Source organism: Carcharodon carcharias, chromosome 9 (genome assembly GCF_017639515.1).
Source record: "Carcharodon carcharias isolate sCarCar2 chromosome 9, sCarCar2.pri, whole genome shotgun sequence".
Lineage (NCBI taxonomy): Eukaryota > Metazoa > Chordata > Chondrichthyes > Lamniformes > Lamnidae > Carcharodon > Carcharodon carcharias.
The window spans coordinates 157989046-159142478 of record NC_054475.1 but is presented as its reverse complement, the minus strand read 5'-3'; the positions used below and the strand labels follow the sequence as shown (position 1 = coordinate 159142478).

The following is a 1153433-nucleotide window of genomic DNA, read 5'->3' as shown; positions in this document are numbered from 1 at the left end:
GCATGGTAGCTAAATTTGCAAATTACACAGTAGGTAGGAAAGTATGTTGTGAAGGGGACATAAGGTAGTTGCAGACTGATTTAGATAGGGTGAGTGAATGTGCAATAATCTGTCAGATGGAGGAAAATGTGAAGTTGTTCACTTTGGCAGGGAAAATAAAAAAGCAGAGTATTACTTAAATGGAGAATGGCTGCAGAATTCCGAGGTGCAGAGGGATCTAGTTGTTCTAGTGCTTAAGTCACAAAAAGTCAGTATGGAAGCACAGCAAGTAATTAAGAAGGCTAATGGATGCTAGCCTTTATTGCGAGAGGAATTTATTAAACAAGTAAGGACATAGTGCTTCAGTTATACTGGGCATCGGTGAGACCACATCTTGAATACTGAGCACTTTAGGTTTCCTTATTTGAAGAAAGATGTAAATGCATTGAGGTGGTTCAGAGGAGGTTTACCAGATTGATACCTGGAATGAGCGGGTTGTTTTATGAAGAAAGGTTAGACAGACTGGGCTTGTTTCCACTGGGGTTTAGAAGAATGAGGGCTGAGTTGATGGAAGCACATAAGATCCTGAACGGTATTGACAAGGTGGAAGTGGAAAGGATGTTTCCTCTTGTGGGTGAGTCCAGAACTAGGGGGCACTGTTTTAAAATTGGGGGTCCTTTTAGGGCAGAGATGAGGATAATTTTTTTTCTCTCAGAGGGTTGTGCAACTTTGGAACTCTCTGCCTCAAAAGGTGGTGGAGGCGGGGTCACTGAATATTTTTAAGGCAGAGGTAGATAGATTCTTGTTAGACAAGGGAATCAAAGATTACTGGGGGTAGATAGGAATGTAAAACTTAAAACACAAACAGATCAGCCATAATCTTATTTAATGCTGGAGCAGGCTCGAGGGGCAGAATGGCCTACTTCTGCTCCAATTTCATATGTTGGTATAAAAAGCTGAGATCTTGTCCATGCGTTGATTCTTGAGTATCACAAACACAAATTCCCTGTGTATGGGAAAAATTGCTCTCTAAAAGCATGGTGAAAATGATATTTTCTGAATGTTATTTACTGTTGACGATTGAAATATTGGATTATTGGATAGCTCTTTCAAAGACCCAAAACAAGCATGATGGACTGAAAGGCCCACTTCAAAGCTGTATGGTTCAAAATAACTATAGACATTGTTAGTTTACAAAATATTCCATCCCTGTGTGTGGTCAATAGTTTTCACATGATATGTGTAATAACATTTGTCAGAATGTATTACAAGATAATAATATGATTTTGAAGTGGTGGTGTAGTTTAAAAAGCCATCAGTACCAACATACCTTCTAATAGTTTTTGGAATGCATGGGCTATTTGTTTAAGTGCCCAGGCGGACATATGCGCGGCCACTTAAAGGGGCGGACTTGGTGTGTGGCCTGCGTGGGAGCTTTTGGATTTGCTGCGTAACCATGCAGCTTACAAGGAACGTTGATCATAACACGGAATCTGCTATAATACAACACTAGCAACTTGCATTCACGTAACGCTTTTAACACAGTAAAGTGTATCAAGGTGCTTCACAAGAGCATTATCACTCAACAGTTGGCACCGAGCCGCATGACAAAACATCAGAACAGGTGACCGAAAGGCTAGCTTTTAAGGAGCTTCTGAAGTTCACACTAGATGCTGTACAGGTGGAAAAGTTTTAAATTTGAGGAGACCACAGGCCAAAACCAAACTGCTTGAAGCGATTTTTTGTGACTTTCATTTTGTTGATGACTGTGCCTAACTGCCTGTTCAGGACAAGAAATGCAATATGGAATGAATCAATTCTCATCTGTATGTGATAACAATAGCCCCATCATCAACACCATTGACCAACCGTCACAGAAGCAGTACATGAAGCCAAGCATTACAGTCATTACTCAAAGGCTTGAAGCAGTCGACAAATTTACTTACCTTGACGGCGTCCTGTCCAGAGTAGCTCACTTTGTTGACAAAGTCATTGTTCAGATAGCTATGACCAGCATTGTCTTTGGCAAGCTACAAAAAGCTGCCTGGAAGCAAAGAGGAATTAACCTCTCGACAAAAATGAAAGCATATAGCATGGTTGTCCTTCTCACATTCATGCATGTTTGCGAGAGGTGGACAGTTTACTCCAGGCCCATAAATAAGTTACAAAAACAGCAACAGAAATACCTGGAAAAACTCAGCAGGTCTGGCAGCATCGGCGGAGGAGAGCACAGTTGACGTTTCAAGTCCTCACGACCCTTCAACAGAACACTGTTCTATCTGAAGCTATCTGTACCTTGCTTGTCCTGCTATCCATTCTTAATTAACACATTCTTTTAGATAATATCACCACCTTCAACACCTCTTTGTTCTTTTGTCTGTGACATCTTTTGGTTATCTCCTCCTATCACTGCTTGCTTGTCCCTACAACCATCCCCCCTTCTCCCCCACCCACCCCCCCCACCTTAAAGCAGCTTATATTTCACCACTCTACTATTTTTACTTAGTTCTGTTGAAGGGTCATAAGGACTCAAAACGTCAACTGTGCTCTTCTCCGCCGATGCTGCCAGACCTGCTGAGTTTTTCCAGGTATTTCTGTTTTTGTTTTAAAACATTATTCATTCATGGGTTGTGGACATCACTGGCTAGGCCAGCATTTATTGCCCATCCCTAACTGCCCTTTTTCAGAGGGCATTTTTAAGAGTCAACCACATGGAGGCCAGAAAAAGCACTTCAAGGGCATGCTGAAAGTCTCGCTAGAGACTTTCAACATTGCCCTTGAGACATGGGAGAACCTCGTACAGATTCATTCCATATGACACTGTCTCACCTGCAAAGGTGCCAGCTCATTTGAGCAGAACAGTGTTGCACTAGCCAACTGGAAACAGGAGCTTTGCAAGCCTAGAGCCTTAAGCGCCTCTTCTGCACCAACGCTACATGCGTGATGTGTGTCCAACATGCCACAGGTCTTTTCATGGGCTAATTCATCTTCTTTGAACACATGACACCTGAAACTTAACTCAATTCATTCTAGTTGATGTCATGATCATTTTAAAAAATTCTTTCATGGGAAGTGGAAACGCTGGCAGGGCCAGTATTTGTTGCTCATCCCTAATTGCCCTTGAACTTGCTAAGCCATTTCAGAGGGCAGTTAAGAGTCAATCACATTGCTGTGGGTCTGGAGTTAAATGTAGGTATAGATGGCAGCTTTCCTTCCCTAAAGGGGCATTAGTGGACCAGATGGTTTTTTACAACACTTGATAATAGTATCATGGTCAGCACTGCTGAGACTAGGTTTATATTCCAGATTTATTAATTGAATTCCACCAGCTGCCGTGATGGAATTTGGACCCATGTCCCTAGAACATTAGCCTGGGCCTCTGGATTACTAGTCCAGTGACATTAGCACTTCCTCACCATCTCCCCAACTATGAAAGATGAATGAAGTAATGAAAAGAGCGGGGAGATGGCTAGGTTTAGGAAGGGTAGACCAGAGCTTTGGGATAGATGAAGGCACAGCCATCAATGGTGGTCTTAGTCCTCTTAAGATATACTTCAAACTACTATTGTATGTCTTTATGTAGTCTGCACTATGGACGCATTCTTGTCTCAATATGGAATTAGTTTATGTCTGCTGTGTGCCAGAAGTGGCAATACAACTGTAATGATAGTGGGAAGAATAAAAACCACATTACCTGCAAGGTGTTCAGTGTTGGCTTCCATATTCTACATACTAGAAGGAAATTATTTGAAATATATTGCTACATGATTACCTTGCAGTGAAAACTAAATTGGTTGGCAAATCTTTGTGCTCCCAAGGCCCAGAGTGGGATAATTCTATGAGCTGCTTATTCCAAAGGCTGCCAATGCAAACAGGAAAATAAAACCTCCTCCATGTGCTATGCACTAAGAAGGAGCTGGCAGCCATGGACTTCTGTTGGATTGGTCCTTGCTTAGTACTGTAGTGGTTTGCCATTACCTCTTGTTGTAGGGCTGACCAGGAAACTCTCCTGTTTTTACCACCTGCCATTATATTTATTGGAAGGATTTACAGGCTAGCAATTGACCTGTTTGGCCACATTATGAACATACTTTCCATGGACATCAAGTCCTGAAGTGGGACTTGAACCAGGAACTTCTAGGCCAGAGGAAGAGATGCTACCACTGCACCATAAGATCCTTCAGGGTAGGAAAACTGCTGTAAGTTAAGGTTTCCTCTTATTAATGCCTGTGACCATTGAATATGGTCTGTAGCACAGACTGACTTCTGTGTCACTCCAATGCTGATTGAGGTAATATAATTTTCTATACTTACAAATTTACATCAACCTTTTTTTTTGGTTGGCTACTGTAGAAATGATCAATGTAGTTTGAAAATAGTGCCATTCTGTTCCAAAAGGGTTCATGCACTGTGCATTTTTCAGAAACTTCTTCGTAAACGTGAGCATCTCCACTATTTCTGGTATCAAGGTCATTGTAATTCAATAACAATTAACATTAGTTTTATTGCTTTACTTCTTTAATTAATTTTTCATAACATTGAATTATTCATTTCCATTTGGCCAGCAGGACAGCAAAATATATATATAAATTGTGTGACCTGAATCAAGGAACAATGCTGTAAAATGCATTGCAGTGTGCAACTCAATGTGAAGTCAGCAGTAAACCAGAAGGAACAGATGCTTATGGTGAATGTCACATTTTCAAGAAGTCCTGGGGGTCCTTCATAACTGGTACACTATAACTGTCATGTCTCCCTATAGGGATATTTGTATTATTGAGTTCTGTTTACCTCTTTAAGTATCTATAGAAAGTCTTTTATCTTCCTTCATTCCAATTTATCCCTGTGAACCTCTGCAAAACTTTGCACTGTAACTTATCTGTTTTAATAAACTGCGCTACTTTCGTAAATGCTCCATTGGTATCTGAACTTTAATGCATGTTTGTATGAAGAGAGCAAAGAGGCAGGCAACAGCTTTATTTTTCCAACTATTACTGAATTCTCAGAGCCTCTTTTCTATGGAAAGGTGTGGACAGCCATGATTTCTCTTGAAAACAATGGTAATTCCTTAAGGAGCAGGACTGATCCCCAACCTTATCAGATTATCTGTGTGTATGAGTGTGTAAAACAAGAGGCAATAGATAGCGATAAAAATGTAGAGGGTGCAAGAAAAATTGCATAAAGCTAAAAAATCTATCCAGGACTAAAAAAAAAATGAATTATAGAATGGATTTTCTTTGATGATGTAATTGGAGATTACACATTCAACCTCATGGGTAAAGAATAGGAATCAACGGTTGCATTGGGGGATTTAAATTCTTTGATGTTGTGAAACAAATATAAGTAGATGGCTCAGCAGAGCGAATAAATTACTTGAAGTAACAGTGCAGCTTTAACTCTTCCAGCTTTGGACAGCGTATCTGTGACTGGCATCTGTGAAACCTTATGAAGAGGCAATCTTGCTTGAATAATTTTGTGATGTGACAGTGTCAAATTTGAGCTATGGACCAGCTTAAAAATTCATTTTGGTGACTAGCCAAAGATAGGTATAGAAAAAAAACATGTTGTAGCATAATGCAAATGCTATAAATACCAAGGTTATTTTAAGTATGAGCCGTAATCACAACGCTACTTCATCTTCAAGTAACAGTACTAATTCTCAAAGCTATTGTAGCATGCTGAGTCACCGGGTCAAGCAAGGAAACCAGGAGTGTTCCATAACTTTCTGGCCATTTATAAAATGATGTTGTTGTGTTCTCAATTGGAACAGCTTGAGCAGCTCATTGAATTATGTTTCCCTGTTACGTCTGTGGAGAGTTGAAAGTCAATTTGCAGTACTGTGGAGTGTGCTGTGGTGTTACAACGGTCCAGGCTGAACTGAAATGAATTAGTGATGTTTAAGCTTGCATCAAAATGAAAGTATAAAACAAAAAAGTCCACTCTATCTTTTGGCAAATCATTCATAGCTTGAATTCTACAGTAGATAGGCCCTGTCTCCTTACAATACATATGTGTACCTCCGTCTATTTAATTATCTATTTATTTATCCCTGCAACTTTCAATTATTTTTATAACCAGATATTTCAAATTATTTCATGGTGTTGCCGATATTTTATTAATCAGTTTTGCAGAAGCCTATATATATTTCTACTCAGGGGGCATAAGGGAAGAACTTATTAAGGCATGTAAATTAAATTCTCAAATCCTGTTCTCCTATAGCCATAATTGAAGTTAAATAATCTTTTTAGAGCCAGATAATCCATTCTTTTTAAGCCCTCTGCCATGTCTCTTCATGATCTTCAATCCTCCAATGAGCATAACTTCAGAAACCCCAATTATGTCAGCCTATTATTGTTTCATTAATGTTGCATGTAACTATCTCCCTGGAAATAATTAGTTTAGAAGACTGAGACCAGAATCAGGTGAAGAGAAAACTTTAAGGGTTTTAAAAGTGAACTAGATTGGGAAGCGATTTTTAACTCTCCCCATTGGGCGGGCAAGGAGCAAGGGTGAGCATTTCTGCTAATCTCTGTTTTAACACTGCTGGTTTTGGCACCAGGTTGGGTGTTCATTGAACCTACCTTGTGAGAAATTACAACTGAGTCCTTATGGCACTGCAAGCTAGAAACCGGTTGTGACTTTACCGCAGATCTGTAGGGCCTTTAGCTCAGTGTTACAAATTTCCTTTGTGAGATCAGGTGGGGCCAGGGTACCTTGCCAGACACTACCCGCTTCCTTCCAAGGTATTCCTAAAACTTCCCTCCTCCCACTTACTGGAAAACTGACGTGTCCAGAAATCACCCAATCTCACCCTGTTGGCAACCATCTTCAGCCAGAAGTGCCGAGGGGATGATCCATCTTGGCCTCCTGAGGTCCCCAACATCACGGATGTTACTCTTCAGCCAATTTGATTCACTCTACTTGATATCAAGAAATGGCTGAAGGTATTGGATATTGAAAAGGCTACGTGCACTGATAATATCCTGGCAATAGTACTGAAGAATGCTGCTCCAGAACTAGCTGCACCCTTAGCCAACTATTAAAGTACATTTAACACTCGCATCTACCTGGCAATGTGGAAAATTTCCCAGGTATGTCCTGTTCACAAAAAGCAGGACAAATCCAACCCAGCCAATTACCACCCCATCAGTTTACACTCGATCATCAGCAAAGTGATGGAACTTTTCATTCAAGTGGCACTTATCAGCTATAACCTGTTCACTGGTGCCAAGGCCACTCAACATCTGACCTCATTACAGCCTTGGTCCAAACATGGACAATAGAGTTGAACTCAAGAGGTGAGGTGAGAGTGACTGCCCTTAACATCAAGGCAGCATTTGACCAAGTGTGGTATCAAGGAGCCCTAGCAAAACAGAGTCAATGGGAATAAGAAGGAAAATTTTCCACTGTTGGAGTCATACCTAGCACAAAGAAAGTTGGTAGCAGTTGTTGGAGATCCCAGGACATACAGGAGTTCCTCAGTGTAGTGTCCTAGGCACAACCGTCTTCAACTGATTCATCAATGACCTTTCCTCCATCATAAAGTCAGAACTGGGGATGTTCGTGGGTGAATGCACAATGGTCAGCACCACTCACAACACCTTAGATGCAGAGTAGTCCATGCCCATTTGCAGCAATACCTGGGTAGCATTCAGGCTTGGGCTGATAAGTGGTAAGTCACATTTGTGCTGCACAAGTGCCAGGCAATGACCATCTCCAAAAAGAAAGAATCCTATTATCTCCCCTTGACATTCAATGGCATTACCATCACTGAAAGCCCCACAGTCCAACCCTGGGGATTACCATTGACCAGAAACTGAACTGGACTAGCCGTCTAAACACTGTGGCTACAAGAGCAGGTCAGAGGCTAGGAATTGTGCGATGAGTAACTCACCTCCTGACTCCCCAAAGCCTGACCACCATCTACAAGGCACAAGTCAGGAGTGTGATGGAATACTCCCCACTTGCCTGGATGAGTGCAGCACCAACGACACTCAAGAAACTTGACACCATCCAGGACAAAACAGCCCACTTGATTGGCAGCCCAACCACCACAATAAACATTCACTCCCTCCTCCACTGACACACAGTGGCAGCAGTGTGTACCAATTACAAGATGCACTGCAGCAACTGACCAAGGCTCCTTCGACTATACCTTCCAATCTCGTGACCTCTACCACCAAGAAGGACAAGGGCAACAGACACATGGGAACACCACCACCTGCAAGTTCCCTTCCCAAGCCACACGCCCTCCTGACTTGGAACTATGTCGCCGTTCCTTCGTTGTCACTGGGTTAAAATCCTGAAACTCCCTTCCTAACAGCACTGTGGGTGGAAATACATTGGGTGAACTGCAGTAGCTCAGAAGGTAGCTTACCACCACCTTCTCAAGGGCAATAAATCCTGGCCTAGCCAGTGATGCCCATATCCGGTGAATGAATTAAAAATAAACTGATCTACTTGTTCTTCATGCCTGTTCTTGCCACTACTTCATTCACGTGATTGGGGCTGGTGTTAAAGTATCCTTTATTTTGTTCCAAGCAGAATTTTTTTAAAAAGTGATTTGATTTTAGTGTTCTTCATTTTTGGTTGGGTGTCTGAGAATTCTTTAATTTGATTGGACAGTTTGAGAACATCACTGAAGCAGCCCCATTCTGGAAATTCCCATTAAAGAACATTGCAATGCATTGGACAGCAAGAGAGATAAAGTGCTCACCACAGAGATCATTAGAACTCTTCTCGAGGTCATCGGCGAGCACCCTCACTATGCCACTGGCTGCAAGATCAAGGACAATACTTCCAACTACACTTCCTACAACACCACTTATCTTTGTATCTTCAGAACATTTGGATATGGGACTTTCAATCTTGTCACCTAAGCTGTTAATAAATATAATAAATAGGTGAATAATTAAGGCCCCAACACAGATCCTCACAGGACATCACTTGTCATATGCCACCTATTCCGTTACCTGCCCATAATTCCTATTCCCTGTGCCTTGCTGCTCAGTCAGTTTTCTAATTGGCTCAAGAATTTGCCAAGAGTTTCAACTTCAGCTAACTGTGTCTTTATGAGGGACTTTATCAATTGCCTTCTGGAAGTCCGTATGAATAACATCCATTGGCATGCTCCTGCGCAATATTTTAGTTGCATCTTCAAAATATTCAATCAGTTTCATCAGGCATGCCCTACCCTTTACAAATCCGTGCTGGCTCTCTCTGATCAGCTGAAAATTTTGAAGGTATTCAGTCACCCTATCCTTAATTATAGACGTTAGTAATTTCCTGACAAGAGTTCTTCAGCTAACTGATCTCTAACTCCCTACTTATCCTCCCACATCTTTCTTTAAAAAAATCATCAGATATGCACAATCTCCCAGTCTAAGGAATGGTTGCCAAACTGAGAAAACTTTGGAAGATTGTAGTTTGGGCATCTGCAGTGTTCTCAGCTATTTCCTTTAAAACCATGGGATACCATCTGGTCCTGGGATTCGTCACTCTTTAGTGCCATTATTGTCTTCATTCCTATTGCTTTGCTTATTGCAATTTGCAGTTTTGGTGATTTCCTTGTTCCTGATTTAATTGTACTTTCCTGGGATATCTGGCATGCTGACCTCTTTCTCAACTGTTGCAAAGTAATCATTCAACATGTCTGCCACTTCCTTACTTTCATTGACAATATCAGGTTTATCAGTTTTCCAGCAGCCCACATTACTCGTGACCATCCTCTTTGCCCTAATATAATTGTGAAGGATGTTTTGTGGTGATTGTGATATCTTATGCAAGTTTTTGTCCATACATAGTTACGTGCTCACAGAAAACACGAATTGCAATAGCTACCGTGATATGCTGAAGGTTAAATATTGCTGTAACTGTACGTTATTAAAATAATAAAGAGTAGTCTAGAGTGTTTGAGGCTTTTGGGTTTGTAACATTTATAAAAAGTACTCTATCTGTGGAAAACATTAAATCAAAACTGCTTTCTGGCATGCTCCCAACATTCTGTTAATTTAGCATAATGTATACAAGACAATTTAGCTCGTGATATATTTTCTAAAAATAACACCCCTTGTATTGTGCATTTTTGCATCTCAGAAAGAATGATTTTTTTCATAATTCTCTGGGTGGGATTTTCCATGCCTGCTGGTGACGGTGTGCTTGGCGGTGTAAGTGGACAATATGGCGAGTAGGCCAAAAATCAGTTTTATGCTGTGGTGAAACATGTTTGCAACCATCCTCTCCGTCCATCAATGGTGGACCACATTTCCCGCTGTCGTACATTGACAACTTTATTCTAATAAAACGGCATATCATTATAAGCACAGCTCGCCTGAATCATCCCTCCACACTGGATCCTCTGAGTACATGTCTCACAACTGAACTTGGCGAGCTGCACTTTGCTTGGGACTCCGAGGTTTGTTTGGCTACCTTGCTTCGGGCAGCGCTCGTGGTCATCGGCGCCAGGCTTCGCAGGCAGCACCGCATCACTTTTAGGGGGGCTCACGGGAAGGCCTCTACCTACCAGATCAGCCATAAGGCAGGGGTGACTTTGTATGGCTGCAGAGCTAGGGCTTGCTTGGGGAAGGGGGAGAATCGGCCTCAGGCAAGGGAAGAGGTTGAAATGGGAGGGCTGTACTGGGGAAGGGGTGTTTCCCAGGGTGTGTATGAGGGCTCGGATTTGAATTGTGCAAGTGGCCTCAAGATGGTGAGGGTTGAGGAGGCAGCCTCCAAAGGAGATGAGACCAGATGGAGATGTGAAGGTGTGTGTAAGAGAGCGAGTGGTGATGTCCCTTTGAGCTGGCAGTGAATGAGATGCCAGTGAATGTGTGATGGCCTTGTGAGTGTGTGAGTTTAGAGTGATGAGCTGGTTGCCTTACCCTGGCTGCATGGATGAGATAATTCATCCTCTTTCTGCATTGGATGGCCAACCTGTTCTGTGCAGCATTGGCACTGATCGCCACTGCCATCACCTCCCAAGCCGGAGTAGTGAGTTTGCTAGACCTCCTGTGGCCAGAGCAGGGGAAGGGGACATCACAGGAGGCCTTCATGGCTTCCAAAGGGCACAGATTGGTTCACAGTAACTAATGATTTTCTCATCTCTATTTTCCACATATAAATGCCGGTGATTTTCAGATAAAATAAGGAAATGGTTAGAAGAGTAAGTGTGGATATAATTTGGCACTGTACATGCCTTTGCCCCCATACATACTGCCTTGTATAACCAGTTTAGCACCCCATGCACATAGTCATTCATTGTTGGTTACATACAGGAGTCTCTTGTTAGTTAAGTGAATTGTAATGTATTTTTCTTAAAGGAGTCATCTGAACTAAATCTTTGGTGAGACCACAGGAGTCTAAAAACACTTGTTTTAAAATAAAGATTGAATATTTGAAAAAACAACAGGAGGTTGGTACAGAGAATTTACACACCATCCTTTCACCCCTTGCAACCTTCGTTCAAATCCAGCTGGGACTGATGAGTATCTATTCTGCCAATGGTAAAGGTCCTCAATGACAGGAGGTCATCTCTCTTCAGTCCTCTCATTTAGCATTCACACTACTTCAGTGGCACTCAGAGTCAGAGACTAGATGGCTGGTGTTGCAAATGCCATTTTGGTACAGTATGGGGGTGCTTTGTGAATGATGGAATAATGCACATCATTGGAGAAGGGTTCAAGAATCACTATTTTGCCAAAATCATTCTATACACAAACTAGGCTCCTTCAACAGCACCTTCCAAACCCAAAACCACTACCATCAAGAAAGACAAGGGCAGCAGATAGATGGGAACACCACCACCTGGAAGTTCTCCTCCAAGTCACTCACCATCCTGACTTGGAAATATGTCACCGTTCCTTCACTGTCGCTGGGTCAAAATCCTGGAATTCCCTTCCTAACAGCACTGTGGGTGTACCTACACCATATGGGCTGCAGCGGTTCAAGAAGGCGGCTCACCACCACCTTCTCAAGGGCAATTAGGGATGGGCAATAAATGCTGGACTAAGACAGTGAAGTCCACATCCCATGAATGAATATAAAAAAATGACACAGGGTGCCAAGAGTGAGGCAATATTTCCTGTTAATATCTTTTTCCTACAGCTGTGTGCATCCTTCCTCATGCCTCTATGTGTGGAAGTTCTGTCATATCCTGATGCACTGGCAAGGCATGTTGCCAGTATTGGTTGACGAGGAATCTCTCCTGCTCTTAACACCTGGCATGGGCATGTTGGAAGGATTAGCAGATTGATTACTAGCCTGCTTGGCTATGTCATGAACGCTCCTCCCATAGCCAACAGATCCTGGAGTGGGACTTGAATCTGGAGCTTCTGGCTTAGAGGCAGGAATGCTACCCAGAGCACCGCAGTATGTCCCAGTGTTAACATAAATGTATACCATAAAGAGATAAGTAAAACTTGTTTTGTGGATTGTTTGTAATTAGCAAATATGTTGGGCAGTTGGGAGCAATTTGCTAGTTACATTAAAATTTTGAACAGCAGGGGAGATTTTCCCCGGTTTTCTTTGTCACTTGAATTATTGAGTTATATTAACACCGGCTCAGCAAATATTCTGATTTAAACCAGTACCACAATCCCTTATATTATGTTTCACGAGCACTATTAGCCTTTAAAATAAGTAATTTACTTCCTTTTAGAAAGAGTTTATATTGTTTTGTCATTGCTAGTCTTTGTTTACATTGCCATTTATACAGTTTAGTGCTGGCTAATTACCAATTGCTGCAGTTAACTAAAATACACAAAAATATGATCCAGGTAGGTACAACATGTTCCAATCATGACTAAAGCTTCATGCACCATTGCCCTACATTAATGCTACCATTATGCAATAATTATTGCTTGTAGAGTTATAACATTACATATTTATCATCATTTGGAATTTAGTCTATATATTTTCTCGATTTTGTTACTATGGCCAGAATTTTTAGATTGGCGGGCACCTGACCTGACCGAACGTGAAATAATGCGTGATGACATCAGCTGAGCGTGCTGACGTCTTTGCGCAGTCGCACGATTGTTCAGTCAGCAGGAGCGCGCTGGAGCCGACAGTGCACCTGCCGGCAATTAAAAGGCCTATTAAGGCCATTAAGTTATCAATTGTCAGCAATTTTTAGCTGCCCCTTCAACCTAATGGTTGGCGGGTAGGCGAAAAGGCCAAGCGGCCTTTGTATTTTTTTGGAAACCTCATCCACGGGTGGGATGAGGTTTCCAACAGCAAATACAAATAAAATGAACATTATTTTTTAATTAAAAGTATGTCCCTGCTCTTTTATTATTTAAAAAAAAAATCTCTCCATCTTCCTGAGGCAGCTCCGTGCCTCAGGGAGATTATTCAGCACCCTCTCGCGCGCATGCCCGAAACTCGCACCGGGACTGCTCGCCTTGCTTCCCCCGCCCGCACAGGTAGCGCTCAGCGCTGCCGCTTGCACATTATGCTGGGTGGGCCTTAATTGGCCCACCCGCGTGAAATTGCGGTGCGCTGTCAATGGTGGGCGGTGGCCGGCTTCCCAATTACCCCCGCCCCCGTTGATCCCGCTTGCCAAGGGCAAAATTCTGCCCTCTATATTCAAGGATTAGTTTCAAACTACTTTTTCTCCAGAATTCTGCAGCTATATTTTATCGTTGTGAATAATGATGGTTCTAAAGGATTACAGTTTTGCAATTAAGCTTTAGTTAGATTATTAAAAAGACACATTCATTTTTTTAGTAATGGTAAAGAAAATCATCTTTTGAATAGATTTTATTTATATTCAAATTGTGTTACTTTGTAGGGTTCTACACCTTTCCTACTGACTATACTAAGCTCTGCACGGTTACCAGAACAAACATTATGACTAACATTTAAGTGCAAAAAGAAGAAAACAATTTACGCAGCAGTTTAGTAATTTGAATACTAGAGCTGTGATGCACACCTTAATCAACTCAACGTATTTTGATATTAAAGTTGATGATGAAATGTCAAGAGAACAATATAGAATAACACTGAATTATTTTCAGTCTCTCTGCTGTGGCCTCGTCTCTCCCAATCTCTGTAACTTCTTCCTTTGACATACAGGCCTCTGAGGAATCTCTGTCTTCAGCCTCTTGCGTATCCCTGATGTCCTTCATTCTAGCATTGGTGGTTGTGACTTTGCTGCCCAGATATCAAAGCTCTGGATTCTCTCTCCAAGCCTATCTGTCTGTACAGCTCTCTCTTCCTTTAAGTTGTTCCTTAGAACCTAACTATGTCACATGAGATGGGATACATTTTTATATTAATGAAAAAACCTCATTCCGCTCGTGTATCTCTGTTTTTTTTTAACCCCAAGTCTCTCACTTTACTGTTTTCTTTGTGAGATCTGCACTACAACCAAGAAGCAATCAGTGGAAATGAGTGAGCTGGTGAATCAGGAGGGCTTGTGGAGCTCACAGTGCAGGCTAGAGAGTTAGCTTCTGGGCTTCTTCAAATGGGTTCTGAATGGGATATCGGGGCTGGGGACCAAGAAAGGAGACGCTCCCTTTCACTGGTCAGCAGCTGCAGGGTCAATCTTATCGGGCTGCAGATTGGGCACCTTAAATCTCAGCGACCAAAGGGTGAGGCCCTTAAGTGGACATTAGTTGGCCACTTGGAGGCCTCAATTGGGCAGCCGGCTGGACCGTCCCCTTGCCTGCCAGTCAAATTGATTGTGGAGGCGGGTGCATGCGGACCTGCCGCCGATAACACAGCGCCCGATTTTACAGGTCCGCCCGCCTGTTTTCCCGCCTGTGGGTGGTCTATAAAATCCAGCCCCATGTGCAGGCAGCAAGTTCACTATTCTGAGTAATTAGAATCAGCTCCTGGAACACCGGGATGTTATAGGCAGACTCCAATTTTCTTGGAGGATTTTCTCGGTTTCCTGCCATAAGAAGCAGGAGCCCCAGAGAAGGAAAAGAATGGGAAGAGGAAGAAGGTGCAGAGTTATGGGCAGAAAGTGGGAGAATAGCACTAAGTGAATGGCTCATTCAGAGAGCCGGTGCAGACATGATGGGCCAAATGGCCTCCTTCTGCACTGTAACAATCCTGTGACCCTGTGAGGTGGCATCAATGATTTGTTTTTAACTGCTTATACTGTTTTCTGTTGGCTCTCCCAATCTCGTGCTGGAGAATTCCCACAGACATTCTAGGCACAAATCTTTAGTAATACAGGAGTGAAGCTAAAAAAAAATTACAATTACTGTAGAAAAAAAATAAATTTCATTTATTTTAGCATTTATAGAAGAAGGTATTCCTATAATTGTTAAAGCGGATTTAAAGAAAAAATTTTCCACAAGAAACATAATGGGCTGAAACTTGTGCCCTCCTCTGTGACAGGTTTGGTGGCGGGAAGGCAATTAATCAGGCAGGAAGGTGGCAGGTGAGAACTCCAAATGCCTTCCTGCCTCCATCCTGTTTAAGACCATCGTGGGCAGCTCCGTGCACAGCGTTCCTGCCCCACTGCCAACTGAGGCCCTTAAATGGGCAGTTAAGTGGAGGGGGGTGGGGTGGGGTGGGGGGGAGACCCTCATTCATAGGCATTCTGTACCTGATTGAGGGGCCCAGCACTGGGAAGTGGGGCGTGCCCAATGAGAGCCTTTGCTGCTGACCCCCTACCCTATGGACCCCCCCACTCTGCGATGCTCCATCTGCCATCATTCACCCCCCTGGTCTGGGATCCAGCATTGTGCCTGAGTCTTGAGTAGGTGTGGTACTGGCAGCAGCCACCATCTTCCCAGTGGCGCTATCAGTCAACAGGGCAGCCTGGCCCATGATTGGCTGGCTACTCTTGGCGGGTGGACCCCAGTTGCCGCCAAAAGATTCTCCCCAAATAGAGATCTTCCATTCTGATAATTTGATAGACTTTCAAATGCTGCTACAGAAACTAAGCTGGATATAAATACCTGCAACAATTTTGTGAATTGCTTTATAGATCTATTTATTGTTCAGGAAATTCAAAATAACCGTGACCTATGATGCTGTAAACAAGACTGAGTGAAGTTTATATCAACACTAAACTTCGCACTGAGTGAAGTTTGTATCAGACAGGTGTGTATGACACATAATGCTGAATATACTGAATAATGTGAATAATTTCATAATACTGAAAAATGTGCCTGGGGGATCTTTAATGCTAAAAAAAGGGGTAGGTTTTGGCTGGCAGTGGGGGAGGGGTGGGTAGGTTTAAAGTGTTAAAAATTTGAACCCCGACCCCAACTGGCCTCCAAACCACCCAGTTTTAATGGAGGGGGACGTGGGCAGCCATCCTACTCCAGAAAGGCAGCATGCTTCATTCCTGTTCGCCATTTGAAATTTGAGTGTTGGATAGCCGGGTTCCCTGTGCTCTTCCGGCTTCCCTGCAAACAGTGGGTCAAGCAGGTTAAAATTCGCCCACTGGGAGGGACTTTAACTTGCTCAAAACCAACATTCCCTCTAATTTTGTTTTGGGGTGCACGGGTTATTTATTTAAGTAGGTGACCCTTTTAATTTTTATTTTTGCAAAGCCACGCACACATATAGGAACTAGGAGGGGCTGACCTGTGAGTGGGGAGTCTCAGGTTGCTGCACAGCCAGGCAACTTACAGGCAATATTGTTCAATGCCCATTCGCTCATACAGTATTAGAATTGGGCCCCGGTGCACATTTCATGATTCATAACTAGGTTCAATAGGCAGAAAATGACTAACTTTTGTTATCTCTGCCGTGATCATTTCATAAAATTTAACGTTTGATGAACACTGCGAAATTATGCTTGCAATTTTTCTTCTGTTCCAGCTCTCGATTGTATTATTAAAATAGTCATGATAGTGTTAATGGCAGTGAAACCAATTTGCACTAGTGACCTTGGTGAAATGGCTGCCTAGAGCCCCACAGAATGTCCAGAGTGAATACTGACACCACTACCCAAGTCAATGTGTTGTAGGGTGGGTGGATCAGGTGGTGGTGTGGGGCATGGAGTGGGTGGACTTATGGCAGGGTTTAAAACCAACAACTGATTTTACAACTAACAAGATATATTTACTCAGCTAACAGTCTATTTAGAGAGCCCATTTAAATAAGATCTTCGCAATGGAAACTGCTAATTCACCCACCCACACAAAATCAACCAATTCAATCAATCCCCCAATGTCTGGCAAGTTCTTTTCTAAGATTTCTGAGCAAGATTTTTCGGGAACGTTGAGTGATTTTATGCAGATTTAAATGTTTCTTGCAAATTAATGTTTAAGCGTCAACTTTAAATTGTGTTTTTACTGGTATATACTGGCATTTCATCTGGGCGGGCATAAAAGATCCCAGGAAGAGGGGCAGGAAGTTTGCCCATTGTTCTACGAACATTCCTTCCTCAATTAACACAAAGGGCGGAATTTTTCGGCAGTGGGATTTTATGTTCCCGCCAAAGTTAATGATGTTTAGAATGGCTCGTTGCATTTTATGGCCCAGTCCACGCCACATTGAGGCTGTAAAATTCTCGTCAAATTTTCTTGCCCTGTTTGCCAACAGGACTAAGCTGATAATCCTTCAGAAGTAATTAAATAGCCATAAAGCACTTGCGGTTATCCTGAGAGGAAAAAAAGTGTTGAATAAATGCAAGTTTCTTTCTTGCGATTATTTTTTATCACTGCATTGTTTTTTAAAAAGTATTACATTGATGCACAGTTCCAGTGTACAATCCCTTAGTTCCTGTGGTCACATCTTTGTCAATTTTTTGCCAACTTTTCCACTATGAATTCATTTGTCATTACAGACCTATTACATGCATCTGCATCGGTGTTATTGTTTTAGTCACTATGGGGTTATTCCTTTTAGAGAAGGCACTAATTGATTGAGAAGAACTACCATTGACAAGCACTTACAGTTGCACTTTTGCTAAACTATGCATGTCATTGCCAGAGGACATCTCACAAGGACCATCAATCTCTTGAGCTCAGAAAACCAGGCACCCCTCCATGACAGTTGCCACCAATCATTTGTCAAGCAAGTTGAAATTGGTCAAGACTGTACCTTCAGTCCTGATGCTGGAGCTTCCAGAATGACAATAGCAAATTTATTGAAAGATGCTGCTGCAGCACCGACAGCCTGTAAGACTGACATCTCCACTGGATTGTTACATGCTGTATGGCATACTATACTGAAGAGAGATAGCAGGGCATGCCTGCGTGTTAGATTATTACTGTGCAGTATGGACTATATTTCATTATCTATTATAGAAAAGCCATGTGGCATGGCTGCAGTGCTTGTTATTCCATAAAAAAGGCCGATCAGGATCTGTAAATCAGAGTAACTCATGTTACAGTAACAGTGTTCTATATCCGCGCCTAGGTTTTCCTCCCCAGTACTCAATGATTCCTCATAAACATTACTTTCTCTTTATCTCATGATGTACCTGGCTTGATAAACAGTTAAAGAGATTATTTATGCATGAAATTGTATCTGCATTTTGTCCTTTTACCAGCTGATAAAATGCAACTGGTTAGGACAAGCACATGTTTCATTGCCTGTTACATTAAAAATACAACCTACATCATTTTAGTTGGTGTTCAGCCTGACTACAGCACGAGGAAGTCTTGGCCAAAGCACCAAAAATGTCTGATAAGACTACCTGAAGCAGGTCAGTCCTCTTGTGATTTTAATGTCCAAGTGTTTGGTACATTTTTACATTACATTGCTCTTATTTTAAAATGGATTAAAACCTGTGTTAAGTTAATGAATAAAAAAATTGACGGGAATTCATTCAGGTTCTATACAATAATGTCACACAAAAGAAATAAAGACTTGCATTTGTATAGCCACTATCACAGCCGTTGGATGTCCCAAAGCCCTTTAACAGCCAATGAAGCACTTTTGAAATGTACTCACTGTTGTTATGAAGAGAACTAGGCAAAATAGGCATATTCTTTTTGTAATGTTTGCCAAAAATAATAATTGTTCAGAAGTCTAATTATGATGACAAATTTGAATTGTGGTTTGCTTTGTTCTAACACAGAATTCAAAGTTTTGCAGGGCAACTCTTGTTTAAAAGAAAGCAACTGAATTTGCAAACCCAATTGTCTTACTTCAATTTCTCCAGCCAACGTTCAAGTTCCCATGAACAGCACTGTGATAATGAATAGACAGCTAATCTGTCTGTTTGATGTTGAGGGATAAATAACAGGAAGGACACCAGAGATAAAGAACCCCTGCTCCTCTTCGAAATAGTACCATGGGATCTCTTATGTCCAACTGAGAGAGCAAACAAGAGTTCAGTTTAATGGCTTGTTTGGAAGACCTCCGGCAGTGCACACGCCCTCAGTGCTGCATTGGAGTGTCAACCTAGGCTGTTTTACTCAAGCCCTGGAGTGAAACTGTAACCACATGACTCAGAGGTGAGAGTTCCAGCAACTGAGTCATGGCTGATGCTACAATTTCTAGACATTAGAGACTTAGAAATGTCACTTTGTCTGTTGTTTATCTTTTGAAGAAAAATGACTATTCCTGACCTATCAGTGGGAGCCTGGAACTCTTTATGCAATCCTTTATGGTCTTCCCCATCTTATGTGTGGTGCCGTGCAGTGTGGGAGCCATGTTGTGCTTTAGGATATGCATTAGTGCCTGGATTCTAGCATATCTTGGTTGGTCTTGAGATTTATGACGCTCTGGAGGGAATATTGATGAGGATGCCTGCAGGGCTCTCTTCACATCAAGGTTCTCAACTGACTGGGAGAAGTACCCAAAGAGATGCAGTTGTCAGAGGCTGGTGGTTTCAGAAACAGCAGGTAGTGCTGCATGCTTTCTGATCTCTGCATTCCTGTCATTATAGCATATCTCTAGGTGTCCCATTATAGGAACTCACACTGCTGCGTGAGCAGCCATTAGCTGCCACGGCTCCAGTTGCTCCAGAGGGTCCACCTTTGACACTAGGCAGATGTTCAGAGGCTACGCATCCTCACAGCACATTTACCAATGTAGAATTTGAGAGCCTCTACATCCCAACCATGAGGTCAGTGCTGAAACCTTCGTAGATAGAGTCAAAACAAAATTGCTGAATTTATCCCCTTCTCTCAATGTTCTTTTTATAATGATAGTTTGCTTTGTTTTTATTTTGAGATGAAGATAATTTACGGTCAAGTTTTTGGAGGTTGCTGCTTTGATAAACATTACTAAATATAAAATTATGAACTTCTTATTTCCAGATATTTATAAATAATTACATTTTGCCTTTATTTTGAACATTTGAAATTTCTCCCTCTCTGCTGCCCTCCCAATGTTTGAGGAGCTTTTTTTAAAGTGTATCAATGGTAATTATATCTTTAAATTCAAAATTCCCCTTCATCCCATCACACTGTTCACTCCTTCCCTCTCCCTCCCTCCTCCCCCTCTCCTCTCTCTCCTGCCCTCTCTCTCCTCCCCCTCTCTCTCTTCCCCCTCTCTCTCCTCCCACCTCTCTCTCTCCTCCCATCTCTCTCTCCTATCTCCCTCCTCTCTCTCTCTCTCCTCCCACCTCCCCTCCTCCCCCCAACCTCTCTCTCCTTCCATCTATTCTTCCTCCCCTCTCTCTCTCTGCTCCCCCTCTTTCTCTCCCCTCTTCTCTCCCTGTCCCCTTCCTCCCCCTCCTTCCCCTCTCTCTCTCTCCTCCCCCTCTCTCTCTTCTCCCCCCCTCCCTTCTCCTCCCCTCTCTACTCTCCCACTCTCTCCTACCTCTGCAATGATCTAGTTATCTCCTGCCATCTAACCTCATTTCACCTGTGGACGGAACTCGGTATTGATGTTCACTCCCCATGTGCAAAGTCATGAAATCCTCCAATTTTCTCAGGAGCCATTTTACCTCATTTCAGCCATAGGCAATTTTCAAAACCCAGTTTGGAAGTAGTGATGCAGAACTTCTTTATGGGCTGGCGTCCTACTCTACCAGTGACAGGCCGGTTCCATCCTTCATGCCCTGCTATTCAGCAACAAGCTAAATAAAGTCCAGAGCTTCACCTCCCCACCAGCGGCTTTTTAGGCCGGGGTTCGGGGTGGGGTGGAGTGTGAAGGTTAAAGGAATGAGATTCCCTCTGGGTTCCTACCCGCTTCGGCCACGCAGCAATTTTATGCTGGGGCGGACAAGGCCTTGGACGGGAAGCCTGCCCTTGCCCCAGTTGAGGCTCTTAAGTGGTCAATTATTGGCCAGTTAAAGGGCCACTTCCCGCCCAGCCTCAACTTTTAGGCTGGCGGGGGCTTTACTTAGCGTGGGGGAAGCCTGAAAAAGAATGGGCCTCGATCTTAGGTGGGAAGGGGGTGGAGCGTCTCCATCAGAAGCCTCTTTCTGACTGCAGGTGCCCCACCCCCCTCCCCCCCTTAAAGTCCAATGGCCACTAGATTTCCCATCCCCCCTCGGCATTTTCCCTGACAACACATTTGCTCCCTTTTCTGCCTCCCCCTCAGCTCTTGTTGCCGCAGGGGCTGGAGATTGGTTGAGCAGCTCCCTCAGGCATGATTTGCCTCCGAGCGAGGGGCAGAGGTCCCGCTTGCAGCCACATAAAGCTCATTCGAGTGTGAAATGGCTGCCAAGCCCTCGGAGTCGACAGGGATATGTTCCCCGCCGGCTGCTCAGATGGTGGGAAGGAAGACTCTGCCATCTGAAAAGTTCTGGCCATGGAATCATGCAGCACAGAAGGAGGCCATTCAGCCCACTATGCTGGCTCTTTTGAAAGGGTTATCCAATTAGTCCCACTTCCCTTTACTTTCTCCAGAGCCCTGCAAACCTGTCCTTTTTCAAGTATATATTCAACTCCCTTTTGAATGCTATTATTGAATCTGCCTTCATCAGTCTTTCAACCAATGAATTCCAGACCATAACAACCTGACACATATTTAAAAAATCCTGGCCTCTCCTCTGGTACTGTTGCTGTTTAATACTACCGTGCCCAACGCAATATAAAGTGATGCTTTAAGAACACTTTGAATAGAGTGTACAATAGGCAACTATGAAAGATAAAACTTTTTAGATTTTAAAAACTACGCAAAATCAAGAAACATATTCCTCAGTGTCCCGCAGTAGTATGCTGAGCCGAAACATTAAAGATGGTGTACATAAAGTACCAAGTGGACTTTGACGGAAACTGGATTGTAAAGTAAAAAATTATTCAAATAATTAACAAATGAATGGGTGAAATCATGCATCTTTGAAACTGTCTTCAAACCTGACTTAATCAACTGTACAAAATTGAAACTATTTGCCTAGCACATGTACAGCTAATGAGAGAATAAAAAAAAGAGGTGCTGTACAGCGGATCTTATTTGCGGAAGTACCAAATGTGCTCATCCTGTCATCAAACCGTTCAGTGATTTGAGGACCAGGAGAAGTGGTTTTAGTGTTCTTCATTGCATCTCATCTCTGCCAGCATGCTCAGTCATGACGGGGTGATATTTTATGGGGACAGGCAGGCTGTTGGTCAGCCGATGCCCAGTCAGTCATCTTTCATTTGTAACCCTGAAAACAGAGCATCGGCTGGTCATTCAAACATACAAGGTGTCACAGGTAAGCTTGACCCCCCTCCTCGCTCAATGGGCTGAACTTTCCTCTGGGCTTGGCGAAACCCAAACTGCGGACTTCTGTGGCTTACAGGTGACCCATCTGTGGCTTCATGTGCTATCTTTGTCTTTTCACATCGGGGAGGGGCAGGTTCACAGTGCAGTTTGTGAATCACAAACCAATGCGGGAAGAGTGTGAGCGCAGTGGCAGGCTGGTTACAGGGCCTGCCTCAGTTCTCCAACCCAGTATCCCAGCTCCCCACAGCTCAAACTGATAGCTTTGTCAAGAGAGAGATCAATTGTTGAGTGCACTGCCTCACATTGAAGGTGCCCAGCACCCAAAGACAATGCCATAGAAAGGCCCAAAGCTTGAACCCTGCTCTGTGCTGAATTAGCTGGTCTGAGGTCTGGCGCTAACGGAAACATTAGAATCCATCCATATTTAGTGATAGTCCAGGAGGGACCGCAAGCATCTCTATCTGTTCACTGCAATTAGTGTAATTAAATTATAAATGTTAAACAATAAGCCTCCGTATTTCTGGACTCAAGAGGACAAAACATTTATCTTTTTCTAATGTTTTGACATTTTAAAACAATCTAACCATCTGCTGCCTTACATTAATTGACAGGCATAAAAGCAAAATACAGCAGATGCTGGAAACCTGAAAATTACAAACAGAAAATGCTGGAAAAACTCAGCAGGTTTTGCAGCATCTGTGCAGTAAGAAACAATGTTAATGTTTCATGTCGTACAACTCTTCTTGAGAGAGACAGACACTCTGCTTGGGTATTGAAATGAGCACCTCCTGCTCTTCCCTTCCCAGAGAGCATTCTATTGATTGGACAGCTGTAGCCATTATCAATGCTTGGCTGAACTTCATGTGTTAGTGGATTTCAGCGCAGTAGGTGTTCCATTCATCTGAGAATGAATGATAGATTCAGGAAGTTGTAATAACAGATTGTCTGGTTTGATGACACAAGCTTTACATGCTTACATGTGTTATACAGATATTCTTTCACACTGCAGAATGCATTTTTTTCTCTCAGTATTGTTGATATGGAGACTTTTGTTAAATGGTGAGAGGTTCATTTTCCCCCCAAAGGAATGTAAAATATTTTCCATTGATATTGCTTGGAATCTGAGGACAATACATGGTTCATACTGGGTGAGTGGCTGTGGAAGAAACATGGGGGGCATAGAGCTGGTATGGGTGATCTGAGGGAGCATGATGGGGACAGTCCTCAGTGGGCACCTGACTGATGCCATAATCTGGAGGAGTACAGGATGCGTAAGGATGTGGGCCATCAAATTTCTCCACTCATGGTACAAGCCTCACCCTCTGTCCAGGGCTTTGTGCTGTTAGAGATGTGCAGCTGTAGGTCTTAGAGACCTACAGCAACGGTCCTCACTGGAGAGTAGCCATCAGAAGACCCTGAGGATCTTAGTCGGGGTGAGGGAGGGAGAATTCTTACAAAAACAACAGGCTTAGCTCTTCAATCTTCTGAACGATAACCCTGCCTGGGTTCCCAATGAGCTGATGGTGAGGGAAGTAGAGTGGGAGGCTTCACCTCAGCATATCTGAGTATTTATGCATGGCCTGAGGCTACTTCATTTGAAGGTCCAGTGCTGCCAGTCTGGAAATGCCTAGGAAATCCCAGGGCAGAGGACAGGGGGCACAAACTTGCATCCAATCTTCATTCCAACTTCCACTTCACTCCTCCTGTGGGCAAGTCATTCCCCTCAATTACCAGTTGATTAGGAATTTATTCTACAATTAAATTTATAGTTGGGAATTTGCAGAGATCTTTAAAACAAATGCTCAGGCTAAGAAAGGGTGAATTTACCAGGAAATTTAATCAGTCACGTTTTGAAGGAGATTCTATGAAAGGCTTATATGATTTGAAGGGCAGACGATGGCGGAATAGTAATGCCACTAGACTAGTAATCCAGAGGCTCAGGATAATTCCCAGGGGACATGAGATCAAATCCCGCAAAGGCAGTTGGTAGAATTTAAAATTCAATTAATAAAATCGGGCATTGAAAGCTAGTGTCATTAATGGTTACTGTGAAACTTTCATCAATTGTCATTAAAAACCCATCTGGCTTATTCATGCCCTTGAAGGAAGGAAATCTGCTGTCCTTACCTGGTCTGGCCTACTTGTGACTCCAGACCCACAGCAATGTGGTTGACTCTTAGCTGCCCTCTGAGATGGCCTAGCAATCCATTCAATTCAAGGGCAGTTAGGGAAGGGCAAACAATCTTGCCAGTGATGCCCACATCTCATGAAAGAATAAAGGGATGATTCAAGGATAACTATTTTTAGCGTGTACAGTGATACTTCGGTTTCATGAAAATACAATCCTTCAACCACGAACCAGGAGACATTTTTAAGAGGCTCTTTTCAGCTCTGTCCATGATTCGTATTAACTGAACATATTGTGTGATGTGTTACCATGAATGGAAAAATCGATGTAATTGGTTACTACTTGATTGAATTAAAGTTGCTTCCCATCTTGGTTCAAGTTAGCTTCACGCTTGATTTGGAAATTTACCTGTTTTCCAATTTTAGAGAGTTCAACACTTTGTTTATCATGGCCAGCAAGATTTTTCAGCTTGTGGTGAATCAGGATTCAGTGTGGAATTGTGTATCATTGGGGTTTGTAAAAATAATATGTGATTACTGACACTGGAAGATGGTTTTGCCATTCTAAATCTAGATAAATGCTTCACTTAAACTGATATGGAAATGCTTGCTGACATAGATATGTGACTAAGTTATTTGGCTTATTAGCATGCCACAGATTAATGATCTGCGTTACATTTGCAGGCAATTTCTTTGGCACTGAGTCTGAGTCCATCAATTTTAATGCAGGGAAATAATATATAATTTATTCTGGAAAGTAGAGCTTGTTTCAGAGTCAATTTGTATTCTCCCTAAAGTGATCGATCAGATAGTCATTGCTAGCCAGACAGTTGACAAATGCATTGTTTTTACTGAAGTTTGAATTGCTTATGATTTGATTTTTTTTCATACAATTAATACGGTATTCTTGATAATGATTTTCGCATTTCTCGCCGAATGGTTATTGGGACTGTACTGAAATGCACTTTCTCCTATTAACTGTTTTGTTAATTGAATTCTTTAATGAAGCAAAGCTGTAGTAGGAGTGGAGGAAGAGAGGAGACAGTGCACGTATACTGGCAGTTTGAGTGGCGCATCTCCCCTGCCAAGTACGATACCAATATAAACAGTCACTTGGTAATACAGAACTTGGATATTGCTGAAAAGAGAAACATGTTGCTGAAACTTTTCACCAGGATGAACACAGGATCAAAATTTCAAATGATCACAATAATTCATACCGGAGGAGAAAAGGGTGCTGATTAGAACTTTTCACCATCGTTTTAGCCATGGTAACACCTCAGCCAATCGGAACAAGGGGTGCTGATTGGTTGGTAAGCCGACTCTGATTGGCAGAGGTGTTACTATGGAGAAATCAATCGGGAAAAGTTCTAACCATTGCCCTTTTCTCCTGTGGTATAAATTGTTGTGATCGTTTGAAATTTGGCATTTTTGTATTTGTCCTGATGAGTGCAAGATGAAAAATTTCAGCAACATGTCTCTCTTTTCAGCAACACCAATGTACAATATTCTATCCATGACATGCCATAAACTAAATTACCCACAATGGCCCCTGGTCAAATAAAGGCTCTATTTTAAAATTCTGACCCGTATTTTCAATTTTGTTGATGTTCTCACTGACCTCCTGCCAGCCCTACAACCCTTTTGAGGGTCAAGCTGCCTGGTTTAAATTTCAAACAGTACTTGGCAGTTAACAGTCAGTCGGCATCAGTGCTGCATTCTCCATGGCAACGCCACTTGCTAGCCGATCAGCACTCTCTTCACATGCAGTGTAAATTGTTGGCCCCCCCCTTATACTGGTGGTTCTTGCAAGTGTCCTGACAAGTGAAAGACAAAAAGTTTATTTGTGTCTCTTTTTTTCAGCAATCCTTTTGAGATTGTTGCTCCAATCCTGCTCCAACCCTGGTGTCTTTCACCTCCCCAATTTTCATCGCTCCAACATTAGTGGCTGTGCCTTCGGCAGTCTAGGATGTAAGCTCTGAAATTTCTTCCCTAAAACATTTCACCTGTCCACCTTTCTCCCCTTTAAGATGCTCCTTAAAACCAATTTCCATGACCAAGCTCTTCATTGCCAGGCCAAATATCTCCTCATGTGACTCATATCAAGTTTTGTTTGAAAGCATTCCTGCGAAATGCCTTTGGAAGTTTTACTCCTTCAAAGGTACTATTTGGGCAGAATTTTCCATTTGTCGGGCAGGCGGGCCTGACCTAATCGCAGGCGGACTTGGAGCCGATCGCTGCCGGCAATCAAGGCCGCACCACCATCTTATGTGGGTGGGCCAATTCAGGCCCCCCCAGCGTGACATCCGCCGGGAAGCGCTATGCGCTCCCTGTGCGGGAGGGGAGGGAATCCCTAAAATAGAGAGTGTGCTCTTTCACGCATGCGCACGAAAGAGGTCACATCTCCCTAAGGCTAAGTGCAGCCTCAGGGAGATCGCCTTGACTTTTAAAAATATTAAAAATAGAGAAAATAAAAATCCCTCACATGTGACAATGTCACATGAGTTGGGACATATTCACAATTTACAAAACAACTTCATTATAATTTTTAAAACCATACATGAAACCTCATCCTGCCGGTGGATGAGGTTTCATGTTTTTTCTACTTCCTGCCGGGGCTCCCGGCTGACTTTAAGGTTGGACGGGCAGGTCCTTTAGTTGCTTAACTGATCCTGTCAATGGTCTCAAGTGGCCATTGACAGGTTGGCGGGCCCTCAGCTGATGTTGCTGTACCCCCACCTTCCTGAAAATTTAAATGGTGTGCGGTGACGTCGGGGGTTCCGCCCAATGTCATCCCGAGTCATTTGACATGTCGGCAAAAGGGCCCCACCCCCTGCTCGCCAACGGTAAAATTCTGCCCTATAAATAAAATCATCATTGTCCGATGATGTGGTGAATCATTGACTGGTATCATTTCAAAATTTTGACCGAAGGAAGGATATAGCAGGAAGCCTATAAAGAATTTCTTGATGGTGCCAAAAAGACAGACATACTTCAGTATTCAATCCAAGTTTCAATTGAGAGTTTGAAGAAATGAAAGAGCACACTTGCATCAATGTAGTGCCTCTTATGTACTTCAGGGTGCTTCAGAGCCAAAAAGCCATTTTTGATTTGTAGTCATCTTCCGACTCGGCACTTTACAGCTTTTCGGACTGACTATTGAGTTCAACAATTTTAGATCATGAGCTCTCTCCTCCATCCCCACCCCCTTTCTGATTTTTCCCCCTCCTTTTTGTTTTTTCCAATAATTTATATGGATTTTTCTTTTCCCACCTATTTCCATTATTTTTAAATGTATTTCCGTCCATTGTTTTATCTCTACCTTTTAGCCTTTTTCGATCCCTCATCCCACCCCACCCCCACTAGGGTTATCTGTACCTTGCTTGTCCTGCTGTTTACCCTTAATTAGCACATTCCTTTGATAATATCAGCACCTTCAACACCTCTTTGTCCTTTTGTCTGTGACATCTTTTGGTTATCTCCACCTATCACTGGCCCTCTATCCAGTTATCTTGTCCCAACCCCTCCCTTAAACCAGCTTATATTTCACCCCTTTTCTATTTTCCCTTAGGTCTGTTGAGGAGTCATGTGGACTCGAAATGTTAACTGATGCTGCCAGACCTGCTGAGTTTTTCCAGGTATTTTTGTTTTTGTTTTCGATTTCCAGCATCCGCAGTTTTTTGCTTTTATATTTGATTTGTAGTCACTGGGCGGGATTTCCCATCCACTGCCAGGATCTTCTGGTCCAGTCAAAACTCAATGGACTTTTGGCTGGGCCACTCGATCTCCAGCGGCAGGTCCCGCCACAATGGGGGTTGGAAAATCCTGGCCCCTGTTGTAAATGTAGCAGCCAATTTTTGCACTCAAGCTCCTACAAGTAGGAATAAGACAAAATAACCAGTCACCAGCCTGAACTCTCCAGCACGAGCAATCTTGGCGATGTGTGCCCAATTCTCCAGTGACAAACTTATGCCAAAATTTGCTGAAAAACAGCTAGAATATGCCACAAGCAAGCCTGGTGACGAGTGGGCAGAGGTTAAAATGATGGTTATTTGTCTTTGAATGACAGCGTAATACTGAAACAAGTTCAGAAGGCCATTTATCCTCCCGAATCTCTATTCTTTTTTCCCAGATGTTTCAACTTGGATTTCAAATTGCATATGCAAATTTGAACAAATGGCATACAGTGGATTCTGGAAATCTGGCGTAAAAGCAGAAGGTGTTGGAAATGCTCAGCTGCTCAGGCAGCTTTTATGGAATCAGAAATAGAATTATGTTTCATGTCTACGATATTTCATCAGTACCCTTTTTTTGATTGAAGTCACAGGAGAAACCATCCAATGTAAAAATACACGCAGTCAGGCGGAAGGGGGTGGTAGATGGAGACTGGTCGATCTTTCTTTTGAGAAAAAAACCTAAGACCCCTTAGATAGTCCCACTGGGGGATTGCGGTGCAGAGGGGTTGCACACCCATGGTGAAAAGGAAATGGCTAGGACCAAGAATCTGGAAATGGTCAAAGCATGGTGGGCATTAGAAGAGAGTCACGGTGGGAAGACACTAGGGAGGGGAGGAGAAAAGAAAATCGGGATGGGAACAGATTTATTCTGTTTCATGAGTCAAAAATATGTTGGAGCAATGGATGGAATTTTGCCAACATTGTCCCTGGCCAAACAGCGGGACCACTAGCAGGTCAAAAACCCATTGACCATCAGGCACGGCTTTGCCGAGGTTCTTCACTGAACCACAGCATTAACATCCCACTTCAGGGTTCCCTGACCAATCAGGGAGGGCATGAGGGAGACTTTCTAATCAAATAGACCATGCCATGGGTTACAAAGATTCACCAACACTTAGATGTTTCAGGCTGCAGCAACCACAGGAATGGAGAGGAGACCTGGGAAGGCTGCTCTCTGAGTCTCTCACTTTTACCTGGAGGTCCTTCTGCGAGACCTGAAGGCCTGCGGTGAGATCAACACCCCCCCACCCCAACCCCCACCAAGAACAGGAGGAGGAGACCAGCCTCTCTAAATTAACAGATTTGCTTAGAAGTGGCAGATGAGGTCAGCAGGTAGAGTGTTAGCCCTCTAACCTGAGGCTGTGCACCAAGAAGCTCCAGAACTTCAGGAGGGTGAGAAAGTTGAATGATTTAAGGATTATAGGCTAAGGGTGGGATCCCCCTACCCCATTGAAAATGTCAGGGAGAAAGCCCACGTCCATTTAGCTTATCCACTTTAAATCCTTGGCTGAGAGGCCTTCAGTTGTTATGAGATGAGACCTGAGCGGCTCTCCAGGAGGAATTCAAGCCTCATAAAGCTGCCAACCAAATGAAAGCCGGCAGCTCTGCAGTCCCAGCAGTGCTGCCAGAAGGGGTGGTCAATGCCGGTACTACTGCTGGGCCAAGGCCAAGGAAGAGGCGTTCTGGGATGGATTCTGGCCTTCAGGGATTTCAGGCATGGTGAGGGTGTGTGGTGGGGCTTGTGGGAGGGCGGGTGCTGGCATGTGGAATAGAAAAAGGGGAAAGTGGAAACGTGGGGATGGAAAACTGTAGGGGGCCTCCAATTGGCATTGGGGACCCAAAAAGGAACCCCCCCCCACCGCCGGCTACTCCACTTGCCAGCAACTGGCAGGGTCAAACCGACTGAGATGTATGCCGGGCATGGGTCTCTTCTACCACCCATATTTCTAAATGGCAGTTGGTGGGATGAGACCCTTAACTGGGCATCAATTGCCCATTTAGGGGCCTCAATTAGGCCATCATCAGAAAGCTCACTCAATGCCTCCCCTGCTGTGGGTGGGCTGGTGATGAGCATGGCGCCAATGGCCTACACCCTACTTTAGGGCCCATCTGTCTGCTCTCCTGCCCATGGGTGGCAGGTAGAATCCAGCCCAGCATTTTCAGATGCCAAGACCACACATCTGCCTTTCCTACCATCCTCAGTAGACGTGGTCTATGTGATGGGGTCTCTGAGGTTAGATGTCATGGAGGGATGACCTCCAGATGGAATGAATCATAGAATATTTACAGCAGAGAGGGAGGCCATTTCACCCATTCTGTCCCTGCCAACACACTGCAAGAGCAAGACAGCTAATCTCACTCCATGGCCCTTTCCCCATAGCCCTGCATTTTTTTCTCTCCAGAGCTTTATTCAATTCCCTTTTGAAAGCCCCTATTGAACTGCCTCCTTCACACACTCTTGAAGAGCATTCGAGATCCACTCACTGTGTTTAAAAAAAAAGTTTTTCCTCATGTGGCCTTTGCTTTTTTCGCTTGTCACCTTAAATCGGTGTCCTTTGATTCTCAATCTTTCTGCCAATGGGAACAGTTTCTCTCTATACTCTATTTAGACCACTCATAATTTTGAATACTTTTGTCAAATCTCCTCTCAGCCTCCCCTTTAAGGAGAACAGCCCCAGCTTCTCCAATCTATCCATGTAACTGAAGCCCCTCACCCCGGAATCATTCTCATAAATTTTTCCTGAGATGTGTGACGGTCTGCGAAACAATCTCTTTTCAGATCTGATGGAAGGTCATAAACCTGAAATGTTAAATCTGTTTTTCTCTCTCTGTAGCCTGGAGAGATAGAGCTGCTTCCTTATCTAGTTTTCCACTACTGATTGAGGTGTCTGGGAACTTGTAACATGTAGTCAAATGCTAAACTCCTGTTGTAATTTTGAGATGGAGGACAATTATTAATGTTGTGCAGGGTTTCAATGGCATGAATTTTTGGCTTGGCGAGCAGGGGTGGGGCCCACTCGCCGGTGCATAAAATGACGCGCAGTGACGTCGGGCAGGCATCTCGACTCACCGCGTGTCATTTAGCTTTTCAGTCCGGCGGATGCGCAGCCGAGTTGGCTGCACACCCGCAGAACTGTCTAAGGCCTATTAAGGACATTTAAAAATCAATTAAAGTAATAAACTGAGCTGCCCGTCCAAGCTTAAGGTTGGCGGGCGGCAAGCGAAGAGCCCAGGCGGCCTTTGCATTTTTCATGGAACCTCATCCATGGGCATTATACATATAAACATATACATAGGACTACAAATTACTACTACAATCTAAAAATCCCTAATTAACCTGACTCCCAGTTACACCCTTTTTAAGACAATGGTCCAAAAATATATATTAGATTTTAAGCAGATCCAGCAAATTAATATTATAAATTAAATACATTTTTTCATTAATTTTCATTGCCATGTCCCAGCTCATGTGACACTGTCAGATGAGGGGACATGTCCTAAAATTTTTTCTTTTCTTTATTTAAATTTTTGAAACTTAAACTAATGTCCCCGAGGCACCTCTGTGCCTTAGGGAAATTTCTGCGCTCTTTCGCACACATGCTGGGCATTAATTGGCCCGCCTATGTAAAACAGTGGCGTGGACACAATCGGGGACACTGATCAGGTTCGTGCCAGCTCCTGCCCACCCCCACACAATGCCCCCTGACCGGGATATTGTTCTCCCCAATGTATTTTAAACAAAAAATCAAGCTTCAATACACAAGCCATAATCACAGTTAATGTCCTGTCCCAATCCCTCCTTTATGACACAGCAAATAATGTGTGCCAAGCAGATCAAATCCACAAGGGAAACTTGCTCATGTTATCACAATGGTTTTGCAATTTGTATTTATTACACGGTGTGTACTGAATTCACAAGTAACAAGTCCACCAAGACTTTCAGACAATTTTTAAAAACTATATTAAAATATTTATTAACAAAAGAGATTTCAAACAGATACATAGGTCTACAAATTACTACTATAATAACTCCAAAAATCCCTAATTAAACTGACTCCCAGTTACACCCCTTTTAAAGCAACGGTCCAAAAATATATTTTCGATTTTAAGTAGATCCAGCACATTAACATAATATCCTGAACAGTGGAATTCCAAATGACTTTTCTCCAGCCCCAGTTTCGGTAGACAGCACGCTTATGCACAAATACTGGAGGCTCCATTAAGGCTATTTTACTTGCTTCTGTTAGATCTCAAGATGCCTTCCCCTGACACACAGCCTCATTCTCCTTTATAAATATTTCTCTTTTCTTAATGTGTAAATTCTATTGTTTCATAAGACTTTGAAAATGTATCTCCCTCATAACATAAAAATTTTCATGTTGTCACTATATATTGCCAGTAACCCTTGGGAAAAAATAAACATATTCCTTAACTTGCTTGTCTGGCTATTTGTAAACAGACTGAGATCCCTTTGAAATCCAAATTCCCCTTCATCTATCTAAAAATGCAAATTCTCTTTACATCTTACATACTAAAACCCAACCATGTTTACCTAGTTAGCATTTTAAAAACACTTCTACACTTTACTTCTTTTGATAATTTCAACTTGCAGTCTGCTTGGCTACAAAATATAACTAAATCACACATACAGACAGAAATCCCCCACCCTCCTTCCCCCATAAGCCTACTTTACAGTAAACCAGAAAAAACATTATGAAATTTATTATACTTTCATGAAACCAATGCATTTGAATGTGTGATTTTAGATTTGGGGGGTTGTGGGGGAAGGTAGCAATCAAAATAGGAGTGCTAAAGTAAAAGCAAAAAACTGCGGATGCTGGAAATCCAAAACAAAAACAGAAATATCTGGAAAAACTTAGCAGGTCTGACAGCATCGGCAGAGGAGAACAAAGTTGACGTTTTGAGTCCTCATGACCCTCCAACAGAACTAAGTAGAAATAGGAAAGGGGTGAAATATAAGCTGGTTTACAGGGGCGGGGATGGGGGGAAGAAGGGGGGGGGGGTGTTGTTGGGACAAGCAAGCAGTGATAGGACCAGATAACAAGGCAAGAGAGAGATTTGAAAATCCTGACGGAGAGTAGGACAAAACTTCTTCAAGGTAGGCATTTCTTGAAGAGAAGTGGCAGTCAATTAAACACAGAGATAAAAACAAAAAACTGCGGATGTTGGAAATCCAAAACAAAAACAGAAACAGAAATACCTGGAAAAACTCAGCAGGTCTGGCAGCATCGGCGGAGAAGAACAAAGTTGACGTTTCGAGTCCTCGTGACCCTTCAACAGAACTAATTAGAAATAGGAAACTGACTTAATTAAGATGCAGGAAAGAGAAACTGGTATTTCTGCTCATGGATTCTTGTAGTCTGCTGTTTGGCAGCAGTGAACTGTTTTGATCAAGATATTGAAGTGTTGAATTGTGCACTAATGGTTCTTGCAGTCTCTTCCTCGAAAGTGTCAAAAGTTTATCTGCAGTTCACTTGGATTGTTTTACATGATATCGGCCTCACTGTTGCCTGAATAGTACATTTGTTTAAGTGAGCAATGAGAAAGATATTCTGTAAGTTTAATTATTATGTAGCACTAATTATCTGATAACAAGTTCCAGTGACATGAGGGACAATTAGAACCTTCGATTGGATCATAAAAGTACCTCTGTAATTAAATCTTTTGTAACATTGTTTAATGAGATAATGATTTTAGTGGCAAGTATCACGGCTTGAATTGTTTTTTTATGGCTTCAGTATTCTTGGGGAGAAAAACATTCTCTTCCAGCACAGGATGATCTACCTTCTCTCAGCAAATTGCTGCACTGATTCTAAAACTTTGTTTACCCTACTTTTTTCTAACTGGCCCAAATAGAAAGGGGGCTTGCAAGGCACATTTTACGGTGGAAATCTCAGCAGTCTAGGTATTGGGAAAGGGACAAAAATTTCATGGCCCTCTTGCATTCAAGTCCACGAATGGTCTCAGGTTATAAACATGGAAGTAACTGTAAGTCGCTGCACTTTGCAAAACAAGCTTGTATCCTCTCGAGTGTTAAAGATTAAAGGGCGATCCGGTCAAGGTGTTGAAGATTACTAAAAGAATTTAGAGGCTAGATAGAGAGAAATGATTTGTTCTGCTGGGTGGAATCCAGAACTAGGGTCAGGGTTTTCCAGGGGGGGGAGGGGTGGGCTCGGCGGGGGTGAGCGGGAGCGCCCGCGAATCGGGCCATGACCGCCATTTCATGCTGGCTGACCAATTAATAGCCAGCCAAGGTGAATTGCGCGCTGCAGTGCTCAGCGCTGCCTGTGTGGAAGTGGGGGTGTGGGGGGTGGGGGGGGAAGGATGGTGAGCACAGACGTTCGCTCATGTACGGGGGGGGTGCGCGCATTATAACCCCCCTGAGGCACAGAGCTGCCTCAGGGAGCTAAAGCGTTTTGCACGTTAAAAAAATAAAGGATTTAAAAATATGAATAACATATCCCCTCTTGAGACTCTGTCACACGAGCAGGGCCATGTTACAAATTGGTTTGAAAATTTTTAATTTTTTTTTAAAAAGTCACCGATCGAAGCCTCATCCCAAGGATGAGGTTTCGCCAAAAAAATCCAAAGGCCGCTTGGCTTTTTCGCCTGCCGGCCAACCGTAGCAGCAAAAAAAGTTTCATTTTAATTAATATTTTACTGGCCTTAATAGGCCTGTTAATTGTCGGCAGGTGCGCTGCTGACTCCCTCGTGCGCCCACCAACCTAAATCTTGCGCGGGCGCGCAGTGACATCGGGACGCTCGCCCGACATCATCTCGTGTCATTTTACGCTCATTCAGGTCGGGCGCGCGCCTACCCGACGAGCGCAATATTCTGCCCCAGGAGCCATAACCTTCAAATTAGATCTCGAGTACTCAGGACTGATGTCAGCAAATGCTTCTTCACACAAAGGGGTAGTGGGAATCTGGAATCTTCCATAAAAAAGCTGTTAAGGTGTTAACTGAAAATTTCAAAACTGGGATTGATGGAATTTATTGGACAGGAGTATTAAAATACATGATACTGAGGTGGTAAATGGCGTTAAGGTACAAATCATTCATGATCTAATTGAATGCAGAATTGAATTGAAGGGATGAATGGCCTACTTGTGTTCCCATGTTCTTAACTATTGGTAATATAACTTGATCAGTGGATAACTCTGCTATTGGAGCTGTGGATTACTGGATCATCGTCCTGTGGACCTGGATTAAAGTAACCTTAAAATATTTGAAGAGACCTAGGTTACTTAATGTCCAGGGTGGACCTGGCTCAAAAATACAGAAGGTTACGCAAGTATTGTACAAGGCTGGGACAATCCTACATTGTGCACATATGTCACAGCATTGCTTTGTATCAAGAGATCTGGACAGAGCCACGTCAAATCCAGCATCTTTGGGAACTGGAATCTCTAGTGGAGGCCCAGTGAAAGCTGAGGCTCAGGGTTAGGTATTTCCATTGAGATTCTCTCACTTGCTCAACGTAGCCAGCAGAAGAGCTGCTGAGTTACACAGCAGATGAGCAGCGCTACCTCGCCTCACACCCACCAGTCTCTGCTGCCACGAGATATATCAGATTTGAAAAGGTTATCATCAGAGGTGCTGCTAGCACGATTGCATTCATTGCAAAACAACAAAAATTAAAACATCACCTTTGACGTAGTAAACTGGGGAGATGGTGGCATCGTGGTAATGTCACTGGACTAGTAATCCAAAGGCCCAGGTTAATGCTCTGGGGACATGATTCAAATTCCACCATGGCAGCTGGTGGAATTTAAATTCAATTTATAAATTCAATTGATTTTTAAAAATCTGGAATTGAAAACTAGTCTCAGTAATGGGAACTATGAAATTATTACCAATGGTCATAAAAACCCATCTGGTTCACTATTGTTCTTTAGAGAAGGAAATCTGCCTCTTGTCTGACCTACATGTGACTCCAGATCCACAGTAATGGGCTTAACTCTTAACCATTCTCAAGGATGGGCAACAAATGTTGGCCTTGCCAGTGATACACCCATGAAAGAATTTCTAAAAGTCCCAATGTGCTTAATTGGAACATTATCAGACAAATCTCTAAATTTCTGCTCCTTTTTTGGGTTAAAATGCATTACTCTTAGCAGTATAATAGGTAACAACTTTATTGAAATACTGCATAGAATCAGAGAACCACAGAATGGTTACAACACAGAATGAAGTAATTCAGCCCATCACCTCTGTGCTGCCACTCTCCTGCCTTTTTCCCTTACCCCTGATTTTTTTCTTTTCAGATAATGATCTGATTACCTTTTGAATTCCTGAAATGAACCTGTATCCACCACACTCTCAGGTAGTACATCCTAGATTCTAACCACACGCTGTATGGAAAAAGCTTTTCCTTATGTTGCCATTGCTTCTATTGCCAATTATCTTCAATTTGTGCCCTTTGGGTCTTGATCCTTCCATCAATGGGAACAGATTCATCCTATCTACTCTGTCTGGACTTGTCATGATTTTGAATCAAATCTCCTCTCAGCCTTCTCTTCAAGGAAACTCCTCCAATTTATCCACATCTCACCTCCCACCTCCGGAACCATCCTCATGAATCTTTTCTGTATTTGCCTTTACATCCTTTCTGAAGTGTGGTGCCCAGAACTGGACACAATACTCCAGTTGGGGCCAAACCAGTGTTTAATACAGGTTTAACATAACTTGCTTGCTTTTGAACTCTATGCCCCTATTAGGAATGCTGCATATTTTATTAAATGCACTCTCAACCTGTCCTGCCACATTCAACGATTATATACATATACACCAAATCCCTCTGCAACCCCTTTAGAAAAGTACCCTTTACTTTATGTTCACTGGCTGCATTCCTCCTAGGAAAACAAATCACTTCACAATTCTCTGCATTAAATTTCATCCTCTACTTGTCCACCCATCCCACTGACCTGTTTATGTCCTTTTGAGGTTTTACACTATTCTCTTCATGGTTCACAAGACTTCCAAGTTTTGTATCATCCCCACATTTTGAAACTGTGTCCTGTACACCAAGATCTAAGTCATTATATATTAGGAAGAGCAGAGGTCCTAACACTGATTCCTGGGGAACTCCATGATAAACCTTTCTCCAGCCTGAAAAATAGTCATTAACCACTACTCTCTGTTTCCTGTCACACAGCCAATTTTATATCTGAGTCAGTACTGTCCCTTTTATTCCATGAGCTATAGCTTTGCTTGCAAGACTGTTGTACGCCATTTTATCAAATGCCTTTTGGAAGTCCATGCAAAAAACATCAACAGCATTGCCCTCATCAACCTGCTCTGTTAGTTCATCAACTCAAGCAAATTATTTAAACATGATTTGGCCTTAACAGATCATGCTGGCTTTCTTTAATTAACCCACACTTGCCCAAATGACTATTCATTTTCTTCAGAATAGTTATTTCAAAAGCTTCTCTACTACTGAGGTTAAACTGACTGGCCTTTAGTTGCTGAGCTTATCTTTGCACTCTTTTTTGAACAGGTGTCTAACTTTTGAAGTCCACTGGCAGAACTCTGATCTAAGGAAGACTGGAAAATTATGGCCAGTGCCTCTACAATTTCCATTCTTACTTCATTCAGTATCCTTGGATGCATCTCATCCAGCCCTGGTCTCTAATCAACTCTAAAGATAGACAATCTATCCATTACCACCTCCTTATCAATTCTAAACTGCAATTGCCTGAAATACCTCCTCTTTCACCATGGGCATAATCTTTTTCCTTGGCAAAGACAGATGCAAAGTATTAATTTACTACCTCAGCCAGGCCCACCTGCCACCACACATAAATGTCCTTTTGGGTCGCTAATTGGCCCCACTCCTCCTCTTACCATCTTTTCCTATTTATATGCCAAGAGAAGACCTTTGGATTCCATTTTATGTTGGCTGCCAGTCTCTTCTTATACTCTCTCATTGTTTATTTGATTTTTTTTCAATTCCTCTCAGGATCTTCTATGTTTAAACTGTTTCTCAAGTGTATTATTTACCTGACATCTGTCATAAGCATACTTTTTCTGTTTCATCTTATTTTCTATCTCTTTCATCATCCAGAGAGCTCTGGATTTGCTTGCCCTACCTTCCCCCTTCTTGGGAAAATACCTTGACTGTACTTGAACTAACTCTTCTTTAAAGGCAGCAATTTGGTCATTGCTTTGTCTGCCAACCTTTGATTCCAATTTATCTGTGTCAGATCCATTTTACCTCTTTGAACTTGGCTTTTCCCCTGTTAATTATTCTTACTCTGGATTGATCTTTGTCCTTTTCCACAGCAAATCTTATGACACAATGATCACTGCCCCTTAAATGTTCCCCAACTGACACTTGATCCACTTGGTCCACCTTATTCCTAAGAACCATTTCTAGCAGTGCCTCTTTCCTCATTGGATTGGGAACATAATGCTGTAGCAAATTCTTCTGAATACTCTCTAGGACCTAAACAAGCCTCTTTTCGGCACTGCCCAGGAACAATGCTGAAATACCTACACAAATGTCATTGAACATCCTTGCACTTGGTTTGAATCATTGGGTCAGGACAGATGGGGCCTCTGGATGTTAAAACACCATTTCAGTTAATTGTACTGATGGACTGGCTCAAGGGATGGTTCTTGTGAGCTCACGCTTCACTGTTGTGTAAGAATGACTGGTCTGTGCCATATTCAAAATAAACTCTGATTTATAATTTATGTCTTTACAGCACCTAAACAGACTGACCATATTTGATTGAAAACTGTGTGTAATTTCTAATTGTGTATTCGTAAGGCACTATTAATCCTTACTGACTCTTCACAGCCCAAGACCCTTGGATCAACAAAGCACATGCAAAGATCCTCATCCAACAAGAGGGAGAAGTTGTCTGCCAACTCAAAGCAGGCAGAAGCTTAGATTTGCACACAGTTGGAATGTCATGCCATGGAGTTATTAAACACCACCGAGTCCCTGCAAGGGTGTGCATGTTGTGCAGGAAGGACAAGTTGTGTTATGCAGCACTGAAGCAGTAGCACTAGTTGATGCAGGGTCATGATGTAGAATGGAGACACAGCATATTGAATGTTCTCCCTGTTTTCCAGCAATCTAAGCTAATTTGGGCCTTCTTTCAAATCAGAGCTGGCACAGCAGCAACATAGTCACTTCCCTTCTGTCATGAGGCATTAAAAGGTAGTTTGGCACCAACAACCAATATTTGCTCTGCCATCTTATCTAAGTGATGATATGAAGCAGCGATTGCTCACTCAATGCAATCTCTTGAACATGCGGCATCTGCACTGCTCACCTTGGCTGTACAGATTGCGGGATCATTGACAACATCTCTCATTCATTCTTCCATAATGTTTACATTTACCACTCAACTCCTGACGTCAATATACCCTTGGTCCAAACATGGACAAAAGATCTGAACTCAAGGGGTGAATTGAAAGTGACTGCCCTTGAAATTAAGGCTACATTTGACTGAGTATGTGGTCAAGAAGCTCCAGAAAAACTGAAGTCAATGGGAATCCAGGGGAAAACTTTCCACTGGCTGAAGTCATACCTAGCACAAAGGAAGGTGGTTGTGGTTGTTGATGGTCAATAATCTCAATCCCAGGGCATCGCCGCAGGAGTTCCTCAGTGTAATGTCCTAAAACCAATTATCTTCAGCTTCATCAATGACCGTCCTTCCATCATAAAGTCAGAATTGGGGATGTTCACAGATGATTGCATAATGTTCAGCACCATTTATGACTCCTTGGACACTGAAGAAGGTTGTGTCCATACGCAGCAAGGCCTGGACAATATTCAGACTTGGGCTGATAAGTGGCAAGTAACATTTATGTCACACAAGTGCCAGGCAATGACCACCCCCAACAAGAGAAAATCTAACCATTTCCCCTACATTCAATGGCATTTCTATCACTGAATCCACACTATCATCCTCTTGGGGGTTACCATTGAGCAGAAATTGAACTGGATCAGCCATATAAATATGGTGGCTATAAAAGCAGGTCAGAGGCTAGGAATTCTGTGGCAGATAACTCAACTCCTGACTCCCCAAAGCCTGTCCACCATCTACAAGGCACAAGCCAGGAGTGTGATGGAATACTGTCCATTTGCCTGGATGAGTGCAGCTCCAACAACATTCAAAATGCTCGATATAACCCAGGACAAAGCAGCCCGTTTGATTGGCCACCATCCACCACTTTCAACATTTATTCCCTCCACGACTGAAACACAGTAGCAGCAGTGTGTGCCATCCACAAAAGATGCACTGCAAAAACACATCAAGGCTCCTTAGACAGCACCTTCCTAACCAGCAGCCTCTACTGCCTACAAGGATAAGGGCATCAGATACATGGGAACAGCAAACCTCCAAGTTTCACTCCAAGTCACTCATGATCCTGACTTGGAACAATATCACCATTCCTTTACTGTTTCTGGTCAAAATCCTGGAACTCCCTCACTAACAGCATTGTTGGTATTCCTACACCATGTGGACAGCAGCGGTTCAAGAAGGCAGCTCACCACCAGCTTCTGAAGAGCAATTAGGGATGAGCAGTAAATGCTGGCCTAGGCAGCAATGCCCACATCCCATGAATGGATATAAAAAAGAAACAGAGACCAGATGATGTTTCAGCAATGTGGTTGACTCTTAACTGCCCTCTAAAATGGCCTAGCAAGCCACTCAGTTCTCAAGGGCAATTAGGGATGGACTTAGCCAGCAATAACCCTATTCCATGAATGAATAAAAAAAAAGTTTAATATCTTATCTGAAAGATCACACTTGCAGCTCTGCAGCATTCTCTCAGTACTGACTGGAGTGTCAGCCTGGGTAATGCGCTTATGTCTCTGGAGAAGGACATGAACATGTGACCTTCTGATTCCAAGCTGAGAGTACTGACCCACTGTCCAATGGCTGACATTATAAGTTTACATCCATATCTCCATAATGGGTGGCTCCGGGGGTTACTTGTAGAATAGTTAATGGCGTGACCTTGGGTTCCGGTTTCTGAGATTTTGTAGGTGCCCGTTCTGTCCTGCTCGCAAGTCTCATAAAGAGATGGTTTTCACGAGTGGTGTGCATGGACTAGCGCAGGAACATTCAGTTGATGCAAGCAGCAGCACTGCACGGTCCCACTTTGGAAAACCATGACCCCATAGATCCCTTCAACAAGAAGCATTGAATCTAATGCCAGTAAGGTATGATTCACTGCGATCGCAACTAACGGACATTTCTGGATCTCACAAGTCCCAAGACGGCACTTGGGACAACAAACACAGAGAAGGTTTCAAATCACAGAGTGCAAATGCAGGAATAAAAAGGCACAAAAGAGGGCAAAATAAGCAAATGCAATACAATTAATTTGCGATAGTTATGGCTTGTAGTATGTCATTGGCCGATTATGCACAGAAGGATTAGTTATCAAATGGCAAACAGGCCTTGGCAAGCAAAAATAATGTTATTCTATCTTTTTGTCAACATTTTTGGGAGCAATACAAAGGACAGAGCAATAGTTTACTAGTGCTTTTTCTTGCCACGACACTACATTAGATTTGTTTATTTTTTACAAAAATGATCAGATAGTCAAATTTTGAATATAAATAATTTGTGACCTAAGTGAGCTCTCTCATGGTATTCATTATGTGGTTCTCGGATTGTATATTGCAATGTGTACATTGCTGGCTTTAGTTGGGGAAACTGCACCGTCTTTTTATGATTACTGGTTACTAGTTAGCTACTTACTACGGAATAATGGTCAGTTACTTATAATAGTGGCTCTTCATTAATAATGAAGTTTAACAATTCAAGGGCAATCTTACAGAATAGAAGGAGACTATTCAACCCACTGTGCCTTTGCCAGCTCTTTGAAAGGGCATTTAGACACACTTCCCTGCTCTTTCCCTTCAACCCTCCTGCATTTCTTTTTCCTTTTAAGTATATACACAATTCACTTTTGGAGGTGAATTGAATCTGTTTCTGCCATACTTTCAGGCAATGCATTCCAGATCATAAAACCTTGACCTGTGAATCTGTGTGCACTTGTTACTGACCTCCAGCCCATCTCCTCATCTAGCCCTTCAAAACTCTTCAAAATCGTGAACGCTTCCAATTCGATCTTCCTTTAACCTTCTGATAGAAATGATAAAAATTTACAGTTCACAAGGTGGCCATTTAGCCCATTGTGCCCTTGCCAGTCTAATCCCACTTTCCAGCTCTTGGTCCGTAGCCCTGTTACAGTGCCTCAAGTGCATATCCAAGTATTGTTTAAATGTGGTGCGGGTTTCTGCCTCTATCACCCTTTCACACAGTGAGTTCCACGACCTTCTAGGTGGAAACATTGTACCTGAATTCCCTTCTAATCTTTCTACCAATGACTTTAAATCTATGCCCCTTGGTTATTGGCCTCCATTGGAATGGAAATAGGTTTTTTCTATCTAGTCTATCTGGGCCTCTCAGAGGTTTATACACCTCAGTTAATCCTCCCAGCCTCCTCTGGTCCATAGAAAACAACCCTAGCCTATTCCTTCTTTCCTCATAATTAAAATTCTCCAGTCCTGGCATATTCTCATAAATCTCCTCTGTACCCTCCATGGTGCAATCACATCCTCACTGAAATACAGTGACCGGAACTGTAAGGGGTGCTCTAGCTGTTGCTTGACTAGCGTTTTATACAGTCCTAGCAGAATCTTCCTGCACTTACATTCTATGCCTCGACAATTAAAGATTAATATCCCATATGCCTTCTGGACCAGTTTAGCTACCTGTTCTGCTACCTTCAGTAATTGGTGGATTTGCGGTCCTCTATACTTTTTTCTTATTTGTTCATGGTATGTGGGCATCGCTGGCAAGGCCAGTATTTATTGCTCATCATAATTGCCCTTGAGAAGATGGTGGTGAGCTGCCTTCTAAAACATTGCAGTCCATGTGGCGTAGGTACTCTCACAGTGCTATTAGGGAGGGGGTTCCAGGAATTTGATGCAGAGACGATGAAGGAACAGGGATATATTCTCAACAAAGGATGGTGTGTGAGTTGCAGGTTGTTGTGTTCCCATGCCCTTGTTCTTTTACAAGGTCACAGATTTTGGAAGGTACTGTCGAAGGAACCTTGCTGCAATGCATCTCTTAGATGATGCATACTGCTGCTACTGTGCCTCAATGGTGAAGGGTACGAATGTTTAAGGTACTAGACTGGGTGCCAATCAAGCAGGCTGCCTTGTCCTGGATGGTGTTGAGCTTATGAATGTTGTTGGAGCTGCACCCATCCAGGCAAGTCGAAAATGTACCTTCACACTTCTGGCTTGTGCCTTGTACACGGTGGACAGGCTTTGGGGAGTAAGGAGGTAAGTTACTGTAGTAACCTGATATTTAATACACCTTTAAGACAAGTGTTGTAAGATCACACGATCTTAATACCCAACAGCATAGTAGCACGGCTACCTCTATGTGGGTGAGTCTTGAGTTAGTCACTGTTTTATGTTATGAGCACACAGGTATAGTTGTAGAGTTTAGTTTGTAAATGAACAGCTTGTGCTTATTCTAACAACGATCTCCTGATGCTTTCTGTCTCTGTACTGGCTCGGTCACCCCGAACAAAGCATGCAACCCAGATCCTTTAGCGCGAGCAAACCAAAGGCACTGGATCCAAAAGTTACTCATTGCAGAATTCCCAGTCTCTGACGTTCTTTTGTAGCCACAGCATTTATATGGCTAGTCCAGTTCAGTTTCTGGTCAATGATAATCCCCAGGATGTTGGTGGTCAGGGATTCAGTGATGGTAATGCTGTTGAATGTCAAGGGGAAGTAATTGCACTCTCTCTTGTTGGAGATGGTCATTGCCTGATACTTGTGTGGTGATAATGTCCCTTGCCACTCATCAGCCCAGGCCTGAAAGTTGTCTAGGACTTGCTGCATTTAGACACGTACAGTTTCCGTAACTGTTGGAGTTGTGAATGGAAATGAACACTATGCAATTATCATTGAACATTTCCACTTCTGATCTTATTTGGAGATCCCATATACTTGTTTAACCCAGAGGCTGAAATAACTGTGATAGTGACCTAACATGTGTAATGAAGCAAAACCACTTGATTAGAATCTGCAGCAGAAGGTGAAAATGTTCCACCTCGAGTGGAAATCAGTAAGAATTAATTAGCATGTTTTTGTGTTCTGAAGCACTTTTGGGAGAGGCAACCTCCGTAAAATTGAAAAGAAATTGGCTATAATTACGATGGTGCATGTGATAGAATTCAACCCATTGACTTCTGATGAGATGTAATAACTGTTAGAATAATTACACAGCAACCACGGCTTCCTGTTTATGAACTTGCCAGCTCACTATTTCACCCTCCATTCATTGTGAAGGGCAGGAAACTAGCGCTGAAATGGAAGTACAAAACTCTGACCAGGAACTTCTAACCTTCAACCCGATTCACTCCGTTTATCTTGTTATTTTAAGAAACATTACTAGAATAATCCATTGACATTACACTGCAGCTTTACGTTGTAATTTTTCATGTACTAGGACAATTCATTTTTATGACTCTGATAAGGCTAGATATAAAACATTTAATGTTGCACAGTAATAGTGCAGACATGACCTGCAGATGTAATTCATGTAGAAATATTCCTTAAAGAAACTGGAATGTCAACATGAATTCCACTGTGTAGTTTATAACTGCTTTAATACTATTATAATATGAATTACTATCTAACCTATCGTGAAACCTATTGTACGGTGGCAAAATGGTAATGTCGCTGGGCTAGTAATCCAGAGACCCAGGCTAATGCTCTGGGGACATCTGTTCAAATCCTACCACGGCAACTGGTGGAATTTAAATTCAATTATTAAATCTGAACTACAAAGCTAGCCCTAGTAATGGGCACCATGAGACTATAATTGATTGTTGTAAAAACCCATCTAGTTCACTAATGTCCTTTAGGGAAGGAAATCTGCCATACTTATGTGGTCTAGCCTACATGTGACTCCAGACCCACAACAACCTGGTTGACTCTTAACTGCCCTTTGAAATGACCTGGAAAGGTCAGTTCAAAGGCAATTAGGGATGGACAGCAAATGTTACCCTTGCCAGCGATGCTCTCATCTCGTAAAAGAATAAACAAAAAATTTAATCACCTGAATGAAAGTGCTGCAAAATGGTCCCCAACAGCCAAAGCAAGCTGAGCAAACCACCTCAATGTATTCTTACCCTATGTCTGTACATCAAACAGCTTCGCCCAATAACTCACTTAACTCAAGTCGTTTCCACAGTCCCATCAGTGCAGGAACCAGGAAGGTCTTGAATTTATGTAACGATTTTCACAGTCTCAGGACATCCCAACACTTTACAGCCAATGAAGTGCTGATGAAATCTTGTCAGTGACTTGATGTAAGAAAATAAGGCAGCCAAGCTGTCCATAGAAATGCTCCACAAGCAGCAAAGAAATACTTGGACCCCCTAGGCTCTTTGATCCTTCACTGTATCTAGTTTTTCACCATTGAGAAATTACCCTGTTCATCCTTTATCAGTCCAAAGTGGGTGTTCTCACATTTTCCTACATTGAAACCTATTTGTCACAGTTTTGCTCATTCACTTTATCGATCAATATCTCTTCAACTGTCATAATACTGAATGCTATGCAAGGAACCATTTGACTCCAATACCTGAAGCAATAATAGCGCATTTTCAGTTTATTCACATTTTAGGTTAAAAAACTCATTTCCATTTTCCGCAGCCACAACAGAGAAATTTGCAAAAAAAAAAAAATTCCTCAACTAATCTGAAAGTGAGCAATTGGCAGAGTCATTGATGAAGTTAATCAAAACACAGTTTTTAATATTTTAGTCAGCAGAGAAATTGTGGTAATCCCCACAATAGTCTTCCTGGTTTCTCCAAAGTAAGTTGGTATGCTAATGGTGTGTGCAAATATCACAGATGGCTGGGACAACTCAATCCAAACGCAACAAAAATGCTTGGCCTGCCAGTCATCAGTGACATGTTTCAATTTAAATTTTCCCAGTTGCCTCCACTGTTTGGCTTAATTTTCAGAGAGGAAGAGATGAAATGATTCAGACCTGATTCATAGCCTCAGGATGCTTTCTCCAATAAAATTTCATGCCCCTTTGTAATGATCTTCAGGGAAAATATATTTGTTAATATAGTAACAGCATAGTTCTCTCTCATCAGTTCCTTTTACCCACTTGCCAAACTCAATGTTGTTTGTAAACAGTAACTTAAATTCAGAAGAGGGGAGTTTGATTTGGAAAGACAACAGTTTTGACTCTTTATTGTAATGTTTTAAAAGAGGCAATTGTGACTGCATCTTTAATGTCATAGCTTTGCTTATTACTCTTCTGCCCATTTTAAAGAGACAATTTGTTAGCACTGTAAATGTCGATAGCACAGAAGGAGATCATTTGGCCAACTGCATCTTTGTTGGTTGCTTGCTCAACCAATCGAAAATTGATCCCGCTGCCCTGCTCTCCCCCCATAGCCTTTTTGTGAGATCCCTTTCTACATAATTATAATTGTGTTAGAACGCAAACAACAACAATAACCTGTGTTTATATAGCACTTTAAACTTATTAAAATTCTCATTGGGGCATCTCAAGTGTGTGATCAAACAAAGTTTGTTACTGAGCCGCATGCAGTCATTAGGACCGGTGCCCAAAGGTTTGGTCAAAGGTGTAAGTTTGTAGGAGCATCTTAGAAGAGGACATAGAGATGAGCAGATTTAGGAAGGGAATCCCAAAGTGTTGTGCCAAACGACTGAGCTCCAAACCCTTTGCAAACTGGAGTACATAATCCAGACTGACACTGCAGCGCATGACTAAGCGAATGCTGTACTGTGATGCTGTCTTTTGGATTAGACATTCAGTCAAAGCCCCGTTTGTCTGGTCAGGTGCATCAGAAAGATCCCATGGTCTTAATTAAAGAAGATCACAGCGTTCACTCAGCGCCCTGCCTCAAGCAGTGTCACCTAAAACAGTGTATCTGATTATCTATTCACTTGTTTGTGACACGTTGGCATCACAAATTGGCCACAGCACATTGCACTTCAAAAAGTAATCAATCAGCTCGAAGATGCTTTAGGATATGTAGAAAGCATATTAATATCTTGTATAATTGCAAGTTCTTTTTTATAAATGAAAATTCCTATTGTTAAAAAATCAAATTGTGGTATATGTCATCAAAGTTTATTATTTTCCAATGTACTTTTATTTTACAATAAATGAAAATAAGGTTTGCAGAAATAATTCTCAGGAACACATCAATGACGAAAAGTTAAATAAATTGAATAAATTGCAACTACCTTGAGCCAGAAGTGTCGAATGGATGATCCACCTCAGTCTCCTCCTAGAATCCTTGCATCACAGATGACACAACAGCCAATTTGATTCACTCCATATGATATCAAGAAATGGCTAAAGGCGCTGGATAAAGCAAAGGCTGTGGGCCTTGACCACATCCTGGATGTAGTACTGAAGAATTGCGTGCCAAAGTTTGTCACACCCAAGCTGTTCCAGGACAGCTACAACACTGGCGTCTTCCTGACAATGTGAAAAATTGCCCAGGCGTGTCCAGCTCACAGAAAAAGCAGGATAATCCAATCTGGGCATCAGTCCCATCAGTCTACCCTCAATTATCAGCTAAGTAATGGAAGATGTCGTCAACACTACTTTCAAGCAGCACTTTCTCGGCAATAACCTGCTCACTGATATGCAGCTTGGGCTCTGCCAGGACTACTTGCCTCCAAACTTCATCACAGCCTCAGTCCAAACATGGACAAAGAACTGAATTCAAGAGAGTGACTGCCTCGACATCAAGGCAGCAATCGGTCAAATATGATGCCAAGGAGTCTGAGCATAACTGAAGTGAATGGGATTCGGACAAAATTCTCCACTGGTTGGAGGCATACCTAGCTCAAAGGAAGATGGGCTTTTTATTCTTTCATGGGATGTGGGCATCACTGGCAAGGCCAGCATTTGTTGCCCATCCCTAATTGCCCTTGAACTGAGTGGCTTGCTGGGCCATTTCAGAGGGGCAGTTAAAAGTCAACCACATCGCTGTAGATCTGGAGTCACATGTCAGCCCAGACCAGGTAGGGATGGCAATTTATCTTCCTTAAAGGACATTAGTGAACCAGGTGAGTTTTCACAACAATTGATGATAGCTTCATGGTCACCATTACTGAGACTGGCCTTCAATTCAAGGTTTTATAAATTGAATTTAAATTCCACTGGGTTACTGTGGTAAAATTATAAACCTCTGTCTCCAGAGCATTAGCCCAGGACACTGGACTATTAGTTCAATGACATCACCACTATGATACTGTCTCCCTCTAGCAGTTGGAGGCCAATCATCTCAGCCCCACAACATCACTGCAGGCGTTCCTCAAGGGGAGTGTCCTAGGCCCAAACATCTTCAGCTGCTTTATCAATGACCTTCCCTCCAACATTAAGTCAGAAGTGGAAATGTTCACTGATGATTGTGCAGTGTTCAGTACAATTCACAATTCCTCAGCCAATGAACCAGTCTGTTGCAGCAAGACCTGGACAACGTTCAGGCTTGGGCTGATAAGTGGTAAGTAACATTCACACTGCACAAGTGCAAGGCAATCCTCCACCATCAACATCTTAAGCTTCGTTATTGATCAAAAATGTAACTGGATCCACAGTATAAATACTATGGCTATAAGAGCGGGTCAATGGCTGGGAATTCTGTGGCAAGTAAATGACCACTTGACTCCCCAAAGCCATTCAACAAGGTGCAAGTCAGAAGTTTGATGGAATACTCTTCACTTGCCTGAATGAGTGCAGCTCCAACAGCCCTCAAGACGTTCTATAGAACAATGCAGCCTGCTTGATTGCGCCCCATCCATCACCATAAACATGCACTTCCTCCACCACCGACGTATAGTGATAACAATGTGAGCCATTTTACAAGATGCTTTGCAGTAACTCACCAAGGCTCACTCAACACTACCTCCCAAACTGGTAACCTCTGACACCTAAAAGAACAGGGGCAGCAGATGCATGGGAACACCACCACCTGCAAATTCCCCTCCAAGCTACTCACCACCCTGACTTGGAACTATATCGCCGTTCCTTCAATGTCGCTGGGTCAAAATCCTGGAATTCTCTCCCTAACAACACTGTGGGTATATCTACACCACTGCAGCTGTTCAAAACATTGATCTCCACCACCCTTCTTGAGGAGAATTAGGGATTGTCAATACATGCTGGCCTGTTACTAGTAATGTCCACATCCCATGAGTTAAATAAAAAATGTGTTCACCTGCCTTACCTGAAGGATTTGAATACGACTAGAAACATTTGTGCTTAGTTTGTTGTCAGCTTTGCACATCCTTTTGCCACTTGCTAGTACAGAACCTGAGTATTGCTGGAAAAAGAGACACGCTGTTGAAGCTTTTCATCTCACACTCATCAGCATAGACGCAAGGATGCCAAAGTGATACTGTATGAGGAAAGTGTGCGGATTGGTTGGCAAATCGACTCTGATGGAGGCGTTGCCGTGGAGAATACAGCATGAACAGTAGCCAGGTAGGAGACCCGCCACAATTTAATGCTGGGGGCAGAGTTAATTGCTTCAAGGTGAGACATTCACCCTTTCTTGGGTCAGATTGCTATTGCGAGAGCTGGAGGCCAATCGGATTGGCTGGCAGATCTGTAACCCCAGCAATGCCAGCTGGGAGCAGTGGCCATCGCTGGGGCTACTGGCATGCCAAGGAACCTAGGTAAGTCCAGGGCCAGCGTTCCCTGTGAGGGGGGTGGGTAGGGAGCCAGGCCCAAAAGGCCTGTGGCAGGGTTAAAGGGGGTGATAACATTAGGGGAAAATGTCTCCGATGCGCCCAGGATGCCCACAAAGGAGGGCCCCCACCCGCCTCCTTGCCTGGCACCAGCCCATGCACCTAAAACTGCTGGGTGACTCCCATGGTGTAGGCCTCCCCCACTGCAGGCAAAATGCTGATGGGGGCTGGGTGGAGTCTTTAAATCACCATTGATTTCCCCTTAACGGGCCTCAATAAGCTAACGCCTCTCCCACCTCCTATAAAATTTCAGATAGGTCTGGGCAGGCGGGAAGGCTATCTCCTGGGTTTTATGTGTTTCCTATTTTCAAAACCACCAGCGGAAGAGCATAGAACCTAACCCCTGGTTTGCCAACATTTTCATTTATTTACATATATATATATATATTTGCATTTGTGTATGTATATATGCATAACTGTGAATGAGTGCACCTTACATTTATCAAGTGACTATGGATAATTTATTAGAGTCTTAAACAGGTGTGTAGAGTTATTCACTATTAACTGTGTAGACTAGAACAAACTGACTATATCTTCAGGTTCAATGCCATTTCCTGCCAATAGGAGAAGGTAGACGCATCCCATTCGACCAAAGTCTTTCAAATATTTGTCTGAATAAATTCTACCAAGCATCAGAGACCAGTGGGCAGAGGAAAAGCATCTCCATTTGTTGTGGCAGCTCCTGTTCCACTGGGGAAAGGAAAATATGTCCTTACCACCTCACAGCAAATTCTCCAGCATAATAAATTATTTCTTCGAAAGAAGAGGCTTTATGTTTCAGTACCAGTATTAGTGATTGAAGCAAGAAACATGTCAACATTTAATGATAAGCTAGATAAGTGGTTGAAGAAACAATAAGGGATTTAGGAACAGGATGGGCACATGGGATTAGTCCTAGTGCTCATGTGGAAGATTAAGAATAACATGGACTATTTGGGCTGAACAGGCTGTTTCTACATTCTAATTTTTGCGTTGTTCTATGGGCCAGGTTTTTGCGCAATCAGGCTGACCCAGGGGTTCTTTAAATTCTGGGTATGACCTGGTGCCAATTGCCTGCCACCAGTTCCAATAGATCCAATTTTTGACACCATGGAAAGGATTGGGGTGGGAATCACACAGGCAGAAAATACAAACTCAACAGGGCTGTTTAAAATTAGTGGTTTGTTTAAACAGACCCCATTTTAATTGTTTCAATGATCTTATCCCGCAGTATGGGAGTCATGAATTGATGGAGTTGTCGTAAACACTTTTGAAGGGTAGATAAAGTCTATTTAAGTGTCATGATCTGCAGTTATTTAAATCCCCAGCTCATTAAACTTGGGGAATAAACAGTCTTAAACTGTCTGTTGGAGTTTTAAAAATCTGCTGGACTGCTTTGATTGACAGGCCATCTGGTGTGGGTTAGAAAAAAGCCATTACCACCTGTTCCATGGTTGCAATAGAGTTCTTTGTAACTTGTGGGAGGTGGCAACAGCTTAGGTGATTATGAATGCTTGGCTGAGTTTTCTCACCTTCAAAACAACCCTTTGATTCTGCGACCCACATAAATAATTTAATCTCTGATGGAGTTAATAGTCCCCTCCCAAATCTTGCTGGTTCCACCAAGAAACCCTCTTGGTTATAAAGTTGCTCCTCTGATCTGGGAATGACATGAATAATCCAAAGCGAGAAGGAAAAAACAGTTCGGACCAGTACTCTTATTTCCCAGTTTTTACTGTCTTTTTCATTCTGGGAATCCTTTGTTGAAGTAACTATAGACCTGCTGTGCCTGCCAAAAAGCTCAGGTATAGGTCATCCATTGTTTAAGATTTTTCACTTCTAACTTTGACCTTATAAGTAAAAGCAGGTTACCTTTTAACTAAAATTAGCCCAGCGGCAGAATTTTGCCCTTGTAGGGCAGGCGCGGGGGCAGTTGTGAAACCGACCGCTGCCCACGATCATGCCCTGACAGCAATTTCATGCTGGCTGTCCAATTAACAGCCAGCCAGCATGAAATGCACATGGCCGCACTGCCGGGCTGAGGGTAGGAGGAGCGTGAGCGCTGAAGCTCGCACAGTAAAAGCTCCCTGAGACACAGAGCTGCCTCGGAGAGCTGAAGACTTTTAACCATAAAAATAAAGACATTTAAAATCATGAAAGCATGTCCCCTCATGCGACTGTCACATGAGCAGGGACATCTTAAATAGGAGTCTAAAATGTTATTAATTTTTAAATCATTGGTTACAAGCTCAACCTGCCCGTGGATGAGGTTTCGCCAAAAATGTAAAGGCCGCTTGGTCTTTTTGCCCGCCTGCTAACCGAACTGTTGGACGGGCAGCGAAAAATTCTACTCAATTAATTGATTAAGGGCCTTAATAGGCCGCTTAATTGTCAGTGGGCGCGCTGCCAACTCCTGTGTGTGCCTGACGGCCAAATTATTGCGGGGGTGCACGATGACATCAGGACGATCACCTGACATCATTTGCATGTCATTTTACGATCGAGTGTGTCGGGCACGCCCGCCGCCAAGCGAAAGGTTCTGCCCTCGGTCTGCTCATCAATTTCTCAACCAAGCATCTCCATGTACCTCCATTTACATTCAATTCCCAAACTAAAGGTTATTTCGAAAACATGCGAACTGCAAAGTCAATCATTTTTGCAACAGCTTCTCAAGCAACTGGGCTGAAGCCCCAGAGCACTGAGGTGGGCCTTCTAACCAACCCGCTTCAGCACTCGCCCGTCTCCGCGGTCAACTCCGATCCGCTTTAGGGGTTGGCTGGCCTGAGTCAATACCGCCCTGGCCCCCACCCTGCCCCCACCACCGCCATCTCCCCACCCCCGGAATCAAAACTGGGTATAATGAGGCCTTTGAAACTCAAGCAGGGGTGCCGAGTCAGGCAATTTCCCAACGCGAGCAATTCAGCATGGTAGCGAAAATCCAGGCTTACGAGTCACATTAGGCCAGGGGTTGAATGTTTCTCACCATGAAGAACAAGAGTGAGACTGTAGGGTTTTTAGAAGGTTGGCTGACATTTTTGTATCCTGATTTTGTTATATTCATGTCCACAATTTGCTGTGTGAAATATGAACATTTGAGTTGCCAGTTCAGGATTACAGCCATTACACTGCTGTTGTTTATGTGTTATAATTTAATTAAAAAAAAAAATCACTTAGAAACTTCTGCATGAATTGGAAATTTGAGCCTATCTAGATGAGAGTCATAGGCCAGGATTTTATGGCCTCTCCCAGCTGGTGGGATGTTACGGTCCTGCCGAACTGAATGGAGATTTAAGTGGCTCGCTGCATCTGCCAAGTGGAGGCATGGAGCAGCAGGGCTGTGAAATCCTGGCCATAGGATGCATAACAATATCCTCCCAGGTTTTACGCTTTTCCAACTCCCTAATTGATATATTTCAGTCTGATTCACAAACTACCCACTCCCAAAAAGCCCTTTACATCTTGGTTCCTTTCCACCTAGCTGCCCATCTCATGCACCAGCCTCTACATTCTCTCCCAGCTTCACGCCCAAAGCGTGCCTTGCCTGCACTTATTCCACCACATCCGTGCACAATTTTTGTTGCATTTCTTGGTATTCAGCTTGAAAACTATGGATACTGCTTTGCTTTTCACATTTGATAACCAATATCTATATATTGAGCTTTCACTGGTGAGGTGGAACATGGGACAGACTCAAAGGCTCCTTCTGTTCTGTCAAGCATGTCTTGGTCATTGACTCAGAAGAGCAGGCCATACTTTTCATTGTAAATTTTCCATTGTTAGCGCTGAGCTTCACTCATGGAAGCCCAAGAATATTATCAGTGTGTGCTGAATTGTAGGTGGTGTTGAGTTATGCCACCATGTTCAGTCAGCAGTGAAACTGCTCCACAGCTTATTCCACAGTGTAGTCAAAGACTTTAAAAAAAAAGTGCCTCAGCTCATCAGTCAGTGTTGGATTTGACATAATTTCTGAAGATCAAAGGGCGTTGCACCAATTTCCCAGCTGTTGGCAACTGTCTCGTGATACCTGGGGAAGAGTGGTTTCTGTGTCTTGTGACAGAGATTAATAGTTTCTGAGATCAGTTCTTACTGTTGGATGTGGAAGTGATGCAAAAACATCAATTTAGTTTGTTGACAGTTATTGTTGAAACAAAGCGGGTTGTACTGCAGTCTTGGTGTACCTGGAGGATTATTTAGATCTACGCTCAGAACTGGGATTAACAAATAGAAACAAGCGTAACGACACTGCCGAAAACAGCAACGTTGCAGATTTTGCGATGATTGCTTCATCCTTCCAGATTAACAGCTGAATGAAATGCAGGTAAGAGCACGCCGGCTGGTGATATAAAACCAAATCCCATTGAACGGGACTGAAAACTTAATGTTCTGCCTGCTGTTGCTTTAACACTGATGGTAACCATTTATTTTAAATGGGTTAGTGCTGATGTTAAAGTAATGCCAATGGCAAAATCCATGCTTGAGTGTTTTATTGACAAGGGAGCAATTTGGGCAGAGGCTCTCCAGGGAGATGACTGCTGAAATTTATCAAGTGCTGCCAGCAACTTTGATGGTTCCCTTCATGCCTAGTAGTCTGTCTTAACTGTGATGATCACAACTACTGTCAACGTACTTGTTCCTGGATGATTTCAGTCATCTGTAGGAATGCCTAGTGCATCAGAACCAGGTCCAACTGAATTCAGAATCTGGAAACAAAGTCTGTCTTTTAGATGAGGCATGAAACCGAGACCCTACCTACCCTCTCAGGTGGTGTAAACGATCCTGTGACGCTCTTTCAAAGAAAATCAGGGGAGTTCTCCCTGGTGTCCTGGACATTATTTATCCCTGAATGAATATCTTTAGAATATTAGCACATTGTTACTTGTGGAAGCTTGTTGTGTGCAGATTGTGTACTATGTTTCCTAAATCACAATAGTCACTACACTTCAAAAGTACTTCATTGGCTCCAAAGCACTTTGGTAATCTTATGACCTTATATGGACCCTCAAAACTTATCTCCCATTCAATACAATCATGGCTGATCTTCTGCTTGAAATCTATTTCCTGCCCAAGCCCCATACTTTTTGATTCCCTAAGAGGCCAAAAAATCTGTCTATCCAAGCCTTGAATATACTCAATCAGAGAGCATTCACAATTCTCTGGGTGAAGAATTCCTAAGATTCACAGCACTCCGATTGAAGAAATTTCTCCTCATTTCAGTCCTAAATGATCAGCCCTTATCAAGAGACCATGCCTGGTGTTCTAGATTCCCCTACCAGGGGAAGCAACGTCTCAGTATTTACCCTGTCACCTCCCTTCAGAAACTTGTATTCTTCAGTGAGGTCACCTCTCATTCTTCTAAACTCCAGAGAATATAGACCCAATTTACTCAACCTCTCATCATAGGACAAGCCCCTCATCCCAGGGACCATCTAGTGAATACTTGCTGTCCCACCTCCAGTGCAAGCATATCATTCCTTAAATATGGAGTCCAAAACTGCACACTCCAGGGGTGGTCTCACAAAAGCCCTGTACAACTGCTTCTAGACTTCATTATTCTTGGATTATACTCCAATCCCCTTGTAATAAAGGCCAAAATGCCTTTTGCCTTCCTAATTGTTTGTTGTATCTGCGTGTTCCTTATACAAGTACACTAAAGTCTCTCTGGACATTAATGTTTACAAGTTTAATGCTTTCCAAAAATAATTACATTTCTGTGCTTACCACCAAAGTGAATAATCTCACACTTCCCTACATTATCCTGCCATTTTTTTCCCAACTCACTCAACCTGTCTATAACTCCCTGCAGCCCATTGGTGTTCGCCTGAAGATTGTATTCCCACCAGTGGTCATGAAAAGTGCTATATAAAGGAGAGATTAGCATCTTATCTATGCACAATGGGACAACTGCTGAAGTGACAGCAGCTTTCCTTCTTCAAGTTGTTAGGCATCATTGACTGCAAATACACAAGGAACCATGAGCATGCATGACCAATCTGAAGGCCAACATCATAGCAAAGGTTTCCATTCAGTTTATGGATAGAATGAAGGATCTTGCATATCAATTCCTTGGATCAAGACCTGATATTTTCATCAGCTGCTGTCTCTGGCTGAAGCATTTGAGAGTGTTTATTAACTACAAAAAATCTTTTTTGGGGAATTCATCCTAAATTGGCCTAAAATGTGTTTGCACAGCTAGCTGGGAACTGGAGCCTTCATTACGGGTACATCTAAGTGTACAATGTCTTTTGACGTTAGTCAAACTTTTCATTTCCTTAATAAGTGATTCAGTTACAAGAGGGGCTTATATTTATGAACAAAGTAAAGCTTGCTGATTCTGTCATGCTGCATAGTCTCAACATGGGAGTGAATGAACCACAGAGTTGTTACAGTACAGAAGGAAGCCATTCAGCCCATCATGTCTGCCCCTGCTCTGCAATTCACTTAGTGCCATTCTCCATCCTTCTCCCATAACCCTGCACATTCTCCTTTTATATATAACTATCTAATTCCCTTTTGAATGTCCCGATTGAACCTGCCTCCATAACACTTCTAGGCAGTGCATTCCAGGTCTTAACCACTCGCTCTGTGAGTAAGTTTTTCCTCATGTCACTTTTGCTTCTTTTACCTCCTGTGCCCTCTTGTTTTCAATCCTTTCACGAGTGTGAACAGTTTCTCCCTATCTATTCTGTCCAGACAACTCATGATGTTGAATACCTCTATCTAATCTCCTCTCCGCCTTCTTTTCTCCAAGGAAAACACTAACAACTTCTCCAGTCTAACTTCATAACTGAAGTTCCTCATTCCTGGAAACATTCTCGTGAATGTTTTCTACACTCTCTCCAATGCCTTCACATCCTTCCTAAAGTGCAGCGCCCAGAACCTAACCCAATATTCCAGCTGAGGTCGAACTAGCATCATATATAAGTTCAACATAACCTCCTTGCTCTTGTACTCAATGCCCCTATTAATAAATCCGAGCATACTGAAGGCTTTATTAACTGCACTCTCAACCTGTCCTCCCGCCTTCAATGGCTTATGCACACATACACCCAGTTCCCTCTGCTCCTGCAGCCTCTTTAGAATTGTGGCCTTTATATCATTTTGCGTCTCTGTGTTCTTCCTACCAAGATGAATCACTTTACATTCCTCCGCATTGAACTTCATCTGCCACATGTCCTCCCATTCTACCAACCTATCTATGGCCTTTGGAACTTTAACACTATCCTCCTCATTGTACACAAAAGTTTCACGTTCACAATACTTCCACGTTTCACATCATGTGCAAGTTTTGAAATTTTGAAATTATGCCCTGTATGCCAAGGTTTAGATCATTAATATATATCAGGAAAAGCAAAGGTCTCAACACTGACCCCTAGGAACTCCACTACAAACCTTCCTCCAGCCCAACAAACATCCACTAACCACTGCTCCCTGTTTCCTGCCACTCAGCCAATTCTGTACACAAGTTGCTACTATCCCTTTTATTCCATGACCTGTAACTTTGCTCATAGTTCTGTCATGTGGAAATTTTCTAGAAACAATGGCCTGAATTTTTTGGATGGTGGGGTCTTGCTTCCCACTATCTGAAGAGTCAGCGGGGAACACATGCCCGCAGCCAATTCACGCTCAAGCATCTTTTGTAAGTCCATGTGCACCACATGAGCAGCATTACCCTCATCAACCCTCCCAGTAACCTCTTCAAAAAGCTCCAGAAAGTTAGTTAAACATACTTTTCCCTTCAGAAATCCATGCTGGCTTCCTTTAGTTAACCTGCATTTGACCATGTGACTATTAATTCTGTCCCAAACTATTGGCCAGAAATTTATGCTCCCCCACTGGCGAATTTTTATGCTGGGGTGGGGGGAATCATGAAATTGAAGGGATGGGATTCCCTCCGGGTTTCTGCCACCCTGATCAAACAGCGATTTTACACTGGGGCAGGAAGGGCCTGGGATGAGAATTCAGCCCTTGCCTCAATTTTTAGGCTGGTGGGAGGATTGAACTTCCGTGGGGAAAGCCTGAAAATCAACAAAATCTTAGGCGGGAAGGGCATGGGGGCGCCTCCATCAGAAGACATGTCTGATGACATTTTTTATTTTCTTCGTTACTTTTTTTAAACAGCGCTTCATCCCCCTGAGGCAGCCTCACGCCTCAGGGAGATTGAAGTGTTCTTCCCCGCGCATGCACCAAGTTCGAGCTAGGCCCGCTCGCCCTCCTCCCCCTGTCTGCACAGGCAGCCGCTCACTTTCCACGCAGGGCGGGCCTTAATTGGCAGGCCAACCTGAAATCCCATTGCCTTGCCGATCGGGGGCGGCGGTCAGGTTTCTGAAGATCCTCCGCTGAGCACCCCTGCCAAAGGCAAAATTCTGCCCTTGGCCTCCACTGTCCGGAATTAGTCTCAGGCATCCTCCTGCATTTCCTCATCGGTTCACTGCAGCTCTTGTCGCTGCAAGGTTTGAAGAGCTGCTGGCCAGTCAGATTGACCGGCAGCTCTCTAAGGTGGTGTTTCCTCCCAAGGGAGTAGCAGAAGTCCCGCTAGCGGCCACTTGATAGTCATTTAAGCGTGGAATGGCTGCGGGGCATGCATTCCCCACTGACTCTTCAGATAGCCAGAAGCAAGACCCTGCCATCCGAAAAGTTCAGGCCATTGCCTCTGGACTATTTCCACCACCAAAGCTAAACTGGCTGGCCTGTCTAGAGTAACTACATGAAGAGCACAATGGCCCGTGGGTGACAAAGGATGTTTGAAATAGTGGAAGATAAGGCATCAATTCATGAAAGATTTGACCCGTTGATTGGTGATCAAAATAAAATCAGGTGGTTTCCAGTGCTGTTACAGCTCAAAAATAATCATTAATGCATCGTCCTTTTCTTTTATTATTCATTTATGGGATGTGGGCTTCACCGGCCAGGTCAGCATTCATTTCCCATCCCTAATTGCCCTTGAGAAGATGGTGGTGAGTTGCCTTCTTGAACCGCTGCAGTCCATGTGGTGTAGGTACACCCACAGTGCTGTCAGGGACAGAGTTCCAGGATTTTGACCCAGCGACAGTGAAGGAGCGGCACTATATTTTCAAGTCAGGATGGTGAGTGGCTTGGAGGGGAACTTCCAAGTGGTGGTGTTACCATGTGCCTGCTGCTTTTATTCTTCTAGATGGTAGCAGCCGTGGGTTTGGAAGATGCTGCCTAAGAAGCCTTGGTGAGTTCATGCAGTGCATCTTGTAGATGGTACACACTACTGTCACTGTGTGTTAGTGGTGGAGGGAGTGAATGTTTGTGGATGTGGAGTCAATCAAGTGGTTGCTTTGACCTGGATGGTGTCAACTTTCTTGAGTGATGTTGGAGCTGCACTCATCCAGGCAAGTGGAGAGTATCCTCCACTCCTGACTTGTGCCTTGTAGCTGGCGGACAGGCATTGGTAAGTCAGAAGGTCAGTTACTCATCGCAGGACTCCTAGCCCCTGACCTGTCCTTGTAGCCACAGTATTTATATGGCTGGTCCAGATCAGTTTCCAGTCTATGGTAACCCACAGGATGTTGATAGTGGAGGATTCAGCAATGGTAATGCCATTGAATGTCAGGGGGTGATGGGTAGGTTCTCTCTTGTTGGAGTTAGTCATTGCCTGGCACTTGCTGCATTTGGACACTGGCTCTTTCAGTATCTGAGGAGTTGTGAATGGTGCTGAACATTGTGCAATCATCAGCGAACATCCCTACTTCGGACCTCATGATGGAAGGAAGGTCATTGATGAAGTAACTGAAAGTGGTTGGGACCAGGAGACTGCAGGAACTCCTACAGTGATGTGCTGGAACTGAGATAATTGACCACCAACAACTACAACCATCTTTCTTTGTGCTAGGTATTACTCCGACCAGCGAAAAGTTTTCCACCAATTCTCATTGACTCCAGTTTTGCTAGGGCTCCTTGATGCCACACTCGGTCAAATGCGGCCTTGATGTTTAGGGCAGACACTCTCACCTCTCCTCTGGAGTTCAGCATTTTTGTCCATGTTTGAACCAAGGCTGTAATGAGGCCAGGAGCTGAATGGCCCTGGCAGAACTGAAATTGGGTGTCAGTGAGCAGATTACTGCTAAGCAAGTGTTGTTTGATAGCACTGTTGATGACCCCATCCATTACTTTACCGATGATCGAGAGTAGACTAATAGAACGGTAATTGGCTGAGTTGAATTTGTCCTGCTTCTTGTGTACAGGACATACCTGGGCAATTTTCCACAAAGTCGGGTAGATGCCAGTGTTATAGCAGTACTGCAACAGCATGTTTAGGGGCGGGGCAAGTTCTGGAGCACAAGTCTTCAGTGCTATTGCCGGAATATTGTCAGAGTCCATAGCCTTTGCAGTATCCAGTGCCTTCAGCCGTTTCTTGATATCACATGGAGTGAATTGAATTGGCTGAAGACTAGTGCTGAGTGGTAATGGTAGAGTGGGCCATAACATTACGGATTGTGGTTGAATACAATTCTGCTGCTACTGATGGTCACAGCGCCTCGTGGATGTCCAGTCCTGAGTTGCTCGATCTGTTCGAAATCTATACCATTTAGCGTGCTGGTAGTGCCACACAACACAATGGAGGTGTCCTCAATGTGAAGACGGAACTCTGTCTCCACAAGGACTTTGCAATAGTTGTTCCTACCGATACCTTCTTTAACAGATGCATCTGTGGCAGGCAGGTTGGTGAGAATGAGGTCAAGTATGTTTTTCCCTCTTCTTGGTTCCGTCACCATCTACCGTGGACTCAGTCTATCAGCTATGTGCTTTAGGACTCAGCCAGCTCAGTCAGCAGTGGTGCTACCGATGGACATTGGAGTCCCCCACCTGGAGTATATTCTGTACCCTTGCTACCCTCAGTGCTTCCTCCATGTGTTGTTCAACATGGAGGAGCACTGATTCATCAGCTGAGGGAGGGCGGTACGTGGAACATGAGCTTTCCTTGTCCATGTTTGGCCTGATGCCATGAGACTTCCTGAGGCTGGAGTCAATATTGATGACTCCTAGGGCAACTCCCTCCCTCCCAACTGTATGCCTCTGTGCCACCACCTCTGCCAGTGAGACAGGACATATCCAGTGATGGTGATGTTGGTGCCTGGGACATTATCTGTAAGACATGATTCCGTGAGTATGACTCTGTCCGGCTGTTGCTTAACTGGCCTGTGAGGCAGCTCTCCCAATTCTGGGACAAGCCCCCAAATGTTAGTCAGGTTGACTTTGCAGGGTCAACAGGGATGTGTTTGCCATCACCCTTTCCCATGCCTAGGTTGATACTTGGTGGTCCATGCAGTTTCATTCCTTTTCATTGACTTTTTAGCGGTTTGATTCAACAGAGTGGCATGCTATGCCATTTCAGAGGGCATTTAAGGGTCAACCACATTCCTGCAGATGGGTTTTTATGACAATCAATTCATTCGACTTTTGATTCCAGGTTTTTAATGAATTCCAATTCCACACCTGCTGCTGTGGGATTTAAACCCGGTACCCAGAGCATTACCCTGGGTCTCTGGATTACCAGTCCAATGAAAATACCACCACACCACCATCTCCCTAATCATTTTCTGTAGTTACCTCTGTAAACTATCATTCAACTCCCTAGCCAGATGAAGATGGCAGCATAGTAGTAATGTCACTGGACCAGCAATCCAAAGGCTCAGGTCTTTGATCAAATGATTGTAGATAAGTCAAGGTGAGAGTTTGAAAAGAAAATAATGGAAAATGAAAGGAATTATTGAATAAAGTGAAAATACTGAAAAAAATTTAAAAGTCAAAATGAAAGCAAAGGGAACAATGACAAGGAGCTCATAGAAAAAATAGCTTTTTTTCTTCCTTGGCTTGTTCTGATAGTGCATTGACATTTTAACGTGCAGTGTTCTGCAGTGGAAGGTCATGCTTAAATGATAAGTTTCCATTCTTACCAGTGCTGTCAAGGAGAGTTACTGAAGCAATATTTCAGCTTACTGTCTTGATTTGGATATTTACAGTTCAGGAAGGTATCGTGTACAGGAGCAGAACTAACTGCTCATTGGAAGGCAAATCATTAAATCAAAAATTTACTTGAATTATACAAGTTTACTGACTCACCAATTAAGAATGTTGTCCATGGCAATATTGGCAATTCACGGGATGTGGGCTTTGCTGGCTGGGCCAACATTTATTGCCCACCCCTAGTTACCCTTGAGAAGCTTATGGTGAACTACCTTCTTGAACCGCTGCAGTCCATATGGTGTAGGTGCACCCACAAAATATGGTATTTACCCACATTAAATGAACATAATATTGTAATGCTAATGCTACTTTAAGAGCAGGGGCATTCTACTCAGTGTTCTGGCCAATATTTATCCCTTAACAAACATTAGTAAAACTGTAATAAAAGTGCTGGAAATACTTAGCATGTCTGGCAGCATCTGTGGAGAAAGAAATAGAGTTAATGTTTTGAGTTGAATATTACTCTTTTTTAGATCTGTTCTTATTTCAGGTTTTCAGCATCTGCAGTATTTTAATTTCATTATATCAATAAGGCTGTGTCTGGCCATTATCACATTTCTATATCTGGGAGCTTGCTGTGTGAAAATTGATTGTTACATTTCACATATTACAGCAGTGACTGCACTTCAACTGTATTTCATTGGCTGTGAAGCACTTTGGGGTGGCCTGAAGTCATGAAAGGCAGTATATCAATTCAAGTTTGTTTTCCTTTTTGTTTCTTAAGTGTCAGTTAATAATCAAAATGGGAGCAAGGAATAAGTTTCAATGGTATTCAATTGTGCAGAAACAAATTTGTCTATTTTGTGAAAATAATATATTAAAGCTAAAGGCTTAACATCACCAAGAACAGAAGTGCTATGACGCCAGCTGATGCTATTACTGGACAAGTCAGATCCCAGAATGGAATATAGCTTAGTAGACCATGACTCTTTTAATTTTTTTTAAACCATGGAGGGTACTTACTAAATCAGATTCACAAGAGTCTGCAGTTGACAATTTGACAAAAAGATTAAAAAATTATTAAACAAGAAACATTAACTATTTTACACGAGACAACAAAAAGTTTGGAAAGATTTCAACATAGGCACCAAGGAAAAAAAAGATTCAAACTCATGCTATTACTTTTATCCCAGCAATATCCTTACAAGCCTAACACTTCAGTGAAGAGGTACCACTATTTCCACACCAGGGTTAGAGCTGGCTCAGTTGCAATGGGGTTTCTTTTCCAAGAAACTTCTGAACCATTCCTAGAAGTTCTTCCACAATTGGTATCTCCCTTGAAAAATCCAGAAAACTCATTCTAAATTCACTATTGCTTTAACTTTAGGGCAATACATATGAGTTCCTTAAGGTTATTTCCTCAGCAATCTGGCATCATTTCCAGCTAGAGAGAGTTTTCGACCTATTTTTGTCTTCATGTGTGGTATACTCATACCAACTGAACTAAAATCCGCCTTCCTTTCTTTCCTTATGTCTCTGTGGGTCTCTCTCTGATGCTAGGCAGCAGCACAGTTTTTCCCTACTTTTTATGTTTGTTTTAACTTCCCTAAACTACTAACCCCTTGATAACCCATCATTTCACTTCAAGAGTCGTAAAACCTCATTAAAAATGCATATGCACAAAAAGGGCCTGGGGACTTCCCAGCTCCATCTGAAAAAAAGCTCTAAAATGAAACCAAACCCAGGTTTCATCTTTCTTAACACACAAATATAAAAAGGAATCAATAAAAAGCTATATTTTTTTCCTAACACCCACAAATGCAAACATAATTTAATTAAAACTAAATCTAGTTCCTAACACAAGGGCAATCCTAGCATGCATCATGAAATGAACAAAAATTGTCATACATCATGGTCATTAAAAATAGATTAACAACATCAAATAGATGGAAAATGAAATACGATAGAAATCCAAAAGAACAGAAATGTCTTGAGGATTTGTTTTAAATCACACTTATTGGGCCAAAGCAGATGATCACCAGGAAGTTGCATTTACTTCATGTCGGAGGAACTACAGACATTGATTCTGCACACTCATGTTGATGTGAAATTATCATTTTAAACTAGTTTTCTTGCATAATAACCATACCCATGATGCTAACATTAATCATGTTATAAGTTTATAAAACCAGGCATCCGTATAAAGAAAGTCCTATGTCCTTACTCCTCAGTTAGTTTTGAACTGTATAAATAATGCTCTCTTTGCCACATTATCAACAGCCCTGCACGAGCAAACAAGGCTAAAAGGTGAAATGTGTCAATTTTACTGTACTTTGTGCTAATGTATCCAATTTTGCTGTAGTAGTGGACAGAATGAGTGTTATACTGAAGTGAGTTCAGTCACACTTGTAACATGTCAAAGTATTTATATTACAAATATAAATATAAATTTGGTAGTACAAAACTTGAGTATTGCTGAAAAAGAGACGTTGAAGCTTTTTGTCTTTCGCTCATCAGGACACTTTGCAACAATACCAATATGAGGGGAAAACAACAATTTAGGCTGTCTGAGAAAAGAGTGCTGATTGGTTGGCAAGTGGACCCTGCATACAGAGTTCACCCTGTTTCTACAGAGCTTATACTGTTTTCATACAGTATAATTTGTTGTTTTCCCCTTTACTTGGTATTCTTGCAAAGTGTCCTGATGAGTGCAAGGCAAAAAGCTTTGACATGTCTCTTTGTTTAGAAATTTATGTTACCCTTACTGCTATTGGTAAAGGTGATCATAGTGACACTGAAGATGTATATTTATTTTAAAATATGAGTGGATACTTCACTTAGTTCTATTATTTTGTGTTTCCTCCAAGTATTGTGTTTTACTTGCACGTTCCAGTTGCGATCTTTCATCCTCGCCCCATGCCTACTTTCCAGTATCTATTAATCTGGCCCACCTGAGGCTCCAAAGTGGTTCTGTTACAACCTTCACCTCATGGGTAAAACTCAAATTTATTAATGCATAATTTTTCCATTTATATTGGAATAACATTGAGGCTGAATTTGAGTGGCATTTTCCAGAAAATATTAAAAACGCACCTCAATTATTTTGATTTTAGTTTGCTGGTGAAGATTAAGGCCTCTTTGAGAATGACTTATAGAGGTAGTATAGAAAAGAAGAAAGAGCAGCATTTATATAACACCTTTCATGACCTTGGGATATCCCACACCGCTTTACTATTAATGAAGTACTTTTGAAGTATAGTCGCTCTTGTACTGTAGGAACTTGCAATGTAATTGATGTTAAATTGGATTTCTTCCTCTATAAATGGATAGATTCATGTTTTTAGTTGACTGTCATGAATATTTATTGCAGTGTTAAATCTTTCTTGAAACTTATGAACTGTTCCTTCCAGTTCAACATCTAGATTTTCCTATGCTGCATGGCAGGAAGCCAGTAAAATTACCAGCAAAGATTCCCCATTCTTGTTTTAATTAACAAATATATCATAGGAACCTGACTCTGAATTAATTTATTGTCTTCCTCCATAAGAAAATTTGTTGAAAAACTTCAGTCATTAGGATCGCTGAAATAATAAAATTAATGAAAAAGAGATGAATGAGAACAAACAAGAAAAGAAGTAGGCCATTGGTTTTATTTTATTCATAGGGAACAATGGAACATGGGTGTAAATTAAGTCAAAAAAATTAAACGGTAAGGAAGTAGTAAGCAGAGAAAGAGATGAAGTTCACTTGCACCAATCACCTCTTTCCCAACTGACATGTTTGCTCAAACTAACTCAGTTTCCCAGGTGACCATCAAAATATTCCTATATGACACACTATTAGGCTGGATATGACAGCCCCCCATGCGCGTGTTTTCGGTGGGGGGGACATGTAAAGAATTATGGGTGGCTAGCCCACTGCCTTCCCGCCCACCAGGTTCCAAAAAGGCGGGACCTGGGTGTCCTGGTGCATGAATCACAAAATGTTTAGTATGTAGGTGCAACAAGGGGTTAGGAAGGCCAATGGAATATTATAGTTTACTGCGCGGGGATTGGAATCCAAATGTAGGGAATTTTTGCTACAGTTGTACAGGGCATTGTTGAGATCATATCTGGAGTATTCTGTACAGTTTTTGTCTCCTTGTTCATACAAAGGAAATAATTGCATTAGAAAAAGTGCAGAGAAGGTTCATACAACTGAGTTCGGGATGAAAGGGTTCTTACGAGGAAAGGCTGGACAGTTGGGCCTGCATCCATTGGAGTTCAGAAAAATGAGAGGTTGTCTTATTGAAACTGATAAAATCCTGAGGGGTTGCCCTAGGAAAGGTGATGGTGAGCTGCCTCCTTGAACCACTGCAGTCCATGTGGTGTAGGTACACCCACAGTGCTGTTATGGAGGGAGTTCCAGGATTTTGACCCAGCGAACAGTGATATTTTTCAAAGTCAGGATGGTGAGTGACTTGGAGAGCAACTTGTAGCTGGTGGTGTTCCCATCTTTCTGTTGCCCTTGTCCTTCCAGATGGTAGTGGTTGTGGGTTTGAAAGATGTTGTCGAAGGAGCCTTGGTGAATTCTTGCAGTGCATCTTGTAGATGTTACACACTGCTGCTACTGTGCGTCGGTGGTGGAGGGAGTGCATGTTTGTGGGTGTGGTGCCAATCAAGTGGGACTGCTTTGTCCTGGATTGTGTCAAGCTTCTTGAGTGTTGTGAGAGCTGCACTCATCTAGGCAGACTTGACAGGGTGTACACTGAAAGGTTGTTCCCCCTTGCGGGAGAGACTAGAACCAGGAGGCACAGTTTAGAAAAAAGGGGTCCTCCATTTAAGAAACGAGGAGAATTTTTTTTCTCTCAGATGGTCATTATTCTGTGGAATTCTCTTCCCCAGAGAATGGTGGAGGCTGGGTCATTGAGGCTGAGTTAGATAGATTCCTGACTGACAAGGGAGTCAAAGGGTATAGTGGGTAGACAGGAAAGTGGAAGCCATAATCAGATCCGCTATGATCTTATCAAGTGGCCCAGCAGACCTGAAAGGCCAAATGGGTTATTCCTGCTCCTAATTTGTAGGTTTGCATGTTCAGGCGCTGCTGCGACTGATAGAGCTGAACAATCACATTCGCTCTCAAGGCAGAGGCTTCCGTCCACTGAGGGTGAATGTCCCAAGGTGAGCATGTTTAGCCCACCAGCAGCACATTATCACTGCGGGGTGGGCTTTTTTTTAAGTCAGCTGTCTGGCATCTGACTTTTGCAATGTTGGGGGAAGCGGTGAGCAACACACCCTCCCATGAAATTCAGCCCACTGCGTCTGTCACTCCTTCAGATTTCCCCGTCTATTCTTATGTCTTTATGTATTTGACAAAAAAGCATAGATATATGAAAAAACAGATTTGGAAGGAAAAAGTTACTTGCAACTTTTTTTTATAATGTTTATGCTTACAGGAAAATCTAAATTATACTAACTTATTGATTTCTTTCACTGCTTCCTACTGTCTTTGCATTCACTTAATTCTCGATAGATTTTTTTATTTTTCTCCACTTGCTTTTTTGTTGTTACTTCTGTTTCCTGAGTTCCTGTGCCATGCTCTAAGATTTTGCAGTGGCCGGTGCGCTGAAATATTTTAACACTTAACTCTCGATCAACACCCTTCCTTCTGGTGGTTAAGGACACGCTTCGAGTTAGCATGGGGTGCTTCTTGTACTGCATGGAGCAGGCTTTGTTGATATCCAGCGTAGATGATCGATCTATGCCATTCACAGAGTGTGGGGGAAATGAAACTGGTCTATGTCAGCAGGTTGAAATGGGCTTCAAGCAAATTAGCAGCTGGTTTTTCACAGTACCAGTTTGTATTTTCCATTGACTTGGAAAATACTGCCAAGCTTTTAAATTTCAAATGGAGTAAAAACGACAGTAAAACTAGTCTCCAAAAAGAGTTTGAACTATCATTTTGTGAGCGCCAGTAGAATGAAGATTGGGCACAGTGCACAATTGGCTGCCAATTCACTGAAAGTCCATTTTGCACAGCTCTATAGGCTAGTTGCACTTCATAGTTCTTGGCTTCTAGTTCTTTCTTTTGGGCGCTCCAAAGAAATGTTGAAAACCAGGCTCCTTTATACACCATTTTTTCTCTACATCAAAGGTACATTTCGCAAATCCGACCTCATAGCATATCTGTTCCTGAAATTTAAAAACTGTCTATTTACATTAATAGTCATATATGTTTACTCCAGAGATACTTCTTTCAAACAAGTCTTCCGGACTCAACTGTTCTCAAATCTTTTGAACAGTAGGCTTTATTAACTGCCATCTTTCTATGCTACAGTTAATGGATCCCTCTCTGTATGTGTATTGGACTTGCCACTAAAGTCATACTTTAATCACCCATGGTTGATGTCTTTCCAGTCACTTACTTCCTTGCACAAGCATTTCTCGTGGATAATACTCAGTCATCAAAAGCAGAAGACAAGCCATTCTTTGTTCCTGTGACATGCCAAAGCCATCCTGTTTATCTTGGTAAGCCTTTTGCTCTTAGATGCAAGGAATTTGGATTATTAATCTTTAACTTGTAAGGTGTCCAACTTGCAACTCTCCAGGAGGTCTAACAAAAGAAATGAATCATTTCCTTTACAAATCTCAGTCCGTGATGAACATTAGCTTGGTTGCCTAGAGGAGTGGAAAGCCTTTAATAATAAAGGTTAGCAGCAAATTAATTGCCATAGGTCGTGAGGCAGAATTTTATGTGGTGCCATGGTCCCCACATTCTTCACCAGCTAACATGTCAGAGGGGAGTCCACACACAATCCTGATGGCTGTCTCGCAGCAATTTAATACTTGGAGCAGTGCTAATTGCTTTAAGGTGAGACCTCCACCCCTTTATCAGGAGGGAGTCCCACCTTAGACAGCTGCCAGCTAATCGAATGGTTGGCAGCTCTGGAATCCCAGCAGCACTACTGGGAATGGGGACCATGGCTGGACCTATAGGCAGTTCCACCATGCCGAGGAGCACAGGTAAATCTGGGGTCAGAAGTCTAGACGAGCGAAGATGGGGAACTGGGTTTAAGAGGCTGGGGGTGGGGAGGTGGTGTGGGGTTGGGGGGTGCAGGGTGCGCGGGGAGAGTTAAAGTGGGGGGCAATGGATGACCTTGGGAGGGACAGTGCCTCTGATGGGCCCAGGAGGGCCCCAAAGGTCCTGTCCATGCCCAACACCAGACTACACAACTCAAACTGCCAGGCTCCGTGCATGGCGTGGGCCTCCCCCAGTCACGGGTAAAATTCAGCAGTTGAATGAGGCCCTTAAGTAGCCACTTAAAAGCCTTAATAAGCTCAAGGGCAGGCGGGCTGGCCACCCATCCCCTGGTCGGGCGTGGGTGGGTGGGTAGGTGGCAGGAAGGCAACACACTGGATTTTATATGCCCACCCCATGATACCAAGCCAGGTGGAAAGGTAAGCTGTGGGGAGGACACAGAGAGGCTGCGAAGAGACATAGACAGGTTAGGTGAGTGGGCAACAAGATGGCAGATGGAGTCTAATATAGGGAAGTGTGAAGTTAATTACTTTGGTTGTAAGAATTAAAAAAAATATATTTTAAAGAAGGTGAGAAACTTGTAAGTGTTGATGTTCAAAGAGACTTGGGTGTGCTCCTACAAGGAACGTAGAAAGTTAGCATACAGGTGCAGCAAGCAATTAGGATGGCAAATGTCATGTTGGCCTTTATTGTAAGGGGATTTGAGTACAAGAATAAAGAGGTCTTGCTGCAGTTGTACAGGGTTTTGGTGAGACCACATCTGGAATAATGGGTGCAGTTTTGGTCTCCACATTTAAAAAAGGATATACTTGCATTGGAAGTGGTACAGTGAAGGTCCACTAAGTTGGCCCCTGGAATTAGGGGGTTGTCCTATGATGAGAGGCTGAGTAAATTGGGTCTATATTCTCGGGAGTTAGAGGAATGAGAGATGATCTCATTGAAACCTATAGAATTCTGAAGGGGCTTGATAAGGTGGATGCTGAGAGATTGTTTCTGCTGGTCGGGGAACCAAAAACACGGGGGCACAGTCTCAGGATAAGGGGCTGATCATTTCAGACTGAGATGAGGAGAAATTCCTTTGCTCAAAGGGTGGTGAATCTTTGGAATTCCCTATCCCGGAGCATTGTGGATGCTCCATCTTTGAGTACATTGAAGCTGGGATAGACAGATTTTTGAGACGGAATCATCCCAGATTTGCACTAAGTGCAGTAGCATGCATGAAAATGGCAGATTTTCTCGCCGTATCATCCATTTCCCATCTCATTAATTATGCAGCTGCAGGTAAAACACCATCTCGCTGGTGGGCGGCCTCTGAATTGCCCGCCATGCCGTTACCTCTCTGTTTCCTCAATCCAGGTGCCATATCTAAACTGCAGCCATGCACACATTTCTCAATGCTTGCAGCCCAGGACTGCTCCAGTGAAGACATGGCCCTGAAAGCCAAGGAGTGTTCAGTGACTCGTCACTGAAATGCCTTTTGGAGGCCTGCCGTGATGTCCTCCACCCTCGCTCTGGCCGCAGGATGTCCAGCAATCTCACCGCCCTGGCTTGGGAGGTGGTGGCAGTGGTGGTCAGTGCCAACACGGCAGAGATGAGGTTGGCCATCCACTGCTGAAAGAGGATGAATGATCTCATCCATGCTGCCAGGTTAACTGGCACCACTCTAAACTTATGCACTCACAACCTATCACACATTCACTGGCATCTCACGCACTGAAAGTGGAGTAAAGGATTATCAGATCAGCCATGATCTCATTGAATGGTGGAGCAGACCCGATGGGCCGAAAGGCCTACTTATGCTTCTATGGTTTATGGTCTTATGCCAGCTCGAGGGACATCACCACCCATTCTCTTGCACATACCCTCACATCTCCATCCGGACTCATCTCCTCTGGAGTCAGCCTCCTCAGCCTTCACATCTTGAGGCCCCTTGCACAGATCAACATGTGCCCCCCTATACACTGGGGTTACCCTCCTTCCCAATTACAGCCCTCAACCTGCAGCCTCTTCCCTTGCCTGAGGTCACTTCTACCCCTTCCCTAAGCAAGCCCTAGCCCTGCAGCCGTTGAATAGTCACCCCCGCCTTCCGGCTGGTCTGGTAGCTAGAGACCTGGCTGAGAGCCCTCCTAAAAGTGATGCGGTGCTTCCTGTGAAGCTGGCGCTGATGACTGCCCGAAGCAAGATAGGTAAACAAACCTCAAAGTCCCAAGAGAAGTGCAGCTCGTCAGATGCACATTGTTTATGTCTGGTTGAGAAAAACGTTGGCATGGTGCCCGGATAACCCAGCGTGGGGGGGATGATTCCAGCAAGCAGGGCTTCTAAAGAGGTGCTAAAGTGTTGAAATTAGGTTCCCGATGTGCAGTGGTGGAATTACGGCCCACCATTGATGGGTGGAGCGGACGATCGCAAACTGATTTCACGATGGCGTCAAACCAATTTTTGAACTTCTCGCCATATGGTCCACTCATGCCCACCATGCTGCCCACCGCCAAGGGACTGGATGATTCTGCCCTTGGCCTCATAGAGAATTAAGGGACATGGGGAGTGGGAGAACAAAGTTGAAGCCCAATATTAGCTATGATCATATTGAATGGCGAAGCAGGCTCAATGATCCATGTGGTCCACTCCTGCTCCTGTTTCTCATGTTCTTATGTTCACCCTGCCTTCAAACTTACTGATGGGGGAACACAGTATCAAGCCCATAGTCTCTGTCAGATATGGATAACACCATTTAGATGAAGGCATTACTTGTGACAGTTTTTACTGCTGCACAACAGCCGTGGGTTAGAATTGTATAACTAAGTCAGTAAACATATGCATCATTTAGGTTTTGCCTGCTCACTAACAGTCATTTTGGTACTGTAGTGCATTATTGCATTCTAGGTGGGGGACTTCAGTGTCCATCGCCAAGAGTGGTTTGGTTGGTCCAGTACTGACCGAGCTGGCTGATTCCTAAAGGACATAGCTGCTAGACTGGGTCTGCGGCAAGTATTGAGGGAACCAACAGGAGGGAAAAACATACTTGACCTCATCCTCACCAATCTACCTGTAAGAGAAACATCTGTCCATGACAATACTGGTAGGAGTGACCACCACACAGTCCTCGTGGAGACCATGATGGGAGGAGTGTGTGGTCAATTCTAGCCCCACTTCTCCACAGGTCGTAGCAATAGTTTAAATTTGTAAGTCACCCACAAAACTGGCCAATCACTTACCTTTGATATTATTGTTCCCATCATAAAAAAATCTAACCAGGCTTCTTTCAGTAAACACAAAAAAATGATATATTATAAAACAAAGTACCTTTTTAAAACAAGTTAATAAACTGGTTAACATACAGGTTGTAGATTAGAAGTGCAACGATTATCCCCTTTAAAAAAAAACTGAACCCCCATACACACACACAAACCTAAAACGGGACAAAACAAACACAGTCCCTTGCAGAGGCTGAAGGCTAGGGAAGTTTCTTTTAAAAGGATAACATTCAAAGAAATCTCAACGCATCTGACCTAACAATTCTGGTCACAATAGGTCTGGAAGTTCTTTCAGATGGATTTTTTGGTGAAACTGTCCTTGGTGACTCTTACTTATCAGAACTTTGCAGACTTTCAAAAACACGGATGAGTTATCCTGATGAGACATTTCTGTGGGAAGTTTAACACAAAGGTGGGGCAGAGAGAGGGAAAGAGGGAGTCTTTATCTTGCAGCTTGCATCTAAGGCAAACACACACACACACACACACACACACACACACAGTATTTTAATCTAAGCTGTGCAAAGAATACGTCTTTTAGACCAGCTATTTTTAAACAATCAGCAAGAGCCTTTAGCCTGGCCACAGCAGTACTTTGTTAACTTAGATACACAAAGTATTTCTTCCCTTTCCAGGTGTTCCCACTGGAACCTCTGTTGACCTGTGGTTTCTTGAAGAATAGCCTATTCACAACTCTGAATTAATTCTGTAAACTTTTAAAAAATAAAACAGGACAGAGACTGTCCAAAATTCAATGTTCTTTAAATTTTCCAAGAACAGGTTCCCTCCATCTTGTTGTGTGACACCACCACCCTGCTAAATGAGATAGATTTCAAACAGATCTAGTAACTCAAGGCTGGGCATCCAGAAGGCATTGAACAGCAGCAGAATTGTACTCAACCACAATCTGTAACCTCATGGCCCGGCATATCTCACACTCTACCATTACCACCAAGTCAGGGGATCAACCCTGGTTCAATGTAGAGTGCAGGAGGGCATGCCAGGAGAAGCATCCAGGATACCTAAAATGAGGTGTCAACCTGATGAAGCTACAACACAGGATTACTTACATGCAAAGCAATGACAGCAGCAAGCAGTAGACAGAGCTAAGCAATTTCACATCCAACGGATTAGAACTAAGCTCTGCAGTCCAGCCATATCCAGTCGTGAATGGTGGTGGACAATTAAACAACTCACTGGAGGAGGATGCTCCACAAATATCCTCATCCTTAATGATGGGGGAGCCCAACACATCAGTGTAAAAGATAAGGCTGAAGCATTTGCAACAATCTTCAGCCAGAAGTGCTGAGTGGATGGTCCATTTCAACATCCTCTAGAGGTCCCCAGCCAATTTGATTCACTCCACATGATATCAAGAAACAGCTGAAAGCACTGGATACTGCTTTGGCCCCTGACAATATTCCAACACTAGCACTGAAGACTTGTGCTCCAGAACTTGCCTTGCCCCTAGCCAAGCTGTTCCAGTACAGCTACAACACTGGCATCTACCCAGCTATGTGGAAAATTGCCTGGTTATGTACTATACACGAAAAGCATGGCAAATCCAACCCAGCCAATTACCACCCTATCAGTCTACTCTGGATCAGAAGTGAAGTAATAGAAGGGCTCATCAACAATGCTATCAAGTGCCCCTTGCTTAATAATAACCTGCTCATTGACACTCAGTTTGCCAAGAACACTCAGCTCCTGAGATCATTGGAGCCTTGGTTCAAACATGTACAAAAGAGCTGAACTCCTGAGGTGAGGTGAGAGGACTGCTCTTGACATCAAGGCAGCATTTGACTGCGTGTAGCATCAATGAGCCTCAGCAAACTGAAGTTAATAAGAATCAGGGGGAAACTCTCCATTGGTTGGAGTCATACCTAAGACAAAGGAAGATAGTTGTGGTTGTTGGAGGGCAATCATCTCAGTTCCAGGGCATCATTGCAGGACTTCCTCAGGGTAGTGTCCTTGGCCCAAACATCTTTAGCTGTTTCATCAATGACCTTCCTTCCATCATAAGGTCAGAAGTGGGGAAATTCGCTGATGATTGCATAACGTTCAGCATCATTCATGACTCCTCAGATACTGAAGCAGTCCATGTCCAAATGCAACAAGACTTGGACAATATCCAGGCTAGGGCTGATAAGTGGCAAGTAACATTCACACCACACAAATGTCAGGCAATGACCATCTCCAACAAGAGAGAATCTAACCATCGCCCCCTTAATGTTCAATGGCATTACCATCACTGAATCCCCCACTATCAACATCCAGGAGGTTACCTTTGACCAGAAGCTGAAATGGACTAGCCATATAAATACTGTGGCTCTAAGAGCAGGTCAGAGGTTAGGAATCCTGTGACAAGTAACTCACTTCCTGACTCCCCAAAGCGTGTCCACCATCTACAAGGCACAAGTCAGAGTGTGATGGAGTACTCTCCATTTGTCTAGATGAGTGCAGTTCCAACAACACTCAAGAAGCTTGACACCATCCAGGACAAAGCAGCCCGCTTGATTGGTACCCCATCCACAAACATTCGTTCCCTCCACCATCGACACCCAGTGACAGCAGTGTGTACCGTCTATAAGATGCACTGCAGGAACTCATCAAGGTTCCTTAGATAATGCCTTCCAAATCCACGGCCACTACCATCTAGAAGAACAAGGGCTGCAGATAGATGGGAACACCACTACCTGGAAGCTGCCCTCCAAGCCACCTACCGCCCTTATTTGGAAATAGATCACTGTTTATTCACTTTTGTTTAGCCAAAATCCTGGAACTACCTCCCTAACAGCGCTGTGGGTATGCCAACACCGTAGGGACTGCAGCGGTTCAAGAAGGCAGCTCACCACCACCTTTTTGAGGACAATTATTGATTGGCAATAAATGCTGGCATAACCAGCAATGCCCAGATCCCATGAATGAATTTTTTTAAAATGAAGTTGTAATATACCACGAAGAATGCCATTGGCTACAAATGTTTCCTTTTACAGTCAAAGGCAACACATGTAAATGTTCATATAAGAGTACACATTGAGCTCAACACAGACTTAGCACAGTAGAACTTAAATAACCACTATTCTTCGTTGCACCACAATTTTGGCTTGCCTGTAAACATACACTCGTGGTAGTAATACTCGAACTAAAGCATACGCCCTAAAGTCATAGAGGTTATCTGTTGGTTACTCTCTGCAACTTCAAACATTGAAATCTTTCAGTCCTATCTCAGTTAAATTATTTCAATCTCTCATTTATGGCAATGAGTGCAAAATGGACACTTTTAAAAAATTAATTCATGGGATGTAGGTGTTGCTGGCTGGCCAGCATTTCTTGCCCATTCCTAATTGCCCTTGAGAAGGCGGTGGTGAGTTGCCGTCTTGAACCACTGCAGCCCATGTGATGTAGGTGCACCCACAGTGCTATTAGAAAGAGAGTTCCAGGATTTTGACCCAGTGACAGTGAAGAAACGATGATATATTTCCAAGTCAGGATGGTGAGTGGCTTGGAGGGGAACTTCCGGGTGATGGTGGTCCCATCTATCTGCTGCCCTTGTCCTTCTAAATGGTAGTGGTCGTGGGTTTGGAAGCTGCTGTCAAAGGAGCCTTGGTGAATTCCTGTAGTACATCTTGAAGATGGCACACACTGCTGCTACTGTGCATTGGTGGTGGAGGGAGTGAATGTTTGTGGATGGGGTGCGAATCAAGCAGGCTGCTTTGCCCTGGACACCATCATCCTGGACACCATTACTTCCAACGGAAAATTCAGGAGAAACTTCTTTACCTACAAAATGTGCTGCTTGCTGCTTCAAGGAGCAGGTGAGCTGAATAACAGAGATAAATTAAAGGGAAACCTAGATAAGTACACAAAAGAATTTGCGGTTTATGTTGATGGGGTGAGATGAAGTACAGGTGGGAGGAACCTGGCGTGGATCCTATGCAGAGCACAGAGCTGTTGTCTGGAAATTCCGTGAAACTCAGGTTTTCTAGATTGGCTTCATAAATCAAGTGGATTTCCACACACGTCAACCACAGCAGGTTTGGGGTTCAGCCATTTCTGTATTCCTTCAATGCTGTAATCCTGCAGGATGATCCTGGCCTGATCCCAGAATGCAGCAATGAAACACCACCAGCGAGAAGCCTATCCTGCACAATTTCACTTTGATTCCGCACTTTGATTTTATTCCACAATTTCAGCTCCCATTCACTTGGATGGTTACCCAAAGTACAATATGAAATGAGAAAATGTCATATTGAAGCTGAGAATGACAATGTAAAGACATGTTGGTCGTTAAGTGTTTTGGGACACCTTGAGGTCATTGAAAGGCGCGATACAAATGCGAGGTTTTTTCTTTGCTTTCTTTGCATTTTTACCTGGATAAGTTGGCGATGTGCAACAGCTGTATGGGAAAGGAAAGACACAGCTATTGTGAAACTGCCTGAAAAATTATTGAAAATAGGAACAGACTCTTGACAACTTGCTGTGCATTTCAATAATAGAAAAGAATGAATTATTCTCTCAGCTCTTACGAGCTATCACTGATGTTAGCAGTACAATGTTGAACCAAGGTGAAAAAAAATTGCTCCAGGGGCCAGAGCACTTCACAAACTTTAACCAAAGAATAATTAAACATTTGGAGAAAGTTTATCCTCCTGCCTGTGTTCTCAATACAATAATGTATGAATGGGATTTTGCGGTTAGCAACAAAGCAATGACATTGGCCCTGACTACCAAGAAAACCATCCACAAAAATCTAGCGATCTCTGTGGTGTGGATTTCCCCTTTACCAATGTTAATTTGAGTCTATTGCCAGATCAAGAAGATCTCCAGGTGTCCAGCAACAATGATGTCACCAAGCAGGGTAAGCAACTATTGAAGAATTCCCACAGACAGAAAAGCAGCAAGTTTAAAATCACTGATTATCATTCACTTTTTAACATCAATTGACATACAGATGGGACTCAGCAGTAGCAGCTGAAATATCATAAACAAGCTTACTTTAAAAAAATTATAAACTTTTTAAAGTGAAGAAATTTGACATTCCACAAATTAAAAAACAGGTAGTATTTCAGGGCCAAGGAGATGTTTCAACTATAATTACAAAGTTAGTAAATAAGTTGAAAACCAAGTTAAACCTCATTCAAAAATGTACAACATTTTCAAAGGTTTTTACGGTGGGATTAAGGGCTGGGGTTTACGTTTTTTGGCAGGGCCAGGGAGGCAGACTGGAAAGTGAATGGTCTGCTCACTCCCACCCCTGCCATCTCAAATCATCCGATCAAGCGTCCGATGGCCAATTAATGGCTGTTCAGTGGGAAGGTGGCCAATTAGAGGTGCAAAGATGAGGGCTCCGTGCCCAATCAGGAGTCTAGGCCAGACATCATGTGGCAAAGGGGTTAGGCAATGAACAGCGAGCCGGTCATGGTTACAAATTTAACTGCGCCCCCCCGCCCCCGGCTCTCTGAAGCTGCCTTTATTTTATACTTAAAGCTCAAAAAAGTCAAGAAATGAACTCAAAAATCACAGAGGCTGCTACTTGCACCAGCAGTATTTGCCGCTCCATGCAGGCCTTTCATTCTGCACTGGTGCCACCTTGTTATAGCTGCCAAATCTTTTTCCATCCAATGCCCAAATAACGCAGCAGGCAATGAAAAATCCCATGCAATTGGCTTTTCGACAGGTGATTTAAAAATAGTGGGCGGAGTTCCGATTTATTGCACAGTATCTAGGAGCGGCGTAATGATGTGGCGTTGCCAAGCCGAAATCATCGCGAGTATTTTACATATGTGTGGGCGGTGCCCTATTTGCAGCCATAAAATCCTGCCTTTAGGGTCAAAGTTCACATCAGTTCAGTGATCTCTAATTGCTTGCAGTCAGTCGTAGGGGTGGGGTGGGGTGGGGGAAACCTCAGCAGCAGGGCCTTTTGAAGAAACTTGGAATCACTGACAGCGGACTCTGGGTTTCGGTGTTTAACTATGATTGTGCAGACTGCCGTTTCCGAGCCGTTGAGAATTGACTAACCTGTTGTGCAGCTCAGCACCTGGCAGAGTCCATAAGGAATGGAGGCTTGAATCAGAACCATGAGATTGGGACAGTTTGACTGAACCTGAAAGTGTCAACCATGGCTCATTAGGGTAGCAGTCCCTCCCCTGAGTCAGAAGGTTGTGGATTCTAATGCAATGTTCTGGGAATGTTGCACTGTTGAAGGTGCGATCTTGCAGGTGAGAGATTAAAGTGCGGCTCTGTTTGCCCTTTTGGATGGATGTAACCCAGAAGGTAAAAACTGGGAAATAAGAGTCCTGGTCCAAACCGTTTTTTTCCTTCTGGGGAATGAATCCACCGCACCATTTTAAAGAAGAACAGGAGAATTCTCTTCAGTGTCCAGCCCAATATTTATCCCTCTACCAGCCGCAAAAAAAGCCAATTATCCACTTGTTATTACATTGCAGATTGTGGAAGCTGTGTGCAAATTGGCTGCTGCACCTCCGACATTACAACAATAACTACTCCTCAGAGCCTGAAGCCTAGGGGTTCAAGTTCCACTCCAGGACTTGAGAACAAGAAATAAAAGCCAACGCTCCAGCGGAGTATGGAGGGAGAGATGAACTATCAGATGATGTGTTAAACCGGGGTCCCAATTGCTATCTTAGGTGAATGCAAAAAGAACCCCTGGCCAGAATCCTAGGGTCGGTGTGCAGGGGTGGGCCCCAGTCGCTGATGCGTAAAATGACGCATGGCCACATTGGGGGTGCGTCCTGACATCACCGCGCGTCATTCTGATCCTCATTTCGGCAGGCGCACAGCAGAGTCGGCTGCGCGCCCGCCGAACTGTCAAAGGCCCATTAAAGCCATTTAACAACTAATTAAGGCGATTAACTGAGCTGTCCATCCAGTCTTGAGGTTGGCGGGCAGGCGAAGATCCCACGGGCGGGATGAGGCTTCATGAAGGCTTTTAAACTTCAGTAAAGATTTTTAATAAAATTCATAGACATGTCCCAACTCATGTGACACTGTCACGTGAGGGGACATGTCTTAAAAAAATTTTTTCATTCTTTATTTAAATTTTTAAAAATCAAACTAATCTCCCCGACTCAGCCTACTACCCCCGCCCGCATGGGGAGCTCTCAGTTATTCCTGGTGTCCTGGTCAATATCGTTTCTCAATCAATGTCACCGAAACAGATTATCTGGTCATTATCACAGTGAGAGTTTACCATGCTCAAATGGCTGCCATTCTTCCTACGTGGTAACCACTTCAAAAATACTTCATTGGCTGTAAAGCACTTTGGGACTTCTTAAGTTCATGAAAGGTACTGTAGAAATACACGTCTGTCCCTCTTTCATAAATAATCATTGCTTGAATGAGGTTAAAACTGGTGACCATCACCTATTGAACAGGGCAGTTAGCAGAGAAACTAAGAGGAAATTACCGAGAGGTTTGCTCAGATTTTGATCAAGCAGCCATTGTAAGTATTTTTCTCCTGGTTTGCAGAGTCAATGATGTGAAGTCACTAATTTACAAACCTTACCTGTGGAGTAAGGAAAGAGGTTAAGAGAAACTTCTTTACCAAGTTACTTGTTGAAACAAGGACTGCTTTGCAACAGCGGTAGTTGAGACAGATGCCATTACATTCTTATGGGGAACTTCAATAAATACTTGATGCAAAGAAACTACAGGACTGAGGCCCGGTCACAGTGGGACCCACCGTGGGAGATTCGGCGGCCCAACCAAAATTCCATTGACTTTCGGCGGGACCAGACGATCCCAGTGGAGGACAGGACCAGAAAATCCCACCCCAAGTAAAGAACAGGATTTTCTGGATCGCTTTAGCGAAGAGCTACCACATAGAAGCTGGCGTTTGGTCCACTCTTATGTTTTTAAATCAGAAATTTAATGAAGCGGTTGAAATTAAGCTTGAAAACCCAGCAGCAAAGCGCAAGTATTTTACAAATACCAGGATGGAATTCTACTTTTGAGCCACTCCCCAGTTAATTTTATGTTCCACATGCTACACTTTGTTCTGCAGTCACACTTTGTGCTATGTAGTGCTTCCTTTGAGTTCAACAGCAAGAGTATAAAAGAACCTCAATGCATCTGAGTAAGACCTTTTAATCTAAAGTATGCAACAAGAGCAATGCAGTGGACATGCTGTGTTTTTAGTAGGTTACAGGTGATAACCTACCACATCTATAATATTTTTTCAAACATGATGTTCATGGCTGTTACAATCCTATCTGTGGTCCCAGGCTGGAGCATTACAAGGTCAGCAGCAATCGATGCAGAGTATCAGATAAATGGTTAATAGACGGCCCACCTCATTACCCCTCTGAAACTAACTGCAACTTAAGGAATTCCATGGAAATTCTGAGGTTTTGGCCTGTCGTTCACTGCTCTGCCACTGAATGCACTGTGAACTCCCTCACTCCAGAGGCAGTGATCATTAAAATGAATTGCTGTGGTGGGAGCTTCACTTTTGGCCACTCGTGCATCCTTTAGAAGTCCTGTAAAAAGTTACACCTTGTTCGATCAGGTGTAACTGGTTTTTCAACAATAATCTGAGTAATAACTACTGCAAATAATATATTTGTGGAGTGTTAATTGCTGGAACTTTTGAGCTAAATTTAAAAAAAGAACAAGCTATTTCATGACATTTCAGCTTCTAACATCACTCCATGTCAATGCCTCAATCTATATTTTGGCATATGTAATTTTTTTTAAAAAGTGATTTAATTTCAGTGCTTTTCATTTCCTGCTTGGCTGTCTGTGAGAATTCTTTAAAATGATTGGCTCCTTGGGCAATTTGATTATATCATTGTAACTTCATGCTGGAGATCCAGTGGGATTCCCTGAATTAGAGGGAGATGGTAGTGTAGTGGCAATGTCACTGAGCTAGTAAGAAGCCCAGGCTAATGCTTGGCAGACATGGGGTCAAACCCCACCTAGGAACTGAATTCAATTAATAAATCTAGAATTAAAAGCTAGATTCAGTAATGAAGAACATGAAACCATTGCCGATTGTTGTAAAAATGCATCTAGTTCACTAATGTCCTTTGGGGAAGGAAATCTGCTGTTCTTACCTGATCTGGCCTATATGTGACTCCAGACCCACAGCTAATTAACCTCTGAAATGGCCTAGGAAGCCACTCAGTCATATTAAACTCCAATGAAGTTGAAAAGGAATGAAACCGGATGGACCATTCAGCATCAACCGAGACACCAGAAACAACAACTGCAAACCCAGCCTTGGCAGCCCTGCAAAGCCCTCCTTATGAACACCTAGAGGCTTGTGCCAAGGTTGGGAGAGCTGTCCCACAAACTCATCAAGCAACAGCCAGACGTTGTCTGGAGGTGTTTCTATGAGTATCACTGTGTCCCAGACAGCAGCATAACTATTCCACAAGCAGGACAGGCCCACCCGAGTATGCACATTGGCATACAGTCGGGAGGGAGTTGCCCTGGGAGCCTTCAACATTGACTCTGGAGCAATGAAGGCTCACGGCATCAGGTCAAACATGGTAATCTCCTGATTACCACATACTGCACCCCCCGCCCCCCACCCCCACCCCCCAAACGCCCACCGTCATTTGATGAATCAGTACTCCTCCATGTTGAATAACAATTGGAAAAAGCACTGATGGACATGAGGGTACAGAATGTATTCTGGGTTGGAGACCTTAATGTCCATCACCAAGAGTGTCTCAGTAGTACTGCTACTGACTGGACTGGCCGAGTCCAAAAGGACATAGCTGCTAGACTAGGTCTGTGGCTGGTGATGAGGGAACCAAAAAGAGAAAAACGTATACTTGATCTTGTCCTCAGCAATCTACCTTTCGCAGCTGCATCTGTCCTTGACAGAAGTAGTAGGAGTGACTACTGCACGGTCCTTGTGAAGACAAAGTCCAGTAGTCACATTAAGGATACCCTCCATTGGGTTCTGTGGCACCACTACTGTGCTAAACTGGATAGATTTCAAACAGATCTAACAACTCAAAACAGGGCATCCATGAGGCGCTGTGGGCTATCAGCAGCAACAGAATCGTACTCAACCATAATCTGTAACCTCATGGCCCGGCATATCCCTCACCATTACCATCACACCAGGTATCAATGCTGGTTCAATGAAGGGTGCAGGAGGGTATGCCAGGAGCAGCACCAGACATACCTAAAAATGAGGTGTCAAGCTGGTGAAGCTACAATACAGGACTACTTGCGTGTCAAACAGGAGAAGCAGCGTGTGGCACAGCTAAGCAATCCCACAACCAATGGATCAGATCTAAGCTCTGCAGTCCTGCCATATCTAGTCAGAAATAGTAGTGGGCAATTAAACAACTAACAGGAGGACGAGGGTCAAAAATATCTGTATTCTCAATGATGGAGAAGACCAAAACATAGTGCAAAAGATAAGGCTGAAGCATTTGCAGCCATCTTCAGTCAGCAGTGTCAAGTGGATGATCTGTCTTAGCCACCTCCTGAAGTTCCCAGCATCACAGATGCCAGTTTTCAGCCAATTCAATTCACTCCATGTGATATCAAGAAATGGCTGAAGGCACTGGATACTGCAAAGGCTATGGGTCCTGACAACATTCAAGCAAAGTACTCCAGAATTAGCCATGCCCCTAGCCAAGCTGTTCCAGTCCAGCTAAAACACAGGCATCCAGCAGAAAATTGCCCAGGTATGTCCTGGCAATAAAAAGCAGGACAAATCCAACCCAGTCAATTACCATCCCATTGGTGTACTCTCCATCACCAGTAAAGTGATGGAAGGGGTCATCAACAGTGCTATCAAGTGGCACTTGCCTGCTCACTGATACTCAATTTGCTCTCCGCCAAGGCCACTCCTCTCCTGACTTCATTACAGCTTCACCAAGGCTCCTTTGACAGCATCTTCCAAACCTGCAACCTCTACCATCTACCATTGGAAGGAGAACGACAGCAGATGCATGGGGCACTACCACCTGGAAGTTCCCCTCCAAGCAATGCACACTATCCTGACTTGGAAATATATCGCCGTTCCTTCACTGTTGCTGAGTCAAAATCCTGGATATGCCCTCCCTAACAGCACTGTGGGTGTACCTACACCACATGGACTGCAGCGGTTCACAAAGGCAGCTCACCACCACCTTCTCAAGGACAATAACGGATGGGCAATAAGTGCTGGCTTAGCCAGCGATGCCCACATTCCATGAGTGAGTAAATAATAAAAACAAAATCCCCAATTAAAACCCATTTCAATCAGTTGCACAGTGAGGGGAGAAAGATTCTCTCTACAGAGACTGCTAGATCTCTCAGAAGGCTTCTTTTGAGGTTGGTGGAAGCACCCGTACTCTGCCACTGGCCACAGAATTCAGGTGTGCGTATTTGTTTGGACATCATATTTGTGAAAATTCAGCAGCTTTTGTGGAGTCCTTACTTTTAAGCCTTCCATGTCTAGTGTGCACTCATTGTTTGCAGCGGGTTAAATATCGTGTGCATTATAAGTCACACTCCATCCCATTTTCAATCTGCTGAATCACCATTCTTTCTACACCAACAGTAAAACTTCGACTTTTTTCTGAAGCAAATTGTTTTATGTTTTACATCGTCTAAGATTAGCTTTTCAGAATAACCTACCAGTGGATATTGAAGGTACCTGGGCTCAATGGTGGGCTAAACCTGACAGCTATTGATTGTTTTAAGCCACTGGAGCCATGTTGATAAACCAGAATGTCAGCTTTATTTGAAAGCTCAGAATCATTGAACGGAACAGCGATTCCTTCCAATCAGCTGACTATTATCAGGTAAAATGCATTGGACCACAACTTGCAACATCCAACACACATCTAATCCAATGGGACATGAACATTCTCAGTCATTTTCAATAGAAACAATCAGGTTTTAAGATGAGTGGTTGTCCTTGTTTTCTTTTGTTCATGAGATCAGTTCTGCAATGGAAGTTCTGCTTTCAAGCGTCCTTTCTCAGCTGACTCTGAATTATAAGTGAAATGCATATAATGATGCAAAACTATTAAATTATAGGAGGACCAGTGTACTTGTTCATGTGGAATGTCTTGTTGAAGTGACTGAGCTGGTTCGTAAGCAGATGACTGCATTTCAATCCTCTCCAAAGTCCCACAGGAATGGGGAACTGAGGAAGATGTAATCGTTTTTAACAAGTGCACTCGAGCAGGTGATGGCTTTGGGACTGACTCATGTTATCTGACCAAAGTTCTATCATTTCCACTGCAGGAATTGCCTTTCTAAAATAAGACATTTTAAATTGGAGTTTTATTCTGGCAGCAGCTGAGGAAAGCTTATACTATGTTCGTAAAGTTGAAATGTGTTTCACTGTGCAATTCCGCAGCCACGGCTTTACTTTGATTGGGTTTTGTAAGAAAAGTATCCTCCTTTGCATTTTATTTTTGACCCTCCTAACCTCATTTTGAAGTTCCCCTCGAGGTTTGTTAAGAGTGTGTATGGGCGGGGGTTTATTACTCTGAAACAACACTGAAACGCTGCACAATGTAACTACAATTGGAGGACTAGGGATACACACAAGCAATAGGAGCCGGAAGAGGTCAAATGGCCTCTCAAACCTGCTCCTCCATTCAACAAGATCATGACTGAATTTCTACCTCAGCCACACTTACCCACCCTATCTCAAAATCCCTTGATTCCTTTAGTGCTCCAAAAGCTATTGATCTCAGTCTTGAATATACTTGTTGACTGAGCATCCTCAGTCCTCCTAGGTTAAATTCCAAAGACTCACAATCCCCTGAGTGAAGATATTTCTCCTTATGTCAGTCCTAAATGACTGATTCCTTATCCTGAGGCTATGAGCCCAACCGGGCAAGCAGCCTCTCTCAGCATCTATCCTGTCAAGCTTTCCAAGAATTTTATACATTTTAATGAAATCACCCCACATTCTTCTAAAGTCTAAAGGATATAGGCCCATTCTTCTCAATTTCTCTCTATCACTGTCATCCCAGGAATCAATCTAGTGAAGAATCTAGACAAAAAAAGTATTCTTTAGTATTCTTTTGTACAGAGATACTCCAAGCGTGGTCTCACTGAAGCCCTATATAATTACAGCAAGAGTTCCTGACTTTTATACTCCAAACCCCCTTGCAATAAGTGTTAACATATTATTTGCTTTCATAATTGCTCCCTATACCTCCATGTTGGGTGAACGTCCTGACATCATCACGCACTCGTCCGATATTTCGGTCAACGCCGCCCATCGACAAGAAAAGGCCTATTAAGGCCATTAAAATCATAATTGAAAGAAATTTTTTTGCTGCCTATCCAACCTTACGGTTGGCGGGCAGGTGAAAAGGCCGAACAGCCTTTGCATTTTTTTAGGAAACATCCATGGGCAGGATGAGGTTTCCAACAGCAAATAAAAATAATATTTTTAAAATTTAAATGTGACAGGGTCACATGAGGGGACATGTTTTATAACATTTTAAAAACCTTTATTCTTGATGTTTTAAATTAAAGACCAGTAACATATTTAGTTTTATGTTAGAATCTGAAACCTCTTAAAATAATGAAGCCATAGTTTAAAACAAAAGAAATTTACTACACAAAAATCAAAGAACATGAATTCTAATAACGACACACCGTCTTAAATAGAGGTCTACGTTAAACTTATTAAAAGTACAATAAACTCAGTTATTCATAATCTAAAACAACCTTCACTCCACTTTTTCTTCTACATTAATTTGATGTACACCCAAAAACTCAAGTTAGATACTTATCAAAATTTGGAAGAAAAACCATTTGGTCTGAGTGCTGCCTCGAAAATTTACATACGGGTTGAAATTTCTTGGGCCTTTTGTTTACTCCTGGAAAGGATTTCCCTTCAAACCATCTCCAACCATTCTACAAATGCAGACTCTCCATTCAACACGGGCACCTCTGAAGCCTTAAACATACGCATCCCCAGTCAGCACTCTCCTGGTTCTGGTATTCCTTCCTTCTGGAGTTTTGCATTGAAAATTCTCCCTCTCCCTCTCTCTCTTTCTCTCTCTTCCCTACCCCCTTTCTCTCTACCCTCCCCTCACCATCCTCCCCTTGTCTCTCTCTCTCTCTCATCCCTCTCTCTCTCTCTCCTCCCCCTCTCTCTCCTTCCCCCCTCTCTCTCTCTCCTCCCCCTCTTTCTCTCTCTTTCTCTCCTCCCCCTTTCTCTCTCCTTCCAAACCACTGCTCATCACCCTTCACGGCCCCTTTACCAACTTAGTGCCACCACATTGCCACACCCACCACCCTTTGCCCTTATATAAAATAATGCCAACTCACTCAGTATCCACCATGGGCAGATTTCAGGACTCATGCTCAGATTAAATAAAGTTTTAAATGTTTATTGAAGAATTCAGTATTTAAAAAAAAAATCTCTCATTGATGAAAACTTTTTCACTACATTTAACTTCCTTTAACCCATTACACTTGGAGCTGTCAATCAAACTGTGAAATGAAAGGCACGCCACTGTTAAATGAAAGGTTGTGAAATCAGCCATGCAGCACTAAACCTGTAATGATAACCCTCAGTATTATGCCAACAGATGGAGTGAAATAGCAAGCACTGATTTTATTTTTAGCATTGCAGACACTTTTTTTTCAAATCTTTAAAGGACAGGAGTTTTAAATGCCTTGCCAGCTTGACAGCTCATTTTGATAGCTCTTTTTGACAGCTCTTTCTGTTAGCTCCTGTTGACAGCTTCTGTTGACTGCTCCTTTTAACAGCTCTGTTGTAGCTTCTTTTAACAGCTGTCTTGACAGTTCTAATGAGCTTGACAGTTCCAATGATTTTGTGCACTTTTTATGTGCATGCATGTCTACTTTTAACAATCCCAAAGGGCACCCTGACACTCCCAAAGGGCATCTGAACTCTCCCAAAAGTGTCCCAGGACCACATCCAAAGGGTACCTTACCTCTCCAAAGGGGTACACCACCTCTACAAAGGACTCCAGCAGGCCTAAAGTGCACAAGTTGTGTTTTGGACATTCTACTAACGAAAATCAGATCAGCCTGAGGCAGCTGCACTTTCAGCATGTGTAACTGCCTCCACGAACCACAGATGTGCAAGTTGGAACTTCCCTCGTTTCTCCCTCTGCGAAAATGGAGGTGCCACGCTCGAGGGCGGGTCTTCCGGATTTGGGCCTCCGGAGCCATTTTCATAACGACGGAGAGATTCTCCATCTTCATGAAAATTCAGGCACTACTTTCTAAAGCGACCATCACTCCAAGATAAAATATAGGCTTTTATTTGCCAAAACAAAACATAGGCCTTCGCAACACCTCCTAAAGTGTGGCACCCCGGACTGGGCACAATACTCCAGCTGAGACCAAACCAGTGTTCTATCCAAGTTTACCATAACCTCCTTGCTCTTGTACACTATGTCACTATTAATGAAGCCTAGGATACTGTATACTTTATTAACCGCTCTCAACCTGTCCTGCTATCTTCAATGACTTATGCACATATACGCATGGTGTACATATATATCTCTGCTCCTATATACTCTTTGGAATTTTAGCCTTTATTTCATATTATCTGTCTGTATTCTTCCTACCAAAATGAACCACTTCACACTTCTCTGCATTAAATTTCATACGCCACTTGTCCACCCATTCTGCCAGCCTGTCTATGTCATTTTGACTCTGCACTACCCTCCTCACAGTTCACAATCACAGTTTTTTTATCATCCACAAATTTTGAAACTATCCCCTCAACACCAAAGTCTGGGCCGTTAATATGCATCAGGAATGCATTAGCAAGGGTCCTAATATAAAACCCTTGGGGAACTCCACTGCAAACCTTCCCCCAGTCCATAAAGCATCCATTAACAACTATTGTTTCCTGTCTCACAGCCATTTCATATCCACGTCGCTACTGTCCCTTTTATTCCATAATTTTGCCACAAGTTTGTTTTCAAATGGCTTTTGAAAGTCCATGTACACCACATCAACAGCATTACTCTCATCAACCCTCTGTGTTACCTCTTCAAAAAACTCTAGCAAGTTAGTTAAACATGATTTTCCCTTGGCAAATCCATGCTGGATATCCTTAATTAACCTGTGTTCGCCCAAATGTCTATGAATTATGTCCAGAATTATCATTTCTAGAAGCTTTCCTACCCATGAACGTAAATAAACCAAGGCTGCAGTTCAGTCCTGGAAGAACTTCTGTTCACCTGTAAAATTTTTGGAGAACCAGGAAAGTTGACAATGACTTAGAAAGTTTCCCCGCCACTGGAGCCTTCCAGGGGTATCAGACAACTTCAGGCAAGTCAGACAATTTACCGTTCAGTCTTGCATAAGACAAATCACAACTGCCTTGTTTAATGTGGCAGCCCAGTTTTTTATGCAGGATGAAGATAAATGAGTGAATGGACCATTTGCTCTTGTCAGATCATTGGGTTTCCACAACTGCTTGAAGCAGCAGATTGTACTTGTGGCCAAACAAGTCCCTATGTTTCAACGCACACCATTATGTAAACAAAAGAGGTTTCACTCCGTTAACGTCCAATTAGTGGGTGACTACAGGCATACACTTCAATGCCCTGTATGCAGGCAGCTATCATAATTCATTCATCCTTTGGCAGTTCAGTGTCACTGCACTCTTTCATAATCAAGGGTAAGGCACTAGCTGATTTCATGCAGACAGAAAATATGCAATATTGTTGTGGCTTCCAGCAGTAGAATAGAATAATTCTAAAGCAAAGCTGTGCATTTACAGTTAAATGAAAATGCTGAAGGGAAGGTTTTGATGCTTAGTGAGATCCAGGGGCTCCCTCATTTGCATTCTTAAATGGTGGCAGCTTGTTGTGTCTTCCACAATTTGGCTCTTCAGAAAAGCCTGCAATATTAAGATTGTTGAGAAGAAAACAGAAATGTCCTCTGAATATCTTACAACATTAAAAGCAACGTTGGTTTCATAAATGGGGCCATAGGGTACAAAAGTAAGGAAATTTTATTAAAACGTTATAAAACATTGGTTACGCTACAGCTGGAGTATAGTGGCCATTTCTGGTCTTAAAGAGGGTACAGAAGAGATTTATGAGAATGGTACGATGGAGGAATGACTTCTGTTATGGAGTGAGACAGGAGAAACTGGGATTGCTCTCCTTAGAGCACAGAACATTTAGGGAAGATTAAACAGAGGTGTTAAAAATCATAAAGGGTTGTTTTAGAGAAAATCAGGAGGAATGGTTCTCAGTGGCAGAAGGGTCAGTAACTGGACATGGATTTTAAAAATTGACAGAAGAAGGTGACCTGGGGGAAAAAAATGCAGTAAAGTATTACGACCTAGAATGCACTGCCTGAAAGGGCAGTGAAAACAGATCCAGTAATAACTTTCAGAAGGGAATTAGATAAATAAATGAAGAAGAAAAAATGGTGGGCTATGTGAGAAGAGCAGAGGAATGGGACCATTTGGAAAGCTCTTTCAGAGAGCTGGCACTGGTACGATGGGCCCACTAGCCTCCTGCAGTGCTGCATTGCTCTATGATTCTGTGACAAATGCAAGCCTTTGTAGTTGCTTTGCCCTTAAAATTTATTAACAGACTGACTAATTAAGGTGAGATAAGTACATCTTGCTTTTTATAGACCTATGAGAGCCCTTTTTGCTAGCAAAGATCTGTAAGCAGGGAGTAACTGAGTAACTTGCCTCTTGAGTGATCATCAAGGATATCAACATGGGCTGACTGATACCAAGAGGGCTGTACAGTAGCAACCCATGTGTCACCCAGATTGGCCTATTTAACTGGGGAGGTTTCTTGGAAGCTAAATTTCCATCTTTTAAATTTCCATCACAATTCTATTTCTGCTCTTATTCATAGTTCATAGTTTCGTTCTAATTGTTTTAGTTGTATTTTGTTTAGTGTATGTAGAAGTTGTATCTGTAAAGTCAGAAAGTGCATCTCTAACAGAGAAGAAAGAAGGTTACAGAAATCAAAATTGTATCGCTCAATTAACCATATGCAGGGTTACGCATCATTTAGATGTATACATTTCCCTGATATCAAGGACGTTGATCTTTAAGCCAGTTGGTTCATTATAATGGGTTAATTTTAATACATGCAGATTTTGATGGGAGATTGAGGTAACTACCTCAATTTGCTGAGGCAATTTTGGGCACAATTCACTGCCGGGCATAAACTGGGTAGGAGATCCAGATGGTTCCTTGATGAGGAGTTGAGATAAAGAGTTAAGGATTTGACTGGTGTACGTGCTAAATATTCTTGCCAGCTTATATACCTTAGAATTGTTACAGTGAGGAACTGGACCTGCTAAGGTAAAGAAATTCAGACTTGAGAAGGAAGGATTCAGGAGCGTCACGGAGAGATGCTATATCAGAACTATAACAGGGAAAAATAAAGCAAAGAGGTTTCCAGTCACGTTTGATCATGTTTTGGCTAGACAATAGGTAGATGCTCTACATAATTTAAATCTATCACCCTCCGTGTTTTTTTTCTCTTCCATTGAAAATTTATGTTTCTAATAACTATATAATTCTTAATATATTTTAAACATCCAACATTTTACTAGCTTTGTACATTTTTTTCACTCATCCAGAGGTAAGCCAGATGATTTCAGCAATCATTTCTCTCCCTGCCCTTGCACTGTTACCTCATCTACATACCTCCCCTTGGTGACAATGCCTGCAGATATGGGGTCAGCTTCCACATGTTTGTTGATGACACCCAGCATTACCCTGTGCTGTCAGACTGCATGCCCCATATCTGGTGTCGGAGGAGCTGTATTTTCTCCCAGTTGAACATTAGTAGAAGTGAAGATATCAGGCAGAATCGTCCCAGATTTGCACAAATTGCGGCTATGGGCGTGGAAAAAGTCGCTTTACTGGCAGGTCACAATGGCAGGTTTTCGCGCCTTATTGGCCTGTTCCCTGAGTGTCCTGCTTCATTCATTCGCAGGATTCATTCGCTCCATGCATTCGCAGGAAACACGCTGGATCGTTGGAAGGGAGACCTCCGATTCGCTTCAGGCCTTCAGTAATCCAGGCACTACTTTTAAAGGGTGCATGTACACAGAGCTAGTGCTCTGCTGGAAAGTAATGGCTGCCAAAGGGTGGAAACATGCTGCCCCCAAATTTAGCGATGCCCCCCTTGGGCACCTAATGGATGTAGTGAAGGCCTGCCGCAAAGTCCCCTGTCCGTCACTCTGGGCGAAGGCCAACATGCAAGGTCACCAATCCAGCATGGGCGGCGGTGGTAGCGGTGGTCAGTGCCAATGCCCTGCAAAAGCAGACAGCCACCCAGTGCCAAAAGAGAATGAATGATCTCTTGTGTTCCACCAGTGTAGGTCACTCATGTCATTACTCTCAATTCACACACTCACAAGTTTATCACACATCCACAAGGATCTCACTCACTGCTAGTTCAAGGGACATCACTATTCACTCTCTCACACACCCCTTCATCTGCCCTGTGGATCACGCCCTCATCCCATGGCACCACTCACCACCCACACATGCCGGGCATCCTTCTCACCTGGCCAGCAGGTTTTTGGCTTTCACTCTCTTCGTCTGCCTTCATGCAGGGCAAGCTGGCACACAACAAGAGGGAAAGGTCTCAGACTGATGGAGGAACGCCTGACATCAAAGTTCTCACTGACTTTGAAAATAGAGTAATCCAGCTGACCGGCGACGATCTAGACCATTCCTGCGCTGGCGGAGAGGTCGGCATTGCTCAACCAAGTAAGGAACCAGCAGTGGAACATCCATCCGACAACCATGCTGTGAGTGAGTTCCCTTTGTTCTGTGACCCCCCAGCAATGCACTAATTATCTCTCCTTGCTTTCGTAGGCACATCTGGGAAGCAGCCGAGGGGGCCCATGAGCCAGGTCTTCGATGCAAGCCCCGAAGACACCTTGGAAGAAGAATCTGATGATGCCTTAATTGAAGACTCGTCAGAGCGCTCACCCACACCACGCACCAACGCAGAGACACACAGCTTGCTGGGACCTAGTTCTAGCGTAGCCTTGGGGTCACAACCTGGTGAGCACACTGCCCTGTCTGATCCACAGCAGGCAGAGGCAGGGACTTGCCAGGTTTCCAGCACTCGGAGGACTGCTGCAGGCCAGAAATCTGCTGAGTCAGATGAGCAGCTTCTGGACTCGGTTATTCCTCAGTTGCTGGAGCTGCAAATGGAAGCTCAAGAACACCGAGAAGGGATGTTGGCTGCTCTCCTCAGACTGCAAGGCATGATGGAGGAGTCCCTCCGTCTTCAGTCTGGTAATAGTGCCGGCATGTCAACGCACTGAGGTCAACACTGGTAGGATGGCAGCCACCACGGAGACCTTGGTCCAGGACATTCAGCTGTGCTGCTGCGCGGGCTGAACTCCATCGCTAATGGCATAGTTAGCTTCCTACATGAGAGGGGTACAGGGCAGCTTGATCTCACTGCAGCTTCCCCTTCTCCTCAAAGAGTCAGCCAGGGACCATCGGGCACCCAAAGGGAAGAGGACCAGACCCTGGGGCCTTCCACCCAAGTGACTCCGGGAATGTCCGGCCAGTACAGATCACCTCTTCCTGTGACCCCGGAGCTCCAGCTCAGCAGGCCGAGGAGGGTGCAAAAACAAAATTCTGGAAAAAATCAGCAGGTCTAACAGCATCTGTAGAGTTAATGTTTCGAGTCCATATGACTCTTCTTCAGAGATTGCAGCTGGTCCACAGCAGGGCACCCAAAGCAGGCCGGTGCCCTCCACATCTCAGTCCTCCAGAGGACACTTGCCAAGGTCATCACAGTCAGTAGACTGCCTCCACCTCCACCGTGGATGTCTATGGAGCACCACAACATAGCAGCAGGGTTAGGAAGGTTAAGAAGATGTAGTTGCACAGATTAGGCATGGGTGTTAATCACATGTACATAATGTTCATTATTGTAAATAAACCCCCAAGAATATCTCCTTGCCTCTGGCTCCTTGCTATGATGACCAGTGTTCTTGTCACTCAGATGTGAAACCTTGGTTCCTGCACAAGATAAAGGCAGGTGTCTCAATCCAGGGTCTCTTCCCTGTGCAGTGTGTAACCATCAGGCGAAAGTGATGGTCTAGTTTCGCACTCACTGGAGACATTATTGATGACTGCACCTTGATGGTGCTGGTCATTGCTGCCAGAATGTCGTCACAGAGTTCCGTCATTCTCTCTGTGTGCTCTCAGCACCTTTGAGGTAGGGCTGATCCCCCATCTCTTCAGCATTTGTGTCCAGTGACACTGCGCTCCTGAAGGGGTCAGGTTCTGAAGGCTGACAAATAATCAGGTGCATTCAAAGTTTCACGGCTGCATCTCCATATGACCCTGATCCCAGAGCACAAACAAGCTGCCTTCAGCCAGACAGGATTCAGACATTCACAAAGGCTATGTGAGTATCTATGGAGCGCCCTCACAGCTGTCATCATTATCCTCCTGGAATCGAGCAACTATTAGGGCCTCCGCTGCATCTCTATGACATGAGCCTGAGCACTGAGGGTATGTGCGTTGCCATCAGCCGCACAGGATTCAAACATTTACAGATGCAAGGTGAGGATGTCAGGACTGTCCTCACTGCATCTTGTCATCATCCTCTATGAATCTTGCAGCTGAGAGGGCCTCCCATGCAATGGCCTCATCACCGGCATCCTTGCCTTTGAGAACCTCATCACCGTCCCCTCCTTCGACATCCTCCTCATCAGAGCACGTATGCAGCTTTTACATCCCCAGCCAAGTCGTCCCACCATTGCAGCGTCAGGTTGTAGAGCGAGCAGCAAGCTACGATGATGTGCAACACCCTCAGTGACCTGTATTACAGTGCTCCATTAGAGCCGTTGGAGCACTGGAACCTAATTTTAGAAATGCCAATCATTTGCTCCACCAAAGTCCGGTTCGTGGCATGAGCCTCGTTATACCATCATTCTGCTGAAGCCCCCACATGGGCATAATCAACCACGCCCTCTGTGGGTAGCCCTTGTCCTCAAGGAGCCAACTCTGAGCACTTGGCACCTCATAACATTCAAGGCTATGGGCCAAGTGCTGGTAAATGGGATTAGGTGGGTAGGCCAGGTGTTTCTCACGTGTTGGTGCAGACTCGATGGGCCGAAGGGCTTCTTCTGCACTGTGAGATTCTGTGATTCTGATTCTGTGGACCCTGGAAGATGTCAGGAATCTGAAATCTGCTAAGGATGTAGGAGTCATGGATGATCCCTGGGGAGCATGCACGAAAGTGTAGGATGTTTTTGCGGCAGTCGCACACCAGCTGAACATTCAGTGAGTGGAAGCCCTTGAGGTTGACATAGTTGGCTGCTTGTTGCCATAGAGATCTAAGCACCACAGGAGTACAATCGATGGCACCCCGCACCTGTGGAAAGCCAGAGAACTGCGCAAATCCCAGTACTCCTGCTTTCTGGCTTTCCTGATCCTGGGTGAACTGCACAAAGCTCTGTGCGAAGATGGCGTCCATGACCTCCTGGACACACTTGTGCATGAAGGCTTGCGAGATCCCACATGAAGGATCCCCATTGTGGAGCCCTGGAGGAGCCACCAGCACAAAAATTAAGCACAGCGATCGTTTTCACGGCCACTGGCAGTTTGGATGTCCTCCATGTCTCCGTGGCGCCAAATCCTGCAGCAGGTGACATATGTGACCGACCAGCTCCCTGGACATGTGCAGTCTTCACTAGTTGTCAGTCATCTGCAGGAATGACCACCGCTGTCTATAGACCTTGGGTCTAGCGAAGTGCCTACAAGCAATGGCTCACTGTGGATCTTCAGCTGTGTGTGCAGCAGGCCCTGCCGCCCTGTCAGCTTGAGGCGGTGCTTCTCCTTTAGCTGAGCCAGGTACCTCCACCACATTCTTCTTCTTCCCCGCTCTCTGTAACCATGAGACATACTGTTAAATCACCAGGCTAACTTTAACACCTATGTGTTCTTTTGTATTATTGTTGTTGACTCTTTTGATGATCTACTTCTATCACTGCTTGTTTGTCCCTACAACCACACCCCCACTCCACCTCTCTCTCTCTCTCTCTCTCCGCCCCCCACACACACACCTTAAACCAGCTTATATTTCAACTCTTTCTTGGACTCGAACTCAAGTTCTGTCGAAGGGTCATGAGGACTCGAAACGTCAACTCTTTTCTTCTCCGCCGATGCTGCCAGACCTGCTGAGTTTTTCCAGGTAATTCTGTTTTTGTTTTTGTTTTGGATTTCCAGCATCCGCAGTTTTTTTGTTTTTATCTCTGTGATCCTGATGTTCTCCTCCTGCAGGATCAAAGAGAGAGACGTGTGAGTTAGCACAGGTGCCCTAAGAACCTCTTTTGGTTAAGTCTGAAGGCTCCTTCATGCATGCAGCAGAGTGGTGGACACCACTTGGATGGCCACTGTGTAGTGCGCTATTTGATTGTCTGAAACCCCACCCACTTCCGCCCCACTTCACTTGACCGATTGGCAGCAGCTTTGGCCACTGGACTGCATGCTGCGCTCTCAGCTCAGGTGCAGGCATTCTCCTAACCTGCACTGCAAGGCTGCGCTGTTAGCTTAAACTATGAGGGATAGTCCAAACTTTAATAAAGACATTGCAAGGGGCTGTGAGCCCCTCCACCAGTGTCTGCACCATGGCCACCTTGCGCAAGGGGATTCTACAACTTGCCCAGCCGGCCAATTGTTTTGCTGCCCCCTAAAACCCACATTAATTTGCAGCCTGTGTCCGAGGTGTCAAAAGTTCTGGGGCACTTGGTGGCACATTCATGCTTCTAGGTTGCTTGAATGGGCAGAAAAGCTTCAGAGGCCCGATTCTAAACATGTCAGTGGAGCTGCAGCTGTGGAAGAGGGCTCACTTTTGACAAGCTTCACCAAGCGTGTGGCCATTTCCCTCGTGCCCCCACCACCCACCCCCCCTCCCCACCACATCTCCCTGGCATGTACTTGAGTAAACTTCCTTCAGTCTGTGCTGCCTTGCCCCCCTAACCTGATCCGCACCAAAGCCCTTGCCCTGGCATCGCGCTAAGTCAGACAGGAAAAAGCAACATGTCTCTGTCCCCAACACCAACCTGCACCCCATCCCCATGAATGCATGGCGCCTCTTCTTTGATGCCTTACAGCTGATGCCCGTGAGTGCTGTGCAAGGTTGTGTGCACTCATCTCCGAGTTCCCCTCAAAGTTCATGTTGGCAGGTGCATGTCCTTTAAAGGCAGCCATGAAGCACGTCATTCTGAAGTGACACCGACGTAGGCGGTAAATCCGACCTGGGGAGTGACTCCGGCGAGCAGCAGTATTGAGATTAGGTTCCCAGCGTGCGGCAGTAGGAAACACGGCCGCCATTGATGGGTGGAGCAGATAATCGCAAACTGGTTTCACAACAGCATGAAACTGATTTTTGGCCTTCTCACCATATTGTCCTCCTCCGTCCACCATGACACTCAATGCCAATGGGACCAGATAATTCCACCCATCGTCCTCAGTTCCTGCTGCAGCGTCTCCCCTTTGCCGCTGGTTCCGTGATGCTCCACAGCTGAACCAGAGCTAAGCTTCTGGCCCTATATCCTCTCCATCCCAAAGACTACCTGCTTCCAACGCCATAACGTTACCACCACCAACTCTGTCTCAGCTCACTTTTCACTAAAACTCTCACACATGCCTTTGTGATGCCCAGATCTGACCTTTGCAATGCTCTAAATATCTACATGTCTTTAAATATCAACTCAACCAAAACTCAAACCTATCTTGCATCACCCAACCCTTATTGACCTACATTGGTTTCTAGTGCCTCACCTGTCTCACATTTAAAATTGTCATCCTGATAGTCAAATTCAACCCAAGCCTCATTGCTCTTTCTATCTGTAATCAGCTCCATCATCCAAACTCTCAGTTTCACTGACTCCAGCCTCTCGTGCATACCCCCACCCCCAACACCCTTCCAGTCCACCATTAATGATAGCTGTGTGTCAAGCCACCTACGTTATCTGTGGTTTCTTCCCTTAACTATTTTGCCTCTCCACCTTCCTCTTCTCCATTAAGATCCTCTTTAAAATCAGCTCTGAGACCAATATTTTGGTCATCTCTCCTAATATCTTCTTTTTTGATTTGGTTTCCATTTGTTGTATGATGCTGCTATATGCCATTTTTATATGTGAAAGGTGTTCTCTAAATGCAGGTTATTAATGTTGATGAACCCACAATGTAATGTGCATCTGGTTTTAATCTACATGTGGAGGCTCCTGGATGGACTGGGCAGAAAACTATCTTGAGAGAAGGCTAAATACTCAAGGACCTTGCCTGCTCTCCTGCTAGATATGGGGTGTAGATTTTCATTTTCACTGATCAGACTTATTCAATAAAAGCAACTTGATTTATATAGCACATTTAACTTAATAAATTTTCCAAGGCACTTCACTGGGACATCCTTCAACAAAATGTGACACCAAAGCCAAGAAAGGACATATTAGAGCAGATGTCAAAAAGATTAATCAAAGTAGATTTTAAGGAATATTTAAAGGAAGAAAGTTAGTTTCAGAAGCAGGGAGGTGTAGGGAGGGAATTCCAGATGTTAAGGCTTAGGCAACTGAAGGCACAGCTGCCAATGATGGAGCGATTAAAATCAGGAATGTTCAAGAGGCCAGAATTAGAGGAGCACAGAGATCTTGAAATGATGTTGGAGGAGATTACAGAGATAGGGAGGGGCCAGGCCCTGGAGGGATTTGAAAACAAGAATGACAATTTTAAATTTGAGGCTTTGTTTAACTGGGAACCAATGTAGGTCAGTGAGTTGTGCTGAGTGAGAGAGAGAGAGAGTCCTGCAAATGTGTTGAAATGGTGCCCTGGGAGATCTTGGAATCTGGTACATGTTGTTTTCCTCATTCCATCACACAAGGCCTGAAAGCCAGTTGTCAAAGTCTGCACATCAGAAGCAAATGACTTGCCTCTAGGACTCTATATTCTGTGAGACATAAGTAAAGGTCCTTGGGGTGACCACTGATATCAGGTTTCCTTCAACCCACAACCGTCTAACAGGGAGGCAAAGGTGCAAACCATTGGGCCATTGATTTCTCAAAAGCAAGACCGATGAGACCAAAGAGATCCTCTCACCAGAAACTCTGTACCTTACCCCCACCCCCACCGCACACCCCTGGTTCTTTTCACCTCCCTGTCTGCTCACTCAATGTACAACCTCTGTGTTCTATTCGAGCTTTGAATCCCTCAGCTAGCCTGATCATTTAAACCTGTGAGAGCTTATTTTATAATTAAATGCACCATAATTTTAGCTTATAATGCTTTCCACTCCCTCAAGCCAACTGTATCCATCAGTCACTTCAGACAGCAGCAATTAAGGTTTGCAATGAAAGGACTTTATATTTAAAGAACCAACCCCTGGAGTGTAACTGAGTCCTTTTCTAGTAAAAGTGTTTAATTTGATTAATTATTTCTGTTAATTTGCAAATTTTCTTCATGTGTAAATGACTCAATCTACAGAAAAGTAAAATTCATCAAAAATAATCCATCAAGTTTGCTGCTATTCACAAAATAAGTTATATGAGTTAATGACACAAAGATAGACAGGGAAGTAAATTGCAAAGAGGACATAAGGAATCTGCAAAGGGACATTGATAGGTTACGTGAGTAGGCAAAAATTTGGCAGAGGGAGTATAATGTGGGAAAATACGAACTTCTCCACTTTGGCAGAAAGAATAGAAGAACAGCGTGTTATTTAAATGGGGAGACATTGCAGAACTCTGAGGTACAGAGGGATCTGGGTGTCTTGGTACATGAATCACAAAAAGTTAGTATGCAGGTGTAGCAAGTGATAAGGAGGTCAAATGGAATGTTGCCATTTATTGCAAGGGGAATGGAATATAAAAGTAGGGATGTTTGCTACAGCTGAACAGGAAATTGTTAAAACCACATCTAGAATACTCTGTACAGTTTTGGTCTCCTCATTTAAGAAAGGACATAATTGCATTGGAAGCAGTTCAGAGAAGGTTCACTTGATTGATTCCTGGGATGAAGGGTTTACCTTATGAGGAAAGGTTGGGCAGGTTAGGCCTGTATCCATTGGAGTTTAGAAGAATGAGAAGCGATCTTCCTGAAACATGTAAGATCCTGACTTGACAGGATGGATGCTGAAACGATGTTTCTCTTTATGGGAGAACTAGAACTAGAGTCACAATTTAAAAATAAGAGGTCACTCATTAAGACAGACGAGTAGAAGGTTTTCTTTTTCTCTCTCAGAGGGTCATGGGTCTGTGGAACTCTCTTCCCCAAAAAGAGGTGGAGGCAGAGTCACTGAATATTTTTAAGGTTGAGTTAGATAGGTTCCTGATTGACAGGGGGGGGTCAAAGAATAAAAGGGTTGGCAGGAAAGTGGAGTTACTTTTTTTTTTACCCCCAGTGGTGTCAGTGTAACTCTTTTGAGTACAAACCCGTTTCCATCTGTTTCAGATGAAGTTACATTGTTTCATAGTTTGCCATTGTGAGATTGGAACTCTTGATAATCTTTTAAATGAAAACCAAATTAACAAAATTGGGATAAATCAGGCACAGCCCCTAATTCAGGTCAGCTGTAAAACCAAGAGCAAAGTTTAAAGGAAACTTACAAACTTTAAATCAAAATGTGATTAAAGGGGTCAACAAAACACCCCAGTCCCCGCGGTGCCCACCGAGCACAGAGGGCCTCGAGAGTGCCAGCAGACACAGCGTGCACCCTCTCCAGGGACATCCGGCAGCGAACGTAGCCGCAGAAGAGGGACAAACAATCGGGCGGGACTCCCCCGTCGATCGCCCGCTGCCTGGACCTGTTAATGGCCAACTTGGCCAGGCCCAGGAGCAGGTTCACGAGGAGGTCCTCCTCCTTCCCGACCCCCTTCCGCTCTGGGTGTCCATAGATCAGGAGCGTGGGGCTGAAGTGCAAACAAAACATCAATAAAAGGTTTTTCAAGTAACTAAAAAGGGAGTGCAGCCTACAACACCCTACGTATACATGGTCCACGGACTCCACAAGACCGCAAAAAGGGCACGTGTCCTGAGAGTCCGTGAACCTATGCATCCTCTTATTATAGGGGACTGCTGCATGCAACACCCTCCAACCCAGGTCCCCGATAGAAAGGGGGAGGACACCTCCGTAGAGGGCCTCCCATCGGGGGCCTCCGCCGCCGGACGGCAACAAGGCATGCCAGGGTGTGTCCGGTCGACGGACAAGGGCGAGAAAATGGAAGGTGTGCAGCAGCAGTCCGTACAAAAAGCCCCTCTTTGCCGTGCCAAAAGGCACGGAGGGCATGTCCCTGAGGCGGCTCATATTGCGGGGCACCAGCACCCGAGGGAGGGTTCGGGGCTTGGGGCCAATGTGGAATTCTGTCCGAACAGGGGAACGTTCAGACGGAAGACCACTGCACACCTGGGCCACCTCAAGACCCAAAATAACGTCGGGTCCGAGCACGACTGTTCTCAGGTCTTGGATGGCATCGGCTGCGACCTGGACACTCACAGACGCACGTCGCGCCAACTCCTGCGGGAGCATCCAGCCCAGTCCTCCGCCACCCAGCACGTCCCCGATCCTGGTCACCCCTGCGGCCACAGCCCTCCTCTCCGCCAACCACTGAAAAGCACAGAGGGGCACAAACACGTTTCCATCTGTTCCTATTCAGATGAAGTTACATTGTTTCATAGTTTGCCATTGTGAGATTTGAACTCTTGATAATCTTTTAAATGAAAACCAAATCAACAAAATTGGGAAAATTCAAATGTTCCTGTGACTCTTTCGAGTACAAACACGTTTCCACCTGTTCTTATTCAGATGAAGTTACATTGTTTCATAGTTTGCCATTGTGAGATTTGAACTCTTGATCTTGGGGTTACAAACCCAGTACCATAACCACTTGGCTATTTAGGCCAAGCTAAAATATTTGTTCAATGTCTCTTCCATTTCATAGTTTTGCCATTGTGAGATTTGAACTCTTGATACTCTTTTGAGTAAACCTGTTTCCATCTGTTTCAGATGAAGTTACATTGTTTCATAGTTTGCCATTGTGAGATTTGAACTCTTGATCTTGGGGTTACAAGCCCAGTACCATAACCACTTGGCTATTTAGGCCAAGCTCAGGAAAGTGGAGTTGAGGCCACAATCAGGATAGACCCAAATGGCCTACACCTGCTCCTAATTCGTATGCCTGTATACAGGAAGGTTCACTGCTTTATTGTGTCACCCTCTGAATATCGGCAGCTTCAAGGCATTCTGCACTCTAAAAATTGATCTTATACCAAATGTTTCAGCTGAGGTACCGTAGCACTGAGAAACTGCCTAATACTACAGTAATAATGTTATGGAAAAGTCAAAAATCACTTTATTTATCTTTCTCATCACCTTATTTGGAGCTCACATCCTGAGATCCACTCTCAGTGCCATGCGCCGCCATATGAACACACTCGACCTCTCCCTCCAGCAGCACCGCCGTACCCTTTTTCAAAGCTGCGCATGCCCCCAGTTTCATTTTATCCTTCTGCTCATCCGACGCCTCAACAAGAAACTTTTTCTCTTTCTCTCAAGTGCTAAGGAACGCAAGCCGCAACAACTCATCGACACCAACACCCATCTAGGACCCTCCACCCCGGCCTGTCCCTCTGTCCCCACCCTTTCTTCCAGTCCCAACCCCAGCCGTGTATTCACTATACCCCCTGACCTTCCCCTGTCCGACGCTGAACGTTCAGTGCTCAGCAAAGGACTTAGTTTCATACCCGTACACCCTCACCTCAATGAATTTCGGGCTCGGCATGATGCTGAACTCTTCTTCCGCCGTCTTCGTCTCCGGGCTCACTTCTTTGGGCAGGAGTCCTCTCCCAGTTCAACGGATCCTTTTACCCATCTCCAATATCCTCCCTCCACCTGGACCCCTCCCTCTGGATTCTTACCTTCTCTTGATCTTTTCATTGAGAACTGTCGGCGCTACATTAGTCATCTCAATTTCTCTGCTCCTCTCACCCATTCTAATCTGTCTCTCTCTGAACTTACTGCATTCCATTCTCTCAGGTCCCACCTCAACATTGTCATCAAACCCGCTGACCAGGGTGATGCTGTTGTTGTCTGGCGCACTGACCTCTACCTCGCGGAGGCTGAGCGTCAACTCGCGGACACTTCCTCCTACCTCTCCCTGGACCATGACCCCACCACTGAACATCAAGCCATTGTTTCCAGGACTGTCACTGACCTCATCTCCTCTGGAGATCTTCCTCCCACAGCTTCCAACCTGATAGTCACCCAACCTCGGACGGCCCGCTTCTACCTCCTACCCAAAATCCACAAACAGAACTGTCCCAGTAGACCGATCATGTCAGCTTGCTCCTGCCCCACAGAACTCATTACTCATTATCTTGACTCCCTTCTCTCTCCCCTTGTCCAGTCCCTCCCCACCTACATCCGTGATTCCTCTGACACCTTACGTCACATCAACAATTTCCAGTTCCCTGGCCCCAACCGCTTCCTCTTCACCATGGACGTCCAATCCCTCTACACCTCCATCCCCCACCAGAATGGTCTGAGGGCCCTTAGCTTCTTCCTCGAACAGAGGCCCAAACAATCCCCATCCACCACTACTCTCCTCTGTCTGGCTGAACTTGTTCTCACACTGAACAATTTCTCCTTCAACTCCTCTCACTTCCTCCAAATAAAAGGTGTGGCTATGGGTACCAGCATGGGCCCCAGCTATGCCTGTCTCTTTATGGGGTATGTGGAACATTCCTTGTTGCAGTCCTACTCCGGCCCCCTTCCACAACTCTTTCTCCGGTACATCGATGATTACTTTGGTGCTGCTTCATGCTCTCATCGGGACTTGGAAAAATGTATTAATTTTGCTTCCAATCTCCACCCCTCCATCATTTTCACGTGGTCCATCTCTGACACTTCCCTTCCCTTCCTTGACCGCTCTGTCTCAATCTCTGGTGATAGACTGTCCACCAATATCCATTACAAGCCTACTGACTCCCACAGCTACCTCGACTATAGCTCCTCACACCCCACTTCCTGTAAGGACTCCATCCCATTCTCTCAGTTCCTTCGCCTCCGTCGCATCTGTTCCGATGATGCTACCTTCAAAAACAGTTCCTCTGACATGTCCTCCTTCTTCCTTAATCGAGGTTTTCCACCCACGGTCGTTGACAGGGCCCTCAACCATGTCCAGCCCATCTCCCGCGCATCCGCCCTCACACCTTCTCCTCCCTCCCAGAAACATGATAGGGTCCCCCTTGTCCTCACTTATCACCCCACCAGCCTCCGCATTCAAAGGATCATCCTCCACCATTTCCGCCAACTCCAGCATGATGCCACCACCAAACACATCTTCCCTTCACCCCACCACCCCCCCTCCGTCAGCATTCCGTAGGGATCGTTTCCTCCGGGACACCCTGGTCCACTCCTCCATCACCCCCTATTCCTCAACCCCCACCTATGGCACCTCCCCATGCCCACGCAAAAGATGCAACACCTGCCACTTCACTTCCTTTCTCCTCACCATCCAAGGGCCCAAACATTCCTTTCAAGTGAAGCAGCATTTCACTTGCATTTCCCTCAACTTAGTCTATTGCATTCGTTGCTCCCAATGCAGTCTCCTCTACATTGGAGAGACCAAACGTAAACTGGGCGACCGCTTTGCAGAACACCTGCGGTCTCCGCAAGAATGACCCAGACCTCCCTGTCGCTTGCCATTTTAACACTCCACCCTGCTCTCTTGTCCACATGTCTGTCCTTGGCTTGCTGCATTGTTCCAGTGAAGCCCAACGCAAACTGGAAGAACAGCACCTCATCTTCCGACTAGACACTTTACAGCCTTCCGGACTGAGTATTGCTTTCAACAACTTTAGGTTTTGAACTCCCTCCTCCATCCCCACCCCCTTTCTGTTTCTTCCCCCTTTTATTTTTTCCAATAATTTATATAGATTTTTCTTTTCCCACCTATTTCTATTATTTTTAAATCTTTTATGCCCCCCCACCTCCACTAGAGCTATATCTTGTGTGCCCTACCATCCATTCTTAATTAGCACATTCATTTAGATAATATCACCAACTTCAACGCCTCTGTGTTCTTTTGTTCTTTTGTCTGTGACATCTTTTGTTGATCTGCTCCTATCACTGCTTGTTTGTCCCTACAACCACACCACCCCCCTCCACTTCTCTCCCCCCACCCAATGCACCCCCCCTTATACCAGCTTATATTTCACCCCTCTCCTTGGATTCACCCAGTTCTGTTGAAGGGTCATGAGAACTCGAAACGTCAACTCTTTTCTTGTCCTCCAATGCTGCCAGACCTGCTGAGTTTTTCCAGGTAATTCTGTTTTTTTTTACCTTATTTGGAGCACCTGTTCAAATGTTGATGCGGGTTTTAGGGTGGCATTCAGAAGGCTGAAGAGGCCTGAGTGCTCATTGAAATAGTTTGTTCGTGGGGCAAAGGAAGAAATTCATCACAATTGACAAAATAAGATGACAAAAGCCTCATTTATGCTTTCACAAGCCAGGCACAACGTGGTCTGAAACATAAGCTGCTACAATGAGGAAACATCAGCAGTGGCATTGTGGGTGCAGGGAGTGGGTAACAGCACCAGTAGAGTTTAGCTATAAGTTGTGTAGTGCTCCATGGGGAATGAAACTTTCTGGTTTCAACAATACCATGCTCAATACTTTTGTGCAAATGTGCGGGCGATCCAAGCCTCGAGCCCCAGGCAACTCAGTTCGATTGGTGCTTATATTTTTTATGTCGTGAATTTTCCCTGAATGTTGTGGAATTGGGGGGTTTCTTTTTTTCTGTTGTGTCAATGGCCACTAATTCTTAAATGAGAATGAAAGAAACAGTTCAGACCAGTATTCTTATTCCCCAGTTTTTACTGGTGTTCCATTTTAAGGTATGCAAGACCAGTTCAGATCAGTATTCTTATTCCCCAGCTTTTACTGTTTTTTCATTTTGGGAAATGTGAAGATCAAGATCCGGCGAGATTAGCAACTTGATGTACGCAGTAAATTGATGGTAACATGAATTTGAACTCCATGTGTATAACCAAAAACTCAATTTTAAAAAATTCTTTCATGGAATATGATTGTCACAAGCAAGGCCAGCATTTAATGCCCATCCCTAATTGCTCTTGAGAAGGTGGTGGTGAGTTGTCTTATTGAACCGCTGCAGTCCCTGTGGTGTAGGTACACCCACAGTGCTGTTAGGGAGGGAGGTCCAGGGTTTTAATCCAGTGACAGTGAAGGAACAGCGATATAATTCCAAGTCAGGATGGTGAGTGACTTGGAAGGAATTTCATGTGTTGGTGTTCCCATCAAAACTGAACAGCATGGCCTTACTAATTTTTAAAATTAATTTTATGGGATTTGGGCTTCGCTGGCTGGGCCAGCATTTATTACCCATCCCTAATTAACCTTGAGAAGGTGGTGGTGAGCTGCCTTCTTGAACCACTGCAGTCCCTGTGGTGTAGGTACACACACAGTGTTGTTAGGGAGGGAGTTCCAGGATTTTGACCCAGTGATAGTGAAGGAATGGCGATATATTTCCAAATCTGGATGGTGGATGACTTGGAGGAGAACTTCCAGTTAGTGGTGTTCCCATCTATCTGCTGCCCTTGTCCTTCTAGGTGGTATTGATAGTGGGTTTGAAAGGTGCTGTCGAAGGAGCCTTGGTGAATTCCTGTTGGAGTGGATTTTCCAGAAAGTGCACAAAAGTGACTTTGTTTTAATCTTGTGAAAATATTAATGTCTCTATGTGATGGTCTAAAATCTTCTAAAAGAGAGGAAGCATGTCATATCTGCAGCATATGGGAATGGTGCTAAATCTGGTCATTTCAAAACTCGTATCTCTGATCATTCATTTGACTTCAAATCAGTAATACACAGGACAGCTTGACCACTGTGAGAAACAAGAGAAACTTGCAATTATATAGCTGCTTTAATGTAACAAAACACCCCAAGGTGCTTTACAGGAGCATTATCAAAATTAATGTCAGGCCACATAAGGAAGTGTTTGCGCAGATGACTAAGAGCTTGGTCAAAATGGTAGGTTTTAAGGGGTGTCTTAAAGAATCACAGTATCACAGAATTGTTACAATGCAGAAGGAGGCCATTTGGCCCATCATGTCTACACCAGATCTCTGAATGAGCAATTCATTTAGTGTTAGTCCCTTGTCTTTTCCCTGTAACCCTGTACATTCTTCCTTTTCAGACAACAGTCTAATTCCATTTTGAATGCCTCGATTGGACTTGCCTCAACCACACTCTCAGGCAGTGCATTCCAGACCTTAACCGCTTGCCACATGAAAGTATTTCCTCATATTACTTTTGCTTCTTTTGCCAATTACTTTAAATCCATGCCCTCTCATTCTTAACCCTTTCACGAGTGGGAACAGTTTCTCCCTACCTACCTTGTTCAGACCTCTCATGATTTTGAATACCTCTATCAAATCTCCTCTCAGCCTTCTCTTCCCCAAGGAACACAGTTCTAACTTCTCCAATCTATCTTCATAACTGATGTTCCTCATCCCTGGAGCCATTCTCATGAATCTATTCTGCGCTCTCTTCAATGCCTGCATATCTTTCCTGAAGCATTGTCCCCAAAACTGGACAAGCCTCTTTATGCATTCTTGTCTAAGAGCCCAGACACTTATTAGCTTACTGAAACATCTGAGCCCCAGGATAAACTTTGTTTGATTGACAGCTCTGACTGTAATCTCATCTGTTTATGGAACATTGTTTATTCCCGCAAGATAGAGAGGTTTCAAGTGCTTGTAACTTCAGCTATTGATACTTTAAAGTGTCTGGATGATTGATGCTTTTATTGGCCTATTGTAAAAGGCAGTTTTCTTTAAGAAAGTGGAAAGTTACCAATGAAAGACTTTTTTTTTGTAAAAGCCTTTTTTTTTACATACCTTTTTGTCACTATAGGGTCCATTTGTACTATACTGTGTACAATGGTTGACTGGGCATGGAAGTGCCATACCTTGGCATGGGGGCATGAGGGGCTGTAGGGGATGGGTGGAGGGGGCACATGAGGTGGATTGGGGAGTGAGTGGGGCCTGAAGAGTGTGAGGGGTGAGGGATGTGAGGGGTAAGGTTGGCCTTACATTTTTCATCATAAATGGGATGAAGTCCTACAGCACTTGGCAGCCCCTGTGGCTGCCTCCGAACACTTTCCCTGGTTGACTGCAGCCTGCACCCACCACCCCACTCCACAATGAAAATCCCATCCTTCCTGGCACTTTGTCCTTGAGGCTGCTGGGCCGAGCGGGAATTTTCACCAATCCTGCTACCCACTTTGAGGCTGAACATCCAGCCCAAATTGTCTCTTGACACTATTTTGAAGGAGAGCAGAGAGTTCTCCTCTGGCCAGTTCACCCCTCAACCAATGTCACAGTGGAAGTAAAAACGGATCACCTGTCCCTCATCGTATTTGCTGTGTGTGGAATCTTGCTGTGTAATCCTGGCTGCCATAGAATCACAGAATTGTTACGGTGTAGAAGGAGGCCATTTGGCCCATCATGTCCACACCAGCCCTCTGAATGAGCAATTCACTTAGTGCCATTCTCCCACCTTTTTCCCATAACCCTGCACATTCTTCCTTTTTGGCTAACAGCCTAATTCCCTTTTGAATGCTTCGATTGAACCTGCCTCCACCACACTCGCAGGCAGTGAATTCCAAACCCTAACCACTCACTACGTGAAAAAGTTTATCCTCATATCACTTTTGCTTCTTTTGCCAATGACTTGAAACCTGCGCCCTCAATCTTGATCCTTTCACGAGTGGGAGCAGCTTTTCCCTATCTACTCTGCCCGGTCCCCTCATGATTTTGAATGCATCCAGTAGCTGGACTTCAGTCTACCTCATTGCTTTAATAAAAGACACTATAAACCTTCCTCTTAACAGTCCAGACAAGTTTGTTTTGCACTGTAGCTAAGTCATTTGCAATAAGGTCCTTGTGGTGTAAGATGGCACGTATCTGGTGTGTACTGCAAATATCGTAAGTTAATTGAATAGCTAGCTGGCCTAGTTATTTGCTAGTCATGCTATATGATGGTGTCATTTCTTTTCTTGCCATCTTGACATTAAGATTCCCGAGTGGGATGGAGGCTGGAAAAAGAACTGGAAATTGTATAGGTCAAATCCCTTGAGCGATGGTTACAGCTGTGGTGCTGTGACAGGATGGGAAGTCAGAATCAAAGTTGCCTTGCCGCATGCACCTTAAGGGAATAAAGGTGGTTTCTGTGACCAGACAGAAGGTGGGAAACTATCGTTAATTACTCCAGCGTTTTAACTCCTCCCCACGAAATTGAAATGGAACTGGAGACCTTTTCGTAGACCCAAACTGTCAAATATAAATCAATAGCAAAATACTGTGGCTGCTGTAAAATTGTGGTAAAAGGAGAAAATGCTGGAAATATTCAGCAGGCCCATGCAGCACCTGTGAAGGGAGAAACAGAAAAAGGGGAATTTTAACTCCCGAGAGGGGGGGTGGGGGGGGGGGGGGGGGGGTGGTTTGCATTGAGCAGCTTGTAAGAAAAATATCTGAAACCTTCCTCCAAAGTTCCAGCTTCCAGTTTTGATTGACATGGAATGGGGATGGGTTGGTTATTTAATAATGATGAGTTAGTGTGCGTAATATTTATTCACCATTTTAAATTTAACCTAGCTGAGTTCTCCAGGCCTCAGGAAACCTGGCAATTAAAGGGAATTGAAGATTTCTGGATCAGGAATTAAGTGTCTTTCCACTTACCTGCTGGAACCAGTTCACTTGCTTCACCCAACCCTCACTATTACACCCCATCCTCCCTCTACTTCCTAATTATCAACCTTCTTCCCCGGCATCCTTCTGATCTCCTCCCTGTCCACTCTGATTTCACCCTGTGACCCTTCCACATCCCTACTGAACTTCCCCAACGACCCTTCCAACCTCCTCCTCCCAACTCTTCCCATCCAGCCCCTCCCAAACCTTCCGATCACCCTGACCTTGGCTGTTCCAATCTCCCCCACAACCCTTCCCATCTTCACATGTTTGAGGTTTCCAATCTCCTCCCCACTCCACCTCACTGACTTCTCCAATGTCCCTCCTCCCCACTCCAACGCTGTTACCTGTTTCCAAGGCCCTACCTGCCTGACAGATAGTCAGCCTCTCAATCTGGCCACAACAGGAATTGAGATGATAAATGTCAATCAGGCCCTGCCAGAGCTGAGGGAAACCAATTTTTCCAGGTTTCCCAAACTCAGGACAGCATTCCACTTGTTCCCCTTTCTTCCCACCTCCGAGCTAACTTGGGGCCAGAGGTAACATTACAGGTCAGTGAACAAGTCCCCTTCCTGAGACTTGAGTGCATAATCTACTGAGAGAGAACTGCACTGTCTGGGGTCTTGTCTTTCAGATGAGATGTTAAATTTGAGGCCTGTCTGCCCTCTCACATGGATGTAAAATATTCCATGGCACTTTTCAAGGAAGATCAAGGGACATCTTCCTGGGGTCCTGGCCAATATTGATCCCTCAACCAGTAGAAGATTATCTGGTCATTATCACATTGCTGCTTGTAGGACTTTGCTGTGTGAAGACTGCAACAATTTTTACATTTTAACTGTGACTGTATTTTAAAGTGGCTTTAATACGCTTTGAGAAGTCCTGAGGTTGCGAAGGATGCTGTTCTTTTGCTTGGACTAAGAGATGTAATACAGCAATTGTTACACAATTTTGAAAAAAAGAAATCAAGAAACTTAAAAATGGTTGTTTAGCGTTAACAGTATCTGAGAGCAGTTTCCCCATTATAGGCCTGCAATTTTTATTAACATCTATTCATTTTTGCCTTCTGCTAATTGCCCTGAGAAGGAGATGTTAGTGGGCCCACTGCTCAAACCGCTACAGTCCACACTATACCCCAGTGGTATGAAGCATGGGACCCTCGGATGCTGAAGCAGCAATGATGAAGGAACTTCTGCTGGGAACCTGAGACTTCAGTTGCAATTTGTGGTATTTGGAGCCTCTGTACAGAACCTCTGTATGCATGAGAGAAGCTGATGTGTCATAGGAGTTGTCATTATCACTCTGCTCCAGTGGAGTTGCAGGCTTCAGGGTGTTGTATCACAGCAACCAAGGCTACATGATATGCGTGTAGAAAAGGGTTGGAGAGTTTTAACTGCTGCGGACACATTTGGTGGGTGCTTTCGGGAGGCACATAATAGAAATGAAGCTTATAACCCGCTCATGTGGAATCGCAATACCCAGAGAGAACTGTTTCAACCAGACAGAAATTATGTAAGCTATGAATGCTGCATAAGGGGTGAGGGGTTTTTTTTGGTGGGGGGGGGTGGGGGCGAACTTGATTTTGTTCAGTCACACTGTTTCATATGGCTTAAAATGGAGTTTTTAACTGATGGTGTTGTTTGTGTTGGAGTTTCTTCATGTTGCTAAGGGGAAGTGATATTAGTGCTGAATTTTTATAAGGTCTTTGATGCTGACATCGCGCAAGAGACTGCTGCAGAATGACCGCTGTCAAGTGTTGATCTGCGTGATGTGCTGAGGTTGGTCATGTATCAGCTGAAAATTGAGGGAGTGGAGCCCCTTCCAGTTGGGGTACATCTCAGAAATGACATGCAGAATCCAACAAGTGACGTATGTGCAGTCAATCACTCCGTGTGCCATGGGGGAGTCTGCAATCCTGGCAAAACCACATGCTCGCTCTACCAGCTTCTCTCTCTTTAAGAGAGAATGAAATGTATTCAGTTCTCTTGGAATAGAGAATCTCAGCGATAACAGTGGACAGCAAACTGGGATGCTGCAAATGTTGCCTGCTCCAGCCTGAAAGGAGGCGGTGCAAAAAGGATTGATGACCAAAGTCACCTTCAAAGCCACTGGCAACGCCTGCTCTGAACCTGCAGTGCACCCTGCTCTGAAACTACAGTTCTGGCTGCAATAGGTGGCAGATCTCAGTGAGCCCTTCCTCCATGATGCAGAGATGTCTGACACACTCTTCTTTGCTGAGGGTGAGGGAAGAGAATTGTTCCCTGATAATCTGGGTAGATACAGCCTCCTGCCCCTTCCTTCTCTTCCTTTTTCAAGCTCCTTGTCCTCCTCCAAATCACCTCTGTTCGACCTCCTTCTCAGGCACCAAGACCAGGAGCAAGTGGCCTAAGCAGAACACTTGGAGTCAGACCTATGGCCTCCACCATGTGCCACATCACTCCCTGTAGACTTAGCAACGTCAGCCAGCAGTGCAAACCTCCAAACACTTCAACAAACACAGCAGCAACCAGTAGGAACCAATCAACAACTAACCTGAAAAGAGTTTAAATAGTGCTGATGTGGGATCCTCTGTGCTGCTGAACACATGGGAGATTAAGAGGGAGTGCCAGTTGGAGTGTTCACATCGAAAAGAACACTGCTATAGTTCAACCAGCTTGGCCACGCTGGCTGATGTCACAGTCTGTCTATTTTGTATACTCTGGTGCACGTTCCTGCATTAATGACCTGCTCAAAATGGTAGGCCTGGACTAGAAGTGTGCGCATGTAGTGTGGACCACATTTGACTTATAACAACATACATAGCCCTGAAAATGTGGGTGTTTTGCAACCAAAATTAGTGGCGATAGCCTCTAATTCTTAAGGACAATTAGGGATGGGCAATAAATGCTGGCTTAGCCAGCGATGCCCACATCCCATGTATGAATCAAAAAACCAAATTTGAGTGTATGCCAATGGATGCTCATTATAGCCTATTGGGGCAATGTCTCAGTTCTAGCACCATGCTTGCTTAGTTCCCATTTTTATCTCTCGCGGGACTCATGCAGAAATTGCCATGCATTTGGTACTTGGTGTGATGAAAATTGTCGTCCGCAGACAACTCAACATAAGCTTTTAGTTAGAATAATCAAAAATTCACTTCAAAATTTTATGGAGTGAACTCAAAGAATTTGCTAAATAAGTTTTCTTACAAATGTCTGCAGTGATGTTATCTGCTGTCAGATTTTTACCTTTGACTTATAATGGTGTGTTACTCAGCAGAGGAGTGAAAAAAAATCCGTCAGTGGATTATAGAAGAGCATGATTGTAATACCAAGAGTCATTCAGCATTCTTTTTATGCTGAGTTTAAGATTTGAACTGTCTGCTTACTATTGTACTGGCTGAAAATTTCAAGTATCTTCTTTCTGTCTCACTGATTAAAAATGTATTTTGACTTGCCTGTCCTGCTCTTTTTCAAAAGACTAATTTAACATTCAGTTCCACAGTCCATCACTGGTGACCTAGATATTAGAGAGAGAATTTTTAACACCAAGAACTGAGACTGTTCAAGGGAGATAGAGGCTGGAAGGAAAGAGAAAGATGCCAGATAGAGACGAATGGGGAAAAGATGAAGATGCAAAGGAGCAGGGAGTAGAATTTTAGTGATTCAGACAGAAGGGTGTGATAGCACAATATTAGATTATATTAATGGATTATGATAGCATACTACAAATTATATGGTGGATCTGTGACTTGATCACATGATGAAATCTAGGTCATATGCCTTTGTGGCTGGAAGGAGATTGAGTGGTTAGCGTCTAGCGTGAAGCAAATTGACAGGATTTTTTGTCTTTCACAACATTGCTGGATCTCATTTTCCATTTCCTTTTCTGACTGTGAAGTAATTAATGAGGACTCCCCTATTCTGAGATGAAAGATGATCGTATCATAATTTAAGTTAAACACGCATTCTTGGGTGCCATCCCTTTGCTTTGACATTGCAATAGGAATTCAGATCATTGAAGAAGTCCAATTATCTTTCCAACTATATTTTTTCTATTCTTTCATGGGATGTGGGCATCACTGGGTAGGCCAGCGGTTTTGTTACCCATCCCTAATTGCCCTTGAGAAGGTTGTTGTGAACTGCCTTCATGAACGTCTGGAGTCCATGTGGTGAAGATGCATGCACAGTGCTGTTAGGGATGGGGTTCCAGAATTTTGACCCAGCGACAGTGAAGGGACTGCAATTTAGCTCCAAGTCAGAAAAGTGTGTGACCTGGAGAGGAACTTGCAGGTGGTGATGTTCCCATGCATCTGCTGCTCTTGTCTTTCTAGGTGGTAGAGGTTACGGATTTGGAAGATGCAATCAAAGGAACATTGATGAGTTGCTGCAGTGCATCTTGTGGATGGTACACACTGCTGCCAGTGTGTGTCAGTGCTGGAGGGAGTGGATGTTGAAAGTGGCAGAGGGGGTGCCAATCAAGCCAGTTGCTTTGTCCTGGATGGTGTCAAGCTTTTTGAGTGTTGTTAGAACTACACTCATCCAGGCAAGTGGAGAGTATTCTATCACATTCCTGACATGTGCCTTGTAGATGGTGGACAGGCTTTGGGGAGTCAGGAGTTGAGTTACCCTCTGTAGAATTCACAGCCTCTGACCTGCTTTTGTAGCCACAGTATTTATATGGCTGGTCCAGTTCAGTTTCTGGTCAATGGCATACCCCTGGATGTTGCTAGTGAGGGATTCAGTGATGGTAATGCCATCGAATGTCAAGCAGAAATGTTACAGACTTGATGTCCTCAACCGAGACCCATACAGTTTTGTTGACATTGGCCTGGATTTTACTTGCCCGCTCCGAGTTTGCTTTTGGGGGGGAGTGCATGTAATAAACGGCAGGTGTCCACGCCACCACCTTCCTCCTCACCCCACAGCTCAACCCCATAACACTGTAGGTGGCCGCACACTGAAATTGGCAGTCCGCTTGCCATATATAAATAAAAAGTCAAGGGTCAGTGAGCTTTTTAACAGGCCAGTTGATGTTGATAATACGCTGTCCATGCCATAATATAGTTGGCGTGGGCAGTATGGTGGGAGTGGGCAGGCCATTTTTGTTGAAAGGTTTTCAAAAGGACTGGAGGAAGGGGGGTACTATCTCCCAGGGGGTACCATTTGCACATCACAGCAGCCCCATCAGACCGTACCCCTCTTTCTTCCTACCCACCTGCTTTCCACAACCCACCAGCCATGTCCAGGGTGCCATTGACTGCACAAATGTGGCCATCAAGGCGCCAGCGGGTAAGCCAGATACTTTCGTCAACAGGAAGGGCTTCCACTCCATGAACATGCAGATAGTGTGTGATCACAGGATGCTGATTCTGCAAATCTGTGCCACGTACCCAGGCAACTCCCATGACACTTACGCCCTGATATACTCCCAGGTGCCAGGGCTCTTCAGTACTCCAGCCCGATTGGATGGATGGCTGCAGGGTGATAAGGGCTATCCATTGAAAAGGTCACTTATGATGCCTCTCCATCACCCCCAAGAACAGAGGCAGAGCAGCGTTACAATAGGAATCATTGGCAGTGGTAGAGAGGACCATAGGTCTTCTCGAGATGCACTTCTGATGTCTGGACCGTTCAGGGGATGTACTATAATACCCCCCAGAGTGGGTGTCGCTGATCATGGTTGCATGCTGTGCTCTTCACAATCTGGCACTGACAAGAGGGGACCCACCAGAGGAAGAGCATCTTGACGCAGCTCCACAGGCCACAGAGGATGAATCCATTAGTGAGTCAGAAGAGGACAATGGTGAGGAGAACACTGAGTGCATGAAGAGAGACCTCAGTAACCTCCAGGGAGGCAGGGACACCAGGGATGCCTTTATCTAACGTTCCTTCAGGTAGGCTACAAAAAATATGCTTCCACCTCATGTCAGGGCTGTCACCTCCATCCTGGATGTCTGAAATTACCCTTTCATTTGCACCCAAAATCCACTCAATATCTTTGCAATAAAGTATCCAGCCGCTCATGTTCAGCATTACAAATTGGCATACCCTACACCAGAAAGAAAAAGGGTGAAGCATACTCAGGCCATCAGAACTGAAGCAAATTTAATGTTATTGTCAGATTGAATGTATAATGACATTACCATTACTGGTGTTGGTGCCCACACCAGCAGACATATAAACCGAAAATAAACAAACAGAAAATCACCTGTGAACTGTCCCTCTTGTGCTCGTGGTGCCTTTAACTTACTTTCCCGAGTGATATGTCTGAGTGAACCCCTCGCTGGCATCGGCATTGGAGACAGCCTGCTGACCCTGCTGTCTTGTTGGCCTTGATGACCTTGTTGGTCGTCCTCTGGCCAGTGGAGCCTGTGCTGGCCCCGCCTGGGAGAAAGCAGCCAGTGCCACAGCTGGCATCTCCCCAGTCATTGCAGCCTCATCAGATGTGACAGCCATGGCGGAGGGGCGGAAGAGCTACTGATGTTATCAGAGTGACCTGAGAGGAGCCCACAGTGAAGACAAGCAGCTCGTCTGCCAACATGAGGTCCCTCTGGACCTCCCTGCTCGCCATTGATGGACGGACACCTAGCTGGGATACTGGGTGCCTCATCCATCTCCCACACTGACACTGATCACCGGAGGTCATTGCCTGTGTGAGGGCTTGCAGGTCCGAGCGCATCCCCAGGAACCCCTGAATCTGTCCCTGGAGCTGCCTCTGCATTAGAGCCCCCACCCTCTCAGTGGAGGAGACAGTGCACTCGCCCATGAGGGTCAACATAGTGCTCACGCTCTGCATGGACCCTTCCACAACGGAGACCATGGCACGCAAACCCTCATGGATCTCTGCCAGATCCTCCCGCATGTCCCACTGGGACATCCAGCATCTGCCGCCTAATGGATGACTCCAGAGGCTCATCATCTGCCTTCGGCTGAGCAGCATTCTGGTCCCTAGCAGTCCCCCGATTGTCAGGACCCTGGATACTCTCTGTCTCCACCTGTACCCTCAAGTGAGTGTGAAGTTGCCTCACCAATGTGCACTGACATTCTTGCTGCCAATCTAATGCCCGCCATGGTGCTGGTATCTGCGCTGGTGCCTGGTTCGGATAGCAGACATGACGCAGATGCAAACGAAGCCCGGTGGTCCGACACCAGGGGTGGCCCTTTGGGGTCCAGGGAGTGAGTGTGTGCTGGAGAGTCAAATGGAGAACAAGGACATATCATTAGTTAAAGTCATCACAGTGTCACTGTGCATGCCAGGCACCCTGGTGAGACAATGGAGATCTGCACCACAGTGCCATTGTTTTCCAATGATCAGTGGGGAATCCAGGTTTGACGCTCCCATGAATGAAGAGACTGCACTAGAATGATTGCACAATCCGAAACTCTCACTTCTGTGCACTGCACTCTTACCTTTGTCTGTCACCGCTGCCTCTCCACGCCCGGTTGCATGTGGAGCGTGCCGACTCTCCAGCTTGAGGGCATCCTGCTCGAACCTGCTGAGCAGCAGGAGGTTAGGCGGCCATCCTCCTCCATGTGCCCTTTTGGCCTGGTTGTTGTTTTATGGCTCGTCTTCTCCTGAAAGGACAGAGCAGCGTTGATTAGTCCACTTTCTAGCTGCAGCGGCATTACAGCCTGGCCAACCCTAGCTTGTGGCCCTCGAGCCACAAGGCTCTCAGTCCAAGCAGCCAGGGCTCACCTCCTTGGCCAGCTCAGGCGTCATTCACATTTGGTACTCAGGCTTTAGCACCCCTGGGCTCCACAGGAGGGATGATGACACCTTACCACTTCTGCACACTGACCCATGCCAACAAGGTACTTACTCTTCCTGAGCACAGCAGGTCACTGAACCTCTTCCGGCACTGCACCCATGTGCGCTGCAACCCCTTCCTGTGCCCTCTTTGTGAGGTCCGGTAGCCTCCTCCTCCCAACTCTGGGGACAAGGGTGTCCCTCCTGCAGTCACCTCCTCCGGGAGGACCACTCATTCGAAAAGCGGGGGGACCGAGTGCCCATCTGACCTGCCCTCCTGCCTGGTGTCTCCAGCCGCACTCGACTCCATCACTCGAGTTTGCTAATGCAGAACAGACATTCTTCCATGGCAGGCTTCCAGCGGCTGCCTGGGCCGTTTTTAAACCGGCTGCTGGGTTGCGATTGGAACCAGCGGCTGACAGGCCCCCGCCCCCGCTCGGCCCTTGCCGACCAATAAGGAGCCACGCATCACGCTGGGCGGGCCTTAATTGGCCCACGGACTGTACCTGCCCACCCGAGCACCTTTGCCCCCTGTGTGTGTGGGCACCTTCTCCCCAGGCAGGTGGGCCGAGCTAGAATTTTCCCAACTCCCCTTACTTGCCTCAAGATGAAAATTCAGGTCCATGTCTCTGTTTATAATTCCCAGTGTTCCGTATGCCACATTGACTGCTTTCTCAACCTGTCCTTCTGCCTTCAATGATTTACGCATATATAGCCCCAGGTCCATCTGCTCTTGTACCCCCTTTATAATTGTATCCTTTATTTTATATTGTCTCTCCTAATTCATCCTAAAAAAAAGTATCATTTCACATCTCTACAGTAAATTTCATCCGCCTCGTGTCTGCCCGTTCCACCAGCTTGTCTAGGTCCTCTTGAAGGTTATATCTATCCTCCTCACAGCTCACCATGCTCCCAAGATTTGTGCCATCTGCAAATTTTGAAATTGTGCTACAGCATCATTAACCTGACCAATTACAAAGAGTCACTGTTATCTATATGATCAGTTTCAAATTTAAACTATCAACAACCATTTCAAAGAATATTTAGCCCAGATCTTCCGATTAGGATTGGACGCTCTATTTCCAACCCTGGTAGAAAAAAGAAATGCACATTTACCTTCCTCTGAGTTCTCTGAGCGATCATTTAATGGAAGATAGTTCAAAGCTGACTCAGTACAGCAAACCTAATAAGGTGCAGTGGGGAGAATCGATGCAGAATCTACACCCCCTTTTTAAGCCACTAATTGGGTTGGGCCAGGGCATTGGCGGCAGCTGGGTCATGTAGGGGGCAGTCAGGTCGGATTGGGGGCTAGTCAGTTCAGGTTGGGGAAGCGGGTAATCAGGAGGTGGGGGGGGAGGTAGTCAGGAGGTGGGGGCTCGTCATGATGGGTTGGAGGGAGTCAGGGTGCCAGAGGGCTAATCAAGGAGGATCGGGGGGGTTTGTCAGAGCGTTGGGGAGGGGGTGGTGTCAGTTGTATAGTTACCCAGGAGTTACACTAGATATTTTTCTGTCTAACGTTTTCTGGGTAACTATCCAGCTAAGTAAGCCGGAACAATGCGAAGTCTATGATTGCGACTCAAAGTTCGAGGCTTTCACGGAGTGTCCCAAGGAGCAGGAAAATTGACCAGCAGGAATTCCCAGGAAATTCCACAGAGTCATTACATTGGAACTCCAGAGGGGTCCCGTTGCGCATCTTCCAGAGGACGTCCAGTCTCCAACCATCCAGAGATTGGAAGATCTGCGATTTTAGATGCTCTGGGCTAATAACACTGCCTAAAGTGACAAACGCTTTAATAATTGCCTTGGTCTACAATTATCTGCATGGTTGACAGAGTGAAATTGCCCTCTAATGCCCTTTAAACCTGGATGCAAAATATGGCAGAAGCATTATATGGGGTCACTCTTCTATCTTTCCAAATTTACTTAGTCTCTTCGCTTAGTACTGCAACATGGAAAATGAGTGTAGGTCAACACTCCATGATGTTATAAATTAAGAATAAGACATTGAAGAATTATTTGCTGCACCAGATTAGACATAACTTGGAAAAGAGTAGAGTATTAATAAAAGTTTGCAGACTCAGTTGTGACCATTACATGATGAATGAACAAAGCAAATCTTAGCTTTTGGGACTGCCATGGTTTAAAATAATTTTGTACATAAAAAAAGATCTAGCAGCATATATGCAATAGAGGAGACTGTGGCACTGTGGTAATGTCACTGGACTAGTAATTCAAAGGGCCAGGCTAATACTCTAGGGACGTGGAGTTCAAATCCCCCCGCCATGGCAATTAATAAACCTGGAATTAAAAAGCTAGTCTCATTAACAATGACCATAAAACCACTGTCAATTTTTGTAAAAACTCATTTGTTCACTAACGTCCTTCACAGAAGGAAATCTGCCATCTTTACTTGGTCTGGCCTACATGTGACTCCAGGCCCACAGGAATGTGGTTGACTCTCAACTGCCCATATATAGCCTAACAAGTCACTCAGTTCAAGGGCAATTATGTGGTCAACAAATGTCAACCAGCGCCACCAACATCCCTTGGAAGAATATGGAAAAATAGTCAATGCATTTAATCATCTCTTTTACCTGAAAATTCTGACCCATCGAGGTCAAAGCTTAGATTTATTGATATTTTTGGACGGGATGTTTGATGCATAATTTCTTAATTATTAAATGGATTTCAAGTTGAGGGATCTCTGGAAAAAAATTAAATAAATTCATTCATGTACACAAAGTGGTTCCCCTAATAACCTGTATTATAAATTCAATTCATTATGTCTGTGTGTGTTAAATTCACAGTCTACGGGCACTGTGATATTTAAAGGTACATGATGTTTCAATGTAGTCACCGTGATTCCCGCCTAGTCACAAGGGTGGGAACCTCTGATAGGTTGCCCAGATCAGTTCAAGGGTCAGTGAATAACTCTTCTTCAGGTAGTCAGTTTGAGGCAGTCTGTTACCCAAGAAGAGTCATGGTCACAGGGACAGGAATAGGCCCTGTTAAGTAAACTAAAAGAAGGGAGCAAAGAAATAGGCTCTGAATTAAGGAAAGAGCTGCAGTTAGCAGAGTGACTCTGTATTGTGGGCTGCTGGAGCAAAGGTACCCCATTGGAGCAGTGGTGTTCTACTTGAGATTGAAACCCGGTGAGATGGGCCATTTTTAAAGCCATCTGAGTGGGAGAGACATTTGGAAAGAATTCCAAGACAGGATCTTCACAGGTGGAGATTGGAAACCCTTAATTGTGAAAAAGACAAAGTTTCAGTGAGATTATCTTCTGGGCGATTTCTTGAGAAATCTATGGACTCTGTCTTGGTTGCATCTGTCATTTACCCTGTAATGTGATGTATTTGACCACAGTTTGTTAATCCACATGCACCTCGTACTTAACCTTAATGTTAGAGAATAAGGAAACATATTGTAAATTGTTTTATCTTCATGAACTTGTACTGTAAATTTTGGTTTTGATTGTTCAAAACCCATCGAATCCTGTGGCCTTATCCCAAAAGCAGGTGCCTTGATTCTCAACCTTTATCTACTTTAATCAGAACGTTACTAGTCCCTAACCAGACCTCCCCCAACATCCAGGGATCTGGCCAAGGATTGTAACATCTGCATCTAACTTGAAGTTAGGGACCAGTAATGGTTTGTTTAAAATAAAATACAAAAAAAAGGAGTTTGTCCTTAGTTTTGCAGTTCTGTGTTTTCAAATGGTTCTATCTTTTTTAAACAATTTTTAATGAATTTTTTTGGTTTGTTATGATGAGAAGAGTCCAAATTGTTCAGTTGAAATCTCAGACCCTTCTGTTTCTAAATGGTGGACCCACTTCATAACATTGCTGATATTTCATGCTGCAAACCTAGACATGGAGAATCATTCCCGACTGGAGTTAGACTGATGTTGTTCCAGCATCAGGATACGTCACATGCATCACTACCTGACCAGCCCTTAATGGTTGGAGATTGGAGTAATAGCCCATGAAGTGGTTGAAACAGGCATTTGGCTCCTGGCTGCCACCACCCCACCCCTCCCACCCACCAACATCTCCTCTCCCCCACTCCCACCGATGACGAGAGAAGAGAGAAAGATGTTTGAGGTAGATGATTGCCAAATGAGCTTGAGGGGGCAACAAAGGAGATGCAGGCGCTGAGTGGAGGTTGAACTCAGGCAGATAAAGAGCAAGGTATTGGAAGCAGACACGCACAGAATGGAATGAGCTGCTTGGAGCTGCTGGGGAGAAACAAGGAGAAAGTGGGGCCTGTTGGGGAGAAATCAAGTGAACGTGAAACTTGCTGGGATCATATTGTTGAACCAGAAATGAACACAGCGGCTGGAAAAAAAATGGCAAAAGGAGTCATGGCAAACAGTCAGGTAGACAAAGAATGAAATCATTTACATTTGTATAGCACTTCTGAAATGTAGTAACTGCTGTAATATAGGAAACATAGCAGCCAATATATGCACAACATACTCCCACAAACAGTGATGTGAAAATGACCAGTAATCTGTTTTGCTGATGTTGTTTGAAGGATCAATATTGGCCAGGACACCAGGAAGAACCCTCCTGTTCTGAGAGGGCAGTCAGGGCCTCAGTTTAACACCTCATCTGCCTAATAGCACCTCTGATAGTGGAGCACACCCTCAGTAGTGCACTGGAGTGCCAGCACAGATGTTGTATGCAAGTCTCTGGAGGGAGACCTGAACTCGCAACCATTTGACCCAAAGGCGAGAATGCTGCTGAGAAACAGATGATGCTGGATCAGGAATCACGTACTTCCTTTACTTTAGTAACTAGGAGTGAATAGTATTTATCAAGAGAGAGCCCTGTATGCACAGGTGCAGCAGTTTAATTATAAAATTAAAATTATATTGTCATGGATAATGATGAATATAGCAAAACATTCATCTTTTGCATCCATTTGAAGTTATATAGATTACCTTTCAATTCAGCATTATCCCCAGGTATTCCTTTAAACATAATAAGTAATTGCTCTGCTAATTATTCCTCCTTTATTGGAGTGGGTGTCACTTCCCAATTTCTTCAAACTGTAGTGAGTCTGAGAGGCTCTTGAATGATTTTTCTCTGCAATCTCTCCTACCTTTGTATCCTAGGAGAGCATTTGAGGCGCAAGGAGCTGCTGCTCTTGGATGAATAAATAAAAGCGTGAAAATAAAAAAGCTTGTGAAGTGCCACCTATCGTATCTTCCAGAAATTTCTCAGTGCATTTAACATTCAGTGAATTACTGTGAAGTCCAGTTATCTTTGCTTTGTGGATAAGCGAGTGAGAATTCAAGTTTAGCCATCATTGGGTGCCCTTGTACACCAATTACCGAAAGCAAGCATAAAGCAAAAAAACTGCGGATGCTAGAAAACTGAAACAGAAACAGAAAATGCTGGAAAATTTCAGCAGATCTGACAGCATCTGTGGAGGGAGAAAGAGAGTTAACGTTTTGAGTTTGTATGACCCTTCTTCAGGGCTGAAGAGAAGTGGGAATGTGATTACATTTAAGGGGGGGTTGGGCAGGTGGAGCTGGATAGAAGGCCAGCGATAGGTGGGGATAATGGAGGGATTGACAAAGATATCATGAACAAGAGGACAAAGGAATTGTTAATGGTAGTGGTTAGTGCTAAAAAATGTGCTAATAGTGGTATAACGGTAAGAAAGCAAAATGTGATTATAGCAGAACAAGGATAGCATTGTGTGAAAGAACAACATGGGAATGAGTGACAGATGGCCTTGTAGGGGATAGGGTGGGGGGGAAGTGACGGTGGTGGGGGCAAAAAAAAGGATAAAAAATGGGGGTAAAGGGGATAAAACTATCGATAAATGAATAAAAATAAAATAAGTGGGTAAAAAAACGAATGTAGAAGAAAAGGGGGGGAAAAAAGGGGTGAGGATGGAGGAGAGAGTTCAAAGTTCAAAGTTGTTGAACTCAATGTTAAGTCCAGAAGACTGAAAGCAAGTATGCGGGTACAGCAAGCAGTTAAGAAGGAAAATGGTACGTTGGCTTCATTGGGAGAGGATTTGAGTACAGGAGTAAGGATGTCTTACTGCACCTGTACAGGGCCTTGGTGAGACCACATCTGGAATGTTGTGTGCAGTCTTGGTCTCCTTACCTAAGAAAGGATGTACTTGCCATAGAGGGAGTGCAGCAAAGGTTCACCAGACTGATTCCTGGGATGGCAAGGTTGTAGTATGAGGAGAGATTGAGCTGAATAGGCCTGTATTCACTGGAGTTTAGAAGAATGAGGGGGGGGTGGTCTCATTGAAACATATAAAATTCTGACAAGGCTGGACAGACTGGATGCAGGGATGATATTCCCTTTGGCTGGGAGGGTCTAGAACAAGGGGTCACTGTCTCAGAATATGGGGTAGATCATTTAGGACTGAGATGAGGAGAAGCTTCTTCACTCAGAGGCCAGCAATCTTATGAAATTCTCTACCACAGAAGGCTGTGGAGGCCAAGTGACTGAATATATTTAAGAAGGAAATAGATTTATGGACACTAAAGGTGTCAAGGAGTACGGGGAGAGAGTGGGAGTACAGCGTTGAAGATACAGGATCAGCCATGATCATATTGAATGGTGGAGCAGGCTCAAAGGGCTGAATGACCTGCCTACTCCTGTTCCTATTTATTATGTTTCTAAACCGAATGAAACACTTTTTTTTCTCACGGGGTACACCCAGTGTGAACTCTGTGTTAACTTCGTTATTTGCTGCAGTGGTTTAATTTATCTTAAGTGCATTGTTTAGTGGTTGCTGCCAATCATGATTGCAGCCACTGAGAGAATCGGAAAGCACTCTCCAAGCACAACGTGAGACTGCATTTCTGAACCACACAAAACAAACAGCCTTGTATCTGTTGCAAGAAAAGACGCGTTGTATTGAGAGGCAACTGTACACTGAAGTTGAGAAAAAGAGAAGCACTGCCAAGAGAAAAAGGCAGATGTCAGGAGCAGGGAGAAGCTCAGAGCAAAAAGCAAGACTGTGGCACGTGATGCAGGAGATTATAGAGAATTTAAAAAAGAAAGCCACAGGCAATTTGAACATAGCCAGGCTTAAAGAGCTGCGTTGAAAGCAGAGGTTCAGCAGAAAAAAAAATACATAATCGTCCTGCATTAAGAAGGAAATACTTATACCGGAAAAAGGAGATTTGTATTGACGAAGAGTGGAGGTGTTGCAGAGATAGACTGCAGCAATTTAGCCCAATGATACTGGTTAACAAGACATGTTGGACAACAACACCATTTATACAATGAACGAGGATTGTGTTGCTCAGAATTCAATTGTTTATAGAGTTTCATAGTGGGGAGCACTGTAAGCTATCCAATGCTGCTCAAGTGTTTGTTTGGCAAATATTTTATGAAAATTAGCTCTGTTTCTCTTCAGAGGATCTCCTGTGGGGTTGTGAGCACTAAGTCAGAGAAGTTTTAAGAAAAACAGGATGTAAATTAAGGTGTCATTCTGCTACTAAAGTCTGGTTGCATGTCCCTTTGAGACTACAAGTTGTAATCTCCTTGCATAATTTAGTGGAGAAGTTATGAGACAGTTTGAAAATCACTACCCCAGCTTTGCTTCTGGAGTGATCAAGTAACAAGCTGTCTCCACTATTAAGTGGTGTATTAACATTTGTACTGAATCATGTGTCTTGCCTTCACAGTTAACACACTATTTTAAAAAAAATTGTAGATATCGTTGATCTCCCATAGCTCATGATGAATATAAATATTCCTTTTAAGTACAGGAGTGTTACTGTGTATAATGCACATATTATTGCATTGCTGTGATTAAGTTATTTCCTTTTATGAGTACAAGGTTAATTCAAGACTAAGGTGACCTTCCAGCATAGTCATGACTTACAACATGTCAATGACTGCGCAATTGAAGCCCAAACTGAAAACAACATTCAGGCCACCCTTAACCCCTTCAACTCCACATGCAAAAGGGTTGGTCTCTCTCTCAAGATCAAAACCCTACACCAGCCCTCACCCAGACAATCATCTACATCTTTAGCCGTTGCCATCGATGGGGAAACTTTAGAAGTCATTGCAAACTTCCTATATCTCAGCAGTGACCTTTCTCAAAAAGTCGCCAGCGAAGTGGAGATCTGGCACAGAATCAGCCATGCCAGTGCAGCCTTCCAAGAATTGCACAAGTGGACATTCGACAACAGAGATCTCCATAAGAGGACAAAGGTTTTAGTCTACAATGCTATTGTTGTTACCACCCTTCTATAGGGCAGTGAGACTTGGTTCACCTACCAATGTCACCTGCAGCCACTGCAGAATTTTCACCATTAGTGTGTCTGCAATATAATCAATGTCAAGTAGGAAGACAGGGGAACAACCTCCAGCATCTACACCACTTCCTCCAGCGACGCAACCACAATCACACAAAATCAGCTCTGCTGCTCTGGACACTGCATCCTCATGCCAAATTATTGGCTTCTAAAGTCGATCCTCTTTTCACAACTTGGGGATGCCAGACGATCTCATGGAGGATGTGGAAAACATTTTAAGGACACTTAAAAAGGACACAAGGCTCATTGAAAAGAGGACAAGTTGACCTTGGTGCATGGGAGGAACTTGCAGCTAACCGTGCCATGTGGTGGAGCCTTATCCAGCAAGTCACAACACAGTTAGGGTTTTGACCCAGCGACAGTGAAGGATTGGTGATATATTTCCAAGTCAGGATGGTGAGTGACTTGGGAGGGGAGCTTCCAGGTTCCTACCTATCTGCTGCCCTTGTCCTTCCAGATGGTAGCGGTCATGGGTTTGGGAGGTCCTGTCTTTCTTTATTGTTATTATTATTATTATCATCACATTTATGGAGTTTACCTTCTTCCATCCCTGTTCTCACAGTGTTTATTCTTGCCCCAGTGCAGTTCCATGTTATAATCATAGAATGTATGGTTGGTATTGTTGAATAATTTAACTAATATGCTTAATATTAATTTTGGTAGATGAGGTGAAGAATGCTACACTCTGTTATCATAAATTGTATACCATTCCATATTTCCTTTCCCATAACTCTTTGCTTTATTATTTCTCACCCTCATGAAAGAAGACCTCATGCTTGCTTTGCATGTTTCTATTTTAGAAAAAAAGTTTAGTTTTTTTATGGAACTATTTTTCAGTTGTCACAATGTGACTACATTTTAATTTATAATAAGTGGCCGTTGAACATTAGGAACCACGAAACAAGGTAAATGCAATTTAATTGAAAAAGTTCCAGATACTAAAATAATTTAGTGCAGCTGGCAGGTATTCAAGTCCAAGCATTGGCATGGCGACCAGTTTCTGCTGGTGGTTGACAACATGAAGAGAGTAAAGGCATTGTGGGAGTTATATTTCCTTGTGGTGGGCAGGGAGCAGGAGAACACGCCTCTGGGGATTTCTTGCCTACTCGATATATACAGTGCACATGATTTGCTCTGACTGGTTATTGTTCTGCAACCAATTCCAGGATTCCTTAAGAGTTTGTGCTCAGGTGTTAACTGTGGTTCACTAGCTCCGAAGCAGCAGTTTGTGGTTTCAAGTTCCATGCCAGAGACTTTGCGAGCATAAATCTAAGCTGACACTTCCCTGCGAATGGTAGCGGTCGTGGGTTTGGAAGACGCTGTCTTTCTTTATTATTATTATTATTATTAATAATACTCTACTTGTGGTGTTTACTTTCTTCTATCCCTGTTCTCACACTGTTAATTCTTTCCCCAGTGCACTTCCAGCATCTGAATGCAGGCAGCTTGCGAGGTGATCAACTTACAAAATTAAGGGGCAGGGAAAGGCCAGGTGATCCATTAAGCCTGCCCCACACTCCACGATGGCTGGAGCCATCATGAGGTGATAATTCCCCTCCCATGCCCCCACAGACTTCAAATCTGCTGGGAGTGGTGGTGGTAAAAAAAAAGAGAGAAAATAAGGGTGAAAGAATATTCTGGAAGTGCCCTCTCTGCTCCCTCAGGTGATCAAAGCAAGTCCAGGCAAATCACTGGAATGTATTATTCCCTGCCTGTTAAAATACATCCTGCGTACACCCTTAGTTTGGTTAGAATATCCTTCTTTAGTTGACGCCCTTGTCCTGACAGGAAACTTGTAGGAGGAGCTTGACCAATTGGCTGTCTCCTGGATCTGTGGATGGGGAGGAAGGTTTGAGACCATGAAACATAGATGGGAGCAGAATAGATCAAAAATATCCCTTGATCTTGGCAATATTTTTGTGAGCAAGTGCGCAAGATGTATAGATTTGAGACAAATGCCATTTACTTTTACACAGTGCCTTTCTGCGCAGGTTCAGGAACATTTTGAATGCTGAGTGAAATGTGTATTTTGAACCTATAATTTGTTCTTGATGTTGGCATCACCGGCAAGACTGACATTTGTTGATCGTCCCAAATTGCCCGAAGGAGACGTTACTGAGGCTTCTTTTTGAATCGCTCTGTCCTTGTCCGAATGTTTTCAGAACTGCTTGGCTGAGGCCGGGATTTTCCAGTCCCGCCAGCGGCAGCCGTCGCTGGGGACGGGATGGGAAAATTTGGAGAACGGCCAGTAGTCAATTGAAATTTGGAATTTCCTGTCCCACCTATGACGATGCCCATCAGTGGCAGGGCCGGAATATCCTGCCCTAAGTCACCTCAAAGGGCAGCTTAGGGTTGATATTGGACTTGTGTCACATACCAGCCAGACTGGCTATGGATGGCAGGTTTCTTTACTTAAAAGAACATCAGTGAACCAGTCAAGTTTTTCCGACGATCTGACCGATCTGTGAACATTCTTAGTGACGCCAATTTTTATTTTCAGATTATTCAATCTGATTTTAAATTTCAAATTAACAAAGGTAGGATTTGAACTCATGGGGTGAGAATTTTCACTGGCCTGACCTGCAGGGAGACGTTCGGTCAGGTAGTTGAGGGATCCACCATTCAGGTTTGCCCTCCACAACGTGGAGTTGCTGATGTCATTAATTGGTTCCCTACCCAGAGGCCCAGCTTGATTGACAGGCGAAGCTTCCAATCAGGTGGACAACTGGTCACTGACCACCACAGAAACAGGTAAATTTATACCAGACGTGGGGTTTTGCTGGGGCCAGCAACAGTCAGAATGGAGGGCAATCAGAGGGTGGTGCAAGGAGGTTCTGTTGAATTTTGATCGGGGGTGGAGGGGTGGGGGGGGGAGGGGGGTGCGGTGGGATAAGAGGGAGACATTTTGCGGTCTTAGTGGTAGCAAGGGCTCTGGTAGAAGAGGGTGGTGGAGCTGAAGGCCTAGGGGAAGCTCAATTCTCAAGTCTCCTCAGGCAGGCCCCTGGTCCAAAGGTTAAGGCACTTAGCTCCTGAATCCACCAAGTTGTCACCGTGAGGAAACGGCTGGGTTACAGACACTCCGCGAAATCTGGGTGACAGCAGTGAAAGTCCAAAACCAGCATGAAAATGAGGCTCACAGCCTCATTATCATATTTAAATTTGCAAGCCCCACTCCTTTGGTGCAGGTTGGTAACTCATCCAACTTTGAGCTTCAGTTAAAGCTAGAAATAGGCGAATTGAAGGCAGGGTGGGTGTGAGAAGCAGATTTTTTGGATGACCTCAAGTTTATGGAAGGTAGAATGTGTGAGGCAGCCAGGTGTGTGTTGGAATAGTCAACTCTAGAGGTAACAAAGGCTTGGATATCTTATTCTAACAGAGAACAAACCTGAGATAATGTCTTCAATTTACTCCCTACTTTGAAATAAATTTTGCTTTCAATTATTTCTATTCATTGAAGCAAAGGTCTTTTGGGATCCTTTATTATTAAAAGAATATCATCTTCAAACAGAAGTGCTTTCTGTTTCATTATTTTTGGCCTTTGCTATAGATGCCTGAGCATTGATGAATAGCCACTGCTAATGGTTCCAAAGAGAATTGTAATAAAATGGTTCATAATTGGCAACCCTGCCGATGAAAATTTAAGTTGTGGGAGAGTGTACTGCCTGTTATATTTCTTGCTTTAGGAGATGAGTACATTAATTTTAACCAGTCAATAAATTGAAAGAAAAATAACTTGCATTTATGTAGTGCTCATCATGCGAATAGGTGTTTCAGAGTACTTTCCAAGAAGAAGTGGATAACAAACAGGAAAGGGAGAATTTATTGTGGGGTGTGTGATAAGATTGAAGGTGTCATTATTTTCAGGAGCATTTTGCAAGCAGAAGGACAGGTAGAAAGATTATGTGCTTCAGCAAAAAAGTCCCAGAGATTTGAGATGCAATGATTGAAAGGTCAGTTATGGATGGTAGAACAGAGGAAATGGGTAGCAGGAGATCTTTGAATTCCAACAGGCATAGTATCTGACTGCCAATTCTTCATTGCTCTAATGATGGTACAAGAAAGGAAAAGAATTCAAAATGGCCATATTTGTGCAACCACAGGTATGACAGAAAAAAACTGTGTCATCTAACCTTTCCAGATAAGATAAACTAATACAAAAGGCTGGACTGTAACATATTGCATCAATTCTGGAACCGAAATCCGAACTGTGAAAATCTCTATACGTAGACTTGTTCAATGAAATAGGAATGAAATGCTTGTGCAGTATTTAGCACACTAATTAATTTCATTTATTTTACTCCTCCTGAGAATTTCATGCAGTAATTATCACCATTACCTTAATCTATTGTCTCAAGTAGCACTCGCAAATGTAATTTGTGAGGCAGGAGGTCCATGAGCACAGATGCATCAGGTGTGAATTTTGGCTGCTGAAGAGACATTTAAATTGCCTGAAAAGCACTGCAGTGCAAACAACAGGGGATGTTACAGCTGAGGCACAGTGGCCTGCCCATCTGTTTGTATCTGTATCACCTTGTGAGATCCATTTAAAGCCCAAATCCCATGACTCGTTGCATCCATATAGACAACATTTCCTGTCTGACATAAACCCTCATCTTGGCAGTTGGAAACAGCAGTGACAGTTGGAATCTCAGCAGTCCACTCCTTTCACAAAGCCGACATAATGGGTTCTGTATAAGTATTCATTCAATATTGGAATTGGGCCCAGTACGTGAAGAAGTCTAGGATATGCACGTTAGTCTGCTGAAGCAAATCGTTTTTCTTTTTTACACAGTCAGTTGTTAGGATTGTTGGAATGTGCTGTATGAAAGGGTGGTGGAAGCAGACTCAATAGCAACTTTTAAAAGGGAATTGGATAAATAGTTAAAGGCAAGTGAATTTCAGGGCAATGGAGAGTGAGCAGGAGAGTTGAACTAATTGGATGACTCTTTCAAAAAGCTGGCATAGACATAATGGGCCAAATGGCCTCCTTCTGTGCTGTAAGATTCCATGATGCAAAACACTTTTGGATGTTTTCCAACACCATAAGTGCCACATAAATGCAAGTTGCTGCTGACATTCTTTTCCTTAAATCTCCAAAATAGAGGAAGCAAACCAGTAGATGCCAGTTGTGTTTATTACCGGGCAACAAAATTGGCACTAGCTGGAAATATATAAAAGTTCATGGGGCAGGACCTTCCCCACATTGTGGGGGCGGGGGGGGTGGGGGGGGGTGGTGGGGTTGGGGGGAGTTGTGCAGGAGCGGGCAGGTTCCCAATCGGCACCCCCAGTCGGGGGCGCGCGACATTTTAAGTGGAGGGGCCAATTAAGGCCCGCCCATCGTGACATCCACCAGGAAGCGCTATGCATTCCCTGTGCGGGCTGGGGGTGGGAGGGGGGATTCCCTGAGCCGGGAATGTGGTCTTTTGCGTGCGCGCGCAGGAAAGAGCGCACAGATCTCCCAGAGGCAAAGTGCTGCCTCAGGGAGATCAGCTCAGGTTTGCAAATTTCGGTAAAGAAGGGGAATAATAATGACTGACATGTCCCCTCATGTGCCACTGTCACGCGAGCTGGGGACATGTCAATTTCTTGTATTTAAACATTTCATAAAAATGTTAATACCCTCGTGAGACCTCATCCCAGCTGTGGTTGAGGTTTGATGCTTTTTCAGAAGCCCTCCTGGGCTCCCGGCCTGCCTGCCAACCCTAAGGTTGGACGGGCAGGTCCATTAAACATGTTAATTACTTGTCTAATGGCCTCAATAGGCCTTTGACAGTTCAGCGGGCGTGCATCCGATTTGGCTGCGCGCCGATCAAATTGAAAATCTAAGTGACGCGGAATAACGTCAGGACACATACCCAACATTAGCCCGCATCATTTTACACATCGGCGAGCGGGACCCACCCCGGGACCCCCCCCCCCCCCCCACCAACTTGCTGAACAGAAGGTTCTTCCCATGCTGGTCCAGTGGGAATGGGAAATGATGTAGTCTGAGCCGTACAGAGCAGAAGTTTCCAAATTCGTTGCTAATCTGCACAAAGTTAGCTGGTCTCAGCCACCGCAGCAGTTGGGGTTCTTTAATTGACTTCTGTCTAGATTTTGCTAGAGAAGGAATGAACTGTGATTCTTGCCGTTGATCTCGGGTCAACTGGTAAATGTGTGAATAAGGACAAGCAAGTTACTCATGGAGTATAGTTTGCATCAAAGTTTCTGTTAATATATCTAAATTCCTTTTGGATATGCTGATCACCTGGTTGGAAACTGAGTGCAGTGATAAAGCATGCTGTCACTCCTCATTCTTATTGTGCTGGTGGTAAAATCGCATGCACAAGGGCATTTAATCTTCCCTTTTGTCAATAAAGAGTTTCCTTTCAGTGCCTGAGAAGTTCAGCTGCACTAATCCACTACCACTGTCAGCTCTGAACACTGCACTGGGGTATCAGGGATGTAGAAACCATTTGTACAAAGAATATTACAACACAGAAAAACCCCATGAGGACTAACTAGCCTCTGACGGCATTTATTCTCTACATTAACCTCCTCCCACCCCACTTCCCCTCAGCTGATCTACATATCCTTCTATTCCTTACGCATGCGCTTACCTAACTGCATCTGTGCTATTCAGCTACTCCATCTGATAGCAAATCCCACATTTAGTTCCCCTGTCATTTCTCTCCAATGTACCTCTTCACGAGCGGGATGAGGTTTCCCAAAGCTCAATCAAATTAAATAAAAACATTATTTTGAGACGAAAAACATGTCCCGTCTCATGTGACACAGTCACATGAGATGAGACATGTTTCATTAAATTTTTGTAGTCTTTATTACTTTTTTTTTAAAAGGGCTTCAATCTCCCTAAGGCAGCTCCGTGCCTCAGGGCGACTGAAGCGCTCTTTCCCGCGCAAGCGACAACCGCGTGCTCGAACCAACTCTGCCTCCTTCCCCGCCCCCTGCCCGCACAGAGCGCTACCGCTCACCATCCACGCATGCCGGGCCTTAATTGGCTCACCCGCATGAAATCACGGTGCGGAGCCGACGGCGGGCGGCGGACAGCAGTCGGGCTCCCCAACCGCTCCCGCCGAATCCACCCGACGCAGGAAAAATTCAGGCCTTAGTGTCAGTTCCACGTTTGGATATTCAAATCTCTTTGTTTACCAAATCAATAGTATATTTGGTGAAAAGATGAGACCCCATATGCCGTTCCCTGGGAAACACCACCTTTCACATGATGCCAAAGAGAGCACATTTCCTTTATATCCACCCTCCCTGTTTCCTCCGTCCTAACCAATTTCCAAACCATGTCAAAAAACTGCCGACAATTCCAGGTACTTTCATTTTTGCTAATAACCTCCTGCACTGAAACTTAGATGAATGTTTAATCATCAATAGATTGATAGATGATGGAAGGAAAGGGACTGAATGCTTTATCATAATTCTTAAATTAGACTTTCAATCAGTGATATAAAGGTTGATGGTGTCTTGGAGAGTGAACACCAATGCTCCCTCTAAATTTTGTTTGCTGTATGTGGCCAGTTTATTGCAGTGCGCAATGCGTTTGCTGAATTGTTGTGCAACCATGCACTAGTGCAGTTTGGAGAGAATTTTCACTTCTGGTACCTCGATTTAAATTGAGCCTAGTTGAGTTGAATGCCCCTCTCTCTTTCCTCGCTGAGAAATCTTGGGATCTGTCTTGGTCGCATCTGCCATTTAATGTGCACATGGTGGCGTGTTCCTGCTACTTCATATTTACTTCATGTTAATTCTGAATGATAGGATATAAGATAGATATTGTAAATTGTTTTACTTTTCTGATTTTGTGTAGTAAGGTTGATTTTGTTTGTTTAAACCCGTGGAATCTTGTGGCTTTTTTCTCTTAGCGGGTAACCGGGATTTCAATCTTTGTCTATTTTAAACACAAAGTTACTGGTCCCTAACTGGATCATAACGGTTCTGACCACAAGAGTGGTTGGAAGAGGAGGCAAAATCCCAGTGGCCGCATTCGGTGGCTGGGGTTCAGCACAAGGATTCACTGCTCAGTTTTTTCTATTGCCTGTCCTGGTGCTATTTAAAAATAGGTGATATTTGGGAAGAAAATCTAGGCTTGTATGCTCCACGTGATCTATTTCAGCTCTTGACGTTTTATCAACTGATGGTTCCATTTTCCCATTTTAATTAGTCACCAGGTTCTCTTTTATTAAAGGATTCATTACGGACAACTGTCTCACCCTAGAGGCAATCTACTCAAAGCAGATTTGTACTTGACACTTTGAGAAGCAGTAGAGCCTTCCCTGATGTAAAGAGTTGATAATTTGCCTTCATTGAAATAAATTAACATATTTTAAGCTATTTCCTTTAAGATACAAAGGCTCCCAGTTGTACCACATGCCAAGTCTCCACCCCCTTTATGCATCCTCGGATTTGCAGAACTAAGGACTGGATCATGTTTCTGTGCCAGTAGTCGGCACAGGGCCAGTATTCTCATTCAAATGAGGCAGGAGGGGATAGAACCTCGAGTTTTTCCGAATCAGTTTTCTGGCTTATTGAATGATCTCCTCGGATCATCCGATCTGAGGGGATCCTGACTGCAAACCCAGAGCCGTGTTCTTGGGATGACCAATTGACCAAACCACAGAGGTGGAATTCTGGATCTCTGTTTTGGCAGCCAGACCTGTAATAGGAGGCTCTTTCTTCCTCATGATTCCCAGCGCAAAGTCCCACCATGGATCTAACTATGTTGCTTAATGGCCAAATTTAGCTGTATGTTTGGCCTGGACAGTTAACCATAACAATGGCTTGGACCACCAAGATTAGTTCTCTCTCAGCCTGGGCAGTGGGTCACAGTAATTACCTGGGCCAGCAAGTTTACAAAACAGCTACTTACATTTAGATAGCACATTTAACACAGTAAAGACATCCCATGGTGCTTAACAAGGGCAATATCGAGATACACACTTTTCACATCTTACGACACCAGGCCATAGAAGATGAAATAAGGAAAGCTAACCAAAAGCTTGATCAAAGAGGTGGACCACCTTAACGGAGGAGAGAAAGGTAGGAGGCAGAAATGTGTAGGGAGGCAATTCCAAGGTTACTAAAATTAGGGATGCACAGGAGGCCAGAATTGGAGGTATACAGAGATCACGAAGGCTTATAGGCTAAAGGAGTATATGCAGATGGGAAGAGGATGAGGCCGTGGAGGGATTTGAAATCAAGGATGTCGTTTTTAAAACTGAAGGGTTGTTGGAATGGGAGGCAGTTAATGTCAGCAAGCACATGGGTGATGGCTAAATGGGGCTCAGAGTGAGTCAAGATACGAGCTCAACCCACGTGGTGTAGCACCCACAGTGATGTTAGGAACAGAATGCTAGGATTTTGATCCAGCCACAATGAAGGAATGGCAATTTATTTCCAAGTCAGAATGAGGTATGACTTCCAGGTTGTAATGTTCCCAGGCACCTGCTGCTCTTGTCCATCTAGGTTGTAGAGGTTGTGAGTTTGGAAGGTGCTGTTGAAGGACCCTTGATGAGTTCCTGCCGTGCATCTTGTCAATGGTACACACTGCTGCCACTGTGCTCTGGTGTTGGAGGGAGTGAATGTTTCAAGTGGGCTACTTTAACCTGGACTGTGCGGAGCTTCTTGAGTGCTGTAGGAGTTGCACTCATCCAGGCAAGTGGAAAGTATTCCATCACATTCCTAATTTATTCCTGATAGACAATGGACAGCTGTGGAGTTGGATGTAAGTGACTTCTTGTCCTTTAAGCCCCTGGCCTGCTCTTGTAGCCACAGTACTTATGTGGCTGGTCCACTTAAGTTTCATGGCAATGGCGGCTTTTAGGATATTGATGTGGGGGGATTCTATGATGGTGGTGCCACTGAACATCAAAGCGAGATGGTTAGATTCTCTCTTGTTGAAGATGGTCATTTCCCAGCCCTTGTGTGACATGAATGTTTCTTGCCACTTATCAACCCAAGCCTAAATGTTGTCCAGGTCTTGCTGTGTGTGGACATGAACTGCTTCTATATCTGAGGAGTTGTAAATGATATCAAAAGCTTTCCAATCATCAGTAATCATTCCCACTTCTGATCTTATGATTGAGAGAAGGTCATTGATGAGGCAACTATAGATGGTGAGGCAGAGGATCAAATTACCTACTCCAATGTAGTCATGTAAATAACTATCCAAATATGACATTTTCAATTCCTTTTTTTTGCACAGGACTGCCACTAAATAATAAAACACTGAAAATCCCATAAAGGCTGTCATTTGGCAAAGTTATGCATGCTACTTCACTGTGAGGTTAATTTTTGTTACTGTCAGTAGCTTATCATTAATTTTCATTTTCATTAATAAAAGGAAATGGTCTGCATCTGCTTGGTGGCAAGTGTCCACGTAGAGGTAATACGGAAACAACTGGTGAATATACTATGGAGTAAATTAATGCCTTAAGCATTGACATTTTCCACTCTTTAACAGGCAACCTCACACAACCTCAGGATGTCACAAAGTAGTCAATGAAGTACTTTTGAAGTGTAGTCACTGCTGTAACGTAGGGGAACTAAGCTTTTCCCAAAAATAGTAATTATTCAAAAGTATGAATATGAAAACAATTTCTCACCCGTAAATCTATGTACATTCCAAACAAATTTTGCAATAATCATGTTCAAAGGGGAAGCAACTAAATTTGCAAACCCAGTTATTTCACGTTCATTTCTCCACAATGGAAAGTTGCAAGCTAAGCAATAAGCATGCTGTTAGCAAAGATGCTTGATTGGCACCTCCACTAATGCACAGTGCCTGCAATGTGTACCATCTACAAGAAGCACTGCAGCAACTCTTCAAGGGTCCTTCGGCAGCACCTTCCAAACCCACAACCTCTACCCCCCAGAAGGACAAGGGCCAACAGATAGATGGGCATACCACCACCTGGAAGTTCCCCTCCAAGTCACACACCATCCTGACTTGGAAATATATCACTTTTATGGGGTCAAATCCATGAACTCCCTCCCTAACAGCACTGTGTTGTATCAACACACCACATGGACTGAGCAGTTCAAGAAGGTGGCTCACCACCATCTTCTCAAGAGCAATTAGGGATGGGCAATAAATGCAGGCTTGCCTGTGTCGCCCACAACAAACAAATCAAAAGAAATAATGTTGCTTAGTTCTAAATAACTGTGTGAAGCTTTTGATTTATAAGAGTATCAAAGAGTAAGAGTTTCAAAGGTAATATAGCAAAAGCATATGGTGTCGAGATGGAGATCAGCTGTTGCCGAAGTAAATTCTGGAGCAGGACTGAGGGACTGAATGGCCTGCTCCTGTTTCTATATAAATATTTTACTTCTAAAAGAACCAGAACGTGTACATCTACTCTTTGTGCAATATTTTTTCGAAGAGGCAATCAGCTCCCAACCACTGGGCATGGGGAGGGGAGCAGAAGTTTGTAAGTGGCTCAGTAATTACTCCTGAAAATCCATTCGTTTCTTGCTAGGTGGCAGAAGCAAGTGATTGCTAAGTAGGTGTATGCACATTTGAATATTGATGAAACACATTTACACACAGCATGCCTCAAATCTTTGTTTATAGTTTAAGCCAAGTAGTAGGTTTCTCTTGCTCCGTTATCTGGTTGATTTGATTTCGTAAAACTAATGTAGCAGAATCTTTTTTTTTTAATTTACTTAAGCAGCAGAAAAACTAAAATCAAATCCTTTAAAACATGGTAGATTAAGCACAGTATGTACTAAGTATCCTAGCTAGCCTTATAGTATTCATAATATTTATAATGTAGACAAATTAGAGACAATAAAACACAAGATATGTTTTCTTGTACAAAATGAAGTATGAAGCCGATGGACCACATCATACATTTCTTTTACGAATGTATTTGGAAATAGGGCACAAAGTTTAACTAACCATAGCCAGCAACCTTAAAAGTTGTGCATTGAATTTCTACTCCGAAGAATTGAGCACATAATCCAGGCTGGGACTCCAGTGCAGGGCTGAGGGAGTGAAGCACTGTCAGAGGTGCCAACTTTCACAGAACGTTAAACCAAGGCCCCAGTTGCCTTCTCAATTGTATGTAAACGATGCCATCGCAATATTGGAAGAAGAGCGGGGGCATTTTCTCTGGTGTTCTTGTTAATACTTACCTCGCAACCAACAATGCTCCAATCAGATTATCCGGCCAATTACCACATTGGGTTGTGGGAACTTGCTGTGCGCAAATTGGCTGTCAAGTTCTCCACAGTGCAGCAGGGACAACACTTCAAAAACCATTTCTTTGGCTGTAAGGATGTCCTGAGATTGTGAAATGCTGTACACACATTTCTCATAATTTATTGTTTTATTTTGCAAAACAAGGTAAACCGTTATCTTTTGAGTTGTTTATGATGTAACAATATTAATACTTTTATTTATGTAATTGTCAACTTTGATATAAACAGTATATTTATTTAGCTAATATGAGCAGGAACAAATTCTAATTATCATAACCTACCTCCAATAAGCACAAAAGCAGTTTTTTCTTTTGAGGATCCAATAAGAAATGCCTGTTGCACTGCACCTCACTAACTCCTTTCTGTGATTGGATAATTGGCAATCCCCTTGCCCCTATTCCAGCATTCCTTGCACAGTTCACCACAGGCGATCTATTCATACCAGGTCAAAAGTGAAAACTCATTAAGCATTTGCTGGTAACCCCCAGTATAATTCCGGGGCCTTTGTGTTTTAGATTATGCCAAGCACCCACGGCATCACTGATGTTGGCTTGGTTCGATGACAGGTGAGTGTTCATTCCTAACCTTTATAATGGGTTCTGTTGGAAAATCAAATGAAACAGTTTTGATAAATTTCAGTGTGTTTACTAATAAAAATAAAAGCAGCTGAGATACTTCATCCTGAAGAAAAGATTATATCCAGAAAAATAACATGATAAGCTTGGTGTTTTATTTATGAAATATGAAACATATGAAGATTAGACTTTTACGATACTTGTAGTTTTGAACAGGTTTTTTAGCATGTTCTATTTGACTGTAACACATCACAATTTTGTCCGTCATCAGCTTTGGAATCAAATTAAAATACAATCCCAATGCAAATATTGTATTTGAATGGTTCCTGACACCTGTAGGATGTGAATTTTCATATTGTTACGAACCCAGCTGCTGTTAACACTGAACAAGTCAGATTCCAGAGTGAAACCTGACTTGATTGATCCTAACTTTGTTTTTTTTTGAAACTGGAGGAAGGTGACTGAACAAGTTGACTGGGGTCTGCTGATGAACTTTTAACACAAGGAATAAAATATTTATTAAACAAGGAAGATGAACTATATTACACCAGACAAAAAGGCTGGAAAGACCTCAGAGCAAGCACAAGAAGATGATTCAAATTATCACTACTCCTTTGCCCTAGCAATATCTTTACAGACACATAAACCAGCGAAGAGTTACCACTAGCTTGACACAAAGGTTTCTCACTAGGGACTGGCACAGTTGCGAATGCTTTTCTTCCAGAGGATTGCTGAGCGTTCACTTGATGCTTAACCTCCAACTCGTATCTCTCCCAGAGACATCCAGAAAATCTCACTCTAAACTCACTGGGCTGAATTTTGCCGTTGGCGAGCTGGGGGCGGGGCCTGCTCACCGACACGAAAATGACGCAGGATGACATAGGGTGGAACTCCCGCCGTCATCCCTTAAGGTTGGCGGGCAGGCCAGGAGCCCCAGCGGGCTTCTGAAAAAACACGAAAACTCATCCACCGGCCGGATGAGGTTTCATGTAGGGTTTAAAACACTTTGTTAAAGTTTCCCTGAAATTTATTAACATGTCCCATCTCGTGGGACATTGTCACATGAGGGGGACATATTAATGATTTTTTTATTTTTCTATTTTTAAAGTTTATGAGATTTTCAGCGCTCTCCCTGAGGCAGCACTTAGCCTCAGGGAGATGTGCGCTCTTGCGTGCGCATGCGCGATAGAGCGCACTCTCGCATTTGGGGAATCTCCCCCACCCCCGCCTGCACAGGAAGGGCGTCACGCTGGGCGGGCCTTAATTGGCCTGCCCACTTAAAATGGCGGCAGGGCCTGCTTCTCCGGCAGGGATCGGCTCCCCGCCCGCCGGAGATTGGGCCAGGCCTGCCCGCCCGGCAGACAGAAAATTCTGCCCAATTTTATCTTCAACTGCAGAGCAAACAAATGAATTCTCTAAATTCAGCCTTCCAGTAGCACTTCTGCTAAACTGAACATTTCACTGAGTTCTGTAACTGACTGTACAGGCAACTACTGTCCCCAATAGCCTTATCGTCTTTCTTATGAGAGACCTTAAAATTCCTGCCCCCTTTCTCTGAAACACACTAAACTCTTCTTTTTCTGTCTTTTCTCTGGCTGTGTCACTTGACCACTGTCACTAGGCAACACTAAAGTTTTTCCCCAGAATCACTAAACTTTTAACCCCTTTTAACACATCTCTTTAACCTCAGGGGTTGTAAAATTTCATTAAAAATGTACATATACTGACAAACCCAAAAGACCTGACCTTCCTATCCAAACTCCCAGGCACCACAACTCACAAACAACCTGAATGAAACTGAAACCACTTAAAAATTATATATTATTCATAACGATATTAACTTTTATTTGATGCTGGAAGTTATTATGGCAAAGCAAGTCATGGCTGGAGGAGTTACTGAAAACTAGTTTTGCTGATTATCATGTTTGAATATGTTCTAGAAACTCAAGTGAAAACAGAAAAGTTGGGAGTACTCAGCAGGTCAGGCAGTTTCTGTGGAGAGAGAAACAAAGTCAACATTCAGGTTAATGAGCCTTCTTCACCTTAAAAGAGGTCGTCAGGTGGAATCTTGTGCCCTCCCCTGTGATGGGTTTGATGGTGGGAGGGTATTGACTGGGGACCCTGCCACCCATCTGCCTCCACCACATTTAAGTCTTGATGGGAAAGCGTGTGGATGGTTTTCCTGCTCTGTCGCCAATTGACGCCTTTAAGTGGGCAATTAGTGAGGACCGGCCGCCACTGTTAATAACCAGAGGGCAGGTGGGAAGCTTGGCGTGCAGGGACACAGCAGGCCAGCCTGTGTGGGGCTGCTTGCGGGCTCCCTGTTGGAGAGGGCAGGTGCAGGGTTGGGGTGGGGGGGGGGGGGGGGGGGGGGTGGGGGGGGGTGGTGTTGTGGGGGAGGGTGCGTGGGGTTGGGGTACCTCATTGTCAGACAGTCAGCATCTGATCGCAGGACCCAGCACCAGGAAGGAGGTTGCCACTGAGAGCCAATCCCTGGCCCTTTCTGCTGAATCTCTCCCCTGCGACCCCCCATCTTCTTCCATCACTCAGCTCACTCCTGAGATCCAGCAACAATTCTACACATCAGATGTGTGTCACACTGGCAGTAGCCACTGCCTCCCCAGTGACACTGCCATTCAACGCAGCTCCTGGACTCCAATTGGCCAGCATCTCTCAGTGTGCGGGGCTTCTACTCCCAGAATCCTTGATCCAGGGGACAGCCCACCCCTGGCATGTCAAGTGCCTGAGTGGCATAAGATGTGCCAGGCCTTCCTGAAAATAAGTGACACAGGGCTGTCCAACCAGTGGCTGAGACCCCTGCCATCTCCACAAGATCCTGCTGGTTAACTCTGCTTCTCCTCCACAAATCCTATCACACTCTGTTCCCCAGAAGTCATTGCTTGCATGGACTGGATGTTATAGGAAGACATGGACCCCACCCCTCACAAGCTAAAAAGTCAGCGGGGGTGAGGGAGAAAGCCTGCCCATCAGGAAACCTGCCAGGCTGATGTTTTGTATGGGCCTATCCCACCACTGGTTAAACCTTGGTGGCAGCAGAATGAAGCCCTTGAGTGGGCATTAATTTCCTACTTAAGAGCCTCAACTGACCCATTGGCATCTCGCCTCACCCCACCTCCACCGCTGGTATAATTGCAGTGCAGGGAAGGGGTGGGCAGGTAAATGTGGGCAAGCTGCCCACAGGATTTTACATGTGACCTCTCCCCCACCCCAATAGGCCTGCCTGTGGTGGGGTGTAAAATTCCACCCCATGTTTGGATACAATTCATGAATGTACTAACTTAATGAGTAATGCATAAAATCTAAAAGTATTAAGTCTGATTTTGAAAAACAATAGAACATGGAGAGTTAAATTGAACTAAATTGTTAAATTTCCATATGTTGTTGGACAAACAAAGGAGCCCTATATCAAAGAAAACTGAAACAGCTAAATAAGTTTGGGATGAATATAAAAACCTGACAGTTTAGTAGTTTTTAAAGTCAATAATGTACCTTTAGAAATCAAACTATGCTTATCTGAATTACTAGAAGTGCCTACAGCGTACTATGAAATTAATATTCTGGTATGGACATTAGTTAGTGATGATTGAAATTAGCTTTCACAGAATTGTACCGCTATTACAATATACGAAATGCAAAATTTTACTGTGGACAGGTCAGGGTGGAGGTGGGTGGCAGGAGGAGTTATTGGAGTGGACGCCTCCACCCCTGCCCCCAGAAGCAATTGGCATGGAGCTGACTCACTCCACACAAGCCCGCCCTGAAGCCATGATGCATTGCAGTCAAGCTAAGTTGGTGAGTGTGGGACCTGCGCCCCTCACTGGGGAAGAAATCCCACCCTCGGAAGCTGCCAGTTGGCCGGCGGTTCCAGCAGTCCCCACAACACCAAGGGCACATTAATGGGCGCTGTCGGGACTGCAAGAATGTGACCCATGGATCCTGGAGCAAAGTAAGTCGGGGTCTTGGGCAGGAAGGGTTTGGACAGTTTAGGGAGGGGGTTGGGTTGTAGAGATGGTGTGTTTTACAGAGCAGGTGTTTAGGAAGAAAGAGGGGTACTATCTTAGGGGGTATTGCTCCCTACAATGCAAAGGACACCCCCCAAAGTTAGTACCCCCCCCCCACCTTCTTTTCTATCCTTTTGAAAAGATTTTCAAAAAAAAGCCTGTATTATGGTGTGGCCAAAGTATTATTCGGATTAATTGGCTTGTTAACAAGTTCAATTGATCCTTGATTATTTACGAAAATATGGTGAGTGTGATGCCAATTTTTGCACCTGCCCCCCTCCCCCTCCCATATTACGGAGGTGAGCTCGGACATGGACAGGAAGGTGGTGGGGTTGGCACCCTCCCAAAAGAAAACAAGTCCACAGAGGCACATAAAATCCAAGCAGGAATAAAATTAACATCATAACTAAGATGGACACATGCCATTGTTAAAAATATAATGACCCACTACTCTTAGTTGCATCTAGCTAATGAATTCTGTTCTCTCATGAAGGAGGGCTTGGTGAAGGGAGCTGGGACAAAGCTGATCAATAGAACCAACTGTGACACTGGAGAAATTGTTTTTTATTTAGATCTATACTCATGAAAGGCAAATTTTTCATATTCCTCAGCGAAAGAGGTATGTGGTAAACTCTAAGTATCCAAGTGGGGATGCTTTTTGGGAAATTAACTTCTTCAAAAAAAAATTAGGTTTAAAATAAATAATTGCCAAGAGAGTAGAGCAATTAGGTATCAGAAACAGTTGGGGATAATTAAAGCTACCATTAGATGTACTGAAAAAGCATTAGAAAAAAAGATTGAGAACAGGTGTCGAAACAATCATAGAATCAATCCGCATAGAAGGAGGCCATTCAGCCCATTGTACCTGTGCCAGCTTTTGAAAAGTGCTATCCAATTAGTCCCACTCTCCCATGCTCTTTCCTAATCACACTGCATTTATCCCCTTTTCAAATACCTAATTGCATTTTGAAAGTTACTATTCAATCTGCTTCCACCATCCTTTTAGGCAGTGCATTCTAAATCAGAACAATTCATGGTGTTAAGAAAAACTTCTCTCCAGCTTTTTTAAATGTTTAGCATTTGGCTCTCATACTTCCTTCCTGTGGAAACAGTTTCCCCTTATTTACTCTGTCAAAAGCCTTCATAATTTTGAATGCCTCTATCGAACCTCTCCTCAGCCTCATCCTCTTGAAGGAGAACAAACCCAACTTCTCCAAGTTTCCCACATAACTGAAGTCCCTCAACCCTTACACCTTTCCCACAAATCTCCTCCTCAAGGCTTTGACATTCTTCCTAAAACGTGGTGCCGATTTTGTCAGACGTCAGAAAGCATGTCAATTATTGAGTGAGTTTAGCGCAGATTAGATTTAAGCATTACATTTTGGCCTTGGTGCTTTACATTATAGTCCGAGTGCTACATAGATAGTTTGCATCCGTTTTAACAGCTGAAGATGCTGACAAGGTGGGCTTAATGGTGGATAGAAGCCCTGCTGAGCTTAGATCAAGTCTGATTGGACGGTTATCCACCATCCTGGAATGACAAAGCAAATATTAAACCTATTATGCAAGACACCGGAGTGAATTTTCTCTCCATCGCGGGGTTGGGGTGAGGGGGGATGGGCAATTAAGGCCCGCCCAGCGTGACGCACACCTGAAAGCGCGGAGCGCTCCCTGTGGTGGGGGGGGGGGGGGGCTGCAGGGGTGGGTGGGTGGAGTAGGCTGAGTCGGGGTCTGTGCTGTTCTGCGCTTTGCGTGCGAAAGAGCGCAGAAATCAAAGATTACTTTGATTTTTGAAAACTTTAATAAAGGGGGGGGAAAAAAAATTAAGACATGTCCCCTCGTATGACAGCGCCACATGAGCTGGGACATGTCTATGAATTTTATTAAAAATTCCTATTACTGTTTTAAAACCTTCATGAAACCTCATCCCGCCCGTGGATGAGGTTTCACGATAAATGTGAAGGCTGCCTGGGCTCTTCACCTGCCCCCCCACCCCCACCCCCAGCCAACCTTAAGGTTGGATGGGCAGCTCCGTTAATAATTTCAATTGGAATTTAAATGGCCTTAATAGGCCTTTGACATCTCAGTGGGCCTGCAGCTGACTCCAGTGCGCGCCCGCCAAACTAAATATCTGAATGACGCGTGGTGATATCGGGACGCAAGCCCGACATCTCCGCGCATCAGTTTACACTTCGGTAAGTGAATCCCGCCCCTGCTCGCCGACCCGAAGTTTCTACCCATTGTATCATATACTCAATGGCCCTTTGAGATCTGTACTCGCTCCAATGCATTGGAGCCTGACTTTATTGTTCCCAATATCTTAGGAGATACTAAATAAAACTGAAGCCATTGTTTTTTGCCCCCTGCTACAAACTCTGCCCTGGTGCTGTGTTTGACCCTAAGATGAGCTTCTGACCGCATGCCCTTCACTAAGTCTACCTCTTGCACACCTGTAGCAGCTCCCAACTCCACTCCTATCTCAAGTCATCCATGCCTTTGTCATTTCTATGCTTGACTATTCCAAGGCTCTCCCAGTTAGTCTCTCATCTTACACTCTCCGTAAACTTGAGCTCATCCAAACTCTGCTGCTTATATTCTCTTGTCTTCTTCGGAATGACTGCCCCAAGCTGCACTTATTGCAGATACAGAGAGTCTGCTCTTCACAGAGGCAGAATTGGAGATCCCAGAGTCGCAAATCTCTCCTCATCTCTGTTACTGAATGCCTGTGGAATAAATATTTACAGAGCAAATCAGCAGAAAATTATCTATTTTTTAAACAAGAGCTTATAACTTAATTAATCTTTATTGGTAGGAAAAGAAAATGAAACAATAGCTGTATGGTAGAAATAGAAAATACCAAATATTGCAATCAAAATAGTGCTCAGGATAGGCACAGTACAACAGGAATATATCTGCTTGAAGAATCAATCCCCTAAATCAGTTCATATATAAATGCAAGACAATGTTATCAACCATATATTGGATGCAGCAGAAGAATAAATTTGTTACAACCAGGACTTCAGCAGAAACTGAGTACCTCATAAATGTTATTATCATTGCTGACAAAGGTCATCCTCTGTGAGACATTTTGACAGGTATAATCAAAATTATACATGACTAATGCGGAGGAAAATGCCTTTTGAACATACTTTGTCAGAAAGTATATATTCATCATAAAGTCTGCTAAACTCCATCTTTGCAAAATTGCCTTTCTTTGCCTCTGCCTCAATCTACCCACTGCTAACATCCTCAGCCATGATTTTCTTACCTCCGTATTTGACTATTCCAATGCTCCCTGGCCAACGTTCCATCTTCTACCTGCCATAAACTGGAGCTCATCCAAAACTCTGCTGTCCATGTTTTAACTCAAACCAAGCTCAGTTCACCCATCACCCCTGTGCTCACTGACCTTCACTGGCACCCACCTGGCACCGCCTCAATTTTAAAATCCTCATGCTTGTTTTCAAAACCCATCCATGGCTTCACACACCCCTCCTTACCCCACCCCGCTGTCTCCCCCTGCCCACCGCCATCCGTCTAATAACTCATCAAGACCTGTGCACATCCCCAACTTCCTTTGTCCTGGGGTGTGGGGGTTGGGGTTGGACAGGAGCACAGTTATGTTATCAGTAGTCCAGATGCTAAGGCTAATAATCCAGAGATGTGAGTTCAGATCGTATCATGGCAGATGAGGAATTTAAATTCAATTAATTAAAAATCTGGAATAAATGCTTGTATCATTAAAGGCAACCATGAAACCAATAGATTGTTGTAAAAGTCCATCTGGTACACTTCATGACAATTGAGAGACATGTTGCTGAAGCTTTTCGTCTTGCACTCATCAGGACAAACACAAGAAAGCTAAATTTCAAATGATCACAACAATTTATACTGCAGGAGAAAAGGGTGCAGCTAGTTGGCAAGTCGACTCTGATTGGCCTAGGATTTGCCAAAGTGAGGGAGAACAATGGGCTCCCCAGGAAAGGAATTCAAAAAGGTGCAGGCTTGAACAGATTGGACCTAAACTTCCTCGGAGTGGAAATCAGCATCAGAATCCTTTGATTCTATCGCACCCGACTTTCTGAATCAAGCCAGGCGAGATCCAGGCTGTGCAGCATGGCTCTGAAGCCCAGAGTTGAAGTGCACTGAGTTGGTGTGAAGGAGGCCACACGCCCCTTTTTAAAGCACTAGATCCCTCCACCATAGTGCACAGTAACAGCAGTGTGTACCATCTACAAGATGCACTGCTGGAATTCACCAAGGCTCCTTAGACAGCACCTTTCAAATGCATAACCGCTACCACCTAGAAGGACAAGGGCAGCAGATAGATGGGAATACCAGCACCTGGAAGTTCCCCTCCAAGCCACTCACCATCCTGACTTGAAATTATATCGCCGTCCCTTCACTGTCGCTGTGTCAAAATCCTGGAACTCCCTCGCTAAAAGCACCGTGGATGTACCTACACCACATAGACTGCAGCAGTTCAAGAAGGCAGCTCACCACCACCTTCTCAAGACAATTAAGGATGGGCAATGCACATTTCACATGAAAGAATAAAGAAAAAGGTAAGTTTAAAGGCCCATTGAAATTTAAAGGTCATTGGCAGGCCAGGGAGAAGTTAGGTGTCTAAGTTAAGTAGATAAGATTTGATATGTATAGAGGGATTGGCGACCTGAGGCAGGTGGGTGGGGGAATTGGAGATCAGGGGGTGGATCGGAATTCGGGGGTGGATCGGAGGTTGGGGTGGGATCGGAGCTCGGGGCAGGTTTGAAGTCCCCCGGGGGTATATAGGGTCTCGAATGGAGGGGTGGTCATGCCTCTAGTGATCTGGGGATGTTGGGGTGCATTGGGCATTGGAGGTGTTGGCGTTGGACCTGGGGAGGTTGGGCCTGGAGTGCAGTGGGGGGGTGTTGGACCTTGTCGGGGGGCTTGGGCCTGAGATATGGTGGGGCTTTTGGGCTTCAGGATGGGTCAGGTCAGACCTTGGGGAGGGGGGGGGGGTGCGGGTTGTGTTCAGGGGTGGGAGGGTGTGGGGCCTTGGGGTGGAGGGTCGAGCTTTGGGGCTCTTGGACCTAGGTGCTGGGGTGTGCCGGGATTGGGGGCGGTGTTCAGGGGCCAGGTCAGATCGGGATTCGGGATAGGGTGTCAGGCCTTGGTGTGGTGGTTCGGGCCTGGAGATGTGGGTAGGGCTTGTTGGGCTTCGTAGGGACAGGGGTCAGGCCTCGGGTCAGATCAGGTCGGGCCATGGAGAGCTGGGGGGGGTTGGGCCTTGGAGCTGATTGTGTTGGGCCTGGCCTCAGATGGGGGCTGCTGGCTTGGGTTGTCTCAGGCTGCTAAGGGTGAGGAATTGGTCAGGCCTCAATGGGATGGGGGTGAGATTCAGGATTACTGTGAGGGAGGTGGTGAGGAGTCCCATGCGAGTGGGGGTAGTCCTGTGGGGGGTGAGTTGGGAGATGGGGTGATCCCTGTGGGGTTGGTGGGGTGGGGGAGTCCTGTAGAGAAACAATTGGAGGGGTATGTAGAGTCCTGTGGGTGGGTCGGTGTGGGTCTGTACAATAGTCATCCAGAAGTTAGAAGTGGTTTTAATTTTTCTAACTTTTTCTGTGTGACTCTTGGTGTAACCCAGTCGGAACCATCCAAAGTTTGTGATTTAAATCACATTTTTTGGATGGTTCCTAGAGTAGGGCCATTGCCCAGAGAAGTTTGCACTCCTAGCCAATTGCCATGCAAACCTTCCTGGGAACTTCTGAAGGGGATTCCCCAGTGGATCTTTGGGGTCTCCCCACAAACAAAAACGATGCTGGGGAGCTCAGAAGTTACAGCCCATTCCTTTTGATTGCAGGGAATAGGCCCCTGTGTATGAATGCATGTCGCTTCTAGCTAGCCTAAGTGAGTCACATTTCGAACTCTACTGATCATCTTAAATTGGTTGTTAGTGTAGCTATTAGCACACTCAGGATTGTTCAGCAAGTGCTGCCCTGTTACGGAATCAGATCAAATAGCAGTCGCTTTGTTTTGTGCTTTGCGAGCGTGGAGCTGGTTAAGTACAGCCTGTACTCTGCCTATTACAGGAACAACTGCTGGAACATGCTGTTTGATTTGATTTGTGCAGGACTTACAGTCTGGAATTCCTTAAACCTAAACCTTTCACCTGTCTGATTACACTTCAGTCAAGTGCCTTGGGCCATTTTACTAGGCTAATGGGATTATATAAATGTAAATTGTTGATGAAGCATACATTTGTAGCAAATTTGCTAACATTCACAGATGCATTTAATATTGACTATGGATTTGAATACAAAGTATCTACCAGCTTAAACCACACTGACAGTTTCATAGTTCAAATAACATGGTGACATTTTTTGACTGACATGACTAGAGATGTTATGAGATGTGGACATGTTGGTATCTGTGACCTGATATGATTTTGTCAGCTTAGTAAATAAATAAAGGAATTCCTTTCCAGTTAAAAATCGTTACAGACATTTGTTGGGAAGAGCATTAATCATTTACATTCATGCAATTCTTCTTTATGGATACGGTCCAAAAAAATTCATCTGGGCTATTGTAGTTTAAAATAGGGTACACAGATGATTAATTTCATGTTTGAGTAAAACTCATTATCTAAAGGGTCCAAAGCTAAAGAGTCATTCAAATAAGAAAAATAACATAAATATCATATTGCCAAAATTCTTTGGATGAAGCAGAAGACTGAAGTAATGCTTCAGTCCTATGACAACCGAAAATTATTTATCATGAGGGCTAAACAATCAGGCCCTGAACCTGCAGTGACACAAAACAGGAGAGCAGAGGTGTGACTCAGGGGCCCCTGACTTAGGCTGAGACCCTGGTATGCTGGGCCCTGACCTGCATGGCAAATTTTCGGCTGACCCAAAAAAAGGCTCTTGATGGCACAGAGGGCGTGAATATGACGGGAATGCCCCTAATCCGGACTCAACAAAGCTGATGGCTGGTATACCACATGACTGAGATCAATCTGGTAGTGAAATTGGAGCTGACCTCAGAGTTCTGACCAAGATCTTTTTAAAAACAATAATTTCAAACAGCAACCCTGTTATAAAGAGACCAGGGTGGTTGCTGGGTTAATGTCTTAAGTTCGGAGATGTTCTCATTCCTTTTTTCGCCTACCTCCTCACAGTCAGCGTGCAAGTTGTGCCAATAGTGACATAGGCATTCATCAGTGATCTACTGCTTTTGTCTGATTACGTTCCTTGGGATTTCTTTACTGCCTTAAGCAGAATTTATATACATTGTAATGAGAGAATGTCCGCCTGACCCCAAGTAATTTCCATGACAGGAGCCACTGAGGTTCCAACCAGGTGCAAAGGAAGATGGTTGCAGTTGTTGGAGGTCAGTCATCTCAGCTCCAGGACATCACTTCAGGAGTTCCTCAGGGCTCAGTCCAATCCTCTTCAGCTGCTTCATCAATCATCTTCCTTCTATCATAAGGTCAGAGGTGGGGATGTTCACTGATGATTGCACAATGTTCAGAACCATTTGTGACTCCTGAGATGCTGAAGCAGTCCATGCCCAAATGCAGCAAGACCTGGACAATATCCAGGCTTGGGCTGACAAGTGGCAAGTAACATTCATGCCACACAAGTGCCAGGCAATGGCCATCTCCAGCAAAAGAGAACCTAACCATCTCCCCTTGAATTCAATGGCATTACCATCACTGAATCCCCCACTATCAACATTGTGGGGTTACCGTTGACTGGACGAGCCATGTAAATACTGTGGCTACAAGAGCAGATCAGAGGCTAAGAATCTTGCAGAGAATAACTTAAGTCCTGACTCCCAAAAGCCTGTCCACCATTTACAAGACACAAGTCAAGAGTGTGATGGAATACTCCCCACTTGCCTGGATGAGTGCAGCTCTCACAACGCTGAAGAAGCTAGACACCATCCAGGAAAAACTAGCCCGCTTGCTTGGCACCACATCCACAAACATTCACTTCCTTCTCCACTGACACACAGTAGCAACAGTGTGTTCCATCTACAAGATGCACTGCAGGAATTCACCAAGGCTCCTTAGACAGCACCTTCCAAACCCACTACCATCTAGAAGGATAAGGGCAGCAGATAGATGGGAACACCACCGCCTGGAAGTTCCCCTCCAAGCCACTCACCATCCTGCCTCAGAAGTATATTGCCATTCATTCACTGCTGCTGGGTCAAAATTCTGGAACTCCCTCCCTTCCTAACAGCACTGTGGGTGTACCTACACCACATGGACTGCAGTGGTTCAAGAAGGCAGCTCACCACCACCTTCTCAAGGGCAGCTAGGGACGGGCAATAAATGCTGACCCAGCATCTACATGCCGTGAAAGAATTTAAAATAATCCGTCCACTCTGACTGAAGTGGTAGGCCTGTCCATTTTCAGCTCCTTAATTTCCATTTGCCTCAAACTGTGGTTCAATAAAGTTAGATTCACATTTTCCAAACATTCATTTGCAATACAAAGCCATGTCAGGAGCTGCTTAAAGTGGGTTTGAGTGAAGAGGGGAGGGGAAGGTGTAGATGGAGTAAATTTTTTACTGAACTGTGTTTTCCTGCCTGTTTAATACATGCATTAGTATAATCAGTGTTAAGTATAAGTATTATCATTTATTAATATGTATGTAAGCTAGAGAATGAGACTCAATTCTGAGAAATTATATATTGAGCAATGTTCCCTGTTTTGTGTGACAGCCATCAATTTTAAAAGTAGTTTGCATTTGATTCCATTAGGAATGACGTCCTATGGCCTGGGTCAACCAAGAATCTCTGTTTCTTCCTTCACATAGGTTCAATGTTTCATTTTTTTTCCCCCATGGGATGTAGGCATAGCCAGCATTTATTGTCCATCTCTAATACACCTGGAGAAGGTTGATTTAGTAGGTTGCTTTCGTTTTGCAATTTTTAAAAAAAAATGCCTTGGCTATTTTTCTATTCTTCTTTCTAAATGACAACACAAGAGGGTTTCTGTTTTGAGCTAATAAATGGCAAAATACAAAGCCCTAATGCAGCCTTGGTTGCAGTGTATACCAGTCACACACGATCGTGACTCGGAATTATACTGCTATTTCTTCACTGTTGCTGGGTTAAAATCCTGGAACTCTCTTCCTCACTGCACTGTGAATGTTCCTGCACCACATAGACTGCAGCAGTCCAAGAAGGCAGCTCACCACCACCTCCTCAAGGGTAATTAGGATCAGACAATAAATGTTGGCCTAGCCACATCCCATGATTGAATAAAAAAAGGTAGTCAACAATTACTTCCTTTTTTTTTACAAGGAAACACTGCTACTATTTTGGGGAAAGACAATTTTGTTTATGTTTTCTGTGGTCAGCCTCTTTTTACATCAAAGTTAAAGGTCTGTGGAGTCTTCATGACTCCGTGAAAATCTGGCCTCAAAGTTCCCTCTATTGTTAACTGACACCTTTTTTCCTTGTTTCCCCTTTTCAATGCCACTCACCCACCTGGCTATATGTTCCGTCATATCTCCCCCATCCCAACCGTCCAAATCGCCATGCTAGTGGCACATTGCATGTCACCAGAATCCATCTTGGTCTCTCTACCCTCACTCCTCTGACACCTTTGAATTATTTAAAATCTTCACCCTCCTTCAAGCTTCAAAATCTCCTTGAAGGTTGTCATGAAACTATAATATTTTTCATAATATTATTGTAGGTTTATGGGTTTGAGTATGGATGATTCTGCCTGTGTGACTGATTTAACTGAATTAGAGTCAGAGTGACTGCCCTTGACATGAAGGCCACATTTGACTGAGTATGATATCAAGGAGCCCTAGCAAAACTGGAATCAATGGGAATCAGGGGGGAAACTCTCCACTGGCCGGAGTCATATCTAGCACAAAGAAAGACGGTTGTGTTGGAGGTCAGTCATCTCAGCTTCAGGACATCACTGCAGGAGTTCCTCAGGGTAGTGTCCTAGGCCCAACCATCTTCAGCTGCTTCATCAATGACCTTCCGTCCATCATAAGGGCAGGAGTGGAGATGTTTGCTGATGATTGCACAATGTTCAGCACCGTTTGCAACTCCTCAGATACTGAGGCAGTCCATGTCCAAATGCAGCAAGTCCTGGACAATATCCAGGCTTGGGCTGACAAGTGGTAAGTAACATTCACACCACACAAGTGTCAAACAATGACCATATACAACAAGAGAGAATCCAACCATTGCCCCTTGATGTTCAATGGCATTACCATCACTAAATTCCCCAATATCAACATCCTCCGGGTTACCATTGACCAGAAACTGAACTGGACTAGCCGTATAAATACTGTGGCTTCAAGAGCAGGTCAGAGGCTAGGAATCCTGTGATGAGTAACTCACCTCCTGACTCCCCAAAGCTTGTCCACATCCTACAAGGCACAAGTCAGGAGCATGATGGAATACTCCCCACTTGCCTGGATGAGTGCAGCTCCCACAACACTCAAGAAGCTTGACGCCGTCCACAACAAAGCAGCCCACTTGATTGGCACCACATCCACAAACATTCACTCCCTCTACCACTGACACACAGTAGTAGCAGTGTGTACCATCTACAAGATGCACTGCAGGAATTCACCAAGGCTCCTTTGACAGCACTTTCCAAACCCACAACCACTATCATCTAGAAGGACAAGGGCAGCAGATGGATGGGAAGACCACCACTTGCAAGATCGCCCCCTAGCCACTCATCACCCTGACTTAGAAATATATCACTGTTCCTTCACAGTCACTGGATCAAAGCCCTGGAACTCCCTTCCTAACAGCACTATGGGTGTACCTACACCACATGGACTGCAGTGGCTCAAGAAGGTAGCTCACCACCACCTTCTCAAGGGCATCTAGTAATGGGCAATAAATGTTGGCCCAGCCAGCAAAGCCCATATCCCATGAATGAATAAAGAAAAGAGAGACTGCAAGCTTGAAATTATCACAAGAGTCAGGCCTAAAGCAGACTTTTGAAATGGAGATGACAAGTGAGGATGAGGGATCCACAGGTAAGGTATGAATGAAATTTGCATTTTTAGATAAGTGAAAGGGTTGTTTGATATTCAAAGGGGATGGTAATATATTTATGGCTAACAAGATAAGCAAGGCCAAGCAGTATGTTTATTTTTCACGAAAGTGCTGACCATATTGACAACATGAAATATTTTTATATTGTGGGAAAAGTAAATTTCTGGAGACATTGAGAGCAATGAGATTTTACACATTAAAGAGAAAATATATATATATATATATATATATAAGGAAGGACAGAGGGCTATGTGGTGGTGGCTATGTAACATCTTAAAAGGTACGCTGTGTAAAGCAACCTGGGGGAAATGCCTCTATCCTCTTTTGCTGTGTCTAGTAACTGAAGTTGTGTCGAAAAGCCTTTGGAATTCCACTGTTGAGTGGATGCATGTGGTAACCTCACTGGATTGCTTATTTAAATATAAAAACCATTTTGGACTGTTGCCTTAAAGTAGGTGTGTAGTTGGAGTCAGGTTAATTAGATATTTTGGGATTTGTCATAACATCAAGTAACTGTAATCTTAGGCATGTGTTTAAATTATTTTCTTTTGTTAACAAATGTTTCAACTCAATTTTTAAAATCACTAAAGGTGTATCAAAACTCTTGTGATAGCGTGGCCAGGTTTCCTTTGAGGATTTGGTCCACCTACCATATCATAACAATGTCCTCTTTAAACTATAGGTATTCTAAGGCATAAAATTATTTTTTTCTCCTTGATTTGTTCTTTTGGTCTCTGCCTTGAGCAACTACTTGTCCTTGATGATTTAATCCATAGTTCCAGTATCCTCATGCTTTATCCCTCATAAAACTCTGCCCCTACCACACATTACTCCCTCAGCAGCAGAACCTGTCATATTTAACAAACTTTCCTCTGGCCCTTTCAACATCATGGTACCACCACCTCCACTGATCTGGTCTACAATTCCCATAGCTCTGCCTTTGATACCCTCGACCCCATCAGTCACTCACCTTCTTTCATTCTCATTCATCTTTGATACAGTCCCACCTCTGCCCTCTTAAATTCAATGGCCATAGACTCGAGTTCATTTGTAGCATAATTGGCCTGTTTGTCCGCTGCTGGATCAGTTTTGATCATCTCAACTAATACCATGACTCCCTCTCGAAGGCCACGTATGTCCAGTCCTGGAAGATAAGGAAGTCCTTAACTCCTTGCTTCAACTACAAACTGTATCTTTGAACCTGATCTGCACTGCTTTTCATCTATTTCTTTCTTCCGAATCACCAAAATCGATTACTGGGATCTTATGAATGTTTTACCTTTGAAATTGCAGCAAACTGTGTCATTGCCTCAGTATTACAAATACACCCACTACTTTTCCTAAACCTCCCCCCTCTCCACATCACACCTGCCTGACCACTTGTACCTCTGTAGCTTCTCCATTGGAACTAAACCTTGCTCGTTATTCCCCATTCAACCCATTCCTTGACCAGTCAACTATCTTTTCTGGTTCAGATGCTTTGCAGTACCTTCAGTGGATTTGATTTTTTTTTACAGGTAGCATGTCTCCCCTTCAAAACTGCTATCATCATCCAATTCCTCAAAAGGTACCCTCATCAATAGGAAGGACTCAGACTACACCCCCATCTCTAAATGCCTCTACCTCCTCTTGCCTTTCTGAAGTGTCAAGATCTGCTGCTATCGATCAGCAATGGTTTCTTCTCGTGCCCTCACACCATTGACTTCAAAAACATCTATGGTTTAAATCTTGGTCCCTTCTTTCCTTGTGGAATTTGTCCAGAGGCATAGAGCCAGTTTCCATAGTTTCTATTAATGACACTCGACTCTATCTCTAACTACAATAATCAGTTCCGCAGCCATCTCTTCAGCCTTGGTCCAATTCCATCTCCCTTCCTGGTAGCTTCCTGTGCCAGACCAGATGGTGTGAAATGTCAGCACTGGATTTGATTCTGTGTTAATACTCAGTCCCCGCATTCTATCCTTCATCAAATTACTCAGATCCAGCTCCATCATTAGCTTATCCCCCTCTGTCAGTTGAAACTGTTCCCCAAGTTTACATTAACTCCAGACTTAACATTTTCAAAGTCTTAAAAATAAAAACAAAATCAAAAATAAAAACAAAAAAGCTGCGGATGCTGGAAATCCAAAACAAAAACAGAATTACCTGGAAAAACTCAGCAGGTCTGGTAGCATCGGCGGAGAAGAAAAGAGTTGACGTTTCGGGTCCTCATGACCCTTCGACAGAACTTGAGTTCGAGTCCAAGAAAGAGTTGAAATATAAGCTGGTTTAAGGTGTGTGGGGGTGTGTGTGGGTGGGGGGGAGGGGGGAGAGAGAGAGAGAGAAGTGGAGGGGGTTGGTGTGGTTGTAGGGACAAACAAGCAGTGATAGAAGCAGATCATCAAAAGATGTCACAAACAATAGAACAAAAGAACACATAGGTGTTAAAGTTGGTGATATTATCTAAACGAATGTGCTAATTAAGAATGGATGGTAGGGCACTCAAGGTATAGCTCTAGTGGGGGTGGGGAGAGCATAAAAGATTTAAAAATATTTAAAAATAATGGAAATAGGTTGGAAAAGAAAAATCTATATAATTTATTGGAAAAAAAAGCAAAAGGAAGGGGGAAACAGAAAGGGGGTGGGGATGGAGGAGGGAGCTCAAGACCTAAAGTTGTTGAATTCAATATTCAGTCCGGAAGGCTGTAAAGTGCCTAGTCGGGAGATGAGGTGTTGTTCCTCCAGTTTGCGTTGGGCTTCACTGGAACAATGCAGCAAGCCAAGGACAGACATGTAGGCAAGAGAGCAGGGTGGAGTGTTAAAATGGCAAGCGACAGGGAGGTTTGGGTCATTCTTGCGGACAGACCGCAGGTGTTCTGCAAAGCGGTCGCCCAGTTTACGTTTGGTCTCGAAAAAAAAAAAATGGGCGACCGCTTTGCAGAACACCTGTGGTCTGTCCGCAAGAATGACCCAAACCTCCCTGTCGCTTGCCATTTTAACACTCCACCCTGCTCTCTTGCCCACATGTCTGTCCTTGGCTTGCTGCATTGTTCCAGCGAAGCCCAACGCAAACTGGAGGAACAACACCTCATCTTCCGACTAGGCACTTTACAGCCTTCCGGACTGAATATTGAATTCAACAACTTTAGGTCTTGAGCTCCCTCCCCCATCCCCACCCCCTTTCTGTTTCCCCCTTCCTTTTGTTTTTTTTTCCAATAAATTATATAGATTTTTCTTTTCCAACCTATTTCCATTATTTTTAAATATTTTTTATATCTTTTATGCTCTCCCCACCCTCACTAGAGCTATACCTTGAGTGCCCTACCATCCATTCTTAATTAGCACATTCGTTTAGATAATATCACCAACTTTAACACCTATGTGTTCTTTTGTTCTATTGTTTGTGACATCTTTTGATGGTCTGCTTCTATCACTGCTTGTTTGTCCCTACAACCACACCAACCCCCTCCACTTCTCTCTCTCTCTCTCTCTCTCTCTTTCTCCACCCCGCCCACCCGCCCCCCCCCCTCCGACACACACCTTAAACCAGCTTATATTTCAACTCTTTCTTGGACTCGAACTCAAGTTCTGTCGAAGGGTCATGAGGACTCGAAACGTCAACTCTTTTCTTCTCCACCGATGCTACCAGACCTGCTGAGTTTTTCCAGGTAATTCTGTTTTTATTTTCAAAGTCTTGCTCTACAACCCTCCACTATATACAAACTCAGCTGAAGCGCTTCCTGCATCACATCCTGCACCAAGTCCTCCCTGCCAACCACTTTCAGATCTCCATTGAGTCCCTATTCTCCAATGCATCAAATTCAAAATCCTCATCCTCATTTGCAAATTTCTCCATTCCTACTTCTAACCATGACCAAGAATGGTGGTAATAAAAATGTTATAACGGTCATGAAACTATCAGATTGTGTAAACGTAAAAACTCATCTGATTCACTAATGTCCTTCAGCGGAGGAAATCTACCATCCTTACCTCATCTGGCCTATATGGGGTTCTTAGCTCTTAACTGCTCTCTGAAAGAACCCAGCAAGCCAGTCAGTTGTATCAAACTGCTACAAAAAGAAAAACTGTGGGTGTATATACAGCTCGTGGATTGCAGTGGTTCAAGAAGATGGCTCATCGCCACATCTCAAGGGTAATTGGGGATGGGTAATAAATGCTGTACTTGCCAGTGATACATCTTAAAATCAAATATTAAAAAAAATGGTCCATACTATTTGGCCTTCCAGTCTTGACATTCAGCCTCAACCCTTCTCCTCTTTGCACTCCAGCATTGGTGGCAGGGTCTTCATCCATCTGGGTCCTAATCACTAGAATCTCTCCCGAAATTCACTATTATTTCCTGCCTTTAAAAACATCCCCACAGTATATCATTCTGACCTTACGTCAGTGATCTCTCCTAGATGTTGCACTATTAACATTGGGCCGTAACTTCCAATGAAGTGGCAACTGAGTCGGATTGCCACTCCACTCGAAAGTACTTACCCTGAAATCCAAGCTCGATCCTATCTCGCACGACCTTCTGACTCAGACCGGGCGTGATCTGGGCAGTGCAATGTGTCCCTGGGGCCTAGCGCAAGAGCTGTAAAGTCATAGCTAAGGAAGCTTCACCGCCCCCTGCCGTAAACCAGGTAAGTTTAAAGGTCAAGCCAGGTTTAAAGGTCCTTGACAAGTCAGGGAGAAGGTAAGTATATAAGGTAAGCGGATAGGATTAGGCTTGGGAGGATGTGGCGTTGGGTTGGGTCAGGTCAGGAGTGTGGGTGTCAGGTTGGGTCGAGCCTTGCGGGGGGTTGGGGGGTGTTGGAGGTGAGAATCAGGCCTGTTGACAGCGGGAGTATGGTGGGGAGGTTGGCTGATGGCCGGGGGGGGGATCAAGTCCCCATAGGTGTGGGGAGTCCCCTGAGGGTGGGGGCAATCCCATGGTCGGGTGGGGGCGTTGTAGTCTGAGAGTGGGGGGGTCCTGTGGGGTGGGGGCTTAGTCAGGTGGTGGGGGCAGTCCCCTGGGGGCAGTAATCGGGGGTGGGGGGAGTCCCTTGAGGGTTTAGGGGTGTGAGGGGAGTCCCATGCGTGGGCAGCATGGCACAATACAATAGTTACCCAGGTGTTAGAGATGGTTGTAATTCTTTCCTGGGTAACTATCGGTGTAACCCAGTCTTGACCATCCGAAATTTGCAATTTAAATCTCAATTTCAAATGGTTCCCAGCGCAGTGCAATTGCCCATCAGACATTTGCACTTCCCGGGCAATTGCCATGCAAGACTTACCTGGGAACTTCCTCGGGGCATTTACCAGCAAATCCTTGGGGTTACCCTCCGAAATACAACACACTGGAGCTTGGAAGTTATGGCCCAATGGATTCTGTATTGTAAAGCTCCATGCGGTGAAGCGTACAATAAAAAAAATTCTCTGCAAGTGAAAATCATTTTTTAATCCCGTTAAACTTACACGCTGTGTAGAATCATAGAATGACATAGCATGGAAGCTGGCCATTCAGTCCCTCATGCCAGTGCCTAATTCGTCCCTCTCCCCTGCTCTTTCCACGATCTCTGCAATTGTTTCTTTTTTAAGTATATATCCAATTCCCTTTTTAAAGTTTCTATTCAACCTGCTTTCACCATCATTTCAGGCTGTGCATTCCAAATCATAATAATTCATTCTGTGTAAAAAAAAAAAATTATCCCCTATCACCTGGTTTTCGATTTGTCACATTTCAAATAAAGAATTTTTTCATAAATTGTGTAAGTTGAATCTCTCCAACTAGGTATTGAAAAACATAGGTAACTGAACATTTCCTACTTGATAAGGTTGGACAATCAAGCCTTTGGGCAGAATCGGCCCAGGTTTGCACTCGGTGCGGTAGCGGGAAGGTAAAACGTCGTTTTACCCACCGTGTGAAGTTTTTAGAGGCAGAGGGCTGTAGAAGCTGGGTTGTTAAGTATATTCAAGGCTGAGGTAGACAGATTTTTAATCAGTAAGGGAAAAGGCAGGAAAGTGGAGTTGACGATTATCAGATCAGCCATGATCTCACTGATCGGCAGAGCAGACTCGATGGGCCGAATGGCCCAATTCTGCTCCTACGTCTTATGGTCCTATAATCACAATGGTGGGTTTTCACGCCGTATCGTCCCAAACTCGCCGTATTAGTTATTCATTCCCGGGAAACACACCGTTTCCACGGCGCTTGGCTCTCATTCGCCCGCCATGCCATCACCTCGCCATTTCATCACGCTGGGCGCCATATTTAAAATCCAGGCACGTTACCGCAGCTCACTGCTTCCAGCCCACGGCTACTGCAGGGAAGATGCTGACGAAAGGCAAAAAAACTGCAGCCCCCAGGTTTAGTGGCACGTCACTGGAACACCTTTTGGATGCTATGGAGGCCCGTTGTGATGTCCTCTACCTCCGCTCTGGTCACAGGTTAGGCAGAGGCGTCAGCAACCAGGCTTGGGAGGTTATGGCAGTAGTGTTCACTGCTAATGCTGCGTAGAAGAGGTTGGCCATCCAATGCAGATAGAGGATGAATGATCTCATCCGTGCAGCCAGAGTATGGCAACCATCTCATCACTCTAAACTCACACACTCACAATCCCATCACACATTCACTGGCAGATCACTCACTGCCAGCTCAAGGTACATCACCACTCACTCTTTCACACACACCCTCACACGTCCATCTGGCCCCATCTCCTCTGGACACTGCCTCCTGAACCCTCACCATCTTGAGGCCACTTGCACAGATCAACATGTGCCCCCACACATATCCTGTGTTACCCTCTTTCCCCAGGGCAGCACCCATCCTGCAGCCTCTTCCCTTGCCTGAGGCCACTTCTCCCCCTTTGCCAAGCAAGCCTTAGCCCCGTAGCCATTGAAAAGCAACCCACATATGGCTGATCTGGTAGGTAGAGGCCTGTCGTGAGCCCCCCTAAAAGTGCTGCCTGTGAAGCCTGGCGCTGATGACTGTGAGTGCTGTCCGAAGCAAGGTAGGCAAATAAACCTTGAAGTCCTGAGTGGAGTGCAGCCAGCCAGGTGCACGTTGCTTATGTGCTGTTGTGAAACACGTCAGCCATTGGCGGGCTGGGTTGATGATTGCGAACTGGTTTCACGCCGCTGTGAAAGCGATCACGTCATATTGTCCACTCACGCCAATCCTGGTCTCTGTTTTTGATTTATTTAAGGATAATTTTGGTGCGGGTATTTTCAAGTGACTTTTTCTGAAATTTTCCAATGTTTCATCCTGTGACCCGTAGCTCTAAAAATGCATATTACCTGTGTCTGAAATATTTGGCGGGTAGGATTTTCGGGTCGTCGGGCCGGAGCAGCGGGCGGGCCTGGGAGTGGCCAGGGAACGGTCCGCTGCCCGCGATCAGCCCACCCCCCCCCCCTCCCCCACCGACTGCGATTTCACGTTGGCTGAAATTGACGGCCAGCTAGTTTAAGCGCGCGCTGAAAGGCCCAGGGTTGTCTGAGTTGGGGTTGGGAGGAGGGCAAGTGCTGAAGCCAGCGCAGGCGTTGGGGAGCGCGCGGTGAAAGCTCCCTGAAGGCAGGCAGCTGCCTCAGGGGGCGGGAGAATTTTAAATCCAAAAAAATAAACACCATGAAATTCCGACCCAGAAGAATCACTCTCCTAAACATATTGACGATTGAAAACAAAAACAAAAACAGATTTACCTGGAAAAACTCAGCAGGTCTGGCAGCATCGGCGGAGAAGAAAAGAGTTAAAAGAAAAGACGATTAAAATGCTGCCCAGACATTTTTAAGTTAACATCGGAAGCCTCATCCTGTCCTTGGAATAATGTCGGAAACCTCAAAAACCCAGAGCCAGCCTGGCCGATTCATCCGCCCGCCAACTGTAACGTTAGACGGGCAGCTAAAAATCCAGGTCCGTCGCTACCTTAATGGCTTTTAATAGGCCTCTTAATTGTCTGCAGGCGCCCGGCGCCCAAAATGTCGCGCCAGTGCACGAGGTCGGCCGGACACTCGCCCGACATCATCGCGCGCGATTTCACGCACACCCGCGCACAGGGCAAAAACATCCTGCCCCATGCCCCATCCCTTCCGAATCAGTAAAACATGACTCATCATAGGAGACTGATTTTATCCAGAACTTTCAAAGCTAAGCCAGGACAGGAGTCAATTACTGCCGTAATTACATGCATATAAAGCAGCTGAATTAACAAATTTGCTTGTTCAGACAGGCTTGTTATGTGCACAATAATAACAGAAAATGCTGGAAACACTCAAACGCCAGGGCGAAACTGTGGAGAGAGCAAAACAGGGTTAACATTTGGGCTGATGACCTTTCACCAGAACTGTAAGAAGGAAAAGATTTAACAATTTAAAAGCAAGCATAGAGACGGAGAAAAGGTGGTTGGGGGTGGGAGTGGGATTGGGAGTGTAGAGGGAGGTGGTGGCTGTGGGCTAAACTTGTTTTTTTTTAGCTATTACTGCTTCCAGCGTTTTCTATTTTTATTTCAGAGCTTACAGTGTTTTGCTTTTGTTTTAGTGGATCTATAAACTGCTATATCAAAGTTGTTGAATTCCTAACCCTGAAAATTCTTCCACTTTGTCACCCCCTCTAATAAGAATAGACATGCTTATTTGTTCAGTTCAGTCGATAGTTGGGCCATTCCTCCCATTGTTAAGCAAGAGTCATTTCCCCCAGTAAAAGCAGAAAGTGCTGGGAATACGCAGCAGGCCTGACAGCAGCTGTGGAGAGATAAACAGAGTTAATGGGCAGAATTTAATTGGGCCCACTGGAACGGGCATGATGGTGGGGGGGCGGGGGGGGGGGGGGGGTTGTTGTGGGGCAAATTGGACAGGAGTACCCACATCGGATTCTGACGCCAGGAAAACTGGCCCCACTTAAGTTGGATGTGGGAAGGGTCCAACAGGGGAATCCAACCCACCAGCAGCAGGATGTCAATTAGGCTCATGAATGAGGCACATGCGAGCAGTTATCCCTGAGTCCACCTGACTCACACGGCTCTCCTGTGCCTGCCGAAGGCTGACCAGAAAGTCCTGTCAGGTTTCAATGCAGCCTCATGGGGGGAGGCCTCTCATTAACATGCACTCAGTGCCCAATCGTCGGAACTGGCATTGAGGGGTACGGGGTTGGGGGGGGGGGGGTGGGGGGGGGGTACTGCTAAAGGCTACTTCCCTGCCCCTCTCCACTGGCATTCCCCCATCCCCCTCTACTCACCTGTGTCCAGGAATCCAACGGCGATCCTTGGGCTGGGCCTTGGAGCATTACCGGCAGCAGTTGCTGCTCCCACTGGTGCTGTCGGCCTCTGATTGGCCAGCAGCTCCCAGATGCGGAATTCCCGCCCTACTGGGGGCTTAATTGTGAGGGAGGTCGGATGCTGGCCAGTTAAGGCACCTAAGTCATGTCGGGCCTCCACCCCCGGAAGTGGGGTGGGTAGTTTTGGGTAGGTGGATGGGAGGGGTGAGCCCCATCGGTTGCACTAAACCGCGGTCCAAGTCACAGATCGATGACCTTTCATCATTATTTTCCCCAGATAATTTCCAAAGGCAATTTGTTTCATTGCGTTGTTTCTTCTGCCATGCTGGGGATAGCAGCACAAGACTATTTTGAAGCTGCCTGTTCAAGGTCAGCTTGCATCTTGCGGAGATGGGTCTCTCAGTTAATGAGCTTTAACGTGGCTGTGATAAAACTGAAACTGTTGCCGAGTCATCTGTTTAAGTATTTAACATCAGTGCCCATTTGTCAAGAAAGAATAGGAAGGAGAATTTGGGGCAATTAATGACCATTCACTGAAAATAAAGGCTCAGTAGGAACCTCAGATCAATAAGGCCAATTGATTTCTGGGATAAACCTCCAGGTTCTTTGATTAGAAGTTGAAACATGTTATTATAACATTGTAGGGATGATTCGTCAGGCCAGACTTGGGGTATTACTTGTAATTCTGAACATCCATCCTTCAAACAGATTTTGGAGAGGATTCAGGGGGATGGTGCCAAAAAAAAGGAAACTGGAGTATCGAGGTGCTGAAAAATCCTTCACACAATAAATTATCTTTTACAGTGCAGTGATGGCTAGCATATAGTTAAGCGTAATTTGCCTTTTGTTTGGCTACAAAGAGTTTATGATCTGCGGGCTTTGACATTATTGATAAGAATATATTGTTTTTGACAAGTAGGACAGTTTGTGAATGTAGCCACTATTCTTGCCAAAACTGTTGTCAATTTTACTTGTCTGGCACAATGCAAGAAAATTAGGGTGGAATTTAATGCTCTCCCTGATGGTATGTGGGGGGTGCATTTAATCGGGTGACAAGGTGGCGGGTGGGCACCTTGCCATCTTCCCACCACTTCCCCGATTAAGTCCTTGGCAGGAAAGCCCATGGACGGCCTTGCTGCTCCACTATCAAGTGGACAATGAATGCCCCACTTAAGGGACTCATCCCACCACTGCTGGTATTAACCTAGCGGCAGGCAGAGGGCTTGCCACGTGGAGAACACAATGAGCAAACTCCAACTGTATTGCTTGTGGACTCCTGGGGCTGGCCGGGGGGTGGGGTGGAGGGGGGGTGGTGGTGTTGGTGGGTTGGGGTGTCCTTGTTGTCAGGCACTTAGAGCCTGATAGAGGGATCTGCATCAGGAAGGGGTGTCTCGCTGAGAGCTAACCCCCTCTCTTGCTGCCAAACTCCCCTCCTCATGACCCACCTCCTGCCATCGCTTACCTCTGGCCTGGGATCCAGCAACAATCCTAGGCCTCAGGTGGGAGTCTTATTCACAGCAGCCATTGCCTTCCTGGTGATGCTGCCTTTCAGTAGAGCTGCTGGTCTCAGCAGCCAGGACTTTTGCTCCCAGGGTCCTTAATCCGGGGGAAATGCCTAAGGACACGTGATGTGGTGGGCTTTCCCAAAAAGAGGAGACCATAAGACCATAAAACCAAAAGATGTAAGAGCAGAAATTAGGCCATTTGGCCCAGCGAGTCTGCTTCACCATTCAATCATGGCTGATAACTTTCTCAACCCCATTCACCCGCCTTCTCCCCGTAACCTTTGATCCCCTTACTGATCAAGAACCTATCTATCTCGGTCTTAAAGACACTCAATGACCTGGCCTCCACAGCCTTCTGTGGCAATGAATTCCATAGATTCACCACTCTCTGGCTAAAGAAGTTTCTCCTCGTCTCTGTTCTAAAAGGTCTTCCCTTTACTCTGAGGCTGTGCCCTAGGATCCTAGTCTCTCCTACTAATGGAAACATCTTCCCCACGTCCACTCTATGCAGGCCTTTCAGTATTCTGTAAGTTTCAATCAGATCCCTCCTCATCCTTCTAAACTCCATCAAGTATAGACCCAGAGTCCTCAAACGTTCCTCATATGTTAAGTCTTTCATTCCTGGGTCATTCTCGTGAACCTCCTCTGGACCTTCTCCAGGGCCAGCACATCCTTCCTGAGATATGGGGCCCAAAATTGCTCACAATATTCCAAATGTGGTCTGACCAGAGCCTTATAAAGCCTCAGCAGCTTTTATATTCTAGTCCTCTCGAAATAAATGCAAACATTGCATTTGCCTTCCTAACTACCGACTCAACCTGCAAGTTAACCTTAAGAGAATCCTGGACTAGGACTGCCAAGTTCCTTTGCACTCCAGATTTATGAATTCTCTCCCCTTTTATAAAATAGTCTATGCCTCTATTCTTCCTACCAAAGTGCATGACCTCACACGTCCCCACGTTGTATTCCATCTGCCACTTCTTTGCCCATTCTCCTAACCTGTCCAAATTCTTCTGCAGCCTCCCCACCTCCTCAATACTACCTGTCCCTCCACCTATCTTTGTATCATCTGCAAACTTAGCCAAGATGCCCTCAGATCCTTCATCTAGATCATTAATGTATAAAGTGAAAAGTTGTGGTCCCAACACTGACCCCTGCAGAACTCCACTAGTCACCGGCCGCCATCCTGAGAAGGACCCCCTTATCCCCACTCTCTGCCTCCTGCCAGACAGCCAATCTTCTATCCATGCTAGTACCTTGCCTCTAACACCATGGGCTCTTATCTTACTGAGCAGCCTCCTGTGTGGCACCTTGTCAAAGGCCTTCTGGAAGTCCAAGTAGATAACATCCATTGGCTCTCCTTTGTCTAACCTACTCGTTACCTCCTCAAAGAATTCTAACAGATTTGTCAGGCATGACCTCCCCTTGATGAAACCATGCTGACTTTGCCCTATTTTATCATGCACTTCCAAGTATTCTGAAATCTCATCCTAAATAATGGACTCTAAAATCGTACCACGATCGAGGTCAGGCTAATTGGCCTGTAATTTCCCATCTTATGCCTCACTCCCTTCTTAAACAGGGGGGTTATATTAGCAATTTTCCAGTCCTCTGGGACCCTCCCTGACTCCAGTGATTCCTGAAAGATCACCACTGACGCCTCCACTATCTCTTCAGCCATTTCCTTCAAAACTCTGGGGTGTAATCCATCTGGTCCAGGTGATTAACCACCTTCAGACCTTTCAGTTTTCCTAGCACCTTTTCCTTGTTACTGACCACCTTGCTCACCTCTGCCCCCCGACTCTCTTGAACTTTGGGGATGTTACTCATGTCTTCCACTGTGAAGACTGACGCAAAGTACCTATTCAGTTCCTCTGCCATTTCTTTGTTCCCCATTACTACTTCTCCAGCATCATTTTCCAGTAGACCAATGTCCCCTTTTGCCTCTCTCACTCTTTATATATCTAAAAAAAACTCTTGCAATCTTCTTTTATATTACTGGCTAGTTTACCCTCATATTAATCTTCTCCCTCCTTATTTCTATTTAGTTGTCCTCTGTTGGTCTTTGTAGGCTTCCCAATCCCCTGGTTTCCCACTGCTCTTCGCTGCATTGTATGCTTTCTCTTTAGCTTTTATGCTGTCCCTGACTTCCCTTGTCAGCCATGGTTTTCTCCTCCTCCCTTTAGTTTGCTTCTTCCTACGGATAAATTTTTGCTGTGTCTCCTAAATTACTCCCAGAAACTCCTGCCATTGCTGTTCCACTGTCTTTCCTGCTAGGCTCATCTCCCAGTCAATTCTGGCCAGCTCCTCCCTCATGCCTCTGTAGTTGCCTTTATTCAACTGTAATACCGTTACATCTCATTCCAGCTTTTTCCTATCAAATTGCAGGGTAAATTCTATCATATTATGGTCACTTCCTCCGAAGGGTTCCTTCACCTTAAGCTCGCTTATCAAATCTGCCTCATTACACATCACTAAATCTAGAATTGCCTGTTCCCTAGTGGGCTCCACCACAAGCTGCTCCAAAAAGCCATCGCGTAGACATTCCACAAATTCCTTTTCTTGGGATCCGCTACCAACCTGATTTTCCCAGTCTACCTGAATATTGAAATCCCCCGTGATCACTGTAACCTTGCCTTTATTACACGCCTTTTCTATCTCCTGGTGTATCTTGTGCCCCACATCCTGACCACTGTTTGGAGGCCTGTACATAACTCTCATTATGGTTTTTTTACCTTTGTGGTTCCTCAACTCTACCCACACAGATTCTACATCATCTGACCCTACATCATTTCTTGCTATCGATTTAATTTCATTTCTTACTAACAAAGCAACCTCACCCCCTCTGTATATCCTTGGATATTTAGCTTCCAGTCCTGATCCCCTTGCAGTCATGTCTCCGTAAGGCCAGCCACATCATACCTGCCAATTTCAATCTGTGTCACAAGCTCATTTACCTTATTTCGTATACTATGTGCATTCAGATACAACACCTTCAGTCCTGTATTTCCCGTCCCCTTTCTCATTGTCGTGGGGCTCTTGGTTGCTCCCCAGCCCGCTGAGGGCCAGTCCCTGCCATTGCTGCTGATCTCTCCCACTACCCCCATCCCGCGATCACCCCCCCCCCCCCACTTTTGCCATCATTCACCCATAACCTGGGTCCCTGAAATCCTGCACCTTGAGTGGATGCAATACTGGCAGCAGCCACTGACTCCTCGTGGCGCTGTTGGACAATGAAAAGCTGCAGTTTCTTATCAGCTGGCATCTCTCAGTGGGCGGGACTTCCATCCTTGGGGTCTTTAATCCGGGGAAAGGCCCACTGCTGCTGAGTATCCACTTAATTCAGTAAGCATTCCTGAAAAGAGGCCATGCGGGAATGAGATCCCCATCACCTCCACTAAATACCACCCTTATTTTTTTATCTTGCTTATGCTCAAAGGAAACATCAATTAGATTTCACCCCCCCCCCCCCCCCCACTGGGCTTTGCTTTAATTAGAACAAAAATCAGAAGTTTTTACTAATCTAACCAGCTTTTTCATGTTCTGCAGGAGTAAAGACTTGGTAAGTGGGAAAGCCCATCATAAACTGTATTAGTTGTGGCGTGCCAAGAAATTCACTCAACATGCAAAAATATTTTAAAAGGAGCAGGGAAAGGCGATTACAAGCTGAAGGCGTAGAATGGCTTGTAGCTTAACGATGGATAAAATGTGAATTAATGCCAGACCTAGGAAAAACATGATTGCAATTGGCACAGTCATTCTCGGACACTGTGCATCAAAGGGAGTGCAGGAATATTACCTCATTCAGGTAGAATGTTAGCGCTCTTCAGAATCTCGCAAATGCTAGGGCTGCATAAAATGTTTTCTAAGAAGATACATAAGCTCTTCTGAATTGATTAACTCACATCATTTAGTAATTATTTGTATGAGTTTCTTGTAGTTTACTTGCTTCGATGTGATCGTCCTTTTCTTGTAAATAAATTCAACCGTTAGTTTTAGCCTGAATCCGATGGTCTGGAAAAGTGGTATGTGCCAGCGCATCAAAGCATACAGGGAAACATAGTGCTCACTCAATTCAACTGCCAGTATAGAATACCAAAGCAACAAGATATATGTAAATAAAAGCAAAAAACCGCGTATGCTGGAAATCCAAAACAAAAACAAAAATAAAAATACCTGGAAAATCTCAGCTGGTCTGACAGCATCTGCAGAGAGGAATACAGTTAACGTTTCAAGTCTGTATGACTCTTCAACAGAACAGATGTATGTAAATCTGTGGCAAGCTGTTCCCATTCACACAAGGAATGGAGTAAGTTTTAAGTTTCTTGGGGAACCAGACTTGCTTATCAAAAGTGGCATGTTGCCTTGAATCCGAGCTTTAAAATGTTGGTGGTAGACATTGCTGATTAGAAAGTGCAAAACCAAGATGTCAAAATAAATGTACAAAGGATAACAATTGGCATGAATGAGGTGTGAATGGAGGACATTATCGATTGAGACCTCAACTAGGTATGCTGAATTAAAATCTTGTCCTCCTGCAAATGGGAATGTAGAAGTGTAGGCAAATGATCTTTCTGACAGCAAATAGGGATTTTGTTCAGTAGTAAATGTGTTGTAGCCATCAGTAATGAAGAATTGCTAATTGGTATTTAGTGTGATAGCAGTAAATTATAACATAAGATTAACAGTGCTACATGCTATACAAGAATGAAAGTTAGAGACAACATTTCAGTTGAACTGTTTCTGTTTGAGCTAATATGAAAAGAAAGCAGGAACAGTGATGTTCCAAATCAGGCCGTCGTTACTGTGGTATTCTGCTGTCAGATATTCTGGTCTCCACCCATGTTAACCCAACAATGCAGAAGCCTTCTCCAAGGACCGGAGATGTACTCAAACCCCATACCAACATGGTGCAACAACTGTCACAGCTTCTCCCCGTTTCTCTCCAATTATTAATGTAACCAAAATCTTCAGAGAAGTCCCATTCGAGATCTTGGAAGCCAAGTTCGCCCCTTGAATTTGTGGAGTTTCAGGTGACGGTGGAATAAACATGGTTCCTTACTTGTCACGCATGCAAACATGGAGATGAACTTCACATGGTTGCTAAAATGAGCATGACTGATGGGTTATTAAATAAGTAGAGTTCACAAGGCAGTGCCCTTAAATTTTTTGAAGGTTTCCTATGCCAGAGGTGGAATATGGAAACTGCTCCATCTATGTCAGTGTACAGATTCACTAGGGACAAGTTGCTTATGCATAGGAGTTGAATCCTTTCATTTTTTCATTGATGGGATGTGGGTGTCGCTGGCTAGGCCGGCATTTATTGCCCATCCCTAATTGCCCTTGAGAAGGTGTGGTGAGCTGCCTTCTTGAACAGGTGCAATCCCTGTTGGGTAGGTACACCCACAGTGCTGTTAGGGAAGGATTTGCAGGATTTTGACCCAGCGACAGTTAAGGAACAGTGATACAGTTCCAAGTCAGGATGGTGAGTGGCTTGGAGAGGAACTTCCAGGTGGTGGTATTCCCACGTGTCTGCTCCCCTTGTCCTTCCAGATGGTAGCAGTCGTGGGTTTGGCACGTTTTGCCTAAGGGTGCTTGGTGAGTTCCTGCAGTGCAGTCACACAACTACCTGAAGCATGTCACTGACCACAGAAAAGGTGGATTTTGTTTTTGTAGAGATGTTATGTGGAAGACACCTGGCTTCTATTTTAGGGTAGTTGCATTAGTAATTGAAGAGAAATAGGGAGAAACTGTGACAATTGATGCACCATATTGGTGTGAGCTTTGAGTACATTTATGGTCCAGTTGATGAATGCAATGCCAAAGAACAGGAGAAGAAGGAAGTTCCATCCACTGAATCAGGGAATTTAGTGCCTGGGAATCTCTCTTTCTGAGAAGATGGAAGTGTGGGAGGACCTGCTAATTATCAGAGGGGTTTCTCTTGAGGGGTTTGCGATCAACAAAGAAGTCTACCACGACATCTTTAAAATATTTTAAATGTTTCCCATTCTGTTTCCTGTTGCATATTTAGATTTCTAGAGCATTTAACTTGAGGCTTTTGTGTTATTTATATCTCATTCTCGTCTTTTGTTTTAATTGGTCCATGGAAGTTACTGCCAACGTATTTAGTTCTAATCAGAAAACCTTACATAACCTTTTGTCAAATTAGCCTAGCACCAAGCGACAAGTCTATATTAGTTGCAATTCATTAACGTGGTGTATGCTCGTTCTGTAAGACAAGAGGACATATTTTCTATGTACAAAGCTTGGGTTTCATTTTTTTACTCAAGAGATGACAGTTTAAGAAAATTTACGTTCTTTAATTTTGCAGCGAGAGAAAAATGTGCATCACAATGTGCCCATGTCATCATTGCCATGATATTGCATATAATGTGTCCAATGGTAATAGTTCTAAGCAAAGTCACAGGTGAAAGGGTTTTGCAAACAAAAATGTCCTGAGTAGCCACTGTATGGTGGAAAACATTTTATTTTAGTTCCATGCATATTATCCTGGAACAAAAAGCACCCCCCCCACCCCCAACCACCTTAAACCAACTTATATTTCACCCCTTTCCTAAGATTCACTACGTTCTGTTGAAGGGTCATGAGGACTCGAAACGTCAACTCTTTTCTTCTCCGCCGATGCTGCCAGACCTGCTGAGTTCTTCCAGGTAATTCTGTTTTTGTTATCCTGGAACATATTGGCCCATGTTTTCCAGCCAGCGTCAAACAAATCGTGCTTGATTTTCAATAAGCCTACAGCAGCCCACAGACATTGAGTGAGCTTTTTAGTGTGACATCTTACAGCATTCGAAGAGCCATTGCAACGTGACGCCCCCCAACTGTGCACCTGGGACCTGTGTAAGCAGCAGCGTGTCTCTTCAACCACAGACAGAGTGAAGAGCCCTCACTGAAGCACACAAGATTGAATATTAGCTCACAAGTGGGGTTGGCCCTGGTTTGAGGTCGAGGGAGCTGAAGGTTTGGGTAAACCAAATGTTCTACAGGTTTTTAACTGGAGGTTTCTCACCAACAGTCGGTCTCATTTTCAGATTGTGGAGGGGGCCCAATCATAGTGAGGTATATCAGGTAGAGGTGGAGTGGGGTCCAATCATGGGAGGGGTTGATGGTGGCTGGGAATTGGCAGTTGGTGGTTGGGGGAGGGATAATGGAGTTAGGGTGTTTTGCGAAACCTGTAGGACCTGGTGGAAACACTCCTTCTCTTTTTTGGCCTGTAAGCAGTGCAGGGTAGACACTCTCCCCATGAATTTAGCAGCACTTGTATCTTTTTACCTGTTTCTCAAGCCTGGGAATTCAGTTGCATGTAGATTAAAACCAAGTCACCGTTAAAGTGAAGACAAGCAACTTCATTAAATTATTGAAATAACCAACCCACATTTTGCAAGCGGATTGGTCACCTACCCTAATCCCTCCTCTGTTAAAACAGGAAGATGGCTGGTTCAAGGTGGATTTGGTTCCTTTTTCATATGTTTAGCTTTTTAACCTCCCGTCCAAACCAAACTCATCCATTCTGTGGGGTTATAATCAATGTTCCCTTTAAAATGTGATTGTTGTGCATGGCCTTGCTTTGCATGGACGTGTACACCCATTATTTATCACAAAGCAAAGCCTGCACAGTATCTTGTAGCCTGCTGTGGGCTGCACCCGTGCACTTAGTGGGAACATTGGCTAAAATCTAAACCAGGAAGTGTAAATTAGAATATTTAATTCAATGTAAAATCTGGTAGGAAAAACAAAATAAAGAGAGGGAAAGAAAGCTGGGATTAAGAGAATGAGATAAAAGAGATAGAAAGAAAAGGTATGTAAAATTTCAGTGTTTAAGTTTTATAAAATCTCCAACAATAATCAAATCCTGAAAAAATGAGACAAAACACTTGTAAAAGTTAGCTTCCAGTGCCAGATATTGTTTCACAGTAACTAAGACTTAGTGCCCATCAAAAATTCATTTACACTTGAATATAAAGGACAAATTTGGTGGGCAACTAGTTGGCAAGTGCCCCAATTTCACACCATTCATGTGTTTGAAAGCTGACTCTTTCAACAAGATATGAGTGTAGCAAAGATTGTGGAGGGGTAGGGCAAAATGGACAACAATTTCCTCATCTCCGTGTTTAACTGGGCATGTGAGGATGCTGCAAGTTGCTGTCTGATTTCCTCCATAATGATGTCAAGCACTGATAGCCTCACTGTTCTTCTTACCATAAAACCTGGGCCAATATGTTTCAGTGTGAGAAGAGAGTTATTGCCAGTCGGTTGACAAAAACCTCAGGTGGCTCATGTTCCAAGTCTATCAAAATTAACCACACTACCAGTGGACGCTACAGCTTTTGGTTTTACTGCAAATCACACTTTTCATGGGATAAATATTGATTCCAGTTTTCTCTGTCCGGGTTTTCTGTTTTCTGCCACCCTGAACACCTCACACCCCACTGTCTGAATATTTTGTGGCTGTATACTTACAGACGTAAGAAGGCTGCCTAATTTTCCAAGGGACTTCGGCAATAATAATAAATGACAGATAAAACCAACTTCCAGCTGGCACGTGTATTGGTGACAGTTGGTTCATACTAGCATTGGTGCAATGGGGTCACTGGGGCAGCTGGGTGGAATTACTGATCCTCTACTGCTTTTTGGAAATTCATCGCCTGTTTCCTGACATTTGGTGGTACAAAGAGCTTTGTATTTATTTACATCTGTTTTAGTCATGTTGCTATTGTAAGGAGCATATCTTTTTACTTCTCTTTATTTCTTTGCAACTGTGGTTTTAAAAAATGGACTGTGGCTTTAAAAACTGCCATGGCTGCAGTTGAAAGACATGTTCACTGGAACAGGATGTGCAATATACTATCTTGTGGAATATACTATCTCCTGGAACAGTGTGTGCCAGCTTGGACAAAATGGTGCTGAAAAGGGGTCCTGAACTAAGGGGAACTGCCTAGCAACAACATTTTAATTGGCTCCTGATCAGGTGACCAAGGTTTCATGTGATAGCAGTGAGCAGAGAGATCCTAGCCTGCAAAGCAAACACAGCTAAAACCTCTCTTTCCTGTGTGTGTAAGATTCCAATAAATCTACAAGACTACCTGTCTGGCTTTTTCTACATATCTCTGTAACCTGCTCTCTCTGAAAAACTCCCCGTCAAGAGGAAAAGAGGAAACTCACCAGTAGAGACATTGAAAAGCAATTTTTCAACCAGTGAATTACAGACTGAAAGTGCTGGAAGACCATCTTGTGTCTTTAACAATGAGCTGCAAGGAAGTTGGAAGACAACATTCAAAATCAACCCATTTAATCCCGTACAATGGGTTGGTGCTATTGAACTGTTTTATCTCACCCTTAAAATCCATGGAGTGTGTGTGTGTCTGTGTGTGTGTGTGTGTGTTGTGTGCATGCATGCCTGCGTGTATAGGGGTTAAGAAGGGGTAGAGTTTAAGTTATAGAGTTAAAAGCTAGCAGTTCATATTTCTTTCCTTTGACACAGGTTAAAGACAATTTGTTTCATAAACAGTTATTTACTTGCTAAGTTTACAAACCTGATGCTCGTGTTCTGTTAACATGAATTAAACAGTTAGGTGGAATTGGGGCAATCTGGTGGCCTAATCAAACTTTTCACATTTGGCTTGGCTCAGAGAACAGTGGGGCTCGATATTACAGTGCACTATCCCCAGGGAGTCGTGATGCCACAATGATATGAAAGCACTAATCACTCATAAGGGATTGTGTTAACATGTTGTGGGTTCATTTATTAACACTAAGCACTGAGAATAGGTATATATGGGTAGAAAGCTTGGGGACATCAATACAGAGCTGTGTGCATGTGTCTATGTGTGTACTCTGCTCAAAAGCAAAAGTGAAACTAAGATTGGATCGCATGACACATTTCCCTTCTAGTGAAGTCATGCTGCTTTCCCTTAAAGATTTATTACAACATCTCCCTTTTTAAAGATACTTTCTCCCTTCCATAGAAGTGTAACAATTCACAATGCATGTTCGGGTTTAGTTACCATTACATAAGTGTACAGAGCTGATGAAACTGAGTCTCTACAGCGTAAAGGTAATCTGCCAGTATGCCCAGATCTTGTAATGGTGACATTATCTGGAGGTTTCTTTAATTGCTCAGAATGATCTATGGGGTTGTCACTCTTGGATGTTGTTGCTGGTTGCATTTTGGATCTAGTCCTCAATGTGAAAGACTGGCCGGTGGTTGAGGACCTGGAATAGACCTGACTTGGCCTCGGTTATGCCTCACCATTACACCTTTGTATGTAATGGCCATAGAGCCTTGGTTCTGGACATACCTTTGTCACCTCGGCTGTTTGCCACGTGCCTTCTGTGGGATCCTGGGTGCAAACTTGTTGTTTCAACTGTAAATTTAGCAATTCTGTACCTGCAGTTTTATCGTGCACATTGGTAATCTTCTCTTGCAGCTTTGAAGGTTGCTCTCTAGTGTCTGAGAAAGTAGATTGCATAAGAGTAGGTAAATTGATATGCACTGGACTGCCAAACATGAGCTCTGCCAGTGATGGGATAGTTACACTTAAAAGTGTTACTCTCAGTTATAACATTGCAATGTGTAGATCTTGTTTGGTTTGTCCACATTTGAGAATTAGTGATTTCACCATGCGAATCATACATTTAGCTAGGCTGTTAGATCTCGGGTAATGAAGAAAAAAGTAGTGTGATCGATATTCCACTTCTCACACATATCCCGAAATGGCTTCCCGATAATTGCGGACCGTTATCCATAATTATCTCTTTGGCACACCAAATAAATTGAAGAATATGCATGACAGTTGTGCTTGACATATTGTGCAATTGTTAAAACATGGAGTACTTGGTAAGGTAGCCAGTGATGAGGATGAAGTCAGTGCCATTGACATGAAAGAGGTCAGATGCAAATTCGGACCAAGGCTGAGAAGGAAATTTGTGTGGAATCAGTGATGCTTTGTGCTTACTTAATATATGCTCTTGACATGCCTCTTACTTCTTGATGGCATTGTCAATGTAATTATTCATACTCGGCCAACAGACTGTCTCTCCTGCAAGTCTTCTTGTGCGATTTATATTCATGTGTGAGTCAATGTGTGAGTGATGAAGTTATTGAAGAATATCAAGTCACCAAGAGCTCGGTAGGATGACCTACCTGCCTTTAAAACTGATCCCTCAGGAGATTTCTAGCTCATCCTGATAAGACCAGAATGGTCTCCCATGTTTATGGAAATGCTGAGTTGAGTCAGGCCATCCTTCAATAATGGCTTTCCACAGTTTCTGTAGTGTAGAAGCTTTCACCATTTCTTCTTGTAGCTACTGGTATTTGCAATGTTCAAAATGTACCAGATCAATTGACAGGCTTGCATTCTTCTGCAAGTGTAATGTTGCAGCTCCCTTGAAACTGCCCATTTAGTCAAATTATTCTGGATGTTTCAGTGCTAGGTCATGAACTGAGGTAACTGGAGCAGTTCTGAGGCTGATCTGCCTTGTTAGGTCTGACTGATACCATGGATTGTGACTAGTGCGAGGTCACAGCATGCCAGTAGACCTGCGATCGCTGGAACTTTAGTTTACACAATGTAGAACAATTATGACACCCAGGAGGATGAATTGTACTTGCACTCCAGGACTATGGATCCTGCACATGGAATTAGTGAACCGTTGTACACGCAATAATAAGTTTCGTCATGGCCTTCCCCCTCTGTGAATACATGTCTTTTAAAAACTGCAGAAGTAGTATGTTAACACTTGCCGCTGTATCAACCTTGGCCAATAATGAGTTGTTACCAACTTTCTTAGGGCAGATCATTTGGATTTTGGCAAATACCTTGGAAAATATGACAGTATCTATGTTTTCCACGAGATAGATGGTGGGATACCTGTGTTCACTGCTCATCATCTCATCATGCACATCATTGTCATTTTCTGTTTTGTCAATCATCACGTGTATACGTTTCTGATGGGATATCGGATGGTCACTCTTGTTGCTCGAAGGTATTGGTAAAGTAGCCAGTGATGAGGATGAAGTCAGTGCCATTGACATGAAAGAGGTTGAATGCAAATTTGGACCAAGGGTGAGAAGGAAATTTGTGTGGAATCAGTGATGCTTTGTGCTTACTTAATAGACGCTCTTGACATGCCTCTTACTTCTTGATGGCATCTTCAGTGTAGTTATTCATACTCAGCCAACAGATTGTCTCTCCTGCAAGTTTTCTTGTGTGATTTATATCCATGTGTGAGTCAATGTGTGAGTGATGAAGTTGTTGAAGAATATCAGGTCACCAAGAGCTCAGTGGGATGACCTACCTGCCTTTAAAACAAGGTGTATGGTCTGTTTGGACCAGTGTATGGCTCTTTGTGGCTGCATCAGCCTTTGCTCTAGTGCACTGCCACTGCCAATGGCCCATTCTGCCAAAAGCTGGAAAGCTGGGCATTTCCTTGGTGTATGTAGAAGGCCACACTCTCCACATGTCTTGTTAGTTTGAGTGTTCTACTGCGTGCATCAACAATTGGGGTTGTGTTTAGGACCTGTAAGCTTCATCGACTTGCGAGGATCATATACGCACGTCCATCCTTAAATAGCTCTTCATGTCTTGCTGGGATGCTTCCATGGGAATGGATGCGATCACCAACTCAACAATTCTACTGCTAACTCGATGTCTGAAAAATCACAGTACCTACCCTTTTCCCTGCAACTGCTGACTAAGTGGTCTTTCGGTTTTATAGGCTGATGTCGAAATGACATGAACTCTAGCCGATAAATACGGAAGTTTAACCTGATTCTGAACCGTTCTTTCAATGTAGCCCATATCTTATGGGGATTCTTTAGCTCTTCTGTTAATCCTGACATGTTCAGCCTGTGTAGACCTTCATTCCTAATTGCTAGGTGAATTTTTATGGCTCACTTGTCTGGTTCAGACATATTTGAATCAGGAAACCATAGCTCTACGCTGTTTAAACATTTTGAATTCAGACAATAGGTCAGTTGAACCCCAATTCAAACTGAGGAATTTTGTGAACATTCTGACAGTGTCCCTTTGACCTTCCTTCCTCTGTCATACCTGGGATGAGTGCCGCTGTAACTGCTTTCACCCTCTTTTTCAAAGCTCCGCCCATTATAATCACAACCTTCTCTGGCCCGATTTTTCTTTGTTTGACTTTCCCTCGCTCGCTATCGATCTGGCCCACACCCTGGTCACTCGCCTGTCCTGACTGAGACACCCACTGCTGGTCCTGTTGACGTGCTGACCCTCTCACTGAACTGACAGGCTATATGCTGCAATCTCACCACAAGGGATCCATCTGCTTACCAACTCTTTATTTGAGTACTAGCTGCCATTGTGTCTTCAAAGCTTTTCTGCGCAATCACCACACCGCAGTTTCAACACTCGCTGATGCCATGACCAGAATGTCGAGGGTCATCTCATGAATGTAGTGCAATCTAAGGCTGTTCACCATGTCATACTTGTACTTAATCATGCAGCCAGGCTGTTTGACCACCGCTGATCACCATATTGTGTTGTTATAATGATACAAAGACACCAAGCACTCATAGGTAAGGGACATGAGTAAGTACATTGTAGGTACATTTATTAAGACTAGGTACATGAGAATAGATATGCATATAAAGCTTAAAGACATCAGCAGCAGAGCTGTGTGTGAGTGCTCTGCTCAAAAGCAAAAGTGAAACTAAGACTGGATCACATGACACACTTTCCTATGAATGATGTCATGCTACTATCCCTTGAAAGCAAATTACAACAGTTTTGACATCTCATTACTGATTTTTATCAAGGCAGAAGGCAAGGGCAGAATTTTACAGGTCCTCTCTGCCTGCAAACATGCCAGCGGGGGTGAAATTCTCCAGGCTAGCCTTCCCGTCAACCTCCTGCCAACCCCTGGCCCATTTGCTATTTTACAGGGACAGGCCTTCCCTCCCTTATCCAAATTGAGGCTCTTAAGTGGCCCTCAATTTCGAGGCAGGAGGAAGAGGTTCAACGACAGTGGGAGTGTCCAGCCTGTTTTCCTGCTTGAGCCTCGAGTGGGAGAGAGGGGTGCGCCTCCATTCCTGGTTCCTTTTTGATCTGGGCCCCCCAGGTACTCCATCATCCCCATCCTTCAAACATCTCCCCCACCATACCTCCTCTTGGTGTCCTCTCCCCTCCTTGCCACAAGACCTTGGACTTAGCTGTGTCCTGATCTCTGGCACTTTGACTCTGGAGACTGTTGTCCCAACAGTGGCCAAAGCTCCCAGTGGTGCTGCTGCAACTTTAGAGCCTCCATCCAATCAAATTGGCCAGCAGCTCTCTTGAGGCAGGACTTCCACCTGAGCGAGGGGTGGAAATCTCACCTCCAGCCAATTAATTCTCCTGAGGATATCATCCCTGGTTTTGGGGTGGGAAAGCTTGCCATCAGAAAAATTCTGCCCCAAATGTCCAATTATCCCTGCTTAGAAATATAGGAATTTAACAATGTGTGAGATGGTTAACAGAAAAAATACCTCTACTCATTCTTCAGTGAAATTATCACCACTAACAATACTCTCCAAAACCGCTTAGTGCCAACAAAGATAGTTCTTACAAGGCAAAGAGAAACAATATAAGTCTTTGTTCTTCATCAGAAAAAGAAGTGGTGCTAATTCTACTTGTCTAAGCAAATAGTACAACATTATCTCTAGCTTGGTCATTCAGTGCAAAGAGCTATCTGACTATCTCTCACTCATGAGCCACAGCTTCATCCAGTTAAACATTGAGATGATCCAAATGCTTTAAGCAATGAAGTACTGTTCCAATTTGTGCACAGATAGGTCCCACAAACAGAATGATAATTGGTTTTCGTGATGTTGATTGAGAGATAAATATTTGACAGGACACCGGGAAAAACTCCCCTGCTCTTCATGGAAAGAATGCCATGGAATCTTTGAAGCCCACCTGAGAGGACAGAAGGGGGCCTTAGTTTAAGGTCTTATTCTATAGACTGCACTCCTGTCTGCAGCACTCCTTCAGTACTGCACCAGGAGTCTCAGCTTAGATCATGTCCAAATCTTTGGAGTGGGACCTAGACCCATAACTTTCTGACTCAAAAGGCTATCAACTGTACTATGATGGACATAATTGCTGATACAAAGTCACACCCTTACCTAACAAAAGTCTATTGATTTCAATCATCAAAACATCAATTGTTCTCTAGCATTCAGAGTTTTGAGGGAGAGAATTCCAGATTTCTCTAGGCCTTGGCAAGAAAAAAGTGTTTGGCGATTTCCTTCCTGACTGGCTTAGCTCTAATTTTATTATGTCCTCTGTTCTTGAATCGCATATCAGTGGAAATAGTTTTGCTATAGCAGCTCCACATTGGCCTTCTCTGAAAAATCCCCAGCTCCACAAAACTGACCCAGGAAAAAGTGCCCGGGAAATTCCAATGTTCGGTCTGGGTGGTGCGGGTGAAAATTAGAGTCGTGATGGGCGACCTCAGAAAGAGCTTGGGTGCTGCCAAGTGTAGAGGCAGGCTGGGTGGAATGCCTGTCTCAGCGCCTTAGCACTGTGGCGAAAATATCATAAAATGAATAAAACATGAAACAGCTCTCCAGGCCTCAACCCTCACAGCTCCTAATCCCTTCACCTCCCCACTTACTCCCCATGCCCCACCCATGCCGTGCATGCTGGTTTGTGCCCCCACCCAGAGCTATGGCCCCTTATACCCTCCCACCGCCATTGCCCTTTATAGCCCCCCACACCAACTTAGTGCCAATTCATTCCCCCCCTACCCCCGCCCCCCACCCTTTGCCCTTACACCGACCACGCCCACTCACCCAGTATCCACTATGGGCAGACTTCAGGACTCACACTGAGATTAAATAAAGTTATTCTGGTCAGCGGGGGCGAGCGGGAGTGGCCGCGAGACAGACCATTGCCCGTGGTCGGGCCCTGACCATGATTTCACGCTGGCTGGCCAGTTAACAGCCAGCCAGCGTGAATCGCACACTGCAGCGCTGAGCGCTGCCGGGGTGGTGGAGGAGGACAAGCGTGGAAGTTCGCACAGGTGCGTGAGGTAAAAGCTCCCTGAGGCACAGAGCTGCCTCAGGGAGCTGAGGATTTTCGAAATAAAAAACGAAGAATCTAAAAACGTTAAAAGCATGTATCCTCATGTGACTCTGTCACATGAGCAGGGACGTGTTAGAAATTAGTTTGAAAAATGTTTATTTTTTTTAAGTCACTGATCGAAACCTCATCCCGCCCGTGGATGAGGTTTCGCAAAAATCCAAAGGCCGCCTGGCTGATTTGCCTGCCCGCCAACAGTTAGGCTGGTCGGGCAGCGAAAAATTTCTTTTAATTATGATTCAATGACCTTAATAGGCCACTTAGTTGTCAGCGGGCACGCTGCCGACTCCCGCGTGTGCCTGCCAACCGGATGGCACTGTGTCTATTGATGCCACTCTCATTGTTAAAAAACCCCACTCAATTCTCTTAACTTCCTTTCATCCCTTATAAAAAGAAGTATTTGTTCTTTTAGTCACACTTCAAAAAGTTTATAACCACTTGGAGCTGTGAATCAACTCAGCAACTCACAAAAGCTCCTTCGCCAGCACCTTCCAAACCCGCTATCTCTACCATCTAGAAGGACAAGGGCAGCAGCTGCGTAGGAACATCACCACCTGAAAGCTCCTCTCCGAGCCACAAACCATCCTGACTTGGAACTACACCGCCATTCCTTCACTGCCGCTGGGTGAAAATCCTGGATCTCCCTCCCTAACAGGACTGCAGCAGTTTCAGGAGGCATCTTACCACCACCTCCTCATGGGCAATTAGGGATGGGCAATAAATGCTGGCCTAGCCAGTGACACCCACATCCTGTGAAAGAGTAAAAAAAAATCAAACTGAACTGACAGTCATCTCACTGTGATAATGATAGGTTGTAAAATCAGTTGTGCAATATCAATCTTGTAATGATAACCCATAGACATATCTCAACAGACTACAAGAGTACAACAGAAATGGCAAGCACCGATTTGTTTTTTTTTAACACTGCAGACAGTTTTTTCTACTATTTAAAGAGCGGGACATTTAAATGCCTTGACAGCTTGACAGTTCCAATGAATTTATGCACTTTTTACTCACATTCATTTCTACTTTTAGAATTCAAAAGAGCACCTTATCTTTCCAATAGGGCACATTACCTCTCCCAAAGCTGTCCCTGGACCATATCCAAAAGGGTACCTTACCTCTGCAAAAGGTACTCTACCTCTCTTTAAAAAAAACCTCCAGCAGCTTTAGACCATCTCCCACCAGGTCTAAAGTGCACAAGTCAGGTATTGGACATCCCACTAGAGAAAAATCAGATCTGACTGAGGCAGTTGCTCTGTAACATGTGCAGTTGCCTCCATGAACCAGAGAAGTGCACATTAGAAACTGCTCCCATTCCACCCCTCTGTGAAAATGGTTAAGGGTGGGTTCAGGTGTGGGACTTATCGATCTGCGCCTCTGCTGCCACTTTCATTATGTCTGAAAGCCTGTCAGCCTGCATGAAAATTCTAGCCTTTCTATTTTCACTTTCATAAATATCAATTTCTGTCCCTGCTTCTGTCCCTGTTTAAACATGCCATTACTATTCCAGTGCTTTACTAGCTGTCCATCCATAGATTTCAGTTCATCCCAATCTCTGTTGGCCAGATTCTACCCTGCATTAAATCCTGTCCATTCATCAATCCTATGTTTACTGACCTGCCTTGAACCTCAGTCCCCATATGCTTCAAATTTATCTCATATCCATGTTCAAAACCCTCTTGTGCCTCGCTTATCCAGATCTCTGCAACCCCTGTCAGCCCACAACCCTCTGAGAACAGTACATTCCTCCAAACCTGGCTTCTTGTTAACCCTGAAAATACTATTTTAAATGTGCTATTTTTCATGAAGCTATTAATGTATATATTATTGGAATTTTTTTAAATTTTAAAATAGAGGTTTAGTCTGTGGGTATGTCTTAATTGGATTAAAGCCAGCTAGTTTGGGTGTTTTGATGTGTACTAGTTTTGAAATGTAAGAGAGGTGGAGTGTATTTGCATTTTTTTGAATGCAGCATTCGAGAAGAGGGGTGAAATTTGGCACCTAACCACCAGAGACCAAGCAATATGTTTATATTACTAATAAAATTGGTACTATGAAAGGGGTTTTATTGTTAGAAGAGATGGAGTTCAAAGGGGCTGGCGATGCAATGAGAATCTACATTCAGTGAGATGTGCTGGATATAACCAATAGCAGTTTTGTGTGTGCAGGGCACAGGCAATGTAAAATCAAAGTAGCTGTAAGCCTACAACTGTCTCCACAGGAACCAAAGTGAAAGGAACCTCATTTTGAGCTTGTAAGGTGAAAATGCATTGCCTGGTGTCTGCTTAAAGCCTATGGGTTGCTGTTGCCTTAATGGAGATTAGTCTGGGAATTTATTAAAAGTTACGATAGTAGTAATTAGTAGCCATGTGTATGTGTTTAATGTGTTGTAACTTAATAAAATGTTTCATTTTGTTTAATATAAAACCTCTCAAGAACTGGCAGTCTAATTCCTGAATTTAGAGTTGCATCTCAAACATACCACTTAAAAAATAGGTTATGACAGTTGTTTAAAGTTTCCCTCTGGGATTTTTAAATAGCTCAGATTTAGCAAGTGCATCGGTCATAACAATATAAACACCAGGGCCAGGATTTTCCAGCCCTCCCAGCACAGGACCCGCCATGGCAGATTATTATGACACAGCAGATGATAAATGCTGAACTGTTCAAATCCTAGAGGGAAACTTGAAACAACTGTCATACCTAATTTTCAATTTGTATGTTTCGAGTTTGGGCTTTGAATTCAGCAATAATAAGACCATCGAGTCTTAAGAGGTTTTTATAAAACTAAATTAAACATTTATTAATAAAAGGAAATATTGTAAGCACATACATATGTCGACAAATTACTTCTGTGATAACTTCTAAATCCCCTAAATCTCCCAGTTACAGTTTTGTTAAGGCAACAGTAAGACACATTGATTTTAAAAGGCCCAGGCAAGGTGACACACAATGCCCTGAAACAGTCAAATTCAAAGTGAGTTTTCTTAACTTCAGTTCTGTGAAGACTGCAGCTTGAGGCATAGATGCTGAAGGCTTTTCACACTTGTCAGACCTTAAAAATGCCTACCCTTACACACAGCCTTCGCTCCTTTATACATATTTTCCTCTTTGAGTTCAGGTTACATTATTTCACTATGTCTTTGAACTTTATCTTTCTGATAATAAAATCTCTCATAGCGCTAAGTTTTACCAATAATCTTTGGGAAAAATAAACACGCTGGGCAGGATTTTGCCCTTGGCGTGTGGGATTGGCAGGGGCAGGCAGGGGCATTCAGGAAGCTGACCGCCGCCTGTGATCGACAGCACCCTGCAATTTCACACTGGCAGGCCAATTAAGGCTCGTCCAGTGTGAAATGTGGACATCAGTGCTGAGAGCAGCATGTGCAGGCAGGGGGGAGGAGGATGTACAGGCCGAGCATGAACTCCATGCATGCACATGAGAGAGCGCGGAATAATTCCCCTGAAGCATAGAGCTGCCTCAGGGAGATGAAGAAGATACTGAAAAAATTAATAAACAACAGAAAAATGTAACAGAGTTTCTCCCCTCATGTGACTCTGTCCCATGAGCAGGGATATGTTTTTTAAATAAAAAATAAAGTTTTCATTTTATTTTTATTTGCTTTTGGAAACTTCATCCCGCCGGTGGGTGAGGTTCCCAAAAAAATGCAAAGGCCGCTTGGTCTTGTCGTTTGCCCGCCAACCGTTGGGTTGAACTGGCATCGAAAAATTGACCACAGTTGATAACTTAATTGCCTTAATAGGCATTTTAATTGTCAGCGGGTGCACTGCCGGCTCCAGCGCTCTCCTGCTGACAGAACTATCTTGCGACTGCGCGCTGACATCGGCACGCTCAGCCGATGTCATCACGCATCATTTCACGCTCAGTTGGGCCGGGCGCACGCCCACTCACCAAGCTAAAAATTCTGGCCACTGTTTCTAAACTTCGCCCAGCTACCTGACACATTTCACCCCTCCTTTGAAAACAGTCTAGTCTGCTGTCCTTAAAAGTGCAAATGTCCTTTTATACCTTACACTCTAAACTTCCCCCATGTTTACCAAAGTCTTCAGACCAGTTGCCTTCAATCAAATTAAGTCTTACACACACACACACACACACACACACACACACACACAGATACCACTATTTTACAATAAACTCCAGTAACATTCTGAGAATTGTTATATCTTCCTGCCAAGATGCAGCGAGTCAGCCAAAAACCCATTGACTTGAGCAGGACCAGAAGAGCCCACCGGCAGGAGGGGCTGGAAAATCCTGCTGTGTTGTTGTTGCTAAAGTACAAATGGGGCTATCAACTTTGTACTGTTAGGGTGAATACTCATTGTTGACACTGAAAGTTAAACCTGAAGCAGTACTTCTCGTTCCAATGACATCCTTCAGCTTGGTTAGAATAAAATCTATGAATATTCTTTCAGATCTTATAGTAGAACCTGAGCCCTCTAGTAACATTTGGCCAGATTTGTGGGATTACTGCTTCTTTCTCATTTGCTACATTTCTACATGAAATGGATATGGATTGGGTTGAACTCAATTCAGTACAAAACTGGCTATAAATTGAGATTTCCATTTGGCGAACTCACATTGATGGTTGTTGCAGAAAATGGAAAGATTTATGCTGGTGTTGTTTTGAAGTTGAGATTCAGATACATTAGGAGGAGCTTCCAGAGTGATTGTTTATGAACCACTGGTTTGTGATTTTGTTCAAATGGCATGAAGAGAAAATCTCCCAGTGTGACTGGAACAGGGTGGAGGGAATCTTTTCAGACACACAATTGCAGACGTTAAAAGTGCTCCATATTGACCTAACTGGTGAGCTGTAGCGCTCATCGATGCTAGGGTCACACACCTTCAGGAGATCAAACGTCCAGTAAAATAACAGAGAAAATGTCATCATTAAGTAAACCTTTTGAGGTGAGTGAGAAGGTTTAAATTATCCTTTTCATCCAAAATTGTATGTTTTTAAAATATTGTGCAATAGGCTCGACCTATGATCTGATATTGTGAATATTTTATTAAATCTTTAAAAATTGATAGAGTGGTGCAGATTTAATTTAGTAGTCATAGATGATTATTTCTGTGAATTTGATCTCATTGGGTTGACTCCTGAGCTAACTCCTTTACGTCAGATACCTCCATTCTCTCTATACATATAAATGCATCCATTTGGTATGCATCAGCTCCCCAGGTTGAGCATTGACCTTCTGGCAAATTAGATAGATGTTGATAATTATGCAATTCAAGGGATATGGGGATCGTGGAGTTGCTGTAGAAATTCAGCCATGATCCCATTGAATGGTGGAGCAGACTTGAGTGGCTATCTGGCCTACTCTTATTCTTATTTCCTGTCCACTTCTGTTCTCCCTCTCTGGTCTTGTGACTTCCAAATAGCATCTGATTTGGCATCTATATGGGATTCCTCATCATGTGGCCCAGGCCTTTAAACCATGGGACTGGGAAAATTCAGCCTCTTGTCTTATGATGATGTCATCATGCAGCAGCATGCAGATAGGGTAGAGGAAGGGGCCAAGGATTGATCCTTTAGGGACATCAAGAATTATCAAGGTGGAGAGGGAAGGAATGCCATTGTTGGAGATGCCATGGCTATCACTGAATAGGTAGAAGCAAGGACAGTCCCTCTCAGGTGGACAGCAGAGGAGATGCTATGATTGACCATATCAAAGCCTGCAGAGAGGTCAAACAGGGTGAGGAGGAATGCTGCACTATGGTGACACTCACAAAGGATGTCTGTGCTTTTTGACTAGATCCATTTTCATGCTGTGGCACTTTTTCATATATATTCTGCATCAGTTTGGTCAGACTTTCCTTATAGCTGTAAGTATGTATTTTCTACTATTATATAAGCATGAACAGAGTACTCCTTCTTCAATTATTGTATGGGGTTTGCAAACCCTCAGGTATGATGGAATCAATTTCCTTACCTAGATCCAGAAAATGCCTACCATGTATTTCCTTTAGTAAAAGCCAAAAATTGGCTGGTTTATCCGTCCACTTTTCTGCTCTTTCTGTTATGTAATCAATCTGCCATCCTTATCATTGACTCGCTGCAGCTTCTTACAGACATGGTAAATCAGTCAATCTGAAACTCTGAATTGCAAGCTCTGTCTAAGTGTGATGTGGTCAGAGGAGCAAAGATCATTGGTGTAATAATTTTAACCTGCAGATTAACTGCAAACTAGGGAAGAGATAGCAGGAACACATATAGATTTGAACATTCTACGGTAGTTGCTGATAAAACTGGTCTTTGCCTTCTTCATTAGTCTCATATATTGGGGAATAGAAGTTTCTTAGAAGCTTTCTTGCAAATTCAGTGTTGAAACCTGCTAGTCCTTTTGGTCATTCTCTATGATCCTGATATATTTGGAGTAAGCTGTGATAAAGGATCCCAAGCCAGTTGATGAAGAATGAAACTACGCACAAATCCTTTTCTTGATAGTTGGCTTATTCACAGAATGCGGCATTACATATGCCTGCCGCTTGCCAACTAACCCCGAGCCCCAGCAATCTCTCTTCATACTCTTTTGAGCATCACAAATAAACAATGGGCAAATTAACAAATCAACAATGTAAATTAAATTGATAGCTCTTTAAAGGTTAACAGAATCAAAACTCCAAAAAAAGCTTTTTCTAATTAAATCAAAATGTCATTTTGGGGACCAATGATGCACCCCAACCACCATGGTGCCCAACCAGTCATGGAAGGTGTCTCTCTTTATACTCTTTTGAATATAGCTGTAATTAATTTGATAAATTGACAGGTTAACAGATCAAATAAAGTAAACAAATCAAATCAAATTAAAATTATATCCGCTTAAAGGGGAATTTTAACAAAGGAGATTTTTTTTAAAGGAATCTTATTAAGCCAAATTAAAATTTCATTTTGGAGGCTGGAGAAGCACTCCAGCCCCCACAGTGTCCATGGCCCAAGAAGACTGTCCCTTTATAAGCATCCTAAGTACTTTATTAAACAGTGCCCTTTGCCTGCGTATCTTAACAAAATAATTAACATACCATTAACAGGCTACTTCAGAATTAGGGGTACTGAACAAATCTTCTATGGTTATTCTATCTATGACATCCATTTTTTGTTTCTGGGATTTATTCCCAGCTCAGCTATCCACACCAACCATTTAACTGCTTTGAATTGGGCGTTTTACCAAAGATTTAAGAACAGGCAGGTTGAGAATGAACAAACTATGGATTTAATGCATCTACTTAGCTCAATTTCCAGCAGCTTATCAGCAGAGCCCATTATTTTGATTCAGTGACAATTTCTGTGACTGTTTTGAGTCATCTCCTAGTTCACTCATCCTTTGTATCTTTCACAATGGACCTCTCCATTATAAATTATGTGTTGGTCGAAGTGGTCAATGAAAAAGGTGATGAGGTATGAACCTTGACTGTCCTTAATTATGCTTGAACTTGTACCATCCAACAAAATTGAATGGTCAGCAGGCTGCCCTTTAACCAATGGGCCAGAATCTACGAGTCGGCATGCGGTAATGGATCCCGCTCACCGACGCATCAGATGATGCATGGGGACGTTGAGCATGTGTCCTGACATCACCGCGCATCATTCGGATCTTCAGTTCAGTGGGTGTGCACCAGAGTCGGCTGCGCGCCTGTTAAAGGGCCTATTAAGGCAATTTAAAAATTAATTAAAATAATTAAAGGATCTGCTGCCGTCCAACCTTAAGGTTGGTGGGGGGCAGGTGAAGAGCCCAGGCGGTCTTCGCATTTATCATGAAACCTCATCCACGGGCGGGATGAGGTTTCATGAAAGGGTTTATAATACAAATACTTTTTTAAATTAAATTCATTGATGTGTCCCAGCTCATGTGTCACTGTCACATGAGGGGACATGTCTGAAAAATGTTTTTCTCTCTTTATTCAAATGTTTCAAAATGTAAGTAAGCCCTCGGGGAGGTTTCTGTGCTCTTTTGCGCGCGTGCGCGAGAGTGCGCAGGCCCCTCCTCTCCCTCGTCCCCCCCCCTCCCCTCCCCCCCCACACACACACACACAGGTAGCACTCAGCGATTCTGGGTGTGCATCACGCTGGGCAGGCCTGAATTGGCCTTCATGGGACTCTGGCTGGATCAAACTGAGAGCAACGCAGCAAGACTTTCGGCGGGATTTTCCACACCTAACTGCCATTGGGGACTTTTGGCTGAGGCGCTGCCTTGCCCGCGGTGAGGCCTCAAAATCCCAGCCCTTGCTTCTTTCCATGTTGAATGTTTAAGTGTGTAACATTTAATTTTAGCAATTTGATCACAATCCCTGGTAGACATGGACTCACGGTGCAAAACTGGCCATAATTCAGCACAGATTGGAAGCAAATGGGCCATTTTATTGGGAGCGAATAGGGCAGCTAGTGCAGGAAGTGGAGCAGTCACAATGGCACTTCTGCTAGAATTGGTGGTGATTTTCTTCGATTAGATTTAGAGGACATTGTTCAAATAATAGTGCAAGGAGCTGGACTCTGCATTTCTCTGTGACTGTTCCATTACGGGCATTCTTCGTCTCAGTGAGCTCAACAAAATCTGAAAAATGTAACTCTTGAGAAAGAAATTGTTTTCAGATACGGCTCCAGCATAAAGTGAATAGATTAACTGTTGGGAAATGAATATAGATTGATATGGTTTGCAATGTTTTGCCTCTCCTCACAATGGACAGAATTTTCTGGCCCCTTTGGCGTCATGGCTGGCAGTGGGGAGGAACAATATGGAGGGATGACCAAAAATCGGTTTCATCTCATCGTGTGTCCGCCACTGCATATCAGGAACCTAATGTCAATAAGTTAGCATCACGTTTCAAGGTCTGTTCGCAGGAATCATCCCCTCACGCTGGATCATCTGGGCACGTTGGCGTGATTGCCCATCAATGTGTTTCACAACTGAACATAAGAGACATGCACCTGGCGAGCTGAACGTCTTTCGGGACCCTGAGGTTTGTTTGGCTACCTGGCTTCGGGAAGCATTCGTGGTCATCAGAGCCAGGCTTCGCAGGCATCGCCACATCGCTTTTAAGGGGGCTCGCGGGCTCACCTACTAGACCAGCCATAAGGCTGCAGGGCTGGGGCTTGCTTGGTGAGAAGCGGCCTCAGGCAAGGGAAGAGGCTGCAGGTCGAGGGCTGTATTGGGGAAAGGGGGTATCCCAGGGCGTGTGTGGGGGCACAAGTTGACCTGCGTAAGTGACCCCAAGGTGATGAGGGCTAAGAGGCAGTTTCCAGAGAAATGAGGCCGGATGGAGAGTGTGTGTGAGAGAATGAATGGTGATGTCCCTTGAGCTGGCAGTGAGTGAGATGCCAGTGAATGTGTGGTGTGATGGCCTTGCCTTGTGAGTGTGTGAGTTTAGAGCGATGAGATGGTTGCCTTACCCTAGCAGCACAGGAGAGATCATTCATCTGTTTCCTGAACTGAGGATAACTGATCTCTCGTGTGAAGCATTGGCACTGACCACCACTGCCACTGCTTCCCAAGGGGTGAGACTGGAGGGCTTCCTGCGGTCAGAGCGGGGATAGAGGACGCTGCAGCGGACCTCCACGTGGTCCAGAATGTATTTGAGGGACGCATCACTGAATTGGGTGGCTGCACGTTTCTTTTGGGGCCATGTCTTCATGAGAGCAGTCCTAGGCTGCAAGAATTGAGAATTTTACGTGCGGCTGCAGTTTAAACATGGTAGCCTACGTGAGGAAGCGGTGAGGTAACAGTGTGGCGGGCAGATCGGAGGCCCCCTGCCAGTGAGACAGCGTGTTTGCTGTGGCTGCATAATTAATGAGGTGGTGATGGGATGATACGGTGCAAAACCCCACCATTGCGGCCGGCAGCGCAACTGCCATGCTTAATGCAAATCTGGGATGATTCCACCCAACACGTTTTAAAAACTATTTGATAAAGTAATGGTTACATTTAAATCAAATGTAAAAACATATATTTTAAGGGGCTGATTTTTCCCCAGATGGTTTAAAAGCCGGCAAGTCTACGCGATGGCTTTTTGGAGCAGCTTGTGGTGGAGCCCACTAGGGAACAGGCAATTCTAGATTTAGTGATGTGTAATGAGGCAGATTTGATAAGGGAGCTGAAGGTGAAGGAACCCTTAGGAGGAAGTGACCATAATATGATAGAATTTACCCTGCAATTTGAGAGGAAAAAGCTGGAATCAGATGTAACGGTATTACAGTTGAATAAAGGCAACCACAGAGGCATGAGGGAGGAGTTGGCCAGAATTGACTGGGAGATGAGCCTAATAGGAAAGACAGTGGAACAACAATGGCAGGAGTTTCTGGGAATAATTTGGGAGACACAGCAAAATTTCATCCCTAGGAAGAAGAAGCATAGTAAAGGGAGGACGAGGCAACCATGGCTGACAAGGGAAGTCAGGGACAGCATAAATGCTAAAGAGAAAGCATACAATGCAACGAAGAGCAGTGGGAATCCATGGGATTGGGAAGCCTACAAAGACCAACAGAGGACAACTAAAAAAGAAATAAGGAGGGAGAAGCTTAAATATGAGGGTAAACTAGCCAGTAATATAAAAGAAGATTTCAATATTTTTTTTTAGATATATAAAGGGTAAGAGAGAGGCAAAGGTGGAAATTGGGCCACTGGAAAATGACGCTGGAGAAGTAGTAGTGGGGAACAAAGAAATGGCGGAGGAACTGAATAGGTACTTTGCATCAGTCTTCACAGTGGGAGACACGAGTGACATCCCCAAAGTTCAAGAGAGTCGGGGGGCAGAGGTGAGTATGGTGGCCATTACCAAGGAGAAGGTGCTAGGACAACTGAAAGGTCTGAAGGTGGGTAAATCACCTGGACCAGATGGATTACACCCCAGAGTTCTGAAGGAGATAACTGAAGAGATAGTGGAGGCGTTAGTGGTGATCTTTCAGGAATCACTGGAGTCAGGGAGGGTCCCAGAGGACTGGAAAATCGCAAATGTAACCCCCCCTGTTTAAGAAGGGAGTGAGGCAAAAGATGGGAAATTACAGGCTGATTAGCCTGACCTTGGTCGTTGGTAAGATTTTAGAGTCCATTATTAAGGATGAGATTTCAGAATACTTGTAAATGCATGATAAAATAGGGCAAAGTCATCAAAGGGAGGTCATGCCTGACAAATCTGTTAGAATTCTGTGAGGAGGTAACAAGTAGGTTAGACAAAGAAGAGCCAATGGATGTTATCTACTTGGACTTCCAGAAGACATTTGACAAGGTGCCACACAGGAGGCTGCTCAGTAAGATAAGAGCCCATGGTGTTAGAGGCAAGGTAATAGCATGGATAGAAGATTGGCTGTCTGGCAGGAGGTAGATAGTGGGGATAAGGAGGTCCTTCTCAGGATGGCGGCCGGTGACTAGTGGAGTTCTGCAGGGGTCAGTGTTGGGACCACAACTTTTCACTTTATACATTAATGATCTAGATGAAGGAACTGAGGCATCCTGGCTAAGTTTCAGATGATACAAAGATAGGTGGAGGGACAGGTAGTATTGAGGAGGCGGGGAAGCTGCAGAAGAATTTGGACAGGTTTGGAGAATAGGCAATGAAGTGGCAGATGGAATACAACTTGGGGAAGTGTGAGGTCATGCACTTTGGTAGGAAGAATAGAAGCATGGACTATTTTCTAAATGGGGAGGGAATTCAGAAATCTGGAGTGCAAAGGAACTTGGGAGTCCTAGTTCAGGATTCTCTTAAGGTTAACTTGCAGGTTGAGTCGGTAGTTAGGAAGGCAAATGCAATGTTGGCATTTATTTTGAGAGGACTAGAATATGAAAGCAGGGATGTGCTGCTGAGGTTTTATAAGGCTCCGGTCAGACCACATTTGGAATATTGTGAGCAATTTTTGGCCCTGTATCTCAGGAAGGATGTGCTGGCCCTGGAAAGGGTCCAGAGGAGGTTCATGAGAATGATCCCAGGAATGAAAGACTTAACATATGAGGAACGTTTGAGGACTCTGGGTCTATACTTGATGGAGTTTAGAAGGATGAAGGGTGATCTGAATGAAACTTACAGAATACTGAAAGACCTGGATAGAGTGGACGTGGGGAAGATGTTTCCATTAGTAGGAGAGACTAGGACCCGAGGGCACAGCCTCAGAGTAAAGGGAAGACCTTTTAGAACAGAGATGAGGAGAAACTTCTTTAGCCAGAGGGTGGTGAATCTATGGAATTCATTGCCACAGTAGGCTGTGGAGGCCAGGTCATTGAGTGTATTTAAGACCGAAATAGCTAGGTTCTTGATTGGTAAAGGGATCAAAGGTTACGGGGAGAAGGTGGAAGAATGGTGTTGAGAAACTTATCAACCATGATTGAATGGTGGAGCAGACTCGATGGGCCGATTGGCCTAATTCCTGCTCCTATGTCTAATGGACTTATGGCCTCTGAGATTGCCACCATGGAATGCTTAAGCTGAAATGCTGTTTCACCCCATTTAGTCATCTTGGGAGAGGTTGAAGTTGGCATAAGGAAGACTTCCTGAAGGATTGTAAGCAACTGATTGCCGTTTAAATTATTTCTCCATTAACAATCCTCGATGGCATATTGGGGAATGGTTCTTGAACTAATTCCAGCTCCTAACAGCAACCAGCTGATTGGGAGTAAACTTGTCACAGCAGATGATTTTGAGCAAAACTTAAAGTTCTATCACCTTTTGAAACACATTGGGAGACTTTCTGGGACATTTAGTCCAGACTTGACCAACACGCTAATTTTGGAAATTATCTGTGGACTTCACCTGTAAAGAATGAGTGCTGTGATACTCCCCTTGATTGGACACTTTACAAGAGTCACCAAGAGACAGGGAGTGCTTGGTCTCATTATCTTGATGACGATGATCATCAAGTGGAGGGGTTCCCTCTTATCTGCAGGAGGATTGGGAGGAGACATGAGACCAGGCAGAGCAACAACAGCTGCTGCAGGAGAGTGGGGCAGGAAGACAACACCTTCCCTCCTGTACTTACAGGACATTCCTCCTTCTCTGGACTTCCCTCCACTAGGATCGTCAGTACCCAGTCTAGGACGCAGTCCCTGGGTGATCCTGAAATGGGTCGCTCTATTATCAGCCAGCCCTCTCTGCATCTTTAATGAAAGTAGATGCTTGGAGCCCACATGTTCTCCGAAAATTGCAACTAATCAGCACTTAATCAGCACTTCAGTACTGATTCTGCAGTTTTAGAGCTCCTCGGCAGGTTCAAATTATGTTAATCAGCAATTTGAACCAAAATTGCTTTCTAAAACCAGACTTTTAAAACTGATCTGACTTATTAACAAGCACCCATTTAGTGCCTGTTTTCATTGTTTCACCAAAATAACCCCCCAAAAATATGCTCAAATCAGTGTATGCACAATTTAAATAGCATTATTAATTAGATTTACAGTTAACCACCTTTTCTTTTTAATAGTAACATTACGTCAAATAAACTCTAAAGGACAATTTTTTTCCGAGAATTTACAGCACAAAAACGAACCTAACCGCTCGATGCTGGTGTTTATATGCTTCACGTGAGCCCTTTCCAATCCTACATCGTGTAACCCAATCAGTGCATCCTTCTATGGGGAAGAAAAAATATCTCTGACCTTTATGTGGACATTTCCAGTTCTGGTTTCTCAAAAAGAATCCTGCAGATTTTCTTTTCAGTCAAATGTAAGATAATTATTTTTACACAGTGAATGAATAATAGAGTTTGTGCACAAACTAAAAGAGTGCCAATTTTTTTGCCCATTAAGTATGCTCTTTAAAACCAACAGACCACTCTGTAAGGAATTTGATTTGGGTGGATGCAGAGATTGAAGTGGTCTTTGCTATTTCTAGTTTGAATCTCATTAACCATTCACTGGTTCCATGGCAATGCTGTGCCAATTTGTTCAAATCCTTTGATTGTCAAACTTTTTCATTACAAATAATTATTCATGTCCACATATATTTTTTTAAAAACTGCTTATGACCACTTCAAAGCCAAAAGATTGAAAATATTTACAGTAACATCTGTACAGTGGTGGTTTCTCTTCCCCCTCCCATGCTATTATTACTCGCCACTCTGTGGGGCATGGCTGAACTAGCAGGCCCAGCTGATCCTCCCTTTCAAGCATTGTAAAGGACATTTTCCGAGATCACTCTCAGTGGGGATAATTGTAATGTTGTATGTGAACTCGAAGCCATGTAAGGACTTTGTCAGCCAACGCCCTGAGATGGGCCCACATGTGGGCAGTACTGACACCGCCCTTTACACTTCTCATTTTCTTACCTTGACTGACTGCTCCTACCACCCCTCATCACACCCAGGATGCCAAGCCCTTCCCGCTTTACTCCTCTATGCCCCTGACCCCACCTTCATGTGGATCCCTCTTTCACTCCTCCATGCCCCCAAACCCACTCCACATCTCTCCTGTCACCACAGACATATCCTTGCCGGTCCAGAGCCTCCATGCAAGCTGCCATTCTCCTGCTCCCCTCCTTTAAGCCACAGAATTCGACCTGGAAAACCACTGACCTCAGACACAACTGCACAAATCTGACTGGTGCACACCACCTTTAAACAAAAGTGAACTGGGTGCCACAGGAATTTCATGGTGCTACTGATTTTATCATGAAGGTAGGATATAATTAAAAGAAATTTCAACATGATGAGTACTCATGGCATGAAAATGTATTACAAGTAGGAAACTGCCATGGGACAGGGTGAGGTCCCATCTGCTACAAACACACCGCTGACATAATATCTGACTTTCAATCTGAAAGTGAAATTTCAGCTCCCGCCTAATTAAGTCACGCTGCCCGCCACATTTCTCTCTCTTTTAAGCCTTATAAAATCATCACCCCCCACCCCTCCCCATAGAAGCAGGCAGCACAGAAGGTAGCCATTCAGTTCATCATGCCCATGCTGGCTCTTTGAAAGAGGTAACAGTTAGCCCCACTCCAACTGCTCTTTCCACTCAGCCATGCACTTTTCTTCTTCCTCTTTAGGCAGAGAGCTGATTCCTTCTTCAATGCGAATGTTGAATTTGCTCCCAACAACCCTTCAGTCGATCCATTCCAGACCATAACAACTGACTGCATTTTTTTTTAAAAATCCTCTCATCTTTTGACAAATATCTTATGTCATGGACAGGGGAGAGGGACAAACCTGAACTCCTTTATGTTTCTTGCCATCCGCCTGACAGCAGAGGTGTTTTAATTTTTGAAATAGACTGTGGTGTGTTTCCCCAAATCCTTTGTTTGTGGGGTCAATTTTTAAAGTGACTCACAGCAAATTTATTTGGAGTTAAATCAGAAGGATAGTTTATTCATACTTTCAAACCCAGGGATGGTTGCAAATTCACATGCATGCACGCACACATGATAGAAAAGAGAACTTCTTCCACTATGAATACCTTAAAAGAGAAAGGACCGCAGATATGGGCCTGAATTTTTCAGGTGGCAGGCGGGCTCAGCAGGAGCAGCAGGCAGTGACGGAGCTGCCCGCAATCAGCTCTACGTCACCATTTTACGTCGGTGGGCCATTTAAGGCCCGTCCGGCATAATACGCGACCCTGAGCTGCCTCAGGGAGATTGAATCGATATCGTAATAATTAAGTAAATGGTTTAAAATTTTATTTAAACATGTCCCCCCCTCATGTGACGGTGTCCCATGAGGTGGGACATGTTTTGATATTTAGGAAAATCTTTAAATTTATTTAATAAAAGCTTTAGGAAACCTTATCCCGCTCGTGGATGAGGCCTCCTAAAAAAAACTCCAAGGCCGCTTGGCCTTTTCGCCTGCCCTCCAACCTTAAGGTTGGACAGGCAGTGTTAACCAATGGCATCAATTACTTCCTTAATGGCCTTTAATTGGCCGTTTTCTTATCGCCGGACGCGCAGCCAGCTTTGGCATGCGCCCGTGAATGAAATATCGCACGTCATTTTACACGTTGGCCTGTCACACTGACTGAAAAGTCAATGCCCATGGATATCAGTTCACATGATTGCCAGAGCCCAGAAAATCAGAATCCAATAAGGGTTCCTTCACAGAGGTGTTACAGATCAGGGAGGTTCAGCTAGCTGAAGCAAGAGGTTCAGAATTCCTTTAAAGCTGATGGTGATGCAGTGAGATGAGGTTGGTTTAGAGGCTTGGTCTGCTCAGCAGGCAATGGCTGGAATCTTCCAGAGAAACAGGCTTCAAGGAGCCTTAGGCCAGAATTTTGCTCTCGTTGGGCTGGTTCGGCAGGGGCGAGTGGGAGTGATCGGGAAGCCGACCGCCGCTCGCGATTGGGGCCCGAGCGCGATTTCACACTGTCCAGTGTGAAGCGTGTGCTGCAGCGCTCAGCGCTGCCTGTGTGGGGGGAGGTGAGGGGAGGAGGGTGAGTAAGCAAGTTCAAACATGCACGCAGATGCGCGCAGGAAAAGTTCCCAGAGGTGCAGAGCTGCCACAGGGAGATGAAGGTTTTGAAAATTAAAAATAAAGAATTTTAAAATGCTAAAAAACATGTCCCCTCTTGTGACCATGTCACATGAGCAGGGACGTGTTATGAATGAAATGTTAACGTTTTAATTTAATTTTTAATTGCTGTTGGAAACCTCATCCCGCCCGTGGATGAGGTTTCATAAATGTCCAAAGGCAGCTTGGCCTTTTCGTCTGCCCGCCAACCGTAAGGGTGGACAGGCAGTGAAAAATTTGAATCAATTACATCTTTAATGGCCTTAATAGGCCTGTTAATTGTTGACGGGCATGCTGCTGACTCCTGCGCGTACCTGCCAACAGAAATATCGCACGAGTGCGCGATAATGTCGGGACGCTCGCCCGATAACCCAACATCATCGTGCCCGATGTCATCACATGTTATTTTATGCTCGTTCAGGTCAGGCATGCGCCCGCCCGATGAGCACAATATGCTGGACGTTGGCTTGATGCAGGCTGTTGGTCAGCCTGGAAACCTGCAGTGATGTTCACAGGCTGAAGGTTAAACAACAGACTGAGGTGTGTCTAGAAATGTAATGTTAAAACTTTCCAAAGGCCTGAAGTGTAGGTCATGTATTGTTGCCCATTAATGAGTCAGTTGTAGGCTAACAAGCAGTTTCTAAGCCTCTGGTCAAAATCCATTATTCACGTTAGGAGATAGATGATGGCTATTAGCACCTCTGCAGGTATAACAAGTTTTGCTGGCTGTTATGAGTGTAAAGGCTGAGTTAGTCAAAATCCCAGAGGGAAATTTTGAACAACTGTCATAACCTATCTTTTCAATTGGTATGTTTTAAGTTGCAGTTCTAAATTCAGAGATAAGACCAGTTCTCAAGAGGTTTTTACATCAAACTAAATGAGACGTTTATTGATTTACAACAAATTAAACATCTACACATGGCTACAAATTACAACTATCGTAACTTTTAATAAATTCCCAAATTAATTTCCACTCAGGCAACAATAACGAATAGACTTAGCCAGACACCAGGCAAAGCATTTTTCACCTTACTAAGTCAAAATGAGGTTCCTTTCAATTTGGTTCCTTTGCAGATAGCTGTCGGCTTACAGACTTAGATCTTACATGCCTCTGACATGTACACAAAACCTTACTGTTTCTTAACTACTATACATCAAAGCACCCGGACTAGCTGGCTTTAATCCAATTAACGCACACACAGGCTAAACCTCTATATTAAAAAAATTATTTCCAGTCACATATTATACATTAATATCTTTTCCTGACAATGGCACTCCCCTGGTTATAGGATCAGACTGGGGAGACAGATCGTCAGCTGGCCCCTGGTTTTGTTGATTGTCATGTTTCCTCACAATGAAAGGTGTGTGATTCCACAAGGATGAGGGTTGGGCATTTGTCTCTTAACTGCTATAGGAAATTTCCAGCACCTGTAGACAACTTGTGAATCATGTACCTGCAGCCACCTTTTGGTTCAGCAAAGTCCACTTTTTAAATAAGCAAAAAAGTAACATTTGATTTAAACAGTTTATGATCTTTTTCATATACTGGGGACATGACACTTAGATCTGTGAATTAATTTGGTTACACATTTATACCTTACATCAAAAATGTTAATGCAGCATGATCAACAGAAAATGATTTAGAAGGGCATAACAATGTAAATAAAATAGAAAGAGACAAGGAAATCTATGATGGATTAGAGATAAGTATCAAAATGCTTATCAGACAACTACTTTTGGGTTGTAATGTCAGAAAAATCTTCCTAATATGAGCTAATTTTGGATTATATGGAGTCGAGGAGAACAGAAATGTTTGGCACAAAAGATAAAACTGGATTTCCTGCAGTTCATGTTTAAAATGGTGAAGATATAGGAGTTCCTTGTGAGGTCAAAACATCAACAGCTGACAGTGAACATAAGGGTAGAACCATCGATATTAAACAATGTAAGTTACTGGCTATATTTGCAAGAGGAACGTTAAATTTGTGTAATTTTGCCTTTGAAGAACTGAAATGAAAGTATTTCCAAGGGCATGGAAGAGAACACAAAGTAATTCAACCATTTCACTATGAAAAGAGTGAAGGTTGTATGTTGTGAGGCCATAAGCTCTGAAGGAAGTTGATGAATGTCCTGTCAGCAAAGTATTAGAGGGTGGGTTGGATGATAAGTGGGAGAAGTCAGCAATTCACACTTTATGGGGATAATCTCTGAAAGAAGTTCCAAATCTATCAATCTATACTCTTTGGGATTTTTTTGAAAATATATCCAATTTTTGGCCTAATTTGGGCGTTGGTGGTTGTAATTTTAAGAAACTAACATTGCACATGGATAAATGGGAGAGGTTATTATATTTTGTTTATCATGCCAGACAATGGTAGTAATGTCCCAAATTAAAGTGCATCTGCATTCATGGATATTATTCATGATTTTGCTGATTTTTAATGGAAATATTTACCTCATGACATAGTACTTACATTATACTCTATGAGGTTTTCTTGTCAAGTATATACCTAATCCCCCTTTGAAGGTTGCTACTGAATCTTTCACAGTCCTTTTATTTGGTGTGTTTCGGATCATAACCATTCAATGCAAAAATAAACTCCCCTCATCTTACCCTTGGTTCATTTGCCAATTAATTTAAATCTGTGTCCTTTGGTTACTTCCCTTCTGCCAGCAGAAATAATTCTAACCAATTAAAATCCTTTACAGTTATGAACTAATTATAGTTAATTAGTTCTATTAGCTTCCCTGTAACCAAATCTGCTCTAAGGAGAAGAACTCCAGTTTCTTTAGTCTCTTCACATAACTGAAGTCCCACATCCCCAATACAATTCTATTATATCTTCTTAGCACCCTCTTCAAGCCCCTCACATTCTTTCTAAAGTGTGATGCCCAGGATTGAACACACCCTCCCAGAGGAAACCTATTAACAGTGGGGTTTAACATTGCTTCTTTGCTTTTGTACTCAATGCCTCTACTTCTAAAGCCTAGGCTTGTGTGTGCCCTTTTAACAGCCTTCTCCTGCCACCTTCAAAGACTGGTGTGCATACACCATCAGATCTCCCAGTTCCTGCACGCGCTTTAAAATTGTATCGTTGACATTATGTTGCCTCTCCTCATTCTTCCTTCCAATCTACATATTGTTTTGTTCATGTTTTTTTCTTTTCCCTAACCATGCCCGAAATGCCATTCTGAATTGAATTGAGCTCTTACAAATGAAACAACTTTGAGATGTAGCATTGGAGAAATCTGAGGATTCACCAATTGCTGGCTGTTCTTTCTGCATCACTTCTATGGTCAATTGACTTATTTTCTATATGCAATCTCTTAGGACAGAGTGGCTCCTTGGCTCAGTGGCTCCACATTCAGTCCTCCATCCTGAAAGCTGCACAAGCAGGCATCTGTAAAGATCAGGAGAAGGGACAGCATGAAGGAAACAGACTCTTGCCACATGATTAGTTCTTGGTCCTGAGATCTGAGTGCTCACTGGGCAGAGGCAGAGCAGACCCAATGGTGTCGCTTTGGACCTCAAAAATATCACCTTGCAACTCTTAGAAGTCATTTTCCATCATTCTTTCTCAACTGTTCTCCAAGGCCTGAAGGCCAGTAGCCAAGTCATCCACTGTGGATGCTCTTCCTGGTCTGGAGGGATGCAGGTGGATGCAGATGTTCATGATGCCATGACCTGCTCCAGCTCCAGCTAGTCCTCCATTATGTTGGTCCTTCATTGACTGTGGCACTAATTTTCCCTATGACCCCTGACATCTGTCTCAGATCCTTCAAGATAATCTAGCTTTCTTTTCAGAGCAGAATGTGCAGAGATTTGAGTTGACCGACCCTGGAGGCAGGAGCTGATTCCTCCTGTTTACCTCTGTCTCCTCAGGCGCTGTCAAGGTAATCATTGAAGTGGTACAATATATACAAAACAACTCTAAAGTAGGGTCAGGTCAAGCAGATAATATGCTTTTTAAATTATGTTAGTTAAAGGAAACTGGGAAAACGCCACTGCTTTTCTCTCAATAGTGTCACAAGTTATTTTACATCCAAAATGAGGGCAGAAGGGGTGTCAATTTAACGTCTCCTTCAAAATATGTCATCTCTGGCAGGGCAGCACTCCCTCAGAGCTGCACTGATGTGTCAGCCTAGATTATGTGCTCAATTCTCTCCGGTGGGGTTGGAACTCAAAACTTTCTGACACAAAGAGGTAAGACTGAGCCGAGACTGATACAAAATTAAAAACAGAAAATGTACAGCAGATCTACCAGCGGCTGTAGAAAGAAAAACATGGGTTCAAGTTTTCAAATGGAATGAAGTTCTGATGAATGATAGGCTGAAACATGAAACTGTCTTTTCGCCCTACTGATGTCAACAGACATTCCGTTGAGGGTCATTGTGATAAAACAATGAGCATCCATTTATTATGATATAATGGCTGCACTAGTAGTTCATTTAGTTTGGCCGCTCACCTGATCAACCACAGAAGTACAGCTTCTTAGTGAGGACTTGTGACATTTTTGGAAGTATCTAGGAACATTGCTTAACTTTAGGTTGGACATTGATAGAATCATCTAATTTCCTAACCATGGATATCTACAAATCAGTAAAAGACCATTCAGTGCACTGTGTTCTAATGGCTATTTGCTGGATTAATCCAAAACTGATCACATTTTCCCCCTCTCGCCTTGTGTCTTTCTCTAAATTCAAGTATTTATCTAAGTTTCCGAGCAATAATCTTTGCTTCAATCATTTCCAGTGAGAAAGCACTCAATGCTACAATAACCCTCTGTAAAAAATCTGACAACATCTCTCAATTATCATTTTAATTGATGAGTTCATCATCATTGAGTCCAAAACCAGAGGCAACAGCCTTTCCCTATCAAAACTCTTCATAATTTAAAAATCTCATCTTAAACTTCTCTGCTCCAACAGAAATAGTCCCAGTATCACAGGTCTCTCCTCATAAATATAGTTTTCCATACCAAGTACGGGTCTCATGACGTTCTGATGTTTGTTCTCCAAGTCTTTAATGTTCCTTCTATAGTCAGGTCAAAGCACTCAATTGTAGCTTATCCAAGAGTTGGGTATAAGGTCTGTTATTTCTTTTGCTTTGCGTTCTTTTATTCACAAACCCCAACATTATATTTACTCTTTTTTTCTAAATAGTTTTACCTACTTACAGTATAGGGAATTCTTTATTTGAAGCCCTTAGCCCTTAGTTCATACACACCCATCAGTGTATGACCATTTTCATCACCTAATCTCTTGTTCACGCATTGCTTTATCCACATTAAACTACACCTGCCATCTGCTTTCCCATTTCACTAACATGTGTCATCCTGAGCATTTTAAAACCCAACTCACTGCTTGGTAAATCCCCTCCTTTTGTGTCACCAATAGGTTTTAAGATTGTATTCCATATAAACCTAACACAAATCACCTATGTACACAGAGCAAAGTAGACCCTGAATTTGGGGTACACAGCTCTCACTCCTTCTCCAGTTTGAGCTATACCCATTTATTCTAAAACTCCTGGCTTTCTGTCAAGCTAACTTTCCAACCCAGTTGTTGCAATTTTTCTTATGTCATATGCCTGAATTTTTCTAACATGAGCTGAACAATATTACAAGCAAACCAATTATCTCTGAAACCCAACTGCCAGGAAGATAATAGGTTGTGATTGAAACGTTGAAGCACCTTTTCATTAAATGTGGTTACAATGAGCTGCAACTTGACTAACAATTGCGATGCTAGTAAATAACTATTTACCTCTGAGGCTGACCCCCTCCTTATGGAAAGACGCTATGCTTGCTGTTTGCATTCTAATGGAACAATATAAATTGAAAATCATGGGCAGAATTTTCCCCCTGTTGAGGGGGATGTTGAAGAGCAGGCGCGTGGAGGCACGCCTCTGATCAGCGCCCCTGATTGGGGGCGTGCTGCCATTTTAAGTGGGTGGGCCAATTAAGGCCCGGCCTGCGTGACATCCACATGGAAGTGCAATGCGGGCGGGTGGGGATTCCCTGAGCCCAGAGTGCGCTCTTTAGCGCATGCGCACGAAAGAATGCAGTCATCTCCCTGAGGCTAAGTGCTGCCTCAGGGAGATTGGCCTCACGGTTAAAAATTAGAAAAATAGAGGAAAAAAAATTTCCCTGACATGTCCCCTCATGCGACACTGTCACATGAGTTGGGACATGCCCATCACTTTTAAATAGACTTCAATTACATTTTTAAAACCCTACATGAAACCTCATCCCGCCTATGGATGAGGTTTGATGCTTTTTCTAATTCCCACCAGGGCTTCTGACCTGCTCGCTAACCTTAAGGTTGGACGGGCGGGTCCATTAATTACTTTAATGACTCTGTCAGTGGCCTCAATTGGCCATTGACAGGTCGGCGGGCGCACAGCTGATTTTGCTGCGCCCCCGCCTTCCTGAAAATTTAAATGGGGCGAGGTGATGTTGGGGGATCCGCCTGATGTCATCCCGCATTATTTTACGCATCAGCGAGCGAGCCCTGCCCCCAACTCACTGACCGGGAAATCCTGGCCCATAAGTTACGCAAGAATCAAGTTCCTGAGTTACGATATTTCAATCGAATATCTGGACCGTCTGGATTATCAAGGTTTGAGCTTGTGAAGAAGGTTTTAACATTAATATATTGGCTTGATTCAGCTCGAATCAGCTGTAGTTTTAAAATAAAAACTTTTGGTGGCTCTGTCTCCTTGGGCTCAATTGGCAAGAAACTATTCTATGCATTAATTCATCCAATGGCAAAGCCAGACACCCAATCTGATTTTGTCAGTTGGATAAATACGATGCACGGAGGAGTTCCAACCAGAAATATCCTCTCCATTAAATTCTGTTCACCTTATTCACAATGGCGTAACGTGTCACTCTGCCCATCACTCAAGTGCCGATTGGAGGAGGCGTGGGGATGAGCAGGGTTTTGGGGCGGGGTTGGGGGTGGTTCATAATGGTGTTAGAACGAATGTCGGAACTTATAATTATTTTCCGCCAGCCTTTTTGGCTCATCTTAGAATCATGGGGCAGGATTTTACATCCCGTGGGCAAGCAGGCACGCACCCAACCCGATCAGGCGTAACATAGCGGGCGATGAAGTCGGGCAAATGTCGTGCGATATTTCAGTCGGCGGGCACGCGCGAGAGTCGGCAGCGCGCCCACCGACGATTGAGGCATCCATTAAGGCCACTAAAGTTTCAGTGAGGGTGGATTTTTCGCTGCCCGTCCAACCTCACGGTCAGCAGGCGGGCGAATCGGCCAGGCGGCCTTTGCATTTTTGAGGAAGCTTCGTCCAAGGGCGGGACGAGGTTTCCGATAGTAACTAAAAGAAAACGTCTGGGCAGAATTTTTATTATCTATCGTGAGCGAGTCCCATGTGGGGTCATTTTTTTCAGACTTTCATAGGGGAGAATTTTCTGATCGGGAGCCGGCGCGGAGTTGATCACCACCCACAATCGGCTGTGCGTCGCCATTTTACGTGGGCGGGCCAAATAAGGCCTACTCGGCATGGCACACACCCGGAAGCGCTCAGTGCTATGTGTGTGAGCTGGGGGGGGAGTCGGGGCCTGTGTTCTTTCTGCTCAAGAGCACAGAAATCCCCCTGAGGCACGGAGCTGGCTCAGGGAGATTAATTTCAGTCATAAAGATGGGAAAAATAAAAAAAATAAAATGATTCAGACATGTCCCCTCATGTGATGAGCTGCGACATGTTTATAAATTTTCGTAAAACATTTTATTTAATTAATAAACCCTTCATGAAACCTCACCCTGCCCGTGGATGAGGTTCCGTGAAAAATGAGAAGGCCGCCCGGGATCTTCACCTGCCCACCCCCCCCACCACCCCCCCCCCAACCTTTAGGCTGGACGGGCAGCCCTGCCTGACAATTACTTTAATTAGCTGATGAATGGTTTTAACAGCAGGCGCACAGCCGACTCCACTGCGCGCCCGCCGGACTGAAGATCGGATTGACGTGCGGTGATGTTGGGACGCACGCCCGGCGTCGCCAGGCGTCATTTCATGCGTCGGCGTGCGGGGCCTGCTCCTGCATGCCAAACGGAAGGTTCTGCCCATAATCTTTTATTTCTTTGGATTTAAAATTCTTCAGCTCCCTGAGGCAGCTCTCTGCCTTCAGGGAGCTTTCATTGCGCGCTCCCCAGCGCCCGCTCTCCTCCCACCCCCACCCCCACCCCCACCCGTTAATTGGCCGGCCAGCGTGAAATCACAGTCAGGGGCCGATCGCGGGCAGCGGGCAGTTTTCCGGCTGCTCCTGGGCCTGCCCACCCGATGTCCTGAAAATTCTGCCACGTAGTTTGGAATTTATTTGGGACTTGTATTTTTAACTTCAGACTCCTTTCAATTGCATCAGAAGCTAATCTTCCTATATCCTTTGTTTTTAGCTTCATTAGTTGTGAACAATGCCATAACATGCCTTTGGGTGGTGCAATTAAACAAAATAAATTACTTACTTCCACTCACACTGTCAAACCACCTACACGTTATTTGGAAAAATGAGCAAACATGATTACCACCAAGATCAAGCTGCAATAACAATGATCTGACCCAGTTGCTAAGCATTGACTTTATCCATCAAATATTTGTGCAGCAATTTAGATTATAGATCCTGTTTAGTCCATGCCAGTAGTATTGCTGACCAAAGTGCAATTTCAGCCTCAACTTACGCTTGATAGCTTGTTTATTATTTTCTCCAGAAGACCCAGTCTTTCAAGGAGACACAGCCTCATACAGGTGTAGGGAAGGGTAAAAGCGCTGTGGCTTCAGAATATGCTGAACTAATGCAATTGTTCAGTTCTTGCTAGCAGTGTTGAAGGAACTTTGAAAGTACCAAGCTTAAAACCTGCCGCAGCTTGAAGGGACAATGGAGGAAGCAGGCAAGATATCACGTGGTAGCTCATCGCTCATACTTAAGTCCAGCAAGTGTTTTTTAGTTTAATTTTGAGCAAGGCCGTCTGGTCATGTTGAGCAGCAGGTCCAATGGATACAAATTTGAACCCATGATTAAGAATGGCATGCATTCAGTTGAAATAGTCACGCTTGCTAAGGATGACTATTCCCATCCCTTTGTAAAGTTTACTGATGTGTATGTCCGGGTTAGTACATTAATACACAGGGCCCTATTCCGTGCAGACAGAAAGAACACGTACACATATTGCGCCTGTCTCAGCTAAACAAAATAAGTGACAGCCATTCGCTAGTTCATTCCTCAGGGCAATATCTTGACCAATCAGAGTCAAGCTTCCTTGTTTAAATTTCAAACAATGCTTGGCAGTTAAGTGTTAGTCACCATCACCTGGTGCATTCTCCATAGCAATGCCTCTACCAATCAGAGTTCACTTACCAGCCAATCAGCACTCTCTTCTCAAACACTATAAACTTGTTGTTTCCCCTGACATTGGCCATTTTCTTGTGAGTTGTCCTGATGAGTGCAAGACAAAAAGCTTTGACAAAGAATGTCTCTTTTGTTCACCAGTACTCAAGTTCTGCACTACCAAACAGCTATTAGCTATGAAATGACCTGTGGATGTCCTGCGGTTATCTCAGCTTCAATTTTGCTAGATAATTTTCAGGTTGGCCATCGAATTCTATTCAGCAAGGATATTTGTTCTGTTTTAAGAGAAAATTCTGTTGATATTGTTATGGCAAGTTTACTGGGGCAAAGAAACGCTCAAGGTGATTTGACAAAAACAACGAAAACTTAGATTAATATTGAGCACCTCATGTACAAAAAGATGTTTCAAACTTTATCACATTGAGGGAGAAAAACAGAGGATGCCCAACAGTGAGGGGAAGAAAGAAACCCGAGAGGGTTCGGGCTTTACAAAACAGAAAGGCAAGTGGACAAGTAAAAAGGGTCCAGATGTTCCAGAAGACCAGGGTATAAGCGGCTGGAAAAGCATCCACCAACAAAGAGAATGGGTGACTTGGAACAACATGGGGCAGAATTCTCCGGTGGGCGAGCGGGGGCGGGGCCCCCTCACCGACGCATAAAATGATACGCAGTGACATCAGGCGAGTGTCCCAACGTCACCGCACGTTGTTTAGATTTTCAGTTCGGCAGGCACACAGCCGACTCGGCTCCGCGCCTGCCGAACTGTCAAAGGCCTATTAAGGCCATTTAAATAGTAATTAATTCAATCAGCTGAGCTGCCCGTCCAACCTGAGGGTTGGCAGGGGGGGTGCAGGTGAAGAGCCCAGGCGGCCTTCGCATTTTTCATGGAACCTCATCCACGGGTGGGACGAGGTTTCGTGAAGTGTTTTAAAAACCAATAAAAATTTTAAAAATAATTCTTTCACTTGTCCCAGCTCACGTGACAGTGTCACATGAGGGGACATGTTTTAAAGTTTTTATTTCCCTTTTTTTAAATTTACACATGTCAAACCAATTTCCCTGAGGCACCTCCTTGCCTTAGGGAGATCTATGCACCTTTTTGCACGCATGAGCGGAAGAGCGGTGGGAACGACTCAGGGAATCCCCCTCACCCACACAGGGAGCGCTCAGCACTTCCGATCGCACGTCACACTGGGTGGGTCTTAATTGACCCACCCTTGTAAAATGGCGGCACGTCCCCGATTGGGTTCACGCCCACCCCACCCACCCCACCACAAACCCCACTCAATCCCCCGCAAACGGGGGTGGGGGGGGGAATTCAGCTTCTAGTGTCAAGGTAGATGTATATTCAGTCCAAGGACACCATTCAGCCTCTGGTGTCAAGGCACAGGTATATTGGGTTCAAAGAGGAGGCTGAGCTATGGTAGAACAAAGCTGTGGGTGGATAAAGAAATACGATGGAGTGTGGGTAGAATGAAGGAGTCTGTCTGAATAACTTCACTCCTTTTGCCTAATATTGGAGCCTATCTGACAGATTACAAAGACAATGCATCCTGTTCCTTGAACTTAGCATGCACCTGTAATTAAAGTAGCCATCTGAGTGCCCTTGTCATGTTCTATAGAATTAAAAAGATATAGTCAATTTGTTTTCATGACTGGAGCAAAAAGGAAAAAAAGTGGGGCGGGTGTGGGGGGCTGGCAGCTTGTATTGAAAAGCACCTTTCACACCTCAGGATATCCCAAAGCACTTTACAGCCAATGAACTATTTTTGAAGCGTAGTCATGGTTGCAATGCAAGAAATACGCCAGCCAATATGTGCATTGCAAGATACCACAAACAACAATGAGATCATGACTGGGTAATCTGTTTTAGCGATGTTGATGGAGGGATACAGATCAATGTGGACTTGGAGGGTAACTCCCCTGCTCTTCTTCTGCAGCTTGAAATGTTTTACGTCTATATAGGAGAGCAGACAGTGTATTGGTTTAACGTTTCGTCTGACAGATAGCATCTCCAAAATTTGACAATTGTAATTTGTCAATTCAGCCCTTTTGTAAACATGATTGATTTCCATCTCTTGCGATAACTGTGTAGCCAATACCAGACATTCTCTGGCAGTATGTAAATTATTCTCAAATAATGAATGGATTAAGTTTTGAAATTTCAGTTGAGTACTATTTCGAACAACATTGTGAGTTGTTTCAAACCCATGTCAAAGGCCATCAGTTTTTAAATGTATGGGTCATACTATTCCCACAGATATCAACTTGCCGAGTGCTGCAGAAAATGAACTGATTGTGCTCTATATCTTTTGTAAATGGCCACCAGTTAACATGAGCCATAGAATTCACTCAATGGACAGTCTAATTAGTTAGAAGGAGCCACTCACTCCAGCCAATTATATGAAGCCTTAAAGGTCTTTCTCCGTTGTATCCTTTAATTGCAAATAGCCAGCAATGACTTTGCCTATTTATATTAAAATGTATGAGCCAGAAATTCCAGTTCTAGTGCCTGCACTAACTACAGAAAGGAAGATAGAGCATACAGTAGCTCATAAGGACCTGATTTTCTTTACATCTTGTGAGAAAGTACTATGTGGGTGTTAATCCTCCCTTGTGCTTTGCTCAGAAGCTGCAGATCCCAATGTTGGAGGAGTTGCAGAGAACAAAACTACTGGTCTCAACAAGGATAAAAACAGCATTACTGAGAGAAAAGAGAAATAATTAGGGAAGGGGAAGTCGTTGAAGTTAATAATATTGTTCTCCAGTTAAACTTCATTTAATTAATGTTCAGTAAATTTGATCACTTTTGACACAATATTAATGGTAGGTCAGCTTCTGTTTTTTTTTAAACATGCCCAAAACTGCTACATGTCTCCAACATGTTACCATACACTGATCTTTAAGGGTAACTACAGATGGATTGAATATTTCTCTCAATGGCTTAGAACATTCACACAAGAACTAATCGTGTGCCTTGCATTTTATGATTGACAGAACAGTAGTCAAAAGATTTTACTGTTCAATGGCTTTATGACATTGTTCCCGTTGAGCAGCATTTATAACATAATTACTTATTTGCAAGGAATTCAAGTGTAAGTCCTTATAATGCTTTGCAGCCATGTGTTTCATATTAAATCCTGATTATATTTGTGAAAACATTTAAAACCTGTGGGAGTAAAGGGACAGTGATAATGCGGATGCAAAATTGACTAAGGGACAGAAAGAGGGTTTAGCACTGAATGGTTATTTTCCAGGCAGCAGTAGTGTATATAATAGTGTTCCTCAGGGGTAGGTATAAAAACCTCTGCTCTTTTTAATATATATTAATGACCTTCGGTATATAGGGCATAATTTTAAAGTTTGCAGATGACACAATACATGGAAAAGTACATGGAGGATAGTAACAGAGTTCAGGGGATATAGATAGATTGGTGAAATGGGCAGACACATGTCAGGTGAAATTTAATGAAGGAATTGTGAAAAAATTATACATTTTAGTTGGAGGCAAGGCAATATAGGCTAAATGATACAATTTTAAAAGCAGCACAGGAACAGGGAGACCTTGAGGGTATATATACACAAATCTTTGAAGATGGCAGAGCAAGCTGAGAAGCCTGTAAAAAAGAGCACATGGAATTCTTGGTCTTATTAACAAAGACATAAAAAAAGCGAGCAAAATTTATGAAGTCTTTATAAACCACTCCCTACCTGAAAATTTTGACATAATTTTTCTGTTCAAGTGTGCTCAATGCGTTCAATGACAATTTGACATCAGCTATAGTGCGCTCAAAGCTGTACAGCACATTCAAATCAATCCAATATGCTCAAAAATATCAAATGCGCTCAGAAACATGCACTGAAAAATACAAGCAAATTAATTACTTAAATAATATCCAAATTTATTCCATTTTTCATTTAGTCCAAAAAATCATTCTGCTATAGAGTACATGCTTGACAGCATCACCTGTCCCCATTAGTCCTTAATTCATTTTAGCCTCAGGGTCTATAGTTTTCACCCCCAAGCCCAGAGATCTCAGGACCTAAACTCTCCCTCCTCCCCAATCCCAGCGTCTAGACTCTCTCCAGTCGTCCCCAGTCTCAGGGTCTAAACTCTCTCCACTCACCCCCAGTCTCAGCATCTAAATTCTCCCCCTCCCTCCCGCCAGTCTCCAACCCTCCCCCCCGGCCCTCTCCCTCCAGTCTCTGGGCCTTGTGCCCCTCCAAAGCGGCAGGGCCTTCTGACATCCCTTGGACCTGCTAACCTCTCCGCCCCCAACCCACCGCCACTCACAGCCTCTCCCCGCCTCTGCCGACCTGGGCTTCCCCAGTTCTTATCCCGTTGCCGCACCAGCTTCAAAAACCCCAGCAGGGCCAGCTAGAAGAAATCACTGCTGGTTTCTGGCTGGCCCTGTAAATAGAGATCTCCTGTGGGCTGGGAGAGGAGGGAGAGTGGAGGATGCAGAGGAAAGAGGGGAGGGGAGGGGAGGAGAAAGGGGGAGAGGGGAGGGGAACGGGGTGAGAGGGGAAGGGGCAAGAGTGGAGGGAAGGGAGCAGGAGGGAAACAGGGAGGAGGGGGTGAAGAGGGGAGGGGCAAAGGGGGAGCAAAGGGGGAAGGGAAAAAGGAGAGAGGTAAGCAGGGAGAGGTCAAAGGGGTGAGGGGATGAAGGTAGGGGAGGGGGAAGAGGAAGGGGAAGGGAATAAGCTGAAACAGGGTGGGGAGAGAAAGACCAGAAAGATAGAGAGGGGTTTGGGGGAGAGAGGAAGTGAACTGCTGTAATCTGGGGGAAGGGGGGCAAATGTTACACTTTTCCTGGTTTGCTTTTTCCTTGATAAGTCTAAAATTCCAAAAAGACTGAAAGACCTTCCTGCCATGATTTCCTGGACCTGCCAGTGGTGGGTAATGCTGCTTCTGGAACCGGAATACCAAGGCAGGGATTTTTTTTCCACACGCTTCAGGACCCCACTGTCAGAGTTAAATCGGGCTCAGAAGCCAACATTGTGGGGAAAACGGTCTGTGATTTTCCCTAAATCTTCAAAACCCACTTAACCTTTTTGACCAAGCTCTTGATCATACGACCTAACATTGCCTGATGTTGGCTCACGTTAGCTTACAAGTTTGACTTTTGGAAGTGGTGTGCGGCGGAAGAAATATTTTCTGGGGTGGGGTAGTCTGGGGGCAGAATGGAGGTAAATTGCTCGGGGGTGGTGGTGAGGGAGACTATGGGCAGAATTTTCTGTGGCCACCTGTGATTGGCTGGACGCTGCCATTTTACGTGGACGGGCCAATTAAGGCCTGTCCAGTGTCATGAGCACCCGGAAGTCCTGAGCTCTCGCTGTGCAGGGTCGGGGGAGGGTGGTGGTTGCCTGAGTTGAGGACTGCGCTCTTGCGGATACACGCGAAAGAGCACAGAGATCTCCAAGGCACAGAGCTGCCTCAGGGAGATTAGTTTAGATTTTTAAAAGTTTAATAAAGGAGAAAATAAAAATTTAGGACATGTCCCCTCATGTGAAACTGTCACGGGAGCTGGGACATGTCTATGAATTTTATTAAAAATGTTTTCAAACCTTTAAAAACCTTAATGAAACCTCATCCTGCCCGTGGATGAGGATCCATGAAAAATGTGAAGGCCGCCTGGGCTCTTCACCTTCCCCCCCCGCCAACCTTAAGGTAGGACGGGCAGCTCAGTTTATTGTTTTAATTGATAGTTAACTGGCCTTAATAGGCCTTTGACAGTTCAGCGGGTACGCAGCTGACTCGGGTACATGCCCGCCGAACTGAAAATCTGAATGATGTCCGGTGACGTCATCGTGTGTCATTTTACGCCTCAGCGAGCGGGCTCTGTCCCCGCTCGCCGAGCCGAAGATTCTGCCCTATCACTCAGTGGGGGGTGGGTAAAGAATTGCTCATTGTCGAGGCTGGGGGGATGGGATGGTGGGGGAGAAAATTGCTCCAGATGTGGGGGTGGTGGTTGATGGCGAGGGAGCAGCTGCAATCCAGGTGGGAGGGAGTGGACACAAAAGTACCTCTTCAAAGCAGCGTCTACTTTTTCTAAAGTTAGCTCGGTTATATTACATTTGAACCTATTGAAATTCATAGATGTGGAAAATAAACTCTATGATCGTTTTTGGTGTCCAAATGTTTAAGTGATGTTGCTAATCGCAAATGTTTGGACACTGTGGTTTGGGGCAATTGATGACACTGATGTCAGTTACGATACTTGTAATGGTAAATGATAGCTAAATGATTATTTCTGGGTGCAATGGATGTCAAATGATTGCTTTTGAGTGCAATTGATTTAAATGATAGCTAAGCAATTGCTTTTGAGGACAAGTGATATCAAATAAGTGCGAATGAACGCTGTTGAACGCAAGTGATGTCAAGCTTTTCAGGCAGGGGGCATCAGCTGAAGTGTTGCGTTCAACTATGAAGAATGTTAAGAACCTATGAAAAAGATTATGATCAACTCAAAATTAGCCATAAAAGCAAATCTGAGGATCCTGGAATGCTACATTATGCCAATTTTAACATATGGAAGCAAGTGCTGGGTGATCAGTGCAGCAGTGCAGAAAAGAATTGAGGCTGCAGAGTTGTGGTTTTGGAGGCGAATAATGGAGATTTCTTGGATAAGTTACAATACCCGTAAAGAGGTGTTAGTAAAATCTGAGTCCAGAAGAACTCAGCTGACCAAAATCAGGAAAAGACAGTTGGAATCTCCTGAGCACATAACAAGAAATGGTGATTTAGAAAGACTGATGCTGATGGGAAAGATTAATTGTTAAAAAGTTCAAGGTAGACAAAGAATGATCTTTCTAAAGAGTCTCGCAAACTTAATGAATGTACATCAATGAAGATGATCCACATCTCCAGAGCAAGATTAACATGAAGGTCTATGGTCACCAATTCCCTGTTAAGGCATGGTGCCTGACGAGAGAGGGAGAGCCAAGACCTTAGAAAGGGCATAAGGGAGATTTACTAGAATGTTACAAGGGTGAGGGTCTAGTTATGTAGAGAGGCTGGGGAAGCTGGGAATTGTTGTCCTTATAGTGGAGGAGATTGAATGGAGGTGTTCATAATTATGTTGGTACAGTAAATAAGAAGAAAATATTTCCAGTGGCTGGAATGTTGATAATCAGAAAACACATGCCATGGTGAAAGAGACAGAGGGGGCTAAAGGAAACATATTTCATGCAAAGAGTCCTTATCATCTGGATTCCACTGTTTGTAAGGGTGGTTAGAGCAGATTCAATAGTAACTAAGCTAATTACATAAACAGCAGATGTCCCCTCTTCACATGCCCCATCTTCCGGTTTTGTTGGACTCAGTTTAGATCCATTAGAACATCAACACTTTGCATGGTCAAAATTTGAACTGAAAATTTACACAAATGCCCATCTATATTTTCCAACCCTGCTGAGGTGTTCAGTGTTGACCCATCGAGGAGTTCTGGAGGTCGATGTATAATTGGCCAGGCGTAGTGCAAATGGAAAGAAAGGTGAAATTGTAGGGTAAATATGTAAATATTTGGACAGAACTTCTAAGAAAGCTAATGTTTTCAGTGAAATCTTGCTCTTTGTATGATTAATGTCATACTATATTGCAGCTTTGAGATCTAAAAGTGGAATTTCTCAGCAACAGTTTCCTTTGAGATGATGTTCAACATAGGTTATTCAAAATCACTCTGGGTACAGGGACAATGGGCTAGATTTTCACCAAGTCAAAATGACTTGGGAACCCTTTAAAAATGGTGGATGGGTCCCAAGTCCCCTCATCCACCACCCCCCCTCCCCCCCCACCATGCCAAGCTATGGCATGGCACTTCCATGACCATTGACCCACTATACACTGTTTAGAACTAGTGAGCCCTATGGTGACAAAAAACACAAACCTTTGACTGGGATCCCAAACAACCATTAAGCACGTTGAAACACTTCTGCCCCAGGGAAGACATTGTTTAATTGACAGCTCAGGCTCCCTGATCTCTGCTATCAATTTAACAATGTTTCTTTACACAACATTAAGTGGTTTCATGGGTTTGTGTTTTCTGTTATTGACACTTTAAAGGGCCTAGATGATTGACACTTCTATTGCTTTCCAAGTGAAATGACTTTTTTTAACATAGTAGAAAATTATGAATGAATTACTTTTTTAAAGCTTTTTTATACACCCTATGGTCACTATAGGGGTCATTGGTTCTCTACAGTGTAAAGTGTGTAATGGGCATGGGAGTGCCATGGCTTAAAGTAGGGGGCATGAGGAGTCATGGAATTGGGTGGAAGGGCAGCACTTGGCATTGGAGGTATGAGAGGCTATAGGGAGTGAATGAAAGGTCAGAGACTGGTATTGTAGGTATTTGAGGTCATAGGGGTGGGTGGAAGGACAGAGCTTGGCCTTGGGGGCATGAGGGGCCCTAACAGGTGGATGGGGTCATGAGGTGGCAGAATAGGACTTGGGGAGTGTTTGGAGGGTGGAGCAGTGTGAGAGCTGAGGGCTGGAGGGGGTCTTTGTCTATTTATATTAACTGGGACAAAGTCCCCTGCACCAAGTCAGGCCTTTTAAACAGCCCACCTCCACATCCAAAAGTTCCTGTGGCCCCATTCAGACTGTTTCCTGGGTCAGCTGGCCTGACTGCAGCCTCCACCCGCGCCTTGGCAATGAAGGCCTCGCCCTTGCGGGCACTTTCTTCCAAGCCAGGTAGGCTGAGCTGGGAATTTTCCTGACTCTCACCACCCACCTCAAGGATGAAAATCCAGGCCAACAGGCCTGAAAGTTATTATACATTTTAGTGTATTTCCAAGCAACACCTGAGCAGTTCATTGATGTCAACAGGAAAAGAGAAACTAGAGCTACTGTTGGTCCTCTAGAGAGTGAGTCTGGGGACAATGGAAAACAAAGAAATGGCAGAGGCATTGAACAGGTATTTTATGGATGTCTTCAAGGCAGAAGACTTAGTAAAATTCCCAAAGATAATTGAAAATCAAGAGCTGATAGGGAAGGATGAACTTAATACAATCACCAGGGAAAAGGTGTTAGGAAAACTATTAGACCTAAAGGCTGACAGGTCCCCAGGACCAGATGGCCTGCATCATAATGTCTTAAAAGATATGGATGCACAGATAGTGGATGCATTGGTTATAATCTTTCAAAATTCCTTAGATTCTGGAAGGGTCCCAAGCGGATTGGAAAATAGCAAATATAACATCTTTATTCAAGAAAGGAGGGAGGCAGAAAGCAGGAAGCTATAGTCCAGTTAGCCTAACATCTGTCATAGGGAATGTGCTAGAATCCATTATTAAGGAGGTTAAAGCAGAATACTTAGAAAATCACAATGTAATCAGGCAGAGCCAATGTGATTTTATGAAAAGGAAATCTTGTTTAACGAATCTGTTAGAATATTTTGACAAAGGTACATTCAAGATAGATAAAGGGGAACCGAGAATTGATAGATGTGGTGTACTTGGACTCCCAAAAGGCATTTTATAAAGCACCACATCAAAGGTTACTAAACATGATAAGAGCACATGGTGTCGGGGTAATACATTAGCCTGGATAAAGGATTTGTTGGATAACAGGAAGCAGAATGTAGGGATTAGTGAGTCTTTTTCAGATTGGCAAGCCCTAGCTAGTGGAGTGCCACATGGATCAGTGCTAGGTCCCCCACTATTTACAACCTACATCAATCATTTGGATGATGGGACTGAATGTATGGTAGATAAGTTGACCGATGGAACCAAAGTGGGTAGGAAAGTAAGTTGTCAAGAAGAGGTAGAGGGTTTTTTTTTATTCATTCATGGAATGTGGGCTTCGCTGGCTGGGCCAGCATTTATTGCCCATCCCTAATTGCCCCTGAGAAGGTGGCAGTGAGCTGCCTTCTTCAACTGCTGCAGTCAAAGAGTTGTGGGTACACCCACAGTGCTGTTAGGAAAGGAGTTCCAGTATTTTGACCCAGCAACAGTGAAGGGATGGTGATATATTTCCAAATCAGAATGGGGAGTGGCTTAGAGGAGAATTTCCAGGTGGTGGTGTTCCCATCTATCTGCTGCCCTTGTCCTTCTAGATGGTAGTGGTCGTGGGTTTGGAAGGTGCTGTGGAGGGAGCCTTGCTGAATTCCTGCAGTGTACCTTGTAAATGGTACACACTACTGCTACAGTGTATCGGTGGTAGAGGGATTGAATGTTTGTGGATGTGGTGCCAATCAAGCAGGCTGTTTTGTCCTGGATGGTGTCAAGCTTCTTGAGTGTTGTAGGAGCTGCAGTCATCCAAGCAAGTGGAGAGAATTCCATCTCCCTCCTGACTTGTGCTTTGTAGATGGTGGACAGGCTTTGGGGAGTCAGGGGGTGGGTAACATGTCGCACAATTCCTGCCCTTGTAGCCATAGTATTTCTATGGCTAGTCCAGTTCAGTTTCTGGTCAATGGTAACCCCCAGGATGTTGATAGTGGGGGATTCAGTGATGGTAATGCCATTGAACATCAAGGAATGATGGTTGGATTCTCTCTTGTTGGAGATGGTCATTGCCTGACACTTCTGTGGCATGAATGTTACTTGCCACTTGTCAGCCCAAGCCTGGATATTGTCCAGGTCTTGCTGCATTTGGATATGGACTGCTTCAGTATCTGAGGAGTCACGAATGGTGCTGAACATCATGCAATCATCAGCGAACATCCCCACTTCTGACCTTATGATGGAAAGAAGGTAATTGATGAAGCAGATGAAGATGGTCAGGCTGAGGACACTACCCTGAGGAACTCCTGCAGTGATGTCCTGGAACTGAGATGACTGACCTCCAACAACCACAACCATCTTCCTTTGTGCTAGGCATGACTCCAGCCAGTGGAGAGTTTTCCCCCGATTCCCATTGACTCCAGTTTTGCTAGGGCTCCTTAATGACATACTCTGTCAAATGCTGCATTGATGTCAAGGGCAGTCACTCTCACCTCACCTCAGGAGTTCAGCTCTTTTGTTTATGTTTGAATCAAGGCTGTAATGAGGTTAGGAGCTGAGTGGCCCTGGAGGAACCCAAACTCGGCATCAGTGAGCAGGTTATTGCTAAGCAAGTGCTGCTTGATAGCACTATTGATGACCCCTTCCACTACTTTTCTAATGACGGAGAGTAGACTGGTTGTGTGGTAATTGGCCGGGTTGGATTTGTCCTGCTTTTTGTGTACAGGACACACCTGGGCAATTTTCCACATAGCCGGGTAGATGCTAGTGTTGTAGCTGTACTGGAACAGCTTGGCTAGGGGTGCGGTGAGTTCCGGAGCACAAGTCTTCAGTACTATTGCTAGAATATTGTTAAGCCCCATAGCCTTTGCAGTAGCTTTAGCCATTTCTTGATATCACATGGAGTGAATCAAATTGGCTGAAGACTGGCATCTGTGATGCGGGGGACCTCCGGAGGAGGCCGAGGTGGATCATTCACTCAGCACTTCTGGCTGAAGGTTGTAGCAAATGCTTCAGCCTTATCCTTTGCACTGATGTGCTGTGCTCCTCCATCATTGCCGAGGGGATATTTGTGGAGCCTCCTCCTCCAGTGAATTGCTTAATTGTCTATCACCATTCACGACTGGATGTGGCAGGACTGCAGAGCTTACATTTGATCCGTTGGTTGTGGGATCGCTTAGATCTGTCTATCACTTGCTACTTATGCTGTTTGGCATGCAAGTAGTCCTGTGTTATAGCTTCACCAGGTTGACACCTCATTTTTAGGTATGCCTGGTGCTGCTCCTGGCATGCCCTCCTGCACTCTTCATTGAACCAGGGTTGATGGTAGAGTGGAGGACATGCCAGGCCATGAGGTTACAGATTGTATTTGAGTACAATTCTACTGCTGCTGATGGCCCACAGCGCCTCATGGATGCCCAGTCTTGAGTTGCTGGATCTATTCGAAATCTATCCCATTTAGCACGGTGATAGTGCCACACAACACAATGGAGAGTATCCTCAATACTAAGGTGGGTCTTCATCTCCACAGTGACTATGAGGTGGTTGCTCCTACCGATACTGTCATGGACAGATGCATCTGCGGCAGGCAGGTTGGTGAGGATGAGGTCAAGTATGTTTTTCCCTCTTGTTGGTTCCCTCACCGCCTGCCGCAGACCCAATCTAGCAGCTATTTCATTTAGGACTCGGCCAGCTCGGTCAGTAGTGGTGTTACCGAGCCTCTCTTGGTGATGGACATTGAAGTCCCCCACCCAGAGTACATTCTAGGCTCTTGCCACCCTTACTGCTTCCTCCAAGCAATGTTCAACATGGAGAAGCACTGATTCATCAGCTGAGGGAGGTCAGCACATGGTAATCAGCAGGAGGTTTCCTTGCCTATGTTTGACCTGATGCCATGAGACTCCATGGAGTCTGGAGCCAATGTTGAGAATTCCCAGGGCAACTCCATCCCGACTGTATATCACTGTGCCACCACCTCTGCTGGGTCTCTCTTGCCGATGGGACAGAACGTACCCAGGGATGGTGATGGTGGTGCCTGGGACATTATGATTCTGTGAGGATGACTATGTCAGGCTGTTGCTTGACTACTCTATGAGACAGCTCGCCCAATTTTGGCACTCGTCCTCAGATGTTAGTAAGGAGGACTTTGCAGGGCTCCACAGGGCTGAGATGCCGGGCAGTCCATCTGGTTTCAATCCTTTTTTGAGGCTTTGTAAAGATTTGTTACAACTGAGTGGCTTGCTCAGCCATTTCCAGGGCATTTTAGGAGTCAACCACATTGCTGTGGGTCTGGAGTTACGCATAGGCCAGACCAGGTAACGATGACAGATTTCCTTCCCTAAAGGGGACAACACATGGGTTTTTAACAAGATTTAACATTGGTTTCATGGTCATTATTAGACTTCTTTTTTAATTCCAGACTTTTATTGCATTCAAATTTCACCATGCCAATGCAGGATTTGAACCCAAGTCCTGGGTAATCCTGGCTCTCTAGATCACTAGTCCAGTGACAAAGCAACTATGCCATCGCCTCCTTCATATCTGCAAAGGGATATAGACAGATTAATTGAATGGGTAAAAAATTGGCAGATGGAGTATCACATGGGTAAATGTGAACTTGTCTATTTTGGCAGTAAGAATAGAAAAGCAATTTACTATTTAAATGGAGAAAGATTGCAGAATTCAGTGGGACAGAGGGATCTGGGTGTCCTGGTACACGAATCACAAAAAGTTAGTACACAGGTACGGCAAGTGATTAGGAAGGCAAATGGAATATTTGCATTTATTGCCAGAGGAATTGAAAATAAAGGTGGGGAATTTTTACAGTAGCTGTACAGGGCCTTGGAATACTATGTACGATTTTAGTCTCTTTATTTGAAAAAATATATAATTGCTTTAGAAGCAGTTCAGAGAAGGTTCATGACTCATTCCTGAGCTGAAGAGTTTTTCTTATGAAGATTGTTTGAACAGGTTAGACCTTTAACCATTGGATTTTAGAAGAATGAGAGATGATCTTATTGAAACATGTAAGATATTGAGGCGCCTGGATAGGGTAGACACTGGGAAGATGTTTGCTCTTGTAGGGGAGACTAGAACTCGTGGACATAGTTAATAATATGATGTCTCCCTTTTAAAACAGAGACAAGGAGCATAATTTTTCTCTCTCAGAGGGCCATTAGAGGGTGGAATTCTCTTCTCCAGGGGTAGAGGAGGCTGGGTCTTTAAATTGATTCAATGCTGAGTTAGACAGATTTTTGTTGGACAAGGGAATCAAGGATTATGGGCGGGCAGACAGGAAACTGGATCTGAGACCACAACCAGATTGGCCATGATCTTATTGAATAGTGAAGCAGGCTCAAAGAGCTGAATGGCCTACTCCTGCTCCTAAGTCCTACATTCCTACGTTATGTGACTAGACATCGGGATAAATCTTAACTCCCAAAAATGGGTGGCTTGGGTTGAGTGAGATAGCAAAGCTCCCCCTCCTTAAGCCTTGACAACCTTTGTGTTCTGCTTGATTCAGAGTATGAATTCACACCTCACATCTGGGCAGTCACTGTATCCTGTTCAGCATTCTCAAACTGTTATATAAATGTAGGAGTCATTATTATGGACATAAGATCAGAAAATGATGGATGAAATGCTGAAAAGCAAGTTGTTTAATAAAACGTTCATCCATGTTTTAATTTTATTTCCTGCTGCTAAACTACAAGATGTGGGAATAATGGCCCTCTTAATTGATAAAATGATTGTTAAAATGACATATTTTGCCATATAATTTACAACGCTTGCTGTGTTATTTTGTAAGTCTTTCACAGAACGTTCCATAGAATATTCAGTGGTTGCTTTCTCGCAATGATCATACTTTTGTTTACTTAAGTGCACAGAAAATACCAACTTTCACCAAAATAAAAGGGTGCTCTTAAATCTTAGGTTCAGCCACACACCCTTCTGATTCAGTCAGCTGTTGAGGGCATTTGATGGGACAAAGAAAATTCACTGACTAATGTGTGTTTTTTTCTTTTAATTTTTATTCCTTCATTGTAGTTGACGTTTGTATTGACTGGTCTGTGGATCTCAAGAAATACATGGTGCTGGCAGGAGAGCCTGTGCGTGTGAAATGTGCACTGTTCTACGGATACATCAGGACTAACTACAGCATGGCACAGAATTCAGGACTCAGTCTAATGTGGTATAAAAATAATGGGCAAGGAGACTCAGAAGAGCCAATTATATTTGCTGGACGCAGAATAAGCAAAGAAGAGGATTCTATTTGGTTCCATTCAGCAGAGTTACAAGATAATGGATTCTACACTTGTGTTTTAAGGTAAGGGGAAATTTAGTAAACATGTTTGTCAACGTATAATAATGTTGCATTGTTGAAGATATATTACCATTGACATTATTCTATTGACATTAAACAAAATAATTGATTCTTGCATTAAAGTAGAGAATGAGTTACAATATTTGGAAGTAATGACCTTTAATTGCACATTGAACATTGGGGGTAGTATATTAACATGGAAGTATGGTTGGATAGCTAATAGAAAACAGAGAATTGGGATAAGGGAGGCATTTTCAAGATGGTAACCTGTAACTAGTGGAGTGCCACAGGGATCAGTGCTGGGGCCTCAATTATTTACAATATATATTAATGACTTGGATGAGGGAAGTGAATGTACTATCATTAAGTTTGCAGATGACACAGAAATAGGTGGGAAGGCAAGTGGTGAAGATGACACAAGGAGTCGACAGAGGGATATAGACAGGTTAAGTGAGTGGGCAAAAACTTGGCAGATGGAATATAATGTGGGAAAATGAGAGGTTATGCACTTTGGCAGGAAGAATAGAGGAGCTGAATGTTATTTAAATGGGGAAAGACTGCAGAAAGCTACAGCCCAGAGGAATTTGTGAGTCCTTGTGCATGAACCCCAAAAAGCTAACATACAAGTTCAACAGGAAATAGGGAAGGCAAATGGAATGTTGGGTTTTATTTCAAAGGGAATGGAGTATAAAAATAGGGAAGTCTTGCTAAAACAATATAAGGCACTAGCTAGACCACACCTAGAATACTGTGGACAGTTTTTCAACTCTTTCTTGGACTCGAACTCAAGTTCTGTCGAAGGGTCATGAGGACTCAAAATGTCAACTCTTTTCTTCTCCGCCGATGCTGCCAGACCTGCTGAGTTTTTCCAGGTAATTCTGTTTTTGTTTTGGATTTCCAGCATCCGCAGTTTTTTTGTTTTTATCTCATATTTATAGTATGTTGTTGTATCTCCTGTGACACTGCTCATAAGTAGACCAGTGCTCTGATCCTGCTTACTCCTGGTGATCAAACTCATTTGCCCTCTTGATGTGTCCCAGATTTTTACTGACCTCTAGCTTCCCCACACAGTCCTGAGTGCAACCGAATACTGGACAATTTCCACATGGAAAAGATATGTCACATTATTCTGCAGCTGCAAAATGTTTAAATCTAGCATGTTGCTCAACTTTTAATCTGTTGGAAATGCAACATTTATTTGAATAAAGCAACTTGTAGCAGGCTCTTCAGTTAAATATTTCGACCAAAGTGTCATATTTTATGCCAACCCTGCAAATTTTGCTGCAGTTATTGATAATTGCTGATGCAATGACCGTGGTTGCTGGCTAGCACAGATTTGCCCAGGATATTTCTCTCTACTGTTATAACTGTCTTTATTGTGGGTTATATTAAGGGTTAGGAATGTAGAATTTTGGTTTCAATTTAAGGTGAATTGAGGGTTATTTACTTTTGGTTAAGTTTTATGTTTTATTCATTCTCGGGATTTGGGCTTCGCTGGCTGGGCCCATCCCTAGTTGCCCTTGAGAAGCTGCCTTCTTGAACCGCTGCAGTCCCTGTGGTGTAGGTACGCCCACAGTGCTGTTAGGGAGGGAGTTCCAGAATTTTGACCCAGTGACAGTGAAGGAATGGCGATATATTTCCAAGTCAGGACGGTGCGTGGCGAAGGTTCCCATCCATCTGCCCTCGTCCTTCTAGATGGCAGTGGCCGTGGGTTTGGAAGGTACAATTGAAGGAGCCATGGTGAATTCCTGCAGTGAATCTTGTAGATAGTACACACTGCTGCTACTGTGCGTCGGTGCAGGAGGGAGTGAATGTTTGTGGATGGGGTGCCAATCAAGCGGGCTGCTTTGTCCTGGAAGGTGTCAAGCTTCTTGAGTGTTGTGGAAGCTGCACTCATCCGGGAAAGTGGGGTGTATTCCATCACACTCCTGACTTGTGCCTTGTAGATGGTGGACAGGCTTTGAGGAGTCAGGAGGTGAGTTACTTGTCCCAAAATTCCTAGCCTCTGACCTTCTCTTCTGTGACTTTTGTAGCCACCGTATTTATATGGCTAGTCCAGTTCTGTTTTTGGTCAATGGTAACCCCCAGGGTGTTAATAGTGGGGGATTTAATTATGGTAATGTCATTGAACTTCAAGGGGCAATGGCTGGATTCTCTCTTGTTGGAGATAATCATTGCCTGACACTTGTGTGGCGTGAATGTTACTTGCCACTTGTCAGCCGGACCCTGGATATTGTCCAGACCTTGCTGCATTTGGACATGGACTGCCTCAGTATCTGAGGAGTCGCAAATGGTGCTGAACATCGTGCAAATCATCAGCGAGCATCCCCACTCCTGACCTTATGATGGAAGGAAGGTCATTGATGAAGCAGTTGAAGATGGTTGGGCTGAGGACACTACCCTGAGGAACTCCTGCAGTGATGTCCTGGAGCTGAGATGACTGATCTCCAACAACCACAACCATTTTCCTTTGTGCTAGTTATGACTTCAACCAGCGGAGTTTCCCCCCTGATTCCCATTGACTCCAGTTTTGATCGGGCTCCTTAATGCCACATTCGGTCAAATGCTGCCTTGATGTCAAGGTCACTCACTCTCACCTCGCCTCAGGAGTTCAGCTCTTTTGTCCATATTTGAACCAAGACTGAAATGAGGTCAGGAGCTGAGTGGCCCTGGGGAAACCCAATCTGGGCATCAGTGAGCAGGTTATTGTTAAGCAAGTGCCACTTGATAACATTGTTGATGACCCCTTCCATTACTTTACTGATGATCAAGAGTAGACTGATGGGGTGCTAATTGGGTGGGTTGGATTTGTCCTGCTTTTTGTGTACAGAACATTCCTGTGAAATTTTCCACATAGCCAGGTACTATCAGGGTCCATAGCCTTTGCAGTATTCAGTGTCCATGAAATGAATAGGGGCTTCAATCGCGGTATGTGGGCTTCGCTGGATGGTCCAGCATTTATTGCCCATCCCTAGTTGCTCTTGCGAATGCTTCAGCCATATCTTTTGCACTGAGGTGCTGGGCTCCTCCCTCATTGAGGATGGGTATATTTGTGGAGCCTTCTCCTCCAGTGAGTTGTTTAATTGTACACCACCATTCACGAATTGGTGTGGCAGGACTGCAGAGCTTAAGTCTGACCCCTTGGTTGTGGGATCACTTTGCTCTGTCTATCACTTGTTGCTTATGCTTTTTGGCATGCAAGTAGTCCTGTGTTACAGCTTCACCAGGTTGACACCTCATTTTTGGGTATGCCCGGTGCTGCTCCTGGCATGCCCTCCTGCACTCTTCATTGAACCAGGGTTGATCCCCTGGCTTGATGGTAATGGTAGAGTGGGGGATATGCTGGGCCATGAGGTTACAGATTGTGTTCAAGTACAATTCTGCTGCTGCTGATGGCCCACAGTGCCTCATGGATGCCCAGTCTTGAGGTCCTAGATCTGTTCGCAATCTATCCCATTGAGCATGGTTGTATGGCCTGCAGGACATAAAATTCTGGCCATATTCTTTGGAATCATTGGGCAGAATTTTACAGCAGCAGGACTTTACTTTCCCACCAAAGTCAGTGATGTTTAGAATGTCTCGCTGCATTTTACATCCCTGGTATGACGGGGCCATAAAATTCCAGCCGTTATCTTGTTTGCTCACTGTACCTATTTAGTCATTACTGCCTGTGTTTGTTTTGTTCAAGTTTGTATAGTAAAGATTCTTTGGGGTTTCAAGTTAATCGTGGAGTCCTGCTGCTTATTTCCTTACCCTTGGATCTTCCTTGCATTACATTCTGAAAATGGTTATAGTCTATTAAGCTAAATCCTGACAAGTATCAGGCTTGTCCAGTATTTTCATAGTTGCAATCATAACACTACCTATGTGTCAATTAGTTTACCTATCTTGCTATATGTTCCATTCTCTATGTATCTCTATGCTAGTTTATGTATTTTTCTTAACTAGCGGTCACGAGTTTTAAGAGACTTGTGGCCTTCATACTCTGAACCCAGCTGAATCCATTTCTAGGGTTGTCAGTACTGCGCCTGGTGAACCCATCAGTCAAGTGTGCTCACAATGGGACAGTGGAAACAATTTGGATTTGGGTTTCTTACTGCCATATTCAGGGAAAGTAAGTCCATGTTAAGATGGATGTCAATCTCAGGACTGAATAGCTGGTCTTTACGGCAAGGATATGCTGTTTCTAGCCTTTTGGACAATGAATGCAAATAACTGTGGTTCAGAAGGTTGGGTGTGTTCCTAGTGCTGAGGTTTAGGTGGAATGTATTTAAAAAAATCAGGTGTGACAAAAACAGAAAAACTCAGTTGAAGTGTGGGTAGGCAGCCGTAGGGACCTTTTGAGAATCCCTAAGGTATAAGGGAACAGTTATTGGAAGAAAGGTGAGTTTTGGTATTTATTTTCTGAATCATTGAACATTTTAGGTGTTCATTATATTTTCTTTTAATTAGAGTTCTATTTTAAAATAAATAGGAAATGAAAACGCCCTAGTGAGAGGACTTTGAAAAGCACTTTCAAAGATTTAATTGTTTGCTCTTTAGTGAATGAAGTCTATCTTTTAAAGAGTTAGTGTTTTGTTAATGAAGTGTTACATTTGATTGGCTAATTAACATATTTCACACTCTTCAGATATGCTGTGCACCTTTCTATGTGCCAAGGGCAAATTCCCATCTCTTGCAAATGCAAACATTTTCAATTTATGTTTTATCTCGTTACTTTGTTGAAAATCTGAAGAATTTTGTGAATATGTTGCTCTACGCTGACAATGCTACAATGGCATTCATACTGAGGAACATCTTCAGTGGCAAATCGGCAGGGACTCTAATGCCTGTAAAGAGCTAGGTTTGACCATCAGCATCAGGAAGACAAATGTCATGATCCAGGTGACCTGGTCCTGCCAAGAGTTGCCATGCTATCACCAGTATTGTCAATGTGATGCTGGAGGTCATTTATAGTTTCACATATCTAGGCTTCACAATCATCAGCAATCTGTCACTTGATGCTAAACTCAACACATGTATCACAAAAGCTGTAGCTGTTACGTCCAAGAGTCTGTGGGACAACAGCAACCTGATTGAGAACACCAAACTACAAGTCCGCCCAGCCTGTGTCCTCAGCTCACTCGTCTACAGGGTCAGAACTGGACAACATATGCCAGGCAAGTAAAAAGGCTGAACAGTTTCCACTGTTGCTATCTTAAACATGTCCTCAGTAACTCTTGGCAGGATCAGGTCACGAACTCAGAGCTCCTGGAGCGTGCTAATTCCATCAGCATACACTCATTACTAAGCCAAAGAGACCTGTGCTGGCATGGCCACAGTAACGGCCGTATACCCAAAGACCTGCAGTACCAGGACCTCCTGGGTGTCCATACTTCTGCTACAAGGACATTTGCAAGCAAGCTACAAAGATGGCAGTCATTGGCACTGACAACTGCGCGACAGTCGCTGATGACCATGATCTCTGGAGGCGGACTGTTTGGAAGGGCATTGGAAGGGGCGAGCAGAAACAAGAAGCTCAGCTGGCCAAGAAGAGGGCCCACAGAGAAAAATAGAGGCCAGCAGATTGTGCACACCTTCGCCCACTGTCTTGGTCTTCAGTAAAAGCAGCAGAGATTGCCATGTCGGAGTAGGCATACCAGGCGGTGCTTAACACAGTGTTGATCACCATGGTTCAAGCCAACGTCTTATGAGACGGAAGGCTTCACATATTTTAGTTTGAACTCAAGACTCCATTTGCAATTGCTACAACAATGTTATGGAGATCCAGATAATAATGATCTAAATAAGTAATCTGCCAGCAATCTTAGCAAAAAAAAAATTCTGAGTTGAATGCTTTGTTTCTCTGCTGTAAATTCTATGTAATAATTTAAACCAATAAACTAATTTTAAGTGCTGTCTTGTGCTCAAGCCAAAAGGAATATATTCTAGGCAGACATTTAACATTTTAGAATAGTATGTCTAAAAGTCAGTTAGACAGAACAATTAGAAATGATTCAGTGTGATCATAAATTCATGATTAGCAAACATAATAACGTTTGAAAAGTCCACCCATGCCTATAGATTTTTATATATGCTAGAAACTTAAGAGGTGTTTTTCAGTTACGTAGTGTTTTTGGTTGACTGGGTTCCTGCTTCAGTCAACCAAATATAAATGAGATTATTTTATACACCAAAAGATTGTAAGTGTTAGAGTTGTGCTTTTCAACCAGCACAAACTGCATGGCTATCCTTAGTTTATAAGCTGTAATTTGAGCTCCGAACCTAATGTGAGAGAGTTGGTTGGGAACACTCAGGAAGACCTAGGCAATTCATGGTTCATTTAACATTGTCAGAATATACTTAATCATGATTGAAAACCCTATTGTGGTACAAATTTTTGTTTTATTTTGTTTTGCATTGTGGCAATGCATCTCTCCACCAAAATCCAGTGCATAAAGAAGTGCCTGTAGGGATTGTTTCTTTCAGCTAGGTGGGAAATTGCTTTGTTGCCTTCAGAAAACCACCAGCGAATAGCCATTTTAAAGTAACTACTAGGATTTTTCCCACTCCAGAGACGAAAAAAGCAGCAGTGTAGTAAAAGACAAAACAGGGAAGATGTTTCCACACTAATGCTTTGTATCACATTTGGCAGTGTGGAGTCATATATCACAGATTCCCTTGATAGTTAAAGTATATAATAAATTGAAGAGATTGATCAAGCTTGAAATGGTTTCCTCCCCCATCCCCATTCCCACCCCATCTCCACTACAAATGTAAAGACAAGGGAGAGCCTCTAATAGGTGATTATTATCAGACAGCCTTGAAGTGGGAATGTTCGGTGACACTCAATATCTCTACCCTCGAGAGCTCCTGTTGGCTTCTGTTACTGCTGAAGAGTTCATTTGGATCTAAACAGCATCACATTATCACCAAAGCAGCTCAATTAAACTGCATATAGTTGATTAGGTTTTAGCATTATAATACATTGTGCATTTTGTAATGCAGTAAGCAATCTTACACAGGAGTCCCTTGAGGCAGAGAAAACCATTTTGGTGGAGGACCTGACAAGTTCTTAATTATAGGCTGTTTAGTTGTTACCAAATGTCACTGTTAGCACCAGCACACCACTGATGTTGCAATGTAGTGGGGGTGGTGGTGTGTGTGTGTGTGCGTGTATGTGTGTGACATTCATATCTACATGCCTTGAAGGTATGGTGGATGGGAGGAAGTAGCAGAAGCCTCTGCTTATACATTCTAGGGTGTGCGCAACATTTTTCTGCCAGCCTCCTGTTCAGTTCACATCAATTCATTCACATACTAGATTCTATCACTGATCTGAAGCAAATACAATTCAAGTCTGCTTCTTGGAGGCAGTCTCAATTCAAAATAATAAAACATACTCATAGAGTCATAGAGGTCTACAGCACAGAAAAAGGCCCTTCGGCCCATCGAGTCTGCGCCGTTCAAACAAGTACCTAACTATTCTAATCCCATTTTCCAGTACTAGGCCCATGGCCTTGTATGCCATGGCATCACAAGTGCACATTCAAATACTTCTTAAATATTATGAGAGTATCTACCTCTACCACCCCTTCAGGCAGTGAGTTCCAGATTCCCACCAATGTCTGGGTGAAAAAATTCTTCCTCACATCCCCCCTAAAGCTCCTGCCCCTTACCTTAAATCTATGCCCCCTGGTTATTGATCCCGCCACCAAGGGGAAAAGTTCCTTCCTGTCTACTCTATCTATGCCCCTCATAATTTTATACACCTCAGTCATGTCCCCCCTCAACCTCTTCTGCTCCAGGGAAGATTACCCCAGTCTAATCTCTCCTCATAACTAAAACTCTCCAGCCCAGGCAACATCCTGGTAAATCTTCTCTGCACTCTCTCTAGTGCAATCACATCCTTCCTATAATGCGGATTCCAGAACTGCACGCAACACTCTAGCTGTGGCCTGATCAGTGTTTTATACAGTTCCAGCTCCTAATGGCTTTATGGATAAAGGATTTGTATATTGCTAATCCCAAAGTGGTTACTGCTTCTGATCATTATCTGGTAGCCCCTGCTGATAAATGGCAGGTGAGAACACAGTCGGCTCTGAGCATTTCCTGACACTCACTGTCCAGTCACACAAATGAGGAAGGGCTTTTTGGACAATGTAGCAGAGCGTTGATGACAGCTAAGGATTTGTACCATGTCAACTGTCAGCAACTTAAGGAGAACAGAGGAGGGAAAATGTAGGGAAAAATGGAACAAGTGATGATCATCGTTCGAGGATGGATGATCTTACTGGTAAGCTACTCCTCAGAATAATAACGTTACAGACGGATATTCATAGGTTTATCAAGCACATGATAACTATTATTGATATTAATTAAACATATAACAGCACCTACAAGTTTCACCCTAGGGAATCCACCCATTAACAGTGAGGTTGTCGGCTGATTAAGTCTCCTCGACATCTGAGGTCCCTTTCTCAACAACTACTCTTTTATATCATGTTTTTCTCTCAGTCCTACTATACCTTAGTCTTCTTTTCATGTCCTTTGTCGGTGACTTCACTTTTTCACATCCTGATTGATGTCAATTGAATCCTTAAAATGAAGAAGGTTATAGAAATTCAATTCATGAACCATCAAAGACCTTCCAACACGCTGGTGTGGGTGTTACGTTTCTATCACCCAATACTTGTTTATCTTTCGACAAATGCTCCCTTCCAAGGTGGTCTCCGGTACAGCCACTTATGTATCAGTACAGCCACCTTCAACATTACAGGCACATAACCCTATCTCTCCTGAGTCCCTGAAAAGTTGAAGTACAAATAATCTACAAGTCATGTCCACTCACACTTACACACTTTCTAAACTCTTGTTACAGGGTCAGTCCAGTGGACATTTAAACTTGGACAAAACTGCTAAACAAACACATACACGCAAAATATTTAAATTGAGTATCTAGCCCCTCCCTCCAACATCTGGTCAGACACAACACCGATATTCTAGTACTATGGTATCAAATCAAACTAGGTCACTTTCTCTGAGTGAACTTTTTATTTAACCCTATATGTACAGTAACAAAAATTACATCACTCATTGAAGAAAATTATTTTTTCACATGTACTCAAAATACATAAGTGGAATGTAGGAATAAAAAAAGCCACGAGATGGTATTCTCTTCCAGTCAAGTTTGAGGAGTTTTACACAGGTATTCTGCCAGATATCTGACAAAACTCTCAGAAAACAGCAACAGTTTCCACTCTTGATGTGCATTGACAACACTGTATGAAACTGTATGACATACCTAGACTTGAAAAAGGTGTTTGACAAAGTTCACCTGAAAGGATATTATTTAAGTGCAAAGCACAGGGAATTTGGATTAACGTAGGGATGTAAAACAGGCACAGGCCATTTCATGCCTTGAGACTATACAACAAGATACTGGCTGATTTGCGACCTAACTCCGCATACCCAGTTTTGCCTCATATCCCTTAATACCTTTGGCTAACAAAAATTGGTCTATCTCAGTTTTAAAATTCTATTGCCGTTTGCCCAAAAAAGTTCCAAACTTCTATCACAATGAAGAAACATTTCCTAATTTCACTCCTGAAAAGTCTGGCTCTAATTCTTTGTCCATGACCTATGTCATTAGATTCCCTAGCTGATGGAAATAAGTTCTCTCAATCAGCCCAATCTATTCTCCTTAACATCTTGAAAACTTTGATTGAATCATCTCTTAGGAATTTACAAGAAACTGGCTGAAGGGTAGAAGATGCTAGGTTCTTTTTGAAGAAGTTGTCTCGGAGGGAAAGTACTGAATATGGTTCCCAATTAAGGCCTCTTTGTTTCAAATGTTTTTAACTTACATCAGTGATCTGGATCCAGAAGCCTAGTGCAAACTTATCAGATTTGCAGTTACCAAACTAGGAGACACAGTGACCAGAGGAAGAGTGTGAAAAGTACAGAATGAGCTGGATAATGTATCTAAATAGGCAGAACAGTGCCAGCCAATTGGAACGTACTGTCAATAGGTGGGTAAAAATAGGTGACCTACATACCTTGTGCATGTTACGAGTCAAGGCTCATGAATTGAGAGAGTAACTCATCAACTTTTCTTCAAGAAAAAGCTGACATTCTGTAAATGCAGACTCAGTGGACTAACATTGATTTCCTGCAGCAAATTTAGCAGCATGCCTGCCCCCTCACTACATTAACACTAATGCACAACATTACCACACCTCAATGCTCAATTAACTGTGCACTAACCCTTAGGAACAGAGGAAATTAGCTTCCATGTGGTTGATGGGACTACTAATTCCTTTGGCAGTTTTGGTAGAGTGGAAGAATTGCTTACTGCAAAAGCTGAAGCTTAACATTGAAACAGCCAAAACAATGACCAAGAGCGAAGTTGATTTTCATTACGTGATGAGAATTATTACAGGCTCTGCAGGGCATGCATTCTGCTCTTAGTACCTGAATTGTGATAACTGAGGTCCTTGGAGTTTGCCCTTGTGCATCCTAACATAAAACTTCAAACAGTATTACTATAATGCACCCTCTGTTCTTGGCACTGCGCAATAGGTTTGTTGCTACTTTATATTTTTAGCTCTGCATATTAGTAGCTAGTTGGAGAAGCAATTGTTTATATTCGTCATCCTTTTTCAAGGTGTTAAAATGTTTGTCATCCAACTTGTGACAAATGAGATTGTGGAACTGGGTTAAATTTTCCATGGCATTGTGTCAGTGTATTAGGATAACCTATATTGTTTGGTAGCTGTTCATGTTGAAATATATTATGAATATCGATTGTTCTGCAAGGATGGTGTTGCGACCAAGTTAGGAGGGTTGAACTGATTCCTCTCTTTGTCCCACTCCTGGGTTGGTTATAACAGAGTTTGAATGTATAAAAAGATGTGATATTGCCAATTCAATATGCATTTAACTGTGCTTGATGGAAGGAATCAACCAGCAAGTTTCCTTAAGTTAACAAGTTAAGCGTTAGTTTTATTGCTACAACTCACTCGGGTAAAGATGTAGAAAATATTAACAAAAGGATTAAAATATATAAATATGTCCAACTACCCACTAATGCAAGAATCACACAATAATCCCCAAAGCATGCAAAAAAGAAATACACTCTGCAGAGTATCTGATCTTAAAAGTTTGCTCAGTTGTTGAGTGTGTTCAGGACTGAAACTGATAGATTTCTACATATTGAAAACATCAAGGGATATGGAGACAGTGCAGGAAAATGTTGTTGAAGTAGAAGAACAGCCATGATCTCAATGAGTGGCGGAGCAGGCTTGAAGGGCTGAATGGCCTACTCCTGCTCTCATAATACTTGACCAAGTAACAAGTAAAGTCAGAAAAAAAAATATTCACCGATTGTCCAGATGTTTGTTTGCTGCTGAAGGGTGACTATTGCTGGTACACAGGTTTCTCACTGAAACAATCGGTCTACAGTCTCGGCTGGTTGATTCTCATTTCTCTTGGAGATAGTGGTGTTGTTTTGGAATCCTCCTATAAGAACTCTTGGTTTGCGGTAATGAAGTTTTCTGGTGGGTTTTCAAATCACAAATAGCTCAGCTTTGATGAGAGAGATTTCAGAGAAAGAGAGTTGGGGTATTGATGTTGCCCCTTTAGCAGTCTCTCTGACTGTTAGTTCAAATCCTTTTATACCCAAGAACTGGGTCACATGACCTTTCTCTGATTTCAGACTGGGCTTATTTAACTACTGTCTCTGAGAGCTCCGTAGACTCTGTAGCTCCAGAAAGCAGTGTGTGTGTCCTTCACAAATGCAACATAGTAGCTTCTGTAGACCAGTGTCCTTTGCTTAGCAAAAGTGTTCTTTTCAAAAAGTTCAATACATATGTATCCAGCCAATGACATTATAAAGTGATATATTCTGTATAACATATAACATATCTTTATAGCAATGGTTACCACAGCAACTCCCATTCCATGTTTTTCTCGAGTTATTCAGATTTGAAGATATTAGGTGCTTAATTTTGCTGTTTCTTTTGAAATCCAAGAGGTCTAGCATTTAGCTCAGAGCAGCAAAAAACAAGATCCAAATTCTCATCTGGGGATACCATATACACTGGGCCAAGTCCGAGGGCATTTTCCTTTCTGTTAGTGATCCTGATCTCATGAAGTGACATGTAAAATGACCAAAAGTTTGAATGCTTTTGTAAGATCTATAGTGCTTAAACAATGGAAAGTAAAGGAGATGGTTGTTCATCCACCTTAACTCATTCCTTCTAGAAAGGCTGTAAATGATGCCCTCTAAGTGTTTGTAAAATAATTCAGGCTTTTTACCTTCACACCTTATCCAGATGTCAATTCCATGAATTAGTCACTCCATCATAAAGAACAGCATTCCTGCGCCAAAATCTTTGCTTCACATTTTCACTCTATGCCCCCACCTCCTCCTGTCATGTTTTGATACAGTGATTTGAATCCATTTCTTACTAACATACGAATTAGGAGCAGGAGTAGGCCACTCGGCCCCTCAAGCCTGCTCTGCCATTCAATAAGATCATGGCTGATCTGATTTTAACCTCATATTTCTGCCTATTCCCAATAAACTTTCACCCCCTTGCTTATCAAAAATCTTTCTACCTCTGCTTTTAAGATATTCAAGGACTCTGCCTCAGCCACCTTTTGAGGAAGAGAATTCCAAAGTCTCTCAACCCTCCGAGAGGAAAAATAACTTTCCTCATCTCTGTCTTAAATGGGCGACCCCTTACTATTCCACATACTAACCAATAAACATCCATAAAAAACCTCTCAGTCTCCTCACTGCTTACTTGTGGCCACAAGTAAGGGTCACAGGATTATATTAAAGGATATCAATTTGAAGCCCATGTAGAAGTTTAGCAAGAACAAATTCTTGCATAAGATTCTTCAAATCTGCATTATTTCTGAAGCAATCTAAAATTAAAGACTATCATCTGCTTCTTGCACCAATTTTACATTGGTGTAAAGCGATTGAACTCAGATGGTAGCACTGTCACATACAAGTCAGAGGCGGCTTGGCCTAAAAGGCCAAGTGGTTATGGTACTGGGTTTGTAACCCTAAGATCAAGAGTTCAAATCTCACAATGGCAAACAATTTAACTTCATCTGAAACAGATGGAAACGTGTTTGTACTCAAAAGAGTTACAAGTCAGAGGCCAGGATTTTCTCAGTCGGCGAGCAGAGTCTGCTACCTGACACATAAAATCACACAGGATGAGGTTGGGTGGAACTCCCGAAGTCACCGCCCCCCATTTAAATTTTCAGGTAGGCGGGGGCTCAGCAGAATCAGCTGTGCGCCCGCCAACTTGTCAATGGCCAATTGAGGCCATTGACAGAGTTGTTAAACTAATTAATGGACCTGCCCGTCCAACCTTAAGGTTGGCGGGAAGGCCAGGAGCGCTGGCAGGCATTAGATAAAGCATGAAACCTCATCCATGGGCGGGATGAGGTTTCATGTAGGTTTTTAAAAATGTAATTAAAATGTTGTTAAAAGCTATGGATATGTCCCAACTCATGTGACAGTGTCACATGAGGGGATATGTCAGGGAATATTTTTTTCTATTTTTCTGATTTTTTAATGTACAGCCGATCTCCCTGAGGCTGCACTTAGCCTCGGGGAGATGAAGGTGCTCTTTTGCACACATGCTCGAAAGAGCACACCCTCGGCTCAGGGAACTCCCCCACCCCACGCCCCCACCCCCACCCCGCCTCCCCCCCCCAACCCCGCCGCCTACACAGGGAGCGTATAGCACTTCTGTGTGAATGTCACCATGGACGGGCCTTAATTGGCCCGCCCATGTAAGATGGCGGCGTGCCCCCAATTGGGGGCACCGATAGGAGGCGCACCTCCGTGTGCCCGCTCTCCATCAATTTGTTAAGGCGGACTTGGAGAGTTCTTCTGATGTTCCAGCATCTCGGACATAAGTGATCCCTCACTCCCTGTGACTATCTCGTATTTATGTCCACTAGTTTTGGAATTTCCCACAAGTGGAATAGTTTTTCTATGCCTACCCTATCAAGATGAGTGTTCTTTAAATGAAAGTCAATTTTCTAATCAATTGTCATCAGCAACCTTCCATTTATGTAAGGTGATGGAAGTGCAGCAAATCAAATTTGTTGTGAATGGGGTAACCTCACATGGTGCACTTTTACTGATGGCTGTAGAGACCAATCCATGAGAGGCAGGTTCTGCCATAAATGTTACATATGAAGTGGTTATCAGGTGTCTTTGTGGGTTGCTGTTTTTAGTGTTGGTGCCTGTTGCCAGGCTGCTGTAACCACTAATTATCATGATGGTGCATCCTGAACCACAAGTGATGTCGCCATTTTTCTCTATTGTCAGCTAGTATCTCCTAAATGCAAAAAGCGATGTTTAGGGCCTTCATATCACACTTGCAAGCTTTCCTTAAGGCAGAGCTGTGGATCTCCTATTGATCTTCTGCCTTAACCTGCACGTAAATGAAATCCACAACATGCTTGTATTTGAACTGAATGACAGATACCTTGCAGTACTGTAGTAACTTTGAATCAGGCGGCTGCCAGATTGTGATGGACTGGATTATGGCTTCTGCAGAGAGAAGTTTATTAATAGATAGAACTGACTGTATTTTACTGGATGCAATAAGTTTGATGTGTGTTAAGTTGACTTTTTTCAAGTCAAAGATTCTTTCGTTCTTACTTTCACTTAGTGACACATTGAAAGCTGATATTGCTGGTAATTGAACTCTGTCATACAGTATGAGATATGTGTGGTAAAATGCTAATCATGCGCTGTTTGCTCTGAAATATTCTACACTTAACCAATACCCATTTGTAGAGTGATGACATCAAATGAAATGAAACCTGAAAAGTCTAGTCCCCAACATAAAATTAAATTGAAATACAGAATAAGCGAAGCAAAAGCGAATGCTGGAAATCTGAAAGCAAAGCAGAAAGTACTGGAAATGCTCAGCTGGTCTGGCAGCATCTGTGGAGAGGGAGTTAACATTTTGAGTCAAATATGTCTCTTCAGAGTCCTATTCGATTCAAAGCTTTAACTCTGTCTCTCCACGGGCGCAATCAGACCTGCCGGGTATTTCCAGCACTTTCTGTTTTTATTTCAGAACATTCTGTCATGTTTACCTGACATTATTCAATAACATTGAAATGTCACAGTTATTTAAAAATTATTAGATGGGGGAAAGGCTTTCAGTTTGTTCCTTTTCTCTTATACAAGGTGAACACTTGCAATTGGAAATATCAAGTTAACAAAACATTTGTCAAATATAATACCCAAAAATGACAATAACAAGATTCTTCTTGTATAACTTTTCATAGTACTGTGTTGCATGAGGCTGAAAGGTACAAATTGTTATTTTGCAGCCATTTATAATTTTGAGATTAAGAACCATAAAATAACCATGCTAATTATAAGAACTTCACCACCTAGCATTTTATTGAACTGCAGGAACAATTTTCTTCCGGTAACGCTTACTTTTAAAGACAATCACGTTCTTCAGGGAGTTAGTTAGAGGGCAGGCCTACATAAATGTAATTTAGTCCTCATTTTGTAGTCCTATATCCTATCCTTACCCTGGTAAAAAATCTAAGTCGTAATTTTGAACAGAAGCCATTTGATCATGCAATTATTCCCTCCAGCCAGTGTTGGCACTGCAGCGCTCCCCTGGGGGAGCAGACAGCATGAGAAATTAACCAGCAAGCCCATACAAATAGAACATAATTAATAGGCTAATAAATATTTTTGGGTATATCTAAGGTTCCAGTTTATTTTCAGATTTGTGATTGAAAGAGTACCCATGGCAACTTCTGACCCTACGATTTAGTATCTCTTTTATAATATCGATTGCACAAAGAGGGAATGAATGCTTCTATTGTTTTTAGTGGGTAACAATGGGCAGAATTTGTACAAGCCATTGGAGGTGGTTTTGGCAGGGGTTCAGGGAAATCAGGAAAGAAAGTGTCAGGCTGGCTCACTGGTGTGTTCCCGCCTCCTCATGCTTTTTATTGCAAAGGTGATGACAACCTGTGGCAGGATTACAATTAAGACTTTGAAAGGGACAATTATCCCCGGTTTGACCACAGCAATGCAATCCTCCGAGCATCACGTGGGTCCCCTGCTACGTCAGCATTCCGGAAACTAGGAGGTGCCGTCAATCTATCTGAAGGGTTTTAAAAGTACAGTTGCAAAAAATGGCACAAATGCTGTCTTCCCATGTCAGCGGCTTCCACTGGGGCTGGATTTTCACTCCTGAAGTGGATCGCACGACTTGGGAAATTTCCTGGCTTGCCGCAGCCAACCTTGGGAAAATGTGCTCCGTCGGGCTCAATTTTTGCTTTGGGTTTTTATTTGTGGGGTGGGGAGGGGGTAGGAGGTTGAGGGGGGGCGGTGGGGGGAGATGGTAGTTGCATGATGGTGTCAGGCTCACTGCTCCCAGACATGGATCAGAGTCCGCAGGGGCTGCCAAGTGCCAAGGCGGGCTGTTTAAAAGGCTCTGAAGAAGATTCATACGGACTCAAAACGTTAACTCTGTCTTTCTCTCCACAGATGCTGTCAGAGCTGATGAATTTTTTCCAGCAATTTTTATTTTTGTTTCAGATTTCCGGCATCCGTAGTATTTTGCTTTTATGTTTAAAAGGCCCACATTGGTTCTCTAGGCCTTCGTCCCACTTGTTTTGTTAAATGTCAAGCCCACAAGACCTCATCCCTCAGACCTCTTCAATCTCCCACCCACTCTCCATCCATGCCAGCCCATGCCTCCCACTCACTTCCTTGGCCACTTATAGCCCTTATGCCACCTTAAAGGTACATGGAGACATAAATATCCAGCCCTTGGAATTCCCCCTCTAAACCTCTCCATCCCTCTACCACTCTCTCCTCCTTTGAAACGCTTCTTAAAAAAATATGTCCAAGACCAAACTTATTGGGACAAGTGACCAAAATCTCCTTATATGGCCCAGTGTCAAATTTTATTTAATAACATTCCTATGAACTGGGTTAGGATGTTGTAACACATTAAATAAAGGGAGATGGTGGAAATGTGGTAATGTCACTGGACAAGTAATTCTTGACCCAGCATGTATTGTGAGGACGTAGGTTTAAATCCTACCAAAGCAGTTGGTGAAATTTAAATTCAATCAATAAATCTGGAGTTAAAAGCTGGTCACAGTAATGGTGACCATGAAACTACCATTAATTCTTGTAAAAACCCATCTAGTTCACTAATGTCCCTTTAGGAAAAGAAATCTGCCAGTCTGACCGACATGTGACTCCAGACCCATGGCAATGTGGTTGACTCTTAACTGCCCTCTGCAATGGCCTAGCAAACCACTCAGATCAAGGGCAGTTAGAGTTGCACAACAAATACTGGCCTTGCCAGTGACGCCCACATCCTATGAAAGAATAAAGAAGAAAAATGCAAGCTCTAGTACAGGAGTAAGGCAACTATAATTTATAAACCTGTATACACAGTTCATCAGGTCTCCCACCAGACTTCGTCCAGCACTTAGGAACATACATAAGATAAAGACCTTAATACTGAATGATAACAATCCAGACTTCAGATGCCCCTTGGTAACAGCATCTGTTCTGGCGTTGACTAACATCACTCAATTATTATGTCAGCTATGGATGAGGGCCATTGGCAAACATCAGTGAAAACCAACGGATCATACATAGCATTTTAATTAAAAAGTATAATAATGTTGAGAAATGCCCAAAGCTTAAATAGCCCATTGGAGATAACTTTATAACTTTTTCTAAACCTTGAGTAGGAATATTGTAGTAGGACTGTTTTTCAATGGAAATGCTCTAGGTAAAAGATGCAAAAGAATGCAATCCATCTCCCAAAAAAATCCTTTTTATCATTTTGCAAGATTCAAGACTTATATCAGAAGCACTTTGTAGAGTTAAGTTCCAAAAGGTTGACAATAGCTTGAATTTGAGACATTATGGAAAATCAGTTTTTGCAAGCTGTCACAATTATATTTTATGGTGTCCAAACTAATCATCTGCTGTGATATTGCTTTAAGGGAGAATATGCTAATGAGTAATTAGCCAGGATGTAAACCATGTGTCCAGCAGACATTGTTCAGAGGAGCTTTCAGTTTAGCTAGCTGCATGTGGTGGGAAGGAGTTGCAGCTGTACTTTCCTGTCAACAATAGCTGTTGAATCTTTATAGTAAATGTGTCTGCTGAGCAATCCTGTACTACACCTTCAAATAAATGGAACCCACATTTATTTTAACAGTCCTGTGTGAGATTGGTGTCTTCTTATTGAGCAAACAAAGAAATACAACATTGGCAATTTCACTGGGTTTGCTTTGCCAGACGTTGATCTTGGAATGAAACTTGGCATATGTTTGGTTAGAGTTTTGAGCAGTAGAATTATTTTTGATGCAGGTGAGGTTTTCTGGAGCAAGCTAGCAGTGATAGTTTACACCTAAATATAGCAAAATATACCATGGTGCTGCAGAAGAGAGAGGTGAAGAAAATTTCAGGCACCAATTCAGGAATTGGAAAAAGCAAGATCTTACATTTATTCAAAACCTCAGGACGCCTCCAAAGTGTTTTACAGTCAATTAAGTACTTCCAAAGTGTAGTGATTGTTGCAATGCTTGGAAATGCAGCAGCCAATTTGCTTACAGCAAGGTTCCACAAACAGCAATGAGCTAATGACTAGATAACCTGTTTTATTGTCATTCAGAACTTTCCTGTTCTGCTTTGAACAGAGCCAGGGAATCCTTAACATCCACATCCAAAGGTGGACTCAACATAAAACCTCTTCCAAAAATCTGCAGGCAGAATTCTGTCAGTACCACACTGGACTTGTCAGTCTAGATTTTGTGTGCCTTGTTTCTTGTTTCAATGATGCACACAGGCCATCAACATTGTAGCTGAACCAACTTTATTGTTAACACATTTTCCTAACATAAACACATATCTGCAATAACTGAATTCTATCAAGACAGGCTCCAACATGTGCAATCTGACCTTCAATCCCCAGGTCAGGTGAATCCCTATCTAGTACAGAGTACCATATAGTATCTAATACTGGAGCCCACTCCCACAATTTACTATTACCATGGCCTGAATTTTACCTCTGGCGTGTGGGCGCGCGCCCGACATGCTGGAACGTAATGTGATGCGCGATGACGTTGGGCGTGCGTCCCGAATCATAACGCATTTGCGCGATATTTCGGTCGGCGGGTGTGCGCCAGAGTCGGCTGCATGTCTGCTGATAATTGAAAGGCCTATTAAGGCCATTAAGGACCTAATTAACTTGAAATTTACGCTGCCCATCCAACCTAACGTTTGGCAAGCGGCCAAGCAGCCTTTACATTTTTTTTAGGAAGCTTCATCCCTGAGTGAGATGAGGTTGCCTAAAGCTAATACTAATTAACTAAAACCTTTATTTTGACATTAAAAACATGTCTCATCTCATTTCGCACAGTCACCTGAGGGGACATGTTTCATTTAATTTTTACTACACTTATTAATATTTTTAAAAAGTGCTTCAGTCTCCCTGAGGCAGCTCCGTGCCTCAAGGAGATTGAAGCGCTTGTTCGTGAGCAGTTGCGCGCAAGGCCCCGGTTCTCCCTCCTCACGCCGCCCGTATAGGCAGCGCTGAGCACTGCTGCTCACGTTCCACACTGGGCAGGCCTTAATTGGCCCGCCCACCTGAAATCGCGGTGCGGAGCCAATCGCTGGCGGCAGTCAGCTCCCTGACCGGCCCCGCCTGCTCCCACGGAGCCCGCCTGATGAGGGAAAAATTCAGGCCCATCCATGACTATCATTCCAGATTCCGGAATGGAGCTTAAACTCACAACTTCCAAACTCCAAGGCAAGAGTGCTAGCACTGAACAAAGGCTCACACCTTGGGTTAGGGAAAGTGGCTATTGGCGAGAATGAGGAGATAAGTTTTGAAAAGGATTTTTAAAGTGGGAAGAGATATTGCAAGGTAGGAAGGTTTGGGTAAAGAATGGTTAAAGGCTTTGATGCCAAAAATTTAAGTAGAAGGAAAGGGAGATACACAGCACTGCGTACTCTGAAGAACAAAGACTGTTCTGAAAACAGACATATCTCTCAATGTGACACTTACATGGTTGGAAGAACTGATAGGCTTATTGGTTGCAGGACCTTACAGAGTTGGGAGGTGGTGAAGTCGTGGATGGACTTGTATACATGGAAAATAATTTTGACATCAAAGCATTCTGAAATGAGAAGCCGTTAGAGGCTGATCGAGGCAGGGAGGATAAATGAGCAGAATGTGGGATTGGACACAAGAAGCCACAGTTCAGGATGAGTCAGCGATTGATGACAGGTGAAGGTTGGGCTGAAGAGAATTTAACTCTGAAAGTGACAAAAGCTTAGACAAGAGAGTTAGTGACAGTAACAGTGATGCCATGACTCAGCAGGCAATGTTGCAGATATGGAATTAGGTAATCTTAGAGATTAACTATCTGATGCCCAGCTCAGTATTGAACAAGATAAATGGGAAATGCACTGTTGGAATTCAGAGGAATCAGTTTCTTTCCTATTGCTGCAGAATTTTAAGTCACAAGAAGCAGATCAGAGCTCAGTTCAATTAAATCTCTTCAAAATTTATATATATATTTAATTTTGTTGGACCATGGAAGCATATTAGTTTGATAAATGATCTAAAGTCATGATCTTTATTTCTCTCAATAAACTGGTTCTGTTTGTCAAAGCATGGTTAAAACTTTTCCATCATGCAGCTTTATTGCTTTATTTGGCCAATGTGAATGTTCTTTTTTGTCTTATAAGTAGCTATCACTGTTTGGGTATCTATAATTTATTTTAATTTGAGTTAAATCAGGAAACACATTTGATGATTAAAAGCTAATCATGTTATTGTGATGGACAACATGCATCATTAATTCTGCAATTTCAGGCCTGGTAATTCACTGCCTTTTAAGCTATAATCCTGCTGTTTAAATTTTACAGTCATTAAGCCTGGTTTGCGAAGTTATTGAGTCATATTTATGTGCTGAGGGCTGGACAAAAACGGATTCATGCAAATCTTAACAGCACTTGAAATGTTTAAATTATTTGTTGGAAAAACTTCTTTGGCTCATGCTAAGGACAGCACGAATCCACACCTCGTCTGTCCCTGAGTTATAGAAATTATGGGCTGCTTTTCTCCTTTAGTTGGCAAACATGCCTGTTTTGTATCTTAATTTTGTACCCTCCAGCAAATTCACAGAAATGCGTCATTTCTAACGTGTGACTCTTGCACATCTGATTTTGTTAATCATAATGAAGAACTTGCAACCAACCACAGTGGATCTGTAATAACAGGGGGAAGAGAAAACACAAGATCTGAACAACTCTTTGGTCCATGCGGCCCAAAAACTGATACACATTCTGTCAAATATTCATACAACCCTCCCTTAAAGTTTCCCATACATTTTACCTCCGTTGTTCCCCTGAGCAGTTCATTCCACATCATTAATATTCTCAACATAAATAACTAAATATTAATTGTCCATGCACCTTGACCCTCCTTGAGGTTTGAGCTGACGCTTGTTCTAGAAGTTGTGGCAATCTCATTGTGTACTATCCAGGTTTAGTTCACCTTTGTCAAGAATATTGAAAGCTTGAATAACATCTCTCCTGTTTGTCTTCTCCATAATAAACAATCCCAAGTTTTTTGTTGTCTTTTCATAGCCCAATGCATTTAGCTAGGTATCAGATTGATTATTCATTTCTCCAATACCAAATATTCTTGCTGCAGAATTCTGCATAGTAGGTGTGGCTATATCTCTGCCTTTTACACTTTCATCGATCAAATCCTGGGGTTTGTGTTCTATCCCTCTGGTCATACATACAAAGATCTTGTTATCTTTCTTTATCAGTGCTACACACAGTGCAGCTGTTGACTTCAACGAGCTATTCAGCAGTATCTCCGTGATTCAGCCTTATTTCATGTTCTGGTACCTATAGCCATTTCGATGTATTCCTACTGTTTGGTTTACTTCCCTAGTCTTATTAACTTGCACTTGTTCACATTAAACAACAGTTCCCACTCATCAGCCCATCTCCCCATTCGCTTTGTAACCTGTTTTTTGCTTTTTTTTTGTATATTACCCACAAGTCTGGTGTCACTGGCAAATGTAGGATTGTTTGGCTTCCCAGCTGCAAATCATTTATACACACTGCAAACAACAATGGCTCCAGCTTCAGTGACCCCAGCCCCCACTGCCAGTTCAATGAAGTTCCATTTGTAAACATCCTTTGCCTTTTTTGGTTTAACTCATTTTTAGTGAACCTCATGGATTAATTGCCTATGTGACATGGTATCAATAGTCTTTCTGAAATCTAAATTTATCACATTCACCAAGTTTTGCTGTTAGCTAAGTCCATTTTTTTCCGCAGAGAACACCAATCAATTTGTACATCCATTCTGTCTCTCTCTTACCATCTGATAGCTATCCGAACACTTCATTATCCCCTTTCTCAGGGTGCTTTCCAACAGGTATTCTCTATGTTATCCCTATGCTTCCTTTTCAACACCTCTTTGTCCTGTTGTCTGTGACATCGTTTGGCTATGTCCACCTATCACTGGCCCTCTATCCAGCTCTACTTGTCCCACCCCCCCCATTAAACCAGCTTATATTTCACCTCTTTTCTATTTTTACTTAGTTCTGTTGAAGGGTCATTCGGACTCGAAACGTTAACTGTGTTCCTCTCCGCAGATGTTGCCAGACCTGCTGGGTTTTTCCAGGTATTTTTGTTTTTGTTTTGGATTTCCAGCATCTGCAGTTTTTTGCTTTTATCTTCCTTTTTGAGGTTGGGTTTGTGTTAGCAACTTGCTGGACTTCAAGATCTCCTGGGCCTGAATATTCTGGTCGGCATGCAAGGGCAATCCCCACTCACCGATGCATAAAATGACACGTGGCGACATGGAGTGTGCGTCCCAACAACACCGCGTGTCATTCCAATCTTCAGTTCAGCAGGAATGCATCGGAGTCAGCTGCAGGCACGCTGAGCTGTCAAAGGCCTATTAAGGCCATTAACCAACTAATTGAAGCACTTGCAAGGGCTGTCCATCCAACCTTAAGGTTGGCAGGCAGGCCGGGAACCCTGGCGGGCTTCAGAGAAAGTATGAAACCTCATCCAAGGGCGGGATGAGGTTTCGTGAGGGTTTCTGAATATTTAAAATTAGAAGTTAATTTAAACACGAGGGGACATGGCAGCAAAATTTTTCCCACCGTTTAAACAGCTTTTCACATTTGAGCCAACCTCCCTGAGGCTGCACTTTGCCTCAGGGAGATGAGTGCGCTCTTTAGCATGCATGTGTGAAAGAACACACTCCCGGCTCAGTGAATACCCCACCCCCCCCCACCCCCCCCACCGCCCGCATAGCGCTTCCTGGCGGACATCACACTGGGCGGGCCTTAATTGGCCCGCCTACGTAAAATGGCATCATGTCCCCAACCGGTGGCGCCAATCGGGAACCCGCCTGCCCGCGCCCGCTCCTGCTCATCCCCCTGATGGGGGAAAATGTTGCCAAATGGGAAAGACAGGGTGGGTTCACTCGGCACTTTGCTAAGTGCTCTTGCTCCCTCATCCATGCCTTTGTTATTTCTAGATTTGATTATTTCAAGAGTCTACTGGTCAGCCTCCTATTTTCCACACTATATAAATTTATGCTTATCTAAAACTCTGCTGCCCATATCTTAACTCACGCTATTTCCCATGGTCTCATGCAGGGGCATAAAAAAATGTATCATTTAATTTTTTGGCTTATCCCTGGTCATTTGATACCATTAGGATCTTATATCGGAATACTATTATCCATTTTAACGCTCTTGACTCATTTCTTAGCTTTCTTTACCTCGGGTTCCTATTCATTTCAGTCCTCAATACTACACATAGCTTCATAAGCAATCACTTTACTGCTTTGCTTACATTACCCACATTGGGCAGGATTTTAACCCTGTCTGGCGGGCAAGCCCAGGAGTGGCTGGGAAACCAATGATCGGTCCCTGACTGCGATTTCACACTGGCTGGCCAATTAACGACACGCTGAAACGTTCAGCGCTACCTGGGCCGGGGGGGTGGGGAGGAGGGTGAGCACGGAAGTCAGCACAGGCACGGGGGAACGTTCAGCAAAAGCTCCCTGAAGGCAGAGAGCTGCCCCAGGGGGCTGAAGATTTCTAACGTTCAAAATAAAGATTTTAAAATCCAGGTGAACATGTCCCCTTCACGTGACTCTGTCACATGAGCAGGGACATGTTAAAAATGAGATTTGAATTTTAAAATTTTATTTTTAATTAACATTGGAAACCTCGTCCCGCCTGTGGAAGAGATTTCCTCAAAAATCCAAAGGCCGCTCGGCCTTTCCACTCACCACCTGCCAACCGTAAGGCTGGACGGGAGGGAAAGTTCAGTTTAGTTAATTTATTAATGGGCTTAAAAGCTCTCTTAATTGGCGACAGGCAGCTGCCAACTCCTGTGTGGGCCCACCGACCAGAATATCGCACGAGTGCGTGATGACATTGGGTCGCTGGCCCGACATCATCACGTATTATTTCAGGCTTGTGCCGAGCTGAAAATCCAGCCCATCGTCTCTCCCTATTCCCCTTCTCCTCCAGCCACCTGTGTCAACACAACAGCCGTCAAAACCATTCACCTATTTTTGTGTTGTGAGGTTATTTTGAAACCCTTGCCTTTGATAAGCTGATGCCAGTTCTAACTTTTGACCTGGCGTAACATAATCCTTCATTTAGCTCTCCAGCTCCAGTACTCTACACAAGCTTGACATTAATAAGCCTAACGGTGGGTGGGGGGTGGAGAACACACATTTTCAGATCATTGGTGAGAAGGGATAAATATTCCATTAGCACTTTCTACCAAAAGTATCCCACTTTAGTGCAAATATTAGCAGAGAGAAAATTAGTGGCAATCCATAATAACATCCTGATGACATCAATTTGTAACATCAGTGGGCCAAAACTGTTAATAGGTTTTTCAAGGGTACCAATTTTTCCGACACGAACAGCAACTGTTGAAAAGTAGATAACAGTTTAACAGCTATCCATGTTTAATTACGCGGTCGTATCCAACTCGTCGGAATACATTAGTTTTGTTTAACTGGCATTATATGATCTTTGATTTTACACAAAGAATATCTCTGAGCACTTCCTTAGTTGGATGCCAGATAATATAAGCTTGAGAGCGCCATTATTGTGCACCAGTCAACTTTTTATATCGGAAATGGCACCTGATTAATGATTCCATTCAGGAAGCAGGGAGATGGCTTACCTTAGTCTGCAAAAGAGACAGTGTAAATAGCTCCTTAGAGTCATACCACTAAATCTGCCCCATTAATCACAACCATGAGTCAAATGGTTGACAGCAACGTTTTTTATGTTGTGACATGAATTTGTGCCAAGACATAGAAGTGCGGTTGTTATTGCACACTACAAAACCATCATGCAGAATCCCCTCCTTGCATTTGTGTAAATGTTAGCCACTTTTGACATTGGATTTGAACACAAAAGTGGACCTTTTTCCCTTCCGGGCATCCAGGGTGTGCAGTGTTGCTCAGGTGCTGGTGCCTATCATGCCAGCAGCCGCACACACACCAGTGTCCTGCCCTGAACCACTCCTGGTACAGGCTGCCGCCTCTCCCTGCTACCTCTCCACACCCACCCTGGCTGGACCCCCTGCCAGGAGTGGAACCTGGCCTGGAGGACAGCATCAGCTATCGCTGCAGAGTTGGACCCAAAGGCCTGGGACCTCAATAGAAGCTGCAGTCTATGTGGGCCTTAGTCAGACACTGACTGACTAACTGTATAGGAAGCTTGAGGAACATTTGAAAACTACACCTCACAATTCACTTAAATGCAAGCATGGGTGTGAATCTACTACAAGTGAATGCCCAGTTATGCTGTTGGAACATAGGAACAGGAATAGACCATTCAGCCCTTTCAATTCCTTCCACCACTGGATCATGGCTGTTTATATTTTAACCCTATTTGGCTGCCTTTGTTCCATATCTCTTAGTGCACTCACCTATCAAAAATCTGTCAATCTCTTTTGAAATTTTCCATTGATGTACCTTCAACAGTTGGTTGACCAAAGGAGATTCAATGCAATAGGGACCCAAACCAGACAGCACTGGTATCTGTTCCCTTTTCCTCTGCCTCGCACCTGGGGAACACAAAATAAAATATACCTGAGCATTTATTGCCGCTAAGTAATGTAAACCTAGACAGTGTGTAACACCAAATCACTTTGTGCTATGCAAAAAATGTAAACTAGCTAAAGAATGGAATTTTTTTTTAAACCTAGATTTCCTTATGCTGCGATGGTAGCACAGATGCTGTTTGGAACTGGTATCTGGTTTGACCAAACTACATTGAGTTTCTGAATGGTATCACATGCTGTTCAGGGGGAAGATGTAGCTTTCCAGAGACATGCCTAAGTATTTATTCATTGGGGCTTGACTGCTGTCTAATAGGAGGAGCTAACCAATAGAGCAATCACTTCTTTTCTACTGTTCAAAATGAAAGAATGTATAAAGAAGTGTGGCACTGGGTGCAGTTCAGCTGCAAAGCTGAACTGATGTTTGATTATTTTGTACAGGCAGCCTCACATCTTTGACAAAATGCCAAACTGGTCCAGTTTCAATTCGTTTTTTAAAATCTTTCATGGGACGTGGGCGTTGCTGACTACACCAGCATTTTTATAACCTATCCCTAGTTGCCCTTGAGAAAGTGGTGGTGAGCCATCTTCTTGAACGCTGCAGTCCATGTGGTGTAGATACACCCACGGTGCTGTTAGGGAGGGAATTCCAAGATTCTGACCCAGTAATGATGAAGGAACAATGATATAGTTTCAAGTCAGGATGGTGAGTGGCTTGGAGGTGAACTTGCAGGTGGTGGTGTTCCCATCTATCTGCTACCCTCATCCTTCTAGGTGGTAGAAGCCGTAGGTTTGGAAGGTGCTGTCGATGGGGCCTTGGTGAGTTTCTGCAGTGCAGTTTGTAGATGGTACACACTGCTGCCACTGTGCTTTGATGGCGGAGGGACTGGATTCTGAAGGTGGTGGATGGGGTGCTAATGAAGTGGGCTGCTTTGTTGCTAATATTGCTTTGCTACAAAGTTAAATCATAACTTCACTGTTAATGTTGAAATTCCACACAAGTATCTAGGAGGCAAATGATCTGGCTTGCTGGTTCTTTCTCATTCTCAGCATCGCCATCGTTAGAGAGGTGCATTTTAAAATGTAAACTGCTGTTCGCCATTTGTTCCTCAGAACCAGGACCATTGAAATCTTAACGTAGTAGTAATCTGTCTTTTGCAAAAATGAGCAAGATTCTTATGGGTTTAAGATAATAGTTGTGAACTACTTTCCCTGAATTAATGTTTTGGAAGGATGTTTTGATAGTTAAGAATAATTCATCCATATTTTTTTCTGAAAATTCCCTGATAGCATTACACAGTTTTCGGTGGAAAGAATTGTTTTATTTCACAGCGGAAAGTGTCTAATAAACCTCCTTTAACATAATAAAATGGCCCATGGGACTTCACTGGAGCATTGAAAACCAAAATCTGACATTGGGCCACATAAGGAGATATTGTCAGAGGACCAAAAGCTTGGTCAAAGAGGTGGGTTTAAAGGAGCATCTTGAAGGAGGAAAGTGAGGTAGAGAGGCAGAGAGGTGTAGGGAGGGAATTCCAGAACTTGGGGCCCAGGTATCTGAAGGCATGGCCACCAATGGTGGATGATTAAAATCCGGGATGCTCAAGAGCCCAGAATTAGATGAGTGCACATACCTTGGAGGGTTGAGTGGACACAGGACATAGCTGAGTAGTAGTGGTTGAGGGAAGTAGCCCACTTTAGCAATTAAACATTATAAGTCACATGAGCTCCAAGTCACCCATGAGCAATGCCACAGGGGGTCAGTTTACAGTATAGCACTTCTCATATATACATAACATCAACTGGAGTGTTTAACAAGTGGACTCTTAGTCCATTTCTTATCGAAAGTGTACCCTGAAGATATTTTTATTCCTTGAATGAATACATGGAAGAAACAATGTGAATATGTAATCGAGCTTTTAAAGTACTGTCTAAAGAAGATAACATGACCAGACTTCTTAGGGTAGAATGAGCTGTGTAAATAATCATTCCGAAAGTTTGGATTTATGTCCACTTGCAAAAACAAAGCTGTTTTTACTTAGCTTACTTAGCTTAGCAGCCTATAAATATTTTTGAATAAAAATCCAAAGCATCTTGAAATTTCATTTGTGCAAAATGTCTAGAAAATTCTTTTGCCTCACATCCAGTCACTGTCAGAAAGTTATGTCTGGTTGTATTGACTATTGTAATCATTCACAAAAAAAAATATAAGAACTTTCCAAACCTGATGCCCAAGGCATAAATCACTCGCAATATGTGTCTCTGAAGGAGAAAGTGAGATGCAGCGAGCCAGAACTATTTGTCATTTTCAGCTTCACTTCCTCTTTCTGCCAGTTGCTTCCACTCCCCTTCTGGATCCAGTGGCTCTTCACCAGGCTGCAGTTCTATGGGCCCATTGCATCCTTCAGTACCTCACCCAAGTGAACCTTCTTGTGTGAGACTGTTCAATCACAAGCACTGCCACAAGCCAGCAAAAACGGTCCACAGCTAATATCTCTGCACATGCAAGTCCAGGAGGAGTTGCTGGATAGCATTCAGAAGCAACAATTCTTTTGACTTGACCGTTTTAACCAAGGTGTCCTGAGTCCCATGTCGGCAACCTCAACGTTGCCTTGACTAACTTATTACAGAATGGGATTTTAATTTTTTTTCATGAGATGTGAGCATCTCTGATAAGACCAGAATTTGTTGTCCATCCCTAATTACCCTTGAGAAGGTGATGGTGAGCCACCCTCTTGACCCACTGCAGTCTATCTGGTGTAGGTACACCCTTAGTGCTGTTGGGAGGGAGTTGCAGGTGACCCAGCAACAGAGAAGGAATGGCGATATAATTCCAAGTCAGGGTGATGTGTGTTTTTTCATGAAACTTGCAGGTGGTCATGTTCCCATTCATCTACTACCCTTGTCTTTCTAGATGGTCGAGCTTACAAATTTGGCAGATGCTGTCAAAGGAGACGACCAGTTGCTGCAGTGCATCTTGTAGATGATACACACTGCTGCCACTATTCATTGGTGGTGGAGAGACTAAATGTTAAAAGTGGTGGATGGGGTGGGCTGCTTTTTTAATTTTCACCATATAATCAAATCATGTAACTTTGAATGAATTGGGAAATGACACTAACTTTAAACTATAGTGAGACCAAATAATGCCATTATAATTGAATAGATCAGATTTTGTAGCTTAAATGCATTGATGCCATGCATGTTGTTTGCAGCATGAATATTATATGATTATGTTTTCTTTCATGTACTGGATTGGAACTTGAACCATAACCTTCTGACTTAGAGGTGTGGGTATATTAAGCCACAGCTATTATGACACAGCTGATGGTAAAGGCTGAGTTATTCAAATATCAGCAGAACACTTCAAACAACTGTCATAATCCATTTTTGCAATTTGTATGTTTTGAGGTGCAGGCTTTGAATTCAGTAGTAATAAGGCCACCAAGGCTCAAGAGGATTTTTTATAAAACTAAATTAAACATTTATTAATACAAGAAAGATTGTGAGCACATACCTATGTCTACAAAATTACTTTTATAATAACTACAAAAATCCCCTAATTAATCTGAATCTCAGTTAGATCCGCAGTAAGACAACAGTAAAACACATAACTTTAAACAAACCCCTGGCTAAGCACACCATGGACAGTTGCATTCAACATGAGTTTCTTTCAGCTCTGGGTCTTTCAGACAGACTTGAAGCTTACAGGCTGGAGGCTTTAGATCTTAGATCCCCCCCACCCCCCCTCCTTTTACCAACAGCCTTCTCTTCCTTTATACATATTTCCCTCTTTGAATGCAAATTCTCATTGTCACTAGATTTTTTTAACTTTAAATCTTCTAAAATAAAACCCTTTCATAATACCCACTTTATTAGTAAGCTTTGGGAAAAAAAAACACGTTGTTTCTGAGCTTCACCTGGTTGGGTATAATATTTCACCTGCCCTTTTAAACGGTCTATTTAAAAATGCAAATTGCCCCCTTCACACCTCACTTTCTATTTCCCTATATTTATCTAATTACCATTTCACAGAATCACAGAATCACACAGTGCAGAAGAGACTCTTCAGCCCATCAAGTCTGCACCAACACGTGAGAACACCTGACCAACCTACCTAATCCAATTTACCAGTACTTGGCCCATAGCCTTCAAACCTTACTATCTTCTGTAGATCAAAGCCTCTAGACCAGCTGACTTTAATCCAATTAAGAAACACACACACATACACACATAGCCACAAACAACACTAAACTCTATTTCAAAATAGTTTCTAATAAAATTATAGACATTTTTATATCTTCTTGACACAGCTGATACCATGGTAATCTTAATAGACATTGCATAGACATATAAATGAAACAGTCCTAGGCGATTAACACAAAGATGAGAGATAACTAAAGGAGAATGAGTACCCAAGGAATAAATAGGTTTTTGAGCTGAACGTTACATTACATTTAGTGGAAGAGGCTCATGTGGAGAATAAACACTGGTATGGACCAATTGTGCCAAATGGTCTGCTTCCAGGCTGTAAATTCTATGCAATATGCCAGGTAGTGAATTTGGCTTTTTGAATTTTTTCAAGTCTTACTACCTCAATGAAAACTGTTAGAATACTGGGGACTACAACCACTTGTTCTTTTTGAACCAGAAAAACAGAAGCATAATAGGAAAGCATTTTCATTAGAGTATTAATAATGAAGAAAATTGCTAAATTCAAGGTTTTGCACTTGATTTGAAGCTTCATTAAAATTTCATTTATTTCTGTGCACTGCTTTTTACTTCCAGATGGCCTCTTGCCAAGAATCAATATTTCTTCTTAATTTAAAAAAAATTCTGAAGTACCTGAAATGAAATTAGAAATATAAGAATGTTCTCTTGTTGCAGAAACTCAACGTATTGCATGAAGGTTACAATGTCCTTGACAGTGGCAGAAAAGGACTCAGGACTTTGCTACAATAGTATGATCCGAAATTTGGAGAAAGCTGAAATTACTAAAAGTAAAGAACTCTTCTGCCCAGATATTGAAGACTTCATCAAAGAAGACCAAGATCTCGATATTGTTTGGTACAAGGTAATAAAGATAATTCATTATAATAAATCATCCCAGATCTAGTCTAGTTGAATTTAGTAGATAATCTAGTTGAATTTTGAAGCAAGAATTTGTCTTGAAAGCATATTACTTACATTAACATGATATAATCTATATATTATTAAAATTCCGCTAGAAGGTGGACACTTTTGTTCAAAAACCTTCCTTCCAGTTGTCTTGATTTTGGTTATGTTTTTGTGGAACAAATCATCATTATGCATTTCTATGTCAACATTTCCCATTCCTTTTCGCTCCTTTAGCTGTCGATGTATTGCAGACTTTGGTTATTAAGTGGCTCTGGGAAGTAAGCTTTTGAAGTCTCACCCCCAACTCTGTCACCATATCTTGTATATAAAAATAAAACAGGGTTAAAAACAGGAGTAGGTCATTCAGCCACTTGACTCTCTTTCAACATTTAATTAGGGACTAGAATTGATGAATTTAAGGGGAAGCTGGATAAGTACATGAGGGAGAAAGGATTAAAAGAGTAAATGTATGGGATTAGATGATGAAGATGGGAGGAGGCTTGTGTCAAGCATAACATAGACTTGTTGGGCTGAATGGCCTGTTCGGGTGATGTATATAGTATGTAATCTTACCACGTAAATTAGATCTGTACCTCAACATATTAAATAACCAGCCCTAACTAACCTCATGGGTAATTAGTCAGTGCATCAAAAATATGTTGCTAGTTTCACAGGGCATTTTTTTTTTGCAACCATTTCTTTAACATTGTTCAGAAGCAATTTTGAAATGGTTCCTGCTAGAACTTGCTGATTATGCAAATCTATATGATTAAATATACAACAGAGAGGAAATGGAACTATTCCAATATACTTGAGAAATGTATATACATGGCTCAAGGATTTTAGTATGGAAGCAAAAGAAAATGCATTTTATCATGAGAACCAGGCTTTATAGATTGGAAAGAAGTGAACAGGAGAAAAATGGGGATACAATCCTCAATCATTTACTGAACTCCAAGGATGCTAAGGAAGTAAATCAGGTCCTGATTGCCTCTTTGGGAAATCTGGAATTTATAACACTAAATTGTAAGGATAAATGAAGCAAACTGAATTTGGGTTTAATGAACAAAAGAGAATTGAGAGCCAACTTGCCTGAAATCTTGTGGATGTAAGTTTTTTTTAAATTCGTTTGTGTTCGCAAAAATGGAGGATGCACTTTCAAGATAATCAAATCTCGTACAAGACCAGTCAGCTGTTGGAATTTCCTTTGCTAACAGTGATGGATGGAAAGGTCTTCAGAGTTAATACGTGTTAATACATTGAATGATTATCTGACAAAAAGTGAGATTGATTATCAGGATAAATATTAAGTAGAGATGATTAAATAGTTTTGGAGCATTTGTGGTATTTTAAAGAATTGATGAAAAGGACATGTTGACAATGTTCAATATTTTGGCAGACTAACCTGGAATGAATCCCTCTTCTTCAGAATTTTGAATTGGGCTGGGTAGAGACCTTTAAAGTGACCTTTGCATGGAAGAAATGTGTGACATTTTCTTATTGAATGCACCAACTGACACTGTTATATGAGAAAATGCATAGTTCAAGAATTTGCTCAGCTACCAAAACTCAACACTGCCATCCAACAATTGTAGTCACTGTTCCAACATTTTATATGTTGAAATAACAAGTCCAGACTGAACCAAAACACTCAACTGTTCTTCATGGATCCATCACTTCTTGGGATCCAACACTAATATAAAGTGCTTGGGCTTAATTCTAACAATTTTCCAAACTTGCCACCATAAGATATATTATATAGGGGGGCCCCAGTAGTGGCCATGATGGAGCGGTTTTGTTCCCCTACCCAAAATAATGGCCCTGCCTTCTGTTCATCTGTTAAAGCTTCAGTCTTTCTTCAGCCTTTTGCAAATCCCCTCAGATTGGTTCAATACCCTTGTGCATTCTCTCTTTTCTGAAAGGTATAACATATCAAGAATTAAAAAGAAAGATAGACTGAAGTTTCCGGTTGAGGCCCTTCCCTGCAGCTGAGAAGGAAGGCAGCTGAGCTCCCCTATAGGATTGACCAAATTAGATAGAACAAGAGAGAGAACAATAGTAAACAAGCCAATGTGGGCATTGACACATTTCAGGTCAGTCTGTGCATAGATTCTCTTCAAATGAATAAGCTTCAAGGTAGGGCTGCCTAGAGAAAAACACAATTTTTCTTATATATATTGTGCTATAATAGCTAATACAAAACAAGTGGATTTACTTATTGCAGGTTTTTTTTATTAACCCCATGTTATCCTAGGAATGTTTGCCTAAATCATGGAGAAGTACAATTTTGCAAAAGAGGAACACCCTTGTGATACAAGAGGTCCAAGAGGACGATTTGGGGAATTACACCTGTGAATTGAAGTACAAGAACAAGCTGGTGAGAAGAACAACTGAATTAAGAATTACAGGTAAGGGATTTCGTTGTGCTTATGAAATGAAGTGAAACCAATCTCACCAGCCAAAATTTGAGCCAACAATGGAAAACAGAAAATGCTGGTAAAACTCAGCAGGTCTGACTGCATGCAAGGAGAGAGAAACAGAGTTAACGTTTCGAGTCCATATGACTCTTGTGGAGTCAGCCCAACTCCAGAGGCCTATAAAATGATAAGGGTGATGAAGTTGCAGAAGTCCCACCCCCATTTTTGCTGGCACGGGAAAGGCAGTTGGTCCTGAATCACACAGGTGGGAAATACGAACTCAGCAGGGCCACTTGAATTTAGTGCTGAGTTCAAACTGACCCCATTTTTGCAGTTCCAAGGGCCTTAACCCACAGTGTGGGAACCAAGATTTTATGGCAGAGGCTCTTGAAGTACAGAGTTGTCTGTTTAAATGTCATTTAAAAGTGATTTCAATCCCTAACCATTAAAAAAAACAGGCTGCAGCTTTTAGTTAGAGTAAAAAAAGCAGACACCAGCTGCTTGAATGCATAAATTGACAGACCAACTGGTGTAGCTTAGGACAGACTATTAGCCATTTGTTCCTGCAGTTTCAACAGACCTTATTGTTGACATTTCCGAACGGTTGTTATTATAGCTGAGCACATTAGGAATGCTCAACTGAGTTTCAAAAGATCCTCAGCAGGGGGCTGAGTTCACATTTTGATAGCATTAAGAGGCTATTAAAGGATGAAGAGATTTTTACTCTTGCGAGTGGATATGTGTTTATTTGCTTTTACAAGAGATTGACCACTTGAAGAAGTTTAACATTTTTGAATGGGTTTTATGAATGAGCCATTTTTTGATTATCAGGTGTGTATTAATGAGAGCTCTCTTAGATTATTGGAAGTTGATTTTTTTTCATCTCCACATGGCTTCTGAGGTCTGCACATAGTGGATACTGGATTAGTAACAATGGAGGGGGTAAAGGGGGGCATGAAGGTGGCATGGGAGTATGGAGGTGGCATGGGGCTATGGGATGAGGGTGAGGGCAGGAGGGACTAGTAGGCTTTTATACAACTGAGACGAAGACCCAGAGAACTGAAGCAGGCCTTCTAACCAGCTCTCTTCTAACCTTCTAGCCATGTGTCTTGTAGTCAAACTAAAAGTGGAACTGTCCCTTTAGTTAATTTCAACGAAATAAACAGTGGTCACATGGGATGAAAGCTAGCCGGAATGGAATTTATTTCTATAAAGTGGTCATTTCAATAATGATCTGAAAGACAATGATAATTTGACATTCAAATGCCCAGAATATAGATAATTAATACAGGGAGTAATAAGCAGGCTAATGCTGCAAGTGCTAGTATTCTAATGTATATGATAATATTCAAAGTACCACTTTATTGTTCTGTTAATTTGATAAAATAGAAAATGTTGTTTATATGATATTTGCAGTTAAAATTACTCAGTCCAGCTACAGAAGGGAAGATAGTTCTTTTGTTCACTATGTGCACATAATTTTGTGATAGGAATCATCGAAGTTACAGAATAGAAGGGAGCTGTTTTGGCAGCTTGCCTGCTAGGGTTGGTTCTTCAACTGGGCCAAACTAATATCTATCCTCCTCAATTTTCCAATTTAATTTTCCATTTCCTTTTCATTTCAGTTATCGCAGATCCGTACAATTCACTTTTAAATGATGTAATTAGGTTTGTTGTGTTATAGCCTCAATGTACAATGCATTCCATACTCTAATAACACTCTGGTGTGAAAAATAACCTTCTAGCTTCCCCTTTCGTTACCCCAGTGATAATTTGGAGTTTATGGCCTGAATTTTTCCTGCTTTGTGGAATGTAATATCGGGGGTGATGACATTGTGGCAGCCTTCTCGAAGTCTTCACGCTCGTTTTAGAATATGCCATGCACGAGTGGGTCAAAAGGTCAGGAACGCGCCCACGTTATTTAAATGGCCATTTAAATACCTATTGAGGCAATCAACAAGCGCAAAATAATACAGGCAGAAGGCAATAAAATGCCTCCAAGGTCTGAATCACCTCAGGTGTGAAACCTGTGTTTTTAGGTTGGGTTTTTAAACTGCGGCTGTGAGCAGAGTCTCAGCCTTGCAATTCAGGAAGCTCTGGTTGCAGGGAGTATTCACTTAGCTGGGCCTTGCAGAATTTTGGATTACATTTCTTTAGAAGTGCTGTCCTCTCATTGGGAGGCGTCTTCAGAAACCACCACTCTCTCCTTCAACCTGGGGTGAGTGTTGTAATCTCTCCTGCACGGATGGGGATCAGTAGCAGGCACAGCCTCCGGTGAAGAGGACTGGGAAGAATAGAAGGGTGAGAGGAGCTCGGGATCAGAGGGAGGCCCTGGAGGCAGTGGCTCCTCAGGATGGGGACAAACTAGCACCAGGGGCCGACGGGCAGGCGGAGCGTGGAGGGGTTCCTCGCAGGCGACAAAGACATTATGCAGCACTGAGGGTGCACGGGCAGCATTTCAGCTACCTGGAGATGACAGAAACTCAGTGCCAAAGAAGGCTGAGGCTCCTCCCTCGGTCAACTGGCATGTCCCTTTGTGAGCTGCTTTCTAGAGAGGTTGTTTCAAACTGCTTTGGGGGCCACCCGATGCCTGTTGACCTGAAGGTGACAGTGGTGCTCAACGTTTTTGCTATAGGATCCTTTCAAGCAGTATCCGAGATCCTTGCAGGGATAGTCCAGCCGGCAGTACATCACATTGCATCACTGATGCAATATCCCGGTGGGTCAGAAATTACACAGCGTTCAGCACCGATGTGCAAAGCCAGATGTAGAGGGCCTGAGGCTTTGCAGCAATTGCTGGTTTCCCCAGGATGCAGGGAGCTATTGATTGCACCCATGTGGCTATCAAGGCTTCTGTTGGACAGCCCTGTGCGTTCACCAATAGAAAGGGCTTCCACTCAATCAATGTTAAGCTTGTTTGCGACCAGAAACACCGTTTCATGCAGGTGTGTGCCAGGTTTCCAGGCAGCAGCCATGGTGCGTACATCCTTAGGAATTTGCAAATACCAGCTCTTTTCACCGGGCCCCATGCACTGGAGGGTTGGCTTCTGGGAGATAAGGGTTATCCTATGAAGAGATGGCTCAGGACGCCTGTGAGGTCCCCAAGAACTGAGGGAGTGAGACTATTTAATGACAGTCACACCAGCACCAGGGCCATTGTGGAGCAGATTTCAGATGCCTTGACAGGTCGGGAGGTGCTTTGCAGTCCTCCCCTCATGGGTCTCCCTGATGGTTGTGGTCTGCTGTGTCCTCCACAACATAATTATTCAAAGAGGAGACACTGTGGAGGATGATGAGAGGCCAGAACGGGAGCAGTCATCTGAGGACAAAGGAGAGGATGAGGCAGGGGAAAAGGCTAATGCCATGGTGCATGTGCCTGGCCATGTGAGCAGGTAGCCGTGAGGCTAGAGAAGCTTTAATACAGCAGTGGTTTGTGTGGAGACCTGCTAAACTCCAACATCACATAAGTGAGAAGACAGGTCCTCCCCATCTCCCAACTGCAATGAGCAACTCCTGAAGCCCTCGCAAGCCAGACTCCTCCACAGGAATATTCATTTTCTTCAGCCCTCTCTCAAATTTGGAAATCCTACCTTCATCCACAGATAGGAGTCAAACATCTCCCAGGTATGAAAAATAACACAACGGATAAGGAAATGTGACTTTACAGTTTAATGAGAGCAATTAACAAACAAATGACAATGAGGGATCTCACCCCCTGTGCCCCTCATTGTGAGCAATGTGAATAATGACAGAAACGTTTACGTGTGTTCCAACACAATGCTCCCCCCTTGCTTGCATCTGCACTGGAAAGAGGCACCTGATCTGCCACATCCCTTGCCCTGGATGACTCTGGCGGGCAATCTAGGCCTTGAGGTGCCAGTCACTTCAGGCGACTCTTGCACAGGTGCGTGTGGGTCTTCAGTCATCATGGCACTGGTCAAGGTCTATGTCAATGGCTGCTGGACAGAGGAGATACTGCTTCCCTCACAGGTTCCAGGAGAAGAACTCACAGATGGAGGTTGCAGCTGCTCATCCCTCGCCACCAGGACCAGTTGGTCCTCCCTGCCAGCCGGTGAGGTTCCAGTAGCTGGGTGGGCAACTGAGTTCCCAGTTCCCCTGTCGCCCTAGGCCTGAGCCCTGAGCTCAGATCCAGGGCAATGGTGTGCTGGTCAGAGCGCATCCCGACAATCGCATCTGCAATGTGCTTGGCTTACCTCACCAGGACTGTTGCCAGTCTGTCCATGGTGGAGGCTTGGTTCTCTGAAGAGTGGGAGATCACAGTGTACATGGCCTGGATGGACACCTCCACAGTCCAGGACAGAGCACACGACACCTCTAGTATATCAGCCATATCTTCATGGACCTGCACATCCATATCCTCATGGATGGCGCTGCACATCAATTCAGAATCTAGTTCACCCCAGGCACTCCTCCGACTGCCTGAGGATTGCTGCTCCATACCGTCTGGGAGCCGCACTTGTGACTGTGAAGTATCCTCACCAATGCATATATTAGCCCTCTCCAACGTGCTGAACCCTGCCAAAGTGCCAGTATCTGCAATGGTGCTGGATGCTGAGAGGGGGTGTGACAGTGCACCCTCTGAGGGTCGCTCCTCAGAGGAGGGTGGAGGTTCTTCTTTATTCTCTGATGGAGGCAGCACTGACGAGACTTCTCTGTAAGGAACAGAATTATTTCAGGGAGGTCATCAGTTGCTAAAAGCATCATGTCTGAATCTTAACACAGATACACTTTCACCCAGCCAGACGTGCATTAATTAACTCTGCAGAAACTATGATCCCATGAACGAAGACTTGTACCTTCTGATGACACTTGCTAAGTGTCCTGAGTGTGCCACCCCAGCACTAAACACTATGTATTTCACCAATAAACCTGCAACTCACCATGATCGTTTCATCCTATCACCCAGTATGATGCCTCAGTCATCTCACCAGGACCAGGACGCCCTCCAATCTCACCAATGTCTATAATCCTTAACCCTTGCATTGGTACAAGGGACAGCACTTTGTACCTCAAATGTGGTGAGGATCTCGAGCCTTGTGACTCTGCCACCGGTGCAGGAGTGCTCGCTGGCATTCTTAGCTTGCGTCTCCTGAAATCATTAGACATAGGGCGGAATCGTCCCAGATTTGTACGAGGTGCGGTAGCGAGCAGGTAAAGCGGCGCTTTACCCATCGGCCGCAATGGAGGCTTCTCGCGTCGTATCGTCCCAAACCTACCGCATTAATTATACATTCCCGGGAAACACGCCGTTTCCATGGAGGTCGGGCTCCAATTCGCCTGCCAAGCCGTCACCTCACTGCTTCAACACGCCAGGCAACACATTTAAACTACAGCCGCATTCAATGTTTCCAGCCCAGGACTGCAGCAAAGAAGACATGGCCCCAAAAGACAAGAGGCTGAATCTTTGGTTCAGCGAGCGGGGGTGGGGGCGGGGTCTGCTCGCTGAGGTGTAAAATGACGCCAGGTGATGTCGGGCGTGCATCCCCACGTCACTGCGCACCATTTAGATTTTAGGTTCTGTGGGTGCACAGCCGACTTGGCTGCATGCCCGCTGAACAGTCAAAGACCTGTTAAGGCCATTAATGAACTAATTAAGGCTATTGATAGAGCTGCCTATCCAATCTTTAGGTTGGCGGCAGGTGAAGAGCCCAGGCGGCCTTCACGTTTTTCATGGAACCTCATCCACGGGCGGGTTTATTAAAGGGTTTATTAATGAAATAAATGTTTTCATTAAAGTTCATTGACATGTCCCAGCTCATGTGACACTGTCACATGAGGGCACATGTCTTAATTTTTTTTTTCTAATTAAAATTTTTGGAACTTAAACTAATCTCCCTGAGGCGCCTCTGTGACCCCGACTCAGGGAACTCCCCCCCCCTCCGCCGCCCGTACAGGGAGCACTCAGCGCTACCGGGCGCATGGCATGCTGGACGGGCCTTAATTGGCTGCCCGCGTAAGATGGCGGCGTGGACCTGATCGGGAGTGCCGATTGGGTCCACGCCCACCCCTGCACAACCCCCCCGATGGGGGGCAAATTCTACCCAAGAGGACTGTAGCCCTCGAGCACCTTTTGGACGCTGTGGATGCCCGCTGTGATGTCCTGTACCCTGCTCTGGCTGGAGAAGGGGCAGCTACTTTACCACTCCAGCTTGGTAAGCGATGGCAGTGCTGATCAGTGCCAATGCTGCACAGAAGAGGTTGGCCATCCAATGCAGATAGAGGATGAATGACACCATCCATGCCACCAGGGGATGTCAACCATCAAATCACTCTAATCTCATGCACTCAAATCCATCAGACATTCACTGCCATCTCACTCACTGCCAGCTCAAAGGACATCATCACTCACTCTCTCACACACACCCTCACATCTCCATCTGGCCTCATCTCCTCTGGAGACTGCCTCCTCAGCCCTCACCATCTTGAGGCCACTTGCACATATCAACATGTTCCCCCACACACACACCCTGGGATACCCTCCTTCCCCAATACAGCCCTCGTCCTTCAGCCTCTTCCCTTGCCTGAGGCCACTTCACCCCCTTCCCCAAGCAAGCCCTAGCCCTGCAGCCATACAAAGCCGCTCGCGTCTTATGGCCGTAGGTACTGGTAGGTACAGACCTGCTCATGAGCCCCCCCTAAAAGTGCTGTTGTACTGCCTGCGAAGCCTGGCGCTGATGACTGCGGGTGGTGCCCGAAGCAAGGTAGGCAAACAAACCTCGCAGTCCTGAGCGGAGTGCAGCTCGCCAGGTGCACGTCGCTTATGTTGAGTTGTGAAACACGTCGGCCTGCAATCATGTGGGTGGACGATCCAGCATGAGGTGGTGGGTGGGGGGGGGGGGGGGTGGGGGGGGATGAGTCCGGCGGGCTACCCTTATAATGATATACAGATGTATCGCAATGAGGTTTCCGACGCCCGATGGCGGGGAACATGGCCGGCCATCAAAGGGCTGAGCGAACGATCACAAACTGGTTTCATGACGTGAAACCAATTCTTGGCCTTGTTACCATGTTGCCCACTCTCACTGCCCAGCACGCAGGACGCCAACGGGCACGGGAAACTCCGCTCTTAGAGTTGGCATTAACACTCAAGCACTCGAATGCCTCAGGAACATTATCGGATGAGCGCATAGTCGGCTTAAGCCTGTCCTCCGTCGGGTAAATGTCATCGTGCCAGTCAAGCATCGTCCAAAATGAAAGAAAAGAGTTACACACAGGGAATGCTGGTGGATGCCACCGGACCTGGCACCATCTGTGGAGAGAGAGGGGACCGAGTGAAATTTTCCAGTAAGCACGGCTCCCCCTCAGAGCTCGGAGGAATTGATCATCACTGCAACCGACGCCCTACGTTTCCCGCTTCGCACACGATGCCAGACCTGTTTACTTCCGCCATCATTCTCCGCGTTTTGTTCTGGCTTTGCAGTTTGCGCAGTGTTTGAGCTGCCTGATTCATAACTGCACGGAATGATCCAAGGCATGATTAAAGAAAGCTGTGCGTCTGTGCAAACATGCAACTGTGGACGAGCTGGGTACCTGGTACGCCCGCTGGATGTGCTTTTCACGCATGCCCCACACTGGAAACATCTCGTCCCTATTGATGTCATGCTCACCCTTGCTGACTTCACGAGGTCACTGAGTCTCCTCGAGCGCTGACTCAAGCTCCGCCTGACCACGTTCACACTCGAGACATGCTCGGCTACCTCCACCCGCGTAGCTGGTGTCTGCCTGTGGTCCCTCCTCTAGCCACCGCTTGGGATGAGGTGAACAGCTCGAGCCTCCACTGTAAGGAGGGGTGCACCGAGTGCCATCTCTGTGAACCTGGGGGCAGCTTTGCTCCTTCTGCAGCTGCTCCCCCCCTTGCTCCGATGGGGCAGACACCTATGAATGGAAAGATAACATAAATGCACAAATCCTCGATGTCCGCAGCTGGCCAACTTGCTGAAATATTTGATTATAACTCATTGTGACAGTTAACTGCCGAGAATTGTTTGAAATTTAATGTCTTGACCAATCAGGGTCAAGCTGCCTGGTTTAAATTTCAAACAATGTTTGACAGTTAACTGTCAGTCACCATCACTGGTGCATTCTCCATGGCAATGCCACTTGCCAACCAATCAGCACTCTCTTCACATGGAGTATAAATTGTTGTTTTCCCCTTATATTGGTATTCTTGTGAAGTGTCCTGATGAGTGCAAGACAAAAAGCTTCGACATGTCTCTTTTTTCAGCATTAATTAGCTAACTTAGCACAAACAGTGGCGGGGGGGGGGGGATTTTAAGCTCCTCCACAGGTGGATTTGAAGGCAGGGGGGCATGTAAACTGCAGTGAGTAGCCTGCCTGCCACCTACACACCTGCCCTGCCCTCTAGCAGCAGCATCGGATTGTGGAAGAAGCTCTGTGATTGGAAACTCTACCTCCAGTCTATTCATGGCCAGTTGACTGTTAAGTGGTTGTGGGGCATCTGTTCTTCGCCTCGACAGTCTCTGCCGCCAGCACCCCCTCCCCAGGCTATTATTTTCATGGGATCAGTGCTTCACTGGCAAGTCCAGCATTTGTTGCTCACCCCTAGTTGCCCTTGAAAGGCTGTTGAACCAGAGACATGCTTGGCCTGCGAGGCTCGGTGCAGTTACAAATCGACCTTACAGGGACTTTGAATGCTGCTTGCCTGTTAATTTTTCTGTTAGGTCAGGTCTGCATCTTGGGTGAAGAGCTTTCCTGAACAATTGCAGTTATGGCTCATGTCAATATATTCTCCTCCGACTGAAATAATAAACACACATGAGATTGTAAGCAAATATCAGTCTACCCGCTGCAAGATATCTCTTAACGTGAAAGGGAGAAAGAATACACCTTTCCCCCAATGCACTGGACTCCTTCTCGATTCTGAGGGCAGAGAGTATTGAAAAGAGCCAAGAGTATAATTTAACAAGTAAAGTTACAAAAAAATCTTACCGCAAGGGCTGAGAGGTTAATTAATTTGTAGACTATGCGCACAACGAGTGCTTTTAAAAAATGTTGAATGAAATATGATTTTAGCACATCAACAAGATTGCAGAAGGATAGTGCAGACCTATAAACTGCCCTCAGTACTAAATCTATATCACTACTGATTATTACTTCCTACAAATGCCTCCATTAGCCATCAAAGTGAAACTAAAACTCAACTTGACCTTGTCTTAACACACAAATACAGGAATACAAATCAAACTTAAGCTTTAAAGCTGAAACTCATCCCTAACGCCCACAAATACAAATATAACTGTCTCTATTTCCTAACAATCATTAGCAGGCACATGTGCAATTGCACAAATTGGCTGCCACATTTCCTATTCTTAAAAAAAACACAATTCACCACGGAACACTTTAGGACATCCTGAAGTAATCAAAGGCCCTGCTTTAGTGCAGGTTTTCATTTTTTTTTCTTTGTACTGATTCAGGGATATTTTCACATTTTTTTCCCCCCAAAGTATTCCTAACAAGCACTATACAGAATGCGATGGATTACAACATGAACATAATTTAAGTAACACGAAGGTATACTTCTAATCTCATCTTCATCGGGTACATGGAGCAATACAACATTGATCTGAAATTTAAGATGTAGTTGTCTAAAAGCATATAAATTAACAGAGAAACAAGCTACATCGCTTTCAAATATCAGAGCAATCCTGTGTTGGATAGTGATTAATAAATCTTGCAATACTTATGTTATTGCAATGCCGTGTCAAGCGCTGGAGAGCGGCTAACTGACGAGCTTTGAACAGCTAAGTATGGTCAAAGTGCAGGCTCTCCCGAGCCTTCTCTAAGCCACTGTTGCACAATGCTGTAACAGAAGCACAGTTAATTCTATTTTTCCCCATTTCCTAGACAGCTTTTTAAGATTTTCCTTCAATCCATTTTTCGAAAGACAGATTAGCTTGCTTTATTTTCATACCATAATTGGGCATAAGATATGAAATAGATATTGTACCACTCCGGTACAATTCATTTATTTTAAGTATCTGCACAGCCTTGAGGCTGGACTTGATGAAGCTGCTGCTGCACTTACATTATTCTGAAGGGAAATGCTTCAAAAACATTTTTCAGGATAAGTTCTGCTACTCTGAGCCTGTGTTATTAGCAGCAGGAAAAAAAAGTCTTATTTAAACAGTGAAAGTTAAGTTTCCTTAAGATTGTTGCTTTGTTTTGACTAATAATAAAACTGTGGAAACAATAGTGTAATCACTAATCAGCTAGTTGTGCTCCCACGTGAAGGGAGGCAAGTGACATTTGTAAAGAGTTAAGGGAAACTCACTAGATGCTGTTGTTTTCTTGTAGCACGAAGAGATTTTGTTCAGAGATGGATGGCCCATTGATCTCCAAATGGACTGACCATGATACTCTTACACGGTTCCTTAAAAGTAACAGCCATAGTAGTAGGGTCTGAAGGTGACGTGAGCTTGTGATTTTAAAGCCTATGCGACTTTACCTTTGACAAATCTCGATAAAAATAAACTGACATTTTTTTACATTTAGTATATAAATTTTCTGTATGATTTATGCTTCACCCCTTCTTATCTTTGTTACCTCCTCCAGCCCTATAACCTCCCAGATTATCTGCGTTCCGCCAATTGTGGCCTCCTGCGCATCCTGGATTTTAATCACTCCGTCACCTTGTCTTCAGTTGCTGTGGCACTAAGCTCCGGATTTCCCTCCCTATACATCTCTGTCTCTTTAATTCTCTCTGCTCCTTCAAGACACTCCTTAAAACCCTCTTTCACCAAGCTTTTGGCCATCTGCCATAATATACAATTTTGTGGCACAGTATCAAATTTTGTAAAAATAAGACTCCTGTGAAGTACCTTGAGACATTTTGCTACATTAAAGGCACAATATAAATACAAGATGTTGTGACACAACTAATGCTATTTGGGTCTTGACTGTGTGATGAATGATAACTCCATTAATTATTTATGCCACGGAGACTTTCAGTGCACCAGGGGAAGCAAAATTATCAAGGAAGCCCCTACTTGTCACAGTACAAAGAATAAAAGATGAAAACCTGCACTAAAGCAGGGCCTTTGATTACTTCAGGATGTCCTAAAGTGTTCCGTGGTGAATTGTTTTTTTTTTAAGAATAGGAAATGTAGCAGCCAATTTGTGCAATTGCACATGTGCCTGCTAATGATTGTTAGGAAATAGAGACAGTTATATTTGTATTTGTGGGCGTTAGGGATGAGTTTCAGCTTTAAAGCTTAAGTTTGATTTGTATTCCTGTATTTGTGTGTTAAGACAAGGTCAAGTTGAGTTTTAGTTTTACTTTAACAGATGCCTGTATTTCTAATGCGTTTTATGACTCTAAAGAGAAGTTCAGCAAACAAGGGTAGAAAATATCTGGGATGTTGCCTGGCAACAGTGGTCCAGAGAGGCAGGCCCCACCCACCCGTACACAAACAAACACATGCACACAGAAAAGATAAAGAAACAGCAGTTGTGAGTTCAGTTCTGAAGACAGCTGCCAAGCAGAAGCAACCTAGGGGGACAGATAGCAAGTCCCAAGCTAAAGAAGAAAGTCCCCAAATCTAGAGAAGTAAAACTGGAGAAAGTCCCAAGAAGACCTTCTAGTCAAAGGAAGGACAGAAACCTGGAAAAGGTCCTGTTAAGTGAAGAGTCAGGAGCAGAGAAAGGCTCCAGGCTTCAAGCTTAAAGAGATAAAGGCTTGGCAAAAGTCAGAAGGCCCAAAGAGACAACTGAAGGTCTGTAACTCTTTGCCAAGGGCATGTGAAGCAGTGGTGTACTATTGGCAGTTGAGTCAGTGAGAGAGAGTGTGTGGAGGAAAGCTTGAACGCATGTGGTGACCCAGGGGAGAGGAAAAGCAGAAGGAGAATTCAAAACAATGGAGGTGAACCCTTGCGGAAGGTGTCTAAGAGAAAGTGTTGGTTTAGAAGAGTCCAAGGTGAGTTCTTGGAGAGTGAAGATCGGAAACCCTTATGTGAAAAACGGAATTCAGTGAGACCGGTTGGCTCACGGTGAGATAAATGTCTGGAGGGAGTGGAGGAGAGATGCATAACATCTGGTTGGGTGACATCTGTCGCTCAGTTTCTGAATGTGGTGTGTCTGGCCACAGGTTGCCTTTTGGTTTACATGGACTGTGTACTTACTGTGGACATTAGAGTATAAGATAGCTTTTGTAACTCGTGTTATCCTTACAAATCTGTAAAGGTATAGTTGTGGGTGAAGCAGTAATGTAATATAGTTCATCTTTATTTGTTGAATAAATGTTTTATTCTTTTGGTAACATTCATCAGCTGGCTCCTGTGACTCTGTTCAGCAGCTACTCTCCATGTGTCTAAACAAACAAAAATAAAATTTAGGATCTATCAACCTGGGATCAGGCTTGCCCAGTAGTAATATCAGCTGGGATCATAACATGATTAAATATATATAAAATAATTTTATACCTAATGTCCGTAAAACCTCACATCAATATAGATTCCATAGCTTTTCTATACTCAGCAAAATACTACAGTAATGTTTGTTAATTGTGATTTTTTTTGTGCAGCACAGAATTTCTTTTTCAGTTTTATCAGTTGAAGCAAATGTCAAATGTGGCTGACATCTTCTGTCACATCTAGATGAGTGAAACAGAAAGGAGAAAGATTTGAATTTACATAGCATCTTTCACCACTCCAAAGAGCTTCACAACAGATGAAGTACTTTTGAAGTGTAATCACTTGTAATGTGGGAAATGCAGCAGCCAATTTTTGCACAGCAAGCTCCCACAAACAGCAATGTGATATTGGCTAGATAATCCATGTTGATTGAGAGATCTGAGTGCTGCTGAGTCTGGTGAGTGAGGGAGTTTTAAGGGTTAATTTCTCTCTAAAGCATAGTTTTGTTTCTTTAAGTTAGCAATCAACTACAAATTACTCCAAGTTAGGAGAATTTAAGTTTATTCCAGCTTTAAAGAGGGATATGCATGCTCTCTGATCAGCTGCAGCTAGTTAATTAGGTAGCTGGAGAGTGGAATTTAATGTGGGAAATTGTGAAGTTGTTCACTTTGGCAGGAAGAACAAAAAAAATCAGTGTATTACTTAAATGGAGAATGGCTGCATAATATTGAGGTGTAGAGGGATTTAGGTGTTCTAGTACATGAGTCACAAAAATTAGTATGCAGGTGCAGCAAGTAATTAAAAAGGCTAATGGAATGCTATCATTTATTATGAGAGGTATTGAACATAAAAGTAAGGATGTTATGCTTCAGTTATACAGGGCACCTCGAAAACAGTGTGCAGTTTTGGCCTCCTTATTTAAGGAAGGATGTAACTGCATTGGAGGCAGTTCAAAGGAGGTTTACTAGATTAATGCCTGGAATGAGTGGGTTGTCTTATGAGGAAAGGTTGGACAGACTGGATTTGTTTCCACTTGAGAGTGAGGGGTGATTTGATTGAAGGGCCTAAATAGCCAAGTGGTTATGGTACTGGGTTTGTAACCCCAAGATCAAGAGTTCAAATCTCACAATGGCAAACTATGAAAAAATGTAACTTCATCTGAAACAGATAGAAACGGGTTAAGGGCTTGGCCTAAATAGCCAAGTGGTTATGGTACTGGGTTTGTAACCCCAAGATCAAGAGTTCAAATCTCACAATGGCAAACTATGAAACAATATAACTTCATCTGAAACAGATGGAAACGGATTTACTCAAAAGAGTATCAAGAGTTCAAATCTCACAATGGCAAACTATGAAACAATGTAACTTCATCTGAAACAGATGGAAATGGGTTTGTACTCGAAAGAGTTACCTGGCCTATAAATGACTCCAGACCCACAGAAATATGGTTGGCTCTTAACTGCCCTCTGAAATGGCCTAGCAGGACACTCATTTAAAGGGCAATTTGGGATGGGCAACAAATGCTGGCCTTGCCAGGGCACCCAAGAAGAAAAACACACCTGGACTCTTTCAACAGCCATTTGTGCTCGCTTCGGCAGCACATATACTAAAATTGGAACGATACAGAGAAGATTAGCATGGCCCCTGCGCAAGGATGACACGCAAATTCGTGAAGCGTTCCATTATATGGCTTGGCCTAAATAGCCAAGTGGTTATGGTACTGGGTTTGTAACCCCAAGATCAAGAGTTCAAATCTCACAATGGCAAACTATGAAACAATGTAACTTCATCTGAAACAGATGGAAACAGGTTTACTCAAAAGAGTATCAAGAGTTCAAATCTCACAATGGCAAACTATGAAACAATGTAACTTCATCTGAAACAGATGGAAACGAGTTTGTACTTGAAAGAGTTACAAGATCCTGAATGGCCTTGACAAGGTAAATGTCAAAAGGATGTTTCCTTCTTGTGGGTGAGTCCAGAACTAGGGGGCACTATTTTAAAATTAGGGGTCACCATTTTAGGACAGAGATGAGGAGAAATTTTTTTCTCTAGAGGGTTGTGAGACTTTGGAACTCTCTGCCTCAGAAAGTGGTGGAGGTGGGGGTCACTGAATATTTTTAAGGCAGGGATTGATAGATTCTTGTTAGGCAAGGGAATCAAAGGTTATCGGGGGTAGATGGGAATGTGGAAATCGAAACACAAGAAGATCAGTTGTGATCTTATTGAATGGTGGAGCAGTTTGAGGGGCCAAATGGTGCACTCCTGTTCCTATTTCTTATGTTCTTACTAGCTAACTTAAACTGGATTTTAGAGCTTGCCTCATTTGTTTTTCAGAAAGTATGAAAATAGTGGTCCCTCAGTGCTGCTTGGTCAGCATTGAGTGCTGCGTTGAGTGCACAGGGTGTCAAGCTGAAAGTCTGGTGAGTGAAGGAGTTTGATGAAGAGGGGAAATACAAATTAATTAAGAAAAAAATGTAATTAATACAACACAGATGGCAGAACAGGTGATGTTTCATGACTGCAACATCTGGGAGCCCCTGGATGCCAATGGAATCCATGATAAACACATCTGAAGTAAGTGTCTGTGGCCTGAGGAGCTTTGCCTCAAAGTTATTGAGCTGGAGGCTAAGCCACAGACATTCTGATTCATCGGGGAGGGGAAGTGTTACCTGGGCACTTGGTTCCAGAAGGCAGCCACAGCCCTTAGGTTAGCGCATCTGTTTTGGTCAGTGGTCAGGCAGTGGAGGGTGTGACTGTGTGACAGGCAGGTAAGGGGATCAAGAAAGTGGGAGTGGAGGTGCCTCAACCCCTGCAGCTAGCCAACAAGTTCAAAGTTCTTGCAGCCTGTATGGCCAAGAGGGAGGGCTGCAGTGTGGATGCACAGGTTGATCATGGCACTGTGGTACTGGAAGCCATTCAAATGTGTGGAGTTAAAAGAAATGTAGTGGTAGCAGGGACAGTATAGTCAAGGGGATAGACACCATTCTTTGCAGCTGAGAGCGAGAATCCAGAAGGCCATGTTGTCTGCCCAGTGCCAGGGTTTGGGATATCTGCTCAGGGCTGGAGAGGAACATGGAGTGGGACGGGGAGGATCCAGTTGTCATGGTCCATGTAGGGACCAATGACATAGGTTGAACTAGGAAAGAAATTCTGCATAGAGAGCATGAGGAGCTAGGCACTAAATTAAAAAGCAGAACCTCAACAGTAATAATATCTGGATTATTACCTAAACGAGGTGCAAAATGGCATAGGATAAATAAAATTAAAGAGGTGGATACATGGCTCAAAGATTGCATGGGAGCTGTGGGTTATAAGACCATAAGACATAGGAGCAAAAGTAGGAATCGATGCTGCTTCACCATTCAATGAGATCATGACTGATCTGATAATCCTCAATTCCACTTTCCTGCCTTTTCCCCATAACCTTCTATTCCCTTATTGATTAAAAATCTGTCCATCTCAGCCTTGAATATACTTAATGACCCAGCCTCTAAAGCCCTCTGCAGTGAAGAATTCCACAGATTCACTACCCTCTGAGAGAAGAAATTCCTCCTCATCTCTGTTTTAAATGGGGTGAACCCTTACTCTGAGATTATGCCCTCTGGTCCTAGACTCTCCCACAAGGGGAAACAACCTCTCAGCATCTACCCTGTCAAGCCCCCTAAGAATCTTATATGTTTCAGTAAGGTCTCATTCTTCTCAATTCCACTGAACACAGGCCCAACCTACTCAACCTCTCCTCATAAGAAAATCCCTCCATAACTGGGATCAATCTAATGAACCTTCTCTGGACTGCCTCCAATGCCAGTATATCTTTCCTTAGATAAGGGGACCCAAACTGTTCACAGCATACTAGGTGTGGTCTAACTAGTGCCTTGTATAATGTTAGCAAGAATTCCCCATTTTTATACTCCATTCCCTTTGAAATAAAGGCCAACATTCCATGTGCCTTCCCTATTACCTCCTGAAATTGTATGTGAGTTTTTTTGTGATTCAAGAATGAGGATCCCCAAATCCCTATATGGTCCAGCTTTTTGCAGTCTTTCTCCATTTTCAGCTCCTCTATTCTTCTTGCCAAAGTACATAACTTCACGTTTTCCCATATTATATTCCATCTGGTTCTGGTGCGTGGGGTACCGGCAGCAGTACTGGGGAAAGTGGGATGGTCTACACCTGAACTGTGCTGGGATCAGTGTTCTAATGAGTCGCATAACTAAGGAAGTAAAGGGGTTTTAACTAAATAGTGGGAGCAAGGGATCAAATTTGGGAAGATGTGGTAAATAAAGGAGTAGAGACAAAGCAAGAGAGAAAGGTGATATGGGAAGTGATATACACCATGACAGGAAAGGACAGAGTGTTCAAATCTAAGAATAAATCAGCAGATAAGGCTAGAGGTTACAAAAATAATATAAGGACAACATTAAAGGCAATGTATCTGAGTGCACATAGCGTTGGAAACAAAACAGATGGACTGAGAGCACAAATAGAAATAAATAAGTACAATCTGATGGCCATTACAGAGACAGAACTGCAGGAGGACATAGATTGGGAACTAAATACTGAAGGTTACATGACACTTAGGAAGGACAGGAAGCTAAGAAAGGGTGAAGGAGTGGGTCTATTAAATAACAATGGCATTAGCACAATAGAGACGGATGACCTAAGTTCAGGAAACCAGGATGTAGAAGCAGTTTGGGTTAAGATGAGAAATGATAAAGGCAAGAAGTCACTTGTAGCCGTGGGGTACAGGCCCCTTAACAGTAACCACATTGTCGGATGGGATGCAAAGGAAGAAATAATGGGAGCTTGTCAGAAAGGTATGGCAATAATCATGGGGGATTTTAATCTACATATAGACTGGAAAAATTAGAAAGGGCAAAGGTAGCCTAGATGAGGAATTCATAGAATATTTTTAGGATAGTTTCTTAGAACAGCACATTTTGGAGCCAACCAGTGAGCAGGCTATACTAGATCTGGTATTGTGCAATGAGATAGGATTAATGAATGACCTCATAGTGAAGGCACTCCAAGATAGCAGTGATCATAATATGATTGAATTTTACATTCAGTTTGAGGGAGAGAAAACCGTGATTAAGACTTGTACTTTAAACGTAAATAAGGGCAATTATGATGGCATGAAAACAGAGCTAGCTAAAGTGAACTGGCAAATTAAGTTAAGGGGATAAAGCATTAGAGATACAGTGGCAGACATTTAAGGGAATATTTCAGAATACACAGAATAGATACATTCCAACGATAAAGAAAAATTCCAAGGGAGCACCCACCATCTGTAGCTAACTAAAAAAAGTTAAAGATAGCATAAAATTAAAGAAAAAATGCATATAATTTCACAAAGATGGGTGGCAGATCAGAAGATTGGACAGAATATGAAAAACAGCAAAGAATGACTAAGAAATTAATAAGGAGGGAAAAATTAGAGTATGAGAGGAAGCTAGCTAGAAATATAAGGACAGGCAGTAAGGGGTTCTATAAAGATTTTAACAAGAAAAGAGTGCATAAAGTGAGCATTGGTCTTATAGAAAGTATTTTGCATTGGCCTTTGCTACAGAGGATACAAGTAACATCCCAGAAATTGCTGTAAGTCAGGAAATAGAAGGAAGGGAGGAACTCAAAAAAAAAAGTACAATCCCCAGGAATGTGGTATTTAGCAAATTGTTGGAGCTGCAGGTTGACGTGTTTTCGGGTCCTGATGGACTTCATCCTAGGGCCTTAAAAGAAGTGACTGTTGAAATAGTTAATGCATTGATTTTAATTTACCAAAATTCCCTAAATTCGGGGAAGGTTCCATTGGATTTGAAAATAGGGAATGTAATCCTTTATTCAAAAAGGGAAGGAGAAAGCAAGAAACTACAGGCTAGTTAGCTTAGCATCTGTCATAGGGAAAATGTTAGGAACTATTATTAAAGATGTTATAGCAGGGCACCTAGAAAAATTCAATGTAATCAGGCAGAGTCAACATGGTTTTGTGAAAGGAAAATCATGCATTACTAATTTATTAGAGTTCTTCGAAGAAGTGACATGTGCTGTAGATGTACCGTACTGAGATTTTAAGGAGACATTTGATAAGGTGCCACATCAAACGTTATAGCAGAAAATAAAAGCTCATGGTGTAGTGAAGTGACGTATTATCAAGAATAGAAGATTGGCTAGTTAACAGGAAACAGAGTAGGCATAAATGGGCCATTTTCTAGTTGGTGAGATGTAACGAGTGGTGTGCCACAGGGACCAGTATTGGGGCCTCAACATTTTGCAATTTATATAAATGACTTGGGTGAAATGTCTGAAGGTATGTTTGCTAAATTTGCTGATGACACAAAGATAGGAAGGGAAGTAAGTTGTGAAGAGGACTTAAGGAGGCTACAAAGGGACATAGACAGGTTAAGTGAGTGGACAAAGATCATGCAGTGGGGTACAACGTGGGAAAATGTGAAATTGTCCACTTTGGCAGGAGGAATAAAAAAGAAGCATATTATCTAAATGGTGAGAGATTGCAGAGAGATCTAGGATTCTCTAGTGCATGGATCGCAAAATTTAGTATTCAGGTACAGCAAGTAGTTAGGAGCTAATAGAGTGTTATTATTTATTTCTAAGGAAATTTAATACACAAGAAAGACACTAGATTGATCTCAGAGATGTGGGGCTTGTCCTATGAGGAGAAATTGAGCAGTTTAGGCTTATACTCGCTAGAGTTTAGAAGGATGAGAGGAGATCTAATTGAGGTATATAAGATGTTAAAGGGGATAGACAAAGTAGACGTGGAGCAGATGTTTCCCCTTCTGGGGCATTCTAGAATGAGAGGCCATAGTTTTAGGCTAAGGGGTGGAAGATTTAAATCAGAGATGAGGAGGAATTACTTTTCTCAAAGGGTCGTGAATCTGTGGAGCTCACTACCTCAGGGTGCAGTGGATGCCGGGATGCAGAATAAATTTGAGGAGGAGATAGACAGATTTTTAATTAGTAATGGGTTGAAAGGTTATGGGGAGAGGGCAGGAAATTGGAGTTGAGGCTAAAATGAGATCAGCCATGATCGTAATGAATGGCGGGGCAGGCTCGAGGGCTGAATTGCTTACTCCTGCTCCTAGTTCTTAGGTTCTTATGGGAGGTTATGCTTCAATTATACAGGGCGTTGGTGAGGCCATATCTGGAGTATTGTGTACAGTATTGACCTCCTTATTTAAGGGAGGATGTAAATGTATTGGAAGCAGTTCAGAGAAGGTTTACTAAACTAATACCTGAAATAAGTGGGCTGTCTTATGGGGAAAGGCAGGACAGGCTAGGCTTGTATCTGCTGGAGTTTAGAAGAGTAAGAGATGACTTGATTGAAACATATGAGATCCTGAGGGATCTTGAGATGGGTGGATGTAGAAAGGATGTTTCCACTTGTGGGAGAATCTAGAACTAGTGGTTACTGTTTAAAACTAAGGGGTCGCCCATTTAAGACAGAGATGATTTATTTTTCTCTCAGAGGGTCGTGCATATCAGAACTCTCTTGTCAAAAACTGTGGAAGCAAGCCCCTTGAATATTTTTAAGGCATAGGTTGATAGAATCATGATTAACAAGGGGGTGAAAGGTTATCGGAAGTAGGCGGGAATGTGGAGTTGAGGTTACAATCTGATCAGTCATGATTTTATTGAATGGTGGAGCAGGCTCATGGAGCCAAGTGGCCTACTCCTGCTCCTAATTGATGGGGAGAGATTTCTCCTCGTCGGGGGGGTTTTTGCGGGGGCAGGCGCAGGTGGGCACACAGCCGATCAGCGCCCCCGATCAGCTAGGCGCCACCATTTTTCGTGGATGTGAGCGCTCCCTGTGCGGGCAGTGGGGGGAGGGGTGGTGTTACCTGAGTCGGGAGTGAGCTCTTTCACGCATGTGCATGAAAGAGCGCAGAATGCCTCAGCGAGATTAGTTTTAAGTTTAAACAGTTCAACAAAGTGTTGGAAATTTTTTAATGACGTGTCCCCTCGTGTGAAACTGTCACATGAGCTGGGACACGTGCATTCGTTTTAATAAAAGTTTTTCTGAAAATTTTAAATCGTTTATGAAACCTCATCCCGCCCGTGGATGAGGTCCCCTGAAAAATGCGAAGGCCGCCTGGGCTCTTCGCCTGCCTGTGAACCTTAAGGTTGGACAGGCAGCTCAGCTGATTGCCTTAATTGCTTTTTAACAGGCCTTAATAGGCCTTTGGCAGTTCAGCAGGCATACAGCCAAGTCGGCTGCGCACCCGCCGAACTGAAAATCTAAACGGCGCGCGGTGATGTTGGGACGCACGCCTGACATAACCTTGCATCATTTTACGCCTCGGTGAGTGGGCCCCACCCCCACTCGACAAGCCGAAGATTCTGCCCCATATGTTCTTATAAATAATAAGTAGGACACCAGGGATAACTCCCCTGCTCTGCTTTAAAATAGTGGCATCAGATTTCTTTCAAATGACAGTACCTCTGACAACATAGCACTCCCTCAATACTGCATTGGAGTGTCTGTTTAGGTTTTATGCTCAAGTCTCTGGAGTGGGACTTGAACCCACAATGTTCTGATCGAGAGGAAAGAGTTCCACCACTGAGCCACAGCTATTGCTTGTAATATTAAAAAATGTAAGAAAATGGAGTAGGCCTAAGCCATATTACAGCTCAAAACTGTTCTATCATTTAATAAGAACCTGGATGATCCTCAACGTGAATTCCATCCTCCCACCTGACACCCACCCCCCCATAACCCATGATTCCTATAGTTTCCAAGACTCCATCAATCTCAGCCTTGAACATACTCAACAATGATTCTATAAGGACGTACATAAGAGGAAGATGAGCATTTTTTTTAATGCAACAAGTCCTTATAACCTGGAATGTACGGCCTGAATGAGCAGTGGAAGCTGATTCAGTCGTAACTTTCAAGTAAAGCAATTGGATAATTACTCGAGAGTCACTTGCAAGGGAAATGCACCGGAATGGAATTAATTGGATAGCTCTTTCAAAGATGCAGCACGGGCCAAATGGCCTTCTATGTTCTATGGTACCATATACAGGGCCTATAGCAGGAGGTACACCTTGCAATTATTACAGCCATCCCTACCTAGTGGCAGTTAATAGCAAGGAGCTTAAGTAGACCCAGCTTATTATCTGTACAAGAACACAAGAATTAGCAATAGGACTAGGCCATTTGGCCCCTCAAGCCTGCTCTGCCATTCAGAGTGATGTGATTGCGGCCTCGCCACTTTTCTGTCTGCCACCCATAACCTTTGATTCCCTTGTCAATCAAAAATCTAACTAACTCAGCCTTGAATATATTCAATGAACCAGCCTGCATTGCTCTCTGGAGAAGAGAATTCCATTGACTAACGACCCTTTGAATGAAAAAAAAATCCTCATCTCAGTCTTAAATAGATGACCCCCAATTTTTAAAAAAATGTTCCCTAGTTCTAGACTCCCCCTGCAAGTGGAAACATCCTCTCTGTCAAGCCCCCTCAGGATCTTATATGTTTGAATAAGATTATCTCTCAACCTTCTAAATTCCAATGGGCATGGGTCCAACCTTCTCTCAGAAGATAGGCCCTTCATCCCAGGAATCAGTCGAGTGAACCTTCTGTGAACTACTTCAAATGCAATTAGATCCTTTCTTAATTAAGTCAGGGGACCAAAACTGCACACAGTACTCCAACAGATGCAGTCATAGTCCAAATGAAAACGCATAACTTTCTGGCAGTCATTTTTAAGCATTGAGACTCTGATAAAGAGCAACACAATAGCATCACTAAGAAGCCAAAGCATTCAACCTGCTCATTGCAAAAGACTATCACAGTGACGGAATGATAATTTGAACTGATGTATGAAATACATATATAGATCTTAAATGCTATAAGATTTCATTCAATGTATTCAGACATAAGGTTTAGTGGAGTTTCCTATGTGATGTTGATGGAAGTTTCACTAATTTAACACCACAATCCATAATAGAGTTTTGCTGTGTCAGCATCCTTTAAAAGGATTATTTGCTTATTTCTGTACAAAAGCTGTTTTTGAGCAAATTCTACTTACAGCAGTCACTTGTTTTATGAATCTCCAAATCTTATTGATGGATTATCCATCCCAGATGATTTGAATATTTATTATATTAATATTCTGAGACTAAATCAGTTTTTGATATTGCCTATGTTGCATTGTTGATTGAAGCTGTATTAATTCTTGAAAACAAGTGGAATTTGTCAAGATTTCCCTCCAACACCCTTCACTAATGTCCACTGCAAAAGATTACTTTTTATAAATAGACCCATAATTCCTGCCCCAGACACCCCTCACCACTCCCCCATCCTAGGGGGAGGCAGTGGCATAGTGGCATTGTCACTGGACTATTATTCCAGCGACCCCAGGGTAATGCTTTGGGGACCTGGGTTTGAATCCCACCAGGGCAGTTAGTGAAATTTGAATTTAATAAAAATCTGGAATTAAAATGTCTAATGGTGACCATGAAACCATTGCCAATTGTTGTAAAAACCCATCTGGTTCACTAATGTCCTTTGGGAAGGAAATCTGCCATCCTTGCCTGGTCTGGCCTGCATGTGACTACAGACCCACAGCAATGTGGTTGACTCTTAGAAATGCCAGCTGAACAAGGGCAATTAGGGATGGGCAATAAATGCTGGTCTAGCCAGCGATGCGAACATCCCATGAATGAATAAAACAAAAACCCAGCATGAATGGAGTGGTGTTCCACAAATGATTAATTGACTGCCATACTGAGGGAGCATTGCACTGTTGGAGGTGCCATCTTTTTGATGAAACATGAAACCAAGGCCCCTTATTTCCTGCTCAGGTGGAAGTAAAACATCCAATGACATGATTTTGAAGATCAGGGGAGTTATCTCCATTGTCATGGTCAATATTTATCCCTGAATCAGCATCCCATTAGCTGCCATGTTTTCTGCATTGCAACAGTGACTACATTTCAAAAAAGATTAGCTGTAAAGTGCTCTGAGACATCTGGTGGTCATGAAAAGTGCCATATAAATCCAAGTCTTCCTCCCTCTCTTGTTTCCCCCCCCCACCTTCCTTCCTCCCTTCCTTCTCTCCCAACCTCCCTTCCCTTCTCCCTGTTGTACTGCTAACCCAGATACACTGCTACAGCTGCCTGATTATGTGTTGAAGCCTTTGTGTGAGCTAGTCACCTACTCTTCTGTCCCCCTACCCGAACCACCCCCCGTGATGATGTGGCAGCATTTTGGGAAATCCAGTAGCTCCACAAAATATCTCCAAAAGCATTCCAGAGTACTTCCAGACACTTTTTCAATGGAAAAAGTTCCAACGATTTAAATTACCTGTAACCAGGGTAACTAATTCTTTTTTTAAAAAAACACTGTGCAAGGTTCATGTTGCAGCTTCATGCTTGTTTGTTCTTGAGTGAGCAATGCAGATCTTGCCTGGATATTTGTTGCCCAAATTTAACACACTGGTTCCATATCAGCCAGTTGGACTACGTGATGTCAGGTTAGTGCTGAATCAGTCTTCCGATGCACAGAGGCAACCCTCCTCCTTCACCTTTAACCAGTCAGAATAGCGTGCCTGTATGAAGCTATTAATTATATAATATTGTTGGAAATTATTATTTTTTAAATAGAGGTTTAGTCTGTGGGTGTGTCTTAATTGGATTAAAGCCAGCTAGTCTGGGTGCTTTGATGTATACTAGTTTTGAGATGTAAACAGAGAAGTAGAGGTACATTTGCATTTTGTTCAATAGAGCATTCAAGAAGGGGAGTGAAATCTGGCACCTAGTCAGCACAGACCAAACAATGTTTATATTATTAATAAAATTGGTACAATGGAAGGGGTTTTATTGTTAGGAGAGATGGAGTTCAAAAGAGCTGGTAATACAATGAGAATTTACATTCAAAGAGATGTGCTGGGTATAGCAGACAGCGGTTGTGTGTGTGCAGGGCAGAGGCAATGTAAGATCAAAGCTCGTAAGCTTACCACTGTGTCTGCAAGGAATCAAAGTGAAAAGAACCTCATTTTGAATTTTCAAGGTGAAAGTGCTTTGCCTGGTGTCTGCTTAAGATCTATGGGCAGGATCTTTAGGTTGGCGAGCGGGTGGGGAGTGGGGTGGGTGGGTGTGGGAGGGGGGGGATGGCAGGGCCCGCTCTCCGACGTGTAAAATGATGCAGGATCACATCAGGTGGAACTCCTGATGTCAGCCCGTGTCATTTCTATTTTCAGGTTGGTGGGGACGCAGCCGAATCAGCTGTGCACCCACCGACCTGTGAACGGCCAATTGAGGCCATTGACAAAGTCATTAACCTCATTAATGGACCTGCCCGTCCAACCTTAGGGTTGGTGGGCAGGCTGGGAGCCCTGGCGGGCTTCAGAAAAAGCATCAAACCTCATCCACGGGCGGGATGATGTTTCATGAGGGTTTTTAAAAATTTAATAAATGTTTGATGAAAAGTGATGCATATGTCTCAACTGATGTGACAGTGTCACATGAGGGGACATGTCAGGGAAATTTTGTTTTTGTACCTTTACCATTTTTACATTTGGAGCCACTATCCCTGAGGCAGCACTGAGCCTCAAGGAGGTGAGTGTGCTCTTCTGCATTCATGCACAAAAGAGCGCACTCTCGGCTGAGGGAATCCCCCCCGCCTGCAAAGGGTGAGCATCCTGGCGGACGTCACGCTAGGTGGGCCTTAATTGGCCTGCCCGCGTAAAATGGCAGCACGCCCCCGATCGGGGGCATCAATCGGAGGCGCACCTGCACACGACCACTCCTGCACTACTTCCCGCCCCCCACCGATGGAGGGAAAATTCTTCCCTATGGGTTGCTGTTGCCTTAATGGAGATTAGTTTGGGAATTTGTTTAAGTTACGATAATAGTAATTTGTAGCCATGTGTATATATTAATTTGTGTAAATTAATTAACGTCTCATGTAGTTTGATGTAAAAAAAACCTCTCGAGAACTGGTGGTCTTATTCCTGAATTTAGAGTTGCATTTCAAACATACCAAATGAAAATATAGGTTATGACAGTTGTTTAAAGTTTCCCTCCAGGATTTTAAAATAACTCAGCCTTTAGCAACTGCTGTGTCATAACAGTGTATGCTACACAGGAAGCAACCAATAGCATGGGGAATACAGAGCACTGCTCATATATGAGGCAATTTTTTTGCCTAGGACGTACAAAGTGGGCGCATATGGGCTGCGCATAATTGCAGCCAACGAGGACAGAAGAGCAAGTTTAGGTCCATCCCTGGGCCACACTTTACGGGGAGCATTCTGCTTCTGAACTGCATTTCTAACAGAAGATGTCAGAATGTAGAAAATTCTGTTCGTTTATGTGAGAATTACATTGCTGTTTGTCCCTTCCTTCAGAGACAGTCAGGTGCGGAAAACCAGAAAAATCATCCAGCAAGTTTATGTGCCATGCTCTTCAGGAAGAAAATTGAAGGGAAAGATTGGCCTCCATTCATGCATTGCTTCCATTTTTTTTTGGCTACAATTTCACCCAGAATTACATATTTTGTTGTTTTCCTTTCGGTCATCTGTAAGCATGCACATGTCTAAATTTCAAAATCATGAGCTGTCAGCCAAACAAAGTTTATTTGTTAACTTTCTGATCATGCAACAGAGGTGAGCTCATTCTTGACCATATTAATGCAACATCTACACAGTTTTCTGTATTACTTTTCTAACCCTACATTAGGGGGTGAAATTCAACTTGGGTAGAGGAACAAGTGATATTGCAACAGCCCATTACACATCTCATCCAATATTCAGTTCAGTCGAATTAACTATCAGGCAGGGTGTACAAGAGGTGACAGCTGTGATAAAACTCATATTTTGTTTCCTCTAAACCTAATTTCACCCTCACCCTGAAGCCTATGTTTAACTCATTTTGTTTTGCCCCATGTAAAGATGTCATATAATAAAAAGAGATACACTACAGATTTTTTAAATGTTTTCTTGCTCCTAAGCAGGTTCTGATTTCATAATCTAATAAATTGTAATGACAGTCATCTTGCAATATTTATGTATGTGACTTATTCAGCCACGAGGGAGAACTGAAATATTTATGTAAACATATTGTACAAAATACTGTCTAAGATGTGTAAAAATCCCATATGTCTCAGTGGTTCTCCAGCTGTACTCTCCAATATAACTTTGAATTCCATTGAACCTAGCCTGTTATATACCTCCCCTTCCTTTGCCACAATGTTGGTAGTATTGTCTCCTGCTATTTAGTCCCAATGCTCTGGAATTTCCTCCTGAAATGTTCTTACTTTTCCAAAATTCCTTTTCCTTTAAGACTCACCTTAAAACTCACCTCTCTGTCCAAGCTTTCTGTCAACCCATCAAATAGCCTCATCTTTAGCTCAGCATCCATTTTTATCTGAATATACTTCTGTGAAACGCTTTCTGTTCATTAGAGATGCTAGATAAATGCAAGTTGTTATTGAGCTAGAGCTGCACTGTGGGAGTTGCCACATGATGAATTGAAGGGGAATTATTACTGCCATGTCTGAGTAGGATGTATAGATATTTCCTAGTTTGTTATGTTACTGTTTGAACTGCGGGGCATTTGCATCACTTGGAACTCTCGGATTTTAAAACCTGATTTTGACTTGGTATCTCAGTAACTCAAGTTACTCAAATGCCTTATGGTAAATAATAATATCCACATTTGAATCCGAATGAATTTCGTCATGTGACAATGCTTGTGTTGTTGGATGACTTCTGATGTTTCTGATTTAAAGAGAAGTGGATACTTAAGATACTCAAGTAATATTTTGCTCTTTATACAACAAACAGGAAAGTTACTGCTTGATTGATCTATCCTGGTTGCAAATGCTACATAATAATATTTAATATGGTTGTACTTCTGGCTAAATTTAGTACTCTTATTAGATTTCAGTATAATTCTGGTCAATTACATTTGGTCCAAAATTGTTATATTTGCTTGCCAAAATCTCTTCAGTGTTGAAGTGTGATTGTTTCACACTGTTCTTGAATCTCAAGTTACAATAAGGTTATAAGTGCATGCTTTTGTTAAAACAATGATATTGCAGCATGTCTTTTTCTTGGAATTGTGAGCCAATCCATTAATTAAACTGCTTGTAGACAACCAAAAATTTTCTATAGCTTTGCCATGGGCTTGTGTGATTGCCATAATTTTACTTGTATTTTTTTTAATGTGCTAGATCTTTCCTTTTAATTGCAGAACTGTTCTTGGTAGCTCTGACCTGCAATAGTTGCTTTTATTAAGGGAGTTGAGGCTGCACTTACTAATTAGTTTCTTTTACATTTTCTGCTTTAATTTCTGTTGCTATGTATGTCACATTTTTTGCATTTTAAAGCTGTGAACTCCTTTTAAGGAGTTCCAATAGCGCTGTGTAATTTAGATGAGTAAGATTGATTCACGGAAGAACAAAAAGATCTTAAGCATTTTGTACGCATCCATCCTTAGCCAAAAACCTGGATTTACTGGCCTGGGTGAGTTTCTTGGAGAAGAGGTTGTCATGAGATCTGCCCCAGTTCAACAACAGGGATGATACTCCCCAAAGCTGAGAAGGTCACCCCATGCAGTTGGGTCTTTCCGAGCCTTGGGAGGGGCTAGGTCCCAGATCATCTGCTTCTGGATGCATAAAGAAATTGGCATCTCATGTTTGCAAATGCCAACACACACATCACTTTCCTCGTGGAAACACAACATGAACTAGATAGGTGACAGGATTTGCTTTGGGTTCTATATGTTATATCTTGTTTTTAAAACTAGTTATGAACAACTTGAGAAATTATATTTGGCAAATATATCATGGCCAGGATGAAAGATGTGGCTTTGGGCCTGTGTCTCCCAAGGCTGTTTAACACTGGGGCTTTTATAATGTAATTTGCACATCTGTTGTAGACTCATTGATAGAGATTGATTGTTATGATTAATCAAGAATTCCATTATCATTATGTCATGTCACAACCAGGATGGTAAAAGATGAACAAGATAGACCTTGGTCCTCTCTCATTTAGAAATTTGTAAATTTAGGGACAAGACTTCCAAATATGGGAAATATCATCCAATCTCCTCACACAAACCGCATGAACAGTAATGGCTTCCATTCCATTAATGTGCAGGTGGAATCAGGCCACAGAAGCACCATCAAATAACAATGCCTGATACACCTGGAAACACTCAGGATGCCTTCATTTTTGTGCCAATCCACATGCCCAGGTGGTTGAAGGAATAAGAAGTCGATGGTTGCTGTGAGACCAGAAATAATGTTGAGGATATCATGGAGCAACTCAAGCAGAGATTCTGCTGCTTGGACCAAAAGGAGGGGTTGGGGTTAATGTTCTGTCCTTGTAAAAATGTCCAGAGTAATCAATACCTCTTGCATGTTGTGCAGTTTCAGTATACAAGACAAAATAAAAGAGACAGAAGAAAGTACACATGATACCTTCATTTGCAGTACTCTATGTTATTCAGATTATTTGAAGGCAAATAATGAGCTCATTTCCAAGAGTAGGAGGAGGAAAGTATCATACAGCCAGGAAGAATGTTGCCTCAGCCATTTGCGGAGAGCTTTTTTAATTTGGCCCCTAATTTCACAGCCACGCAGAGCGTCCCATCCAATTTGTCAACATATTAAGAAAATGGGCCAAATTTCCCCCTGGGCTTGGGAGAACCTCACCTATGCATTTTCATGGCTCACAAACTGCACAGCCGCCATTTTTATCTTTTCACACCTAGGGTCAGGTTGGCAGTACAATGCGCTCGTGTGCGTGAGGAGTGTGGATGTGGAGGAAGACTGGTTAGAAGGCCCACCTCTGTTCTCCGGCACAGTATCCCAGCTCCCAATAGTGTTTAAAAGCCACCTAAACCTTACCCCTCACCCTGTTTCCCCTGACCATGCCACTTCTATGCCCCATGTATCCTCCAGAGCCATTTACCCGGTATGCACTATATACAGTCATCAAATTCAATGGAATATCAATTGAAAACATTTCACATGGCTTGGAAAAAAATAAACCTCACATGATCTAATAAAAGCTTACATATCTCAAGATTGATTCTGAGAACAAAAGGCGTCATGCCATGTGAAAGAAAACTTGTAATAATTGTAATCCTATTAGCTTGTGTTAATAAACCAGAAACCACATCAAAGAAACAATCTCTTATTACAACTTCTTGAAACTGTCGTTCACTGTTAGGTGAATGCTATATCTATTGTGCTGAAACCTTAATGCTCAGCCAAACATCGATAATGGCCACAGTTGTCCAAACGATAGATGACACTGAGAAGGAAAGAACAATGCGAGTTAATTTCAATTTCAATGTAGACTGCCTGTTAATCAATGTAAGGGAGCAGGTGGTTAGATTTCTTCAAGTGTTAAAACCATGCTCTATATATAGCAACCAGAGTCATTTAAATCACAGCAGAAAATATGATAGCAAAGGCTGAGGGGACAAAATTTGTTACAACATTTGTAAAAATCTTTCATTGCAGCATGCTACTTTCTCCATTGGGAAAGTACTGTAATGCATGTGAACAAATACACAAGTCTGGTCAATGCAGGGGTCAATATACCTTTAAAGGACAGAAACCTATGATGAATCACTGTATGAAAAAATGTCTACATTGCAAACAGCACCTAATAATGGCACTTGAAAGTGTGAAAACACTTTACACTTACCTTTCATTATGCTCCAGACTTCACAGCAGACTTTCCATTTTCCTCATGAACTCTCGAATGTGGCACGCATGTAATGGGCTTCCAAAACCCTGCATAACCAGATGAAAATGATGTGCAGGGGAATATTTGATTTTTGTCCCCCAATTAAAATGGGAAGCTTGTCCTCAGTGAGGGCAGGTGCGCATTGGGCATTTCTGACCTGCCAAAAGGCAGGAGGAAAATGTCACGGGGTTGGGAATGCAGAGGAAAATCAGATTTCCTCCAAAGAAAAATGAAGTGTGTCCATTCATGCACCAAAATGAACCTCTGTACCCAGATGCAAATTTGGCCTTATGTCTCTGAAATAAAATACACAAAATTTAATTACCGTCAAACACATCTTCCCCTCATCTCCCCAGTATTCCAAAGGGACCATTCCCTCTGTGACACCCTAGTTCATCCCTCTTTCATTCCCAACACCTCATTCACTTCCCACGGCACCTTCCTATGCAATTACAAGAGGCATAATAACTGCCCTTTTACCTCCTTCCTTTTCACCAACCAATGCTCCAAACATTCCTTCCTTGTGAAGCAACAATTCGCGTGCACCTCTTTTAATTTAGTCACCCGCATTCGCTGCTCACAATGCGGTCTCCTCTACATTGGGGAGACTAAAGGCATACTGGGTGACCAACTTGTGGAACAACTCCACTCAGTCCACAAGCATTACGCTGACCTATGTGTCGCTGGCCATTTCAATTCATTATCTTGCTCTCATGCTCACCTTTCCTTTCTTGGCCTGCTACAATGTTCCAGTGAAGCCCAACACAAACTGAAGGAACAGCACTTCATCTTCTGATGAGGCACTTTACAGCCTTCTGGACTTAACATTGAGTTCAACAACTTCAGATCATGAGCTCTGTCCTTCATTTTTATTCTTTCCATACCCCTTCCCTCCCCCCACATTCCCCTCCCACCCGATATACACACAATCCCAAGTGTCAGTCTGTATCTTGTTCTCAGGTTTGGTTTTCAGAAAGTGCCGCCCCTTGTTCTGCTATTAACGCATTCTGCTATCTGACCTTCATGCTACAATTAACATCTGCTTTAGTCTTTAACACTATCCTTACCACTCCTTTTGTCTTCTCTCCATGATATCTTTGTCATTTTATCATTCCTCCAACCTATCCCTGACCTTCTATTTTGCCCTTCCTGCTCCACTCCCCCCACCCACACCCCTTGTCAACAGCATAAAACCCATCATATTTCTACCTCTCTTCAGCTCTGAGGAAGAGTCACAGGAGCTCAAAACGTTAATTCTGTTCTGCTCTCCACCGAAGCTACCAGACATGCTAGGTTTTTCCAGCATTTTCTGTTTTTATTTCAGATTTCCAGCATCCACAGTATTTTGCTTTTAATATCATTGCATTAGGGTCAGTTTCCCACAAGGTGTGTGTCCTTGCCTTGATGGGAGGAACAGGTGGCTGAATTTGTTCAGTGGTGCCTGTCTGGAATGGAGGCGGCTGTGTATCATCTGCCACTTTAGCGCCTCCCTCTGCTTGCCCACTCTTTAGGTTAGATGGACCATCCTGGGAAGAAGTTGTCTTTCCTGTCCCCACCTCCTCCTCTCATGACGCCGTCACTACACATTGCTGCAAAATGACTTTGGCTTTGCATAGAGGTTAGCAGTATGAGGCTCAACATCCACTTTTCCCTGAATCCATAAGTTATGAAGTCCTACTCCTGTAAATTGAAGCCCAAGATTGCAGAAGCCATGTTTGCAGCACTCATGAGAGAAAAGTGGGCTTCTGTCCTGAAGAGTTCCCCACAGCTGACTGTGGAATGGCCTCACACATCACATTGCAAAACAATTTTTTTATATTCATTCACGGGATGTGGGCTTCGCTAACTGGGCCAACATTTATTGCCCATCCCTAGTTGCCCTTGAGAAGGTGGTGGTGAGCTGCTTCCATGTGGTGTAGGTACACCCACTGTGCTGTTAGAGGGAGTGTTCCAGGATTTTGACTCATAGTGAAGGAACGGCAATATATTTCCAAGTCAGGATCGTGAGTGAATTGGACGGGAACTTCCAGGTAGTGGTGCTCTCATCTATCTGGTAGTGACTCTGGGTTTGGAAGGTGCTGTTGAAGGAGCCTTGGTGAATTCCTGCAGTTCATCTTGTAGATGGTACACACTGCTGCTACTGTGCGTTGGTGGTGGAGGGAGTGAATGTTTGTGGATTTGGTGCCAATCAAGTGGGCTGCATTGTCCTGGACGGTGTCAAGCTTCTTCAGTGTGGGAGCTGCACTCATCCAATCAAGTGGAGAGTATTCCATCACACTCCTGACCTGTGCCTTGTAGATAGTGGACAGTCTTTGGGGAGTCAGGAGGTGAGTTACTCAACGCATGATTCCTAGCCTCTGACCTGCACTTTTAGCTTCAGTATTTATATGACTCATCCAGTTCAGTTTCTGGTCAATGGTAAAGAAGTCTTTAAATTCTACTGGCTCCCTGACCTTGGCACCTAGGAAATGAGTGTTTCACGGAGAGAATTGTTCAAAGATCAGAGATTTAGCTCCATGACACCCTTCTTTCTCAGGAATGATCTGGGTATCTCACAGAATATCCCTTTCCATTTAATTTAACTCAGTGATTAAAGCAGTACAGAGGCTGTTTATATTTTGTTTCACACCTTGTTACACAGGCTACTCAAGTAAAACCTATAGCCATAGATTTACAGGTGAATTAAAGGCATTAGTGAAAAATAGCTCATTTAGAAAACTTTACTTGCTAATTAACGAAAAGGATGACAGTAATGCACACAGAGTGCTTGTTCCTGTAACGGGAATGAGGTTGGCTCACATTCAGCACTTCTGATTAGCTGCCAGATTTATAAATAAGGGGATATCTCTGTTAATCATTAGACAATGTCATAATTTTGGCAGCATATTTATTCTTTCATGATTAGGTTTAGTATGCAAATCAAAAAATATACTGAGCTATTTCAAAAGGCATATTTATTACATTCCTGGATTAAAGCACCAAAGACTAGAAATTAAAATGGATGAACACTGAACACATTCATATGACATTCCTCAATCTGCTGTTTTAATGCACTTTAAGTGGGTTAATGCTTCTATGAAAATAGCAGATAAAAGCAATGCTGTGTGAATAAGGATGTGCCACTAATATTACCTGTTTCCAGGCTTAGTTGACACTGTTTATTGCTTATTGCTATACAGTGATGAATATACATAATTCCTTCCATCATAAGATCAGAAGTGGGGATGTTCGCTGATGACTGCACTATGTTCAGCACCATTCACAACTCCTCAGATACTGAAGCAGTCCATGTCCAAATGCAGCAATACCTGGACAATATCCAGGCTTGGGCTGACAAGTGGCAAGTAACATTCACGCCACACAGGTGTCAGGCAATGACCATCTCCAACAAAAGAAAATCCAACCATCGCCCCTTGATGTTCAATGGCATTACCATCACTGAAGCCCCACTATCCCCTTATTTATAAATCTGGCAGCCAAACAGAAGTGCTGAATGTGAGCCAACTTGATTCCCATTACAGGAACAAGCACTCTGTGTGCATTACTGTCATCCTTTTTGTTAATTAACAAGCAAGGTTTTCTAAATGAGCCATTTTTCACTAATGCCTTTAACTCACCTGTAAACCTATTGCTATAGGTTTTACTTAAGTGGCCTGTGTAACAAGGTGTGAAACATAATATAAATAGCCTCCGTACTCTTTTAATTGCTGAGTTAAATTAAATGGAAAGGGATATTCAGTGAGATACCCAGATCATTCCTGAGAAAGGTGGGTGTCATGGAGCTAAATCTCTGACCTTTGAACAACCCCCTTTGTGAAACACTTTATCACTTAGGTGCCACGGTCAGGGAGCCAGTATAATTTAAAAACCTTTATTCATTTCCCTGCATAACAATAATCAATAAATTTACATAACATATTTTACAAGCACTTTCTCTAAGAACTTTATCTGAGAAAGGTTAGGGTTAGGGTGTCATATAAATGCATTTTGATTTTTATTCTTAATGACTGCAATAAACTACTTCACCATTTATGCGTTTATTGATGAAATTGAAAGAAACATGATTCATCTATGAAGATTGGTGTTAAAAATGTCAATGTAAATATAAAGTTTCTGAATCCCCTGGGGTGCCACTGATTGTCATAGGAGATAGATGATATGAGTTGTACAAGGCATATTTTGAAAAGTGGCTCATGCTTCTACATAGCTTGCAGACTGTCTCGATACCACCTATTCACATTAAGAATAAAACTGTAGGTTATGCAGTGCAAACTACATAATAGGACAGTCACACTACCCATCTTCGTCTTAGGCTGTCCCTCAGAATCAAAGATGACTTGCTCCCACTCTGGCTCCATGTGTTCTGAAATGGTTGATGAGTCCAGTACATGATCTGCAAATTCTGCCACATGCAGGGAAAGTGGTGCTTGACAGGTCAGGTGGATGTGGAGATTTGTGTGCTCTGTCCCACGCCTTGATTCCCCTTCTGCATGTTCCTGACAAAGTCTCTCAGTGTGTTTGGTGCCTTCCCGAATGAACCTTCTTCATTCTGGGTGGCCACAGGCCAGCGATGTTAATTATATCAATTGAGGTTAAGTACATGCAGGAGGAGTGCAATGATTGGATGGTTACTTGAGCACTTGTAATAGTTGAGTGGAGTCAGGAGATTTATACTTGCATGTTTCACTCTGTGAATAAATATATTCCAGATAAAAACTGGCTTTGGTTTCTTCCTTCACCAACTGGCTATCAGGAATATAACAAGGTTCTCCCATGAGTCAGCAGGGATGTCTGACCTCTTCAGGGATGCGTTCAGGAGATCCCGAAGTGTTTCCATTACATAGCTCCCTAATTTTAAAAAGCAGCCCTGATAACTCACTCTGTTCACTCACAAAATGGGTCCAGTTGTTTGTGGTGAGGTTGACCTTAATCATCTTGAAGTCCATGGTGAAACTTGGTTATTTAATTGATTGTCATTTAATGTAACACAGGAGAGTTGTATATGAACAATACTATGACCAATCAATGTAATGTTTGTTGTTTAAAGCCACTTGGATCTGAATCACATGGAAGTTATTGTTGAAAGATTAACAACCCTGTATTGTGACAGTAACTGCGAGAAGAAATCCACCCACACTGCAGAGATCAGAGTAATAAAATAATCTTAAATTACTCTGGTAAGCAACCACAGCTTGCCTAGACAATGTCTAGCAATCCAATCATTAATGTTTCTAGTTGATAATTGCTGCCTTTAGTCAGAGGGCAGAATTTTATGGCCCTGTTTGGGAGGGGAAGGGGCCGTAAAATGCGGTGAGACATGCTAAACGTCATTGACGACAGCGAGAACGATAAATCCCGCTTTCGTAAAATTCTGCCCACAGAATTTAGCACCTTCAAGTGAAATTAAAGTTTGACCTATTTTTAAGTAGAACACCTCATCGTAACATTGATTTTGTCCTAAAATCACCAACCACCGTCTTAATAATTCCTTGGAGGAGGTCAAACTAACTTTTGTGTGAAAAGAAGAGAATGTTGCAAGTATGTAGTAGGATGATCATCATCTACTGTTTATTTCACTTGTTCATGTATCCTTCAGAAATGAGCTGTGAAGTGAACATGAGAAATTTGCTGCATGATTTGATTCAAAAAAATTGAAACTGTTTGCTAAATTGGCTGTTTGAGGCTGTGCAGTCGCACTTGGCATGTTAATTCTAAACAGCATATCATTTAATGTGGTCTGTTAGCATAAAGTGCTTCCACCAATGGCAGAACTGCAGAAGTGGTCAGGCAAAGTGAATCTGGTCCTGCCACATTATTAGGGCGTACACCACATTAGAGAATAATAATTTATTAAAACACTTGCGGAAATAAGTGTATCAGTGGTAGTGACAGTTGTGATCGTTTATTCATGAACCTATACGAAATTGAAAGACTGTGTGAAGGTCATTCCGATTTGAGGATATTTTACTCACTCTACTTGTGCTTGCCTCCTGACAGAATTTAAACTACTTATTTAAATCGATTCTCAGACGACCATTAAGCAATCAGTTGCATCTTAATTATCCATCTTCCAAACAAATGAGAAATTATTTTTCAGGAGATGCGCTTTATCTGAGAGAGCTGAAGTCTTTTGGTGATTGTACTTTATTAAACTATCAGGTTGGCTAACCTTCCCAAAGCTTATTTCAATGGTTCGGTTTGGATTGAAATTTTCCCCCAACCGCTACTGCCAAATCCATGAATCCAAAAACACGTTTGTGCTTTAAAATAAACATGTCACACTGAAGCATCTGCTGCTGAACTAATGTCCTTAAATGCAAAGCACCTCTCCCTGTGTAACGCAATCTTATTTTTATGGTTGGTACTAATTTTTCATGGACGGTTCATATAAAAAATCTTCAACTCATTGATGTACTGATAAACTGAGCACCTTAAAGGAAGGATCTCTAGCAGTTTACTTATGATGTCTCCCTACTTGATATGCTTCAGGCTTCACTTGCAGATACATCAAATGTCCTCTGACTGATGATCCTGCCTGCTCTGATCTGATACATTAAACTACCCTGAATAACATTTCAGCAAAGTTAAAGCAAGGTTATGAAGGATCAGGGATTTGCATTTATATAGTGCCTTTCACAGCCTCAGGACGCCTAAAGTTCTTGATAGCCAAATAAATACTCCTGAAATGTAACCCCCAGAATTCTGCTCCATAGTGATTTCAGCACCACTCCGTTGCACCACACCTGTCATTTTAGTGTCAAAATGGCATCCACACTCCTTACGTACATTTCCAGTATGGTCCACGACAAATGTCATCTTGTGAGGGTGTAATCGTGGATGTTCAGAACATACGTAGAGTGGGTACTACCTCGGCATGGGTGACAGGAGTCTGGGCTGGCTTGCAGACAGGAAATCAGCAATGGTACAGGTGAAGAATCAGCAGTGGGGGAGAATGAATGCTGTCATGCTGAAGGAGGACAGTCTGCAGTATTGCCACCTTACTTATGGAGGGATATATTTGCATTGGAAGCAGTTCAGGTGGATTCCTGGGGTGAAGGGGTTGTCTTAGGAAAGTTTGAGCAGACCTATACTTATTGAATTTTGAACAATGAAAGGTGATCCTATTGAAACACATAAGATTCTGAGGGTGCTTGACAGGCTATAGATGCTGAGAGGATGTTTCCCCTGCTCTTCGGGGAATCTAGAACCAGACGACACCATTTAAATATAAGTGGTCTCCCAATTGAGATGGAGATCAGGCAGAATTTCTTTTCTCAGCGGGTTGTTAATCTTTGGAATTCACTTCTGCTAAAGAGCAGTGGAGGCTGGGTCATTGAATACATTCAAGGCTGACTTAGACAGACTTTTGATATACAAGGAAGTCAAGAATTATGGGGGGAAGGCAGGAAAATGGAATTAAGGCCACAATCTGATCATTCTTGATCGTATTGAATAGCAGAGCAGGCTCGAGGGGCTAACTGATTTACTCCTGCCCTTATTTCTTACGTTCTTACGACAGTGGGTTCATGCTCCACAGAGTCATTTGCACTTCCACTCAGAGTAATCTGCTGGAGGACAGATTGTTAGACTGCTGTGAAAACCTGGAAATGCCTCTAAGCACTAAGATCCACAGCCGCAATGGCAGCAGCACGAAGGAACAAGCTGTGATTGTATGACCTCAACCGGAGCTGCCCGCTGGCAGTGAGCGGCTTCTGCCAGTGTTGCATTTGAAGCAGAGATATCGGCCGCCAGACTCAGCATCATGGTTAGGTCTGTAAGTGTTCTCCACCGTTTACAAGCTGGAAAGGATGGACTCCAAGCTCTTCACGAAGCCCTGTGCCAGGTTGGAGCTGGACTCCAAATGCTCCTTGACAGTGACAGCAGGCTTTCTGGCAGACCAGTCAATCCAGCAGGCATTTCTATATACGTGTCTATCAACCTTTTTCTGTTTATGGCTCAATCAAAATGTTTAGCAGAACCAGCGTGCCACCTTGCCCTCTGGAGAGCTGGCACCCGTGCAATCCCTTCGTCCCGTCCTGGTTTCAGGCCACAGCTGGACCCAGTGATGCCTGTACCCAGGGGAGGCAGTGGCATTGTGATATTGTCACTGGACAGGTAATCCAGAGATCCAGCGTAATGTTTGAATCCTGCCACGGCAGATGGTGGAATTTGAATTCAATAAAAATCTGTAATTAAAAGTCTAATGATGACCATGAAACCATTGCCGATTGTCAGAAAAACCCATCTGGTTCACTAATGCCCTTTAGGGAAGGAAATCTGTCAGCCTTACCCGGTCTGGCCTACATGTGATTCCAGATCCACAGCAATGTGGTTGACTCTTAACTGTGCTCTGAAAGGGCCTAGCAAAACCACTCAGTTCAAGGGTGATTAGGGATGGGCAATAAATGCTGGCCTAGCCAATGATACCTACATCCCATGAACACATATATAACAAAGCACATGCAGATCTCACCTCTATGCTGCCCTCTACAGTCTGTGCAGTGTCAGTGTCTGAGTGCGAGAAAAATCTTCTGTGTTTCTTCTTCGTCGGTCTCTTCTTTCTCTAGATGTCCAGCCCCTCACTGCCTGCCCTGGATTCCATTCTCGAGGATCTGAAAGCTTAAAAGCTGAAGGTCAGGTTGGGGAGAGGGAAGGCCGGGGGTGGAGGTGAGGAGAGCAGTAGGTGCGTGGTTACAGCACCTGCAGCTTGTCAATTATAACAGATTGCAGGATGAGGGTAAAAGGAGATTTGAGAAGGTGGATTCAGTGGGATCAACCTGCAGCGGACCGTAACCTCGGTGATGGCTGCTCCACTGATTTCCCGTGCCCTCTCATCCACAGGGGGTCCCCTGCCAGCTAAGCTGCTGCTGCTGTCACAGTTTATGTGCTACCTTGCCCTGCAAAAGAGAGGGAAGTGTGTTTTTTTATCCATTCATTCATGGGATGTGGGCATCACTGGCAAGGCCAGCATTTGTTCCACACCAAATTGCTCTTGACACCATTGAAGAGTCAACCACATTGCTGTGGACTGTGAGTCACATGTAGGCTCAAGCAGGTTTTCACTAAAGGGCATGAGTTAACCAGATGCAATTGATGATAGTTGCATAATCATCATTACTGGAATTAGCTTTCAATACCAGGTTTTATTAAACAAATTTTAATTCCACCAGTAGCCATGATGGGACTTGATCCTGTGTCCTCACAGCATTAGCCTGGAGCTTCTAGGATTATTACTCCAGCAACATTACCACCAAGCCACTGTCTCCCTGATTGTGGTGTACTGTGTTTGAATGATGTGCCTGTCACAGTTGAACAGCTGGCAGTGTGTGTGAGATGTGAGTGTGAAGCTTGTAGCAGTGCTTTTTGCCTAAAGGTTAGGGGAGGCTATGAATGTCATGGTTGATAGAGATTTTTTGGGAGATGAGTGATGAGGGTGTGGTGAATTAAGCAGGGTGTGAGGCACCTGCTGCAGTGGTAGGATATGGCATTTAAAAACTCATTCACTGACCTTGACTACTTGTGTGAGGTCATTAAACTTCTTGTGGCACAACATCTGGACCGTCAGAGCTACACTGCTGGCATTGACTACCTGCTCCCATTGCCCTATAATGTCTGCCTGGGGGGCCACCAGGACCCTTTCTCTCATGTCCCGTCTCCGCCAAAGCCTGTAATGCTGCAAAGGAGAACGTGGGGCGTGCTCTCTGGCCTGCTGTGCCATTTATGTAGCTTCTTCCTTCTCCGCCACTTCCAGTCCCTACTGCAGCCAGAGTGCACCTTGCCTTTAAGAACTACAGTCCGACCTTAACTTAGCTTTAAGTGATGCCAACCTTAAACGAACTTGGGGCTCCTGCTGGGGCATGCAGTTACTCAACAGCACATTCAGCACTGGCCTGCACATCACTGTCATTATAATTATAAGTTTGGGTGCTGCCTTCATCACTTTCGATATGCACATCACAATCCCAGCACCTGATTTTGCTGGTTCATCCTTAAAAGTGCCTTTGCATAGTAAACGTAAAAACAGTCCACAAACAGTGGATATACTTGATACACAGCAAAAAGTCGCAGAGTTGATTCTTAATCACTAGATGTAAATTGTTCAGGTTGTCCAACAGAGTCAGTGACAGAATGATGCTTACTTCTCTGACAGCCCCAGTGGGAAGCTGCCTAGTCAGAATCACCAGTCAGTAGGAGGATATCATCACTGACACTGCCTGTCGAGGGACTGCTCTCAATTCAGTGGCATAGTGCCATCTGTTACCATGTGGGATCTTCTCCAGGGTAACATTATTTGCTGTTCCATCAAGCTATTCAGTGAAAAGTAATACTTCCTGACTGATTTGTGACCCTCCCCCAAAAGAAGATTAACCAGACAGGAAAAAATGAGCATCTTTGGAAGGGGAAAGCGTTGAAGATGAGTGATCTGAATCATTGGAGAGTGAGGGGAAATTTCACTGTCACTGCTCACACTGTCTACTGGAGGAGTGAATTGCACAGTATGAAACCAGTATAAAGACCTCTCGATTTTTTTTATTTCCTTTAATAGGATGGACAGGAGATCCAGTCCACCAGTTTATTACCCAGATGGTAAAGGTGAAAAGGATCCACTAAATTGTGGTCAATGCCAGCAGTGTAGTTCTGAGGACATGGATGTTGTGCCCCAAGAAGTTTAATGACCTCACACAAGTAGTCAAGGTTGGTGAATGGATTTTTAAATGCCAAATCCTACGACTACAAACAGTAGCCTCAAACCCTGCTTAATTCACCACAACCCCATTACTCGTCTCTCAAAAATCTCTATCAACCATGACATTCAGTGATTAGCTGGTAACTGTTAATTTGAAGAGTGCTTCCTTCTAAATACTGGAATAAATGATGAACTGTCAACAAAATGTTCTTTGCCATCAAGTGGCATGTTTGTGATAAAACCACTTGCTTTAGCATCAAATATTACTAAAAAACAGTCTGCCAATGATGCCATCAACCCAACTTGCATTTATATAGCATCTTTAATGTAGTAGAGCTTGCCAAAGGACATCGCAGGACCATTATCAGACACAATTTGACACTGAGCTATATAAAGAGATATTAGGACAAGTGAATAAAAGTTTGGTCAAAGTGGGAGATTATGAGGAGGAGAACGAGGTGGAGAGGTTTAGGGAGGGAATTCCCAAGTTTAGGGCCTAGACATCTGAAAGCATTTGCCGCCAGTGGTGGAACAAAAGAAATTGGATATGCACAAGAGGGCAGAATTAAAGGAGCATTGAGATTCTTATGGGTTGCTGGGTTGGAGGAAGGCACAGAGATAGAAGGAGTAAGGTCACAGCAGGATCTGACTACAAGGACGAGAACTGAAAAATTGGCTCATTACTAGACCGGGAGCCAATGTAGGTCATCAAGTCCAATGTGAACTGACTTGCTGTGAGTTAGGATATGGGTAGCAGAGGTTTAGATGAGTGATAACCAGGTACTTCTGCCTTGGGTTATTACACAAGCAATCACTTAAATAGACCAGTCATCAATGTAAGTAGATGTCCTTTGACATCATTTTCATGGAGCTCAGATTTCAACAGCTGCCATAGACTATAATTGTAGAGTATTCCTAGTTCTTGACAAATATGTAAAACTAGCAGCAGATTTTATTTGCAGATGTCAGGAAGCAATTTGCCAAAATAAGCAGGACAGCCAGTCAACCAATGCACTTTGAATGAGATGAAGTATATCAATCCTTTTTATGGGATTTTAATACTCTGGCACTGGATACTGTGCTACGTAATGTCCAGCTTTTTATCCTGCTCCTGCACTACATGCACTCTAAGAGGCTAGTATCTGGGCTGTTGCTTATTGCATTTTCAAGCACTGCTGCTGCTGCTGCGTGCTCTGCTTTACAATTTACCAATTGGCCATTGCCTTTGAAAGCAATGATTTGGAAAAACATTGAACTTCTTTGAACGAGAGTATTGAGATATTCATGCGTCACAAGTCAAGAGTGTCGCATGAATTTGGAATATACAAATTACGCAGGTCTCTGTCACAATTCATCAACCGGAGTGGCTACTAGTGATTCCACATTGATGTAGGCCAGCAATCTACGTCAGAAGATTGTACAGGATTTCGGCTTGTTGCTGCCTCCACTGGTACCACTGCAAACTCTTTTCACTTCACGTCTTGTGCAAAAGTAACAAGAATCAAGCTTCATGGCAGGATCTAAAGCTCAGCCATGCTGCAATGAATAACCTGGCTGAAATGCATTGAAAGTGACTTTAAAAATAAACTACTTTGAACATTAAATCATTGAATCATGGAATGAATACAGCAGAGAGAGAGGCCATTTGACTCATCGAGCCTGTGTCAGCTCTCCAAAAGAACAATTTGGCTAGTCCCACTCCGTCCCCTTTCCCGATAACCCTGCAAATTTTCTCTCTCCAGATGCTTGTCCAATTCCCTTTTGAAACCCACAACTGAATCTGCCTCCACTGCACTTGCAGGTTGTGCATTCCAGATCCTAACCATTCACTGCATTAAAAAAAAACATTTTCCTCATGTTGCCTTTTGGTTCTTTGGCCAATCACTTTAAACCATATGTCCCCTGCTGCCACTGGGAACAGTTTCTTTCTATCCACTCTGTCAAAACCCCTCATGATTTTTGAACACCTTTATCAAATCTTGCCTCAACCTTCTCTTCTCAATGGAGAACAACCCCAGCTTCCCCAATCTATCCACATAATCTCATCCCTGGAAATATTCTCATCAATCTTTCCTCCGCCTTCTCTCAATCCTTCACATCATCCTAAAGTGTGCTGCTCGGAAATAGTGACAATACTCTAGTTGAGGCTGAACCAGTGTTTTATAAAAGTTCATGATAACTTCCTAGCTTTTGTAATCTGTACCTTGCTTTAGAAAGACTACAGTCCTGTATGCCTTTTTAATCTTTTTCTCAACGTTTCCAGTAGGGTTGCCAACTGTGATTAAATGGGTTCCTGGAGGTTCCTGGGTTCCCATCGCATGACTTGCCTGCACGCTCCAGCCATGCGTTAGCTAACATCCATTCTTGAAACATGTTGCCTTCCTACTCCAATTGGAAAACGAAAAGACTCATTACCCAATTGGATGAAGCTTGACTGTCATCCAAACAACTCTTTTATCCCCCTTGTCAGTATTTTTACATTTGGTAAAGAGAAATCTTCAAAGAAACTGACAAAAAAAAACCCTTTTAACGTCCTGATGATTTTTCTGCAACGTTGCACGTAGCAACCTCCCCCTGGAGACTAATCTTCAATTCCTGGAGTCTCCAGACCAATCCTGGAGGGTTGGTAGGCTCCAGTCACCTTCAGCGATTTGTGCACATATACTCCCAAGTTTTATGTTGGAAAATTATGCTTTATTCATAAAATATCTGGAAGAACATTACAATACATTTCAAAATCACCATCACAAAAAGTGCAACCATATTCAAATTTTACACATAGGTCATGAGGTGCTTCAATACGATCAATGAACATTACAGACATTTCAACGTGGTAATTACAGACAGTCCGACAGTGCAATGGTATTCAAGTTATCGACATGGATCATGCTGCACTCTGTAGTGCTTCAATTCAATTGTGATACATGTAGTTTTCACTGCATACATTCCTTGTGAGTCATACAGCCCGAGGGGTCTATACAATTCCCAGCCCCTTGGTGCCCTCTGGCAGAAAGGCCTTAGACAGCGACCCTTCCCCATTGCGCCTTTGCAGCAGCTGCCCCAAGCTTTAGTGTGTCCCTCAGCACGTAATCCTGGACCTTGGAATGTGCCAGTCTGCAACACTCAGTTGGGGACATCTCTTTGCACTGGAAGACCCAGAAGCTTTGGGCAGACCAAAGAGCGTCTTTCACCAAGTTGATGATCTTCCAGCTGTAGTTGAAGTTTGTTTCGGTGTGTGTCCCTGGGAACAACCCATAGAGCACAGAGTCCTGTGTCACAGAACTGCTCGGGATGAACCTTGACAGAAACCACTGCATCTCTCTCCAGACCTTCTTTGCAAAGGCACAATCCACAAGGAGGTGAACAACAGTCTCTTCCCCACCACAGCCACTTCAAGGGACATGTGCAGAGGGGGTGAGACTCCTGGCGTGTAGGAAGGATCTGACGGAGGGCCTTTCTCACCACCAGCCAAACTACATCTTGGTGCTTGTTGGAAAGTTCTCAAGATGAGACATTCTACCAAATGACTTTGACAGTCTGCTCAGGGAATGATCTGACAGGATCCACCCTCTCCTTTTCCCGCAGGGCCTCTGAGATGTTACGTGCCAAACACTGCCTGATGGACTTGTGGTCAAAAGTGTTTCTCTGCATAAATTTTTCTACGAGGGACAGGTGGTATGGCACGGTTCAACTACTTGGAGCGTTCCGCGGCAGCGTGGCCAGACCCATCCTTCGCAACACTGGGACAGGTAGAACCTCAGCATGTAGTGACACTTGGTGTTTGTGTACTGAGGGTTTACGCACAGCTTGATGCAGCCGCCCACAAAGGTGGTCATCAGTATGAGGGCAATGTTGGGCACATTTTTTCTCCCTGTACCTAGAGCCTTGTACATCGTGTCCCTGTGAACACGATCCATTTTTGACCTCCAGATAAAGCAAAAGGTAGCTCGGGTGATCGCCATCGCGCAGGAGTGAGGAATGGGCCAGACCTGCGCCGCATAGAGCAACAACGAGAGTGCCTCACACCTGATGATCAGGTTCTTACCCGCAATGGAGAGGGAAGGTCGCTCCCAAGTGCCTAGTTTCCTTTCTAATATAGCCACTCACTCCTTCCAGTTTCTAACAGATGCCCCAGGCCCTCCGAAACATATCCCCAGCACCTTCGGGCAGTCTGGTGAAAGGCATAAAGGACCGGAAAGCCCAGTTCCCAAAGAACATGGCCTTGTTCTTGCCATGATTTACGTTGGCACCAGAGGCCAGTTCAAACTGGTCACAGATGTTGACCAGTCTGTGCACCGACAGCGGATCCGAGATGAAGATGGTGACATCATCCATGTACAGGGAGGCTTTGACCTGAGTGCCTCCACTGCCTGGGATCGTCGCTCCTCTTATGCCAAGCCTAAGGACTCAGCAAAAGGTTCTATGCAACACCCAAAAAGGGCAGGGGAGAGAGGGCAGCCCTGCCTGACTCCAGATTTAATTGGAAAGCTTTCCAATTCCCATCCATCGATTAAAACTGCGCTACTGATGTTTATGTAGAGCAGTTGGATCCAGTGGTAGATTCCCTACCTAAACCCCATTTTGGAGAGCACATCCACCATGTAGGTGTGCGATATTCTGTCAAAGGCCTTCACCTGATCCAGGCTGATGAGGCAGGTGTCAGCACCCCAGTCCTGTACATAGGCAATTGTATCCCTGAGTAGCGCAAGGCTGTCAGAGATCTTCCTGCTGGGCACAGCGCAGGTCTGGTCAGGGTGAATCACCAACTCCAGAGCAGACTTGACCCAATTGGCGATGACCTTGGACAGAATGTTAAAGTCCACATTCAATAGTGAGATGGGTCACCAATTTCTAATTTCCTCCCTTTCCCCCCTCTGCTTGTAGATGAGGATGATGATGCCTTTCCTCTTGGATTCTGACATGCTGCCGGCCAGAAGTACACTCTCGTACACTTTTAGCAGGTCTTGCCTAATCTCTGTGTACCTTTTGGAAGAAGAAAAGTGAACATGTCTCATCCTGCTCCACAGTGCAGGAGGTGGGGGGGGGGGAGGGGAGCTGGGGGGGTGGTGCGGGAGGGGGCGGGGGGTGCAGAAAGATCAAATGGCTTGTGACAGGGTGGAGGGCAGGGGAGATTAAATAACAAAAGGCTTCATGGTACAAAAGCCAAAGGAAGTGGTAATGGATAAAGTTAAAAGACAAAAGAGGTGTCCGCATGAGGCATGATTGGTTACATATCAGCCATCCAAATGCAACATGAAAGGATATAAAAAAACAAAACAATACTGAACCAGCAAAAATAAATCCCCATAGAACAAGATAGATGCAGAGGTTATGATCTGAAATTGCTGAACTCAATGCTCAGTCCTGAAGATTGTAAACTGCCGAGTCGAAAGATGAGATGATTTTCCTCAAGCTTGTGTTGGGCTTCAATGGAATACTGTAGCAGACCATGGACAGAAAGGTCAGAGTGGGAGCAAGGTGGAGCATTGAAAATACAAGAGAGCGGAAGCTCGGGATTATGCCTGTGGGCTGAGCGGAGGTGTTCCACTAAGTGATCACCCAGTCTGCGTTTGGTCTCCCCGGTGTAGAGTTAACCATATTGTGAGCAATGAATACAAATACTAAACTGAAAGAAGTGCAAATGAATCTCTTTTTCACTTGGAAGGAGTGTTTAGGGCCTTGGATGGTGAGAAAAGAAGGGGTAAAACAAAATTGGTATTACCTGCCCTGTGTTTGCAAGGAAAGGTGTTGTAGGAGGTGTTGGGGGTGACTTAGGAGTGAACCAGGATGTTGCAGAGGGAATGGTCCCATTGGAATGCTGAAAAGGGAGGGCAGGGGGAGATTGTTTGGTGGTGGCATCATGTTGGAGGTGACAGAAATGGGAGAGGATGATCCATTGAATATGTAGTCTAGTGGGGTGGAAAGTGAGGACATAAAAAATCCGATTATGGTTCTGGGAAGAAGGGAAAGGGGTGAGATCAGAAGTACATGAAATAAATGAGGCGCAGTTATAGATGAGGAGAACCCTGTCAGCTACACTGGGAGAGAATCCTTAGCTGAGGAGAAAGGAAGACAGGTGCCAGTATGGAAGGTTGCATTGTCTGAACAGATGCAAGAGAGATGGAGAAACTGGGAGAATGGAATCCAGCTCTTATTCTATTCCATGCTCTCTGGTACTGAAGAGTCCATCTGTCTTTTTTCAAAACATGCCATCAAAGATAGTGAGAGCCGAGCTAGCCAGGGTTTTTTCAAAGATTGTGAGCAGAACATTCCAATCTCTTCACTGCTGAGTTGTAGCTGTCAATTTTCTCGGATGTACTAGTGATTATGCAGCCAATTAACTGCCTGCAATGTGTGAAAATGAGCGTCGGTGTAGGTACAAGATGGCTTTCACTGGAACAGATTAGTCAATTTACCAGACACAAATCTGGCTGCTGGAAACCCAGAGACAAATTTGCACTTCATAGGTTTTTGTTAGGTAAGGTATTGATTACAGGGTCAAGGCAGTCCATAACACCATAAGACATAGGAACAGAAGTAGGCCATTCAGCCCATCAAGTGAGATCATGGCTGATCTGATAATCCTCAACTCCACTTTCCTGCCTTTTCCCCAGAACCTTTGATTCCCTTACTGATTAAAAATCTATCTCAGCCTTGAATATACTTAAGGACCCAGCCTCTACTGCCCTCTGCGATAAAGACTTCCAAAAATTGACTATCCTCTGAGAGAAGAAATTCCTTCTTATCCTTATCTTAAATGGGCAACCCCTTACTCTGAGATTATGCCCTCTGGTCCTATACTCTCCCACAAGGGAAAACAACCTCTCAGCATCTACCTTGTCAAGACCCTAAGAATCTTATATGTTTCAATAAGGTTGGCTTCTCATTCTTCTACATTCCAATGAGTACCGGCCTAACCTACTCAACCTCTCCTCGTAAGAAAATCCCTCCATGTCCGAGATCTACCTAGTGAACCTTCTCTGGACTGCCTCCAATGCCAGTATATCTTTCCTTAGATAAGGAGACCAAAACTGTTCATAGTATTCCAGGTGTGCTACTCTAACTTGTGCCTTGTACAGTTTTAGCAAGGCTTCCCTATTTTGATATTCTGTTCCCTTTGAAATAAAGGCCAACATTCCATTTGCCTTCCCTATTACCTGTTGAACTTGTATGTTAGCTTTTTGTGATTCATGCACAAGGACCCCCAAGCCCCTCTATGCTGCAGCTTTCTTCAGTCTTTCTCCATTTAAATAATATTCAGCTCTTCTATCTTTCAAGCCAAAGTGCATAACCTCACATTTTCCCATATTATATTCCATTTGCCAAGTTTTTGCCCACACACTTGACCTGCTTATATCCCTCTGTAGACTCTTTATGTCATTCTTACCACTTACCTTCCCGCCAATTTTGTGTTATCCACAAACTTGAGCGAGAGTACATTAATTTCCTTCATCCAAGTCATTAATATATATTGTAAATATTTGTGGCCCCAGCGCTGATCCCTGTAGCACTCCACTAGTTACAGGTTGCCATCCTGAAAATGCCTCCCTTATCCCAATTCTCTGTCTTCTAGTACTTAGCCAATCCTCTACCCAGGCTAAAATGCTACCCCCAACACTGTGGGCTCTTATCTTATTAAGTAGCCTTATGTGCAGTACGTTATCAAACACTCCTTTTGGAAATCCAAATGTATTACAGCTACTGGTTCCCCTTTATCTATCTTGCTTGTTACCTCCTCAAAGAATTCTGATAAATTTGTCGGTAGATAGAGTTAAGATACATATCAGCCTTGATCTAATTCCATAGCAGGAACAGGCTTGAGGGACTAAAGGGCCTGTCATTATTCTGATATTCCTATGTTGGATACTACAGATCACAAGCAAAATTACAAGTTATTGAACCTCAGAAGCTCATTAAAACAAATGAAGCAACGGGAAATATCATGGAGCTGGAAAATATAGTGAGAAAATCATTTAGAATTAATTTCTTAATACTAAACATCACAGAAGAACAAAGACATTGAAAAGAGGAAGCTTATCATCAGTAGAGTGAAAATAACAGCAAGCTGTAGCAGTGGAACAGTCAAATTTTCAGGAATAGTTAGGCATTAAGCCAAAGGATTCATCATTGATCCACAAGTATTTTAAAGAAAAAAAATGAATACAGTTCCATACACAATCTACCAGGTCGAAAAAAAAGTTCAGCAAAATAGACAAGTGAAATGTTTTTATATTTAGTAAACACACAGGGAAGAGAGCAACAACACTGTCCAACAAAAAGCAGTAGATACTTTCTCACTTAATCATTTTAAATCTGGGATTGATAGTGTTTTTTGCTAGCTAAGTGTAATAAAGGACTTGAAGACATGTTAGGATGTACCAGAGCAGGTGGATGGAGTTAAGATAAAATCAGCCATGATCTCAATGAATGGCAGAACTGACTCGAGAGGAATGGCCTCCCCCTGTTTCTGTCTTCCAAAACAGATTAAAGAAGAAAGAACCTTAAAGCTTAATGCTCTTTATCTGAATGCATGCAGCATTTGTAATAAGATGGAATGGTTGACGGCACAAATGGCAATAAATGGATGTGACTTGATAGCTATTACAGAGATATGATTGCAGGGTGACAAAGACTGGGAATTCAATATTCAAGGATATTTGGCATTCTGTAAAAATAGACAAAAAGGAAAAGGAGATGGGATTACTTTGTTAATAAAGGAAGGTATCAGTGCGGTGGTGAGTAGTGATATGGGTGCAATAGATCATGATGTGGAATCAGTTTGGGTGGAAATAAGCAATAACAAGGGGAAGAAGTCATGGGTGGGAGTCATCTATAGGCCCCCAAAGAGTTGCCTCACTGTGCGACAAAGTACTAATCAGGAAGTAATGGAGGCATATAAGAAGGGCACCACAATTGTCATGGGTGATTTTAATCTGCATATTGGTTGTACAAATCAGATTGGCATGGAAGACAAATTTGTAGAGTACATCAGGGATTGTTTCTTCAAGCAATATGTTGCAGAACCTACCCCAAAACAGGCTATTTTAGACCTAGTAATGTGTAATGAGGTAGGATTAATAAGAGACCTCATAGTTAAGGATCCTTTGAAGGGTAGCGATCACATGGTAGAATTTCAGATTCAGTTTGAGGGTGAGTAACAAGGGTCTCAAACCAGTGTCCTCAACTTAAATAAGGGCAACTACAGAGGTATGAAGAACCAACTGTCTAAAGCAGGCTGGAAACACAGACCAAGGGGAAGGTCAGTGGATGAACAGTGGTAGACATTTAAGCAGATACTTAATAATGCTCAACAAAAATTTACCCCAGTCCAAAAGAAGGACTCGATGAGAAGGATGAACCACCCACGGTTAACAAAGCCGATCAAGGAGAGTATATAATCAAAAACTGAGGCATACAAGGTGGCGATACTAGTGGTAGGCCAGAGGTTTTGGCAATTTTTTAGGAACCAACTGCGGATGACTAAAATGCTAATAATGAGAGAGAAAATTGTTTTTGAATATAAATTGACAAGAAATATAAAAACAAACAGCAAGAGCTTCTAGCAGTATATAAAAAAAAGAGTGGCTGAAGTGAGCGTGAGATCCTTGGAAGATGCGACTGGAGAATTCATAACGGGGAACAGGAATTTGGCAGATAACTTAAACCAATATTTTGCATCGGTCTTCATGGTGGACGATGGTATAAACATCCCAAAGATATCAGATAAACAAGGAGCTAATGAGAGGAAAGATCTTGTAACAGTCTCTATCGCCAGGGACAAAGTATTTGGCAAACTAACGGGACTAAAGGCAGATAAGTGGCCGGGACCTGATGGCCTGCATCCAAGGATTTTAAAGGAAGTGGCTGCAGAGATGGTGGAGGCACTAGTTGAAATATTTCAGGGCCTGAATTTTTCCCGTGTCGGGCGGGCTTGGTGGGAGCATGCGCGGGGGTTGGTTGCGGAGCTGACTGTTGCCTGCGATCAGCTCCACACCACCATTTTTCGCGGGCGGACCAATTAAGGCCCACCCAGCTTAATAAGTGAGCAGTAATGCTTAGGGCTACCTGCATGGGTGGGGGGAGGAGGAGGGAGAGTCGGGGCCAGTGCCCTATCGTGCATGCACGTGAAAGAGCACTTCAATCTCCCCGAGGCACGGAGCTGTCTCTGGGAGATTGAAGCGCTTTTGAAAACGATAAATAAACTCAATAAAAATGTAATGAAACATGTCCCCTCATATTACTGTGTCATGTGGGGTGGGGCATGTTTTTTTATTTTTCAGAAAAACTTTTTATTCAATTTGTAAAACCTTTAAGAAAGCTCATCCCGCTCGCGGATGAGGTTTCCTGAAAAACGTAAAGGCCGCTTGGCCTTTTCGCCTGCCTGCCAACTGTAAGTGTAAACTTGATGTTAATTACTTTGTTAATGGCCTTAATAGGCCTATCAACTATCAGCAGGTGTGCAGCCAACCCCGGCGCATGCCCACTGAACAAAACATTGGGATGCATGCCCGACATCATCGCGCGTCATTTTACGCACCGGTGTATCACACCCACCCCCGCACACTGACTGTAAAGTCCTGGCCCAGAACTCACTGGATTCCAGGAGGGTCCCAGCAGATTGGAAAGCTGCTAATGTGATGCCCCTGTTCAAGAAGGGAGGAAGACAAAAAGCAGGGAACTAGTCAGCCTAGTCAGCCTAACATGAGTCCATCATTAAGGAAGGAATAGCACAACATTTAGAAAAGCTTAACACAATCAAACAGAGTCAACATGGTTTTGTGAAAGGGGAATCACGGTCATCAAATTTGCTAGAGCTCTTTGAGAATATAACAAGCAGAGTTGATAAAGGGGAACTGGTAGATGTAGTGTATATGGATTTCTAGAAGTCATTCAATAAGGTGCCACATAAAAGGTTATTGCACAAGATAGGAGCTCACGGTATTGGGGCTAATGTATTAGCATGGATTGAGGATTGGTTAACACATAGGAGACAGAGAGTCGGCATTAAACAGTCTTTTTGAGATTGGAAAGACTTAACTAGTGGAGTGCTGCAAGGATTATTTACTACCTATATTAATGATTTGGGGGAGGGGGCAAAGCGTAATGTATCCAAATTTGCTGATGATACAAAAATAGGTGGGAGGGCATGTTGTGATGAGGACATAAGGAATCTGCAAGGGGATATAGATAGGTTGAGTGAGTGGGAAAAAACTTGGCAGATGGAGTTTAAGATAGGAAATTGTGAGGTAGAAAAAATCAAAAGGCATACTATTATTTGAATGGAGAGAGACTCCAAAAAAGTGCAGCACAGAGGGATCTGGGTGTTCTTGTGCATGAAACACAAAATGTTAGTATGCAGGTGCAGTAAGTAATTAAGAAGGCAAGTGGAATTTTGGCCTGCGTTGCTAGGGGGCTGGAGTTTAAAAATAGGGAAGTCTTGTTACAACTGTCGAGGGTGTTGGTGAGGCCACACCTGGAGTATTGTGTACAGTTTTGGTCTCCGTATTTAAGAAAGGATGTACTGGCATTGGAGGCAGTTCAAAAGCGATTCACAGGGCTGATTCCTGGGATGAAGGGGTTGACTTATCAGCACGGTTAAACAGTTTATACCTTTATTCATTCGAGTTTAGAAGAATGAGGGGTGATCTTATTGAAAGGTACAAGATTCTGAGGGGGCTGGACAGAGTAGATGCTGAGAATATGTTTCCACTGGTGGAGGAATCTTGAACCAGGGAACATAGTTACAGAATATTAGGACACTCATTTAAAACTGAGATGAGGGAATTTATTTTCTCAGAGGGTAGCGAATGTTTGGAATTCTCTATCCCAGAGAGTTGTGGAGGATAGATCACTGAAAGTACTTAAAGAGGAGGCAGTTAGATTTTTGAAATATCGGGGAGCTGAGGGTTATGAGGGGCTGGCATGAAAGAGGAGTTGAGGATGGGGCAGATCAGCCATGATCTTATTGAATGGCGTTTAGGCTTGAGGGGCCAAATGGCCTACTCCTGCTCCTATTTCTTCTGTTCTTATGAACCCTCCCGATGTTGTGTGAGCACCATAATCCTTAAAGAGTGAGATGGTTCAACAGTACAGTTTTTGCTTGCAGCTCGGGATTTATATGAGTAAACTGAAAAAATTTATGACCTATGTACAGTTTCAGAGAAATGGACCTGGTCACAGAATGAGAGACTCAGACATAACCAAAGGACTCCATTGTGAAACAGTTTATAAAAATATCTACCAGTCTGGGCAGGAGCAGCTCTGTACAGAATGCAGGTCACAGCTCAATCTCTGAAAGAGAAGTTAAGATCGCAAGCCACCAATATGGGATTTTCTAAGAAGTTAGTAGAGTAGCTACTTCCAACTGCTGTAAATCATGTTGGAATGAAAACAAAGCGTGAAAAGTCTTTCATATGGCCAGTTATGCAGGAATTGTAAAATGCTCATTCATTTTTGTCAAGGCCCAGTGCCAGGTTAGAATTCATACTATAGCAGGCATGGACCACAGATGAGACACAAGGACCCATCACATCATTAACGATGTTGCTGGAAGTCGAGTAGGTGAATGTTTCAATATTAGCCAATTTACACCACTGAAGAAAGAAAGAAGCAACCTTGCATTTATATAGAAGTTCTCATGGCCCAAGGGTGTCTTAAAGCAATTAGATGTTTTTGAAGTGCAGTCACTCTTGTGATGTAGGAAATGTGGCAATCAAATTGCACACAGCAAGGTCTTGCAAGCAGCATTGAGATAAGGACCAGTTAATCCATTTTTTAACTGATGTTGAAAGAGGGATAAATGTTGGCCAGGGCTCCCCTGACATTGGAAGGTGTTATGGATTCTTTGCGAGGTCAGCCTCGGTTTCTTGTCTCATCCCATGACCCCCTCAGCATGACACTAGAATGGATTATGCGTTCCAAGAACAGATCATTTAAATTAATCAGATCATACTTTTTTTTTTGTTCATGGGATGTGGGGGCACCGCTGGCTGGGCCAGCATTTATTGCCCTTGTTCAGATGGCATTTAAGAGTCAACAACTTTGCTGTGGGTCTGGAGTCACATGTAGGACAGCAGATTTCTTTCCCTAAGGGACATTAGCGAACCAGATGGGTTTTTATGAAAACACACCATTAGATTATGGCAATGTAGTAAGACTACTTTGAAGCCTCTGGGATGTTGTAGGGTGAGCTTGGTGAAGCAAAGCAATACAACATATAAAACAGGTTAAGCTCCAATACAAAAATATACTTGCCGGTACAACTGAGGCAACAATACGGCCAGAAGCAAGGAAGTCATTCCTTCTCGATTAACTCAGCAAAGCATATCTTGATTTAATTCGAGGAACATGATGTCTAAAGGGAGGCTACCACCTGGATTTTAACCCTGATTTGAATCCAGTAATTAGTACTTCACCCACCCAGGGAAGTACTTGTTTTAAGAAAAAGTCACTTCAAGAAAGAATTTGAAAGTTTTAAGATCAGCAACAGTTGATCTCAGCAAGTAAGTTATCGCCATGGGAATGAAAACTGGCCATTATCAATCAGCTGAGGAAGTTGGAAGTACACCTACGTTCCAGCAAGGCCTAAATGGCCAAGTGGTTATGGTACTGGGCTTGTAAGCCCAAGATCAAGAGTTCAAATCTCACAATGGCAAACTATGAAACAATGTAACTTCATCTGAAACAGATGGAAATGGGTTCTTTTGCTTGGCCTAAATAGCCAAGTGGTTATGGTACTGGGTTTGTAATCCTAAGATCAAGAGTTCAAATCTCACACTGGCAAACTATGAAACAATGTAACTTCATCTGAAAAACAGATGGAAATGTGTTTGTACTCAAAAGAGTTACACAACATCTGTTACATAATCAAAATATCAATCAAGAGTTCAAATCTCACAATGGCAAACTATGAAACAATGTAACTTCATCTGAAAACAGATGGAAACATGTTTGTACTCGAAAGAGTTACTAGCAATTATTGCTTGGCCTAAATAGCCAAGTGGTTATGGTACTGGGTTTGTAACCCCAAGATCAAGAGTTCAAATCTCACAATGGCAAACTATGAAACAATGTCACTTCATCTGAAACAGATGGAAACAGGTTTACTCAAAAGAGTATCAAGAGTTCAAATCTCACAATGGCAAACTATGAAACAATGTAACTTCATCTGAAACAGATGGAAATGTGTTTGTACTTGAAAGAGTTACATTCCAAAAATTTGAGCAGGGCTATAATGAGAAGTCACTGTCCCCTTGAAGAAGTCTTCCTCCCCTTTCTGTGGGCTGTTGCCATCATTTCCTTGGCTCCACTCAAACAGCTTGCCCAATATTCAAGGAGATAATCCTACTGCAGCCATTTTCAAGAAAGTATTTTACAGTTTTGGGCTCTGACCTGTAAGAAACACAATTTCAGGTCTTTTAAGATGTCATGAACAATATATTGAGGACCACAGTTGTGTGAAGATATAAAAAAAAGGCAAAGTGTTGAGCATATTAAAGCAACATTAAAATATTTACCAATACAATATTGACAACTGTAGTATTCCAGTGAATAATAATACTATAATGGAAAATGCCCTGAAGGTTAATTTTTGATTTTTTTTTAATTAAACATTTTATGCATGCTATTTAAAAATTTATATTCATTCTCAGTTAAGATACTACAGTGATTTAAAGAAAAAAATCATAATATACACGGTGTTAACCAGTTGACTATATAAAAATAATCAGAATGACTGATATCTTCAATTTGGGCTTAATTGTTTTATCACTTTCTTGACAATTAAAAAGGATGCAATTTCAGTAATTGTTATGATTCTGTTTAAATGTGCACAATTTAAAAAGCACACACAGCAACAGTTGAGTGCAGGAGAAAATTGGTTAGATGTTTTTGCTGAAGAAAGGGGCTAAATTCTTTTCCACTAGAGTGTCCAATTTCTTGTCCACATATGTCTGTAGAATAGATGCAGTGGTGGAGTGGTCAGGTTGGATTGTTCTTTCTGTTCTTTCCTCAGGGTGAATTTTGCAGACAGAATGTGAATTAACATGTATGATTAGCTTTAGACCCATGGAGAGAAATTTTAACCAAACTCTTGGTGGGAAACCCAAGGGATTGGGTGCAATATTGATTTCACTCTTCATTAAAGTCACCAAGTAACATTGGGAGAGGGCTAAAACCAGCCTTCCACCTGACCAATGGGTTCCCAGCCAATGGGAATTGTTCCATTGTACTGAAACTGTGTGGCATTCGTTTTCTAGGGTTTAAAGCTGATGCTTTCAAGCAGTCTGTCCTCAAAGGTGGATGTAAAAGATCTCAAGGTATTATTCAAAGAAGACCAGGTGAGTTTCCTGGTGACCTAGCCAACATTTATCTTTCAACTAACATCAGGAAAGAAACAGATTATCTGACCAGTATCTCAATGCTGTTTCTGGGAGCTTGCTGTCGACAAATTGTCTACATTACCATAGTAATTTGTCAAAATCAATCTTGTTTAAATGTTTCAGTAAAATGTGAAATGTGAAACAAAATGCTATAAAAACACTTTGTTGGTTGTAAAGCATCCAGGATGTCCTGAAGTCATAAAAGGTGCTATATAAATGCACATTGTTTCTTTCATTCCCTTCTGCACTTATTATTTTAAGTATCTTTGAGGTGAAGTAACTGCAGAAGATTGGAACATCATAAATTGGTTCTTCAAGATCCAGAAGTTCAAAAACGAGAAGGGAACACTCTATACTTTAAAGTATTGAAAATATCTTTTTACAGAAAAATGCTGAATATATCAAGATATTGAATTTTAATAATGTTTGTTAATCAAATGACGAGAAAGATGAGTAACAAGCTCAATCCCAATATTTTCAGATTTGATTTATTTGCTTATGCCTTGTGCCTATATTGAGTCCAAGATGTTGAGTTGAACAGGTTAACAAAGAACTGTTTATAATTAAAGTGTATCACAGTATTCATGACAGCTGTTGTTTACTGACAGGAAAAGGAACTATAAGTTATTGATCGCAAAGTTATTATAATATCGCTGCTCTATAATTATTCATAATATCTATTGTGTTCCAATTTATCTCCTACCTCTAAGCTATTGACTTTCTCTCTCTCTGCAAATATTTTCCTCTTCAATGAAGCTGCTCAGTTACATTACATTATTGTGGTTTATTAATATTTTATAAGCACTGCTACTGCAGGAACACAATTCTCACCAAAACTCTTGCTCTGATGTTAACAGAGGATTTAGAAACCCAGTCAAATAAGTAGGTTGGCTAGGGCAGTTGCGCACAATAACACTGCTGTGATTTGATGTTGGGAGGTATCCAGGAACAGCTTTTCCAGGTTTGATTTTCTCATGAAAGGGAGTTTTTGGAATCTGCATCCCGCCTAGATCAGCATCCTAGTAGTTTGTATTAATAGCAATAGATGCCTAGAGATGTTTCAGTAATGCTATGAGCTGCAACAGCAATGCATTTGAAATCCAAAAGTCAGCTTAGTCCAGACTCTCTGCAAATTAAAATGGTGGATTTGCTTCATTTTCAGGCATGAAGTTAGCTTTTCTTGCCTCTGAGTTGGATTGCTGTGGCTTCAAGCCCTACTCTGGAGGCTGGAATGCAAAATCCAGACTGGCGTATCATTGCAGTACTGAGGGTGTGCTGCTTTGTCATTGCCATCTTAAACTGAGTCTCCACCTGCTCTCTCAGGTGGGCGAATAAGATCCTATGGCACCATTTCTTAGAGGAGCAAAGGGTTCTCCCCAGTGTCCTGTCCAACATTTATTCCTCAAATAACTTTAGTAAAAACATTAAGACTAAAGCCAACTACTGCAGATGCTGGATGTCTGAAGCAAAAACAGAAAATGCTGGAAAAACTGAGCAGGTCTGACAGCATCTGTGGAGAGAAAGACAGAGTTAACGTTTCGAGTCTGTACGATCAGCTCTGAAGAGTCATACGGACTCGAAACATTAACTCTGTCTTTCTCTCCACAGATGCTGTCAGACCTGCTCAGTTTTTCCAGCATTTTCTGTTTTTGTCACTAAAAGCATTATCACACCACTGTCTGTGGGAGCTTGCTATGGACAATTTGGCTGCCATGTTTCCTACATTACAACAGTGATTGTACTTTATTGTTTGCAAGCATGTTGCTGCCATAAAGTCATGAAAGGTGCTATATAAATGTAACTCATCTCTTCCATTGAATACTTTAATTGTATAAGCACACTTGAGGACCTCAGATATTTTCTTTGCAACATTGAATGTCAGATTTTTAATTGCGCTTTCATATCTCAACGACTTTTTAAATTTTTTTTTCTAATTTAATAGTGTTGATAAATAAGGTTCAACTCACAAGAACTAATACTTAGCTGCTAACATTTTAAACATAAAGAGCAAAATAGCTGATAACATTTCTGCTACCATTACTATCAGTGGTGCGGATCGTTTGATTTCCTGAATATTTTTTTCTTAAACAAGAAACACTCCAGCTGTTCCTTGAAATGGTGGGGAAAAAAAATCATTGAACACAAATTGATATCTTGTGACATTATGATTTATTGCTGGTGCCTTGACCTTTTTTTATAAACTAGTCTTTGGAGAGTGGTTGAGATAACCAAGGCATTCAATCAGCAGTTATTTAAAAATATCGCTGCAGTAAAATCCCGATAAGTCATACAGTGAAGAATAGTGACCTGCGGTATATGCTAATATAGAAACCCGCTCAATGATCGACGACTCCAAGTAAATAACTGCGTTTTCCAATCAAAAGGGTTTGTGTGTGTCTCGGAGGAAATTATTGCTCTGCTCAAAGAGGATGCCGGCAAAAAATAGGAAGTTAACAGCTGCTCAGGGAATTGTGCCAGGCAAAAGGAACAAAATGAAGAGCTGCTATTTCTCTTGGTGGCAACATTCGTTTTGCAAGCGATTGCATACAGTAGCGAAGCCACTGGTAGTTTGGTAACACAGGCTAGGGAATTGTTCCCTCCTCACAAAAGTGCACTCTGCACCTGCAATACACGCAGGAAGGTGAAGGGCCAAAGCACACAGGGAAATTGGGCCTCATCTACAAAATGCCAATGAGCCGAAGGCACCAGTTGGGTTTCACAAAGCAGTAAGCCAGCTCTAACACGGGTAAGTCCGGGCTGGAAGGGGCTGTCAGGGGGAGGGTGAGCGGTTGTTGTTGGGACTGGGGGGAAGTGGGTGGGGGTGGTGGGGAGGAGGTTTGGTGGTGGATGGGCAGATGAACGAGATGGTGGGTGAACATGGATCAACAGCAGCCCGCAGTATTACTGAGGATCCAGGAAAAGATTTCCTGCTCCTCCTCATTTTGAGTACGTTAAAGAAAAACTTGCATGTTCTTCGAACACCTTCAGAGGCCCTTTTAAAATAAAGGCCTGGCCCAATTTTTTGCTGCATTTGAGTTGCCATCTAAAAGCAGACTTTCGGCCCCTGATTAGCACACTTAACATCTGTATTTGGTGGACACCTCAGTCATTCCAAAGTCTCTGGTTGCCAGTGCACATTTGGTTGGGGAGGGGGTGGTTCGGAGGGGTGGAATTTAGTGCGGGAGATCATGCTTGGAAATTGGTTCCCCAACACTTATTTTTCACCCAGGTATCAGAAACAACAGGGACCAATTTCTCCCCCCATCTCTTTTGTAGAGCCACGTTAAGTGCCGAGGTAAAACAATAAATACAGTCTAGGGAAACAGTAACAAAATATATTTGTAATTGGCAAACAATTTTCAGTAAAATTTGGGCCATTTTCAAAAATACGACACAAGTGATATATTAACAATTGCTGAAATATTGGAATAGAATTAAACCTGCTAGCTCATTCTTATTTGCCTAGTTTAAATGTTATGCATCCATCTTTTTGATGTTCTGAATTTGTGACACCTTGAAGAAGTCCAAGTTCTACATCAAAGATGAATATAAACATTTAAAAAAGAACCATCATTCTTGATGTGAGAATGAAAGAAATAGAAGCTGGAGTCGGCCGCTCTGTCCCTCAAGCCTGCTCCACCATGCAATAATATCATGGCTGATCTGATTGTGGCCTTAATTCCACTTTCCTGTCTGTCCTGCATCACTCTTGACCCCCTTGTCAATCAAAAATCTATCGAACTCAGCCATGAACATATTCAATGACCCAGCCTCCAATGCTCTATAGGGTAGAGAATTCCAAAGATTAATGGTCCCCTGACCGAAGAAATTGCTCCTTATCTCCATCTTAAATAGGAGATCCCTTGTTTTGAAACTATGCTTCCTAGTTTTAGGCTCCCCCAGGGGATGAAACATCCTCTCACCACCTGCCCTGTCAAGCTCCTTCAGAATCTTACATGTCTCAATAAGGTCTTATCTCATTATTCTAAACTCCAATGAGGAGGCCCAACCTGCTCAATCTTTCCTCATAACCAACCCCTTCATCCCAGGAATCAACCTAGTGAACCTTCTCTGAACTGGTTCCAATGCATGGAGATCAAAGCTGTTTACAATACTCCAAGTGTGGCCTCACCAATGCTCACCAATGTTCGGGAGCCTATAATCTATTCCCCCCAGCGGCTTCTTTTACTTGTTATTCATTAACTGTATCCAAACTGAATCTACATCTTGATCTCCCAAGCCAAGATCATCATTCATTACTGTATTGGTCTCATCCTTCATGAAGAGAGCTATCCAACTTCATTTTCATTTCTTCCTATCTTCATGACAATTGGCCAAATGTCATGGAAAATGAGAAGGTGGCCTTTTGTATAGTTATAATCATCATAGCAAATGTTTAGCGTCATTTTGATTAATTTATGTTGAACCTAACCTGCTCACATACTGGATAATAATTTTAAATCTGAGATTGATGGACTTCTGTTCGCCAAGCGTAGTAAGGGATGTGAAGGCAACGCTGGCGGATGGAGTTACAATACAGGTCAACCATGATCACAATGAATGCGGAACAGGCTTGAGGTCCCTATATGGTGTTAGAAGCTAGTTTTAGTTTAAGAAAGATGTATTTGTATTTGTGGGTGTTAGGAATAAGCTACAGCTTTAAGGTTAAGGGTAGGATTTTGCCCTTGACGCTGTGCTCTGCAGGGGTGGTCAGGTTGCTGGCACTGCCCGCGATTGGCTCTGCACCACAATTTCAAGCGGGCAGGGTAAGACCTGCCCAATGTGGAACTTCGAATGGCAGTGCTGAGTGCTGCCTGTGCGGGTGGGGGAAGGAGGGAGAGTCGGGTCTAGCGCGCAATTCATGCATGTGCGAGAAAGAGCGCTTCAATCTCCCTGAGGCACAGAGCTGCCTCAGTGAGATGAAGCGCTGTTTAAAAAACAATAAAGAAAATAAAAACGTCATAAAACATGTCCCCTCATGTGACTCTGTCTCATGAGCTGGAGTATGTTTACAGTTTAAAACTAAAATTGTTATTTGATGTTCATTTGCTTTAGGAAACCTCATCCTGCCGTGGGTGAGGTTTCCAAAAAAAATGTGAATGCCGCTTGGCGTATTTGCCTGCCAGTCAACCGTTAGGTTAGACTTTAAGTTGACTTTAAGTAGTTCTTAATGGCCTTAATAAGCCTTTTAATTACCGGCCAGCAGAGCCAACTCCGGCGCATGCCCACCGAACAAAATATCATGAGACTGTGCGATGAGGTCGGGATGCTCGCCTGATGTCATCGCGTGTCATTTTACGCTCAGGCATGCACCCGCACGCCAAATGTAATATTCTGTCCTAAGTTTTAGTTTTAAGGTTAAGGTATATGATTTATTTGTGAGTTAAAAGGGTGAAACCTGAGTTTTAGGTTCACTTTAAACTGAAGCCTGCATCCTACATTTTTAATGAGGTTTTATTCCTCTTGAAGTAGAAAACTGGGCTATTACCTAGCAACAGGGAAAACAGAACAGCAGTTTTTTAGTTCAGTTGGGAACAGTAGCTAGGAGAAGTTGGATAGGAGGGAGCTGCAGGAAGCAGATTTACCCAAGGAACAGAAAGGAAGGGTCCCAAGAAAACCTTCCAGTCAAAGGAAGAGGACAGAATCTGGAAAAGCGCCTGTTAAGTGAAGCTAAGAGTGAGGAGTAGAGGAGGTCTCCAAGCTTAAAGGGAGAAAGCTGTAGGGCACAGACATAAAGCAAAATAGGCTTGTGAGAAGCCAGAAGATTTGAGGAGACAGCCAAACATTGGTGACTGCTTAGTATGGGTATGTGAAACAGTGGGGTTCTGTTGGTATGGCTAAGTATCTGAGAGAGAGTGCATGGAAGGCGAAGCTTTGATGCATGAGGCGATCCAGGGGAGAGGAACATTGGAAAGAGAGTTTGAAACCTTGGAGGTGGACCCTGTGGAAGGCATCCAAGAGACAGTGTCATTTGGAAGAAGATTCCAAAGTAAGTACTTCAAGAGTGGAGATGGGAAACCCTCATGTGAAAGACAGGATTCAGTGAGACTGGTTGGCTCACAGTGTAACAAGCATCTGGGGGGCGAGTTGGTAAGGGATTCATAGCATTTGAGATGGCATCTGTCACTTGGTTTCACAGTATGGTGTGTCTGACCACAGGTCACCTATTGGCTTACATGGACTGTGTACTTACTGTGAACATGAGAGTATAAGATAGCTTTTCTAACTTGCATTAGCCTTACAAACCTGTATGTATCTGTAAAGGCTTAGTCGTGGGTGAAGGAGCAATGTAATATAGTTCGTCTTTCCTTGTTTAATAAATGATTTGTTCTTTTGCTAAAAATTCATCAGCTGACTCCTGTAACTCTGTTCTGTAGCCATTCTCCGTACTTCTAAACAAAAAACAAAAGTTAGGACCTATCAAGCCAGGTTCCATGCTGGGATATGGCTTGTCCAGTTGTAACATCAGCTGGGATCATGACAATGGCCTCTTCCTGTTCCAATGTTCCTATATTCAATGCTATGGAAGAATATCAAGAACCTCATGCTAGTAAGTTAAGATGTATTGTGAGGAGATTCATGAAACAAAGACATGGGCCAGGATATTGAGGTTGGTGAGTTGGGGGCGGGGCCTGCTCGCAGATGTGTAAAATGACATGGGATGATGTCGGGCGGAGCTCCTGATGTCACCCTGCGTCATTTCAATTTTCAGATGGGCGGAGGCGCAGCCGAATGAGCTGTGTGCCCGCCGACCTGTCAACGGCCTACTGAGGCCATTTAAAAAGTAATTAAGCTCATTGATGAACCTGCTCATCCAACCTTAAGGTTGGCGGGCAGGCCAGGATTTGCGGATGAGGTTTCATATAGGTTTTTAAAAATTTAATAGAAGTTTAATTAAATGTGATGGACATGTCCCAACTCATGTGACCGTGTCACATGAGGGGACATGTAGGGAAGTTTTATTTTTGCCCCTTCACCATTTTTAAATTTGGCGCCGATCTCCCTGAGGCAGCACTTAGCCTCAAGGAGGCGAGTGCGCTCTTTCACGATCATGAGGTAATCCCTTCCCCCCCCACCGTCTGCACAGGGAGCGCATAGCGCTTCCTGGTGGACGTCACGCTGGACAGGCCTTAATTGGCCCGCCCATGTAAAATGGCAGCGCACCCCCAATCGGGGGGCGCCGATCAGAGGCACGCCTGCATGCACCAGCTCCTGAACATCCCCCCCACCAACCAGAAAATCCTTCCCATGGTACAGAGCAATTTCTCTGTTAATGTAAACAACTCGGACATTGCTCATTCCTCTTAAAGGCAGCTAATGTTTGCACTCTTGCATCTCTATTCAGTGTAGCCTTACAGAATTGATGTGAAGTTCTTACTCACAGTGAGGAGGGAAATTTAGATGGGAAGTCAAAAAATATGTTTTAAATAAAACATATATAGATCATTGGTGCTGTAGCGGGAAAAATGTTTTTTGCTAAAAAGGGGATTTCCTGCTGGCAAAACTGAGATAAACAGGATGGTATCTGCACCTTACCATATATTGTTCTCAATTAGATCAAGTGCATTGCCTGAATTAGACTCTATGCATATTCTACGAAGCAGTGTTTCATCCTACAATTCACATCGGGAGGCAAATAGCTTTCAGGTTACAATGTCAAATCTCCACTTGCAAGTTCCCCTCCAAGCCACTCACTTGGAAACATATCACCGTTCCTTTCACTATCTCTGGGTCAAAATCCTGGAACTCCCTTCCTAAACAGCACTGTGGGTGTACCTACACCACATGTGCTGCAGCGCTTCAAGGAGATGTCTCACCACCACCTTCTCAGGGCAATTAGGGATGGCAGTAAATGCTGGCCTAGTAAGCTTGCATGAACGAATAAATATTTTGAAAGCTCATGGAAGCCTGCCTCCTTGTCTTGCCCCATGCTTGCCTCAAGCTATATATAACCAATTGCCTCTCCCTGATGGGGAGAGATGCCTATGCTCCTTTGTGGGCTATGGCTAATTACTTACTTATTTGCATGTAAAGCTTAAGTGAGATACTTTGGCCAGAATTTTCCTCCCCCATTGCCATGGGACGTCATGATGGGCTTGAGCAGACAATATGGCGAGAAGGCCAAAAACCAGTTTTACGCCATCGTGAAACCAGTTAGTGACTGTCTGTTCTACCCGTCAGTGATGGGCTGCATTTTCTGCCACTGGACGTCAGGAACATCATTTTAAAACATCTGCATCTAATTCTGAGCCCTGCTCGCCAGAATCATTCCCCCATACCGGATCATCTGGGCATGTCAGCATCAGCTGCACTTCACTCAGGACTTCGAGGCTTGTTTGCCTACCTTTCTTCAGGCAGCACTCGTGGTCATCAGCACCAGGCTTTGCAGGCAGCGCCACATCACTTTTAGGGGTGCTCACAGGCAGGTTTCTACCAACCAGGCTAACCATAAGGCGAGGGTGGATTTTCAACAGCTGCAGGGCTAGGGCTTACTTGGAGAAGGAGGAAAAGTGGCCTCAGGCAAGGGAAGAGGCTGCAGGTCATTACTGGGGAAGGGGGGGTATCCCAGGGTGTGTAGGGGTGGGCGGGGTGCACATGTTGATCTATGCAAGTAGCCTTAAGATGGTGAGGGCTGTGGCGGCAGTCTCCAGAGGAGACAAGGCCAGATGGAGATATGAGGGCGTGTGTGAGAGAGTGAGTGGTGATGTCCCTTGAGCTGGCAGTGAGTGAGATTCCAATGGATGTGTGATGGCCTTGTGAGTGTGTGATTTTAGAGTGATGAGATGGTTGCCTTACCCTGATGGCACAGAATACATCATTCATCCTCTTTCTGCACTGGATGGCCGATCTCTTGTGTACAGCATTGGCACTGACCACCTCTGCTACCACCTCCCAAGTCAAAGTCGTGAGACTGATGGGCCTCCTGCGGCCAGTGTGGGGTAGAGGACATCGCAGTGGGCCTTCACCTTGCCCGGAAGGCATCCCAGGGATGTGTCACTGAACCGGGAGGCTGCACTCTTCCTGGCTTTTGGGGCCGTGAGTTCACTGGTGCTCTTCCGGGCTGCAAGCATTGAGAAGTGTGTGCCCAGCTGCGGCTTAAATATGGTGCCCTGTGTGAAGAAGCTACAAGGTAACGGTGTGGCAGGCAAAGTGGAGGCCACCTGCCAGCGAGACAGCATGTTTCCTGTGGTTGCATAATTAATGAGGCAGGAATGGAACGATATGGCATGAAAAGCCACCCACCAAGCATTTCTGGGACAATTCCCTCCTTTACCTTTGCTCTGGGATCAACTCTCCCCAAGACTGAATCTCTGAAATAGCCATTGATCACTAACAATAACATGCATTCTAATGGCAGCTTTGATGTAATGAAGAGGTCCAAGGCACTTTACAGGAGTGGTACAAAGCAAAATTGGACACCAAGCCCCATTAGGACAGATGGCCAAAAGCTTAGCCGATCAGCAGGGTTTTAAAAAGTACTTGAAGGGAGTAAAGAGAGAAAGAGAGCTGAAGAGGTTTAGGGAGGGAATTCTAGAGATTAGGATCTTGGCAGCTGAAGGAAAGGCCAACGTCAGAGAAGTTAAAATCAGAAACACACAAAAGGTCAGAATTAATGAGCACAGATATCTCAGAGGGTCCTGGGGCTGGAGGAGATTACAGTAAGAATGACATTTTTAAAATCAAGGCGTTGTTCAGCTGGGAGACCATGTCAGTCAGCTATCTCAGAGGGAATATTGTGAACTGGACTTGGCGTGAGTAAGAATGCAGGTAGTGGGAGTTTTGGGTGACCTCAAGTTTACAGACAATAGAATGCAGGAGGCCGACCAGGATTTCATTAGAATAGTCAAGTCTAGAGGTAGCAACAGCAAGGATGATGTTTTCAGCAGCAGGTGAGCTAAGGCAGGGCCGAGTCTGGCAATGTTACATAGGCTGAAAATAGGCAGCCACAGTGAGGCACAGACTTGTGTTCGAAATCTCACCCATACATGGTGGCAAGGTTGCGAATAGTCTGGTTCAGCCTCAGACAGTTGCCAGGGAGAGGGATGGAGTTGGTCACTAGCAAACGGAGTTTGTAACTAGTACTGAAGGCAATGTCTTCGATCTTCCCAGTATTTAATCACGGCATATACACTGCAGCTTACAAAACCTGATTACAGAGCAGTATTGATGAGAGCTCCAGGATTTCACAGCCCCTCCCGCCCGGCGGGATATTACGATCCTGTCGCACTGAGTAGAGATTTAAATGGCTCACTGCATCTGCTGGGGTGAGACACTGCGACAGGGCCATAAAATCCTGGTCACTGTCCCAATGATGTCAACATAGTATATAGTTTTAAAATCCAATGTTATGGTTCTGTCGAAGGGTCATGAGGACTCGAAATGTCAACTCTTTTCTTCTCCGCCGATGCTGCCAGACCTGCTGAGTTTTTCCAGGTAATTCTGTTTTTGTTTTGGATTTCCAGCATCCGCAGTTTTTTTGTTTTTATCTCTGTTTTTATCTTCAGTGAACAATGTCCTGTCTACATAGTTCTTCAACATTAGCAACATTGAATGACATTCCGTACTGGTTGTATGCTTTAATGCTGTAAAAGTGAGTGTTTCTAATCAATCTGTTACGGAAAACAAACTTTCCAACCGATTCAACAGTTTGATCCTGCCAAATTTTGGGGTATTGGTCTGGTAAGTTGCAATAAACACTAATGAGCAGAGTTTCAATAAATGGAGTGATAATGCTTTCCAGTCCAATTAGCTGACGTGAACTTTGCATGCCCTTGACTGTAGCAGCATAACGTTTTTTGATGTGTCTTTAACTGTTATGACAAAATTGATCAGCAACTTTATTATCTGAAGCAAGCTGATAGAACACTGAGAGAGTGTTTCAAACTGTTGTCGTGGTAATGAGTGAGTGATGGTCCATGTTATGGTTGCGGGATCCTTGGAATCGCGTTTTATTCAATGAAAAAGCCATTAACGGGAAATGGTTACAAGTGACACTAAAAAATATAAGTAATGGTATCAAAAGAACCATCATTTCTAGATCTGAGTGAGACATTCATCACTTACTAAATGAATGTTTTTTTAATTAAATATCAATGACTGATGATAGTGGCTGGAACTTGGAGGGGGAGGAGGGGAAATAATGGGAGACAGAGTTACAAAAGTGCGTGGAAGGTTTGTGATCACCCTCACCAAATGGTTCTTCAGATTCACCATTTGGTTTGCCTTTTCACAGGAAAAGGGTGAACATTTACAGGCAATATCTTGCCTGATCTCACTCCTGGGAAATGCCTCAGGATTTTTTACTATGTTAAAGGTGCTACATAAATGCAAGTTGTTGTTTTCGTATTACATGCCAGTGAAATGTGGCAGATAAATGAATATGGTGGCACCCCCAACTTTCCAACTTCACCCCCCAAAACGATTCCCTGACCCTCCAACTCCCTACCAACACCCCTGACTTTCTGACTCTCTCCTGGCCCAACCTGTTCTGACCTTAGCACCCTGCCCACCCTGCCACCTACCACCTGCTGCCCTACTCACCCTGCCACCTACCACCTGCTGCCCTACTCACCCTGCCACCTACTACCTGCTGCCCTACCCACCCTGCCACCTACCACCTGCTGCTCTACCCACCCTGCCACCTAGCACCTGCTGCCCTACCCACCCTGCCACCTACTAGCTGCTGCTCTGCCCACCCTGCCACCTACCACCTGCTGCTCTACCCACCCTGCCACCTACCACCTGCTGCCCTACTCACCCTGCCACCTACCACCTGCTGCCCTACCCACCCTGCCACCTACCACCTGCTGCTCTACCCACCCTGCCACCTACCACCTGCTGCCCTACTCACCCTGCCACCTACTACCTGCTGCCCTACCCACCCTGCCACCTACTCACCCTGCCACCTACTACCTGCTGCCCTACCCACCCTGCCACCTACTCACCCTGCCACCTACTACCTGCTGCCCTACTCACCCTGCCACCTACCCACCCTGCCACCACCTGCCACCTACCCACCCTGCCACCTACCCACGCTGCCACCTACTACCTGCCACCTACCCACCCTGCCACCTACTACCTGCTGCTCTACCCACCCTGCCACCTACCACCTGCTGCTCTACCCACCCTGCCACCTACCCACCCTGCCACCTACTACATGCTGCTCTACCCACCCTGCCACCTACCCACCCTGCCACCTACTACCTGCTGCCCTACCCACCCTGTCACCTACTACCTGCCACCTACCCACCCTGCCACCTACTACCTGCTGCCCTACCCACCCTGCCACCTACCCACCCTGCCACCTACTACCTGCCACCTACCCACCCTGCCACCTACCCACGCTGCTACCTACTACCTGCCACCTACTACCTGCCACCTACCCACCCTGCCACCTACCACCTGCTGCCCTACTCACCCTGCCACCTACCACCTGCTGCCCTACCCACCCTGCCACCTACCACCTGCTGCTCTACCCACCCTGCCACCTACCACCTGCTGCCCTACTCACCCTGCCACCTACTACCTGCTGCCCTACCCACCCTGCCACCTACTCACCCTGCCACCTACTACCTGCTGCCCTACCCACCCTGCCACCTACTCACCCTGCCACCTACTACCTGCTGCCCTACTCACCCTGCCACCTACCCACCCTGCCACCACCTGCCACCTACCCACCCTGCCACCTACCCACCCTGCCACCTACTACCTGCCACCTACCCACCCTGCCACCTACTACCTGCTGCTCTACCCACCCTGCCACCTACCACCTGCTGCTCCACCCACCCTGCCACCTACCCACCCTGCCACCTACTACATGCTGCTCTACCCACCCTGCCACCTACCCACCCTGCCACCTACTACCTGCTGCCCTACCCACCCTGTCACCTACTACCTGCCACCTACCCACCCTGCCACCTACTACCTGCTGCCCTACCCACCCTGCCACCTACCCACCCTGCCACCTACTACCTGCCACCTACCCACCCTGCCACCTACCCACCCTGCTACCTACTACCTGCCACCTACTACCTGCCACCTACCCACCCTGCCACCTACCACCTGCTGCCCTACCCACCCTGCCACCTACCACCTGCTGCCCTACCCACCCTGCCACCTACCACCTGCTGCCCTACTCACCCTGCCACCTACCACCTGCTGCCCTACCCACCCTGCCACCTACCACCTGCTGCCCTACTCACCCTGCCACCTACCACCTGCTGCCCTACCCACCCTGCCAACTACCACCTGCCATTCCACCCTCCCAGCTGGCATCCTACCCGCCCTGCCACTCTACCCCCTTACCCACCCTACTCACTTACCTCACTCACATTCATATACCAACACACTGAAAAGCTATTTAAACGTCCCAAAGCTTTTCAGTGTGTTAGTGAACGAGGGCGAACCAAAATACGGCAGCAGGTGCTGTAAAAAGGGGGCATGATTTGGCTTTCTCCGACAATCCTGCACTACGAGAAAGAACTAACAGGCATGCTCTGCATTTCCGAAGGGACGCAGTTCAGAAGTCCGGGCGAGAAATGCGAAGCTCGGCATTGGGTAAGAAAATAGGAGCGGAGCGGTAATCCAATGGTGTGATCCGACTCCTTGGAGGATTCAGTCCAATTTTTTCTACGCACTTGGACAACCGACTGCAGAGACAATAATTGTCTTGTTACAACTGGGTGAAACACAATTGTAAGCAGCAGTCATATAACCATTGTCACATCAAGGAGATAGAGATTCAAGTGAGCACTGATGTAAAATTGGCAGTCAACTGAGAGGTAGTGACAACTTCCGACAGGGACCACATGAAAGCAAGAGCTGAAAGCTTTCATATTGCGCCTTCCATCACCATAGGTTGTTCAACAGTATGTTACAGCCAGTGGATGTTGCAATGTAGGAAATATTGCAATCAACATGTACGCAGCCATCTCCCACAAATGGTAATGTGATACTGACAGACAATCTGTTTCGGTACGAGATGGGATCTTGACGTAATGTCTCACCTGAAGATTTTGTTATACAAGTTATTGGAGTGGGATTTGAATGTGCAACTTTCTGGCTCAGAGGAAGGAGTACGACCCACTGAACCACAGCTGACTCTGTCGAGATCACATCTGGTAGTCTCACACTACTGGGCATTCGCATTGGGTCCCATTTAGCTACATTTTACAAATAGCCGGACAACTTTTGAACTTCTATAACTTACTTCAAATCTTTATAAGACGTTCAAAATCAGTCTTGGCTCAGACATCGTCCTGTCTCCTGATTCCTGAGGTTGGGGACTGAAGCCCCATGCCTAGGGCTTGAGCACATGAGCTAGGCTGACTCCTCTTGTGGAATTTTACGCGGTGGGGGAGGAGCTGTAACATGCTGTGAGCCATTCAAAAGTCCATCGACTGTGGCGGGACTGGAAAATCCCACCAGCGGGGCAGGGGCGGTAAAATTCCTCCCCTCGGAGAAGTGCTTCACTGCTGGAGGCGCTGCCTTTTGACCGAGATGAGGCTCAGCCTGTCCTCCGCTGTGAGCCTAAAAGACACCAAGGAGCTATTACGCACAGACATATGAATCAGGAGCAGGAGTAGACCATTCAGCCCCTCAGGCCCGCTCCACCATTCAATAAGGTCATGGCTGACCTGACTGTAGCCTCAACCCCACTTTCCTCTCTACCCCCAGTAACCTTTGACTCCTGGGGCAGACTTTTATGCTGATGGGGTGGGCACGCGCCTGGCCTAATCCAGTGTGATATCGTGCGAGATGACATCTGGTGAGCGTCCCGACGCCATCCCACGCTCGTGCAATATTTCGGTCGGCAGGCGCTCACAAAAGTCAGAAGCGCGCCCACCAACAATTAAGAGGCCAATTAAGATCGCCGAGGGCGAAATTGTCTTTAATTTTACCTTGCCCGTCCAACCTTATGGCCAGGCGGCCTTTACATCTTTCATGAAACCTCATCCAAGGGCAGAATGAGGTTCCCGCGATTAAATAAAATAAAAATAAAAATCAGTAGGCAGCATTTTTATCGTGTATATTTTCAGGTGCCTGACTGGGATGCTTGGACCATTCCTTTCCTGCTTTTCGGAACTTTATTTGGGGATTTTCGGGTCTGCAGCTCCCTGAGCAGCCTTCAGGGAGCTTTCCCTCAGCGCTCGCCCACGCCCGCGTTGACGTCAGTGCCCGCCCTCTTCCCGCCCGCACCCCGGCAGCGCTGAGCTTCTCAACCCGCATTTCACGTTGGCTGGCCGTTAATTGGTCGGCCAGCATGAAATCGTAGTGGGGGGGGCGCCAATCGCAGTCAGTGGTCCGTTTCCTGGCTGATCCCAGGCCCACCGATCGAGCCTGCCCACCTACCTAAAAATTCTGCCCCTTGTCAGTCAAGAATCTATCTAATTTAGCCTTAAAAATATTCAATGGCCCTACCTCCCTCTCTGGGGAAGGGTGTCCCATGACTCACGACCCTCATCTCTGTCTTAAATGGTGGACCCCTTATTTTTAAACTGTGTCCCTTAGTTCCAGTTTCTCCCAGAAGAGGAAATATTCTTTCAGCATCCTCCCTATCAAGTCCCCTCAGGGTCTTATATGTTTCAATAGGATCACCTTGCATTCTTCTGAACTCCAATGGATACAGGCCCAACCTGTCCACCCATTCCTCTTAAGACAACCGCGTTACCCCAGGAATCAGTAAAGTGAATCTTCTCTGAACAGCTTCAAATGCAATTATGTCCTTCCTTTAATAAGCAGATCAAAAGTGCACTAGCCATTACTCAGTGCACTAGATGTGGTCCCACCATTACCCTGTACAACTGTAACAAAACATCCCCTTTGCAATGAACAACAACATTCCATTTGCCAAAGAAGCGACAAGTTCATGAAATTTAGCTTCAATCAAAGCAAATTAACTGGCCCTTCATCACGCTGCTATTTGTTGGACCTTGCTGTGCATAGGTTGGCTGCAGCAACATTTCAAAAGTAAGTAATTGGTTTTATAGTTCGCTGGGCCCTCCTGCAGAGGTCTTGTGGTGCAATGGGTAGCATTGCTGCTGCTGAGTGAGGAACTCTGGGTTTAAGTCCCTTTCCAGGACTTGAGGGCCAAGGAAGGTGTGTTTACTATACAACCAAACAGATTGAGTATTAACTTACACATTGTGCCAATGGTAAGTGCTAAGAGTAGGAGAGATCCCCGGTCAGCCATGTAAGGGAAAGAAAGTTGGAGCCTCTAACCTCACTATCCAGAACTCTAGATTAGAACATGTATGTAAAAAGTGCATGTTGCCACAGCAGCTCAGACTCGCTGAGTGACAAACACTACCAAGGAGATGAAAAACACAATGTAAACACAAGACTTTTTTTTATTTCTTAGAAATGGCTTTTTTCAGGGAGCTGCACAGGCATCCTGGTGCCTATGCGTTAAGCCCAATATTTGCTGAACTCAGTGTGAGATGTAATTGACAGTATAACTAGGATCTGCTAACCGACCATTGCAATGAACTGACTGTTATGGCAGGCGAATGGTAAATGCCAAGCTGTCCAAATCCCAGGGGGAAACTTGAAGCAGCTGCCGCAACTATTTGCTATTTGTACTTATTTCGAAATGCGAGCTTTGAATTCAGTAAAAGAACGCTACCAAGTCTTATAGGTTTCTTACAAAACTAAATTAAACCTTTATTAATAGAAGAAATGATTTTGAGCACATACACAGATCTACAAATTATTCCTATGATAACTTCTAAATCCCCAAATTAATCTAAACCCCAGTTACACATCCATTAAGGCAAAAATGAGTGACATAGGCCAGCATCTTCCGGTCGGCGAGCAGGGGAGGGGGGCCCACTCGCCGACGTGTAAAATGATGCAGGGTGACATCGTGTGTGCATCCTGACATCTCCCTGTGTTATTAGATTGTCAGTTGGGCCTGCCGACCTGTCAACGGCCTATTAAGGCCATTAAAAAAACAATTGAACTCATTAATGGACCTGCCCGTTGTTGGTAAACAGGCCGGGAGCCCAGGCGGGCTTGTGAACAAACATGAAACCTCATTCACAGGCAGGAAGAGGTTTCATGAGTGATTTAAAAAATGCAGAATATTTTACAATAAAAGTTATGGACATGTCCCAACTCATGTGACAGTGTCACATGAGGGGACATGGCAGGGAAATTTTTTTCTAATCTTTATTTTAAGTTTTAAATCTGAGCCGATCTCCCTGAGGCAGGGCTTTGCCTCAGGGAAATCAGTGCGCTCTTTAGAGTGTATGAGTGAAAGAGCGCACTCCCAGCTGAGGGAACCCACCCTCCCTCCGCCCGCACAGGGAGCGCATAGAGCTTCCTGGCGCACGTCACGCTGGGCGGGCCTTAATTAGCCCGCCCATGTAAAATGGCGGTATGCCCCCGACCAGGGGCACCAATCGGAAACGTGCCCATAGATTTTAAAAGACCCCGGCAAAGTAACACAAAACCCTGAACAGTTGAATTCGAAACGAGTTTTTCTCAGCTTCAGTTCCTTGTACATAGCAGCTTGAGGCTTAGATGTTCTTCACCCTTAGAATGCCTGCCCTTGCACACAACCTTCTCTCCTTTATACATACCTTCAACCTTGAAAGCAAATTCCCATTGTTTCACCATGTGTTAGGACTTTACCTCTAATAATAAAATCTATCATAGAATCAATTTTACCAGTAATCTTTGACAAAAATAAACACACTGTTTCTTAACTTCTACTGGCTAGGTGTAACATTTCACTCCCTCTTTTGAACTCAAACTAGTCTGATTTGTTTAAAAATGTAAATGTTCCCTTTACAACTTACATTCTAAAACTTCCCTCATGGCCAGGACTTTGACTATGGCAGGTGGGCTGGGAGGAACGGGTAGGGGTGGGCATGAATCTGATCAGCTGCGTGCTGCCATTTTATGCAAGTGGGCCAATTAAAGCCCACCCAGCATAATGCGCGGCTGGTAACACTCAGTGCTACCTATGTGGGCAGGGGGAGTAGGTAGAGTCCGGGCCAACGTTACTTTGCAGCAATCTCCCTGAGGCACGGAGCTGCCTCAGGGAGATTGAATGTATAATGAAATCATGACAGAATAAAAATAAAAATTTATTCAAACATGGCCTCTTGTGTGACTGTGTCACATGAGTTGGGACATGTTTGTAAAGGTGGGAAAATGTATTTATTCATTTCATAAAAGCTTCAGGAAAGCTCATCCTGCTCGTGGATGAGGTTTCCTGAAAAATGCGAAGACCGCTTGGGCTTTTTGCCTGCCCATCAACCTTGAGGTTGGACCAGCAGCATTCGCAAGGACTTTAATTCATTTCTTTGTGGCCTGAATGAGCCTTAACATTTCAGCCGGTGCGCAGCCAACTCTGGCGCCGCCCACTGAGCGAAATATCGCTATGATGTGCGATGATGTCGGGACACACACCCGACATCATCGCGCATCATTTTATGCACCGCCATGTTGGGCCCACCTCTGCATGCCGACCGGAAGATTCTGCCCCACGTTTACCTACTTAATATTTCAAACCTAGCTTATCTTCTGATGCATCAAAGCCTTCAGACCAGCTCCCTTTAATTCAATTTAATCCCCCCCCCACACACACACATATAAATAGACACAGACCTCACTATTACCCTACTTTACAATAAATTCTACTAACACTATGAAAATTATTATGCGGAGAGGAATACAGTTAACATTTCAAGTCCATATGACCCTTCACCAGTTTTTTGCTTTTATCTTATGAAAATTATTATATCTTCCTGACGGTACTATAACAGCACGCTAACTTCAAATGAATCAATCATTCTGTATATCTTAGGGCCTGGATGTTCTTCACAAAATATTTTTCTAAAAATCATTTTGAGAGCAGTATTCAGGAGGATTCACCACCTAAAACCTGTGATTACGCCAAGTCCCCCCCACAGTGTGGTCACCAGAATGAAGCAGCTTTCCTACAATTACAAAATGATGCTGGAGCTGTTAAATGTCAAATAATGTTCCTTGAGGGGAATGGCAGTGCTAGGCTGTGCCTCATTTACGTTCTGATATATGAAGTAATAACATTTTATGTAATGGCTAATGTACAGTAAAACAAACTAATATACAGTACAGAGCGATCATAGTCTGCAGAGATTACCGTGTGTGTTTATGTGTGTGTCTGTGTGAATGTTTGAAATGACAGGAGTATGCTTTCGGAGTATTCCATATACCTGCAACAATTAAGGACAAATGCCAAATGATAAGAGTTTGCACACACAAGCTAATTTACTTGTCTAGGAGTGTGCATCCAGATGAAGGGCAAATAAAAATCATCAGCATGCATGTCTAAAGGGATTATCGTTCTTGACAAACCTCATGGAATTCTTTGTGGAGTTGACGGACGTGACAGCTGGGTGATATAGTAGCGTGCATGGACTTTTGATAAAGTACTATCGGGAGGTTACTGTTACTGGAGAAGGCAAGGATAACAAACTAGATTAAGGGAGACAACAGGGAGGCAGCACCTCAGCTTGTTAAGGTTGCCCCATCCTTCCCTTCCACTAACACACTGGGTCAACTCCCTCTAAAGCTCCCCCCGCCCTACTCATAAACTCACCTCTATCCCACCACCACCTCTTTTGGCCCCTTCACATTGCTAAATTTTCAGAGTGCTTATCCAACATCCTGTACTGGATGAGCAGGAATTTCCTCCAATTAAATATTAGGAAAGCTGAAGCCATTGATTTCACTCCAAACTCTGTTCCCACTGACTCTATACCTCTCCCTGGCAACAGCGAGATATTAAGCTACTCTGTTCGCACATTTGATCCCTAGATAGGCTTCTGACCTCAAGTTTTTATCATCACTAAGACTGCTCATTTCCACCTCCGTAACATCGTCTAACTTCACCCCTGTTTTGGCTTGTCAGTTGCTGAAGCCTTCATTCGTGCCTTTGTTGCCTCTAGATCTGACTACTCTAATGCACTCCTGGCTGGTCTCCCACATTATACCCTCAATAATCTTGAGGTTGTGCCAAAACTTTGCTGCCTGTATCTTAATGCATTAACTCCCATTCCCCTATCACTCCTGTGCTTGCTGACCTACATTGGCTCCCGGGCAAGCAACATCCTGATTTTAATTCTCATCCTTGTTTTCAAATCCATCCATGGCCTCGCCCTTCCCTATCTCTGTAACCCCTTCCAGTCCCATCACCCTCTGAGATACAAATTCTGGTTACTTGAGCTTCCCTGGTTTTAATTGCTCTAGCTAGCCTTCAGTTGTTTAGCCTCTAATTTCTAGAATTCCCTCTCTACACATCTCTGCCACTCTACCTTTCTCTCCTCTTTAAGGCACTCCTTAAAACCTACCTCTTTGACGAAGCAATCTGAGCAAATATCTCCTTATGTGGCCCGGTGTCATATTTTGTTTTAATAATGTTCCTGTGAAGCACAATGTGATGTTTTATTACATTAAAGGCCCTATATAAATGTGAGTCATTGTTGTTTACTAAAAAGCTCCATGTTTATCTCCAGAGGTATAGCATTAAATATCCAGGAGATAATAATAGACCAGAATTGGAGAAGCACAGAGATGTCGGAGGGTATAGGGATGGAGGAGGACACAGAGATAGGGAGGTGTGGAGGGGATTTGAACACAAAAGGTGAGAATTTTAAATTTGAGATGTTGCTGCTAAACTCTTCATAAGATCTCAGTGGAGAGCGTGCGGCATGGGCTTTACATCATGGGACAGTATATTGTGGTTTAGAGCACAACACAGGGGCCTAGAATGAAGGGTCATAGATGCAAGGTTAAATGTAAGAGATTTAGAACATGGGTTAACTTCTTTACATAAGGTGTTGCATGTGAAAGTCACTTCTGGCTTGGTTGACAATATTCAAGATTGGAGGAAGGAAAGGAGGATGACGATATGAAAACAGGGTAGGTAAACCTGGTTAGGACTGTAAGTTCATGTGATGGGTAAACGCTGACCTGATTAGTTGGCTCAAATGACATGTTTCTATGTTGTAACTTCTAGGGTTTTTTTTTGTTCATGGGATGTGGGGATACCTAACCGCCCTTGCTCAGAGAGCATTTTTTTTTCAAAGTCAACTACGTTGCTGGAGGTCTGGAGTCACATGTAGGCCAGACCAGGTGAGGACAGCAGATTTCCTTCCCTGCCAGATGGGTTTTTAAAACAATCAACAATTGTTTCATGGTCATCATTAGACTTTTAATTCCAGATATTTATTGAATTCAAATTCCACCATCTGCTGTGGTGGGATTCAAACCCCAGGTCTCCAGGGCATTACCCTGGCACTCTGGATTACCAGTCCAGTGACAATACCACTATGCCACCGCCTCCCCAATCTGGTCATTTTATGGTCATAATTGCTGATACAAACCTTTTCTTCCAGCCAGTGGTGTAGTGTCAATGTTACTGGGCTAGTTATCCAGGTAGTTCTATATCTTCCTTCCTGGGGTTGATGGATCTGCTCATTTTGTTGGCTGTCCCTACCCAGAAACCTTGACAAGCAGAGGACCCTCTATGTCATGATCTTGTTAATCCTCATTTAATTTTTTCAATCGTTTAGCTAAAAATCTATGCTTTGCAACAACTGGATTTTAATCAATCAAATGACTATTTCTGTTCAAAGTTGTTCTCACCAGCAAAACTTGTGGTGAGACAGGGAAAACATGCAAACAAGCAGAGACATTTGTTTTAAACTTGTTTCAAAACTATAGAGGACAGAGAATAGGAATGAAAAATATATGGTATGGTGAGACTGGGTAAAAAATGTCAAATTTTGCATGAATTTCTGTTTTTGTTTCATTTAGTCAGCAGTTATATTAATGAAGCTCTTAATGGTGCTTGAATGGCTTTATTAATGTAAGATTTAATTTTTAATGAATAAAAAGCTTGAGGGAAGACAGTGATATGTTTTTTCAATAATTCATGGGACGTGAGTCTGCTGCCAAGGCCAGCATTTATTTCCCATCCCTCGTTGTATTTGAGAAGGTGGTGGTGAGCCACCTTCTTGAATATAACTGAGCGAATTGTTCAGTTATTTAAGAGACCAGTTAAGAGACAACCATATTGCTGTGAGTCTGGAGTCGCATGTCAGCCAGACCAGGTAAGGATAGAAGATTTCCTTCCTGAAAGGACATTAGTGAACCACATTGATTTTTACTGCAGTCTGGTCATTTTAAGGTCATAAATGCTGATACAAACCTTTTCTTCCAGCCGGTGGTGTAGTGGCAATGTTACTGGGCTAGTTATCCAGGCTATTGACCCTGACAACATCCTGGCAGTAGCACTGAAGACTTGGGATCCAGAACTAGCCAAGCTGTTTCAGTACAGCTCCAACACTGGCATCCACCTGACAATGTGGAAAATTGGCCAGATATGTCCTGTCCACAAGAAGCAGGTCCAAATCCAATCTGGCCAATTACTGCCCCATCAGTCTACTCGTGATCATCAACAGAGTGATGGAATATGTCAACAGTGCTACCAAGCGGTACCTACTCAGTAATAACATGCTTACCAATGCTCAGTTTGGGTTCCATTAGGGCCAATTGGCCCCAGACCTCATTACAGCCTTGGTGCAAACGTGGAAAAAGGAGCTGAATTCGAAAGGTGAGGTGAGAGTGACTACCTGTGAAATCAAGGCAGCTTTTTTTCAAGTCTGCCATCGGGAGCCCCAGCAAAATTTAAGCCAATGGGGAAAAAGAGAGAAAATTCCCCACTGGTGGGAGTCATACCTAGCACAATAGAAGATAGTTATGTTTACTGCAGGCCAATCTTCTCAACCCCAGGACATCGCTGCAGGAGTTCCTCAGGGTAGTTTCCTAGGCCCAACCATCTTCAGCTATGTCCTTCCTTCCAATCATAAGGTGGGGATGTTCACTGATGATTGCACAATGATCAGCACCATTCATGGCTCCTCAGATACTGAAGCAGTCCACGGTCCATAGCATTACCTGGGAAAAATTGGGGCTTGGGCTGGTAAGTCGCAGGTAACATTCATGCCACACAAGTGCCAGGCAATGACTATCTGTACCAAAAATGAATTTAACCATCTCCCCATGACATTCAGCAGAATTGCCAATGCTTAATCTCCCACCAATGACATCCTTTGGTTACCATTGAACAAAAACTTTAATGCAGCAACCATATAAATACTGTGGCTACAACTGCATGTCAGAGGTTGGGAATTTTGCAGCAAGTAACTCACCTCCTGACTACCCAAAGCCTTTCAACCCCCATAACTTAAAATTCTGAAGTCTGTTGGAAACTCTCCATTTGCCTGGATAAGTGTAGCTCCAATAACACCCTAGAAGCTCAACACCATCCAAGCCAAAGCTTGCTTTTGATTGGCACACTCCCTTAAGCATTCAGTCAATCCACCATTGATGTACAGTGCCAGCAGTGTGCACCTTTTTTTAATTTATATGTTCAAAGGATGTAGACATTTATTGCCCAACCCTAATTGTGCTTGGGAAGTCTTGGTATGCCACCTTCTTGAACCGCTGCTGTCCGTGTGGTGTGGGTACACCCACAGTGCTCTTAGGAAGGGAGTTCCAGGATTTTGACCCAGGCAACAGTGCTCCTAGTATCTGAGGAGCCATGAATGGTGCTGATTATTGTGCAATCATCAGTGAACATCCTCACCTTATGATTGGAAGCCCTTGTCCTTCGAGGTGGTAGAGGTTGTGGGTTTGGAAGGTGCAGCTGAAGGAACCTTGGTGAGTTACTGCAGCGCACCATGTAGCTGGTGCATACTGCTGCTACTGTGCATTGCTAATGGAGAGAGTGAAGGTTTAAGGTGGTGTATGAGGTGCCAATCAAGTGGGCTGCTTTGTCCTGGATGGTGTCAGTTTTCTTGAGTGTTGTTGGAGTTGCACTCATCCAGGCAAGTGGAGAGTATTCCATCACACTCCTAACTTGTGCCGTGCAGATGGTGGACAGAGTTTGGGGAGTCAGGAGGTGAGTTACTCACCACTGAATTCCTAGCCTCTGACCTGCTCTTGTAGCCACAGTATTTATATTGCTAGTCCAGTTCAGTTTCTGGTCAATAGTAACCCCCGAAATGGTGATAGTGGAGGATTCAGTGATGGTAATGCCATTGAATGTCAAGAGGCGATGGTTAAGTTCTCTCTTGTTGGAAATGGTCATTCCCTGGCATTTGTCAGCCCAAGCCTGAATAGTGTCCAGATCTTCCTGCATATGGACATGGACTGCTTCGGTATCTGAAGAGTCACGAGTGGTGCTAAACATTGTGTAATCAGCAGCAAACATTCCCACATCCATGTACAAGATGCAGTGCAGTAACTCACCAAGCCTCCTTCAACAGCACCTTCTAAACCTGCGCCCTTTACCTCCGAGAAGAACAATGGCAGCAGTCTAATGGAAACACCACTGTCTACAAGTTTCCCTTCCAAGCCACACACCAGACTTGGAACTATATCTCCATTCCTTCACTGTCATTGGGTGCAAAGCTAGGAGCTCCCTTCCTATTCGCACTGTGGGTGTCCTTACACCACATGGACTGCAGTGTTCAAGAAGGCAACCTTCTCAAGGGCAACAAATGCTGACCTTGGCATAGATACTCATGTCTAATGAAAGAATAAAACAATAAATTTATTAGGATTTGAACTCCTGGCTCTGGATCAGTAAGCCGTACTAGCCCAGCAACATAACCACGGTGCTATCATAGCCCATAAAGCAGAGATTTCTTTAAGGATTAATTTGGATTGGAATGGAGGAATATGATGGTGAGCTGCTCATGCAGCAAAAAAAAAGTCCCTACATGCATAAGCTTTTGTGAACAAAATCAAAATTAATCGTAAATTTGTTTTTAAAATCAGAACAGAATCGCTGCTGCTGTCTAGCAAGCTGCAACTTGTGAAAGTCTGACGGTTTTTCACAGATCTTTAGGTGTAAAAAGAAATGACAGCGTTAATCCATTCTAATGTGAAAATGATGATGTGGCAGCCACATAATGTAATAAGAAGGCCAAGGTGGTTGCTGTCCTTCATTGTATCAACCACAATGGTCTCAGGATAAAAGTGATTTATCCTCACACGGTAATGGGCCAGGTAATTAATAACAGTGACATTCATCACATCTGAACAAGCTCATTGTCTTGACAAGCACTGGTTCAGTCTATTTCCTCTGTCAGCAGTTGCTGCAGAACAGCAGTGAACAAGGCACATGACTGGCAATGTTTCACAGGCACATTTGTTTAAAACCCTGAAGAATGTCAACAGATATTTTTGCTAAAAACCCTGCTATTTTTTGTTCTTTTTTTGTTTGCTCCCCTTGCGTTCCTCAGCCATTAAGTCACTGAATGAGTAATCCAGAGGCCCCGGACTAATAAAGCCTTCAGCCTGCTTCCCTGGTCTGGGACACATGTAAGCCCAGTCTCTGACCAATCGGGTCTCTGAACTGCCCTGTGAAGTGGCCAAGCAAGCCTGTAGGTGGTCTCAAACCTCAGGGCATCTAGGGAGTGGCAATAAATACTGCCCTTGCCAGCAATGTCACATCTAAATCATGAGGATTGTGCACCATTCATTATCTTGCATTCAGCCTGGTTCCTCAGCTCTCTACCTTCCTACCATCATGAGTCCAAGGGAACACTGGGCGAATTTCTCTTGGTTTTATTTTGCTTCCTCCATGGGATCACCAGGGAATGGCGATTCATAGGGGCAGGATTTTACCGTCGGCGAGTGGGGGCTGGGCCTGCTCGTCGACGCGTAAAATGGCGCACAGTGACGTCGGGCGGAACTCCAATTGAGGCCATTGACAGGATCAATTAAAGTAATTAGTGGACCTGCCCGTCCAACCTGAAGGCTGGCGGGCAGGCCAAGAGCCCCGGCGGGCATTAGAAAAAACATGAAACCTCATCCACTGGCGGGATGAGGTTTCATGTAGGGTTTTAAAAATTTTAATAAAGTTTTGTTGGAAATTATGAACAAGTCCCAACTCATGTGACGTTGTCACATGAGGGGACATGAAAGGGAATTTTTTTTCTATTTTTAATATTTTTGAAAATAGAGGCGATCTCCCTGAGGCAGCACTTAGCCTCGGGGGGATGAGTGCGCTCTTTCATGAGCATGCGTGAAAATGTGTACTCTCGGTTTTAGGAATCCACCCCCTCCAAACCCAACGCATAGCGAGCGCATATCGATCCCTGTGGACATCACGCTGGGCGGGCCTTAATTGGCCTGTCCACATAAAATGGCGTTGCACATGCCCGCCCATCAACTTCCCCCTCAATGGGGGGGGGAAATTCTGCCCCCGGAGTCACAGGAGTAAAGTTGTGGGGATTGTCTACCTGCGTCATTTTCCTGATCTCCCACTGCTTCTGCTATGACTCTGATCTTCTGACAAAGTTACTCCAAAAGATCAGGAAAATCCCTGTGTAGATTTTAACCCTTGTTTCTGTAGTGACTGAAGGTATAGCCTTTTCCAACTGTCCATCAGGGGCCACGTGATTGTTCTTGAAGACTCCGACGAATAAGCCCTAAGCGCAGCCAATCCTGGGGGCGGGGTGCGAGGCTTTCTAGTCGAGGACCTGGTTCAAGCCTGTAGCTCCTGAAAAGCACTGTTTAATAAAGTTACATGTTTCAATTAGAAACCTGTCTGGTATGTCAAGATATTAAAGTTTCACAACTTCATTGGACAGGGTACTGATGTTCCAAACAAAAACAAAAAATGCTGGAAAAACTCAGCCGGTCTGACAGCATCTGTGGAAAGGAAGACAGAGTTAACATTTCGAATCGGTATGACTCTTCATCAGAACAGTCATACAGACTCGAAACATTAACTTTTTCTTCCTTTCCACAGATGCTGTCAGACCGGCTGAGCTTTTCCGACAATTTTTGTCTTTGTTTCAGATTTCCAGCATCCGCAGTATTTTGCTTTCATCTCTGATGTTCCAAAGCAAGTTACTGCACATAATCTTTAATGAATTTTAAAGGTACTCAACTTCCCAATGTAATTACAAACTTTAAAAAATAATCTCAACTCAATGTTCTGATTTCAGCCAAGTGCTCAACAATTTTTATTTGGCAAATGCTTAGTTTTCCTCCCTGATCAATGCTTTAGTTACGCCCAGACTAAACGTTTCCAGTGCTATTCTGACCAACATCCCATCTTGCACCCTCTATAAATTTCAGCTAATTTAAAACTCTGCTGTCCATCTACCAACATTTCTCCAAGTTCCATTCATCCATCACCCCTGTGCTCGCTTATCTATATCAACTCTCAGCCCAAAGACATCTCAAGTGGAAAATTCTCATCGTTTGTGTTCAAATCCCTCCATGCCTCTCCCTTGGGCCTGATTTTCAACTTACCGGTAGGGTCATGTTCAGGATCAGGTGGAGGCGGAATCTAAAAATGAATTCCTGAAGGATGTCTCTTGACCCTGACGCCTGTGGGACGCACTCCAATTTTCAAAGAGACGGCAGAAGGGAGGAATAGGAAATTGCAATCCTCCAATTAATGGCCCATTAATCTTATTGAGGGGCTTGTTAACATGCTGGGAAGGGCAAGGAGGGAATTTTCAGTATGGTATTTGGTGAACTTGTTCAGTCTAGTATATGTTTGTGCACAGCTCTCAATTTCAATGCAGGGAGAAGTGGAAGTTGTTTTTATACAATGAGAAACCTCGGGACCTGGGGATCTTGTGCTGGGTTGTGTGCACACTACCTTTAATTTGGCCATATTGCCATTTGCTTATGGCTACTGGCCTTCCGATTTGCTGCCTGCTCTCTTCTGCAAGACAGTGGTAGGCCCTATCATGGCTGCCATCTGTCTTTACAGGTCACGCCCTGCAGGCGGCTAAATTCGCCTCCACCCCAATTAAGGCATTTGCATTTCAAAATAGCATCATGTGAGTGATGCAGCTGTGGCACTGAATCGGGACCCGGAAATTATCTGGGGGTCAGGTTTCCAACCCCACCTTGAAAACCTGGCCCCGTATTCCTCTAACCTTCTCCAGCCCTACAGCCCTCTGAGATCTCTGTGCTCCTCGAATTCTGGCCTCTTGTGCATTCCTGATTTCCTTGACTCTCCACTGGTGGTTGTACCTTCAGCTGCCTAGGTCCTCAGCTCTCTGTCTCACTATCTCTCTCTCTCTCTCACTCCTTTGGGATTGCCCTTAAAGCTTACCTCTTTGACCAAACATTTGGCCCCTTTTTCAAATATCTTCTTATGTGGCTCAGTGTCAAAATTTGTCTGATAACACTGCTATAAAGCGTCTTGGGATGTTTTACCAAAACATTAAATCCTTACCTTAAGCAATAATAAGGCAGTCAATCTGGCTGTGACAAGATGACAGTAGTAAAAATGGAAACAGGATGGAAAGCACTCAGCGCTTTCAGAAGAGAAGGTTGTAGTTTTGGGCAATTTCCCACCCCTCTCCCTCCCATCATTACCACCACCTCACCTCAATCGACCCCCCCCCACCACCTACCACACATACATACATTCATGGATGTACACACACACTGGGTGAAAAAATATAATAATGTAAAGTAGAAATGAGTTATCAATACTTACTGATTTGCACTGTTTACTGAAATATTAGTGTCATAGTGCAGGAATGCACTGACTTAAAACTACAGAACTAAAAATCAATTTGATTTTTCAACATTGATTTCTGATGGGTCCAATTCATCTGATTTCTTTTCACTTGCAAAAATCATTATTCATGATCATCATTCTAATAGAAAGGATATCAAACGGTTTCTCAATGTTAAATGAACAATGGAAGTACATACACTTAACCTATCAAATGGTTCATAAATTCAATGAGATGTGCAGTCAGTTAGTTACATTTTACAGATCTGGTCATGCGAGGGAACAATTTGTGTTGCTGCTCATGAATGGATTATCATCTATTCAGGATCCATCCATATATTTCAGGGCAGCCTGATTAAATGTTATGGATGCTATATTTGGCTCTTATACCGCCCCAAGTTTCGGGACTACGGTTATCAAAATGGTTTCCACACCGCTTACATTCACTACCAGCACAGCTCAGATGAAACAATATCTTGGTGAAGGTGTAGAAGGTGTACACTGGGTATATGGAAGAATGTGCAGAGTAGGCAGATGATGTTATTGGTCAATGTGAAACAGTTCTAATGTCAGTGCTGCCATTTTGGATCACACTGTTTTAGGTAACGCCCCTTCTTAGATCCGAATGTAAGTCCAGCAGCATAAAGGATGCCCCTTCCTCCTGCCAGCAGATCTATTTAAAGAGGTAAGCAATAACTTGCAGCTAGGGTGGCCAGATGTCTAGTTTTGTATCAGACAGTCCAGTTTTTAGCCATCTGGCCATTGTTGGTAGTGGGGGATAGCTAAAGATGCATTGGTTACACCATCTGCAGCTTTAACTGCAGCTTGTAAAGCAAAGGAGATTGTGGGAGGAGTGGGAGGTGCACTATTTCGAAGAAGAGCAGGGGAGATATCCCTGGTTTCCTGGCCAATGATTTTCCCTCAATCAACAACCAAGACACATTAGCACATTGCTGTTTGTGGGAGTGTGCTATGCACAAATTGGCTGTGGCATTTCCTTCATTACAACAGTTAGTACACTTAAAAAACAATCTTAATTGGCTGCAAATCTCTTTGAGGCACCTGAAAGGTGCTAAAGAAATGCAAGTCTCCCCCCGCCGACCTCTTGTTGCCCTTTCTCTGCCTGGTCTGATTATGTCACAATCCTTGTCGGGTTTATCATTTTGAGTTTAATTTTTTAATAAATCTCTTTCATCCTATCTGCTGTTACCTTTTTCCCTTCAGTGTACTTGAATTTCTCAGTCATTCTGTTTGAGGTCATTGTATCTGTCGCGCTCCTTCCCAGTTGTAAAGTGCTTTGCAGTTACATTGAGATTGACATTAGGGTGGTCAGAAATTTGCCTATCCAGTACAATGGCTATTAAAAGTATTGCTCAAAATGCGAGGGCAGGGAAGGTCCTGCTTTTATCTTTCCTATATGTTAAAGAGATGTATGATGAGACTTTGAGGTGCCACTAAAATACAGAAGTGATTTATACAGTTGTCAATGAGAAGCATATTGCTGACACATTCCATGTTGCTTAGAGTATGCATTTTCATGAAGTGACACAAAAGAGCACTTCAGCAAGTCATTCTGTAAAAACTTGCATAGGAGTGGATTCATTGCTATTTGAACAAGAGAATGCCTAGTTTGCGAGGCTCTTACGCAGAGACTGCTGAGGTAAATCAGAGGAGATCTTGCAATATCTATGAACTTTGAAATTTGTGAGAGTCTTAAATGTGGTAGGAATGATTAAAGATCAGCAGTAGGAATGTTTCCCTGTGATGTTTTTTGTAACCAGAATGCTGATAGTAAGAGAATAGTAAGACAGTCTCTTGACTATCTGAAGAAGAGTCATACGTACTCAAAACATTAACTGTTTCTCTCTCCACAGCTGCTGTCAGACTTGCTGAGTTTTTTCCAGCATTTTCTGTTTTTAATATGTAAGGTAGTCTAATACTTGTAGTAATCTATTTCATTATTTGTTGCTCATCCCTAATTACCCTTGAACTGAGTGGCTTGCCAGGCCATTTCAAAGGGCATGTAAGAGTTAACCACATTGCCGTGGGCCTGGAGTCACATGTAGGATGGACCAGGTAAGGATGGCAGATTTCCATTCCAAAAGATCATTAATGAACCAGATAGGTTTTCACAACAATCAACAACAGCTACCCTGGTCACCATTACTGAGACTTGTTTTATCGTTCAGATTTTTGCTTAATTAATGGAATTTAAATTCCATCAGCCGTCATGGTGAGATTTGAACCCATGCCTTAAAAACCATTAGTCTAGGCCTCCAAACTACTAATCAGTGACATTAACATTACACCATCATGTTCCAAAATCATGAATGAAAAGGGAAGCAAACAGCTGTTATATAGCACCTTGAACATTGTTAAATATCCCAAGGCACTCCATAGAAGCCATTATCAAATAAAATTTGACACCAAGCCACATAAGAAGATATTATGACAGAGAACGATAAGCTTGGTCAAAAGATGTACGTTTAATGGAGTGTCTTAAATAAATATCACCATTAAGCTTCTCAATGGTTGAATAGTTTCTGTGCCTAGTTCTGTGCACAGACATTTGATTCTTAGAATAATCATAAACCTGGAGCACAACTGTTCATAGAAGTAAATGAACAGCTGCTCCTGCTTTAGATTTACTGTTGGTGTTTTATTTTTGTTCAAAAACCATATGAATATTTCATGCTTTGTGGAGTTTTGGCACGTTTTGTAAATACTCATTTTCTCAGGGAGCACTTCAACAATATGAAATGAGGATTTTCTCAATTACTCAAAAGCAAAAGCCGAAAAAAAAATCTACCATGAGTTTATAGTGAACGGATGTTGTGAGAAGATGCATTTAAATTAGAAGTTAAAGTTTGTTTATGTCTTCCAAAGCAGTCGAAGTGTAGTTTAAATTGGTCGCATCTGACATTGGGATGATTCAGGGGTTTGTATGAGCATCAGCAAACGACCATAGTCCTAGCTCTGCCTCAGTGTTTTTGAATTAAATGCTACTTTCTACTGGGCAAACTGTGCTTCTATCTTCTGCTTGACGACAGTTGCTAGGAAACTTGGAACAGGGTAAGACGGCAAGAATTCTGGCTGGCACAAGCACACACTATTCCTCCATCCTGCAAACTTTGCGTGGGTTATGCAGCTAATGAGATCTGCTTGAAACAGAAATTTGATTGTGTGTTTGAGCCGTAGGTCCAAAGACGAAAGAGTCCAGCTCATGACAGACAGGACTTAATTGGCAATGTTTCTAAATTAGAAATTAGAAAAAAAAGAGAAGGCGATGAAAATACACAACAAATTCCCCAGTATGTGCAAAGAGAAATGAGAAATTTGGCTAAAGATCCTTCAACAGAATTACCAGGCACCAGTACCTGATTTTCTCTACCCACTTGCCAGCAATAGCATTGGCTTATTCCATGTTGTCACTATCCTGATTCTTGTTCATTTCTTAGACCAAAAAGATGACCTCAAAAAATAAAAATACCTGCATTTATATAGCACCTTTTTTATGATTTCAGGACGTCTCAAAGCGCTTTACAGCCAATGAAGTAATTCTTGAAGTGTAGTAACTGTTGTAATGTAGGAATCATGTAAGCCAATGTGCACACAGCAAGATAACACAAACAGCAATGTGATAATGGCCAAGCAATCTGTTTTTAATGATGCTAGTTGAGGGATAAATGTTGTCCTTGACATCTGAAATATATAATTACTATAATGTATAAATTATTCAATATGTAGAAGGTAGAAAATTCCTTGTAAGGTTACTTTGATGAATATCTTAATGCTCAGTAAAATAATTAGCATTCCAGGTGGGAAAAAGGCTTACAGGCTCTGGATGTAGTTCAGAATTTAGCCTGATTTTTCAGGCCTTTTTGAGATTGTGTGTGTTAGGCAAGCAGGAGCTGGTACTCACTCGTCTTCATGAAAATAAAATCCGTAAGTATTGCTGAAAAAGAGACATGATATTGAAACTTATCGTCTTGCACTCATCAGGACAGCTCACAAGTAAATATCAACAGTAAAGGGAACAACAATTTATACTGCATGAGAAGAGAGTGCTGATTGGTTGGCAAGTAGATACTGATTGGTAGAGGTGCTACCATGGGGAATGCAGCAGAAAGCAGTTAACTACCAAACTGTTGTTCAAAACTCAAACTAGGCATGTCAACTCTGATTGATCAAGGCATTGCGCTGAAGAAATGACCAGGGAATGGTTATCCCCATGGGGACAGCCACTGCCCGATTCTTTCTTTATGGCAATGCCTTGACCAATCAGAGTTGACCTGCCTGGTTTGAGTTTTGAACAACAGCTTGGTAGTTAACTGCTTTCCGCTGCATTCCCCATGGCAGCACCTCTATCAATCAGAGTCCACTTGCTAATCAATCAGCACTCTCTTCTCATGCAGTATAAATTGTTGTTCTTACTGTTGATATTTTCTTGAGAGCTGTCCTGATGAGTGCAAGATGAAAAGCTTCAATAGCATGTCTCTTTTCAGCAATAATCAAGTTCTGTATTACCAAAGGAAAATCAGTAAGAGTAATTATACTGATTGAGACACAATAAAGTAGTCTTTTTACATTCTCCATCAGACAAAAAAACTGTGTCTGAATGTTGAACATTAAATTTATGCATAAATTACTATTCCTTGGCAAAATATGAGAAGTGTAGTCAATGAAAAGAAACATAATATGACACAGATATAGGTAAATTCCAAAAACTGGTGAACTTTGAAGGTATGCAATTTTTTTAAAATACATCAATGAGTATTTAAAATGGATGCCTGCAACAAGAATAAATTAGCTTCCCATCTTCATCCATAAAATTAGATACAAATTCAGCATCAATCTGCAAAGTTGTCGACTTGCATGACAATCCTCAAAATAAATGTGCCCATCACATTCTTAATTTATCAGGCAGGTTTGAGGACGCCCTGCACCAGCCAAATGAACGTGGGCACAATAGTTTGGAGTTGCTACGTTTCTTATGAATGAATAATAAGTGTGGGTGTTTTAAAGGTACAAAAAAGCAGCCTCACGCACTCGGGCTAAGACCTGCTTTGAGTGAATGCTGTCTGCCTGTAGTTTGTGAATTGCCTATAATAAGTGGGAAGAAGGAAGCTGATGCAGCTCAATTTTGCCTTCACACAAAGATCACTTGTACCCAAACGCAGATGGAAAAATTGGACCTCTCACACTTAAAGTCAAGAATGATTTTGTTTCCAAGTTCAGGAAGAGGGAAATATGTGAATCTGACAAAAGTAGAAGTGTAGGGCGCAGCTGGAACTTAATAGTATTTGATGATATCGAGCTCTGATTCAGGGCTGGAGCATCCACTGATTCAATTTACTTGGCACTGTTTTCACATGAATCCAGATAGAGCCAGTTTTTAACCCCTAATCCCCCCATTTCTGGCCTTCACAACCATTTTGGCATGCTGTGGTTCTGACTAACCTCAGCATGGTAAATAGACTGTTGAATAACAATATAATTATCCTAATTGAAAAAATCAGAAATAATCCATTGACTGATGCATGTGTGAGGTTGCATATTTTTGGAGGTGGGTAAGTTTTAAGAACTAAAGAAATCATAATTGCATTGTCACAAATGATATTCTGATCAAAGCCCATACAATTCATGTTAAATGATGATAAACTGGATATAATATATTATAGCATAGATGTGTGCACAAAGCATCCCCCTCATATTCCATGCTGCTTTGTAAAGTATGTCGTTGTGCTGTTAGTTTCATATCTTAAAGAAGAATCAAACCCTGTATTTATATAGCGACTTTCACGACCACTGGATGTCTCAAAGTGCTTTGTAGTCAATGAAATTCTTTTGAAGTGCATTCGCTGTTGTAATGCAGGCAACATGATGTGCAATTTACACCAACAAGCTCCCACAGGCAACAATGTGATAATGACCAGATCAGTTGTTTTGATTGCAAAGTAAATATTGGTCAGGATGCTGGGGTGGGGGGAACACTGCATGCTCTTGCAAACTTTTATATTCACCTGTTTAATATTTCATCCAAAAGACAGCACTTCTGACAGTGCAGCACTCTTCCAGTACTATGCTGGTGTGTCAACCTTGATTTTTGTGTACGAGTCCCTGGAGTAAGACTCAAACCCACAACCATCTGACTCAAAGATAAGGTGTGAAATATTCTGGTCCCGCCAGCAGCTGGAAACTTGGTGGGTGGGGGAGCTTAATTTGGTGGGAGGCCAAAAAATCAGTTCCCTGTTGGCGGAATGAACTTTAGCAATTCTGTTCTCGGGACTTTAAAGACGGGGTTGAGATTCCCAATGAACACTGTCGGGAAGCCCTTTTGCATGTGTTAGAATTGTCATGTACGCTCATTTAAAGGCCACCTTTCCGGGATTAAGTACCCCCTTCAAATTAAGTTCCTGCCAGTGAGAAATTAGAACATTCACATTCACGGGCTGCACTTAAATGGCATGCAACTGTTGATGTTGACTCCCTTCATGATTCACAGTGAGTTGCTGTTGCATTGTTCCCTTTGGGGAGTGTCTGTAAATGCCAACCTATGCTTGAGACCGGGTGGTGGCAATGCAAGTTGTGTGGAGGATGACTAAAGAAGGGTTAACAGTTAAGGGTGGAGAAGAGTCTGGGCAAAGGTGGAAGGGGTAGTGCAGGCTGCCTGGGTGCCCTTGAAATTTTGTGCCCTGTCCTTCGACCCCATGAGTACTGATGGCGACAGCAACTTACTGCCCACCCCTGCCACAAGAATTGGCAAGCTCCATGTGGATGCATATGGTCAGCTGTCCCACCAAACACACCCCCTCCCACCACCCAGCTGAAATAACTCTCATTTATGCACCCACCATCAAACTTAGACACCAAAACGGAAGATTCTGGCCAAGACTGTCTGGACAAGCTCCTGTGATTTGGATCCTGTGCCAAGAGAATGATTTACATATTTAAAGGTTCCCTTGTGGGACCAGGAAGAGCAGGTACTCTCCATTACCCCAGGCTTCCCTTCCCATTCCCTCAACCACAAAGACTCGGCCCCCAAGCACCCCGTCCTCCAATTTCCTGACCGGGAATGTTTTGTTGTGGCCCTTGTTAATGCCTTTGGCAGCACAACTTCCCACTCTCTCCTGTTTCCCAGCCATCATGCCATTCCAGCCAGCATCAGGCCATTTCAAATATAGCGCGATCATGTGAGTTTGTAGCTCTCCCCTCTCATCCAATTAATTGTGTGCCAATGTAAAATTAGATGATAGGTAAGAAGTCATTGGAAATGAAAAATAATTACAACTCTGTTAGAACTTGCTCTTCGTTAGTATGACTGCCAGTAATATAGTCCATGACTTTCCCCCTAACACTGGATGTTTATTTCATAATTTTGGAAGAGAAGCAATTGTGGCTTTTACCTAATTTTACCAACATATTTCCAGTGTAAAACTAATGAACAGAAGCGCACAATTTAATTATTTACCCCCATTAAAAGGAGTTTGTACTTCATATTCTATTTATTTGCAAAGAACAAATATTTAATTAAAGCTAAGAGCAATATTTGGCTGAATGAATATCAGTGCTTCACGATAACATCCTCTTGTCCTGCACTAAAAATGGGTCATCTTTCTCAACCCAGTTATTTTAATAGGCTCTGGTATTTATGGGAAAAGAGCAAGGAAAGTGGTGCTGTTGGAGAGAGCCAAGAAATCCCCTGAACATTGAGGGCCTGCTGAAACTGAGGGGTTGGCCTCGTTATCACTCTTTATTCCAATAGCATAACGTCCACGACCAAAGCCAGAAGCTGTGGGTCAGAGCTTGGTGAGGGGGGCAGAGGGGGGGGTGGTGGGGTGATGTTGGAGGCCTAAAGATCAGGGGCAGACTTTTACCTGAAAAGGAATGGGCATCAGAGTTCAGGAACGTTTCCATGAGCCAAAGCCATCCCCAGAGGTCAACTGTCACCTTGGGGATTTCACAGGGATGGCAACTTAATGGCCAATTAACGGCAAGAGGGCAGGCATGGCATCTAATTAAGGGTGGCAGGCAAGCTGTAAACGCTGGAGTGCCAGTCTGAGGCCTTCCTGCCCGAGGAGTTTTTTCCAATCCCATCAGTTTAGGTTGGAGATCCCAGAGGTGAGAGATGGTTCTTTAGTCACCCATTTCCAACCAGTTGAAGAGAAAATTGTAGGACATACACTTGTGAGTTCCCAATATGTGCTGTCTACCAGCAATTCACCATGGCAGGAGCGACATTTTTTTTTTATCAAAGTGATTCCACTATAGGCTGGAATTTGATAATGTTGGTTTCCTCGGGCTGTGTAGTTTAAGTATTTAGGCTTTTTTCAAGCCTCGGGCAATCAAAGATTTGAGCCTTCTTAAACCAAGGCCACCCTGCCATGTAACTGAATAATAATATTTTTCCAATTTATCAAATATCAGCTCACCACCATACCACGTTTGGGAATGAGTGCAATTAAGGGAATGTTTGTACAATGGTTATGTTACTAGATTAATAATCCAGAGGTCCAGACTAATAATTCAGAGACAAAAGCTCAAATCCCACCATAGCATCTGCAGAATTTGAATTCAATTAGTTAATTAAATCTGGAATAAAAAGTAACAGGGACTATATTGTAACTACTTGTTGCAAAATCCATCTGGTTCAGGTATGCCCTTAAGGGAAGAAAATCTTATGGTCTGCCCATGATGTCCTATTTCAATCTTACAGCAGAGTGCCTGTCAATCAATGGAAGGGAACAGGTGCAAAGATCTTTCTTTCAAATTTCAAAAGCAGGGTTTATTTTTTGACAGCCAGAGCTGCAGTCAATTGAAATCACAGCACAAAACATGACAGCAGAAGCTGACAGTACATATTTTAAAACATTTTTAATGTATTATGGCACTTTTGACATAAAACCAATTACACAATGTTGGTCAATTTAAGGGTCAATTTACCTTTGCAGGACAGAAGCCTATGATGAATCGCTGCATTAAAATCACATCTGCATTACAATACAGCATCTAATAGTGACATGTGAAGGTGTCAAAACATTTAACACTTACCTTTCAGAATGTCCTTGACTCCTCGGCAGGCTTTCCCCGCTGGTCACAATCTCTCCAAGGAGGTGTGGATTTTTTTTTTTATGGCTTCCAAAACCCACACCACGTAAAAATAACATGTGAGAGGAGATACAATCTTTCTGTGGTTTTCACAAGTGGGAGCCCTGACCTCAGAAGAAGTGCTTGTGCATTTTGTACGCAGGGTCTTCCTGTATATCCTGTACTTCCTGTGCAGCAAGGAATTAAGAAAGTTAGTGGAATGCTATCCTTTATTATATTGGAGGAGGTTTACTAGATTGATGGCTGGAATGAGTGGATTGTCTGATGAGGAAAGGCAAGATCCTGGACAGCCTCGACAAGGTGGGCATGGAAAGGATGTTTCATCTTGTGGGAGGTCCAGAAACAGAGGACACTGTTTTAAAATTAGGGGTCACCCTTTTAGGATAGAGATGAGGAGATTTTTTTTCTCTCAGAAGGTTGCGCGACTTTGGAATTCTCTGCCTCAGAAGGCGGTGGAGGTGGGGTCGCTGAATATTTTTAAGGCAGAGGTAGATAGATTCTTGTTAGGCAAGGGAATCAAAGGTTAGCGGGGGTAGATTGGAATGTGGGATTTGAAACGCAAACAGATCAGCCACGATCTTATTGAATGGAGGAGCAGGCACAGGAGGCCGAATGGCCTACATCTGTTCCCATTTTGTACACTCATACGACCTGCCAGAAGGGCACACGAGAATGTTGTAAGGTCGGAAAGGCACAGGAAAATTGTTTTTCCAGTTTTGCGATCTGATCCACAGCTCCACTGGGAAATGAAAAGCTGGTCACAGGTCTTGAACACATAACCTCACCTGATATATGAGTGCAGTAAGAAGGGAGCAATACTTTATCAGAGAGACGGTGGATTTTCTGCCTGGTTCTGAATCTGGTTTTTGCAGATCGACCACCCGTTAGAGACACTGCCAGTTCTCCTTTTATTATTGTTGTATTTTCCCTTTCTTTGAATGGGATTTTCATGACATGCAGTATGATTGAAAAGATTAAAAAGTTTCCCTGCTTGCAGGTTCTTAAACTTGCTCAGGTTGATTGTGCGAATGTTGGTAAAATAAACTGGAACCTAAATTTTAAGACTCAAAGAAATATTCTGGTGTCGATTCAGTGTCTCTCTAGGCTCCGATTGTTTATGCCCATTTACATGCATCTTAAGTTCAGACCTATTCTAGGGAGACCAGGAGAATAACAACAATAGCAGCTTGTATTTATATAGCACCTTTAATGTAATAAATCATTCAAAAGGTTTTTAACAGAGACATTGTAAAACAAAATATGCAACTTGCCACATGAGGAGATATTAGATCATCTTACCAAAAGCTTGGTCAGAGAGATAAGGATTTAAGGAGTGACTTAATGGAAGAAAGTAATGTGGGAGAGGGAGAGGTTTAGGAAGGGCATTCCAGAGCTTAGCATCTAGGCAGCAGAAAACATGGCCGCCAATGGTGGAACGATTAAAATCAGAGATGTTCAAAAGTCAAAATTAGAGGAGTGCAGATATCTCGGAGGATTGTGGGGCTGGAGAAAGTTACTGGGATAGGGGTGGGTGGGGCCATGGAGGAATGTAAATACAAGAATGAGAATTTTGAAATCGGGTTGTTGCTTGACCAGGAATCAATGTAAAACAGTGAACAAACAGGGTGATAGCTGACTAGGAATTGACGCATGTAAGGTCATAAGCAGCAGGCTTTGATGATGGCAGATCTATAGAGGGTAAAAAGGGGGAGGTCAGCCAGGAATAGTCAAGGCTAGAGGTACCCAAACCATGGATAAGGTTTTCAGTAGCAAATGAGCGGAGGTTACATAGGTGAACATGCCTTTATATTGACCAAATGGACATGACTTTGGGCACAGTTTTGTGTCTAACTTCTGGGTTGGGCCTAGGGGAGAAATTCTGGGCCAGAATTCTAAGTGATGACATAGCCTAGAAGAATTTTGGAGGCAGACAAATCAATATGTTCAATGGGGTAATTGGTATTGTGCACTGGGTTTTACAACATAGAATGTTGTGATGCAGCTTATGGACATTTAGCACATGAGCTGGTTTCCATTGTATTACCTCAACTGTAATCTTTTAGAAGACTGACAGCTCGACCACATTTATTCAATGTTGTCGAGTATAAACTCTGCCTTTCTGAAAATCATTTCTGGTTTCATTAGCTTTGCACTGCATAAGACTAAGATTTTTCTTTTGCGCTTCCTAATGAACGAGAGTGCAATATTCCATCTCAAGACGGATATGAGCTCCGTGGGAACACTGAGGTTAGCGGGTGTGACAGTTAGAGCTATGCTTTCTTCAGGATTCCCAATCTTTTCCCAACTTTTCTAGCCATTGTCACTATCTATCTCCTCCAGCACAGCTCAGAACATTGAATTAAATGAAGACAACTCAGTGTCTTTATACAGAAGAGGTTTGTGAGACAAAGGCAACGTGACGGCAAAGCCTTCTTAATGGTACGGCTGCCTTGGATTTCTCAGCAATCTTTGCCAATTTGTGCCCCATTCTATCTCAACGTGGCACGGCTTAATTTTCCGATGGAGTCTTAACTCCTCAGTGGGGGCAGCTGTTATCGACAGAAAGAGCAGCATGCATTTAAACATCTAAAACATGACTATGAATATAAAAGAGAAGCAAAGCACACTTCCCTATGGGAGCCGCGTCTACTTGTAAAAGGTTTCCTTTTTGACAAACTGGCATTCCCTTCATCTCTGAGAAAAGTTGCATAACGTGGCACAGAAACCATACAAAGGCTGGATGACCTGTGGTATAATACTGTGTGTCTACTTGATTGAAGTTGCAAGTTATCCAACAAGTCAGGGTGTTCAGGATCAAAGGCTGAGATTTTAATTCATTTAAATTGGGCCCAAAGTCCCTGCAACCTTTACCAAGGAAGCCTGATTTTTCACTTGCCATTGCAGAGTAGGTGCATCTTAGTGAGAGGGGACTGTTTTCTGAATATATTTCCATTCTGGTAGTCTGGTCTTGGAGCAATGAATCACCCCAACACAGAAGAACCAATCAATTACAACCTTTTAAAAAATTAAGCCTGGCAGATAAGTTATCAGACAAAAATCTGCTCTTCAGTATATTGGCAGCTTAATATATTTGAAAATGAATTGGGACAAATGTCTATTTCCCTATTGTATTTTCGTGCAGTTTATATTATGATTTAGCGAATCCCTAATATTTAAACCTTCTCCTCAGTTTTCACAAAAATGTACACCCCAACAGTAATGTAGTGCAAGTGCAGAAACATTGTACAAACTCTTTGAAAGTTCTACAGCTTTTCCCTTATCTTATCCACCACCTGATTTAAAGGCAGTGGGGCTGAGTTTCAATTTGTTTGCATTAACAATATCATCTTAAGCCAGTCAGAATGGGCTGTACTAGCACAACCAGATCAGGGAATATTAAACGTCAGTGGAGAGAACTCAACGAATTTACAAAGAGAAGAGAAGAGCCGTGCGAAAAATCACTCACCTCTTCTTTTCCATGATATTTTATGCTGGTTCAAGGTTCAGATTTTCTGGATCAGACCCTGCCCCCAAGCGCAAATTGTGAAATTCCACTGATTGCTTTAGTTCAGGAGGCTTTTCCAATTTGGTTCACTTTCTCAGAAGCAAAAGCAATAGTTAGCACATTTAGGAAAGTTTATTCATATCAGAAAATATTTAAGTTACGAAGGAATTGCCTAGTGCAAGTCAATGAAACTAGTAAGTGGTTCAGAGCTCCCCAGCTACTGGAGCAGTCCATTCCACATGCAGCAAGAACTAGACAACAATCAGGCTTGGACTGACAAGTGGCAGGTAACATTTGTGCCACATGATTGCTATCTCCCCTTGACATTCAATGGCATTACAATCACTGAATCCCCCATGATCAAAATCCTGGGGGTACCATTGACCAGAAACTGAACTGGACTAGCCATATAAATACTATGGCTGCAAGAACAGGTCAGAGGCTAGGAATCCTGTGGTGAGTAACTCACCTTCTGACTCCCCAAAGCCTGTCCACCATCTACAAGACACAAGTTAGGAGTGTGACAGAATACTCTCCACTTGCCTGGATGAGTGCAGCTCCAACAACACCCAGGAAGCTCAACACCATCCAGGACAAAGCAGCCACTTGATTAACACCCCATCCACCACCTTAAACATCACTCCCTCCAGCACCGATGCACAGTGGCAGCAGTGTGCACCATCTACACGATGCACTACAGCAACTCGCCAAGGTTTGACAGCACCTTCCAAACCTGTGACCGCTACCACCTGGAAGGACAAAGGCAGCAGATTCATGGGAACATCACCACCCGCAAGTTCCCCTCCTATCCACAGACCATCCTGACTTGGAACCAAAATGTTGTACCTTCACTGTCATTGGATCAAGATCCTGGAACTCCCTCACCGCACTGTGGATGTACCTACGCCATTGGACTGCAGTGGTTCAAGAAGATAGATCACCATCACCTTCTCAAAGCCAGTGATGGGTAGGCAATAAATGCTGGCCTAGCCAGAAATGTCAGCATTCCACAAACAATTTTTTTTTTAAAAAAGCATGTTTTTTGTTTAAAGTAATTTTCATCTTGAGTATTGTTGAAAAAAAGAGACCCGTTGAAGCGTTCCATCTTGCACTCATCAGGACACTTGTAAGAGTATCAGTTAATGGGAACCAGAGATATTCTTGGGATGTCAGAATTGTCGTATGAAGAGGGATTGGGTCAACCAGGCCTGTATTCACTGGATTTTAGAAGAATGAGAGTGGATCTCATTGAAACATATAAGATTCTGACAGGGCTGGACAGACTGGATGGAGGGATGATGTTCCGTCTAGCTGGGGGAGTCTAGAACAAGTGGTCACAGTCTCAGGATATGAGGTAGGCCATTTAGGACTGAGATGAGAACTTCTTCACTCGGAGGGTGGTGAACTGCATATTTGTGGGTGTTAGGAATGAGTTTTAGCGTTAAGTTTAATTTTGATTTGCATTTTGTGCTTGTGTGTTAGGAAAAGGGGGATATTGAGTTTTAGTTTCACTTTAAAAGATGCCTGCATTTTAATTAGGTTTTACGACTCTTGAAGTGGAGCTGAAACAAACATAAGGTAGAAAAAACTGTGTTGTTGCCTAGAAACAGGAGGCCCATTCAGAGACAAGGAGAAACAGAAAGCAATTTTAGTTCAGTTGGAAGCAGTTTTGTAGCAGAGGGACAGGTAGCAAGTCCCAAACTAAAGTTGAAATCAGCTGCCAGGAGAAGCTGGTCACAGGAGAAGGAACTGCAGGAGCAGGTTCCAAAACACTAAAGTAGAAGCCCTTTAAGTTAAGTCAAATCAGTGGAAGTGAAAGCAAGAAGCAGAGATGAAGGCTCTAAAATTAAAGGGAGAAAGCTGCAGGACTCAGCCTTAAAGCAAAATAGGCTTGCAAAAAGCCAGGAGATCCAAGGAGACAGCCAAAGGTCTGTAACTCTTTACTATGGGCATGTGAAGCAGTAGTGTTCTGTTGGAATGACTGAGCCTTTGAAAGAGAGCATGGAAGACAAAGCTTGAATGCATGTGGTGATCCAGGGAAAGGCACATCGGAAGGAGAGTTCAGGAACCTGGAGGTGGATACTTGTGGAAGGTGCCCAAAAGAAAACATCATCAGGGACAAGTTTCCAAAGCGAGCTCTCCGAAAGTGGAGATTAGAAACCCTTATTTGAAAGGCAATGCGTGTATATTGCGCCTGTTTCAGATAAACAAAATAGGTGACAGCCATTCGCTGACTCATTTCTCGAGCAAAGTTGTGACCAATCAGGTACAAGCTGCCTGGTTTATATGTCAAACAATACTTGGCAGTTAACTGTCAGTCACCATCACTAGTGTATTCACCGTGGCAAAGACTCTACCAATCAGAGTCCACATGCCTAACAAATCAGCACTCTCTTCTCATACAGTATAAATTGTTGTTTTCCCCTTATATTGGTATTCTTGTGAAGTGTCCTGATGAGTGCAAGTTGAAACTCTTTGATATGTCTTTTTTCTCAGTAATACTCAAGTTCTGTACTACCAAAGGACTATTCATTTTTATCTCCGGGCTGGACAAGAACTGGAAACCCTTTTTAATAATGCTTATTTTTGTACGTAATCCATTTTCAGCTGTATAATAAAGCTGTGCCAGGTTACCACTCTTAATTACAACAAGGAATACTGATTAATGGAGAGAAAAAAGAGTTGGTACTGTGTTCACTATTTTATGTTCTATTTATACTCCTTTTTCTATGGACATTTTATTTCATTCCACTGACATTTCCTAATGCACCACATCAGTAAACTTACAAATTAATTCTCACTCTAATAACTTAAAAATAAATGCTGGCACATAAATGATATTCAGCCTATAATCCCATCGTAATGCTCCATTGTACAGTTTGTTGCTTCTGTATTTGTTTTCTTATCATACCCATTGCAGTTATTTTGTTGTTCAAAGAATGCATTAATATATAATGTATATTTGATATTTGTCTTATTATGGTGACCTGCACTGTTCTCCCAATACACATACAATATCTGGTAATATACGGGGGGTGGGGGGAGGTGGGGGAGGTATCCAGCAGAAACACGTCGGGCTCAATTTTGTGCAGCAGGGCATCTAAAGGCGCCTGCTGCTCGTTCAACTTGCCCCTGTACCCTTTAGCTCAAATAATGTTTTCCCACTAAGTTGCACGTTAAAAGTAAATAAAATTTGATTTTTTAAAATTCTCCAAAACAATTCACAGCCAGAAAGCATGAGGCGTCACATTTATAATAGTTAATTCACAGTGCCAAAGAGGTTGATTGTTAGTCATTCAGACTTATGTTGTTAAAAGGATATTAATATTTGTAATCACAAGCCACAAATACCTATATAAATTTAGTTTGTATCCACCGTAACATACAGCAACTTTGCAATCTATAATGCCTTAGCTGAGAGGACTGAGTGTGATATATCCAAATACAAAGCTAACTGAGAAAGTAAGGTGTGAGGTGGAAGTAAAGAAGCTACAAAAGGGCCGGGATTGATTCAGTGATTGGGCAAGAAGGTGTCAGATGGTGTATAATATGGTGAAGTGTGAAATTACCCACTTTTCTAAAGAGAAAAGCAGAATAATTTCTCAAATGTGAGAGATTAGTAAATCAGGGTATGCAAAGTAATTTGGAGGTGCTTGTACATGAAGTGCTGTAGGTTAATGTGAGGGCACAGCAAGCAATTAGGAAGGAAATCGATGTTAGGCTTAATTGCAAGCAGATTGAAATATAAGTGGAAGGAAGTCTTGCTGAAATTGTATAGGGCTTTGGCGAGACCACCTGCAGCAGTATATACAGTTACGCCCTCATTACTGAAGGAAGGATATAGTTGACTTAGAGGGAGTGCAGTGAAGGTTCATTTGACTGGTTCCTGGGATGAGTGTGTTGTCCTATGAGGAGGGAATTGGCTTATATTCCCTAGAGTGTGGAAGAATGAGAGGTGAATTCATTGAAGTATTTACAATTCTGCGAGGGTTTGATAGGGTGGATGTGAGAAGATGTTTCCTGTGCCTAGAGATCATCGAACTAGGGATCAATGCCTCAGGATAAGGGGTCGGCCATTTAGGACTGAGGTGAGGAGAAGCCCTTCACTCAAAGGGCCGTGAAACTTTGAAATTCTCCACAACAAAATGCTGTAGATATTCAAAATTGATTATACTCAAGACACAGATTGACAGATAGGGGGGTCTTCCACAAGGGTCACAGTCTCAAGGTATGGGGTAGGCCATTTAGGACTGAGCTGAGGAGAAACTTCTTCACTCAGAGGGTGGTGAACCTGTGGAATTCTCTACCACGGAAGGTTGTGGAGGCCAAGTCACTGAATATATTTAAGAAGGAACTAGGTAGCTTTCTGGACTCTAAAGGCATCAAGGGGTAAGGGGAGAGAGAGTGGAGCGTTGAGATAGAGGATCAGCCATGATCATATTCAATGGCGGAGCAGGCTCAAAGGGCTGAATGGCCTACTCTATGGGCTGAATTTTAAGAGTCGGCAAGCGGGGGCGGGGCCCGCTAGCCGACATGTAAAATGATGCATGGTGACATCAGGGTAACTCCCGACATCACCGCACCCGATTTAAAATTTCAGGAAGGGAGAAGCACAGCAAAATCAGTGCACACCCACCGACCTGTCAATGGCCAATTGAGGCTACTGACAGGATCAATTAAGCAATTAAAGGACCTGCCCGTCCAACCTTAAGGTTGGTGAGCAGGTCAGGAGCCCCGGCCGGAACTAGAAAAAACATGAAACCTCATCCACAGGCGGGATGAGGTTTCATGTAGGCCTTAAAAAACTTTAGTGAAGATTGTGTAAAAATTATGGACATGTAACGGAAATTTTATTTTTCTACTTTTATCTTTTTTACATGTAGAGCCGATCTCCCTGAGACTGCACTTAGCCTCAGGGAGATGAGTGCGCTGCTTTGTGTGCATGTGCGAAAGAGCGCACTCTCAATTTTGGGATTCCCCCCCTCATGTCCGGACAGGGAGCACATAATGCTTCTGTGTGGATGTCACACTGGGCGGGCCTTAATTGGCCCACCCACGCAAAATGGCACCGTGCCTCTGACTGGGGGCGCTGATCAGTAGCGCACCCATATGCGCCCACCCATCAACTCCACCCCCCCCCCCCCCCCCCCCCCCCCCCCCCCCCACCTCAATGGGGGGAAAATTCATCCCTTTGTTTCTAAGTTTTTAGAGGCCAAGGGAATCAAGGGACAATGGAGATCAGGTGGGAAAATGAAGTTGATGTAGAAGTTTAGACATGACCTTTTTGAATTATGGAGCAGGTTCAAGGAGTCATATGGGATTCCCCTGTTCCTATTCTTACGTGCTTGTTAACTTCAGGCCATTCGATGCCTGTGAACGGTGAGTCAGACACAAAATATCATTTTTGAAAAGCTAACAACTGAACAGTATAACCCAGACAGCAACTTTTTAATTTAATCATGCATCTACCCCTCATCTGAAGTTGTTGAACCATTCACACATAAACAACGCTGAGGGTCATTAGCCTTTTTCGCTCTTTGGCAACAAAATCTGGCCCACTGTATTTAACTTATTGGGCATGTCACCATGTGACCTCCTAAATTTCAGAAGCAATCATTGTGGCAGATCAAGGTTCAGGATATCAATTATAGAATTGACTTCTTCAAAATAGCGGGTTAGTAGTAATAAGAGGTAATGCAGCTAATTGTAGAGTCTACCCAACCTCCACTCATTGCCTGGGGAGCCTCTATGCCCGCCCCATGCTCCAGCTTCCTGCTCCTTGATCAAGCTCCCATCTGCCGGCAAGGCTGTCAATTTGGTTGACTGTTAGGCGAGAGTCTGTGAAAGATTATTTTAAAAAGCGAGGCTTACATTTAGATAGCATCTTCCGCAACCTCAGGACATCCCACCAGGAGCTGGGGGTTGGGTGGGGTGAGGAGTCAGGGCAGCCAGTGGAAGAAGGAAGAGGAGTGAAGGAACCAGATTTTATTTGTGACCCTCTTTCATTCATGGCAGTGTATCATGAAGAACTGTGATTTTTATTGTTGATATTTTCAACTACCCTGAAGGACAGATTTCCTTCTCGCTAATTTAGTCCTTTTTTTGTTGACTTATACCTGTGATCATAACTCTTTGCACATAAAAATCTGTGCAAGCTGTTGTAAAACAGGCAAAGTTTTCACCCTAATGTTCCCTGCTGCTATAACCATCGGAAGGGCAGGACCATTGGCGTGTCTCTTCCAGAACCCATGGAAGTGCACCACATATTCCGGCATAGGTAATGTTGCCCGAAGTTGTGGTGCTGTTGCATCACTCAATGGCAATGAACATCTCAGCGTTAATCTCCATTGGGAAAGGAAAATCTAGGCCAACCTGTTTTCGTGATGTTGGATGAGAGATAAATATTGGCAAGGACATCAGAGATAACTCCCCTACTGTTCTTCAAAGTAGTGCCATGGGATCTTTAACGTCAACCTAAGAGAACAGAATGAGCCAGTACTGCACTGGATTGTCAGCCTAGACTTTGTGCTCAGGAGTGGACTTGTACAGACAACCTTCTGATGCAGATTCAAGATTGCTACCCAATGGGCCACAGCTGACGTGCAAGACCCTGTTTAGATTGGCAAGGCCTCCAAACCCTGGACCTGCAGGATTTTCCCTGCACCACCATGCTCGCCTGTATCTTTCCCATCTCTCCATTAATATCGCAACCTGACAGACTGTTCGTCACTGAGGTCATCTGTAGCTGGTGTCTTTTCAGACAACATTTGGCAATGAACTCAACATTTAAGGTATAACATAGTCATTAGAGATGCCTGTAAAATACAGAGAGCCTTCCTTATTATCAAAAATGTGACAGAACATCCCTTTTTATCATACATGCATGCTACTCCAGGAATGAGCATACAGCTGTACTGTGGAAAAACTGTTCAATTTTTGGGATGTTAACTTAACTGATAGCATCACTTGAGACAGCATCTGGTCATCTGGCATTTTATACATTATCTCCAGCCATTTGAACTGGAACAGTGGAAAGATGATATTTGCCCTGCTGGTATTTATTCTGTTAAGATAACTTTTGCCCAGCCTATGACAATTCTAAGTGCTTCGCTCTGCAGTTTGTTCCTCTCTCAAAGCACTGCACAGCAACATCAGCAGCTCTGATACATGCATGTACAATTGAAATAACTTCAGTAAACACAGTATCTTTGCAAAGCTGAGGCTTCTTATGTTTTCAGTTCATTTAGTAGCACGATACTCATCTAGTTCCAGATGTCTTGCGTTTTTCATATTACTGTTCAATATGTTATGAGGTGGCAGGTGATTTGTGCCAGACAGACCAAATCCACAAGAGAAACCTGATAGTGCCATCACAACGGTTTTGCAATTTGTATTTATTATGAGAATATAGGTGCACTAAATTCAGAAGTAATCTGCCTAGAGCTTTAGAGATTTAAAAAATTAAATTAAAACATCTATCAACAAAAGAAAAGATTTCAAGCATACACATAAAAGTATAATTACTGCTATAACAAATCCTAAAATTCCCCTCCTTGGATTCACCCAGTTCTGTTGAAGGGTCATGAGGACTCGAAATGTCTTTTCTTCTCCGCCGATGCTGCAAGACCTGCTGAGTTTTTCCAGGTAATTCTGATTTTGCCTAAAATTCCTAATTGACCTGACTTCCAGTTATATGCTCCCTTTAAGCAATAGTCCAAAATAGATAAAAGCAAAAAACTGCGTATGCTGGAAATCCAAAACAAAAACAGAAATACCTGGAAAAACTCAGCAGGTCTAGCAGCATCTGTGGAGAGGAACACAGTTAACCAATGTTGAAGGGTCATTCGGACTCGAAACGTTAACTGAGTCCCTCTCCGCAGATGCTGCCAGACCTGCTGAGTTTTTCCAGGTATTTTTGTTTTTGTTTTGAGTCCAAAATAGACTTTCAATTTAAAACAAACCCAGCGAGTTAACACAATACCCACTTGACAATGGAAGCCCAAATAGCTTTTCCCCAACTTCAGTTTCATTACATAGCAGACTGATGTATAAATGGCTGGAGAGTTCTTGTTTCACACATTCCTCTTAGATCTTACATGGCCTTCTCCTGCAAAGCCTTTCACTCTCCTTCAAATATGTTTCTCTCTTTTTAATATGTAAAGTCTGATGTTCCATACGTCCTTGAAACTGGACCTTCTTCATAATATAAACACTTCCATGTTGCCAACATTGTCAGAAACCTTTGGGAAAAATAAACACAGTCCTTAGCCATACAATGTGGCAAAGATTAGGATGTGGAAATGACAGAGGAGTTGAATAAATACTTTGCATCAGTCTTCACAGTAGAAGACACTAATAGCATTCCAAACATACTAAATAATCAAGGGGCAAAAGGTGGTAGGGGGGGGGAGGAAATAAATACAATAACTATCACTAGAAAAAAGTACCAGGGAAACTAATGGGATTAAAGGCCAATAAGTCCCCTGGACCTGATGGGTTGCATCTTAGGATATTAAAGGAAGTTGCTACAGAGATAGTGGATGGACTGGTAGTAATCTTCCAAGAATCCCTAGATTCTGGAAAAGTCCCAGAGGATTGGAAAACTGCCAATGTAACCCCATTATTCAAAAGGTGAGGGAGACAAAAAAACTGGTAACGATAGGTCAGTTAGCTTAACATTTGTCATTGGGAAAATGTATAAAGAATGTAATAGCAGAGCATTTAGAAGTACAGAGGGCTGCATCTTCGGGTCTGGGGGGCGGGGCCTGCTCACCGTAGCGTAAAATGATGCAGGGTGATGTCAGGCGGGCGGGTGTCCTGACGTCACTTCCCGTCACTTAGATTTTCAGTTCGGCGGATGCTTAACTTTAAGCAACCTTAAGGTTGACGAGCAGGCCGGGAGCCCAGGCTGGAACTAGAAAAAGCATGAAACCTCATCCACGGGCGGGATGAGGTTGCATGAGGCTATTAAAATTTGTATGAAATCTCTAAATAAATTGACAAGTCCCACCTCATGTGACAGTGGCACATGAGGGGACAAATCACTAAATTTTTTCTCAACTGTATTTAATGTTTCAAACCTGAGCCAATCTGCCTGAGGCAGTGCTTTGCCTCAGGGAGATCCGTGCACTCTTTTACGCGCATGCAGGAATTCCACCACCCACCCCCCACCCCCACCCCCCACCCCCCACACCCCCCGCCCACTGCCTGGCAGATGTCATGCTGGGCGGGCCTTAATTGGCCTGCCCATATAAAATGGCGGCATGCCCCCAACTGGGGGCGCCGGTCGGAAACCATCCCGCTTGCCCCCGCTCCCACAAAACCCCCCCGATGGGAGGAAGATCCTGCCCATAATCTAATCTAGCAGAGTGAGCATGGCTTCATGAAGAGGAAATAATGCCAAACAAATTTATTAGAATTTGCGGAGCTAACAAGCAGGATAGATAAAGGGGGACCTGTAGCTGTAATGTATTTGGATTTCCAAAAGGCATTCGATAAGGTACCACACATAAGGCTACTTAGGAAGATAAGAGCCCATGGTGTTGGGGGTGGTATTTTAACATGGATAGAGGATTGGCTATCTAATAGAAGACAGAAAGTTGGGATAAGGGGGACATTTTTAGCATGGCAACCTGTAACTAGTGGAGTGCCACAGGGATCAGTGCTGGGGCCTCAATTATTTACAATATATATTAATGACTTAGATGAGGGAAGTGAATGTACTATCGCCAAGTTTGCAGATGACATAAAAATAAGTGGGAAGGCAAGTGGTGAGGATGACACAAAGAGTCTACACAGGGATTAAGTGAGTGAGCAAAAACTTGGCAGATGGAATATAATATGGGAAAATGTGAGGTTATGCACTTTGGCAAGAAGAATAAAGGAGCTGAATATTATTTAAATGGAGAAAGACTGCAGAAAGCTACAGCACAGAGGGATTTGGGAGCCCTCGTGCATGAATCCCAAAAAGCTAACAAACAAGTTCAACAGGTAATAGGGAAGGGAAATGGAATGTTGGCCTTTACTTTAAGGGGAATGGAGTATAAAAATATGGAAGTCTTGCTGAAACTATACAAGGTATGACTTAGACCACACCTAGAATACTGTGAACAATTTTGGTCTCCTTACCTAAGGAAATATATACTGGCATTGGAGGCAGTCCAGAGAACTACTAGGCTGATTCCGGTTGGAAGGATTTTCTTATGAGGAGAGGCTGAGTAGGTTGGGCCTGTACTCATTGAAGTTTCTAAGAATGAGAGGTGAACTTTTTGAAACATATAAGGTTCTTAGGGTGCTTGACAGGGTAGATGGTGGGAGGTTGTTTCCCCTTGTAGAAGAGTCTTGGTCTATAGGGCATAATATCAGAGCAAGGGGCCTCCCATTTAAAACAGAGATGAGGAGGAATTTCTTCTCTCAGAGAGTAGTCAATCTGTGGAATTCTTTACAGCAGAGGGCTGTAGAGGCTGGGTCATTAAGTATATTCAAGGTTGAGATAGACAGATTTTTAATCAGTAAGGGAATCAAAGGTTATGGGGAGAAGGCAGGAAAGTGGAGTTGAGGATTATCAGATCAGCCATGATCTCATTGAATAGTGGAGCAGACTCAATGGGCTGAATGGCTTACTTCTGCTCCTACAGGTTATGGTCTTATGGCCTTGTTTATCTGGCTAGTTGTAAACAGACTAAAACTGCTTTGAAATCCAACAATCCCTTCATTTATCTAAAAATGCTAATTCCCTTCACACCTTACATACTAAGACAGCATCCATGTTCACTCATTAGCATGTCACGCACCTAACTTATTTTGTTGATTTCAATCTTGCAGTCTACGTGACTCCAAACATAATTAAATCACACTGACAGACCCAACTATACTTACCCCCATAAACCTACTTCACAATAAACTAGAAAATATTATGAAAATTATTATACTATCGTCCTTTGGGCTGCAATTTACCTGTAGAATGAGTAGTTAATCAAACCTTGAAAATGCAATACAGTAGCATCTTGACTTCCTTTTATATAATAGAGACAGATTGGAAGATAACAGAAATGAACAAGGTAATTGAAAGTTCCAACTGAGAGAGATATTAGCTTCTGATTGGCCTGTTGCTTAAACGATTTCCAGCAAGGCTAGGTAAGATTTATATTTCTATCATTTCAAAAAATATTTCAAAATCAAAAAGAAAAATCTGCCAGTCTGATAGCTGCTCGCTTCCCAGATCAGTAGCTCTGATGACCCTGTCGGTCTCCTTACCTGACATGAGATATCAGAGCCCTGTGGATCCTAAGTTACATGAGGTACCAAACATCTAGATGAGGACTACTTATCCAACTGGATTCAAAACCTAGGTCTATGGGGAAAGAGCAAGGGAGTGGGGCTAATTAGATGGTTCAAAGAGCCAACAGAGGAATGATGGGTCCAATGGCCTCCTCCTGTGCCAAATAATGCTGTGATTCAACAGTAGCTCAGCATAACACAAAGCCCTTGCTGGATATAGCAGTGACTGTAATCTCATGTAACACCATGTGCTTTCTTTTGTCTTGACAGAAGACAGAATGTAAAGTATTCGAGCAAAATATGGCATGATTGCAAAGCAACAAACTGGTTTATTATACATAGGATACATGAATGAACAGAATACAGTTCTCACACTGAGATCAGGCAATTTCAGACTGCTCCTTGTTCCATGAAACTAATAAAGATGCAAATCTGACTGATGGTCCAGGTGAAAACCCACTTCCAAACTAACTAACTGCCTCTATATTTTCTGGTTACAACTTCTTGGGCTCTCCTAAGCACCTGCAACTTTTTTCTGATTTTCACTACTGAGGTGGGTAGCTTGAGTCGGGAAGGTTCCCAACTCGGCAGACCCCCCTCACAATAAAGGGCCCTGTCACATGAAATTTTTGACCTGGGGAGGCAAGGGTGGGATTGAGTTGGGCCCGACCCCGGAAGCAGATTGGAGGTGGCCATGGAGATGGGCAAGCGCTGAGGCGGGCCAGTTAGAAGGCCCTGGGACATATCCCATTTGTTTTAAAAGTTGTTAGGCTCCTACCTTCACCCCTCACAGCCCGTCACCCCCATCTACACTCCATGCTCTCCATTACCCCTATATGTCAACTCTTGCCCCCCACCAACCCCACTACTCAGCCAGCCAAGTATCCATAATGGGCTCAGCTGTGATAACATTCCTTATGAAATGTCAACAGTGAAGTCCATTGAAGCTACACCAGATGGTCTGCCAATCAAGGCAGTCTAGCAGCCAGTATTTTTTTACTCCAACTGACAGGAGTAGCCTGTTTTTTTATGTTTAAAGGAAAAGGAATTTAAGTAACTTTAGGTTATGGCATTTAACCAGTCCTTATCCACCCTTCCAATCAATCCTTATCTACTCAATAAGTTTGTAATTCCCACATTGTGAGTTAAGGCCTTTAAAAAATAAAAATGGGGCCCCTTTGAACTCAGCATTTAATTTAAATGGCCCTGCTCAGTTTGGGTTCCATGCGTGATTCAAATCCTGCCCCCTTCCCTCTACTGTCGAAAATGGGGCTGGAACTTGGGCATCCAAGTACTGGCCACCATTTTTAAGAATGTCCAGAGTCTGCCTGAATTCACAAAAATCCAGCCCATGGTTTTCAAATTTAGTTAACTTCAATGTATTTCTTTGCTAATGTGGGAAATATTTCTGGTGCCTTTTTACTAATTATCCGATTCACTGGGGATAGTGCGCTGCAATATCAAGCCTCACTGCTCCCTTAGCTGTGACAAATATGAAAAGCTTGATCAACCCACCTAATTGTTTAATTTAGGTAAACAGGATATGAGCACCAGGTTTGTAAACTTAATAAGTAAATAACTGTTTATTCAGCAAATTGTTGTTAACCAGTAACAAAAAAAACATACATCCAAGATTCCTCTGACACCTTACGTCACATCAACAATTTCCAGTTCCCTGGCCCCAACCACCTCCTCTTCACCATGGACGTCCAATCCCTCTACACCGCCATCCCTCCCCGGGATGGTCGGGAGGCTCTCTGTTTCTTCCTCGAGAACAGAGGCCCGAACAATCCCCATCCACCACTACTCTCCTCCGTCTGGCTGAACTTGTTCTCACACTGAACAATTTCTCCTTTAACTCCTCTCACTTCCTCTAAATAAAAGGTGTGGCTATGGGTACCTGCATGGGCCCCAGCTATGCCTGTCTCTTTATGGGGTATGTGGAACATTCCTTGTTCCAGTCCTACTCCGGCCCCCCTCCCACAACTCTTCCTCCAGTACATCAATGATTACTTCGGTGCTGCTTCATGCTCTCATCGGAACCTGGAGAAATTTATTAATTTTGCTTCCAATCTCCACTCCTCCATCATTTTCACATGGTCCATCTCTGACACTTCCCTTCCCTTCCTTGACCTCTGTGTCTCAATCTCTGGTGATAGACTGTCCACCAATATCCATTACAAGCCGACCGACTCCCACAGCTACCTCAACTACAGCTCCTCACATCCCGCTTCCTGTAAGGACTCTATCCCATTCTCTCAGTTTCTTTGCCTCCGTCGCATCTGTTCTGATGATGCTACCTTCAAAAACAGTTCCTCTGCCATGTCCTCCTTCTTCCTTAACCGAGGTTTTCCACCTACGGTGGTTAACAGGGCCCTCAATCGTGTCTGATCCATCTCCCGCGCATCTGCCCTCACGCCTTCTCCTCCCTCACAGAAATATGATAGGGTCCCCCTTATCCTCACTTATCACCCCACCAGCCTCCGCAGTCAAAGGATCATCCTCCGCCATTTCCACCAACTCCAGCATGATGCCACCACTAAACACATCTTCCCTTCACCACTCCCCCTCGGCGGCATTCCACAGGGACCGTTCCCTCCGGGACACCCTGGTCCACTCCTCCATTGCCCCTTACTCCTCCATCCCCTCCTATGGCACCTCCCCATGCGAATGCAGAATATGCAACACCTGCCCCTTCACTTCCTCTCTCCTTAGCATTTCACTTGCACTTCCCTCAACTTAGTCTACTGCATTCATTGCTCTCAATGCAGTTTCCTCTACATTGGAGAGACCAAACGCAGACTGGGTGACCACTTTGCAGAGCACCTTCGGTCTGTCCGCAAGCATTACCCAACCTCCCTGTCGTTTGCCATTTTAACACTACACCCTGCTCTCTTGCCCACATGTCTGTCCTTGGCTTGCTGCATTGTTCTAGTGAAATTCAACGCAAACTGGAGGAACAGCACCTCATCTTCCGACTAGGCACTTTAAAGCCTGAATATTGAGTTCAACAATTTTAGATCTTGAGCTCCCTCCTCCATCCCCACCCCCTTTCCGTTTCTTCCCCCTCCTTTTTGTTTTTTCCAATAATTTATATAGATTTTTCTTTTCCCACCTGTTTCCATTATTTTTAAATGTATTCCACCCATCGTTTATTTCACCCCACCCCACTAGGACTACCTTGCTTGTCCTGCTCTCCACTCTTAATTAGCACATTCTTTTAGATAATATCACCACCTTCAACACCTCTTTGTTCTTTTGTCTGTGATATCTTTTGGTTATCTCCTCCTATCACTGCTTGCTTGTCCCAACAACCACCCCCCCACCTTCTCCCCCCGCCTTAAACCAGCTTATATTTCACCTCTTTCCTATTTTACTTAGTTCTGTTGAAAGGTCGTGAGGATTCAAAACGTCAACTTTGCTCTTCTCCGCCGATGCTGCCAGACCTGCTGGGTTTTTCCAGGTATTTCTGGTTTTGTTTTGGATTTCCAGCATCCGCAGTTTTTTGTTTTTATAAAGAAATATGAATTGCTAATTTCTAACTCTATGACCTAAATACCACCTCTTCTTAAGTCCCTATACACACACATACAAAACATATAAGCTACACAAAAACATGGATTTTAAGGGTGGGATAAAACAGTTCAATAGCACCAATTTCAGAGTGCAGGATTCAATGGGTCGATCTCGATTGATGTCTTCTAAATTCCTTTCAGTTCTTGCTGATGACATGAGGTGGTCTTCCAGCGCTTTCGAGTATTTAGTACACTGGTTAAATACTTGCCTTTCAATGTCTCTAACAGTGATTTTCCCCTTTGCCTCTTGACAGGGGTTTTCAGAGAGAGAGCAGGTTATAGAAATGAGAAAGCCAGATAGCTATTATTGTGGAATTACTGGAATTTTCCACACACAGGAGAAAGCATTTTTTGTTTTTTTCCCTTTCTAGCTAGGAGTTAATCTGCTGCACTGCTCTCACACAAAACCTAGTCACCTGGTCAGGAGCCAATTAAAACAGTTGTTGCCAGCAGCTCGCTTGGTCCAGGACTCCTTTCCGGCACCATCCTGTCTTCCATGGCACACTATATTCCAGGACTGCAACATTGTATATATCTCCCATCCTGTTCCAGTGGACATGTCTTTCAAACTGCAGCCATTGCACTTTTAATCCATAGTCCAACAGAAAATAAAAAGATATGTTCTTTACAACAGTACAACAAAAATAAAAAGATATGATCCTTATACAAATCAATAGCCTGTACAAACAAAACTGGCAAAGATCTGTTTCCACTGGCAGGAGGGCCGGTAACCAGAGGACACACAATTTATATAGTTGAAATGGTGGTGGCTTCATTCACCCTGTTGGTCTCAAGTTATGACTTGGAGCCTCCATCCATTCATTCGATCCACTCCTCTCTCATGAATGCTTTCAATGGTTCATTTATTGAAATGTCCAGGAGCTGTAATTGACCTTTTATCAATTTTACAAAGAAGCCACAACAAACTAATCACTGTGCGTAACTGCAAAACATGTGCTAATGATCTGTGTGACTGGGGGGAGGGGTAGGTGGTGGTGGGGTTGGGGGCAGGGGGGGTAACCTTCAGAATATAAAGATGCATGGCAATTTTAGGTGACTCCTTTCCGGAAGAAAAGTATTTCTTGTGGTCTAGCCAATACAATAATTCAGGGCCTGTGTCAACCATAAGTCAATAGTTGAAAATGTGGTCTGTAAATTGCATTGTATCATATTTACCTGGCATTGTGTATTATAACTTTCAAGGCCAGTGAATGAAAGGCTGAAAATTCCACTTCCATTTTGATGAAATTGTACAAGCGCCACTATAATTACTATTGTCACAGCCAGGTGAGGAGGGGTAAAAATGACTCCCCTACTTTACCACTCCAAGCCTGGCCAGTAATTTATAAGGATAAAGACATTTACTCAATGTCTATGCTTAATCATTCACGTACTAGTTTGGCAGGCTTTCTTAAGTTGGTAATAAAAAGGGATTAGTTTTATTATTGAGTTAAAAACCCACCCAGGTAATGATATAACAAATATTTTAAAAGTAAACCAGCGGGTCGACCTTTGCAACACACAAACGCACACACACAATCGTGCAGGATTAGAAATTATACAGTAGGAAGTTACCTTTTTTTAGCCAAATTAAATTTCAGTGCAAAAAAGAAAAACAAAGCAGAGTTCACTGTTTATGAGTCTTTTGCTGGTATCTGTGGCAGATTTTTCTCCATGGTCGTCTTGAAATTTTAAGAGTTGAAGCCCATGTAAACTGCAATTTCTGGAGACAGTCTCCTTTTTTTTAATTGTAATCTGCCTTTTCCAGAAATTGATGATATTTGCATCTGAGGTTCTTTTCATTGGGATTTTTCTATCTCTGTGCTGGATTTTGAACCACGATAGAGATAGGGCCTTGAACGTGGGGAAAGAGAAAGTCCTATTGCCTTATTGACAGATTTCTTCCAGATTTCTCCTCAGTAGTTTGTAATAAAAGCGATTTCAAAAATGGGTATTCTAGTCACATCACCTCTCTCCCCATAATGATTTCAGAAGGTATTTGTGTAGTTTATGCCCAGTCAGACTGTTGCTATTGTTTCATGGCCAAGGTGATTAGATTCTGTAATGTCCCAGCCATTAACTCCTGAATGATCCATTATTCATCTCGATGAGATAGGAAGAACACATTTCCAGATAACTACTACCCTGGTAGACTTTCAGCCTCAACTTGAGCGGTAGCTTTATAGAAATGCAAATGTGAGGTCCAGTGCAGTTTCAGTAAATCTTTTGAAGTGGCTCTTCCATCAGCAGGTGTGAAATTCCATAGGATATCCTGGCATGTCTTAATTGTATTCCACGTTGGAACTTCCCAGAAAATTGGTCAACTTGTGATACCAGATGTCAGGTGACTCATAGCAGGCATCTTAAGTCAGTGTCTTTGCTTGCTTTTTAAAGTCATTTTTAAACAGTTCAATATAAGTTTGATCACCTAATAAAATTAAAGATTAATACCACTCATGCACAAGTCACATCATTGTGACAGTAAATAAGTTCCTATTAAAATATTATCTACGTAAAAGTCATAGGGTTTATCATTCTAATGCCTTGTGTAAAATAGCCACAATGGGTATTGTTTTATCCTGAAAGAGCAGAAGAATTAGTACTGTATAAGATTCGAAGTTTAGGAATTAACCATTGAAGCTTGCACAGTTGGCTGCTATTGTGGATCTATCGACAAACAAAACTTTTGTTTACTCATAATCTCACAAGCTTAATAGAACCTCGCAGAATGTATGAAATCAAGATATCTTGCTTTTAATATTTCTCAGGTAAATTAACATTTTCTTTTCACCTCAGGGTGCAGCACTTGAACATACATGCTCTCATATTCCACATCCAGAGTTGAACAGGGACTTGGGTTATGATAGAATATTGATATAAAGATTGAGCAGGCACAGTATAGAATTTAGAAACCTAGGATAAGCAGGAATGCACAATATAATTCCGTGTGATAGAGGATTGCTGGAGCATGGTAGAAGTTGCAACACAAGACTGTGTGGACAATGAAAAGGTAGCTTAGAAGGTTTTTGTTGCAAGGACAAAGAAGTTATCAACATGTCAGAGAATAACAGTATCCTGCCAAATAGTTAGGTATAAATTAATTTTAATATTCCTGCACAGTATTATTAAAATAAATACTGCCGGTACCTAAGATAAATGCTCATTTACTCTGTTTTTTGTAATGTTGATTAAGGGTAATGTGTTGACCAGATAGAGGACAACTTCTCTAAAACCCTTCAAATGAGAACGTGGGATCTTTCATGTCTGCCTGAAAAGACCAGTAAGCCTCAGTTTAACATATCATCCATAATATTACACTCCATCAGTACTGCACTGAAGTGTTAGTCTATATTACATGCTCAAATCTCTGGAGTTGGGGCAAATACCATTAAGGTAAACTCAGCACTGATCAAGAGATGTGATGTAAGTAGGTACATATTAATGATGCCCAAAACATACAATGCACTGAAAAACTGAATTGCCTGCTGGTTTAAAGTTATCTGACATTCTGTGACTTGTCTGCCATTTGGATTGAACTACTAATGTCGACTCTTTCTGCAAGGCAAGCTTGAGAATGGAATAAGGGTTTAATGTTGAATTTGACCTTTTCAGTCTCACTGAAGTAATGTCAGTTTGATTGCGATTAGGAGGTGATTATACCCTGGTTGTGTCCTCAACTTCTCTTAATTATATACCTTTTATACCATTTCCATCAGTCAAGTGCTGATTGACAAGACGCCAATGTCATCAGTCTAGTGAAGGTCAGTCAGCAGGCAGGCTGGATGAATCTGTCATCCCTCCATTGAAAAAAATACTTGTTTTCGGTTTTTTATCCTCGACAAAAAATATAATCAATGGATGCAATAGCGAAAAGGGGTAAACATGTGTAGCCAAGATGATGGAAACCATTCTGAATCCAAACTACATATGGTCACATAGCATTGGGATAATACCTACAGAATCTTAATTAAAAGTAAGGATAGCATTTCTGAATCACATGAATCAAATGTCTATTTAATATCAAGGCAGTTTACCTGGTATTTAATCCCATTGTGTTTTTTTTTTATTATTGACATGAATATCATGAAGCAGCTTAGTCCATTCTAGGCATATTGGATTGCACTACTGCCTCTAACAGGGTCAACAATGAATTTGGCAGCCAGAGATAAAGATTGAGCAAAGAGGTGAGCGACAGCTTCTATAACACATTTCTGCGATGGCAACTTTCCACTAACACTAAATGGTGCCTGACTTTTCCTACCTGAGTGCAAATGCATTTCAGAATGGCAGAAAGACGGGATGAGGAGAAATTTCTTCAATCATGAAGTTGTGAATCTTTGGAATTCTCTATCCCAGATGGCCATGGGGATGCTTGATCATCAAGTATATTCAAGACTGAGTTCCACAGATGTTTTGGTTACTAAAGAAATCGAAGGAAATGGGAACAGGACAGGAAAGTGGAGTTGAGGTAGAAAATCAGCAATGATCTTGAGTGGCAGAACAGGCCTGATGGGCTGTATATCTGCCCCTATTTCCTATATTCTTAAAGCTGGTGGAACTATTTACCGCTCGGGCTTTTTTTTTTTGTGAACTTCTGAATGCTTCAAGAAGGATAAAATGAAGCCAGGTGGTCATAAGTTTACTTTCCTTCAAAGAGTGCTTACAAGATTTAACTTGTCCTCACTTGACATTCATTTGCATGTACTTTGCAGCTGGGACCACTAGGTGATGGTAAAGAGTGGGGACCCAGTGTAGCTTTTCCTTCCTTTGCAGGGATCAATGAGTCAAATTCCTTGGTTGACTGGTTTTAAATTATCAGCACATACAATATAACAAAAAGCAACATTTCAGACTGAGTGAAGAAAAAGGAGGCATTGCTGAAATTCTTGATTTCTGCATCACAGACAGTGTGGTTTTACTGTACAAAAACACAGGCTAATAGATTTTCTCAACTTTTTGTTTAGATCGTTCAAAAATGTGGGATACGTTGGGCTGGATTTTCACTACCGAGGTGGGTAGTGGGTGGCCTCAGTCAAGAAATTTCCCAACTCAGCAGACCTGCCTTGGTTTATTGGGCTCCATTATACCCAGTTTTCACTCTGGGAAGGCAGGGGTGGGATAGAGTCAGGCTCGGGGATCCTGGAAACAGATCATAGGCAGTTACGGGGGTGGGTGGTTAGAAGGCCTGCCTCAGATCACTGGGACTTCATCCCAGTTATATTAGGCCCTCTAGCCCTTAACCCTCACACCCCCCTCACCACTTCCCATGCCAGGTCCATGCCAAAGCATGGCCTGATGCCACCTCCAGAGCCACCCACCCAGTGTCCATGATGGGCAGATCTCAGGAGCCACATGGTGTTGAGAAAATAAATTCTAAAGGTCTGATGCAGCTCTCACTCACATACACTTAACGAAAAGAACTTCAATTCATGAAACTATTCAAAGATTTTAAATCCTCCCAAGCATTCAATCTGTTATAAAAACAAAGATGTATTCAGTAACCACATGCAAGACAGCCAATCCTTTAATAGCCTCTTAAAGCTATCAATCAAATTCTGAACTCAGTCCCCCTGCTTTTGTAGCTTGTTAAATTCGGCCAAGCTTTCATTATGACCTCAGTTGTAAGAACAGTCTTTGGGAAATGTCAACAAAGAACTCTATTGAAACTTAAGGAGCATCAGATGACTTGTCAATCAAAGCTGTCCACTAGACGGTGTTTTATTTAACTCTGACAGTTTCAGCCTGTTTTTTCATGTTTTAAGGACTGGCGATTTAAAACTTCAGACCATGACAGTTAACCAGACTTTATCCAGCCTTCACAAGTAGGTACATCTACCACATAAATTAATGACTCCCATGCAGTGGGTTCAGGCGTGTGGAATAGCAGAAACGGGATCTGCTTGAGTACTAATTTCAAATGGCCCTTCTATATTTGGGTTTCCTGCCTGTGTTGTTCAAGCCCTGCCCCTTTTCCTCAGCTGGAAAATATAGGATCTGGAAATAGCGGTGGGACTTCCGCTTCTGAGTCTTCTCTGCCATTTTTAAAGTCCTCCAGAGTCAGTCCGATATTGTGAAAATCTGGCCCCTTGTCTCACAAGGGAGTTAGGAGGCTGATCCCTAAACACTAGAAGATGTTCTCTCTGACTCAGTGGCTACAACTTTTGTCCCTGAATCAGAAGGGCATGTGTATTAGTTGATACTTGAACACAAAACCCAGCTTACTGAAGGAAGTGCTGCACTATTGAAGGCGCCATCTTTCAAATGAGAGTTAGAGGGGGACCCCATCTGTACTCTCAAGTGAATGTAAGAATTTCATGGTAGCATTTCGAAAAAAAAACAAGGGATTCCTCTCTGATATCATGGCCAATATTTATCCTTCAGCCAACACAACTGAAATAAATTGTCTGGTCATTATCATCACATTGCTGTTTGTGGGAGCTTCCTGTGCACAAATTGGCTGCTGCAGTTTCTACTTTATAACAGTGACTACACTTCAGTGGTACTTCATTGACAGTAAAGTGTTGTCCTTAGGTCGCGATAGGTGCTATTGAAATGCTAGTCTTTCATTTTCTATAGCACATCAGCCTGTAAACTATTGTTTTTTTTTAGAAGATGAACACTCAGAGTGTATAAACAGTTTGGTGTCACTGTATTGCTAATGTCCGAATGTAAATGTAGCCTGCAATTGGAGTCGGGGCCCAAGTTGACACCGGAATGAAGCAGAATGAGAAACCTTGGAGGAATCACACTGTGCTTCATACCATGAGGCACACTCTTAAGTACAGCATGGCCCAGAAGAGGGGAGTGCAGATGATGCCAAACACCAGGGCCTGGGGCTAAGTGTGGAGCCCAGGCTCGTTGCTCTAAACGGTGTTTCTTGTTGTTCCCCCAGCCGGAGCAGCCAGAGGCAGAGCTGCAGACCCGAAGGACGTCTTAAAGAATGTCAGAACCTTTAGTCTGAGTTCCAATTTTATTTAAGCTGGGTTCACTGAGTTTCTGCACTGCTGCTTCCGAACCCCGGGCCGCTTCATGGTTCCGATTTTATTTTGAAAATCCTGCCAGGAAACCATGACGTTGCCCGAGGCTCGGCAGCAACATCACAGCAACAGAGAGTTCCTGCCTGAAAAATGGCAAGTCAAGTCTTTATTTTAGAGCCAGTTGAATGCTGGGAGGCATGGGGTGGGTGTGCTGGGAGATGGTCAGGGGAGATTGGAAGTGTTGGAGGGTTTGGCTGGTAGCTTGGGGTTTCTTGGAGGGATGGGGGTACGTTAGGGGGTGTTGGAGGGATGGGGGATAGATTGGAGGTTTTTTGGATGGTTGGAGGAGGTTGGGGGCTGTTGGAGGGGTGGAGAGCTTGGAGGTGGGTGGCAGGGATGACATGGGGTAGGAGGTATCACTTTTTTTGTTGTGGGACTTTCTTATTTATGGATTTTTTTTCCATTTTAGGCCGTAAATTCACAATGTATAACACAATCTACCTGATGGCTTCTGGGGGAAGAGGAAACCATCTATTTCTTGAGTTAAGGCAGTACTGAATTTATGTACCTTTCTCTGAAAATTTCAGATCAAGAATTAAATCCACTGTACATTTTTCCTAAGCTTCTGGTAGATGTTGGATTGGCAATCTTGGGAATAGTGTCACTACCATAAAAGGGGAAGGTGCCATTTATGGCATAGTGTGGGCTGGCACCAGACAAGTCAGAATGGTAAGTTGGATTGGCACCAGAGTTGAACTGTTGTGTAAACATGGTGATTTCTTTGTAGCCACTTTCCTAACACCAGTTGCTCGCTCTGTGATTAATTATCCTTAGAGAATCACCATTGGGCCTCCAATTTCACCATTGCTACAGTCACTCTGCCTATTGCATGCAGGTGCAATGAAGGAAAGACAAAACCTACATTTGTATAGCACCTTTCACTATGTCTCAAATCACTTTACAGACAATTAAGTATTTTTGAGTTGTTGTCACTGGTATAATGTAGGCGATGTTATCAAATGGCAGAGCAGGTTTGAGGGGCTGAATGGCTTACTCCTGCTCCTAATCTGGATAGATGAGTTGACTGGGTTAGATGGCCTCTGTCATCCATAATTATCTTGCTAATGGATGTTTACAGTGAATAGACTTTGTGGAGTGAAATTGCAGGACAGAAGTATATAATGGACTCACAGTGAACCTGCCTTACACTGTGCATGATTCTCAAGAGTCTTTTCCATTGAATTCAATCTTGTCCTTTTGTCTACTTACCTAATTCACTCTATCATGGTGCTTTTTATGAGATTTTTGAGGTATTGAAATATTGTGATGAAATTGTGCTGCATTATAGATATTGAAAATATATTGTAGTGAGAAGCAGCCATCAGCAGAGTCTTCAGACTTGCTAATTAAGGAAACTCAGATACAATTGTAAACCATTCAGTCTTTATCCTCTAGCCTATTAAATGTTGTGTCACACAGAGACTCCTGACGACTCCAATGCTTCTCACTGACAGTGAAGACCTGTGTTGTTCAATCATTCCACTTTGTTGCTCAGGAGTCGTTTGATCTTTCTACCCTGTGAGATTACTGATAAAATGGAACCCAATTACACCATTTCTATGAAGTAATTATGTCGAATAATATCATGCGCTCAGGCAGGAGAAAGTCAAATTGTTCTACAGAATGGAAAAGACCTTGTGCAGTTTATCTGGGTTGCAGGTATTGAATCTTTTCCCCTAATATGAATTTACTGGTCACCATGTTCATATGGTGCAATGTGCAAAACATGTTACTGAGGGCTGAGACAGTCACTGAAATCAACGTTATCATCTGCACAGTGTTATAAAATTTTCCTATCAAATTAACAAGATTGCACAATGCTGACAAAGTAAAACTCTCTGGTTTGTTTAATAGTCACAGTGGAGTCACTTATAGGACACAAACTAACATCGCATTATATAATTGCTGCTCTTAATATTAATGACCCATGCTGCATATATATTGGATATATTGGATATTTGATATTTGTAACCAGATGCCAACAATGGGAGTTATAATGTTACTAGTACCTTTCTGTCATTGGTGAATTGATTGGTGAATCTTGGAAGGAGAAAAATATCATGCATGATTGAGGAAGATGGTTAAGTGGTGGGGTGGGGGTTGTGGGGTGTGGTGAGGAATAATGGGCCCAGAAAGAGGAGAAGCACCAGGGCCCTTGATTTCTCTCCCTGGCCCTGAAATTCAGTATAAATAGCTTCAAGCTTTGCACTGTTGTCAGACTTATGCAATATCAGTTTAACTGAGTAATACCTCCTTAATTAAAGAGGGAACATTGATCATCTGCTATCATTAACACCAAAAAAATCTAAAGTTCCATTTTCCTACCTGCCAAAAACGTATGAAGAATTGCTAACTGAAATTGAGACTCTGAAGAAACCATTTTATCTGTATCCCACTTACCACTGTGTCAAGAAGCAGAAGTGAATGAATGAGGAGATTACGTATTACATTGGATTACATAGGATATAAGGCACAGAATCAGGCCCAACCGGTCTAGTGCTGGTGTTTATGCTCCTCTTGAGCCTCCTCCCATCTTTCCTCATCTAAATCTGCCATCGTACCCCTCTATTCCCTTATTCCTCATATGCTTGTCCTGCTCCTCCTCAAATGCATCTGTAGTGTTCATTTCAGCCACTCCCAGGGATAGTGAGTTCCACATTCTTATCACTTGTTGGGTAAGGCTTTCTGAATTCCCCAGATGAATAATTTGTTTTAAGAAAAGCATCTCCCCAAAGTGAGTTTAAATAGAATGAATTCTTGTGGCAAAATCTAATAAAATAGTGTTGGCACAGAAATGAAAATGTGATTGTTCCATTGCTGGAAGTTGAAAGGCTTTTGCCTGTAGCTGTAACTTGGTGACCATGAAATGATGCTGCAGGGTACGTGAGAACGAACACTTAATATATTCATTACGTGTAGCCAAGCAAGTTTAACCCGGCGAATTTCTGGTCAGTGAAAGGGCTGGGTGCCTCCTTCCTCAGCCTCCTGTGCCAATTGGAGGACAGCCCCCCGCCCCCCAACCACAGCTTTGCCTCCCCACATCCACCCTCGCCCCACTGCCCTGTCCAACATGCCGCCCAACCCTCTTACCAGAGCCTGCCAACCCATCCTTGGTGGGATCCTGGACTTAACTGGGTTTGGGGTCATCCATGCACCCTCCTCCTCCTGGGCCTCCTGCAATACCAGCAGTGGCCACCGATCCTGGTGTGGTGCAGAGCTGCTGGCCTCCAGTTGGCAGGCAGCTCTATGAGTTGGGGCTAATCTCTTGGAGACAGACATAGTCCCTCTCATATTAATTAAAGGGCCTTGCCTGAAAAAGTAAAGCAGGCCGACCAGTCAAGTGGAGGGAGGGCTCGCCCCTGACATTTATGCTGGGTTGCAGAGAGGCCACCCTTGGCATGTGACTTTGGCCAAGGTCTATTTTTATTGGGTGGATTCTCTCCTAACCGATATTTTTCTCCCCTCTCCTGAAGGATCTGACTGTTGTTGGAGGATTTTTTTTTTTTGGACAGAAATGGGTAGCAGTCCAATACCTCACCCAAAATATGACTTTTTTTCATGCATGAGTCGAGAAGCTGGGGACAGGATTTTCTCTGCAGGCTTCTGAACCCCAGCAACAGACTCAAATGTGGGTCAGAAGCCCACATCCTGTGGGAAATGGTCACTCATTATGATTTTCCCTGGGATGGATAATTAATGGCCAGAGGACAGCCTGTCTGTCCAATCAAGATGGTGGGTGGGATGCCTCTAATTGGGGTTTGGGGGGCAGTATGTATCCTTGACTCCAGAGGCACATCATCAGCATGGGGAGCAGGTTGTGCCTGGCCTCCCACAGTGTCCGACTGGAAGTGGCCCCGGTTGTCACAGTCTCCAACAGCTGGACAGGCCCGTGCTTGGTGCTCGCACCTGGTTGTGAGCCTAACTACTCTTTAATGCACACCCACTGAGGTGCACATATCTCCACTGGCGGAGGGCACAGGGGAATAATGTGATGCTGCATCCATGTTGAACACCAGTTGGAGGAAGCATTGAGGATGGCTAGGGTGCAGAATGCACTCTGGGTAGGGACTTCAAGAGTGGCTTGGTAGCTCCACTACTGACTGAACTGGCCAAGTCCAAAAGAAATTAACTGTTAGACTGGGTCTGCGGCAAGTGGAGAGGGAACCCACTAGAGGGAAAAACAAATGAATAAGAAAGATTATTGGGACGGCTCAAGCAGAATTGGATCAGCATAGCCTTTCCAGGGTATGTCCAGTCAGGATAAGAGAGTCAGGGAAGGAGGTCATCCTCTCTTTTCATACCAGTCTGCTAATTTGGATAAGTGCTTAGAGGCCTCAAGTCTTTTAATGAATGGGTGTGTGAATGAGTGAATGTGTGGCTAACTGGATAAGTGGGTGAGGTGGGTAGTTGTGTCCGGGGAGGGTAGTTGGGCGGTCGGCATGGGGTAGTCAGGTAGTTGGGGGATATTCCGGTGTCCGAGGTGGGAGGAGGTGATTGGGGGCGTTGATTGTGTTTCTCAGTTGAGTTACACTGGCTCACCATTGTGTTAGGCCAGGTATTAAACTGTTTAACATTTCCAGGGTGAGTATGCAGTTTAGTCCCCTGTACCTGGCTCAAGTCTCTGCCCTGAACTCAGGTTCAGAGACATTCACAGAGGATCCCGGGCAGCAGGGAATCAGCCCATCAGAAGTTTAAACTTCCTGGGACATTTTGATGTATGTCTATGGGTCCTCATGTGCATTTCCCGGCACAAACCCCAGGGACCAAAAGATTTGGATATCTCTGGCAGTGCAGCACTCCCTCAGTTCTGCACTAAATGATCAGCCTAGATCATGGTCTCACGTCACTGGAGTGGGGCTTGAATCTCTGACTTTCTGACTCGGAGGCAAAGGGGCTACCAACTGGACCACAGCTGTCTCCTTGTCATGTATTACTGTAGGTGGCAAGAGAGCAATAGCATTAGTAAGCTACCTATAAAAGCTAGACCATTCATAAAAATTGAAGTTGACAGCGAAAAAGTAATCTTTAAGTTAACATTACATTTAGGCCACCTTGAAACTTGTGATCTTTGTGTTAGATCTTCCACCTGAGTGCTTCAATTTAACATATCCCAGTAATAATTCTGATTGTATAGACAACAGGAGGCGGGGGGTGGGGGGGGGCTTTCATTTTATACCATTGTACACTGGCTCCTTGAGCAACAACATCATCAAGTTATGTGCAAACAATTATTGCTTGCCTTGCACATCAGCAGAACTCGTTCATGAAATCATCCCTTTCAGCAAATGCATTAACGTTTCTAAACAATATGAATATTTCTGAAAAGTAAGGCTCTGCCATTTTTTTTAACATTTTCTAATTGAAAAAAGTTTTTGCTTGATCTAGGCTGATGTACATTTACATTGTTTTAACAGTTGCTGTGATTGAATCAATTTCTCTGCAATTGCTTCACCATGTATCAAATTCAGACCATCCAAGTCAACAGGTGTGAGCAGAAATTTCTCTGCCAAGTTCTTTTACATTGACTATAAGGCCAGGATTTTCATACCTCTATCCATGTCAGAATGGAGGATAAAAGGCTTTATAAATGTGGGGCCGAGCCAGATTCCAGGATTCCCAATTCTGGCAATCTTTGCTGGCTTATCATAAGGGTGTTGGTAGCCAGCCTACATGCAGCACTCTCGCCTTTGCTGGCTCCATTTCAGGGGTGGAAATTCTAGACCTCCTGCAATTTTGATGGAGTCAGGCTGGAGTTTGCTGAAGAAGTGGTTCTGGGCCTCTTTAGAGGAGCGTTGAACCTGGGGGTGGTGGTCGGGGGGGGGGGGGGGGGGGTGGTGAAGGGTGGTATCCTAGTTTAGAGTCCAGAACCAAAACAAAATCAGCTATGCAGCATTCCCTTTGAATAGAATTGACCCCTTACCTTCTCATAAAACTGTCAATCAGACACAGCCGGTGAATGTCTCGTTGAAAAAACCTTTAATCTTGTCCAAATAAACACGGAGGCATTGAAAAACCACTTCAAAGAAAGATCAAGTTGTTACAAGGTGTCACATTTGACAATGAGATCAGCTTCCAACCACATAGTCATGCCATCTCTAAGACTTCCCATTTCCACGTCTGTAACATCACCTGACTTCAGCCTGTCCCAGCACATCTGCTGCTGAAACCATCATTCATGCCTTTGTTATACCCAGACTTGAAAATCCCAACATGTTCCTGGCTGATCTCCAACATTCTACCCCCTGTCAACTGTGGTCATCCAAAACTCTGCTGCCTGCTTTTTTAGATGAACAGGACTTGGTGTGAGCTCTCTCCTCTATGCTCACTGAGCTACATTGGATCCCAGTCAAACAACATTTTGATTTTAAAATTCTCACCCTTATTTTCAAGCCCCTCCTTGGCTCACCTTATCTCTGTAACCTCCTCCAGCCCCACAACCCTCAGATATCTGCATTCATCAAATTCTCTCGAGCATCCCCAATTTTAATTGTTCCACTGGTAGCTGCATCTTCAGGTTGCCTAACTTCTGGAATGTCTTCTTACACCTCTCCGCTCATTTTTCTCCATTAAGACATTCCTTAATATCTACCTCTTTGACCAAGCCTTTGGTTATCTGCTCTAATATCTCTAGGTAACTCACTGTTGTATTTTGTTTTATAATTTTCTTGTGAAGGGTCTTGGGATGTTGTATTGCATTTAAGGCACTATATAAAAATAAGTTGTTGTGCTGTAAGATGGAGCTTACAAATTTGCCTTCTCCCCATCCTCCCCCCACTGTTGAATCTGCCAATCAGAATTTCCAGAGAGGCAATCCATCAAGTTCAATCTCTTAGCTGTGAAATGATTGACAATGGATGTGAAATCATAAAGTTTTAAGTCATTTCCTTAGTTGCCAACCCACCTTGAGGCCAGTTAATTTAACCTTTCCTCACCACCCACCCCCTGCCCCCACCCTTCCCCATTCCAACCATTGCTTTACTCTCTTGTACCTTTTGGTAGTATCAGTGATTTCATGAACATTATTGTAAAGGAACTTTCATATTTTTCCTGATGTTACTGTGGGATTCATTAAAGCAGGCTTTATGTTTGTGTGAGTGAATAATTTAAGTAAACTGCAGATTGTTAGATTGCAAAGTTTGAATAATCAAAGGGGTTAAGTGTAAAAAAACAGGTATTTGAAATGCTAATGGCCGAGCTGCGTAAAATGGAATTTGCATTTTTAGATAAGGGGAGAGGTTGTTGGCTTTTCAAAGGGACATGGTAAGATGTTTATAACTGGCAAGATAAATAAGGCAAAGTTATTACATTTATTATTTCCTGAGAGTGCTGGCCATAATGGCAGCATGAAATATTTTTATATTCTTGGATAAGTAACTGCCAAAGACATGTTGAAACAAAAAGATTTACAGATCAAAAAGGAGGAATTATATTTAAAGAAGGATGGAAAGCTGTATGGGTGTGGTCATGTGAGATCTTAAATGGTGCACTGTGTGAAACAGAGTTGTGGGAAAAGCCTCTAGCCACTCTAGGGAAATTTGCTGTTCCTGAAAGCAAGGTTGTGTTAAAAGCCTTGGAATTCCATTTTCAAGTGAGAGAGAGAAAGAAACTGTGAAATACCTCCTTTAGAGAAACAGTGGGTGCTTGTGGTAATCTTGCTGGATGTCTTATAGATTAAGACTGTTGCCTGAAAGGGTTGTGTAGTTGGGAGTCTAGTTAAGTAGAAATTCTGGGAGCTTCATAAAACTAAAATTACTGTGTAATTGTAATCTTGTGTGTATTTAAGTTTTCTTTTCTTTTGTTAATAAATGTTTTAATTTTGTCTTTAAAATCTCTAAAGATGGTAGTGGACTCATTACTTCTGGTGCACAAACCCACTCATAATAAATACAAGTTGCAAAATCATTGTGATAGCGTGGCCAAGTTTCCCTCTGGGAATCGGTCAGCCTGGCATATACCACCTGCTATATCATAACATTATTAAAATAAATAATGTAAGTTGCTTCTTCCAGTTTTATTAAATTCAGGAAGCTACCTCTAGATCTTTTTGGTTCCAAGCATCAAATTCCAAGATGACAAAACATGGCTCATTAATATGAAATGTGTCAGATTCTTGCTCTACTCAGAATAATTGAGTCTAAGATACAGTTTGAAACATAAATTGTACCATAATTATAGAGTTTTAATGTTTAGAAAACATAATATAATCAACAAATTGCCACATTTCATCTGGAGAATGGAGCATATTTTGTAAGTAATCAGGTTTCCATAATATATACTTTAAATTTTTTGACTAAGCACTGAATGAGCTATGATTGAATTAGTTGTGATAACACGATTTACAAACTAGCTTTTTGCCTATTGATGGAAACCCTGATTCAAACATTGCATTTCTTGTCAATCTAGTTTGTATTTATCAAGATTTAGTTTGGGTACTTGTTGTAAGTATTTGAAAATAACCCTTCAAATTAGACATGTGGAACCACTTCTCCTCCTACAGGTACCATGCTCTGCGAGGGTGTTAGGAGCCATGGACTCTCATTGGATTGATCCATGATTCTATTTGGCAAAATATTCCATGATTTGCCTTTGCCCTCTGCAATATGGCTGACTAGGAAACTCTCCTGCTCTTGCCGCATGCCATCTGGCACATTGGAAGGATTTACAGGCTGAAAATCAACTGTTTGGGCCACATTACAAAATATACCTTCCATGGCCAACATGTTCTGAAGTGGGAATTGAACCCGGAGTTTCTGGCACAGAGAAAAGGATATTACTTTTGCATCACAAGACCTCCTGTCGCAGAACCACTGTTGCTATGAAAAGAGCTAGTTCTACAAATAGCACTGTAAGGTTATTTGGACACGCATTACCATTATTTCACCCTCTCTGGGTCAAAATGATAGAATTCTAAACAAGCCCAAGAGGGCACAATCACTATGAGGACTGCACTGTTTCAAGAAGGCCACCCATTTGCATTATCGCCTCAAGTGCAGTACAGCTTGTGCTTGCTCAGTGTACTGTCTAGAAAGTGGCGATTTTCCTGCCTGGTTGGGGCAACTCAGTAAGTTTGTCAGCTGTAATATAGCTTTGTGAGCTTTCATTCAGGTTATTTTTTTTATTATTATTATGTGGGCATTGCTGGCTAGGCCAGCATTTATTGCCCATTCCTAATTGAGATCAGAGTCAGCCACATTGTTGTGGGTCTCTTCCCTAAAGGACATTAGTGAACCAGATGGGTTTTTGTGACAATTGGCAATGGTTTCATGGTCATCATTCCAGGACTTTTTTTTAATTCAAACTCCACCATCTGCCATAGCAGGATTCAAACCTGGGTCCCCCGAGCATTACCCTGGGTCTCTGGATTACTAGTCCAGCAACAATACCACTACACCATCACCTCCCCATGTTACATTGCCATAGGATTTACTGTGGTGGGGCTTGCTTGGCATGTGTGTAGCAAATAAAGCTGATGAGCTGAGGGCACAGATAGGCACATGGCAGCAAGATATCATCTCTATAACAGAAATTTGGCTTAAAGAGGGGCAGAAATGGCAGCTCAACATCCCTGGATATAGAGTTTTCCTGCAGGGTAGAGAGGGGGGTAAAAAAAATGGGGGTGTAGCATTATTGGTTAAAGAATCAATTACAGCTGTGTGGAGGGATGATATACGAAATTAAGCATCTTATGAGGCCATATGGGTTGAGCTCAGAATTAAAAAAGGGGCAGCCATTCTGCTAGGAGTGTACTATAGACCCCCAAATAGTGGAAGGGAGTTAGAAGATCAACTATGTAGGCAAATTTATGAGTGCATAAACAATGACAGTAATAGTTGAAGTCTTCAAGTACCCTAATATCAATTGGGTTACGAACAGTGAGATGGGCACAGAAGGCACAAAATTCTTGAACTGCATTCAAGAGAACTTTTTTTAGCCTGCCCGTAACAAACCCAACGAGAGGGGATGCAATTCTATATGTAGTCTGAGGAAATGAAGTTAGGCATGTGGATGAAGTAGCAGTGGGGGACCATGTTGGAGATAGTGACCATAATGCAGTTAGATTTAGTATCATTAAGAAAAGGACAAAGATAGAACAGGAGTGAAACTTCTAGATTGGGGGAAAATATATGTTGCAAAGCTGAGAGATAAACTGGCAAATGTGGACTGGATACAAGTAATAGAAGGAAAAACAGTGTCAAATCAGTGTCAAAAAGCGAGATTCTATGGGCACAGTGTAGACATGTCCCCACAAAGAAATAGGGTGGTACTGCCAAATCTAGAGCCCCCTGGTTATCCAGAAGCATACAGGGTAAGATAAAGCAGAAAAAGAAAGCTTATGACAGTTACAAAAAGCTCAGAATTGTAGAAACCTTAGAGGAGTATAGAAAGTACAGGGGTGAAGTTAAAAAGGAAATTAGCAAAGCAAAGAGAGGATATGAAAAATTATTGACAGGTAAAAGAAAATCCTAAGATGTTTTACCAGTAAATTAAGAGCAATAGAATAACTAAGGAAAGGGTAGGGCCTATCAGAGATGTATGTGGTAACTTATGTGTTGGTGCTGAAGATTTGGACAGTGTCTTCAATGAGTACTTTCTCTCTGTCTTCACTAAGGCAAGGGATGATGCAGATATTCTGCTAAGGAGGGGATTTGTGAAATATTAGATACAATAAGCATAATGAGAGAGGAAGTACTGGAGGGACTGACATCCTTGAAGTTGGATAAATCACCGGGGCCGGGTGGATTGTATCCCAGACTGTAAAAGGAAGCCAGGGAGGAAATAGTGGATGCTCTGAGGATCATTTTCCAATCCTCACTAGGCACAGACAAGGTCCCAGAGGATTGGAGGTCTGCGAATGTTGTACCATCATTTTAAAAAGGGTGTGAGGGATAGGCCAAAAAATTATAGGCTGGTCAGTCTGACTTCGGTGGTGGGCAAATTATTGGAATCAATTCTGAGAGACAGGAAAGACTGTTACTTAGAAAGGCACGGATTAATCAGGGATAGTCAGCATGGTTGTGTTAGGGGAAGATCATGGGCAGAACTTTACGGCAGTGGGATTTTACATTCCCGCTGAAGTCAATGGGGTTTATAATGTCTTGCCGCATTTTACGGCCCCATCCCCGCCGAAACAGGGCTGTAAAATTCTGCCCCATGTCTTACTACCTTAATCGAAATTTTTGAGGAAGTATCAAGGAGGGTTGATGAGGGTAGTGTTATAGATGTTGTCTACATGGATTTTAGTAAGGCATTTGACAAAGTCCCACATGGCATTCTGGTCAGCAAAGTGAGATCCCATGGGATACAGGGGAAGGTGGTGAGTTGGATCCAAAATTGGCTCAGTGACTAATGATCGATGGATGTTTTGCGAATGGACAATGGTTTCCAATGATGTTCCACATGGTCAATGTTGAGGCCCTTGCTGTTTGCTGTATACATTCATGATTTGGACTTCAATGTGGGAGGCATGATCGGGAAATTTGCAGATGACACAAAAATTAGCTGGGTAGTTGACAATGAACAGGATAGCTGTGGACTCCAGGACAATACCAGTGGTTTGATTGAGTGGTCATAAAAGCAGCAAATGGAATTCAATCCAGAAAAGTGTGAGGTAATGCCTTTTGGGAGGGCAAACAAAGCAAGGGAATACTCAATAAATATGACATTATTGAGAGGGGCTGAGGAAGTGAGAGACCTTGGGGTGCATGTCCACAGGTCCCTGAAGGTGAGAGGAGAGGTGGATAAGGTGGTAAAGAAAGCATATGGAATGCTTTCCTTTATTGGATGAGGTATTGAGTATAAACGCAGAGATGTAATGTTGGAACTGTATAAAATGCTAGTTAGGCCACAGCTGGAATTTTGTGCAGAGTTCTGGTCACCACATTACAGGAAGGACATAATTGCTCTGAAGAGAGTACAGAGGAGATTTACAAGAATGTCGCTAGGGTTTGAAAATTGCAGCTATGAGGAAAGGTTAGATAGGCTAGGGTTGTTTTCCTTGGAACAGAGGGGTGACCTAATTGTGTTGTACAAAATTATGAGAGACCTAGGTAGGGTAGACAGGAAAGACTTGTTTCCCCTTGTTGAGGAGTCAGTTACCAGGGGGCATAGATTTAAGGCGGTTGGTAGAAGGAAAACCTTTTTCACCCAGAGGCTGGTGGCTGTCTGGAATTCACTGGCCTGAATTGATGCTTGAGGCGGAAACCCTCAACTCAGTTAAAAGGTACCTGGATCTGCATCTCAAGTGCTGTAACCTGCAAGGCTACGGACCAGATGATGGAAATTGGGATCAAAATGAGCGGCTAGTTTCTTTGTTTCCTCTTTTTTGGCCGGCACAGAAATGATGGGCTGAATGGCCTCTTTCTGCACCGTAACTTTTCTATGGTTCTAAGACACAGTGGCCTTGTGGACAGTTGTGGATTACGCTGCTCAATCCATTATGAATCCCTCCACAACGTCCACAGCAGTAAATTGTAGCTGTAAATTTCATCAAAGTGCTCCCACTTTCTTCATGGCTTTCAACTGTATGGTGCAAAACTAACAAACATCGATCGTTCCTGCACTCTAAAATCTATCGCTTATCTGTTGAGGGGAAAGGAGGAAGGTATTTGATTCATATTCCATAAATAATATTTTGAAAGTGAAGCTCAACGCAAACTGGAGGAACAGCACCTCATCTTCTGACTAGGCACTTTACAGCCTTCCGGACTGAATATTGAATTCAATAACTTTAGATCTTGAATTCCCTCCTTCATCCCCACCCCCTTTTCGTTTCTTCCCCCTCCCATTTGTTTTTTCCAATAATTTATATAGATTTTTCTTTTCCCACCAATTCCATTATTTTTAAATGTATTCCACCCATCGTTTATTTCACCCCACTCCCACTAGAGCTACCTTGTCCTGTTCTCCATTCTTAATTAGCACATTCTTTTAGATAATATCACCACCTTCAACACCTCTTTGTTCCTTTGTCTGTGACATCTTTTGGTTATCTCCTCCTATCACTGCTTGCTGGTCCCAACAAACCCCACCCTGCCCTTCTCCACCCCACCCCCCCCCCCCCGCCCCTTAAACCAGCTTATATTTCACCCCTTTTCTATTTCTGCTTAGTTCTGTTGAAGAGTCATGAGGACTCGAAACGTCAACTTTGTTCTTCTCCGCCAATCCTGCCAGACCTGCTGAGTTTTTCCAGGTATTTCTGTTTTTGTTTTGGATTTCCAGCATCCACAGATTTTTGTTATTATTTTGAAAATACTTGTTGTCACCTTGTTAGCATATTCAGCCGAGCTATTCAGAGATCTGAATTTACTCGATGTGCCAACTCAGGGGTGAAATGGATATCATTGTTTCTGCTGGTTTAAGAGAAACTGGACTGAAGCATTGACTTGCAAATTTGCCTTTCATAAATGGAGAAAGGATGCCTCTGCTCCTTTGAGCCACTGGAAATGCTTCATTCAAGAAGAGCTGAGAGTGTCCAGTTTGTCATTGCTCAACGCTTAACTGGCCTACAAGATCACTTGCATGAATATTTTGATGAATCTGGCAGCACTGAAGGTGACGATTGGGTCATTACTGTTATTAACCAGCAACACCTGCAGCTAATTTGTCATCATGCGCAAGACACCGAATGAGAACAGGGCCTCTTTGAATTGGCAAGTTTTCAAATACTGGATCTGACATTTCCTCAGAAGCTGCTGCCCATTTTCTGGCTGTCCGCGCAACAGTAATTTCCTGAATAAGCACACACTGGGCCTGAGGTGCCTTATTTTGTTTTGTGCCACATCTATCCTTGTGAATCAGGATTCCACTGCTAGCTGGGCTTAGGTGAATTAACAAGCACACCTTATGGTGGAGAGCAAAATGAACTCTACTTGTCCAACCTTGAAACCCAAAGTAGACAAGTTGCCCCCAACAATAAAGTAAGTCATAGAATCCTACAGCACAGAAGATGACCATTTGGCCCATTATGCCTGTGCTGGCTCTCTGAAAGAGCTCTCTACTTTGTTCTATAATCCTGCTTTTCCTCCATAGCCATGCAATATTTAAATGGTGATAGTTTTGGAAATGTTGATGCACAAAGGGACCTGAGTGTCCTTGTACACCAATCACTGAAAACAAGCATGCTGGTGCAGCAAGCAGTTAAGAAGTTAAATGGTATGTTGGCCTTCATTGCGAGAGGACTTAAGTACAGGAGTAAGGATGTCTTACTGCAGCTGTACAGGGCCTTGGTGAGACCATACCTGGAATATCGTTTTAATCTCCCTACCGAAGAAAGGATATACTTGCCATAGAGGGAGTGCAGAGAAGCTTCACCAGACTGATTCCTGGGATGGCAGGATTGTCATATAAAGAAAGATTGGGTGGATTAGGCCTGTATTCACTAGCGTTTAGAAAAATGAGGGGGGAGCTCATTGAAACGTGTAAAATTTAGACAGGGTCAGGGCTGTACAGGCTGGATGCAGGAATAATATTTCCTCTGGCTGGGAGGGTCTAGAACAAGGGGTCACAATTTCAGGGTATGGGGTAGGAAATTTAGGACAGAGATCCTTCACTCAGAGGGTGGTGAACCTGTGGAATTCTGTACCACAGAGGGCTGAGCAGGCAATGTCACTAAATATATTTAAGAAGGAAATAGATAGATTTCTAGACTCTAAAGGCTTCAAGGGATAAGGGGAGAGAGCAGGAGTTTGACGCTGAGATAGAGGATCAGCCATGACCATATTGAATGGCGGAGCAGGCTCGAAGGGCTGAATGACCTACTCCTGCTTCTATTTACTATCTTTCTATGTTTCCTTTCTGGCACTGCATTCCATATCATAACAACACGCCACATAAAAAAAAGGCTAATCTCCCCTCTGGTTCTTTTGCCAATTATCTGTGTCTTCTGGTGACTGACCCTCATAGTTCATCTTTATTTACTCTTTCAAAACCACTCATAATTTTGAACACCTCTTGAACAATTTTAACGACAGAGTTTCTTCCCTAAAGGGGCATTAGTGAACCAGATGGGTTTTTACAACAATCGAAAATGGTTTCATGCACTCTGCACAACCTCATGGAGGTGCTGGCGTAGTGGTAGTTTTGCTGGACTAATAATCCAGAGACCCAGGATAATGCTCTGGGGACCCAGGTTCAAATCCCGCCATGGCAGATGGAATTTGAATTCAATAAATATCTGGAATTACAAGTCCAATGATAACCATGAAACCATTGTCGATTGTTGTATAAACCCATCTGGTTCACTAATGCCCCTTTAGGGAAGAAACTCTGTCGTCCTGACTCCAGACCCACAGCAACATGGTTGAATCTTAAATGCCCTCTGAAATGGCAGCAAGCTACTCGGTTGTAACAAACCGTTACAAAGTCAGAAAAAAGGATGAAACCGGATGGACCACCCGGCATGGACCAAGACACTGCCGGAAACGACAACAGCAATCTCAGCCCTGTCCACCCTGCAAAGTCCCCCTTACTAACATCTGGAGGCTAGTGCCAAAATTGGGAGAGCTGTCTCACAGACTAGTCAAGCAACAGCCTGACATAGTCATTCTCACGGAATCATACCTTACAGATAATGTCCCAGACACCACCATCACCATCCCAGGCCTAGCAAAGGTGGTGGCACAATGGGATACAGTGAGTTGCCCTGGGAGTCTTCAACGTTGACTCCAGATCCCATGAAGTCTCATGACATCAGGTCGAACATGGGCAAGGGAACGTCCTGCTGATTACCACGCAGCACCCTCCCTCATCTGATGAATCAATGCTCCTTCATGTTAAGCACCACTTGGAGGAAGCACTGAGGATGGCAAGGGTGCAGAATGTACTCTGGGTGGGGGAATTTCAATGTCCATCACCAAGAATGGTTCAGCAGCACCACTACTGGCTGAGTCCTAAATGACATCACCGCTAGACTGGGTCTGCAGCAGGGAGTGAGGGAACCAATAAGAGGGAAAAACATACTTGACCTCATCCTCACCAACCTGTTTGCCGCAGATGCATCTGTCCGTCACAGTATTGGTCGGAGTGACCACCGTCATTGTGTAGATGAAGTCCTGCCTTCACACTGAGGATACACTCCATCATGTTGTGTGATACTATCACCATATTAAATGGGATAGATTTCAAACAGATCTAGAAATTCAAGACTGGGCATCCATGAGGTGCTGTGAGCCATCAGCAGCAGCAGCAGAACTGTATATAAACAGAATCTGTAACCTCATGACACGGCTTAACCCCCACTCTGCCATTACCACTCTACATCAAGTCAAGGGGATCAACCTTGGTTCAATGAAGTGTGCAGGAGGACATGCCAGGAGCAGCACCAGGTATAACTAAAAGTGAGATGTCAAACTGGTGAAGCTATAACACAGGACCACGTACATGCCAAACAGGATAAGTGATGGACAGAGCTAAGCGATCCCGCAACAACTGTGCTAAATTATGGGCATTCTAGTGCGAGGAATCATATCTATCGAGCTTGCAGAAACTCCATTAGAATTGGCCTCACAATGGAGATTTTCATCCCCCGGTTAGTTTGGACTGAATTTGAATCCCGATCCCACATGAAATGAGAATGCATTAATCCAGTGTGTGTGACCAAGTTTGTATAATTTTTCTGCAGGACCAAATTTGTGCAGGCAAAGGATCCACTTACATGCAAAAGAAAGTAAATAATCACATTACTGTCAATGCAATGAGATTATCAAATCACTGCCTATGTCCGTTGATGCCTATTTTTAACTAAGTTGCATTGAAATGCGAATAGATTATCCTCTTCCTGTAAACGTTTCGAGTTTGTATGACTCTTAAGACTCACACGGACTCGAAACGTTAACTGTGTTCCTCTCTGCAGATACTGTCAGACCTGCTGAGTTTTTCCAGCTATTTTTGGTTTTGTTTCAGATTTCCAGCATCCGCAGTATTTTGCTTTTATCCTCTTCCTGTATTTGGACTATCGGACTATCCAGAGTACAGCAAACTAAGGACAATGGGCTGGGGGAAATAAATGTCTATCAGGTAGCTTGTCCAGCTGCCTGATCATTGAAACGTATGGATGGGAAATCGGAAATCATGCACTGCTCCGCACCTGACTTCCCCAAATTTGCTGCAGTCAGGGAATCCGACATGCCCAGAAACAAAGTTAGAAAAGTCTACCCCTCAGTTGGCTGCAGGTATTGGCAGCACGGCAAAGTTGTGGAACGGCATTTGGCTATCTCATCAAATTTGAAACTTTCCGAAGGCTCCCCATGAACTGAGAATGACTCTTTGCCTTAGAATCACAGGGCAGAATTTTATGCCTCATGGACAGGCGCACGCCCACCCCGATCTGACGTGAAATAGCACGAGAAGATGTCGGGCGAGCATTCCGATGTCACCCCACACGCGCGCAATCTTCAGGTCGGTGGGCGGCGCGAGTGTCAGAGCCCCACCTGCCACCGATTAAAAGGCCACTAAAAACCCAATTGATCCTGATTTTACGTTACCCGTGCGATTTCCCGCTCGTCACACGGGCAAAACAGCCAGGCAGGCAGCCCACATTTAGCAAAACCTTATCCAGGACATTACAGCAGCATGGCCATTGAGGAGTGAGGAGTATAGGAGATAGTTTGCTGCTGGTTGCTTATTTGAACTTGATAGCTTCATCTCAGTTCTGAGCTTTAGTCTTAGCATTTCCAGCCTTCATTCCAGGACTCATTGGTGGTTCTGAGGCCCCTGGAGGATTTTGACCGTGTGGACCCTCTGAGGTATCAGACAGCCTTCTTGTACCCTGGGGATTGTGGTCTCCGTTAGTGGCACCTCCTCTGAGGAGGAAGAGAGGAGCAGAAGCGAGAGGAGGCCAGGTGTCGCTATGTAGCTTCCAGGGGAGAGACCTGTGGGAGGAGGGGCTCAGGCACAAGGGGCGCAGGGCCAGCAGGTAGTCCAAGGCAGAAGGGGCCGCAGAAGACACCAATATCCTGCTGCCAGGATTTGCAAGTAGTGATTCAGCTACCTCAATATGTCCGAGGTGCAATGCCGAAGGAGGCTCCACCTCTCCAGGGAGACTGTGACCTCCATTTGACATATGATTGGGCCTGAGATCTCCTCTAACTTTATGAGTGGAAACTCCATGCCAGTGACTCTGAAGGTCCTAGTGTCCCTCAACATCTATGCCTCCGGCTCTTTCCAGGGGTCAGCGGGGTAATCTGTGTGGAGCGTCCCAATCAGCTGTCCACAATTGCATCAAGTTGGTGACAGAAGCTCTGTTCAGGCAGTAATGACATTTATTCAATTCCATACGGACGAGGTCAGCCAAGCTGAGCAAGCCAGGAGCTTTTCAGCGATTGCTGTGTTCCCCCGTGTCCAGGGTGCAATCGGCTGCACACATGTGGCCATCAAGGCTCCAGCGGGTCAGCCGGGTGCCTTCGTCAACAAAAAAGGATTCCACTCAATAAAAGTTCAGATAGTGTGTGACCACAGGATACAGATTCTGCAAGTCTGTGCACGGTACTCTGGCACCTCCCATGACACTTATACCCTCGGACAGTTCGAGGTGCTGAGGTTATTCGGTGCTCCAGCCTAACTGGATGGATGGCTGCTGGGTGATGAGGGCTATCAGTTGAAATGGTGGCTTATGATACTTCTCCGTCACCCAAGAACAGGGGCAAAGCAGCGTTATAATGGGAGTCATAACTCCACAAGGGCAGTGGTAGAGAGGGCCATAGGTCTTCTGAAGATGCACTTCTGCTGCCTGGACCATTTAGGGGGTGTACTACAATACCCCCCAGAGCAGGCATCACTGATACTGGTTGCATGCTGCACTCTCCACAATCTGGAACTGGCAGGGGGGGACCCACTTGGAGGAAGAGGATGTTGACGCAGCTCCACAGGCCACAGATGATGAATCCAGTAGTGATTCAAAAGAGGAGCATGGTGAGGAGAACGCTGAGGGCATGGAGGCAGACCTCTATATCCTTCAGGGAGGCAGGGACACCTGGGACGTCTTGATCCAACACTCCTTCAGCTAGGCTGCCAAAGATCTGCTTCCACCTCACGTCAGGATGTCTGAAATGAACCTTTCATTTGAACCCAAAGTCCACTCAGTGCCTGTGCAATAAAGTTTCGAGCCACTCACACCCAACATTACACACTGGCGTACCCTGCACCAAAAAAGGTGAAGTATACTCAAGCCATTACGGCAAAAACAAAATTTATGTCATTTTCACAATCAAAAGAAATTAACATAATTTTCTCTGCTGTTCACTTCCACATCAGTAAACATAAAACATTGCAGAACAGAAGATCACCCACGACCAGTCCCTCTTGTGCTCATGGTGCCTTAAACTGATTTTTATGAGTGCTACATCTTGGTGTCCACCCCCTACCCTCGCTGGCAGCAACTTTGGAGACAGCCTGCCGGCTCTGCTGTCTTGTTGGCCTTGATGACCTTTGTGGTCATCCTCTGGCCAGTGGAGCCTGTGCTGGCTCTGCCTGGGAGGCAGCAGCAATGCCATGGCTTGTATCACCCCAGTCATCGCAGCCTCATTAGATGCCACGGTCACTGGCAGAGGGTTGAGGAGCTGCTGCCATCATCCAGAGCGCACTGAGAAGAGCCCGCAGAGATAACAAGCAGCTCGTGCGCCAATGTGAGGTCGCTCTGGACCTCCCCTGCTTGTCATTGATGGACAGGCACCTAGCTGGTTACTGGGTGCCTCATCCATCTCCCACACTGGCACTGACCACCTGAGGTCATCGCCTGTGTGGGGGCTTGCAGGTCTGAGCACAACCCCAGGAACCCCTGATTCTGTCCCTGGAGCTGCCTCTCCATGAGAATTGTCACTCTCTCAATGGAGGATGCTCGGTCATGAGGTCATGCAATGCTTATGCTCCACATGGACTCCTCCACAACAGAGACCATGGCATGTATACCCTCATGGATCTCTGCCAGATCCTCCCGCACATTCCACCACACATTCCACTGGATATCCAGCATCTGCTGCCTAATGGACAGCTCCAGAGGCTCATCATCTGCCTTTGGCTCAGCATCATCCTGGTCTCCAGCAGTCCTCTGAATGCCGGCGCCCTTGGCACTCTCTGCCTCCACCTGCTCCTCAAGTGAAATGTGAAATGCCCTCACCGCTGTGATCCGACATTCTAGCCAAAGTTGTAATGCCCAACGAGGTGCTGGTATCTGCGCTGGTGCTTGGTTCAGAGAGACATGGGTGGGGCTGATGCCCGGCGGTTCTCTGGCTTTGGGGTGGCTCTTCAGGGTCCTGCGATTGAGTGCGTGCTGCTGAATCTAAGGGAGAACACGACATGTCATTAGTTTATGTCACTGTACATGCCAGGCACCCTGGTGAGACAATGGAGATCCACTTCATGGTGCCATCGTCTTTCAATGATCAATGGGGAATCCAGTTTTGAGGCTCCCATCAGTGATGAGACTACACAAGAATGTTTGCACCATCCAAAACTCCCACCTCTATGCACTGCACTCTTACCTTCATCTGAACCAGCCTCTCTGTGATCGGCTGACCAAGGTGCGTGGTGTCTCTCCAGCTCCATGGTGTCCTGCTCAAGTCTTGTCAGGGTCAAGAGGTTTGGGGGGGCCTCCGCCTGTCCGTGACCTTTCAATATTGTTATGGGATGTCTTCTCCTGAAAGGACAGAGCAGCTTTGATTAGTCCCCCCTGTACCTGCAGTGCCATTGCAGGCTGGCCAACCCCAGCTGAGGAACACCTCACACGGCACATCCAAGTCATGACCCTTGAGCCGCAAGGCACTCAGTCCGAGCAGCCAGGGCTCACCCCCTTGGCCAGCTCCGGCATCATTGACAGTTGGCACTCAGGCCCTAACACCCCTGAGCTCCATGGGGGGACAGACAGACCTTAACACTTCAACACACTGATCCATGCCACATCCAGTAGTGAGTTGTTTCATTGTCAAAATGAAACAACTCACTGGAGGAGGAGGCTCCACGAATATCCCCATTCTTAATGATGGGAGAGCCCAGCACATCAGTGCAAAAGATAAGGCTGAAGCATTTGCAAAAATATTCAGCCAGAAGTGCTGAGTGGATGATCCATCTCGACCTCCTCCTGAGGCCCCCAACATCACAGATGCCAGTCTTCAGCCAATTCGATTCACTCCATGTGATATCAGGAAACAACTGAAGGCACTGGATACTGCAAACACTATGAGCCCTGAAAATATTCTAGCAAAAGTACTGAAGACTTGTGTTCCAGAACTTGCCACACCCCTAGCCAAGATGTTCCAGTACAGCTACAAGACTGGCATCTACCTGGCTATGTGTAAAATTGCCCAGCTCTGTCCTGTACACAAAATGCAGGACAAATCCAACCTGGCCAATTACCATCCCATCAGTTAACTCTCCATCATCCATAAAGTAATGGAAGGGGTCATTAACAGTGCTACCAAGCACCTCTTGCTTAGCAATAACCTGCTCACTGATGTCCATTTTGGGTTCCTCCAGGGCCACTCAGCTCCTGACCTCATTGCAACCTTGATTTAAACATGGACAAAAGAGCTGAACTCCTGAGCTGAGGTGAGAATGACTGCCCTTGACATCAAAGCTGCATTTGACAGAGTGTGGCATCAAGGAGCCCTGGCAAAACTACAGTCAATGAGAATCAGGGGGAAAACTCTCCGCTGGCTGGAGTCATGCCTAGCACAAAGGAAGATGGTTGTGGTTGTTGGAGGTCAGTCATCTCAGCTCCAGGACATCACTGCAGGTGTTCCTCAGGGTAGGGTCCTCAGCCCAACCATCTTCAGCTGCTTCATCAATGATCTTCTGTCCATCATAAGGTCAGAAATGAGGATGTTCGCTGATGATTGCACAATGTTCAGCATCATTCATGACTCCTCAGATACTGAAGCAGTCCATGTCCAATTGCAGCAAGACCTGGACAATATCCAGGCTTGGGCTGACAAGTGGCAACTAACATTTGTGCCACACAAGTGTCAGGCAATGACCATTTCCAACAAGACAGAATCCAACCATTGCCCCTTGATGTTCAATGGCATTACCATCACTGAATGCCCCACTATCAACATCCTGGGGGTTACCATTGACGAGAAACTGAACGTCTAAACACCTTCCCTTGTCTTTACCTTTGCTGAATCCTCCACCATGAACATTCTGCAGGTTAGCATTGACCAGAAACTGAACCGATCGAGCCATGTAATTACAAGAAGAGGCTGGGAATTCTGCAGAAAAGGACTCAACTTTTGACTCCCCAAAGCTTGTCCACCATTCACAACGCAAAAGTCAGGAATGTGATATAATGCTGTCCACTTGCCTGAATGGGTGCAACTTCAATAATACTCAAGAAGCTTGACATTATCTAAGGCAAAGCAAGCCACTTGAACGGTACTTGATCTACAACCTTAAATCTTTACTCCCTCCACCACCAGTGCACAGTGGCAGCAGGGTGTACCATTTACAAGATAGCAACTTGCCAAAGTGACTTTGGCAGCACTTCCCAAACCGGTGACCTCTACTATATAGGACATCGGCAGCAGGTGCATGGGAACGCCACCACCTGCAAGTTCCCCTCCAACTCACACACCCTCCTGACTTGGAAGTATATTGCCGCTCCTTCATCTTTACTGGACCAAAATCCTGGAGCTCCTACCCAACAGTACAATGGGAGTGCTTACACCTCATGGAGTGCAACAGTTCAAGAAGGTGGCTTGCCACCATCTTCTCCAGGGAAATTAGGGATAGGTAATAAATGCTGACGCAGCCAGCATGTCCCACGAATTAATAAAAAAAAACAGCAAAAGCTGTTATATATCTGAACCTTTAAAAAGTTGCTCTTGTCATGGGAATGTAGCCTGAGATCCATAGGTATTCGCTCAAGGGCATTTGGAAAAGGAACACTTTTATGACAGACTTCTGTTTGACCTACTGTTGCAGCTTTTCTGATTGAAAGAACAAATATTAGGGCGTACTTGCCCGAGAACAGCATCAATCAGCTGAGACGCACACGACTGGAAAGTGCTTGGTTGATGCCAATTTATGCATCTACCCACTGTCATCTGAAATGAGCCAATCAATCTGGCATGACCCTTTACTGTTGTGGGCAGAGAGTGATTTTAAACAGCATTGGATTCAAAGCCTTTGTTCATATTTTCACAGAGGTCCAGCTCATCATTCGCAGTTTTGGGTCTGATGTGACCATTCTGCTTCCATCAGTGAATCTTGGGACCGGAGCATCCCTTCCTTCGAGGACTGACAATATTTCTTCTTCTCGTTTGTGCCCTTTGTGGAGACGGGTGTTGTTGTCACGGTAGAATGCCATTTCAATACAGTGTGCGGTGCTTACACTGTCTGAGAGTCAATGAAAGGAACTGAAGAATGCTGTAATTCTGTTAAAGGCTGTTTACAGCTCAGCAAAGTGTGTAAATAGTTTAATGTCTGTTCACTATGGCCTGGCTCCAGCAAGCAATTTTCCACTGAAATTCTGCAGCTGGTTCTCAATTCTGCTAGCTGATTACTATGAATAATGTAAATTGACAGTTAGAATTGGCCAAAAACTGCTGTGAAGCTGTGAAATAATGTAAATAGTGTCCATGTTTTACTTCAATAATTGTTTAACTTACTTGGATAAGCCTAAATGATTTTCCCTATTACAAATCATTTGTAGATTGATTTAAAAATATGAAAAAGATGTATGTTTATATAGTGCCTTTCATGCATTCCATAAGAATCTACTGCAGACAAGGTATTTTTGAAGTGTAGTCACTGTCTTCATGCAGGAAATGCAGCAGTTAATTTGCACTTGATAATCTCCCACAAACAGCAAAGTGATAAATGACTAGCAATTTTTTTTTTGTACTGATGCTGGATGTAGGATACATCAGTCAGGACACTGGGGAGAACTTCAGTCCTCTTCTTTGAAATAGTGGAACAGGATCATGTATTCTACACCCATTTTGGAGGGCAGGTTTAACATCACATCCAAAAAATGGCACCTCCAACAATGCAGCACTCCCTCAGTACCACATTGGAGTGTCAGCCTAAATCTTTGCACTCTGTCCTGTAGTGGGATTTGAACTTACAACCTCTGACTCGCAGGCCAGAGGACTACCGACTGAGTCACAGCTGACACTTAAAATGGTGAATTTATTTAGTCTGATTGTGTAGAATGTGCAGGAATTTGTATACTTAATTTATATTCAAATTAAATCTGACAGTCCTAAGGCAACAGTCCAATCACACCTTAAGTAGTAATCACTTCACTACAGCAAGGACAGGCAGACATTAGAGACTGTGCAGAAATGGACAACCAGTGCAGCTCCCAGCCCCTGAGCCAAGCGGAGAGGTTGGAGCCTGGAGCTGTTCACTCTGAAGAGAAAAAGCCCAATAAACATTAGTTGAGTATTAAGTTAACACTCAAGTTAAGGAAACAAATGAACCAAAAGTCAGTACATTGGCATTTGTTACAGACAGGAATGGAGGGGTATGGCCTGCAGCTCAAAGAGGGAACAAATACTTCAAACACCAGACAAAGGATAATAACCTATTGGAATGGACCACTCAGGAGTAGCATTATTGCCAGCTATGATCTTTCTTCTGGATTGCTCACATCCATGCCCAGGAGATTAATCATTGATTCCTGGAGGTTCCAGTAAAAACTTCAAAGTTTGATTCCCAAATGAGAGGTGGGCGGTAAAGGCAAATGGTGTGGCAAAACATATGGTCGAGTAGGATAAAAATTGGAGATAATGGGCAATTGGGAAGCCATGTGGGCCTGAAATATTGAGATGCCAGCACACAGATATTTAATTCTTTCGGCTGATATTCCCCCCTCTGTTCATTTACTTATGGTGTTCAAGCTAAAATACAAGAGAGGGATTTTGGCCAATTAAGTGCATCAAATGTCTGTCTTCTTGCGTCCCGTAGGCTGATTTTCAAGAATAAAGATTTTACTCATTTTGTTAAAAAATAATCAGATGCAGCATTTTTAAATAAAACTTCAGCTTCTAATTACTGTATTTTGAAACAAACTAACATGGACCCTCGTCTTTCTTTAGCAAATGTGGCCTTTATAACTTGCGATTAAACTAGCACTAGAACCTAATTAAATATAAACTGGGATGGTACTTCTTAATCTAGGGACTGATGTTTTGCTGTGATTTATAACTGTTAATAATGCAGTGTAAGAACAACTGTAGAAACAGAAAATATATGAAGAATTTTTCCTCAAAATAACTAAGTCCTTTAGACACTTAAGAATAATCTATATAAAATCTTTCACACTTAAATGAATACGAAGCAACCAAATTACTTCCCGCTGTTGCAATTTTCACTGGTTCTTTATTGTGTTTCCACTCGCAGAGGAGGCTTTGCAATTTCAAATAAAATGAAGATCTCAAGCCAGACAGTAAATGAGAGCTACGATTTACAGCACAGCTGTAAAATCAGATATGTTCCCAACTTTAAGCAGCTGCAAATTTCCGTAGAAATCAAGTTGAATTCCTCATTAAGTTGAAGTTCAGAGAGGAGAGAAAAAAAAACCTCTCCATTTCTTTATACTGGGTCTATGATTAATGAGCATAAATGATGGTTTGATGACTTCAAACTTTAAACTTCATGACACCAGACAATTAAGAGGGAGTTAAATAGCTTGTGTTCTACAGTTTCCTCCAGCCCCAATTGTGCTGTTTTTGCAGCCAGTTAATATACCGCACAATCCTGCTGGCCAGAATAGTGTAAAAACTGACCTACTTTTCAGTGTATCTTCACATTACACAATGCAATGAAATTCCAGGTCTGTGTTTGTATGCAAAACAACTGCATGCAAAAATAATTTTGCTGTCCCCGTATTAATAATTGGATTCAAACATTCCCACAGGAATAATTCATATGTAAAATACTGCTACTTGAATGGGCAAGGAACAGCAGACATCTTTTACTCTTAACTCGTCAGTACCCTGAGCATATTTAATACATTATGAAAGATTTGCTCCTGTAATTTCGAGTGAGTGGAAGGAATTCATCCTTTGGGCGTGGCTGAGTAGCTACACAAAGAGAGGTGGGCACAGTTGAGGCAGTGCAGCAAGGGTGGAGAGTTAAATTAAACATTAATAACCAGAGGGGCAAAGCAGACAGGCCAACATGAAAGCAAAATACTGCGGATGCTGGAAACCTGAAATAAAAACAAAAAATGCTGGAAAAGCACGGCAGGTCTGGCAGCATCTGTGGAGAAAGAAACAGAGTTAACGTTTCGAGTCTGTATGGATCTTCTTCAGAGGCCCTTTGGAACCCCAGGGTGAACTTCCCTGTCCATGGTCCCCTCTTTGGGCCTATATTATCTGACGTTTCGAGGGATGAGAGGCAATTTCTTTGAAACGTACAAGATTTTGAGGATGCTTAACTGGGTAGAAACTGACAAATCTTTTCCGCTGGTCGGGGAATCTAAAACAAGAAAGCACAGTCTCAGGATAAGGGGCTGATCATATAGGATTGAGATGAGGGGGAATTACTTCACTCAAAGTGTTGTGCACCTTGGGAACTCTCTACCCCAGAAGGTTATGGATGCTCCATCGTTGATCACATTCAGACTGGGATAGATGGGTTGTTGGTCTCTCAGGGAATTAAGAGGTATAGGGAGTGGGCAGGAAAGTGGAGTTGAAGCCCAAGATCAGCCATGATCGTATTTAATGGTGGAGCAGGCTCGATGAGCAGTATGGTCTATTCCTGCTCCTATTGCTTGTGTTCTTTTGGATCCTATAGTTCCAATAGCCTGCTGCAGAGGGGGAGGCTTCATGAAGCTGGAAGCCTCCTCATATGGTGTGGGGACTGGGGGGAAATTTCCCCCCAATAGGGCTTTTAATTTCTTTTCATTGGCTGCCCATATCTGTTCACTAGGCAGCCAATCTGCCTCTGGTCCTGCTATTGGGGCTCTTCCCCATTGGCGGGGACTGCAATGGGGAGCCATCCCAATCACCCTCTGGGCTGAGCAAGCTGAGCTTCTTGTTTCTATAACAAGAAAGTATTTCCATTGCGGGTTATTTTCAATTGTTGGAACTGTTAACCTGCAGAGGTGTTTGCTGAAGGAAAGTTTCTTCTTGCAACAAAGTTTTGTCTTACCTCTCAATACCTTGTGATAGCCGCAATAACTCCATTCTAAATCACACAAAAAAAATCCCAATTTTCTACATTGATCCTAAGGACCTAAAATATTGAATACAAGGATTAAGAAAAATGCATTTTGTTACAAATGTAAACTTCTGCAACTTGGAAGCTAAATACAATAGCCCAGATCTTTCAGTTTGTGGGTCGTTGGAGACCAGATATATCCCACCCCTCACCTCCCCCAAGATGTGCTATGGGTTCCCTCAGAAGCCCCAACACACCTATTACGTGGGAATTGCCCAGGAAGTTTGAATGTCTAATGGAAAATTCCCCTGTTCCCCATGAATCTCTGAAAAGGTCTCCAACTCTGAGTTAGAGTCAGAGACTTCGTATGGTTCTACATTATTTGCCTGTTGTTACATAGAAAAATCTTAATCTAACTCCTGGGTAACTATACAATGCAGCCCCCCAGGCTCCCCACTTGAGCCCCGCTCCCCCAACAGCTCCCTGACACCCCGACTCCCACTGACCCAACCTGAGTGGCGCCCACCACCCGATTCCCCCACCCAACGCCGCAACTAACCCCCCAACTTGACTTGATTAACCCCACCACCCAACCCCCCAACTGTCTGATAGCTCAACCTGACCTCACCACCCTACCCAGCTGCCACCCAATGCTACCTTAACCACTTACCTCACCTACCCTACCGCCTTACACACTTGCCTCATACACCCTAAAATATTCACTCACTAACACACTGAAAAGCTGTTAAAACGTCCCAAAGCTTTTCAGCGTGTTAGTGAACACTTACCAGAATACAGCAGCCCGTGCCATTGAAAGGGGCATAGCTTTTGCGCAGATTCCCCTTACTGATGTCTCCGAGGTTTCCTGCACTGACTGAGTTCTGTAGGATTCTCCATTGACAGATTGGCCAGAAAAAAATGAAAGAAAGTAAATGGGTACTTTGTTGTCTGATCAGGGTCGGAAATAAGGGTCCTGACCCTGATCAGAATATTTGGCTCAATTAATTTAAGTTTTAGAACATGATATTTCTGTGTCTCATACCAATAAAACGTAATTCCACACATCCTTGGAACATTAGCACTGCAGTATTTGATTATAAGAGTAGAACAGAGAACTATAATAGCTAACAGTATCATAGGGTTTTACAGATTATCGGGAGGACATCATGCCTGTGTCAGCTCTTTGAAAGGGCTATAAAATTAGCCCTGAAAGTGTTTTCTTTTCAAATGTATATCTAATTCTCTTTTGAAATATAAGATTGAATTTGAATTTGCTTCTACGACACTTTTCAGGCATTTCATTCAAGCTGGATAATCAAGGCTGGGAAGCAGAACAATGATGAACGGTTATTGGCCTGGTACATTCACTTTGTTTTCCTCTCTCTACAGACACCGCCTGAGCTGTTGAGTGTCCCCAGCTTTTTCTAGTTTTATTTCAGAGTCCCACTACCTGCATTGTTATGGTTTTTTAACTTATTTTAGGTTTCTTTTGTCGGTAATAATCAACTTTAGAATTAGATGGAATCTTGCTTTGTAACTAGGTCCAGAATGCATCCTCCTCCAGGTACCATCACAAACTTCCATTGGATTGGTCCAAGATTATGCTTGGCAAAATACTGAAGTGGTTTGCCATTGTCTTCTGCAGTATGGCTAACCAGGAAACTCTCCCACTCTTACCACCTGCCATTAGGTGTATTGGACGGATTTGCAGGCTGATTACCAACCTGTTTGGCCACATTGCAAATGCACTTTCTCTGGCCATCAAGCCCTGAAGTGGGACTTGAACCAAGAGCTTCTGGCCCAGTGGCAGGGATGCTAGTACTGCGCCGCAAAACCTACTCCCCAGAATGGACACAGGCATTAAATTACAAACATCAACTAGCCCTCATCTCTGAGTAAACAATAGCTGATAAAATAATTTCCTTTGTTTGCAAGGAATAGCTCTGCAGATGATCATATGTACAGCTTGACAGGTAAACGGACAATCCCATTGTCTCTGGTGATAAAACCATCACAAAAATGTATTATTATTTATTATATTAATTTATTATGATGTGTGAAGGCCAGACTGAATGAACTATACAAAGGAAACTGCAGTGTTCAGCCATTCATATCTCATGTCCCAAAGACTGTTAATATATCTGGAAAAGATCTATCAATCCTTTGTGTCTTGATTCCATTTCTATATTTAACTACTATCCAATTTTAGCATTTTGCTCTGTATTTTTCATGTTTATCAATCGAATGAACCAATGTTCATCTGTACATAATGCTCCAGCATTATTTTGCTATTTTAACAGGCAATAAGAGCAAGGCTAGTGTATGTTCTTCAGTGTGTGGTTAATCACAATAATGAGGTGATTGTTGCACCAGAGTATGCTAACACATTCAAGATGATGACTCCATGCAGGTCTCAGTTCATGAGAGGTTTTCTCTGCTTCTGAAACCTGCCACCTAGCCATGAATGCAAGAACAAGCTGGGGAGAAAGCTGCAACTGGACCACTCTGGTCTCTGCCAAGTTAATGTATCTCGGCTGAAATGACAATGAAGGCATTTGTCCTGAGTTAAGGAAGAGAGAAAACTATGCAGGCTTCTTGCCCTTGATTTGTATCTAATGATCTTCAGAAATGAAGAAACCATGGATGCAATGAGGCATGGCGCGATAGATGAACAAAGGATTTCTAACAACAACAACTTATATTTGTATAGCCACATTAACGCAACACAATGTCCCAAGGCATTTGGCAGGAAGAATAAAAAAGCAGGGTATTACTTAAACGGAGAAGGACTGCAGAATTCCAAGGTGCTGAGGGATCAGGGTGTTCTCGTGCATGAGTCACAAAAAGTTCGTACGCAGGTACAGTATGTAAACAAGGCGGCTAATGGAATGCTATCCTTTATTACGAGAGGTATTGAACATAAAAGTTAGGATGTTATGCTTCAGTTATACAGTTATACAGAACTAAAGAGGTTCTGATGAAGAGTCATACGGACTTGAAATGTTAACTCTGTCTTCCTCTCCACAGATGCTGTCAGACCTGCTGAGTTTTCCCAGCTATTTTTGTTTTTGTTTCTCGAATATCGTGTGCAGTTTTCATCTCCTTATTTAAGGAACGATTTAAATGCGTTGGAAGCGGTTCAGAGGAGGTTTACTGGATTGATACCTGGAATGAGCAAGTTGTCTTATAAGGATGGGTTGGACAGGCTGGGCTTGTTTCCACTGGAGTGTAAAAGAGTGAGAGGTGATTTGATTGAAGGATACAAGATCCTGAATGGCCTTGATAAGGTGGATGGGGAAAACATGTTTCCTCTTGTGGGTGAGCCCATAACTAGGGCAGCACTGTTTTAAAATTAGGGGTTGCCCTTATAGGACAGAGATGAGGAGAATTTTTTTCTCTCAGGAGGGTTGTGTGACTTTGGAATTCTCTGCCTCAGAAGGTGGTAGAGGCGGAATATTTTTAAGGTAGAGGTAGATACATTGTTTTTAGGCAAGGGAATCTGAAGGTTATTGGGGGTAGATGGAATGTGGAACTCAAAACACAAACAGATCAGCCATGATCTTATCGAATGGTGGAGCAGGATCGAGGGGCTGAATGGCCTACTTCTGCTCTTATTTTGTATGTTTGACAGGAGCATTATCAAACAAAATATGACACCAAGCCACATAGGAAGATATTAGGTGAAATGATGAAAAGCTTGGTCAAAGAGCTAGATTTTAAAATGTGTCTCAAAGGACAAAAGTGAGGTAGAGGGGCAAAGAAGTGTAGGAAGAAAGTTCCAGAGCTTGGGGCCTAAGCAGCGGAAAGCACGGGCACTAATGATAGAGCAATTCAAATCAGGGATGCTGAAGAGGCCAGAGTCAGAGGAGCACAGACATCTCAGAAGGTTGTGGGGCCGGAGGCCATTGAGATTGGGTGAGGGGGGTTGGCTGAAGCCACGAAGGATTTGAAAACAAGGATCAGAATGTTAAAACTGAGGGGTTACTTGGCCAGTGTTAGGTCAGCATGCTTAGGGGTGATGGATGAATGGGACTTGTTGCGAGTTAAGACACATGTAGCAGAGTTGTGGATGAGCTCAGGATAAAATATGGAGGATAAAATGTGGGAGAACAGGATTGGAACAGTGAAATCTTGGGGTAACAAAGTCATGAAGGAGGTTTCAGCAAATGAACTGAGACAGGGGCGAAGTTGGGCAATGTTACAGAGGTGGAAATAAGCAGCCTTAGTGATTGTCAGCATATGAGATCAGAAGCTCATTACATAGGATTCCATGGGATATACAGCACAGAACCAGGATGTTTGGCCCAACCAGTCCATGCTGGTGTTTATGCTCCAACAAATCTCCTCCCATCATTTCCCATCTAAATCTAAATTTTAACCCTCTATTTCCTTTTCCCTCAAATGTTTGTCTAGTCTTCCCTAAATGCATCCATGTTACTCGCTTCAACAACTCCCTGTGATAGCGAGTTCCAAACTCTCATTGCTCTTTGGGAAAAGAGGTTTCTTCGGAATCTCCTATTGGATTTCTTGGTGACTATCTTATATTGATGGCCTCTGGTTCTGTTCTTCCCCATAACAGGAAACATTCTCTCTGTATCCACTCTATCAAAACCTTTCAGCATTTTAAAGACCTCTATAAGGTTACTGCTCAGCAGCCTTTTTTCAAAGAGAGAAGAGAGCCAGCCTGTCGATCCTTTTCTGCTATGTATACCGACTCATTTCTCGCGATCATTGGGGTCAAATGTGATGCCAAGTCTTGTTTAAACTCAGATGATTGCCAGGGAGAGGGAGTAACCAGGGAATTGAGTTTGGAGAGGAGACCCAAACCAATAGCTTCAGTCTTGCCAAAATTTACTGAGAGTTTAAGAGCAAGGTGGTTGTGTTGAACTTTCATAAGACATTTGTGAGACCTCAGTTGGAGTGATGCATACAGTTCTAGGTGCCGCATTTTGGAACGATGTGAAGATATTGGAGAGAGTGCAGAAGAGGTTTATGAGAATGGTTCCAGGGATGAGAAACTTCAATTATGAAGATAGATTGGAGATGGTGGGACCATTTTCCTTGAAGAAAAGAAGGATGAGAGAAGGTTTGATAAGAGATATTCAAAACATGAGGGCTCTGGATAGAGTAGATAGGCAGAAACTGTCCCCGCTCATAAAAGGATTGAGAACGAGAGGGCACAGATTTAAGGTAATTGGCAAAAACAAGCAAAAGTGATACGAGAAAAAACTTTTTCACACAGCGAGTGGTTAGGGTCTGGAATGGACTGCCTGAGAATGTGGTGGGGGCAGGTTCAATCAAGGCATTCAAGGGGGAATTAGATGACTATTTCAAAATAAAAGATCTTCAGGTTAATGGGGAGAAGGCAAGAGAAAGACCCTAGGTAAAATGCCCATTCAAAGAGCTGGTGCAGCCATGATGGGCCAAATGGCCTTCTTCTGTGCTGTAATAATAGTTAATTGGAGGGACATTTCAGCGCATTCATTACTGGATGCCAGATAAGCAGTCTGATAATTTAGCAACAGTGCTAGAATGGAGAGAGGTAATGGTGAGATAGAGCTGGGTGTCATTTGCGCACATGTGAAAATTAATGCTGCGTCTTTAGGTGATATCACCAAGGATAAGATATAGGAAAGGGTCAAGGAAAGCTCCTTGGGGAACACAGGAGGTAATGGTGCAGGACCAGGAAGATAAGCCATTACAATTGTCTGGCTATGATTAGATATATAAGATTGAAATCAGGTGAGACAACATCGGTTAGGCATTGCAGGATGGTGGTGTGATCCTGTCAAAGGCTGCAGACAGATCGAGAAGGACGGGAGCGGAGGTGGGGAGGGGCAGTGAAAGTTTACCTTTGTCACAGTCATATGACTTTGAAATGACTTGACTGTGGCAAGGGCAGAAACCTGATTGCAGGGATTCAACTTGGAGAGTCAGGAGAAATGAGCACAGATATGAGTGGCAATAACATGGCTAAGGACTTTGGAGAAGAAAGGGAGGTTGGAAATGGGGCAGTAGTTAGCAAGGAAGGTCAGGTCAAGCGTTGTTTCTTTTGGGGAAAGGGATAATGATGTAAAGGCAGAGGGACGACACCAGAAGAGAAAGGACCATTGACTATATCGAGTAACATGGGGACCAGAAGGGGAAGTTGGGTGATCAGCAGTTTAATGGGAATAGGATCGAGGGAACAGGAAGTGGGTCTCATGGACAAGATGAGCTCAGAGAGGGCATGAGGAGAGAAACCAGAGAAAGGTGCAAATTCAGGGCTAGAGCAGGGGTTTAGCATTATTAGAAACTTGGCCAGGCGGGCTAGAGGATTGAGGTAGCTGATTGGATGGTCTCGATCTTAGTGACAAAGAAGTAGATGAGTTTGCCGCACTTGGTGTTGGAGCTGAGGGCGGAGACTTGTGGGGGGGTGGGGTGGGGAGAGGTTTATGTAGAAGATTTGCAGTTGAGGATGATCCTGGAATAATGATCAGCTTTGGCAGACAAAAGCAGGACCCAATAGTGTTTTATGTGGTATAGCCAGATCTGGCAGTGGATTTAGAGTCGACAACCTTAAAACAAACAATAATCTTGCAGATGCAAGAGCCGCCACCAAAGCGAACAGAATATTGGGCGTTATCATTTGAGGTACAGAATATAAGAAGGAAGAACAAATTTGCATTTCTAAGCATCTTCTACAGACCTCAGGACCTGCAAAAAGCACTTTGCAGCCAGGAACTTACTGAAGTACTGTCACTTTTATAGGTAGGGGTTACACACCCTCAAAAATACTTTCAATCCAAACAGGAAACAATATTTTCCCCCTCATGGATTTTCCAATCCCTCATAACCCACACACAGTTTCAATTAAAACCACACATTTTTTCACACCCTGAAAAAACGGATTTTTACAAACCTAAAAATATGTGTCACTATCAAAATAAACACAAAAGACTCTAATGGAAAAAAAAAATTTGTCACACCCCAAAAGATAATACAAAGGTGGCTAAAAAAACAAGGTTCTAATAAAACCAAACTCCCTTTGTGTCCAAAAACCACACAATTCCTAATTTCAAACACACTCCCATTTTCACCCTAAAAAACAACATTTCCCCCAATACCAGAGCCTGGCCCCCAAAAACAATATCCCCCCTCCAATCTCACAAACAGCAATTTTGCAATACATAGCATCTCAGTTCCAAAGACCACCAGATTTATATGAAAATACAACAATTCCTCTTGAAACACAAACCAATTTCACACAAACATACAACACATTCCATTCCAAACCCACACACCCCTTCAAAGACACCATAAATTTTCCAAATACACAACACACAATTAGACAATGAATACAATAGAACACTCACAACCAAACACACCATGGCAATTTCAATGAAAACAACATTGTATCTCACTCCAAACAGCCATTTACAAATTTCAGTCCTGGGTCACAGAATTAAATGTGGACTTCAAAACAATTGTTGTCACTCCAAACAAAAGAACAACTTTGAGCAAAAATACACACAGAATTCGATCCAAACACAAAACAATCACCCACAAACAACAGAAGCAACTGTGAGCTCCAACACACACACCTTGTGGCAAAAACAACAATGCATCTCCATTCAAACATTGGGAACAAACTCTGTTTCCAAACACACACACACTTCCCACCCAACACACACCACACTCTCCCTCCAAACACACACACACTCTCCCTCCAAACACCAACACACTCCAAACACACACACACACTCTCCCTCCCAAACACACAACACACACTTCCCTCCAAACACACACACACACTCTCTCCCTCCAAACACACACACACTCCCTCCAAACACACACACACACTCTCCCTCCAAACACACACACACTCTCCCTCCAAACACACACACACACTCTCTCCCTCCAAACACACACACACACTCTCCCTCCAAACACACACACACACTCTCCCTCCAAAACACACACACACTCTCCCTCCAAACACACACACACACTCTCCCTCCAAACACACACACACACTCTCCCTCCAAACACACACACACACTCTCCCTCCAAACACACACACACTCTCCCTCCAAACACACACACACACTCTCCCTCCAAACACACACACACTCTCCCTCCAAACACACACACACACTCTCCCTCCAAACACACACACACTCTCCCTCCAAACACACACACACACTCTCCCTCCAAACACACACACACACTCTCCCTCCAAACACACACACACTCTCCCTCCAAACACACACACACTCTCCCTCCAAACACACACACACTCTCCCTCCAAACACACACACACACTCTCCCTCCAAACACACACACACACTCTCCCTCCAAACACACACACACACTCTCCCTCCAAACACACACACACACTCTCCCTCCAAACACACACACACACTCTCCCTCCAAACACACACACACTCTCCCTCCAAACACACACACACACTCTCCCTCCAAACACACACACACACTCTCCCTCCAAACACACACACACACTCTCCCTCCAAACACACACACACACTCTCCCTCCAAACACACACACACTCTCCCTCCAAACACACACACACACTCTCCCTCCAAACACACACTCTCTCTCCCTCCAAACACACACACACACTCTCCCTCCAAACACACACACACACTCTCCCTCCAAACACACACACACACTCTCCCTCCAAACACACACACACTCTCTCTCCCTCCAAACACACACACACACTCTCCCTCCAAACACACACACACACTCTCCCTCCAAACACACACACACACTCTCCCTCCAAACACACACACACACTCTCCCTCCAAACACACACACACTCTCCCTCCAAACACACACACACACTCTCCCTCCAAACACACACACACACTCTCCCTCCAAACACACACACACTCTCCCTCCAAACACACACACACACTCTCCCTCCAAACACACACACACTCTCCCTCCAAACACACACACACTCTCCCTCCAAACACACACACACACTCTCCCTCCAAACACACACACACACTCTCCCTCCAAACACACACACACACTCTCCCTCCAAACACACACACACACTCTCCCTCCAAACACACACACACTCTCCCTCCAAACACACACACACACACTCCCTCCAAACACACACACGCACTCTCCCTCCAAACACACACACACTCTCCCTCCAAACACACACACGCACTCTCCCTCCAAACACACACACACTCTCCCTCCAAACACACACACACACTCTCCCTCCAAACACACACACACTCTCTCCCTCCAAACACACACACACTCTCCCTCCAAACACACACACGCACTCTCCCTCCAAACACACACACACGCACTCTCCCTCCAAACACACACACACACTCTCCCTCCAAACACACACACACACTCTCCCTCCAAACACACACACACACTCTCCCTCCAAACACACACACACACTCTCCCTCCAAACACACACACACTCTCCCTCCAAACACACACACACACTCTCCCTCCAAACACACACACACTCTCCCTCCAAACACACACACACTCTCCCTCCAAACACACACACACTCTCCCTCCAAACACACACACACTCTCCCTCCAAACACACACACACTCTCCCTCCAAACACACACACACTCTCCCTCCAAACACACACACACACTCTCCCTCCAAACACACACACACACTCTCCCTCCAAACACACACACACACTCTCCCTCCAAACACACACACACACTCTCCCTCCAAACACACACACACACTCTCCCTCCAAACACACACACACACTCTCCCTCCAAACACACACACACACTCTCCCTCCAAACACACACACACACTCTCCCTCCAAACACACACACACTCTCCCTCCAAACACACACACACACTCTCCCTCCAAACACACACACACACTCTCCCTCCAAACACACACACACTCTCCCTCCAAACACACACACACTCTCCCTCCAAACACACACACACTCTCCCTCCAAACACACACACACACTCTCCCTCCAAACACACACACACTCTCCCTCCAAACACACACACACACTCTCCCTCCAAACACACACACACACTCTCCCTCCAAACACACACACACACTCTCCCTCCAAACACACACACACACTCTCCCTCCAAACACACACACACTCTCCCTCCAAACACACACACACACTCTCCCTCCAAACACACACACACACTCTCCCTCCAAACACACACACACTCTCCCTCCAAACACACACACACTCTCCCTCCAAACACACACACACACTCTCCCTCCAAACACACACACACACTCTCCCTCCAAACACACACACACTCTCCCTCCAAACACACACACACTCTCCCTCCAAACACACACACACACTCTCCCTCAAACACACACACACACTCTCCCTCCAAACACACACACACTCTCCCTCCAAAACACACACACACACTCTCCTCCAAACACACACACACACTCTCCCTCCAAACACACACACACACTCTCCCTCCAAAACACACACACACTCTCCCTCCAAACACACACACACACTCTCCCTCCAAACACACACACACACTCCCTCCAAACACACACACACACTCTCCCTCCAAACACACACACACTCTCCCTCCAAACACACACACACACTCTCCCTCCAAACACACACACACTCTCCCTCCAAACACACACACACTCTCCCTCCAAACACACACACACACTCTCCCTCCAAACACACACACACACTCTCCCTCCAAACACACACACACACTCTCCAAACACACACACACTCTCCCTCCAAACACACACACACACTCTCCCTCCAAACACACACACACACTCTCCCTCCAAACACACACACACACTCTCCCTCCAAACACACACACACACTCTCCCTCCAAACACACACACACACTCTCCCTCCAAACACACACACACTCTCCCTCCAAACACACACACACACTCTCCCTCCAAACACACACACACTCTCCCTCCAAACACACACACACACTCTCCCTCCAAACACACACACACACTCTCCCTCCAAAACACACACACACTCTCCCTCCAAACACACACACACTCTCCCTCCAAACACACACACACACTCTCCCTCCAAACACACACACACACTCCCTCCAAACACACACACACACTCTCCCTCCAAACACACACACACACTCTCCCTCCAAACACACACACACTCTCCCTCCAAACACACACACACACTCTCCCTCCAAACACACACACACACTCTCCCTCCAAACACACACACACACTCTCCCTCCAAACACACACACACACTCTCCCTCCAAACACACACACACACTCTCCCTCCAAACACACACACACACTCTCCCTCCAAACACACACACACACTCTCCCTCCAAACACACACACACACTCTCCCTCCAAACACACACACACACTCTCCCTCCAAACACACACACACACTCTCCCTCCAAACACACACACACACTCTCCCTCCAAACACACACACACACTCTCCCTCCAAACACACACACACACTCTCCCTCCAAACACACACACACACTCTCCTCCAAACACACACACACACTCTCCCTCCAAACACACACACACTCTCCCTCCAAACACACACACACACTCTCCCTCCAAACACACACACACTCTCCCTCCAAACACACACACACACTCTCCCTCCAAACACACACACACACTCTCCCTCCAAACACACACACACTCTCCCTCCAAACACACACACACTCTCCCTCCAAACACACACACACACTCTCCCTCCAAACACACACACACTCTCCCTCCAAACACACACACACACTCTCCCTCCAAACACACACACACACTCTCCCTCCAAACACACACACACTCTCCCTCCAAACACACACACACACTCTCCCTCCAAACACACACACACACTCTCCCTCCAAACACACACACACACTCTCCCTCCAAACACACACACACACTCTCCCTCCAAACACACACACACTCTCCCTCCAAACACACACACACACTCTCCCTCCAAACACACACACACACTCTCCCTCCAAACACACACACACACACTCCCTCCAAACACACACACACTCTCCCTCCAAACACACACACACTCTCCCTCCAAACACACACACACTCTCCCTCCAAACACACACACACACTCTCCCTCCAAACACACACACACACTCTCCCTCCAACACACACACACACTCTCCCTCCAAAACACACACACACACTCTCCCTCCAAACACACACACACACTCTCCCTCCAAACACACACACACACTCTCCCTCCAAACACACACACACACTCTCCCTCCAAACACACACACACACTCTCCCTCCAAACACACACACACACTCTCCCTCCAAACACACACACACACTCTCCCTCCAAACACACACACACACTCTCCCTCCAAACACACACACACACTCTCCCTCCAAACACACACACACACTCTCCCTCCAAACACACACACACACTCTCCCTCCAAACACACACACACACTCTCCCTCCAAACACACACACACACTCTCCCTCCAAACACACACACACACTCTCCCTCCAAACACACACACACACTCTCCCTCCAAACACACACACACACTCTCCCTCCAAACACACACACACACTCTCCTCCAAATACACACACACTCTCCCTCCAAACACACACACACTCTCCCTCCAAACACACACACACACTCTCCCTCCAAACACACACACACACTCTCCCTCCAAACACACACACACACTCTCCCTCCAAACACACACACACACTCTCCCTCCAAACACACACACACACTCTCCCTCCAAACACACACACACTCTCCCTCCAAACACACACACACTCTCCCTCCAAACACACACACACACTCTCCCTCCAAACACACACACACTCTCCCTCCAAACACACACACACACTCTCCCTCCAAACACACACACACTCTCCCTCCAAACACACACACACACTCTCCCTCCAAACACACACACACACTCTCCCTCCAAACACACACACACACTCTCCCTCCAAACACACACACACACTCTCCCTCCAAACACACACACACACTCTCCCTCCAAACACACACACACTCTCTCCCTCCAAACACACACACACTCTCCCTCCAAACACACACACACTCTCCCTCCAAACACACACACACACTCTCCCTCCAAAACACACACACACTCTCCCTCCAAACATACACACACTCTCCCTCCAAACACACACACACACTCTCCCTCCAAACACACACACACTCTCCCTCCAAACACACACACACTCTCCCTCCAAACACACACACACACTCTCTCCCTCCAAACACACACACACACTCTCCCTCCAAACACACACACACACTCTCCCTCCAAACACACACACACTCTCCCTCCAAACACACACACACTCTCCCTCCAAACACACACACACTCTCCCTCCAAACACACACACACTCTCCCTCCAAACACACACACACACTCTCCCTCCAAACACACACACACTCTCCCTCCAAACACACACACACTCTCCCTCCAAACACACACACACTCTCCCTCCAAACACACACACACACTCTCCCTCCAAACACACACACACACTCTCCCTCCAAACACACACACACTCTCCCTCCAAACACACACACACTCTCCCTCCAAACACACACACACACTCTCCCTCCAAACACACACACACACTCTCCCTCCAAACACACACACACACTCTCCCTCCAAACACACACACACACTCTCCCTCCAAACACACACACACACTCTCCCTCCAAACACACACACACTCTCCCTCCAAAACACACACACACTCTCCCTCCAAACACACACACACACTCTCCCTCCAAACACACACACACACTCTCCCTCCAAACACACACACACACTCTCCCTCCAAACACACACACACACTCTCCCTCCAAACACACACACACACTCTCCCTCCAAACACACACACACTCTCCCTCCAAACACACACACACACAAACCCCCCTCCAAACACACACACACACACAAACCTCCCTCCAAATACACACACACAAACCGCCCTCCAAACACACACCCACAAACTCCCCTCCAAACACACACACACACACAAATCCCCCTACAAACACACACACACACACAAATCCCCCTCCAAACACACACACACACTCTCCCTCCAAACACACACACACACTCTCCCTCCAAACACACACACACACTCTCCCTCCAAACACACACACACTCTCCCTCCAAACACACACACACACTCTCCCTCCAAACACACACACACACTCTCCCTCCAAACACACACACACACTCTCCCTCCAAACACACACACACACTCTCCCTCCAAACACACACACACACTCTCCCTCCAAACACACACACACACTCTCCCTCCAAACACACACACACACTCTCCCTCCAAACACACACACACACTCTCCCTCCAAACACACACACACTCTCCCTCCAAACACACACACACACTCTCCCTCCAAACACACACACACACTCTCCCTCCAAACACACACACACACTCTCCCTCCAAACACACACACACACTCTCCCTCCAAACACACACACACACTCCCTCCAAACACACACACACACTCTCCCTCCAAACACACACACACACTCTCCCTCCAAACACACACACACACTCTCCCTCCAAACACACACACACTCTCCCTCCAAACACACACACACACTCTCCCTCCAAACACACACACACTCTCCCTCCAAACACACACACGCACTCTCCCTCCAAACACACACACACACTCTCCCTCCAAACACACACACACACTCTCCCTCCAAACACACACACACACTCTCCCTCCAAACACACACACACACTCTCCCTCCAAACACACACACACACTCTCCCTCCAAACACACACACACACTCTCCCTCCAAACACACACACACTCTCCCTCCAAACACACACACACACTCTCCCTCCAAACACACACACACACTCTCCCTCCAAACACACACACACACTCTCCCTCCAAACACACACACACACTCTCCCTCCAAACACACACACACACTCTCCCTCCAAACACACACACACACTCTCCCTCCAAACACACACACACACTCTCCTCCAAACACACACACACACTCTCCCTCCAAACACACACACACACTCTCCCTCCAAACACACACACACTCTCCCTCCAAACACACACACACTCTCCCTCCAACACACACACACACTCTCCCTCCAAACACACACACACACTCTCCCTCCAAAACACACACACACTCTCCCTCCAAACACACACACACTCTCCCTCCAAACACACACACACACTCTCCCTCCAAACACACACACACTCTCCCTCCAAACACACACACACACTCTCCCTCCAAACACACACACACACTCTCCCTCCAAACACACACACACACTCTCCCTCCAAACACACACACACTCTCCCTCCAAACACACACACACACTCTCCCTCCAAACACACACACACACTCTCCCTCCAAACACACACACACTCTCCCTCCAAACACACACACACACTCTCCCTCCAAACACACACACACACTCTCTCTCCAAACACACACGCACTCTCCCTCCAAACACACACACACACTCTCCCTCCAAACACACACACACTCTCCCTCCAAACACACACACACTCTCCCTCCAAACACACACACACACTCTCCCTCCAAACACACACACACTCTCCCTCCAAACACACACACACACTCTCCCTCCAAACACACACACACACTCTCCCTCCAAACACACACACACACTCTCCCTCCAAACACACACACACACTCTCCCTCCAAACACACACACACACTCTCCCTCCAAACACACACACACTCTCCCTCCAAACACACACACACTCTCCCTCCAAACACACACACACACTCTCGCTCCAAACACACACACACACTCTCCCTCCAAACACACACACACTCTCCCTCCAAACACACACACACACTCTCCCTCCAAACACACACACACACTCTCCCTCCAAACACACACACACACTCTCCCTCCAAACACACACACACTCTCCCTCCAAACACACACACACACTCTCCCTCCAAACACACACACACTCTCTCCCTCCAAACACACACACACTCTCCCTCCAAACACACACACACTCTCTCCCTCCAAACACACACACACACTCTCCCTCCAAACACACACACACACTCTCCCTCCAAACACACACACACACTCTCCCTCCAAACACACACACACTCTCCCTCCAAACACACACACACACTCTCCCTCCAAACACACACACACACTCTCCCTCCAAACACACACACACACTCTCCCTCCAAACACACACACACTCTCCCTCCAAACACACACACACACTCTCCCTCCAAACACACACACACTCTCCCTCCAAACACACACACACACTCTCCCTCCAAACACACACACACACTCTCCCTCCAAACACACACACACACTCTCCCTCCAAACACACACACACACTCTCCCTCCAAACACACACACACACTCTCCCTCCAAACACACACACACACTCTCCCTCCAAACACACACACACTCTCCCTCCAAACACACACACACACTCTCCCTCCAAACACACACACACTCTCCCTCCAAACACACACACACTCTCCCTCCAAACACACACACACACTCTCCCTCCAAACACACACACACTCTCCCTCCAAACACACACACACTCTCTCCCTCCAAACACACACACACACTCTCCCTCCAAACACACACACACACTCTCCCTCCAAACACACACACACACTCTCCCTCCAAACACACACACACACTCTCCCTCCAAACACACACACACACTCTCCCTCCAAACACACACACACACTCTCCCTCCAAACACACACACACACTCTCCCTCCAAACACACACACACACTCTCCCTCCAAACACACACACACACTCTCCCTCCAAACACACACACACACTCTCCCTCCAAACACACACACACACTCTCCCTCCAAACACACACACACACTCTCCTCCAAACACACACACACACTCTCCCTCCAAACACACACACACTCTCCCTCCAAACACACACACACACTCTCCCTCCAAACACACACACACTCTCCCTCCAAACACACACACACACTCTCCCTCCAAACACACACACAATCTCCCTCCAAACACACACACACACTCTCCCTCCAAACACACACACACTCTCCCTCCAAACACACACACACACTCTCCCTCCAAACACACACACACACTCTCCCTCCAAACACACACACAATCTCCCTCCAAACACACACACACACTCTCCCTCCAAACACACACACACACTCTCCCTCCAAACACACACACACTCTCCCTCCAAACACACACACACACTCTCCCTCCAAACACACACACACACTCTCCCTCCAAACACACACACACACTCTCCCTCCAAACACACACACACACTCTCCCTCCAAACACACACACACTCTCCCTCCAAACACACACACACACTCTCCCTCCAAACACACACACACTCTCCCTCCAAACACACACACACACTCTCCCTCCAAACACACACACACACTCTCCCTCCAAACACACACACACACTCTCCCTCCAAACACACACACACACTCTCCCTCCAAACACACACACACACTCTCCCTCCAAACACACACACACACTCTCCCTCCAAACACACACACACACTCTCCCTCCAAACACACACACACTCTCCCTCCAAACACACACACACACTCTCCCTCCAAACACACACACACTCTCCCTCCAAACACACACACACACTCTCCCTCCAAACACACACACACACTCTCCCTCCAAACACACACACACACTCTCCCTCCAAACACACACACACTCTCCCTCCAAACACACACACACACTCTCCCTCCAAACACACACACACTCTCCCTCCAAACACACACACACACTCTCCCTCCAAACACACACACACTCTCCCTCCAAACACACACACACACTCTCCCTCCAAACACACACACACTCTCCCTCCAAACACACACACACACTCTCCCTCCAAACACACACACACTCTCCCTCCAAACACACACACACACTCTCCCTCCAAACACACACACACACTCTCCCTCCAAACACACACACACTCTCCCTCCAAACACACACACACACTCTCCCTCCAAACACACACACACTCTCCCTCCAAACACACACACACTCTCCCTCCAAACACACACACACACTCTCCCTCCAAACACACACACACACTCTCCCTCCAAACACACACACACACTCTCCCTCCAAACACACACACACTCTCCCTCCAAACACACACACACACTCTCCCTCCAAACACACACACACACTCTCCCTCCAAACACACACACACTCTCCCTCCAAACACACACACACACTCTCCCTCCAAACACACACACACACTCTCCCTCCAAACACACACACACACTCTCCCTCCAAACACACACACACTCTCCCTCCAAACACACACACACTCTCCCTCCAAACACACACACACTCTCCCTCCAAACACACACACACACTCTCCCTCCAAACACACACACACTCTCCCTCCAAACACACACACACTCTCCCTCCAAACACACACACACACTCTCCCTCCAAACACACACACGCACTCTCCCTCCAAACACACACACACACTCTCCCTCCAAACACACACACACACTCTCCCTCCAAACACACACACACTCTCCCTCCAAACACACACACACACTCTCCCTCCAAACACACACACACACTCTCCCTCCAACACACACACACACTCTCCCTCCAAACACACACACACACTCTCCCTCCAAACACACACACACACTCTCCCTCCAAACACACACACACTCTCCCTCCAAACACACACACACACTCTCCCTCCAAACACACACACACACTCTCCCTCCAAACACACACACACTCTCCCTCCAAACACACACACACACTCTCCCTCCAAACACACACACACACTCTCCCTCCAAACACACACACACACACTCTCCCTCCAAACACACACACACTCTCCCTCCAAACACACACACACTCTCCCTCCAAACACACACACACACTCTCCCTCCAAACACACACACACACTCTCCCTCCAAACACACACACACACTCTCCCTCCAAACACACACACACACTCTCCCTCCAAACACACACACACACTCTCCCTCCAAAACACACACACACTCTCCCTCCAAACACACACACACACTCTCCCTCCAAACACACACACACTCTCTCCCTCCAAACACACACACACTCTCCCTCCAAACACACACACACACTCTCCCTCCAAACACACACACACACTCTCCCTCCAAACACACACACACTCTCCCTCCAAACACACACACACTCTCTCCCTCCAAACACACACACACTCTCCCTCCAAACACACACACACACTCTCCCTCCAAACACACACACACTCTCCCTCCAAACACACACACACACTCTCCCTCCAAACACACACACACTCTCCCTCCAAACACACACACACACTCTCCCTCCAAACACACACACACTCTCCCTCCAAACCCACACACACGCACTCTCCCTCCAAACACACACACACTCTCTCCCTCCAAACACACACACACTCTCCCTCCAAACACACACGCACTCTCCCTCCAAACACACACACACACTCTCCTCCACACACACACACTCTCCCTCCAAACACACACACACACTCTCCCTCCAAACACACACACACACTCTCCCTCCAAACACACACACACTCTCTCCCTCCAAACACACACACACACTCTCCCTCCAAACACACACACACTCTCCCTCCAAACACACACACACACTCTCCCTCCAAACACACACACACACTCTCCCTCCAAACACACACACACACTCTCCCTCCAAACACACACACACTCTCCCTCCAAACACACACACACACTCTCCCTCCAAACACACACACACACTCTCCCTCCAAACACACACACACACTCTCCCTCCAAACACACACACACACTCTCCCTCCAAACACACACACACTCTCCCTCCAAACACACACACACACTCTCCCTCCAAACACACACACACTCTCCCTCCAAACACACACACACTCTCCCTCCAAACACACACACACACTCTCCCTCCAAACACACACACACACTCTCCCTCCAAACACACACACACACTCTCTCCCTCCAAACACACACACACTCTCCCTCCAAACACACACACACTCTCCCTCCAAACACACACACACTCTCCCTCCAAACACACACACACTCTCTCCCTCCAAACACACACACACTCTCCCTCCAAACACACACACACACTCTCCCTCCAAAACACACACACACTCTCCCTCCAACACACACACACACTCTCCCTCCAAACACACACACACACTCTCCCTCCAAACACACACACACTCTCCCTCCAAACACACACACACACTCTCCCTCCAAACACACACACACACTCTCCCTCCAAACACACACACACACTCTCCCTCCAAACACACACACACTCTCCCTCCAAACACACACACACACTCTCCCTCCAAACACACACACACTCTCCCTCCAAAACACACACACACTCTCCCTCCAAACACACACACACACTCTCCCTCCAAACACACACACACTCTCCCTCCAAACACACACACACACTCTCCCTCCAAACATACACACACTCTCCCTCCAAACACACACACACACTCTCCCTCCAAACACACACACACTCTCCCTCCAAACACACACACACTCTCCCTCCAAACACACACACACACTCTCCCTCCAAACACACACACACACTCTCCCTCCAAACACACACACACACTCTCCCTCCAAACACACACACACACTCTCCCTCCAAACACACACACACACTCTCCCTCCAAACACACACACACACTCTCCCTCCAAACACACACACACTCTCCCTCCAAACACACACACACTCTCCCTCCAAACACACACACACACTCTCCCTCCAAACACACACACACTCTCCCTCCAAACACACACACACACTCTCCCTCCAAACACACACACACTCTCCCTCCAAACACACACACACACTCTCCCTCCAAACACACACACACACTCTCCCTCCAAACACACACACACACTCTCCCTCCAAACACACACACACACTCTCCCTCCAAACACACACACACACTCTCCCTCCAAACACACACACACTCTCCCTCCAAACACACACACACTCTCCCTCCAAACACACACACACACTCTCCCTCCAAACACACACACACACTCTCCCTCCAAACACACACACACACTCTCCACTCACAAAAACACACACACACTCTCCCTCCAAACACACACACACACTCTCCCTCCAAACACACACACACACTCTCCCTCCAAACACACACACACTCTCCCTCCAAACACACACACACACTCTCCCTCCAAACACACACACACTCTCCCTCCAAACACACACACACACTCTCCCTCCAAACACACACACACACTCTCCCTCCAAACACACACACACACTCTCCCTCCAAACACACACACACACTCTCCCTCCAAACACACACACACTCTCCCTCCAAACACACACACACACTCTCCCTCCAAACACACACACACACTCTCCCTCCAAACACACACACACTCTCCCTCCAAACACACACACACACTCTCCCTCCAAACACACACACACACTCTCCCTCCAAACACACACACACACTCTCCCTCCAAACACACACACACACTCTCCCTCCAACACACACACACACTCTCCCTCCAAACACACACACACTCTCCCTCCAAACACACACACACACTCTCCCTCCAAACACACACACACACTCTCCCTCCAAACACACACACACTCTCCCTCCAAACACACACACACACTCTCCCTCCAAACACACACACACACTCTCCCTCCAAACACACACACACACTCTCCCTCCAAACACACACACACACTCTCCCTCCAAACACACACACACACTCTCCCTCCAAACACACACACACACTCTCCCTCCAAACACACACACACACTCTCCCTCCAAACACACACACACACTCTCCCTCCAAACACACACACACACTCTCCCTCCAAACACACACACACACTCTCCCTCCAAACACACACACACACTCTCCCTCCAAACACACACACACACTCTCCCTCCAAACACACACACACACTCTCCCTCCAAACACACACACACACTCTCCCTCCAAACACACACACACACTCTCCCTCCAAACACACACACACACTCTCCCTCCAAACACACACACACACTCTCCCTCCAACACACACACACACTCTCCCTCCAAACACACACACACACTCTCCCTCCAAACACACACACACACTCTCCCTCCAAACACACACACACACTCTCCCTCCAAACACACACACACTCTCCCTCCAAACACACACACACACTCTCCCTCCAAACACACACACACTCTCCCTCCAAACACACACACACACTCTCCCTCCAAACACACACACACACTCTCCCTCCAAACACACACACACTCTCCCTCCAAACACACACACACTCTCCCTCCAAACACACACACACACTCTCCCTCCAACACACACACACACTCTCCCTCCAAACACACACACACTCTCCCTCCAAACACACACACACACTCTCCCTCCAAACACACACACACTCTCCCTCCAAACACACACACACTCTCCCTCCAAACACACACACACTCTCCCTCCAAACACACACACACTCTCCCTCCAAACACACACACACTCTCCCTCCAAACACACACACACACTCTCCCTCCAAACACACACACACACTCTCCCTCCAAACACACACACACACTCTCCCTCCAAACACACACACACACTCTCCCTCCAAACACACACACACACTCTCCCTCCAAACACACACACACTCTCCCTCCAAACACACACACACACTCTCCCTCCAAACACACACACACTCTCCCTCCAAACACACACACACACTCTCCCTCCAAACACACACACACACTCTCCCTCCAAACACACACACACACTCTCCCTCCAAACACACACACACACTCTCCCTCCAAACACACACACACACTCTCCCTCCAAACACACACACACACTCTCCCTCCAAACACACACACACTCTCCCTCCAAACACACACACACACTCTCCCTCAAAACACACACACACTCTCCCTCCAAACACACACACACACTCTCCCTCCAAACACACACACACTCTCCCTCCAAACACACACACACTCTCCCTCCAAACACACACACACACTCTCCCTCCAAAAACACACACACACTCTCCCTCCAAACACACACACACTCTCCCTCCAAACACACACACACACTCTCCCTCCAAACACACACACACACTCTCCCTCCAAAACACACACACACTCTCCCTCCAAACACACACACACTCTCCCTCCAAACACACACACACACTCTCCCTCCAAACACACACACACACTCTCCCTCCAAACACACACACACACTCTCCCTCCAAACACACACACACTCTCCCTCCAAACACACACACACACTCTCCCTCCAAACACACACACACACTCTCCCTCCAAACACACACACACACTCTCCCTCCAAACACACACACACTCTCCCTCCAAACACACACACACACTCTCCCTCCAAACACACACACACACTCTCCCTCCAAACACACACACACACTCTCCCTCCAAACACACACACACTCTCCCTCCAAACACACACACACACTCTCCCTCCAAACACACACACACACTCTCCCTCCAAACACACACACACACTCTCCCTCCAAACACACACACACACTCTCCCTCCAAACACACACACACACTCTCCCTCCAAACACACACACACTCTCCCTCCAAAACACACACACACTCTCCCTCCAAACACACACACACTCTCCCTCCAAACACACACACACACTCTCCCTCCAAACACACACACACACTCTCCCTCCAACACACACACACACTCTCCCTCCAAACACACACACACTCTCCCTCCAAACACACACACACACTCTCCCTCCAAACACACACACACACTCTCCCTCCAAACACACACACACACTCTCCCTCCAAACACACACACACTCTCCCTCCAAACACACACACACACTCTCCCTCCAAACACACACACACACTCTCCCTCCAAACACACACACACTCTCCCTCCAAACACACACACACACTCTCCCTCCAAACACACACACACACTCTCCCTCCAAACACACACACACACTCTCCCTCCAAACACACACACACACTCTCCCTCCAAACACACACACACACTCTCCCTCCAAACACACACACACACTCTCCTCCAAACACACACACACACTCTCCCCCTCCAAACACACACACACTCTCCCTCCAAACACACACACACACTCTCCCTCCAAACACACACACACTCTCCCTCCAAACACACACACACACTCTCCCTCCAAACACACACACACACTCTCCCTCCAAACACACACACACACTCTCCCTCCAAACACACACACACACTCTCCCTCCAAACACACACACACACTCTCCCTCCAAACACACACACACTCTCTCCCTCCAAACACACACACACTCTCCCTCCAAACACACACACACACTCTCCCTCCAAACACACACACACACTCTCCCTCCAAACACACACACACACTCTCCCTCCAAACACACACACACACTCTCCCTCCAAACACACACACACTCTCCCTCCAAACACACACACACACTCTCCCTCCAAACACACACACACACTCTCCCTCCAAACACACACACACACTCTCCCTCCAAACACACACACACTCTCCCTCCAAACACACACACACACTCTCCCTCCAAACACACACACACACTCTCCCTCCAAACACACACACACACTCTCCCTCCAAACACACACACACACTCTCCCTCCAAACACACACACACACTCTCCCTCCAAACACACACACACACTCTCCCTCCAAACACACACACACACTCTCCCTCCAAACACACACACACACTCTCCCTCCAAACACACACACACACTCTCCCTCCAAACACACACACACACTCTCCCTCCAAACACACACACACACTCTCCCTCCAAACACACACACACTCTCCCTCCAAACACACACACACACTCTCCCTCCAAACACACACACACACTCTCCCTCCAAACACACACACACACTCTCCCTCCAAACACACACACACACTCTCCCTCCAAACACACACACACTCTCCCTCCAAACACACACACACACTCTCCCTCCAAACACACACACACTCTCCCTCCAAACACACACACACACTCTCCCTCCAAACACACACACACACTCTCCCTCCAAACACACACACACTCTCCCTCCAAACACACACACACACTCTCCCTCCAAACACACACACACACTCTCCCTCCAAACACACACACACACTCTCCCTCCAAACACACACACACTCTCCCTCCAAAACACACACACACTCTCCCTCCAAACACACACACACACTCTCCCTCCAAACACACACACACACTCTCCCTCCAAACACACACACACACTCTCCCTCCAAACACACACACACACTCTCCCTCCAAACACACACACACACTCTCCCTCCAAACACACACACACTCTCCCTCCAAACACACACACACACTCTCCCTCCAAACACACACACACTCTCCCTCCAAACACACACACACACTCTCCCTCCAAACACACACACACACTCTCCCTCCAAACACACACACACACTCTCCCTCCAAACACACACACACTCTCCCTCCAAACACACACACACACTCTCCCTCCAAACACACACACTCTCTCCCTCCAAACACACACACACACTCTCCCTCCAAACACACACACACACTCTCCCTCCAAACACACACACACTCTCCCTCCAAACACACACACACTCTCCCTCCAAACACACACACACACTCTCCCTCCAAACACACACACACACTCTCCCTCCAACACACACACACACTCTCCCTCCAAACACACACACACACTCTCCCTCCAAACACACACACACTCTCCCTCCAAACACACACACACACTCTCCCTCCAAACACACACACACACTCTCCCTCCAAACACACACACACTCTCCCTCCAAACACACACACACTCTCTCCCTCCAAACACACACACACACTCTCCCTCCAAACACACACACACTCTCCCTCCAAACACACACACGCACTCTCCCTCCAAACACACACACACTCTCCCTCCAAACACACACACACACTCTCCCTCCAAACACACACACACACTCTCCCTCCAAACACACACACACACTCTCCCTCCAAACACACACACACTCTCCCTCCAAACACACACACACACTCTCCCTCCAAACACACACACACACTCTCCCTCCAAACACACACACACACTCTCCCTCCAAACACACACACACACTCTCCCTCCAAACACACACACACACTCTCCCTCCAAACACACACACACACTCTCCCTCCAAACACACACACACACTCTCCCTCCAAACACACACACACTCTCACTCCAAAACACACACACACTCTCCCTCCAACACACACACACACTCTCCCTCCAAACACACACACACTCTCCCTCCAAACACACACACACACTCTCCCTCCAAACACACACACACTCTCCCTCCAAACACACACACTCTCTCCCTCCAAACACACACACACACTCTCCCTCCAAACACACACACTCTCTCCCTCCAAACACACACACACACTCTCCCTCCAAACACACACACACACTCTCCCTCCAAAACACACACACACTCTCCCTCCAAACACACACACACTCTCCCTCCAAACACACACACACACTCTCCCTCCAAACACACACACACACTCTCCCTCCAAACACACACACACACTCTCCCTCCAAACACACACACACACTCTCCCTCCAAACACACACACACTCTCCCTCCAAACACACACACACACTCCCTCCAAACACACACACGCACTCTCCCTCCAAACACACACACACTCTCCCTCCAAACACACACACACTCTCCCTCCAAACACACACACACACTCTCCCTCCAAACACACACACACTCTCTCCCTCCAAACACACACACACTCTCCCTCCAAACACACACACACACTCTCCCTCCAAACACACACACACTCTCTCCCTCCACACACACACACACTCTCCCTCCAAACACACACACACACTCTCCCTCCAAACACACACACACACTCTCCCTCCAAACACACACACACACTCTCCCTCCAAACACACACACACACTCTCCCTCCAAACACACACACACACTCTCCCTCCAAACACACACACACACTCTCCCTCCAAACACACACACACACTCTCCCTCCAAACACACACACACTCTCCCTCCAAACACACACACACACTCTCCCTCCAAACACACACACACACTCTCCCTCCAAACACACACACACACTCTCCCTCCAAACACACACACACACTCCCTCCAAACACACACACACACTCTCCCTCCAAACACACACACACACTCTCCCTCCAAACACACACACACTCTCCCTCCAAACACACACACACACTCTCCCTCCAAACACACACACACTCTCCCTCCAAACACACACACACTCTCCCTCCAAACACACACACACTCTCCCTCCAAACACACACACACTCTCCCTCCAAACACACACACACACTCTCCCTCCAAACACACACACACTCTCCCTCCAAACACACACACACTCTCTCCCTCCAAACACACACACACTCTCCCTCCAAACACACACACACACTCTCCCTCCAAACACACACACACACTCTCCCTCCAAACACACACACACTCTCCCTCCAAACACACACACACACTCTCCCTCCAAACACACACACACTCTCCCTCCAAACACACACACACTCTCCCTCCAAACACACACACACACTCTCCCTCCAAACACACACACACACTCTCCCTCCAAACACACACACACTCTCCCTCCAAACACACACACACACTCTCCCTCCAAACACACACACACACTCTCCCTCCAAACACACACACACACTCTCCCTCCAAACACACACACACACTCTCCCTCCAAACACACACACACACTCTCCCTCCAAACACACACACACACTCTCCCTCCAAACACACACACACACTCTCCCTCCAAACACACACACACTCTCCCTCCAAACACACACACACACTCTCCCTCCAAACACACACACACTCTCCCTCCAAACACACACACACTCTCCCTCCAAACACACACACACACTCTCCCTCCAAACACACACACACACTCTCCCTCCAAACACACACACACACTCTCCCTCCAAACACACACACACACTCTCCCTCCAAACACACACACACACTCTCCCTCCAAACACACACGCACTCTCCCTCCAAACACACACACTCTCTCCCTCCAAACGCACACATACACTCTCCCTCCAAACACACACACACACTCTCCCTCCAAACACACACACACACTCTCCCTCCAAACACACACACACACTCTCCCTCCAAACACACACATACACTCTCCCTCCAAACACACACACACTCTCCCTCCAAACACACACACACACTCTCCCTCCAAACACACACACACTCTCCCTCCAAACACACACACACACTCTCCCTCCAAACACACACACACACTCTCCCTCCAAACACACACACACACTCTCCCTCCAAACACACACGCACTCTCCCTCCAAACACACACACACACTCTCCCTCCAAACACACACACACACTCTCCCTCCAAACACACACACACTCTCCCTCCAAACACACACACACACTCTCCCTCCAAAACACACACACACTCTCCCTCCAAAACACACACACACTCTCCCTCCAAACACACACACACACTCTCCCTCCAAACACACACACACACTCTCCCTCCAAACACACACACACACTCTCCCTCCAAACACACACACACACTCTCCCTCCAAACACACACACACACTCTCCCTCCAACACACACACACACTCTCCCTCCAAACACACACACACACTCTCCCTCCAAACACACACACACACTCTCCCTCCAAACACACACACACACTCTCCCTCCAAACACACACACACTCTCCCTCCAAACACACACACACACTCTCCCTCCAAACACACACACACTCTCCCTCCAAACACACACACACACACACACACACACTCTCCCTCCAAACACACACACACACTCTCCCTCCAAACACACACACACACTCTCCCTCCAAACACACACACACTCTCCCTCCAACACACACACACACTCTCCCTCCAAACACACACACACTCTCCCTCCAAACACACACACACACTCTCCCTCCAAACACACACACACACTCTCCCTCCAAACACACACACACTCTCCCTCCAAACACACACACACTCTCCCTCCAAACACACACACACACTCTCCCTCCAACACACACACACACTCTCCCTCCAAACACACACACACACTCTCCCTCCAAACACACACACACACTCTCCCTCCAAACACACACACACTCTCCCTCCAAACACACACACACACTCTCCCTCCAAACACACACACACACTCTCCCTCCAAACACACACACACACTCTCCCTCCAAACACACACACACACTCTCCCTCCAAACACACACACACTCTCCCTCCAAACACACACACACACTCTCCCTCCAAACACACACACACACTCTCCCTCCAAACACACACACACTCTCCCTCCAAACACACACACACTCTCCCTCCAAACACACACACACACTCTCCCTCCAAACACACACACACACTCTCCCTCCAAACACACACACACACTCTCCCTCCAAACACACACACACACTCTCCCTCCAAACACACACACACACTCTCCCTCCAAACACACACACACACTCTCCCTCCAAACACACACACACACTCTCCCTCCAAACACACACACACTCTCCCTCCAAACACACACACACACTCTCCCTCCAAACACACACACACACTCTCCCTCCAACACACACACACACTCTCCCTCCAAACACACACACACACTCTCCCTCCAAACACACACACACTCTCCCTCCAAACACACACACACTCTCCCTCCAAACACACACACACACTCTCCCTCCAAACACACACACACTCTCCCTCCAAACACACACACACACTCTCCCTCCAAACACACACACACACTCTCCCTCCAAACACACACACACTCTCCCTCCAAACACACACACTCTCTCCCTCCAAACGCACACACACACTCTCCCTCCAAACACACACACACTCTCCCTCCAAACACACACACACTCTCCCTCCAAACACACACACACACTCTCCCTCCAAACACACACACACACTCTCCCTCCAAACACACACACACACTCTCCCTCCAAACACACACACACACTCTCCCTCCAAACACACACACACACTCTCCCTCCAAACACACACACACACTCTCCCTCCAAACACACACACACACTCTCCCTCCAAACACACACACACACTCTCCCTCCAAACACACACACACTCTCCCTCCAAACACACACACACACTCTCCCTCCAAACACACACACACACTCTCCCTCCAAACACACACACACACTCTCCCTCCAAACACACACACACTCTCCCTCCAAACACACACACACACTCTCCCTCCAAACACACACACACACTCTCCCTCCAAACACACACACACTCTCCCTCCAAACACACACACACTCTCCCTCCAAACACACACACACACTCTCCCTCCAAACACACACACACTCTCCCTCCAAACACACACACACTCTCCCTCCAAACACACACACACACTCTCCCTCCAAACACACACACACTCTCCCTCCAAACACACACACACTCTCCCTCCAAACACACACACACACTCTCCCTCCAAACACACACACACACTCTCCCTCCAAACACACACACACTCTCCCTCCAAACACACACACACTCTCCCTCCAAACACACACACACACTCTCCCTCCAAACACACACACACACTCTCCCTCCAAACACACACACACACTCTCCCTCCAAACACACACACACACTCTCCCTCCAAACACACAAACACTCTCCCTCCAAACACACACACACTCTCCCTCCAAACACACACACTCTCCCTCCAAACACACACACACACTCTCCCTCCAAACACACACACTCTCCCTCCAAACACACACACACACTCTCCCTCCAAACACACACACACACTCTCCCTCCAAACACACACACACACTCTCCCTCCAAACACACACACACTCTCCCTCCAAACACACACACACTCTCCCTCCAAACACACACACACTCTCCCTCCAAACACACACACACACTCTCCCTCCAAACACACACACACACTCTCCCTCCAAACACACACACACACTCTCCCTCCAAACACACACACACTCTCCCTCCAAACACACACACACACTCTCCCTCCAAACACACACACACACTCTCCCTCCAAACACACACACACACTCTCCCTCCAAACACACACACACACTCTCCCTCCAAACACACACACACACTCTCCCTCCAAACACACACACACACTCTCCCTCCAAACACACACACACACTCTCCCTCCAAACACACACACACACTCTCCCTCCAAACACACACACACTCTCCCTCCAAAACACACACACACTCTCCCTCCAAACACACACACACACTCTCCCTCCAAACACACACACACTCTCCCTCCAAACACACACACACACTCTCCCTCCAAACACACACACACTCTCCCTCCAAACACACACACACTCTCCCTCCAAACACACACACACTCTCCCTCCAAACACACACACACACTCTCCCTCCAAACACACACACACTCTCCCTCCACACACACACACTCTCCCTCCAAACACACACACACACTCTCCCTCCACACACACACACACTCTCCCTCCAAACACACACACACACTCTCCCTCCAAACACACACACACTCTCCCTCCAAACACACACACACACTCTCCCTCCAAACACACACACACACTCTCCCTCCAAACACACACACACACTCTCCCTCCAAACACACACACACACTCTCCCTCCAAACACACACACACACTCTCCCTCCAAACACACACACACACTCTCCCTCCAAACACACACACACACTCTCCCTCCAAACACACACACACACTCTCCCTCCAAACACACACACACTCTCCCTCCAAACACACACACACACTCTCCCTCCAAACACACACACACTCTCCCTCCAAACACACACACACACTCTCCCTCCAAACACACACACACACTCTCCTCCAAACACACACACACACTCTCCCTCCAAACACACACACACACTCTCCCTCCAAACACACACACACACTCTCCCTCCAAACACACACACACTCTCCCTCCAAACACACACACACACTCTCCCTCCAAACACACACACACACTCTCCCTCCAAACACACACACACACTCTCCCTCCAAACACACACACACACTCTCCCTCCAAACACACACACACACTCTCCCTCCAAACACACACACACACTCTCCCTCCAAACACACACACACACTCTCCCTCCAAACACACACACACTCTCCCTCCAAACACACACACACTCTCCCTCCAAACACACACACACACTCTCCCTCCAAACACACACACACTCTCCCTCCAAACACACACACACACTCTCCCTCCAACACACACACACACTCTCCCTCCAAACACACACACACTCTCCCTCCAAACACACACACACTCTCCCTCCAAACACACACACACACTCTCCCTCCAAACACACACACACTCTCCCTCCAAACACACACACACACTCTCCCTCCAAACACACACACACTCTCCCTCCAAACACACACACACACTCTCCCTCCAAACACACACACACACTCTCCCTCCAAACACACACACACACTCTCCCTCCAAACACACACACACTCTCCCTCCAAACACACACACACTCTCCCTCCAAACACACACACACACTCTCCCTCCAAACACACACACACACTCTCCCTCCAAACACACACACGCACTCTCCCTCCAAACACACACACACACTCTCCCTCCAAACACACACACACTCTCCCTCCAAACACACACACACACTCTCCCTCCAAACACACACACACTCTCTCCCTCCAAACACACACACACACTCTCCCTCCAAACACACACACACTCTCCCTCCAAACACACACACACTCTCTCCCTCCAAACACACACACACACTCTCCCTCCAAACACACACACACACTCTCTCACCAAACACACACACACACTCTCCCTCCAAACACACACACACACTCTCCCTCCAAACACACACACACTCTCCCTCCAAACACACACACACACTCTCCCTCCAAACACACACACACTCTCCCTCCAAACACACACACACACTCTCCCTCCAAACACACACACACACTCTCCCTCCAAACACACACACACACTCTCCCTCCAAACACACACACACTCTCCCTCCAAACACACACACACTCTCCCTCCAAACACACACACACACTCTCCCTCCAAACACACACACACACTCTCCCTCCAAACACACACACACACTCTCCCTCCAAACACACACACACACTCTCCCTCCAAACACACACACACTCTCCCTCCAAACACACACACACTCTCCCTCCAAACACACACACACACTCTCCCTCCAAACACACACACACACTCTCCCTCCAAACACACACACACTCTCCCTCCAAACACACACACACACTCTCCCTCCAAACACACACACACACTCTCCCTCCAAACACACACACACACTCTCCCTCCAAACACACACACACACTCTCCCTCCAAACACACACACACTCTCCCTCCAAACACACACACACACTCTCCCTCCAAACACACACACACACTCTCCCTCCAAACACACACACACTCTCCCTCCAAACACACACACACACTCTCCCTCCAAACACACACACACACTCTCCCTCCAAACACACACACACACTCTCCCTCCAAACACACACACACACTCTCCCTCCAAACACACACACACACTCTCCCTCCAAACACACACACACACTCTCCCTCCAAACACACACACACTCTCCCTCCAAACACACACACACACTCTCCCTCCAAACACACACACACACTCTCCCTCCAAACACACACACACTCTCCCTCCAAACACACACACACTCTCCCTCCAAACACACACACACTCTCCCTCCAAACACACACACACACTCTCCCTCCAAACACACACACACACTCTCCCTCCAAACACACACACACACTCTCCCTCCAAACACACACACACACTCTCCCTCCAAACACACACACACACTCTCCCTCCAAACACACACACACACTCTCCCTCCAAACACACACACACACTCTCCCTCCAAACACACACACACTCTCCCTCCAAACACACACACACTCTCCCTCCAAACACACACACACACTCTCCCTCCAAACACACACACACACTCTCCCTCCAAACACACACACACACTCTCCCTCCAAACACACACACACTCTCCCTCCAAACACACACACACACTCTCCCTCCAAACACACACACACACTCTCCCTCCAAAACACACACACACTCTCCCTCCAAACACACACACACACTCTCCCTCCAAACACACACACACACTCTCCCTCCAAACACACACACACACTCTCCCTCCAAACACACACACACTCTCCCTCCAAACACACACACACACTCTCCCTCCAAACACACACACGCACTCTCCCTCCAAACACACACACACTCTCCCTCCAAACACACACACACTCTCCCTCCAAACACACACACACACTCTCCCTCCAAACACACACACACACTCTCCCTCCAAACACACACACACTCTCCCTCCAAACACACACACACTCTCCCTCCAAACACACACACACACTCTCCCTCCAAACACACACACACACTCTCCCTCCAAACACACACACACTCTCACTCCAAACACACACACACACTCTCCCTCCAAACACACACACACACTCTCCCTCCAAACACACACACACACTCTCCCTCCAAACACACACACACTCTCCCTCCAAACACACACACACTCTCCCTCCAAACACACACACACACTCTCCCTCCAAACACACACACACTCTCCCTCCAAACACACACACACACTCTCCCTCCAAACACACACACACACTCTCCCTCCAAACACACACACACACTCTCCCTCCAAACACACACACACACTCTCCCTCCAAACACACACACACTCTCCCTCCAAACACACACACACACTCTCCCTCCAAACACACACACACACTCTCCCTCCAAACACACACACACTCTCCCTCCAAACACACACACACTCTCCCTCCAAACACACACACACACTCTCCCTCCAAACACACACACACTCTCCCTCCAAACACACACACACACTCCCTCCAAACACACACACACACTCTCCCTCCAAACACACACACACACTCTCCCTCCAAACACACACACACACTCTCCCTCCAAACACACACACACACTCTCCCTCCAAACACACACACACACTCTCCCTCCAAACACACACACACACTCTCCCTCCAAACACACACACACACTCTCCCTCCAAACACACACACACACTCTCCCTCCACACACACACACACACTCTCCCTCCAAACACACACACACACTCTCCCTCCAAACACACACACACACTCTCCCTCCAAACACACACACACACTCTCCCTCCAAACACACACACACTCTCCCTCCAAACACACACACACACTCTCCCTCCAAACACACACACACACTCTCCCTCCAAACACACACACACACTCTCCCTCCAAACACACACACACACTCTCCCTCCAAACACACACACACTCTCCCTCCAAACACACACACACACTCTCCCTCCAAACACACACACACTCTCCCTCCAAACACACACACACACTCTCCCTCCAAACACACACACACTCTCCCTCCAAACACACACACACACTCTCCCTCCAAACACACACACACACTCTCCCTCCAAACACACACACACACTCTCCCTCCAAACACACACACACACTCTCCCTCCAAACACACACACACTCTCCCTCCAAACACACACACACACTCTCCCTCCAAACACACACACACTCTCCCTCCAAACACACACACACTCTCCCTCCAAACACACACACACTCTCCCTCCAAACACACACACACTCTCCCTCCAAACACACACACACACTCTCCCTCCAAACACACACACACACTCTCCCTCCAAACACACACACACACTCTCCCTCCAAACACACACACACTCTCCCTCCAAACACACACACACTCTCCCTCCAAACACACACACACTCTCCCTCCAAACACACACACACTCTCCCTCCAAACACACACACACACTCTCCCTCCAAACACACACACACTCTCCCTCCAAACACACACACACACTCTCCCTCCAAACACACACACACTCTCCCTCCAAACACACACACACACTCTCCCTCCAAACACACACACACACTCTCCCTCCAAACACACACACACTCTCCCTCCAAACACACACACACACTCTCCCTCCAAACACACACACACTCTCCCTCCAAACACACACACACTCTCCCTCCAAACACACACACACACTCTCCCTCCAAACACACACACACACTCTCCCTCCAAACACACACACACACTCTCCCTCCAAACACACACACACACTCTCCCTCCAAACACACACACACACTCTCCCTCCAAACACACACACACACTCTCCCTCCAAACACACACACACACTCTCCCTCCAAACACACACACACACTCTCCCTCCAAACACACACACACTCTCCCTCCAAACACACACACACACTCTCCCTCCAAACACACACACACACTCTCCCTCCAAACACACACACACTCTCCCTCCAAACACACACACACTCTCCCTCCAAAACACACACACACTCTCCCTCCAAACACACACACACACTCTCCCTCCAAACACACACACACACTCTCCCTCCAAACACACACACACACTCTCCCTCCAAACACACACACACACTCTCCCTCCAAACACACACACACACTCTCCCTCCAAACACACACACACTCTCCCTCCAAACACACACACACACTCTCCCTCCAAACACACACACACACTCTCCCTCCAAACACACACACACTCTCCCTCCAAACACACACACACTCTCCCTCCAAAACACACACACACTCTCCCTCCAAACACACACACACTCTCCCTCCAAACACACACACACTCTCCCTCCAAACACACACACACTCTCCCTCCAAACACACACACACTCTCCCTCCAAACACACACACACACTCTCCCTCCAAACACACACACACACTCTCCCTCCAAACACACACACACACTCTCCCTCCAAACACACACACACACTCCCTCCAAACACACACACACACACTCTCCCTCCAAACACACACACACACTCTCCCTCCAAACACACACACACACTCTCCCTCCAAACACACACACACTCTCCCTCCAAACACACACACACACTCTCCCTCCAAACACACACACACACTCTCCCTCCAAACACACACACACTCTCCCTCCAAACACACACACACACTCTCCCTCCAAACACACACACACTCTCCCTCCAAACACACACACACACTCTCCCTCCAAACACACACACACACTCTCCCTCCAAACACACACACACACTCTCCCTCCAAACACACACACACTCTCCCTCCAAACACACACACACACTCTCCCTCCAAACACACACACACTCTCCCTCCAAACACACACACACTCTCCCTCCAAACACACACACACACTCTCCCTCCAAACACACACACACACTCTCCCTCCAAACACACACACACACTCTCCCTCCAAACACACACACACTCTCCCTCCAAACACACACACACACTCTCCCTCCAAACACACACACACTCTCCCTCCAAACACACACACACTCTCCCTCCAAACACACACACACACTCTCCCTCCAAACACACACACACTCTCCCTCCAAACACACACACACTCTCCCTCCAAACACACACACACACTCTCCCTCCAAACACACACACACACTCTCCCTCCAAACACACACACACTCTCCCTCCAAACACACACACACACTCTCCCTCCAAACACACACACACACTCTCCCTCCAAACACACACACACTCTCCCTCCAAACACACACACACACTCTCCCTCCAAACACACACACACACTCTCCCTCCAAACACACACACACACTCTCCCTCCAACACACACACACACTCTCCCTCCAAACACACACACACACTCTCCCTCCAAACACACACACACACTCTCCCTCCAAACACACACACACACTCTCCCTCCAAACACACACACACACTCTCCCTCCAAACACACACACACTCTCCCTCCAAACACACACACACACTCTCCCTCCAAACACACACACACACTCTCCCTCCAAACACACACACACACTCTCCCTCCAAACACACACACACACTCTCCCTCCAAACACACACACACACTCTCCCTCCAAACACACACACACACTCTCCCTCCAAACACACACACACTCTCCCTCCAAAACACACACACACTCTCCCTCCAAAACACACACACACTCTCCCTCCAAACACACACACACTCTCCCTCCAAACACACACACACACTCTCCCTCCAAACACACACACACACTCTCCCTCCAAACACACACACACACTCTCCCTCCAAACACACACACACACTCCCTCCAAACACACACACACTCTCCCTCCAAACACACACACACACTCTCCCTCCAAACACACACACACTCTCCCTCCAAACACACACACACACTCTCCCTCCAAACACACACACACTCTCCCTCCAAAACACACACACACTCTCCCTCCAAACACACACACACACTCTCCCTCCAAACACACACACACACTCTCCCTCCAAACACACACACACACTCTCCCTCCAAACACACACACACTCTCCCTCCAAACACACACACACACTCTCCCTCCAAACACACACACACACTCTCCCTCCAAACACACACACACACTCTCCCTCCAAACACACACACACACTCTCCCTCCAAACACACACACACTCTCCCTCCAAACACACACACACTCTCCCTCCAAACACACACACACACTCTCCCTCCAAACACACACACACACTCTCCCTCCAAACACACACACACACTCTCCCTCCAACACACACACACACTCTCCCTCCAAACACACACACACACTCTCCCTCCAAACACACACACACACTCTCCCTCCAAACACACACACACACTCTCCCTCCAAACACACACACACACTCTCCCTCCAAACACACACACACACTCTCCCTCCAAACACACACACACTCTCCCTCCAAACACACACACACTCTCCCTCCAAACACACACACACTCTCCCTCCAACACACACACACACTCTCCCTCCAAACACACACACACACTCTCCCTCCAAACACACACACACACTCTCCCTCCAAACACACACACACACTCTCCCTCCAAACACACACACACTCTCCCTCCAAACACACACACACTCTCCCTCCAAACACACACACACACTCTCCCTCCAAACACACACACACACTCTCCCTCCAAACACACACACACACTCTCCCTCCAAACACACACACACACTCTCCCTCCAAACACACACACACACTCTCCCTCCAAACACACACACACTCTCCCTCCAAACACACACACACACTCTCCCTCCAAACACACACACACTCTCCCTCCAAACACACACACACACTCTCCCTCCAAACACACACACACACTCTCCCTCCAAACACACACACACACTCTCCCTCCAAACACACACACACACTCTCCCTCCAAACACACACACACTCTCCCTCCAAACACACACACACACTCTCCCTCCAAACACACACACACACTCTCCCTCCAAACACACACACACACTCTCCCTCCAAACACACACACACTCTCCCTCCAAACACACACACACTCTCCCTCCAAAACACACACACACTCTCCCTCCAAACACACACACACACTCTCCCTCCAAACACACACACACACTCTCCCTCCAAACACACACACACACTCTCCCTCCAAACACACACACACTCTCCCTCCAAACACACACACACTCTCCCTCCAAACACACACACACACTCTCCCTCCAAACACACACACACACTCTCCCTCCAACACACACACACACTCTCCCTCCAAACACACACACACACTCTCCCTCCAAACACACACACACACTCTCCCTCCAAACACACACACACTCTCCCTCCAAACACACACACACACTCTCCCTCCAAACACACACACACTCTCCCTCCAAACACACACACACACTCTCCCTCCAAACACACACACACTCTCCCTCCAAACACACACACACACTCTCCCTCCAAACACACACACACACTCTCCCTCCAAACACACACACACTCTCCCTCCAAACACACACACACACTCTCCCTCCAAACACACACACACACTCTCCCTCCAAACACACACACACACTCTCCCTCCAAACACACACACACACTCTCCCTCCAAACACACACACACACTCTCCCTCCAAACACACACACACACTCTCCCTCCAAACACACACACACACTCCCTCCAAACACACACACACACTCTCCCTCCAAACACACACACACTCTCCCTCCAAACACACGCACACTCTCCCTCCAAACACACACACACACTCTCCCTCCAAACACACACACACACTCTCCCTCCAAACACACACACACACTCTCCCTCCAAACACACACACACACTCTCTCTCCAAACACACACACACACTCTCCCTCCAAACACACACACACTCTCCCTCCAAACACACACACACACTCTCCCTCCAAACACACACACACTCTCCCTCCAAACACACACACACACTCTCCCTCCAAACACACACACACACTCTCCCTCCAAACACACACACACACTCTCCCTCCAAACACACACACACACTCTCCCTCCAAACACACACACACTCTCCCTCCAAACACACACACACACTCTCCCTCCAAACACACACACACACTCTCCCTCCAAACACACACACACACTCTCCCTCCAAACACACACACACACTCTCCCTCCAAACACACACACACTCTCCCTCCAAACACACACACACTCTCCCTCCAAACACACACACACACTCTCCCTCCAAACACACACACACACTCTCCCTCCAAACACACACACACTCTCCCTCCAAACACACACACACTCTCCCTCCAAACACACACACACACTCTCCCTCCAAACACACACACACACTCTCCCTCCAAACACACACACACACTCTCCCTCCAAACACACACACACTCTCCCTCCAAAACACACACACACTCTCCCTCCAAACACACACACACACTCTCCCTCCAAACACACACACACACTCTCCCTCCAAACACACACACACACTCTCCCTCCAAACACACACACACACTCTCCCTCCAAACACACACACACACTCTCCCTCCAAACACACACACACACTCTCCCTCCAACACACACACACACTCTCCCTCCAAACACACACACACACTCTCCCTCCAAACACACACACACTCTCCCTCCAAACACACACACACACTCTCCCTCCAAACACACACACACACTCTCCCTCCAAACACACACACACACTCTCCCTCCAAACACACACACACACTCTCCCTCCAAACACACACACACACTCTCCCTCCAAACACACACACACACTCTCCCTCCAAACACACACACACACTCTCCCTCCAAACACACACACACACTCTCCCTCCAAACACACACACGCACTCTCCCTCCAAACACACACACACACTCTCCCTCCAAACACACACACACACTCTCCCTCCAAACACACACACACTCTCCCTCCAAACACACACACACACTCTCCCTCCAAACACACACACACACTCTCCCTCCAAACACACACACACACTCACCCTCCAAACACACACACACTCTCCCTCCAAACACACACACACTCTCCCTCCAAACACACACACACTCTCTCCCTCCAAACACACACACACACTCTCCCTCCAAACACACACACACTCTCCCTCCAAACACACACACACTCTCCCTCCAAACACACACACACTCTCCCTCCAAACACACACACACTCTCCCTCCAAACACACACACACACTCTCCCTCCAAACACACACACACACTCTCCCTCCAAACACACACACACACTCTCCCTCCAAACACACACACACTCTCTCCCTCCAAACACACACACACACTCTCCCTCCAAACACACACACACACTCTCCCTCCAAACACACACACACTCTCCCTCCAAACACACACACACTCTCCCTCCAAACACACACACACACTCTCCCTCCAAACACACACACACACTCTCCCTCCAAACACACACACACTCTCCCTCCAAACACACACACACACTCTCCCTCCAAACACACACACACACTCTCCCTCCAAACACACACACACACTCTCCCTCCAAACACACACACACACTCTCCCTCCAAACACACACACACACTCTCCCTCCAAACACACACACACACTCTCCCTCCAAACACACACACACTCTCCCTCCAAACACACACACACACTCTCCCTCCAAACACACACACACACTCTCCCTCCAAACACACACACACACTCTCCCTCCAAACACACACACACACTCTCCCTCCAAACACACACACACACTCTCCCTCCAAACACACACACACTCTCCCTCCAAACACACACACACACTCTCCCTCCAAACACACACACACACTCTCCCTCCAAACACACACACACACTCTCCCTCCAAACACACACACACACTCTCCCTCCAAACACACACACACACTCTCCCTCCAAACACACACACACACTCTCCCTCCAACACACACACACACTCTCCCTCCAAACACACACACACACTCTCCCTCCAAACACACACACACACTCTCCCTCCAAACACACACACACACTCTCCCTCCAAACACACACACACTCTCCCTCCAAACACACACACACACTCTCCCTCCAAACACACACACACACTCTCCCTCCAAACACACACACACACTCTCCCTCCAAACACACACACACACTCTCCCTCCAAACACACACACACACTCTCCCTCCAAACACACACACACACTCTCCCTCCAAACACACACACACTCTCCCTCCAAACACACACACACACTCTCCCTCCAAACACACACACACACTCTCCCTCCAAACACACACACACACTCTCCCTCCAAACACACACACACTCTCCCTCCAAACACACACACACACTCTCCCTCCAAACACACACACACTCTCCCTCCAAACACACACACACTCTCCCTCCAAACACACACACACACTCTCCCTCCAAACACACACACACTCTCCCTCCAAACACACACACACACTCTCCCTCCAAACACACACACACACTCTCCCTCCAAACACACACACACTCTCCCTCCAAACACACACACACACTCTCCCTCCAAACACACACACACACTCTCCCTCCAAACACACACACACACTCTCCCTCCAAACACACACACACTCTCCCTCCAAACACACACACACACTCTCCCTCCAAACACACACACACACTCTCCCTCCAAACACACACACACACTCTCCCTCCAAACACACACACACACTCTCCCTCCAAACACACACACACACTCTCTCCAAACACACACACACTCTCTCCAAACACACACACACTCTCCCTCCAAACACACACACACTCTCCCTCCAAACACACACACACACTCTCCCTCCAAACACACACACACACTCTCCCTCCAAACACACACACACACTCTCCCTCCAAACACACACACACTCTCCCTCCAAACACACACACACACTCTCCCTCCAAACACACACACACACTCTCCCTCCAAACACACACACACACTCTCCCTCCAAACACACACACACTCTCCCTCCAAACACACACACACACTCTCCCTCCAAACACACACACACACTCTCCCTCCAAACACACACACACACTCTCCCTCCAAACACACACACACTCTCCCTCCAAACACACACACACACTCTCCCTCCAAACACACACACACTCTCCCTCCAAACACACACACACACTCTCCCTCCAAACACACACACACACTCTCCCTCCAAACACACACACACTCTCCCTCCAAACACACACACACACTCTCCCTCCAAACACACACACACACTCTCCCTCCAAACACACACACACACTCTCCCTCCAAACACACACACACTCTCCCTCCAAACACACACACACACTCTCCCTCCAAACACACACACACACTCTCCCTCCAAACACACACACACTCTCCCTCCAAACACACACACACTCTCCCTCCAAACACACACACACTCTCCCTCCAAACACACACACACACTCTCCCTCCAAACACACACACACACTCTCCCTCCAAACACACACACACACTCTCCCTCCAAACACACACACACACTCTCCCTCCAAACACACACACACACTCTCCCTCCAAACACACACACACACTCTCCCTCCAAACACACACACACACTCTCCCTCCAAACACACACACACACTCTCCCTCCAAACACACACACACTCTCCCTCCAAACACACACACACACTCTCCCTCCAAACACACACACACACTCTCCCTCCAAACACACACACACTCTCCCTCCAAACACACACACACTCTCCCTCCAAACACACACACACACTCTCCCTCCAAACACACACACACTCTCCCTCCAAACACACACACACACTCTCCCTCCAAACACACACACACACTCTCCCTCCAAACACACACACACTCTCCCTCCAAACACACACACACACTCTCCCTCCAAAACACACACACACTCTCCCTCCAAACACACACACACACTCTCCCTCCAAACACACACACACACTCTCCCTCCAAACACACACACACTCTCCCTCCAAACACACACACACACTCTCCCTCCAAACACACACACACTCTCCCTCCAAACACACACACACACTCTCCCTCCAAACACACACACACTCTCCCTCCAAACACACACACACACTCTCCCTCCAAACACACACACACACTCTCCCTCCAAACACACACACACTCTCCCTCCAAACACACACACACTCTCCCTCCAAACACACACACACACTCTCCCTCCAAACACACACACACTCTCCCTCCAAACACACACACACACTCTCCCTCCAAACACACACACACTCTCCCTCCAAACACACACACACACTCTCCCTCCAAACACACACACACACTCTCCCTCCAAACACACACACACACTCTCCCTCCAAACACACACACACACTCTCCCTCCAAACACACACACACACTCTCCCTCCAAACACACACACACACTCTCCCTCCAAACACACACACACACTCTCCCTCCAAACACACACACACTCTCCCTCCAAACACACACACACACTCTCCCTCCAAACACACACACACACTCTCCCTCCAAACACACACACACACTCTCCCTCCAAACACACACACACACTCTCCCTCCAAACACACACACACACTCTCCCTCCAAACACACACACACACTCTCCCTCCAAACACACACACACTCTCCCTCCAAACACACACACACACTCTCCCTCCAAACACACACACACACTCTCCCTCCAAACACACACACACTCTCCTCCAAACACACACACACACTCTCCCTCCAAACACACACACACTCTCCCTCCAAAACACACACACACTCTCCCTCCAAACACACACACACACTCTCCCTCCAAACACACACACACACTCTCCCTCCAAACACACACACACACTCTCCCTCCAAACACACACACACTCTCCCTCCAAACACACACACACACTCTCCCTCCAAACACACACACACTCTCCCTCCAAACACACACACACACTCTCCCTCCAAACACACACACACACTCTCCCTCCAAACACACACACACACTCTCCCTCCAAACACACACACACACTCTCCCTCCAAACACACACACACTCTCCCTCCAAACACACACACACACTCTCCCTCCAAACACACACACACTCTCCCTCCAAACACACACACACACTCTCCCTCCAAACACACACACACACTCTCCCTCCAAACACACACACACACTCTCCCTCCAAACACACACACACACTCTCCCTCCAAACACACACACACACTCTCCCTCCAAACACACACACACACTCTCCCTCCAAACACACACACACACTCTCCCTCCAAACACACACACACACTCTCCCTCCAAACACACACACACACTCTCCCTCCAAACACACACACACACTCTCCCTCCAAACACACACACACACTCTCCCTCCAAACACACACACACACTCTCCCTCCAAACACACACACACTCTCCCTCCAAACACACACACACACTCTCCCTCCAAACACACACACACTCTCCCTCCAAACACACACACACACTCTCCCTCCAAACACACACACACACTCTCCCTCCAAACACACACACACACTCTCCCTCCAAACACACACACACACTCTCCCTCCAAACACACACACACTCTCCCTCCAAACACACACACACACTCTCCCTCCAAACACACACACACACTCTCCCTCCAAACACACACACACACTCTCCCTCCAAACACACACACACACTCTCCCTCCAAACACACACACACACTCTCCCTCCAAACACACACACACACTCTCCCTCCAAACACACACACACACTCTCCCTCCAAACACACACACACACTCTCCCTCCAAAACACACACACACTCTCCCTCCAAACACACACACACACTCTCCCTCCAAACACACACACACTCTCCCTCCAAACACACACACACACTCTCCCTCCAAACACACACACACACTCTCCCTCCAAACACACACACACACTCTCCCTCCAAACACACACACACACTCTCCCTCCAAACACACACACACACTCTCCCTCCAAACACACACGCACACTCCCTCCAAACACACACACACACTCTCCCTCCGAACACACACGCACTCTCCCTCCAAACACACACACACTCTCTCCCTCCAAACACACACACACTCTCCCTCCAAACACACACACACACTCTCCCTCCAAACACACACACACACTCTCCCTCCAAACACACACACACACTCTCCCTCCAAACACACACACACACTCTCCCTCCAAACACACACACACTCTCCCTCCAAACACACACACACACACACTCCAAACACACACACACTCTCCCTCCAAACACACACACACACTCTCCCTCCAAACACACACACACTCTCCCTCCAAACACACACACACACTCTCCCTCCAAAACACACACACACTCTCCCTCCAAAACACACACACACTCTCCCTCCAAACACACACACACACTCTCCCTCCAAACACACACACACTCTCCCTCCACACACACACACACACTCTCCCTCCAAACACACACACACACTCTCCCTCCAAACACACACACACTCTCCCTCCAAACACACACACACACTCTCCCTCCAAACACACACACACACTCTCCCTCCAAACACACACACACTCTCCCTCCAAACACACACACACACTCTCCCTCCAAAACACACACACACTCTCCCTCCAAACACACACACACACTCTCCCTCCAAACACACACACACACTCTCCCTCCAAACACACACACACTCTCCCTCCAAACACACACACACTCTCCCTCCAAACACACACACACTCTCCCTCCAAACACACACACACACTCTCCCTCCAAACACACACACACACTCTCCCTCCAAACACACACACACACTCTCCCTCCAAACACACACACACACTCTCCCTCCAAACACACACACACACTCTCCCTCCAAACACACACACACACTCTCCCTCCAAACACACACACACACTCTCCCTCCAAACACACACACACTCTCCCTCCAAACACACACACACACTCTCCCTCCAAACACACACACACACTCTCCCTCCAAACACACACACACACTCTCCCTCCAAACACACACACACTCTCCCTCCAAACACACACACACTCTCCCTCCAACACACACACACACTCTCCCTCCAAACACACACACACTCTCCCTCCAAACACACACACACTCTCCCTCCAAACACACACACACACTCTCCCTCCAAACACACACACACTCTCCCTCCAAACACACACACACACTCTCCCTCCAAACACACACACACACTCTCCCTCCAAACACACACACACACTCTCCCTCCAAACACACACACACTCTCCCTCCAAACACACACACACTCTCCCTCCAAACACACACACACACTCTCCCTCCAAACACACACACACACTCTCCCTCCAAACACACACACACACTCTCCCTCCAAACACACACACACACTCTCCCTCCAAACACACACACACACTCTCCCTCCAAACACACACACACTCTCCCTCCAAACACACACACACACTCTCCCTCCAAACACACACACACACTCTCCCTCCAAACACACACACACTCTCCCTCCAACACACACACACACTCTCCCTCCAAACACACACACACACTCTCCCTCCAAACACACACACACACTCTCCCTCCAAACACACACACACACTCTCCCTCCAAACACACACACACACTCTCCCTCCAAACACACACACACTCTCCCTCCAAACACACACACACACTCTCCCTCCAAACACACACACTCTCTCCCTCCAAACACACACACACACTCTCCCTCCAAACACACACACACTCTCCCTCCAAACACACACACACTCTCCCTCCAAACACACACACACACTCTCCCTCCAAACACACACACACACTCTCCCTCCAAACACACACACACACTCTCCCTCCAAACACACACACACACTCTCCCTCCAAACACACACACACACTCTCCCTCCAAACACACACACACACTCTCCCTCCAAACACACACACACTCTCCCTCCAAACACACACACACACTCTCCCTCCAAACACACACACACTCTCCCTCCAAACACACACACACACTCTCCCTCCAAACACACACACACACTCTCCCTCCAAACACACACACACACTCTCCCTCCAAACACACACACACACTCTCACTCCAAACACACACACACTCTCCCTCCAAACACACACACACTCTCCCTCCAAACACACACACACTCTCCCTCCAAACACACACACACACTCTCCCTCCAAACACACACACACACTCTCCCTCCAAACACACACACACTCTCCCTCCAAACACACACACACTCTCTCCCTCCAAACACACACACACTCTCCCTCCAAACACACACACACACTCTCCCTCCAAACACACACACACACACACACACACACACTCTCCCTCCAAACACACACACACTCTCCCTCCAAACACACACACACACTCTCCCTCCAAACACACACACACACTCTCCCTCCAAACACACACACACTCTCCCTCCAAACACACACACACACTCTCCCTCCAAACACACACACACACTCTCCCTCCAAACACACACACACACTCTCCCTCCAAACACACACACACTCTCCCTCCAAACACACACACACACTCTCCCTCCAAACACACACACACACTCTCCCTCCAAACACACACACACACTCTCCCTCCAAACACACACACACACTCTCCCTCCAAACACACACACACACTCTCCCTCCAAACACACACACACACTCTCCCTCCAAACACACACACACTCTCCCTCCAAACACACACACACACTCTCCCTCCAAACACACACACACTCTCCCTCCAAACACACACACACACTCTCCCTCCAAACACACACACACACTCTCCCTCCAAACACACACACACTCTCCCTCCAAACACACACACACACTCTCCCTCCAAACACACACACACACTCTCCCACCAAACACACACACACACTCTCCCTCCAAACACACACACACACTCTCCCTCCAAACACACACACACTCTCCTCCAAACACACACACACACTCTCCCCCTCCAAACACACACACACTCTCCCTCCAAACACACACACGCACTCTCCCTCCAAACACACACACACTCTCCCTCCAAACACACACACACACTCTCCCTCCAAACACACACACACTCTCCCTCCAAACACACACGCACTCTCCCTCCAAACACACACACACACTCTCCCTCCAAACACACACACACACTCTCCCTCCAAACACACACACACACTCTCCCTCCAAACACACACACACTCTCCCTCCAAACACACACACACACTCTCCCTCCAAACACACACACACACTCTCCCTCCAAACACACACACACACTCTCCCTCCAAACACACACACACACTCTCCCTCCAAAACACACACACACTCTCCCTCCAAACACACACACACACTCTCCCTCCAACACACACACACACTCTCCCTCCAAACACACACACACTCTCCCTCCAAACACACACACACACTCTCCCTCCAAACACACACACACACTCTCCCTCCAAACACACACACACACTCTCCCTCCAAACACACACACACTCTCCCTCCAAACACACACACACTCTCCCTCCAAACACACACACACTCTCCCTCCAAACACACACACACACTCTCCCTCCAAACACACACACACACTCTCCCTCCAAACACACACACACACTCTCCCTCCAAACACACACACACACTCTCCCTCCAAACACACACACACACTCTCCCTCCAAACACACACACACTCTCCCTCCAAACACACACACACACTCTCCCTCCAAACACACACACACACTCTCCCTCCAAACACACACACACACTCTCCCTCCAAACACACACACACTCTCTCCCTCCAAACACACACACACACTCTCCCTCCAAACACACACACACACTCTCCCTCCAAACACACACACACTCTCCCTCCAAACACACACACACTCTCCCTCCAAACACACACACACTCTCCCTCCAAACACACACACACTCTCCCTCCAAACACACACACACTCTCCCTCCAAACACACACACACACTCTCCCTCCAAACACACACACACACTCTCCCTCCAAACACACACACACACTCTCCCTCCAAAACACACACACACTCTCCCTCCAAACACACACACACACTCTCCCTCCAAACACACACACACTCTCCCTCCAAACACACACACACACTCTCCCTCCAAACACACACACACACTCTCCCTCCAAACACACACACACTCTCCCTCCAAACACACACACACACTCTCCCTCCAAACACACACACACACTCTCCCTCCAAACACACACACACTCTCCCTCCAAACACACACACACTCTCCCTCCAAACACACACACACACTCTCCCTCCAAACACACACACACACTCTCCCTCCAAACACACACACACACTCTCCCTCCAAACACACACACACACTCTCCCTCCAAACACACACACACACTCTCCCTCCAAACACACACACACTCTCCCTCCAAACACACACACACACTCTCCCTCCAAACACACACACACACTCTCCCTCCAAACACACACACACTCTCCCTCCAACACACACACACACTCTCCCTCCAAACACACACACACTCTCCCTCCAAACACACACACACACTCTCCCTCCAAACACACACACACACTCTCCCTCCAAACACACACACACTCTCCCTCCAAACACACACACACACTCTCCCTCCAAACACACACACACACTCTCCCTCCAACACACACACACACTCTCCCTCCAAACACACACACACTCTCCCTCCAAACACACACACACACTCTCCCTCCAAACACACACACACACTCTCCCTCCAAACACACACACACTCTCCCTCCAAACACACACACACACTCTCCCTCCAAACACACACACACTCTCCCTCCAAACACACACACACTCTCCCTCCAAACACACACACACACTCTCCCTCCAAACACACACACACTCTCCCTCCAAACACACACACACACTCTCCCTCCAAACACACACACACACTCTCCCTCCAAAACACACACACACTCTCCCTCCAAACACACACACACACTCTCCCTCCAAACACACACACACACTCTCCCTCCAAACACACACACACACTCTCCCTCCAAACACACACACACTCTCCCTCCAAACACACACACACACTCTCCCTCCAAACACACACACACACTCTCCCTCCAAACACACACACACACTCTCCCTCCAAACACACACACACACTCTCCCTCCAAACACACACACACACTCTCCCTCCAAACACACACACACACTCTCCCTCCAAACACACACACACTCTCCCTCCAAACACACACACACACTCTCCCTCCAAACACACACACACACTCTCCCTCCAAACACACACACACACTCTCCCTCCAAAACACACACACACACTCTCCCTCCAAACACACACACACTCTCCCTCCAAACACACACACACACTCTCCCTCCAAACACACACACACACTCTCCCTCCAAACACACACACACTCTCCCTCCAAACACACACACACACTCTCCCTCCAAACACACACACACACTCTCCCTCCAAACACACACACACACTCTCCCTCCAAACACACACACACTCTCCCTCCAAACACACACACACACTCTCCCTCCAAACACACACACACACACTCTCCCTCCAAACACACACACACTCTCCCTCCAAACACACACACACACTCTCCCTCCAAACACACACGCACTCTCCCTCCAAACACACACACACACTCTCCCTCCAAACACACACACACTCTCCCTCCAAACACACACACACACTCTCCCTCCAAACACACACACACACTCTCCCTCCAAACACACACACACTCTCCCTCCCAACACACACACACACACACTCTCCCTCCAAACACACACACACTCTCCCTCCAAACACACACACACACTCTCCCTCCAAACACACACACACACTCTCCCTCCAAACACACACACACACTCTCCCTCCAAACACACACACACACTCTCCCTCCAAACACACACACACACTCTCCCTCCAACACACACACACACTCTCCCTCCAAACACACACACACACTCTCCCTCCAAACACACACACACACTCCCTCCAAACACACACACACACTCTCCCTCCAAAACACACACACACTCTCCCTCCAAACACACACACACACTCTCCCTCCAAACACACACACACTCTCCCTCCAAACACACACACACACTCTCCCTCCAAACACACACACACACTCTCCCTCCAACACACACACACACTCTCCCTCCAAAACACACACACACTCTCCCTCCAAACACACACACACACTCTCCCTCCAAACACACACACACACTCTCCCTCCAAACACACACACACACTCTCCCTCCAACACACACACACACTCTCCCTCCAAACACACACACACACTCTCCCTCCAAACACACACACACACTCTCCCTCCAAACACACACACACACTCTCCCTCCAAACACACACACACACTCTCCCTCCAAACACACACACACACTCTCCCTCCAAACACACACACACACTCTCCCTCCAAACACACACACACACTCTCCCTCCAAACACACACACACACTCTCCCTCCAAACACACACACACACTCTCCCTCCAAACACACACACACACTCTCCCTCCAAACACACACACACACTCTCCCTCCAAACACACACACACACTCTCCCTCCAAACACACACACACACTCTCCCTCCAAACACACACACACACTCTCCCTCCAAACACACACACACACTCTCCCTCCAAACACACACACACACTCTCCCTCCAAACACACACACACACTCTCCCTCCAAACACACACACACACTCTCCCTCCAACACACACACACACTCTCCCTCCAAACACACACACACACTCTCCCTCCAAACACACACACACACTCTCCCTCCAAACACACACACACACTCTCCCTCCAAACACACACACACACTCTCCCTCCAAACACACACACACACTCTCCCTCCAAACACACACACACACTCTCCCTCCAAACACACACACACACTCTCCCTCCAAACACACACACACACTCTCCCTCCAAACACACACACACACTCTCCCTCCAACACACACACACACTCTCCCTCCAAACACACACACACTCTCCCTCCAAACACACACACACACTCTCCCTCCAAACACACACACACACTCTCCCTCCAAACACACACACACACTCTCCCTCCAAACACACACACACACTCTCCCTCCAAACACACACACACACTCTCCCTCCAAACACACACACACACTCTCCCTCCAAACACACACACACACTCTCCCTCCAAACACACACACACTCTCCCTCCAAACACACACACACTCTCCCTCCAAACACACACACACACTCTCCCTCCAAACACACACACACTCTCCCTCCAAACACACACACACACTCTCCCTCCAAACACACACACACTCTCCCTCCAAACACACACACACACTCTCCCTCCAAACACACACACACACTCTCCCTCCAAACACACACACACACTCTCCCTCCAAACACACACACACACTCTCCCTCCAAACACACACACACACTCTCCCTCCAAACACACACACACTCTCCCTCCAAACACACACACACTCTCCCTCCAAACACACACACACTCTCCCTCCAAAACACACACACACTCTCCCTCCAAACACACACACACACTCTCCCTCCAAACACACACACACACTCTCCCTCCAAACACACACACACTCTCCCTCCAAACACACACACACACTCTCCCTCCAAACACACACACACACTCTCCCTCCAAACACACACACACTCTCCCTCCAAACACACACACACTCTCCCTCCAAACACACACACACTCTCCCTCCAAACACACACACACACTCTCCCTCCAAACACACACACACACTCTCCCTCCAAACACACACACACTCTCCCTCCAAACACACACACACACTCTCCCTCCAAACACACACACACACTCTCCCTCCAAACACACACACACTCTCCCTCCAAACACACACACACACTCTCCCTCCAAACACACACACACACTCTCCCTCCAAACACACACACACTCTCCCTCCAAACACACACACACACTCTCCCTCCAAACACACACACACTCTCCCTCCAAACACACACACACACTCTCCCTCCAAACACACACACACACTCTCCCTCCAAACACACACACACACTCTCCCTCCAAACACACACACACTCTCCCTCCAAACACACACACACACTCTCCCTCCAAACACACACACACACTCTCCCTCCAAACACACACACACTCTCCCTCCAAACACACACACACACTCTCCCTCCAAACACACACACACACTCTCCCTCCAAACACACACACACTCTCCCTCCAAACACACACACACACTCTCCCTCCAAACACACACACACACTCTCCCTCCAAACACACACACACACTCTCCCTCCAAACACACACACACACTCTCCCTCCAAACACACACACACACTCTCCCTCCAAACACACACACACACTCTCCCTCCAAACACACACACACTCTCCCTCCAAACACACACACACACTCTCCCTCCAAACACACACACACACTCTCCCTCCAAACACACACACACACTCTCCCTCCAAACACACACACACACTCTCCCTCCAAACACACACACACACTCTCCCTCCAAACACACACACACTCTCCCTCCAAACACACACACACACTCTCCCTCCAAACACACACACACTCTCCCTCCAAACACACACACACTCTCCCTCCAAACACACACACACACTCTCCCTCCAAACACACACACACACTCTCCCTCCAAAACACACACACACTCTCCCTCCAAACACACACACACACTCTCCCTCCAAACACACACACACACTCTCCCTCCAAACACACACACACTCTCCCTCCAAACACACACACACACTCTCCCTCCAAACACACACACACACTCTCCCTCCAAACACACACACACACTCTCCCTCCAAACACACACACACTCTCCCTCCAAACACACACACACACTCTCCCTCCAAACACACACGCACTCTCCCTCCAAACACACACACACACTCTCCCTCCAAACACACACACACTCTCCCTCCAAACACACACACACACTCTCCCTCCAAACACACACACACTCTCTCCAAACACACACACACACTCTCCCTCCAAACACACACACACACTCTCCCTCCAAACACACACACACACTCTCCCTCCAAACACACACACACTCTCCCTCCAAACACACACACACACTCTCCCTCCAAACACACACACACACTCTCCCTCCAAACACACACACACACTCTCCCTCCAAACACACACACACTCTCCCTCCAAACACACACACACACTCTCCCTCCAAACACACACACACACTCTCCCTCCAAACACACACACACTCTCCCTCCAAACACACACACACACTCTCCCTCCAAACACACACACACACTCTCCCTCCAAACACACACACACACTCTCCCTCCAAACACACACACACACTCTCCCTCCAAACACACACACACACTCTCCCTCCAAACACACACACACACTCTCCCTCCAAACACACACACACACTCTCCCTCCAAACACACACACACACTCTCCCTCCAAACACACACACACACTCTCCCTCCAAACACACACACACACTCTCCCTCCAAACACACACACACTCTCCCTCCAAACACACACACACACTCTCCCTCCAAACACACACACACACTCTCCCTCCAAACACACACACACTCTCCCTCCAAACACACACACACACTCTCCCTCCAAACACACACACACTCTCCCTCCAAACACACACACACACTCTCCCTCCAAACACACACACACACTCTCCCTCCAAAACACACACACACTCTCCCTCCAAACACACACACACACTCTCCCTCCAAACACACACACACACTCTCCCTCCAAACACACACACACACTCTCCCTCCAAACACACACACACTCTCCCTCCAAACACACACACACACTCTCCCTCCAAACACACACACACTCTCCCTCCAAACACACACACACTCTCCCTCCAACACACACACACACTCTCCCTCCAAACACACACACACACTCTCCCTCCAAACACACACACACACTCTCCCTCCAAACACACACACACACTCTCCCTCCAAACACACACACACACTCTCCCTCCAAACACACACACACACTCTCCCTCCAAACACACACACACACTCTCCCTCCAAACACACACACACACTCTCCCTCCAAACACACACACACACTCTCCCTCCAACACACACACACACTCTCCCTCCAAACACAAACACACACTCTCCCTCCAAACACACACACACACTCTCCCTCCAAACACACACACACACTCTCCCTCCAAACACACACACACTCTCCCTCCAAACACACACACACTCTCCCTCCAAACACACACACACTCTCCCTCCAAACACACACACACACTCTCCCTCCAAACACACACACACACTCTCCCTCCAAACACACACACACACTCCCTCCAAACACACACACACACTCTCCCTCCAAACACACACACACACTCTCCCTCCAAACACACACACACTCTCCCTCCAAACACACACACACACTCTCCCTCCAAACACACACACGCACTCTCCCTCCAAACACACACACACACTCTCCCTCCAAACACACACACACACTCTCCCTCCACAACACACACTCCACACACACACACACACTCTCCCTCCAAACACACACACACTCTCCCTCCAAACACACACACACACTCTCCCTCCAAACACACACACACACTCTCCCTCCAAACACACACACACACTCTCCCTCCAAACACACACACACTCTCCCTCCAAACACACACACACTCTCCCTCCAAACACACACACACACTCTCCCTCCAAACACACACACACACTCTCCCTCCAAACACACACACACACTCTCCCTCCAAACACACACACACACTCTCCCTCCAAACACACACACACACTCTCCCTCCAAACACACACACACACTCTCCCTCCAAACACACACACACACTCTCCCTCCAAACACACACACACACTCTCCCTCCAAACACACACACACACTCTCCCTCCAAACACACACACACACTCTCCCTCCAAACACACACACACACTCTCCCTCCAAACACACACACACACTCTCCCTCCAAACACACACACACTCTCCCTCCAAACACACACACACACTCTCCCTCCAAACACACACACACTCTCCCTCCAAACACACACACACACTCTCCCTCCAAACACACACACACACTCTCCCTCCAACACACACACACACTCTCCCTCCAAACACACACACACTCTCCCTCCAAACACACACACACACTCTCCCTCCAAACACACACACACTCTCCCTCCAAACACACACACACACTCTCCCTCCAAACACACACACACACTCTCCCTCCAAACACACACACACACTCTCCCTCCAACACACACACACACTCTCCCTCCAAACACACACACACTCTCCCTCCAAACACACACACACACTCTCCCTCCAAACACACACACACACTCTCCCTCCAAACACACACACACACTCTCCCTCCAACACACACACACACTCTCCCTCCAAACACACACACACACTCTCCCTCCAAACACACACACACACTCTCCCTCCAAACACACACACACACTCTCCCTCCAAACACACACACACACTCTCCCTCCAAACACACACACACACTCTCCCTCCAAACACACACACACCACTCTCCCTCCAAAACACACACACACTCTCCCTCCAAACACACACACACTCTCCCTCCAAACACACACACACACTCTCCCTCCAAACACACACACACACTCTCCCTCCAAACACACACACACTCTCCCTCCAAACACACACACACACTCTCCCTCCAAACACACACACACACTCTCCCTCCAAACACACACACACACTCTCCCTCCAAACACACACACACTCTCCCTCCAAACACACACACACACTCTCCCTCCAAACACACACACACACTCTCCCTCCAAACACACACACACTCTCCCTCCAAACACACACACACACTCTCCCTCCAAACACACACACACACTCTCCCTCCAAACACACACACACACTCTCCCTCCAAACACACACACACTCTCCCTCCAAACACACACACACTCTCCCTCCAAACACACACACACACTCTCCTCTCCCTCCAACACACACACACACTCTCCCTCCAAACACACACACACACTCTCCCTCCAAACACACACACACACTCTCCCTCCAAACACACACACACACTCTCCCTCCAAACACACACACACACTCTCCCTCCAAACACACACGCACTCTCCCTCCAAACACACACACGCACTCTCCCTCCAAACACACACACACACTCTCCCTCCAAACACACACACACACTCTCCCTCCAAACACACACACACTCTCCCTCCAAACACACACACACACTCTCCCTCCAAACACACACACACACTCTCCCTCCAAAACACACACACACTCTCCCTCCAACACACACACACACTCTCCCTCCAAACACACACACACTCTCCCTCCAAACACACACACACACTCTCCCTCCAAACACACACACACTCTCCCTCCAAACACACACACACACTCTCCCTCCAAACACACACACACACTCTCCCTCCAAACACACACACACTCTCCCTCCAAACACACACACACTCTCCCTCCAAACACACACACACTCTCCCTCCAAACACACACACACACTCTCCCTCCAAACACACACACACACTCTCCCTCCAAACACACACACGCACTCTCCCTCCAAACACACACACACTCTCCCTCCAAACACACACACACACTCTCCCTCCAAACACACACACACACTCTCCCTCCAAACACACACACACTCTCCCTCCAAACACACACACACTCTCCCTCCAAACACACACACACACTCCCTCCAAACACACACACACACTCTCCCTCCAAACACACACACACTCTCCCTCCAAACACACACACACACTCTCCCTCCAAACACACACACACTCTCCCTCCAAACACACACACACACTCTCCCTCCAAACACACACACACTCTCCCTCCAAACACACACACACTCTCCCTCCAAACACACACACACACTCTCCCTCCAAACACACACACACTCTCCCTCCAAACACACACACACACTCTCCCTCCAAACACACACACACTCTCCCTCCAAACACACACACACACTCTCCCTCCAAACACACACACACTCTCCCTCCAAACACACACACACTCTCCCTCCAAACACACACACACTCTCCCTCCAAACACACACACACACTCTCCCTCCAAACACACACACACTCTCCCTCCAAACACACACACACTCTCCCTCCAAACACACACACACACTCTCCCTCCAAACACACACACACACTCTCCCTCCAAACACACACACACACTCTCCCTCCAAACACACACACACACTCTCCCTCCAAACACACACACACACTCTCCCTCCAAACACACACACACTCTCCCTCCAAACACACACACGCACTCTCCCTCCAAACACACACACACTCTCCCTCCAAACACACACACACACTCTCCCTCCAAACACACACACACACTCTCCCTCCAAACACACACACACTCTCCCTCCAAACACACACACACACTCTCCCTCCAAACACACACACACACTCTCCCTCCAAACACACACACACACTCTCCCACCAAACACACACACACACTCTCCCTCCAAACACACACACACTCTCCCTCCAAACACACACACACACTCTCACTCCAAACACACACACACACTCTCCCTCCAAACACACACACACACTCTCCCTCCAAACACACACACACACTCTCCCTCCAAACACACACACACACTCTCCCTCCAAACACACACACACTCTCCCTCCAAACACACACACACACTCTCCCTCCAAACACACACACACACTCTCCCTCCAAACACACACACACTCTCCCTCCAAACACACACACACTCTCCCTCCAAACACACACACACACTCTCCCTCCAAACACACACACACACTCTCCCTCCAAACACACACACACTCTCCCTCCAAACACACACACACACTCTCCCTCCAAACACACACACACACTCCCTCCAAACACACACACACTCTCCCTCCAAACACACACACACTCTCCCTCCAAACACACACACACACTCCCTCCAAACACACACACACACTCTCCCTCCAAACACACACACACACTCTCCCTCCAAACACACACACACTCTCCCTCCAAACACACACACACACTCCCTAAACACACACACACACTCTCCCTCCAAACACACACACACACACTCCCTCCAAACACACACACACACTCTCCAAAACACACACACACACACTCTCCCTCCACACACACACACACTCTCCCTCCAAACACACACACACTCTCCTCACACACACACACTCTCCAAACACACACACACACTCTCCCTCCAAACACACACACACACTCTCCCTCCAAACACACACACACACTCTCCCTCCAAACACACACACACACTCTCCCTCCAAACACACACACACACTCTCCCTCCAAACACACACACACACAAACCACCCTCCAAACACACACACAAACTCCCCTCCAAACACACACACACACTCTCCCTCCAAACACACACACACACTCTCCCTCCAAACACACACACACACTCTCCCTCCAAACACACACACACTCTCCCTCCAAACACACACACACACTCTCCCTCCAAACACACACACACTCTCCCTCCAAACACACACACACACTCTCCCTCCAAACACACACACACACTCTCCCTCCAAACACACACACACTCTCCCTCCAAACACACACACACTCTCCCTCCAAACACACACACACACTCTCCCTCCAAACACACACACACTCTCCCTCCAAACACACACACACACTCTCCCTCCAAACACACACACACTCTCCCTCCAAACACACACACACACACTCTCCCTCCAAACACACACACACTCTCCCTCCAAACACACACACACTCTCCCTCCAAACACACACACACACTCTCCCTCCAAACACACACACACACTCTCCCTCCAAACACACACACACACTCTCCCTCCAAACACACACACACACTCTCCCTCCAAACACACACACACACTCTCCCTCCAAACACACACACACACTCTCCCTCCAAACACACACACACTCTCCCTCCAAACACACACACACACACTCTCCCTCAAACACACACACACACTCTCCCTCCAAACACACACACACACTCTCCCTCCAAACACACACACACACTCTCCCTCCAAACACACACACACTCTCCCTCCAAACACACACACACTCTCCCTCCAAACACACACACACACTCTCCCTCCAAACACACACACACACTCTCCCTCCAAACACACACACACTCTCCCTCCAAACACACACACACACTCTCCCTCCAAACACACACACACACTCTCTCCCTCCAAACACACACACACTCTCCCTCCAAACACACACACACACTCTCCCTCCAAACACACACACACACACTCTCCCTCCAAACACACACACACACACTCTCCCTCCAAACACACACACACACTCTCCCTCCAAACACACACACACTCTCCCTCCAAACACACACACACTCTCCCTCCAAACACACACACACACTCTCCCTCCAAAACACACACACACACTCTCCCTCCAAACACACACACACACTCTCCCTCCAAACACACACACACACTCTCCCTCCAAACACACACACACACTCTCCCTCCAAACACACACACACTCTCCCTCCAAACACACACACACTCTCTCCCTCCAAACACACACACTCTCTCCCTCCAAACACACACACACTCTCCCTCCAAACACACACACACACTCTCCCTCCAAACACACACACACTCTCCCTCCAAACACACACACACTCTCCCTCCAAACACACACACACACTCTCCCTCCAAACACACACACACTCTCCCTCCAAACACACACACGCACTCTCCCTCCAAACACACACACACACTCTCCCTCCAAAACACACACACACTCTCCCTCCAAACACACACACACACTCTCCCTCCAAACACACACACACTCTCTCCCTCCAAACACACACACACACTCTCCCTCCAAACACACACACACTCTCCCTCCAAACACACACACACACTCTCCCTCCAAACACACACACACACTCTCCCTCCAAACACACACACACTCTCCCTCCAAACACACACACACTCTCCCTCCAAACACACACACACACTCTCCCTCCAAACACACACACACACTCTCCCTCCAACACACACACACACTCTCCCTCCAAACACACACACACTCTCCCTCCAAACACACACACACACGCTCCCTCCAAACACACACACGCACTCTCCCTCCAAACACACACACACAGCTCTCCCTCAAAACACACACACACACTCTCCCTCCAAACACACACACACACTCTCCCTCCAAACACCACACACACTCTCCCTCCAAACACACACACACACTCTCCCTCCAAACACACACACCACTCTCCCTCCAAACACACACACACTCTCCCTCCTAACACACACACACACTCTCCCTCCAAACACACACACACACTCTCTCCAAACACACACACACTCTCCCTCAAACACACACACACACTCTCCCTCCAAACACACACACACACTCTCCCTCCAAACACACACACACTCTCCCTCCAAACACACACGCACTCCCTCCAAACACACACACACTCTCCCTCCAAACACACACACACTCTCCCTCCAAACACACACACACACTCTCCCTCCAAACACACACACACACTCTCCCTCCAAACACACACACACACTCCCTCCAAACACACACACACTCTCCCTCCAAACACACACACACACTCTCCCTCCAAACACACACACACTCTCCCTCCAAACACACACACACTCTCCCTCCAAACACACACGCACTCTCCCTCCAAACACACACACACACTCTCCCTCCAAACACACACACACACTCTCCCTCCAAACACACACACACTCTCCCTCCAAACACACACACACTCTCCCTCCAAACACACACACACTCTCCCTCCAAACACACACACACACTCTCCCTCCAAACACACACACACACTCTCCCTCCAAACACACACACTCTCTCCCTCCAAACACACACACACTCTCCCTCCAAACACACACACACTCTCCCTCCAAACACACACACACACTCTCCCTCCAAACACACACACACACTCTCCCTCCAAACACACACACACACTCTCCCTCCAAACACACACACACACTCTCCCTCCAAACACACACACGCACTCTCCCTCCAAACACACACACGCACTCTCCTCCAAACACACACACACTCTCCCTCCAAACACACACACACTCTCCCTCCAAACACACACACACGCACTCTCCTCCAAACACACACACACACTCTCCCTCCAAACACACACACACACTCTCCCTCCAAACACACACACACACTCTCCCTCCAAACACACACGCACTCTCCCTCCAAACACACACACACTCTCCCTCCAAACACACACACGCACTCTCCCTCCAAACACACACACGCACTCTCCCTCCAAACACACACACACTCTCCCTCCAAACACACACACACTCTCCCTCCAAACACACACACACTCTCCCTCCAAACACACACACACACTCTCCCTCCAAACACACACACGCACTCTCCCTCCAAACACACACACGCACTCTCCCTCCAAACACACACACACACTCTCCCTCCAAACACACACACGCACTCTCCCTCCAAACACACACACACACTCTCCCTCCAAACACACACACACTCTCTCCCTCCAAACACACACACGCACTCTCCCTCCAAACACACACACGCACTCTCCCTCCAAACACACACACACACTCTCCCTCCAAACACACACACGCACTCTCCCTCCAAACACACACACACTCTCCCTCCAAACACACACACACTCTCCCTCCAAACACACACGCACTCTCCCTCCAAACACACACACACTCTCCCTCCAAACACACACACACTCTCCCTCCAAACACACACACACTCTCCCTCCAAACACACACACACACTCTCCCTCCAAACACACACACACACTCTCCCTCCAAACACACACACACACTCTCCCTCCAAACACACACACACACTCTCCCTCCAAACACACACACACTCTCCCTCCAAACACACACACGCACTCTCCCTCCAAACACACACACACTCTCTCCCTCCAAACACACACACGCACTCTCCCTCCAAACACACACACACACTCTCCCTCCAAACACACACACACACTCTCCCTCCAAACACACACACACACTCTCCCTCCAAACACACACACACACTCTCCCTCCAAACACACACACACACTCTCCCTCCAAACACACACACACTCTCCCTCCAAACACACACACACACTCTCCCTCCAAACACACACACACTCTCCCTCCAAACACACACACACACTCTCCCTCCAAACACACACACGCACTCTCCCTCCAAACACACACACACTCTCCCTCCAAACACACACACACACTCTCCCTCCAAACACACACACACTCTCCCTCCAAACACACACACACACTCTCCCTCCAAACACACACACACTCTCCCTCCAAACACACACACACACTCTCCCTCCAAACACACACACACTCTCTCCCTCCAAACACACACACACACTCTCCCTCCAAACACACACACACTCTCCCTCCAAACACACACGCACTCTCCCTCCAAACACACACACACTCTCTCCCTCCAAACACACACACGCACTCTCCCTTCAAACACACACACACACTCTCCCTCCAAACACACACACACACTCTCCCTCCAAACACACACACGCACTCTCCCTCCAAACACACACACACGCACTCTCCCTCCAAACACACACACACACTCTCCCTCCAAACACACACACACTCTCTCCCTCCAAACACACACACACTCTCCCTCCAAACACACACACACACTCTCCCTCCAAACACACACACACACTCTCCCTCCAAACACACACACGCACTCTCCCTCCAAACACACACACACTCTCTCCCTCCAAACACACACACACACTCTCCCTCCAAACACACACACACACTCTCCCTCCAAACACACACGCACTCTCCCTCCAAACACACACACACACTCTCCCTCCAAACACACACACGCACTCTCCCTCCAAACACACACACACGCACTCTCCCTCCAAACACACACACACACTCTCCCTCCAAACACACACACACTCTCCCTCCAAACACACACACACGCACTCTCCCTCCAAACACACACACACACTCTCCCTCCAAACACACACACACACTCTCCCTCCAAACACACACACACACTCTCCCTCCAAACACACACACACACTCTCCCTCCAAACACACACACACACTCTCCCTCCAAACACACACACACACTCTCCCTCCAAACACACACACACTCTCCCTCCAAACACACACACGCACTCTCCCTCCAAACACACACACGCACTCTCCCTCCAAACACACACACGCACTCTCCCTCCAAACACACACACACTCTCTCCCTCCAAACACACACACTCACTCTCCCTCCAAACACACACACGCACTCTCCCTCCAAACACACACACGCACTCTCCCTCCAAACACACACACGCACTCTCCCTCCAAACACACACACGCACTCTCCCTCCAAACACACACACACTCTCTCCCTCCAAACACACACACGCACTCTCCCTCCAAACACACACACACACTCTCCCTCCAAACACACACACACACTCTCCCTCCAAACACACACACGCACTCTCCCTCCAAACACACACACACTCTCCCTCCAAACACACACACACTCTCCCTCCAAACACACACACACTCTCCCTCCAAACACACACACGCACTCTCCCTCCAAACACACACACACACTCTCCCTCCAAACACACACACGCACTCTCCCTCCAAACACACACACACTCTCCCTCCAAACACACACACACACTCTCCCTCCAAACACACACACACTCTCTCTCCAAACACACACACACACTCTCCCTCCAAACACACACACACACTCTCCCTCCAAACACACACACGCACTCTCCCTCCAAACACACACACACGCACTCTCCCTCCAAACACACACACACACTCTCCCTCCAAACACACACACACTCTCTCTCCAAACACACACACACACTCTCTCTCCAAACACACACACACACTCTCCCTCCAAACACACACACACACTCTCCCTCCAAACACACACACGCACTCTCCCTCCAAACACACACACACGCACTCTCCCTCCAAACACACACACACACTCTCCCTCCAAACACACACACACTCTCTCTCCAAACACACACACACACTCTCCCTCCAAACACACACACACACTCTCCCTCCAAACACACACACGCACTCTCCCTCCAAACACACACACACACTCTCCCTCCAAACACACACACACACTCTCCCTCCAAACACACACACACTCTCTCTCCAAACACACACACACACTCTCCCTCCAAACACACACACACACTCTCCCTCCAAACACACACACGCACTCTCCCTCCAAACACACACACACACTCTCCCTCCAAACACACACACACACTCTCTCTCCAAACACACACACACACTCTCCCTCCAAACACACACACACACTCTCCCTCCAAACACACACACACACTCTCCCTCCAAACACACACACGCACTCTCCCTCCAAACACACACACGCACTCTCCCTCCAAACACACACACACTCTCCCTCCAAACACACACACACTCTCCCTCCAAACACACACACACTCTCCCTCCAAACACACACACACTCTCCCTCCAAACACACACACACTCTCCCTCCAAACACACACACACACTCTCCCTCCAAACACACACACACTCTCCCTCCAAACACACACACACACTCTCCCTCCAAACACACACACACTCTCCCTCCAAACACACACACACACTCTCCCTCCAAACACACACACACACTCTCCCTCCAAACACACACACGCACTCTCCCTCCAAACACACACACACACTCTCCCTCCAAACACACACACACACTCTCCCTCCAAACACACACACACAGTCTCCCTCCAAACACACACACACACCTCTCTCCCTCCAAACACACAACACACTCACTCGCTCTCCCCCAAGTACACTCACTCACTCACTCTCCCCCCAAAACCACTCCCACACACACACACACACACACACAGACACACACACTCTCCCCACACACACACACTCATTCTCTCCCCCAAACACATACCCAGTCACTCTTGCCCCAAGCACGTATACACTCACTCTCTCCCCCAACAAACGCACTCTCTCTCACACACATTCACTCCTTCACACATTCACTCAATCATACTCTCTCTCTCTCATACCCCGGGCAGTGAGTCTTTTCATCCATACCATGTACCACCCACTGCATGCCTATACCATCCCACCCAGCCTCTTCCAACCCAGCAGCGAGACTCTCCTTCCCCGGCCCGAGGTGAGTCTCTCCTTCCTTCACCCGGCACATGGTAGTTTCTCTCTCTCTCTGTCCTCAATACCACCTTTGTTTCCAGAATTTTCTTGCTGCTGCCAGTGTTGCTGTTCCTCACTTGTGAGCCAATCAGCAGCAAACACAGGAGCGGAGCAGCCTGTGATTGGAGGAGCAGTTTCTTTATGAACCTTCCACTTTTTTTGTAAACTACCTCCACAGGCCACATTTGGGAGGGCGGTGGGGGGGTTCATGGTCTGCATCCGGCCCATGGGCCAGAATGTTGGACAAGCCTGGTTTAATGACTTATCGAAAAGATAGTACATCCAATAATGCAGCATTCCCTCAGTACCACACTGAGAATGTCAGTCTAATGGGACTTGAGCCAACAAGCTTATGACTCAGAAACAAGAGCGCTACCGACTGAACCATGGCTAACAAGAAATAAAAAGGAAAATGTTAAAGAAAGGAAGTCCTCCTGCTGCAATACAGAGCACTCTTTCAGAATATTTTTGTCAAATTTGAACACCCACTCAAGTATGATGTAAAGGCCTTGAAGCAAGTTCTACGATGATTCATCAGGGAGATGCATGGGTATTATAGGCTGAACTGTGGTGAGCGACGCAGTAAATTTGCGTTACATTCCCTGGGGGCGAGATTAAGGACCAATTAGTTCAAGGTTAAAAAGGGCGACTCTTCCTCCAGTCCCGGACCCAGAAACTGTTGATATAGTCTCAGATTTTAAACTAAGATAGTTAAAGCCAAGCCCAGTGCAATGGTCCAGATTTTTGATCAACAAGGGGGTTAAGGGTTATGGGGGACGGGCGGGAAAGTGGAGTTAAGGCCGCCAAGAAATCAACCACGATCTTAATGAATGTCAGAGCAGGCTCAAGGGACCAAAGGGCCCACTCCTGCCCTTATTTCTTCTGTTCTTATATTTCCACATACCAAGCTTAGGGGCAATTAGAGATGAGCAACAAATGCTGCCCTGGCTAGCGATGGTCGCATCCCAAGGAAGAATTTTTATTTAAATATTCAAGAACAGATGCAGGATGAATTGAAAAGCTTAAAACAGAGGTAGCTGCTCATTTGAGAAGTACAGGTAGTAAGGCATAGTGAGGGAGGGCAGGCAATAGGGATCATAAGAATAGAGATGACTTGGCAAACTAAAGTGGGGGGGGGGGAAGAAGACTTTTTAAAAATTTGTTCGTCTAGATGTGGGCATTGCTGGCTGGGCCAACATTTATTTCCCATCCCAAACTGCCCTTGTTCAGAGGGCATTTAAGAGTCAACCACATTGCCATGGGTCTGGAGTCATATCTAGGCCAGACCGGGTAAGGACAGCAGATTTTCTTCCCTAAAAGGACATTGGTGATCTTGATGTGTCAAATAGCCAAACCTTGTTTTATGGCCTTAATTGGGAAGTATATATGTGTAGAGATTGACTAAGGGTCGAATCGAATTTCACTGTGATTGGAACATGTGAACAGGAGGAGGTTATTCAGTCCCTCGAGCCTGTTCTGCTATTCAATTAGATTATGGGCAATGCATACCTTAACTCCTTGGTTCACTACTTTGGTTCCATAGGCTTTAATACTCTCCACTGACAAAAACCTATTGTTTTCAGTTTTGAAATTTTCAACTGCCACTCACCACCACTGCCCCCCTTCCCTCCCAGCCTCAGTAACAGGTTGGGGGAGAAAGTTCCAGATTCCCACTGCCCTTTGTGTGAAGAAGTGCATCCTAGTATCATCCCTGAATGGCATGGTTCTTATTTTAAGATTACATCCATTTGCTTTGGACTCCCCCCACCAGAGGAAATAGTTTCTCCCAATCCTATTAAATCCTTTAATCACCTTAAACACCTAAATTAGATCATCCCTTAATCTCCAGTACTCGAGGGACTACAAGCCTCAACTACGCAATCTCATAATTTAACCCTTGTCTAACTTCACACATAAAGAACAATCAATTGGGCACAGTTGTGGGGCACACTTGGAACAATGCAGGTCAGTGCCTTTGGAAGAAAGGAAATTGGAAAGAAAAAGGAATTATCCAGAATGTTGTGAATATAATACTGTTACAGAAAATGTTTGCTGGCTGGAAAACAGAAACAAAGCAATAAACTATTAAATGCTTCAAGTGCAGGAAATATATCGGCAAAATATAAACTTGCTAAACTGACAGCACAGAGGTTATAACGCAATTTTCTTTTTGCAATGACAGCCAATCCTGCCACTTAGTTGTTATGTAAACCGAAATGATCATTGATTGGTTTTGCTTTGAAAGGCTAACAGTTTGAGATTGTTTTATGAGATCCAGCACACGAAGCAAGCCCATATTTAAAGGACATGTTCCCAGGGCAAGGTTTTAAATAAAGGAACAACGTTTCCTGTTAGTATTTGCGTTGCCACAAGCCTTGGAATTGACTTAATTCATTACCCTGTGTTGTACAATTTCCTTCAGAAGTCAAAACCAAACACAGGGCCATCTATCATGACGCCAGCTAACTTCCAGATGAAGATTTTTGAAGCAACTTTCTTACGTGCATCGTAACTTTAAGGCCAGGCTTTACAGTACGAGTGGTATATGATTATTTTTCTTCTTCGTTTAAGAGGCTATCTTTCAATGGCAAACCGTCTGAGGCAGACAGCCTTTATAAATGAGTACCTACCACAGGTGAATTCCATAAGGTCAGATAACTAGACTTTGGATTTGAGGCAATTTGAATGGGAGAGCAAATTAATTTACTGCTAATTCCCAAGCGCCGTAGAGTTAAAGGAAGCGTTGCCACAGTAGCGGTGGGCTGATTGGTTTCCGAATATTAATTAACTGTGGGCAGTGCATTTGTGTTTTGGCACTGGTTTGACAAGAATGATAGCTTCTATTTGCATTCTAAATCACCAGCTGTCCAGTAAAGATGGATGGCTAGCTTTCTCTTCATTTGTCACGTTAGATCCACATTCTTTTAAAGGAAAAGAAAAATTAAATTAGACCAAGAAGAAAGATAATAATAAAAAATGTCCTCATGAAAGTAAAATTACCTTTTGCCTTGGAGTTACATGAAGGTGGTTGGAAGGTGATACAAAGACTACGATTCTCAATAAACAAAGAGACGAAATATATGTTACATACACAGTTTGCTTTAAATGCACGGTAATTTCCTCCTTCAAGCTTGCTATCCTTTTATTCACTAGAGTTTCTTTATGTGAAATGAATAGGATTAATGTAGGTTGGCAGAGCCACAATGACGTTGAAACAATTAAGATTAATTTGTACCAAATTCCCACGACCAGCTATGCAGTGGTGACTCCCAGGTGGAGTAGCAGCACAAACAACATGCTGTAATCAAGTCAGTTATTTGAAGGTGGAATTGTTGCAAGGTATTCCCTGTAAAGCAATAATCCCAAAGCACAATATGTAGATTCTGCGTGGCTGAAAGGGAAGAACAGAGCTAACATTTACTCTGGTTTACAGATGACCTCCGAAATCATGAGCACACAGCTTGTGCACTTTATTACTTTCATTTTGGGAGTCCAAGATGAATTTGACAGCTTTATAATTGCCCTACCATCTATAATTTGGCCTGTGATAAATACCGTGGGCTAGAATTTGGGATTATTTGCACTCAGTTTCTGACCGCTGTGAATGCCCTTGGAATTCCAAAATCACAGCTGTGCCAGATGCACACACACACTTGTTGGATGAATTATGCCGGACGCCATATTGGTGAAGACATTAGGCCCCTTACACCAAACCTCTGCTGGAAGTATGCAGGGCAGGCAAATCATGTGTGCACTGCTGATTTGACACCAGCACTGCTATTTTGAATCTCAACGCTTCAGATAACACCCTCTCTTAACCTTGTGCAGCTGCACACTTGCTCAGCAGCAAGGGAGAACCCCCACTAGCACATTTTAAAGGGATCATTAACTGCTTACAGTTTCATTGCTGGTCGATTTCTTTTGGCTGTTGCTTTGATTCTACAAGTATTCGATGCTTTCTATAGTTGAATTACAAATATCTACAGGGAGCATGTGGCAGGTGCTGAAGGACTTGGTCCTGACTTTGAGATTTCTGCACAAATCAGTTGCTTCCAGATATGGGTAAGTATTCCTCTTGAAATGCAGCACAACTTGAAGAATGAACAGAGGCCATGCAAAGCAGGACAAACTGCTGGAAGAGGAAGTAGGGCAAGAGGCAACAGGGCTTTCAACAGGAGGCTATATTTGTCCAGGGTGGTCAGGGAGCAATTCATCTACCTCAACCTTAGAGTGGAACAAATGTGAAACATCTGCACGTCACAAAAGAGGCCCTTGCCAGAGATATGCAATTGGCCAGATGCAGCTGCCACAGCTGCAACCTCAGAGCAGGGTGCAGATGGCATTTCCATTGGCTGTGAACCTTTATACATCTGGCTCCTTTCAGACTGCAGCTGGAAATATTTGCAACATCTCGCAGATTGCATCCACTGTTGCACAAGGAGGGTCACTAGCACTCTATTCAGTGAGCTAACCGCATTACATTGTGTTCTCTCTTAACATAGACATTGGCAGCCGACTTCATGATACAAGGAGTCATTAGCTGCATGCACATCACTTTGTGGGTGCTGCCTGTCACCCTGAAACCGAAAGGGATTCCAATCTCCCAACATCTAGCTGGTGCATTACCATCAGCAGGGAATCATGTGGACGAATGCCCAGTATCCTGGCAGCAGTCATGATGACTTCATCCGGTGGCAGTTCCCTGTGCCGGCTGCATTTGACTCATTAGAGAAAAGCAAAATATCCACAACGGCTATCTGCTGACCACGTGGCTGATGGTTCCAGTGCGCAGCTTGCACACATGCACTCAGCTTACATACAATGAAACCCATGCTACCACACAAAATGTGATAGAGCTGAGCATTGGCATGCTGAAACAATGCATTGGAGGAATCCTGCAGTACTGAGCAGAACAGGTGTCCAGATTCATGGTGACTGCTGTATGCTGCACAACATGACCATCATGAGGGGACAGCCCTTGTTACCAGCTATACGGTGAACAGCAAAGGATCGGGGGAGGAAGAACCATGAGGATGAAGAGTAGTGGGTGTGGAAAACTAGACAGCTTCTTCCTGCACAGGCTGACTGTGATTAACTCATCTGAGTATAAAATCTATCAGTAGCCCCAATTCCCCATTCACCAACTGTCCCATGCCTTACCTTCATTCATTGACCATCACAGTGTCTGCTTGGTCACAATGCAAAAATAAAAACTACTACAAAACAAACTTGCCAAACCAAATTTGCTATGTTGCATACAAAGCTCAACTAATCATCTTTGTGCATTCCCTTATTGGCTGCCTCTTTCGTGTCTCTGCCTGCCCTACTACACAGTGCTACCCCAGTGGCTGCAGCAATGTTGGTGGAAGGTTGCTGACCTTCAGTGGCAGAGACTGCAGATGATCCTGGAGGATGCCCTCAACCTTCTCTGGACCTTCACATCTTGTCATAGGTAGCAGCAGACTGGACTGGCTGGCTGACAGGCAACAGCAAGGGGATTGGCGGAGTGGCAGTGGTCCGAGGCCCAATGATGTCATCTGGAGGGTGGATAGCAGGTTTGTACTTCATGGAGCTGCTGCCACTCCCTTGGGAGGAGCCTCAGCCATCCTAGAAATGTGTTGGAGGACAGTTTGCTCGACTACTTTGAGATCCTGCAAGTCCGTTTGCACATTTTAATCGAATGAGTATTGTTGAACAAAAAGAGATGCTTTTGAAACTTTCCATCTTGCACTCATCTGGACAGATTGGCAAGAATACCAGATTTCAAAGGGAAATTTGGCATTCTTGCATCTGCCCTGATGAATGCAAGATGAAAAGCTTCGATTGAGTGTCTCTTTTTTCAGCATTATTCAAGTTCTGTATTAACAAATACCTACTTGATCAAATGCCATGATGGCAGCAGTCTGAACTTCCATTGCAGCACTCAAACAGTGGGTAGAAGCTGCTTGCATTACAATAGAAACTGAGACATTGCCGTCAGATGCTGCTTCATGGCTAAGTCCACAAGTTTGTGAATGAAATTGTCCATTATTTCCATACTAGAAAAAATTGGCTCCAAGCTCTATGCAAAGCCTTGTGACAAGTTGGTGTTATTTCTTGCCTCTGACGTGGCTTCAGACCACTTGTGCCAGGTGTCTCAGTGTGTTAGGCTAGTGGTGCAGTTGGTAGGATCTGGCTTTGAACATGCATTCACTTGTGTGAAGTTATTGAACTGCTTTCAGCATTGCATGCATGTCCTTGGTGCTGGCATTCACCACAACCGCCATCTACTTCCACTGTCCCCTGGCCTTTGGCGGATGCAGAACATCTCTCTTCCTTAGCACCTCCTCCAGTACAATGCCAGAAAGCCTTGGAACCTGCTCTCTTTCTCTCTCCAGCGTTGTTCCACTCTTCAGTGTTTCTTAGGTCAGAGCCATGTCCTTCATGGCTGCCATCACCTGCTCTAGCCACAAGTTAACTGTTCTTTAAGAGTTGCAAGCTAGCTTTAAGCAGTATAGGCTAGATTTAAGCGGTGAAGTCTAGTGTTAACTGGTGCTAGACACTCAGAACGTTACTACCTTGCTGATGCATGCAGCCTGGCTGCAGTGAAGTTATTGAAATGAGCAGCCAACACAAAGTCAGTGTCAGCCTGCATTGCAATCAACAGGTGTTGGTTAATCATTCAGTGTGATACCCATGCCCATTTTTGGGGCTATCAAATTTACTCCTTTTGAAGTCTCAGTAAACTGAGAATGCAACTGAACAGCAGTTATTAGATAGAGGGGGATAAACACCCCAGTTGGTAATAAGGGACAGTGTCTCAAATCTGGCAATCCAAAAATTGGAGATGTTTTCAAACCGGACATCTTTATAAGCTGACAGGCATGAATTTAATTCCTGTCAAATGAGTAAAATAACTTATCGATTTGTTCAGCTAGGTGCTGCAATGGCATATTCGCATGCCAGACTAGCTATTGACTTCGCACGCTGGTCTATTCCTGTGCTCCGAGTGGTCTGAGTGACCATTGACCTGATTAGCCCAACCTGACTTGATCCAGCCGACTTGAAAACCAGCAAGATCCAAATTCAATTCTGCTGGTTTTGAGACATTTTGCCAGAAGGCTGTGGAGGCCAGGTCACTGAGTGTATTTAAGACTGAGATAGATAGATTCTTGATTGATAAGGGGATCAAAGGTTATGGGGAGAAGGCGGGAGAATGGGGTTGAGAAGCTTATCAACCATGATTGAATGGTGGAGCAGACTCAATGGGCTGATTGGCCTAATTTCTGCTCCTATGTCTTATGGTCTACAATTTGTGGATAATCGAGGGTGTTGCTAAATTAAACAACATTGAAATAAATGGAGAAAAAAATTCTGTGTGAACTAATAATTCCATGTAAATATATGTCTTGTGCCTGTGTGGTTTTGTCTATTTTTGGATTGCTGGAAATATTACAAACTAACATATCTTTCTTACTAGAATTGTTTTTTTGCTATAAGCAATGGTATTTGAAATAACCAGGTCTAACATTTACTGTCAAGCCTTTGCTTTCATCCATAATTGTCTTGGTTTTCACAAGTCTACAGGAGTGCTGGCTGCCAAAAGAAATTAAACACCCAGTTGTCAGTGCTCTTCAAACCCAACACAAACTCCTATTGCTATTCCAACCCTTGCTCCATTTCCTACTGCTCTTGTTGTCCTGGTCCCTGTCCCAGTACTCTCCCAACTGGATGCTGATGCTGGTTACACCCTGACATAATCCCTGCACTCGCTGTCAGATGTAATCTTGAAAGTTGCCACTCTTCTGCCTCAATATCTCCACTGCTCCACTGGCCCAGCCCTGACCCATGGTCCAACCCTGACCCCTGTGCCAACATCAACTCTGGCCCAACTTTGACCCTATCCTAGATCTTGCCCGAGCTCCTACTGCTCTCCTGACCTAAATCCGACTCCCATGAAAATTTTGTAGAGAACTGGGACAGTTAATTGAGGTTGTCATGTTATTGTTAATTAGTGTTAAGAGCAATTCTGAAATTACATTAATTAAAGATTATGAGTGGTGATTGTGATGCTATGTTGCAGAATAATATGGTTGCTAGGTCACAAAAGTTCCAAAAGCGATTTATTTTGTACATCTCAAACAGTATTTTTGTTAGGAGCAATCAGTTCATCGGATTGCTTCTAACATTGTAAATTCTGGCCTAAATTTTCAGTCATGTGAATCCAACTTGAATGACAGTTTCTCTGAAGTCTCACCAAGAGAGAAATTCATTCATCTCAGGTTGTCTCAAAGTGCCTTGCGTCTAATGAATTACTTTGGAGTGCACGGGGTTTAATTTATTGAGAGATGCGACTTGCTCTCCGTGCACAGCAAGGCCCAACAACCAGCAATCAGGTAAATTACCAGCAGTTCAAGTGGCTGCTGTGAATGCACCAAACGTTGTTAGTGTTAACAGTTAAATTTAGATTTCAATAGAGTGGGGTCGCAATATTTCAAAATACAATCATAAGTTATCACTATTTATCACTTCGGGAAATTTTTTATAATGTGGCCTCTTGTGCCTTTTAAAGAGGCTGTATAACTTATAGCCAATCATTTTACACAATAAAATATTTATTTTTAATGATCCACACTTCTGTGAAGCACTTCTGACACCACAGTTGCAGAACGTAGATTGTAACATTTATATCCTGTTCACCAAATGCATCAAAATAGCATTAGTACATACCATAGCTCAGAACCACTGAGTGAAAACGTTTTTCATTGCATGAGTTGTTGAATTCTGCTTTTATTTTTAATGTGCTCAAGACTTCCATTTTTAAGAAAGAATTTATATTCAGGCTTGATTTTCCTCTTAAGGCTGCTTCCTCAGGCATCCTCGTCCAGCCAGGAGCAAATGGAGCTGCAGACATCTGCTCAGGCAGCGCTGCCATTTTCAGCTCAGGGGAAGACAGACAATGTCAATTTTTCTTTTCGTCCGATCGTTCACTGAAGTGTGTGGGACTGTGCCATCTTTCCTCCTTTACATTGTATGTTTCAAAAAGCACAATAGGCAAGTGGACCGAAACTTGTCTTTCAGGGGAAGGACCTGCTAAGCTGCGCAGAGACATCAAGCTTTGACGTTTAAAGCAACCTCTTCCGTCATGTTCATTGGGCTCAGTTGCTGAACACAGAGGCCAGGATTTTCCATGCGTCGGGTGTGCTCGATGGGAGCAGGAGCGGAAGGCCGTGGAGCTCGGCACGGCGATTTCACACAGGCGGGCCAATTAAGGCCCACCCTGCGTGGATTGCGAGTGGTAGCGTGAGCGCTACCTGTGCGAGCAGGAAAAGGGAGGGCGGGTCCGGTCCAGCGCTGTTTTGCGCATGTGCGTGAAATAGCGCTTCAATCCCTCGGAGGCACAGAGCTGCTTCAGGGAGATTGAAACGCTTTTTAAAGACATTTATTAAAAACATTAAAAATGTAATGAAATATGTTGTCACATGAGATGGGACATGTTTTTATTTTTTCAAAAAAAAGTTTTTATTCAATATGTAAAAGCTTTAGGACCTCATCCCGCTCATGGATGAGGTTTCCCAAAAAACATAAAGGCCGCCTGGCCTTTTCGCCTGCCTGCCAACCATTAGGTTGGACGGGCAGTGTAAATTTGGAGTTGATTAGTACGTCAGTGGCCTTAACGACTCTGGCGCCCACCCGCTGAACGTAATATCGCGAGACAGCATGATGATATCGGGACACATTCCTGCTGTCATCGCGTGTCATTTTACATTCCAGAGTGTTGGGCCCGCCCCCGCACATCGAATGTAAAATTCTGTGCAGAATTTTAATTGTGTCCATTACCTGACATAATTCCATCTCATATTTTAATAGAACATTTTATTTTTGGTCCAAGTTTTTACTTCAGTGCCATTTTCTATGTTGGAGAAAGTAATTTTATTTGTGCGCTTTTAATAATGTATTCCCCACGTTATCTTAAAAATTTAGACTACTTTCTTGTTTCATCATATGGCAGATATTGTTTATTTAGGGCAAACATTTCAATCCTAATGTGCATCCACACATTTGTCAAATGAGCTTGGATTAAGCGCTCTTCATCCCATCTGATAATCAGATTGTTTAACATCAAAGCTGATATTGTGCTACAACTTCAGGTGTTACTCTATTTTTTTATTCTTTAATGGGATGCATCATTGGCTCGGACAGCATCAGTTGCCTATCCCAAATTGTCATTGAGAATTTGGAGGTAAGCCACCTTCTTGAACTGCTGCAGTCCATGTGGTGCTGTTAAAATGGAAGTTCCAGGATTTTGACACAACAGCAGCGAAAGAACGCCATTATCGTCCCAATTCAGTTTGGTTTGTCGCTTGGTTGGGAACATACAAATGGTGGTGTTCCCATGCATCTACTGCCTTGTCCTTCCATGTGGTGGAGATTGTGGGTTTAGAAGGTGCTGTTGAAGGAGGTTTAGTGAGTTGCTGCGGTGCATCTTGCTGATGATGCACACTGCTGTCATTGTGTGTCACTAGTGGAGGAAGTGAATGTTTAAGGTGGATGGGATGCTGATCAAGTGGGCTGTCTTGTCATGGATAATGTTGAGCTTCTTGTGTGTAGCTGGAGCTTTACTCAGCTGGGGAAGTGGAGTGTATTCCTTCACACTCATGATGTATATGGTGGACAGGCTTTGAGGAGTCAGGAGGTGAATTACTCACCCCTGACCTGCTCTTGTAGCTACAGTATATATATGGTTGGTCCGGTTCAGTTTCTGGTCCATGATAACCCACAGGATGTTGATAGTGGGGGAATTCAGTGAAGGTAATGTCATTGAGTGTCATGGGCCGATGGTTAAATTCTCTCTTGTTGGAGATGGTCATTGCCTGGCATTTGCGTGGCATGAATGTTACTTGCCACTTATCAGCCCAAGCTTGAATATTGTCCAGGTCTTGCTGTGTATGGGCATGGACTGCTTCAGTATCTGAGGAATCACAAATGATGCTGAACATTGTGCAATCATCAGCAAAGATATGACATTATGATGGAGGGAAGGTCATTGATAAAGCAGCTGAAGATGCTTGGGCCTAGGACACTACAATGAGGAGCTCCTGCAGCAATGTCCTGGGACTGAGATGATTGACCTCCAACAACCACAACCATCTTCCTTTGTGCTAGGTATAACTTCAACCAAAGGAGAGTTTTCCCTGATTCCCATTGACTTCAGTTTTGCTAGGGTTCTTTTGCCACACTTGGTCATATTCTGCCTTGTTGTCAAGGGCAGTTACTCTTACCTCACCTCTCAAGTACAGCTCTTTGTCCATTTTTGGACCAAGGCTATAATGAAGTCAGGATTTGAGTGGCCCTGGCAGAAATTGAGCATCAGTGAGCAGGTTATTGCTGAGTAAGTGCTGCTTGATATCACTGTTGATGACCCCTTCCGCCACTTTGCTGATGATCGAGAGTAGACTGATGGGGCAGTCACTGACTGGATTGGGTTTATCCTGAATTTTGTGTACTGGACATACCTGGGCAAATTTCCACTTTTTTGGATATTATTACACGATTGTTGCCTGAAATGAGCAAAACCGGAGGACAGCTGATTGTATTTTAACTACTCGGTTCCGTGAACAAATGGACTATATTATGTTGAACCAGAATGATGAAGAGACATTTTTTTTAAACTAGTGAATAATTGTGATCTGGATTGTACCACCATAATGGGTGATGGAAGCATGTTCAACAATAATTTTCATAAGAACATAAGAAATTGGAGCAGGAGTAAGCCATTCAGCCCTTCAAGCTTGTTTCGCCATTCAATCCAATCATAGCTGATCAGGCTGGATGAGCTGAATGGCTTCCTTTTGTGCTGTTTGATTGTGTGATTTTATATAGCACTTACTCCATTCTCAAGACATCCCAAAATTCTTCACAACCATTTGAATTACTTTGCAGTATAGTCACTGCTGTGTCATTGGTAAACAGGGTCGCCAATTTGGACACAGCAAGATCCCAGAAACGGAAATGAAGTGAGCAAACAGGTTAATGTATGTTGGTGGCCTTAGTTTAAGCAGGAAACCCAAGAATGCCCTGCTCTTCAGATAGTGCCTTGAACAGGAAGGTGCAGTCTCAGTGTAAATCCCATCCAAAAGGCGGTACCTCTGACAATTGTGCTTGTTCAGAACTACACTGAAATATCAGTTTTGATTGGGCCTTAAACCCCTTAAAGACTCCGAAGCAAGCATACTGCCCCACACTAACAAACGATGCTTCCTTGCTTTAATAACCTCCCCCCTCCCCCCTCCCCTTGACATGATTAAGTTGACATGGATATCAAATTTGGTGCGGCGTTGGCAAACTGACATTTTTCTTTATTTACCCTGATATACGTAACCATGTTCTACTAAACTGTGAACTTCCTTATATCTTTCAGCTGTACTCACTGACAAGCTACCTCAGCTTCTGCTCCCTCTTGAAAACCAACAAAGTACTGTAGATGTCCAGCTGGGTAAGTTACTTCCTGCAGGGGGTCATCTTTAACATCAGCACTGGGAATATTAATATTGTTATGCGATTTTCCATCCAACACATGATTACATGGCTGTATTTCCACACTTACCTCTTTATTAACTGGTGCTCCCCACTTTCACAATCATTCTTTTTGTATCCCTTTGATTCTCTGCTGTCCCGATTATACAACAGACACACAGCCAAAGGCTGAAATGAAGGATATTGTCTATGACTGTGTTGAAACTTTCAATTTTATGTTAGACAGTCAGGCTTTTTGAAGCTGTTCACCTCTTCAAGACAAGACATCTGTTCAGATTTTCCCAACGACATCCATCAACTTTTATCAGTTAGCTTAAAATGAACTAAATAGCACCTTTAAAAGGAAAATTGTTGCAGATTTGATTTATGTTTTTAGACAATATCCAGGGATTTTCTAAATGTTGCATTATGGCTGAGCACAGCAACGTAGGATGGAACTGTCAACTTTGGTGCATAAAACAGACGGTAAAGGATCGGCTACCAAAGGACTGAAAAGTTGACAAAAAATAACTGGGGGGTGGGTGAATAATGGCGGGGGAGGGTGAATAATGGGTGAATAGTGGACAATAAGTATAAATATGGGGGGGGTCCAATAACTGAATAACAGGGGGTGAATAGTGGGGTGAATAATGAGCAGGATGAATAACAGCGGGTGAATAATAAGCAGGGTGAATAATGGGATGAATAACAAGCAGGGTGAATAATGGAGTTGTGATAAATAACAGGCAGCCAATCTTCTGTCACTGATTACTCTGCCCCTCCCCTGAAGTTGAAAGCTCCATTTCCATCAATATCTGTGCTGATGATTCCCAGATGATCCTTCAGTTTGTGACCAATAAATCAAAACTGAACATCATATCAGACCCCAGCTCTTCTATACTCAGTAAGCATTGAGATCATAGAAAACCCTTACTGCAAAAAGGATTCATAGGTTCCAGGAGGATACATAGGCAAGGTAAATGCCATTCCACCAATAGTGCAAGGAACTGCGTACTTGTGTTGAGCTGGTGCTGTAGTTCACCTGCATTGGGGCAAGAACCTGGTCCTCTACTTGGATTATGGCATCAATCTTAAGCCTCCCAAACAAAAAGTACCCACTTCTCCTGGATGAAGGAGGATGGGAAGCCTCAAGCTGGAGAAAGCAGGACAGCCTGAATTCTCACTAAATGCTGGAACCAATATGGCTTGCCTTGTATGAGGCAGAAACTCTGTACCCCATACATTTGCTGTGGAGAAGGGCACATGCATGGGTCTGGAAGGTTAAAACATGGATTTAGGTAGAAGGAGAGAGAGAGAGAGACTGGTCAATTTGGGGAGGGGACAAGTGATGGGGGAGAAAGTGGGGAGGAGACTGACTGCAGGCTTGAGAATGAGAACTAGTCCATGGTAATCATGTGACTAAAGTACTATTGGTCATATGGTTTCCATGGAACAACCCACTCAGTCGAAAATAAATGGAACTGAAGCACATGATTCTCGTGGGTCAATCAGATCACTAGAAGGCGGCAGATGCTGGGTTAATCAGTGTAAAAGGGAACATAATGCAATGTTTTAGTAACAAAGATATACATCTTTCCTACTCATAAAAATATCTTTGTTTAACTTGCCAATTCAAGTTTTGAATCAGTTTAAAATCTATTCTTCCATTATCATTGACAAATTAAGAATTGACATTCGGTTGTGCACTACATGACAGGCAAGTGTGATTTAATAAGAAAATTAAACATATGGCGTTGGAGAAGAAAAGTTTCAATGTAAAATATTGCATTGCATTTTACCTGATATTTATTGGATTTCTTGCATTTGACCAGATTGTCTAATATTGTTTTTCATGGATTGAAATTGTTTAATGGAATATACATATTGATTGTTTTTATTTTGCTTAGACTGCTATGGATTTAGAATTTTTGATGCCAACTATTGACTTATGAGTACATAAATGTGTGACTCTGGTTAATCTCTCCCGTTTTATTAAACTATTGGCACTACTTTGAGTTCAGTGGTGAGCAAAAAGCACCAGCCATTCATTGCATTTGCCTTTACCCACGTGCTTTTTCTGGCAGCCAACTATCCAAAAAGCACGGTGTCCTGGAGTTTGCGCCATGTGTACACATGACCAGCAACTGTTGTATCTCCTTAACCAATCCAATGGAAGAATCATTAATGAGCAGCACAGAGTCTGAATTAGGAAATGCCACTTAGGATATTTAATTCAATGTTAAATCAAGTATAGAAAGCAAAATAGAGGGAAATAAAGATGGGATTAAGAGAAAGGTAAAAAATGACTAAGAAAAATATTAAAAAGCATTTGATTTTCTATAGCTTAAAGAATAGTTAATATTTGAAGGGATGAGACTCCACACTTGCTAAGATTAATTTTTTGGGCCAGGGAGATTGTTTGATAGTAATTAGGACTTCTCATGCTGTTAAAATTGTGCTTACATTGGAATAGACAAACTGCAACTTTGGCTAGTGAGTTTATGACATATCTATGAGCTGAGTACAGGAACTTCATGTATTTCAGTGGTGATTATTTCAATGAGATACCAGTTCAATGAAGCTTCTGGAGGAGCAGGGCATCTCAGAGAGTAGCTTCTTGAATTGTGCGTTTAACTGTGATCACTGGAACCTACTGTCCGATTTAAGCTTTAATAACAGTGTTGTTAGTTCCACTACAAAATCCAGCCCAATAAGTTACCAGGCATAATAGCAAATACAAACAGTTAGTTATAATGAAACTGTTTTAATTCAGGCATGAAGATTTGCTTATAAGAGGAAAAAAAACTGATGTTAGTTATCTTCTGTTGTGGAGCAGCATTTCATATTATAACTGTGTAAGGCAAGATTAGATTTATAGCACTGTCAGCAATTTTTGCGTGATTTTCCTTTTAATCATTAATTCAGGCTGCTGGATGGTGTAAAATGTCACCCTATTAGATTTTTCATATGTGCTGATTTCTGAAAAAAGAATTGGATGTGATTTTTATCAGATTGCTTGAGCTGGCCTATTTTCAATATTGCATAATATGCTGCCAGATACTGCAGTCAGAACTGACTAACATCAAATCTCTTCTAGTTGCCTAGCTTCCAATGAAATGTCAGGTGGTGCATTGAGGCGGGGGAGGGGATTTGATACTGGCTTTCTGATCAAACCGCTCATTTCATCAATTGTTTTTCTCTCTTTGTCACCCTGGAAGCTTAGTAAGTTTATCTGCGAGAAGCCTATCAGGGAGGGCTATAAGGCTTATTCCCCAGTCTGCATCTAAGTTAGATGATCTCAAAGAAAAGTCCATACTTGTATAGCACCTTTCATGGCCCCAGGACACATGAATACACTTCACAGCCAATGAAATGCTTTTATTGTGTGTTTGCTCTTGGGTTGCAGAAAACTCAGCAGCCTATTTGTGAATGGCAAGGTCCCATAAACAGTTAAGCTGTAATGGCTGGATAATCTATTGGTAATGATGTTGATTGAGAGATAAATGTTGGCCAGGGCACCGTGAATAATTCACTGGATATTCTTCAAAATATTGCCATGGGTTCTTTCCTGGCCACCCAAGAAAGCAGATGGGGCTGTGGTTTTAAAGTCTCACCTGAAAGCTGGCACCTCTGACAATGCAGTGCACCTTCGGTACTGCACCGGGAGGGTCAGCCTAGATTATGTGCTGAAGTCTCCGGAGTGAGATTTGAATCCATGATCTTCTGACACAAAGGCGAAACTGAGGCACCCCTGGCATACAATAAACTCAACGCCTGAGATAGGGGAGAGATAAAAACCCGGAGCTCCCAATCCTGATGCCCACTTAATAACCCTGTGCATAAAAGTGGACATCAGACAGGCAGGATTCTCAGCGCTTCTGTCCTCCACAGTTCGCAAAAAAAGCCTGCACTCCTTATTGAAGGCCTTTATATGAATAGGAATTATATTGGTGGAGAAAAGGGACAGGAACCATTTCTAATAGAACCGTACCTCAGCAAGAAGTTATTGCCTTCAGGAGGAAATATTAAGAGATAACCCTGGCTACTTACTAGTAAGATTTTAATAAGCCAGACAGCTAATAACTTTGGAGCCTTGTCAGCAATTTTCTAATATTGTGAAATAAAGTTGAGCAGCAGGGTTATTACCAAAGTTGTTGCTTCATTTTTTCAAGATTATTCTTTTTCATTTATATTCTATCCATTGGCTAACCCTCTCTTCTGAGGTTATTAAGCTTGTGTGCAGATCCATTGGCCATCTTACAGGCACCTTCCAAATGCAAGCCTCTGCCACTGTTCAAAGCAATATGTACCAGGCGGGGAGGGAATGAATAAAAACAAAAAATTGCGGATGCTGGAAATCCAAAGCAAAAACAGAATTACCTGGAAAAACTCAGCAGGTCTGGCAGCATCGGCGGAGAAGGAAAGAGTTGATGTTTTGAGTCCTCATGACCCTAATGGGTTTTTGGTGTGTTGGCAGGCTTTCTTTGCAGCATTCCCAAGCTTTTGCTGAGGTCATAGGAAATGCCAGCTGATGCTTTTTTGGGGAATTGGAAGGGGACAGGCTGAGGAATGCACTCCATCAAAAGTTGTGCAAGCAAGTTCCTGCAGGCCCTGTTTTGCTTGGGGTGGGGGGGGGGGTGCAAAGGGAGGGAGCAGACAAGTTGCCATTTTTTCCAAAATAGTTTACTTGTATTTGGGAAGCCTAGGTCTTAATCCTGGGCTGAACCCCCAGGTAGGTTCCATCTCTGCCAAGTGCTGTGTAAGTACACCCTGGTCAGATGTCATGTGCCTCTGCTGGCACCAGGGCAGGACCCAATCGGGGCACACCCAATTTAGAGAGGTTGAGCCTCCAGTCCTACCCCCTCTCCCAACCACCCTTCTTCCTTACGTTAATATCCTTGCAGGGATGGTCAAAGTCATCATGCTCTTTCAAGACCAAAAAGGAATCCTCAACTTAAGGCTGCACCTGATCTATCCAGCTCTTGGCTGGGTTTGCCGCTGTTCCAGCAGATTCCAATTACAGTCACAGTGATAACTTGCTAGAACTGCTCCACTCACTCGTGTTTTAATTGGTCTTTTAGCTCATGAATAAACAAGGCCTTATCATATAAAAATTGCCTTTCTTCTCACTTTTCATGCTTATTCAATTTTATAGGGCTAAAATCATTGGAGCAGCACTAAATGGTAGTGAATAACCAATATTTACAATCACATAAAATTACAGTTGAGTATTTTTGTTTAAAATTTATTTCGATCTGAATTTTATTAGTATTATCAATGACAGAATATATGTGAGCTACTGGTTACACTTGACAATAAAATATAATGGTCTTAAAAAATCTTTTGTGAACCATTTGAGTTAAATTCGATAAAGCATTCAATGAATATTTATTGATTAAAGCTCTGCTGAATTTTTTGCTTTTGGAAGAAAAAAAAATGCAGGGTGAGGTTTATTTTCATTAGTCATGTCCCCAAGGAAAATTAGATTTTTTTTAAGTTATCAGAACAATTCCAAGGTAAAGAAACACCATCCAATCAGGGTTACTTGGCTGCTGATAATTCACAGTTCACAGGATCTTTTGTGGCATCACCCATCCCGAGTGGCACTTTTAAACTCCAAATGTGCAGGTACGCAGACATCTACAATGTGCATTACAATTACAGCTCCTTCACAAAGTTTTATACCAAGTATAATGAACAAGAAGTGCTAATTTACCAGCATTCCGCAGATTTAAAGACCCATGTTTGTGACCTAAAAGAGGTGCCAAATTGCCAGATTTAGTCATCTTGTGCTTTTACTGTCTGGTCTGAATGTTCAGTGACAAAAGGGGAGGTTGACCTGATGGAAAACCTTTCCCATCGGTTTTGAATGTTCACGTAAATGCAATAAAACAGCAGCCTGAAACCATGAAAATAGCTTTTCTTTTTTAGCAAAGACCCTGCTCACTTTGTTTAACTCCACAGGCAGCTCCTCTCCAAGAATGAAAATGTAATAAGCCATGAATAACTATTCAAAAAAAAAGCAATGGTGCAGTGGTAAACTCAATGGGCTGCTTATTGCAAAGAATACAAAACTGCAGCACCAGACCTATAAACATTATACTTACCACTGCGCCACCAAGGTAAACCCAATACAAGGCAGGATTTATTTGCATGATGTGGGTGATGCTGGCAAGGTTGGCAATTCATTGCCTATCTGTAGCTCAGGGAGAATTATGGTAGGTCTGCTCTCAAAGCACTGCAATGTTGTGATTTGATATAACCGAGAGCTCGTTGTATCAAAACAGAGAGTGCTTTAGAGTCAACCATTTTGGTATAGGATTAGAATCACAGTTAGGCCCCATTGAGTAAGGGTGACAATTTTCCTTCCCTAAAGGATATTAGTGAACCAATTGGATTTTTATGACAATCTGACAGCTTTGTGGTCACATTTACTGATTCCAACTTTTATATTTCCACACTTTGAAACAGGGAAAATCAAATTCTCAAACTGCCGTGATGGGCTTTGAACTCATATTTTCTAGATTATGAGCACAGAATGTTGAGGAATAATGTAGGAGGATAGGTCATTAATAAAAAGGAATAAGGAATAGTACCAAAAGGAGTAAAGAATTTGCCTAGCACTGAATACTGTCAGGATTCAGAATAAGATGCTTGAGTTAGAGTCCTAAATAGCTGTATTTGCTCAGGGGGATTTGGTGAAAGGGCAAGTTGAAATGGTATCACAGAGAAAGACTAAATAAAAATCTGTTTTCGGTTAACAAGTAGCCAGAGGACAATATATAAATGTGGACTCTGCTTTAATACCTTGTGCAAGGAAAAATGATGAGAACATATATAATGAGGTAAGAAGTAGAACTAAATACAATAATGTTACTTCAGTCAATTCACTTTAAACAGAAAGCTCCTCAAAAGTAATAATCTAGAAGCAGACATAACATTATTTTAAGTTAGGCAATAAATATATGACCCAGCCAACCACAAATCAATTTTCATTCTCTTGCAAGAGTATCTGCATAGTTTCAGCAAGACCTTCCAAACCCACAACCACTACCATCTAGAAGGACAGGGGCTGCAGCTAGATCTGCCAAGTCCTGGTAAGGACAGTATCACCTGGAAGTCTCCCTCCAAGCCACTCACTATCCTGACTTGGAAATATATCGCCGTTCCTTCACTGTCGCTGGATCAAAATCCTAGAACTCCTTCTCTAACAGCACCTTGGGTGTTTACCTACACCACATAGACTGCAATTCAAGAAGGCAGCTCACCAACATCTTCTGAAGGTCAATTAGGAATGGGCAATAAATGCCGGGCTAGCCAACTACGCACACATCTCATAAATGAATGAAACAAATAACCAGCATGATTTGGAAGGGGTTAGCACTGCTGGAATTACCTCCTTGCAGTCTGTAAGAGTGTCACAGATGAAGTAGGTAAGGAAACTCTGTACAATATAGCTCATTTTATTGTTCATTTATGAAAGAGCACTAATTAAACTGAAGCCCATAACATAGGGTAGAATACGGATGGAATGAAAAATTGGTTGTAGATCAGGAGACAGGGTTCTGGTAAGAGGCAGTATCCCAGAGTGGAAGTCCGGGGTAGGGGCATATTTTTGAGGGGGTCTGCACAGGGTTTAATGTTGGAATCATATTGTTTTCCAACCTTAATCGATAATTTGCAACGGCAAAATTAGTTATAAAGCATGTCAAATTTTCTAACAATACTAAGCTCAAGAGAGTTCAGAGACGAGGATGCAGTTTAGTGGGTAGACATGTGGCAAATTAAATTTAACACTGATAAATGTAAAGCATTCTAGATAGCTGAAAGAAATATGGATCATAAGCACATAATGAATGGAATGAAATTATCACAGGGAGACTCAAAAAGGGGCCTTGGAATAATAGTAGACACATTACATTGAATATCCAAAAGATATATTGAAGCAGTTATAAAAGTTAATGAAAATAATGGGATATATGTTTGGAAAAGCAGCATAGAAATCTACAGAATTTTTGCTGAGGGTTAGATCACATTTGCAAAACTATGGCAAAACGCTGCGGATGCTGGAAATTTGAAATATGAATAGGAAATTCGGGAAATATTCAGCAGTTGAGACAGCATTTGTGAAGAGAGAAACAGCATTAATGTTTCAGGTTGATGGTCTTTTGTTTGTTTTCATTAGAATGCTGTGTTCAGCTTTCCTCACTGCTGTACAAAATAGTTGAGAATGAATTAGGAAAGGTGCAGATACATACAACATGGCCACTTTCAAATGTAAAGGAACACAGGAATATAGGAACAGGAGAAGGCCATTCAGCCCATCAAGCCAGTTCTGCCATTCAGTTAGAATATGGATGATTTGTATCGTAAATTCATCTGTCCACCTTGGTTCCATAACCGTTATCTATCTCAGTTTTGAAATGTCTTAATTGACCCACAGCCCCAACAACTTTTCGAGGGAGAAAATTATAAATTGGCACTGCCCTTTGTGTGAAGAAGTGCATCTTGACATCACCCCTGAAGAGCCTAGTTCTAATTTTAAGGAGATCAGCAGTTGGGAAATAAGTTTAAGCCTTGCAGTCTCAGGAGATGTTGATTAAGGTGTGACCTTTATTGAAGTATACCAAATTAATCCATCAAATTACCTTGGTAAAGCAGAATATTACTTCAAATTAAACCAGGAAAGAAGCATCAAAGCACCCAAATATAAAAGTGAAAAGAAAATTTAAAACAGATATCAAGAAGTTATTCGCTCAATGACTGGTAAACATTTGGAATCATCTGCCAAGGCAAATCCGGATAGTTATAGGGACAGTGAATGTTGTGTTGCAAGAGTGGGGGATAGGAGGAGACTCATAGCTTTGAATGAGCTTTTCCCTTTCCTGAGTTTCATTACGTTCTTATCTTAATGCTACAATGAGCTGAGCCTGCATCTTCCTACCCTTAATAGTGTTAAAGTGTTTGTAATATGTTTCTTTGCTGACATAGTGTTGTTTATTATTGATTACTGGCAGAATAGCTGCCTTCTGTGGTCACTTTTCATCTTCAGCTTCTGCCAACAGAATTCTAGATTCATAACGAGCGCACATTCTCTTCCTTTGAAACAGAGGCGTTACTTTTCACTGGTGTTTGTCCTAAATGATGGCTAGCTGAAGGTATAAGCAGATGGTCCTGATTTGGTGTTTTTGACGGTATATTCTTTAACCATAAGGAAGCCAAAATGTGTTTGGTTTGTATCTCAGGTAAAATTGGTTAGTTTGAGAGGGGAATGATGCCTGGCTATGTAATTTGAATGAGTGGCAAGTATGGAAGGAGGGATGAAGATGTTTCTTCCCACTCCTGTACCATCACCTCAGGAGTGCCCCAAGGTTCTATCTTTGGCCCTGCTCTTCATCATCAACATGGTGCTCCTTGGTGACATAATCCACAGACACAGGTTTGGCTTCCACTTGTAAGATGATACTATCAGTGAATAGTGGCCACTAGGGCCCACAACTTGGAACTGTCTCTCCAAAAACTTCTGTTGTTTTATCTCCTCAACTTCTCCTCTGCCTCTATGCTTGAGCAACACCCCGTCTTGGATAGGCTATTATTTCTCCAACAAAGCATTGGGAAAACCCTGCCCCAAACTCTGCACCCTTCCCACGGACCCCTATCTCAGCTTTCAATACTGTTTGCTTCTGGTCACCTACACCTCAAATTTAAGTTCTCATCCTTTGTTTCTCACCCTCCCCTTCCCTACCTCTGTAACGCTCTCTAACCCTATATCATTCTACCTGATTCCTCACAAATTCTTCATTCCTCTGACTCTGGTCTTTGTGTAGTTCCCTCTCTTTGTGCCATTGCCTCCATTCTCTAAATTCCCTTCCTAAACTCCAACTGCCCACTTCCCCCTCCCCCTTTAAAACCCACCTCTTTGAACCAAGCTTTTGGTGAGCTCCCACATCCATTTCTTCCTGTCTGCCTCTGTGAACTCACCCTGGGATATTTCCCTACACTAATAGTATCATTTTAATGCCTGTCGTTGTTGTTGCTTCAGTAACTCTGCAATGTACATCACTGAACCTGCACTATAGCTCATAAATATCCACAAAATAATAAGTCTGTAATATTTGTGGATAATGAGCAGTGATATTGTAAATTATGTCGACACAAACGCCCCTTTCCAGGTCCTCAAGCAGAAAGATTGCATTTCGCAAGAAAAAGTGAATGCCTACAGTCATTGTGCTGTCATGAACAATTTAATTAAGAATCATTTCATTTATGTATTAAGTGTACTTTGAATTTCAGTCAGACTTGGTTCTTGCTGGAGTCTGAAGGGTGTTCAGCCAAAGAGCTTTGTGAATAATTTGACTTAAGTAGCCCATATGACTGAAGACAACATTCTCAAACCCACAGTCATTGGAAGGCTGGGATACTAACATTCACCATAGCCATGCTAAGAATTTTTAATTAATTCCAAGAGGCTATTAACAGCAGAAGAGCTGTCAAGAGCTCTTACATAGTGTACATTATAAGCCGTAGTTGTCTTGTACTGTGGTGTTGGTTTAATTGTCTAAATTTGTAAACTCTTTCATTTTGTAAATAAGTTTGATTAATGGCTGCAATGTGCCAAATCCCTGTCTTATCTGTAGTGAAATATATTGTGGTGGAAGTCTTATTTTAATCCAATATTAGTACCATGTGGAGAGACAAGTGAAGCTGGGATTGTACTCCTTAGAGTAAAGGAGGTTTAACAGAGGTGTTTAAAATTATAAAGGGGTTTTGATAGACTAACTAGGCAGAAACTGTTCCAGTGGCGGGGGTTGGGGTCAATTACCAGAAGACACAGATCTAAGGCAATTGGCAGAAGAACCAAAAAGGAAATGAGGAGATTTTGTTTTCTGAGTGAGTTGTTCTGATCTGGAACCCATTGCCTGAAAGGTTGGTGGAAGCAGGTTCACTCATAATTTGCAAAAGGAAATTGAATAAATACTTGAAAGGGAAATATTATGTGGCTCTGGAGAAAAAATGGGGAGTAGCACTAATTGGAGAGCACCTTGAAAGAGCCGGTTCAGGCCTCCTTATGCACTGTCTGAATCTATGATTCCATTTTTGAGATGAATTGTGAATCCTGGATTCACTCACTCTGCAGGGCAGAAGCAACAAAGGCAATTTAAAACAAGTGCCCCCATGCCAAGCTATGCTCCCAAACAACCATTTTGGCCCCTCATGTCCCCCTTGCTAATATATGTCCCCCTAACAACCCATATGCCCCTCATGCCAAGGTATGCCCCCAGCAATCCCTGTGACCCTTCATGTTCTCCATGCCAATCTATGGCACTTTCATACTCATTCATACACTGTACACTGTAGAGAAGCAATTAACCCTGTAGTGACAGTCAGGTGTATTTTAAAAAAGTTGTTCATTGCTAACTTTCCATTTTTTTAGAAAAACTCCTTTTTACTACAACTCAGTATGTGTGGATTATCTAGACCCTTTAAAGTATCAATTGCTGAAACTGCAAGCACTTGTAACCTCAACCTTATGAAAATAAACATTGTGAAATTTACAGCATACATCAGAGAACCAGGACTGTAAATCAAGCAACATTTTCTCTGGGGCTCAGATGGTTCAACAGGCTAATGGATCTCTGGGCTTTCAGCGAAGCCTCATTATGTATTCTTGACTGGGAACCCAAACATCCATTGGAGTACTGGTTTTAAATAACATAAACATAACTTTATATTCGGCAAAATAAAAATGTGTTTGATGTGGATCTTGAATCAAAGCAGGTTTGACTTTGGAAACCATTCTGGTGACTTAATCTCTCAGGCCACCCAAGAAAGTTGCGGGGGGCAGTGGGGGGGGGTGGTGGTACAGTGATTTTAACCAACAGGCTTCATTTAAATGCTGTCAGTCCAATTCCTGCCTGAAATGGGTGCAGACTGGTTACTGGCAGTGGAAGATGGGGCTGACAAGGGTGACCCGCAGACAGTTGGCAGAGAAGGGGTTTTGAAAGGGGACTTACAAGAAGGAATGGGGTGAGGGGCCCCAGGCTAGGAGAATTGTATTGCACAATCACACAAAGGAAAGTTTCTCTCTGAACTTGAGGGATGCTGCATCCTGCCCAGCAGATGCCTACTTCTACCTCATGGAAAACATGTGGTGCCTGCCCCATTCAAGCCCCAGTTAAAAGGTATCATAGACCTACTGACATAATGTGCTGCCAATTAATATCTATACATCACATTTCCACCAGGCTCTAGTGGGTGCCCTGACCATCACCAAATCAGCAGCGTTAAAATAAAAGAGTCAGTGGGAACCAAGTGAGGATTGAAGCTGCTCCATTTTAACTCTCCTATCAATACCATCCCATCGACTAGGAAGAGTTACAATTTCCTCTCCTCTTGTTGTGAGATTTTAACTCACTCAAAATCTATTCATTTACAGAATTAAAATTGGGCCCCTGATGTCTAATTAAACATATTACTATTGAACCTATAGTGGAAGAGTTTTTAGGGATTATGCCTGAGATAAAGATGGTGTAGTTGGATACACTGAAGACTGGCTTAAAGCGAGAAGAATGTTAGAATTTACATCATTTTAAATAAGTGTTTGATTCGCACTAGGGTGACATGCACATCGGAGGCTTAACCATTATTATGTTCTTGATGGGATGAGGCATTGGAAAGAATTTGGGATTATGATGGACTGAGGTATTTATACTAAAGTACAATAATTCACTTTTAATCTTAAATTCCATTGTTGAAGGGTTAAACCGGTTTTGTGTTGAGTATCAGGACAACAGTCTGAAAAGTCCCATCTTACTCTCAGTGAGCAGGGCAGAGCATATATCCAATGATTGCAGAAGAGTTTTTTCAACAAGTAGGACAGTCAGTCAAGCACATAATCTCAAACACTTCAAGGAGCTTGAACATAATATTGCATCTCTTTCACATGGAGCTTTAATGTAATTGGAAAGAGATAGAACAGTGTCTGGTGTCTGCTTTGGAATGCACCAGTCAAGCATAAGGCTGTTATTTCGAATCAGGATAAACATTTATTAATTCCAGTCGATTGATTCCGAATTCTGTCATGAATCCGCAAAATGAAAAAGATATCAAAGTTTCTGGATGCAAGTGGAACTAGAGTGTGGCTTTAGCTACCCAGCATCTTGGTACACAAAGCATAGCCCAAAGATGGAATTGAAAATCCTTGTCTGTGTATTCTGGCTTGCTGGAATTTATCCTATGCCACATGGTCATCCACTTATCTTCAGCAGATGGAAGGATAAAATGCTACTAGAGTGTACTTTAGTCTACAAAGCAGAGGACAAATAGATCAACCATTAAATAACAACAATGATCACCTATAAAAAGGAGAAATATCCCAAGGCACTTAAAAGAGGTTTATAAGTGACATATTGGCCTTGAACACAAAGAGATTTAGGGGAAATGTAGACTTAGAATGTCCTTCTCTTAATCAAAACAATAAGAGGCTTGTGTGGTAACTCTCACCTGACACTTGAAGCATCATCCCTTTACTCATGTGACTAGTCATTAGCACAGAGTTCTGCAACTAGTCTTTTACCTCTATTGACTTCAAACTGCTTGCTATAGCTACATAAGAACAGGGGTAGCCCATTGAGCCTAGTAAACAATGGCACATCTATCCACCTTAATCCTATAACCCTTACTGCCTAACAAAAGTCTATCAATACCAGTTTTGAAAATTTCAATTGGTGCCAAGCTTCAACAGCTTTTTGGGTAAGAGAATTCCCAATTTCGGCTAAACTATGTTATGAAGAAGTGTTTCCTTACATCTCTCCTAAAAGCATTTAACTAATTTTAAGGTTACAATTGTTTTGGATTGCCCCAACAAAGAAAATAGTTTCTATCTATTGTATCAAATCTTTTAATCATATTAAACACCTCAATTAAATCACCTCTTAATTGCCTATAGTCAAGGAAATACCAACCTAGACAATGGATCTCATCATTATAAGTTAACATTTTGTCCCTGGTATCATTCTGGTGAATCTGCACTGCACCCGCCATGATATTCAACCAAGGCATAACCGAATTTCTAGAAAGAAATCCTGGAACAAAGGATACTCTTCAAATTCAGAACAGGCAAATATATATTTAATAAGATTCCCCCAAGTTGTCAATCACATTTGATAATTGAATGAATTGGAATTGCTTGACAGTATAGGTAGGAGTGACCACTACACAGTGTTGTCCATCGTGTTGCATGGCACTAGCACTGTGCTAAATGAGATAGGTTCAGAATAGATCTAGCAGCTCAAAACTGGGCATCCATGAGGCACTGGGGGCCATCACCAGAACTGTATTCAACCACAATCTGTAACCTCATGGCCCAGCACCTTCCTCACCCTACCATCAAGCTAAGGGATCTACCTTGGTTCAATGAAGAGAGAAGGAGAGCATGCCAGGAGCAGCACCAGGCATGCCTAAATAGAGGTGTCAACCTGGTGAAGCTACAACACAGGACTACTTGCTTGCCAAACAGCAGAACCAGAATGCAATAGACAGAGCTAAGTGATCTCACAACCAATAATCAGATCAAAGCTCCGTAGTCCTGTCACATCCAGTCATAAGTGGTGGTGGACAATTAAATAACTAAAATCATTGCAGATGTCGATTTTCAACTAATTCGATTCACTCCCCGTGATATCAAGAAATGGCTGAAGGCACTGGATACTGCAAAGTCTATGGACCCTGACAACATTCCAGCAATAGTACTGAAGACTTGTGCTCCAGAACTAGCCATGCCCCTTGCCAAGTTCTTTTCCAACATTACGAAAAACTGTCCAGGTATGTCCAGTCCACAAAGAAAAGCCAATGGACAAATCCAATCCCAGCCGATTATGCTAACATCTGTCTACTCTCGATCATCAGTAAAGCGATAGAAGGGGTCATCAACAGTGCTATCAAGCGGCACTTGCTCATCAATAACCTGCTCACTGACACACAGTTTGGGTTCTGCCAGGGCCATTCATCCCCTGACCTCATTACAGCCCTGGCTCAAACATAGAAAAAAATGAGCTGAACTCAAGATGGGAGGCAAGTGACATCAAGGCAGCATTTGGCTGAGTGTGGCAACAAGAAGCACTGGCAACATTGAAGTCAATGGGAATCCGGAGGAAAACCATCCGCTGGTTGGAGTCATACTTAGCACAAAGGAAGATGGTTGAGTTTGTTGGAGGCCAGTTATCTCAGTTCCAAGAAATTGCTGCAGGACTTCTTCAGGGTAGTGTCCTAGGCCCAGCCATTTTCAGCTACTTCATCAATGACCTTCCCTCCATCATAAGATCAGAAGAGGGGGTGTTCACTGATGATTGTACATTGTTTAATACCATTTGCTTCCCCTCAGAAAATGAAGCAGTCCATGTCCAAATGCAGCAAGACCTGGACAAGATTCAGGCTTGGGATCACAAGTAACCTTCGTGCCACACATGTACTAGGCAATGACCATCTCCTACAAGAAAGAACCTAACCATCTCCCCTTGACATTCAATGGCATTAGCATTGCTGAATCCTCTACTCTCAACATCCTGGGGGTTACCATTGGCCAGAAACTGAACTGGACTAGCTATATAAATATTGTGGCTACAAGAGCAGGTCAGAGGCTGGGAACTTGTTAGCGAGTAACTCACCTCCTGACTCCCCAAAGCCTGCCCACCATCTACAAAGCACAAGTCAGAAATGTGGTAAAATACTTTCCATTTCCCTGCAAGAGTACAACTACAATAACTTTCCAGAAGCTTGAAACCAAATATGAAAAAGCAGACCACTTGATTGGCACCCCACCCTTCACCTTAAACATTCACTTTTCCACCACTGATGCACAGTGACTGCAGTGTGTACCATCCACAAGATGCATTGCAGTAACTCACCAAAGCTTCTTCAACAGCACCTTACAAACCCATGACCTGTGTCACCTTGAAGGATAAGGGCAGCAGATACGTGGGAACACCACCACCTCCAAGTTCCCCTCCAAGCCAGCATCCTGACTTGGAACTAAATCAACATTCCTTTGCTGTTGCTGGGTCAAACTCCTGGAACTCTCTGAGCGTGTAATTGCATCAGGTGGACTGCAGTGGTTCAGAAGATAGATCACCACCACATCCTTAAGGGCAGTTAGGGATGGGCAACAAATGCAGGCCTAGCCATGAAATGTTTTTTTTAAATATTGATCTGTACCAAATGTTTTAATCAACTTTTATGATCCCAGCTGATGTTAATATTGGGCAAGTTAGATCCCAGAGTGAAACCTGGCTTGATAGATCCTAACATTTATTTATTTTTTTTAAAACCATGGAGGACAGTTACTGAACACATTCACAGGAGTCTGCCATTGTACATTTAGCATAAATAATATAAAGTTTATTAAACAAGAAAAATGAACTATATTACACCAGAATAAAGGTTGGATAGATTTAAATACAAACACCTGCAAATGGGTCAAATCACACTACTTCTTCACTCCAATCATACCTTTACAGATACATACAAATTCATAAAGATAACACAATTTACAATTTCTATCTTATACTCTACTATTTAGGGTAATATGCAGCCCACGTGAACTAATAGGCGAACTGTGGTTGGACACCCCACACTCCAAAACCAACTGACAGATGCCACCAAAGCAGATTCTGTGGATTTCTCATCAACCCCCCCATACACTTGTTACACTGTGAGCCAACCAGCCTCACTGAAATTCTGCCTCTCTCATGAGGGCTTCCAATCTCCATGCTCAAAGAACTCGCCTTGCATTCGTCTCCCAAATGTCACTTCCACTCGGATGTCTTCAACAAGGATCCGTCTCCAGGGTTACAAGCTCTCCATCCCCCTGAATCTCTGGATACACTCAGGCTTCACCTTTGGCTGCCTCCTCATATCTTTTGGATTTTCTCAAGTCCATGCTGCTTCAAGTCTGCTCCCTGAAGCTTTTTTTATTCAATTCGAAGCCAATTGTTCTGCTCCTTGCTTTTAACTTTGCTTAACAGAACCTGTTTCATATTCCTGTCCTTGTCCCTTAACTTGGATTGTCTTCTGGAACCGCTTTCTATCCCACTCCCTGGTTTGAGGCCTTCTTCCTGAGTTGGGACCTGCTCCCTGTCCCTCTCCCGTGTCCTGCTCCTTGGCAAGCGCTCTCCGCAATAGTACACCTCTTCCAGATCACCTGACCTCCTTTTCACACTGTTTCACTTGTCTGCTTGTTTCCTTCTTCTGCATAGATGTGCAGGACTAGTTTCCAATCTAAAGACATAAAAGAAATGAACTGCTCATGTGCGCAGGGCTGGTTCCCAGCCTGAAGGCTGAAACGGACCAACTGTGCATGCACGGCCATTCTCCGGCGAAGGAAGCCCGAAGATCATAAAAAACACAAACTGCACATGCGCAGCCATCCTCCAGCCAACGCGTGCACAGAAACCCCCAAGGCCAGCTGGGAACTGGAGTTTCCTGCCCCCGACTATCATTAACTTAAGGTAAGTTTTTTTTAGGGTTTGTCACTGTTGTAGGGTGGCTGAGTTGTACTATTAATGATAGAGTTGATCAGCAGACACTTCTTGGGTGGAAACATTAAGTTTATTTACAATATACTGAGCAGCAACTACAAGTGTGCTTTAAACCCCAACTCCATCTCTGCACTGACTGTTGAGCTGCCTGCGCTACTCTCCTATTAGTTACTACAAATCATGTGATCTTGCCTAACAAGTATTATTCTTAAAGGTACATTACACACTAAATAAAACCATAATTGCTACAGTCACACAACATGCATTTTGCAATAATAATTATTACTTTCACATCTGACTTTCAGGACATATTGAACAGAGTGATGTTACTCAATAAATGTTAACATAATAAGCTGCCTTTTCACAACAGGAACAAACTATAAACAAACATGAGGGTGACAAATTAGTTGGTGGTACTTTTTCTCACACTTATAATGACCAGCAAGAAAGAATCGAGTAAATAATCCATCACTGGCAGGAAGGCTTAATTTTTGTCACCACAGAAGTAAGACAAAGCTGATCCTTCAATGGAACAAATAGTCATCTATCACTTTCCAAGACAGTTGACGTGATTTTAAAGTTTGGGGGGTGGGGGGGGGGGGGTGGTTTCCCAGCTATGTGGATTTGGAAGTTGGTGGGAGGGGCGCTGGGAATGCAGGAAAACACTGCGTCAGAACGTTCCTCAATGTGGTCCCGCCTCCAGGTGAGTTTCCCAGGTGTGGGATGCCATTGGAAGCAGCAATCCACCCCACAGAGGTGGGAAGATAACTAAGGCCTCAATTAAAAGCCATTTGATTAGAGTGATGCAAGTTTTCCACCCTCGCAAGAGCCCTCCTGCTGTTTTGGGTGCTTGGCAGCACTTTGGAGGTGACCTCTTGGCATGAGCTTTGAGGGCCATCGGAGGCTGCTGCAAATGCCAGTATCAGGGAGATGGAAGGTTAAAGGGGAACAATCACAAGTGAATGCATATTCTGATGGAAAGGTTTTCCCTTCACATAGACAACTTCCAGAGCTCTGGACCTTGATTTTTTTATTGCTTCCTCTGAATGCTTTCATGGTGCCTCCATTTTGAGGCACCCCCATAGGTCTCCCTCTTCCTCGGCAGTGCTCCTATCTCCCAGTGGAGCTGCCAGCTGGCTGGCCCTTCACTTAATTCTCTTCAATTTGCCCTCATGTACCCGTGTGCCACCCCTAGTTAGACGGTGCATGCGGATGCAGTCTATTAATTAGCTGCCTCCCATAAGATCATGCAGGATGGCAGACCACTGACACGGGCAGGGTCAGGATCCTGAAATGTTAGTCCAGAAGATTCCAGCTTTATTCCAATGAATGTAAAGGATTAATAAGAATACCGAATAGCGTCAACATCTGCAACATCTAACATCTTAACTGCCACAAAATTTCTAAACTGCTCATCGGCCCAAATGAGAGCTAGTGGATACCTAGGGTATTACATACAGGTTAGATTGATATTTAGCAGTACAGTCAAATGAATTACAAAACCCCAGAGTTGTTACAGCACAGAAGGAGGCCATTCGGCCCCTTGTGTCCACATCGGTTTTCCAAATGAGCAATACGCCTAATGGAAGAACAAAATGTTAGAAATCCATTTTAAGTGTAAAATGTATAAAGAACCCCCGACGTATTTTCCAAACAGCTCATTGGTGCTGGACATAAATGTTTTAGTGAAACTCTGAACATGAATGATTCAAACTTGGAGGATCTTTGTGCTGAATTTAAAATGACATAATATTGAAGTACTGATATTTTTAATAGTGACACAAGTGCAGTGCCAGTTCCATCTTGTAACTGTATGGATGCACAGCAAGAATTTCACTCTGCTGCTCGAGGAGAGGGAAGGGAACGTCAGGGGTTCCATGCATGTGTAAATGGGCAATCCTGCTTATTGGATGGGAGGATATATTTTGTTTAGAGGTGTTCCTGATACACTGGAGCTATTGGTTCCATTTCTTCCAACTCTTATTGCTGTTGGGAGCATTTTAGCTGCTTATTTGGTAGGTGTCTCACCATCATCACACATGTGCTGTACACTGACTGCAACAGCAGCTTCCTTAGAAAAATTGCATTTCACCCCAATTGATGCACGTCTTTATCTTGTGGGTCATCCAGATTGGTGATGATGGTACAGACCTACAGAAGGGAAAATTGTAACTGCTGGGAGCAGAGCAATTGCCCAGGATTTAATCGATGTACTGAGCAAGGTCACAAGCAGACGGGAGCCTACACTGTAACTGAAATATAGGTTTACACTATCGTTATTTTCTTCATTCAGGACAACCACATCCCCGCCATAATTGTGGCATGATTTAGATGGAGATGTTTCTAAGCAGCTGCTTGTCATAACAAAGCATCTTTTGTTGTACAGTGAGACATTGCTCTAATCTAACAGGCTTGATCTATTTCTTCTGCCACATCAGCCGGTCTAGCAAATTATTAATGTTTGTATAATCCATTACATCTTGGGTGCTGGTTTTCAACCTGATACAGTCTGAAGCCACACAGATAATGCTCCAAAGGATGTTTGATTATCTTGTGACCCACCAACACATGCTAAGTCAATTCAGTGTTACTTTAGGGAAGTAAAACTATTATTTACAAATAACATATACACTAAGTTCCTTTCTGTATGACTTACAGGTACCACAATCGGTTGGAATCTTTCATATCTGTACAGGATGGTCACTCTGTTCAATTTAGCATGTATGTTTTCTTAGAGGAGCTGGTGCTGTTTGATGCACAGAATCATCATACAGCCCCAAAAGAAGCCATTCAGCTCATTGTGCCTGTGCCAGTTCTCCCAAAAAGCTATCCAATTAGTCCCATTCTCACGTTCTTGCCTTTAGCACTGCAATATTTTCTTTCCTTTTTAACATATGTACAATTTTCTTTGACAGTTATTGTTGATTTTGCTTCTACCACTTTTACAGGCCATGCAATTCAGATCAGAACAGCTCACCTAAGTACAAGAGAATTCCCCTCTTCGCCCTCTTCAATTTTTTTGCCAATTATCTTAAATCAGTGTACTCTGGCTGCTGACCTTCCTGCTCGTGGAAACTGTTTTCCCTATCTCCCCTATTGAAACACTTCATAATCTCAAACACCTCTATAAAATTTCCCTTTAGCTTTCTCTGCTCAAAGGAGAACAATCCCACCTTCTTTGTCCTCTCCACATAACTGAATTCCTTCAACCCTAATATCATCCTGGTAAATCTCCTCTGTAAAATCTCCAAAGCCTTGACATTCTTCCTAAAGTGCAGTGCATTCAATTCTCCAGCTGAGATCTAACCATTGAATTACAATGGGTATTATAAAAAATTATAGCTCTGGTTGTTAAAACTACTACCCCATACTGCAATTATACATACATTGGACAAAATCTTGTGGGGGTGATGGGAATCTTGACCACTGGCTGGAGAGCCCCACATTGCCTCTTTCTGGGCAGACCTGCAGCATCTTGTGCTGTTCAGGCACTTAACAGGCCAGCAGCGGTCCTTCCTCAGGATCAAAGACCCTAGAGGCAGAGGTTCCACCCACTGAGAGTTGCTGGCCAATCAGAAGCTGATAGCTCTTCTGTACTCAGTAGCATGACTAAGAAGGTGGTGGCAGCTCCTGGTACTACACCCACCCAAGGCTTCAGATTGAGGACCAAGGCACAAGTGGGTTATGGCAGGAAGTGGATTGCGTGGCGGTTGCGGGGGGGGGGGGTGGTGGATCAAGGAGAACAGGGGACTGCAAAGCCTATGGGCCCTGACAACATTCCAGCAATAGTACTGAAGACTTGTGCTCCAGAACTAGCTGCGCCCTTAGCCAATACAGTACAGCTACAACATGAGCATCTATCCAGTAATCTGGAAAACTGCCCAGCTATGTCCTGTCCACAAAAGCAGGACAAATTAGACCCATCCAATTACCACCACATCAGTCAGCTCTTGATCATCAGTAAAGTGATAGAAGGGTTTGTCAGCAGTGCTATCCAACAGCACATACTTAGCAATAACCTGCTCACTGACACTCAGTTTGGGCTCCACCAGGTTTACTCAGCTCCTAACCTCATTACAGCTTTAGTCCAAATATGGATAAAAGAACTGAACCCCAGAGTTAGGTGAGAGTGACTGCCCTTGACATCAAGGTAGGATTTGACCAAATGTGGCATTGAAGAGTCCTAGCAAAACTGGAGCCAGTGACAATAAAGGGGAAAACTCTCTGCTGGTTGGAGTCATATCTAGCACAAAGGAAGATGGTTGGGGGTCAATCACTCAGTCCCAGGACATCACTGCAGGAGTTCCTCAGGGTTGTGTCCTAGATTCAACCATCTTCAGCTGCTTCATCAATCACCTTCCTTCCATCATAAGGTCAGAAGTGGGGACGTTCGCTGATGTTTGCACAATGTTCAGTGTCATTCGCGACACCTCAGATACTGAAGAAGTCCATGCCCATATACAACAAGAACTGGACAACATTCAGGCTTGGGCTGACAAGTGGCAAATAACATTTGCACCAGAGAACTGCCAAGCAATGACCATCCCCAACAAGAGAAATTTTAACCATCTCCTCTTGGCATTCAATGGTGTTATCGTCACTGAATCTCCCACTATCAACATCCTGGGGGATTACCATTGAGCAGAAACTGAACTGGACCAACTATATAAATACTGTGGCTAGAAGAGCAGGTCAGAGGCTGGAATTTTGTGAAGAGTAACTCACCTCCTGACTCCCCAAAGTCTATCCGCTATCCCCACGGCACAAGCCAGGAGTGTGATGGAATATTCTCCACTTGCCTGGAAGCTTGACTCCTTCCAGGACAAAGCAGCCCACTTGATTGATAGCCATCCACTACCTTCAACACCCATTCACTCCACCATCAATGTTCAGTGGCAGCAGTATGTGCCACCTACAAGATGCACTGTAGCAAATCACCAAGGCTCCTTCGACAGCACATTCCAAACCTGAAACCTCTATCACCTAGGAGGACAAGGGCAGCAAATGCATGGGAACACCACCTTCAAGTTCCCCTCTGAGCCACTCACCAACTTGACTTGGAAATATATCACTGTTCCTTCACTGTCGCTGGGTCAAAATCCTGGAACTCCCTCCCTAACAGCAGCATGGGTGTACCTACACTATACGGACAGCAGCAATTCAAGAAGGCAGCTCAGCATCACCTTTGCAAGGGCAATTAGGAATGGGCAATAAAAGTTCTGGCTGAGCCAGTGGTGCCCACATCCCATGAAAGAATATTTAAAAATGGGGGGCCGGTGACAAGGACTTACAGTGGACCCCGGCCTTTCCAATGCTGGGTCCCTCGATCCGGTACTGTGAGCGACTTGTTATGACAAGTAGCTGCTTAGAAATATCTCCATCTAAATCATGCTGTCAGTAATGCACTCACTGGAGACTTCAGATTGAGGAATGCACTCACTGGAGACTTCAGATTGAGGATGAACCCAGGAACACGTGAGTGATGGCGGGAAGGGAGGGCCTCGCGAGGGATGATGGTCAGTGTCAAAAGCAGGGAAGTGGCTCTCAGCTGGGCCCCCCTCTTCCTGGTGCTGTGTCCCTCAATCAGGCACAGAGTATCTTTGAATGAGGGAGCCTGTGAGCCTGCAAGCAAACTTGGCAGAGTTTGCTTGTCGTGCTCCCCAAATAGCAAGCCCCCCAGACCAGCACAGGTCTGCTTGTCTGTATTCACAGGCTGAAGTGGAGAGTTTGCTTTGATTGATTGACACCTTTATGAGGTTATAACACGTTATTTCTTTGAACCATTTTTTTCAATGTCTATATGTTGACTTGGATAAAATTAAGATGTGTGAAGTGAGATAAATTTTCTGTTATTGATACTATAATGGCTCTGTCGGAAATGATATTTTTATAGGGTTGGAACAGAAGCAGTGTTTTCAAAGGAGATTTTTGAATGTGTGTTATTTGTAGGGCGTAGGGGATGCAGGGGGTCGTGGAAAGGGCAAAGGGGTGTGGAGGTAGCATGTAGGGTGGGTAGGAGGTGAGGGGATATGTTGGGTGAGGGCTAGAGGGCCTAATAAATTTTGTTACAACTGGGATGACATCCCAGAGAACCAAACCCACCTCAGCATTCACCAGACTCTATGGCTGCATCAAAGAGCTTCTGGAGTCTGATTCGATCCTACCCCGGCCTACTCAGAGTGAAAATAGTGCATACAGGGGCCATTTGTATGGACACAAGCCGTCAAGTCAGGAAACTTCCCAACTCAAGCTTTCTGCCTCGATGGTGAAAATGTAGCCCCATGGTTCAGATCGTCATTGTAATTCATTATTTATTTAGAGGATGTCACAGATTGGAACGTGTCTATTAGTTTCTGATTGTGGCTCTGGAACGTCCAGAGGGCAATTTTCCCTGGATATTTTAGGTGTTAAAAAGCTTTCAGGATGATACAGATGGGCTTTTAGGCTGAGACACCATTTTAGCCCTTATTTGCACAATGCGCCATTGTGGTACAGGAGTTAGAACATGTACAAGTGAGGAATTGCTGCCCAGAGGATTAGTAAGAGTCTAAGTGCCATTTAAATTGCTACCTAGTGCTCATTAAGGAGGCTGCATGGCATTTTGGTGGCTAACACTTCACCTAATGCCCTCTCCTAAGAGTGACCAACTGTTCGGGAGTGAACAAGTAATTGCCGAGGATTTTGAGCGTTACTTAAAGCACCTTTTACTGTTCACCTACTGCTGGAGATATGAAGAGGAACTTTTTGAAATACACGAGGAGACTTTCTGCAATGCTTTGTCAAGGCTTCACCAATATCCAATCAACACTTTTTCTGGAAATTCTCTGAGGACTTCACCTGAAGAGTGAGTGCTGTGCTATAGTAGATTATTGGACTTCCTTTAGGAGTCATCAGGAGAAATGGAGTGCATGGCCATCATCATCTTGCTGGGGGTTGTCTTCCTCTTCAGGAGGAATGGGAGGAGAACATGAGGCCAAAGAGAAGAGCAACAGCTGAAGAGAGGGTCAGGTGGACTCCTCCCCTCTTGTGGTCGCAGGACATCCCTCTACCTCTGGGGGTCTTCCACCAGGGCCTCCACTGCTGGGTCCAGTGCACCCTCACACACGCTCCCTGAGCCACCTTGAAACCTGCTGCAGAGTTGTCAGCTAGTGCTTTACCCCTTCAGAGGAAGTAGGTACACAGAGCCCACATATGCAGCTCCACAAAAATTGCAATCTGATTTAGCGCCTCCAAGCAAGGTCAAATGAGGGAATCATTAACTAGGCCCAAAATTGTGTGCTAACATCAGGCATGTCTTATTAGCACAACACCCATTTAATGCCTGTTTTTTCCCGTTTATCAAAATACCCCCCACACCATTGTTTTAAACTAGCTTTTTTAATTCTTTCATGGGATGTGGGCATAACTGGCAAGACCAGCATTTAATGCCCCAATCCCTTGAACTGAGTGGCTTGCTAGGCCATTTCAGAATCACAAAGAGCCCAGACCCGATAAGGATGGCATATTCCCTTCCATAAAGGGCATTAGTGAAGCAGATGGATTTTACACAGTAATCAATTATCCAGATTATTTTTTCATTAATAGAATTTAAATTCCAACAGCTGCGGTGGTGGGATTTGAACCCATTTCCCCAGAGCATTAGCCTGGGCCTCTGGATTAATGGTTGAGTGACATTATCACTATGCCACTGATTCCTTGGTATCTAATAAGAAAGTATGACATCAGGATTATGACATCTTGGGTGTGGTGTCTACATGTGTCAATTGTTCAATTTTAAAAACATTAAATTAAATTTATATTCAGTTGCTGCAGTACAACGATGACTGCACTTCAAAACATAGCTCAGTATCTGTTAAACACTTTGGGATGTCCCAACAACAAGAAAGGCACTACAGAAATGCAAGTTCTTTCCTTTTTTTAAGTGTTGCCTCCTTTTTAGGTCTTTGAAGTTCTACTTTCTTTCAAGTAATTTTCATTCCCAGAATATGATAGAATGTGATTTTTAATTCAGAGTGCGGAATGTTTAAGGCTTTAAGTGAGCAGGAGGGTTAGATTAGATTGGGTAGCTCAAGAGGGGGAAAGACCAGCACACACTTGATGGACTCAACAGCCTGTTCCTGTGCTGCAATATTGCAATGTTACAGGAATTTTACCTGAAATGTAGACAGCTCTCCTTCCCCACTTCTCGTCAGATGTTGGGAAACTCAATCATTTGTGACTTGTGTCCCCGGCTGTGTGAGTCACTCTTACATGCCACTGTTTAGCAAAGCATTGCTGCAGCATTTGCAATGCATTTTTTCCCCCCCCCAACTTGCATTGTATATCCTCCTCCCCAGACTTTAGTAAAGCAATACAAAAACAGAATTACCTGGAAAAACTCAGCAGGTCTGGCAGCATCGGCGGAGAAGAAAAGAGTTGACGTTTCGAGTCCTCATGACCCTTCGACAGAACTTGAGTTCGAGTCCAGGAAAGAGCTGAAATATAAGCTGGTTTAAGGTGTGTGTGTGGGGGGCGGAGAGATAGAGAGACAGAGAGGTGGAGGGGGTTGGTGTGGTTGTAGGGACAAACAAGCAGTGATAGAAGCAGATCATCAAAAGATGTCAACGACAATAGTACAATAGAACACATAGGTGTTAAAGTTAAAGTTGGTGATATTATCTAAACGAATGTGCTAATTAAGAATGGATGGTAGGGCACTCAAGGTATAGCTCTAGTGGGTTTTTTTTTAAATAATGGAAATAGGTGGGAAAAGGAAAATCTTTATAATTTATTGGAAAAAAAAAGGAAGGGGGAAACAGAAAGGGGGTGGGGATGGGGGAGGGAGCTCACGACCTAAAGTTGTTGAATTCAATATTCAGTCCGGAAGGCTGTAAAGTCCCTAGTCGGAAGATGAGGTGTTGTTCCTCCAGTTTGCGTTGGGCTTCACTGGAACAATGCAGCAAGCCAAGGACAGACATGTGGGCAAGAGAGCAGGGTGGAGTGTTAAAATGGCAAGCGACAGGGAGGTTTGGGTCATTCTTGCGGACAGACCGCAGGTGTTCTGCAAAGCGGTCGCCCAGCTTACGTTTGGTCTCTCCAATGTAGAGGAGACCACATTGGGAGCAACGAATGCAGTAGACTAAGTTGGGGGAAATGCAAGTGAAATGCTGCTTCACTTGAAAGGAGTGTTTGGGTCCTTGGACGGTGAGGAGAGAGGAAGTGAAGGGGCAGGTGTTGCATCTTTTGCGTGGGCATGGGGTTGTGCCATAGGAGGGGGTTGAGGAGTAGGGGGTGATGGAGGAGTGGACCAGGGTGTCCCGGAGGGAGCGATCCCTACGGAATGCCGATAAGGGGGGGTGAAGGGAAGATGTGTTTGGTGGTGGCCTCATGCTGGAGTTGGCGGAAATGGCGGAGGATGATCCTTTGAATGCGGAGGCTGGTGGGGTGATAAGTGAGGACAAGGGGGACCCTATCATGTTTCTGGGAGGGAGGAGAAGGAGTGAGGGCGGATGCGCGGGAGATGGGCCAGACACGGTTGAGGGCAATGCCCAACTCTTAATTACAATTTTGCCAGACATCAAAATAAACAAATTGAATTAAATTCTGGCTTATATTGTTGCAGTGTGTGTGCCCATCAATATTAAAATCCTGCTAAATGTTTAAACAATTCCTTTGCCAGCAGTTTATGAAGTGAAGGCTTTCGTGAGCAGTGAACTCCTTTAATCTAACACTTTCTGCCATGTTATCAAGGGGTCTTGCAGCTTGAACAGATCTCCCTGTACAATCAAAGGTAACCTGTGGGTAAAATATTTACAATTCACAGGACAACAATTTAATTTTTAATATGTTTCAGGTCCAACTCTCTCTCATAAGAAAAACTGTACCAAGTCAATATTCCTATGTAACCCTATTCTAACCAGAGTGGAGCACAACAAATGAACTTGCAGTGACAAGAGACAAATAAATGTTTTTTTTTAATTAATTCATGGGGTGTGGGCTTCGCTGGCTGGGGTGCATTATTGAAGGTTATTGCACTAATCTGAAGGTTTATGTGGAGGTTATTGTACTGATAGTAGATATTTTGAGTGTTCTTTCATCAGATTTTATTAAAACAAGCATATAAGATGCAAATTTATCTCACAAAGGTAGATAATGAAGACTGGGACATACTTATGTTATGCATTATGATTTAATTTGCTGAATTAATTCAGCTGTAGGGACTATTGATTGTTTTGCTTACTCTTAATCCCTGCAACTCCTGCACTCAAAGTTCCAGAAATATATTTCAGCAATTTGCCACTGGGTGAATTTCTTAGCTGTGTGAGACACCGCAGACTATAAATATTACAGAAATATAAATACCGTTAACCTTGTAACAGCAATTGGTAAAAAGGAAGCATTTACCAATTCATTTCACGTTGAAGAAAGCTGCTGATTGCACAGATGAAAAGAGGAATGTATGCTTGAAGTAGCTTAGCGTCGAGGTCACAGAGTTAAAGTGTGCTCGGATTCAATTTTTTACACTCTGTCAGTCATGCAGATAGAAATTTAAATGAGTTCCTGGGCAGATTATTAAAATATAATGTTTGGGAGGGTGGGGGTGGGAGAAATATACTTTCCCCTACTTCTTAACTCCCACTGAAGGGAATTTTCATCTGACAGACACAAACCTCTGGAGGGAGATGAAAGCCTGTCAGATAAGGTATATAAAGAAAAAAAAAATCAGGATTCTAATCAGTTCATCCATGTAAAGCTGGCACAAAGCACTAACCTATTTATTACTCAGATTTTGATCCTTCCTAACTGCTACTGTAGTGTTAAGTTGTTCCTGGCAATGATTTGAAGTTAACTCGGGGCCATGCCAAGATGAGTTAAGTGCCAAAGCAACAGGAGAACAAAGCCACTTTTCACGTAACTATTTAACAGTATGTTGGACTGAAGAGGCTTGAGTTCCTGCCGTTTGAGCATTAAGCTGAAAAAGTTTGATATGACATGGTTAACCCTGTGCTCCTGTCCTTGCCTTGTTAAATCTAAAAACTCCTGCTGCTATGAAGGGAGGAGGTTATAGGTTTCCGGTCAGTTGAGAATGGTACTTGGCCATGCAAAATCATTAAGCTCTATTTTCTTTCAGTGTCCTTCTTTCCCAGAATATGATAGAATGAGGTATTTAATTCAAGGTAAAGAATAAGGCTTTGATTGAGCAGGAGAGTCGGATTAAACTAGGTGGCTTGAATGGGAAAAGCCCAGCACAGACTTCATGAACTGAACAGCCTGTATCTGCTGCAATACTCAATTTGCAATGCTACATGATTTGTTCCTAACCACAATCTCTGCCACCTAGAAGGACAAGGCAGCAGATGTAAGGAATTCCACCGCCTGCAGTTCCCCCTTCAAGTCACACACCACGCTGATTTGGACTGTATCGCCGTTCATTCACTGTCGCTGGGTCAAAATCCTGGAACTCCCCTTCTAACAGCACCGTCGGTGTACCTACACCACATGACCTGCAGCGGTTCAAGGAGGCAGCTCACCACCACCTTCTCAAGGGTAACTCAGGGTGAGCAATAAATGCTGGCCTAGCCAGCGACACCCACATCCCGTGAAATTTAAAAAAAAATTCAAAAAGGAGCAAAAAGGTGAAAAGGGAGATCACACTAGGGGAAAGAGAAGGATGACTGATAAAGCACATGAATGGAGAGCAGGAGCCGGTTAACTGGCATAAGTGATATTATTAACATGAGAAAATAGGAAGCATGCTGAGAGATATAAAAGGCATGTGCAGCATAAGACTGCTTTCTTCTACCTGGCTCCTGGAACACTGCTCCAAGTTGCCAATTTTTAATACTTCCCTATCCTTTTGCCTTTTCCCCACATATTTCCTGTAATTGGTGTAGGACATTAAGCTCTGGAATTCCCTCCCTGAGTCTCTCTGCCTTTCACTCTCACCCTTGAAGACAATCCTCAAAATCTACCTCTTAGACCCAAGCTTTTGGTCATCTGACTATCTGTGTGGTTCAGTATAAATTTTTGGTTGATAATTGCTTCTGTGAAGCACTTTGGAATGTTTTATTAAATTATTGTGTTATATAAATACAAGGTGTTTCGTTTACATCTATTACTTTTCCCCACATGGCTCCTATTGTCTCGTGTTAATATGGCCATTTAACCAACTTCAGCACTTAATCGGACATTTTCTTTCTTGTCCTGAGTGTAAGGTGTGTTGTTTTTTTTCCCCTTATTCCCATTCTGTACTTTCCTAAATGTGGTTTATCCAATATCTTCCATTTTTACCGAAGGATCCATGTTCTCCCCAAAGCGGCTGCCCGAACAATTCAGTGTTTTCAGCATTTTCTGTCACTTTGTTTCAGATCTCCAGCATCTGCAGGGTTTTGGTTTTTGTTTGAGCGTACTGATTGCTTGTCAGGTTCTTGACAAGCTCATACAGTTCTCTCAATGGCAGTGGTTTCTTTTGTTATCTTTGTCGCGTGGCTGCTCCAGTTCTCTGATAATGCTGACTTTTCTCCTTCTCTTGACTGAATGTAAGCTAATCCCCATCTTTTTCAGACAGCGATCGAGTTCTAGCGTTTCCAGGGAAACACAGGGTCCAGTTTAACTGTCACAGCTCAGAGAAGTGACAGAATCACAGAATTGTTACGGTGTAGAAGGAAGCTATTTGGCCCATCCTGTGTGCATTGGCTCTCCGATTCAGCAACTCTCCTGGTTCCATTTAACCATCTTCTTCTTGTAACCTTGCACATTCTTCCCTTGCAGATAACAGTTTAATTTCCTTCTCAATGCTTCAATTGAACCTGCTTCCTCTCAGGCAGTGCATCCTAGACATTAAACACTCGCTGCATGAAATGTTTTTCCTCATATCACTTTTGTCTCTTTTACTAATTACTTTAAATCTGTGCTCTGTTGTTCTCGGTCCTTTCATGAGTGAGAACAGGTTCTTCCTATCTACTCTGTCCAGACCCTTCATTATTTTGAATAGCTCCATTAAATCTCCTCTCAACCTTCTTTTGTCAATAGAAAACAATCCTAACTTCTCCAGCCTATCTTCATAACTGAAGTTGCTCATCCGTGGAACTATTCTCATGAATCCTTTCTGCACCCTGTCTAATGCCTTCACCAGTACCTTCACCTTCCTAAAGTGCTCAGAACTGGACACAATACTTTAGCTGAGGCTGAACTAGTGACTTATACAAGTTAAACATATTCTCCTTGCTCTTGTACTTTGTGCCCCTCTTAATAAAGCCCAGGAAAGTGTATGCTTTATTAATTGCCCTCTCAACCTGTCATGCCACTTTCAATAAATTATGCAGATAAATACCCAGATCCCTCTGCTTCTGCACACCCTTGAGAGTTTGCACCCTTTGTTTTATATTGCCTATCCATGTCCCTCCTACCAAAATGATTCACTTCACATGTTCTTGCATTGAATTTCAACTGCCAACTGTCCATCCATTCCACTAACCTGTCAATGCCCTTTTGAAGTTCTACACTATCCTCCTCACAGTTCACAATGCATCAAAGTTTTGCATCATCCACAAACTTTGAAATTGTGTCCTGTGCACCAAGATCTAGGTCATTAATATACACTAGGAAAAGCAAAGGGCCCAAAACTGCCGCCTGGGGAATTCCATTACAAACCTTTCTCCAGCCCAAAAAACATTCACTACTCTCTGTTTCCTGTCACTCAGCCAATTCCATATCCATGTTGCTGCTGCCCCTTTTATCACATGAGCTATAACTTTGCTCATGAGTCTGCCATGTGCCACTGTGTCAAACACCTTTGGAAATCCATGTGCAGCTAATCAACAGCATTTCCTTCATCAACCCTCTCTGTTACCTCTTCAAAGAAACAGCAAAAAGTTAGTTAAACAGGATTTTCCCTTAAGCAATGCATGCTGGCTTTCCTTAATTAACTCACATTTGTCATGTGGCTATTAATTTTGCCCCAAATTATTGTTTCTGGAAGGTCCCCACCACTAAAGTTAAACTGGCTGGCCTGTAGTTGCTGGGCTTATCTTTACACCCTTTTGTTGAACAAAAAATGTTTGCAATTCTCCAGTCCTCTCTGACCACCCCTGAGTCTAAGGAAGACTGAAAAATTATGGTCAGTTTCTCTGCACTTCCCACTTTCACTTTCCATAGCATCCTTGGTTATACCTCATCTGGTCCTGGTGCCTTATCATGTTTAAGTACGGGTAATCTTTCCAATACCACCTCCTTATCAATTTTAAATCCCTCAGTTGCTTGAATTACCTCCTTTTTCACCATGGCCTGGGTAGCATCTTCTTCCTTGGTAAAGATAGATGCAAAGTATTAATTTAATACCTCAGTTATGCACTCAGCTTCCATGTGTAAATCCCCTTTTGGCCCCTAATCGGCCTTACTCTTCCTTTTTCCAATCTTTTACTATTTATATGCCTTTGGAAGACCTTCCCTTTCATGCCACTTGCCAGTCTCTTTTCATACTCACTCTTTCCTTCTCTTATTTGCTTCTTCACCTCCCACCTGAACCTTCTATATTCAGCTTGGTTTTCAATTGTACTTTCTACCTGATACCTGTGATAAGCAGACATTTTCTTCTTTATCTTAATTTCTATCTCCTTTGTCATCAAGGGAGCTCTGGATTGTTTGCCCTACCTTTCCCTTTCGAGGGAATATACCTTGACTGTGCCTGAACTTTCTCTCCTTTGAAAGTAACTCATTATTCAGCCACCATTTTTCCTGCCAACCTTTGAATCCAGTTTATTCGGCCCATTCTTTTCCTTCTCCATTGAAGTTAGCTTTCCCCCCAGTTAATTTTCTTACTCTGACTTGCTTGTTCTTTTCCCTACCCAACCTAAACATTATGATACAATGATCAGTGTCCCCTAAATGTGCCCTGACTGACACTTGATCCACTTGGCCCATCTTGTTTCCAAGAACCAGGTCTAGCAATGCCTCCTTCCTTGTTGGACTGGAAACATTCTGCTGGAAAAAACTTTCCTGAACACACTCTAGGTACTCTTGCCCCTCTCTGCCCATTACACTACTACTATCCCAGTCTATATTTGGATACTTAAAGCCCCCCCATTAGAAGTACTCTATATTTTTTGCACCTGTATGTAATTTCCTTGCAAGTTTGTTCCTCTGTATTCTTCCCACGAGTTGGTGGCCTATAGACTACACCGAGCAATGTAATTGTGCCCTTTTTTCCCTTAGCTCTAGCTGACTCAATTCTATCCTTGACCTCTCTGGGACATCCTCTTTTTCCAGCACTGCAATGCTCCACTTAACCAATACTGCCATCCCTCTTCCTTTTCTTCCTTTCCTACCTTTGCTGAACATCTTGTATCCGGGAATATTTAACACCCAGTCCTGCTCTTCTTTGAGCCTAGTCTCTGTGATAGCCACAACATCATAATTCCACATGGCAATCTACACCTGTACCTCACCAATCTTGTTTACCACACTCCGTGCATTCACATACATGCACAGTAACTCTGCTTTAGACTCTTTATTACTATCTCCTTTACTCTCACTTTACTTATTAACTTACTATTCCCTACTCATGTGCTATCTATCCCTTCCTGTATTCCATACACCCTGGTATTCTGCTCTAATCTTATCTCCTGGTTTCCGCACCCCTGCCAAGTTAGTTTAAACCACCCCGCCCCCCCCCCCACCCCCTCCAATAGCACTAGCAAATTACTTCAGAAGGAACTCAGTCCCGGCTCTATTTAGGTGTAACCAGTCTGACCTGTACAGGCCCCATGTGCCCCAGAGCTGGTCCCACTGTTCCAAAAATCTTTTTTTTTTAAATTAATTCATGGGATATGGGCATCGCTGGCTAGGCCCAGCATTTATTGTGCATTTCTAAATGTCCTTGAGAAGGTGGTGGGTGAGCTGCCTTCTTGAACCGCTGCAGTCCATGTGGTGTATGTACACCCACAGTGCTGTTAGGGAGCAAGTTTCAGAAGTGACAGTGGAGGAACGACAATATATTTCCAAGTCAGGATGGTGAATGTCTTGAAGGGGAACTTGCAGCTGGTTGTGGTGTTCACAAGTGTCTGCTGCCCTTGTCTTTCTAGATGGTAGTGGTGGTGGTTTGGAAGCCCTCTCTCCTGCACCATCTTTCCAGCCATGCTTCATCTGTTTTATCCTCCAATTATTGTACTCACTTGCGCGTGGCACTGGGAGTAATCCAGAGATTACTACTTTTGAGGCCCTGCTTCTACTTAGCTCCCTAAATTCTGACTGTAGGCCCTCTTCCTTCTTTCTACTGTTGGTACTGACGTGGATCATGACTGCTGGCTATTCACCCTCCCCCCCCCCCCCTCAGCGTGCCGTACAGCTGCTTAGTGACATCCTTGACCCTAGCACCAGGGAGGCAACACACCACCCTGGATTCATGTCTGCAGCCATAGAAACACTTATCTGTTCCCTTAACTTTTGAATCACCTATCACAATTGCCCTTCCAGAGTTCTTCTACCCACCCTGTGCAGCTGAGCCTCCTGTGGTGCCATGGACTTGGCTCTGGCTATATTCCCAGATGAACCATCACTCTTATCAGTATTCAGAACTGAATACTAGCTGTGGAGAGTGGAATGCACTCAGAGAACTCCTGTAGTACCTGCCTGTTCCTTTTTGATTGCCTGGTGGTCACCCTTTCCCTCTCTCCCTGCATTCTCTTGAGCTGTGGGGTGACCACATCTGTAAGCGTGCTAACCACAAATCTCTCAGCCTCACAGATACACTGCAGTGATGCCAGCTGCTGATCAAGTTCCAAAACCCAGAGCTCAAGCTGCTGCAACTGACAACACTTCCTGCATGAATGGTTTTCCAGGACATGGGAAGCACCCTGGAGTTCCGACATTGCTCAGGATGAAATGAAACCTGTGCCATCAAAAGGTCAAGTAATGGCTACAATTCCATGAGGCTGTATTTTACAGTCCTCTAATATGGTATATTTGAAGGTGTGAGGGGCTCGTAAAACAACAAGGGTTGCCTCTGCGCTGCCTTCCTGCACACCTTGACCTGACTTCCATGTTACAGTGGATGGGCAAGGTGTCAGGCAAGCCGCCTGCTCTGAGGCCTGATGAGGCCCTTAAGTAGTCACTTAATGGCTACTTAAGCGTCTCATTCTATCCCTGCTGCAATTTTACATGTGGTAGTGGAATACAGGGGCAAGGTGATATTAAACTGAGACCCCATCTGCCCTCTCAGGCAAACACAAATGATTCCAAGAGACGATTTTTAAAATGGTAAGGGGAGTTATCCCTGGTGTCATAGTGAATATGGGTCCCTCAAATCAACATCACTAAAAACAGATTTTCTGGTCATTATACGTTGCTGTTTGTAGGACATTGTTATGCGCATGTTAACAGTTGCATTTTCTGCATTACAACAGTGACTACACTTCAGAAGTATTTCATTATCTCTAAAGCAACTTGGGACCATTCAGAAGTGTAAAAGGCACCAGAGAAAAGCACTTCTTTTTTTCTCTTTTGGTCAGATTCATTGGCATTACCATTGCTGAATCCCCACTATCAACACCCTAAGGATTACCATTGACCAGAAACTGAACTAGACTAGCCATACAAATACCTTGGCTACCAGAGCAGGTCAGAAGCTAGGAATCCTGCGGAGAGTAACTCAGCTCCTGACTCCCCAAAGCCTGTCCACCATTTACAAGGCTCAAGTCAGGAATGTGATAGAATACTCTCCACTTGCCTGATGAGTGCAGCTCCCACAACACTCAAGAAGCTTGACACCATCCAGGACAAAGCAACCTGCTTGATTGGCACCCCATCCACAGACATTCACTCCCTCCACCACTGACACCCAGTGGCAGCAGTGTGTACTATCTACAAGATGTACTGCAGGAACTCACCAATGCTCCTTAGACAGCACTTTCCATGTAAACATATGAACATACAAATTAGGAGCAGGAGTAGGCCACTCAGCCCCTTGAGCCTGCTCCGCCATTCAATAAGATCATGGCTGATCTGATTGTAACCTCAACCCCACATTCCTGCCTACACCCGAAAAGCTTTCATCCCCTTGTTAATCAAGAATTTAGTTTTGCCTTAAAAATATTCAAAGGCCCTGCTTCCACCGCCTTTAGAGAAAGACAGTTCCAAAGACTCACAACCCTCTGAGAGAAAGAAATTCTCCTCATCTCTGTTTTAAACGAGCAACCCCCTATTTTTAAACAGTGGCCCAAATCCATGACCGTTACCATCTAGAAGGACAAAGGCAGCAGACACATGGCAACAACACCACCTGGGAGTTCCCTCCAAGCCAATCACCATCCTGACATGGAAATATATCGCCATTTCTTCACTGTCACTGGGTCAAAATCTTGGAACTGCCTACCTAACAGCAGTGTGGTTGTACCTACACCACATGGACTGCAGCAGTTCAAGAAGACAGCTCACCAGCACCTCCTCAAGGGCAATTCGGGATGGGCAATAAATGCTGGCCTAGCCAGCGATGCCCACATTCCATGAATGAATAAAAAAAATGAATGATTTGCTAATCTCTTAAAAGGATGACCAAGATTGTGATCATTCCGAATCTTTGCCAAAGCCTATTGTGGGTGGTCTCCTGTATGTGGTATGAGATGGAATTGCTTTTCTCAGATGGATTTGAATTCCTTGGAATATAAACTTGTTTGATGGAGTGATGCATCATACCTATGAACCTCCAAGCTTAATCAAAGCCTTAGGACTTGAGAATTGGGACAATTTGTTTTAATGCATCCACAATAACATTCAAAAAACTTATATTTGATTTTTGTGCTAACATTGCCAATCAAATTAAGAAAGTTTTGACCAGGTATGTTTGCACCCTGCCCAGGCATTCTTTAATCAAGACAACTAGTTACAGACTCTGTCCTGATATATACAATCTTAAAACTCTCAAAATACGGGAAAATAATCATCTCTCTGCTGAGCAGCATGAAGGAAGAAATTATTACACTGATGTAATGACGTTGGGCACATTCATGTATTTTTGCTCAGCACACTTTTTATAAGATGTTATAACATTAAAGAAAGGTCACATGATTCATATCATGTTTTAAATCAATGAGGTACGATGAAGGACATTCATCAGGTTAAAGCTGTTCTTTCTGGGGAAAAGGAGCTGAATGAAATTCTTTGTGAGATGGCACACTGAATCAACCTTGAACTGCAAATTGCTGAGCATTTATTTTAGATTGTTTAATAATTTTAGCAAATGGAGACATTTGAAGAGAATATTTTAACTGGTACAATAAGAATAATGCATGAATGGAATTTCACCCCCAAATAGTCTAAAGTCATTGCCACAACTGGTGAGAACGGATGTGGAGAATGTCTTTGCACGGTCATAATCTTACAGAAACTGCCTGCATTTATATAGAGACTTTAACTCGGTTAAAATGGCCCAGGCTTGCTGAAAAACAATGGGGATCAATTCCGCTGCCTGTTTATATGCCACTTAAACTAGCAAAGTCACAAAATACTATTTTCAATCCGGTTTGCTTGAATTTTGAAGTGGATTGTTGGTGCTTGAAACAGAATCCCACTCTTACAATGATTGATGTGCCTGCTCGTAATTTGGCAATGATACTGGTGCAAACCTTCTCTGTGGCTGTGATTCCACTGTTTACAATTACTATTGTCTACCTGATGTGGGCTGATTAATGTTCCAGGGAGATCACATAACTCACAAAAAGCCCATTACAGTGTTTACCGGTTAAGGGACATTCTGTTAATGAGAGTGTTTAGATTTAGAGATCATTTACTAAAGTACAGATTTATTTCTTGCACGTTCAATAAAAACAGTGCCCCATTAAGGCAGTTTAGATTGCGATTGTTATTTTGTTGGCCTAATTCTTCAGCAGTTCTGCTTATTATACTGCAGCTTCAGTACATTTTGATTAACCTTTTTTTTTACCTTCATAACCAACTGAACAACCATTAGCCTATATAACATCAGTGACTGCATTTCTGAGGCAATTAATTGGATGCAAACTGCTTTGGGACACTTCCTGAGGGTGTGATAAATTGCTACATAAATGTATGTCTTTTCTCTTCTGTGTTTGTATGCTACTGTATGCTCAGTCACACTGAGTTTAGTGAGATATTTAGTTGTAAGCTGTTTGATTGCCAAATACAAGCCTGCTGTTAGACATGGGTTGACAAGTTTAGCTCTTGGATACCAACAAGAAGTAGTTTGCTGGTACAGAACTTGAATGTTGCTGAAAAGAGAGATGTGTTGCCAAAGCCTTTTTTTACTGAGCCCTAAGTTCCTACCCCCTGCATATTTCCAATACATAGATGATACGTTTGTGATCTTTGAATCTGCAGACACATGTAAGGATTTCCTTACGCACCTTAATGCACTCCATTCCATTTCCCAATTCACTTTTAAGTTGGAGCAGTCTAGCACACTCCCTTTTCTCAACGTGTTAGTTGAGAAATCTGCTATTGGGTTCTTCACCACTGTTTACAGCAAGCCTACCTTCACCAGTCAATATGTACATTGGAATTTGTATAGCTCCATGCGCTATAAAATTGGCCTGATCAACAAGCTTGCAAGTAAGGCCCCAACCATTTGCTCAATTGCAACTTTGACGCAGATAGCTGTCCTGGTCAGATCATTGTTTGCTATGTATCATACAAACTCACAAATGGGCCAAGACTTGAAAAGTGTCTGATATCTACCTCAAATAACCCTGAAAAGGTAAATTATCCCAAAACTTGAACAACAGGTTAAGCAAGCCATTTCGCACTGCTATTATGCAGTGGCTACACGAGTACTATTTTCCACGACTAGGATGTTGCCATCAGTCTAAAACAATGTTTAACTACAACAAAATTAAGCTACATCTTATATGAATTTCTGTATTAGTGCAATGCCAGGTATGTAGGTTGTACTTCCCAGCATACTATTATGATCCAGCCAATGGTAAAGGCTGAGTTGTTCAAATCCCAGATAAGAACTTGAAAGAACTGTCATAACCCATTTTTGCAATTTGTATCTTTCGAAATACAGGCTTTGAATTCAGTAGTAAAAAGACCACCAAGTCTCAAGAGGGTTTTTTATATAAATAAAACTAAATTCAACATGTATTAATGCAAGAACGATTGTAAGCACATATATATGTCTGCAAAAGTACTACAATAATAATTACAAAAATCCCTTTATTAATCTGACTCCCAGTTAACTCCCTGTTAAGGCAACATTAAAACACATAGATTTCAAGACACCCCTGGCAAAGCACACCCTGGACAGCCACATTCAAAATTAATTTCTTTCAGTTCTGGGCCCTTGCAGACAGACTTGAGGCTTACAGGCTGGAAGCTTTAGATCTTAGAATCTCCGCTCCTTTTACCAACAGCCTTCTCTTCCTTTATATATATTTTCCTCTTTGTATGCAAATCCTCACTAGGTTTTTTAAAGTTAAAATTTATAACAATAAAACCCTTTCATAATACCCACTTTACTCATAAACTTTATATTAAAAAAACACATATTGTTTCTTAGTTTCACCTGGTTAGGTATAATGTTTCACCCACTTTTTCGAATGATCTATTTAAAAATGCAAATTGCCCCCTTTACACCTTACCTTCTATTTCCCTATGTTTATGAAATTACTATTTCAAACCTATTTATCTTCTATACATCAAAGCCTCTAGACCAGCTGGCTTTAATTCAATTAAGACACACACACACACATAGATACAGACACCACTGAACTCTCTTTTAAAATAACTTCCAATAACATTATAGATATTATTATATCCTCTTGACATCCCCTTCCTTATCGAAAAATGAACCATCATAATTCTAAAAGACGGTTTCATTTTTATTAACCCATCTTACAATATCTCCTATACTTAATTATATATACACTATTACAATTCCAGGTGTATGCATTAAAATAACTATATATATATACAAATCCTTGGTATCAGCAGAAGTCATTCCAGTTCAGTGTTGAGGTTTTAAAATGTCAAATTTTCCCTTTAAGCTTCAAACTCTTGATAATACATGTGCAGTCATATTCTCTCATCCAGCAACATGTATTAACTGTAGATTAAATTGTTGCATTAATAAATTCCACCTGAATAGCCTTGTCCAGAAACTTTAAAGGATTGTGGTCTGTATAAACAATTGTTTCTGACAAATTGTTTGGCACATAAATTTCAAAATGCTGCAATGCTAACACCAAACCCAATGTCTCCTTTTCAGTCATTGAATATCTTCTCTGTTGCGCCTTCAACTTCTGTGAAAAATACCCTATCAGTTTTTCAATTCCAGTGTCATCTTCTTGTAACAGCACAGTCCCAATGCTTATATCACTTGTGTCAACAGCCAACTTAAATTGCTTGGCGTAATTGGATATTGCCAAAACTGGTGGCGTAGTTAATACAGTTTTCAAATTGTCATTGCCTTCTGATACTCCTTTGTCCATTGAAACCTCCTGTTCTTTTTTAATAGCTCAGTCAGTGGAACAACCACTTGGCTAAAATTTGATACAAATTTCTGGTAAAACCCACTCATGCCCAGAAATCTCAAAACTTCTCATTTTGTTGGAGGCACTGGGAAATCCACAGTAGCTTTGATATTCACATCTCTTGGAGCCACTTTATCATGTCCAACGGTATGGCCTAGATACGTAACTTGCGCTTTTGCAAATTCACTTTTAGTCAAGTTCATCACCAAATTAGCTTCTAGTAATCAAGTAAATAAATCTTTCAGATGCTGTAAATGCTCCTCCCGTGCACAAATGAAAACTATTAAGTTATCAATATAAACAGCACAACTGCTTAGACCTGCAATTACTTTGTCAGTATTTGAAATGTTGCAGATGCATTCTTCATACCAAATGGCATGACGTTAAACTGATATAGTCAATTTAGCATCACAAAAGGCAATATCTCCTTTACACTCTCCCATAACAGTACTTGCCAATAACCTTTTCGCAAGTCAACCATTGTGATAAATTTTGATTGTTCCACTTTCTTAATATGATCCTTCAACCATGGTATAGGATATGATTGCGCTTTTGTCACCGCATTCACCGCATTCAATAATGCACACACCGGCTTTGTGCTCCATCTGGTTTTGGTACCAATACAATAGGCAAACTCCTGTTTCTGCAACTAGACTGAATGGTATCATTTTGAAGCATGAAATCAATTTCTTTCTGTACTTGTGATAACTTTTCTGGATTTAATCTACAAGGATATTGCCTTATCAAAGATGAAACTTCTACAGAAACATCATATATAGCTAAATCAGGCCTCCCCAACCTATTTCCACAAATAGCTTTGTGTGACTGCAATAGCTTTTCCAAATCACTTTGACACTTGCCTGGAACATAACTCAATATTACATTTAAGTTTTCAAGTACCCCCTCATTATCCAATTTGATTAGAGGAAAATCATTTTCAGAGTCTTGCATTTCTACCTCTTTCTCATTATCTACCATCACTAATGCCTCTTTTTTGTTTCACTTCCCTGTCAAAGCACTTCTTAAGCATATTTACATGACACACCCACTGCTTCTTTTTTCTACCTGAAGCATTTATTAAATTATTTGCTTCACTCAATTTCTTTTCAATCCTGTAAGGCCCTCTAAGTCTTGCCTTTAATGAGTCACTCAGTACTGGTAACAAAACTAACACTTTCTCTCCAGCAATAAGATTCTGAGCTGTACCCGTCCTGTCTGCTTTCACTTTCATCATTTCCTGTGATATCTTTAAATAGCCTAGCCAACTCACATGCTCTCTCTCTCTGAAGTTTGATATGTAATCCAGGAAAGTAGTTTGTGGATTTTGACCCATCAATTTCTCATAAATGATTTTGGGGTCCCCTTACCTCATGACCATAAACTAGTTCAAAAGGACAAAAAACAATTGACTAGGAGCTTCCCTAATAGCAAAAGCAAGAATGGAACTCCCTATCCCGATCCTATGGATAATCCCAATTGTACGCTCTCATCATAGTTTTTAAAGTTTGATGCTATCTTTCCAAAGCTCCTTGTGACTCCAGTTTATCACTGTTGACTTAAACTGTTTTATCTTTATAAACAGCTGTGACATAAAATTTGAACTCTGACCTGATTGTATTTCCTTAGGTAAACCATATCTTGTAAAAAAAATTTAGTTAACTCTTCCACAATTTTCATAGTTGTAATATTTCTTAAAGTTATCACTTTAGGAAACCTGGTAGACACATCCATTATTATCAAAAGTATTGGTTTCCACTTTTAGTCCTAGGGAGGTCCTACACAATCAATCATGACCCTAGTAAAAATCTTCAAATGCTGGTATTGGGATTAAAGGTGTTGGCTTAATCACTGCTTATGGTTTCCCTAACACCTGACATGTGTAACATATTCTACAGAATTTGACTACATCGCTTTGCAATCCTGGCCAATAAAAATGTTCCTGTACTTTTGCCTGTGCCTTTCTAATTCCTAAATGTCCCACCATTGGAATTTCATGAGCAATACTCAGAATCTCATTTCTGTACCCTAACGGGATAACAATCTGATGTACCTCCCTTTAGCTTTCATTTGCTGAAACATGATTCGGCCTCCATTTTTTCATTGAAATATTGCCCTTAAGGCGATAAAAGTCTGGAGTACATTTTGCCTGATTCTGAGTAAGCTATCTGATTTAACTGTTTTAATTGCAAATCCTTTTGCTGTAACTCAATTAACTGCCTTGAGTTAAACAATTCAGCTGAATTGTCCACTCCTGTGTCTTTCTGAGCAATGTTATCAAACACAGTGCCTGCTAATTGGATTTCAGTACCTTCTTCCTGCCTTTGAACTGCCTGTCCTGCTTGTTTGTCTTGCTTTAACCTGTGTGTCTGTAATCTCATTATCACACAACCTAGAAACAATCCAGGCTGCTCCTCTTGTAACACCTCTGTTGAAAACACTTCTACAGGTTGCTCAACTACCATCAGTATCACCCACATTTGTGATCCAGCTGTATCATTACCCAGAATAAATTGAACTCCTGCAATGGACAATTTTTCCATCACCCAACAGTCCCTTTGCCAGTTTTCCACTTACTTTTTAAATTTACCTCCCACAAGGGAATAGGTTTAGTATCTCCATGAACCCCATTTATTTTCACCTGTTCCTGCAATACTTCCTCTGAGCAACAAATATCACTATTCCACAACATTAAGGATTGACTAGCCCTTGTATCACTTAAAATTTTAACATCTTTACCTACTTCACCCTGTATACTTGGAAAGACTTTCCCTTCACACACAAAATCTTTAAACATTTCTGCAATGTGCTCCTCAGAGTTTTCTTGCGTAAACTATGAAGTCATTCCCTCTTCTTTACCTATCACTGATTCTCCCTGTTTTACCTATACACAAACCATTGGTTTTTCCTGTGCCTGAACGTCAGAACCCACAACACTTTTACTTTCAGAACTTTTCTGCACCCTAATAATTCTAATAGCTTTTCCCTGCAAATTCCAACACACTGACACAGTGTGCCCCACTTTATTGTGATGAAAACACCTCAACTTTCAAATGCCACTTCTACCCTGAGAAAAAAACTTACTGGGTATTTCCAGCTACTCCTTCTCTTCCCTGACTACCTACCTTCCTTTCACTTTCCCACTTTCTATCCTTTTCAGATTTAAAAGTGTGATGGAAAAAAAAAGGTTTAGCTCTCTGCACTAATTCTTAATTCTTAATCATCGGCTATCCCTGCTGCTTGCCTTACAGAGTCAACCTTCTGTTCCTCCACATGACTTCTCACTACTGAAGGATTTGAATCTTTAAATTCTTCCAAAAGAATTACTTCTCTAAGAGCTGCAAAAGTTGTCTCTATTTTTATTGCCCATATTCACCAGTCAAAATTATTATACTTTACTCTCTCAAACTCAATATAAGTTTGCCTAGGCAGATTCCTCATATTCCTAAATTTCTGCCTGTATGCTTCAGGAACCAACCCATTTGCACTCAAAATAGCCTTTCGCACCATATCATAATTCACCAATACTTCTTCAGACAGTGAAACATATACATCATATGCTCTACCCGCTAACCTGGATTGTAATAATACTGTCCAGTTCTCCTGTGGCCATTTCACCTATTTGGCTATCTTCTCAAATGAAATAAAGAATTCTTCAACATCCCTTTCCTCAAACTTTGGAAGGGCTTGTACAAATTTAAAAATCTCCCCACAGGGTTCTACTCAGGAGATAAGTCCTTCCTCACCTCCTTTTTAAACTGTGAAACTTTTCACTTGGAAGTCTCCCTCTCTCTCTTGCTTTTTCTCTTTCCTCCTTCTCTATCTTCACAATTTCTAGCTCCCTTTCCTGTTTTCTTTCTCTCTCCTGCCTTTCTGCATGTTCCATTTGGAATGCCCCTTCTCTTTCCTTTTCTTCCAATTTAATTGTTTTCTGTCACTCAGGTATCCCTTCCAATTTCAAATGCTGTGCTATTACTTCAATTATTCATAGCCCTGCAGGTAACACCAATTGTAATTTATCCGCCAACTCTGTCAACTTATTCCTGGATACTTTCTGTAACCCAATCAGAGTTCTTCCTTTTACTCCCAGACAAGTCTTAGCAATTACCAAAGCCAGCTTGCAGTCTCACCACTTAAAAAAAACCTCATCAACACCTGAATTCAAAGCTTCTTATACTCATAACCTTTACGATTCACTAATCCAAAAAGATCAATGAATTACAAATATATCCTGCAAAGAGCCCCCAGATATTATGACACAGTAAAGGCTGATTTGCTCAAATTCCAGATGGAAACTTGAAACAACTGTCATAACCCATTTTTGCAATTTGTATCTTTTGAGATACAGGCTTTGAATTCAGTAGTAATAAGACCACCAAGTTCAAGAGGTTTTTTTTTTGATAAAATTAAATTAAACATTTATTAATACAAGAAAGATTGCAAGCACATATATATGTCTATAAAAGTACTAGTACCATAACTACAAAAATCCCCTAAGTAATCTGACTCTAAGTTAGACCCCCGGTAAGGGAACAGTGAAACACATAGATTTAAACAGATCTCTGGCAAAGCACACCATGGACAGTCACAATCAAAATTAGTTTCTTTCAGCTCTGAGCCCTTGCAGACAGACTTGAAGCTTACAGGCTGGAGGCTTTAGATCTTAGAATCCGTCCTCCTTTTACCAACAGCCTTCTCTTCCTTTTTACATATTTTCCTCTTTGAATGCAAGTTCTCATTGTCACTAGGTTTTTTAACTTTAAATCATCTAACAATAAAACCCTTTCATAATACCAACTTTATTAGTGATCTTTAAAAATAAAACTCATTGGCCAGAATTTTACCTTTGGTGTGCAGACTCATCCACGAGTGGGATGAGGTTTCCTAAAGCTAATACAAATTAAATAAAAACTTTATTTTGAAGTTAAAAACATGTCCCATCTTCTGTGACACAGTCACATAAGGGGGCATGTTTCATTAAGTTTTTTATAGCCTTTATTAATTTTGTTAAAAAGCGCTTTAATCTCCCTGAGGCAGCTCCGATGCCTCAGGAAGATTGAAGCGCTCTCTCGATCAGATGTGCAACCTGCACGCCAGGCCCATTCTCCCTCCTCCCCCCACCTGCACAGATAGCACTCAGCGCTACCGTTCACGATCCATGCAGGGCGGGCCTTAATTAGCCCGCCTGCGTGAAACCATGGTGTGGAACCGATTGCGGGCAGTGGTCGGCTTTCAGACTGCCCCCAGCCGACGAGGGAAAAATTCTGGCCCTTGTTTCTCAGCTTCACCTGGTTAGGTGTAATATTTCACCTGCTCTTTTGAATGGTCTATTTAAAAATGCAAATTCCCCTTTTACACTTCACTTTCTACTTCCTTATGTTTACCTAATCACCATTATACATCAAAGCCTCTAGACCAACTGGCTTTAATCCAATTAGGACACATTCACACACATGCACATACAAAGACACAGAGACCACTAAACTCTATTCTATCTTCTTGAACATATGAACTAGGAGTAGGAGTTCTCCTACTCCTACTCTAGCCTGCTCTGCCATTCAATAAGTTCATAGCTGTTCTGATTGTAACCTCAACCCCACATTCCTGTCTACTCCCGATAACCTTTCACCCCTTGTTAATTAAGAATCTATCTTACTCTGCCTTAAAAATATTCAAAGACTCTGCTTTCACTGTCTTTTGAGGAAGTGTTCCAAAGACTCAAATCCCTCTGAGAGAAAAAAAAAATTCTCATCTTTGTCTTAAATGAGTGACCCCTTAGTTTTAAACAGTGACCCCTAGTTCTAGATTCTCCCATAAGAGGAAACATCCTCTCCACATTCATCCAGTTGAGACCCATCAGGATCTTAAACGTTTCCATTAAGTTGCCTCTTACTCTTCTAAATTCCAATGGGTACAAGCCTAACCTGTCCAGCCTTTCCTCATAAAACAACCCAGCCATTTCTGGAATGAGTCTCGTACATCTTCTCTGAGCTGCTTCTAATGCATTTACATCTTCCTTTAAATAAGGAGACCAGTATTCTATGCAATACTCCAGATGTGGTCTCACTAATGACCTGTACAACTGAAGCAAACCTCCCTACTTTTGTAACCAATTCCCCTCACAATAAATGATACTGTTCTATTAGCTTTCTAATTATCTCCTGTGACTCATGCACTGGGACACCCAGATCCCTCTGAATCTCAGAGCTCTGCAATCTCTCACCATTTAGATAATAAGCTTCTATTTTATTCTTCGTGCCAAAATGAACAATTTCACATTTCCCCACATTATACTCCATTTGCCAGATCTTTGGTCACTCACTTAACCTACCTATGTCACTTTGTAGCCTCCTTACATCCTCTTCACAATCTACTTTCCTGCTTATCCTTCTGTCATCAGCAAATTTAGCCACCATTCCTTTGGTCCCTTCATCCAAGTCATTATATAAATTGTAAAATTTTGAGGTCCCAGCACTGATCCCTATGGCACACCACTCACCACATCCTACCAACCAGGAAAGACCCATTTTTGCCAACTCTTGGCTTCCTGTTAGCTATCCAATCTTCAATCCTTACCTATATGTTAGCCCTTATACTATGAGCTTTTATTTTCTGCAATAACTTTTGATATGACACTTTATCAAATGCCTTCTGGAAATCTAAGTACAGTACATCCACCAATTCTCCTTTATCCATAGCACTTGTGAGTCCTTCAAAGGACTCCAATAAATTGGTTAAACATATTTCCTTTCTACAAAACCATGTTGACTCTGCCTGATTGCCTTGAATTTTTTTCTAAGTGCCCTGTTATAACATCTTTATTAATAACTTCTAACATTTCCCCTATGACAGATGTGAGGCTAACTGGCCTATACTTTCCTGTTTTCTGTCTCCCTCCCTTCTTGAATAAAGGAGTTACATTTGCTATTTTCCAATCTATTGGAACCTTCCCTGAATCTAGGGAGCTTTGGAAAATTAAAACCAGTGCATCAACTATCTCACTAACCACTTCTTGCAAGACTTTAGGGTGAAATTCATCCAGACCTGAGGATTTGTCAGCCCCATAGCGCCAACAATTTGCTCAATACCACTTCCTTGGTGATTGTAATTTTCCCGAGTTCCTCCCTCCCTTCCACTTCCTGACTTACAGCTATTTCCGGGATGTTACTTGTGTTCTCTATAGTGAAGACTGGAGCAAAATACCTGTTTAATTCATCTGTCATCAACCGACTTTCCAGCATCAATTCCCCAGACACACTTTTTATAGGACCAATGCTCATTTTGTCAACTCTTTTCTTATTTAAATATCTACAGAAACTCTTACTATCCGTCTTTACATTACTAGCTAGCTTTCTCTCATACTATAATTTTTACCTCCTTATTAATCTTCTTGTCATTCTTTGCTGTTCTTTATATTCTTTATAAGAGAGCAATTTACTGATCAAATCAAACAGCTTGTTGCTTCAGTTGGTTGTAATAGGCAGAGTACAGATCGTATTCAACCAGTGCTTGCCAAACCCAAAACAAAATGTCTACTATTAGTTGTCCTCCTGTCATTAGGTAGCACTTGCTGAACAATCCTGAGTGTGCTAACAACTACAGTACCACCCAATTTAAGGTAATCAATTGAGCTCATAACATGGCTCATTTATGCTTGCTTGAAGTGATATACTTTCATACGCAGGGACCCTTTCTCTGCAAACAATAAGAATATGTTCATGCCTTGTGCCTTTTTTGAATTACCTGGGAGCTTGGGGAGCCAATGATTCCCTGTTGCTTTCTCCATGGCAACGCCTTGGCCATAAGAGTTGACTTACAAACTAATCAGCACCCTTTTTTTCCTATCGTATAATTTGTTGTGATCGCTTTAAATTTGGCATTCTTGCATTTGTCCCGATGAATGCAAGATGAAAAACTTCAGCAACACGTTTCTCTTTTCAGCAAGATACCAACAAGGGTGCATCCTTAACAACTAGATTCAGAACATGAGCAGGTAGTTACCTTTACTTGATAAGAATTACTAAATAAAGGGAGAGTCTTGTTGTGGATCTGCTACAACTTCAAGACATTGGCCTGGATTTTCAGTTCTGTGGTGGGAACCTAGCTGAGAGCTCACTTCCAGTCCCAGCCTCACATGGCATGTTCCAGACAGGCCCGTCCAGATTTTTTAAAGAGCCAGGCCAATTAATGGCAGGGGTTGGGCCCGTCATCCAATCAGGGGTGGTGGGTGGGCTCCTGAAGCTGGAGAGCCAATGGGAAGCCCTGCAGCACTAACACATCAGCAGAGCTATTGGCCTAGGTAGGAGCTGCAGATTCATTGAGAAGGAGAGGGTGCCTCAGTGTGGAAGCATTCTGGAAAAGATGTCAGTTTTTCAAAAGAGTTAAAATGGCCACAGCTGCCTGGCCGTGATCATAGAGGGACAGCCCATCCATGAGTTGGCCAGGGGCCACAGCTGTAGATCGACAGTCATGACAGGTGTGGGTGGTGGGGGGGGGGGGGGGGGGGGGCCGTGCTCCCTGGTGGGATTAATCACAGCACTTGCTCCCTTTCCCAATGTGAGCCACCATGGTGGCCTGGCTGTGATCCAGGCCGATGTCCCTTGCTTGCACTGTTGACTCAAAATCCCAGTTGGCGTGGGGACGGGGCATTAATAGGCCCTGTAATTGACCCTATTGCCCTTAATTAGCTACCCATCACTTGCCAAAAACGGATCAGGGTCAGGATGGTAGTGCCAAACCGGTACAACAGCCGGCAGCATGAAATTTTGGGTGGTCCTATCTAATCCTGATCCCAGCCCGCTTTGAAAATCTAGCCCATCTTCTCTATCACCCTTTATAATGTCACTGCTGCTAATTAAATGATTACAGGACTGACTGACAGAAATGGAATGGACTGACTTCTTCCTCACCCTTCTGGTAAACCCCTTTTCCCTCGCGCTGTACACCATAAATCAAACTGCAATAATGCTTGGCTTTCAGCACTCCTTTGAGTTATGTTCAGCCTTATGTAGAAATATTAATCTTTATGAGAATGGATTCAGCTTCTTATTTTCCATCTGTCACCCTTATCAAATGGTGCCATGACTGTCCGTTTGAAATGTTTGTTTTTCACAAAGGAGAAACAAATTATTACCAGTGAGCTATAGGAAAGTCACTTATCTGGAGATCTGTTTGTCTCCACCATACTTCAGGCTGGCATGAGTGTTATAAAATATAATTATAAGTGGCGACCTTATATTACACAAACCAAAGGTCATCCACTGGTGGTGTTTTCATTTAGAGGCAAAGAGCTCCATTGTGACCACAAACAACTGTCTCAGGCCAGTAACAGACATATTTGGCGATGCATAGCGACCCACTCTAGCACATAAAATACTGCGGAGAGACTAACAGAACCAAACCTTCACAACTACTCAAAGTGCAGTGAAATACAAATGCAGAAATAAATATACACGATCTGACTGATCCCCATCAGGGGAACTGAGTTTTGAGATAACACTGGGAAAATGTTGTCTCTTCAGTTTTGACAAGAAGCAATTGAGAGGGGATTTGATTGAGATATGTAAGACTGTAAGCTGTACAGAAAAGGGAAATCTAGAGTGTTACTGTAAATTAAACCTTGACAGTCTATAAAGTGGATGGGTTATCCCTCCAGGATCACAGCCAGTCAGCTGTGATAGGTGGGGTATGGCAGAATAGTGATTAGATAATTAATCTATGTATTTATTCCAGTGCACACATCTAAATAATCAGTAATTTTCAGTTTAGCATGTGTCTGAAAATGCAGCTTCACTGGGATCACACCTAGAATCATAGATAGAATAGTTACAGCACAGAAGGAGGCCATTCAGCCTGCAGAGCCTGTGCCAGTTCTCCTGCAACAGCAATTTAGCTAGTCCCAGTCCTCCACCCTTTCTACATAGGCTTCCAAATTTGGTTCTTTTGGGTGCTAATTCAATTCCCTTTTTAACACCACGATTTCTGCTTCCAACACTTTTTCAGGAACTACACTCCAGATCATAACTACTATCTGGGTTAAAAAATAAATTTCCTCACTTAGCCTTTAATTCTTTTGCCAATCATTTTCTTCTCCCTTCTCATTTGTAAATCAGTATCTTCTGATTCTCAACCCTTCTGCCAATGGGAACAGTTTTTCTCTAGCTCCTTTGTCTAGACCCCTCATGATTTTGAACGCCTCGATCTAATCTCCTCTCAACGCTTCTCTCTGAAGAGATCAACCCCAGTTTCTCCAATCTATCCACATAACTATCCACCATTCATGACTCCTCAGATACTGAAGCAGTCCATGTCCAAATGCAGCAAGACCTGGATAATATCCAGGCTTGGGCTGACAAGTGCCAGGGGAATGACCATCTCCAACAAGAGAGAATCCGTAAAAATTACCATCACTGAATACTCTACCATCAACATCCTGATGGTTACCATTGACCAGAAACTGAACTGGACTAGCCATATAAATACTGTGGCTACCAGAGCAGGTCAGAGGCTAGGAATCCTGTGGAGAGTAACTCATCTCCTGCTTCCCCAAAGCCTGTCCACCATCTACAAGGTACAAGTCAGGAGTGTAATGGAATGTTCCCCACTTGCCTGGATAAATGCAGCTCCCACAACACTCAAGAAAATTGACACCATTCAGGACAAAGCAACTTGACTGACACCACATCCTCAAACATTCACTCCCTCCACTGCTGATGCACAGCAACAGCAGTGTGTACCATATACAAGATGCACCGTAGGAATTCACCCAAGTCTCCTTCGACAGCACCATCCAAACCCACGACCACTACCATCTAGAAGAACAAGGGCAGCAGATAGATGGGATCACTACCACCTGAAAGTTTCCCTCCAAGCCACACACCATCCTGACTTGGAAATATATCACCGTTCCTTCACTGTCACTGGGTCAAAATTCTGGAACTCCCTCTCTAACAGTACTATGGGTGTACCTACACAGCATGGATGCAGCAGTTCAAGAAGGCAGCTCACCGCAACCTCTTTGAGGGCAATTAGGGATGGACAATAAATGCTGGCTTAGCCAGCAATGCACACATCCCATGAACGAATTTTTAAAAAGAGTCAATCGACTGAATTGCTCAGATAATTCCTTACACTATTTTCTTCTTTCAATGAAGTCAGTATATGAATCTGGAAATAACATTTACAATATTTTTTTTTAAATAGGAACTCTGAAAAGGTCATTCACCGTTACACATAAAATTGGTTATTTAATGTTTGAAGTTAAAATAGAAAACAATGAAAATTGTCAGCATCTTTAGCAAGCTTGTTGAGTGATAGGTAAATATTATTTCACATGTTATATCAATGACTTACTGCCTCAATACATTTGCTGCATTATACTGATGTGTTATAATGATTGTGTTCTGGATGCTGAAAGACCGTGTAAAATATCTAGATCTTAGCTGCTTGCAAGCAAAACCTTGGGAGTTCTATTAGCTAACAAATGGCTCCCTTTGTATGTTTAGTTTTGCAGCAAGCTCTCTTATGTAGTTAGGTGTAATCTGCAGTATTATAATATTTTCTTAAGAATTTCCACAATCCATTTGCTTTTCAGAGGCTTTAAGGGGTACAGAAAATATTTTTCTTTTTCATGCGGTGTTTGTCTATATTCTGACAGCGCTGTCTGAATTCAAAGTAACGGTCCATGATTTGACATTAAATGTGAGGGTTAGAAAGAAAACTGCATCAGAGCCAATTAAGAAGGAGTTGAGAGGGTGCTACCCTTGAAAGAGTGATCGGTCTTTGCTGTCAAAGGTCATTTATCATGGTCACATTACCCACATTCTAACCAATTCCCTTTCTTTCATCTTAACCAGGCTGCAGGACAGCAAAGGGGGCAGGTTACATTCTGCTGAAAGAGATTTCTGGTGATGTTCAGTCTGTAAAATGGATCATTCAGTAAATTGCTGCCCTCGCTACTCTCTGTCTGCAGCCTGCTGAAGGACAGTGACACTCTATTAAAATATGAATGCTTTGCTAAAAGATCCTCACAGAAAGGGGAGCACAGAGAAAGGCAGAAACTGCACTGATATAGCACATTGATACATCCTCCAAACAGTTCAAAATTCTTGAAGGCTAACATCCCACCCCACAGCCTGGTTACAGGTGGGCGCCAATTCTGACCCTCACTTGGAAAGCAGCTGCATAAACTTGGACAGAATACAAACTTATATAATATAAATAGGGTTTAATACAATATAATAGGGTAGTAATAGTGGGGCATTTCAACTTCCCCAATATCAACAAGGTTAGTCATAGTGTGATAGGTTTAGAAGGAGCGGAATTCTTAAAATGCATTTGGAGAGCTTTTTAAGCTAATACGCAGAAGGGCCTACAAGAGAGGGGACGGTCCTGGACTTCATTTTACGGAATGAAGCCGGGCAAGTGGTAGAGGTATCAGTGGGGGAGCATTTTGCAGATAGTGATTGTAATCCCGTTAGATTCAATGTTGTTATGGAAAAGGACAAGGATGGGGCAGAAATCAGAGTTCTAAATTGGGGGAAGGCTAATTTTAATAAGATCAATATGATTTGGCCAGAGTGGACTGGGAGCAGCTACTTTTAGGTAAATCTGCGTCAGAGCAGTAAGACTCATTTAAGAAGGAAATAGGGAGAGTACAGGGTCAACATATTCGAGTAAAGACAAAGGTGGGACCAACAAATCCAGGGAACCCTAGATGTCGAGGGATATACAGGATTGGATAAAGAGAAAAAGGAGGCTTATGGCAGACACCGAGTGCTTAAAACAGGGTGAAGCCTGAGAGGAGTATAGAATGTGTAGGGGAGAACTTAAAAAGGAAATTAGGAGAGCAAAAAGGGGACATGAAAAAATACTGGCAGGTAAAATAAAGGAAAATCCAAAATTATTTTACAAGTACATTAAGAATCACAGAATCATAGAATCACAGTGCAGAAGAGGTCCTTTGGCCCATCGAGTCTGCACTGACACTTGAGAAACACTGACCAACCTATCTAATCCCATTTACAGCACTTGGCCCACAGCCTTGAATGTTATGAAGTGCCAAGTGCTCATCCAGGTACTTTTTAAAGGATGTGAGGCAACACGCCTCCACCACCCTCCCAGGCAGTGCATTCCAGACCGTCACCACCCTCTGGATAAAAAGGTTTTTCCTCACATCCTCCCTAAACCTCCTGCCCCTCACCTTGAACTTATATCCCCTTGTGACTGACCCTTCAACTAAGGGGAACAGCTACTCCTTATCCATCTTGTCCATGCTCCTCATAATCTTGTACACCTCGATCAGGTCGCCCCTCAGTCTTCTCTGCTCCAACGAAAACAACCCAAGTCTATCCAACCTCTCTTCATAACTTAAATGTTTCATCCCAGGCAACATCCTGGTGAATCTCCTCTGCACCCCCTCCAGTGCAATCACTCCCTTCCTATAATGTGACAACCAGAACTGCACACAGTACTCCAGCTGTGGCCTCAACAAGGTTCTATACAACTCCAACATGACCTCCCTACTTTTGTAATCTATGCCTCGATTGATAAATACAAGTGTCCCATACAACTTTTTCACCACACACTAACATGCCTTTCCGCCTTCAGAAATCTATGGACACACACACCAAGGTCCCTTTGTTCCTCAGAATTTCCTAGTGTCATGCCATTCATTGAATACTTCCTTGTCAAATTACTCATTCCAAACTGTATCACCTCACACTTTTCAGGGTTAAATTCCATCTGCCACTTATCTGCCCATTTGACCATCCTGTCTATATCTTCCTGTAGCCCAAGACACTCAACCTCATTGCTAACCACCCGGCCAATCTTTATGTCATCCGCAACCTTACTAATTCTACCCCCCACATAGTCATCTATGTCATTTATATAAATGACAAAAAGTAAGGGACCCAGCACAGATCCCTGTGGTACGCCACTGGACACTGGCTTCCAGTCACTAAAGCATCCTTCTGTCATCACCTTCTGTCTCCTACACCTAAGCCAATTTTGAATCCACCTTATCAAATTACCCTGCATCCCATGTGCATTTGCCTTCTTTATAAGCCTCCCATGTGGAACCTTGTCAAAGGCTTTGCTGAAATCCATATAAACTACATCAACTGCACTACCCTCATCTACACACCTGGTCACCTCCTCAAAACATTCAATCAAATTTGTTAGGCATGACCTCCCTCTGACAAAGCCATGCTGATTATCCCTGATCAAACCTTGCCTCTCCAAGTGGAGATAGATTCTCTCCTTCAGAATTTTCTCCAATAGTTTCCCTACCGCTGACGTGAGACTCACGTTCCCTGGCTTATCTCTACAACCCTTCTTAAATAGTGGAACCACATTAGCTGTTCTCCAGTCCTCTGGCACCTCCCCCATTGCCAGAGAGGAATTAAACATTTGGGTCAGAGCCCCTGTGATCTCCTCCCTCAGCAGTCTGGGATACAAATCATCTGGACCTGCAGATTTGTCCACTTTTAAACCTGCCAACACCTCCAATACCTTGTCACTCCCTATATCAGTTTGCTCAAGAACCTCACAGTCTCTATCCTCGAGTTTGATACCTTCATCCTCATTCTCTTGGGTGAAGACGGATGTGAATTATTCATTCAACACTCTAGCGATGTCCTGTGGCTCCACCCATAGATTGCCCCCTTGGTCCCTAATGGGCTCTAGTCGTTCCCTGGTTATCCTCTTCCCATTGATATACTAATAGAATATCTTGGGATTTTCCCTACTTTTACCTGCCAGAGCTTTCTCATATCCCCTCTTTGCTCATTGCTTTCTTAAGCTCCACCAGGCATTTTTTGTACTCCACTAATTCCTCCGCTGATTTGTTTCCCTTGTACCTGCTAAAAGCCTCTTTTTCTTCTCATCATAGAGTAAGGGAATAACTAGGGAAAGAGTAGGGCCCATTAAGGACCATAGTGGTGATTTATGTGTGGAGCCGGAAGATGTAGGTAGGGTTCTAAATTAATACTTTGTGTCGGTGTTCACAAGTGAGAGGGATGACATGGGTGTGGAAATCAGGCAGAAGGACTGAGATTTAATTAAAGAAATTAGCATAGAAAGGGAAGTGATTCTTAGTGGTCTGGTAGGATTAAAAGTAGATAAATCCCCAGGCCCGGATGAAATGTATCCCAGGCTGTTGAATGAGGCAAGGGAGAAGATAGCATGGGCACTGGTAATAATTTTCAATACCTCTCTGGCCACAGGAGAGGTGCCAGAGGACTGTAGGACAGCCAATGTGATGCCGTTATTCAAGAAGGGAGGAAGGGATAAACCGGGGAACTACAGGCCAGTCTAACCTCAGTGGTGGGGAAACTAATGGAAGCAATCCTGAGGGACAGAATTAATCTAACTTGGAAAGAGAGGGATTAATCAAGGACAGTCAGCATGGTTTTTTTAAGGGACGGTCATGTCTGACCAATTTAATTGAATTTTTTGAAGAGGTGACCAGGTGTGTAGATGAGGATAATACATTTGATGTAGCCTACTTGGATTTCAGCAAGGGTGAAGACGGATTTGAAGTATTCATTCAACACTCTAGCGATGTCCTGTGGCTCCACCCATAGATTGCCCCCTGGGCATGGGAAACTGATAACTAAGGTAAGAGCCCATGGGATCCAAGGCAATTTGGCAAATTGGATCCAGAATTGGCTGAGTGGCAGGAAGCAGAGGATTACGGTCAAGGGGTGTTTTTGTGACTGGATGCCTGTATCCAGTTGGGTTCCACAGGGATCAGTGTTGGGTCCCTTGCTGTTTGTTGTGTATATAAATGATTTAGACTTGAATGTAGGACGGTTGATTAGTAAGTTCGCGGATGACAGGAAAATTGGTGGGTTGGTAAATAGTGAGGAGGATAGCCTTAGATTACAGGAGGATATAGATGGGCTGGTCAGATAGGCTGATTAATTGGAAATGGAATTTAATCCGCATAAGTGTGAAGTGATGCACTTGGGCAGGACAAACAATACATGTTGAATGGTAGGAATTTGGGAAGTAGCGAGGATCAGAGGGACCTTAGTGTGCATGTCCACCGATCCCTTAAGGTAGCGGGACAGGTAGATAAGGTGGTTAAGAAGGCATATGGGATACTTGCCTTTATTGGCCAAGGCATAGAATATAAGAGCAGGGAGGTTATGCTGGAACTGTATAAAACGCTGGTTAGGCCACAGCTAGAGTATTGCAGGCAGTTCTGGAATCCGCATTATAGGAAGGATGTGATTGCACTCGAGAGAGTGCAGAGAAGATTTACCAGGTTTATCTCGATTTTAATTGAATCGATAATTTTATGGACTAGTGCCATGGACAATGTTAAAGTAAAGAACCCAGGGCCTTCAATTTGATATAGGAATGAAAGTTAGAAATGAGACTGCTGATTGTATACATAATTCTAAAATGTAGGTTGATGCAATTATAAAGTTAAGCAATATAATTATAACGATGGATATCTTGGCAGTACAATGTTTGGTTTTAAAAAGAAGTCACTTTTCTGAATTCTTCAATGTACAGTTTCATCGAACTGTACAGAGTATTTTTGCATAAACAGCTTAACTTCAATAGGGAGCGTGCAGACTTTATACAAACATACCAAATAGGAGCAGAAGTAGGCCATTCGGCCCCTTGAGCCTGCTCCGCTATTCATTAAGATCTTGGCTGATCTGTTTGTGTTTTGAATTCCACATTCCCATCTACCCCCGATAACCTTCGATCCCCTTGCCTAACAAGAATTGATCTACCTCCGCCTTAGAAATATTCAGTGACACCACCCCCCCCCCCCCCATCTCCACCACCTTCTGAGTTGGAGAGTTCCAGAGTCACACAACCCTCTGAGAGAAAAAAAATTCTCCTCATCTCAGATATTTTCAGACCTGGACTTCCTTCTATAGGAGACTGAAGCTGCTTTAACACAGCTGTACTAAACCATTGGCTCTCAATAAACGTACGATGAACGACAATAAAAGTCATGTGCTGGTTGATCAAAGCCTGCACCATGCCAGCATCCCAACACAGTGCAATCTATCCACACCACCTACAACCAGCTGTAGTGCAGACATTGCTTGGCGTGAGGAAGTGCAAACTAAAAAGAAAAGCTCGTAAGAATTGAGGCTTTTTTTTAGGACAGCGGAGTGATTTGACAGAAGTATTTAAAACTACAAAGGGATGGGAGATAATAGAGAGTAAGATTTAATATGAGAGTTTAGGGCTGACATCGAGAGACACATTTTTCCGCAGAGGTTTCTGAAGCTGTGAGAATACGGAGTTAGTATTTGAAGCATTTTAGTGTTTAAGAATAAGTTAGATAACTGGTTGAAGGATAAAGGGTATAAAGAGATATATGACAGGGCAGGCACACAGGATTAGGACTGGAGCTTCTGTGGAGACTAACCAGTTAGGTTGGAGGATCTTCTTTCCATGTTTTTTTAAAATTTATTCTATAGTCATTATAAGTTGCTGTTTAGCTACTTTAAAATATGGAAGGAGCATGATTACAGGTGTGACACTATTTCTCAGTATCTTTCTGTTCTGCAAATAGATCTTTAATGCTTTAAATCTTCTGTAACAAAATTGTGTGCACATGCTAGCCCAAATTTGTATTCCTGAAGCTCAATGCATATCTTAAATTATTGAAAAAACATTCCGGAGAAGCGCTATCAGTCTTATCTGATCTATTCACCAATTCTTCTGATACACGCTTTTTAGGTAATTATATATTCTTCTGCACATAGGCTTAAGGACATTACTCCCTGTACAGCTCTATTTTTCTTCTAACTTGTCTATCCTTCCCCTTCCTATCCTGAAGATGGCAACTCGTGTGGGGTAAAATTCTATTGTGAAAGTTGTCTGAATAGAGCTTTATAAGTGAGCAAGGCCAATCAAGTCTGCTGGCAGTTCTAACATGGGAAGAGGCCATAACAGCCCACTTCTCCTCCAACTGCATCCACACACAGAAACTTCTAGTAGGTGGCAATGACAGGTTGGAAATTTGAGTGTCTCACCTTTGTGACTCAGCCACGGCTGAGTGGGCAGCTCTGTCACATTGGTGTCAGAAGGTTGTGGTTTCAAGCCCCACTCCAGACACTTGAGCACAAAATCTAGGCTGACACTCTCAATGCCATACTGCCCTACCGGAGGTGCCGTCTTTCAGGTGAGATGATTAACCGAGGACCTGTCTTCCGTCTCAGGTGGATGTAAAAGGTCCCATGCCAATATCGCAAAGAAGAGCAGGAGAGTTATACCTGGTGTCCTGGTAAATACTTACCTTTCAATCAGCATCACCAAAAACAATTTGTCTGGCCATTTTCATACTGCTGTTTGCTTGTTGTGCACAATTTGGTTGCTGCCTTGCCTAAACTTGCGTAGGCTTCAAATGTGCTTTGTTGGTTGCAAAGTGTTTTGAGAAATCCTGTAGAAGGTACTATAAACATGCAACTTATTGTCAAGAGATTCTTTAACCAACTGCACAAGTCCCCCATTATCCTGGCTGGCATCAACTTGCTTAGCACAGATTCGGGATCAAATCTTTAAGTACTATGCCTCACAGGGTATTTCTTTTTACTTGTTTATGACATGTGGATGATGTTGGCAAGGCCACATTTATTGCCCATCCACAGTTGCCCTGTCATGATGGTGCTCCTGCAGTGACATCTGGCAGGGAATTCCAGGATTTTGACCCAATATCACTGAAGGAACAGAAGTATATGTCCAAGCCACGATGGTGTATGGTTTGGAAAGGAACTTGGGAGGCGATAGCATTTCCATTGTAACAGTACATGTGTCCTTCTCAATAGTAGAGGTCAGGGTGGAATAAGGTAGATACAAAGAAACCATTTAGTCTGGTGTGGGATTCAAGAATGAGGGGACAACAACCTTGAATTAGAGGAAGACCATTTAGTAGTGAAATCAGGAAGCACGTTTCCACAAAGCATTGTAGAGCTTGAACTCCCCCATTACACCCCCACCTCACTTCCACCCCACCCCTCAAAAAAATGGCTGTGGATGCTGGTGGATTGTTGGAGCTTGACTGAGATCAATAGATTTTTTTTTTGCAAGCGCAACAAGGGCTGTGAAGTAAAGGCATGCGAGTCAATTGAGGTACAGATCCAAATGAATTTAATTGATGACCTAATTGAAAGGCAGAGCAGACATGAGGGGTCAAATGGCCTCCTCCTGCATTAGTTTTGCAGTCAAATTTACTCTTGCTAAAAATATCATTGGATCTGCACAACCTTTATCTATTATTAGGTATTGCAAATGATATTAAAATGACCAAAATACTTATTAGCAGCCACAATATGTAATACATGGGGAATGGTAGCATAGTGGTTATGTTACTGGGCTCATAATGCAGAGGTCTGGCCTAATGAGGTGGGCACATGAGTTTCAAACACACCACAGTAGCTGGGAATACAAATTCAGTTGATTGAGTAAATCTGGAGTAAAAATTTAGTATCAGTAATAGCGACCATGAAAGTACTGGATTGTTGACACCCTTTATGGAAGGAAATCTACTATCCTTGGGCCAATTTGTGACTCTAGACCCACAGGAAATATGATTGGCTCTTAACTGCCATCTGAAGTGGCCCTGCAAGCCACTCAGTTGTATTCAAGGAGGCAGTTGACCACCGCCATCTCAAGATGGATGATAAATGTCAGCCTCGCCTGTGATGCTCTCACCTCATGAGTAATAATATAAAAATGCCAAATGTCACTTCTCTTTAAAGAACCGATTCCTGTGCACTATTTCCTACAATCCAGCAGGGCCTTTCTGAGCAAGGAGGAACAGAGCTGTGTGACTGCCAAAGGCCTAAATATTTAAAGGCATGTGATGAGTTAATTCTACTCCATCACAACTGGTTGATGGCAGAGAGAAATAAATAACAAAGTTGGCTACAGCCTGTTTTTATCACTCAGCTGAATTCTCAATTTTCAGCCTGAAGGTCAAATTGCACATGTGACAACGCAATACCACTCTTTTTCTGAAAGGGTATGCAAATGTGTTCAAGCATGTGCTGAATTAAAGGGCAACATTTTATCATCAGTCAAAGCTTTATAAACTTGTCAGAACCTCAGTATCTTTAAAAAATCATAATCTACAGTATTGCCTTCGAAGACTGTTTCCTGTACATGGTTTGGTAGAAAGCCAAGAAACCCTTACTCCATATGGAAACGGTTTACAATTCTGTTAAAGGGGGTAGTTATTCCTTCTTCCCCACACCAACCCTTCCTCATATTGAAACACGTCTCTTGAGTAAATGTCCAGCTCAGTGTGATGCTGAACGCTGCAGTTCAGGGAGATTTTGGACTGCTGATGGACCAAACTTGGTCAACTAATGAGGCCTAACTGCTGCCCTCTGCTTTGAACCAAATGAATAAACCTGCCCCAGAATGTGAAGCAGAGCAAAATCTACTACTTGAAGCCTGATCTATAAAATGACTTCCAGACTCTACTTTGATATCTCCATTTCAACTCACTCTCACTATTCTCAGGTTTAATCTCTTGTTCTGGTGTTTTCCTCTCCTTCCATCAGCTCTTCTTGGCTTGGCTCCAACCTTCTTGATATTTTGATGACATCTCCATCTGTTCCTCTTTTCCTGCTCTTGACTTGTCGCTGTTGATGCTGAGCAGTTTTTGGGTTCCATTCATTTTTCTTAAGTACAACACATTCTGACTGCATCTCTTGGGAAGCAGTGGTATTAAAGGATGAGATTCTCAGTTGTACTTGAGCTATTGTGAAAGTTCCTTTGAGGGATGTCTTTTGATTTGAGCAGCAACTGAACTGGGATGTAATGTTCTCATTCTACAATACACCAACAGTTGCAGTGGGGAGATTACACCCATCTGTGGGCGTATAACAGGACAGGGTTTGATGTGCATTCTAAGAAGGGTTATTTATACGATTGAAACAGTTATATAGTTGACCCTCTGCCACTGGTGCTCAATAGTAGTGTGTACCAACTACAAAATGTATTGAGCACTCACTAAACCCCCTGTAACAACACCTCCAAACCCACGACCTCTACCACCTAGTAGGACAAGGGGTACAGGCGCATAGAACACCACCACCTGCAAATTCTGCTCCAAGCCACACAACAACATCCTGACTTAGAGCTATATTGTCACACGTTCACTGTTGCTGGACCTTGAACTCTCTAACAGCACCATGGGTATATGAGCACTGCATGGACTGCAGCGACTCAAGAATGCGGCTCACCACCACCTTCTCAAGGGTAATTAGGGATGGGCAGCAACCGCTGGCCTTGATAACCGTGCTCACATCCCATGAACGAATTTTAAAAAGTGTCTTCAATCCCTAGACCTTGATAAACTGTGACTTCCATACTTGCAAACTGGGGCTCCATTTTCATTTCCAGCTTCAAACTCTTGGTGGTGTTAACGTATTCAGTTCAAATGAATAATTGAAAAGCAGTCTATGATTATGAAATATTGATTTGACTTGAGGCAGCATGAGAAAAAAATTCTTTTACACAGCGAGTTGTTGTGACCTGGAATAACAATACCTGGAATGAGGGTGGAAGCAGGTTCAAAAATAATTTTCAAACGGAAATTGAGTAACTACCTGAAGCGGGAAGAAAAATGTCCGGGCTGCGGGGAAAGAGCAGGGGAGTGGGATTGATTGTTTAGTTCTACCAAACAGCTGGCACAGGCTGAGTGGGCCGAATGGCTTCCTTCTGTGCTGTATCATTCTATGATTCTTTGATTGCATCCATCCCAATTTTGTACTATAGTGCGCTTTGTATGTTAACCACATTCATCAAGTTCCTGCACACTTGCACCAGCATTTTGTTGGAAATCTTGGAGCATTGATGATGGACCCAAAAGCCAGGGGCAACCCAATCTGGGCCAGCCAAAGCCATCCATGGTACCACTCCCCACTGCACCCCCCCCTTGCTCACGCCACAGGCCATATTTTTCGGTAGTCTGATAATTAATTAGTTGCCTTGGGGGCCTCCCATCCCATAAAAGGAAGGGCTCCTCCCCCATGAATGGCCACTAAATAGAGGCTCAGCAGCACCACCAGGAGCGGTGGCCAATGCTGGGACTGTGCCTAGCCGAAGGAACACCATAGGTGCAGGTCACCCTCACAACGGGTAAGTGGGGTACGGGGTCACTGGGGCCGGTTGGGCAGACCCCAGCAAGGCGTGGGGATGGAGCCGGGTTGGTGAGGGCAAGGGGGTGTTGCCGTGGGTGGTGGCCATTGCTGCCAGGGGTCCACAGAGTGGTCGACTCGGAAGGTCCCCACCTCAAGCCCGCAGGGAAGCTGCCAGAGTTCACCAGTTGGTCTCCTTATGCGGAGGAGGGTCCACCTGCCATCAGTAAAATACCAGTAGCAGCAGGAAGGTTCCTTTAATTAGCCACCTAAGTGGCTCCTTTGGCCTTTAAGTTGGAGGGCCATCCTCCAGCTTCCCCACTGCCGATAAAATGCTTACTTGACATAAATTTTTTTTAAAGATAAATTTCTTTCCAATAATCAGTTTAGGCCAAAATCCCTAACATTGTTGGAGTTGAGGACAAACTTCAATGTGTTTGTGTATTGGGAAAGTTTTGCAGAATCAAGAATTTGAACTCGAGTCACAGCTCATTCATAGTTTCCGTTACAATCTCACCTAATCTCGCCTGCGACATCAAGAGAAAGGTTTTAGGTTGGTTGTTTTCACGCAATGAACCTGCTGCATATAGATTTGTATCTCTTTTTATGCTGCTCTCAGGCATTACTTTTGCAATTTAAGCCAGGCGCTTTGTAGTCATGGACTTTGTAGTCAGACATTAAATAGCTTTTTCATAGTCACCTTGAGATTTATGATCACACTTCATCACAAAGTTTCTTGCATTTACTTATTCAGTAAATTTGCTGCACCTGAATATTACAACTGCAACTTTGTCATTTAAAAATACCTGCATTGGTGTGAATGTTTATGAGGTGTGTACATATGTATGTGAACTAGGAGCATCTGACACTAATTTTCACCAGCTTGGTTACATTGTAGCATTTCAGCACTAGGTTCGCTCATTGTTTTATATTATCGCACAAAGATGAATCATAATGGCTGAAGTAAGTAAATTTGATCATGTTCTGTGGAATCACTTGCTGTTTAAAAAAAAAGTAGCTATCTATTCACACCTGATCTTGTCTCACCACGCATTGTCTAATCTGCCTTCAGAGGGACTGAAGAAGGCACATGCAAAAGATTCGAACATCTGATTGAGACCTCAAGGGAATACAACTCCTAAACCCTGGATTACGCTATTGCATAGTCAGATATTGGAGATTACAAGCACAGCACAAAACGTAAGATGCTCAGGCACTTATAGGAATGATGACTGTCTGTAGGAAAATATATCAGGCAAGATGTTAAATTTATAACAAATGCCTTCAGTTTTTATTTCCTCTCTCACCATATGGAACCATATTCGTAACTTCTATCAACAGAGTTTTTGCTTCAGCTGAAACCAGGAAACTGGATGCACATTGCGCTGTTTGTTCGAAGTGAAGTTATGATTCAAGTTTTCACTCAGCTCACGAGTATCAAGCAGTGTTTTAAAACATAATTACTGACCTTTTTCTTTGTAAAGATATTCCTTGACGTGTTTAATTGTGCTAACCCTGGTGTGCTTTTAATAATGCAGGTGAAAATGGATTTATCACAAAAAAATTAGCATTTTTAATAAGAGCATCCAGTCCACTACTTGTGGGTAACCTGATTTTAAATCAGTGGAAATGACTTTGGTAAATGGTTCAGTAATTCTTTTTTAAAATTTCATTGGTGTACACTAGTGTCTTCATAATTTAAACATATATTTTTTTAAAAATATGCCTTTGCATCTTTAAAAATTGGAAGAAACTTGCTGTGGTGATTATTTTGATCTGGGGTGTGGTCAGTTTTGGGTTTGGGGGGCAGTTTCTGATGTGATGCTTTTTAATCTAGCACATGATCTGCGCTGAATGTAAATTGCAATTAAATTTCCTCAATCTTTACCGCCAGTTTGGGTGATTTTGGAAGAATTATGCTTTAAAAAAGCACAGCCTAGCAGAAATTCCAGGCTCTAGTGTCTTGCGAACAGGAAATTACCAATCTGTTTTCCCTTAAGCCCAATGTCGTTACAAATCATTTACTCCAAAAATCATCAAAATCTCCTGCCGAATAATGTGATTTTTAAAATTTTGATTTCCAGTCCCATTCTTACATCATGTAAACACTGTAATCTGTTTTAATTACAGCACTCAGGAGACTGTCTGACCGTCTGTAGCATGAATCAAGTTGTATTCCAAAGTGTCATCCCACATTGAAGAATATCTCATGTATTTTTTAATTGATATATTGATCACATCACTGACCGTTACACGGATCCTTAACTTTAAACGTATCATTATATTTTGTCATATTTCTACAAGTGCTTTGTAAAGTTCAATTTCTCACGCATTCAGTGCATTATCTTCCACTATTAAATTTAATTAAACCATTCTCACCTAAAACTGTGATACGGCTACATTTTGCAAATAAGTAATTTGTTTCAATTTGTAACACATCTGCTGGAATTGGCCTCATTAACACAGAGCTTCTTTCTCACGATTAGTCAATAAAGCATTATCGTGGGAATTGTTTTTAATAATCTGTTAACTTCAGTAATAAAAATTAAACCAATGAAAGCGTGTAGAGGATAGGAGCATTGTAAGTCAGGATCTCTGCGCACTTTCAAAAGAGAACTGGACCGCTTCAAGACTGGGGAAGAGATTGTACCTTCTCAAAGGGAAATGATTTAGCAGTTGATGTAAGCACATCCAACATGATCTTCTGGACAAACTTTCATCACCTGGACAGATATTTTTGAGAATATTTCTGTACATTTTTGCCTCTGTTAGAGGATTACATGGCTGTGAGGGGGAGGGGAGTTGTGTCATGTGATGGGTGGGAGGGGTCACTGTAGTCATGGAGGGGGACGTAGTTACAATGATCAGGAGTCAGGGCAAGCTTGAGGAATAGCTGGTCTTCTCCTGCCTGTCAGTTTTGTAGGTTTGTACGTCTCGTACCAAAGATTTTAGCAAACCAGAGATTCCATCTCATACTTTATTTTTTTGCATTGTAATCAACAAAAGTTTTGAGACTTTTACCAGTTGAGACAGGATAGTGTTTTTTTTAATGCATTGGTTGATATGTTCTGCTCCAGGCTGCACTGGGGTCACTGGACAGCCTCCTTTCCTTTTCTTCATTCCTGTCTTTAAAATTTATAGGACATTTGCATTCATCCGGAATAGGATTATAAACATAACGAAATACAACAATTCCTAATATAGGACGGAATCTTGCTGAGCTGGCAAGAGACCTGCACTGCCTCTTTTTGGGAAGACCAAACCACAAGCCAATCAAGCAGTGGCAAGGCCAGTGTTGGGCCTTCCTCTGGAGTAAAGGCCCCAGGGGCAGAAGTCTCACCTACAGACAGCTGCTAGCCAATCAGAGGCCGGAAGCTCTTGTGCTCAGCAGCACCACTGGAGAGGTGGTGGCTGCTGCTGGAAGGACAGGCACTGGAGTCTCAAGGATCGCGGAGTGACACAGGCCTCATGTACATAATGTGATGAGGGGTGGGTTTTGCAGGGAGAGGAGTGCAGGTGGGTCAGAGCAAGAGCAGGAGGGTGGGTCTCAGTGCCCACAGGCCCCTCCCCACTTCCTGATGCCCAGTCCCTCGATCAAGCACCGAGTGCCTTTGATTGAAGAAGGCCAACCCTCCACACCCCCTCACCTCCCCAGAGGTGACAAGCTAGTCGTATGGAGTTACTTGTCGTGCATGCTGCGTGGCGTTGGGTAATACCAGCGGCAGCAGGATGAGGCCTTTACATGGCCATTAATTGGCCACTTAAGGGCCCCAGTTGGTCATGGGGGAGATGGTTGACTATGAATCTTCCCGCCCGGAGCTTAATTCTGGTGGAGGCGGGAAGGTAGCGGCGTTGCAGTACGTCACCATTCCACCAAATTACATGGTCCTCCTCCTCCAAGCTCACCACCAGCAAGAAGATTATGTCCATAGAATCGCAGAATAATACAGCACCCAAGAAGGCCGTGGTCAACCTTTAAAAAAACAGCTATCCAATTAGTCCCACTCCCCAGACATGTCCATCTAGTAAATTGTTTCCTCTTCAAATTGTTACCCAACTCCCTATGGAAAGTTTCTAGCGAATCCGCTTCCCCACCCTTTCAGTCAGTGCTTTTCAGGTCAGAACAACTGGCTGCGTAAAAGGGAAAATATTCTCAAGTCGCTCCTGGTTCTTCTGCCTGTCACCATATTATCTGTTTCCTCTGGTTACCGTTCCTTATGCCACAGGAAACATCTTCTTCTGATTTACTCCATCAAAACTGTTCACGATTTTGAACACTTTGGTGAGAGACTGAACACTCAGTGATATACTGGGCACTCACAGAACAAGTGCAACAGAGCCAGACTCAATTAAAAGTTTGTAGGCGCCATTTCAATGCCGAACATCACTTGGGCATGGTGCCCACTGGAAAATCAGATGGGGCAGGTCACACATTCATAGGCATGCATAGTGAATGCCAGGAAAATCAGGTGGACAGTGTTGTCAACTGGAATCCTTTGAGCCCAAATCCCCTCCCTCCATAAGAAGATATTTTATGCGTAAGTGGTGCAGTCCAAAATCTACATCAATGGGAATCATTTTGAACCTCACTACTTGGGTGGCAATCTGGCAGATGGGATAGGTCAATGACTTCACCCAATTTTAATCAGATTGTAATCGATGGGATGAAATTTGCGTCGATTCTATAATTGACGATCAGCTCCTTCCTCTAAGTCACAGTCGAGGTAGCCAAGTTGAATATCACCCTCTCCTACGCCTTAATGCCAACCTTTGAGGTGCAGTCCCAAAGTAGTAGACTTTCAATTTGGTACACTAACTATCCTCATTGCCTCACTGAGTGAGATTGTCAATCCGTGCATCTCTGCTCATATTACACCAGCTTTCTGCTTCCCATTCTCCAAATAAAGGAATATTTCAGTTCTTAGCAATGCACAGATTTTAGGCTGACACTCCCGTACAGTATTGAGCAAGCCTCACTCTTGGAGGTGAGTCTTATTGATAAGATGTTAAACCGAGGCCCTGTCATAAAAGATCCCATGCAGTATTCCAAAGAAGAGCAGGGGAATTATCCCAATTTGTCCTGGCCAATACTTATTCCTTAATCAACATGACAAAAAGAAATTATCTGATCTTTTCACAGTGCTATTTGTGGGAATTTCCTCTCCACAAATTAGCTGCTACGTTTCCTATATTGGAACAGTGATTACACTTCAAAAATATTTGGCTTTAAAGCACATTGGAACATCCTGGACTCGTGAAAGGTTGCATAATTGGATATATTCCTTTAGTTTGTGGGAAATGTGACTTCCAGCATTTCCGTCTCCTGTGTGACCAATGGTGTTTGTCTCTCCCATAAATGACCTATGCCCTACTACAAGAGGTGCTTCCAGTGATAACTGGAATGATGTAGACATATACTCCTTGTTGCTGGGTGTATTGTTTCAATGTGAGTCAAAAAGCAGAAAGGTGCTGGGAAGACCCAAAACATTTTGTTTCAACCATAGCAACAAGAGTTGGTCAGGTGGGATATTTCTTTTTAATGCACAATTACTTAATGGATTGCCTTTTGTATTTTGACTGCTTAGCTTGAGGTAAATGCACATTGAATGACAAATGAAGGGAACCACCCTGTTTAGCCAACAAAGAAGCAGGGTTAAGGTGTCAGGAAGTAACTTGAATGACAGAATTGCAATATAAAATTGAGCAAATTGCATCTTCCAGCCATAATTGTCTTTCTAAGCTGCACCATGTTGAACTCTTTCATTTATAGCTATTTCTAAATATTATTGAATTTTTTTGACAAACTGTCATATTTAAATGGAAGCATAAATAAAATTGTCAACCATCCGGTGGAAAAGAAAACAGAAAAATAGTTTTTCCTTCCCTGCTTCTCTTCTTTGATTGGTGTTGCAGTTCACTCAGGGATTCCAAGTTGCTTTTCCATGCATGTTGTAGTCTGGAGTTATGAATGGTGATGCTAGAGGCTCCACCTTTCTTTCTGTCACATGGCTGACTAGGAATCTTTCCCACTCTTACCACCTCCCTTTGGCCTATGTTGGAAGGATTTGCAGGTTGACACTCAACCTGTTTGACCGTGTCATGAATGTTCTTTCCTTGGTCACCAAGTTCCGGGGTGGGTCTTGAACCCAGAGCTTCTGGATCAGAGGCATGGGGACACCACCCATTATACCACAAGACCTCTTTCATTCTGTATGGTGTTGTAAATCTTTCGATGAAGCAACAGAGCCTGATTTTTGCAGATGGTTGCTCTACCAGTTATTTCATGTTAATACTTCCTGCCAACACACCACCTCACCATATCCTTCCATCCCCACACCAAAGTGGCTGAACATTGAAACCCTGCAGAACTAAACAAACTGCAGCTAAAGACTAGAAGAAGATGGGGTTGTTCTCCCTACAGCAGAGAACTTTAATGGAAGATTTGGTAATGGTGGTCAAAATCATGATGGGTTTCGAAAGACTGAGCAAGGTGAAATTGTTTCCTGTGGAAGAATCTTCAGTGACAAGATAATATAGATTTAATATCAACAATAAAAGAAGACGATAGAACATGAGAAAAGAAAATACTTACTCAGTGAGTTGCTATGACCTGAACAGCATTTCCTGCAAGAATGGTGGAAGCAGATTGGATAATAACTTTCAAAACGGAATGGGATAAATACAATATATTTTGGGGGAAGCATTTGCAGGGTTATGGAGGAAAGAGCAAGGGAGTGGAATTAATTTTTCAAGCAGCTAACATGGGCGCAATGGGCTGAATGCTGTCTCATTGTACTGTGCCAACAAGCATTAGGTCAATCTATGCAAAGAGATGCAAACTGCTATTGACAATGGTAACCTTCGTGCTATTTAAGATCGTATCAAAAGAGATTCTCGGCCCCACCATCACCGACATTGCTCCTTTGAAATCTACAGATGGGCAAGTACATAACGACAGAAGCAAGCAAATAGTCCAATGGATAGAACATGAACTATACTTACATGAGTCCTCCAGTTTTCAGTGTCAACAGGTGGAATTTAATCCTACCTCCACCCAGCGGCAGGCAGGGAACCTGCCACCCAAGGAGGTCATACAGCAAATGCTGGCAGGTTTCTCTGCGGTACTCTGGGGGAGTGCGTGGGAGGTCCCACATTCACAGGCACTCTGTGCGCAATCTAGAGGCCCAGCATTGGAAAGGGGCGGAGAACTTTAGGAAACTGCTCTTGCTGTAGACCCCCATGGTCAGTGCTCCCCTCCCTCGGAATCCCACCCTGCCACCCTTTCCTGTCTCTGGAGGATCCATCATTGATTCACTGAATACTGGAAGTGGTCACCATTGGTGAGAGTGCTGCTGGTACTTCAGAACTGCCAGCCCTGATTGGCTGACAACTCTTGGGGGTCGGGATTTCAGGCAGTGCAGTGATTAAATATCCCCAGGGGAGCTGGGGGTCCCTACAACTGCCAATTTTGGACTTTATTCTCTCCAGTCTCCAGGAGATCAAGGTGCCACCAGATCCCACCAACTACATTAACTTCTGCCCAATGTCCACCATCTTCATGTCTTGCATTCAGATGCCCTTGCATCGGACTTAAGGGTGCCCAGGAGGTCCTGACCCAGTGGCCAGTTCACTGTATGGAAGGTCTTTGAGTATATGGATGTCATCCATCCATTGAAAGTGGCCGAGCCTGTGAGACATCATTGGCTTAGCTTCGTGTGTTTGCTGATGGAATTAGCACACTCCAGGATCTCTCAGTTGGTGATCTTGTCCTGCAAGAGATGCTGAGGATGCACCTGAGACAACTTTTTCTCCTGCCTAGTGTACGTTGTCCAGGTCTCAACACTGCAGAGGAGTGCGTTGAGGATGCAGGCTTGGTACAATCACAGTTTGGTGTTCTCAGTCAGGCCGCTGTTCCACACTCTCTTATTCAGCTCGGACATAATAGCTACAACTTTTGTGATGTGTGTGTTAATTTCAGCATCAAGTACAGATTGCTGGCGGTTGTGGAGCCTGAATATGTGAAGCTGTCAACTTCCAACGTCACATTGTCAATGTTGATAGATGGCGGTGTGGTAACATCCTGGGCCATGACATGTATCTTCCTGCTGCTGATGCTCAAACCAACCTCTTTCCTGGTTTGAGGGAGTCTGTCCGTTTGCCAAGGTATTCCTCAGTATGGAATGCTAATGAGGCATCGTCAGTGTAGAGCAACTCTCTGATGAGTTCTTGGTGCATGTTTCTTTTGGATCCCAAGTTGGCAAGGTTGAACAGTTTTCCATTTGTGTTGGTATGTGAAAGCATATGACATCTAAAAAGAGAGGAATATGCCAAAGAGTGTCAGTGCCAGAATGCTATCCTGTTTGACCCAGAAATAAAACGAACAATTGGAATTTAATGGTTGCGGCTAGGGAGATAGTGGCAACCCTGCCGTGGCCCTTTCCGTTAGCCTCGATAGAGTTAAATTCCAATCAGGCAGTCTGCTGTCTGCCATTGTAGTTCTTGGGTCCTGCAGGGCAGAAGTCCCATTCCCAAGAGGCCAGCAGCTCTCCAGTATCAGCAGTGCCACTGGCGGCAATATCCACTATCAGTACTGCAGAAGACCATATGAGGGTGATCATGCCTGGAGCCCGGGTCACAGGTAAGTTGAGAGGTCTTGCTGGGAGCAATCAGGCAGGCTCTGCGCTGGTTAGTGACTCTTCGATATCCCTCCACACCATTAATCCACTCTTCTCCAGCCTCAAACCTTTCCCACATTACTTCACCAACTGATTGCAGGATATTAAGAATTCCACTCTTGGCTTTATCGTTGGTGGTTGAGTATTTCAATTGCTTGTCTCCAGTCTGTAGAGCTCCCTTTGAAAGCTCTTCCCTCCTCCCCACTGCTTCACTCCCCTGCTTGTTGGGGAGCCCAAACTAGGGGCTATAAATATGGGATATGTTTAAATAGGATTTTTAATAAATGCAGTAAAGAATTGGGAAGAAACTTCTTGACATTGTGAGTGTGAGAAAGTAGAACTCACTACCACAAGAGTAGTTGAATCAAATAGCACAGATATTTAAGGGAAAGCTAGATTAACAATGAGGGAGAAAAAAATTAGAAGATACCCTGATAGTGTTAGATGAAGTAAAACAGAAGGAGATTTGTGTGGACCTTAAACACGGACATAAACCAATTGGGCTAGAAGCCTGATTTTGTGTTGTAAATTTGATGTAAATGAAAGTTTTGTGACTTCACAGAATTGTTACAGCTCAGAGGAAGGCCATTTGACCCATTGTGTCTGCTCCAGCTCTCCGTATAGGAGCAATTTATCTGGTGGCAACTCCCCAGCTTTCTCCCTGTAGCCCTCACATTCTTCCTTTTTAGATAACCATCCAATTTCCTCTTGAATGCCTCAATTAAACCTGCCTTCATCACACTCTCAGACAGTGCATTCCATATCTTAACCGCTCGCTGTGTGAAAAGGTTTTTCCTCATGTCACCATTGCTTCTTTTGCTAATTACCTTAAATCTGTGCCCACTTAATTGTTCTCAATTCTTCCACCACTGAGGAGTTTGTCCCTATCTACTCTGTCCCTACCCCTCATAATTCTGAACACATCTATTAAATCTTCTCTCAACCTTCTATTCTCAGAGGAAAACAGTCCCAATGTCTTCAATTATCTATGTAACTGAGGATCCTCATCCCTAGAACCATCCTCGTGAATCTTTTCTGTACTGTCCCTAATGCCTTCACGTCTTTCCTAAAGTGTGGGTCCCAGAATTAGATGTAATACCCCAAATGAGGTCAAATCAGTGTTCTACACAAGTTTAGTATAACTTCCTTGCTTTTAAACTCTATGCCCTTATTAATAAAGCTTAGGATGCTGTGTGCTTTATTAACCATGCTCTCAACCTGGCCTGTCACCTTCAATGATTTATGTTAATACATATCTAGGTCCCTCCGCTACACCCCCTTTAAAGTTGTACCCTTTACTTTATGTTGTCTCTCTACGTTCTTCATAACAAAATGAATCACTTCACAATTCTCTGCGTTCAATATGAGGGGCAGTGAAGGACAAGTGTTCTTAGGTTCTGTTTAGGAGAATTCCCTTCAACAGCGTCTGTCCAATCCAACAAGAAAGGAGGCACTGCTAGACCTGGTTCTTTGGAATGAGGTGGGCCGTGTAGATAGTGGGGGAACTTTTAGAGGACAATGATCATTGTGTCATAAGGTTCAGGATGACAATGGAAAATGACATTGGCCAACTCAGAGTAAGAAAAATCAACTGGCAGAGGGCAGACTTCAATGTGGCAAGAACGGAGCTGGGCTGGATAGACTGGAACCAAAGGTTGGCGGGAAAGACAGTAGCTGAACAATGGGCTACCTTCAAAGAGGAGATGGTTTGGGCACAGTCAAGGTATGTTCCTTGAAAAGGGAAGGGTAGTACAAATCCAGAGCTCCTTGGACGCCAAAGGAGATAGAAATTAAGTTAAAGAAGAAAAATTGTGTTTACGACAGGTGTCAGGTGGCAAATACAATTGAGAACCAAGCTGAATACAGAAGGTTCAGAAGGGATGTGAAAAAGCTAACATGAGAAGCAAAGAGGGATTATGAAAAAAGACTGGCAGCTAACATAAAAGGAAATCCCAAAGTATTCTGTAAGCACATCAATAGTAAAAGGTTGATAAAAGGAGTAGGGCCAATTAGGGACCAAAAAGGGGGTTTACACAGAGAGGCAAGAGGCATGACTGAGGTGTTATTTGAATACTTTGCATCTGTCTTTACCTATGAGGTAGATGCAGCCCAGGCCATGGTGACAGAGGAAGAAACTCAGCCACTAGAAGGGTTTAAAACTTATAAGGAGGAGATATTGGATAAGCTGTCGGTACTTAGAGTTGATAAAGCACTGGGCCGGATGAGATGCATCCAAGAATATTGAAGGAAGTGAGAGAGAAAATTGCAGAGGCACTGGCAATAATCTTTCAATGTTCCCTGGATTCGGGGGAAGTGCTGGAGGACTGGAGAGTTGCAAACATTACGCCCTTGTTCAGAAAATGTTGTAAAGATCTGCCCTGCAATTACAGACCAGTCAGTTTAACTTCAGGGGTGGAGAAACTTCTAGAAACAATTATTCAGAATAGAATTAATAGCCACAAGGAAAAATGTGGATTGATTCAGAAGAGTCAGCATGAATTTGTTAAAGGAAAATCATGTCTAACTAATTTGCTGGAGTTTTTTCAAGAGGTAACAGAGATGGTTGATGAGAGCAAGGCTGTGTGGTGTATATGGACTTCCAAAAGGCATTTAATACAGTGCCACACAACAGACTTGTGAGGAAAGTTATAGGCCATGGAATAAAAGGGGCAGTCGCAACGTGGATACAAAACTGGCTGAGAAATAGGAAACAGAGTAATGGTTAATGGGTATTTTTCGGGCTGGAAGAAGGTTTGTAATGGAGTTCCCCAAGGGTCTGTGTTGGCTCCCTTGCTTTTCCTGATATATATTAATGATCTAGATCTAGGTGTGCAGGGGAAAATGTCAACGTTTGTGGATGATACAAAACTTGGGAGAATTGTAAACTGTGAGGAGAACAGTGTAGAACTTCAAAAAGGACATTGACACATTGGTGGAGTGAACAGATGAAATTCAATGCGGAGAAGTGTGTGATGATACACTTTGATACAAAGAACATAGGGAGCCAGTATAAAATAAAGGGTACTATTCTAAAAGGTGTGCAGGAACAGAGAGACCTGGGAGTATATGTACATAAGTCTTAAAGTTGGTAGGACAGGTAGAGAAAGCTGTTTCTAAAGCACACAATATTCTAGGCTTCATTAAGAGGGGCATAGAGTACAAAGAGCAGGGAGGTTATGATGAATTTATATAAGACACTGGTTAGACCTCAGCTGAGTATTATGTACAACTCTGGGTGTCACACTGTAGGAAGGATGTGAACGCATTGCAGAGCGCAGAAAAGGTTTATGAGAATGGTTCAGGGATGAGACACTTCAGTTATGAGGAAAGATTGGAGAAGTTGGGACTGTTTTCATTGGAGAGGAGAAGGCTAAGAGGAGACTTGATAGAAGTTATCAAAATCATGAGGGGTCTGGACAGAGTAGATAGGGAGAAAATGTTCCCGCACGTAAACAGATCGAGATGAGAGGGCATAGTTTTAAAGTGTTTTGCAAAAGAAGCAAATGCAAGGTGAGAAATTATTTTTTCACACAGCGAGTAGTTAGGGTTTGGAATGCACTGCCTGGAAGTGTGGTGGAAGCAGGTTCAGTTAAGACATTCAAAAGGCCATTGGATGATTATTTAAATAGAAACAATGTGCAGGATTATGGGGAAAAGGCAGGAGATTGGCACTAAGTTAAAATGCTCAGGGAGCTGGTGCAGACACGATGGGCCAAATGGCCTCCTTCTACACTGTAACAATTCTGCGATTCTGTGAATTTCATCTGCCACTTGTCTACCCTTTCCACCAACCTGTCTGTGTCCTTTTGAAATTCTACACTATCCTCCTCATTGTTTACAATGCTTCCAAGTTTTGTATCATCCACAAATTTTGAAATTGTGCCATGTACACCAAAGTCTAGGTCATTAATATATAACAGGAAGAGCAAGTCCCAACACCGACCCCTGGGGAACTCCACTACAAACCTTCTTCTAGTCCAAAATAAACTCATCAACCACTACTCTTTTTCCTGTCACACAGCCAATTCTGGATCCATGTTGCTACTGTGCCTTTTATTCCGTGAGCTATAACTTTGCTCACAAAGTCTGTGTATTGCGGAAATCCCTGAAAGGCTAAAGTTCTGGAAGGAATTATGTGCTCTGACAGTGATTGTTGGTGTCAGCTGTGGCTCAATTCACAGCACTCTTGCCTCTAAATCATAAGGCTGAGAGTTCAAGTCCCTCTCTAGAGACTTGAGCACAAGATCTAGGCTGACACTCTAGTACTGTGGAAGCACTGCACTGGTGAAGGTGCTGTCTCTGCATTGAGATGTTAAACCAAGGCTTTCTCTACTTCTTAAGATGGATGTAAAGGATCCCATGGCACAGTTTTCGAGAAGAGCAGAGGAGTTATCTCCATTGTTCTGACCAATTTTTATTCCTAAATCAATGTCACAAGCAACAGGTTGTGTGATCATTACCACCTTTACATTTGTGAGACCATGTGGTCTGCAAATTGGCTGCTGCATTTCCTGTACAAAAGTGACCACACAAAAGTGCTTAGTTGGCTGTAAAGCACTTTGAGAGGTCCTGAGGTTATGAAAGGTGCTAAATAAATGCCAGCCTAACTTTTTATTGATATCTTGGCCAGTTACTTGCAGGTCTACCAATGGAATTCATATGCTTCAGAACACATCACTAAGAATATAAAATAAATATACGTGGCTTTGACCATTGAGATCAAAGTGGCAATGGCAGGGTTTTCCTAAAATGTAGAAACATTGACCATCTTGGCAAAATCTTATACTTATCTTATCATTGCTTTTAATATTGTTAACTACATTCTCCACTAGTTTGAAATTTATTCACACTTTTGTATAATCCACCAGTTATATAATTTGCTGTCCTTTTCCAGAGTGCAGAATTTATCATTTTTTTTGTACATGCTATGTACAAACCTGACAGAATATTATTGCTGGCCTGTAACAAAATGTGATCTAAGCCAAGTTGTTAGTTCATTTATTACAGCTGTAATTGTAAACAGTACACAGTGCAGATACTAGTAATCAACTAAACATGAAGAATGACTTGTCCAGGGCACTAGGACCGATAGTGTTTAAGGAGTGTTTAGGGCACCAGGACTTTTTATAATAAATGATGTATCTAATTTATGTAGGTGATAACGCCCGAAGAATTAATGCATGCACCATATTGCTTTATACAGGGTTTTAAATAATTTTGCTGCAGCGATGTGCAGTCTACAAACACGATTTAATGATAAAAATTGCATAACAAATTGCCAGTGGCACCTTTAACATTTGGCAGGATTTCTAATTACCTAGTTGAGGAATATATGACTTTTCAAATCCATTATTTATTAGCCATTCCACTGGAGCCACAGACAACCATGAAATAAAGATTAATTCAACATAATGTAGACAGTTTGTTTACAGCACAGGCAACAGTAAACATTTTGTGGGATTTTTGACGCAAAATAAATGTGTGGTCCTGAATAAAGTGTAGTTGTCAAGGAGAAGGCAACATATCACACACTTGGATTGGATTAATGTATATATTGAGTCTTATCATATCACTTCCTGGATGTAGCCCCCACAACACTCAAGAAGCTGGATACCATCCAGGACAAAGTAACACCCCATTCACCATCTTAAAATTCACTCCCTCCACCACCAACACCCAGTGGCAGCAGTGTGCACCGTGTACCAGATGCACTGCAGCAACTTGTCAAGACTCCTTTAAGGCTCACACACGCGTGACCTCTACCAACTATAAGTAGAAGGGCAGCAGGCACAATGGAACACCACCACCTGCGAGTTTCCCTCTAAGTCACACACCATTCCCAGTTGGAAATATATTCCAGCTCCTGCATCGCTGCTTGGTCAAAATCCTGGAACTCCTCCCTAACAGCAATGTGGGTTCACTTACACCAGAAGGACAGTGATGGTTTAAGAAGGCGGCTCATCACTGCCTTTTCAAGGGCAATTAAGGATGTGCAATAAATACTGGCCTTGCCAGTGATGCCTATATCACGAATGAATAACAAAAAATGTGTCCATGTGTCTGATCTAACATGGTAGGTAAAAGAGCCATATAAACTTGTGGCAGTTTTTTTTTTTCTTTATTCTTTCATAGGATGTGGGTGTTACTGGCAAGGCCAGCATTTGTTGCCCATCCATAATTGCCCTTGAACTGAGTGACTTAGCGGGCAGTTAAGAGTCAACCACATTGCTGTGGATCTGGAGTCACATGTAGGCCCAGATCAGGTAAGGACAGCAGATTTCCTTCCCTAAAGAACACGAGTGAACCAGATGGGTTTTTACTTCAATCAATGATAGTTTCATGGTCACCATTACTGAGGCTGGCTTTATATATTCCAGATTATTAATTGAATTTAAATTCCACCAGCTGCCGTGGTGGGATTTGAATCCTTGTCCCCAGAACATCAGCCTGGGCCTCTGGATTACTAGTCCAGCTACATTGCACCACCATCTCCCCTTAATAAGTGAGCTATTTACTGTAGTGTACATTTTGTAACATAGCTTTATTAACCTATTTAGCATCCTACAAAATGACTGGATAGGCCACTTCTGAGGGCAGTTAATAGTCAACCAGGTTGGAGTCACATATGAGCGAGTTTCCTTCCCAAAAGGGGCATTAGTGAACCAATTGTTTTTTGTACCGCTTTTTACCAGCATCAGCTTTTTAGTTCCAGATGTTTTTAATTAAAGTCAAATTCTCGAAGTACCATGGTAGGATTTGATCTCAGATTGTCCAGATTATTAGCACAAGCTGCTCAGATATTACTCCAGTAAGACAAACACTGTCCTACAATAACATTGGTTTCTAATGGTTACTTATTCATACAAGAATCTGAATTTCAATCCAGCAAATTAATGTCAATTACTAAATGGCTGGTTTCTCTCGAGCACAGAGGAGATTTATGTTCTAATGCCAATTCAATGTGAAGTTATTGTTATTGATTTGTTGGTAATTGAATCATTACAACAGTAAGTCAGTTTAAGAATATTATCTTTTTCTTGTACTTTTTAAAAAAGAAAGTACTGTTTAATGAGTTTGAGAAGCGTAGTTTGAGTAATACCCCTTGTTCTAATACGTCTTTGGAAGATTGGGGGAGCAGGGTGGTCAGATTTTCTGGCACAGAGCAAAAAGGGGACGATCTCTGCCAGCTGTGCCAATTGGACAGATGGCAGGTGTTTTAATTATGCCACCCACCAGATCACAGCAGCCAGCGATTGGCCAGAGCCAGCCTAATCATATCTCAACAGGATGCAGCAGGCGAACAATGACTGGTTGCCACCAGGTAAATTGCAGGTCAGGGAGACCGAGTGAGAAATTGCCTGGTTCCAACCGCAAGTCTCAATGGTAGGTGATTTTTTAAAAAAAAGAAAATCCCTCCAATGAATCAAACATCTTCAACTGTCACAGAATTTCCCCCACCATAAGTGAGTGACCCTTTACTAGGAATTTAGCTACGCTGCAAGATTGCTCGAGGGGAGCATATTTGCAATCCTTCACAATACACAGGAGTAACAAAGTTTGTACACTGTTACGATTACACTATTTTACAAAGTTTTATGGTATTGTTTATGGCATTTTATTTAGAAATAATGGGTGGAATCTTCTGCCCCCGCAGGAGGCAAGGAAGGAGGCGGGTGGCGGTAACAATTTGGTGGATTGGCATCGTGACTGATACCTGATGCCTTCCCACCTCCACTGGAAGTAAGTTCTGGGCTGGAAGGCCTGTGATCGACCTTCCCATCCCACTTTCCACTTGAATGCCTGTGATCGACCTTCCCATCCCACTTTCCACTTGAGTCCCTTAAATGGCCAGTTAATCACCACTTACAGGCCTCGTCACACCCTCCGTCCCTCCCTCCACTGTCATCTTTCCAGCTCCAGGCGGGCCTGCCGATATGTGGCATGCAGGCCTGGTAAAACTGTATGGGCTGTATGTCAGCTGGAGGGTCTGGGGTTGGTGGAGGGGGTGGGTGGGTGTAGTCCCTCGACCTGCACTAATCTGCGCAGCCGCTGATAGCCAACCCCTGCCCTTGCTGCTGACCACCCCCCCCCCCCCCCCCCCCCCCCCCCAACAGCAACAGCACTTGTCCTTTTTTTATCATTACAAGTCCTGTGGGAGATATCAATCTTTGGATGCAATTTCTACAGGTCAAAATAACTAGCCTCTTCTACTTACAATCTACAATAAATAAGTCTGAAATTACTTAAGCACATATGAAGAATGGAAATAGCTGGGCTACCTTTCATGGCTCAGTGCGGAGGTACATCAAACAAAAATCTGAGGAAGTTCGAGGAAGTGGTGGATTTAGAAAGTCGAGTGAGTTGTCACTCACGATGCAGGTGACTGAAGTGGTCAGGTTAGATCAGAACCATGAACATGGAGCGAATTCACTGAGTCCTAATATCGCTGTTGAGTTGACAATTGGGAATTTAATTATTGTAGTATTGACAACAGCCAATTACCGATATTTTTAAAGGTCTCCGGAGTTGGCCTGAATAAAGGTGTGCAAAATACCTGGACATATTCAGGAAGTCTTTTCTGGGTTACCGTCCAATAAAATGTCTCTCAGCTTTTCTTAGTTTTTTTTTGATACAGGCAATTTCTTACTCGGTCTCTTAATTTTGTCATCCTGCTAGATAAATAGGAGGCATTGGCAGTGTGTATCCTTTTGGAACAGCATTATACGTGCAGTAGGTGAGTGCCAGTTGCTTCAAAGTTCTGTACCTCCAAATGGAAATTAGACCCAATGCAGCAACTACTGCACACGAAAAGAGTCCAATGCCTTGTATCCTTAGAAGTCAGGGTCGTTAATCAATGATCATCAGAGTAACAATAGCATAGATTCTTGTCATTTTAAACCATCCCAGATTTGCACAAAGTGCGGTAGCGGGTGTGAAAAAGGATGTTTTACCCGCTGGCCGCAATGGCGCCTTTACGCACCATATCGTCCCATTCCTGGCACATCCCGCCTCATTAATAACGCATTCCCAGGAAACACTTCGGATCGCTGGCCTCCGACCCGCCTGACTCACCGTCAGCTCGGGCCATCAGTAATCCGGGCGCCATATTTAAAGGTCGCCCTTTGCACGAAGCCAGCGCTCCCCAAGGGATCGGAAGCTGCTGCGAAGTCATGGCGGCCGAAAGGAGGCCCCAGGCTGCCCCCAAATCTAGCTGCACCTCCCTCAGGCACCTACTGGACACGGTGAGGTCCTCTACCCCCAGCTCTCCCCACCGGCGGCACGTGCTTGGGTGTTTCCTTCAGCCCGTGCTGCCTTGCCAAACGCCACCAATCCCCACCCTCTGCACCTGCCCCACACTCTGACCCGGCCTGCGACGGAGCCCTTGCCCCGGCACGGCACTGAGAGCCAGCTGGAAAAAAAGCATCTTGCCTGTGTCCTGCGGCGAATGTGCGGGCGCCTCTTTCCTGATGTCCCACGGGCGAGCGCCACGCAAGGTTGTGTGTGCTCACCTCCGGGTCCTCCTCGAAGTTCAGGTTGCCCAGTGCACGCCTTTTAAAGGCAGTCGTGCAGCACGCCGTTCTGAAGTCTAGCCGACGTGGGTGGTCAATCTGACGCGGGGTGGGGGGGGAGGGGGGGTGATTCCGGTCAGCAGGGCTTATAAATAGATGCAAATGTATTGAAGTGACGTTGCCGACATGCGATGGGGGAGGGGGGGTGGGTGGGGGGGATGCGGCCTGCCACTGGCAGGTGGAGCAGACAATCGCAAGCTGGTTTTACACCAGCTGAGAACTGATTTCTGGCCTTCTCACCATACTGTCCCCCATCCACATGTCATGCTGCCCGACGTCAACTGGGCCAGAAAATTCCAGTTACCAGATCCTGCACATTGCTGATGAAAAGGTGAGTATATGTTAAAATGAATCCAAGTGCCTGATTACACACTATGTACAATAGCCTATAGCATACAATCTAATTTACACATAGGTGAAAGGATTCTGCGGCTGGATATTAGGAGGATTTCTGAGCAGCCATTTTACATTTTAACCAAGTGAGCGAAACCCATTTTATAACTGAGTTAATCTATTTTTTAAAAGAGAATATATACAAGGTATTTGAGATTTAGACGACGAAAATTATGCTTTAGCCCAGTTAATCTCACGAATCTCTGAATAGTACACCGCCCCCATGACTATTAACCACATTGTAGTTCGTCTCCCACAGTTACCATGTGCAGATAGACATACATATCAAAGAAACTGTACCCCCTGCAGTCTACTGCTTATATCAGAGAAACTGAAGTAAAACTAAAGCGAAGTTAAAAAGTAACAACTCAAATGAAAGAGCAAATGAAATTGAATTGCAAAGAGGTTAATCAAGTCCTGGGTTCAGAACAAATCATGCTGACAAAATCTTGTCCAAACTCCCAAACAAATGAACCTTATTTTTTACATATCCATGTTTATAGTAAACTGTCTTTTATCTGTGCACACTTCCAGTCAGTGTTTCAATGATGAAATCCTTACTTAAAATGGGAAAGTACCCAGGAGAGTGGAATCACATTGCAAGAAATAGGCTCAAGAACATTGTAAATAGGAGCAGGACTACGAAATATGGCCCCATAAGCCCCCCATACTGATCATTCAGTAAGATCATGGCTGAACAAATTGTGACCTCAACTCCACTTTCCAACCTGCCCTCCCATAACCCTTGACTCCTAAAATTCAAGAATTTGTCTGTCTCAACCCTGAATGTATTCAATGATCCAGCCTCCGTTGCTTCCTGGGGGAGGAAATCGCAAAGGTTCACGGAGCTCAGAGACGAAATCCCTCATCATCTCCATCTTAAATGGGAGACCCCTTTATTCTGAAACTGTGCCCCCTAGTTCGAGATTCCCCTACAAGGGGAAATATCTTCTCAGCATCTACTCACTCAAGCCCCATCAGAATCTTATATATATCAATAAGATCTCCTCTCATTCTTCTAAACTCCATTGAGCATAGGCCCAGCCTGCTCAATCTTTCCTCAAAAGACAACCTCTTTATCCCAGAAAGCAATCTAGTAAACCTTCTCTGAACTGCTCCCAATACAAGTATATTCCTCCGTAAATAAGGAGACCAAAACAATACTCCAGGTCTGGCGTCACCAATGCCCTAATACAGCTGTCGTAAGAATTCCCTATTTTTATACTTCATCCCGCTTCAATAACAAATAACATTATATTTGTCTTCCTAACTACTTGCTGTATCTATATGCTAATATTTTATGTTTTGTGCATGAGAACATCCAGTTCTCTCTCACAATTTAAATAATATTTTGCATTTCTATTCTTCCTATCAAAGTGGATACCCTCACATCTTCTCACGTTAGACACCACCTGCCAAATATTTGCCCAATCAGTTAACCTATTTACATCCCCTTCAAGACTCTTTGGGCCAGATTTTCACAGAGTCTGGAGACCTTTAAAAATAGCAGGTGGGACCCTGATTCCCCCGTTACTGACACACACTATTTTTGCTGTCAGGGGATAAGGGGCAGGTATGAGTCACATAGACAGGAAACCCAAACTCAGCAGGGCCACTTGAAATTGGTGCTGATTTTAACAGACCCTCGTTCACAGGTTCAAGTGTCTTAATCCACTGCGTGGGAGTCACAAATTGCTCGAATAGATGTAAATGCTCTTGAAGGCCTGATAGGATCTGTTTAAGTGTCATGATCAGAAGTTCTTTTTTTAAATCTCAAGCCCTTTATAAATGAAAGAAACAGGCCAAGGCTGTCAGTTAGAGTCAAAAAAAATCTGCTGGACTGTTTTGATTGACAGATCATCTGTTGAATGTTAGAAAATAAAAACCATACCTACCTGTTTCAGAATTTCAGTAGAGTTTTTTGCTAACATTCCCTAAGGGCTGTTATTATAGCTGAGGTCATTATGAGTGCTTGGCTGAGTTTTAAAAGCTACAAAAGCACCTATCTCAGTGGAGGATCTGAGTTCACAGTTATAACTGACAGTTTAAAAAGGCTGTTAAAGGATTAGCTGACTTTGTGGGCACTGAATAGAAATTTTTTTTATAAAAGATTTGAAAACTTGAAATTAAAAAGCTTTGAATTGGTTTCATGAATGGGAGTTTTTTTTTCATTATCGAGTATGTTATCATCCCAGCTGATGTTACTACTTGACAAGCCTGTTCCCAGGGTGGAATCCAGCTTGATAGATCCTAATTTTTTATTTTTTGTTTAGATATGTGGAGAGTGGCTACTGAACAGAGTCACAGGATTCAGCTGATGAGATGTTAACAAAAGAATAATCCATTTATTAAACAAGAAAATATTAACTATATTACAATACCCCTTCACCCACAACTATACTTTTACAGATATATACAGATTTGTAAGGATAACACAAGTTACAAAAGCTATCTTATACTCTAATGTTCACAGTAAGTACACAGTCCATGTAAACCAATAGGCAACCTGCAGTCAGACACACCACACTCTGAAACTAGGTGACAGATGCCACCTCAAACAGATGCTATGGATCTCTCCTCAATTCCCCACAGATGCTTCTCATACCGTGAGCCAACCAGTCTCACTGAACTCCATTTTTCATGAGGGTTTCCAACTTTAACTTTCAAAGAACTTGCTTTGGAATCTTCTCCCAAACAACACTTTGTCTCAGATACTTTCCACAATGTCCCACCTCCAGGGTTTTGAACTCTCCTTCTGATGTTCCTCTCCCTGGATCACCACGTGCATTCAAGCTTCCTTCCACACACTCTCTATCAAATGCTCAGCCATGCCAACAGAACACCACTGCTTCACATGCCCATAGTAAAGTGTTAAAGATCCTTTGGCTGTCCCCTTGGATCTTCTGGCTTCTTGCAAACCTACATTGCTTTAAATCTGTGTCCTGCAGCTTTCTCACTTTAAGCTTGAAGTTTGGAGGCCTCCTCTGCTCCTTGCTTTCACTTCCACAGATTCCTGTCCTTGTCCCTTGACTAGAGTGTCCTCTTGGATCTTTCCTGTTCCACTCCCCTGGATTTGGGAACTTTCTTCTTTAATTTCAGGAACCTGCTTCTGCAGTTGCTTTTCCTGTGTCCAGCTTCACCGGCAGCTGCCTTCAACTTCAGTTTGGGACTTGCTATCTGTTCCTCTACTGTCCAGCCTCTCTGGACTCCTAGCTTCAGCCAAACAAACTGAACTGAATCTGCTTCTCTAGTTTTCTTTGTGTCTATGTGTGTGTGGGTGTGTGGGGCCTTCATCTCTGGACCCCTGTTGCTAGGCAACAATAGTTTTTTTAACCTTGTTTTAACTTCCTTAAACCATTCACCACCACCACCCCCCCCCCCTCCCCCCTTTGATAACACAGCTCTCCACTTCAATGGTCATAAAACTCATTAGAAATGCAGGTATACAAACAGAGCTTCAGACTTGATGTCCCCACTCATAAATGAAACTAGGTCCCAGGTTTCACCTTTAACCGATGAATAGAAAAAAATATAAATTGAACTTAAACTTAAAGATGGACCTTATGCTTAATACACCCAAATACACATATGACTTACTTAAGCTATCTCTATTTTCTAACAAGTGTGCATGAGTAAGAGATTATTAAATTGTTAGGAGCTTAATTTTGTTTTATCTCCACATGACTCCTGAAGCCTAGTGGATACTGGCTGAGTGCTTTCGAGGTAGCATGAAGGCATGAAGTGCCTTTTGGGTGGGGGGTCTGAGAGGGCATGGGGGTGGGTGGGGGGCATGAGTTGGCATGGGGGGACCATGGAGTGGGCAGAGGTTGAAGGGTGTGAGGGGATTTGAGGAGCATGTTACTTCTTCTCTTCAATGTGAACATGGCAATCATACTCGATGATTAGTGAAACAACAATAGGGGTTCTTTATTTCAAGATAAGCCTATATACGGATCGAATTGACTAAGAAGCTAAGTATAGTATATTTGATGTCTACCACTGTTGCTTGCAGGCTGACTACAAGTCATGGGACTAATACCACACATTCTCTTGAGGTGTGTAATGATTGACAGTTGTTAAAGATATGCTCCCAAAAGACCATTGCATATCATATCACAACCGGGTGAGGACTAGACGGCCTAACACCTTCTAAAACAACTCAGACAAAGTCTCAGACTTGTAACCAGCCTGTCCCAGTACTCGTCCGCCCCCCCGTGGCCACTTCTGATCGGCTCCTGGGGTCACCAGGTCCAACTCAATCCAGCCTCCCCAAACTCCCGTAGTGAATTGTTAAAAAGTCCACTTGTCAAAGCAGATCTGTTTTCTAGGATAGCTGCTGGGCTACCGGACAATGTCTCAAGGAGTGGTTCTGGCCAAAGTAGTTTTGTTACTGGCCTAGTTAACATGGGCTAATAATCTGGCAGATGTGAGTTCAAATCTCGGCACAGCAGCTGTGGGATTTAAAATCAGTTAATTAGATAAATCTGGAATATAACGCTCCAATCAGTAATGGTGATCATAAAACAACTGGATTGTCATAAAATCCCAATTGGCTTTCCTTTAGGGAAGGAAAACCTGCCATCCTTACCGCATCTGGTCTACAAGTAACTCCAGACCTACAGCAATCTGGCTGACTCTTAACTGTTCACCGAAAGAGCAAGCCACTCAGATGTATCAAAATCCACTGCACAAATAATAACCCATCTGGTATGCAGTGTTTCAAGAAGCCAGCTCATCATCACCTTCTCAAGGACAGTACAATGGACAATAAACGCTGGCATTGCACCTACGCCAGATCTTGTGAATGATTATAATGAGAAGATATTTCAGCTAATACATCAACGTACTTTTTTGAATCCAGCTCATTAAAGAAAGAAGGAGACTTGCCTTTTTATAGCATCTTTCGCAACCTCAGGAGGTCCGAAATCACAATACAGCCAGTTAAGTACTTTTGAAGTCATTGTTATGATGAAGGAAAAGTGGAAGCTAATTTATGCAGAGCACGCTCCTACAAACAACATTGTGATAACAACTGGATAATTTGTTTTTGTCACTTTAATTGTCCGATAAACATTGAGAAAGTCACCATGGATAACTCCTCTGCTCTTCTTTTAAATTAGTGTCATGGGATTTTTTACTTCTACCTCAAGTTGCAGAGGGTGCCTAGGTTTAATGTCTCACCCAAAAGACAGCACGTCCAACAATGCAGCACTCCCTCTGTTCTACACTGGAGTGTCAGCTTAGACTCTGGAGTGGGAGTTTATCCCACAACCTTCTGACTCAGAGCAATAGCTGACATGACCGACTTGGCATCCCCACTTTAAAAGCACTTACTCAAAAAATATATTTAAAATAAATTTAATCTGAGCTCACATTAAACCTAAATAAATTTATGTTGACAACTGGGGTAACCAGCAAAATTTCAGAGATATACTTAATGCTTATTCTTAAAACTAAAATCGACATGCAAGATATTGAGGAAGATTTTGTTGGGATTTTTCACTGCATCCTTCAAGTTTGTGCCATAGCTTGCTGCAGGTATGAGCTGATAAATTTCTCGAGGTAACAGGGCATCTTGGGCCTTGGTGAACATTGGGACATGTCTATTTCCTTAATCAATGCAAGTTAAGGATTGGGAAAGAAATGGGGGTGGGGGTGGAAATGACTCAAAACATAAAGCAATGAATTAGAATCAACTCAGGCACAGAAAGAGAAATTAAAGAGGAAAAGAAGGAATAGATTGGAAATAAACAGGGAGCAAGAGTAGGAAAAATATTGACATTTGCATGGCTTCATAAATACATGTTAAACTAAATGTGCTCATTGACCTTAAATTTATTTAGGTTTAATCTGAACTCAGATTACATTTATTTTTAATATGCTTTTTGAGTAAGTACTTTTAAGGCATGGTCTTTTTTTATACAGCTTGATGGAAGTATACAGAATTTTGCTGTTCAAGCCAGAAGCAGAGACGTACATTCATCTACACAGATGAGAAAAATCCCATGTTTAATCCTCTGTATGTACTGAGGAAGCAAGAGAGACTCAGCAGTTTACCTCAGCTCCCTGATATAGCGAGAAGAAATGTTCCAATATTGATCCCCAGCCAATAATCCTCAATGAAAAGGCAATAGGTGATGGCAGGTTCAATGCTTGGTTATAAAGCCCCCCTGCCAACACTTGTCATCAAAACTCATGCAAGACACCAAAAAATGGCCTCTCCATGAGCTAACACTTTGAGAGAGGAGGAAAAAGAAGGAAAAAATAAATTATTCTAGAGAAATATTGGTTTCAAGCAAACCGTAATAATGTCACCAGCTATCCTGGCATTTCTAACTTGAAGTACTCTAGATCATCAGTATGAGCAATGATAGAAACCATGATTAAAAACTAAGAACAAATCACCCTCTGTACCAGCATTAGAAAAATTGAAGGCAGCGTTTAATCTTAAAGCTGTAGTTAGGCCATGCCTTTATTAAATGCTCCATTGTTTTTTTTGAGTTCACATGTTAATGCCTTTATTAGATTTGGGCCTTTTGAGATTCCTTCCCAGTTATCAATAATTTAGTCCTGCATATTTTTTCTGTATGTTTCATCACTTCTACATGATAGTCACTCTTAAACCACCGAATCGCTCACCAACAAGTGATTGATCTCATGGTTATTTATGAGACATTTAACCCCAAAAATGGCTGTGATTTCACCTATATAAATGACTGCACTTCAAAACAATCCATGTATTGTTTAAAGGATTTGAGACACTTAAAAAATACGGTGAGCTGTTATTCAGTTGTCATCTTCTGCATTCTGTAGTTTTAATGTGACAGAAAGCTGAACATTAAGTGAGAGGTGACACCATTCCTTCCATGTCACAGTCGTCAGAAGAGTTTGATCAGATGGATCAGAGTTCAAGGTCTCCTCTTCTACACAACTCCAATTTCACCTTATTTGCAGAAGTGTCTCAGCTCTATGAGAGACACTCTTTATACTTGGCCTGAGAATCTTGGCAATAAACCATGTGTGGCCTTCATATAAAAAAAGCATAAATTTTGATGACATTTAGAGTCACAGTCATCATGAAAAATGTCTGGCAGAGCCATTTTTTCTTTATGGATGGGATCATTATATCGCAGCCTCATAAACAAATGAATAAAGACTTACCAAACCTATTTATCACACAGACAGTCCTGATTCAACTCTCAGTAGAAGAAAAAAAACATGTTCCAAAATGTGGGCACTGTTAGAATGATGCAACCTCCATTCCCCTCTAACCCCAAGTAATGCAATTGATTCAATTCCACCGGTGATGGTTTTGTAAGGGCAGATTATTTTTGTTCTTAGATGGGTGGCTTGTATCAACATAATGAAGTCATGTGAAGATTGTATCTGATGTAGAAATGTGCTCTGAATATGTGAGATGAGTTTTCATCCACTTGTGTAAGTAGTTTGGACAAGTGCTTTGGTGTGATAACTGTCTCAGTAATGGCTCAATGTTGTTTGACATTAAGAAAAACTCAGATGATGACGTGAAGGATAGATACAATTTCAGATTATCAGATGTAATATTTATTGCTCTCTTTTGTTCATGTCTTTCTTACAGCTCACTAACCTTAAATATCAAATTAATTTCCTGATGGCACAGGTATAGAAGGCAGCTCAAAAAAAACTAGCCTTATCTTTAATGGTCATGACGATAGGTCATGGATATTATTACCAGCTTATGAATATTATTATCAGTTTATAGATATTATTACCAGATTATGGACATTATTATAAGGTTTACAAACTGACAGCACACTTAAGTACAGTCCTGACATAATGATTAAATGTCAGAAAAGTGACCTTTTACATTCTGTGACAGAATGACTTTATAACTCCAGTAAGATGTCACCCCTTGTTTGCAAAAACCTGAATGGGCAATGGCTGCAAGGAGACAGGTTTCTTTCCTACAGTGTCTTTCCACTCAGTATTCTGGAAAGGAAGCCAGTCTCATAACACATCTCTTTTGGAAAGCACCTGATATGAGGCGCTGCATTAAAAGGCTGCTAGTGAGTAAGCCTGATACAAGCCATTGGACCAAGGCAACTAAAAGAAAGCGAGATGCCCATCACCTTGTGTATCTCCTAACATTAATGTTGTAGACAACTATCCATCATGTAACTGATGAGGAAATTCAGAGACTTGAAAACTAGCGTTTCTAAAAGGCACTGCCTGTAGGCTGTGTGAGGACAAATGCTCATACGTCCAGAGTTTAGTGCCCACTATGAAAGAAGCCTTAGCTATGATATAAAATAGAAACAAAAACACAAATGCTAGAAATATTCAGCAGGCCAGGCAGCACCTGTGGAGAGAAACAAAGTTGAAGTTTCAAGTCGAGATGACCTTTCATCAGAACTCAAGCAATATCTAGGATAGTTCTGCACCCCCAATTCATTTGTGTTCCTCACTGTGCCACTCAGAAATGAGGGGTGTGTACTTCCTGCCTACATTAGGGAACTCAGTCCCACATTAACCAGGTGTCTAATGCCTAACTAGTGACTATTCTCCTTTGAGGCAAGAGGCAAAGTGTTCAAGGTGCTCACTCTGAAATGAGATGCCTGTTCATGGAAGATTGGGATTTCTGGGTTCTTGGTTAAACTGCACACATGTGGATTTCTCATGACTGGACTGTGAAACATGATGATAGGTTTCTGAGAGTATCAGTTTTATGGTTGATGCAAATTCCTGGCTGTGATGAGTTTGCCATCAACAAACCATTCCCTAAATCCCTATCCCAGTGCTTCACAGAATGTCAAATTCCAAGCATGTGAAATAGTTTAAATCTCAATTATAACTTGGGTATCATGACCATTGAACCAGATAACGATGGCATAGCTCTTAACTGATGTTGTGTAATGTAATGGGAAGTATATGCTGGTCACAGAATCAGGTAGCAGATTATAGCTAGTGTTCAGCATTATAACTATAGATATGTAGACTATAAATATGTATATGATATTTCAAGGTAGATATTATCTGACATGTTTGGGTTCCTACTTTCAGCAGTAGTAACTAACTTGGTAACGTTAAACATTCAACACTAATTGCTCTGTATATCTCATAGGATCCACATTATGAATGCAGTTTATTGATTATAATGTGGCAGCTTGAAATTACAGGAGAGTACAATAATTGCATGGTCACCGACTGTATTCATCAACCTGTACATCTTACTGTAGAGCTAGAAAATGCTGGCCGCCACTGTACAGAGAAAAAGGAAGGCTTTGTCATCATCATTAGCTATTAGAATCTAACAGCTTCCAATGCAAACAGCTTTTTAATTCCTTTTATTAAATAGAATCCAACTGAGCCTTTGAGAACCAAACCAAATGAAGGGAAGAACAACAGTTTACACAATCAAAAGCGTTCTCCTGATGTGCTTTGATGTTGCTTTCACAGTAGGGGGGTGACCATTTGTCAGTGAATCAGATGCATTCTCACACATATAAAGTTAAGGGTAAGGCAAAAATGTAAGAAAGTATTCTGCATGATCCTCTTCAAGTGCACAAATTAATAGCATGAAAGTTGGGTGGAGGATTCTTTGCATCTGACAAAGATGCTGCATTATCGGAAGTTGAATGATAAATTAAACTGAATATCTGATTCAACTGTGTGTTATTTTGAAGAGGAACTGGGACTCCCTTGCTGTTCTGGTCAATATTCCTCCCTGAAATCAGCAACTTATCTTGTCATTCACCTCATTGCTTCTTGCTCTGTTCTCGATGGCTGCAGAATTCATGTACGTGACAATACTTTGAGACAATTCTTGGAGATGGAATAAGATGCTCAATAAATACAAGTTTTATTCAGTCATAGAAGCACCTGCTTGAAAGTGTTTGTTGACTGGTTCAGGGAATGCTTTTATCTCCATAATATTAAAAGGATGAACTTTTGACATTTTATCATCCAGAAAATGTTCCACTTGTTTGAAAACCTTAACCTGAGAAAACAACAATGTCATAAAAGAATATTGTTCTTCCTTCTGATGTTCTCCCTCAGGATGTCCCAAAGTACTTTACAGACATTTAAGGATCGTTTGAAGTGTAGCCCCTGTGCAAGGTGGAAAATGGCAACAGCTAGCTCCCAAAAAAGAGAATGAGAGATTGCTCGGATAAACTGTTTCTTTAATGATCGAAAGCACTGGAAATATTCAGCAGGTGACGGCAGCATCTGTGGGGAGAAGAACAGATTTAATGTTTCAGATTTATGACCTTCCATCAGAGCTCAGGCTCGAATTGCTCCGGTTGTCAAATGTTCCTGCACATGTGGTTCCCCAGGACACAAGAAGCATCCTGGAGATCCCAAATCGAACAGGACGCGCCCTCTACAGGTCCAAGATGTCTTGCCATGCCTCTATTTATTAGAATATTAACTAACTTAACAGAAATAAACTTAAGACTTAAATAAATTAACATTCACTATCTACTCACCAATCAGCTGCTTCCGTTGAGCTGAGTCAATTATAAAGAACTGTAGCTTAAGTGTTTTTACTTAACTCTTATTATCTATATATCTCAGAATTTAATTTACTGAAAAATACAGAACCCTTTAGTGTTACAATCCCTTGCTATTTAATTTTAGCTTTGTTTCCTGGATCTGATTAATTAATTGAACACTGATTTTAATTAGCCCATGTTTTAACTTTCTTGTCTCCAAATCAAAGTAAGTCTTTGTCACAGTAAGAAACTCTGTCCTGGACAAGCATGTTACATTTGAAAAGGAACTAGTGTACCCTGCATCTGGTTGTGCTGAGAGTATTAGGTTGTCCATAATTGCCCCAGGTGTTCTGTTTCCCAGGACTAATATTCGCTAATGTAACACACTAAAAAAAAGGAACAAATAAAAAGCAAGCTGAGAAAGAGACAAGGCAATTCAATAAAGAAGCCTGGGAAAACAATTGAGAATGAATTGACTGCAGGAAGCAGACCACAGTCATGCCATATTACCTGGGCAAAGCACCAGACCCTCTGCCTCAAATATAGAAAACTTGAAGTTGTCTGCTAGGAAACTAAATTTTAGCCTCACAGCCAGGATTATGTGGCCCCTCCCACCCAGCGGGATATTACGGCCCTGCTAAACTGAATGGTGATTTAAATGGCTCACCACATCCGCCGGGGGGTGGGGGGGGGGGGAGAGACGCTGTGGTGGGGGCGTAAAACCCTGGCCCAGGATTTTTATGCTACACTTAAAATACGTGCAGACTTCAGTTAGTTGCCTGCCCTCTTTCTGTTCAGGAAGTCATTTTGAAGCATTCTAAAGGTGTTGAGCTGTCCAGATTTGTTCCTAAACAGCTGATTTACATCAACGTTTATACATATTGAACATTAAGGCTGAGTGGTCTAAGAACCTTTCAGAGGTGTAGAGGGAGATAGTGAGGCAGAAGGGTTTAGAGAGAGTTTGAGAGAGGCAAAGGCTGAAGGTAATACTTACAGATGGTGAAGCAGAAAGAGCTTGGGATCCTCAGGAGGTCAGAGTTGGAAGATTTGAAGCTGTCGACTGTCACTGAGTGCAAGAAGAGGTTCCAGGGCAAGAGATTAGTGACGCCATTGATTTGTAACTAAAGATGATCATTTTCAAATGAATGTGTTGGAAGGCAGTGGAGAGCATTGAGGAGAGGGGCCAGAGGTGGGCTATTATCCAAGGTCAGGATACAAATGGTAGAGTGGTCCATAAGTGGAATTCATACAATGCAGAGCTTGAAGACTGGTCAGGAGGGCGTTGGAGGCGAGGCAAGCGTGTACAAGGGTTTCAGCAGCTTAACATAATGATGGAGGCACAGGTGATGTTGCAGAAGCAGTGGCAAACTTTTTGGTGATACCCAAGATGTGAGATTTGAAGCTGAGCTCAGGGATGAATACAACACCTGTGCACTGATTTGTTTAGCCTCGGAGGGCAATGGAATCAGTGGGCGTGTGGTTGAGGTAAATGTACACAGAGAGAGAAAGAAACAACTTGCATTTCCATCACGCCTTCACAACCTCAGTACGTCTCAAAACACTTTGCAGCCAATGAAGTACTTAACAAGTGTAGTCTCTGTTGTAATGTAGGAGGTGAAGCAGTCAATTTGTGCATACCACAAATACAAATGAGACTATGGCCAGATAATATTTTGGTGCTGTTCCTTGGGGTATATATATCTAGCTGGGACACAGTGGGTGGAATTTAATGTCCTCCCCCAAGGCAGGTTTGGGAGCTGGGGGGAACAATTGGTCAGTAGGGTGTCAGCTGGGGATGCAACCTCCTTCCCTTCCCAGCCCTTCCCCATTTAAGTCCAGGGAGGGAAGACTCGTGGATGGGGCCAAGAGGTGGGGTGATGACGGGGTCACTCATTGTCAGGTACTCAGTGCCAGATTGAGGGACCTGGCATTGAGAATATGGAGCCCGCTGAGAACCAACCCCCTACCCTTTTCTGTGATTGCCCTGGCAGATCCCACTCACCCCACCCCCCACATTCAGCGACTGCCCCCACCCCACCCCAACATCCAGCAACTCCACCTCATTACCCTCATCCCACCCTCCCTCACCTGTGGTTTGTGTTGATAGGTGGGCAGCTTTTGCGAGGAGAGGGTGTGGAGGGTTGGAATTCCACCCCTGGGGACCTGGGATATGCCTGCTGCTATCCGCTTAAGTGCCTAGCTGGCACTTAATATGGTTGACCTTCTCCAAAGGAGGTGGCATGGGGCTCTTGCCCCCTTTTCAGTCGATGGGTGAGACCGCCTGTCGTTTGAATTAAATTTCATCCAGAACTCCCCTATTCAAATAGGCAGGGATTATTGTGGCTCTACATTGTTACTAACACATGTGCAGAGGAAAATGTTTCTCACACTGCATGGCTTGGCAGTAATGCAAGAACTACGACATAATTGCACTCAAACCATGATCAGTTTGGGACTTTGCATTGAACTTGAGGCATTCGACAAGATGCGGAATTTCATATCTCCCACTTCCCTTTACTCCAGCCGGATCAGCCAATTCTTTAAACTACAAAATCAGCTGTTTACGAACGGTGCAGCCAGTTCCCTGGGATCCCTCAGTATTTGGTCGAGGGAAAGGGCTGATTGTCCTGATGGCTGGTTCGTAACATGAGGAGTTTGAGCAGGTCATGAGAGGGGCTCCGCACGTTCATCTTTAAACATTAGTGCAGAGTTGAAATTTCCGTGTCCAGGGAACAGTGCAAGGTACAAGGGTCAACTGGGTGGAATAACCCAGCGTGAGAGTATTATTCAGCTGGAGTAAATAAATCAACTTTCGATTAACATGTTCTGTGATGCTTCAAAGAGAGAAAGCTACCATTCTGGTTTAGTTCTAATTCCTTTTTGCTGCTTATTTATGTAGAATGGACATATTGCAAGATGTTTATTTTGTGGTAAAATAAACATTTAAAACATTTTAATGGTTTAAGTGTAACTGAAAGTAAAAAAACAAACATTCTGCATGTTGTGAATTAATTCCTTGCAAGCATTTAATGTTGGAAACCTCATCCAATCAGTAGAAGGTAGACAAAACTTACTTGGACTTGACTGATTTAGGCCCATTGCACTTTTCATAATAGGGTTTTAAAAGTGACCATAAATTACATTAAAGGCCACACTGCAATTTGTACATCAATTCGCTTGTACACTTCGAAGAAATAACAGTCAAATTTGTTTACAATGTGTCACTGAATGTGGCGTGTTATCTGTCCAGCTTCTCATAAAGTGTTCATTAATCTTTGGCAGTAGGCCTTCAGTGGTTTATGTGCACCGTTTCTGTTTATTGAAAAGGTCACAAGCACTTAAATTGTGCTTAATAATCTTTTATGAATCGGGGATACTGCAAAGAGTGACATAATGCCGTTGAAGTTTCAGCAGAGGATTGTGCGTTGTCAGGGCAGACTTTTGACTCAGGTTATATGTGTCTTATTTTCACACTTGTGCTATCTACCTTACACTGAATGAAGCCAGAGTGATTGATAAATGTGCTATGGACCAGGTGTCAAACTGTGTCATATGCAGTGCCTTAGCTCCTGGCAGGCCTTCGACCAGGTTTGCTGGTGTTCCTTATTTGCTATGGTTTTGGTTTGAATTTTGTAGGCCTAAAGGTTTGGAATGGGTTGTTTTGAGTAGTAAAGCCAGAAAATGCTGGAAATACTCAGTATTTACAGCATTTTCTGTTTTCATTTCAGATTTCCAGCATCCATGGTATTTTGCTTTTGCTTTGACTTGAGTTGTCTCATTTGGTGGATATGTCCTAAAGTAGCATATCCATGTACACAAGTAAAATGCAGGTGTGTGGGGAAAGCTGCACTGTTTTAAAAACAAACCTTGCCAGCGCCCCGCTTCCCTGGCTCCCTCCACCCCATACCATCCCTGGCACATGCCCCCGTTACCCCTCCTCGACACCAGATGGTTGGAAACCCTTCATCAACTGCTGGCATCTGAAATAAGAACATAAGAGATTAGGGCAGGAGAAGGCCCCTTGAGCCATTCAGTAAGCTCATGGCTGATCTCCCACATCAACTGCACTATGCTGCCCAGCCTCTCTATCTTTTTAATTTCATGGGACGTGGGCATTGCTGGCAAGGGCAGCATTCATTCCTCATCCCGAATTACCCTTGAGCTGCATGGTTTATGAGGCTATTTCAGAGGAGTGGTTAAGAGTCACATGCAGGCCAGGTAAGGGTGGCAGTTTTATTTCCCTAAAGGACATTAGTGAACCAGATGGATTTTTACAACAGTTAACGTTTCATGGATAGTTTCACCATTACTGAGACTACCTTTTAATTTCAGATTTTCATTAATTAAATTTAAATTCCACAAGCTGCCGTGGTGGGATTTGAACCCACGCCCCCAGAGAATTAGCCTGGGCCTTTGGATTACTAGTCTAGTGACATTATCCCCCTTGATTCACAATAAGTTCAACAATCTATCAATCTCTGTTTTGAGCTTACTCAATGACTGAGCATCAACAGCTGTTTGATGCAAACAATTCCAAAGATTTATAACCATCTGAGTGAAGAAATTTCTCTTCATTCCTCAGTCTTAAATGGCTGACCCCTTCCCCTAAGACTTTAACCCACAGTTTGAGATTCTACAGCCTCTAAGCATCTGACAGCTTTGGAATTCCCATTGTGTCTTGAGGTAGAGAGAGAGAGGTAGAGAGAAAGAGCGGTAGAGAGAGTGCACTGTGCCAAGCACACCACTCTATACCGCTATCAATGATCAACTTATTTCTTCATATGGACACATGGCTCCAAGAGCTCCACATGTGGGCTGCGCTGTCAGCCTCTCTGTACTTCTGAGCTGACAGAGGGGAACCTCCATGCTGCATGCCGAGAAAAGCTTGTTTTACACCACTAAAACAGCTATTACAATACCTTTACAACAAATATTTTCTGTGTTGTTAATAACCCATTATTATGTTCTATGTTACGAATATCCTAATTTGAACTTTAATATTTTAACAGATGACTCATATTCTCCATTTGCAGGCTCTGACTGCCTATTTCACAGGGTTGATAATGATTGTTTAACAAACTGCCAACGTGCAAGTAATTTTTCCATTACTCCTAACAAATGGTTTCATTATGGTTACCATTACGGTTGCTGAGTTTTACTGATTTGCAGCATTTCAGAGAAAACTTCATAAGTACATGAGCGTGAAAGAAACAAAAAGAGATGCTATTAGGTAAGATGAACTAGGGTGGGAGAAGGCTCGGGTGGAGTGCAAACATTGACATGTGTGCTGATGAAGAGTCATACAGACTCGAAACGTTAACTCTGTCTTCCTCTCCACAGATGCTGTCAGGTCTGTTGAGTTTTTCCAGCTATTTTTGTTTTTGTTTCAGATTTCCAGCATCCACAGTATTTTGTTTTTATTTTTGATATGTACCAGTTGGGCTGAATGGCATGTTTTTGTGCTGCGAATTCTATGTAATTCTATGAGTGTTCGAATCTGAATTTATCTCAAGAACATTATGCATTTTAACCACTGAGACACAAGGAAAATATTTAAGCCAAGGTTTAGCAAGTTCAAGGCTTAGCAAACAGCTTTGCGACTGATCAGAAGAACACAGGACCCCAGGGCAGGAGTAGGCCATTCAGCCCTACAAGCCTGTTCTGCCATTCAATAAGACCATGGCTGATCTGATTGTGGCCTCAACTCCACCTTCCCGTCAGCCCCCATAACCCTTGACTTTGTTGTCTATCAAAAATCTATTTAACTCAACCTTGAATAAATTCAGTGACCCTTGCTTTTTGGGGAAGGGAATTCCACAGATTAACAACCCTCAGAGAAACAAATTCTCCTCCCCTCCATCTTAAATGGGAGACTTCTTATTTATAAACTTCTATCCCCGAGTTCTCATGTGCCCTGTAAGAGAAAATATCACCTGGCATCCACCCTGTCAAGTGCCCTCAAGATATATATGTTTCAGCAAGATCATCGATCATTCTTCTAAAGTCGAATGGGTAAATGCCATCCTATTTAAACTTTCTGATAAGGTAACCCCTTTATCTCAGGAATGAGTCAGGTTAACCTCTGAACTGCTTCGATTGCAATTATATCCTTTTCAAATAAGGATATCAAAACTGTACGCAGTGCTCCAAATGTGGTCACACCAAGGCTCTGTACAGCTACAGCAAAACTTTCTTACTTTTATATTCCATTCCCATTGCAATAAATGCTAACATTCCATTTGCCTTCCTAATCATTTGCTGTACCTGCATACTAACGTTTTGTGATTCTTGTGGCAGGACACCCAGATCCTCTGTACCATAGAGTTCTGCAGACTCTCTCCAATCAAATAACATGCTGTTTTTACATTCTTCCTGCCAAAATGTAAAAGTTCAGAGTTTCCCATATTACATTCCATCTGCCAAATGTTTGCCCAGTTATTTTATCTATCTAAATCCCTTCGTAGCTCTTTACATCCTCTTGATAACTTACCTTCCTAACTATCTTGGTGTCAATAGCAAACTTAGTTAGCATACATTTGGTCCCTTCATCAAGTCATTGATATAGTTTGTAAATATTTGTGGCCCCAGCACTGATCCTTGTGGTGCTTTACTAGTTACAGCTTGCCAATCTGAAAATAACCCATCTATCCATCCTCTCTGCTTCCTGTTAGCTAACCAATCCTCTATCCATGCTAATATATTATCCCCTACACCATGAGTTCTTATTTCATGAAGTAACCTATGATGTGGCATCTTATCAAATGTCTTTTGGAAATCCAAGTACACCACATCTACAGGGTTCCCCTTTATCCACCTTGCTTGTTACTACCTCATAAATCTTGAATAAATTGGTCAAACTTGATTCCCCTTTCACAAAATCATGTGACTCATGCCTGATGGCATTAAGATTTTCTAAGTGCCCTGTTATGACATCATTAATAATATATTCTAGCTTTTCCTTCCATGACAGATGCTAGGCTAACTGACCTGTAGTTTCCTGCTTTCTGTCTCCCTCCTTTCTTAAATAAAGGAATTACATTCACTATTTTCCAAACTGATAGGGCTTTTCCAAAATCTAAGGAATTTGGAACCTATGCAACTACTATCTGCAGCAATTTCTTCAAAGACCTTAGGATGTAGGCCATCAGGTCCTGGGGACTTGTCAGCCTTTAGTTCGAATCATTTTCCCTGTACCTTTTCCCTGGTGATGGTGATTGTTTAAAGTTCCTCCCTCTCTTTCACTTCTTGATTTACAAGTATCTTTGGGAGGTTTTCCAAGCCTTCTACAGTGAAAACAGACAAAATACCTTTTCAATGCTTCCACCGTTTCCTTATTTCTCATTATCATTCCCTAGATTCTCTCTCTAGAGGACCGTCACTCACTTTAGTCACTCTTTTCCTTTTTAATTACTTTTAGAAACTCTTGCTATCTGTTTTTATATTTCTAGCTAATTTTCTCTCATACACTAATTTCTCCCTCTTTTTTTTTTAGTCATTCTTTGCTGATTCCTAAAACCTGTCCAATCTTCTGACCTACCACTAATCTTTGCAGAATGTACAGTGTTTCTTTCAGTTTGACATCCTTAACTTCCTTATTTAGTCACAGATGATGCATACGTCTCAAAGTCTTTTTTTCCACTGGGATATTTTTGGTGAGAGTTATTAAATATATCCTTAAATGTCTGCCACTGCTTCTCTACTGTCCTGTCTTTTAACCCAGTTTCCTAGTTTTTTTTAGCTGACTTTGAGTTCATACCCTTATAATGACCTTTAATTAGGTTTAAAACATGAGTCTTAGATCCACTCTGCTCACCTTCAAACTGAAGGTGAAATTCTATCATGTTATGATCACTGCCACCTGGAGGCTCCTTTACTATGAGATTATTGACTAATCCTGTCTCATTGCACATTAGCAAGTCTAGAATAACCTGTTCCCTGGTTGGTGATCGCACGTATTGTTCTAAGAAACTGTCATGAATACTCTCTCTGAACTCATTTTCTAGGCCCCTTTGCTAATCTGATTCTCCCAATCCATATGTAGATTAAAATAACCCAGAATTAGTACAGTGCCTTTCTTGCATGCCCAATTTAATTCTTCCTGTATATTCTGTCCTACAGTGTAGCTACTTTTAGGGAACATGTAAACTACTCCAGCAAGTGACCTCTTAACTCTCCTATTTCTCTTTTCTACCCAAACTGATTCTACATCTTGATCTTTTGATTTAAGGTCATCTCTCACTCCAGTCCTAATGCCACCCTTAATTAACAAAGCTACCCCACCATCTTTTCCTAGTTTCCTGACTTTCTGAGATGTCAAATACCCCTGATTATTCAGGTCCCAGTCTTGGTCACCTTGCAGCCATATGTCTGTAATGGCTACTGGGTTATACATATTTATTTCAATTTGTCTAACAATTCATGCACTTTGTTAAGAATGCTGCACACATTCAGATACAGAGCCTTTAATTCTGATGTTTTACCATTTTTGCAAACTCTGGCCTTATCTGCTGGTCCACTCTTAAATTTGTAATCTCTGTTCTTTCCTGTCACACTCTGGTAACCACACAAAGAGCCTGCTCTCTTGCCATGTCATGTCCCTTTAATTTACCCCATCTCCTGTCACTTGATCCCTTGCCCCCCCATTATTTATTTTAAAGCCATCTCTACTGACATAATTATACAACTTGCTAAAGCACTGATCTTTGTGTGGTTCAGTTGAAGCCCGTCCCAATGGTACAGCTCCTACTTTCCTCAGTACTGGTGCTGGTGCAAAAACAGAATTACCTGGAAAAACTCAGCAGGTCTGGCAGCATCGGCGGAGAAGAAAAGAGTTGACGTTTCGAGTCCTCATGACCCTTCGACAGAACTTGAGTTCGAGTCCAAGAAAGAGTTGAAATATAAGCTGGTTTAAGGTGTGTGTGTGGGGGCCGGAGATCTATCTCTCCGCCCCCCACACACACACCTTAAACCAGCTTATATTTCAACTCTTTCTTGGACTCGAACTCAAGTTCTGTCGAAGGGTCATGAGGACTCGAAACGTCAACTCTTTTCTTCTCCGCCGATGCTGCCAGACCTGCTGAGTTTTTCCAGGTAATTCTGTTTTTGTTTTGGATTTCCAGCATCCGCAGTTTTTTTTGTTTTTATCACTGGTGCTGGTGCCCCATGAATCAAAACCCATTTCTCTCACACCAATCTCTGAGCCACACATTCATCTCTCTAACTTAATTTATCCTATGCCTATTTGCTTATGGTTCAGGTGGTAATCCAAAGATCACTACCTCCGTGATTTTGCTTTTTTTTTAGATCCTAGCTGCTCATAATCCCCAAGCAGAATCTTTTTCTTAATCTTATCTAAGTTGTTGGTACCCACATGGACCATTGCAACTGGCCTTCCCCTTCTAGGTTCTACTGCAGCCCTGAGCAGAAGCCCCGAATCCTGGCACCCAGCAGGCAACACGGCCTCCTGGACTCTCACTCTCAGCTGCAGAGAACTGTGCCTATCCCCCTGACCACACCATCCGCTACTGCCACGACTTTCCTATTTACTCATCCTCACTTGATTCGTTTCCTGTACCATAGCGCCATGGTCAGTTCCCATATCCACCCTGCAGCTCCTGCTTTCATCCATACAGGCTGCAAGAACCTCAAACCTGTTGGACAATTGGAAAGGCTGAGCTCCTCCACTTCCACCTTCTCAGTCCCTTACCTACCTCACTTGCAGTCACACCCTCCTGTCCCTGACAAAATCACAAGACCCTAAGCCTAAGAGGTGTAACTGCCTTCTGAAACAAAATGCCCAGGCCACTTTCCCCCTCACTGATGCATGGCAGTGTCCTTGGCTTGGCCTCTGGCTTATTAACTCTGAGTTGAAGTTCCTCATGTCCTAGACACTCACTGCAGGTTTGGTTGCTTTGGATCGTGGCGATGTCCATGAGACCCACATACTGCAACTGCAACACATCACCTGCCATTTTTTTGGGTTAATTCATTTTCTTAATTAATTTATAATGAATAAGATTTACTACTAATAATAAGCTTTATTACAAATAGTAAACTTTAGTACTACTAATACACCTAATAATAAGTAATAAATTACTCAAGTTTCAAAAGACCATCATCTGAAGGCTGAGTTATGAAGGACGACTGGAGTGACTTGGACCTTTAAACTTTGAAAGGAGACAAGGGTGAGGGGAAATCATAGTAGAAATTTATTAGGGACTGAATTGGATCACCCCTGAAGAGGGGTGCAGTGCTCGTGATGTGCAATTAGCCCAGGCCCATTATTTGAAATGTGGGCAGCTTGCCATCTTCATGCTGCCTGCTCATGATCATGATCATGATTTCCATGTGCAGCCAGCACTAACCACACTGTTCATTGTCTGCACTCATCAGCAAGAGTCCCAGAAGTGTAACTTCCTCACACAGCTTAGCCTGTACAGCTAAAGGCTAGTCTGTATGTCTTAAAGGTTAGATGCATTGTGGCTGGAGCAGGTGTTGGGAGCAGTGCATGAAATGAATCCGACCTGGAAATCAGTGAAGAATAGCATAGCATGGGAGAGCGCAGGCTCCAAGGTATTCTGACTCTGCACTAGAGGTTTTGTGCAGAAAATAGAAAGGAGGAGAGATGCCCTGTATCTACAGGGGGTCAAGGCAATGGGAGCGGGTAATCGTTGTGGTCAATGCCGGGCCTGTGAGCCAAGATGCAGTGTCACAAGAATTTTAATGAGCTCACACAAGTGGTCAAGGTCAATGAATGTATTTTCAAATGTTGTATTCTACCAACTGGACCACTAGAATCAGCCATGGCTCATTTCACCACAGCCCATCTCTTGCTGACTAACAACGTCTCTCCAAAAGGATTCATTCCTCTCAATCAAAAGCTTTGTGTCACATACCTCACACTGCTACTAGCCTCACATCTACATCTCCGAGATTGCATACACTGTCAGCTTTTCGACCATGTTTCCTTTATGAGGTTTATAAAATGATGTGACCTGTTCTGGAGTCTGCCTGACAGCAAGCCTGGGTGGTTTGGTTGTTAGAAATCAAAGAAAGACTCAGGATGTTTTACCATGGGGAAGGCACATGGTATTTATGCTTGGAGACAATGAATTCTATGAATATGCCTTGGGTGGACGCTGAGTCCCCCAAAGCCCCACAAAAGGTGTTAAGAAATAGAGATAGTTTAATTGTATATGTGTATTTGTGTGTGTAAAGAATAAGGTATATTTTTAAGTTTAATTTTAATTTGTATTTCTGTATTTGTGGGTTAAAAAGATGAAACTGAGTTTTCAGGAAGAATTCTCCCCCTGTCAGGGAGAGGTGCAGAAGTGGGTGTGGGCAGGTGGGCATGCCCCCATTTTACATGGTCAGGACAATTAAGGCCAGATCAGCATGACAACCACCATTAAAGCACTATGCGTCCCTGTGCGGGCGGGAGGGAGTCCCTCAGCCGAGAGTGCACTCTTTTGCACTCATCTCCCTGAGGCTAAGTGCTGCCTCAAGGAGATTGACGCCAAATTTAAAAATGGTGAAGGTGCAAAGATAAAATTTCCCTGACATGTCCCCTCATGTGACACCGTCACATGAGTTGGGACATATCCATCACTTTAAATCATACATTTATTAAAATTTTAAAAACCCTCATAAAACTTCATCCATAGATGAGGTTTCATATTTTTTCTGAAGCCCGGCAGGGCTCCTTGCCTACCCGCCAACCTTATGGTTGGACAGGCAGGTCCATTAATTATCTCAATTACTTTTTAAATGGCCTCAATAGGCCATTGACAGGTCAGCGGGCACACAGCTGACTCGGCTGCCAAATCCAAATCAAACTCAGCCAATTACCGTCCCATCAGTCTACTCGCAATCATCAGTAAAGTAATGGAAGGAGTCACCAACAGTGCTATCAAGCGGCACTAGCTTAGCAACAATCTACTCACTGACTCTCAGTTTGGGTTCCACCAGGGCCACTCAGCTCCTGACCTCATTACAGCCTTGGTTCAAACATGGACAAAAGAGCTGAACTCCAGAGATGAGGTGAGAGTGACTTCCCTTGACATCAAGACAGCATTTCACCAAGCTTGGCGTCAAGGATCTCTAGCAAAACGGGAGTCAATGGGAATCAGTGGGAAAACTCTCTGCTGATTGAAGTCCTATCTAGTAAAAAAAGAAAGATGGTTGCAGTTGTTGGAGGTCAAACATCTCAGTTCCAGGACATCACTGCAAGGGTTCCTCAGGGTAGTGTCCTAGGCCCAATCATTTTCAACAGCTTCATCAATTACCTTCGTCCCACCATAAAGTCAAAATGGGGATGTTCGCTGATGGTTGCACAATATTCAGCACCATTTGCGACTCCTCAGATACTGAAGCAGTCCATGTCAAAATGCAGCAAGACCTGGACAATATCCAGGCTTGGGCTGACAAGTGGCAAGTAACATTTCCATCACACAAGTACCAGGCAATGACCATCTCCAACAAGGGAGAATCTAATCATCGCCCCTTTACATACAATGGTATTACCATCACTGAATCACCCACTATCAACATCCTGGGAGCTATCGTTGACCAGAAGCTGAACTGGACTGGCCATATAAATACTGTGGCTACACGAGGTCAGAGGCTAGAAATCCTGTGATAAGCAACTTACCTCCGGACTCCCTTAAGCCTGTCCACAATCTACAAGGCACAAGTTAGGAGTGTGGTGGAATACTCCCCACATGCCTGGATGATTGCGGCTCCCACAACACTCAAGAAACTTGACACCATCCAGACAAAACAGCCTGCTTGATTGGCACCCCATCCACAAACATTCATTCCTTCCACCACCGACACACAGTGGCAGCAGTGTGTACCATCTACTCGATGCACTGCAGGAACTCACAAAGGCTCCTTAGGCAGCATCTTCCAAACCCCGACTGCTACCATCTAGAAGGACAAGGGCTGCAGACACTGGGAACACCACCACCTCTAAGTTTCCCTCCAAGCCATTCACCATCCTGACTTGGAAATATATCACTGTTTCCTCACTGTTGCTTGGTCAAAATCCTGGAACTCCCTTCCTAACAGTACTGTGGGTGTGCCGACACCACATGAACTGCAGCAGTTCGAGAAGGCAGCTGACTTCCATGTGCTCAAGGGCAATGAAGGATGGACAATAAATGCTGGCCTAGCCAGCGATGCCCACATCCCATAAATGCATAAAAAAACAGAAAATACGGTTTGGTCAATACTGGTTTTTTGCCTTTTGTTACAGTAACTCATGAAATCTTGAGGTCTTCTTTCAGCTGTTAACTGAACGTTCAAAAGGTATGGGTCTCTATGGAGATTATAACAACCATGACAGCCAAATCACCCAAATATGTTCCATGGCACACACCAACAGACCTCCCTCTCTCTAACTGTTGAAGGCTCTATTCCTGCCTCACTGAGTCCCAAATTCATTTATATTTGACCCTTGCAGAGGCAGTGTCCTCATTTAAGCCACTTTGAACAATTCAGGCATCACATGCTGGAAATTTTTGTCTGATTATGCTCCTGTGAAGTGCCTTGGGAGACATTACTACATCCAAGGTGCCAAATGAATAGTCTTTTATTTTAAAGGGCTTCCTTTATCATGCTGGGTAATTGTGTATTCCATTCCACTAAACTACAGTTTCTTTCATACCAGACTAGTGACTGTGCATCAAGTTAACTGCTCACGTCTGTTTCACCACCAGAAATGCGACAATGAAAAATACCTTCACTGATTGGTGCATTTGCCGCATTGTTCCCTTGTAAGAATTTTTGATTCATCTTTGATGGAGATTTCTGTCCAGAGTTATGGAATTCTAGAACATTTCTTAAGGGGCTTGACAAGGTAGATGTTGAGATGATGTTTCCCTGGCTGGGAAATCTAAAACATGAGGTCACAGTCTCAGAATAAGTCATTGACCATTTAGGAGTGAGACATAAAGAAACCTCTTCCTTAAAAGGCTGCAAATCTTTGGAATTCTCTAAGATAAAGGCAAAATGCTGCGGATGTTGGAAATTGGAAGAAGAGTCATATGGACTCGAAAGGTTAACTCTGTCTTTCTCTCCACAGATGCTGTCAGACCTGCTGAGTTTTTCCAGCATTTTTTGTTTTTGTTTGGAATTCTCTATTCCAGAGAGCTGTTGATGAAATATTTAAGACAGAAGTTGATAGATTTGTGACTACTAAGGGAATTAAAGGATCTGGGGAATAGTGCAGAAAGATGGAGTTGAGGTAGAAGGTCAACCATGGCCTTGTTGAATGGTGCAGCATCCTTGAAGGCCCAAATGATCTACTTACCCTCATTTTCTTATGTTTCGCTCTACACATCCCACCCCGCGCAGTAAATGTCATCAGAGTGTGACATGTGCTTTCCAGTGAAAAATTGCCTGTGGACAGTTACAAAACAAAGTTCATGAAGTCCCTTCCTTGGGGTTTTATTGCTGTTATTGAAGCTTTTATTTGCATGGAAGTAAATCCAATCAGTTTACTTTCATCGGCAGCAGCTTGAAAAATGCTGAGGCGGTAAATTCTTATAGTTCTGGCAGCACCCTTCAAGGATAATTGTAAACAGAGTTAGGAATAAAAATCTAAAAAAAAAACCAATAACGCAATTCTGAAGTTGACTTGAGCTTTGATTACATTTTCTCCTAACAGAATTATGAATTTGCAGTGAGTTAAGCGGGCCGTCGTGTTTTCCCTCCTCCTGGTGTAACTGGTTGTTGACTACCATTGCTTTCAACACTTTTCATGGGGAATTTTCTAGCTTAATCATTTCTCTATTTTTTGATGCGTTCTGGAACTGTTTTTTATGATGCGAGCGCACAGCTTGTTTGTTCTCGGCTAACAGAATACAAGAGGAGGTTGAAGCTATTATCAGCCTTCGAGTCTGCTCCACCATTTAATTAGATCATGGATGTTCTGAAACCTCAACTCCATTTATTCCTGCAGCGGAGGCTGCGGACACTGAAAATCTGAACTTAAAATAGAAAATGCTGGAAATACTCAGCAGGTCATGCAGAAACAAAGTTCATGTCTCAGGTCTGTGACTTTTTAATCAGGTCTGGGAAAACTTAAAGATGTACTAGGTCTTGAGCAAGAGGTGGATGGGGCAAGGACAAAAGGGTTGTCTGTGATAGGGTTGTCAACTCTGATTGGATATTTTCCTGTAGGTTTTTAATCACGTGACTTCTCACCTCCTACTTCACCCCCCCCTCCCCCTCAGCCCCCGCCCCCACCAATAGTTTTATACTCAAAGAGGAAAGTGCTCAATGTAAATAAAAAGCACACAATTTGCTTCAATGGTTTTCCTGCTGGGTTTTGCTCACAACTTGTGTCCAGGAGATTAACCTTTCATTCCCGGAGACCCCAGGGCAATCCTGAGCAGTTGACAACCCTGGTCTTTGAGCTGATCAACAAGTGACCTGCAATTCTCTACTTGGCTCTCACGCTGACATTTCTGCCTTCAGCCTGCTGCATTGTTCAGTGTAAACTTGAGGAACAGCACCTCATCTTCCATTTGGGCATTTTACAGCCTTCCTGTTATATATTGTAATATCTGTGAATCATCTCAGCTCCAGGACATCACAGCAGGAGTTCCTGAGGGTAGCATCCAAGGCCCAACCATCTTCAGCTGCTTCGTAAATGACCTTCCTTCCATTATAAAATCAGAAGTGGGGATGTCCACTGATGATTGCACAATGTTCAGCACTATTCGAGACTCCTCAGATACTGTAGCAGTCCATGTCTAAATACAGCACGACCTGGACAAAAGCCAGGCTTGGGCTGACAAGTGGCAAGTAACATTCACGCTACACAAGTGCTGGGCAGTAACCATCTCCAACAAGAGAGAATCTAACTTTTGCCTCTTGATGTTCAATGGCATTACCACCATCAACATCCCGTGGGTTACCATTGACCAGAAACTGAACTGGACTAGCCATATAAATACTGTGGCTATAAGAACAGGTTAGAGGCTAGGAATCCTGTGACAAGTAACTCACCTCCTGACCCCCCAGAGTCTGTCCACCATTTACAAGGCATACGTTAGGAGTGTGATAGAATATTCTCCACTTGCCTGGATCTCCATGAGCCCCACTTATTATTACCTTCTCCTGCAGCACTCCCTCTGAACAACAAATATCACTACCCACAACATCAAGGATTGACTAGCTCCTGTGTCTCTTAAAATTTTAACATCTTTACCTACTCCACCCTGTACACATGGAAAGATTTTCCTTTGGCACACAAAATCTTTAAACATTTCTGCAACCTGATCCTCAGAATTATCTTGAATAAATTGTGAAGACAATCCCACTTCTTTAGCTTTCATTGATTCTCCCTGTTTCACCTATATACAAACCATTGGTTTCTCCTGTGCCTGAACCTCAGAGCCCACAGTACTTTTACTTCCAGAGCTTTTCTGTACCCCAATAATCCCTACAGATTTTTTCCTGCAATCTCCAACACACTGAATTCATGTGTCCCACTTTATTACAATGAAAACACCTCAATTTTTGAATGTCACTTCTACCTTCAGCACCTTCCTTTTCGTTCTGAGAAAAAAACTCCCTGGGAACATCCAGCTACTCCTCCTTTTCCCTGACTATCTGCCTTCCTTTCACCTTCCCACTTTTTATCCTTTTCCAATTTGAAAGGGTGACAGAAAAAAGGTTTAGCTCTATGGACTGACTCATAATCATCAGTTATCTCTGCTGCTTGTCTGACAGAATCAACCCTCTGTCCCTCCACATGAGTTCTCACTACTGCAGGGATTGAATCTTTAAATTCTTCCAAAAGAATGACTTCCCTAAGAGCTGCACATGTTGTCTCTATTTTTAACGCCTGTATCCACTGGTCAAAATTACTTTGTTTTACTCTTTCAAACTCAATATAATTTTGCCTAGGCTGTTTTCTCATATTCCTATATTTCTGCCTGCATACTTGAGGAACCAACTCAAATGCACTCAAAATAGCTTTTTTCACCACATCATAATTCACCAACATTTCTTCTGAAAGCGAAGCATATATCTTAAACCCCCTACCTAACAATTTAGATTGTAACAATAATGTCCAGTTTTCCTGTGGCTATTTCATCTGTTTACATAGCTTCTCAAATGAAATAAAGAATGCTTCAATTTCTTTTTACTCAAACTTTGTGAGAGCTTGTACAAATGTAAACATATCCCCACTGGGTTCTATTCTAGAGATAAATCCTTCCTCACCTACTGACATCCCTTTTCTAACTGCCAACATTTGCAGTTGGAATTCTCTTTCTTTCCTCCTTCTCTATCTTCAAAATTTCTAATTTCCTTTTAAAAGCCTTTTCTCTGTCCTTCGCTTCAAATTCAAGCTTTTTTCAGTTCCTTTGCTTGTTCAAATTCTAGTATCTTCATTTGTAACTGAAGCCTCACTACCTCCAGCTGTAATTCACTAGTCTCAGGTTTCACTTCCAACTGTAGGTGCAATGCTATACTATTAACTATATCTGATTTCCTAGCTCCCACGGGTAACCCCAATTGTAACTTATCCGCCAACTCTGTTAACTTACCTTCGATTATTCTCTCCAACCCAATCAGAGTTATCTCTTCTACTCCCAGGCAAGCCTTAGCAATTGCCAAAGCCATCTTGCAGTCTCACCACTTCTAAAATACTTCACCAACTCCTGAATTCAAAGTGTCTCTCGTACCCGTAAGCTTAAGATTCACCAATTCCTAACCAGTTGAAGAATTAGAAATATAATTTATCCCAGCACAGCCCCCAAATTTTTATGACTGATGCAGTTGATAAAGCAGATTTATTTAAAAATCCCAGAGGGAAATTTTAAATAACTGTCATAACCTATAATTTTAAGTATTATGTTTGAGATGCGACTCTAACTTCAGGAATTAGACCACCAGTTCTCAATGAAGCATTTTATTAATTTACACAGGTTAAGATATATGTACACATGGCTACAAATTACTACTATCATAACTTTTAACAAATTCCCAAACTAATATCCATTAAGGCAACAGCAACCCATAGACTTAACCAGATACCGAGCAAAGCATTTTCACCTTACAAATTCAACATGAGGTTATTTTCACTGTGGAGCCAGTTGGACCAGTTGGAGGCTTACAGCTGCCTTTTGATCTCACATTGCCTCTGCTCTACACACCCAAAAACTAATAAAGTTATACTTATCACCTAATTGAATTCAAATTCTCATTGTGTAACCAGCCTCTTTGAACGTCACCTTTTGTCAATGAAACCCCTTTCATAGTACCAATTTTATTAGTAATATAAACATATGGCTTGGTATTTTCTAGATAGGTGTCAAGTTTTCACCCCACTTCTTGAATGCTCTATTCAAAAAATGCAAATAAATGTTCCCTCACTTCCACATCAAAACTAATACCCATCAAAGCACCAAGGCTAGCTGGCTTTAATCCAATTAAGACACACCCACAGTCTAAACCTCAATTTTAAAAGAAAAATATTTTCCAAAATATTAAATACTTTAATAGCTTCATGACAGGTGGTCAATGAATGCTGGCCTAGCCAGTGACGCCCACATCCCTCAAATGAAAAAAAAGAGCTAGGAGCTTATTAGCTAGAAACTTTTTGTTATGTTTGAATGTTCCAGATGGGCCACATTTCACAGCTGCACTCGAGATTCAGTTGATGTGCCAGCGATTCCACAAAGCAGCATTGCAAATACTAAACATGAAGAGCTCTCATCTTCCCAAGCTTAAAGTGTGATTATTACCAACATCAGGGGTCTAAAACACAAAAAGAACACATAGCGCTCTGGACTCAATATTGAGTTCAACAATTTCAGACCGTAATCTCTGCTCCAGTCTGTTTCCTTTTCCAAGCCTGTTTCGGAACTCTTACTTTTGTTTTCAGTCAGTAACACACCTGATCTGGGCACATCTCTTGTTTCTTTGCATCTTTTCTTGCCCCATCAACATTCGCTTTGGCCCTGTGACTAACTCATCCGTTATTCAATCTCTCCTGACTTTCACCCTACCACAGACCTTCCTTTTGTCCTCGTCCCAGGAATGTTTAACTCTGTTTCTCTCTCCACGGATGCTGGCTAACCTGTTGAGTACTTTTGGCATTTTCTATTTTTGTTTCCATTTCCTTTGATGCTCTGACCTAACAAATGACTGTCAATCTCAGTCCTGAAATCTACAAATGTCCCAGCTATAACAGATATTTGGGGGGGAGAAGAATTCAGGATTCCTGCAACCGTTAATGTGAAAAATATACTCCCTCCTATTACTTCTAAATTTTAAGTTCATATTTTCCCAATCCAGTGGGATTGCCCCACCAGTGGAGATGGCATCTTTATATTGATCCTGGTGAACCCCTTTCTCATTTTAAACACCACAAACAATTTAGCCCTCAATCTCCTACAATTCTGAAGGGGGTGCAGATGCAGAGGGACCTGGGGGTACCTGAGCACAAATAGTTGAAGGTGGCAGAATAGGTTGACCAAGTAATTAACAAGGCAAACGGAATCCTGGACCTTGTGAACTGAGGCCTTAGAGTGCAAAAGCAAAGAAGTGAGGTGAACCTTTGTAAACATTGGCTTGGCCTCAGCTGGAGATTTGTGTCGAATTCTGAGCGCCACACTTAGGGAGGATGTGAAAGCCTTGGAGAAGGTGCAGAAAAGATGTCTAAGATTGGTCTGCAGGTGATGGACTTGAGTTATGATGATAGATTGGTAAAGTTGCAATGGTCCCTTAGAGGAGAGAAGGTTGAGAGGAGGTTTGATGGAAGTGTTCAAAATCATGAAGAGTCTGGGGAAGTAGGCAGGGAGAAACTGTTCCCACTGGTGGGAGGGTCGAGAACCAGAATACCAGAATGGGCCAATGCCATTGGGCCATTGGGAGAAAATATGAATGCTCCTGTAATTATACTGTTAAACATTCTCATCTCAAACAGAAGGAACTGCAGATTCTCAGTTTGAAATGCCCGTGATGTCATCTGTATCTTAAAACAAACCCAATACAGAGGACAGTAACTACAACAAACTAAAAAAAATATGGCTGAGTGCTGGAGTCATAGAAAAGGACAGGAAACCCGATGGTAGGATATTTGCATTTTCTGATGAGTTGCCAAGAACAATCTCAGTGATTAGAAGGAGTCAAGTAGTATAAATCTCTTTTCTACCTTTTTTTCTGTTGAATTGCAAAATGTCAAAGGTTCCAACTAAGAACTTTCAGATTAGAAACAATAGAACCCTAACTATCCCATTATACTGTTGCTTTTAGCTGACAAAAATTGCTTTCAAATGGACATTAATAGGCTCATGATCAGAATGTAGCCAAATGGTGTAAATCTACTTCCAGAGGAGATTTGATGGAGGTGTTCAAAATCATGAAGCTTTGATGGGGCAACTAGGGGAAAATTGCTTCCGATAATAGCCACAAAGTTAAGGTGATTGGCAAAAGAACCAGAGGTGACATAAGAATTTTTTTTTTCACCATAAGGAAGTGTAAGGGAACTATCATATTTTTTCCTGATATTACTGTGTGTGTGACGACGATTTAAGTAAACTGCAGACTGTTAGACTGCATGGTTTGTATCATCAAAGGGGTTAAGTGGAAAATACAGGTATTTGAAATGCTAATGGACGAGCTATGTAAAATGGAATTTGCATTTTTATAAGGGGAGAGATGTTGGCTTTTCAAAGGGACATGGTAAGGTGTTTATAACTGGCAAGATAAATAAGGCAAAGTTATTACATTTATTTTTCCTGAGAGTGCTGACCATGATGACAACATTAAAGATTTTTACATTCTGGGAAAAGTAAATGCCAAAGATAAGTGACAAGGAAGTATTCAATGAGCGGCATAACACTAGGAAGTTCTGAGGAACAAAGGGACCTTGGCGTGTGTGTCCATAGATCTCGGAAAGCGGAGGGGCTTGTTAGTGGGGTGGTGAAAAAGGCATATGGGACACTTGCCTTTATCAATCGAGGCATAGATTACAAAAGTAGGGAGGTCATGTTGGAGTTGTATAGAACCTTGGTGAGGTCATAGTGGAGTACTGTGTGCAGTTCTGGTCACCACAGTATAGGAAGGATGTGATTGCACTGTGGGGGTGGTGGGGTGCAGGGGAGATTCACCAGGATGTTGCCTGGGATGAAACATTTAAGTTATGAAGAGAGGTTGGATAGACTTGGGTTGTTTTCATCGGAGCAGAGAAGACAGAGAGGCGACCTGATCAAAATGTACAAGATTATGAGGGGCATGGACAGGGTGGATAGGGAGCAGATGTTCCCCTTATTTGAAGCGTCAATCATGAGGGGGCATAAATCCAAGGTGAGGGGCAGGAGGTTTAGGGGGGGATGTGAGGAAAAGCTTTTTTACCCAGAGGGTGGTGACGGTCTGGAACGCGCTGCTTGGGAGGGTGGTGGAGGCAGGTTACCTCACATCCTTTAAAAAGTACCTGGATGAGCATTTGGCACGTCATAACATTCAAGGCTATGGGCAAAGCGCTGAAAAATGGGATTTGGTAGGTAGGGCAGGTGTTACTCATGTGTCGGTGCAGACTCGATGGGCCGAAGGGCCTCTTTTGCACTGTGTGATTCTGTGAGATTTACAGATCAAGAAGGAGGAAACATATTTAAACAAGGACGGAAGGCTGTATGGGGTGTGGCCGCATGTGACCTTGAAGGGTGCACTGTGTGAAACAGACTTAAACAAAAAGCCTCTAGCCACCCTACAGAAATTTGCTGCTCTAGTAACCAGAGTTGTGTTAAAAGCCTTTGGAGTTTCTTTATCAAGTGAGAGGTAGAAAGAAGCTGTGAAATACCTCCCCTTATGGAAACAGTGGGTGCTTGTAGTAATCTTGTTGGATGTTTTATAGATTAAGAATCTATTTGTGCTGTTGCCTGAAAGGGGTGTGTAGTTGGGAATCTAGTTAAGTAGAAATTTTGGGAACTTTTATAAGATTAAGGGTGGAATCGTACGGGCCCGCTGGCATTGGGCATGCTCAGCGGTGTGAGCGGACAATATGGCAACAAGGCCAAAAATTGGTTTCAGGACATTGTGAAACCAGTTTGCGATTGTCCATTCAGCCCGTCGATGGTGGGTCACGCTTCCCACAATCGGACATCAGGAATTTCATTGTAATGAATCTGCATATGATTATAAGGCCAACCCACTGGAATCATCCACCCCCCCCCCCCCCCCCCACCCCCCCACCCACCCCCGGATCGTCGTTCATATCAGCATGATTGCACACTGGTGCAGGACACGTCTTGACAAGCGTGAAGTGCAGAAGTCGGAACTCACCACCAGGGCCTTGCTCACATCATGGACATCCAGAGAGCAGAAGATGCTGGAGCCTGACACCAACAGCACACTGGAGGAACATCTTCGGGGATTCTCATGGACGTGGCTCTGCTGTGAGCAGCCCACGGAAGTTGGAAAGCCACCATTGAGGGTCTGCTCACAATCAATGATGACCGAGGGGGTGGAGAGGAAAGTCCAGCTGTGCTAGGGAGATAAAGGTATCCTGGGGGGGTGGGAGAGGTAGATCTAGGTTTGACTGGAAGAGAAAGAGGTGTCATGATGGGGTGACGTTGGGAGGGGGGAAATAAAGGTGTCAGGATGGGGTGAGAGTGGGAAGGGGGAATGAAGGTGTCGGGCGTGGTTGGGAGGCTGTAGGGGGTATAGGGGGAGGAAGGAGTGCAGGGGGTGCAATAAGGCTGGAAGAAGTAGTAAGAGTGGAGGAAGGTGTAAGGGTGTCTGAAGGAGTCAGGAAGGCGGAAGCTCTAAGCATGGGTGGAGTCTGGGGGGGTGAGGGAGGACCAATGGGTGGGGGGGGTGTGTTGGGAATCCTGTGGGGGGCGGGGAGGATAGGGGTTCCAAGGGTTGAAGGGATCTGGAGGGGGAAATATCCAGGTAAACGTGCAAGGGAGGGCTCTGATGAGTCCATGACTGCCTCCTTAGCAGCAAACTGAAGGTGGGCATGGAATGAGGGGATGGTGAGAATGACTGAGGGCAGAGTGAGGTGGTAAGATGGGAGGGTGAGGATTTGATGGTTGTGGTAGAAGGGATGGCGAGGGTGGTTGGTGGGGACTCAGCAGCAGACACGGACCCTGGGGGTGGGAAAGAGGACATTGGGGAGGTAAATGTGGATGGGGTGGGATTTTCAGGAAGGAAGGGAATGTGAACGTTCTCCTGGACATCCCTTAAGGAAAAGGGTTGTGGCTGATGGGTCACGGAGGGGAGTGGAATGTGATGCCAGGGGGGTCAATAGTAATGAGGGAAAGGAACTGGGTGATTGGGGGAGGGGAAAAGATGGGGGAGCTTATGAACAAGTGATTCAAGACCATGTTGTCTCAATCAAAAAAGTGAAACGACAGTCATGGTGGGAAAAATCAGGGGCTAATTGGGAGTGTGATCACTGGGTGGGCAGAGATACAGGTCAGTTCAGATGGACAAATGAAAGAGAACCCCAGCAGGCAGCATTGAAAATGCTCAGGAAATTGATGTGAGTATGACACGTGGAGGATCCGCGCATGTGCGAGAGTGCTTGCATGAGGCTTCCAAAAGCCGTGCCACACACACACACACACGGACACTTCTCCCTCCAGAATCACTCATTGACCAGCTGCTTCCTCTGAGGAGACAGAGGACAAGGTTGAGGGGCCCACAGGCAAAGGGTACTCGGAGGGAGAGGACAGCCTCTGAGATTCCTGAGTGAATGAGCCAGGGGTGTCCAGCTGCCGCCCCTCCTCCCTTCGGGTGCCCGAGGGTCCTGGCCTGACTCCTTGAGGGGAAGGAGCACCTGGAGGGACGTCGAGGTGTCCAGTTTCCCTCTAGTGTTGCCAGTGCAGGAACTCACCCATGGCTCCCGCGATGGAGTGCAGGTCTGTAAAAATATCCACTTTCTGCCGGACCAGGGTCTCCATGGCGTCCGCCATCCTCCCCATGGAGACCTCCATACACGCACATTTAGGCACCACATCATCAGAGAGCAGGCGGATTTACTCTTCCGTCTCATAAGCCACTCAATTGAGGGCTTCCAACAGCTCTGCGTGATATTCCCATGCCTTCTGCTGACTCTCCATGATGAGTTGGAAGGCCAAATCTAGAGTTTCGTCAACCGAATCGGACCTTATAGATGCCTGAGCCCCCACAGTCCCAAGTGTTGGAGAGCTCAGCCGAACCTGCCTCCTGCTGCTGTGGACACGTGTCCATGCGGTGACCACCAGATTGAGAACTCAAGCCTGCTTTAGATCTAGGTCCCACCAAGGTGTGTGTCTCTGCGCTGGTGCAGGGTGTGGGTAAACGCTGTGATGGGTCTTCCAGGCTGCTTATTTCCAGCTCTTCAATGAAGGAGGTGCCCTTTTGGCTGGAGGTGAGGACGTGGATGGAGCTGAGGGACTGGCTGGCTGAGGGTGTCAGTCGCTTGGCAGAGCTCCCTGTGAACCAAAGTAGAGATAATTAGTGCATGTCAGCAGAGTCAAATGCAGGAGAGAGAGCACTCACAGTTGCGTTGAGAGAGGGATGATGTGGTGCAGGATCCTCACGAGGATGTTCGCCACCAACCTCACTGTTATCGCAGACACGGTCCACATCCTCATCAGTCAGCATGATGGCACACTCCTCAAAGTAAGTGAGGGGCCTAATGTGGGCCATTCCACCCCCTGGTCTGAGACCTGTCCCTGTTGAGGTGAGCAGGCTTCTCCCGCATTAAAACAGATGGAGAGAGTATGAGCAGGACACATGGCACTGTGTGGAATGTTTGTGTGGTGAGCGGAACCATGGACGGGATGAGGATGCAAGCTCATGAGGGTATGAACCTGATGGAGATGTGAGGGTGTGTGTGAGACAGTTGGTGATGTTGTCCCTTGAAGTGTGAGATCCCTTTGGGTGTGTGATGGGTTTGTGAATTGAGAGTGATGAGAAGAGTGAGTTACCCTGGCGGAACAGATGAGATCATTCATCTTCTAGTGACACTGGGTGGCTGTCCTCTTTTGTAGGGCATTGGCGTTGACCACTACCACTGCCTCCCATGCCGCTGCCCATCTTACGGCAAGAGCAAGGGTAGAGGACATCACAGTGGGCCTTCACAGCGTTCAAAAGGCGCTCGAGGGATGCACTTTCTCCATTGATGGAGACGGTCATTGCCCGGCACTTGTGTGGCGCGAATGTTACTTGCCACTTGACCACCCAACCCTGAATGTTGTCTAGGTCTTGCTGCATTTGGACATGGACTGCTTCAGTATCTGAGGAGTTACAAATGGTGCTGAACATTGTGCAATATCAGCAAACATCCACACTTCTGATTTTATGATGGAAGGAAGGTCATTGACAAAGCAGCTGAAGATGGTTGGGCCTAAGACACTAACTACCCTGAGGAACTCCTGCTGTGATGTCCTGGAGCTGAGACGATTTACGATTAATACAACAATATATAACAGGAAGGCTGTAAAGTGCCTAAATGGAAGATGAGGTGCTGTTCCTCAAGTTTATCCTGAGCTTCACTGGAACAGTGCATTAGGCTGAAGGCAGAAATGTCAGCGTGCGAGCAAAGTGGAGAATTACAGGTCACTTGTTTATCAGCTCGAAGACCAGAGCTGCCAACTTCCCAGGATTGCCCTGGGGTCTCCAGGAATGAAAAGTTAATCTCCTGGACACAAGTTGGACACAAGCAGAAAAAGCAATGAAGCAAACTGTGCTTTTTATTCTCATTGAGCACTTTCCTCTTTGTGTATAAAACTATTGGAGAAGCGGTGGGGGGGGGGGGAAAGGAAGTAGGAGGGGAGAAGCCACGTGATAAAACCTACAGGAAAATATCCAATCAGAGTTGACAACCCTATCACAGACCACCCCCCCCCTTTTTGTCCTTGCCCCACCCACCTCTTGCTCAAGACCTAGTACATCTCTAACCTTTCCCAGATCTGATGAAAAGTCACAGACCTGAGACGTGAGCTCTGTTTCCCTTGCATGACCTGCTGAGTAATTTCCAGCACTTTCTGTAGGACATGGTCAGGTGGCCCCACGAGATGTGAAAGTGAAAGCCATCATGAATGCCCCAGGGCCTACAACAAAACGTAATAAAGACAAATTGCAAAATCCACAGTGATAGCACGGCCATCTTTCCCTCTGGGGATTGCTCAGCCTGCCACATACCACCTGTCTTATCATAACAGAGGGCTGTTGTGATCCGCAAGGTACAACCTGAAAGAGGGGGTGGAAGCAGATTTAACAGTAACTACGGAAAGAGAAATAAATAAATAGTCGAAGGCAAACAAAAGACTGCAGGGCGATGGGAAAAAAGCAGAGCAATGGGATTAGTGGCGATTGTTGAAAGAGGCAGAGGCGAAATGAGGAAAAAGATAGGGGAGTGGGATTAATTGAGTAGCTCTTCCAGAAAGCTGGCACAGACAGGGTGTGCTGAAGGACCTTCTTCCGTGCTGTAAACATTCTAAAAATGCATACTAACGGTAGTAGAAACATAGAAACTAGGAGCTGGAGTAGGCCTGGAGGAGTATATTATAAAAGTATCATAAATCATAAATTAATTTACCATTTCAGTCATTTTCTCTTCAATTACGTGCCAATTATAACTTAAAATATAAGTGCTACAGTTGCAAAAAAACGGGCAAACCTGGAAGGTCATTCATAGATTTCTATTTTAAAAGTGCCTCTAGTGGTAACCCTACCCCCCATCTCACAGCAGGCACATCTGGCAGCTTCACTGGCAGAAATGTTCTGTTGTCTAAGGGTATCATTATACAGCAGGTAGTCATATCTGTAAAGTGTAAGGAACAGGGCTCTGCTGGCTACCCCATTAAGCTTCAGTGTTCACAGAGTGCCACTGCCAGAATTGGCATTCTAGCAACACAAAGAGCATCGAATAATAAAGCTTAACAAATCTCTTTTGTGCTAGTTATTTAAAATCTTGGCCTTGCGTGGCTCTGAGATTACACAACATAATTACAGATGAGAAAGGCACTTCTAAATTCAGCCATCCAGAGAGCTCAAAGTCCTCCCCTCAATACCGCATTCCGTTGCTAAATTTGCTGAGAGCTGTCATCTCATCTACTCATCCTGTCACTCTAGCCCAGATAAAGGTCATTTTTTGTGTGAACATGAGAATTTTAACATCAGCCTTAAATTTACCTATCACTGGTAATCTGTGCCACCTGGTCTTACTCATGTAACTTAAAAAATAAATCTGGATTTACTCTTTATGTTTCCTCCCTTGAATATTCTCACATTTTGTGCAGGTTGAAAAGTATAAATTTCTTCATTTCATAGAATCAATGAATGATACAACACAGGAGGCCACTTGGGCCATTTTACCTATGCTGGCTCTTTGGTGTGGCTATCTAATTAATCCCACTGCTCTGCTCTTTCCCTATAGCCCTGCATTTTATTTTTGCCTTCAACTAATTATCCATTTCCCTATTCATAGTCACTATTGAAGCACCCTTCCAGGCTGTACCTTACGGATCACAACAACCCTCTTTATATATATTTAAAAAGTTCTCATGTCACCTCTGGTTCTTTTGCCAATCATCTTAACTTTATACAAATAAAAACAAAAAACTGCGGATGCTGGAAATCTAAAACAAAAACACAATTACCTGGAAAAACTCAGCAGCTCTGGCAGCATCGGCGGAGAAGAAAACAGTTGACGTTTCGAGTCCTCATGACCCTTACACAGAACTGAGTGAATCTTAGGAAAGGGGTGAAACATAAGCTGGTTTAAGATGGGGGTGGGGGGAGAGAAGTGGGGGGGTGGTATGGTTGTAGGGACAAGCAAGCAGTGATAGGAGCAGATAATCAAAAGATGTCACAGACAAAAGAACAAAAGAACACAGGTGTTGAAGGTGGTGATATTATCTAAACGAATGTGCTAATTAAGAATGGATGGTAGGGCACTCAAGGTACAGCTCTAGTGGGGGTGGGGTGGAAAGACTAACAGGGCATAAAAGATTTAAAAATAATGGAAATAGGTGGGAAAAGAAAGATCTATATAAATTATTGTAAAAAACAAAAGGAAGGGGGAAGAAACAGAAAGGGGTGGGGATGGAGGAGGGAGTTCAAGATCTAAAGTTGTTGAATTCAATATTCAGTCCAGAAGGCTGTAAAGTGCCTAGTCGGAAGATGAGGTGTTGTTCCTCCAGTTTGCGTTGGGCTTCATTGGAACAATGCAGCAAGCCAAGGACAGACATGTGGGCAAGAGAGCAGGGTGGAGTGTTAAAATGGCAAGTGACAGGGAGGTTTGGGTCATTCTTGCGGACAGACCGCAGGTGTTCTGCAAAGTGGTCGCCCAGTTTACATTTGGTCTCTCCAATGTAGAGGAGACCGCATTGGGAGCAAGGAATGCAGTAGACTAAGTTGGGGGAAATGCAAGTGAAATGCTGCTTCACTTGAAAGGAATGTTTGGGTCCTTGGACGGTGAGAAGAGAGGAAGTGAAGGGGCAGGTGTTGCATCTTTTGCGTGCACCTTAAACCAGCTTATATTTCACCCCTCTCCTTATATTCACTCAGTTCTGTGGAAGGGTCATGAGGACTCAAAACGTCAACTCTTTTCTTCTCTGCCGATGCTGCCAGACCTGCTAGGGTTTTCCAGGTAATTCTGTTTTTGTTTTGGATTTCCAGCATCTGCAGTTTTTTGTTTTTATCTCTGTGTTTAATTGACTGCCACTCCTCTTCAAGAAATGCCTACCTTGAAGAAGTTTTGTTCCTTTCTGCGACAAGATTTCTGTATCTCTCTTTTGCCTTGTAAACCTTCATTGCTTTCCATTTCTCTCCTGGTGTTTGACAAGGTGTTTACTAAAACCCGCTTTCACAGCCATATCTCCTTTCTCAGTGACTGTCTCCATCTCCGACTTACCCCACGTGGATTTCAACTGAAATTCCATCCCTCTTGTTTCGAACCCACCCAGGATTACAGGTATCTCCGGGACATAAAACGTTTCTCAGACTGCTGTTCCCGTCACATTCTGAGATCCACACTCAGTGCCATGCGCCGCCATATGAACATACTCGACCTCTCCCTCCAGCAGCACTGCCGTACCCTTTTTCAAAGCTGCGCGTGCCCCCAGTTTCATTTTATTCTTCATTTTATCCGACGCCTCAACAAGAAACCTTTCCATTTTCTCTCAAGTGCTTAGGAACGCAAACTCCAACAACACATCGATACCAACACCCATCTAGGACCCTCCACCCCTGCCTGTCCCTCCGTCCCCACCCTTTCTTCCAGTCCCAACCCCAGCCGTGTATTCACTATACCCCCTGACCTTCCCCTCTCCGATGCTGAACGTTCAGTGCTCAGCAAAGGACTTAGTTTCATACCCTTACGCTCTCATCTCAATGAATTTCGGGCTCGGCACGATGCTGAACTCTTCTGCCGTCTTCATCTCCGTGCTCACTTCTTTGGGCAGGAGTCCTCTCCCCGTTCAACGGATCCTTTTACCCATCTCCAATATTCTCCCTCCTTTTGGACCCATCCCTCTAGATTCTTACCTTCTCTTGATCTTTTCATTGAGAACTGTCGGCGTGACATTAGTCCTCTCAATTTCTCTGCTCCTCTCACCCATTCTAATCTCTCTCTTTCTGAACTTACTGCACTCTGTTCTCTCAGGTCCAACCCCAACATTGTCATCAAACCCGCTGACAAGGGTTGTTCTGTTGTTGTCTGGCGCATTGACCTCTACCTCGCGGAGGCTGAGCGTCAACTCGCAGACACTTCCTCCTACCTCTCCCTGGACCATGACCCCACCACTGAACATCAAGCCATTGTTTCCAGGACTGTCACTGACCTCATCTCCTCTGCAGATCTTCCTCCCACAGCTTCCAACCTGATAGTCACCCAACCTCGGACGGCCCGCTTCTACCTCCTACCCAAAATCCACAAACAGGACTATCCCGGTAGACTGATTGTGTCAGCTTGCTCCTGCCCCACGGAACTCATTTCTCGTTAGCTTGACTCCCTTCTCTCTCCCCTTGTCCAGTCCCTTCCCACCTACATCCGTGATTCCTCTGACACCTTACATCACATCAACAATTTCCAGTTCCCTGGCCCCAACCGCTTCCTCTTCACCATGGACGTCCAATCCCTCTACACCTCCGTCCCCCACCAGGATGGTCTGAGGGCCCTTAGCTTCTTCCTCGAACAGAGGCCCGAACAATCCCCATCCACCACTACTCTCCTCCATCTGGCTGAACTTGTTCTCACCCTGAATAATTTCTCCTTCAACTCCTCTCACTTCCTCCAAACAAAAGGTGTGGCTATGGGTACCCGCATGGGCCCCAGCTATGCCTGTCTCTTTATGGGGTATGTGGAACGTGCCTTGTTCCAGTCCTACTCCGGCCCCATTCCACAACTCTTTCTCCGGCACATCGATGATTACTTCGGTGCTGCTTCATGCTCTCGTCGGGACTTGGAAAAATTTATTAATTTTGCTTCCAATCTGCACCCTCCATCATTTTCGCATGGTCCATCTCTGAAACTTCCCTTTCTTGACCTCTCTGTCTCAATCTCTGGTGATAGACTGTCCACCAATATCCATTACAAGCCTACCGATTCTCACAGCTACCTCGACTACAGCTCCTCACACCCCGCTTCCTGTAAGGACTCCATCCCATTCTCTCAGTTCCTTCGCCTCTGTCGCATCCGTTCTGATGATGCTACCTTCAAAAACAGTTCCTCTGACATGTCCTCCTTTTTCCTTAACCAAGGTTTTCCACCCACGGTCGTTGACAGGGCCCTCAACTGTGTCTGGTCCATCTCCCACGCATCCGCCCTCACGCCTTCTCCTCCCTCCCAGAAACATGATAGGGTCCCCCTTGTCCTCACTTATCACCCCACCAGCCTCCACTTCAAAGGATCATCCTCCACCATTTCCGTCAACTCCAGCATGATGCCACCACCAAACACATCTTCCCTTCACCCCCCCTGTCGGCATTCCGTAGGGATCGTTCCCTCCGGGACACCCTGGTCCACTCCTCCATCACCCCCTACTCCTCAACCCCCACCTATGGCACCTCCCCATGCCCACACAAAAGATGCAACACCTGCCCCTTCACTTCCTCTCTCCTCACCGTCCAAGGGCCTAAACACTCCTTTTAAGTAAAGCAGCATTTCACTTGCATTTCCCCCAACTTAGTCTACTGCATTCCTTGCTCCAAATGCAGTCTCCTCTACATTGGAGAGACCAAACGTAAACTGGGCGACCGCTTTGCAGAACTCCTGCGGTCTGTCCGCAAGAATGACCCAAACCTCCCTGTCGCTTGCCATTTTAGCACTCCACCCTGCTCTCTTGCCCACATGTCTGTCCTTGGCTTACTGCATTGTTCCAGTGAAGCCCAACGCAAACTGGAGGAACAACACCTCATCTTCCAACTAGGCACTTTACAGCCTTCCGGACTGAATATTGAATTCAACAACTTTAGATCTTGAACTCCCTCCTCCATCCCCACCCGCTTTTCTGTTTCTTCCCCCTCCCTTTTGTTTTTTCCAATAATTTATATAGATTTTTCTTTTCCCACCTATTTCCATTATTTTTTAATCTTTTATGCCCTGCTAGTCTTTCCACCCCACCCCCACTAGAGCTGTACCTTGAGTGCCCTACCATCCATTCCTAATTAGCCCATTCGTTTAGATAATATCACACCTTCAACACCTCTGTGTTCTTTTGTTCTTTTGTCTGTGACATCTTTTGATTATCTGCTCCAATCACTGCTTGCTTGTCCCTACAGCCACACCCCCCCCCCACACTTCTCTCCACCACCCCCCCCCCAACCTTAAACCAACTTATATTTCACGCCTCTTCTTATATTAACTCAGTTCTGTGTAAGGGTCATGAGGACTCTAAACGTCAACTCTTTTCTTCTCCGCCGATGCTGCCAGACCTGCTGAGTTTTTCCAGGTAATTCTGTTTTCACAACTTTATGGCTGTTATTGGAAGCAGTATTCCCTTACTTACCCCATCAAAACTTCATGATTTTGAACACCTTTATCAAATCTCCTCTGGAAGTAGTCTCACACCACTTGGCTACGTTCTGATCATGAGCCTATTAATGTGCATTTGAACACATTTTATGTTGGCTAGTTAGGGTTTTATTATTTCTAATCTGATAGTTCTTAGTTGGAACCTTTGATGTTTGCAATTCAACAGGAAAAAAAAGGTAGAAAAAAGCTTATGCTACTCACTTCTTCCAATTACTGAGATTGTTCTTGGCAACTCATCGGAAAATGCCAATATCTTATCATTGGATTTCTTGTCCTTCATGATAACTCCAGCACACAGCCATGATCTTTTCAGTTCTTCATTGTTATTGTCCTTTGTATTGGGTTTGTTTTAAGATACATATAGCACCTTGGGCATTACAAACTGAGAATCTGCAGTTCCTTCTGTTTGCGATAAGAATGATTAACAGTATCATTACAGGAACATTCATATTTTCTCCCAGTGGCATCAGCCCATTCTTAACTGTACCACTATAATTATTCAGCTTTTTTTCAAGAATTCCAAGGTGTTTAAAAAGACCACATGCAACATATGGAGCTGTTAATGAGTCTGTTAATGGAACAGCCCCTTATGCTATGCTGCAAGTTTTGAAAGCACCTTGTTTACATGAAAAGCACCTCATCAAATACATTGTTAGCCATTAATATGCTAGTGTCAATGAGAGAACAAATGAGTGCTCTTTGACTGATGGTGTTAATTGTTTCACCTCAGAACTCAACAGAAGGAACTTGTCTACTATTAAGGGCTTGAAATGCCAGCAATAACCTACAGCAAACTTAGCAGCATTAATTCATTCTAAAGAAAAATAAAGACAAAACAAGGTATAATCAAATGAGAGCTATTAAACAACTTAAAAGGGCAACGAGAAACTGAATGAATGCAGTTAATCATTAAATAACCGAGAGCAATCAGCTCAACTTCATGCCACAGTTAAAAATTAACACATTTATTAAATATGCATTTGCAGACATTATTTAATATTTAATAAAAGAATGGGCATGGCGGGTCAATATTTGAGGCAGACCTCAACAAGATTGTTGCATGGCACAATGCTCTTCTCCAATATTCTAAGGTATCCCCAAAGAGTATTCCTGTAATAATTCAGCATGAAAGCAAATGTTGAGTTGCTATATCTCTTAAATGACTGAACTGTCTCAGAACAATGCAGTAATGACTCTAGTTCTAAATCTTTATTTAAAACTTTAAAACATCCCAGAACTTACAGGATTTATACACACATGGGGCAGAATTTTATGGCCCCATTTCAGCAGGGACAGGACTGTAAAATGCAGCGAGTCATTGAAAATCCCATTGATGACAGCAGGAATGTAAAATCCCGCTGTTGTAAAATTCTGCCCGTGATCTTTGCTAGATCCCAGATCCTTTCTGGAACATTCCCAGTCTAATGTCAGTACTAAACTCTCTAGCTCCATCCACAGGCTTAAGCTATCAAGCAAGTGTGCAACATCTGTGAACCAGGCTAACCAGTCAAAAATAGAACAAATATACCATTGAACATTGCAAGCCGTTTCATTCCCTGAAACAATACTGTTGGGAATGAGTATTGCATTCTGAAAAGAAACATAATCTTTGATCTGATAAATTGATAAATATGCATAATTATTTAAATGTTTCACTGGTACCAAAGGAGTTTTTTAGGCCAGAATTAATACAATTATTTAATAGAAAGTGGTACGTACAAAAACTAAACATCATGAAAGATGGGATGCATATATTATCCTTCAATTTATTTCCTTTATCTCAAATGACAAGATTCCAGATTAAAAAACAATCTTCTTCTGCTGCCCGAGTTATTTGGGAAAGTTTACTTTAATGATTCATAACCGTTTGAAATAATACTAGGTAGTGTTCAATTAAAGTACTTGTCGATTCTGTTAACATGCCAGGGTTTTCCTCAGGTTTATTGCTTCCGCCAGGAGATTACATTGTTGCTGTGGGAGAGGGACGGTGGTGACTGTGGGGGGAGAGGTTGGGGATAGAAGGTACCTGATTCTGTTGCTCCAGCAGTTGTAAGTGTGGGATAGGCTTCATGGACCAGCCGGTCTTTTCCTGCCCATCCTTTGCACATATTTGTATATTCACAGAAGTGCATGTGACTGTTATCTACTATACATGGAGTTTTAGGCTTTACTTATACTCTATCAGGGTAGCTTGAATCAAATTGTTCCAAGCTCGTCTCAAGTTGCACATCAGTACTCAGCACCCAAATTTCCACTCATAGGAATTCTTTTAGTAATGACCACACAAGCCATTGTCATTTAATATTTTTGATTTAAAATAATTTGTCAACCTAATGCCAGAAAAGTCGAACAATTGAAAATTATTTTGGAAATGTTTCTATTTATTTTCTTGATCCTGTTAAAATTTACCCTTTGGGATTTGAACTGTAGTTGTCTTGTGCTCACACTGTTACCTGAGATCTGCAGTTTGGCTTCAAAGCCAGCCGATGCTGGGTCTGGAGATTACCTCAGTTGCCAAACCATTCTGGTCACACAGTTACATTAGCATCAGGGAAAAGGTGTGTGAATGTGGCCTTATAAACTTGTACTAAAATTGTCAATGCTGAGTTGTCAAACCCCATTTTGGCTTGACTACATTGTACCAACTGAGACCTGAAGGAAGTATTCTGCCAGAAGGAGGAAACACTGGGTTGATTTATGAGGTTGTCGCCAGGTTCTATCTACTCTTTCAGATGGACATAAATGGTCCAAAAATTTTGAAGAAGAGAGAGGGCATTAGCTGTAATGCCCGGCCAATATATTTACCTTTCAAGCAATTGAAGTGGATTATAAACCTATCCCATTTTTGGGACTATTCCAGATCAGGTGTACTCTTCAGATGATCACTCTCACTTAAGGATGAGAAAGGCAGGCCTCACAGATACTTAAATAGGTCTGAAGAATTGATCTAACTCTCCCTGGAAGAAGGGAACCACCAGAGAATATTACCGTCCTCTAGATAGATAGTCTTTTTAATACATCTTAGCTAGATTATAACAACCCGGATATTATAAGGGCCTGGGCATCTCTCTCCAACAATGTACCTCTCCACTGAAGAGTGTACAGAGATGGGTTCAAGTTTAGATACAGAAGACTATATGAGACAATATATCTAAATTATATAAAAGTTTATTCAAGAACCAAACATGCAATTCAATTTTGATGATAATCACAACATTGATAGTTCCAGGAAAAGTAAATATAACCTTGTTTCTAAGAGAGAATCCAAGTCTTATTAATGTTACAGAAAAATATTTAAGAAGTCCATCAATATTCAAAGTAGCATTGACCTTAAATCACCGGGTAGAAAGCTACAGTGTTTACCGAGATATCTTTATCCTAATTAAGGGGAGATGGTGACAGAGTGAAAATCTAATTGGATTGGTAATCCAGACCCCATGGCTAACATTCTTGGTTCATATAGATGGAGTCAGAGTAAGGGAGCAACTAATGAAGTTTAAATCAGGGTTACACTGTGTGTATGTGAATGCACGGAGTATAGTTAATAAAATTGGGGAGTTACGGGCACAGATTGCCTTGTGGGATTATGATGTTGTGGCGATAACAGAGACCTGGTTTAAGGAAGAGCAGATCTGGGTGTAAAAATATTCCTGGTTACAAAGTGTTCAGAAAAGATAGGAAAGGGAAAAAAGGAGGAGGGGTGGGTGGTGTTTTTGGTTAAGGAGAACATTGCAGTATTGGAGAAAGAGGATGTGTCAGAGGATTCAAGAACAGAATCGATTTGGCTAGAGCTAAGGAATAAGAAGAGGGAAATTACATTCTTCAGTGTAATATATATAGCACCAGCTAGTGGGAAGTATATAGAGGAATAAATTTGCAAGGAACTTACAGAGAGGTGTAAACATCGTAGAGTAGTTATAATGTGGGGCTTTAATTACCCGTATTTTGACTGGGATAGTGGTAGCATAAGGGGCAGTGAGGGACAAGCATTCCTAGATTGTGTTCAAGAGAATTTCCTACAGCAGTATATGTCCAGTCCAACAAGAAAGGAGGCACTGCTAGACCTAGTTCTTGGGAATGAGGTGGGCCAAGTAGATCAAGTGACAGTGGGGGAACATTTAGGGGACAGTGATCATTGTATCACAAGGTTTAGGATGATGGTGGAAAAGGATATTGGTCAATCCAAAGTAAGAATAATCAATTGGCACAGAGCGGACTTCAATGGGGCAAGAACGGAGCTGGGCCGGACAGACTGGAACCAAAGGGAAAAACAGTAGCTGAAAAATGGGCCACCTTCAAAGGGGAGATAGTTTGGGCACAGTCAAGGTATATTCCCTCAAAAGGGGAGGGTAAGATAAACAATTCCAGAGCTCCCTGGATGACAAAGTAAAGTAATGGAAGGGGTCATCAACAGTGATGTCAAGCGGCACTTGCTTAGCAATAACCTGCTCGCTAACGCCCAGTTTGGATTCTGCCAGGGTCACTCAGCTCTTCACCTCATTACAGCCTCGGTTTAAACATAGACAAAACAGCTGAACTCCTGAAGTGAGATGAAAGTGATTGCCCTTGGCAGCAAGGCAACATTTGACTGAGTGTGGCATCAAGGAGCCTTAGCAAAACTGGAGTCAATGGGAATCAGGGGAGAAACTCTCCACTGGTTGGAGTCATACCTAGCACAAAGGATGTTTGTTGTGGTTGTTGGACATCAGCCATCTCAGCTACAGGACATCACAGCAGGAGTTTCACAGGGTAGTGTCCTCAGCCCAACTATCTTCAGCTGCCCTATCAATGATCTTCCTTCCATCATAAGGTCAGAAGTGGGAATGTTCACTGATAATTGCACAATGTTCAGTGACTCTTCAGATACAGGAGCAGTCCATGTCCAAATGCACCAAGACTTGGACAGTATCCAGGCTTGGGCTGACAAGGGGCAAGTAACCTTCACACCACACAAGTGTCAGGCAATGACCATCTCCAACAAGAGAGTTTCCAACCATCGCCCCTTGATGTTAAATGGCATTACCATCATTGAATCCTCCACTATCAACATTCTGGGAGTTGCCATTGACCAGAAACTGAACTGGACTAGCTGTATAAATACTGTGGCTACAAGAGCAGGTGAGAGGCTAGGAATCTTGCGACGAGTAACTCACCTCCTGACTCCCCAAAGCCTGTCCACCATCTACACGGCACAAGTCAGGAATGTGATGAAATACTTCCCACTTGCCTGGATGAGTGCAGCTCCCACAACACGCAAGAAGCTGGACACCAGGTCAATGCAGCCTGCTTGATTGGCACCACATCCACAAACATTCACTCCCTCCACCACCGACGCACAGTAGCAGCAACATGTACTATCTACAAGATGCACTGCAGGAAATCACCAAGGCTCCTTCAACAGCACCTTCCAAATCCACGGTCACTAGAATGACAAAGGCAGCAGGTAGATGGGAACACCACCACTTGGAAATTCCCCTCCAAGTCATTTACCATCCTGGCTTGGAAACATATCGCCGCTCCTTCACTGTCGCTGGGTCAAAATCCTGGAACACCCTTGCTCACAGCACTGTGCGTGTACCTACACCACATGGACTGCAGCAGTTGAAGAAGGTAACTCACAACCACCTTCTTAAGGACAAGTAGGGATGGGCAATAAATGCTAGGCCAACCAGCCCAGATTCCATGAATAAATAAAAAAAAGGAGATAGAAATTAAATTAAAGAAGAAAAAGTGTGTTTACAGCAGGTGTCAGGTAACAAATACAATTGAGAACCAAGCTGAATACAGAAGGTTCAGAAGGGATGTGAAAAAGCCAACATGAGAAACAGAGAGGGATTATGAAAAATGACTGGCAGCTAACATAAAAGGAAATCCCCAAGTGTTCTATAAGTACATCAATAGTAAAAGGGCAGTAAAAGGAGGAGTAGAGCCGATTAGGGACCAAAAGGGGGATTTACACAGAGGCAAGAGGTATGGCTGAGGTGTTGAATGAATACTTTGTACCTGTCTTTACTCACGTGGTAGATGCTGCCAAAGCCATAGTGACAAAAGTCACTAGAAGGGTTTAAAATTGATAAGGAGGAGATATTGGATAAGCTGTTGGTACTTAGAGTTGATAAGGCACTGGGGCCAGATGAGATGCATCCAAGAATATTGAAGGAAGTGAGAGAGGAAATTGCAGAGGCGCTGGCAATAATCTTTCAATGCTCTCTGCATTTGGGGGAGGTGCCAAAGGGCTAGAGAATTGCAAACATTATGCCCTTGTTCAAAAGATATTGTAAAGATCTGCCCTGCAATTACAGACCAGTCAGTTTAACTTTGGTGATGGGGAAACTTCTAGAAACAATTATTTGGAATTTAACTAACAGTCAAATGGAAAAATGTGGATTGATTCAGAAGAGTTAGCATGGATTTGTTAAAGGAAAATCATGTCTAACTAACTTGCTGAAGTTTTTTGAAGAACTAACAGAGATGGTTGATGAGGGCAAGGTAGTTGGTGTGGTGTATATGGACTTCCAAAAGGCGTTCAATACAGTGCCACACAACAGGGTTATGAGGCAAGTTATAGGTCATGGAATAAAAGGGGCAGTAGCAACATGCATACAAAATTGGCTGAAGGATAGGAAACAGAGAGTAATGGTTAATGAGTATTTTTCGGGCTGGAAGAAGGTTTGTAGTGGAGTTCCCCAGGGGTTGGTATTGGAACCATTACTTTTCCTGACATATACGAATGATCTAGATCTTGGTGTACAGGGGACAATTTCAAAGTTTGCAGACAACACAACACTCGGGATAATTGTAAACTGTGAGGAGGACAATGTAGAACTTCAAAAGGACATTGACACATTGGTGGAGTGGGCAGATAGGTGGCAGATGAAGTTCAATGCGGAGAACTGTGAGGTGACACACTTTAGTACAAAGACAGTATAAAATAAAGAATACTATTCTAAAGGGTGTGCAGGAGCAGAGAGACCTGGGTTTATAAGTGCATAAGTCATTAAAGGTGGCAGGATGGGTAGAGAGAGCTGTTTCTAAAGCATACAGTATTTTAGGCTTCATTAATAGGGGCATCGAATATAAGAGCAGGAAGGTTATATAAGACACCTTATATAAGACACTGGTGAGACCTCAGTTGGAGTATTGCGTACAGTTCTAGGTGCCACACTGTAGGAAGGATGTGCACACATTGGATAGAGTGCAAAAGAGGTTTACGAGAATGGTTCCAGGAATGAGACATTTCAATTATGAGGAAAGATTGGAGAAATTAGGACCATTTCCCTTGGAGAGGAGAAGGCTGAAAGGAGACTTGATAGAAGTTTCTCAAAATCATGAGGGATCTGGACAGAGTAAATAGGGAGAAACTGTTCCTGCTCATAAAGTGTTTTGCAAAAGACACAAAGGCGAGGTGAGGGAAAACTTTTTCACACAGTGAGTGGTTTGGGTTTGGAATACACTGCCTGGAAGTGTGGTGGAGGCAGGTTCAATTGGGGCATTCAAGAAGGCATTGGGTGATTATTTAAAATTAAACAATGTGCAGGGTTACGGGGAAAAGGCAGGAGGTTGGCACTAAGTTAGAATGCTCAGAGAGCCGGTGCAGACATGATGGGCTGAATGGCCTCCTTCTACACTGTAACACTTCTGTGGCACTGTGAAATTCCACCACAATAGCTGGTGGACTTTGCACTCAATTAATAAATCTGGAATTGAAAGCAAGCCTCAGTCATGCTGACCATAACAACAATTCTTTTAAAAACCCATCTGGTTCACTAATGCCCTTTAGGAAAAGGAATCTGCCATCCTTACCTGGTCTGGCCTACATGTGAGTCCAGACCCACAGCAATGTGGCTGACTTTTAACTGCCCTCTGAAATGCCGAACAAGCCCAAGGGCAATTAGGGATGGGTAACAAATTCTGGGCTTACCAGCGACACCCACATCCCTTGAAAGAATTTTTTTAATGTTTTGAAAAAACTACACTGCAGCAGCTGTGTCTATACCTTGAGAGATGCCGGAGTGAATCCAATTGATCTAAAAATCACACTGTGTGGTTCCTTTATCCATAGCATAAAAGAACTGAACCAGCAGGAAATATGTTGAGCACTCATGCTGGACAACATCCTTTGTTTTCGTCAACATCCTTTAACTTAATCAACATCCTTCAAGCAAACAGGATACTGAGAAGTGCAGATATTCATCATGACACTCAGTTTCCAGGATTCAGTTGGCAAGCTATTCAGGGTCATCCTTAAGCCTATCCATTGTTACATTGTGGTTTCTTACAATTTATCAGTTCCTTGCTTAGACGATGTGGAGGCCAGTTCTGTTGTTCTTTTTTTCAGAATTGTCTTGTGTTAGAGGATATACCATATTCTATGCCACACCATGTTGTTGTCCTTGAGCACACAGTTATGCCGAGGCATGTTTACAAACTTTTAAACCTTTGTCCAGCATATCAACTCTGCTTTTAATTTTTAATCCCTACTTCATAGGAGAACCAGTCTTTCTAATTCTATAACTCCTTCTTTATCACTGGATTCGCTCATAACTCCATATTTATAGCTGCATTCCTTCACACAACATCACTAAGAAGAAAACATATTATTGGGTCATAATGACATTGCTATTTGTGGTATTTTGCTTTTTGCATTTCCTAACTGACAAGAACGACTGCACTTCAAAAAATACTTTGCTGGCTGTAAATCACTTTGAGACACCCTGAGGTTGTATAAATGCAAATCTTTTGTCTTTGTGTGGGAAAGGGGCTGAAACATTACACGGATATGTCTAGAGAAAGCTATTGCTTTTGAGGAATGGCAGTCACCTAGATTCCCACAGTGCTGCTAATTACTGACAATTAAAAGTTTACTGTTCTTATATAAACAGATTTAAGTCCACAATGCCTTAATAACAGAAATTTTATTTCATTCTGTCAAATACTGGATCCCCAATTAAGGGACACAGGAATGTGCAGGAATGGAAAAACCATTGTTGTGTACCTGACAAGTCCCGGTTGTTATGATATAGCAGGTGGTATTTGCCTGGCTAACTAAATCTCAAAGGGAAACTTGGCCAGGCTATCACAACAATTTTGCAATTTGTATTTATTACAAGAAGGTTTGTGCACTAAAGTCAGAAGTAATGAGTTCACCTACACCTTTTGAGATTTTAAAGATTAAATTTAAACATTTATTAGCAAAAGAAATTAAAACCTAAAAACAGAAGACCGTAGTTACACAGTTACATTTAGTTTTATATCAGTTCTCACAAGATTTCTACTTAACTAGGCCCCCAACTACATACCCCTTCCAGCAACAGTCCAAATAGATTATTAATCTATAAAACATCCAGCAATATTACCACTGGCACCCACAGTTGCTGCAAGGGAGGTACTTCACAGCTTCTTTCTCCCTCTCACTCGACAATGGAACTCCAAAGGCTTTTAGCACAACCCTGGTTACTGCAATAGCAAACTTCTCCAGAGTGGCTAGAGTTTTTTCCCCACAGGTCTGTTTCACATGGAGCACCTTTCAAGATCTCACCTGATCACTCCCCACACAGCTTTCCATCTTTCTTTAAATATATTTTCTCCCTTTTGATCTGTAAATCCCATTGTTTCAACCTGTCTTTGAAAGTTTACTTTTCCCAGAATATAAAAATCTTTCAAGTTGTCATTATGGCCAGCACACTCAGGAAAAATAAACTTAATAACTTTGCCTTATTTATCTTGCCAGTTGTAAACATCTTAAACCTCTCCACTTATCTAAAAATGCAAATTCCATTCACACTGCATCTGCTAAGGCTTCATCATAGTGTACCCATATCCATTTCAAATACTTGTTTTACACTTAATCCTGATTGTCTGCAGTTTAATTAAACTACACACACATACACACACACACACACACACACACACAGTCCCTATAAGCCTACTTCAGTATCTCACAGAAATAATAGGAAGAAAAAAAGATATTTGCTTTACAATGTGCATCATTAACTCTGGACATAATTCTGTAAAACAGTTGGTGTGAAAAGACATCAATGTGTAGATTCAAGTTTTAAACACTCTTGGGGTTGTTATTTATTCAGAGAATTGTTGCCCAAGTTTGTTTATTTTTGGAGTCATTTTATTTTGATGCAACAATTGACTTACCAAAATGTTGATTTTTATTTGAAGAACCATATCAGACTGTGTCTAGGACACAATTAGTTGATAATTGGAAAAGTATAGGCAAATAAATGAAAGTTAGCACAGATTTGTTTTAGGCAAGTCAGGTTTGACCAACTTGATTGAGTTCTTTGTTAAACTATTGAGATGAAGGGGAGGTGGAAGTCTGGATAAAAAACTAGCTAAGGGACAGAAAACAATGAGTAGTGGTGAGTGGTTGTTTTTCAGGCTGGAGGAAAGTGTACAGTTGTGTTGCGAAGGACTCAGCATGAAGATCACTGCTCCTTTTCAACTATATTAATGACCTGGAGCTGGGTGTATAGAGCATAGTCTTAACGTTTTCAAGTGATTCAAAACTCAGAAATGTAGTAAACAATGAGGAGAAAAGCAACAGACTTAAGGAGGACGTAGACAGACTGCTGTAAGTGGCAGACATATGGCAGATTTAATTTAATGCAGAGAAGTGTGAAGTGAGAAATGTTGGTAGGAAGCATGAGGAGGCAATATAAACTAAATGGTACAATTTTAAAGGAGCTGCAGGAACAGAGAGACCGGGAGCTGTACACAGACCTTTGAAGATGGCAGGACAAGCTGAGAGTCCTGCGTTTCAAATCCCTGACTTTATTAAGAGAGGAATGGAGTTTTAGAAAAAAACAAGGAAGTTGTGCTAAACTTTTATAAACCATTGGTGGGTCTCAGTTGAAGTATGGTGCTGTAACAGCACTGTGGGTGGACCTACACCACATGGACTGCAATGGTTCAAGAAGATGGCTTGCCATCACCTTCTGAGGAGCAACAAATGCTGGCTGTGCCAGCGATGCCCACATCCCATAAAAGAATTTTTAAAAATATTCTGGGCATTTCAAGATGGATCAAAGTCTTGGAGAGAGTGAAGAAGATATTCATTAGAATATAACAGGTAGAGTGTCTCAAAACTGGTTGTCCAAAAAGTGGAGTTGATCGAAAACCAGGCACTTCTATAACATTCCATGCGTCAATTTTAATTGAATAAAACTTTTTTTAAAAATAATTTACTTGGACAAATTTAGATGCTGCATCAGGGCATCAGACCCGCTTCAGCGCTTTGCACTCTATCCTTGCTCCAAGTGACCCTTGACCCCACCCGACTCGGCTTGACTCAAGTTGCCCACGACCTGAACTGACCCACCCGAAATCCGATAATATTCAAAACTCTGCATGGCCTCACTCCTGAGGTTGAGGTACAGTACCTGTATCAAGGCTGAGGGACTTCAGTTATGTGGAGAGACTACCGAAGTTGGGGATTGTTCTTCTGAGAACAGACAAGGTTAAGAAGGGTTTTGATAGAGTAAATAGGATGAAACTGTCTCTAGTAGCAGAGTAGATGGTAACCAGAGGACACAGATTTAAGGTGATTGGCAAAAGAGCTAAAGGTAACATGAGGGAGCTTTCTTTTCGCACAGCAAGTTGCTGTGACTATAGTGCTGCTGGTCCAGCTCTATATTCCCAGCAGCACGGACAGGAGCGATGGTCGCTGCTGGGATGATAGGCAGTCCTACCACAGAAAGAAGTGGAATGCATTGTCTGCAGGCATAGTGGAACCAATCAGATTCAATCATGACTTTTAAAAGAGAAATAGATAAACACTTGAAGGGAAGGAAAATACACGGACAGCTCTACCAGAGGGCTGCCAAGGGCACGATGGGCTGAATGGCTACCTTCTGTGCTGCTTCATTCCGTGATTGCAGGAAGACTGCAAAGTTATGACGTAATTCACGTTATGTGATTCATTAAGAGGAGTGTGCTTTCTGCTTGGCTTCTTCCTTGCCATTTCATGGATAAAGAATGTTCAAACCTGACGGATGGTAAACCTAGGAGCCTTGATGGCAACAAGACTGACATCTGATCCTTCAAGATTTTGCACAACTTAATGGATGCACTCAGTGCAGAGACAGCTACTTCTTAACTACTGCTGTTTCAGCATGTCTCGTCCATGCAGTCTTAACAAGAATAGGAATATTTAATTCAATGAATCCTGCAGGAAGTCACCAAAATCTGGCTTGGGCAACTATAAATTAAAGGATATATTCTATAAAATCAAGACAATGTAATAACTCAAAAGAGGTCTGCCAACTTGACTCCAGTGAGGGGGCTGGGGGGGGGGTTTGGCGGTGGGGGTGGGGGGGGGGTGCGGCCAGATTCAAAAGGCCATGGGGGAGGGTTAAGGGTGGGGTGGCCTTGGGGTGGTGTGCTGCTTCCGATGGGCCCAGCAATGGAGCTCTCCCACTTGCCTGACACCGGCCCACGTCGCGCGAGTTGTGGGGCTTCCCTCATGGCTTGGAATACTGGCTGTAGCGGGATGAGGAAGGGTTTCAATAGGCCCACAGTGGGCTGGCCACCCAACGCCTCCCTTGCTCCCCCCCCATCCCACCTAAAATTTCAGGCAGGTCAAGGGCAAGCGGGAAGGCCACCCACTTGGTTTTACCTGCCCCTTCCGCATTCAAACCCACCGGGGGGGTAGTGTAAAATCTAGCCCATGGATTCTAGTCCTTCACACTATTCTCTACTATAATGGAGACGAGTCTAACCTTTGAGTCTTTCTTCATAACTTGGAAGTCGAAGTCCCGGAATTTTCCTTTTTGCTTTTTAAACCTCAGAATTTCAAAGGAAGACCGGTCCAGGTTGCATAAAATAACCCAAACGTGTCCTTGTCATTGGTACTTTCAACAAGTGTCCAGTAATCACAGCCAAACCCTTTTCATTTTTACATTTTTTTGTGAATAGACTCCCCCATTTTATCTGCCAAATTCATTCTGTGTGGATTTATGTTAATATTAAAAATAATCTCCCATTTCGCCGCCCCCCCCACCCCAATCTGCTTCACTGGTCTCGTTCTCTTCCAGTGCCATCAATATATCGTATCTTCATTGCTTGGGATGTTTTCATGGGGCAACATTTTCCCCCAGTTCGGGAGTGGGGGGGATGTGCAGGAGCGGGCGCAGGCTGGGGGGTTCCTGATCAGCGCCGCACCGCACCACCATTTTACGTCGGTGGGCTAATTAAGGCCCGCCCAGCATGACGTCCGCCAGGAATTTGTGGGTGGGGGTTTGGGGGAGGGAAATCCCCTGAGCTGGGTGTGCACTGTTTCGCAAAAGAGTGCACAGATCTCCCTGAGGCAAAGCGCTGCCTCAGGGAGATCAGCTCAGGTTTGAAACATTAAATAAAGTTGAGAGAAACGTTTTGCTGCCATGTCCCCTCTAGGTGACACTGTCACATGAGTTGGGACAAGTCCATAACTTTTATTTTAAAATATCCTGAAATTTTTAAATCCCTCATGAAACCTCATCCCGCCTGTGGGTGAGGTTTCATGTTTTTTGGAAGCCCACCTGGGCTCCCAGCCTTCTCGCCAACCTTAGGGCCAGACAGGCAGGTGCATTAATGGCTTAAATTGCTTTTTTAGTCACCTTAATAGGCCGACCTGCAAATGCAAATGACGCGGGGTGACGTCAGGATGCCCACCCGACATCACCCCATGTCATTTTACGCGTCGGCGAGCAGGCTCCGCCACCCCCACCCCCCCCACCCCCACCTCCCACTCACTGACCGGAAGATGCTACCCCGTGATGTTCAAGACAGATGCAAGTTGTGTACAAGCAACAAAAATCCCGTTGCATCTGCACGTGTGCAGGAAGTGCTCCCCCTGGTGTTGTGGCCCAAATAAACACAGCGGACTATTTTAGTTGAAATTTTAGGTAGGTCAATTTTTTATTCATTTAAAATGGAGCTGTGTTAGCTCCATTGAGAAAAGAAGCCTTTTGTTTAGCTGCAACTGTGCAAAGCCCTGGTTAGACCAGGCCTGGAGAACCGTGACCAGTTCTGGGCACCACACTTTAGGAAGGATGTACTGGCCTTGGTGGGGGAATGCAGTGTGGATTTACCAGAAGATACCCGTACTTGAAATACAAAGAGGCTTTAGACAAACTAAGGTTGCATTTCCTGGAATTTAGAAGGTTCGGGGCTAATTCAAGTTTTCAAGATATTAAGGACAACAGATAAGGTAGATAAAGAGAAAAATATTCCCACTGTTGGGGAGTCCAGGACTGGGAGCATAGTTTAATAATTAGAGCTGGACCATTCGGGAGTGAAGTTAGGATAAACTTTGACACAACAAGCTGAGAGAAGTTTGAAACTCTCTTCCGCAAACAGCAATTGATGCTAGATCAGTGGTTGATTTGAAATGTAAAATCGATAAGGTTTTTGTTAACCATAGGTACTAAGGCGTGCAGAGCAGAGGCAGGTATGTGCAGTTCATTAGAGGAATAGGAAAACAGAATATTACTTCAGGGATGCTGCAGTACAGACGGATCCAAGTGCCCGTGTACATGAATCACAATAAGTTAGCTTGCAGTACAGCAAGAAATTATGAAGGCAAAAGGAATGTTGGGCTTTATTGCAAGGATAGTGGAAGAAACAAGTAGATGCTGAGAGGATGTTTCCTCTAGTGGAGGAATTTGGAACTACTGGGCACCGTTTAATGTAATGGGGTCTCCCATTTAAGATGATGATGAGGTGGAATTCCTTCTCTCAGAGGGTCTTTAGCCTTTGGAATTCTCTTCCAGGGAGCAGTGGAGGCTAAGCTATTGAATATACCCATAGCTGAGTTAAACAAATTTTTGATTGACAAAGGAGTCAAGAGTTATTGGGAAGGGTGGGGGGGGGAAGGGCAGGCATAAAAATGGCATCAGGCCACAACCAGATTAGCTATGATCTTATTTAATGCTGGAGCAGGCTCAAAGGGCCAAATGGCCTACTGTTGCTCTTATTTCTTACAATTTTATGATGGTACGATCTTAGGTTGCAGATCAGCATGATCTCATTGAATGGCTGAACAAGCTCGAAGGACTAAATGGTCGACTCTTACGCCTCTGTGCTCCTATGTCCTGTGTATTCCTGCAAGAACAGGTATGCTTATTGGTTTCAGGGAGAGGAAGCCAGTTGGTTTCCCACAAAGTTAAACTTGCCAATTATCTCCACCCACAAGTAGTTGCAGCAGCATTTCTCACATCCTTTGGGATGCTAATACATGCAGGCTTGCAATCTTATATCGGTGCCAAGATTTCTGAATGAGGACATCTGAGCAATTTGTCATGCAGGCGAGATGTTAAGGGCTGTCAAAATCCTCCCAAGGGCCAGAAGGATGTGGGTCACACTTTATCCACGTACAATAAGTAAAATTGATAAAGGGCATGTTTACATGTCTAGTGTGAAGCAGCTATTTTGCCTTGCGATATCAAATGTTGCTTGGAATAGTGCAGATGCTGCTTCTTTTGTCTATTTTGTAATTCCCTGATTCCACTGTTCCCACACCATAACCGTGAGACTGGGCTCTACAATGAAGAACACCCACTATACTTTCATCAATTCCAATTAAAAGATCCTGAAAAAGGTTTCAGATGCTTCATTAATTTTGAGACAGTTTATTGGAAGTCATTTAGTGATTATTTATTGTACTTGTTTTGCTTCTGTGTAATTATAAACATTATAAAATGCAATTGACTGCTCGTTCAAAATGATGCAATCTGATAGGGTACCATTTCAGAATGGTTTGTAGCGCGCTGTAAGCAGTCTGAGCACAATTACGTAGATAATCGCACCATGGAAACAAGCCAGTTGGTCCAACTAATCCATTTTAGTGTTTATCCTCCACATCAACAGTATCCTAATCCCATGTATCCATTTTTTTCCCACATCTCTATGTCCCGTGTTTCCTCAACCACTTTCTAAACTATTCTTAAATTTTGACATTGTCTCTGCTTCAAGCACAATCTCTGGGAATGCAATGCCCAGCCTCACAAATCAGGTTTCTCCTGCTCTCCACCTGAAATCCCTTACATTTATTTTTGTGTCTACTGTCACTCTAGTCATCTGAATCACTGGGAATAGTCTTTTTCTATCTATTTGCCCCATTCATTCATCAATTTAAACACCCCTCTGCTCCAATTATTCAAATCTTTCTTCACATTTGTATTTTACCATGTATTCTGTCAGCTTTGGCTCAGTTGGTAGCACTCACACCTCTGAGTCATAAGGTTTTGTGTTTAGGTCCCACTCCAGGGCTTGAGTATAAAAATCAAGGCTGACACTCCAGTGCAGTACGGAGGGAGCACTGCACTGTCAGAAGATGATATGTTAAACTGAGACTCTATCTGCCTGCTTGAATGGATGTAAAAGATCCAATGGTGCTATTTTGAAGAAGAACAGGCAAGTTATCCACAGAGTCCTGGCCAATATTTATCCCTCAATCAACACCGCAAAAACACTATCTTGTCATTATCACATTGCTGTTTGTAAGAGTTTGTTTTGCAGATATTGGCTGCTATGTTTCAAAAGATCTTCATTAGTTATAGTGTTTTGAGATGCCCAGTGGTTGTGAAAAGCATTATATAACTGCAAGTCTTTCTTTTATGCCATACAGCATCTAGTGAGTATGTGTTTTACCCTATTTCTACTGTATTCATCTGATCGTACAGTACCAACTGTGGTCTTACTGATGTGCTATATGGGTTCACTATTATGTCTCAAGTTTATATTCTACACCTCTACACAACATTCCATTAGCTTTTGTATGACTTTATCCACTTGAAGTGCTGCTTTTAAATTTTGTGAACTTGGGTCCCCAAATTCCTTTGCTTTTCCACATCACCCAACGTTCTCCGTTCAAAGTATAATCATAGCTATTTTTTTTTACCCAAAGCGTACTACCTTACTGACATTGAATTCCAACCATCACTTTTTTCTAACCATTTCCCCAATCTTATTATAATATCCACTTGCAACTTCATTTGGTCCTCAAAATTGTTTACTATGCCTTCTATTTTACTTTTTCTGCAACTTTGGAGAGCAGTCCCCCTAGTCCTATATCCAAATCATTGTAGGACACAGTGAACAATTACAATTCCATAACCAAAACCTATAGGACACCACAATCCCTATTCCCATTTACTCCAAGAAACAGCCATTAACCTTGATTCTCTGATTCCCTTCTGCTACTAGCGTTTAATCCAATTCCCTACTTTCCCTCTAACCCCATATTCTCTAATATTCTCCAGTACCCTTCCGTGTGGTACTCCTACCACAAAGAAATATCACACTGAAAGGTTAACTGTGAAAGGTGGCATTCGTGGCAATATTAAAGAGTACAAGCTTTGGATTCCCTTGGAACCTGCACACTCTGGAAACATGAAGAAATAGAAATGGGAGAGAGGCTGCATTATAACACCCATTGCTTAGTCATAGAGTTTGACATCATCAGTAATTGCTATAATATTACAAGAAGTGTCATTTAGACAACATGTTGGAATCATGTGACTGGCAACAGATCTAGAGCAGATCACTGGAGATACTTTCAGTAGCAACTGGCACCAACTGGAGTTTTTAAGTTGTCGCATCCACTGGTAGTCAGAACATGGAAGTCTGATAATCCTTCCTCTCTGCAGCAAAACAAGAGAAAGCTTGGGAAAAAGTAGCTTTTGTAATACTTTCTCCATTCATTTCCTCTTGTTTTGTCGGTGTTTTTTTTATCTAAATAATTAGCAAGTGTCGGTGTTATGTGATTTGAATTGCAACTCTGAACTGAAATGCACAAGTGAAAATGAGTCCATACACCAACTTTACCCATGAAACTATCTCCTGATGGCCACTAGGAGTAATACCACTTGCTTAGTTTTGGCTACTGGTGATGGATCTTCAGCAGTTTAGTGCAGGACTAGTCTTGACAGTTGCAGGGAGATGTAAGAGTTGCGGGGAGATATAAGAGTTGCGGGGAGATACAAGGAGGTGACAAGAAGTTGGCATTGAAATATGTCCCACGATAGTCACATTTACAAAATAATTGCATTTGTCTTTTGCTTTCAACACTTTAATCACAGAAAATGGTTCATCTTCAAGGGTTGAGGACATTCTGGAAGAATTTGTGTTTTAGAAGACACTGTCCCTTAAAGGGTTAATGCAGGACTCTGATTGCTATTGCTGGGAGTAAAAAGCGTCCTTTTACAAGAAACGGTAATTAAGCAGTTGAAAAAAAAAGGCCGGTAACCTTTTGTTCCTAGTGGACTGTGTACAAAGGGGGGGTCACATGGGTTTTACGGCTTTGAAAAAAAAACCACAGGCAGAATTTTGCCCTTGGCATGCGGGCTCAGAGGGGGCGGGCAGGGACTGTCGAGAAGCCGATCGCCACCCGCGATCAGGCCCGGAAGGTAGTTTCACGCTGGTGGGCCAATTAAGGTGTGAAACTGCAAGCAGTAGTGCTTAGCGCTGTCTGTGCGGGGGGAGGTGGGCAGGGGGGTGTAGGGGTGGTGTGAGCAGGCCGAGCGCGATCTTCACACATTCGTGCGACTGCATGCTACATAATCCCCCTGAGGCAGAGAGCTGCCTCAGGGAATTGATGATATATTGAAAAAGATATGATTAAAAAGGTAAAAATGTAATGAAACATGTCCCCTCTCATGTGACTCTGTCACATGAGCGGGGACGTGTTATGAATGAAAAAATAAAGTTTACGTTTGATTTTTATTTGCTTTATGAAACCTCATCCCGCCCCATGGATGAGGTTTCCAAAAAAGTGCAAAGGCCGCTTGGCCTTCTTGCCTACCCGCCAACCACAAGGTTAGGCGGCCAGTGAAAAATTTATTTTAATTAACTTGTTAATGGCTTTAATAGGCCTTTTAATTGTCGGTGGGCACGCTGCTGACCCCGGCGTGTGCCCGCCAATCAAAATATCACATGAGTGCATGATGATGTCAGGACGCATGCCCAACGTCATCGCGCAACATTTTACACTCGGTCGGTTTGGGCGCATGCCTGCCTGCCAAGCTTAAAACTTTACCCCCATGCCTGATAGACTGTGTTTTAAAAGTGGATTTCGGTTTTGCTTTTGAGAAGAGAAAGACCAACTGCTTGAGATGAAAGACAGCAGTCTTTTTGCAGTCCAGAGCTAGTCCACAGCGGAAGTAAATATAAGCTGCTTCTGAGATGCTCTACATGCTGAAATAGAGTACCCTCGAGTATTCCTTGAGTCTGCCTGGAAAGCCGTGCTAGAGTGATTGATTGTTTTGTGGATCAGTCTTGAGAGACCAACCATATAACCTAGACACCATTTCAAGAACTCCACCATTGAACCATTGGCTGGGATTTTCCGGCCCTTTCATGGCAGGACCTGCCATGGGAAATTCGGTGGCCGAACCAAAAGTCCATTGACTTTCAGTGGGACTGGACAATCCCAGCGGCAGGCGGGTCAGAAAATCCCGCCCATTGACTTTTAACCTTCGGCCGAATTCCTCCATTTCTATTTTTATTTCAGTGTGTGTACGTGTGTGTGTGTGATCTATCTAGGGTATCTAAAGAGTAAACTGGCATAATTTCATTTTCCATACTGTATGTTGATAAGTTTTGCCTTTCTATTAAGCAAGACTGGTTTCATAATAAATTGATAAGTTTTTTGTTTATTGAAAGAAGCCTGGTTAAAGTCCCTTGTATTCTGGGCAGAAATCCACCCCCCCCCCCCCCACCCTGTTGCTGGGGGGGGGGGTTATGCGGGGGGGGTGGGCGTGAACCCCAGCACCCCTGATCGGGGCTGCGCCGCCACTTTACATGGGCAGGCTAATTAAGGCCCGCCCAGTGTGACGCTCGCCCGGGAATGCTGAGCGCTCCCTGTGCGGGTGGGGTGGGGTTGGGATTCCCTGAGTTGGGGCCTGCGCTTTTTCACGCATGCGCGCAAAAGAGTGCAGGAATCTCCCTGAGGCCTCAGGGAGATTTGTTTCAGTTTCAACCACCTAAATAAAGAAATTAAAAACTTTTAAAACCATGTCCCCTCATGTGACAGTGTCACATGAGCTGGGACATGACAATGAAATTTAAAAAAAAATGTTATTGAATTTTAAAACACTTAATGAAATTTAATCCCGCCTGTGGATGAGGTTCCATGAAAAATGTGAAGGCCGCCTGGGCTCTTCGCTTGCCCCCCCGGTCAACCTTAAAGTTGGATGGGCAGCTCATTTAATTATTTCAATTAGTTTTTAACAGGCCTTAATAGGCCTTTGACAGTTCGGCAGGTGCGCAGCCGAGTCAGCTGTGTGCCCGTCGAACTGAAAATCTAAGTGATGCGCAGTGATGTCGGGACTCCGGCCTGACATCACCACGCGTCATTTTATGTGTTGGTGAGTGAGCCCCGCCCCTGCTCACTGACCCAAAAATTCTACCCTCTGGAAGGTAAATAATTGGCCATTTTGGTGAGTGAATTAAACATCTAAACTAATGTTGCGACTTGTGGGGTCATGGGGCTAGATCAACTGCGCGCTCCTTCCATCCCAATCGTAACGCTTTTAAAGATCAGAATTATAGTCTTCCTAGTCATGGCATGTATTGTCCACCCCTGACAAGAAGGCGATTGGGAGGGTGGGGGGTGGGGGGGTCACCTTCTTCACGAACCACTGCAGTCCGTGTAGCGAAGGTACTCCCATGATATGGTTAAGTAGGCATTCCAGGATTTTGACCTGGGGATAACGAAGGACTATCCTCATGGTTTGTTCATCAAACCCCTGAATGGCGATTATTTCCCTGCTTAGCTCTGAGTCCTTAGTGAGGAACTAATGCTTTTTTATGAAATGTACAGTGACCAAAACTGGACATAGTACTCTAGCTGCAATCCTGTGGTTTACTGTGGAACATTTATCTTACATTCTTTGGGCATAATGTGCAAAATGTGACAAAACACCCTTAAAACTCTGTTTATCTTCTTAATTATCTTCTTCTTACACTGTGAAGGCCTTTTCAAAAACTGTAATTGTATTCAAATAATTTCCCTCATTCAACAAGTGACAATCTTGTGATCAATGCAACATTTTTGCATTGAATTGTACGAGCTTCCATTTGTCCACCTTGGGAATCACTAGCCTACCTATGGGGACTTTTACACACTACAGACCTCCACTGTTCAATTTTCCTTCCCATTGGCTGTTTCATTATGTCTAAAAGATTTGATTTTAATTCCTTCATTGAGAACATTGTGAAAATTGGAGGGCTAAGATTTCATCTTTGTGGATGTCAAAATGTAATGCCTATTTATAACTAGCCTTGGGCATAACCGCTTTTCAGTGCAGTTCACTGCCTGTGTGCTAATCCATGAGATATCAGCCTTCACTACCAGGCTCTTGTGAGATGTATTGTGACATTCTATTTGAAAGTCAAGATCCGTAATATCTGCTGGAAGAGTTTTCCTCAGTATATAGATCAATAGTTACCTGCTTCATTGCAGATTGGGCCAGAATTTTGTGAGTTATTTCTCAAGTCAAGAACACAAATGATCCAACAACCCCCCCAACGAAGGACTTAGTTAAAAATTCAGTCACTCTCTGATTATTTGCACCCAGTTTTGCACCAAATTAAAATGTCAAACAGTCTATCTGTTAACCACCCAAATTATTAATTTCTGTCAGTACAAACATAAATAGAAACATATTTCCTTAATGGTGGTGGTGGTGGTCATCATCATCGTCGTTGTGGTCATGGTGGTGGTTGTCCAGAGGAAGAGGGATGTCCTGTACACTCAGGGAGCAAGGTGCCCACCTCGGCCACCTGTCCCTCTATCATCAGCAGCTAGTGCTGTTTGGCCTAGCCTCATGTCCTTCTTCCATCCCTTGACCATACAAAAAGGGGCCGCTAGTAAGTTGCTAATGGTTAAGCACTCCATCTCCCCTGGTGATTCCTATAAGGAGTCTAGTAAGGTAGAGTAGCATAGCACCCTTTAGGTGAAATCCTCAGAAAACTTGCAGAATGGAGAGTTGGTGAAATCTTGATATAGTGTTCCAGAAAGTCTCTCCATGCATTTCAAAAGTCCTCTTTAAACTTCCAGCAGCAAGTGAACAACGAAAGCCTGGCGAGGCTTTACGTAATGCTCAAAATCCTCAGCGATAACTTGTTTGCTCCCAATCAGTTGATAGAAGTTTTCAAAATCATGAGGGGTCCGGACAGAGTGGGTAGGGAGAAGTGGTTCCTGTGCATAAACAGATCGAGAACCAGAGAGCGCAGTTTTAAAGTGTTTTGCAAAAGAACCAAATGCGAGGTGAGAAAACTTTCACACAGTGAGTAGTTTGGGGTGGGTTTGGAATGTACTGCCTGGAAGTGTGGTGAAGGCAGGTTTAATTGGGGCATTCAAGAGGGCATTGGATGATTATTTAAATAGAAACAATGTGCAGGGCTATGGGGAAAAGGCAGGAGGTTGGCACAAAGTTAAAATGCTCAAAGAGCTGGTGCAGGCACGATGGGCTGAATGGCCTCCTTCTACACTGTAACAATTCTGTGATTCTGTGTAAGCTAGGCGGTATTAGGCCATGGTGTTATTTGAAGTGCTGGCCTCCAAAATGCTGTGCAGCCTCCTTAATAAGAGTTATCAGTCAATTTAATTGTCAGTCAGACCCTGAACAGTCTTCTAGATAACCATTCCTAATACACTCATTGACTATTTTACCAAGATGATGACTTGACCTAAATTGACAATGTAGCTCAGGACTCCACTGTGGCCATTTCACAGTGTTGTTAACACCTAAACCTGAGAGACTAGCAAAATAAAATCATTCCATTCTCTGGTCTTGAAACACATTTGGCCTCGAATATAAATTGTGTCCTTGTCCATGAATACATTCTCAAATTTGACTTGACTTTTTGCAGTGTTCAAATTCAAAGGTTTAGATAGGAAAGGAATAAAGCTTCATTTTTACGTGTGGGCAGATTGCACTTTAAAAATTTATTTACAGGATGTAGGCTTCACTGGCTAGGCCAGAATTTATTTCCCATCCCTAATTGCCCTTGAGAAAATAGTGGTGATCTGCCTTTTTGAACCACTGCAGTCCATGTGGTGTAAGTACACCCATAGTGCTGTTAGGGATAGAGTTCCAGGATTTTAAACCAGCAGCCGTGAAGGAACGGCAATTTATTTCCAAGTCAGGATGGTGTGTGGCTTGGAGGGGAACTTCCAGGTGATGGTGTTCCCATTTAGCTGCTGCTCTTGCCCTTCTAGACGGTTGTGGTCATAGGTCTGGAATGTGCTGCCTAAGGAGCCTTGGTGAGTTTCTGCAGCAGAATTTGTAGATAGTTCACACTGCTGCTACTGTCTGTCAGCGTTGGAGGGAGAGAATGTTTATGGATGTGGTGCCAATTAGGTGGCCTGTTTTGTCCTGGATGGTGTCAAGCTTCTTGAGTGTTGCAGGAGCTACATTCATCCAGGTATGCAGAGAGAATTCCATCACACTCCTGACTTGTGCCTTGTAGATGGTGGACAGGCTTTGAGGAGTCAAGGATTCCTTGCCTCTGACCTGCTCTTGTAGCCACAGTGTTTATATGGCAGGTCCAGTTCAGTTTCTGGTCAATGGTAACCCCCAGGATGTTGGTAGAACTTGGAACAAAATGTTGGAAGCATGGAACAGGATTGGACACAGATCCTTTTGTCAAAATTCCTTTAGTTCTGACCAAGGATCTTCATTCAAACTGTGAAACATTTTTTTGTATTTTTTTTAAGTTTCTGGCTCTCCAAAAGTCTTTTTCCCAGCATTTTCTATTTATCATTTCAGATTTCCAGCATTTATGACATCCTTTTTATACAATTCTTTTGCAATTATCACTGGCAGAGAGTAAATATAAAAGTAATTTGGCTCCATTTATGGCTTGCATTTCAATGGGAACTATAATACATATTTTTTAAAAATATTCCTATGTCTTTAATTGAGAAAGCTGAGTTTGTTGTTAACTGTAGACATATTGATGATACTTGCCAATTACACTAGAGTTGATACTAAGTGTTATATATCATTTTTTCAGCCCAAGGATTATTCTACCACTTTGTACAGGGCTATGGGGTAAGATCAGAGAAATGGGTCTTATTGGATAATGCTTTAAGATCCAGCACAGGCACAATGGGCTAAATAACCTCCTTCTGTGGTATCTGATTCTATGATTTGTGTCTACGCTATTACAGAGATCTGACAATACAATTATTTGCACAGAGAAACATAATTTAAACTATTTCCAGAAATAACTTCGAAAACATGATGTCTTATCCTTGGGATATAATTACTCGCTGAGGGGAAAAAAGGACTTCCACAAACTAAATGTGTGGCTAAATTAATTTACAAATCTGTAACAATGCTAAGCCACTTTTTGCATGGTGCCAATACATCAGGGGATTTTCTTTTTGAATTTCAGATGGACCAAAGGACTAATCTGAATTTAGATTAAGAATTTGAACAAATATTTCTTTATGCAGAATAAATTAGAAATATTCCTTAGTGAGGAAATATTTAGTACCTTATCAGAGTTGATGGGTTATCAGTATTAAACATGATTTTAAATTCTAATAGCATTGCTGTTGCCTTATTTAGGACTTTATTGAACATTCATATTCAATTCACAGAAGACAATTATAATGTCCTTGCGACTTTTGCAAGACATAGTCTGTGTAATGCGTTGCATATTAATGTAACATTATTAAAATTTATTATGCTCATATCTGTTTTTATATGGTTTTAGAATAAGTCATTCTGTATTATCTACTCTTGTGTGAGCAGAGATACCCTTTGCAATGTTCAGCCCATTTTTCAAATCTTGTCGAATATTATTCAGAATTATACAGCCCATAAACATTTTGGATGAGACGCAAAAATGTGTCTCCTTCCCTCTTGGACAATGTGATAGTCTGATTTGTAATATACCTTTAAGACAAGTATTGTAACGTAATATCACATGATATTAATACCCAATAGCAGAGTAACACGGGCTACTTCTGTGTGGGAGAGTCCAGAGTTAGATACTAATGAGTGAAGATAGGGTTTTAAGTGGTGAATACACAAGTGTAGTTGCTGAGTTTAGTTTGTACATGAACAGCATGCGTTTATTCTAACAACGATGTTCTCTGGTCTCTGTACCAACTCGGTCACCCCAAAACAAGCAACTCGGATCCTTTAACCCCAGCAAACCAAGGGTACTGGATCCAACAGACAGACATGAAAGATCCCATGGTGCTATTTCATTCAACAGCTAAGGAGTTTTTCCTGGTGGCCTGGCCATTATTTATCCCTCAACCAATACTGTATCCCTAAAGGAAAGCAGGTCCTCTGGTCATTATCACATTGCTGCTGGTGGGTGCTTGGCTCCCATGTTTCTTATAAATACACCACTTCAAAAACACTTCATTAGCTGTACAGCATTTTGGGACATCCTGAGGCCATGAAAGATGCTATATAAATGTATGTTCTTTGTCTAAGTTAAAACTTCAGCAACTGGGAAGGTTTCTTCATACATTTCCATCTTTCTAGCCTGCTGGCAACTTTTGACGATTCTCAGTAATGGCTCATACCAAATTATAGGAGTCCTTTATTTTTAAAAGTTCAGAAGAGCAATTAATATGAAATAGAGGGGTGCATTACATCAGATTTTTCCTTTCTTGCTTATGTTTGCCTGTAGGCTAATTGTTATTTTCCCTTCCTTTCGGTTTCTGTCCTTTCTAAGGAATCAAAGATTATTTTTATGAATACTATCATCTGTATGTCAACTGATCAATGTTAGAATAAGTTGAGTTTGTTAGAGAATATCCAATGGAATATAAATGATTAGTTTGGATTTCCCTTTCAAATCCATCTATAGACTATAAGCCATTTTAACATTGCAAAACATTGGATTTTAATTATCGATTTTGCTCTTTTAGTTAGTTTAGCTGGCAGGAATTGCATAATTTTAGTGTAAAATAACCGAGCAAGGAAATCCACTATTATCAAAATAGTGCAAATGAGTGACAAATCTATGATTTAGCAATAGCTTGCATTCATTTAGTGCCATTAATACAGAAAAAAATGTCTCACATACTTCACAGAGGGGTGGTTAAAAATTGGATACTGAACCAAAGGTGGGGTCATAGTTTGTCTTGTTACTGGAGATGGTCATTACTTGGTGCCTATGTGACAAAAGGCTATTTGCCACTTGTCAACTCAAGCCTAGGTGTTGTCCAAATCCTGCTGTAGACTGGCAGGGGCAGTCTCGTTAGCAGAAGAGTTATGAATGGAGCTGAAGACTGGGGAATCATCAGAAAATAACATCTTCTGACCTTAGAATGACGTTCATGTCATTGATGAAATGGTTGGGGTGAGGATGCTGCCTCAAAGGTTTCCAAAAACCCTGGAACTGCAATGATTGCTACCTGACAAGCACAACGATTTTCTAGTGCCTTAGTTACATCCCCAGCCATTGGAGGGCTTCCCTGCTTGATTTCCCAATGGCAACAACTTCACCATTGTTCCTTTGTGCCATATTTAGACAATTTCTGTGTAAACTGATCTCACATCTCCCCTGGTATTCAGCTCTTGTGTCCATGTCCATTTCCAAGTCTGAGATGAGGTCTGGTGAAATGAGCATGAGTGAGAAGGTTGTTCATGCTTCGTGTTGGCATTGTTGATGATACCTTCTATCACTGCTGCTGATTGGGAGGAGGTTGGTAACCGGTGAGATTAGATAGATCTTTTTTTTGTGTGAAAATGGCTGTCTACCTGACAATATGTGAACAGTTTTCCCTGTTGCTAGGTAGGTGACTCTGTCATAGATGCACTGATCAGCTTGGCCAGAGTTGTGGGGTGGTGGCGGGGTCAGTGGGCAGGTGGTGGTCTGGGAGTGGGGGGTGTTGATGTTGGGAAGGGCTGGGACAGTGAGTGGTTTATTCTGGTACGTATCTTCCCATGACTGGATTTGGTTGTGATCCGTTACCTTCACTGTAACCAGAGCATTCAGCTGCTTGACATCAAAAGGCGTGAAGTGAGTTGACTGGAATCTATGTTGGCAACTGGCTCAGGAGTCCAAATAGGCCTCAGCTCTTTTGGCTGAAGATGCTTGCAAACACTTCAACCTCATAATGGTTGGAGGTACACATGTTCATGGAGTCTTCTCCTCCCATTAGTTGTTGAGTTGTTGACACCATTTGTGACTGAGTATGGTGAGGCAAAAGAGCTTTGAAGCTTTGAGAACAAAGCATGGAGGACACCCAACATCGACCTGTACTTGGAAAAAACAACTTTCTACAGTAAGGAGCTTTGTGCTGTATGGGTGCAAGAGCTGGACCCTCAATAAGACTGATATAAAGAGCATCGTGGCTTTTGAATTGTGACCCTGGCAAAGGGTCCTTACAATCCACTAGACAGAGTGAAGAACCAATGAGTTTGTCCACAGGGAAATCATCTCAAGGGTCTTTGGCTGAAGTGGAAGTTGAGAAGCTATGACCACTGGAAAAGGCGGGTGACAGTCTGGTGTTGGCAACAATCGGAGGTGAAACATCAGGAAAGAACAGGCCAGGTCTGAGAAGGACTGGATGGGTGGACAACATCAGAAACTGGAGGGACAGAGGGATGACAGTGGCACAGAGAATTGCAGTGAACAGAGAGCGATGCCTGTGGTTCCTCGTCGACTATAGCTAATTATGGAATGGAGAGAACTTTGCTTTAATTGTAGGTTATACAACAATGAAACAGGGGTACGCATTTAGCTCTTTGAGTCTGTTTCACAATCAATGAGATCATGGCTAACCTGTGACCTAATACCATTTACCCAACTTTGCTCCATTTCCCTTAATACCTTTGACTAACAAAAATCTGTCAATCTGTCAAAAATTGAAATTAGCAATTAACCTAGCATCAAATGCTGTTTGCTGAAGAGAGTTCCAAACTGCTGCCAGCCTTTGTGTGAAGATGTATTTCCTAGTTTCACTCCTGAAAGGTTGGGCTCTCATTTTTTTCGCCTGTGTCCCCTAGTTCTGGACACCCCAAGCAGTGAAAACAGTTTCTATCTGTTCCCTCGTGGTTGTGGGACTACATAGTTCTGTCTACGCACTCCTTTTGATAAAAGCAAAATACTGCAGATGCTGGAAATCTGAAATAAAAGCAGAAAATGCTGGAAAAGCTCAGCAAGTCTGGTAGCATCCGTGGAGAGTGATACAGAGTTAACGTTTTGAGTCTGTATGACTATTCTTGAGTGTTTAAGGGCCCCACTCCACCATCGCTGTTATGCAACTAGGAGCAGGCAAAGCAGTTGTCACATGGGAATTTCAAGGAACGAACCTTGTTGAGTTTGCCTGTGAGCTCCCAGGGGTCCCTTGTTGTCAGGTACTCATGCCTGACCGAGAGTCCCAGCATCTGGAACAGGGAGGAAAGCTAAAAGCCACACCTTATCCTTTCATCCAACCACCCTTGCCAGCGACGCTCCCCCCTCCTCATGACCTCTGTCCTGCCCTCACTCACCTGCGGCCTGGATCCCTCGCTGATCCTGGGCCTCTAGTGGGCACATTGCAAGGGAGTCAAGGATAATGGGGGACAGCAAGGAAAGGGGAGTTCAGGGCACAGTCAGGTCAACTGTGATCTTATTGAATGACAGAGCAGGCTTGATGAGCCAAATGGCCTACTTCTGCTCCTATTTCTTAATATTGTATAATTGCTGGCAGTGCCCACCATGATGAGCTGCCAGCCTATGATTTGCCGGCAGCTCTTGGGGTGGGGGGAGGGTTTCCGCCCCCAGGGTCCTTGATCGGGGTGGGGGGGAAGCCTGTCGCTGGCAATTGAAGTGCCTGACTGGCACTTCACAAGGTGGGCCTTCCCCAAAGGAGGTGACACGGGGCTCTCACTGACCCTCCAACCAGCAGGCGAGACCCCTGCCTGGATTAAATTCCTCCCTCTGCACTTAAATGGTGCTTTATCGTGCCTCTCATGCAGCTAATTATCTTGTGCAATGTCTGTTGTTATGTCGGCAGATTAGGCTTTATTCTATTGTAAAGCTATCCTGGCCGAATGGAAGTGAAGAGCGAATTGCTGCCCTGTTGGAAATACACAATTGTGGAACATGGCTACGAGAAAGTTCACTTAAATTCTGCTAATTGTTCTACATTGAAAATTTACGCCACACGATTTACTCGTGTTGAAAAATAGGGGCACTAAAAATTCAAACACTTCGAATACGAATTCAGAACAAGGTACATCCCATTGATTCCTGATACCTCCAGAGACGTGTCCTCTTGAAAAGCATCTCATCCTGATGGAAATGTGGCGACAAAAGAATAGATATTCTTTTCTTATTTGATGAATTTCAAATCAGCAGAAAATGCAAAAGATAAATGTGTCCAATACACAATGTTGCAGCATCGATGATAATGTTGTACTATCTTAAGCACACGGAGATCACATCATCTCTTTTTGCCTGTTATGATGATCATAAAACCTGATTACAGTGATCGAATGCTCTGTTGTATTTGATTATGGCACTGTGCTAGACCCATATTATTATCGCTTGGCTGTAGAAAGAATACATTCTTCTGCGGTTTACATAGGGTGAGTGCAGCATAGAAACCTGGCTGGGTATATCAACCACGAAGTGATTTGGGCCAATTATCCTATTGACTGCAGCAAATCACTCCTGTCAGAATGCTCCAAGGTCACTTTTTAACAGGACACTTACCTGCACTGATGAATTATAGTGTCAGTCACTGTTGCAGAATGAGGCTGCGGCATTCACTTTGCACCACCTGATCCACCCCTTCAATCCTGATTTTATCGCTTAGACCTTCGAAACCGTTTTTCACCTGTTTTAATTTCCTCACATCTGTGAGAATGAAAAGTCCACAAAGTGGTGAAGCTGAACGTGAGATTATTTGTCCGAGATACGTGACTCGGACTTCACTGCGAGGACTTTCCATGTTTATATTTTGCAAAGAGGAACGGTTTCAAAAAACTCAACGACGATGCTCCATCTCAGCTGCGCGCCGTCAGAAGCTCTTGTTGCACTGAAAGAAAAGAAAGGCTTGCATTTATACGGCACTTTCCACAACCTGATGATGTCCCAAAGCCAACAAAGCACTTTTCAAGTGGAATCACTGTTGTGAAGTGGGAGACGTGATAGACAATTTGGACACAGCGAGCTCCCACAAACAGAAATGTGATTATAGCCAGATAATCTGCCTTAAATTATTACCTGGAAAAACTCAGCAGGTCTGGCAGCATCGGCGGAGAAGAAAAGAGTTGACGTTTCGAGTCCTCATGACCCTTCGACAGAACTTGAGTTCGAGTCCAGGAAAGAGCTGAAATAAAATAAAAATAAAATTTCAGCTCTTTCCTGGACTCGAACTCAAGTTCTGTCGAAGGGTCATGAGGACTCGAAACGTCAACTCTTTTCTTCTCCGCCGATGCTGCCAGACCTGCTGAGTTTTTCCAGGTAATTCTGTTTTTGTTTTGGATTTCCAGCATCCGCAGTTTTTTTGTTTTTATCTCTGCCTTAAATTATGTTGGTTGAGGGGTAAATATTGGTCGGAACATTGGGAAGAATGCCCCTATTCTTTTTCAAACTAGTGCCATGGATTTATACATTCACCTGAGCGGCAGTCTAATGTCTCATCTGTAAGATGGTACTCTGTCAGTGCAGTACTCACTCTAGCGTCAGACCCTCTGGATTGGGACTGTATTCCCAACCTTCAGACTCAGAGGATACTTCCGAGTCACATCTTATCGTTCTCTCTTGAAGACGCTCAAAGATTTCAGAGTCTGTGTCTTTGGTCACTGTTGAAGCTTTGTTTGAGTATCTAGCTTCAGCTGTGACAGAATTTAAAATGACGGGTGTTGAAAGGCCATCAGAGGCACCTCTGAAATAAAGCAACAGCGTAAGTGCCATCAGATAGGCACCTTCAGTGGCTGAGTGCCAGCAATAAATATATATGGCAGCCTCTGGAAGGACGGAGGAGAGGCCTTGCATTTTATGTCCAGCTTTCACCTGCTGACCTTGGTGAACATTGTCTGATTTGGCAACAACAGTTGCACATCTGCAAGATTCACTATTGCATAATTGGGTTTCAAGTGACATTTGTGACCTTAAGGCAACTGCTGAAGTACAGATCCTGTGCACCGCTCTGTTTTGTACTTGTTATCTAATTTGCCAGTGGAGCAGCTCCTGGAGCAAGAGAAGTAAGTTAGATTACACAACTATCCCCAAAGGATATAAATGGAGCATAAACAACAGATTTTTACTGTATTACTGAATTTTTATACGTCAATCTCTAAAGTGATCACTGGAGGTCTCAAATTGCCTTTAGAAAGATTCCCAATGACTGTCGAAGAGCTTGAGGCTTGCTACAATGTTGTTTTTATTCTAAAGGCTCACTCACTCACTCAGTACTCCCTTCTATTACTGCCTTTAGACCTCCAACGGCAGCAGTTGGCACCAAAGTGAATAAGGTTATATTAAACAATACCATCTCACTCGACCACCAGGAGATTTAATCTGCCTGCATAATAGAATTTCACTATTCCTGTGCATTTGCAAATGAATCCTGAAGTCTACAGAGGCTATTTTGACCAGCCGTGCATGCTGAAATCTGCTTACTGGCGTAAGTTGAGCAGTCCAAGGAACAGCAGACTTTGCACTGATTCACTCTGCACACAATGCATGCTGCACTGCTGTTATGTCTTCTACTTTCCATAAGTTAGAAATAATCACATTTTAGACTCTAAATGCTGGAGCTTAATGAGTGTATCTCTTGTTGCTCTCCATGTGCCGATGGGCTGACAGACTGATGCATTGTTACTCAGCACATGACTGCAATGCAAGTGAATGTGGCACCCCGGGATAGTCATTCACATAACAATTAGTTCCTAGTTCTTTACAAGTAATAAAACAACAACATAACATTCCTCTTTCTATAAACAAAAGCCTCTGTATAACTATAGCTATTCCAATCATCAACTTTTTTTAACTAAACAACAGAAGATTAACAATCGACTTTTGTTAATAAACTGAACGCCTTAAAGCTAGTTTTCTTTTCTCAGAAAAATATTATTTGTTTCTTCTTGAGTTCAGGGTCTAGGTGGGGTTTCTTTAGTGACCATTCCAGAACACCACTTTGTCAGTATGACTACAGACGACATGACTCCTCGTTGTGATGTATGTTCAATCTCGCTCTTGACTTTGTCCAAGGGTGGGTAAGGGGCCTTCCTCGCTGTGAAGAGACATTTAGGGCAGGATTTTGCCCCCATCGGAGGTGAAGTTGAAGTGCAGGCAGACACAGGGCGCCTCCGATCAGCATCCCCGATCGGGGGGGTGCGGCACTATTTTACACGGGCGGGCCAATTAAGGCCCACCCAGCGTAACGTCTGCACGGAAGTGCAATGCGCTTCCTGTGCAGGCGGGGAGGCAACCCTAAGCCCGAGAGTGTGCTCTCTTGCGCGTGCACACGAAAGAGTGCATTCATTTCCCTGAGGCTAAGTGCTGCCTCAGGGAGATCGGATCTACTGTCAAAAATATTAAAAATAGAAAAAAAAAATTCCCTGACATGCCCCCTCATGTGACACTGTCACATGAGTTGGGACATGTCCATAATTTTTTTTAAAAACTTTAATTAGACTTTTTAAAACCCTACATGAAACCTCATCCCGCTGGTGGTGAGGTTTCATGCTTTTTTCTAATTCTTGCCAGGGCTCCTGGCCTGCCTGCTAACCTTAAGGTTGGACGGGTAGGTCCAGTAATTACTTTAATGACTCTGTCAATGGCCTCAATTGGCCATTGACAGGTCGGCGGGCGCACAGCTGATTTTGCTGAGCCCCCGCCTACCTGAAAATTTAAATGGGGCGCAGTGACATTGGGAGTTCCGCCTGATGTCATCCCACGTCATTGTACACGTCAGCGAGCAGGTTCCGCCCCCCCCCCCCCCACACTCGCCAATGGGAAAATCCTGCCCATAGGCTTAGCATCCACCTTTAGATTTACATAGCATTCTGCCTTCAGCTTTCCTAAGCCTGAAAATAGGGACGGGAGTTCCTTTCGGAATGCCTTACTGGACTGCTCATAAACAATTTCATCAACCTTGTAAATCAGCCTCAATTGCAAACATGCTTTTCTGCTCATTAGTGATGATTCTTGGTTCTGCACAACGTACAGATGTTCCATAATTTCTTTATCCTTGTATCTTAACCTTGTCAAGTGATGGCCTATTACTTTCAATTTCGGCCCTCATTTACCTTGTAAGTGGATGATGGATGGCCTTACCGTGATATTTTTCAGCCACTTTACTTCATCAGATAATACTGAAACACCTGCACCAGCATCTTGCTTGAATTCTATGGGGTGGACAATAACTTCTAATCTAATGCTTCCATAATTATATTCCATTTTGTTAACTTCTCCTAAGAAGGTTATTTGTTTTATTTTCTGTGACTCTTCCATTTCTTGAATTTGATTTGAACCTGATTTGGCCTTGTTATTTATTCTCTATTTCTCCTGGTGAGCTACTTGCATTTTGGATTGGCAGACAATTCTAAAGTGTCCAAACTTTCCATAGTTGTGGCACTCTGCTCCCCCTGCTGGCACTCTACTGCTTATGCAGGGTTTTCCCACCGCACTGAGAGCATTTCAAGATGGTAGTTGGCATGATTTTTTTCCAGATTTTGCAGGTTTCTGTTTCACTGCGCGTTCTCTTTTTTGTGCAACATATTGAATGGTTTCAGACAATTCTTTCCAAGGGACATCACTTTCCCGATGAATATTTAGCTTCCGAAGCTGGGTCTGTCATGCTATCTATATTGCCTTTGTGAGAGTTAAATCTTCTCTTGTTTGTAAGAGATCTGATAGTATTTCATCTAAGACTCCAACTACTATGCGATCGTCTATTAGTTCATCTCTGATGATCCCGTAGCTGCAATTCTCTGCGATCCAGTACAAGTCATTTATGCCTGAAACCATGCATTCACCCAGTTTTTGTTTCCTCTTTTTAAATTTTGCTCATTCAATTAACAAATTTTTTGAACACTGAAATATGCACCAAATTCCTAGAAGACTTCATCGTATGAGCTTGAAGCCTCATCGACTCCCTGTCTCGCTATTATGTCATCTGCAATAGTCCCTGCTGCATAGAGTAAAGTACTAACCTGATCCGTTTGTTCCTTCTTATGCAAACCTGAAGCTATTCTGTATTTGGAGAACCTCTTCCTCCAAATATCTCAGTGTTGACCCTGTTGCAAGCCTTCAGCACTTTGGAAAGGTTCTAGGAGTGGCAATGTAAACTCCATGCTTGTCCTAAGTTCTGGATCTGTTACTGCTTCAGTAGTTTGGCTTATAGATTGTGATCTGTACAAACTCCTGTATGGACTCTGAGTTTGTGTGTCTGTTTGCCTATGCTGTACCCACAATGCTCCGTTCTCAGATGAGTCTTCAATCCTTTTTCTTTTTGTCTTTTTACCAAGGATTTGCACATCTTTCACGTCTGCAGTCTTTACTTGGAGTTTAGCTGTCTTTTATGCTCTGTCCTCTGCCTTGAGTTCAGAGTCTACATAGAGTTTCTTTAGGGCTTTCCAGTTTCCCTAAGAATGCTAGACACTTTTATTTGTAAAAAATAAATATTTTTTATTTACCGATCTATATACATCTCAGTACTCTACACAAGGGTTTACTTCTGCTTCCCTCCAGATCTCAGTTACTTAGTCATGTGACATTGCATCATAGTTACATCAGTAGTTATATCAGCAACAGGGTCCCCTGATGTTAACCCTTTAATCTACATTGTTTATGGTATTACTTAGGTTTTTTTCATATTCTTTCATGGGATTGTGGGTGTCACTGGCAAGGCCAGCATTGTTGCCCATCCCTAATTGGCCTTGAACTGAGTGGCTTGTTACATCATTTCAGAGGGCAGTCAATCACATTGCAGGAGTCAGACCAGGTAAGGACGGCAGATTTCCTTCCCTAAGGGACATTAGTGAACCAGATGGGTTTTTTGCGAAAATCGATGATAGTTTAATGGTCATTGTGAGACTAGTTTTATGAATTAAATTTAAATTTCACCAGCTGCATGATTTGAACCCATATCCCCAGTGGATTAGCCTGGGCCTCTGGATTACTGGTCCAGTGACATTACCACAATGCCACCATCTCCCCACTAGGGGGATGTTGTGCCTCCATCTTGTGGATTTGGCATTCATTGCTCTCAGTTGTGAGGTGGCACACTGCTCAGACAATGTTGTTCATATTGCTTCTGCTGTGTTGTAGAATTCATGCTTGATGTTGCTAATGTTGTGTCATTTGCTGGTGACATTGTTGACGTTGCATGTTTGTTAATGATGCTGCTGATGTTGTCATCCTGGTTAGTAATAAGAACAAAGAAACGTACAGCACAGGAACAAGCCCTTTGGCCCTCCAAGCCTGCGCCGATCATATTGCCTGTCAAACTAAAACATTTTGCACTTCCGGGGTCCAATTCCCTCTATTCCCATCCTATGTTGTTAAGCTGCCTCTTAAACACCACTATCATACCTGCTTCCACCACCTCCTCTGGCAGCGAATTCCAGACACTCACCACCCTTTGGGTAAACAACTTGCCCCGCACATCTCCTCTATAGTTTTCTCCTCTCACCTTAAATCTATGTCCCCTAGTAATTGACTCTTCCACCCTGGGAAACAGCTTCTGACTATCTACTCTGTCCATGCCACTCATAATTTTGGAAACTTCTATCAAGTCGCCCCTCAATCTCCATCGCTCTATTGAGAACAATCCGAGTTTCTCCAACCTCTCCTCATAGCTAATAATCTCCAGTCCAGGCAGCATCCTGGTAAACCACCTCTGCACCCTCTCCAACATCTCCATATCCTTCTGGTAATGTGGCGACCAGAATTGTACGCAATATTCCAAGTGTGGCCTAACCAAGGTTTTATACAGCTGTAGCATGACTTCCCAGCTTTTATACTCAATACCACTCCCGATGAAGGCAAGCATGCCATGTGCCTTCCTGACTACCTTATCCACCTGTGTTGCTACTTTCAGTGACCTGTGAACCTGTACACCCAGATCCCTTTGCCCGTCGATGCAGTTAAGGGTTCTGCCATTTACTGTATAATTCCTGCCTGTATTAGATCTTCCAACATGCATTACCTCGCATTTGTCCAGATTAAACTCCATCTGCCATTTCTGTGCCCAAGTCTCCAACCGATCTATATCCCGTTGTATCCTTTGACAATCCTCTTCACCATCTGCAACTCCTCCAACCTTGGTGTCGTCTGCAAACTTACTAATTAGCTCAGTTACATTTTCCTCCAAATCATTTATGTATACTACAAACAGCAAAGGTCCCAGCACTGATCCCTGTGGAACTCCACTAGTCACAGCTCTCCATTCAGAAAAGCACCCTTCCACTGCTACTCTCTGTCTTCTATGACCAAGCCAATTCTGTATTCATCTTGCCAGCTCACCTCTAATCCCGATCGACTTCACCTTCTGTACCAGTCTGCCATGAGGGACCTTGTCAAAGGCCTTACTGAAATCCATGTATATAACATCCACTGCCTTTCCATCATCGATCATCTTTGTCACTTCCTCGGAAAACTCGATCAAATTAGTGAGACACGACCTCCCCTTCACAAAACCATGCTGCCTCTTACTAATATGCCCATTTGCTTCCAAATGGTGGTAAATCCTGTCATGAAGAATCTTCTCCAATAATTTCCCTACCACTGACGTAAGGCTCACTGGCCTGTAATTTCCTGGATTAGCCCTGCTACCCTTCTTAAACAATGGAACAACATTGGCCATTCTTCAGTCCTCTGGGACCTCACCCGTAGCCAGTGAGGATACAAAGATTTCTGTCAAGGCCCCAGCAATCACCTCCCTTGCCTCCCTCAGTACTCTGGGGTAGATCCCATCTAGCCCTGGGGACTTATCCACCTTAATATTCTTCAAGTCTCCTAACACCTCCTCTTTTTTGATCTCAACATGATCCAAACTATCTACACACTCTTCCCTAGACAAATCAACCGCTAAGTCCTTTCCTTTGGTGAATATTGATGAGAAGTACTCATTTAGTATCCCTCCCATTTCTTCTGGCTCTACACACAGATTCCCACCTCTGTCCCTGAGTGGGCCTACCCTTTCCCAGACTACCCTCCTGCTTTTTACATATGTATAAAAGGCCTTGGGATTTTCCTTAATCCTGGTTGCCAATGACTTTTCATGACCCCTTTTAGCCCTCCTGACTCCTTGCTTAAGTTTCTTCCTACTTTCTTTATGTTCTCCACGGGCTTCATCTGTTCCCAGTCTTCTAGCCCTTACAAATGTTTCCCTTTTCTTTTTGACTAATCTCACAATATCCTTCGTTATCCAAGGTTCCTGAAACTTGCCATGCTTATCCTTCATCCTAGCAGGAACATGCCGGTACTGAATTCTTATCAACTGACGTTTGAAAGCCCCCCACATCAGTTGTTGATTTGCCCTCAAACATCGGCCTCCAGACTAGATTCCTCAGTTCCTGCCTAATATTGTTATAATTAGCCTTCCCTCAATTAAGCACCTTAACCCGAGGACTCCTGTTATCCTTATCCACCTTCAAACTTACTGAATTATGGTCACTTTTCCCGAAATGCTCTCCTACTGAAACTTCAACCACCTGGCCAGGTTTATTCCCTAATACCAGGTCCAGTATTGCCCCTTCCCTAGTTGGACTATCTACATATTGTATCAGGAAGCCCTCCTGGATGCACCTTACAAATTCTGCATCTTCCAAACCCCTAGCACTAAGTGATTCCCAGTCAATATGGGGAAAGTTAAAATCACCCACCACCACAACCCTATTGCTTTTACATCTTTCCAAAATCTGCCTACATAACTGTTCCTCAATCTCCTGCCGGCAATTGGGGGGCCTATAGTAAACTCCCAACATTGTGACTGCACCCTTCCTATTCCGAAGCTCTAACCATATTGCCTCGCTGCATGAGCCCACTGAGGTGTCCTCCTGTCGTACAGCTGTGATATTCTCCTTAAACAGCAGTGCAACTCCTCCACCTCTTCTACATCCCTCTCTATCCTGCCTGAAACATCTAAATCCTGGAACATTTATCTGCCAATCCTGTCCATCCTTCAGCCAAGTCTCTGTAATAGTAATAACATCATAGTCCCAAGTACTAATCCAAGCTCAAAGCTCATCTGCCTTGCCTGTTATACTTCTCGCATTGAAACAAATGCATTTCAGACACCCAGTCCCACTGTGTTTAGTAATTTCTCCCTGCCTGCTCTTCCTCTTAGTCCTACTGGCCGTATTCACTAGTCCCAGTCATTTATTTCACCTGCTGACCTATTGCCCTGGTTCTCCGCACCCCCCCCCACCCCCCAGCCCCCTGCCATTCTAGTTTAAACCCTCCCATGCTGCTGGTTAATCTTTTCTGTTTTTCCAGCTCAGATGTAGATAGAACATGAATTCTGTTCCTTCTTATTTGCTTGCCATTTTCAGTCTATCACATGTATGACCTTGGATTCTCAGCTTCAACAATAAATTTTTGCTGGGTTCCAGGTTTTCATGATTGGAGCCTTTACATGCTCAGTTTGTCCTTTCAACAGTTCAGGCAAGGATTTAACTTATTGTTGAAGCATTGACTTCCTTCTACCTGCGCATCAGTGAGTTTTTGTCCTACTTCCTTCTGGTCACTTAGAGGGAGTATCTTGCTTAGCAGAGTTATACTTTCTTCTGTTCAACACCCTGCAGAGGATTTCATGTCAGCCTTGAGAAGTGAAGATTGGTGAGACAATATTACAAGGTTTGGTTCTTCCTTTGTCTCTTGGCATTTTGAGAGGGTTCTCTTGACCATCTGGATGTGTCTTTCTATAAACCCATGTCCCCTTGGCAATGCGGTAATGAGGTGCTGATGTTGAACCCATATTGTTCTGTGAATTTTTTAAATTCTCTGGAGGTCAGTTCGGTTCCATTGTGATGTATTATCGTTTCAGCGAACAGAACTCATACTGCTGAGATGATTGTTGTAGCTCTCAAATCTTTCATCTACCAAATAAAAGAGAACTTTGAGTAGTAGTCTGCAACTGTGAAATGCCATTCTTGATTGTGTGAATAAATCCGCTCTTACAGTATGCCATGGTCTGGATGACACTTCAGTAGCTATCATCTCTTTCTGCTGTGCTTTTCAGTACTTCTAGGATACATTACATGTTACGTCATTCTTTTGATGTCTTTGTATATGCCTATTCAGCTTGCAGCTGATCTGATTCTGAGTTTACATTTCTCCATTCTCATGTGGCCTTTATGAATCACCTAGAGAAGTTCTGCCTGCATCATTTTAGGAATGATTATTCGGGATTTCCTGTGTTGACAGCAAAGATGGGGCATCTGCTTGCACCATTTTTCTCCCTGGCTTGTATTTCAGAGTGAAATCACTACTCTGAAGCCTCAAGAGTAACCTCTGCAGTCTTGCTAGTGACTAACACGGATCTTTCTTTTCAAACTGCTCCAGTGGATGATGAGCACTCGCCACTATGAACTTGCTTCCATAAAAGTATGTATGGAACTTCTCACATCCACACACGGCTGCCAAAAGCTCTCTTTCTATGTTGGCATGTCTGTTCTCAGTTGATGTTCGAGCTTTGGATGCAAATGCTATTGGCTTTCCCTCCTGTACCAGGGCTTCTCCCAGCCCTTTGGTAGAAGCAAATACTTACGGAGTGACAGATTTATTTCTCATGTAGTATGACAGACTTGTCTCCTTGCATATGACTTCTTTGAGTTTGTTGAAACCCTTCTCGTGTAACTCAGATCACTGATACTCAACATTTCTCATCAGCTCTTGTAGGTTTGCTGTGTGAAGATGAAAGAACTCATGTACTGAATCAAGCCAAGGAAACTCCTCAGCTCTTTCTTATTTCTTGCAGCTTCCATCTTAGAGATGAATGTGACTATTTCAAGACTTAACTTGGCTCTATCAGGTGTATACATCATTCCAACAAACTGGCATTCAGTCATCTTCACAATGCATTACTTTGTGATTAGTTTGATCCCAGCTTTCCTGGTTCTCTCCATGGCTTCATGTAGATGGGAGTCATAATATTTTTCATCCACACCATTGATCGGGATATCATAGGCTATACCGACTGCTCCTTTCCATCTTCCCATATGTCTCATCTCCTTTCTGCTGAAACACACCCTGGCTCACTTTAAGATCAAAAGGTAGACACATGAATTTGTATTGACCAAAGGGTGTGTTGAATGTTGTCAACAGTGAAGGTTCCTCATCAGGCTTCATGTTCTAGTAGCTATTACTACCTTCAAGCTTGCTGAAAATTTTTACCCCTTCGGGTGTTGTGATCTCTTTCAGTGTTGGAATACAGTAGTGATTCCTCTTTCTTGCTTGATTAAGATCTTTGGGATCCAGACAAATTCTTGGCCATCCATTTGGCTTCTCTTATCACAATGGAATTTATTCAATCTGTAGATGATCACTTTCATTTCTTCCATTTCATGGAGCTCTCTTTCAAGCTTTCCTTTTAGTTCCGTTAGTATTTTACACGGGGGATGAATCACTGGTTTCTTCTCTGGATCAGTAATGATGCCTTACTCAAAATCTTCAGGGTATCCGACGGTCTCATCAAAACAATCTGGATACATTTGCACCAGATCTTTTTTTGCTTCTGATCAGAGGGTGCTTTTCAATGGGTAAACTACCTTCAAAACTCAGTGTCACCTCCTTCATCTCATGGTCTACCAAGATAAGCTGCAGCTCTTTGCAACTGCTCAACCCCAGGATAGCAGAACCACCTTTTTCTGTGATGTAGAACATACAGTTGACGTTCTCTCCTTTGTGTGTCCCTCTGATTTAGGTCATCCTTAGCTGTCAGGTCTCAGTCCCCCAGCGTGTCATTAGCATGACACTGCCTGCTTTCCTTGGATAACCATTTTCTTTTAATTTTTCAGGAAAGATCTTCTGGTGTAGTCAGGGTGGGATGAAGTGACTGTGCTCTGGTATCAACTTTCAGCTTCAAATTTATAGTTATGGGCCGATTTTTCACCCTCTTCCTGATCTGAATGGTTATGTGAATTTTTTTTTCTAGGGGAACTGTCACATCTGATGCAGTTGTCTGGTTCCTATCGGCTGAATTCTCAGGTCGGCGAGTGGGAGCGGGGTGGGGCCCGCTCGCCGATGCGTAAAGTGATGTGTGGTGATGTCGGGCGGGCATCCCGATATCACTACGCATCATTTAGATTTTCAGTTCGGCGGGGGCGTTGCCAAGTTGGCTGCGCGTGCACCGAACTGTCAAAGGCCTATTAAGGCCATTTAAAACCTAATTAATTCAATTAAAAGAACCCAGGTGGCCTTTGCATTTTTCATGAAACCTCACCCACAGACGGGATGAGGTTTCATGAAGTGTTTTAAAATCTAATAAAAATTTCTACATTAATTCTTTGACATGTCCCAGCTCACGTGACAGTGTCACATGAGGGGATAGGTTTTAAAAGCTTCTTCATCTCCTTTATTTGAATTTACACATGTCAAACTAATCTCCCTGAGGCGGCTCTGTGCCTCAGGTAGATTTCTGCGCTCTTCTGCGCGCATGTGTGAAAGAGTGCAGGAAATGACTCAGGGAATCCCCCCGCCTACACAGAGAGCACACAGCGCTTCCAGGGGAGCGTCACGATGGGTGAGTCTTAATTGGCCCACCCACGTAAAATGGCAGCATGGCGCCGATCGGGGGCACCGATTGGGTTCATGCCCGCCCCCACACAGCCCCCCACGATGGGGGGGTTAATTTTTCTCTCTGTCTATTGTGTCCTCAAACTCAACCTCATCTTCCAGGGTATGGATATTTTGGTTTCTTTTACTTCTCATTCACCCTGTTGCTCTGTCTCTAACGTATTTACCATCTTCTTTCTTTATTCTGTACATCTTTGTTCTGTACATCTTTGTTCTGCACATCTTTTCTTAGTGATTGGGCTTTCCACAAGCTCTGTAGTTCAACCCATATGCGAGATATTTACATCTGCCTGTGAACTCATGTGGTGGTTCACAACTCTTGCACATCTTTTTCACTGACGTGCATCTTTTATTGCTGTTTCAGTGCATCAACCCTGCTGCCTTTCTCTTAGCTTAAATGGAAGTTGGATATTTGGGTAGCCAACATCTTCGTTGATCTACTTGTGACCTCATGTGCTCTGGCAGCATCTACAGACTTGCACCATCATCACCTTGCCCTTTCCAATTATTTTTTTTGTGTACTTCAGGTTGATATCAGCCTTTCATCTGTAACTTTGAATTTACACGTTCTGGCTGCATTTTTAAGTTTGGTTAGGAAATTGTCAACAGGCTCACCCGATTCCTGCCTCAGACCTATGAAATTAGGTCAGCAAATCTGATTTTTGGATTTTGGCTGGATATGTGTGCTGATTTTTTCAAACATTTTGTCTGGGTTTGTGCTGACACCTTCACTCAGCTCCCAGCTATTAAACAGATTAAACCCTTTCTGTCCTGCCAATGAAAGGATGTAGCTGACCCTTTCTTCTTTACAGGTACCTTTTAAAGAGCTACTGAATTCTAGTCTGCACTTTTGTTTAAACTATTCAAATGCATCTGTAACATCATCAGCTTCCCAATTCATCATTCGCATGATTCACACAGTGTTTCTCTCTGGGTTGATGTTTTAATCTAATTAAGCATTAAATTTGTTTAAAATATATATGGATACATGAACTAGGAGCAGGAGTAGGCCACTCGGCCCTTCAAGCTTGCTCCACCATTCAATAAAATCATGCCTGATCTGATTGTAACCTCCCACCTACCCTGATAACTTTTCACCCCTTTGTTAATCAAGAATCTATCCAGCTCTGCCTTAAAAATATTCAAAGACCCTGCTTCCACTGCCTTTTAAAGAAGAGAGTTCCAAAGACTCATGACCCTCTGAGAGAAAAATATTCTCATCATTTCTGTCTTAAATGAGTGACCCCTTATTTTTAAACTGTGACCCCTAGTACTAAATTCTCCCACAAGAGGAAACATCTTCTCCACATCCACATAGTCAAGGCCCCTCAGGATCTTAAAGGATTCAATCAAGTCATCTGTTATTCTTCTAAACTCCAGTGGACACAAGCCTAACCTGTCCAACCTTTCTTCAGAAGACAACCATCCATTCCTGGTATTAACCTAGTGAACCTTTTCTGAACTGCTTCTAATGCATTTACATCTTTCCTTAAATAAGGAAACCAGTACTCTACACAGCACTCCAGTTTGTCACCAATGCCCTGCCAACCAGAAAAAGACCTATTTCTGGCTTTGCTCTGTTTCCTGTTAGTTAGCCAATCTTCTTTCCATATCACACCTTCTGCACATGAGCTTTTATTGGGCTTTTACATATAGTCACTCACTGCCACCCAATTTGTTTAAAATATTTGGGTTTTTACTCACAGTCACCCACTGCCACCATGTTGTGTCTTCTGCTTCCCCTAAGTTAGAAATATTAACACTCTAGCTGGATTCAAAATGCTGGAGATTCATTGAGTGTTTCATGTGGCTGAATGGACTGGTACATTATTATTCAGCACATGACTGCAGAGAAACAGTGAATTTTGCACCCCGTGATGTACATTCACATAACAGTTAGCTCCTGGCTCTTTATGAATAATATAACAATTTAGTAACTGCATTGGTTGTTCTCTGATTCTCTGTTGACTCCAGTTGCTCTACAGGAACCAGGAGGGGATCACTGCTGTCTCAGATTAGCCATTGCAGGAATAGCATTGATGGATTCCAATTAGCCAATTTTTATGCAGGAATTACAGCGCAGTTACAGACCATTTGACCTGATGGGCCTATGCTGGTATTTTTGCTCCACATGAGCCTCCTTCCACCCAATATGTTTTCCCCACAATTTGGCACAAAGTTGAAACACAGGTCATATATAAAAAGCTAAAACATTCTGTAGTTTGTTGTTAGTGCAGAATTAAATGATATGGCATTCACTTGTCTCTAATAATGCCACAATTGAACATTTTTAATTGGTGTTATTGTCAAGGGAGATGGGGACTTATTGCTAATGTCACTGGACTAGTAGTCCAGAGGCTCAGGCTAATGCCATAGGGACATGGGTTCTAATCCCACCATGGTTGTTGGTGGCATTTGAATTCAGTTAACAAGCCTGGAATATAAAGCTGGCCTCAGTAATAGTGACCACGACATCTATCACTGACTGTTGTAAAAATCCATCTGGTTCACTAGTGTCCTTTAGGGAAGGAAATCTGCCACCCTTACCTGGTCTTGTCTACATGTGAATCCAGAGCAATGTGGTTAACTCTTAAGTGCCCTCTGAAGTGGCCCAGCAAGTCTCTCAGTTTAAGGGCAATTAAGGCAACAAATGCCAGCCTTGCCGGTGAAGCCCCTACCTCATGAAAGAGTAAAGAAAAATAATGGTCAGCAAGAACTCCTGAACATATGGTTTATCACAATATATTACTATATATTATATACAGTATACCACATACATTACTGTTGCAAAGGTTAGTGAACTGGGATCTTTGAACAACCATTTCCTCCACCTGAGATTTACTGTTTTAAAATTGCAGTCCTGTATGTCTGGAGCACATTCAATTTATGGGATCAGTTTCAGAATTTAAACAACCTCTTGCTTTCCATACTGATCAACCACAAGCCTAATTTGGATGCACGGGACAAATTGATATATGGACTTGATTGCAAATCCCGTGGTAGATTAAAAAAAACTGTTACCACCACCTCTGCCACCGGTCTACCCTTGCATGCAGCCATTCCCTGTCTACTCTCTCCACTATTCCACACCTGCTTACCTTCTCCACTATTTATGCTTCCAGCTGGTGAAATTTAATGTGAAAATGAAGGGTGCAGAATGGTTTTTTGTCCTTCATTCTGGTTTCCATTTTCACTCACAGGGCAACGTAGTAGAGGGAAATATTTTTTTAAAAAACCTCTGAAGGAGAATAAGAAGGTGACTGGAGATCACGAGCGACAGGCTCAGGTTGCCTATATTTTGTTTTTGAATGTGCATGATTGTTCCTGGAACTGCCCTGAGGTAAAAATAAAACAATTCAATGTCATGGGAGGCAGCTGAGCTCAGATTACAGAACCAAATCTCAAAACTAACAAGATCTAAGAAAGCAATTACTTCAGGGTCCCATCCAAACACATCTGCAAGAGCCATAGTTCAGGATTTGCAAGTTATCAATCTCTCAATCATTTGGACGTATCATACAATGGCTCACAACTTTCCAGGGAGTTGTGGGGTGCAAAATAAGTATGAAGTAAGTGACTTACGCCATTAGTGATCCAGCTCCATTGTTCCCCGGGGCATTTCTTCACTCCCACGATTATCCTTGCTGCAGACAATAAGAATATAATTCCAGAAGCTCCATCACCATTGAAATGAATGACAGTTGAGCCAATTTTCCCACATTTGAGCCAATTTTCATGCCACTGCCATTGAGGCTTATAAATAATGGCCAATGAGCAGTGTGATTTGTTGCTCCAAGATTGGGTTTTAAACCCCACTTGTTAAAAAAATATATTACTGTTGCAAAGGTTAGACAACTAGGATCTTTGAACATCCATTTCCTCCACCTGGGATTTACAGTTTTAATATTGCAGTCCTGTATGTCCAGAGCACATTAAATTTATGGGGTTGGTTTCAGAATTTAAATGACCTTGCTTTCCACAGTGATCAACCACACTAAAGCCACTAATACATCAAAAGCATCTTATCAAAGAACTCTGCTTTGATTGAAACACTAGCGATTAATGATCAGTGGTGAGTAAATTGATGTACATTTATCTGGAAAACATGTCACAGCCATCTACCCAGAGGACCGTAAGCCTGTATTTCTGTCAATTTTTACTGTCCACCAAGATTTGTGATCTCCAATCTCACTCAAACCCAGAACTTTTCAATTATCTAGGAATTCACAATTAGCTTGCTTAGATCATTATAAGCCATTGTTACCCACAAAAATAAAAGTCAAAAGTAGTTTGTAAATGATTAACAATTTATAATATAGTGTCTTGGAGTGAACCTCAATACATAGATCACCCATAACAGTGAACCTGAGAGAAGTCCTGGCAGCTTCAAGTGATTGTGCATTAAGGTTTTATTTTTAAAAGATATGGGGCTAGATTTTACACCACCCATCATCCCCAATGCCATCCCTCCCCACCACCATGCCCCATCCCTGCCAGCATATTGAAAGCAGGGGGCTTGTAAAATAAAGTGTGTGCCTTAATTCCCACTGTCTCCCATACTACGGTAGTCGGGGAAGGCGTCAGGCAGCCTACCCACTCTAAGGCCTATTGAGGCCTCAAGTGGCCAATTCATGGCCACTTAAGGGCCGCATTCCACCTGCGTCGTTATTTTAAGTACGGCAGGGGAAGGCGGAGGCAAAGTGCGTAGCCTGAGAGCTTTCACTGCTCCACAGGTTATTATCGGGCAAGAATTTGGGTGATGGGGTAACTTCTTTATGGGCTCCCCAGGTCCATCCCACTTTAAACACCACCACCCCCCCACACCAGCCTCACTAACCTGGCCCCCACCCTTCTTACCCCTCATTGGGTTCTCCCAGCCAAGCCCATCAAAAAAATACTCCAGGCTCCATAACTCTTCTTCCTCAGGGGTTGATTGTAGTCCCAGAAGTGGCCACTGCTTCATCCTGGTGCTGCTGGGGTTACAAAGCTGCCAGACAGTCAGATTAGCAGGCAGTTCTCTCGGGTAGGATTTCCTCCCAAATAGGGGCGGAGGTCCCACTTTGAGTCAGTTAAGACTGTTCCTGAAGTATTGTTGTTGCAGTGCAACCAGTTCCTGAGTCGGTGGGTTTAAGACTGACTTTTCCGCTTGGGGGGGGTTGGGGGGTGGGTTGCGGGGCTACCTGGGGAATACATTCCATGTAAAATTCAGCCCATGGTACTGTTAACTGGAGCCCATTCCTGACTCAGTCAACAATTTGAAAAGGAAATTGGATGAACACTTGAAAGAAGTAAACTTACAGGGCCGCGGGGATAAAGTACGGGAATGGGACTGACTAGGTTTCTCTACAGAGAGCCAGCATGGACTCAGTGGACTGAATGGCCTCCATTCTGTGCCATTATGACTTCAAATGGTGAATATACGGTCAGTTCAACTCTTGGACAGGCCCGATTCACCACTGTGTTCAATTTCACATATTTAAATTTGTAATCAGCAAAATCAGAAGTGAGGAAGCAGCAGTAAGATGGGCACTTGAGATGGCAAGATTTGCAATGCATGCCATCAAACTCACCATTATAGGAAGATCTGGGCCAATCTAAGTAAAAATAAATTTATGAGCCAACAACATTCTGCGAAGATTCAGATCAATGTTTGTTGAATCTCAGCCAACCAGTTTTTTTTATTCTTTCATCAGATGTGGGCGTCGCTGGCAAAGCCAGCATTTGTTCCCCATCCCTAATTGCCCTTGAACTGAGTGACTTGCTGGGGCATTTCAGAGGGCTGTTAAGAGTCAACCACATTGCTGTGGGCCTGGAGTTGCATGTAGGCTAGACCAGGATAAGATGGCAGATTTCCTTCCCTAAAGGGCATTAACGAACCAGATGGGTTTTTACAACAATCCAATAATGGCTTCATGGTCAATTCCAGACGCAGTAACTTAAATTTGAATTCCACCAGCTGCCATGGTGGGATTTAAATCCATGTCCCCAGAGGATTATCCTGGGCCCCTGGATTCAGATATTGTCCAGTGATGTTACCACTACACCACAGTCTGCCCAATGTTCTCTTTATATCTCTAAAAGTCATAGTTTCATGGCTTCTGTTTCCACTCGCAGATTGGGCCAGTAACCAAAGAACCAGGGGTGGAGATACAAATTTGTGTTACCCAGCAATTTGTTATGATCTGCACTCCAATGCCTGAGAGGGTGGTGGAAGCAGGTTCAATGGTAATTTTCAAAAGAGAATTGTATGAGTCCTTGAAGGGGCAAAAATTTGCAGGGCTAAGAGGAGTGGAACCAATTTCAAAGAGCCTTCACAAGCATGATGGGTCAAATAGCCTACTTCTGAGTTGTATGATCCCACAAGTACACCCTTCAAGTACTGATAAGCTCCTGGAGGGTTGCAATTCCTAGCTTTCAAAACAGTCTCAGCGGGCCAACAGAAAAGAATGTTTTCCTCATGTCCTGCAACAGGAATAATGTGCTATTTAAACACAGTGCTATTAAGACATGATGGCAGACAGAAATATCATAACCTCAGGGAAGCCCTAAAAGCCCAACGTCACCCACAGTTTTTATATTACAGAAACTCCAAACTGATCATCCCAGTTTTGGGAATGGCTGCCATTTTGGCGAGATTTGTACAGCATCAGTTTGAGAAATAATTGCAGACTTCCAAATTTCAGCCAGGTAACATGCAATCTTGGAGCAGTGTTTCATAGTGAGGTCTTCTTCCCCAGAGATTCTCTGTCTAGCCCAAGCTGGGAGACTCTTCCAGCCTCAATTTAACTCCCTCCCTCAACCTGAGCACCAGCTTCCAGCTGCTTGCCTACACAGTGAATCTTAGAGACTTTTTTGGCATCTAGCTGTTCCCTCTTTCCTGAATCCAGACAGACTGGCAAATCACTGTCTGATATTCTAAGAAAACCTGCAACCTGATCTTTATAATGGCTTCCTCCGCATCCTTCCCATAGCAACACGAAACATATAGGCCTTTATAGGTTATAATACTAATTAGCTACTCTTGAGAGCCCAACTCTTATTCACCTTGGAACTAACTGGACAATTTAAAGCATAACCTCTTATAATATGATGTTCTCAACACTTTTCTGGGACTTTGGAAACTCATAGTCTACACTGTTAACGCACAGGCTGCTGCCATTATCACCAAGGGTAAATACCTTGCACCTTCTTCCCAATAAAACAATCTGCCTTTCTTTGATCTCTACCAATCAAACCACCCAGACTTACTCTCAGATGGACTTCAGAACAGGTCACAAGACCCCCTTTATTTTACTTTAAATTTAAAGAGACAGCCCTAAAAAATAACAATCTTAGAAACTTCATAATTGTAGCAGAGCTAAAACACATAGGCCAGAATTTTCCCGTTGGCGATTTGGGGGCGGGGCCTGCTCACCGAGGGGAAAATGGCGCGGGATGACATCAGGAGGAACCCTCGACATCATCCTGGTCCATTTAAATGTTTAGGAAGGCGGGCAAACAGAGAAATCAGCTGTCCGCCCGCCGACCTCTCAATGGCCAATTGAGGCCGTTAACAGGATCATTAAGCTCATTGAAAGACCTGCCCATCCAACCCTAAGGCTGGCGGGTAGGCCAGGAGCCCCAGCGGGCTTCTGAAAAAAGATAAAACTTCATCCGCTGGCGAGATGAGGTTTCATCTCAGTTTTTAAAAAGTTTATTAAAGTTTCACTCATATTTATTAACATGCCCCATCTCGTGTGACAGTGTCACATGAGGGGGACATGTGAATAGTGTATTTCTTTCTCTATTTTTACAGTTTTTTAAACATTCAGTGCTCTCCCTGAGACAGCACTTAGTCTCAGGGAGCAGTACGCTCTTTTGCGCGCATGTGCGAAAAAGCGCACTTTGACAGATGGGGAATCCCTCCCCCACACCACCCCCCCCCCCCCCCCCCCCCCCCACCCCCCCAGCACAGGAAGCGCATAGCACTTCCTGTCGGGCAGGCCGCTGGGCGGGCCTTAATTGGCCCTCCCACTCAAAATGGCGGACGGCCCCATTTCGGTGGCGGGTTTCAGCTGCCCGAGCCGGTGGGCCCCGCCCGCCCATCGAGGTCAAAATTGTGGCCACATATTCTAATTCCTTCTCCACAAGTTGAAGCCATGTCCCACCACATTATGTAATCCATGATTGCATTGTCTGATCTGCAAGGCCCAATCCAAGAATGCGATTGTAATGGAAATGAACTAGAGTACAAAATCTCAAAGGGAATAACAATTTATACTGCATGAGGAGAGGGTGCTGATTCATTGGCAAGTTGACTCTGATTAGTAGCGGTGTTGTCATGGAGAATGCACCAGGGAACAGTTACCTACCAAACCGTTGATTAAATTCAAACCAAGCAAGTCGATTCTGATTGGTCAAGGCATTACCATGGGCAGTTAACCAGGGAATGCCCCCCCCCCAACCAAACTTTTGTTTCATTGAAAACGGTGTAATCTATGGACATGTTCTGTCTGTTTGCAAAGGACAGGTGCCATGTGTGTGTATATACGTAGGATTATAGACCAACCTGTTTCTCTTTTCATTTAAAAATAAACATTGGAAAAATACTCAAAGTGGGGAAAATTTGTTAGAGTCCAGGGAAAAGGGAGGAGAATGGAAATAATTGGATAGCTCGTTCAAAGATGGGCTAAATGGCCTCTTGCTGCCCTGCATAACCTATGAAAATCATGTAAGATTGTAAAAAGTTTATTTTGTCATGCTGCTTTATTCTAAAAGAGTGAAGAATGTTTCAGTAAGAGCACTCAGTATGCATAACTCAAAGAGTTAACCACATACAAAGATATTTTAATATTCCCTTTTTCCAAAGGAGCGTGAATATATTACTTCAATTCCTGTTTACGTGCACTGACTAAGGCTTGATAAACATGAATGTTTAAAATATAATGTCATTTAAAACTCTTACTTCTCACTACAAAATAAGTAGCTGTCAGATAATGTTTCCAGTCTGACAGCAGCCACACTTTGACATGCAGAATATTAATTTCTGAAATTCACTCTCCACAGTTAACCACCATGTAATTTGTACAAGCAGTTCAGTTTTATGATTGAATGACACATATACCAACAGCATTTCTGTTGGGTATTCTGTTAGAGTGAGAACAGTGAACGGGAATGTGGAGTTAGAAACTGTGCATCAACAAGACAGCTTTTATTATAAGATACCAGCAAGCCTTCTTTCAAATCTATTTTTAACGACAGAAAGTTTTAAATATAAATAACCAGTTTCTGCCTGAAAATATGTTTGCAATTTGGTCAGTAATGATTCCATTGAACCATGTGATTAAAAGGAAAGAGCAGGACAGGGCTAAGTGCAGAGTGTCCACTTCTCATGAATGCAATTGTCCAGCAATTCATGTATTTTTCCTATTTCTTCCTTACCTAAGCAACCTTTGTTCCAAATCTTTTCCATGGAATGCCGTTTTCATCTAATTCAGAAAAAAAAATGGATATTTGTTGAGGGGGGGTCTTTCTGACGCAGAAACAGGCCATTTGGCCTGACAGATCTATGCTGGTCCACCTGAGCCTCCTCCTACTTGGCTTCATCTAACCCAATCCACAAAGCTTTCTAGCCCAGTTTCCCCCTTAAATGCGTCTATGCAATTCACCCCAGTTACTTCTTGAGATAGAGAATCACATGTTCTAATCACTGTAATCTCTCTCTTGGTAAAGACATTTTTCCTGAATTTCTTATTGGACACTGTCACCCTCACAAGTAGAAACATTTTCTCCATGTCTACCCTATTAAACCTTTCAAAATCTTCAAGCCCTCTCTTAGGTCACCATTCAATCTTCCCTTTCCAAGTGAAAGGAGAGTCTATTCCATCTTTCCTATCAGATAAAACAGCTGGAATTTTCACAAAGCCAGAAGGGATCCACACCTTAGCCAAAATGGCACTGGAGCCCGGAATCCGGAAGTCCCCTGTATTCCATCATTTTCACCAGGGAGGAATGGGGGGGAGTGGGGGCGAGGTATTTCACACATCAGTGGTTCGTGAAGGCAGTGACACATGTAAAAGTGGAGCTGCCTTCAAACAGAAGCAAATTTGGTCATGCAGGTTTCTGAAACACGTCCTGTGAGCTTTGCAAATTTATTGGAAAGGTCTAAACCTACCAGAGTTATTATAAGAGGTCAGATACCCTTTGGGACAGGTCAGGTATCCCTTTGGGATTGTTAAGAGTCAATATGAATACGTACAAAAAGTGGTTAAAGCCTTTGGAGCTGTCAAGCTGCCAAGTCAATTAAATCCCCTGCCCTTAAAGTTTTGAAAAGAAAAAAAATAGCTAGCTTTCCATGGAAAAAACAGTGCTTGCAATTTCAACAGATGTTTGTTGACAAAAGCCTGAAGGCTTAGATTATAGGATTAGTATGACTTGCCTGCTTCTACCACCTATCATTTTCACAGTGGGGAGAGGGGGCTGTAAATTGACAGCTCAGAGAGGTTTTAACGGGATTAGCTGACTTTGATGTGGGGCTATGAATACTAATGTTTGGTTTTTTTCTGAGGGATTACGTACTTGAAGGGATGTGAACGTGTTGAATGGGCTTTTACCAATACAAGCATTTTTTTTTAATTTAGTGAAGTCTGTAATAGATACTTACTACATGGCTCCAAATGTCTGCCCGTGGTGGATACTGGGTGAGTTGGCATGAAGGGTGTAAGGACAAAGCATGGTAGGTGGGGGGGCATGGCTTAGCATGACCTGCACTAAGTTGGTATCGGGGCTATAAAAAGCAATGGGAATGAGTAGGGGTGGTCGTGGGTAGGCCCGAAAATTCACTCCAAACTTCCAGCTCTGGTGACATGATGTAAATCTTTTTTGCTTTGTCTCCAATGCCTCTATATCTATTTTGTAATTTGGAGTTCAGAACAATGCACAGTATTCCAGATGTGGTCACACCGAGATTCCTTATAAGTTTATAATTTTAAATATTAGTTTAAATTTTTTAGAAGTTTATAAAGCTTGTGTCATCTTCCACAGGTTTTAAGAATACTTGGCACGAAAGACGGGCCAGGTTGTTAAATGCATAACACTATCTGATTGTTCAGGTTTCACATTATCTAGCTTCACTTCAGACAGTGGTCAGGGAGGAGATGGAATGATTGGCAATGGTACTTGTAGCAGGGATGAAGATGAGACCTTTGGTCTTTTCAGAGTTCAATGAAATTGCAGCTCATTAGATACTGGAAATTGGACAAGTAGTCTGACAACATAGAAGCAGTGGAGCAGTGAAAAGAAGGGCTGCAGAGGTAAAGCTGGATGTCATCAGTTTTTCAGTCTATATTACAACGATGACATCATGGGCTGAATCCTCCCGATCCTGCAGGGATGGGACTGGAGGCAGGACCTGGACCAAAATGAGAAGCTAGCATGTTGGGTCACGTCCACAGTGTGTTTCCACCTCTGAGCAATCTTGCTCATGGTGGGGAAACGGTGATAGCCAGCTGGGACAGTTAAGTCCATTTGGGGGAAAATTGCTAAAGCTGCTGGGATCTTACCAGTGTTGGCTGGGACCCTGCTGAGGCTGAAGCTAAACAGGTGGCCTCCCGGCAAGGGAGCAGAGGCCATTGATGCTTCCTCTTACTTCCCATTACAGAGCCGTGGCCACAGGCTGTCCTGTGGAAGGATATCCCCTCCACAATGATGGCTGGACAACCAGGGCCATTTTTTATTTTTAACTTTAATCTTTTCACTTTTGACTCTGCACTTTTCAGAAAGCGCCTTCATTTAGATGCACCCTCACATTCTCCTACCTGTTTCACCAGCACTCAGCTCTCCCAGTGGGGCTGCTGGCCTTCCACAGCTTTGGGCACCCTGATTGGACTTGAAACCTCAGAAACTGCCCGCAGTCCTCAATTGGCTGGTGAACGTAGAGATGGACACTTAATTGGCCACCTCCCATAAGGTCGCACCACAGGGTGTACCTTTGACCTATGCAGGGTTGGGACTTTTCTGGGTCATGATCCCTGAAATTTTTCAAAGGGCATGAAATTCCACGCCATTTCACCAAAGGGCAGTACATAGGTAAAGAAGAGGAGAGGCGTAAGGAAAGATCTATTATGGTCCCTGGAGGTAATGGTGCTGGGGAAGGAAGGGAAAAAATTGCTAGAGATACTTTGGCTACATTGGATGATTAAAATGCAGTTAAATGAGGGCACCCCTACTTAGATGGACCATGGAGGAGAGGCATTGACATAGGATAATGTGGTAGATAGTCGAATATGTTACAACAGGATCAAGAATTATGAGGAGGGGTGAGATAGAGCACCCCAGACACAGACACAGAGACAGAAGAGACCATTTGTGATGACAATTGAGGTCATTTCAATGCTGTGGCAGGGAGAGAAACCAGATTGGAGAAATTCATGTGGAAAAGGTAGGCACCAATTAGGAGGTGACAAACTCTTTAAGACTCTGGTACAGTTGGAAATGGAGCAATAGTTGACAAGAATAGAAAGGTTGATTTTTTTTTTGGAAGACAGCAGTTTTGAAAGGGAGCAGGACAATGCCTGAGGAGAAGGAGCCATTTACACCCAATATGGGACCCAGGAAGGAAAGTTTGGTGCTCAGTGCGAGTGGAAATAAGAGAGCTGGAGATGGTCAAGTTGAGCTGATGGAAGACTTTGAGGGGCACATGTGAGGAAGAAACTAGAGAAAGACATGGATTTGGGACTAGGGTGGGTGGTGGGGCTTGCTTGACTTCATGGGAAACGGGAAGAGTAGGAAGCAGGAGAAGCAGCTTCAAGAAAGGGAGGGGATGATGAAAAGACCTCAATGGAATAAATGCTTTCAACCTGTTCTCCTCCTTTAGGATCTAAAGTTACAGCACAGAAATTGGCCTTTCATCATGTCATGCTACTGGTCGTTTCCTGTGTCTCCTAATCTAATCCCACTCTGCTGCTCGCTTCCTATATCCCTTATAATTTTTCTTTTTCAACCAACTAACTTGAAATACCAGAAACTAATTTGTCTTTAAACAATCTTATCCCCCACTTCAGCGATGGTTTGTCACAGAGAAATCAATATCTTGTGTAAAGCATTTCTGCCTTTTTGTTACCATCTCACCAACCTATGAAAACAATCTATCAGCATTTATTTACTCATAAGCCTTTATTTTTTATTATTGGGTCACCTCTCAACACTTTAAAAATCCTGTGAAAAAGCTCAAATATTACACCCATAAATATAACTGCTCACTGCTACAGATATCCTGATGAATCTGAGCTGCACATTTTCCATTGCTTTTGAACGAGTTGTAATCAATGCTCCAACTACAGCTTGTAAAGGTCCCTACAGCAATACATTTGCATACAACAACAGCAATATTTCTTTACTTTTTTCTCTGTAAGATCTGTCAGGAATTTAAATCTACATCTACATGATTTCCAGAGCTAGCTCTGCATTACGTACTTATGTCACTCTGGTTGCTCTAATAATTGTGCATGATAAAATATCCAAATTTTTGTATGGCTAAGTATAGCGCACAACACAAGCGGCAGTCATGTTGAGTGGGAAAGGTGTTTGACAGACATACAGTAAATGCAGCACGTTATCGTCCTAAAATAAAACATGTCTTTCCAACTTGCAGTATCCTTTCTTATGGTGCTTGGTTTCCCCTTGCTTCTGGTTTAGTGCTAATTCTGGCTTTAGGATTTTCCCCTGTATTAGTTGAAGTAAGAACATAATAAGGAGGAGCAAAAGCAGGCCATATAAGCCTGCTCTGCCACTCAATAAAATCATGTTGATCTTCTATTCCCATCACCCTGCACTTTCCCCATATCCCTTGCTTCCCTTTGCATGTAAAAATCTATTGATCTCTGCCTTGAATATGTTAAACAACTGAGCATCCAGCCTCCCAGCATCAACCCTGCTAACCCCTCTAAGAATTTTACATATTTCACTGAGTTTAATTTCTCTAAACTTCAGAGAATAAAAGAATCATAATGCGGAATCATCCCAGATTTGCATTAAGTGTGGTAGCAGGTGGGAAAAAGGATGTTATACCCGCCGGCCACAATGGCAGCTTTTCACGCCACATCGTCCCATTCCCACTTCATTAATTGTGCAGCCACAGGGAACACGCTGTCTCGCCAGCGGGTGGCCTCTGACTTGCCCGCCACGCCATTACCTCGCCGCTTCCTCACGCAGGGCGCCATATTTAAACTGCAGCTGCGCGCACACTTCTCAATGCTTGCAGCCCAGGAGGAGGGCACCAGTGAAGACATGAACCCAAAAGCCAAAAAGAGTGCAGCTCCCCAATTCAGTGATGCCTTCTGGATACTGTGGAGGCCCACCCCGACACCCTCTACCCCAGCTCTGGCCGCAGGAGGCCTATCAGTGTCACCACTCCGACTTGGGAGGTGGTGGCAGAGATGGTCAGTGCCAATGCTGCACCCAAGAGATCGGCCATCCAGTCCAGAAAATGGATGAGTGATCTCAGGGTATCACTCTAAACTCACACACTCACAAGGCCATCACACACTCATTGGCATCTCACTCACTGTCAGCTTAAAGGACATCACTACTCACTCTCTCACACCCACCCTCACATCACCATCTGGCCTCATCTCTTCTGGAGACTGCCTCCTCAGCATCTTGAGGCCACTTGCACAGATCAACATGTGCGCCCACGGACACCTTGGGATACCGCCCCCCCCCTCCCCAGTACAGCCCTCCCCCTACAGCTTCTTCCCTTGCCGGATGCCACTTCTGCCCCTTCACCAAGCAAGCCCTTTCCCTGCAGCCATTGAAAAGCCACCCCCACCTTACAGCTGGTCTGGTAGAGACCTGCCCGTAAGCCCCCCTTAAAGTGCTGTGGTGCTGCCTGTGAAGCCTGGTGCTAATGACCATGAGTGCTGCCTGAAGCAAGGTAGGCAGATGAACCTTGAAGTCCAGAGCGAAGTGCAGCTCGCTAGGTGCACGTCACTTATGTACAGTTGTGAAACACGTCGGCGTGATTGCCTGGATGATCTGACGTGGGGGAATGATTATGGCGAGGAGGGCTTATAATGAGATGCTAATGTACTGAAATTAGGTTCCCGATGTGCAGCAGTGGGTGGAGCGGACGATCACAAACTGGTTTCACAACGGCATAAAACCAATTTTTGACCTTCTCACCATATTGTCCCCTCACAACCACCATGATTCCTGACACCAATGGGGGTGGAAAATTCCAGCCATAGAGTCTCTCAGCAAAGAAGGAGGCCATTCAGTCCATGAACCTGTGCTGTTCCTTTGAAATGGCAGTCGTACTTAGACTAATTTCTCAGCTTTTTGTCTGTAATTCTGCGAGTCCCTTTTAAAACTATTGATGGAATCTGCTTCCACTACGTTTTCAGGGAGAATGTTCCAGATCTGTGAGAGAAAAATATTCTCCTAATTTTTCCACGAGATCTCTCGTCAAAGATGTTGAATCTACGACCTCTAGTTTTTGATCCACTCGCTAGAGGGAACAATGTTTCTCCAACTGCTCGACCAAAACTCTCATCATCGTGAAAACCTTTAATAGGCCACATCTTAACCTTATTTGTTCCAAGGAGAACAGTCCTAACATTTGCAAACTCTCCTCATAACTGAAGCCCCTCATCCCTGGTGACATCCTAGTAAACCTCCACCGTACTAAGGCCTTTACATCTTTCCTGGAGTGTGGGGCCCAGAGATCCTCAATACTCCAGCTGAGGCCTGATTGTGAAGTTGTAGCATGATTTCTTTCTTCTATTTAAAAACCCGAGTAACTCATATGCTTTATTAACCACCTTATCAACCTGCCCTACCACCTTTAAGGCTTTGTTTATATGGACACCAAGGACTCCCTGCTCATCTCAATGTTTCAAAATTGTGCCATTTACAATATACTGTCTCTCTATATTGTCCTCCTAAAGTGTATCACTTGGCACTTCTCTGCACTAAACACCATCTTTCATTCTTCTACCCATCTCACCATCCAGCCAATGTCACCTTCAAACCTACAACTGCAAAGTTTATAATGCTGCCTCTTACACTTGATGAGGCCCATTCTACTGTATCCCCCCTTATCGAATAGCCCTTTCATTATAGGAATCAAGCCGGTGAAGATTTGTTGCGCACCCTTCAAGAAAAGTATACCTTTCCTTAGATAAGGAGACCAAAACTAACAAAATGTAACCAGGATCTCCATATTGGAGCTGTCCATCCTGCAGCTCTGCTAGAGTCATTCAAATATGGACTGTTAATCTATGCCAGTGTTTATTCTCTGCATGAATCTCCTACATCCTTACTTAATCTCACCCTATCAGCATAATCAATTTTTTTCCCTTTCTTCCTTATGTGTTTATCCAGCTTCCCCTTAAAGGTTATTCACCTTAACTACTCTATGTGGTAGCGAGTTCCACCTTTTGACGACTCTCTGGATAAAAATGTTTCTCTTAAGTTCGTTTCTCGTGCCTATCTTATATTCATGACCCCGAACTTTGGACTTGCCCACAAGTGGAAACATCTTCTCCGCGGCTACCCAATTGATCGCCTATATAATCTGGAAGTTATCTATTAGGTCAAGAGACTGCCAAGCGTTTCACAGAGGAGCTGACTAATGAGATTTCCATCCCAACCATCTGAGCTGGGTTTGAACACAAGTTTCAGTAGTGGAAAGCCAGTGTCTAACCTGATGAGCAATCTGGATCTTCTTTTGCCATTTATGTTTGAATAAAATCCATAATCCCAATAAACAAATTAACAGCACACAGCTGTGTCAACAAATACTTACTTCACTATTATCTCCAGCTAACAACGGGAGGTAATTGAAGTACATTAATTTGTACTAAACAGAAGTCTTAAATATCCTCCATGGTCTCTTATAAAACAGTTCTTCTAACCTTGTCTTTTTTTGTGAGTGTCAGCACAGGATTTAATCATTGCTGGCTGATTTTTTTTTTTGTCCCAGGTTCAAATTCCATCAACTGGTTATATACAGTAATGATGCCTGAGTGACAGCCTCTTTAAAAAAAAAACTCTCAAAGAGGGATTCAAAGTTCTAACCTGAGGCTTAACAATGACAAGGTGACCTTAGTGGATGAAAAGAATTAATAATGCCCATCAATAGTTTTTAATCAGACCTGCAATGTACCTTACAGGCTGGACACGGCATCCTTGGAATGCATATTTCTGGTCCTGAATTTGAGCGTGTGTGTGTGTGTGAGTGTGTGAGCGAGGATGTGTACGTACGTGTGTGTGAGTGTGTGTGTGTGTGGTGAGTGTTTGTGTATTTGCATGTGTGCTGTGTTGCTGTGCATGAGTCTATGATGTGTAGATGAACATGTGGATGTGTGTGTGGTATGTGAACTGCTGCTTCAGTATGTAATGAATGTAATGATGGCAGAAAGAAATGAACATTTTAATACCGTTTTCAAGAAGGCATTTGGTGCATAATCAATTCCAATAGCATTGCTGTTTGGTTCACAACAGTCTAAAACAAGCATTGTGCAAGGGATCAGCTTGAGGCCCTGCAATAACTTGACAGAGTGGACAGGTTTTAACAAGAAACAGGTAAACTTTATTACAGAGAGCTTTTCAGGTGCTACATGCTCGATCAGGACTCTCGTCAAGAAGCCCGACCCCCGCAGATTGCCTGTACTTAGGACTCATTGGTCGGAGCCTCTAGGAACATCATGTGGTTCCTGGTGGACAGCAGGAGAGGCTATACCTTTAGTTATGACATTTCCTCCCACTTTAGTTTTTCAGAGTTTCTATTTACAAAGAACATTTGAATATCCAACAACCTATACATATATACAACTTTAGGCGATTAAAGATTAAGTCTCTGAGGTGCTCTCCTTATACGGCTAGACCAGTGTAACTCTACCACTTGAGACTCCTCCACAGGATCAACATGATAAGGAACTGCAGCATGAGGCACATCATTAGAAAGTGGCAGTTCTGGGTTAGGCAACTCTACAGAGTAATCGGGCATGTCTATTCTAGGTCGACCTGTCACCTCAGAAATTGATGGTTCAACATTAATCACAGTTGGAATAGTTGGTTGTTGGAATCTCCCTCAATCATGAATATGATCTATGTGCTTATGAATGATTTTATCTTCCACTTGTACTTGGAAGGATAAGGGACCAGTCTCTGAGACAATGGTTCCAGAAACCCAACAATGTCCACTTCCGAAATTTCACACGAATACTGTGTCTCCTGCACTGAATGTACAAGCTTTGCTGTGAATATCGTGATTCAATTTTTGATTACTCTGATTCCTCCCCACTCTCCCCTCTAATTTTGGAAGCACCAGACTTAACCTTGGACATAGGCAGTGTTTCAGCAATAATTCAGACGGTGTTGAGCCCGTAGTCGAATGTGGCGTTGTATGATAACTGAGAAGAAAGTGGGAAAGTCAATTCTCTCGAGTACCTTCTGATAACCTGTTCATACCAAACTTGAAAGTTTGCACAGCTCTCTCAGCTAAACCATTCGATGAGGGATGATATGGTGCTGTTTTAATATGTCTGATTCCACTCTGATTCATGAGTCTCTGAAGCTCTGTACTAGTAAAGACCATACAGTTATCAGGAACGACAATTTCAGGTAGCCATGTATGCTAAAGAAATGATGTAGCTTCTCAATAGTAGCGCTCGATGTTGGCAATTTGACTTTGTGTGTCTCCATCCGTTTAGAATGTGCATCTACGATCAACAAAAACATGGTACCTAAGAATGGTCATACATAATCGATATATAGTCTAACGCAGGGTCGACCAGGACCCTCCCACAGATGCAGGGGGGCTGAAACAGCAACTTATTGCTGACAGTGGAGACAGTGCTTGATTATGTTTTCAGTGTCACTGTCCGTGCCTGCCACCAGACATATCTTCTTGCAAGCATTTTCATCTTCAATATGCCTGGATACCCACTATGCAGCTCTGTCAAGAGTGTTTGTGAAGGGATGACAACTCGTGATCCCCACAACCAAATTCCATCTTTGCAACTTAACTCTGTTTTTTGGGCATGGAATGGCCTCAATTCTTCAGGCACAGGTGAATTTGACCATCCTTGCAAAACAAGGTCTCTGACTTTCGACAATATTGGATCTCTGTTCATCTAATTTCTAATTTGCTTTGCACACACAGGCGAAGAGTCCAAGAAATTCAGTAATCGCACAACTTCTTGTGGCAATGGAGCATGTACAATGCTATCTGGTAATGGGAGATGACTGAATGCATCTGCAACTGCAATATGTAAGCCAGGATGGTACATAAAAGTATACTCATACCCAGATAATATCAAAGCCCAATGTTGTATTCTTGCTGATGCTATTGGCAAAATGGCCTTATCTTCACTGAATAAACCCTTTAATGGTTTATGGTCCGAGACAACAGTGGAAAGTCATCCATATAGGTACAGGTGGAATTTCTTCAATCCGAATACTACCGATATTCTAGCTTTTCTAGCTGGGAGTAACCCTTCTCAGCTGTGAGAGGGTTCTTAAGACATAGCCAATGAGCCTTTCTGAATCATTTTCCATTCTAGGTGTTAACATGGCTTCTACACCATAAGGTTACACCACATGTTAATACCAGCTCTTTTAATGGGTCATAGTGTACCAATAAACAAGACGAATGTAACAGTTTCTTTAGTTTCACAAAGGCTTCTTCCTTTTGTGAATTCCACAACCAGCATTGATTCTTTTTTAACAACAAGTGTAATGGTGCCAACACAGTTAATAGGTTAGGCTAGAAGTGGCTATAGTAGTTGATCATGCACTGGAAAGACTTGAGTTCGGTTACATTGGATGGTGAAGGTGCATCCTTTATCGCCTGAACTTTCTCTTTTACTGGATGCAAACCCATGGTGTCCACCCTGTGACCCAGGTAAGTAGCTTCTGGTGCTTGAAATGTACATTTTCCCTTTTTTAATCGTACGGCGATTTCCATGAACCTTCTTAGCACCTCCTCCAGGTTGGCCAAGTGTTCAGTCTCAGTTGACCCTGTGATCAGAACATCATCTAAGTAAACTACCACTTGGGGAAGTCCTTGCAAAAGACTCTCCATTGTCCTTTGGAAGATAGCACATGCAGAAGATGCTCCAAAGGTGCACTGGTAAAGACCCTTGAATGTGTTAATAGTCACATATTCTCTCGACATTCTATCCAGTTCTAATTGTTGGTGGGCATGGACCATATCCAATTTTATATAGGATTTGCCTCCAGCCAGCTTTGCATATCAGTTGTCTATCCTTCGAATTGAGTACATATCTAGTTTTGCTGCCTTGTTTACAGTTAATTTATAATCCCCACAAATGTTTGGTCAGGCTTAAACACTGGAACTATGGGTGCTGCCCATTCCGAGAACAGGACAGGTTGAATGATGCCCAGCTTTTCTAATTGGCACAGTTCTGCATCCACTTTCTCCTTCAATGCATAAGGCACAGGTCTGGCATTGAGGAAATGTGGTGTTGCCTGAGGATCCATATATATTTTGGCCTGCACACCTTTTAACTTCCCTAATTCATCCCAAAATACCATGTCGTATTTGCTTAGCAGTTCAAAAAACTCCTCCTGTTTTCAGGTGAAATATCTCAGACCAGTCAAGCTTTATTTTCTCTAACCAGTCTCAGCCTGAAAGACTGGATCCTTCTTCTTTCACTATTATCACAGGCAGCTGGACTATCTGTGGCCTATAAGACACTGGTATTATGGCAGTGCCCTTTATTTGAATAGATTCTCCAGTGTATGCCTTCAATTTAACGATTGTCCGCTCCAGGGTTAGTGACTGGGTACCTTCATGTATGCTGTCCCACCACTGTAGTCGAGGCTCCTGTATCCACCTCCGTTATTAGCGGCTTCTCGTTAACTTGGATTGTGACAGTGATAGGGTTGGTTTTTACAGCGGTGATGTTTACAGGGAATAGATGTCAGTGTCAGCAGCTTCAGGTTCTGCTGTATTTTTAAATTCAATCATGTTGGTTTTCTGCATTCCGGGCTGTTTCGACTTCGCCCTGCATTGCCTTACTACGTGTCCTTTTTTTTATGCTATTCTGCCTCCTTGAATTATACAGGTGTCCGGTCTGTGGTCACCTCCACATCTATAACAAGTTAACCTTGGAGTTGCTGCTGAAGTGTTTCTACTCGGCCCTTTCATGTTTCTAACAGCGGACATGGCCTCTCGCTTCGATGCTGTGTCTCTGGTTTCCACATCATGCTCGGCTGTAGGCTCCTGCCCCACATGAAGAACGGTGCCATGTTGTACATGTTGCAAAGCCTGCAAGTTTCTCGCAACACTTTCCATGGCGAGGCAGATTTCTGGGGCGCGCTTAAAGCCAATGTCGACCTCAGCGGGTAAACGGCGCTGAATGATGTCGTCCTGAACTCCACAAACTAATCGGTCCCGCAACTTTATCATTTAGTCTGTCCCCGAAGCCGCAGTGTTCTGTTAACTGCTTCAGTTTCGCTACATAGGTGGTGATGGACTCTCCTCCTGGGGCTCTAACCCTGGAATTAAATTTAAAATGCTGCATTATTATGGCTGGTCCACTAACTCATGAAAGGACTTAGAATTGGGTACGTTCGGGGCCATCAGGCTGTGCGTGAGATTATATGTCTTACTGCCACTCACGCTCAAATGTGTGACTTTCTGCTTTTCCTCTACGGTATTTTCATTTGCTACAAAATAAAAATCAAGGTGTTCTACATACTGGCTCCAGTCTTTCATAGTTGTATCATAAGGATTGATTCTGTCGAATAGTGGCATGACTGGTGAGTAAGTCTTTTTTTAAGGTTCGATTAACAGCTAACTCACATTATTCAATTAACTCACGTTGACAAGGCGACATGCAGCGTAAGAGCTATTTTAGCCTCGTCGCCAAATGTACTGACTTGACGGAGTGGATAGGTTTCAAACCGAAACAGATAAACTTTATTACACAGAGCTTCTCAGCTGCTACTTCCTCGATCAGGACTCTCGTCAGGAAGACCCACCGCCGCCCCCTCCGCAACCTGGATTTGCCTGCGCTTATGGCTCATTGGTCAGAGCCTCCAACAGGAGACGCTATACCTTCAGTTACTACAGGCCCCTACATTTCACCAAACAATGATATGAAATATTTCCAGCTTATCCCGATGTCTAATTCACACAGTTGCAATCTTGAAAAGGCCTCTTTACAATAGGCAATACAAAATCATTGACAAAATGATCAGCAATATTACCATTATGTAGGATCCAGTCAGGTCTCCTGACTGGCTCGGGTCGTCAAAAAATTGCACTTTGTTGCCTGGTCCTAATATCACCCTCGGGTCTATATCTAGCTAACACAACCATAACTCTTGCATAAAATGCCGTTTATGATTCTCGAAAAGTTTTGGCACCTCAAAAAGAAAAACATAACAATTTTAAACTGATATGATTCATGACATGAACAGAATTCTCCATGAATTTCTCCATGACTAAAATGTCTTGGGGGAAGATTCCAGCAACACATGCAGGTACTGTAATGGTGCTGCATTGGAAAGAGTGTCATAAGCTGTATTGCATCATGTCTGCATTTGCTGTTTAATGTGATAATTGTGATGGTGGCAGCTCAAGATCAACACATTACCCGAGGCTCAAGACGCAAGATCAAAATTGCCATTGTAGATAGCAAAGGGACCCTTTGAATAAAATACTTATTTCTTTGCAGTTTCAAATGCAATGTGTTGTGGTTTACTCAAGTTTCGCCCTCAGTTTTAACTATTTGTTCACCAGATAATATTAGCTGAGCTTCAGTAGTTTCTAGTATCCATGTTTCAGGCAATCTGGTCACAGTTAACAGGGAAATTAGAGAACTTCTAAGCCTCTGGTTTAATCAGTTGCTGCCAATTGGAAGGGGTATCTTCAGGTTCAAAAATGCAACCTGAAATGATTCAGCAAGGACATGCATTTATATAGAAAAGCAAAATGCTGCAGATGCTGGAAATCGGGGGAAAATAAATAGAAAATGCTAGAAATCTGGAAGGACTTGTACAGGCAGAAACAGAGTTAATGTTTCAGGTCATTGATGAGCCAGTTCTGATAAAAGGTTATCGACTTGAAATGTCGGAAGGAATATTCCTGTCCCGCCATCAGCGAGAATCGTGGTGGACAGGGGCACTTAATTTAGCGGGAGGCAAAAGGTCTGTTTCTCGATGGTGGAATAAACTGTTGGAATTTTGCTCTCCCAGCTGTCAAGGCGGGTTAAAGGCGGGTTGAGCTTCCCAACAACAAACCCCATTTGCATGCATTGGCATCTCATGCATGCTCATTAAAAGGCCACCTCACCGGAATTAGGTTCGTCTGTGAGAATTTAGAACGTTCACTTTTACAACTGTTTAAGTGGCGTGCCCCTGGTGAGCTGCACCTCTTCCATGGCTTTGAGGTCACTAGATGCTGCCTTTGCCTTCTTGGGGACCTCGCACAACTTCACTCATATTGAGTGCCGGTAGCAAAAGCTACGCCAAGGGTGGACATGGGAGGCAGGCGAAGGCTGGAAGCAGGAGTAGAGTGGTGCAAAAGCTGGGCAGGGGAGGCAGGCTAAGCAGTGAAGCGGGGAGAGATAGGTTGTCTTAGACGGTGGGGTCAGTGGTGTCGATAGTGGAGTCCTAGGGGGTAAACTCAGGGTACTGGCAATAGGAAGGATGAGTCACAGTGTGAGTGCGGAGTGGGATGCAGTAGGTTGGCATGTCCAGGGTGAGAGTTTGGTAATTGAAGGCTTCACGGAGGAGGGTCACATAGGAAGACAAGACAGGTGGATAATGGGAGGGGGCAGAGTCAGGGTGGGCATGGAGACAGTTATGGGTGTCGGCTTTGAGGGGAAAGAAAGCCTGTTGAGATGGATCGTGATAGCGTCCTGGGTAGTGGGTTGGGGGGAGGTTCAAGGGTGACACAGGGGAGAGTAATGGTGATATTGGGTGGATCATGAGTGATGGGGCAAGGTTGGTGGGTGACAAGAGGAGGGTAGAAGGTGATGGAGCGAGTCTGGAAAGTGAGAGGCACCGTTTCTCAAATCTGCGCTTGTCCACACAGTTAATCTATTAAAGAGATCCCTCGAAGCGGGAGGAGGGTTTTTATGTGTGAGTGGAGTTCAAGTTCAGCATAAATGGCCAACTAAAGGCCACCCTAACAATTATGAGGCAACTGGATTTCAACAATGCTCAGTTGTGTTCTCCTTTCTACAGTGAAGCCCACACAGCAGCAGGTTTGTTCCCGACTCATGGGTCTCAACATTGAGATCGCAGTAAGGTCAGGAGCTGCTGTTCACTCTGTGCTATTTGCCGTCTGCTTCTGTCAGAGGCAGGGGTGAAGGGAGGGAGTGAGGTGGATGCCTCCAAGAGGCACGGCTGGTGAACGGCAGCCAACTCGCAGCTCCAAGCCTCCATCGTCCTGGGTGAATGGTCATGGCTGACAAGAGATCATATGCTTAGTCTTTATATGCTGCCAAGGCAATGGTCTCTCTTTAGAGTCTCTAGGGTAGTGGAGGCAGTGAAATAGGGTCAGAGGGAGGCTTCTTCACACATGGCTGTTATCACCCTGGTCAAAGAGCAATGTCTCTATGCGCAGTCATTTATGAATGGGAAGGACCCCCATCTCTGTCCATCCAAGATGTTTCAGGGATGGGGTGGAGATGCCATGTCTCGACGGAGGCCAGATGAAGTGCTTAGCACTTAACCCAGGGTAATGCTCTGGGGACCCGGGTTTGAATGCCACCATGGCAGATGAGGGGAAAGAAAGCCTGTTGAGATGGATCGTGATAGCGTCCTGGGTAGTGGGTTGGGAGGAGGTTCAAGGGTGACACAGGGGAGAGTAATGGTGATATTGGGTGGATCATGAGTGGTGGGGCAAGGTTGATCCGTTAAAGAGATCCCTCGAAGCGGAAGGAGGGTTTTGGAATATGAATTCAATCAATAAAAATCTGGAATTAAAAGATGACCATGAAACTATTGTCAATTGTCATAAAAACCCATCTGATTCACTAATGCCCCTTTGGAGAAGGAAATCTGCCATCCTTACCCAGCCTGGCTCGCAACAATGTAGTTGAGTGTTAAATGCCCTCTGGAATGCCTACTGAGGTGCATCAAAATGCTAGAAAGTCAATAAGGAATGAAGCCGGATGGATCACCCAGCATCATCCTAGGCACCGAAAATAACAAAGGCAAACTCAGTCCTGTCGACCCTATAAAGTCTTCCTACTGACATCTCGGGGCTTGTGCCAAAATTGGGAGAGCTGTTTCACAGGCCCGTCAAGCAACAGCCTGACATAGTCATCTTCAAGGAACGATACCTGACAGATAACGTCCCAGACGCCACCATCACCATCCCTGGGTAGCACAGTGGTATACAGCCAGGACGGAGTTGCCATCGGAGTCCTCAATATTGACTCTGGACCCAATGGAGTCCCATGGCATCAGGTCAAAAATGGGCAAGGAAACCTCCTGCAGAAACCCACGTAGCGCCCTCCCTCAGCTGAAGAATTTGTGCTCCTCCATACTGAAGAGCACTGAGGGTGGCAAGGATGCAGAATGTACTCTGGGTGGGGGACTTCAATCTCCGTCTCCAAGAGTGGCTCAGTAGCATCACTACTGACTGAGCTGGCTGAGTCCTAAAGGACATAGCTTCTAGACTGGGTCAGTGGCAGGAGGTGAGAGAGCCAACAAGGGGGAAAAACACACGACCTCATTCTCACCAACAGGTGCATCTGTCCAAGACAGTATTGGTAGGAGTCACCACTGTACAACCCTTGTGGAGACAAAGCCTGATCTTCACACTGAGGACACCCTCCATTGTGTTGTGTGGCAGTGCCACTGTGCTAAATGGAATGGATTTTGAACAGATCTAGGAACTCAAGGCTGAGCAGCTATGAGGAGCTGTGGGCCATCAGCAGCAGCAGAATTGGACTCAACCACAATCTGTAACATCATGACCAATCATATCTCCAACTCTACCATTGCTACCAAGCCAGGGGATCAACCTGGTTCAATGAAGAGTGCAAGAGTGCATGCCAGGAGCAGCACCAGGTGAATCTAAAAATGAGGCGTCAACCTGGTGAAGCTACAACTCAGGACTACTTGTGTGCCAAACAGCATAAGCAGCAAGTGATAGACAGAGCTAAGCGATTCCACAACTAATGGATTAGATCTTGTTCTGCAGTCCTTTCACATCCAGTCGTGAATGGTGGTGAACAAATAAACAATTCACTGGAGGAGGAGGCTCCACAAATACCCAATCCTCAATGATGGGGGAGCCCAGCACATCAGTGCAAAAGATAAGGCTGAAGAATTTGCAACAATCTTCAGCCAGAAGTGCTGAGTAGATGATACATCTCAGCCTCCTCCAAAGGTCCCCAGATGCCAGTCTTCAGCCAATTCAATTCACTCAAAGTGATATCAAGAAATGACTGAAGGCACTGGATACCAGAAGGCTACAGTGCCTGACAATATTCCAGCAATTGTACTGAAGACTTGTGCTCCAGAACTTTCCATGCCCTTAGCCAAGCTCCTCTAGTCCAGGTACAATACTGGCATCTATCCAGCAATATGGAAAATTACCTAGGTATGCCCTATACTCAAAAAACAGGACAAATCTAACCTGGCCAATTACCACCCCATCAGTCTACTCTTGATCATCAGTAAAGTGATGGAAGGGATCATCAACTGTGCTATCAAGTGGCATTTGCTTAACCATAACCTGCTCATTTTGGGATCTGGCAGTGTCACTCAGCTCCTGGCCTCATTACAGCCTTGGTTCAAACATGGAAAAAGGAGCTGAACTCGAGAGGTGAGGTGAGAATGACTGCCCTTGACATCAAGGCAGCATTTGACAGAGTGTGACATCAAGAAGTCCTAGCAAAACTGGAGTCAATAGGAATCAGGCGGAAACTCTCCACTGCTTGGAGTCATACCTCACCTAAAGGAAGGTGGCTGTGGTTGTTGGAGGTCAGACATCTCAGCTGCAGTGCATCATTGCAGGAGTTTCTCAGGGTAGTGTCCTAGGCTCAACCATCTTCAGCAGCTTCATCAATGACTTTCCTTCCACCACAAGGTCAGAAGTGAGGATGTTCGGCACCATTTGTGCCTCCTTAGACACTGAAGCAGCCTATGTCCAAATGCAGCAAGACCTGGACAATATCCATGCTTAAGCTGACAGGTGGCAAGTAACATTTGCACCACACAAGTGCCAGGAAATGACCACCTACAGCAAGAGAGAGTTTAACCATTTCCCCAAGAAATTCATTGGCATTACCAGCACTGAATCCCCCACTATCACCCTGGGGGTTATCATTGACCAGAAACTGAACTGGACTAGCCATATAAATACTGTGGCTACAAAAGCAGGTCAGAAGCTTGGACTCCCTAAAGCCTGTCCACCACATACAAGGCACAAGTCTGGAGTCTGTTGGTATAGTCTCCACTTGCCTGGATGAGTGCAGCTCCAACACTGAAGAAGCTCAACACCATCCAGGACAAAGCAGCCCACTTGATTGGAAGCCCATCCACAAACATTCACTCCCTCCACCACCGACACACAGTTGCAGCAATGTGTACCATCTACGAGATGCATTATAGGCATCAATGATGCACACTGCCAGCAACCTGTCGAGTATTGACTCACATCTGGATAAGAAGAAGGAAGGCCAATTTTTGGTTGGCACAGGGCCCGGAGGAACAAGGGCCTGAGTAGCAAGAGGCAGGAAGGCCTCAGAAAACATGTTGGCAAACCGGGTCTACTTCAACAGTTGAGTATTGGCTCAACCACGGGTGTATCGTCTGCGGTGCTCTTATCTAGAAATGAGCAAAAGGCAATGGCCAGAGGCATTCTTGTATGTCCTGGGATGTGGCTACTCACATCTTCCAGCTTCTCCAGGGTGAGCTGCAGCAGCAAGGACCCTGGATCAGTTGTGCACATCTCCTGGCCTGCGTTGAGTGAACGGCTGTCCAGCTGCCCTTTACACATGACACCAGGACTTTTGGTCCCATGAGGTAACGACAGGGCAGACAACCTTCTGCCAGCCCCACCACGAGATTCACCGAGCTCCATGCAGTTGCACAATTAATGAGCCGAAAAGCGAAAGATCGCACGTGTTCGGTCGCCCTGCCTCGCAGCAGGAATCACTCCAACTTCCCCACCTGCCACTGGACTTAGACTCCAGAAAGGAAGATTCTGCCCATTAACTCTGTTTATCTCCCCACAGATACCGCGTGCCCTGGTGAGATTTTCCAGCATTTCCTGCATTTATATAGTGCTTGTAACATAATGAAATTTCCGAAGGTGCTTCCCAGGATTGTTATCGAACGAAATTTGCATAAAATCACATAAAGAGAAAGATAACGAATAGCTTGGTGAAAGGTTTTAGGGGAGCAGCATGGGGAGGAAAGATAGAAAGGCTTAGGGATGGAATTCCAGAGCTTAGGACATAGGCAAATAAAAGCACAAGACCGCTAGTGTCTGCAAGGGGCCAGACCTCGATACCCGCCAAAACCTTGGGGTTTGGGCGGCTGAAGGAGCTTACAGAGATAGGGAGCGGTGAGGCTATGTGGAAAGATTATAAAATAAGGGTTAAATGAAATGCCATGTATAACATTCAAAAGGGAAACATGCGACTGAACAGTTAGTCAACAGGCTGAGAAAGAGTACTTGAGGATAAAGAGAATCATGAACAGTTTCCGGAGCCCCTGAGACACAGTTTGTCCAAAGACATGTTAACCCTCTGTCTAACTTCAGGTCCTGCGGACATTTATATGGGGATAGTAGGGGAGTTGCAAAGTGTAAGAGCGGAAGGAAGCCTTAAAACGATGCCCTGAAATTTTAATAAATAATTGTAATTTAAAATCCTTTGATGCCAAATTGGTTTTGGCCAGAAAGACACCATTGAGTTGATAACGTGCTTCAAAAAAATATAATGGTCTAGCCAATTTAATCGTGAATTGCTTCGAAAATCAGCAGACTTGACATATAGCTAGCTACCTTATTTTCTTTGGTCTTTATTACTGCCACATGCCTGTGCTTTGGTCAAATTCAGATAAGAGCATGGCAGCTGAAATAAAAATCCACTGCTGTTCACATTACAGTTGCGCGCTGCATAGCTGAGGCAGAATTAACCAATGCATCTTCATTTAATTTAACTCTGTTGCTAAAATAGAATGTGTGAACTTGCATTTATACTGCATCTTTCATATCCCCAGGACATCTTACAAAACCTTTCACAGCCAAGGAAATTCTTTTGAATTGCAGCCACTGTTATAATATAGGTGAAAAGGATTCACATCTGAAAAATTATAGTGGTAGTACTGTTTCACCTATATGTTTTCTGGAGGCAAATTATTTTAATATTAATCAGAAATTTTAAGACTAACCCTGGCAGACCAATTTATTTCAGCTGTATTTCTATTTAATGGAATTTTTATGTTATTAAATTGCCTTTTCTACTGCAGTGAAATTTTTGGCGAATTTTAGGACATTCTGATTCACTGCAATCCTAAACTGAGAGACCAATGATCAATCTACAGTCCGAGAATTAAATCAAATCAACAACAACAACTTGTATTTGCATAGCACCTTGAACAGAATAAAACATCACAAGATGCTTCACAGGAGTGTGTATCGAACAAAATTTGTTGGCCCACGAGCTCTTAGGGGGCATCTTATGGGAGAAGAGGGGGGCAGAGAGTTGGCGAAGTTTGGGAAGGGAATTCCAAATCTTAGTGCCTCAGCAACTGAAGACACAGATACCTGTGGTGGAGTGAAGGAGATCAGGTATGCACCAAGTGTTTTGCCAAGGCCAGGTATGCACATTTCAATACTTGTAACCACAGTGGCCAGAATCCAAGCTAAAACAGCAATAGTAGGGTGTCAAGTGTTTTAAAAATAATAAGAATATTGAATTTTTGGTAGTAGCAAAAAAATACAAGTAAATTTTCCCTCCAAACTTCTTTGTATCTACAAGATTCTTGGTGGCCAGATTTGGAGTGGGCTTGGTCCAGGCTGAGGCATCACCATGTAAATGGACCCTGAATCCCCACTCAAGGGACTTAAGCTCAAAATCTAGACTGACACTCCAGTGCAGTTCTGAGGGAGTCCACAAAGAACAATGTGATAAAAACCAGATGATTTGTTGCTTTTTGCTGTTGATGGATTAATATTGACCAGAATCCCCTTGCTCTTGTGCAAAATAATGCTGTAGAATCTTTTACCCTGACCAGAGACAGTAGACAGGGCCTGGATTTAATGGTTCATCCAAAAGACAACACTTCTGACAGTGCAGCATTATGCAAGTTGGCTGCCACATTTCCCACATTACTATAACGACTGCAAAGAGTTAACATGATGCTGATGCAATAATGATGTAACATCACATGATTGAGTAACAGATTTCTCAAGGGATGAGAAGTTCCAACCTCACGCAGAGTTCCCAGTATGTCCATGGTAACTGTATATAAAGAATAATGGTTTTAACAAACTACAGTCTCGAGTTACTTACTTTGGGAGAATACACCATCCCCAAAGAACGCCGTCTAGACCCCAAACATATAATGAAACATGGTGGCAGCGGACAGCGAGTAAAAGACCCAGACATACTTTAAAAAACAGTTACAGATCTGGCAAGTCAAGAGATCCTTGAAAGAAGGATGAAAGGAACAGATTCAAGACTCACCAAAAAGTCAGAGCATCGTGGGTGCAGCAAATGCAAGCTGAGACACAGACCCAGAGCACAGACAGCAGTGAGCACAGACCCAAAGCATAAATCAGCACCAGTGAAGCAGCAACAAATGCAGGGCCTGTAGAATCATTACCATTCCCACTATGATTTCGGAGTGCGAAAGACTCGCAACAGGCCAAGAACTGGGACAACTAGAGAAAGAGGTTCACGCAATGTAAAGAACTGCTTCTGCCTTACGCAAAAAGGATCAATAAGACTAGATCAGTCCATTACTTTATGCAGTTGGCTCTGTTGCTGACCACATGATAGCAAAGCAGGAAGTTGATGGTATTACAACTTCTTACATAAATGACCTGCAAACACGTGATTCATATTTCAGTGTCCACAGGAACTTAATTAAATAAAGGGAAAAATTTAAGAAGAGAAAACAAAGGTCAGGTGAAAGCATGGTTTCAATCATCAACTAATTCTATAGGCTGGCAGGGAACAGTGATCATGGAGTCATAAGGAGTGAATTGATTTGTGACAGAATCATAGTAGGGGTCCTAGACGAAGCATCATCAGATCTCTTACAGACAAGAGAGGCTGTAGCACGCATCAAGGCAGCACAAATTGTGAGGTAAACTGAGCTCGGAAAACAAAATTGGGCATTCATTCATGAAGAAGGCCAGGGTCCTGTGGAGAAGATTAAGTCAGACCATTCAGTCTGTAGGCCTTAAGAGATAAAATGTGCCAAAGCCTAAGCCCACCAAAACAAGGAAAAGGGTGCCAACCTCTAACTTGAGATGCCTTAGATGCGGCGAGAACAAACGGCACAGGTGAGAAGACTGTCCACCAGGGGGAGCAGAGTGCCACGATGTGGAAAAATAGGCAACTTCAAAACTATCTGTTGCTCAAAAACGCTGACAACCTGTAAAAAGAGAGAGAAAACATTAAAGCAGAGCTACATAGATGAAGTGGAAGAACCACAGAAAAAGGGGAAGTAAATGACACTGAAACAAGTATTCAAGTATTAAACTTAAAGTTGATGGACACCCCACAGAGTTTTAATTAGACACAGAAGCAGGAGTTTCTGTTTTATCATACTAAGTAAAATGGTTCAAACAGATTACATTTCAACCCTCATCTATCAAATTTTAGGGTCCTGTTGGGATTACATTGAAAGTCAAAGGCCAACTGATGGGAACATTTCCTTTTACTGTTCATGGGATGTGGGCATTGCTGGCTGGGCCAGCATTTATTGCCCATCCCTAATTGGCCTTGAGAAGGTGCTGGTGAGCTGCCTTTTTGAATTGTTGCAGTCTATGTGGTGTAGGTACACCCACAGTGCTGTTAGGGAGGGAGTCCCAGGATTTTGACTCAGCATCAGTGAAGGAACAGCAATATATTTCCAAGTCAGTAAGGTGAGTGGCTTGGAGGGGAACTTCCAGGTGGTGGTGTTCCCTAGTATCTGCTGCCTGTGTCCTTCTAGATTTTAGCAGTCGTGGGGTTGAAAGATGGCATCTAAGGAGCCTTGGTGAGTTCCTGTAGTGCATCTTGTAGATGGTCCACACTGCTACCAATGTGTGTTGATGATGGAGGGCATGAATGTTTGTGGATGGGTTGCAAGTCAAGCAGGCTGTTTTCTCCTGGATGGTGTCAAGCTTCTTGAGTGTTGTGGGAGCTGCACTCATCCAGGCAAGTGGAGAGAACTCTTGACCTATGTAGATGGTGGACAGGCTCTGGGGAGTCAGGAGGTGAGTTACTCACCTCAGGATTCCTAGCCTCTGACCTGCTCTTGTAGCTACAGTATTTATATGGCTGGTGAAGTTCAGTTTCTGGTCAATGATAACCCCAAAGATGTTGATACTGGAGGATTCAGCATTGGTAATGCCATTGAACGTCAAGGGGTGGTGGTTAGATTCGCTCTTGTTGGAGATGGTCATTGCATGGCACAAATGTTACTTGCCACTCGTCAGCCCAAGCCTGGATATTGTCCAGGTCTTGCTGCATTTAGACATGGACTGCTTCAGTATTTGAGGAGTCATGAATGGTGCTGAACAATGTGCAATCATCAGCAAACATCCCCATTCTGACCTTATGGGTGGAACGAAGGTAATTGATGAAGCAGTTGAAGCTGGTTGAGCCTAGGATATTATCCTGAGGAACTCCTGCAGTGATGCCCTGAAACTAAGATGACTGACCTCCAAGAACCATAGCCATCTTCCTTTGTGCTAGGTATGGCTCCAACCAGCGGAGAGCTTTCCCCCTGATTCTCATTGACCTCAGTTCTGCTTGGGTTCCTTGATACCATACTCGGTCAAATGCTGCCTTGATGTTAAGGGCAGTCACTCTCACCTCACTTCTGGAGTTCAGCTCGTTTGTCCATGTTTGAACCAACGTTGTGATGAGGTCAGGAGCTGAGTGACCCTGGCAGAACCCAAACTGAGCATTAGTGAGCAGGTTATTGCTAAGCAAGAGGTGATTGGTAGCATTGTTGGTGACGCCTTCCATCGTTTTACTGATGGTTGAGAGTAGACTGATGGGGCGGTAATTGGCCAGGTTTGATTTGTCCTTCTTTTTGTCTACAGGAAATACCTGGGCAATTTTCCACATTTCCGGATAGATGCCTGTGTCGTAGCTGTAATGAAACAGCTTGGCTAGGGGCGCAGCAAGTTCTAGAGCACAAGTCTTCAGTACGATTGCTGCTATATTGTCAGGGCCCACAGCCTTTGCAGCATCCAGTGCCTTCAGCCATTTGCTAATAATGGAGTGAATCGAATTGGCTGAAGATTGGTATCGGTCATGCTGGGGACCTCCGGAGGAAACTGAGATCGATCATCCAATCGGCACTTCTGGCTGAAGATTGTTGCAAATGCTTCAGCCTTATCTTTTGCGCTGATGTGTTAGGATCCCCCATCATTGAGGATCGGGATATTTGTGGAGCCTTCTCCTCGAGTGAGTTGTTTAATTGTCCACCACCATTCACGGATGGATGTGGCAGAACTGCAGAGCTTAGATCTGATCTGGTCACTGTGGAATCGCTTAGCTCTGTCTATTGCTTACTGATTATGTTGTTTGGTATGCAAGTACTCCTGTGTTGTAGCTTCACCAGGTTGACACCGCATTTTTAGGTATGCCTGGTGTTACTCGTGGCACGCCCGCCCTCCTGCACTCTTCATTGAGCCAAGGGATCAACCTTGGTGGTAATGATAGATTGTGGGATATGCCAGGCCATGAGGTTACAGATTGTGGTTGAGTACAATTCTGCTGCTACTGATGGCCCACAGTGCCTCATGGTTGTCCAGACTGGAGTTGCTGCATATTTGAAATCTATCCCATGTAGCATGGTGGTAGTGCCACACAATACAATGGAGGGTATCCTCAATGTGAAGATGAAACTTCGGCTCCACAAGACTGTGCATTGATCACTCCTACCAACACTATCATGGACAGATGCATCTGCGGAAGGCAGGTTGGTGAGAATGAGGTTGCGTGTTTTTCCCTCTTGTTTGATCCCTCACCACCTGCCACAGACCCAGTCCAGCAGCTACACCAGCTCGGTTTGTAGTGGTGCTGTCAAGCCACTCTTGGTGATGGACATTGCATCCTCCAAGTGTTGTTCAACATGGAGGAGCCCTGACTCATCTGCTGAGGGGGGCAGTACATGGTAATCAGCAGGAGGTTTCCTTGCCCATGTTTGACCTGGTGCCAGAGAAAATGTTGAGGACTCCCAGGGCAAATTCCTCCCAACTGTACTGCCACCTTTACTGGGTCTGCCCTAACGGTGGGACAGGACCTATCCCAGGTTAGTGATGGTGAGACATTATCTGTAAGGTATGATTCCATGAGTCTGACTATGACTAGACTGTGATACAGCTCTCAGTTTTGGCACAAACCCCCAGATGTTAGCAAGGGGGGCTTAGACCATTAGTCCATAAGTCGTAGAAGCAGAAGTAGGTCATTTGGCCCATCGAGTCTGCTCCACCATTCAGTGAGATCATGGCTGACCTGATAATCCTCAACTCCACTTTCTTGCCTTTTCCTCATAACCCTTGATTCCCTTACTGATTAGAAATCTGTCTATCTCAGCCTTAAATTTACTTAATGACCCAGCCTCTACAGCCCAAGCAGTAAAGATTTCCACAGGCCCTCTGAGAGAAGAAACCCTCCTCATCTCTGTCTTAAATGGGTGACCCCTTACCCTGAGATTATACCCTCTGGTCCTAGGCTCTCCCATAAGGGGAAACAACCTCTCAGCATCTACCCTGTCAGGCCCCCTAAGAATATTATATGTTTCAGAAGTTGCCTCTCATTCTTCTAAACTGCAGTGAGTACAGGCCCAACCTACTCAACCTCCTTTCATAAGAAAATCCCTCCATACCCAGGATCAACCTAGTAAACTTCCTCTGGACTGCCTCCAATGCCAGTATATCTTTCCTTAGATAAGTGGACCAAAACTGTTCACAGTACTCCAGGTGTGGTCTAACTAGTGCCTTATTTGGTTTTAGCACGACTTCCCTATATTTTTCCCCAATCCCTTTGAAATAAAGGCCAACATTCCATTTGCCTTCACTATTACCCGCTGGACTTGTATGCTAGCTTTTTGTGATTCATGCACGAGGACCCCCCAGAATCTCTCTGTGCTGCAATTTTCTGCAGTTTTTCTCCATTTAAATAATATTTATCTCCTCTATCCTTCCGGCCAAAGTGCAGGTTCAACGGGCCTGAGTTTGCCAACATTATTTCCAGTGCCTTGTTTTTAGAGGTTTGATACAACTAAATGGCTTGTTGAGCCAATTCAGAGGGCATTTAAGAGTCAAACACATTGCTCTGGGTCAGGAGTCACAGACTAGGTAAGGACGGCAGATTTCCTTTTGTGAACCAAGTGGGTTTTTGCAACAATCAACAGGGTTTTAGGGTCATCATTAGAATTTTTAATTCCAGATATTTCATTGAATTCAAAATTCTACCATCTGCTGTGGTAGGATTCAAACCCAGGTGCCCAGATTATTAGTCTGGAAACAATAGCACTATGTCATCACCTCGCCCTATACATTATGAAGTATATATGTGAAGTTTAAGGACCCTTCAAGGGTCATGAGGTCTCGAAACGTCAACTCTTTTCTTCTCCACTGATGCTGCCAGACCTGCTGAGTTTTTCCAGGTAATTCTGTTTTTGTTTTGAATATATTTGCAACATTATTTACAGGCTTTGGGAAACTAATGATCGAGTTCCGTGTCACCCCACGAGCTGATGATAAACCCAACTTGCCTCTTTACACTGAGGAAAGTCCCTCACCCACTCTTGGACAAAGTCAAGGGCGAAATTGAAAAGATGAAACAGCAAGGGGTTATTCTCAGTGGTTACCATGCCAATGAAGTGATGTTCAGAAATGGTCATGGTCCCAAAGCCAGACGGATCTATAAGAATCTGCATGGATTTCCCTCAACTAAACAAATCAGCAGAATGTGAGATCCACCTGATGGCCTCACTGGATGACAGTCTTGACAAACTAGCCAAAGGTGCTCTATTTAAATGGGATACAAACAGTGGATTTTGGTACTTGCCTCTGGATGAAGAATCCAGATTGCTGACCAGATTCGTAATGCCATTTGGTCGTTATTGTTTCAACAGATTGCCATTTGAAATTGCATCCGCTCCAGAAATTTTCCATCGAACAATCCGTCAAACCCTAGAAAGCTTGGAAGGAGTAATGCACCAAATGGACGACATGCTTATACATGGCGCCATGAGAGAAGAGAATGATCACAGGGTCAGAGCAGTCTTGAGAGTCTTCCAGGATGCTGGCCTGACGTTGAATGAAAAATGTGAGTTTGCCAAACCTATGATCAAGTTTCTCGGCCGCATAGAACAAGCTACTGGAATCACAGCTGATCCGCAAGAAACGAAAGCAATCAGATAATTTCCATAACCCAGGAACATAGCTGAGATTTATGGCTTCCTTGCAATCGTCAACCAAGCGGGCAAGTTCTTACCAAATTTAGCAGAGGTCAATGAACTTTAAGACAGCTGTTGAGGCAGGTTCAACCGTGGTGTTGGAATGCGGACCAGCAAAATGTTTTCAAAAAGAATTAAACTTTTAATCTCCTCTGAAATTTTGGCACACTATGGCCCCCACCTACCAGCCACAGTAGCAGCAGATGCACCAACTACAGGTCTGGAAGCAATATTATTTCCAGTGCAGTGAGACGGCAAATGCAGACCAGTTTTACTGTGCCTCAAGGGCGTTACCAGAAAAAGAACAAGGATACGCCACAGTCGAAAAAGAAGCATTGGCAGCAACATGGGCGTACAAAAAAATTCCCAGATTACATTATGGGCAGAATTTAGCCCTTGTTGGGTGGGCTCGGTGGGGGCGGGCAGGGGGGCTGTCAGGAAGCTGTCTTCTGCCTGCGATCAGGGCTGGACCGCGATTTCACACTGGCGGGCCAATTAAGGCCTGTCCAGTATGAAACGCGAGCGGCAGCGCTCAGCACTGCCTGTGTGGGGGGAGGGGATGGGGGGAAGGTGGGCGAGCAGAGCTGCCTCAAGGAGATAAAGAGTTTTCAAAAAAAAAAGTAAAGGTGTGAAAAATGTTATAAAACATATCCCCTCATGTGACTCTGTCATGGGTTATAAGTGAAATTTTAAAAATTTTACTTTGTTTTTCTTTGATGTTGGAAAACTCATCCTGCCCATGGATGAGGTTTCCAAAAAAATGTAAAGGTCACTTTGCCTTTTTGCTTGCCCGCCAAGCATAAGGTTACATAGGCAGCGAAAAATTTAATTTAATTAACACTTTAATGCCCTTAAACGCCTTTTAATTGTCGGCTGGTGCTCTGCCAATTCCCGTGCACACCCACTGACCGAAATATCACACGACTGGGTATTGGCGTTGGGATGCTCACCTGACGTCAACGTGTGTCATTTTACGCTCGAGCAGGTTACCCACCGAGGTAAAAGTTTTGCCCTATGGGATTAATTGAAACAGGTCATTAGCCTATAGTCACTCTTCTGAATATGAGAGAAAATGCAAAGATGCCTCCCAGAATCAAGCAGTTCAGATTATGAGTAATGAGATATGACCCAATAACAGAGTATGTTCAAGGGAAGTATTAAAAGACACCAGACATGCTGTTGTGGATGCAATCAGAAGGAACAAAACAAGAGGATTTACACTTCATCAAGGAGGTGGCAGCATATACATCCTTAATTACTCAACATGTACCAGCTACTGCAGAAAGTTGCAGGAAATAAAATAAGCACAACAGCAAGATGATGAATATCTCCAAATAAACGAATCTTGTCTGGAAGGATGGCCAGACTGTATCACCAGTGATCCAGTACTATGCCAATATTTCGAACAGCACAAGCACCTCATAGTCATTGACCATTTATTAGTCTTCAAAGAGAGAATAGTCATACTGGGAACACTTAGACTCGATATTCTTAGAAGACTTCATGGTCACTAAGGGATGGAAAAATGTTGTTCAGGAGCCCAGCAATCAATCTGGTGGCCAGGCATTACTTGTTCTATAGAAGAACTGATTTTTAATTGCCTTACTTGTGCAGTAAAACAGCTTAGAGCAAAAAAAAAGCATTATTAAAAGCATCTACTATTCCATCAAGATATTGGGAGCACTGGGAATTGGACTTATTTGATTTTAAAGGGATGCATTCCTTATTGTCATTGAATGTTATTCAAGGTGTATTAAAGTAAACGGATTACACAGCATCATGGCGAAAGCAGTCATTCAACCACTGAAGGTAATTTATGCAATTCATGGCATTCCAGATGTTGCAGTGTCAGACTATGGGTCATAATTTGCTAATGAGTTATACCAAAATTTGCAAAGGAATATGGATTTGTTCACAAATCCAGTTTGCCTCATTATCCTCAAACAAATGGAGAAGTTGAGAGAGGTGTACAAGTCATTAAAGATTTGCTGAAGAAGAATGAAGACCTTGTTATGATATGGCAGGTGGTAATTGTCAGGCTGACCTAATCCCAAAGGGAAGCTTGGCCAAGCTATCACAACGATTTGCAATTTGTATTTTTATTACAAGAAGATATGTGTACTGAAGTCAGAAGTAAAGCATCTACTATCACTTTTGGAGATTTTAAATATTAAATTAAAACATATATTAACAAAAGAAAGGAAAACTTAAACACACAAGATTAAAGCTACATAGTTAAATATAATTTTACAACATTTCCCAAGGGATTTCTACTTAGCTAGACGCCAAAATCAACACCCCTTTCAGGCAAAAATCCAAGTAGATTCTTGATCCATAAAACATCCAGTGATATTACCACAAGGCACCCACTGTTGCTATGAGGGAGGTATTTCACAGCTTCCCTCTCCCTCTCGTTCAACAATAGAAATCCAATGATTTTAACAAAACATTGATTTCGGGAACAAATAATAACTTCTCTGGGGTGGTTAGAGGCTACTTTTCACAGGTCAGTCTTTGCACAGCCCACCTTTCAAGATCTCACATGGCCAATCCCCTCATACAACTTTCAATATTTCCTTTGATATATTTTCTCCCCCTTTGATCTTTAAATCTATTTTTCTAAATTTTCTTTGAAAGTTACCTTTGGCAGAATATAAAAACCTTTCATGTTGGCATTATGGCTGCAACTTTCAGGAAATGAACTTAACTTTGCCTTATTTATTTACGGTTTTTGCCAGTTGTAAAACTTCCAGTCATGTCTCTTTGGAATTCAAACAGCTAACAATTCACTCCTCACTTATCTCATAACACAAATTCCCATTCATACTGTATGTACTGGGATCTCATCCTAGCTTGCCCATCTCTGTTTCAAAATGCCTGCTTTTACACTTAACCCATTTGATGATTCAAACCTTGCAGTCTGACTTTCTCCAGTTTACTGAGAGAATGGGATGGAGCCCTTACAGGAATCAGGATGTGAGGAGTTGTAGTCAAGGTAGCTGTGGGTGTCAGTAAGCTTGTAATGAATATTGATGGACAGTTTATCACCAGAAATTGAGAAAGAGAGGTCAAGGAAGGGGAGGGAAGTGTCAGTGATGGACCATGTGAAAATGGTGGAGGGGTGGAAATTGGAAGCAAAATTAATACATTTTTCCAGGTCCAGGTGAGAGCATGAAGCAGCACCGAAGCAGTCATCGATGTACTGGAGAAAGAATTCTGGGAGGGGGCCTGAGTAGAACTGGAATAAGGAATGTTCCACATACCCATAAAGAGACAGGCATAGCTGGGGCACATGCGGGTACCCATAGCTACACCTTTTATTTGGAGGAAGTGAGAGGAGTTAAAGGAGAAATTGTTCAGTGTGAGAACAAGTTCAGCCAGATGGAGGAGAGTAGTGGTGGATGGGGATTGTTCGGGCCTCTGTTCAAGGAAGAAGCGGAGAGCCCTCAGACCATCCTGGTGGGGGATGGAGTGTAGAGGGATTGGACGTCCATGGTGAAGTTGGGGCCAGGGAACTGGAAATTGTTGATATGATATGGGGCATCAGAGGAATTGCAGATGTAGGTGGGAAGAGACTGGACAAGGGGAGAGAGAACGGAGTCAAGATAGGAAGAAATGAGTTCCGTGGGGCAGGAACAGTCTGACATGATCGGTCTACCAGGACAGTCCAGTTTGTGGATTTTGGGAAGGAGGTAGAAGCGGGCTGTCCGAGGTTGGGAGACTATGAGGTTAGAAGCTGTGGTAGGAAGATTTCCAGAGGAGATGCGGTCAGTGACAATTCTGGAAACAATGGCTTGATGTTCGGTGGTGGGGTCATGGTCCAGGGGAAGGTAGGAGGAAGTGTCTGCGAGTTGGCACTCAGTCTCTGTGAGGTAGAGGTCAGTGTGCCAGACAACAACAGCACCACCCTGGTCAGCAGGTTTGATAACAAAGTCAGGGTTGGACCTGAGAGAATGGAGTGTGACAAGTTCAGAAGGAGACAAGTCAGAGTGGGTGAGAGGAGCAGAGCAATTGAGACGGCTCAACCATCTAACACAGGCTAACTCTGTGAAATCTGAGACTCTGGGGGAGATGTAGGAGGATGTAAACATGTTTGGGGTAAAGACTTGGTGGGGTGAGGGGACATGTAGAGTAAAGGGTTAACATCAGAAGCACATGATGATGTAACATCATATGATTGAGTAACAGAGATATGGAGGGAGGAAAAGTTCCAACCTCATGCAGAGTTCCTATAAAGTACGTAGTAGCTGTAGAGAAAGAGTAATGGTTTTAACAAACTACAGTCTTGAGCAGCTTACTTTGACAGAATAGATAAACCCTAAAGAACCCCATCTAAACCTGAACACATGACAAAATAACGATTAGACTTCAAACATACTTAACTGGTGTAAAACGTTTTGGAACAAGCTGAAATTGTGAAAGGCGCTATATAAATGCAAGTCATTCTCTTTATTGGGAACTGTGTATGGCATGTGTTTTCCAGCAGTCAAGTTGCTTCATCAATGCTGTTTAATATTCAGTGAGAAAGATAACTGCAGGCTAAAATCAACAAAGTTATCCTTAACTATAATGTATACCATTAAATGACAAATAACAAAGTAATTCAATGTTGTTTGAGATATAGGCTTTTGCAAAATAAAAAAAAAATAAACAAAATTCTACTCCAGCAATCAACTTCAAAATCAGCGGTGAAACAAGGGTCCTGGTAAAATGCCCTTATTTTATACAGTTCAGCTCGACGGGAACACATTGCACAGTTATCACAGGAGATCTGTTCTTGATTGGGGACAGAGTGTGAGAAAGTAATTTTAGTGAAAAGCAATGAGGAGGAAAAATAGATTGTTACCAGTGACAAACAAAAGGAAGTTCAACTTAGCAGCAGTGAACAGTAGCAGGAAAGCGATTGATTTTCTAACTTTCATCACAGTTGCTCTGATATGTCAGCAGGGCCTTAAAAACAATAGAATAAGCGAAAAAACAAGTACCTCCCTGAGGTTCCATTTTCCATTGAAAACAATAGGGGCGCCCAGTTTGCATTTGCAAGGCAATTCAAACTACTCCCTACTATATATATATATTTTTTTAAATAAGAATTTGTTTTATTTCCTCTTTGAATTCAAATTGACACCACCCCACTTAAAGCAAGGATCTTCAAAAACAATCATGGAAACATCAGTTCTGACTCTTGGAGCAGCGGTTCACAGAATGCTGAGCCAAAGGAGATTTACCAGGATGGCACCAGGGGTGAGGGCATTCCATTATGTGAACAGATCAGCGAAGCTGGGTCTGTATCCCTCAGAGAGCAGAGGAGTTTCAAGGGGCATTTAATCAAAGTGTTCAGCATGGTGAGGGGTTTTAACAGAGTAAACAGGACAAAACTCCAGTGGTTTATTATTTATAATGGGTGGAATTTTCCCTGCCCGCTGGCGTCGGGGGCGTCTTGGTGGGCATGGGCGAACAAAATGGCGGGAAGGCCAAAATTAGGTTTCATAACGTCGTGAAGCCAGTTTGCAATCATCCGCTCTGCCCGTCAATGGTGGGGCATGTTTACCACTGCCACACGTCAGGAGTTTCATTGTAATACTTTCGGATATCATTATACACCCAGCTCACCAGAATCAAGCCTCTACATCAAATTTACCGCCCACGTCGGCAGGAAACCATGCCGGTGCAGAACACGTCTTGACAAGTGTGACATGCAGAAGTCGGGACTTACCACAAGAGCCTTGCTCACATCGCGGGCATTCGAGCAGCAGAAGATGCTGGAGCCTAACAGCAACCAGACCCAAGAGGAACGTCCATCGCACGCTAGGTGGATTCTGGTAGACAAGGCTCCACCATGAAGCAGCTCATGGAAGGTGGAAGGTCACAGTTGAGGGCTTCAGTGCCTTGGCCACGGTCTGCAATGGGTGATCATCGAGGGGGTGGAGAGGAAGGTGTAGGTTTGACTGGGAGAAGAAGGTATGTTGGGGGATTGAGGTTGGATAAGGAGGAACAAAGGTGTCAGGGGGTGAGGTTGGGAGAGGGAAACAAAGGTGCCGGGGGATGAGGTTGGGAGGGGGAAATGGTGGTGTGAGGGGTGGATGAGGGAGTATTGGAGAGGAGGGTGCAACAGGGGAGATTATGGCAACTGGGGAGGTAGGTGTAAGGGGGGAGGAAGTTGGAAGGGAAGGAGAACGGAGAGGAGAAAGAGTTTGGAGATGTCCGGGGGAGGAAGGAGTCTGGAGGAAGTAGAGGAGAGGCGATGGCACAGTGGTATTGTCACTGGACTAGTAATCCAGAGTCCCAGGGTAATGCTCTGGGGACCTGGGTTCAAATCCTGCTGCAGCAGATGGTGGAATTTGAATCCAATAAAAATCTGGAATTAAAAGTCCAATGATGACCATGAAATAATTGTTGTTAAAAAAAAACATCTGGTTCACTAATGCCCTTTAGGGAAGGAAAGCTGCTGTCCTTACCTGGTCTGGCCTACAGACCCACAGCTGACTCTTAAATGCCTTCTGAGATAGCAGAGTAAGCAAGTTGTAACAAACCTACAAAGGCACAAAAAAGGAATGAAACCGGACAGACCACCCGGCATTGACCTAGGTACCGGAACTCGGCTGTCGCAGCCCTGTTGACCCTGCAAAGTCCTCCTTACTATCTGAGGGCTAGTGCCAAAAGTGAGAGTGCCATTACACAGATTAATCAAGCAACAGCCTGACATAGTCATCCTCACGGAATCATACCTTACAGATAATGTCCCAAACATCACCATCACCATCCCTGGGTATGTACTGTCCCACCGGCAGGACATACCCACCAGAGGTGGCAGCACAGTGGTACACAGTCGGGAGGGTGTTGCCCTGGGAGTCCTCAACATCGACTCTGGACCCCATGAAGTCTCATGGTGTCAGGCCAAACATGAGTAAGGAAATCACCTGCTGATTACCATGTACCGCTCTCCCTCAGCTGATGAATCAGTGCTCCTCCATGTTGAACATCACTTGGAGGAAGCACTGAGGGTGGCAAGGGTGCAGAATGTTCTCTGGGCCGGGGACTTCAATGTCCATCACCAAGAGTGGCTCGGTAGCACCACTACTGACTGAGCTGGCCGAGTCCTAAATGACCACCTATGGCCACAGATGCATCTGCCCATGACAGTATTGGTAGGAGTGAGCACCGCACAGTCATTGTGGAGATAAAGTCCTGCCTTTACATTGAGGATACCCTCCATCGTGTTGTGTGACACCATGCTAACAGATCTAGCAACTCAAGACTGGGCATCCATGAGGCAATGTGGGCCATCAGCAGCAGCAGAATTGTACTCGAATCTGTAATTGCATGGCCAGGCATATCACCCACTCTACCATTACCATCAAGCCAGGGGATCAACCCTGGTTCAATGAAGAGTGCAGCAGGGCATGCCAAGAGCAGCACCAGGGATACCTAAAAGTGGGGTGTCAACCTGGTGAAGCTATAAATCAGAACTACTTGTGTGCCAATCAGCATAAGCAGCAAATGATAGACAGAGCTAAGTGATCCCACAACCAACAGAGCAGATCTAAGCTCTGCAGTCCTGTCACATCCAGTCGTGAATGGTGGTGGACAATTAAACAATTCACTGGAGGAGGTGGCTCCACAAATATCCTCATCCTCATTGATGGGGGAGCCCAGCACATCAGTGCAAAAATAAGGCTGAAGCATTCGCAACAGTCTTCAGCCAGAAGTGCCAAGTGGATGATCTCACTCTCCTCTGGAGGTCCCCAGCATCACAGATGCCAGTCTTCAGCCAATTCGATTCACTCCACATGATACCAAGAAACAGCTGAAGGTACTGGATACTGCAAAGGCTATGGGCCCTGACAACATTCCGGCAATAATGCTGAAGACTTGTGCTCCAGAACTTGCCACGCCCCTAGCCAAGCTGTTCCAGCAGAGCTACAACACTGGTATCTACCCGGCTATGTGGAAAATTGCCCAGGTATGTCCTTTACACAAAAAGCAGGATAAATCTAAACCGGCCAATTACAGCCCCATCCGTCTCTTCTCAATTATCAGTAAAGTAATGGAAGGGATCATCGACAGTGCTATCAAGTGGCACTTGCTTTGCAATAACCTGCTCACTGATGCCCAGTTTGGGTTCCGCCAGGGCCACTTAGCTCCTGACCTCATTACAGCCTTGGTTCAAACATGGACAAAAGAGCTGAACTCCTGAGGTGAAGTGAGAGTGACTGCCCTCAACATCAAGGTAGCATTTGACCGAGTGTGGCATCAAGGAGCCCTAGCAAAACTGGAGTCAATGGGAATCTGGGGGAAAACACTCCACTGGTTGGAGTCATACCTAGCACAAAGGAAGATGGTTGTGGTTGTTGGAGGTCAGTAATCTCAGCCCCAGGACATCACTGCAGGAGATCCTCAGGGTAACGACCTCAGCCCAACTATCTTCAGCTGCTTCATCAATATAGTCAGAAGTGGGGATGTTCGCTAATCATTGCACAATTTTCGGCACCATTCACGACTCCTCAGATACTGAAGCAATCCATGTCCAAATGGAGCAAGACCTGGACAATATCCAGACTTGGGCTGACAAGTGGCAAGTAACATCTGCGCCACACGAGTGTCAGTCAATGACCATCTCCAATAAGAGAGAATCCCACCATTTCCCCTTGATGTTCAATGGTATTACTATCACTGAATCCCCCACTATAAACATCCTGGGGGGATACCATTGACCAGAAACTGAACTAGACTAGCCATATGAATACTGTGGCTACAAGAACAGGTTAGAGGCTAGGAATCGTGCGATGAGTAACTCGCCTCCTGGCTCCCCAAAGACTGTCCACCATCTACAAAGCACAAGTCAGGATCGTGATGACTCCCCACTTCACTGGATGAGTGCAGCTCCTATAACACTGAAGAAGCTTGACACCGTCCAGGACAAAGCAGTCCACTTGATTGGCATCACATCAACCAACATTCACTCCCTCCACCACCGATGCACAGTAGCAGCAGTGTGTACCATCGACAAGATGCACTGCAGGAATTCACCAAGGCTCCTTAGATAGCACCTTCCAAACCCATGACCACTAGCACCTAAAAGGATAAGGGCAGCAGATAGATGGGGACACCACCACCTGGAAGTTCCCCTCCAAGTCACTCACCATCCTGACTTGGAAATAAATCGCCGTTCCTTCACTGTCGCTGGGTCAAAATTGTGGGTGTACCTACACCACATGGACTGGCAGCAGTTCAAGAAGGCAGCTCACCACCACCTTCTCAAGGGCAACTAGGGATGGGCAATAAGTGCTGGCCCAGCCAGCGAAGCCCAAATCCCATGAATGATTTTTTTTTTAAAATGAGTTCAGTGGGATGAAGGAGTCTGGGGTGGGGGGGTGTTTAGGAGTAAGGGAGGGCAATGTCCATGTCAACTTGCAAGGGAAGGGTCTGTGGAGTCAATGACTGCCTTCGGGGGAGCAAAATGAGGGTGGGCATGGTATCAGGGAACGGTGAGAATAAGAGAAGGCAGAGTGAGCCGGTCGGGTGGGTGAATGAGGGTGCAATGGCATTGGTAGAAGGAACGGCAAGGGTCGTTAATGGGGACTTGGAGGTAGACATGGACCCTGGCAAGGGAAGGAGGAGTTCGGGGAGGTCAATGTGAATGGCGATGGGAACTTTGGGAAAGTAGGGAATGTGCACGTTCACCTGGACACCCCGGAAAGAAAAGGGTTCTGGCTCATAGGTGAGGGTGGGGAAGTGGAAGCGGGGGTCGATAGTGATGAGGGAAGGGACATGGGTGACTGGGGGCAGGGGAAAGGATGGGTGAGCTAAAGACAAATGTGACACGCACCATGCTTCTTAAACCAAAAGTAAAAGGAGACTCATGGTGGAAGGGCACAGGTGCTGCATGAGAATATAAACAGTGAGTGCGCAGAGAATCAGGTTGGCTCAGGTGGACAACTGAAAGAGAACCCCAGCAGGCAGCACTGAAAATGCTCAGGACATTGAGTTGATTGTAATGGTGGAAGGATGCACGTGCATGGGAGAGTGCTTGCACGAGGCCCCAAAAAGCCCTGCCACACATATGCTTCTCCCTCGAGTCTGCTCCTTCTCCAGGGCAATTAGGGTGGGGAATAAATGCTGGCCTAGACAGCAAAGCCCAAATCCCATGAATGAATAAAAAAAGGAGAGTTATACGGACTCGAAACATTAACTCTGTTTTTCTCTCTCGACATATGCTGTAGGGCCTGCTGAGTTTTTGCAGAATTTTCTGTTCTTATCCCTTGAGTTTATGTTGTGTTCCTTCGGGACAGTGTAGGAAGCCAAGGACAGAGAGGTCAGTGCGAGTTGGACAGAAAGTTAAAAGGAGAGGCGACCGGCAGCTCAGGATCAGGCTTGTGGATTGATCAGAGCTTTCCACAAAGTGATCACCCAAACTACATTTTGATCTCCAGAAGGTAAAGAAAACTACACCGTAAGCAGCAAACACAGCTCACTCGATTGAAAGAAATACAGGTAGATGAAATGTTTTACCTGAAGGACTGTTTGGGTCACGAGAGCAGAGGAGATAAAAGGGCAGGCATTGTATCCCATGTGCTACAGGAAGGTGCTGTGCGAAGAGGAGAGGGCGAATGGATTTTACACTCTTACAATGTCAAAATTACCCACAATGTTTCTTTTTACAGAGATTGATAGATCAGTTGTGGATTAAAAAAGCATCTGTGCTTTTTTAATAATTCAGATTTTTAGCATTTGACAACTTGTTCCTCGGCTTACATCTTTGGCACTAAATAAATAATATAAGAAATAAATTAAAGTGCTTTGTCTAACACAAAATAAATGGCCAAATTATTTAAAGGAGAAACAGAAATTGCTGGAAAGCACTCAATATGTCAGGTAGCATCTGTAAAGAGTGAAACAGAGTGAAGATGTCAAGTCAATGACCTTTCACCTGAACTAATAGCCAGTCTGTTCCCAGTAATGGTTGAAAAGCTAATAGGAAGTTAAACCTAAGCCCCATATGCTCTTTCCGATGAACGTAAGATTTGGAGAAATGCCAGGAAGTGATTCCAGGTATGCTGGCCAACATCTAACCCTCAGCCAACACCTAAAACATTTATCTCACTGTATGTTGTGGCAACTTGCTCTGCATCATTTGGCTGCTCTGTTTTCTACATTACAACAGTGACTACATGTCAAAAGTCCTTTATTGGCTGTTAACTTTGGAGAGACAATGACATTGTGGTAATGTCACTGGACCAGTAACCCAGAGGCCCAGGCAAATGCTCTGGGCACATGAGTTTGAATTTACAGTTAATAAACCTGGAATTGAAAGCTAGTCTCAGTAATGATGACCATGAAACTATCATAAAGACCCATCTGATTCACGAATGCCTTTTAGGGAAAGTAGTCTGCTATCGTAGCCTGGCCTGGCCTACATGTGACTCCCGACTCAGAGCAAAGTGGTTGATTCTTAAATGCCCTCTGAAATAGTTTATCCAGCCACTCAGTTCAAGGGCAATCAGGGATGGGCAACAAATACTGGCCTTGCCAGAGATTGCCCACATCCCATGAAAGAATAAAGGAAAAAAATACTTTGGGGTGTCCCATGGGCTGTATTCTTTCTTTGCCTGTTGACCAGTTCCTTTGTACACAATTCTCTTACCAAGGCACATTTTATCTTAAACAGAATTGGAAAAAAATATCAGTAGCAAATTACAGAGAATAAAATGCGTAATTCAGCAACATAAACTGGGTCAATTAATTAATATGAGGCTTGGTTTGACTCTCCCCCATTGATGGGTTCAAAAGTGGGAGGACGGGGGAAGCATGGTGGGGGGGGTGGTGCTTGTTAAATCCAGCGGGTGTCCTACACACCACCTACCCATCTGCCCTACACCCATCACAATTATACCAACAGCGAGGGTGGTATTAGGCAGCCTGCTTTGCAGTAGGCCAATTGAGGCCCCCCTAAGTGGGCAATTAATCCCACTTAAGGACATCATCCTGCCACCACCAGACTTAACCAGTGGTGGAAGTGGCCTTTACCAAGTGACCAGCTCAGCAGCTTTCCCTGTGTAGGCTGGAGGTGGGCAAGGGGGTAGGTTTCCCCCTTAATGGGCCACCAGGCCCTGAGCTGTTACCTCTCCCCGGATTGCCCCGATCCAGGGCCAGTCTAATCTCAGCTCCTGTTCCCCGTTGCCACCACCCCACCCACCCCCCCCCTCCCCCGCACCCTCCTACCTTCCCCCACCTCACCAGGGTCTGCCAGCTTGCCACATGACAAGATCCTCAATTGGCTGAGTGAGTGAGTGAAAGGTCGCATTTTAAAATCTGGATAAGTGTGTAATAATTATTTGTTTTAAATTTATTTTTATTTTTAATTTATTACCTTTCTTTTTAAACTCATAAATAGCTTGCTGCTGATATTATTTAATTGGCACACTCACTCTGAGGGTAAGAAAACACACACCTCTTACATACAATACTGATCACAGGCAGTAAATGGAGAAACATAATTCTGTCTGTGGCACAGGGTTCTCACCGGCATTCCATTCAGTGGCCAAGACCCCCGTTGCCAGCACAAGGTTTTGCCCTGGGTGTGCAGTTACTGGTTGGAACTGTACAAGATAACATTGATCATGGAAAAAGACGCAGAAGGTTGGTGCTCAACTATGATTTAATGCCAGACAAATCCAGGAGGACAGAGCTATGCAAAAACTAATGGGAAGAGTGTTAAATTCCTTAGGGTATAAGGGAAGATTGAAGACAGGGACTAAGCCCTGGAAAATTAATTTGCTTACCATCGTGCACTTTGATAAATCTCTTTGCTTGATATCCATGGGAAATGATAGGGAGTTAGAATTCTGAAACGTGGGACACCACAAGGTATGCATGTTACTGTCATCCCTTCTGAGCTATAGGTTAATATAACAGGGCAGCCATGGATTCCCAAGAATAGCTTCTAACGCATAATCAGTTAAGCTGCTTTCCTCAGATATGGTGTGCAGTCACCTTGTGGAGTAAGGACAGGAAACGTGAAATGTTTCAAAACGTTCCTTTTCTAAAAATTCAATCTCGGGTTGTGGCACCATGACCGAGGCTGCCATTTACTGCCTATCTCTCGTAGAAACTGGTGTGTTGCGAGGCCACTTCAAAGGGCGGCTTCGAGTCGAGTCAATCACATTTGTGAGAGGCTGGAGTCACACAACGGCCAGACCAGGTAAGGATGATAGGTTTCCTTCCATAAAGCATATTATTGAGCCAGGAAGGATCTTACAACAGTCCAAAAACCTCATGGCCACTTTTACTGATGACGCCACAGTTGGATTTGAGCTCCTGTTCTGTAGATTACTCCCCCGGGAGAACATTCTGTAAGTACTCAGCAAGTCTGGCATCACCTGTGGAGAGAGAAAAGAGAGTTAACGCCCGAGATTTTCCCAGCACAACGTAAGCCCCGACGTCGGGACCCAGTGCCGGTCAGGGCGGGCAGCAGGACCGCAGCGGCAGCCGACTAAAAGGCCGTCAACAGGCCAGTTGCCTAATTAAGAATAGATGCACACCTCTCCACACTGCCGGCCTGCTCAGAAAGAAATTGAATACAAATAGAGCTTTTCGCAACCACCAGGCATTTCAAAGCACTTTACGGTCAATGACGTTCTTTCATTTAGGAATTTGGTCACTGTCTATTGTTGGAAATGTGGCAGTCAATCTCTACACAGCAAGCTCCCACAAACCGCAATAACCAGATAATCTGTGTTTTTGTGATGCTGACTGAGTGATAAATATTGGCCAGGGCCTGGGGATAACTCCCCCTGCTCTTCTGCGGAGGAGGGTGGGAACATTGGCAGAAATATAAAACTCTGCGCTGTTTCTCTCACCCACATTGAGTATTTCCAGCGTTTTCTTCTTTCGTTGCAGATTTCCAGGCATCCTCAGTTCTTGCCTCTTGCCATTAATCCAGGCCTCTGGATTACTGGCCCAGTCACTTAACCAGTGCTTTAAGTTCATGGTCGTCAATAAAACAAATGCAAAGTCGCTTCACAGGGCAGGTTTTAGGAACTGTACAAAGAAGGTTTGGCTAAAAGATGAAAATGACCAACTGGCTAAAGTAATGACATTGATGCCAACCACAGACAACTTTCTCTGTCATGGAGTCAACCCAACCCATTTATAGGTACACTGGGAAAAGTCCTATAAAGGTTGTCTCTGTCCTCTCCTCTTAACTTCCAGGAAAATTATCTAACTTCACACCAATATCTCCTCCATCTTTTTGTTTTATTCCGAGGGCGTTGGTGATATTTTTACGTGCTTTGCCCCTTTAAACTGTTTTGCTTGGATGTGCATGTGTGGTAACTTAAAACAGCTTACACGTGCGAGGTCTGCAGAGGAACTTTCAGGTTCTGACCAAGCAATGTAGAGGGAATATTGCTTCACACCCTAAGTTACTTATCCTTAACTATTGATTGTTCCGATAATTCTATCATCCCAATAACATATGTGCTGCATTCTACACAGCAGTTAACCAGCTCTACTGTGCAATCCTCAACTTTGTTCCAAACTGGAGATTCATCCTCCTGTTTTATGAAGGAGTTAGTTGACATGGTACTAATTGGTTTCACTGGGAAGCTAGCTCCCATATCCATTAGTCTATAGAAAAAAAGGTGTCCTTTAATTTCAAGCCTTGCTCGAAGCTTGTTGATATTATACTCATATTCCCTGCTTTTGTGCTCCTGGTCCAAGTCAAACGTACAATTATGAATAGATGGATTCCACCTTTTGGTGTACAAATCAGCTTGTGTGTGTAAACTTTTCTAAAATAGTTTTGGTTTTCAATTTCTCATCATCCAGATATTAAACTACAGATCACTGTTATTCAAATAAAGCAGAAGGAATTTCTTTCCTGCTCATATATTTTCTTCATGACAATAAGTTTAGCTCATTTTATCAGCTAAAAGAAAGGGTTAAAATGAATTCTAACCCATTGTGTAGAAGGCAAGCCAACATTATTTAAATGGTAAACAGAATTACCTGGAAAAACTCAGCAGGTCTGGCAGCATCGGCGGAGAAGAAAAGAGTTGACGTTTCGAGTCCTCATGACCCGTCGACAGAACTGTCGAAGTTCTGTCGAAGGGTCATGAGGACTCGAAACGTTAACTCTTTTCTTCTCCGCCGATGCTGCCAGACCTGCTGAGTTTTTCCAGGTAATTCTGTTTCTGTTTTGGATTTCCAGCATCCGCAGTTTTTTTGTTTTTATTATTTAAATGGTGCTGGTAATTGCCTGTCAAGATTCCAACTAACACTTGCATTTTGCTTATGTAACCTTAATTTAATTCACAACGTTTTATTGTTGTGACCCCCGTAGAGACTGATAGCTTTTAAAAAGAGATATGAATTTCTCAATGACCCAAGGGAAAGAATCAAATGACAAGATTTCACGACAAGACCTTAACAAACTAAAATCAACATCGACTAAAAATTTCTTAATGGGCAACAAATATGCTAAACTACAGAAAAGGTGCCTTGCATTAACTAATTAACTCAACCAAAAATACCTTACAATCAGTTTGTACCTTACACATGCTGCCAAGCAGTTATGTAGCCTTGGAGATTAGGTCCCATGCTTCTCCTAGCTTTCCAATAGGCTCCCTTCTCCTTGTCATGCCGGCTGAGCTTTCCAGTGTCCTTTGAAAGTCCCTTCACTCAGTCGTTTGAGTATCTTCGAACTGACTTTCAAAGTCCTCTCTGGCAACTCCTTGGTTCTAAAATCTCCAAGAGTCCCACCTGTTCTGTCTTTGTTTTTCTGAACTGAAAATCAATCCTTATAAGCAGCCTGCTGTCATACCTGTAACTGCCGTGCTTCTTCACCCAGCAGCATCTCTCTCCCTGACTTCAGGACTCTGAGTCTGAGAACCTATGTCCAGAAAGACCAGTTTGTCCCTCTTTTACATCAAGAAGTGAAAACTGGCACTTGATTTTCTATAGAATTTGGCCTGGGCCTCTTTCCCCCAAGACAACCAAATCACATGTGCCTGTCTCTGGGCAGAATTAAGTCAGATTATATCATCCTCCATTCCAGGACATTCTGTTTACCTTAAATTAAAAGAGACAGTTTAAAACATAACTATCTTGTAAAGTCTCGCTTTTGTAACACTACATTCTGATGCCACTAGATTGCACTTGAGAGTTTGAAAGATTGATAAACCATAAAGTGCCCCACCGAGTGTTATGGCAATAAAGCCCACATTCAACAGAATGTGAATGAAAATTTGTGTTAATTCATTTGAACACTTGTAACACGTCTTCAGCTGCTTGAATCCGCAACAGAGAATATTAGAGATTGGTGGTGGAAGCAAGGGCTTTGCTCAAGCCTTACTTGAAAAAGGCTGATAACTGGCATGCGGGTAATGAAAAAAGCTGTCGTAACTCACTTATGCAGCTTGCAGAAGTTCGGTTTGCACCCAATTGATGTAGCCTAAATCATTCTGCTGTGAATTATAATGTATTTGCAGGCAACAAGCCGGCAGCTCTAATTCACAAAGAAAACCTAAATGTGAAAGCCAAAACGAGGTATTGAGGGGTCCAATACTAACCTTTGCAATGCGTGTATCTGCTTAATCTGAAATTGCAGACAGAAGAATGTTCTTGGAGCTGAGGCTGCAGACTTGGACTGAAGCAGAAAGAGCAAAATATTTTTGCCTGTTTAAATTGTAAATCAGGGCCTCGCTGCAAGTGCCACTGCTTCTGGTGGGGAAGAAAAAAAGCGGAAGAAAATGTGGGGTAAATACACACACAACAATAATCTGAGCCAATTTCCGAGAGCTTCTTCAGCAGGTTGAAGGTCGTAATGTTAATTTACTGCACTGTGGGGGAAATCATATTTTGGGTCTAATCCCGGACAGAAGGTCAATCAGCCCTATCGCATCTCATTGACACAACACAGGAATGCCTGGCGAAATATTCTGGGGTGAGAAATTTGACTGCGTTGTGCCAGGTTGTTTTCCCAGCCAGGAATTGCATTAATTTTACTGCAGGACAAAATTAAATCTGCTCCCTAGAGATAGGAAGTCCTGCTCTAAAACAGATTACTCCAACACCACTGTCATGGAAACACCACCACCTTCATGATCCCACCACTACCACCCCCCCATGTCACACACCATCCAGACTTAGGACTATAAACTATATCACTGTTCCTTCACTATCGCTGGGTCAAAATCCTGGATTACCCTCCCCAACAGCACCCTGGGTGTATCTACACCAAATGAACTGCAGTGGTTCAAGAGGGTGGCTCACCTCCACCTTCTCAAGGGCAATGCGATGCCAACATCCCATCAACAAATTATTAGAAAAAACTACAACTGAAACTACTATTCAGAAAGCATTGCTGACTGTACAGAATAAGCCATTGCTTTAATGTTGTTCTACAATAAGCTAGTTTATTCTGTAAAATACCCCTCATGAATATGTCACAAAAATAGGATCACGTTTGTACAATTAATCCTTTAGGACATCTTCACTTAAATCACTACAGAGTCACTCAGTTCAATCTGATTGTTAAAACATTTTAGCACTAAGTTTTCACTTTGCTGTGTTAGTTTCATTTCAATCATTCAAATGACTGGAAAACACTAATTTCTTAGCACAAAATGGGTTCGAATTTTGAGAAGCATTTGAGTTCTGGAGCTTACATTTAAATTAATTGCATAGAAGCCTTTTAAATGCTACCACTTTCTTTATGAGTTCTTAACCCCCTTTCATTTTGCAATATTCACACTTGTCCTCGTTCCCGCAACCTCCAACGAAATGTACCTAATCGCCATCGAGCCACAATGTTCTGAGGGGAACTGGCAAATCTCTGAAACCCAAAATGTTTTATTGCAATAAAATTACCACGTTCGTCAGCAGTTCTATCCACATCCTTCTGACAGTAAGCTTTCATCTGCTTTTAAAGTATTAGCCTTCATGCTTTTTTAGTGAATTACTTCAACAGTTATCAGCACTTGACATATCGTCAACTCTTGAGACCACCTGCCACATCTTTGTGTTCAAATTCATTTAGTGGCGCCAGGTTTCAAGGTAAGACCTGCCTTGCTACATCTTCTGCAGAAATTGACTTTTGTTTCTGAATTGTTGTCTTTGTCTCTCAGGATTAGTAAAATAAATTATGGTTATTGGTGATTAAAGAAATGAGAATGGAATGTCTTCTTTAATTTAAAATAAAAACAGAAAATGCTGGAGATACTCAGCAGATCTGGCAGCATTTGTAAAGAGAGGAACAAAGGCCCAGATTTTCGCCCCAAGGGAGAGCCTCTCCAGCATTATGAAAAACCCCAAAAGTAGCGAAAAATCCTAAGCCCCGCCCCCGAGCCTGGCATTTCCCATCTTCGCGAGGGCAGGACTGGAGTCGGGCCAGGGGTTCACATATGCATGATTCGGGGAGGCAGCTGACCATGTAAATCACCAGCTGCCTCCTCTGAAGTGGGATTTTGGAAGAGCAGGAATGTGGAATCTGGAGTGTGCAGATCAGAACAGGTAAGAGGAGGTCTGAACTTGGTGGGTGTATATAGATAAGCAAAGTACCCCTTTGGAGAGGTAAAGTACTCCTTTGGATAGGGTCCAGGACACCTTTTGGCAAAATAAGTCACCCTTTGGTATTATTAAAAGTGAACATGATTATGCACAAAATCATTGGAGCTATCAAGCTGTCAAAGAGCTGTCCAGATGTGAAGGAATTGTTAGAGAGCTATCCAGCTGTCAAATCTGCCAAAGCTATCTAGGAAATGTCAAACATGTCAAAGCTGCTGACGCTATCCAGGAAGCTCCAGAACTGCCCAGGAAGTGTCAAAGCTGTCAAGGAACTGTCCAATGATACTAGGTAAGTTGGCATGGAGGGATTAAGGGCAAAGAGCAGTGGGTGATGGACATAGGTTGGCATGACTTGACACTAAGATTGCCATAGGGGATGTGAGGGCCGTAGGGGTGGCTAGATGGGCACTAAGTTGGCATGGAGACATGGGGACCATGGTGGGGGGGGGCTGTGGTTTGTCATAGGTTGGCATGGATGAGTTATAAGAAGTGTGGGGGTGAGGATGGGTGAGGGCAAGAGGAATGTGTTTTTGGTTTATTTTTCTGTATTCTTTATTTAATCACAATGCTGTGGCACAGAGGCAGGCCTTATGCCCAGCCCACCTCCAGGCCCAGCAACCTCTGTATTCATTCTAGGGTCACCCACCCTGACACCTCCCAACCGAAAATCCGACCTGTGGGTGGACATTGTTAAACGTTTGGGTTCACTTAGCTGGGAAATCTCCGGACTCTGTGAACCTGACCGAGGGACATAAATCTGGGCCAAAGTGAACTTTTCAGGTGCAGGAGACGGACAGGAGGACAGATGCCCCCTATCCAGACCCCCAGACACTGAAAAGGCAGTGGGAGCAGATTGAGGTGATGAGTGCCATGCTTGTTGTCATGCAAGCCTAGTCTTGTGCTGCGCAGGCTCTCAGACAGCTGCCTTCATGGCTGTGGATACCAGTGTTTAAAGGGGCATACAGACTCTCACAGACACCCAGCCATCTGCATTTCAATCTTTTCAATAGCCCAAAAGATGACGCTGTCCAAAGCCAGGCCTTCTAGGCTCAGAGTTGCTTGAGGGCATCCTTCAAGACTACCTGCAGTCGATCCCTAGTGAAAGTCAGCAGCCTTCAACCAGCCATTGGGGTAGCACTAAGACAGGCAAATATACCCAGGAGGTAGGCACTCGTGTGCATCTAAGTAATGCAAAAGGAGGATTAGTTGACTGTTATCTGGAATTCAAAATGGCTTGTTTGATAAATTTCATTTGGAATAGTTGTTAAATGTTGGTTTTTATTTCAGGAGTTTGGCCAGGAGAATGCTACGATGATCAGTGCCAAAGGGAAGATAAGGTTGTACAAAGGGGAATTGATGTTGTAGCCTTTTGTATCAAGGTCAGCTTGCCTGCAAAGGTGTATTGATTGGCTCCTCCCTCCCTTCTCAGCTACTTGTGATATAAAACTGGTGGGAAGGGCTATGCCCCCATGATGGTGATGCAAGCGGGTACAGCAGACCACAGTGAATCATGACACACAACCTGGTTAGTATTACAGGGCTCCTGCAGAGAAGTCCAGGCAGTGGAAGTATTACTTTAACACCTTATTGGTCTGTTTGATGCTGTTTCTTGAGGAAACAATGCTTTCATTATATCCATTTTGCCCACTGGCATTTGGGCTGTGCACTAGTGTCATAAGCTGGGTAGATGATCAGTTGATAGCCCTTGTCACCCAGCGGTCACTTTCTGGTTTAACTTGGCACCTCAAGTCTTCATGCTACAGTGGGCTGGGCCAGAATAAAGGCATCGTACTGCTGCCAGGATACCTAGCGTTCAGTTGCCAGAAGTGCTGAGCATGGTCACACGCCAACTGTGCATTCAGGGAGTGGAACCCTTCATGGTTGGGGTACATCTATGCAGAGTCAGCAAAGCCACATGGGTGCTGTCAGTAACACTCTGCAACATGGGAAAGCTCAATGTCCTGGCGAAGCCACATACACACTCTGCCTGTTTCTCTTTGCTGGAGGGAATGCCATGTACTCGCTGGACCTGCATTAAGAGTGTCAATCACTTCCCTTTTGCGGCAGTGACCAGCAGACCTGGACATACTAAAGATGTCACCTGCTGCGGCCTGGAAGGATCTCGACACAAAGGAGTTCGTTGCCACCTTCACAGACACCAGCAGTGCCATCCTTGCCCTCTCTGAGGCTTCAGTTGTGCCTGCAAAGGATGACAGATTTCAGTGAGAGCCTCCTTCTTAAGACAGAGGCCGGGATTTTCCGGCCCTGTCAGGGGTGGGACCCGCCGAGGGTGAGGCGGCGCTCCAGCAAGAAATCCATTGACCTGTGGCGGGACCGGAAGATCCCGGCGGTGGGTGCGGAAAATCCCGCACAGACACACGTCCTCAGTGAGGCTGAGGCTCCCTGAAGGCCCTGGGTGAATAAGGTCTCCTGATGACAGGCCTTATCCTCCTCCTCCTCCTGCCTTCTGTGTTGCTTCTGCTGAGGATTGTAGACCAAGGGCTGGGAGCAAGTGGCCTGACCAGAACGCTTGATGATAAAACCAACACCTTCACCACACACATCAATCCCCAGGGATTTCACCAACTTTAAACCGCACTAGAAAACTCGCTGGACTTCTACAAACCATGAGAGTGCCAATCGAAATTAATCAATAACTAACTTGAAAGTAGCTGATGATCTATTTAAAAAGCATTGAGGAGGGTCCTTCCTGCTGCTGGAAGTATACGTAGCTGTGCGTGTAGAATATCAGCTGGAGTGTTGATGTCGGAAGGGGCAGCATTGGTGTCAAGTCAGCTTTGCACCCTGATTGATGTCACCATCTGCCTACCCTGCATAGCTCCAGCACACACCTCAAACGTCTTAACTAATGCCCTCACCAGAATGGCATCCGGCAGGGATTCATCTGGAAGTGCGTGCGCGTGGCCCAAATGTCATTCTGTTACCAAAGTGGCTCCCCGAGCTCTGAAAATACAGGTGCTATGGAGCCAAATTTTGCAATCCTGACCACTTCAAGTATCAAGATGTGTACTCCCAAACTTACTCCTGCTGTCGCAGACATGTCATATGCCTGTAAAGCCTATTGGAAGATGGACACTTTACTTTAAAAAAAGCAGTATGAAATATGGACAAGATGGACTCCAGTGGGATCAGCTAACTTATGTTGTGGTTTCTATGCAGACAAAGATTAACTTCATGTCCAGGCATGTCTCTGGAAGGTCATTAAGATGTAAATGGCCTTCCCAGGTTTTGATGACCACCCTTTCTCTTTCACTTGAAGAGACTATAGTAACAATGGCCATTAGACTTGCTGGCCCTGTAAAGCTGGGATTTCAAATAAAACAAAAACATTCAGGAGGCTATTCATGGCTGGAAAGCTGATGGGACATCATTCATTCCCCATTGTATGTCAATTACATCTGGCATCAACCCAATGTGTAGACAATGGAATACACTGATACTGTTGTCACATGACTGAAAATGGCTGGAGATAGCCAATACTTTATTAATCCACAAAGGCTGCCCAGTGAGTCAGTGTAACATATGCAAAGACCAGAGGGAAGCCATCTCTTGCTCAACACAAGATTGGACCCTGCCTTGAAAGGAAGGTCATCCGAGGGAGTGAAGTGGGGCTAATTTGTTTTACCTGCAAAATTATATTTCTTCAACCACAATTTCAACTGAAAAGCCAGGAATTTCCAACCTCCATTGTCTTTAGGAAACCAAGAGAGAATCCTTCAGGCCGGCAACATTTTAAATCGACTACCATCTTAAGGACTGTTTAAAGAAGTGACCTATTTATTTTACCCTTTGAGCAATGTAAGTGCATGTTACATCTTCAGAAATAATTTCTCTTGTATATATGTGTGTGTGTGTATCTAGTATGTGTGAAGGGTGAGTGTTTGTTGCAATTCCATTTCAGGCTTTGCGTGAAATAAACATTTATCTTTTCTTTTGATTTAAACCTACAAGAAACTTACATTTAATTTCTGTTTGTTGAAGTCACAGCACTCAAGGGGTTAAAACACTCCTTCTCAAAAATACCTCTTGTTGCATTCAACAGAGAGGCGGGAAAAGGGGGAAATGATCCCACCTCTCTCCCTATCTGTAACACTGCTCTATGCTGTCTTTTTGATCTCATTTATTTCCAGGGCAAGGTTTTGCCCTTGGCATGGGAAGCTCGCCAGGGGCAGGCAGGGGCAGTCAGGAAGCTGCCTGCTGCCCGCGATTGGCACCACCCACATTGCTCACCCAGCGTGGAATGTGAGTGGCAGCACTTAGCGCTGTCTGTGCGGGTGGGTTGGGGGGGGGGGTGGTGTTGGGGGGAGGGCGAGCGGGCTTAGTGCAAATTCCGCACATGCTTGCGAAAGAACACTTCAATCTCCCTGACGCATGGAGCTGCCTCAGGGAGGTGAAACGCTCTTTGAAAGAACATCATGAACAAAAATAAACATGTCATGAAACGTGGGCGGGGACATGTTTTTAGTTCAAGTTATTTAATTTTTACTTGCTTTACGAAGCCTCATCCCGCCCCAGGGTGAGGTTTCCTAAAAAAGCGCAAAAGCCCCTTGGCGTTCTCGCCTGCCCGCCAACCGTTAGGCTGGACAGGCAGCGTAAATTTGAAATTAGGTACCTTCTTAAAGGCCTTTTAATTGTCGGCGGGCGCGCTGACGACTCCGGCACACACCCGCCGAGCAAAATGTCACAGGGCTACGCAATGGCGTCGGTACACCTGCCCGACGTCATCACGCTGCATTTTACACTCGAGCGGGTCAGGCAAGTGTCCACCCGCCGAGCTCAATATTCTGCCCCTGGTGTGCCTGCTCAATGGAAGCTTTCTTCTATTCACCCATTCTCTGTAGCTTTTGCAGACGTGCAGAATCACCATGCAACTGTGCTAATGTCCGTAAGGTATTGTCACGCCTCAACTTAAGTCAACTAGGGTCAGCACGCCAAACTAAATTAGTACTCCTGGCCCAGACTCTACTGCATGGGCTTGGATTATTTGTGCTGAGGTCCCTTGCCCATTGTCATCCTAACATAAGTTGTAAACAGTTCCAACTCTAAACATTTTACAGCAAATGTTATAAAACTGTAAACAATGATTATTGCCAGTCACCAGGAGGAGACATGAGGGCTGAATGGCCTTATCTTGTTCCTATCTTCTTCCATACTGATTTTTCAACAGTCCTAGCAGAATTACCCAACTTGTACTGTACCTTTAGCTCACTCTGCAAATGGTTGATGACTGCATCTCGGAAAACACTACAATGATTAATCAAGTATAAACGCTAATGGAGGGACTCAGTATACACTTAGCAGCCGATTTCAATGAGTTAGTTTGGCTTTAATTGAAGTTTGTGAGTTTAAGGGAGATGTTCCGTGTAGGTGAATTCAAAACGACCTCTGGCTTAAAAAAAATCAAAAGCTTAATAAAGTGAATCAAATTGATCTGCTGTCCACCAACATTTTCATTCTGCAATAATTAAAAACAAATATTTTTGCAGCACGCGTTGTTAATTCGATTGAAGTGCATGCCACAGTCAGTTGCACCACACCACATCATCAGATAGCCCAAGCCTGCAGTTTATCTTTTATACAAGGTAATCATTCCTCTAATTGCATATTTAACAGTCACCACCAGATAGTTGAGGAAGGTTGGGCATTATAGTGATTTAAGATCCCTTTTAAATCAGAGTGATGCACCTGGATCCCATTAGAAGAGGTGATTAGATTGCCCAGAACCATAACAAGAAAATTATAGCGGAATAACACTAATTAATAACAGGAGAAAGTAATTTAAAAGGCCTGCATTTTGAGCCCAGCTGGCATCAGCGATTAAGATATATTTCTTTGCTATCAGATGGTTTGAACCCAGACAAGGAATTAGAGATAAAGTTCATTCTGTTAATTACTTTAAAGTGCTGGTTACTTCCACTACATTCCAAACTGAGCTTGGCCTAAATAGCCAAGTGGTTATGGTACTGGGTTTGTAACCCTAAGCTCAAGAGTTCAAATCTCACAATGGCAAACTATGAAACAATGTAACTTCATCTGAAACAGATGGAAACGTGTTTGTACTCGAAAGAGTTACAAAGATACGTTAATTAATTTAAAAGATTATCAAGAGTTCAAATCTCACAATGGCAAACTATGGAACAATGTGACTTCATCTGAAACAGATGGAAACAGGTTTGTACTCGAAAGAGCTACATTCCAAACTGAGCTTGGCCTAAATAGCCAAGTGGTTATGGTACTGGGTTTGTAACCCCAAGATCAAGAGTTCAAAGCTTGGCCTAAATAGCCAAGTGGTTATGGTACTGGGTTTGTAACCCCAAGATCAAGAGTTCAAATCTCACAATGGCAAACTATGAAACAATGTAACTTCATCTGAAACAGATGGAAACAGGTTTACTCAAAAGAGTATCAAGAGTTCAAATCTCACAATAGCAAACTATGAAACAATGTAACTTCATCTGAATAGGAACAGATGGAAACGTGTTTGTACTCGAAAGAGTTACATTCCAAACTGAGCTTGGCCTAAATAGCCAAGTGGTTATGGTACTGGGTTTGTAACCCTAAGCTCAAGAGTTCAAATCTCACAATGGCAAACTATGAAACAATGTAACTTCATCTGAAACAGATGGAAACGTGTTTGTACTCGAAAGAGTTACAAAGATACGTTAATTAATTTAAAAGATTATCAAGAGTTCAAATCTCACAATGGCAAACTATGGAACAATGTGACTTCATCTGAAACAGATGGAAACAGGTTTGTACTCGAAAGAGCTACATTCCAAACTGAGCTTGGCCTAAATAGCCAAGTGGTTATGGTACTGGGTTTGTAACCCCAAGATCAAGAGTTCAAATCTCACAATGGCAAGCTATGTAACTTCATCTGAAACAGATGGAAATGGGTTTGTACTTGAAAGAGTTACAAAAAAAAAACAAAGTTTGCTTGGCCTAAATAGCCAAGTGGTTATGGGTTTGTAACCCCAAGATCAAGAGTTCAAATCTCCCAATGGCAAACTATGAAACAATGTAATTTCATCTGAAACAGATGGAAACGGGTTTGTACTTGAAAGAGTTACTTTCCAAACTGCCCACTAATCCAATCCCACATTGTCGCCGACGCATTGGTTGTCTAAGATGTTGTAATAGTGCAAGTTCTGCCTTTTCAAAAGGGGTAAAAATTTACAGTACAGAAACAGGCCATTTTGCCCACCTACTCGATGCTGGTGTTTCTGCTCCACACAAGCTTCCTCCTACCCTTCTTCATCGCACCCTATCAGCATATCTTTCTGCTCCCTTCTCCCTCATGCCCCTCTCCAACTTCTCTGAAATTCATCCGTGCAATTTGCCTGAACCATTCCATGTAGTGGTGTGTTCGACACTCTAACCATTCTTTGGGTCAACAATCCCTGAACTCATAGAATCAAAGAATGATGCAGCACAGAAATAGGTTATTTGGCCCATTGCGCCTATGCTAGCTCTTTGGTAGAACTCTTTAATACTCCCTTGCTCTTCCCCCACAGCTTTCCCAATGTTTTCCTTCATGCATTATTCCAATTCCCAGTTGAAACTTACTATTGAATCCGCCTCCGTCATCCTTTCAGGCGCAACACTCCAGATCATGACAACCTGCTGTGTAAAAATGACATTTCTCATGTCACCTCTGGCTCTTTTGCCAATCACCCTGCATCTGTATCGAACCATCAACACTTCTTGGATTTATTAGTGATTCTATTATATGTATGATGTCTAGTTAAGGTCTCCCCCACAGGTGGAAATATTTTTTTTAAAATACAGCATGTAATATTTTGTAATTCAAAATATTGCCGCAAGATGCTATGGCCTGCTGTTATGGTGATGCTCTGTGCTATAGAATGGACTCCAGATAAAGTTTCTCATGGTTGCTTATTGCAACCCAGCTATTGAGTAAAGGAAGGGGTTAAAAAAAATGAAAGGACGCTGGCAATTCTTGCACATCTTCTAGCTTTAAATTATGGGATGGCAAGGATAGAAGCCTTGAAGCAAATTTACTGTACATGCTGGAAGATGGTGCTTGACACAAGGTAACTAACCATAGTCCACAAGAGACCATAGGCATTTCTCTCTGTTGGAGAGACAGAAGTGGTTATATAGCTTGAGGGACACCATTCCACATCAAGCACAGAGCTAAGAAGGCAGGCCTCCAAGAACGACGTAAGCCATTACAGGGTTTGAACCCGTAATGTTGGCGTCATTATCCACCATGCTCTAGCCACCTCGCCAACTGAACTAACCAATCCCCATGCGCTTGACAAAGGCAGGGCACAAAATGGTGTTGGATAGAAGAGAAAAGGGTTGGGGGTGGACAATCTCAAGTGAAATGATAAACACGGTGATGTTAGAGTGAATATTTCTGCTAATTCTGCCTCTGACCTTTCATGCCAATCAACAAAGTCATCCTTTTCTATTCCATTGTGGTGTGGCTGCACAAGCAAACGAGTATGAGCGTCTCTGACACTGCAGATCAGATCCTGCTGAATATAATTATTTCCAATGATGTCTCAAGGAACACATTATTAACAGATTAGAAGTTGTATCCTTCAAATCAAAATGTTGGTTTGCTTATATTGTATCCACGTTTGCACATGATTTATCTCACTCGTGTCAATATTTCACAGGCTTGAGTTTACAGTATGCCACAGCCTTAATATCTTAATATGCTGCAGTTGATGCATATCAGAAAGGAATGTTTGAGTAGGGCTTGAATGCTGCTCCAGTATACAGGATTAACAAAATAATTTTGAGGGGTGATAGATACCAGTTGTTGTGTAGGTGTAGACAGTGGCATGAAAAGTTAAGGAGACAAATTGGATGACATGACAATGCAGACCCAGAAATCCTGAGGCCCTCTGGAAGCTTAGGGACAAGACAGAATCTCTGGCTGCCGGCCTGCTAAATCCTTACCCGGTTCTAAATCGCAGTGTTAAAAACGATTCCAGATGATGGTGATACATGCATTGTTTGCAGTGTTATTTGGGGAGGGTGGAGGGTATGCCAGAGGGGGGTGGTAGTTCGGGGAAGACCTTATTCTGGGAGCTACAAGTCAAAAATGGCCGCTTTCCCCATTAGCTGTCTCCATCTCAGGCAGAGGTGGGGCCCACACTGCTTTACCTAAATCAGGAGCCTGCATTTGAGACCGTTATGGGCCCCACTTTCGCTAGGAAATGGGTCTGGCACCACGCAGTCATACTTGGTGTTGCGGGAGAAGTGGGGTGTGTGCCACAGAGATGGAACCAGTTAGAATTCTGACAGATCATGGCAACACGTTTGTCCTGTCTTTTCCTGTAACACCCACATGGTGGGATGGTGGGGTGGGGATTGCAGAGGTTGGCGCACACAAGCAGCCATTTTCTTCGTCCAGTGTCATTTGGCCACTCACAAACAAAATGTGGGAAGCGACTCTGTGGAGTCTCACATTCTGTTCCACCTCTATGGCTGCAGTCCCTCCCCCAGTCTCCCAGACCCAGAAACCTTGTAGCCTGTGGCATTAACCATATGACACCAGCCTTTCGATGAAAAGCGCAGACAGAAGTGTAGAGCCTTTTCTTCCCACAAGAGAAATACCTTTTCATGTGATGAGGCTTGGATTTGAGGAACATATTATGCATCAAATCCCTGCAAGGCTCCGATGAACCAACCACAGCAGGATTTCAACCGCCAGGCTATAGGATCAGCCTGGTGTGCACCTTTTGAAAAAGGGCATCAATATTTGACAGGCTATTTTATGCAGGGACTCAAGCAGAATTTCCAGGTTATGATTTGCAATACCAATTAATCCAATTTTCTTTGAAGATTCCCCCTTTGGTAGGTCTTGCCTGATATAAATTTAGATGCACCCAGGGCTATATATTGAACATGCGAGAAATATGCTGTGAATTGTAAATTCTCTTTGTCTTTCTCTTAATAGGCCGTCCAGCCAGTCTGATCTGCAGGGCATTCTTTGGGTACAGCTCGGTGAACCCAATCATTTACTGGATGAAAGGTGAAAAATATATGGAGGAGCTGGAAGACAGTCAGGTTAAGGAGAGTGATATCAGGTACAGCTCATGGATTTATTATTTACAGCCACACAGTCTAAAGCATTTTTAAGAATTTAACTAATCTTCTAGCCCTATAACTTGATAATGAAATGAGATTTCTCTTTATAGAAATCTTATCACTGTTACAACCAGGTCAACAGGGGTGAACTGACACTTCTCTTTGCCCCACTCTTGAGTTGGTTATAACAGAGTTTGAATTTAAAAAGGAAGTGATATTGCCAATTTTATACATTTAACTGCGTATGGTTCAGTGTAAGAAATAAGCTGGCCAGGTTCCTTAAGTTAACAAATAAACAGTCTTTTTTTTGCTAAAGCTCACTTAGGTAAAGATGTGGGAAATATTAGCAAAAGGTTTGAAATGTACAAACATGTCCAACTACCCATTTATGCACAAACAACACACACACAATGCACCACCTCCTTCCACCACCCAGTATGTAAAAAATAAATAAAGCTCTGGATAGTATCAAATATTAAACACTTGACCAAGTAACAAGTCAGGAAAAAAAATATTCAGAGTGTCCAGGGGCTAGTTTACAGCTCAAGGGTCCCAGATTGCAGTAGCTGCTGGAATTTGGAGTTTCTCACTGGAGACTGTGATGTTGATTCGGAATTCTCCTTTACGAACTTTCGGCTTGCAACAATGAGATCTTCTGGTGGGTTTTTCAAATCACTACCATCTTAGCTTTGATGAGAAGTGTTTGTGAAGAAAGAGAGATGGGATAAGGTTTTTACCTCTGTGGCAGCCTCTCTCTGACCATATCCAAACATCCTGCATCTTTTCACCCAAGAGCAGGATCACGTAACCTCTTCCTGGGTGCCCCACAGACTCAGTGTCTCCATACAAGTAGCTTCTGTCCTTTGCAAATGCAACATGGTAGCTGCTGTAAGCCAGTATCATTTGCTTAGGAAAAGTGTTCTTTTCAAAAAAGTTCAATACATATATATGTCCAGCCAATGACATTATGGAACACATCTTCATAACATTATATAAAATTGCTCTGTAAATTGGCCCAAAATGATTAAGTGGAAAATAACAATCCCTAACCTGCAGTATTTTTCATTCTGGCTTTAAATCACACTTATTTGTTTAAATTGGACATGTGATCTTCCCACAATAGCTCTGCCATTAAGTCACGGTATTGTTAATTGGAAATCTTACTACACAAATATTCTAATCAACCTGAAATGTTCTAGGTACTAGTAAGTCTGTTTCTTGATTCTTGTGTATATTTACCAAGTACTATTTGTTTAAACATTTTTAATTAGCCTAATTCTTTTGACTGGCTTGAAATGCTTCAATTATTCCTCATCGGCTGTCCCTCAATTCAAGGATGATGTCTAATCAGAATCGTTAGTTTCTGCCATGGCTCTCAAGTGACGGAATAAGCCAATTCCCAACCCGCAGATCTTTGGGTATATGGGCAGGATGTCCCATGAGGTAGTGGGATCTGGAGTGCAGGATTTTCTCCTTTTTCTTTCCTTCTCTGCCACTGCCCTGCTTCATCATTAAGACATTTTGACTTAAAGCACGATGCAGCTTGATGGACAAGTTGTTGCCATCCCGAATGATTGACAGTAAGCTCCTCGAGCCATTAATGTCAATGCAGCTGTGTTTCTAGGAAGCCTTCAGAGTGTCTTTGAAAAGGCTTCAATTATTAATTTTCTGAAAGTCTCAGGAATTGCAGCCAAAGCAATTTGGTGAGTCAGTGGATTAGATCATCGTGGTTTTGCCTCAAGAAAAAGGTTGACTCATAAGGAGGAATCGGGTTAGCACCAGATGACAGGTGCAGAATGGCCATTGTGGCTGAATTTCACACCTGAAGAGGTTGGCTCGAGAGTTACTTGAGATTGGTCCTCAGGCCACATCGTCAAGAAACTGGCAGATTGCAGGTGCCAATCGGGCATCTCAATGCAGCTGGCTGGTTGAACCCAGCAGACAATTGCTGGCTTGGATAGCAGCACCCACCCTTGGGTAGATCTAGTGTGGGTTCTGGGGCAAATTGGTAAGGGAAGTGAGTGAGGGGGCTAGCGCAGACCGGAAGTTGCCTCAATAATGATTGGGATCAGAAGGAACCACCCCTTGTTCCTTCTGGTTCCACATTAAGGCAATTTTATTTTTAAAAAAAGATTACTTGTCTTTGGCATCCTCATGTCTTCTTAAAGACCTTTGGTAAGGCAATTGTTTTTGTTCCTGTCATTGACATTAAGCTGAAGAAATATTTGTCAACAACATAAATTTTAAAATTCTCACCCTCCTTCCTTCCATCACCTTCCCCCCTTCATCTTACTGTAACATAATCCAGTTTGCAACACTCCAACATCTCATTACTCCTCCAATTCTGGCCTCTTGTGCATTCTTAATTTTATGGCTCCTCACTTGGTGGCCATATCTTCAGCTGCCTGAGCTCTAAGCTCTGAAATTCCCTCACTAAATGAACTTCTTCTACATCTCTACCTTTCTCGTTTCTTTCAAGATGCCCCTTTACACTACCCCTTGTCACCTATACAATTATCTCCCTTATAAGAAAGAAAGGCTTATTTATACCGTGTCTGAGACAACTTCAGGACTTCCCAAAATATTTTACAGTCAGTGAAGTATTTTTAAAGTGTAGTAGCTGTGGTGATGTAGGAAGTGTGCGCACAGCAAGCTCCCTCAAATAGCAATGTGGTAGTGACCAGATAATCTGTTTCTTGTGATTTTGATTGGAAGATAAAAGTTGGCCAGGACCTAAGGGATAACTCCCCTGCTCATCTTCAAAATAGTGCCATTCTTGCCTCTGAGTCAAAAGATTTGGCTTCAAATCCTATTCCTGAGACCTAAGGTGACATTCCAAAGCAGCGCTAAGGGAGTGCCTTATTGCCAGAAGTGCCGACATTTTCAAGAGAGAGCAGATAAGGCCTCAGTTTTAGTGTTTCATCTGAAAGGTGGCACCTCTGGCAATAAGGCACTTCCTTTTAGATTAGATTTTTGTGCTCAAGTCTCAGGAATGATACTTGAACCCCTTAGTCTCTTGACTCTAGACAAGATTGCTACCCACTGAGCTGGAGCTGACAAACCTAGTGAGTTGATGTCAATGTTTTTTTATCATGCTTCTGTAAAGTGCCTTAGAATGTTTTATTATGTTAAAGGCACTGTGTAGATGAACATTATTGTTGATTATGTCGAACATGCTGTCTTGCAGAGTGACAGAAGTTATAGATTTGAGGGTGATGGTGGAAAGGCAAATCCTGGTATTGTTAATGACAGCTGACCCCACGTTTGTGAATGATGTTGTTGAGAGGTATCTTGTAGATGGCAAACAGGAAGGGCTATCCTACAGTTGACTACACAGAATTGGGTGCGAACATCTTTGGAGGAGAATTACTGGCGGCAATAGAGCGATGCAATAGGGGTGAACCATGAATGCGAGGCAGTGCAGGAGTTTAGATTGTGTAGAGGGCCATAGAGAGGCCAAAGGAACTGAGAGAAGATAATCACATGGAATATCTATCTTAGGCGACTTTGACAAAGAGTTGCCTTGGTGTTATGGGCAGGATGGAAACTGAAAAGGGGGAATCTGCAGGGGTGTGGGGAGAGGGTGGGGGAGTGGAAGAATGTGGATTGTTCCTCAGGAGAGCCAGCATGAACACAATGGACCAAATGTCACCTTCTGTGCTGGAACAATTCCACAATTCTATTCTATCCTATGGGCAATTAAGTAAATGGGCACAGAGTTGGGTGAAAAATATTTGAAGAGGTTCAATCCAGTCTATAGTGGTCAGGAAGATACCAATTTAAGCTGATTACCTCTCACATTCCAAATTATGGGTAACAAAAGAATAAGGAAAAATAACATAGGAAATTGGAGCATTTATACATGACAGGAATTTGCACAGCTTTCAGCTAAGTGGTTGTACTGAAATAACATAAATCAGATGAAGTGTTGCATTGTGACTGACCTCTGTTGTACCTCAGGTAGGAGGTTTATTTGTCACAGGGTGCAGAATGAATCAAACACTCTACATCCCAGCACTTTATCCTTCAAAGTGACCTGTTATATATATATCAATGCAATATAACTGGCTCAAACAGAAAGACAAAGTTTGCTATTACAAATCCTATTACTGTCATTTCACTATTGATTTTACAGTGGCACCTTGGCAGGCTTGCAGCTCTAAACAGAAGCCAGAGGGGAGTGAGATTGAATCCCTAGCTTTGGGATTGATACCCATAATGTTAAGAGACACATTCTACCCATTCCTGAGGAGATTTATTTGATGGACTACATTGTCAATCACAAGGTTACTTTTGTTCTCTCTCGTTTTTGGCCTGAGCAATTGAATTCTACTTTATTAGTAGAGAAATTCAGCTCTCTGATAACTTGAGGGTATTTTGCAAATTGTGAGCCATTGCACTTATCGCAAAGTATTCATTCAAATATAACAAGGTGGAGCAGAGGACACCTAGTCATAACTGTTGAAAATATCTAATTTTCTCCCCTCCATCAGTTTCAAGTAACACTTGAAATCACCAAGTAAATCAGATGCTATTTCATCACAGTATGTACACAGTAATCTAAAGTAATGTTTGAAAGAGAGGCTTTGAGTGCCAGTTCAGGTTGAAGGAGATCAGAGGAGTTCTCTTGGCCTTTTGGTCTACATTTATAGCTCAACCAATGCCACCAAAACAGATTAATTGGGTATTTAGATCATTGCTAATGGGACATTATTGTGCACAAACCTATCTACTAAGGGTGACTACACTTCAAAACTAACTTGTTAGTGATACAGCACTTTGGGATAGCTTGAGGACGTAAAAGGTATTATGTGAATGCAAGCTCTTTCTTCCTTTAATTTAATGGAGCTGTGAATTGATGGGAATTAGGGAATAAAGAATTGCATTTATATAGTGCCTGTCATATAAACCATGCTTTCCAGCCAATGAAGTACTTTTGAAGCGTTGTCACTATTGTAATAGAGGAAACATGACACAATTTGCACTTCCATCTCCCACAAATGGCATTGAGTAATGACATGATAATCTATTTTAATTATGTTGGTTGAGGCATAAATATTGGCCAGCACACTAGTGAATATGCAAAAAAGTGCCATGGGATCTTTTACTGCCACTTGAGATGGTAAATGGAGCCTCGGTTTAGAATCTCATCCAAAAGGTGACCCCTACAACAGTGCAGCACTCCCTCAGTACTTCACTGAAGTGCAGGCCTATAATATGTGCTCAGCTCTCTGGAGCCCACAACCTTCTGACTCCGGGGCCAGAGTGCCTACACTGACCCCAGGCCCAAGGTGTTAATTTTGTGATTCCACAAGTGACTATGCAGAACTAGTGGATCCACCAAATCTGTCCAACCAGTGTTGTATTATAAAACAGGAGTGAAGCCCAGTCCTATCCTCTCCAGTGCGCCTCCTGTCAGCCTGTTAAAGAAAAGCATTGCCAACGAACATGGGCAAATAGTTACTAGAAGAAGGAAGCCTGCAACTGACAAAGGATCTGGAATGTGTGCTGCCTGAAAGGGTGGTGGAAGGAGATTCAATAATAACTTTCAAAAAGGAATTTGATAAATACTTGAAGGGAAAGAAATGACAAGGCTACAGGGAAAGATAAGGGAGTGGGACTAATGCGTGGCTATACTGAATAACCAACACAGGCACAATGGGGAGAGTGACCTTCCCCTGTACTTCTTCTATGGCCTGAATTTTACCCTTGGCGAGCATGCGAGTTCGATCAGCAGGCCCGGGACCAGTCAGGAAACAGGCTCCCGCCCACGACTGTGATTTCACGCTGGCTGGCCAATTCAAGCCCACCCAGGTGTGAAACACTTCTTCCCAATGGCCGGGGGGGGGGCAGGGGGGCGGGGCCTGTTGGGTGCCAGGTCCAATGGCAACCTAGTGGGCAGTTTAAAACCAGCACAGGCAGCTCCTTGAAGGCTGCCAGGGAAGAGCATATATTCTGCGTTCTGGAAACCAAAACTATGGCCTCAACAGCTGCTGGAGATACCAAGCGGGAGGGAGGGCAGGTCGGGTGGGCACTCGAGCCCCCACACCCACCCCGGTTTTTGGACGAGTGCCTTGTGGTCCTCCTGGAGGTGGTGGCTGCCAGGAGGGACACCCTCGTCCCCAGAGATGGAAGGAGGCCAGTGCACCTACCAAAAAGAGCTTGGGAGGGAGGAGGTGGCAGCTGAGGTCAGCGGCCACAACATTGTGCGGCGCACATGGGGGCAGTGCGCTAAAGGCTCGATGACTTGCTGCACTAGGGAGGGCTGGATACCGTGTTGAAGTGTTAAGGTCTGTCTGTCCCCCCATGGAGCTCAGGGGTGTTAGGGCCTGAGTGCCAACTGTCAATGACGCCGGAGCTGGCCAAGGGGATGAGCCCTGGCTGCTTGGTTAAAGTGCCTTGCGGCTCGAGGGCCACAACTCGGATGTGCCCTGTGAGGTGTTCCTCAGCTGGGGTTGGCCAGCCTGCAATGGTGCTGCGGGTAGAGAGTGGACTAATCAATGCTGCTCTGTCCTTTCAGGAGAAGACATCCCATAACAATATTGAAAGGTCACGGACAGGCGGAGGCCCCCCCCAAACCTCCTAACCCTGACAAGATTTGAGCAGGACACCATGGAGCTGGAGAGACACCACGCACCTTGGTCAGCCGGTCACAGAGAGGCTGGTTCAGATGAAGGTAAGAGTGCAGTGCATAGAGGTGGGAGTTTTGGATAATGCAAACATTTTTGTGTAGTCTCATCATTGATGGGAGCGTCAAAACTGGATTCCCCATTGATCATTGAAAGACGATGGCACCATGAAGTGGATCTCCATTGTCTCACCAGGGTGCCTGGCATGCACAGTGACATAAACTAACGACATGTCATTGTTCTTCCTTAGATTCAGCAGCACGCACTCAATCACAGGACCCTGAAGAGCCACCCCAAAGCCAGAGAACCGCCGGGCATCAGCTGCACCCATGTCACACCCGCTCTCTGAACCAAGCACCAGCGCAGATACCAGCACCTCATTGGACATCACATCTTTGGCTAGAATGTTGGATCACAGTGGTGAGGGAATTTCACATTTCACTTGAGGAGCAGGTGGAGGCAGAGAGTGCCAAGGGCGCCGGCATTCAGAGGACTGCTGGACCAGAATGATGCTGAGCCAAAGGCAGATGATGATCCGCTGGAGCTGTCCATTAGGCAGCAGATGCTGGATGTCCAGTGGAATGTGTGGTGGAATGTGCGGGAGGATCTGGCAGAGATCCACGAGGATATACATGCCATGGTCTCTGTTGTGGAGGAGTCCATGTGGAGCATAAGCATTGCATGACCTCATGACCGAGCCTCCTCCATTGAGAGAGTGACAATTCTCATGGAGATGCAGCTCCAGGGACAGAATCAGGGGTTCCGGGGGTTGTGCTCAGACCTGCAAGCCCCCACACAGGCGATGACCTCAGGTGGTCAGTGCCAGTGTGGGAGATGGATGAGGCACCCAGTATCCAGCTAGGTGCCTGTCCATCAATGACAAGCAGGGGAGGTCCAGAGCGACCTCACATTGGCGCACGAGCTGCTTGTTGTCTCTGCAGGCTCTTCTCAGTGCGCTCTGGATGACGGCAGCAGCTCCTCAACCCTCTGCCAGTGACCATGGCATCTAATGAGGCTGCGATGACTGGGGTGATACCAGCCATGGCATTGCTGCTCCCTCCCAGGCAGAGCCAGCACAGGCTCCACTGGCCAGAGGGTGACCACAAAGGTCATCAAGGCCAACAAGACAGCAGAGTCGGCAGGTTGTCTCCAAAGTTGCTGCCAGCGAGGGTAGGGAGTGGGCACCAAGATGTAGCACTCATAAAAATCAGTTTAAGGCACCATGAGCACAAGAGGGACTGGTCGTGGGTGATCTTCTGTTCTGCAATGTTTTATGTTTACTGGTGTGGAAGTGAACAGCAGAGAAAATTATGTTAATTTCTTTTGATTGTGAAAATGACATAAATTTTGTTTTTGCCGTAATGGCCTGAGTATACTTCACCTTTTTTGGTGCAGGGTACGCCAGTGTGTAATGTTGGGTGTGAGTGGCTCGAAACTTCATTGCACAGGCACTGAGTGGACTTTGGGTTCAAATGAAAGGTTCATTTCAGACATCCTGACGTGAGGTGGAAGCAGATCATTGGCAGCCTAGCTGAAGGAGTGTTGGATCAAGACGTCCCAGGTGTCCCTGCCTCCCTGAAGGATATAGAGGTCTGCCTCCATGCCCTCAACGTTTTCTTCACCGTGCTCCTCTTCTGACTCACTACTGGATTCATCCTCTGTGGCCTGTGGAGCTGCGTCAACATCCTCTTCCTCCAAGTGGGTCCCCCCCTGCCAGTGCCAGATTGTGGAGAGCGCAGCATGCAACCACTATCAGCGACACCCACTCTGGAGGCTATTGTAGTGCTCCCTCTGAATGGTCCAGGCAGCAGAAGTGCATCTTCAGAAGACCTATGGCCCTCTCTATCATCGCCCTTTTGGAGTTATGACTCCCATTATAACGCTGCTTTGCCCCTGTTCTTGGGTGACGGAGAAGTATCATAAGCCACCATTTCAACTGATAGCCCTCATCACACAGAAGCCGTCCATCCAGTTAGGCTGGAGCACCGAATAACCTCAGCACCTGGAACTGTCTGAGGGTATAAGTGTCATGGGAGGTGCCAGGGTACCGTGCACAGACTTGCAGAATCTGTATCCTGTGGTCACACACTATCTGGACGTTTATCAAGTGGAATCCTTTTTTGTTGACGAAGGCACCCGGCTGACCGGCTGGAGCCTTGATGGCCACATGTGTGCAGCCGATTGCACCCTGGACACGGGGGAACACAGCAATCGCTGAAAAGCTCCTGGCTCGCTCAGCTTGGCTGACCTCGTCCGTATGGAATTGAATAAATGTCATTACTGCCTGAACAGAGCTTCTGTCACCAACTTGACGCAATTGTGGACAGCTGATTGGGACGCTCCACACAGATTACCCCACTGACCCCTGGAAAGAGCCGGAGGCATAGATGTTGAGGGACACTATGACCTTCAGAGTCACTGGCATGGGGTTTCCACACGTACAGTTAGGGGAGATCTCAGGCCCAATCATATGTCAAATGGAGGTCACAGTCTCCCTGGAGAGACGGAGCCTCCTTCAGCATTGCACCTCGGACATATTGAGGTAGCTGAATCACTACCTGCAAATCCTGGCAGCAGGATATTGGTGTCTTCTGCGGCCCCTTCTGCCTTGGACTACCTGCTGGCCCTGCGCCCCTTGTGCCTGAGCCCCTCCTCCCACAGATCTCTTCCCCTGGAATCTGCATAGCAACACCTGGCCTCCTCTCGCTTCTGCTCCTCTCTTCCTCCTCAGAGGAGGAGGTGCCTCTAACGGAGATCACAAATCCCCATTACTAGGGCAAAAGAAGGCTGTCTGATACCTCAGAGGGTCCACACGGTCAAAATCCTCCAGGGGCCTCAGAACCACCAATGAATCCTGGAATGAAGCCTGGAAATGCTAAGACTAAAGCTCAGAACTGAGATGAAGCTATCAATTTCAAGTAAGCAACCAGCAGCAAACTATCTCCTAAACTCCTCACTCCTCACTGGCAATGCTGCTGTAATGTCCTGGATAAGGTTTTGCTAAATGTGGGCTGCCTGCCTGGCTGTTTTGCCTGTGTGACGAGCGGGAAATCGCACGGGTAACGTAAAATCAGGATCAATTGGGTTTTTAGTGGCCTTTTAATCGGTGGCGGGTGGGGCTCTGACACTTGCGCCGCCCACTGACCTGAAGATTGCGCGCATGTGGGATGACATCGGGATGCTCGCCCGACATCTTCTCGTGCTATTTCACGTCAGATCGGGGTGGGCGTGCACCTGCCCACGAGGCATAAAATCTGCCCTGTGATTCTAAGGCAAAGAGTCATTCTCAGTTCATGGGGAGCCTTCGGAAAGTTTCAAATTTGATGAGATAGCCAAATACCCTTCTACAACTTTGCCGTGCTGCCAATACCTGCAGCCAACTGAGGGGTAGACTTTTCTAACTTTGTTTCTGGGCATGTCGGATTCCCTGACTGCAGCAAATTTGGGGAAGTCAGGTGCGGAGCAGTGCGTGATTTCCGATTTCCCATCCATATGTTTCAATGAACAGGCAGCTGGACAAGCTACCTGATAGACATTTATCTCCCCCAGCCCATTGTCCTGAGTTTGCTGTACTCTGGATAGTCCGATAGTCCAAATACAGGAAGAGGATAAAAGCAAAATACTGCGGATGCTGGAAATCTGAAACAAAATCAAAAATAGCTGGAAAATCTCAGTAGGTCTAACAGCATCTGCAGAGAGGAACACAGTTAACATTTCGAGTCCGTGTGAGTCTTAAGAGTCATACAAACTCAAAACGTTTACAGGAAGAGGATAATCTATTCACATTTCAATGCAACTTAGTTAAAAATAAGCATCAACGGACATAGGCAGTGATTTGATAATCTCATTGCATTGACAATAATGTGATTATTTGCTTTCTTTTGCATGTAGGTGGATCCTTTGCCAGCACAAATCTGGTCCTGCAGATCAATTATACAAACTTGGTCACGCACATTGGATTAATGCATTCTCATTTCATGTGGGATCGGGGTTCAAATTCAGTCCAAACTAACCCCTGGGATGAAAATCTCCATTGTGAGGCCAATTTTAATGGAGTTTCTGCAAGCTCGATAGATATGATTCCTCGCGCTAGAATGCCCATAATTTAGCACAGTTGTTGCTTAGTTGGTTATTTTACTCAGGATGTCACAAAGAGTGCAGTAGAGTGCTGAATGATGATGTTAAGTAGGATAATATTCAGCTTCCTGGTACTGACATACCTCACATTGTCTTCAAAAGTAAAGGATTTCTCTCCCTTTACTGTGATGAAGACTTCCTGTATTTATTGAGGAGTTTTGCAATAGAAAACTGTGACAAGTATCCTCGATGGGTTTAGTGGCCTTTTTAAGCCCGTGTAGAAAGTGGAAGGTATGTTGGATGCTTCATTTGGGCCCAAATATCCCAAAATGTCCCTCACCTAAGATTGCCTGGGTATAGCTAAACTGCGGTTCCATCTCTATTTCAGACGTTTTCTCTCGTCCTGATTCTATTTCTTCCTGGATGATTGTAGACAAAAAAACTGAATTCATGAAAACAAAAGGCAGCTTGGTCAAATGTGCATCATCTCTGATGTATGCATCATTACTGAGTGCAAAGCACAAACCTATTCTAAGCATATAAGGTATCCTCCTTTTGCGGAATTACACTGGTATCTTGCAACTCGTTCACGCTGAGTCACCATAAAATTCAGATTTCAAATGTAGATTCAAGTAGCAGATGTTGTTCTATTTGTTTGCTACAGTTGCAAGATACAAATATGCAAACATTTATTTGACTGCATTGCACCATTTTCAAATCAAAGTAACATTCATTAAAGTTTCATGTATATAAAATAAACATGAAATGCCGAGCAATGGGAATAAACGGTACTGATATCTCATTCAGAAGAAAATCTGATATAGACTTTTAAGCTTCTAAATGTGCCTTACTAGTAAGCTGTCAGTCATGTTTAATTGTGCACTGTGCATGCGGAGCTAATTATTGTACATCATCCATTGATTAACATGCAAATTGGTTTGTATTTCAATTACGCCCTTTGGAACACAGAGCAACAAGCTCACTTCTGATGGGTTGCCATCAATCTGTTTACACAGTATTCATTCTTTGTATTATTGGTGGCTTCAGTGCAGAAAACACTGGGCCATAATAGGACAGATACCAAAGTTGGCAATATGGAGGGAGGGGGTAGCATGGAGTAAAACAGCAAGTGTGCATCAGTTTTACGGTGCTGATTCCCTCCAATGATTTGCAGTGTTCCCAAAAATATATTTCTCCTACCTCCACTGCACCCCCCACAACCACACACAACCACATCCCCCCTCCCCTCAACCTCCCCCCCCCCCACCCCCCTTCCCTGCCTGCTGCCCCACCATCTCTACGATAAATACCATGCTTGGCAAGAAAGAGAATAGCCTCTGTTCAAGAACTCAAGTGAAAAGTATTCAGTTGTGCATTCTGCACCATGAGCAGTGTGGATAACATCTCCCATATTGGCTTGCTTCATTCCCGATTGTCAGCACACTAATATTGTTTCTTTCGCTGACAAGGCCCTAAGCTCTGGAATTCTCTCCCTGAATAACTCTGCTCCTCCACCTCCCTCTCCTCCTTTAAGATGCTCCTTAAATCATACCTCTTTGACCAAGCATTTGATTATTTGCCCTCATATCTCCTGTGGTTCAGAGTCAAATGTGGTTTGATTACAATCCTGTGAAGCACTTTGCGACGCTTATTAACAGCTCTTTATAAATAGAATTTGTCATTGGTGTACAAACATTCTCCACAAACATCCACGCACGTAGAAAACAACACAGCTCCTTTAGCTCCTTAATTTGTTTACTATCTTCTTATGCAATTAACCCCATGGTAGATGGAAAGTGAGAGCAAGGGGTTACAGAATTGCACCATTATGAGCTGATCATTTTCATTAACCTATTTAAGTTCTCAATTAAATTCAAAACTCTGCATGTTTTCTATTCACATTTTGACCGCATTATGTTTAAGTACCTCATTTCTCATTTCCCTTCTGCCTATTCTGCCTATTTGTAGGGAGGTGGTGCTGTAGTGGTATTGTCACTGGACTGGTAATCCTGAGATCCTAGGGTAATGCTCCGGGGACTTGGGTTCAAATCCCACTGTGGCAAATGGTGGAATTTGAATTCAATAAAATCTGGAATCATAACTCTGATGAAACCATTGTCAATTGTAATAAACACCCACTTGGTCCACTAATGTCCTTTAGGGAAGGAAATCTGCTGGTCTACATGTGATACCAGATGTGGTTGATTCTCAAATGCCCTCTAAACAAGGGTAATTAGGGATAGGCAATCAATGCCCACATCCCATGAGTAAATAAAGAAAAGTATTTTCTCCCTTATGCTTCCATTACAGGAGCAGTGGACATTATTTGATAGTCATCTTGTGCTGCAATAGTTTCAACCACCCGTAATCCAGTAAAAGGAAAATGCATGTTTTAAATCTTAAAGTTTTTTTGATTTTTGAAGTGGAGTCAGCAGCGTGCCGTGTGATGTGCATACATGAGAAGATCAACATTGGGCCACGATTTGACCTTTGGAGTCCCTGTGCAATTTCTGCATGTGCTCTAGGTGGCAATGTTGTGAGAAACATCTGTTCTCGTTGTAACTCTTGTGTCCAGCCTTACCTTGTTGTAATTAGACCGCATATACAAAAGAAAATGTAGGGGAATTAACACTGCAGGCTCTTCACATCACCAACCTTGACATCCCATCAAGTTTTAATAAGCCAGACATCTTTTGATGCTGTTGACAACTCCACGTGTGTGACTTGTTTCACCTTGATGGCTCCCTGTTGAGATCTTTCACCAGTGCACTCTCTGTGTGACACGGTAAATTATTCCTTCAATTTGTCAAGTCACGCAAAATATACTTACTGCATATCCTTCTGTCAAATGACTGGGGCTCTGGAATTTTAAGATATAAAGTGACACTTCTGAATGATGTCCTTTTTCTGTCAAGCATCTAATTTCTTTATTAATTCTATACATCAAATAGTCCCTGCATGCATGGTTTCTTCAGTAACACCCAAAGCTTTACCATAGAGTTGTGATTTGATGTTCCTTTCGTTTGTGGACTTTATTGTGGCTCATTATTGTTCACTGGGAGAACTTGATTGAAAGCAAAATTAAGATTTCTAACTCATATCTTCATGATGACATTTGTCCAAGATTAACCAGTAGAATCTGCTCGCTCTCCACTAGCAGATCCTCATCAGAATGATACCAAAGGCTTAGAGGGTCAAGTTGTGAGGACAGGTGTATTCCCTCAGGTATAAAAGATTGAGAGTTGATCTGGTCAAGGTGTTCACAATGTTACAAAGATCCGAGACGGTAAATATGGGGGAACTCTTTTCTCTGATGGAAGAAATCAAGAATGAAGAGAAGCAATCTTAAAATTAGTGCATTTGTCATGCCATCATCTGGACCAATCAGAGCCCATTTACAAACCAATTAGCACCCCTTTTCTCATGCAGTATAAATTGTTGTTTCCTTTGAAATTTGGCATTCTTGCAACTGTCCTGATGAGTGCAAGATGAAAAGCTTTAACAACATGTCTCCTTTTCAGCAATAGTCTTAAACTTAGAGCTAGGTCACTGTAGGAGAGAAATCAGGAAGTGCTTTTTCACACAAAGGATAGTAGATATCCTGAATTCTCTCCCTTAAAATTTTGAGGATACTGGGACAATTGGAATTTTGATGATGGAGATTGGCAAATTGTTTTCAGGGTAGGGATATCAATGGACACGGAGCTAAGAAAGGTACATAGAGTTGAAGTACAGATCAGCCATGATTTAGCTGAATGTGGAGCAGGCTCAAGGGCCTCCTCTTGTTCCTATAAGCATATAGAAATCATCGGCTCCTGCTGGAGGTGTGACTGTAGGAATGCTCAGATGCTGCAAATTGTAACCAATACACAAACCATTTTAAGCATGCAGTCACAGCAATGTCAGTTTTAATTAACTACTGCACACTGTGTGTTAAAGGTTATCAGCTATCCCTGGGGATGGAGAGCTCACTAGATATGTATACACAAGGCAAAGGGTCACAGCCTCATTTCCATTGATAGTGAACTGAGGATTAACTTCAGTCACAGTGCACTGCAGTGAAGTGACTTTAATCCAAGGCTACCATCATTGGGAATGAATTCAGTGCGCCCACTGCTTGGAAATATGTGCACAATTTATTTAAATAAATATAAAGTATTGCAAACATGTAAAACATGTAAAACCCATCTCAGGGCTTTTTTTTTGTGTGGTGGAATCATTTTTTTTTGCATGTGATTCATCAAATAGTAGTGGAGGTGTGATGCATCTTTCATCCATGAAGGATATGAAAGTGTGCTATAAATATGCTGCTTTCCTGGTGCTCCCATCTAATATCAGTGTGGACTGCCAGTCACCAGGATCAGTTAAAAGTAAAAACAGAAAAACGTGTATTTATGTCACGTCTTTCACAACCACTGGATTTCCCAAAGCGCTTTACAGCCAAAAGAGTACTTTTAAAGTATAGTCACTGTGGTAATGCAGGAAATATGGCAGCACATTCGTGCTACACAAATATAATATAACACAATATAGCATTCACACCACACAAGTGCCAAGCAATGACTTTCCTCAACAGGAGAGAATCCATCCATCTTCCCTTGACATTCAACGGGGATTGACATTCAATCTGACCATCAGCCCGGGGCTTTACCATTGACCAGGAACTGAACTGGACCAGCCATATAAATACTGTGGCTAAAAGAGCAGGTCAGAGGCTAGGAATCCTGTGCCAAGTAACTCACCTCCTGTCTCCCCAAAGCCTGTCCACCATCTACAAGGCACAAGTCACGAGTGTGATGGAATACTCTCCACTGGCCTAGCTGGGTGCAGCTCCAACAACTCTCAAGAAGTTCAACATCAACCAGGACAAAGGAGCCTGCTTGATTGGCACCCCCTTCACCATTTTCAAAATTCTCTCCATCCCCATCCAAAACACAGTGGCAGCAGTATGTACCATGTACAAGTTATACTGCAACAACTCACCAAGGCTCCTTCGACAGCACATTCAAAACCCGTGACATCTACCACCTGGAATGACAAGGGCAGCAGATGCATGTTAACACCAGCAGCAGCAAGTTCCCCTCGAAGCCACATACCACCCTGGCTTGGAAATGCATCACTGTTCCCTCACTGTTACTGGATCAAAAGCCTGGAGGTCCCTCCCTATCAGCACTGTGGATGTACCTACACCACATTGCTATGACCATGTGAGGAGGGATAAAATATGATACCCCTGTGACACCATCCCCAAGTCTGGCTCAAAAACTGTTTGTTGTAAACTTAGAAGGATGAAGGCATTTATTTAATGTCCGTGTTTAACCATTTATATGCTGATTGCAAAGAAACTAGTCTGACAGGTTTTCTTGAGTTTAAAACAAAAAGGGGTTCGTTTTCATTGAGCTAAAAACCCATCCAGGTAAAGATATAAAAATATTTTGAAAAGTAATCCTGCACGTCTCGATATTTCACAACCCACATTCACACACACAAGCATACAAAATTTACAAGTTATAATGTAGGCAGTTAACTTTCTCAGCCAAATTACAATTGAAAGGTTAAAAAAAATGAGAGTTCACTGTTCATGTGTCCTTGGCTACAACAGAAATTAATCCAGATTCACCTTTAGATCCCAGGAGTTCAGTTGAAGCCCATGTAAAACTGCAATTCCAGAGACGAATGCTTTTGAAAACATAATCCATATTTTCCAAAAAGTCAATTATTTAGGCACCTGAGGTTCTTTTTGATGTAAATTCACTATCTCTGTGCTGGATATTTATGCTAACAGAGATAGGGTCTTGGCTTGAGGGAGAAAAGAAGGGAGCTCTTTGTATTCTTAGTAATAGTTTGTGTGCTGTGTTAAAGAAATTTCAAAATAGTTACTTTAGTAACATGAACTCTCTCTTTCCTTAATGGTTTCAGAGGGGCTTTGTATATCTGATGCCTGAACCAATGGTTGCTTTTGTTTCATGGCTGGGGATAATTCAATTCTGTAATGTCCCAGCCATTAACTCCTGAATGAGTCATTATCCACCTTGATGAGATAGGAAAATATCTTTCATATAACTATTGTTCTAGCAGACTTTCTGTCTCTACTTAAGAGGTCGTTGTATAGAAATTTAAATGTTAGGTCTGGGACATTTTTCAGGAAATTCTTTTGAAGTAGTTCTTGACATCCTCAGGTGTGAAATTCCTTGAGGGTGTCTCTGGGCAGCTTGCGATACCAGACAGCAGGTGACTTGTGGCAGCCATCTTAAGTCAGTGTCATTTTTTGTTTTTAAAATGTCCTTTCTGAACAGCTCAATATATGTTTGGTTAGCCAGTGAAATCACAGATAGATATCATTCATGTGCAAGTCACATCATTGTGATAACTTGTTTTTTTGTAATGTTGAACAAGAGATAAATATTTGCCAGGTGAGTGACGATAACCCCCCTGCTCTTAGAATCATAGAATGGTTACAGCACAGAAGAAGGTCATTTGGCTTGTTGTGTCCATGTTGGCTTATGGCGAGAGCAACTCAGCTGGGCCCTGCCCTTTATCAATAGCCCTGAATTGTTTTTCTCATCTGGTGCTTATCTGATTCCCCTTTGAAAGTCTCGAATGAATCTGCCTCCGCCACGCTCCCAGGCAATGTATTCTAAGCCCTAATCATTCACTGCATAAAATATATAGGGATAGGCCAGAAATTATAGGCCAGTCAGTCAGACTTCAGTAGTGGACAAATTATTATAAGCAATTCTGGGAGACAGAATAAACAGTCACTTAGAAAAGAGTGGATTAATCAGGGGTAATCAGCATGGTTTTGTATGGGGAAGAACTTGTCTTATTGATTTAATCAAATTTTTTGAGGAAGTAACACGGAAGATTGATGAGGGTAATGTAGTGGATGTTGTTTACATGGATTTTAGTAAAACATTTGACAAGGTCCCACATGGCAGACTGGTCAGAAAAGTAAAAGCCCATGGGATGCAGGGGAATGTGGCAAGTTGGATCCAAAATTGGCTCAGTGACAGAAAATAAAGCGTAATGGTTGATAGATGTCTTTGTGAATGGAAAGCAGTTTCCAGTGGTGTTCCACAGGGCTCAGTGTTGGACCCTTTAATCTTTGTTGTGATATGTTAATAATTTGGGCTTAAATGTGGGAGGCATGATTGGGAAGTTTGCAGATGACACAGAAATTGGCCATGTAATTGATAGTGAAAAGGATAGCTGTTGTCTCCAGAATAATATCAATGACTTGATTGAGTAGGCGGAGAAGTGGCAGATACATTTCAATTCAGAGATGTGTGAGATAATGCGCTTGGGGAGGGCAATCAAAGCAAGGGAATACATAGCAAACAGAAGGATATTGAGAAGGGCAGAGGAAGTGAGAGACCTTGGAGTGCATGTCCATAGGTCCCTGAAGATGGCAGGACAGGTGGATAAGGTGGTGAAGAAAGCATATGGAATGCTTTACTTTATTGGGCGAGGTATTGAATACAAAAGCAGGGTTGTAATGATGGAACTGTGTAAAAAGCTGGTTAGGCCACAGCTGGAATTTTGTGTACCGTTCTGGTCACCACATTACTGTAAGGACATAATTGCTCTGGAGAAAGTGCAGAGGAGATTTACAATAACGTTGTCAGGGCTTGAAAATTGCAGCTCTCAACCATCGCTTTTCTAAGGAGAACAACCCCAGCTTCTCCAATCTATCCACGTAACTGAAGTCTCCCAACACTGGAACCATTCTCGTAAATCTTTTCTCCACTCTCTCTCTAATGCCTTCACATTCTTCCTAAAGTGCGGTGCCAGAATTGAACACAATATGCCAGTTGAGGCCAAACCACTGTTTAATAAAGGATCATGATAACTTCCTTGCTTCTATTTATAATGCCCAGGATCCCATATACCTTTTTAACTGCTTTCTCAAACTTCCCTGGTCCATTCAGCGATTCTGTTCCCGCACCCCTTTAGAATTAACCCCTTATTTTATATTTCCTCTGATTGTTTGTCTGATCAAAATGTATCTCTTCGCACTTCTGTGTATTAAATTTCATCTGCCAAGTATTCACCCATTCTACCAGCCTGTCTATGTTCTCTTGAAGTCAATCGCTATCCAGCCCCGCAATTCCCAATAATTCCTAGTTTTGTATCATCTGCAAGTTTTGAAATGGTGCCTCGTTCCCTTGTCTGTGTCACTAATATAGATCAAGAAAAACACTGGCCCTAAACCCCACTGTTTATCATTCTTCCTGTCTGAAAAACATCCATTCACCACCACTCTCTGTTTCCTGCCACGCAGCCAACTTTATATCCATGATACCACTGGCCCTTCTATTCCAAGGGGGGCTTTATCTTTGCTGGCAAGCCTACTAAGCATATTTTGGAAGGCAGAATCATGCCAGGAACTCTTCTACTCCTGAGTGTGAAGATGAGGTGTTCATTAAATGTCTCATCCAAAAGACACCCTCTCAGTACTGGACAGTCAGGCTAGATTGTTGTGCACATGTTCTGGAGTGGATCTTAAACCCACAACCTTCCAACTCGGAAGTGAGGGTGCTATCAACTGAGCCACAGCTGGCACTATTGCACAACATCGTTTTAGCACTATGGAAACTATACAGGACCAAACAAACAAATGAGTCTCGGCTATTCCCTGCTCTGAAGCAGAATTGCACCCGTGGGCTGGGAATTCTTGTCAAGCTGCTATGACAGCAGATTCTTGGCCTCCAATCTGGATGCCATCCCAAATCCTGGGATCATTGGTATGTGCATTAAGGAGGTAGGTGCAGCTGAGCCAAGCAATAGTCAGCCTTGTTCCAACTATGGCTCACAGCAACACACATCACTTGATGTAGGCATACAGAACAGACTTTATTCATACCGTATTGGTGATCAATCTGTACCGCAGAAGGAGCAGCTTTGAATTTCTCTCTCTCCATCTCCCTAACTAACCTTGGAAAAAACCCTGTTGCTTACTTCGCAGATACATTTCATAGATAAGAATCCATGAGTTATCTGTTCTGAAATTCTCCCAAAGGCACCTTACAGACCGCTTTTGTACCTAAATTATGACAGACATTAATTCTATATTTTAGTTAATTGATCCCTCTTCCCATGTTCACTACAGTAAAATCAAGTTATATATTAATCACTCATAGCTGATGTTGCCTAAATTAGTATCTCCTTGCACAGGCATTCCTCGTAGATGATGATCAAAAATTTGGGGAGCAACAGAACTTTAGCCCCCTCTCGCTCGCGCACACCCAACTATTAACTTTAGATAACCTGCTGCTGCTTGATCAGTTATAGTTATGCAGTTCAGCTTTGATTATTAACTCTTAGCTGTCTAACCTGTTTGGTGGGTGTCTGCAGCATTGATAGCAACACCTGGAATGCCTGCCCGTATCACATGGTTAATGAGGGCGACACTGACTGATTTTCACAACTTCAAACTTGCATCTTCCCCAACAGGAAATGATCACTCTGTCAGATAACTGGCATTTCTCATACTCAGGATTTGACCCTGGCACATAGCATGTCACGCTCAGTTGGTAACCCTCATGCCGCTGAAACTAGACGGCTGTGGGTTCAAGTCCCACTCTAGGGGCTAGGGCCACACAGTTGGAGCTGACACTCCTGTTGCAGTTCTGAGGGAGTGCTGCACTGTTAATGGCACTGTCTTTCACGTGAGACATTGGGTCGGAACTTCCAAGCTCCCCAGCGTCGAATTTGGGGGTTACCCCAAAGATGTGCTGGGGAATCCTTCTCAGATGTTCCCAAGTAAGGGTTTGCATGGCAATTGCCCAGAAGTGCACACTTCCTCTAGCCAATTGCATTGCGCTGGGAATCATCCAAAAATGTGGTTTAAATTGCAAACTTCAGATGGTTCTGACTGGGTTACACCAATAGTTAGAAAAAGTTAGAAGAATTAAAACCTCTTCTAACTTCTGGGTACCTATTGTAAAGACCCAGACTGACCTCAGAGAACTCCCCCCACGTACCTGACCACCACCACCACTACACCCCCCCATGGGGCTACCCCCCCCCCGACCTCCGATCCCCTACACCCGCCTGACCTCTGACAACCCCAGCCTTACTGGACCGCCAACAACCCCCCCCCACCGACCCCCCACCACGGGACCTCAAACCCCAACCCCACCACCACCACCACCCCCCCACCAACAATCTCGGATTCCACTCTGCGCACCTCTGACCCCCCACCCCCAACATCCTAGGCCTCAGAATCCTCCCCCACCCCACACCACCCCCCCCCCCCCCCCCCCACAGACCTCTGACTGCACACCCCCCACCCCCCCACCCCCACACAGAGTAAAAGTGCTGTAAAAAAAGGACCTGGCCTCCTTGAATCTGCTGGAGCTACACTTGGCTGGGATCTGCGAGGGGTCTTTCGATGCAGGTCCCAAGCAGCTCCGGTGAACAGAAGGGTCAGCGTAATTTTCAGGACGAGGCAAATGTGCATTTATTTCTTCTACTTCCTGCGGCCCAGCGGCTTCCCGACACTAATCGGAAGTTACGGCCCATTCAGTTGAGGCCCTGTGTCCCTCTCAGGTGGTCAAAGCTCCCATGGCAAAATTTTGGAGATGATCAAGAGACTTCTCCATGGTGCCCTGGCCAATATTTGCCCCTCAATTTTTAACACCCAGAAACATTGTACCTGGCCATGATCACATTGCTGTTTATGGGACCTTGCTGTGCGCAAATTGTCCGCTGTGTTTCCTTACACTGCTGCAATGACCGTGCTTCTAAATAGCATTTCATTGGCTGTAAAGCACTTGGGGATGTCATGAATTGTCTACATAAATGCAAACTGTTGTTGTTGTACTGTGAAAGAGATCAACAGCAGCACCTGTTGGACTGCAGGAGAAACAGTGCATGTCTACTTCATTTCAATGGGTGTTGAGCATTTCTGAACTGCTGAAGCTCAGGATTACTACCTTTCCAAATTTTCACTCGCAAGTGGAGTACCTGAATAAATCCCTTCTGTTCTCCAAAGCGTAAAAGAAGAACATTTGGGCCTTTAATGAACAAGAAGGTCGCAGTGGGTTTTAGCTTCACCATTTGGGGAGAATAATTAATCTGCTGGTCAAACCGTGGTCCATCGTTGCTCTTTTACCAATGACATTTAATCATGTGCAGCGCCAATGGCTTTAAGGTAGCTCTGCCGTGAGGCAATGGCTATCGAGTCGAGTGGAAAAGTTAACACCAGCATTCTACAATGTTAAGCCACATGGTGAGCATCATTACATTTGAAAGACTTGTGTTTATATCGCAGTTTTCATGACTTTCGGATGTCCCAAAGTGTTTTTTACAACCAGTTAAATACTTTTGTTGCATTATAGCCACTATTCCAATGTGGAAAACATGTCAGCCAATTTGCACACAGCAAGATCCCACAACTGGCAATGAGATAATGATCAGATAACCCGTTTATCCTATGGATCATAAGAAGCCCCCTGCACTTCTTTGATTAGTGCCCTTGGATCTTTCACATCCACCTGAGAAGGCAGATGGGGCCTTGGTTTCAGATCTCATACAGACAATGATACCCCTGACGATGCACTGAAATGTCAGCCCAGATTAGCTGTTCATGTCTCTGGAACTTCTTTTCAAAAATTTGCCATCAATCCTGCTAAAATTTATTAACCCAGTCTTTTTTTTTTGATTCCTTTCTTTAAGGTGGAACATGTTGCAGAAAAAGGCTGAATGTTGTAGTTTTCTAGTCTTCATTTAGAAGAACCTTTTATTCAGGGATTCAAAGTGACTTTGTCTGGTCTGTCTTAAATGATGCACCAAGCCAAAGTCAGGAACTCGATACCTGGAGAGTTACGGCGTTGATCCGACATTCTGCTGCTCTGTGATTCAGTGCATTCCTACATCAAAACATTAACCTATTTAATTCCTTTTACCATAAACAACATTAAATATTGAACTTATTTTCACTGAGTTGGAATTAAGTAAAGGAAGGAAAGTAAATCTGGTGTTAAATTTGCAACTGCGATTGAGGCCCTTGGTGGAATTGATTGAGATGAAGATCAGAGGGGGAAGGTGGTACTTTGTGGGAACAGTAGCGTAGTCATTATGTTTATGGACTAGTGAACCAGAGGCCTGATCTAATGATCTAGAGAAGTTGATTCAAATCCCATCGTGACAGCTGGGAAATCTGAATACAGCTCATTAAATAAATCTTGAATTTAAAAGCTAGAATTGGTAATGGTGACCATGAAACTACCGAGTTATTGTAAAAACATACCGGGCAGAATTTTCCCCCCGTCAGTGGGGGGGGGGAGAGGTGGGGGGGGGTGTTTAGGAGCGGACGCGTGGAGGCGCGCCTCTGATCGCTGCCCCCAATTGGGGGCGTGCCACCATTTTATGTGGGCGGGCCAATTAAGGCCCATCCAGTGTGACATCTGCAAGGAAGCGGCGGGGTGGGGGGGGTGGTGGGGGGGATTCCCTCAGCCGGGAGTGCGCTCTTTCACGCAGGCGCACGAAAGAGGGTACTCATCTCCCCGAGGCTTAGTGCTGCCTCAGGGAGATCAGCTCCTGTGTGAAAAAACTTTTGAAAATAGAACAGATAAATTCCCCTGACATGTCCCCCCGTGTGACACTGTCACGAGTTGGGACATGCCGATCACTTACATTGACACTTTTATTAAAAATTTTAAAACCTACAGGAAACCTCATTCTGTCCGTGGATGAGATTTTATGCTTTTTCTGAAGCCCGCCAGGGCTCCCAGCCTGCCCGCCAACCTTAAGGTCAGATGGGCAGGTCCATTAATCGCTTTAACTACTTTGTCAATGACCTCAATTGGCCATGGACAGGTCAGTGGGCACACAGCTGATTCTGCTGAGCCCCCACCGACCTGAAAATTGAAATGAGGAAGGGAGCTCCACCCAACATCATCCCGCGTCATTTTACACGTCGACAAGCAGACCCCGTACCCACCCCCGCTCACCGACCAGGAAATCCTGGCCACCAAGTTCAATGATGTCCTAACCCTGTCTAGCCTATATATGACTCCAGACCCACAGCAGCAAGGCTGATTCTTAACTACTCCCTGAAGTGGCCGAGCAAACTACTCAAAGCACTGCAAGGCGCTACGTTTGCAGTGGTTCAAGAAAGTGGCTAATCCCCACCAAAGGACAATTAGGGGTGAGGATAAAATGTTTGCCTGGCTGGTGGTGCCCAGATCCTGTGAATTAATTAATCAGAAAAGGAATGTAGGGACCTGATTAGGCCATTCATTCCCTTGAAACTTTCCCACGATTCAGTTCGACCATGGCTAAGCTGCATCTTCACTTATTGAACTGCCTTTTTTCTGTAACCCTTAATATCTACCAGTCTGAGTTTTGAGTTTTTTTTAATTGACTCCCAATCGCAACAGCTTTATTCCCATGAGCCTTTGCGTGATCGAAGACTGCTTCCTGGCATCACCCTTAGACGGCTTAACTCTGATTTGAAGGTGTGCCGCTTTATTCTGGACTCCCCCATCAGAGGGAATAGTTTCTCTCTATGTACCCTGTCAGAAGCTTTAAGCTGGTGCAGTAGGTTTACAAGGTGAAATAAATGATAAGGTGTTTGCTTCCACCTGCCAGGTCCATCTGGCCCAGACTCTACTATCCAGTATGAAATCTGACCGCTGCAGCCACTAAGCCTCGAAATGCACCCTGGGCAGTCGACTACTGCTACCACCCCCACCCCACCCCACCCTAAAATAGTGGCGGTCGCTAATCGACAACAAGCAAAGCAGTGAAGTAGAGTGCATTTAAAGGTTTGCTTTCCTCTCTCCCCCTCCCCCACCACCCACAGAATTCTAAATGAGCACCTTGGGGAGAAGGAAGTGGAATTGTTGCTGTTATTCGATGGGGTGAAGGAGACGGACCTGGGGAATTACACCTGCATCGTAGAAAATCGAATTGGACGCACGCAGACCAGCATTCTTCTCCAGAGGAAAGGTAACCATCGACAATGTATGGTGCTTAAATATAACTTATTGGCCTCATGAGATTGGTGTTTCTGTTCGTTGAGTGAATCTCAGAGTGGAAGAATGACCAGTGGCCATTAACTCATTGTTAGTCAACATCCCAGAAATGAGCTTTCAGTTCATTCTCTGGCTAAACCAGACTATTCGGACACTCGTCTGGCCGGCTTTCCATCTTTTACCCACCATAAACTGGAGCTTATGTGAAACTCTGCTGCCCATCCCTTAGCTCACACCAAGTCCCATTTACCCATCAGTCCTCACTGACCTACTTTGGCTGCTAGTTAAGGTATTCCTCAATTTTAAAGCTCTCATATTTCTTTTCGATTCCCTCTATGGCCTTACTGTTCTGTATCACTGTAATATCGTCCAGCCCTCCATCTGAGACATCTGCGTTCCTCTAGATCTCACCTCCTGAGCGTCCCCAATTTTAATTGCTTCCCCATCGGTTTTCTGCTGCTTAGGCCCTCGACTCTGGAACTCCCTCTCCAAATCTCTCTAACTTCTTTTCTCATTTAAGGTGCTCTTTGAAACCTACCTGTTTGTCCAAACTTTTGGTCATCTTTCGTGATATGCACCCCCCCCCCCCCACCCCACCGCCCCCCAGTGACTCGGTGTCAAACCATGTTTGATTAGGCCCCTGTGAAGCGTGTTGGGATGTTTTGCTACATCAAATGTGCTATGTAAATGCAAGACGTTATTGTAGCTTTGAAGCCAGAGAGCACAACTACGGCCATCCAAATAGAGTGTGTGTTTGGAGCTCCCTCTGCTGTCTACTTCTGTGCTTAGCTCCTCAAATTGCCTCAGGTGTAAAAAAAAAAGCCCATTTTAATTACAGCGCAGTTGAAATAAGCAGTGTTTCGCACAATATTCCAGTGCAATGATTTTGATGGGCGCTTCAAAAATGTTCCAATGTATGTGCTGCATTTTTTTTATTTAAATAAGGGATAAATGGAGTGCCCACACTGACAGTGATGCACGGTGACAGTTGCCTGTTTGTGTATTGTCAACACAGAACAGTGTTTGGCTGAAACATTTTTTTAAAAAAAAAACACAATAACATTTCAAATGAGCGGAACTCAAATTCCCAGCAGATTTTTTTTTTTTAAAGTTTTATTATTCAGAATTTCCAACTGGGGATTTGAAAATGTATTACTGATTATGCGAAGCACAGCCCTGGAGATAATCCTTCAGCATTAAAAATGAAATAATTCCTCTCCCAGATGTAAAGGCAGTTGTTTCGCACAATAGCTTCGCCTCACGAAAGGGCGATCTCCAAATAAGGTGATTGCAATCAAAAGATGAGATTTTTATCTTAAAGTAAAAACTACTTTTGGATTGAAGCAGGTACGTTCCTTGGGAAGATGGGGGAGTGGTTTAGGGCACTTGATTCTCTGGTGTATCAAAAAGTGGGTCAAATCTATCATTTATTTATCCACAGTATGGTCACTTTAATCGCGCTGTAACGCATGAAGGTAGCTACTAAGAACACAAACATGACAAATTGCTGTGCTTGTAACTCTAATGGGCTCGAGATTTATGAACAGGATGGATCATTAGGAGATGGATTGGTCAGGTGGATCCAGGAGCAGCAAATGTAGAGTTTCGCCTATTTTCTGCTCGTGCTGTGTGCCAAAATAAGTGACGGTAGAAACAAAAGGGAGGGGGGGCTGCCTCCACAATACCTGGTCACGTATCAAACCTCAAAGAGGTTTAGGGCTCCAGGTCACTAAAATGGCACAAAAAGAAACCAACGCGGGCAAATGGAATGCTGGCCTTTATAACTAGGAAGCCAGAATATAATGAGGAGGTTGTCTTACCGCGGCTATACAAAGCCCTTTTTAATTCATCTCTGAGGTACTTCTGGGAACTGCAGTTTAGAATTGGAAAACTGGTCTTTGAAGGAGTGCAGTGCAGATTCATCAGAACCTGACCAGGGTTAGGCTTTGAAGAGAGATTGCATAAACTAGGCTTGTATTCACTGGAACATAAAAGGTTAATGAGTTATTTGACGGTGGGTTTTGAAAGGAATTGATAAGGTAGACAGAGGAAAACTGTTTTTTTCGCTAGTGGGGGAATCTAGGAGAGAGCTTAAAATCAGGTCATTCAGGACAGGTATTAGGAACTCTCTCCCACAATGGGCAGTGGGTGCTCAAGTAATCATTTTAAACCTGGGATCAATTTATTTCTGCTAGACAAGGGTATAAAAGGATATTGAGTCAAGGCTGGTGGATGGAGTTACGCTACCAATCAACCATAATCTTACTGAGTAGCAGAACAGGCTCAAGGAGATAAATGGTCTCCTCCTGTTCCTGTGGTCTTATGAATCCAAGCATGTCTTAGAAAACCAGGAGGTTTTAATATCAAGACTGCAACAATAGCCCGTGGACAAGCAGATCTTAGGTCAGTATCTGTAGGGTCCCAACTATCGCAGCTATTTTGTTGTCTCATCTATTCCATCTTCTCCAGGAATCTCAGTTATTATGAAAGGCAGCCCTATCAGATGATAGAGATTCATGTGGTTGACTCAATGCCGACTACTACATAGGTCAGGTTCTAAATAAATCCTTTGTGCCGGTGTTCATAAGTGAGAGGGACAACGTGGGTATGGAAATCAGGCAGAAGGACTGTGATATAAATAAAGAAATTAGCATAGAAAGAGAGGAGGTTCTAAGCGGTCTTTCAGGCTTAAAAGTAGATAAATCTCCAGGTCCAGATGAAATGTATCCCAGGCTAGGGAGGAGATAGCAGGGGCGCTGGCAATAATTTTCAATAGCTCTCTGGCCACAGGAGAGGTGCCAGAGGACTGGAGGACAGCCAATGTGGCACCGTTATTCAAGAAGGGAGGAAGGGATAAACCAGGGAACTACAGGCCAGTCAGTCTAACCTCAGTGATGGGGAAACTATTGGAAGCAATTCTGAGGGACAGAATTAAACTACACTTGGAGAGGCAGGGATTAATCAAGGACAGTCAGCATGGTTTTATTAAGGGGATGTCATGTCTGACCAATTTGATTGAATTTTTCAAAGAGGTGACCAGGTGTGTAGATGAGGGCAATGTGTTTGACATAGGCTACTTGGACTTCAACAAGGCCTTTGATAAGGTCCCGCATGGGAGACTGATAACGAAGGTAAGAGCCTAAGGGATCCAAGGCAATTTGGCAAACTGGATCCAGAATTAGCTGAGTGGCAGGAAGCAGAGGGTGATGATCGAGGGGTGTTTTTTGTGACTGGATTCCTGTGTCCAGTGGAGTTCCACAGGGATCGGTATTGCTGTTTGCTGTTTGTGGTGTATATAAACAATTTAGACTTGAATGTAGGAGGGTTGATTAGTAAGTTCGCGAATGACACAAAAGTTAGTGGGGTGTTAAATAGTGAGGAGGATAGCCTTAGATTACAGGAGGATATAGATGGGTTGGTCAGATGGGCTGATCAGTGGCAAATAGAATTTAATTAATTAATTAAAAGTGTGAGGTGATGCACTTGGGCAGGACAAACAAGGTATAGGAATACACGATGAATGGTAGGACCCTGGGAAGTACCAAGGATCAGAGAGACCTTGGTGTGCATGTCCACTGGTCCCTTAAGGTAGCAGGACAGGTAGATAAGGTGGTTAAGAAGGCATGTAGGATACTTGTCTTTATTAGCCGAGGCATAGAATATAACAGCAGGGAGGTTATGCTGGAACTGTATAAAACGCTGGTTAGGTCACAGCTAGAGTATTGCGTGCAGCTCTGGAATCAGCATTATAGGAAGGATGTGATTGCACTAGAGAGAGTACAGAGGAGATTTACCAGGATGTTGCCTGGGTGGAGAGTTTTAGTTGTGAGGAGAGATTTGATAGACTGGGTTTTTTTTCCTTGGAGCAGAGGAGATTGAGGGGGGACATGATTGAGGTGTATAAAATTATGAGGGGCATAGATAGGGTAGACAGGAAGGAACTTTTCCCCTTGGTGGAGGGATCAATAACCAGGGGGCATAGATTTAAGGTAAGGGGCAGGAGGTTTAGAGGGGATGTGAGGAAGAATTTTTTCACCCAGAGGGTGGTGGGAATCTGGAACTCACTGCCTGAAAGGGTGGTAGAGGCAGAAACCCTCATAACATTTAAGAAGTATTTGGATGTGCACTTGCGATGCCATGGCATACAAGGCTATGGGTTTAGTGCTGGAAAATGGGATTAGAATAGTTAGGTACTAGTATGACCAGAGCAGACTTGATGGGCCGAAGGGCCTTTTTCCATGCTGTAGACCTCTATGACTATGACTCTATGCTGACCCCTACTGTTTTATCAGTGTTATTTTATGTGAAGTTGAAATGTTTTACTCTGAACTGGATTTGAATGATTTAAAAGCTTGTAGAGAAAAAATGACTTTTATATTATTACCTGCAGCTATGCTGTGGCTTCAAGCAAATTGCTCAATAGCATGTTAGCACTAATGCAGAAAGGATGACACAACTAATGTTGATGTACATAGGAAAGCCCTCAATAAAAATCAAGCCAAAGTGCACAATATTCATTGACATGAAATTGTCCTGGCAGTATATCAATTTGCTTTCCAATTGTGCTCACTCAAGATAAGACATTAGACAATTGCTTACAGTTTCTGTTATTGATACTTTAAAGGTCTGGCTGATTGACACTTTTATAGGGGTTGTAGTAAAGCAGGTTTTTTTTTTAAGCAGTCCCACATATGCCATTGTTACAATAGGTGCATTGGTTCTATACAGAGTGTACATTGGGTGAAGGGGCATGGAAATACCATGAGTTAGCATGGAGGGTATAAGGAGCCATTTAGGGGTGGGTGGCTGGCATGAGTAGTATGTATGTGTTGCCATGGAAGGGGCATGGAGGACATGGACCTTACTTTTCAAAAGGTTCCTGAATCCAGACTATACTTTATGACTCCTCTGAGGGGCCATGAACCACAGGTCATGGGGAGGTGGTGGCATAGTGGTATTGTCACTGGACTAGTGTTCTGGGGATGAGGGGTTGAATCCCACCATGGCAGATGGTGAAAATTGAATTCAATAAGAACCTGGAATTAAAGGTCTGACGATGACCACAAAAACCACTGCCGATTGTCGTAAAAACCCATCTGGCTCACTAATGTCTTTTAGAGAAGGAAATCTGCTGTCCTTACCCGGTCTGGCTTACATGTGACTCCAGATCCATAGCAATGTGGTTGACTTTTAAATGCCCTCTGACCAAGGGCAATTAAGAATGGGCAATAAATGCTGGCCCAGCCATTGACGCTCACATCACATAAACAAATAAAAAATGATATTTAACATAAGCAGCCATGTAAGGGTTATTATCATGTCTTTTCCTCTCATTTGATAATTACACATTCTGTATTATAAACTATTATGTATTTTAGAATCACTAACAGTATGATTGAGTTCTTTGTTTTTGGCTGAACAAAGAGGCCCAATTAAAATACTTTTCTTAAACATTGGTCACAAATCCATTTCAGATTTTGAAGATACGTATCGTGTAAAATAGATTTCCTGTCTTTTAGGCAAGTGTGGCCATATATTGACAAGTCTGAGGAGAATTTTTTTTTAACTTTATAATAGGTTAGATTGACAAAATGTAATATTGGCAAAGTTCACAGCAAGATTATTACCTCACAAAAATTTGTCATAATGTCATACCCAATACCTGTTGCGATTATTTTTATGGCACAAGTTTATAGAATTACAGAATGATGCAACTCACGAGGAGGCTTTTTGGCCCATTGTTCCTGTGCCAATTCTTTCCCCCTAGCCCTGCCATTCTTTTCCCTTCAGTTATTTATCCAATTCCTTTTTGAACGTTACAATCGAATCTACTTTCTTCTTTGAAGACTTGCTGTGTAAAAAAAATAAATAATTCCCCATCTCCCTTTTGATTCCTTTGGCACTTATACCCTTTGGCTACTGACCCTTCTGCCACTGGCGACTGTTTTCTCTGTGTATGAGGGACCGATTCCTGTGGATCAGTGAATTTTTCTTCAGCTCACCATTGCAGAACAGCGTTTGTACTTTGCTGTGATTGACTACTTTGTGATTCTGTTACCCTCCATCTGTTCCAGACTTGATGTACCGAGTAGAACTTGCCGGTGGCTTAGGAGCCATTCTCCTCCTGATCAGCTTTCTTGTAACAATATACAAATGCTACAATATTGAAATGATGCTGTTTTACCGGAGCCATTTTGGAAGTGATGAAACAGAAGATGGTGAGTAGACACGTTTTAGTCCTATCTTGCTTCGGCTATGAGATATGGCAATTCTTGTGTCTGGGTGTGACGCACTTTTACAGGAGATTGCTTATTACACGTTACAGCAGTGATTTTATTTTTCTGCAAGCTCAGATCCTCACAGGGCATTCATGTAACCATTTTTCATCAGTTAACTACAAGTGAGATAAAATGTTCTATTAACCAAAAGAGACGTTTTCTTGACAGGCTTCTGTATACCGTATAATACTTTAATTTAACAAAACGTATAACCGGACGCTGTTGTCAAATTTTTCATAATAGCAATCACACCACAACTGCTTTTGTGTTATGTTATACTTTGCTGCATGACAACTCCACCAGCAAGTCATTTATATGGACAAGTTAAGCTTTTGAGGTTTTCAGCTCTGACCTAATTTTTTTGTTTCTGTTTACTTATTTCCTCTAGTGTTGAGTAGATGCTGAGAGTGACCATCAGTTACTAAAGCCAGTGACCGTGTCAAAAGACAAAAATTGTTGCTTATAAATATGGATGTTTTTTGACATGTTGCTTTGCGCTACAGAATGAAAGCTATTCGGAACGATCTGCTTTTCTGTCTGTTTGTTATAAAATCACATTTTTAAAAAGCCCCTGTCTTTGCTACTTTATTTAGGCTGCCATTTTTAGTGTTATACAAATAGTTATACTAGTTGAGAAGAAAGTTCCTTAGAACTGAAATGGGTAAATAAACTCTATTACATGGTGGATGGTCCCTGAATACACTCAAATTAATTTATTTACAAGGATCTAGAGGATCTCTTGTGCTTCTCTGATTTTAAAAGCAGGGAATGATTTTGTTTCTTTGCTTAGTTGTTCCACAGGATTTAAGTCTGAGTGGCAATAGTATCTGCAGTAACACTTCACTACTTTTAGATTATGCTAGCAGATTTCCCATGACATTGCTCATGGTAAGTCAAAGTTGCACATTGAAGTGTAACATCTGAAGGATAAAAGAAAATAAGTGCAAGGGTTATAGAAATAATGTACTGTACCCAAGACTTTGAATGCGTGTGATATATTTTATGTATGATCTTTGTTTAATTTGGATGTCATAAATGCTGCACAAGAGTTGCTATTTGCCAAGTGCTCAGTACAAATTCCTTTAAACATGCACAGCTCAAATCTCATTGGGCTAAACCTGATGTTCTCTGTTTTAAGTGCAGAAGGGAGTGCTTTATCAGGTTCAGTAAAACAATAGCAGTATCAAAATGCACAGCAGGCAGGCTAGCAGTCAGCATAGTAAGCCATGTGCTTTGGCAGAAGGAACTAGCCCTATTTCAGCAGTTCTCACGATGCATACTATAAAGTTCGACAGTAAGATTCAGGAACCATGGACATCTGAAATTAAAGTAGCAAAAACTGGAAATGTGAAGGAGAAAGACAGACAAACTTTTCATCACTCTTTTGGTGTGTCTCTGTACACAGCTGGATAGGACTGAAGCATCTAAAATCAAACAAGCGCTTGTGTCATATATTGTAACATTTTAAACCCCCAATAGACAAATTTCGAGAGCCACACATCTGGTAAAAATGCACCTGCTTTTACCTGCCAAGGAATGTGAAGAAGACAACAAGCCAAGATTCTGCTCCTGTTTATTAACAGGCTGTGCTGCGGAGTGTCAAGTCAAACTCTGCCAAGGCAGCCAGAGAATTACTTTACTGCTCCAGAATCCCAACAATTTCCAGGCACTGTAGTTTGAATTGGTTTCTTGGCCCCATTGTGGAATGTGTTGTTTAATCTTTCATGGTGTAAAATGTTCATACCTAGCTGTCAGACATTCATGGACAAGTGACTAGAATAACTGTTACTGAACCATGAAGCTATTCTCAGTATTGCTTGAATAAAAGCAAAAAACTGCAGATGCTGGAAATCCAAAACAAAAACAAAAATACCTGGAAAAACTCAGCAGGTCTGGCAGCATCTGCGGAGAGGAGCACAGTTAACGTTTTGAGTCCGTATGACTCTTACGGACGAAGAGTCATACGGACTCGAAATGTTAACTGTGTCCCTCTCTGCAGATGCTGCCAGACCTGCTGAGTTTTTCCAGGTATTTTTGCTTCTGCTCAGTATTTCTTTGTTACTTTGAAATACAATATAGTCCATGCTTGACATGGAATTTTCCAGGATTATTGTTTTTACATCGATCATGGGAAAATTAGAGAAGACATGTTACTCAAAGTATGCATGATCGACGCCCTCAGAAGGCCATGAGTTCAAACCCCACAAAGATCACGTAACCAAAGTTGCTACTTCAGTGCTATGCTGAGGTAGTGCTACATTGTTGAAGGTGCCAACTTTCGGGTGAGATACAAAACCAAATTGCCTGAAGAGATAGACATTGTGGCATCCTTGACACTATTAGAAGAAGGAGCAGGGGAGTTCACCCTTCTGTCCTGGCCAATATTTGCCCTTCATACAGCGTCTTCGAGATATATGAATTTGTTAAAAGCAAAAACGCTGTGGATGCTAAGGATCTGAAATGAAAGCAAAACGTGCAGGAAAGACTCATCAGGTCTGGCAGCATCCGTGGAGAGAGAAACAGAGTTAATGGGCTGGATTTTACTTTCGGACGATGATGTTGGGCGAGTGTCCTGACATCATCGCGCACTCTCACAACCTTTTGGTCAGCGGGCGCGCACGAGAGTTGGCAGCCGACAATGGGAAGGCCCATTAAGGCCCTTAAGCAGACAATTAATTTGAATTTTTTGCTGCCCACTCAACCATTCGGTTGGTGGGGGGTGGGGGGGGGGTGGGGGGTGGGGGGTGCGGGCGAATAGGCCAGGCGGCCTTTGCATTTTTTAACGAAACCTCATCCACGGGCAGGATGAGGTTTCCAACGGTAAATAAAAAGCCCACAAAAAAATTTTTCAACTTCATTTTGAGTGTGTCCCACTTCGTGTGACCGAGTCATGTGCGGGGTTTGGGGGGGAACACACGTTTATCTCATCTTTTAAATCTTTGTTTTTGTTTCTCCGATTCTTCAGCTCCCTGAGGCAGCTCTGTGCCCTCGGGGAGGGGTGGGGGGGGAGCTTTCAGAGCGCGCTCCCACACGCGTGCGCAGACCTCCGCGCTTGCCCTCCTCCCACCCCCACCCCGGCGGCGCTGTGCGTTGCAGCACGCGCTTTACGCTCACTGGCCGTTAATTGGCCAGCCAACGTGAATTCGCGGACGGGGGACGATTGCGGGCGGCGAACCTTTCCCTGGCCACTCCCGGGCCCTCCCACTGCGCCCGGCCAATGTTTCGGGTTCAATATGACTCTTCTGCAGAAGTGATGTAACATTGTTCCACATTAACAATGGGAAACGTTAACTCTGTTTCTCTCCCCACAGAAGCTGCCAGACCTGCTGAGTTTTTCCTGCACTTTTTGTTTTATACTAATTGGTTAGTTATCGTTAGTTTGTGGAAGCTTGCCCTGTGCAAATCTTCCACCTCGTTTCTGATATCATAGCGGTGAGTGCATGTCAAGAAGAGTTGACTCCAAAGCACCTTAAACTCCCAAGCACATGAGAAGTGGTGTATAAGTCTCTCTCACTCATCACCTGTGTACTCATTGGCTTGAATTTAAAATTCCCTTTGTTGTTTTCGAATCCCTCCATGACCTGACTCCTCCCTACTTTTGTAACCTCCTCCAGCCCCCTGAGATCTCTAAACTCCACCAATTCAGGCCTCTTATCCGATTTCTTTGCCCCCACCCCCCCTCCCCCTCTAATGATGGCCGTGCCTTCAGATCTCTACGTTTTAATATGCTCCTTAAAACTAACTCTTTAGTCACTGATGAAAGCTTTGATTCCTATTCCAAGAGCAATCCACCAATATTGGGTGGGCGGTGGGGGGTGGGGGCTGGAAACTACAATAAACTCCCAAAACAATTTGTAGAAGCATGTTTGAATAAAGAACCAACTTTTAGACTGACAGCAAAAGAAGCATAAATTCACAATATGAAATGTAAGTGACACCCATTAAAGAGGAGAATATCAAGAATGTGGAAACAACAGGGAATCATCATTATCTTTATCCTAAGGCTATAAAAGCGATGAAGGAAACAAACACTGGGAAAAATTGTAACTGAATCCTCCCATCGGAAAGCTGGTAGGATCGAGCACACAGCTGGGTTTATAGATTGAAATTGCCCCCAACACCTCAGGCTTGAACTGCAAACCATGATGCACCAAAGGTCATGGAGACTGATTGTTTGCAAGCACGTAAAGCGGTGTATCAATTTTTGCTGTTAACTCCAGCCCAAAGCATGTTTTCTTGCTGCAGAATATAAGTTAGCTGCAAAAACTATGTCAGTGAAGTGGGGCGCTAGAATCTTGCAGTCTCCAGCTACGAGCTATACATTTGAAGTTAATTCTGCTCTTGGCAGGGGGAGGTAGGCTGGAGGGACTTTACCAGTAAATCAACAGGACAAGATCTTCCAGCCATTGCCCAGTGTTGTCAGATTGTGGGTTCCTCTAGAAACTAGAGGATATAATCTAAGCTGCCGCTGCCATATTGTGCTGAAGGAGGGCTGCACTGTCAAAATTGATGCCTTTCAGTGGAAGTGTTAAACTAAGGTTCCATCTGCCATCTCAAGTGGATGCAAAATATCCTACAGCTACTATTTAAGGATTGGGTGTTAAATCCCAGCCTCTATGTTGTCTTTTGGCCAATTCTGAATTTTGAAAAATTCACAGCAACAGTGTATCCTCTTTTAGAGAGCTAGCCCCACCCTCATGTTAGTCTTTGGCCACAGCTGCTCCAGTGAAGACCTGGCCCTAAAAACCAAGAAGATTTCAGTGACCCATCACTGGAACGCCTTTTGGAGATCCAGCAATCTCACCCCTCCAGCTAGGGAGGCGGTGACAGTGGTGGGCAGTGCCAATGCTGCAAGTAAGAGTTTGCCCATTCAGTGCAGAAAGAGGATGAATGATTGCTGCCAGGGTAAGGCAGCCATCTCATCACTCTAAACTCTCACACTCACAAGCCCGTCACATATTCGCTGGCATCTCACTCGCTGCCAGCTCAAGGGATAGACCACTGATTCTCTCCCATGCATCCTGCCTCTTCAGCCCTCACCATCTTGAGGCCACTTGCAGAGATCAACATGTGCCCCCGCACCCTTCTTCCCCAGTACAGCCCTCGCCCTTGCCTGAGGCCACTTCTCCCCCTTCCCCAAGCAAGCCCTAGCCCTGCAGCCATTGAAAAGCCACCCCCGCCTTATGGCTGGTCTGATAGGTAGAGACCTGCCCCATGCGACCCCCCCCGCCCCCACCACCCCAAAAGTGACATGGTGCTGCCTGCAAAGCCTAGTGCTAATGACCGTGAGTGATGTCTGAAGTAATGTAGTCAAACAAACCTCGAAGTCCCAAGCGAAGTGCAGCTCGCCAGGAACACGTCTCATCTGTTCAGTTGTGAAACACGTCGGCGTGTAATTATGTCAACGTGCCTGGATGATCCAGTGTGCGGGGACAATTCCGCTGGGGGCAGGGTTAATAATGAGGTGCTCATGTATTGAAATTAGGTTCTCGACATGCTGCAGCAGGAAACATGGCCCTTCATTGACGGGTGGAGCGGACGATCACAAATTGGCTTCATGATGGCATAAAACAGATTTTTGGTCTTCTCGCCATATTGTACCTCCCCCACCCCCACCCCACTCCACCCTCCCACCCGTCATGACGCCCAACACAAATGGAGCCGGAAAAGGGGGCTGCAAGAATTGAGGACTGTGTGCCTGGCTGCAGTTTATATACGGCACCCGGAGTGAGGCAAGGCATCAGGGGCCATTCAGAACAAGACAGCCTGTTTCCTGTGGCTGCATAATTGATGAGGTGGGAAGCGGATGATATAGTGTGAAAACCCGCCATTGTGGCCGGGGGGAGGGGGTAAAACATCGTTTCTCACGCCCGCTACTGCACTTGGTGCAATTCTGGGATGATTCCCGATAGGTTGATGAGTTAATAACAAGGGCAACATTTTCAAATATCTTTCAGCAATTTATTCCTCAATCGTGGTCTTAGTTTGAATACTGCTTCTCATTAACATAAAATAGTGATTTTAACAATTATGAAAACTCTTGTCCAATGTAACTATTTCTAAGTCTGGCATGTGCAGCAATGGATTATCCATTCATTACCGCCACTTTAAAGTTACGCCATAATACACCATAATTTTTATCCTTGCTATTGTTAATCCAAAGGTGTAAAGAATCACTGTAGGAATAAAAAAAAAATCAGAGCATAAAAACGAACTTGCATTTATATAGCACACTTAACAAAGAAAAATGTCCCAAAAGTGATTCACGGGAATGTAACCAGAAAAATTTAACAGCAAGCTACAAGAGGAGATATTAGGACAGGAGGTTAAATGGTTTTGGAATAAGATTAATTGGAAAGAATTCTCCAGTCGGCAAGTGGAGACGGGACCCACTCACCGACGCATAAATTGACATGAGGTTAGATTTCCAGTTCGGCGGGCGTGCTGACGAGTCGGCTGTGCACTCACCGAGCTGTCAAAGGCCTATTAAGGCCATTAAGAAAGTTAAAGTTGTTAAGAAAGCTGCCCGTCCAGCCTTAAGGTTGGCGGGAGGGGGGTGGGCAGGCGAAGAGCCCAGGCATCCTTCGCATTTTTCATGGAACCTCATCCACGGGCGGGCTGAGATTTCATAAAGGGTTTATTAAATAAATTTAAAAATTTGAAAAAGTTAATGGACATGTCCCAGCTCATGTGACAGTTTCGCATGAGGGAACATGTCCTCCAAAAGTTTTTTTTCTTTAATTAATTTTTTCATAACTTGAACAGGGAGATTTCTGCGCTCTTTTGCCCGCATGCATGAAAGAGCGCAGGACCAGACTCAGGCAACACCCCTGCACCCCCCCCCCCCCAAACCCCTGCCCGCACAGGGAGTGCATAAAATGGCGGCGCGCACCTGATTGGGGGCGCCAATTGGGCTTGCACTCGTTCCCGCTCGCCCCCACATAATCCCCCCCCCCCGACGGGGGAAATTCAGCCCATCGACTTCAGGTAACAATGCACGCAGTGACATAAGGTGACAATAAATCACAGCTATTCCCATCTCCACATTCACTGAGGAATGCAAGACAGGTGAAACAGCTGTCAGACCATCACAGCTTTGAAAAACACCATTGTTTTTTATTTAAAAAAAGGAGAGAAGCCGGAAAGACATTGCCGAGGAGCAAGGCTAAGGATTGTAAGGATGGGTATAAGCAAAAGATGATTAACACTCTAGGGGGCAGAATGGTTCTTATACTGCTCTGATCATGGAATGCCTCAGAAAGACAAGCGGACAAGATTAAAGAAGGAAGGAATTAAGTTTGGATAGCTATTCTATATTTTTAATTGATCAGGGGTCAAATCGGTTTTGTAAAAGGTAGTGTCAGAAAAGTAAATTAGTTGAGTGGAGTCCATTTTAAGTGAAAATCGAACTGAAAAAAAAAAGCATGAAAGCCAAAATTACCCTTTCGCATTCCATTTGATCTCCTGTTATCCAAACTTGCATGTCACAATCATTTGACACTCATTAGCACTCGCACCATTGTTGAATCTTAATTCTTTCTTCCCAATCATTTCCTATCCCTCTAAGGCAGTGTCTTGGAATAATGTGTGTAAATAATATTCCCGCTTAGCTTTTCGCCTGTCTCCAGTGACTCATGCCTCGATACTATGAGAACGGATTATTTTCAGTGCATCATGCTGGGCTGAAAGTCAGAAGAATTCCAGACAGTGGTTTATTCATTTACTGAAGTGGAGCTGTTCTCTTTGAGAGAACTGCCAAGGAATCATCCACTCCATGTAGAGGAGAAAAGGAACAGTGTTCCTGAAGAAGGCCATTCTTTACTTTGGGAGCAGTAACTAATGGTCTGGAGATAGCTCTGAAGTCTGAACCTAACCCAGCTGGAGATGGTGCTTCTGATGGGTTTTATTTTACTTATTCTGTTTAATATTATTTGAAACAGAAGCAAAATTCTTTGCAGAAGAAACTGGAGGAGTAGAAAGCTCAGGCCACCGTTTAGGAAGAGAATACAGATCACAGTATCACCTTGACAGCGGATGGGGTGTTGTTTAATTTTCGTTGCTGACTTTACTCGCAATAAGAATATTAACGGAGGATACTGTTACAACCGGTCCCCCTGTTACAAGGTTCCCCCAGTTTGTTATGGTCCCAGACAAGGTACCCCAAATTGTTATGCTCCTGGGTAAGGAGGGATGAACTGGCTTCCCTTCTTTATTCAACCCCCTTGGTTGGTCACAACAAGGTTAATTTAAAAAGGATCCCTTCCCTCATTAAAACCTTTTCCCAGTCCAAATGTATGTAGGTTTTAAAAGGGGCCAATTTACAAAGAACGAGTGAGTTTATTAGTTACTAAAACACGAGAAAAAATAATTAAAATGCAACACATATATGCATAGATTAGAAATGAGAAGTGAGTTCAGAAATAAAGGTTAAAAAGCTAAACGAATCAATATTTGGCTGGTCCATGAGGATTGGTGATGCAACATTACAGTTAAGTTGGATGACTCCAATAGAGCTGACTTTGGGCAGTTGAGCAGTTGGTTTGGAGACTCTTGGCTCTGGAGGTTAGAACACAGAACTAGAGTTGCAGTTGGCCTTTTAACCCCTTTTTTGTGTATCCCTGGAAGGGAAAAAAACAAACATGTCTTTTGCCCTGATCTGCTTTCTTTTCAACTCACACCATGTCCACAGTCTTGGATATAACTCACAGGTGATGGTTTCTGCTAAGATGGTAATCAACCTTCATTATCTCTGCAGCCACAACAGATTAAAGTTCAGTTTTTGCATTGCATCTTTTCCTTTGAAGTGCCTCTGTCTGAAGTAGGCGTTGTCACACTTTTTTAGGCACGACATTCCATTCTCTCTGGACCAGTCGGTCAAGTGATCCACATAGGAATTTTTTGCAGCAAGTGGTTACTTTACAATCTTGGCCAGCTTTTGCTTGTAGGTCGTTTTTTTTTTAAAAAAAACACATCTTACTTAAAAGTCCTATATGTCTGTAAGTAATTCAGGGCTACGGTCTGCTGTCATGACAATATATGCTTTTCTGGTTTGTTACACCTGTGCTCACTGACTTACATTGGCTGCTGGTCAAGCAACACCTTGGTTTAAAACTCTCACCCTTGTTTTCAAATCCTTCCATGGCCTCGTGCCTCCCTGACCAGGATTTTCCATGCCTGCCAATATCGGGCATATTTGATGGCACGAGCGGACAATATGGTGAGAAGGCCAAGAATCGGATTCACGACGTTGTGAAACCAGTTTGCGATCGTTCACTGTGCCCATTGATGGCGAGCCACATTTCCCACCATCAGACATCAGGAACCTAATTGTAAGACATCAGCATATCATTATAAGGCCAGCCCACCGGACTCATCACCCCCCCACCACCCCCCCTCGCTGGATTGTCAGGCAGGAAAACACGCCGATGTGTTTCACAACAGAACATAAGTGACATGCACCTGGCAGGCTGCAATTCACTGGAGACTTTGAGGTTTGTTTGCCTACCTTGCTTCGGGCAGCACTCGCAGTCATCAGCGCCAGGCTTCGCAGGCAGCACCACATCACTTTTGGGGGGCTCATAGGTAGGTCTCTACCCACCAGATCAGCCACATGTGGGTGGCTTTTCAATGGCTGCAGGGCTAGGGCTTGCTTGGGGAAGGGGGAGAAGTGGCCTCAGGCAAGGGAAGAGGCAGCAAGACGAGAGCTGCACTGGGGAAGGAGGGTATCCCAGGGTGTCTGTAGGGGGGGCACATGTTGATCTGCGCAAGTGGCCTCAAGATGGTGAGGGCTGAGGAAGCAGTCTCCAGAGGAGATGAGGCCAGATGGACATGTGAGAGTGTGTGTGAGAGAGTGAGTGGTGATGTCCCTTGAGCTGGCAGTGAGTGAGATGCCAGTGAATGTGTGATGGGTTTCAGTGTGTGAGTTTAGAGTGATGAGATGGTTGCCATACCCTGGCTGCATGGATGAGATCATTGAACCTCTATCTGCACTGGATGGCCAACCAGTTCTGCGCAGCACTGACACTGGCACCACTGCCTCCACCTGCCATGCTGGATTAGCGATGTCGCTGCCCATCCTGCAGCCAGAGCGGGAGGTAGAGAACATCATAGCAGGCCTCCATGGCATCAAAATGCATTCCAGTGATGCGTCATTAAACCTGGGGCTGCAATCTTTTTGCCTCTCATGGACTTCTTCCTTGCAGTAGTCGTGGGCTGGAAGCACTGAGCTGTGTGCGCGTGGCTGGGTTTTAAATATGGCGCCCGGTGTGATGAAGTGGCGAGGTGATGGCGTGGCGGGCGAATGAGAGCCAAGCGCTGTGGAAACGGCGTGTTTCCCGGGAATGCGTAAGTAATGCGATGGGTTTGAGACGATATGGCGTGAAAACCCATCGTCGCAGCTGACAGGTAAACCGTCATTTTAGTTGCCCACTACCACACTTACTGCAAATCTGGGATGATTTCGCCTCCTATCTCTGTAACCTCCTCCGTAACCCTCCTATATATCTGTGTCTCTAATTCTAGCTTCCTGAGCAGCCCCAGTTTTAATCAGTCCACCATTGGCAGTTTTTTTTTTAATTCATTCATGGCTGAGGGCATCGTTGGCTAGGCCAGCATTTATCGCCCGTCCCCAATTGCCCTAATTGATGGGGCATTTAAGAGTCAATCACACTACTGTGGCTCTGGAGGAACATGTAGGTCAGACCAGGTAAGGATGGCAGATTTCCTTCCCTATTAGAGAACCAGACGGGCTCGACAATGATTTCATGGTCATCGTCAGACTTTTAATTCCAGATCATTATTAAATTCAGATTTTACCATCTGCTCCGATGGGATTCTAACTCAGGTAGCCAGAGCATTACCCTGGGTCTCTGGATTCCTAGTCCAGTGACAACACCAGTATGTCACCACCTCCCTACTGCAGCTGCCAAACGCCCCAAGTTCTGGAATATCCTTCCTACACCTCTCCACCTCTCAAAAATCATTTTCCTTCTTTAAGACACTCCTTAATTCCTACCTCTCTGAATTCTGGTCATCTGACCGAATGGACAGAATCGCCCAGTCCCATTGGCAGCGAGTGTCATGGCAGGTGTGAGCAGACAATCTGATGATAACGCCAAAAATCAGATTCACGCCATTTTGAAACCAGTTTGCGATTGTCCGCTCCACCCACCATACATCGGGAGCCTGGGCCAGAATTTTCCGGTTGGTGTGCGGGGCCTGCGGTGACATTAGGCGAATGTCTCGATGTCACCGCACGCCATCGCGATATTTCATTGGGCGGGCGTCCGATGATCTCCGATGCACACCCGCCATTAATTAATGGGCCACTTAAGGCCCTTGAGGCGCCAATCGGCAGTGATTTTTCAGGGCCCGTGCGATCTTCAGGTCGTCGCACAGGCGCAACGGGCAGGCGGGTAGGACACATTTGTATAAACCTCATCCACGGGCTGGATAAGAGGGCTCAGTGGGGTCCCGAGTGTGCTCTGTCAAATATTTAATTTTCAAAGTTACTGATACTTGCCCCTGTGATCTGCAACACTTCAAAACACATTCCAGCTGCTTTGACCGGACTCACAACCTTCAGGTCAGCACTCTGCAGTGAGGAATTGTTTCTGGGCCTGCAGGTTTCAGGAAGCCTTTCCTTAGCCTGGATATGGGAGCTGAACTCTCCACTGAAGGCACCTCCTCTGAGGAGGAAGGGAGGGCTAGAAGGGGGAGGAGGCCAGGAGTGCACATTCATCCTCCAGGGAAGCCACCTTTGGGAGGACAGGCGCAGGCACAAGGGGCGTAGGGCCAAGAGGTAGCCCAAGGCGGAAGGGGCTGCAGAAGATGCCACTATCCTGCTGCCGGGGTATACAGGCAGCGAAGCAGCTATCTCAGTATGACTGAGGTACAGTGCCGAAGGAGGCTCTGTCTCTCAAGGGAGACAGTCAACTATATCTGTCAGATGATCGGGCCTGAGATCTCTGCGTGGGTGGAAACCCTATGCCAGTGGCTCTAAAGGTCACAGCTGCCCTTAACTTCTATGCCTCTGGCTCCTTCCAGGGGTTGGTGGGTGATCTTTGTGGTGTCTCCCAATTATTTGCCCACACTTGTGTTAAGCAGGTTACAGATGCTCTGTTTGGCCGTGCATTGACCTTCAGCTACTCCCGTTGGGACCAGGCAAGTCAAACACAGCAAGTCAGAGGCTTCGTGGTCATTGCTGGCTTCCCCCGTGTCCAGGTTGCTATAGACTGTACACATGTGGCCATCAAGACGCCAGCAGGTGAACCCAGTGCCTTTGACAACAGGAAGGGCTTCCACTCCATGAATGGGCAGATAGTGTGTGACCACACGATGCTGATTCTACAAGTCTGTGCAAGGTACCCAGGCAGCTCCCTTGATGCCTATATCCTCAGACAATCCCAGGTCTCTTCAGTGCTCCAGCCCGGCTGGATGGTTGGCTGGTGGGTGACAAGGGCTATCCCCTCAGAAGGTGGCTCATGATGCCTCTCCACCATCCAAGAACAGAAGCTGAGCAGCGGTACAATAGGAGCCATGGCACCACAAGGGCTGTGGTGGAGAGAGACATTGGTCTTCTCAAGATGCACTTCCAATGCCTGGACCGTTCAGGGGGCGCACTCCAGTATCCCCCAGATCGTGTGTCTGTGATAGTGGTTGCATGCTGCACTCTGCACAATCTTGCCTTGGAAAGGGGGGACGCAGTGGCTGCGGCTGCACACGATGAGTCCAGCAATGAGTCTGAGGATGAGCACGCACAGGGAAATGCTGAGGGGGTAGACACTGACCTGGGCATACTCCAGGGAGGCAGGGACGTCCGGGAGGCTTTAATCTAATGAACCCCAGATGCTCCCGCACACCCAGCCACATTTCCTGCGTTTGCTGCATTGCGGACGACTCCAGAGGCACATCATCAGGCACCGACTGAGCAGTCCTTCGACTGATGGTGCCATGGGCACCCTCTTTCTCTGCCAGTTCCTTTAGTGACTGGGAAGTGCCCTCACCACTGTGCTCTGGGACACTAGCCGATGTTCTAATTCCCATCGAGGTGCTAGTATCTGTGTTGGTGCCTGCCTGGCTGAGATGGTGTGACGCTGGTGAGTCAGGGCCCTCAGGTGTGAGAGGGGGCCTCACTGCTCCTCCTCCCGGCCCTGCTCCACTGACGCTAAAAGGAAGAATAAGGACAATAGATCAGTCAACGTGGAGACAATGTCAATGTGCATCCCTGTCCCCGGGATCATTATGCATTCATCCTTCCATAAGCAATAGTCAAGCCATGTTGCAAACTTCAATCACTGAACATTCAGCAGTGCCTTGGCTGTTGGGAGGATAATGCTGACCTCACTGCTGGGCAAACATACCTGCCCGTGGCACCCCAGCCTCACCGACACCAGTGGATGTGGGCATGTGGCGCCTCTCTGAATCTAGGGCCTCCTGCTCGAAGCGGCTGAGAATCACCAACTGGGCCAGCCCTCCGCCAGTCCTCACTCGCTTGGCTGCATTATGTACATTCTTCTCCTGAAAAGGAGAGAAGAGCATTGATTAGTGCTAATTGTACCTGGACTCTCTTCGCGGACGGCCCACCCCAACCAGAGTGGGACATTGCAGGGCTTCAATGCCTCCTGACCCTGCTGCTGCCGAACACTTACACAAAGATGCTAGGCCTGTTCACCCCCACGCCTTTGGCTAAATGCTGCCTACATCACATGTGGCACCACACGATCCAACCTTCCATAACAAGGAGGCACAAGCATGTAGAGTGCAGAGGGCAGCGGATCAATCGGTGCCGCGCCAACTTGAAGCTCCCCTCCCAGAATGTCATCACCCTGAATTGGACATGTCCTGCAGTTCCAGCCCTGAGCCTGGGTGCAGCTCCTCTAGACTTCCCCCAAAACAGTCATGTGGGTCTCAGTGTACCACATGCTGCGGGTGCAGAACCCATCTCTACACCACCCTCTCAGGGTGACCTCGGCATGGGCAATATCTGCTGGCCCACCGAGCGAAGGACACAAGACGTCAATGATTCAATGCACTCACTACACTCAGACTTGGGGGGGTGGTGCGGTTTGGGGGGGCACCAGGGGTGTAAGCCGACCTGCTGGGTTAAGTGACCAATGCCAACATTGTCCTCACCTTTCCTGAACGCAAGAGGTCATAGAAGCACTTGCGACACTGGATCCAGGTGTGCGCCGCACCACATCGCGGGAGCTCAACACCTCCGCCACCTCCTCCCAGGCACGCTTGGTCATGTGGGGGGGGGGGGGGGGGGTGGGGGGGGGTGGGGGGTGGGGGGCTCCTCCTCCTATCCTGGAGAACCAGGACCTCCTGCCATGCTGCCACCACCTCAAGGAGGGCAGCAAGGCAATCATCAGAAAAACGAGGGGCACAATGCCCCCCCCCCCACCCTACCCTCCTGCCTGGCCTGCTCACCAGCAGCGCTCTGGGGAGGCCCTCCACTGGCCGTGATTCACAGCCTTGGAAAAGCCGCAGCAGCTTTTTTAACCAGGCCGCCCGGGTCACCATTGGACCCGGTGGTCACTGCAGTCCCACCGCCGCCCGCCCACTCCCGCTGTCCTCGGGAGCAGCGATTCATATTGGCCTGCCCGCGTAAAATGGCGAGGCGGACCCGATTGAGGGCAGTGATCAGGTCCGTGCCCACTCGTGTCTGCCCCCACACTGCCCGCCCGACAGGCAGTAAATGCTGCCCCTAATTTCAATACTTTAGCACCTCATTATCAGCCCTATGCACTGGAATCATTCCCCCACGCAGGATCGTCCCACACTGATGCATTTCATGACTGTACATAAGCGAGCTGTACTCCAACTGGGACTTGGAAGTTTGTCTGGCTACCTTGCTTGATGACTCATGGTCATCAGCACCAGGCCTCACAGGCAGCACCGCATCACTTTTAGGGGGCTCACTGGCAGGTGTCTACCTACCAGACTAGCCGTAAGGTGGGGTGGCTTTCCAATGGCTCCAGGGCTAAGGCCTGCTAGGGGAAGGGGAATAAGTGGCCTCAGGTAAGGAAAAAGGCTGCAGAGTGAGGGCTGTACTGGGGAAGGGGGTATCCCAGGGTGTGTGTGGGGGCACATGTTGATCTGTGCAAATGGCCTCAAGGTGGTGAGGGCTGAGGAGGCAGCCTCCAGAGGAGATGAGGCCAGATGGAGATGTTGGGGGATATGTGAGAGATTGAGTGGTGATGTCCCTTCAGCTGGCAGTGAGTGAGATGGCCTTGTGATTGTGTGATGAGATGGTCGCCTTACCCTGGCGGCACAGATGAGATCATTCATCCTCTTTCTGCACTGCATGGCCAACCTCTTCCGTGCAGCATTGGCACTGATCAACGTGAGACTGATAGTGCTCCTGCGGCCAGAGCGGAGGTGGAGGACCCGCACCTCCGCGGTGTCCAGAAAGCATCCCAGGGATGTGTCACTGAATCGGTGGGGGGGGTGGGGGGGGGCTGCACCCCTCTTGACTTTTGGGGCCATGTCCTCACCAGAACAGCCCTGGGCTGGAAGCATTGAGAAGTGCGCGCGTGGCTGCAGTTTAAATATGGCACCCGGCATGAGGAAGCTGCGAGGTAATGGCATAGCGGGAAGATCAGTGCCACCACCGCCCTCCCCCCCCACCTCCCCTCTCCACCAGCCAGATGGTGTGTCTCCTTTAGCTGCATAATTAATGAGGTGGGAAGGGGGCAACACAGCGCAAAAACTCCCCATTGCAGCCAGCGGGTAAAACTTCTTTGTTCATGCCCGCGAACGCACTTAGTGCAAATCTGGGACGATTCCGCACAAGATCCCCTCACGTGGGCTCAGTGTCATATTTTGTTTCGTGTGAAGCACCTTGGGATGTTTTATTACTGTAGAATAATGGGTTAATGGTTATGTTAATGATGATGTGAGCATGACATCAGGGTCAGATGGCCAAGAGGCTCCAAGAGAGCAAGTTGCAGAACAGCCTGTCTCTTAGACACCATGTGCTTACCCTGAGGTCTTTATCAGTGGCTCTTAATAAATAGTTTCAAGAAAAAACTATATATCGACTATCTCAAGTCTATCATAGACTAAGTAAAGCCTCATCAAGGTATGATGAGACACAACGAGACTTGGTAATAGATCGAAGCAAGGCAGTGTCAGTGACACCTCTTCAAAACACAGTGGCAGTGCTGGAGGCCACAGTTAAAAGAAACCGAGGCCACCGATTGGTCACCCACAGGTGAAGACCTTGGAATGAACCGACTTCACAATGAAGAAGAATAAAACTGAAAAGTACCTTGGTGAGGAGTGCAGTGAGACAACCAGATCTGAACATACTGCCAAGACAGTTGGCCTGAATATGCCCAGGCAATGAAACATTAAGGCAGAACCACAAACAACAAAGGCACCTGATGATAGTTGACGACCTCCTTGTCTTTAATAAAAGGTTCATAATCCCAAGAGTGATGCAAGAAGACATTTTCCAAAAACTCCATGCTGGCCATTTGGGCATTTCCAAGTGCAGAGTATGGGCACATCGATCTCTATGGCTGCCGAGAATTTCGAAATCTACTGAAACATTTATTTAGACGTGCCATACTTGTGCCTTCAACACCCAAGAGCCAGCAGGTCTGTTGTTACCTTCAATGTTTCCGTTCAGGCTGTGACAAAGGCTGGGAATGGATCTGTTCAAGATTGGAGGAAAATCTTATCTTCCAGTCATCGACCATTATTCTCACTGGTTGAAAATCAGCACACCCCAAACCACAGATGCAGAAGCTGTGGTAAAAGCTTTGAAACACATCAACTCTACCCATGGCATCCCAGCGGAGGTAGTATTGGACAATGGAGCACAGATTATGAATGAGCATTTCTGACAAATCACTGTGGAATATTGATTTCATCACATGGTCAGTTCACCATACCACCTACAGGCAAAACTGTCAAAATGTTGATGAGAAAGAACAATGACCTAGAGTTGGCCTTACTCAATTACAGGGCGATGCCATTAATGAATGGCCTTTCACCAACTGGATTACTGATGGGCAGAACATAAGGCTGAAAACCCAACTTCCTTGGCTTCACCATTAACTCAGACCCAACGCCACTTTATAAGACCATGACCAAGTAAGGTGCCACGAGCAAACACACAAAGAGAAGCAGTCCAACTGGTATAACTGCTGACAAAGAACAAGAACACTGCCCACATTAGAACTAGGGCAAAAGGTCTGGATCAGAGACTGTCAGGCATAAGGAACAGTCATACACCAAATCCAGCTACTGCGGTTATACCTCGTCAAAACGCCACTCGGTGTTCTACAAAATAGAAAGGCCCTGATGCACTTAGATGCGGCAAGGAGCCAATCCTTCCACTCTTATCATGGTGAGGCTGATGACATAGATTGTACTGCCAATGCCCGTAGAAATTATGCTCAAGTCCAGGAACCAAGCATACTCCAACAGCCCCAGAATATCCAGGACTAGATCAGGGGGAGGTATCAAAGCACCAGACAAGCCAACATGTGACATTATGACTTTGTGGGGAGATGATGGGAAGGTGAATAGTTTTGTAAATAGTTTAACAAAGGAATTTAACAGTTTTGAGATTATACTTGGGAGGGGGGGAGGTGGTGGGGGGATGTAGGATAAATGGTTAATCATTATGTCAATGACGATGTAAGTGTAACATCAGGGCAAGCAGATCCAAGAGAGCAAGACACAGAACAGCCTTACTCTTAGAAACCATGTGCTTACCCTGAGGTCTTTGTAAATAGTTCTTAGTAAATAGTTTCAAGAAAAACTAAACACCAACTATCTCAAGTCTATAATAGAATAAGCCAAGACTCATTCAGGCATGACACAACAAGACATGGGAACAGATTGAAGCATGGCAGTATCAGTGAAATCTCTTCCAAACAATTATATCAAAGGCGTTATATAAATGTAGGCTGTTATCAACTGCCCAATTTTGCAGCAGTGTTCAAAAGGGCAATTGAGTAAAATAATAATTATTTTTCCAATTACATCTGGTTTCATGACATGGAGACCTAATTATTAATATTTATTATCTCTTTTCATTAACATTAGAACCCAGGCCATGATACTACATCTTGCCATCCGCCCATTTTGTCCCTATTCAGCTTTAAACATAACCAATGGTGGCAACTCAATTTTAATGGCTGGAATTGTAAGTTCAGTTGAATGGGCACTCATTAGCACTAGCATGATAAGCATACAATTATTTTTATTCATTCATAGAATGTGGGCATCGCTGGCTAGATCAGCATTTATTGCCCGTCCCTAATTGCCTTGAGAAGGTGGTGGTGAGCTGCCTTCTTGAACCGCTGCAGTCCATGTGGTGCAGGTACATCCACTGTGCTGTTAGGGAGGGAGTTCCAGGATTTTGACCCAGCGACAGTGAAGGAATGGTAATATATTTCCAAGTCAGGATGATGAGTGGCTTGAAGGAGAACTTCCAGGCGATGACGTTCCCATGTGTCTGCTACCCTTGTCCTTCTAGATAGTAGTGGTTTATTACAGGGATGACTACCTGAAACTTCTAACAGTATCTAAACTCTTGGAATACTAGGCCGGTCAATGTATTTTTTTAAATAGATTAATCACAACTGCAATTCAAAGTAACTTCTTATCATTTGTTAATTGTCAGTTTAAATAATTTCATAATAAATGCAGATGAGTTTGGTCATTTGATTAATTTAACTCATCCATCCAGATATAATGTACATCATAGCATTTATGTTCTTGTTAAATGTTTCCAAAGAAGCCCATTCCATGTACTCCATTGTGAAAGAAAAATCATATCAGCCGTAAATCTTCCTTTCACTCATTTGAACCCAAACTGTTTTTAGCCTTTCCCTTTCAAACCATTGAACCTGGAATCTATTGTTTGGATATCAGCAAAGGAACATTGAAATGATATATGCAATGGCCCTTCATCTGCCTTAACACACTTGATTGAAATATTTTCATATCTCAGATAAAATAATAGAGACAACAACCATAACAAGTGAGCTGGGGTCTCAGCACCCCAGGCAAGCCTGACTATGTGGGTGGGGATGCAACCAAAGACTGCACCCCAACACCCTGCCCCTGCCACCGCACCCCCCACACACAACACCCCGCCCCCCCCCCCACTCCCCCACCACCCCGCCCAAAACCCTTAGCTCCTCTGAAGCAGTGCAGGGTCTAGAGTCTGGGAGTGATGAGAACTGTGAACACTCCAAGTTGTTGGGAATGCTTGGAGGGAGGTATGGGTCTCTGGCTTAAGTGGTTAATGTATCAGGGGAATTGAGCTAGACTACATAGCAGGGGAATAGGACTTGAATCGATAGCTCTTCTGTGGACCTAAAACCAGACCAAAGGGCCATCTTAAAACTCTGTGATTTAGTAATTAGTGAAGCATGCTAATTTCAATAGTGCTGAGCCTGAAATAATTAGATAGTGGTGTATATGTCACAATCTGAACCTATGTGACTGAAGGTCAGCCTGTGTGTGTGATTTATTTTAGGACAGTTTCATTTACTTGCTGTATAGAAGCTACAAAGATTCTTTTAGCTGCAAATGCACAAACTCAAGCAATCCAAAAGAAATTCATGCTAAACCAAGCCCGAACAAAGCAGAGCACTGTATTGACCTGATGCAGTCAACTGACCCAATTTGGATAAGGTTGACATCTACCATGGGCTGTTGTTCATCTGCAATAATGACACCATTTTATTAACATCAGTCATGTGTTTCAATCTATCACAGTTAAATTATTTCTGTTATGCCTTCCACATTTAATTTGGAAAGCCTGCGGAGGTGGATTGTGAGCTTATTTTCACTTCACTGTAATTTTAATGGCATTTTTCTTCTCCAGATAACAAAGAATATGATGCATATCTGTCATATACCAAAATCGACCCTAACTCACTCACCCAGGAAAGTAGGGAAGAAGGGCAATTTGCATTGGAAATATTGCCAGATGTCCTGGAGAAGCACTATGGCTACAAACTGTTTATCCCTGACAGGGATCTAATGCCAAGTGGAAGTAAGTAAACATTACTTAGTAACATTTTTGTGAACTCATGTTACAGCACAGGAAACACTGCAGGTCACTTCCCACGATTGGAATATTTTAATATATTCTTTCCCGGGTTGTGGGCTTTCCTGGCCGGGCCAGCATTTATTACCCCTCCCTACTTGCCCTTGAGAAGATGATGGTGAGCCGCCTTCTTGAACCGCTGCAGTCCATGTGGTGTAGGTACACCCACGGTGCTGTTAGGGAGGGAGTTCCAGGATTTTGACCCAGCGACGGTGAAGGAACGACGATATAGTTCCAAGTCATGATGGTGAGTGGCTTGGAGGGGAACTTGTAGGTGATGGTGTTCCCACGCCTCTGCTGCCCTTGTCCTTAATATAATGGTACAATCCTTCTACCCCTTCTCACCATCAACTAAGTGGAATATCCCAGCAAGATATGGCTGGGAAAACACAAACTGATACATAATGCAAGGTTCAAGAAAGAAGGCAACATTGCCCCTTGCTATTCTCATACACAGTATTAATTCATTTTAATAAATGGTAATTTAGCTTCCAGGGTGGAACAACAGCTGCCAGAAACATTTTTGTTACGCCTTCAGGTTAAAGTACAGCATTTTAGAAAAATGGATGGGTATTTGCCCCATGCTAAGTGTCTAGTTCTTTAGTGCCTCTCGTGGAGGATTTATTTATGCAAGATGAGGTGTTCATGGCATATAGAACCCTGCATTCCCTCTGAGTCACCCCTTTTCATGGGGTTCAACAAACCTCACCAAGGTGTGAAACTTTGACCAGCGCAGTTCAAGTCCAGAAGAGTTGGAAAATCAGGCTCCTGATCCCTCTCAGAAACAAACTGCTCACCAATGCAAAAAGAATCATGCTTCAACTACTTTGAGGGATTGTCCAAGATGTACAAGGCAAGAAGCCAGCAAAACCCTGGCTCTGGTTTGCATTTCACCAACCCCAGTCCACTTCCTTGTAAATGAGCCCAGAAGGATATCACCAATTGGGACAATGCCTTGTCCCACTGTTTGTGCAATGTGTCAGCAAGTGTTTCCATTATGTGGAAAGAAAAAGCAGAACCTAGCCTTCAGCCACCAGGCTGCAAGATTAAGGAGTGGGTGAGGGCTTTTGCGGGGGGGGGGGGGGTGGGGGGGGGGTGTGGTGGTGTTGGGGGGTTGCCGGTTAGCGAGTGTGCAAAGTGTATATGCGGGTATGTATATTACACATCTTAAACTAATCACCACTCTTACTTTTATAGAGGAGTTATTCCCATGTCTTGGTCAATATTTATCCCTCAATCAACATCACGCAAACAGATTTTCTGCTCATTATCACATTGCTGTTTGTAAGAGCTTGCTCTGTGTAAATTGGCATCCGTGTTTCCGACATTATGACAGTTCAGAAGTACTTCATTGGCCGAAAAGTGCTTTTGAGATGCCTGGTGGTTGTGAAAGGTGCTATATAAGTGCACTCTTTCTAATTTATTTTGTGGCCCTGTGAGTATGAATGTGATAAAGCTTAGGGCCCAGCAGTTTTGAGAAATGGGCCTGCCTAAAATCAAGAAAGGATGAGGCAGCTTGGATAGAAGCAGTTTCCAATAGCTGAGGAACCGAGCACAAGATTTATGGATACAAGATTAAGTGATAAAAGACTTAGAACAGACAGCAAGAGAAACTTTTTCACATAGAATATGAACACTGTAGATTTCACTTCTAGTGTTGGTGACAGAAACTAGGTCAACATTTGAGATTAAATTGGATAGGTGGATGAAGGGAATGTGGATGAAGGGATATAGAAATAGGCTGGGTAAATTTGATTAGTCTAGCTGCTGCTGTGGAGGATAATCACCAAGGTGGACTGCTTAGGCTGAATAGCTTGTTTCCGTGGTGTAACCTCTATGTATTTCTATGAATGATTGTGGGTGTGACAGAAAGAGGAAATGATCAGTCAATATGTCTGTCTGACGTTCAACCAGATATCTTAATTATCTTCCTTACCTTGCCCTGTAGATTGACCCAACTAAAAGTTAGTCCACTGTCACATGACAGCACCATCTCATCTTCTGAGTCAGTTAATAGATTTTCTCCTTCATTTCAAAGTACTCACTTCAAACTTCTTGACAAGAAGATCCTGGTGCATTCAACAAGGCAGTTTGACTTCCATATATTGCAAAGTCTTCCTCTTCTTCCCCTTTGAGCTATTAAAGTGGCAGGTTCATCACCTAATGACACAACAGTGGCTATATAGATGGTCTATTTCCATAAGCTGACTGGGTTTTTTTTATCCTTTCATGGGATGTGGCATCTCTGGCCAGCACTTGTTACCCTCTTGAACTGAGTGGGAGTAATTAAGGGTCAACCACATTGCTGTCGGTCTGGAAGTCACATGTAGGCCAAATCAGATCAGAATGGCAGCTTTTCCTTCTCTAATGGGCATTAGTGAACCAGATGGGTTTTTAATAACAATCAATGATAATTGGCATGGTCGCCAATACCGAGACTAGTTTTATGTTCCAGATTTATTAGCTGAGCTTAAATTTCATTAGCTGCCATGGTGTGATCTGAATCCATATCCCCAGAGTCTGGGCCTCGGGATTACTAGTCCAGTGACATTGCCGGTGTCCCCAATATAACCGTGTGCATGTTACTTTGCACTCATTTAGTTAATGCAGTTGGTGGCATTACATGCATGCAGCTACTCAATTAATTCATTTTTGCTTAATTTCCTGGGAATTGCTAAACTTTCCGACCTCTTCAATGGTGTTCAGAGCCATGCTAATGTAGTAGTTTTCACCTAGTATACACATCAAATCTGGTAAGTGTTCCATCTATTTGGAAATGCAATGACATACCTGCTGGCATCGAATCCCTACTGGGATGTATACTCATGGCTCTTGGTCATTCCTACCCCAGCCCACAATTTGCTCAAGAGGTCTTCATGTATGAGCACTGACATTGAAAGCTGGATTTTACGGGGCACTGCAGTTCCTACCCCTACCCCCACCTTGCCCGCCATGAGTAGCAGGAGGCTGCCCCTCTGCCTTTATAAGGCTGCCAATTAAGGGAAGTGAGACAGGGCTACCATTTCTCTCAAGAGGAAGCCCCATCTCAGATTTTTTTTTAAAATTCATTCATGGGATTTGGGCTTTGCTGGCGGGGCCAGCATTTATTGCCCATCCCTAGTTACCCTTGAGAAGGTGGTGGTGAGCTGCCTTCTTGAACTGCTGCAATCCATGTGGTGTAGGTACAGCCACAGTGCTGTTAGGGAGGGAGTTCCAGGATTTTGACCCAGCGACAGTGAAGGAATGACGATATATTTCCAAGTCAGGATGATGAGTGACTTGGAGGGGAACTTCCAGGTGGTGGTGTTCCCATCTATCTGCTGCCCTTGTCCTTCTAGGTGGTAGTGGTCGTGGGTTTGGAAGGTGCTGTCTAAGGAGCCTTGGTGAATTCCTGCAGTACATCTTGTAGATGATACGCACTGCTGCCACTGTGCGTCAGTGGTGGAGGGAGTAAATGTTTGTGGATGTGGGGCCAATCAAGTGGACTGCTTTGTCCTGAATGGTGTCCAGCTTCTTCAGTGTTGTAGGAGCTGCACTCATCCAGGCAAGTGGAGAGTATTCCATCACATTCCTGACTTGTGCCTTGTAGATGGTGGACAGGATTTGGGGAGTCAGGAGGTGAGTTACTCATCACAGGATTCCTAGCCTGTGACCTGATCTTGTAGCCACAGTATTTATATGGTTAGTCCAGTTCAGTTTCTGGTCAATGGTAACCCCCAGGATGTTGATAGTGGGGGATTCAGTGATGGTAATGCCATTGAACATCAAGGGGTGATGGTTGGATTCTCTCTTGTTGGAGATGGCCGTTGCTTGACACATGTGTGGTGCGAATGTTACTTGCCACTTGTCAGCACAAGCCTGGATATTGTCCAGGTCTTGCTGCTTTTGGACATGGACTGCTTCAGTATCTGAGGAGTCATGAATGGTGCTGAACATTGTGCAATCATCAGGGAACATCCCCACTTCTGAAGGAAGGTCATTGATGAAGCAGCTGAAGATGGTTGGGCCTGGACACTACCCTGAGGAAGTCCTGCAGTGATGTCCTGGAGTTGAGATGACTAACCTCCAACAACCACAACCATCTTCCTTTATGCTAGGTATGACTCCAGCCAGTGGAGAATTTTCCCCCTGATTCCCATTGACTCCAGTTTTGCTAGAGCTCCTTGATGCCACACTTGGTCAAATGCTGCCTTGATGTCAAGGGCAGTCACTCTTACCTCACTTTGGGAGTTCAGCTCATTTGTCCATGCTTGAACCAAGGATGTAATGGGGTTAGGAGCTGAGTGCCCTTGGCAGAACCCAAACTGGGCATCAATGAGCAGGTTATTGCTAAGCAAGTGCCGCTTGATAGCATTGTTGATGACCCTTTCCATTACTTAACTGATGATGGAGAGTAGACTGATGGGGCAGTAATTGGCCGGATTGGATTTGTCCTGCTTTTTGTGTACAGGACATATCTGGGCAATTTGCCACTTGGTTGGGTAGATGCCAGTATTCTAGCTGTAATGGAACAGCTTGGCTAGGGGGCGCGGCAAGTTCTGGAGCACAAATCTTCAGTACTATTGCCGGAATATTGTCAGGCCCCATAGCCTTTGCAGTGTCCAGTGCCTTCAGCTGTTTCTCGATGTCACGTGGAGTGAATCGAATTGGCTGAAGACTGGCATCTGTGATGCTGGGGACGTCCAGAGGAGGCTGAGGTGGATCATCCACTCAGCACTGCTGGCTGAAGATTGTTGCGAATGCCTCAGCCTTATCTTTTGCACTGACGTGCTGGGCTCCAGTTGCTGGCCAATCAGAGGCAGCAGCATCTGGATTGATGGGCCACTGCTGGTACAATACTCGGGACTTGAGGGGGCATTCAGCAGTGGATCCAGCTCTGTAGGTGAGTCAGGAATCTCTCTGGGTGCCAGGCTGGCAGACTTTGGCAAGGGGGTGGGAAGGTGTTTGGGGGAAATGCCCAGTGGGAGGAGAATTTAGAGAACTTGCACCTTGGGGGAGGCCTTTCGATGGGCCCAGGTGACCCACCTCCCCCAACCCAAGGGCCACCAGCCTGCGCAGGGAAAACTGCAAGGCTGGGCAATTGGTTTGGTCCCCTTCCGCTGCTGGTTAAATCCCAGCAGCAGCAGGTTGAGGCCCTTAAGTGGGAAGTCATTGCTCATTTAAGGGCTTCAGTTGATCCACGGATGGGTGAGCTGCCTGATAGCACCACCGCCGCTAGTAAAACTGCAGTGGGAGCATGAGTGGGCAGGTAGGCAGCGAGCTGGATTTTACATACCTCCTCCCACCTTCTAACCTGCCAGCACAGAAGCATAAAGTCTCACCCTGAGTGTCAGCACATTATTTAAGCGGGCGAAGCTTCTATATCAACTTTCCCTTATCTTGACATTCACCCTGGTGTACCTCCAGCACAGGTGGCTAGATAATGGCCAATCATTGTTGCTAAGACAGGGGGCGGAGAAATCAACGTACCACACGAACTATACCAGAAAAACAAAGTGCTTTGCATGAAGTGTATGGACCATTGTTATCAACATTCCTCAGTTCTCCAGGATTTAAGGTAACGTTGAATTAATTTGACTTCAAAGGCTCATTCAAAGAAAATGGCGAGATTTGTAATCGATCAAAATCAGAAGCGCAGCTGACATCAATTGAGGTGTTTAGTCTGAAGATCCCATTGTGGGTGATTCTTCTATCAGAGCAAACTTACTTTCATTTTGCTAAATGTACCTTGCTTCTCCCTAAACTTTTAAAAATGTTGCAGCACTCATTTAATTAGCTGCCTTAATTCGCTCCAATCTTCTTGTTAATTACCTGGTGCTCAGTAATTGTGTGTAATAAAAGAATGCTTCATTTTGGCAGCTGTTAATGCTTGCGAGCTGTTGTTATGGTTGCGTGAAACAATAAGTACTCATTTCCAGCGGTGATATAACACAAAACGTAGGGCGGAATCTTCTGGACGTGACGTGAGTCTTGGCCACCGGTTGGTGGGTCCACTGCGTCACATCTTTTCGGTAAGGTCAGCCGCATCTTGTGCCACTCAGGCATTTGACGGGTCTTCCCCTGGCAACAAGGACCCTGGGGTGGTGGGGGGGTGGGTGGGGGTGGGGTGGGGGGGGGGCGGTGGGGGGCTGGTGGGTGGGGTGGCGGAAGTCCCACCTGCCAAGAGCTGGTGACCCTCAGAGGCAGCAGCGCCTGGAGTGATGGGCCACTGCCGGTGGCCATCAGAGGGCAGCAGCTCTTCTGTACTCAGCAGCGCCACCAGAGAGGTGGTGGCTGCTGTGGGCACTGCACCCATTCAAGGCCTCGGAGGAACCCGGGCACAGGTCCCTCAATCAGGCACTGAGTGCGTTTGAACGTGGGACCCTCACTGGGAACCCACAAGCGAGCACATCAGGGCTTGCTTGACATGCTTCCTGCATGGCACACTGCCCCATCGGCCACTGGGTTAATACCAGCAGCAGCAGTATGAAGCCCTTAATTGGACAATAATTGCCCACTTAAGGGCCACAATTGACGACAGTTCAGGCAGACCATCTAAGTGCTTTCCTGCGCAAGGCTTAATTGGGGTGGAGACAACAAGGTGGTGGTGTCCCCACCTGCTACCCTCCCTTCTGATTAAATGCCCCCTACCCCACCAAACTCGTCACAGGCGAGGGCAAAAGATTGCGCCCAATATTTATCGCCACTCTATTCCTTGAACCAAATGATATTCCACTTGTTTTTATTGACACGCCCTGTGTGCACATTTTTATATATTCATTAAATCTATGAAGCAATGAAATCAAAGAATGGGTGCGTCTGAATACATTTGTAGTAACCTGTTTCATCCTGCACCTAGTTCTGGCTGAAGCTCTAAAGAAGGTTGAATGACAGGGGTGTCAAACTGATGAATAAAGACTGACACAAGAAATAAAAAACAAGACCCGTTATTTTTTTAAATTCATTCACAGGACGTGGGCTTCGCTGGCTGGGCCAGCCTTTATTGCTCTTCCCTAGTTGCCCTTGAGAAGGTGGTGGTGAGCTGCCTTCTTGAACTGCTGCAGCCCATGTGGTGTAGGTACACCCACAGTGCTGTTAGGGAGGGAGTTCCAGGATTTTGACCCAGCGACAGTGAAGGAACAGCAACATATTTCCAAGTCAGCATGGTGAGTGACTTGGAGGGGAACTTCCAGGTGGTAGTGTTCCCATCTATCTGCCACCCTTGTCTTTCTAGGTGGTAGTGGGCGTGGGTTTGGAAGGTGCTGTCTAAGGGCACTTGGTGAGTTCCTGCAGTGCATCCTGTAGATGATACACACTGCTGCTACTGTGCGTCAGCGTTGGAGGGAGTTAATGTTTGTGGATGTGGTGCCAATCAAGTGGGCTGCTTTGTTCTGGACCGTGTCCAGCCTTTTCAGTGTTGTGGGAGCTGCACTTATCTAGGCAAGTGCAGAGTATTCCATCACACTCATCACTTATGCTTTGTAGATGGTGGACAGGATTTGGGGAGTCAGGAGGTAAGTTACTCATCACAGGATTCCTAGCCTCTGACCTGCTCTTGTAGCCACAGTATTTATATGGCTAGTCCAGTTCAGTTTCTGGTCAATGGTAACGCCCTGGATGTTGATTGTGGAGGATTCAGTGATGTTAATGCTATAGAACATCAAGAGGCGATGATTGGATTCTCTCCTGTTGCAGATGGTCATTGCCTGACACTTGTGTGGCGCAAATGTTACTTGCCATTTGTCAGCCCATGCCTGGATATTGTCCAGGACTTGCTGCATTTGGATATTGGCTGCTTCAGTCTAAGGATTTGCGAATAGTGCTGAACATTGTGCAAACATCAGGTAACATCCCCACTTCTGACCTTATGATGAAAGGAAGATCATTGATGGAGCAACAGAAGATGTTTGGGCCTATGACACTATCCTGAGGAACTCCTGCAGTGATGTTCTGGAGCTGAGATGACTGACCTCCAACAACCACAACCATCTTTCCTTGTGCTAACAAACTTAGGGAACAGATTAACACTCATTAACACAAAGGAACAGATTTTCCTCTTTGAAGGGAGGATTGGGAGTTGGGCCATTTTCCGTCATCACAACCCTGCCTTCCGAGTGGCTGTGCCCACCCACTATCTTTTCATCCTGTAGAGTTGCGGGGTGGTGCAGAGGGGTTGCTGGAGTCCGAGCCACTGCCTCCCAACCAGGGCAGCTGCTGAAGCAGGCATGGATGCTGAGGTGGGTAGGCTAGAAGGCCTGCCTCCTTTCATTGGCACATCAGGCCAGTTTGGTAGATGAGTGAGACCACCTAATCCTCAAACTGCTACTGCCCGCACCCACTCCTCAACCCCCATGCTTCAATATCTCACCATGTCACCCATTCCCCCTCACTCCCACTCACCCAGTGTCCACTATGTACAGAATTCTTGAGCCTTATAATAACATTGGGAAGTATTTGAGATGCTCATAAAACTGTAAAGGTAAACAAAAAATTACTTGAAATCCATTAAAAAAAAACAATAACCTATGTTGTCTTAAACAGTCAAGATAAACAAATTTACACTTCCCTTGATAGTTATATCAAGAACCCCTGCTGAGCTGAATCCATTAGTGGGATTTGTAGCTCATTAAAGCATGCATAATGAGATTCTATTGAATGACAGCATCAAAAACCCCTGCTAAGCTGAACCTATTCATGGGGTTTAGAACTCAGCCAAACATACATAATGAGATTCTATTGCACAATTGTGTCAATAAAACCTCTAGAGCCTTGAAGTCATTGACAGAGATCAACCATCTGTTCAAGCTTTGAAGCAGGGGAACAGATGCCTGAGCTGTTGATCAATTAAAGGAATAAATCACAGGGGACAATTGGCACTGTCAAATCTGAACATCAGCATTGTTCACTGCAGGCAAGTGCTTTATCTATTTGATAAAGTACTCTAACGCATCTGAATACATTTCCACTTTCACAATGCTTATCGATTAAAGGTCACTTACCTTTAAAGAACAAAGCCCTATCATCAATCACTGCATTAAAAACATATTTAAGTGACCATACAACATTGCATTAGTACATGTGAAGTTGCCAACATCTTTTGAACTTACCTGGTTTCAGACTCCAGACTAGGAATCCTCCATGGTTTACAACACCTCTGGGCTGGAGTGAACCATGTTGCCTTCAAAAGCTGGCCTGACTCCAACAAAATTGCAGTGGGCCTAAGATGCCCACTCCCGCAATGCAGCTGCCAAGGTCAGAAGCACTGCTTGCAGGCTCACAACCCACCCCCTTTCCAACACTGCAAACAATTGGTAGCAACGGGAATCGGAGCAGGACTTCCACATGCACGATTTGCCTGCTTCTTTTGCCACCTGCCCAATACAGCTTTGCCCCATGTTGGGGTGGGGAAATCTGGCCTTAGACTCTCTGAGTCACATGTAGGCCAGGCCAGAAGCAGGTAGCAGGTTTCCTTCCTTAAAGGGCATTAATGAACCAGGTGGGTTTTTACAACAATCAGTGATAGTTGCTATTGGTTACCCTTACTGAGATTATTTTATAATTCCAGATTTTATTAATTGAATTCAACTTCCATCAACTACCATGCATGGATTTGAACCTATCTCCCCAGAACATTTGCCTCTGGATTACCAGTCCAGTGACAGTACCACTATGGTCCCATCGCTCCAAAATGGGAATTTTGCCCTTGATGTTTCATGCCGCCTCCTGGTGGAGTTTGCTCTTCACTACACACTTATTCCAAAACAGCCGAATGCAATCAAACCTTTTACTCTATGATAGATTATGAGCGGGAACCGACATCCTATCACTCCATAAGATAAAAGGCCTGGACTGAGCTGTCCTCCCTTTTGATTCCACATCTCCATCTATTTTTCACAGCAAAGCTACTTCAGCAGGTTAACGTCCCTTCTATAAACGGTTGAAGCAGTTCGAAAAAGGTAGCAGTTTCTTTGAAGGAAGCAAGAACACAAGCGGAGGACACCAGAAGGTCATTGCATTAATAGTGATTTCCAATGTCATTACTGGGGCAGATGTCTTAAAGCCTTAGCTCAATCAGCAATGGAACTGACGTTAACACTGTGAATAAGCCCAATGCTGAGTTACAGGGTTTCACAGCATGGCGTTCCAAAGAACGAGAAGCTTTTTGTTGGACATTTATAAATAAAGAATGAATGACATCTCGACACAGGAACATAGCAACTCAGCTGGATACCGATGATTAAAATGACTTGAATTGTACTCCATCAGAATTATTAATAGCAGCAATCTGAAACCTTGACTTTTTTTTTACTTTTAACTTTCTTTTTGAAATAATTAATATCTGTGTGATCTATATTTCAGCCAGTGATTTTTTTTAATGCATATTGCTACAGGGCTGTATGATTCATTATTCTGGAAATGATGAAAGTCTTCACATAGTTAGTTCATGCTTGTGTTTAACTTTTACAGATTAAGGTTGACAGATGGTTCTGCCTTAAGAAGCTAAACTAATGTGCTTTCTTTGCTAATGGTTCAACCACTGCCCATATATCTGTCTGTCTAACTTTCTTCCATTTAATAGGGATATGAAGCAGCACTGACATTCTGCATCTTCTCAATTTTCAACTTTTGAAGAATTATTTTAAGAGCCATTTATCCCTTATAAGTGCATAAATGTTGAGTGTCTGCAGTATGGCTTGCTGGTTAACACCTTTGCCTTTGAGTCAGATGGTTGTGGGTTATAAAACCTACTCCTGAGACTTGAGCACGTAATCCAGGTTGATAATCCAGTGCACGACTGTCAGAGTACTGCATTGTCAGATGAGCTGTTAATCTGAGGCTCTGTCCACTCTCTCAGTTAGATGGTTAAAGATCCTAATGTGCTATTCAAAGAAGAACAGTGATGTTCCCCCTGGTGATCTGGCCAATATTTAACCCTATATTGCAACAATGACTACACTTCAAAAAAATCGTCATCGGATGCAAAGCACTTTGAGATGTGATGATGTTGCGACAGGTGCTATATAAACGCAGGTTCTTTTGATAGTTTTCAGTGAATTCCTCCCTCCCTTTGCACAGCACTTCTCACCTTGTGTATCATTAGCAGGCATTATTGTTGCCCTCAGAGGCATAGCCTACCAGTGCAGTGCAGGGCATAGGTTTTCTTGCCAGTGATTAATCACTCAGCAAATCCCCATCCTTGTCAGAAGGAGGCAAAGCATGTCCCAACAGGGTGAAAAAAAAACACCTGAGGTCCCTCCTGCAGCACTTTCCAGCAGATGGTTTCCAGAGCCTCACAGACAGAAGACCAGGAATGCAACATCTGCTTTCCCCCTTAACCAAGGATTTGTGTGATAGCTCACGGAGGAGAACACACATATATGGGAATTACAAAGACTTTGTGTTAAAGAAAAAATGAGCAGATATGATAGGCCTGTTTGTTGCCAGCTACTGTTTACCCCTGCTGAATCCATCTACCCAATTATTTTAAAAGCAAAGCAAAATACTGCAGATGCTGGAAATCTGAAACAAAAACAAAAATAGCTGGAAAAACTCAGCAGGTCTGACAGCATCTGTGGAGAGGAAGAGCAATTGTTTTGTTCAGTGTAAAAGTAAATGAGCATCATCTAAGAAAAAATGAAAAAGTAACATAAAAGAAAGACTTGCATTTATATAGCATCTGTCATGACCTCAGAATGTCCCAAACTGTTTTACAGCCAAAGTAATAGGAATTTTAGGAAAGTAGTTTTAAAAAGTAGAAAGTAGTCTTAAGATTTACCACAGGAATTTTGCCATCCATGCTGGAGGCTCTGAGCAGTGGATTTCTAAGGGCCATCCATAATCCAGCAATGGGCATAAATCTGAAATACACACAATTTGAAAAAAATAATTTCTGCGAAGCATTAGGGTTGAAATTGGTCTCAGATGCTAGCACAAAACAGACCATAGTGAATCGCCAGACCATCTTAAACCCTCACCTGATTATCCCTTCAATTCATTTCAATGAGAGATAAAGGTGAGTGAAGTGTAAAATAGGTGGCCAACTCATTATCGTCCTTTAGCAATAACATACAATGGGAATTTTACCCACACAAAGTTTTCAGATACCAGAAGTGTCCAAACCCATCAAAGAAATAAAGCACACTACAAAGCAACAAGTACGTAGAAGCAAAAAGAGAACATTCAGCCCCTCAAACCTACTCTGTCATTCAATTAGATCATGGCTGACTTGGATCTTAACTCTATCTACCTGCCTTGCTTTCATATTTCTTAATGCCCTTGCCTCGTAAAAAGCTAGCAATCTCAGTTTTGAAATTGATCAATCACCCTCCAGTCTCAACAGCTTGTTGAGGGATTGAGTACAAAATTGTCATTATGCTTTGCGTGAAGAAGCTCTTGGATGGTCGAGCTCTAACTTAATCCTCCCTTGGCCTGGACTCCCCCCTGTTCACCACCTCCCTAGCCTGCCACCCCCCACCCCCAAGAAAACAGTTTCCCTCTCTTTGCCATGTCAGCTTGTTTGAACATTTGAAATATCTCAATGAGGAATTTGTGTTGCTTCACTTCTAAAACCAATATACCTTGTTTGAGGTGTGACAACTAGAACTGAATGGAGTAATCCGGATAGCCTGAGCTCTGTACAGCTGTAAAATAACTTCACTCCTTTGTATCCCAACCACCTTTGAATAAGCCCAGCATTCCACCAGCGTTTTAAATTATTTTTTGTACTAGTTCAGTAAGTTTCAGTGATTTTTGTAATACATCTCTCCTCCTAGTTTGCAGCTTCTCACCATTTGGAAAATTATCTTTCTTCCAAAGTGGATCCCCTCACGTTCTTCTAAATTTAACTCCACCTGCCCACTTATTCAGACCCAGGACATGGCTGCATGAGAGTTGTGTCCTAGGCCTGACCATCTTCAGCTGCTTCATCAAGGACCTTCCTTCTGTCAAAAGTTCAGAAGTAGGGATGTTTGATGACGGTTGCACAGTACTCAGCACCATTCACAGTTCCACACATAATGAAAAAGTCCATGCCCACATGCAGCAAGACCTGAGCAACATTCAGGCTTGAGCTGATATGTGGCAAATAACATGTATGCCACCCAAGTGCCAATGATCATCTCCAACAAAAGACAATCTAAGTATCTTCCCTTGGCATTCAATGGCATTAGCATCGCTGAATTGCCCACCATCACAAGCTGATTGGCCAGCAGCCCTTGAGAATGGGACTTTCTCCCACTGAGAGGCAGAAGTTCCACTCTCGGCCTATTTAGGCACTAGCAGCGCATTATCGCTGTGGGGCGGACTTTTTTGGGTCCAGCAGCTGCCGGAAAATTCTTGCACGGGGGAGGCGGGCGATAAACCCCTCATGAAATTCTGCCTGTAGAAAGTTTATGGCAAAAAAGAAGGCTATTTGGCCCTTCCTCTCTGTGCCAGCCAATAAAGCGTTATCCAGCTTCATCTCACCTCGCAGCTCTTGGTCCATAGCCCTGTTGGCAATGGCATCTTAAGTACAAATCCAAGCATTTTTCAGGCAGTGAGTTCCAGATCCCCACTCATCTCTGGGCGGTGTACAACACAACTTTTGCACCAACTGCTTTAGAGTCAAAATGATACGCCGGATTTTTTTTTTTCTTCAACTGCCATCAAATCACCTGTTTCTTCTCTTTCTCAATCCACAGCTTATGTTGAAGATTTGGCAAGATCTGTTGATCAAAGTCGGAGGTTGATTATTGTGCTGACGCCAGACTATGTCATTAGACGGGGGTGGAGCATTTTTCAGCTGGAGAGCAGACTGCACAACATGCTTGTGACCGGAGAAATCAAAGTTATTTTGATCGAGTTCCCCGATGTGGAAGGGATAATGAACTATCATGAAATTGAAGCCTTAAAAGACACTATAAAACTTTTATCTGTCATCAAGTGGTGTGGGCCAAAATGTAACAAACTGAACTCCAAGTTTTGGAAGAAGGTCCAGTACGAGATGCCCATCAAGAAAAAAGAGCCAGTTGCTCGAGGCCAGGTTCTGGATGCTGGTGAACAGGGTATTTTTGGAGAGCTGCAGACTGTCTCGACTGTTTCCATGGCAGCAAACTCTGCCACACTTGCATCTTCCCAGGCGGAGCTCCCACCAAACTTTCACAAAGCAGATCATATGCAAATGAGGCACTACTGTCGAACTTATGAGTATGACATTCCGGCTGCTTCAGTGCCCATTACCTCGATAAGCAATCAACACACATACTGCAATATTCCAATGGCGCTCATCAATGGACAGGCGCCGCAGATCATTATCACCAGAGACCCCTCCCTGCGGGACTGCTCGGTGAACAATGAACGCCTGCCAATGTCTTCACGGGAGATTGGTCTCACGAGTGATATCTGGTAGGGGTTGGGCAGAAGGACCAATTTCTCCCTCTTTCTGCATTTCCATTCAAACTGTGTGAACGCTTGCAAAAAAAAAGCTAAAACTAAACTCAAAAGCCACAAAGAGTTCTTCTTTGTTGCAATATCCTAGAACGACATTATCTTTTAGACATTATACGTGTGAGCTTGTATATTTTAGTTCAAACTTTAAAGAGACTGTCAACACATGTTGTAGAATGGCTTTGACCTTTTCCTGCCCAAATTTGCCAAATCGGAATCAAATATTTGCTGTTTTGCGTAGGCTACTCTGTCTTTAAGGTTGGAAGGATGCCTACTCTGTCAAAATCTGGAACCCTCTCCTTTGAAGCTGTTGAGGCTGGGTGGAAGATCAATTGTAAATTTCTAAATTGAGACTGATCGATTTTTTTCTAAGGCAAGGGTTATAGAACCAAGGTAGGTAGATGGAGTTAAGGTACAGATCAGCCATGATCTAATTGAATGACAGAACAGGCTCGAAGGGCTGCATGGCCTCTTCCTGTTCCTATATTCCCAGCCGTTAAGGCAGTGTCTACTTGACATACATTTTTAGAGAAGTGAGTACACATTTATGTCTTCACTTCTCTTTTCTATTCTGCCAAGTGTGTGTCACGGATGTGACAAAACGCTGATTCCAATGGGAAAGAAAGATATCCCTCATGAAGCACGTGAGGAGCTCCATCAGCCATGAACTCTGACTAGAATTTTAAAGAAAAAAAATCCCACAGACAAATCACAAACCTGGAATCTGATGAGACGAGTGACAGTTGAGATGAGCAGTGGTTAAATATAGTCCACAGGATGCAGCTGTGTTTGGTACTGTCAGCCTCTTATTGCCAGACTAAAATCGTTTGCACAAGTACCAGCTGATTTCCATCAACATTTTATGTCCCACTTTCCCCTGGGTTTGCCTTCCGTTACCACGGTGTGCTTTAACAGCCCCCGCAATCTCAAGACTTAGCAATTAATAACAATTTACTTTGCGAGACAAGGATTGGTGTCATTTGGATTTTCTTTTCCTCTTTTGCTTTATTACAGCCAGTTAACAGCAGCATGGTGCTGATATTTTTTATTTGACTTAATTTACCATAAAAAAAACACTGACGTTTGTCTCCCCCACGCCTTGGAAGTAAAAGTGAGGGCAGTCAGATATGAGAAGTATGTGTCTGCACAGGAAGTTTAACACTGACAATTCATGCTTGCGGAATAAAATGTTACTGCTCTGGGCATACCAACGAGGAATGCTGTGCATCAGCTTCGAAATGCACTCACATTTACAAAAAGGCCATGTATATGTACTGGATCAATCATTTTTTTTTAAAAAAGCACATCGAATGAACAGAATACCTCCCCTGTGACTGGCAAATACAGTATTTATTTCATGTCTGTGATAGATCTACATAATTCATTTAGGCCAGTGAGTTTGGGCCAGTGACCATTGTGACTTATGAGGGTGTCACATCAAGGAAATGACGACCAGACCCAACAATGAGAAGTGAGTTAGCGCCTATCTAATGTCAGATGTTTGCATTTTGATTTGTCTGTCCCTTCTATTTGAGACAAAACTGTTTTGAAATGTTATATGTTTCGACCTCCTAACAGAATCTTACTCATGGGGTTGTGCAACAGGTTGATGAACTGGCTGGGCCACTTTTTAGTCAGAGGTTCCCATTTAGTGGACTCCATTGCCATCGGACACACTGCTTCAAAAGCACTCTGTTTGTGAAGGAAAAGATGCAACTGCTATCTGCTTTGTGAAGTAAAATCTGGTTCTGTTTAAAGCTTGCATGAAAATTTCATTTTTAATTGTTCCTGGGATGTGGGCATTGCTGGCAAGGCCAGCATTTGTTGTCCATCCCTAAATGCCCTTGAGAAGGTGGCACACATATTATATTGCTGTATGAACGAACATGAGCAAACAAACCATCTAAGTAATGCCCTTTTAGAGGACATTTACGCATGTTATCGGACATGAGGTAAATGTGCCTTGAATATAAGTACTAAGAAATTGAATGAATAGGAATGAATAGAGAAAGATGGACATGCATTAATATACTGCCTTTTCAACTTCAGATGCCTCTTTACAGCCAATGAAATACTTTGGAGACATAATCATTCATGTGACGTGGGTAACCCAACAGCTGATTTGCGCATAGCAAGCTCCCAAACGCAGCAATGAGTTATTGACCAGATAACCTGATTTAGTCATGTTGGTTAAGGGATAAATATTGGCCAGGATGCTGAGGGTAACACCCCTGCTCTTCTTCAAAATAGTGCCCTGGATCTTTTACATCAACCTGACAGGGCAGGCAGGGCCCCGGTTTAACATCCCATCTGATAGACAGCACCTCTGACATTGCAGCACTTCCACAATACTGCACTGGAGGATGCAGGCAAACAATAAAATACCTGTGTAGACAGTACCATAGACTAAGAGGCTCAAACAAAAGTAACTGAATTTGTGATAGAGCTCATCCTTGGTACATGTATGCTGAATTAATCTGGAATAATAGGTGCTGCAACAGCTTTGGGGCCAGTACATGTAGCTCGTGTGAGGGCGAGAATTCAGTAGTGAATTAAAGTTTGGCACCTTCTTCCCTGCACCCCCAACCCCCCCTCAAACCCACACTGCCCCTTCCCCCCCCCACCCCACTCAACCACCCTAACGCCCCAAACCATTGGCTATCCAGAGTGCTACAAGAGGCCAAGAATTAAGGCATCTTCATATGTGTGTGCTCAATTGGGTAATAGTGTATGAAAACCAGGAATTTGAAATAATGTTTTAATTTTAAGTTCTGTATAAATAGCTGTGCCATTATCTATGCAGAGCATCTTATTTATCTTGCAGGGATTTAACAACTTTTCCATGAATAAAATAAATCCTGTATTTATCCTCCACAGAACTTTACCTTTGTGATGGTTCTGTTTCAACCATGTTCATTTCTTTTCTTTTGGACGATTGTCCAAAAATCCTAAATTTGCCGCATCATTGTTGCAAATTCAGTGATCTGACCTTTAACAGTGCATTTTTTAATTGAAAATTGGTAACTGAAACCCTTGACTTCTGCAGTGTGATTGTTTCTCAAAAGTCAATCTGTGATTAGTATTTGAAGAGTCAAGGTTAAGCAACAAAACTGCTCTCATTATAAGCATTATCGATTCCTGTTGCTTTAGATTTGTGGAGGGTTGGGATCATTTTTGAGTGCATACCGCAACGCCAGGGACGTTGCAGGCTGGTACACCTGATTCAGAAAACAGGCCATTTCCATGTTTCAAACAGCCTAGGACCATTCATTAAACTGATAAGGTGTTTCCCAGTTTTTCATGAATATAGGCCTCTCCAATAACCTTCATCTTTTTTGTTCACATTTTGGGCGCCAATTAAATGCTGTTGACTCTCAGCAGTTACTTGCAGTAAATTACCAGCAGATGTTCCCATTCAATTTTTCAGTATTGTAAACCAAAAGTAATATGTTGACTTTGCTTCCAAGTACAATTTAGAGTAGCAAAGAGCCTAGAGACATTTTGAACATCATTCTGGAGTTCGGAGCAAGGATAGGGGACAGTATTACCAGTGCCAGTTCTGCAGATCAAGGCCCTCATTCTCTCCTGTCACTCTGCCTATACTTTGTTGTTACGTTCACTCGAATTCTTTTTACTCCACAGAACCATAGAAAGGTTACCGCACCGAAAGAGGCCATTCAGCCCATCGCATCTGCGCCAGCTGAAAAAGAAAAATAATAAACCAGCCGCCCGTTCTAATCCCACCTTCCAACGCCCGGTCCAAAGTCTTGCATGTTCCAGCACTTGCAGATCCAGGTACCTTTTTAAATGAGTTGAGGGTTTCAGCTTCCACCACCAAACCAGGAAGTGAATTCCAAATCCCCACCACCCACTGGGTGAAGACATTTATCCTCCTGGCCCCTCTAATCCTCCTACCAGTCACCTCAAATCTGTGCCCCCTGGTAATTGACCTCCGCCAGGGAAAACAGGGCATCCCTGTCTACTCTAACTAGGCCCCTCATAATCTTATAGACCACAAACAGGTCACCCCTCAGCCTCCTCAGTTCCAAGGAAAACAACCCCAGCCTATCCAACATAAAAGCAATATACTGCAGATGCTGGAAATCTGAAATAAAAATAAATAAAAAAGTCCTCTGCCCTCACCCCTTCCCTCCTTCCCAGAATCATGATAGGTTCCCCCTTGACCTCAATTTTCACCCCACCAGCCTCCGCATTCAAAAGATCATCCTCTGCCATTTTCGTCAACTCCAGCATGATGCCACCACCAAACACATCTTCCCCTCGCCAACCGTCTGTCAGCATTCCATAGGAACTGTTCCCTCTGGGACACCCTTGGCCACTCCTCCACCACCCCCACTCCTCAGGCCCCTCCTTCACCACCTTCCCATGCAATCGTGTGCAACACCTGCCCCTTTACCTCGTTCCTCCTCACAGTCCAAGGCCCCAAATACTCCTTTCAGGTGAAGCAGCGCTTCACTTGCACCCCCTTCAATTTGGTCAACTGTATTCACTGCTCCCAATGCAGTCTCCTCTACACTGGGGAGACTAAACACAGACGGGGAGACTAAACACAGACGGGGTGACCGCTTTGCGGAACACCTTCGCACAGTCCGCAAGCATGATCCAGATTCCTGTCACGTGCCATTTGACCTCACCACCCTGCTGTCATGCCCACATGTCCATCCTTGGCCTGCTGCAATGTTCTAGCAAAGCCCAACACAAACTGGAGAAACAGCCCCTCATCTTCCGATTAGCCTTCCGGACAACATTAGGCTGAATTTTCCATGACCATTGGTAACGGGAGTGTTTGGCAACGAAGTGGACAATATGGTGAGAAGGCCAAAAATCAGTTTCACCATGTCGTAAAAACAGTTTGCAATTGTCCGCGCTGTTTCCCGCCATTGGAAATTGGGAACTTCACTGTAATATCTGCATATCATTATAAGTCCAACGCACTGGAATCAACCCCCTCCAGGCTGGATTATCCGATCATGTCGGCGTGATTGTACGCCAACGTGTTTCACAACTGAACATAAGTGACGTGCACATGGCTAGGTGCACTTTGCTTGGGGCTTCGAGGTTTGATTGTCTACCTTGCTTCAGGCAGCACTCACGGTCATCAGTGCCAGGCTTCTCTGGCAGCGCCACAGCAATTTTAGGGGGGCTCACAGGCAGACCTCTCTACCTACCAGATCAGCCATGAGGCGGGGATGGCTTTACACGTTCAGCAGGCCTATGGCTTGCTTCAGGAAGGGGGAGCAGTGGCCTCAGGCAAAGGAAGAGGCTCCATGTTGAGGGCTGTACTGGAGAAGGAGGGTATCCCAGGGTGTCTGTGGGGGCACATGTTGATCTGTGCAAGTGGCCTCATAATGGTGGAGGCTGAGGAGGCAGTCTCCAGAGGAGATGAGGCCAGATGGAGATGTGAGAGTGTGAGTGAGAGAGTGAGTGATGATGTCCCTTGAACTGGCAGTGAGTGAGATGCTAGCGAATGTGTGTTGGCCTTGTGAGTGTGAGAGTTTAGAATGATGAGATGGTTGCCTTACCCCACTGGCACAGTTGAGATCATTCATCCTCTTTCTGCACTGGATGGCCAACCTCTTCTGTGCAGCATTGGCACTGGCCACCACTGCCACCGCCTCCCAAGCTGAAGTAGTGATGCTGATGGACCTCCTGCAGCCAGAGCCGGGATAGAGGGCATCGCAGCCAGCTCCATTATTGTCCAGAAGGCGCCCCAGGGATTCGTCACTGAATCGGGCGGCTGCCCTCTCCTTACCTTTCAGGGCCATGTCTTCTGAGCAGAGATCCTGGGCTGGAAGCACTGAGCACATGACTGCACTTTAAATATGGTGCCCTGAGCAAGGAAACAGCGAAGTGATGGCATGGCGGGCACATCGGAGGCCGCTCACCAGCGAAGCGGCGTGGTTCCCGGGAATGCCTGATTAATGCGGCGGGATTGAGATGACACGACGTGAAAAGCTGCCATTGCAGCTGATGGATAAAACTGTCTTTTTCTGGCGTGCTACCTACTGCACTTAGTGTAAATCTGAAACAATTCCACCCATTCTACCCAACAGCCTCAGACCATAAACTCTCTGCTACATCTTTACCCCTTTTTTAATCCAATTTTATATTTTTATTTTTATTTTTTTCTCCCTAACCCCCTCTCCCCCACCCCCCGCCACCACACAGGGCCATCTGTCACTTGTTTTATGTTTCGCTTTCACAGAGCACTGACCCTTGTTCTGCTGTTAACACATTCTGCTATCTTACCTTTATGCCGCTATCAGCACCTTCTTTAGTCTTTAACACGACCCTTAACACTCCCTTTGTCCTGTGTCCATTACATCTTTGTCAAATCCCTCCTTAGCTCTCACCTATTCTTGACCTTCTATTTTGCTCCATCTGCTCCACCCCCTCTTAAACAGTATGAAGTCCATTATATTTCCACTTCTCTTTAGCTCTGAAGAAGAGTTATATGAACTAGAAACACTAACTCTATTTCTCTCTTCACAGATGCTGCCAGACCTGCTAAGTTTTTCCAACGTTTTCTGTTTTTATCCCAGCCAACCCAATCTTCCCTCATAGCTGCAATTTGCAAGGCCTGGCAACATTCTTGTATTCCCTCAACAAACGATCAATGTCAAGAGGGAAAATGTCCTCTTGTGCGCTATAAACAGTAACACAAACAGAAAATGATAAAACTACTCAGTGGGTCTGGCAGCATCTGTGGAGAGAGAAACACAGGGTTAACATTTCAGGTCATGATCTTTGAACCTGAATGGATGAAAGGTCACATCACCTGAAAAGTTAGCTCACTGAGGCCCGGATCAGGAGCATAAGAGACAGGACATTTCCTGGCTCCGCAAACCTGAACCGGGAAAAAGAGGAAAAAGAAGTTTGGATTTTTGTGCCGGAGCTGGGGCAGGCTGGATTAAAAGTCGGGACCACTGCCTCTGGAGCGAGTGAGGAGGCTGCCAGCCATGTAGTGGGCTGGCCGGAAGGCCTGGATCTGTGCACTGGCACTTTGTGAATTTATTAAAAAGATGATTAAAACAAAAAACAGCCCTTCAGCCCCCACACCTCAACTGCCACATGCTCTCTATGCCCCAACAATGTCAATCTATGCAACCTCATGTACCCTACCCACACCCCCATGGCCCCACATACCCCCATGCTAGCATATTACCCTCTACACACCCCCATTTCCCTTCATAACGCTATGCCACCCTATGACCCTCCGCCCACCCCTCATGACCCCTCATATCCCCGATGCTGCCCTATCTCTTTCCACCCTCTCCCCATAGCCCGTCATAACCCCATGCCAACACTTGCCCCCCACACACCCCATGGCCCTTTACAGCCCCAAAGCAACCTTGGTGCCAACTCATGCCAACACATGACCCCCACCTTTGCCCTTACTCCCTCCATGCCACTCATCTAATATCTCCCATGGGCAAACCTCAAGAGCCATGCTGACATAAAATGTCTATTGATGACACCATTATTTAAAAAATCTTCCACTGATTGAAAAAAATTCAATACATTGAAATTCCTTCGACTACTATCTTATGAAAACAAACACCTCTATTCTATAACCACTTGGAGCTGTCAATCAACCTGCTCACTTAACAGGCACCCCACTGTGATAATGTTAGGTTGTAAAACCAGTCATACAGCACTAATCCTGTCACATCAACCCACAGTCTTACGTCAGCAGACAGAGTGAAATAACAGACACTGCTTTTTTGGGGGCAGGATTTTGCCCGTGGCGTGCGGCATCGGTGGGGGCAGGCGGGGGTGGTCAGGAAGCTGACCGCCGCCTGCAATCGGCAGCACTCCGCAATTTTACATGGGTGGGCCAATTAAGGCCCGCCCAGCATGATATATGAGCGGTAGCACTGGTCGCTGCCTGTGTGGGCAGGGGGAGGAGGTTGAGCAAGCCTAGCATGCACTTCACGCATGTGCGCAAAAGAGCGCTGCAAGATCTCCCTGAGGCAGCTCCATGCCTCAGGGAGATGAGGAATATATTGAAAACATTATTAAACAACAGAAAAAATTAATAAAACATGTCCCCTCATATGACTCTGTCACATAAGCAGGGATATGTTTTTAATTAAAAATTAAAGTTTTTTTTCCCTTTGTGTTTGCCTTTGGTAACCTTATCCCGCCCGTGGATGAGGTTTCCAAAAAAAATGCAAAGGCCGCTTGGCCTTTTCACCTGCCCATCAACCATTAGGGTGAACGGGCTGTGAAAAATTCAGGACAACTGATTACTTAATGGCCTTAATAGGCCTTTCAATTGTCGGAGGGCGCGCTGCCAGCTCTGACATGCATCCGCCGACCGGATTATCACGTGACTATGTGCTGACGTCAGCACACTCGACCAATGTCAACACACGTCATTTCACGTTCGGTCAGGTCAGGCAAGCACCCGCCCACCAAGCTAAAGATTCTGTCCTTTAACTCCAATGCATTGTCAAAAAAATTTAAATAGATTTACTTCAATTTAGTTCCATTGATCATGGACTGCTCCCAGCAGCTTGACAGCTTTGATAGTTCTAATGAGTTTATACGCTTTTTACGCACAATCATGTCTACTTTTAACAATCCCAAAAAGCACCTGTCCTACCTAAAAGGGTGACCTACTTCTCTTGAAGGTGACCCAGGACCAAATCCAAAAAGTACCTTAATTCTACAAAAGGGTCCTCTGGCTATCCAAACAAATCCATATGGTTCAATTCTGTTCCTATCCAGCCTGACCAGCACACTTCATTTTGCAGGCACCTACCTCACTAAAATCACACATGAGTGGAGGCAGCTGCTGATTTATATGGGCAGCTGCCTCTGTGAACCATGGATGTGCTAGTGAGAGAACCCGTCCCCATTCTACCTCCCGTGTGAAAATGGCGGAGGCCGAGTTCGTGTGCAGAACTTACAGCTTGGGCTAATGCTAGCATTTTCAGATAGACAGAGAGCCTTTCCTTCTACATGGGAACTCAGGCCTCAGTTTCTCCCTCTCCAGATGCTGCCTGAACTGCTGAGTAGCTTCACCATTTTCTGTCATTATTTCAGGTTTCCAGCATCTGCAGTATTTTGTTTTTGTATTAGTGTTAAACTGTGTTCGTTGTACTAATTGCAGGCAAGCAATCATCCCTTCCCCCCCACAACCCACCACCCACTGCCTGCCACCCCCACCCAATCCATCTCAACCTCTACTGCCAACCAGGTACCTGTGTTTGCAACTTGAACATTTCGGGCTCTGTATCAATTGTGATAACTCCATTTTCTTCAGTGGAGGATACATCTGCCTTACAAACATAATGGATCAGTGAAACAAATCATTAGTTCCACCCCTACTCTCCTTAAGATGCTGACTCTTGGCTAAGGAAAATTCCAGTGCTTCGAAGCCCTGTCTGCCCCTTCAGGTGGATGTAAAAAAAATCCCACCGAGCCATTTTGAAGAGGAGCCCCAAGAGTTTCCCTGGTGGCCTGGTCAACCTTTATTACTCAATCCCAACACCATAAGAAATGATTATGTGGTCATTATCACTTTGCAGCATGTGGGAGCTTGCTATGCGCAAATTAATTGCTGCCTTATTTTACAATGGGAAGTACATGTCAAAAAAAGTTCTTAATTTACTGTAAAGGGCTTTGGGGGAGGTTGTGAAAGGCACTATATAAATGCAAGTTTTTAAAAATTTTTCTTAGCCATTTTTCGTATGTGGGCTTAGATTGTTTAAATCAGCAGCCTTTGAGGCAGGGTCAGCTCTAGCTCAGTTGGTAGACATCTTACCTCCACATCAGAAGGTTATGGGTTCCAGACCCACTCTAGAGACCTTAGCACAAAAATATAAGCTGACACTCTAGGCCAGAATTGCGATAGAGCTGCATTGTTGTAGATGCTAACTTTCAGGTGAGACGTTAAGCCGAGGCTGCCTTGGGTGGACATCAAAGGCCCCATTGCACCATTTTGAAGAAGAGCAGGAAAGTTATCCCAGTGTCCTGGCCAATATTTATCCCTCAATCAATATCACAAAAACAGATCATCTGGTTGTTATCACATTCCTCTTTGTGGGAGCTTGCAGTGTGCGAATTGGCTGCTGCATTTCCTACATTACAACAGTGACTACATTTCAAAATAACTTTATTGGCTAGGCAGCACTTTGGGACGTGGTTAGTTTGCGAATGGCATGATACAAATAGGCATCTTTCTTGTCATTTTTTTTCTCAAATGGCCATTCTTACCAGCAGCTAGATGGGAGAGACACTTTATCTAAAGTTCTCACACGTACGCTTGTCCCAGGAATCAGCAGATAGCAGTCAAAAGTGGGAAACCTTTGATAATTTTCCCCCTTCATAGCCTGAGTATGCAGAGCCTGCTATAGATCTCAACTTTAGCTCATGGAGATTGATTAATTTAACACAGACTAGGAAGTAAACCCATGAGTTTCTGCTCCTACATGAGTTTGAACTACATTTTTCTTACTCTTTTGACAACAATTGGGGAAGATCAAATTAACAGGTAAATAAAATTTGCTCGCTTCCTCCAGCAAATCGCTTCTGATAGTGATATAAACCGCACAATAATAGCATGGTCCTCAAAATCTTGCAACATCTCAGTTAATCCAAGGGCAGAAATGAAGGATATTAGGTTTTTTTCTCCTGAACCCATTCCTCTATTGGCAATCAACAGGAACGACAACCAGAGGGGAAAAAAAGGCAGACAATCTGCTCCATCAGGTTACTGGCCCAAATGGTGAAGACAAACGTTCTACCCTTGGTTCCAATTAGTGTCTTTTTCTTATTGTCAGTGCCCCCAGAATGTGCACACCTGCTCCTTTTGCATCACTTGTTATAAACGTGGAAAAGAAGTCCAGGACCCCAGGTTAGGGAGGGGGAGTACATTCTCAGGGTGCATTCTATTTGTGCAAAGAATAGGAAGTTAATTGAATGAAGTAAAATGGCTCCCTCTTCATACCCAAGACTGATGTATCCAAACACCCCCCAAGAACTAACAGTGCAACTTTGTGTTTAATTCAGGATCTGTTAGATAAGTTGCTGATGTTTATATATTAAAAAGGAATTCTATGGTTACCAATAAGTAACTTGCTTGTATGTCTTAAAATTTGTAGCATTTCATTTTCATTGCTAAAAGTAGAATGCCTATGACAAACTAAAAATAACATGTGCTGGTAAATTAAAATTATCCCAAAAAGAGTAAGTTTTTTTCAAATCTGGTTTTGTACAGCACTAAACTACATCCTGCCAAGTCAATGATGACCAGCAAACAAAGCTCTTGTGGTTTTGCAGGGTTGCAGAGGAGATTTCCCATCATGGTGCTAGGGGTGAGAGGCATGTGGAGAGAATGGAGAAGCCGGGAGCTTTTCTCCTTACAGCAGAGAAGGTTAATGGGGAGATTTAATAGATGTATTTGAAGTTCTGAAGGGTTTCCTTTGCGAAGATAGACAGAAACTGTTTCCACTAGTAGGAGGGTTGATGACCAGAGGACAAAGATTTATGATAATTGGCAAAAAAAAAACAGAGATGTGAGGAGGATATTTTCACGCAATGAGTTGGAATGCTCAGACTGAAAGGCTGGTGGAAGCAGATTCAATAGTAAATTTCATAAGGGAATTAAATATATATTTGAAAGGTAACATTTTGCAGGGGTATAGGGAAAAAGCAGGGGAGTGGGACTAATTGAAGGCTCTTTTAAAGAGCCAAAGGGCATCCTTCTGTGCTGTACAATTCTATAATTGTGTTGGAGAGCACATCAATAACGCATTTATTTAAAAGCTGCTCCATTATTTCTGAGCAAGTGTGTCCATATGAAGAAACATCGCCTTGAGTAAGATTGGTCTGTCTCTGCTAGTCTGGTTACATGATCAATGATTAATATCAAAGCATGAATCATTTGTTACAGTTAAACTGCAAAACCAGGAGAAACTTGCCTGTTAATTAGTCAGCCACTGCTCATTTGACACAAATCACTGATAAAAGATGTTGTTGTAATGGGGACAGATAAGAACTGTCAGTCCATTTTACCAGTTCAACCAGCTGTTATCTCCCAATATCTAATGTAACCAAACATAAAGCCTTTAAGTAATGATGTACTCCTGCGGTCTATCTTCTCAAGTAGCACAACACATTTCAAATACTGAAGCTCTGAGCTACAACGATATAGGGTAACCAGATAATTTCAGCAATTGCACTTTCCATACACATTAATTAGCTGAGTACTGTGGTCGCCTCGATGAATTTGAAGATGTTTCCCTTACTACCAGTACCCGACATGGCCTGTAAGAGGTTCATTAGCATATTGATAGCAGCTACAATGAAGAAGTTTTCATGGATGTATTCGTTAGATTTTATGAGCACAGAACATCCAATATTCCATGTTTATCACAGCACAATGCTCTTGCTAAAAGAAAAATAAAACAAGTTTTTTGGATTTCTTGTAAATTACCAGTTAGCCGTTGGAAAATTTTACTACTTGTACATAAATATTTTTGTATTTAAAGGAGGTGATCCGGCCGCCTTTGGTATACAAGTAATTTCAGGAAGAGAATCGCCGAATAATTTGCCAATTTTGTAAAGTGTTTCACTATACTGTCTTCTCACTTACAACATCGTGTTAATATATTCTTAATGCAAACTGTCATGTAACAAAATCAATAAAAAAATCTGCATGAAAATGAAATGAGAGTTTTTTTTTATGTTGTGAAAGAAATTTGCAAAGCATTAAGTGATGGCCTGGCAAATTGTAATAAGATGCTTCACAATCTTTAAAGTGCTATGGTTGCTGAATCTCAAATCTGCCAGATATGCTTGAGATATGCATCTTTAGTCCCTGGCCAGGTCACCATGTGCATAATCTGCAATAGTGAATGTTCCTTTCAGCTCTTCTCTTTAACAAGATCTCTATTTTACTTTTAACTTATGCCATCTTTGCTACCAAGAACCTTGTACTGTATTTATAATGAAGAATCTCAATATTTGTTGATGCTGAGCAATTATTTATCAAACACAATAAAATACAAGACTGAGAAACAATCAATTGTAGGGTGCTTCAGTTCTTTCCTTTACCTGTATGACTGCTAATTCCAAAAATAGTATCTGGGCAATTTATGCATCATGGGTCCATAAAAAAAATCACCTCATTTTGTTTCCCAGTTTTTCTTTATCTAGGACGGTGAAGGGGTTAGGGCAGTGGTGACTAGCGCTTCAGTTCTCTCATTCAGCTGAACGATAACATCGCTTGTGCTGCAGGCTAAACCTTGCTGCTGATTTCTCTGCTGTACCAGCTAAGCATCTCCCATGCATCTGCAACTAGTTTAATCAAAAAAACAGTCAAACGTATCCAAAGGTAAAGCTCTTGAGTTCAGACAAGGCAATTCAAATCCAGCCATCCAGATTCAGATGATGCTGCAGCTTACATAGCATTTATAATGCAGAAATGGCCCAATTGATCTATATCGATGTTTATGCTCCACATGAGTCTCCTCTCACCTTGCTTCATCTCACCTTATCTACACATCCACATATCCTTCTATTCTTTTCTCCTCTTCTAGCTACCCAACTTCCCCTTAGATGCATTAATGCTATTCACTTCAATCATTTCTTGTGGTACCATATTCTCACCAGCTACCGAGCCAGGTCCTAGAACTTATATGTATGTGATATATATATTACCTTTTGCAAAGGAAAGTATTTTTCAAAGAAGGCCATCAAAATAGGATGCAATAACTTGCAAAAGAAAGGACTTGCATTGTATAGCACCTTTTGTGATCTCTGCACATTCCAAAGCGTTTCACAACGACAGAAGTTGTTTCAAAGTCTTGTCGCATTACTAGGAAACAATGCCATTTGAAAGGACTTGTACAGTAAGTCCTCACTTAAAGTTGTAGTTGCATTCTTGAAAAGTGCAATTTTAAGTGAAATGACTTTAAGCAAGTCACATTTTCCTATTAAAACTGATGTAAAAGCTGTAGTTAAGTTCCGAAGGAACTCCATCATCAGAAAAAAACATTAAAACACTATGCCCTACAGATTGAAATACTATATTGGTAAATAAAATAACTTTTAAAATTAAACAAATTTAAAAATATAAAACAAACATGGTAACTTTCTACTTACCTGTACCTTCCGTTCACTGCCAATCCTGCTCATCACAAACCCTGCTTCCCAAACCTCCTGCTCGCCACACGTCCTACTCTCTGACCCTCAGGTTATTGCGGACCCTTCCTTTCACCGACCCTCCAATTCAAGGCCTCTTCCACTCTCTGATCCACTCTTTCACGGAAGAGGTCGCAAGTCATGGAGCATTGGCAGCAAGAGGGTGGATTAAGGGAGACGCCACAAGCCAGAGGGTCGGCAGGAGAGAAAGGGTCAGACAGCGGGAGAGCGCTTTCCAAAAAGGCACCAATTGGTTCACCCGGACCTATGTCAGACTGGCACGAAACAACTTTAAAACAAAACTCGCGACACTAAACGGGAATGCAAGTCCTATTAACTGACCCACAACAAAGTGAAACAACATAACACATGGCAATGTTAAACAGGAACTTAGTGTACAAAACAAATTATGTTAATAAAATCAGTTCCAAAGAAGAGTCATAGTCAACTCAAAACATTAGCTCGGTTTCTCTCTCCACAGATGCTGCCAGGCCTGTTGAGTTTTTCCAACATTTTCTGTTATTAATTCATATTTCCAGCATCCACAATAGTTTGTTTTTCTTACAATTGATGTTTCTCTCCATTGTACCAGGGATAAATAGGTCACCTCTTCCTTTATTCTGCATCCTAATCTCAATCATAAAATGGAGCGTGTCACTTAAATCCACCAGGAATGGTTACAATTTATTACGTGGTTTTGTGGTTCTTGGCCAGAGGACCAGATATGACATGTTAAGATTGGATATTTTTCCAAACTATACCTATGTTACATTTAAGAGAAGTAACATTTCAGAGTCCATGTTGCACTCTATACACCTACCTTAAGTGGTTAGTTAAGGTATGTCAGCCTAGGCTTTGTTGATAGGATTCTTTCTTTCTGAGTTAGAAAGTTGTGGGTTCAAAGCCAGAACTTAAGCACAAAAATCAAAGCTGACACTCAAATGGAGTGCTGCACTGTCTGAGATGCCATCTTCTCAGATGTGACTATTTTGAAAAAGAACAGGCAAATTATCTCTCGTGTCCTGGCTAATATTTAACCCTCAAACACCATCACATGTTGTCAAGGGCAATTAGGGTGAGGCAATAAATGCTGGGCTTAGCCAGCATCACCCACATCCCATAATGAATAAAAAAGAACATGAAAACAGATGATCTATTCATTATCGCCATGTGATTTATGGGAGCTCACTGTGCACAACTTGGCTGCCGTGTTTCCGACATTACAACAGCGACTAAACTTGAAATGCACTTTGAGACGTCCTGTGATCTTGAGAAATGCTAGAGGAATCGAGACTTATTTTATTCTTTCAGAAATCAGAAGTAGTTGAGGGGTCTGGTATATACAGGGTTAATGTGTGACTGAGCACAGTAAAGCCCACACAGTGATGTAAGAAGGCATAAGGGCACAGATCTAGGGTCGGTGTGGTGTTGGCCAGAGACGTGCTACGATCTAGATATGGGGATAGCTCCTAGTTTTTATCCTTTACTCTATGGGCAGAATTTTTAGCTTGGTGTGCGGGCGTGCGCCCGACCCACTCGGGTGTAAAATAGCGTGTGATGACAACGAGCGAGCATCCTAACCTCATCCCACGCTCAAGCGATATTTCGGTCAGCGGGCACGCACAAAAGTCAGAAGTGCGCCGGCCGACAATGAAGGGGGCAATTAAGCCCGTTAAAGTTCCAATTGTCCCGATTTTTCTTGGTCTGTCCAAACTTACGGCTGGAGAACGGGCGAACCTGCCAGGCAGACTTTGCATTTTTGATGAAACCTCATCCAAGGGCGAGATGAAGTTTCCATTATTAAATTTTTTTTTAAAAGTTTATGGACAGAATTTTCATCACGGGCAGAAATTTTCATTCAGTGGGGCAGGCACGCGCCTGACCTGCTTGAACACGAAATGACGGGCGTTGATGTCGCCCAAGCGTGCCAACATCAACGCACATTTGCGCGATGATTCAGTCGGCAGGAGCATGCCGGAGCCAGCATTGTGCCCGCCAACAATTAAAAGGCCCGTTAGGACCATTAAATAATCGATTAAATTAAAAATTTTGCTGCCTGTCCAACCTAATGGTTGGTGGCAGGCGAAAGTGTCAAGCGGCCTTTGTATTTTTTTTGGGTGGGATGAGGTTTCCAAAAGCAAATACAAATAGAATAAAAGTTTTACAATTGAATTATTAACATGTCCCAGACAGAGTCACATGATGGGGAAATGTTTTATCACCTTTTTATTTTCTTTATTATTTTTTGTCACATCTCTCCATCTCCCTGAGGCAGCTCTGTGCACGCTCAGCCCGCTGACCTTCTTCCCCCCACAGACAGCGCTGCCGCTCGCATTTCATGCTGGGCAGGCCTTCATTGGCCAATCAGCGTGAAATCGCAGCGCGGTGCCAATCGCGGGTAGCGGTCAACTTTCCGACCGCCCCCCGCCCCCCCAAGCCTGCCCGCCAAGGGCAAAAATTCCGCCCCATCTATATGTTCAGGTGACTGATTCTGATGCGTGAACATATTTTTCCGAATTTTAAAATCTTTATTTATTGGCGTAAAACTCTCCAGCTCCCCTGAGGCAGCTCTCTGCCTTCAGGGATCTTTCATTCCATGCTCACCCGCGCTTATGTCAGTGCATAACCTCCTCCCGCCCCCACCCCGGCGGCGCTGAGCATTTCAGTGCCCGTTTCACGCTGGCTGGCAGTTAATTGGCCAGTCAAAGCGAAATCACAGTCAGGGACCGATCACGGGCAGCGGGGTGTCCCCACCACCTCCCGGGCCCACCGATTGTACTTGCACACTGACCTAAGAGTCCTGCCCTATATTTATATAGTCACAAGTAGTTAATAAAAACTTGCTGTCAACCCACAGAAGACCACGAAGACTACCTTAACAGACACATTCTGTAACCAACACCATGACAACAAGAGGTTTAATAAAATACCAGAATGAAATACCCAATCTTGCTGGTACACAGTTTGAGAGCTGTTTGATTCAGTTCTAGAAAGCTTCATTGTCCCTGCCATATTATCTTACTCACATATGAGGCTGGCACTGTCCTCCAAGCGTTATAAACCCAACATCGCTCCAGTTTTTTTTTTTGAGTACAAAATTGACATTGAGTGTTTCAGTGTTTGGTTTCGATGTCCCATTGCCAATCTGCCAAATTGGAAGGTGACGCCAAAGTTTGCCGGACTCCCACTTGAAACAAGCTTTCGGTATTCTGCCCACGCAAATCAGGCTCCCATCGTTACAGCGTTCACAAAGTAAAACTCACAACGCGTCATGTAAAAAAAATGCTTTTTGAGTAGCTTTCTGTATTTTCACAAGATTTTCCTCACTGCATTGTCTGTTTGCAAAGAATGAAAGATTTGTCCAACTCCTCTTCCTGAAGTTGAAGCTTCTTTAGTAAATGCTGGGGGACCTGTGAGGTTCAATAAGGTCATCAGGTGATTGTAATTGTTGACTTAATAGCACATTATTTCTGTCATTTTATACCGATAAAGATTTTGTTTTACATTGACTTGCCTTTATTGACAGCTTTTGGAAGCCAGAGTAATAGGTTCCCAGCACACTAAAATTTTAAAAAGTACACCATCAAGGGGCTCCACATTTATCCTCTGAATATCAGCAGTGTTATTATCCAGAAGACTAAAACACTCCTGACTTGGGGAACTTAATTCATATCCCAATCTTGCCTGACATCCGCACTCCATATTCTTGTCCACTTCACGAGATTAACACTTAGGAGAGATAGTCGCTTGGTCATACAGAATTTGAGCATTGCTGAGGTAAGAAACACACTGTTGAAGCTTTTCTTCTTGCAGGCATCAGGACAGATTTGCAAGAATACCAAACCTAAAGGGAACCTCAGTAATACTTATGAGAGAGGAAGCTGCTTCAGGTTGACTCTCTTTGCACACCACTCAAGGAAGTCCTTGATGTATCAGCACTGTTGTCTTCAACAGCGATTGTATCATTCCATATCCTCAAACCAAAGGTCAGAAATGTAAAGAGAGGAAAATAGAACAAGACATGTTATTATGTATAAAGGAAATAAGCGAAAGCCCTTAGTTTAAGTTTAATGTTGGAACAAGGACAATGACAGCTAGTGAGAGCACAGTTTGTGTGTGTTGGGTGATCTTAGATATGAGTCGATTGTTTTTCAGCTACAATTTACCTTTAAATCATTAGGGACCACAATTGATTATTTGTTGGTATTTGTGCCCCAAATGATTTCTTTACCCCCTGCATGTTCAGGTAATATTAAAAACATACAATGCAGAAGAACCAGAACTGTTAGGATTGGATAGTTTAAATCCTGCCTAGTGGAGTTAGATGCTGTTCACCTAAATGATCAAGTAACTTTGTTTTTAAATGGTTTAATTTCCAAATGAATTCATGAAAATTGAAACAATGGCTAAATCAATAATTGCTCTAGTAGAACCAATTATCACAAACAGGTTCTTTATTGGGAGTAACTGTCTTGAGAGTTGTTGGCAGGTGGAAATAAGCTATTAAACAGAGAAAATTAGATAATGTGCCCAATTTTTGTCTAGCTGGTTGCTCACCTGTTCCACTGCCTACCAACAAAACGATAGCAGGGGAAAGGGTGGGTTTCTGTACAGATGGTGGAATGAGGTCTAGCTGAAAGTGCTCATGTGTCAGGAACTCAGATTCTGGAGTGCATGGCAAATCCCATAGGATAGGTTCAATGAAGAGTGCAGGAGGGTATACCAGGAGCAGCATCAGGCATAACGAAATATGAGGTGTCAACCTGGTGAAGCTACAACACAGGTTGACTTGCATGCCAAACAGCATGAACAGCAAGTGATAGGCAAAGCTAAGCAATTCCACACCCAATGGATCAAATTCAAGATCTGCAGTCTTGCTACATCCAGTCATTATGCCGGTGGACAATTAAACAACTCATTGGAGGAAGAGGCTCCACAAATATCCCTATCCTCAATGATGGAGGAGTCCAGCACATCAGTACGAAAGATAAGACTGAAGCATTTGCAAAATCTTCAGCCAGAAGCATTGAGTGGATGATCCATCTTGGCCTCCTCCAGAGGGCCCCAGTATTGCAAATGCCAGTCTTCAGCCAATTCGATTCACTCCATGTGATATCAAGAAATGGCTGAAGGCACTGGGTACTGTAAAGGCTATAGGCCCTGACAATATTTTGGCAATAGTACTGAAGACTTGTGCTCCAGAACTTACAATGTCCCTAGCCAAGCTGTTCCAGTACAGCTACAACACTGGTATCTACCCTTAATGTGGAAAATTGCCCAGGTATGTCCTGTACACAAAAAGCAGGACAAATCCAACCCAGCCATTTATCGCTCCATCAGTCTAGTCTTGAACACTTAAAGTGATGGAAGGGGTCATCAACAGTGCTATCAAGCAGCACTTACTTAGCAATAACCTGTTCACTGTTGCTCAGTTTGGGTTCTGCCAGGGCCACTCAGCTCTTGACTTCATTACAGCTTGGTTCAAACATGGACAAAAGAGCTGAACTCCAGAGATGAGGTGAGAGTGACTGCCCTTGACATCAAGGCAGTATTTGACCAGATGTGGCATCAAGGAGCCCGAGCAAAACTGGAATCAATGAGAATCAGGAGGAAAACTCACCGCTGATTGGAGTGACACCTAGCACAAAGGAAAGTGGCTGTGGTTGCTGAAGATCAATCATCTCAGTTCCAGGACTTCACTGCAGGAGTTCCTCAGGGTAGTGTCTTCACCCCAACCATCTTCAGCTGCTTCACCAATGACCTTCCTTCCATCATAAGATCAGAAGTGGGGATGTTCGCTGATGATTGCACAATGTTCAGCACCATTCGCGATTCCTCAGATACTGAAGCAGTCCATGTCCAAATGCAGCAAGACCTTGAAAATATCTAAGTGAAGTTCATGCCATACAAGTGCCAAGCAATGGCCACCTTCAAGAAGAGAGAATCCAACCATCACCCCTTGACACTCAATGACATTAGCATCACTGAATCCCCCAATATCAGCACTGGGGGTTTACCATTGACCAGAAACTTAAATGGACTAGCCATATAAATACTGTGACTACTAGGGCAGGTCAGAGGCTAGGAATCTTGTGATGAGTAACTTGCCTCTTGACTCCCCATAACCTGTCCACCATCTACAAGGAACAAGCCAGGAGTGTAATGGAATTCTCTCTGCTTGCCTGGATGAGTGCAGCTCCAACAATACTCAAGAAGCTTGACACCATACAGGGCAAAGAAGCCCACTTGATTGTCACCCCATCCACAAACACTCCCTCCCTCCACCACTTATGCATGGTGGCAGCAGTGTGTGCCATCTACAAGATGCATTGCAGGAACTCACCAAGGCTCCTTAGACTGCACCTTCCAAACCCATAACCTCTACCTTGTAGAAGAACAAGGGCAGCAAACACGTTGGAACACCATCACCTACAAGATCCCCTCAAAGCCATTCATCATCCTGACTTGGAAATATATCGCCATTCATTCACTGTCATTGGGTCAAAATCCTGGGACTCCCTCCCTAACAGCACTGCGGGTATACCTACACCACACGGACTGCAGCTGTTTAAGAAGGCAGCTCACCACCACCTTCTCAAGGGCAGTTAGGGATGGGCATATAAATGCTGGCCCAGCCAGCGAAGCCCACATCCCATGACTGAATTTAAAAAATAGTTCTTTGCTCTCTCTTTCTGTCCATTTTCTACTCTCTCTTTCTTTCTATACCTCCCTTTTTTCCCTATTGTTGTCTTAAATCTATGCTTGACCAAAACTCTTTCTGTATATTATATTTCTTCCTTTGTGTAAGTCTCTTGTTCTGTGCCATTCCCTTCAGTGCATATCTTACTCTTGCTTCATGACTATTCCACAATTTCTGAATGTTTCAACCATAGCGTGTATTTATATAGCATTTTGAACGCATTAAAACATCCCAAAGCGCACCAGAGGAGCATAATTATCAAACACAATTTGACACCAAGTCACAACAAAGATATTAGGTCAAATGATCAAAAGCTTAGCCAAAGAGGTGGGTTTAAACGAACAGCTTAAAGGAGGAGAGAGATGTAGAGAGGTTTAGAGAGGGAATTCCAGAGCTCTGGTAGCCAAAGGAATGGCCACCATTGGTAAAGTAGCTAAAATCGGAGATGCTCTAGTTGGCCAGAATTGGAAGAATGCAGAAACCTCAAAGAATTGTAGGACTGGAAGAGGTTTGGTAAATAGGGAAAGGATGAGATCAGGGAAGAATTTGAAAACTGATTGCATTGCCTCCATCTCTCATTCTAGATGTCTGGCAGTCAGAATTCCTGTGACGCTTTCTCTATATCTGGTTGTCTTTCTTTTTCCATTATGTCTTGCAATTTACTCATCCACCCCACCTCCACTGGCGAAGTCATACCTGAGGGTCCAAACCCATGATAGCCATTTTGCTTTGCTCAGCTATACCACATTACCCTGTCCAGCCTTCAATGAAAGGAGCATCCTCAATAAAAATTTAATATGCTGACAAAATAATTCAGTGGAGGAAAAGTGGGCAATCAAATGGAATAAAATGTGATTAAATAGATAAAAGAATTGTCTCTGTGCAAGAGATGTTCTCACCTCTGGCCTAATGCTGTATTTGTACAATCAAAACCAGATTTCAATGGAGAAAACTGAGTCAGGATGAAATTAAATAAAGAAATTCTTGGCATCGGAAACCAACCAGCAACAACACAGTCTCTGTAAAATAATGTTAACGTAGAGAGAATGAAGTACCCAATTGTGTGTACATAGTCGCTGCTCACCCCAACGCACACTGTAATCAGCCCCTCTCAACACTACACCCCTACACACACATTGTAATCAGCCCCTTTCCCACTCCTCTCCCACACAAACAGCAATCGGCCCCTTCCTCACTCACTCCACACACAGTAATCAGCCCTCTCCCCACTGCTCCCACCACACATACAGTATTCAGCCCTCTCCCCACTTCCCTCACCATACATGCAGTAATCAGCCCCTTCCCCACCACTCCCACCACACATACAGCAATAAGCCCTCTCCCGACCTCCCCCACCACGCACACAGTAATCAGCCCCTCTTCCACTACTACTGCCACCTCACTCCCATTTGCTCTGTTTGCTGGGGCCTGTGAAGCAGAGTCACCAGCTCTGGGTAAGGAGTCTGTACAACAGGCACACAAGTTTGAAACAGCCGCACACCTTACCAGCTCAGCCGCATTATTACCCATTTCTTTCCACATTTAGGCAGTGATCGAGTTATGTTTGCCAGCCTCAGTGCCAAGTTGATGCACGGATATCCCAGGGCCCACTTGGCACTCGAAGCTAAAAGCGTTTCCTAAGGTTCAAGGCTGCTTTGGGCTCAGCGCCTGGCCTTTGCTGTTTGGTGGCATCGATCCAGTGGGTTCAGGGCTGTCAAAGCAGTGAAAGCTGACGAGATACCTGCCTTCCATAAAATAGTGGCGGAGGCCACTTAAGGGCCTCAATAGGCCTAAGGGTGAGTGGGCTGTCTGATGCCTCGCATGCTGCATCCCCACTGTCATATGAGAGGCAGGTGACGATGGGCGGGAAGGCGGAGAGCAGACCACCCTTTTTATTTTCGAGCCTCCCTGCCTTTAAAGATGCCGGTTGAGGAAGTAATCCCCCTGGTTAGGGGGTCTAGAACACAGGGTCACAGCCTCAGAATAAGGGGGCTCAGATGAGGAAAAATTAATTCACTCAAAGTGTTCTGAATCTTTGGAATTCTCCACCCCTGGGAGCTGAGGAAGCTCAGACAGTAAGTATATTGGAGACAGAGCTGGATAGATATTTACGTATGGGGATTAAGAGATATCAGGGAATTAAGGGGCGGTGGGATTGAGGTATAGGGCAGAATTTTGCCCTTGGAGGGCGGGTGGGCCCCACCGGCTCGGCGGCGGGCGGACAGCCGACCCCCGCCGCCGAAACGGGGCCCTCCGCCATTTTGAGTGGGTGGACCCATTAAGGCCCCGCCCAGCGGCCTGCCCGACAGGAAGTGCTATGCACTTCCTGTGCGGGGGTGGGGAGGGAATCCCCAGCTGTCAAAGTGCGCGCGCTGCTCCCTGAGACAAAGGGGTGTCTCAGGGAGATTAGTGACAGTCTGATAAACTTAAAAAATAGAAAAATAAAAATATTGTTAACATGTCCCCCTCATGTGACAAGGTCACACGAGATGGGACATGTTAATAAATATAACGTTACATTCATTAAAGTTTTTAAAAAGGCACATGAAATCTCATCCCGCCAGTGGATGAGGTTTCATGTATTATCAGAAGCCCGCTGGGGCTCCTGGCCTGCCCGCCAGCCTTAAGGTTGGACGGGCAGGGCCTTTAATTGGCTTAAAGATCCTGTCAATGGCCTCAATTGGCCATTGACAGGGCGGCGGGCAGACAGCTGATTTCGCTGTCTGCCCGCCTTCCTGAAAATTTAAAGGGACCGGGACAACATCAGGGGTTCCTCCCGACGCCATCCCGCGTCATTTTCCCGTCGGCGAGTGGGCCCCTCCCCCAAATCACCGACGGGAAAATCCTGGCCATAAGGTTGGCCATGCTCGTGTTGAATGGCAGAGCAGCAGTGCAGGGCCAAATGGCCTACTCCAGCTCTTAGTCCTTATGTTCTTTTGAGCTGATATTGTTGCTGTCCATTGTAGAATTTGTTTCTAATAGATTGTGATTGATTTAGTCACAGGAAGAACCACTCAGATGTAAGATAACAGAGATGATTCTGGGATCTAAATGGTCCCTAATTTTGTGATCCCTTTGAATTTAACTTCTTTCCAGACGTCATTAATTTAAATATTTTAATGTTTGATTGGTTTGAAATGATCCCTGCGAATTATCAATTTGAAGAATTCCAGAATATTCCTTTCAGGTATCTACAAAACCTTTAGCAATGACAGAAAGTCAAGCTAATAAAAGATGACGGGAAACATGTATTTAAAACTTCAAATATGAAGCCTGCATGGGAAACACTTAAACCAAGCTTCTTTAAACTAAAACAAACACTTACTACGTGAAAAGAAAACCTCCCTTGGGTCTCCAGATTTGTTATTGAGCTTAATGGCCCAGAGAAATGAACTCCAGCATCAATACAACGTTAAAACATTAACTGAAAACTGGCAGAGGAAATTCCACAACTGTCAAGCCAAATCTGAAAATCTAAGTGAATAGTTTTTGAGTGAAGTATTGGATTATTTTAGCCTGATCTTTTGGAATGCAGTTAATTGAAATCAATGAAGTTCAATCAGAATGACTCCTTGCCAACAGTTATAACATTCTGCAATTTATTTTAAGCAAGGTTGGTAGGATTCCTGCACTAAAGGTGAGCTAAAGAAGAAAATAAAAAGGTTTAACCCCACAAAGAAAGTGGCGAGTTTTGCAATTTTACATTGCAGCTCGAAGAATGAGTCTGTTTAGCATAAAGGGAAACAATTTAGTCAATGGTGACATGCTTGTGATTTTGAACATTAAAGGGTACATTTCCATCGTGACTGTCACTCCCGGATTGATAAGCCGGATTTGGATTCGAGTCAGGCAGCTGCCGCTTCACCTTGCTGAACTACTGGCAGAGTGGATTTCTAATCTTCCTGTCTGGGAGAGGGAGAGGGAGACAGGGAGAGAGAGAGTGAGAGAGAGAGAGTGAGAGAGAGAGGGAGAGAGAGACCTCTGCAAGTTTTTGTAGATCAAAACTCAAACATGGAAAGTTTCAAATATCTAGGGAACTGGGAGGAAAGCATATGCATTCTATAAACACTGGCTCTAAAAATCAGCAATAGGACAACGTCCAAAGGAAGCACCACCAGCTCTCTAGACCCTGGTGGATTTTGTAGGATTCCCTGATTTAGCCAGGCAGTGGGGAGGGCTGAATCCAGGGAGATCCCAATGCTCCCTCACCTATTCCTCAACTCAGTTGGGGCACCACCATGGGTTTTTGATATTCATTCATGTGAGTGTCACGGGCAAGGCCTGCATGTATTTTCCATCCCTAATTGCCCTTGTAAAGGTGGTTGTGAACCGCTTTCTTGAGCCGCTGCAGTCCATCTGCTGTAGGTACACCCACAGTGCCGTTAGGGAGGGAGTTCCAGGATATTGATCCATCGACAGTGAAGGAACAGTGATATATTTCCAAGTCAGTGTGGTGTGTGGCTTGGAAGGTGTGGTAAAGTGCAGTACCATGCACCTTTAAGAGAATGCAAGTTGACTAACCATGTGACAATACTGACCAATCAATGTACAGCATGGGCTACTGGTTAACTGGAAGTCTAGAGCTGGAGGTGGTTGTGTGAGCACACAAGGATTTAGTGCTCTGCTTTCTGTTGCAATAAACAATCACAGTTTGTTCTTACGTTGGTCTCTCTCCGTTATTGATAGCAAGTATCAATTAACAAGTGTATATGAAGGTGTGCAATTCAAGTTTACTCAACCAGTAAACTCATGGGGCAGAATTTTCTGCCTTTCGGGTAGGTGGGCCTGACCCAATCTCCGGCGGGCGGGGAGACAATCCCTGCCGGAGAGGTGGGCCCCGCCGCCATTTTACGTGGGAGGACCAATTAAGGCCCACCCAGAGTGAGGTCCAGCGAGAAGCGCTGTGCACTCCCTGTGCAGGCGGAGGGGGGGATTCCCAAAAAGCAAGAGTGCTTTTCGGGCATACACACGAAAGAGCGCACATTCCCCCTGAGGCTAAGTGCTGCCTCAGGGAGATTGCTGACACTTTTAAAAATATTAAAAATGGAAAAAAAAAAATTCCCTAACATGTCCCCCCTCATGGGACATGTTCATAAATTACAGTAAAACTTTGTTAAAAATTTTAAAACCCTATGTGAAACCTCATCCCACCGCTGGATGAGGTTTCATGTTTTTTCTATTTGCCAGCAGGGTCCCTGGCCTGCCCGACAACCTTAAGGTTGGACGGGCAGGTACACTAAGTACTTTAATTGATCTGTCAATGGCCTCAGTTGACCATTGACAGGTCGGTGGGCCCACAGCTGATTCTGCTGCGCCCCCGCCTTCCTGAAAATTTAAATGGGGTGGGGTGACGTTGGATGTTCCGCCCAACATCATCCCGCGTCACTATATGTGTCGGCGAGCGGGCCCCGCCCCCTGCTTGTGAACGGCCAAATTCTGCCCATAGACTCAAGACATAAAACTGGCGACGAGGTTGAACATAGTAAAATTATAAGACCCCCTGAGTGACAATCCATGAGATGGGTGAGCAAAACATTAGAAAGAGAATTTGTACTTAAAAAGTTGTAAAATAGGCAATCAGAGCAGAAAGCAGTGCTGCAGTTTTAAATTTGAACAAAGAAAGAGGAAAGAATAAAAACCCTGCTGAAATCGCGATGGCGGGGATCCCATCAAACCTCAAAAAGAGCACAAAACCCAGCACAGAAAAGCTGACAGCTGCAGAGATGGAGAGAAGAAAGAAACGGTGACTGCTCTTAGAAGTGGCAATACATTTAAAGAGGCAGGTGCAACTAAAATAGCTAGGGGCAGAAAGTTATAACGAGACCCCAGAGGGAGGGTAACTCTGTGGAAGGCAAAACACGAATTGATCGACGGCTGTCAGAGAAAGCCATGGTAAGTCAAGCACCTGAATTGATCATTGACTGGGAAGCCATCGGAGTCCCCTTGCAGTTGTTCACGATGCCGACATTCGGGAATGTCGACCCATTCAACCCCGTTTCAGATGGTCTCAGTTTGCGGGAGCAAAATGCACAGGGTGATCCGTAGCCTCATGTCACCTAACACCCCCGAATTGAAGACTTTCAATGAGTTAATAAAAATTGTACAAAACTACCTGAGACAAAGACCTTTAGTTACTATGCCGTGTTTCAAGTTCAATTGAAGGAATACACCCCCTGGGGAGACAATAGCTGATTATGTTGCCCCTTTAAAGGCATGGTAGAGTTTAAAAACAAAAAAACTGCGGATGCTGGAAATCCAAAACAAAAACAGAATTACCTGGAAAAACTCAGCAGGTCTGGCAGCATCGGCGGAGAAGAAAAGAGTTGACGTTTCGACAGAACTGGAGTTCGAGTCCAAGAAAGATTTGAAATATAAGCTGGTTTAAGGTGTGTGTGTGGGGGGCGGAGAGATAGAGAGACAGAGAGGTGGAGGGGGGGGTGTGGTTGTAGGGACAAACAAGCAGTGATAGAAGCAGATCATCAAAAGATGTCAACGACAATAGTACAATAGAACACATAGGTGTTAAAGTTAAAGTTGGTGATATTATCTAAACAAATGTGCTAATTAAGAATGGATGGTAGGGCACTCAATGTATAGCTCTAGTGGGGTTTTTTTTTATAATGGAAATAGGTGGGAAAAGGAAAATCTTTATAATTTATTGGAAAAAAAAGGGAAGGGGGAAACAGAAAAGGGGTGGGGATGGGGGAGGGAGCTCACGACCTAAAGTTGTTGAATTCAATATTCAGTCCGGAAGGCTGTAAAGTCCCTAGTCGGAAGATGAGGTGTTGTTCCTCCAGTTTGCGTTGGGCTTCACTGGAACAATGCAGCAAGCCAAGGACAGACATGTGGGCAAGAGAGCAGGGTGGAGTGTTAAAATGGCAAGCGACAGGGAGGTTTGGGTCATTCTTGCGGACAGACCGCAGGTGTTCTGCAAAGCGGTCGCCCAGTTTACGTTTGGTCTCTCCAATGTAGAGGAGACCACATTGGGAGCAACGAATGCAGCAGACTAAGTTGGGGGAAATGCAAGTGAAATGCTGCTTCACTTGAAAGGAGTGTTTGGATCCTTGGACGGTGAGGAGAGAGGAAGTGAAGGGGCAGGTGTTGCATCTTTTGCGTGGGCATGGGGTGGTGCCATAGGAGGGGGTTGAGGAGTAAGGGGTGATGGAGGAGTGGACCAGGGTGTCCCGGAGGGAGCGATCCCTACGGAATGCCGATAAGGGGGGTGAAGGGAAGATGTGTTTGGTGGTGGCATCATGCTGGAGTTGGCGGAAATGGCGGAGGATGATCCTTTGAATGAGGAGGCTGGTGGGGTGATGTGAGGACAAGGGGGACCCTATCATGTTTCTGGGAGGGAGGAGAAGGCGTGAGGGCGGATGCGCGGGAGATGGGCCGGACACGGTTGAGGGCCCTGTCAACGACCGTGGGTGGAAAACCTCGGTTAAGGAAGAAGGAGGACATGTCAGAGGAACTGTTTTTGAATGTAGCATCATCGGAACAGATGCGACGGAGGCGAAGGAACTGAGAGAATGGGATGGAGTCCTTACAGGAAGCGGGGTGTGAGGAGCTGTAGTCGAGATAGCTGTGGGAGTCGGTGGGTTTGTAATGGATATTGGTGGACAGTCTATCACCAGAGATTGAGACAGAGAGGTCAAGGAAGGGAAGGGAAGTGTCAGAGATGGACCACGTGAAAATGATGGAGGGGTAGAGATTGGAAGCAAAATTAATAAGTTTTTCCAAGTCCTGACGAGAGCATGAAGCGGCACCGAAGTAATCATCGATGTACCGGAGAAAGAGTTGTGGAAGGGGGCCGGAGTAGGACTGCAACAAGGAATGTTCCACATACCCCATAAAGAGACAGGCATAGCTGGGGCCCATGCGGGTACCCATAGCCACACCTTTTATTTGGAGGAAGTGAGAGGAGTTGAAGGAGAAATTGTTCAGCGTGAGAACAAGTTCAGCCAGACGGAGGAGAGTAGTGGTGGATGGGGATTGTTCGGGCCTCTGTTCGAGGAAGAAGCTAAGGGCCCTCAGACCATCCTGGTGGGGGATGGAGGTGTAGAGGGATTGGACGTCCATGGTGAAGAGGAAGCGGTTGGGGCCAGGGAACTGGAATTTGTTGATGTGACGTAAGGTGTCAGAGGAATCACGGATGTAGGTGGGAAGGGACTGGACAAGGGGAGAGAGAAGGGAGTCAAGATAACGAGAAATGAGTTCTGTGGGGCAGGAGCAAGCTGAGACGATCGGTCTACCGGGGCAGTTCTGTTTGTGGATTTTGGGTAGGAGATAGAAGCGGGCCGTCCGAGGTTGGGCGACTATCAGGTTGGAAGCTGTGGGAGGGAGATCCCCAGAGGAGATGAGGTCAGTGACAGTCCTGGAAACAATGGCTTGATGGCTTCATCAATGGCTTCATCAAGCCATTGTTTCCAGGACTGTCACTGACCTCATCTCCTCTGGGGATCTCCCTCCCACAGCTTCCAACCTGATAGTCGCCCAACCGCGGACAGCCCGCTTCTATCTCCTACCCAAAATCCACAAACAGAACTGCCCCGGTAGACCGATCGTCTCAGCTTGCTCCTGCCCCACAGAACTCATTTCTCGTTATCTTGACTCCCTTCTCTCTCCCCTTGTCCAGTCCCTTCCCACCTACATCCGTGATTCCTCTGACACCTTACGTCACATCAACAAATTCCAGTTCCCTGGCCCCAACCGCTTCCTCTTCACCATGGACGTCCAATCGCTCTACACCTCCATCCCCCACCAGGATGGTCTGAGGGCCCTTAGCTTCTTCCTCGAACAGAGGCCCGAACAATCCCCATCCACCACTACTCTCCTCCGTCTGGCTGAACTTGTTCTCACGCTGAACAATTTCTCCTTCAACTCCTCTCACTTCCTCCAAATAAAAGGTGTGGCTATGGGTACCCGCATGGGCCCCAGTTATGCCTGTCTCTTTATGGGGTATGTGGAACATTCCTTGTTGCAGTCCTACTCCGGCCCCCTTCCACAACTCTTTCTCCGGTACATCGATGATTACTTCGGTGCCGCTTCATGCTCTCGTCAGGACTTGGAAAAATTTATTAATTTTGCTTCCAATCTCTACCCCTCCATCATTTTCACATGGTCCATCTCTGACACTTCCCTTCCCTTCCTTGACCTCTCTGTCTCAATCTCTGGTGATAGACTGTCCACCAATATCCATTACAAACCCACCGACTCCCACAGCTATCTCGACTACAGCTCCTCACACCCCGCTTCCTGTAAGGACTCCATCCCATTCTCTCAGTTCCTTCGCCTCCGTCGCATCTGTTCCGATGATGCTACATTCAAAAACAGTTCCTCTGACATGTCCTCCTTCTTCCTTAACCGAGGTTTTCCACCCACGGTCGTTGACAGGGCCCTCAACCGTGTCCGGCCCATCTCCCGCGCATCCGCCCTCACGCCTTCTCCTCCCTCCCAGAAACATGATAGGGTCCCCCTTGTCCTTACTTATCACCCCACCAGCCTCCGCATTCAAAGGATCATCCTCCGCCATTTCCGCCAACTCCAGCATGATGCCACCACCAAACACATCTTCCCTTCACCCCCCCTTATCGGCATTCCGTAGGGATCGCTCCCTCCGGGACACCCTGGTCCACTCCTCCATCACCCCCTACTCCTCAACCCCCTCCTATGGCACCACCCCATGCCCACGCAAAAGATGCAACACCTGCCCCTTCACTTCCTCTCTCCTCACCGTCCAAGGATCCAAACACTCCTTTCAAGTGAAGCAGCATTTCACTTGCATTTCCCCCAACTTAGTCTGCTGCATTCGTTGCTCCCAATGTGGTCTCCTCTACATTGGAGAGACCAAACGTAAACTGGGCGACCGCTTTGCAGAACACCTGCGGTCTGTCCGCAAGAATGACCCAAACCTCCCTGTCGCTTGCCATTTTAACACTCCACCCTGCTCTCTTGCCCACATGTCTGTCCTTGGCTTGCTGCATTGTTCCAGTGAAGCCCAACGCAAACTGGAGGAACAACACCTCATCTTCCGACTAGGGACTTTACAGCCTTCCGGACTGAATATTGAATTCAACAACTTTAGGTCGTGAGCTCCCTCCCCCATCCCCACCCCCTTTCTGTTTCCCCCTTCCTTTTTTTTTCCAATAAATTATAAAGATTTTCCTTTTCCCACCTATTTCCATTATTTAAAAAAAATAAAAAAAAAAACCCCATTAGAGCTATACCTTGAGTGCCCTACCATCCATTCTTAATTAGCACATTTGTTTAGATAATATCACCAACTTTAACTTTAACATCTATGTGTTCTATTGTACTATTGTCATTGACATCTTTTGATGATCTGCTTCTATCACTGCTTGTTTGTCCCTACAACCACACCCCCCCTCCACCTCTCTGTCTCTCTATCTCTTCACCCCCCACACACACACCTTAAACCAGCTTATATTTCAACTCTTTCTTGGACTCGATCTCAAGTTCTGTCGAAGGGTCATGAGGACTCGAAACGTCAACTCTTTTCTTCTCCGCCGATGCTGCCAGACCTGCTGAGTTTTTCCAGGTAACTCTGTTTTTGTTTTGGATTTCCAGCATCCGCAGTTTTTTTGTTTTTATAGTCGATGGACAACCCGTTAAGATGGAATTTGATACTGGAGCGTTGATATCTGTCATTGGAGAACAGATATTCGGATACTCGAATAAAGGAACCCATGCTTTAAGTTTGGAAGTTTTGGACACTAAACTGAGAACAGTTTAGTGGGTGAAGGAATAAGACCAAGATACAGATCAGTGCTACCAAGAAAAGGACATGCAGAAGGGAAAAGGAGAATTACTGACAATCCTCAAAAAGAAAAACTTTTTTTTTTCTATGTGTTGCTTTCTGCTTGTTGCCCTTTATCTGTTTCAGCTTGGAGGGGAGGGGCAGCAGGGCTGAATGTGACCACATCCGGAAGATGGTGAAATCATCCACTGAGAAACCTAGTGGACAAGTGTCCCCTGAAAAGGTGGTCCTGGAAAACCACTCGATATTGTTGAACTGCGACGTTCAAAACATCCAAGAAAGCCTCCTGACAGGTTTGATTTGTAAATAGTTATTAGTGTAAATAATTCACATGTTTGTCAACTGTATTTTTTAAGTAAAGCGGGAGGGATGTGGTAAAGTGGAGTACCATGTACCTTTAAGAGAAAGCAAGTGGACTAACCATATGACAGTACTAACCAATCCATGTATAGCATCGGCTACTGGTTAACTGGAAGTCTAGAGCTGGAGTTGGTTGTGGGAGCATGCAAGGATTTAGTGCTCTGCCTTCTGTTGCATTAAACAATCACAGTTTGTCCTTTTGTTGGTCTCTCTCCGTTACTGATAGCGAGAATCAACTAACAAGTGTATATGAAGGCGTGTTATTTGAGTTCACTCGACTAGTGAACTCATAGACTCAAGACATGAAAGAAGGTAACTTGAAGTTGTGTCTGCTGCCCTGTTATAGGCAGTAGAAGTCATGTGTTTGGAAGGTGCTGTCCAAGAAGCCTTGGAAGGTTGCAACAGTGCATCTTACAAGTTGCAGTTACGGTGCCACCAGTCATGCACAGAGTGAATGTTTAAATTGGTGGATTGAGTGCCGATCAAATGAGTTGCTTTGTCCTGGATGGTCTCAAGCTTCTTGAGTGTTGTTGGAGCTGCACTCATCCAGACAAGTGGAGAGTATTCTGTCAGACTCCTGAATTGTGCCTTGTAGATGGTGGACAGGTTTTGGGGAGTCAGGAGGTGAGATACTTGTCAAAGAATGAGCAACCTCTCACCTGATGTTATAGCTACAGTTTTTATATAACTGTTTCAGTTAAGTTTCTGGTCAATGGTGACACCCAGGTAATGCTGTTGAAAGTCATGGAGAGATGGTTAAACTCTCTCATTTTGGAGATGGTCATTGCCTGGCACTTGTGTGGCGCAAATGTTACTTGCCACTTATCAGCCCAAGCCCGAATGTTGTCCAGGTCTTGCTGCATTTGGGCATGGACTGCTTCAGTACCTAGGGAGTTGCAAAAGGTACTGAACATTGTGCAATCATCAGCAAACATCCCCACTTTTGCCTTATGATGGAGGGAAACTCATTGATGAAGCAATTGAAGATGATTGGACATTACCCTGAGGAACTGCTGCAGTGATGTCCTGGAGATGAGATGATTGGCCACCAAAAACCACAACCATCTCCCTTTGTAGCAAGAATGATTCCAACCAATGAAGAGCTTTCCCCCTGATTCCCGCTGACTTAAATTTTGCTTGGGCTCCTTGATGCCATACTCGGTCAAATGCTGCCTTGATGTCAAGGGCAGTCTCTCTCGCCTCACATCTGGAGTTCAGCTCTTTTGAACATGTTTAAGGCAAGACTGTAATGAGGTCCTGATCAACTTGTCCTGACAGAACCTGAACTGAGCATCAGTGAACAGGTAATTGCTGTATAAGTGCTGCTTGATGGCACTGTCAATGACCCCTTCCATCACTTTGCTGATCATCGAGTGTAGACTGATGGGGAGGTAATTGGCCACATTGAATTTGTCCTTTTTGTGGGCAGCACATAGCTAGTCAATTTTCCACCTTGTCAGTTAGTTGTCAGCGGTGTAGCTGTACTGGAACAGCTTGGCTAGGGGCACAGCTGATGCTGGAGCACAGGACACATAATCATTGCCGAATCCAGTATGCTCAGCCATTTCTTGATGTCACATGGAATGAATTGTATTGGCTGAAGACTAATTTCGTGATGGTGAAGACCACAGGACAATCGAGGCCAAGGTGAATTATCCACTTGGCATTCCTGGCTGGAGATAGCTGCAAACACTTCAACCTTGTCTTTTACATTCACATGCTGGACTCTGCCATCATTGAGGGTGGGAATGTTTGTGGAGCCTTCTCTTCTAGTTAGTGGCTTAATTGAACACCATCATTTATGACTGGATGCGGCAGGACTGCAGATGTGACCCCTTAGTTGTGGGATCCAACAGAGGGCGCTGGTGAAAAGTGACTGAAGCATTCTGGGAGAAGTCAGCGCAGTCACCACGACTCAGGAGGGAATCGAGCAGAAGGACTCTTGCAATCAACAATTGAAAAAGAGTGCGGATCTTGAAGGCAGGTCATTTGAAAAAGAGCACGGATCTTGAAGGCAGGTCAGTTGAAAAAGAGTGCGGAGAATGAAAATAAAAGGAGGGGAAGCTGAAGAGGAGCGGCCAGCTTGTGAGCGGCCAGTGTGTGAGTTGCCCAGTGAAGGAGTGGAGCTTTGAGGCTTTGGCTCGAGAGGCTTCGGCGAGCAGAAGCTGAGGACGAGCTTGCTCCCAGTGGGGTAGGGCCGGGTAAAGTCCTTTAAGTAAGTTAGGAGTAGGTAATGGAGGCAGCAGTTTGGGCAATTGAGTGCTCTGAATGCAGCATGTGGGAAGTCATGGACAGCACAATTGTCCCTGATGACTACACCTGCAAAAGGTTCATCCAGCTGCAGCTCCTGAGAAGCCGAGTTAGGGAACCGGAGCTGGAGCTGGATGAACACCGGATCATACGGGAGGCGGAGGCAGTAATAGACAGGAGTTTCAGGGAGACAGTCACCCCTAAAAATCAGGAGGCAGGTAGCTGGGTGACTGTCAGGAGAGGGAAGGGGAATAGACAGAAAGAGCAGAACACCCCTGTGGCCGTTCCCATCAACAATAGGTAAACCGTTTTGGATACTGTTGGTGGGGACGACCTACCAGGGACAAGTTGTAGTGGTCGCGTCTCTGGCACTGAGGCTGGACCCTCAGCTCAGAAAGGAGGGAGGGAAAAGAGGAGAGCAGTAGTGATAGGGGATTCGCTAGTTAGGGGGACAGATAGGAGGTTCTGTGGGAGAGATCGAGAATCCCGGATGGTCTGTTGCCTCCCTGGTGCCAGGGTCCGCGATATCTCGGATCGAGTTCTCAGTATTCTCAGGAGGGAGGGTGAGCAGCCAGATGTCGTTGTCCATGTAGGGACCAATGAGGTGGATAGGAAGGAGGAGGAGGTCCTGCAAAGAGAGTTTAGGGAGTTAGGTGCTAAGTTGAAGGACAGGACCTCCAGGGTTACGATCTCAGGAGTGCTACCCATGCCACGTGCTAGTGAGGTTAGAAATAGGAGGATAATGTAGCTAAATACGTGGCTAAGGAGATGGTGCAGGAGGGAGGGCTTCATGTTGCTTGACAATTGGGCTCTGTTCCAGGGAAGGTGGGACCTGTTCCGACGGGACGGTTTGCACCTAAACTGAAGGGGGACTAACATCCTTGCGGGTAGGTTTGCTAGTGCTGCTCTGGGGGGTTTAAACTAGATTTGCAGGGGGAGGGGAACCAGAGTGTTAGAGCAGATAGTGAGGTGGAGGAGGATAAAGGTCAAGTGAGGAATGCATGTATAGACAGAAATCAAGGGTCCGTACGTGATAGAAATGTTCTCAGGTGCTTCTATTTCAATGCAAAGAGTATTGTCGGAAAGGCAGATGAGCTTAGGGCGTGGATTGGCACGTGGGATTACGACATTATTGCTATTAGTGAGACTTGGTTGCAGGTGGGGCAGGACTGGCAGCTCAATGTTCCGGGGTTCCATTGTTTCAGATGTGATAGAGGGGGAGGGATGAAAGGGGGAGGAGAGGCATTACTAGTCAGGGAAAATATCACAGCTGTGTGTAAGCAGGACAGCCCGGAGGGCTCATCTACAGAGGTCATATGGGTGGAGCTGAGGAATGGGAAAGATGTGACCACACTCATGGGGTTGTATTATAGACCACCCAATAGTCAGAGAGAATTGGAGGAGCAAATCCGTAGAGAGATAGCAGAAACAGAAAGTTGTGATAGCAGGAGATTTTAACTTTCCACATATTGACTGGGATTCCCATACTGTAAAAGGGCTGGATGGCTTGGATTTTGTCAAATGTGTTCAGGAAAGTTTTCTAAATCAATATATAGAGGTACCAACGAGAGAGGATGCAATACTTGATCTCCTATTAGGGAACCAGACAGGTCAGGTGACAGAAGAATGTGAAGGCGAACATTTTGAGTCCAGTGACCACAATGTCATTAGTTTTAACTTAATTATGGATAAGGATAGGTCTGGTCCTCGAGTTGAGATTCTAAATTGGAGTAAGGCCAATTTTGTGGAAATGAGAAAGGATCTAGGAAGAGTGGATTGGCATAAGTTGTTTTCTGGCAAGGATGTGTTCAGTAAGTGGAAGGCATTCAAAGGCGAAATTTTGAGAGTGCAGAGTTTGCACGTTCCTGTCAGGAATAAAGGCAAAGTTAACAGGCATAGGGAACCTTGGTTTTCAAGGGATATTGGCGATCTGGTTAAGAAGAAAAGAGAGGTGTGTAGCAGGTATAAGCAACAAGAAGCAAATGAGGTACTTGTAGAGTACAGAAAATGTAAGAAAATACTAAAAAAGGAAATCAGGAAGGCAAAAAGAAGACATGAGGCTGCTTTGGCAGATAATGTGAAGGTAAACCCGATGGGTTTCTACAAGTATATTAAGAGTAAAAGGATAGTAAGGGACACAATTGGTCCCCTTGAAGATCAGAGTGGTCATCTATGTGTGGAGCCTCACGAGATGGGGGAGGTCTTAAGCAGTTTTTTTGCATCTATATTTACTCAGGAAACTGGCATAGTGTATAAGGAAGGAAGGGAAACAAGCAGTAGTTTCATGGAACATATAGAGATTAAAGAGGAGGAGGTGCTTGCTGCCTTACAGCGAATAAAGGTAGATAAATCCCCGGGCCTCTCATGATATTCCCTCGGACATTGAGGGAAACTTGTGTAGAAATTGCAGGGGCCCTGGCAGAAATATTTAAAATGTCCTTAGCCACGGGTGAGGTGCCGGAGGATTGGAGGGTAGCTCATGTTGTTCCATTGTTTAAAAAAGGCTCCAAAAGTAAACCAGGTAATTACAGGCCAGTGAGCCTGACGTCAGTAGTAGGTAAATTATTGGAAGGTGTTCTGAGGGATCGGATATATAATTATTTGGACAGCCAAGGGCTGATTAAGGATAGTCAGCATGGCTTTGTGAGGGTTAGGTTGTGTTTAACAAACCTTGTAGAGTTTTTCGGGGTGGGGGGTTACCAAGAAGGTAGATGAAGGAAAGGCTGTGGATGTTGTCTACATGGACTTTAGTAAGGCCTTTGACAAGGTCCCACATGGGAGGTTAGTTCAGAAGGTTCAGACACTTGGTATCCATGGAGAGGTTGTAAACTGGATTCAAAATTGGCTGTGTGGGAGAAGACAGAGAGTGGTAGTGGATGATTGCTTCTCAGACTGGAGGTCAGTGACTAGTGGTGTGCCTCAGGGATCTGTGCTGGGACCATTGTTGTTTGTTGTCTATATCAATGATTTGGATGATAATGTGGTGAATTGGATCAGCAAGTTTGCTGATGACACTAAGATTGGAGACGCTGTGGATAGTGAGGAAGGCTTTCAAAGCTTGCAGAGAGATCTGGACCTACTAGAAAAATGGCCCAGAAAATGGCAGATGGAATTTAATGCGGAAACGTGTGAGGTGTTACATTTTGGAAGGTCAAACCAAGGTAGGACATACACACTAAATGGTAGGGCACTGAGGAGTGTGGAGGAACAAAGGGATCTGGGAGTTCAGATACACAGTTCTCTGAAAGTGGGGTCACAGGTAGACAAGGTTGTAAAGAAAGCTTTTAGCATACTGGCCTTCATAAATCAGAGTTTTGAGTATAGGAGTTGGGATGTTATGGTGAGGTTGTATAAAACATTGGTGAAGCCAACTTTGGAGTATTGTGTGCATTTCTGGTCGCCTAACTACAGGAAGGATATCAGTCAGATTGAGAGAGTGCAGAGAAGATTTACTAGAATGTTGCCGGGTCTTAAGGAGTTGAGTTAAAGGGAAAGATTAAACAGGTTAGGACTTTATTCCTTGGAGCGTAGAAGAATGAGGGGAGATATAATAGAAGTTTACAAAATTATGAGGGGTATAGACAGAGTAAATGCAAGTAGGCTCTTTCCACTTAGATTAGGAGAAATAAACACGAGAGGACATAGCTTTAGGGTGAAAGGGGAAAGGTTTAGGGGGAACATTAGGGGGAACTTCTTCACTCAGAGAATGGTGAGAGTGTGGAACGAGCTACCATCTGACGTGATAAATGCGGGCTCACTCTTAAGTTTTAAGAATAAATTAGATAGATACATGGAGGGGAGTGGTCTGGAGGGTTATGGACTAGGTGCAGATCAGTGGGATTAGCGGAATAATATTTCGGCACAGACTAGAAGGGCCAAATGGCCTGTTTTCTGTGCTGTAATGTTCTGTGGTTCTATGGATTGTTTAGCTTTGTCAATCGCAATCTGCGTCTGCCATTTCGCAAGAATGCATGTAGTCCTGTTTCACAGCTTCACCCATTTGGCACCTCAGTTTTAGGTACAACTTAACGATAGATTGAGGGATATACCGGGCCATTAGGTTACAGATTATGGTTGAGTACAGTTCAGCTGTTGAATGCTGGCCCACAGCTCCTCATGGATGCCCATTTATGAGCAGTCAAATCTTGTTCTGAATCTATCTCATTTTGCACAGTGGTACCATCACATAACACAATGGACTGGACCCTCATTGTTGGCAGGAACTTGTTGTTTATGAGGGAATGCAGCTATAAGTATGAAGTTATTGGGGAATCCAGGAGTTATAAGATTAAAATAGTGATTCTCCTATGAAGTAGGGATTAAAAATTAAAAGCAGAGTTCATTTGCTGGGCAAAAGTTCAAGAAGCTTAGAAACATCCCTGGGCATAATTGTGTGCTCATGAACAACAACATTCTGTGGCATATTATATGATATATCCTCTAACACAATGCAGTTCTGGAAAACCAGGAAAGGGCCTCTACCTCACCTCAGCAAGGGATTGATAAATGACAAGGTGCTACAATCTAACGATGGATAACCTTTAGGGTACCCTAAATAACTTGCCAACTGAATCCTGGAAACTTGAGTGTAGCAAGAAAGTGATCACCATCTGCACCTCTCAGTATCCTGTTTGCTACTTCCTTGAAGGTTGTTGATAAAATCAAAGGATGTTGTCCAGCAGCTGTTCTTAACATACTTCTTGTTGTTTCAGTTCTTTTATGGTATAAATACTGAACCACACAGTAGGATTTTTAGAATCGTTGAATTCACTCCAGTGTCTCTCAAGATAAAGGCATAGTTGCTGCTGTATAGTGATGATAGTTCTCCCCTTAATTGGGCTTGTGGTATCTTGATAGACTCTGTAGCTTTCTGCACAGGGATTTAAGATAAATGCTACTTTAAATATTGAAGAATATCTTAATATCTTTCTGTAACTTCAACCAGACTTGGATTCTCTAATAGAAACAAGAAGACATTTACTTTTCCTAGGACTACAATGCTGGGCTTACCATCAAAAGTGAATTGCATCTTTGGTTATTTAATAAAGTTTCATATAATTTAGAAAATATATTGTCTCATATAGTCTTCTGTATTCAAACTGGAGAACCCATCTCCGTACACTGTTCAGCGGAGAAGTACATTGTTGAGGAGAGATGCCAGGACACTCATAATATCCGGGATGTTATAGACTAGTTAAAATGGAATACGTCTGATCAGGAATGATTCCAAAAAGGGGCTAGGATTATAACCCACTTCACAGTGGGCATTCCTCCCAATACTACAATGGATTTACATCTACATCTGCAACAGATACTTTGGTAGGATGAAATAAAATTGGTTTGTGCCTTGCGATGTTTCTTCCATCACCTGCCACAGATCTGGCAGATATGTCCTTCAGGACTCGATCAGCTCAGTCCGTGGTGGTGCTACTGAGTCACTGTTGCCGATGGTCATTGAGGTCGCCCGCCTAGAATACATAAAGTACCTTTGCTATTGTCAGTAATTCTTCTAAACGGTGTTGAAGATGGTCGGGTACTAGCTTATCAGCTGAGGGAGGGCAGTAGCTGATAGTCAGCAGGAGGCTTCCTTGCTCATGCTTGAACTAATTCCCATTATACTTCGTGGGGTCTGGAGTCAATGTTGAGGACTCCCAGGGCCATTCCCTCCCAACTATATGCCACTATGTCACTACCTTTAGTGGGCCTGTCCTGCCAGTGAGACAGGATGTAACAGGGGATGATGATGGAGGAGTCAGGGGCATTGGTTGACAGGTATGATTCAGTGAGTATGACTACATCAGGTTTGACTAGCCTGTGGGACATATTTTTCAATTTTGACAGATGACCCCAGATATTAGTGAGGAGGACTTTGTGGGTCAGCTGGTTGCCATGTCAGTGCCTCGGCCAATGCTGTGTGGCCCATGCAGTTTTATTTTTATTTGACTTTGTTGGAGCAGTTTTATACAACTGACTGGCTTGCTAGCCTATTTCAGAGGGCAGTTAAGAGTCAACAATATTGATGTGGGTCTGAAGTCACATGTTAGGCCAGGCAGGGTAAAGATGGCAGATTTCCTTCCCTAAAGGACAGGGGTGAGCCAGGTATTTTTTTTTCAACAATCCTGTAGATTTATTATCACGATTAGATTTTCTGGCATCTTTACTGTGACAAGCGCTCCAAATATGTCCCTAATATGTCCAGGCCGTGGCAGGCCAATCAGGTGATCTCTGTGAGGAGGGCTAGTGTAAAATCTGCTCTTATTAAAGGAGATTTTTCTTCTTTAAGGGTCTAGCCTACCATCCCAATCAAAATAGTGAAAAATGTGACTTAACCAGAACCAAGTATTCCCCTGACAAAATATATTCCCCTAGACAAGGGTTTCTCGACTGCGGGTCTACGGGCACCAAAACGGTTTCTAGGGACCTGCTAAATTTTCAGATTGTTCCTAAAACAAGTTTACATTGACATCCTGTTGCATTATATTCGAATATCTCCGGCGTATTGTTTATTTTGCAGTTCCCTAGAACCAGTTGTGATTCTGTGGACAGACATGAGGTTTAAAGGATTGGCAACACCCTCATCAAGAACAAAGGTCTCAGGCAGATTTTAATGTGTGTATATAGAAGAGACAAAGAGGCCTGTTTGTGCAGAGGCAACCTGCTGCCCTGATGGGTGAAGGTCCAATGTTGTTACTTCAAATGTGCCTTTCCTTTCAGTATCCTGCGAAGCTGTGAGACAGACCCCGCAGGGAGCAATGAATGATCCTCTAGTAATATGTCAAAATGATGCAAAAGAGATCACCAAACATCTTACTCTGACACGTCGTAACTATTGTCTTTGTATGTGTTTACACGACACTTTTCATTTTCGTTCTACACATTAGCCTAATGCCCATGAAATGACTTGTCAGCCAGCCTTTATATTGCAGTAGCAGGCTTCCTGGCCTTAAAGAGATTGCAATGTATGCAGATATTGACAGACGTTGGAGTGTAATCTGTTTGTTCTCTGGAGATGCAATTATTATAAAAGTACTTTCGTTTGAAAGAAAGGCATCACATATTTTGACAGTATGAACATTGATCCCTGGTTAAACAAATGAAAAGTTGAAAACATTAGATTTTTAAAAAAATATTCTTTCACAGAATGTGGCTGTTCTAGATATTGTCCAACCCTAATTCCCCCCTGAGAAGGTGGTGGTGGGCTACCTTCTTGAACAGTTGCAGTCCATGCTGTGTAGGCACACCTACAGTGCTGTTAGGGAAGGTGTCCCAGGATTTTGACCCAGCGACAGTGAAGAAACAGCATTATAGTCAGGATGGTGAGTGACTTGGAGGAGAACTTGCAGGTGGTAGTGTTCCCATGCACCTGCTGCCCTTGTCCTTCTAAGTGGTAGACTTCGCAGGTTTGGAAGGTGCTGTCAAAGGAGCCTAGTTGAGTTGCTGCAGTGCATCTTGTAGATAGTTGCCACTGTGTGTCAGTGGTGGAGGGAGTGAATGTTTAAGCTGGTGGATGGGATGTCAATCATGCAGCCTGCTTTGTCCTGCATGGTCTTGTTGGAGCTGCTCATTCAGGCAAGTGGAGAGTATTCCATCACGCTCCTGATTTGTGCATTGTAGATGGTGGAGAGGTTTTGGGGAATTAGGAGCTGAGCAGTGCAGAAATCCCAGCCTCTGACCTGCTCTTGTAGCCACAGTATTTATATGGCTTGTCCAATTCAGTTTCTGGTCAATAGTGATGTTGACAGTGGGGAAATTAAGCAATGGTAATGGCATTGACTGTGAATGTATAATTTTCTACATTAAAGTCACAAACTACCTCCTCAAATGGTCAATGTTCTACTTTTGCATCATCCCATCATCATCCAAACACCATCATGGATCATTCAGACGTTCGATTCACCTGATTTGATGTTTCAATGCATTTTTTAGATATGAGAAGTGAAATCCCTAATTTTGAAACTACCACAAAGCATGGAGATTTAAATAGTCACCAAATTGGGAAAGAAGATTTGACAGCCATATGGTCGGTATTGACCATTTTAATATTGCAGGTTAGTATCATACATTGTGTGCCTGGTTCAACTTAATAGCAAAGATTTGTTAAGTTTACAAAGACAAGTGAATTTATTAAAGACAATCATTGCTTGTTTGTCATATTTTCAATAAAAAAGCACAGAAATCAAGAATCTAGCCAAACATGTTACACAACCTTCTACTTCTAATACAAATTTGTCAATAAAACTTCTGAATTTTAGAAATTTGAAAAATGATTAATTTTAGATGCAGAGAGCCAGTTTTCCCTGGCTGGAGAGTCTAAAATTAAAGGTCACAGTCTCAGGATAAGGAGCCGGATTTTCGTCTCTCAATGGATGTGTGAACTGATTTGTCACAACGTGAACTTGGCCTTTTCTTTTTGCTGGAAAAATAATTTTCTTCTGATTTCCTGGCCCCACGCCATTTACGTGTGCCCTTTTGGCTGGTCGAGGAGGCCTTGGGTTCAAAACGCACACACACCTCTTCTGGTGCTGGGTCCCCGTTTTGAGGACCACAGGAAAATTTTATTTCCTCCCGCACATTATTTTCATGCTGATTTTGGAAGCCCTAAAAAACACACCCCTTTGAAGAGTTTGGGACCACTGTGGCAGGAGCCAGCATGGATTTCTAAAGGGGAAATTGTGTTTAACTAACTTGCTGGAGTTTTTTGAAGTGGTACCAGGGAGGATTGATGAGGGTAATTCTGTTGATGTGGTGTATATGGACTTTCAAAAGGCATTCGACACAGTGCCACACAACAGACTTGTGAGAAAAGTTATAGCTCATGGAATAAAAGGGACAGTAGCAACGTGGATACAAAATTGGCTGAGTAATAGGGAACAGAGGGTAATGTTCAATGGATATTTTTGAGACTGGAGGAAGGTTTGTAGTAGAATTCGCCAGGGGTCAATATTGAGACCCTTGCTTTTCCTGATATATATTAATGACCTAGATCCTGATATGCAGGGACAATTTCAAAGTTTGTGGATGATACAAAGCTTGGAAACACTGAACTGTGAGGGGGACTGTAGAGAACTTCAAAAGGACATAGGCAAGGTGTTGGAGTGAGCAGATAGGTAGCAGGCGAAGTTCAATGTGGAGCTGTGTAAGGTTTTGCATTTTGGAAGGAAAAACATGGAGAAACAATATAAAGGGGTACAATTCTTAAGGAGGTGCAGGAGCAGAGGGGCCTGGGTGTAAATGTGCATAGATCATTGAAAGTAGTAGAACAGGTGGAGAGAGCACTTAATAAAGCATACAGTATTCTGGGCTTTATTAATAGGGCCATAGAGTACAAGAACAGGGAGGTTATGCTGAATTTATATGAGACACTCGTTAGACCTCAGCTGGAGTAGTGTGCGCAGTTCTGGGCGTCACACTATAGGATGGATGCAAATTTATTGGAGAGATTTACAGGATGAGAAGCTTCAGTTTTGAAGATAGATTGGAGAGGAGAAGTCCAAGAAGAGATTTGATGGAGTGTTCAAAATCAGGAGGGGGCTGGACAGTGGGGATAGGGAGAAACTGATCCCGCTCGTAAAAGGGTAGAGAACGAGAGGACACAGATTTAAATTGATTTGCAAAAGAAGCAAATATGATGTGAGAAAAAACTTTTTCACACAGCGAGTGGTTCAAGTCTGGAATGTACTGCGGGGAAGTGTGGTGGAGGCACGTTCAATTGAGCGTTCAAGAGGGCATTAGATGATTATTTAAATAGAAACAATATGCAAAGGTACAGGGAAAAGGCAGGAGAATGGCACTAAGTCATAATGTTTATTTGGAGAGCCGGTGCAGACACGATGGGCCGAATGGCCTCCTTCTGCACCATAAAAATTCTGTGATTCTAAGCCAGGACCATTCTGAAAGGTAAGTATAAATTGTTTTGACAGCTTCAAATGTCACTATTAAATACTGCATTATAATGTAAATGTCTTTTTAATGCAGTGATTCATCATAAGCATTTGTCCTGGAAAGGCAGGTTGATCCTTAGATTGGACATCATTGCTTAAATGTTGTCATGCATTATGGTACTTGTTCTATTGGAGAAAATGTCATAACGCAGTAAAAATGTAAAAAAACATCTTGTCAGTCTCTGCTGTCATGTTTGTGCAGTGATTTCAATCATCTGTCAGCTCTGGCTGTTTTAACCCACTTTTGAAAGTTGAAAAAAAACTCATTCTGCCCACCTCCATTGATTAATAGGCACTTTGCTTTGAAAAGGAAGTGGTACACCATTCGGTTCTGTCAGTTTCAGGCAATGTAGCTGGAAGCTTTTGTTATGACAGCTGTAGTCGTTACGAATGCTCGACTGAGGTTCAAAAGCAGTTAATGGTTTCAGCTCAGCAGGCCCTCTATTGATCTAAGAACAACTGAAACTTTTAAAAGGCTGTAATAACAGAATATACTTTTGATGTGGTATTCTGTTTGTTTATTAACCTAATAGGCACTTAAGTGATTACATTTTTTGGACTATCAATGATAGTGTGTTTGAATCCTGTAGTTTTTAGATTGTTAGAAGTTCATTTTGTTTTCCAATGATTTTAAAATAACTCCAGTTGCTATTGCATGGATCCTGAGGGCTGTACATATTGGCTATGAAGGATACATAGGGGGTGCATAGAGGTTCATGGGGGATCTGAGGGGGCATGGGTTGGCAGGTGGGTGGGTGGGTTGAGAGATGAAATTTAGGGGACCTATAAATGATGTTGGGAGCTGGGATGCCTCATTGGAGAACCAAAATGGGCCTCCTAACCAGCCCACGTCCACACCCGCATTCCTCATGCACTCCATCGTGGCTCACAAAGTGCACTGCAAACCTAACCCCTGGTGTGAAAAGCCAAAATCCCGGGCACGGACACACATGGGTCGAGTGTGCATGTCAGTGTGTGCAAAAGTGCACAGGTTGGATTTTTCTGAGCCCACACAGAAATCCAGGCCAAGAGGTCAGCCATTTAGGGCTGAGAAGAGGAGAAATTTCTTCACTTAGAGTGTTGTGAATCTTTAGAATGAGAGAGCTGTGGATGCTCAGTTATTGAGTATATTCAACACTGAAATTGATAGATTTTTGGACCCCAGGGCAATTGAGGATATGAGGATTTGGAAGAAATATGGAGTTGACATTGAAGGTCAACTATAATCTTATTTACATACTAAAGCAGACCCAAAGGCCCTATGGCCTCCTCCTGCTCTTTTTTTCCCTTTTTTTCATTAATTTATGTATGTGGGTGTCACCGGCTGGGCCATCATTTATTGTCCGTCCCTAATTGCCCTTGGGAAGGTGGTGGTGAGCTGCCTTCTTGAACTGCTGCAGTTCATACAGTGTAGGTACACCAACAGTGCTGTTAAGGAGGGAGTTAAGTTTTTATGTCCGACAATATAGTTGATTAATTGTGCTATGGATCAAACAACCCTCTCCATTGTGTATGTTAACATACTAGGGTTCATCAAAACTTTGCATAAATTGTATATTATTTCAAAAGAACCTCTATCTAAAAATTAATCAGTTGCTTAGATCTAATGTTGCTGGAGGTTTTGGTGGCTGCCATGGCGAAGGTTCCAGTACTATCACTAAATAATACCAATATCCTGGTGGTGTTTCTTGGTCAGATATTATTCTTTAATGAGATATCTGTAGTCTGGCGTGGGCTTTCCGTGCACTTGTGCATAGATAATATACCTGCTCCTTATAAATGGATTTGTAATATTATTATGTGATGAAGTGGGGGAACCTTTCTTCCAGCTGAGCTATTTGAAGGATGATATCCTATGTACTCAGATCGGACAAAAGTAATGGTTCACTTCTGTTCCAAAGTACCATCATGATGTTACCGATTTTTAGCTAGCTGTTTTAAAGGATACACTTTTCAACCTTGGACTGAGTTTAAAGACTATTTTGAAAATGGACTCCGAAGGTCACCTGACTTTCTCCTTGTGCATTTGGGCAGAATCCCAATCAGCCATGAAAAGGAGACATTCTCAGACACAAAGGAGAAAAGGGTCATTTGAAATTCAATGAGTGTTCCAGAAGAGTAAATAGAGAACTCATCGACTGGATGGCTTTCCTTCAAAGGCATTAACTGATGGAGCACTTTAAGGTGTAAGAAAACCTTGGTCCTTTAGATCACTGCAAATGGTAAGGGGACTTTCAGTCGCAAAACAGGATTACCAATTACCTTATATAGAACAATGTCTTGGCACAACAGCAGCCACCTCTGCATCATGCTATATTGAAGAGGCAGGGCAAGCTGCCTACAACAGAGATCCACCTTCAATCACTTTGGAGATCCAGCTTGAAGCAGCTTCGACACAAGGAGAGACGGAGAAAAGCATCTAGCAACAGCCACACAGTGGGATTTTCCGGACCCGCCTTCCGCTGCGATCTTCCAGTCCCACCGCAAGCCAATGGACTCCTGGCTGGGGCGCCGCCTCGCCCATGGTGGGTCCCACCCGGGATGGGGCGGGAAGATCCCTGTCACGGTTTCAGCTGTAAGTAACTAGGCAGGTGGAAAGTGCCACGCCTGCAGAACCAGAAGAAAGGAACTTTCTCCCTTCCCTATAGCTACCTGTGAAAGCAGTTTCCGGAATGTCAACCGTGGAAACCCAACGCAGCGTCTGAGACAACTTCAAAACTGTCACTTCAGACAACGCAAGGTCTTGACTTTGAAACAACAGGCCTGCATCAAAACAACAGAGGTTGAACTTAATTCAATGTTCATAAGTATTGTTTTTATCTTCATCTGTAATTATCTTCATAGCTCTTTCAAGTACAAACCCGTTTCCATCTGTTCCTATTCAGATGAAGTGACATTGTTTCATAGTTTACCATTGTGAGATTTGAACACAAGATCTTGGGGTTACAAACCCAGTACCATAACCACTTGGCTATTTAGGCCAAGCCCCTCTTCATCTTTGTATGTGTGTCTGTGTTTTGGCGGGGTAGGGGTGGTATCAATTTTCCTTAATAACTTCCGAAGCCAGCAAGAAGAAATAAACTAATCTTTCCTTATTTAAGTGCAAAAGGCTTTGCTGCTGGGTTATTTTAGATTGAATTACTCGCTCCAAAGGTAAAATACACACACTCACACACAAATACATTGTCCACATGCAACTTTGGGGATACACCTAAAATGCCTGAGACACTTTTCACAGAATCGTAGCAAACAAAAGAAAATGAATTGCCCTATCGTATAACTTATTTCTTTGTTTAACTGTATCACTTTTTTTTTTGCAGGAAATGCTTATGTTACAGGGGTTCCGTGGAATGTTTCTAACTCGAAGGGCAGCAGGGTAATGCTCAGAAGCAAAACATTGGCAACCCCAGCCCTAGATTGCCCTATCACTTAGCGTTGGGGGAAAGGTCTTTATAGATTAGATGCACGCTGTAAATTTTTAAGCATGGGATATATCAAAATGAACTTATTAAAAAATCACCAAATTAAAAATATATTGGTTTTATCTTTCTCAGAGGGCAGCATTGTACACAAGTTTTATAATGTTGATGGGAAGGATTAAAAAAAAAGCATACTTTTTTCCCAGGAGACTTTTCTTCTGGAATAGCAAAGTATGAGCTATTTGTTCACACTACCATTATTTATATTATCAATCACTGCACCCTGAAGCTCAGTAGATCCATGGGGTATTGGGTTAGTCATTCAGATAAACTCAATGTAAAACTGTGCTTCTAAAACTCAGCAATGTAATCTTAAATGATTTTAACATTATCTCCCTGAGCATATCCTGCAAAGGATAGAGTAGCAGTGAAAACAGATAACAAAAAAAAAATTCATCCTCTTTGCTCCTTTGTTTGTGCAGGCCCAGCTTTTCATCAAAGTTAAAACAAAGGACGATATGGCCCATTGTGACTGTGTCCAGTGACAACTGCACGTTAACAAACTGAAATTTGAACCTGGACCTTTGCTTCCGGCCAAAATCTCCTGAGTAATAAATCACTTAAGTAATTCAAAGGCAACCACTGTAACTTGGGCCTTTTTGAAATGCCAAACTATCAAAAATTCCGGTCCCGTATCCAATGGATTTACCCGTCTGTTCTTAGGTATAAGTTTGAAAGTGCACCAATAATTGTTGCCCATCATGAGTTTTCCTGTTTCCAGTATAAATTGATCGCTGAATTCTTCAAGGATTTTATGGTTTTATGGCAGTTTCTCCATTTTTTAAACCCTTTTGGAGGGTTTTGTCATTTTCCAGTAGCCCTTACCTATCCTAGCACCTTGACATTGACAGAATGAATCAGAACACTTTTTGTGAAAAGCAATATACCAATGTTAATGAACTCAGACGTATATTACAAATTTCAACTCCATTTAAGAATTTTGGCAGGAGGGGAGATGCCCAGAATGACTGTTACACAGCGAGTGTCATGAACCTGAAAGGGCGGTGGAAGCAGATTCAAAAAGGAAGCGGATAAATGCTTGAAACATATGGGGAAGGAAGGAAAGGGATTATTTGGATAGCTCTTTCAAAGAGCTGACACAGGTATTACAGGCCGAATGGTCTCGTTCTCTGCTGTATGGTACTAAGTTAATCTATAATTATTTATCTGAATCAAGCTTATAACAAGGTGTGGACCAGACCATTGCTTTTTATGCATTATATAGGACTGATTTTCCTCAGATTTACACTTATTTGAGATTGTTTGAGTTTTCTGGTTCGGTTTAAATGTATCTCGAATGTAGCAAAATGTTTCAAGGAGCTTCACAGGAGTGCTATTAAACAAGGTTGGACACCAAGCCACATATGGAGGTATCAGGGAATTTCAAAGAGGTATGACTTAAGCTGTGTTTTAAAGGAGGCTTTAGAAGTCATTAATCCCTTGTAAACAAGAACGATCCCTAAACAATGCAAAAAAAAAAGCTACGGACCTCTCTAAAGAAACGCAGCAAGCGAATTTGTTCTTTATGCTTGTGTTATATTAGCTACATTTTCTGTTTGCTAATACTCCGGTGAAGAGTCTCGAGACCAATGTTTGCTTTGGGATGTAGTAACATCCTGTCATATGGATTACAAATCCAATAGTCAAGGGTGTGTTAACTGACTGAGTGCTCAAATGAGGTCACTGAATAAAACAGTATGGACTCCATAAAACAACTTCACAAACTCCACTTGTGGGGTCCATGTTCCTTACTTATTCTAAATTTGAAGGACATAGACAGATCAACTGCTTTTCCATTTTATGATTGTAGCAATTTCTATTTCTCTACCATTTCAAACACATTTAATCAGGACTGCACATGGTCAGATGTTCACAGATTAGCTTTTATTTATTTTTACTTGAAGTACAATTGGAAAGTAGTTTTCAAAATGAACTTCGTGCTAAAGGAATCATATAAATTATCAGCATTTTAGGATAGGATGTCCCTTTCAGGTATTCTCCTTTTGACAGTTCAGGGTGTCCCTAAGAGGGGACATAGGGACAGGAGGAGGACACTCAACCTCTCGACCCAAATCATGGCTGATCTGTACCTTAACCCCACTTACCCACCTTGTATCCGCAACCCTTAATAAGCTGATATAAAAATGCCCGAGCTCTAATTTTAAGATTAAACCCTTTGTTCTTAACTCTGCCACCAGAAGAAATAGCTTCACCTATCTATCCTGTTCACTCCTTTGAGCAACTTAAACGCTTCAATTAGATAATCCCTTAGTCTTCTATAGTTACGAGAGTACAAGCCTAGCCTTTGCAACCTTCCCTCCTAATTTAAGCCTTTTAGCCCTGCTATCATATTGTAACTGTGGTTGGCATTGTTAGATGAATCCCTCAGTTTGCACAGGGTTTGATTGTTTCTGTTAAAGTTGACCCTAATTTTTCTCAGTGTATACAGAGGCATGTCATAATTAGAAAGACAGGCTCAGGATTTGCTAGTAACTCAATAGGGACCAACATGACAGTGCAACTCAGTCCTCATGGTCGCCCATCTTTATTGGCATTGCCCACCTCTCCCAGTGATGCTGCCTACTGCCCAAAGCCTCAGGTGCTCCAATTGGCTTTCCTGCCTGCTGTCCCTAATTGGATGGGGCTCCTAAAAGCAGCCTGTTAATTGGCTGCCATTGGGTCAATCGCGTAGGCAGCTAGGACTCAGACACCACTGGGCTCAGGACCGACGTCTGGTCCCGGGCGTCAGTGTCTAGATGCCTGCCGGAATATTCAGCCCGTATTGGTGATTTCTGACAGAATAGAGTTTATTTACCAAAGGGGTGACACATCTTGTTTGCAAACTTTGCAATGGCAGTGCCATCCCCTTAATTCACAATCACAAACACCTGCTGAAATGTGGGTGGTTCCTGCAGCAACTCAATGGATGTGGCTCGAGAGCAACTTGGAATGAAAGCAAACAGCTGCAGTTATTTGCCAGCAGGCTTCCGCTCCTTGGCTGAAGACTTCCTCCATGGAGTCTGGACAGGCAGCCAGAGTCTTAGCTTGTGAAGCAAGTCAGGATTTGTGCCAGATATCACACTCCCCGAGCTTCCCCACCCCCAACCCCATGCCATTGTAACTGTGAGCACTTTAGCTGGCAAAGTTATAAGTCCCTTATCTGAACCAACATCAAAGCAATAAGTATTTATTTTTAAAGGCAATCTAGCACATCATGATATTTTCCTCACTTGGTTTGATAAATGTTTAATTTCCAATTACTCCCAAGCTATTCATTTCCAACCTATTCTCTCATTTTAGTTGATTCAGTTTAGGACCTTGTGGGTGGCTGATGAACTATTCCCCTTTCATGTACTTACAATAACCTTGGATTTTCTAACAAAAATTCCAAAAGGGCCAAAGAATTAATTGGTGCTCCAAACTTGGAATGGCTGATAGGAATAGCAGCAAAGCTTTTGAACTGTCTTGTAGGTCTCAAAGTCAGGCCAGCACTTGGCTAGTATCAGTGGGACCTCTGCTGCTGTTCATAATTTATGGCTGCACAGTAGCAGAATCTGACTAAGGCATTTGCAATGTTCAGAAAAATGCTGTCTACATTTGCAAATATTGCATTGGAGAAACACATGGCCAAATGTGCACAGCTCTGTTTGATCAAGATTTAAGACATGGAAATATGTGGTCACATTGGATGTAGTCATCATCCATTATAGATTTTCCTGTTAAAAAATTCATCCTCAGGATGTGGGTGCCGTTTGTAAGGATAATATTTATTGCCCAACCCTGCTTCACAGAATTGATGCAGCTGGGCTTTCTGGACCTGCTGATTTTAAGTGGGTGTTCAATTTAATGAACCACATTCCATTAAACCTTCGTCAGAACCGCCATAGTAATCGTTGCAGCTATTAGAAAGTTAACAAGGATGTCAGTACATAGGAAGCTCTTAAAATTGTGCATCCTTATAGATAAAATTGGACAACAGCTTTGAGATTAGAAACTTACTAGTGGGAAACAATTTTCAATGGGTCCATCCTCCCCCCGTTTAGAATGGCTGATAGTTGTGGTCAGGATACTGATGACGCAGCATCTAGCTCGTGTTCCTGATGTGTCGCTTAGCCCCTCATTGCAGACTCTCAGGGCTGTATGGTTTAGATTAGGGATGGCCCTCTGGAGCACTCCATGGCGACAATGCTATAATTAGAAATGTTGGCTGGGTTCATCTGCAGCGACGTGAGGAATTTAAGGGCTGAGTGTTAAGAGTTTGGAAGTGGGAAGGGCAGGAAATAGAAGGGAATCACATCGGGGATGACCTCCTGATACATTCCCACCACCAGGGCACTTTTCAAAGGGCAGGCTAGGAACAGGATCAGTTGCCACATCACAATGGCAGGCAGTCAATTATCATGGTTATGACCCCAGTTAGGGGTGGTTTTGCTGCCTTACCCTCACTTTCTCACCAGTGTGTGGAGGCGCCCAGCTCAATGAAGCAGCCACCTTGCGACAGGCCGAGGGCCATTGCAGCCAGAGACTCCATGCCCCAGTGACTGGGCTCTGAGCAGGGTGTGCCTCACCCATGGCCCAAACAATTCACTCGGAGGGGCTTCCACTTCACTCCAAGGAGCCTATCAGCTTCGGCCCTCAGAATTTTTCATTTGGATCATTGCCTCTGAGGGCGCCTCCATATTGAGATGTCCTCACTGTCCTCGACCTGCATCATCAGCAGTGCCCACCTCTCCCAGTGGGGGTGCCCAGGCTCTAGAGCTGCCAGCCCTCCGATTGGGCTGTGAGAATCGGAAGCCCCCCTGCCATCCTTAATAGGGTGGCGAGTGAGGAGATGGCCAATAATGAGGCTGATTCCTGGAAGATTGTATCGCCGGTCTCATTGCCAGCAAGTACAGGTTTTGAACTCCCGTTTAGCTGAGAACAGGTGGGAAATTCCTGCCCTAAGTATCAGAATCTTCCTGGCAAACATAGAACATTAGAACATCCAGGACAAAGCAGTCCACTTGATTGGCATCCCATCCACAAACATTCACTCCCTCCACCACCGACGCATAGTGGCAGCAGTGTGAGCCATCTACAAGGTGCACTGCAGCAACTCTGACTCCTTAGGCAGCACCTTCCAAACCCAGGGCCACTACAATCTAGAAGGATAAGGAGCAGCAGATAGATAGGAACACCACCACATGGAAATTCCCCTCCAAGCCGCTCACCATCCTGACTTGGAAATATACCGCCGTTCCTTCACTGTCACTGAGCCAAAATCCTGGAACTCTTTTCCTAACAGCACTGTGGGTGTACCTATACCACAGGGACTGCAACAGTTCAAGAAGACAGCTCACCACCATCTTCTCAAGGCATTTAGGGATGGGCAATAAATGCTGGCCTACCCAGCATTCCTAAATGAATTAAAAAAAATAAATCCAGTTAGTGGAAAGTTATTTCCTCTGAAAATGTGAAAAATATGACCCCCTATGGATTATATTTTTCTCTTTGGTAATTTTAGCAACAAGAACATAATCTCATTATAATCCCAGCTCATGCTTGTAATCCCAGATCATGCATTTTTGCAATCCCAGATCATTCTTACAATCCCAGATCAAAAAGCATCGTAATCCCAGATTGTTCTTATAATCCCAGATCGTGCAACATTTTAGAAGTTTTATGAGTAACTGTTACACTCCAGGCCTCATACTTTGCGGAAAACACTGATAAACAGAATTACCGGACAGAAAAATACCAAGATCCATCTAGTTCACATTTTATCATCCTAGTAGTTACATCATACATTGATGATGAGTTATTGATTAATTATAGCAATAAATCATATCAATTAGTCTACAACAGGGCCAATATGGCACAAGGAAAACATCCAGTGCTAGAGATCTTATGGAACCAGGGATCCAAAGTCATTTGCTTCTCTCGAGCACATTTCACTCACCACACTTGGCTAGGTTTTGTCAGGCCGACGGGGGTCTCTTCCTCTAGTCAGGGAACCAGTGGGATGCCGCTGTCATTTCTGCTGGGGGGAGGGAGGGGGTGGGGGTGGTGGGGAGGTAGGGGAAGCCCAACAGAATCAATGGCTTTCAGGCACTTAGGTGACCACCATCTGGCCTTCCCAGAATTACTAGTGTGTAGGAGGAATTGAAGGAAGTTAGCATTACTAAACAATAGTGCTCAAGGAATTAATGGGGCTGAAAGCCGATAATTCCCCAGAGCCAGATAATCTACATCCGAGGGTACTAAAGAAGGTGGCCATGAAAATATTGGATGCGTTGGTTGTCATCTTCCAAAATCCTGAAGATTTTGTAACAGTCCTGGCAAATTGGAGGATGGCAAATGTAACCCCACTATTTAAAAAAGGAGAAAGAGAGAAAACAGTGAATTACAGGCCGATTAACCAAACATCAGTAATCGGGAAAATAGTCTATTATAAAGGATATGATAACAGGACACTTAGAAAAAATCAATGGGATTAACCAAAATCAACATGGATTTATGAAAGGGAAATCATGTTTGATAAACCTACTAGAGATTCTTTAGGAATGTAACTAGCAGCATAGATAAGGGAGAACCAGTGGATGTGGTGTACTGGATTTTCAGAAAGCTTTTGATAAAGTCCCACATGACAGATTAGTGGGTAAAATTAAAGCACATGGGATTGGGGGTAATATATTGGCATGGATTGAAAATTGGTTAGCAGACATGAAACAAGTGGGTCTTTTTCAGAGTGTCAGGTGGTGACTAGTGGAGTATCACAGGGATCAGTGCTTGGACCCAAGTTACTCACAATATATATCAATGATTTGGATGAGAGAACTAATAGTAATATTTCCAAGTTTTCTGACAACAAAAAACTTGATGGGAATGTCAGTGATGAGGAAGGTATTAAGAGGCTTCAAGGCAATTTCGATAGGTTGGGTGGAATCATCCCAGGTTTGCACTAAGTGTGGTAGTAGGTGGGTAAAACAACATTTTACCCACCAGCCAGAATGGCGGGTGTCATGATAATAGTTGATTGTGGGAGTGGACTTGAGTATTAGATACTATACGGTACTCTCTACTATATATATGGAGTCATGTGACCTGAAGGTTGAAGGTCAGGTAGCACATGATGGAACCTGTCTTTGTAGAATTCAGTTACTGCAGATATGTATCTTTGTTAGGAAATTATGCTATCAATAAAGCTACTATGTCGACGGCCTGTGTGCTTCATTGAAACAAAAAAACAAGACACGGTATCAGAAATAAACTAAAGGCAGCAATGGAGATTCTGAAACCACTGACAGAGCTCAGTGTGGAGGGAAATCTCACCGAAAACTAGAGGGGGCTCCGGCAGTGATTCGAGCAGTACCCCACAGCGATAGGAAGCGATAAAAAAGACGCTCAGGCACAGTCTTTCATCTTTCTTCACATAGCAAGGGGAAGAAGCTCTCGAAGTCTGTTATACATTTATGTTTGAAAGTGATAAGAAAAGAAATGACTTGAAAAAAATTATGGAGAAGTTCGAAGCCTACTGCAGCCCTAAGACAAAAATCTCGTATGAAAGATACTGATTTTTTACATGCACGCAAGGCAGTGACAATGCCTGTCAATATGTAACTGAGCTGAGAAAATGAGCTAAATCATGTGAATTTGGTGAGATCGAAGATTGCAAATGACACTGAGAGAATGGGTTTTGAGAGAAGTTGATCTCTTTTCTTTATTTATTCATGGAATGTGGGCTTTGCTGGCTGGGACTGCATTTATTGCCCATCCCTAGTTGCCTTTGAGAAGGTGGTGGTGAGCTACCATCTTGAGCCACTGTAGTCCATTTGGTGTAGGTACACCCACAGTGCTGTTAAGAAGGGAGTTCCAGGATTTTGACCCAGCGACAGTGAAGGAACGGTGATATATTTCCAAGTCAGGATGGTGAGTGACTTGAAGGGGAACTTCCAGGTGGTGGTGTTCCCATCTATATGCTGCCCTTGTCCTTCTAGATGGTAATGGATTTGGAAGGGGCTGTTGAAGGAGCCTTGGTGAATTCCTGCAATGCATCTTGTAGATGGTACACACTGTTGCTAATGTGCAACCGAGGTGGAGGGAGTGAATGTTTCTGGATGTGCTACCAATCGAGCGGGCTGCTTTGTCCTGGACGGTGTCAAGCTTCTTGAAAGATGTGGGAGTTGCACTCATCCAGGCAAGGCGGAGTATTCCATCACACTCCTGACTTGTGCCTTGTAGATGGTGGACAGGCTTTGGGGAGTCAGGAGGTGAGTTACTTGTCACATGATTCCTAGCCTCTGACCTGCTCTTGTAGCCACAGTATTTACATGGCTGGTCCAGTTCAGTTTCTGATGCTGGAAAAAACAATAAATATCTGCAGAGCAGCAGAGACAACAAAATGCGAGATTAAACAGATGACAGAAGTTTATAAGCTGCACATGGTCAAGCAGTTAGATGCAGATAAACAGAAACAGCCCCGGAAAAGAACAAATGGACAGTCTGAACATAAAAAGAACAAAACTGTTATTAAGGCATTTAAATGCAGCTATACGGAACAGGGCTTTTACCACGTAGTTATCCAGGCTACTGAAAGGAGTGTAAGAACTACGATAAACTAAGTCACTTTGCTAAAATGTGTAAATCAAAGAAAGTGCACACAATTGACACAGATGCTGAAACTGAACTTTCTGTTGGTGCAGTAATACCAAATTCCAAAAAAGACAAACGGAAGGTTGATTTAAAATTTGCCAACATGATGGTGAATTTCAAACTTGACACAGGTGCACAAGCAAACATCATTTCCATAAGCTTCCATAAGATAAGCCAAGAAAAGCAGCCAACTGAAACAAAAGTGAAAAAACAAAAACAGAATTACCTGGAAAAACTCAGCAGGTCTGGCAGCATCGGCGGAGAAGACAAAAGTTGACGTTTCGAGTCCTCATGACCCTTCAACAGAACTGAGTAAAATTAGGAGACGGGTGAAATATAAGCTGGTTTAAGGTGGGGGAGGCGGGGTGTAGGGGGTGAGAAGTGGGGTGGGGTGGTGTGGTTGTAGGGACAAGCAAGCAGTGATAGGAGCAGATGATCAAAAGATGTCACAGACAACAGAACAAAGAGGTGTTGAAGGTGGTGATATTATCTAAACAGATGTGCTAATTAAGAATGGATGGCAGGACACACAAGGTACACCTCTGGTGGGGGTGGGGTGGAATAAGACTAACAGGGCATAAAAGATATAGATTTTAAAATAATGGAAATAGTTGGGAAAAGAAAAATCTATATAAATTATTGGAAAAAACAAAAGGGAGGGGGAAGAAATGGAAAGGGGGTGGGGATGGAGGAAGGAGTTCACGATCTAAAGTTGTTGAACTCAATATTCAGTCCGGAAGGCTGTAAAGTGCCTAGTCAGAAGATGAGGTGCTTTTCCTCCAGTTTGCGTTGAGCTTCACTGGAACAATGCAGCAAGCCAAGGACAGACATGTGGGCAAGAGAGCAGGGTGGAGTGTAAAAATGGCAAGCGACAGGGAGGTTTGGGTCTTTCTTGCGGACAGACCGCAGGTGTTCTGCAAGGCGCTCGCCCAGTTTGAGTTTGGTCTCTCCAATGTAGAGGAGACAGCATTGGGAGCAACGAATGCGGTAGACTAAGTTGGGGGAAATGCAAGTGAAAGGCTGCTTCACTTGAAAGGAGTGTTTGGGCCCTTGGATGGTGAGGAGAGTGGAAGTGAAGGGGCAGGTGTTGCATCTTTTGCGTTTGCATGGGGAGGTGCCGTTGGTGGGGGTTGAGGAGTAGGGGGTGATGGAGGAGTGGACCAGGGTGTCCCGGAGGGAACGATCCCTTCGGAATGCCGCCGGAGGGGTGAAGGGAAGATGTGTTTAGTGGTGGCATCATGCTGGAGTTGGTGAAAAAGGCCGAGGATGATCCTTTGAATGCGGAGGCTGGTGGGGTGATAAGTGAGGACAAGGGGGACCCTATCATGGTTCTGGGAGGGAGGAGAGGGCGTGAGGGCAGATGCGCGGGAGATGGGCCGGACACGGTTGAGGGCCCTGTCAATGACCGTGGGTGGAAAACATCGGTTAAGGAAGAAGGAGGACATGTCAGAGGAACTGTTTTTGAATGTAGCATCATCGGAACAGATGCAACGGAGTCGAAGGAACTGAGAGAATGGAATGGATTCCTTACAGGAAGCGGGGTGTGAGGAGCTGTAGTCGAGGTAGCTGTGGGTGTCGGTAGGCTTGTAATGGATATTGGTGGACCTTCCTTGACCTCTCTGTCTCAATTTCTGGTGATAGACTGTCCACCAATATTCATTACAAGCCTACCCACTCCCACAGATACCTCGACTACAGCTCCTCACACCTCGCTTCCTGTAAGGACTCCATCCCATTCTCTCAGTTCCTTCACCTCCATCGCATCTGTTCTGATGATGCTACCTTTAAAAACAGTTCCTCTGACATGTCCTCCTTCTTCCTTAACCGAGGTTTTCCACCCACGGTCGTTGACAGGGCCCTCAACCGTGTCCGGCCCATCTCCCGCGCATCCGCCCTCAAGCCTTCTCCTCCCTCCCAGAAACATGATAGGATCTCTCTTGTCCTCACTTATCACCCCACCAGCTTCCGCATTCAAAGGATCATCCTCCGCCATTTCCGCCAACTCCAGCATGATGCTACCACCAAACACATCTTCCCTTCAGCCCCCCTGGTGGCATTCCATAGGGATCGTTCCCTCCGGGACACCCTGGTCCACTCCTCCATCACCCCCTACTCCTCAGCCCCCACCATAGCACCTCCCCATGCAAACGCAAAAGGTGCAACACCTGCCCCTTCACTTCCTCTCTCCTCACCGTCCAAGGGCCCAAACACTCCTTTCAAGTGAAGCAGCCTTTCAATTGCATTTCCCCCAACTTAGTCTACTGCATTCGTTGCTCCCAATGTGGTCTCCTCTACATTGGAGAGACCAAACTCAAACTGGGCAACCGCCTTGCAGAACACCTGCGGTCTGTCCGCAAGAAAGACCCAAACCTCCCTGTCGCTTGCTATTTTTACACTCCACCCTGCTCTCTTGCCCACATGTCTGTCCTTGGCTTGCTGTATTGTTCCAGTGAAGCTCAACGCAAACTGGAGGAACAGTACCTCATCTTCTGACTAGGCACTTTACAGCCTTCCGGACTGAATATTGAATTCAGCAACTTTAGATCTTGAACTCCCTCCTCCATCCTCACTCCCTTTCCATTTCTTCCCCCTCCCTTTTGTTTTTTCCAATAATTTATATAGATTTTTCTTTTCCCATCTATTTCCATTATTTTAAAATCTATACCTTTTATGCCCTGTTAGTCTTATCCACCTCACCCCCACTACAGCTGTATCTTGTGTGTCCTGCCATCCATTCTTAATTAGCACATTCGTTTAGATAATATCACCACCTTCAACACCTCTTTGTTCTTTTGTCTGTGACATCTTTTGATTATCTGCTCCTATCACTGCTTGTTTGCCCCTACAACTACACACTGCCCCCCCACTTCTCTCCCTCCACCACCCCACCCCCCACCTTAAACCAGCTTATATTTCACCCCTCTCCTAATTTTACTCAGTTCTGTGGAAGGGTCATGAGGACTCGAAATGTCAACTCTTTTCTTCACCGATGCTGCCAGACCTGCTGAGTTTTTCCAGGTAGTTCTGTTTTTTTTTGAATTTCCAGCACCCGCAGTTTTTTGTTTTTATTTTTGAAACAAAAGTGAAGCTGTCAACTTATACAAGTGACAAAATTTCTGTAGAAGCCAAGTGTACACTTAAAGCGAATTACAAAAAAGTCTCAAGCACTTCCATTCATAGCATTGAAAACTGGTGCAAAACACATTCTTGGAATCAAAGCTTGTGAAAATCTGAAGCTAATCAAGAGAGCAATGATTGTCACCACTGATGACATCCTGAGTGAGTATAAAGACTTGTTCCAGGGAATATGTTGCCTTAAAGGAGAACACACCGTCAAGACTGACGAAACTGTGACACCCAAAATACACCTATCCAGGGAATTCCCAGTAATGCTGAGGGGCCAACTGAAAGCAGAGTTGGACAAAATGGAGAAACTTCACATCATCAAGAAAATTGAAGAAGCAACAAAGTGGGTTAATCCAATTGTAATTGTAGAAAAATCAGATGGGAATCTGAGGGTCTGTCTGGATCCAAGAGACCTAAACCAGGCAGTGCAAAGAGAGCCCAGTTTGGGTTCCACCAGGGCCATTCAGCTTTTGACCTCATTACAGTCTTGGTTCAAACATGGACGAAAGATCTTAACTCCCGAGGTGAGGTGAGAGTGACTGCCCTTAACATCAAGGCCGCATTTGACCTAGCGTGGCATCAAGAAGCCCTAGCAAAACTGGAGTTAATGGGAGTCAGGGGGAAAACTCTCCACTGGTTGGAGTCATACCTAGCACCAAGGAAGATGGTTGTGGTTGTCGGAGGTCAGTCATCTCACCTCCAAGATATCACAGCAGGAGTTCTTCAGGGTAATGTCCTCGGCCCAACCATCGTCAGCTGCTTCATCAATGACCTCCCTTCCATCATAAGGTCAGAAGTGGGGATGTTTTCTGATGATTGCACAGTGTTCAGCACCATTCGTGGCTTCTTAGATACTGAAGCAGTCCGTGTCCAAATGTAGCAAGACCTGGACAATATCCAGGCTTGGGCTGACAAGTGGCAAGTAACATTCACACCACACAAGTGTCAGGCAAGAACCAGCTCCAACAAAAGGGAATCCAACCATTGCCTCTTGATGTTCAATGGCATTAACATCACTGAATCTCCCACTATCAACTTCCTGGGGGTTACCATCGACCAGAAACTGAATTGGACCAGCCATATAAATACTGTGGCTACAAGAGCAGGTCACAGGCTAGGAATCATGCTGATTCCTCAAAGCCTGTCTACCGTTTACAAGGCACAAGTCAGGAATGTGATGGAATACTCCCCACTTGCCTGGATGAATGCAGCTCCTACAACACTGAAAAAGCTGGATACCGTCCAGGACAAAGCAGTCCGCTTAATTGGCACCACATCCACAAACATTCACTCCCTCCTCCACTGACACACAGTAGCAGCAGTGTGCATCATCAACAAGATGCACTACGGGAATTCACAAAGGCTCCTTAGACAGCACCTTCCAAACCCACGACCGCTACTATCTAGAAGGACAAGGCAGCAGATAAATGGGAACGCCGCCAACTGGAAGTTCCCCTCCAAGTCACTCACCATCCTGACTTGGAAATATATCGTCGTTCCTCCACTATCGCTGGGTCAAAATCCTGGAACTCCTTTCCTAACAGTACTGTGGGTGTACCTACACCACATGGACTGCAGCGGTTCAAGAAGGCAGCTCACCATCACCTTCTAAAGGGCAACTAGGGATGGACAATAAATGCTGGCCCAGCCAGTGAAGCCCACATCCGATGAATGAATTTTTAAAAAAGCATTACCAGCTGCAAAGTAGAAGAGATCAGGTGTAAGCTAGTGGATACTAAATACCGTTTAGTCTTGGATGCAAATTCAGGCTCCAGGCAGGTTAAGCTGGATGAACTCGGCTCCTATCTCTGTACCTTCAACACACCATACGGGTGATACAGAATTTTACACTTGCCTTTTGGTATTAATTCAGCTTTGGAAGTGTTCCACAGAACAGTGAAGCAGCTGTTTGAAGGGCTAGAGGACATGGAAATCTATATCGATGATGTGCTGGTCTGGGGAGCCTCACGAGAACATGACCACAGACTGAGACAGGTGTTGGCCAGAGCTAGAGAAAGCAGCCTCAAGTTGAAAAAGGAAAAGTGTAAAATAGGTCTTCATGAAATTAAGCACTTGGGACATGTGTTAACAAGTGAGGGACTGAAGCTGGACCCAAGTAAAATTGAAGCAGTCATGAACATGCCACCCCCAGAATGTAAGAAAGACTTGGAGAGGTTTTTGGGAATGGTGACCTATCTTGGGAAATCCATCCCGAACATGTCAGACCTGTCAGCACCTCTCAGAGAACTTCTACAAAATGATGTGGAATGGCAGTAGGAACAAAGTCACCAGGAAGCTTTGACCAGTCTGAAGAGAACACTGACCAGTGTTGAAGTATCATGATGTCACTCAGCAGGTTGAGATCTCAATGGATGCTTCGAAGACCGGCCTGAGAGCTGTCCTCTCACAAAATCAGGCACCAGTGGCATACACTTCAAAGGCAATGACTGAAGCATAGCAGCAGTATGCCCAAATAGAGAAGAAATGTTAGCAATTGTGTTTGACCTAGAATGTTTCCATCAGTTTGTCTATGGCAAAGATGTGGAAGTAGAGTCTGATCATAAGCCTTTGGAAGCTACACTTAAAAAGCCCCTGAACTGTGCACCACCAAGAACCCAAAGATTACAAATGCGTCTGCAGAAGTACCAGGTCAGAGTTAAATGCAAACCGGGCAAGGAAACGTACATCGGAGACACTCTGTCACATGCTTACCTACCCATCACAGAGGAAGAGGATAAAGAAGCAGAAGCACAGGTTCAAGTGCTGACAAAGAACTTAACTGTGGCTGTCATCAAACTGGATGAGATCAGGGAAAAGACCAAGAATGGCACCACCCTGAGAATCCTGCAGCAGGTTGTGCAAACTGGCTGGCCCACACATCAAGGAGCCCCTTCTGCTGTACTAGAGGACTGGAACTTTTGTGAGGAACTTCATGTAGCAGAAGGGATACTTTTCAAGAGAGAAAAGATCATAATTCCTGCAACACTGAGGAAAGAAATGCTGCAGTGCATACATGAAAGTCACCTCAGCATACAAACATGCAAGAGCTCATGATGGAATGTATTAGCCTGGAATGGGAGCACAAATCGGGAGAATGGTGAATGTGTGTGCAGTGTGCCAAGAGTAGTAAATTGCAACAAAAAGAACCACTTCAATGACACAGTGTTCCAGAGAGGCCCTGGCAGAAAATTGGAGTGGACTTGTTCACATTTGACAACAGTGAGTACCTCCTAGCAGTAGATTATTACTCAAAGTTTTTTGAGTTTGTGCTGCTAAGAAATTATAGTAAGAACATCACTAATAAATCATTTGAAATCAATTTTTACTCGTCATGACATACCTGGACTGCTCATCTCAAATAACGGTCCACAATTCTCAAGCTCTGAGTTTCGCAAATTTGCATAGGACTGGGAGTTTTGCCACACTATGTACCGTGCAAACTTTAAAACACCTGTTGAAGAAGGCAAAAGCAGAAAGGAGAGACCCCTCCCTGGCTCTGCTGGATTTCAGGAATACCCCATTGGAGGGCATTGGATCATCTCCAGTACAGCTCCAGGAGGGGAGAAGACTAAGAAATAAGCTTCCAACTGCGCCCCAGCTATTATTTCCACAGCCAGTGAGCTACAGCATCCAGGACCTGCTCAGACTGGGACAGCAGAAGCAGAAACAGTACTTTGATCAAGGTGCCCGACCTCTGCCTGACCTGAACATGGGAGAGACAGTGAGGATTCAGCATGAAGAGATCTGGAAACCTGCCATCGTCACAGGAATCACAGGAGAACCAAGGTCTTACATAGTGCAGACTCCAAATAGATAACAGTACTGGAGAAACCGGGAATTCTTACAGAAAATAAATGAAACGCAACATTGCTCTGAACCAGAAAGTGTAGTTGAAGATCAAAAACCAGAATGCACCAGTGAAACAACAGATAGCCAGGCAAAGCCTGAGAGTCCTGAAACCTGTCTAAGGCCTGAATTTTCCCTCATCAGGCATGTGCGATTCGTGGGCCCTGGAGCGGTCAGGAATAGGGCCCCAAACTGCACTCAACCCCCGACCATGATTTCACGCTGGCCGGTCAATTAATGAACAGCCAGCGTGAAACGCACACCGGGAAGGTCAGCACTGCCGGGGTGGGGGGTGAGAAGAGGGCGGGCAATGATGTCACCGCAGGCACGGGTCAGCACTTCATGAATGGTCTCATCCATTCCGCAAGGTTAACTCACTCTTCTCATCGCTCTCAGCTCACATACTCACAAACCCATCATGCACCCACAGGGACAGCACCACTAACTCTCACACACACCCTCACACCTCCATCAGGCTCATAACCTCTCGATCTCACATCCTCATCTTGTCCTTGGCTCCACTCACCACACAAACATTCCACGCAGAGCTATGTGTCCTGCTCATGCTCTCTCTATCTGTTTATGCAGGAGAAGCCTGCTCACATCAGCAAGGAGAGGTCCCAGAGCGTGGCTGGAATAGCCCACATTAGGCCCCTCACTCACTTTGAGGAGTGTCCCATCACGCTGATTGGTGAGGATATGGCCCTTACCTGCAGTAATGGTGAAGTCGGTGGTGAACACCCTCATGAGGATCCTGCACCAAATCATCCCTCTCTCAATGCGAACGTGAGTGCTCCCTCTCCTCCTACGACTGCTGCCATGCTCTACTAATCTCTACTTTGGTTCACAGGGAGCTCTGCCAAGGGACCAACACCGTCAGCCAGCTAATCCCTCAGCTCCATCCATGCCTGCATCTTCAGCCAAGAGGACTCCTCCTCCAGTGAAGAGCTGTAAATAAGCAGCCCGGAAGACCTGTCACTGCAGAAGGAGCATCCGGCCCACCAGTGATTCTGGAGGGAAAAGTATGCATGTGGCAGGACCTTTCAGAGCCTTGTGCAAGCATTCGCTCCCGTAAGTGCATGTGGATCCTTCACGTTTCACACCCATCTCAAGACCTTGAGCATTTTCACTGCCGCCTGCTGTGGTTCGCTTTTAATTGTCCATCTAAGCTGACCTGCATCTCCACACACCCAACGATCACACTCCCACACAGCACCTGATCTCGCCCACCATGACTGTTGTTTCACTTTCGATCTGGGCAGCACGGTACTAATTCGGTTTTACTTTCCTTCACCTCCCTCAGTCACCCATTTCCTCTCCCCCATCGCAGTTGATCCCCCCCCCCACCCCAGCCCCCACCATGCAGGCTTCACCTTCCACCTCCCCTCCATTACTTACCAACCACAACCCTTTTCCTTCAGGGATGTCCAGGTGAACATGTACGTTCGCTTCCTTCCCGAAAACCCCACCCCCATCTACATTCACCTCCCCGACTTCCTCCTCCCCACCCCCAGGGTCCGTGTCTGTTTCTGGGTCCCCATCAACCAACCTCGCCATCCCTTCTATCTCTACCGTCGAACCCTCACCCTCCCACCCTACCACCTCACTCTGCCCTCGGTCATCCTCACCCTTCCTCCATACCACGCCCATCCTCTTGGTTTGCTCCCCAAGAGGCAGACATGGATCCATCAGGACCCTCCCATGCATGTGCACCTGCACATCCTGCCCTCCACCCCCCTGCCCTCTTCCTCACCTCTTACCCCCGGAACACCTCCACCCCCTCCTCTCCCCTTCCCTCCTCCGCACCCCTTCCCCCTTCCACAACTCTTCCCCACATGTAACCCCTTCCCCCAATTGTCCTCCCACCTCCCCCACCCCCCGACACACCCCCGCTTAGTCCCTCCCCTCACCCGACTCCTTCCTCCACACTTACTTCTTCCTCAACCCTTACTCCCTCCCCTCTCCACATCCCTTTCTCCTCCCGGACACCCTCCCCTCTGCACTCCTTCTCTTGCACCCTCTACCCCCTTACACCTACCTCCCCAGTTGTGGTCTTTGCCCCCATTACCCCCTTCTCCCCTATTCTCCCTCCGCCCCCAACCTCCCCTCCTCAATACCTTAATCCCCCCCCCAACCCTCCCCCCATCATGACACCTTCATTCCCCCCTCCCAACCACACCCCACTGACATCTCTTCCTCCCCCAGTCAATCCTAGACCTTCCTCTCCCAACCCCTCGACCATCATCCATTGTGGGCATCAACAGTGACTTTCCAACTCCCATGAGTTGCTTCACAGCAGAGCCATGTCCATGAGAATCCACTCAGCACGTCATGGACCTTCCTCCAGTGTGCCGTTGGTGCTGAGCTCCAGCATCCTCTGCTCCTCGGATGTCCAGCGAGGCCCTAGTGGGTAAGTGCCAACTTCTGCACATCACACTGGTCAAAACATGTTCTACACCGACGTGCCTTCCCGCCGACGTGGGGGTCAGGGGGTCGATTCCGGTGGGCAGGCCTATTAATGACATGCGTAAGTATTACAATGAGGTTCCCAACATCCGATGGCAGAGAATGCGGCCCACCATCGGCAGACTGAACGGATGATCGCGAACCGGTTTCATGCTGTCGTGAAACCGATGGCGCCATATTGTCTGCTCACACCAACAAATACGCCCGATGCCAGTGGGCATGGAAAATCCTGGCTGTTGAGTAAATGGACAAACACACAGCTGATGCGGTATAATGTGGATAAATATGAAGTTGTTCACTTCGGTCGGGAAAACAGAGTGGCAGAGTATTATTTAAACGGTGCTAGATCGGGAAATGTTGATTGTACAAATGGACCTCGGTGTCCTTGTACACCAATTGCTGAAAGCAAGCATGCAGATGCACCAAGCAGTTAAGAAGGCAAATGGTACGTTGGCCTTTATTGCGAGAGGACTTGAGTACAGGAGCAAGAATGTCTCACTGCAGCTGTACAGGGCCTTGGTGAGGCCACACCTGGAGTACTGTGTGCAGTCTTGGTCACCTTACCTAAGAAAGTATATACATACCATAGAGGGAGTGCAGCGAAAGTTCACCAGACTGATTCATGGGATGGCAAGATTGTCGTATGAGGAGAGATTAGGCCGACGAGGCCTGTATTCACTGGAGTTTAGAAGAATGAGAGGAGATCTTATTGAAACATATAAAATTCTGACAAAGGTAAACAGACTGGATGCAGGGATGATATTTTGTCTCGCTGGGGGGTCTAGAACAAGGGGTCACAGTCTCAGGATATGAGGTGGACCATTTAGGACTGGGATGGGGAGAAACTTCCTCACTCAGAGGGTGGTGAACTGATGAAATTCTCTACCACAGAAGTCACTGAATCTATTTAAGAAGGAAATAGATAGGCTTCTGGACTCTAATGGCATCAAGGGGTATGGGGAAAGCATGGGAGTACGGTGTTAAGATAGAGGATCAGCCATGATTATAGTGAATGGTGGAGCAGGCTCAATGTGCCAAATGACCTACTCCTGCTCCTATTTTCTATGTTTCTATGTTTCCGAGTGATTGATGTCCCCAGCAGCAGAAGTGGGGGGGGGGGGGGGGGGTGGTGTGGTATATGGCTTTCTGTGCCACCACCCCCCCCCACCCCCCACCCCACCCCCGCCAATGCCAGGTCCCTCATTTGGGCACAGAGTGCCTGATAGCGAAGGAAGCCCCCTACAACACCAGAAAGCCACTGGCAGATACAACAGGATTTGCTGGGCGACCTTCCAAGAGCACAGAAAAGACATGCAGCCTCCGCTTAATTCTGGAGCCACCATTAAATTGCAGTGGGCTCAGGGCTAATGGGTGTCAGTTGGCTCATTAATGAGCCCAATTGACATCCTGCAGCCGGCGGTCGTGAATCCCGACTGTAATCGCTATAAAGGACTGGGATGTTGTGGGGAAATTTGTAGGCGTTAAAGGTGAAGATGACCTGGAAGTCTTCATCAAGAAGTTGATTTGATAGTGACTGGGCTGATGGCCTGTTAAGGTTTTATGGGATGGCTGCCTGACTGTCGTGTGATCCTGCGTTTTCCAACTACATGGTTCCCGTTTTGTAAAATAGGCCAGAGCTGCTGCTACTAACCACCTGTCTGGCTGAGATTCCTGCCTCTACCCACACTCAAGAGCTGGTGGATCTTGCCATAACTGAGAGGAAAAAAGAAAAGTAAAAAAAAAATCCCATGTGAGCCCCTTCTGCCCTCCCACTTAATTGGGTGAGGTTTTGCCATCGCTGGGTGACTGAGGCTAGGCCTCTCTCATGATTAAGTGGGCCCTGTTGAGTTAGTGTGCTTGCTAAAGTGTACTCGTTTAACTATATGTCTATGTAAATCGTTATGTCATCACAGGAAGTGATGCAACATCATGTGCAGCAGCCCTTTAAGTTAGTGTGTAGTCATAAGCAGAAGCTGTAAAAGGTTATTTCAAATGATAGCTACTGAGCACATTCATAAGGAGCTATGTCCCAGTGATGTCACTCACTGGGAGGAATGAGTGTGAAGCATCTTAGAGAGTAGCTCCAGCTATGTCTTGGTCTTATTTAACCTTTGTAAATAGTTAGCATGTAAATAAGTGTTTTTAAACAAATGACCATTGCTTCTAGCAAGATATCTTCTAGAGAAAGAAGCTCATGAATCCTGAGATAAACCGACAGTAACAGAGAAGCTTCCATTAAAAATCTGTTTTCAACCTCTGTGCCTGCCTTCAGGTTCATTTGTATTAGCTTAGAAAGAGATAATACAACAGGCCTGGCCACCATGTTTCCCACCGTGGATTAAATCCAGCCCCAGTGTGTCAAATTACTAATAAACCACAGCTGCCCAATCTTTAAAAGTGTACAAGAAGAGGATGAAACCCTGTTATTTCCTGTAGACCTGTCTGACCTACAGGTAAGCTGAGGGAAGGGGAAGAGGGAGGGGAGGAAACAAGCAGCTCTTAATCTCTAGAAACTTCCAACCATAAGAACTCACCTCTAATTGTATTCAGAACCTCTATAAACCATCTCCTGAAGTAGAACTTGGATAGTGAACTTAAGCAACGGGCCGTCTGTGAACATTGGTATTGTTCTTCATTTTATTCTTCTAGCTTCCTTTATTTAGCATGGATAGAGGATTGGCTGACTAATAGAAGACAGAGAGTTGGATAAGGGGGCCATTTTCAGGATGGCAGCCTGTAACTGGTGGAGTGCCACAGGGATCAGTGCTGGGCCCACAATTATTTACAATATATATATTAATGACTTAGATGAGGGAAGTGAATGTACTATCATCAAGTTTGCGGATGACACAAAAATAGGTGGGAAGGCAAGTGGTGAGGTTGACTCAAAGAGTCTACAGAGGGATATAGACAGGTTAAGTGAATGGGCAAAAAAAGTGGCAGATGGAATATAATGTGGGATAATGTAAGGTTATGCACTTTGGCAGGAAGAAAAGAGGAGATGAATATTGTTTAAATGCAGAAGGACTATAGCAGGCTGTAGCACAGAGGGATTTGGGAGTTAGACCACGCCTAGAATACTGTGAACAGTTTTGGTCCCCTTATCTAAGGAAAGATATACTGGCATTGGAGGCAGTCCAGAGAAGGTTCACTAGGTTGATCCTGGAGGGATTTTCTTATGAGGAGAGGTTGAGTAGGTTGGGCCTGTACTCATTGGAGTTTAGAGGAATAAGAGGTGCCCTTATTGAAACATATAAGACTCTTAGGGGGCTTGACAGTGTAGATGCTGAGAGGTTGTTTCCCCTTGTGGGAGAGTCTCAGACCAGACGGCATAATCTCAAAGTAAGGGGGCCCTATTTAAAACAGAGTTGAGGAAGAATTTCTTCTCTCAGAGAGTAGTTCATCTGTGGAATTCTTTACCACAGAGGGCTGTAGAAGCTGGGTCATTAAGTATATTCAAGGCGGAGAAAGGCAGATTTTTAATCAGTAAGGGAATCAAGGGTTATGGTGAAAAGGCAGTGGAGTTGAGGATTATCAGAACAGCCATGATCTCATTGAATGACAGAGCAGACTCGCTGGGTCAAATGGCCTACTTCTGTCCCCGTATCTTATGGTCTTATCCTGCTTGGCGGTTAAGTCCCACTCCTGACGCTAAAGCATATTACCCAGGCTGACACTTCAGTACAGTGCTGAGGGAGTACCGCATTGTTAGAGGTACTGTCTTTCAGATTTTAAACCAAGGTCCTTGCAGGTGCAGGTAAGAGAGTCCACAACATTATTTCAAAGAAGAGGGGAGGAGTTCTCCAAGATATCATGGCCAATATTTATCTCTAACCCAATGTCACCTATAACAGATTATCTGGTCATTATCACATTGCTGTCTGTGGGGCCTACAAGTTTTCCTTTCAGGGTGGAAATGGATTAAGAGGAGAAAGGTGTTTGATTGCTGCAAAGTAAAACACCTCTGAAAGAAAACATGTGCAGAGCAAAGGGGCGAAAATGTAAGTAAAATTGTAACGAAATAGTAAACCTTTCAAAAACAAAATGGATGAGGGCAAAGTAACACGTGCAATTGAGGACGGAAGGAAATAACTTAGGTCCTCAGTAATGTTGTGTCCTATCACCGAGGTAAATGGACAGAGACAAATAGAGATAGCGCAGAAATAAGAGAAGTAGGAGGTTGTGAAAGGATTGAAGTCAACTTAATTGCAAGATGAATGTCAGCTCAGAGAATAACAACAGTAACCATACTTTGGAGTAGGAATAGAGCAAGTATAGCAAAAGCTGGAAAAGCCTCTAATATAAGTGGCCTGTGGAGTTAAGGCACTGGAGGAAAACAGTACATTAGCAGGAAAATGTATACAAATTTAGAGTCATAACCTGAATGATTTGAAGTAATGTTATTAGGCAAACACAGTAATCATGTTAAGCATTAACAATATCAAAAAATTGAATGGTTAGTTCATTGGGGGTTCTGAATCTGTTGTGGGACAGTGGAATTTCACAAAGGCCTAGAGATCACTCCTTGGGCATAAGTAAGTTAGACCTAAAAAATTACCCAAGGACGTGCCTATTTTGGGGATGTCAATTTACAACCAAGTCTCCTCTTGATCTCAGTAGAATACACACAAACTAAAAAATGGGTGTAAATGGGCATAAATCGGCCTAAACAGTTAGAATGCTGAACCAACATCAGGATATTTCTTTTGAGTCATAAAATTCAACTTTCAACTCATTTCACTGCCATTCCTGGACACCAGGCACAGGAAGAAAGATTCCTGCCAGCGGAGAAATTTTATAATTTTCAATGTGATGCATACTCATACCATGAAAATCTGTTCAAAGAAATCGAAAATATAGAGCAGGTCTCAGTACAGATAATTGTTCTCAAACCGCTCAAAATTACAACGAAAAGACGCAAATAATGGCAATTTGCGGTAGATTCTGTAAATCCGATATCAATGTTGGGAGATCCCTCCCCATACAAGCGGAACTGGAGGATGCTCGGATTTGAGAGTCAGAGGAGGTCCGTTGCATGGGCAAAGAAGTGTTTGGTTGGAGGTCCTGATGGAATAAAGATCAAGGAGACCCAGGCACATTGTGGTGACACATGGTGACTCACAATGAAAATTCCACACACGCATAAATTGCAGTTGTACAGGGGTGCAAAGGCAGAGAGCCCCCAGGGGCACAAACACAGAGAACCCCAGGGGTGCAAACGCAGTGAGGCCCCAGGCTCAGATGTTTAAAGCCTGCCTGAATGAGGTAGGCCCGACCTCAGGTCAGGACAAGGACTTACAAATCCCTCTGTGCTGCAGTCTTCTACAGTCTTTCTCCAGTTAAATAATATTCAGCTCCCCTATTCTTCCTGCCAAAGTACATAACCTCACATTTTCCCACATTATATTCCATCTGCCACTTTTTTGCCCACTCACTTAACCTGTCTATATCCCTGTGTAGACTCCTTGTGTCATCCTCACAACTTGTCTTCCAACATATTTTTGTGCCATTTGCAAATTTGGCGATAGTACATTCACTTCCCTCATCTAAGTCATTAATATATATTGTAAATAATTGAGGCTCCAGCACTGATCCTTGTGGCACTCCACCAGTTACAGGTTGCCATCCTGAAAATGCCCCCCTTATCCCAACTCTCTTATCTGCTATTAGTTAGCCAATTCTCTGTCCATGCTAACATTCCAACCCAAAACCATGGGCTCATTTTATTAAGCACCCTTAAGTGCGGTACCTTATCAAACGCCTTTTGGAAATACAAATATATTGCATCTACTGGTTCCCCTTTTTCTATCTTGCTAGTTATCTCCTCAAAGAACAATAATAAATTTGTCAGGCATGATTTCCCCTTCATGAAGCGATGCTGACTCTGCTTGATTAGATTATGTCATTCTAAATGCTCTGCGATTACAATCTTTATCCCAACACTTACCCAATGACAGAGTAAAGCTAACTGGCCCCACTCTCTACCTTGTAAGTAATTTGTAGTCTTATGTATGTGCTTGAGACCTTTTATATTTTTTTAATAAATATTCTAATTTAGTTTTTTTAAATCTCTAAAGGTCTTGGTGGACTTATTACTTCTGAATTCAGTGCACACATCTCGTAATGAATACAAATTGGAAAACCGTGATAGCGCGACCAAGTTTCCCCCGTGGATTTGGTCTGTCTGGCACACATCACAACAAGGTTCAAATATAGCCTGGCTACACTCAGATGAGGGTTCTCTGGCTACAGTTTGATAGCTACACACAATTTTAAACAAAGCAGAGAGAGTAAGCCAGCTAGGGTAACCTTCCTTCCTTCAGCTTGTTCCCCAACAAGACTGAAAAAGCAAAACCACGGGTTCAAAATTAAGGTTTGCCTCTGTCATGTGACAGCATTTTTGTCCTCCAGCTTTTCATAGTTTTGAACTGCAAAGCTCTTTAATTAAACAAACAGCTTCTTCTCAAGTACCATATAGGTCAGGTGATTTCTTGGAAGAGGTCTGCTTGTTGACAGTGTCAAGGTCAACTTATGACCTTTTAAAAAAAACCCCAGGTTAGCAACCAAATGTAGATTTAATGCCGAACCCTTCCATTCTGTAAAAGAAAAAATCCGCCTCGAGAGAGATGATTCCAACAATATCAAGTAAGATGGCATTGTGATGGTTGATGCTATATAATTGTTGGTACATTTGGTAAAGATTGTACTTGCTGTACTAAAGCAGCCTTGCTTAAACTTAATTTATTTGATACCTTTTCACTTAAAAATTGTGTAGTAAAGATGGCAATCAAACCTGATGGTCAAGCTCTTCATTCATTAATGAAGCATCCATCACTGTGCGTAAGATGTTTATTTTAACAATATAGTGACTTATAACTTAAATCCATCATGATTAGGCTTTGCTATATATATAAAACTATCCTGATCTAAAAAGGAGTGTAAATGATTCACAAGGCACTTGGTTCTTAAAGCATCTTAATACACGCTGTACTTGTGCTCAGTTTAAATGCAAATACTTTCCAAATGTCTGCTTGTGAAATGTTTGCACACTGGCTCTCACCATTTGCACTTTTCTGGAGATTTAGACAGGCTGCACCATCTCTGAATGTTAATCCAAGTGCTGAAGTCTCTGCTGCAGCACACTGTTCCGGTTACAGTGCATTATTTGCAATGCTGCCTCTGGTATTAAAATTAGATTGTTTTCAGTGCTCCAAATATATTAAATTGAATTACTTCATTGTAAAATCCCTTGTAAACATACACATGGGCCAGAATTTTACATCCCATGAGCGGGCGCTTGCCCCACCCGAATAGACGTGAAATAGCGCGAAATGACGTCAGGATACATCGGGCAAGTGTCCCGACGTCATTGCGCACTCGTGTGATATATCGCTTGGTGGGTGTGTGTGGCAGTCGGAAGCGTGTCCGCTGACAAGCAGGCAATTAAGCCCATTAACGATGCAATTAACAGCGATTTCACTTGGCCAGAGAGCATTTACAGTTGGTGGACGGCCATTCTCCCAGGCGGCATTCACATTTTTGTGCAACCCTCAATCCAGGGCGGGGTGAAATCTCCATGGGGAAATAAAATTAAAAGAGATATATTTTTGTGAGAATACTTTCAGGTGCTTGATGGTGTTGCATGGACAGCATTTTTGTCATTTCCTTTATTCTGTGGAAGCCTGCAGTTCCATGGAGCAGCAGTCTGCCTTCAAGGAGCTCACTCGCACCTTCAGGTTGGCGCCCGCCCTCTTCTCACCCTCGCCCTGGCAGCGCTGAGCATTTCTCAGCGTTCATGTCATGCTGGCTAGCCGTTAATTAGCCAGCCAGCGTGAAATTGAGGTCGGGGGCCAATTGCAGCCAGAGGCCCATTTCCCGTCCGCTTCCAGACCCGCCAATCGCGCGTGCCTGATGATCGAAAAATTCAGGTCATGGTGATGTTTCCTGCCAAGTCTTGTGATCTTGTTAAAGTCAGAGAATTTTACAGCTCTGAAAGTGACCATTTGCCTACTGAACTTCCGCCAGATTTTGGAAGACCTGAGTATTTAGCACCATTCTCCTGCTCTTTCTCCACATGTTCTAAATGATTAGGTATTGCTCAATACATTTTTTTTGATACAACTCCTTCCGCATTCCCCAGTGCATTTCCTCCCTTTTTGCTGTTTATTGAAACAACATTTCAATTTATAAAGATTAGAGTGTGCTTCATAATACATAACTACTCAGAGAAACGGCATCTGCTCACTGGAAGTTGTGATAGAGGCAGATGGATAAACTGCTACAATATCCTGAGTCACTGTCAGCCGCAGTGCATGGCTCATAAGAATGACCCGAGAAGGAATGTTGTGGGTTCAAGTTCAGTTCCACAGGTTTGGACACATAATTTCAGCTAGCACTTAAAGTGCAGTACTCGCGGTACTATATTTAAGATGTAGTAAGGTGCTCTCTTTCAGACAAGCTGTAAAACCAAGGCACTCTGCCTCCCATGTGATGCCACTCGTAAAAGTTCTCATGTCTGGTCACCATTCGTTGCTCAACCAACACCATGAAAATGATTATCTGGTAGCTGCTGTTTGTGGGAGGGGGATGTGCACAAATTGGCTTTTGCGTTTCCCTGCATTTTGAAGTGGCTACACTTCTAAAGCATATATTGGCCGTGAAGGATGTGCTGAGATTGTGAATGGCATTATAACAGTGTATGATGAGAAGGAATGCATCAACAATCAAAGTATCACTTTCCATCCTGTTTTCCTTCACCAACTGTTGGCCTTACCATTATCCTTCCTGCTTCCAAAAACATCCTCCAAGAACCTGCCTCAAATCATGTCGTGACCCTTGCAGCCTATCCCCTCATTTCCCCCCTCCTGCTCAGTTAACATGAAGGCCTTTGAGAGAGCTTCCTCCACGTGTGAGCAACCCAGAGAAATGCAAATCGTTGTTGAGAAGAAAATGTAAGATTTTGTACCTTCTCTGCAAAAGGTCTTGAGATGGCAAAATCCACGATGTGTGTGGCCATGGCCTGGACTTTGTGGTCAGGGGCAAAGCAAGAGCACTCGCAGCTGACCTTGAAGAAAACATTACTCAGAGATCTAGTGATCTCTGTGGTAAGAACTCTATCTCTCATGGAGGATTCTCAGAGTGGAGCTGCAGTGATGTTATCAGGCTGTCCAAACAGCCAATCACACAAATTTTCTTGCACACAGCTGATCGTGAAAGGAAAAACACCAAAATTAAATCACTTTGTAAAGATTTTCCATGAGGCAAAGGATAGATTGTGACATTGACATGGAGTAAAGGTAGAAGCTGACATGTCTTCAAACAAAATTTTAAGATTTAGGTTAGAAAGTCTAAAACTCATATAGGAGAGATGTATCAACACTCCTCAAACGTAACTACCACCAAATAAGTAATTTTATTATTCAGAACATAATTAAATACCCTGTTACATCTCATTGAGCATTTATGGGATCTCAAAAACAAATGGGAGAATGGGACTATCTCACCTCATCGCATCTATAGATTTCAATGAGTACTTGCTCAGTTGGGGTCCACAGCGCAGCCTGTGATGTATGGCGACTTCAAGGTTTCCATGGGCGAGATTTTCCACTCGGCGTGCGGGCAGGTGCCCAACAAGCTCAAACGTGAAATATCACGTGATGACGTTGGACAAGCATCACAGCGTCATCGTGCACTCGCGCGATCTATCGGTCAGCAGGTGTGTGTGAGAGTCGGCAGCGTGCCCGCTGCCAATTAAGAGGTCTATTAAGACCATTAATCAATTAATTAGGCTGTATTTTGCGTTGCTTGGCCAATGTTACAAATTTGGCAATGGTACATTCACTTCCCTCATCTAAGTCATTAATAGGTATTGTAAATAATTGAGGCCCCAGCACAGATCCCTGTGGCAATCCACTAGTTGGAGGTTGCCATCTTGAAAATGCCCCCCTTATCCCAACTCTTTGTATCCTATTAGTTAGCCAATCGTCTATCCATGCTAATATACCTCCCACAAAACCATAGGCTCTTATCTTATTGAGTAGCCTTGCATGCAGTAGCTTATGGAATGCCTTTTGGAAATACAAATATATTACATCTACTGGTTTCCCTTTATCTATCCTGCTTGTTACCTCCTCAAAGAATTCTAATAAATTTGTCAGGGATGATTTCTCCTCCATAAAGCCATTCTTGATTATATTATGTAATTCTAAGTGCTTTGCTATTGCATCCTTTACAATAGGCTCTAACATTTTCCCAATGACAGATCTAAAGCTAACTGGCCTATAGTCACCTGTTTTTGTCTCCCTACATTTTGAATAAGGGTGTTACATTGGCAGTTTTCCAATCCTCTGGGACTTTTCCGGAATCTAAGTATTCTTGGAAGATTACTACCAGTGCATCCACTATCTCTGCAGCTATTTCCTTTAATAACCTAGGATTCAACCCATCAGGTTCAGGGGACTTATCGGCCTATTAGTTCCCCTAGTACTTTTTCTCTAGTGATAGTTATTGTAATTATTTCCTCCCCCTCTTTTGCCCCTTGATTATTTAGCATTGGAATGGTATTAGTGTCTCCTACCGTGAAGACTGAAGCAAAGTATTTATTCAACTCCTCTGCCATTTCCTGGTTGCCCATTATTATTTCCCCAGGTTCATTCTCTAAGGGGTTTATGTTCACTTTTTGGTCTTCCCCTTCCTTTTCATATATTTAAAGAAGCTCTTACTTACTTGCTCTTATATTACATGCTAGCTTACCCTCAAAGTTTATTTTGTCCCTTTTTATCATTTTTTTGGTCATCTTTTGTTGGTTTTTAAAACTTTCCAAATCCTCTGGCTTATTGCTAATCTTTGCTACATTGTGTGTCTGCTCTCTTAATTTTATACTATCCTTAACTTCCTTGGTTAGCCATGGTTGGTTTATCTGCTTTCTTGAATCCTTCCTCACTGGGATATATCTTTGTTGTGAGTCATGAACTATTTTCTTAAACGTCTGCAGTTGTTCTTCAACTGTCTTTTCTGCTAAAATGCTGTCCCAGTCCACTCCAGCCAACTCTGCCCCCATTCCTTTGTAATTACCCTCATTTAAGTTTAGCACAGTTATTTTCGACCGAGGTTTCTCACTCTCAAACTGAATGCTAAATTCTACCATGTTATGGTCACTGTTTCCTAAGGGATCTTTCATTCTGAGATCGTTTATTAAACCTGCCTCATTACACATTACTAGATCCAAAATAACCTGATCCCTCGTTGGATCCACAACATATTGTTCTAGGAAAGTGTCCCAAATACTCTGTTATGAATTCTTGCTCTTGGAAACCTCTGCCAATTTGGTTTTCCTAATCTACATGAAGATGAAAGTCAACCATGATTAATGTATGGCCTTTTTACATGCCCTCATTATCTCCTGAGTTATTCTCTGCCCTACAGTATAGGTGCTGTAATGGGGGCCTATAGACTACTCCCACCAGTGTTTTCTTTCACTTGTTATTTCTCACCTCTACTTATCTTCTGATCCAAGATACTTTCTTGCTATCATACTTATTCCATCTCGTACTAACAAAGCTACCCCACTGCCCTTTCCTTCCTGCCTGTCTTTTCGAAAAGTCACATACCTCTATTTGTGCTGTTAATTCATTAATTTTGTTATGAATACTATGTGCATTTGAGTAAAGAACCATTAATTTTGACTTTTTACCATTGTTTCCCCCTTTGACCTTATTTGCTGCTGTTTTTTTAAGGTTTGTTCACTCTGTCCCTTCATGTTCCACTCTGGGTATCATTACCTAAATAGCTGCCTTGCATGGCTGCCATATCCTTTTGCTTTGTAAGCCTACAAATCCCCTTTCCAGAACCACCCCTCACCCCCTCCTCCCCCCTCCCCTCTCCCGCACCACCACCCCCCCCCCCCCCCCCCAAAGTAGTTTAAAGCTTTCTCTACAGCCCTAATTATTTGGTTCGCTAGGACATTGGTCCTAGTACAGTCCAAGTGAAGCCCATCCCACCGAAACACCTCCCTTCTACCGCAGTACTGACGCCAATGCTCCAAGAACTGAAACCCATTCCTCCCAACACCAATATGTGAGTCATGCATTTAACTCCTTGACTTTATTTACACTGTGCCAGTTTGCCCGAGCTCATGTAGTAATCCTGAGATTATTATCTTGGAGGTTCTGTTTTTTAAGGGTTTTTTTTTTTCGGGTTCTTTCCTGCTTCACACCTCCAAGATAAGAGTACCAGCACTGAGCCATGACTGACAAATTCTTTTAGTTTTGCTTTCCTGCTTCAAGGTTCTCATGTTCTGCCCCTTTTTTTAATTCTTCTCCTTAAATATTTCTTTGCAATTCTCTATTACAGCCTGATTTCCCAGTATTTTTACTAGCTCATCCTCCTGACTGTCTGCATTTCCAATCAAGCCTCCTTGTTTATCTATCTCTCTCTCTTAATCATCCTTTCAAAGTATCATTGAATCATAGAATAGCTACAACACAGGAGGACGTTCAGCCTGTCGTTTCCATGCCAACTCTCTGCAAGAGCAATTCACTTAGTCCCTCCCCTCCAGCCTTTTCCCTGTAGCCCTGCAAATGTTTCCCTTTCAGATCTAATTCCCTTTTGAATGTTATGGTTGAATCTTCCTCCATCCCACTCTCAGGCCGTGCATTCCAGGTCCTAACTGCTCACTGCATAAAAATGTTTTTCCTCATGTCTCCATTGCTTCTTTTGCCAATCGCCTTAAATCTGTGCCTCTGGTTCTCGATCTTTCCAACAATGGGAGCCGCTTATCCTTATTTACTCTGCCCAGGCTCCTCATCATTTTGAACACCTCCATCAAATCTCCTTTCAACCTTTTCTTCTCCAAGGAGAACAGCCCAAGCTTTTCCAATCTTTCTGCATACCTGAAGCCTCTCATCCCTGGAACCATTCTTGAGAATATTTTCTGCATCCTCTCTAAAGCCTTCACAACAATCCTAAAGTGTATGCCCAGAACTGGGTGCAATAACCCCCTTGAGGCTGAACCAGTGTTTTATACAGCTGTATCATAACTTCCTTCCTTTTGTTCCCCTATCATCTGATACAAAGGTGCTGACATTAAATTGGAACATTATCTGCCTCTCAGGTGTTGTAAAATATTTAATGGTACTTTCCAAATGTAATCATTGGAGCTCTCCTCATGTACTGGCCAACATTTAGCCCATAAATAATGCTCCAAGGTTTTTGTAAGGAAATTGCATTGCACTATTTTCATACTGAATGTGAACACAGTAAAACAAACAATATTACAAAACGCCCACACAACTAACCACAAATCAGTTCATTTAACAATAACGACTATGTCCTGTCATATTCCCCAGATACGACGGCCATTAACCCTTCCAGTGTGTAAACCTGGCTCCATTGGTTGCACTTTCCACTCTCAGGTGGAAGGTCATGCATCCAAGTCCCACTTCAGAGACTTGGGCACAACATTTAGGTTGACATTTCAGTTCAGTGCTGATGGAGTGCACCGTCAGAGGCCCTATTAAAACCAAATCCCCAGCTGCCCTTTCTGATGAACATAAAAGATTCCCTGGCACTACTTTGAAGAGTAGATCCCCCCAAGTGTCCTCAATAATATTTATCCCTCAAGCAAATTTCGCTGCAACAGATCTGGTAATTAATTCATTGCTTTGTGTAAATTGGCCTCTGCCTTTCCTACATTAGGACAGTTATTACACTTCAAAAGCACCTAATCGACGGTAAAGTGCTTTGGGATATCTTGAAGCATGAAAGTCACTGTATAAATGCAAGTTTCTCCTTTTATTTTCTTCTCCTCATTGCACTAACTCTCCATTCTAGCTTCCTTGCTCTTTGTTTTTCCTTCTTTCTCTCTCTTTTCTTTACCCTTGCGCTCTTTACATTGTCAATCTTTGGTTTACATAACTCGCTGATTCTTTCCTTCTCCATACCTTTATTTTATTCTTTCTTGGGATATGGATGTTGCCCGTCCCGAGTTGCCCTTGAGCTGAGCAGCTTGCTAGGCCATTTCAGAGGGCAGTTAAGAGTCAATCGCATTGCTGTGGACCTGGAATCACATGTTGAACAGACTAGGTAAGGACGGCAGATTTCCTTCCCTAAAGGATATTAGTGAAGCAGATGAGTTCTTACAACAATTGATGATAGTTTCATGACCACCATTATTGAGACGCGCGTTCAATTCCACATTTTATTATTTGAATTTAGATTCCACCAGTTGTAGGATTTGAACCCATGTTCCCAGAACGTCAGTTGGGCTTCTGGATTACTGGTCCAATGACATTGTCAGTTTTGCGATTAATCAGCTTTGACCATTACCTATCAACACTCCAACTCTGCATCATGAGCACAAGCTCATGCATTTTTGCTTTGGGGTTTTTTCTTGGCCTTCCATACTTTTACGACATTTTGTTTTCACTCCTGGGATGTGGGCTTCGCTAGGCCAGCATTTATTGCCCATCCCTAATTATCCTTGAGAAGATGATGGTGAGCCACCTTCTTGAACCGCTGCAGTCCATGCTGTGTAAGTTCCAGGCATTTAAAAGTTAACCACATTGCTGTGGTACTGAAATCACATGTAGGCCAGATCAGGTAAGGACAACAGATTTGCTTCCCTAAAGGGCATTAGCGAACCAGATGGTCTTTTACAACAATGGTTTCATGGTCACCAATAGACTTTTAATTCCAGATTTTTATTGGATTCAAATTCCACCAACTACCATGGTGGGATTCAAACCTGGTTCCCCAGATTCAATACCCTGGATCTCTAGATTACTAGTCCAGTGACCACTATGCCACTGCATACCCATTAATGATGTAGTGTCAACCCTACATCCTTTGTCATGGAAATGAGAAATGAGATTTCTTATCTTGAAGTTTCAGGGAAAAAGCCCATAGAGGACTATGGGCGATTATACATGTGGTGAGTAGATGTCTCCATTCAATCGCCACTGACTGCAGAACCCTTGTTAACTTGCCACCCTGTTAAAATAAACTTCATCCTGTACTTCTCACAATATGTTACTCAGATACACCATTGAAAATGGAAAAAGATCTGTGATTTGGAGTGACTATATCAGTGCTAACAGGATATTGACCTTAGGCCATAGCACAGATAGGATGGTCCCCTGCAGTCCATGTCAAGGATAACACTTGACTGGTTTAACCTGTTTGTGTTTTAGTGAAAGACAGTCCATCAGATTTGCAACTGGTAATCCCATGTTTAAGATTCACCCAATGCTCTGTTTTCCCATTCTATTGTACTTTCCAAAAATCACCAACATAGTTCCTACACATTACTTCATCCAGGAAGCCAAGGGACATTTGGGGAATTTACACAGCACCTATAGTCTTACTATTGTAGCTATTCTGGCCACACACCTTGTTAATATTGTCTGGTTGCTGCCTAAGTATATAGGAGTATTACTCATCTCTAAATATTTTAAGCTGATGTGAGATGGGTTAACAAACAGCCCCCTCAGAAATGTTATAACCAGGTTTGACGCTGTCCTGGATTTGCACTCCATGTAGTGTCAAATAAAAGCCATGTGAGTCCAGCACTTCCCACTTCTGACTCAAGTTGGGTCAGAACTCACAAAGGAACAGGTAGAGGCCATTCAGCCCCGTGAGCCTTCTCCTCTAATCAATTAGATTCTAACTGATCTGCACCTTAACTCCTCAACCTGCCTTTGCTCCATGCCCCTTGATGCTTTTACCCAGAGAAATCTATCTAGCCAAAATTCCAAATTTCTACCACCCTTGTGTGGGTGCCATGTGAAATTGCCTTGTACCCGATGCTAAACTTGAGTGTCAATGCAGTTCGACAGACTTCTGTTGCTTGCTTTGGAAGAGCAGGGTACTTGCCATTAGCAGATCAGGAATATCACACAAGAAGTTAGAAAGGATTTCTGGTCTTGTTGGTCTAGGGGTAAAATGGTCATTTTGGGGTTGTACACTACTTCATCCTTCTCAACTTCTCCCCTCCTTCACACACTCTCCCTCATCCCCTTCCCATTGTGGGTTCAAGTCCCACTCGAAGACCTGAGCACAAAAATCAAACTTAATGCTCCAGTGTAGTACTGAGGGAGTGCAGCACTGTCAGAAGTGCCATCCTTCAAAGAGTTATTAAACCTCTGTCTGCCCCCTCAGGTGGACACAAAAGATCTCTATTTTGAAGAGGAGCATGGGAGTTCTCCCTGGTATCCTAGCCCACGTTTGGGGAATTTACACATCACCTATAAGGGAATAACATCAACATCACAAAAACAGATCATCTGGTCATTTTCACATTGCAGTTTATGGCAGTTTGCTCTCTGGAAATTAGCTGCTGCATTTCCTACATTTCAACAGTGACTACATGTCACATGTAATTCACTGGTTGTACAGTGCTTTGGGACATTCTGTTGTTGCAAAAGGTGCCCTATAATGCAAGTTTTTTTTTCATCTTACATAGTAGGAGGTCCCATTTCATATACCAGATAAACCCTCATAATGGGTCGGACATTTAAGTCTGAGTTAAAGAGAAATTTCTTCGCTGAGAGGGTTGTGGATCTTTGGAATTCCCTACTCAAGAGGTCTGTCAATTCTCAGTCATTGAGTAAGTCCGAGTCTAAGGTTAATCTCATGGAATCCAGGAATATTTTTTATTCATTCATGGGATGTGAACATCACTGGCCAGGCCAGCATTTATTGTCTATTCCTAACTACCCTTGAGAAAGTGGTGGTGAGCTGCCATCTTGAACCGCTGCTGTCCATGTGGTGTAGGTACACTCACAGTGCTGTTAGGGAGGGAGTTCCAGGATTTTGACCCAGCAACAGTGAAGGGATGGTGAGATATTTCCAAGTTGGGATGGTGAGTGACTTGGAGGGTAACTTCCAGGTGATGGTGTTCCCACTGTGCATCGGTGGTGGAGGGAGTGAATGTCTGTAGATGAGGTGCCAAAAAAGTGGGCTGCTTTGATAGTGTCAAGCCTCCTGAGTGTTGTTGGAGCTGCACTCATCCAGGCAAGTGGAGAGTATTCCATCACACTCCTGACTTATGCTTTGTAGATGGTGGACAGGCTTTGGGGAGACAGAAGATGAGTTACTCACTACAGGATTCTTTACCTCTGACCTGCTCTTGTAGCCATAGTATTCACATGGCTAGTCCAGTTCCAGTTTCTGGTCAATGGTAGCCCCCATAATGTTGATAGTGGGGGATTCAGCAATGGTAATGCCATTGAATGTCAAGGAATGGCAGTTAGATTCTCTCTTATTGGAGAAGGTCATTGTCTGGCACTTATGTGGTGCGAATGTTACTTACCACTTGTCAGCCCAAGCCTGGATATTGTCCAGGTCTTGCTACATTTGGATATGGACTGCTTCAGTATCTGAGAAGTCACAAACAGTGCTGAATGTTGTGCCATCATCAGCGAACATCCCCCCTTCTGATCTTATGATGTAAGGAAGGTCATTGATGAAGCAGCTGAAGATTGGTGGACGTAGGACACTACCCTGAGGAACTCCTGCAGCGATGTCCTGGAACTGAGATGATTGACCTCTAACAACCACAACCATTTTCCTTTGTGCTAGGCATGGCTCCAACCAGTGGAGAGTTTTTCCCCAATTCCCATTGATTCCAGTTTTGCCAGGGCTCCTTGATGCCGCAATCGGTCAAATGTGGCCTTGATGTCAAGGGCAGTCACCCTTCTGAACTCAGCTCTTTTGTCCATGTTTGAACCAAAGCTGTAATGAGGTCACGAGCTGAGTGGCCCTGGCAGAACCCAGTCAGTGAGCAAGCTATTGCTAACCAAGCACTGATGACCCCGTCCATCACTTTATTGATGATTGAGAGTCGGCTGATGGGGCGGTAATTGGCTGGGTTGAATTTGTCCTGCGTTTTGTGTACAGGACATGCCTGGGCAATTTTCTACATTGCTGGGTAGATGCCAGTGTCATAGCTGTACTGGAACAGCTTGGCTAGGGGCGTGGCAAGTTCTGGAGCACAAGTCTTCAGTACTATTGATGGAATATTGTCAGGGCCCATAGCCTTTGCAGTGTCCAGTGCCTTCAGCCATTTCTTGATATCACATGGAGTCAATTGAATTGGCTAAACACCTGTGGTGTTCAGGACCTCTGGAGGAGGCTGAGATGGATTATCCCCTTGACACTTCTGGCTGAATATTGTTACAAATGCTTCAGCCTTATCTGTTGCACTGATGTTCTGGGCTCCCCCATCATTGAGGATGAGGGTATTTGTGGAGCCTCCTCCCCCAGTGAGTTGTTTAATTGTCCGCCACCATTCACAACTGGATGTGGTAGGACTGCAGAGCTTAGGTCTAATCCATTGGTTGTGGGGTCACTTAGTTCTGTCTATCACTTGCTGTTTGGCATTCAAGTAGTCCTGTGTTATAGCTTCACCAGGTTGACACCTCATTTTTAGGTATGCCTGGTTGGGAATCGGGTTAGTTGACTTGAGGTCAAAGCTCAATCAGGATCATATTGAATGATGGAGTTGGCTTGAGGGGGTGGAAAGTTCCAATCTTGCTCCTATTCTTGTGTTCCTCTGGTATACCAATATGTTTTGATACATTTTGTCTTGTGTTGTCTTATCTTTCATCCGTCCTGGTTGGCCGCACTATGAACAATTTTTCTTTCTCCACTGATTTCTGTTCTCCGCTGCCCTCACTGTCTGTCCCATAGAGAGGCCTGTCCATGTTCTGACATTATCCATCCATCCATCCCACCTTGGGTCCTTTGCACGTTTCCCAGGTGTCTAGCCTTGCAGGACCTCTTTCTCCAAACACCTCTTGTTCCCATCACGTGTCCAAAGTATGAGAGCTTCCTGGATGTCACTGCCTTAAACAAGTTCCTCTAAACACCGGCTTTCTCAAGCACCAGCTGGCAGTAAATCTATTCATGGACAGAGCGAGAGTGAAAGGAACGAGGACTTTGAAAGAGCTAAAAGGAACGAGGAGTGGAGCGTAACGTGACATATTTCAGCAGCCTTGTTGCACATGACTTGATGAGTTTGGTAAACTTCAGAGGGGAATGTCTCCGAGTTCACTTAACCAGGGGAGCTGTACTGCAGCGTTACTCTGCGTCAGTTCCTTGCCCTTTTCTTGGGGAATGTCATGAAGTTGTGTGTGTGTTTTCTTGCGTTCGTGTTAAGATTTCTTCTGCCCCGTTCATTTCCTCTGGCTGTGTTTTCCGGGTTGCACTTGGCTGCTAGATGTCGGTGCTTCCTGTGTTTGTCAGCGAGTTTTGCAGCTGGGGGGCGGTGGGAGGCGAGACACTGGAAACTGACAGCGCCGATATGATCCTTTCACACTTAACCGGGGTAGAGGGGAGGGGGGCGGGGGAGGAATAAAAAAGTTTCTAAGTCGTTTTCAAGGAACATTTTTATTTTTATTTTTAAAAGAAGTGGCCCAACGATGGCTAAAGACTTTCCAGCAAGAAGTCTCGATAACATTCATCTTTCCTGTCTGCGGGTGAGTTGCTTTTAAGTGAACAGTTTACACATACAGTGCAAGTTATATTTAGAAACTTTGATGCTGCAACACCGAATGGATTAAAAAAAAATGTTTCTGGTAAATATCAGTGGGGGTCTGTTTATTTTTTTTTTAAAAAAAACAGGAATAATGACACCGCAGTTGATGGTCTCTGATGAATGGGGCTGATTTGAGTCTGAGACCACAGTGCAGGACACTGAAAGGAGTCTACCAGTTTTTTTAAAAAAAAACTCTCGCTCGTCTGTAAATGTGCTATCTCAGTCAGGACAGTTCATTGTGGGGATTCGGAGCTTGCTGCTTTTAATTGTTAATTGACTGATTCCTTACACCCCCCCCCCCCCCCCCCACCCCCGGCACATTACATTTCACTTGAGGTCCGTTTGCAGGTCGTGGCTGACTGTCAGTAACTGTAGCTGGGGTCACCCCACAGGGAACTGATAACAACATTGAGGTAGCCCTCGGGAGTCCTCATTCACTTTTTAAATGGCCGGGGGGGGGGGGGGGGGGTGGTGGGGGTGGGGGAGGAGATCAGTTGGAATTGTTGTACATGGGTGATTGAATGAATGAGTTTTTACCATTTTAAGTGCAATTTCCTTTCCACAGGATCCTGCAGGGATATTTGAATTAGTCGAAGTGGTTGGCAACGGGACGTATGGTCAAGTCTATAAGGTTCGGTTTAGTTTCCTTTTTGCAAAGAATGGGCAGGGAATAGTTAACTGCTGCGGTGAATCAAGTTAATGTGGCTCATTAATTTCAGATCCTGATAAAATGTGTATATCCATACGTTATGATCAGTGTTATCCATTTCTATACTGTTGAAGTTATTTATGTGCTTTTAAACGTAGGTGGGGATTTGACACAATTGGACAGCGCACAGTCCTTCCATTTATACCTATGCCTGAATTCAATTGTCAGGTTGCCAACTCTGGTGAGGCATTCCTGGAGGTTTCATGATATTGCCTCTCTTATCCAACCTCCCCGCTTGGTCAAACAGCCTTTTGTCCCTCATCCCCAACACTATAATAATAAACAAAATCCTTTGATGAACAAGGCAAACTTTTTCTGTGGAAATGCGCCTATGATTTCTGTCCCTGATTGCTGACAGCAGTCCCCAGGAGATCAAACTTTAATTCCTGGGGACACCAGGGCATTCCTGGAGAGTTGGGAACCCTGTGAGACTGATGTGAGGAACGAGTCTTTTCACCTGGGTGCTTGCACAACGGGCATCAGGCATTCCGATAAAAATAAAATACTGCGAACGCTGGAAATCTGAAACAAAAACAGAAAACGCTGGAAAAACTCAGCAGGTCTAACAGCATCAGAAAAAAAATTTAATGTTTCGAGTCCGTATCGGATGCCGTTAGTTCTGCTGAGTTTTTCCAGCTTTTTCTGTTTTTGTTGGTGAATCAGGCATTGTTTTGCAATACAAGACTTCTTAAGCTGGCACTGATTAACAGTAAACTGTCCGTCACCATCAGTGGGTTGCAGTTGGGCTGTTGTGGATGTAAGTGCCATTGTGTTGCATGAGGAGGGTGTAGCTTCCATTACCCTCGGGGTATGCTGCTGACCTTGGCCACGATGTTGACCCTGGGGCTATTTACACACACGAGACTGAATCACCTGTTTCCACAGGGGAGTCAAGCTGCCTAGTTTTAATTTTATTTTCACCTCCAAGAAAGCAGCCTTCTACTGCTTGACCACATTCAAATGTACTCAGCAGAAGCCCCTCTTCACCTTTACAAACGCCTCTGACTTTCTCTGAATGTGAAAACCAGCCTGCAGATCCAGCACTTCAAGAATGAGAAGGATGGGAAACAGAGTTGGGGGTCTTGATTTACAGCATTTGTCTGTTCATCATGTGCCCTCCCCTCAATGTAACCAGACAGCACAGGGCAGAGGGTGACACCATAGAGTTTCTGCCTCTACTCATCCCACATGTGCCAAATAAATGGTGGCGATGGGGAGGGAGATGGTAAACCAAAGGCAGTATGTCTCTTTATGCTGGAAAAGTATAAATTATTTAAATTGTATGGAGCGTTAGTTGTCTGGGCATCATCCTTAATATGTTAGTACTTTCCTGCACAATAATGTTTTGTGTATAGTGTCAGATCGCAGTTTGCTGTTCAATAGTTTAGTGCCAGTTGCCACCTATTGGATCCAGGTATGTTTGTACATAAGAACATAAGAAATAGAAGCAGGAGTAGAACATTTGGCCCCTCGAGCCTGGCCGACCATTGTATAAGCTCATGGCTGATCTGATTGTGGTCTTAACTCAGCTTTCCTGCCTGCCTTCCCATAACCCTTCACTCCCTTGACAATCAAAAGTCTGTCTTTGTGGTAAAGAGATGCACATACTATAGATTTAAATTTACTGTATTGAATACACTGATTTATCACACTGATGATAGACATTTATAAATTACATTGTCACATAGTTACTGTCTTCATGTTGGACAAAGACTTGATAAATATTTTAGCATTTTGCAACCCACTATCAGCATGTTATTACCAGTCAGTAATATTGGGAATAATTATTGTTTTTATTTTATTCTTTTTAATGATCTTTGTTCGCCGTTTTTTATTTGGTCTAACTGTCAAGTGATTTGTGTCTGTGTCCCCAACATGTGAAGCATAGCATATCCATGTGCAAGTGCGGCCAAGCCACCTCTGATATCATGTGCCATTTTTAAAACTATAGTGGATCTGTCAGTTCCAAGCCAATAGCTACTGAGAGACGGGCAAGCGATTGATGCAATCTTCCTGATCAGTTCAGGGAAGTCAAATAACACATTATCAGTGACAACAACTTGCATTCATATAGCCACATTTAACACAGTAAAACATCCAAAGGCACTTGAGTGGAGCATAATCAGACAATGACAAAAATTGGCACTGAGCCTAACAGGGAGGCAGCAGTTTGCTCAGAGAGGTAGAGCTCAAAGAGCACCCTGTAGGGAGAGAGGGAGGTGGACAGTCAAAGAGGCGTAGATAGGGGATTCCAGAGTTGGTGGTTTTCCAGATTAAATCAACCAGGATTCAGCTGTCCATTCTGTGCACGTGCAGTGCCATTTTCTTTATGCTTTGTGCAATTTGCCTTTAAATCCACCTGCCTCATCAGTGTGCCAGGTCTTTGAGAATTTGGAGCCCCTGTACTGAATATCGTGCATTGAGGTTAGATTTCAAATTGGTCCATGTTTCAGATATCTACATCGGAATTTAAATTTGTTGACGCTCCATATTGCTCATTTCTGCTAACAGATATATAGAGTATCAAACAGTTGAGCTTTGGTCCTCACAGTAAACATACAAGAGCCTTGTTTTTCCTTCGGTCCTAATTTTAAACCAAATGCTATGGTCATGATAGAATTCAACGGCTTTCTGTTCAATTGTTTGCTTGGACTGCTGCTTCCTTTCCGAAACTGATTGTTGTATCCCTGGGCCCTAGTTCTCGATCTTGAGTTTATTGTGGATAAACTTAGTATTATTGGCGTACCTAGTTTCTGCTGGCATCAAAGTACACCGGAGTTCCATCACTGGCTAATAATCAGTGGCTATTCAGACGCAAATGTGTTTTATTATTTATCGACAAGTCCAGCCCATGAGGTGCTCTGGAATAAGAACGGGTCACTTCAGGCAAGACATTTGTGACTCTGCTGCACGTGAAGAGGAAATGTTTTCCCAACTTTGAGAGGAAAAGGAGTCTCTTTGCCTTTAAATCGGAGGAAGAATTTCCTGTGTAGTTGCGGAGAATGAAAGTGACTTGGTGGAAGGGGGTCCAATTTCTTTGCATCGCAAAACCCTGAAGTAAATTTCAGCACAATTAGTGGATAAAAGGGAACCATGCCATGTGGACCTCTTCAAGTTCAACCAATTAAACTGCATTTATTGGATCACCTTCTGTGAAAAAAAAGAACCTCTATGCCCTTTTCAGAAATATAATAAAACATAAGTAAGTTTCACTAACTTGTGACTTGGCACACCTGTTTTCCTTTACATAGTTAGGGAAAGATTTATTTTAAAATTTTGTGCAAAAATGTTTGTCAAGCATTTTCTGTAGCCAGTATTACCTGGGTTTTGAAATTCCTTTCCCTTTCTGTTTCTGTGCGAGGGACCTGGGAAAATTGATAGCTTTAGGTGCAAATGCCTTGGCTATGAATGGCTTGTAGGGCTTGGACAGAACCTAAGTGGAAAGAATCACAGTGATCGACTGTAAATGAATCATGAACCTGAACTGCCTTGTGGGTGTATCAGATAACACTGAGGCTTGACTAAATTGCTAAACTGCAATGTCACATTGTTGGATGTTCCATCTTGGAGAAAACTAGCTCCAAAGGGTGCCAGGTCTCCCCCACCCCCACTCCCATTTGCCATCAGACAACTGACATACACATGTTTGACTTGAACAGATACTAGGAATCACTTCCGAGTGGCAGTGATGAGCAACACAACTCATTGTAAGATGAGAGCATTGCCTTGATTTTTCTCATCATAGTCATAAACCATTCGCATTAAACAGTGATTGCATGAGTAAGTGCAGCAGAACATCAGCAATAACTATTGAATCTAATCTAACTCAACCATGCTTGTTAGAGGATCTTGGATATATGAATATGACATAAGAAATTCGAGTAGGAGAAGATCTTTTGGCCCATTGAGCCTGCTCCACCCTTCAATATGTTCAAGGCTGATCTTCGGCTTCAAATCCACCTTCCAGCCCACTCTCCATATCTCTTGATTTCCTGAGAGACTAAAAATCTGTCTAGCTCAGCCTTAAATATTTATTCGATGATGACAAGTCCAGAACCCTCTGAGGTATAGAATTTCCAAAGAGTCACAACCCTCTGAATGAAGAAATTTCCCCACATCTCAGTCCTAAATGATCAGCTCCTTACCCTGAAACTGTGCTCCTGTGTTCTAGATTCCCCAGCCAGGGAAACAACATTCCAGTATCTACCCTGTCAAGCCCCTTAATAATCTAACTGTTTTAATGAGATCACCTTTTATTCTTCTAAACTCCAGAGAATATAGACCCAAATTACTTAACCTCTCATCATAGGACAGCCCACTCATCCCAGGGACCAACCTAGTGAACCTTTGCTATACTCTCTCCGGTGCAAGTATATCCTTCCTTAAATGTGGAGACCAAAATTGCACGCACTATTCCAGGTGAAGTGTCACCAAAGCTCTGTAGATTTGTAACAAGACTTCTTTATTCTTGTACTCCAATCCCCTTACAATAAAGACCAACATGCTAGGTTTGACGATGGCATAGTGGTATTATCACTGGGCTTGTATTCCAGAATCCCAGGGTATAGCTCTGGAGACGCAGGTTCGGATTCCACCATGGTAAATGGTAAAATTTGAATCCAATAAAAATCTGGTATTATAAGTCTGATGGTGACCATGAAACTGTCTGGTTCACTAATGCCCATTAGGGAAGGTAAATCTGCCGTCTTTGCCTGGTCTGACCTATTTGTGACTCCAAACCCTAAGACAGCACCTTCCAAATCCATGACTGCTACCCACCCAGAAGGACAAGGGCTGCAGACACACGGGAACACCACCACCTGGAAGTTCCCCTCCAAGCCTGACTTGGAAATATACCGCCATTCCTTCACTGTCACTAGGTCAGAATCCTGGAACTCCCTCTGTAACACCACATGGACTGCAGCGCTTCAAGAAGGTAGCTCACTGGGACCTTCTCAAGGGCAACTAGGGATGGGCAATAAATGCTGGTTTAGCCAGCGATACCCACACCAAGGAATAAAAAAAAAACCCACAGCAATGTGATTGATTCTTAAATGCCCTCTGAACAAGGGCAATGGGGGATGGGCAATAATTGCTGGCCAAGCCAGTGATGCCTACATCCCATGATTTTTTTTAAAATTGCTTTCCTAATTGCTTGCTGTACCTGCATGCTAATTTTTTGCGTTCCTTGTACAAGTACACCCAAGTCTTTCTGAACATCAACATTTATAGGTTTCACGCCTTTTTAAAAAAATAAGAGTACGTGTTCTCATACACTGTGTCCAGGTAATGCCTTTTAGTCCAATACCTTAGAGTCTTGTCATTAGCTTTATAATTGGCATCTGCTTCAGTTTCATGCAAGGAGCTGTGCACGGTTGCTTGGAATGTGCCAGTCACTTTGATACTCTACAAGTTTAAGTCCAGTGTTGTATAATGGTTTACTCATTATTAATTGCTTTATTCAGGTGCTGATAGCCCTTGTTAAAGACATTTGCCCACAATTATGGCTGGGATTTTCTGGCTTTGCCATGGCAGGACCCGCCTTGGGGGAATATAATGGCCCAGCCAGAAGTTCATTGACTTTCGGTGGGACTGGATGATCCCGGTGGCAGGGTAGCAAGTGGGGCCAGAAGATCCCGCCCTGTGAGACAGATTCCCACTGGGAATGCAGGTTTGTCCAGATGAAGATCCAAACCCAATGCCCCAACCACTCCTCCCATTCACCACAAACAGTTTATTTATTTTTTGCCAAAATTCATATTGGATTTTGTCCTCAGAGTTCATGCCCCTGGACAAAAAACTGGGCACACATTTTAAATGTCCCAAGTTAACTCCCTGCATTTGTATGCAGTTGTTGAAGAATGATGGGGAATATCACTTTGCCATTGATCCTAAAGAAACGTGTCCAGCAGAATCCCCAGCTACTGATGTGAAACACAGTTTGGACAGGAACCCTTTGTATCTGTTAGACCACAAGAGCTAGTTGGTGAAGGAGGAGACTAGATACCAATCTTTACTTAGGTTTTGGATTTATTCACAAAGTGAGACATTACAAATGTATAACTCCTAACTCTATAACCTACCACTAATGTCCCCAAGTGTGTCCTTTTATGTGCTTAAAGAATTATCCATTGAGTGTCCCCCACATTTATACACTTAACCTTAATTTATGCAATTAATAGCACCTTCGAGGCAGTAAATTCAAGGCCCCTTCTGGAGCCATGCAAACCTGTATTAGTACACCTGGGGCGTTTGTTAATATATCTCCCTGTTTAGTAATTTATTCTGACAGCACGTACAGCATATTAAATCACCAACCATATTTGCCAACACAGCCCCATCTTTAAAAAGAAGCACCTCAATTCTTTAAGGAATATTAGAACAGAAACTCTGAGATTGTCACTAGGTCTTTCAAAATTAAGATAAATAGGTGGACCCAATTAATTTTGTGAATCTGTTACTGTCAAAGAATACCTATGTATTGGGCGCACAATGTGATGGATGCAGGCCTCATCCTTGCACCATGTTACAAAATCGTTCTACATTATATTGTTTCGTCTTAATTTTTAACTGGGCCATTGTAATGGGATTCTTAAAATGGAAGCCGGTTCTGCTAGTTCTGGTGAGATGTCCTATAACAGGCAGGCATAAGCTCAAATTTAGGTCTGAATTTTCCCTCCCAAGTTGGGAGCGCAGATTCAGGAAAACTCCCAGTTCCGCAAACCCAACCCTGGAGAAAGTATCCCAGATGTTCTAATTTTTGTTCTAGGTGGAGAGGGTGGGGGGTGTTGGGGGGGCCGGGCTGTTGACAGGGGTCAGACTTGTCTCCCCGGCAAACGTGTGGAGGCAGGCTGTGCAATAGGCTCTCCTTGGTGATCTGGGACTTTGTTCCAGCTGTAAATAAAACAGTAAAATAATAAAAAGCCCTCCAGCCCTCATCACTCTCACTCCCACACACTCCCCATGCCCTATTCATACCAAATCATGCCACCTCCTGCCCTGCCCACCCCTATGACTAATCATATGCTTCATGCCAATCTGTTCCTCTCTACCTACCACATTGCCCTTTATAGTCCCTATGAAAACCTATGCCCCTCTATCCACCCCCATGGCACTTTATAGCCCCTGCGCTAACTTAGTGCCAACTTATGACAGCCCATGCCCCACATCAACCACTCTTTTCCCTTACACTCTCAATGCCAGTTCAGCCAGTATCTGCCATGCGAAGACCTCAGGACCCATGCTGAGATGAAATGAATGTTCCAAATGTCTATTGCAGACTTTATTTTTTTATTTAAAAAAAACTTCCATTCATAAAAAGTCCTTAAAAAACAAGCATTTGTATTCATAGTCCCACATCAAAGACTTTAAAACCATTCGGAGTATTCAATCAAACTGTGAACTGTCAGGCAGCCTGCTGTGATAATGATAGGTTGTGAGATCAGACATGGAGCACAAACCCTATATTGATAACCCTCTGGCTTATGTCAACAGATAGTGAAAAAGCAAGCACTTTTTTTTAAACTGTAGCATGATTTTTTTTTTAAAATTAAAGGCCCAGAGATTTAAATGCCTTGACAGCTTTACAGTTCCAATCAGTTTATACACTTTTTATACACATTCTTATCTCCTTTTAACAATCCTAAAATGCACCTGTCCTCTCCCAAAGGGTACCTTACCTCTCCCAAGAGTGTCTCTGGACCTCCCTAAAAGGATGCCCTACCTCTCCAAAGAACTCCAGCAGCTTTAGACCTTCCTTTGAAAGGTCTAAAGCCCATTTAGGAAAAGTGGATCTCTTTGAATGCAGCTGCACTCATCAATGTGCAGCTGCCTCCGTGAATTACGGATGTGCAAACGACAACCTGCCCTGTTCCCATCCTGGCAAAAATGGTGAGTGCCAGGTTCAGGTGTGGGATTTCCAGAATTGGGTTTCCGGTGCTATTTTGGCTAAGCTGGAGACCCTCTCCACTTTTAGGAAAATTTAGGCCTTAGAAGTTGGAAAGGGCAAATTCAATCTGAACGTCCACCTAGTTGGGATTGTATGGGATGGACTGTCAATGGAGGAAGTGGGGGCTAGTTGTCTGAGCAAATATCAAGAGAGAAATGGATAAAGACCAGGTAAAAAAAATTGTAAGAGATGAGAGGTATTGTGGCACACAACAGTCTTGATAGATTGTCGTCATATTTTCCAATGCTGTATGTTTCTAAATTATTTTTGGCTGGAGGTCCCATAGGTAAAGTTGCCAATTATGTTTGGAGGCTCAGAGACTCCCCCTCATCTTTGCAATGGCAAACTAACACAGGGATAAAAATTGATGTATGTTGTACCAGTTTTTGGGGTACAAAATGGGAGTGAAAAGTACCACTTTAGCAGGCACTTGTGTTGGTCACACTACCAAATTCACAGGACACATTTTTTAGGTGATGTTCTGGGTGAATGCCTAAACCAGATGTTAGACACCCTAAATATGTAAAATAAGGCCTTTCACCTGTTAAAGGACCCTTTTAATCACCAATAAGTGGACCAAGCTTTAGGGCAGCTTTCCAATCTAGATCCTTCGGCCTTTCCACAGTTGACAACCAAGGTAAGTACTAAAAACGTTTGATTGTAACAAACATCCCCTTGTGAAGCAAACAGGAGACGTGCTACTCCACCTCCTCAGGAGTCACAATAGCTTCTTCCCAGAGTTTATGTGAAATTGATGTCACCCATTGAGCTGCCTGTGGAGGCTCAGTCAGTGCAGGAAGCTCACCCCAGTTATTCGGACATGGTTTGAGGGCACAATAGCTATTACTCCTCAAGCCTTCAGCCTCCACCATGCATTTGGCTCCCCAATGCCAAATCAGGGCCTAGAAATTTCTGCTCCATAATGATTCACAATTTGCAAGCTTGACTTGATCCTGATTTTGTAACAAACACGTTCAGGTAGCTTTCCACTTGACAGAAACAATTAATAATGATTATGATCATTGAGAATGAAGTTTGGTTTTCTGCAAGGACATGTGTGACAGTTGTGACAGGTTAGTTTTTGATCATAAGGCAACAAAAGGAGTCTCGTCCAATGATTTAACTGAAGCTTTTTGCTACACCTCTTAAGTTCGCAATTCAGCTATTTGGTTCCGTGTTAGCTTTTCAGAGGACAACTTCAGGAAAAACATTTATTTTGGTCTCAGACATCAAGGAATATGGTAACAATGATATATGGTAATTGCTCTAATTCTGTTAGTTGTGTTTTGTTTTTGCATCAATTTACATCTTACAATAAGTACAACTTGTAGATTGACCTTCATTATATTTTGAAAAGCTCTCTTCTCTAACTTTCTCCAGCCATTTCTCCTGATTAGCGTTCAGTAACTCTGGTGGGAAATAAGCATGTGTCGTTTTTGAGGGTGAAAATGGTATCTCACTGGGCTGTGATACTTCCTCCTTGGTCAAACAGCTGCTGTTATTAGCTGTCTGGACGGATGTCAGCAAGTATTTAGCTGAAGAGAGTGAATTGGGTGAGGCGCCTAGAGGGCGAGGCACTAGAGGGCGAGGCACTGTATAAGGCTACCAATATGTGGGAGCACGTCCCAGCCTAAAACAGCCACTCCAGAATAGGAAGGGAATGGGTCTGAAAATACCGACACTTTCACTGAGAACTTGAAGTGCTGCTGACTTCATGATTTGCATGTTGATTGACAGCATTCTGTAAAAAAAAATTGTCAAGCATTTCTTCTGTTACAGATATGACACAAGTTGGTCTGTAACCCTCTGCTATACGCCTGAACCCTTTATTTTGATAAATATCAGGATCACCCTAATTAGTTTCCAGCATCTGTATTCATGGAGTTGAAGAAAATGTTCGTCCGGTTCTCACCTCTTCCTTTTAGTTATTTTCTTCCAAGTTTCAGCTGGTCGAAATATCCTGCAATTCTACTGAGTTGGCAACAGGTGATGGCACTGATTTGTGTTGGCAAGAACCATTCACCCTGATACAATCATTTGTTTGATGCCATTAAATTGAATCATTATTCGTCTTTCAACATTCCTGGCATGGATTTTTTTTGAAGTCACGTGAAGAGGAAACAAGAGATTCATTGTTGGTTACTGTGGTCACTGCAGGAACAAAAGGGTACAAAGTTTGATTTGGCCATTTGGTTGGGAAACAAGTCATGAGTCAACCAGGATTTTTTGATGCCCTCACGAATATTTCAGAACACAGTTTGAGAAATACGCTTTGCATATACTGAACCAGAAGCAAGAGTTTCTTAAACACATGAGGAAGTGCATGCCTGTTTGCTGGCTTTTGATGAGCAGGCAGCACTCAATCACTGCTATATATCCTAGATCTTAAAAGCAAAGTTGTCCAGTGGAAGGTCTTCAAAGAGGAGATGGTTCAGATACAGAGTAGACACATTCCTTTGATGGGGAAAAGAAGAGCATCTAAAAGCTGGAGTTCCCTGCATAGTAAAATAAATAGATTAAAATGAGACAGGAAAAGAAGACTTAAGACAATTGTACGGTTCATAATAGTGCAAAAGAACCAAGCTGAATATAGACTATGGGTGGAATTTAATGCCCTCCTCATGGCGAGTTTGGTGGCGGTTGGTATGTAATCAGGCGGAGGCTGGTAGATGGGGGTCCCCTCCACCTTCCCACCTCCACTAAGTTAAGTCCATGGCGGGAATGCCCATGGACAGCCTTCCTGCCCTGCCATCGATTGAGCCACTTAAGTGGGTAATTAATGCCTAATTAAGGGCCTTATACTGCCACTATATTAACCCAGTGGCAGGCAGGAAGCTTGCCATGCATGGAGCATTACCAGCAAACCATGCAGAGTTGCTTGCAGGCTCCTGAGAGGATCCCTTATTCAAAGGCACTCGGTATATGATTGAAGGAACTGGCATCTGGAAGGGGGAACCCACTGAGACCCTCTCTTGCCCTTGCTGCTTATCCCTTCCCCTCTGCCCCCGGCCCAAGAGCCCGACCCTACAATCCCCCTCCAGTCATCACTTACTTGTGGCCTGGCACCCAGCACTGATCCTAAGCCTCAGATAGGTGTGGTGCTGGCAGAAGCCTCTGCCTCCAGCAGGTGGCTCTGCCATTCAATAAAGCTCCAAGCCTCTGATTGGCTGAAAGCTCTCAGTGGTTGCGGCCTCCTCTCCCCAGGGTACTTGATCCCAGGGAAGGCACACCACTGTCCAATTAAGTTGAGTGGCACTTAATTTGGCATGCCTTCCCTACTAATGGCCTATATGGCTAAATGAGTACTTACCATCTACCTTCACTGGAAAAAAGGATGCTGCTTATATAACATGGAAGGAAGAGGTGGTAATGATATTGGATAGGATGAAAAGAGTTAAAGAGGAGGCATTTATAAGGCTGGTGGTCTTCAAAGTAGGAAAGTTACCTGGTCTGGAAGCATGGAGGCTGTGGCCACATTCTTCCAATTCCCCTTACATATGGGGGTGATTGCCAGAGGATTGGAGGATTGTTAGTTAAAAATGGGGAGAAGGATAAACCCAGCAACCACAGGCCAGTTGGCCCAACTTCACTGGTGGAGAAACCTTTAGATGCATAATTCCAGGAGAAAACGAATTAGCTCTTGGAAAAATATGTGCAAATAATTGAAAACTGGCATTGATTTGTTCAATTCAAATCATGTTTGACTAACTTGATTGAATCTCTGATGAAGCAAGATGAAGGGTTGATGAGGATAGTACCATTGATAACAAAAACAGAATTACCTGGAAAAACTCAGCAGGTCTGGCAGCATCGGCGGAAAAGAAAAGAGTTGACGTTTCGAGTCCTCATGACCCTTCGACAGAACATGCGTTCGAGTCCAAGAAAGAGTTATTTCAACTCTTTCTTGGACTTGAACGCAAGTTCTGTCGAAGGGTCATGAGGACTCGAAACGTCAACTCTTTTCTTCTCTGCCGATGCTGCCAGACCTGCTGAGTTTTTCCAGGTAATTCTGTTTTTGTTTTGGATTTCCAGCATCCGCAGTTTTTTTGTTTTTATCATAGTACCATTGATGTTCTGTATACGGACTCCAAACATCATGAAAGACATAGCCCGGACACCTGGAGAATGTTGACGGAATCTGCAAGAAATTAACCTCCTTGAAAAAGAGACACCGCTTCCTGGTGTGGATTCTCATGTGCAGATCCTGGCTCTGGATACTCAGGCTTCATTGGCCCGGAATATATAGAACAATAATGGTTAAAAACTGGATAAGCCCCATTAGTGGATGCAGGGATTGTGATGTGCAATTATCCTGGGCACAATGGAAACATTGCAGGCAGCACACAAACTCCATGCTCCCTCCTCCTCAGGGCATGCTATCCTGTGTTAAACATGCTGCTGAGTGGCTATGTGCGCATCAGGGTGCCCAGCTTCATGCTAGGCTAGCACTAATTAAAGCCAGCCAACACACTTCTTAAAGTCGGCTGCATCTCTTAAAGGGAAAGTGTATTTTACCTGCAACAGGTGCTCAAAGTGGCTGGGAAAGGCTTTCTGAGCAGGATGACACTGGACTAATGGAGCAGTGTGCCAGAGAAAGAACTCCTAGGTCCTCCAATTCGCACTCAAAGCTTTAAGTGCAGGAGAGGAGGGAGGGAGGTTGTTGGTACCAATGACATTGATAGGACTAGAAAGAAGGCGCTGCTGAAAGAATTTGAACAGTTAGGAGTTAAATTAGAAAGCAGAATCTGCAAGGTAATAATCTCAGGATTACTACCTGAGCCACGGGCAGACTGGCATAGGGTAAATGAAGTCAAGGAGTTAAATGCATGACTCAAAGATTGGTTTGGGAAGAATGGGGCATTGGCACCATACTAGGGTAGAAGGGAACTGTTCCGGTGGGATGGGCTTCACTTGAACCGTGCTGGGACCAGTGTCCTGGCGAATTGAATAACTAGGGCTGCAGAGAGGGCTTTAAACTCAATAGGGGGGTGGGGGGACGGTTCTGGAGAGGGGATACATAGGCTTACAAAGCAAAAGGATGTGGCATCATTGCAGAGCAGCTAATTAGGTGATGTTACCCAGAGTGGGACAGGAAGGGACAGAGTGTACAAACATAAAAGGACAGCAGCAAATAGAGTCGAAGGGGGAAGTAATGATAATAAGGCAAAATTAATGACTCTTTACTTAAATCCACATAGTAATCGGAACAAAATAAATGAGTTAACAGCACAAATAGAGGCTAATGGGTATGATCTTATAGCCATTACAGAGATATGGTTACAAAGAGATCAAAGCTGGTAACTAAATATTCAGGGGTATGTGACATTTCGAAAGGACAGGCAGGAAGGAAAGGGTGGTGGGGTAGCTTTGTTAGTACGAGATGGAATAAGTACGATAGCAAGAAATGACTTTGGATTGGAAGATGTTGAATCCATGTGGAGGTAAGAAATAACAATGGGAAGAAGACATTGGCAGGAGTACTCTATAGGCCCCCTAACAGTAGCTATACTGTAGGACAGAGAATAAATCAGGAGATATTGAGGTCATGTAAAAAAGGCAGTACATTAATCATGGGTGACTTTAATCACCTTGTAGATTGGGGGGAAATCAAACTGGCAGAGGTAGCCATGAGCAAGAATTCATAGAGTGTATTCAGGACAATTTCCTCGAGCAATATGTTATTGATCAAACCAGGGATCAGGCTATTTTGAATCTGATAATGTGTAATGAGGTAGGTTTAATAAATGATGTCAGAGTAAAAGATCCCCTAGGAAACAGTGACCATAACATAGTAGAATTTAGCATTCCGTTTGAGAGTGAGAAATTTGGGATGGAAACAACTGTGCTAAACTTAAATAAGGGTAATTACAAAGGGATGAGGGCAGAGTTGGCTGCGAAAAAGGCATTTAGCAGAAAAGACATTTGATGAACAGTGGCAGGTATTTAAGAAAATAGTTCATGACTCACAACAAAGATATATCCCAGTGAGGAAGAAGGATACTAGGAAGGGGATAAACCAACCATGGCTAACCAAGGAAGTTAAGGATAGTATCAAATTGAAAGAAAAATCATACAATGTGGCAAAGATTAGTGGTAGGCCAGAGGATTGGGCAAATTTTAAAACCAACAAAAGATGAGGGTAAACTAGCAAGTAATATAAACATGGACAGTAAGAGCTTCTTTAAATAAATATATAAAAAGGAAGAGAGAGGCCAAAGTGATTGAAGGCCCCTTAGAGAATGAGGCTGGGGAAATAATAATGGGAAACCAGGAAATCGCAGAGGAATTAAATAAATACTTTGCATCAGTCTTCACAGTAGAAAACACTAATGGCATTCCAAAAATACTAAATAATCAAGGGGAAAAAGGAGGGGATAGGAACAAAATACAAAAACTATTACTAGAGAAAATGTACTAGGGAAACTAATGGGACTAAAGGCTGCTAAGTCCCTTGGACCTGATGGGTTGCATCTTAGGATATTAAAGGAAGTAGCTGCAGAGATAGTGGATGCACTGTTTGTAATCTTCCAAGAATCCTTAAATTCTGGAAAAGTTCCAGAGGATTGGAAAACTGCCAATGTAACCCCCTTATTCAAAGAGGGAGGGTGACAAAAAACAGGTAACAATAGGCCAGTTAGCTTAATATCTGTCATTGGGAAAATGTTAGAGTCTATTGTAAGGGATGTAATAGCAGAGCATTTAGAAATACATAATCTAACCAAGGAGAGTCAACATGGCTTCATGAAAGGGAAATCATGCCGGACAAATGTATTAGAATTCTTTGAGGTGGTGACAAGCAGATCAGATAAAGGGAAACTAGTAGATGTAATATATTTGGATTTCCAAAAGCTGTTTGATAAGGTACCACACCTAAGGCTACTTAATAAGATAAGAGCCCATGCTGTTGGGGATAGTATATTAACATGGATTGAGGATTGGCTCACTAATAGAAGATGGAGAGTTGGAATAAGGAGGGCATTTTCAGGATTGCAACCTGTAACTACTGGATTGCCGCAGGGATCAGTGCTGGGCCCACAATTATTTAAAATATAAATGACTTGGATGAGGGAAGTGAATGTACAATCGCCAATTTTGCAGATGACACACAAATAGGTGAGTCTACAGAGGGATATAGACAGGTTGAGTGAGTGGGCAAAAACTTGGCAGATGGAATATAATGTGGGAAGGCGTGAGGTTATACACTTTGGCAGGAAGAATAGAGCAGCTGAATATTATTTAATTGGAGAAAGACTGCAGAAAGCTACAGCACAGAAGGATTTGGGAATCCTCGTGCATGAATCACAAAAATTAGCATACAGGTTCAGCAGGTAATAGGGAAGACAAATGAAATGTTGGCCTTTATTTCAAAGGGAATGGGGTATAAAAATAAGAAAGTCTTGCTAAAACTATACAACGCACTAGTTCAGTAAGGGAATCAAGGGTTATGGGGAAAAGGCAGGAAAGTTGAGTTGAGGATTATCAGATCAGTCATGATCTCATTGAATTATGGAGCAGACTCAATGGGCTGAATGGCCTACTTATGCTCCTATATCTTATGGTCACCTTTCTGCATGGTGTCAAGGGACTCTACACATAGATGTTGCAAAGGCACTTGCAGCAGATAGCTGCACAGGTCAACACCAGCAGTCTGGCCCCAATGACTGGGAAACAGCATCAGAAAAAATTCAGTGGTTTCACAGGTCAAGGTCAGCAAATGCATCTTCAAATGCCACCTCCTACCAACACGCTAAGAACTATGAATGCATCATACCACCATGACTCACGTATCAATAATCTCTAATAATTGGGACACTTACATAACATTCATAAGCTCTACCTCAACCTCTCACACTTTCCAATGCTGCAAGGCTCACACCACATCTTGTAGCTTCTACATACTTCTAGCTAATCAGCTATGACAAACACTTCACCCAACCACATTGCAACACGTTTACTGACATTCTTGCTTCTCTTTTGCTGGACATGCTGGCACATCACAGGAGGCAGCAGCAAAAAAGCAGTGAAAGATAGGCTTGGCAGCAATTCCTCACCCCCTTGAAGAGATGGTGCTTGGCATTATTGGCACAGCAGTCATTGAGTTCATGGAAACTGGTATCATTGAAGCCATCCAGGATGACTGTATAGTTCGTCCCTTGTGTACCTTGTAAAATCCAGTTTCACCTTCATCCCACAATCTCGCATGATGTAGATGCTGCAGATAATGTGACCATGGACCTCTTGCTTTCCACCCATTCCGGCTCCCTCATCCTCCTCTTGTGCATTCATGCTTTCAGAAACCTGAGAACTGCCACCTGACTGGCCAATATGTCTGAAGATGAAGGTCCAGACATGCTTGAGGGAAGCAGACCTTCACTTGATCTGACAGTTGCAGCCACTAGTTCTGACACTGGCTCTGCATGTAACTTCGAAGGTAGTATAGAAGTGGGATCTGCATGTGGTGTATCATGGGGCAGGAGGGGGCTGCGGCAAGGATGGGGGAAGAAGATAACCTATGTGCCAGTTCCCAGAGAGGGAGATTGCACAGGAGAGCTGCAGCAGAGTGCTCACATGGGGACTTTGTTGAAGCGTTGTACAGGAAAAAGGCTAACGGGTGAGCTGCTAAACCCACGAGTACATCTTCTCTCTGTATGTAATTTCCTCTAATATTTCATAGTCCTCCATCCTGATGCCCGCATCTGTATTGACTTTTCCATTGTGAAGACCGGTGCAAAGTATGCATTGAGGGCTATACCCACGTCTTCCGGGTCCACACACTCATTACCTCTATGGTCCCTAATTGGCCCTACTCTTTCCATAGTTATTCTCTTGCTCTTTATATATTTAAAAAACCCCTTTGGGTTTTCCTTTTATTCTACCCACCAATGTTTTCTCTTAACTCTTATTCCTGGCCCAACCTTATCGTTTTCCATAACTATCCTAAATCTAACTGAGCTATGGTCACTATCTGCAAAATTCTTCTCTACTGATGCACCTTCCACCTGCCTGGGCTCATCTCCAAATATTAGGTCCAGAACTGCCCCCTCCCTTGTTGGACTTTCAATGTACTGGCTAAAAAAAGTTCTCCTTGGATGCAACTTAAGAATTTTGCTCCCTCCCTACCATGCACACTAAAACTATCTCAGTTAATATTTGGGTAGTTAAAATTCCTACTATTACTGCCTTATTATTCTTACACTTCTCTGAAATTTGATTACATATTTGATCCTCTATCTCTCCCTGACTGTTTGGGGCCTATAGTATAGTACACACCCAACAGCGTGTTTGCCCCTTTTGTGTTTTTTACTTCTACCTATAAGGCCTCACTTGATGATCCTTCCAAGATATCGTCCCTTCTCACTGCTATAATTGATTCCTTGATCAATATTGCAATCCCCCTCCTCTTCTATCCACCTCTCTATCTCGTCTGAATACCCTATAACCAGGAATATTGAGCTGCCAATCCTACCTTTCTTTTAGCCAAGTCTCAGTCATAGGCACATGGGAATATGATATCGTAGCTATCAGTGCCCTCAGCTCACCTGTCTTATTCCTCAGGTTCCTTGCATTAAAATATATTCCATTTAGCCTTGCAAAGCTCACTTCTTTCTTATCTAGCCTATGTTTCCTCTGCCTTCCAGACTCACTCACTGATGTTTTAACTTCTAATTCCATCTCAGCTTCTCTCCCCTCTGAACTATTTTTCAGGATCCACCCCCCCCCAACCAATTTAGTTTAAGTGCGCCCCAACAGCATTAGCAAACCTCCCCGCGAGGATGTTGGTCCTGTTCCTGTTCAGATGTAACCCATCCAACTTGTACAGGTCCCACCTCCCCCAGAAATGGTCCCAATGCCCTAGGAATCTAAAGCCCTCCCCCCTGCACCATCTGTCCAGCCACACATTCATCTGTTCTATCTGGAGATTGCTACCTTTGAAGCCCTACTTTTCAATTTCCTATCTAATTCCCTAAAATCTGCTTGCAGGACCTTGTTTGTCTTTCTTCCTATGAGATTGGTCCCAACATGGACCATGACCTCTGGCTGTTCACCCTCCCCCTTCAGAATGTCCTGCAGCCGCTCCGTGACATCCTTGACCCTGGCACTCGGGAGGCAATATACCATCCTTGAGTCACATCTACAGGCACAGAAATGCCTATTAACTCCCCTCACTAATGAATCCCCTAAGACTATTGCCCTTCCACACTTCATCCTTCCCCCCTGAGCAACTGGACCACTCGGTGCAGTGGCCTTTGCTCTGGGTGGCCTCCACAGAGGAACTGTCCCTCTCACCGTTTTCCAAGGCCGGAAAATGGTTTGCGAGCGAGATGCGCTCAGGATTTCCTCACTACCTGCCTGGTCCCCTTCTTCTGTCTGGTGGTCACCCCTTCCCTATCTGCTTGCACTTCCTTAAGTTGCGGGGTGACCAAGTCCTGAAATGTGCTATCCACGAACCTCTCAGCCTCATGAATGCAGCGTAGTGCCCCCTAGCTGCCGCCCAAGCTCCAAAGCCCAGAGATCGAGTTGCTCCTGCACACATAGTCATCCAGACCGCCAGGAGCGTCGAGGATTTCCCACATAGCGCAGGATATGCAAATCACGGGACTGAGCTCTCCAGACATATCTTAACCTAATAGAATATGGACCCTTGCTTTAATTTTACCCTTACTCCAAGTTGTGGATAGACCAGATGCGAGATCCTCCTCTCTCACTCTCCTCCAGCTGCTGCTGACTGCCTGTTCCAGGTCCTCCCCTCACACTCTCCTCGTTGTAAGAGTAAGTCCCACAGCTGGCAGAGGTGAATCATCTGTAGAGAGGGTAGCCCATGTCACTGATCAGCCACCATCTGGTTTGACATGATGGCTCAGGGATGGCTGACTGATGCAGAATGAAAGCATTGTGACTTCTGCTAAGATAACAGGCATTCGCTAAGGTGACCATTTATGCATGGTCACACAACAACTGCATTTCAATTCCCCTCTGAACCTTCTATATTCAGCCTGGTTCTCAGTTATCCACCTGACATCTGTCATAACACACACATTTGGCTTCATCTTAATCTCTATCTCTTCTATCATCCAGAAAGCTCTGGATTTGTTTGCCCTACCTTTCCCCTTCATGGGAATATACCTTTATTGCACTTGAACAATCTTTTCTTTAAATGCAGCTCATTGTTCAGTTACAGTTTTGCTGCCAATCTTTGGTTCCAATTTATCTGGGTCAGATCCATTCTTACACTATTGAACTTGGCTTTCCCCCAGTTGATTATTCTTACTCTGGATTGCTCCTTGTCTTTTTACACAGCCAACCGAAACCTTATGACACAATGATCAGTGTCCCCTAAATGTACCCCTTCTGAATCTTGATCCACTTGGCCCACCTCGTTCCCAAGAAGCAGGTCTAGCAGTGCCTCCTTCTTCATTGGACTGGAAGCATACTGTAGTAGAAAACATTCCTGAATGCACTCTGGGAACTCTTGCCACTCTCTGACTCTGCTACCATTCCAGACTACATTTGGATAATTAAAGTCCCCTATTGTAAGCGCTCTTATTATTGCACTTCTCTGCAATTTCTTTGCAAATTTGTTCCTCCACACCCTTCCCACTTGTTGGTGGCCCATAGATTACACTAAACAATGTACTTGCACCTTTCTTATTCCTTAACTCTCGCCAAATAGATTCTGTCCTTGACTCCTCTGGGACATCCTCTCTCTCCAGCTCTGCAATGTTCTCCTTAATCAACACTGTTATCCCTCCTACCCCTCTTTTCCTTCCTTTCCTATTTTTCCTGAACATTTGTATCCAGGAATATATAATACCCAGAACTGCCCTCCTTTGATCCAGGTTTCTATTATAACCACAACATCATATTCCACATGGTTGTCTGCTTCTGCATCTGACCAGTTGTATTTATCACAGTCTGTGCATTCACATACATGTACTGTAACCCTAATTTAGACTTTACTACTTTCCCTCTTATGCTGAAATAACCAAATACTTTACTATTTCCTACTCTAGTGCTAACTGTCCTTCCTGATATCCTTTGCACTTTGATATCCCTCTTGAGTATTACCTCCTGGTTCCAATACCACTGCCAAATCCAATAGCACTAGCAAATCAACCCATGAGGAAATTGGTCCTGGCTCTGATTAGGTGCAACCTGTCTGGCCTGTACAGGTCCCATCTCCCTTACAACTTATTCAAATGGACCAAGAACCTAAAGCCCTCCCGCCTGCACCATCTGTCCAGCCAAGCATTCATCTGCTTCATCCTCCTATTTCTATGCTCACTTGCGCATTGTATCGGGAGTAACCTGGAGATTACTACTTTTGAGGTCCTGCTTTCTAATGCCCTACCTAGTTCCATAAATTCTGACTGCAGGACTACTTTCTCTTTATACTTATGTCGCTGGTATGAAGTGAACCACCATCACAGGCTGTTCACCCGCCGCCCTCAGAGTATTCAATGACATCCTTGACCCTGGCACCAAGGTGGCAAGAAACCATCCTGGATTCATGTCGTGACCACAAAAATGCCTGTCTGTTCCCCTAACTATTGAATCGCCTATCACTATTGTTCTTCCAGTCTTCTTCGTGCCCTGCTGTGTGGCAAAGCCAGCTGTGGTGCCATGGACTTGGCTCTGACTGCACTCCCTAGATAAACCAGAACTGAATACTGGTTGGAAAATGAGATGCACTCAGGGGACTCCTGCACTACCTGCCTATTTCTTTGACTGTCTGTGGTCACCTATTCCCTCTCTCCCTGCATACTCTTAAGCTGCGGGGTGACTGCATCGATAAGCATGCCATCCACACAGTTCACAACCTCGCGGATGTGCTGCGTGATGCCAGCTGCTGCTCAATCTCTGAAACATAAGTTTCCTGCACATACAGTTTTCCAGGACACAGGAAATGTCCTGGAGTTCCCATGTGGAACAGGATGTGCACTCCAAGGGTCAGAGCTGTCATGCCATTCCTCTATCTAGTAAAAAATAAAACATACTATTTTTAAAAATTAAAGATTGACCAGCTACTCACTTTTTTTTGTTATCAATGCCGGTGATGTTATAGTTTTTTTGTGTGTCTCACTTCAGCGATCCTGTCCTACTTCACACCCCTCCCAGTCTGCTTTACAGCGATGCTGACCTGCTTCACATTCCTCCCGGTCTGCTTCACAGTGACCCTGCTTCACACTCCTCCCGGTGGTCTTCACAGTGATGCAGACCTGCTTCACATTCCTCCTGGTCTCCATTAGTTGAAGAGGGGAAAGAGCAGAGAAGTGAAACTAATTGGATAACTCTTTCAAAGAGATGCCACTGGCATGATGGGCCAAATGGCCTGTATCTGTTCTTTGCTGTATGATTCTATGGTACCAAGTTTGTAAAACCTCACCTCCTAAAGGTTAGACTATAGTTTCTACTGGATTAAGAGAGTTGCAATTATATGTTTATGAATCACATCCAATAGAGAGGGACCACAAGATAATTTCTAAATATTCTTGTTACCACAAGGCTATTTTGTTATAATTGACATAGTAAAAAATGTGGCATGAGCTCATTAAATTGCTGTGGAGTGCTTTTAATTATATTGAATGATGATTAAAACACTAAATGTATCCTTGTGATTGTAACCTTAAGGAGGTTGTGGAGGAAAAAGAAATTGATCTGTAGTGATTAATTTATGATGACTTCAACCTTTCCTATATACACAGAACACTGCCTTAACTCAGCTGTAACAAGTTAGGGAAGTGATCAACAGTCATGCTATGGGTACAATAGCCAAGTGGTTATGGTACTGGGTTTGTAACCCCAAGATCAAGAGTTCAAATCTCACAATGGCAAACTATGAAACAATGTAACTTCATCTGAAACAGATGGAAACAGGTTTACTCAAAAGAGTATCAAGAGTTCAAATCTCACAATGGCAAAACTATCAAGAGTTCAAATCTCACAATGGCAAACTATGAATCCATAGTTGAGGAAGTTCTGGTCCCTACTTTGCTTGGCCTAAATAGCCAAGTGGTTATGGTACTGGGTTTATAACCCCAAGATCAAGAGTTCAAATCTCACAATGGCAAACTATGAAACAATGTAACTTCATCTGAAACAGATGGAAACAGGTTTACTCAAAAGAGTATCAAGTGTTCAAATCTCACAATGGCAAAACTATCAAGAGTTCAAATCTCACAATGGCAAACTATGAATCCATAGTTGAGGAAGTTCTGGTCCCTACTTTGCTTGGCCTAAATAGCCAAGTGGTTATGGTACTGGGTTTGTAACCCCAAGATCAAGAGTTCAAATCTCACAAAGGCAAAACTATCAAGAGTTCAAATCTCACAATGGCAAACTATGAAACAATGTAACTTCATCTGAAAACAGATGGAAACGGGTTTGTACTCAAAAGAGTTACAATCACCTGTTGTGAGCTTTGCACTTCCTCTCCACTTGGCACTGCCAACTGTGGTTGGAGGTATTCCTGGAGCTCTAATCGCATGACATTGTCACCACTTGATGCCTGATCACATGATACCTGCAACTGTTCTTGTATTTACCCAATAACATTGGGTCCCTTGCAGATGAGTATCTTTGTGTTTTCGTGGCAGCAGCTGTTGTACAAGAATTTTCAAGAACCAGGAAGCTCCCCACAGGCAGGAGAAAAAGGGAAACTGTGGTAGACGGGTACAGATACCTACTTAGCCCCACGAACCTGTTCTGCAACCCAAGGAGATCATGGCTGACCTGTCTCCCAACTTTTCATACCCACCTTTGCTCCACATCTTTTAAACCTTCGGTTAACAAAAATCATCTCTCAATTTCAGATTTAAAATTAACAATTGACCTAGCATCGACTGCTGTTTGCAGAAGAGTGTTAAAAGTTTCTACCACCTTTTGTGTGCACAGGTGTTTCCTAATTTCACTCCTGAAAGGTCTAGCTCCAAATTTTAGACTATGCCTCCCAGTCCTAGACACCCAACCAGTGCAAATAGTTCCTTCCAATCTACCCAATCTGTTCCCCTTAATATCTTGAAAACTTTGATCGAGTCACCCTCTAAATTTCCAATTTCCAGGAACACAATCCTAATTTATGTAATCTCTCCTCTTTAACTCTTAAATGCCCTATGCCCATCCCTAATTGCTCTTGTTCAAATGCTGGCCTAGCCAGCAACGCCCACATCCCATGAACGAATAAAAAAAAATGTATGTAACTCTTTGCCAGGGCTGAGCATTTTTAGTTCCGATGTATATGTGTGGAAATCTTATTCCTGAGTTTATCGTCATTTCAATATATGTTTTGGTTATTTCTGTTTTGAATTTTTGCAACTTTAGCAACCAAAGCAAGATGTGATTGAAATACAGTCAGCTTGGCAGGCAGCCAAATACTTCATTGCAGATCAGACTATAGGGAATGCAAGCTCACAGTCTAGTACTGACTTAATGTTTATGGTTTATGGTGAATGCCGTAAGATTTATTTTGCAGTAAATCGGCATGTTATAATGGACAGACACACACACACACACTTAAGATAGAGCATGGTTTCATATTGGAGATCATGCATTCTTTTGTCAGAACGTTCGTCGCACAGTTAAATCAAAGGCTTGCAATGTCAGGTTACTCAGAAATGTCTCAAAGCCCTTTGCAGACAACGAATGCAAGCACTACACATCAGATGCATATAGACAGTTCTGCACCTGATAAAGTCTCACAGACAGGAGTGAGCTCAATGATCGTTGATCTGTTTTTGATTGTGGCGATTGCCGGAGGAATGTTGACCAGGACGCTAGACAAATTGGAACTGACCAAGTGGAATGGATCTATATTCATTGGAGTTCAGAAGAACGAGAGATGATCTCATTGAAACATAAAAGATTCTGAGAGAGCTTGACAGGGTAGATGCTCAGAGGCTGTTTTCTCTGGCTGGAGAGTCTAGAACTAGATGGCTTCTTCTTGGGATAAGGGCTCAGCCATTTGGGACTGAGATGAGGATAAATTTCTTCATTCAGATGGTTGCAAATTTTGTCAATTTTCCTATTCCAGAGGACTGAAAATGCTCAGTTGTTGTGTATGTTCAAGGCTGAGATTGATAGATTTTTGAACTCTGAGGGAATCTGGCAATATGAGGATCAGGCAGGAAAGTGGATGAGATGAACATCAGTCATGATCCTATTGAATGGCAGAGCAAGGGGCTTGTATAGTCTACTGGTCTACTGCTCTTAATCCTTACGTTCTTATGAACTACCTATTCTTTAAGTAGCATCATGAGAGCTTTAATGTTATCTAAACAGTCATACAAGGCCTTGGTTTAGTGTCTTATCTAATGGCTGACCCCTCTGACAAGCACCCTTATTACTGCACTGTGCACAAGCATAAAATTAGGCGCCCAAGTCTTGAACTACAATCTGTGATAAGAGTGCTACCAACTGAGACATGTTGACACGTAGTATAAAGTAGACTTTATAGAATTCCCATTTCTTTCTTCAAAAGATTTCCAATAAATAGAATAATGCATTTCACAGACATTATGAAATGTTTATGTGTCTGTGGCATGATAATTCCAATTTTGGATGCTGTGTTCAATGTCATACTAGAAGAACACTTCGAGAACCAAGGATGACCTTTGACTCAGGGCTGGATTCTTTGCGCCCCCTCTGGGCATGTTTTCCGCAGGGGTTGGGAAGGCACGTAAAATACACCCACCACCTACCCACCCACCCCCAAGCTGACTGCCATAATACACTAGGTGGGTGGGTGGCAAAATAATTGAAGGTCAATTAGGCTTGTTTGCAAACCCATTGACCAGGATAGTTAACTGCCCACACCATCATACGGTTGCTGTGGGCAGGAGGGTGTGAGTGCGCTGGCCATTTTTCACGGCCTAGATGAAAAATGAGGGAATAATGAGGGGGTGCCTCATTCATGGATGCCCTGTGTATATCAGGGGCACACACAACCAAGATATTACCCCCAAAAACTCAGCAGGTCTGGCAGCATCGGCGGAGAAGAAAAGAGTTGACGTTTCGAGTCCTCATGACCCTTCGACAGAACTCGGTTCTGTTGAAGGGTCATGAGGACTCGAAACGTCAACTCTTTTCTTCTCCGCTGATGCTGCCAGACCTGCTGAGTTTTTCCAGGTAATTCTGTTTTTGTTTTGGATTTCCAGCATCCGCAGTTTTTTTGTTTTTATCTAAGATGTTACCCCCTCCTTTTTTCCTTGCCATCTACCTTCCAAAGCCCACTCCCTACCCCCCCACTGGCTGTCCCCTGGGCTCTCAGATCCTTCCTTGCCCTATCAGGCCAGAACTTACCTGATTCCTGTGGCCACCCATCTTCTGTGGGCTTTATGCAGTCCCAACAGCACCCACTGCGGAGCCCTGGCACTCCTGGGACTGCTAGAGCTGCCGGCCACAGATTGGCCAGCAGCCCTCGAGAGTGGGTCTTCCTCCTACTGAAGCGTGGGAGTCCCTCACTGTTTCGCTTGTTGCGAGTGTGTTATGCCTGCAGGGCAGGCTTCTTTTCGGTGTGTTGGCTACTGGCTGATTATCCTTCCAGTGGGATGGAGCGAGCAGACTGTCCGCTGTAAAATCCAGCCTAATCTTCAGGCACGTTTCTGTTCATTACATACTGAGCCATCAACAATTCCTTCCTAGCTGCCCAACAACATACCATGGTCCATGGATATGTTTTGAAAACAGGAGCAGACAGTGCAGTTGACCCATTTTAATTCTGTCAGTTAACCATACTTTAGCAGACTTGGGAAATCACAGACAGCTCTGAATTTTGCCGAGGTATAGGGGACATGTACATTTTTCTGGGCTTTGATGTGAGGGATTAGATAGATATCAATAATTATTCACTCATGTTGAATACTGATGTATTTTTATGAAAGCAAATTACTGCGGATGCTGAAAATCTGAAGAAGAGTCATCTGGATGCAAAACGTTAACTCCTTCTCTCCACAGATGCAGTCATACCTGCTGAGTTTTTCCAGCAACTGATGTATTTTCCTCTGTTTTAAGTTCAAGAAAAGTTGTTTGTCTAATCTTTTGCTATAAAACATACATTAGAACATAACATAAGAAATAGGAGCAGGAGTAGGCCAATAGGCCCCTCGAGCCTGCTCTACCATTCAATAAGATCATGGCTGATCTGCTTGTGTTTTGACTTCCACATTCCCATCTACCCCCGATAACCTTTGATCCCTTTGCCCAACAAGAATCTATCTACTTCCGCCTTAAAAATATTCAGTGACCCGGCCTCCACTGCCTTCTGAGGCAGAGTGTTCCAAAGTAGAACAACCCTCTGAGAGAAAAAAATCCTCCTCATCTCAATCCTAAAAGGGTGACCTTTAATTGTACAACAGTGCCCCCTTGTTAAGTGTTAGGTTTACTGGTAAGGGGTGACCCCACCAGCCTGCTTTCTCAGTGAGGAGTAGCATTCTCAGCATCTTGCAAGATAATTCCCCATTAGTGCTTTTGCATTGTGTAATCAGCCCTGTGATGGCCCTAAAGCAACAAATGCATGTGAATAGGAGATGCTATTGGCTAATTCTGAAATTGGGGCTAGTTGGTTTAGATGGCTGCTGTGTAGTTAAGATTGATACCAACAGCACAGGCTCCATCCCTGTCCGAGGTAGACACGGGACCTGTCTCCTCGCTTTGGCCCTGAGAGTGGAAGACAACTGCCAACCACCACTGTTGTAACCACTGCCAAGAAAAACAGCTCAGGATGAAGCATCATCAGACAATGAGCCAAGGACCTGCCTTTGCGCTGAGCACACGCGAAGGAAGGAATTCTGAAATATTGAAGTCTTGTGATGCACTTACCATTGGGAATATGTCAGGAAGCAGCCTTCAAAAGTTGTTCATTACTTGCTTTTTTTGCAGGCAAACCACAAGAATAATTAAAGGGATTTTTTTTATTGAAAAATAGAACCCTTGTGGAAGGTATGCTCTGTTCATATTTTCTCCCTTGATCATGGGAGTGTAATGGTTTGCTCTGTGTTGCAGGCAAACCTTTAGTCTGTGCCCCTCCGGTACCCTAGCTGGAGCAGCAGAGTTTTGGAGGTTTGCCTGATAGACAAAGGGTCAATGCTGACACTGATGGTTCATAGTTCGCACCAATGACTTGCAAAATTCCCACTGGATGCCTGCCGAAAACAGACGGCTTTGCCTTAAACCCTATCTGTCTCTGACTGTCAAAACAGTCATGTGGTTTGAAGGATGCAAAGGGATACAAAGTGCCTTTGGCTCTCCTAAGCTTCTGAGTTGTACCACATAGCCAACATTCCCAAAACAAGAGTAATAAGGTTTGTTCAGATACAAAGTACTGTTCGGGACTTGAATTTTGCTGCCGTGTTCATTTCAATGCCAGTTTCTCTGTAATTCCACCTTAATTTAAAAATATGATTTTTTTTTCCACATTTAATTGTTTTCTCTGGTCTTATTGACCAGAATCACAAGATTTCTGAAGATTGAAGGAGCCCTACTGCTTTTTTGAAAGGTTAAGGGCAGTCAGTGGTATAGTGGTAATGTCACTATCTAAGTAATCTTTCTTGGTGGTCTGTGGACATGGGTTCAAATCCCACCATGATAGTTTGTGGCATTTAATTCAATTAACAAATTTGGTGTATAAAGTTCATCTCAGTAATGGTGGCCATGAAACTATCATCAATTGCTGTAAAATCCCACTTGGTTCTCTAATGTCCTTTAGGGAAGCAAATTTGCTATCCTTACCTGGTCTGGCCTACATGTGACTCCATACCCACAGCAATGTGGTTGACTCTTAACTGCCCTCTATAAGGAACAAGCAAGCCACTTAGTTCAAGGGCAAAATTAGGGATGGGCAACAAATGTACGTCTTGCCATGAAAGAATAAAGGAAAAATATATTTAAATAAGGATAATGTTAAAGTACCTGAAGAACTTTAAGTGGCAGAATCTCTGCTATACTACCAACAAAGATGCTCATTAAATTATGTAAAATTCGAAGGTTCTTTTACATTAAGCCACAATTTATGTAAGGATGACACAGTATTTATGACTGTTGATCACTGCTATTATGAAGTTATTATTTTAAAGTATACATATACTTTGTGCATATTTCAGTGTCCTTCACCCTTTCAGGTTATTGAATAAGGCATTCATGATTTGAATTTCACATTTGTGGTGATGACAATTAGGTTCAAGTTTTTATGATGCATGCATGGCTGCATGCCCATCACAAGCTTGGCTGCCCATCTATATCAAACATGGCCACCCAGAATTTATGATATTTTACATTTACACTGCAACATAAAAGGTGCATTTTATCAAACATTTTATCAAGTTTTACCCGTTTGTGCACTTGAAAGCCTTCCGTCCACTCTACTATCAGAACAGTAACACATGACCAAAGAGGTTCCACGTGGGTTAACTCAGCAATGGCTATGGCATTGAATATGATATGTAACTCAATACTGCCTTAATTTCTTTATATTAATCTTTGCAGTCACTTAAAATGCACATTTTCATGCTACTGTTTGTTTCATTTTTACTATATTTTTTACCTCACTCTTTCTTGTTGCTCTTCCTCGTGACTGACTCTTTCTTTGTCCTCCCTTTTCTGTTCTTTTATTTCTTGCATAAACAGTTGGTTTTAGTATTCTCTCTCCATTACTAGTCCACCTTCAGTCCTCTGGCTGAAGGCAGGTTATTGGTGATTATTCACTGAATCACAACAAAGTGCCATGATGTTTTACTATGGGTAGGGCGAGGAGGTAGGCCCTGAGTCTGTCTCAGCTGGAAGGTGGATCAAACCCCATGCCATTGGTGTCATCCTGATCCACCAGTGGGCCATCTAGTCAACTAAGCTTTGCGGCCCCCTGTCTATTACTTTCAGAGCTGCAAAAAGTGATTTGTCGACCGTTCTAGGTGATCCAACACTTGTCACACACTGACCAGCTTATAGTTTTTTTTTCCCTTATGTCCTTCACAATCCTGTAACAGTTGAATCATTCCTTTTAAAAGTTGAAATGATTATTTTCAATGCTTGTGAGATGCTGCATTGCCTGAAGTGCTGTCATTTGGATGAGACATTAAACCGAGACCCTGTCAGGTGAATGTAAAAGATTCCATGGCACTATCACGAGAGGAACAGCAACAGCAATATCACAACTACAGACTTATCTGGTCATTAACACACAATCACATTGTTGTTTGTGGGAGCTTGCTGTGTGCACATTGGCTGCTGTGTTTACTACATTACAGTCTGCAACTGCACTTCAACGGTACATTATTGACACATCTGGAGATCATGAAAGGTGCTGTGCAAGTGCAAATCTTTCTTTTCTTTCATGCTAAGAAAATAGCCTCAATGAATTTCCCTTCCAGTGACCAGTTTGCATGTATTTTTTTAATTCATTCAAGGCCAGCATTTATTTATTGTGATTGCTCAGAGGGCATTGTTAAGAGTCAACCACATTGATGTGGGTCTGGAGTCACTTGGGGGCCAGGTGAGGAGGACAGCAGAGGCATTACTGAAACCAGATGGGTTTTTAATAACAACCAATTCATGGTCATCATTAGACTTTTAATTCCACCATCTGTTGTGGTAGGATTTGAACCTGGGTCCCCAGAACATTTACTCTGAGTCTCTGGATTACCAATCAAGTGACAATACCACTAAGCCACCGCCTCCCCACCGTTTGAGGCTTGTAGTTTTTCTAATGCTGTAACTTCCAAATGTGATTCATTTCCTTGCCCACAATTTATAAAGTCAATGTGTTAGCAATTGCACAGATTCATGAGATCATAGTCCTGTTGCTACTAATCTCCAGTTGAAAACTTTCTTCCGAGTTCAAACAGTAAGCAAGATACAATTGGATCCTATTTGCTGAAGCAGTATATGAAAGTTTAATAAACCAGATTCACATAGTTCTGTAAAATAATAAGCCTATTTTATGGTGCTATGAATTTAAAATTCACTTCCATTAAAAAAACATCAAAAAGTAAATTAGTTTTGTAATGGAAAACTTTCTTTTACAGATTTTTTTTGAAAGTGTGATGTGATTAATCTTCCTTTAATAAAAAGAAATAGTTTAAATTCAGGTTGAGAGCATAGAATTCATACAATTTACAAGAGAGTATCCTTATATTGGACTCCTCCGGGAGTTCTGCAAATATAATAGTATTTTATTTTAATGAAACAGGAAAACTATTGTACCAATGAGTTTACACATCCAAACTCTATGCATCATTTTGGAGTTTAAATATAACTGTCCTTTCAACAAGTGCTGATTTTTTGCATAGAAGTATTTCTGGGAATTAATTTGTGTCTCTCCTAGTCCGTGGAATATTTTGCATTACAGTGATGCGCAATAATGGCAAGCATGGGTCTGGCAAATTCAGGTGGCACGAGATGGGTAATATTATAATTAGATTTGTTTCTATTGCTCGCTTTCCAATACTTTTGCATCAGCCACTCGTGACACCATTTGTTCCGCTGCTACCAAACACAGGGTGCTGCAGACAATTGTAAAACAGCAAAGGGTGAATGCAGGGTAATCAGCAATTGTTGACTGTGGCACAGTGATGATTGATAATAAGATCGGCTTGTTCTTCTGATGTGAGGGAATAAAGAACATGGGAGAAAATCCATTTTGTTTAATTGTGTCCTACTGAGCATGGAAGATTGCAATTTGGAAAAACTAATTTAAGCTAAGTAGCCAACTAGCGCCAAGTCACAATGGGCCTGGATGATCTGTGCTGAGCATCATTTGTTGTTTCAAGAATGTTCATTCTGTGTTCAGACATGGTGATGACTTTGGTAGTCATCTGATGTTATTGGCAAATTATGAACTAAATGCTTGAACTCTTGAACTGTATTTTGAATGGTACTCAAGAAAAGAATTATTGACTGAAATAAGTAGGTCACAAACACATTCATGTTTAATCTTCACTAACACTGACATCAAAATTATTTTCAATGCAATATTTATTTCCATAGTCTTTTGGTTTGGTATTAGGGGATATATTAAAGTTATATCGCCCTCCCTTTCCCCACCAATTTCAAAACTGTTGTAACAACCTTTTTCCTTAAAGAAAAGCATACCTTTGAACACTTGGGCTTCTCTAGTTATCAGTACCTTTTGACCTTCGTTTCCTATAGCTCATGTTGCCATGGCTCTGTTCCATGCCCACCGCTTCCAGAATGAAACCATTCAATTTGTGCCCCCAGATTTCAGTTCTAAGGGCTGGTGAAGCTTCTAGCTGGAAGCACAAACTCAGGAAATGATCCCCTAAACTGCACTTTTATACTAAAATCCCACTTTTTCCAGTATTGTGCTCTGGCTTTCAATGTTTAGACTCTGGAACTGTGTCCAAGGACCTAAGCTATAGCCCCATTGAAGCCTAATATAAAATGAAAGTTTAAGCAATTTTGAAACTGTCCTTCAAAATTGCAACAGATGCAGTATATAGTGTGGATTAACAGTAAATGCTTGAAGACTTGCAAAATAAAGGAGCTGGAAATGCATCTTGGTTTGAACCAAAATTACATCATTTACATCTGACTTAAGTGGCAGAGTGTGTACCTCCATGTCCTTGTGCTGTGAGATTTCTGTGAAATTTTGCTACATACTAATAGGGTCTGTGGTGCTATTTGTATGAAACAAGTGTGGAGTGTTCGTTTTGTTGGTAAATTCTCTTGTTTAATGTTGAATTTAAGTTACTGTAGGAGCCTTTATGAATACATGAAAATCAATTTGCATTTAAGCTCATAGAACAGGAGTGCGATCCAATTGGAAATATGAATGCAGTGATGTAACATACAGCAAAATCCCTTCATTAGAATTGTGGAGCCATAGGTTGGAATCCCATTTGAATCTGCCAACTGCCAGTTTGATGAATTGTGTGGACCCCAAAAAGATAAATATAGAGAAGCAAAGCCATCTTAGTTCCTCTATCAATAGGATAGTCTGCCCCCTAAATCACAATTTTTAAACCCTCACAACCACATCCAGGAGTCCCTTCCACTATTCACTCTTTGTGAAAAAGATTTTCCTGACAAGTTCTGACATTAGTTCTAAAATTTGCTTTGTTATTTTAAGGCAATGTTTCTTGATGTACCTTTCCTCTACCACTTATTATATGTACATCTCTATTGTGCCTTTGCAAAGTCCTGAGTTTCTCCAGTATTTCCTTACAACTGGTTTTCAGGAGTTCGTGTCATGGTAAATCTTTCAGACGAGATATTAAATTGAGGCCCTGCCTGCTTTCTCAGAACATTAAAAAATCCCACGGCGCTATTCAAAGAAGAGGGGTGTCCTAGTCTATAACCAATACCAAAAATCTAGTTATTATCACGTTATTGTTTGTGGGATCTTGCTGTGCACAAATTGGCCACTCGTTTTCTACATTGCATCGGTGAAGGCGCTTCAAAACTATTTGATTTGCTGCAAAGTACTTTGGTACATCTTGATGTTATTGAAAGGCACAATATAAATGCATGACTTTCTTGTCTCTGTATCATAAGCAGTTAGAAGCTGTTCAGAGAAGGTTACTAGACTATTAGCAGGAATGAGTGGGTTGCCTTATGAGGAAAGGTTGGACAGGTTAGGCTGGTATCCACTGGAGCTTAGAAGAATGAGAGGCGACTTGAATGAAACATATAAGATCCTGAGGAGTCAGGACATGTGGAGAGGATTATTCCTCTTGTGAGAGAATTTAGAACTAGGGGTCACTGTCGAAAAGTAAGGGGTTGCCCATTTAAGACAGAGATAAGGAGAAATTTTTTCTCTCGGGGTTGCTGAGTCTTTGGAACTCTCTTCTTTAAGAAGCAGTGGAAGCAAAGCCTTTGAGTATTTTTAAGGCAGAGCCAGATGGATTCTTGATAAGGAAGGGGGTGAAAGATTACTGGGGTGGGGGAGGGTAGGTGGGAATGTGAAATTGAGGTTAAAATCAGATCAGCCATGATCTTATTGAATGGTGGAGCAGGCTCGAGGGGCCGAGTGGTCAACTCCTGGTCCTAATTCATGTTTGTATGTCTATCGAGGGGCTGAGCATTTCCTTTCATATGGTTACAGTACGGTTAGTACTTGATTAATGTAGAATAGCTGAACTGGATGGGATTTATCTGCTCTATCCTACAAATTTTCAGACTAAACTTACACACGCACTGTGCATTTCATGCCAAAGTGGCAGCAAGAAAGAAATAATTCTGCAATTCAGCATTCCCAGAAATTGCACCTCAGGAAATCTTGAAAACATAGCTACTGATATTCCATAAGACCATAAGACATAGGAGCAGAAATTAGGCCATTTGGCCCATCATTCAATCATGGCTGATAAGTTTCTCAACCCCATTCTCCCACCTTCTCCCCATAACCTTTGATCCCCATACCAATTAAGAAACTATCTATCTCGGTCTTAAATACACTCAATGACCTGGCCTCCACAGCCTTCTGTGGCAATGAGTTCCATAGATTCACCACTCTCTGGCTAAAGAAGTTTCTCAGTACAAAGTAGTTCTGGTGGGTGAGGAAGTCAAGGCCCATAATTTCAGAAAGACCCCGTCCTATGAGTGAAACTCCTCCTCCGGCAGAGGCAGATTATGGAATAATCCCAAAGGCTTTAGGGTCAGTGAGCCAAAGCGACCTCAGTTTTTCAAAAGCTAAAGCTTGAGGTAAGTGTCAAAACGCATCAGAGAAATCCCAAAGTAGAATTAGTACCGTGATTTGTTACAAATTATTTTCCCTGACACTGAGTGCTGTGACTAAGATGTAGACTGTGAGTGGCGGTGAGAAAACCACAACAATGAAACTACAAGGTCATTATTGCAACTCAAAACAAGGCCGGGTAGCAAGTTGAAAACCTATCCTAGAATGCCCAGGGCAATTGTCCACCCATTTATTGCCCCACAGCCCCTCCCCATCCCTATTTAAAATAAAGCAGATATAAAAATGAATGGGGAGAGTCTTCAATTTGACATGACTTGCTTTTTCAGGCAGTTGCTTTTACAATGTGATTGGTAGAGAAATGGTTTGAGAATTTGTATTTTTATTTCCATTATACATCTCCCCTGTTGGGCATTTGAAAAATGGGGCATTAATTCAGCTACATGTTTTAAAAAATATCCTTAAGTGGCTTTGTTTAATATGACAATGAGACTGTTCTTCCTGAATATGCTGTTTTCTGAAGAAGAGAAAAGAAATAAGCTCTGAAGAAGAGTCATATGGACTCGAAACGTTAACTCTGTTTCTCTCTCCAGAGATGCTGCCAGACCTGCTGAGTTTTTCCATCATTTTCCATTTTTATTTCAGATTTCCAGCATCCGCAGTATTTTGTCTTTTATAATGATTAGCATTTGTTTAGCCCCTTTCGTGATGCTAGGATGGCCCAAGGTGTTTTACGGTAATGAAGTACAATGAAGCCAGGACATGATGCAGCAAGGTAAATGCTGTGTGTGGGTAACGGTTCTGAGTTTGTAGGCAAATGGAGCCCTTGTGGTGGGCACAGGGTGTAACTTGCACAAGAGAAGTGATGTTGTTACTGATTTTTTATATTAAAAATAGTCTTAACAATGTTTGATCATCGAGCTTGCAGAGTGAATCATAGTAAAAATTGGCCCTTGCAGTAAAATCTTAAAGTTCCTGAAGCTGATTGATCCTGAGTGTGGAGCACATGATAATCCTTCCTGTGCCTTGAGCTGTTAGTGCAGATAAACAAAGCCGCTAATGTTACATGTCAAAACTGACTTATAGTTCCCTAGTTTTTGAGACAGTACTTTAGTGTGTGACAGTGCTTTCTCAAAGCACATTGGAAAACAGCTTCATTTGTAAGTCCCCAGTTTGTCCACAGGCAAAATTCCATCAATAAATCATGAAAGGCTGCTTCTTGGTCCCTAGTGTTGGTATCTTAAGTTTCAAATCAGTATTGAGTAAAATTCATCTTTTGTTTATTATTACGAACAAGAATGTGTTTATAGAGAACACTGCTTTAACGCTCTGCTACGTATCACCATCTCTATCTGCCACTCTACCCCTACTCTCATCATTCCTACTTTGCCATTTCCATCCCTGCTATGGCCCCCAAGGTGTTGTCTTATAAGGAACACAGAGATTTTTAGACAAATAAAGATAGAAGTCCATCTTGTTCACTTTCTACCAGCTTGTCTTCGCATGATCTAATGATAATGGAGTTTAGTAATCAAACTCTATCATGTAACACAGACATGATGGGTCAAATGTGCTGCCTCTGTGGTTTTAATTAGTCTACAGCAGACCCAGATATGGTGAGAGGAAAACCCTGGTGGTGGAGAGCTGAGATGACAGAATTTTTGATCTCTCAGGGAATCAAGAGATATGGGGAGCAGACTGGAAGATGGAGTTGAAGCCCAAGATTAGCCATGATCATTCTGAATGTGGAGCAGGCTCGATGGGCTGTATGGTCGACTCCTATTTCTTATGTTCGTTCGGAGTAACCCGATTGAAATCCTTGAAGGAGGACGATGTTAGATGTTTGATTTTTGATACATAATTGTGAGTGCAGCCTTCAAATTAGATTAACATGAGCTGACTCAGGGAGGAGTTGGAATTTTATTTACACAGTAAGTTGTGATCGGAAATGCACTGTGAAAGAGTGGTAGAAGCAGATTCAATAGTAAGTTTGCAAAAGGGAGTTGAATATATATGCAAATGGAAACATTTGCAAGGCTATGGGGAAAGTGGAACTCATTGGATAGCTCTTTCAAAGAGCTGGCAGGTGCACAATGGGCTGAATGGCCTCCTTCTGCTTCTGGTATTATGAAGGCTCCAGATGTTTCCAAGTTGGCATGTGATGTGCCCATGAATACTACTCAAAATAAAGGTGGAAACTTTAATCACATGAGGCTTCTCCAGGCTGGGTTAGGAGTGCGCCAGAGATATTTTCATTTGCTTCATCCAGAGGGATGAGCATGAATTAGAACAAAAAAAAGTGAACAGCTATACTGTTCCTCATGGGAAAAGGGTTATAATGAGAGCTGAATCACTCTTAGGTTGACAGTCCATCCTATCCAGGTCAGCAGAAGGAAGCTGACGATGTCTGCAGGCTGTAGTCAGATCAGAATGATATCTGGACTGTGAGCTTTGGAGATATCCCCCACTAACATGCTAATCAGATTTTGTCATGCTCAGTAGAAGATTCACTTTAAGCAATGGTCTGTAATGATTTTATTTCAGAAAAGATTAAGGTCCCAACTTTTCTTCAGCAGTAAGAATCGATAACTACACACATTGTAGCATGCAGGAGAAGCAGCGATGCATTTACTTTTCACAACAGTGTCAGTCCGTTCACATCAGACCATGATATTTGAAGTGAATGTTATTTAGAATTTTCTATTACAAGGTTGTCACGATAGTCCTTGTGTGCGTGAAGCTGCTTTTAAAAAGGAGTTAATGTGGGTTGGGGTTAAGTTTAGGGTCAGAGACAGCAGCTGGACTCAGAGGAACATGACCATCTAGCAGTGCAATATTGTAGATATCAACTGTGGCTCAGTGGGTAGTGCCTTTAGCTTCTGAGTCAGGCATTTGTGGGTTCAAGTCCTACGACAGAGATTTGAGCATAAAATCTGAGTGGACGCTTAAATACAGGCTTCCCTGATGTACCATCTTTCGGACTTTGACTCAAAAGCCCCATCTACCCCAGGTGGATGTAAAACATTCCATTCAAAGAAGGACAAGAGAGCCTACCCTGGTGTCCTGGCCAATAACCCTCATCTATATCACTAAAACCGTTCATTTGGTCATTATGTCATTATGTCAGAAGTACCAGGCTTCTGACATCACAATAGTGACTACACCTTCAAAAATACTTCATTGGCTGTAATACATTTTGGGACATCTTGAGGTCATGGCAGGCACTAAACAAACGCCAGTTCTTTGTTCTTTGAAGTAAAGGTGCTGAATGATGAGTGTCCATCGAACACTAAGGGCCAAGGTTTGTCAGAAACTTAGAAATGCAGTAAGATATCGCATTGCGTAGGAAAGCTGAAAGTTCCTGGAAGTAAACAAGCCTCTAGCTCTCCATTGTAATTGGCAAGAAGTCAAGTCTGTCTGCCTAAGGTTTTGTAGACACGACAAGCTGCAATTGTTTTTCCTCACATCATGTTTACAGGAGTTTTGCACACCTACTTTGTTCAGGAATTGCATTAACTTGAATGCGTCTTGCTGACTTCCTCCATTGTTTTGGGGACAATGACAATGTCTATAAAACCCATCCAACATGTTTGAACCTATATTAATCTCCAGTTGGCTCAATGGGTTAATGTGGTGCTTGATGTTGTACAAAGCATTGTAGATCAGGATTATTCCAGGTTTGACCCTAACAAATCTGTCAAGAGTTCCTGCTGCGTGATGTTTAGTCAGTCCTGCGGGCTTTGAGTAAGAAAAGGTTTTGCCTCAGCTATCATGGCCCTTCCATTATCTAATAATCTGCCTTGTTTAGTAGACGTACTGAACCCAAGGACAAGGGCAGAGCATGTAAGTAGAGGAAATGAGGGGAAGGAATCATCGGATCATAAAGTGTCACAACACAGAAGAGGCCAATCATCCTGTCATGCCCATACAGGTGCTGGCTCTTTAAAGGAACTAAGCAATTGGTCTCCCTCCCCCACTCTTTCCCCGTAGCCCTGCAAATTTCTTCTTTTTACGTATAAATCCAATCCTCTTTTTGACAGTTAGTATTGAACCTGTTTCCATCACCCTTTCTGGCAACGTACTCCATATTATAAATAGAATTGCTCATATTAGGGGGCCTTTTAAGAAATGTAATTTATTCTGTCCTCCATTCTGTTAAATAAAGTACATCGCTCACTCTTTCAACAAGTTCGCAATGCCAGTTTAATAAAAGATACATTAAAAAAAATAATAATTTTATTTTTAGAGTTGGCATTCATGAGAGATTGAAACATTATCAGGGCTGTGATGTAATGTCGAAAGAGAAGCCCTGATTCGAAAGCTTTATTTTGAATATTTTTCTGTGATCCCCTTTGCATTACCCTCTCCCGATCTGCTATCCCTAGCCGTAATCTTGCTACTCAGGTGCTTGGGTTAATCCTAACGGTTTTGATATAAAATGCCAATGTTTTCTGTTCCGATTGGAGGAAGTTTCTGAGCCAATGAGACACCAGCTTTGTTACATTAATAATGGCTTTCCCTCTAATCCAGTTTGTCAAATTCATGAAGTAGATAAAGAAAAATGACACACCAACAGCCTGACTTGAGAATAGAGTACAGTGACCACAAGAGAAACGACTAAAATTAAAATATTATACGCTTCAGAACATAGCCTATTAAATGTGTGAGAGTCTTTACTTTGAATTAGAACAAAAACCATTGAGCACCCTATCAGACTGTTCACCAGTGAAACACTGACATATAAATTCAAGGTTCCTCACATCACTCTCTCCAGCTAATAGCTTTAGGAGCTGATGTCCAGGAGACACATTGATTAAGAAAACATTGAGGTGATATAATATACTAATCGGGCTTTTCCCACACAGCTATAGTTCTTAGTTGAATTTGATTTCATCAGATAAATGTTTCACGTAGCGGTGTCTGCCATGGTTCAGGCGGTATCTCTCCTCTTGTCTCTGAGTCTGATGTTCATGCATTCAAGTCCCACTCCAGAAGCCTAAGCGCATCATCTAGGCAGGCTGTCCAATGCAGTATTGATCATGCGCTGTACTGTCAGAGGTGCCATCTTTCAGAGGAGACCTTAAGTTTGCCCTCTCAGGTAATATGAAAGATTCCATGGCACAATTTGCAGAAGAACAGGGCAGATATCCTTGGTGTCCTGGCCAACATTTATCCTTCAATCAACTTCACTGAAAAAGATTATCTGGCTGTTGCATTGTTGCTGTTTGTGGGATCATGCTGTGTGCAAATGATCTGTCCATTTCCTACATTACAGCGGTGACAACACTTCAAAAAATGCTTCATTGGCTGTAAAGCAATTTGGGATATCCTCCAAAGTGCTACATAAATGCAAGACTTTATTTGTTGTTCATTGTGAGTGCTTCCCAAGCCCAGGATCAACAAAGTTTCTTACGAAAGGAAATCACACATTTCCTGGTTTGCCATTAAATTGTATTCAAATGAAAGGGACGTTTCCTTGCTGCTGTTCTATTTCAGCATGTTTTCAACATTTAAAAAAAAAAGGTTTAATACTCCAGATTTTGTTCCAAGTTTAAAGATTGTGATACAAGGAACGTAGAGGAGGAGAGCGGCGAAAGGAAATGGCCCCTTGGACTCTGCAATGGGATAACTGTTGCCAGGGATATTTTAATCACATTTGGATTTCCTTCTTTCCCTTAAGTTATTTTGGGACATTCAATCTATTTTATTTTCCTAAGCAGGAAAGTGACATAAATGAGCAGCAAACAATTGGCATAAGACCATATTTGTTTTCTTTCCCAGCAACAGTCACGACGCATATGGCCCTTCAGATCCTGTCCATCTGTTTACTGTTGCATCTGAAACCGACTCAAATTATCTATTTACCACGTAGAGGTTCAGTTGAGTTCAAACACAAAGTAGGTAATCCAGATTGACTCTGATGGTTCGCAGATAACTAAGAAACATGCGTGAAATGCAGCTGGGGGCAGCACTGTAGTTTACTGTCTGCTGGACTTGACTGAGAACCTTGAGGTCTGTGTTCAAATCCCAACACGGTTTGTTGTAAAATTGAATTCATTGTAATTGGTAATGTATGGTAAAGACTCATCTTGCTCATTACTATCCTTCCTTCCACAGAAGGAAATCTGCCTACTTCACCAATTCTGACCACTAATCTCACCATATGCAGCCTCTAATATTCTCCAGCATATTGTAAGCAATAACTGCAGTATTTTCCATATCTCAAGGAAATACAATGACGTGGTATTGGTGCAAGAAGGCATCAGTTGTTGTGGCTGCAACAGCAGTTGTCTGAATCTTTGCTGATGAGCTACCTGAAGGGTGATGGAATCCAGGGATAGAGCGAGGAGCACATTGTGAGGTAGATCTGAGAATTCATCAGAACACGTTTGGCTGACTGGAATTCAAAGATGTGAAAGACCTGGGGAATAAAGTTGGCCAAATGTGTACTTGGGAGAAAGATGGATTGCAGAAAGACAATGGCAGAGATATAAAGAGCGAGGTAATGCAAAAATGATGATAGAGACCAAAGGAAGCAAAGAAGGCTATTCAGCCTCTTAAGCCTGTACCATATTTCAATTATATTATGGCTGATCTGTACCTCAACTCCATTCATCCATCTTTGTTCTACATCTCGTTAGCCTTACCAAATAAGAATCTATCAATCTTAGTCTTGAGCATTGACATCTACAGTCTTTGTGGGAGCAAGTTTAAGATTTTCACTACCTTTTGTGTAGAAAACTCACCAAGCATTCTTCAACAGCACCTTCCAAACACACAACTTCCACCATCTAGAAGGACAAGGGCAGAAGATGCATGGGAACATCACCACCTGCAAGTCTCCTTCCAAGCTATGCACCACCTTGACTTGGAAAACTATTGTCCTTCATTGTCACTGGGTCAAAATACTGGAACTCCCTTCCTAACAGCACCACGGGTGTACCGACATCAGATGGGCTGCAGTGGTTCAAGAAGGCGACTCACCACCGCCTTTGAAAGGTCAATTAGGGATGGGCAACAAATGCAGGCCATGCCGGCAATCTCACATCCCATGAATAAATGAATAGATGAAACATGCTTCTTGATTGCAACCCTGAATGGTCTAGGTTTAATTTCAACATTATTTCCCTTATCCTGGATTCCCCCACAAATCAAATTCTTTAATGATTTTAAGTATCGCAGGTTAGGTCAACACTCAACCGTTGAAACTCAAGGGAATGCAAGTTTATTTAACCTACCCTCATAATCTAACTACTAGAAAAACAGGAATTGGAGAAATAAGAAACCATGAAACAAAGACGGGATTTTTATTACAAGAAGAAAGAGAGAAAAATGTTGCCATAAGAAGCTGGAGAAGAGAAATAAATAGTGATACCCTGTCTTTCATCCTACATAAATATGGGAAGCAGAATACTTTGGTCTTCCCAATGGCTGAAAAGTAATTAGGAGCCCAAATAACTGCAAGCTATGGTAGATCAGGGTGTTTAAAAATGAGTTTTGTTAGAGGTTCTTGGTTATGTAGACAAGCCTTCTCAACTTTTTTTTTTAAAGAACAGCTTGCTTACCTCATTACTGTCTTTAGAAATTGAGTGTCATTGTGGGTTATAATGAGATACGGGCTGTAGTGAAATCCCATATAAAGTCAAATGCCTCTTTTTCGACGAGTTGCATGTTCTGTAACAGGGTCTTTTAACAATGACAGGTAATACTCACAAGAAAAGAAATGCGGCACTGAAATCTGCCTCCTGAGCTACAGGTTAGGCCCAGCTGCTGAATTAACCTTCTGAATTGGTATACAACTTAAGCAGAGGGGAGGGAATGGGGTACTTAATCATTTTATTTAAGTACTTAAGTAGAATAAGTTAATAGCAAATAACAGTAAATATTACGGCACAGAACGAGGCCGTTCACCCCATTTTTTTTGTGCAAGCACTTTATTAGACCAGTAAGTAATAGATAATTTCTTACATTGCAGTAAACTGTAAAGGACAAACATTTAACACCTTTATATGACATGTCTTTGTCATCAGTTTTAATAGTCGTGTTAACATATAAAAGAGGTAATATGCATAAGGATTAAACCTTCTACTCAACAGGCTCTGGAATGTTATGCAATACAGTGAGCATCCCACCTCTAATTTCTGGCCTACTTTAACTTAAGGAATAGTTATTTACTCCGTAGTTTACTGTAATTTTCCAGGTCTAGCTGTCGAAATTTGAGTGAGGGTGGCATTGATGTGCTGACCCAAAGGGAAGGTGAGGGTTATGTTTGCTGCCCTGAGGGATTCAGGTGGGAGGAGAGGAGCCCTTTCCATGCTTATATTCTTCCATCTTTTAAAGGCTGCATTTCATAGAAACAAATTTGGTATGTCTAGACATAGGAATCAGATGAAGTAATAGATCAGTTTTCGACACAGGACTTTGAATCAAACATGCTCTGGAACAATAAACCAAAGTAACAACACCCACCCATGTTCAAAGGATATAGGTGCAAGTGCTAATTTTATCCAACAAAACTTTGGTCTGTCTACTGTGAACAGAGTGTAGTCAAATTAGAAAGCATTGGAAATTCTCAGCAGGTCAAGTAGCATCTGTTGAGAGAAACTGAGTTAACGTTTCAGGTCAATGACTCATTGGCTGCAAAATGTTTTGAGATGCCCTGAGCTTGGTATAGGCACTATATAAATGCAAGTTCTTTCTCTCTTTCAAATTAGACATGTGAATGATCCTGGGGCGAAATGGCTTTCCCCTGTATTCAGACGGTGACATCTCTTCACAGACTGCTTTCTAAATGTAGAGTGGTGAATGGCGATTGTTTATGTGCAATCATTTACAGAATAATAGCAACTTACAGCACAGAAGGAGACCATTCAGCCCATCATGCATGTACTGGCTCTTTGAAAGAGCAGTCATGCTTAGTCCCACGTCCCCATTTTATGAACATAATCTTAAAAGTTTCTCATCCTGCTCCCGTCCAACTCCCATTTAGAATTATTTACAGAATCAGCTTCAACCACCTTTGCAGCTAGGCCGTTCCGAATCCTAACAAGTCTGCACGAAAAAATTTACATTCATCTTCCCTTTAGAAATATGGATTAAAATAAAAGTTAATTAGATGCATTTTGAAATATGAATTGATTCAAATACAATTTTATATTCTCTAAGAAGCTAAAATGACAACACCCAGAAGCCTTCTTTACTTTAATTCATGAGCTTCTTTTATTGTTTCACAGGATGTGGGCATCACTGACAAGGCTGGCATATGTTGCCTATCCCTAATTGCCCTCGAGAAGGCATTGGTGAGCCACCTTCCTGAACCGCTACAGTCCATGTGTAGTCGGTGCACCCACAATGCTCATTCCCAAAATGAGTTGGGAAATTCATTGTTTATCAGTTCAATATTTCATCTGCCTAGTTCATTCTCTCATGTGTCCTTTGGAGGCTCTTTTAAAGTTTCTATTAGACTTTTATTAGCTATTTTTTCTCACTTCCCTCCCTGCCCTGAGATTCTTTTCACCTCACCCAGCTAAGAGGGTCGATTGAAGTTCTCACAAGTCTTAGCAAATATTGCCTTGGGACTGGCACTGTATGAGAGTGGGTCACTCACTTTTCCTCATTACAGTTCCCCTGTCTGCCCTCGCTGTCCTGAAGTCTTCAGTCAGCTCCCTTCCTGCTCCATGCCACCCCCTGTACCACTCCTCCCTCTGCCCTGCCATAGCTACCTGGCCAGGGTGAGGAACTCAAGTGGTGGTTATTGCAGCTTTAAACCTGAATGCCATCAATCCATGATGCTAAATTTGTCTTGCTTGGGGATGGTCTTCTTAACAACTTACTCCATTTAATTATTTATATTCCAAGTGTTATTTATTTTAATGAGTATACCTGAAAGAAAATCAAAAATTTCATGAAGTTTTAATGTTAACTAGAACCCTCGGGCGCTGCAAAAAAAGATTATTGTCTCGGTGTTGCACTGAATTAAACATCGAAATTAAAACTTCAGTATGGATTGCTTCAGAGATCTGCCACAAATGATCAGGCTTAGAGGATCATAAAACAAACTGATTATCCTGCTAAATGACTCTGAGCTGTTGGAGAAATGGGCAAGATAAATTCAGTCATTATCGATGCAAAACTAAGGTTCACTGTATTTATCTGTATTCCTGTATTCATAGCCTTAAATGCAAAACCTAAAATGCTGCTAGTCTTTTCATTAGTAGCTTTATCTGTATCTGCAGTCGGGTTTTCTGAGAATTAGGGAGTAGGGATTCATTTCTGGTTCAAATTTAACGGAGGTGCAGAATGCACAATATTGCTTCAGCCTGCTGTTGTACTCCCTGCCCTATACTCATTTCCACTGACTTTGATAGAATTGAACATCAGTTGGAATGTATTACAGGAAGCCGACGTGAGATCCTCACCTTGTGCTAAAGCCCAAAATGAATCTCTTGAACTGCTAGATCTCTATGTGGCTTGGGCTAGTCTCCGTCACCCTCAGTCCTGGCTGTACTGTTCTTCCAATATCCTCTGGATTCTTCAAAAAACTGACAAGCTCAGTGTAGTAATAAGCTCATTCTCCATACCTACCAGCAAATTCACTTGAATGAGCATCTAATGGCATCTACAACTGCCTCTGTTAAACCGTGCATTGGGGATGCCTGGACACGTAGTTCACTGTGACAAGATGACCAGAGGGCTAATATCAATTTGAATGGTTTTAGTTATTATTTGAAACAAGTTAGAAGCTCCTGTGGGTAGATTAGCCCTGAAGCTTAGTTGAGTGAGGTCACAGCAGCATAAAAAGCCAGAAGAAACATGTTGATCAAGGCTTAAGTGAAGGAGCCAGAAGGAATATTGTGATTAAGGCTTAAGTGAAGGATGTAAACATTAAGAATTGAGCAGCGGGTAAATAATAACCCTCTGAGAAAATACTAGACTGCACAGATGGAAGTTATTGGTGGTATGGGGCAATTAGATCGGTAAATCTTAGGTGCTCCTTTTATTTTCCAATTTATGGATTTATTTTCCTCGCATTTTTTTTTAAGATTATAAATGGAAGCCTTTGGGGGTGTGGGTGGTTGAATAGTGGAACCAATCCCAAGAGCAAAGGCTCTTTCAAGAATTTGATTGGCTGCATTTTTGGTGACTGCTGATTATTCATTGGGTGTTTTAATTAGTTCTTTTTGTTAAATAAAGGCTCAAAGAACCAAAACAGCAAAAGTCAAAACGGAGTATAATTGGTTAATACTTGGCAAGGTGCTTGTCTGGGTGGGCGATATCAACTCCCAGCTATGAATTGTAGACGAAGTAACAATTGAACTGGGAGATAAACCAAGATCCTAACACAAGTTAAATAAATAATTTCATCTTTTCTTTTACTCATCATCTTTTTTTCACTGTACCTCCAACCAACAACCACCACCCCGCCCCCCAACCCCCCACCCCCCACACCCTTCACTCCCCAGTCACTCCTCCATATAAAATAAGAAACGGGGGCATAAATGGGCCATACAACTCCTCAAGCTTGCACCGCCATTCAATAAGATCATTGCCAAACTTCTATATCAACTCCACTTCCCCGTCCTATTCCTATATCCCTTGGTTCCCTTAATATCCAAAATTCTATCAATCTCAGGGTTGAATATGCTCAATAACTGAGCACCTATAGCCCTCTGGAGTAGACAATTCCAAGATTCACAACCCTCTGAGTGAAGAAGTTCCTCTTCATCTCAGTATGAAATGGTCAACTCCTTATCCAGTGACTGTGACCCTCGTTCTAGATTCTCCAACAAGGGGGAACACCTCTCACCTCATCGAGCTGTACAAAATCCTTGGTAAGCGGGAAACATCTAAAGCGTGAAACTCCCCCCAGCATTGCCTCTGACTTGTCTGTAAGGGTATATGATGAGACATTCCTGGCCAGGGGCCAGTCTGACCAAATTATTTTCCTTTTTGTGATCAATCAACATAATTGTGAGAATGAACGAGGAAGTATGTAGCTTGTCATGAGGAAGACTGGAGAGATCTGGACTTTCCAGTTTTTAAGTAGGTGACTAAGAGGTGATTTTAGAGTGGTATGAAAGATTAGAGTGTCTTCAAATTTAGATCTAGGAGTAAAATAGTGTGCAATGACGTTGGGCGAGCGTTCCAATGTCATCGTGCACTCGCGGAATATTTTGGTTGGCAGACGCATGTGAGAGTCGGCAGCACGTCCACTGACAAGAGGCCATTAAGCTAGCAATTGGTTTGTATTTTTCACCGCCTGTTCAACCTTATCGTTGGCGGGTGGGTGAATAGACCAGGCGGCCTTTGCATTTCTTAGGAAACCTCATCCACGGGCGGGCTGAGATTTCCGACAGTAATTTTAAAAAAAGTTAACATTCTTAAACATCATTTTTGATGTGTCCCTGTTCATGTGACTGAGTCTCATGTGGCGACACGTTTCCCTTATTTTTAAAAGCTTCATTGTCCATTGTAAAATTCTCCAGCTCCCTGAGGCAGCTCTGTACTTTCAGGGAGCTTTCAGTGCGCGCTCCCCGGCGCATGCGCGGACTTTAACGCTCGAGCTCCTACCGCCCCCACCCACGCAGCACCGATGTTCTCAGTGCGCATTTCACGCTGGCTGGCTGTTAATTGGCCAGCATGAAATCGTGGTCGGGGCCCGATCGTGAGCGGCGGTCCATTTTGCGACCACTCCCAGGCCCGCCCACCGCGCCCACCCAATGAAGGGAAAATCCTGCCCCTAGAATATTAAATTAAAGTAAGAGTGGGTCAAGGGGAAACTGTCAAGCTAACAACTGATAAATTTAGTATCCTGATCTCAGAAGTTCCTTGTACTGTGATCAACACGCACAACTTCAGGGTGGAATTTTGTGACAGGTGAACATATACGAATTAGTTGGAGACCATTTGACAGATATGGCAAAATGGACCAAATGACCCGCCTATGGTTTAGGGCCCTCCAACCTCCAACTTTCTGACTAACTGAGTCAAGCAAACACATATCTTTTCTTGAAATGTGGGCAGCATTGGCAAAGCAGCAAATATCAGTAGCACATCATCCACAGTCAAATGAAGCTCTAGATCATGTCAAACAGATACTCTCGTTCACAGTTACTGAGGTATCTAGAATCAACTTCCCCACTATTAGATTTTTGCCCATTTGCTTTGGTTGGGATTTGAACTCAGTCTCTTGATTGCTAGTCCAGTATCGTAACCACTACAGCACCTTACCATTTTTGCACAGACTATCCTGCTCTGGCTTGGTGTTTTCTAATGGTGCTCAGTCTGACAGTGTCTAATTAGCATATTGTGGTAGATAATACTCACTTTCACCATCTGCTTACCTGATGAATAACAGCAACAGATCCCTTTGAAGTAAGACAGGGAACTGATTGTCAATGTGTAACCCTATGGTTTTCATCCTTGCTAGTCAATGTAGGCTAAACTGCTACATGTTTTAGAGGATGAACTGTACTTCTTCTAAGGAGAAAGCATAAACACCACTATCACTGAAGCACTAAAATAATAAATACATGCAAAATAGACAGATGTGTTTAAGAACAGTCATATGGACAGGAAGTTAAAATAGCACGTGGGGGTGTGTGAAGAGTTTTATGCTGAAGAACAAAAGAGAGACTGTTTCTGCCCACATCAAGTTAGCATCTGTGCCTATTTTAAAGTTATTCAATATCAGAGATTATTTTAGAACTAATCTGAAATAACTAGAAATGGTGAAGAATTGCCAAAGCCCTATAACGACTACTCATCTTTTAAATGTTTAGAACATTGAGATAGTATTTCATGGGAAATAAACTATGAGAGGCACTGCACAGTGATTTCCATTCAGTGGTTTAGACTGGGGAAATTGGTATTTAGCAATTGGACCTGATGACACAGATGGAGACATCAATACACATGATTCAGCATTTTGTTTTTTTTATATTTGTACCTGGGATGTGGGTGCTGCTGGCTAGGCCAGCATTTATTGCCCATCTGTAATTGCGCTTAAGGGTCAACCATATTGCCATGAGTCTGGAGTCACATGTAGGCCAGACCAGGCAGATTTCCTTCTCTATAGGAAGAGACAGTAGGTGGGTTTTTATGGGTCATCATTAGACTTTTAATTCTAGGTTTTTATCTAATCCAAATTTTACCACCTGTCATGGTGGGATTTGAACACAGGCCTCCCAGAGTTCTGGTGAAGAGTCATACAGATTCGAAACGTTAACTGTATTCCTCTCCGCAGATGCTGTCGGACCTGCTGTGTTTTTCCAGGTATTTTTGTCTTTGTTTCTCCCAGAGTGTTACCCTGGGTCTCTGGAATACCAGTCAGTCACAATGCCACCACCTCCTTGTTGTGTTTGTTGCTGCTACTTTGTTTTCAAGCTCATCTGACTCTACAAGTTGTACAGCATTTCAGTTTGAAGTCCTGTTTCCAGCTGGAGAATATACCTCTATACCCTTTATTAGACCCCAACTGGTACCAGCTCCCAGCTGTGTTTATGCCTTCATTGCTAATGCCTTTTTATTTTGTTCTTATGCACTGCTACTCCTGAACTTTTCCTGGTGTTGGCCTGCTGCAATACTTTGCTTGAGACGTTGGATTGGAGGCACAATTTGCACATTACTAATGTACTAGATCTTGTTAAGCAGATTCACAGCATCCACATAGGGGCTACTCAGGGAAAACATAGTTAGCATTCCTCAAGAAAGTGCTGAATGTTATTAAAGGGGTATTGTTCACTTCCCTAGATATATAACCTTGTGCAGAAAGACAACAACTCAAGCCACTGCAAGTAAAATTACATTTTGAATTACATATCGAACATTCAGGGCTGAGAAGACCAGGTCAGCTATTCTTTGCTTTGCTCGGTTAAGACTAAGTCGACAAACTCTCTTGCACGATAAAACTGACTTCCTTGGTCTAGTTCCAGTGGCACTGCAATGCATGGATGTAAAAGATTCCATGGCATGACTTCAAAGAGGAGGAGGAGCAGGAGACTTCTCCCCAGAGTCCTGACTAATACTTACCCTTCAACTGACATCATTAAAAAAGGTTATGGGAAGGAATTTTGGGTTGTTGGGCGGGCCCAGGAGCGGCCATTGCACCCCCCACCCCCGACTGCGATTTCATGCGGGCTGGCCAATTAACGGCCAGCCAGTGTGAAAGGTGCGCTGAGATGCTCAGTGCCGCTGGGGTGGGGGCAGGAGGAGTGCAAGTGCAAAAGCACATTTGCATGGGGCAGCGAGCACTGAAAGCTCCCTGAAGAATTTTAAAGTCAAAAATAAAGCTTTTGTAAATTGGAAAAAAATGTCCCCACATAGGGCTCACTGGCATGAACACAAATATTATCAAAATCATGTCAAAAAGTTTTTTTTTAATTAATGTCAGAAGCCCCATCCCACCCGTGAATGAGGTTGCCTTGGCCGATTCACACGCTCGCCAACCATAAGGTTGGACAGGGAGCGAAAAATTTAATTGCCATCGATAGGCCTCTTAATTATTAATGGCCTTAAATAGGCCTTTTAATGGTCGACGGGTGTGCTGCCATCTCTCGCGTGCGCCCGCTGAACAAAATATCGCATGAGTGCGCAATAACAGCGCTCACCCGACGTCATTGCACGCTGTTTTATGCCTGATCGGGTCGGGCATGTGCCCACCCGCGGGGATGTAAAATTCTGCCCTATCTGTTCTGGCTGTTTGTGGGACCTTGGCGAGTGCAAAAATGCTGCTGTGTTTCCTGCATTCCAACAGTGGCCACACTTTAAAACTACTTCATTGGCTGCAAAGCATATTGGAATGTCCTGAGGCTTTGTGAGTCACTGTAAAAATGGAAGTCTTTCTTCCTTCTCTTTCATTAGTTAAACTCTTAACTTGTGTCAGGGAAAAAAAAAATTCTTAGCCTCAAATGAAAGTCCTCAAGAGCTCAGGCCTGCCAAACACAACCAGCCTTCTTGTTGTACAGATCCTGGATCGAGAGGAAGGAATTTCACATGCTCTTTGACAAGCTGCAGAGAAAACCTACCCTTCACTTATGGACTGAATAGTATTGGAGATAATTCACTAGGTCGGACTGGCCTAGTTAAATAAAAATTGGATGTCAGAAGCAACATAAACATTGCAAGCATGTAAACTGGATCTCCTCAGTTATGTAAAAAATGCAAGAGTTATGGTGCATCAGTACAAGGTATCAATGCACTTGCCACTCTCAATCCCTTGAATTGCACAATTTATCCCATTGGCAAACCTTCACACATTGATGCTCCTATCCGTGGCAATCCCTCCTAACAAAACGATCAGCAGAAACTTTGTCCCTGCAGAGGTTACTAAACTCGCAGCATTACAGATGCATGTTCTCTAGCCACAGAATATCTGAGAGTTGTCAGTTGGTACTACAACTATAACATCAATTCATGTCGTGCCTTTAATATAGACAAAACTCCCTAAGGCACTTCGGAGAAGCAAGAAGAATGAGTGGCAAATTGACTGCCACATTTCTTACATTATAAGGGCGGCTACACTTCAAAAAGCAATTCACTGGCTGTAAAGTGCTTTGGGACATCCTAAGGCCGTGTTATAAATGCAAGTTCTTTCTTTACAACTGCCTCAGGTATATGTCAGAAAAATATTTTATGAAACAGGATGGGGTAAATATTCACCTCTCAGTCTCCCAATGCAGGGTTTTGTGAATTCTCTCACAACATGCGAACAGGAGGAGGCCATATTGCCCCTCAAGCCTGGTCCACCATTCAATTAGATCTTGGCTGATCTCTAACTTAACCCCATTTATCTTGGCTTCATAATCCTTGATATCCTTGCCTGACAAAAAAACGCAGGTTTGGCATTTTCAATTGATGCCTCCCAACACAACCGAACAGCTTTTTGGAGGCGAGAGTTCACTATTTTCTATTCTTTGAGTTGAAGATTGCTTCCTGACATCACTCTTGAATGGCCCTGTTCCACTTTTAAGGTTACAATGCTTCATCCTGGTCTCTCCCCCCAGAGGACATAGTTTCTTGCTACTTATTTCATCTAATAAATTGGTACCATCACTGGACTAGTAATCCACAGGCTGGGGCCAGTGCCCTGGGAGCATAGTTTCAAATCCCACCATGGCAACTGGTGGAATTTGAATTGCATTAATAAATCTGAAATATAAAGATAGTCTCAGAAATGGTGACTACGTCAACTATATTGTAAAAGCCCATCTGGTTCACTAATGTTCTTTAGGGAAGGAAATCTACCATCCTTACCTTGCCTGGCCTATGATGTGACTCCAGAGGCATAACAATGTGATTAGCTCTTCACTGCCTAGCAAGCCATTGAAGGGCAATTAAAGATGGCCTTGCCTGTGATGCCCACATCCCCTGGCAGAATAAAGAAAAAAAATCCTTTCCTTAAACACCTCAAGTAGATCACTCCTTAATCTTCAGTATTCAAGGGAATACACGGCCCTTCCTTGCAAGCTTTTCTCATAGTTCAATGCTTTTAACCTCAGTATAATCCTGAGGTGATCTTGGGGATCGCCCAGCGTCAAGGCCAATATATCCTGGTACACAGACTTGGATTGTGGATGGGGGGGGGGGGGGGGTCTAATGCAGCTTTATTGAGTTGTAACATCAGTGTGTACCCAAGTGGTGCACCCATGAACTTACCATCAACATTTTCCAAAACGTTCCCCTGGATTGGAGCTCTGCACCAGTGGCATTGTGGACAAACATTTACCCCATTTCTAAAAGCAAAATATAGTGGATGCTGGAAATCTGAAGCAAAAGCAAAAAATGCTGGAAAAACTCATCAGGCCTAACAGCATGTGTTGTGTTGACCCCAATTCTAAGTACTTGTTAAACAGGTGAAACCTTCCCAATTTCTGGCAACTATCTTGTGGGTGTTCCAAGGCAGATTGGAAAATGCTTTGCTATTCAGTCATGGATTCCAATGCCTCTTGCTAATCTTTTCAGATGAATGATGAGGTGAGCTGGAGGCTAGGATGAGCTCCAACAATTCCATAATTTATCTCAAAAATGTCAGAAAGATGGTTGGCCCAGTAAACACATTTCAGCAAAAACGTCAGCTTATAACTAGAAAATCTCCCTTAAAATTCGCTGTAGGGATATTTTGAATGAGCAATCAGGTTTAAGGTATGTGTACACTGGGGGAAATGAAAAAGAAGCAAAAACATTTGTTCCAAGTATAGATTCATTTGGGCCTCGTTCAAGAGGACGCTCCAGTACAAATACTTAAGGAACATTTGTATTTAGCTCTTGCAATAGAGCTAAGACCTCACTATATTTTTCTAAAATTATAAAAACTGGGCAAAGACTTTAAAAAGGCTGAAGTTATGTCTACCCGTAACCCTGAACCGAAGGAACTTCCTGCCAGTATCAGAGAAGCTGACAGCTCCTTATCTCAGAAGAGATGCTAACAACTCTGGGGGCTGTAGAGGCCAAATTCAAAGGGAATTACACAAAAGTCATCTACATTTCATAAGCCAGTTCTGGCCACCAAAATTTACACAGTTTACACTATTAAGACAAAGGGCCCTGCAACTTCCTTTGAAATTTTGGACGGTTGGAAAATTATCAATTTCAAGAAACTATGCAAAGGAAAATGCAATCTTTGTCAAAGCTAAAGTAGAGAGGTGGGAGTCATGTGACATGACACCTTCCCACAAACCTCCCCCACTCCAAGCAGGGGGAACCAATTGTACTTGCTGTACTGCAAATCAGATTGCCATCTTCCACCTAACCAGCAGCAGCTGAGAAAAAGGGTTCTGTCTAAGTTTGAAGGCCTGGCCCCCATTTGCACAGTTTCTACTGGGACTTGTGAACTTCTGTACCATTGCCTACAAAATTAACTCAACTCTTCTTACCTATCTCTTTGTGGAAGTCAACTGCACTGGAAAAGTGAATTATCCAGCATCAGTTCAGCCTGCCGAACTCCGTGAAGGAATTCGCCACTGGACTTTTGATTCTGGGCCTGGGATTCACATGAAACAATAATTCTTTGCTCGTGGCTTGGTGGGCTGGAAGGAAACACTCCTGCTCCTCTTGACCCTCAAGCGGTGCTGCAAAGACACCTTTTTCAAGCAGCGATCCTCAGCTCCCTTTAAGCTGTCGGGTTTCCCAAGGCCTGGGATATCCAGAAGGCCAGGGTTAAAACTGGAAAACTGGAGGCCTGCAACCTCATTTAACTGACCAACCTGTCTCCTGGGTGTGAGTTGGCTTCTGCCCCATCTCCCGCCCCAGACCCCTCTCCATTCGAAGCGGAATTGGGTGGATCGGAGTCAGACTTTTATAATTCTCACAATTTACCTGACTCCATCTACTTGTGTTTGAGGATTAAATTCCAATCCCGCCCCTCTTCCACCCCCTGCTTTCTCTGACTTTTAATCCTATTCAAGAACAAATTTCTAATAGACATTAGCACAAGCATCAATAAGTAGCCATAGTATAATAAATTAAGTTATGTCATAGTTGGAATACAATAACAGGTGCTGTACATATAAATCCATTTTGGTCCCCTTATCTAAGGAAATATATATTGGCATAGGAGGCAGTCTAGAATGGGTTCACTAGGCTGATCCTGGGTATGGAGGGATTTTCTTATGAGGAGAGGTTGAGTAGGGTGGGCCTGCACTCATTGGAGTTTAGAAGAATGAGAGGCGACCTTATTGAAACATGTAAGATTCTTAGGGGGCTTGACAGGGTAGATGCTGAGAGGTTGTTTCTCCTTGTGGGAGAGTCTAGGACCAGAGGGCATAATCTCAGAGTAAGGCGCCACCCAATTAAAACGGAGATGAGGAGGAATTTCTTCTCTCAGAAGATGGTCAATCTGTGGAATTCTTAACAACCCAGCTTCTCCAGCCCTCTGTGGTAAAATATATTCAAGGCGTAGATAGATTTTTAATCAGTAAGGAAATCTAGGTTTATGGGGAAAAGGCAGGAAAGTGGAGTTGAGGATTATCAGATCAACCATGATCTCATTTAATGGTGGAGCAGACTCAATGGGCCGAATGGCCTACTTCTGCTCCTATGTCTTATGGTCTTATGCACAAATCACAACTGGAGGCAAAGCGAGCTCACAACTTGTGAGCACGAGCAAGAGTCCTCCAGTTTTCAAAGTTGACTTCTGCAGCAATGAGAATAAAAGCATTGCAATGCTTTTAAATAAAAAACGAAGCAATTTTGAGGTGATAGCTTGGAAAGGCTGCAAATTTTAAGCTCTGAAATATGTTTCCCCTCAGAACGTTATTTGTAAAAAAAAAATCTTATAACATTTGCTGTCGAGGCCTTGGCAGCTCTTCAGTGGAATGTTGGTATTTGAATTTGGCTGCACATTATTGGGCGCTTTCCAGCAGCTCTAAGACAGATTCGTAGATCAAGAGCATCTTCTGGAGTGAAGTGTGGGCCCAGAATTTGCTGGAGTGGAAAATTTCATGGCGAGTGCCAAGTTTCTTCCTGATCTTTCAGGCCCAGTTAATTTTATGCCACAAATTGCTAAAAGTGTGAGCTGAGAAAGGAGAGTCAAGAGCCACTGGGCACCTAGGAGCGACGAGCAACAGCTCGTCAACCTGAAACGTTAACTCTTTTTTTTTTCTCCACAGATGCTGCCTGACCTGCTGAATATTTCCAGCATTTTCTGTTTTTATTTCAGATTTCCAGCATTCACAGTATTTTGCTTTTTTTTGCAAGAGCAACAGAGAATCTCCTCAACCAATGAAATTTAAGGATAAAGAAACAGAGTGTATGACAGAGAAGGAAATAGGATGAGTTGGAGACAAATTAGAAATAGAAAAAGAGGAAAAGGGAGGGGAAAGAAAGAATGGATTAAAAAAGAGAGAGACAGAGAAGAAAGTAGAGATACAACATGGGGAGCAATGATGGATGCCCCAAGAAGGGGAAAGTGGAGGGAAATGTCTGGGCTGATAAATACATTTCTATGTTGGAGACAGGTGAAAGGCTTGGGAAATCTTTTGAATGGTTTGCTGGAATTGGCCATTGTACTATGGGCAAGATTTTCCTGTTGGTGAGCAGGGGGCAGCACCCACTCGTTAACGCGTAAAATGACGCGCAATGACATCGGGCGGAACTCCCGACGTCCCCGCGCCCCATTTAAACATTCCAGTAGGAGGGAGCGCAGCAAAATCAGCTGTGCGCCCGCCAACCTGTCAAAGGCCAATTGAGGCCATTGACAGAGTCATTTAGCTAATTAATGGACCTGCCCGTCCAACCTTAAGGTTAGCGGGCAGGCCAGGAGCCCCGGCGGGAATTAGAAAAAGCATGAAACCTCACCCACAGGCGGGATGACGTTTCATGTAGGTTTTTAAAAAATTTTATTAAAGTTTTTTTAAAAAATTATAGACATGTCCCAACTCATGTGACAGTGTCACATGAGAGGACATGTCAGGATTTTTTTTTCTCTATACTTAATTTTTTTCACAGAACAGCCGATCTCCCTGAGGCTGCACTTAGTCGCGGGGAGATGAGTGCGCTCTTTTGTGCGCAAGTGTGAAAGAGCGCACTCACAGTTTAGGGAATCCCACCCCTGCCCGCAAAGGGAGCGCATAGCGCTTCTGTGCGCACATTGCGCTGGGCGGGCCTTAGTTGGCCCACCCACATAAAATGGCACCACACCCCTAATTGGGGGCGCCAATCAGAGGGGCGTCCTGTGCATGCCCACCATTCAATTTCACCCCCAACGGGGGGAAAGTCCTGCCCCAAGTGTAGTTGTACAATGTGAAGGTCACTGATGTTAACTGGAATCATGCTGATTGATGAAGTTAAAATTAAGATTCAACAGCTTTATTTGTTGGAGAGAGCTTATTGATTTAGTTCACAGTCAACACTACCCTTCCCCTTCCCAGTGTCCCAGCTATCCCCATTTATAGGTGCAAAAGTACTCATTACCTGTTTAACAATGTAATTGCCATTAAACTTTAACAGTGTAGTTAATAAGACATTAACAACTGAACTGCAATAATGTTATAAACTTGCCATATCTTAACATCACAAGCAATTTGCAAATGTTACCTGTTAGATCATTAATTCAGCAGCTTTCACATCAATGCATTTGAAAAGCATTTTCTTATTCTCTGCCTTATTTTTCAGGAAATATGGGGGCAGGCTGGGGGGTGTGGTGGGGATTCACCAGGCCCTTGGAGCTGCGCTTGAAGGTGGTGGGATGCTGGTGTGGGAAGCAAGGAGTATTAGAAAAAAATGATGTCAGACAGGAATGTCAATGTTTCTTCAATTCTTTCAAAGGATGTGGGTGTCACTGGCTGGGCCAGCATTAGTTGCTCATCCCTAGTTGTCCTTGAGAAGGTGGTGGTGAACTGCCTTCTTCAACCACTGCAGTCCATGTGGCGTAGGTACACCCACAGTGCTGTTAGGAAGGGAGTTCCAGAATTTTGACCCAGCGTCAGTGAAGGACCGGCCGATATATTTCCAAGTCAGGGTGGTGAGGGGCTTGGAGGAGAAATTGCAGGTGGTGGTGTTCCCATGTATCTGCTGCCCTTGTCTAAGGTGGTAGAGGTCACAAGTTTGGAAGGTCCTGTTGAAGGAAGCAGCTCCTTATATTTATTTTTTTCCCAGAGACAGCTTCTGTGCACCGAAGGCAACTCGCCTGACAGCTGCGGGAAGCCAATTGAGGCTGTTCATGTAGCAATTAACAGGCATTTTCCAAGGCAATGAAATTATACTGGCTGCCCATGAGATCCCTGCTGTGCCCATGGTGCGTCAACTCACAGAAGGCAAGTGCACTGGGAGGTCGGAGCACCATAAAAATAATATGCAATCAGCATGTTAAAGGTGCAAATCAGCAAACTTGAGGTCATCTGCAGGAAGGGGCTTGCAATTGCATGATTATCTCCTGGACGCTGATGTCATGGATACTGCTAGTGGTGAAGATGTGTCTGCCATTTCCTCCAGCCATTTCATGCCTCCATTTTGTCTTGCCCTCTCTCATCCCATTCCATTCCCCTCAGCAGCACCCAGACAGCAGACACAGTGAAAACTGCCGGCCACTCTTGCGATTATGCGTGCTGAATTGTACTCCCACCAATCAACTTGCCCGCCATTCTTAATTTGAAGGCAATTCTGCAAGTTTCTTCTTAGTTGGATACCACTGGACAATTATACAGTAATCCTGCTGCTACAGTGATTGGGTTTGTGACCCAAAAATTACCCCGACATCCAGAAAAATCCTAAGGTGGGAAAATTCAGCCCATAATTTTCTGGTTGGATTGAACTCAAGCTTAACTCAAATAATTGAATAATTGTTTTGATTTGGAGGACCCTCTTATCTGTCTGCAAAAGGCTTTTGCTCTTGCACATGGCCTATTTAAATGAAAACTCAATCAACTCCAACTTTTCTGTGTTTTCTTCAGTTATTCTCTCTTTATTTCTTTTCTAATTGCTGTACCGTGACTGCAAGAGTGTACAACATGCAGCTCCAGTGTTGCATGCAGTCCCTGAGCCCTGTCTATATGACTGTCAAACCTCAAGCTGTTCCATCTATTAGAGCTGTTATTCTGTTCTGTTTTAAGTTGTCCCATGTTAATTTTTATGGTCTGGAAGTTGGGAAAGGGCTGTGTGGATGCTCACTTTTCTTCAACAACATGATCTTGAATTCTAGTAAATTTCTTCTGCACTATTACCAAAGCATTCATCTCCTTCCTAAATTGTGGTGCCCAGAATTAGACACAATATTCCAAAATCCACAGCTAAAATCAGAAATGGCAGGGTGTGGGCAGCTTAACAACAGGCAATTAACCCAGGTTGCCATTGGTTAGGTTGGGTTAAACCCTTCCTAAGCTTTATACATGGTCCCCCATGCTCCAAGGTGGCATATCCATGTAACAAAAATGACACTCTTTATCATATTACATCCAATATTAGCAGGAGATGCACAATAATACATTTGGTCCTATCACTTCAATGTGATCCATTTTACTCCATGCATTTGTACTAGCTGAACCTTGTATGATTCTTGTTTTAGGAGAAAGTGTGAACATTTGGCAAAAAAAACTTTGAATATTGACAAACCAAATCAGTCATGTCCCAGCAGATTTATCTCATTTGCAAATAGTGCGAAGCATAATCACATGTTTTGCCTCATAAATTCATTTAAGCTTCCAAATAGCTAAAGTGTTTTTCTTAAGTAAATGGGAAGCAGGGAAATCATGCAAGTTTTCTTGGATTGGTTGAGTTCCAAACTATTAGATGTTAGCTTTATAAAATAGTGAGGAATCCTTCATTTTAAGGGGTGGCGGCAATAGCATTCTATGCTGCTTGAACTGCTGCTCCTGCCAGACAGTCTCCAAATGGCATTGATGTCAATGGTGATGAAATCTTAAGGTCCACACAATTATTTGTCCTATTTCCAAATCTCAGAACTGTAGGAAAAATCATTTTTGCCACAAACCAGCATCCACTTAAGATGCTGAATCCTTGAAAGTGAACCTAACCAATCAAGTATGCACATGTTGCAGGACTCCAAACCACTTGGCTGATTTTCACATGCAACGTCAATATCTGGTAGCATTGTGAGGCCTCAAGGCCAACCCAGACATACACATGTGTAAATCCGATAAAGGGACTGGAATAGTCATCTTCAACAAGTCATACTATATCAACAAAATACACACCATTCTTAATGATGGGTCCAAATTCGTATCCATTGGAACTGCCACTAAGCATGACCAGACAGCCTTGCTCGAAAGCAAGTTACAAAAACACTTGTTGGATTTGTGTAAGAGTAACGAGCTGCCGGGTGGTATATATAGGACACATCCTCATTGACTCACTTTATCCGCAAAAGTACGGGCTGCCCAAGACTCGCACAAGTGATGTTCTTTAGGCCCTATCTTACCTTTGACCGGTTCTGTACAACATGAATAGGTCAAATGGCTGAGCGAATTGCTACAACCAATTCTGAGAATGTTTTCTACATACACAGTGAAGGAATTCTTCACCTTTACAAAGACCATACAGGACTGGCATATCAATCACAATGCCATGTCCATGTGCTCGTTCGACATTGTTAGCCTATTCACCAATGTACCACTCAAGGAAGCCATAGACATTTGCATCATGTCACTATATCATGGCAATCTAGATGCACCGCTTATGTCTGAATCTGTATTCATTGAACTTATGAACTCAGCAATCCATGCAGTTGAGTTCAATTTTAACAATACCGCTTATGCCTAAATAGATAGTTTTCCATGGGATCCCCTCTCAGCCTAGCTCTCGCAAACATCTTTGTCAGTTTCCACGAGAAATGCATCTTCTATGGAATGACAGCTAACCTCCTACCCCACTTGCATATTTCCAATATGCAGATGATGCTTTTGCTATATTTGAATCTGCAGATGCATGTAAAAACTTCCTTAATCACTCCAAACTGCCCTCAAATTCACCTTTGAAATGACACAGTCAAATGAGCTCCCTTTACTTGATGTGTTAGTTGAGAAATCTACAAATGGGTTCTCTACTTCTGTCTGCTGCAAGCCAACCTTCATTGGCCAATATGAGCATTGGGATCCCTACAGTTCCACATGCTATAAGATTGGCTTTATTAGCAACCTCATAAATAGAGCCCAAGGCATTTGCTCACCATGCAAGCCTGATGCTGAAATAGGACACATTAAAGACATCCTGTGAGATAATGGCTACCCTGATCAGATCATTGCTTGCTGTTTAACATGCAAACTCATGAAAAGTGCCTATCTCAGATTACCCTGAAAGTGTGACTTGTTTCAAAAAAGTTGAACAACAGGTATTACTATGCAGTAGCATTTTCCACTAACAGGATGCTGCCAAGCCAAAAGACGTTCTGCCAATCACACAAATGAGTAACGTGGTGTATTATTTTCAGTGCTAGTGTGATGCCAGGTATGTAGGGTAAATGTCCCACCGACTGGAGGATCGTATCAAACAGCACATCCCTTCAGCTGTTCGCAACAGGCAAAGTGCTAACCATATTCAGCCAGCTGTGCTTGCAGTGTTCAAAACATAGTGTCCAACATCTGGTGTGATTCCACAATTGGACATCACTTGCTGAACAATCCTAAGTGTGTTAAGCATTACACTGAAAATCAATTTTAAATTATCAGTTGGGCTGACAGTGTGGTTCACCTATGCATGCTGGAAGCGACATATAGGCACACATAGGGCCCTGTCCTTTGCAGACAGAAGGAGCAAGTCCACACATTACACCTTTTCCAACTAAACAAAAGTTTGGGGGGCTGCCATTCCTTGGTTCAATCTCATGGCAAGACCTTGACCAATCAGAGTTGATCTGCCTGGTTTGAATTTGAAAAAAAAACTTGGCAGTTAGCTATTCTCTGCTGCATTCTCCATGGCAACACCTCTACCAATCAGAGTTCACTTGCTAACCAACCAGCGCACTCTTCTCATGCAGCATAAATTGTTGTCCCCTTTCTTTTGGCTTATCGTGCGTCGCTGTCCTGATGAGTGCAAGATGCAAAGCTTTGATAGTATATCTCTGTTTTTCAGCAAAAATCATTGGCACTATCATAAACTTTTATGCGCGGTGCATTCACCCTTACCCATGGAGCATGCTCAATGAAGATTCATGGGGATCATCAACAAAAAACGTTTCCTTTATTCATATTTGCATTTCCCGTCACTGACTTTAAGCAGAGGCAGAATTTTATCAATCTGACTGAGATGCAGGGGAGCAGAGATAAGCCTGGATAGTCAGGTTTGATTAAAGTGTCTTAAGACTCCTCTCTTTGGGGAACAAAAGGAGAAAAATAGAAGAAATAAAGAGAAAATAACTGAAAGGGGAACAGAGGAAGGTAGGAGTTGAGTGAGTTTTCATTTAAATAGGCCACTTGCAATGGCAAAAAGCTAATACAGGTGGGATTTAAGTGATAAGATGATCCCCCAAGTCAAAAATAATGCAGCACTCTGAAAATCAGATTTAGTTCCTTCTGGTCCTGGCTTTGTAACTTTCTACCAAGTGGAGCTACTAAAATATTCTGTGTGTGCACTCTCCTTGGCCCCTTCCCCATCAAGCTAAATATTAGAAGATTCATTATTGCTTCAAATTTGGTAGTTTTTTTCAAGGCTTTAGGAGCGGGCAAATCCCACTGATTGATGGACCCGGCACAACTTAGGGGATAATAAATGGCTTTCGCACTTGTAAGAAAACTGTATCGGTGAGTTTATTGAAGATTTTCACTGGATCTTAAATAGTTATTGATCAGGCTGCCTTCAACACCTTTTGACCCTGTGTGCTTACATTGTCACATTGGACTACAGTAAGCCGAGGCCAACTCATTTCCTGTACAGGACAATGCTTCAGCCAGCAAGCTTCCAAAACAGAGCCACACTCACTGGTTGTGCATATTGGGAAATCACTTCCATCGCAGCCCATTACATTTCCTCTATTCATGGATAGAAAATCATGGGGTATGTGCATGAAATTTCCCAAAAAGGCTTTGGCAAGAGCAGCTCAGTGGCAGGAGAATGTAGTTGGAAAACAACCTGATATTTATTCCTGTTCCTGAGAGATGGGTACCTTTTTAATGAAGACGACTACTGCTTTTTAGTTTGGGACACCACTGCCTAGTGGTTGGTCAGTCTTCTGATTACAATACTGGTGGTAAATGGCTGCCCCTCATTGATCCTAAAATTAGGCTAATTAATGGGTACGTATTATAAGCAGCATGAGGGCCTTTCAAGGGGTGTGACTCACACTGCCCTATATCTATCAAGAAGGCAGCATATCCTGGCTGTGTAACAAGACTGAGCTGAACCATATATTCCTGGAGTTTGTTCAGTCTCTCCAAAGGAAGATTGCACAAACACTTGGTGAGATCCAGCCAGATACAAAGTTAACGAGCTTCTTTATTTCACAATAAAGTAAAATCAAGGTTGGGAGAGTTGTGAGGGGGCAGTCAGATTCGCTAAAGGAAAACTGTGAGGGGCTACTGCTGAGATTAGAAATGTTGGTGAAGCCATCTTGTTTAAGTTAAATACGATGAAACGATGATCGAGGGACCTGGCATCAGGAAGAGATGAGAGGCCCACTGAGAGCCACCCCCTCGTCTTGTTGCCAACCCTCTTCCCCTGCGACCTCCTTTCTGCCATCATTCACCTGTGCCTCGGTCGCTCCCCAATCGATGGTTTCGGGTGGGTGTAGTATCGCCAGAAGCCACCACCTCTATACTGGCGCTGCTGAGTACAAAAAAGCTGTTGTCTCTAGCCAGTGGCTCTCAGTGGGCAGGACCTCCCCCAACAACCCACCCCCTCACCCCTCGCATGGCATATTCTTCATTTTATATTATTAGACAAAGCTATATTGCAAGGCATGACTTCAGTGAAGTTCTACATTGATGAGCCAAGAAGAACAGCACTGGAAAAATTAATAAGATTTTCAGCAACAATGAGGGTATGTACTGAGCAGAGGGACTAAGCAGATTTGGAGATAATTAGGATATGAGGCTTGAACCTCAGTTGCAGATAGAACAGAGTTCTGGAATTGTGTGCAGCCTGTTTCAGCCTGACTGAGCAACAGGATGGAGTTAGGGGCAAGAGCAATGAGACCAGGTCATGCATCAGAAATTATTGCTTTTTTGTGGTGTGCTCATTATTTAATAGAAGAAAATTCTGCCTCTTTAAATTTGTGAAGCTGTCTATTCACACCACTGTGTCAGCTAATAATTGGGTGGTGGTGGGGTGTAAGACAGGGTTTCATGGCAAATAGTCTATCTCACAGAAAATGTAGTCTATTTACTTAGCTAACAGAGTCTATTTATAAAGATTCCCCATGAATTAAAACAACCAGAAATCATGACTGAAACTAAGTCCCCCAATAAAAGCAGGATAACCTCTCCAGCAAAATGCAGTGAGTGGAGGACAGTTGCATTATACACACTGTGGACAGAACCCTGTGAAGGCGATGGGATTCTCAGCCACCGGCTAGAGAGTCAGCGAGAGGACAACATTGCCTCTTTTCGAGAAGGCACGCTACATGTTGAGCCAGTCAGGCACTTGACAGGCCAGCAGCGGAACTTTCCCTGGGATTAAGGATCCCGGGAGCAGAGGTCCTGCCTGCTAAGGGCTACTGGCCATCAGAGACCAGCAGCTCTTCTGTACTCCGTAGTACCAGTGTAGAGGCAGTGGCTGCTGCTGGTACTACACCCACCGGAGACCACCGATCCAGGAGGGACCGAGGCACAGGTGAATGTTGGCAGAAAGGGGGAGGGTTGGCAAAAAGGCAGGAGGGTGGCTCTCTTTGGACCCCTCATCCCTTCCCGATGCCAGGTCCCTCAATCAGTAGTATTATCTCTTTGCTGAGAAAAGACATGTTGTCGAAGCATTTCATCGTAACCATCAGGATAATTTGCAAAAATACCAAATGTAAAGGGAACAACAATTTATACTTCATGAGAAGAGAGCGCTGATTGGTTAGCAGTGGATTCTGATTGGTAGAGGCGTTGCCATGGAGAATGCACCAGATAACTGATGACTGAGAGTTAACTGCCAAGCTTTGTTTAAATTCAAACCTGGCAGGTTGATTCTGATTGGCCAAGGCATTGCCCTGGGGAATGTCACCTATTTTGTTTAGTTGAAACAGGCTCAATGTGTGTACATGTTCTTTCTGTCTGCAACAAACAGAACACTGAGTATTAATATATGTAGCTTCTAGCATGCATAAGTGTGCCTTATTAAGAGCCTGACCGATAACCTTAAATTGGTTGTTAGCATAATTCTTAGCACATTATGGATTGTTTGGCAAACATTGTCAGATTGCAGAATCACATCTAATGTTTGCACATTCTCCATGGCAGTGCCTCTACCAATCAGAATAAACTTGCCAACCAATCAGCAGTCTCTTTTCATGAAGTATAAATTGTTGTTCCCTTTACGTTTGGTATTCTTGTGAATTGTCCTGATGAGCGCAAGGTGAAAAACTTAGAAAATATGTGTCTTTTTTTCAGCAATGCTCAAGATATGTACCACCAAACAACTGTTATCTCCTTCTAGACTAATATAAATAAAACTAAAGGCAAACGTAGAGGTTGAACACAGATCTTTAATGGAGGATTCTTCTTACTGCTGCTATGTGTTGCTCATTCTTCAGACCAAGAAGGATATTTATAATCACTCATGTAATCATATATTTCAATGAATTATCTTTACATGTAAGCAAGCACAGTTTACAATAGCACTGAGTGCCTTTGAATGAGGGACTCCCCCCACCCCCTCTCTCCTGACCCCCAGGAACCTGCAAGCAAATATGCCAGGGTTTGCTTGTCATGTTGCCCACATGGCGTGCTTCCTGCCCACCGCTGGATTAATAGTAGTGGCAGCAGAATGAGGCCATTACGTAGGCATTCATTTCCCACTTAAGGGCCTGAGTTGGTGGTTGTCCAGGGGCCTTCCATCGGGGTGGGGTTGGAAAAGTGGTGGGGTCCCCACCTGCCACCCTCCTACCTGATTAATTGTACCTGCCCCCCCCAACACCATGAAACCCGCCACTGGGGAGGAAACACCAATATTTTGCTCAATGTATGTAAAATCAATCCCAGTCACTGACAGCCAGAGTGATTGACAGGAGGAATTATCAATCATTTCTTTTCTGACTGAGACAAATGGTGTCACTGTGTGCAGCCAAACAGAAACAACCCATTCACTCGAAGTAACTTCCCATTGTAACATAAAATGTTTCCAACCCAGAGTTTTCTGTATCACAGGAATCTGCAATTTAATATTATCCTTTTTAATGAAACTATTACTTCTACTGGGAAATGTAATCGTATTAAATATAATGGAGAAGTGCACTTTACAAAGCAACTGATTGATTTGCCTACATAATACCAGTCACTGCAGTTCAAAAGTAATTCTTTTAACTGATAGACTATATAAATACAAGCGTTGTTGATATATCAGTAAAATACACAAGAATTCTTCCTTTCAGCTCACAGTTTGCTGTTTTTGTTACAGGGTCGCCATGTCAAGACTGGGCAGCTGGCTGCTATTAAGGTCATGGATGTCACAGAGGTGAGTTTTTAATTTATGATTGCAGAGGTTATTTCTTAATGAATTTTCACATGCCTCTATTATATTTTTAAAAAAGCATCAGGGATCTTGTGCTCTGCATGCACTTGCACGATCTGTGACTGGGGAAGTGAGAGTAATTTTCCCTTATAATCTGCACTGAATATTTCACTCTTTTGAATAATAATTTCTTCAGCATGTCTCAAAGCAGATCAAGTTAAGATAAGGTAATTCGAGATTCATGCAGAGAAGTATGATCAGATTCATTTAATTTTCTTGACATTGCCTAACCATACAAGACTAAAAAATGTGCCTTGCTGATGCACATCAGTAGGCCACCTTACCTGACTTTACCAGGGGGTTTTCTAACTATCCTCCAATGTTAGTACCCATTTTGGCTATGTAAAGATCCTTTTAGCTTCCCCCTTAAAACTCCCTAACAACTAGCCTCTGGGTCTTATTTCACCTCCTTCATTTCCCTACAGGAAGTTGCGACTTGATTTCTAAACTCCATCTCTCCTCCCCCTTTAATTGTTTTCACTCACGAAAGGAATGCAATCATCGTTGGCTAGACTATCTTTATCGCCCATCCCAAATTGCCCTTGAATGGCCTTCTGGAACCTCCACAAGCCATTGGTGGTACATCTGTAGTGCTGTTTAGGGAGGGAGTTCCAGGATTTTGACCCAGCAGCAATGAAGAAGCTGATAGAAGAGTTGCACTTAAATTTTTTGCTGGGCTGGAGATGGTTTCTGGCTTAGCCATAATGGTGCCAGAGCCCTGATTCCAGAGGCCCTGGTCCTCAACCAGGCACCTATCATTTTCACCAGGGGAAAAACCAGGGGCAAGTTGTAGTTTGCACATCTGTGGTTCATGAAGGCAGCTGCACGTGCAAATTTTCATAGGTATGTCCAAAACATGACTTGTAGGCTTGATAATTTTCAGGAGAAGGTCTAAGCTTACTGAGTTCTTTAGAGAGGTATCCTTTTGAATAGGTCCACAGACAACTTTTGTAGAGGTAAAGTGCCTTTTGGGATTATTAATATTAGACATGAATGTGCATAGAAAGTTCATTAACCCATAAGAACTGTCAAGACATTTAAATCTCCTGCCCTGTAAGTTTGAAAAAAAACAGTCCGCGGTTTGAAAAAAATAGTGTTTGTTATTTCACTCAGTCTGTTTCCATAACCCTGACGGCTTTCATTATAGGATTTGTGCTGCATGATGCTGCATGAATTGTCTTTCAATCTATCATTATCACAGTGTAGTGCCTGTCAGTTCACAGTTATTTCACAGTTCCAAGGTTATAAACTATTTGATGTGGGGCTATGAATATAAATATGTGATTTTACAATGGATTAAGTACTTGAAGGAAATGTTTGTTTTTGAAAGGGATTAAGTAGTTGAAGGAATGGGTTTTTATCAATAAGAATGTTTTAAATATGATGTCATCAATAGACATCTAGAATTTTATTTTATTTAATCTCTGCACGGTCCTGAGGTCTGCTCGTGGTCAATACTGAGTAAGTTGGCATTGAGGGTGTAAGGGCAAAAGGTAGTAGCTGGGGGGCATAGGTTGGCACTAAGTTAGCTTTGGGGATATAAAGAGACATGGATGGTGGGTAGAGGGACATCGGTTGGTATGGCGGGAATGAGGGTGCATGGGGTGGATGGGGGCATGAGGTGGTGAAAGTTGGCATGGATGGGGATGAGAAGTGTGTGGGGGGAATGTGAGGGATGAAGACTCAAGGGCTTTGCATTTGCTTTATTCATTGAGTTACAAGTCCCAGATCACCGAGGCGAGCTTTTCACCCAAACCACCTTCACACTCGGTGGCCCCTGTGGCAGCTGGGAGTGGTGAGCCCGGATCCTGCCAACAACTCCTCCACCACTCCCCTCACACCCCCTCCCCCACCCTGCCCCCCCCCCCCCCCCAACCTCCCAGCCCCAGAAAGAATTAGAACATCTGGGGCACTTGCTCTCAAATTTCCCAACTCTGCACTCCTAAATTGGGAACAAAAATCTAGGCCTTGGTGTTTATCTGTCAATAATTTAGCTACAGTGATTATATAGTTGCTATGTATAGCTTCTATATAAACAGCATACACTCTCATGTAATATGTCACTTTGTTTGCATATTCACTTTACTTTTTATAGCCATAGATTAGACAACGCTCTCAAAATAGACCACATATGTTTATTCAAAGTATTTGGGTTTTTATCAAGGTAGATTAACTGCTCACAAAAACTGGCTGATCTATCGTTAATCTTTGTGTAGATCTCATTTGTTTAGCTGTTGGGTTTCACAATGTGGATTTTGGTTGTGCAACATAAGTGTAGATTAATGCATTCTGTAATTGGCCAATGGAGCCATCAATCAATATTCACTGCAGTAGCGATTGGCAGGCCAGTCTTTCTGTCATTTAAACATCTTCACACTTATTGATCAATCAACAAAACTGTGACTGAAGAGAAGGGAACTAATAGTAACTACTCAATGGGAAATAAAACACATCAGACACTACTGCGGAAGCTTAATGATTATGGAAATCATTCTCTGTTAAAGCTGGAGGGGGTCATAACCATTCATCCCTACAACCTGATCTCATCTCCATTCAGCTCCCCATCCCTGAATACTTCATGCTCATATTTGGTGAAGGTGACTGAAAATAGCTGAATTTCAGGACCAGTTCTGGGATAAAGATAACTTTGGCTCAATCTATAGCAATCTCTCAAGGGACTGCAGAAAGCATTTTTCAAAGATGTCCACTGAAGAAATTGTCTCCATTAAGGCCACTGCAACTGCTTTGAACTCTAAAGAATACATAAATGTCATGACTTATAGTTATGAAAATAAGGATATAATGGAGGTAAATTGATGGTCAGAAATTATGCTGCAGAAAATCTCCCTTCTGTGTTTAGCTGCAATTCAGCAACTGCCTACAGATTAAAGTGAATCATGAGGCTTCCTGCCACACCAAGCTGCTCCTGCTGGGTCATATCATTTCCTCTTCATTGAATGCACATTGCAATGTCTTGCTCCTCTTTCTCACACAGCATCCTTCCTCTCTTTCACAGGAAGCAAGAATCTGGGTCGTTTTCTTCTCACTGTTAAGTTAATGGGAAAGTGGTTAGAATTGGGTCTTAAGATGATGGATTGCTCCCGATATTTTAATTGCATTTGACAGAGCAAATGTCATTACCAGCAAAAAAAAACCCCAAAAGCCCCTACAGTGAGTGAAACAGTCCCTATGATTGAAAGCAGTGCGCAAGCATGCAATTCTAGCCTCTTTCACGGAGTGTTTGAATCCTTATTTGACTGTTCACATTAACGATCTACATTGTGCATTCAGTTTGACAATAAGGGGGCAGAGCATGGCATTCACTTCATGCGCAGTTGATTTTTATCTCTTGACTGTGGGCAGATGAGATCAGGGTTCACCCAGGTCAAACTGAAATGTGGTGAGAGATGATTTGCCGTTGAGTCCAGCTGAGATGTACACTGGTTGTATTTTTATCTAACGTGCGTTCGTTGGCTCCAACTGCCTGGCCTTCAATTTTATTTTTTCATAAACAACCTTTTTTCATCCCTGAACCCACCAATATATAAGTATGGCCCGCATCCTATCTAGCTAACCTCACAGCCCTCCACCCTTTTCAGGTCTGTTATTATACTCTCGGTTGCAGTCCTGTTGCCACGATTACTGTCAGCATCCGAAGCTGCACGTATGCTAAAAGATTACAAGCACCGCTTTCAGTTTGAATAGAATCAAGATTAGCATTCATGCCCAGCTTTCCCAGGCAGGACATGGGACAGGACCTAAAGGGTGAACCCTGACATTTGCCATTTTATCTTTCTTGAACAGTAATAGAGGAAGGAGAACTGGTGTTCGGCGGATTGGGAGAGGGGGGTGGCTGGTGGGGTGTGTTTGTAAAACGGCAGAAGCATCTTTTTCAGACAGAATGCAATTAACGCGGAGAGCTCTCAGGATGGCTTCAAATTACATCGAGAAAACAAGAAAACATGTTCCTTTTGTGCACAGTCATTTTGAGTATGGGTCAAGAGGAGGCGTTAGTGTGAGGGATCTGGAGAAGTTACATTTTGGACATTGTGTGATTTCCCAACCTCATGAAGGGATTTTATTCTCGGATAATCCATCAGTCACAATTGTTTCTCCTGCTGGTGAAGAAGCTGGGGGTGGTTCTATTCCCTGTCATGTGCTCGGCCTTGTTGCTTCATGTTTTACTTCTTGTAGCCAATCCCCAAAAGGCACCTTCTGAAAGATGTAATAGAGTGCACAATTTATCCACAATAGCCCAATGGAAACCAAGGGCAGAGTTTTATGCCTCGCAGGCGCCCGACCCGGTCAGGCATAAAATAGCGCGAGAGGACATCGGGCGAGCGTCCCGATGTCACCCTGCACGCACACAGCCTTCAGGTCAGCGGGCAAGCGAGGGTGTCGGATCCACACCCACCATCAATTAAAAGGCCACTTCAGGCCATTTAAAAACCCAACTGAACCCGATTTTACGCTGCCCGTATGATTTCACGCTCGTCGCATGGGCAAAACGGGCAGGCGGGCAACCCACATTCTGCAAAACCTCCTCCAAAGGCAGGATAACAAGGATCAACAGCATTGCCAGTGTGAGCAGTGAGGAGTTTAGGAGATAGTTTGCTGCCGGTTGCTTATTTGAACTTGATAGCTTCATCTCAGTTCTGAGCTTCAGTCTTAGCATCTCCAGGCTTCACTCCAGGACTCATTGGTGTCTCCAAGGGCTCAGAGGATTTTGACCATGTGGACCCTTCTAGGTATCAGACAGCCTTCTGTTACCCTGGTAGTGGGGATGGTGGTCTCTGCTGGAGGCACCTCCTCTGAGGAGAAAGAGAGGGGCAAAAGGGGAAAGGAGGCCGGGTGTCTCAATGTAGCTTCCAGGGGAGGGACCTGTGGGAGGAGAGGCTCAGGCACAAGGGGTGCAGGGCCAGCAGATAGTCCTAGGTGGAAGGGGCCGCAGAAGACACCACAATCCTGCTGCCAGTGTTTACAGGCAAGCGATGCAGCTACCTCAATATGTCTGAGTTGCAATGCCAAAGGAGACTCCATCTCTCAAGGGAGACAGTGACCTCCATTTGTCAGATGATTGGGCCTGAGATCAGCTCCGACTTTGTGGGTGGACACCCCATGCCAGTGGCTCTGAAGGTCACAGTGGCCCTTAACTTCTGTTCCTCTGGCTCTTTCCAGGGGTCAGTTGGGGACCTTTGTGGAATATCCCAATCAGCTGTCCACAGTTGTGTTAAGTTGGTGACAAAAGCTCTGTTCAGGCAGGTAATGACATTTATTCATTTCCATACGGACAAGGCCAGCCAGGCTGAGTGAGCCAGAGGGTTCGCAGCAATTGCTGGCTTCCCCCTCATCCAGGGTACAAAAGACTGCACACATGTGGCCATCAAGGCGCCAGTGGGTCAGCCGGGTGCCTTCGTCAACAGGAAAGATTCCACTCGATAAACGTCCAGATAGTGTGTGACCACAGGATACAGATTCTGCATGTCTATGTATGGTAACCTGCCAGCTCCCTTGATGCCTATATCCTCAAACACTCCCCGGTGCTGAGGCTATTCAGTGCTCCAGCCCGGCTGGATGGAAGGCTGCTGGGAGACAAGGGCTATCCGTTGAAAAGGTGGCTTATGACGCCTCTCTGCCACCCAAGAACAGAGGCAGAGCAGCATTATAATAGGAGTCATGCCTCCACAAGGGCAGTGGTAGAGAGGAATGTAAGTCTTCTGAAGATGTGCTTCTGATGCTTGGACCTTTCAGGGGTTGCACTACAATACCCCCCAGAGCAGGCAACACTGATACTGGTTGCATGCTGTGCTCTCTACAATCTGGCACTGGCAAGGGAGGACCCACTGGAGGAAGATGATGTTGATGCAGCTCCACAGGCCACAGAGGATGAATCCGATAATGAGTCAGAAGAGGGGTATGGTGGGGAGAACAGTGAGGGCATGGAGGCAGACCTCTGTATCCTTCAGGGAGGCAGGGTCATCAAGGATGCCTTGATCTAATACTCCATCAGCTAAAGATCTGCTTCGACCTCATGCCAGATATCCATCCCGGATGTCTGAAATGACCCAAAGGCCACTCAGTGCCTGTGCAATAAGGTTTAGAGCCACTCACGTCCAGCATTACCTACTGGCATACCCTGCACCAAAAGATTAAGAAGGTGAAGCATACTCAGGCCATTATGACAAAAACAAAATTTATGTAATTTTGACAATCCAAACAAAGTAACATCACCTTCTCTGGTCTTCGTTCCCAGACCAGTAAACATAAATAAAATGTTACAGAACAGAAGATCCACCCGTGTGTGCTCATGGTGCCTTAAACTTATGTTCACGAAGGCTACATCTTGGTGCCCCCACACTCGCTGGTAGCAACTCTGGAGACAGCCTACTGACTCTGGTGTCTTGTTGGCCTTAATGACTTTGGCAGTCGTCCTCTGGCCAGTGGAGCCTGCACTGGCACCACCTGGGAGGGAGCAGCCAGTGCCAGGGCTGGCATATCCTCAGTCATCGCAGCCTCATCAGGTGCCACAGTCACTGGAAGAGGGGCAGAGGAGCTCCAGTGGTCAACCAGAGCGCCCTTGAGAGGAGCCTGCAGAGACGTCAGGAAACTGGCGTGCCAACGTGAGGTCGCTCTGGACCTCCCTGCTCACCATTGATGGACGGGCACCTAGCTGGGATACTGGGTGCTTCATCCATCTCCCAAACTGGCACTGACCACCTGAGGTCATTGCCTGTGTGAGGGTTTGCAGGTCTGAGCACAACCCCAGGGACCCCTGATTCTGTCCCTGAAGCAGCCTCTCCATGAGAGTTGCCACTCCCTCAATGGAGGAGGCAGTGCGTTCAGCCATGAGGGTCAACGCAGTGCCTATGCTCCACATGGACTCCTCCACAATGGAGACCATGGCACGCATACCCTCATGGATCTCGGCCAGATCCTCCCACACATCCTGCTGGACATCCAGCATCTGCCGCCTAATGGATGACTCCAGAGGCTCATCGTCTGCCTTTGACTCAGCATCACCCTAGTCTCCAAGAGTCCTCCAACTGTCAGCACCCTGGGCACTCTCTGTCTCCGCCTGCTCCTCAAGCAAGTGTGAAATGCCCTCACCGCTGTGCTGCGACATTCTAGCTGAAGACTAATACCCACTGAGGTGCTGGTATCTGCACTGGTGCCTGGTTCAGAGATCAGGTGTGACGCAGGTACATATGAAGCCTGGCAGTCCTCTGGTGTGACAGGTGGCTCTTTGGGATGCTGCAATTGAGTGCGTGCTGGTGAATCTAAGGTAGAAAGAGGACATGTCATTAGCTTAAGTCATCACACTGTCACAGTGCATGCCAGGCACCTGGTGAGACAATGGAGATCTGCATCCTGGTGCCATCGTCTTTCAATGATCAATGGGGAATCCAGTTTTGAGGCTCCCATCAATGATGAGACTACACAGGAATGTTTGCACCATCCAAAACTCTCACCTCTGTGCACTGCGCTCTTACCTTTGCCTGAAACCCCAGCCTCTCCACGACTGGCTGACTGAGGTGTGTGGCACCGCTCCAGCTCCAAGGCGTCCTGCTCGAATCTTGTAAGGACTAGGAGGTTTGGGGTCCTCCGCCTGTCCGCGACCTCTCAATGTTTTTATGGGTCGTCTTCTCCTGAAAGGATAGAGAAGCATTGATTAGTCCACTCTCTACCTGCAGCACCATTGCAGGCTGGCCAACTCCAGCTGAGGAACACCTCACAGGGCACATCCGAGTCGTGGCCCTCGAGCCGCAAGGCACTCAGTCCGAGCAGCCAGGGCTCACCCCCTTGGGCAGCTCTGGTTTCATTTGATAGTTGGCACTCAAACTCTAACACCCCTGAGCTCCACGGCAGGGGGGTGGGGGGGGTGCGTGGGGACAGCCAGACCTTAACACTTCAACACACTGATCCATGCAAACACAGTACTCACCCTTCCTGAGCACAGCAGGTCATTAAACCTTTTGCGGCACTGGACCCCCAGGTGCGCTGCACACCGTCATGGCTGCTGCCCCGTTCTCCCAAGCCCTTTTTGTCAGGCATGGTGGCTCCCTCCTTCCATCTCTGCCCTTCCTGGCAGCCACCTCCTCCAGGAAGACTGCAAGGCACTCATCCCAAAACCAGGACGGGGTGGGGGATTTGCCCACCCGACCTGCCCCTTCCCCCTGGCATCTCCAGCTGTGGCTTTCAGGACGCAGAAGATATGTCCTTCGCTGGCAGCCTTCAAGGAGCTGCCTGTGCCGTTTTTAAACCACACCCTCCCCCCCCCACCCCTCCACCACCCCCGGGCTGCCATTGGACTCGGCAGCCGACAGGCTCCCACCCGGCCCTTCCCGACCAATGAAAAGACTCGTTTCACGTTGGGTGGGGCCTTAATTGATCAGCCAGAGTGAAATCGCGGTCGGGGGCTGATTTGCGGATGGCGACCCGTTTCCCAGCCAATCACAGGCCTGCCGATCAGGCTTTGCGCCTGGCAAGGGTACAATTCAGGCCCTGATGCTGTAAAAGGCACTATATAAATGCAAGTCTTTCTTCCTTTTTGTTTAAATACAGTTTGATATGGTGCCATTTGAAATGGTACAGATGTTATCCCTACCTTTCTGTGGGTAGATTGTCACTCCCCTGCCTTCCCAGTATGAATAAGTAGTGCATTTACGAGGGATGCAACTGTAACATCTTTACTTCATTTTCTTGTATAGCTGGAAAAAGACACATGTTGTCAGAGCTTTTCGTCTTATACTCATCAGGACAATTTGCAAGAATACCAAATGTGAAGTGAACAACAACTTACATTGCATGACAAGAGAGTGCTGATTGGGTGGCAAGTTGACTCTGATTGGTAGAGGTGTTGCCCTGGAGAATGCAACAGTTAATTAATAACTGAGTTAATTCAAAACATAGTGTCCGACATTACATGTGATTCCACGATTAGGCAACAATTGCTAAACAATCCTGTGCGCTAAGAATTACTTTGCCAACCAATTAAAGATTATAAATTGGGAAAACAGTGTGGCTCACCTATATGTGCTAGAAGCTACATATATTAATATTGTCTTTTTCAGACAAAAACAACATGTACACACATTGTGCCTTTCTCAGCTAAACAAAATAAGAGACAGCCATTCTCTGGTTTATTCCCCATGGCAATGCCTTGACCAGTCACAGTCAACCTGCCTGGTTTGAATTTAAACAAAGCTTGGCAGTTAACTGTCAATCATAAATTAACGGGTGTATTCTCCATGGCTATGCCTCTACCAATCAGAGCCCACTTGCCAACCAATGAGCATTCTCTTCTCGTGCAGTATAAATTGTTGTGCCCTTTACATTTGGTATTCATGCAAATTGTCCTGATGAGTGCAAGATGAAAAGTTTTAACAACATTTTCATTTGTCTGAACATCAGGGAATATACTCTCAAACCATGTAAAATCTTAATCATAAATAAACAGCACGATAGTACCATCAAGAATTTCTGTGAAAATGGCAGTAATTAAGAGCCCAGAAGCAGAAGATGGTGGAAATACTCAGCAAGTCTGTCAGCATCTACGGAGAGAAAAAGAGAGTTAATGGGCAGAGTTTAATGACGGCAGCTGGGGTCCTGGTCTCCAGCTGAAAACCTGATGACAATCCCACCATGGCTATTTTTGGGATTAAGTCTAGCACTTAGCTACACGCCTTCGGGCTTCCCAGCTCTAATGAGGGGAATTCCTCTCCAGAAAGGGAAGCCCTGGTGAGGAGGGGGAGTGCGGGTTGGTTTAAAGGGAGTCCTGCTCCTGGTCGCTGTGTTCCCTCTGGTGGTTACCTCCACTGAGCATGGAGTGCCCCCACCCCTCCTCCAGTACCAGTTCCCAGGCCCACGTGCCAGAGTATTCTTGGAGGTAGGCCCATGTGGCGTGGTCTCTGCCCATTGCTGGTTAAATATGCAGCAGCAGAATGAGGCCCTTAAGTGACAACTTAAGACTCACAATTAGCCTCCAGATGCAAAAGCCATCCTCGAGCCCTCCCATCCTGGAGTTAATCGGAGGGAGTCGGAAGGTGACAAGGTCTCCACCCCACCTTCCCATATGATCATGGGACTACCCCCAGCAGCAGCACCCCCCCCCCCACCAACCCCATCACCAGATCCACCTCCAGGTTGGGGGGGTGGGTGTGGTGGTCATTAAATTCTACCCAACATTTCAGGCCGATGACTAATTTCTCTGATGAAGGGTCATCAGCATGAATCATTAACTCTGTTTCATTCTCTACAGATGCTGCCGGAGTTGCTGAGAATTTCCATCATTTCTTGTTTTTTCAAAATTTCAGATTTCCAGCATCTGCAGTATTTTGCTTTAGTTTGAGTAAGTAGGAGCAGTTGTATGAGTAAGTTCCTCATCGAAGCTGCTCACTCTCTTTCTAAAAACCCCAGTGTTTCTTCAGTGAAATCTCATTTCTGGGAGGAAGTTCAGGAGGAATCTGTCAAGCTGGCTGAAAGCAGAGCCAAGACTCTGACAGGAATGCATTGCTCACAGGTCTCCAGTCAGAGCCATTCTCCTGAAGAGACAGATTAGGCTATTGTGGGTGTAATATATAAAATCTTGTGTTTGTGTGCACTTCCTCTCCATTTTTTTTAACCATTATAAATTCCCACGATCACATTGAAAAAGTAAACTTTCCAAACTGTAATGATAACCTCCTGCCAGTACTGGCACTGGAGCGCCTCAATTTTGCTACTCCCAGCTCTTAAACCTGCCCTGCAGAGTAACTCAGAGGCTCCCAGCTGAGCTTCCAGAATTCACAGATGTTTTGCATTGAGCCAATAAAACATCAAATCAAATTGCTGTATAAAGTAAGAATAGAAATGCATCAAATTTCCAAAACAAAATAAGATCATCCAATTCATCCAACTGGTCTATGACAGTATTTATGTCCCACAGGAGCCTTTTCCAACCCATCTTCATCTAAGGTAGGTAATTCACCATAGTCTACGAGGGACCATAGGCATCTATCTATATTAGGGAGAGACAATTGATTATATAGCTTGAGGGGCACACTTTGCATCAAGCATGGGACAAGAAAGGAGGCAAATTTCAAGTCTACCTCAGCCAGAATGGGAATTGAACCCATGCTGTTGGCAGTATTCTGAACCGTATGCTAGCTAACCAGCTCCCTTCTTCATCTAACTACATCCACAAATCCTCCTCTTACTTTCTCCCCCATGCACTTATCTATTCTTCCTTTAAATGCATCTATGTTAATTGCCTCAGCTACTCCTTGTGGTAGCAAATGCTACATTCTCTAAGGAAAGAGGTTTCTCCTGAATTCTTTCATGGTTTCATTAGAGACTGTCTTATATTTATGGCCCCACAGTATATGATCGTAAGCATAAAAATAGAACATAGGTCATTAAATAAGACCCCTTCCTCTTTTTGATAAGAATATAATAAGGACATCTCTCAGACTGCAGTGATTTGATAGCTTATACCAAATGTTTAGTTTGAATATAAATACATGCTAATAAATAATTGAATGCTGAAGGCTTTCCTGACTTTTGGATGACCCACAAGCGTCTTTTGATTATATTGTATTGTAATCTGACGTGAGCTCCACAGAGCTTTCACGAGTGTTCATTTTGTACAATATACAATAGATGGCAGGGATTTCTCACACGTCACAATTGCTCATGCCAGCCCCAATTCTTCCGATATAAGCTGCTGCTCTCCATTTTTAGATGTTGGAATTATTTAAACAATGCTGTAACAAAACATAGAAAGAAGGAAAGAACCTGCATTTACCATATATACTCACATAAAAGTTGATCTTGTGTTAGAGTCGACCCCGTGACTTTTAGCCTAATAGAAGTAATCTTTTCATATACCTCATGTGAAAGTTGACCCTAGTTTTTCAGAACTCAAACCACATTTTGATTATTAATTGCTTATTGCTAATTACTACGGTTCATTGATTTAAAGGCATGCATGGGAACCTTTAGATTTTCTCTGCCAATTCCAGCTGCAATCTCCCAACCAATCGGCAAGACTAATGCTTACCACATAATCTATCATGATGCCTTTGCAAAAGAATAACAAGAAAGAAGTTTAATTTAAACTGGAGGAAAAATGCGGCACAATGAGTTGACGAGCACCGGCAAAATAGTCATGTTATCACCAGCGGAGCCACCTGACTTATATCCTCAGAGAAGTGAAGAAAGGTGGTATTGCAGAATTCAAGACCAGTGCTCAAGATTTGTGAAAAGGCACAATCGTACTCCATCAAAAAATGAAAATTTCACTCTGATGAAAACTGGTGAAAATGATCAAATTCCACTGCGTTGTCATCCGACATTGAGAGCAGAATGCATACCAATTGGCCTGCATTGGAAATATGGATGTAACACCAATGAACTTCAACATGCCAGCCAAGACAACCTTTTTTACCAAGATTGTTGAAAAAGCAGTTCTTGCGAAGATGACTGGCCAACAGAAGGCTCGGTCCATAGAGGTTTCATCTTGTATGGCGGATGGTATAAAATTAAAGCCAATGGCGATAATCAAAGTGCAAAGAGAAATTTCAGAAAGGCCCTGTCATCCATGTTCTTGAGAAAGGCTGGATGGATGAATCAAAGATGTGTGGAATTTGAGACCAGGAGGACTATGCAAAGAAAAGGGTTTGCTCTTTTGGGATAAGTTCAAATCCCACCTTGTTGACGATCTAGTCTGTGATATAAGACCAGCCAGCACCAATGTGGCAGCTATTCCCGATGGTTTTACGAGTGTTGTTCAGTCCTTGAGAGATTTATTTACAGACACATCCAAGCACAGTATACTTAATGTTACAGTATACTTAATACTCTCAATACTCAAAGCACTTTTACTGTCCTTACCGAAACTCGCTGCGAGTACAATTACTTCTGCATAACCAGAAGAAAAAGAATTATATCAGCAATATAATTACATGTGTTACTACAGTATAGCACCAACATCTCAGCCAAAATAGAATAAAGAAAGAGAGAGAAAGCCTTAGGTCTTCATGCTCCCTCCCCAGCACAGGTAGAGTGAATAGGTATGTCTAAAACTGGTAATGTGGCTGTGCACCCCCCAAACCATCCCCTGTCACAGGCATTGGTAGTGTATTGAGGGGAATGGAGATGAAGCAAATGCAGGGTTTTGGGAAGCTCTCCAATCCCAGGTAGTCACAGTCCGTCAGCAGATACTCAACCATCCTTGAAATTCTACCATTCCTCTCCTTCGAGAAAGGTCCAGCCCGAGGACGCTGTCTGCTTTTGCTAGCCCAGACCACCCTTGTGCAGAGGTATTTCAGCCCAAAATACCCCTCGCTGTGTGGTCACAGCTACAATGCAGTGACTTGCATCTCCTTGGCCACAAGGTCACAGTTCTGGTGCCAACCAAAGAACCAACCCATTGAAGGGGAGAGGCACTTCCAAGCTACCACTAATGTAGCCACACTGAGCTTGGCTGTTCCTGTATAACCAATCCCTGTTCCTGAGACTTCATCTCCCTGTCCATGTGGAGCCCTCTCTCAAACCACCGCCATCTTGATATGTAGAGGTAACTGAAAGATGTGGAACAATTGGATGTTGGAAGGCAAAAAAATTCACTAATGGCAGGACTATGCAAGAACCTGAACTAGTGGCATTGTGCCAATAGGTCATAGATGTGTGGAATGAACTTGATCCCAATATTGTCAAAAAATACATTTCTAAAATGTGGAATATCGGATGTGCTTGATTGTAGCAAGATTGCTCTATCAATTAGATCATCTCTCAGCCTTCTAAACTCAAGGGAGGGGATACAAACCAAGTTCACACAACCTGTATTCATAACTTATTATTCTACTGATCTGTACTGTACATCTTCAACACTGATATATTCTTCCTGAGGTGCAATGCCCAAAACTGAACTCAGTTGCTCAGTTGTTCTCCATTGGTTGGAGTCATACCTAGCACAAAGGAAGATGGTTGTGATTGTTGGAGGTCAATCATCACAGTCCCAGGACATCACTGCAGGACATCCTCCGGGTAGTGTCCTAGGCCCAACCATCTTCAACTGCTTCATCAATGGCCTTCCTTCCATCATAAGCTCAGAAGTGTGGATGTTCACTGATGATTGCACAATATTTATCACCATTCAGGACTTCTCAGATACTGAAGCAGTCCATGTCCATATGCAGCAGGACTTGGACAACATTCAAGCTTGGCCTGATAAGTAGGAAGCTACATTCATGCCACACAAGTGCCAGGAAAGATCATCTGTGAAGATGGATGTTATTTTTGGGAATATGGTGGTATTCTGTAAATGTATGTGTATGCATCTATGCGTGCATGCTCGCATGTCCCCATGAGTGATTAAACTGGGGGAAGGTTGGTAAAGACAGCTTGTCTGTGGGAACTTGAAAGATGAAAGGGAAAGGAGCTAGATGCATGCATTTGAAATGAGAGGCTATAGTGTAATTGGAATTACAAGTACATAAATTGGGTTTTTAAATTTGCATTAGGCGATAGGTAAGGGCTTGATTTTTCAGCTGTTAAATTTCAAAGGGACTTTTACAACTTACAAAGATTTCATAAGTAAACAAGGGAAGGTTATTAAATTTTATTTGACCCAAAAGTGGAGACAATAGGAAGACAAGAAAGATTTTTATATTTTGAAAACGTTGAGTTCAAAGAGGCACTTCAGACAGTGGAGTCTAGGATGAAAGGGAAAAAAAGATATTTAAGGGAGATGTTTTAGTTGAGCTGTGTTGGCTGTATGGGGGAGATGTCCTGTTACCAGCTCTGTCATGAGAAAAGTTGTGAATTTGAAGCAGCCATCCAGTTTCAAGCCAGAGAAGTCTTTATTTTCAGAAAGCAGTCTGTTTCTGAACTTCCTTCACATTTCCACAGCAGAGTGGAAGAGCATGAGAAATCGTGCTGTATCTTTTATTAAAATAGCAGCAGTGTTTGCCTTGGGGTAATATTACTGGATGTTTATGGTTAAAAAGCTATAAGGGAGCTGTTGCCAAGTAGTTTATTTGTGTCTTCTGACCTAGTGGGATATTTTTGGGCAGTGCTTTGTAAGACTGCTTTAACTGTAATTTTAATCTTGTGTGTTTAAAGGTTTATTTCTTCTTGTTAGTAAATCTTTTAATTTTAAAATCCGAAAAGTGTTACTGGGATTCAATGCTTCTGGGATCAGTAGTTTTCTCCTTGTTTTCAAAAGACACAACAAAAAATCTTATGATCAGTAAGACAGGTTTCCCTTTGGGATTTGGGTTGCTCAGTGATAACATCGGCTATAGTCGTAACACCATCTCCATAAGAGAGAATCCAACCATCTCACCTTGACATTCAATGGCATTCCCATCACTGAACCCCTCACTATCAACATCCTTGGGGGTTACCATTGACCAGAGACTGAATTGGACGAGCCAAATAAATATTGTGGCTGCAAGAGCAGGTCAGTGGCTGGGAATTCTGTGATGAGTAACTCACCTTCTGACTTCCCAACGTCTGTCCACCATCTACAAGGCACAAGTCAGGAATGTGATGGAAACTCTCCATTTGTCTGGATGAGTGCAGCTCTAACAACACTCAAGAAGCTTGACATCACCAGAACAAAGCAGCCTGTTTGATTGGCACCCCATCCACTACCTTCAACATTCACTCCCTCAACCACTGATGCACAGAGGCAGCAGTGTGAACCATCTACAATATACACTGCAGCAATTCACCAAGGCTCCTTCGATAGCATTTTCCAAACCTGCAACCTCTATCAACTAGAAGGACAAGGGCAGCAAATATATGGGAACACCATCACATGCAAGTTTCCCTCCAAGCCATCACCATCCTGACTTGGAAATATATCACCATTCCTTCACTGTCGCTGGGTCAAAATCCTGGAACTCCCTTCCTAACAGCACCGTGGCTGTACCTACACCATATTGGACTACTGCAGTTCAAGAAGGCAGCTCACCAGCTCCTTCTCAAGTGCATTTAGGTAGGGGCAATAAATGCTGGCCTTGCCAGAGACACCCATAGCCTGTGAAAGAACTTAAAAATAAGACAGGGCCTGACGAAGGCTCCATGCAACTGAAGAATAACTTCATTCCCATTGTATTCCAGCCCCCTTTGAGGTAAAGGCCATCATTTCATTCACCTTTTGAATTAGTTTTTATACCTATTCACTAGTTTTTAATGATTTGTGTACACAGTCACCGAAATCCCTATGATCCTCCATTGTTCCTGGTCTGTGACCTTTGGGAATGTGAATGACCTTCCCTACACTTTACCACATTAAGAACTTCAGAACATATGAAATAAGAGCAGGAGTAGGCCATTCAGGCTTTTGGGTCTGCTCTGCCATTCAGTATAATTATGGCTAACCCTCTACCTCAAGTTCATCTTCCCACAGTGTCCTCCTATCCCTTAATTCCCTTAATACTCAAAACGCTATCAGTCTCGGTCTTGAATATGCTCAGAAACTGATCATGTGCAGCTCTCTGGGATAGAGGATTCCAAAGATCTACAATCTTTTAGTGAACAAATGTCCTCTGATCTCGATCCTAAGTGGTTGGCTCCCTATTCTGAGACAATGACCCAAGCTCTAGCATAAGTTCAAATCCCACCATGGTAGCTGATGAAATGTAATTAATAAATGCAATTAATTTAAAAAAAAATGGAATTTGAAACTTGTCTCAATAATGGTGACCATGGAACTGCCATCAATTTTTGTGAAAGTCCATCTGGTTCACAAATACCTTTTCAGGGGAGGAAATCTGCCATTTTTACCCAGTCTGACCTACATGAGACTCCAGACCCACATATGTGGTTGACTCTTTAGGTATTTCATTAGATAAACCATATCTTGTAAAAAAAAAATGTGTACAAAGTTCTTGTAATATTTTTCAGGAAACCTCGTAGACACATCCATTTATTGTCAGCAGGTACTGATTTCCACTTTTAGTCCTAGGGAGGGGTCCTACACAATCAATCATGATCCAAATAAAAGGTTCTTCAAATGCTGGAATTGGAGTTAAAGGTGCTGTCTTAATCACTGTTGTGGTTTCCCTATCATCTGACATGTGTGACCTGTTCTACAGTATTTGGCTACATCTCTATGCAATCCAGGCCAATAAAAATGTTTTTGTATTTTTGTCTGTTTCTTTCTAATTCTTAAATGTTGCCCTCCACCGCCCCCCCACCCCCCCCACCACCCCACTCCATTGGAATTCCATGAGCAATTCTCAGGATCTCATTTCTATATCCAAATGGTATAACAGTCTGATGTACTTCTCTCCAGCTTTCATTTGCTGAAACATGATACGGCCACCATTTCCTCATTAAAACATTACCCTTAAGGTAATAATGTTCTGGACAACATTCAGCCTCTGTTTCCAAGTAAGCTGTTTGATATAACTGTCCTATTTCCACATCTTTTTTCTGCCTTGAGCTCAGTACCTCAGCTGCATTATCCTCCATTCTTTCTTCCTGAACAGTTTTATCAAAAACAGTGTCAATTAATTGGACTTCCACACCTTCTGGTGTTTCTTTCTTAACTGCCAGCATTTTAATTTGGAATTCCCTGTCTTTTTTCTCTTTCCTCCTTTTCCTAACCATGGCATTTCTAATTCCCTTTCCTGTTTTCTTTCTCTCTCCTGCCTTTCTGCCTGTTCCAGTTGGAATGCCTTTTCTCTTTCCTTTCCTTTTTCTTTTGCCCCCAGCTCAAGTTTGTTTTTTCATTTACAACTGAATTTGAGCCCATTCCAATGACCCACCCCCTGGAGAGCTCAATCTCTCAGGTATTCCTTCCTATTCCAAATACTGTGCTATACCTTCGATAATGCCTGATTTCCTTAACCCTGCTGGTAATCCAAATTGTAACTTATCTGCCAATTCCATTAACTTAGCTTTATTTGCCTTTTGTAAACCAAAGTTATAATTTCAACTCTCAGACAAGTCTTAGCAACTGCCAAAGCCATATTGCAGTCTCACCACTTTAAAAAGAAACCTCACACCAACTCCTGAATTCAAGGTGTTTCTCGTACTCATAACCTTAAGATTCACCAACTCCAAACCAACCAAGGAATTTCAAATATATCCCGCAAAGAGCCCCCAGCTATGTTATGGCACAGCCAATGGTAAATGTTGAGCTGCTCAAATCCCAGAGGGAAACTTGAAACAGCTGCCACTACTGTTTTGCAACTTGTATTTTACTTTGAGATGTGTGTCTTGAATTCAGTAGTAATGAGTCCAGCGAGACTTAGAGGCTTTTTACAAAGCTAAATTAAACATTTATTAATAAAAGAAAAGATTTTAACACATACATAGGTCTATAAATGACTACTATGATAACTCTTAATTCCCTTGATTAATCTGACTCCCAGTTACACCTCCATCAAGGCAAGAGTAAAATCAAAAAGGGTTAAACAGATCCAGGCAAAGCACACAATGCCCTGGACAGCGATAGTCAAATAATTTTCTTAACATCAGTTCCTGTGGACAACAACTTAATGCTCAGGGGCTGGAGTTTTTTCACACTTGTGTTTGATCTTAGAATTCTTTCCCCCCTTTCACATAACCTCATCTCCTTCTATACATGTTTCTCCCTTTTAATGCAAATTCCAGTATTTCCATGTTTTACAGCTTTACTTTTTCCATAATATAAATATTTTCATAGTACTCATCAGTAACCTTTGGAAAAAAATAAACACACTGTTTGGCTTATCCTCTTATGGCTACGTGTAAAACCTTGCCATCTCTTTGAAATTCAAACCACTCTGGTTTATCTAAAAATGCAAATGTTCCTCATACCTCACATTCTAAAACTTCAGCCATGTTTACGCATTTAGCATTTCAAGCTTAGCTTCCCTTCTTGATACACCGAAGCACCCAGACCAGCTGCCTCCAATTCAATTAAATCCCATACACACCCATACACACAGGCATTATCCAAACACCACAATTAACTCACTTTTACAATAAATCATAATAATATTATGAAAATTATTATAATTTAATGACAGAAATGACCAAGCAAGCTTTGTATTATGGGTTTGTTTGATGTCTCGATGATGAGATCTTGAGAATTGTATATTTAAACATTTATTGTTAATTTTTAACTATTTACAAATCCCAGTTAACGACATGCATGGTGCTACTACCAACTGTCACCAGATGTTTCTAGAATGTTCTCTCTTACTCTAATACCATGTGACTCTATACATCATACAATGGGCGGTATTATTCTCCAGTCACATGTTAACCCTTGCTCTGCCGAGCACTTTTACATCATAATGGCATGTAGGCACATATGATATCATATCATACAACACAAGCCGCTCATTTCATGGGCAATTAGGAATGGATAACAGATGTTGGCCTTGCCTGTGACTCCCACATCCCATGAAAGAATAAAAACTAAATCCCTTCATCCCAAGAATCAGTCTAGTGAACCTTTGCTGCACTCTCTCTAAGGCAAGTATATCCTTCCCTAGGTAAGGAGAGCAAAACTGTACACTGTATTCCTGGTATGGTCTCATCAAGGTCCATACAATTGCAGTCAGGCCTCTTCATTCTTATAACCCAATCTCTTTCTGATCTTGGCTGACATAAAATTTGCTTTCTTAATTGCTTGATGTACCTACTTGTTAACTTTCTAGGGTTTGTGCCCAAGGACATGCAGACCCCCCGAATACTAACATTTGCCAGCCTCTGACCATTTAACAGACATTCTACTTTTCGATGGTTCCTTCCAAAGTGGGCAACTTTATGCTTCAATATATTAGATTCTATCTGCCATGTCCTTGCCCTCTCAGATAATCAGTTTATATCCATTTGCGGCCTTTTTGCATCCTCCACACAGCTTAATTTCCCACCTAACTTTGTAACATCAACAAACTTGGTTATATTATGCTCTCCCCAAAAGCTAAACAGTGCCCAAAAAGGAGCTCTCTCCCCACAGCATGCTGGGAGATTTGCTCTCCTAACATGGCGGAGGGGCCCCCAGCTGTTGTTAAAATGCCAGCGGAGACAGGAGGAGGCCCTTAATTGGCAATATATGTGGCTCAGTTGTGTTCTGGGAATTGAGCCACCTGATGCCTTTCCCACTGCAGGCAAAATGGCAGGAAGGCATTGGGTGTGACTTCCTGCACCATATTGCCAGCCTTCCAGGCTCCTAGCCCATCACCAAAACTCACTCCGTGGTTAACAGATGCCAGATTTTGTTTAATGCCTTCCACAGCAAAATCTCGACTTTTAACACGTTCGTTGCTAGTACAATATCAACCCACTAATCCTCTGTGTTTTCAGGCAGGTTCGAACACTATTGGGCATCTCTACAGCTGCAGATTAAAAACAAATATGTCAGAGGTTTCCTTTATTCTACTATTGGACATTTTATTCTTCGCTGTGCTTCAATGAGCTTTAGTTTTGACAAGATGGTCGCAGCCTGTCTTTCACAACATGAATCAGACTGTCATGATTGCAATTTATTGCTTCCACTTCACTTTACTGCCAGCTGCACTACTTTTGCAATTTGTTCAAAAGGAAAACTAAGAGTTCTGAGATTTCAGTCTCACTTATTCAAATTTTCACACAATGAGCTGCTACCTTTCAGAAAGTCTGTTCTGTATTCTGTTGCCTTAATTAGCCAATGACCATTAGCCGTATCTTCTTCCGTGAGTTGTAGGATTGCGCCGAAAAGGGTCATAATCATGTTTAACTCCTCCCAGATTGCACTTGCTTTCTGGTTTTGTCATCCTTCCTGTGTGATTGGAATTGGAAAAGAATCATTCCAATACTAGACGTGACAAAAAAAAGTTGCAGGTGGCATATTTTGCTTCTGAAGGGCATTCAAAGTCAACTACATAGTGTGTGACTGGAATCACATGTAGCTCAGGCCAGGTAACCAAGGCAGCTTCCTTCCCCGAAGGATATGAGTGCACCAGTTGGGGTTTTACAACAATCCACCAGCTTTTACTTTGCCCGTGGTTCTGCCGAAAGCCGGAGACTAGCCCCACCCAAATTTCAAGATAGGTTCATTTTTGTCAAGGGGTGTCAGTGCCTCCAAGGCAGCATCACTGACTGCCACCCTGTCCAAAGCAGGTCCATCCTCCTAAGACAACACAGAGTCATCAAAGAAAAACGTCACAATTTCGCAGCTGCCACCTGAGTCACTCCTCACAGACAGGAAGCGGAATTTCACAGCCCCATCATGGCGTGGGTGTGGCCGTAAAAATGCGGTGAGCCGCTCAAAAGACCATAGACTTCGGCGGGGACCAGAAAATCCCACCGGCGGGAGGGGCCGTAAAAATCCGCCCGAGGTCATTGATCTCAAACAAGATCAATGACCTTGCTCTAGTGTAAGCCTGGTTCTTTTAGAAGCCTCAAACTGACTTACAGCCGGCCTCAACTGGCATGTTTTCACGCCAAGACATAAATGGAGGAACATCGTGGGAACAACAGCTAACACCTCACTCTTGATTTAGGAATTCCCCTCCCTCTTCCCGACTACTCATTTTAATTCCACTCTCCAGCACCTAGTCAGTAGCCTTGCAGGTTACGGCACCTCAGATGCAGATCCATGTACCTTTTAAATGAGTTGAGCATTTCAGCCTCAGCCACTAACTTAGGCAGCGAATTCCAGATGCCCACCACCTGCTGGGTGAAACATTTTTCCTAATGATTGACAGGCAAGCTGGTATAGTTTAGGCAAAAACATTAGTGGGGTTGGCTGGGTTCATATCCTGATCGACAGCTTTAAGAGGCTATTAAAGGATTAGCTGTCTTTAATGTGGCTGGTGAATAGAAGTTTGTGCCTCTTACAATAGCTTGACCACTTGAGGGGATTTAAGATTGCTGAATAGGTTTCATAAGTGCGATTTTTAAAAATATCAAGTACGTATGAATGAGAGCTGTCTTAGATTGTTAGAAGTTTATTTTTCTCATCTCCACATGGCTCCAGAGGTCTGCCCATAGTGGACACTGGGTGAGTGGTTATGGAGGTGATATGGTAGGCATGGAGGTGGCATTGGGTTATGAGGGGGCATGGTGATAGCATTGCAGTATGAGGGAGCATGGAGGTGGCATGTGAGTATGAGGGGGCATGCTGATGGAAGGGACAGTATGGGGGTTGGGGAGAGTGAGGGCTAGGGGATCTCATAGCCTTTTATACAACTGGGTAGAAATCATAGAGAACTGAGACAGGCCTTTTAACCAGCCCACCTCAGCACTTGCCCAGCTCCATGACCACCTCTGAACTGCCTCCGGAGGTGGTGGGTCTGACTCGATAATGCCCCTGCACACCCAGAGCAAAAATGGTCATGTGGGTTTGTTTCCATGGAGACGGGTTTGCTGAGCTGGGAGATTTCCTGACTCAAGCCTCCTGCCTTGTGATGAAAATCTGTCTCTCTTGTTGATTGGATCAGTTTAATATAGGGGAGAATTTACTGGTCGGCAAGTAGTGGGCGGGGCCCGCTCGCCGAGGCGTAAAATGACACATGGTGACATCGGGCAGGCGTCCCAAAGAGCCCACGCGGCCTTTGCATTTTTCATGGAACCACCGGGCGGGATGAGGTTTCATGAAGCGTTTATAAATTAAATACATTTTTAAATTAATGTTCCTTGACATGTCCCAGATCATGTGACGGGGGACATGTCTTAAAATATTTTCAATTCTTTATTTAAATGTTTGAACCTTAAATAAATCTCCCTGAAGCACAGAGGTGCCTCAAGGGGATTTCTGTGCTCTTTCGCATGCATGCGCAAAAGAGCGCAGGCCCCGACTCAGGGAATCCCCCCACGTTGCTGCATAGGGAGCTCTCAGTGCTCCCGGGTGAGCGTCATGCTGGGCAGGCCTTAATTGGCCCGCCCATGTCAAAAGGCGGCACACACCCGATCGGGGCGCTGATCGGGTTCGCGCTCGCTCCCGCCTGCCCCCGCACAATCGCGCCCCCCCCCCCCTCGTCCCCCCAACCGTGATGGGGGGAAAATTCCACACATGGTGTAAGTCTAGCATGGTATTTCTACGTACTTGCTATAAATCTCCTGTCTTTATATAGTTAACTAATTTCTAAATAAATATAGCTGTTAGTTTTAACCTGAAGAATACAACCTGATTCCCTTTTGGGTAGATAGAATAATGGCCTGAATCTTTGACTCGATGATGCTGGGTGGGCCTTAATTGACCCGCCCATGTAAAATAATGGTGCAGACCCGATTGGGGGTGCCAATCAGGTCCGTGCTTGCCCCCACATGGGGGTGGGGGTGGGGGGAGAATTCTCCCTAATGTATTGGCAGCTTGTGGGCTCTGATGCATCATGCCATAATGAGAGGCTCATTGACCTTGGTGTACAGGGCACAATTTCAAAATTTGCAGATGATACGAAACTTGGAATTACTATGAATTATGAAGAGGATAGTGTAGAACTTTATCAGGGCATATGTTATTGGAATGGGCAGACAAATGGTAGATGAAATTTAATGCAGAGAAGTGTGATTTATTTTGGTAGGAAGAATGCAGATATACAACATAAAATAAAGGGTACAATTGTAAAGGAGTGCAGAAACAGAGGGATCTGGGTTCGTATGTGCACAAATCATTGAAGGTGGTAGCAGGATAAAGAAGAAGTTAATTAATAGAGCATATAGTATCTTTGCCTTCATAAATAAGGGCATAGAGTTCAAGAGCAAGGAAGTTATGTTAAACCTATAAAACATTGCTGTGGCCTCAACTGGAGTATTGCATCTAGTTCTGGGCATCATGCTTTAGGAAAGATGTGAAGGCATTAGAGAGGGTGCAGGAACGATTCATGAGAATGGTTCCAGGGATGAGGGGCTTCAGTTAAATAGATTGGAGAAGTTGGGGCTATTCTCCTTGAAGAAGAGATTTGATAGAGGTGTTCAAATCATGGGTATCTGGACAGAGAAGATAGGAAAAAACTGTTCCCATTGGTTGAAGGATTGAGAACCAGAGGGTCTAAACTTAAGGTAATTGGCAAAAGAAGCAATGGTGAGGTACTGAGAATGAGCAATGAGGGAAAACTGTTTTAGATTTGAGTGGTTAGGATCTGGAATGCACTGCCTGAAAGTATGGTGGAGGCAGGGCCAATCAAGGGATTCAAAAGGTAATTGAATCTTTAACTAAAAATGGGGAAAAAGCAGGGGAGTAGCACTAGGTGAACTGTTCCTTCAAAAGGGCCACCTCAGACACAATGGACCAAATGGCCTCGTTCTGTCTTTTAGCCATTTTAAGTTTCTTCAATTCCATGATAGTCCGATAGAATGGTGCCTCATTCATATTGCATATAAGATTTCATGCTACAATCGATAGGAGGCATGAATCTGTTAATGAAAACTGTTTTGCTGTGAGTACAGGTTGAGAGTGTTGAGAGGAAACCTGGATCACAACAATCTGTAAACTCTGTGTTTCTGTACTCAGTTACAATCAAAATCACCCCAGAAATAGCTTACATTAAAAACACCATGTTAATGGCTCCAGTCAGAGCCATTTAATAATTTCAGTTCTTCATTTTAGACTCTTTGAATTGATGGGAATTTCCCATTTCAATACTGCTTTGTGTGATAGAGAAATATGCTTTTGAGACCATTTGGATAGTGAAAATCCCCTATGACCATTCAACAGATCAGATATAATTTATTTTGATAATTTGGCTGTCACAATAAGTATCAGTGCCATAGACTGTTCTGTTTTTCATATTTTTTCAAGCAAGACTTTAGTTGCTCCATTGTTAAGTGCATGGTATACCTTTTCCCATTCTGCTGATACAAAACTCTGCTTTGCCACTTTCTCGGAAGATTCTGTCTATGTCAGCAATTGATGTTTCCTCCTTCTGCTGTGACCATCACTGAGACACAAGGGAAACATTCAAGCCCTGGAACTGATGTTGAGGAAAGCCATACTACTACTCCTTAGCATTATAAAGCTGTGTTCTGAGGAAAGACTGGTGAACTTTGGCTTTAAGGCCTTGAATGGAGGTGTCTTATTTGTTACCTTATAGAGTGAATAGTACAGCAAAGGTCACTCCAAAAAACAAAACAATAGCCATAGAACAAGAGTTCTAACAAGTCAACAGTAAATTCACTCTAGGTGTGATCAACCTTTAAGTAGGATAATGAAGATTAAAAGCTTTAGAATCTTTAAAAGAAAATGCATGCTGTGCTGATTGGGTGGTAAACTCTCTCTCCTATACAAAGTGGCTATACTTCATAATATTTCATTGGCTGTGAGGTGCTTTGAAATTTCCTGAGGCTTTCCTCATCTGGTAACTAACTTGTAATTTTGTTGAGCTAGGCTACCAGTTGATACTATTTATTGATGGATTGTGCTGTGGGCTCATATTTACTTGGGTTTATCATGAGAGGCCTTACACTCAATAGAGTGTGGAGACTTCCTTTCAACTCGATGACTGAACAATTGCAGTGGTTCGCCACAGCAATCTTGAACAGGGGAGATCTTATTGCATCAAGGTTTAAAGTAATTTCGCTTTTGCTCCATATAATTCGATCTACTTCCTCTGCACTCCAAGATGTTTGGCTTCCTTCTGAGGAGCCCCCGCAAAGCCAGCCCGGAACAACCCAAGGCAAAGAAGCTAGCAACCACATCCTTGACCACCCTAGCTCATACAGCACCACTTATACAGGTTAAATGGTCCTCCTTGCATTATGTTCAGAAGTAAAGTCCACGGCCTGTGGAATGCACCAATGCTTCCGCCAATCTGACTGGCTTTTTCACATCCCTCAAACCTAGTGGTCTTGCTCCAACGGGCAGGAAAGATGACTTAATTGGGGCAAAAAGTAGAAATGTCACAGAGAAGTGAATAGTTCCTGTGTTTCCTGAGAGAGAACAAAATCCCTGTGGGGAGCATCCCACAGAACGTGTAGGTTTAGTTAATATTTATTGGAAAGGAAATGACAGTACTCTACCACAACATGACTTTGTGACGCTGCCAGAGGGACTTCCTTATTAGCTGGGAATAGGGAAGGGAACCCCCCCCCCACAACTCCCACCCCAACCAAAGCCTGATGTCATGTCAACCCATGTCCCCATCCCAGCTCTGTAACATGATAGGACAGTGGGTTTTTTTTCTCCCTTTTGTGACTCACATATACAGCATCAGATGATTGTCCTTCAGCACCTCAAATTCTTTCACTGCTGCTGCTCCTGTACCAAAATGTTTCAATTTTTCATCTCTATGCTAAAGATAAAATTATCAATGATTACAATTTAGAGGAAATTGTGATATATCACACTACGAAGCAGATACCTGTCAATGGTCCTGAAGCTTATGATCTGAAAGTTTTCAAATCCCCCTGACAAATTTGTGATCTAAACCTCTGGCAGTTCTACACAAACATATGAAAATGGTGGGCAGGAAAAGATCAGCTGGTCCGTTGACCCTGCTGCACTCTCACGATGGTTGGACTGTCAGGACAATACACTTCCTATCACCCAGCTGGCAGTAATTGTTGTAAGGGTTTGTTCAGAAGGCCTCATGAAGAGGCCTAGAGGCTTGTAATGTTGAACAGTAGTGTTTATTGGTAAGGCATAACTGTACACATAGGTACAAGATATGACCCAAACTAGGGACTACCTTCATGCTGACTTCGACTCCAGTGTCTCCATACAACCCTGTCTTCTGTCTACTGTCATGTGTCTCTCTACGTCATACTGTGGGTGTTACTGTTTCTAAGCTTCTGGGAAATTCCTTACTGGCCCCACAGGCAATCAAACCCAGTCAAGGAGATCACACTGACCAAATGTAGGTTAACTGGTCACCTTACCGTCCCTTAACTTACCTTCCATATGCTGCTATATCTCTTGGAACAGGCTCGATGGACAATATGGCCTAATCCTGTTCCTATATTTACTTGTTCTTGATATAATCCTTGTTCTCTTGCGGAAAGACAAACAGTTTCTCCATTCAAAAGTAGTTAAGATCTTCTTTCAACAAATTGTTAGAAACAATACATTGTCTGTGTATTTTTCTGATGTTCTCGAAGTGCCCTAACATCTTATTCTACTGTATAAAAATATGCTGATGATAAACAAAAGGTCTCCAGTGTGAAATAGTTGTTCTTAAAATTGAATTGCACTTTTTCTAACGTTGGACTACAGTTCTGTGTAGAAATAGCAAAACAAAAATTAGTTGTCCTGGATGCATCATGGTAACAACAAAGTGGAGTCACAAAGCTTCTTCCATTGACTTTACAGCCAGAAAAATGTGCATTTGTTTAATGTGTTTGGATCCAAATGTTTGTTTCTTTTGGACCAGAGGCAGGGGTGAGAAGCAGATTGTCCTGTGTCTGACAATCCAGAGGGAAGTCCTTAATCTGTGCTGCTGAAGAACAGGTTCAGGACCTTTGTTTTAGAATGAGATCCTCTTGTTCTCCTGTCTTTCGGATGAGGTACTAAAAGGCTGCCCCACCTGCCCTCTCAGGTAGACTTGGAAGACCCCACAGCACTATTTCAAAGAAATAATGGAAATTTTCCCCAGTGTCCTGGCCACGTTCTCTTCCCAATTCGCTTGACTAATAGAGATTATCTGGTCATTATCACATTGCTGTTTGTGGGAGCTTGCTGTGCGTAAATTGACTGCCATGTTTCCTTCATTATAACAGTGACCACACTCCAAAAAGTATTTCATGGGCTGTGTATAAATGCTATATACATGCAAGTCTTTCTTGATTTCTTTCCTTCTTCCTTTGTGGACCGTGATATCAGTTTGCAGGAGAATGTGCTGGAGCAAGATGCTGTTTTCATGCCCTCTGCAGGGATGAGTCAAAATTGAAAGAGCTAGAACACATATTGCACATCTCCATGAGGAAAGCTAGCTATAATTCACTGGAGAATTCATCATTTGTCGGTTATGCCATTAGCCTCGCTGGTGCAGATACTTATGATGGCTGCAAAGATTCATTCTACTCTGAACACTTGCGTGTAAAGATATAGTTCACATTTCCATGGCTGTGACACTTTGAAGCACTTTTCATACCCTTATGATTCATTTTTATTCTGTCGGTCTTATGATTTGAATATGTTTTGGGCATGTGTTGTGGTAAATACCTCCAACTCGTGAAGCTGTTTTGTGACACTCATGACTAGGTCACACTTAAGCTGCCCACGTGTGAAAATAGTTTATTGTTTTTTTTCCCAGACATGACAGATGGTCTGGCTTTAAGACATAATTACAAAGGGCAGGAAGTTAGAGCAAAACAGTCTCATTTAACACTCTAGCTCCCATTGTTTTGCATCCAAGAAAGAAAAAGCCCACACTGTTCTCTTATGTTGTTTGTAGATAAAATCACTGTTGCTTTGTGTAGTATGTTGATTTTGCACCAAAGAGCTACAGAATTTCTCCTGAAAACACTGTCACGTTGTACATACAGCTTCCTAACCCCGAGTGCTGTGTTTTGCATGTGGAATTCATGGACTGGTGTCCAGCAATCTATTAATACAAAGCTCTTCAAACCTTTCCCTTTGAACTAGTGAAGATGGAAGTGAAACTGAGCTCCCTCCCACCTGATCGTAACTGATGTGGCACCACTACTCTCTGTACAGTGCAGAATAAAAGGAAATGGATACACCTCGTTCTGTGGATTTAACATCTGGATATTAACTGTGAAATGACCAAATTCTGCTGCCAACTGAGTGATTTTTTTTTAATGCCAGTGAAATCAAATTTTCTAACATATAAATGCACTAACATTCTGGTGTAACTGGGTCACAGAGGCTTTGATACCTGTTTAGGGCACATTAATGATCAAGCTGAGTCAAGAGGTCAGTACAAATTGCAGATGCATTCATCAGAATTTTCCAAATCACTCCCTAGTTCAATAATTGTGCTCTTTGGCTTGGAAAATTGCAAATGTCTCTCCATTGTTCAAGAAAGGAGAAAGGGAAAAAACAGCCAACTTTTAGACCTGTCAATTCAACATTGGTTTTGTGCTAGTTACTGGAACCCATCAGTCGAGGCAGTGATTGAGCGCTTTGACATGCATGAGGTGATCAAGGAGAGTCAGCATGGATTTGTGAGGGGCTGGTCATGTCAGAATACTTTTATCAACTTTCTTTTTGAGGACGTCTCCAGAATGGTTCAAAAACCTCAGCTTTTCACCATAAATATTAAGGAATTGGACGAAGGAATTGGGAGCTTGTGCCCAAGTTTCCAGATGACATGACTTTAGGAGGCGCAGTAAGTTATGTGGATGGGAATAGGAAGTTACTAAGGGACCATAGACAGACCAAGTGAATGGGAAGATGAAGTTCAATGTAGTAAAACCTCCCTGATGGTGAGAAACCAGGATGAACAAAGGGATTTTGACGTTATGTACATAAGTCATTAAAAGCTGCTCGATAGGCACAAAAAAAAGCCAAAACTGCTAATGGAATGTTGACCTCTATCTCAAGAGAGTTTGAATTCAAAAGTTTGGAAGTGATGCTTCAGTTGTACAGAACCTTGGCCAGACCCCTTCTCTTTCAAAAAGTTAAGTTTTTTTTTTAAAAAAAATGTAACTTTTTAGTGGTACCGTCCCTTTGAGGCCACGTGTAGAACATGTTTCCAGCATGCAACCTGCCCAGTTTGGAAAAGGGAGCATCACACAGACTGAATCCCTCCTATGCACCTGTTTCAGGCATGGGCCCTTGATGCTTATCCCAAAATGGCAGGCGGCGCATATCCAGTGCAGAATCTGCATGCATACATCAGATGCTTTTCTGCCCGTTTTGCAGCCCTGAAACTGATGCAGCATACAGTGTTCCTGAATTCCAATGTATTCACCAAGAGAAGAGTGTGAAGATATGAAAACAACAGCAACCTGAAGCCTGAAATTTGTGAGAAATTTATTGACCTTAAATATAGCACAACCACAATCAAATGGATCCCCACCAGGTGTAGTTGAGTAATGACCTAAAAGGGACAGGCCAAGTCAAGTGTTATACATCATTACTGTTGCTCCAGATGCCAGCATGTTTATGGGCAATGCCATGGGACCTAAGCTATTATATCTAAAAGTGCTTTGCATTTCTTTGTCCTGAAACTGTGCTTCCATTTATACCACACAGCTTTCCATGACAACTAATCCAGTAACAAAAAACAAAACCATTGTTTTCCATTTTATTAAATGTTCTTTTCTTCCGCTTTATCTTTTATTACTGAAAAGATATCGACATATTTATGTCCTTGGCCTGCTGCAATGTTCCAGTGAAGCTCAACGCAAACTGGAGGAACAGCATCTCATCTTCTGACTAGGCACTCTAGAGCCTTCCGGTTTTAACATTGAGTTCAACAACTTCAGATCATGAACACTCTTCTCCATCCCCACCCCCTTTCCGAACACCCCCACCCCTTTTTCCAATAATTTATTATATTTTAAATATATTTTTCTTTTCCCACCTATTTTTAAAATTTATTTCAATCTATCGTTTTATCGCCACCTTTTAACCCATTTTGATCCCTTCCCCCCACCCCACCCCCATTAGGGATATCTGCCACTTGCTTGTCCTGCTTTCTACCCTTAATGTCACCATTAGCACATTCCTTAGATAACATTACGACTGTCAACACCTCTTTGTCCTTTTGTCTATGACGTCATTGGCAATCTTTTCTTTGCCTCCACCTCTCACTGGCCCTCTATCCTGCTCTACCTGTCCCACCCCCCTCAACCAGCTTACATTTCACCACATTTCTATATTTCTTTGGTTCTGATGAAGAGTCATACGGACTCAAAACCTTAACTGTATTCCTCTCCGCAGATGTTGTCAGACCTGAGTTTTTCCAGCTATTTTTGGTTTTGTTTCAGATTTCCAGCATCCACAGTATTTTGCTTTTATTGATGTATGTATGTCTATTTTATACTGTATGGAGTAAAATAACTCTCAACATCACTGGCCCTGACTTTCAATTAACTGCATTGCTTTTGGTGATTTTCCTTTGGGAAACTAAGGGGTTCAGACCCTGACCCTTGTTTCTTTGGTAACCACAAATTGTTTTATGTGCTATAGTTATCATTCCTGTGGTTGGTTAAAAAACATGTTTTCTATGATATAATAATATGCACATTAAATTATCAAAAGAATGGGCCATATAGGAAATATACAGTTGAAAGGCGAATTCTCAAACCATTAATTCAGCACAGAACGAAACCATTCATCCCATCATGCCTGTGCTTGTTTTTTGTAGATCTATTCAGCTAGTCCCACTCCACTGCTCCTTTTCCATGGCCCTGCTATTTTTTTCTCTTCATGCATTTTTTCTGATTCCCCTTTGAAAGTTGCTCTTGAATCTGCTCCCATCACCCTTTCAGGCATTCCAGGTAAATAATTAACTGAGTTTAAAGTAAAAACTTCTGAAGCCAATTAGTCTAGTTGGATTTTACTTAATACATATACAATTATGCGATTTGTGTCAACCTGTGATTTTTTTCCCCTATACAGCAGTAGCTTAGTGCACCTGATATCCAATTCTTAGAGCTCCGTAAGGATATTAGTACATTATATAGGTGTTTCCCCAACTTTCCCCAACTCATCCCCTTCGATAATATCCTGACACATCTGCTGGTGAAATCTGGTCTTGTGGATATCTTGTGTTCAATCTGTCTGCCTGTTGGGTTTTTGGAATATATGTCCACGCTATCCATGGTATTATGAACTAGTCACCCTGAAAGGGCTCCGATTTATGGATTCAGAAACCTTAGTGAGGAACCCTACTGATGGTTTTGAGCTTGCTGCAAAGTGTTGAAGCATTATATCTATGGTATATTTTGCCTGTTCACTCCCTTTATTCAGAACGTGTTGATAAAGCCTGACGATTATAAAAGTAAAATGATTTTATTGTTTGTTACATGTGTGTGTTTTGCAGGATATGTTACACCTCATGGGACATTTACTGGTTACTGAATTAAGTCAAATAGGATCTTGCAGGTTGTATGGTTTTGATGGTTGATTTACCATTGCAGTGCTTTGGGCAATAAGATGTCCCAGCAGCTGATCACAGGAAGACTAAACCATTGACTACATGCTTGGAGAATGTGAAAGATAATCTGTCACAATAAATAATCAGGACAGCAATCTACCTTTGTGGTTTGTTAGTTTGCACATTCAATAGCTTACAGTTCAGTAGGAAATTAGTAACTGCTAAGTTATCTCTTTCTCTCCTTTTTTGGCAACATTTTTTTGTGCTTATTTTTCCTCATGAGCTGTATTGTGAATTGAAGCCTTCTCCCCACACTACATGCCAGTGGTACTATACACCATTCTTTGACCAAGAGTTCACTACTGATGGCATTGTTTGGCAAGCAATGCAAATTCCATGGGAGGCACCCTGAGAAACTTTTAACATAGAACATTACAGCACAGAAGGAGGCCATTCAGCCCATCATACCTGTGCCTGTTTTTTGTAGAGCTATCCAGCTAGTCCCACTCCACTGCTCTTTTGCCATGGCCCTGCTATTTTGTTCTCTTCATGCATTTTTCTGATTCCCCTTTGAAAGTTGCTCTTGAATCTGCTCCCAAAACCCTTTCAGGCATTCCAGGTAAATAATTAACTGAGTTTAAAGTAAAAGCTTCTGAAGCCAATTAGTCTAGTTGGATTTTACTTAATACATATACAATTATGCGATTTGTGTCAACCTGTGATTTTTTCCCCCTATACAGCAGTAGCTTAGTGCACCCGATATCCAATTCTTAGAGCTCCGTAAGGATATTAGTACATTATATAGGTGTTTCCCCAACTTTCCCCAACTCATCCCCTTCGATAATATCCTGACACATCTGCTGGTGAAATTTGGTCTTGTGGATATCTTGTGTTCAATCTGTCTGCCTGTTGGGTTTTTGGAATATATGTCCACGCTATCCATATCTCTCAGGTCATCCATCCAAAACAATTACCTTGCCTCTGCTGACAGTTGTTTTTTTTAAAGATTTGTGATTTGAGGCATCTTTAATTCTAGCTGTTCTGAAATCTCAACCCTTCTGGCTGCTGTCCTCCTTAGTTACTTTAGGCTGGGATTGCATTGTTCCTGTAGCAGCGGTACGTAATGATGAACCCATGGGTCAAATCATTTATGATTGTGTTGGAGTTAATTTTGTAGAGTCAACTCTAAAACACTGCAGACCTGATTTTAAGTCTGTGCTTGTGGGTGGGTTTTGAATGGGTTAAAGTCTCACCAACTCCCCCCATGCTTTTCCAAAATGGAGCAAATGCTTTGTTTACTTGCTGCAAGTGATGTAAATGAATATAGCCCATTTACCAGATCCGTGTTTTTCTTCACAGTAAGCCATATTTGAAAAAAAAACACTTGCGTTTATTCAGCACCTTTCATGACCATGGGATATGTCAGAGTTTTAAAGCCAATGAAGTACTTTTGAAGTACTTTTTGAATTAAACAAAAGCATGGGGGACAATCGTTGCCTAATGCATTTTTCATGGCAATGCCTGGACCAAACAGATTTGATTTGCCAACCTATGAACACCCCTGTCTCATGCAGCAAAAATTGTTGTTCCCTTTGAAATTTAGCATTCTTGCATCTATCCTGATGAGCACGAGACAAAGGGTTTCGACAGCATATCTCTTTTCTCAGCAATACTACTTTCGAAGTGTCCTCACTGTTGTAATGCAGGTAACACAGCAGCCAATTTGTGAGCATTAAGATCCTACAAACAACAATGTGTTAATGATCAGATAATCTGTTTTTGTGATGTTGATTGAGGGATAAATATTGGCCAAGATATCAGAGAGAACTCCCTGCTCTTTTTCACAACAGTGCCACAGGTTTTTTTTACAGCCACCCAAGAGAGGAGACAGGGCCTCAGATTAACATCTCATTAGCACCCCTGACAGGGCAGCACTCCCTCAGTACTTCACTGGAGTGTCAGCCTTGAGTTTTGTGCTCAATCCCTAGAATAGGACTTGAGCCTGAAATCTTGTGACTTAGTGATGAGTGTTACCAACTGAGCCTCAGCTGACACTACCCTCCATCAGGTATCTTATATTTGCACAATAATGTTTTAGTACCACCACAACGTTTATTCATATAATCAATATGTATCTATCTTGTGGTCCTACACTGAGCCATAATAATCCACAATGTTTACCATGATTATTTTATGCTTTAGATAGATATAGTGTGTGATGTATAGCAACAGTTAGTCAATGACATTCCTCCTGAAATGTAGAACAGGAGACTGGCTGTTTTTTTTCTATCAAATTCTCTCAGAATTTGAGTATTTTAAAGTTGGTTAACGAATCACTAATTCTGGTCTCAGAGAGCAAGAAATGTGCTGAATTTGAGGATGGACACTGCCTGGAAGCAGAAAGCAAGGACAGATTGTCAAACAGAAGATGGAGAGACTAAATCAGAAGAATGATTGACAGCAAGATTACAAGAGAGAGGGCTGTGAGATTCAAGGACTGTGTTGTAGTGGGCAAGAGACAGAGCAAAAATGGGGATCAGGACAGACAACAAAGCACGTGGGTGAGAATGGGCATCAAGGAACATCCAAGAAAGAAGATGAACAATACAGAGAAAGAAGGAATAGAGAGGCTGTGGGGGAATCATTGATTTACAGGCAGTATTTTTGATGACATAGAGGTTAGTTCTTCAGTTATTTATTTTTAATTTTGACCAAATGTTGAAGGTCGCAATTAAGAACTCAAAAGCCTCAGAAGGTCCTGTGTTTTTTGTCGGTATGGAAAACAAAGAAATTTATCAGGAACAAGATTTCCTTAGGGATATGAAAACATGCCTGTTGATGATGCCCAGCGAAATGATTCAGATGAATCCCTGTCCAGACAATGTGCAGTGGAGTACACCTGAGAAGAGACTGCTCCACGAGGAGCTGATGGCTCTGTGAAAGCAAAGTTGTCAAATATGCAGTTCTAGAGGATGATTGACTGGAATTTTCAGGTAATGCTAGGCTTGGTCCACTGTACAGCTCACCTTAGCATCATGAGGAGGGAATAGTAGGCCAAACTCAAAAAGCGTTGTGGAAATGGGATCTAAATGCATTCACCATCAATTTAATTGAAAAGCCCAAATCCAATAACATGGTATTATGAACTAGTCGCCCTGAAGGGGCTCCGATTTATGGATTCAGAAACCTTAGTGAGGAACCCTACTGATGGTCTTGAGCTTGCTGCAAAGTGTTGAAGCATTATATCTATGGTATATTTTGCCTGTTCACTCCCTTTATTCAGAAAGTGTTGATAAAGCCTGACGATTATAAAAGTAAAATGATTTTATTGTTTGCTACATGTGTGTGTTTTGCAGGATACGTTACACCTCATAGGACATTTACTGGTTACTAAAATAAGTCAAATAAGATCTTGCAGGTTGTATGGTTTTGATGGTTGATTTACCATTGCAGTGCTTTGGGCAATAAGATGTCCCAGCAGCTGATCACAGGAAGACTAAACCATTGACTACATGCTTGGAGTATGTGAAAGATAATCTGTCACAATAAATAATCAGGACAGCAATCTACCTTTGTGGTTTGTTAGTTTGCACATTCAATAGCTTGCAGTTCAGTAAGAAATAGTAACTGCTAAATTATCCCTTTCTGTCCTCTTCTGGCAATTTTTTTTGTGCTTATTTTTCCTCATGTGCTGTATTGTGAATTAAATCCTTCTCCCCACACTACATGCCAGTGGTACTATACACCATTCTTTGACCAAGAGTTCTCTACTGATGGCATTGTTTGGCAAGCAATGCAAATTCCATGGGAGGCACCCTGAGAAACTTTTAACATAGAACATTACAGCACAGAAGGAGGCCATTCAGCCCATACTGCCTGTACCAGTTCTTTGAAAGAGCTGTACAATCAATCTCACTCCAGTCCTCTTTCCTGATAAAGATTCTGCAGGGGTGTATCAGGGTGTGTCAGATTGTTTCCACTGGCTGGGGGACCTATATCATGAGGGCAACAACTCCAGGATGAGAGGACTGAGAGAAAAATAAATTTCTTCACTCAATGTGTTGTGAATCTTTGGAATTCTTTACCCTAGAGGATTGAGAATGCTCCATCATTGAGTATATTTAAAGCTGAGTGAGACAGATTTTTGGTCTCTCAGGGAATCAAGGAATATGGGGAGTGGGCAGGAATGTGAAGTTGAAGTCAAAGACCAGCCATGATCGTATTGAATGACAGAGCAGCTGTAATGGGCCATCTGGTTTACTCCTGCTCCTACATATTTATGTACATAGGTTCATGTCCCTGCAAATTTTTCCTTGTTTTTTTTCCCTTCTTTTGTATCAGTTGTCAAGCATTCATCCTTGGCCTAGTCCTTTCTCCTGACCAAGATTACAGGATGGGAAAGTTAACTTAATGGGGATTCACAAGCATATAGCTACATCTCATCTTCACATTGCAATGTCATCACAAGATCCCACCACACTGCTGCTACACCACTAGCTGACTAAGAATCTAGTTTCCACCCATTAAGTAGTCACATTTCACGACTGCTGTGCCAACTTCCAGCAGCAGCCGACAGAGACAAGTTGGTTAATTTTGTGTTCCGGGAAGACCCTGCCCATCAGCTTGATCAGGTTCGCACATTCTTTCTAGCCCGACTAACATTTGCATTATTGAGGGTGTGGAGGTAACACCCTCAACAACTTTACCACAAACTGTTTAGCAACGAGTGTTTCAGCGGTGCGGTAAAGATGTGCACACGTTCACCTTTCCTATTTTTGTGTACTTTTTATCTTGTCAATCTCGCTGAAGGACAGCTAGCCTTCAGATAAATGCATGTACGCTGTGCATGAGAACTGATCCAAAAATGACCAGAATTAGCTGTTGTGTGTGTGGGGGGCAGGGCAATGACCCAATTTTTTCCAAAGATGTATTCAGATATTGCCGGTGTTGCCAGTGCAGCACCTATCATTGCAAATCCTATTAACGGAGTCAGACTGACACTTTTTACAGGTGCTTTGTCATAGTGTTGTAGCCATAAAAGCTTTGACAATTGATTCTGCTAAGGTGATAGATGTGTTTTCAATGTGTGGCGTATGGTGTTAGGTTTTTGATGAAAAATAAGAAGTGTGTTCTGGTTGAGGAGAACATTACATTCTTGCAACGTTCAATTCTTCACGTTTTACCTACAATCTCCACCTTGTATTCAGTCCTACTTCCCCTGTATAGTTCAAAACCACCAAGAGCAGTTTTAACCTAAATTGCCAGTGCAAAACCCACAAGGTTGGGTGGAACTCTTGTTCTACACCCCGCCCAGTATTTCACTTCAGTTGAGAGTAAAATTGGGAGGGTGATTTCAACAGATGAGTTACGTCAATGACAAAAATAAAAATACCTGGAAAAACTCAGCAGGTCTAACAGCATCTGCGGAGAGGAACACAGTTAACATTTCGAGTCTGTATGACTCTTCAACAGAACTAGGGAAAAATAGAAAAAAGGTGAAATATAAGCTGGTTTAAGGGGGGCGTGGGTCAGGTAGAGCTAGATAGAGGGCCAGTGATAGGTGGAGATTACCAAAAGATGTCATAGATAAAAGGACAAAGAGGTGTTGAAGGTGGTGATATTATCTAAGGAATGTGCTAATTAAGGGTAGAAAGCAGGACGAGCAAGGTACAGATAGCCCTAGTGAGGGTGGGGTGGGGAGAAGGGATCGAAATAGGCTAAAAGGTAGAGATAAAACAATGGATGGAAATACATTTAAAAATAATGGAAACAGATAGGAAAAGAAAAATCTATAAAAATTATTGAAAAAAGGGGGATCAGAAAGGGGGTGGGGATGGAGGAGAGAGTTCATGATCTAAAATTGTTGAACTCAATATTCAGTCTGGAAGGCTGTAAAGTGCCTGGTCGGAAGATGAGGTGCTGTTCCTCCAGTTTGCGTTGAGCTTCACTGGAACAATGCAGCAGGCCAAGAATGGACATGTGAGCATGAGAGGAGGGTGGAGTGTTGAAATGGCAAGCGACAGGGAGGTCTGGGTCATGCTTGCGGACAGACTGAAGATGTTCCGCAAAGTGGTCACCCAGTCTGCGTTTGGTCTCTCCAATGTAGAGGAAACTGCATTGGGAGCAGTGAATGCAGTAGACTAAATTGAGGGAAGTGCAAGTGAAATGCTGCTTCACTTGAAAGGAGTGTTTGGGCCCTTGGACAGTGAGGAATGGGGAAGTAAAGGGACAGGTGTTGCACCTTCTTCGGTTGCATGGGAAGGTGCCATGGGAGGGGGTTGAGGTATAGGGGGTGATGGAGGAGTGGACCAGGGTGTCCCAGAGGGAACAATCCCTGCGGAATGCCGCCAGGAAGGATGAAGGGAAGACGTGTTTGGTGGTGGCATCATGCTGGAGTTGGTGGAAATGGCAGAGGATGATCCTTTGAATGTGGAGGCTGATGGGGTGATAAGTGAGGACAAGGGGGACCCTATCATGGTTCTGAGAGGGAAAGGAAGGTGTGAGGGCTGATGTGCGGGAGATGGGCCGGACACAGTTGAGGGACCTGTCAACCACCGTGGGTGGAAAACCTTGGTTAAGGAAGAAGGAAGACACGTCAGAGGAACTATTTGTGAAATTGGCATGCGACAGAGGCGAAGGTTCTGAGAGAATGGGATGGAGTCCTTACAGGAAGTGGGGTGTGAGGAGCTGTAGTCGAGGTAGCTCTGGGAGTCAGTAGGTTTGCAATGAATATTGGTGGACAGTCTATCACCAAAAATTATGTCAATGCTCCCCTCATGTCAAATTGAAACATTGAGAGAAGATTTATAATTCTCATTCTGAAACTGAAGTATTAACATTTGCTGATGTTAGAACAGCAGCTAAAGATTTGCACTCTCAAAGTGAGACATCAGTACAATGCAATCCTAGAAGCCTAGAGTCATTACGGAACAGGAGGAGGACATTCAGCCCATAAGGTCCATACCTAACAATGTATAAGAGATAGGTTGTTGGATTCTAGTGATACTGATCAAGTACAAAACGGATAGTCTAAGTGTTGAAAAAAAGCATCCGTGTGATTTCTGCTTGTTTCTTCAGGAGTTGATGCACATCTTAATCAAACTCCTTAAGCTTCAATAAACCTACATCATTTGGTTGAAGTTAATCTCACCTATTCAGAAGACCTCACATCTGTTAGTTACCAGACTGCCTAGCTGACAAATACTGATGGATGAGCATAAATTTCCTTCAAGTAAATATTGGGAAGATTGAAGCTATTGTTTCTGGTTCCCACTGCAAAATCTGTTCCCTAGCAACTGACTCCATCCCTCTCCCTAGTCACTTCCTGAGGCTCAGCCAGTTTGTTTACAACCTGCGCGTCACATTTGACCCTGATATGAACTTCCGACCTCAAATTCGCATTATCGCTAAGACCACCTATTTCTATGTCTGTAACATTGCCTATCTCCGCCCCTTGCTCAGCTCAACTAGTGCTGAAGCCCTCATTCATGCCTTTGTTACTTCTAGACATAACTATTCCAATGTATTCCTGGCTGGCCTCCCGTGTTCTCCACTTTGTAAGATTGAAGTCATCCTAAACTCTGTTGCTCATGTCCTAAGTTGCACCCATTCCCCTATCACCCTTGTGCTCAATCGATGCCTTGATTTTTAAATTGTCATCCATGTTTTTAAATCCCTCCATGGCCTCAGTTCTCTCTGTAATCTCCCCTAGCCCCATAACCCTCCAAGATATTTGTGCTCATCGAATTCTGGCCTCTTGACCATCTCTAGTTTTAATAACTCTACCATTGGCGATATGCCTTTCAATGTCTAGGCCTGAAGCTCTGGGATTTCTACCTTAAACACCTCCGTCTCTCTACTTTGCTTTCCTCCTTTAAGATATGTTATGACATGGCAGTTGATGTGTGCCTAGTGAACTAAATCCACAAGGGAAACTTGACCATGCTATCACAATGTTTTTGCAATTTGTATTTATCATGAGAAGATTTGTGCACTGATTTCACAAATAATGAGTCCACTAACCCCTTTAAAAATTTTAAAAACTAAATTTAAATATTTATTAACAAAAAAGATTTCAAGTATATACATAAGATTACAGTTACTCAATACTTTAACAAATCTCAAACTTCCTAATTAACCTGATTCCCAACTACACACGCCCTTTAAGGCAACAGCCCCAAAATAGATTTTAAATTCAAATAGGCAAGCCAACAAGCTTACCACAGCACCCATTCGACAATGGAATTCCAAATGCTTTCCTCCACCTTTGGTTACTGGCTACCAACATGGCACTTCTGCAAAAGTGGATGGAGGCTTTCCTATGGCTGTTTTACATAGTGCTTTTAGATCTTACATACCGCCCCCTCAAAATAGCCTTCCCTCTTCTTTATATGTTTCTCTCTCTTTAGCCTGTAAATTCCATTGTACTATATGTCTTTGGAAATTAACTTTTCCCATAATATAAAAATCTTTCATGTTGCCAATATGGTCAGTACCTTTGGGAAAAATAGACATACTGCTTGGCCTTGTTTACCTTGTTAGTTGTAAATATCCTATCATCCCTTTGAAACCCAAAAAACCCCTTCACTTATCTAACAATGCAAATTTCCTTCATGCCCTACATGCTAAGCCCTCATCTATGTTTACTCATTAGCATTTCAAATGCCCATTACCTCTAATTTCTTTTGATAATTTTGGAGTTTGCAGTCTTTCTGACGCTAATTTACTTAAATCACACAGACAGAACTATCTACACTCACACCCATAAACCTAATTTACAATAAGCCACAATAATATAATGAAAAAATGTTAGTCTCATGACAGATGCTGCTTGAAACCCACTTCTTTGACCAAGCTTTGGTCACCTGACTTAAATCTTCTTACATGGCTCAGTCTCAATTCTTGTTCAATGACCAACCACCCTCCACCACCTCCCACCCGCACCCAGGGTGTTTTATTACATCAAAGGCACTATATAAATTCTTGTTGTTGTAAAGAAATGTAACATTTTGACTTGATTTCCATGACTTTACCAAATGAACATCGGTTGTAAATAAGCATCATGAACATCTAGAACTCTGCCTGAATTCAAATTCTTTTCACCATAACTAGCCATATTGTTACAAACCAATATTACTCATTTTAGTCGTCATACTTAAATATAAAATTCTACGGAACTCAACTTAAGGGCAACAAACGGTACATTTTTGAAAACTAGTCACTTTTGACATAAAACATATGCTTTCGTTGAGATTCATTTGCGGTGTTGTGAAATACAAAGGCCGATTCTGTGCTTGTCGGAAGATGTGATAATCTTCGGTCATGTGACACATGAAATCTTGAGCTTGAACCCTGGGCATTCTATCCATTAAAATTATTGAGTGAAAAATCACAAGCTGTCCAATGGCAGTTTTGTCACTTCTGTTCATGAATACTGAGGACTGATGAGAGTGCTCAATCTCATTTCCTGAATAGCTCTCACCAGAGGAGAATCCGAGAGGAATGTTCCAGATTTCTTTGTTTCCTTGTTGACTCTGTTTTCCTTGATTGGGTGGAATATTATGGTTGTCAAAGACCGGACATCGGACTGAGAGATGCATCAGGACACTTTGAAAGTCCTGATGCGTGGACCAACATGGGAATTGTGTGGGATGTACCAACTTCTGAAGTGCAATTCCTCTGCTCCCGGGACTCTATGCATATGTCTCCAACTCTGAGATAGGGTCAGAGACTCTGGACAGTTCCGATGTAATTAACTCATGAACTGGCCCCCACCCCATCACTCACACTGACCACCACCTCCTCCACCATCTACCCCCCTGACCCCCCGACCCAACCCGATGACCCTTCCAGATCACTCTGCCCGGCCACCTCACCAACCATCTCCACAACCACCTGACTACTCCCTGACCCAGCCCAATTACCTTCCCAACTACCCCCACTGACCTCCTGACTATCCCTCGACCTGACTACACCTCCCAAGCTGACGCAAATATCTCCTGAACCTCCTACCCACGCACCTCACCCACTTACCCATTCTACCCACCTCACACACCTATCACCCTACCTATTTACCCATTTCACTCACCTTTCCACTCTGCCCGCCTGATCCACGCTACCCAGCTCACCCAAGACTCTGTTTTCTCCGACTCCACATCACTTTAATGGAGTTCCCTGGTAGACACTGCACCGCGTTGTGCATTTCAGTGGAAGCCAGGCCCAGAGGAGCCCAGCAGAAATATGGAGCAGTGTCAGGTGAGGAGAATTTACAAGCGCAGCAGCAATCCTATGATGATTGACACTACTTGGAAGATCTGGGCCTATCTCTCCCAGGAGATTAAGTCGCTATTGGGGCTAGGAGTTGGACAGTTGGAAAGGCCTCATCAGAATACTCAGGCACCATGGGTATGAGGCATGGCCGATGGACTAGTTGGTCTTTCCCTGCCCTTCATTTTCATTTTTTATAATTTCATGTAGTGTGTTGCATTTCTTGATGTGTGATGAAATGAAGGTAGTAAATTGCCTTTGCTAATGAGTAGGAGTTTTGAATCTCCACATTCAGCCATGCTCTGATGATGCACATTATAAAATGGTTCTGTGCACTTACTTCGAAGTTGGTGCTTCAGCTGGAAGACTGGGAGAGTTGGTGCTCCTGACAAGCCTGGCTGCCAACCTTAGCACGGAAAAGCAACTATCGTTTGCAACTTTGTGCTAATGAATGCAGTCATGTTGTAAATGACATTACAAAATACCTGGAAAAACTCAACAGGTCTGGCAGCATTGGCCGAGAAGAGCAAAGTTGACGTTTCGAGTCCTCATGACCCTTCAACAGAACTAAGTAAAATTAGGAAAGGGGTGAAATATAAGCTGGTTTAAGGGGGGTGGGGGGGGTGTTGTTGGGACAAGCAAGCAGTGATAGGAGGAGATAACCAAAAGATGTCACAGACAAAAGAACAAAGAGGTGTTGAAGGTGGTGATATTATCTAAAGGAATGTGCTAATTAAGGGTGGAGAGCAGGACAAGCAAGGTAGCTCTAGTGGGGGTGGGGTGAAATAAACGAAGGGTGGAATACATTGTAAATTTGTAAATGACATTGTCTGATTAGGTGACCTGAGGGACAATGGTTATTCAAAACAACCATCACCATGAGTTTGAAAGCAGAACATAGCGGATGCTAGAAATCCGAAATAAGACCAACAAGTGCTGACAACACTCAGCAGGTTAGGCACTATCCATGGGAGAGAGAAACAAGATTTACTGTTTCAGGTCGATAATCCTATATCAGAACTGATGGGCCATCACCATGAGATATCTCTTGCATTTGTAAAAGATAGAAGTGGACAGTACTTTCCATCGACCGTCTTTCCTGCATTTCCTTTTTCTGTAAGGAGAGAACATGGGGAGAAAAATGCAGAGCCATAAATGTCAGACCACAACTCTTCACAACTCCTGCATTCGTCTGCATTTGCGTGAATCCTGAAGTTGTGATCAGTTTCAGACGCTGACAGTTCACAATCAAAAACCCCACAAATTCTGGGCCGATTCTATTAACGTTGAAACACTTTTCCCATAAAACAGGACGAAGAGGAGGAAATCAAGCTGGAAATTAACATGCTGAAGAAGTATTCTCATCACAGGAATATTGCAACATATTATGGTGCTTTCATAAGAACAAATCCTTCAAGCCATGAAGACCAGCTCTGGGTAAGTGTTTTTGTATGTTCCATGCTATTTGACAGCACCAAGGCTTTTACACGTTCTACAAAGCCACAGGAGTGAAATGAAACTTAGGGACAAACCTTGCAATGGAACCTGCTCAATCACCCCTCTTTCAGATTTTGAATATATTATCATTGGTTAATGTCATGAAAATATAATAATTTTCATAATATTATTGTGATTTATTGTAAAGGTAGGTTAATGGTGGGCTTTGGATCTCTGTGCGTATGGGTGTGTGTGTGTGTCTGGGTTTTAATTGAATTACAATCTGGTCTGGGCGCTTTAATGTATCAGAAGGGAAACTAGGTTTGAAATGCTAAAAACGTAAACACGGGGTCGAACCTTTGGCTCAGCGAGGCGGGCGGGGCCTCACCGCATCACCGCGCATCATTCAGATTTTCAGACTCGGCTGCGTGCCCGCTGAACTGTCAAAGGCCTATTAAGGCCACTTAACAATCAATTAAATCATTGACCTGAGCTGCCCGTCCAGCCTTAAGGTTGGTGGGGGGGTGGGTGGTGGGGGGCGGTGGGCAGGCAAAGAGCCCAGGCGGCTTTTGCATTTTTCATGGAACCTCATCCACAGGTGGGATGAGGTTGCATGAACGTTTTTAAAGTGTTGGATAAAGTTTTATTAACATTAATGGACATGTCCCAGCTCGTGTGCCGATTGCCACCCGAGTTCGGCTCCGCGCCACCATTTTACGCGGGCGGGTCAATTAAGACGTAACCAGTAGCACTCAGCGCTACCTGTGCAGGCGGGAGGGGGAGGAGGGAGAGTCAGGGCCAGCGCTGTTTTATGCATGCAATTGAATGGATATTAAAATAATTAAATAAATGATTTTAAAATGTATTTAAACATGTCCCCTCTCATGTGACTGTGTCACGTGAGATGGGACATCTTTTTTATTTTTATGAAAACTTATTTATTCATTTAATATAAGCTTTAGGAAATCTCATCCCGCTCGTGGATGAGGTTTCCTCAAAAAGTGTGAAGGCCGCTTGGGCTTTTTGCCTGCCCGTCCACCTTAAGGTTGGACGGGCAGCGTTACTAATTGCATGAATTGCTTTCTTAATGGCCTTAATATAAGCCATTTACATATCGGGGGGCACTTGATCGCAGGGCTGTGCGATGGTGTCGGGACGCACGCCCCTGCACACTGACTGAAAAATTCTGCCCATTAGTTTCTTGGGAGATTGCACAGCTATAGTGTTAAGCGCTTAATTAATCCAACAGGGCGACATTGTCATGAAAATGTGAATGTCAGTGCATTAACAAAACTGTGCGGGACTTTTAATATAAGGCATGTGTACAGCTGTTCAGTTCCTTGAGGAAGTTAGGACATAAAGGGCTGCAGAAACTTGGGAATCTTCAAGCAGAATGTCACTACTGATAAAATAAACAGGTTAAACGCCTGAAGGCATTTTTAGCACAAGAAATTCAATAAAACATTTACTTGTGCTGCATTTGTTTACTTCAGTAACACCACCACTTACATTTAATTCTTTGTGTATAATATTCACTATTGTATCATAACCTTTATACAAAGCTTTTAATGTTGAGTGCTACTAGAACCTTCAGTAGCAGGAGCTTTATTGGATGTATGACAATATTTTGAATTTTGGCAAATAAATATGTAGCTTAGGCCTTTCAGTCTTCACTTTCTCTTGCAGCCTGGTCATTAAGCCCCAGGCTTCACATCACTTCACCACTACTTAACTCATTTTTATCACTCCCTTCTCGCCTTCCTGAACTGTGGTCATTCTGCCTCTTTATCGAGGTTTCTAAAGGAAAAAAATGAATAAACCAATTTCAAAATTTGGTTCTAGATCAGTCCTTAAATCTTGACGTGTGACTATTGTCAGAACAATCAAAGATAATTTGAGAACATACAAACATGAGAAATAGGAGCAGGAGTAAGACCCACACGGCATATCGAACCTGCTCTGCCGTTCAATGAGATCATGATTGATTTTCTCCCTCAACTCCACTTTCCTGCCCACTCCAACAGATAATTTTAAATTACTCCTTATTTTTGTTCAGTCAGCCAGCACTAATAGAAATATTTAAACTCGGCAGCTTAATTGTACATTACTTCCTCAGAACTATATCCAGTGAGTTCCTCGACATCTTGCATCACAATTGCACCCATCTCTTTCATTTATTAGTGGACACATGCCTGATCTCAAATCTGACTGGCTTGATAGAATTACAAAATATCCATCTTTTCATTGTTTGTTTCTAAAAAGAATTGACGCAAAGGAATCTCCAAGCCACAACCCTTCCAGCTATAACCCTTAAAATCGAGTGTACCCTTTCCTGGTTGTTTGGGAATAGCCAGTGCAAATCATTTCATCCAAAGCACAATGACATTGTTTTGCATTAGCTACGGAAGGAGCTTCAGTTTTGACGTATCAGAACGTCAGGATTGCTGAACAATAAACACTTTGCAAAAGCATGCGCTGTATGTTGCTTGGCGCTGCGCAAGTGACAAACCCAGTGGCCGCTCTGAGAAGTTGGATTCTCAGATCAGGTGCTTCCTGCTTTCTTCAGGAGCTGGTCCAAAAATTACAAGACCACAAAGCCACTTGACAGATTTGCCTGACTTTCAGGTAGACATTGCTAAATATCTAGAAAGAGAGAATATAATTAGGAGCAGCCAACAGGGATTTTAGAAAAGATGATGAAGTTTGACAAACTTGTTGCAATCCTTTGGGAGGCAGGACAGTGCTGGACGTGGGGAAGTATATCGACTTTTAGAAAGCTTTTGACAGGAGGGCAATTGGAGATTAAGGGTTATGGCAATGGGACAAGGGAACAAATTGGATTAAAAATTGGTTGAAAGGAAGGTAATGGGAGGAGGACTGTGATTATGTGGATTGGGTCAAACAGCATATTTCCACGTCATGTCAATGTAATGCTATAGCTCTCTTGAAATGAGAAGCAGTTCAGTAGAGTAGACAGAGAGAAGAGGTTTCCACTTGTCAGGAAATCCAAAACGAAGGGTCGCTAATAAATTCAACAGGGAATTCAGGAGAACCTTCATCATCCAGTTAATTGTTAGAATGTGGAACTCACTACCACATGGAATAGCTGAGCTGACTAACATAGAGGTATTTAAGATAAACCCATGAGGAAGAAAGGAACAGAAGGATACACTGATTGTGTTGATAGTGGGTGGAGGGGAAAAGGTTTATGTCGAGCGTAAACATCAACCTAGAGCAAATGGACTGAATGGCCTGAATGTATGCAGAAATTTTATAAATTATCCATAAGTCTCCATGAATGACATATGGTGTAATATTAAAACCCACCCCTTCTTCTCACTGTGCTTTTGATTTTAGCTGGTAATGGAGTTCTGTGGAGCAGGCTCTGTGACTGATCTGGTCAAGAAAACTAAGGGGAACTGTTTGAAAGAAGACTGGATAGCGTATATCTGTCGAGAGGTTCTTCGGGTAAGTAGGAATTGCAATCAGAAAACTCCTTTTATCGAGCTGCCACTTCAGCACTGTCTCAGGTGGATCGTCAATAAACACACTTTGTGTTGCTTAGGTGTGAAGGTCTGAAGTTTAAGCAGTGTTAGCAGATCATTATCTTCCAACTAGTTCTGATATACTGTTTAATTATTTGCCTTTCTGACAGGAATGGCACTGCATGCTTTAAACACCCCTCAGAAATGCACCATCACCAGCGATAGTTTACAGTTGTGACTTATTATGTTTTAGGGGACTGTGTATCATAGCGGTTGATGGCTGTAGTCGTGGGGGTGTTCCAGAGTTAGATATTTCAGGCTGGGAAATTGAGGGGGTGTTGGGGTGTTGAGGAACTTGAATTTAAAGCAGCTAGGCTTTTCAGGGTTTGGGATTTTAGTAAAATTATCATAAATAATCTAAAAGGCCTCCGAAGAACCTATTAGTTTACCATGCATATTCTCTGGGGGTGAAATTGGATTTGGGTAGGGAACATAAAGCAGACAGAATTGCATTTGCCTACTGTTAGAAAACATGCCTGATGTTTAGTTCTGTAGAAGTCCACGGGTCTGAATATAGAGCAAGGAACATCACTGGCAATCGATGTGACACCGTGCGAGCTGTGTCCCGTTAATGTCCAATGTCATTCTCTTTATGTTTAAAGGGAATCTTCCAAATGGTGCAGCAAGATATATCTGACTTTCCGCTAATCCTGTTACAACAGTTCCTATTACGAAAATATATTTTGTCTAACTAGTTCCATTAAGTTATGTCGACTCCTAAGGAGCTTAGTTTGATCAGCTTCTACTCTTTGTCAGCCAATGAATGCTTCTGTTACAGAAGTTTATTATTTTTGAAACCATTCCAGAAAAACAGTGTTGCCACTCCAAATCAGAACTTTTAACAATATTCACCTGCTGTGGTTGATGAGATAGGGGACTATTTTGTCAAACCCAAAGATCCATTCTCATTAAAGGACTCTTCTTTTGCTTGTGATCTGTTTCTGCTATCCATAACCCAACTCGCAATAAATTCTGCTCACCATCACTGCTGTGTTCACTGACCTACACTAAACCCCAGTTCAGCAATATCTTGATTTTAAAATTCGCTTCTTTGATTTCAGATCCCTCTACTGCCTTGCCCTCCCTATCTCTATAGTTCCCTACACTCTTCCAATTCTGGCCTCTTGCTCATTCCTGATATTAAATACTTCACATTTGGCAGCAGTGCCTCCAGCTGCCTTGGCCCTGAGTTCTGGAATATTTCCTCCCTAAGCCTCTCTGCCTCTCTTTCCTCTTTTAAAACACTCTTTAAAACGTATCTCTTCAACTAAGCTTTTAGTTATTAGCTTAATATCGCCTTCTGTGCTCAGTGTCAAATTTCATCTAATAAATCTTCTGTGAAGTACCTTGTGAACATTTCATTATTTTAAAGGCGCTGTACAAAAGCAAGTTGTAGTCACGCACAATATTAAGTGGCTCATTTCCATAGTTTCTAACACAAACGTTCTATCTCATACAGTCACTGTGCTTTTTATATACATTGGTATATAACCCTCAGTTTGGCTTAATTGGCAAAACTCACATTTAAGTCAGAAGGTAGAGTTAGGGTGACACTTCAATGCGGTACTGAGGAAGTGCTACATTGTTGGAGGAAACATCCTGTAACTGAGGCAAATGCCCCATTTGTTTATTCAGGTGGAGGCAAAAGATTACAGAAAAGCAGAAAGCACACAGTGTCCAGGACAACATTCCTCCCTCAAATATCACTATAAAAAGCAAATTAACTGGTAATTTATTTTGTTTCTTGGTTGTGGGACCTTAGCTCCTGCATCTACCCACATATCAAAGGTAATAATAAAGTGAAGCACATTAGGACCCTGAAGCCTTGTAAATTCTTGATATATTCAGCATTCAAATGGCCATCAGGTTTGGTGAATCAGCGTGTAGCGTACAGGCAAAACTCCATGTTGTACCATGTAACTTACAGTGTGTCTTTATGTTGAATTGTACTTGCAGGGACTGGCCCACCTTCACTCCCACCATGTTATCCATCGTGATATCAAAGGACAGAATGTGTTACTGACCGAGAATGCGGAAGTAAAGCTTGGTAAGCATTTCTCTGAAATATTTGTAGCTTTATTGTCTTTCGAGTAACAAGGAAATGATCACAGAATCAAGACCTAAATGTGTCTTTCAGTGATAAATTTGTTGAACCTCCAGTCCAATTAGCCCTTTAGCAATGCTCTTCCAATGTTACAGTGTGATTCGCTATCCAGAAGTAACGCATACCTTTACAGGCCAACAATCCTACCAGTTAACCTACATTTTGCAAACAAAAACAGAAAACCCTCCTTCAGGACGGTCATACAAACTCAAAACGTTAACCCTGTTTCTCTCTCCACAGATGCTGCTAGACCTGCTGAGTTTTCCCAGCATTTTCTGTTTTTGTTTCAGACTTCCAGCATCTGTAGCATTTTACTTTTATCTACATTTTGAAAAAAGTTAGTTGTGTATTAACCTATGTAAATGCACCCAAAACACAAATCTGAATGATTTCTGAGGCACTGAGGACCTTATATCAATAAGTGTACCTGCTGGTGTGATACCAAGCTGCAGAGACAAGGAAGATCCCAGGTTCCATTCCTGGATTGCATTAAATTACCCCTTGGGCATGGCAGCAGTGGTTGGTCTTGTTACTCTGCATAAAGCAGGGAAGAATAGATGAAGAATTCTCACCCCTGAATGTAACTGGGCAGTGATGTCCCATGATGGAATGATCTATTGATGTTGCCTGAGCTCAGAAATAATGGTCATTTGGGTTAGATACCAGAAACCTGTTGGCACTTCAGGAACAGTATCCCAGCATCCCGCCATTGCCTACAGGAAAGGAGGGATGAAAGGAAAACCTGAGGGATGCACTTGATAGTGCATGTCCTACATGGGGGTGCTGCAAATTATGTGTCAAACTTTTGTCCTTATGCAAGTCTCAACCATGATTTGCTGCAATGTCACATCAGTACAATTTAAGTACAGTTCTATTTTTTAAACTTTCCACAGGCACCAGGCTCAAATTCATGACTGAGCTGAGGAGAAATTTCTTTGGAATTCTTTATCCCAAACAGCTACAGATGCTCAGTTATTGACTAGGTTCAAGACTGGGGCTGATGGATTTTGGACAGTAAGAGAATCCTTGGAAGTCTTCCTGCATCTAGAGATGCATGAGACAAACAAAGCACATCTGTTTTTGTAGCCGATTTCCCTTGGAACAGGTCGCTAGCCTGAAGCCAGAGGCTATAACTTGAGAGGCACCATTCCACATTAAGCATGGCTGACTAGGAGGCTCTCCTGCTCTTACCATAAGCCATATGCATCTTGGAAGGACTTGCAGATTGATAATCAACCTTTTTAGCCATGTAATGACCACACCTTCCTTGGCCATCATGTCCTGAGGCAGAATTTTGCCCTTGATGGTCGGGTGGGCCCACCAGCTCAGCGGCCGGCGGCCAGCCAATCGCCATCGCCGAAACAGGCCCCCGTCGCCATTTTATGTGGGCGGGCCACCTGACAGGAAGCACTATGCGCCTCCTGTGCTTTGGGGGGGGGGTGGGGGGGGGGATTGGGGGAAGAGAGGGATTTCCCAACTGTCAGAGTGCGCTGTTTAGCATATGTGCACGAAAGAGCACACTGCTCCCTGGGACTAAATGATGTCTCAAAGAGAGCTTTGAAAATTTTATAAACATAAAAAATAGAAAAATAAAAAAAGTATTAACATAACCGCCTCATGTGACAATGTCACACGAGATGGGACATCTTAATAAGTATCACATAAAGTTCATTAAAGTTTTTTAAAACAGACACGAAACCTCATCCCACCAGTGGATGAGGTTTCATGTATGATCAGAAGCCCGCTGGGGCTCCTGGCCTGCCCACCAGCCTTAAGGTTGGACGGGCAGGTCCTTTAATTGGCTTAATGATCCTGTCAATGGCCTCAATTGGCCACTGACAGGCTGGCGGGCGGACAGCTCATTTTGCTGCGCCCCCGCCTTCCTGAAGATTTAATTGGGGCGGGATGACATCGGGGGTTCCCCCCGACATTATCCCGCGTCATTTTTGCATCGGCGAGCGGGCCCCACCCCCAACTCGCTGACAGAGAAATTCTGGCCCCAGAGTGGGACTCGAACGGGAGCTTTGGGCTCAGAGGCAAGGACATTCCCCACAGTGTTACAAACCTCTTCAGGAATCATTGAATGGGACAGTATAGAAGAAGGCCATTTGGCCCATCAAGTCGGCATCAGCTCTTTCAAAGAGTAATCCAGTTAGTCCCACTCCCCCGCTCTTACCCCATGTCCCTGCAATGTTTTTTCCTTCAAGCCATGATTTTATTGAATGGAGTAGTAGGCTTGAGGGGCTATATGGTCTGTCCTGCTCCTCTGCTGCCCTTGCTACAATATTTCCTAACTGCCCTCTGTTAAGTTATCTGCTTTGCAAAAAGAAAAGGTGCCATCAGTCTGCTTACTCACCCTTTGTTTTAAAATAGCAATACAATTGTTTTTAACTCCTCTTGAGCAGAGGCGTCCTTCAAACAGTAATTAAGGAAGTAGTGAAAGTGCTGAGTGGAGGCTTCAATCTGCCTGGCTCCCACTATTGTGCACGTTTGTGTTGCGATGTGACATTTTAAGATGGTACTGAGTGATTGTTTAATGTGCCCTTGCAGTTGATTTTGGAGTCAGTGCTCAACTGGACAGGACCATGGAGAAACGGAATACTTTCATTGGCACCCCTTACTGGATGGCGCCCGAAGTCATAGCATGTGATGAGAATGCAGATTCCACATACGATTACAGAGTAAGCAACACACAATCTAATGATCCCTTGCTTAGTGCTGTTAGGGAAAGCATTTTATAGTAAAAAGCAATTGTGCAGTGAAAGAGGATGAATTGGTTATTGTTAGACTGTTAGCATCAGTGAGCTGTTATGATTGGGATTGTGGATTCAAGAATAACCCTTCGAAAGGGAATTGGATATATACTTGAAAAGGAAGAAGATTATAGAGCTTTGGGGAAAGATAGTTCTTTCAAAGCCCCAGCACAGGCATAATGTACTGAATGGCCTCCTTCTGTGTTACGTTATTCTATGAAAGAGCTAGAAGCCAGAACTGAAGCATGGAGTAGACATTCTAAAGCATTGCATACAACTCTGCAAAAAAGTTCCTAAACACTTAGAAATAGGTATCATCTCTGCATTGCTTTGAGGCAAATTAAATATATCAAATATACAACACTGACATCTTTCAGGGAATGAAACCTGCTGCTCCAGATGCTGTGGTCTACATATGACTCTAGTCCCACATTACATTGTCGACCTATAATACTCATTGAAGTGGCCAAACAACCTGTCAAAACACAGTTTGCTTCAAGTCTTCATCTCCCCATTAGTACCTTCTCCAGACAAGAAATGCAGTCTAGCCAGTATCAGCTACATCTCGGGAACATATGAAAGTGACAATTGGGTGCTCTCCTGAACTTAACGCAGTGGTAATTCAGTACAATGCAGTTTGCCTTGCAAATCACACTGCATTGGCTGAATCACTTAAGTGAAGAAACTACTATTCAGAGCAGAATCAACAAATCACAGGCACTGCTTCAATAAAGATGAAAAGCCATTAAGGTATCTTCAGCGCATCATTCAATCCAAACTAAGGGGAGGCCTTCAGCTGAGCGATTACTTACTTGCCTCTGCCCAAGTAATTATCCTGTCTGCGCAAGGAAGGAGATAACACTGATGGCCATCCACCCCCATCAGCAAATGGCCATTTCTTGCCATTAGATCTTTTGGCATCAGAGTGCATAAGATGTATTTTCAGGAGAAGTCAGGCCCATTGCTTTCTGAAACATCTCATATCAGCCTCTTCAACCTATGTAGTTCTGTGGAACGAATAGAGATGATGAGGATTTCCTCAATCTAAATGAAGGTGCTCAACAGGATTAGTGACAGAGGTGAGGTGTTCCAAAATGGTCCATGAGAAAGAAAAATTTGCATTTATATAATACCTTTCATAGCATCCTGAGGCATATTACAGCCAAGGAAGCACTTTCTAAAAATTGTTGTATGGTAGGAAACATAGCAGCCAATTTGCACACAGTGAACTCCCAGAAACAGCAATGTAATATAGCCAGGTCATCTGTTTTAGTGATGTTGATTGAGAGATAAATACCACCAGGGATATGACCCTAATATTCGTCTTGGGGTTGGGTCTTGGTTGGGGTGTCTTTTCAGAGTTTGCCTGTTACCCTAAGAATGCTACCAAAGAGTATTGTTCATAAAAATCATTGTTATTTATTTACAGATCTCTGTACATCTCAGTATTCTACAAGAGGTTGTACTTCTGCTTCCCACCAGATCTTAGTTATTTAGCTATGTGACAATGCATCATAGCTGCATCAGTAATTACATCAGTATCAGGTGGTCCTTATATTAACCCTTTACTCTACATCTCCCTCCACATCTTTATCTCAACTATATACATACTCTACATCTCCCCCAAAGTCTCAGAATTCACAGGGCTAGTCTTTGACGTGCCTTGACCAATCTCCCTGATCTGTTCCTGAATTTATTTTGAGGCTGAGGATAAACTGTCCTTCCTTGTCTTTTGAAAGGAGTGTTTTCCACCTGGGTGGTTATATAGTTTCTACTTCTTTCTGAGTCTTTGTTTCCATCCAGATCTAAATAGTATGTCCAGGGCTCCATAGATTTCCTTCCCAATGATATCAAGGTTCTTCGGTTCGATCTGGTATTTCCTTGGTCTGTCTCAAATCTATAATTTCTCGGTCATAGAGCTCTTTCTGTTACAAGGCCTTCTTTCTATTGATCACTTATCCACACTTTCTCCCTGGGCTGTAGAACTTTCAAATCTCATGCCCCATGCCTTGAGTTTAAATTATAAGCATGACCTTCTCTTTGTTGTTCCTCATGCTTTCTAACTTACCCATAATCATCTGAGGTAATGTTAGGTTGCAGCATTTGTTGCAGAGCTGGAAGTTGTGTTCGCAGCTGTCTTCCTATCAGTAGTTGTGATGGCAAGAGTCAGATTTTTAGCATTGAGGTTCTGTAGTTAAGAAGGGCTAAGTTAATAGCTTCATTGGTTCCTTGATCGTTCGAAGTTCTCTTTCTGCTTCTCCATTTGACTGAGGATATCTAGGTGAACTAGTCACAGACGTGAAACCACATTCCTGCGTAAAGTTGTGGAATAGTTCATTCGCAAACTGAGGACTGTTTTCTGACACCACAACATCTGGGCTGTCATGTGTCAAGAATATTCTTTTCAGAGATGTAATGTCTGTCTCTGCAGTAATGTTGTGTAATCTACTCATGTCAAACCATCTGGGGTAGTGGTCAATGATAATGATGAAAACTTTCCTTTAAACTCAAATAAATCCATTCCTAGGTGCTCCCAAAGTCATGAAGGAAAGATATTGGTTTGCTTTGCCATTGGCTATGCACTGTACAAACTAGGCAAATGGGCTGCTAAAAGTAGTTGACAATCTCGATTTCTTGTCTAGAGACAATTGCCAAAAGCCACTGTTTGTATCCAATTTTGTGAAGAGGGTGCTTTTTGCTAATTTGGCGAGACTTACTCCACTGATACCATTGGGCGGATACTGACTTGATTAATTGAGTCACATCCATGCAGATTCTAATGGAACCATTAGACTTCGGCACTGTGACTATTCCAGAACACAACTTTTTGGAATGATACACAAATAAAAAGAGCTGGGAAAACTCAGCAGGTCTGACAGCATCTACGGAGAAATCTATTTTTCCTCAGTTCTGATGAAGAGTCATACGGACTCAAACTGTTAACTGTGTTCCTCTCCGCAGATTGTGTCAGACCTGCTGAGTTTTTCCAGCTATTTATATTTTTGTTTCAGATTTCCAGCATCCGCAGTATTTTGCTTTTATCTTTGTTGGCATGATTACTGGAGAGGTGAATTATTGTTGCAATATATGGTAAAACTCACTCTTGACTTTGTCCAAGTTAGTGAGGGACCTCCCTTGTTATGAAGAGACAAATAGGCTTCGATTCTGCCCTTAGGGCTACTTGATATTTTGTCTTCAGCTTTCCTAAGTCTGAAAATAGGGATTGAAATTAATTTCTGAATACATTATTAGACTGTTCATCAGCAATTTCATCAACATTGTAAATGAACCTCACTGCAAACGTGCTTTTCTGATCAATGACAGGGGCTCCATAATTTCTTTATCCTTATATCTTAATCTCGCCAAATGTTGGGTTATTGCTTTCAGTGTAGTCCCTCCTGGACCTTGCAACTGGATGATGGATGTCTGTAACATGATATTTTTAAACCACTTTACTTAGCAGATAGTACTGAAACACCTGCACCAGTATCTAGCTTGCAATCTATGGGGTGACCATCAACTTCTAATTTAATGCTCCAGTAGTTATCTTCTGTTTTGTTAACTTCTCCTAGGAAGGTTATTTGTATTTTCTGTGGCTCTCCATATCCTGGATTTGATTTGGCCTTGTTATTTTTTCTTTCTTCCCATGAGCTATTGGTACTTTAGATTGGCAGACAATTTTAAAATGTCCTAACTTTCCACAGTCATGGCACTCTGCTCCCCCTGCTGGGCATTCTCCACTGATTGGAGTCATACCTAGCTCAAGGAAAGATAGTTGTGGTTTTTGGTGGATAATCCTCTCAGTCCCAGCACATCACTGCAGGAGTTCCTCAGGTAGTGTCCTAGGCTCAACCATCTTCAGCTGCTTCATCAGTGGCCTTCCTTCCATCATAAGCTCAGAATTATATCACCGTTCCTTTACTGTCACTGGAGCAAAATCCTGGAACTTCCTCCCTAACAGCATTGTGGGTGTACATATACCACATGGACTGCAGCGTTCAAGAAAGCAGCTCACCAGCACTTTCTCAAGGGCAATTCGAGAAGGGCAATAAATGCTGGCATGGCCAGCAATGCTCACATCTCATGAATGAATATGTCAGCATTTGTCCCTGTGTCAATCTAGGCCTATAACAAATAGTCACCAACTTTATTAGGACAGATAATTCAAGTCTTTGCAAACACTTCAGATGGTGTGATGGCATCTGTTTTCCATGAGATTGATAGTGTGAAAGATGTATTCACTGCTCTTCATCTCGTTGTTCGCGTCATCGTCATTTACTCTGAGGAAGAGTCAAACGGACTCGAAACTTTAACTCTGTCTTTCTCTCCACAAGTGCTGTCAGACCTGCTGAATTTTTCCAGAATTTTTTGTTTTTATATCGTCATTTACTGGTTTGTCAACAACCTCGTAAATGTTTCTGACAGGACACCAGCTGGTCATTCTTATTTCTTGAAGGTACCCATTGCGTACAGTCTGTTTGGATCAGTGCACAGCTCTTTGTAGCTGCGGCAGCCTTTGCTCTAGTACACTGCTGCAGCCACTGGCCATTTCTGCCACATGTTTTGCAGAATTGTTGGAAAGCTGAGCATTTCTTTGGTGCATGCAGAAGACCATACTGTCCACATGTCTTGCTAGGTTTGGGTGATCTAGTGAGTATGTTAACAATTGGGGTTGTCCTTAGGACCTGTAAGCTTTGTCGACATGCTAGGATCACTTTGTACTTAGGTCCATCCTTGAGTAGCTTTTCGATGCTGTGTGTTTTGGGCCTTCCTAGCAGATTGTTCTGGAATGCTTCCATGGGACTGGATACAACCACCAACTCAACAATTCTGTCTGCTAGTCCTGCGTTTGAAAAATCACAGTACGTACCCTTTTCTCTGCAGCTGCTGACAAAGTGGTCTATGGCTTGATTCTGCAGGCTGTTGTCGAAATGATATGAACTCTGGTCAATGAATATAGAAATTGAACCTGATGCTGAACCGGAGTTCCAATGTATCCCATATCTTTTGGGGATCCTTTAGCTCTTCTGCTGTTAATCCTGACATGTTCAGCTTGTGTAGACCTTCATTCCCAATTGCTTGGCAAATTTTTATGGCCTGCTTGTCTGGTTCAGACACAACTGAATCAAGAAACCATTGCTCTGTACACTGTTCAAACATTTTGAACTTAGATAGTAGGTCAGCTGCATCCCAATTCAACCCAGGAAATTTTGTGGACATTCTGACAATATCCCTTTGACCTTGCTTCTTCTGTAGTAGCTGTCCTGAGTGTCACTGTAGCTGCATTCATGTCCTTTTCCGAAGCTCCACCCACGAAGATCAGTTTTGCCAGGAACGCACCACAGAGTAATGGTGGCTTTGCTTTTTAATCAATTAACTGTTCAGCAACTTTCAAAGCCACCTGTTATAATCACTACCTTCTCTGGCCCGATTTTTAAGACTTTTTTTGGGGTTTTGTTTTTGCTTGACTCTCCCTTCCTCAGTATCGATCCAAACAAACACCCTAGTACTCGCCTTTCCCAACTGAGCTAACCCAGTGCTTGTCCTCTCGATGCACTGCCCCATTCATTGAAATGACAGCTAACTTTCCCCCCTTAATAACATCAGAGCCAACACCAACAGAAAAGGCAATTACAAAATAGACACTGCAATTCTGAATATTTTTAGAAAACAGCAACTGCTGCAAATACTCAGTGGGCCTGGAAGCATCAGTGCAGAGAGAGAAATAGAATGGCTTCAGCTCCATCACCTTTCCTAAGTACAGTATGTGGAAATGTTTACCAGATGCAGCAGTTAACGCCATACCAGTGCCGGACAAAGTTAAGCTTCTTCAAACGTGTTTAATGGAAACACCTCAGTCTTAAACTGACCAAAAAGAAGTTCCAGAAATGGACAAAAGGTACCTGAACATATCTCCAGAACTGCCTGATCTTGGCTGTGTGGTCAGTCAGTCACGTAACACTCATTCAGTGATCAGACAAATGCAGTGCATGGAACTTGTTGTAGGCTTGAATTTCCAGACAGGTTTCTCATAAGAAACAGTGAACTTTATTTAGAGAGCTTCAGCAGCAGTTACATGCTTCAATCAAGAACCACAACTAGACACAAATTCCACCCCTAAGCACTTTGGGCTGATTTGTTCACACTGTCAACGTGATATTACACAGGAAAATGTCTTAAAGCTACAGTCACTACGTTCCTCCCCCTTTAATTTTTTTTTTTTTACAATTTGTATTTACAAGAACAACTACATTCGTCATTACAAATATATACACGGGTTATGAAATTATAAGTTCGGTCTCTCAGGTGGTTTCCTGATCCAGGTGGAACATCGTAGCTCCACGACTTTAGAAACTCTTGCTGCACTTGAGGTGCCATAGCATACAGGGCTACGGCCAAGAGCTGGAAAATGGTATTAGAATAGATAGGTACTAAAGGCCGGCACGGACACAATGGGCCGCAGGGCCTGTTTCTGTGCTGTATAACTCTATGACTCTATGACAGGCTATGCGCTTACCACAAAGGAGCCATCTGCTTACCAGCTATTTACTTGAGCACTAGCTCTGCTTCATGTCTCCAAAGTTTCTTTTTACAGGCAGCACACTGTGTTTTCAACACTCTCTGATGCTGTGATTTTGTTGCAGTCTGACCAAAATGTCGAGTGTCTTCTCATGCCAGGTAGCATGATCTAAGTCTGTTCACCGTGTCGTACTTGTACTTAACCATGCTGCCACCTGTCTTACTGCCACTGATCACTATGTTGCATAATTATAATGATATAATCCTTGGCCTTATTTACTGTACAAGACACAAGGCACCAGCTGCTCATAAGGGATTTGGTAAACGCATTGTGGGTTCATATTTTAAGACTAGGCACATGAGAATAGTTATACATAGGTATAAAGGTTGAAGACATCAGAGCTGTGTGTGTGCGTGTGCGCGCGTGCGTGTTCTGCTCAAAGCAAAAGTGAAACTAAGACTGGATCACATGACATTTTTCTAGTGATGTCATGCTGTTATCCCTTAAAGGCATATTACCACAGCTGTGAGATTGTCACATGAAATCCAACTGGTTCACTAATGTCATTTAAGGAAGGAAACCTGTCATCCTTACCTGGTCTGGGCCTACATGTGACTCCTATCCTGCACCAATGCAATTGACTCTTAACTGTCAACAGGAGTGACTTAAAAAGCCACTGAGTTGTGTCAAACTGCTATCAGTGGTTCAAGACGGTGGCTCACCACCATCTTCTCAGGGTGACTTGGGATGGGCAACAAATGCCCACGTTGCCAGCGACCATATCCCAAGAATTAATTTTAGAAAATGCTTTAGAAGCAGATAGTGATGGCACAACAATTTACCAAAGATGAAGCAGGTTCAGTTAGTTCCTTTCTAAAGGCTCCTGAGTCAAGCACAGATTCTGGGAAAAATGGAAAATGCTGGCTGGTATTTCCGAGTCTGTGCTGCCAGTTGGAATCCTCACCCATTGGACGTGACTGTTGGGAATGGTGCTTGTGATTTTCCTACCTGCAGGGCCTCCTGACAAACTCCTCATTCTCACTACGGCCCAAGTGAAAAATATTAACCCCTTGCTTCCCATCATTCTTTCCAAAAGGACACCGCATGAATGTATCTTTAGTCATTACAGCTGAGCTTACTACAGAGGTAATGTGGAAACAAATTCAGCAGCAACTCACGTTAAAACTTCATTGGGGACTCAGCACCTGAAAAGTATAAAGCAAATGCAGGTAAATTAAATATATTTAAACAGCAAAGAGACTTAACAGTCAAGACTTTAAAATTCTATCAGCAAATCAGTAGGCAATTAAGAATAAGTGATATTTCAGTTTTACACATTGAGGTAAAGTGGAAAGAAAGACTCACATTTATACGGTGCCTTACACAATTTCTGGACTTCCTAAAGCACTTCATAGCCAATGAAGTACTTTTTGAAGTGCACTCACTGTTGTAATGTAGAAAACAGGATAGGCAAATTGCACACAGTAAGGTCACTCAGTCACCAATGTGATAAAGGCCCAAATAATATTTCAACGATGTTAATTGAGGGATAAATATTGGCTTGAATTCCATTACTCTTCTTTAAGAGAAGTGGCATGGGATCTTTTACTTCCACCTGAGAGGGGAGACATGGCCTTGAATTCATGGTTCAGATCTCCTGGTCCCTGGATCATCAGAGACTGGATGTACCCCCTCCATGATATGCACTGGGGCCCCTTGCAAATCCCGATGTGTTGGCTCCATGGAAATTGCCCAGGAACTTTGAACTTCCAATGGGCAATTATCCTCCTCCCCAGAACCCTAAGGAAAAGTCTCCAACTCTGAGTTAAAGACAGAAAAATCTCAGTCTAACTCCTGGGTGACTATACCACAAACGCCCATGACACCCTCTCAACCCACTGACAACCTCCTTGACCCCCTGACTACCCCTCAATCCAACCTGACCAGACCCCAACTAGCTGACTCCCTCCAACCCAACCCCACCAGACTCCCCACATCTCCCCTACTCCCACCTGAGCTGACCTCACTGTTAGAATCCAAGCTGTTGGTGAAGTGAAAACTAAGGCACAGCTTTTCTTTACTGAGAGAGTTTGATTGACTTTGTTCAGTTCTATAGCTCTCCTCCAACACCAGTGTCCCAGCTGTCCCCTCTTTATATTTGATCAAAGTACTTAATTATAAGGCCCTTCACCTGTGTATCTTAACAATATAAACAAGATAATTAACAAAGGATTAATGCTCACTGCCCGACTCCCCACGTCACTCCAACATGCCCCTGACTCCCCAACTACCTCCCTGACACCCCCAACTCCCCCTGACCGACCTGACCTGACCTTACCACCTGACTCCCCCACCCCCGACTTCCCTCCGATCCGACTTGACCCAACATTGCCACCCGACAACCCCCGACGACCTGACTGCCACAACCCAACCTGACTTGGCCTCACCACCCTACCCACCTGCCACACTACCACTCTATCTAACTACTACACTACTGCTCTAACCAGCTACCAAGTTACCCACCTGCCACCCTACCTATCTACCACCCTACCTACCCAGCTATTGCCTTACCTGCCTGCCACCCTACTTCCTTACCCATTTACCTCACCCACCCTAACCCCTTACTTATTTACATGTTGACACATTCATTTACTAATGCACTGAAAAGCTTTTTTGTATGTTAGTGAACACTCACCAGAATACGACAGCTCAGGCAGTAAAAATGGAGCATGGCTTGTCTTCCCCGATGACCCAGCGCCACAAAGAAGCAGTTGGATTTCAGGTGCTCTCTACGTTTCTGAAGAAGCCGGGATCAGGAGTCCCGGCCAGAAATGCGGAGCTCCAGTGTGAATCAGGAAAGTGGGAGTGTCGTGGCAATCCGCCGGTGATTGCCTCTTCTCAGAGGATTCGGGCCCATATCGCATCAGAAGATAGGGAGCCCTGTCGCGATGCTTATAATTTTAAAAATGGATTTCTGAACAATTCTGTGCATGGCAATACTTATAACACATTGATAAAGCCTCAAAATCACTAGATTTTGCACTTTTCTTCCCAAAAGAAATGGCAAATGACAAATTGTAATTCACGGATAATCCGGCCACACGCATTCAGAAAATTACAGGGATAGTTCTGATGAGATAAATGCAAGATAAAATATGGATGTTTCATAGAATACTAGGATTAGAGTGAAATCTGATTTCTTACAGACTCTGACACAAAGAAAATGGATTGAGTAACGTTCCCAGGGGAACTCTTTGATTAAATCTGAGAGAAAAATGATTTCAGACAAAGCACAGTTATGACTGGGGATAGGTTGGCACCAAAAACTTATTATTGTGATCAGTTCCAGTACATCATCACAGAGAATTTACTATTATAGCTTTTGCACCATACCATTAAAACGTATTATAAATCTGTGAAATGGTTATGGATTCAGAGGCTTTAGTTCAGGGCAGTGGTGGTCTGGAAGTGGATATATGGCCTTTCTTGTGCAGTGCTTGCGCTACTTACCTGTTCAACTTCTGATCAATGGCAATGTGTAATGTTCACAAAGACATGGCAAACAGAAGAAACACAAACACTCCAGCTCAAAGCCTCTGAACGCTTGTAGCTAAGTGGACAACATATAATTGTGGAGAGATAGGCCAACGCATTTCTCACCGTTTCAGGATGTACAATTTTCAGGATGTACAATTTCTCACCGTTTCAGGATGTACAATTATTTCCGCACTTTTTACGGTGCCATGCCTGGGGGTGAAATTGAAGGAGGTAAAAGGGTATTTGTAGCCACCGTGCTTAACATAACTGTAGCATACTGCCAGTTCTGAGCATTCTGTTTGGTTGCCTTCTCTGCTCTCCTCTCTGTGGGGATGTGTAAATGAAGTTAGTTCAATAATGGCTGCCTGCAACTGAGTGTGTGTTTGTCTTACTCAGTGCAATGGACATCAATGTAATCGGACAAGCTCTGACTCACCTCTCCTAATCTCACTCCTTGTAGGCAACGTATCTGTGTTTGATCCACCTTCTGTGAAGAACCTTGTGTTTTCTTTCACTGTTAACAGCGTTACACAAAATGCAAGTTGTTATTAAGAATGGGGAGAGGCAAGGTGGTGTCATTGAGCAGTGTAGGGAAGGTAAATCTATTTTTAAACACTATCCCAAGCAAAGCTATGACAAGACAGCGAGAGATTAGTGTCATCAAGGCCCCCCATGTAAATAGTGGATGCTGATCGGAGAGTGATCAACAACTGGTGCAATGCTTCTGCAAAGAGTGTGCTTTAAGGAAAGGAAAGCAAGGGAGAAAGTTGGAAAGGAGATGTTTTTAAACACTCAGCAGCATTCTAGGCCAGCAAATTTACTTTGTTGCTTTTCCACATCCGTTTTCAGTGATGTAATAAGAATAGACTGCTTATAAATAATGAATCACAAGAGGAAAAGGAAAAATGTAAAACGTAAGGTTTGTGGTGCCGTTGTGCAAGGAAAGGTTGATAGAGTCCCCCCATGTGCCCTTGGTTTTACTCTGGTTGCAGCAATAATTTAGTGGGCAGCCTCATTTAGCTCTTCATATGCACCACATGTGAAGAAGCTCTTTGAATTTTGCAATGAAGGTGGAGTTTGCAACAAAGATCTCGGTGAGAATCGAGCTTGTACTGTTGAGAGATTTCCCTGCTGGCCTGCACCTGTCAGAACACCAGGGGACTTACTGCTACTCGAGAGTTCCTGCATGTGTAACTGAACGGAGGGAGCATTGTAGATAGCATGTACCTGTCATTGCCCATTATGTGCAGAAAGCTGTAAGGACAAGCTCAGAAAACTGGCTCTTCAGTGCTTGAAAACCAGTCAAATAGAATTAGCAAGAAAAATTGTGATTAGAAGCTGCCAAAAATATGGGATTAACCCACCTTGTGCCCACATGGATCAAAGGTGCTCATTTTGATTCCACTCATACATGTTTTATTGAAGTTTGAGGATGAGTGTGTGTCTCCAGAATCCCCATTTGTTAAAGGTGAAGTTATGTTTTGCGATGTTTCTTTAAGCGAGTATATCATTGCACTCTCCATGCTAGCTTCCTGTCTTCTGCCATCAATAACCAGCAGGTCTTCCAGGATGCCATGGTCCATGTTTCCACCCACATTATAGCTAGCATCCTCATCACCTCTGTCCATACCAGACAAGCTGAGTTTCAGATTATTATCTTAAGCTTTAGATCCTTCCATGAGGTAGCTTCTCTCTACTTCTGCGATCCCTTCCAGCTCTGTGTCCATGACCTTATCACATCTTATCCTATGTTCATCTCAACATTGACCTCCTCCTTGTTTTTCATTCATTCTGCTCCAACAGATGTGGACCATTAGCCAATATGCCCCAACCTTAGAAACACCACCTATAAATATCATCTCTCCAGTTAGCACTTCTCCTGTATTGAAGCCCCTCCTTTACAGCTATGTTTTTATCTTTAAAACCTCTCTCTACTCTTTCTCTGTCCAGCTGTATATGCTCTCAATTGTCAAGCTATAAAGTGGTTTGAGAAGTGTTTTAACTTGGTGGAGTCAGGGTGAGTGACTAGCCTACAGGGTCTCCATAGGCTTTGCTCTGTAACAAGGATATAAAAAATGGTGCCTTGAGCATTTAAGGTGCAGAGGTATTCAGCCAGGGCCTTGGGACCATCCCATTGCTGGACCCTGAGGAAGAACAGGATGGCAGAGGGACCACACATACTACATTGACTGATGACAGTGCCTGGGGTGCAGCCACTGGAAGTTACTGGTGGTACTTTACAGTTCGCTCGGGGAGTCTGAGTTGCTGTGGCAACATGCACTTTTACATGCATGCTGTTGTCTTGAGCTATGGTTGGTGATGGTAGGGGCCCCAATGTTCTCTCCATCACTTGGCTGACCAGGAATCTCTCCCGCTCTTACTAGCTGCCATTGGCATCTGTCGGAAGGATTTGCAGGTTGATAATCAACCTGATTGGCTGCGTTATGAATGCACCTTCCTTGGCAATCAAGTGCTGGAGTTGAACTTGAACCTAGAACTTCTGGCTCAAAGGCTGAGACACCACCCACTGTGCCACATGACCTCTGTAACCCGCTGGAAATGGTCACCTCCTAATCACACTCTTAACCAGGGCATAAGGGTAATGCCATTGCGCTTCATGTTTGTACTCAGATAGTAGCATAAACCTACTGATACTGAATAGAACGTCACCAATATGGATATCACTTAAAATGGTTTCAGCAGTAGAGAGGGCAGGGGTTACTTGACTCTGACCCGCTAATTCTATCAATCATGAGATCCTAATGACATTTATAAGACCCTGATCTGCATAAGCCTAACTGCCTCAAACTGAGGCTTGTTATAGTGACCATGGGTGGTAATAGACCAGGTGGGAGGCGATGTGTTTTCCAAAGTCACATACATAGTGCGTGTACCCATTCTTGCTGGGCGAGATCAATTAAGATTGCCCCTGACATTGCCATCACTCGTAGAATGTACAAAATTCAATTCTGAAACACTAAAATGTGTAAGCACATCTTTATATTTATGCTTTTGATATTATTTTGCTAACTGAAAATTTCCATCAAAGAGATGTTACAATATGGCATGTTAAAGTTCTCAGAACAGCACCAAATCTTGAATAGTTTAAGGGCTCACAGAAGATTTAGTGCTTCTGGGATTCATAATTAGCTCACTCAGCACTCATTATGATTTCATTATAAACAAAGCCAATTTTGAAGTAGATAATTTAATGCATACAATCTGAATGACAGCCACGTTTGACTGAATACCTCATAAAGCTGGTACAGGGTGCATCTCTTTTGCAGATGAGATATTAAACCAAGGTCCCACCTGCCCTGTCATGTAAATGATCCCATTAAGAAGACAAGGTGCTGGCCAATAGTTATCCCTCAGGCCATTCAGCCCAGGCAGCTCTTTGAAAGAGCTATATAATTAGCTTCACTCCACTGCTCTTTCCTCTTAGCCCTGCATATTTTACACTTCAAGAATTTATCCAATTCCCCTTTGAAAGATATTATTGAATCTATTTCCATCGACCTTTCAGGCAGGCAGTGCACAACAGCTAGCTGCATCAAAGAAAAATAATAATCCTAATCTCCCCTTTGGTTCTTTTGCCAGTTATCTTTAATTTGTGTCCACTGGTTACTGATCCTCTAGCCAATGGAAACAGTTTGTACATACTCCGTCAATGCCTTCATAATCTTGAACTCCTCCTAATCAGAATTTAAGAAAACAGAAAAGAATAAAGTAACTTCAGTGTCTTATTAAACTCAATGGGGCAAATAGTCTCCTTCTGTGCCATAAGTAATGCAGTTTGACTCTGACTTTTTACAGTTAAAGTACACCTTGAAGTCACAAAAACGAATGTTTTGGACGATGTTGCACATAGACTCTCATTTAGGTGACATAACTCAAACCCAGTCAGGAAGGCAATGGCGTAGTGGTATTATCGCTGGACCAGGGACCCAGGGTAATGCTTTGGGGACCCAGGTTTGAATCCAGCCATGGCAGATGGTGGAATTTGAATTGAATAAAAATCTGGAATTATAAGTCTAACAATGACCGTGGAACCATTGTTGTAAAAACCTGTCTGGATCAGTAATGCCCTTTAGGGAAGGGAATCTGCCCTCAGTTGTAACAAACCACTACAAAGTCACAAAAAGGAATGAAACTGACCACCCGGCATCGACCAGAAATGACAAAGGCAATTGCAGCACTGTTGACCCTGCAAAGTCCTCCTTACTAACATCTGGGGGCTAATGCCAAAATTGGGAGAGTAACAGTCAGATAATGTCCCAGATACCACCATCACCATCCCTGGGTATGTCCTGTCACACAGGCCCAGCAGGGGTGGCAGCACAATGGTATACAGTTGGGTGGGAGTTGCCCTCGGAGTCCCCGGGTCTCATGGCATCAGGTCAAACATGGGCAAACAACTCAATGGAGGAGGAGCACAATTATCCCCATCCTCATTGATGGAGGAACCCAGCACATCATTGCAAAAGATAAGGCATTTGCTACAATCCTCAGCCAGAAGTGTTGAGTGGATTATCCATCTCGGCCTCCTCCAGAGGCCCCCAGCATCATAGATAATAGTTTTTCAGCTAATTCGATTCACTCCACTTCATATCAAGAAACGGCTGAAGGCACTGGATACTGCAAAAGCTATGGGCCCTAACAATATTCTAGCAATAGTACTGAAGTATAGTCCAGAACTTGCTATGCCCCTAGCCAAGCTGTTGCAGTACAGCTACAACACAAACACTGGCATCTACCCAGCTCTGTGGAAAATTGCCCAGGTATGTTCTGTACACAAAATGCAGGACAAATCCAACCTGGCCAATTTCCCTCCCATCAGTTTAATCCCCATCAACAGTAAAGTAATGGAAGGGGTCATCAACAGTGCTATCAAGCGACAATTGTTTATCAATAACCGGCTCACTGATTCCAGTTTAGGTTCCACCAGGGCCACTCAGCTCCTGACCTCAATACAGTCTTGGTTCAAACGTGGACAAAAGAGCTGAACTCCAGAGGTGAGGTGAGAGTGCCCTGACATCAAGGCCGCATTTGACAGAGTGTGGCATTAAGGAGCCCTAGCAAAACGGAAATCAATGGGATTCAGGGGGAAAACACGCCACTGGTTGGAGTCATGCCTAGCATAAAGGAAGATGGTTGTATTTGTTGGAGGTCAGTCATCTCAGCTCCAGGACATCACCGCAGCAGTTCCTCAGGGTATTGTCCTTGGCCCAACCATCTTCAGCTGCTTCATCAATGACTTCCCTTCCATCGTAAGGGCAGAAGTGGGGATGTTTGCTGATGATTGCATGATGTTCAACACCATTCACAACTCCTCATATACTGAAGCTGTCCATGTCCAAATGCAGCAAGGCCTGGACAATATCCAGGCTTGGGCTGACAAGTGGCAAGTAACATTTGTGCCACACAAGTGTCAGGCAATGATCATCTCTAACAAGACAGAATCCAACCATCGCCCCTTGATGTTCAATGGCATTACCATCACTGAATTCTCCATTTTCAACACCTTGGGGGGTACCATTGACCAGAAATTGAACTGGACTAGCCACATAAATACTGTGGCTACAAGGGCAGGTTGGAGACTAGGAATCGTGTGACGAGTAACCCACCTCCTGAATCCCCAAATCCCGTCCACCACTACAAGGCACAAGTCAGGAGTGTGAGGAATACTCCCCACTTGCCCTGGATGAGTGCAGCTCCCACAATACTCAAGAAGCTTGACGCCATCCAGGAAAAAGCAGCCCGCTTGATTGGCACCACATCCACAAACATTTACTCCCTCCACCACTGACGCACAGCAGCAGCAGTGTATACCATCTACCAGCTGCACTGCAGGAGTTCGCCAAGTCTCCTTCAATAGCACCTTCCAAACCCATGACCACAACCAGCTGGAAGGACAAGAGCAGCAGATAGATAGGAACACCACCACCTAGAATTTCCCCTACAAGTCATTCACCATCCTGACTTGGAAATATATCACTGTTCCTTCACTGGCCCTGGGTCAAAACCCTGGATCTCCCTTCCTAACAGCACTGTGGGTGGACTGCAGCAATTCAAGAAGACAGCTCACCACCATCTTCTCGAGGGCAACTAGGAATGAGCAATAAATGCTGACCCAGGCAGTGAAGCCCAGATCCTGTGAATGGATAAAAAAAACATGTACTGGCTAGAAGTTTGATAAGGCATCACATCAAAGGTTACTGAACAAAATCACAGGGGGTAACATATTAACATGGATAGAGGATTGGTTAGCTAACAGGAAACAGAGAGGCGGGATAAATGGGTCATTTTCAGGTTGGCAAGCTGTTACTAGTGAAGTACCACAGACATCAGTCAGTGCTGGATCCTCAGCTATTTACAATCTATATCAATGATGAAGGGACTGAATGTATGGTTGCTAAATTTGCTGATGACACCAAGATAGGTAGGAAAGTAAGTTACAAGGAGGACATAAAGAGTCTACAAAGGGATTTACTTAGATTAAGTGGGTTGGCAAAAGTTTGGAAGATGGAGTATGATGTGGGAAAATGTGAACTTGGCCACTTTGGCAGGAAGAATAGAAAAGCAACATATTATTTAAATGGAGAGAGACTTCAGCGCTCTACAGTACAGAGGGATCTGGGTATCCTGTACATGAATCACAAAAAAGTTAGTATGCAGGTACAGCAAGTGGTTAGGAAGGCAAATGGAATTTTGGTGTTTATTACAAGGGGAATTAAGTATGTGCTGTGCAGGGCCTTAGTTGGACTGCACCTGGAATACTGTGTACAGTTTTAGTCCCCTGACTTAAGAAAGGACATAATAGCATTAAAAGCATTTCAGAGAAGATTCACTTGACTGATTCCTATCTAATGAGGAAAGGGTAAGCAGGTTGGGCCTAGACCCATTGTAGTTTCTAAGAATGAGAGGTGATCTTACTGAAACATATAAGATTATAAGGAGACTTGAGAGACTAGATGCTGAGAGAGTGTTTCCCCTTGTGACGAGTCTAGAACTAGGGGACACAGTTTAAAAATAAGGAGCCTCCCATTGAAGACTGAGATGAGGAGAAATCTTTTCCTCTCAGAGAGTCATCAGTCTATGGAATTCTCTTCCCCAGAGAGATTGGAGACTGGGTCATTGAACATATTCAGGGTTGTGCCAGTTAGGTTTTTGATCAACAAGGGAGTCAAGAGTTATGGGGGCAGACTGGAAATGGAGTTGAGATCACAGTCAAGTCAGCCATGGTCTTATCAAACCTGATCAAATGGCAGAACAGGTTTGAGGGGCCAAATGACCTACTCCTCCTCCAATTCTTGTGTTCTTGTGGAGACTGAATTGAGCTACCAAGTTTATGGGGTATTCCCATTTTGTTCAAGTACATCTCCTGAATTCACAGTGATTGATGTCTCATTGTTCACACTTTAGCTAGCTCAGCCTCCATGATTGAGGGGAATCACGTGTTAATTGCTGTGTGATGATGACCTCCGTTTACCCTTCATTTCTATTATCTTGCTCCTAATTAAAATGTTTGACTTATCATTCTTTATATGTTATTTCTTTCCTAACAGAGTGACGTGTGGTCATTGGGAATCACGGCGATTGAAATGGCAGAAGGGGCCCCTCGTAAGTCGTGTTTTTCAAGTTGCATTTAATGGCTGGTGGGCAATTAAGTGGTTTTTGTGAGTTATAGAAGGGCTGTCATGGATTTATAAAGCTTGAGAATCTAATTGCATTACAATGACATAGCAGCACAGAAACAGGCCATTTGGCCCATTTGCTCCTCAAAGAGCCCATCTCACCCTCTCAGCATATCCTTCTACTCCTTTCTTCTGCATGTATTTTTTTACCTTAAGTACATCAATGCTATTCACCTGAACTGCTTCCTGTGGTCATCAGTTCCACATTCGAACCATTCTTTTGGGTAAAGAAGTTCCTCCTGAATTCCCTACTGGATTCCTTAATTGCTATTTTATACCTGTGCCACCTCATTTTGGACTTCCCTACAAGTGAAACAATGGCCCGGATCTTACGGTCAGTGGCGATGCTGAAGATATCACCGCTGACTGTGCAGATAACTGCAAACTTACCTTTCTGCGTCTTTGCAGCTGTATCTTCCTGTCCCAGCTGCAGCAGCGAGGCTTGAGTTCAGACAGCAAAGCAGAGTAGCAGAGAGGATACGCCCCTATTTTTTTTAACCACAACAGCTGCCAAGTTAAATTAAGCTTTTCAAGTTCTTAAAGGGTTTCAGTGGAGAAGTAAGTGAGTGGTTGGCTGGATGGGAGAGCAGATGGCTGGGTAGTGGGTGGGTAAGTGAGCGAATGAGGGGGTGGATGAGTGAGTGGGTGAGTGAATGAGGGGCTGGATGAGTGAGTGGGTGAGTGAATGAGGGGGTGGATGAGTGAGTGGGTAAGTGAATGAGGGGGTGGATGAGTAAGTGGGTGAGTGAATGAGGGGGTGGATGAGTGAGCGGCTGAGTGAATGAATGGACGAGTGTGTGATTGGGCGAGCGTGTGAGCGAGTGGGCGAATGAGTGAACAAGTCTGTGGGTGCGTGGGTGAGTGAGTGAATGAGTGAGTGAGTGGGTGAGTGAGTGAGTGGATGAGTGAGTGAGTGGATGAGTGAGTGGGTGAGTGGATGAGTGAGTGGGTGAGTGGATGAGTGAGTGGGTGAGTGGATGAGCGAGCGGGTGAGTGAGTGAGCGGGTGAGTGGGTGAGCGGGTGAGAGAGTGAGCGGGTGAGTGAGTGAGCGGGTGAGTGAGTGAGCGGGTGAGTAAGTGAGCGGTTGAGTGAGTGAGCGGGTGAGTGAGTGAGCGGGTGAGTGAGTGAGCGGGTGAATGAGTGAGTGGGGGAGTGAGTGAGCAGGTGAGTGAGTGAGTGGGTGAATGAACGAGCAGGTTGGTGAGTGTGTGGACGGGTGGGTGAATGGGTGAATGCAAGAGCGGGTGGGTGTGTGAGTGAGTGAGTAGATGAGTGTATGAGAGAGTGGGTGTGTGAGTAAGTGGGTGGGTATGTGAGCGAGCGGGTAGATGGGTTCTTGTGGGCGTGAGCAGTCAGGTCAGGGGGATGGGCAGTTGGCGAGTGGGGGGGGTGAGCTATTGGTTCAGAGAGGATGGGCAGTCGAGTTTGGAAGCATGTGTGGGAGATGGTGGGTTGATTTCCACTGCTTATCACTGATTTAAACCAGGGATTACACACCGAAACAATACTGGTTTAAGTGTCTGGGTATGTGATGTGCAACTAGCCCAAGTTTTTGACACTGAGATCAGCTTCACAGACATTCTCATTGTGTCCCGGGCAATGCAAATCAGCCCATTGGAAGTTTAAACTTCATGGGCAATTGTCGCAGGTGAACACAGGTCAGGACTCCCGATGGGTCCTAAAGCACAACAGCAGCAGATGTATCAATGTTTGCCCCTGTTGGCATCAGAAGATCTGGCCCATATTCTTTATGTATACCCTATCAAACTCTCCATAATAGTAAAGACCTCTGTTGGGATAAATCCATTGTGAGCAATACTCTAGTTTTTGTTCGACAACACATTGAACGTCGTGAGTTTGTGTAATGAAACTTATTCTTAATGGTATTGACTGATCCTGATACCAATTTGTAACCATGTGTACCCCAGCTGTACTTAGCAGAGTTCTGAATTATTTGTCACACTGGAAAAGTTATTAATCATATTTGTTGCTCCTTCACTTGTAAAATCCACCCCTTTTACTCTTTTCCAGCGCTCTGCGATATGCATCCAATGAGAGCACTTTTTCTTATTCCACGGAATTCTCCACCCAAGTTGAAATCAAAAAAATGGTAAGACTGGTATAAATGTCCAATATTACATTGGAGTAGAAATGAATCACGTATGTTAATGAGCCCATAATCTCAAAATGAGCATTTGACTGTGCAGGACGGATATCAGGAAGCACTTCTTCACACAGAAGGTAGTGGAAACCTGGAACTTCCTCCCTCAATAAGCTGTTGGGGCTGGGAGTCAATTGAAAGTTTCAGCACTGAGATTGATAGATTTTTTGTTAGGGAAGCGCATTAAGCATATCTGAGGCCAAAGAGTTATGATAGGGATCAGCAATGAATGGTGGAACAGGTTTGAGGGGCTGAATGGCCTACTCCTGTTCCTATGTTCCCACAGTGACTTACTGGCCACCTGAAAAGCACACAAACTGCTAATTTTGTGCAAGTAAAAAATAAAACCAAGCCCCTGACATTATGCCGTGGGTTATGAGTGGTGCTGGCTCAAAGGATCTGCTCCTATTTCTTAAGCTCTTGTACGAAAGATCAAAACTTTCCTCTGAATTTCTTTCCGCTGCTCTTTTAGTGATAGCATTCACCCAATTATTTTTAAATAGCTAGGTTCCCACATGCCTGAACAATAAATAAAGTTCTCTGGGAGAAAATAGAGGCCTTTGAAATGTTGGATGCTGAGATGTATGAAAAATTCCATATACAGACCACAAGACAAATGAAGAGGTACTCGAAATAGCAGGAGCAAAAAGAACTCTCAAAAGTGACATCCAGAAAAGAAAATGTCAGTACTTCGGCCATTAGATCAGAACTGAAAAACGACAGCGATCTCCCCTAGAGGGCTCTGGATCCAGGGTCCTGGTTTGCTGGGGCTAAAGGATCCGGATTGTACGCTTCCTTCAGGGTGAACAAATTGGTACCAAGACAAAGAAGATCGGTAGACAACGCCCCTTTGTCCTTTTGTCTATGACATCTTTGGCAATCTCTTCTTTGTCTCCACCCATCACTGGCCCTCTATCCAGCTCTACCTGTCCCACCCCCCCCCAACCAGCTTATATTTCACCTTATTTCTATCTTTCCTTAGTTCTGTTGAAGAGTCATACAGACTAGAAACGTTAACTGTGTTCCTCTCCGCAGATCCTGTCAGACCTGCTGAGTTTTTCCAGCTATTTTTGTTTTTGTTTCAGATTTCCAGCATCTGTAGTATTTTGCTTTTATCTTAAGATCTGTAGACCGTTCTCAGAGGAAACATATTCTGTTTATTTGCAAAAGGAATTCAGCAGCTACAGTTGTGTGCTTACAACTCAAAACACTGTCTTTACTCTTCAGACCCTAACTCAAGACTACTGACTACAGTAGCCCGCGCTACTCTGCTATTGGGTATCAAGATCATGTGATCTTACATTACAACATTTGCCTTAAAGGTATATTACTTATCAGATTACTACAAGGGCAAAGTGGAGGGCAGCAGATAGTGGTGTAGCTGGGGATGATGGATGTCACAGAGCGGTTTCAGGTGTGTGAGGATGGAGCAAAACAGACAAGTGTGACATACCGTGACAGCAGATCTCCTGGTAGGAGTAGCTACAAGTAGCAGCAGCAAAAGCAGCAGATGCTCTGACCCAATTATGTGTTTCAGCCCCAGGTTCATCAGTGCAAGCCTTTCTGCATCTTTTTTTCCTATCTCTGCCATCCTATGGCCTGAGTGAGATAGCCAACTTGGAGTCACATTTGACTTTGTGTTGGAGCCACGCCAATTTAGAACTGAACCAATAACACCCAGATCCATTTCAAATAAAAACCGTGCAGTAAGCAGCTAGGGAAACCTTCCACTCGACCAATCTGGGCTGAATTTGAATTTAAATCACAAATGTTGAGTGCTGGGCCACCTCTCAAACTTTGCCCAATTAAACATTTAGTTCTAACATTGGAGAAGAATTTTTAGAGACTGGCTGCAAACCACACTCAAGATTGTTTTGCTATTTCCAAGGGTTGTTTTTCATGTAACCTGGAAAAATCAACCCTGAAGTGTCAATTTGGCTCAGTTAGTAACACAATCGCTTTTGTGTTCAAGGAATATGTATTGAAGCCCAGCTCTCTAACCTAGGCTGACTGTTCAGCAAGACACTGTAGGGGTGCTGCATTGTTGGTGGTGTAAACTTTCAGAGGAAAACGTAAACCAAGGTCCCATCCACCAGGTCAGACAGATAGGAACGATCCCAGTAGAGGAAGAGCAGGGCCATCTCTTGGTGTTGGAGCCAAATATCTTCCCTTAGCCAACACTCTCAAAAGAAGAAAACAGATTAATTGTCCATTCTTCTTATTTGATGGCTCCTTGCCATGCTTAATTGGATGCTGTGAGTGCTCAGGTAGCATTGATAACTACATTTCCAAAGCTATTCACTGGCTGTAAAACACTCTGAGACATCCTGAGGACATGATAAGGAGTTTATGGACATTAAGGTGCTTTGCTTTCTTTAGTCATTTATACTATTACCAAAGCCTGACTTTCCCGACGATGTGTTACGTTTGGTTGGAACAGCTGGAGAATAGTTTTTGTGAAACTCGTAGCGCTCTTGAGCTATTATTTACCTTAAAGGAAAGTTGCCACTATTGAAATTGAAATAGGAAGTTGCTCATGGTTGTGCTATTTGTTCTTGTCATTATGGGCAGCTGAAGCCTGTTACTGTCTCAGCTTGCTCAATTGCAACCCATACATCAGTGACACAGTGAAAATGCAGCTAGATCAGTCACTGCCTACCGCCTTCACCTTTAACTCTTGCACTCAATTTGACATTTACAGTCTGGTATCACATCTATTGGCAAGTCTAAATTTCTTATAAGTCGGAAGGCAAAAGTGGGTGCTGTGTGAGGTGCACAGCTGCTTCGTTGTTAAGAGGTGCCGTTCAAGTGAGCCATGATGAATAGAGTATTGCTTGACCCTGATTTGCCAAGACACAACCTGACTGAAATCCTACAGAGCTTCTCGCACGTGGTAAAGCCAATGATTTGGAATGGATTGTTTCACCTGATACGCCCCTTTCTGAAAGAAGACCTTCATTGCTTCCGTTTTATTTATAATTATCTGTTTGAGTTCCAAGACCAAACAGAAAAGCATGGACACTGTTAATATATCCATGACTCCCCTTAAATTGGCCTTGTTGCAGCCTTAGCTCTCAGCAGTGGCTCAGTGTAAAACACTCTCACCTCTGAGGGAGCAGGTTGTGAGTTCATGTCCAACACCAAAGACTGGAGGACAAAATCCAGGCTGACACTCCAGTGCAATGCACAGTTGGAGGTGCCATGCTTCAGATGAGACATTAAACTGAGGCCTCTGAGATGGAGGTAAACATCCCATGGCACCGTTATGCAGAAGGGCAGGGGAGTTCTCCCTGGTGCCCTAGTCAATTTTTAGCCCTCAACCAACACCACTTAAACAGATGATCATATCACGTCCAGATTGCTGTTCATGGGACCTTGTTGTGCCTAAATTAGCTGTTGCTTTATTGGTTGTGAAGTGCTTCAAGACATCTTGAGGTCTTGAACGGTGCGATATGAATGCGAGTCTTTCTTTCTTCCTTTCTTGGATTAGCCAATAGGCAGTGCACTTTTTGGGTCTGAATAAGTCACGCTTTTCTTGTTTCCCTGTGAATCTGTTCCCTTTTTATTGTAATCAACAACTTCTGTAAAGATGTAGAGGTACATCGAGGCCACACTTCCTCTTTTGAAAATGTAATTAGAGTACAGTGATTTCAGGGAGATAGTTTGCCTCGGGGAAATTTTTATGCCTGAGTCTCTTTCTTAATGAACTTTTTTAATTACTGTAGCATTTTTTATAGTTATGAATAATAAACTTTAGAGCTAGAATAATCTAAATTTAGAAATTTAAGATGATGTGCAGATTTATTATATTAATTATGTATTACTGTACGTTTAAGGATTGTCATTTTGTTCATGACTTTTATAAGAAGCCTGAATTAAATCATGGGTTTAAACCATCAAGTGTGATTTAGACAGAGATTTATACTTGTATTTTCAAATACAGTGGTAAAAATAAACCTTGTCTGATAACATGACTTAATAATAAAATCTGCAAGCTAGTGTCAGCAAATTTATCATTCAAATGCGTGAAGAGTTTATAACAAATGTTTCTTGCCATAATTTTAACAGAGATATTGAGCTGCTTCTTTTAAATCAATGTCTCCATTAAAATAGCAGAGAGAGGAATTTGACACAAATGTGGTTGGTGTTCGTTCCATAACATTGCTCAAGGTAATTCCTGTACAGCGGTCACAGAATCATGGAATTTTAACAACAAAGAAGGAGGCCATTTGGCCCATCGTTTCCGTGCCAGCTCTCGAAATCAGCATTATGACCTTGTGTCATTGCCCTGCCTTTTCCCCATACCCCCTGCACATTCTTTCTATTCAAATAATCATCTAATGCCCTCTTGATTGCCGAGATAGGAACATAGGAATAGGAGTTGGCCCTTCAGACCATCGAGACTGTTTCTCCATTCAGTTAGATCATGACTGATCTGTGTCAACTCAATTTACCCACCTTAGCTCCATATTCTGCAATTTCAGTCTTGAAAACCTCCAATTCCACTAGCATTCCTTTTTGGAAGCTGGAGTTGAGAACTCTACCATCCATTTGAATGATAATAACATGAGCTTTGAGGGATACAACGTGCAGAGCATCTTTAATCTCAACAAATAATTGCTGGGATATTGCTTTAAATATGGTCCCAGCACCAAAATGTTAACATCCTCGATAAGTGTTACAATATTTCAGTTTTCAGGGATGCAAGATTGTTTCCTGGATGCAAGGCATACTTGTTGCTGAATGTCAGAATCCTGGGAAAAAGTGCTCCCTGATTTCCTTCCAAAATGGCCTGGCTCTACTTTTAAGTTAAAGACCCTTTTTTTTCTGCAATAAGGAAATCCTATTAAATGCATTCAGCATTTTAAACAATCCAATCAGATTACCCCTCTATGATCAACTCTCAGGTTTATACAACCTGCCCTCATAACTTACCCTTGAAACCATATCACACTTTCCCATGATGCGTTTCCAGTTCTTCATCAGTGCGCCCAATTTTAATAATATTGCAGTCTAAAACGAGGTTGTGTCACATATGGTAACAAAGATGCTCCTATAACTGTTGGGGAAAGGAGTAACAAGACTTGTTTCTCAGCCATTTTGTTTCTTAACTTTGATTGATCTTTCAAGCGACAATAACTTGCATGTTTACAGGGTATTTAACATTGCAAAACATCCCAAGGCACTTCACAGGAGTGTTATCGAACGAAATTTCACATTGATCCATGGAAGGGGTGTTAGGATAGGTGACCAAAAGCATTGTCAAAGAGGTAGGCATAAGGAGTACTTTAAAGGAGGAGAAAGAGCTAGAGGTGCAGAGATGTTTAGGGCGGGAATTCCAGAGCTTAGGGTCTAGACAGTTGAAGGCATGACAGCCAATGGTGAAGCAATGAAAATCAAAGGACACATAAGAAGTCAAAATTGGAGGAATGCACAGGTTTGGCAGAGTGTAGGAAGATAACCAGATTTCCTGGTCAGTTGAAAGCCCAGTTATTGTTACAGTTACTCAAAAGAGTTTCCAGTTGATGGCATGAGTCTTGAAAGGGCCAACATAAGAAACCAAAGACTCCAACATTCAACAACACACATTTTTTTAATTCATTCATGGGATGTGGGTGTCACTGACTAGGCTAGCATTTATTACCCTCCCTAATTGCCCTGGAAAAGGTGGTGTTGAGCTGCCTTCTTGAACTGCTGCTGTCCATGTGGTGTAGGTACACCCACAGTGCTGTTAGGGAGGGAATTCCAGGATTTTGGCCCAGCAACAGTGAAGGAACGATGATATATTTCCAAGTCAGGATGGTGCGTGTTTAGAGAGGAACTTCCAGGTGGTGGTGTTCCCGTGTGTCTGCTGCCCTCGTCCTTCTGGATGATAGAGATTGTGGGTTTGGAAGTTGCTGTCTAAGGAGCCTTGGTGAGTTCCTGCAGTGCATCTTGTAGATGGTACACACTGCTGCCACTGGTGGTGGAATTGAGATGCCAATCAAGCGGCTGCTTTGTCCTGGCCAGTGTCAAGCTTCTTGATTGTTGTTGGAGCTGCACTCATCCAGGCAAGTGGAGAATATTCCATCAAACTCCTGACTTATGCCTTGCAGATGGTGGACAGACTTTGGGGAGTCAGAAGGCGAGTTATTCAGAGCGGATCCCTAGCGTCCGCACTGCTCTTGTAGACCCAGTATTTATATAGCTTGTCCAGTTCAACTTCTGGTCAATGGTAACCTCCAGTGAGCAGGTTATTGCTAAGCAAGTACCACTTGATAGCACTGATGATAACCCCTTCCATCACTTTACTGATGATAGGGAGTACACTGATTGGACAGTGATTGGTCAGGTTGGATTTGTCCTGCTTTTTGTGTACAAGACATACCTGGGCAATTTCCCATATTGCCGGGTAGATGCCAGTGTTGTAGCTGTACTGCAGCAGCTTGGCTAGGGGCGTGGCAAGTTTTGGAGTCTTCAGTACTATTGTTGGAATGTTGTCAGGGCCCATAGCCTTTACAGTATCCAGTGCCTTCAGCCGTTTCCTGATATCACATGGAGTGAATCAAATTGGCTGGAGACTGGCATCTGTGATGCTGGGGATCTCTGGAGGAGACTGAGATGGATCCATTTACTTGGCACTTTTGGCTGAAAATTGTTGTCAATGCTTCAGCCTTATCTTTTGTACTGATGTGCTGGGCTCCCCCAGCATTGAGGTTGGGGATATTTGTGGAGCCTCCTACTCCAGTGAGTTGTTCAATTATCCACCACCATTCACAACTGGATTTGGCAGAACTGCAGAATCTAAATCTAATCCATTGGTTGTGGGATCGCTTAGCTCTGTCTATCACTTGCTGCTTATGCTGTTTGGCAAGCAAGTAGCCCTATGTTGTAGCTACACCAGGTTGACACCTCATTTTAGGTATGCCTGGTGCTGCTCATGTCATGCCCTCCTGGACTCTTAATTGAACCAGCGCCTTGGCTTGGTGGTAATGGTAGAGTGGGGGACATGCTGGGCCATGAGGTTACAGATTGTGTTCAAGTACAATTCTGTTGCTGATGGCCCAGAGCACTTCATGGATGCCCATTCTTGAGTTGTTAGATCTGTTCAAAATCTATCCCACACAGCACAGTTGTAGTGCCGCACAGCACGATGGAGGGTATCCTCAATATGAAGGCGGTACTTTGTCTCCACAAGGACAATGCGGTGGTGACTCCTACCACCACTGTCATGGACAGATGCATATGCAGCAGCCCTGTATCCAAAAAACAATCTTGCATTCCTGAAAACTGAAGAATTGCAATTCTATATCAAAGGTGTTAACTTGTTGGTGCTGGGACCATATTTTAAGTTGTGTCCCAGATATATTTGTTGGGATTAAGGATGCTTTGCATGTTGTATCCCAATAAATGTTGCTGGACTGAGAACTCTGCTGCCTCCTTCAAAGTTCATGCTATTCCCATTCAACTATCACCCCTGTGCTCACTGACCTACATTGGCTCCCAGTCAAGCAGCACTTTGATTCTAAAATTCTGATCCTTGTTTTCAAATCCCCCCTCTGGCCTCGCCCCACCATATCTCTGTAATCTCCTCCAGCCCACAACTTTCCGAGATAGCTGCGCATCTCTAATTCTGGCCTCTTGAGCATCCCCGATTTTAATCGTTACATTATAGGCGGCTGTGCCTTCAGTAGCCTAGGCCCTTAAGCTCTGGAATTCTCTCCATAAACCTCGCTGACTCTCTACTCATTTTTTTCCTTTAAGACTCTCCTTAAAACCTACCTGTTTGACCACACTTTTGGCCATCTGACCAAATGCCTCCTTATGTGGCGCAGTGTCTAATTTTGCTTTATGTCATTCCTGCGAAGAGCCCTGGCATATTTTAACATGTTAAAGGCATGATATAAATATAAATTGTTATTGTTATTGATGTCTTTGATCCTCCTGACTTTTACAGGATTAGCAGTGAGTGTCAAAGAATTGAAAGCTGATTCTCACTTGACGTTTGAATCAGGTTCCATTTTGAACATTTAGGCTGATTTGTTCTTCTGCTTCTTCCACTAAAATGCCCTTATTTTGTCACAAAGAGCTTGTGAGTTGCGCACTTTGTGTGGCAGTTAGATCCCATCCATGCTTTACTCTGAAAGTTGAATCTTTCTTTCCTTTAGTCTAAAGAAATTGTCGACTCGTCTTCTATTTAAAGGATGATCACATGAGGCGAGTGGTAGCTTTCTGTTTAAAAGAAAACGGAGTTTCATACCAGACTGACCAATCACTTCCTTGCTATGGGGAACTATGGTGGGCACCCACCAGAAAACTTTGGGACATTCATATCAATTTGCAAAGGTTGAACAAATGAGAGAGTCGGACTGTAGGCCAGATTTGGCAAAAATGGCGGATGAGGCCAGATATCCTAAGTCCCGCCATCAAACAAGGCATGTTCTAATTTCACGGGGACAGGAGTGGAGCTGAGCCGGCGTTTGTGTATGCGCAGTTTGTGGAGGAAATTGGCCATTTAAATCACCAGCTGCTTCCGCTGAAGTGGGATTTTGGTAGGGAAGGAGTGTGAAACCAGGAGTGTGCAGATTAGACCAGGTAAGAGCTGGTCTGAACTTGATGGATTCATTTGGATAGACAGGGTACCCCTTCAGAGAGGTAATGTACCCCTTTGTATATGGTCCCAGAACACATTTGGAGAGGTAAGGCAACTTTTTAGATAGGCAAGGCACTCTTTTGGAGAGGTATGGCACCCTTTGGGATTGTTAATGTACTTTGTACATGATTGTGCGTAAAAAGTACATAACCTCATTGGATCTGTCAAAGCTGTCAAAGAATTATCAAAGCCGTAAAAGGTGTCAAAGAACTGTCAGTTATGCCAAAGAACTGTCAAAGGATATTAGGTGAGTTGGCATGAAGGAGGTGAGGACAAAGGGTGTTACCTGTGAGGGCATGGTTTGTCACTAAGTTGGCATAGGAGCTATAAAGTGCCATGGGCAAGTGGGGGGCATAGAGGGTGTGAGAAGTCATGGGGGTTGGTAGAGGGGCATAGGTTGGCATGGGGATATGAGGGGCCATCGGGTGGTTACAAAGGCCATGATGGGGTGGGTACAGAGCATGGGTTGACATAGAGGGTAAAAGGGGGCCATGGGGAGTGGATAGAGGAGCATTGGTTGGTATAGGGGTTATGAGGGGCACAGGTTGGCATGGATGGGGCATAGGGAGTGTGTGGAGGGTGAGGGGTGAGGGCTTGAAGGGCTGTTTGTTGTTTCAGTCGTATTACCTATAATTCAACAAAGTGCCAGAGAGTGGAGGCAGACATTGTGCTCAGTCCACAGGTGCAGCCAGCAGCCTCTGCACTTGTTCTGGAGTCGGTTAGCCAAGCTTATAATGCAGCTTCCTCCCCCACTGCACCCCCACAACTGCCCCCACGCGCACACCCCCCACCCCCCCCCTCCCCCCCCCCCCCCGCACCCAACCCCCCTCACTGAAAATCAGAAATGTGGGCAGCCTTTTTAAAGTTCAGGTTTGCGGAGCTGGGAACTCTCCTGTCTCTGCGTACCTGTCCCGGGAATAAAAATCTGGCCCTTCCAGGTTGGTCGTATAGAACTTGAATATTGCTGTGAAGAGAGACATGTTACCAAGCCTTTTTATCTTGCACTCATCAGGACAAACACAAGAATGCCAAATTTCCAAACTATCCCAACAACTTATACTGCAGGAGAAAACAGCATGTTCCTTCGGCGGTTTGCAATAGGCAGAGTACAGACTGTACTCAACCAGTCCACACTCGCAAACCTCAAAATAAAATCTGCTGTTAGATGTGATTCTGCAGTTGGGCAGCACTTGCTGAACAATCCTGGACAAACGCTAATAGCCACACTAACAGCTAATTTAAGATAATCAGTCAAGCTCATAAAGTGGCTCATTTACGTTTGCTAGAAGCAACATACATTCATACGCAGGGGCCCATTCTCTGCAAACAAAAGGAATATATTCGAGCCTTGTGCCTTCTTTGAATTACCCATGAGTTTGTGGAGCCTACAGCTCCCTGTTGCTGTCTCCATAGAAATGCCTCCGACAATCAGAATCAACTTGCCAGCCAATCAGCACCCTTTTATCCTGTAGTATAAATTGTGTTGTGACCGTTTGAAACTTGGCATTCTTGCATTTGTCCCGATGAGTGTAAGACGTAAAGCTTCAGCAAGACGCCTCTCTTTTCAGCAACGTTCGAGAAAGATTGGCTGGGTCTTTATTTTTCTTAATTGCATTTTGTCCGCACGCTACACAAGTCTACTGATTATTCCTAGTGAGTCATGTTCTGTACAAGCACAACTTGATACTCTAATGGTCAGTGTGACCTGCTCCCTGAAAATTGCAGGAGCATGTCTCAGTAATTGCTACATGTTGCCCTACAGCTACAGTTACTAACTGGTAATGCACTTGAAGGAATAGAAAGAGAAACCGCTTGGCAGTGCTTGAAGGGATGGATGCATGGGAGCAGTGTGCCTGAATGAAGAAGACCCTAGCAAACAATTTTCTTCATGCTGGATTTTTTCACACATCACAGAGACATATCAAATTAGTCCAATTCAGCATTGCCTGAGAGGGTGGATTTGTCAAAAGACAAGTGTTCAAACAATAGACAGATGCAATGGATAGTATTATGTGAATCTCTTGAGGATTATTGCACACGGGATCCTTATAAATGCTGTCAGTTTGGGTATGGTTGAGAGAAGGTGACGATGCTAGACCGAGTGAAGCAGCCTTTGATCTACCTGCTGAATTTTCCACCTGTAACAGTGGAAGATGTTCTCAACTAAACATGGAGGATTTTTTTGGAGGATAAAAACAAAATATTGCGGATGCTGGAAACCTGAAACAAAAGCAGAAAATGCTGGAAAAACTCAACAGGCCTAACAGCGTCTGTGGAGAGAAAGACGGAGTTAAAGTTTCGAGTCCGTATGAACTGGAAACATTAACTCTGTCTTTCTCTCCACAGATGCTGTTAGACCTGCTGAATTTTTTTCCAGCATTTTCTGTTTTTGTTGTTGATCAAGAATTTTTTGCTGGGCCAATGGTTCCCCTAAGGTCTTTGGGGAGGCAAGTGGCGACTGGGACTTGCAGGCCTCATCCATATATTTGACATAACAATGCCATTATCACTGAACTTTACTTATTTTGTTTCAGGTCGAAGAAATTTATTCATTTTGTAGAAAATTGCCTGGTGAAAAATTACTTACATCGAAATACCACTGAAACCCTACTAAAGCATTCATTCATCCGTGATCAACAGAATGACCGGCAAGTTCGCATTATGCTGAAAGATCATATAGACAGAACCAGGAAGAAGAAGGGTGAGAAAGGTACCAAATTCCCTATGTTTTTGTGCCAATTCTTCCTGCCAATTCCAGTTGGAGTTTTCTAGTTTCACCCAACCACTAATATGTAGGAGGGGGTTGCTGGTGTAGTGGTAATGTCACTGGACTAGTAATCCAGATCCCCAGGTTAATGCTCTGGGGTCATGGGTTCAAATCCCACCATGGCATCTGGTGGAATTTAAATTCAATTAATAAATCTAGACTTATAAAGCTAGTCTCAGTAATAGTGATCATGACATTGTTGTAAAAGCCTGCCTAGTTCACTAATTCCCCTTTAGGGAAGGAAATCTGCCATCTTTACCTGGTCTGGCCTATACATCATACCAAACCAACAGCAATATGGTTGACTTTTAACTGCCCTCTGAAATGACCTGGCAAGCCACTCACTTCAAGGGACATTAGGGATGGGCAACAAATGTTGGCCTTGCCAATGGTGCCCACCTCCCATGAAAGAAAAAGACTTCTAAATTCCAGCATGCCCAAATTGTCTGAAAGATGTGCATCACCTGAATTTCTGTCCTGTGTTTCCAAAAGGCTACACAACTCTAGTCTGGAAATCCTCCTATGATTATTTGATTGATTTTGCAATATAACGTTCTATTGCTTTCATTATAATAACTGAATGTGTTAAAATAATCAACAGCACAGCGTTGAAAAAAATACCCATTTTATAGTTCTGGTGCTGGATTTTTGCCTCCAAATGGAGGCAGGAATTGAATGCAAAATGCTGCACTTTGTTTCTCCTCCAAAAAAAACTACTATCCTCTGCCTCCCTGACCCTGCACCATTTCCGTGTGGCCTTTTCATGGGTCGGGAAAACCCGCTTTGCAAAATACACCTGCATTTGAATTCTGTATCAATACTGTGGCTAAAAGAGCAGGTCAGAGGCTAGGAATTCTGCAGTGAGTAACTCACCTCCTGACTCCCAAAAGCCTGTTCCCCGTCTACAAGGCACAAGTCGGGAGTGTGATGGAATACTCTCCACTTGCCTGGATGAGTGCAGCTGCAACAACGCTCAAGAAGCTCGACACCATCCAGGATAAAGCAGCCCGCTTGATCGGCACCCCATCCACAAACATTCACTCCCTCCACCACCGACGCACAGTAGCAGCAGTGTGTACCATCTACAAGATGCACTGCAAGGACTCAGCAAGGGTCCTTAGACAGCACCTTCCAAACCCATGACCACTACCATCTAGAAGGACGAAGGCAGCAGGTGCATGGGAACACCACCACCTGGAAGTTCCCCTCTGAGTCTCACACCATCCAGACTGAGAAACATATCAGCGTTCCTTCACTGTTGCTGCATCAACATCCTGGAACTCCCTCCCTAACAGCACTGTTGGTTTACCTACACCACATGGCCTGCTGCAGTTCAAGAAGACAACTCACCACTGCCTTCTCAAGGACAACTAGGGCTGGACAATAAATGCTGGCCTAGCCAGTGATGCACAAATCCCATAGAATGAATTTTTAAAAATCTCTTCCAAAGTCAGTGTCTCCTTTGTGAGGACCATAGGAACATTGTATTTTCTCTTGCATTATATTTTCGTGTCGTGACGTGGGTTTTAGAAACCCTGAAAAAAAATGCGCACCTTCGCAGGGCTCACGAGAACTGGGAGAGGTCTGTTGAGGAGTCATGAGTATCCTGGCAATTTTTTTCTTTGCAGTATCAATGAAAGTGTGTTTGAATTCAGGTTTTTATTAGGTTGCTAGAGCCATAATTTTTTCCAATGATTTTAAACTAATTCCCATTGCTATTACATAGCTCATGAGGACTGTACATAGTGCTTTCTGTGTGAATAGCAATGGAGGATACATGGGCGGGGGGGGGTGCATGCAAGTGGCATGGGGTGGCAATATTTTCTTTGCTCATTCACAGGATGTGGGCATCATTGGCAGGACCAGCATTTGTTGCTCATCCCTAATTGCCTTTAAACTGAGTGGCTCGATGGGCCATTTCAGAGGGTAGTTAAGAGTCAACCACGTTGCTGTGGGTCACATGTAGGCCAGGCCGATTGAGGATAGCAGATTTCCTTCCCGAACAAACATTTCTGAATGAGGTGGGTTTTTAAGGACAACCAGTGATAGTTGTCGTGGTCACTATTACTGAGACTAGCTGCCCTGGTGGGATTTGAACTTGCGTCCCCAGAGCATTAGCCTGGGCCTCTGGATTATCAGTCCAGTGACATTACCATGATTCCACTCTGTGTGTGGGCGGGGGTGTGATGGGACACGGGGTGCTACAAATCACCTGAGGGGTCATGGGGTTTAATGGAGCGAGGGTTGGGGTACCTTTAAACATAATTGGGAGCTAGGCTGTTGTGTCGGAGGACCAAGGTGGGCATTCTAACTGGCCCTCCTCCACACCCACACTCCTCACGCATTCCATTGTGGTTCACAAAATGCACAGTGAACCTGACTCCTGTATGAAAATTCACACACGGGGTGGGTGTGCATTTCAGAAGCCACAGAAGTGCGCAGGTTGGGTCTTCCTGAGCCCATACAATAATCCAGCCCCTGGGCCAGGATTTTCCCCCCATCAGGGTGGGGGGGAGGAGAGTTGAAGAGCAGGTGCACAATCCCCGATCGGGAGCGTGGCGCCATTTTACGTGGGCGGGCCAGTTAAGGCACGCCCAGTTTGACATCCGCACGGAAGCGCTGTGCGCTCCCTGTGCGGGTGGTAGGGGGGGGAACCCCTAAACCCGAGAGTGCACTCTCTCGCGCATGCGCTTGAAAGAGCGCACTCATCTCCCTGAGGCTAAGTGCAGCCTCATGGAGATTGGTTCTATTGTAAAAAAAAATTGGAAATAGAGAAAGAAACAATTCCTTGACATGTCCCCTCATGTGACACTGTCACATGAGTTGAGACATGTCCATAACTTTTAAAAACACTTTAATTAAAATTTAAAAAACCTACATGAAACCTCATCCTGCCCGTGGATGAGGTTTGATGCTTCTTCTAATGCCCTCCAGGGCTCCCAGCCTGTGCACCAACCTTAAGGTTGGACGGGCAGGTCCATTAATTACTTTAATGACTCTGTCAATGGTCTCAGTTGGCCATTGACAGGTCGGCAGGCTCACAGCTGATTCTGCTGAGCCGCCACCCACTTGAAGATTTAAATGGGGCGGGGTGACGTCGGGAGTTCCACCCGACATTACCGTGCATCATTTTACACGTTGGCGAGCGGGTCTCACCCCCCCGCTCACCGTTGGGAATGTCCTGGCCCTGTTCTTTGGTCTTTATGGCTAACTCTTATTTCATTCATTGAATTGTGCAGCAGGACAGCATGCATTGAAAGAGAAGATCACTCATCAGATACAGCATTATTACTTTGCAGTTGTTAATCTGACTTTTGAAAATGAGCCTTTGTATCAAAATATGTAGATTTAGTGAGCAAAATTAATACAGCTTTCTCCGAATACATCAGATTAGATTTTCAATTGTTTTCTTATTCTGGGAATATTCTCATACTGTTGAAGGGTAATGACCCTGAAGTGATGGCTCAGTCCTAAATTTGTCATTTGTAAGTTTGAATTTGTGCTTCTTTTCCTGCAGTTAAGGTTTGTCATGAAGTGCTGCTCTGGATTTACCTTTTCTATCCTGTTTACTGCCTTATGCAGTTGGATAAGGCACCATCTCAAGGATGTAAAGCACAAATGTTTGCAATCTTTCCTGATAACTCAATCCTCTGATGTTGAGTTCAGCTCTTCCTTGCATTGCACCTTGGATTTGAATGGCTACCTTGTGTTGTTTTGGTTGAAACTAGACAAATTAGTCAAGGTAGAGACTCATCAGAAGACTGCACCAATGTAGTCCTAAAATACTCCCAATTTTATTCGATTGATTTTACTATATAATGTTCTATTTGTTTGTTAAGAATTGGACATGTTAAGCGTCGAGTTCATTCATTCCCCCATACCTCTTTTGACTTCACCCTCAGCTATTTTAATGCCATTCATGAAGTTTGTTATAGCCTTTATCCTGTGTTCCTTTGTGCAATACTTTACACTTACCGTTTGAATTTACTTTACCAGCAGCTATTCATTTACATATTTTATGAAATGACTTTACAGATCTTAGATTGCCTTTTCATATTCAACAGTCCTCCCTAATTTGGCATCACTTGCTCCAAAACACAAACTCTATATAGGAGATGGAGAACTGGTAACACAGCTTATTAAAACCTAAACTTAATTAAAAGAAGAATTAAATCCAGTCTCCGGAGGAATAATCATAGATTGAACTTGAGCTTCATCGTTATCCCTTCTTATTATTAGATGAAACTGAATATGAATATAGCGGAAGTGAAGAAGATGAAGATGGATTGAATGAAGATGAAGGAGAGCCAAGGTAATTTAATTAATTGTTGAGTTCTCCTGTTTATCACAAATGTACCAATCATACTGCAAGTATTGGTAAAACATAAATGTTGGTTCTTTTTTCAAGATAAGATTATAAACAGGCAATGCTAACAAGGGGGCTATGTAGACATGTCTGACCTTTAGGACATGAGTCATGGGATTAGACATCACATCCTGTCTCATGCTGGGCAGTGATGGACAACAGCTTAAGATACATTCCCTTAAAGGTACATGTACATCACAATACAACATAATTGAAGTATTTATCCAATTCCCTTTTGAAAGTTAATACTGAATCAGCTTCCACCACCCTTTTAGCTGGTACATTTCATAAATTTCGATTTGGTCCGATATTGCTTCATTGAGTGCAGGCAGATCTCCAGAATTCGGTTGAATTGTATTCCTGTCTTACCGTGTGCTGCTATTCATTGTTTTTGCTGTTGGTTAAGGGAGAAATATTGGCCAGGAATTGATGTTGTGAGGAAGCTGTGTCACAATTATCTTTTTTCACAAAGCCAAAAGCTATTATTTTTAAACCAGATTGGTTTTATGGGAAGTGTTTGAGACTGCTGTGTTGAGTGGAGCTAATGTCATGGCTAAGTGACTCTAATTACCCTTCCCAGTAATTTAAGCAATTAGGCCAAGACACTGAAATGATACACTAGCAATATGGAATCTGTCCTGGGATAAAAGCAAATTTCAATTTCAGTTTAGCCTAATGTTGGTGCATGAGTGCAGGAAAATTCCAAGAATTGAATTAAATTATGTCCCCTGACCTTTCTTGTGTTGTTAGTCTTCAGTATTGGTATTGGTTGAGGGAAAAATATTGCTCAGGAAGTGATGTAACAAGGAAACCATGTCCCAGTAGACATTTCTTTTAACAAAAAAAGCCAAAGGCTGGATGTATTACCTTTGAAAGAGACCTCCTGTTTTTGACATCACTGGAATTTGAAAAACATTTTTTAAGAAATCAAACATTGTTTTTCTAAAAAAAATTAAGGGAAATCTGGAATGAGATGGTTCCTGTTCTTACCCAGCACACCTTCCAACAGCAAGTTGCTACAGAGTTGCTCACCACTCATTTAAAATACAGAATTTATATAAATCGTTAGCACCTTTAGGAGCTGAATTACAGTTCATAGATTTTGGTTTATATGCACTCTGCTTAGCCTTGTTAAAAAAAAAGCTTGATGTTGATAACATTCTGTTATGGTTCTCATAATGTTGCCAAAGGGAAGCCTCCAATGACACTATAGGGTGACTGCAGTTAGTTCAGACAAAGGATGAGGAAATTGCCCTTAATTTCAGGTCCTGATGGCTTCCCAGAGACCTAGGATTTTAAAATAATACAACACAGAATGAGGTCATTCAGCCCATCATACCTTTGCTGGCTCTTTGGAACAACTGTCCCCCACTCTTGTCCCATAGGGTGGAATTTTCCATGCCTATTGGTGGCGAGTGTCAGCGGATAATAGGGCGCAAAGGCCAATAATTGGTTTCACGACATTGTGAAACCAGTTTGCAATCGTCCACTCTGGCCGTCAATGGCAAGCCCGTATCCCACCATCGGACATCAGGATTTTCATTGATATGCAATTGTATGTCATTATAAGCCCAGCTCGCCAGAATTATCCCTCCACACTGGATCATCTGGGCATGTCTACGTGATTGTACACCGATGTGTTTTACAACTGAACATAAGTGATGTGCACCTAGTGAGCTGCACTTCACTCGGGACTTCACGGTTTGTTTGACTACTGTGCTTTGGTCAGCACTCACAGTCATCAGCACCAGGCTTCACAGGCAGCACCACAGCACTTTTAGGGGGGCTCTACCTACCAGACCAGCTTTTCAATGGCTGCAGGGCTAGGGCTTACTTGGAGAAGGGGGAGAACTGGCCTCAGGCAAGGGAAGAGGCTGCAGGGCGAGGGCTGTACTGGGGAAAGGGGGGTATCCCAGGGTGTGTGGAGGGGGGCACAAGTTGGTCTGTGCAAATGGCTGAGGAGGGCTGAGGAGGCAGTCTCCAGAGGAGATGAGGCCAGATGGAGATGTGAGGCTGTGTGTGTGAGAGAGAGTGAGTGGTGATGTCCCTTGAACTGACAGTCAGTGAGATGCCAGTGAATGCGGGATGGGGTTGTGAGTGTGTGAGTTTAGGGTATGAGATGGTTGCCTTACCCTGGCAGCATGGATGAGATCATTCCTCCTCTCTCTGTATTGGATGGCCAACCTCTTCTGTGCAGCATTGGCACTGATCGCCACTGCAATCGCCTACCAAGCCGGAGTGGCAATATTGCTGTCACTCCTGCGGCCAGAGCGGGGGTAGAGGACATCACGGCGGCCTTTACAGCATCCAGAGGTGCTCGAGGGTTGTGTCACGAAACCAGGGAGCTGCAGTCTTCTTGCCTTTCAGAGCCATGTCTTCTTTGCAGCAGTCCTGAGATGAAAGCACTGAGAGATGTGTGTGCTGCTGCACTTGCATGATGAAGTGGCAAAGTGACGGTGTAGCGGGCAAATTGGAGCCTGCCCACCATCAAAATAGCCTGTTTCCCAGGAATGCATGATTAATGAGGCAGGATTGGGCCAATACTATATGAAAAGCCGCCATTGCAGCACACTTAATGCAAATCTGAGATGATTCCACACATAGTCTTGCAGCTTTTACTCCTTCAATTACTTACCCAAGTTTCTTTTGAAAGTTATTGTTGAATCTGCTTCCACCACCCATTCAGAGCATTCCAGCTCATAACAACTCACAGAGTTAAAAATTGTTTTCTCATTTTCCCCATGGCTCTTACACTAGTTAACCTATACCTATGTCCTTTGTTCACTGACAAAACCATTCATAATTTTGAAATCTCCATTAAAATCTCCTCTTAACCTTCTCTGCTGTATGATCACCTTTAATGTCACCATTAGCACATCCTTTAGCTAATATCACCACCGTCAATACCCCTTTGACCTTTTGTTTATGATATCTTTGGCAATCTCTCCTTTGTCTCCACCTATCACTGGCCCTCTATCCAGCTTCACCTGTCCAACCACCCTTAAACAGCTTATATTTCACCACATTTCTATTGCTCTTTAGTTCTGATGAAGAGTCATACGGACTCGAAACATTAACTCTGTCTTTCTCTCCACAGATGCTGTCAGACCTGCTGAGCTTTTCCAGCAATTTTTTTGTTTTTGTTGGTAATACCACTGTTTGTTTTAGCCGCTCACCTGATTAATTTGCCGGTTGTTCAATGAGAGTCTGAAACAAAAGTAACTTTAAGAAGACACATATCGCAGTCAGCAAGGTGCAGACTGAATCATGGATGCTGACTGTACAGAGGCTCAGTGTGCATGTGCTGGCCAGTTGAAAGAATTCTCCAATTTATCTCACTCCTCTCCGCCCTGCTCCCACATCCCCCCCCCACCCCACCGCCTCACAATCCCCCAAAGCCCTGCCCATTTTTTTCCTCTTTTTTTGAATAAATATCCAGTCTGACGAAGCAGAAGTGAGGTGAAGAGTGAGACAGGAGTTTCAATCAAAAAAGGAAGAAGATGCCCCACAATCAAAGCTAAAATCTTCACTGATACAACAAATTATTTCATCTGACTGCGTTTTTATGCAAATGTTATTCTAATTGAAATATTTCAATTCTGCTCTGCCTGAAGTGATTATGCCCTAGTTTATCACCGTATATGGCAAAACACCCATCTGCTACAAAATTGTTTTTGTAGCTATAATATAACACGGTTAACACGTTCCTGCTAAATCCAATTACAGGTAGAGTTACATGTATATCTGCAAAAAAAAAGAAATCACAAGTAGTTAAACTTGACAGCATCTTTCCAATTATGGGAGCTTTTTGCAGGAAGTGCAGCTTACACTGGCAATTCTCAGTTTATCCTCCACCCCAAGGTCTTCATTGTTATCCATAACGTTTCCAGTTCTGTTCAGTTGCCATCTGGATAACGTGCTCTGTGCTCTCCACTCAGCTCCATTGTTAATCAACCTGGAGAGTCGACCCTTCGCCGGGAGTTCCTGCGGTTGCAGCAGGAGAATACGAAACGCTCGGCACCCCAGCAACAGCAGCAGGTGCTCCAGCAACAGCTGCAGGAGCAGGAGAAGTACAAGCAGCAGCTCCTGGCCGAGCGGCAGAAGCGGATCAACCAGCAGAAGGAGCAGAGGAGGTGGCTGGAAGATGTAAGCGTTTTCTTTTCAAAGATTTGCCATTCACATTTGTTTCTGTTTCACCCCCACTGGGGAGATCGTCTTCCTCCCTGTTTCGTTATTGCAGCCAACCGTGGAGCATAAACCTGGCATGGACAACTTTGGCTGAATGGCCCCGTTTCTGTGCTGTGCATCCTATCTGGTCCTATGCAATCGGGGGTTCCGCGATACATCCTCACCTCCAGCTTTGCATCATTTCCTTGCCAACATTGCTCATTCGCAGCTCAGAGAGTTTAAACGAGAAGCTAAAAGTCCTTTGCCCTACGTTGTGGTCGGTTACCATTAACTGTTTCTGCATGTGTGTGCGATACGTCCATTGGATGTAAGATAGAAACTCCTTCAGAAGGAAAATAAAACACAGAAAACATCAAAACTATTTTCTAACTAATTTTTTTTTTCAAAAATAACCATTTTATAAACTGCTGTTTTAAAAAAAAAAGCAAGTATGTAAGGAGTTTACAAGCTCTCAGGAGAATCATATGAAGTGAGAACCATATTTAGTTATGCAGTTCTTTACCTTAGCGTGAGGATGCTCAGTGATAGGGACAGGTTCTTTCCTGGTGAGAGGAGACCGGGGCTTGTGTGGAGGGACCATAACTACTGGACTATCCTGCAGCAGCAACCAGTCCTGGGTGAAGTGGACTCTCCACTCAGATTGTCCAGGGTCTGGTCTTATAACCTTGCGAAAATGTAGGTATATAAACACCCAATGATCACCAAATGTGAGCAGGATTGACAATATTTGCACATTGTAGTGAAGCAAAGATTGGGACAAGAGGGTTCTGTGCAGTGAAGTGTTGAGGAACTGCGGTAAATGTACCAGCAGTGATATTCCCTGAGCCTCCATATCTGAATTTATGTTATTTTCTTGGGCCTCAGCAGTTGGGAGGATTATTGGGCCACAGTACCTTCTATCAATCTGCAAACAACTTCATATAGCACACTCCTTGTCCCCATGTTCACGGGTACTTTGAAAAACAATCAGAGGAGAGCAGTGTCCATGTATCAATACGACATACTATTTTTCTGTTGTATAACTGACATTGTTAATGTGCTACAACAAAAACAGAAAATGCTGGAAAAGCTCAGCAGGTCTGACAGCATCTGTGGAGAGAGAAACACAGTTAACGTTTCGAGTCCGTATGACACTTCTTCAGAGCTACTGTTACTGTTTGCTGTTACTAATGTGCTGTCAGCTAATGATGTCTGAACAATCTGATAGCTGAGAGTGAAATCTCCATCAGTAGTATTGACATGAAAGGCAATCCAGACAAACTGTTCACAATGGCAAAGGACTCAATGCGATGGAACACAAGTTAAAGATTAGAAAGTTAGGATTAGAAGGGAAGTCGGGTGGAATGTTTTAAACAAAAAGGTAATGAAGTTGTGACTCTGTTACCTGAAAGACACTGTTGAAGAAGGCAGCAACTTACTTTTTGGTCAATGTTCTGGGGATTACCACTGACAAGCTGCCTGACTGGACCAGCCACATAAATACTGTGGCTACAAGAAATTGGGAATTCTGCAGAGACCTCCTCACTCCCCAAAGCCTGTCCACCATCTACTAGGACAAATCATGAGAGTGATGGAATATTCTCCACTTGCCTTGATGAGTGCAGCTTCCACAACACTCAAGAACCTCAACGCCATCCAGGACAAACCATGTTTGATAGGCACCCCATCCTCCACCTTAAACATTCACTCCCTCTACCACCGACACACAGTGGCAGCAGCGTGTACCATCTACAAGATCATATACTGTAACAAATTGCCAAGGCTCCTTAGGCAGCACCTTCCAAACCTGGACCTCTACACCTAGAAGCACAAAGGCAGCAGATGCATAGGAACACCACCAGCTGCAAGATCCCCTCCAAGTTACGCACCATCCTGACCTGGAGCTATATCACCGTTGCTTCACTGTCACTGGGTCAAAATCCTGGAACTCCCTTCCTAACAGCACCGTGGGTGTATCTATAACACATGGACTGCAGCGGTTCAAGAAGGCAGCTCAGCACCACCTTCTCAAGGGCAATTAAGGATGGGCAATAAAATCTGGCCTTTCCAGCGATGCCCACATCTTATGAAAGAATTTTTCAAATAAAATTGGATGCAGTTTAGGGGAGAGGACAAAATGTTGAGTGCTTGGTATTGATCTACAACAAAAAAAGATTTGTTTGGATCTAATGGTACTTATGCATTCGTAAAAATTCTGAAGAAGCAATTACCCTCATAAGTTGAGCTTTTACGATGGAAGGAGAGCCTGGATGTGTAACAACAGAGACATTTTGCATAATCTGAAGATATAGGGATGAAATGGTTATATACAACATTGACCAGGACATCTTGATTAAAGTGCAATGTGTTTGAAGGCTGAAGAGATCTTCCTTATTTTCTTCTGATCTTTTGAATTTCCAGTGTTGTACAATACCTGATTCTGTAAAGTCACTTAATGCATCTCAGAAACAACAAGTTGAATGTGGACAGTCATTCTTTTATTTTACAAATCCCAAAATTCTGGGACCCTGCTCCTGTCACAGAGAGCTCCTCAACAGGAGAATCGGGGGTGGAGCAAATGCACTTGAATGGTGGCATTCCCCATTTTCTGGTTATTAAAATAAGCCACTGAATCTCCAATGAGCAAGTCTTAGACAACGCAGTTTGGCCCTATAATAACTGTCTATTTGCATTAGATATACCGGCCTAAATTTTCCGGTTCCATCGGGAATCATCGTAAGGGGACGGAAAATTTAAGGGACCAGCAAAAGGTTCATTGAGTTCAGGTAGGAATCTCCAGTCCCGCAGTGGACGGACCAGTAAAAGTATAAGAAAGGAACGGTTTTCCCTTTAAATAGATGTCTTAAGCTGTCATAATTGTCATGAAGCTATTAATGTATATAATGTTTTGGAAAATGTTTTTCTTTTAAAATAGAGGTTTAATCTGTAGATGTGTCTTAATTGGATTAAAGCCAGCTAGTCTGGGTGCTTTGATGTGTACTAGTTTTGATATGTAAGAGAGAGAGCGTGCTTTTGCATTTTTTGAATAGAGCATTCAAGAAGTGGGTTGAAAGCTGATGCATTTCTAGCAGATACCAAACAATATGTTTATATCACTAATGAAGTTGGAGCTATTAAAGAGGTTTCATTGTTAGAGAGGTTTAGTTCAGAGGTTGTTGATACAATGAGAATTAGCATTCAATGGGGCTAGTAGGTATAACTTCAGTAGTTTCCGGGTGTGCAGAGCAGACGCAATGTGAGATCAAAGGGCAGCTGCAAGCCTCCAACCGGCTCCACAGGAACCAAGTGAAAGAACCTAATTGTGAATTTGTAGGGTGAAAATGCTTTGCCTGGTGGTTGGTTACACCTATGGGTTGCTGTTGCCTTAATGGAGATTAGTTTGGGAATTTGTTAAAAGTTATGATAGTTATAATTTGAAGCCTTGTGCATATATTTTAACCTGTGTAAATGAATAAAATGTTTCAATTAGTTTAATGTAAACCCTCGAGAACCAGTGGTCTGATTCCTGAACTTAGAGTCGCATCTCAAACACAACATTTAAAATTATAGGTTATGACAGTTGTTTAGAGTTTCCTCTGGGCTTTTTAAATAACTCCATTTTACCAACTGCATCGGTCATAACATAATCAATCCGCTGTGCCTCACTAACATAGTTGCTAACACTTCAGTTATTCTATATGAAACTTCTTTCCGCGATGTTCAAGGATAACATTACACATGGCCTTCTCCCTTGCAAGCACAGAGGTAGCACTGCTGGGTAACTGGAAATAATTTTGGCAGTGTGCGACGGTGTAGAATGGACAATGTTGATTGAGCACCCATTACGCATCTATCCTGAGTACTCTTCCCATCAGCTTCAATCAGGAGAGATCTATAACAGGCAGCTGAATCTTGCACTATTGCCAAAGTCCAAATCACCACCCCACCACCACCATTGCGTTGGTCCGTATGTGCATGATCTATGCGATCTTTTATTTTCCGTGGAAGTCATATCTGAGCGGTAAAATTAATCAGCTAGACTCGGGTTTTCCGTCAATTGTCATTTCTGCACTGACTTGCACAGCACCACAAGAGGGAACAGGAACTGCGAAAACAGCAGGAATGTAGGAAGAAAAAACCAGAGGTGAAGGAGAGACACAGAAAAGAACAGAAGAGTAGAGGAGAAGAAGAAACGAGATGGGCAGAGGAGGAAAGGTGGAAGATAGTGGAAGGGAAAAGGAGAGCTGAGAAGAAACAGGTACGCACTTACCTATTGGGATACTGAGCACTCTGAATTTGGTCACTTTAAAGGGTGAATTATAGCACTAAGCTTTGCAATGGATATCAGCAGGCTTCATCGGCAACTCCATTTCAAGACACTTTTGTAATGTTTTATTGTGCTCATTGGTTCTCATGAAACACTTTTTTAAAGTAGTTGCATTTAAATATCACCTTTCACACCTTCACAATGTCCCAAAGTACATAACATTGAATTTTTGAAACGGATTCAGTGCTGTAATGTCGGAAATGCAGCAATTGTTTTGCAGACAGCCAGCTCCCACAAATAGGAATGTTATAACCACCATATAATCTGTTTTAATCATGTTTTTCTTCATTACATATTGCCTTGAAATCTTTGTATCCACCTGAGAGGGCAAGAAGGGCCTCTTTTTAGCATCTCATTCTGAAAGGCAGTGTAGCACTCCTGCAGCACTGCATTGAACATTTTAGGTTTAATGAGCAAATCTCTAAAGTGGGATTTGAACCTGCCACCTTCTGGACTCAGAAGACAAGCAGGCTGCCACTGAGTTACAGTGACACTCATGCTTTAGTGACCATCACCATAATGATCTTGAGTTTGAGTATTCTCAAAATTGCTTTTCAGATAGGCTGAAGTTCAATGCAAACTTTCTAAAGCAGGTTTTGGATATCTACTTTCAATTGGCTCCAATTTCTGCCATTGAAATGAGCACAAATGACAGGGAAAGAGAAAATATTCAGGATTTTGCAATGGTCTATATTTCTGAATGATTAAGTGGAGGATTCAGGGGAGATTCTATATGCCTCTGTGGGAATCATGTGTAACCATTTACAGAGAACTTGTCAAATATATTTCTCCATCAAGACACTTGTTAATCTCCCCATTAATTCTGAACTGATATTACATAACTTACCTATCTGCAGATGGAAGGCCTACCAGAATCCCGGCTGAGTGAAATCTCCAAAGCGATGGATGTACCTCAGCTGCAGGTATGCAAACACAGTTTGCTAACTTTACCATTATATTTTCACATGGTTTATTCCCTGGATCTTGCTGGGCACCTGCTGCATGGGAGAAAAGCCTGGCCAGTCCCAGATACGAGGAACATATGTACAGAGCCTGTTGTAGACATTGTGGTGTCTTAAAGTGGACCATACAATTTGCGCACAACATTTTAAACTGCATTCTAATTCCTAAATGGAATAGGTGCAGCATTTCCATGATGCTTTGTGAGCTACTAGCAGGATGTTAACTCACTAGGATAAAAAAGCTAGTTACTGTCGGGAAATGTAATATTGCATATTAGTGATGAGTCGAACATAACCTTATGGGCAGAATTTTGCCCCTGATGGGCGGGCGGAGGCGGGTCCCACTGGCTCAGCGGCAGGTGGGCAGCCGGTCCCCGCCACCATTTTGAGTGGGCGGGCCAATTAAGGCCTGCCCAGCAGGCTGCCTGATGGAGTGCGCTATGCACTTCCTGTGCAGGAGGGGAGGGATTCCCCACCCCCAACTCGCTAATGGAAAATTCTGGCCTACAGCTGACACCACGCAATGGACATTGGAATAGTTCTAAACCCTGGTCTAACAAATAGACAAACATTGATGGTGTCTTTCAGTTATTTCATATGCAAGATCTTTGGGACTGGGTCAAATCTGGTACAGTTGTGAATTGAATTACATAATTTTACAGCACATAGGAGCCTTCTCCCTCCCCACATCATCTAGTTTCATTAACATAGCCTTTTATTCCTTTCTCGTGTACTGAGCTAGCTCCCTCTGAAAAGCATCTATGCCATTTTTCTCAACTACTCCATGTGGTAGTGAGTCCCACCTTCTGACCATTCTCTCAAGAAAGAAGTTTATCCTGAATTATTTTTTGGATTTATTCATAACTATCTTATATTTATGGTCTCTAGTTTTTAACTCACTTGTGCTTAACTTGACTATCCGACCAAACTGCTCCATAATTTTAAAGCCATTCAGGAAATTAGCAACAAATAGTGAGCACATGGTTACAAGGAAGGAGTGTAATTTGAAAGGGAAAAAAAGAAAAATTGAGACCTTAGGAAGAACGACGAACTGTGATCATTTAAGAATATGAAGGAAAGAGACCAGACATCCAGGAGGAAAATAAGATGAAGAGCAGGACTGGAGTGACAAACAGGATCAGGAGGACAGTGACTTGTACCCAACATTGGCGCAATTTGAATCCAATAAAAATCTGGAATTAAAAATCTGATGATGACCATGAAGCCATTGCCGATTGTCATAAAAGTCCATCTGGTTCACTAATGTCCTTTAGGGAAGGAAATCTTCCATCCTTACCAGATCTGGCCTACATGTGGCCCCAGGCACATAGCAATGTGGTTGACTCTTAAAAGTGCCCTCTGAACGAGGGCAAATAGAGATGGGCAATAAATGCTGGCCTAGCCAACGATGCCCACATTCCATGAACGAATAAAAAAAACTCAGTTTACCCCCTGTAAACAAGAAACCAGATGACTTATAGCAAGTTAATTCTTCACAAAAGACAGGGATCTAAAGAGCAGCATCAGGAACACAAAAGTGCTGCTCTCAATTATACCATCACGTTGGCATAGAACATGGGTACACATTTAGGGCAGGATCTTCCAGTTGGCGAGCAGGGGGCAGGGCCTGCTCACCGAAGTGTAAAATGACGTGGATGACGTCGGGTGGAACTCCTGATGTCACCCCGCATCATTTCCATTTTCAGGTCGGCCGGGGCGCAGCCGAGTCAGCTGTGCACCCGCCGACCTGTCAATGTCCAATTGAGGCCAATGAAAAACTATTTAAGGTCATTAATGGACCTGCCCGTCCAACCTTAAGGTTGGTGCACAGGCCGGGAGCCCTGGCGGGCTTCGGAAAAAGCATGAAACCTCATCCACAGGCGGGATGAGGTTTCATGAGGGTATTTAAATTTTTAAGAAAGGTTTCGATAAAACTTATGGACATGTCCCAACTCATGCGACAATGTCACCTGAGGGGACATGGCAGGGAAACATGTTTCTTAAAAGTTTTAAATCGGAGCTGATCTCCCTGAGGCAGCACATAGCACTTCCGGCTGAGGGAATCTCCCCCGCAACTACCACTGCCACCGCACCCCCTCCCCCCCCCCACCCCCCCACCCCCCCACCCACCCCCACACCCCCACCCAACCCGCCTGCACAGGGAGCGCATAGTGCTTCCTGGCAGACATCATGCTGGGCGGGCCTTAATTGGCCTGCCCACGTAAAATGGCAGTGTGCCCCCAATCGGCAGTGCCGATTGGAAGCGCGCCCACCTGCGCCCACTTCTGCACTACCCCCTGGGGGGGAGAATTTTTCCCTTAATTATTGTTTGCTCCACGTTAGTGGCATTAACCAGGCACCAGAACACAAGAAATCAGGAAGACATTGGTAGGCACCTGTCAGACACTCCAAATGGAATTTGGAGTATTTACAATAGAGGATAATGACAAGCTGCTGTCATATGTCACATCTTCCATCATTGACTCTTCGACTGGAGCTAACTACTGCACCCCCCAATCCCCTGTTCAGTCCTTTTATATGTTTCCTTTGCCTCGAAAGCTGGTTGTGCTGTAAAACAATCTTTGGAACAGATGTGAGCACTTCCAAAGCAGAACCAAGGAACCTCAGCTTGTCCACTCTGGTCCCATTTATTGGATGACAGGGAATTTTTTATTAATTTGACACCAAGCTTAAATATCCCTGTTAAAATCATTCGACCCAGTTAAAGGATACCAGATGTGATCGGATAATTTATTTGGAGGTACGTTAGTAAGTAAAAAATTTAACTGGTCTGGAAATTGAAAAAAAACAGGACTGCACAGACATCCAAATCCCTAAAATGGAGGGTAGGAAGCAAATGTAGAACCATGAGCCATATTGGGTAAAGACAAACGTGAGGTGTTCCTTTCCCGCCCCTAAAACAGGTGCTTGTCACTTTGGATATACAAATAAAGGACAAAATGCTTGCTTGATATCCCTTCTCCTGAAGCAGCCATCTTGCCATCTACACGTATGGGAACCATGGGGAATCACCTGCAACAAGGAAGGCTTCTTCCCCCCTCCCCATCATCACACATACTCCTGAGTATCTGGCCTTTTTCTTTACAAAGTTATAGAGAAAAATTTTTTTTTTCCCCGATTATACCTGACATTGGTACAACAAAAGAGGCTGGGGAGGCTGAACTGTTGACAGCTCGGTGCCATTTCACTTGAGCGTGGAGATTTCCCCAGAACTAGTGGAAGAGAAGTCAGAGAAACTGGTTAGAGCAAATTTTCTGAAAGGAGAATCACGTGGCGGAAGAAGTCGGTACAGAGAAACAGGTGGAAAATAAAGAGTAAGGATTATGGAGGTTGGTGGGGGGGGGGGGGGTGGGGGGGGTGTGGGTGGTGGGGTGGGGAATAGAGTGATTGCAGTGTGGAGGGAATTAAAAGGAAAGCAGAGATGAGAAAGGAAATAGAACGTATGAAGGACAGAATGATTAAAGGCTATGCTTTGTCAAAATCACAGGAACAAATTAGAACCTGCCTGCCACTGATGCCTGAGTGCTTCAAGAGGATGTAATCCTTAACAAAGGGCTGTGAACTCAATTCCTCATATCATATAAGATAATTGGCAAAAGAGCCAGAAATGAATGAGAAGAATTTTATGCAGTAAGCTATGATGACCTGGAATGCAATGCCTGAAAGGGTAATGGAAGCAGATCCAATAGTAACAATAAGAAGAAAATTGGATATATACTTGAAAGGAAAAATTGGCAGGGCAATGGGGGACGAGCAGGGGAGAATGGGACTAATTGGATAGTTCTTTTGAAGAGCCAGCACAGCTAGGCACGGTGGGCAAGATAGTTTTCTTCTGTGCTGTGTCTTGTTTTTCTACCAGCTCAAGTGCCTCGATCTCCTTTTTATGGTCTAGAGTCCAGAAACATTCGCGCTATTCCAAAGGGCTGGATTTTACAGGTCGCCACTGACACCCCTGTCCCCCCCACCCCTAGCTAAAAGGTTTGGGGGAGCCCTCCCACTATCCCAATGACGACCCCACAGCAATTTAACACTATGAGCAGCACTAATTGCTTTAAAGTGAAAGTTCTGCCCCTTTCGCAGGAGGAAGTCCTGCTGTGGAGAGCTGTCAGCCAATCAGGTGGCTGGCGCTCTGTAGTCCAGCAGCACCAACTGGGAGCGATGGAACTACAGGCAGTCCCATCCCGCCAAGGAGCCCAGGTAAGCCCAGGACTGAGGGTCTCAGCAAGAAGAACGAGGGGCTTGTTGTGGGGGGGGGTGCTGGACTCCAGAGACCAGGGAGAAGGTTAAAGGAGGAGGATGACCTTGAAGAGGGGTGACTCTGATGCACCCAGGGAACCCAAAAGGGAGGTCCCCCCTCGCACCCAACCCCCACCCACCCCCATTCCCCCCCCCCCCCCCCCCCCCCCCCCCCACCCCTCTCCACCACCCCCGACAACACATGCCCGACACCAGCTCACACAGTTGAAACTGCCAGGCTTGCTGCATGACACAGATAAAATTCCTGGTGGGGTTGGGGGGGAGATGAGAGCCTTAAGTGGCCACCAGTTGTCCCCCTAAGGGCCTCACTAGGCCCAAGGATGGCAGGGGTGCACAACACGTTCTCTGCTCCCCGTAAAATTTCGGGCAGGTCAGGGGCAGTGGTTAGGCCAGCAGGAAGACCCACTGCTAGATTTTTAACGTGCAATCGCCCTGCTGTCACACACACCAACGAGGAAGGATAGAATTCAGCCCCAAGTGTGGCCTAATCAATGGCCCATACAGAGTAAGCCTAACCTCCTCTGCTTTTCAATTCTATCCCTTGAGAAATGAACCCCAGTGCTTGGTTTGCTGGTTTATTATTCCGACCAAATTATACCATCTCACACTTGTCTATATCAAAGTTAACTTACCGATTGCACAACTATTCCGCAAGTTTATTAATGCCTTCCCGTATTTCTCTCACAGTCCTCTTCTGCATTAAATATACTCCCAATGTGGTGGCATTTTCAAATTTTGAAATTGTCCTTCCGATTCCTGAATCCAGATTGTTTATCTAAATGGTGAACAACAGTGGCCCTCGCACAAACCAAAACAGAAAATGCTGGGAAAACTCGGCAGGTCTGGCGGCATCTGTAAAGAGAGAGAAAAACAGAGGCCAGAATTTTGCCATCAGTGTGTGGAGGCGGGGGGGGGGGGTGGGGGGGGGGGTGGGGGGAGTCGCGGAGGGGGGGGCAGGCCCGACAGGACAATGTGTAAAATGATGCGAGATGATGTCGGGCGTGCGTCCCAATGTCATCACCATAAGACCATAAGACCTTAAGACATAGGAGCAGAAATTAGGCCATTCGGACCATCGAGTCTGCCCTGCCATTCAATCATGGCTGATAAGTTTCTCAACCCCATTCTCCCGCCTTTTCCCCGTAACCTTTGATCCCCTTACCAATCAAGAACCTATCTATCTCGGTCTTAAATACACTCAATGACCTGGCCTCCACAGCCTTCTGTGGCAATGAATTCCATAGATTCAGAAGGCTGTGGAGGCCGGGCATCATTTTGACCTTTCATTCGACAGGCGTGCACTGGAGGCGGCTGCGCACCCACCAAACTGTCAACAGCCTATTAAGGCCATTAAAAAAGTAATCAAGCATATTAACAACGCTGCCCGTCCAACCTTAAGGTGGACAGGGGAGGCAGGCGAAGAGTCCAAGCGGCCTTCATGTTTTTCAGGAAACCTCATCCACGGGCAGGATGAGGTTTCCTGAAGGTTTTGTAAAATAAATTAATAAATTTTGCTACACTCACAAACATGTCCCCGCTCATGTGACATGAGGGGGCATGTTTAAGTAATGTTTTACTTTATTTATAACAACATTTATTTAATCAACTTAATCTCCCTGAGGCAGCGCTGTGCCTCAGGGAGATTGCTGCGGTCTTCCACGAGCATGCACGAAAGAGCGCAGTCCCCAACTCTCCCCCCCCCCGCCCCTCCCGTCGCCCACACAGGCCACGCGTTACACTGGGGGGTGAGCCTTAATTGGTCTGCCCATGCAAAATGGTGGCACACAGCCGATCGCGAGCAGCGATTGGCTCTGCTTCCGCCCCTGCCCGCTCCTGCCCAGCCCAGCCGGCATCGGTAAGATTCAGCCCAGAGTTAATGGGTCCGTTTGACCCTTCTTCAGAGCTGAGCTTCAGAGCAGAATTGTGTTCAGAGGCCAACTGCAGTCAAGGGCACAGCCCTCGAACTCAGCGGCTTGCTAGGCCATTTCAGAGGGCAATTAAGAATTAATCACATCGCTGTGGGTCTGGAGTCACGTGTAGGCCAGTTAAGGACGGCAGATGTCCTTCCCTAAAGGACGTTATTGTGAAAATCCATCTGGTTCACCAATCAATGATAGCTTCACATTCACCATTACTGGGACTAGCTTTCAATTCCAGATTTTATTAATTGGATTTAAACTCCACCAGCTTGATTATGAACCCATGTCCCCAGATCATTAGCTCAGGTCTCTCGATTACTAGCCCAGCACCATTACCACTACACTGCCATCTCCACGTGTGTATATATCTGCCTGTCAGTCAGTCAGAACTATTCTTTTCTCATTTTTTAATATATATATGTGTATTATTTCCTGTTCTATTTCTTCCCTAATTTCTATTAACATGTGTATGCAATTCACCAGGACAAGGGTTATTATTCTCTCTATGTTTGAGTGGTTTCTCAATTATCTTGCCCCTTGCTCTCTTAAATGTCTATGGGCAGGATTTTTAGTTCGGTGGACGCCGGCGATCGCCAGGCCAGGGAGGGGCTGAGGAACAGGCCCCTGACTGCAATTGGCCCCCGCCCACGATTCCATGCTGGCTGGCCAATTAACAGCGTGAGGCAGGAGGAGGGCGAGCGCTGGAGTCAGCGTTGGGGGGAGCACAGAACGAAAGCTCCCTGAAGGCGGAGAGCTGCCTCAGGGAGCTGAAGGATTTAAATGCAAAAAAAAAATAAAGGTTTTAAAAACCGGGGGAAAACGCCCACGCGTCAGAATCAGTCATCGGAACATATGGACGATGACAATTCTGTCCAAACACTTTTATTTTTTTTGTTAATTAATATCGGAAACCTCATCCTGAAAAATCCAGATTGGCCCGCCCACCAGCCAACCGTATTGTTGGACGGGCAATAAAAAATCTCAGTAAATTGCTACTTTGATGGCCTTAATAGGCCTCCTAATTGTCGGCGGGCGCATTTCCGACTCTCACGCTCTTCCGCGGGTTGAAGTATTGTGCAAATGTGCGATGACGTTGGGACGCTCACCTGATGTCATCATCTATTTCATGCTCGAGCTGGTTGGGTGCGGTCCTGCACGCCGGGCAAAAAATTCTGCCCTACGTCTGTTTTGTTCTCTTCCAATGTCATGTCCACCATATAAATCTCCCCGGCAAATATCAAGGCCAAGTAATTAAATAATATTCCTGCCGTTTTGTCAGTGTTACCTGGGAGTGGGCATCTCTTAGTAGCCTAATCCTCATCCTGATGTTTCTTTTGTCATTTATAGGTCACTAGCATTACTGTTTCTTTTTCTATTCCTTGATAATTTAATATTGCAGTTTATCTTTGCCATCTGAGTTGTTTTTTTGATCTGTATTCAGATCCTCTCTTGGGTTTCCATTGTTTCGTAAGCTTTACGGGTCTCCAAAAAACCCTGAAACTGAGCTCAAAAGCCATTCTGTTATCCATGCTCCACAGCACTTCACTTCAGGATTTAGATTCCATCTTCAAGCGTTTAACAAGCTAAAAGTCCAAGTGCGCTCCTGGTCCCTTTCGCCTTGCAGAGCTAAGGAACAGGTGCAAACCGGTCCACCTCACTCATAACCACGGCCCATAGGCAAATTACATCAATGTCCGACTAGGAAACCTCTGACTGGACACAAATTAGCCCATGAAACTGCCACCTCCTTCTGCTTTAGAAGCGCCATCTGGTCGATAGCAAATCCACTTCGAACAATTAAAATGGTAAACGTAGAATGTTATTGCTGAGTGAATTTTTTCATGCTGTAATAACAAAGTTTGCCTTCTTCAGAGTCTTACCGAACACTTGGGCCTACCTTCTATTTAGGGTGCAGATAAACCAATAGGGAACTGGTGATGGCTTAGCTTTGCCACATACCAAGCTGAGGAAGATAGCCCCTGGGCATCCTGTCCCTCCATACCATGAGCCCACAAACGGAGGTAAAACAAGTCCCTGCACCCCTGCTTTAAAAAGGCCCACAGACTTACAGGTAAGTACACTGTCATGATGCCGGTGTTTGAAGTGGGATGCTTCTTAACTACTCTTCCTTTCAGCCATTGTATTCGGTCCCCATTGTAAACTCTTTTCCCAAACTAGTGACTCCATTCCTCTCCCTGGCAACAGTTTGAGGCTAAGCCAGTCTGTTTGCAACCTCAGTGCCACATTTGATCCTGAGGTGAGCTCCCGACCTCTTGTTCATGTCATCTCTAAGACCTCCTATTTCCACCTCCATAACAATGCTCGACTTCGCCCCTTTCTCAATTCACCTGCCGCTGACCCCCCCATCCATGCCTTCTTAATGCTGAGTCTCAAATATTCCAATACACTCCTGCTGGTCTCCCGCATCCTACCCTCCATAATCGTAAGGTCATCCATAACTCTGCTGCCTGTGTCCTAACTCGCAGCAAGCTCAGTTCCCCTATCAGTCCCATGCTCGCTGACCTACATTGGTTCCTGGTCCAGCAATATCTTGGTCTTAAAATTCTCATCCCTCCTGGGCTTTGCTCTCCCTATCTTTGTCATCTCCTCCAGCCCCACAACTCTCTGAGATATCTGCACTCCTCTAATCCTGGCCTCTTGTGCATCCCCAATTTATTTACTCCACCATTGGTGACAGTACCTTCATTTGCCTAAGCCCCAAGTTCTAGAATTCCTACCTCTCTGCCTCACTTTTCTCCTTTAAGGCACTTCTTAAAGCCTTCCCTTTGACCAAGTGTTTGGTCGTTTGACCTCATGTCTCCTTATATGGTGTGGTGTCATACTTTGTTTGGTAATGTTCCTGTGAGGCATCTTGGAACATTTTATTACTTACAAGGTGCTATACAAATATAAGTTGTTGTTGTTAGATCTCTTCAAAATACCTCCATCATTGCCCAAGTGAAACGATCAGGTAAGCCAGCTCCTCCTTGCCCTGCCACAGTCAGGGACACTTGGAGGAACCTGAGGGCAGCAGGGACTAACTCACCTGGCAACTGTTCTTAGCAGCGTGGAAAAGCACCTTGCTTCTCCTCAAAACTGCGCGCCGATGGTATGCAAAAAACTGCAGATGATGAATCAAGGCTATGGAGGGGGATCAGAACAGTGAGATTAGTTATGTTCTGCTGCATCAAACGATCAGTACAGAAAGTATGGCTGAATGCCCTCCTTCTGTGCTGCTAAGGGCTTCACACCTTTCATTTACAACATAGAAAAGATGGGGGGGAGAGAGGGGGAGAGACACATTAGGAGGAAATCCTGTAAAAATGCAAAATTCCCAGCTGAAATACAAATGATTCCCTGTTAATACAGAAAAGTAAATATATTTGTATGATTGTATGATAAGCACAGGTTTGAAAAGAGAATTGGATAAAACCTTAATAAAACAGGACTCCAATTTCTTTATTTTGCATGGATTTCTAACAGGGTGACAGAATTCTCTTAACTTCTCTCATTGGGAACATGGCTCCCAATAAAACTGTGGGCTACGTCTGTCAGACAAGACATTCTGGAAAGGACTGAGGAAGGCACTTATTCATTGAGGAAGTGCTGTCAATGGCTGAGGCATGAAAATTCCACAACTGTCTATAAACTTCAACAGAAAGAGCCCAGAAACCTGCCTGTGTTTCCGTTCATGCACCCCATGCATGCCACCCCCCCCACCCAACCCACCCAGCTCCCCACCCCTCCCCTCCCCCCAACCCCCCCCAACCCCCACAAACTTGCAGCCCACCTCCAACTTCAATGAATTTCACAAACTGCCATTAGGTCTCCAGTTATACTAAGTGTAAGGAACCAGACACCTTCCCTTTCAGCTATGGGGATCACGGATCTTCAGCCTCCAATGGACCTTGAATGAAGCTGCACTGGAAAGTAAGACAAATAGACGGCCTCCAGTACTAGCCTCCTGGGATCCATTGTGACAATGTAGAAGTGTTGAAAATAATAGAGATAAATAGGGAGCCTTGGTTCAATGGAGCCTAAATTGAATCAAGATCATTGAAGCAAATCCAACCAATCCAATAAAATCATTCTTCTCACGATCAGCAATATGCAAAATCAGTCACTTCTATGTTCCTGTCTGCTATTAGAAAACAAACCTCAGTACACGAAAGCCTATAGTGAATTATGTCCAGTTGTGGTGTGTGATCAACATGACAGATCTTTGCAAAGATGGGGACCTTGATTTGCATTTGTCTCAATTTTAAGCTAATTAAGGTCAAAGTCCACCGAGGTTCCATTATGAGATAGGAGACAATTGAGATTCTAAAGGGATATGTAATTACATTAATTTTGTTTCCCTGTTTTGCAAGCGAAAAGGTTGTGTCCTTAGCCAATTGAATATTCTCAGGCTTTTTGTACTTGTAAGGCAATCTTTTGACATTTCAATACATTCGAATAAGTTAATAATCCTTTGAGAATGGAATTGTCTTTTCAGATTACATAGTAATGTATTTTGTAGCAGTAATGCTGCCTCTCAATAACATATCTGTTTAATGGCTTAGTTGGCCTGATGCTCTTAATTTAACTTTCTTTTCATTAGAAATTTGGAACTCTCTTTCACAAATGGCAGTTGATGCTCGAACAATCATTAATTCTAAATCTGAAATTGATAGACTTTTGTTAATCAAAGGTATTAAGTGATATGAAGCAAAGGCAAGCATATGGAGTTAAATCACAGATCATCTATGATTTCATTGAAATGGCAGAACAGATTTGAGGGGCTAAATGGCCTTATCCTGTCCCTATGATCCTACGTCTCTTCCCCACACCCTCACTATTACACATTGTTTGGAGAGAAAGATTGTTACCACGTGACCTATTTGCAGACACCTGTCTTGGTTGGTGGCTGGGAAGTGTTTGGGATTGTGATTTTTTTTCTCTCCTCATGAGAAGGAACAAGCCTAAATTGGGTTCCAATGCAGCAGAGGCACAACATTTTGCAAATTATCAAAAGAGGAATTGTAAGTTAATAAAGCCACACTAAGTGCAAAAAAGCACTGGGGTTTATTTTCTCGAGAGACAGATTCCAAAAGCAGGTACCACACTTGGAGTACTGTACATTGCTCCGGTCTCCAAATTATGTCATGGGTGTAGAAAGACCAGAGAGAGCGCAAGAAAGATTTACAAGGATGATATTAGAACTGTGAGGGAACAACGATCAGGCTGGGGCTCACTTCTCTGGAAAAGAGAAGACTAAGGCCGGGATATTCTGTGCCCGCCAACGTTCGGGCATGTTCGGTGGCGTGAGTGAACAATATGGCGAGAAGGTCAAAAACCAGTTTCACGACATTGTGAAACCAGTTTGCGATCGTCCGCTCCACCCGCCGATGGTGGGCCACGTTCCCTGCCGTCAAACGTTTGGAACCTCATTGTAATACATCAGCGTCATTATAAGGCCTGCCCGCCAGACTCATCCGCCCTTGATGGATCGTCCACTCACATCGGCGGGAAAACATGCCAATATGTTTCACAACAGCATATACTAGGTGCGCGCTTGGCAGGCTGCACTTTGCTCAGGACTTCAAGTTTGTTTGCCTCCCTTGCTTTGGTCAGCACTCACAGTCACCAGCGCCAGGCTTCACAGACAGCACCACACCACTTTTAGGGGGGCTCGTGGGTAGGTGTCTACCTACCAGATCAGCCACACGTGGGTGGCTTTTCAATGGCTGCAGGGCCAGATCTTGTTTGGGGAAGGGGGAGAAGTAGCCTCAGGCGACAGAAGAGGCTGCAGGATGAGAGATGTATGGGGAAGGAGGGTATCCCAGAATGTGTGTGGGGCACATGTTAATTTGTGCAAGTGGTCTCAAGATGGTGAGGGCCGAGGAGGCAGTCTCCAGAGGAGATGAGGCCAGATGGACATTTAAGAGTATATCTGTGAGAATGATGTCCCTTGAGCTGGCAGTGAGATGCTAGTGAATGTGCGATGGCCTTGTGAGTTTAGAGTGATGAGATGGTTGCTATACCCTGGCAGCACGGATGAGGTCATTCATCCTCTATCTACATTGGATGGCCAACCTCTTCTGTGCAACATTGGCTCTGATCACCACTGCCATCACCTACCAAGCTGGAGTGGCAATGTAGCTGCCCCTCCTGCGGCCAGAGCATGGGTAGAGGACATCACAGTGGGCCTGCACAGTATCCAAAAGATGCTCGAGGGCTGCCGTTTTCTTGCCTTTCGGGGCCCTGTCTTCTTTGTTGCTGTCCTGGAAGCACTGAGTGTGCCTGTACTTTAAATATGGTGTCTGGCGTGATGAAGCGGCGAGATGATGGCGTGGCAGGCAATTGAGATCCCACCCACCAAGGAAAGGGCGTGTTTCCCGGGATTGCATAAGTAATGCAGCGGGTTTGGGATGATACATTGTGAAAACCTGCCATCGCATCTGGTAGGTAAAACGTGCAATTCTGGGACGATTCCACCCTAAGAGACGACATGATAAAAGTCTTGAAAATTATGTAGGGGATTGATAGAACAGATAGGAATGCAGCATCAGCTGTTGTCATTTATCTGTGTGTGGTGGTCACCTGCATCACTCACCTTCCCCTCCCTCCAATCTCACCACCAATACTTTACATCTTCCCTAAATATTCCTTTATGTATCTGCTTAATCGCCTCAAGTTTCCACTGAAGGGGGATTCCAGAACCATAAATACAAGAGATCAACTAATGAATCCAATAAGAAATTCAGGAGTGACTCCTTTAGCCAGAGGGTGATTAGAATGTGTGGAACTCACTACCACAAGTAGTAGTTAAGTAATATAGTGCCGATGCAATTATGGGAAGATAAGCACATGGAGGAAAAGGAAATAGATTATGCCAACAGGGTGAAGTGAAGAAGGGAGGGAGGCAGCTCGCTTAGCTCATGCTGCCCCAATGGAGTATACCGTTACAATTTTTACATTATTGTTCGGTTTATCCATTAACAGTTTTGATTTATTAAAACTCTACTGTCAATTACATATATTGATAATTCAAGAGATCTATTCTTGTGATCAACTGGGAGAGAAAAACCGATAGAAAATAAGTAATTAAGCAAAGTAAAAGGTTATTTTTAATGCTGTTATCCTAAATCAAAATTCCAAGAGTTGGTGCTATCCATAGTGTAAGATAATGTAATGTAAGATTTGTCCTTTATATGTGATCTTTGATGTTCCATGTGGTTCACCTAAGTGACCAAAAGGGATTAAAAAGTATTTGGTGACCCCTACTGCATATTAATTATAGGTCACAGAATGACTCATTTGGAACGATGAGACAAGTAGGAGAATAATCCAACTGGCAAGTTACCAGACAAAGATGAATGAACTATGAATATGAGAATGCCTATTGTGGCAGACCTCCAGGGTGAAATTAGTGGAGATTAAATAAATATGAACATTGGAAAAGTGAAGCAGGTCTGGTCATCACCTTCTCAATTTACCTCCCAATCAATCATGCTCCTCATGTATAGTGGCACACCAAGATTTTCTTATCACTAAGTTAACCCTTTGAATTCTGCACATGCTTTTTGCACATTTCCAAATAATGTGTAGCTCCTGTTGTATTGCTCCTGCAAAAACGGCTCTACACCTGAAGATGCTAAAGTGGAACTAGAGAAACGTACAGAGCCGTTGAACATTGTGTCAGTCTGAATGAAGTTCGTCAGTTAAATAAAACACTTGACGTACTGCTGACGCTCGAGAAATGCAAAGCCAAAGCAAACTTTTGATCCAAACTTGAAATTCAGTGTGGCAAATCGCTTCCTATTTCATTGTCGAGATTTCCTTATCCAATGCATCAGTTAAGTGGAAAATCATCTTCCAAGCATAATACCTCCTACAATTATTTAATTTGTATGCTGAGCATGTTGAATATGGACAGCCTGCTACCTCATTTGACCTGGAAGCAGCAGCAGATTTAAGCGGTCTAACCATCTTGGGGAAATTATGTATGTGCGCTTCCTCATCTACTTTGATTGAATGGCTGAGTGGCTAAGTAGGCTGTGACACAAGAATTCTTGAATTGCCTGGTTTATAGGTTATTTCGGGAATCTTGATCCGACTATATTCCTGGTCCAAGCAGTTTTGTTCTGATCCTGAGGCAATTTCCTGGAAACTGGATTTAACTACATTTATCACTGTGGTGCAGAACTGCTGGTGCAACCCTCAAAACAAATGCTAATACCTAACTGTTGGATGTTAACAGCGAAAAAAAGCATTTTTAAGAAATAATTTTGAAGGAAACATTTTATTTGAAAGCGCAGAGAGTTCTAAGGCAGAGGGGTTAGAAATAGCAAATCTGATTGGTTAAAGCTTATGTAAGGTCACTATTACTTTGGGGAAAGGGTTAGCCTTAAGCGGTATCTCTGTTGTAAAGAAGCCGATTAGAAGAAACAAAAAAGAAAGACTTGTATAAATAATAAAATATAAATGACCGTAGGACATCCCAAAGTGCTTTACAGCCAATGAAGCACTTTTAAAGTATTGGCACCTTTATAATGTAGGAAACATTTCTTTAATGGCTGGTGGCATTATGGTAAACACCTATAAAGCTGAATACACAAGGGAAGTCCCTACACATGCATGAGGAGCTAAATGGCTTTCTTCTGTGCTGTATCAGCTTATGGTGCTTTACTTTCCCTCAAATGGCAGCACACCCCATTCTAATATGGACTGTAGGGCTTTATAAGATCTTCCTACCTGAAATATGGTTCTGAAAGTTTTATAATAAAACACTATCACATTTGTTTAGCCTCTGCGTATGCAATAACCTTACCCGCATCCTAGCCTAGTTGCGTGCTGAAGTTTCTCTCTGCGCGCAATGTGATGAAGTTTATTTCTCAGCCTCCGTGTTCTATATCAAATAAATTTGGTTAGTTTTCAAATTTAGAGATTCGGGCTATCATGGTCCGATTTTTCATCAGCACTAATGGGCAATCACATAGATAATGCCCCATAACTGGTAGAATCTTAGCTTGGGCACACAGATAAATCTGTGTCCCTGGTGATAGTCAGTGACAGAGAAATATCCGACTACCCACTTTGGGGCAATATCTAGACAGATTAGAAACTTGGAAATCTAGTTCTCTTGAAATAATAGAAGTCAAAAAAATATAAATAAAAGGACTGGAACACAGGGCTGATTTTCATATGGAATCACACGGGACAGGAGGGCCATTCAGCCCATCGCGCCTGTGCCAGCTCTTTGAAAGTGTTATCCAATTCATCTCTCTCCCCTGCTCTTTCCCAAAATCCATGCAAATGTTTTCTTTTCAACTATGTATTCAGTTTCCATTTTAAAGTAACTATAAAATTTGCTTCCATTGCGCTTTCAAGCACTGTATTACAGAACACAATGACTAGAATTTAAAATAAAGAACCGGGAGAAATAAGGAAAACATTTACTCTGTGTCCTCTAGTTATCGACCTTCCTGCCAGTGGAAATAGTTTCTCCCTATCTCCCTATCAAAACCCTTCATAGATTTGGTCACTTATATTATCAGTTTCTTTAAGAGCTGCTAGTGTTACACTAAACACCAATAGAACTGACTACCCAAATGGTCCCTTCCCCTTTAACCTCTTCTTCTCTAAGGAAAATAATTTAAGTTTCTCTGGTTAGAAATTCAAACTGGGCAGCTTCCTTAATGGGCAAACAAACCACTCTCCCAGATAAGTGCCCAAGCAGTGAAAGTGAAAATGACCTCTATTTACTGTCATTAGACTGACAGAGACACAGATTCACTCATTTGGTGAAATCAGAGCTGGCTTAATCTTGTTGTGCCTCTCTAACACATCTCAGTGAGAGTCAATAGGGCCTTTGGAGAGAAGAACAATTTGCCATGTCTTACTTAACCTGGACCAAATTGGTTTGAGATCATAGAAGCAACCACAGTTTGGTAGTGTTAGTTCCAAGGGGACACAATTCAATAGACTGAGAAGGAGAGAAAAAAACATTTTTTAATGTCTTTTGGTGAGGGTCAACTGTAACTGTATCTGATCTGACTATGTAGGAATACTCAAATAGGGTGCTAATACTCCTGTTCAGTTTGGTAAACGCTCCCCCAAAAGGTAGCAGAGCAATGCTTCTTCCCCCTTTTCCCATTACAAGTTCCCAGTATCGTGGGAATCTGGCTGATCACTGAAGGAGAGTGAGATTGCTATTTAGGAGAAGGGGACGGCTATGGTAGTGTTTGATTACTTGCATTTTTCGCAGTCTACCTCCCATTGGTGCATTTAGGGAAACTTCTGAATGGGAAAAATTCCACTCCATGTTACGTGGGACTTGAACGTTTCTAAAAATCATTGTTGTATATAAGGTTTTAAGACTTAATTATTTTCTCGTTCATATGAAAAACTTAATCTTTATTTTCTTTTTGCTTATCTTTTGTTTGCACCTGCTCAGTATTAATATTAAGATGCCATCTCCACAGGATCTGAACCTGAATGTATACAGAGGCAACCTTTCCAGTTCTGTTTCCTTAACTGATATGGTCCTGATTCCAACATCTCCTGGACAAGATGAAGTATTCTGGGGCAATGAAGAGGCACCTCCCAAGGTATGGTTATTGAAACGCCCCCTGCTTTGTTGCTCTGAGGTCTAAAACATCCTCAGCACAACTTTGAAGGTTTATTTGCTTTTTTTTATCTATGCAGTGGAGTTTGTCAGCGCATTTTATGCTTACTTGGAGTCACCCCACTTCATCTGTTAGACGGCGCAGCAAACTACATGTTGAGTATGTACATGCGCAGTGCATTACATTCTTCCCTGCAGCTCATTAACATCTATGGAAAGTTGTTCCCAATCTACTGAAGCAGATAGTTCGTTCATTGCACATTGCTGGAAACGAAATGCTTTTCCATATTCTCCCTTATATATTTTGCTGTAAACGTCCTTTGCTTTTAAAGCGAACTTGCCACAAACCCATGCTATTAGCTCAGTGACCAACTTAGACAGTGACAGGGAATTCAGTTGGCTAGAGATGAGCCTTGCCTCCCTGAAAAGCACTGTTTCAATTCAGAACTTGGCCTTAGCGTCCAGAGCATTTTGTATGCGCACAAGAATATCACACTGGGTGTACGGGCGTGTGCCTGACACACCCGAGCGTAACATGATGCAGGATGACGTTGGGCGTGTGTCCCGATGTCATCACGCAGTCTCGTGATATTTTGTGGCCTATTAAGGCAATTATTAATTGAGGCCATTAGTAATGGCCTATTAAGGCCATTAACAACCTCATTAACTTGAAATTTACGCTACCGTCACGGTTGACGGACAGGCGAAAAGGTCAAGCAGCCTTATGCTTTTTAGCAAACCTCATCCACGAGTGGGATGAGGTTTCTTAAAGCTAATGCACATTAAATAAAATCTTAATTTTGGAATTAGAAACATGTCCCTTTTCATGTGACAGAGTCGCATGAGGGGACGTGTTTTATAAATTTTCTACTGTCTTTATTAGTTTTTTTAAAAGGCATTAATTTCCCTGAGGCAGCTCCGTGCCTCAGGGGTGCTGAAGCGCTCTTTCGCACGCATGCACAAACTGCGCGCTAGGCCCAGCTCTCCCTCCTCCCCCCCCCCCACCGCCTGCACAGGCAGCGCTCAGCGCTGCCGCTCGTGATCCACGCAGGGCGGGCCTTAGTTAGCCCCCCTGCATGAAATCACGGTGCGGAGCCGATCGCGGGTAGCGGTCAGCTTCCCGCCTGCTCCCGCCGAGCCCGCCCGATGAGGGAAAAATTCTGGCCATTGCCTCTGCAGGCAGCGTTTTCACTTTTGATTGAGGTGAATTTGTCCTAACAGCTTTACCACACACCGTGGACTGGATTACACACTGAGGGTGAGGGGAGGGTGGACAAGGTGAGGCTAAACCTGTGGGGGTTGGCCTCCCATTGGCACAGGGGACCCCGGAAGAAGCCCCCCCACCCCTAACCCGCTCAGACACCTTTCACCGATCAGTAGCTCGCAGGGTTAAAGTTGCCGGGCTACACGTTGGGCCTCTTCCTTCCCAGCGCCCATTAAATCGGAGCACTGGTGGGATGAGGCCCTGCATTTAGCATTAATTGCCCACTTGTGGGCCTCAGTTCGCCCAGACTTTGCCCTCCTTACCCGATGCCGCCTGTAAGATTGTGGGAGAGCGGGTTACCTCATCCCAATTTACGGATCCACCCGCCCGTTTCCTCACCCACGGGCAGCCCATAAAATGCAGCCCCCTGGTGGCTGAACTTCTCTCAGTTCAGGTATTCAGTAGGGGGGGGTGAGGCATTAAACTTCTGCTGCCGCATCTTAGAACTGTATTCCTAAAATTCTAAATGGCACCCTAAGATCTAAATCCTTTCTTAAATCCATCGGAATGAGATTTTAACTGCTGTTATTCTAATGAAATTTTGCCCCACGGTATCTGTGCGGTTGGAGTTTCAATGGGCCAAAGCCTCCTGGCAAAGTAATGATTTGTTAATGCTGCACACCGTTATTAACGCGCACGTTGGCCAGCATGTTCAGGAGATTAAGCGATACAGGGTAAGTGGCATACCTCCAGAGTTCGCTCACTGATTTACAATGCTGCACTGTTAATGTCAAATAAATGGCATTTTGTTCTTTGACTTCCATTACTTTTAGCAACTTGTTGAATTTTCATATTAAATTTCCCATTAAACTTGGTGCACAAAGTTAAGGTTTATTAACCAGTAACCTTTTAATAACATGACAGTTGTTAATGGAATGCCAATCCACCTCTCTGGCCCAGAGGGCGGCCAATTTCAGCTATTTTATCTCCTGTCTGCACGTGGTAAATTCTTCTTGGAGATTACAAAAGCATAAACTTTTTAGTTGTTTTCTTATCATTTCGTTGACTTGTTTTCTGTCTCTCAATCCAACCTGTCTTCCTTTCTGTACCTGCTTTGATTGTAATTCACCCAATCGCCTTCACCCCCCTCCTCCTCCATTGTTCAATTTCTTTTTGTTCAAATTTCTGATTTAGAGAATAGACTGTAGGTTGCAGTTAGTTCTCAGATGCTCTCTTTCCCTCACTACATCACTGTCAGCTCACACTTTTGACAAATAGCCGCGTAATAAAAAAATAAAAATCTAAACATGCAAGGGAAAGTCTAACTAATGGCAGGCATGGATTAGACAAGATCTAATTGAATGGTGGAACAGGCTTGAGGGGCTGAATGGTCTACTGCTGTTCCTATGCTCGTAAATACTTGCCTAATTATTTTCATTTCAAGTTTAATTAAGTCTTTAGGTATTAGCTTTGTGAAATCATTAATGCATTTGGTAGCAACAGGAGTTGTTTACTAGGTTTAAAATTAATGTATTAGAATGTAATCCTACAGCAGATGGTGTACTATTGCATGATAGTAAGTTTAACATGTTTCTACATTTAATCCAGTGCTGGTAACTTCTTCCGAGGAGGGCAGTTATTCAAAAAAAAAAATAATTTCACATTATTTTTACTCATAAGGTTCCCGAAAGGACCGTTTCGAAATCCTGCAGCAGAGAGCAAATAAGCAGTCACGGGCACAAAAGTACCTCCAGGTTAGTGACCACAGTCTATTGTAAATAAAGCCAACAGCCTGGCTACCTGCTGAACTCCGTTTTTAACAGGAATTGATGAGGATCAATGGTGCACTGAATTACAAAGCTCAAATAGATCCAACTGTGACAATTATCTCAAAAATTGCCGTGTGAAATAGAAAAGGATTTTCGGGTAAGGTTTCCACAATCTGAAAATGTCACTCAAAAGCCACACAAAAATGATGCTGGTTGAGGCACGGTACCCAAGTTTCTGATTTAGAAAAATCATTTGCGCCATCACATATGTAACATCTCCCATGAGCCGCTGTAACCAGGCAGCGCACTGAGACACAATTCTTCTATTTTCCTCTCCCCATTAAGAAGTATTCCTTGACAGGTTTAAGAGTGATAACCCGGTGCAGTTATAATGTTGCAGCCGAGAAAGAATTTCTCACCAAAGATAAGCATTTTAACTCAGGGTGCCCAGCCCTCCAGCTGTGAGGAACCTGATTTAAAATCACTGAAAATAACTTTAAAAAATTAAATTATTTCCCACTACCGTTGACGCATGCTAGTCGGTTTCTTAGTAACTTAAATATTTTTTAATATAACTCGTATAAAATGTGCCTATATAGTTCCTTGTGTATCTCAGAAAATAAGCACAATTTGAAGAACCTTTCCTAACCAATGCAACTGGCAGAATCTCACACTTTCGAATTCACGTGCTGGCCAGTTGTATGGACAGAGCCTGATCCAGTGATTTTAACTTTAGACTAGCATGAAAGATCACAAGTGATTTTGGGTGTGACCCACATTTAAAGTTCCCCGATTGCATTCACTAGTCCAGCCAATTCCACCTGGATTGCACTGATAATACAGAAACGAGCAGAAAGTCTACCCCAGAGTGCCCATCTGTAATCCTCTTCGTCCTACTGCAACTGCAACAACAACTCGTTCTTTTCATGTAAAAAAGCTTCCTAAAGTGCTTCACTGGAGCTTTATTAGACATAATCTGATACTGAGTAACGTAAACAAATTTTAGGACAGGTGCCCAAAAGCCTGGTCAAAGATGCAGGTCTTAATCTGTGCCTTAAAGAGAAAGAAAATTGTAGGGAGCTTAGGGTTTATGGCAGCTGAAATAATGGAACAATGAATCGAGAGCCAGAATTGGAGGAATGCAGGGAAACTGGAAGATTTTAGGGCTGCAAAAGGTTAGAGAAATAGAGAGGCCTGATATTGGCAAGAACCTACAGCCTGCAGCTGGTAGCATTTTGAATAAATGGTGTCATCTATTGGGGAGCATTTGGTCCTTGATGGTAAGGTGAAGTGAGCAGAATGGACCTTTGTTTGCTCTTGGCTGACTGGGGATGAGTGCAGTACATTCTGCAATGATCATTTTGGTACTGATACCAGTGATAAAAATGGTTAAATTATGAAGACAGCATAAACTCGATTTGAGAAGGTTGAAGAATGATCTAATTTTTGAGCTTAACATGATAAAGGAATTTGACAAGGTGGCTGAATGCTGAACAAGAGGGCATGACCTTCAAATTAGTGATAGATTACTTAGGAGTGAAATTAGAAAACACTTTTCACCAAGGGGAATGGAAATCGGGAACCAACTCTCCCAAAACACTGAATGCTGGGTCAGTTGATATTTTCAAGACTGGGAGGGATAAATTGAGGGTATCATGGCATATGGAGCAAACAGCCATGATCTAACTGAATAACGAAACTAACTTGTTAGAGTTGTTGATTCATAATGCTCTAGGAATGACTAACCAATCCGTGAAAGGCTAGTGTTAGGTAATCAAGCATATTCACTGGATCTACTTGTCTGTTCCCAAAGGCACTTTATAAAGCACTAAGTGACAGAGGTCAGAATTTGATCAAGTGTATTGTCTAGATGGCCACGTAATTTGTCATTGTGGGTCACCTCAGCTAATACCTCATGGGCCACATATACAGTTTAAATCAACATTGTCATACTTTTGGCACAGATCATGGGCAGAATCTTGCCCTTGTCGGGCGGGCTTGGCTGGGCCGGTTGGGAAGCCGACGGCCGCCCGCGCTCGGGGCTGGTGGGTGATTTCACGCTGGTGGGCCAATTAAAGCCCAAGAAACGCGAGCAGCAGCGCTCAGCGGTGCCTGTGCGGGCAGAGGGAGGAGGGCGAGCGGGGTGAACGGGGAACTTCAAGCATGGGCAAGAGTGCATACTTCATAATCTCCCAGAGGCAGCTCTGTGCCTCAGGGAGACAAAGAGTTACACATTAAAAAAAGGACATTAAAAATGTAATAAAACATGAGCAGAGACATGTTATAAATTAAGGTTCAAAAGTTTTATTTTATTTGTATTTGCTTTAGGAAACCTCATCCCGCCCGTGGATGAGGTTTCCTAAAAAGTCCAAAGGCCGCTTGGTCTTTTCGCCTGCCCCACCCACTGGAAGGTTGGACGGGCAGCAAAAAAAAATCATTTCAATTGATACTTTAATGGCCTCAACGGGCCTTTTAATTGCCAGCGGGCATGCTGCCGATTCCAGCTCACGCCCACCGAATGAAATATCGCACGGCTGCGAATTGACGTCGGGATGCTCGCCCGAAGTCAACACGCGTCACTTTACGTTCGAGCAGGTCGGGCGCACTCCCGCCTGCCAAGCTAAAAGTTTTGCCCCATGTGTTGCCGATTAAAAACCAATCTTGTTACATAGATTGGAGTTACCCAGCTAGTGGATGTTAGGTCCATTAAAATTTCCCACATTGGAAGTGCCTTTGACTATTCCAATACAACGTCAAATACTGCACCTGCTGGAAATCTGAAAGAAAAACAGAAAATTCAAGAAATGCTCATCAGTTCAGGCTGCATCTTGGAGAGAGAACCAGAGTTAACTTTTCAGATCAATGATCTTGCATCAACTATTCCAATGTTCACTGGGCTTGTCCCCCATCCTCCAGCCTGTATAAACCTCAGCTGATCCAAGCCTCTGCTGCCCAACCACTAAGCCTAGTGGAAGACCCTCTGAAACCTTGGAACAACAACATTAATGATGTTCATGCTGTGTAGTTGTGGGGGGGTGTGGGGAAGAGTGTCCATGGCTTCAAAGTAGGTATTCACCCCCTCTATAAACCAGGTTGTCGTTATTGACTTCGTTGTTGTAAGTAGTTGGAAGGAAACAATTGCATTTAATGTACATGCCAAGGCATCTCTTTGACTAAACACACAGCTATTGCCTCACACTTGCAGCAATGATGTCCCCTCCCCCCACCACCATGGTTTCACTGTGGAATCTGTAGAATCATACCCTGTAGATCAAAAGGTTACTTTCAGATGTCGTGCAATTTAGAAATTGCCTCAGGCAGTGTCATTTGTGCCTCTGATTGTGGTCTTGTTAACAAGATAAGTCTGCTTTTTGAGGGACAAAATAGTCACGGTATTTTTCTATCATTTTAAACACTTGTCCTTAAATCCCAATAGGTCATTTAGCCTAAAGGGTAATTTTCTGATGTCACGCTGTACACAGGGAACTTTCCCGAGGGATATGTGTGCCAGGATTAATTTAAATGGTCGGAAAATCCCCAAAGATTCCATTCCTGTGGGCCAAGTTTCCCATGAAGTAAGAAAGTGGCCCCACCTCCCCGCCACATCCCTGTGTCCCCCCCTCCATCCGCCACTTAGCGTGTGTCGGTGGCTTAGTGGTAATATCACTGGACTAGTAACCCAGAGGCCTAGGCTAATGCTCTAGTAGTATGGGTTCAAAGTCCATATTGGCAGTTTAAATTCAATTAATAAATCTGGAACATGAAGCTAGTCTCAGTAATGTCAACCAGGATGACTCTCATTGATTGGTGTAAAAACCCATTTGGTTTACTAATGTCCCTCAGGGAAGGAAATCTTCCCATTCTTCCCCAGTCTGGCCTACCTGTGACTCCACATAGCTGCCCTCTGAAATGGCCTAACAAGCCACTCAATTCAAGGGCAATTAGGAATGGGTAACAAAAGCTGGCCTTGCTGCATTTCGTGAAAGAATATTTTAAAAAAATGTGGTTTTGATCTTTTTCTACTGACATGTTAATACTAATTTTTATATATATGTATATATAGTTCCCTTTCTTAACAAGGACTACTGTGCCACCCCAAGTGATGAAAGAAGACATTGCGGTTGTGTTTTTAATTAATGTGCCAGACCAGGAAGGGAGAATTATTTTGCATTTTTTTCAATTTTGCTCAGATCGTTGTATACCATACTTAACTCTTTTTTTTTAAAATGTGACTAATTTGCTATTTCAAAAGGGTGACTCTATAATCATGCAAAAAAGGCTTGTATTGTAGAGTGCCCAGTCACATTTCTCATAAACGCTTCACATGCCAGATGATCATTCTGGCAGCAAAAATGGCCAACGTTTTCTAGCCAGCAAGACGGCACAAACAGCAACTGGATGAAAGAACATTTCATCTTTTGTCAGCATGGGTTAATGAGAGTATGTTGGCGAGGACACATGGAACAAATTCCGCCTCTTCCAGCAGTATCTTGCTGCCAGAGCCTTTCTCTTGTGCTGTATCCAGTACCTCCAATAGCTAAAACTATACATTCAAGGCCTGGAGTGAGATTTGAATTACAAACCTCACAATTCAGAGGCAAAAGTGCTTCCAGCAGGCTAACCCCTACCCAGCAAACATTATTTCGACGATCTCGGTTAGTAACTCATGTCTACTTTTTGAGGGGAGATAAGGGCCCTGAATTAATAGAGTGTCTATTGCTAAAATTAGTGGTCTCTCAAATTTTGAAAGTGGAACAGCTAAAAGATTATTTTCTCGGTATAATAATGGAATCCAATACTACTCATTTTTTTGGGGAAGCATTAAATTTTCTTCATGAAGTAATGTTGCAGCCACCCACTAGATTACTGAAAGCAGCACTAAACTGCAGAACTGTTCCCAAATTCTCCCAGCTTGCATTCCAAAGTGTGAAAGCTCATGCTAGCATGATCATGACTGTAAGATTGGTGGGTATCAAAGTGTTACCATCAATAACCCTAAACACCCCAAGGTGTGCTCATTCACATTACGCCTGAATGGAACATCATTAACAAATCCTGCAACATGCTACAAGTCAGTGTTAAAGGAAATGCTAGATACAGTAGGTGGGCCAGTGCTTAGGGTTACTGCAGAGATCATGTCTTCAAATTGATGGCAAGTTGGAAAATTGAATGAATTCAATCTACTGATCTCTGGGCTGCCACCAGATAAAATAATCATTATTGTGAAAATGCAACTGGTTCACTAAGGAGCTTTGGTGACACATTACCTGGGGCAACAAGTAATGGGAACTAAACGTGGCCTGGGAACAAATCCTGAGATCAAGTATATTTGAGCAAAATGTTCAATATATTTTCTATTTTTCATAATATAGCCAATATTTTGAGGGATGGCTTGGAATATTGACCAGCTCCATCTCTCTATTCCATTGCTAACACGATCCTATTCCATCTTGGCCTAACCAATTGTTACAATGTTCAGTTTTACCTCGTACCTTGGCTATAGCAGTGCGGTCGCTCCAATAAGTAATCCAAGACTCTAGCATTCAGGAGTGAAGGCGTACAACCCAACATCTAATTTTACAACAGCATTAACACTGAACTTGAGATTGGCCGAGACTTTCCATGCCTGCTGGTGTCGGGCGTGCTCGGTGGCGTGACCGGACAATACGGCAGGAAGGCCAAAAATCGGTTTCACAACGTTGTGAAACCAGTTTGCGATCGTCCACTCCGCGTTCCCTGCATTGGACATTGGGAACCTCGTTGTAATACACCAGCATATCACTGTAAGGCCAGCCCGCCGGACTCATTCGGCGAGAAAACACGTTGATGCAGAACACATCTTGACAACTGTGACGTGCAGAAGTCAGGACTTACCACCAGGGCCTTGATCACATCGCGGACATCGAAGGAGCAGAAGATGCTGGAGCCCGACAGCAATGGGGCCCTGGAGGAACGTCCATGGCATCCTGGGTGGATTCTCATGGATATGGCTCTGCTGCAAAGCAGCTCACAGAGGTTGGAATGTTACCGCTGTTGCTCACAACAGATAATGGTTGAGGGGGTGGGAGAGAAAGGTCTAGGATTGACTGGGAGAGGAAGAGGTGCCAGTGGGGTGAGGTTAGGATTGGGGGAGTGAAGGTGTCGAGGGACTGAGGTTGTGAGGGGGGAATGAAGGTGTCAGGGGGTGATGTTGGGGGTAGGTGGAGGGAGTACAAGGGGAGGAGGGTTAATGGGAGAGAAGATAGCAACTGGGGATGTAAGTGTACAGGGGTTGGAAGGTGTAAGCGAAGGAGTTTGGAGGAGGGAAGGAGTGTGAAGAGAGGAGGAAGGAGTACGGAGAGGAGAGTCCAGGAGAAAGCAAGGAGTGCAGAGAGGGGAGAGAGTCTGGGGTGAGGAAGGAGTGCGGAGAGGCGACGGAGTCCGGGGGGAGGAAGGAGGGCGGAGAGGAGAGGGAGTCCGGGGTGAGGAAGGAGTGCGGAGAGGAGAGGGAGTTCAGGGGGAGGAAGGAGGGCGGAGAGGACAGGCAGTCCGGGGGGAGGAAGGAGGGCGGAGAGGAGAGGGAGTCCGGGGTGAGGAAGGAGGGCGGAGAGGAGAGGGAGTCCAGGGGGAGGAAGGAGTGCAGAGACAGGAGGGAGTCCGGGGAGAAAGGAGTCCAGAGAGGGGAGGGAGTCTGGGGAAGGAAGAAGTAATGGTGGAGGAAGGAGTCGGGAGGTGGGAATGGGTAAAGCTGAAGGAAGAAGTGAGGGCATCTGAGGGAGTCAGGAAGGGGGAAGAAGTAAGGTTAGAGGAAAAAGTGAGACTGGAGGAAGAGGTAAGGCTAGAGAAAGGAGTCAGGAGGGGGGAATATCTAAGGGTCTCAGAAGAAATAAGGGTGTCTGAGGGAGTCAGGAAGGGAAAGAGGCTAAGTGGGGGTGTGGGTGGGGGGCAGTCTGCGGGCGTGGGAGGATAAAGGTGGGGGTAAGGTCTTCTGGTGAGGCAGGGGTTCCAGAGGGGTAAGGGGTCTGGAGGGGGGGATGTCCTTGTGAACATGCGAGGGAGGGGTCTGATGGGTCCACGACTGCCTCCTGGGGAATGAATTGAGGGTGGTTGTGGTATGAGGGGATGGTGAGAACGACCGAGGGCAGAATGAGGCGGTAGGCTGGGAAGGTGAGGGTTCGACGGAAGCGGCAGAAGGGATGGTGAAGGTGGTTGACGAGGACTCGGAGGCAGACACGGAACCTGGGGGTGGGAAGGAGGAGGTCGGCGAGGTGAATGTGGAATGGGGGTGGGATTTTTGGGAAGGAAGGGAATGTGCATGCTGGCCTGGACATCACCAAAGGAAAGGGGTTGTGGCTGGTAGGTCACAGGGGAATTGGAAAGTGATGCCCTGGGGGTCAATTGTTATGGGGAAAAGGAAATGGATGACTGGGGGAGGGGAAAAGACAGGGAAGCGCATGAGAAACCGAATCAAGACCATGCTGTCCAAATTGACAGTCATGGAGGGCGAGATCTGGTGCTGCTTGACCACTGGGTGGGCTGAGATACAGGTCAGCTCAGATGGACAGCTGAAAACAAACCCCAGCAGGCAGCATTCAAAATGCCCAAGACATTGAGGTGAGTATGATATGTGAAGGATCCGCGTGTGTAGGAGAGTGCTTGCACGAGGCTTTGAAAGGCCTTGTCTCTCACTTTCACACACACACACACACACACACACACACACACACGCACACACATCTCCCTCCAGAATCACTTGTTGACTAGCTGTTCTGTGGTGATAGAGGACGAGGTTGAGAGGCTCAGAGGCGAAGGGGACTCGGAGGGAGGGGACAGCCTCTGACCTCCCTGAGTGGACGACCCAGGGGTGTCCAGCTGTTGCTCCTCCTCCCTCCGGGGGCCCGGCCTGACTCCTTGAGGAGAAGGAGCACCTGGAGGGACGTCAAGGTGCTCTGTTTCCCTTTCGTGTTACCACTGCAGGAACTCACCCATGGCTCCCGCGATGGAGTGCAGGTCTGCACAATCTCCGCGTTCTGCTGGACCAAGGTCTCCATGACGTCTGCCATCCTCCCCACGGAGATCTCCATACACGCACGTGTGGGCACCACATCATCAGAGAGCAGGCGGACACACTTCTCTGACTCGCGTGCCACTCAGCTGAAGGCTTCCAGTAGCCCTGCATAATGTTCCCATGCCTTCTGCTGACTCTCCACAATGAGTTGGAATGCTAAATCTAGAGGCTCGTCACCTGACTCAGACCTCACAGAAGCCTGTTCCCCAGCAGTCCTCCGAGTGCTTGGAGCTTGGTCGAACCTGCCTCCTGCTGCTGCGGACGTGTGTCCGTGCAGTAACCACCAAATGGTGAACCTGAGCCTGCTCCAGATCTGGGTCCCACCGAGGTGTCTCTGCGCTGGTGCAGGGTGTGGGTAAGCGCTGTGATGGGTCTTCCAGGCTGCTTATTTCTAGCTGTTCAATGGAGGAGGTGTCCTCTTGGCTGGAGGTGAGGATGTGGGTGGAGCTGAGGGCCTGTCTGGCTCAGGGTGTCAGTCCCATGGCAGATCTCCCTGTGAACCATTGGAGACATAAGTAGTGCATGTCAGCAGAGTCAAAAGCAGGAGAGAGAGAACTCACCTTTGTGCTGAGAGAGGGATGATGTGGTGCAGGATCCTCACAAGGGTCTTCGCGTTCAACCTCACTGTTACCATAGGCATGGTCCACATCCTCACCAGTCAGTGTGATGGCACACTCCGCAAAGTGAGTGAGGGGCCTACTGTGGGCCATTCCACCCCCGGTCTGGGATCTTTCCCTGCTGATGTGAGCAGGCTTCTCCTGCATGGAAACAGATAGAGAGAGTGTGAGCAGGACACGTGTCACTGCGTGGAATGTTTGTGTGGTGAGCAGAGCCATGAACAGGATGACAACATGAGCTCGAGAGGGTATGAGCCTGATGGAGATGTGAGGGTCTGTATGAGAGTTAGTGGTGTTGTCCCGTGAGGTATGAGAACCCTCTGGACGTGTGATGAGTTTGTGTGTGTATGTGAGTTTGAGAGTGATGAGAAGAGTGAATTACCTTGGTGGAACGGATGAGACCTTCATCCTGTCGCGGCACTGGGTGGCTGTCCTCTTTTGCCGGGCATTGGCGCTGACCACCACTGACCACCGCCTCCCAAGCCAGATTAGTGATGTTGCTGCCCATCCTGCGTCCAGAGCGGGGTAGAGGACATTACAACAAGCCACCACTGCATCCACAAGGCTCTCGACGGATGCGCCATTGAACCTGTGGCCTGTAGTCTTTTTGCTTTCAGGACCATGTCTTCTTTGCAGCCGTCGTTGGCTGGAAGCACTAAGCGGCGTCCATGTGGCTGGACTTTAAATATGGCGCCAGGCGTGCTGAAGCAGCGAGCTGATGGCTTGGCGGGCAAGTGAGAACCCGCCCACCATGGAAATGGCATGTCTCCCGTGAATGCACCATTAATGCGGCGGGTTTGGGACGATACAGTGTGAAAAGCCAGCATTGCGGCTGACAGGTAAAATGTCGTTTTACCCTCCTGCTACCGCACTTACTGCAAATCTGGGACGATTCCGCCCATTGTGTTTTTGCACGCACTGATTCGATTCAGTTCAAAGACAGACTGATGAGGCAAGGCCAGAAACAAATTGTTTAGCTTCTTTATTTCAAAGGCAGCAAGTGAACATACAAAGTCGGAGTCCAAGTTCCAACATTTACACGACCCAGCCACATTTCTCTCCTTGAAAAATTGGAAAAAACAATAAACCACGTGCCCTGTCCTTTTTGTGGGCTGACTGACTTATTTTTGGCAGTGCCTTTTTCTGCAAGCTATAAAGCCTAACTTCCTGTATTTTTAGCTTCTAGCTCCAAGCCAAAGGAGTCCTACCATCCTTTGCTCAAAGCTTCAGTGCTTTAATAATGTGTGTCCCCATGCAGTGGGAGGGTGGTAATAGGTATATCGTTCAGCCCCCTGAGCCTGTTCAGCCATTCAGTTAGACCATGGTTGACCTATCCCCTAAATCCATCTATCCATCCAGGTTCGGTAACCCTTAATAGCCTTGCCTAACAAATGTCTGTCAATCTCAGCTTTGAAGTTTTCAACTGACCCCCAGCCTCAACAGCTTTCTGGGGGAGGGAGTTCCAGACTACCTTTTGTGTGACATCACCCGTGAATGGCCTGACTCTAATTTTTAGGTTATGCTCCCTTGTTCTGGACTTACCCACCCAAGGAAATAGTTTCTCTCTATCTACCCTATTTAATCACTTAATCATCTTAAATACCTCAATTAGAACACACTTTAATTTTCTATGCTCATGGGAATACAAGCATAGACTATGCAACCTTTAACTCTTTTGGGCCCGGTGTCATTCTGACTAATCTGCAGGGCACTCCCTCCAAGACCAGTATATCGTTCCTGAAGTCCGGGGTCCAAAACCAAACACAGTACTCCAGATGTTTGTCTAATCAGAACTTTAACTGTAGCATAACTTGCACCATTTTGTATTCCAGCCCCCTTGAATTGAAGGTTAATATTCCTCTTTTATATTACTTTTGCACCTGTCCACTAGCTTTTAGTGATTTCTGTACATGGATTCCCTAAATCTCTCTGATCCAACACTATACCTAGCTTCTCATTTAGAAAATACCCCGATCTTTCTTTCCCACATTGAACTCCATCTGTCACAGTTCTGCCATATTAATGCTTCATGAGTAAGCCGACTAATAAAACTGGCAATCTCTCAGAATGTGCTTTTAAATCTAATTCCAGTTCTTTTCTCTGCTTTTTCTCTCATGCTTCTCATTAACCAGAAGGCACTCTGAGATGTCCTGAGGTTATGACAGGCGGTGTACAAATGCAAGCCTTTCTGTCTCATACATTGCTCCCCTTATAAATATATTCAGTTAATATCAGACGGTCCTGACCTATTGCCATGTTTGTATGAAATGCCCAATGTATTTTGAACTGCAAGTGGTCAAAATGATTGCTTTCATGGAGAATGCTTCACTCTTCTTACTAAAAGGACACAGTTACCAATCGGTGATGAAAAATTGCTGCATCATGGTTCACTGATTGTGGATTGTTTGTGTTTCTGTTCAGTAACTTTGAACTGCAACCCCTGTGGGAGAGGGTGGAGAGCCCGTTGGCCAAGCAAGTAAAAGGCAATTCCCCTGGCAGCAATTCACAGAGTCGAAGTAGCTCTCGGGCTGTATCAGGTGAGTCTGTGGCTATGGCATAAGTTTGTTCCTATAAACGTCTTTTGAAAGAAACGCAGAGGTTTCAGTTTGTCACTGCATCTTGTGTTATGAAACAAAGAGGAAATTGCAATATTGTGCCCATCAGCCTTTTTTTTCTGGGTCATGTTTTTCTTCACATTCTCATACCCTATAACTTCCCCAAAAGTTCCATTTTTTTTGGAGGGGGAAGTTATGGGTGTGGAACCAAGTTCCCAGGCAATGGCAATTTGGCAGTGTCATTCCCTGTTGAGCTGCGTGGGATTTATCTCGACATCGGAATACATAGAACTTACAGTGCGAAACAGGACCTTCGCTTTAATGAGCCTGTGTTGATGTTTACTTTCTACGCTGCCTGTTCCCATATTCCTTCATTCCCTCATCCCTTCATCCACCTACCTAATCTAATCTTGGAATTGTTGACATAACTCCTGCCTTAATCACTAACAGTGGAAATGGATTCCACAGCTGCATGGCCTTCTGTGTAAAGAAGTCTCTCCAGCTGCCCTCTGTTCTAAGCCTCCTGCATTTAATTGTTGGTGTCGCTCTAGACCTCTCAGCTATTGAAAACAGCCTGCTTTCTATTTACCCTATTCCATCCTTTCATAATTTCTATCACAACACTTCTATCATAATCTGCATTGTTCCATTTAAACAGACCTAATTTTTCAAGCGTTTCTTCAGATTTGTGTATTCTGATACCAACAACGTCTTAGTGAATCTACATTGTACCCTCTCTAAAGCCTCAATATGCTTCCTATCATGTGGAGCCCAAAATTTCACGCAGTACTCCAACTGAAGCCTAAAATATTATATGGGCTCATCATTACTTCTTGGCTTTTATATTCTATACCTTTTGAGATAAAAGTGAGAATTCCATTCAGTGATTTTACGACCTCATCAATCTGGGGTGCTGCCTTTAATAGCCTCTGACTCTATATGGTACTTCCAAATCCCTCAGCCACAGCTCTGACCCTACTTCATTCAGAGTATACTTACCACTGTTATTTTCTTTGCCGAAATCTATCTGAAAGTGGTATGGCTTGACATCCTCTAGTTTTCCTTATCTCCTTGTGGAAAAGTCTTTCATTCCTATCTGGTGTATCTGGTGGGTACTCGCTCCCCACCCTCCACACACCCTCAATTCTGGCAGTATGAACACTCAGCTGAGCTTAAAGCCAACATTGTAGGAAATTGGGAGAAAAAGCCTCATCATGTTACTCTATGGCAATGGCTACTGATACCCCAGGACTTTGCAGTGGTCTCTTCAGAGCAACATGTAGGTTGGAAATAGGAGAAGGCCAAGAATAGATCCTTGAATAGAGCTAACAGTGTAGGGGAGAGAAAAGAAGCTATTGCAGAAGGTTGTCTGAGTACAACTGGATAGGTAAGGGTGACACCAATCCCACTCAGCTGGGAAACAGAGGAGAGATCTTGGAGGAAGATAGTGTGGTCAACCATGTTAAAGGCTGTAGACGGGTCCAGCAGAATAAGGGGCAATAGTTTACCACAGTCACAGGAGATGCCATTTATGACTTTGATTAAGGCCATTTCAGTTCTGTTGCAGAAACAGAAACCTGACCAAGAGGCTCAGCCTTGGAATTGGAGGAGAGATGGGCATGTATTTGGGAGGCAATAACATGTTCAAAGACTCTGGATAACAAAGGAAGGTGGAAAATGGGGTGGTAGTTTACAAGGACAGGGAAGTCAAGGATGCATTTCTTCTACCTGAGAGCGTAGTGGAGACAGGTTCAATTGAGGCATTCAAAAGGGAATTAGACTGTTAGCTGGAGAGGAAGAAAGTGCAAGGTTACGGGCAGAAGGCAGGGGTCAGGCACAAGGTTTCTCATTCAGACAGCTGGTGCAGAGGTGATGGGCTGAACGGCCTCCTTCTGTGCTGTAACAGTTCTGTGATTCTGTAACAGTGGACTTGAAGGGGACAAGACCTGAGAAGAGGGAATCTTTAACAATATCAACTTGCATGGGAGCCAGGAAGGAAAACTTGGGTCTCAGCAGTTCGGTGACAATAGGATTGACAGAGCCATAGATGACCCTCATAGACAAGAGGTGGGGCAGGATTAAAGAAACCGTAGAGAAAGTTATAAGTTTAGGGCTAGAGAAGGGGTAGAAACTTTGAGAAATGTTGAAGTGCTGGGATGAGGTTGACATGTGGATGGGGTACAGTTAATTTGGAGCATCGACAAACTAATGCCCAGTTTTGGAGAGGGGAGTGGAGAGTGAGTGACACAGGAGCTGTTTGAGGGCCACCGGACACACTGCTGGAGTTTTCCTGTGGAAAACAAAGAGCTGAGGAGATCTGGAGGGTTGTCATTGGGTGGCTCCAAGTATCCGGTGGAAGTACCTTGTAGGCTTTATGATCAGAAATGCACCCCAATGGATCCGGTACCTCATGAATGCAGCCTGCAACAATGGGGAGCTAGTGAAAAGGACAAGAGCAAAGATCAGTGGTTCTTCGACTTATTAACCACCTGGAATGGCCTTTGCATGTTACAAGCTGTGTGACAAGCATTCTTAAAGCACTGAACACAGCTTCCTGAAAATCAGCAAAGGTTTACTGATTACCAAGCTGTTACGAGGGGACGAATAAATAATAAACCCCTACACCCCAACAAAAATTTCCATCAACAGTCGCTGCCTTGGTGTGTGCCAGTATTTTTTTTATATAGAAAAGGCCCAGGCTCCAACAAAGTAATTTTCCACTAAGGAAGCATGTCTGTCATTCACAATGTCCCACACAATTCCTCTTTCAAGCTCACATTGAGTATCACTGCCATGGTCTGCTCCTTTGTGACCCCCTCCTGAATTGTGGCACATATACAAACAGGGAACTGCACCGGAAGCCTTTTAATAACAAAGTGTTTCATATTCAGCAGCCCATTATGCTCTCAGAAAAACAAAACACAAGCTGAACTAGGTTTAACCCCAGTTGCTGAATAACCATATCGCATTTTGGTAACTTAGAATGTGAGCTTTCTAATGTCAGCCTTGGGGACTACCTCCACCATTTCAGAAAGTTTTGCCCCTGTAGAATCCTCAAAGCATATACCGTTATTAAAATGTCACGAGCATTATTGAAATGAGATTATCATTGCACCATCTGTGATGTTTCCACCTGATCCTTGCGATGGCAAATGTACATAGCCAGTTTCCCACAAGTTCACAATTCCGTCAGTTTTCACATCTCATTTGTCACTCCTCTTACTGCTTTCCTGGTAAGCTTACTGCTTACTGCTGGGTTTAGTGACCCCAAGCAATAAACACGTACCACATCTAATGAGAGAGTTTGATTATCTCTCTCTCTAAAATCAGCCATTTATAATGCATTAGATCATTTTATAGGATGAGGCAGAATTTTACAGCATAAGAATAGCCTGACTGTTCTGTACTGGTTTTTATGCTCCAGATGAGCCTGAGGTCCACCTTGCTTAATCTCACCCTATCAGCATATCTTCTCCATGGTGTCTAGTGGTAATGCCACTGGACTAGTAATCCAGAGGCCAAGACTAATGGTCCATTAATTCCACATCAGCTGGAGGATATTAAATTCAATTAATAAACCTGGAAGATAGCTAATCTCAGTAAATATGACCATGAAAACTATCATTGTTTATTGTAAAAACCCAACTGGTTCACTAATGCCCTGTACGGAAGGAAATCCACCATCTCTACCTGGTCTGACCTACATGTGACTCCAGACCTCCAGCAACGTGGTTCACTCTTAACTGCCCTCTGAAATGGGTTATCAAGCCACTCAATGCAATTAGGAATGGGCAATGAATGCTGTTCTTGCCAGTAATGTCCCCAACCCCTGAAAAAATGTTTTAAAAATGTAACAGCTTCCTCTTAAATGCATCTATGCTAGGGTTAGATAGCATTGATGATTCAAATTCATCCATCTTTCTCTCTGTTCTCGGTAATTTCCAATCTTTAATTGGCTTATTTGTTCACACAATGAACTCTCTCTTCTCCAAGGACAACTTCCAATTGAAGTTCCTCATCCCTGGAACCATTCAGATACATCTTTTCTGTACCATCTCAAAAGCCCCGCATCCTTCCTAATGTGTGGTACCCAGAATTGGGTAAAATGTTCCCCCTCCTCCTTTATATACCCTGCCCTGTCAAATGGTGTTGGTGACCATGGCCTTCCATTGGATTGGTCTATGATTATGCTTGGCAAAGTACTTCAGTGGTTTACCATTGCCTTCTGCAGTATGGCTGACCAGGAAATTCTCCTGCTCTTACTGCCTGCCTTCAGGTGTATAGGCAGGATCTGCAGGCTGATGACCAACCTCTTTGGCCAGGTATGAATATACCTTTCATGCTCATCAAGTCTTAAAGTGGGATTTGAACCCAGAGCTTCTGGCCCAGAGGTAGGGATGCTACCACTGGGTACAATGCTCCAGTTGAAGTCAAATCAATGTTTTATAAAGGTTTATCATAGCTTCTTTACTTTTGAACTATGTGCCTCTATTTGATAAAGCCCAGGATCACATAATCCTTATTAACCACTTTCTCAACCTACCCTGCCATTTTCAATGATTTGTGCACATATATTCCCAGATCCCTCTGTTCCTGCAGCTCCTTTAGAATTTTATGCTTTATCTTATATCACCTCTCCTCAATCTTCCTATCAAAATCTGTCACTTCATACTTAAATTTCATCTGCCATGTCTTTGCCCATTCCACCAGCCTGTCTATGTTCTCCTGAAGTCTATCGTTATCCTCATCACAGTTCACAGTTCACAGTACTTCAAAGTTTTGCATCAGCTTCACTTTTCAAAATTGGGCCTGGTACACCCAATTTGGGTTCATTAATATACCTCAAGAAAAACAATGTTCCTAATACCGACTGCTGAACCCCATTGCCTACCTACCTTCAGTCAGACAAACAACGGTTCACTATTCTCTGTTTCCTGTCACCCAGCCAATGTTGTATCCATGCTGCCACTGTCCCTTTTATTCCATGAGCTTCAACTTCCCTGACAACCCTATTATGTGGCACTTTATCAAAAGCCTTTTGGAAGTCCATATACACATCAACTGCATTACTTTAACTAACCGTGTCTGTTACAAAAAACTCAATCAAGTTATTGAAACACTATTTTCCTTTAACAAATATGTGTTGGCTTTCTTTAATTAATCTGCACTTGTCCAAGTGATTGCTAATTTTCACATGGATTATCATCTCTGCACGCTTTCCCAATATTGAGGTTAAACTGACTGGATGGACAAAAAATTGATGAATTGATAAAAATTTAACTGACTGGCCTATAGTTGCTGGGTTTACCCTTAGATCCTTTTTTAACTAAGAGTGTAACATTTGCAATTCTCCAGTCCTCTGGAACCACCACTGTATCTAAGGAAGACTGGAAGATTTTGTCAGTGCCTCTGCAATTTCTTCCCTTACACCCTCTGTATTCTCAGATGCGTCTCATCAGATCCTGCTGACTTATCAATGTTGAGTATAGCCAGTCTATCCAACATCTCCTTTGATTCTTTAAAATCAATTTTTAGCCCATCCAGTGCCTCAATGATCTCTTCCTTCACTATGACTTTGGCTATGTCTTCTTCCTTGGTAAAGATAGATGCAAAATACTTATTTAGTAGCTCAGATAATGTCCTTTGCCCTCCATGCATAGGTCTCCTTTTTGGCCCCTAATCAGCTCCACTCCTCCCCTTACCATCTTTTTACTATTTCTATGCTATTAGAAGACTTTTGGATTACATTTATGTTAGCTGCCAGTCTCTTCTCATACCACCTCTTTGTGTCTCTTTCTTACTTTTTCATATCCTCTCGAACTTTTTATATTCAGCTTAGTTCACAAATATTTTCAACCTGATGTGTGTCATACACCCACTTCTTCCTCTTCACCTTACTCTCTATTTCTTTCAACAATCAGGGAGCTCTGGCTTTGCTTGCCTTACCTTTATCCGTGGTGGGAATGTACCCTGACTGCACACAAACTTTTTCCTTTTTAAAGAAAGTCCGTTGTTCTCTTACAATTTTCCCAGTCAATTATTGATTTCAAATTACATAGGCCAGGTCTGTTCTCACTCCACTGTAATTGGCCCTCTAGTTTGCTCCTTTTCTTGTCTTTTTCCATAGTGAATTTAAAACTTATGATACGATGATCACTGTTCCCTAAATGTTCTCCTACCTACTTTGATCCACTTGGCCTACCTCAGTCCCCAGAACCAGATGCAGTAATAACTCCTTCCTCATTGGGCCAGAAACATACTGATCAAGAAAATTCTCTTGAACACACTTGAAGAGCTCTGTCCCTGCTCTTCCCTTTACACTACCCTTTGCCATCCTCCAGTTTATATGAGGATAATTAAAGTCCACCATTATCACTATATAATTCATCTTATTGTAATTTCCTTGCAGATTTGTGGCTTCATATCTTTCCCAGGAGTTGGGCACTAATAGAATACATCCCATAGCATAATAGTACCTCTATTGTTTCTTAATTCTAGTCAAATAGATCCTGCCCTTGACCACTCTCAGCGCATCCCCCCACCTCCGCCATCGGACTCTCTCCAGCACTGTAATATTCTGAACAATATTGCCACCCACCTCCATCCTTTCCTTCCCTATCTTTCTTGAACATACTGTACCACAAATATTTAGTACCCAGTCCTGTACTTTTTTGAGCCAGATCTCTGTTACCATAACAACATACCCCATCTAGTTAACATGACTGCAACTTAACTGCCTGATATTTTTTACCTTCTGTATTCATTCACAGGATTTGAGCAATGCTGGCAAGGCCAGCATCTAATACCTATCCATAATTGCCCTTGAGAAGGTGGTGGTGAGGTGCCTTCTTGAACCACTGCAGTCAATGTGGTACACCCACAGTGCTCTTAGGGAGGGAGTTCCAGGATTTTGACCCAGCGACAGTTAAGAAATGGTGATATATTTCCAAGTCAGGATGGTGTGTAGCTTGGAGGGGAACTTGCAGGTGTGATTTTCCCATGCATCTGCTGCCCTTGTCCTGTGTTAGAGGTTGCCAGTTTAGAAGGTGCTGTTGAAGGAACCTTGGTGAGTTACTGCAGTGCATCTTGTAGATGGTTCACACTTCTGCCACTGTGCATCAGTGGTGGAGGGAGTGAATGTTTGTGAATGGGGTGCCAATCAAGCGGGCTGCCTTGTCCTGGATGGTATCGAGCTTCTTGAGTGTTGTTGGAGCTGCGCTCATCCAGGCAAGTGGGGTGTAACATCACACTCCTGACTTGTGCCTTGGGAAGGTTTTGGGGTGTCAGAGGTGAGCTACTCGTCATTGAAGTCTTAGCTTCTGACCTGTTCTTGTAGCCACACTATTTATATGGCTAGTCCAGTTCAGTTTCTGGTCAATGATCTGGTAACCCCCAGGATGTTGATAATGGGGGATGCAGTAATGCTATTGAATGTCAAGGGGAGATAGTTGAAGATGGTTATTGCCTTGTGTGGCACCAATGTTACTTGCCCTAATTGCCCCTTGAATGCCTTGCTAGTTGCTAGACCATTTAAGAGTCAAACACATTGCAAGAGTCACATGTAGGCTAGACCAGGTGAGAGCAGCAGATTTCCTTCCCTCAGTAGTTGCACGGTCATCATTAGACTTTTAATTCCAGATTTTTTATTCATGGTGGGATATGAACCCTGGTCCCCAGAGTATTATGCTGGGTATCTGGAGTACTAGTCCAGTGAAACTACCGCTACTCCACTGCCTTCCCCTCCAACAACCACAACCAACTTCCTTTGCACTAGGTATGACTCCAACATGTGGAAAGTTTTCCCCCGATTCTCATTGACCCGTTTTGCTGGGCTTCTTGATGCCACACTTGGGCAAAGGCTGTTTTTATGTCAAGGGCAGTCATTCTCACCTCACCTCTGGAGTTCAGCTCTTTTGTCCATGTTTGGTATAAGGCTGTATTGAGATGAGGAGCTCAGTGGCCCTGGAAGAACCCAAACTGAGCATCAGTGAGCAGGTTATTGCTGTGTAAGTGCCACTTGATGGCACTATTGACAACCCCTTCCATCATTTCACTGATGATGAAGAGTAGACTGATAGAGTGCTAACAGGCCGAGTTGGATATGCCCTTCTTTTTTTGTACAGAATGCACCTAGGCAAGTTTCCACATTGCCTGATAGATCCCAGTATTGTAGCTGTAATGGAACAGCTAAGGAGGCAGCTAGTTCTGGAGCACAAGTCTTCAGTACTATTGCTGGAATGTTGTCAGAGCCCATAATGTTTACACTATCCAGTGCCCTCAGCCATCTCTTGATATCATGAGCAGTGAATCAAATTAGTTGAAGACTGGCATCTGTGATGCTGAGAACCTCTGGAGGAGACCAAGATGGATCATCCACTCAGCGCTTCTGGCTGAAGATGGTTGCAAATGCTTCAACCTTGTCTTTTGCACTGATGTGCTGGGCTCCTCCATCATTGAGGATGGGAATATTTGTGGAGTCTCCTCCTCCAGTGAGTTGTTTAATTGTCCACCACCATTCATGACTGGATGTGGCAGGACTGCAGAGCTTAGCTCTGATCTGTTGGTTGTTGGATCACTTAGCTCTGTCTATTACACGCTGCTTCCACATTTTGACATGCAAGTAGTCCTGTGTTGTAGCTTCACCTGGTTGATACACCAACTTTAGGATGCCAGGTCCTGCTCCTAGCATGACCTCCTGCATTCTTCATTGAACTCAGCTTGATTCCCTGAGGATGGTAATGGTGGAGTGGGTGATATGCTAGACCATGAAGTTACACTGCTGCTGCCACTGTTGGCCCACAGTGCCTCATGGATTCCCAGTTTTGAGTTGCTAGGTCTGTTCAAAATCTATCCTATTTCACATGATGGTAATACCAAACAATGAGGGTATCATCAATGTGAAGACAGGACTTTGTTCCCACAAGCACTGTGTGGTGGTGCCTCCTACCAATACTGACATGGACAGATGCATCTGCAGCAGGCAGGCTGGTGAGGATGAGGACAAGTAGGTTTTTCTCTCTTGTTGGTTCCCTCACCACCTGCCCAGCAGTTATGTCCTTTAAGACTCAGCCAACTCAGACAGTAGTGGTGCTACCAAGCCACTCTTGGTGATGAATATTGAAGTCCCCCCACCAAAGTACATTCTGTGCCCTTGACCGCCTCAGTGTTTCTTCTAATTGGTGTTTAACATGGAGGAGTACTGATTCGTCAGCTAAGGTACGTGGTCATCAGCAGGTGGTTTCCTGCCCATGTTTGACCTGATGCCATGAGACTTCATGGGGTCTGGAGTCGATATTGAGGACTCCCAGGGCAATTCCTTCCTGACTGTATACCACCTCTGCTGGGTCTGTTCTGCCGGTGGGACATGACATACCCAGGGATGGTGATGGTGGAGCCTGAGACGTTGCCTGTAAGGTATGATTCCATGAGTATGACTCTGTCAGGCTATTGCTTGACTAGTCTGTAGGACAGCTCTCCCAATTTTGGCACATACACAGTAAACCTAATGTCGGTATTTTTGCAGTCCCTCTTAGTCTGGCCCCACCTAATACTTAACTATTTCCTACCTATCTCTCCCAACCCTTTGTTTCTCCTTCCTATTGCTACATGCTGGTTCCGATCCCCTCACCAAATTCATTTAAATCCTCCTCAAAAGCATGAGCAAACCACCCGAGAGGAAACTGGTCCTAGCTCTGTTGAAGTGCCATCCCGTATGGGACCCACTTCCCCCAGAACCACTCCTAATGTCTCCTAGAGTTCTGTGAACTTATGGGAGTGGCACCATTAAAGTTTAGTTTATTGAAGCATGCTTGCATATTTTTATTCATTCATGGGATAGGGGCATCACTGGCAAGGCCAGCACTATATTGCCCACTCCTAATTGCTCTTGAAGAGCTGAGGGCAGTTAAGAGTCAACCACATTGCTGTGGGTCTGGACTCACATGTAGGCCAGACCAGGTTGGCAGATTTCCTTCCTTCCCTAAAGGGCATTTGTGAACCAGACAGGTTTTTAACAATAATCACGTCATGGTCATCATTAATTTTCCTCTAATTCAATTCAAATTTCACCATGTGTCATGGTGAGATTCGAACTCTGGCCCCCAGATCATTACCCTTGGTCTCTGGATTCCTAGTCTAGTGACAATACCACTACACCACAGCATCCCACTAAAGCTGTCCTCTTACACCACGTTTCCAGCCATACATTCATCCACTCTATCCTCCTATTACTATGTTTGCTAGCGCATGGATAAGAAGAGGAATTTCAGACAAACATTTACTGAGTGTTGGCACTTCAGTATCTCAAGCTACAATTTCCGGGCCCAGTTATGAATCTGATCTGCTTCTGCAAAATGGTCAATTCAGTTAACTTGCACTGACGAGCCAAACCCTTTTTAAGACAGATCAATGAATTATGTTGCAAAGCTCACAGATGGAACTAAATTTCAAAGGGCTAAAAATGGAGTGGAGGGTTTGTGAGGGGACTGGGGGTGGGGAGTGAGCGAGGGAGAATGAAAAGTTAATCATACTGCTTTGTAACTGGTTTTAAAAGGAATCCTGTTGATGAGAATCCCTTGTTTCCATGGTTGCACATTTTATTTCATGTGGTTACTTTGCTTTAATTTGTTGCCAGTCCATTTGATTCCTTTAGTCCCTAGCAATCTGCGCAGCACGATGACTGTCATTTTCAGAAGATGCTGATAGCTCTACTAGTCAAAGGCTGAAATGAATTATGTTACCATTTTATTTATTTGAATAGGCACTGCTAGAGTTCCCTGAACTTAAGGGAATGGAGCTTATTGAAGCATGTTCGCACATTTTGTGTTTCTTGACCCTAAATATTTTGAAACCAGATCAATCATGCTGACCAAACTGTACGTGTTCAAGCCAATGGACTTCCATTTCTGCATTAAGCAGGCCTGGGCCGTCACCATGATAGACTTGCCGAAGTTCCGCATGGATTTCTGTCATTAATTCCTCTTTTTGACTTGCAGCACCTTTTTCCAGTTCCTCCGCCCAAAGCGACAAGCAGCTCAGCAAACGATGTGAAGAGAAAAGGAGTTTCCCGATATCTCGGAATCACATGGTGAGTCGCCTTTTTGAGGCACATAATGCAGAAATATACCTTCCGATCTTCTTCTCAGCCTTTGTGCCTTGTTCAGGCCAGTCTTCCCCCTTCAAATACTATGCCCTAAGAGGGCATTGGCGACCATGGACTTCCATTGGATTGGTCCATGGTTATGCTTGGCAAAGTACTGCCATTGCCTTCTGAGATAGTCTTTCTTTGTCACTAGACATGGGACTTGGTTAGTAGACAGACTCTGGATAACACTGGTTTATTAGTACTGGTTCTAAACAAGTTATAGAGTAGGTATGTTGTTCCAATCTTGAGAGAGAGAAAGAGAGAGTCTAACATGTGACCGACTGATGTCAGTAGTACATCATTATCTATGTCATACATTAGCAGTATTATGCAGTATGGTTGATCAGGAAACCCTCCCTTTCCTTACTATCTCCATTGGGCATATTGGAAGGAGTTACAGGCTGATAACATGTTTGACCATGTTATGCATGCATCTTCCCAGTCCTGATCCTGGACTTGAACCCAGAGCTCCTGGCCCCAAGGTAGGGACACTACCACTGCGCCACAAGACCTCCCTGTCTCAAGCCACAGTAGCAGTTGTTTTTCCAACAGACGACATCTTATATCTTGTCCTCAAAGTTTATTTTGTGGGTTTCTGTATATCTTTGCTATCTAGCATTGTTATGTTGGCAGAGGAACAGCTGTAGGCCATTCAGCCCCTCAAATGGTTCAACCATTCAATTAGATCGTGGCTGATTTGTACCCCAGCTCCAGTTACCTACCTTCGTTCCCTATCCCTGATATCCTTAACCACCAAAAAACAATCTTATCAATTACAGTCCTGAATGTTTAAATTAACCAAGCCTCAGCAGTTAGCTGGAGGAAATGTTCCAGATTTTCACTATCCTTTATACAAAAGGCAAACTTTTGTTCTGCAATTGGCCTAGCTCTAATTTTGTGATTATTTCCCCTTGTTCTGGATTCTGTCACCAGGAGAAATGTTTGCCCTGTAACTACCCTATTGAACTTATATCATTTTTCAAGACCTCCGCCAATCATCTCCCAACCTCCTATTCAATGGACCATAAGCCAAGTGAATCCAACTTGTCCTTATAATTTAGCCCTTTAAGCTTTGCTATAATGCTAGTAAAACTGGGCATTACCACCTCTCAGGCCAATGGCCTGGATTTTCATGTTAGAGGCGGGTAGCAGGAGTCAGAAGAGTTCCCGGATAGATATGGCCGCCTTGAGAAAAAGTGCCTCGAAAGCTCAAAAGGCACAATTTTCATTCCTGGGTAGGGGGGAGGTACAGGTGTAGGCTGGAGTTGGAGTTGGGCCCGCAGCCCCGGGGCAGAATTTTAAGGCCCTGTCGTGGCGGGGGCCAAGGCGGTAAAATGCGGCGACCCGTTCAAAAGTCCATTGACTTCGGTGGGACTGGAAAACCCTGCGGCGGAAGGGGCTGGAAAATTCTACCCCCAGAAACAGTTCCGAGATAGCAACGAGGGCTGTCAAGTGCCAAGGCAGCCTGGTTAAAAGGCCTGCCTCAGTTCTTGGGACTTTGGCCTGAATTTTCCCGTCGGCGATTTGGAGGCGGGGCCCGCTCACCAACGGGAAAATGACGCGGGATGACATCAGGAGGAACCCCCGACATCATCCCGCCCCATTTAAATATTCAGGAAGGCGGGCAAACAGCGAAATCAGCTTGAGGCCATTGACAGGATAATTAAGGTAATTAAAGACCCTGCCCGTCCAACCTTAAGGCTGGCGGGCAGGGCAAGAGCCCCAGTAGGCTTCTGATAATACATGAAACCTCATTTACTGGCGGGATGAGGTTTCATGTCCGTTTTAAAAATCTTAAATAAAGCTTACGTGAGATTTATTAACATGTCCCATCTCGTGTGACATTGTCACATGAGGGGGACATGTTAATTCTTTTTTATTTTTCTATTTTGACACTTTGAAGCCCTGTGACTAAACTCCCTGAGACAGCACTTAGTCTCAGGGAGCAGTGTGCACACATGCATGAAAGAGGGCACTTTGACAGTTGGGGAATCCCTCCCCCCCACACACAGGAAGCCCATTGGATGGGCCTTTATTCGCCCGCCCACTTAAAATGGCGGTGGGGCCCGCCCGCCAACCTAGGGCAAAACTCTGCCCTTTGTCTCAGTTGTATTACTTAATATTAGACCATGTATCCCTCATCCCTCCCATCCCTTCACCCATCTACCCAATCCCCACGCCCCATCCTTGCCAACTCATGTCAACACATACCACCCGACCTACACCTTATGGCCCCTCATATCTTCCATGCCAATTCATAGCACTTCGGTTCACCTTGAATGCACTCTTTACAGAGCCAATGAACCATTAGTAACAATGGCATGTGTGGAAAAGCTTAAAAAAAAACAACCATTTATAACTTTATTTTAAAAACCTGCTGTTACTACAACCCTATAAATGTGTCAATCAACCCGAGCTTTTGGTTGGATTTGGGGGTACGGATACAACCTTTTGAAGTTAACTTTCAAAATGTTCCCTCATCCAGACTATGGGCAGAATTTTATGACATTGAGATTTTACGTTCCTGCTGTCGTCCATGGGATTTATAACGATCCGTCGCATTTTACGGCCCCGTCTCTGCTGAAACGAGGCTGTAACATTCTGCCCTATGGCTCATGCCACCTTTGAGGGGCCATAAGCCAGGAGCACTTCAGAAACTGGCCCGACTCCATGAAAATTGCAGGGAGTTAGGTGATTCCGATGCCTACAATGGAGCCGACCAGGCCAGGAGTGCCTGCCCCTTTGCCACGTGCTAGAGAAAATCAAAGGCGCTGGGAATGGGGGGGCAGGAATCCCAGAACTAGGTCCCATCCACCATTTTTAAAGGTCCACAGAGTCTCCACAACTCTGCGAAAATGTACCACAACTTTTCTTTCCTAAGATTTGGTGCCAGAAAAGCTACAAACATTTGCTGTTTGCATTGTTATTCCTTGCAAGTTTTTGGTTTTCAATGTTCCCTTTTTGCATCTCTTGTTACTTTCTTTGTGCCTCTTTCAACTGCTGCTGAAACTCTAATCTGGCATTGTATCTAGGCTCAACTATTCCAATGCTCTTTTGGCTAGCTTTCCCCCTTTATACACATGAGCTCATGCAGAGCTCTGCTGGACACGTCCCAACTTGTGCCAAATCCCATCCTGTGCTCTCTGATCTACTTTTCCACTTACCTCTTGTCTTTGTATAAGCTTTTCTCTTTTACTTCATCTGTTGTTGTGGTTGCTTAACTACATAAGTGGAGCCTTTGCCTTTGAGGGGTGCATACTGGTTTTGCATTGTACCAAATAAGTTGATGAATTCTTCCCGGTGTTTGTGAGGGATTAACAGATTTGCGACAAATATGGAGCCAGGGAAATGGAGGTGGAAGGGTTGGACACAAGTGATTCAATGATGAAAGGGATGTAGTGTGAGGCATAAGGAGTTGGTAATGGGACATGTAAAAACACAAAAGTTAGGCCTGGAGGTGGTGTAAATAGCTACAGCAGAATAGCAGAAGAGGTGGGGGGGTGGGGGGGGGGGTGGTGGTTTGGGGGTGGGGGGGGTTTGTGGGTGGGGGGTGTTGGGGGGATGGGGACAGCATGGAAAATTTGGCAACGGGAAGGTTCCCATAGCAGAGAAGAGCCCAGGGATGAGGATGACCCTACTGGCTGTGATTTGATAATAAGGAGGCAGGTGGATGAATGAGACAGCAGCTGGCTTCGAGGGCACTTGGGTTTCCAAGTGGATGAAGTTGAGAGTCAGTTACTCAACACAGTTGTCAAGGCCATTAAATGGAGTTGATGCAGAGCTCAGGGCTGCACAGAACTCATAAGCTCTTCTCAATTGTGAACTGATGTGATTTTTTGAATTAACAGGAGGGAATCACGCCAGCCAGAGGAAAGATTGGCAACAGCCCTTTTGTGAAAGTGACAGATTACTCCTCATCAAGTGATGAAGTTGGTAGTACAGATGAAGATGATGATCTGAGCTATAACCAAGCAGCATCTGTACCAGCCAGATCAAGGTATGTGACCATCATGTACAGGTGGCAGGTTGGCTCTTGGCTCTGGGTTCAAAGGTTGTGGGTTTTAAGCTGAACTCCAAGCCTTGAGCTCATAAACTGGGCTGGCTCCTCAGTTTAAACCCAAGGGTCTGCCACGCTACTAGAAGTGATCTCACCCAACAGGAAAAAATTGCAGGGGTTTGGCAAAAGAGCAAGGGGAGTGCGTCTAATCAGATTGATCCTTCAAAGGAGCCAGCACAGGCAGAATGGGCTGTAAGGTCTCTTCCTGCGCTGTCTGGCTCCATGGTCCACCTTACGATCATTGGTTAGTGACTCCAGCCCCTCTTAGACCAGGAGATTCTGAGGCACATTGTCATCCCCATGCAGTTCCACCCTGAAAATTGCCTAACTCTAGACAAACTGGGAATTGGAATAGAGCTCTATCAACCCAAACACATTAAGGAGGCTCATTAGTGAAAATTTTATCATACAGATGCGAAGACGTACAAATTGGACGCAAGATTCCCCCTCCTCCCACCCCACTCCAGTCTGAATTAAACATACACCTTGTCAACAGTCATACTGGAGGATAGAGAGATAGACTGAGCTTAGACAGCAAACCATATGACTTCATTATGACAAATCCCAGCACTGATGCCCACCACTGCATTAGCAGTCCAGGAAGTAAGTGCGAGTTGTAATTTTAGGCTTTGGCAGACCGTGGATGATTAAGCTGTAGTGCTTTTTTTTTAGAGAAAAAAAATAAGCGTTATCTGAGTTTTACTGCGATATTATTTGTCAGATCCTGCAGTTTATGACCATTAGCATGAGCTACAGTGACCTTTAGCGAGAAAAAAAATTACAGTTCCCATTAGATTTAATTTTACATCAGATTATATTTTTCCCCCCACTAAGTAAGTTTAATGATGTGGATCTAAAAACATTTTTTTTTAAAGCTGTCGTTTTTTTTTAACTTGTATTCCATGTAAGTGCTTAACAAGTCCCCTCTGCTTGGAGATTTGATGAATCCCTGCGGAGACTCTATGTTGGCTTTAAGGGGCAATTTTATTAAACCAAGACAAACCTTTAAATTTGAACTTTCTCCACAGTCAAGCAAATAATTGCACTGCCGGAGGAATCTCTTCACCAATTAACTCTTTGAGAACTGCAGTGCGGACCAAGTAAACAGGTGGCATGACTTGTGGGGCTTGACATGAAAGGAGAGATATTGTTCAATTCAATGTATTGTTAATAATTATCTTACGACATTGATAGTGAGATTATTTGATGCAAATGTCATTAGGCACGTGTGATTTGGAAGCTGCGAGGCAACGTCTAGAAAAGTTTGAAGTTGGTTTTCAGGGAACACTTTGGGGGAAACCCTGGTTGCTCATATTGGGAATGAACTGCCTGGAAAGTGTGACGGAATCAGGTTGGATAGCAAGTTACAAAAGCAAATTGGATGCATACTCAAAACGGGCGGACGACAGAGGAAGAGCAGGAGAGTGGGATTGGCTACCTCTTCCAATGGGCCAAATAGCCCCCTCCTTTGCTGTAGGATTCTATGACTTGTTAGGTTTTCAGCACTGAAGGAGGCCATTTGACTCATCATATCTGGGCTTGTTTGTTTGCCTCATGCTGAACCCGTTGTCCTGTTTCTTACTCTGTCTCACACATTTATCCAATCATCCCTGAAAAGACACAATGGTCTCTGTAAATCAGCGGGAACTCTTGTGTGCTGACAGCTGTCACAGCTAGAAACCAACAATTGCCTCAGCTACAGTTCTCCTCCTGGTAAAGTTCAAACAGATCTGCCTGTTCTATGACTTAATCCATAGCACCTCGACCTTGCACAGTGAACACATAACAAACGAGAGTTTACAGATTGGCTGTCGTTACTGCTGTCTCTCTATGGTTGTCTAGCCATGAGAAAACTGCAACTTCCTGAAGCTTATTTTAAGACTGTTTCGCCTTTTCTCTTTCCACAGGCAACCAGCCAAGCTAAGTAATGGAGAGACGGAATGTGCAAGCACAAATATTCCAGATGGTATCGAGTTGCAGCCACACAGCACCTTGAATGAAGAAAAGGTATTATCTTGTCTCCGTCTAATACAAAGAAAAGGAACTCACTGATGTGACCTCCTTCATTAAATGATTTGTCTGATCAGATAAAAATTACGACGACAATATAGTCACAGCCACAGGGTGGCAATGTGATTGGGGGGAACCCCACAGACTGGCAAGCTTTAACAGCAAGAGTAGTTTAGCTTCTCTTGTTTCTGTGCATGCTTCTTTTCCTCACAATTAATGCATATATTTAATTTTATATTTTTGACCGATCTGTGCTCAAGAGGGTTAAGAGTGCCGATGCTGGTGAAAGCAATGCTTCTCCATTTTGTGGTTTCTTCAAGAATCTGAGTATGTAAGGTTGGTGCAGCAAACAGTGCCCTCCACACTTCCTCTATGTAGTGTTTGCCAGACCTCCAGGATTGTTTGGGAGCATCCAGGAACTGAAGGTGAACCTCCTGGACACTGCTGCGAGCAAACTGAGAAGAAAAATCATTGTATTCTGTGCTCTTTTTCATTTGTGCATTCATCTCATTACATAAGTGTAGGAGATGGGGCAGGAGGCACTATTTGACTGGGTGATTGGTGGCCAAAGGTTATGTGATGACACCTCCAAGAATGTGTCCAGCTGGAATTGGCAGCCCTCCCTCAGTGCCATGTCTCAGCACGAGCCTCCTCCTGGTCCGACCGTGTAGGATGTTCCATTCTTGAGTCAATACCAGTGAGATTGCCAACCTGTGCTGAGTTGTGGCCAGTTTTGTGCCCTCAGCTCCAATGCCCACTGTAAAGAGGGTCGCAGTTGCTCTGCACTGACTTGGACAGTCAAGTTTCAGGAGAAGTCTTAAAACTGGTAGTGGGCCCCCATTCCCATATCAAAGAGTCTGACACCTGTATCAGGAATGAGCCATTGACACCTATAATGGAGCCTTCAACAGCATGTGCATTTGTGGCCGAGAATGTGCATGTTTATAGCATACACCATATTGGGCACTGTGACATCTGTCTCGCACCCATAAAATGGGCACAATGAATTTCAGATCCAGGGTTTTTATGTTGCTGACAGCTATGACAGCTCACCCCAAGCAGGCCAGAAAAGTGCTCTTGCATGCACTAGTTAAATTCTAATCCCTACAAATCTACATCAGTCCAACTTCAGTGGAAATCCAGACTTTCATTACCCTTTGCCCAATGATAGCAATCTTGCCTCTGACTCAGGTTCCTGGTTCTAAAGATTGGCAGACATAGCCCATTGCTGATAGAGTATTGTGCTGTCTTTCTGTTTAGATATTAAACTGAGGCCCTATCTGCTGAGCATCAAAGATCCCATGGCACCAATTTGAAGATTTTTTTTTTGACCAATAGCTATCAATCAATCAAACAATGTCATTTAAAGCAAAACTGATTGTCTGGTCATTGTCGCATTACTGTTTGCGAGACCTCACCCTGCTCAAATTGGCAGGCAAGTTTTCCAAGTTACAACAGTCATCTGGAGACCGTAAAAGGTGTTATAATAATGTAAGCTCTTTCATTGGTCTCCTGACCAATATTCATAGCTTAAACAAAAGCAAAATACTGCAGATGATGGAGATCTGAAGTTAAAACAGGAAGCACTGGAAAAACTCTGCAGGTCTTGCAGCATCTGTGGAGAGAGAAATATAGCTAACGTTGAGACCAAGATGACTTCTTTGGAACAGTATTTTCTGTTTTTATTTAATATTTGTAGCTTCTTATTTTCTTGAATGGGTTCAGAGTTTATGGGAGCAGGATGTTTGATTCTCACACTGTTCATGCTCCTCCTTCTGTTATTGCATTTGCTTTCAAGGTGGGGGGAGGGGAAAGAGACTAATGCAAAGAAAGCTTTTGGACATGTCTTAATTGCTACAAGCCAATGAGATATTTCAACATAAGTGATTGAGTTTTGATGCACAAATCTGTCTCCGCATCCTTTTGAAGGCTCACAGCCTGCCTTTTAATTGAAATGCAGTGATTTGCTTTCCAGCTGAACAATCTTAACTGTGTATAGTGCCGCCACTGGAAAACAATTTAGAACAAGTGTGCATACGCAGCAGACCAGATCTGTAGTTACCAAACTGCCCTCCACAGTAGACTGGAGACTTGGGTTACCAATGTTGACAGGACAATAGCACCGTGGTAGTGTTGCTGTACTAATAGTCCAGAAGCCCTGATGAGTGATCCAGAGAAGTGAGTTCAAATTCCACTGTGGAAGGGGGTGGTGGGGTGGGGATTGAAATTCGATGCTAGTTCTTAATTAATAATGATTATGCACCTACCAGACTGATATAAAAGCCCATCTGGTTCACCAATGCCCTTCAGGGGAGGAAATCTGCTTTCCTACATCTGACTCCAGACCCACAGCAATGTGGTTAACTCTTAACTGCCCTCTGAAATGACCTAACAAGCCACTTCAGCTGTAGGCGTCTCACCACCAGTTCACGGGCAATGGCAGCAATGCTTACATCCCAAGAATGAATAAAATAAAACCATTGGTTGCATGTATTCCTGTTGGTTTCATTGTTTGACTATCCGCCTTTAATAGTCCCAAACTTCTGCATGCCTGCCACTGGCCCTCCAAATTGTCAAAAGAAAAACTGATTTTTTTAATGTCCCTATGCCTTTTCTCTTGGGTTTTCCTATGGAGATTAATCTCCAATTCCTGGAGACTCCAGGAAACTCCAGGATGGTTGGCAACCCTAGTGGAGGCATTGCTTACACAGGCAGGCAATGCACTGAAGTAAATGAGGTGTCAACTTCCCAAAGTCTGGGACTAAAGTAGAAGTTCTGAAGTTACAGTAAGTCCTGTAGACTTGCTGCAGGAAGTGATACTAAAACATAAATAAGCCATTAATCCTAGTTTTTACGGGAATCATGTAAAAGTGACAGACCTTCACAGTTTGAGGTAAAGACCTTGAATTATGAAAGTTGAGATAGGGGAGTGCAGGCAATTTTTACAGCTTGTCTTTTAAAACCTGAAATGCAGGCATTAAAATGTTAAGGGTCACAAAATCTGAAAGGCAGGAGGAATTATTGACTTTAAGAAAAAAAAATTGCATTTATACAGCTCCTTTCAAGACTTCAGGATATCCCAAAACCCTTTACAGTTAAATAAATGTAGTCACTTTTGCAATGTAGGAAATGGGGACAGCCAATGTGTACACAGCAAGCGCTCTCAAACAGCAGTGTGACAATGTTGTTTCCTGCCCATCTTTAAAATAGCTCCATGAGACCTTTTACATTCATGAGAGGACAGCCAGGCCCACGGTTTAGTATCTCATTGGAAGGGCAGCACATCCAGCAATGCAACACTCCCTCAATAGTACTTGAAGTGTCAGTTCAGATTACATAGCACAATCCTCTGGAGTGGGACTGGAGGCCACATCCTTCCCACTCTGAGGCAAGAGTGCTACCACTGACCTACGGCCGACTTATATCGATTTGAATAAAATAATAGTTAAAGTATTGAGATGTTTAGCTGAGATGTGAAATTATTTTCCAGAGTTGCTGGCACTTTTTGCCCATCCATGGGTATCCTTGAGATGATAGTGATGCCCTTTTTCTTGAACTGCAGGAGGCCGTGTGGTAGAGGTACTCCCACAACTCGGTTAGGTAGGGAGTGCAAGAATTTTGATCCAGCGATAGTGAAGCGAGCAGAAATTTACAGTCAAACACAGGCTTGACCTGGCAGATTGAAGGTGATGGCGTTTCCATTAATCTGCTGCCCTCATCTAGGTGGAAGAGGCCATGGTTTGCAGAGATGCTGTCAGATAAGTCTTGCTGAGTTGCTGTAGCATAGCCTGTAACCGCTGTAACCACAGTGTGCCAGTAATGGAGGAAGTGGAAGTTTAAGATATGATCAAAGGACGCACCCCCTGACGTTCTAAAATCAAATATCAAATCTTTAATGACATAAAATGAACAGTTTACAGATATCTGTAAATGTCAGTGTCTCATTATCAGCTTGAATAATTAATTTGGAGACATCCCTTTACCTGACAATGTAACCTTGGCACAAATGATTTGACGATGAAAGTTCTGTTAGTCAAGACTGAATTCCTACACTAAGTAATGTGACTTTAGATCTTATTTAAATCTGTTTGTACTGGTAGGAGATTCACTAATCAGAGTACTAGTTTAAGAAAATTGACAGAAGAACCTGAAGGGAGATGAGGAATTTGTTTTAAAGCAGCAGTTATATAACGCACTGCCTGAAAGGGGGGAGGAAGCAGATTCAGTAATAACTTTCAAAAGGGTCTGAAGGTCACAGGTTCAAGGCCCATTAAAAAAGAGACCTGACAATCCAGGAGACCATAAGACATAGGAACAGAAATTAGGTCATTCGGCCCATCGAGTCTGCTCCGCCATTCAATCATGGCTGATAAGTTTCTCAACCCCATTCTCCCGCCTTCTCCCCGTAACCTTTGATCCCCTCACCAACCAGTAAAAGAGGAAGAGGTGCCATCTTTTGGATGGGGAGTTAAACTGATGCCCTGCCTGCCTTCTCAGGAGGTTGTGGAAGATGCCAGGGCACTGTTTGAAGACGAGCATAGGGATTCCCCAGTGATGGTGTCCTGGCTTATATTTATCCCTCAACCAACACCATTAAAGCAGATTATCTGGTTGTTTGTTTTTGTTTTGCGATTTTGCTGTCCACAATTTGGCTGCCGCAGTCTCCACGTCACAAGAGTGACGACAATGCAAAGGTGCTTCATTGCCTATAAAGCATTTCGGGATATCCTGAGGTCGCTGTATCAATGCAAGTCTTTATGTTCAACTGCCCTGTGCAAATAACATGAGGAAACATTGAACAACACTCCAAGAAGAGCAAACCTTGTGACCCAAATTCAACAGAACCCAGCCTCTCCTCTAAGCCTAGACAAGGGAGAGAATAAAACTGAGAACAAGCCAGTTTTTCCAGCTGTAAACATTTGTTTGGGCACATTGGGTGGGTTTGAAGCCTGTTAAAGAAGAAGGAAAGGGTCCCATTACCAGGAGTGTGGTCAGCTACAACACTGCTTGTAACGCACTGCATGATGGTCAAATTGAATGTGCCAGGCGTCAATCGCCGCTCAAGTTTTTTTTTCTCCCTCGTTAACGTGTGTGTTATTTCTGAACAGAATGTAGCAGGGCAGAAGTGTAGCAGACAGCAAGAATGTGCAGGTGACCCCAGTGTGACTCAGGACCTCCCAGACCTCCTTCAGCAAAGCCACTCTCCAAACACCTCGGCTAATCAGCAGGGATCGGAACAGACCCCTCAGCCACTTCACAAGACTGCAGCTAACCAGGCATGTTTTACAAAGAGCGATACAACTGCCCTGTGTGATATTGGCTACTGGTGCTAGACAAAAATTGAAGGGAGTTCCTCCCTAACTTGTAATGCAAGCGGTAGCTTATGCAAAATGACATTTAATTGTACGAAAGGCAGGTTTCCCTGCCACCAGATAAACGGCAGACAAATTTTCAAAAATTACTTTTGTCTATTTAGTCTAAAACAATTTACCTGTCTGGATTTTATTTGAATTCTTTCATGGAATCTGAGCATTGCTGACAAGGTCAGCCTTTGTTGCCCATCCCAAGCTGCCCTTGAGAAGGCAAGATTTTAAGCAGCTTTTATTTGTAATGTTTGTAAGTTGCTCCACTCTTTGTATGATTGCCATTCTGTTAAAACGCCTAAAGCATTGCTCTGCTGTCTATCCCTCCCCTACAGTTAGGTAAAGAGCACAAGCAAAAAATTGGGGCCTGTACAATAGAACTTACAGTAATGTATTCCATTCTTTCAGCCTTTTGGGAATGCAGCATTCCCTGTTGCAACAAAGGGAACTACACAGTAAGTGTTTGGTTAGAGTGATAAATTCAGAATTGGGATAAATTATACAAAGGTCTCTCCAATTATCCAGTTTCTTTTATGCAGTCTTTTGTATTTTCTAATGCAATGCACCTGAATACCTGCATCCAGAGCTTTCTGAATACATTTTGAGCCAGTAATCCTGTTCTTCCACAAAGCCACAACTTCCCCTCCTGCTGGCTTGCTGATCTGGAGTGGGGTCACCACAGATGAGAAGGTTCCGGACTTGCTCTATATTAGCTGACCTCCACTGGGCTGTCAAGATCTCTGGGCCTAAAATAGAGGTGTCAATGCTCCTGGGTTATCCTGGAGTCAGGGTGAACAGTTCTTACGAAATGAAATAAGGACCACTTTGTGGGTGGAACCAGGAGTGGGGGATTTGGGGGTCTGGTGACTGTAAGAGTTAGGATGGGTGTTGTGTGATTATAAGAGTGTAGGGTGCGATTACAAGGAAGGGGGTGACCTAAGAGCAGGGTGGATTCATGTTTATAAAAACAAAGAGGCAAAGGCAATAGGAGACTCCCACTCTCAGTCTCCCACAGACAGTCCTAGAAATAAGGAACGTGGGACAAGCAGTCAAACTAAGGGACAATCCCTCAAAATACAGATCTGTTGGTCACCCTGCCTGGAATCTCCAGTAATTGAAAATTCATCTGCAGAACACTGCAGCAAGAAACTCAGGAGAAAAAAAAAACCTTGGAGATATTAAATAAAATTGTGCTTTTTTTTATCTTTATTTTCTGAACATTCCCCTTTACTGGTTAAAAACAATTGGAGAACAGGACTATATTACCAAATATCTGGATTAATCCAATTGGGTAACAAAGAGCTTGTTCCCTTCACAATTTGTCGTGTGAACGCAGCGTGTCTCGAGGATGGACCAATGATGCCTGTGTGTGGATAGGAAGTTCAAAGTTGGGGGGGGCAGGGGGCAGTGGGGGAGAAGGGGTGGCTCATCAGGCGAAACCTCCAAAAATACATCTAAGCAGAGTTAGCAACACTTCCCTAAGCCCATGGGCAGAATGTAACGACAGCGGGATTTTATGTTCCCGCTCTGTCGTCGATGGGATTTATAACGGCCCACCGCATCTTGTGGCCCCATCCCTGCCGAAACAGGGCAGTAAAACTCTGCCCATGAGTGGGCCCATCTGGTCTGCTCCCATCCCCCTGTCCCTTTCCTGGAATTTTGAATGGGCCTCCAGCTACAACAGTGGAAGCGAAAGTCCAGGAATGATTTAAGGAAAATAGGGATGCTACAGTGAAGTTGATTCTTCCAAGACCTTCTGAATAGACGAGGCGAAGTAGACTGGTTAGCTAGTCTTCCTCTCTCTCATGGTCTTTTTTAATGAATGCCAGATGAGAAAAGGTGTGATTCAACCCCTTACTTAGTTGAATAGTTCACCGACTCGCATGAACAATGGCTGCTTGAGCAGGAACCTGGAGGTTTATTACTCCCTGTGGAAGCACACCCCAGCATTAATACATATAAGCCTCGGGGCTGAAAACAGGGGACTCTGCGTTGTTCTGTGATTGTTGGGAATTTTTGAAACTCACTGCAATGACCACAACCAATTGAAGGTGTCTTTCGAAAGAATGCAAGGCTTGTGATGTTTGCCACACTTGACAGTTGCTGAGCTGTAACCTCCTCCAGCATGGCAACCAATGTTCCCTCAGGTGTGCTGAAGCGAAGCGACCCTGAAGGTACCACATGAGGCGCTCTCAAGTTGTCCCATTAAAGACTATGTGCCTGCCCAGCCACTCAAAAAAAAATGTAAAAGTACCGCTCATTGAAATTAACAGACCATGCACAACAAAATGAAATTGGAGGGAACATTGCCTACAACCCTCCGAGTTCTCTGCACTCCTCCAATTCTGGCCTCTTGTACAACCCTGATTTCAATCACGCCTTCAGCTATGGACTACCCGCTATTAATCTCTCTGCCTCTCTCTCTCTCTCTGTCTCTCTCTCCTCTTTTAAGGTGGTCCTTAAAATCTACCTCTCTGTCAAAGCTTTTGGTCGCGTTTCTTAATTTCTCCTTATGTGGCCCGGTGTCGAAACAGGTTTTAAACCCTGTGAAGTGCCTCGGCGCGTTTTTGCTGTGTCGAAGGAAGGTGCTTTGTGAATGCAAGTTATTGTTGTATGCCGACAGCACCTGGGAGACCGGGTGGGGGGGACGAGGGTCACCACAGTGCAATTCCTTTATAAGGGCACGGCTTCAAGTTTTATTTGCTCTTATTTTTCAGAGTCCGTCGGCTGAAAGTCCACATCCAAAATGTAGCTCCTCGTCTTCCTCGTCCTTCACGCCGTTCATCGACCCCAGGCTCCTGCAGATCTCCCCTTCCAGTTCTCCGGGGGCACTCGGTACGTGAGAGCAGTTCAGAAATGAGCCCCCTCCCATCGGTTGGACGTGACTCGGTCTCAGTGAATAAAACTTTTAATCCCCATTGCTGTGTCTCGTCTTTCCCCCCCTATTCAGCAGGCAGCAAACCCGAGCCACTGCGGCGAGACAATGCGAGAAAGGGGTCAGTGGTAAATGTCAACCCGACAAATATACGACCACAGAGCGATACTCCAGAAATCCGCAAGTACAAGAAGAAATTTAACGCCGAGATATTATGCGCTGCTCTATGGGGTAAGAGGTGGCTGAGATTGTTCTTAACTTGGGACAAGTCATTCTGCGTGCAGCCAATGTCATTATTTATTGCTGACAGGGGTGGTTGGAATGGGCTTGACTTCATCCTGATAAAATAGGTGAAGAGTCAAACCACAAGGTTAAAGCGAGAAGGAGAACAAGAACTTGCATTATACGTAACAACAGCTTTTATTGATATAGTGCATTTGCATAAGAACATAAGGAATAGCAGGAGTAGGCTGTTTGGCCCCTTGAGCCTGCTCTGCTATTCAATAAGATCTTGGTTGATCTGCTTGTGGCCTTAACTCCTTCCTGTCTCCCCCACTCCCCCACCGCCCCGAGAACCTTCGACTCCCTTGTAGGTCAAAAATCTGTCTAACTTGCATGTATTCAGTGAGCCAGCCTCCACTGATCTCTGGATTATAGAATTCCAAAGATGAACAAACTCTCAGAGAAGAAATTCCTCCTTGTTTTTAAGACCCCTCATTTTTAAACTGAGCCCCCCGATTCTAGATTCCAATACAAGGGGAAACATCCTCTCAGCAACTACCCTGTCAAACCCCCTCAGAAGCTGATATGGTTCAATAAGATCATCCCTCATTCTTGTAAACTCCAATGAGCTTAGGCCTAACCTGTTCAATCTTTCCTCATAAGATGGTCCCTTCAACCCAGGAATCAGTCATGTGAACCTTCTCTGAACTGCCTCCAATGTGAGTATATCCCTCCTTAAATAAGGAGACCAAAACTGTATGCGTTACTCAAGGTGCAGTCGCACCAATGCCCTGTACAGTTGTAGCAATACTAGCCTACTTTTATACTCCATCTGCCTTGTAACAAAGGCCAGTATTCCAATTGCCTTCCTAATCACCTCTGGCACTGAAGGTGGGTGGAGGTGATGTTTTCACCCCTGTTTATTAGTCTGTCTGTCTACAAACAATATATCTTAAAATATAACGGACAGATTTCAACGAAACTTGGTACACAGGTAGGATATGGCTGAAGGGTTTTTGGCGAAGATGAGGATCCGGATCCTTGATTTTTTTTAAAGAATCCGTTAACATGGGGAGATGGGATGAATTGAGGTTTTTTTTTAGAATGTTGAGGGTTATTTTATTAAGAATGTTGTTCATTGTGTTAGAATTTTTTTTTTTGCTTTATTATTTCATGGAGTGTGGGAGTCGTATTTGTTGCCCGTCCCTAATTGTCCATTTCAGAGGGCAGTTAAAAGTCAATCACATTGCTGTAGATCTGGGGTCACATGTAGGCCAGACCGGGTAAGAATGATAGATTTCCCTCCCTAAGTGCATTTGTGAACCAGATGGGTTTTTTATCGTTCAGTTTCATGGTCCCCATTACTGAGACTAGCTTTAATTTCCAGATTTATTAACTGAATTCAAATTTCGCCAGCCACAATAGTGGGATTCAAAGCTATGACCCCAGAACATTAGCCTGGGTCTCTGGATTACTAGTCCAGTGACATTACTACTACACTACCATCTCATCTTGAATTGCCTCAGTTGCTATGGTGCAATTTGTTGCAGCTGTCAAAGTGTGAACAGAGTTTTCAGAGCAGGTTGTTGGATTAGATTGGCCTGAAGGCTTCTCAGTGAGGTGGAAGCTCTTAATAAAAATATTTATTTTTCAACGTTGTAGTTATAGTGATACGCAATTTAATAACATTGAGTTAACAAAGCATGGTGGAGGATGTGCTCTACTGAAATGCCCTCTTCACTTATTACTTGCTGTATCTACATGTTAATCTTTTGTGGTTCATATCCAAGGACACCCAAATCCCTCTCTACTGCAGCATTCTGCAGTCTCTCTACATTTAAATATTATTCTGCTTTTCTATTCTTCCCACCAAAGTGGGCAATCTCACACTTTCCTCCATTACAGTCCATCCACCATATGTTTGCCCACTCACTTAACCTATCTATAATCTTCCCTTGGCAGGGTCTTTGGGTAGCATTTTATACCCTATCTCATGTTGAGTTTGGAGGTGGGAAGAGCATTTAATTGGGTGGAATAATGGCAGGTGGGGACACTGTCACCTTCCCGCCTGCACCCCGATTAAGTCTGTAGCGGGGAGGCCTGTGCATGGCCTTCCCACCCCACTGCCAATTGAGGCAATTAATGCCAACTTAAGGGCCTCCACCCACCGACACTCGTACTAACCCGGCAGCAGGCAGGCCTGTCACCACACGTGGAGCACAACGAGCAAACCTGTGTGTGTTGCTTGTGGTCTCCCAGGGTGGAATTCACATTCAGAGGCACTCAAGGCCACCCCTGTCCTTGCTGCCAACCCAACTAACCCCACCCCAAGGAGCCCCTCCTGCCATCACTTAACTCTGGCCTGTGTCATTCCGCGATCCCGGGCCTCTGATGGTTGTAACCCCGCAGCAGGCACCAACTCCCCAGTGGCGCTGCTGAGCAAAAGAGCTGGCGGCTTCTGATTGGGTGGCAGCTCTCAGTGGGCGGGCCTTCCTACCCCCCGATTCCTCTTAGTGATGCCACAGATATGGGTCAGAGTCAGATATGAACAGTTGATTCAGCCTCAGATAGTTGTAGGGAAATGGATGCCATTGGTGGCAAGGGAATGGAGCTTAGAGAGGGAACTGAAAGCAATGGTTTTGGTCTCCCTAAAATGGTGTGTCTCATGATCTCAGGATATGCCAAAATACTTTACAGCCAATTTAGTACTTTTGAAGTAACTATTGTAATGTAAGAAATACAGGTCCTAAAGGTTTTTGCACACAAGTTTCACAAGCAGCAATGTGATAATGACCTGATATTCTGTTTGTAGTGATGTTGACTGAGGGAGAAATATTGGGCAGGACACCTGGGAAATCTCCCCCGCTCTTTTAGGTGCTTTCATAACTCAGCCTGGGCCCTGATAGTGCAACCTGACCATGCTAGTCTCTGACATTCACCAGTAGATGCGCAGCTGATCTTCCAGTTTCTCCGCACAAGCGGAGATCCCTGGGCCAGGTAATTCTTCGGAGCTGCTTCGCTAATGTTTACGTCAGGACAAGCTAACACCAACAGCAGCTGGAACAGCTCGGAGGAGTTCCATGTGCCTGTGTAGACAGACCTTGACAGCTGAGCCTGTGCGCTGCTCAAAGTAACAGAGTTATTGGCCGCATTGTACAGGAACCTACACCTGAATGCAGTATAACTCATCATTGAGGTGTCCCAGCTTCAGAGAAATGTCACCTTTTCCGTGCTCTATTTAAAACTACCATGGCTGGCTTCACAGTTTTATTTCACCTGGTGATATTTAGCACATTTTCAACTTTCATATCCTGCTTTTAACCCAAGAGGACTTAGATTGGAAACCATGGTTCTTAAATGAATCGAATATTGATTTTAAAGAGAGGAGTCACTGAAGAACATTCAGCTGTGCTCTAGAACTTGGACCTAAAAAATCTGTGACCATTCTGGAATCATCCCACTTTAACTTTGGGAAGAGTTTATCAGGATAGCCAAGAATTGGAGCATGGGGCTTATCTTTATATTGACCTGCATTGGCTGTTTCAGATAGAGCCTTTGCCCAGTTGAAACGTGGGCCATCATTGGGAAGGGAAGGCAGGGGAGGAAAGCACTCTGCTTGCTGGAGCTCTCACAAGCCAGGTCTTCAGTAGGAATCAGTGTTTGGTCAGCAAAGGGGGCACACTCCAGGCAGTTGTGAGGTGTTCTGAAAACTAAGGCCTGAAGCAATGAGAAAGAGCAACGTTTTTCAATGCAGTTCCCTCATGAAGGGGAGAAGTCTAACATCTCCCTGTGGCTCAGGCACCTCCACCAGCCTCTCAGGCATCTTTGGCGTGTTGGGCACTCTTCATTGGCAGACAACTGAAGGAACATTCCCAGAGCCCAAAGTTTACCAGTGGAGATTTCCACCCAATATACCAAAATGTGTCCAGTGACAAATTTTGAGTCTCCTATCTCATGTCAAGTCCCCTTTACCTATCACCCCTGTGTTCCCTGACCTACTTTGCTTCCCAGTTCATAAAGTCTCATTTTAAAATACTCATTCTTTCTTCCCAATGTCTCCATGGCTTCAGCCCTCCCAATCTCTGTAATCTCCTCCAACCCCACAGCCTTCAGAGATCTCTACGTTCTTCAAACTCTGGCCTTTTGTCCATTCCCCACTTCCTCCCCCCTCCATTATTGGTGACCATGCCTTTAGCTTTTTAGGCCCAATTAAAGCTTTGGAATTCCCTCCCTAAATCTCTTCACCATTCCTCCTCTCTCCTCTTTTTAAAGACACTCCTGAAAACCTTCCTCATTGATGAAATATTCGGTCAGCTGTTCTACTGTCTACTTCCTTTATTCAGTGTCAACTTTTGTCTTACTACATGTTTGTGGAAGACCTTGGGTCATTTTGTTACTTTGAAGGCTCTATATGAACTCAAGGTGTTATTAGCGTAAGGGCCGTTCACCCTAGAAGCTGAGGGCTTAATTTCTATTGCACGGCAGAATGGAATCAATTCCCGTAGAATCACCCCATCATTTTGGTATCGCCTGGAGGCCATGCATTTGGAATCTGTTTTGTACTTGCATAATTATGTAAATTCGACCAGGCCCTATTGCTTTTGCAGCTGACCTGGTGCTTTCTACATTCTCTGAGCTCCCCAATGTGACAGTCTTAACAAAGAGAAGCTCTTGGAGCCAGAATCGCTTGGGGAACAAGTCTAGACCAGGCATTGGACAGCTCCAGACTTTCAGGAATGCTCCACTTACAGTTATTCATAGAATCATAGAATCTTACTGTTCCAAAGGGGAATTATTCCACTTGTGTCTGGACTAATTAACCAAAAGAGCGATAAATTTCATTGTGCTTCCCATACTCTTTTAAAATTCCTTTCATGAATCATTTTAACATTCCCTTCAAAAACTGCTTTGAATTTTATTTCCCCTCCCCAACCCCCCATAATTTCTGGTCGGGACATTCCAGGCCTGATTTTAACTCTGTATATGAATGGGTTTAAGAGAGTTACTATCCGATCTTCTGTGTCCAGACAACATTCTGCATCAAAATGATACTTGTACGTTTGATTATGGCCATTTGCCCTTTAATTCCTGACTCACCAGCCAGTTTCTTGAGATTAGCTTCATCTGAACCCCTCGTAAATTTGGAAATAATATGGTATTTACATGCGTGTGTGTGTGCATGTCTATGTGTGTGTGCATTTAAATGTAAAATGAAGTGCATTAATGTCATTGCAAATAATCTTATACAACGGCTATCTTTTGTTTATCTTAGTGGGTTGCATAGGTACAATAATTAGAGCCTAGAAATAGGAGCAGGAGTAGGCCATTCGATCTCTCGAGCCTGTTCCACCATTCACCAAGATCATGATTAATCTTCCACCTTAACTGCACCTTCTCACACTATCACCATATTCCTCAATTCGCTTACTATCAAAAAATCTGTTGATTTCTGTCTTGAATGTACTCCATCATGGAGGATTCCAAAGAATCACAACCCTCTGAGTAAAGAAAGCTCTCCTTATCCCAGTCCTAAATGACTGACCCCTTATCCTGAGGTTGTGACCCCATGCTCTTGACTCTCCAGTGTCCACCCTGTCAAGCCATTCAAAAATTTTCTGTTTCAATGAGATCACCTCTAATTCTTCTAAACTCTAGGGAATGTAGGTCACTCTGTGGACAATCCTCTCATCTCAAGAATCAACCTAGTAAATCTTTAGTGCGCTCCTCTAGTGCAAGTATATCCTTAGTAAGGAGACCAAAACTGTACACAGTACTCTAGAAGCAGTCTCGCAAACAGCCTTTGTAATTGTAAGATTTCTTGACCCTTATACTCCAATCCCTTTGTAACAAAGGCAAATATAACATTTGCTTTCCGAATCTGTGAAATAAATTGACGTCCCTATTAACTTTTATATAACTGATGTTACTGATACTGACAGATCCAGATCTTGGTATTCTGATTTTAAATGAATCCACCAGGCCTTCCAAATCTCAAGCCATACTAAATTCATACAGTGCAAATCAGCTACAAACAGACCAAAAAAACTGGAATGCCAATCCTGGCCTCCATGGATTTGGTGGGGCTCCGAGTGGCCTTAAAGTGACAAGCTCATCACTTTTACCTTACTTCATATTAAAGCTTTGGGCCTTTTTGTGTGATCGATTTACTCTGGCGAGTAGGTCAAGAACCAAAGGTCATAAATTTTAAATCGTTGGCAGATGATCCAGTGAGGCGAGAGAAAAAGAAATTTGCTCGGAGAATTGTGAGGATTTGAAACACGCTACCTGAAAAGGTGGCAGAACCTGATTCCATAAAGAATTTCAAAAGAAGTTGGCCAGGTACTTGGGGATGGGCAAACGGCAGGTGGCAGCCGGTTGGGGGGGGTGGGTGGGTGGGTTGGGGGGGGTGGGGGGTGGGGTGGAGGGGGCGGGGGGGGTGGTTGATGTGGCTGAGCGTATCTACTCTTTCAAAGAGCCAGCACTGGCCCGATGGGCTGCGTGGCCATTTTCTGTGCTGTAAGTTTCTATGGTTCTATGAATTTTCTGTGCTATTCCGTAACGATTATTTCACCAACGATCAGGTGTTGATTGAGGCTGTATCAAGACTCAAGGGTTCAGACAACATCCTAAATTCAAAACTCAAGCAGTTTCTAAACCCGTCAGAGACCGATACAGATACCAACACACACATGGGGCAGAATTTTATGGACCCACGGGCAGGCACGCACCTGACCCAATCGGGCGTAGAATCGCACAAGATGACAGCAGGCGAGTGTCCCAATGTCATTTTTATTTAATTAATAAACCCTTCATGAAACCTCATCCCATACATGGATGAGGTTTTATGAAAAATGCGAAGGCCGCCTCAGCTCTTCTACTGCCCGCCAACCTTAAGGTTGGACGGGCAGCCCTGTCAAATAGCTTAATTAGTTTATTAATGGCCTTAACAGGCCTTTGACAGTTCGGCGGGTGCGCAGCCGACTCCGGTGCGACTTCACCGCACGTCACTTTATGCGTCGGCGAGTGGGGCCCACCCCTTCACACTGAACAGAAGATTCTGCCCTAAGTGATGTCCAACCAGAGTCTCACCCGCCGCACCTGGTGTGGATGTAACAAATAATCCCTGCATGATTTGAAGAAGAGTAAGAAGGTCTCCATCATAACTTGGTCACTATCCCTTCCTCAACCAAATCACCAAGATTGGACATTTAGCTCATTCGCTGTTTGCGGGAGCCCGCTGTCTGCAGATTGGCTGCCACATGTGCCCTTATAATATCACTTCAAATGTTATGCATATGAATAACTTTCAGATATTGCAAGGACTTATTGATGGAATATAAATGCAAGTTCTTTCTGTTTTACAACCAAGGATGGGAAGATGGCAAACTCTTTTGTCCTACCGGTTAACTGAATGGGTAATCGCTTTCCATTCAAGCAGCCTAATGTGTTCTAGATCTTAATGTATGAAAACCCACAAGGTAAATGCTGCAGTTATTCCTTGTTCCCCTAAACTTCTTTTGATTTTTCAGGTGTCAATCTGCTAGTGGGCACGGAGAATGGGCTCTGGTTACTGGACCGGAGTGGACAAGGCAAGGTTTATTCCCTGATCACTCGAAGGCGCTTCCAACAGATGGATGTTTTGGAAGGACTGAATGTACTTATTACTATATCAGGTTGGCAATATTTTCAAACTCAATGCCTGTTTTGCTAATCCTTCATTCATTCAGATCAGTTGATGCTGTTGATTAAACTGGTGGGCTGGTTCTGCTCATCATGTTTGAGGATTTTTAAAAATATAGCAGCATGCGGAGCATGTTGTGCGTAGCACAATGACTTTAGTTCAGCACAGGTCTAACCACCTCTTCTTTGAAGGACTGCAGTAGCATCACTTCAACCAATACAGCATTTTTTCAGTTTATGCAGAAAATTATGTAAACAGTCTCTTGGTAGTATAGAACTGTGAGTATTGCTGTCAAAGCTCTTTTTCTTGCACTCATCAGGACAGAATCACAAGAATACCAAATCTCAAAGGAAACAACAATTAATGCTGCATGGGAAGAGGGTGCTGATTGGTTGGCAAGTCAAATCTGATTCCTCAAGGCATTGCCATGGGGAATGATCCAGGGAATGGCTGTCCCACCAGATTTTGTTTACTTGAAAAAGGTGCAATGCATGGACATATTCTTTTTGTTTGTAAAGGACAGGGCCCTGCATGTGAATATATGCTAGAAGCCACCTATATTCACACACAGGGCCCTGTCCTTTGCAAACAGAAAGAATGTGTCCATGATTTGCACCTTTTTCAATTAAACAAAATCTTGGCAGTTAACTGTTCCCTGGTGTATTTTCCATGGCAACATCTCTACCAATCAGATTCCATTTGCCCACCAATCAGCACTGTCTTCCCATGCAGTATAAATTGTTGTTCCCTTTGAGATTTGATATTCTTGTAATTCTGCCCCGCTGAATGCAAGGCATAAAGCTTCAACAGCATCTCTTTTTTCAGCAAAATTGTGTGACTGATATGTGTTGTGTCATTCAATTTTTATCTCTTTAGTTTCTCTGTCCAGTTAGCCAATCTTAGCCCAATCCAAAAAAAACAGTACCTGCAGTCCCTCCATCTCATCACCTAAATATTCCAAGTGTTAATCTCTCTTTACATGGCAAGGACCTTCCTGATATCTGTCCTCCATTGTCCTTTCACTTATGGCCCATTGTTCCAGTGTCTTGACTCACTTTAAAATGTTGCTCCAGATAATTCTCATCTATCTTGCGCTTCAATGCCTTTTACATTTTAACAACATTGTTCCTTCCAAGGCTTACTCCAGTCTTTCATTATGGGTCAGCCCAATGACTTCAGGGGAACCTTCCTTGTTGATTTTTTTCTGCACCCACTCCATGGTTTGACCATTTCCCTTATGTCATAGTGATTCAAGCGGTTTTAATCATGTGACCTTCTAACTTCAACTCAACTGATCTAACAGCGTTATTATGCTGCCTGCTTTATCATTGCTTCCCCATAATGATCTGACATGTTAAGCACTAAATCTGTTTCCTTCCTACTTGACCTTCCTTCTCCCTGAAGGACGTCAGCCACGGCTCAGTTGATAGCTCTCTTGCCTCTCAGTCAGAGGGCCGGAATTCTGCCATCGAGGTGGGAAGCTCGAGTCGGGAAATTTCCCGACTTGGCAGGCCTGTCTCCATGTAAATGTATCACCCACTCACCCAATTTTCACCCCAGGGAGGCAGGGACAGGATCAAGCTGGGCCTGCCGACACCCGGAAGCAGTTCAGGTGTGGCCGTAGTGGGGCACGAGTGCCAAGGCAAGTTGGTGCGAAGGCCCACCTTCATTCCCTGGGACTTCACCTCAGTTGTATTAAATGCTATTAGACCCCCGAGCCCTCACCCCCTCACTGCCCACCGACTCCCCGTGCCACCTCAATTCCTTCATGTCCCCTTCATGCTCCCTATGCCACCTTCATTCCTTACCATTTCCCCCCCGCATCCTTCATGCTCACCCACCCATTATGCAGTATGGAATCAATGACGCATATTCAACAATGGCAGATCTTGAAATACGCTGAAAAAAACACCCATTCAAAAATGTTCTTTGAAAAAAGCTGCTCCTCTTACAATCTTGTAAAAGTCTCAATCAGATAGAGACACTCATTGTTTCAATAATGGAAGTTTTACCTCCTTTCACATCTCTTAATCCTGTCCAAATAAACATACGGGCATTGAAAAAAAAACAGATCAAAGAAAGAATAACTTTTTATAACCACATAAAGATGTCAATCAATCAAAGCAAACAGTCCAGTTCAGCCTGTGAAAACAGACTCCTGCTAAGCTAACCCACTGGTGAATTCTGGAGCTCAACCAAGCATTCATAATGAAGCCATCTTGGAACTGTATCAACAGAAACTAATGGCCAGATATCTATGGGCTCGCACCTTTATGCCATGTTGGCATGGAGAATGGGGGCAGGAGTCGCACAATTGGGTCCTGCCTGCTATTTTTAAAGGCCTCCGTAGTTGGCCTGACTCTGCAAAAATCTGACCCAGAATCTTTGTGGTTTCAAGTCCTCTTCCAGGGCTTAAGCAAATAGTTCAAAAAAGCTGACACACCAATGAGGGACTGAGGGAGTGATGCATCATCAAGGGTGTTCTCTTTTGGATGAGATGTTAAAATGAGGCCCCATCTGCCCTATCAGGTAGAAATAAAAGATTCCATGGCGCTATACGAAAAACAGCAGTGAATTATCCCCAACATCCTGGCCAATATTAATCCCGCAAAAAAATTGCTTATCTTGCTCATTATCAGGTTGGTTTTTGTGGAATCCTGCTGTGTGGAAAATATCTGCCATGTTTCCTGCATTAGAACCATGACCACACTTCAAAGGTGCTTCATTCCCTGCTGCAGTTATGAAAGATGCCATATATAAGCAAATATTTGTCTATAAGAGCATAAGAAATAGAAACAGGAGTAGGCCATTCAGTCCATCAAGTGTCCTCTGCCAAGTCTGCCCTGATTGTGGACTTAACTCCACTTTCCTACCTGCGCCCCCACCCACCCCTCCCTGCACCCCACCCACCACCGCCCCCCCCACCCCATCCCCCAATAACCCTTAACTCCTGTGTCAATCAAAAATCTGCTTAACCCAGCCTTGAATATATTTAATGACTCAGCTTCCACTGGTCTCTATGGAAGAGAATTGCAAACACTAACGACCCCCAAGAGAAGAAATTTCTCCACATTTTCATCTTCGATGGGAGGCCACTTATTTTGAAACAGTGCCCCCTAGTTCTAGATTCCCACACGAGGGGAAACATACTTTCAGCCTCTACTCTGTCAAGCCCCCTCTATTTTTACATCATCCATTGTGCAATTGTGACTCCTTTTTCCTTCCACTACAGGTTACCTTCCAATAGCCTGTGTTGAACTTCATCTTCCAATCTTCCAATTATCAACATTTCTAATTTAACTTTCAATGTAGTTCTTCTTGTGACTCGCTCCCCACATCCCACAATTAAGTGTCAATCTGCAAATGTGATCATTTTGGACTGGGTTTCTGAATCTAAAATGTTGATGTAATTTAAGAGAAAAAGGGATATCAGCACTGTGCCCTGAAGGATTCTACTCAAAATCTCCCATGTCACACCCCTGCCCCCCAACCCCTCCCTCAACCCAGACATCACTGCCCCTAACAAGGGAAGATGGCGGTCTAGTGGTAATGTCACTGGACTAGCAATGCAGAGGCTAATGCTTGGGATTTGGGTTCAAAACCCACCATGGCAGTGGGTGGAATTTAAATTCAATTAAGGAATCTGGATTCTAAGCTGGTCTCAGTAATGGTGACTATGACAGCTATCATTAATTGTTGTAAAAACCCATCTAGTTCGCGAATGTCCTTTTGGGGGGGTGAGGGGAATCTCCCGACCTTACCTGGTCTGGCCTACATGTGACTCCAGACCCACTCTTAGCTGCCCTCTGAAGTGGCCAAGCAAGTCACCCAGTTCAAGGGCAATTAGGGATGGGAAACAAATGCTGGCCTTGCCAGTGATGCCCACATCCCACAAAAGAATAAAAAAAAACAAGCAGCTACCTTCTTTCCTTAGGTCAATTACTTAACCACATCCAGGTTTCACCCCTTACTTCCAGTTTCAATCATAACCCTTTTAAGGGACTTCTTCAAAATGCTGCATGAAAGTTTAGAAAGACCACATTGTATGGCTTTCCATTGTACATTTAGAATGTTACTTCCTCTTAAAATCAAGGAAGTTGATCCAATGGGGCCTTCCTGCTCTGTAGCCATGTTAGCTGTTCTTTAACTTATAGTTACCTCACAGATAGTCCTCATAGTATTTGCTGAAAATTGATCCATTAATTCCCCAATTATTGGTGAAAGATTGATGTGATTGTTGTTTCTTGGGAGAGAATTCCATCCCCCCACCACCCCCCCCCCCCCCCCCCCACCCGCCCCAGTCAGGAGGATTGTGTGGGGGAAGGCGCAGACTCGATCGGCACCCCTGATCAGGTCCGCGCCGCCATTTTACGTGGGCAGGCCAACTAAGGCCCGCCCAGCATGACACGCGCCTGGAAGTTCTGTGCACTCCCTGTGCGGGCAGGGAGGGGTCCCTGAGTCGGGAGTGCACTCTTTCGCGCATGCACACGGAAGAGCACAGAGGTGCCTCAGGGAGATAAGTTTTAAGTTTTAAAAATTTTAATGAAGAAAAAAAACAATTGAAGACATGTCCCCTCATGTGACAGTGTCACATGAGCTGGCACATGTCAATGAACTTTAATGGAAAAATTTATTTAATTTACAAACCCTTCACGAAACCTCATCCCGCCCGTGGATGAGGTTCCATGAAAAATGCGAAGGCCGCCTGGGCTCTTTGCCTGCCACCCCCCACCCCCCAACCTTAAGGTTGGACGGGCAGCTTTCTCAATAGCTTTAATTAGTTAGTGGCCTTAATAGGCCTTTGACAGGTCAGCGGGCGCGCAGCCGACTCCGGTGCGCGCCTGCTGGACTGAAAATCTAAATGACGCGCGGTGACATCAGGACACATGCCCAGCGTCACCCCATGTCATTTTCCGCCTCAGCGAGCAGGCCCTGAATCCACTCGCCGAGCCAATGATTCAGCCTCTGTTATATTTACCGAATTCCTGAGTATAATGTTGGCTTTTTTTCTGTTCTGATGGCACGTTCCAATTTTCAGCAACTACCTCAAATTGGTATTCGTCAATGTGCTGCTCCGTACTCGTACCTTGGGACTCATATCACTTTTTCCTGTGAATCCCTTTGCTTTGGGGCCCTTAACTGCGTCTGGAAGATCAGTCTTGACGATATTAAGATTTATGAATCCATGTGACTTGTGTTAATCAGGAGAAAGAAATTAGAGTATGAGAGGAAGCTAGCTAGAAATGTGGAAACGGATAGCAAGAGTTTCTACAGGTATTTAAACAGGAAAACAGTAGGTAAAGTGAGTGTTGCTCCTCTAGAGAGTGTGAATGGGGAGTTAATAGTAGATGATAAGGAAATGGTGGATGAAATGAACAAACATTTTGCTTCTGTCTTCACTGTAGAGGATTAAAAAATTCCAGTAATAGCTGTAAATAAGGAGGTGCAGGGGAGAGAAGAACTTAGTGAAATTACAGGCACTAGGGAAGCAGTACTGAGCAAACTGATGGAGCTGGGGGCTGACAAGTCTCCAGGTCCAGATGAACTTCATCCTAGGGTCTTAAAAGAAGTGGCTAATGAGGTAGTCAGTGCACTGGCATTAATTTTCCAAAATTCGCTAGATTCTGGAAAGGTTCCATCAGATGGAACTTAGCAAATATAACTCCTCTATTCAAGAAGGGAGTGAGGCAGAAAACAAGAAACCAAAGGCCAGTTAGCTTGACATATGTCATGGGAAAGGTGTGAGAGTTGATCATTAAAGAAGTTATAGCTGGGTGCTTAGAAAAACTCAAGGTAATTGGAAAGAGTCAATATGGTTTTGTGAAAGGGAAACCACGTTTAACCAATTTATTGGAGTTCTTTGAAGGAGTGGGATGTGTTGTGGATAAAGAGGACCCTGAAGACATACTGTGCTTGGATTTCCAGAAAGCATTTGATAAGATGTCACATCAAAGGTTATTGCGGAAAATAAAAGCTCGTGGTGTAGGGGGTAATGTATTAGCCTGGATAAAAGATTGGCTGGCTGGCAGAAAACAGAGAGTATGCATAAATGGATCTTTGTCAGATTGGCAGGATGTGACAAGTGCAGAGTGCAGGGGTCTGTGCTGGGGCCTCAATTTTTTATAATTTACATCAATGACTTAGATGAGGAGTGTGAAGCCATGGTAGCTGAATTTGCAGATGACACAAAGATAGGTAGGAAAGTATGTTGTGAAGAAGACATAGGAATTTGCAGACATATAGATAGGTTGAGTGAGTAGGCAAAAATTTGTGGATGAGGTATAATGTGGGAAGATATGAAGTTGTTCACTTTGGCAGGAAGAATAAAAAAGCAAGAGTATTACTTCAATGGAGAACGGCTGCAAAATTCAGAGGTGCAGAGGGATCTAGGTGTTCTAGTGCATAAGTCACAAAAAGTTAGTATGCAGGTACAGCATGTGATCAAGAAGGCTAGTGGAATGTAATTCCTTATTACAAGGGGAATTGAACATAAAGGTAAAGATGTTATGCCTCAGTTATACAGAGCATTAGTGAGACTGCACCTCGAATACAGTGTGCAGTTTTGGTCTCCTTGTTTATGGAAGGATGTAAATGCATTGGAGGCGGTTCAGAGGAGGTTTGCTAGATTGATACCTGGAATGAGTGAGTTTTCTTATGAGGAAAGATTGGACAGACTGGGCTTGTTTCCACTGGACTTTGAGAAGAGTGAGGGGTGACTTGATTGAAGTATGTAAGATCTTGAGCAATCTTAAAAGATGGATGTGGAAAAGATGTTCCCTCTTGTGGGTAAGTCCAGAACGAGGGGACTCTCAGAGGGCTGTGTGACTTTGGAACTCTCTGCCTCAGAGGGCAGTGGAAGCAGGGTCATTGAATATTTTTAAAGTGGGGGTAGATAGTTTCTTGTTAGGCAAGGGAATCAAAGATTATTGGGGGTAGATGGGAACATGGAACGCAACACAAACAGATCAGCCATGAATGTTGTAGCTGGCTCAAGGGGGCAAATGGCCTATCTCTGCTTCTATTTCGTATGTTTGTATGGCTTACTTCCATCAATAGAGGGCATATTGCTACAGTCTTCTCTTGTGAATGCTTTATGGAGGTAATTATGTAAGTGTATTAGCTAACTGCTCGACTTCAATTAGATTCCTCATTGGAATCTAATTGACTAACTCCTTGGTGCTCTGGTGCTGGAAGAGCTTCTTATGTTGGCATCTTCAGCCACATTCACTTTCTTTGTCCATCTGATCAACCTTATGTCTCTAAAGTGTCTTCTATTGTTCCCAAGGAAACCTCTCACCTTTCTTTCTTTCTTTTTGATGTGGCTTATTTTTGCTTTTTATTTCTGTTTATATTGATCCACTTAGGGCCGTGTATTTGAATCTGGTGCCTTTTGCTGTGTGCTGTGAACTGAGGCCTAAATAAATAATGTCCCTCTCTGTTTCTAGTCCTATCCTTGTGCCCTTGTAGTTGGCCTGTTTAAAATGTTTGGCTTTCAGCAGCATTGAATCCCAAATCATTTGGAACTTAATCGTACTATAATTGCAATTACCCAAGGGTATCACGAGTTCTATTTTCTGTACGCTTTCGGAGCTGAGAGATGCTTCTTGTGGCTTCTATGATGCATTGAAACAATGAAGCAATCATGTATTACATTTCCCAATTCCAACTCTTAGTCAATTGAGCAATCCACTTTTATATTGGCTTGGCTGAAATCCCACAAAACAATAACTTTCCTGTTTTCACATCTCCACCATAATCACTACATAAAGCATTCTGTCCTTCCAATCAAGGCTGATGCTCCATTGCAGTACAGAGGGACTGCTGCTCTGTCAGGGGTGCTATCTTTTTGGGTGAGACATGTAACCAAAGTCCCAGCTGCCTGCTAGATCCCATGGCACTATTTTGAAGAATTGGGGAGATCCCCCAGTGTCCTGGGCACTATTTATCCCTCAATTAACATCAGAAAAACAGATTATCTCTTCGCTATCATGGAGCTTGCTGTGTGCAAATTGGCTGCCACGTCTCCTACCCTACAGCAGTGAATTCACTTCAAAAGTATTGCATTGGCTGTAAAGCACTTTGAGATGTCCGGTGACCATGAGAAGCACTATGTAAATGCAAGTCTTTCAAGCCTCTTTTTTAATTATTCTGAGCTGGTAGACTGTGGCAAAGCCCTTGTGTTATTTTAGTTTTCTTCCTGTTGGGTGATATTGCCATCACGGTCCACTTCCCTTACCTTCCAGCGGTCTCTGACATGTCCAATGACACTCTCTCTTTACCTTTCTATTTTCTTCTTCCTGAACAGGCACTGCTTCTTGACGTTGCATTTGTCTCCATCTACTGGGCTTATCATGTCTCTGTCACTCTGGTTTACATCATCATCATTTACCATTGCTCCCGTGCACTCTCCAAGTTCAAGACTTTCTCCATGAATACATCTAGGAGTCAGCTTTACTTACTTTAATACAGATTTGTCGCGCCCCTTTACCTTTGACATTTAAATGCACCTGAAAAGGGAAACATTTGCAGGGACTAATTGGATCGCTCATTCATAGAGCTGAACAGCCATTTTCCATGCTGTCTGATTCTATAGGTGGAATCTTATGAGACCTGTGGAGGTGGGTTCAGGAGGGAAATCTGAAAGGTCACCCATCAGGTTGGCAGCTGCGGGTAGCTAATGCGTGGCAATTAATTGGCCACTTGGGGCCAGACTGGGGAAGCTGCCGAGATCTTACAAAACCTGGCCAGCCCCTGGCAGTGGCCTCCCAGCACCAAGCCAGGATGCTAACGAAGCCGCCTTTATTTATCCTGTCCCCCAGAGCCACAGGGTTATAGTGGCAGCCCCACATCAGCCTATGGAGGAGGTCTCGCTCCTCCATGGTGGCCCGGCAGCTGTGGCCGCAAATAATTTGAATAATTTGACTCACTTTCCAAGGGCGCCTCCATCTTGAGGTGCCCTCCCGCTTTCCTACCTGTCGCAGCAGCACCCACGTCTCTCGGTGGGGCTTCCAGCAGGACAATGCCGTGGACCCTCCCACGGGTGCCTCTTGATTGCATCCCCTCCCCCCACATTCGGTAAGCTCATGCAGGAGGGCAGTCAGGTATCACTAGCAGGGTCGGAACCTGCTCTTGATCCCGATTTCAGGAAATCGTCGAAGATGTTAAGGTTCTGCCCTATGATTCCAAATGCTGCCAAAAACCAGATCCACTACTTTTCCACGCGCTAAGTTCCTAGTCACCGTGGGATACCTTTTATCAAAGTGTTTGGCTTCAGATCCTTTACTGTCTCCTGCCTTCCCTTGCCATCGCACCCATTTCCCTGTTGCTCGTCTACATGGTCCATGATGCTTGTTTCTACGTTCTGCGCTAATTTCACTGCTCGGTTGTGCTGCAGCGGCCTTCCCAGAGACAGTCCCCCTTATCCTGGAAACAATTTTAGTTACCTAAGAGAGTGAGTGCCGTCATTATAATCTTTAGAATAATCGACCTAAACGGAGTTGGTGGATTTGGTGCCTTTGGGGGCACCGTGTTTGGCCAGTTCCCCTGGCAGCTTGAGACGGACGGCGCTCTGGATCTCCCTGGCCTGGATGACGTAGCGCTTGTTGCAATGAATGAGGTGCAAAGCCTTGGAGGCGATGCACTCGAAAATGTCAACAACGAAGGATTTCATGACGCTCATGGCCTTGGACAAGACCAACGCCTGCCCTTCCACCACCAAGTACTTCTGAAGCATATTTACTAACATCGGGTGGTGGAAGGGCAGGTGTGGGTCAGCACCCTGTACACGTAAGTGGACTAGCGCTGCCTGAGAGATTTCCTCTGGCTTGAGCAGCTCCAGTCAGCAACTGCTTTGACACCTTGCGAGACACGCCACCCTTAGCTGCAGCCACCTCCTCAGGCATTCCACTCAACATGGAACAACTCCAGTTAGCTCTAAGGATTGAGTTTCCCACTGCCCAACTTCGATGGTGGGATTCGAACCCACACACGCAGAGTGCAGTGGATTAGCCAGTCCATCATCTTAACCTCTCGGCCACCTCACCGTCCATAAATTCAGTGAGAAAGATTTGTCAGAAGTGGGATGGTTGCACCACTTTGCTGATTAATTACCCAACTCATCTGCTCACCCATCTTTCCTTTTCCTTTGCATATAGAACTTGCCTGGTCAATTTTGTTTTCCTTCAGTTGTCTATCTCTTTTCGCCTGCTTAATTTTTATTGATGTTCTTCCTGATGTTAGTAAACACGTTTCAGAAGTACTTCATTGGCTGTGTAATGCTTCAGGATATCCTGAGGTTGGGAAAGGGACAGTGTAAATGCCAGACTTCCTGTTTCTTTTAATGTCTTTATATTTGCTTGTAACTTTCTTTCCCCTGCTATCGCCCCACGAAACAAAAATGTCGCACCTTTTGCGTAATTTTACGAATTTACTTTTATCCATATTTTCATCACTTCTTCTCTTGGTCCTTCCCCTTCTTCCGGCTTGCGGTGCCTGCTGCCCTCAGCCTCGTGCCATCTCCTGCTTCCCTAGGCCTTTGCTCATGCAAGCTGTGTCACCGAGCAGCAAGAGCCACATGAAGCAAACCTGGCTTGGCTGATAGATAAACACAAAAATGCTGCAAGCGCACAAGCAGCATCACCCGGAGAGAGAAACAGGGTTCACCTTTCGGGTCAATGATCCTTCATCAGAGCTGCAATGAGTTAGAGACGTAACGGGTTTGAAGCAAGTCCAGAGGCAGAGAAAGGGAGAGGGGAAAGGTCGAAAGGGAAGGTCTGTGATAGGGTGGAAAGCAGGAGGGATTCAAATGAACAAACGAGTTATTTCCAATACCTGCTGTCTGGAAATATTGGGGCAGAAATTCTGATCTGAAATTGCTGAATTCAATTTTCAGTTGAAAAGGTTGTACAAATAACTAATTGAAAGCGAGGTCCTGTTCCTCGAGCTTCACTGGAACAGTTTGGCAGACCAAGGACAGGGAGGTCAGAATGGGAGTGGGATGGAGATTTAAAATGGCAGGCAAGCAGGAGCTGAGGCTCACACTTATTTTGTTTTATTGATCCTGTTCTTTCCTTCCCTCCTTAAAAGCATTTACTGCACCAGCACACACCTGGTCCTCAAAAACTAATGGCCCTCAACAGACTTTAATACACAGATGGAGCAACACAGTCAACAACTTGCCCACTGGCAAGTGGTATTCACCACTAACAGGGTGCTGCTGCCAAGCCAAAAAGATGTTCTGCCTATGGCACAGATGAATAATGTGGTATCCGGGTTTCTGTGCCAAGGCAATGTTAGGTATGTAGGCCGTACGTCCCTAAGACTGGCAGATCGTTTCAAACAGTATGTCCCTTCTACTGTTCGCAGTGGCTGAGGTACAGATCCTACCCAACCAGCCCGTGCTTGCAAAACCCAAACACAGGGCAGAATTTAGCCCTCGGATGGCGTGTGGGCCCCACCGGCTTGGTGGTGGGCGGACAGCCGACCCCCGCCGCCGAAATGGGGCCTGCCGCCATTTTGAGTGGGCGGGCCAATTAAGGTCCCGCCCAGCGGCATGCCCGACAGGAAGCGCTATGCACTTCCTGTGCGTGTGGGGAGGGGGAGGGTAGGGAATCCCCAGCTGTCAAAGTGCGCTCTTTCACGCACGTCAGGGAGATCAGTGGCAGTCCAGAATAGATTAAAAATAGAAAAATTTAAAAATTATTAAACGGTCCCCCTCATGTGACAATGTCACACGAGATGGGATTTGTGAATAAATATCACATAAAGTTTATTAAAGTTTTTAAAAATAGACATGAAACCTCATCCGGCCAGTGGATGAGGTTTCATGAATAATCTGGAGTCCACTGGGGCCCTTGGCCTGCCCTCCAGCCTTAAGGTTGAACAGGCAGGTCTTTAATTATCTTAATTATCCTGTCAATGGCCTCAATTGGCTAGTGACAGGTCGGCGGGCGGACAGCGAAATCAACTGTCCGCCCGCCTTCTTAAAAATTTAAAAAGGGATCAGGATGACATTGGGGGCTCCTCCCAAAGTCATCCAGCATTATTTTCCCATTGGCAAGCAGGCCCCGCCCCCAAATCGCCGACGGATAAATTCAGGCCACAGTGTCCAACATTAGATGTGATTCCACGCTTGACCAACATTTACTAAATAATCCTCAGTGCTAAGAATTACGCGGAGAACTAATTTAAGATTGTCACTTGGGCTCACAGTCTGGCACATTTGCGTGTGCTAGAAGCTACATATATTAATACGCAGGGGCCAGTTCTTTACAAACAGAAAGAACACATACACACATTGCACCTGTTTCAGCTAAACAAGATAAGTGATAGCCATTAAATGGAGCATTCTCCGTGGCAACGCCTCTACCAGACAGACTCCACTTGCCAACCAGCCAGCACTCTCTTCTCATTCAGTATAGAAATGCTGTTTCCACTGACAATGGCATTTCCTTGTGAATTGTCCTGATGAGTGCAAGACGAAAAGCTTCAACAAAAGGTCTCTGTTTTCCGCCATGTTCAAGTTCTGTGTTACCAAACGACTAACCACACGGACTCGAAACGTTAACCCTGTTTCTATTTCCGCAGATGCTGCCAGACTTGCTGAATTTTTCCAGCATTTTCTGTTGTTATTAACCACAAATATCCTTGGGCGATAGGTTACAAGTCCGGAAAACCCGCTGCATCACAGGTTCGCACTCGAGAATGTGCTGGCTGAACCTTGCCAAATTCTGCAGTATCTATTCTAAGCCACTTTTTTTCACTCTGGTACAAAGTATTACCTCATCCAGTTAACTCAACTTCAGTTTTAACAAGAATCATTCCCCAGGACTTGACTCATGCTCCCAAATTCTCAAGATCTGTGGCAGGTGCCTTCTCAAGGCTAGATCTAACAGGGAGTGTTTGCTGCCTCTTCTGAGTCAGTTATTATGGGCGTCTCTGCAGTAACATGTTATCAGCTAATCCTTTCTGAGTGGAAGCCCTTTTAATATAAAATGTCTCTCTTTAAAAAAAAAATACATAAAAGGCAAAATCTAAAAGTTAAGAATAATCCTGGGAATGTTGTTTTTTGTCGTTGTTTCTAGTTCGTATTCATCATGAAGAAGTTGTGATTAGAGATAGAAACTGTGGTTTCCACTATATCGGCACCACTGCATTCTGACCAGCAGGTGGGGCTGCACACCACTGGGCTTAGACGCTGCAAAACAATCAAACAAGGAATAATCAAACAGAACACCAAGGTTACAAGTACAAATTCCCATCGAGCGTAGCATTGTGGCTGCAGACCAATGTGCAATCAGCCTTACTGTGTAGCGGTTGTTAGTCACTGTGATAATGCGCAAGTAGGAAACGAATGCCAGCAGATGAATTGATAGTGATAGTTGGGATCAGAATGAGTCTGTTAGGCCTGCCACTTAGCTCAGACCAGAACTATGTTAAGATTTAGAGGTCTGAGACTCAGTGGGAACTTGTGTTAGTTAGTTGAAAGTGGACAAGTTAGTGATTCAATTGTGGATCTTCACAGATGAAGCACTAACTTGTCCATTCAGGTGCCAGATCACCAACCGAATGTTTTCAGGATTTTCTCTTTCTGATTCCCAGCGCCTGCGGATTTTTTGGCATTTTGCTGTTGCCTCTCTCTCTCTCTCTCTCTCTCCATTGCTAAAAGTATTCTCAAATCTGATCTCACTGAGGTTGATTTTGGTCATCTCTTCGCTTCTCTTCCTCCTCATTGGACGACACAGTTGTGTAATGGCAGTGTTACTGGGCTATTGATCCAGAGAACATGAGTCAAAGGCCCCTCATGGCAGCTGAAAAATTTAAAATCAGTGGGGGGGAGAGTAACAAGGAAAAGAGGGGGGAAGGGAAGATTTTTGGAGAGTAAGGGTGACATGATTAAAAGCTTCGTCACCCAGGATGAAGTAGGTGGGGGGTGAGGGGGTGGGGGGAGGGGGGAGAAATGACATTAAGGAGGCCAAATGTTGGAGGACCGAAGAATGTTTCTTGCGTTATACTCACGTCAGCTTGGGTTTATAACTGGAGGAGGCTGTAAAATTTGGATAATTTCAGGCACTGTAAAAATACACTGGCATGAATTACAAGAGGAAAGAAAAAAATCTTTAGGGGATTTTATCTTCTGCACCACTAACATCATTCGTCCAATGGCTGTGCCATCAGCTGGACCCTAAATTCTGGAATTTTCCCCCTCAACCTCACAGCTTTTCCATCTCACTCTGTCTTAAAACCTAGCTCTTTAGCCAAGCCGAAATAAAGACAGAACATGGTGGGAGAAACCCCACATGACGTCCCAGCCTAGATACCCCGATTGGGTGCAGAGCCTCCCTTTGCATCACTAATTGGCCACCTCCCCTCAGGGCAGCCACTAACGGGGCCGTCCCAAGGTTTGCTCGGCTGCACTGAGAGTGCAGGAGCGAGCAGGCCCCACGTTTTCCATTCCACATCCCTCACCCACCAAAAACCAAAGCACATTGAATTTACAGCGCAGTCAGCCCAACTGGTTCATGCCAGTGTTTATGCTCCACTCGAATCCCCCCCCCCCACTCAACACCTCTTCATCTGACCTGTCAGCATAACCTTCCATTCCTTTCTTCCTCCAGTGTTTACCTAACTCCCCCTTATATGTAATTTTCCTGAGCTAAAATCTAAGTTACAATTTTGGTCACGTGATTACAGGGCAGATTTGTCTACGCAGACATGAAGACAGCCTTTTGGTTATGTGTTAATTTCTGGCCTCTGCACTATAAAAACGCGGAGTTGAATGACATTAATACTGAGATTACAAGATTGGATGCTGCTTTCCAACAGTACCAATATGGTGGATGCGTGTGGGGAACATATAAATGGAGTAGGATAGTCAATAATTTACAATAGTCAATAGATAGATTTGAAGCTGATGAACAAACATGAGTGGAAGCCTCACCTCTGTTACTGTAATGTCTGCTCAGGTTACACTGTGACATGGTTTCCTCAGCGCTTTCCTTGTTATGTTGGAGGTCCCTGCCTCTGAGCGAGAAGCTCTGGGTTTGAGTCCCACCCTAGGACTTGATGGTTGTGGAAGATGCATTCACAACATGGCCAAACAGGTTTGTATCGGTCTGCAACCTCTTCTAACGCAAACCAATGGCAGGCAGGAAAAGCGGGGGAGATTCCTGGCCAGCCATGTGATGGAAGGAACATTGGAGCCTCTACGACCCATAGCTCCAGGCTACAACATGCATGTAAAAGTTCCTGTTGCCACAGACTCTGAGTGAACTGTATCACACCCTCACCATGATTGGGGTGTAAATGGTGCAATTTGTGCCTTAATTTTCCGACGACCTTCATTCCTGGTTTTATGATGGCTGCCACGCACAAAAAGATGCCCCAACAGTGTTACCCCTGGAGACACTGCCAAAAAAATACACCTGGGAGATCTTCACGAGGGTTGCCTCACCAGCCTACCGTTGGTGATCACTTTGCGGTATGTAAAGGGGCCGATCACTTCCCTCCACATGCGTTTCCCCGGGGATGCACAGACAGGAGTCTGTCAGCAATGAATCCCATTTTGAATATGGCGTGTTACTCCGCTTGTAAGATGCAGGTCAGCCTCAGGGCACGAGTGTTCATTGTTATGTTGTTCCACCCCACAGGTAAAAAGAACAAGCTGCGAGTTTACTACTTGTCATGGCTTAGGAACAAAATCTTACGCAATGATCCTGAAGTGGAAAAAAAGCAAGGATGGGTCTCGGTTGGCGATTTGGAAGGCTGTGTGCACTATAAAGTTGGTAGGTGTTGTGTTCTCCGAAGATCTTTTTACTGGTCTAAAATGTCTTGGGTTGTTGGCTTTTCTGTTTTAATGATATATGTGGCCCATCCCACCCCTAGAAATACCAATTATGCTAAGTGAATCTCTATAACCATTGCTGGCCTCTTCCCAATGGAAATGGGTTCACTGTACAAAACTCCTACATTTGTAATACTTAATTCAACCAAAGATTAATATCACTACATTTTAATCTGCTCTGATTTTTCATTCCACTCCACCGTTTTCACCTCAGTATGCGGTAGTACCTGACTTTTATGATACAAGGTTATGGGACAGTTCGTATAAGAGCGTTCCTAACACAGTAAGTTTTATGATATGGACTGAATTGTCTGGATGGATGGTGGAAGCAGATTCTTTCAAAAGGGAATGGAATAAATACTTATGAAGGAAGATTTCCCAGGGCTATGCAAAACGACTTGGGTGGGGGAGGTGGTGAGATGAATTATAGAATGTTTACAACACAGAAGCAGGCCTGTTGACCCATCATGATGGCTCTTTGCAAGAGCAATTTGTTTAGTCCTGTTTCCCCGCTCTTTCCCCGTAGCCTTGCAGATTTTTCCCCTCAGATGCTCATTAGAAAGTTACTATTAAATTTGCCTCCACCATCCTGTCGGGCAGTGCAATCCATATCATAACCATTCACTTTTTTTTGTATTAATTCACAGGATGTGGGCTTAGCTGGCTGGGCCAGCATTTATTGCCCATCCCTGGTTGCCCTTTAGAAGGTGATGGTGAGCTGCCTTCTTGAACCCCTGCAGTCCATGTGGTGTAGGTACATCCACAGTGCTGTTAGGAAGGGAGTTCCAAGGTTTGGAATCTCATTTGGAATAGAAGTTATTCCTCATGTCATCTTTGGCTCTTTTGTCAGTCTAAGTCCCAGACAGCTTTTTACTTGGTTCTGTTGAAGAGTCATATGGGACTCGAAACATTAACTGTGTTCCTCTCCGCAGATATAAAAACAAAAAACTGCAGATGCTGGAAATCCAAAACAAAAACAGAATTACCTGGAAAAACTCAGCAGGTCTGGCAGCATCGGCGGAGAAGAAAAGAGTTGACGTTTCGAGTCCTCATGACCCTTCGACAGAAAGTTCTGTCGAAGGGTCATGAGGACTCGAAACGTCAACTCTTTTCTTCTCCGCCGACGCTGCCAGACCTGCTGAGCTTTTCCAGATATTTTTATTTTTGTTTTGGATTTCCAGCATCCGCAGTTTTTTTTTGCTTTTAGCTCTTTCCAAGGGCTGGTTAAAAACACGGTGAACGGCTTTCTTTATGCTGCACGATTCTGATCCAGCATGAGGTAGATTCAGATTTCACTGTAAAGTAAGGCTGGGTCTTGATTTTGGATTTGCGCAGCAACATTTTGATGTGGGTGTAAATCAGAACGTCAATGCCGCTGCTACTGCGACAGCCTAAGTCTTAAGTTGTTGCCACATTGAATGAAGATAAGCAAGACAGCCGCAAACTCTATAGCAGTGTTGCCAGCTGCTTCTGAACTGTGAGCGTTTAATTTGCTGTGGATTTGAGCCTGTATGATAACACGTCAATGTTGCGGTACTGGTATTGAGCCATGCTTAACCTCTATGGACACTTCAATCAGTGTTCCAAAGGAAACCCCCTGTCACCTCTGAGCATTCCTGATTTGGTCTCATGGCAAACATTTTTGGAATTGTTTTCATCCTTGATACAGGGCATAGTTTATAAACCAATTGATTCATATTTTACTGTTGTGCTTCACTGAATCAAAACTGCCAATAAGTCTCTCATATGTCATGCAGAGATTGGAAAGACATGAGCAGATAAGCAATATTTGGCTGTGAATTGTTTCTGGGAATCATTTTTGTCCCGTGAAATAAATTGGGCTGATAATTCATGACAGAAGTCCTGTTAGTTTTCATTTTTTTTAATTGCTAAGGTACACTTCTGGAGATTATAAGGAAGTTTTGGCAGTCTCTACAGCCTCGCAGGACAGAGGGCATGAGTTTCAGAATTGGCTGCGCAGTGTTACTGCCCTACTTCTAAATCATATGAGGCTCGAAATCTGAGCATATTCACTCATAATTTCTTGTGTGTGTCCTTAATGTATGATCTAATTTACTTGAGAACTTACTAATCAACAACCAGGTAAATGTGGCAACATAACTTCCTCTGAATTTATGAGCCGCAAGCTAATGTCTTAAGTTAAATTAAGAATGTGGGGTTTACCTCACTACTGAAAATCATCAGGTAATTGGAACAGGCCATTTGTGACCTGTGTGAGACCAAAGGTATAACTCTTCCTATTATAGACGAGCAAAAAATCTATAAAGAAGCATGGTCAGTAAAGGAATAACGAAATGCGATTACTGTATGATTCATGGTGGATGATCAGGTGTATAAAGTAGGGTGATCAGGAAGTGTTAAGAGTAGGCACTGAAGGTGAGATCTCACAAGCATCTTCTGACAGAAGAGATCCAGCTTTAGTCTGTGGTCCTCCTTGGAAATGGCCACCTTCAAACATCTGATTTTCCGGCTCAAAAGACTTCATGTAAATGTGCGCATTCCGAAATGTGATTTTCAGGACAGTACAGGGAATGAAAAACATGCAATTCTTGGATGGACTGGCGTACCTGCTCTGGTGTTGCTCATGGTTAGAGAGGGGAAAGCAATATCAGGAAAGTTTCTACTGGTATTTCCCAATCCTCCATCATAACCTTGCTGCAAGACCCATGGAAACCATGGAAAAGTGACATACAAATGGCTCGTCCTCTGTACCTACAGAGCACATGAAGAGCGAAAAATCCCGGTGCAATTTGAATCCCCCTGCACCTTGCCTTTAACCTGTATTTGTCATAAAAAAAGCTCAGAGGGTTAGATCAATTGCTGTAGCTTAGCCCACATGAGCGCTGTGGGCTAAGCTACAGTAAACACCAAAAGCATATCGCTGAACTTAATAAATTTAGTAAAGTTATTGCATAGGTTAAAAAGTATAAATAGACAGGTAAGGGGAATTTCTGAATTTGAAAACTTTAATTAGTTAAATAAAATGCAATAGAGATGGCAGGGTGTGTGATGTGTTGCAGCTGTAGCATGTGAGAGTTGTTGGGCACCTCTGTGTTCTACAACAACTACATCAATAATAAGTATCTGCAGCTCAAGCAACATTGACTCAGAGTTGATGAGCTGGAGTCCAAGCTTTGGATACTGCGATATACCAGGAAGGGAGAAATTCAACTGAATGCTCTTTTTCAGGAGACAGTCATGATTATTAGGTTAAGTACTTCAGATTATGGGGCAGAATTTAGCCCTTGGCTGGCGGGCGGACCCCACCGGCTCGGCGGCGGGCAGGGTGCTGAACCCTGCTGGCAAAACGGGGCCTGCCGCCATTTTGACTGGGCGGGCCTAAGGTCTGCCCAGCGACCTGCCCGACAGGAAGCACTATGCGCTTCCTGTTCCAGGGGGAGAGGGAATCCCCAACTGTCAAAGTGCGCACTGCTCCCTGAGGCAAAGTCCTGTCTCAGGGAGTTTAGTGAAAGTTAAGCAAAGTCAAAAAATAGAGACATTTTAAAATTATTGACATGTCCCCCTCATGTGACAATGTCACACGAGATGGGACATGTTGATAACAAACTCATAAAATTTATTAAATTTTTACAAAACGGTAATGAACCTTCATCCCGCCAGTGGATGAAGTTCCATTAATAATCTACAGGCCGCTGGGGCTTTTGGCCTGTCCACCAGCCTTAAGGTTGGCCGGGCAGAGGATTTAACTATCTTAATGAGTTTGTCAATGGCCTTAATTGGCCATTGACAGGTCAGCCGGCGGACAGCTGATTTCACTGTCCGCCGGCCTTCCTTAAGATTTAAAGGGACCAGGATGACATCGGGGATTCCTCCCGAAGTCATCCCGTCTCTTTTTCACCTCGGCGAGCGGGCCCCGCCCCCAAATCGCCGAAGGGGAAAATCCTGGCCAAGCTCTGTGGCCAGGGACTGGAGGGTGTGACTACAATTGAGGCAGACGTGAGGATTCGGAGGTTACGATGGAGGAACCTCCGCCCTCACACTTGTCCAACAGGCATGAGGCTCTTGCAGCCGATGTGGATGAGAGCAAGGACTGCAGGGAGAATGAGAAAACTGGCAACGGTATCACGATGCAGGAGGCCAGGAGCTGGCAGATGAGCACTGGTAGTCATTTAAGGAGATATTTCATAATTCTCAACAAAGATATAGGGAAAAATTTGCCCCCTGTCGGCGGGGGTGGGGGGGGGGGCAGTTGTGCAGGGGTGGGCAAGGGCAGGGGCAGGGGTGAACCCGATCGGTGCCCCCGATCAGGGCCGCGCTGCCAATTAAGGCCCGCCCATCACCGTGCTCGCCTGGAAGTGCTATGCATGTGTGTGGAAGAACACAGAAATCTCCCTGAGGAGATTTAAAATTTAAATAAAGGAGGAAAAAAAAACTCTTAAAACATGTCCCCTCATGTGACATTGTCACGTGAGCTGGGACATGTCAAAGAATGAATGTTAAAATTTTTATTAGATTTTACAATACTTCATGAAACATCATCCCGCCCGTGGATGAGGTTTCATGAAAAATGCAAAGGCCGCCAGGGCTTCTTCAACCGTGGCCGCCACCACCCCCCCCCACCCCACCCCCACCCCCCCGCCAACCTTAAGGGTTGGATGAGCAGCCTTTTCTGTTTTTATTTAAGACCTCATGGTGTTGGGGGTAAAATATTAGCATGAATAGAGAATTGGCTAACCAGCTGGTAACAGAGAGTCAGGGCAATTGTGTCATTTAGTGGTTGGTAAACTGTAACTAATGAGTTGCCACAGGTATCAGTGCCGGGCCCTCGACTATTTACAGTCCATATTAATGACTTGGATGAAAGGATCGAGTGAATGGTAGCTCAATTTGCAGATGATACAAAAGGTAGCTGGGAAAGCAAATTGTAGGGAGGATATAAAGGCCTGAATCTTCAGGCCCCAAGTGGCCGGGAATGGAGGTGGACGGGCCGTGAAAATATTGGTGCCAGCTGGCGTGACAGCTTCACAACCCCATCCCCAACACTGGCCATTTTTGCCAACGTGTGTTCAAGGCCAGCAATGCTACTTCCTGTCACAAGACTCATAGACAATTAGGCTCATTAAGAACCTTGTTAACTCAAGTGAGAGGAGGCCAACTAGTCGGCCTCTGGTTTCCCCGTGTGACGAGGGCAGTTTAACTGCCTGGAGGTGGGCACCCAGTGACAGGCCAGGGTCTAGGCTGGCAGATCCTCCCTGCCAGTCTGAGTGTGGCACAGCCAAAGGCTGCTCTTTAGTGGGAATTCTCTCCTCCCCTCCCTCCCTCCACATGGCCTGGCTGCTGTTTCTGTTTTTAATTTAAACTTTTGAGAGGTTTATTGAGAGCACTTCCACGCTGATGCACCCTCTCAGTTACTTACCCTCTGCTGCAACCAACTGCTCATCTCAAGCTGGAAGTCCTCTGATTGTCCCTCCAGCTTTGAGAGCCCACCTTTCGCCCTTAATTGGACAAGGAAACTGCCTCCAGGCCAATGAAGGGGGTGCCACCGTGAAAATCCTAAAGATCGGCTATTTCCATCAGATCAGCCAGGATCATGTTGAATGGCAGAGTAAACTCGAGGGACCATTTGGCCTATAGCTCCTATTTCTTTCTTACATTCTTATGTCCTTTGATCCCTGAGAGGCAAAAGATTTTTCTGTCTCAACCTCAAATATAATCAATGATAGAGCATCCACACCGTCTGCAGTAGACAATTCAAAAGATTTACAACACCCTCAGTGAAGAAATTTCTCCTCATCTCAGTCTGAAATGACTGGGTTTAGGCCCAATTTATCCGGCCTGTTATCACAGGACAAACATTCACTGTACTGCCTCTAACCCAAATTATATCCTTTCTTAGATATGGGGCTGGATTTAAAGTGCTTTCGCTGGGCATGTTTTAGAAGCTTAGGAAATAGGAGCAGGTGGAGGCCATTCAGCCCCTTGAGCCTGCTCTGCCATTCAACTTGATCATGGCTGATCTTCTTCCTCAATGCCATTTTCCTGCGCTATCCTTCTACCGTTGATGTCTTTATGTGTAGAAATCTATCGATCTCTGTCTTGAACATACTCAGTGACTGAGCCTCCACAGCCCTCTGGGGTAGAGAATTCCAAAGATTCACCACCCTCTGAGTGAAAAAATTCCTCTGCATCTCAGTCCTAAGTGGCCTACCCCTTGTTCTGAGACTGGGTCTCCTGGCCCTAAATCCCCCAGCCAGGGGAAACGTCCTTCATTCATCTACTCTGTCAAGCCCTGTAAGAATTTTGTACGTTTCAATGAGATCAACTTTCATTCTTCTGAACTCCAGGGAACATAGGCCCAGCCTCCACGATCTTTCCTCAAAGGACAACCCCTCCCCCATCCCAGGAATCGGTACGGTGAACTTTTGTCGAACTGCCTCCAAAGGCAAGTGTATCTTTCCTTAGGTAAGGTGACCAAAACTGTACACAATTCTCCAGGTGAGTTCACACCAAAGCTCTAACCTGTTTTCAGTGTTGCCCACGACGGAGCTCTGGCGGTTGCCATGACTACTAGAGCTGCCCGTCAGTCCGATTGGCCAGCAGTTCCCGAGGGCGGGATTTCCTCTCAGAGAAGAGCTCAACCCAATTTAGCCCGCCCCCAAGTGTTATGGCTGTCAGGGCTTGATCCAGTCATGTCAGCTTCCAGCCAACTTTCCTTCCAAGGATTGCGAGCGGCCCACCTCCCTCCATAAAATGCAGTCTCTGAAGACCAAAACTGCACACCGTTTCCAGGTATGGTCTCATCAAAACCCCATACAAGTTTCTGGTTTGGTTTTGGTAAGACCACATCTGGAATACTGGGTGCAGTTTTGGTCTCCGCGTCTAAGAAAGGATAGACTTGCGTTGGAGCCGGCACAGCGAAGGTTATTGGCCCCTGGGATGAGGGTGTTCCCCTATGATGAGAGGCTGACTAAATTGGGCTTATATTCTCTGGGGTTTAGAAGAATGAGAGGTGATCTCGTTGAAACTTACAAAATTCTGAAGGGTAGACACAGGAAAATTCTTACCGCTGGTCAGGGCATCTAAAACACGGGGACACAGTCTGAGGATAAGGGGCCGATCATTCAGCACTGAGATGAGGAGAAATTACTTAATCACTCAAAGGGTTGTGAATCTTTGGAATTCTCTACCCCAGAGGGTTGTGAATGCTCCATCAGTGAATACATTGAAGGCTGGGGTAGACAAATCTTTGGTCTTTCAGAGAATTAAGCGATATAGGGAGCAGATGGGAAAGTGGAGTTGAAACTCAAGATCAGGCAAGATCTTGTTGAATGGCAGAGCAGGCTCGATAGACCATGTGGTCTACTCCCACTCCTATTTCTTATGTTCTTGTGGCAATGTCCTTCACCACCCATAGCAAACTCTGAGCCAGTATGCCTGATAGGTAAAACTAAAACGGAGACTCACTCAGCTTCAGGCCTGAAGTGGGTCACTCTAACTTTAGTACTAAGGAGATGAAAAGAAAATCATAAGTGCTGATGATGTTCAGAGCCTATTTAGCCAGTTCTGGTGAATAGTCTCCACTGAAAACATGAAGCAATTTATTATCTGTGACTAATTTTTGCTGCACTTTCTAGTTCACAGTGTTCTTGTAACTTTAAATAAATAATGAGTATGGAATTGAAATTAAGATGATGTTTTGTCATCAAGTTCTTGTGTGGAGGTTATCAGGCCTTGGGCATTCTAAAGTGGTTTACAATTGAGAATGTAGTACTTATGGTTTTGTTTAATGTGTAATATACCTTTAAGAATAATACTTGTTAAGGAAGATCACATGATCTGTAGTAACCAATAGGAGAGTAGTGAGGGCTAACTCAGCAGTCAAAGTAGAGATAGAGTTGGAGTTGAAAGCACACGTGTAGTTGCTGCTAAGTATTTTGTAAATAAACTTAATGTTTCCTCCAAAGAAATGCCTATAGATCAACTCTATCATTAAAAGTAGCAATCCGGCCACCCTTACAACAGAGAAGAAGGTTTAAAATCTCTTTGAAACATGTAATGACAGCATTGGGAAAAGCTGCCATGATAATGGCAGATACCTGTGTGTGTATCAGTGAGCTGACAGATAATAGCTGAAAAGTCCAATCAATACAGGGGTCCAATATGAAATGTTCACTCTGCGTTGGAAATGTGCCACCCACCATTTTGGATCGGCTGGTAATTAGTGGGCTTTTACGGTGCACAAACTGGTGCCCAAAGCACCTGTTTCAGGCCCCTTTGAGAAATTTGTTTCTGACTGACCGCGGAATTGGCCATACAAGTGCTTAGCATCAAATGGCAACAAAGGTCGAAGGGTGCCCTTGCGAATGGAAAGTTGTCTCAAGTGGTGTTCCACAGGGCTCGGTGTTGGGACCTTTGCTGTTTGTGTTATATATTAACGATTTGGACCTGAACGTGGGGGGGCACGATTGGGACATTTGCAGATGACACAAAGATTGGCCGAGTAGTGGATGGTGTAGAGGATAGCCATAATCTCCAAAACAATAAGATGGGTTGGTGGAATGGGCGGTAAAGTGGCAGATGGATTTTAACTTAGAGAAGTGTGAGGTCATACATTTAAGGAGGTCAAACAGTTACAGGGATTACACAATAAATGGGAATATACTAAGAGGTGTAGATGAAGTGAGAGATCTTGGCATACAAGTACACATGTCCCTGAAGGCAGCAGTTCAAGTAGACAAGGTTGTAAAGAAGGCATATGGAATGCTGTCCTTCACTGGCAGAGGTATAGAATATAAAAGTAAGGATATAATGTTGGAATTGTACAAAACACTGGTGAGGCCACAACTGGAGTATTGTGCGCAGTTCTGGTTACCGCATTACAGGAAGGACATAATAGCTCTGGCGAGTGTGCAGAGGAGGTTTACAAGAATGTTGCCAAGGTTGGAAAAGTGTAGCTACGAGGAGAGATCGGATAGGTTGGGGTTATTTTCCTTAGAACAAAGAAGGCTAAGAGGTGACTTGATTGAGGTGTACAAAATTATGAGGGGAATAGATAGAGTGGACAAGATAAAATTGTTTCCCTTGGTGGAGAATTCTAGAACCAGGGGGCATAGATTCAAGATAAGTGGCAGAAGGTGTAGGAGGGACATGAGGAAGAATTTTTTTACGCAGAGGGTAGTGGGTGTCTGGAATTCGCTGCCCAAGTTGGTGGTAGAGGCAGAAACTCTAAAATCTTTTAAAAAGCACCTGGATCTGCAGCTTAAGTGCTGTAAGTTGCAGGGCTATGGGCCGGGTGCAGGAAGGTGGGATTAGAAAGGGCACCTGGGTGTCCTCGGGCTGGCGTGGACAAGATGGGCCGAATGGCCTCCTTCTGTGCTGTAACTTTTCTATGGTTCTAAAGGCTGGATTCAAACTCAGTCTTATTGGATGTAAATCTAAACTGAACTGCTCAAGCTTACTTCTGAACAGTATGATTAAATCTGTTCTGACTATCAATGATTATAATGTGACCTAATTTCTGCAGCATTTTGATGTATCAGACAATCTTGATTCCAAAATGACTGACGGCTGCATTAACTAGTTTGGTCCTTTTTTAACAGTCAAGTACGAAAGAATAAAATTCTTGGTGATTGCTCTGAAGAATTCTGTTGAAGTCTATGCATGGGCTCCAAAACCATACCACAAATTTATGGCGTTTAAGGTAAGATACTTCATGTGGAAACTATTTGCAGTTAATGCAACTGTGAAGGATTAACCAGTTCAATTTCCAAAGAGTTCCAGTGTCCTAAGAGTTAAGATGGGTGCACTAGGTTGACATGGCACTATATTACTTGGAAAAGTAAACTGCAGATTCATGCTCAGGATTCACTGCACGTCAATTGCTGGAGCAAAGCAGGTTACAGCAAGTCACTCACCCAGGAATCCCAGTTACTAACTTGGAGAAGCAATAATACAGGCCTGGGTCTCGTCAGCTACTTAGCTTCATCAATCAGTCTGCATCAATTGGCCAATAAGACTTGAAAGGTAATCTACCTGTGAGTGGGTGATGATGAACCTGGCAGTGCTGGGGATGTCACGTCAACTACGAATATGTGCCTGAAATTATTGGTGTCTGTTTACCCCTGGTCATGCTCACAGTGACTTGCCTGGGAATCTAGCAGTTGTACGTACTGAGACATATTGTGACTTTAGCGGGTGAATGCACATGCTTGGAAGAAATTCAGGGATTATTTTTATGGCAAATTGCATTAACGATGAAATACTGCTGTAAACATTTTCCATATAAAACCCATCTTACTTAACGTTCTCTCACAGCCACATGTCATATGTTCATGACCTACTTATTCAGCACACCATTCGCTTTGGTCCCTTGGTGTTCCATTTTTAGCTGCCCAGGATCCTGGAATATATTGGTTTTAGAAATGTCCCACTTTGACTCAATTAATTCCCTGGTTTATTTAGGTTAACAGTGGCAGTTGGCTGCTGAGAAGTGGAACAGAGTATGAGTAAAGAGGTGACCTTGAAATCTTTAAAACAATATCTATGTTCATCCAAATTCAAACAAAATAGCATTAAAACAGGCACAATGAAGCTAATGTATCTTATCTGTAAATCCAAGTCTTCATAAGAATAAGGCTCCAACATCACCAGAAAGTTTCCCTTCAACCACTTTGAAGTGAATACAATTAAAAATACAAATAAATGACACGTGTTGACATCCTGGAATTAAAATAAGAAAACACTGGAAGCACACAGGAGGTCAGTTAACATCCGGAGAGAGAAAAGGCAAATTCTAGCCCTTTACCAGAACTATAAACCTTTGTTCCAGATTTTGGACAGAGCGATGACCTGCTTTTCCTCTTTATGGACACTGATCGACCTGCTTAGTATTTGCAACATCATCTCTTGGTGTTTAACAACTTGGGAATGTAAGGAACAGGGTAGGCTATTTAACCCCTTGTGCCCATTCAAATAAATCATGGCTGAACTGCACCTCAGAACCAAATACCCACTTTATCTCCATATCCCTTCATACAAAAAGCTATCAACCTCGACCTTTACCCAAGAGGAAAGCTTCAAAGACAAAGCATTTGCAACGTCACTGCAAATAGCAACCACTGGGGTCCACGACTGTGGTGAGTTACGTATGTCTCAATGAACAAACATCAATTAATCCAAGAATGAATCAGTTACAGCCCACGATAAAGGTTCATTTCTGTGAAGTATGCAAATCCCAGTGCAAACATTTCCTTAGTGCCAGCAGAGTTTTTTTTTCTTTTTATCAAAGATAAATACCTTTGAGTGTGTGGCTGCTTCAAATAATAACTCTTGATTGGAGGTGTGCTGCATGCCGGGTGATGGCATAGTGATATTGTTGCTGGACTAGTATTCCAGAGACCCGGGGTAATGCCCTGGGGACCTGGGTTTGAATCCCACCACGGCAGATGGTGGAATTTGAATTCAATAAAAATCTGGAATTTAAAAGTCTAATGATGACAATGAAACCATTGTCGCTTGTTGTAAAAACCCATCTGGTTCACTATTGCCCTTCAGGGAAGGAAATCCGTTGTCCTTACTTGGTCTGGCCTACATGTGACTCCAGACCCACAACAATGTGGTTGACTCTTAAATGCCCTCTGAAATGGCCTAGCAAGCCACTCAGTTGTAACAAACGACTACAAAGTTACAAAAAAGGAATGAAACTGGACGGACCACCCGGCATTGACCTAGGCACCAGAAACGATAACAGCAATCGCAGCCCTGTTGACCCTTACTAACATTTGGCTAGTGCCAAAATTGGGAGAGCTGTCTCACAGACTAGTCAAACAGCAGCCTGACATTGTCATCCTCACGAATCATATCTTACACATAATGTCCCAGACTCCACCATCACCATCCCTGGGTATGTCGTGTCCCACCAGCAGAGGTGGTAGCCCAATGGTATACAGACAGGAGGGAGTTGCCCTGGGAGTCCTCAAATTTGACTCCCGGCCCCATGATTTCTCATGGCATCAGGTCAAACATGGGCAAGGAAACCTCTTGCTGATTATCACATACCAACCTCCCTCAGCTGATGAATCAATGTTTCTTCATGTTGAACACCACTTGGAGGAAGCACTTAGGGTGACAAGGGTGCAGAATGTTCTCTGGGTGGGGGACTTCATTGTTCATCACCAAGACTGGCTCAGCAGCACTGAGCTAGCCAAGTCCTAAATGACATAGCTGCTCAACTGGGTCTGCAGCAGGTGGTGAGGAAACCAACAAGCGGGAAAAACATACTTGATCTCATCCTCACCAATCTGCCTGCCACAGATGCAGCGGTCTACGACTCGGTAGGAGTGACCACCGCACAGCCATTGTGGAAATGAAGTCCTGCCTTCACGTTGAGGATACCCTCCATCATATTGTGTGGCACTACCACCATGCTGAATGAGATAGGTTTTGAACAGATCTGACAACTCAAGACTGGGCATCCATGAGGCGCTGTGGGTCATCAGCGGCAGCAAAGTTATACTCAAACACAATCTGTAACCTCATGGCCAGGTATATCCGCCACTCTACCATTACCACCAAGCCAGCGGATCAACCCTTGTTCAATGAAGAGTGCAGGAGGGCATGCCAGGACGTCAACCATTTCAGCTCCAGGGCATCACTGCAGGAGCTCCTCAGGGTAGTGTCCTAGGCCCAACCATCTTCAGCTGCTTCATCAATGACCTTCCTTCCATCATAAGGTCAGAAGTGAGGATGTTCGCTGATGATTGCACAATGTTCAGCATCATTCGCGACTCCTCAGATACTGAAGTAGTCAAATGCAGCAAGACCTGGACAATAGCCAGACTTGGGCTGACAAGTGACAAGTAGTATTCATGTCACAGGCAATGACCATCTCCAACAAGAGAGAATCCAACCATTGCCCTTTGACATTCAATGGAATTACCTTCACTTAATTCCCCACAATCAACATCCTGGAGTTACCATTGACCAGAAACTGAACTGGATGAGCCATATAAATTCTGTGGCTACAAGAGCAGGTCAGAGGCCAGGAATCCTGCGATGAGTAGCTCACCTCCTGAATCCCCAAACCTGTCCACCATCCACAAGGCACAAGTCAGGAGTGTGATGGAATGCTCCCCACTTGCCTGGATGAGTGCAGCCCCCACAGCATTCAAAAAGCTTGACACCATCCTGGGCAAAGCAGCCTGCTTGATTGGCACCACATCCACAAACATTCATTCCCCCCACAACTGACGCACACTAGCTGCAGTGTGTACCATCTACAAGATGCACTGCAGAAATACACCAAGGCTCCTTAGACAGCATCTTCCAAACCCATGACCACTACCATCTAGAAGGACAAGGGCAGCAGATAGATGGGAACACCACCACCTGGAAGTTCCCCTCCAAGTCACTCACCATCCTGACTTGGAAATATACCGCCATTCCTTCACTGTCGCTGGGTCAAAATCCTGGAACTCCTTTCCTAACAGCACTATGGGTGTACCTACACCACATAGACTGCAGTGCTTCAATAAGGCAGCTCACCACCACCTTCTCAAGGGCAGCTAGGGGTGGACAATAATTGTTGGCCCAGCCAGCGAAGCCCACATCCTGTGAATGAATTAAAAAAGAATACCTTTGAGCGTATGGCTGCTTTAAATGATAACTTTAGGTTGGAGGTATGCTGTATGCTAGACCCTATGACCAGAAGGTTTAATACCTGGTATATTGTTTGGTGTTGATGCCCTTACATGGACTAGAGGCATTTATTGAGAGGTTTTTTTTATCTCCATGTGATTTAAGGCAGAAAATTGGAGCCACAGTGTTACAGCCCTATCTCCAGTGCTACTGTCTTGCAAACTCCAGGAAATAAAGATTAATCTCATAAATATTGTTCCTGACAACCCAGGCAAAATATCGATGGCATTTAAAACAAAATGTGGGTTTTCTTTTTCATTTTCTTGAAACACTTATTAGTTTCTTGATTATGAAAAATATGAAGATGGGGGAGAAATGTTGAGTAGGTGAGGTGGTTGGTCATGTGACAAAATTTCCAAGCGTATATCCAACCAGAATTGGCAACTCTAAGTGCCCTGCTCTCAGCTAATGAGGGTTTATCTTGTGACCCGCTCACAGCCAAAATTACTGCACATTGGTGCAACAAGAAGCATGATTTGCATTTATATAGCGCCTTTAACTTAGTTAAATGTCCCAAGCCACTCCACAGGAGCCTTAAAGTTTGACATCAAGCCACATAAGAAAATATCTGGACTGATGACCAAAAACATGGTCAAAGTGGTAGGTTTTAAGGTCTTAAAAGTGGAAAGAGAGGTAGAAAGACGGAGAGGTTTAGGAGGCACTTCATGAGACACGGCCAACAATGGTGAAGTGAAGAAAATCAAGGATGCAGAAGAGGCCAGAACTGGAGAAGGACAGAGATGTTGAAGGACTGCAGGGCTGAAGGAGGCTGGGAAGTGATGAGGCCATGGGGATCTTTGCAAACGAGGATGAGAATTTTAAAATTGATGCGTTCTGGACCAGGAGCCAGCATAGGTTAGTGAGCACAGGGGTGACAGGTGAACAAGACTTGCAGCAGGTTAGAATGCAGGCAGCAAATTTTTGGATGAGCTCAAGTTTTTGTTAGTTAGAAAATATGCAGTATGTTCACAGAAGTGAGAAGAAACACACCCAGAGTATTCAGAAATAACTGGTAATCTGACGTGGTATTGTACTTGGAAAGTCAGGACACACTGTTCCCACAAACTCCACTCATAATATTGTAGGGATAGTGATGGGAATTCAGGATCATATGAAGCTCCACCAAGTGGTAGATGTTTCTGGCTGTGGAAATGGCAGGAATGTGACGCCCAGTTTAAGGAGCGTGTGATATTCATAGCAGATTTAATAAGCTGTACACAAACAGGAGAACTTATTGATAATCCTGTAGAGCAATTTGCTGGCAATACTGCCAGATGTAGTTGACTGATCACCGTTGAATGTCCTGTGGGCCTTTGATTGCATAACTCAGTCGCAATTACCTTGCGAGTGTAACGCCCACTCACACATGGACCCTTCAGGCTGTTAGAGCCCCAGCTATCTCTGAGATGAGTCATAGATTGTTATACTGCAACATTTACATAAACCAACAAAATTCCATAATGTATGGTCTAAACCAAAGGAGAGAGAAAAATATCTCAAAAGTGTATATCCAGTTGAGCAGTGCCACATTAAGGAGCATTGTCATTATATTGAGAAATAATTTATAACATTCCAAATAGATTGGCTCACATTGAAAATTAAAATCAGCAAAAATGCTTCACGTTTTGATGTATGCATTATTTAGAAGTTGACGCTGAATTTTTAAGTATGTATTCTGGGTTTTAATTCTGCCTTCTTGAGGATTCTCAATTTTAGCTCTTCACCACTAGTGGCTGTCCCTTTATCTGCTATGGCCTGAAGCTCTGGAATTCTTTCCACAACACCCTCTGCTTCTCTGCCTTTTTCTCCCCCTTCAAGATGCTCCTTAATACCTGCCTCTCTGACCAAGTTTTTGGTCATCTGCTTTAATATCACCTATTGTAGCCCAGTTTTTGATTTTGCTTTCTAATGCTCCTGTAAAGCACCTTGCCATGTAAGGTACTATATGAATGTAAGTTATTGTTGTAGTTGTTGTTTTGATTGCTCGCTCGACTCAGTGGTAGCACTTGTTCATAAAATTGGGGTTTAAATTCCACAGCCCAGGACTCAGCACCAAATCTATGCTGACACTTGCAGTACAGCACAGAGGGAGTGCTGCACTACTGGTGATGCCGTCTTTCAGATGAGACGTTAAACCCAGGCTCCCTCTGCCTATTCAGAGGAATGGAAAGGATCCCATGGCTATATTCAAAGAAGAGTAGTTTATTCCTGTGCTATCCTGGTGAACATTTTCCCTCAACCAAAATGTAGTCAATCTGGTCATTATTTCAGTCACGGACAATCTGGACATTATTTAATTGCTGCTTAGTGATTGCTGTGTTGCCATGACAGGGCAACAGTGACCCGCAACACTTTGAAAGTATTTCATTGGCTGTGAGGTGTTTTAGAACGCCCCGAGCAAGTTCTTTCCTTATACTTAGTTCATGAGAAACCTTCTTTGTGGGAGTGGGGGTGGGGGTGCAAGGTGATGCAGAAGTAAAGAGAAAAGTAAAAGAATTCTCGCCTGGTTGGACATAATTAGATAGATTTTTTTTTTAATTTTCTGCACATTGTTTAGTAACTGGATATTCTTTGTGTTATGAAAATAAGGTTGTCTCACATGAGGCATGACTCCCTTAACATAGCAGAGGGAAGACATACAAATGCATTAAGCATTAAATCAGTAATGTCTTTTTTCTAAGTCATTTCTAAGCAAAGGTTGTGCTTAGGAGGAAGATGAAAGAGTCAACAATGTGTTATTTTTTATCAGTGCCATGTTTCATCTTTGCCCCTTTCCCCTGAACGTACTGACTCTTTGTTGCGTGTCAACATGATAACTACCCTCTCCAAGAGCTTATTATCCAAAAGTGAGTGTTGACAGGTTGTTCAATAATGGGGGTGTTGTAGAGTCCAATTCTGACTTTCTCCGACACTCACACTGGCACTAACACCATGCCTCAGATGCAGAGCCCTTCCAGTCCCCTGTAGGCCGTGCTGGCTGAGATCAGTTAATCCTGCATGGACAGGGGAAGCCAAACTTGGGATCTCCCAAACCCAACTGGTTCAGGCAGCGATTGGGAAAAACCTGCAGTGCCATTGGGGCCAGCATCTTTTGCCACTTTATCCTCATCGTCGGTGAGCCTGGACACAAGTTAGGAGCAGACTGGCTGCCGGTCTTATTGAAAAAAAAAGAGGTGAACCTGGGGTAACCTATTCAGATATGAAAGCTCTTAAATTTAGGCTGGAGGCCGTGAGGAACCAGACTGTCTTACAACAACAACTTACATTCATATAGCACCTTTAACGTAATACAAGGTCCCAAGGAGCATTATAAAACAAAGTATGGCACCGAGCCACACCAGGAGATGGATGCCCAAAAGCTTAATCAAAAAAGATAAGTTTTAAGGAGTGTTTTAAAGGAGGAAAGTGAGGTAGAAAGCAGAGAGGTGTAGGGAGGGAATCCCAGAGATTACTGGGAATATGTTACACATATTGATGTATCTTTAATGGGAGCGTCTTTTCAATTCTCAGATGTGCTGACAAAGGCTAATATGTTGTTAGTTTTCTCGCTATTTCAGGCTGTTGAACTGCAGTAATACTGACATATTGGGTCACTAAATATACTTTGGCTATGTTTTCTCTCGTAGTCTTTTACGTCTCTCTCGCATAAGCCGCTGTCAGTGGACCTGACGGTTGAGGAAGGTCAGAGGTTAAAGGCAATCTATGGGTCCACTTCAGGTTTTCATGCCATTGATGTTGACTCAGGAACTGTTTATGACATCTACCTGCCAACTCACGTAAGTGCTTCTCCCCAGTTACTGGTCCCGGTCCAGTGAAGGGTCTTGAATTAAGATTCGGTACTGACGCAGCTGGGAAATCCCATCAGAGGCAAGAAATCTCTACTCGTGCGCTGAATCTACATTGCCGGTCCTAGCTCATAAGGTCAATCAGCTCCTTGGCGAATTCTATAGGGATTTGAGCAAAGTACCACACACACTACTTTATTTAAATGTGTATTGTGCCTACTTTTCGGTAGGAAAAACAAGGAGAGACAATTAATACCTGCTAAATGGTTCAATTGTAAAGAGGGTGCCAGAAGAGATGTGCTTTTGCGCAAATCTTTGAAGGGGACAGCGCAAGCTGACAATGCAATTAATAGTGCATTTGGGATAGTGGGCTTTATACATATAGGCCAGGAAATTATGCTAAGTCTTTATAAAATATCAGTTTGGCCTCAGCTGGTATATTGTGTCCTATTCTGGGCATCACACTTTAGGAAGGATGTGAAGGATTTGGAGAGGGTACAGAGGAAATTTACCAGAACAGTTTAAGGGATGAGGGATTACAATTATATGGATAGACTGGAAAAGCGGGAGTTATTCTTCTTAAAGCAGAGAAGGTTAAAAGGAGATTCAATAAAGGTGCTGAAAATCATTTAGGGTTTGGATGGAGTAAATAAAAAGAGAATCTGTATCGAATGGCTGAAGAGTCAATAGAAAGGGGACACAGATGTAAGGTGATTGGCATTACAAGCAGAGACGACGTGAGGAAAAGATTCTTTACAGGAGTGGTTAGGATTCAGAATGACTGCCTGATAGACTGGTCGATATAGGTTCAATAATAACCTTCAAAAGGGAATTGGGCAAATACTTGAAGGAGAAAAAGTTGCAAGGCTCTTGCTAGGGATGACAGCAGAGTGGGACTAACTAGAATTGGTCATCAAAAGAATCAGCACACATTCAAGGGGCTGAATGGCCTTCTTTTATGGTGTCCTTTTTTCAAGGTAAGATGTCAATTTATGATAACGAATGCAGGTCCTCATGAAAGTCATTTTTATGCAGGTACTATTCTAACCAGGAATACCTCACTATTAATGGACAGTCCGGGAGTTATGTATTTTTTACATTATAGTTAGGTGCTCAATGCAATCAGTGACTTAGTTCACTTCTCTTTTAATTTTCTTCCTTCCCTCTAGCACTTTTTATGGATCTCAGTTAAGTCAAAATCAGTAAACTTGATGCTTTGCTGAAGTGACAGTTCATGTGTGAAATTAGAGCAAGAGTACTGAAGAGCTACTTGACAATGGGGAAACTTCATGTCCTCGTTCAACGCGCCTAAGGGCACGCTATTCAACAGCATCTAGGAAATGTCGACCAGCAGTAAAAAAAAAATCATAGTGGAGAATGGCCTTATAGTGTTTACATTAACTGCTTAGTGATGTGAGTTCCGATTTGACCCTGGCAGTTTGAGAATTTGGATTCAGTTTTAGAAAATCTTGAAATTAAAAGCCGGTATCAGTGACAGTGACTACGGTGCTGTTGTTTTTGCAGTGGTTCACTGGTTCACTGGTGCCTTTCAGGGAAAGAAACCTGCCATCGTTCCTGTTCTGACCTATATGTGCCTGCAGTCCTACTTCAATGTGATGGACTTTTGACTGACTACTGAATTATCCCGGCCAGTCACTGAGCCATATCAAACCTCTCCTACATAATAAATTTCAGCCTTGCCAATGACATCCACGTCCTAAGGATGAAAGGTTGAATTGAAACCCTGTCTGGCATTTTTCTTCTCCGTTTGTGGTTTTTCTACCACTGCTTAGCCCAGCTTGGCTAGCTTATTGAAAATCAGACTTCGGCAGTGAACCTTGCAGTAAGTTTAAAAAAAAACAGTATTAGTGACTATATTATGCTGGCAAGACTAGAACTGACTACTGGTGATAATAATGGGCCAATGTTTACTCATCCATGTGGCATTTCTCTGCTCATTACTTTATCTTAAACGGGTTAACCTCTCATTGAAATAGTGACAGAGGAATGTCACACGATCCATTAAGCTTTGGCTTTATTTACTTGCCAACTGAAGATCTTAACTTTTTGCACCTTATGTGCTCAGTAACAATCAATGTTAACTACTGAACACAAGTAACTGCTTATACTTCACTTCCTTATAACAAGTTGTGATGCTCTTAATGCTTTGCAATGTACTCAAAAGATGCTTCACTGAATTTGTTGAAGGTTTGTCCCTTCCTGTCACTGAGCACTATAGGAGGTGAGAATTTGACTCACTCACACATCTGCCATATAATTAAGTTTCTTTAACACATCAGCACGCAGCTCCCAAACAGCATGTGGTAGCCAGAGCTGTGTTTTAGAATCTCTGCGCTCTACACAACTCCCGCTCACATATTATTACTATTTCATCTTCCCAAACCCCCTCCCCCACCCATTCCCCTAACCCAATCCTGCACAATACCTGTCCCAAATAGGCCATTCAGTCCCTTCCATCTGTCCTGCCATTTAATTTGACCGTGGCTGACCTGCATCTTAACTCTATCCACTTTGGTTCTAGAACCCTCAACACCCTTACATAATCTTTGTGGGAAGATGGTGGTGTAATGATAATGTCACAGGGCTAGTGATCTAGAGACCCAGGTAATGGTCTGGGGTCATGGGTTCAAAACCAAACACAGCGGCTGGTGGAATTTGAAGTTAATTAATAAATCTGGAGTGATAATGCTCGTCTCAGTTATGGTGGCCACGGGCTGAATTTTATGTTGATCAGGCGGGCGTGAGCTCGACCCGATTGGGCGTGAAATCGGGTGGGATGACGTCTTGCGGGCGTCCCAATGTCATCGCGCAATCGCGCGATATTTCACTCGGCGGATGGGCGCAAAAGTCGGAAGCGCCCGCCAACAATTAGGAGGGCAGTTAAGCCCATTAATGGCTCAATTGTCTGCTATTTTCCATCGCCCGTTGGGGGGACGGGCGCATCAGCCAGGCAGCCTCTACATTTTTTCATGAAACCTCACCTAAGGGCCGGAGGTTTCTGTTATGAAATAAATTAAAAATAAACATCTGCAGGCAGCATTTTTATCACCTTTATTTTCAGGCGCTTGATTGACGTTCTCAGACATTTTATTTCTCTGATTTTTAAAAACTTTACTGGGACATTTTTGGGTCTGCAGTTCCCTGAGGCTGCTCAGGGAACTTTCTTTCAGTGCTTGCCCATGCCCGGGTTGACGTCACCACCCACCCTCCTCCTGCACCCCCACTTCACACACACACCACCCCCGCCCCAAGCCCCCCCCCCCCCACCCCCCCACCCCAACCCACCCACCACCACCACCACCACCACCACCCTGGCAGCGCTGAGCTTTTCAGTGTGTGCTTCACGCTGGCTGGCCGTCGGGGATCGATCGCGGGGGGTGGTCTGTTTCCCAGCCGACCCTGGGCCTGCCCACTCGCCGAGCTATAAATTCAGGCCCATGACAACTATTCTTGTAAAAAAAAAAACCCATCTGGTTCACTGCTGTCCCTTTAGGGTAGGAAATCTGCCATCCTTACCTGGTCTGGCCTACAGCAATGTGGTTGACACTTAACTGCCCTCTGAAGTGGCCTGACTGTGAGCCACTGAGGTCAAGGGCAATTCGGGATGGGCAACAAATGCAGGCCTTGTTAGCGTCACCCACATCCCATGAAAGAATAAAGAAAAAGATAGCAAAAATCTACCATTCTTTGTTTATAGATGTCCAGTTGGCCTTCCAGCCTCAATAGCTTCTCGAGGGTTTTTGACTATCCCTTTTGTGCTGAAGGACTTCCTGGTATCACTCCTGAGTTCATCAAAATGGCTTGCTCCTTTCCAGTACCATTTCCTACACTTCCAGTAGCACTTACGTGCTGTAGACTGGGAAATACAGCTCATGGCCACCTCCCCCCACCAGTTAGTGTGGGAACAACCAGTCAGTAACTCTCTCACAATCCAGATAGATTGGAGATGAATGTGTCTGAAGTTCCTGGCATGAGTTTGCGTCCAGTATCTTCCATCACCCAAACAAGAAAATAACAATCTTAACAAACCTCCCAATCCTTCATTTTTCTCCAATAGCTAATCTATCCAGTGCAAGAATTAGAAAGTGCATTAAACTGTTTTAAATGACCTTTGAAGTCAAGGAATGAGTCATAGCTGACATTAGTCAGTGAAAGTTTGATGTATTTGTCTGACATTTTTGTCCACTATTTTAACAGAATTCTCCCATTTTAAAATAAACATTCAGAGACATTTCATATAATAAGCTTTTATCCACAAATGTCACTAACAGTTATTCCTAGCTTCTTTCTGCAGGTGTAAAACGACATTTTTCAAAATCGGCTTCTTTCTCCGTAGTATTGTAAATAAAAGTAACAATTATAACAGATAGCTTTAATTCAGCAACTTTGAATTAAGCAGAATAGACAACAACAGCTTGCCATTATATAGCACCTTTAATGTATTAAAATGTCCTAAGGCAATTCACAGGAGAGTTAGCAGACATAATTTGACACCGAGCCACATAAGGAGATACTCTAGGTGGGAAAAATGTAGTTTTAAGAAGTCTCTTAAAAGAGGAGAGTGAGGCAGAGAGGCCGAGAAGTCTAAGGAGGGAACCCTAGAGTTTAAACAGTACTTGATGCTGCCTTTAAATAAATGTTGCTGTTCTGCTGCAGGAAGTTGATTTTCCTTACGCTGAGGTTGAATGGCACACTATTCACTAGGAATTGATTCTGAGAAAGACACTCATCAATAACTTTCAATTATCCAGTAATTGTCCATTTCACAGAGCATGAACAGGCCTTTCAACCCTTCAAGCCTCTTCTGGCATTCAATTAAATCATTGCTGATCTTCTCTTCAAAGCCATTGACCCACCTTTGCATCGTATTCCTTGAAATCCTTAACTCTGTCAGCCTTGGCTCAGCTGGTAGCACTGTCACAATGAGTCATATGGTTGTGGGTTCAAGTCCCATTCAAGAGACTAGAGCACATATCCCAGACTGATACTCCAATGAAGTACTGAGGGAACACTGTACTGTCAGAGGTGCTGTCTTCAGCTGAGGTGTCAAACTGAGGCCCCGTCTTCCCTCTTAGACATAAAAGATCCCTTGGCACTACTTAGACAGGAAGTTCTTGCCAGTGTCTTGATCAATATTTATCTCTCAACTACTGTCAGTAAAACAGATTATCTGCTCATTATCACATTGCTGTTTGCAGGATCTTACTGTGTGCAAATTGGCTGTTGTGTTTCCTGCATTACAACAGTGACTGCATTGGCTGTAAAGCACTTTGAGTTGTCCTGAGGTTGTGAAAGGTGCCATATGAATGCAAAACTTTTGTTCTTTTCTATCTAAATAAAACAGCCCCAGTTGACCCAGCATTCACAGCCTTTAGGGGGGAAGAGAGTTCTAAATTTCTGACTAACCTCCTCGCGACCAAAGTGCCTCCTGACTTTACTCCTGAGTGGCTGAGCTCTAATTTCAGGATTCTGTCCCATTCGCTGCATGTTGTGGGAATTCTCCATAAAGGATGATAAATGAGAGGTTTTCATTGCTTCAGATGAAAACATTGATTTCGCCATACGGAGTAAGCAAGGGAGAAAGTTTGCACTGATACCAGACAACCTGGTACGCTGCTTGTCCTGCACACCGCACACTGAATGAAACAGTTAACTTTCCCCATGCATACCAGGCACAGATTGTGCAGCACGGTAGGCTGAGGCAGAATGATGAGTTGATCTGTCCTCCTTATTACCACAGTCCCAGCTTTGTGGGCTGGCTGCTTTATGAGTCTCTAAAAATAAAGCACCCCCTCGGTGCCTTTGATGTTGCATAGCATGCAGCTTGTGGGGCCTGCTCTAGTGACAGGGTATCTTGTTTTGGGAATCACCTGATGGAGAGCAAGCCTTTATTAAGCTGGCTTGCTGTCAAGTGTTCCAGTTTTGTTTGAAGGGCTCAACGATTGAAATTCAGATACTCTCCTGCCTTCATCGCGATTACCTCATGAGAATAACAAGGCAGCGGATGAAAATTGCTCTCCGACTGTGGATGCCTGTTCTGATGTTGAGGATAGTAGTAGCTGAAAAATGGGCTCCTCTCGTCAGCTTAAACACGTACAGCCTGGCAAGTAGAGAAAAAGAAATTGGGTCTGTCTACAATTCTGTTTGCTGCAAATGAGACATTTTTTTTTTAAAGTAACAAATACGATGCTTCACTATTGTAACATTCTTGTGAATCCTGATTCCTAAAATGTTCTGGTACTCTCCTGTGTGACCAATGTGTTTTTAGCATTAGTGCATTTGCTGTGGAGTAGTTTTTCTGACTAAATAGTAATGTTTTCACGTGAACCTTCATTCAGATTCAGGGCAGCATTCATCCGCATGCAATTATTATCCTTCCGAACACTAATGGAATGGAGCTGTTGGTTTGCTACGAGGACGAAGGGGTCTACATAAATACCTATGGTCGGATCACCAAGGAGATGGTCGTGCAGTGGGGGGAGATGCCCACCTCGATTGGTATGTGTACACTTTCCAGCTCTGTGACAGCAAAGTGCTTCATTTCCTGGCTCCAGTGCCACCTTCTTTCTCAACATGTTTCTCTCTCGAAAGTCACTTGCTGATTTGTGCGAGGGGACTTCAGCTGAATCCAACTGTATACCCTGGCCTTGTACGCATCCACAGGTTAGCTTCCGTCCCCATACCCAGCGGCAGGCTGAGTTATATATTTTTGTTTAAGCTCTCACACGCCGTTGAATATTTGGGAATTTTCTGCGGACGGGTTCAGTTTCTCACTCGGCAGGTTTCTCCTGAAGTAAACTTCTGACGTGACAAAAAAAATCCACAAATTCAGGTGCTGCGTGATTTTTTTTTTTGGTGGAGCTGTAATGCACCCCTCCGCATGTTATGTTTATGATTTTAAATCAGCGCCCCCTTTTTTTGAAGAAAGAGCAATATACTGCGGATGCTGTAAATCCAAGTCAAAGCAGAAAATGCTGGTAAAGGCTCGGCAAGTCCCCAGGCCTCTGTGCAGAGAGATACAGAGGAGCCTTTCTGGTGAAAGGTTGATGACCTGAAACATTAGCCCTGATGTTGATGGGACCGCACTTTTGGAACAGCGGTGGGTGGGGTCTGGGGGGGGGGCTGTAGTTTTGAACTACAAGATGCCTTTTTAAAGAAAAAAAACCTATGCAGGTTTCCCACCAGATAGGCAGCCTGATTGTCAGGCTAGTTTACCTGTCAGGCAGGAAATGCGGCAGCTCAGGAGCAAGTAGACAGGCAGACAGAGACTGTGGTGGGGATTGGGAGTTTGGAATAGGAGAGATTTCACCGAGCATGGAGCTGGAAGCAGGTTAGCTTGTTAGACTTGGGGGAAGCTCTCTTCCTCCTCTTGACCCACAAGCAATGCAGTAAAGGCACTTCCCTCATGGAAGTGGGAAGGTTCAAGATGGGCTGGGATCAGATTTGAAATTTTTAAAGTTTTAACTTATCACACAACCCAAACCCACTGTTCGTAGTTGTTTAAATTATCCTATTTGAATCTGTTTCTCTCCACCCAAATGCTGGCTGACTTGCTGAGTGTTTTCCAGCGTTTCCAGTTTGTATTGTTGTTTTACAAGATAGTTTCATTTATTTTACTTTTTTATACTGTAACTATAAACTGCAAAGGAATATGAGCCCAATTAGACAGATTTGAGACTCTCGCTCCATACTTGCTCATTTTGCCACTGACCACTGTCCCACTCACAATTTATCACGTAGTTTATCATATGTGCACTAACCCAGCTGCTTATCCCATCGAACCAGCTGTGATAACCTTAGACAAAAGCAGCTGTCAGTTTAGGTAACGGAAAGAAATAATTGCATTTATATGACACATATCATAACCTCAGGAGGTCCCAAAGCACTTTAGAGCCAATGAAGTATTTTCTAAAGTGTAGCCACTGCAACAATGTAAGAAATGCTGCAACCAATTTGCACACAGCAAGCTCCCGTAAACAGCAATGTGAAAATGAGCAGATAGGCCGTGATGTTCATTCAGGGATCAATATTGGCCAAGAGAACTCCTCTGCTCTCCTTTGAATAGTTCCATGGGATCTTTTACAACCACTTGAGAGGGCAGATGGAGCCTCATTTTAACGTCTCAGCCGAAAAATGGCACCTTTGACTGTGCAGCACTCCCTCAGTATATGCACTGGAAATGCCCAACTTTCTGAGATGGAGCTTGAGCCCTCAGCATTCTGACACAGAGCTGAGAGCACTACCCATTAGCCAAGGCCGACACTAATTGGTGTCTGTAAAGGCCAGCTCAGGATTCCTGTTGTATCAAGACCAACGAGCTTGAGAAAACAGAGATCAAGAGCCTGGGCATCAAACTGTTTGCTTTAATTTTTGACTGAAAGCAAAATCACCTCACAAAAGTTTAAGGTTTACTTTCTTGAAGATATATTGCAGCTGACTCATTAGTTTCCATGTGTTCACTGGATTCAGTTGACTACATGTTCACCTGTGAGTCAGAAAACTTCATTCATCGCCCTGTTGCTTGCTTAGCTTTTTCCACTAGATCCTGTGGTGCAGTTTTAAATGGGGATAAGCAGCTGGTGAACAAAGATACATAACCTGGGTTTAGTGCACAAATGATTCTTTGGTGATGCGTTGTGAGTGGGACAGTGCCCATTGGCGAGATGACCAATTATGGGACAAGAGTCTTGAATCTGTCCGATTGGGCTCAGATTCCTTTGCTGCATTTTCACTATAGTACAAAACAGTAAAATAAATGAAGCTATCTTGTTAAACGACAATACAAGCAGAAATTGCTGTAATATGTGCAGCAGGTCAGTCAGAATCTGCGTAGGGAGAAACAGGCGTCAACTCATTAAATCAGATTCCGTCGAGCTTGCTCGTTCACTCATTATAACCGTGAACAGGCAGTGGATGTGGGCCAGGATTTTTTGGTCCCACCCAGGGCAGGAATTGTCATGGACGGGGTAGAAAATGTGACAGACCAGCTAAAGGTCCGTTGACTTCAAGCAGGAATTTCCGGGTCCCAGCAGGACTGGAAACTCCCGGCCTTTGTGTCTTGGTCAACTTTCACCCTTCGACCTGAAAATACATTAACCCATTAACTACAGCATTTCGCCTGTAGTTTTTGAGCCATTTCTGTGTTTGCCTACATTGCAACAGTGACTGTACTTCAGAAGTAATTCACTGGCTGTGAAATGCTTTGAGATGTTCACCAAAAACAACTTGCATTTTTATAGCATCCTGAATGTGGTTAAATGTCCCAAAGGGCATCACAGGAGTATTATCAAACATAATTTGACACCGTGCCCCATACGGAGATATTAGGGCAGACGACCAAAAGCTGAGTCAAAGAGGTAGGTTTTACGGAGCACCTTGAAGGAAAGAGAAAGGTAGAGCAGGGAGGGAATTCCAGCGTTTGGGATCTAGGGGCTGAAGGCACAACTGCCAATGGTGGAGCCATCCTACATTTGGAAAAGGTGCTCTATAAATGTAAATGCATCCTTTCTTTCTTATTCCCTTATCCTCTCATTGCAATACCACATAAACATACATAATTAAAAGTTAAAGATTCTGAAGGGGTTTGACAGCGTAGGCACTGAGAGAAAAGATAAAAGCAAAATACTGTGGATGCTGGAAGTCTAAAACAAAAACAAAAATTGCTGGAAAAACTCAGCAGGTCTGACAGCATCCGTGGAGAGAAAGACAGAGCTAACGCCTCGAATCCGTGTGAGTCCGAAGAAGAGTCATACGGACTCGAGGCGCTGACTCTGCCTTTCTCTCCATGGATGCTGTCAGACCTGCTGAGTTTTTTTAGACACTGAGAGGTTGTTTCCCCTAGCTGGGGAATCTGGAATACAGGGGCACAGTCTCTAGGTAAGGGGTCAATCGTTTAGGACTGAGATGAGGAGGAAGTTCTTCAATCGAGGATTGTGAATCTTTGGAATTCACTACTCCAGAGGGTTGTAGATGCTCCATCATACGATATATTTAAAGCTGATAGAGACAGAATTTTGTTGTCTCAGAGGACCAAGGGATATGGGGAGTGGGCGGGAAAGTGGAGTTAAAGCCTGAGGTCAGTCATGATCACATTCAATGGTGGAGCTGGCTCGATGGACCACATGGCCTACTCTTGCTCCTACTCCTTGTGATCTTATCGCAGAAATTTTCCAGCACAGAAGGAGGCTATTTGGCCCATCATGTCTGTGCCAGCTCTCCACAGTAGCAATTTACAAAGTGCCACTCCCCTTCCTTTTTCCCTGTAGCCCTGCACGCATTATTTTCAGTGTGTTCACACAAAGCTGGTTGATTAACAATTATCATATTTTGCTATAGCCTTCTTTTCATGTGCCCTAATGTCTTACTGCTTGTAAGAATCCCTCTGACCCAGAAATATTGTGCTTCAGTTTTACTTCTGTTTAGAACCATAGAGCACAGAAGGAGACTATTCAGCCCATCATGTCTGTGCTGCCTCTTTGAAACAGCTATCCAATTAATCCCGCTCCCACCAGCTCTTTCCCTGTAGCCCAGTGAATGTTTGCCTCTCAAGCGTATATCAGATTCCAATTTGAAAGCTATTATTGAATCTGTTTGCACTGCTCCTTTCAGGCAGTGTATCCCAGATCATCATAACTCACGGTGTAAATTGTGGTTGATGAAGTTAGGCAATGACACAGTTGGCATGGCAACGTTTGATGCACTTTGAGGAAAAGCAGCAGTTGTAGGGAGGAACAACATTCTGATACTGAAAATTCTGATGCAGAACTAACTCTGTGGCTTATTGTTCCTTTGATTTATTTCATTTCATTTCTTCCGTCTGTCTTCTCTTTATCAGTGGGAATTCTCAGTCTTACCGACTCTCAAGAATCTATCTTGGGAATCAAATTTTAGCTCTTTTATTGTTTCCAATTTTAACTGTTGAAATTTCTAGCCAAACCCTGTTCACCCATAGGTTTTTTTAAAATTCATTCTCAAGATGTAGCTGATGATGGTATTAATTGGCCATCCCTAGTTACCCCTGGTGGTTGGTATAATTGAATGGCTTGCTAGGTCACTTCTGAGGATAGTTAAAAGTCAGTGTAGGGTTTAGAATCAGAGTCACATATTGGCCAGACCGGGTTAGGGTGCAGATTTCCTTCCCTAAAGGGCATTATGTGCCCATTTGAATTTTTTAAAGTATGCCACTGATTACCTCACAAAAGCCAAATACTGCAGATGCTGGAAATCTGAAATAAAAACATAAAGTGATGGAAACCCTCAGCAGGTCAGTCAACATCCGTGGAGAGAGAAAGGGCAGTGAAGACCACCAGGGTAATTTTATCCCCACTGCCTGTTGAGTGAGTAGGACAGTGTTGGAGAGGGAGGTTAAATTGTTCAAATGGAAACTTTGACCCCAACTTAATGCAAACTGGACATAGTTTGCGGGCCCGATCCAATCTCCAGTGGTCGGGGAGACGATCCCCGCCAGAGAAACAGGCCCCACCGCCATTTTATGTGGGCGGGGCCAATTAAGGGCCGCCCAGCGTGACGCCCAGCGGGAAGTGCTATGCGCTCCCTGTGCGGGCGGTGGCGGGGGGGGTGGTGGGTATTCCCCAAAAGCGAGAGTGCGCTCTTTCGCACGTGCGCATGAAAGAGTGCACATCTCCCTGAGGCTAAGTGCTGCCTCAAGGAGATCACTGACACTTTTAAAAAGATTAAAATAGAAATTTTAAAAAATTCCCTGACATGTCCCCCTTATGTGACAGTGTTCATAAATTACAGTAAACTTTATTAAACTGTTTAAAACCCTACATGAAACCTCTTCCCACCTGTGGATGAGGTTTCATGTTTTTTCTATTCCCCGCTGAGGCTCCTGGCCTGTCCGCAGCCTTAAGGTCCTTTAATTGTTTAAATGATCCTGTCAATGGCCTCAATTGGCCATTGACAGGTCAGCAGGCCCGCAGCTCATTTCGTTGCGCCCCCGCTTACCTGAAAATTTAAATGGGGCAGGATGACATCGGGGGTCCCCCCCCCGACAACATCCTGCGTCATTTTATACGTTGGCGAGAGGGCCCCGCCCCCAGCTCACCAACGGCAAAATTCTGCCCAAAGAGTTAATGTTTCAGGTTGGTGATCTACTCCTATGACTTGACCTCATTTGAAATTTTTGGCTCCATTTCCTGGCCAGCAAACAGCCAGATTGAGAGGCGGACTAGTAGTGAGGAGAGAAAGCCTCCGGATAGAAGGCAGCAGCTGAGAATCTTTGGGACCATCCCCGGCTATCAGAGAAGAATGGTAGGGTTGTGCAGAGAACATGGCAGAGAGGGTGGGACAAACTGCAAGAGGGAGAGATTACGGTTGGGGAGGAGAGATTGTTAGGGGGTCTTGGGAGAGATCCCATGGTGAGAGATCATGGGGTGTTCTGACAATCACAGGGTGGAGGATCCAAGAGATCACGGGGAAGTGATCATCAGATCATGGGGATGGTGGTCTGAGTATTGTAGTGGGTGCAGTAACGGAAGATCATGGGAGCTTAGTTTGAGGGGTTGGGTAGGGAGCACCCCCTGGTCCTTCTGGCCCACAAGCGTTGCTAGAAAAACATTTACCTGCTGAATCCAGTAGCTCTTGTCTCCCTTCATTTGCTGAGGCCTGGGAAACAGGTGCTGGAGGTGTTATATCTAACTTGATGATTTAATTACTGACCAGCCTCTCAAGAGCAGGTAACTCTTCTGACCCCAAACCAGCCACAGTTAAACTGGACATAGTCATGTTTGCATTAAGTTGGGGTCAAAGTTTCCATTTTGAACAATTTAACCTCCCTCTCCAACACTATCCTACTCACTCCAGAGGCAGTGGGGGTAAAATTACCCTGGTGGTCTTCACTGCAGCAATCAATTGTGGCAATTAATTTCATATTGTAATCCCCCACTGTGTCAAGGAAGTTTTTCTAACTTTCCTTTAATTGGTTTAGTCATCATTTTAAACTTGCGTTGCCTTGTTACCACCCGAAGAACTAATGGCATCAAATGTTATTTACCTCATGATAGTCCTTTATAAGCTTGAAAGCTACGATAGATAAACACTTAAGCTTATTGGCTCTAATTTAAAAAAAAACAAACTTTTCATGCCTCTCTCCCTTATCCCTCATAAATATATCCTCACACTCCTGTTACATGCTTCCTATAGTGAGCGTCCAATTTGTAGTGAGTAGAACAGTCAACCCAGGGATATTGGCAATGCCATCTCTTGTCCAGACTATAACATTGCGGTAAATAAATTTTAATTTATAGCTCTTTGTTCAAGAAATTAAACTCAAACTCAAGCTTCCAGATAAGTGCACAATGATATACATCATTTGCAACTTTTCGTTAATCACAGGTTGAACTCCACTGTCACAATGTTTGGATTCTTTTAGATATCCAAATGCCATTCATATTTCTGGCAAAGGAATTTTTTTTTTTTTTTTGCTTTTATTAGTTTTGTCTGATGTCTAACATAAGAGATGATCAATGATGTGAAGGAAAGCTGCTGCATTGGTTTCGGAACAGACATTGGGGCAAATTGACAGATCAGGGGCACAAAAACTAAAAATACCAGTTTATGTTAGTCTTGTGCACTTAAATCTCCTTGACTTATTCATTAGTCAGTGATATTAATGGACACTATGTGAGCCACAGGGAGATTAAAATATACAGTGAAACCATCACTGTGCTTTGATCCATTACAGCATCATCCTTTATCCAATATCATCAATGTTTAATGTAATTCAAGTATAGCAGTTTGTTTTATCAAACAATGTATTATGAATTTCCTCCATTTTACATTATAATGTGCTGGACTGCAAACTACTAAATGTCAGCAATTCTTGTATTTTTTTTTTAAATCTCAGTTTGTTATTTTGCTGAGCTTCCCTTTTGTGTGAGGAAATATAAGACGTTTCTGCTCATGTCTAATAGGAACTGCTGGTTGTTCCCAATTGGTATGAATTCTATGTTGGGTAAATGGAGTACATACATTGGAAAACGTAAGCTGTTGTGAGGAGGCGGCTCACAGCATAGGGACTTAATGAACTCAGTTGACTCCTGAGTTGATGGAACACTTTTCCATTGATGTTCTCCTAAAACTACAATATACGGATGTAAGAATGGCAGTGTGACTGCTGCCTTGATGTGAAATAATTTGCATTTTGCCTCAATGCAGAACACTAATGATGCAGATGGCAGCACAGTGGCAATGTCATTGAACTAGTAATGCCTTGGTAAAAATAGAAAATGCTGGAAAAACTCAGCAGGCCTGACAGTATCTGTGGAGAGAGCTCTGAAGAAGTCTTACGGACTCGACACATTAACTCTGGTTCTCCCTCCTCTGAAGAAGAGTCATACGGACTCATACGGACTTAAAACATTAACCCTGTTTCTCTCTCCACAGACCTGCTGAGTTTTTCCAGCGTTTTCCATTTTTATTTCAGATTTCCAGAATCCACATTATTTTGCTTATATTTTAGTAACCTGGAGGTCTACACTAATGCCCGCGGGACATGGGTTCAAATCCCAGTACAGCAGCTGGTGGAATTTAAATCCAATTAATAAATCTGAAATATAAAGCTTGTTTCAGTAATGGTGACCATGAAACTATCATTGATTGTTGTAAAAACCCATCTGGCTCATGAAGGAAATCTGCCATCTTTGCCTGGTCTGGCCTACATGTGACTCCAGACCCACAGCAATGTGGTTGACTCTTAACTGCCCTCTGAAGTGGCCTAGCCTCGGTTCAAGGGCAATTAGGGATGGGCAACAAATGCTGACCTTGCCAGCGGCACCCTCGTCCCATGAAAGAATAAAAGAAAACTAATGATTAAGCTATTGGGTCATTACTTTTATTGTCAAACAATGTATATGAAAGTAAGAGCTTCTGCCCCCCCCCCCCCCCCCACCTCATCTCCCCCCCAGTGAGGAGCAAGATTGGGCAGCTTTTGTATATGTACAAAATCTTCAGTTGGATGAGTTAATTGAAATGCTGCATCCATGGAGAAAGATACATTCAGCTTCCTTTCAGAATAATTCTGACAAAAGGTCAGAAATGTTAACTCTTTCAAGTTTCAGTAGTTCAGGTTGTTACAGAGAGCTCATCAGCAGAAATATCAACATTTGTGATTCAGTTTAGCTTTAAACAGATATTTCTGTCAGCCATTTTCTCGTCTAGATGTGGGCCAATTTTCTGGTTCGATTTATAAGAGAAACAGAATGATTGCACCCAAAATTTCCAGATATACATGTCCAAAAGTTAAGGAACCTTGTTTCAGATCATAATCTGAAAATCAACCCTACATTCATTTTAGAATAGATATTAGTTTCCACCTCCGCCAATTTAAATTAAAACGGTACCCAGTGGAAAATAATCCACTATTAAGCTACTGCAACAGCAATAATAACTTGCACTTACATAGTGCCTTAAGCATACTAAAACACACCAAGGGATTTCACAGGATTAACACGACACCAGGTCACATAAGGAGATAATGGTGCAGGTGATCAAAAGCTTGGTCAGTGAGGTAAGTTCTAAGGATCATCTTAGAGAAGGGGAGAAAGGGAGAGAGGTGAAGGTGTTTAAGGAGGAATCCCAGCGCTTAGGGTCTAGGCAGCTGAAGGCAGTACTATGTCCCTACACCACATAGACTGCAGCCGATCAAGAACACAACCACCTTTTCAAGGGCAATTAGGGATGCCTTTTCAGTGACGTGTATATCCCGTAAAGGAATAAAATGATTTTTTAAAAATAGGAAAAGGCACATTGTCAATGGTGGAGTGACTAAAATTGGAGATGTGCAAAAGGCCAAAATTGGTTGAGCGCAGAGATTTTGGAGGGTTGAAGGGCTGAAAGAGGTTACGGAGATGGGGATTTGTACAGCAATGCTCCCTGTAGTCACACGGTGTGCCAAGACTTACTATCAAGGGGTCACATGTTACATAAAGTGCGAGGAAGACTGTCTCCCTTGGTATGTCCCTTCCCCCACCCAGAATGAATAACTACAAGTCACAGCCCAGTTGGTACACTCTCACCTCTGAGTCAGAAGGTTGCGGGTTCAAGTCTTACTCCAAGATTTGAGCACAAAAGTCAAGGCTGATACTCCAGTGCAGTACTGAGGGAGTTCCGCAGTGCTTTTTTGGATGAGATGCTAACCAGATGCCTGTCATAGGCCCTTCAAGAGACAAATGAAGGAAATTGATTCTTTTACAAAGGGGGGAGAAAATATGCTGAGATTGGCTGCGTGGCACCAAGGATTGAATCTCTTACTTTTGTTCTTCAGCATATATCCAATCAAATCACATAATGGGTTGGGGAGAGAAGGCAATCGAGCTTCGTTCTGTGGACAGCGGACGTCTTGATGGAGTGTTTATGCACAAAAAAGCACAGAAACTGAAATTCTTGTGTGAAAGGAATGACAAAGTAAGTCACCAGAATCAAGAATTTTATATTGACGCATAAATGTTTGTCACACTGCTCTCGGGGCCAGAGATTTCTGAGATTCATTAATTTGATCAATGGTGTCATGATAATAGTTGATTATGGTAATGGACTCCAGTATTAGATACTATACGGTTCTCTGTACTATATACGGGGTCACCTCACCTATGGGTTGAAGGTCAGATAGCATATGTTGGAGCCTGCCTTGATAGAGCTCAGATACTGCAGATGTGTGTTCATGTTAGAAAAATGTGTTATCAGTGAAGTTAGCTCAGCTACAATGTGGATGGCCTGTGTGCATATTTAAAAAAAAGCAACAAGAAACTAGACAAATGGCACTTCATTCATGTATTTTTTTTGATACTTCATGTGAATGCTTTACTATCACTGAGTTCTCGCCAGGGACTCAGCTGGACACTTACCTTCCTTTGCCTTTCCTAAGCCCCCATCAAGTAATTCCTCCGTCTCCTGTCAAAGGTCAACTTGGCTTAGCGGCCCCAGCCTGATTCAGAAAGTTGTGGGTTCGAGCCCCACTCCAGGGACTTCGGCATATAATCTAAACAATGCAGCGCCAAGGGAGTGTTGCATTGTCAGAGGTGATGTTATTCAGGTGGGATGGTAAACTGTTGCCCTCTCTTCCCATTTAGGTGCATCCAAAAGATCCCATAACGCTGTTCAAAGAGGAGTGTGGATGTTCTCCTGGTGTATGGCCAACATTCGTTACTCAAACAGGACCTCAAAACAGATTAGCAAAACAGAAAGTTCTGACCAGGTTACACCAGAAAAGGTTAGGAGAATTAAAACCTCTTCTAACTTCTGGGTAACTTTTGCACAGACCCATTCTGACCCCCACAGGACTTCCCCCACACCCACAAACCTCTGGTGTCTCCCCCAGTACCCCCAAGGTACTCCCCCACCAGCCAGGCCTGACTCTCACCTGCAGCCCCTCCGGACTGCGCCCCCCCTCCCCAAGGCCTGTCCCGACCCGAACTGCACCCCACCCCACCCACCCCCCACCCCCCCACCCCCCATTCTGCCCTACAAGGTCCTTCCCTTCAACAGAGCTGCACTCAATGCTGGGACCCAGGGATACACTGCACTACCAGATCTCACCCAGCCTGAGCCAGAAGGTCGGGAGAGATAGGGATTCAAGTAAGGAACTGGGATGGGATTGGCAGTTCAACACTGCTTGCCACTCCGAGGAGGTTCAGGCCCCATGTGTTGTAGGTACACCCATAGCGCTGTTAGGGATAGAGTTCCAGGATTTTGAGCCAATGACAGTGAAGGAACAGCAATAAAGTTCCAAGTCAGGATGGTGTGTGACATGAAGGGGAACTTCCAGGTGGTGGTGGTGTGCCAATTGCGCCAATTTATGTATCAACGCATCAACCCTAATTATTCAACATCTCTTTTAAAAGTAACTCAGCCGCTTAACTGGCTCCGTTTATTAATACTCTCCCTTTTTACTTCCCTTTTAGGTGTTCTTTGCCTCAGCCCAGTCTGGTGGAAGCAGTCAGATTTATTTTATGACACTTGGTCAGAACTCTCTCTTGAACTGGTAGCCTCTGGGAAACTTAAAAACACTCTCTGGAAGTTGGGTTGCCATGAAGTGACCATCTTCACATACTCTCAGTCCCATTGGCATAAAGCACTCTCGACTAATCATGACAATGTAAAAGCTGGCGTTCCATCTACAGCTGACGCCACAGTAGGGTGCAAGAGCCTGCCATCTGTTTCGCCGATGACTAAAACTGGTTTCTGTAATTCTACTGATTTAAGTTAGGGATGTTGTAGCAAATAGAAAATATATTACTGTACTGTTGAGCAAACAAGTAGTGTAGTGTGCCAGCTGTTTGCACATTTACATGTGCACAGGGTCCTTTGCACAATCATGTCTTTATAGTTTATTTGCTCTACAAGTGACAACTTCCAACATTTTACCCCAGTATTTTGTATAGGCTGTATTTTAAATGGGTTTTATGTCAGTAATACTATTATTAAGGTAGTGATGTACTGTATTTTGCATGAAAATAATTCTTTAGCAACTTTTTTAAAGTGGCTTTCTGACCCTTCTGACACCCACAGCACTGCAGTGGCTTTGGGTGACATTGAAGCAGTCAGTCAATCACAACCAGGATTTTTGTGTGGCAATCAGTAGAATTCAGTGAGATAGATTTTCAACATATTGCCTAGGTGTAAAAATGGGCGTAAGAGCATTAGGAACAGGAGTAGACCATTCAGCCATTTGAACCTGCTTCACTGTTCAATTAGACCATGGCTCAGCTACATCTCAGTCCCATTTTCCCATGTTTTCTCGGTATGCCTTGACACCCTGACCCAACAAAAATCTAGCAGTTTCAATCTTGAAAAAGCTCCTGTTGACTCCAGCATCCACTTTGGGGAAGAGAGTTCTAACTTTCCGTCACCCATCAGGTGGAATTTAATTTAATGCTCTCCCTAGGAGAGGGCTGGGAGGCAGGGTGCCATATAATGAGATGGGGAAGGTTCGGGCTGCAGAGCCATCAACTTCCTAACTCCCCCCCCCAATTAAGCTCAGGGTGGTAAAGGTCCAGAATAGCCTTCCCACCCGTAGGTCAAGTCAAGCCTTTAAGGATCATTTAAGGGCCTTGACCCACCGGTGCAGTTATTTAACAAGCGGCTGGCGGGGGCCTGCAGCTGGATGGGGGTGGTGGCATCCCTGCTTCCCAGGCATTCTGTGCCCAATGGAGGGAGCCACCTGGGGCAAGTCTGGCACCCGTGGTAAGACATCCCCATGCCCTTTTCACCGACGTCCCTCTGCTACCTCGCCGGGCTCTCCGGGAACCTCTACAGCAGCCAGCAGGCTGCCCAATTGGGACCGAATCTCGACGGGGGTCCAATAGATGACTGCGGGTTGGGGGGGGGGGGGGGGGAGCTGGAATTGGATGGATGGGGTGAGCCCCTCGCCGCAACCATAAAGTTCCACCCGTTGTGTGATTTCACTCCTGAATGGCCTGGCTCTAGTTTTCAGATCATGTCCTATTATTCTAGATTTCCTCCACCACAGGAAATAGATTTTTTTGTTCCTAACCTATCAAGTTTTTTGTTAACATTTTAAACATCTCAATCTGACCTACAGACCAACCAGTGGAAATTGAAATTGGGCGGTCTCAATAGTGGGCAATCAATCCCCAACATCAGTTTGAAGCCTGTTTGACAGGTTGAAAATCTGCCCTAGCGTTTTTGAAAAAGTTTTAGTATTTTATCAAGGCCTGCAATTTCCCATTGCTTCTCTAGTATCAACGTTAACTTGGGTTTTGGTGCGAATTCTCCGACGTGAGGGATTACATAAGGTTTGGCTGCTTAAGGCTCGGATAGGGGTGCTGGTAAAGTCCCTTGTGTAGAAGAATTCGCTGTCCACTCCTCTCTGCAATGCCAGGAGGCACGTTCACTTTCACTGAAACCCAATCATCACGTCCTTCCCTCTCCAAGTAGTGTTCAAGCAAATTATCTAACTGCTGTACAATGAGTTATATTACGCGTCCCTGGTATATTTTCTGATATTTCATTAAATAAGTAAGACACAGGAAAAAGTGGTGCATGAAAGCGCCTGACAAGCTGGTTTGGAGGGATGAGAGCAAGAAAACATATCGAAGAGAAGAGTGCACTTTTTTGTCGCGGGGTTTTGCTGTTCAGCTGCTGTCACCCCTGTCAGTGGGCTGTGCCTGTACAATTAGTGGCTTTGAGGATGTGTTTGACAGATCAGTCTCTGAACAGATTAGTAATCCCTATTCAGTGCCAAATGATGCACCAATAGTAGCCATTTCTCCAATGCTCCCAAATCCAAAGGGATAATAACATAAATGGGAAAATAGGTCTTGCATATTCCATTGAACAAGCCTAATAACAGCAAATCCCATAAATTTCCATGGATTTTCTTTACTGATCTTCCTGCTTGCTTTATTGGGAGGATCACGAATGCTAATTTAGTTGCTGAGTTTGCCCAGGAAAAGAAATATACAATCTGAAGTTCCATTTTTTTTTAAGAAATTGAAAATACAAACATATGAATCAGGAGCAGGAGTAGGCCACTTAGCCCCCTAGACCTTGCTCTGCCATTCAGTAAGATCATGACTGATCTGGTTGTAACCTCAGGTCCATATCCCGAGCTAGCCCCAATAACCTTTCACCCCCTTGCTTATCAAGAATCTATTAAAAATGTTCAAGGACTCTGCTTCCACTACCTTTTGAGGAAGAGTTCGAAAGACTCACTACCCTCTGAGAGAAAAAAATTCTCATCTCTGTCTTAAATGGGTGAGCCCTTATTTTTAAACAATGATCCTCGTCCTAGATTCTCCCACAAGAGGAAACATCCTTTCCACATCCACCCTGTCAAGACCCCTCAGGATCTTTTATGTTTCAATCAAGTCACCTCTTACTCTTCTAAACTCCAGTGGATACAAGCTTTCCATGTCCAACCTTTCCACATAAGATAACCCTCCCATTCCAGGTATACTACTCTCTGAACTGCTTCCAATATATTTACATCCTTCCTTAAATAAGGAGAACAATACTATACACAGTCCTCCAGATGTGGTCTCACTAATACCCTGTATAACTGAAGCATAACCTCTCTACTTTTGCATTCAATTTCCCTCACAATTAACGATAACATTCTATTAGCTTTTCTAATTACTTGCTGTACCTGCATATTAACCTTTTGTGATTCATGCACTAGGTCACCCAGATCCCTCTGAAATGACCTCTGAATACTTTGGCAGCCATTCCACATCAGTTTTAAAAGCAGGAAGTGCTTAAAATATACTGTAGATCTTGTGAAAGGTACAGAGGGGAAAGCATTCTTAAAATGGATTAAGAAGACCTATTTTAGCCAGTATTTAGCAAACCCAACAAGCGAGGTTGTTGGGCAGGGGTGGGGGTATGGGTAGGGTTGATCCTGCCCTTAGTTTTAGGGAGTGAAGGTGGAAGGGGTTTCAGCAGGAGAGCAGCTTGGTGAAAGTGATCATAACTCAGTTAGATTTAGGGTAGTTCAATCCTAACTACAGTTTGCAGATGATAAAAAAAATAGCCAAGTGGTTGATATTGAAGAAGAAAGCTGTAGACTGCATGCAGGTATCAAAGGACTAGTGTAGTAGACAGAAAAGTAGCAAATGGAGTGAATTGTGAGGTAATACATTTGGAGAAGGCTAGCAAGGCAAGGAAGTACACAATAAATAAGTAGGATACAGAGGAGTATAGAGGAAGAGAGGGACTTTGGAGTGCATGTCCACAGATCCCAGAAAGTGGCTGGACAGGTCGATAAGCTGGTCAAAAGGGCATACAGGATACTTGACTTTATTAGCTGAGACATAGAATATGAGGGCCTGGAGGTTATACTGGAACTGTATAAAACACTGCTTAGGCCACGGCTGGAATACTGCATGCAGTTCTGGTCATTGGACTATCAGAAAGATATGATTATACTCAAGAGGGTGCAGAGGAGATTTACAAGGATGCTTCCTAGACTGGAGAATTTTAGTCATGAGGAAAGATTGGATCGGCTTCCTTTGGAGCAGAGAAGGCTGATGGGATACCTAACTGAAGTGTATAAACTTACGAGGGGTTGAAATGGAATGGGTAAGAAGGGCCTATTCCCTTTGGTTAGGGGACCCATAATGAGGGGGGGGACATAGATTTAGACCAAGAGGTGGATTAGAGTGAAAATTGTTTCGCCTAAAAGGTGGTGAGGTCAGGAAATTACAGCCTATGATATTGTGAACCCTCAGCTTCTACCAAAAAAGGGTGAAAGTTTCAGGCTTTACGTTTGTCTGCTGCTTCAGTTTCTTTCCTGCTTCTGATACCCGTGAGAAATATTGTTGCTGTTCAGCAGACGGTTTGACCTGATTAGCCAATCAGGTGCAGTCTGAAACATCTCCTGAACTTTTGCCTCCTCCCCACCCTCAGTTTATTTTTAACCACACACCTACAACCCACAGAGTTGTCTATAACGTTCCCCTAGAAAAAAAGAGCAGGAAGTAAGAGAAAGAAATAAGGGAAAGAGAGGAGGGAAATGTGCAAAGTGGCAGAATGAGGAAGAAAGGGAGCATGCACACAGACAAAGATGGGGCAGGATTTTACAGAGCTACCAGCTGATCGGAGGGTCAGGGAGCTCTGTAGTCCCAACAGCGCCACCGGGAGTGGTGGCCATTGCTAGGACTGCAGGCAGCCCCCATTGCACCCTGGTAAATCTGGGGTCTGGAGTTTCGGTGAGTGGGGTGCAAGGCCAAGCTCAGGAGACCAGGAGGGGAATGATCGTGGAGGAAGGGTGCCTCTGATGAGCTCAGGATGCCTGCAAAGGAAGTCCCCCACCCCCCCCTCCTTATCTGACAAATTAACCAGCCCACGTGGTTAAAGCTATTAAAGTCAGACTTCCCACATGCCATGGGCCTCCACCTACTGAGGTCACTTAAGGGTCTCAGTAGGCCAAAGGTGGGCAGGCCACTCGACACCTCCCCCGCATCCTTTGTAAAATTTTAGATGGGTCGGGGGCTGGGCAGTTGGGCAGTGGGGAAGCCACCCACTGCATTTTACATGCCCCCCGCCTTCAAAGCAGCCAGATAGGAAACATAAAATCCAGCCAGTTGAGCGAAACAAATAGAAAGAGAAAAGGAACAGAAAGATTCAAATAGAGGGAGAAAGAAATGTTCAGAGAAGGAAAGAAGTGAGCAAAGAGAGAAAGAGGTGAGGGGAAAGTAGAGAGCAGAGAGAAAGAGAGAGAGAAGAGGTGAGCAGAGACAGTTACAAAGAAAGAAAAAGGTGGAGAGAAAAACAAAGAGAAAGAAATGAGCAAAAAGAGAAACAAGCAAAGGAAAAGAAAAGAGTGGGGATTTAAACCAGAGAAGTGAGATTGAAATATCAGTGAGGTAGAGAGATAATGGAAAATGAGTTATGTGAGAAAGCCAGCAGAGAAAGATAAATCAATCAAAGAGAATGAAATATGGAGAGTAATATAGACAGATTGATGTTCTAATGTACCTCTTTGAATTATATTCACAGTTTCATAATTTTCATATTGCTATTAGTGATTTCCCACAAGTAGATACTGGGCAAGACATTGAGAAATGAAGGAGAGCTAAGGGGCAGGAGAAGTTTTAATCTAAAAAACAAATCTATTTTGCTGCAATAGCACTTAACACACTGTTCATTCTATGGATCCTCATTCCCAGCAGAAACTGGTTTCATTAGCTCATCAAAGAACAGACTGCAGAAAATAATATTCTGACTGTCTACTTTGATGTCAAAGGATGAACTGATAATTATGCGCAGCTGTTAAACCTGACTGTACTCCAATTAAAGAAGACTATTAGGCTAAAAGCAAAATACTGTGGATGCTGGAAATCTGAAACAAAAACAGAAAATGCGGGAAAATCTCAAGAAGTCTAGCAGCATCTATGGAGAGAGAAACAGAGTTAACGTTTTGAGTCCGTATGACCCTTCTTCAGAGCTGAAGAGAAGTGGAAATGTGATGAAATTTATACTGTTTAAGGGGAGTGGAGCAGTGAAGCTGGATAGAAGGCCAGAGATAGGTGGAGGCAAAGGAGAGATTGACAACGGTGTCATGAACTAAAGGACAAAGGGGGTGTTAATTGTAGCGGTAAGGGCTAGAAAACATGCTGATAGTGGGAAAGGTAAGAAAGCAGAATGTGATAATAGCAGAACAAGGGCCAGCACTCTGAAAAAGGCAAGTAACAGATGGCACTTTTGGGGATCGGGTGGGGAGGGGGCGGTGATGGGAGAAAAAGGATAGAAAATGGGATAGAGGGGGGAATAAAATAGAGGATAAAACCATGGATAATTGAATAAAAATAAGTGGATAAAAAATAAAAATGAGTATAGAAAAAAGGGGATTACAAAGGGATGAGGATAGAGGGAAGAGTTCATGTCATTGTACTTGTACCTGTGCTGGTTCAATGTTTTAATTGTCTACAGTAATCTTACTTCCTTACCCTTTTTAATACTTTAATTTGTTCTTAAATAGCTAATATATTTATCTAATTCCTTCCTAAATTTTGCACTTGACTAAACTTTAATTGACACTTGCAAATGGACTCCATATTCTGAAGTGAGAAAAAGTTCAACTTTTTTATGCTTCAATACTTATCCTAAATTATCCTTATTACTGATGCACTGACTAGAAATAATTTTTTACTGTTTATCTTATCATTAGGTCATCCCATGTCTTCCTTCCTGCAATGACTACACACCAGTAACATCCAAGTATTTCTCTGCAACACCTCTATTACTCCAATATACTTTCTATAATGTGGATGACAAGAGTGCACATAGTACTCCAAATATTGATTAATTACCTTGCTGTGTCCATGAACTGTATAATAAATCTTGAGTTCCCTTTACCCTTCCACATCTGTTTCTAAAGATCAATGTTAAGTATACCCCAAGATCTCTCTCTATCTCTGCACCATTGAGAATTTTTCCAATTCTATTCACTGTTCTTCTTTGCCAAGTTGGGCTACTTTGCAGTTATCCTTGTCGAACTGCATTTACCATTCCTCTGCCCGCCCTCCTAATTGTCAGTAATTTGTAGACAGAGTCCAGTCTGTGGGTGTCTGATTCTATAATAAAATAGGAATAAGAGTGTTACTATCACTGATTGCTTTAAGCAGATTGAGACCAAGCTCTTGGCTCAATTGAATGGCCTGCTTCCAAACTTGTATTGTAAGCTCAGGTCAAATCTTTGGGGTGCAAAGCCAATGCGAATACTTCAAATTATACTGGGAAGAGGGAAAATTCAAAATCCTACCTCTGGAATTAAGACCTGGAACTCCACTTTTTACATATAACTGATCCAAGAAAGGAAACATCTGAAAACGCAGACTAGCCCCAAAGCAATTGGAGCTAATTTTAACTTTGAGTTTGGGTTATAAATGGATCCCATCACCTACTATTCATCTCTCCTGGTTTTCAATTCAATAGTTTCCATTGTAACAAAGTGTGATTTGGACATATTGCAAGAACATTTCAAGAATCCCATCAACCTGATTTCCTTAAGAATAATTATGCTGCAACCAATTTTATTTAGTTTTCAAGAAAGTTGTAACCTCGCGTAGGATACCATGGGAAAAGATAATATTAATTCATTGGGATGCAGACTCACTGATTGTTTTGAAACAATCTACAGATAGGAAGACTGGAGCTTCAAAATGCTGAAAACTGTCAAGATTATTAAAGTTACCTTCCCCTAGTTAGTAGTGGACCGGAAACGACTCTCAGTGATATTAATGACTGAAGATTTTCCACATGATATTCTATCATCTGGTATTTTGACTAAACCATTGCAAATAAATGAGCCAATGCCTACTTTTAAAAAGCAGATGAAAGAATGTGGACCATTTCATTTAACATCTGCCTACTCCTTATATCAGAACTTATATCTCTTAAATATGCTGGGAGCTATATTTTCTGCACATCAAAAATGGTTGAGGGCTCTCCCCACTGACCTGAGTGTCGCAGAGGTCACACAACTCTGACCCTAGCTCAACCAGCCCATCCCAAACCCCAGGGACTAAGTCGCTTGCATGACCACCCTGGCCTGACCTGACCCACCTGCATCCCAACTGGGTGCAAAATCATTTCTTTTTCCATCCCCCACTGGAACCTTTCCACTGATGATTGAGGGCCTTCAGCAGCACTTGCTTCAGGTTTCAACGGGCTTTAGCCCTGTGTTGGAGCTGTACAAGGGCAAAAAGGAAAGAATGTCCCACCAAATGCCAGGAGCTACTCCCACCCTGAACCCGAGGCTTTGATTTTTTTTTTGGCTGGCGAGGTAGAGACACTCCATTCGTTTCTCGTTCCCCAGACCGATTATAAAGGTGGTCTGAATGAAAGAGAAGCGGGTTCCACTCCAATTATTCATCATCCTCACCTGGGGGAAATACAGAATGAAACCCCAATAATTTTGAAGCCTATTAAAATAGTTAATTGATTTGCAAGGACCAAAAATACTATCTTTAAATACCTTTTTCTTACGAATGTTTTAAATAGAATTCCAAGGATAAGTGTGTTAATCAATCCGCCGAGTTCATTGGATTGTTTCTGCATTCCAGACATGGTATTTGGTGATGTGGACTTCAAGGCATCTGCTTCCTGTGCCAATGACAGTTTTTGGAATACAACCCGAAAATTCCCAACGACCATTTGATAGGCACTTTACTGCCAAAGGTGTTCTTTTTTTAATATTTTCTGTCAATTTCTAGTTCTTTATGTACCTGAAAATATATTCACTCACAATTTTAACAAGAGCTATAACTTTGTGTGAGAAGCTAACAAAATATCTAGTAAAATGAAGAATTTTTGTGAAATGTTATCTCTGCAAAGAGCTAAATAAAACTCAGTTGTGAAAGCACTTTAAAGGGGCAGATCAACTACAAAGGGTTTGGAGCCCAGCATTGCAAGTTAGCAATTAGGGATAGTCTTATTTTTCAATCTGTAATTATGCACTTGAATTCTTTGTAACATTTAGAATCACTAGGTCATTAATTACTGAGGATCACAGTACTTTGCAGTGAAAGCAGCCTCCAATAGGATAATGAGAATAGTCATCGCACTTCCAGTTTGATCCAAAGCTTTTAAATGAGATCTAAATCTCATTGTTATTTATCTTTCTGTTCACCCTACCGTTCTCTGTAAGTCTTTATGACCTTATGTTATGTTCAAGGCGCTATCTACATGGAAATCACTGTTGCTGTTCATTCAGTTATTGTGAATGCCTTTCAAGCATTTTTTTATTCCTCTTGCTGTGTCACTCTGTGCTCATGCAGTTAGGTCGCCTGAGTTTACCTGGGTATGGATTATCCACTTTTCCAGCATTGGGTGAATCTCTGGTGGTGTGATCTCCTCTATCCTTGCACCCTCCCTATCAAAAAATATGCACTCCTGACCCTGGTGAACATCCATTCTCAGAGTCACTTTATTTATTTGGCAAGCTTCCTGGCCTCCACTGGTGTAACCTAGGAGAGGAGGTAGAAATTTCCTGATGTGTTACTGGTAGTTTGCAAATCAAACAATATTTGCACCTAGCTCTGTGGCCTGTATAATTACACCCTTTGAAATCGATTGTAAGAGGTAAATTTCTCTCCCCATGCTGCCATAACAACAAAGGATATCAGGAGCATCCAATGTTGCTTTGAGTCAAAAGCAGGAAATACATCTGATATACTTCATCTCAATGCAACCACAATATTTCCACCACATGTGGAGACACATCACTTTCCAGGGAAAATTAGGAAAGTTAATGATGTGTGGGAGCATAATCCTGATCTGTTTCCTACTCCAGCTCTGCTCAGCTGAACAATCTGTCAGGGGAGGCAGAGAAATCACTTCCAACGTCCTTTTCATATACAGCATTTTGGTAGATGACAAGCTCGGTGTAAAGCACAATATGAAATGGGTTTAGTTACATAAACAAGAACATCATAGAGATTGGGCTTTACACAGAAACTGCGAATCTGTAGTGACATTTTTCCCTTATAATTCTTACTGGAACATATAAGGCAACTCCAGCGACCTAAGCAAATGAGGGTATAGTAGTGTGACCAAGAAAATGGGAAATGGCTGGAACGATTGTGTTATTAAAGGGAGAGAGGGGTGTGTAATGCAATAATGAGAATGACTTGAATACTAGAACTTGTTAGTCTAATTCATTGGAGTCCTAAAAATTGTCCTTGGGGGCTGTTTCAATCTATACATAGACCCTTATGCACCATATGTATTTATTAATTTAGATTAATGTTCTTTTACTGTGCGTCAATCTCAAGCTGTGGATTTTTCTGCTGAGATTTACCCATATGAAAAGCAAACATGCTAATAGCAGGTCATTTCAAACCACCTTGACCCCACACACTTTAGCAGGCTGCATCAATGAGTAAGAAACACAAATAGAGATAAATATGAGTCACCAGGATGGATGGTGCATTTGATGTAATTAGGATGTCCCTGATTTGCTAGTTTGAATGTTGTACTGATATTAAAACGCAATTAGAGGATATTAAGCAAATTCTTGAAATGCTTCTTTGAGAACCAATCTTTGATTCAAGTTATCAAAATTTCACAAAATATTTTGTATTCAAATACTTTCTGTGTGCACATTCCTAAACTTACGTGCTTTCTACAAAGCCTTTCTGCCACACCTACAGTATTTGTATTTATCATACTTTTAATTTTGATTGAGTCAGCCCAGTTTCCATTTCCTAGGTAGTTGGTGCTTTGCTTTTTGGCAGACATTTACACAGTGTCTTAACCCTTACTGCTCATCCCCCATCTCCGCAGGACTGCCCTCAGAATGAAAAGAGCTCCCCCAACTGCGGGTAATTTGTGTTTCCAGTGCTAGCCTGAAACTGGTGTTAAATTGGTTGAGCATTCTTAAAAAGGTAAAAATTTTAAAGGCACCAAAAGTATAGGAGTCTGGTCCTGATCACTGCAGGGAATACAGCTTTTGAGTTGGGGTCCTCTGAATGGATTTCCCCATGTTAACTCAGGCAAACTATGACCTTACCAGTAATGTTTGATTCAAAAAATGCCAGGTCCAGTTCACTACCGGACAACCCATTTTATTCCCATATGAGATTCTCTTTCACCTCTATTTCTGCCCATTCCCTTTCATTCACTTTTCCTCTGCACTAAATTTTCTCCCCCTCTTCCATCCCTGACCCTTTCTGCAGTGGCCTCTGTGCCTCCCCCCCACCCCCCAATCTCCCATCATGGCAGCACCTGTAGCTTTTCTCCAGATCCCACCTGACTTTTCTCACTGTCTCCGCTCTCCCATTTCATATGACACCCCCATTCCTTTCCAAACAGACCCCCCACTCCAAGCAGCCTCCTCCACTGCACTCCCAGTGATGACTAATGACCACCTTCATAGTGTTCCCCAAACCGCAGGGCACCTCATCGACTACTCGGACACCCAGAGGCCCCTTGCATTCAATACAATCGCATTCTGCTATCCCAACCCAAGACCAGCCTTGCACCACACCACTCGCACAGGATCAACCTCCCAACACCACGGAACCACATGATTATCCTAACTCCCCAGCATAGTTTATGTTGTAAAAACAAAAAAACTGTGGATGCTGGAAATCCAAAACAAAAACAGAATTACCTGGAAAAACTCAGCAGGTCTGGCAGCATCGGCGGAGAAGAAAAGAGTTGACGTTTCGAGTCCTCATGACCCTTCGACAGAACTTGAGTTCTGTCGAAGGGTCATGAGGACTCGAAACGTCAACTCTTTTCTTCTCCGCCGATGCTGCCAGACCTGCTGAGTTTTTCCAGGTAATTCTGTTATAGTTTATGTTGTGTCTGCCAATCTATTTCCATTGTAAAACTTCACCCTACCCTGTTCCTGTGTATACTAGCCTTTAACAAAAGGCAAACATTAAAATTAACTATGTAACGAATATGCAATTAAGCCAGCAGTGTACACTTTGCACAGATAGATGCACAGGGTCATGAAAGTCAACCTGTAAAAACCACTAATGCTATCACAATGCTGTGTAATAAAAATGCAATTTAACTTATTTAATCAACAGCCCTGATAATGTATTGTATGACACATGAGGCAGAATAACATACCTTTCAACCCAGCGTGACAATCCACTCATTCCAGTTTAAAGTGATCCAAGATGTGCGAGAATCACTTTGTATTCTCAATGAGCATTAATCCTAAATGAATGTGACTGCTTTTTGTTATTTTTGTGAACAAAATTTACTTGAATAAACATAAATCAAATATATTTCAAAAAGTTGCTTGTGGTGGTGTCAATGTTGACAGTTTTAACATTAATGCCTATCTGGACTTACAGAAAGAATACTTTCATTTTTCATTGCAGGCTTCTCGAGAGACTTGAAATCCTATTCTCTCGTATCAAAATATAGATCGGTGTGCAATAAGAATTAAGATGTAACACAGTCCTGAAATTTCTATTTAGTTTGCTTCCCCTTCTCTCGTGAACCCATGAACTCCATTGTTGCTCATTAGGTGAAGCTTTGCAGGATGTGAATCTCATGCTCTTGACCAATTTTCCACAAACAATCCAATCAGACTCAAATTGCCAGAGAAGTTTGAGCTTGAGACTTAGTATCTGCTCGGAGCAATATTTTGCTTTATAATGCCTTTGTGAAGCACCTTGGGATGTTCCTTAAATTAGAGATGCTATATAAATCCAAGCTGCTGTTGGTAAAAGCCATTTGAAGAGTCATCCCTGTTTTGTACATTATAATTTAATA

The 1153433-nt window shown here is 44.0% G+C and overlaps 2 protein-coding genes and 1 non-coding gene across 9 annotated transcripts; all 3 read left to right on the top strand.

The window, feature by feature from the left end:
- Positions 1–219705: 219705 nt before the first annotated feature.
- On the top strand, positions 219706–777174 carry il1rapl2 (interleukin 1 receptor accessory protein-like 2). Its single transcript, XM_041196196.1, has 10 exons — positions 219706–219727; positions 220125–220404; positions 251459–251645; positions 253944–254097; positions 481442–481516; positions 711633–711762; positions 736280–736425; positions 742526–742669; positions 762585–762755; positions 776468–777174. Exons 1-10 carry the CDS (start codon positions 219706–219708, stop codon positions 777172–777174), a joined length of 2016 nt encoding a protein of 671 aa, XP_041052130.1.
- Positions 268078–268184, top strand: LOC121282704. The gene has a single exon (XR_005944120.1). It is a non-coding gene; the product is annotated as a U6 spliceosomal RNA (small nuclear RNA).
- An 84624-nt stretch (positions 777175–861798) lies between the features above and the next one.
- Positions 861799–1142042, top strand: si:zfos-2326c3.2 (mitogen-activated protein kinase kinase kinase kinase 4). 7 transcript variants are annotated; one of them, XM_041195368.1, is made up of 31 exons: positions 861799–862046; positions 862366–862435; positions 863060–863125; positions 927772–927828; positions 971376–971501; positions 974859–974969; positions 977003–977093; positions 979701–979831; positions 997529–997583; positions 999690–999768; positions 1010986–1011161; positions 1015458–1015530; positions 1019523–1019730; positions 1023836–1024009; positions 1024936–1025001; positions 1041704–1041829; positions 1044731–1044804; positions 1055905–1056020; positions 1067033–1067124; positions 1071030–1071178; positions 1073146–1073245; positions 1078357–1078524; positions 1081329–1081446; positions 1081565–1081717; positions 1089238–1089381; positions 1105037–1105171; positions 1114812–1114912; positions 1122534–1122683; positions 1129052–1129211; positions 1138999–1139138; positions 1140635–1142042. In XM_041195368.1, exons 1-31 carry the CDS (start codon positions 861970–861972, stop codon positions 1140716–1140718), a joined length of 3570 nt encoding a protein of 1189 aa, XP_041051302.1. In that variant the 5' UTR covers positions 861799–861969; the 3' UTR covers positions 1140719–1142042. The 7 variants fall into 7 exon arrangements, with proteins under 7 accessions (XP_041051302.1, XP_041051303.1, XP_041051301.1 ...); XM_041195369.1 differs by having other exon boundaries at positions 1081562–1081717; positions 1129058–1129211; XM_041195367.1 differs by having other exon boundaries at positions 1081562–1081717.
- The last annotated feature ends 11391 nt before the right edge of the window (positions 1142043–1153433 follow it).

What these genes read in the sequence shown, in the direction of transcription:
- si:zfos-2326c3.2 (XM_041195367.1), top strand. Translation starts at nt 861,970, where the DNA reads ATGAGTTTGGTAAACTTCAGAGGGGAATGTCTCCGAGTTCACTTAACC. An exon ending in AAGTTGAAATCAAAAAAATG is followed by an intron (nt 999,769 to 1,010,985) that starts GTAAGACTGGTA and finishes ATTTTGTTTCAG; the next exon opens with GTCGAAGAAATTTATTCATT. An exon ending in TGTACTTATTACTATATCAG is followed by an intron (nt 1,089,382 to 1,105,036) that starts GTTGGCAATATT and finishes TCCACCCCACAG; the next exon opens with GTAAAAAGAACAAGCTGCGA.
- il1rapl2 (XM_041196196.1), top strand. Translation starts at nt 219,706, where the DNA reads ATGATGGATGAAATGCTGAAAA. An exon ending in AACTGAATTAAGAATTACAG is followed by an intron (nt 254,098 to 481,441) that starts GTAAGGGATTTC and finishes TATATCTTTCAG; the next exon opens with CTGTACTCACTGACAAGCTA. An exon ending in GTTAAGGAGAGTGATATCAG is followed by an intron (nt 711,763 to 736,279) that starts GTACAGCTCATG and finishes CACCACCCACAG; the next exon opens with AATTCTAAATGAGCACCTTG.